Source organism: Aotus nancymaae, unplaced genomic scaffold (assembly GCF_030222135.1).
Source record: "Aotus nancymaae isolate 86718 unplaced genomic scaffold, 86718_ANA_hifiasm-v0.15.2.pri h1tg000108l, whole genome shotgun sequence".
In the NCBI taxonomy this organism is placed as follows: domain Eukaryota; kingdom Metazoa; phylum Chordata; class Mammalia; order Primates; family Aotidae; genus Aotus; species Aotus nancymaae.
In genome coordinates this window covers 7,606,246-8,759,678 of record NW_026988523.1, presented here as the reverse complement: position 1 = coordinate 8,759,678, position 1,153,433 = coordinate 7,606,246, and the positions used below count along the sequence as shown (strand labels likewise).

Sequence of the window (1,153,433 nt, the reverse complement as noted above, 5' to 3'; positions counted from 1 at the left end):
CTAATAAGTGAATTTAACAAGGTTGTGTATTACTCTGTTTTCACGCTGCTGATAAAGACATACCCGCAACTGGGCAATTCACAAAAGAAAGAGGTTTACTGGACTTACAGTTCCACATGGCTGTGGAGGCCTCACAGTCATGGTGGAAAGCAAGGAGGATCAAGTCATGTCTTGTGTGGATGACAGTAGGCAAAAAGAGAGCTTGCGCAGGGGAACTTCTCTTTTTAAAACCATCAGATCTCATGAGACTTACTCACTATTATGAGAATAGCACAGAAAGACCTGCCCACATGATTCAATTACCTTCCACGGGGCCTCTCCCACAACATATGGGAATTGAAGATGAGATCTGGGTGGAAACACAGCCAAGCCATACCAAAGTGAATATATAAAAGTCAATCATATTTCTACATATTAGCAATGAATATTTAAATCTTCAAATTGATAAAAATATAAATTACCATATCACAAAAAAGTGGAATACTTTGGAATTAATCTAATAAAATATGAACATGTACTATATGCCAAAAGCTACAAATCAACAATAAAAGAAATTTAAAAATTTAAATAAATAGAAAAACATACCACATTATGAACTCAAAGACTGAATTGTTAACATATCAATTATCCTCAATTTAATGTAGAGATATGGTACAATCCAAGTAGATTTCCAAGTGGGCTTTTCTGACAGATATTGATAAGATTATTTCAAAATTTGCATGGAAAGCAAAGGAACTAGAATTGCCAAAACAACTATGAAAAGAAAGTTGGAGGACTCAAAATTATAGCTAATCAAGACAGTGTGGTTTTGGCAAAAGAAACATAGTTTCCATGTGAAGAAGTTCATGATAGCCTGCTAGATGCTAGAGACATGAAGCCCAGTTTCCCCGTGACCCTCAACATGTTAGTGAAGCCATCAGGAACTCTACAATCCCCCAGGCATCCCACTATCCAGCTGCAGCCACATAAATAAGGCCAAGAGAGACCAGCAATAGAACCATCCACCAGAGGCCAGCCAAAATTGCCCACCCACAGAATTGTGAACTAATAAATGATTGTTGTTTTATATCTGGGGAATTTTTTTACATAGCAATAAATAACTGTTATACCATAGTAACTCCAAGGCCAATTGGCAGCAGTGGAAATATGATGGTGGGGAAGCCAGCATGGAAAGAAATAGTGGTTATCTTAGCCATTTATGTTTAAATATCTTACTTTTGCAAATTTTACAAAAATATATTATCATATGAACACATTACTCAGGGCTTTGGAAGGGATATGCATAAGTATAAGACTGAATCTGGAGCTTCATTCAAGGTAAATCTACCTCTGGTAATCATCATGTTTAATGTTAAATCACTAACAATATCGACTTTAAAGTTACAGAGATTAAAGGATTGCCTGCTATAACATCATCATATAATATTGCTCTATACTTCTTGCCCAAGAAATTAACAATAATGACTATATTTAATGCTTATTATGTATCATCACTACACTAAGAATTTTACATGGATTATTTCACTTAATTATAACAACAACCTCATGAGGTAGAGACTATTACAACACTTTTTAGACGCATAAACTGAGCCTTACAGGGTTTAATTGCCAAAAGTTACATGGTTAGTAAATGTCAGGTTTCCATTTTCAAATGCTCTCCATGCCTGCAATTGCAAAACTTTGGAAGATCAAGGCAGGTGGATTGCTTGAGCCAAGGAGTTCAAGATCAACCTGGACAACAAAACAGGACCTCATCTCTTAAAACGAACAAACAACAACGACAAAAACAAAAAACTATTCTCTTAGTAACTATACTTAGTAGTGCAAGAAAGAAAAATGAGATAAAATTAATGGAATAGATTATTTCAATTGTAATTATTATATTTTTCCCAGTAACTTAGGGGATTTTTTTAAATATAGTTTTTATCTTTAAAAGAAAACAGCCTATGTTTAATTTAGAGCTAATTACCTTAAAATAACCATCTTACTGACTCTCCAAGTATTTTAACATGATGCACTAAGTTTATACTAGCAGACAAACATCATCTGGAAATAGAGATGGCTATATTTTCTTCCAAATAGACAATTCTATAGAAACCATTAGAAAAAATTATGACTATTATATCTAATGAAACCACTCATTTAAGTAATACATACAATACAAATTTATTTAAACCTAGTTTTCCTGAAAGCCAGCAATAAACTGAAAAATCATAATAGGGACATGTAGTTTTTACAGAAGCAATGTACCTAAGAATTGTGAATGAAATATGCAAAGCTTAATTTTCTCATAAAAAGAAAATTTCAAATATTTAATCAGTTACATAAAAGAACCTACAAATAAGTGAACCTACATAATAATTTACTATATGTGAAGTTGGAATATGTGAAGTTGTCAGTCCTTTACAAACGACTTTGCAAGTTAAACTTCAACCCAACAAAGCCTCAAAGTTGCTTGCCAAATTTCTTGTCTGAATTTTTTTAAAGTGATGCTTTCATAGAGTTCAACACATCAAAGATAGAATATGATGAATCAAAGATCCACAAATAATAGCCAAAACTATAAATCTCTTGGAGGAAATCAAAGGAGAAAAGCTTCATGACATTGGATTTGGCAATGATTTCTTGGGTATCACACCAAAAGAAAAGGCAACAAAAACAAAAATTAATAAATTTGCTACATAAAAATTAAAAACTTCTGTACATCAAAGGACACAACCGACAGAATGAAAAGGCCACTGGTAAAATGGGAGAAAATACTTGCAAATCATATCTCTGATAAGGAGTTAATAGTCATAATAAATCAAGAATTACTACAACTCCAACAGCAAAAAAAAAGGAAAAAAAAAAAAAAAGAAAGAGAACCTTGATTTTAAAATGGGCAAAGGACTTGAATAAACATCTCTTCAAAGAAGATATATAAATTTCTAAAAAGCACATGAAAATATGCTCAACATTACTAATCACTGGGCAAATACAAATCAAAACCACAGTGATACACCGTCTCATATCCATTAGGCTACTATTTTTTTAAAAAACAGAAAATAAAAACTGTTGGTGCATATATGCATAGAGTTTTAGTTTTGCAAGATAAAAAGAGTTATGGGGATTGGTTGCACAACAGTATGAATATATTTGATGCTACTGAACTGTATGCTTATAAAGGCTAATTTGCTAACTTTTAGGTTACGTGTATTTTACCACAATTAATTATTTTTTCTTGAGATAAGATCTTCCTCTATTGCCAGAGTGGAGTACAGTGGCACAATCATGGCTCACTGCTGCTTCAACCTCCTGAGCTCAAGCAATCCTCCCACTTCAGCCTCCCAAGTAGCTGGGGCTACAGGTGTGCACCATCACACCTGGCTGACTTTTAAATTTTTATTGAGTGACAGGGTCTCACGATGTTGCCCAGGCTGGTCTCAAACTTCTGGGTTTAAGCAGTTCTCCTGCCTCAGCCTCCAACATTTTTGTTGGTATTACAGGCATGAGCCTCCACATTCAGCCAAAATTTTTTTTAGAGACACAAACACACCAGCATCCAAAGATGCCATATGAAGAATGAAAGACCTAAGAATGAGAGCTAAAACTAAAAAAAAAAAAAAAATCTTCAGAAGAAATTACAAGGATCAACTTTTATGACCGTGGACTTGGCAATGGTTTTGTAGATATGTGCTAAATGTATGAACAACAAAAGCAAAAATCAATATATTGGATTTCATCAAAATTTAAAAGTATGTGTCTCAAAGGATGCTATTGAGAGAGTGAAAAGGCAACCCAAGAATGGGAGGAAATATTTGCAAATCATATGTCTGATAAGGGTCTAGTATCCAGAATATATTTTTTAAAACTCTTAAAATTCAACAACAAAATGACAATCCAATTTTTTACATGGGGACATAGATTTGGAGCTGAACACTTGAATAGATATTTCTATGAAGAAAATATACAAGTGTCAAATAACCACATAAAAAAATGTCCAACATCTCTAGCCATTTATACAATGAATATCAAAGGTACAAAAGCATAATCTACATATTTAATCATAAAAATTAACATATTAAATAGTGACAACACCAAATGTTGGTCAGGATATAAAAAAACTGGTTCACTCATACATAGTGAGAATGTAAAAAGTTTATTAGTTTCTTTTTTTTTTAGTTTATTTCTTTAATTAAACCTAAAACCACTCTACATGTTAATGACAATTAAGATAGAAAAGGGACAAAGAACAAATAGAAATAAATTATATTCCTTCTATATAGCAGTACTTGGTTGGATATAGATGGAAAACATCAGTCAGGAGCATTAATTTGAATTCATTGTCAAAAATGTACTTTTGGCACATGTTTTGCTTTAGTGTGTGTGTGTGTGTGTGTGTATATATATATCTCAAGGCTGTAATGAAGTTGAACTATCCAATCTTTCTTCTCATTTCTAATACATTCATACAAACGAAGAGATGAATGCTACTGGAAGGAGGTCTTTATCAAAAATATGACCCAATGCAATTAAGTGACATGAAGAAAATCCTTTTCCTCCCTAGGACTGAGATCTCTATTCCAAAAACTTAGAGGATGGAATGAGATGATCTTTAAGTTTTGACAATCTACGTACACACATCAATAATACATCATGATATAGGTAGACAACAAGGCTATACTTTCTCTTTTTTTATTGTACTTTAGGTTCTGGGGTACATGTGCAAATCATGCAGGATTGTTGCATAGGTATATATATGGCAAGGTGGTTTGCTGCCTTCATCCCCCCATCACCAATATATGGTATTTCTCCCCTCTTTATCCCTCCCCACCCTACCCACCCCCCACTGTCCCTTCCCTAGCCCCCACCCAACTGACCAAAGTATGTAATGCTCCCTTCCCTGTGTCCACGTGTTCTAATTGTTCAACACCCACCTATGAGTGTATATGTGCCACATATTCTTTATCTAGTCTATCATTGATGGACATTTGGGTTGGTTACAGGTCTTTGCTATTGTAAACAGGGCTGCAATGAACATATGTGTGCATGTGTCTTTATAATAGAACAATTTATAATTCTTTGGTTATATACCCAGTAATGGGATTGCTGGGTCGAATGGTATTTCTATTTCTAGGTCCTTGAGGAATCACCATACTGTCTTCCACAATGGTTGAACTAATTTGCACTCCCACCAACAGTGTAAAAGTGTTCCTATTTCTCCACATCCTCTCCAGCATCTGTCTCCAGATTTTTAAATTATCACCATTCTAACTGGCATGAGATGGTATCTCAGTGTGGTTTTGATTTGCATTTCTCTAATGACCAGTGATGATGAGCATTTTTTCATATGTTTGTTGGCCTCATATATGTCTTCTTTTGAAAAGTGTTTGTTCATGTTCTTTGCCCACTTTTGAATGGGTTTGTTTGTTTTTTTCTTGTAAATCTGTTTTAGTTTTTGTAGATTCTGGATATTAGCCCTTTGTCAGATGGGTAGATTGCAAATACTTTTTCCCATTTTGTTGGTTACCTGTTCACTAAGACGATTGTTTCCTTCGCTGTGCAGAAGTTTTGGAGTTTAATTAGATCCTGTTTGTCTATTTTGGCTTTTGTTGCCAATGCTTTTGGTGTTTCAGTCATGAAGTCCTTGCCTACGCCTAAGTTCTGAATGGTTTTACCTAGGTTTTCTTCTAGGGCTTTTATGGTGTTAGGTCTTATGTTGAGATCTTTAATCCATCTGGAGTTAATTTTAGTGTAAGGTGTCAGGGAAGGGTCCAGTTTCTGGTTTCTGCACATGGCTAGCCAGATTTCCCAATACCATTTATTAAATAGGGAATCCTTTCCCCATTGCTTGTTTTTGTCAGGTTTGTCAAAGATCAAGTGATTATACATGTGTGGTGTTGCTTCTGAGGCCTCTATTCTGTTCCATTAGTCTACATCTCTGTTTTGGTACCAGTACCATGCTGTTTTGATTACTGTAGCCTTGCAGTATAGTTTGAAGTCAGGTAGCATGATGCCTCCAGCTTTGTTCTTTTTGCTTAGGATTGTTTTGGCTTTACAGGCTCCCTTTTGGTTCCATATGAGGTTTGAAGTGGTTTTTCCAGTTCTGTGAGGAAGGTCATTGGTAGCATGATGGGGATGGCGTTGAATCTATAAATTACTTTGGGCAGTATGGCCATTTTCACAATATTGCTTCTTCCCAACCATGAGCATGGAATGTTTTTCCATCTGTTTGTCTCCTCTCCTTGAGCAGTAGTTTGTAGTTCTCCTTGAAGAGGTCCCTTACATCCTTTGTTAGTTGTATTCCTAGGTATTTTATTCTCTTTGTAGCAACTGTGAATGGCAGTTCACTTTTGATTTGGCTTTCTGTTTGTCTGTTATTGGTGTATAGAAATGCCTGTGATTTCTGCACATTGATTTTGTATCCCGAGATTTTGCTGAAGTTGCTTATCACTTTCAGGAGATTTGGGGCTGAGACAATGGGGTCTTCTAAATATACAATCATGTCATCTACAAATAGAGACAATTTGGCTTCCTCTTTTCCTAATTGAATACCTTTTATTTCTTTTCTTGCCTGATTGTTCTGGCTAGAACTTCCAATACTATATTGAAGAGGAGTGGTGAGAGAGGGCATCCTTGTCTTGTGCCAGATTTCAAAGGGAATGCTTCCAGTTTTTGCCTGTTCAGTATGATACTTTTATTATTTTGTGATATGTTCCATTGATACCTAGTTTATTGAGAGTTTTTAGCATAAAGAGCTGTTGAATTTGTCGAAGGCCTTCTCTGCATGTATTGGGATAATCGTGGTTTTTGTCTTTCATTCTGTTTATGTGATGGATTACGTTTATTGACTTGTGTATGTTGAACGAGATTTGCATCCCCAGGGAAGCCTACTTGATCATTATCAATAAGCTTTTTGATTTGCTGTTGCATTCTTTTTGCCAATATTTTATTGAAGATTTTTACGTCAATGTTCATCATGGATATTGGCCTGAAGTTTTCTTTTTTTGTTGTGTCTCTGCCCAGTTTGGGTATTAGGATGATGTTGGCCTCATGAAATAAGTCGGGGAGGATTCCCTCTCTTTGTATTGTTTGGAATTGTATCAGAAGGAATGGTACCAGTTCCTCTTAGTACGTCTGGTAGAATTCGGCTGTAAACCTGTCTGGACCTGGGCTTTTATTAGTTGGTAGGCTATTAATTGCTGTCTCAACTTCAGGCCTTGTTATTGGTCTATTCAGGGTTTTAACTTCTTCCTGGGTTAGTCTTGGGAGAGTGCAAGCGTCCAGGAATTTATCCATTTCTTCCAGATTTACTGGTTTTTGTGCATAGTGTTGTTTGTACTGATCTCTGATAGTAGTTTGTATTTCTGTGGATTAGGAGGTGATGTCTCCTTTATCATTTTTTATTGCATCTGTTTGATTCTTCTCTCTTTTCTTCCTAATTAGGCTGGCTAGTGCTCAATCTATTTTGTTGATCTTTTCAAAAAACCAGCTCCTGGATTTGTTGATTTTTTTAAAGAATTTTTGTGTCTCTATCTCCTTCAGATCTGCTCTGATCTTAGTTATTTCTTGTCTTCTGCTAGCTTTTGAGTTTCTTTGATCTTGCTCCTCTAACTGTTTCAATTTTGATGATAGGGTGTCGATTTTAGACCTTTCCTTGCTCCTCATTTGGGCATTTATTGCTATGAATTTCCCTCTAGACACTGCTTTAAATGTGTCCCAGAGATTCTGGTATGTTGTGTCTTCATTGGTTTTGAAGAACATCTTTATTTCTGCCTTCATTTCACTGTTTATCCAGTCGACATTCAGAAGCCAGTTATTCATTTTCCATGAAGTTGTGTGGTTTTGAGTTAGTTTCTTAATCCTGAGTTCTAATTTGATTGCACTGTGGTCTGAGAGATTGTTTGTTATAATTTCCATTCTTTTGCATTTGCTGAGGAGTGATTTACTGGCAATTTTGTGGTCGATTTTAGAGTAAGTGTGATGTGTTGCTGAAAAGAATGTATATTCTGCGGACTTGGGATGAAGAGTTCTGTAAATGTCTATTAAGTTCACTTGGTCCAGATCTGCATTCAAGTCCTGGATTTCTTGTTGATTTTCTGTCTCATTGGTGTCTAATATTGACAGTGGACTGTTAAAGTCTCCCAGTATTATTGTGTGGGAGTCTAAGTCTCTTTGTAGGTCATTAGGGACTTGCTTTATGTATCTGGGTGCTCCTGTATTGGGTGCCTATATATTTAGAATACTTAATTCTTCTTGTTGCATTGATCCTTTTACCATTATGTAATGCCCTTCTTTGTCTCTTTTGATTTTTGTTGGTTTAAAGTCCATTTTATCAGAGACTAGGATTGCCACCGCTGCTTTTTTTTTCCTCTATATTTGTTTGGTAAATCTTCTTCCATCCCTTTATTTTGAGTCTATGTGTGCCTTTGCATGTGAGATTGGTCTCCTGAATACAACACACCAATGGTTCTCGACTTTTTATCCAATTTGCCAGTCTGTGTCTTTTTATTGGGGCATTTAGTCCATTTACATTTAATGTTAATATTGTTATGTATGAATTTAATCCTGCCATTTTGTTACTGGTTGGTTGTTTTGCAACTTTGGTTGGTGTAATTTCTTCATTGCATTGTTGGTCTTTACCATTTGGTTCTTTTTTTGCAGTGGCTGGTATTGGTTTTTCCTTTCTGTGTTTAGTGCTTCCTTCAGGAGTTCTTGTAGGGCAGGTCTGGTAGTGACAAAATCTCTCAGCAATTGCTTGTCTGTAAAGGATTTTTATTTCTCCTCCACTTATGATGCTTAGTTTGGCTGGATATCAAATTCTGTGTTGAAAGTTCTTTTCTTTAAAGATGTTGAATATTGGCCCCCACTCTCTTCTGGCTTGTAGGGTTTCTGCCAAGAGATCTGCTGTGAGTCTGACGTGCTTCCCTCTGTGGGTGACCTGACCTTTCTCTCTGCCTGCCCTTAGTATTTTTTCCTTCATTTCAACCCTGGTGAATCTGACAATTATGTGCCTTGGGGTTGTTCTTCTAGAGGAGTATCATTGTGATGCTCTCTGTATTTCCTGTATTTGAATGTTGGCCTGCCTTGCTAGGTTAGGGAAGTTCTCCTGGATAACATCCTGAAGAGTGTTTTCCAGCTTGGATTCATTCTCCCCATCATCTTTCGGTACACCAATCAAGTGTAGATTAGGTCTTTTCACATAATCCCATATTTCTTGGAGGCTTTGTTCATTTCTTTTCACTCTTTGTTCTCTTTTCTTGCCTTCTCATTTTATTTCATTGAGTTGATCTTCAATCTCTGATATCCTTTCTTCTACTTGATGTATTCAGCTATTGAAACTTGTGTATGCTTCATGAAGTTCTTGTGCTGTGTTTTTCAGCTCCATCAAGTCGCTTATGTTCTTCTCTAATCTGGATCTTCTCGTTAGCATTTCTTCTAACATTTTTTCAAGGTTTTTAGTTTCTTTGCATTGGGATAGAACATGTTCCTTTAACTCAGAGTAGTTTGTTATTACCCATCTTCTGAAGCCTGCTTCTGTCAATTTGTCAAATTCTTTCTCCATCTCACTTTGTTTCCTTGCTGGTGAGGAGTTGTGATCTCATGGTGGGGGAGAGGTGTTCTGGTTTTTGATGGTTTCATTCTTCTTGCGCTGGTTTCTTCCCATCTTGTTGGATTTATATAGTTTTGATCTCAGGTAGCTTCTTGGGGAGGTGGCCCTTCCTCTGTCTGCCTGCAGAGGCTCTGCTGGGTTGCCATGGATTCAGTGGAGCTGCTGTGTCTTTTATTTACTCAGCAAAATTGGGCTGGCTTCTGCAATGGCGGCTTCCCTTCCCCTAGCCGAGCTCGATTGTTCCTGGTTGCTCTCTAACTGATGTTCTTGGTGCGAAACACTAGAGTGAGAATTTTTTAGCCTGCTGGGCTTTGTGCAGGGGGGACCTGTTCTGCCATATGGGCTGTTTCCCTGCTTTTAGTTCCTCTTCATTCTGGGGGGTGGGTAGTTCTGTCCAGCTGGCTTTCTCAACAAGGCTATGCTTTTTTGAGCCACGATGCTAGGCTTGACCATGCGACTTGCTTAAAACAACAATGATGCATGTATCTTCTAAGAGCCAATTGAAATGCCTGTCATCTCCTTATTCCTCTGTAAATAAGAATGATGATGTCCTAAAAAGGGGTTGTTCCTTCAGCTTCAATCCTGGAGTGAAGATGACATGGAACTATCAATAGCTGACATTAACCAACTGGGAAATATAACACCTTTGTTGTTGTTACTATGGCATAACCTAATAAAAAATAATTACATACAAAAATTTGCTAATAATTATCAGTTCATAAACTTTAAAACTTAATAGAAAACATCATATAAAATATGACACAATAGAAATAAGTTTAAAGCAGCTTTTAAAAATGAAAAATAGTATTTGTAATAAAAAATTGACAATCATATACATAGAATGTTTTTATTTTTATTCTATTTTTTAAGTTGGTGTACATAGAAGTTTCCTTGTGATTTCTGAGTCCTAAAATCACTATCCCAAGTAAGAATCATTATTTCTAAAAAATATTTTTCTTCATCATTAAGATATTCCAACATAATATTTCCAACATTATATAAAGGACAATCCTCTTAAGCAATCCAGGTTTCCAAATATGATCCACGGGCAAGCTTTCTCCTGAAGTAATATGACATAACCATAACCTTAATTTCTTAGCTGTTAATTTGTTATCATTTCTAAGACTAACTAGAGCACCTTGAAAGTGTATGATCTTTCCAATGCTCCACGGGTGGCAAAAGAACCATTGGTTTTCTCTCCTCTTTGCTCCCTTTAGGTTAAAAACCTGAAAGTAAAATTCTTTCTATTTATAAAAGAGATACTCTCAAACTAGATTTAAAAAAAACAAAGTCCGGCTTTACGTTGCTTACATGAGACATACTATGTCAATGACTCATCCCCATCAGCATGCAACTTTAATTTTATCAATGCAACCTTGCAGCTGTTTCACAATTTTTTGTATTTTTCTGTTGTTCACTTACTGTTTCTCCTGCCTTGGAATCAATAATATCTTTAACAAGTTTCTGAGAGGCAGTCATAGGAGACTTTTGGATTTCCAGTTTTTCATACTCGTGATCTGACTGATGACAGTGTCTCAGGCAAAAATTCTTCTTACAGTAAGTACACCTAATATCCACAAGTTCTCATTCAGCACAGTCCTTGAATTAATGGGTAAGATATCTTTTTATCTGTTTTTAGTCCTCATTGATTACCGTCACCTCAGAACAACTATGGATTTGTATTTAAGGCAAAACATTCCTAAACAACCATAACACACAAATGGAGGAAAACCCACTGCTGCTATCCATGGAGGCAAAGCAGGGCTCAGGTCTCATGCAACCAAGGATGGGGATTCTCCAATCACCTTGCTACCAGCAGTGCTATGCCTGGCAGTGCTACTGGATGTCCAACTCCATCATCTACCAGGTGCCACAAGGGGCAAGACAGAGCCTGAGGGGGTGGGATACTCTGTTAATGTCTTATAAATAAATATGCAATTACCATGCACTCAGCAATTGCACTCTCAGCCATGTAACCTAAAGAAATGTAAAGTTATATTTACCAATAAAACTGCATATGGATATTTATTACAACTTTATTTGTGATAGCTAAAAACTGGAAACCCAAAGTGTCCTGCAAAATATTAAATGTTAAAATCATAACAATAATATATAGGCCTGTAATCCCAGCACTTTGGGAGGCTGAGGTGGGTCTATCACTTGAGGTCAGGAGTTCAAGCCAACATGGTGAAACTCCATCTCTACTAAAAATACAAAAATTAGCTAGGTGTGGTGATGCAACCCTGTAATTCCAGCTACTTGGGAGGCTGAGGCAGAAGAGTCACTTAAACCCAGGAGGCAGAGGTTGCAGTGAACCAAGATGATTCCACTGCACTCCAGCCTGGGCAACAGAGCAAGACTCCGTCTCAAAAATAATAGTAATAATAATATATAGATTATTATTGAGCAACAAAAGAAACAAACTATTGATACACACAACAACGTAGATGGATCTCAAGGGGATTTTGTTGAGTGAAAAATAAAACAATCTTCAAAGGTTAGATACTATAGGTTTCATTTATGTAGCATGCCTGAAATGACAAAATTACGAGATAGAGAACAGAGTAGTAGTTGCTAGGTGTTGGAGATGAGATGGAGGGAGGTGACGGTGTTTATAAAAGGATATCAGAAAGGATTCTTATGATGGAACTACTTTGTATCTTGACTGTGGGTGGTAGTTACACAAATCTACACATGTAATAAAATTACATAGAACTAAGTACAGACATATGCAGTAAGTGCATGTAAAACTGGAAAAGTCTGAATAAGGCAAATGGATTCTATTAATGTCAATTCTCTGATTATGATATTGTACTATGGCTATGTACTATGTTTATAACATGTGTAATCTCTAAGCCAGTAGCATCACCCGGCAATTGCTAGAAATACAAAACTCGTGGGCCTCACTTCAGACCTACTGAATCAGAAATACTGGATGGGGCTCAGCAATTTGTTTTTAACAAGCTCTGAGCTGATTCGGATCAATGCAAATGATTCTCAACCACTGCTTTAGCTTATAACCTGCTGATCCCTAGGCAACCATATCTGGACTGGATGGAGACAACTGTTTATCACCCAAAGATCCAGGTTTTCAAGCTGGAAGCAGTAATAGCATGAGATTTGCGGGTTGACGAACTTGGGGAAGAGATGACTGTATTCCAAGAAAGAGGAAAAAGGGTGTCTAAAAATGTTCTATAGCCATAGGGATAGACTTTATTTGTTAACTGACCCAACTTCTCTCTTCCTGCCTTCTAGTCAGGAGTGGCCATGTGACATTTGACACTGTTCTGATTAATGAGATATAAGTGGAAATATGCTATGAGGCTCCTGGGAAAACTTCTGTTTTCTTGATCTACATTTTGCCCATTTTCTCTTTTGATCTACTGAGTGCACATGTAAGAGATCTATCCTAAGAAAATAATCAGAAATGTGTATAAAACTTTATACACATTTTTTGTTATCTTTATCATAGTGTATTTATTAGAAACAATCAATGTTCAACAATAGGACTATAAATAATGTTTTACATTTTTACAAGATGAAATTTTTATGGCCATTATAGATGATGATCACTGAGACTTTGCATGACATGGAAAAACTTATAATATTAAGTAAAAATCAAGATATAAAGCTATATACATATTTGATAAATAATTGCATAAATATATTCACATGCATATACACTTTCACTCTTAGCTTAAAAATAAATTTGTACTATTAATCTTTTAAGGTAAGAACTATTCTTTAAGTATTGTCTAAGTGATTGGAGTTTCAATAATTTTTCTTATATAAGGCACACTGATAATGATTTTTAATGTACATTCAAGTTTAAGAACCACTGGTATACTCTATATAGGGGTGTGTGTGTGTGTGTGTGTGTGTGTGTGTAATGTGTATATACGTAAATTTTTTATATGTAAGAACACTCCAAAATGATAACAAAGCTATAACTCGGTGTAATTTCTCCATTATAATGAACCTTGTATTACTGTGTAGTTTTGTCTTTGTTTTTGTTTGCTTGTTTTTTGACCCAGGGTCTTGCTCTGTCACCCAGGCTGCATCATAGCTCACTGCAGTATCTAACTCCTGGGCTCAAATGATCCTTTCACCTAAGCCTCCTGAGTAGCTGGGACTACAGTCATGTGTCACCGTGCCTGACTAATTTTTCGATTTTTTTTTTTAGCAGTTGGGGTCTCCCTTTGTTGTCCAGGCTGGTCTCAAACTCCTGGCTTCAAGCAATCCTCCCGCCTCAGCTTCCCAAAGTGCTGAGATTATAGATGTGAGCCACTGCACCCAGGCCTTATTGTTTATGTTGATAATTTTCTACCCCATAAGCATTATTACTTTTAATACAAGAAAAAAATGAAATTTTTAATATTAAAAAGAGAAGAGGAAATAATTCAAGCTCAAGGTAGAGCAATATAGAGCCAAAGAAGCATCTCAGACAGGAACGAGATGCCTGAGGGGCCTTGAATATCTGCCTTCAAATGGTATTTAAGCATCTCCTCCTCATCAGGCTTTAGCTTATTGATCAGGTTGAGCATTACAAACTCAAAATCTAAAATTTGAAATGCTTCTAAGCCTGTAACTTTTTGAGCACCAACATGACGCTCAAAAGAAATGCTCATTGGAGCATTTAGGATTTCAGACTGTTGGATTTGGGATGATCAATCAGTATAATGAAAATATCCCAAAATCAGAAAAAAAATTGAAATCCGAGACACTTCTGGTCCCAAGCATTTCTGATGAAGGATGTTCAATCGTAATGGTTACATGCCAGTGTACTTGTTCCTCCCTAGTTCAAACAATGGAATCAGATCAATTTACAGAGTCTCTCCAAGAATTACAGCACACGCGCGCACGCGCGCGCGCACACACACACACACGCAAAGAACAAGTATAAGTTTATTGTAGTCATACATAACTTTTTCCTTAATATGAGATAAACCCTTTTCCTAACTTATGTTTTTGACTTTGGGGAGCCTCTATTTTCAGATGCACAGAAAGCAGAAAACACATTGGGAAAAAAAAAAAATCACTCCTCAAGGAGTGGTATGATCAATGCTCTTTCCATGCACTGCCTCTCACTCCATTTCCACCTGAAAGATGTAATGCAGCAGGAGAAACCAGACACTAAATATTTACCAGATGTTTTTCTAATGGTTTATGATTCTAGAATTCAAATTAGATTTTTCATTTTAGAAATAGGATTTTTAAAACATTAAAATTCTTCAGAAGCTTCCACTGCAGAGCTAGTGATAATAACAGACCATTGAAGCAAGAGCCATCCTTCCCAAGGCAACATTTCAGCCATAACCAATTCACTTAATGGCCACAGGAGTCAGGCCTTTGTCTCTCTTACTGTCTCACCGTTTATTTCAATAGAGAATTGAACCCAAAAGGATGAAATTCACAGTGCACTTTTGGCCATTGATAAACTGTAGAATTAAACAGAACATATAATTTCTAAAATAAGCTATACTGGTGAATTTATTTGAACAGTTAGTTATGAGATGACTTCTGGGAAATCAAGGTAAACTCATAATTACTGAACACGAAGCACCAACTGGAATTTCAAAAGGGTAGAAGAGACGGTAAGAACACAACTATGCATATCTAATAGAAGACTCCAAAAAAAAAAGAAGGAAAAAAAGGAAGGAAGGAAGGAAGGAAGGAAGGAAAAAATACTTTACTACATTGGCCGGATGCAGTGGCTTACACCTGTAATCCCAGCACTCTGGGAGGCCAAGGTGGGTGGATCACTTTAGGTCAGGAGTTCAAGACCAGTCTAAACAACATGGTGAAACCCCGCCTCTACTAAAAACACAAAAATTTGTCAGGTGTGGTGGCACACCCTTGTAGTCCCAGCTACCTGGGAGGCTGAGGTGGGAGAATCACTTGAACCCGGGAGGTGGAGGTTGCAGTGAGTTGAGATTGAGTGACTGCACTCCAGTCTGGAGTGAGACTCTGTCTCAAAAAAAAAAAAAAGAATACTTTACTACATTTACCCTCTTTTTAATTTACATATTTGTTCATGTGATGTATTTTATTTTTCTAGATAGATGGAGAAAGAGAGAGAGAGAGAGAGATACAGTCCATATCCAACACAAAACACTTCTGTGACCGGATTTATGGGTTTCCCCCACACCAAGTAATTTTGTAATACCAGCTAATGTCTTGTCAATACTTTAGTTCAATTCTGATACTATCTACCTAAAGATAGTGTCAGATCCCACGGGTTAAGGGCTCAGCTCCACAGAACTGCCCTAGTTCTGATCCCAATCACAAATCCTGGCTTCTGGATCTACTGATTGATAAGCTATAAATTAGGGTTTTTCAAGACCCTCTCCTTGGGTTCAGTCACTTGCTAAAGCATCTCACAGAACTCAAAAAAGTGCTTTACTTCCATTTACTAATTTATTATAAAAGATACAGTGGAGTCCTAATAAGATAAGTAAGTAACAGCAAGAAAGGAGCTCGAGGTGGGGAAGAACAATTGTTCTGAGAGACAGCTAATCACAGACAACCTGCTGGCACAACATCCTGTTTCCAAATACCTCATTCCACATGTAGCCCCACTAGCATAACCTTATCTGTACACCTTGTCTGCACAAATCCCCTCTAGTATGACCTTATAAAACTTCCCTCCAGCTCCTGCCTCTTTCCAGACATCCCCTTCTCTGCTGTACTGCTTCCTTGCAACACACTTTCCCTCTAATAAATCTTTCTGTCTTTCTCCACATCTATCTTGATAAATTCTTTTACCACTTGTGATACTGGCCCCGACCAGTGGCACCCACAACAGATACTAAAAAGAATACGGATGGATGAGATGCATGAGACAAGGTATGGGGGAAGGGGTACAGAGCTTTCATGTTCTTTCCAGGTACATCACCTTTCTAGCAGCCCAATGTGTCCAAAAGCTCTCTGAACCTCTGCCCTTGGGGTATTTTATTTTTTCAAAGCTTCACTTTGTAGGCACGATCAATTAAATCACTGGCTATAGGTGATCAACTCTACCTTTATTCCCTCTCCCCTCCTGGAGTGAGCTGGTTGGATTCCCTAGCAATCATCCCTCATCTAGAGGCTATCCAGGAGCCCCTACCCATCACTCATCTCATTAGCATACAAGAGGACACATCACGTTAGAGATCCCAAGGATTTTAGGAGCTGTGCCAGAAAATTGGGTTGAAGACCAAATGGATATTTGCTATTATAAATCACAATATCTTAGACAGATAAAGATAGAAGATAGATAGATAGATAGATAGATAGATAGATAGATAGATAGATAGATAGAATTCTAAATGCCATACACAGTCTTATCATTATTTTAAACCATAATGATTTAAACTTACCTCTTTCTTTGCTCTCCATTTCTTTCTATACCTCTGATCTTCCATCCAGGGTAATTTTCCTTCAACCTAAAAAATATCCATTGAAATTTCTTTCATTGTGATTGTTTCAGTTTCTGTTGATCTGAAAATTTCTGTATCTATACTGTTTTCTTATATCCAAAGGATATTTTTATTTGGAGAGCTTATATTTCAGTTGTCATACTTTTCAGCACCTTGAAGATGTCATTCCACTGTTTTCTGGCCTGCAGAGTTCTTGAGAGTCCATTTGTTAATCCAATTGTTTCTTTTTTGATGGCAGTCTGTCTTGTTTGTATAGCTACTGTAAAGATTTTCTATTTGGTTTTTTTATGCAATTTCTCTATAAAGTGTCTAGATTTACTTTTCTTTTCATTCAACTACCATGAGATTCATTGGATTTCTGTGTATTGATGTCTTTCATCAGTTCTAAAAATCTCAGCCATTATCTCTTCAAATATTTGTAAAATATATTACAAAATGTCACTTTTTATAGCTGCTAGTTTTCTGGCAAATTTTTCAGGTTTGGCCTCTCTGTTCATAAACATAGTAAACATCATTGTTTTATAGATTTTATCTGATCATTCCAATCTCCAGGTCTCTAAGGGTTTCTTTATGTTTCTTGATTTTTCTTCTGGTTTTCCCAACTTATTTTGTCCCTTTGTTTTCTTTGATTGTGTGTTATATGTCTTATTTGAAAACATATTTATAGAAACTATTATAGACCACAAATAATATTATTTTTCTCCTGAAAGTACCTTTATTTTCTTCTGCTGGGTTCCTAAAGTCTAGGAACATCTTAATCCAAGTTCAAGAATGGAGATGTTTTTATGCTAATAAAATAAGTGATCATTTGGAAACCCCACACATGTGATCCCAGACTCTGACTATTGCACTCTTGACTACCCAAAATACCCCTCAGCTTATCAACTGCTAACATCAAATAAGCAAATATCCTTAAGGTGAAACTTCAGTGTTCTCAGACTGCCCTGCATGATGTCAGTCCAGTAATTGTTCATTTATATATATATATTTGGAGAATGTGTATATATATATATATTTATTTATTTATTTATTTATTTATTTGGAGAATGTGTATATACACACACACACACACGTATATATATATGCCTTTAGTTAGATGCCTTCAGTTACAGATATATGTATATGTATGTATATAACATAACTAATATATATCTCTATACATATATATCATACATACATATACATACATATGTATTAGTAGTGTCCAGTGGGAATATTTGTCCGAATTATCTAGTCTGATGTTACTCGCCTTTCCTTTCTTTCCTGTAACTAAACTCATCTTAATTTTGAGCCTCCATCCTTCTAGGTAGTAAGAAGAAATAATTAACACTTTCTAACTAAAGGTATCTCAGGGTATTTACTTTTATAATAGTAAATTTAGTCCATTTTGAAAAACTTTTGTCTTCTGAGATCCAATATCAAGTGCTGTATAATTTCTCCCTGCCCCCTCTACTTCAGATGCAATCAATTATACTTGAAAACTTGAAAGAACTTCACCCTTCATAAAATTCAGGAAATTTTACCCCCAAAATACAATATCCTTATGTGTTGATTATTTTAAATTAAAGGCCCTTGAAGGTCAGCAGATGCTGGAAGAGGCTCTATACTGATATTCCTTTATCTACTTTAAAACTGAACCAGGGGGAGGACAGCATTGAGAGGGAAATGAAGGATTCAACCAGGATTGGCTCAGAGCCAGGAGGGACTCTCCACTGCTAAGAAAAGGAAAGTGGAAGATCCCCATTGCCAGCGTGGATTACTGCATTCCTAGCTACAGGAGGGTCCCAGTTCTCATAGGCCCTGAGATTAGTATAGGAAGTTGCCTAGAGTCCATATGGCTTCATTGCTCTAGAAAAGGAATTCATGTTTGGTCTCCCCTACTTGCCAAGACCCAAAATGCTACAGCATGGTGTCATTCTGAGAACAGAGCTAGAGTGTATCCTATACTGGAGGCCACCAGACCCCTCATCTCCACATCCTTGAGGCCCACCATCAATTTAACATGCCCACGCAAAATACTGCAACACTATATCCCCAGCTACACCAGGAAGTACAACCATGACAATAGCACATGAGCCTATGAAGCACCCTGTACCCTAAAAAGACAAGAGACTCAACACAGCAAGTAGACCATCCCCAAGACTGAGGGAACCAATGAATGTGTCCCCCAAGGCCCAAAGACCAGCACATGTAGTGTCTATCACCAAGGAGACCCCACCCACCACAACCAGTGAAGACACCATGCATTATGTACACCTGCCAGAACAAAAGTATCAGTTTGCTCAGCACCCACCATTGTTAATGACGACAACAACAAACACCTGCAGTCCTTAGGACAGTGAGGCACTCACAGACATAACTGATATTTATTACAGCCAGACAAATAAATCACATGGAGACTATACTATAGCATCCACCTAGAACCAAAGCCAAAACATTCTACCCAACTGATACTGTAGGACACATCTGCATGAAAAAGTTTCCTCTACAAAAATACTCCATAAAATTGTAATACGCAGCTGTTCCACCAGATGCATAGATATCAATGAAGGGACACATACACACAAAAAAACAACATAAAAAAGCAAGGAAAGATGACACCTTAAAAGGAACACAATGACTCTCCAGGAACCAACCCTAAAGAAAAGGGAATGTACTTTCATACATTCATACGTATCTGAGAAGGAATTTAAAATAATGATTTTAAGGGCACTTCATGAGACACAAAAAAAATACAGGTAGACAACAAAATCAGAAAAACAATACATAATCTGACTGAGAAATTTAACAGAAATAGATATCATTTAAAAAGAAGCAAATAGAAATCTCAGAAATGAAGAATTCAATGAATGAAATAAAACATATAATTAAGAGCTTCAACCTTGGACTAGATCAAGCATAACAAAGAATTTCTGAACTTGAAGACAGGTTCAGAAAGTTTCAAAATACAGGCCTTTTATAATAACCCAATCAGACAAAAAATATATATAAAAAGTTTGTAGGACTTATGAGACACCATTAAAAGAACAAATATTCACACTAAGGTAATTTCAAAAGGAAAATATATAGCAAAGGACATAGAAAACCAATTTTATAAAATAATACCTGAAAACTTACTAAATCTTGACAGAAATATGGACATCCAGATTGAGGAAGCTCAAATAGAGTCAACCCAAAAAATATCTCTCTGAAGCACACTATAGTCAAACTGTCAAAAGTGAAAGACAAAAAGAGAATTCTAAAAAAGAGCAAGAGAAAATTGTCAAGTTATGTATAAAAGGATTTTCATTAAACTAACAGCAGAAATCTTACAGGCCAGGAGAAAATAGGTTGATATATTCAGAGTGCTTTAAAAAACAAAAAACTAAGCCAGGAATGCTTTAACCAGCAAGCTATCTTTCAGAAATGAAAAAGAAACAAAGTCTCTCTCAGACAACAAATACTGAGAGAATTCATCACTAGACTTGCCTCACAAGCAATGCTTAAGGGAGTCCTACATCTGAAAGTGAAAGAACAGTAAATACCATCATAAAAAGACACAAATATATAAAATTCACTGCTATAGCAGACATATATGAGCAAGAGAAATAAATCAGACCTTATCACTACAGAAAGCCACCAAACCACAACAGAGAAGAAGAAAGGAACACAGTCACATAGACCAATGGTACAGAAGAGAGAACTGAGAAATAAATTTACGTATTTACAGCCACCTGATTTTCAAGAAAGGTGCCAAGAACACACTTTGGGTAACTGATATCTTCTTCAATAAACGGTGTTGAGAAAACTGGACATCCATATGCAGAAGATTAAAACTAGATTTTTATTTCTCATCATATACAAAAATCAACTCAAAATGTATTAAAGAATTAAATTTAAGACCTGAAACTCCATCTTCCCCTTCCTCTATAAAGAAGCATATTTAAGCATCTGTACCTCACTGGGTTATTGTGTAAACTTCTAATTTAATTAAAGAATTAAATTTAAGACCTGAATCTCCATCTTTCCCTTTCCATATGAAGAAGGGTATATGAGCATATGTGCCTCACTGGGTTATGTAATCATTCTCCTGTGATTTCCCGATGCTTATGCATATTAAATAAATTTGTATGCCTTTTACTAGAAGAAACATAGAGAAAATGATATAGGTTATTTGTTCTGGGCAAAATTTTTGTAGATAAGACCTAAAAAGCACAGGCAGCAAAAGCAAAAATAGACAAGTGGGATTATATAAAATAAGCTGCTATGCAGTGAATGACAAAATCAACAGAGTGAATAGACAACCTGTAAAATGGCATAAAATATTTGCAAACCATTTATTCAACAAGAGACTAACAGAATATACAAGGAACTCAGATAGCATTAAAAAAAATAATCATCATCTCATTAAAAGGTGGGCAAAGAATATGAATAGACATTTCTCAAAAGAAGACATATAAATGACCAACAGGTTATGTGAAAAACATGTTCAACAACATTGATCATCATAAAAATGCAAATCAAAACCACAGTGAGATATCATCTCACCTTAGTTAGAATGTCAATTAGCAAAATGACCAAAAACAACAAAACAATAACAAATGCTAGTGAGGATGAGGAGAAGGGACAGTCTCAAACTCCTGGGCTCAAGCAATCCTCCCACTTCAGCCTCCCAAAGTGCTGGGATTACAGGCATAAGCCATCATGCCTGGCCATGAACTCTTATACGTTGTTGGTAGGAATGCAAATTAATAAATTCATTATAGAAACAGTATAAAGGCTGCTGAAAAAACTAAAAATGGAATGACCATACAACCCAGGAATTCCATTAATGGGTATTTATCCCAAAAAAGGATATTAGTATGTCAAAAATATATCTGCATTCCCATGCTTACTGCAGCACTACTGACAATGGCCAAGATATGGAACCAACCTAAGGGTCCATCAATTGGTGAACTGATTTTTAAAATGTGGCATATGTACACACTGAAATACTACTCAACCATTAAAAAATGAAATTCTGTCATTCACAGCAACAGGGATAAGACTAGAGGGCATCATATTAAGTGAAATAGGTCAAGCACAGAAAGATAAATACTCTATATTCTAACTCATAGGTGGAAGCTTAAAAAGTCAACCTCATAGAAGCAAAGGACAGAATAGTGGTTATTAGAGGCTAGGAAGGGTAGGAGAGAGAGAATGATAAGAAGTTGGTTAATAGATACAAAATTACAGCTAGAGAGGAGGAATAAGTTCTAGTTTTCTACAGCTCTTTAAGGTGACTATAGTTAATAATACCTTACTGCATATTTTCAAGTATGTAGAAGACAGGATGTTGAATGTTTCCAAAACAAAAAAATAATAAATGCTTAAGGAGATGGAAATGCTAATCACCCTGATTTGGTCATTATACATTGTATACATGTATCATAATATTACACAGACCAGGCATGATGGCTCACACCTGTCTGGCAATTTGGGAGACTGAGGTGGGAAGATCGCTGGAGGCCAGGAGTTCAAGACCAGCCTGAGCAACACAGTGAGATCCCTTCTCTACAAAAAAATGTAAAAATTATTCCAGGCATGTTGGCATGTGTCTAAAGTCCCAGCTACTCAAGAAGCTGAGGCAGAAGGACACCTTGAGCCCAGGAGTTCACGATTACAAATGAGCTATGTACAATGAATATGTACAATGGTGCCACTGCACTCCAGCATGGGCAACAAAGCAAGATCACAAAAAAACAAAAATCACACTGTATCCTCTAAATATGTACAATTATTATGTGTCAATTAAAATTAGTTTCATAAATGATTTAACTAGCCAAAGAGAATACAACTGCTTTTCATTATCGCATTACCTATGCCAGAAAAAAAGACTAGGGAATGGACTTTTTCTCAAGATAATGCCTCCCCCTCAGGACCATTTGAATTCCAAACAGAATTATTTACAAGTTAGTTTCTGTCTTCCTGGTCCATTCATTTTCCCTAATAATCACTTACTACTCCTCAAAGGAATTGTCTATAGTTCTGTCTTCCCCTTCCCCTATGAAGCAGAGTACATAAGTGTCTGTGCCTCATTGGGTTATCATGCAATCATTCTCCTGTGATTCCCCCATGCTTATGCACATGAAATAAATTTGTATGCCTTTTATTCCTGCTAACCTGTCTACCATCAATAAATTTTAACAGACTTAGACACTAACCTTCAGAGGGAAAGTTTGAACTTCCCTCCCTTAACATATTCTTAAATAAATGAGGGAGGCACCTTGAGTCTACGTGTGTGATCTTGGGTTAGCCTCTGAAACTTACTGGCCTCCAATTTTGAAATGCACAGGTGATCAATTTCTTGGTCTGTTTTCTAGGTACCATCAGCCACACCTTAGCTCTTTCTAAGGTTGCAGATGCTCTAAGTCTCATTCACATCCTCCATCTTGCTCTTGGATTACACCATCAATCCAGGACCCTCTACTTTAGAGTCAACTTGTGCTTTGCCAAAGCAGCCCCATAGCAGGTCTACCTGTTCTGTACTCTGCTGTCTTCTGTGTCCCCACATGGAGTACACTGGACATTCTCGATTTTCTCGAGAGACTCATGAAGACCATATTTCTTCCAATGTTGTTTTCTTATTCCTACATCATGTTAGGGGTGGCCCTTTCTGAATGTGAGTCAAATTGGAGAGGCCTCTCATCCACAGGGAATGCCTAAAGAAGCAGGTCACTAACTCTAATGGCCTCTGGTTTTTCTATACCTGTCTATTGTACCACCACCTTTTCTGATCCTCAATATTTGGTCCTAAGTGGAGTATATATAGGAATACTACCATGTGACCTTTTGACCCAACCTGTTTTCCCCTCCTGATCTCCTATGCAGAAGCCTTTCTTCTCTTCTTAACTCGTAGAGGCTTCCAAGCCTTATATTCTTTGTTTTCTCCGCTTTTAATGGAACTCCTATTTAGTGCTCTAAGCCTGGCTTTTAATACATAAACAGAATTGTTTGCTTTATTTGTTCGTGTTTTGTTTGTTTAGAAATATCTTTTCACTGGCCGGGTGCAATGGCTCACACCAATAATTCCAGCACTTAGGAAAAACAAGGTGGGTGGATCGATTGAGCCCAGGAGTCTGAGAACAGCCTGGGCAACATGGCAAAACCTCATCTCTACAAAAAAAATACAAAAACTGGCTGGGCGTGGTGATGTGTGCCTGTAGTCTCAGCTACTTGGGAGGCTGAGGTGGAAGAATCAACTGAGCCCAGGGAGTCAAGGTTGCAGTAAACCATGATGGCACCTCTACACTGCAACCTGTTTGACAGCCCAAGACCCTGTCTCAAAAAACAGAAACATCTTTTCACATGTAATGAATTCTTGCCATCATATTAGTGTTTTTCCAGATGCTCCAAAAAAGTCAGTTATGAACCTGCAAGCTGATTGACTCCTTTGTTCTAGATAATGGAATCTGCCCTCCCCTCTCCCTAAAGGGAGACAGCTTCTGGGCAACAAGATTCACAATTGATGCAAGTAATCTGAAAATATTTCAAGTGTAATGAGGTCAAAAATTTAATAACTACCATTGAGATGTGCAAAATATGCAAGGTTTTTTTTGTTTTCTATCACAAATCCAATATTGTTCCTGGGTACCCATTCCTGTGAGCAATGAAGGAAGACAGGGATAAAGCATAGTAGCCAATTTAAAGTAGCTCATTCTCTTCTGATTTCAGATTTTCTCTTTCAGTTTAAAATATCTCCTTTATCTTTTCCCTATTCCTCCTCCCAAAATGCAACCTCTGGATTTAGTGGAGTGCTTACATGTTTTCACGCTCAGGTGGGAAATCATTCCAGATGTTTCTACATCAAAATGAGACAATCAGCCAGACATAGTAGCTCACACCTGTAATCCCAACACTTTGGGAGGCCAAGGAGGGAGGATCACTTGAACCAGGAGTGTGAGACCAGCCCTGGTAACACAGGGACACCTCATCTCTACAAAAACTAAAATAAAATTAGCCAGATGTGGTGACGCATGCCTAAAGGCCTAGCTACTTAGGAGGCTGATGTGGGAAGATAACGAGACTGGGAGGTCAAGGCTGCAGTGACCCGCAGTCACGCCACTTCATTCTGGGTGACAGAGTGAGACCCCATCTGAAAAAAAAAAATGAGACAACCTCTTCAGAGTGGAAACAACAGAAGGAATTTGCCAAGTAGATAGATAGCCAGAGATGGTGCTCAGCTTGTATAGGATATAGAAGTTCCTATGTGTCCTGGGTAAAAATGCAGAAGATAGTTGATTAGCAAGATTGTCGATGCATCACTACAGAAGAAACAGAGCAAAAAACGTGGTTGAGAACTTGTGGACACATGGCCCAAGAGAGGAGTCACTTGGAAGGCCCAGCCCCATCTTAAAGGGCCAGAAGCACCGGCAAAGGCTGAGGAAAAGGCTACTCACATGGAAGCTGGCTAACCTCCTTACCAGTAATCCCCAGACTGAGAACATGGACCAGAAGTTTCACCAGAAGCAGAGCTTGCTAGTACAGGACACTGAAGAGCTAGGGTAAGGTACAAGGAACCTGTCACATATGAGCCTTTTGGTTCCCCTCACGAAACAATGCAGAATTTCTTTGGTCAACTATATCCAGGCACTATCTTGGGAAGGAAAAGATGTCAGAAAATTATACAGACTGAGCATTTACCCAAAACAGATAGTTTTAAAGAAAAGAGACTCTTTACCTTGAAGAGAGTGAGATACTCCTAATTAACAAGTTTATGTCCATTCTTCCCTGGAATCTGGGTTCATGAAAATATTGAAATAATTTATAGAAAATAAAGATACTACATATTTTATAAAACCTAAAGCTTAGTATATAAATTTCAAAGCCATTTCACATTTTTCAAATGTATTAGGAGTTGCAAAGTATTTGCTTATTTCTTTTATTTTTTCCACATCTATTGTTTATCCTTCTTCATCCTGAGTTTTGTATATTTACATTTCCTCCCTTCTTTCTTGACAGGTTAAATAAGCAGCTATTCTACTTAATAAAGTTTATTTTCAAGGAACTAGTTCTTAGGTTATATATTTATTCTTATTTTTCTACTTTGTTAATTGGTACTTTTGTCTTTGTTCTTTTTGTTTAGATGTTAATTCAACATCTGAATTTGATATTAACTTAATTTATTTTAATTATTTTTTGTTTGATAATGAATGTCAAAGTATGCATTTTTCATCTGAGTCCAGCTTTTTCAATTGGAGGATATTAAGAAAATTGATTTATTCCCATTCAGTTGAATCTTATTAGCACCCACTCTTGTAAATAATGTCCCTTTTTTGCATTATAATCAAAGAATGTGTTCTGTATTGTTTTTGATATTTTGGATTTATTTAAGATTTTATGACCTAGTATAAGGACAAAATTTGTAAATATTTTACGAGTGAGAAGCAACTGCATTCAATACCTGTTTGCTAGGAAAGAAACTAAAGAAATGCATATCAATGAAAAGCCAGGCATGGTGGCTCACGCCTGTAATTCCAGCAGTTTGGGAGGCTGAGGCAGATGAATCATGAGGTCAAGAGATCGAGACCATCCTGGCTGACATGATGAAACCCCGTCTCTGCTAAAAATACAAAAATTAGCTGGGTGTGGTAGCACGTGCCTGTAGTCCTAGCTACTTAGGAGGTTGAAGCAGGAGAATCACTTGAAACCAGGAGGTAGAGGTTGCAGTGAGCTGAGATGAGGCCACTGCACTATAGCCTGGTGACAGGGCAAGACTACATTGAAAGAAAGAAGAAAGAGAGAGAGAAAGAAACAGAAAGACAGACATATAAATTAGAGCAGTTTTATTCCATTTTTACTTCTTTGCGGCTTTACAATTTTTTATGAACAGGAGCACCCAAATACATAAAGCAAGTCCTTAATGACCTACAAAGAGACTTAGACTCCCGCACAATAATACTGGGAGACTTTAACACTCCAATGTCAATATTAGACAAATCAACGAGACAGAAAATGAACAAGGAAATCCAGTACTTGAACGCAGATATGGACCAAGCGAACTTAATAGACATTTACAGAACTCTCAACCCCAAATCCACAGAATATACATTCTTCTCGGCACCACATCACACTTACTCTAAAATCAACCACATAATTGGAAGTAAATCACTCCTCAGCAAATGCAAAAGAACGGAAATTATAACAAACAGTCTCTCAGACCACAGTGAAATCAAATCAGAACTCAGGATTAAGAAACTAACTCAAAACCACACAACTTCATGGAAAATGAACAACTGGCTCCTGAATGTCGACTGGATAAACAGTGAAATGAAGGCAAAAATAAAGATGTTCTTCGAAACCAATGAGAACGAAGACACAACACATCAGATTCTCTGGGACACATTTAAAGCAGTGTCTAGAGGGAAATTCATAGCAGTAAATGCCCAAATGAGGAGTAAGGAAAGATCTAAAATTGACACCCTATCATCAAAATTGAAAGAATTAGAGGAGCAAGATCAAAGAAACTCAAAAGCTAGCAGAAGACAAGAAATAACTAAGATCAGAGCAGAACTGAAGGAGATAAAGACACAAAAATCCTTCAAAAAATCAACAAATCCAGGAGCTGGTTCTTTGAAAAGATCAACAAAATAGACCACTAGCCAGACTAATAAAAAAAAGAGAGAGAAAGAATCAAATAGATGAAATAAAAAATGATAAAGGGGGAGATCACCACAGATCCCACAGAAATACAAACTACCATCAGAGATTACTACAAACAACTCTATGCACACAAACAAGCAAATCTGGAAGAAATGGATAAATTCCTGGACACTTGCACTCTCCCAAGACTAAACCAGGAAGAAGTTAAAACCCCGAATAGACCAATAACAAGGGCTGAAGTTGAGGCAGCAACTAATAGCCTACCAATCAAAAAAGTCCAGGTCCAGATGGGTTTTCAGCTGAATTCTACCAGATGTACAAAGAGGAGCTGGTACCATACCTTATGAAACTATTCCAAATAATACAAAAAGAGGGAATCCTCCCCAACTCATTTTATGAGACCAACATCATCCTGATACCAAAACCAGGCAGATACTCAACTAAAAAAAACTTCAGGCCAATATCCATGATGAACATGGATGCAAAAATCTTCAATAAAATATTGGCAAACAGAATCCAACGGCAAATCAAAAAGCTTATTCATTGTGATCAAGTAGGCTTCATCCCAGGGAAGCAAGGCTGGTTCAACATATGCAAGTCTATAAACGTAATCCATCACATAAACAAAACCAAAGACAAAAACCACATAATTATCTCAATAGATGCAGAGAAAGCCTTTGACAAAATTCAGCAGCCCTTTATGCTAAAAACTCTCAATAAACTAGGTAGCAATGGAATGTATCACCAAATAATAAAAGCTATTCATGACGAACCCACAGCCAATATCATACTGAATGGGCAAAAACTGGAAGCATCCCCTTTGAAATCTGGCACAAGACAAGGAAGCCGTCTCTCACCACTCCTGTTCAATATGGTATTGGAAGTTCTAGCCAGAGCAATCAGGCAAGAAAAAGAAATAAAAGGTATTCAATTAGGAAAAGAGGAAGTCAAACTGTCTCTATTTGCAGACATCATGACTGTATACCTAGACGACCCCATCATCTCAGCCCAAAATCTCCTGAAACTGATAAGCAACTTCAGCAAAGTCTCAGGATACAAAATCAATGTGCAGAAATCACAAGCATTTCTATACACCAATAACAGACAAACAAAGAGCCAAATCAAAATCGAACTCCCATTCACAATTGCTACAAAGAGAATAATGTATCTAGCATTACAACTTACAAAGGATGTAAAGGACATCTTCAAGGAGAACTACAAACCACTGTTCCAGGAAATAAGAGAGGACACAAACAGATAGAAAAACATTCCATGCTCATGGTTGGGAAGAATCAATATCGTGAAAATGGCCATACTGCCCAAAGTAATTTATAGATTCAACGCTATCCCCATCAAGCTACCAATGACCTTCTTCACAAAACTGAAAAAAAAACACTTCAAACTTCATATGGAACCAAAAGAGAGCCCTCATAGCCAAAACAATCCTAAGCAAAAAGAACAAAGCTGGAGGCATCATGCAGCCTGACTTCAAACTATACTACAAGGCTACAGTAATAAAAACAGCATGGTACTGGTACCAAAACAGAGACAGAGACCACTGGAACAGAACAGAGGCCTCAGAAGCAAAACCACACATCTGCAATCACCTGATCTTTGACAAACCTGACAAAAACAAGCAATGGGGAAAGGATTCCCTGTTTAACAAATGGTGTTGGGAAAACTGGCTAGCCATGTGCAGAAAGCAGAAACTGGACCCATTTCTGACACCCTACATTTAAATTAACTCCAAATGGATGAAAGATCTAAACATAAGACCTAACATCATAAAAACCCTAGAAGAAAACCTAGGCAAAACCATTCAGGACATAGGCATAGGCAAGGACTTCATGGCTAAAACACCAAAAGCAATGGCAAGAAAAGCCAAAATAGATAAATGGGATCTAATTAAACTCCAGAGCTTCTGTATAGCAAGAGAAACAATCACTAGAGAAAACTGGCAACTAAATGAATGGGAAAAAATTTTTGCAATCTACCCATCTGACAAAGGGCTAATGCCCAGAATCTATGAAGAACTAAAACAGATTTACAAGAAAAAAGCAAACAAACCCATTCAAAAGTGGGTGAAGGATATGAACAGACACGTTTCAAAAGAAGACATATATGAGGCCAACAAACATGAAAAAATGCTCATTGTCACTGGTCATTAGAGAAATGCAAATCAAAACCACACTGAGATACCATATCTCACGCCAGTTAGAATGGTGATCATTAAAAAATCTGAAGACAACAGATGCTGGAGAGGATGTGGAGAAATAGGAACACTTTTACACTGTTGGTGAGACTGCAAATTAGTGCAACCATTGTGGAAGACAGTGTGGCAATTCCTCAAGGACCTAGAAATAGAAATTCCATTTGACCCAGCAATTCCATTACTGGGTATATACCCAAAGAATTATAAATTGTTTTATTATAAAGACACATGTATGTTCATAGTGGCACTGTTTACAATAGCAAATACTTGGAACCAACCCAAACGTCCAACAATGATAGAATGGATAAAGAAAATGTGGCACATATACACCATGGAATACCATGCAGCCATAAAAAACGATGAGTTCATGTCCTTTGTAGGGACATGGATGAACCTGGAAACCATCATTCTCAGCAAACTGACACAAGAACAGAAAACCAAACACTGCGTGTTCTCACTCATAGGTGGATGTTGAACAATGAGAACACATGGACACAGGGAGGGGAGCATCACACACTGCGGTCAGCTGGGGGACTAAGGGAGGGACAGCGGGGAGTGAGGAGGGTGGGGAGGGATAATGTGGGGAGAAATACCAGATATAGGTGATGGGGGGATGAAAGTGATAAACCACCTTGCCATGTATGTACCTATACAACAATCCTGCATGATCTGCACATGTACCCCAGAACATAAAGTACAAAAAAAATAAAAAGAGTCAGGATGATCAGGGGATCATCCAATTATCTACAATCTCTTCTGGAAAATACAAGTGGAGGAAACCTTCTAGCTCATTCTTTAAGGCTGGTATTACCCTAATATCAAAACCACACAAAGACATTACAAGATAGGAAAATTACACACACATATCTCTCATTAACACAAACACAAAAATCTCAACAAAATATTAGGAAATTGAATTCAATAGTGTATATAAAGAATTATATACCACAACCAATGAGATTTATTACAAGTAGGCAAGGCTGGCTCATTATTGAAAAATAAAAAAAAATGTAATCTATGACCTCAATAGCTAAAGAAGAAAATTAATATAACTTCAGCATTTGATCCAGAGAAAACACTTGATCACATCCAATACCCATTTACAATTTTTAAAACTCTCAACAAATTCAGAATAAACGAGAACTTCCTTAATTTTATAAGTAATATCTACAAAAGATACTTAAAATTATAGGTGTCTATGAAGTTCAATGAGGTTCTCAAAAAAAAAAAAAAAAGAAAAGAAAAGAAAAAATTATCAGTTGGGCATGGTGACTCACTCCTGTAATCCCAGCACTTTGGGAGGCTGAGGCAGGAGGATTGTTTGAGGCCAGGAGTTCAAGACCAGCCTGGGCAACAAAGTGAGACCACTTCTCTACAAAAAATTTCAAAACTAGCCAGGCACGATGACATGTGCCTGTGGTCCCAGTTACATGGGAGGCCGAGACAGGAGATGCATTTAAGCCCAGGAGGTGGAGGCTGCATAAGTAATGTTCATGCCACTGCATTAGAAGTAGAGCCTGGCCAATAGAGTAAGACCCTGTCTCAAAAATAAAAAATATACTGAAAGATGAAAAATGGAATGTTTTTACCCTAACATCACAGGCAAGGCATGAATGTCCTATCTTACCATTACATTGGAGGATGTACCTATTTGACACTGTATGGGAGGACCTACCTACTACAATATGACAAGAAAAGGAGACAAAACACATACAAATTGTAAAAGAATAAATAAACTGTCTTTTTTTTTTTTTTGCAAAAGACATAATGGTAGATATATAGAATCCCAAAGAATGCATGCACACACACACACACACACACACACTCTTCTGGAACTAATAAGTGATTATAGCAACGTTTCAAGATACAAGGTTAATATATAAAACTGAAATATAAAAAATTGCTGTCCTGTATACCAGAAATGAACAATAGGAATTTAAATTTTTTTAAACCATTTAAAATAATTCCCCCAAAATTGAAATACTTGGGTGTAAATATAACAATTTATGTAGTTTATGTGCAGAGTCTTTATGTGGAAATTACAAAACACTGTGAAAAAAAATTAAAGGTGACCCAAAAGAGTTTGTAAGAAAAAAAAAACTTTAACAAAAAATACAAAAAAATGAAGAAATATTCTATGTTCATATATTAAAAGACTCAAAATTGTTATGTCAATTTCTCCCAACATGATCTATAGATTCAGTGTAATCTCAATCCAAATTCCTGCAATGTATGTTGTAGATTCAGAAAAAATGATTCTAACATTTATATGAAATGACAAACAAACCTATAATAACAAAAACAGTACTGAAGAACAAAGTTGGAGGATGCACACTCCCTGATTTCAAGTCATTCTACAAAGTGACTAGTAATCAAAACAGTGTGATATTGGTAAAAGAATAGACATGTAGATCAATGGATCAGAAACAATAGTGCCCAGAAATATGCCCATACAAATATCATTAACTGATATTTGACAAAAGAGTAACAGCAATTGAATGGAGAAGTCTTTTTAACAAATGGTGCTGCAACAATTTAATGTCTAGATGTAAAAATAGTAAACCTGAACACAGACCTTACACCTTACACAAAAATTAACTCAAAATGGATCATAAAATGTAAAACCGAAAACTATATAACTCCTAGAAGTTAACACAGGAGAAAATATAGGTGACCTTTGGTTTGGCAATGAAATTTTTTATAAAACATCAAAAGTATGATCCCTTTAAAAAGTTGATGCATTGGACTTTATTAAAATTTAAAACTACTGCTCCATTAAAGACACTGTTAAGGGATTAAAAAGGTATGTTAAAGACTGAGGAAAGCCAGGCATGGTGGTTCACTCCTGTAATCCAAGCACTTTGGAGGCCAAGGCAGGCGGATCACCTGAGGTCAGGAGTTCAAGAGCAGCCTGACCAACATGGTGAAACCCTGTCTTAAAAAAATAAAAATAAAATAAAATAAAAAATAAAAAAAAAGACTGAGGAAAAATATTTGCAAAAACACATTTCTAAGAAAAGATTTGCATTCATATTATATCAAGAACTCTTAAAATGCAACAATAAGAAAACAACAAAATATTTTTATTATCTATATATTTTTTATTGTACTTTAAATTCTGGGGTACATGTGCAGATCTTGCAGGACTGTTACATAGGTATACACATGCCATGGGGGTTTGCTGCCTCCATCACCCCGTCACCTACATTAGGTATTTCTCCCAATGTTATCCCTTCCCAATCTCCCCACCCCGCACTATCTGTCCCCTAGCTCCCTATGCCCTAACAGACCCCAGTGGGTGATGTTCCCCTCCTTGTGTCCATGTGTTCTCATTGTTCAATATCTACCTATGAGTGAGAACATGCAGTGTTTGGTTTTCTGTTCTTATGTCAGTTTGCTGAGAATGATGGTTTCCAGGTTCATCCATGCCCCTACAAAGGACACGAACTCATCTTTTTTATGGCTGCATAGTATTCCATGGTGTATATGTAACACATTTTGTTTGTCCAGTCTATCATTGATGGACATTTGGGTTGGTTCCAGGTCTTTGCTATTGTAAATAGTGCCACTATTAACATATGTGTGCATGTGTCTTTATAATGGAATGATTTATAATCCTTTGGTTATATACCCAGAAATGGGATTGCTGGGTCAAATGGTATTTCTATTTCTAGATCCTTGAGGAATTGCCACACTGTCTTCCACAATGGTTGCACTAATTTACAGTCCCACCAACAGTGTAAAAGTGTTTCTATTTCTCCACATCCTCTCCAGCACATGTTGTCTCCAGATTTTTTAACGGTTGCCATTCTAACTGGTGTGAGATGGTATCTCAAAGTGGTTTTGATTTGCATTTCTCTAATGACCAGTGATGATGAGCATTTTTTCATGTTTGTTGTCCACATAAATGTCTTCTTTTGAAAAATGTCTGTTCATATCCTCTGCCCACTTTTTGATGGGGTTGTCTTTTTTTTTTTGTAAATCTGCTTTAGTTCTTTGTAGATTCTGGATATTAGCCCTTTGCGGGTAGCTTGTAAAAGGTTTTTCCCATTCTGTTGGTTGCCGATTCACTCTGAATTTTTTAATTGGCAAAAGATCTGAACAGACTGCTCACCAAAGAAGATACACAGGCAGGCGTGGTAGCTCATGCCCAAAATCCCAGCACTTTGGGAGGCTGAGGTGGGTGGATCACCTGAGGTCAGGAGTTCTAGACCAGCCTGGTCAACATGGCAAAATCTGATCTCTACTAAAAATACAAAAACTAGCCAGGTGTGGTGGCAGATGCCTGTAATCCCAGCTACTCAGGAGGCTGAGGCAGGGAGAATTGCTTGAACCTGGGAGATAGAGGTTGCAACGAGCCCAGATCATGCCACTGCACTCCAGCCTGGATGACAGAGAAAGACTCTGTCTCAAAAATAAATAAATAAATAAAATTAAAAATTAAAAAAAGAAACAAAGAAGATACACAAATAATAAATAAGCACAAGAAAAGATGCTCACCATCATTTGTCATTATGGAATTGCAGATTAAAACAACAAGGAGATTCCACTACACACCTACTAAAACATTAATGGCTAAAATCTAAACCTCTGACAATACAGATGCTGGAAAGGATGTAGAGCAACAGTAACTCTTATTGTTCGCTGGCAATATTTTAGAAGACAATTTGGCAGCGTCTTAAAAAGCTAAAGATACTCGTATCAAACAATTCAGCAATTGTCCTTCTAGTTATTTACCCAAATCAGCTGAAATTTATGTAAACATGGAAACCCATAGATAAATATTTTAGCAGCTTTATTCAAAACTGTCAAAACTTAGAGACAAATAAAATGTCCTTCAACAGATGAATAGACAAACTGTGCCATATCCATATAATGGAATATTATTCCAAGATAAAAAGAAATCAAGCTATGGAAAGACATGAAGCTTAAATGTAAAATTAATTGCTAAGGGGGAAAAAGCCAATCTGAAAAGGCTACATACTACATAATCCTGACTATATGACATTCTGAAAAAGTCAAAACTATATCGTTAAAAAAAAAAAAAAAAAAAATCAGTGGTGGCCAGGAATTATAAATGAGGAAAAGGAGCTGGGAATGATGGTTAACGCCTGAAATCCCAGCACTTGGACCAAGGTGGGTGGATTGCATGAGCTCAGGAATATGAAACCAGCCTGGGCAACATGACAAAATTCTGTCTATACAAAACAAACAAACAAACAAACAAACAAACAACAACAACAAAAAAAGACAATGTGGCGGCACGCACTTGTAGTCCCAGCTACTTGGGAGCCTGAGGTGGGAGGATCGCTTGGACCCAGTCCATTAAGCCTGTAGTGAGAACTTATCTAAAAAAAAAACGTAGAGATCAGAGATAAATGGGTCAAGAATAGGGATTATTTTTAGGGCAGTGAAATTATTCTATATGATATGGTAATGATGGGTATATGGTACCAGGTATTTGTTAAAATTCAGAACTTTACAGCAACAAGAGCAAATCTTAACATATAGAAATTTAAAAGAAAATCACTTAGAAGGTAGTAGGCTCCCAGAATGGGTTGCAGAATGTAACAAAACAATAACCTTACTTAAGGACATAGAGGAAATGATATTTACCCAAGTTACTTTAGAAATTAGTGGAGTCTGTAATATTAAAATGAAAAGAAATGGTTCATAATTGGATGTGGTGGCTCACACCTGTAATCTCAACACTTTGGGAGGCCAAGGTGTAAATATCATTGAACCCAGAAGTTTGAGACCAGCCTGAGCAACATAGTGAGACCTCATCTCTATAAAAAAGAAATTAAGAAAGAAATTGTTCATAGGCACTGTACTCTACTTGATAATGTTATTTCCCATTATTGAAAACAATACACTGAAATTAAAGTAAATAGAAGGCTTATGGTATGGTGAGAGCCCAGTTACTAAATCTTGAAATTGGAGTTTACAGATAAGCAATGAATGAAGGCTAGAAAGATCCAAGTGGTAAAGGATTAGAGTTGGAGACATCGGCGTGAATTTGTGTTTACTTAATATAAAGATGGTTCCATATAGAAATATTTATAGATATGTGTATATACAGTGATTAGTTTACACACATATATTTTCATAATCTGTTCAGTTAGGAAGGCCTAGAAGCACTGATGCTCCAGTAGCAACAAGCATGCCTAGCACCCAGATCATGGATCTTAATACTGTTGTCCAGTCAACAGAACCAGGGTTCCTTAGAGAAATGACTGATTCTAAAACCAGGACAAGAAATGTTCAAGATGAGTCTGAAGAATCTTTCAGTGCTAAAAAGTAAGAAGTGGGGTTTGGGCGCAGTGGCTCATGCCTGTAATCCCAGCACTTTGGGAGGCCAAGGAGGACAGATCACAAGGTCAAGACTTCAAGACCATCCTGGCCAATATGGTGAAACCCCGTTTCTACTAAAAATATAAAAAATTAGCCAGGTGTGGTGGCATGCACTTGTAGTCTCAGCTACTCAGGAGGCTGAGGCAGGAGAATCGCTTAACCCAGGAGGCAGAGGTTGCAGAAGCAGTGAGCCAAGATGGCGCCATTGCACTTCAGTCTAGGCAACAGAGTGAGACTCCATCTTAAAAAAAAATAGTAAGAAGTAGTAAAAAAACCACTAACGACAACAAATCCATAATGATGGGAGTATGTCAAAGAGATATAGAAGCTATGAAATGAGCTCTTACTGGACAAAGCTGGCACCACTTGAGCAACAAAATGACGTAGTAATAGATTATAACTCAAAGTATGAAATAAATACCCATGAGTCCATATTAATATAAATAAATAATTGAATAAATAAATAAACAGGGAAGAAGAGACTAATCTCCCATGTAGAAGAATTACAAGAAAGTTTATATAGATACTTTGCCTCATGGAGGTGAAACATAATTCCTCACTCCTTAAGTGTGGATTGTGGGTAGTGATTTATTTCCAAAGAATACGGTAAGGGAAAAGGGTTGATGGGGGAAAGAAACTTAACAATGTAGAAACCTTACAAATACTACCTCATCCAGGTGATCAAAGTCTTAACAGCCAAGTCACGTTGCTAGCAAGTGCCTTTGATATGATGTGATGAAAATGACACTTAACCTCTATGATCTTGCTCCCAAAAACCCATAAGCCCAGTCTAATCATAAGAAAAACATCAAACAAATTCCAACTGAGGAACATTCTATACAATAACTGACCAGTACTCCTCAAAGCTGTAAAGATTACCAAAACTAGGAAAGTCTGAGAAACTGTCACATCGAAAATATCCTATAACAACATGATGATTAAACATAATGTATTACAGAAAGGATCCTAGAACAGAAGTATTTTTTAAAAAACTAAGGAAATCTGAATAAGTATGGACTGAATTAATAATATTGTATCAATATAGGTTCATTAATCATAACAAATGTACCATACTGCCATAGTTTGGATATAATTAGTTTGTTTCCACCAAATTTCATGTTGAAATTTGATCCCCAATGTTAGAGGTAGGGCCTAATGGGAGGTGTTTGGGTCATGGGAGTAGATTCTTCCTAAATAGATTAATGTCCTACTGGGGGAATAGGGTATGAGTGAGTTCTCACTCTATTAGTACCTGTGAGAGCTGGTTGTTTAAATAAAAAATAAATAAATAAATAAAATTTTTTAAAAAGCTGGCACCTTCTCCCTCTCTCTCTTGCTTTCTCTCTCACTATGTGATCTCTGCATACACTGGCTCCCCTTTGCCATCCACCATGAATGAAAACAGTCTGAGGCTCTCACCAGAAACAGACCATGCTTCTTATAAAGCCTGCAGAACCGTTAGCCAAATTAACCTCTTTTCTTAAATAAATTACTCAGTCCCAGGTGTTCATTTACGGCAACACAAAGTGGACCAAGACAGATAGTAATTAAGATGTTAATAACAGGGGAAGCTAGATGTGGAATACTGTCATCACAGTCATGAATTACATAACAACATTACAGTCCATGATGGACTATATATACAACAGTGGTTCTATAAAATTACAATGGAGCTGAAAAATTCCAATTGCCTAGTGACGTCATAGCTATTGTAATGTAGTACAAGGCATTCCTCATGTGTTTGTAGGGATGTTGGTGTAAACAAATCTACTTTATTACCAGTCTTATAAAAGTATTGCACTTACAATTATGTACAATATGTAACATTTGATAATGATAATGATAATAAATGACTGTAACTGATTTATGTATTCACCATACTATATTTTTTATCATTATTTTATTTTATTTTTTATTTTTTTGAGAAAGGGTCTCATTCTGTCACCCAGGCTTGGGTACAGTGGTGCAACCACAGCTCACTGCACGTCAACCTTCCAGATTCAAGCAAGTAGCTGAGACCACAGGCAGGAGTCACCACATCGTGTTATTTAAAAAAAAAAAAAAAAAAAAAATTGTAGAGATAGGGTCTCACTATGTTGCCAGGCCTGGTCTCAAACTCCTGAGCTCAAGTGATCCTCCAGCCTTGATCTCCCAGAGTGCTGGAATTACAGGCATGAGCCACTGCACCTGGCCTTTATCATTATTTTAGAGTGTACACCTTCTACTTTTATTAAAAAAACAAGTAAACTGTAAAACAGCCTCAGGCAGTTTGTTCAGGAGGTATTTCAGAAGAAGACACTGTCATCACAGCAGATGATAACTCTGTGCATGTTACTGCCCCTGAACACTTTCCAGTGGACAAGATGTGAGGTGAAAGACAGTGATATTGATGATCCTAACCCTGTGCAGGCATAGGCTAATGTGCGAGTTTGTGCCTTAATTTTTAACAAAGAATTTTAAAGAGTAAAAAATATTTAATATTAAAATTCTTATAGAATAAGGAGATAAAGAAAATATTTCTGTACAATTGTGCAAGGTATTTGTGTTTTTAGCTAAATTTTATTACAAAAAGTCAAAAAGTTAAAAAGTTGCAATAAGCTAAGTTTAATTTATTGTTGAAGAAATAAAATTTTTTAAATAAATTTAATGTAGCCTAAGCGTTTAGTGTTGAGTCTATGGTGGTATATAGTAATCTTCTAGTTCTTCACATTCAAGGATCACTCACTCACTGACTCACCCAGAGCAACTTCCAATCCTGCAAGCTCCCTTTGTGATGCGTGCTCTGTACAAGTATACCATCTTTTATCTTTTATTATAATTATTATCATTTTTGTTTTTGTTTTAGAGATGGTGTCTCCTTATGGTATACAGGCTGGTCTTGAACTCCTGGGCTCAAGCAAGACTCTCACCTTTGCTTCCCAAATTGCATATTTTCACTGTATCTTCTCTATATTTAGATATGTTTAATACCTAAAAACCATAAATACTATTGTGTTACAATTGCCTGCAGTATTTGGTACAATGACATGCTATATAGATTTGTAGCCTAAGAGAAATAGACTATACCATACAGCCTAGGTGTGCAGTAGGCTACAGCATCTAGGTTTCTGTAAGTATACCCTATGCCTATGATGTTCATACAATAATGAAATTGCCTAACAATACATTTGTCAGAACATATCTTCATCTTTAAGCAACACATGACTGTATATGGTATCTGCCTGTATTATCTTCACAATTTTTCTGTGAATCTAAAACTATTTTAAAACATAAGCTTATTACACACACACCATACACAATTTCTTCCTCATTGTAAGCAGACTTATACAGTGCCACATCCCCGCTCCTTCTTCCACTAGGACCCTACTGGAGAGGGGAGATTTCTTTTAAGAAATTGCAAATGACCAGGCATGGTTGCTCACACCTGTAATCCTAGCACTTTGGGAGGCCAAGGCAGGCAGATCACTTGAGGTAAGGAGTTCTAAACCAGCCTGGCCAACATGGTGAAACCCTGGCTCTACTAAAAATATTTTAAAAATTAGCTGGGCGTGGTAATGGGTGCCTGTAATCCCAGCTACTCCTGCTAAGGCAGGAGAATCGCTTGAACAGGGGAGGTGGAGGTTACAGTGAGCAGAGTTCGTGCCACTGCATTCCAGCCTGGGTGACAGAGTGAGACTCTGTCTCAAAAAGGAAGAAAAAGAAATTGATACAAAGATGGTAAAAAACTTCACATGAAAATCTTAAAAATAAATGATTGGAACAAAGAGAGCAGAAGAGAAATAGATGATACTGGGAAGCTAATAAGAAGGCCCTTTATGCTGTAGAATGAGTTGGGACTTTACCTAAGGGAGTGGGAAGCCACTAAATAGTTTTCAGTGAGAATGTGACATAACATGATTTGCATTTGCAGCCAGTTTGAAATTTATACATGATGACTCATGTACAAAAATATAACTCTATTTTGTATAAAACAGCTCAACTAGCTTAAAAGTGCTCACTTTATCTTAGTAGCAGAAATAACGTGAACACATATTTTTGAGGGCATCCATCACTCTGAAAAAAGAAACAATAATTTCTCAGTTAACTCAGCTTACTTGAGAATAAATATTTAGCATTTATTTCCCCTCTTCCTTTTCTACTCTTATCCCTTAGTGTTATGGTTTGAATGTGTCCCACAAAGGTCATGTGTTGGAAACTGAATTCCCAGTGCAACAGTGTTGAGAGGTAGGGCCTTTAAGAGGTGATTAGGTCATAAGGGCTTTGTCCTCATAAGTAAGTTAATTCTGTGGTATGAGAGTGGATTCATTATGGTGGTTGTGGCATCCTTATACAGGATGAGTTCAGCCTCTTCCCTCTTGCACAGGCTCTCTTTCCATGTGATGCCTTGGCCACGTTATGACATAGCAAGAAGACCCTCACAAGATACTGCCCCTCAATCTTAGACTTCCCAGCCTCCAGAACCTACTTATGTTTAAAAAGTTAACTGTAAAACAGTCTCAGGCAGGTCCTGAAGGAGGTATTTCAGAAGAAGGCATTGTTATCATAGGAGATGGTAGCTCCATGTGTGTACTGCCCACTGAAGACCTTCCACTGGGACAATAAACTTATGTTATGTGTAAGTTATCCAGTCTCAGGTATTCTTTTACAGCAGCAAAAAATGAAGTAAGACATTTGGTAATGGGGACTAAATGTATTGATGACTTAGGTAATGCCTGGTATTGGAAAGAAATGTATGACACAGATGCCTCCCTTTGGTATTTTTGGCCTCCTGTTTCTATGTAACTCTTGTAACATTGAGTCCTTTAAACGCGCATCAGCATTTATTGAGCTGTAATTGTTCCTACCTGTATTTACGTATTACAGAGCAGCACTTTGAGCTGATAAAATGAAGAAGTATTGCATGGTAGTTTAAAAGCCTGGATCATGGAGCCAGATTGCCTAAATTCAGATTCCAGATTCCAGTTCTACCACTTACTACCTTAACCTCTCTGTGCTGCAGTTTTCTCATCTGTAAAATGGAGATGTTTGTAGCACCTACCATGTAGGGTTGTTTTTCTGGTGAGGAGGAGTGAGTTAACATATGAAAGAATTTAAAACAATACTTGGCATTGTAAATGCTAGGTAAGTGTCAGTTATTATTATAAACATCTATAGTACACAATATTACATTTTAAATAAGTGATTTATTTAAAAATAATTTTAGATTTGCAAAAACAGTAAATAGTTCATTGTACACCCTTCACTCAGTTTCCCCTATTGTTAATATCCTACATAACCATGGTACCTTTTTCAAAACCAAAAGATTAACATTGGTACATTTCGATTAAGTAAACTTGCAAAGTTTATTTGGATTTTACCAGTTTTCCAATTAATGCCTTTTTAATGTTTTAGGATCCAATCCAGGATACCACATTACAATTAGTCTATTACAGTTCTATAATAGCACCAAGGAATTTCTGCTTCTAGCCATGGCATAGCAATGGCTATTAGACTTTTGTCAACACCAGAGTATCAAATACAACATAAAAATTAACAAACTATGTGAGGCAACTTTGTTCAGGCACTGAACAGCAGTCAGCACATGACTGAACATTGAGAAAATAGAAACACTCAAAGTGAGCCTCTCCATCATCTCAGATTTTGTCAGGGACTTTTTTTTTTTTTTTCATAGAGGGTAGAAGCAAATGCCAGGTGGAACAGCAACCTTGTTGAGCTGAAGCAGCAGAGGTAAGAGTGAGAGAGACTTCTGGAGTAGGTGGAATTTGTGAAGCAGGGGACCTGAGAAGAAGGGGCTGCATATGAACAGAAACACAAATATATATCTGGGATTTAACAGGGTGATAGGGACATGGGCTAGTCAGCCCAAGCACAGGACAAGACTGACTGATCTAGCAGGAATTGCCTGCCACAGAGTTGGGAGCTAAATTATGATCATACATTGAAGTCCTGGCTCAGCCAGAGTTGAAAGACATCACTTACCGTCTTGGGAACACTGCTGAAACTTCAGAAAGGCCAAGTTCTTCAGTAAGAGCCATGCTCCAGAGTATATGTCACACTCTAGGACTAAGCTGAAGACTGAAACCTAAGAAGAACAAAGGATCTTTCATTAGTTCAACTTACTGCCAGAACAAAATTCAACCTTATTTACAGAAAAAGAACCTAATTCAGGCTCTCTACAATGTATCAACCAGAGTGTCCATATATTATAATAGACATATGTATGTTTATAAATGTGAAATAGTGATTGGTATACATATGGTAATCCTGATAGCAACCCTAAAAACTAATGCAAAGAAGTATAGCTAAAAACCAATAGAGTAATTATACTAGAATACTACAGTAATATTCATTTTTTATCTTCTTTTTAAAATTTTTACCATTTTTTAAAAAAAATATATTTTAAGTTGAAGGGTACATATGCAGGTTTGTTATATAGGCAAACTTGTGCCATGGGGGTTTTTTATACAGATTATTTCATCCTCCAAGTACTAAGCCTGGTACCCATTAATTATTTTTCCTTATATTCTCCCTCTTCCCCCCCTCTACCTTCTGACAGGCCCGACTGGCTATTATTCTCCTCTATGTTCCATGTGTTCTCATCATTTAGCTCCCACTTACAAGTGAAAATATGTGATATTTGGTTTTCTGTTCCTGCATTAGTTTGCTAAGGATAATGGCCTCCACTTCCATCTATATTCCTGCAAAAGACATAATGTCATTCTTTGTTATGGCTGTATAGTTTTCTATGGTGTATATGTACCACATTTTCTTTATCCAGTCTATCATCATGGGTATTGAGGTTGATTCCAGGTCTCTGCTGTTACAAATAGCACTGCAATGAACATATACATGCATGTATCTTTATGATAGCATGATTTATATTCCTTTGGGTATATACCCAGTAATGGGACTGCTGGGTCAAACGGCAGTTCTGTTTGAGGAATCACCACACTGTCTTCCACAATGGTTGAACTAATTTATACTCCCACCAACAGTGTATAAGTGTTCCTTTTTCTCTGCAACCTTGCCGCCATCTGTTATTTTTTGACTTCTTAATAGTAGCCATTCTGACTGGTGTGAGACGGTATCTCATTGTGATTTTAATTTGCATTTCTCTGATGATCAGTGGTGTTGAGCTTTTTTTCATATGCTTCTTGGCCACATGTACATCTCCTTCTGAAAAGTGACTATTGGCCTGGCACTGTGGCTCATGCCTGTAATCCCAGCACCTTGGGAGGCCGAGGTGGGTGGATCACAAGGTCAAGAGATCGAGACCATCCTGGCCAATATGATGAAACCCCGTCTCTACTAAAAATACAAAAAATTAGCTGGGTGTGGTGACGCACGCCTGTAATTCCAGCTTCTCAGGAGGCTGAGGCAGGAGAATTGCCTGAACCCAGGAGGCGGAGGCTGCAGTGAGCCAAAACTGTGCCACTGTACTCTAGCCTGGCAACAGAGCAAGACTCTGTCTCAAAAAAAAAAAAAAAAAAGAGAGACTGTTCACGTCCTTCACCCACTTTTTTAAGGAGCTGTTTCTTGTTGTTTGAAAATTTGTTTATAGTTTCCTTTTCTGTGCAGAAACTTTTTAATTAGACTCCCATTTGTCAATTTTTGCTTTAGTTGCAATTGCTATTGACGTCATTGTCATAAAATCTTTGCCTGTTCCAATGTCCAAAATAGTATTGTGTAGGTGGTCTTCGGGTTTCACATTTAAATCTTTAATTTATCTTAAGTTAATTTTTGTATGTGGTGTAAGGAAGTCATCCAGTTTCAATTTTCTGCATATGGCTAGCCAGTTATCCCAGCATCATTTATTGAATAGGGATTCCTTTCCCCCATTGCTTGTTTTTATCAGCTTTGTTGAAGATCAGATGGTTGCATGTGTGTGGCCTTATTTCTAGGATCTCTATTCTGTTTTATTGGTCTATATGTCTGTTTTTGTACCAGTTACACACTGTTTTGGTTATGTAGTCCTGTGGTATAGTTTGAAGTTACATAGAGTGATACTTCCAGCGGCTTTTTGCTTAGGACTGCCATGGCTATTTGGACTCCTTTTTGGTTTCATATAAATTTTAAAATAGTTTTTTCTAGTTCTCTGAAGAATGTCATTGGTAGTTTGATAGGAATAGTATTGAGTCTATAAATCGCTTTGGGTAGTATGACTATTTTAATGATATTGACTCTTCCTATCCATAAGCATGAAATAGTTTTCCATTTGTTTGTATTATCTCTGATTTCTTTGAGTGTTTTGTAGTTTTCATTGCAGAGATCTTTCACCTCCCTGGTTCTCTGTATTCCTAGGTATTTTGTTCTTTTTATGGTAATTGTGAATGGGATTGCGTTCCCGATTTGGATTTTGGCTTGGCTATGATTGGTGTGTAGGAATGATAATAATTTTTATATGTTGATTTTGTATCCTGAGAGTTCACTCAAGTTGTTTATCAGCTTATGAAGCTTTGGTGCCAATATTATAGGGTTTTTTTAGATTTAGAATCTGTTATCTATACACAGAGATAGTTTGACTTCCTCTTTTCCTATTTGGATGCATTTTATTTATTTCTCTTGCCTGATTGCTCTGACCAGGAATTCCAATACTATGTTGATTAGGAGTGGTTAGAGAGGGCATCCTTGTCTTATTCTGGTTTTCATGGGGAATGCTTTCAGCTTTTCCTCATTCAGTATGATATTGGCTATGGGTCTGTGATAGATGGCTCTTATTATTTTAAGATATGTTCCTTCAATACGTAGTTTATTGAGAGGTTTTTTTTTTTAACATGAAAAGGTGCTGAATTTTATTAAAAGCCTTTTCTGCATCTATTGAGACAATCATAAGGGGTTTGTCTTTAGTTTTATTTATTTGATTAATCACATTTGTTGATTTGCCTATGTTGAACCAACCTTGCATCCTAGGAATAAAGCCCACTTGATCATGGTGTATTAGCTTTTTGATGTTCTGCTGAATTTGGTATGCCAGTATTTTGTTGAGAATTTTAAGGATAGTGGCCTGAAGTTTTCTTTTTCTTGTGTCTCTCGCAGGTTTAGGATGATGCTGGCCTCATAGAATGAGTTAGAGAGGAGTCTTTCCTCCTCAATTTTCTCGAATAGTTTCAGAAGGAATGGTATCAGCACTTCTTTGTACATCTGGTGGAATACAGCTGTGAAATCATCTGGTCCTAGGCTTTTTTTGGCTGGTAGGTGGGTTCAATTTTGAAGTTCATTATTGGTGTATTCAGGGATTAAATTTCTTCCTGGTTCAGTCTTGGGAGGGTGTGTATGTTTAGGAATTTATCTATTTCTTCTACATTTTCTAGTTCGTGTGTATAGAAGAATCATAATATTCCCTGATGATTATTTGTATTTTATGGGGTCAGTGGTAATATCCCCTTTGTCCTTTCTAACTGTGTTTATCTGGATCTTCTCTCTTTTCTTCTTTATTAGTCTAGCTAGTGGTCTATTTTATTAAATTTTTTCAAAGAAAACCAACTGGATTCACTGAATCATTTGAATGGCTTTTTATGTCTCAATCTCCTTCAGTTCAGCTTTGAGTTTGGTTGTTTTGTGTTCTGCTAGTTTTGGGGTTAGTTTACTTTTGGTTCTCTAGTTCTTTTAGTTCTGAGGTTAGGTTGTTAAATTGAAAATTTTCTAACTTTTTGGTAGGGGAATTTAGTGCTATAAATTTCCCTCTTACTATTGTGTTAGCTGTGTCTCAGAGATTCTGGTATATTTTTGTTCTCACCCCTTTCAAAGAACATAATTTCTGCCTTAATCTTATTATTTACCCAAAAGTCATTCAGAAGCAGGTTAATTTCCACGTAGTTGTATGGCTTTGAGTGATTTTCTTATTCTTGATTTCTAATTTTATTGTGTTGTGGTTTAAGAGAGTGGCTGTTATTATTTCAGTTCTTTTGCATTTGCTGAGGATTGTTTTATGTCTGATTGTCTGGTCAATTTTAGAGTATCGCCATGTGGTAATGAGAAGAAAATATATTCTATTGTTTTGGTGTGGAAAGCTCTGTATATGTCTGTCAGGTCCATTTGATCCAGTTCTGAGTTCAGGTCCTAAATATCGTTGTTAATTTTCTGTTTTGATGATCCGTCTAATACTGTCAGTGGGGTTTTGAAGTCTCCCACTATTATTGCATGGGAATATAAGTGTCTTTGAGGTTCTCTAAGTATTTGCTTTATGAATCTTGGTGCTCCTGTGTTGGGTGCATATATATTTAAGACGGTCAAGTCTTCTTTTTGAACTCTTTACCATTATATAATGCCCTTCTTTGTCTTTTTTGATCTTAGTTGGTTTAAGTCTGTTTTGTCTGAAATTAAGATTGCAACTCCTTTTTTCTGTTTTCCCTCTGCTTGGTAGATTTTTCTCCATTCCTTTATTTTGAGCCTATATGTGTCACTGTATGTGAGATGGGTCTCTTGAAGACATCATATCATTGGTTCTCGGTTCTTTTTTCTTTTTCTTTTCTTTTTTTTTTTTTTTTGAGACGGAGTTTCACTCTTGTTACCCAGGCTGGAGTGCAATGGTGCGATCTCGGCTCACTGTAACCTCTGCCTCCTGGATTCAGGCAATTCTCCTATCTCAGCCTCCTGAGTAGCTGGGATTACAGGCACACGCCACCATGTCCAACTAATTTTTTGTATTTTTAGTAGAGACGGGGTTTCACCATGTTGACCAGGATGGTCTCAATCTCTTGACCTCATGATTCACCCGCCTCGGCCTCCCAAAGTGCTGGGATTACAGGCGTGAGCCACCGTGCCCGGCCCGGTTCTTGGTTCTTTATCTAGCTTGCCACTCTGTGCCTTTTAATTGGGTTATTTATCCCATTTACATTCAAGGCTAGTATTGGTAATCATCATCCTGTCATCATCATATTAGTTGGTTATTATGCAAACCTGTTTGTGTGGCTGCTTTATACTATCAATGCTCTGTGTACTTAAGTGTGTTTTTGTTCTGTAGTCCCTAGTAATGGTCTTTCCATTCCATATTTAGTGCTTTCTTCAGGAGCTCTTATAAGGCAGGTCTGGCAGTGACAAATTTCCTCAGCATTTGCTTTTCTGAAAATGATTTTATTTCTCCTTTGCTTATGAAGCTTAGTTTGACCAGATATGAAATTATTGATTGGAATGTCTTCTCCTTAAGAATATTGAGAATATAGGGCCCACAGTAGTAAAGTACCTAGTCTTGGGCACAGTCCTGGTATGCCTTCTCCAGCTGCTGAGATGGGGCACCAAGTATCAGGGGTGGGTTGTTTGGGTTCAGATGCCCCATAGCCACTGAGGATACCCCTCTTTAGCCATTGCCATTGACTCCAATCTGTCTCTTAGGGAACCCAGGATAGCAGTCAACCAAGAGATGCAGGGTTCCATATGCCCATGCATGAGACTTAAGTTCAGAATTATGGGGTCCAATAAGGAGCAGGAAGTCTCATTTTTACGTAAACACCTTAAAAAGTATTCTGGTATCAGTTTTTCCTTTTGATATTTAGTGCTCCTTTCAAGATTTCTTGAAAGGCAGGTCTGGTGGTAACAAATTCTCTCAGCATTTGTTTGTCTGAAAAGGATCTTATTTCTTCTTTGCTTATGAAGCTTAGTTTGACCAGATATGAAATTATTGGTGGGAATGTCTTTTTTAAATAATATTGAATATTTGTCCCCTATCTCTTCTGGCTGGCAGGGACCTTTCTGCAGAGAGGCCTGTGGTTAGTCTGATGGGCTTCCCTTTGTAGGTGATCTGACATTTTTCTCTAGTCTTTAACATTTTTTTCTTTCATTTTGACGTTGGAGAATCTGATGCTTATGTGTCTTGGGGATGATCTTTTGTGAAATATCTTCAAGAGGTTCTCTGCATTTCCTGAATTTGAATGTTGACCTCTCTAGCTAGGCTGAGGAAGTTCTCATAAATGATATCCTAAAATATGTTTTCCAAGCTGGTTCCATTCTCCCCATCTTTTTCAGGGACACCAATGAGTCATAGATTTGGTCTCTTTACATAATCCCATATTTCTCAGAGGTTTTTTTTTTTTTTTGGTTCCTTTTCATTCTTTTTTCTGTATTCTGTCTGACTTTCTTACTTCAGAAGGCCAGTCTTCAAGTTCTGAAATTCTTGTCTCCACTTTGTCTATTCCGCTATTAATATATATGATTGCATTATAAAATTCTTATATTGTGTTATCAGCTCTATCAGGTTGGTTACATTATTTTCTATACTGGCTATCTTGTCTGTCAGCTCCTGCATTGTTTATAAAGATTTTTCACTTCCTTTGTGTATTCGTCCGTTCTTAAACTGCTATAAAGAAATACTAGCCAGGAGCGGTGGCTCACGCCTATAATCCCAGCACTTTGGGAGGCCGAGGTAGGTGGATCACGAGGTCAAGAGATCGAGACCATCCTGGTCAACATGGTGAAACCCCGTCTCTACTAAAAATACAAAAATTAGCTGGGCATGGTGGCGCACGCCTGTAGTCCCAGCTACTCGGGAGGCTGAGGCAGAAGAATTGCTTGAACCCAGAAGGAGGAGGTTGCAGTGAGCCGAGATCGAGCCATTGCACTCCAGCCTGGGTAACGAGTGAAACTCTGTCTCAAAAACAAAAAAAAAAAAAAAAAAAAAAAAAAACTGCTGCTCTCCTTTGTTCTGTGCATTCTCCCTTGCCTCTGCCTTGCATGCAAGAGGCACCCTTCTATAGAAGTACTGCCTTGCTGAAAAAACTTTTGCCTGAGTCATGGTTCCACTTTAGGGCACCAAGCATTTTACTTCTAACATCTGGGGCTCATCTGGGATTCCCATTCTCTGCGATAGAGGTCTCTGGTCTTCTCCCAGGGGAAACACATCCCACTGCCTCATTGGCCTGGGGCTAAAGATTGAGACCTCACCTGCTGTGATGAATAAACCCAGGCTCTCAGCAACACCAGAAAGAAAGGCTTGTCTACAAAAACACAGTGGCAACCAGGTAACTCGGTGCAGGGACCAAGGTAAGAAAACCCGTGGGGGTGGTGAAGTACTTCCTTGGTGGTCAGGATATCCTAGAGGCTGAAAGCCTGTGAATGGTAACAAACACTACTGCTATGTGAGTGAGTGAATCCAATCTGTGGTTCCATGGTTACCTCATACAGCTAATGGTGGCCCTTTTGTAGGAATCCTGACCTTGGGATTTACACAGTCCCACCAATGCTAAGAGGAAACTAATTTCCCTCTGAGGAAAGGGCCAGAGTGGATAAAGCAAGAAAAGGGTGCAAGGAACTTCCAGCAGGAGGGGCTAAAGGATAGGCAAGAAATCTTTAGTATGAAAGATTGAGCCTTAGCAAGCCTTTGGAGGAAGGAGAAGGCAAGAGACCTCTATCTAGTAAAAGGAAGTTGAGCCACACACGCTCTCAAGGAACCATCCAAAACCTCCAGGATGGGAAACACCCCTAGTAAAACAGGGAAAGTTAAGGAAGGGGATAGATCTCCTCCGACAGTCCTGTAGGTCTCATGTTAAAATCCTGGAAAGATAATGAGTGGACTAAACATAAGAAAAAGCAACAAATAATAAAATACTGCTGTTCCATTTGAACTCAAGAATCAATGCTCGAACTTTTAGTTTTCTGGCCAAAATTTGGGTTGAATGGGGAATGGATTTGTTAACTTTTAATAGAAAATGTTGCTAGGAGGAGACTTTCTCCCAAGAGGAAATAGATTATGCCCCATGTTGGTGGCAAGAACATGTCCTTTACCCTCCAAAGATTGAAAGGAGCAAGGCAAAAATTACTCTTTGGAGGAAATTCTGTTGTAAGCATGCCCCATCAAGTTAGAACCTCTGTTAAAAAGCGATAATTTAACACTAACCACCGAACCAAACCTAGCAGGTTTCTTAATAGGGAGTCTAAACCTAAAAAGAAAATACACATGTTTAGATTTATTTGACTATCACACAAAGGTTAAGCCCAATTCAAGAGAGACTCTTCAAAACAGGGTGGCACTCATTTATAGACGGTTCCTACCAAGTGACTGGGTGAAAAAGACACAACAGGTACTCAGTAATTGATGGAAAAATCTCTTAAAGAGAGTCAAAAAATTGTGTAATGATTAGCCTACCCAAACTTGTGAGCTGTTTGCACTGAGTCAAGCCTTAAAATACCTGCAAAACCATGAGGGAAACATCCATACTGAATCTAAGAACATCTTTGTGGTAGCTCATACATTTAGAAAAATTTTAAACTGAATGAGATCTTTTTAATAGTAAAGGTCAAAACCTTGTTTACAAAGAGTTAATCACCCAAGTATTAAACAACCTTCAGTTGCCAAAATAAATAGCTATTGTCCATGTCCCTGGACACCAGAATAACCTGTCTTTTAAGAATCAGGAAAATAACTGAGCAGATCAGATAAGCCAAGAAGGCTGCTGTTTCTTCTGAACACCTGTTTCCCACTTTACTCCTTACCTCCCTCCTCCTACCATGATCCCCATTTTCTCTTCTACTAAGAAAGAAAAGATAATAGAAATGGAGGCTAAAGAGAATGCAGAAGGAAAACAGATATTGCCAGACCATAAAGAAATATTGTCCAAACCTCTTTATAAAAGTAATCCTGTCCCATCTGCATCAGAGGACCCACTGGGGACCCCAGGCCACGTGTGACGCAGTTCTCAGAGTTTATAAATGTATAAGAATTTACAGCCTAGCCCAACAAGTTACAGATAGTTGCTTACTGATAAAAAATAAATAAATAAAAAATAAAAAAAATAAACTACAATGGAACTTACCCCTTAAGGGAAGGAATACAGGCTTAAGACCATTCCAAAGTACCCAAACTGATTACACAGAGACACCTCCAACAGGTCATCTAAAATACTTATTAATGATAGTAGATAACCTCGCTCACCAAGTCAAAGCTATTCCCTTTTCAAATGCAACAGCCTATAATATAAAGCATTAATTAAAAATATAGTGCTCAAGTTTGGGCTAATAGAATATTAACTCAGATAATAGAACCGATTTCACAGTGCATATCATTAAAAAGCTATCCCAAGGCCTAGACATTAAATAAGACTATCATACTCCTTGGCACCCACCTTCATCAGGGAAGGTAAAAATAAATCAAACCTTAAAGAACCACTTAGGATGGGCGCGGTGGACACCTATAATTCCAGCACTTTGGGAGGCCAAGGCAGGTGGATCACGAGGTCAAGAGATCGAGACCATCCTGGTCAACAAGGTGAAACCCCGTCTCTACTAAAAATACAAAAATTAGCTGGGCATGGTGGTGCATGCCTGTAGTCCCAGCTACTTGGGACTGAGGCAGGAGAATTGCTTGAACCCAGGAGGCGGAGGTTGCGGTGAGCCGAGATCGTGCCATTGCACTCCAGTCTGGGTAACAACAGCGGAACTCCATCTCAAAAAAAAAAAAAAAGAACCACTTAAATAAATTAGTTCTAGAGACTTAGTTACCAAATGCCTTCCTATTGCCCTGTTAAAAATAGCCTTTTCCTGCTAATTATATACTTTGTCTCTCCTCTACTTTCCCTTTCCCTAAAACCAAAGGTCTCTGAACACAAGCACTAACCGTGGAGTTCCTAGGCCATCAACATCAGCCTGAGAATCACATCCTCATCAAAAGCTGGAAGGAGGAGGAACTTAAGCCAGCCTGGGAAGGAACTTACCTGATGCTTCAAATCACTGAACCCACAGTCCAGACAGCAGAAAAAGAATGGACCCATCACACCCAAGTCAAGAAAACACCACCACCTCTGGAGTCATGGGCCATTATCCAAGGGGAAAACCTCCTCAAACTAAAGCTAAAAAAAGCTTAACTCTCTTTCATTTATTCTATTCACAATGTTAAGTGAGGATGTACTGTATCCTCAAGTTCACTAATTCTTTATTCTTCCAATCTACTGTTGAGTCCCTGCAGTGAATTTTGTTTTTCTTCTTGAGCAGCCAGAAAAGACTTCCAGTGAATTTTTTATTGCAATTACTTTACTTTTCAATTCCAATATTTCCATTTGGTTTTTTATAATTTCTATCTCTTTATTGTTATTCTCTATTTAATGCTACATTTTTATATCTTCCTTTGCTTTTTTTTTTTTTTCAATTTAAGACAGAGTCTCACCCTGCAGCTCAGGCTGGAGTGCAGTGGCTCAATCTCAGCTCACTGCAACCTCTGTCTCCCAGATTCAAGGGCTTCTAGTGCCTCAGCCTCCTGAATAGCTGGGATTACAGATGCCTGTCACCGCACCTGACTAATTTTTGTATTTTTAGTAGAGATGGGGTCTCACCATGTTGGCCAGGCTGTTCTCGAACTCCTGACCTCAAGTGATCCACCCACCTTTACCTACCAAAGCGCCTGGATTACAGGGATGAGCTACCACACCTGGCCTATCTTCCTTTACACCATTAATAATATTTTCCTTTAGTTCTATGAACATATTTATAATGACTAGTTTAAAGTATTTTTCTGTTAAATCTGATATCTAGTTGCTCTTATGGGCGGTATTTGTTGCATGTATGTACTAGAATTTCCTGTTTCTTTGCATGCATCATAATTTTGTTAGCAGTGGCAAATCCATATGAGTCTTCAGCAACTCAGTTTTGGCCTCCTTGGAGGAAAGAATTGACTGAAGGGCACAAGGCAGAGTAAGAAATTGAGGCAAGTTTTAGAGCAGGACTAAAGGGTTATTAAAAAGTTTTCAGAGCCAGGCATGTTTGCTCACACCTGTAATCCCAACACTTTGGGAGGTTGAGACAGTCAGATCACTTGAGATCAGGAGTTCAACACCAGCCTGGCCAACATGGAGAAACCCTGTCTCTACCAAAGACACAAAATTAGCTGGGCATGGTGGTGCGTGCCTGTAATCCCAACTACTTGGGAGGCTGAGGCAGGATAATTGCTTGAACTTGGGGGGTGGAGGTTTCAGTCAGCCAAGATTGAGCCACTTGCACTCCAGCTTGGGGGACAGAGAGAGAGACTCTGTCTCAAAAAAAAAAAAAAAAAAAGTTTTCAGAGCAGGAATAAAAGGAAGTAAAGTACACTTGGGAGATGGCCAAGCAGGCAACTTGACAGATCCAAGTGCACTGTTCAGCCCTTGACTTGGAGTTTTATACTTCGGAATCGTTTCAGAGTTTGCATTTCTTCTCACTTGATTTTTCCCTTGAGGTTGGCTGTCCACATGTGCAGTGGCCTCCCAGCATTCGAGAGGGGCTGCATGCACAGTGTGTTTACTGAAGTTGTGCACAAACTCATTTGATATGTTTTTCCCTTACCAGTTGAGTGTTCCTAGAGTATGGTCATATATCACTTAAACGCCAATATTTTGCCTTTTAGTGCACATGCATTAGCCCACTTCCCCAACTCCTGAGAGCTTATCAGAAAGCTGCTGATGACCACCTTCAGGTTTTTCTATCTATTGGTAGACTGCCTTTCCCTGGCACTGGGTGTAACCAATTGTTATTGTCATTAAATCTGTACTAAATAAAGTGAGCATCTCATCAGCTGTGCTAAGCCATGTGGTCCCCTAGCTGCACGCACAGGCAAAATACCTGTGTCTGTGAACTCCTTTCATCCGTCACTCGGCCAGAGTCCGTGCGACAGACTCTGCAGCTGGTGCACCTGTGTGAGAAACACTGCAATGGATTCCAACAGAACCCTCAAAAACAAAGGTGAAGAGACTGTGCAGTCAGTAAGTCAGTAAGTCATTAGTACCCACTCAGGATTTCCAAGTTCAAGGGAATTATTCAAGCTAGGGTTTCATCATGAGACAACAGTTATCAGCACAACACAAAAAGTATATAAAAGTATTGAAACAGCTGCTTAAAGCTAGCAGAGCCTCCGTTTCACAGGCTCAATTAAGGGACCTAATGCAAACTGTTGTTTCCCATAACCCATGGTTCCCAGAAGAAGCTACACTAGACGTAGAGCTCTGGGATCAAGTGGGGAGAAATATTAAACAACTTTATGAACAAAGGCCATAGGTCCCAATAACATCTTTAACATTATGTGCCTGAGTTAGGGCTGCTTTGGCTCTGCTCTACACAGAAGAGCCTAAAAAGGGAAGGGAAGAGGAACCATCACCTACCTTACTACCTCCTCCTTCCCCATCAGCCCTGCCATTACAAGGTAAAAATACCAAAGAAGAAACAGAGGTTTCCCCTGAGCCCCCTTCCCCAATAAATTGGAAAAAAGACAAGGGAAATGCTACAGCTATGGGACCCTATCTTAGGCAAGCAGCATTAGAAGGGGAGCTCTTGGCTTCCCCAGTAATGCAAGATTGACAAGGCAATCAGGTATACAAACCATTTCTTTTGATGCTTATAAAGAGATAAGAAAAAGCATTACAGAAAATGGAGCCACTAGCCCATTTACAAAACAATTAATTGAGACCATAGCAGACAACTTCCATATGACTACATGGGACTGGTCAGTGCTAACCAAAACAACTTTAGATGCCAGTCAATACCTCCTCTGGAGGGCAGAGTTTGATGAATTATGTGAACAGAAAACCCTATTCTAGTAATACCCACTGCTGTTACTCCTACCCTACCCCTAACACAGCTCACTCAAGATCCAATTTGGGTAGAGCAGTGGCCTTTAAATGGAGAGAAATTACAACAAGCCCATGAATTAGTTGAGGAGCAATTAAAAGCCAGCCACATAGCACCATCTAACAGCCCAAAACAAAAAGTCATAAAATGGAATTCAGCACAACACAAAAAGCATATAAAAGTATTGAAACAGCTCCTTAAAGCTAGCAGGGCCTCAGTTTCACAGGCAAAGTCACAAAATGAATTCGCCCATTTTCATCATTCCCAAAAAGTCTGGCAAAAGGAGATTTTTGCATGACTTATGGGCTATTATTGCAAATCTGCAATGTATTTGTCCTCTTCAACAGGGGCTCCCTTCCCTCACAGTGATTCCTCGAGATTGGCCTATAGCTGTTATTGACTTAAAAGACTGCTTCTATACTATTTCCCTTGCAGAACAGGACAGAGAAAAACTTACATTTATGATACCAGCAATCAATAATGAAAGGCCTGTTTGCTGATTTCATTGGAAAGTGCTTCCTCAAGGAAAGCTGAATAGTTCTACCATGTGTCAGTATCATGTAAAGCAGGCTTTGTTCCCAAGTAGAAAAGAATTTCCTAATTGGAAGATTATTCATTTTATGGATGATATATTGCTAGCAGCCCCAATGGAGCCAGTAAAGGAAATTGAGGAAATAGAGTGAGCTATTTCTGAGGCAACTAGATCGCATAGACCCAATATTCAGTCCAATTGTTTGTTTTCTGTACTAAACATTTCCCAATAGGATTAATAGGACAGGTGGACCCAGGACTGTGCTTCCTATAATGGGTTTTTTGCTCACATACTGGGACTAAAACACTATCTCCCTATATCCAGCTAGTTAGTCAAGTCATCTATACGTCCCACAGACAATGCAGTCTGTTGCTAGGTTATGACCCTGATGTCATAAGAATTCCTTTGAGTAAAAGGCAATTCGAAGCAGTCTCACCCCTATTTCTAGATCTTCAGATAGCAATCTCTGATTATGCAGGCCATATCGAGTGTACCCTTCCTGCTGACAAACTACTTCAGTTCTTATCTCATACTCCTGTAGTTTTGCCTACAAAAGTAGTTCACTCCGCCATACCTAATGCTTTAACACTTTCTACTGAGGGCTCTGGTAAAAATGGAAAAGTGGCTATTTGATGGGAACCATATAATTTCCTCACTCGATCTGGATTTACTAGCACTCAGAGAGCTGAGGTTGGAGCCTTAATATTGACCCTGGAAACTTTTTTCACTCAGCCCATCAATATTGTTAATGACGCTGCATATTCTGTTTATTTATTGCAGAACCTTGAGAGCCCTCATTAAGTCTACTCTTGAGCCCACCCTGTATGCTCTTTTTCTTCAACTTCAACAATCACTAGATCTATGAACACATCCTATTTTTATCACACATATTTGAGCCACAGCTCACTGCCTGGCCTACTGGCTTATGGCAATGATCAAGCCAACCCACAAGTTATGACATCACTGCTTGACCAAGCCATTGAATTGCATCAATTTTTCCACCAAAATTGGAGAAAGTTAACTAAATAATTTCAACTTACCCAAAAACTAGCCAAACAAATTATACTGCAATGCCCAGACTGCATAATCTTTGGATTCCAGTGTGACAAATCAAACCTTACCATGGTATGGCTAGGACCCAACCTAGTAGCAGAAGTGAAGGAAATAACCCTGCAGGACCCACAGCCCCAGACAATGTGGCTTCCTTGGAGAACACAGGCCCCAAACAGGATGCTGAAGAATACAACTCAGGAGGCTGAGCAAATCCTACTTCAAACACAAACACCATTCATTCAAGATAATCTGTTCCTTGCTATGTTCTCTGTTGCACATTGCAACTCTCGTAGGGTATTAACCTTTCTTATTCTCTCACTCTGCCTGCAACCTGTATCTGCTACACTTTTTTCCGTCTTTTTTCCATCTGGTTACCTGGGTAGACACCTCCTTCTCAGCCAGTAATAATGTAACTGCTCGGCTAGGCAGGATGGACATACCCCAAGTGGGGTCCCTCATTAATGGCACACATCGGACTAAGGTGCCAGGTAACACTACATGTCACTCCTTGATTCGAAAAGAATGATTATACTCATGTTTGTCTCATGTTATTTACTAATTCTAGGATGCAAAGCTGTAACATGACGAACATGACTCGTAACCGCTGCACCTGACAAACCTGTTGCTGCACACATCTGTACTATTCAATCAGCAAAACCTGATGCAAAAAAAAAGAAAGAAAGAAAAGAAAAGAGAGAGATGTAGGATATCAGTCAGGGTAGTGGGAAAAATTATAGGAAACACACAAACCTTCTTGGAAAGCTGGGAGGTTTTACAAAAGCAGAAAAGGGTTATGGCTGAAGGCAGCCTGATCCTCTTACCTTGAGCTAAAGGCAGAGGGCAGATAACAAGGGAGTGCAAAGGAATTTATCTAGATACATTTGTTTACCTATTTCTCCAGAAACCAACCTTTGATCAATCTTAGAGCAGGACTCCTCCTCTACTGAGGGGGCTGACAATGTTAATTACCCACAAATGGTGTTTGCTCTAGGCCTTTGTCATTAAATATGTAATAAATAAAGCAAGTGTCTACCACGGCTTATGGGGCACACTTTCACATTGGCCTTGCGGCCCCCTAACTGTGCTCACAGCAAAATACCTGTGTCTGTGAACTCTTTTTATCCATCACTCGGCCAGAGTCTGCGGGACAGACTTGGCACACACACACAGTGCACAAGTGTTAACTCTAATCTTGCCCTTTAGGGAGGTGCAGCTTTAGGTATGTCCAACCATGACCCTGGGATAACAGTTGCTTGCTTTCTTTCTTTGACCATATTCCACTAACTACTGATTGATTGCTCTATTGTTTTCAACAATGTCCTGGGGCATAAATTGCTCTACAAACTACTCCAATCAAATGTGGCTCCTTCAAAGTAATGGTTTTTGAGGACAGTGCAATTTTTCTAACCCCAAAAAGACTCCTCCTGGCTGTTTTATTTCCTTGTTCTCTCTTTCCAACTAGCCAGCCTATCATCTGGTATCTACTTCCATTAAATCTACTATTCCCCTCCTAATTGTTTTTCACTACACCTCCACTGTTTATTCCCTTAGCCTCAAACTTCTCTAGCTGCTTTACAAATGAAGTCAATTTCCTTGGGAAGGGATTAGAAGCTGTTTTATGGCTTTCCTCTCTTCCCAGGCAAAATTTTCAATTGGTGCTGGGGACAATGGCAAGCTTCTCTCTGAGTGCTACCCTTGCCCTTGGAGCTGAGTGCTTGGTGAGGTGGAGCAAGGTAGCAGCCTGAGGTCCTCTCAAGAACTATGGGGCCCCAGTATTCACAGTGCACTGGGACCAATGCCTGGATTGTTCCTGTCAAAGACAAAATTACAACAAATTTAGTTTAGAGATCTTAATTAGTTCTATTTGTAATTCTAGAATCAGGCAACATTTCATTTCCACTGGAAAGTCTTCCAATGAATTGAGCAGAAGAGGTTTGCTTTACAGACAGAGAAGGCCTGAAGAAAGCAGAAGCAAAGAACAACATGCATTATTTACCTTTTTTTCTCTAGAGACAGGATCTCATTATGTTGCCCAGGCTGGGGTACAGTGGTTACTCACAGATGCAATCACAGCGTACTACTCCTAGGCCCAAACTCCTAGTTCAAGCAATCCTGCCTCAGCCTCCCCAGTAGCTAGAGCTACAGTCACATGCCACAGTGTCCAGCTCAGTTACATTTTAAAGTTACTTTTTCTTGTAAGGCAAGGACAGGATGACAGAACAATTTTTTTTTAAAGCACAGAGAATGTCATTATCATATTGATTAAAGATATAAACTGGCCTACTTAGGAAATTAGCTGTTACCTCACTCTCCTGATTTCTTGGAAAGTCAGATAGCAACTTCACTGAGGTTTAGTGATGTGGAACTTTAGTATGGGTGACTCTGTTTTGACTTTTAGTCTGGTCTGTTGGGGCCTAGTATAGAAGCTTAGTCCAAAACAATGGTCTTCTATAATTTTTATTTGACATTCTTTTTGTTTTTCAGTTTTGGGGCATTTGAGACATGTCTCACTCTGTCACCCAGACTGGAGTGCAGTGGTGTGATCTCAGCTCACTGCAACCTCTGCCTCCTGAATTCAAGCAATTCTCTTGCCTCAGCCTCCCAAGTAGCTGGCAGGCTTGTGCCAATATGCCTGGGTAATTTTTGTATTTTTTGGTAGAGGCAAGGTTTTGCCATGTTGGCCAGGCTGTTCTCAAACTCCTGACCTGAGGTGATCGGCCCGCCTTGGCCTCCCAAAGTGCTGGGATTATAGGTGTGAAGCACTGCACCTGGCCTTCATTTGACATTCTTAACTCACACAATAGCCTGTACTTTCCAAGTTGGGAGTCATTTGTGCATCATTGGCATAGCAGTACCACAGACACCCACACATGTTCCTTTGATATTAATAGAACATTTCAGTTCATTCTTTCTTCTGCCTACTGAAATTAGGATGTCCACATTTGTAAATTATTCCCTCCTAACAATAACAATATTCAATATCCTCAAAGAAAAGAATTTTCAACCCAGAATCTCATATCCCGCTAAACTAAGCTTTATAAGTGAAGGAAAAAGAAAATTTTTTGCCAACAAGCAAGCACTCAGCGATTTCATCACCACCAGGCCTGCTTTACAAGAGCTTCTGAAAGAAGCACTACAAACAGAAAGGAACAGCCAGTATCAGTCATCCCAAAAACTTACCAAAACGTAAAGAGTATTTCTATAATAAAGAATCTACATCAACTAATGAGCAAAATAGCCAGCTAGCATTAAATGACAATATTGAACTCACAAATATTAATATTAATTCTAAATTTAAATGGATTAAATGCCCCAATCAAAGACACAGACAGGTAAATTGAATAAAAAAGTCAAAACTCATTGGTACGCTGTATTCAGATCTATTTCACAAGCAATGACAAATAAAGACCCAAAACAAAGGGATGGAGGAAGATTCACCAATTAAATGGAGAGCAAAAAAAAAAAAAAAAAAAGAAAAAAAAACAAAACAGGAGTTGTAACTTTCGTCTCTCACAAAAAATTGACTTTAATAGTAACAAAGACTAAAAGAAACAAAGGACATTACATAATGGTAAAAACATCAATGCAACAACAGGAGTTAATGACTATAAATATATATGCACCCGATACAGGAGCACCCAGATACATAAGACAAATTCTTAATGACTTATAAAGAGACCTGGACTCCTGCACAATAATAGCGGGAGATTTTGACACCACATTGTTAATATTCGACGGATCAACGACATAGAAAATTAATAGGGACATCTATAATTTGAACTTAGACCTGGAATAAGTAAACTTAGTGAATATTTATAGAATTCTCCACCCCAGGTCCACAGAACATACATTTTTCTCAATATCACATTACACCTATTTTGAAAGTGACCACATAATTGGAAAATTGGAAGTAAATAACTTTTCAGCATTTGCATAGCATTTCACAGACTTAAATGAAATATTGGTTGACTGTTTGTTATTTTCTTCCCTTATTCCTTCCTGTCTCCGTTGTTAAGCACAATTATTGGCATAAAAGAGGTTTTTAATACATATTGTTAGATTGCATTCCAGCCTGGGCAATAGAGCAAGAATCCTCTTCTCTCTCCCCCTTTTTCTTTTTCTTTCTTTCTTTCTCTAAAAAAAAAAAAAAAAAAAACTCACTAAACACTAAATATGGGTAGTTTATTGTATGTCAATTTTTACTCAAAAAACCTTTTAAAAAAGTACTTACAAGGCCGGGCGCAGTGGCTCACGCCTGTAATCCCAACACTTTAAGAGGCCAAGGTGGGCAAATCACCTGAGGTCAGGAGTTTGAGACCAGTCTGGCCAACATTGTGAAACCCTGTCTTTACTAAAAATACAAAAAGTAGCTGAACCTGGTGGCATGTGCCTGTAATCCCAGATACTTGGGAGGCTGAGGCCCAAGAATTGCTTGAACCTGGGAGGTGGAGGTTGCAATGAGCAGAGATCGCACTACTGTACTCCAGCCTGGGCAACAGAGCAAGACTCCATGTCAAAAAACTCTATCTAGAAATGAATAACAGAATAATTTCCTGAAAATAAATATGATATGAGAATGCTTAAAATCTTCAAGGAGTAAAGAAATAATATACATAAAGCAAGAACAAGAAAATAATGAAATAACAACAAGAAAAAGGTGGATATGAACCCAAGAGCAGGATGATTTAAAAAAAAACAAATTATTTAAAAATCTGGAAATGTAAAATATAGCCATTGTGATTAAAACACAATAGAAATAATAAGTGCTATATAAATAAATTCTAAGAGAGAATTAGTAAACTGCAAAAGTATTAAGAAAATTATCCGAAACACAGCTTAGAAAAATAAAGAAATGAAACACCTGAAAAAGGAACTCATGAGAAATAGAGAATACACAAAGGAATTCTAGAAGGAAAGAACTGGGGCAATGATGGAGGAGTGTAATTTGAAAAATAGCTGAATTAAAGAAAAATGTACATCTACAAATTGCGATAGGATACTGAACAGGATTAAATAAATAAATTCACAGATAAACAAACACAGAAAATTAATAATGAAGAAAAATTCACAGATAAGAAATTGGAGGTGAGTAGACCACCTGAGCTCAGGAGTTCGAGACCAGCCTGGACAATGTGGCAAAATCCTGTCTCTACAAAAAATATAACAAAAACTAGCCAGGTGTAATGGTGTGTGCCTGTAGTTCTATTACCAGATAGGCATCCTGATATAAACCCCCAGAGATGGTTCTTGGATCTCACAAAAGAGAGAATTCAGGGTGAGTTCACAGAGTAAAGTGAAAGCAAGTTTATTAAGAAAGTAAAGGAATGGGCTCTTGAGTTGCTTGCTCCAGCCTGCTCCAACTCTGTAGAGTGTACTTTCATTTCAGTATATCTGTGCTTTCCTTACAGTAAAAAAAAAAAAACAAAAAAAAAAAACAAGCTTTAGGAGGCCGAGGCAGGGAGATCACCTGAGGTCAGGAGTTCAACACCAGCCTGACCAACATGGTGAAATCCTGTCTCTACTAAAAATACAAAAATTAGCCTGGTGTGGTGGCGCATGCCTGGAATCCAAGCTACTTGGGAAACTGAGGCAGGAGAATTGCTTAAACCTGGGAGACAGAGGTTGCAGTGAGCCAAGATTGTACCATTGCACTCCAGCCTGAGCAATAGAATGAGACTCCGTCTCAAACAAACAAAGGAATAAAAGAAAGGCTACTCTATAGGCAGAGCAGTGGCATGAGCTGCTGGTTGCCCATTTTTGTGCTTATTTCTTGATTATATTCTAAACAAGGGGCAAATTATTCACGAGTTTTCTGGGAAAGGGGTGGGCAATGCCCAGAACTTAGGGTTCCTCCTCTTTTCAGACCATCTAGGATAACTTCCTGACATTGCCAGGGCATTGTGTAAACTGTCATGGTGCCGGTGGGAGTGTCTCTTAGCATACTGATGCATTATAGCTAGCATATAATTAACCATGAGGATGATCAGAGGTCACCCTTGTTGCCATCTTGGGTTTGGTGGGTTTTGGCAGGCTTCTTTACTGCAACCTGTTTTATCAGCAAAGTCCTTATGGCCTGTATCTTGTTCTAACCTCCTCTCTCATCCTGTAACTAAGAATTCATTAAGCTTTTGGGAATGCAGCCCAATAGGACTTAGCCTTATTTTACTAAGCCCCCATTCAAGATGGCGTTGCTCTGGTTCAAATGCCTCTGACAGTTCTAGCTACTCTGCAGACTGAGGCGAGAGGACTGTTTGGGCCCAGGAGGTTAAGGCTGCAGGGAGCTGTGATTCTGCCACTGCACTCATACCTGAGTGACACAGTGAGATCCTGCTCTAAAAAGAAAATAAAAATAAAAAACAAACAAACAAAAGAATGAAAATAAACAAGCTAAGTGACAGTTTCAGAATAATAACAGAATGAACCCAACAATGTAAATGTTAATTCTTTATTTAAAAATTTAAGAAAAAAACCCCACTACCACACTTAAGGCTAATGGGAAATAGCATCCAATTAAACATAGAAATATACAGCAAGACCAACCAAGGAAAAAAGAAGGAAGAATGCACAAATAAAATTACATATGCGAAGTAGAAGAGAAAACAACATAAAATATAGAATCAATCACTAGAGGTTTTAAAAACCAAAAACAGGCTGGGCATGGTGGCTCACGCCTGAAATCTCAGCCCTTTGGGAGGCTGAGGCAGGTGGATAACTTGAGGCCAGCCTGGCCAACATGGTGAAACTCCTTCTCCACTAAAAATACAAAACTTATCTGCGTGTGGTGGCGCACACCTGTAGTCCCAGCTACTCAAGAGATTAAGGCACTAGAATTGCTTGAACCAAGAAGGCAGAGGTTGCAGTGAGCAGTGATTATGCCATTGCACTCCAACCTGGGTGACAGAGCAAGACTGTGTTTCAAAAAAAAAAAAGAAAAGGCAAGTTAATGTTAATACATTTTAAAATTTAGGTACAATAAACTGTTTTCTAGAAAGAATACATTAAATTACCAAAATAAACTGGAGAAAGAAATAAACTGAATAGCTCTTCCAAAGTATCAAAAAAAGCTAATATCTTTCTAATACAAACTTTCAGAGAATAGCAGTAGAAAAGGAAAGTTACTCATTTTACAAGGCTAATATAAGCTTGATATCCAAACCAGACAGAAACATCGTAAGAATGGAAAGGTGTAACCAACCTTACTTGTAAACAGAGACATAAATAACTTAAAGTATACGAAAAGTGAATGAGTGGTATACTTAAAAAATTATGACCAGGTGGAGTTTGTTTTAGGAGGAAAAAAAAATGTAATTGACTAAATTAACAGATTTTAAAATATGATAAATTACAAAAAGAAAAGACCTTGGGATATACATTGCTTATTCTTTTTTTTTTGAGACGGAGTTTCGCTCTTGTTACCCAGGCTGGAGTGCAATGGTGCGATCTCGGCTCACCGCAACCTCCGCCTCCTGGGTTCAGGCAATTCTCCCGCTTCAGCCTCCCGAGTAGCTGGGATTACAGGCACGCGCCACCATGCCCAGCTAATTTTTTGTATTTTTAGTAGAGACAGGGTTTCACCATGTTGACCAGGATGGTCTCCATCTCTTCACCTTGTGATCCACCCGCCTCGGCCTCCCAAAGTGCTGGGATTACAGGCGTGAGCCACAGCGCCCGGCCTGACATCTCTTATTCTTGATAGAAAATCCTACAGCTGGCTGGGCACGGTGGCTCACGCCTGTAATCCCAGCACTTCGGGAAGCCGAGACAGGCGGATCACTTGAGGTTGGGAGTTCGGGATCAGCCTAACTAACATGGAGAAACCCTGTCTCTACTAAAAACATAAAATTAGTCGGGCATGGTGGTCCATGCCTGTAATCCCAGCTACTTGAGAGGCTGAGAGGAAGGAGAATTGTTTGAACATAGGAGGCAGAGGTTGTGGTGAGCCAGGATCGTGCCCCTGCACTCCAGCCTGGGCAACAAGAACAAAATTCTGTCTCAAAAAAAAAAGAAAAGAAAAGAAAAGAAAACCCTACAGCTTGGAAACAAAGAAACAGCTTTAATTTGAAACCTACAACAAAAAGCATATACACAGTATAAAGAAAAAACTGTAGAAGCATTTTCACTAAAATCAGTAACAAGACAAGAATGCTCTCTACGGAGCAAGAAAAACTATTTGCAATTCACAAAGAGCCAATTTCCCTAATATTTAAAGATCTCCTGTAAATATATACAGTGTTTGTTTCTCCAACTAGAATGAACTCTTCCTGAGGATGGAAACAATCCTCTTTACTATTCATCCCCAGGACATGAGATAGTGCATGGCACACTGAATTGTTACATAATTGTTACATAAATACGTAATTGTTAAATAGCGTTGTTCCTTGGTATTCTCAGGATGCGTTAGTCCCTTTTCACATAGCTATAAAGATACTACCTGAGACTGTGTAATTTATAAACAAAAGAGGTTTAATTGACTCACAGTTCAGCATGGCTGGGGAGACCTCAGGAAACTTATATCATGGTGGAAGGGGAAGTAGGCACCTTCTTCACAAGGCGGCAGGAGAGAGAAAGAAGCCCAGGGGAAACTGCAACTTATACAACCATCAGATCTCATGAGAACTCCCTCATTATCACAAGAACGGCATGAGGGAAACCACCCACAAGATCCAGTCACCTCTCACCAAGACTCTCCCATACTGGAAATTACAATTCAAGATGAGATTTGGGTAGGGACACAAAGTATAACCATGTCACAGGGGACTGGTTCCAGAAGCCACACGTATACCAAAGTCTACAAACACTCAAGTCCTGCAGTCCACCCTACATAACCCACATATAGGAAAATTCAGCCCTCTTGTACCTGGGTTTCATATCTGGTGAATACTATATTTTCCAGCTCTCGTGTACCCATGTTTCATATTTGGTGAATAATGTATTTTCCAAACACATTTGTTGAAAAATATCCATGTATAAGTGGACCCTTCAAACCTGTGTTGTTCAAGGGTCAACTCTATTTGTTGAATGTAGTAGAATCCCAAAATAGCTTTTTTTCTTGTAAGGACAAGAGTGATGCCTTTCAAGCTCTTCACACTTCAGAGCTGAAACCAGAAGGTGAACAAATTTTAGGGTACTTTGCTTACAAGAAAAGTGTTTTAAAGGTAGAAAGAGTCAGGCCCAGTGGTGCATGCCTATAGTTTCAGCTAGTTGGGAAGCTAAGGCAGGACTGCTTGAAAGCAGGAGTTCAAAGCTGTATGTGTTGCACTATGATTGTCTCTTTCAATAGGCACTGTACTTCAGCCCGAGCAACACAGCAAGATTTGTCTTAAAAAGACAAAAAAGATCGCCATTCTAACTGGTGTGAGATGGCATCTCAATGTAGTTTTGATTTGCATTTCTCTAATGACCAGTGATGATGAGCATTTTTTCATATGTTTGTTGGCCTCATGTATGCCTTCTTTTGTAAAGTATCTGTTCATATCCTTCACCCACTTTTGAATGGGCTTGTTTTTTTCTTGTAAATCTGTTTTAGTTCTTTGTAAATTCTGGATATCAGCCCTTTGTCAGATGGATAAGCTGCAAAATTTTTTTCCCATTCTCTTGGTTGCCGATTCACTCTAATGACTGTTTCTTTTGCTGTGCAGAAGCTGTGAAGTCTGATTAGGTCCCATTTGTCTATTTTGGCTTTTGTTGCCAACGCTTTTGGTGTTTTGGTCATGAAATCCTTGCCTACACCTATGTCCTGAATGGTTTTGCCTAGATTTTCTTCTAGGGTTTTTATGGTGTTAGGTCTTATGTTTAAGTCTTTAAAAAATATGGAGACAACAGATGCTGGAGAGGATGTGGAGAAACAGGAACACTTTTACACTGTTGGTGGGAGTGTAAATTAGTTCAACCATTGTGGAAGACAGTGTGGCAATTCCTCAAGGACCTAGAAATAGAAATTCCATTTGACCCAGCAATCCCATTACTGGGTATATATCCAAAGGATTATAAATCTTTCTACTATAAGGACACATGCACACGAATGTTCACAGCAGCACAGTTTACAATAGCAAAGACTTGGAACCAACCCAAATGCCCATCGATGATAGACTGGACAGGGAAAATGTGGCACATATACACCATGGAATATTACGCAGCCATCAAAAACGATGAGTTCGCGTCCTTTGTAGGGACATGGATGAACCTGGAAACCATCATTCTCAGCAAACTGACACAAGAACACAAAATGAAACACTGCATATTCTCACTCATAGGTGGGTGTTGAACAATGAGAACACGTGGACACAGGGAGGAGGGCACTACACACTGGAGTCTGTTGCGGGGAAATAGGGGAGGGGACAGCGGTGGGTGGGGAGTTGGGGAGAGATAGCATGGGGAGAAATGCCAGATATAGGCGAAGGGGAGGAAGGCAGCAAATCACACTGCCACGTATGCACCTATGCAACAATCTTGCACGTTCTTCACATGTACCCCAAAACCTAAAATGCAAAATAAAATAAAATAAAAATACAAAAAAGAAGGGTCGGGCATGGTGGCTCACGCCTGTGATCCCAGTACTTTGGAAGGCCGAGGCAGGTGGATCACGAGGTCAAGAGATCGAGGCCATCCTGGTCAACATGGTGAAACCCCGTCTCTACTAAAAATACAAAAAATTAGCTGGGCATGGTGGCGCATGCCTGTAATCCCAGCTACTCAGGAGGCTGAGGGAGGAGAATTGCCTGAACCCAGGAGGCGGAGGTTGCGGTGAGCCGAGATCGTGCCATTGCACTCCAGCCTGGGTAACAAGAGCGAAACTCTGTCTCAAAAAAAAAAAAAAAAAAAGAGTAACTTTTTTGATTGGGGTGAGGCCTTTAAAAGATTTAAGTTTCCCCTTGCAATCAGCAGAGAGGAGATAGGGATGCCACTCAAGAAAGCTGGAGTCTAGGCCAGGCGCGGTGGCTCATGCCTGTAATCCCAGCACTTTGGGAGGCCGAGGCGGGTGGATCACGAGGTCAAGAGATCGAGGCCACCCTAGTCAACATGGTGAAATCCCGTCTCTATTAAAAATACAAAAATTAGCTGGGCATGGTGGCGCATGCCTGTACTCCCAGCTACTTGGGAGGCTAAGGCAGGAGAATTGCCTGAACCCAGGAGGCGGAGGTTGCGGTGAGCCGAGATCGCGCTATTGCACTCCAGTCTGGGTAACAGGTGCGAAACTCTGTCTCAAAAAAAAAAAAAGACAAAAAAGAAACCCTCAAAAACTGAAAATTACAAAAAAAAAAGTGGAAAGCATGGCTTCAGGCAAAAAGTAAGTAATGTTAACAAATTCCTTGTATTTGAAAGGAAGCCTGGGAAGCACTGATATGGATCTATTCAGACTCCAGCTGTCATAATTTCCAGGCCTGTAGTAAAAGTTTCAGCATAAAAGCCAAGCCAGCCATACCTTCTTATTTCTGAGCATTGTCAAAGTGCCAGTCTCCTTGAATCGTTTTCTAAACTTGCTAGACAAATTCTACAAGGGCTGTAACACTCTGAATCATGTTTTCTGAAGACCAGGACACATAGACCATGAGGCAAGTCTAGCCTTTGTACAGAAGGAAGAAAATTTTGATCATTGGGAACAAAATGCCCCTTAACAAAATTTTGGCTAACTTCTCTCCTTGGAACATTTGGGAAAATTTTGATCATTTGGAACAAAATCCCCCTTAACAAAATTTTGGCTAAGCGCTCTCCTTCCTCCAGACCCCTAAATTTTGCCCCACCATTTTCCTAAAACAGCATACAGTCCCTCCTGAGAATAAACTGGCCTCCAGATAAAATAGTCTCTGATATATCTGATATATCACATCATCCATTTGCCTCACTTCGCCACACCTGGTTCTTTCTAGCTTTGTTTACTCCCTATAAAAGGAAAACTCTTTTTGCCTAAATCTCAAGTCCCTTGTAGACCTGTGGTCAAAGCATTTTTCCTACTGCTTTTTTCTCCCTGCAATAATTATTCTGAATAAAGTTTCTCCTTATTAAGTCTGGATTTGACTTTTATTCCACAGTCTCCTTAGTAATTTATCTTGCTATTGCATATCCTGTGACATCCCAATCCTAAGGGTTTCAGGTTTTATGATTAACCTTAAGTTAATACTCAGGATAAAATGATGAGACACCACATGGAGCAGATTGCTGCTGTTGCAGCTTAAGTCCTTGTAGACCCATTAGCCTCCAGCCAATCCAGCAGCAGATTACAAACACAGAAGGGAGTCCCAGTGAGACCTGGAGATTTTCCCATCTGAGCTCAGAAGAAATTACTAAACTGTAGAGTCATGAATTAAATAAGTGGATGTTATTTAAGCCTCTAAGCTTATGAAAGTTTGTTATGCAGCAATAGATTAAGGATATATTGACTGCATACATGAATGAATGAAAGAATGAACAAACGTCAATCTGGAGGCTGTGCTGACTCCTAAGTAAGAAGAAGGCACACAAGGATCTCCATAGCAGATTGTTACTGGGGCGTCTGATCCAAGATATATAGTATGTGATCTGACACAGATGAAAATACGTCTTTTGAGTGTATTTTTGAAACATCAGTTGCTATGGGGGTGTTTGGAAGTGTATCAAATGGTGTCACCCACCAAAAATATGGAGTCATGATATTAAGAGGATACTAGTGAGTTCTCAGTGAGTCATGCATCCACCCTAGACTAAAAAATATCCTCATGATGTTGTAAAGAAAAATCAAAATTACATAGAAAGTTGGATTAGTTTTTAAGGCACTTTTAAAACATGAGAGTATATTAATTCACCATCTATTCAGTAAAAATACATTAACCCTGCCCTTTATATACCAGATACTTTACCAGATGCTAGGAATAAGCCAGTAAAGACAAAGTCATCAAAATCAAGACTTTGAGTTGAACTGAAAGATACTGACAATTATAATAATAAATGCAAAGACAGCAGTTAAGGGATTTATTGCTTATGTAACTTTATATTTTGGGATAGCGCTAAGATCAGAAATGGCTGGATTCAAGGCTGAAATGATGTGGTCAGAATTTCATTTCTCTCCATTTCTTTCTTTTTTTTTTTTTTTTTTCCTGCTCTGTTACCCAGGCTGGAGTACAGTGGCACCATCTTGGCTCACTGCAACCTCTGCCTCCTGGGTTCAAGCAATTCTTCTGCTTCAGCCTCCCAAGTAGCTGGGACTAATTTTTGTATTTTTACTGGCTAATTTTTGTATTTTTAGTAGAGATGGGGTTTCACCATGTTGCCCAGGCTGGTCTCAAACTCTTGACCTCAGGTGATCCACCCTCCTAGGCTTCCCAAAGTCCTGGGATTACAGGCGTGAGCCACTGTATCCAGCCATCTCCATTTCTTAACTCTTCCTTTGTGTGGGTCTCATTCATGGGTTCCACATGGTAGCAAGATGGTAGGAAGATGGCGGAAACAGTTTCAATCCCAATATGAATATCTCTTATGCTTCAGATCCAATGAGAAAAACGAAACAAAACAAAACAACCCACAAGTTTCTCTTTCTTGAATCATTTGCCCATCCTTGAACCAATCTCTGAGGAAGGCATTGTGAATGTTATTCACTGGTTTAAAACTGGATTATATGCTGCACTTTAGCCTAGAGTTTTCAGCTCTTCAGAACCACATGGACAGAAAAATTAGAAAGAGCACAGCTACTCAAATACTAAGCTACTCAAATACTAACAGAAGTAAGGCAAATGGATGATGGGGGCCAAAACACAATTGATTTGCACTATATAGAGCCTAGGGTTTGTCTTTCTCATTTACTGCAAAATCTTACACAAAGTTTATCATTTTTTTTTTTTCCTGAGACGGCGTCCCACTATGCTGCCCAGGTTGGACAAACTCCTGGATTCAAGGGATCCTCCTGCCTCAGTGTCCTCGGTACCCGTGACTAAAGATGTGTACCACCGCACCTGGCTTGGTTTACCTCTTTATGCTGGACTTTGTCTTTGACATGTGGGGGTTTAATTTTTGTTGTTATTAATGTTGTTAAATATGTCCATCATTTTCTTAGAGATTATTTTAGGACATTTAGCCAAATTCTCCATAATTCTCACCACCTGAGTACCTCGGACTAAAGATGTGTACCACTGCACCTGGCTTGGTTTGTCTTTTTTTTTTTTGAGACGGAGTTTCGCTCTTGTTACCCAGGCTGGAGTGCAATGGCGCGATCTCGGCTCACCGCAACCTCCGCCTCCTGGGTTCAGGCAATTCTCCTGCCTCAGCCTCCCGAGTAGCTGGGATTACAGGCACGCGCCACCATGCCCAGCTAATTTTTTGTATTAGTAGAGACGGGGTTTCACCACGTTGACCAGGATAGTCTCGATCTCTTGACCTCGTGATCCACCTGCCTCGGCCTCCCAAAGTGCTGGGATTACAGGCTTGAGCCACCGCGCCCGGCTTGGTTTGTCTTTTTTATGCTGGCCTTTGTCTGTGACAGGTGGGGGTTTAATTTTTATCGTTCTTAATGTTGTTAATATGTCTTTTTTTTTTAAACAGATTATTTTAGGACATTTAACCAAATTCCCCATAATTCTCACCACAACATTCATCGATTATGCATTCTCTTCTCATGAGGAAAAAATGGAAATAAACTGTGACTCAATATTGTTCTCAAGAAAGTGCAAGACACCACATTCTATGTGTGTCTTTCTGAGAAAGATATATTTCACATTAGTAAAACAAATGGAACATGCAATTTTACAGTTTTTTTGAATAAAACTTCTATTAAAATTGTAACAGCTACTGTCAAAAATGGCTCTTGGCTACCTGTATTAGTTTGCTAGGCTTCCATAACAAAATACCACAGACTAGGTGGTTTAAACACCAGAAATTTATTTTCTCACAGTTCTCAAGACTGGTAGTCCAAGATCAGGTTATCAGCAGATTTAGTTACTCTTGAGGTTTCTCTTAAATGTGCAGTAATTTGTTATGGCAACAACAGAAAAGTAATACACTGTGGTTGGCACCGCAGAGGATGCCAACGCTGAATTTAGCTTATAGTTTCTTCAGAGGTATTATCAAGATCTAGTTACATCTTGGTACAAACCAAGTACTTGAGAGTGGTATACAGCAAATAAAGAATGAGGAATGGTGCATGACAATCAATTTTTACTTTTGACATTGGTTCAACTGATTGAAAACCAAAATGTGCTCTTGTATCATTTAAAGTAACATCAAACAGAGATGATCCAGATTTGGCAAGGCAACCCTCAGTTGTTGAACATGGGGTGGAATGCCAATATTCTGGCCATCAGCTTTATTGCTTTGACCTATTTTTTCCAAACTGAAGGTGAGATACCAGTTTCTACTATCTCACAACAAAGTGAAAAATGCAAATATAGTTGATAAACTGGTTTAATGGTTGATGCTCAAGCTTCTGCGTAAGGGACGACTTACGGTGTGATAAAAGACATATCTACTGTACCTGAATAAGGCAAATGATAAAGATAAGAATTACCACACTGATTCAGAGAATAAGAGGAATCATTGCCAGAGGAAAGCTTGCTTTATTACACATCACACTCAAGGGTTAAAAATATGCCCCTCAAACTAACTTTTCTTCCAAGCTGCTATATACATCTAATCAAAATTATTGTATCCAAATACTACCTATTCTTCGTTCAGTGTTGTTTATTCACAAGTTCACAATTTAGTGGTACTTTAGCATTCCGTTTCTTATATAATTCAGTGGTATAATTCTTTTATTGCAGGCTTCTCTTCTGAGAACTTGGGCATGAGTCCAGGAGAATTGGGTTGGAAGGCCATCTGAGTATTATTCATCACATTCAAACTCATTCCTTCTGATAACCATGATTCATCCCTAAACCAAACTTTTATACATCATTTCTCTTTGCCATCAGTTGAATTTCTTATCATGAAACTTCCAAGTTGCCTATATAAAGAACACTCAATCTTTTTGGCATGATTATACACAGCCACACCCATAAAGTAATATAGGTTGGACATAAGAAATCAGAACATCCAAAATTTTTGAGCACTAACATGACCCTCAAAGGAAATACTTATTGGAGCATTTTGGATTTCAGATTTTTGGATTTGGGATGCTCAGCTGGTACGTGTAATGTAAATATTCTGGTCCCAATCATTTCAGATAACAGATCCTCAACCTGTAATAGCACAGGATTCATGCTGTGAACTCAAGTTAGTTCAGAATCTCTTTGTCTCTCAGGAACACTGGACCCTTTCTTCCTTTTCCACATAGTACAAATATTATATTTCATCATTTCATGATTTTGTTCTATCTTCTTGACTATGAACTTATGTAATTTCATATTACATAGTATAAAAATAACTTCAAGAGTGAAAGGAGTGGGTATTAGAGGTGCTATTATTTACTCACTATTCAGGGCACTAGGCAGAAAAATATCACTCAGCACACAGGAAGGAGATTTGATGCAAATTACAACAGACAATGTACTGTTTAAAACATTTCTTGATTCCAATTAGATCCAGTTTTCCAGATCACTTTATACTCCATTGCATGCACAGGTGGTCAAATCCATAGAGCAGAAGACTTGTAACATTTTCTGCTATAGTTCAATGTGAGGTGATTTTTTTTCCCTCTGCCCTTTAATACCACCTCATGATGACACCCGAAATGATCTGCTCTTATAGAATTCATTAGACCTCATTTTGTTTTGGTTTGTAATCTTTATGTGGATCTAAACCTTCCTGTATCTTTGTAAACATGTACTCATTAATCATTTATAAAACTATTATTTTTCCAGTCAATGTTCCTAATCTTGGGCTTTTTAAAAATATATATATTCTGTCACCCATGCCTGAGTGTAGTGGAGTGATCATAGCTCACTATAGCCTTCAATTCCTAAACTCATGCAATCTTCTCATTTCAACTCCTGAGAAGCCAGGACTAAAGTCATGTGTCACCACACTCAGCTAATTTTTTTTTTTTGGAGACGGAGTTTTGCTCTTGTTACCCAGGCTGGAGTGCAATGGCGCGATCTTGGCTCACCGCAACCTCCGCCTCCTGGGTTCAGGCAATTCTCCTATCTCAGCCTCCTGAGTAGCTGGGATTACAGGCACGCGCCACCATGCCCAGCTAATTTTTTGTGTTTTTAGTAGAGACGGGGTTTCACCATGTTGACCAGGATGATCTCGATCTCTTGACCTCGTGATCCACCTGCCTCGGCCTCCCAAAGTGCTGGGATTACAGGCGTGAGCCATCGCGCCCGGCCACTCAGTTAATTTTTAACTTTTTTTGTAGAGATGGGATCTCACTATGTTGCCCAGGCTGATCTTGAACTCCTGGCCTCAATCAATCCTCCCACCTCAGCCTCCCAAAGTGCTGCTGGGATTACAGACATGAGCCACTGTGCCCGGCCCTCAGTTTAGTGGGTTTTTTTTGAGACAAGTCTTGCTCTGGTGCTCAGGCTGGAGTAGAGTGGCACGAGCTCGGCTCACCACAACCTCCCCCTCCCAGGTTCAAGCAACTCTCCTGCCTCAGCCTCCTGAATAGCTGGGACTACAGGTGCGTGCCACCATACCCGAATAATTTTTGTATTTTTAGTAGAGACAAGGTTTCACTATGTTGGCCAGGGTGGTCTTGAACTTCTGACTTTGTGATCCGCCTGCCTCGGCCTCTCAAAGTGCTGGGATTACAGGTGTGAGCCACTGCACTCGGCCTAGTTTAGCTTTTTCATGCCATCTTCAGTTTATTTCACATTACTAATTTAACAGGGCAACCACATTAACTTAATAACAAAACTTAATAGGAAACTATTGTTCACTCAGGTATTTGGTTAGACAGTAATCTGGGCAAACAGGTAGTAAACCCTGCAGGTGAGTCAGGAACCTGTTACAAAGGGCAGGGCTATCTGCAGACAGAAACCAGCAGCCTTATCTTCCTAAAATAAGTTTGGATAAGACACCTTGGAAATAATGCCTGGGAAGTTCAATTTGCTTGGTAATTTCATTCCGTCTTCACTCCATTAGACAGTATCAGTGTTTTTGCTAGAAGACTGGATTTTCTCTTGTCATTTTTGTGCTTTATATTTAACAACTAGATGGTATGCTTTTAACTATGTGGGTTTGTTTTCAGTTTACATTTACTTTCATTTTTCCTTGTTTTCTTCTCCTATTTGTTACTTCTCCTGAGTTGTCTTCCTTTTTGTGTGTTGTGTGTGTTTCGCTATGCTTCCTCTTTTTCTTCTGCTTTCCCAGAAGATCTTGCCAGTAGAAATGAGTAAGGACTGGGTACTTTCAGTCATTACATTTATGTATTCAGCAGTACATTTATCTGGTACAAAAAGGAAATTCTATTGCATCACATACTCTCAACTTCCTTTTGTGAATTTAGATTTTATAAAACAATACGTTCCAAAGAGGTAATACCAAGCACTGATGATTTTTTTCTTCCCTAAGAGACTTCTCAGTTGGGGTCATACTACTTTCTGTCTCATCTTAGCCCAATTTCTGCTGCTATAACAAAATACCACAGATGGGGCAATTTGAGAGACAGAGAGGCAAGATGGGAGCCAAACGTATCCAGTTATTAGGAACCCACTCCTGCAATAACTAACAGTAGTCCTCATGACCTAATCACCTCTTGAAGGTCTCAACTCTCAACGCTGTTACAATGGCAATTACATTTCAATGAGTTTTGTGTCTGTGTGTGGGGGGGGGGAGGGGTGTACATTCAAATCACAGCAGTCCTCAGAATAAGCAACTTGAAACTTTTTTTTTTTGAGAGGAAGTCTCACTCTGTTGCCCAGGCTGGAGTGCCATGACACAATCTCAGCTTCTGGGTTCAAGTGATTCTCCTGTCTCAGCCTCTCAAGTAGCTGGGATTCCAGGCATGTGCCACCATGCCTGGTTAATTTTATTTTTAGTAGAGATGGGGTTTTACCATTTTGGCTAGGCTAGTCTCAAACTCCTGCCCTCAAGTGATCCACCGACCTCCGCCTCTCAAAGTGCTGGGATTACAGGTGTGAGCCGCCATGCCCAGCCTGGAAGGAAAATCTTTCACATTCCTACATTATCAATCACAGCACAGTGTTGTGCTTTCTTTCTTCTTCCTTCCCTTCCTCCCTTCCTCTTTTTTTCCTTTCTTTTCTTTCTCTCTCTCTCTCTCACTCTTTCTCTCTCAGAGTTTTGCTCTGTCATCCAGGCTGGAGTGCAGGTGCAGTGGCACAATGTCACTCACTGCAGCCTCTGCTTCCTGGGTTTCCTGGGTTTAAGCAATTCTCCTGCCTCAGCCTCCCAAGTAGCTGGGACTACAGGTGCATGCCACCTTGCCCGGCTAATTTTTGTTTTTTTTAGTAGTTGGGGTTTCACCATGCCAACCAAGCTGGTCTCAAAACTCCTAATCTCAAGTGATCCACCTACCTCAGCCTCTCAAAGTGCTGGGATTACAGGCATGAGCCACCACACCCAGTCAATCACAGTGTTTTCAAAGTGTTAGTCACTTGCCTCAGATTCACCTGGGTGCTGGTACAAATGCATATTTATAGGATGGCGCTCAGAAATCTGGTTTTTAACAAGCTCTCTAGATGATTCTTCTAGGCACCAATGTTTGAGAATCATGGGGGTAGCAATATGTTTAGCAAATAATAGGTCCTTAATAACTATTTGATGGTGACTATGCTCTTACTAAATTCCAAATATCTCTCATGTGCTAAACTTTCTCCTGTGCCTTAACCTTGTATTTTCAACCACTGCCTACTCCTTGAATTTTTTTCATTGCACACTAATTCAGAACTAAATCATGTACTGGACACCTCCAATCCTGTCATCATGTTATTGTTATCCCAGAAGTCATGTTTGGAGTCACTTCTGTTTGTGTTTCATCATTTTTACATACTGAAATAGACGGAGATGAATACCACAGATATGGGTCATACTTCCAAGGATGGTAAAGACAGTTTTACAGAGAGTAATAACACTTTATCCTATCAGCTCCTTAGTATTTTTCTCAGAATACTCCCTTACTTTCTATGTCACCATCCTAATCTAGAATCTTATCATTTATGCTTGAACTGTTTTCCCAGTCTCTTTGTTCCTAATTTCCCACCTCTTCTGAAAGATTAATCTCCTGAAAAACTAATCTTTAAAACATAAATGTTTTTACCCCACTTAATGCCTTCTGTTCAAGCTGTCATAATCAAAATGGAATTACATGGGCTCGGTGGTACACATCTGCAGTCCCAGCTACTTGGGAGGCTGAAGCAGGATGACTGCTTGAGCTCAGGAACTTGGGGGCTGTACTGGGCTACAATCTTGCTGTGAACAGCCACTGCATTCCAGCCCCAACTCTTAAACAAAAGCGGGGGAGTCACTAATATATATATTTTTAAAGCCCTGAAAAATAGATTCAGAGGTCACGAAGAGAGTGGTCTCATGCTTGTACACCTGACAACAAAAACTATCACAAAAAACTGCAAGGCCGGGTGCAGTGGCTCACGCTTGTAATCTCAGCACTTTGGGAGGCCGAGGCCGGTGGATCACGAGGTCACGAGATCGAGACCATTCTGGTCAACATGGTGAAACCCTGTCTCTACTAAAAATACAAAAAAATAGCTGGGCATGGTGGCACGTGCCTGTAATCCCAGCTACTCGGGAGGCTGAGGCAGGAGAATTGCCTGAACCCAGGAGGCAGAGGTTGAGGTGAGCCGAGATTGCGCCATTGCACTCCAGCCTGGGTAACAAGAGTGAAACTGCGTCTCAAAAAAAAAAAAACTGCAAAAGCCACGATCTTTTTTTTTTTTTTTGAGACAGAGTCTTGCTCTGTCACCCAGGCTGGAGTGCAGTGGTGTCATCTTGGCTCACTGCAACCTCCACTTACTGGGTTCAAGCGATTCTCTTGCCTGAGCCTTAAGATTACACGTGCGTGCCACCACATCTGGCTGATTTTTGTATTTTTAGTAGAGACGCGGTTTCACCACATTGGCTAGGTTGGTCTCAAACTCCTGACCTGAGGTGATCCACTCATCTTGGCCTCTCAAAGTTCTGAGATTATGGTTGTGAGCTACAGCACCCAGCCAAAAGTCACAATCTTACATAAAAAATACTTCCATAAAAACATCTGCCCAGCAACTTCCTGTCCAGTCTCTGACTGGTGTTACCTTGTTACTGATTTTTGCAGTCAAGGATAATGGTTTAAAAACAATAATGTAATTCTAATTTTTTTAAATTTTAAAAACCTTTGTCTTTCTTTACCTCCTTGAATATGCACAGTTTACTAAGTCATGAGAATTTTCACAATACTTTATTCCCAAATAAATATCTAAGAATCATAGAATGATTAAATTGAAAAGGATAAAATCACACAGTGTTTCTAACTTCCACCCCTTACAAAGTGGCAAATAAATATTTTTTTTTTTTTTTGTGAGACAGGGTCTCTGTCCCACAGGCTGGAGTGCAGTGGTATGATCCCGGCTCCCTACAGTCTCAACCTCCCCAGCTCAAGCAATCCTCCCACATCAGCCTCCCGAGTAGCTGGGACTACAGGCCTGCTGCCACCAGGCCCAGCTAATTTTTTGTACTTTTTGCAGAGACGAGTTTTCACTGTGTTGCCCAGTCTGGTCTCCAACTCCTAGGCTCAGGTGAATCTGCCCCCCTCAGCCTCTTAAAGTGCTGGGATTACAGACGTGAGCCGCCGCGCCCACCTATAATCAAATTTCAATATTCTAAAAAAGCCTACCAGAAATGGTATATTTTCGGGTGGTATTAAATGCTAGGTTTCCTTGTTTCATGCTAGAATTATATCAGATTGAGTAAAATCTGTTTTCCCATTATTGTTATGTTCAATGTGGCAAACAGCTTTTCAAAATACAGGAGTGAAGTCGTGGTCGAACTAATAAAATTGATAACACCTGCTACAATGTTTGCACTTTGCAGAAAACTTCATTGACTTCATCTTAACTTATTCCTCACAAAGTTGTGGAATCACCTTCGGTAGAACAGGAGGCGTTGGCGCAATGCAGTGCTGTTTGCAACCGCTCGAAGCTTCTGGGTTCTTTCCGAGTGTCTCCAGCTTACAGCGTCTTCATTCTGCGATTCAGAAGCACCTGCCTACCCCTCAGGAGACAGACACAGCTCCTTCCCGTTCCCGAACGCAGCGCGTTCGCACGCATGCGTGATACGGCGACTCCGCGCCTGCGCCGATATTCTACGCTTGGGGCGGATACCCCGGCTAACCCGTGAGCGTCGACGCCCGGCGCGCGCGTGCGCAGCCGGTTTTTGAGGCTTTCTACTCCTACATCAACGTCTTCGAAACCACTCCATCACCTCTATTATTCATTCTACTTTCCTCAACCCTTTCACTGCATTAAGACGGCCTGCCCCCTGGCACGTCACGAAAGAAAACAGTTTGGGACGGAGAAACTCCCTTTGCCAGGGAGCCCCGTCCCCGAGGGCGCGCCGGGGGTGTCTTAGCGCAGGCCGGCTGCATCCACAGTTGTATCCCCCGCCGTGCCCGCCCCTTCCGCCGCTCGCGCGCGCGCACGGTCGGCCACGGCGCGCCGGGGTTGGCTGCGGCGAGGACCGTGGCGGCGGCGGCCTGGACAGCCGTGGTACCTTCTACTCCCCTGTTTAGTTTCCTCCGCCCCCTCCCGTCGGACGCCGTGGTGTGGCTGCCTTAAAAAAACGCAACTTTATTGTTCCTCAGCCCCACCTCCCGGCGCGGCGGGCGTCCTCAAGATGCACTGGGGCTGAGGGGAGGGGAGGCGGCTGAGGGTCGAGGTCGCGGTCCCTCTCCTCCGAGCGCCTGGCCGGAGGGGAGGGAGTCACGATGTCTGGTAGCCGCCAGGCCGGGTCGGGCTCCGCTGGGACAAGCCCCGGCTCCTCGGCGGCCTCCTCGGTGACTTCCGCCTCCTCGTCCTTATCCTCTTCCCCGTCGCCGCCTTCCGTGGCGGCTTCGGCGGCGGCGCCGGTGTCGGGTGGGGCGGCCCAGGCCGCCGGCTCGGGCGGCCTCGGGGGCCCGGTGCGGCCTGTGTTGGTGGCGCCCGCCGTGTCGGGCAGCGGCGGCGGGGCGGTGTCCACGGGCCTGTCCCGGCACAGCTGCGCGGCCAGGCCCAGTGCCGGCGTAGGAGGCAGCAGCTCCAGCTTAGGCAGCGGCAGCAGGAAGCGACCTCTGCTCGCCCCACTCTGCAACGGGCTCATCAACTCCTACGAGGACAAAAGCAACGACTTCGTATGGTGGGTTTGAAGAGCATTATCTCCTTGTACTTAAATTATTAGTTTCTGCCGCCTAGGCTCGGGGGCGGGGGGTCCGGTGTGGGGATGGCTTGTTGGAGGGCTTGGGATGCCGGTGCTGTGGTGGTGTCTGTAGAGGGATTCGAGCGTTTGCAGGCATTCAAGCTCCTGGTTGGTGTGGTGGAGGAATGTTGGAGTGTCCAGGCAGGGTGGGGATAATAAAGAGGCAGGTAAGTGTTGCTGAGGAGGAAGTGAAGAGAGTTTAGGGAATAGAAGAGGGTGGAAGGTCAAATAATAAATGGTTTTGGATGACAAAGTTGGGCAAAGACGTAGGGTCTTAAAAATTTTTTGACTGATGAACTGAGCACCCAGTCAATCAGTAGTACTTACTGAGATGAATTAAATTTGTTAGTGGGGAGGACTAAGCTTCCTGGAATGCAGAGGGATGGAGTTGGTCAAAATTTGTTTATTTGAAGTATGATAGATGATGCTGTAAACATAAGCATGGATGTCTTCCACCTTTTTTTTTATAGTAAGTACCCATCGTATGTATGTGTAAATATCTCTCTTCTTCCATTTCTGAGGATGGACCACTTAGGAATCTGCTGTTGAGACCGCTGTAGTCAAAGTCTGTTAACAGATTTTTCACTTCTCCGCTAAGTGTCTTGAAAACAGAGAACCACATTTGTTAAATAACATCCCCGTGTCAGATGTAATTGTACTTACTGGGTAACAGAGTATACTGGAACTTCTCGCTTGAGAAATGCTAGGTATAGACATTTTGTCATCATAGTTGGCATCTTGAATGTTAGAGTAGTATTTAGTCATGACATTTGGGATAGAGGGTTAGTCATTACGTGAAAGGTCGGGTCGATTGTCTCGCTTGAATTTTTGGAATTTTTATTGAGTTTTAGATGTTGGTCGGATTATGAGAAGTAATTGCTGTTAGCTGGTTAAGAACTGGTAGTGTTTTGTGCTTTTTCTCTTGAGGAAATTGTTGATCAAATATTAGTCATGTAGGAAGTTGGCTGCTTGCACAGTCAAAATGAGGAAAGTTGATTTAGATCAGGGTTGAAGATGGTCTGAGTTGGTGTTATTAAATATGATAGGGCTAGAAGTTGGAACTGTTAGGAAAGTTATTGATTAGACTTAACAGTTTCTAGTTCCTCCACAAAAATAATGTCTTTATTCACCTTTCTGCTTTTTTGTACGTTATTCTGGATTTAGAATTAATGTTTTTCATTGAACATTTGGGCTATAATGTGATTGTTATTTATAAATAAGCAGTTTATGGTTGGGTCTGTGAGTCGATAGTGCGAGTGGCTAATAAGCCTAATAAAACAAAGCAGGGTGTGCAGAATTTAGTTGTCTTTTTAGCTGCTGTTTGCATTTTAATTTTTAGTATTCTTAACGAACACAAACATGTTAGCCTCCATAAAAGTATACAAAGGTAGCGTGAAAGTTGTGAGAAATAAGAGAATCAATCATTGCCATTCAAGAGAGACTTCTATGACATTCGTTGTGGGCCAGGCACCATATGAACTTGAATGCACTGTAGGCTATGCAATAGGGTATTGGAAATTCTGACTTTTTTTAAAAAGGGGAAGATTATTACAATTTGTATTTGAGACAGAGTCTTGCTCTTGCTCTGTCACCCAGGCTGCAGTGCAGTGGCACAATCTTGGCTCACTGCAACCCCCGCCTCTCGGGTTCAAGTGATTCTCCAGCCTCAGTCTCCCTAGTAGTAGCTGGGATTACAGGCGTCTGCCACCACATCAGGCTAATTTTTTGAATTTTTAGTGGAGACGGGGATTGACCATGTTGGCCAGGTTGGTCTTGAACTCCTGAATTAAGGTGATCCGCCTGCCTTGGCCTCCCAAAGTGCTGGGGTTACAGGTGTGAGCTGCCGCAGCCCTGAGTATTTCACTTTCTGAGAATCTCATTAATTACTTATTTTTCTGGTGAGATTTAATATTCAGAAGAATTAATAAGAGTCTGTTTTAAAACTCAAGCCAGCTTTGATTTTGGCCAGGCTTTTGGGATAGGATGATATGGATTAGGCAAAGTCCAAGGAATCCTTTCTTTTCCCCCCATATGGCTCTGGGTCTTGTCTTGTATGCCCCAACGTCAAACTGTGAACCAATTCAAATTATTCTATGCTTTTATATTTAAATGAAGCCCAAGTTTGAATAATGATAATTTCTTATTCATTTGTGGGACATTTTAAAGATATGTTTGTACTTCACATTTTATTTTATCTTTAGAACAATTCTGTGATGTTATATATGACTTATTTTTAATACAATACTAATTATTTTCTCATTGAGGCACAGAGAAGTAATTTTATTTCTCATTGGACAGGTAAGGACAAAATGAGAACTCAGATTTCCCAACTCTCAACTTTGTTTTCTCTGTGTGCAATTAGAGAGTTTCAGATCTGTAAGTTTGAGTACATGTATTTAGCCTAGTGGTTCTTAAAGGGCATAGATTGGAGGAGAAGCAGCTGTTTCTTAATCATATGAGATAAATGTTTTATCCCTCTCCACTCCCGGTTCTTACCTGCCCATGAATCCCAAGAGGACATATCTGAATTGGAGGATGGGGTAAGGAGTGTAGTTTGCATATTATGCTCTCCTGGTGATAGGGACATGCCCTTCTCCCCTCCTTGAGAACTGTTGATTAGATAGGGACATGTCCTTCTCCCCTCCTTGAGAACTGTTGATTAAATAGTCACATACCTAATTTCAGCAATAAACATTGGCCTCTCCTGACTTATATTTGAAAGTAAGTTTATATTTAATTGCAGAATTGATAAACATTTTAGGGGTTTAGGTTGCATTTTTATATTTTATTTGACACAAAAGATTGAAGGTGTTATCAAGTTGAATAGTTTTAGCAGTTTTATCAACGGAGAATCTGTGATACAGGACAGTAGTATTTGGCTTGACATTGGATACATTTTCAGTATTCAAAGGAAGTCTGTTATTTTTTTCAAAATTTTCTTATATGGTCTATTTAACGAGAATGTGAGTCTGGTCTGTATTTGAGAGATGACTTCTGGTTTTTATACTGACTCCTTTTTTAAACGATTCTATAACTACTACCTTTATATTAGCTTTTCCAACTATCTCAAATGAAGTTTTCTACCTCTGCAAGTCCCAGTCATTCTTGGAACAGAAATATGCGTTTGCTCTTTACGGGAAGGTTAACTTTTAATCATCTGCTTGATAGAAAATAGGATCTACATTAAATAGAGCTACCATTCAGTATATATATGACTGCCTAGTTTGTATTAAACTAAGATTCTCTCTTCTTAAGGAGCTCATGATTTGATTCGAAGAATGGTTTTTAACTGCATAATTATAATATCATAACCTGGCATCATTTCCTCTCAGTATCATGGCAGATGTTAGTACCATTGCTTTTTCTTAGTGCCATGGCAAATGTTAAATATTCTAATGGACTGTGCATAGCACAATACATAGCCATTACCTATTAATTATATTTAGCACTAAAGATGAAGCCCGTTGACCATTCTTGTTACTATAACTGGTATTCAAACTTTTTTTTTTTTAGATAGGGCTCTCCCTATGTTGCCCAGGCAGGTTTTGAAAACCTGGGCTCAAGCAATCTTCGTGCCTTAGCCTCTCAAGTAGCTGGGATTAGAGATGGGTGCTACCACCTGTAATCCCAGGCTATTTTTAATAGTCTGAAAAATACCTACCTCTGTTTTTCAGACTATTAAAAAGTTAGACTGGGCATCGTGGCTCACTCCTGTAATCCCAGCCCCTTGGGAGGCCAAGGTAGGAGGATTGCTTGAACCCAGGAGTTCAAGACCATCCTGGGCAACATGACAAAACCCCATCTCTACAAAAAATACAAAAGTTAGCCTGTGTGGTGGCATGTGCCTGTAAGTCCCAGCTACTCAGGAGGCTGAAGTGGGAGGATTGCTTAAGCCTGTGATGTCGAGGCTGCAGTGAGTTAGGATCACACCACTGCACTCCAGCCTGGGTGACAGAGTGAGACCTTGTCTCCAAAAAAAAAAAAAAGTGAAATAGAATATAACATATCATAGAATCTGGTATAATAAAGATAGTAACAGTTTGTGCAGGAATGTATATGCAGTTTATTTCTCACTGGACATATCAGTAAAAAAATTTTAAAGTCACTGAATTATAGGACTGAATTTACTCTGATAGATAGAAAAGTGGAAAATTTAAGTGGCTTTTCTTTTTAGACCACTGTGAGCTTATAAATACAGGACTAAATGTAATGTTAAAGCATATTCAGTTACTGAAATAAGCCAGCATTTATCACATAATTATTACAGTAACATCAATCAAGAACTTCTTTGAATTTGTAAAACTCAAACTTGTTGCTACATTTGCTTTATAATACATGTGCCAATTGGATGACAGTGATGAAATATACTCTATAGGAGCTGATGTTATATTTTTCATCAGATCTGTCGGTACTGTCAGACCTGTGGACTATCAGATGGTGGGCATCAGCATCAATGGCAGCAGAAGACTCCTATGGGTGAATTAAGTGGTAGAGAAAATAAAGATCATTATGAAACAAGATAGAAAAACTATTAACTTTAAATTGTAGTCTATAAATTGAGACAGAGGTACTTGTGCAATAGTAGTTCATTACTAAAGAATGTGTTGATAAGTAGTTATCTTTTCCTTTTATAAATTTTTATACCTTTTCTAATAATGGACCAACATTACATAGGTGGATATGATCCATCTAAGAACTGTTACCGATTGAAGTAATTGCAGCCTTAAACCTTGTTGCTTACTTTTCCTTCTTGAATATATATGTATGTTCTTAATGGTGATTTCTTTGTTTTATATAATTATTTTAACCTCATACCCTTTTCCTCAGAAAACTTCCACAGCTTAAGAGGAAAGGCCTTTTTGACGGTGGAATTAGCCCGTCGTCTTTTTTCCTGTTAAAATTTGAATTACAGGATGAGTATCCTTTATCTGAAGTGCTTGAGACCAGAAGTGTTTTGGATTTTAGGGTGTTTTGTTTTGTTTTTGTTTTTGTTTTTGAATTTTAGAATATTTACATTATATTTACCAGGTAGCATTCATTCATAATCTGAAAAATCTGAAATCCAAAACGCTCCAGTGAGCATTTCTTTTGAGAGTCATGTTGGCACTGAAAACATTTTGGATTTTGGATAATTTTGGATTTCAGGTTTTCAGATTAGGGATATTCAACGTGTATACCAAGTAAAATATTTTTTAAGCTGGGCCTGGTGGTGCATCCCTGTAGTCTCAGCTACAGGAGTTTGAGTACAACCTGGGCAACGTAGTGAAACTCTGTCTTTTAAAAGTTAAAGTGCTTTTAAAATTCTTGGTCTGTGTTTAATATGTGGTGTTGTTCTGCTCCTGTCTTTAACCTCCACCTTGTTTTTTGTCTTCTTTTTTTCATATATGTGTGAGCCAAGTTCTATTCAGATAGCTCAGTACTTTCTCAAACAATATATTCACTGAGAGTAACATTTTTTTTTAATATCCTGAAATATGTTGTTTGTCCTTTCATTTTTTGCAACTAAGTTGTATGAACTGATTATCCCTCTGTTTCTGTATAAAGGGAAATGTAGATTGCAGTAGGTGGTCTGATTTCTGTTTGTTTTATTTCCTGTGTAACCATTGGGAATCCATCCTTCCTTCATAATCTGTAAGGTTTGAGGTGGTGTGTTTCTTCCCAAAATTCAGAATTGGAACACATGATAAGTGCTCGAGTGCCTAGTGCAGAAATCCTCTGTCTTTAGTATTAATTCATGGATAGACAGTTGGCTCTTTTTAGAGATGAGACAACGTAGGCTTTGTAAAAATTACTGATGACTGTTTTGGGGGTTCTTTTAGATACTTGAAACTCAAAGTTGCCGGGCGCGGTGGCTCACGCCTGTAATCCCAGCACTTTGGGAGGCTGACGCGGGAGGATCACCTGAGGTCAGGAGTTCAAGACTAGCCTGACCAATACGGTGAAACCTCGTCTAAAAGGAAAAAAAAAAAAAAGAAACTCAAAGTTTATAAATGCCAAGTCCACTCAAGTGAAGATGGAATGTGTTATACTAACAATTAGTTGGGACAAACATTTGTAATAATAAGTGCCAAATATAAATTGCTATTTGCCAGGCACTGTTTTAAAGGCTTTACGTTACTTGTTTAATCATCACAAAAACTGTTTGATATAGATGCTCTTATAGTTCTCATTTTGTAGATGAGGAAATGAGGCCCAGAGAGGTTATATAACTTGTCTCAGTTACACAATTAATAATGGCGATGCCAGGATTCAGATAATTTGGCTTAGAGATCAGGTTCTTAACCAGTATTACAAATCGTTACTCAAGCTAACCACCCATTTCCTTGCTTTTATTTAGAGGCTGATTTTATTTAAAATCAGCTTAACTATGTTATAATTTGCATAAAATAAGTCACTGGTCATAAGTGTATAGTTCAGTGAGTTTTGACATGTGAATACACCTGTGCAGTCACCATCCTAATGAAGATATATTTCCAGAAAGTTCACTTTTGCCAACACTACATACTTTGTGTCTAATGTCCCACACCTGACACCTAACAACCAGTGATCTGCTTTGTATTGCTGTCACTTTTCCTTTTCTGGAATTTCATATTAACGGAGTACTTTGGTAGGTAGTAGTCTTTTGTGTCTGGTTTCTTTTGTTTGGTATAATGTTTTTGAAATATACAGATGTAGTTGAATGTACTATTTTTTCTTTTAATTGCTTAGTAGTATCCCATTATTATGGATATAACATGAACTGTTTATATATTTTCTAGTTAAAAGATTTTTGACTCATTTGTTTCTAGTTTTTGGCTATTATTTAGAAAGCTCTGTAAGCATTCAGGTTTTTGTGCAGACGTGTCTTTACATTTCTAGGGTAAAAATATCTAGTAGTGAATTGCTGGGTTCTATGCCAAGTGTATGTTTAATTTTAAAAGAAACTGCAAAACTTTTAGAAAACTGCCTGTATTATTTTGCATTTCTACCAGCAACAAATAAAAGTTCCTGTTGTTTCATATCCTTGCCAGTGCTCAATGTTTTCAGTCTTTTAAATGTTAGTCATTTTTGAGGATATGTAGTGGCATCTCATTGTTATATGACAATGAAAATATTTTTATGTGCTTTTCATTTGAATATCTTTTGTGAAGTGTCTGTTGTAATCCATGGCCCATTTTTTTCCCCTTAAAATTGCTTGTCATCTTGTGTTGTAAGGGTTCTTTATATATTTTGCATACGTCTTTAGTCAGACCTATGTAATTGTGATGTTTTCTCTTAGTCTATTGCTTATCTTTTCATTTTCTTAAGAATTTTTTAAAGTGCAAAAGTGTTATCTTTTTTCCAGTGTATTGTTAGTTTTCAATGTTAAGTTCAATTTATTGATTTTTATTATTTGTATTTTTTGTGTTCTAAATAAGAAGTTATCTAACATGAAATTAGAACATATTCTCGTGTATTTTCTTCTAGAAGATTTATAGTTTTCTTATGGTCATGATCCATTTCAAGTTAGTTTTTATATACTGTGTTTGGTAAGGTTTGGAGGCTTCATTAATATTATCACATCATTTGTTGAAAAGATCATCTTTGTTCATTGAATTTTCTTGGCACCTTTTTCAAAAATTAACTGTATGTATGATTTTATTTCTGTAATTTTTATTCTGTCCCATTGATATATATATGTTTATTCCTACACAAGTGCCACACTGTTTTGATTACCATATCATTGTAGTACATCTTGAAATCAGGTATTGTAATTTTCATCCTTTATTTTAAAGTTGTTTTGGTTATTTAGGTTCTTTGCATTTTCACATAAATCTTAGGATTAGCTTGCCAATTTTTACAAAAAAGGATGCAATATTTTAATTTTGGTTATTTTGAATCTGTGATTTAATTTGGGAAGATGACATCTTAATATGATCAAGTCTTTTGAATCACGAACATAGTATATTTCTCCAATTATTTAGGTCCTCTTTAATTTCTCTTAGCAGTGTTTTATACTTTTCAGTTTCGGGTTTGCACCATATTTTGTTAAATTTACTCAAGTATTTTATGTTTTTGATGCTGTTCTAAATGTTATTTTAATTTCAATTTCTCATTGTTGCTAGTATGTAAATACACAACTTATTATTTTTTTATTTTTTATTTTTTTAAAGATGGGGTTTCACCATGATTTCCAGGCTGGTCTTGAACTCCTGACCTCAGGTGATCCACCCACCTCAGCCTCCCAAAGTGCTAGGATTACAGGCCTGAGCCACCGCGCCCGGCCAACACAACTTACTTTTTATGGTGATCTTGCATTTTATGAAATTTTAAGTTTACTTATTAGTTCTGATAGTTTTTCGTTAGAACCTATAGGATTTATAAGAAAACAATCATGTTGTCTGTATATAAATACAGTTTTACATCTTTTAAATTTGTATGCCCTATTTTAAAAACATACATTAATGAATTTATTTGATTGGATAATTGTTTAAAAGAATTTTTTGTACCTTTGTTAGCGAGTGATATTGGTCTGTGATTTTCTTGTAACTCTTTTCTGGTTTTCATATCAAAATGTATTGGTTTGCTTGGACTGCCATAACAAAATACCACAGAGTAGATGGATTAAACATCAGAAATATATTTTCTCATAGTTCTAGAGGCTAGAAGTACAAAACAAAGTAAAGACAAATTTGGTTTCTTCTGAGGCCTGCTTCCTTCCTTTCTTCTTTTTTTTTTAAGAGAAGTAGTCTTGCTGTCTTGCCCAAGCTGGGGTACAGTGGCACCATCACTGCTCATTGCATCCTTGAACTCCTGGGCCCAAGGGATCCTTCTGCCTCAACCTCCTAGTAGCTGGCACTACAGGCATATGTCACCACACCTGGATAATTTTTTTTTTTTTTTTTTTTTTTTTTTTTTTTTTGAGACGGAGTTTCGCTCTTGATACCCAGGCTGGAGCGCAATGGCGCGATCTCGGCTCACCGCAATCTCCGCCTCCTGGGTTCAGGCAATTCTCCTGCCTCAGCCTCCTGAGTAGCTGGGATTACAGGCACACGCCACCGTGCCCAGCTAATTTTTTGTATTAGTAGAGACGGGGTTTCACCATGTTGACCAGGATGGTCTCGATCTCTTGACCTCGTGATCCACCCGCCTCGGCCTCCCAAAGTGCTGGGATTACAGGCTTGAGCCACCGCGCCCGGCCTCCTGGATAATTTTTAAAAATTTTTAATAGAGATGAGGGTTTTGCCAGCTTGCCTAAGTTGTGTCACTTTTTGTTGTGTCATAACTTTGTCACTCCTCAGTCTGTGTGTTGCCTGTATCTTAGAAGAATACTGGTTGTATTGGATTAGGGCCCACCAATATGAAGTTATTTTACCTCGATTATCTCTTTGAAGGCCTTATTTTCAATTGTAAATTCTGAGATACTGGGAATTAGAACATAGGGATTTTCTTTCGTGAGGGATGGAAATACAATTTAACCCAAAACATAGGTATTATTGATGGCTTCCCTCCAGTCCTTTCCCGTCCCCTCTCCCCTTCCCTTCCCTTTCCTCCCTCCCCAACCCCCCCAGTGATGAGAGTCCCACTATGTTGCGCAGGCTGGTCTTGAGCTCCTGGGATCAAGTGGTCCTCTCGCACCTTGACTTCTCAAAGTGCTGAGATTATCCACCGTGCCTGGCTAGTGCTGGGTTCTAAAAGGAGATGAGAAATGTTCCCCTTCTATTTTCTGAAAGAGTTTGTATGAAATTGGTATTTTCCCTTATGTGGTTGGTGAAACTTACTAGTGAAGCCATAGTTTTGGGGCTTCGTATCTTTTGTATGATTTCTGTCCTTCCCTTTGTGGGAAGATTTTTAATTAACTAATTCAATTTTTTTAATAGACACAGACTACTCAGGCTCTTTATTTCTTGAACTTTAGTAGCTTAAGTGTTTCTCCATTTCACCCATATTGTTGAATTTATTGGCATAATAATAATATATCCCTTATTCTTTTAATGTCTTAGATTTGGAATGATGTCCCATCTTTGATTACTGATAATTTATGTTTTTCTGTTTTTTTCTTGAATGGTTTAGCTAGAGGATTATTAATGTTTTTTTACTCTTTTCAAATGATCAACTTTCATATTATTGATTTTCTATATAGTTTGTTTTCTTAACTTTTTTTTTTTTTTTTTCAGATGGAGTTTCCCTCTTGTTTCCCAGGCTGGAGTGCAATGGTGCAATCTTGGCTCATTACAACCTCTGCCTCCCTGGTTCACACGATTCGCCTGCCTCAGCCTCCCAAGTAGCTAGGAATACAGGCATGCACCACTACACCCAGCTAATTTTTGTATTTTTAGTAGAGACGGGGTTTCACCATTTTGGCCAGACTGGTCTCAAACTCCTGACCTCATGATCTACCCTCCTCGGCCTCCCGAGGTACTGGGAGCCACTGTGCCTGGCCAGTTTTGTTTGTTTTCTATTCCACCAATTTTCCATTTCACTTTTTTTGTTTTGTTTTGAGATGGAATTTCCCTCTTGTTACCCAGGCTGGAGTGCAATGGTGTGATCTTGGCTCACCATAACCTCCGCCTCCCAGGTTCATGCAATTCTCTTGCCTCAGCCTCCCCAGTAGCTGGGACTACAATTGTGTGCCACCATGCCCAGCTAATTTTTGTATTTTTAGTAGAGATGGGATTTCACCGTGTTGACCAGGATGGCCTCGATTTCTTGACCTCGTGATCCGCCTGCCTCAGCCTCCCAAAGTGCTGGGATTACAGGCATGAGCCACCTCGCCCGGCCTCAGTTTTACTTTTTAAATTTCTTCTGCTTACTTGGAGTTACATGTTTTCTTTTCTGGTTTCTTAGTACGAAAGCTTAAATCATTGATTTTGACCCTCTTTTCAATGAAAACAATCTGAACGGTTTCCCTTTCTAATTCCTACTTTAGCTGTAGCTTTAAATTTTCAGATCATTGATTTTGACCCTCTTTTCAATGAAAACAATCTGAACGGTTTCCCTTTCTAATTCCTACTTTAGCTGTAGCTTTAAATTTTCAATCAGTTCATAATACTTTCTCAATTACCTTGTGATTTCTTATTTGAACCATGGATTATTCAGAAGTATGTTGTTTATTTTACTTGTACATATGCAGGTTTGTTACATGGGTATATTGTGTGATGCTGAGGTTTGGGCTTCTAGTAATCCTGTTGCCCAAGTAGTGGACATAGTACCCAATAGGTAGTTTTTCAGCTTCTAACCCCCGCCCTCCCCAATTTTGGAATCCTCAGTATTTGTTGTTCCCATCTTTGTGTGTACCCAATATGTAGCTTTCACTTAAAAATGAGAACATGAGGTATTTGGTTTTCTGTTTTGGGGTTAATTCATTTAGGATAATGGACTCCACCTGCATCCATGTTGCTACAAAGGATATTATTTCATTCCTTTTTATGGCTGCATTTGTTTAATTTCTGAATGAGAATTTTTTTGGTATCATTCTGTGTGTCTAATTTGTGATATAATTCAACTTTGTTGAGATAATATACTTTATGTGATTTTAGTTCTTTTGAATTTATTGAGACTTGTTTCATGGTCCACCATAAGCATTATCTTCACTAATGGTCCATATGCACTTGAAAAAAAATAAATATTCTGCCATGTGTAGGCTGGGGTGTTTTATACATGTCAGATAGTCAAGTTGGTTGATGTGTTATTTAAGTTCTGTGTACTCCTATTTATTTTCTGTATATTTGTACTGTCAAATTACATGTTCTTCAACTGTCTCCAATGCTAACTTGATTTGGCTATGTCGCCTTTTAGTTCTCTCAGCTTTTGCTTCATGTATTTTGAAATTTACACACAGAGTTGGTGAATTGACCTCCTTATCATTTTGAAATGTTTCTCTTTATTCGTGGTAATGATCCTTGTTCTGAAATCTATTTACTCTGATGTAGATATAGCCTCTTCAGCTTCCTTCCTTTTTTCCTCCCTTCCCTTTCTTTTTAATGCTTTTTGTCACAGGAATTGGAACTAGGAAAGAGTGAGATGATGAGACAGAGACTGAAATTTGCCTGCTGCATATGAAGATTGGTTTGGAAGATCTAATGTTATCAGTATAGGTGTAAAGAAGAATTTGAGGTTTATTTATTTATTTTTTTCCTTTTTACTCATTTTTGTTTCTTTCAGTCCTTAATAGACTTGGGGCCAGTTGAATTTGGATGCTGCTTTTGAAGGGAGTAAAGGAAAACGTAAGGAATTAAGGGAAAAGAGGAAGCTAGAGAAATTTCAAGGTTTGAAAATTTTGTGAGGAAGTGAGAAACATTCCCATGGCCCTTTTGCTGGGTGTCTTTCATTCTTAAAGTTGTATATAAATTTGAGTATATTTAAAATAGTTTTTCCAAGGTCTTCTATATACTGATTGCTGTGATTTTGATTTTCATAGTCACAGTGATGCATATTATTATTATTATTACTCTTCTGAGATTATAGCAAGATAGAAAGGACACTGGGCTTGGAATTTAAGACCTTGAGATTACAAATAATTTATTGTTTTGGTATCTTTTTTCACGTATAACTTGGAATGAAGTAATATTCTATAAGATTATGAGTTTTAGATTATATAATACATGTAAAAAGGCATTATAAGTTATAAAATCATCACAAAGAATCAGGTGGTTATTTGCTAGAGTTTGACATTTGGTATCAAAATACAAAAATGTTGCTGTGGTCCTGTTTATGTAAGATATAGCTACTGCTTGTTTTCCTAAATGACTCCAGATTGTGCCTGGCTCTGATTATCTTGGTATTATTGTTACTATTATTAATGTTTTTAGTATTTAACCTTTGAAAGATTCATTTTTTTTTTCATTTGGAACCAGTACTACTATGAGACAGTTGACACATTTTATGAAAGCATAACGGAGTTAGCATTTGTATCAAAATATACATGTATTGAACTATGTACATATTAGTTTTTTGGATAGTTCTAAGATGGTACTTTGTAAGTACTGATTAAATTCAGTTAATAAATTTGGATGCTGCGTTTGAAGGAAATACTGCATATAAAAGGGAATCACAAATAGAGCAGTGATTAATGATGTTACTTGGTAGTCAGATTGATTGCAGTATGACCCTTGATTAACTGAGATGATATGTCTTATAAATGCATATTAGATGCGTGAAATAATTTTCTGTATCTGACTCTGTTCTGCAGTGTTTTGTTTTTTTTTGTTTTTAAATGTCCCAAGTGACATACATTGTCTTTTGGCAAAGTTAGGGTTGTGCAGTACGGTATCAGTCCTTCTGGCAATTGGTATAAAAATGTCTTCTTCACAGTATTTAATTGCTTGAAGAACATGATTTTAATAAATAGTGTTAAGAGGTAAAAGTTCAAAATAACCTCTATCTCATCCAAAAATCTGAAATTTGAAATGCTCCAAAATCTGAACCTTTTTGAGTGCCAACATGACATGCAAAGAAAATGCTTATTGGGGCATTTTAGATTTTAAATTTTCAGATGAGGGAGGCTGAATCAGTAAGAATATAAATGCAAGTATTTCAAAATGTGAACAAATCCGAATCTGAAACACTTCTGGTCTCAACCATTTTGGACGATGGTTATTCACCCTGCAGTAGTTTGAATGATACTCAGTTTTTTGTTATATTTAAAGTTCTCTGGTGGGAGTTGTAAAGTCAGATGCTTACAATGGCCATCTCTTTTTTTTTCGTGTTAAATCGTTATCCATTATGCTTATTTACTCTTGTGTTCCTTTCTTTTTCATTCTAATTCTTTCCTGATTTTTTTTTAACCTCCCTTTTAAAGTAATTCTTTCTTCGGAACAAAAGTTTCCTAAGGTTTTCTAATTGAGAATTTTTTCATTTAGTTCTTTTATTATTGTTATTGTGTTTATATCTTTCAGTCTATTTTGAAATATTAGATTGTAATTGTCATTTGTTTTGGTCATATTTTTCTGGCTTGCTTTCATTGTTTCCAGGGACAGTATTAAGATTCTTTTTCACTTGGGGACTCTTTGTTTCTCATTTTTTAGTGATGAAAGATTAAAAAATGTATTTTGTATTTATGTTCATCATTACTGTTTTTAGAGCACTTAATTTATTTGTGTACATGCTAGTTTCTGTCTGTCTTCATATTTATTCTGCCTGCAGGATTTACATTAATATATCTTGTAGTACAGGTCTGTGGGCAGTGAATTCTCTTAAATTTGTGTTTGTTTGAAAGTGAGTTTATTTGCCTTCATTTTGAAAGATATTTTTGTTGAATATAAAATCTGAGTAGAAAGTTTTTTCTCTTAGTATTTTAAAGAAGTATTTTTGTTTCTCACTAAAAAACGAGAAACAAAGAGTTTCTGATGGAAAAAGAAACATAATATTGTCCCTAGAAACAGTGAAAGCAAGCCAGAAAAATATGGCCAAAACAAATGACACTTATAATCTAATATTTCAAAATTGACTGAAAGTAATAAATACAATAATAAAAGAACTGAAAGAAAAAAATTCTCAAATAGACAGTGCCTGCTTCATTGTCTTTTGCCTAATATAGTTTCTGATAAGAAGTCTGTTTCAGTTTTTATCTTTATTCCTCTGTGTGTAATGTGTCTTTCTAGCGCTGCCTTCAAGGTTTTCTTTTTATTTTTGGTTTTAGCAGTTTAAGTGCATTGTACGTGTTACAGATATTTTCTTGTTTTTGAAAACCCTGTTTAGGGGCTTCTGAGTTTTTAAATCTGTGGTTTGATGTCTTTTGTTATTTTAAAAATGATTTCAGTTACTGTCTCTATGTATTTGTTTCTAACACTTGCTCTGTCTTCTATGGCTTCAATTACGTGTATGTTAGAACATTTCATATATGTCACAGCTCTGGGATGCTCTGTTCTCTGTGTGTGTGTGTGTGTGTGTGTCACTTAGGCTAGAATGCAATGGTCGGAGGAGAGGAAGAGAAAAGGGGAACCGCAAGTTGGTGTAGGAGTCAACACAATGAGGTTTGCCATCTAATATGGGTACAATTTGTGGCACCCCAAAACAGTTACAGTGGTAGCATCAGAGATCACTGATCACAGTTTACTACACAGGTATAATAATAATGAAAAAGTTTGAAAGACTGTGAGAATTACTAAAATGTGACACAGAGATATGAAGTGAGCACATGGTGTTGAAAAAGTGGGGTGCCAATAGACTAGCTCAGTGCAGGGTTACCCATCCTCCTTGAATGCTTTTGATTGATGGTGTGACAGGGATCCTGAATGGATTGGTTTTCTAAATGGATGATTCTAAATGAATAGGTTTTTCCCTTAACCTACAGCTGGCATATTCTTGTTCTTCAAAATTGGGAATAATTAATGGTATTTTATTAGGTTCTCCTCTTTATTTCTGTAGTTTCTGAGATTTTTCATCCCTTTCTTGGGAAGGGGAGTATTTGGTCAGCCCTTCTTAATCTATTCTACCTATTTCTCATAGGAATTCTTTAAAGTTTTTGACTTGGGTGGATAGTACCCTTCCTAAGTATTATAGTCTGTGTAGACTGCTATAACAAAATGCCATAAAATAGGTAGCTTAAAAACAACAGAACTTTATTTCTCATGTTTGTTGGGGTTGGGAAGTTCAGATCAAGGTATGGGGAGATTTTTATGTCTGGCTAAATTCCTGATCCACAGACAGTGCCTGCTCTCTGTGTTCTCACATGGATGAAGTTGGGATAAAATTCCTTTAGACCTCTTTTGTAAGGGCACTAATCCCATTTATCAGAGTTCTGCCCTCATGACCTAAAAAATCTCCCAAAGGCCCATATTTTAACATCACCTTGGGGTTGAGATTTCAACATATGAAGTTTAGGCAGACAGAAATATCAGACCGTAGCACCAGTCCTATTACTGATGTATATTTTCTCACATTTTCTCTTTTTGGTGTAGTCCACCACTTAGTGAATATTGTGTGCCAGGCATTGTATTGAACACCTCATAGATATCTTGTTAATCTGTGTAATGGTTCTGTGATATAAATATCATCCCTGTTATACAAATAATTAGAAACGGAGAGACTTGCTCAAAGTCACAAAGCTGTAGATAGCATAGCTAGGATTAATTTCACTTTTCTTGAAAGCTGTGGCCTTTAACTATGGTTAAAAAACTAGTATTTCAGCCAGGAATAATGGCTCTTGGCCTATAATCCCAACACTTCGGGAGGCCAAAGCGGTAGGAGTTTGAGAACAGCCTGAGCAACATAAGGAGATCCTGTCTCTGCATTATATGTGTTACATATATATGAGCTATATGTGGTGGCATGCACCTGTAGTCCCAGCTACTTGAGAGGCTGAGGCAAGAGAGATGTCCTGAGCCCAAGAGGTCAAAGTTGCAATGAGTCATGATCATGCCAATGCACTCCAGCCTGGGTAACAGAGTGAGACACCGTCTTTAAAAAAAGAATGTAGACTTTTAATTCACTTGTTGTTCAGAATACATTTCTTTAAAGCTACTGGCTTGAACTGATTTGATAGTAATTTTTAGGTACTGTAACATTTAGTATTAGTGCAGCACATTTTGTGACATGACACGTACTATACTCCTGCTTTTTCTTTTTTGCTTTTAAATAAACTAATGGATGACGGAGCTCTGTGAAGGAAACCTGTAGTAATTTCTTACAGTTTTCAGGCCAGAAACCTTCATTGATTTTTGTTTGATACCCAACATCTATCAGCAAACCATAGTTCTACCTTTAAAATATATCTAGAATCTGACCACTTCTTATCAACCCCACTGCTACCACCCTAGTCCATTTCAGCACCGTTTCTCACTTGGATTATGATAGCTTCCATAACCATTTCTACACTTGGCTTCCCTTTAGTCTTCTTTTCAGCATAGCAGGTAGAATGATCTGGTTCATCACTGTCAAATCACATCACTCCTCTTTTCCAAATCCACCAGTGAATTACACTTTTACTCAATTAAAAAGCTAAAGTCCTTAACACATTCCTTAGTTCTCTGAGGTGCTCTTTTTTTTCACTTTTCCTTTTGAGACAGGGTCTTGCTCTGTAACCTGGGATGGAGTGCAGTGGCACAGTCTGTTCACTACAGCTTCTGCCTGCTGTGCTATGCTCAAGCGATCCTCCCACCTCAGCCTCTAGAGGAGCTGGAACTAGCTAGAGTAGCTGGGGCTACAGGCGTGTGGCCCTATGCTTGCTAGGCTTTTTATTTTTATTTTTATTTTTATTTTTTTGTAGAAATGAGTTCTCAGTATATTGCCCAGGCTGTGAGAATGCCTTTTAAAAATTTGCATAGAGGTGTTGTATATCTTAGCAGTGACACACTCAAAGGATCCTCAAACCTTGAAATATCCCTTTCTCAAAATGCTACCAATTAGGTGTGTATTGTTTTCTATTAAATAGCTCCTGGCATACTCAGTGAATTGATTGGTATATTCTTTTTTGCCCTTCCCCCTGCTCTGACCCCCAAATCTCAGTTTTCTTTTCTGTGGGTCTCTTTGTAGCCAGTATGGCCTCTTATTATTATGTATTTATCATTATTGTATATATTGCATATATTTTCACATTGCATTATAATCATCTATAACATATTTGACTCTGCCATTAGACTTTACATTCTTATATTCTAAGGCATAGTGTTTGTGCCCAAGAAGTTTTTCTTGAAGGAGTGAGTGCATTTTCAGTTACAGTTTTAAGTGTCATTGTACCATCAGTAAGGATTTGGATTTGTATGCCAGTAAGAGAAAACTTGATAAACATTGACGTAAGCAAGTGAAGATTTACTTTCTCATGTAATGTGAAGTCCAGCCGAGGCAATCCAAGGCTGATGCAGCTGCTTAAGGATTTCATCCAGAAACCAGTATCCTGTCTTCCTAGCTTAAGGTTTTTGTCTTCATGGTCAGAAGATGGCTGTTATATCTCTGGACACTACATCAGAATTTTAGTAAGGAAGAAAAGGGAAGGATAAAAGGAAATGTCTTTTTACAACTTTGCAATTTTGTCCTTGTAGATGGTAGCCCATTAGAAATTGATGCCTGTGTTTCATTGGCCAGAATGATGTCATCTGGCAAATCCGAAGTACAAAATAGGCTGGGATTTTGAGTATTCGTTTTTTATTCTTTATATGAAAAGAGAAGAAAATTGTAGTTGGTATTTACCTCAAGTATCAAAAAGTAGTATAGAACAAGTGGTTAACAACATAGACCTAAATTTGAATTTTGACTTTGTTACTTCTTAGCTGTGTGACTTTAACAGCTCTCTGCCTCTGTTCCCTCATCTATAAACTGTGTCTAGTAATAGGTAACTATTTCACTTTGTTATTGACACTGTTAGTTGATATATGTTGTGGGTTTGATGTATATAGTTCGTTTTGTTTAAATAGCTAATAAATTGTTATAATTATTGCCATCATTACCTACAAGCATTGTCGAAACTGGAATTGTATAAATTTATCACTCAAGGAATTGGCTTTCTTTGGGATAGGAAGAAAAGAGTATTTACCAGGTCTAGGTAGGTGCTTTTGAGTACAGGTAATGGTAGAAAACAATGGTAGAACTTTCTTAAGGGCTCTGGTGAGTGCATTGTACTATTACAAATTATGGATGGTGTTAAAAACATTGGAACCATTTTCATTTACTCATTGAGTTCATTTTGAAGCTCAGTGACCCTTAGGGTCATCTTCAACAAGTTGTCATTGTTGAACAGATGACAATTTGTTGAAGATGACCCTAAAGTTTAGTTCAACAAACTAAATCCCCTGAAGTTTAGTTCAACAGAAATTTCATCTCTTATTGATAGAAAATTTGAAGACTTCGCTCAAATATATATATAAATATGATTTCATTATTATATTGAAATATGATTTCATTATTATTCTTACTAGCCTTTTTCAGTTTATCACCCTACTTTGAAAAATATTTATCAATTAATTTTGTATTTTCTTTATAGCCCCATCTGCTTTGATATGATTGAAGAAGCATACATGACAAAATGTGGCCACAGCTTTTGGTAAGACAATTTTATGGAGTAAAATAGTCTTTTGGCATTTTAAAACTTATCTGTAAATGTAGCCAATGAGAAGTTATGTGTTTTAAATGAATTTTGATTATCTTCCTATCATATTTTTTTCTTGACATATGTCTTTGTAGATCTGGCAGTTTAAGGCAGTTAACATACGGCTGGTGCATAATTTTTTTCAAATATTTAGACTTACTTTAGGTCTTACCAGTGGATTTGAAAACTTATGCATTAATTAATGTTACTAAGAACTTTTGACTGCTATTTTTAGTGATGCTGAGCAGCCAGGACCAACCACGAAGCATTAGTTACTTGTGGGAATAGGTTGGAGAACGCAGTGAAGCAGGCTAAGAAGGTCATGGAAAAGGATAGAGGATTTAAAAGTTCTGTGTTCTTTTCTTTAACACTTTGCTCATCATTATCTTTACATTATATCATGGCACATTAACCCATATGTTAAAAATTTTTTTTAAATTGTAGAATTCACATAATACTGAATTTATATTTTTTATGTATTTTTTTCTGGTTCCTTAGTCTTGGAGGAATATATAATTTTAACCACAGTTATGTGAACAGTGCAGCAGTGTTAAGTATGTTCATATTATTGTACAATTGATCTCTAGAACTTTTTGTGCAAAACTGAAACTCTGCACTCATTAAACAGTAATTTCCCATTTCCCCTTCCCGGGAGCTCCTGGCAGCCACCATTCTACTTTCCATTTCTATGGATTTAACTACTCTAGATACCTTGAATAGGTGGAAGTATTTGTCTTTTTGTGACTAGCTTAATTTACTTAGCATAATGTCTTCAATGTTTATCAATGTTGTAGCGTGTGTCAGAATTTTTTTTCTTTGTTAGGCTGAATAATACTCCATTGTATGTATATGCTACATTTTGGTTATTCATCTATCAGTAGACAGTAGGGTTGCTTCTTCTACCTTTTGGGTCTCCTGTGAATATGGATATACAAACATCTCTTTGGGACTCTGCTTTCAGTTCTTTTGGGTGTATACTCAGAAGTGAAATTGCTGGATCATGTGGTAATTATGTTTCTAATTTTTTGAGGAACCTCCATACTGTTTTCTATAGGGGTTGCACTATTTTATGTTCTCTCCAGCAGTTCATAAGAGTTCCAGTTTCTCCACATCCTTGCCAACTCTTATTTTCTGTTGTTTTTTAGTAATAGGCATCCTAATGGATGTATAATCTGTGTATTTTTAATTATTTTTGCTTATTTTTTACCTATTCTGTTGGCATATTATTTTAGCCTTAGTATTCCTAGTGTTCTGATGCTCCGTATATTCTAATTCATGTTGAAATCAGGCCCATAATTTTATGCTAAAGTTGGATATGATATCTGGCAGATTGATATCCAATCATCATGAAGAGTATTGGGTATTAACACTAGTCTATAAGATCTTTCATTTCATCTGGAGTATGATGCTTTGGTGATAGGTGTATTCCCTTTGCTAGTCACTTAAAAAGCTTTAAATAAACATCACTTTCTTAGCTTGTATTATCTATATTCTTTCTTATAAAGTGTTAAAATGATAACAGCAATGTATATTCTTGCTTTAAAAAACAACTCTTATTGTACAGGAAGATGTAACATAAAATACAAATGTCTACCTTTATCTAGTCTCTCTTGCCTGTCTCTTCAGAGGTTATCACAGGTAAAAGGAGTGATTAGATATTCTTTCAGAATCTTTTTACCAGTTTGTTTTAGGCCATCTTGCTTTCTTGAATCCTTCTCGTTTTCTAGTATATCATTGTATTGACATAATTATGATTCACGAATCACTTTCTGCTCTGTATTGCCAATGAAATTCTGGTCGTGTGGGTCTTGCGTTGGGACTGATACAGGTATGGTCTTATACCTGGTTATTAGATGTGATGATTGGTTCTGATTTGTCCTAGCTGTTCTTGTTATAATTCATTGTTTTTCTAGAATTTTCTGATTACTCACAGTTTTCTGTATGTACTCATCCTTGTTTACACAGATAGAAAATGATATTTATATTGGTTAGCAAGTATATACATAGTAGAAGAAACAGGCAATGATATACATCTGTAGAGAAATACACTTTTTTTATTAGCAGATACGTACTTAATAGAGAAAACAGGCACCCATTTATATCAGCAGAATTAAAATTATTATTTTTAAGAATGGCAGTGTGAGTAAATTGAAAATTTCTCAGGTGGACCTGAGATATATATTCCAAGATATGTATTTACCACTTTGTTATGCCCACCTATTGTTAAGTAACTGATCTAGATACTTAGATGTATGCTGCTTTCCTGGCTATATCTATTCTTTCATGCATTCAACATGTAGTGAGTTTAAATTCTTTTAACAGGATATTGTGCTAAACATTAAGGGTACAGAGGGTAAAACAAATCCTTGCATTTAATGACCAAATAGAAGAAGGGCTGATAGGCACATACAGAGATAAGCACAAGATAAAATAGTAACTCTTTCTCAAACTAAGGCATGTCTGCTCTGGGTTGGTAGTTAAGTAGTAGATGCTCTAAGATACATTTGATGCATCTTGTTGTCACTTAAGTTGTATACAGTGGTATGTAATTTGATGTATTTTAATTTTACAATATAAATGGATATTATCAAGTGCAATGCAGAAAAACCACTTGAGCTATTGTACTGAGGATAGTTACTTCCAGCTATGTCCCAATTTTTGAGTCTGTGAGAGATAGCGTGGTAGTAAGCCTATGTAGGTGGAATATGATTAGGATGCTAAAGAAAAGAAGATTTTCTACTAGATTTTGGAATAATTTCTTGTATATTGAAAAAAAAAAAAAATTTTTTTTTCTGTTTTCTGAGACTGGATGTCGCTTCGCACCAGGCTGGAGTTCAGTGGTGTGAACACGGCTCACTGCAGCCTCGACCTCCTGGGCTCAAGCAATCTTCCTGGCTCAGCCTCCTGAGTAGCTGGGATCACAGGCACACACTGCCACCATGCTTGGCTAATTTTAAAAATTTTTGTAGAGATGGGTTTCACCATATTTCCTGGGCTGGTTGCAAACTCTTGGGCTCAGGCAGTCCTCCCACCTCAGCCTCCCAAAGTGCTGAGATTAAAAGCATGAGCCATTGCACCCAGCCTAACAAACTCCTCTCTGACTTAACAACTTAGCTTGTTCTTGTCATCTGCACATTTTCTATCATTTATTTTTAAGCAAAAGTTACTTGCTAAAACCCATAATTTTCTCCTTCTACTTATCTGTCAACCCATCTCATAACTTTATTTATTTATTTAATCTTTTTTTTTTTTGAGATGGAGTCTCACTCTGTCACCGAGGCTGGAGTGCAATGGCATGATCTTGGCTCACTGCAACTTACACCCTTGGATTCAAGCAATTCTCCTGCCTCGGCCTACTGAGTAGTTGGGACTAAAGGCACGCCAACATGCCCGCCTAATTTTTGTGTTGTCCAGGCTGATCTCAAACTCCTGACCTCAAGTGATCTGCCCACCTTGGCCTCCCAAAGTGCTGGGATTACAAATGTGAGCCACCGTACCTGGCCTTAGTTTTTTTTAAATTAAAAAAAAAAATTTTTTTTTTTTTTTTTTTTGAGACAGAGTCTTACCCTCTAGCCTAGACTGGAGTGTAGGGGCACAATCTCAGCTTGCTGTAACCTCTGCCCCCAGGTTCAAGTAATTCCCCTGCCTCAGCCTCCCGAGTAGCTGGGATTACAGGTGCCTGCCACTATGCCCAGCTAATTTTTGTGTTTTTTGTAGAGATAGGGTTTCACCATGTTGGTCAGGCTGGTCTTGAACTCTTAACCTCAAGTGATCCGCCCACCTTGGCCTCTCAAAGTGCTGGGATTACTGGTGTGAGCAGATGCACCCAGCCCAGCATGTCTCTTATTTTTAATAACCTTTGAGAGTCTTTCCTTCATGACTTGTTTTGTTAAACTTGCTGGTGTTTTTTTTGTTTGTTTGTTTTTGAGACAGTCTCACACTGTCTCTCAGGCTGGAGTGTAGTGGTGCAATCTCTGCCCACTACACCACACTCAGCCTCCCAAGTAGCTGGAACCACAGGCCACACAGCACCAGACACAACTAATTTTTGTGTTTTATTTTATTTATTGTATTTTTTTTGTTTGTTTGTTTTTTTGTAGAGACAGGGTTTTGCCATGTTGTCCAGGCTGCTGATTAAAAAAAGCGTTAAATTTTGCATGTATATTTCCTAGTAATGTTAACTCATTTCCTTTTTTTCTAATAAGACTATAAATTTCTTCATGTTGTGATTCTTAGTCTATTGTATTTGCATGCCTACATTATGCTTCTTCCTTGTAATAAAAATGAAAATAAAACATTTCCTTCAGTGAAATTTCCATGTGGGAATTTTCAGTCATATATGAGGCATATTTTGTGATTATGGTAATCCTAGCCTCGTCATAGTTGCAAGAGGTGATTATATCGTTTTTGAAACATTGTGCAAGTCATTTGTTCAGTAGATATTTGCGTATCCATCATGTGCCTGGCATTTGCTTCAGTCATTAGGCCTCTGTGATTTGCTGAAGACCACTGTTATGATTTTTCACACCTTCCTCCTTTTTACTTATCTTGAAAGTAACAAATGTGAGATGTGAAAGTTGTTGATAACCAGAAGGGCGAAACCTGGTGGATGTGTTTTTATATTTTTGTTTGTTTTATTTAGTGTTTTGTTAAGGTGGAGAGGGAAGGTAAGTGGTTATAAAAATCAGCTTCCGTTTACAAAGCTTAAGTAAATTTGTAGTAATTTGGATACAGAATGAAAGAGATGCTTTCTCTGTAGGAATGATCTTTATAAATCACCTTCGTAATTTCTTAGAAATGATTTTTTTCCTGAGTTTTAGCAATAATACTTATTTACTATAGAAACTTGAATTAAAGACATCTACAAAGAAAACATTTCCCATAATTATATGACCCAGAGACAAATACTGTTAGCATTGTGAGGATTCTCTTTATTGTTTATTTTAAATGTACACATACATACTTTTTTAAAGAGAAATGGGATTATATTGTATACACTATGTTATAGATTGTCATTTTTACTCAGCAGTATGTATAGTGACATTTTTTTTCTCATATCAGTTTGATACTTTTCCATAATTTGGTTGAAAAATAATTTAAGGAGTTTTTTTCATTGTAAGGAGGTACACAAATGTAAAAGGTTTAACATTATAGAAATATATAATGAAAGGGAAAATTTTCTGTAATCACAATTCTCCAGCATCAACTATGAGTAGATTATTTTTATGGCATACAAATTACAATATAATTTTTATTGGATTGCTGTATAGCATTGCATTGGATTGATACAAATTTATTTAGTCAATTTCTTAGTGTTTAGGTTGCTTCTATTTTGTTTTGCTATTTACAGATAACCTTGTATTGAACACCCTTCTAAATATATATATCCTTAGGATAAATTCCTAGAAGTAAAATCAAGTCAAAAGGGAATGTAAAACCTTAAGATTTTTCCTGTAATTTGCCTTCTAGGAAAGTTGTGCTGGTTAACATTTTCTGTGACAGTACCTGTGGTTGTTCGTATCCACATGTACTCTTTAACTATGACAGTATTTTCTTTTGTCTTTTTTTCTTTTTTCAGACAGGGTGTCACTATGTCACTCAGGCTAGAGTGCACTGGCATAATCATGGCTCACTGCAGCCCTGAACTCCTGGGCTAGGTGTTCCTCCTGTCTCAGCCTCCCAAGTAGCTGCACATGCCATCATACTTGGCTAATTTTTTCATTTTCTGTAGTAATGAGGTCTTGCTATGTTTCCCAGGCCGGTCTTGAACTCTTGGTCTCAAGTGATCTTCCTGCCTCTGTCTCCTAAAGTGTTGGAATTATAGGCGTGAGCTGTTTTACCTTACTGGCAGTATTTTATTTTTCCATTCTGATTGATAAAATCTAGTATATGATTTTAAATGAGCTTTTTGTGACTAGTGAAGATAATGGTTTTCTCATGCTTATTGAGTAATTTTTGTCTTTGGTTGAGTTTTCTGTTTCTCTTTTTTATTTGAATAAACTCTGAGTATTAAGGGTATTAACATGTCAATAATATGAATAGTCTGTTTGCTTAACTGAGCTGTAGGTATTTGCTTTTCTGGTGTTGTTATGAACTATTTAAATTGCATAAACTTAAAGTTTAGTGAGTACAGCTTTTTAAATTTGTATCCAGTAGCCTTGTTATTTGAGTTTAGTTTGAAATAACTTTTGTGTACTGTTAACCCAGTAAGTGCCCTGTATATCCTGTTGATAATGTAAAAATAGAAACAGATATAAATTTGTTAGAGTACTTATGTTGAAAATTAAGAATAGAAGACTAATAGTCATTATTTTGTGACTAGTTTATTAATTTTTCATTCATTTAATTAAGCCTTTTTTTCCCCCCCTACTAATAGCTACAAGTGTATTCATCAGAGTTTGGAGGACAATAATAGATGTCCCAAGTGTAACTATGTTGTGGACAATATTGACCATCTGTATCCTAATTTCTTGGGTGAGTCTTTGGAATGATTTTTATTTTTAAAAATGTTTTAATCCCCAAAATTGTGTGCTAGCACTAATTTATTCAAAAAACCTACCTTAGTGGTAAGCAAGTCTCTCTCTACTACATACTACAGTGCTTTCCTCTTCTTGGGTTGTGACATAGATTCTATATATTGTTAGTATTTTACTATTTTTAAGTTTTGTTGAAGAAATTGATGCAACTTTTAGATTATTATGTAGCTCAGGGACCCCTGGGCCATGGACTGGTATCAGTCTGTGGCCTTTTAGGAACTAGACTACACAGCAGGAGGTGAGTGACTGGCAGGTGTGTGGGCATTACCACCTGAGCTCTGTCTCCCATCAGATTAGTGGGGGTATTAGATTCACATAGGCTTATGAAGCTGATTGTGAACTGTGTATGTAAGGGATCTAGGTTGCATGCTCCTTAAGAGAATCTGATGCCTGATAATCTGAGCGGGTACAGTTTCATCCTGAAACCATCCCTCCCACCTGCCTTCGGTCTGGAAGAATTGTTTTCCATGAAACCAGTCCCTGGTGCCAAAAAGGTTGGGGACTGCTGATGTAGATGACAGGACTGGATGTGAGGCTTAACAAAAATGGCAGTGGTTCTGAACACCATGAGGTCTCCCTGTGAAGTGTTGTACATCCCTACTGTTTCTGCTTTTGGGGCAAAAGTGAAAAAGCCCATAGGGAGAGGGAACCCAGGTTTGTTGAAGATTGAGGGGAGGGGACAAAAAAACGTGGGTGTGATGATTCCTAAGTTGGGAGTGAGTGGGTGAAAAGAATCTGAACTAGGGAGGCAATTAAAAATTAAGAACTCGGGAAGGAATACATGGAGTAGAACTTTTGAAAGAGGAGTGCTAAGAACTAGAGAAGAGAGACATGAATAGGGAATCCTTAAGTGTAAATAATAAATAATCATAAATAATAACTAGTCAGCCAATAGTGAATATCATAAAAATTCTGCATGTTAACTATCTTAAGATATTGTAGAAAACTTTTAGTCTGAGTGTTTTATGAATGAAGAATAAGCTAAAGATTAATTTTCAGGTATGGGTAGGCATTAAGTAGGGCACTATTGGGTTTGTATATCAAAAAGGTCAATTCTTAATTTTAAAGACTCAAAGTTAGAGTATAGTGAGTACTTTTGTATTAGATTCTGACCTGCTAGTACTTTGGTGGCAGTTTGATTTTTAGCTCAAATGGTGTTTTATAATAAATTATGAATTTGAATGTATTCAGCTATGGTTTTCTTTTTTATTTCTGCTCTAAAAGTGCCTTAGCTACAATTGGTTTTTCTCTGTTACTCTTCACTATAATTTTTTTTTTATTAAGGAAAATCACTGGATGATGACATAGCAGAAAGGAGTGCTAAAGGAATTATATTGAGGATTTTCTGCTGGAATGACAAATTCTTCTAAGTGGCTAAAGTTTTATGGCAAACGTGGCGAAGGAACTTAGGAAAAGAACAAAGAGAACTATTGAGTGGCATGGCACCTTGCAGGACTAAATGGGAACCTATGTCCTGTAGTACAAAATCCTTTGTCCCTGAGCTTGTCAATTTGGATTGATGCTGCCCTCTGGAATCTAGGATCACTCAAGATCACTATGATTTTTCTGTTGTCCTAACTTTGGAAAGCTACTTATTCTTTTGGAGTGGTTAAACATAGAAAGGAATCTGATGTTCTGAAAATTTTGGTATTTACTAAATTTTTCAGGCAATATTCCTTTGTTCACAAGTTTGAAATTCTGTTTTATGAGTTTCTAAATAGAGTTATATATTAGTGTGGAAAGAATATAAAAATATACTACTGTTTAAGCTGAAAAGTGATCCCCTACGTTATATATATTCTCTTTCTTTCTGAGACAGAAAGTCTCGCTCTGTTGCCCAGGCTAGAGTGCAGTGGTATGATCTCAGCTCACTGCAGCCTCCTCCTCCCAGGTTCAAGCGATTCTCCTGCCTCAGCTTCCCAGGTTGCTGGAATCACAGGTGTGTGCCACTACACCTGGCTAATTTTTGTATTTTTAATAGAGTGGGGATTTCACCATGTTGGCCAAGCTGGTCTTGAACTCCTGGCCTCAAGTGATCCTCCTCCTGCCTCAGCCTCCTGGGATTACAGGTGTGAGTCATCGTGCCCAGACTTACATATTCTCAAATATATGTACCTAATGAACAGTGAAGTTACATTTACTGATTTTTTTTTTAAAGACAGCATCTCTGTCACCTGCTGAAGCTCAGTGGTGCAATCACGGCTCACTGCAGCCTTGATCTCCCTGTATTCAATTGATCCTCCTACCTCAGCCTTCCAGGTAGCTGGGACTGTAGGCATGCACCACCATACCCAGCTATTTTTGTTTGTTTTTATAGAAACAAGGTCTCACTCTTTTTTCCAGGTTGGTCTCAAACTCCTAGGCTCCAGTGATCCTCCTGCCTCAGCTTGCCAAAGTGTTATGATCACAGGTGTGAGCCATTGTACCTGGCCCAATTACTAATTTTTTTTTTTTTTTTTTTGGAGATGGAGTCTCACCCTGCCACCAAGGCCGGAGTGCTATGGTGTGATCTCGGCTCACTGCAACCTCTGCCTCCTGGGTTCAAATGATTCTCCTGCCTCAGCCTCCCAAGTAGCTAGGATTACAGGTGCACACCACCACACCTGGCCAATTTTTTGTATTTTTGGTAGAGATGGGGTGAAACCATCTCTACCAAACAGACAGGTCAGACAGGTCTGGAACTCCTGACCTCATGATCCATCTACTTTGGCCTCTCAAAATCCTGGGATTACAGACGTGAGCCACGCAACCAGCCCAATTACTGATTTTTTAAGCTGGAAATTATCTTGACAGTGACCTCTAATGCATCTTTCAATGTGATTATATTGTCAACCATGGAAATAACATTTCATCCTGATACATCTGTTTGTGTTTTTCTGCTGATTACCTCTTCTAGCCTTGGCCTTTGTTCAGTGATAGCCAAATCCTAAGGTTCTTACACTAGGTATGTAGATACTATCTTCTGTTGGCTCAGAGGAATGTCATTGAGATCTGTTGATCCATGTGTTCCTGAAAGAAGAATACCACTTGTCTTTTTCTATACTTAAAAAAAAAGTCTTCTAAGTTATTTTCATTGCTTTAGCTTAAGTTGGCATGATTTGCATAATGGTTACAGTTTCTAATTAGGTTAAGAAGAAATTGAGCCTTTTAAAATGATTACAGATTTCCTCTTAGTCTGGTAAAGTAATTGATCATATGTCATATGATTTGGAGATGTTCTTGGCATCCTTGCACCTACTTAATTGATACGTTTAGACCTTTCACGTCTAATGGGTAGTCATAGATAGAGGGCTGGTGCACACAATTTATATAGCAGTGCTCTTTAAACCGTTTTGCTTGTGTAACTCATACGGGAAATTTGAAAAGTGATGATCCTTGCATATTTTTAAGTTTGTATTAAAATTTTTTCTTCATAATTTTAAGTGGTTGTAAAGAATATAATCTAGGCCAGGTGCAGTGGCTCCAACCTGTAATCCTAATACTTTGAAAGGCTGAGGGAGGAGGATCACTTGAGGCCATGAGTTTGAGACTGGCCTGGGCAATATAGTGAGACCTTGTCTCTACAAAAAGTTAGCCAGGTGTGTTGGTGTGCAGCTATTCTCCTACCTTCTTGGGAGGCTAAGGTGAGAAGATTGTATGAACCTGAGGATTTTGAGGCTGTAATGAGCTGCAGTTGCACCACTCCACCCCAGCTTGAGCAACAATGCAGAGACCTGGTCTCAAAAATAAGTAAATAAAATTTAGAAAAGAATGTAATTTCTAAAGTATTATAAATATGGTTACTTCAAAACTGTTTTGTCTCTTTTTAAAATATAACCAGTGGAATCTAAATGTCATAGTGTTTTGTTACTTAATATCATTGATTTAAAAAATGTAAATAAGCTTTTTATTCAATACCAGAAATTTCATTCATTCCCTTTTTTTGTGAACTTCTATTTAAATTTCATATCACATATATAGTTTTATCCTTATAACCTATTTCCATGGTTGAAATTCCAATTGATCTTCTTGTGATATTTTTCTGTAACAAAATGGTATATACAGGCATACTTTTATTGCCCTTTGTTTTATTGTACTTCACAGAAATTGCATGTGTTTTTTTTTTTTTTTTTAACAAACTGAAGGTTTGTGGCAACCCTGCATTAAGTCTCTTGATGCCATTTTTCCAACACCATATGCTCACTTCATATCTCTGTGTGCTCAGAAGAATGGCACTGAGATATTTTAGCCAAGTGGTGAATGCAAAGGAAAAGTTCTTGAAGGAAAGTAAAAGTGCTACTCTAGTGAACACATGAATGATAAGAAGGCGAAATCACTTATTGCTTATATGGAAACAGTTTTAGTAGTCTGGATAGATACTAGCCACATTTCCTTAAGCCAAAGTCTTATCCAGAACAAGACCCTAACTCTCTTAAATTCTGTGAAGGCTGAGAGAGGTGAGAAAGCTGCAGAAGAGAAGTTTGAAGGTAATGGAAGTTGATTCAAGAGATTTAAGGAAAAAAGCCATCTCCATAACATAGAAGTACAAGGTGAAGCAGCAAGTGCTGATGTAGAAGCTGTAGCAAGTTATCCAGAAGATCTAGCTAGGTAAAATCATTTTTGAAGGTGGTTATAGTATATGACAGATTTTCATTGTAGATACAATAGCCTTCTTTTGGAAGTCTCTAGGACTTCCATAGCTAGAGAGGGAAGTCAGTGCCTGCCTTCAAAACTTCCAAGGACAGGCTGACTCTCTTGATAGGGGATGATGCAACTGGTGACTTTAAGTGCCAATACTCATTTACCATTCTGAAAATCTTAGGGCCCTTAAGAACTATGCTAAATCTACCCTGTCTGTGCTCTACAAATAGAACAATGAAACTTGAAGACAGCATATCTGTTTTCAGCATGATATACCGAATATTGTAAGACCACTGTTGAGACCTACTGCTTGGAAAAAAAGATTCCTTTCAAAATGTTACTGCTCATTGACAATGCTCCTAGTCACCCAAGAGCTCCGATAGAGATATAGAAAGGAGATTAAGGTGGTTTTCACACTGCTGACACAATATCTATTCTGCAGCCCATAGATCAAGGAGTAATTTTGACTTTCAGGTCTTATTATTAAAGAAACACATTTCATAATAGCTGCCATAGATAGTGATAGTGAGTCCTCTGATAGATCTGGGCAAAGTAACTGGAAAACCTTCTGAAAGGAGTCACCATTCTAGATGCCATTAAGAACACTCAACATTTCATGGGAGGAGGTCACAATATCAACATTAAAAGGAGTTTGGTAGAAGTTGATTCCAACACTCATGGATGACTTTGAAGGGTTTAGGACTTCAGTAGAAGGAGTAACCACATATGTGGAGGAAGCAGCAAGAAAGCTAGAAATAGAAGTGGAGCCTAAAGATGTAACTGAATTTTGCTGTACTATCATGATAAAACTTAAACAGATGAGGAACTGTTTTTTATGGATGAACAAAGAAAGTGGTTTCTTGAGATGGAATCTACTCCTAGTGAAGATGCTGTGAACATTGTTGAAATAACATCAAAGAATTTAGAATATTACATAAACTTAGTTGATAAAGCAGCAAGAGGACTTTAGAAGTTGACTAACTTTGAAAGAAATTCTACTGTAGGTAAGATGCTATCAAATAGAATTGCAGGCTATAGAGAAATTTTTCATGAAAGGAAGAATCACTTGATTGATATAGCAATCTTTGTCATTGTGTTACTTTAAGAAATTCCCATAGCCAGCCTGGTCTTCAGTGACTACCACCCTGATGTGTCAGCAGCCGTCAACATAGAGGCAAGACTGTACCAGCAAAAAGATTTTGACTTGTCTAAGGTTCAGATGCTCATTAGCATTTTTTAGCAATAAAGTATTTTTTAATGCAGGTATATATTAATATATATATTTAAAGACATGATACTTAAAATACAGTATAGTATAAACAGAGTTTTTATATACACTAGGAAACCAAAATTCATGTGGCTTGCTTTATTGTGGGGCCTGGAACCGAACCTGTATTTTCTCCATGGTACACTTTGTATGTAGGAATTACACCCTTAAAAGTTTCTTTTGAACTTAATTTTCTCTTAAGCATTAAGAAGTGTTAAATATGTTTCCTAGGTTGTTATTTAATTAGTAGTAGTATGCAGTTGATCAATTAAATGTTACACATAATTTTATAAACTCTTAGATGTAAAATTCTGTAGTGAATGTGCCATTTACCAAGGTGCGTAGTGTCCTTCTCCTCAGGTAGTTTAAGTGGCATTTATGAATGTTACTAGGATGAGGATTCTATTTCCTTTGTGTAATTTTTATTTTTCAATGTGTGAGTCTTGAGAAACCTTGTTTATATTAATTGAGTTGATAGGATTTGAAGGAGTTTTTATAGCAACAGGACTCATTTCTTTGCCTTCCTTTGGAATTATGTGCTCAAGAAGCACTTACTGATTTATTGTTAGAAATTTTTTTTAAAATGACCTATTAACACATCAGGCATTTTCTTCAATTTTGATGAAAGAGTTGGAAACCAAATAACTCAAGATGGATTTGGTTTTCTGGTCATTAGAGTCATATATACTTTCATTGAGATAGATAATATGATTTCCTTTCTTTCCTACTGTAAGCGCTACACTATCGCCCTCTTCCTCCTGACTTCCCTTCCCTGCATCTTCCTCTGCCTTCCATAGCATTTTCTCTCATTCTCTTCTGTTTCTCGCTTACTTCCCTCCAGTGTGCACACACTCTCTGCTCCTCTCTGCCTCCCTTGGTCTTGAATGCTCTCTTTCCCTCTCCTGATCCTGAAAGGCTTATTCAGGTAAGGGCTGGAAGTCAGAGCCCCCATTACCATCTCCTCCCATTACCACCTCCTACATACTCTGCAGGTGTACTCCTCCACTCCTGCCAAAGATTGCTTTCTAAGCTCCCTTGCTTGTTTGCTTTCCCCCACTCCCTCCTTGCTTTTTCCCCCTCCCTCCTTCCCTGCCTGTCTCCCTCCCTCCCTCTCTTTCACCTTCCCTCCCTGTCTTTCTCCCTCCTTCCTCCCTCCTCTCCTCCTCCCTCCTCCTTTCCTCCTTTCCTTCCCCCTGCCCGCCGCCCCACTCCCCTTACCCACCCAGCTGGCTTATTCTCCACCTTTCTCTATGTATAAAGTTTGTAGGCAGGCACAGTGGCTCACACTTGTAATCCCAACACTTTGGGAGGCCGAGGTGGGCGGATCATGAGGTCAGAAGACCAGCCTGGCCAACATGGTGAAACCCCGTCTCCACTAAAGATACAAAAAATTAGCTGGGCGTGGTGGCATGCACCTGTAATGCTAGCTACTCAGGAGGCTGAGGCAGGAGAATCATTTGAACCCAGGAGGCAGGGGTTGCAGTGAGCCAAGATCGCGCCATTGCGCTCCAGCCTGGGTGACAGAGTGAGACTCCTTTTAAAAAAAAACTTGTAAATTGAATTTTCTTACCTCTCTAATGAATAATCCTCTTACCCACTAAAAAAAAACACAACATTCGTGCAAAGTATAAAATCCCTGTTTAAAAAATCGCTGATGCATATAAAAGTCCTTACTACTGTCAGTCACTGTTTTAAATGCTGTATGTACATGAACTCAATCCTTATGGCAGACTTGTGAGATAGGTACTGCTTTTATCATCCTCATTCCTTAGGTGAGGAAACTAAGACATAGACAGGTTGAGTAACTTGTGTCAAGTTATAGTATATAGCCAAAGTGGTGGAATTAGAGTTTGGTTGTAGGGAATTTGGCTCAAGCATCTGTGCTTTTACTGTACTGTTCTGCCTCTAAAAAGACAGTTGCTGGAAAGGAGTCTTTTGCATTAAAATGCACTTTTCTTAGTACTAAGAGATGTTTGTTATTAGTACTGTGGATGTTGTAAGGCTCTGTAGAATGATAATTAACAAATATATAAACCATCCTTAGGTTTAGGTATCAGTTCTAAGAATTGATGATGGTATCAAATAAATTCTTATATTAATTGGAAATAGGAAAGTATTAGCTAAACATAGCATGTCACACTTAAAATCCAGGAGCATGCCATCAAGGTTTAATTAATTCATTCATTTATTCGGCAAATACCAGGTGCCTACTATGTGTCAGGGAGCACAATGGTGGACAGGACAGTCATTGATCATTAAATACTTCAATCTATAGTATAAATAAGATGCTACCTGGTGTCTTTTGCTAACAGGTAAACATTGGTTTTAAAATAAATTTTCAAAGTTACAGAATGGAATTCACCGTTTTGCTATTCTTGTTTGTAAGTTATGGCATAGTTTTGAAAGGATTTTCCCACTAAATGTGTGACTCTAATGACTTTCATATATTGACATTTGAATGTTGAGTCCATCGTATATACCTTCCATTTTAAGGTATGTTTTCTGTTAAATCTTTCAAGTACCAAAAAAATAATAAAATACTCCTCGATGAAATACTTAAGCCAAGTGTACTAAATAAAATCACTTCTTTTATTTTCCATGGGTAACCATTGTTTGTTGTAGGATATAGTTGTTTAAAAATTTTTATTTTTTGAGACAGGGTCTCTCTGTGTCACCCAGGCTGGAGTACAGTGGCGTGATCACAGCTCACTGCAGCCTCAACCTCCTGGGCTCAAGCAGTACTACCACCTTGGCTTCCTAAGTAGCTGGAACTACAGGCACATACCACCACACCTGACTAATTTTTGTATTTTTTGTAGTCACAGTATTTTTTGGGGTGGTGAGCACCTGTAGTCCTAGCTACTGGGGAGGCTGAGGTGGGAGGATGGCTTAAGCCTGGGAGACGGAGGTTGCAGTGAGCCAAGATTGTGCCACTGCACTCCAGCCTGGGTGACAGAGCCAGACCCTGTCTCAAAAAATAAATAAATGATTACAGCTTGATCTTTAGTTAACAGAGTTGCTCTTGAAAAAAAAAAGTTTGATCTTACAGTATTGTTATTGAGAATCAAATATAATGGTACGTAAGATGTCTTGGTAAAATTCAATGTGGCATATTTATGTAAAGTATCTAACAGTCACTATTTTTCTTCAAATGGTTAAATTCATAACTGGGACATTACCTTCTTATTAACTTACTCCTTTTTATTCCCACTGCATTATTTCATGTTCCCTCCTTTATCTGGATTTTAATAACTTTTCTTCTGTAAGATACCTGGAGTTCAGGCCCTTCACAGTCTGGCTCTGATCTGCCTACATTTCCAGGCTTAGTTCTTAATCCCTGTGAATCATTCACAAAATGACTATGACCCTTGTTTTAGCTGTATCGACTGAATTAATTAATTTATTCATTTGTTTAGAGATGGAGTCTGGCTCTGTCGCCCAGGCTGGGGTGCAGTGACATGATCTCGGCTCACTGCAACCTCTGCCTCCCAGGTTCAAGTGATTCTCCTGCCTCAGCCTCCCAGGTCGGCTGGGACCACAGGCGTGTGCCATCATGTTGGGCTAATTTTTCTATTTTTAGTGGAGACAGGGTTTCGCCATGTTGTCCAGGCTAGTCTCAAACTCCTGACCTCAGGTGATCACCCGCCTCAGCCTCCCAAAGTGCTGGGATTACTATATTGATCTCTCTTTCTCTCTCTCTCTCTCTCTCTCTCTCTCTCTCTCTCTCTCACACACACACACACACACACAGACACACTTTCTCTCTTGAATTTTTATTCACTCCTAATTTTGCTTGGTCTTTGTGTGCTTATTATGTTCCAATTCTAATGTTGCCTTCTATATGAAGTGTGCTTGTTAACATTTTGATTGATCTCTGTATGTACACTTTGTAAATCTGTTTTAATGATAGTACTATTATCGTATTATATTGTGAGGACTATATCATATACATCTGTCTTGCTAGTCTGAGTTGCTTGAGGCCTTGGGCTCTGTCTTTGAAGCTTGCATACTTACGAGCTTGGTATCTGTTCTTTTCAAAAATATTTACACTTGCATTGTGGTATAGTGGGACGTATCAGACAGTTGGGTCTGTATTCTCAGCACTTTCTCGTTCTATATGTCACCATGCATTAGTTCCTTATGTTCTCTGTGCTAATATTTCTTCATCTCTAACTGGGGAGAATAATCTGTAAGATACTGCCTATGAAGTGCCTACCTAGCCTAGTGCTAGTTTCCCCTTTTTTAAAAAAAAAAAAATCAGTTTTTTGTATCAGTTTATGTTTGTTGGCTGTAGAAAAATACAATTTAAAGGGTTTTAAACATCATGGAAAATGTATCAATTCACAGGAAAAGAATTTCTAGAGCTAGTTACCAGTGGTTCAGTGGTCTGGTGAGGTTCTTTCTCTTGTTCTATTCTTCCATCGCCGGTATATACCTTGGTCTTTTGTCAGGCTATTCTTGAGATTGCAGGATGGCTCGAAGCAGTTCCAGATCTCATCCCCTTATGAAGGCAGAGGTGTTTCTCCTTTTCTTTTCTTTCTGAAAGAAAGCACATGTTCTGTTGGTCAAAATTGGGTTACATACTTAACCCCACATCAACCACCGGCAAGGGCATGAATGACTAGATTGCCTTAGGTTAGTCAAGAGTAATATGTGGGATTGGGGCGGGATCTAACCTCTCTGAAAGTTATATGGCAGTCTCATACTTGGAAAAAAGTCATGTTATTGTCAAGAAAAAGGATAGGATAGCTTTTGGATAAGTAACTAAAAGTGTCTTCCGTGTTATTTATAGACAAATAAAGAAAAAGAACAAACGCAAGTCTTAAGTGCGTAACTCATAGTACATACTCAGTTACTCATGCCTTGTTACCATATGGGGCATATTTATGATGGTCTCACATGGTAAATGAGGAATTCTTTATTTGTAAGTGCCAATAGCATCATCATTGAGAAACATGTAAGGGAAAATACATATTCTGAAGAATCCTCCTATAGTAATAGTAGTTGTAGTAGTAGCAGCTGCAGCAAAACTGTTTTCTAATTTGAAATAAAAAGCTGACACTTTCCGTTTAGCATATTTTTAATTTGGGGGCTTTGTATGGGTAAAATAGAATCTATCTAAACCTAATTACACGATACATTTAACAAAAATACAAATTATGTATGCTTTTTATTTTGTTTCTGTTTTCAGTGAATGAGCTCATTCTCAAACAGAAGCAAAGATGTGAGGAAAAGAGGTTCAAATTGGACCACTCAGTGAGTAGCACCGTATGTTTCAACTCTTATTACTATTTTTAATACATTTCATTTTGTTGTTTTTATTAGTTTAATATTACTTAGTTGTTAAAGTTTAGTATATTATTGATTTTCCTTAAAGGAGATTTCTTTAGGATTGTTAAGTTCAAATAAATAACTTTCTTGTCTGTAGTACTTTACTAGAGTGATTGATTCTATTTTCAAAAGTCTTGTAAGATTATATTGAAACATTTGACTTCTAATACTTGACATTTGAAGGATTATATTGCATGGTGAAACAATGGTTAGATATTTTCAAAAAACTGTTGAGGCTGGGTTCATGCCTGTAATTTGAACACTTTGAAAGGCCAAGGCAGGAAGATAACTTGAGCCCAAGAATTTGAGACTAGCTTGGGCAACATAGCAAGACTATCTATATTCAAACGAAAACAAGTACAAACCTCTTGAAAGAGTTTCAACTCAATTTTAAAGGATTCGTCCCAAATTATTGAGGCAAATAAACTTAATACCTTACTACATGCAAAACTGAAAATATGGCTAGACAAATAATTAAATTCAGTCATTTATTTTGAAGGTAAATTACAGCTTTAGAGTAGTCTTGAACGCATCTTTGTTATCTGTTATCTAAATTCATTTAAGGGAGAAGAAATAGTGTTTAGGTTATAACCAGAAGACATTAAGGAAGCCACTAGATGGGAAGGGGTAGTTTAGAACATTACTGTGTATTTTCACTCTCTATGTAATGAGCATATTTGGAAGTAGCAAATAAACATTTGTTTTAGTCTCTAAAACAGTCTTCTTAGGAAGTTGTTGTGTTTCTTCTTTCTTTGTTTTTTAGAATGGCCACAGGTGGCAGATATTTCAAGATCTGTTGGGAACTGACCAAGATAACCTTGATTTGGCCAATGTCAATCTTATGTTGGAGTTACTAGTGCAGAAGAAGAAACAACTGGAAGCAGTAAGTGGTAGCTAAACTTAAAAATACATATATTTTAAATGATGAACTTTAATGCAATGAAACAAATCTGAAATGTTTAAAAATAATAGGATAGCTTCACAAATTCATTCATTTTTACTCAGCTAGAAACAGCTACAAAGTGTCACTTCTGCTAGATTCCTTCTTTTTTTTAACTTAACAACTTCCATACATTATAACTTATTTGCAGTGACCAGTTTTTATTAACAAAAGTCGAGTGTTAAAAATCTCAAAAAAGTAAAGTTTCATTTTCGTAAGAAATAGTTTCATTAGTCATTTGTCTTCCAATGAGTATCTTCCTTGCCATATCATCCCCTCTTCATATGCAAGATTTGGAGGAGAAATAGAGATTATTTTTATCTACATAAAATTCTTTCAGCAGGTGTCCATTGGTAGCAATAGTAGTCTGTGATATAACTAAGAGCATTTAAAGAGATCTCTACCAAATACATCTTATTTCATGTAATGAGATGTAAAATTCCATTCATTTTACATAAATGTTAAAAATGTAAAATGTGAAATTCCAAGTATTGGAAATTGAATGGGATACATTGTAAGCAACATACACCTTAGCATAAACAAATACTACCCTGAGGCTAAACATAAAGGAGATATTTACTGAGAGAGTAAGGGAGTGAGTAACACATACACACAAAAAGGAATATTTGAATAACCAAACTTTGAGAAGATTACAACCATGGCTTCTCTGGAAGTCTACAAGAACATGAGATTAGGGATTTGAATGTTGTTGAGAGTCTTTCTTTCATGCCCCTTTGTGCTTGTTCGATTGGGACAGCTCTGATTTTCTTTTCTCATAGGTTTTTTTAATCACATGGTGATTAACAGTGTCATTTGTACTGTTGGTTTATATATATGTTTTTTGATAGGGAGCTTTTCTTTCCAACTGCAGTTTAAAAATTTCTGTGGCTAGATTATGATTAACTTAGCTTGGATCTGGATCCCACTGACTATGGTGGGGATCTTCTAGTAGGAGAAAGGTATGTCAGGTTGCCCCAGCCAAAATGAGTTGTCTCCTATGTTCTGTCTGTTTGGGAGGTGGGGTTCATGGGAATTCCTCTTATGGTTTTAACCATAGTTTTCTATTAGCATCTACTGTGTGCCAGGGGTTGTGTTAAGGGCTGTGGACAAGATAGAGTTCTGCTGTGTGTGTGTGTGTGTGTGTGAACTAAATCAGTAAAGCAGGTATTTTCACATAGTGATAAATGATATAAAAGATTTTTTTTTCCTTAAGGGTCAAGGTCTCTGTGTGTCACTCAGTCTGGAGTCCAGTGATAACAGTCATAGCTCACTGCATCCTCCACCTCCTGGGCTCAAGTGATCCTCCTGGCTCAGCCTCCCATCCAAACCACTAATTTATTTTTAAACCACCCGTCTAGTTTATTTCTATTTTTTATTTTTTCTAGATGCAGGTCTCACTATATTGCTTACAGTAGTCTCAAACTCCTAGCTTCAAGCAATCCTCCCACCTCAGCCTCCCAAAGTGCTGGGATTATAGGCGTGAGCCACTGCACCCAGCCCTAAAATGACTTTTTATGAGAGACTGAACATATGCAGTTACCTTGCTCCCTTTGGAAGCGATGAAAATGACAGTAAATTAGGGATTTTAAAGACACAAAAAAATAAAAATGAGAGAAGATACATTTTCAGGAATATTTTGTAAGCTATGAAACAGATGGACAAAAGGTAATAGATTAGCAGATCTGAGGAAACTGAATGCTAAACCAGCAATAGGGAGAAAGCTAAGAACTGACCCTATTTATGTTATGAAGCAGAGGCCCTGGGATTGGGACCATCAGATATCTGTTAGAGTAAAGGCTGAAAACAGAATGATTGGTTGCGAGTCTGAATCCCTGATTCCTTCCTATGTAACTCAGCTAATGATTCTTTCTTTTCTACTTTAGGAGAAAACTGTAATTTTTAACCCCTCCACCCCCAAAGAAGGTGGTAAGAGAGAGGCTCTCTGGACTACTTCATAATAGGCACACTTAAAGATGTGTGTGAGCGTTCCTATTTTTCTGCAGCCTCACCAGCATCTTGTTTCTTGGTTTTTTAATAATTGCCATTCTGATTAATGTGAGATGTTATCTCATTGTGGTTTTAATATGTATTTATATAATGATCAGTGATGCTGAGCTTTTTTTCCATGTGTTTTTTGGCCACATAAATGTCTTTTTTTGAGAAGTATCTGTTCACATTCTTTGCCCACTTTTTGATGGGGTTGTTTATTTTATTTTACTGTAAATTTGTTTTAAGTTCCTTGTAGTTCTGGTTATTAGACCTTTGTCAGATGGGTAGATTGCACAGTTTTTCTCCCATTCTCTAGGTTGCCTGTGCACTCTGATGATAGTTTCTTTTGCTGTGCAGAAGCTCTTTAGTTAGATCTGTTTGTCAATTTTGGCTTTTGTTGCAATTGCTTTTGGTGTTTTTGTCATGATATCTTTGCCCATTCCTATGTCCTGAGTGGTATTGCCTAGGTAACAAACCTACACATTCTACACTTGTGTCCTGGAACTTAAAGTTAAAAAAAAAAAAAAAAAGTATGTGTGCTACCATATTGAAAGCAAATAATTACATAGTGAAAGTGAGAACTGGTAACCTTCTTTCTACCTTCTGATATGCCAGCATTAGTCTTTGCTTCCTTTTTGGCTTGGAATTGAAGAAACACAGTTGTCTTTTTAGATTACAGGTGCTTTCCTATTATTTCTGAAGAGCGAGCAAGGTCAGAAGCAAAATTCTTGTCATAGATTTTTTTTTTAAAACATTATTGCTTTCTTTTCATTATTATTTAATCTGAATCTTTCCAGCATACAGAAAAGTACAGAAGATAATATGGGGCTCTTACATACTCCTTCTTAGTTTTAATAAATGTGAAGATTTTGCCATATGTCTTAGATCTGACTTGGCGAATTAAATATTTTCATACTTAAAGCCCTCTCATCTTATTCCTTTCTCCCAGAGTAACCACCATATGAAATTGGCAAGAATCCTTCTCAAGCATGTGTATGTGTTTCTTATGTATGTTAGTTATCTACAACCATATAAAGTATTGTATAAATTAGAGATTTACAGCTGGGCATAGTGGCTCACGCCTGTAATCCCAGCACTTTGGGAGGCCAAGGCGGGTAGACGACCTGAGGTCGGGAGTTTGAGACCAGCCTGACCAACATCGAGAAACTCCGTCTCTACTAAAAATACAAAAAAATTAGCTTACATGATGGCTCATGCCTGTAATCTCAGCTACTCGGGAGGCTGAGGCACGAGATTTGCTTGAACCCAGGAGGCAGAGGTTGCGGTGAGCTGAGATCACGCCATTGCACTCTAGCCTGGACAACAGAGCAAAACTCCATCTCAAAAAATAAAAATAAATAAATAATAGAGGTTTATGTAAAAGGTTTCTATACTGTAGTTATCCTTTTGAAATATGCCTGTTTGTTTACTTTTGAGGTTCATGTTGATAAATGCAGATTTGGTTTATTTATTTTAACTTCTCTATAATAATCTGTTTCAGAAATATATTTATTATTCTATTGATAGGCATTTAGGGTCTTCTCAGTTCTTAGTTGTGTCAGTAGTGCATTTAGTATACATTTCTCCTTGTACTTACATCAGGGTATATATGCACATTTTAACCTTATTAAATATTCAGTATTGACAGATTGCTCTTCTGTGGGTTTGTGCCATATAAACACTTGGTATTTTCTGTTTTTTAGTTACTGCCAATCTGATAAATATCAAATGCTGTTTGTGTGTGTGTATGTATGTTTTTAAAATACATTTCTATAATAACTAGTACAATTGAGAATTTTTTTAGTTGGTCATCTTTGTTTTCTATTTGATGAATTACCTATTCATATTCTGTATCCATCTCCTGATGGCTCAGTTGTCTTTTTTCTTACTGATTTGTATGCGTGTGTGTGCTTGTATTTTGGATATTGCTACTTTGCCAAGTGCATATTTTAGTAATTGAATTCTAGTTGAATTACATTATAGTTGGAGAACATAATTTACATGATTTTAGGTGATTCCATTTTAGCTGGTTTGTTGGTTCATCACTTATAATTTTTTGTCTTTTTAGTGGTAGCTTTAGAGTTTTTAATATAATTGTTACCACATTCTACATTAAAGTAGTATTAGACCACTTTATCTTATAAGAACTTTAAAAACAGTATACTTTCATTTTCTCTCTCCTGGCCATTGTAATATTTTCTATCACAAATTTTACTTCTAAATATGTTATATACTTCACAATGCATTGTTATTAATTGTGGTTAAATTATGGGGATTTCTAAAAGGTCTTACCTTACCCATTTATTTACCATTTCTGGTGTACTTTATTCTTTTGTGTAGATCAATTTCTGTTACCATTTTCCTTCAGCATCAAAGACATCATTTACCATTTCTTTAGTGCAGGCCTGCTGGTGGCAAATTATTTCTTTTATGTGTCTCACAAAGTCTTATATTACCTTTGTGTTTGAAAGGTACTCCCTATGTATGTATAAAATTCCAGATTGACTTTTAAAGAAATGTTGCTCCACTGTCTTCTAGCATTGTTTCAGATGAAAAGTCTGCTGTCATTCTTATCTTTTATCTTCTTAACGAAATATGTTTCTCCCAATTTAAGGTATTCTTTTTATGGGTATAAGCATTTTGATTATATGTGCCTTGCACTAGGGTTTTTTTTCCCCCTTTGTGTTCTTTGTTACTGGTGTTCTTTGAATTTTTTAGATCTGTAGATTTATAATGTGCCTCAGATTTAGAAAATTTTTGGCCATTATTTCTTCAAATATTTTTATGTCCCCTCTTTCACTTTGGGAATTCCAATTACATGTCTCTTAGGCTAGTTGAAGTTGTTCTTGAGGTCACTGATGAATAGTTTTGTTCATTTGATCTTTTTCATCTATCTAGTTCATTTTGGATAGTTGCTATTGCTGTCTTCCGTTTTTCTCCATATAGATTGACTTTTCCTCTTATGGTGATACGTAGTTTCTATTGCTGTCTTCCGTTTTTCTCCATATAGATTGACTTTTCCTCTTATGGTGATACGTAGTTTCTATTGCTGTCTTCCGTTTTTCTCCATATAGATTGACTTTTCCTCTTATGGTGATATGTATTTTTCTGCTTCTTTGCATGCTTGTTTTTTAATTAGATGCCAGAAATTATAAATTTTACCTTGTTCAGTGCTGAATATTTTTGTAATCCTTTATATATTCCTGAACTTTGTTCTGACATGTAGTTAAGTTACTTGGAAACAGTTTTAATCTCTTGAAGCTTGTTTTTAAGGTATGATAGATAGGACCAGACCAGTTTTAAGGTATGATAGATAGAACCAGATCAGTTTTTTTTGTCTCTGTTAGTTTTGCCTCACTACTGAGACAACCTTTTTGAGTACCTGATGCATGTTTATTTCTAGGTTTTTCTACTCTGGCCGCTGGGAACGTGTAATATTACTGGCCCTTTGTCTGGAAAGCATTGTTTTATATAGATGGACTGGTGTTTTGTTGTTGAAGGTAGGAATGTAAATCTAGTCCCTTTTAGTTCGCTTTGGGCCAGAAGGGGAAGCTCAATTTGCATGTGTTTAGTCATTTGAAATTGATTGTGATTTTCATTGTAGCTCAGCATAATCTGTTTTCTTAAATATTTCACTTGTATTTAAAAACAGTGCTTTTATTCATTGTTATACTTTATAAATATGATTATGTAGAGTTGGTTAATATTATTATTGTTATTATTATTATTATTTTTTGAGATGGAGTCTCTCTTTGTTGCCCAGGCTGGAGTTCAGTGGTACAATCTCCACTAGTTGCAACCTCCACGTCCCAGGTTCAAGTGATTCTCCTGCCTCAGCCTCCCAAGTAGCTGGCATTACAGGCATGTGCCACCGTGTGTGGCTAATTTTTATATTTTTGGTAGAGATGGGGTTTCACCATGTTGACCAGTCTGGTTTCAAACTCCTGGCCTCAGGTGATCCACCTGCCTTGGCCTCCAAAAGTACTGAAATATGCAGGCATGAGCCACCCCGCCCGTCCAGTTAATGTTATTAATTTTTTTTTCTCCTTGCTCTGTCAGTTGCTGATGAATGTGTTATAATTTTGATTGTCTGTTTTTCTTTTCTTTTTTGGTAATTTTTGCTTCATGTATTTTGAAGCCGTTATTAGGTGAAGTTCATACATGTTTAGAATTTTTATATCTTCTGGATGAATCATCTCCTTTATTATTATGAAATGGATATGTTTATTGTTGGAAATATTTCTTGTTCTGAAGTCTACTTTGTCTGATAATGATATAGCCACAGCACCTTACTTATAGTTACTGTTTCCATAGTATAGTCTTCTTCATGCTTGTACTTTAATTCTGTCATTGGTCATTATCCTTATAAAGTGTGTCTTTAAAGTAGGTAAGTATTTTTTTCTTTTGTTTTTAAAAACACAGTCTAATAAGTGCATTAAATTGAAGTACTCATGTCCATTTTAATTTCATTTAATATAGTTATTGATATGGCTAGGTTTGAGTCTACACCACGGTATTTGTTTTCCATTTCTCCCTCCTGTTCTTTATCACCTCTTACTCCTTTCTTGCCTTCTTTAGACATCATTGAGTTTTCAGTTTTCCATTTTATCTTCTCTATTTTTCACGTGCTTCTTTTTATTGTAATTTTAGTGTTTTCTGTAAATACAACAAAAGGCCCTTTCTTCCATACAGTCTATGATACGCTACTTCAAGGACAATATGTTTACAGTCATTCTTGAATATATGGAATATACCACTGTAAGGAAAATGTAAAACATTACAGTAACTCAGTTTACTAAACTACTTTCTTTTGGTTCAGAGCATGTTGTAAATCCCGCCAAACATTTTTTTTTCTTTTTTTAAACATTGTTATTTTGGCTTTTGAAGCTATGATTTAAAAAAACACAACAAAACAAAAACCCACCAGACCCTTACTTTTATTTACCCAAATATTTGCCTTTTCAGATGCTCTTCATTTTTTCTTGCATCCATCTAGCTGATTTTCTGGGCATCCATCTGGCTGATTCATCTTTCACTTGTATACCTTTTTTTACTATTTCCTGTAAAGCAGATTCTTTTGGTCTGTATAGAAGCTTTGGATTTTCTTTAAAACACTTTAAAGATATTTGTACTATTCTTTTGTTTCTGATTAAATCAGTAGTCATTTTTACTGTTCTTCTCGTAAAGCTTGTATGTCCTTATATCTTTTTTCTGTCTAGCTGCTTTTTTTTTGAAACGGAGTCTTGCACTGTTGCCCGGTTTGGAGTGCAATGGTGTGATCTTGGCTCACTGCAACCTCCGCCTCTGGGGCTCACGTGATTCTCCTGCCTCAGCCTCCTGAGTAACTGGGATTACAGGCGCACACCAACACACCCACTAATTTTTTGTATTTTTATTAGAGACAGGGTTTCACTATGTTGGCCAGACTGGTCTCGAACTCCTGACCTCATGATCCACCTGCCTCAGCCTCCCAAAGTGCTGGGATTACAGACGTGAGCCACCGCACCTGGCCTCTAGCTGCTTTTAAGATTTTCTTTTTGATATTGTTTTTCAGCAATATGACTTTGTGATTCCTACATTTTATTGTTTTTATATTTATCCTTCATGCGTTTCATGGAACAAGAGATCTGTTTTTTGTTTTGTTTTGTTTTTTGGGAGTGAACAAATTCAGTGCCTAAGATTTAATTTGTGAACATGGTGAGCCATTATTTTTTCAGCCCTTTGCTCTCATTCCTTTCCCTGTAGGTTTCTAGCCAGATGTTGTTATAATGTTTCGTCCTATCTTGTAGACTTCTGATGTGCTGTTCTTATTTGTCCTTTTTTTCTGTGAATTTAAATAATTTGTATTGAACTGTGTTTGAGTTTATTATTCTTTTCCTCTGCTATGTCTACTTTGCTCTTAATTTCATCCAATTTTTTATTTTGAAAATTTTAGTCATTTTTTTATTTGTAGTATTCTCATTTGTTCTTTAGTTTCTTTTTTGTAATTCTTCATCTTTTTATTTATTTTGTCTACTGTCCACAATTCTTTAATAATTACAGTAATATTTTAAAGTTCTGTGTTGCTTATTTTAGCATCTGGATTTTCTGTGTATTTCCTCTTATTGCTCGTTTTTTTTTTATTTTTATTTTTCTGCTTTTTGCATGTCTTGTAATTTTTTTTTATTGTATCCTAGATAGTCTTTATTCAGGTCATACAGAGTGTAAACACTTTGGGATGATGAGGCAGGAGGATCACTTGGGCTCAGGAATTTGAGGCTACAGTGAGCTATGATCATACCACTGCACTGCAGCTCTGGCACAGAGCTAGACCCTGTCTCTTAAAATAAGAGTGATATAGAGACTAAAATAGTTAATATATTCTTTCTGTATGGTCTTTCTTTTTTTTAGGAGCATGGATGAGAGACTGACCTTTTTGGTTTTAGTCAGGAATTTTGCTTAGTTGGGGCTTAATCTCTGCTTGAGTTAATTTCAGTTCATTGGCTTTAAAGAATAGTAGGCATTTTTGGTTTATCCCTTTGTTTGTTACTGTGGAAGTAACCTTTTACATTTTGATCTGAAGAGGATTAAACACTAATTTTTTTTAACTGAAGGGTTTTGTATTGTGATAGTGTTGTCTCAGTGATGCCAGTTCTTCCAAATCTCAGTCACTCATTTTATGAACTTTTTGTAAATATTCATCCTTTGCTTTGAAGCATGTGTGTTCTGAAATTGTTTCAAGGATTTATGTTCTTTATTTCTAATATTTTGGCTCTTTATGTTTTTTATGTGTAATACCTTTCTGTTTAAAGTTTTCTCTTAAAATTAATTAAAAATAAAAACCTATTTAATGCAGAGGAAAGTATATTAATTTAGTAATATGATTATGGATTTTTCAGTTTTCCTTCCAATACTGTCATCTTCTAGTTTTATATCCTTTCAGTGTTTTTGTATTTTTTAACTTGTAAGTTTAGGAGTACATGTGCAGATTTGTTATATAAAGGTAAACATATGTAATGGGGGTTTGTTGTACAGATTATTCTGTCAGCCAGGTATGAAGCCTAGTATCCATTAATTATTTTAACTTATCCTTTGCATCTTTCCACCTTCCACTCTCAGATAGGCCCCAGTGTGTGTTGTTCTCCTTTATGTGTTCATGTGTCCTCATCGTTTAGTTCTCACTTGTAAAGGAGAACATGCGATATTTGGTTTTCTGGTCCTGTGTTAGTTTGCTAAGGATAATGGTTTCCAGCTCCATTTATGTTCCTGCAGAGGACATGATCTCCTTCTTTTTTATGGCTGCATAGCATTCCATGGTGTATATGTACCATGTTTTCTATCTCGTCTACCATTGATGGGCATTTAGGTTGATTCCACGACTTTGCTACTGTAAATAGTGCTGCAGTGAACATACATTTGCATGTGCCTTTATAATAGAAGGATTTATGTTTCTTTGGGTATTCTGGTCACATACACCCTCCCAAGACCGAGCCAGGAAGAAATTAAATCCCTGAACAGACCAATAAAGAGCTCCAAAATTAAATCAATAATAAATAGCCCTACCAGATGTACAAAGAAAAGCTGGTACCATTCTTACTGAAACTATTCCAGAAAATTGAGGAAGAGGGACTCCTCCCTAAATATTCTCTGAGGCTAGCATCATTTTGATACCCAAATCTGGCAGAGACAACAAAAGAAGAAAACTTAAGACCAATATTATAGATGAACATCCATGCAAAAATCCTCAGCAAAATACTGGCAAATTGAATCCAGCAGCACACCAAAAAGCTTATCCAGCATGATAAAATAGGCTTTATCTCTGGGATGCAAGGCTGGTTCAACATATGCAAATCAGTAAATGTGATTTATCACATAAACAGAACTGAAGACAAAACTACATAATTATCCCAATAGACGCAGAAAAGGCTTTCAATAAAATTCAACCCGCTTTCATGTTAAAAACTCTCAATAAACTAGGTATCGAAGGAACATACCTCAAAACAATAAGGGCCATCTGTGAGAAACCCACAGCTGACATCATTAAATGGGCAAAAGCTGGAAGCATTCCCCTTGAAAACCAACACAAGACAAGGATACCCTCTTTCACCACTTCTGTTCATTCAACATAGTGTTGGAAGTCCTGGCCGGAGCAGTCAAGCATAGAAAGAAAGAAAGGGCATCCGAATAGGGAGAGAGGAAGTCAAATTACCTCTGTTTGCAGATGACATTGTTCTATATCTAGAAAATCCCATAGTCTCAGCCAAAAAGCTTCTTAAGCTGATAAACAAGTTCAGCAAAGTCTCAGGCTACAAAATCAATGTACAAAAATCACTAGTATTAATTCATTTCAATACAAAGACTTGGAAACTACCTGACTTATAAAAGGGTTTATTATCTAGTCTTTAGAGTCATTCACTTTTCCAAACTGCAGTATTTTTTATTGCCTTATTTTCTTATTCCAGAGACTTTTATACCCCAGGGGCATATATCAAAGTAAACTTTTGGGTGGGTAAAAGATAAGTGATAAGCCTGCCCGCCTTGCCACCATCCCTTCCTTACAACCCTCTGTACAAAGTGAGAATAGAAAATTTGATGAAAGAGGCTAGAATGGAGAACTGGAGTGATGTTTCGTGAGCAGACATGTTTTAGAAGAAGAAAAGGTAGCTGGTGGATAATTTGGGAATTAATTTTGTAAAACCCTCTGTGTCCACACATACACTTTGGGAGATCTTCATGCATTCTCAGATATATCTGTACCCCTATTTGAAGTCTGTTTTCTCTTTATAGAAGCAGAAGTGAATAGCCTTTCGAAGTTTTATGTTGACAGTAGATTGAAGGAAAATACCATATTGATCTAGAGAAAAATTATTACCTAAATAATAGTAATAGGCTATTTAAAGTATGGCATGATGACTCCTGTTTGTGTATTGTTACCTGCACATTTTATAGATAGGAAATCTGAACCCAAGTAGGTGAATAGTCATTAAGTTATATAGGGTTTTTTTTTTGGTTAGAATTTTAAGCGTGGCAGTCTGGCTGATGCCTGTGATTACAGCACTTTGGGAGGTCAGGGAAGGCAGTTCACTGGAGGTCAGGAGTTCGAGACCAGCCTGGCCAACATGGTAAAACCCAGTTTCTACTAAAAATACAAAAGTTAGCTGGGCGTGGTAGTGCACCCCTGTAATCTCTGCTACTTGGGAGGCCGAGGCAGGAGAATCTCTTGAACCTGGGAGGTGGAGGCTTCAGTGAGCTGACATAGTGCCACTGCACTCCAGCCTGGGTGACAGAGTGAGACTCTGTCTCAAAACAAACAAAAAAAACCTAAGTGATAAATACTTCTAATTTACAATGTCATAACATTGTTAACTAGGTTTATAGCAAATATCAGCAGTCCTTAGTGTATCACTCCCAGTCCCTTATATCAACTTTCTGGAAGGAATCTTTTCAATTTTTAATTGTTTTTATTTATTGCCACTTGCTCGCTTGCGCTCTCTCTCTCTCTCTCTCTGTATATATATATATATAGTTTTTTTTTTAGAGATAATTTTTTTTTAAGAGAGAGGGTCTCACTCTTCCACCCAGATTGGAGTGCAGTGGTGTGATCACTGCTCACTGCAGCCTTGACCTTCCTGGGTTCAGGTGATCTTTCTATCTCAGCTTCCCAAGTAGCTGGGACCACAGGCAAATGCCACTATGCCTGGCTAGTTTTTGTATTTTTTGTAGAGACAGTGTTTCACATGTTGCCTAGGCTGTCTTGAACTCCTGGGCTCATGAAATCTGTCTGCCTTGGCTTCCCACAGTGCTAGGATTGCACCAGCAATTCTGTTTCTAAATAACTTGCCTATGCCATTCTGCTTGGAAAGTCTTATGCAAAAACACATGTTCACCCTCGAAATGCCAGTTGTTCTCCTCTTGAGAAACTATTGTAGAGTGAACTGAACTGGGAAGATGAACTCATGCTGACTAAACCTGTAAGGACCAAATTACTCATTTTATAGTGAAACATGTAAAAATCAGTTACATTAGTTATTTACATAGTTCTGACCGGTGCATTTTCTCTCAGTTGGAAAGACATCTAACGTGCCATATAACAGAAGGATACTAAAGCATGGAATTGGAACAAGAAGAGTTTAATACACAATTCACATATTTAATTATGTTAGGCTGGAATCAGGCAGTTATTCCATTTCCAAAAAAGGGATAATTTTTTCTTTTAGAATACAACAAAATTTAATTGCAGAGAAGGATAGGAAAATAAAGAAGACCAATGTTCTATAAAAATTTGAAGCGTATTTCATGTCACATAGCAGATACGCTCCCTCTTGAGACACTTGACTGAACCAGATGGGACAAGTGTAACAAAAACTTGCTGTATTGTGAAGAGTACTGAGAGTAGAGAGTAAGATTCTAAATATATATATTCCTTTTTTTTTCTAAATATGTTTCCCTTTGTTCTTTTTCTTACACACTTCCTTATCCAAAAATGGGAGAATTGGGATAAATGATCCTTATATGTTTTTTGGAAGTTTTGACAATTGTAAGAAATGTTTAGAGAATTGGCTTCTTGGACTTCTATTTTTAGTAGTGGAATTACTTTCATGTTAAATTCTGCACTTGTTCTAACAGAACAATATATGGCTCGACATTTTGTTATAATTGCTTATACTCTTTTCCGTTTTTTAAAGCATTCTTTTTTTATTCCACTATCTTTTTTATAATTTTCTTTCATATTTATATATGAAATTATAGTTTCACATTTGCCATTCATCTCCTTTCTTGTAATTCTTCCTTTAAAAAGGTTAAACTTCAGAAGAAGTATCATGGGGTGAGTTCCTGGTGTATGTAGTTGGCCCCACTTTCCTTTTACATTGACATTTTGGGAACTTCCCCTTCTCCTTTCTACAAATCAATTGCATTCTTGTCGTATTTACATATTCTAGTTAATAGATTGAAATGAAGTATTTAAATTTATAATTTTAAAGATAGTTTGTACACTTTCTTTGTAAATGAACTGTCACTTTATTAGCTTGGAGTTACTTTTTGTATAAAGTTGTTACTTTTTATATAAATGTGTGGTCTTTGCCCTCTAGACAAATAATCTGTAGATAGTGATAACCAGTGTAGAGAAGTCCCAAGAATGATGTGGAAGACTTGGATGCTTTGTCACCACTGTTGAGACAGAGCCCTTATGAGTTTGTTCTGTGTAACAGATTAACTCACTTGGGAAGAATGGGTCTAAGGTCCAGTCAGTCAGTTTGTTATGCAAGAAAAAAATTTAAGTCTTCATGATACTATGTTTGGAAATTTATTCAGTTGTGTATTAATTCAGTTATATTTTTTAAATTGGAGTATCCTATTGTGATTGTCACTTCATATTTCATCTCCTTATTTGCCTTGACTTGTAAATTTCATTGATCTGTTTTGCCGCTCTTTTTTTAAAATCAAAAGATCTGCAAGAGAGATAGACTCTAGAAGTGGGTGTGAGGTGGTCATGCTTATTTGTAGTAAGTGTTATATCTTAGTGATTCTTCAGATTTTAATTGGCTGCTTGTTATCATCTGGACACTTGTGTAACATAGATTACTGGAACCTTTTCTAGAGCAACAGGATCAGAATTTTAAAAATCTGACCCAGCGTCTGTTTTAACAAATGCCCCAGCTAGTTCTCTTGCATAGCCAGGCAAATTAAAGTTTTATTAATCTTTTTTATTCATATATTTTTGCTTGTTTTGAAATTGCTCCACTGGGCTTTTTTATTCTCCCTTTCAAGTATATAAGAAAAAATTAGAGTGATGTTTGTTCATAAACTATCTCTAATTGATATTTTTAGCTTTTGATATCCTTTTTGTATATTTTTATCAGAGTCACCTGGAATTCCTGGTTCTTCTTGTGAATTTTAACAGTAAAAGATATATACTTGTATTTTTATGTTTTGCTGCCCAGAAGATGTCAAGGTTTATTATGCTTTCATTTATCTGTTCTATCTTTGTTTCAATGACCAATTTAAGTTACACCCTTCTCCCAACCCCCAAGCTGCCCACTTGATTATATTAAATTTTTTTGCTTTCAGATGTTTGATTTTGCCTGACTTCTTCCATAGAAATATGTTCTCACATCTGTGAGTAAATAGGTAATAACTAGAAATAGTAAATTTGACTTGTGAAAGTATAGGTTTATCTCTATTTATTACGCTTACCTCTGCAAATGAAGTTCTCATGAATAAAGTGATTTTAGTGTCTATAAGCTATGTTACTTCCGTCATAAATTCTTTTTTGATGTTTTATTACTTTAGTTGGGGAAGAGGAGGCTAGGAGTCAGGTAATAGAATTGCTATTATCCATGAAAAGATTTTTCAGCATGTTAGATGAGGGATGTAGTTTAGAACACCTGTTTCTCAAAGTTAATTTTAGTTAGTTTTGTAGAAAATTGATTCTTTAATGCCAGTTAGCAAATGGAAAAACTGATTAAGTAGCAGTAATAGACTAACTTAGATGGGTGCATAAAGTTGCTTCATACTGGTTATACTATGGTGTTAAAGAAAACTTTCAACTCAGTTATATTTTTTAAAAGATCAATTATAATTTTCTATTGTAGGAATCTCATGCAGCCCAACTACAGATTCTTATGGAATTCCTCAAGGTTGCAAGAAGAAATAAGAGAGAGGTATATTATTTTGTGTGTTTTACATAATGTTTTATTTACAGTTGATAACTATTCCCGTTTTGTAAAAAGCATTTCAGGCTAAAAAAGTTTCTCTAAATATTTTTAAAAGCATTTGAATTTTTAGGAGATTTCCTTAAGCTTTCTTACTTTAACTTCTTTTTTTTTTTACAACTTGATATTTAAAAAATCATTTTGTGGAGACATGCTGAAAAGTTATCAGTAAGATTGGCTTCAATAACTTACCTAAAAGCTATAAAGAGCTGAAAATAGAATTATTAAATAACAGTACCCTTCACCATGAAAAGAAAAGAAAACTTAGGAAAATTTAGATTATAAAGCCTTAAGTGGGACATAGTTTATTTCTTATGGTAAAAATGCATGTGGGCAAAAACAAGTAAAAAGATAGCTACCTATTTAGAACTTAGGAAGTCTAACTCATGGAGGACAATTAAAAGGCAATTTTGTATCAACAGTTTTATAGCGAGCATGTTCTAATTTAACATTTGTAAAATTTCTCAGTCATTTCACATGTATACAGAATGTGGGAAAATTAAATAGTCAAAATCCTGTGTTGTGGATAGCATGGTAAAATTACTTTGAAAACTTTTCAAAAAAAATTTCTAACTGGCTGGAACCTGGTATGTTTATGTTAAGAATTGTCTAATTATGATACTTTTTACTCATTTAAAAATGTGTAAATTGTCTATTATGTGCTGTGTTCTGGGCTGTCTTTATTCTTTTCAAAAATAAATAGAGATGTTTTACTGGATGATGAAATATTCTTTATATTGTTTGTGACTATATTTTTCTTATTCTCAACTGTTGCTAATTTACTTGTGATTTAAATATGCCTGCTAACAAACATTATCTATTATAAATTTAAGATTTACTTCTATCTCTTAGGGTTTTTTTATTGTTTTTTTTCGGGGGGGGTGGGAAAGATGATGTCCAGTCATTCATTTGTTCAAATGTCTGGTGGCGCAGTATAAATGGCAATGTGCATGAAAGTTGCCTGATGCTCTTGCTAAAATGCATGCTCTGATTAAGGGAGCCTCAGTTGGAGCCTGACAGTCTGCATTTCTAGCAAGCTTCAGTGATGTTGAAGTTCTTGGTCCTTGGACCACACTTTGAGGATCAAGGCTGAATATTTTATGTGGAATTACATGTTTCTGTCTTAGACTTTGAAGTCATTGAGAATGATATTCAGTACGTAAGAAAGTACCTGATAATGAATAAGTAAATGAATCAATGAAATTAACAGTTAAAATCTCAAATACTTGGAGTGTAAATGAAATCACTAGTTATCATCTGTGTCCTAAACTATTTTTATGAAACCTAATGGTTTTCATTAGCCTCTGAGGTTTTCAGTATTATTCATTGCTTCTGTAGGGGTCTCATGATGCCTGCCACAGATTGTTAGTTAGACTTGACATTTTTACAGCATATAACTGTAAAACATTGTGAAGGGTCTGAAATTTTTTACCCTTTTAGCAGGTTAACAAGTTAACTTGCCACGGTTTCATCGATGCTGGCAGAAGACCTGAGACAACTGGAAATAAAAGATTTTATTACTCATGGGACATTTGATAGCATCAGCTTCATCTTTGCATCAGTTCCTTCTGACCCCTGTGTCCCACATGTGACAATTTGGAGATGGGTCTAGGTGGATGCTGCACACACAGTGGATTTGTTTGTGTTACAGCAAAGGAACCCTCATACTAGGAAACCCCAGTCTTCTAAAAGGGGTTGCTGGCAAACCTCTTCAATGTTGGTACTGCCAGAGACATGATTTTTATTATATTGGTCTCAGAAAACAAATCTGCCCTCTGCCCCCAGAATAAGTCATTATTTCTGTCTTGCCAGCCTTTTGCTGTATAAACATTCTTGGAAAGATAATTTAAACAAAATCTATCACAAGATATGCAAAAATTGGAGAGAGATTGGAGAATTCCTTCCCAACATTAATTTTTCCATGTGATCTTCATTTGGCCTTTCTCTGATGTGGTGGCCCGTGGCCTCCCACAACATATTCTGTAATATTGACTTTGATCTTATAACTTTGGCATAGTGTTTTTATATTTTTGATATTAAACTTCCGGGTGAATCGTGCTGTAGAACTTTTTTGCTTGATTTTGATTTGAATCTAATGTAATCCTTGTGATTTTTTTCTGTCTCTTGGACCACATTTTCTTGTAGTAGGTGGATTATCCAGGAAGCATACTAGTTCCAAATACTTCTGGATATTTGTGCCTCCAGTGTACAGTGATTTTACTGTCATTAATACATTTTGGTTTTCTTGATTTTAATATATCTATGATTGAGTGACTTTGAGTATTTTAATTTAAATTGCGTAAGAAATTCTGAGAAGCTATGTTAACAAATTTTAAACATTTATTACTTTGATTAAATTTCATGGATTTCACAATAATTGGAATTAGGTACTGTATGATTTTAACAAGTTTTAGCCTGGAAAATATAGTTGATTAATACCTCATGTTTTAGTGCAGACAGAATAAAGTGAGTGATTATATCTTATTCTTGCATGTAAGTCTATTTGCCTGTTTAATCCTCAAAATGAATATAATTGTTAAAGATCTTAGGACCTGTAATACAGTTTATATACTTATACTTATTCAAGTAAAATACAGATTTACCAGGAGGCAAATTGCTACTTTTGAGTTTGTTTTTCTAAGATTAACATTCAGACTTTGAAAATTTGTGATTTCATTTTTAACTTTTAATTGGAGTTCTGATGAGTGTAGGTTTAGACATTCATATATACCAATCAAAGAAGTTAAATACCCCTTTTGGATTTAATGTTAAGATTCATTTAATTCATTTGGATAATCAGTATTCCACTGTTAAAACTGGCTAGTAATTTAGGACCATTTAATTTTCAGTTTATTTTTTCCTACTGACTCTCTTTAGAATGTTAAGAGAATGCACAGTGCAAGGTACATAATAGGCTTTTGCATTAGTTATCTATTGCTGTGTGACAAATTACTCTCAAATTTGATGCCCTGAAACATTAAAAATTTAATATATGGGGTCTAGAATTTTGATTCAGAGTAGCAGGATGCCTTGGCTCTGTGTTTCTTACCAAGCTGCAATTATGGTATTGGCCAAGGTAGCGGTTATCTCAAGGTTTGACTAGGATAGGAACTTTCCAAGCTCATTCATCAGCTTTTGGAAAGAGATACCAATTTTTTGGCAAATGGGCTTCTCCATAGGATAGCTCACTATGTGGCAGCTGGCTACCCCTCAAAAGGAACAAGTAAGAAAGCAGGAGAGAGTATTGAAGACAGAAGTCACTGCTCTTTGTAACTTCATCCTGGAAATTACATTCTAAAGCTTTTCGCTGTTTTCTGTTTGTTAGAAGCAAATCATTGGTTCATTCCACACTCAGAATTGCACAAGGGTATGATTACTAAGAAGTGGGGATCTTTGGAGGCCATCTTAGAACCTGCCTATTACAGCTTCTAATAGTTATAAATGAACATGTTAGTCTTCCTTCATGGTCAGATTAAACAAAAGGGCCTTGGGTTCTATGTAAAAGCCAGTCTTTTCTGTGCTAGTTTGTACCAGCATTTGAATGGTTCCCCTCTATTTCATTTGATTTAATTTTAAAATATACTTTTTGACATTTTTGATACCCATTTAATTTACTGTAATAGAATCTTTTTGATGAGTCTTGGTTTCCTTTTGGTTTTATTGTGAATATTAGTAAATCAAATTTTAAACCATTTTTATATGAAAAACAGAAAAGTATATAAAACAAATTTATAGTTTAAAGAATTATAGTAGAGTGACCATATGTATGAACACCATTGTAAACACAATAGCATACTGCTAGAATTCCTGAAGCCCCCTTACTACCCTTTTTGGATTGCAGCCATCTTTGTTGCACAGTAGGTAACCAGTATCCCAAAAGTTATGGTGCTTTCTTGCCTTTCTTTAATGTTTTGCTACCTGAGTGTCCATAGGTCTGTCTGTTTTTGAGCGTTATATAAATGTGCTTGTGCAGTTGTAATCTTTTGTTCCTGTCGTCTTCAGCTAAATGTTAAGATTCATCCATATGGTTATATATGACTGTAGTTGATTGATTTTTGTTATTGTATAGTATTCCATTAAGTGAATATGTCCCATTTTTGTTGGTGATGGGCATTTGAGTTGTTTTCAGTTTTGGGCTGTTTACAAAAAATAGTACTGTCTTATAGTGTAGCCAGGTTTATTTTACTATGCATATTTATATGGAATGTATTTAGAAGTGGAATTGATGAGTCATAGGTTATGTGTGTCTTCAGATTTAATAGATAATGCCAAAATATTTTCTGAAACAAATTGTATTACTTATTCTTCCTATAGGCAGTATATGAGCATTTTCTGTTGCACTGGGTTTTTACCAGTATGTGGTACCGGTAGATTTTTTCCAGTTTAGCTAATCTTGGGGTATTTACAGTTTTCTATGATTGTAATTTTCATTTTCCTGATGATGCGATTGAGGACCTAGTACTACGTTTATTGGCCATTTGAATTTTTTAATGTTTGTGTCTGAAGTACTTGTTTAAAAATTTTTACTTTTTTTGTTTGATTTTTCTTAATGGCTTGATATTTATATATTCTACATAAACATTTTGTCTGATCTATCTTTCACAAATATCTTTCCCTCTGATTGGGCTGCATTCTTTTCACTGTCTTAATGATGTCATTTGATGAGCAAAAGTTTCTGATATTAATAGAGTGAAATTTATCTTTCCTGTTATAATTAGTGTCTTTTGTGTCACTTAAAGTCTTTTCTACCTGTGGTCATGAAGACATTTTTCTATATAGTTCTTTGAAGCTTTATTCTTTTATCTTTCATATTTAGATTTATACTGTACTTGGAGATTTATTTTTGTGTATAATGTGAAGTATAGAGATATTTTCATATGGATATCTAGCTGTCCAAGCATCCTTTATTAAAAAGTCCATTCTTTCTCCATCACTCTGAAGTTTCACCTTTGTCATATATCATGTGTTCATGTATGTGTGGGTCTGTTTCTAGGTTCTCTTTTCTGCTCCACTGGTCTTTTTGGCAATACCGAATTTTATTAAATACTAGAGCTTTGAATTAAGTTGCTGTTCTTCTTTAAAGTCTGGAATATTCCTGGCTCTCTGCATTTCAATATAAATTTGAGAATCAGCTAGTACATTTCCATGGTAAACTTGCTATGCTTTTTATTGGGATTAATTTGACTAGATAAATTTGGAAGACTGTGTATTTACAATATTGAGTCTTCTAATCCATGAACATGGTACTTCCCTCTATATTTAGACTTTTTAAATATCCTTAAATTTTTTTTATTTTTCAGGTATTCATACACATCTTTGTTTTAGATTTAGTCATTTTTGATGCTATTGTAAGTGATGTCTGTGTCTTTAACTTTAGTTTCTTATGCTAGTATATAGAAATACAGTTGCGTTTTACATACAGATTTCTTAAAATATCCAGGAGCCTGGTTAAACTCACATTAATCCTAATTTATTTGTAGATTCTTTTATATTTTCTATGTACACATCATAATCTGCAAATAATAACAGTTTAGTTTCATTCTTTATGATCCTTATATCTTTCATTTATTTTTCTTGTCTTACTCTGCTGGCTAGGACATCCGGTACAATGATGAATAGAAGTGGTGATAGCGGGGCATCCTAGTCTTGATGCTGATCTCAAAGTGAAAGCATTCGACGTGTCACCATTAGGTATGATGTTTTCTGTAGGTTTTTTTTAGGTACTTTTTATCACTCAAGGCAGTAAATTTCTATTCCCAGTTTGCTAAGAGAAGTTTTAAAAAATTTCTAAATGGGGTTGAGTAGTCTTCAGAATTTTTGTGCATCTGATACCACCATACAGTTTTTTCTTTTCATTCTGTTAATGTGAATAATTACATTGGTTTAACATTGGAAAGTCAGTCAACTTTGCACCTAGAGTGACCAACCATCCTGACTGGCTCAGGGATGTCTTATATCTTAGTTATATTACTGAAGGTTCTGCATTTTAGGAAACCCCACCAGGACAGTTGGTCCCCCTACTTGCATCCTTTATATAAACCAAACTTGGCCATTTTGTTTATCCTCTTCTATATGATTTGGTTTGCCTTCATTTTGTTTAGGATTTTTGCATCTATGTTCATCAGTGAGATTATTTTTTTCTTACACATATCTTGTCCAGTTTTGCAATAAAGATTATGCTAGCTTTATCAAATGAGTTGGGAAATATATCTTCTTTTTAAATTTTCTGAAATAATTTGTGTAATCTATGGACATCTTTGTTGAATGTTTAAAGATCTTACTAGAGAAGCATTCTGGACCTGTGACTTGTTTGCAGGAAGGTTTAAGTTATTGAATCCATTATTTGAAAGTTACATTCTTATTAAGGTTTTTGTTTTAGATGTCACTTTTTATATGTTAAATTTTTTCTAGTCATTGTTTATGTCATCTCAGTTTTCAGATTTGTTGGCATAAGATTGGTCTTAATAGAGTCTTTAAGTTTTTAGTGTTGCTAGGGTTGGCATTGTTTATTTTACTTGTTCCTTTCTCTTTCTCTCTTTTTTTTTGATCAGTTCTTGCAAGGAATATATCAATTATATGAATTTTGTCTAAGAACCAACTTTTGACTTTGTTTTTCCTCTCTATTTTGTTTGTTTTCTATTTTATTTATATTCTTTTTATTTCCATCCTGCTTTCTTTGGTTTTACCTTTTTGTTCCTTCCTAATCTGTTAGCTTGGGTGGATATGCATATTATTATACAGATTGTTTCTTCTAATGTAGGCATTTAGGGCCATAGTTTCTTATTTTTTAATCTGTACCTAATTCTTTTGGCATCATATTTTGTTTATTATTATTTAGTTTAAAAGAATTTCTTTTTTCATTATATTTTATTCTTAGGCCTGTGGGTTATTTAGAAACAAGTGTCTTATTACTTGAACATTGAGATTTTGTCTTTTCTGTTTTGGATTTCTGTTATAATTGCATTGTAATCAGAAAGTTGTGTTATCTTTCTTTGAATATAATATTTGCTGTACTAACTGGTAATTGGTTAAATTTTGAAATACTTGTGCTTGAAAAGAATGTGTTTTCTGCAGTTGCATGATTCGTTGTAATGTTGTTAAATGTGTGGTGAGAATTTTCTGCATTCATACCAGGTCTTTGTTTTCTTGTTATACCTATTACTGGCTCATTATCTTTGAGGTGAATTTCTCATAGATAGCATATGGTTGGACTATGCTTTGTAAATCTACTCTGCCAGGCTCAGTCTTTTAATTATGTATTTAGGCTATTTATTTAATATAAATGCTATGATATAACCTGCCATTTTATTTTTTATTTTGTTTTTCTCTTTTCCCTTTTTTTTTCATTTCTTTGAATTTCTTCTCAGAAATATTTTTTGTTTTGTGTTTCTTTTTTTTATTATTGTTGTTTTTCTGTTTTTCTCTCCATGGGTTTTTGAAGAGTTTTTTTTGGAATTCCGTTTTGATTTATCTATAATGTTTTTAAGTAAATTTTTTGTATTGCGTTTTAGTTGTTGCGCTTTATATTACAGCATATATTTTTAACTTATCAGTCTACTGGTATTCACATTTGTTTACATTTGCTCTTAAATAAGCCATCTTATTTTGCCCCTTCACTACTCTGTTATTTATTTATTTGGTTTTGTTCTTGCTTTTTTCTGTTTTCTTCTCAGCTTAAAACAAAATATTGGTTGGACATGGTGGCTCATGCCTATAATCCTAACACTTTGGGAGGCTGAGGTGGAAGGATCACTTGAGGCCAGGAGTTCCAAGGCCATCCTGAGCAGTATAGTGAGACTTTGTCTCTACAAACTAGTTTTTAAATAAATTTGCAGAGCATGGTGGCCTGTGCCTGTAGTCCCAGCTCCTTGGGAGGCTGAGGTGGGAGGATCACTTGAGCCTAGGAGGCAGAGGCTTTAGTGAGCTGAGATTGTGCCACTGTATTCCAGCTTGGGTGACAGAATGAGTCCCTGTCTTTAAAAAAACAAGCAAAAAAGAGAAAGTTCTATGAAAGGATTAAATAAAGTCTTTTAATTAGGTCTTCCATTTCAGGAACTAGATATTAAGTATGTGTGTGTTTGTGGAGTGATAGTATGGGATGATAAGGGTTTTGGCTTGCTGTAGTGTGTACTTTGTATGGCTAAATGCTTTGTTTTTGGTAGTAACTCTCTTAGAATTAGTATATATTAGGTTTTGCTTCTTGATTTAATTATTTTATTTATTTATTTATTTATTGAGACAGAGTCCTGCTCTGTCGCCCAGGCCGGAGTGCAGTGGTGCAATCTTGGCTGACTGCACCCTGCAACTCCTGGGTTCAAGTGATTCTCCTGCCTCAGCCTCCTGAGTAGCTGAGAGTGCAGGTGCCCATCAATACCGTGGCTAATTTTTGTATTTTTAGTAGAGACAGGGATTAACCATGTTGGCCAGGCTGGTCTTGAACTCCTGACCTCAGGTGATCCGCCTACTTCAGCTTCCCAAAGTGTTGGGATTATGGGTGTGAGCCACTGCACCTAGCCTTGATTTTTAAAATCAGCTTTTCCCCACTGAAAGTGAAATGGTGTATTCTTTTCAGTTTGGAACAATTATATATAATTTATTCTAAATTATATTTAAAAATTCAAATAATGAGTTTAATATTTAAGCATATCTTTATCAAGCCACTAATGAAAGTCAAATGAGTACCACAAAACCTACCTACACCAAAGCCATTGTCAATAATGGGAGACTCTCTCTCTTATCCTCATAAGGGATTCTAAGACTGACTTACTCTTTACATTTACATGAAATATTTCTATAAGTTTTTGGGGGGCATTTTGGCCCAGTGTTAAGAGAGTGCTTCCTATTGGTTCCTTACTCCCATGCTATCAAATAGCATTGTCTTAGTTCTCTGTCTTACATATTTATTTTTTATTTTAAGTAACACCAAACTCTGTAATGGTGTTAAAAGTAAATGTGATCTAGGAGTTTATTATCATTCCTAATTTGTGATTGATTTTCCTTTAGATAAAGCAGTTCAGTTTCTTGATTTTCTTCATATATCTTTCAAACATTCTTAGACTTATATTCAGGCTTTTCTTCTAGGTTCTCCTTGGGGTTATGAGGTTTGCAGAGTGAACTTAGCCCATTTCTTCTTTCCACATCCTTGAAATGGTTTTCCTTCGTCTTTTATCTATTTACTTGTATTAAAATGTCTTGCACTATGTAACTTACAGCTCCAAATCCCTTCAGAATTCTCGTCTTGAAATGGAAACACCTCAGATCTAATACATGCTCTCAACAGATTTATTCCAAATTTTTTTCTTTTTAATATTTCTTGCCTGATACCTTGTCAGACTTTCTTATAGATCGGTTGTGTCATTTTGTTTTGCATTCTATCTGTATATTTATCAGGACAACACCGTGCCTTTGTTATTTCATTTTTAAATTGAACCATACACAAATGCTGTTTCTGAAGGAAAAATTGTTTTATTATTGGCAGTTATATGAGGTTCACCTTATATATAGTAGCCTCCATATATAACAATAGGTATATTATCCAGTAAAAGCTTTGAGGTACTAGCAGTTGGAACATTACTTTTAGAGAAGACATTAGAGTTTAATATTTTGAGATTTCAGGTGACATTGGAAATTTTTCTGGAATTTTAGGTTCAAAAGCAGAATAAAAATTAATTTCAGTTATTTATATGTCATACAAGTTGATATTGGCTGTCTTTGGCTATTGATATTATGGATGTTTACTTTCTTTTTTAATATAATTTCAACCTTTATTTTAGATTCAGGGAGTACATATACAGGTTTCTTATGTAGATACATTGTGTGATGCTAAGGTTTAGGGTATGATTGGCCCCATCACTCCGAAATGTGAGCATAGTACTCAACAGTTAGTTCTTCAATCCTTTGTCTGCTCCCCAACCCCAGTAGTTCCCAGCGTCTGTTGTAACTGTCTTTATGTCTATGAGTATCCGATGACTCCCACTTATAAATGAGAACATGTGGTATTTGGTTTTCTCTTCTTGTGTTAATTCACTTAGGATGATGGCCTGCAGCCCCATCCATGTTGCTGCAAAGGACATGATTTTGTTCTTTTTAATGGCTGCATAGTATTCCATGGCGTCTGTGTATCACATCTTTATTGAGACCACCATTGATGGTCTCAATACTGAATTACATATTCAGTAATGTGATTACTGAGTCAAATAGTAGTTCTCTTTTAAGTTCTTTCAGAAATCTCCAAACTCCGTTCACCACAGTGGCCGGACTAATTTACATTCCCACCAGCAGTGTATAAATAAACATTCCTTTTTCTCTTCAGCCTCACCAGCATCTCTTGTTCTATTTTTATTTTTGTTTTTTCACTTTTTAATAATAGCCATTCTGACTGGTGTGAGATGGTATCTCATTTTGGTATTTATTAACGTTTATCTGATGATTAGTGATATTGAGCGTTTTTTTCATGTGTGATGGCCGCTTGTATGTTGCCTTTTGGGAATTGTTTATGTCTATCCCAATTTTTTTTTTTAATTCCTTCAGTCTTTCTAAGGTTCAATTCAGATATATCCCCACTTTTTAATGGGGTTATTTGTTTTTTGTTTTTCATTTATTTGAGTTTTTTTTTTAGATTCTGGATATTAGACCTTTGTCAGATACTCATTCTTCTTGTTAAACGTATTTTTTAAAACAATTATATTAAAGACTTCTCATAGTAAAGCATTTGCTTAAATAAAAATTTCAAGAGTGGAGCATTTTAAGGTAGTTAACTGAAAATGTTTAAGGGATGACTATGGGAGTGTTTTGCTGAAGTAGAGATCAACGTCACTGGAGCTGAAAATGTGCATGAACCAAAAGGCTTCAATGATAGTGGGGAATAACTGGAATGTTTATAGATGTCTAAAGTGGGTAGACAAGGATTTGGCTGCTTAGTATGAGCTAGACAGAGTGGTTTTTATGGTATGGTGGAAAACTAATTTTAGGTTGGAAGACTAATTGTTGGAAATGTCCGTGGAATGGAGTAGGAATGGTGAGTTCCTATCTATTAATAAGTCCTGTAAACTCTGGGGCTTTAGAGACTTTTATCAGTTGAGCAGCCGTTATTTGAAAGAGTTTCAGAACAGACAGTGTCTTTAAGAGTGAGCAGTGTTTCAGTTAAGGTGGCATTGTGTGACATGTTTTAAGGTGATAGGAAGTTTATTAAAGTAGATAGATGAGTTGAAAGCATTTGAAAATGCAAATCACTCTTTTAACCTTTGATTTCTCTAGTAGTGTTGTCATTTCCCCTGGTTTTCTGGCTGCCACTTTGCCCTTCTTGATAGTTAATGCTCCTTCTTCCTTTGCCCATCTCTTTAACATTGGTGTTCCCTACCATTCTAGTTTTGTTTTTATCTTTTCTGACTGTACTAATTGATGTTAAACAAGTTCATTTATTGCCTTAGCTTCAGCCTTTGATTTGATTTCATTTTCAATCAAATTTTAGTCGTCTAGTTCTCCTCCTACCCCACCAGCTCTTCATTAGATGTGGTCTATATTCCCTTAGTACGTTGCATAACATCATCAAAATGTTTAATATGGTATTTCAACTATCGGCTTTCTTGTTTGCCATCTCCCCTAGACTGAACTTAATGAGGTAAAGGGATACAGTTGTTTTTAGATCCTGTTCTTCTCAGTGCTTAGGAGGGTGCCTAGAATTGGTAAATAGTTGAATGAATATATTATTAATTAGATTACCAACTTTGCTTGTATTGCCACAGAAGAGAAGATACTAATGCTAATAGGTCTGTAAAAAAAAAACAAACCCTGTTCAACCTTATCAGTCATTAAAGAAATGAATTAATAATAAGGTACTGCTTTCAATAGGTAGGAAAGAATAGTAGTCAACAGCATAAATTCTGGAACAAGAATCTTACCTTAATTTGAATTCCAGTTCTTGCACTTAACTCACTCAGTGATTTGGACAAATCATTTAACCTTTCTGTGCCTCATTTTTCATATCTTGCAATCAGTAATATTTGAGTATTGTTAATATTTTACATTTTGTAAATTCATTCGCTGTATCTGGATTAGAGTAAGACAACCGCATACTGGCGATAGAAATTTAAATTCGTATAGTGTTTCTGGAAAGCAGTTTTCTTTTGATTGAATAATTTTATTTTTAATACTGGCGATAGAAATTTAAATTCGTATAGTGTTTCTGGAAAGCAGTTTTCTTTTGATTGAATAATTTTATTTTTAATACTCTCTTAATAAAATCTGAAGTAACCTTTTAATAAAATCTGAAAATGAAATGAAATGAAATCTGAAAGACCAGTATATTCCAGAATTATATGTGATAGTTTACAGGCAACTTAAATCACTAAGGAGAAAGGGAGTGGTTCAATATATTGTTGAATGTAATTCAGCAGTTATAATATTTGCATTTTAGTGGCATGTTTTTTAATGATTATTATGATTGAATAGGCAAGATATAAAAATTAAAATATTATCTCAACTGTGTTCTTAAAACCCTTAAGAAGGAGGTATTCAGATACTAACTTGTGGTTGCTTTTGGGTGAGGGGATTTAACCTCTCTCAGACTAATCTTTATTTATAAAGTGTGATTAAAGGCCTGGCACGGTGGCTGACGTCTGTAATCCCAGCAGTTTGGGAGGCTGAGGCCAGCAGATTGCTTAAGCTCAAAAGTTGGAGACCAGCCTTGGCAACATAGTGAAACTCATTTCTATTAAAAATTAAAAAATTAAATAAAGTGTCATTAACAACTGACATGCTGAATTTTTCTGTTTGATTGTTAACAATTAAATGAGGTAATGTGGAAGTTCTTTGGCTATCTTGTATTTTTTTAAGTCACTGTCATTGTTCATCTCTCATACTTTTATTGTAAAATCAAACTGTTGTATTAAAGAAGTACAACATTGTGTTTTCTTAAACATAATTCTCTACCTTTGCATTTAAAAATGGGAACTTCTAGCTGTATTTTGTCGATGGTTATCCCTCTTGTTAATTTGCCTTTAGTGCCTAGTTTGATATGTAAATTTATTTTATGATCGTGGTGATGCCATTTTGGTTTGGCTTAGGCTTTTTTTTTTTTTGTCTCTCTCTCTCTCTATTTAATCTGCAGCAACTGGAACAGATCCAGAAGGAGCTAAGTGTTTTGGAAGAGGATATTAAGAGAGTGGAAGTAAGGAATCAAGAATTTCTCCCATCTTTAGCAGTTTTTCAATTTCATGAAATTGTCACCTTTCTGTTAAGTTTATGGAATTGGTCTTGGTTACAAAGAAAGTAACAGCTGTTACTTTCGTTTTAATTGAGAATGGATTTTTGTAGAAAAAACATTCTGAACACTTGATGATAAAATATAGTCTAAATTTGTTTTACAATATTTTATTGCCATAATTTTTATTGATTAGATTGACCCAAAAAAATCACTCTGTTTTCTTGGAGTGCTGTCATAATAACTTAAAACTGTCAATTATTACCACTAAAATGCTTTTTTAAAATTAATTTTACATATCTACTGTGCACATTTCTAGGTGTTAAGGTTAATTCAAAAAGAAATATAAGAATGCATTACCAATATTCTGGGAATTTACGGTTTAATATAATTTACCCAAGGAAATTTATTGGAGGATCCTTGGGAGTCTCATAGGGTATTATGATGTGAGGTTTTTGCCTTTGGCTGTATTTATTAATAAGTTTAGTTCGTGTTTTTAATTTTTTATGTGTGTTATAATTTTCTTTTGCTGATACATAGAGCATGTTAAAGATTAATGGATTTAATAGTTAGTGAATGTTCACTATCCTCTGTTGGCATTCTTAAGTTGTTACACATTTATGTCACTTACTTGACTGTATGATTAAGCTGAACTTGGATTAGCCAGAAATAATTCTACCTGATTATTCATCTTTAGTGGCATTTTAAAATTTGCTATTTTCTCAATAACCAAAATACAGTGCATAAAAAAGGAAGCTAGGTTGTCAGTGTAATTGAAAGACAAAATTTATATAATGGTTGATTAGGCCTATTATTCTGGATTATTGAAAAAAAATTAGAATTTAACTCATTATTAAACAAAGCTAATATTTCAGTCTTAATGTTTGTGGAGAATATATTTAAAGCAGAGATTGACATATCCTGGGTGCTTTTTGTGTGAAGAGTTGAACCTAATGATCCAGTTACCTTACTGTCATATTTATCTTAATATTTTTCAATAGATTATCACCCAAATTAATGATTCGGTAGTTCACTATTCACATAGTATAGTATACATGTCATTTAAAATCTTTACATTTATCTTTTTCTGCATTTGGTGGCTTAATGATGAACAATATTTAGTAAACAATTGATAGTTCTTTAAAATTGTGTACCATAGAAAAGGTTTGTCTCTTTTCATATGTCCTTGCTTTTGTACTCTCGAGAGGAAGCCTTCAGAAATTTGATATTGAGACAAACAGGGACTGATGAAAACCTGGGAATAGAAAGGAATATATCATACCCCTTTTTGATTTATATATCTTGTATTTGAAATGTCTACTATAATTCAAATAATTTTACTTTCAGGAAATGAGTGGCTTATATTCTCCTGTCAGTGAGGATAGCACAGTGCCTCAATTTGAAGCTCCTTCTCCATCACACAGGTACAAAGCTTCACACTTGCAATTGATTAGAATTCATATTACAAAGTATGCATATGGTCGTCTAGTCCTTAGGAGCCTTTTCCATGTAGTGTATGAAACCCCTGAGAAATTACTTTGATCATGATCTAGAAATGAGATTTATATGGCCCATCTGTTTCCTTAATGAGCTGAATTTCATACCAAGAAGAGTTAGCGAGTACAATACTATAATGTTATGAATTCACAGTTGAATTAAAAGTTTGATGAATTTCTTAAAGTAATGATAGCTTTAAATATCTTATGAATTAAAGTCAGATGACATTAAAAATCTAAATTTGAGAACATGAAGTGGTAATACTAGGGAAAAATGTGATAAAATTAAGCCTTGGACTTTCCCAAACCCTGACTTGTTAAATTTTATGGGGAAGATCACTTTTGAAATGAAGGCAATAGATCTATTAGTTTAGATTTCCCTGGTATTTTCTTATGACTCCTTGTTATTAATTTAATTAATTCTCCTATATGCTATATTAGAGTGGGGTTATATTTGTTTTCCTCATGACCATTTCCCAATATTTTAGAATAAATGCCTGGCTTCATTTAGTAGTAGGTATTTGTAAAATATAGTGAATGTGTGTGATTCCCTTTTAGCTCTAAAATTCTATTTCATGAAATATGTACTTTCTCAATCTTGAATTTTGAATTTTTATGCTTGAAATGTTCAAACTAAGTACAGTTTTACATGAAATCATTTGTTTTTGATTTGTTAAATTCACTCTCTGTTTAGGATCATGATTTAATGGAGTTTTATCAGACAGATAGTTTTAGGGTAATGTGTACTCTCAGGAAGTCCAGTGCTACTATGGTAGACTCTACTAACCTTCAGAAACTTTTATCAGTTTAGGAAAGCTATTATGGATCTAATGTGGTACATTATGTACAGAAAGGGTGCAGGGATGTTCTAGTTAACAGCGTTCTTGAGAGGTTTGACATTTTTTCCTATTAATTATAGTACAGAGAATCCTTGTGAGTTCTAGTTGATACTGGCGTCATTTTAGCTGTGTAAATCAGCTGATTTTCTTCTATATTTTACTTTCTTTAAAACGTTTGAGAATGACTAGGTCTGTGTATATTGTTATCTTTAAGCCTAGAATTCAGTTCTGATATACACAGGATCTTTTTCAATGGAATATTTATTATGTAAGTACATACAGGGAAGAAAAAGTTGTCACATCACACAAAGTTCACTAATAAACTGGTGATTCATTACCATTGTCTTACTGGTCTCTGTTTAACAGTAGCAAAAATTTTTTTGTATCTATTGTTTCCAGATCTTTGTTACTCAGTCTCTCATTGATTGTCGGAGTTTATGAACTTGTGACAGTATAGTGCATTTACTTAATTGCTCTATTTATTGAATGCCTCTGATGTGCTAGGGACTATTCTAGGTGTTGGATCTAGCTGACAAAGTCCCTCTCCTTTTAGAGCTTACCTTTTAGGATGTGTGTATGGAGGTTGGGAGAGATACTAAAAGAGCCAATGTATAGCACAGTAGTAGTATGTAACATATAATACAGTTATGCACTGCATAATGACGTTTCAGTCAGTGATGGACTGTATATGTAACAGTGATCTACTGTATATGTAACAGTGATCTCATAAGAAAATAATAGGGCACATAAAGAAACCTAATATATGACACTTGATATTGGCATTGCAGATCAAGTAGGGGAAATGATTGATATTCAGTAATGGTGGTGGGACATTGGTACACATACCATCCTGGTTTGTATAAGTATACTCTAAGATGACATATTGAAAAAATTGCCTAGTGACACATTTCTCAGAATGTATCCCTGTCATTGAGTGATGTATGACTGTAGTACCTTAGGAAGAACAATTAGGCATGCGAGGGCTTTGCAAGAGGATTCTGTTTTAGTTTTCATAGTCAAGCTTCTCCAAGGAGGTGACATTTAAATTGACACATGAATGAAGTAAAGAGTAATTATGATAGAATGTTATGGGATAGTGTTGAGCAGGATTTGGCTTAGATATTTAAATGTTTATTTGGATCCCTGTGTGGAGGACAGAGAAGATACTATCAGTGTCTCTCTCAACCCCCTGACATTGGAAGCTGGGAGAAAAGTTAGGAAGCATTGTAGCAGTCCAGAAGAGAGGAGATGTTGGTTTGCATTAGGATTTTATTTATGGAAGAGGTAAGAGTGGTTGTATTGTAAAATAAAGTAGCAGATCTTGTAAAACATACTAGATTTTGTGAAATTTATGGATATTTATGGAGAATCGCTAAAATGCTTGCAAAGCTATCATTAAATTGGATTCTAGCAGAGTTATACTGGTTAACAGTTCAAGAAGGGAAAATAGGCAAACAGTATTTTCTTTAAGAGTGTTTTGATATATCGCTTCTCGGCCTTTTGGCTAAGATCGAGTGTGAAGAGTGTTTTGATATTTTCTGTAAACAAGTCATTTGAATATCACTCAAGGATTAAGAGAGACACTTGGGAAAAATGATGTAGCCCTTAAATACTCTTGAGTGAAAATGATCCTAAAGATTTGAAATCAGACATGCTGGGAAGAATATTATATTATATAATACTACTCATATTTGATTTTCCTTTATTCTTAATAGCATGTAGTTGCAATTATATTAATCTTTTTACTTTCATAATTTTTTTTTTGTTCTTCACTAAAAAGTTTTGATCTCTCTTGTAAGCAGGCTTACTTTACAAAGCTCTTTTCTAGATTTGTTAGTTTTCTACAGTGAAGATCTTTATTATATGTCAGGTCACTGAATCCTTTACATAGATTCTGGGTTTACGCTTAGATTATGTATTTAAATGAAAAAGAAAAGCAGAAGCCAAATAATGGTATTCTCTCCCTTTCACAGCCCCACAGAATTTTATATTCTACCTATTTTGATTAGCTGTAATTGTCATATCCTGTTTTACTACTTCTGCCTTGTTTAGATCCTTAGCATCACTGAATCTAGCAATAATCTTTTAATCTATCCTCTTATGTGTTATTGACAGAAATATGATGTTTCTTTCCTGTTTAAAATTTTTCAGTAGCTGCCTGTTATATAAATTGGCTTAGATCCATCTCTTTGCATGACCCTCTATAATCACCTAGCTCCAGCCTACTGCTTTCATGCTTTAAAATTGTATATAACTCCCAGAGCAGAATGTTAGGGTATCTTTGCTTATCCTATTCCTTTTGCCTAGAAACTTCTGGATTCAGCTGTTAAGTAACTATCCCCAAAGACCTGCAACCTAGGATGAGGTCTTTCTATTCTTTTTTCAGATGCCCTTTCCCTAAAATATTAGGGGAAGGGAAAAGGAAGCAGGAGATAGAATTAACCACTTGTTTGTTTTGTAAAGATTCTACTCATTTGTTTCTTTAATATGTATTACTTTGGAGAAAAAAATACATGTTTTCAATCCTGTAGTGTAATCCTGTGAATATTGGGTTTTATATATACTTCCACATTTTTATGTATTTATATATAATAGGGACTTAAGGTTTTGAATAAAGATATACCTAACCTAGAATGTCATTTAATTTTCACAGTTTGTGAATTTATTGACCTTTAGTATACTTAATAAGTAAGTTAATTATTTTAATCTTGCCATAAAAGCTATCAGCCATGCTTCATTGAGGTAAGGTATGATTTTTTTTTTTAAATCAGTTGAAGTTTTTTAACCTTTCATCCATTTCAAACTTTTCATATAATCATCAAACCAATGACTGCTATACTTAGAACCTTTTTAATCTGCTTTAAATTCTGAGGAGAAAGTCTCCATAATTCTCAGCATAAACCATAGTTTACATTTTATTGTTATATAGTTGTGTGCAAATGAGTAAATTAGAGATTGATAGGCAAACATAGTCTCTTTTACTTATTGCCAAGTGGCATTGGTTCTTTTATGTGGGAGGGTAATTATAAGGATATATATCCTATTCTCCCTTCTAGCATATTATTAATATCTTAGACATTTTTAACTTTTTAACTCAAACTTTAAATAATAAAGCAAAACATTTTTGTTAGGTTTTCTTCCTGGCATATGTGACAGTACTATTTTTTTTTTAGATTAAAATGTCCTTAGACCAGGTTTGATTATCTCTGAATTTTTGAGAATGGTAAACTGGGTGGACTCTACATGGATTAGCAAACATGTATTTTAGGCTCTTTAAATATTATGTAGTTTATATGTGTAATTGAATACAAAGCAGAGCTAAATAACTTATTAAGCCTATGAACCCATTAGCATAGTATAGACCTAGTCATCCTTCTGAGGTTAGCTGAAAATCTGGTGTGATGAGGAACGTTGGCATACTATTCTTTAGGTTTTAAATCCTCTTCAAAGCCATTGTAGTAGCTTTGCTTTTAAATTTCTAAGCGTATCTTATTGATGTGATTTCTGTCTTAGAAATAATTATCTCATAATTGCTTTATTCTTTGTCTTTAAGCAATTGTAGAATGATGAGTTATTAGTCTCTTCTTTGTGTTCAGAACATCAGATAATTTAGTTTGAAAATGTGATGTACTAGTTGGCTGGGTATGCTTTATATGATCCAGATAGTTACTGGAGTTAAATTTGCCTAAGAAGTCTTGTTTTTCTGAGATATAAAGTAGTAAATAAATATAGTACAAAGTACAAATACTAAATAAAATTTTTTGATCTATAATCGCTCATCTTTAAAATGCCTTTACTGATAAGGGAAAGTTTAATTCATTTTTTAAACAATTGTCATGCAGACATATATTAGTATAAATTCTGAATTTCTGTGCCAGAGGAAGGAGGAGATTTATGAATAAAATATATAGGTAAGAATTTTATATAAAACACTTTTAATTTTAGTTACTCTATCAGACATTTTTGAGACAAACCTTTTATTTGTGCTTCTATCATTTTGTGAAAGTTCCAGATGAATCAAAGTGTAGGCATAAGAGGAAAAAGCAGGAAATCATTTTATAGAGGCTAGAAATATTTAACATTAAAAAAAGTCTATGTAGCAACTACATGAACATAAAAAAATATACATATATGTATGTAGGGTAGTGGTCTAGTACCTTATGAATTTGTATTTTTATAATTTGAATAAATTAATGATATTTATTTTAGCAACAATATTGAATAATGGTTTCTGGACTAGATTAAGAAATTCCTCTAGTTTACCCATGTCACTTTATGCAATTATACTAATCTCTGGTCATTAAAAGAAAATATGTTTGGGAGGTATATGGAGGACACGCATGGTTCTTCAGTATAACAGATGAAAAGCAAGCCATTTTCCCTAATTTTGTATAGTGAGTCTTTGGCTGGATTATCACCCATGACCAATGCATTGTCAATGGCTGCTGCTTCACATATTAATGCTTAAGTTCTTAGTACTTTTTGGTAATTGTTATTTGTTCAGCAGCTGTATTTTAGTTGGAAAGATTTTTTTTAATTCAGTAAATGAAATGATTTATGATCAAGTAGAACTAATCCTTATTTAAGGGGAAAATTATGACAGTACAGGAAATTTTCTATACACAGGCTAACACTTTTTCCCAGATCTACAAGGTTAGGTGATTACAGAAGGATTTTAAGAAATTTCAACTATACTTGCATTGGAGAGTTTTGAACATAAATGGTGTTTTGCGAGGAGAGATCCAAGATGGCCGGTTAGGAGGAACTCGGGATTGCAGCTCTGAGAGAAAGCGCAGAGGGTGAGTGGACGCCGCATTTCCAGACGAATTTTTACTGCCCACAGACAAGGAGATATACAGGCGGAGGAGCCCCACGGGTCGCCAGCACCGCTGGATTGACCGGCGCGGCCGCTCGGCCTGTGCTCTGGTGCAGCGGCTCCCTGTGCAGAGTGAGCGAGACTGAGTCCCTTCTAAGCCAGCAAGGGGAGCTGAAACGGGGAGCCAGGCCAGGAGATTCCCGGACAAAAAAGCGCCACGAATCTCAGAGCCGTGGCTTCAGCCCAACGCAGCGGCTCCCAGAGCAGAGCAGACGAGACGGTGTCCCCTCTTAGCAAGGGGAGCTGAAACAGGGAGCCAAGCCAGGAGATTCCCTGGCAAGAAAAATGCCACGGCAAACACAACTGAACCTGGGACGGTCCAGCTCTGTGGAGGAGGGATGTCCTCCATTATGGAGGCACCCTGTAGTTCCCAGGGCAATCTGCCATAGACAAAGGCAACCCGCCACTACAGAGACTCCGTCACTACAGGGGCAGGCCAACATAGCTGAAGCAGTTCTAACTACACCCATGTAAACAGGACTGCAGGGAAGTTCACACGGAAGCTGGGCGGAGCCCACAGCAGCTCAGCCAAGCCTCTGCAGGCTGAGTGTTACTAGGCTGCCACCTTGTGGGCAGGGAAAACAGCAGCAGTACAGTGGAGAATCATAAAGCCCTAACTTCCTGGGACAGAATACCTGGGGGGAAGAAAAGGGGGTTTATGAGTTCTGCTGCTGCAGACTTAAAATTACCAAAATCAGAAAGACAGCAACTACAAAGTCGACAGGTGGATAAATCCACAAAGATGGGAAGAAACCAGCGCAAAAAGGATGAAAACACCCGAAACCAGAACACCTCTCCTCCTACAAGGGATCACAACTCCTCACCAGCAAGGGAACAAGACTGGTTGGAGAATGAGCGTGATGAAATGACAGAATCAGCTTTCAGAAAGTGCATAATAAGAAACTTCCGTGAACTAAAAGATCATGTTCTAACCCAATGCAAAGAAACTAAGAACCTTGAAAAAAGACTTGACGAAATGCTAACAAGAATGGACAACTTAGAGAGGAATATGAGTGAATTGATGGAGCTGAAAAACACAACACAAGAACTTCGCGAAGCATGCACAAGTTTCAACAGCTGAATTAACCAAGCAGAAGAAAGGATATCAGAGGTCGAAGATCAACTCAATGAAATAAAACGAGAAGGCAAGATTAGAGAAAACAGGGTAAAAAGGAATGAACAAAGTCAACAAGAAATATGGGACTGTGTGAAAAGACCTAATCTACGTTTGATAGGTGTACCCGAATGTGACGAAGAGAATGCATCCAAGCTGGAAAATACTCTTCAGGATATTATCCAGGAAAACTTCCCCAACCTAGCAAGGCAGGCCAATATTCAAGTCCAGGAAATACAGAGAACACCAAAAAGACATTCCTCTAGAAGAGCAACCCCAAGGCACATAATCATCAGATTCACCAGGATTGAAATGAAGGAGAAAATACTAAGGGCAGCCAGAGAGAAAGGTCAGGTTACCCACAAAGGGAAGCCCATCAGACTCACAGCAGATCTCTCAACAGAAACCCTACAAGCCAGGAGAGAGTGGGGGCCGATATTCCACATCCTTAAAGAAAAGAACTTTCAACCCAGAATTTCATATCCAGCCAAACTAAGCTTCATAAGTGAAGGAAAAATAAAATCCTTTGTGAACAAGCAAGTACACAGAGATTTCATCACCACCAGACCGGCTTTACAAGAGCTCCTGAAGGAGGCACTACACATAGAAAGGAACAACCAGTACCAGCCACTCCAAAAACACACGAAATGGTAAAGAACATCAACACAATGAAGAATCTGCATCAACCAATGGTCAAAACAGCCAGCTATCTTCAAAATGACAGGATCAAATTCACACATAACAATACTAACCCTAAGTATAAACGGACTAAATGCCCCAATCAAAAGACACAGGCTGGCAAATTGGATAAAAAGCCAAAACCCATCAGTGTGCTGTATCCAGGAAACCCAATTCACACGCAAGGATACACAAAGGCTCAAAATAAAGGGATGGAGGAAGATTTACCAAGCAAACGGAGAGCAAAAAAAAGCAGGAGTTGCAATTCTCATCTCTGATAAAATAGACTTTAAAGCAACAAAGATCAAAAGAGACAAAGAAGGACATTACATAATGGTAAAAGGATCAATGCAACAAGAAGAGCTAACGATCCTAAATATATATGCACCTAATACAGGAGCACCCAGATACATAAGGCAAGTTCTTAAAGACTTACCAAGAGACTTAAACTCCCACACAATAATAGTGGGAGACTTCAACACATCATTGTCAATATTAGACAGATCAATGAGACAGAAAATTAACAAGGATATCCAGGACTTGAACTCAGACCTGGAACAAGCAAACCTAATAGACATTTACAGAACTCTCCACCCCAAATCCACAGAATATACATTCTTCTCAGCACCACATCACACCTACTCTAAAATTGACCATATAATTGGAAGTAAATCACTCCTCAGCAAGTGCAAAAGAATGGAAACCATAACAAACAGTCTCTCAGACCACAGTGCAATCAAGTTAGAACTCAGAATTCAGAAACCAACCTAGAACCGCACAGCCTCATGGAAAATGAACAACTTTCTCCTGAATGTTGACTGGATAAACAATGAAATGAAGGCAGAAATAAAGATGTTCTTCGAAACCAACGAGAACGAAGACACCACATACCAGAATCTCAGGGACACATTTAAAGCAGTCTCTAGAGGAAAATATATAGCAATAAGCGCCCACATGAGAAGAAAGGAGAGATCTAAAATTGACACCCTATCGTCCAAATTGAAAGAGCTAGAGGAGCAAGATCAAAAAAACTCAAAACCTAGTAAGATCAAAGCAGAATTGAAGGAGATAGAGACACGAAAAACCCTACAAAAAATCAATAAATCCATGAGCTGGTTTTTTGAAAAGATCAACAAAATAGACCACTAGCCAGATTAATAAAAAAGAAAAGAGAGAATAACCAAATAGATGCAATAAAAAATGATAAAGGAGATATCACCACAGATTCCACAGAAATTCAAACCATCATCAGAGATTATTACAAACAACTCTATGCACATAAACTAGAAAACTTGGAAGAAATGGATAAATTCCTGGACAGTTGCCTCTTCCCAAGCCTAAACCAGGAAGAAGTCGAAACCCTGAATAGACCAATAACAAGGTCTGAAGTCGAGGCAGCAATTAAGAGCCTACCATCCAAAAAAAGCCCAGGTCCAGATGGGTTCACAGCCGAATTCTACCAGACATACAAAGAGGAACTGGTACCATTCCTTCTGAAACTATTCCAAATAATCCAAAAAGAGGGAATCCTTCCCAAATCATTTTATGAGACCAACATCATCCTGATACCAAAACCAGGCAGAGACTCAACGAGAAAAGAAAACTACAGGCCAATATCCATGATGAACATAGATGCAAAAATCTTCAATAAAATACTGGCAAGCCGATTACAACAGCACATCAAAAAGCTTATCCACCATGATCAAGTAGGATTCATCCCAGGGATGCAAGGCTGGTTGAATATACACAAGTCTATAAATGTAATCCACCACATAAACAGAACCAAAGACAAAAACCACATGATTATCTCAATTGATGCAGAGAAGACCTTCGACAAAATTCCACAGCCCTTTATGCTAAAAACTCTGAATAAACTAGGTATCGACGGAATGTATCTCAAAATAATAAAAGCTATTTACTACAGACCAACAGCCAATATCATACTGAATGGGCAAAAACTGGAAGCATTCCCTTTGAAATCTGGCACTAGACAAGGATGCCCTCTCTCACCACTCCTATTCAATATAGTACTGGAAGTTCTAGCCAGAGCAATCAGGCAAGAAAAAGAAAGTGTATTCAAATAGGAAAGGAGGAAGTCAAATTGTCTCTATTTGCAGACGACATGATTGTATATTTAGAAGACCCCATCATCTCAGCCCAAAATCTCCTGAAACTGATGAGCAACTTCAGCAAAGTCTTAGGATACAAAATCAACGTGCAAAAATCACAAGCATTCCTATACACCAATAACAGACTTAAAGAGAGCCAAATCAAGAACGAACTGCCATTCACAATTGCTACAAAGAGAATAAAATACCTAGGAATACAACTAACAAGGAACGTAAAGGACCTCTTCAAGGAGAACTACAAATCACTGCTCAACGAAATAAGAGAGGACACAAACAGATGGAGAAACATTCCATGTTCTTGGTTAGGAAGAATCAATATCGTGAAAATGGCCATACTGCCCAAAGTAGTTTACAGATTCAACGCTATCCTCATCAAGCTACCAATGACCTTCTTCACAGAACTGGAGAAAACCACCTTAAACTTCATATGGAACCAAAAGAGAGCCCGCATAGCCAAGTCAATTCTAAGCAAAAAGAACAAAGCGGGAGGCATCACACTACCGGACATCAAACTATACTACAAGGCTACAGTAATCAAAACAGCATGGTACTGGTACCAAAACAGAGATATAGACCAATGGAACAGAACAGAGGCCTCAGAGGCAACACAACTTATCTGCAACCATCCGATCTTTGACAAACCTGACCAAAACAAGCAATGGGGAATGGATTCCTTGTTTAATAAGTGGTGTTGGGAAAAATGGCTAGCCACATGCAGAAAGCAGAAACTGGACCCCTTCCTGACACCTTACACTAAAATTAACTCCAGTTGGATTAAAGACTGAAACATAAGACCTACCACCGTAAAAACCCTAGAAGAAAATCTAGGCAAAACCATTCAGGACATAGGCGTAGGCAAGGACTTCATGACCAAAACACCAAAAGCATTGGCAACAAAAGCCAAAATAGACAAATGGGACCTAATCAAACTCCACAGCTTCTGCACAGCAAAAGAGACAGTCATTAGAGTGAATCGGCAACCAACAGAATGGGAAAAAATTTTTGCAGCCTACCCGTCTGACAAAGGGCTGATATCCAGAATTTACAATGAGCTAAAAAAGATTTACAAGAAAAGAACAAACAAGCCCATTCAAAAATGGGCGAAGGATATGAACAGATACTTTACAAAAGAAGACATACATGAGGCCAACAAACATATGAAAAAATGCTCATCATCACTGGTCATTAGAGAAATGCAAATCAAATCTACATTGAGATACCATCTCACGCCAGTTAGAATGGCGATCATTAAAAAATCTGGAGACCACAGATGCTGGAGAGGATGTGGAGAAATAGGAACACTTTTACACTGTTGGTGGGAGTGTAAATTAGTTCAACCATTGTGGAAGACAGTGTGGCGATTCCTCAAGGACCTAGAAATAGAAATTCCATTTGACCCAGCAATCCCATTACTGGATATATATCCAAAGGATTATAAATCCTTTGTTAGGAGCTATCAATTCTATAGAGAAAAAAATCTAATCCATTTTAAAATACGGAAAACATTTGTATAGACATTTCTCAAAAGAAGACAAAAATGGCAAACCAGTATATGTAGAAGTGCTCAACATCATTGATCATCGGAAATACAAATCACAGCTACAATGAGATATCATTTCACCCCAGTTAAAATGACTTTTATCCAAAAGTTAGGCAGTAACAAATGCTGATGAAGATGTAGAAAAAGGGAATCCTTGTACTGTGCTGGTGGGAATGTAAATTAATACAACCACTATGGAGAATGATTTGGAGGTTCCTCACAAACTAAAAATAGTAGTACCATATTACCCAGCAATCCCACTCCTGGGTATATATCCAAAAGAAAGGAAATCCGTATATGAAAGAGTTATCTGCACTCCCATGTTTGTTTCAGCATTGTTCACAATAGCTAAGATTTGGAAGTAACCTATGTGTCCATCAACAGATGAATGAATTGAGAAAATGTGGTACACGTGCTCAATGGGGTACTATTTAGCCATAAAAGAAGAATGAGATTCTGTTATTTGCAGCAACATGGATAGAACTGGAGGTTATTATGTAAAGTAAAATAAGCTGGGCACAGAAAGATAAACATCACATGTTCTCACTTATTTCTGGGATCTAAAAATCAAAACAATTGAACTCATTAAGATAGAGAATAGAAAGATCATTACCAGAAGCTTGGAAAGGATAGTGTGGGACTAGGGGAAGGGGAAGGTGGGAACGTTTAATGGATTAAAAAAATAATAATTAGGATGAATAACATTTAGTATTCCATAGCTCTACAGGGCAATTGTAGTCAATAGTAATTTAATTGTACATTTGAAAATAACTAAAAAAGTATAATTGGATTGTTTGTAACAAAAAGGATAAATGCTTGAGGGGATGGATACCCTCATTCGCCATGATGTGATATTATATGTTGCATGCCTATATCAAAATATCTCATGTACTCCATAAGTATATACACTTGCTGTGTTTCCAGAAACATTAAAATTTTTTTTTTTAATTTAAGAAAAGATCTGAAATCACTGCTTGATCAAGATGTTAACAGTTCATTTAAATTCTGAAATCTGAGGTGTGAAGAATCCAAATTGCAGTGTTTATGAGTGTCAACCAAGACCCCTATTTGAAATGTAGATTTTTAAAATCTGATTGGTTAGGTTTGAGGTGGATTTCAGATATTCAAGTGTAGGCCTGGGGTTTGGGAATGGTAGAGATGATACTTTAGAAATTATGGGAAGATTCATTTGGTAATCGGTGATAAGTCTGTGTTACTGACATATTTTAAATAAATCCCTAATTCTAACATGCTTATTTTCCTTTTTATAAGAGAAAATTCATATTTTCAACACAAATGTTTTGTAACTGTATATTTTGTTTTGTGCAGGATGGGGTAAAGATTTTTAATTCTTTTACTTTGTATTGTGTAAAGTTACACATTCTTCTGTAATGGCTTTGCAATACCTCAGATAAAGTTTCTGGGCTTCAGAGAGCCAGCAAAGTTAAAATCAAGTCTCTGTAAAGGAAACAGATTATTGATATATATCAGCATGATCTATTAATTCCATTTATATGCTGTGATCAGACCCTCTTGTTTATGGCTTTTTGTTTTTTCAGGTTAGAGTCACATAGGAAATTCTTCATCCTTTTTCTTATTATAGATGTACTTTGATTCTAGGAGGTCAGAAATGGGGGTACCTAGGGAAACTGAAGCTACACCTGATAAAACTGGCTTAGGTATAAGGACGTCTATATACAAATGTAATAATTTCTGTATGCCTCAGTTTTCTTATTTGTAAAATTAGGATAATAGTACCTATCTTGATAGAGAAAATGTGATACTATGTTTAAAGTAAGGAGCTGGGAGTGGTGGTGTGCGCTTATAGTTCTAGCTACTTGGGAGGCTGAGGGAAGAGGATTGCTTGAGCCCAGGAGTTTGAGGTTATAATTGTGTCACTGTATTCTAGCCTGGGTGATAGCGAGATCCTACCAAAAAAAAAAGATATTTAAAGAAATGAAAATAATGTCTGGTACATAGTAAGAACTCAATAAATGTTAGCTGCTGCTGTTATTGTTGTTAGTTGACAGATTTTGGGTGATATATATGACTAATTGTGAGAGATGTTAAAAGATATATGGAAAAAAAGAAAAAAGATGAAGATTGATTTCTAATATCTGTGGAGGTCTCTGCAAAATTGGGGCCACAGCAATTTTGGTTGCTCAATAAATGGGATTTACTATTAATTTAAAATTCAATTAAAATATTAAATTATTAAAAATTTAGTATTTTCAGGTTACTTGTTGCTTAATGTGTTTTCTTTTGGAGAAACTGGTTCAGTAACTATATGTAAAATACTGGAAAGGAACAAGTTTTATCTGTAGCTCCATTTGGTTTACTTATTAAATGTAGAAGTTTATTTTTCTCTCTTTTATGGTTTATAGCAAAAAAAAATCGGTGATAATAGTCTAATTTTATGTATGTACATGGCATTTTGGATTTTGATTCCCTTATTCATAATTCCATATTTATTGTCTATGTTTAGCCTAAAATGGTCTCACTGTGCTTTATTTTTGCTCATTTATTTTAAAACTCTATAATTTAATTATCTAATATATCTACTAATAATTTAAATTTAAACCATCCTTTTTCAGTATAAAAGGCTAGTCTAAAATCTGTATGCCTATTTATTTTTATAAGAGTGAACCATTGTTTTCTCTTGGCTACCTCTTCATGATAGTATACCTCATGTGAAATTGACTTAATCTTCCTTCTAGTTAGGAAATAGGTCTTTGCTTTTGAAAGAAAATAATTTAGGTGAGAGTAGTTGTATGAAATCTACTAGCGTAACTATGAATTTCTTTTATACCTCAAATTAACAGCAGCGTTGTTTTTATTTATTTTAGCAAAGCTTCTCATTGTTACCAGCAAGAACATTAGAAACTGTTTTTATCTTTTCATTAAACTGTATTACTTCTAAATCAGTTTTAGTTACCACCATGAAAATTTTTTCCCTTGACAGCTTTTGATGTCTTTATTAAGCATTTTTGTTGCTGCTGCTGCTGTTGTTGTTGTTATTGTTGTTGTTGTTGTGATGGAGGCGTGCTCTATCACCCAGGCCAGGGTGCGATGGTGTGATCTCAGCTCACTGCCACCTCTGCTTCCTGGGTTCAAGTGATTCTCCCGCCTCAGCCTCCCAAGTAGCTGGGATTACAGGCATCTACCATCATGTCTGGCTTATTTTTGTATTTTTGTAGAGTTGGAGTTTTACCATGTTGGCCAGACTGGTTTTGAACTCCTGACCTCAGGTGATCTCCCGCTTCGGTTTCTTAAGCTAGTACTACTTTTGTAACTTTATTGACATTTATTTGAAAAAGTAATGATTATGTCTTATAGGTTACTGTTTTTCATTTTTATCTTTAAAATATGTCTACAAAGTGGGGACTACTCCGGGAATTTCCTGTTCTTCAGTTAGAGAATATAAAGTGCCTAGGTAGTTTATATAGCATGGTGGTTCTTGTGGACTCTGGAACTTGACTGCTTGGGTTTGAGTAATAACTCTGCTATTTTCCAGTGTTGTTATCTTGGACCAAATATATAATCTCTCAGTGCCTGAGTTTTCTCACTTGAGAAATGAGAATGTTAATAGTATTATCTATGTTAGAGCTCTGAAGTTTCAATTATTTAGGTTAGTGGATAGTAAACCCTCAGTAAATGGTCTGCTGATATTGTTATTGCAATCTGGTGACTGTGGATGAATCAAAAGTTTAGTACTATAGCACCAGAATCAAGAGGGACCCAGCCCTGACAGTGATTTCTAACATTCTTAACATTCTCTTCTCTGTGTGTGTGTGTGTGTGTGTGTGTGTGTGTGTGTGTGTGTGTGTGTGTTTGAATGATATATGTATTAAGCAGAATTAACAGGTTTTATTCAAATTTTTCTGTTACAGTCTGCATTATACCTTTTAGTGAATAAAATTAGGACCTGGTAGATAATAAATTTCATATTCTGTAATCATTAATAAGATACTATTTTTAATTCTTTTATTATCTTGAAAAAACTGAGTTTTTTTTAACATATTTAAAATGTAGAATTTTATCACTATATACACTGATATATCAGTATCATTCATTTTTCAGGCTTACAGTCACAGAATTCTGAATCATAAATCCATGAAAATGTATAGCTGGAAATGTTCTGTTCTATGGGCCTCTAAATACAAAACTACACAATTTTATTAATGTTATAAAATGCTAGGGGATTGCGTTTCATCAGTAGAAAGACCAGAGAGATTTTTAATGCATTGCATTACCTCACTTTTAGTCCTGTTAGTCTCTGGATGGAGCAAACTGAAAATGGCATGTGATCTTGCTATACCAGTGTGTAACTCTCTAGGGAAGGTGAGCAATGGTTATATTTTATCAAAATAAACTCATTGCAAGAGCATTTGAGTTCTTTATATGGTTCAGTTCTTTAAAGGCTCTTTTATAATTGAATTATGCTATAGGAATTGTTGAGAACACAATTAAGATTTTTTTATATGTGCTGCATTTTTTGGCAGCCGTTTAACTTCATTTCGTTATTTTTTCATTGATGCATAATAGTTCATACATGTTTATGAGGGTACTTGTGATTTTTTTTTTAACTTGCATAGAATGTGTAATTATCAAGTCAGAGTATTTGGGGTGTATCCCATCACCTGTCACCTTGAGGGTTTATCATCTCTCTCTCTCTTTTTTTTTTTTTTTGAGATGAAGTCTTGCTCTGTTGCTCAGGCTGGAGTGCAGTGGCATGGTCTCGGCTCACTGCAGCCTCTGCCTCCCGGGTTCAAACGATTCTCTTGCCTTAGCTTCCTGAGTAGCTGGGATTGCAGACAGGCACACACTACAATGCCTGGCTAATATTTTTGTATTTTTAGTAGAGACTCAGTTTCATATTGTTGGCCAGGCTGGCCTTGAACTCCTGATCCAAGTGATCCGACCACCTCAGCCTACCAAAGTGCTGGGATTATAGGCGTGAGCCACCCAGCTAGCATTTATCATTTCTTCTGGCTACTTTGGTTTTGTTTTTTTTTCTTGAGACAGGGTCTCACTCTTTCCCCCAGGCTAGATAGAATGCAGTTATGCGATCACAGCTCATAGCATCCTTAACCATTTGAGGTTAAGTGATCTTGATGCCTCACCCTCCTGAGTAGCTGGAACCACAGGCGTGTGCCACCACACCCAACTAATTATATGTAGAAAACTGGGTCTCACTAAGTTGTCCAGGGTGGTCTTGAACTCCTGGGCTCAAGTGATCCACCTTAGTCTCCCAAAGTGCAAGGATTTTAGGCATGGGCCACTGTGCCTGGCCTTCTCCAGCTATTTTGAAATAGCTGGAATATTTTAACTGCAGTCACCTTAGTCTGCTGTCAGACATTAGAACTTATTTTTTTCATCTTAGTATATGTTTTTGTACCCATTAATTATGCCTTTTACAAAAAAAAAGACTACTGTGTAGACAGATTCATATGATTTTTGAAAATGTGAAGTTTTATATTGCTAATTTTGTTATTAAAAGAAAGAAATTTACTGAATGTTTAAAGTGTTTTGGCATCATACTTTATATGCATTATCTTATTTAAATTTCAAACTTCTCTGATGTGTCTTCATCATTTAATAGATGGAGAAGCTAGAGCGCAGATAAGATTAATCACTTGCCCAGAGTCAGGTTATTCACTTCTATGGGTAAAATTCAAACTGTGTACTACTAAGAGTACCTGTCATGCTATAACCTTTGAGGTTCTTTCAGTACTAAATAATTAATCATTTTGTGTATTTGCATATAGAACCATTCTAATTAGTAATCTCGCTTGCTTAAATTTTATAGGCTAGAAAGAATACAAACATTTTTGTTTGCTTGCTTGCTTGTTTTTTGAGACCCAGTCCCTCTCTGTTGCCCAGGATGGAGTGCAGTGGTGCCCTCTCGGCTCACTGCAACCTTTGTCTCCAGGTTCAATCAGTTCTCCTGCCTCAGCCTCCTGAGTAGCTGGGATTACAGGAGCGTGCCACCACACCCAGCTAAGTTTTTTGTTTCTAGTAGAGACCCGGTTTCACGATGTTGGTCAGACTTGAACACCTGACCTCAGGTGGTCTGCCTGCCTGGGGCTCCAAAGTGCTGGGATTACAGGTGTGAGCCACTGCGCCCAGCCTTAACATGTTTATAGTAGAAATAGAGAAGAAGAATCTACAAAAAGGAAATAATAGTTTATATGGTTGGTATATATGTCATGTGATTTTCAGTTGTTGATAGTCTTTTATATAAGGCTTATTTAAAGATGGGAGGGAGATAGGAAAGATGAAATGGTAAGAGAAAAATGCTAAGATACAGGAAGTAAAAGATAATCTAGACTTCTAGAGGTTTTTTTAGGGTTAGATAGGAGAATATACAGAGGATATAGCCAAATAAAAAGAACCTGTGGAAAAAGCAGATTCTGTTTGACCAGAGTAGAGGAAGCTAGTATATTGGTTTTGGGTTACAAAAACAACATTATTGTTATTTTACCATTTATTTTATTCTTTTGATAGTTCAGAAATAGCTAGCCTTCATTACCGCATTTTTACAGATAAGGAAACTTGAGTGATTGATTATAAGGTAATTGTTCAAGAACATATAGCTTTTTAGTGGCATAGCAGGGTCTGTTAACCATAGCTTTGGATTGCATGCTTGTGCTGTTTTCCCAATAGTGCAAATTTTCTTTCCTTAAAGTTTCCCAAACAGTATTAACCTATCTGAAAATGAAATATAAACAAGTAAATCTATATAGACACATGCCTTGTGGTTATCCCCTATTGATATTATTTCTTGGTTTATATCTTTGAGGTGGTGAATATCTTGGAGGGGTTGAAGTGCTAAATTGTTTAAATATTTACTGATATTTTATGGATTGTGTATCTGATGCCTAATTAAATGATTGGCAATAAATGTTTTCTTTGCCTAGAAATTAGAAGTACTGGGCTTATATATGATATACTTTAGATTTACTTTTTCTGTTAAAATAATGTAAATACTGAAATCACATTTTTCTCTCTTCATTTTGCAGTAGTATTATTGATTCCACAGAATACAGCCAACCTCCAGGTTTCAGTGGCAGTTCTCAGGTAAATGATATCTTTAACAGTTTGTTTTAATGATACCATGAGTATAATTACCTGAGTTATAAAATCATAGATTAGTTTACTAAAATGTCCTGTCACAAAGAGAGTCATTTTGAATGCAGTGGTGTTGATTAGCGCTTGGATAGCTCTTAATGCATAATGGCAGAATCAAATATTAATATTTGCTTTTTCAGTGGTAAGAATTTAAATTTTATTTTCTTCACCAAGTTGTGATGGAACAAATCTAAAGGGTTTTGTTTTTTTTGTGTGTGTTTTTTGAGACAGCCAAGCTGTCTTGCAGGCTGGAAAGCTGTAGTCTTGACCTCCTAGACTCGAGCAATTCTCTCACTTCAGCCTCTCGAGTAGCTGGGACTATGGGAGTGCACCACCATGCCCAGCTAATTTTTGTATTTATTGTAGAGATGGGGTTTCACCAGGTTGCTCAGACTGATCTCAAACTCCTGGACTGAAGCAATCTGTCTGCCTCACCCTCCCAGAGTGATAGTATTACAGGTGTGAGCCACTGTGCCTGGCAGTTTTTTTTAAAACTTACTGGTAATTTCATAACCTGAGAGGAAGGAAATACTTTAGGAAAAAAAAATTATGAGTAATCAGGATATAGTTTATCTTAGAGATAGGAAAATTATAAATCAGTCATTGAATTACGCTTTATTATGTTGAAACTTACAGCTTTCCCAAGGAATATAGACTGTAGTCTTGAGTGAAATAGATAGAGGTTTACCACTTTGAATTAGTTGTATGATTATTTTGACCTTTACTCACTTCATCTTTGACTTGGCGATATTGACATCTGTCAAGTTTAGTTTTGAGGCCTAATATGCTTTTTCAACTTTTTATAATTTTTTTTTTATATATATATTTTTTGAGATGGAGTCTTGCTCTGTTGCCCAGGCTGTAGTACAGTGGGTGCAATCTTTACTGCAACTTCTGCCTTCTGGGTTCAAGCAATTCTCCAGCCTCAGCCTCCCGAGTTGCTGGGACTACAGGTGCGCACTACTGTGTCTGGCTAACATTTGCATTTTTAGTAGAAATGGGGTTTTGCCACGTTAGCCAGGCTGGTCTCAAACTCCTGACCTCAGGTGATTCACCCACCTCGGCCTCCCAAAGTGCTGGGATTACAGACCTGAACCACTGTAGCCAGCTACTTCTTTTAACTTTTTATATTGAAATAAGTTTTGACTCAGAAAAAAATTACAAAAATACTAAAAAGAATACAGATTGTCTAAACACTTAACATTTTATCACATTTGTTTTATCATTGTCATTCAGCCTTTCTTTTACATATGTAAGTATATAATTTCTTTTATTGGATTGTTTGAGTGAGGTACAGACATAAGTTTCTTTCTCCTTAAGTACTTCAGCATGTATTTCCTTAGGGATAAGGATATTGTCTTGTGTAATCACAATATAACTTTAAAATTAAAGCAGTTAATATTGATACAATACTATTATCTAAATTCTAGATTTTCACATTTTAAGAATTACCCTAATATAGCCTGGGCAACATGGTGAGACCCCTGCCTCTGCAGAAACTACAAACATTAGTTGAGCATGGTGGCATATGCCTGTGGTTTCAGCTATTCAGGAGGCTGAGGTGGAAGGATACCTTGTACCCAGGAGGCCGTGGTTGCAGTGAGCTGAGATCACACCAGCCTGGGTGACAGAGTGAGACCCTGTCTCAAAAAAAGAAAAAGAATTACCCTAATATCCTTTATAGTAAAACAAAAAACAATGAGGTGTTTTTAATGAACATTTATTTGTATATTCAATTGATTTGAAAAAATAGTACAGTTATTTTTATCTAAGAGAAAAAGAAATCCTTTTGGATTATATCGCTTCTGTTTTTCTTTTTCTTGTTCCCAAACCTGGGTAACCACCTTCTTACTTTTATGGTTAGTTAATGAGACAACTCTTACTATATTTATTCTGTATTATGTTCATGTACAATGCATGCATTTAGTCTATTCTTTTTTATAGGAAGTTTATAGATTTGTTTATATCTGTTTCTGAACAGCCATGAAAATACCAGATTCAAGTATTTTTGTAAGACATAATGGAATACATCAGGAGAAAATTTAAGGCCTTAAATTGAAATATAGCATAGTAAATTGAGAGAGAGAGCAGTCACTGTATCTGGAAACTGGCTTGGCATTTATAGCTAGGCATTTATGTTCTCCTTTTGAACGTAATTTCACAGAACATCAACATCAGACCCTGTGACTATGATGAAGCAAAACAAAAAGCAAGATCACTCCATAAAGTTGTCTAGCCACATTTAACAAACAACGTCACTGTGCAAACTACAAAAGATACCAGACACACCCCTACCCTGACCAATCTGAGTGATTACTGCTTCTTTACTAGTTAAAACTTTAGCCTCCCTGTGGTCTTCTGTGGTTCTAGATAAGATTTATTATTAAATAAGTTACTGAATTATAGAATCATTTCCACTTGAAGTATCCAATTCACAGTGAAGCTCAACTTTCTTGAACCCTCTGGTTATCTAACAAGTGCCTTAATCCTGTAAGTTATTTCTAACACTCTCTTACTGAGACATCTCTCATTTACTCATATTTATTGCAGCTAGCAGTAAATAAAACTTGTTTAACTACAAGTGTGTTTCTAATTGGTCGTTGGCTGGAGAACTTTGACTAAACTCTATATAGGGGAACAAGAAAAGATTTCCACAGTTAACCATTTATATAACATTGCTTAGGAATTTCTAGCAAGTCCTATGAGCTGGAAAACAGTAGAAATTGAATCTGAATACAGACTTCAGAATGTGAGAAAATATTGATAACCAGGATACATAATGGACTCAAACGATTTGATAGCAAATTATAATAATAATTAATTTAAAAATTGTCAAAAGCCCTAAATAGATGTTTTCAAAAGAATATATACAAATGGTCAATAGGTATATGAAAAATACTTACCATCACTGTCATCAGGGAAATGGAAGTCAAAACCACAATGAAATATTGTTTCGCCAGTTAGAATGGTATTATCAAAAATATTAACAAATGCTAGAAAGGATGTGGAGAAAGAGTGAATTCCCAGCCGGGCGCAGTGACTCATGCCTGTAATCCCAGCACTTTGGGAGGCCAAGGCAGGCAGATCACCAAGGTCAGGAGTTTTGAGACCAGCCTGACCAACATGGAGAAACCTCGTCTTCACTAAAAATGCAAAATTAGCTGGGCATGGTGGTGCGTGCCTGTAATCCTAGCTACTCAAGAGGCTGAGGCAGGAGAATTGCTTGAACACGGGAGGCAGAGGTTGCAGTGAGCTGAGATTGCGTCATTGCACTCCAGCCTGGGCAACAAGAGTGAAACTCCGTCTCAAAAAAAAAAAAAAAAGAGTGAATGCCCCTATACTGTTGAGAATCTAAAGTAGTACACCCGTTATGAAAAACAGTATGGAAGTTCCTCAGAAAACTAAAAATAGAACCATCATATGATCCAGCAATCCCACTGCTGGGTGTATATCCAAAAGAAAGGAAATCAGTATATTGAAGAGATATCTGCATTCCCATGTTTATTGCAGTACTATTCACAATAGCCAGTATTTGGAATCGACTTAAGTGTCTATCAGCAGATGAAAGGAAAAAGAAAATGTGGTATATATACACATTAGAATATTATTCAGCCATAAAAAAGAATGAAATCCTGTCATTTGTGGCAACCTGGATGGAACCTGGGGGTCATTAAATAAAGTGAAATGAGCCAGGAACCAAAAGACAAACAATCATCACGTATTGTCACTCTTAAATGGGAGCAAAAAAAGCAGATCTCATGGAGGTAGAGAGTGGAATGGAGGTAGTAGGTGGAGAAGGGACAGGTATTGGGATGTGAAGAGAAGTTGTTTAATGGGTACAAAAATACAGTTAGATTGGGTAAACAAATTCTAGTATTTGATAATACAGTAGGGAAATAATAGTTAATACTTTGTTGTATGTTTCAGAATAGCTAGAAGAGAACAACTGCAGTGTTCCCAACACAAGAAATGATAAATGTTTAGGTGATAGAAATCTCAGTTACCCTAATTGATTATTACACATTGTATACATCTGTCAAAATATCACATGTACCCCCTACAGATACATACAACTATGATATAGCAACTTTTCTAAAAAGAAATTGAATCTGGGGGAAAAAGAAGAGCAATCAGAATTGTATTTTTAAAATATTTTAGCATAGCACTTACTTTTATGTGGTGAAAGACTTTTGGTTTGAGATAGTACAATGAGAAAATGTATTAATATCTTCTCATCCTCTCCCACAAGAAATCCTATGGATATATTGCTCTCCTCACACCCAAAACTTAGAAGAATTTTGTTTGTTTGTTTGTTGGTTTTGAGACGGAGTTTTGCTCTTGTCACCCAGGCTAGAGTGCAATGGCGTGATCTCAGCTCACTGCAACCTCTACCTCCTAGGTTCCAGCAGCTCTCCTGCCTCAGCCTCCCGAGTAGCTAAGATTACAGGCGCCTGCCACCATGACTGACTAACTTTTTATTTTTAGTAAAGACGAGGTTTCACCATCTTGGCCAGGCTGGTCTCGAATTTCTGACCTCCAGTGATCCACCTACCTTGGCCTCCCAAAGTGATGGGATTACAGACATGAGTCACCGTGCCCAGCCAACTTAGAAGAATTTATAAGAATTGATGAACTTATATAAATTCTTTTATGTAAATAAAAAGAATTCTTTTATATAAATAAGAATTTATATAAAAGAGAAAATACTTAAGGAAGGAGAGCTACTTAATCTACAAGTCACTATATGCGTGGTAAATGCATGCTTAAGGATTAAATAGCATGTCTCCCAGGAGAATTCTTAGCAACTGTTAGAGGACTGGGTAGTTGTTGAGGAGGAAACACTACTAGTGTTTTTATGAGATGGAGCTGACATGATATTGCATTGAAAGCCTTACCCTTCATTTCTAGCTATGGTCCAAATAATAGCTAAACCTAAATAAACTGACACAAAAACGATTGAAATAGTGGATAGTTGAGTATAAGCCTGGCAAATGCAAACTAAAGAATACTGCAAAACTAAAACAAAAACTCCAAAAGTAAGAAAAAAATAGGACAGTTTTTTTACATAAATAAAAGGTATACTTTCCAAAAGTGGTAAAACTTTATGTCGTGAAGGATTGGAATTTATGTAAAGCAAAATCTGTTAGAAATTAAACAGGTAACATATTTCGTAGTTACTTTTCATAGACACTGTTTGAACTATTCACATGTATTAACTAACTTTTAGAACTACTCCGTGAGATAAATACTATTAATATTTTTTATTGAGAAGGAAACTGGTACACAGAGAAGTTATGGAGGTTGACCCAAATAATATAGCTAGTAGAGGAGGGAGCTGAGATTTTAACCCAGATATTATGGCTTCAGAGTCTTTGATTTTAAATACTCATTTATTCAACCAACAGTTTTTTTTGTTGTTGTTGTTGTTTTTGTTTTTTTTATTTTTTAAAGTACCTGATATTTACTAGGCTCTGGAGATACCTCATTGAACAAAACCCAAACAGATAGAAATCCCTGCTGTAATGAAGCTTCCAGTTTAGTTGGAAAGATACTTAATAGCAAAAGTATGAGTGACTTTTGAATGACCAGGATGTGAGGAGTCAGAGATATTTCTATGAATATCCCTGGGAAAACTTTCTAGGCAGAGAACAAGAAGTAAATAATCCTTGAGGTGAAGCATGCCTTACATAGTTCAGAAGTCCAGTGTGATTAGAGAGATGTGAACAAGGAAGATAAAAATAGATGAGGTAAAAGAACATAACAGAGGCTACATTTTACTTATGGCTTTCTTAGGCTATTAGAAGGACTTTGGATTTTTTATTTGAATGAAATGAGTTAAGCTTGGTTTAGCAGGTACTTGTCTCCATACATACTTTGCATCAATGTATATATGTCATTTATAGTAATCCTTGGAGCATTTTGAAAATTTGATTGATTCTAAAACAAGATAAATAGTACCATCTGCATTGTGTGAATTAGAGCCCCAAATAAACAAATAGAGACAGACAAACAGTCTGGAAAAGAGTAAACGAAGACTCTTCTGAGTACCTGTGTGTTAAAAAATCAGTGCATTCAAAAAGTGCTGCTAGTGGAAACATTATTTATGAAAAATTTCTGGAATGTGGTCAGAATTGTAGTAAACATTCATAGCCTTGAATGCTTTCATTTTTTTAGATAAGAGTGAAAACATATGAACTTATTATTTACCAACAGGCTACATTATCACTAGATGGTAAATATAGAAAGACAAAAAAAAAAGTCCATATGCAACATGAATTGAAATTAGCTATTATCATGCCGAGTACATTAAAATAATTAAGACAATGTTGATGCATACTAGTAAAAATCACATTCTTAATGAAATGTAATCTTGAAGAATATAAAATATTAAAATAGTTTAGAGCAATTTTAGGACAATTTGGATAGATCAGTAACCATGATTACTAATTTAATTAGATTCCAATTAAAAAAATGGTAGTTTTTTTTCAAGGGTATATAGAATGTGGCCAATTAAAGTTCAATAGTAGAATGAATTATTCAGAGGTTAATGATGAATTTACATCATAATTTATTAAAATGTACTCTAAGACTGCTGTAACAAAAGAAGCAGAATAATAATTAAAAATCTACCAAAAAGTAATTGATAGTTTAGTCTGTGGTGAAAGGTGGTCACGTAGATCAGTGGTGAAAGGAGAGATGAAATGCATGGTGTTGGGACAATGGAAATTTAGCTTGTTTTCACTTATTGAAAGAGTTCAGATCAGCTAAACAATAATTTAAACAAGTAGAAATATAGAAATTAAGAAAAAAACCTATCCTACATATAAAAAAACACCAGAAACAAAATTTATACCCAAATTGGGAAAGGTGTCATAATCATGGCAAGTAAATGGCTGAATTGGTTCAAAATGTTAAAAACTTTGATAATGTAATCTTTTTTTTTTTTTTTTGCAATGGAGTCTCGCTCCATTGCCCAGGCTGGAGTGCAGGGGTGCAATCTTGGCTCACTGCAACCTCTGCCTCCCGCATTCAAGTGATTCTCCGGCCTCAGCCTCCTGAGTAGCTGGGACTACAGGCACAGGCCACCATACCCAGCTAATTTTTGTATTTCTAGTAGAGATGGCTTTCACCATGTTGACCAAGATGGTCTAGATCTCTTGACCTCGTGATCCACCCACCTTGGCCTCCCGAAGTGCTGGGATTACAGGCATGAGCCACTGCACGTAGCCAATTTTATTTTTTTAATGAAAGCTCCAAACAGGGTAAGAAAATGGTGAAGGACATTAATATTTTTAAAAGACCAAAATTCACACATTCAGCTCACATATTAAATAATACTCAATTTTGCAAATAAACAAAAGCAAAATACAGAATAATACAAATTACCAAAGAAATCATCTGTTAGTTTGGTGGAAATCAAAGCGATGTTCCAAAATGGGAAATACTTTTACTTGCAATGAGTGTATGTGCTTGAGCATGTGCATATTTAGGGAAGGGCAGGTGGAGGAAGGGAGAGCGGTAGTTGAATTGGTCAACTTCCAGGAAGACAATTTGATAGTATATACATATGATCAATGCTACTTAAGGGATGAGTCTAGGTACTATGTAAAGATAATCAAGCAGTATTAATCATATGAGCAAAAATTCTGGAAAAATAAACATACTCAGCCATAATAGAATAGTTATAGAAATGATGCTACAACTATGGGATGGATTACTTTACTGCTCTTAAAAATAATAATTATAGTTGAAATTGAATTGAAAAAAATGCTAACAATATAATGTAAGTAAAGCCAGAAATGTGTGAACCTATATTCTGAACTTTTGTAATTGCCTATTGATTTTGCTTCCTAATTTTTATATAACCATAGTACAGTTAGCAAAATTAGAAAATTAATATTGATATATCTGAGAAAAATTTAAATTTAAATGTTTTAAAATTTAAATTTTAGTAATTTATTCACTAATATCCTTTATAGAAAAAAAAAATTATGGTCCAGGACCAGTTCTGAATGACTTACTGCATTTATTTGTCATGTCTCTTTAATCTCCTCTAAGTTGGTACAGTTCTTCAGTTTGTGACATCAACAATTTTGAAGAGTATAAGTTATTTATTTTATAGGATGTCCCTCAGTTTGAATTGGTCTTGTGTTTCCTTGTGCCTGAGATTCAGATTATCCATTTTTGTCAGGAATACTATAGTGTACTCCTATTTTGTCCTCCTTAGTTTGTCATATCTGGAGGCATATTGTATCTATTTGTCTCAGTGCTAGTGATGTTAACTTTGATCACTTGGTTAAGATGGTGTTTGCCAGATTTCAGTGCTGTAAAGTTAACATTTCTCCCCTTTGAGCATCTGTTATTATATCTTACTTATAATAATAATTGTTAATATGTTGTCCAAATGATGATTTTCTGATTTTATATCTTCCAAATTTATTTGTTAGCCCTTCTGTTTGTTTATGTCATTGTGAAATCATGGATCATTTATATATATATATATTCTGTTATTAATTTTGAAACTCAAATTCTATATTTGGCAAGTTGGAGCTCCTTCAAACTGACTTCTGTATCCTTTTGACATATTCCTATCATTGTTTATAAGTACTTTCTTAACATTCTTAGACCGTCATGTTCTATCTTCATTCTGTACTGAACTAGCCTCAGTCCTGGAATCAGTCTTGTATCCAAGAAACTCTTTTCTGTTAGTTGAGAAATATATTTTAAAACCAAAATCTTAAGTATGCTTATTGTTCCTGGAGTATCATTGCTTGCAAGCTTTCTCACTGGACAGAGCTAGGAAACATATGGATTTGTATGTATTAATGTATATTGTTATTTATTTGCACCCATAATATATATGCATTAATTGCATATTAATCACTATGATTACTGAAGGACTCCCAGGAATCAAACCATTTATATTTCTGGAATGGCGTGATTACAGGCAATGGATATACAGAACATCCCAGCAGAGGTAGTATATTTATTGAAAGGGATCCAGATAATTCAGTCATAATATTCTTTGTCCATCCACTGCTAGGTTGCATAGGAATTGCTTTGTCACCAGATTTAGAACCACTACTGGCTTGGGTTTGAAGTACCTGAGTATCAGAAGATTCAAAGTCTGCTTTTGGTTGTAGTCTCTTATTGTGAGCTAGTCATGTAACCACTCAGTGGATTCACCTTGCCCGCTGCTTAGACAGAACCAGTTTATCAAGACGGAGGAATTGAGATAAAGTAATTCACACCGAGGCTGTTACTCAAATCAGCCTCCCCAAGCATTTGGGGATAAGAGTTTTTCAGGAAAACTTGGTGGATGTGGGGAAGCCAATGAACCAGGAGTGCCTGATTGCTCAGGTAGGAGATGAAATCATAGGGAATTGAAGCTGTCCTCTTGTACTGGGTCAGTTCCTGAGTGGTGGCTACAAGATGAGATGAGCCAGTTAATCAGTCTGGGTCTTGGCAGCTGATCCATCAAGTGTAAGGTCTGCAAAACATCTCAAGCACTGAACTTAGGAGCAGTTTAGGGAAGGTCAGAATCTTGTAGCCTCCAACTGCATAACTCCTAAACCATAATTTCTAATCCTGTGGCTGATGTTAGTCTAGTTCCCAGGCAAGAAGGAGGTTTGTTTTTTGGGAAAGGGCTGTTATGGTCTTTGTTTTAAACCGTAACCTGTAAATTGACTGGGTGCAGTGGATCACACTGTAATCCCAGCACCTTGGGAGGTCAAGGCAGATGGATCACCTGAGGTCAGGAGTTGGAGACCAGCCTGGGCAACATGGTGAAACCTTGTCTCTACTAAAAATAGAAAAATTAGTGTTGTGTTGGTATGCCTGTAATCCCAGCTACTCAGGATGCTGAGGCAGGAGAATCGCTTGAACCCAGGAGGCAGAGGCTGCAGTGAGCTGAGCTCACGCCACTGGACTCCAGCCTGGGTGGCAGAGCAAGACTCTGTCTCAAAAAAAAATAGCAACCTATAAACTAAGTTCCTTCCAAAGTTAGTTAAGCTCGTGCCCAGGAATGAGCAAGGACAGCTTGGAGGTTAGATGCAAGATGGAGTCAGTCAGGTTAGATCTCTTTCACCGTCTTAGTCATAATTTTGCAAAGGCAGTTTTAGTCACCTAGATGCATACTGGTTATGTGACCAGCTTTAACAGACCCTACTGAAATCAGGTGCAAATCATGAAAATCATGAATTCAGTTATTATTAGTAAACAATACTGACAGACTGATTCTGCTCCAAAACAACTTACTGACTTGTTACAAAAAATTATTTATCTTTAGTTAATATATTCTATAGTGTAGGCAAGGGTCAGTAGCTCTGGAGATAACCAGGTTGTCAGTACATATGAGCTGATGTCAATCCATGCTTTGCAGTGTATAATAAATAATATATAGTCATACATGTGTAAACATATATCTATATATATTTCTGATCCTTTCTTAAAAGGTAGAAGTTCATGCTGATGATCTCAGTCCAATTAGGTTCACTACCACAGGGTTCATTCTAGCATTTCACCTTTCTATATTTATAATTTTCTCTTCTGTTGGAAACCTAGCTTTCATGATCAAAATATACTTATTTGCATAGTCTTAGAATGTATATGTACACACACACACACACAAAAAAAATTGCTGAGAAAACAAATCTGCTAACTAGAGATATTTCTTTGAAATTCCCTTTGTCTTTATCCCAAGAATATATACTGAAAATATAGTATATTCAAAGGTTATTTGGATTTGTTTAATTTTAGTTGTGATATTTCTTTGAAATACAGTTAGGTTCATTTACTTCTGTTTGTATTTCACTCCACTTTCCATCCTTACTATATATATATTTTTGAATATATGAAATATTAAACTGATTCTAAAAATCAGAGCTGTATAAAAAGTTATAATCAATAACTGCTACCCTTTCAGCCTTTCTACCAATTTCCCTACGTTTGTCTTTTCCTCTCCATTTCTACTTACCCTCTGTAGGTTACCAGTTTTATTAGTCAGATTTACAGATACACATCCACATTTTCTTTTTACTCTCTTTCACAAAGGGTGGCTTTCTAGTAATTTTTTTCTGTACTTTGCTTTTTTTATTTAACAGTTTATCAGGAAAGTAGTTCTACAGAAGTTCATACAAGTCCTCATTTTTTTTTTTACAACTGCCTGAGACTTCTTCATGTGGTTGTATGGTAATTTAATCACTTTGTTATGTAATGACAAGTAGTTAGTTTCCATTATTTTGAAGTTGCAGCCAGTACAGCAGTAACTAAGTTATGCCTGTGTATTTTCATATTAGTAGAGGTGTACCTTCAGTGTAAATTCCTAGAAGTGGGATTGCTAGGTCAAAGATATGGATGGATAGTACCAAATAAACCACCCCCAAAAGCAGTTTGTGTCTTCACCAACAACATGTAAATACGTCTGTTTTCCCCACAGCATCTCTAACAGAATGACTTTTCATAGTTTTTAATTTTTGCCAATATATTAGGTGAGAAATATATCTCAGAATAGTTTTATTTATTAATAAGGTTGACTATGTTTTCATATGTTTATTGGTATACTAATACACGTATTAGTTAATAGTATATTTATAGCTTCAGCTGGCAGACCCTTTCCATATATTAGGTGTTTGGCCTCTTTGGTTCAATTTGTAAGACTTTGTTATATATATTAGGAGTACTAGTTTGTTACCTATGACTTGTGTTGCCTATGTTTTCTTCCTGTTTTATCTTTGTTTTTTTTTTACCATTCAAAAGTTTTTAGTTAAACTTATCAATTTTTAAAAATTACATCTAGATTTTTGAATCATAGTTAAAAGCTTCTCTCTTCAACCAGGATATAGAGAAACTTTTCCATACTTTCTTAAAATACTTGTCTCATCGTTATTTTTTTACATTTAGATTCTGAATCTATTTGGAGTTTATTCTAGTATATGTTTTGAAATGTGGGTTTAATTTCATCCATCCAAATGGCTAGCCATGTGTCCCAGCCCTATTTTTAAAAATTTATCTATCTTCTGGTGTATTTCTCTTTCTGTATTGTTACCACCTTTTTTTGGTAGAGGCTTTATGGTATATTTCAATGCCTGGTATTTCTCTTCTTCCCCTCTCTTAGCTTTTTCATTATTTTATAGAATATTTCTTCCTGTTTGTTTTTTCATAGGAACTTTAGTATCGGTTCATTTCGCTCCATAGAAAAGCTTCTTGGTATTTTTTACTGTAACTGCCTTTATCTTATAAATTATCTCAGGGAGAATTTACATCTTTATGATACTGATTTTAACTCTAGGTTTTGCTTAATTTTTCACAAGTGTATTTCTAAGCATTTTTTTCAAAGTTGAAAATTTGTTTTTAAAAATGAACTTTAAAATTAAACTTTTAATTTTGAGATATTGTTAATTATAGATTTATATGCAGTTACAAGAAATATGTATTTAGCATCTGAAATCTAAAAATAAAGAATTTGAAAGTTCCAAGATTTGTAACTTTTTGAGCCATGATATGATGCTCAAAAGAAATGCTAATTGGAGCATTTTGGGCTTTGGATTTTCAGATTAGGAGTGCTTAGTTGGTAAGTACAATGCACATATTCCAAGGTAGGGAGGAGGATGGTCTGCAGAGCTTTCATGCACTATTTGGGCATGCATGCTCTCCTGATCCTCCCAGACCTCAGTGTGTCACCAACCTGGAAACTCATTCAATCTTATTGTTCCAGACGTTTTGTAGAGCTTACTCTCTAGGCCTCACCTACTTCCTGGAGGTTGGTGTGTGTGCAAGTTTCAACTCTGTGGTGGTCTTTTGACCAGCCTGATCCTGAGGCTTTGTAGGTGTCCCACCCTAAGTCACTTTATTATATTCAGGTATGAGCAAAAGGAACTTGCTATGAGTAACAAAAGATGCTGCTATCACTAAAGAAACTCCAAGGATTTTAGGAACTGTATGTGAGGAACTAACTATTCTTTGCCCGTTGCCTAGACAGAGCCGATTTATCAAGACGGGGAATTGCAGTAGAGAAAGAGTAATGCATGTAGAGCCAGCTGTGCTTGAGACCAGAGTTTTATTATTACTCAAATCAGTCTCCCCAAGCATTTAGGGATCAGAGATTTGGTGGGTGGGGGAAGGCCAGTGAGTCAAGAGTGCTGATTAGGTGGGTCGTAGATGGAATCATAGGGAATTGAAGCTGTCCTCTTTCCTTGAGTCAGTTCCTGGACCAGGACCACAAGATCAGATGAGCCACTTAATCAATCTGGGTGGAGCCAGCTGATACATCAAAGTGCAGAGTCTGTAAAATATCTCAAGCACTGGTCTTAGGAACAGTTTAGGGAGGATCAGAATTTTGTAGCCTCCAGCTGGATGACTCCTAAACCATAATTTCTAATCTTGTGGTTAATTAGTTAGTCCTACAAAGGCAGTCTAGTCTACAGGCAAGAAGGAGGTTTGTTTTGGGAAAGGGCTGTTTTCATCTGTGTTTTAAGCTGTAAACTAAGTTTTTCCCAAAGTTAGTTTAGTCTGTTCCCATTAATGAACAAGGACAGCTTGGAGGTTAGAAGCAAGATGATTTGGTTTGGTAAGATCTTTCCCTGTCTTAGCTATAATTTTGCAATGGCAGTTTCAGAACTTCGGACAGCGACCAAGTATATTTCTCAGACCACACTTCCTTTTCGTGTGTAGTGTTATTGTTGCAGAACTTTTTCCTTAGTTCAGCTAAAAGCAAGCTCTTGTCACACAACCAGGAAAGATTAGGCTTGTGGGCACATAGATGGGTAAGGAAAACATAATTTATTAGGTGAAAAGGAAAAATAGCAATGCGAGAAAGAATCCTGCTAGCAGGTTTCCTGCCTCATAGATTGAATCCCAGGTCACCACCCAGAGACCAGAGAGGCCAGACTCCTCCCCGCTGCAAATGGCACAAAATTCCTGAGGTCTCACCACGTTCTCCCAGTGTGCAGGTGGGCATTATTTAGAAAGAGTCAGTCAGGAAAGAGCAGGCTTCATCCGGGATTGGCAGTCTGTTTTTTCAGCCTACAGGTTGTTTTAGGCTTGAAAACAGGGTTTTGCGGGGGGATCCTTGGCTTCCTCCTATCTCTGTAATTTTCCCCTCTAAAGAAATACATCTAACTGCCATAAGGATAAGGAGGAAGATTAATCTTAACTGCTTCCTGCTGATAGGGTGTGCTGTTTTGCTAAAACATCAGTCAGATTTCCCTGAGAGGCCTACCTACGGGTCTCAGCAAAAGAGGCCATTATCCCAGCCTCTGGTTGCATGACCATTTGGAGTTTGATGGCTGAAGGCAAGAAGAGACAACTGGGTTATTAGAAAACATGTATCAAAATAAGGGGAGAGGAGTAAGGACAGCTTAAAAACCTCAAAACCTTTTACCAGTCTGCTTAGGTGGATGGGGGAAAAAGCTTCTAAGGCCTAATAAACAGGCATAAATGAGGCAAAAACAAATTTTGAGAGGAATCTATTTGCTTTTAATTATTGGTGTTCCATGAGGAAAACAGAGGTCTCTTCCCTCTCACGTGCATTGAGAGTGGCAAGGAAAAATGGAGAAAAATAATTCAGTCAGCTGAGAAAAAGACCTTTTTTTTTTCAGCAAAATAAGGTCCAAGAAAATAAAAATTTAAATACCTTTTAAATATACCTATAACTTAGATATTGACTTTTAATTAAGCTGAGCGTTCTTTAAGAAAACCCTTTTAAATCCCATTACCCGACTTTAGCCATGCCAAGTGGCCAATATTTCTGGCTTTCAAACTTTACAAAGGTTCAAAAAAAGGAAAATTCAAGGTGGTTCATGGAGGAGAAGAGAATCAACAAATAACAAAGGTTACACAGATATCAAACCAGAAAGAACTCATTCCCTAAGCCAGGATTGAATCCCAGGCCACAAATGTGAAATGGCAGAGGCTGGAACAAAACATTGCCATGTTACGCCTGCGGTTACAGGTCTGGCTCCCAAAGATGTAAAACAGGATGGAGACCTGCAGCAAAATTTGCTGCTTACCATATAGAAAGTCATATAAATCAGACCAGATTGGCTACAACTTAAGACCAACATCACAAATCCTTTTTCGTAGTTAAAACTTAACAGAGAATATAAACAGTAATAGTTGGGGTCTTGGCCTAGTAAAATATTTTTTAAAAAGAAAAAAAAATCCTCTCACATAAAAGTTAACTGCTAATAGGGTAGAGAAAAAAAAGTTCAAAGTGTTAAAACGTGTACGTTGAATGAAGAGACCCCCCCCCCACCGCCAAGCAGGCTTTGTGTGAACAACATGGCTCTTTATTCACCTGGGTGCAGGCAGGCTGAGGCCGAAAAGGGCATCAGCGAAGGCCAGTGGGATAGGAGTTGGTTTTATAGGTTTGGGGTGGACAGTGGAAAGTTACAGTTTAGTGCTGTTTTTTGCAAGCTGAGTGGGGGTTGTAGGGTGTAGGTGTAGTCATGAGGTTGACCAAGGTCGGTGACAAAGTCCAATGGCTTTATCAATTAGGGCGGGAATAAGGAACAGTAGAGAATGTCTCAAAGTTAAGTAGGTGCCTCAGAGGTTGATCATTTCTACAGTCTTCTAGTTACTTTAGATTTTCCAGGAACTCATCTGGAGTGTCCGTGCAGGTCACAGAGGTAACATGGCATCCATGGCACCAGCCTAGAAGACCTTACACAAAGTGCCAGGGTAACCCTGAAGGAAGAACCTCTTTTTTTTTATACAAATGGATTTCTTTCCCCCTGGCCCAGACCAAATGGTAGTCTGGTTAGTCAGCCACAGGGCACAGGCCCTGAGGCCGCCTTGGGGCCTGGGCAGTGGCTGTGACTCATTCCCACCCTGAGTGGCCATTGGACACTGCACACACATGTGGCAGACAAGACCATACACCCAAGCCTGGAGGGAAGGGGAGCAGGGAGGGAGCCATCACTGTCCAACCCGTCCTGAGCCTGTGCCTGCAGCCATTGAAGTGGGTGTGGACCACCTCCAGTATTATAAAAGAAAAGATAGGTGTGGTAACTGTTCTGGGGAGGAGGAACAAGAGAAATGCCATAGGACCAAAAGGCCCAGAAGCCCAGAAGTGAAAGGGTTCACATTTCACTCACCCTTCCTTTGGGCCCACATTGTATAGTGAAGATGTTGCAGAACTTTCTCCTTAGTTCAGTTAAGAAAGATTAGGCTCATGGACACCTACAAGGGTGAGGAAAGTGGAAAAATAACACTCAGCAAAGTGAGAGAGAGTCCTGCTAGCAGAAAGTGCAGTTTCATACTTCGTATTTTGTCACAGAATAGTAGAAAGGTATGCATGCAAAAGTCTGGATTTAATGCAGTTATTTTGTATAGCCTTAAGGGCATCATTGTATTATTCAACTATACAATTTCAGAAATTCTCTTAGAGATGGCCCATTGGTAATAAACTTCGTTTTTGTTTATGATGTTGTGAGATAGCTTTTTGGGGTTCTGAATTTTAGGTTTTCTTTTCTCAATTTTTTTAAGATTATTGACATCCTTTTTATTCTAGCTTCTTTCTACTGCTCTTGAAAAGCATTTTGCCTCTTTAGTTGTTGTTCCTAAATGAATTATCTTTTCATCTGATTTTAAGATCTATTTGCTTTATAGACAAAAACATGGCTTCATCTTAGTATGTCTAATTGTAGATTTCTTTTTAATTATCTCACTTGATCAGAATAATTTCTGCGTCTATATTCAGTTCTGGAAAATTCTCAGCCATCAATTCTTCAAATATTTCTTCTTTTGTTTCTTGCTCTTTTCTTCAGGGTCTCTGGCCATGTTTCAAACTGTTATTCTTTTATACCTCTTAAATTGTTTTTCAATTTTTTTGTCCATTTGGCTTTTATCCTACATTCTTGGCAGTTCTTTCAGATTTCTCTTCTAGTTTGTAAATTCTGTTTTCAGTTTCCCTCCTTGTGGTCCCCAGGCTTAATTCTTCAAATCCCAGTTCAATTACTTGTTTTATGTAGGTATTGTCCTCCTCTTTCCCCCTGCCCTGTGCTGTTAAATTTTGTTTATCATTACATCTCTGAGTTCACCTTCCTGTTTGTCTGTTAAGTCTTTGAAAATTATCTTACTTTCTTGTGAGTTGTTGACAAACAGAGTCAAACTCTATAAAATATTTAAAGAAATTTATTTGGAGGCAAATAAACTTTTTTTTAAATAGGTTTATTTGGAGCCAAAAAAAAAAAAGTGAGTGACCATGGCCCGAGGCACAGTCTCAAGAGGTCCTGAGAACATGTGCCCAAGGTAGTTGGGTTACAGCTTGGTTTTACACATTTTAAGGAGACGTAAAACATCCATCAGTACTTAGGAAGTTTACATTGATTCAGTCTGGAAAGGCAGGACCACAGGGTGGGGACAGAGTGGAAACAGGGATTGGTTTACAGGTCACACATGGATTCAGAGATATTTTGGTTGGCTCTTGGTTCAAAGAGTTAAGTTACTATGTAAAGACCTGGAATTAATAGAAAGTAGTGTCTAGGTTAAAATAAGGGGTTTTGGAGACCAAAGTTTTTATGTAGATGGAGTCTCATAGGTGGCTACCTTTAGAGGCAGTAGATGGCAAATGTTTCCTTATTAGGCTGGACTCTCCGTTAATCTATTCAGGATTGGGAGGGCCTGGAAGGGGAAGGATATAGTTATGCTAATACAGATGCAAAATTTTCCCCAGAAGAGACTGCTTTGCAGGGTCATATCAAAATATGGCAGAAAACATATTTGGGGGTAAAATATATTGACGTCCTTCTTTATCTGTCATGTGACATTATTCCAGAGTCAGGTTGAAAATTAAGAGAGATTATATAGTGTTAAATAAAACCCGTATAGCGTTAAATAAAACCCATCTGATGAGATTGTTATTGTTTGTAGGGCATGACTCTCCATCTCCTTAAATAGGAATTTGGGCAAGAAAGAATTAGAACTAAGAGTTTAGTTCTCAGAGTGAAGCAGTGCTTTCAAATCTGACTCTTACCTCCCATCTAGTTTTATCAAAGCAGGGATATACTGTAGTATGCACTACAGTACCTTAGTACATTTTAGTTTATGCATTTGGCATTTTGGTATAGTTATTGGTGAATTTGTGCCAGCAACTAAGTAATATATATTTAGGACCACAAACTTTTGTTTTTTATAGGATTTATATTCTAACATTTTTCAAGTTTATTGCCTTTGTATCTGATTTTGTTATTTTGTTCGTCTAATGAATATATCAAACACTTTGGCATGTGTATATTACTGCCTCTTAATCTGATAATTAGTATTAAATAGATAGTTAAGAACTATTCCAGTATTCAAGGGTATAAGGCTACAATGTAGGGATAATGAAAAAGTAACTTATTTTTTATTTGATAATTATTTTCTAACAATTTCTGGATATTAAGATTCCTAAAATTCTAAATTTTAGAATGGCATAAATGAATTCTGTCTTCATTTTATTTGTAGCGTTGAGGATGTTTGTCGTTTTAGTCTTGTAAAACTGGTTTTTAGAGCTTATTTTAAAAATCATTATTAGTTTTAATTATTCTGTGAATGAATTTGGTTTCTATTTTCATGTTAAAAGAAAAATTGGAAAACATCTCAAAATTATAGTTTTTTACCATTTGTAATTATTTTACTGTGATTAACTTCTGAAGGGCAAAAGAAAAGTATTGTTTATTCTAAGTTATGTGTATTTTCTTATTGTCATTTTAGACAAAGAAACAGCCTTGGTATAACAGCACATTAGCATCAAGACGAAAACGACTTACTGCTCATTTTGAAGACTTGGAGCAGTGTTACTTTTCTACAAGGATGTCTCGTATCTCAGGTACATATCCAGACCTTCTCAAATTATCTCATATCTATATTTCAGATCTGTTTCTAGATTTTTGTGCTGAATTTATGGAAAATTCTAATTGCAAAGTGAAAGGGTGTATTTTTGACATAGTCTACCAGATCATCATGGAGGTTTGTAGTGATCTTGGAGAATACTAGTTTCCTATGACTACATAATCTACCAGATCATCATGGAGGTTTGTAGTGATCTTGGAGAATACTACTTTCCTATGACTATTTTTTGTTCTATATTTGCAAATTCTGAATCTTTATCTAGCAAGCTAGATAAAGGTAAAAAGAAAGTCAGCCTTGAACATGTAGCTAGCAAAAATAAGTTTCATTCAGTTGCCTCCTAATATTTAACATTAAATAAACATTAAGTTCTAAGCATGGTCCTCTGTGCTAAGAATAAAAAATGAAAGAACTGATTTATGTCTTTAAAGAGTGTTGTAAATTGAGTCAGGGAAAGCAACAAGCAGTTCTGTGTGATATTATATGTTACATAAATTTATAGGAGTATCATGAGAATGGATAATATCTACTAATACAACTGGTGGTCAAAAAAATCCAGGCCAAGCTGAAAGTGGGGAGGTATAAGGGAATGATCAGTGTAGGGATTTCAGAGGAGTTGTATATATGCCATTCTAGCATGAATTAACTGAAAAAGATAATTAGAAACATGTTCAAAGTAGAGGAAATAACATATGTAAAGACGTGGATGTGATAGCATAGGATATTTCTATTACTGTAAGGAAGTAATTTAGTTTTTTTCTCTTTTTCTTAACTGTGTTCTTCAGTCTTTCTCAGTGTCTTTTCTCATCAATGAAGTAGACATTAACACTAGCCCTAATAAGTTTTTTAATGGTCATAAGTGGTGTGTGTAAAACACAATGCTTGGTACATGTTGGGTGCTCAATTAATTCGTGTCCTTAATGGGGCATCTGCTCAAAATAAACCCCACCAAGGGGGAAAAAAAGTCTGATATTTTATTGGTTGTTAAAAACTGGGTGTTGATTTTCTCTTGAATAAATATGTTTATATTATTTAAAATCTACATATTGCTTAGATCCTGCAGACAAATTTGCCTCAGTATTGGTGGTATAGGAAAAGATGTATTAGATTTACAAAGCATTTTTCCTCTGAAAACCAAGGGAGAAGCCAAGATTTGTGTGTTTGAAGTGAACAAACAGTTTTTATACATGGAAAACTTTCATTTATTGCCTGGGAATTAAGCCCCTTATTGTGCTTGTGTAATAATCTATAAATATAAACTACAATAGGAAGTTGTTAAGTTGAACGTTGCCTGATACCTGCATTCTGACTAGTAGGATGTTAACCCTTCATTCGTTTTTTGTTGGTATAATGTTGTAATACAACTATAGGCAAGTGGCAGACCTTAATAAAAAGAGATGGTAAAGACATTGGAGGAGGCTATTATTATTAATAATTTTTAGGTCAGTAACAGCATAGGCATGGTATGGAATAGTAAAGGTAATCACAAGCCAGTTCATTTTGGGGGGTGTAGCTTTACAGGAGAGTAGAATAATAAATTAAAACCAGGAGGAAAATTAGATAGGTTTTTATTTATGTGGGTATGGCTGTATTGTACCTAAAACATGTCTCTAGTTGTCAGGAATCTTAAGTTAGCTAGCTACTATAATTGTATTGGTGGATTGTAAGTTCTTCGTAGTACCTTTGACTGTAAAGGGGAAATTATAACTTCTCTGAAATGGATTACCTAAGAGGTTAATTTTCCTTTGTATATGTTCACATGAGAATCTGTAAATCCATCTGTATTCACTAACTTTTATTTCCAACTATGAAAATGAGAGATGAATATTAAAGAACTATTACTTTGGAGTTTTAATTGTAATTGAAAGAGGTGGTTAATTATAAAGAAAGAAAAGAGACATTGAATACACTTTTACAAACCAATTTGTAATTAGGATAGGAGAGGTGATATGTATGGATATAGATCATAAAACCCCACGCAAACAAAATTCCTACCTTTTTGTAACTTCATAAATTAAAACCAGTTACTATACTTTCAGATGTGAAATAACTACTTTTATTGTTTTCTTTATGGTTTCTGTTGAAAGTAACTATTATTGAGCTTATATGATAGGTAGAAATCTAGTTAGCCTAGAACAGGATTATGGTCTCCAACAGAATACATAATACTGAATACTTGTGAGTTTTATGTACTTAGGAATTGATGTCAAAATGGGAAAGGATAGGATAACATTGAAACAGTTTTTAAATTATTAAAACCAACCATCTTTCCAGTATGTGGAATGTTAAATAACTCACAGTAATAGGATTCCATATAAAAAGAATCATTAACTATTATATGCAGTACAGTTGTGGTTTTTATTTTTGCAAATAACCCGTGTTTTATTTATAATGTGCAGAATTGCCTGAGAATAATTTTTGTGGAGCAAGAGTTTTATCTCAATACTGTTATGATATTCCCTGTTAGGTAATTCCTTTTGCTGTCTCTAGAATGGAAGCACTACTAATTGGACCCTTTAAATCTAGGTGTTTTGATGGATTTGATTAGTGTTTAAATCTTTAAAATTTGTAAAATATCAAAGACAAAAGCTTACTCAGTTTCCTCAAGTAATGTTATTTATTATTTTTTATATTGTTAGATAAATTCCATAATGCAAACAGTTATCTTCAAGATAACCTAATATCTCCAGATAACAAATTCTTTACTGTACATTATATTATCTGTATAACTCTTTTAATGATTCTTGCATCTTACTTTTGTTATGCTTACTGTTACTTCAGATGGCATTTAAGAAGGGAAATCATGAAAGTTTACCTTGAAAAAGTTATGTGTGTGTATATGTACAAGCTTAGAATAAAGAAGCTATGAAAATACAGTGGTATAACAAACTTAGTTTCAGTCTAGGAAGCTAAAGTGCTCATTGTTTTTTTTTTCATTCTTCAGAAAGGAAAATATAAATTCAAATGACATAGTGCTGAAAAGCAATGATTTTTTAAATTTATGCTTTCACTGTAGGTCTACTTCTATTAATAGACCAGAGAATAGATTAGTTGTATTCTTAGTTACTTCATAAACTGATTTTATGTTTTAAATCCCACATGATTTAGCTTTGAATAGTTTACTGAAGTGGACTTTACCGAAGGTATCTGTATAGTGTTCCACTGGTTGGAATTGTTTTTTCATGTTTCACCAAGAGATTTGAATGAAAATTTATTTTTTTCTTGGTGAAGGCACTCTTTGGGATAAATGGGAGCCATTTTAAACTTTTTTTGTTTTTTTTGTTTTTGTTTTTTTTTTTTAGCATTAATAGTTCATAACATTGCAGTTTTCTATTCTCTTCCTGTAATATGATTTGAAAGATTTCAGTGTATTATTTGAGCAAATATTTCTTCTTACTTATAAAGCATTTTATCTAAAATGTTATTGTAAACTGATTTTAACAATAAACATGGGCATAAATATGTATGCCAGTAAACATAGTCCTTCAAACTAACAAATACCCATCCACTGTATGTACTCTTCTTTACATCCTAACCCTCTCCATTGATGGATTTTTTGTTTTAATGACTTTTCTCTCAAATAGTAGCTCTTCTGTTACTATTTTTATTTTTCCATGACTTTATTACAAAAAAAATTGAGAATTTACAGTGGAAAGAGACAATATCTTCAAAGAACCGAGACATTTTTTTATTAAAGCTGAAAAATTAAGTTGTGCAAACCAGTCTTTAATAAAATCTTTAAAACTTGTTTTTTGTATTTAGAATATAACTTTTATTTTGTGGATATGGCTCTTTGACTTACTTTGTAGTTCATCTTTTTTTTTTTTTTTTCATATAGATGACAGTCGAACTGCAAGCCAGTTGGATGAATTTCAGGAATGCTTGTCCAAGTTTACTCGATACAATTCAGTACGACCTTTAGCCACATTGTCATATGCTAGTGATCTCTATAATGGTTCCAGTATAGTCTCTAGGTAAGTATTGGACATACTTCTCACTATTTTCTTTTGTAGGAACGTCTGGAATTGAATTGAATTTGAGAAGCACTTACAGTATTATTGCTAAAAGTCTGCGTTCTGAAGTAGCCTGCCAATTATTCTGTGATTTTAGGCAAGCTCCTGAGCTTCTATATGCGAAATTTCTTCATCTCTAAAATGGAATAATTGGTAGTATCCATCTCATAGGGTTGTAGCTTTTTTGTAATACCTATGTCTGATTTTGATGACATGAGTCAAAACACATGAGTATCCTCTCCTCATAAGTGCCCCCACCTCTGCAGTTTTCTGGAAGCTTGTATAGAATTGATATTGTTTCTTTCTTAAATATTTTGTAGAATTTGCCAGTGAAGCTTCCAGAAAATAATTTTTACTACCAATTCAATTTTCTTAAGAGATTTAGGGTTAATCAAATTATCCATTTCTTCTTGATTCAGCATTATTATTAGTTTGTGTCTTTTAAGACATTTGCCCATCTCATCAGGGCAGTTGAACTTACTGGTGGACAATTATTCATAATATTGCCTTATTATTCCTTTTTTTTTTTTTTTTTTTTTTTTTTTGAGTCGGAGTTTCACTCTTGTTACCCAGGCTGGAGTGCAATGGCGCGATCTCAGCTCACCGCAACCTCTGCCTCCTGGGTTCAGGCAATTGTCCTGCCTCAGCCTCCTGAGTAGCTGGGATTACAGGCACGCGCCACCATACCCAGCTAATTTTTTGTATTTTTAGTAGAGATGGGGTTTCACCATGTTGACCAGGATGGTCTCGATCTCTTGACCTCATGATCCACCCGCCTCGGCCTCCCAAAGTGCTGGGATTACAGGCGTGAGCCACCGCACCCGGCCTTATTATTCCTTTAATATCTTTGGATTCGATGATGATTTTCCCTCTTTCGTACCTAATAATGGATTTTGTTTCTTCTTACCTTTTTCCTGAAAAGTCTAGCTTAGAAGTTTATCAGTTTTATTGATCTTCCCAGAGAGCCAGCTCTTGGTTTTATTGATAGTCTGTATTTTTGTATTATCATTAATCTTTGCTCTTAATAATTTTCATTCTGCATTTCGAAGGCTTAATTTGCTCTTATCTGCTAATTTCTTAAGGTAAAAATTGAGGTCGTTTGGTTGATACCTTTCTTCTTTTCTAATACATTTTGTGCTATACATTTCCCTCTAAGTACTTTATTAACCACATCACATAAATACTGATGTGGTACTTTTCCATTTAATTTAGTTGAAAGTACTTTTTTAGCTACTCTTTTTATTTTTAAAAAAATTTTTTTTAAAATTGACAGATAAAATTGTATGTATTTATTGCATACAGCATATTTTGAATAATATATTAAAATATCTTCTAATTTCCATCTTGATTTTTGACCCATGATTACTGAGGCTGTTACTAGTTTTCAAATATTGGGATTTTCCAGCTATCTTTATGTTACTGATTTATTTTTAAGAGATGGGGTCTCATTATGCTGCCTAGGCTATCCTCAGACTCCTGGGCTCATGCATTCCTCCTGCCTCAGCCTCCCAAGTAGCTGGGACTACTACTGTACTCAGCTTGATTTATATTATTTTCATCATAATTATTTGAAATGTTTAATGAAATTTTATAATACACAGGAAAATAGAGTAGAATAATTTTTCACATAACCACCCACATTCAGCAGTAGTTAAGATTTTGCTATACACGATTCATATATCCTCTTCATTTTGATTATTTTTTACTTTAAGTTATTTTATTTTTTCTGTGCTCCCTGACCACATTTTTTTAAATTATTTTTTTAATATTTTCAACTTCTTTTATATTAAAGAGTACACATGCGGGTCTGTTACATGGGTATATTGCATGACACTGAGGCTTGAGGTCCTAACGTTTTCATCACCCAGGCAGCGAGCATAGGTATACAACAAGGGTTTCATAAGCCCATGTCCCCTGCCCTCTCCCATCTTCTCCCTATCTAGTAGTCCCCAGTGTCTATTGTTCCCATCTTTACATTCATGTGTTTTCAGTGTTTAGCTCCCACTTAGAAGTGAGAACATGCATTATTTAGTTTTCTGTTCTTGCATTAATTCACTTAGGATAATGGCCTCCAGCCTCATGTTGCTGCAAAGGATATGGTTTTATTCTTTTTTATGATTGTGTTGTATTCTATGGTGTATATGTACCACATTTTCTTTAACCAATCCACTATTGATGGGCACCTAGATTGATTACTTGTCTTTGCTACTGTGAATAGCACTGCAGTGAATGTACTAGTGCATGTGTCTTTATGGTAGAACAATTTTCTTTTGTGCATATACCTAGTAATGGGATTGCTGGGTCAAATGGTGGTTCTGTTTTAAATTGTATGACAAATCTCCAAACTACTTAAGGTAGTGATTGATCTAGTTTGCATTCCTACCAACAGCATATAAGCATTTCCTTTCCTCCACAACCTTGCCAGCATGTTATTTTTTGACTTTTTAATAATTACCGTTCTGTTATGAGATGGTTTCTCATTCTGGTTTTGATTTTTATTTATCTGATCATTAGTGATGTTGAGCATTTTTTCATATGCTTGTTGGTGGCTTGCATGTCTTCTTTTGAGAAGTGTCTATTCATGTCTTATTTTTTGTTGGATTTTTGTTTTTCACAGGTTGGTTTTTTTTTAAAGTTTCTTGTAGATTTTAGACATTAGGCCTTTGTCAGATGCATAGTTTGCAAATACATTCACCCATTCTGTAGGCTGTCTCTTTACTCTGTTGGCCATTTCTTTGGCTGTGCAGAAGCTTTTTAATTTAATTAGGTCCCACTTGTCAATTTTTGGTTTTGTTGCAATTGCTTTTGAAGACTTAGCCATAAATTATTTGCCAAAGCCTTTGTGAGGAAGAGTATGTTCTAGCTTTTCCTCTAGGATTTTTATAGTTTGAGGTCTTAGACTTAAGTTTTAATTGGTCTCGAGTTACTGTATATGGTGAGAAGTAGTGGTCCAGTTTTATTCTTCTACACATGGCTAGCCAGTTATCCAAGCACCATTGATTGAATAGGGAGTCCTTTCCTCTATTGCTTATTTTTGTTTATTTTGACCAAGATCAGATGGTGTAGGTTTGCAGCTTTATGCCTGAGTTCTCTATTCTATTCCATTGGTCTGTATATCTGTTTTTGTATCTACCAGTGCGATGCTGTTTGGGTTACTGTAGCCTGATAGTATAAATAGAAGTTGGGTAGTGTGATGCCTCCAGTTACGTTCATTTTGCCTAGGACTGCTTTGGCTATTCAAGCTCTTTCTTAGTTTCTTGTGAATTTTGGAATAGTTTTTCTAATTCTGTGAAAAATGACATCAATATTTTAAGGATAGTATTGGATCTGTAATGCTTTGAACAGTATTGCCATTTTAACAATATTGATTGTTCCCCAATCCATGCTTATGGAAGAATTTTCTATTTATTTGTGTCATATTCCATTTCTTTCATTAGGGTTTTGTGTTCTCATTGTAGAGATCTTTCACCTCCTTGCTCAGATGAGTTCCTAGGTATTTTATTTTCTTTGTGGCTATTGCCGGTAGGATGCTGTTCTTGATTTCTTTCTCAGCCAGAACGTTATTAGTATATGGAAATGCTACCAAGTTTTGTACATCCATTTTGTATTCTGAAACTTTACTGAATTTATCAGTTCCAGGAGCCTTTTGGCAGAGTCTTTAGGGTTTTTTGTGTATAGAATCATATTGTCAGTGAAAAGAGATAATTTGACTTATTCTTTTCTGACGTGGATTCCATTTCTTTCTTTCTATTGACAGATTGCTCTGGTCAGGACTTCCAGTAATATGTTGAATAGGAGTGGTGAAAGTGGGCATCCTTGTCTTGTTCTAGTTGTCAGAGGGGCATGGTTTCAGCTTTTACCCATTCACTATTATGTTGAATATGAGTTTGTCATACATGGCTCTTACTATTTTGGGTTATATTCTTTTGATGCCTAGTCTGTTGAGGGTTGTTATCATGAAGAGATGTTGGATTTTATCAAAGACTTTTTCTGCATCTGTTGAGATGATACTATATTTTTTGGTTTTTTATTCTTTTTATGTGGTGAATCACATTTATTGATTTGCATATTTTGAATCAAGCCTTGTATTGCAAGAATAAAACATACTTGATTATGGCAAATTAACTTTTGACGTGCTCCTGGGTTCAGCTTACAAGTATTTTGCTGAGAATTTTTGTGCCTGTGTTTATGAGCAATATTGGCCTGCAGTTTTCTTTTATCATTGTGTCTTTACCAGATTTTGGTATCAGGCTGATTCTGGATTCATAGAATGAATTAGGGAGAAGCCCAAGGAATCCTTGGTTTTTTTGGAAGTTTCAGTAGGATTGGTATCAATGCTTTGTACATGTTAGAATTTGCCTGTGAATCCTCTGGTCCAGGGCTCTTTTTGGTTGGTAGTTTTTTTTGTTTTGTTTTGTTTTGTTTTTTTTAAATTACTGATTGAATTTCTGAACTTGTTACTGGTCTGTTCAGGTTTTCAGTTTCTTATTGATTGACCCTTGGGGGAGGGTGTGTGTGTTTCCAGGAATTTATCCATTTCCTCTAGATTTTCTAGTCTGTGTGCATAGATCTGGATGTTCATAATAATCTCTGAGGATCTTTTGTATTTCTGTGGGATTGGTTGTATTGTCATGTTTGTCATTTCTGATTGCCCTTATTTTGATGTTCTCTTTTTTTTTCTTTGTTAATCTTGCTAGTGGTTTATCAATCTTGTTTATTCTTTTGGAGGACCAGCTCTTGGTTTTATTGATCTTTTGTATGGACTTTTGGGTCTCAATTTCATTCACTTCTTCTCTGATTTTAGTTTTTTCTTCTAGCTTTGGGATTAGATTGTTCTTTTTCTTGTAGTTCTTCTACATAGGATGTTAGGTCATTAATTTGAGATATTTCTAACCTCTTGATGAAGGTATTTAGTGCTATAAATTTTCCTCTCTATATTGCTTTAGCTGCATCCAAATATTTTGATAAGTTGTATCTCTATTTTCATTAATATCAAAGATTTTTTTTCATTCCTGCCTTAATTTCTTTGTTTATCCAAGGGTTATTCAGAAGCAAGTTGTTTAATTTTTATGTCTTTGTGTAGTTTTGAGAGATCTTCCTGATATGGATTTCTGTTTTTATTCACAGTGGTCCAAGAGTATGCTTGGTGTGATTTCAATTTTTTTTTTAAATTTATTGAGACTTGCTTTAGAGCCAAGCATATGGTCTGTCTTAAAACATGTTCCCTGTACAGATGAGAAATTTGTATTTTCAGTGGTTGTTGGGTGTAGTACTCTATGTTTGTGTATCCAGTTGATCAAGTGTAGAGTTTAAGTCCAGAATTTCATTGTTAGTTTTCTGCCTCCATGATCTGTCTAATGGTGTGAGTAGGGTGTTGAAATCCCCCACTATTACTGTGTGGCCAAGTCTTGTCGTAAGTCAAGAATAATTTGTTTTATGAATCTGGGTGCTCCAGTGTTGGGTGTGTATATGCTTAAGTAATTTAAAACAAATCTCAGAAACTAATTTGCATCTCTTAAAATGGACATTGTAGAGCCACAGGGCTGTATCACATCTAAGAAAATTAACAGTAATTCCTTGGTGTAATCAAATTGCTCGTTCATGTTCAAATTTCTTAGAATGACTAATCCATAAAAGATGTTTTTTGAGGCACATCAGGAATTTGGTAAGTTTTAACTTAACAAATATTGCTAAAACTTAGCATGCTTTTCATTTACAGGAGTAAGATTTTTTTTTTAAATTTTTTTTTTCAAAGACGAGGTTTCACCATGTTGGTCAGGCTGGTCTTGAACTCCCAACCTCAGGTGATCTGCCCGCCCTGGCCTCCAAAGTGCTTGGATTACAGGCGTGAGCCACTACGCCTGGCCAGGAGTAAGATTTTAATTTGTTATGTATATGAAGATCTTAAAATTTAAGCCATTAGCTAAATAAACTATTGCAGGAGATTTTTGTATTGTATTCTAGCAGCTGTTTAATTTAGTAATGAATAAGACAGGAATCATACATTCATTAATTTTTTTGTATGTTGGCACTTGACTGAGTAAAATTTGAAAATACAGTAGATTATGGGGTTTATTTATTACATACTTTAATTAACAAAAATTCATTGACAGGCTATACTTGTCATATAATCGTGAACAGGCCAGACATGATGCTTGGATTCAGGAGAGCTTGCAATCTTATTTTAGTATGCTTATAGATAAGAAATAAAAGAATTGTTTATAAAACAGTTTAGTTTGGAGCAACAGTTTAGCATTATTACTTAAATTCTTAACTATGTTAAGAATGTATACTATGCTTTTAAGGACTTCAGAAATGTAGATTGAATGTGAAATGGCAAAAATAACTATCAAAGTTTCTTTATAATATGGACCTGATATGTAGGCACTTACCCATAGTTATGTGACAATACTCAAGTTAAAATGTAATTCATATTAGAGCTCTATTGTAGTGTTGATTTATAGCCTTGACCATTGTGAATTTATCCTGTATTATATTTTCTTCATAAAAAAAATAAAAAATTTAATCTTAACATTATGTTAACAGAAGCGGCATCTCTACATGGAAGATGTGTGATTGGTTTTTAGTGTCTTTCATAAAATACTAATAATCTTTTTTATTTTTTTCATTCCTGAAAGCCATTTTAGCTTGATTTTGGGGAAGAAGGGGTTTCATTATTGCTTTTTTAAAGCTCGATTTAATGTAGTCTTGGATTTTTTTAAAATGACTGATAAACCCTAATCATACTGACATTTATATGAAAACGTTGTGCATTCTGAGGCAGAAATAAATTCTTAGGAAGACCTAAACAAGATCTTAGTTCGGAGATACTAGTTATTTAAATTGTGGTTAGTTACATTTAAACATTTTGACTAATATAAAAAATTTTAAAGATACCTCTAGTTGGGCCATCTTGCATGCTACATTCATTTTTTTCCTATTAATTACACTGAATTAATGATTTTTAAAGAAAAAATTCCAATTTTAAAGTTTCTTAGGCATGAGAGATGAAAACTAGCAAGGAAGGATGACATAGCCAAAGAAATGAAGGTATGAAAAACTCTCACAGTCCTGGTGATTTTTTTGCTTTTCTTAGTTTCTTATATTCATAAACATTATTGATAATAAATTTACTTTGAAGCCTTTTACTTCCTCTCAAAAAAGAAAATTTCATTAACTTCTTTCAGAAAGAGGAATAAAGAGGTCTAGTTTGGTTGCTCACACCTGTAATCTTAGCACTTTGGGGACCAAGACAGGCAGATCACTTGAGGCCAGGAGTTCGAAACCCGCCTGGCTAGCACGGTGAATCCCCGTCTCTACTAAAAATACAAAAATTAGCCAGGTGTGGTGGTACATGCCTGTAATCCCAACTACTTGGGAGGCTGAGGCAGGAGAATCACTTGAACCTGGGAGGCGGAGGTTGCAGTGAGCTGAGATCACTACACTAGGCAACAGAGTGAGACTGTCTCAAACAAAAAGGCCGGTTAAGCAAGTGTTTGAGAAGGCAGATAATGTTGAATTTGGTGCATTATTTTGTTACTTTGTAACAGAGATAATTACTGTAAAATTGCATGACATAGTGTTGGTCACTTACTGCAGTAATCATCGCACTGAGAGAAAAGGCCAAACCAGAAATGTGTTTTTCTTCCTTTGCTTATTTGGAGTTAAGACCATACCCATCAGTCCACAAGGTGGCAGCATTTGTTTACTTTGACACTATCTCAACTATTAAACAATAGACTAGATATGGAATTGGTGACATATAGTGAAGTTCACTCTCATAGGTAGAAGATGATCCTAGATTAGCAGTGGCAAGTAATAGGAAAGAAGACAGTTATTGGATTCTTTTTACACTTAGCAATAATAGCATATTTTGCATTTTTTCTGTTAGGTGTTCAGTGTCCACCAGAGAGGAATAGTTTGAAACTGTATAATTTAAACTTTCTCAATATACTTAGTAGTGATGGTTGTCTTTTGAATTCCTAGTTTGAATTTTGTACAACTAGATTGTTATGGTCAAAATTGTTATACAGTCTACCTCTAGAGATTATTTCAGTATTTTTACTTATGTTTGCTCAAACTGTTGGAATGGAGTTGTATAAAGCATTAGTAAATTCCTAAGAAGAAAATAGTTATATATAGTGGCATTCATTGATGCTAGAACAGTCTCTACACTGGTAATGTGGAATGTGTTACTTACTCTTTTTGTAGACAACATCATAAATATTGTACATGAATTCCCTAATTCATTTAATCCTTGTTTCAACCCTATGTAGCAAGGTATTGCTATAATCTCATTTTACTGCTGAAAAACTGAGATAGAAATTTTGTAACTTGTCCAAGATAAACATAATGCTAGTAACAGTCAAAACTGAGATTTGGACCCAGGCATACCTGAATTCTAGTGCTCTTTTGTTTACTTAAGGATCTGTGGAAACCTTGTAAAGTTTCAGAAAACACTTTTCCTTTGAGGCACCCAAAAGAAAAGAGGACTTCATTCTTTTGAGGTTCTGACACTGTATCTCTATTTCTGTAAGGAGGTCAAAATAATGAACATTTTTTGATACTAATTTTTTTACATATACTGCACCTTAGCTGTCACTTTTTACCATAGTTTGAAACTATTCAAATTAAACTTTATGGTTCTACAATAGTTATAAGGATCCTTTTTGTTAAGTCTTAATTTATAATGACAGCAAATGCAGATCCAGATTTAGGGTAACTTTTAATATGTTCCTTATTGAAGAATGCTTATGAGCTTTAAATTTATATTTAAAAAGAGATCTCTGGGTAATTATTGACTTGTTTTCTAAGGAATAGGTATGATTTTTAAGACTACCAATGTACTTTCTCTTTTTGTCAGAAGATACTTCCATTGTTGTCTTAAACGTTATTGACCATATGGGGGTTGGTTGAGAAATGAGATGAATGGTTGTGCAAAGAAAGGAATTTTCTTCCCAACTTTTGCCTAGGGCCTGCCTTTTAAAGCAGTTATTTTTTAAACTGTGTTTTAGGCTGGGAGCTTCATCCACGCAGGGGCCTTACCTGTCTTATTTCTTGCATATTCCCATGTCTGTAAATATTTGTTAAATGAATGCATGAGTGAACAAAAAAGTGTTTTATCTGCTGGAAGAGGATCCAGAGCAAGTAGGACTCTAGCATTTGTCCATATATGTTCACTTATTTGCTTATGAATAAGTAATCCTTGGAAGAAATAATCCTTAGCCTATGAAAGAAGTTTGTGAATTACCAATGGCATGTGACAGAAATATAAATTCATGCTAACAACTTAAAAAGGAGTACAAGATTGTCAGCAAGTCTTGGTGAGTTTTGTACTTCTATGGTATTTCATAATATAGGTGACTTAAAATATAGGTTAAAAAGGAAATGCAAGCAATCTAAGCTTAAACTTTGAAAGTCACTACATGTACTCCCTCCCTCATAACTTCTACTCTAAAATTTTTCTGTTCTAATCTCCACTTGTTTTTCCTGTCTATTTTCCTTTGCTTTTGTCAGAGACTTTGCACTGGCACAGAGTGAAACCATATGAAATAATTTTACACATATCCATAAAACAAGTGTTAATTAGGTTAGCATTTAAGATTTTAGTAGACTTGTGAAGGTTTGTCATAAATCAGTGTTTGGAATCCAAGAGATAAAAGTAGAACTAATGTCTAGAAGCCACATTTTAAGGTTAATATAAGGAAGATCTTGTAGTCAGCAGTGTGCTGAGGTAGAATAAGCTTCCTCAGGAGGCAATTGTCATACATCCTTACGACTATTTAAAATCAAATTCTAGCTTTTTTATTTAGAAAATCTTTCTGTGATCCTAAGATCAGTTAGATATTCACATATATTTGTCTATAATATTGTTATGCTTTTTCCCCCCAAAATTATACCCTATTCATATTAAATAGTTTAAGTGCTGAGAATATAAGAGTGATGTACATGGTAGTGATAACACAGACATTTAAGTGAGTGTTCTTGCCTTGCTATAAAGAAATACCTGAGACTGGGTAATTTATAAAGATAGGAGGTTTAATTGGCTTACAGTTCTGCAGTCTTTATAGGAAACACTGTGCTGGCATCTGCTCAGCTTCTAGGGAGGCCTTATCATTACAGTGGAAGGTGAAGGGGGAGCAGGCAAGTCAAATGGCTAAAAGAGGAGCAAGTGAGAGATAGTGAGGAGGGAGGTACTACACATTTTTTAAATGACCAGATCTCGCAAGAAATGTCATGAAGATAGCACCAAGCCATGAGGGATTCATCCTCATGATCCAGACACGTCCCGTCAGGCCCCCCTTCCAGCATTAGGGATTACGGTTCAATAGGAGATTTGGGCAGGTACAATACCCAAATTATATCAGTTAGGATATAGAATAAAGTGTTTAAGTGCTATGAAGGTATTTACAGTGTACAATCTGGAGAAAAATTGGACAGAAGCAAGGGTAGTCAGGCATGGTAGCTCATGTCTGTAATACCACTGCTTTGAGAGGCAGAGGTGGGAGGATTGCTTGAGGCCAGGAGTTCAAAACCAGCCTGGGAAACATAGCAAGATCCCATCTCTACAGAAATGAAAATGTAAAAAATTAGCCAATGAAAAAAAAAATTAGCCAGGCACATGGTGTGCACCTCTAGTCCTAATCAGGAGAGTGAGGTGGAAGGATTTCTTGAGCTCAGGATTTCAAGGTAAGCTATGATGGCTCTGCTGCACTCCAACACAGATGACAAAGTTTTGTGGGTTTTTTTTTTTTTTTTTGACAGAGTCCTGCTCTGTTGCTCAGGCTAGAGTGCAGTGGCATAGTCTCTGCTCACTGCAACCTCCGCCTCCTGTGTTCAAGCGATTCTTCTGCCTCAGCCTCCTGAGTAGCTGAGATTACAGGCACGCACCACTACACGTGACTGATTTTTGTATTTTTAGTAGAGAATGGGTTTCACCATTTTGGCCAGGCTGATCTCGAACTCCTGACCTCAGGTAATCCACCTGCTTCCACCTCCCAAAGTGCTGAAGTTACAGGCATGAGCCACTGTGCCCAGCTGTCAGAGTTTTTAATTTTAAAAAAGTTAAAAAATAAAAAAAGAAAGAAACACAAGCAGAAGTAGGGAGATACAATATATAGGTTTTGGGAGGTCTGTGGGACAAGGCAGAAGTATTTAAGAAATACATAAGAATATATAAAGACTAGGGTAGCCAGAACTTTGTGATTGATTGAATGTTGACCTTGAAGCAGAGGGAAGTAACTTCTATTTTGGCTGGAGCAGCTGGGCAGGAAAAATACGGGGGTCATACACAGAGATAGGGATACTGGAGGAGGAGCTTGTTCAAGTAGCAACAGGGTTCATGGAGGTTATCTAACTAGAGATTTGACATAAATTCTGCGGTTATATGGAGATGAGGTGAGGTTTGTGAATTTGGAAACTTTTGCAGTTAGTAATTGACACCATAGTTGTAGATATATAGAACACTGAGTAACATAACTAGTAAAGCAGACTGAGAAATTGTTAGAGAAAGGAGGATGAAAACTAAGAGAGTGTATTGCCATGTTATCCAGTGGGGAAAGGAGATAATCTTTTGGATTAGATCATGAGATCTTACAGATGGGATTGGATCTGAAGCAAAGTAAGACTTTTTGCCTTAGTGAGAAGGGAGGACGCTTCCTTCTGGGTAATGTAAGGAAACACAAAGAGAGTGGATGCAGAGGTAGGTACTTTTTAGATTTGGTGGCAGGGTGTTTAAGGGTCCATAAAGAGCTTATGCAGTTTCCATATGTTATATCAGAGTGATGGGAAGGAGAGGTAGTTGTATAGTTTTTGTGTGACTTTAAAGGAAAGTGATTATGTGACTAGAATGATTAAATTTATGGGCTGTGGGATTTAAACAGAATACTGAGGGAAATGAAGATAGGAGTTGGCTGAGAGACAGGCAAAAATTAGAATCAGTTGTGTGGCAGTCAAGAATGAAGAGTTGTAGTGAGAATAGTAAGCAGGTGAGGGAGAACCCTCTGGAGATGGTCAGAGAGAAGTGTTCGCATCTTTCGCAAGAATACGCTTTCATCTTTGTACTTCTAGCACTTGATAGTCTACTTGATATCTAGTGAGTATTCCTGTTTACCTGATATTTAGTTGATGTTCCTGTTGGTTGACTCAGTTGGAGAATAAAAAACTTAAATTCAAGGTAGAAAATAAATAGTAAATAGTTGTGGCAAATTGATAAAATACTGTGGGAGTTGACTAAAAAGAGAGTTCTCTTGACATTATGACTTTTAGTTTCCTGGAGACATTTGAAATGCTTCTTTAAAGTTTTTCTTAATGAATTCCTATAGATTATTCTTTCTGTACTTGACTTTTAAGATAGGATGCACTAGCATATTTACTTTTATTGCTTCATTATGTCCAAAACCATGTATTACATGTATTATAATTTCTTCTTCTTTTTTTTTTTTTTTTTCTTCTTGAGATGAGGTCTCACCCTGTTGCTCAGGCTGGAGTGCAATGGCACAATCCTGACTTACTGCAGCCTCAACCTCCTGGGCTCAAGTGATCCTCCCAACCTCAGCCCCCTAAGTAGTTGGGACTACAGGCATTGCCCCCACACCTGGCTAATTTTTGTTTTTTTTTGTAGAGACAGGATCTCGTCATGTAGCCCAGGCCAGTCTCAAACTTCTGGCCCCGATTGATCCACCTGCCTTGGCCTCTCAAAGTAGATTACAGTTATGTAATTTCTTACAGAAGTTTGCGTGGAGGTAGTAATTCTAAAGGCTGGGCTGTTGTTGTACTTAGCAGGTTCAAGAGGAAGGTATTACGTGTTTCCTCTGAACAAAACATGAAGAAAAATAAGGGAATATAATTATTCACATATATTCAATTATTTAGACAACCTCTAGAGAAGAAGGCCTTTATAAACCTTTAGAGTGCAGCTCATAATTTAAAACAAATATCAGTTTGAATGAATAAGTTTCATTCATTCAAAGTTTCATGCAGTTTGGAAAAAAAATGTGCTTTTATCTCTTAGTTATCTGACTTAATTAGAAATAGGCTCAGTTAATCTTATTTAAATAAGATGAAATGAGAACTTCTTTGAAATCATTCTGCGTTTTATGTGGCATGTTGTAAATACTAAGTAAATGTTAGCCATCCTTACCCTTTCAGACTTACCAACCTGTTTTTAGGACAGTGCTTCATAATCATCTGGAGCTCTTGTTAAAACACAGATTGCTGTGCTCCACTCTCAGAGTTTCTGTAGTCTGTGCTATGTCTAAGAATGTGCATTTCTAGCATTTCCCAGGATTACACTGATGCTGCTAGTCTGCAACCACACTTTCAGAACCATTGCCTTAGGTTCAGAGCTTTAAAAAGAAAGAAAGAATGGAGGAAGGGAAGGAGGCAAGAAAGAAAGAAGGGAGTAAGGCAAAGAAGGAGAAGGAAGGAAAACATAAGAAATATTTACATTTTTAATTCTTTAGGAAAATATTATAATTACTTTTTGATAGATTTTATTTATGGAGCAGTTTTAGGTTCACAGTACAGAGATTTCCCACGTATCTCCCACTCATGCATAGCATCACCCATTACCAACATTCCCCACCAGAGTGGTACATTTTGAAACGGGAAAAGTTTCCTTATCCCCCTTGCAGGGCATGCAATGAGGGTGTGGCTTGTTTCTTTGGTGCCCCACTGCTCAGAGGGTTTTCAACCCTGGGGTAGCAGGAAGACAGGCAGGTCGTGGGAGCATGGGCTCTGACCCCACAGCAATATATAGGGGTAAATAATTACAGCTCCTGAAGCCCCATGTGGCCTGTGTTATAGTGTACTGTTTTAGTTTTGCCATCTGTAGGCGGCAAAGATTTCCATAGATATGTCCTGGAAATGGTATTATCTCCAGTAGTCTTTAAAAATAATTTAAATATATATATATCCATATTTAAGTAAATGAAATATAACTTTTTTGGGTAATTTTTCAATTTTCTGGAATTGTAAGTTTTGGGGTTTTTTTTTTTTTTTCCGAGATGGAGTTTTGCTGTGTCGCTCAGGCTAGAGTTCAGTGCCTCGGCTCCCTGCAACCTCCACCTCCCGGGTTCAAGCAATTCTTCTGTCTCAGCTTCCCAAGTAGCTGGCACTACAGGTGCCTGCCACCACGCCTGGCTAATTTTTGTATTTTTAGTAGAGGTGGGATTTTACCATGTTGGTCAGGCTGGTCTCAAACTCTTGACCTTGTGATCTGCCCACCTCAACCTCCCAAAGTGCTGGGATTACAGGCAGGAGCCACTGTGCCCAGCCTAAAGAATTGTAAGTTTTCAAACTTTGCATTGGATTTGTTTTTATGCAAGGAAGCTCATTTTGATTGAGAAATGTAAGGGCTCTTTTAAAATCAGCAAACTGGCCCGTGGGCCAGATTTGGCCCATTACCTATTTTTGAAAGATCCATCAGCTATTGATGTTTTTTACACTTTTAGTTGGTCGAAAAAGATTTGTTTAGGCTCTGAAGATGTACTACTATACTTGATTAAATCTCTATCATATTTTCAGATTAAGTGTGTCTGTGCAAGAAAGTGGCTTTTGTCAGATTTTCTGATCTATTTGTGATGAATAGCTATTTAATGTTTTATCATTACTTACTTAACAGTAATAAGGTATCACTTGGCCCGTCATATAGGAGGCACTCCATCATTGATGTAATGATAGCTACAGATTTTATTTACATAATAACAAATTCTGGTATGTACAGCAGAAAGTTTCCTATTTGTGTATTTTTACAATTATTTATCAAACGAAGCCAAAAAAAAAAGAAATACCCTGAAATAAGACAGAAGCTAACCTATGGTTAGGCGACTTAGCTATAACATACTAACATTGAAACAGGGCTGTTTTCTACCACTAATGTTTATGTTCACATTCTCTCTCCTCTGCTTCCCTTTTCCCTACTCACATCAATAGGTGAGTTTGTTGATAACTTCAGAAGTTATAAAACTTGATGCTTTGATCTGTGCTTGAGAGAGATTAATTTGCAGTATTATTTACATAATTTAAGACATATAAAATCACAAGTTGGATCGTTTTTAAAATCACCTTTACTGAAGTATAATTTACATGCAATAAAGCATAAAGTTTGAAATTTGATAATTGTGTTAATGGCAGTCAAAATATAAAACATTTTCAAAAATATTCTCTTCCACCACTTGCAGTTAATTCCACCCCTCCTTCAAACTCCTGCCATAGGCAACTCTTTGTCTCCTTTCTGTTACAATAAAATAATTCAGCCATTTAAAAATTTCTTATAAATGGAACCATACAGTATATATTCTTTTGTGTCTAGCTCATTTTGCTCAGCTTGTTTTTGAGATTCATTCATGTTGATGTCCATATTAGTAATTTGTTTATTTACTTATTATTGAGTAGTATTTTATTGTCTAAATATTCCACAGTTTGTTTATTCATTTGAATAAATGTGATTTGTTTATTCATTTGAATAAACTTATTTGAGTTTTTTGTTTGTTACTATTATGAATAAAGTTGTGAATATTCATGTACAAGTCATTTTGGATATTAACGTTTATATTTATTTATTTGGGTAAATACCTGGAATTGTAATTGTTGTGCTGTAGGATGTGTTTAACATTTTAAGAAACTGCCAAAATTATTTTTAAAGTGGTTGGATTTTTAAAGTCCAACTGGTTACCACTCCAGTCAGCAGTTAAAAAAATTCCAGTTGTTCCAAATCCTCTGTAACTCTTGGCATTGTTTTTCTTTTTAATATCAGACATTTTATTAGTGGGTATGTAATGGCATTTTCTTGTTATTTTTCTATGCTTTTTTCTTATTATTAGTGGTGTTTAACGCACTTATTAACCATTTGTATATCTTTTGTGAATTGTCTATTCAAATCTTTTGCTCGGTATTTTAAAAGCAGGTCTTTCTCTTATTTAGTGATGAGAATTCCTTTTATATTAGGGATATGAGTTCTTTGTCAGATATATGTGTTACCAGAATTTTCTTCCTTGCCTGTGGCTCATCTTTTTATTTTCTTAATAGTGTCTTTCAAAGAACATGAGTGGTATTTAATTTTGATGAATTCCAGTTCATCCATGTTTTAAATTTTTCTGTCCTGTAGAAATGTTTCTGCTCCTAAGATTTTTCTTCTATATTTTCTTCTATCATTGTAATAATGTTACCTTTTACTTACAGACTTATAATCTATTTCAGGTTATTTTTTGTTTAGATTGTGAGGTAATGGTTGAAGTTTATTTTTTTCCTCCCAATATAGATATCCATCATTTGATCAAAAGATAACCTTTTCCTGTTGTCCTTTTTGTTTAAAATTAATTGACTATATATATATATGTTAGTCTACTTCTTAGCTGTCTGTTCTATTTATCTATATGTCTGCTCTTAGGCCAGTATTGTACTGTCATGATTACTATAGTTTTATAATGAGGCTTGAAATTAGGTAATACAAGTTCTCTATCTTTGTTACTGTTTTCAAAAGTTATACTGGCTAGTATAAATCTTTTACTTTTCCATATGCAGTTTAGAACAAGAGCTCTTCTTTTTTTGTTGCTGCGATGATTTGAAGAGATTTATCTGGTAAAACTCACATTTTCTCTTATATTTTTCTTCAGTGTTTTTTTTACTAATGTGGAGCAAAAATGTACAGTTTAGAAGAAAATTTGATCATCACTCTGTCACCCAGGCTGGAGTGCAGTGCCTCGATCTCAGCTCACTGCAACCTCTGCCTCCCAGGTTCAAGCAGTTCTCCTACCTCAGCCTCCCGAGTAGCTTAGATTACAGCTGCCCACCACCATGCCCAGCTAATCTTTGCATTTTTAGTAGAGATGGGGTTTCACCATGTTGGCCAGGCTGGTCTTGACCTCAGGCGATCCTCCTGCCTCAGCCTCCCAAAGACTAAAAACATTTTAAAGAGGATAAAATGTCATAGTGGCTTTGGGGACAACAATATATTTTATTTTTCAGCCCTCATTATTTTCTCTAATAGATTTTGTTCCAAATGTGCAAAAGTTGATATTCAGTGTATTGATCTTAAAGGGCCTCGAGATGCATCTTAGAAAGACATTTTATCACAAGATAAACACTTAATAGTCACAAAAGTGTTTCAGAATATACTCTATCAGGTAGTGTATGTACTTGTTTTAGCTATTCAATGATAGAGGGAATAGGAAAGTAAATTTTTCTCAAGTAGTTGTTTAAAAGCAAGATCTTGAGGTTTTATGGAATTCAAACAAAACGAGCCACCTAATAAAAATAATAGAATAATTATATGCATAGACTTTAAAATGGGACTTCAATTTAGTGCCTGTGATATGAAATCAAGTCTGTCCATTAATTCAGAATAAGGTTAACCGTTATCTAGCAGGTTGCTATTTAAAAAAAAAAAAACAGTTTAAGATCAGCAAACTAATATCTGTGAGCCAAATTTCAACTCATTGCCTGATTTCCTAGGAACTAAGAATATTTTTTACATTTGCAAAAGTTGAAAAAAAATACAAAGGATATTTTGTGACATGTGAGCATTCAGATTCTGGTGTTTATAAAGTTTTGTTGGAACCACTGACACTGAACATTTTATGTTCTGACATAAAATTAATAGATATTGCAAATTCCCTAACTACAAATCTTTAAAAATTGTAGTGTCTTAATTGTAATATAAAGGAGAAATAAAAGGAAAATAAAATGAGTTGATTTTAATTGGTAAATACTTGGCTATTCTGTGTTGTTAAAATAATGAGATGATCAAAGAATAATTTTAATGATTCACTTGTTTTATTGCCATACAGAGATAATTTTTTTCTTAGGTTCACAATGCTTAAGAGGGAGAGAATAATGTGGACAAGTTTCACACGAAATACACTTGATAGATGAGTTACATTAACCACATAGTGAGTGAGCTCCAAGATCATCAAAGTCTGGTTACTCAATTAGGATGGAAGCAGGCCTCTGTGGAAAGTAAAGTTTAATTACACATTAAAGTATGCTTTTGTGTGAGCACAGCTGAGATCTGCAACTACCTGTAAGGTCCCTTGAAGTTAGAAGGCAGTGCTGGTGTTAGAAAGCAAGTCTTCAAAGCTCCGAAGCTTTGTTAAAGCCTGAGCATTCAGTTTTCTGAGAAGTGGCTTACAGTGAAACTTGACACAGCCTAAGCTCTCAAAGTATTCGTCAAACTCTTAGGTGTATATATGTTTGAAGTCCAGTAGTTGAGGTCAGTAACTCACATATGGGATCTGAGGAGGTGTGTTATCACATTCCAGAGGTGGGGAGACGTTCCAAGTTCACATCTGGGATCCGATAAGAGGTCACATTTTTGAAGTGGTGAGGGAATACACTCCTAGTTCTTATTATGGCAAAGCATATCATTCATGTAGCAAACTATGTAAGTGTTTAGAATCATTTCAGAGTTATATAGCAGGGACAATATAATGGAGTAATAACACCTACTTATAATTAGTAAGTTTGGAATGTTCAGCAAATACTGGAAATGCAGGGGTAGCTTGTCTACGTAAAATGGATTTCATTTGTTTTTTCTTTTCTTTTTTTTTTTTTTTTATGAGTTGGAGTCTCGTTCTGTTGCCAGGGCTGAAGTGCAGTGGCACAATCTCGGCTCACCTCAACCTCCACCTCCCAGGTTCAAGAGATTCTCCTGCCTCAGCCTCCCTAGTAGATGGAATTACAGTCACCCACCACCACTCCTTGCTAACTTTTTTGTATTTTTAGTAGAGACAGGGTTTCACCATGTTGGCCACCCTAGTCTCGAACTCCTGACCTCAGGTGGTCCACCTGCCTCGGCCTCCCATGGTGAGGAGATTACAGGCGTCAGCCAGTGCACCCAGCCAGTGGATTTCCTTTCTACTCTCACTTAATTATAGGATTTTCATTTGCACAAGGATGAGAAGTATAAATATTTTTGAAGGTATAATGTAGATTATGAGACAATCAATATAATCAGTAGCATTAGAAGAGTAAGGGAAAAAATAACTTTGTCCTTTAACCAAAGTAGGGACTTAGTGGATATATTGAATCCTTTACTTCTTTCTGTAGTAATTAGTAAAGTAACTATGTAGTCACTAGACAGAAATACTACAATTCCCATTTAGGAGAATAACCCATAAAATGAAAGAAATCAGGTGGTCAAAGACTGTTTTAATTAAAAATGAAGTTAAAACAATATATGTCATAAAATAAGATGACAGATATAAAAGTAAATATGTTAATAAATTTAAATAGGCTAAACTTCCTATCAATAAGAAAATGTTTTTATAGTAGCTTATAATATAAACCACAAATCTGTGCTTGTATAGAAGAGTTCTTAAAACTTTGAACTGTGAAAGTTGAAAGTACGGTTTAATTCAGGCTAGAAGGCATTAAGTCAGTGTCTCTCTCTCTCTCTCTCTCTCACACACACACACACACACACACACACCCCTTCATAATGTTCAAGGTTCAGTCTATACTGAAGTTTAAGTGTAATTATAAATATCTTTGTGTATTAAAAAATCCCTGTTAACTGTAAAACAAAAGAAACACATCTAGTGGTATGAGACTTTAAATCACATGAGATCTTAGTCCATGACAGATTAAGTGTTCAAAAATTAAATATTAATAAAACTGTAGAAGCCCTAAATAACATAATTAACGAGCTAGAAGACATATACAAACATTTATAAAGATATACCTTCTTTTAAATTGTCCATGGAACATCAGAAAATGTAAAGAATCTAGATCCTATACCAAATCTCAAATTACAGAAAATAGAAATTAATATTTTCTGATCACAATACAGGAAGATCAAACATTTATTACAAATGTAGAAAACAGGGAAAATATACCATATGGAAATTTAATAGCTATTTTGGCAACTCTAGGATCAAAATGGAAATCAAACCACTGTGATGAAATTTCTGTGTATTAGATAGAACCTATTAGACATAGCTAAAAGTACCCAGAATAAAATTCCTTACTCTAAAGAAATTAACTGAACAAATACTGGTAAAGGAGATGTAAAACAAGTTAATTAAACATCCAAACAAAGAAATTAGAGAAAGAACAAGCTAAACCTAAATAAAATGGAAGGAAATTAAATAAATATAAAAATAAGAATATATTATGAAAAAACAATTACTAAATTCATGAGCTTTTAAAAATAAAAGATGAAAATTGTTAACCTAATCAAGTAAAACTGGAAGAAATTACTAGATGTTTGGCAGGGCATTCAGAAACTCAATTTTGGACAGGTTAACAATGCCTATTAGATTAAAAATTGGAGCTGTCGAGTAGGCGTGAGGCAGTAGTATAGAAAGAGGTCTGGTTTGGGAGACAAACACTTAATAGTTATCAGTGTACTGTATAGATTGAAAGCCATGAGACTATATGAGATCACCAAAGAAATCCAGGAAGATAAAAAGGAGTTGAAGTACAAGAACTTACCTTAGCTTTGGGATGTTTTATTTTATTTTATTTTATTTTAGTATTTTTGAGATGGAGTTTCACTCTTGTTGCCCAGGCTAGAGTACAGTGGCGTGATCTCGGCTCACTGCAACCTCCGCCTCCCTGGTTCAGCTGATTCTCCTGCCTCAGCCTCCCGAGTAGCTGGAATAACCGGCACCCGCCACCACACCCGGCTAATTTTTTGTTTTTTGTCTTTTTTTTTGAGATGGGAGTCTTGTTCTGTTGCCAGGCTGGAGTACAGTGGTGCAATCTCGGCTCACTGCAAACTCCGTCTCCCAAGGTCAGGCAATTCCCCTGCCTCAGCCTCCTGAGTAGGTGGGACTACAGGCGCGTGCACCACCATGCCTGGCTAATTTTTTGTATTTTTTAGTAGATACGGGGTTTCGCCATGGTCAGGATGGTCTTGATTTCCTGACCTAATGATGTGCCTACCTCAGCCTCCCAAAGTGCTGGTATTACAGGTGTGAGCCACGGTGCCTGGCCAGTTTTTTGTATTTTCAGTAGAGATGGGGTTTAATCATGTTGACCAGGCTGATCTCAAACTCCTGACCTCAGGTGATCTACCCACTTTGGCCTCCAAAGTGCTGGGATTACAGGCGTGAGCCACCATGCCCAGCCTGGGATGCTTTATTACTGAAATGAAGATGAGGAGGAATGACCAAAGTAGACTGTGATGGAGTTAAGGTACGAGAAAAATGAGCTCTGTTGTGGAAGAGGGAGTTACCATATTATGTCAGCTATTGTTGATATTCAAGGAAGGTCAGAATTCGGAGTTTACTGTTCTGTTTAGTAACCTAGAGGTCATTATTGACCTTCATACAGCATTTTAAGTGATGGAGGCAAAAGCTCGATTCCAGTGAGTTAAAGAGAATGAAAGGAGAGATTCTAGAAATTTTTTTTTGTAAAGTTAGGGTATTAGAAAGGAAAGCAATAGGATAGTAGCTAAAACAGAAATAGGATTATAAGAGGTATTTTGTTTTGTTTCGTTTTGTTGTACTTGAAAAGGAAGAAAACCATTGAAAGGCTTATGGAAAAGATCCAGTATAGATGAAAAAAATTGATTGATACAGGAGAGAGGAGGAAAATTTAGGAAACAATCCTTGAGTAGATAAGCAAGGATGAGACTTACTGCACAAGTATATATGTTGTTAGATCTAGGAGCACATGTGTTCAGAATGACAAGAAAGACTGCAGAATATATCAAAATATATTGGTATAAATGCTGATAAGTGGAGGATGTGGTTAGTGGGAGCCTTTGGAAAGTATCTTCTTGTTCTTTTTATATGTTTCAGTAAACTTAAAAGCAGAATAATTTGGCTAGGCACAGTGACTCATGCCTGTAAACCCAGCACTTTGGGAGGCTGAGACAGACAGATCACCTGAGGTCAGGAGTTCAAGACCCACTCTGGCCAACATGGTGAAACCTCATCTCTACTAAAAATACAAATATTAGCCAGACATAAAGGTACACGCCTGTAATACCAGCTACTTAGGAGGCTGAGGCAGGAGAATTGCTGGAACCCGAGAAGTGGGGGTTGTGGTGAGCCAAGATCACCCCCACTGTATCTTAGCCTGGGCGACAGAGCAAGGCACCATTTCAAGGAAAAAAACAAAAAGCATAAAAAACAGAATAATTTGCTGAGAGTGATTATGAAGATATGGGAAATTTGTGAAGAGTAAGAAAAATTATGTAACTTCTTTATATGTGAATAGGAGAGTGAGTGGCTGAGGGAAGTTTCCTATGAAGTTAGTTAAGTGCCTCCTTAAGGATAGTGATCATGAGTTTAAAATGTGACCAGAGAACATGGTTGCATGTTTTTTTCTCTAACCATATTCAGCTCTTCCAGTTCAAATGTAGAGTGGGTAGAGAAATTTAACTGGGGCTAGTTTTGCCAGAGAGGTAACGTACAAAAAAAATAAGAAAATGAAAATAGTAATAGAGTGCAGAGTTGTGTGAGGAAGTTATATTTACTGGCCATGTAATTTATGTTGGGAAAGAAGAAAGTAAATACATAACAGAATGAGGAGCAGTGGGTATAGGAGCCATACATTTTTAGATCACAGTGGCTTTGAAGGATTGTTGGAGAGACAAGGAATCAACTGGAAAGAATGGAAGTGGTTGTCAGAAAGTGTTATGTCATAAGGTAAAGGAGGGAGTGAAGTTATTGGTAATGAAAAAGTTTCTACAGTGTGATCATGGTTGTGTGAAGTGGAAGTCGGCAGAATAAAAGATCTTTGGAGAAGGGGAAGTTAAGAAAACTGATCAGGATATTAATCATCTATACAGTTATAAAATAATTAACATTTATGAAAGGAATAATTTTTAAGAAAATGACAGCTGAAATTTAGAATTTCCAAGAACTCATGGGTTGGTAGAAGGAGTATCAAGGACACATATTGGGTGGTATATGTTACAGGAGATTTTGAACTGGGAGGTTTCAAGGAGAAGAGAGAAAATGACTGGAAGAAGCTATGTATAGTAAGGACACCGACTTTACTTCCAGGCCTGTTTGAACATGGAATGTGGAAAGACTTTGAGGAAGCAGTGTTTTCAGGGGAGAGCTGGGTTTCAGTTAGAATGAGAAAGCAAAGGGAAAATTTGGGAAAGAAATTGCAATTATTAGTGGCATTATCTGGGTGGAGAGAGGTTTAGCTTCTACTTAATAGAAAAATGCATGTATTTTTTGACCTAGCACATCATATTCTAGGTGTATTTAAGAATATTCTTGCAGGTTGGGCTCGGTGGATCATGCTTGTAATCCCAGCTACTCAGGAGTTTGAGGCAGGCGAATAGCTTGAACCCAGAAGGTGGAGGCTGCAGTGAGCTGAGTGTGTGCCATTGCACTCCAGCCTGGGAGACAAGAGTGAAACTTTGTCTCAAAAAAAAAAAAAAAAAGAATATTCTTGCTTATGTGGCAATTGACACATATAGAAGAGTTTGGGTTTTTTTTTTTTTTTTTGCAGCATTGTTTAACAGTAAAAGACTAGAAATGAAATGTTCCTAGTTAAATAATTTGATATATCCAGACAGTATAAATCTGTACAATTATTGAGGACAAAATGAGGTAGCCCTCTTATGTACTAATACGAAAAGATGGTCAAAATACTGTTACATGAGGGGGAAAAAAGCAAGTGCAAATTAGTGTGTATGATGTCACCTCATGTGTTTAATTAAAAAAATACATGTATGCACATTTATGCATAAAAAAACTAGTAAGGTACACACCTTGAAATTATTGGTTGCCTGTAGGGAGGGCAGTTGGGTACTTATTGGCAAGACTGGGAGGGAGACTTGCTTGTTTTCTGTATACTTTTGGAACCATTGTCTACATTCATTTTTTTGTTTTGTTTTTTTGAGACGGAGTTTCGCTCTTGTTACCCAGGCTGGAGTGCAATGGTGCGATCTCGGCTCACCACAACCTCCGCCTCCTGGGCTCAGGCAATTCTCCTGCCTCAGCCTCCTGAGTAGCTGGGATTATAGGCACGTGCCACCATGCCCAGCTTATTTTTTTTTGTATTTTTAGTAGAGACGGGGTTTCACCATGTTGACCAGGATGGTCTCGATCTCTTGACCTCGTGATCCACCCGCCTCGGCCTCCCAAAGTGCTGGGATTACAGGCGTGAACCACCGCGCCCGGCCCTCATTTTTTTTTTGATGAAATATGTTCTAAGAAAACATTCAAGCCAAGTTTAAGGATCTTTAGTAATAGATGGAGTTTGAATTTTTAATAGTAGTAAATGAGCAGAATTACATTAATAGAGGTGTGTGTATGGAAATTTATTCTAATTCAGTCCTTAAAATCGATTAGAAAAAGGGAAAGTCAGTAGTAGTCTTGATAAGGAGGCTGTTTCAGTAGCCCAGGTCAGCATTAAAGCAGGCTCAATACATGCTTCTGTTAATTTCTCAAATACAGTCATGCATTGCTTAATGATGGAAATACGTTCTGAAAAACGTGTCATTAGAAATTTTGGTTGTTGTGCAAACATCAGAGAGTGTACTTAGGCACCTAGGTGATATAGTATGGCCTCTTGCTCCTGGACTACAAACCTACACAGCATGTCACTGTACTGAATGCTGTAGGCAGTTGCAAAATAATGGTATTTGTATATCCACACATAGGGTATACCATCTGGTATACCTTTATAGCTCACTTAACTGTGAATGGAGCTTATAGGACTGGAAGTTACTCAGGGTGAGTCAGTGAGTGAGTGGAGAGTGAATGTGAAGACCTAGAATATTTTTTTTGACTTTTTGTTTGTTTGTAATAACACTTAGCTAAAAACACACATTAAACAACTATCCAAAATATTTTCTTTCTTCATACATTTTTCTGTTTAAAAATTTATTTTAATTTATTTTATTTTTACTTTTTAAACTTTTTTGTTAAAAACTAAGACACAAACATATGTATTAGCCTACGCTTAGGCCTACATAGGGTCAGGGTCATCAAAATCACCATCGTCCCTTCCACATTTGTCCCACTAGAAGGTCTTCAGGGCCAGGAATACACGCGAAGCTGTCATCTCCTATGATAACATCTTCTGAAATACCTCCTGAAGGACCTGCCTGTGGCTGCTTTACAGTTTGTTTGTTTTTTTTTAATAAGTAGAAGAAATACACTAATGATAAATGTGTAGTATAGTAAATACAGAAACCATTAACAGTTGTTTATTATCAGTTATTACATACTGTACATTAATTGTATGTGCTATATTTTATGCAACTGGTATCACAGTAGGTTTGTTTACACCCTCTTCTCCACAAACCTGGGAATAATGTTGTACTGCAAGTCACTAGATGATAGGAATTCAGCTTCCTTATAATTTATGGGAACATTAAAATGTCCTTTTATGGCACATGACTGTAATGTCTTTTGTTTTTTTTTTAATCTTGATTTTTCATCAGCTAGGTTAGAATCTGGTAGATAACTGGCACTCTGGACATTTGATGGCTGAGAATATTCATGGTTCATTCTTTTCTTCAAATAGGCCCCAATAATTATTGCCTCCTAAATTCCTGTATTAATACTTTGTCTTACCATTTGACATTTGCCTATATTGTCTGTAATCTCTTCTACTAATTAGAAACCTGATGAGCCTACCTTATTTTTTTTTTATCCCTTTATGTTTAACCTGTTGCACAGGCTGAATTATGTGTTATTATCACTATATATAATATAATGTATATTATTATTCTGTGTTATTTTTCTTACTTTGTCTGTGTATATGTTCTTTGAAGACCAGCTCATTTGTTCTCATTGAAATTGCAAGTTTGCATGGTGATTGAGAGCATAGACTCTGGAACCAATTACTTAAATTTGAATTATCTGATATATCCTTGGACAAATTACTTAACATCAATATACCTCAGTTTCTTTATACAGTGGAGATTTGAAACTTGAACAATTTAGGTAAAGTGGTTAAAACAATGCTTGACACATCTCAAGTGTTACGTATGTTATGGAAGTTTTAAGTAGTATTATTGATCTGGAAGAAAGCTGAATAACATCCGTTCTTACTTTACCTGTGTTTGTATTTTTTAGAGATCTGCTCATCAATTTTCATTAAAATGGCTGATTTCTAAACTTACATTTTGTTTCTTTGAAGTTATAGTTACCTGCTCTCCAGGCACATTATCATGATAATGAATGAGAATGAGACCTTTGACAACCGCTCTTACTTTATATTTTAGTTTGATAAATTGGGCTCTGGCATCGAGGAACACTAATCCACCATGGTTGTTAATACTTATAATTGCAAAAAGATATGACAGACAGTGGAAACACTGACAAAATTCTGTGCTTGGGCTTGTTGACAGCTTTCATTGCTTCCTGCCACATTGTACTGGAGGTATGCGTTAATCAGCTGTCCTGTGCGGTTTCTTGCCTTGCTACTTAATCACTTGACTAATGACCTTTTTGACAAAGAATACAGCTAGTTTCCTACAGCTGAATTACATATTTCAGCTGTTAAAATAAATCACTTTCTTTTAACAGTTGAAATATTTCAAAGTGTGAAAGAAAAATGCAATTTATGTCCCCAGAAACACTATTTTTCAAAAGTATACTTGTATATTTTGAAATTAAAAACAAATTCTGTGAAATTGAATTTGTCATTGCAGTAAATTTTCATAAACCTCTTGTTTTCATAATTACTGCTGACAATGGATGGCAGAAATGAACATTGTGTAACAGTAGTAAGACTTAAAATTTGTTTTTGAATTCAACTAATTTGTTTACCTTTTATTTAGTCTCAGACTAACTAGTTACTGTTTAACTTTTGAAGTACTTTTGCTTGGGTTATCAGATTTCATAATAAAAGTAGTTGAATATCATAGTGTTGTATAAAAGGTCATCTGTTTTGTATTAACTCTAGAAAGCTCTCTGCACCTGAAAATTACAGGTATTGATTTGAGTCAGTTCATAATCTGTTTTTAGAATCTCATAATGTTCATGTTTGAGAATATGTATGATTAAATATGTCAGAGAGAGGGAGCAAATGTTTCGGTATCTGGAAGTACTTAAATCCTGAGTTTTAGTAATGTGGAAGTACTTCCATTTAAAAAGGTGGTTTGTGGGGGGAACCTGTTTGTCTTTCTTTCCCCTGTAATCAAAATTTTTTCGAAATAATACTATTTTTATACTTTTAATTAATATTTCTATTAAAATGTATTTTTACACTATAAAAGGACCTTGTTAACCCCAAAATATGTTTAAAAACATACTCTACAGGTTCCTGATACCTTAGTATATTAAAAACAAAACATAGCCAAAATGTAAGAAAGTAATAGCAGTGAAATCAAAACAAAAAGTTAACTTTTTAGTATGAGAATTAAGAGTGAGCTAATGTCACCAAATAATAATGTGTTGAACAAAGAGAGAGAGCTGTCTTGAATAACAGGGTACCAGTGGAAGAAATAATAGACTTATTTAGGTCATCATATTAATTCTTTTGACAGCATTTTTACTTAGGTGTCAGTTTTCTCCCTGAAATGAATTTAAGCTATTAGTTTGATAGGTTAGTGTTTAAACGTATTATATATGTTAAAACTAATAGTTTAGTAATGGCATACTTTTACTGGCACAACATTGGAATTGTGTTCATTTATTAGCTATGTATATGTGTTGGTGGAAAAAAAGTATTTAGTTATAACATAACTGGTTCACTTGAAGTCTCATCTATAGCAAAACCAACAGAATTTCAGTTTTGATAATAACTCTGTCCTTTACCAGATAAAGTAATATTTCTCCTTCAGTGACATGAGACAAAGGGTATAAATTGAGTTGGGATGGATGAGTAGTTGCCATCGTTGTAGTTATGGTGCATTAAAATCCACATGGCAGCAAGTAGTAGCTGAGGCAGCAGTTCAATTGAGCTTGTACAAATAAATCTATTGCATTGCTGTAGTATCATACTTTACTGCAGAGAACATTTGCTGAATTGTGCTCTAGTCAGTGACACTTAACTGAATAAAATTCTTTAAAAAATTGGCTGCACACTGTGGCTTATGCCTGAAATCTGCACTCCCAGCACTTTGGGAGGCTGAGGTGAGAGGATCGCTTGAGCCTAGGAGTTCAAGACCAGCCTGGGCAATATAGTGAGACTCCATCTCTGTAAAAAAAAAAAAAATTTTTTTTTTTTTTTTTTTTTTTTTTTTGAGACGGAGTCCCACTCTGTCACCAAGCTGGAGTGCTGGAGTGCTGGAGTGCAGTGGCACGATCTCTGCTCACTGCAACCTCCGCCTCCCAGGTTCAAGCGATTCTCCTGCCTCAACCTCTAGAGTAGCTGGGACTACAGGTGTGTGCCACCACACCCAGCTAATTTTTGTATTTTTAGTAGAGACGGGGTTTCACCATGTTGGCCAGGATGGTCTCGATCCTTAACCTCATGGTCTGCCCACCTCAGCCTCCCAAAGTGCAGGGATTACAGATGTGAACCACTGTGTCCAGTCAATTTTTTACAAAAATTATATAAAATTAAGGAAGGGTTTAAAGCAAATGAAAAGTGGGCATCTTGGTGTGTGTCTTTAAGGGTAATATTGTTTGTTGTTGTTGTTGTTGTAGTTTTTGAGACAGAGTCTCACTCTATTACCCAGGCTGGAGTGTAGTGGCACAGTCATGGCTTACTACAGCCTCAAATTTCTGGGCTCAAGCAGTCCTCCTGCTTCAGCCTCTCAAGTCTCTGGGGACTGCAGGAACACATCACCATGCCTGGCTATTTTTTTCTTTTTTTTTTGTAGCAATGGGGTCTCACTATGTTGCTCAGGCTAGTCTCAAACTTCTGGGCTCAAGGGATCCTCCCACCTCAGCCTCCCAAAGTACTGGGATTGCAGGCATGAGCTACCTAGCCCAGCCTGAAATGTTCTTAACGTGTCTTTTTCTTACTCATCATCATTGGTTCAGCAAGCTTCTGAATAATAAATCATTAATCATTAACTGTTCTGTGAATTGAAATCACATGTAATCCATTAAGAAAATAGATGTTTGTGTTTTTTGTATGTAGGTGTTTGTATTTTTATGCATTAATTGAATGCTTAACACATGCAGAGCATTAGCGAGGCATTTTGAGAGAAGAAACACATACACAGTACTGAAGATACATTCATACATATTAGATTTTAAACCTTTAGCCTTTACATTTTGAGGGTTTTTTTTTGTTTTTTGTGTTTTTTTTCTGAGATGGAGTCTTGCTCTGTAGCCCAGGCTGGGGTGCCCTGGTGTGATCTCGGCTCACTGCAACCTCTTCCTCCTAGGTCCCAGTTCAAGCAATTCTCCTGCCTCAGCCTCCTGAGTAGCTGGGATTACTGGCACATGCCACCATGCCCAGCTAATTTTTGTATTTTTAATAGAGACAGGGTTTCACCGTGTTGGCCAGGCTGGTCTTGAACTCCTGACCTGTTGATCCACCTACCTTGGCCTCCCAAAGTGCTGGGGTTACAGGCATGAGCCACCGTGCCCGGCCTACACTTTGAGTTTTACATAAGAGCTTTGATCTGTGATAAAGCATGGTAATTATTAGCACCAATACTGAAACCGGACTACTTTGTATTTCAGTACCATCTCAGCCACTTACAAACTGACTAACTTTGGGCAGTTTACCTCACCTCTAATCCTCATTTTCCCGTCTGTGTAATGTAGGTAATAATAATACATATATCACAGGATTGTTATGAGAACTAAATGAGTTAATACATGCAAACTGTTTTAGTAGTTATTGAATGATTAATGAATATTAGGTATTATGTAATTAATTTTAGATCAATGAGAATTCTTATGGATAAACCTCTAGAAAAGAGGCTTAAATAATAATGATTAATAATGTATGTGATGATTCATTTCAACTTTTGCTACCTTTGGGCTAATTGGATTCCCAGCTGGCTGTATAACAACAACTTTGTTTAGGCTCCAAGTTCGGTTCTATAAGAGCAATAGTCTTGTACTTGCTTTCATTTAGCTTATTTTGGAGCTTATATAAAAATGATCAGCAAGAGGGGGTGAATTTTATAAGAAATGCTAAAGGAAGGGAGACATTTTATTATTTTTTAACCTCTTGTGGCATACGGAGTGTGCATTGGGGTTTTATAATTCAGAGAGATATTTGGGGAGGGAATTAGGTATGGATTTGGGAAAAAGTAATGATAATTTAGTGATTTAGTTATATGTATTCTCTCCACTTGTCATCACCCAGTTGCTTCAGTAATTCAACTTATATACTAATATATTTTTTAAAAAATTGAATATTGTGAAATTCTGCCATCTCCACAAAATGGCAGGGAAATAACTAGAATGTATGAAAAATGAGTTGATAATTATCTTTTGGCATACTTCTGGTATATCAAATAATTCATGCCATTAAATCTTTCTCACTAAGCTGTGATAGGTTATTAGAGCTGAATGAAAAGCATGTCAGGTGTCTAGGAACAAAAGTACACCTGTGCACAATTGTGTAGATATTCACAAGTCTCTAACACTTTTAATTTGATATGTGTTGATGACTTAATCTGGATATGAGGCCTAGTACAACTTGAAGGCATTTAAAGTAGATCTCTTATCCTTGTAGAGAGAATTACTTTAGAACTAGAAAATAGCAAATTCTGAAATGTTCTCTTTATAAATGTCACACAGACAAGTAAATAGTCTTACTGAGCAAGGCGTATGCTTTTTCCCCTTAGTATTGAATTTGACCGGGATTGTGACTATTTTGCGATTGCTGGGGTTACAAAGAAGATTAAAGTTTATGAATATGGCACCGTCATCCAGGATGCAGTGGATATTCATTACCCTGAAAATGAAATGACCTGCAATTCCAAAATCAGGTATTTACATTATTTTCTTCTCATGATACAGTATATATGTAACAATTTGCATATGTAATTATCACAAGATTATTTTACCTTGCCATGACACTTTTCTTTTATTTCCAAGACGGAGTCTCACTCTGTCGCCCAGGCTGGAGTGTAGTGGCGTGATCTCAGCTCACTGCAACCTCCGCCTCCTGGGTTCAAGTGATTCTCTGCCTCCACCTCCAGAGTAGCTGGGATTACCACCATGCCCGGCTAATTTTTTTGTATTTTTAGTAGAAACAGGGTTTCACCATATTGGCCAGGCTGGTCTTGAGCTCCTGTCCTCATGATCTACTGGCCTAGGCCTCCCAAAGTGCTGGGATACAGGCGTGAGCTACTGTACCCTCAGCTCCGTGACACTTCTTACTCATTCATGGTGAACACTATAATTGTACTGTGTATACAGAGTATGTATTATTATTTGGATTATCTTTCTTGCAGCTATTGCTTGCTTTTTTCTTGTGGGGTTAGCCTTTTTTTTTTTTTCTAGTTGCCAAATGAAAGCTCTTCTTTCACTTAATCAAATGAAGGTCTTTGTTGCAGATGATTGTCGGAGACGCTGTGGAGTATTGAATAAGGATTAATGTAGCTTAATACAAAAACATCAGGAATTTTTCCCCTAGCATGGACATATCTCAACATATTAGCATGATTTCTAGTTTTAAGAATTTTTTATAAGAACATTCTGCTTTTCACTGAAGGAATGGTGTTTATGTTTTATGTTTTAGAGATTATACTTCATAAGCAGTGCTTTTCAGACTTAAAATACTGTTAATGTTTACAGGCTGTACTTGATCTGCTCCCAAAAAAATCTAAGAAGAATCCTAGAATCTGCTTTTTTGTTTCTTTTCTAAACAAGCTTCCCAAACTGTACTCATGAGCATTGGCTTTATGAGGAAATCATCTAATAATAACTTTGTATGTAACTTTGAACATTTTCAAAATAGCCATCCTTGAACCCTTCTTATCTTTTAAAATGACATACATAGTATGTTTGTTACAATCTTTGTGTAATTAGTTATAGTTTTCTATTTTCTAGTTCATTTATAAAAATACTATCCTGATAATTGGTGAGCTTGCCCATTCATTAGTGGCACTCGTCGTTGAGAATCTATTATAGTTTATGTCCTAAGTGAAGAAGATATAACATGAATTAGATACAACTTTATTGAATTCTTAAATATCAGGGATAATCCTAAGTGCTTTGTCTTTAGCAGACCTATGAAAAACTTACCATTATTGCTCCATTTTATACAAAGAAGCTGGGCACAGAAAGGTATTTACTAACCTACATAAGATTATACAGCAGGTATATAGAGGAGCCAGGATTCAGACTGAAGTAGTTTGTTTCTAGAGTCTGCTCTTAAACATTTCATGCTGCTTATTTATAAAATGGAGGCCATGATAGTAATACCTATTTAATAGGATTGTACCTTTAAAAAATCCCCGTAATGCACTCAGAATGATACTTGGCCCATAGCAAGTATTTATGTTACATAATGAAAATGTGAATTAGAACACTTAAATGTGCAACCTACCTGTTCTATAATTATACATGTAAAAATCTGCAATACTTCCTGGTACATTGGAATAAATGGTGAAAGCACTCAAGGCTGAAAGCTGTGGGCCTGTGGCTGAAAGGATCAATACCTAAGCATGTCTAAAATAGCTTTGGAGCACATCTACTGTGAAAGTGAACTAAATTAGCCAGAGCCACAGCTAGTAAGTAACAGATCTGGAATTTGAACTCAAGTCTACCTAAATTCAAAATGTGGCTCTTAACTGTTCTATATAGTTTCTACCAGAAATTCTAATTAAATATATTTAAAAATGCAAATAGACTCTTCCAGTCTCTGAAATTTAGCATGAATACAACTAGTAGAAAGCAAAAGACCTTGTGTTCATGTCTAAGAAGTCATTTACATTAACTGCTTTATAAGTAGCTTCTTGCATAATATTCCCTCCCTTTACTATCTTCATGATGCTGATATGTATCTCAGCAGAAGTATACATTTTTATATGTTGTAGACTTTTGGAGCACTTGAGAATAGCCAAAACCATAAACGATAAACGTTTGATTCTTTTAGATGCTTTTAATTGGATTAGTCATAAGTTATAATTAGTCAAGTCAAGACTGTTTGGATGTAAATACAGAAAACCAATTCACTGTAGTTTATTTGGCTTATATGGTTTGGCAAAACTGGATACAGGGTCTTTTTTTTTTTTTAATTTAAAATTTATTTACTTTTTCAATGGACAGATGGATATAGGGTCTTAAAGAGTCTCATCAGGTCTGTCATTCTGCCATGGTATGCCTTGAGCCCTCTGGACAGTATCACCTTCACTGATTGGCATGCTTTCCTCATGTGTCGAAGATGGCCAGTGGTTGCTCCAGGCTCACCCATCTTACAGCTAGTGATCACAGTAAAAAGTGGTTAGTCAAGAGATCGAGACCATCCTGGTCAACATGGTGAAACCCTGTCTCTACTAAAAATACAAAAAATTAGCTGGGCATGGTGGCGCGTGCCTGTAATCCCAGCTACTCAGGAGGCTGAGGCAGGAGAATTGCCTGAACCCAGGAGGCGGAGGTTGCGGTGAGCTGAGATCACGCCATTGCACTCCAGCCTGGGTAACAAGAGCAAAACTCCGTCTCAAAAAAAAAAAAAAAACAAAAAAAAAGTGGTTAGGGTCATTACTTGTTCATTTCAATTTTTAAAATTTCAAAATTATTGCTGTCTTTTCCCAGATATGTTTTGGGCAGAATAATGATTGTTAACTGATATAGACCATTTTTAACTAGTGCAAATCTTTCTGAACACATTGAAATTATTTTTATCCCATTGTTATTTATTTTTATGTAAAGTAACTTTTAACTGTATTTCTTTCAGCTGTATCAGTTGGAGTAGTTACCATAAGAACCTGTTAGCTAGCAGTGATTATGAAGGCACTGTTATTTTATGGGATGGATTCACCGGACAGAGATCAAAGGTCTATCAGGTAAATGAAGAGTAGTAGTTACATGTTATATGGATCATATATTTATTTTGTTAAAACTTTTAGTATTTCATGTGCTTTAGAATTACAGATATGAAGTCACTATTTAGTGTTTTTTTTTTTTACTAGTGTAAAACCTATGCAATACCAAAAACTTTTTTTTTTTCCATCTACCTTTTTTGGTACCAAATACTTTTCCAAAGCATTTCCTAAGACTTTAGTCTTTATACAATGCATCAAATATATTTCTAAAAGCAACAATTTTAGTAAATGTATATATATAAAAAGTTTTGAAAGTACTTTGCATCAACATCTTACTTGCTTTTCATTTGTTTTCTAACCTATTTTCCTCTCCCCATAACAATAAATTGGTATCAGTTTTTCTTTTTTTTTTCTTGCTTTATTCATTTTGGTATCTCTGTTCTGTCTGAGGCTACTGTGTCTTCCTTCTGCTTCCAGGAGCATGAGAAGAGGTGTTGGAGTGTTGACTTCAATTTGATGGATCCTAAACTCTTGGCTTCAGGTTCTGATGATGCAAAAGGTACTATTTGAATCTCTTTCTCACCATCCCCTTCTCCCTGGCCCTCCTAACCTTAATTCCTTTCATTGGCAGAAATACGAATATTTACTGAAACTCATGGCAGTCCTTTATGATAACTGATTATTATTATTGTTGCGTTTTATTTTTTGAGATGGAGTCTCACTGTGTCATCCAGGCTAGAGTATAGTGTCACGATCACGTCTCACTGCAACTTCCGCCTCCCGGGTTCAAGCAGTTCTCTGCCTCCTGAGTAGCTGGGATTACAGGTGCACACCACCACGCCTGGCTAATTTTTTATATTTTTGTTAGAGACAGGGTTTCACCATGTTAGCCAGGCTGGTCTCAAACTCCTGACCTCAAGTGATCTGCCCACCTCCGTCTCTCAAAGTGCTGGTATTACAGGTGTGAGACACTTCCCCGCCTCCTCCCCAGATGGAGTTTTGCTCTGTCACCCAGGCTGGAATGCAGTGGCACCAATCTCAACTCACTGCAACCTCCACCTCCCAGGTTCAGACGATTCTCCTGCTTCAGCCTTTCAAGTAGCTGAGATTACAGGTGTGCGGCACCACACCTGGCTCATTTTTTTTAAAATTTTTAGTAGAGGCAGGGTTTCACCATGTTGGCCAGGCTGGTATCGAACTCCTGATCTCCAGTGATCCACCCACCTCAGCCTCCCAAAGTGCTGGAATTATAGGTGTGAGCCACCATGCCCGGCCTACTGATTATTTTTTTAAAAAATCCAATCAGGGGCTGGGTGCAGTGGCTCACACTTGTAATCCCAGCACTTTGGGAGGTTGAGGTTGGTGGATCACTTGAGGCTAGAAGTTTGAGAACAGCCTGGCCAACATGGTGAAACCCCATTTCTATTAAAAATACAAAAATTAGCCAGGTGTGGTGGTGCATGCCTGTGATCCTAGCTACTGGGGTGGCTGAAACATGACACTTGTTTGAAACCAGGAGGTGGAGGCTGTAGTGAGTACAGATTGCAACACTGCACTCCAGCCTGGACTACAGAGTGAGACTCTGTCTCAAAAAGAAAAAAAAAAAAATCCAAGCAGAGAAATTGATTTCTCTTTTTGAGTGAAAGAAAAATGAATGTACTATGTCCTCAATCTAATGGATATTTTTAGATTCATTCCACATGGAGACATTTCAAATTTCTATTGTCTTATAACCAAGTCCTTTAGATATACCACCAAATGAGCTATTTTTTTCCTTAAAATATTTAGAAATCTCTATGTGCTGCATTGTATTTTATTAAATTTCTATTGTATACTAGAATCTGTTAATGAAGTTCATCGTATATCAAAGCATAATTCTACATCACTTTCCAATTTAATTGACCTTTCTTTTCTCTTTCTTGTATATCCATCTTTACTATTCACTTTTCTGTTTTTCCTTAGTGTGCTGTTTGGTCTGGTTTTTCTCATCATTACATGTACAAAACTATGTTAACAGATTTATTTTATTTTAGAGTTACTACTCTTAATTTATTTGCATTTTTTTTCTTTTCTGCATGTAACCTTCAGACTATTGATAGGCAAGGATAGCTCTAGTATTGGAAGCTTTATTTTGCTTCATGTTATACCTTTCCCTTTGGCCTTTTTAATACATAAAATAAATGAAATAATAGACCATGCTCTATTCTGTAAAAAAGGAAACAAACATGATTGGACTGCCCCTAAAAAGTTTTGGGTCATAGAGTAGCAAGTTGTTTACCCATACTAGATTTAGAATGGAATACCTTTTTTTGTTGTTTTAAGAAATTGTCAGCTGGGCATGGTGACTCACACCTGTAATCCCAGCAATTTTGGAGGCTGAGGCAGAAGGGTGATTTGAGGTCAGAAGTTTGAGATCAGCCTGCACGAGACCCTGTCTCTACAAATAATTTAAAAAATTACCTGGACGTGGTGTTGTACATATAGTCCCAGCTGCTGGAGAGACTGGGGCAGGATCTCTTGAGCCCAGGAATTCAAGGTTACAGTGATGATTGTGCCACACTGTACTCCACCATGGATGACAGCAAGACCCCATCTCAAAAAAGAAAGAGAGAGGGAGGGAGGAGGTGGAGCAGAGAGGGAGAGAGAGGGAGGAAGGGAGGTGAGAAAAAGAGGAGAGAGGAAAAGAGAGAAGAAAGAGCAACAAATAAAAATTGTTCTTAAATTTCTAAATTAGAGCAACATGTTACAATAGATTTATTTATTTTAATTTTTTATAGTGTTCTTTGATGTACAATTTTTTTTTCATTTTGAAGAAGTCCAGTTTGTCAGTTTATTTTTTCTTGTGTTGTCTGTGCCTTTGGTGTCATATCCAAGAAATCATTGCCAAATCCAGTGTCATGAAGGTTTTCCCCTAAGGTTTCTTCTAAGAGTTTTTAATTTTTTAATGTTTTTTTTTTAAGAGTTTTTATAGTTTTAGGTCCTATATTTATGTCTTTGATCCATTTTGAGTTAGTTTTTGTAATATGTTAAGGATCCACCTTTATTCTTTTACCTATGGATATTTAGTTTTTCTAATATCACTTGTTGAAAAGACTGTTTTTTCCCTATTGAATGGTCTGGCATCCTTGTCAAAAATCATTTGACCATATATGCAAGAGTTTATCTTTAGTCTTTCTGTGCTCTTCTTTTGGTTTATATGTCAGTACCACACTGTAAGGCTGTTTTGAAATCAGGAATTTTAAGTCCTCCATCTTTGTTCTTTTTCAAGATTGTTTCAGGTATTTGGGATCTCTTGAGATTCTATATGAATTTTAAGATAGATTGTTTTTTCTGCTCCTGTAAAACATTCTTTGAGGTTTTGATAAGGATTGAATTGAGGCTTACTGATGTTACTGATCTTTTCGAACAACTTTTGTTTCATTGTTTCTCATACGGTTTCCTGTTTTCATTCATCGTTTTATGCTCTAGTTTTTTTTTCTGCTTACTTGAATTTAACTTGCTCTTATTCTTCTAGTTTTCTAAAGTGGAAGCTTATATTATTGATTTTAGATATTCTAATATATACATTCAGTACTATGAATTTCCCTTTATGTAGTGCTTTGATTCATCCCCCACATTTTGATAAATTGCACTTTTATTTTCACTTAGCTCACAATATTTTAAATTTCCCCTGAGATTCCTTTTTTGATCTATGCGTTACTTAGAATTTTGGGATTTTTTTCAACTGTTTTTCTATTACTGATTTTTAGTTTAAGTCCACTGTGATCTAACAGATACAATGTATGATCTCCAGTCTTTTAAATTTGTTAAGATATGTTTTATGACCCAGAATGTGGTTTGTAATGGTTCCATGTGAGCCTGAGAATAATGAGTATTCTACTGTTACTGAATAAAAATAATCTGTAGATGTCAATTATATCCAGTTGTTTGATGGTACCATTGAGTTTAGCTGTTCCCATAACTGATTTTCTGATTGTTGGATCTGTCCATTTCTGATAAAGGGATGTATATGTCCTGTTTTTAGACCCTACATTGATCTGTGTAGCTCTGCTCTGCTCTGCTCTTTGTTTTTTTTGAGACAGAGTCTAGCTCTTGATTCCCAGGCTGGAGTGCAATGGCCTCATCTCGGCTCACTACAACCTCCACTTCCTGGGTTCAAGTGATTCTCCTGCCTCAGCCTCCTGAGTACTTGGGATTACAGGCGCATGCCACCACACCCGGCTAATTTTTGTATTTTTAGAAGAGACGGGGTTTCACCATGTTGGTCAGGCTGTTCTCAAACTCCTGACCTCGTGATCCACCCTCCTCAACCTCCCAAAGTGCTAGGATTACAGGCATGAGCCACCACGCCCAGTCATATCTCTTCTCTAACTTGTACCGTGTTGTCTTGATTTGTAGCTTTGTAGTCTTGAAATAAGTAGTGTAAGTCCTTCATCCTTGTTTTTGAAAATGATGTTTAACTCTTCTGTTTCCTTTGCCTTTTCATATACATTTTAGAATCAAGTTGCTAGTACCTACATAAAACTCTGCTGGGATTTTGATTGCCATTGTATTGAATCTGTAGATCAATTTGGGAAAAATTAATGTCTTAATATACTGAGTCTTCTATTCCATTATTCCATGAATATGGTTTATCTCTCAATATGTAGGCCTTTTATGATTTCTTTTTTTATAGTTTTGTCATTTTCAGCATGCAAGTGTTGCCAGCTTTTGTTGTTGTTTTTGTTTTTTGGTGCTGTTGAAAATGGTATTTTTTTAAAAAAAAAGAACTCATTCCTACTAGTTTATAGAAATGGAATTGATTTTTAAAATATAAACATTGTACCAGTGTACTTGCTAAAGTCACTGTAGATGTAGATTACTTTTGCAGATTCCTTGTAGTTTATAGTTTATAGTTTCCTACTAGTTTATAGAAATGCAATTGATTTTTAAAATATAAACATTGTACCAGTGTACTTGCTAAAGTCACTGTAGATGTAGATTACTTTTGCAGATTCCTTGGGATTTTCTCCATAGCCAATTATGTCATCTGCAAATAGAGACATTAATACTTTTTCATTTTCAACTGTATGCCTTTCTTCCCGCTTCCCATCTTGCTTATTTGTGCTGGCAAGGACTTCAGTATAATGGTAAATAGGAATGACAACAGTGAACCTTTCTTGCTTTGTTCCTGATCTTAGGGGGATATCTTGCAGTTTTTCACCATTGATATAATGACTAAATGAGGCTTTTAGTAGGCACCTGTATCAAGTTAAAGAAGTTCTCTTTCATTCCCTCCTTTGCTGATAATTTTTATCACGTTGGATGTTGAATTTTGTTAAATGCTTTTTATGCACCTATCATCATGTAGTTTTTCTTTTTTTCTTTATTAATATCATGAGTTATAGTCATTGACTTTTAAAACTTGAATTAGCAATACATTCCCAGGATAAACGTGTTGTATTATTCTTTTTCTGTATTTCTGGGTTTGATTTGAGTTGTTCTTTTTTTCTCAGAGGGTGAAGTTTTTTGCATCTGTGTTCTTAAGGGTTATTGGTCTTTATTTTTCTGTTTTTGTAATTTTTTGTGACTTTGATACCAGGATAATGCTGGCTTCATAAAATGATTTTCCTCTTCTATGTGCTTGTGTGTTCTTTTTCTTAGACGTGATTGTTTAGAATTATTATTCTTTTGTTCTTGAATGTTTTGTAGAATTTGTCAGTGAAGCTTTCTGGATCTGTAGTTTTCTTTGTTCGAAGGTTTCAACTAAGAATTTAATTTCTTTAGTAGACTTAGGACTAATAAACTTATCTGTCTCTTCATGAGTGAAATTTGACAGTTCATTTCTTTCACGGTATTGATCCATTTCATTTGTTATAAAATTTATGGGCATCAAAGTACATAAAATTCTCTTCCACTTACAATGGGATTATGGTCCCAATAAATCCATTATAAATTGAAAATGCGTTTAATACTCCTAACCTTCTGAACATCATAGCTTAGCCTAACCTACCTTAAATGTGCTCAGAATATTTACATTGGCCTACAATTAAGCAAAATAATCTAAGGCAAACACTATTTTACAATAAAGTGTTGAATAATATATATAAGAGTATCATACCACACATCAGTAGCGTGGTGAAGTATCAAAACTCAAAATTTGAAGTATGGTTTCTACTGAATGCACATTGCATTTTTACCATTGTAAAGTCAAAAAAAATCATAAGTTGAACTATTTAAATTGGGAACTGTCTATATTTGTAATATACTCATATCTCTAGGATTTGTAGCCGTGCTTTTTTTTTTTCATTACCTCTGAGAAGCTGTGATACAGTCAGGTTCTGTTTTTTATTCCTGATAATTGGTATTTGTTGTCCTCTTGTTTATTTACTGTTTGTTAATTTAGATCAGCCTGGCATTAGGTTCTGAATCTTTTCAAATGCTCAGCTTTTGGTTTTGTTGATTTTTCTGTATTTTTCTATTTTTGATTTCATTGATTTTTGCCTTTTAATCGTTTATTTTTCTTGCTTTGGGTTTAATTTCTTCCCCTTTCTAGTTTTTTGAAGATTGAAGTTTATGTCATTGAATTGATACTTCCATCTTTTTTAATCTAACATTTTTTATTATACATTTCCCGTTAAGCACTGCTTTAGCAAATTTTGAAACAAATTTGAAAACAAATTTTCTTTACTCTTTGCCATTATATTTGCTATTATATTATTTTTATGATTATTATATTTGCTTTTCCATTCAGTTTAAAATTCTATTTGGTTTCCCTTGTTATTCTCTTGTCCATCTATGGATTATTTAAAGTATTTTAAAATTTTTTTAAAAGTTTCAGAAAGCATTCTGTTGCTGATTTATAACTTAATCCTTTTATAATGAAAGGACATATTTTACATGGTTTTAATTTTTTTTTGTTATTTGTTTTATGGTCCAGAATATGAACTACCTTGATAAATGTTTCAAATGCATTGAAAAGAAACTGTACTATAAATGCTGTTTGGTGAGTTCTTTAAGTGTCAGATCAAAGTTGTTGCTAGTATATTTCTGATTTTTTGTATCCTTGGCTAGTTTTTTTTTTGTGGTCTCCTTGTTTTATTATGAGACAGAAATGTTACAGTCTGATTTTACTTCTCTGTTTAGTTACCTGTTTTTGTGTGTGTGTGTGTGTGTATACCTGATATATTTATTAAGAGCATGAATATATTTGAGATTGTTATGTCTTCTTGGTAGAATGAATCATTTGTTAATATATAATATCACTATCCCTGTCAGTATTTCTCTGAAAACTACTTTGTCACATACTCATCAAATGATTAATAGTAATCTCTTTGTCCTCTCCTTTGGGATTTTAATTACATTAATGTGTTAGACATTTTTGTTTTGTCTCACAGGCCTCAGACTCTTTTTCTTGTAAGTATTTTTTTCTCTTCAGATTGGGTAATTTCTATTTTTCTATCTTCTAGCTCATGATTCCTTTATCTGTCATCTCCATTTTGCAAAAATGTTCATTTGATTTTTTTAAAAATAGCTTCTATATATTCTGAGTAATTCTATCTTTCCATTAATTTTAAGTGTGTTATTATTACCCCATCAGGTATAATTAGAATAGTTTCTTTAAAATCTGTTTCATTTAAACCTTAGGACTGACCTTTGTTAATTGTATTTTCCTTTGAAAATTCTTCACATTTTTCTGGGTTTTTGTATGTTGAATAATTTTGGGGTTGTCTCTTAGCCATTTTGAATATTGTAAGATGTTGGGTCCTGTTTAAATTGTGTGGAAACTGTTGGGTTTTTTGTTTGTTTGTTTCTTATAGGTAATCAGTTGACTTAGATTTAGACTGTAAGTTCTGTCTTGCCTTCCCTGGGTGATTGTTGCCTTGTCAAAAAAAACAATCAGTTCAGTTCTCAGAGTCTTTGCTGTGGTACTTTGAGTCTGCTTAATGCACATGCCAGTTAGAGCTTAGTTTAAGACTTGGGTGGTCTTTTCAACTGTAGTTTAGTGCACAAAACATTTGCTACTCTGCTTTATGCCCATCTTGCACATATACAGCTCAGAAGTGACTATGCCAGGGAATGCTTAGAACTGTAGAATCTCCTTCTCCAGTACTTTCTTTCCAGGTTTCTCCTTGACTCTTTATCTCCCAGGGCTCCCTTTTACTGACTCCTTTGTCAATAAAGTTGAGTTGTTTTATTTTAGGAGACTGGTGCCCAGTCTACTGCTGAATTCTGTGAGTGGGGCCTGCCACAAGGGCAAAGAAGCAAGAGAATAGATAAGAAAGATATAATGGAGATTCTCCTTTTTCATACTCTATATCACAGATGCTCCTTTTTATATACACATAGTTTTACTTTGAGTATTAGCTTCTCATACTGCTGTAGCTCTGTGATTGAAGCCCACCACCCATGGGGAAAAGTTGGAGGAGAAAAAGGATAAGTCAGAAATTAAAAAATTACTCCCAATCCCCTGGTTTGCAGAAGCCATTTAAACACAGAGATTTTCTTTAGTGTTTGCTGCTTGAGGTGCTGACTTTAGCTTGCCAGGGGAGAAGAGATGGGGGGAAAAATGGTACTCTTCATCCCCTGAATTTCATTTAAGTTTAGAATGCTCTCCTGGAAATGACTGTTTTTGCTTACTTTTTCAGTTTCTTCAGATAGTTGCTTTTGTTTTTTTGATATTGTCCAGAGTAAACTCACAGTGACAGAGATTGGCATATTCTCTTAGCTTGGCAGTAAGAGTCTCAAATGCTTTTAAGCCATCTCAAGAGTCTTATTTAGTGTTATTTAAATGTATTTATTTTTCTTGTCTGGTGATCTTATAAAATATTGTCAGTCTGCTAGCTTTACATTTAGAGAATATTTTAAGTCACTTTTATACACATATTTTGCCTATTTTATATATTTTGTGTTTAGTAAATTTTTAACAGCAATTTTTTAAGCAGCTATTTTTTCATTGCTTACGTGAAAAACAGTTCATATAAATGATATTTTTCCTACATATGTAGTATATTTTAAAAATAATTTAGTTCCAAGTATATATGCACATAATTACATGTTAAAGAACCATCAGTATGTAGCAGCTAATCAGAAGGGAATTTTATGAGTCATTTTAAATATTCTTCTATAGAAATATTTCCTTTTAAAATATGTAACCTGAGAATTATTTGCAATAAATGATCTTGCTTTTGAATTAAAGACATTCTTTAAAGGTATTTTTCTTCAAATGTGAGTTTGAAGAATTTAGACTGAATGATAGCAGAAGTTACAGGTTCTTCTTCATCCCAGATTTTCTTTTTTTATTTTATTTATTTATTTGGAGACAGAGTTTTGCTCTTATTGCCTAGACTGGAGTACAGTTGTACGGTCTTGGCTCACTGCAGCCTCCACCACCTGGGTTCAAGGAATTCTCCTGCCTCAGCCTCCCAAGTAGCTGGGGTTACAGGCATGCCCCACCACAGCCGGCTAATTTTGTATTTTTTTAATAGAAATGGGGTTTCACCATGTTGGTCAGGCTAGTCTCAAACTCCTGACCTCAAGTGATCCACCCATCTTGGCCTCCCAAAGTACTGGGATTATAGGCGTGAGCCACCGCACCTGGCCCTGCATTCCAATTTTTCTTAGTTGTATAAGTTAATGCACAAGTGACAACTTTGAAGTCTTAGTAGATTTTAGAAATAAATTTGATTCTAATGCTTCTACTTTTTCATCAGCAGATTAAGTAACTGTAAATTAATAAATAGCATTATGATAGCAGTTATAATTTGTAAATTAAGAGGTAGTTACCTTTCCTATAAGTTAAAACTTTACTTAAGTATATTATCTCCTGAATTTAAATGAAATGTTCAAGACTTATGTTGATCAGCATCCATGATGGCCTCCAGGGATCTCTGTCTCCTGGTATTCCTATGATTGTGTAGTTCCCCTTCACCTACCTTATTCCAGGCTTCATCTATCTAACCAGTGGATGTCTCTTCTAAAATTAGGTTATAAAAGACACTGTAGCCTCTATCTTCATCATTTTCTCACTTTGCAGTCACTTGGTTTGGGAGAAACCATCTGCATTGTCACAAGCCTACATGGTGGGGAACTGAAGCCTTATGCCAAAAGTTGTGTTGAGTGAGCTTGGAAATGGTAATTTAATAGTTCAGAGTCCTAGCAGACAGCTCAACTGCAGTCTGTTGAGACTGAGCCAAAACTACCCAGCTTACCTGCTCTGAGATTCTTGGCCTCCAAAACTGTGTGAGATAGCAAGTTTTGCTGTTTTAAATAGCTAAGTTTAAGGGCAGTTTGCTCTATGACAATGTCTAGCTATTAATATAAGGCCTGTTGTTTCCCTTTGACAGAGTTTAAGAGTCAAGCTTATTTATGTTTGGTAAACAGTATTAAAGTGACATCTTTGTATTTAATCTTTCATACTTTTTACAGAGGTATAAAACAATACACATTGCCCTCAGTTTTATGGTGGATCTAGAAGAATTACATATGAAACTTACTCATATTTGCTCATCCTCATTAAAGCTTTGGGCTGTTTTACTGTGTCATTCTTCTGTTCCTGTTTTCTTTTCCTTTGGTAATGAATTCTTTCATAGGATACTTTGGTGCAAATAGACACACAGTAGGCCCATCAGAGAAACTCAGAAACATAAATATTGCACATTGGAACTGATTCTGATGTTATTGTAGATAAGCAATGTGTTCTCTATTTTTGGAAACAATTTTAGCAAAATACTTTGGAGAATAATTCACTCAAAATTTGCAGATTATTAGATGATAAACTTTATTCTGTAGTGTAGTTGAATTTTTTATGATTCGCTACTTCAAAATTGAACCGAAGAATTAGGTGACACTTAAAAGACAAGACGCTTTTCTTTACCCATTAACATTAAGGAAATAAAACTTGTATAAAACACTTAGTGTTATGTAACAAATTTATGGCTAACTAGGTAGAGTATGTTTCTTTATTTTAACCTCCTAGTTAGGATATGATTTTCCTAATGGTCACTCTTTTGATTATTTACTGAGAGCCAAAGGAGGCCATATGTAAATAAATACAGTGTGTTTTATTTGATTTAATTGTCTTAGCTCTTCACCTAGAGGATGATATTTTCTTTTAAATTTACTTTTTCTTTCAAAGGAATTTTCATCAATAAATTCTGATATTTAAATTTTTGAAGTTAAATGAAATTCTTACTACCATCCTTGTAAGGAAAAAGTAACAACAAAGGTGTTCATATTAATTTATATACTTTGGTTATGAAATTTTGAGGTCACCTCATTTATATTTGGCTTAGATAGTTTCTTCTCACACTTGTTGATTTCTTCCTATAAAAGATTATACTATTTTATCTTTTGATCTGTGATGCCATCTTAGGATATTAAATAGATTTTAATTGATTTTAATATTATTTCACCATATTTGTTGTATTAGTTTTCTAGGGCTATTATAAGAAAGCATACCACAGGCAGGCTGCCTTAAGACAAAATTTGTTTTCTTATAGTACTAGAGACCAGAAGCCCAAAATCAGATTGTTGGCAGGGCTCTGGAGAAGAATTATTTCTTGTCTCCTTCCTAATTTCTGGTCATTGACAGTCATTCTTATCATTTTTTTGGCTTGTAGCTATATCCTTCCAGTCTTGGCTCTCTCCACACCTGGCCTTCTTCTCACTGTGTCTTTGTGTCTAAATCTTCACTCTTCTTATAAAGACACCAGTCATCAGATTTAGGACCCACGATAATCTAGTCTGACCTAATTTTAATTTGATTACATAGATGTAATCAAATTAAATAAATTTAATTGCAAATTAAATTCCAAATAAAGTGATATTCACAAGTACCTGGGGTTAGGACTTAAACATGTCTTTTTGAGGAACATCTTTAACACCTGTTTTGTTTAATAACTGCTCTGAAATTATTGTAATCTCTACACAACTTTTCTATGCTGCATCAGTTTAGTGTAGATATCTTTACAGTATTTTTTAATCTTAGTTACCCTTATAGCTCAGACAGTTATATTGAATTCTAATATTATTCTGGGCTCCCGGTCGGCCGGCACGTCTGCCGGGGACTCTTGGCCAGCAAGAGGGTTCCAACCTGAATAGGGGAGTGCGCTGGAAGAAAAGAGAGAAAGCATAGAGAGGTCCGGAGGGTCAAGTAAGCTTTTGCTTAAGTGACAAATTTATTTTTGCACACAGTTAGTATATATATCTTTGTCCTACTTGATTTGCAGGAACAGACACCAATATCTCATACATCAAAGGGAACAGAAAGTCCTGGGATACAAGCTTAGGCAGCAGATAACACAATAGTAAAATCAGGTACATAATCCGATACAATCAAGTCATCCAGACAGGTCTCATTATCAGGTTGGGGAAAGCTAAAGTTAAAAAGTTAACTATCTATGCAGGGCACCAGAGAGGCAGTAAGCCTGTTAACTGTGCAAACAGCAGTCACAAGAACAAGCACAGGACCCAGCAAATGGGTAGACAAAGTGATAAAAAGCAGAAACAGAAAATAAACACAATGTCTTCTCAGACCACATAGGTATCACCTTATCGTCTAGCAAAGTTGCTTTTAGATATCCTTTGATCTCAGTTTAACTTTCCCCGATCTCGACTGCCTCCAATGAGAAACTGTGTCCGGGCTCAAGCTCACCATATGGCGAGGCCCAATTCCGAGGGGCCTCACATGGGAGCGAACCCCACATATTATATTGAAAATTATGATCATCGTAGTTGATGTTATGACTTATCTAAATAATGATTACTGCATTGAGAAAACTGCCATAAAATTAGAACAGACCTGCCACACTTCTAACTTAACTATCATTCTGTCAGTACTGGTCCTTTTTGTTGTTGTTGTTGCTCACTTATATTTAACTAACATGAAACACTGCTGATACACAATGCTTGTTTGTAAAGGTTTTTAGTGATTTTAAGTGGGATTATAGGCACAGTAAGTGCGTCATATTTATCTGTTGTGAATTACCTTTGGGCCTGGGCTGTTAGAGTATAATTCAGTCAAAGTCCACTTAATAATCTAATCTTTAAGTGCTATGTTTAGAATGTTGACTTTTAATTTCAGGTAGCCATCTCATCTTAGAATTGTATGTCATGATTGACCAAATGATTGTATTTTGGTCGAAATAGTACATCATTCTTATTGGAAAATAATATGGAACAAATCAAATAATGCTATTTAAAAATTTTACTCCATCTCTACATTAAAAAAATAATAATAAATTAGCCAGGCATGGTGGTGTGCACCTGTAGTCCAGTTATTTGAGAGGCTGAAGTGGGAGGATCACTTGAATCTAGGAGTCCAAGGCTGCAGTGAGCTGTGATCATGCCAGTGCTCTTCAGGCTGAGTGACAAAGTAAGACTTTGTCTCCAAAAAAAAAAAAAACCTACTAATAAAAATGATTCTTATTTTAATAGTGAGCATCTTAGTTTACTGTGGGAAGACTAATTTATCAGATTGTAAATTAGCAACATTTTTTGATAAATTTCTGCTTGGAGATTTCACATATTGAAATAAATTCTTATGAAATCCCATTTTATAGATGTGATATTTGTTGGAACCAGTTTTACTTACTTTATTCACTCCTGCATACAGGTTACTATATCAATATTTCTAAAAAGATTCTAAGATTTTTACTATGCTTCTATTCCCAGTACTGGTTTTCAACCCCAAATGCACATTAAAATCACCTGGAGAGCTTCTTAAAAAAATACCGGTACCTGGACCCTATCTGGATATTGTCCTGGATGGGACATTGGGACAAATAGAAAGACAGATAGGAAGATTTTGTTGTTGTTGTTAATGTTCATTAATTTATTGTAAGGTGCATCCAGGATGGCAACTTATATACTGAAAATCTATTTTATGGGTGTATTCTGTTGTCTGATAAGACATATTTATTGTTTAAAATGGTATGATAGTTGCTCTGATACCTTTGTAAAATGGCAACTCATTTTCTGCTTCTGCTTTCAAAGCAGACCTATTTTGCTTAGTCAACTTTGCTCTCTCTAATCATTACAAATTTTAATATGTATCGCCGGATTAGATACCTATGAAATACAAAACCAAAATTTTGAAATTTAGCTAAATAATTCTAGAATATATTACTTTAGATATATTTAAGTTGTATAATTGAATTACTACATAAAAATTTAAAATTACAAAATTCTTAATTGAAAGATTTTAAGAACAGCTTCCAAGTGCTTTAAAGATGTTCATGTACATTTTCATATATATGATGCGTATCAGTATACACTCATACACACACTATTTAAGGAATAATTGGCTGGGCCCAGTGGCACACGTGTAATCCCAACATTTTGGGACTCTGAGGTGGGTGAATTGCTTAAGCCTAGGAGTTTGAGGCTAATCTCGGCAATGCAACAAAACCCTATCTTTATAAAAAAATAGAAAAAAAAAATAGCGAGGCATGGTGACGCACACATACTACCCAGGAGGCTGAGTGGGGAGAGTCACCTGAGCCTGGGAGGTAGAGGCTGCCTGAAGTGAGCCATAATTGTGCCACTGCACTCCAGCCTGGGTGACAGAGTGAGACCCTGTCTCAAAAATACACACACACACACACACACACACACACACACACACACCCACCTAGATCCAGATTACTTTTTTTGTTCCTGTCTTTTATGTCTTAGTAGTGGGTCTGTGTTACCTCTCAGTTTAAGTTTATTGTTATGGATTTTTCTTTTTCTTTCCTTTTTTTTTTTTTTTTGATGGCATGATCTCAGCTCACTGCAACCTCTGCCTCCTGGGCTCAAGTAATTATTCCACCTCAACCTCCCGAGTAGCTGGCACTACAGTCCTGGGCCACCATGCCCAGATAACTTTTTTATTTTTAATGGAGACAGGGTTTCACTATGTTGCCCAGGCTGGTCTCTTAACTCCTGAGCTCAAGTGATTACTGCCTCAGCCTTCCAAAGTGCTGTGATTACAGGCATGAGCCAACATGTCCAACCTTTTTATCTATATTCATTTTTGACATTGAAACTAAGCTCTCTTGGTTTTAATGTTATTCTGTTACTCAGTCGTTCGGTGATACGGTTTGGCTGTGTCCCCACCCAGATCTCACCTTGAATTGTAATAATCCCCATGTGTCAAGGACAGGGCCAGGTGGAGTTAATTGAATCATGGTGGAGCAGTTTCCCCCGTACTTTTTTTGTGGTAGTGAATAAGTCTTGTGAGATCTCATGGTTTTATAAATGGGAGTTCCCCTGCACAAGCCCTCTTGCCTGCCACCATGTAAGAGGTGACTTTGCTCCTCATTTGCCATCTGCCATTGTTGAGTCCTCCCCAGCCATGTGGAACTGTGAGTCAGTTAAACCTGTTTTCTTTATAAATTACTTAGTTTCAGGCATGTTTTTATTAGTAGTGTGAGAATTGACAAATACATACAGCTTTAACATTTTTAGTCCTACTAAAACAAAATGTTTTGGCATACAAAGATTTCTGGAGCAATAAGCAAACTTTCCAAGTTACAGAGGCATTTACTAATGTATTACTTGTTTCTCCTTTTGTTTTTATTGTCCTTTGTCCTTAGTGAAGCTATGGTCCACCAATCTAGACAACTCAGTGGCAAGCATTGAGGCAAAGGCTAATGTGTGCTGTGTTAAATTCAGCCCCTCTTCCAGATACCATTTGGCTTTCGGCTGTGCAGGTAAGAAATGAAAGCAGATTTGTCTTCCTTTGATGTTGGTTGAATATCATGGTAAGGATAGGAGAGCATTTTAAAACAACTCTTTTGTAGGTTTAAATGTTGTTTTTTTAATTAGGCTCTAAATTAGAAATATACAGTATGCCATTATTACTCATTTAGTGCTATACTTTAATTGCACTATTCTGACACCTATCTTTAATACATAGATATGAATTTGTTAATTTTTGTTGTTTTTCTTCATATTTATGTGCATGAATTAATGCTTATTACTTATTCACAAACTTAAGGTTGTAATAACAAACAAGCTATTATTAAGCTATATTGTATAGACACAGGAACACTTTTTTTAAGGCAAATTATTCTTTCGACAATTGTTTATTGATTGCCTGCTATGCACAAAGCACTCATCTAGGGACAGTGAATAAGACAGCCTTGTATCATGGAGTTCATGCTAACATAGTAAGTATTCAAAGAAATGTTTGCTATTATTATCATACCAAATAATCATTTGGTAAATTATTTTTCTTGACTAGGGTGACCATATGTCTGTATTTGTCTGGGACAGTTTTAGTTTACACCATTTGTACCATTGTAATTACTATTAGTGCCCTCTTTCATTCACAAAAGTGTCATGAGCTGGAATATAAATCATATGGTCACCCTACCTTAATTTTTTAATCTTCTGTATTTTTCTTCCTTGAATATTTACTAAAATAGTATAAAATAGTAAATACTTGTAATTTGGCTTCTGAATGGTGACATCTTATTTTTTTTTAATAATATTAGGTTTTTACAAAAAAAGTACAAGCTAGCACCATATGATGGGGACAATAGCAACTTTTAAAAAGGAAATGAGGCCAGGTGCAGTGGCTCACACTTGTAATTACAGCACTTGGGGGACCAAGGCAGGTGGATCATGAGGTTAGGAGTTTGAGACCAGGCTGACCAACGTGGTAAAACCCTGTCTCTACTAAAAATACAAAAATTAGCTGGGCGTGGTGGTTCATGCCTGTAATCCCAGCTACTCAGGAGTCTGAGACAGCAGAATTGGTCGAACCAGGGAGGCCAAGATCTCACCTCTGCACTCCAGCCTGGGAGACATAGCAAGACTCCATCCCAGGAAAAACAAAAAAAAGAAATGCATAATTTTTAGTTTTTTGAGACGAAGTCTTACTGTCGCCCAGGCTGGAGTGTGCAGTGGCACGATCTTGGCTCAGTGCAACCTCTACTTCCCAGGTTCAAGTGATTCTTCTGTCTCAGCCTCCTGAGTAGCTAGTACAGGCGTGCGCCACCACACATGGCTAATTTTTATGTTTTTTAGTAGAAACAGGGTTTCACCATATTGGACAGGCTGGTGTCAAACTCCTGACCTCATAATCTACCTGCCTTGGCCTTCCAAAATACTGGGATTACAAGCGTGAGCCACTGCACCTGGCCAGGAAATGCATAATTTAAACCTTGTCACTATACTTTTTCCTTTTATTCAACTCAGTGTGTCACTGGGCTACTGACATAATTTCATAGTTCAATTTAAGGAGGACATGTGGGTAAAAATTCTCTTAATTAGCATATAAAATTCATTTTTAACTATTACATGCTGTTTTCATTTGAACCTACTTCTGTCTTATTTGAATACTTACTACTTTGTCACGAATTAGAAATGTGACCTTGAGCAAGTTCTTTAACTCTCTCCCAAGTTCTTTAACTTTAAAATAAAGATAGAGTTTTTTTGGGGCTGTTGTGAGGATTATGGAAGAAAAGATTCTTTGTGTAAAGTTTTTATAATTGCTATTTTTATTAATATTTTATCATATATTCAATTAAAATATATACCCTTAGTTTATTATGTTCTGCTTTATAAACACTGGCCCTCATTTTCGTATATAATATTTTATCAATATTTAATTAATTCGTACCAATGTCAGATATGAATATTATCAAATTTTCTCCTTCCTGGGAAATGAGAACCTACTTTAAAAATGATTCCACAGTCTGCTAGGCAGTTTTCCCCATTATTATACATTTTCATACATTTCTTACTTAGTTTTCTCATTTAATTTTCAGTGTAAGCTTTAAGATTTATATTTTTCCAATCCTAGAAAAATTCTTTTGGTATTTTTGTCAGACTTGCTTGTATTTATTTGCTGATTTTAGAAGCATTGGCATTATTGTGATCGTATGTTTGTCTACAGTTACATGGGGTGTTTTTTTATTTGTTTGGGTTTTCTTCCTTTTTTTTGAGACAGGGTCACGCAGGTTGAGTACAGTGGAATGAACACAGCTCACTGCAGCCTGGACCTCCCTGGCTCAAGTGATCCTCCAGCCTCAGCTTCCTGAGTAGCTGGGACTACAGGCACACACCACCACACCTGGCTAATTTTTGTATTTTTTATAGAGGTAGGGTTTTGCTGTGTTGCTCAGGCTGGTCTCAAACTCCTGGGCTCAAGCAATCTGCCTACCTCAGTTTCCCAAAGTTCTGGGATTATAAGTGTAAGCCACTGCACCCTTGTCATTGTTTGGGTTGTTTTCTGTCTTTCAGTGAGATTTTATAATTTACTTACTTTAGGTTCTGGACTTTTCTGATCAGTTTTTTCCTAGGTATGTTACCATTTTTGTTTTGTTTTTTGTTTTTAATAAAATTTTACTTTCCATTCCCTTTTTGCAGGTATTTTTTGCTAAGTGTAGACAAAACTCACTCATATATGAATATTTGTCTTATATCTAGGTACTTTACAAATTTTTCTCATTAAGTCTAGTACCTTTTTAGTAGTGTTTGGGATATCTATTTATACTTGATATCTGCCTAAAGTGATAGTTGCATTTCTTCTTTTCCAATGATTTATGTCACATTCTCTACCTCCAAGGCAGAGTTTACTAGTGATAATGTCCTCCCCCATCTATTTTCATTGAGTTGAATGAGCTCTGGTGTTTTTCTGTTTAGAATATTGGCTTTTTAAAAATATTTTATTATATTCAAATTGTTTTACTTTACTGTTTCTTAATTAGAAGTGAAACAGTATTTTATCAAATGCCTTTTAGCACCAATTGATGCTTATGCCTTTTCTGACACTGAATTGTATTTTTCTTGAATTAACCTTGCTTTGGCATAATGTAGAATTATTTTGATAAACTACTGTATTTAATTGGTAATTTTAAATCCATATATTAAGTTAGCCTATTACTTGTTTTATCTTTTTGTAACTATCTTTGCCGTTTTTAACATCAATAGTTTTGTAATTTTCAGTGTACAAGTCTTGAACTTCTTTTGTTAAATTTGTCCTTATTTTGTTACTTTTACTTGTATTGTAAATGGAATTGCTTTTAAATTTTATTTTTTTATTTTGTTAACAGTGTACAGAAATACAATTTATTTTTATATCGATCTTATATCTCTGATACTGCTTCTCTTTATTTCTTATTGTGGATTTCTTGGGGTTTTCTGCATGTAGAATCATCTGCAGTTGAACAATTTATGAATGCCATTTTGCTATATTGTATTAGCTAGAAGATCTAGTACAATGTTAAATAGAAGTGGTAAAAATAACTTCTTATCATAGGTGAAGAACATTTATTCTTTCATAAGTAAGTATGGTGTTGGCTGTGAGGTTTTTTGTAGCTACCTTTTATCAGTTTGAGTAATTTTTTATCTGTTTCTAGTTTGCTAAGAGTTTTTGTTGTGAATAAGCTTTAGATTTTGTAAAATGCGTTTTACTGCCTCAAGAGGTTTATGTTTTATACCGTAGTAATGTGGGATAGTAATATTATAATAATATTAAACCAGCCTTTTGTTCATAGGAAAAATTCATTTTGGCCTTCATATAAACCCTTTTTTATATGTTACTGGATTCAGTTTGCTAAAATATTAAGTACTTTTGTGTCTGTGTTAGTGATGGATAGTTATCTGTAGTTTTGTATATTTATTTAGAGACAGAGTCTCACTCTTTCGCCCAGGCTGGAGAGCAAGGCATGATCTTGGCTCACTGCAGCCTCTGCCTCCCAGACTCAAGTGATTCTTGTGCCTCAGCCTCCTGAGAAGCTGTGACTACAGGCACCAGCCACCACATCTGGGTAATTTTTTGTACTTTTAGTAGAGACAGGGTTTCACCATGTTGGCCAGGCTGGTCTTGAACTCCTGACCTCAAGTGATCTGCCTGCCTCAGCCTCCCAAAGTGCTTGGATTACAGGCATGAGCCACCATGCCCGGCCTGTAGTTTGGTTATGATGATATTTTCTGTCTTCAACAGTGAAGAGCTACTGGGTTTATAGAATGATTTGGGAAGTGTTCCTTCCATTGCATTCTGAATGAGTTTGTGAAGAATTGACATAATTTTCAAATATTTGATAGGATTCATCAGAGAAACTATCTGGGCTTGGATCATTCTTTTTGGGAAGATTTTAAAGTCCTGATTCAATTTAATTTGTTAACTTTTTCTTTTTTGGGTGGGGGAGGCAGGGGAGGAGTTTCACTCTTGTTGCCCAGGCTGGAATGCAGTGGCACAATCTCGGCTCACTGCAACCTCCACCTCCTGGGTTCAAACGATTCTCCTGCCTCACTCAGCCTCCCAAGTAGCTAGGATTACAGGCATGCACCACCACACTCAGCTAATTTTGTATTTTTAATAGAGACAGGGTTTCACCATGGTGGTCAGGCTGGCTTTGAACTCCTGACCTTAGGTGATCCACCCACCTCAGCCTCCCAAAGTGCTGGGATTACAGATGTGAGTCACCACACCCAGCCTGTTTATTTTTTCTAGATGAATTCAGATTTTCTGAGTTTTCTAATGTATTGGCATAAAGTTGTTCATAACATTCCTTTATAATTCCTATATTGTCAATAGTAATGTGCCTAGTTTCATTCCACTATAATTATTTTCTTTTTGGTAGGTATAGCTGAAGATTTGTCAGTTTCTTCATAGTGTGTTAATGTAGGTGAAAAGGCTGTTGCTTTTGTTATTGTTGGAAGATCTGGGGGATGATCCTGTAGGGTTGGCTTCCTATAATGACTCTTAGCTCATCACTGAATAAATAGGCCAAGGGAACTATTATTTATTTCTTAGCTAGTGGCACTATTGAAATCAAGAACATGATGCCATTACTGTAATCATGGAATCAGGAATCCTTCATTACAACTCCCACAAAACTAGCAACTGGACACTGGAACAGTACAACAGAAAACCCCTACATCTCTGCAATAGTGCTTGTAACAGAAACATCCAAAGCAGAAGGAGAATGACCATAAAATGTTCACCTTTCAAATCTTAAATAAGTGCATCTGAGTGATAGAATCTAATTCATATGTAGAAGCATAACTGCAAGGGCCTCTGAGCAACATAATGTTAACTTTTTATCTTGCATAGGCTGTAAACACTTGAAGATGGTAGAAATGGGTGCTGAGGGCACATTGAGGTTAGGTATGAGCTATTTTTCCTCAGTCTGAAGCAGGAGGTAGTATCAGAGCAAGGCATCATGGAGGCTGATAGTGCTTAATTCATTGCCTTTCATTGTACCTTTCACTGACTGAAACATTCCTTTAATACAGGAAAAACCTTTACTACTAGAAAACTGACCGAAGTTCAGTCATCTTCATTTAGAATTGAAGCATTTTTTAGAATGTAGCCTGTCATCTAAATGTTTGTCTTTAAACTGTAAAATAACACTATTTCTTTAGCTATACTGTTTATTTTACCACTGAGAGCAATACAGAATCATACTCATGAAGTTGCTTATTTCTTAAATATCATTTGCGATGATGAATTTGATGTTAGGAATGAGCTGTGCTTTCCTTAAATGTTGCTTTTGGAGTTGCAAGAAGTAGAAGATTAGTATATGAGCTTCCCCCAATTACAGTTTGACTTCCTGTTGCAAGGGCACTGTGGGTCCTACCAGGGAAGCGATGCATCATACCAGTTGTAAGCTTCCCAGTCTATCTTGCTTAGATCTTTTATTTGTGCTTGTTACAGTGAATTTTTTTCTCTCTCTACTTTTATTTTGTTATTTTGTTCTTTCACCTTTTATCTTACATACAAAGACTTTAAAAGTCCCAATATAAGAGCAATAAATTAGAATGAAAACATGTCTTCTGAGCTTTGTGTATGTAATAACATTGCCTCAAAATACATTAAATAAAAGTGAAAATGCTAAGAGAACTCGAATTTCAGTATCTTAGGAGATTTTATAGATCTTTCTGTAATAGAAAAGCAAAAATTATAAGGTAATAAAGATGTGAACATGAAAGTTAACAAGTATATATATAGAAGATGGAATCTGTCAGCTAGAGAAATCCATGTTCTTTTCAATCAGACATAGATTATTTACTTAAAATGATTTTTCCTGCTTATCTTTTTCAATAAAATCAAGCATTGATTCTAATCCCAGTATATCAGATTTGGTTCTAAATGATTTTGACAGTTTCCCATAATGAATTTGTGTTTGAGGATATTCAAAGAAAGCAGCACTAGTGGTGTTAAAGGGTCCCAGTTAGGTTTTCTTAGTTCTTTCCTATCATTGTTAATGTAGGCAACCATTTTGCAGACTTTTGAGATAAATCAGTTGATTTATTTATGATAGTTACCTGCCTACAGGGTTTTAAGTTATTTTAATGTCTTTTTAATGATTAAAAAATTATGCCTCATATTTATTAGTCATTCATTACTTACCGTTATTTGCATTTAATCTTTAAAGCAGAAGTGTACAAAAAGAGATTGATGTAAAGCAAATCAATGAAGATTGAAGCAAATTAATTCTCACAAAATAAATGTGTAGTATGTTTAGGTGATTTTGCAGCTGCTGAGTTTGTATAAATTTAGCAAACTAGGCCATTTAGAGGAAGTAATTCTGTACTACTTTTCAGGTGTGCTTTTTAATGCTTTTCCTTCTAGTGTAGGCATGCTGGATTTTATATTTCTAGAAACCAATGAGATTTGGAAGACATTCCTTCTAATTGTTACCTAGTAAATAGAAAACACAGCTATAAATATGCCTAATAATTAGCACATATTTTATAGAAACTGATTCCTGGTTGGACATGGTGGCTCACACCTGGTAATCTCAACACTGGGAGGCCGAGACGGGGACCACTTGAGCCTTTGGGTCCAGGCGTTCAAGGTTAGAGTGAGCTATGATTATGCCACTGCAGTTCATTCTGGGAAACAGAGCAAGACCATGTCCATTAAAAAAAGCAGCTGATTTCTAAGCAGGCAGAATGTGATATTAGTAATTTTTGCCCACAGTTTATGCTTATTTAATATTTTATAATGCATTGTGAGTACTTTAGATTGTGTGATTTATGTTTATTCCTTATCTCATTACAGTAATATAGTGATAATACTGTGTGTTCTGTAAGTAATTACTTGTATATGAGACTTTTAGATGAATTCAAATAGTAAATCACCAAATTTTAAATTATTCTTTATTTGATACGTATTTTCCTACATTTCCCAGTGATAAAGCCCACAATGTAATTTTTTTTTTTTTTTTTGAGATGTAGTCTTGCTCTGGCTCCCAGGCTGGAGTGCAGTGGCACAATCTTGGCTCACTGCATTCTCTGCCTCCCAGGGAGAGTGATTCTCCTGCCTCAGCCACCTGAGTAGCTGGCATTACAGGCATGTGCTACCATGCCCAGCTAATCTTTGTATTTTTGTAGAGATGGGGTTTTACCATGTTGGCTAGGCTAGTCTTGAACTTCTGACCTCAGGTGATCCACCCACCTCTACCTCCCAAAGTGCTGGGATTTCAGGCATGAGCCACCCTGCCCAGCCTCACAGTGTAATTTTTTTAGCCACTAATATCTTTGTATAGACCATGTACTGGGCCTTGTTCATGAGTATGAAGTTTTTGGTTTGGTTTGGTTTGGTTTGGTTTTAAGATGGAGTCTTGCTCTGTTGCCTGGGCTGGAGTGCAATGGCACGATCTCAGCTCTGCCTCCTGAGTTCAAGCGATTCTCCTGCCTCAGTTTCCTGAGTAGCTAAGGTTACAGGTGTGTACTACCATGCTTGGCTCATTTTTGTATTTTTAGTAGCAATGGGGTTTCACCATGTTGACCAGGCCAGTCTCAAACTCCTGACCTTATGGTCTGCCCGCCTCGGCCTCCTAGAGTGCTGGAATTACAGGCATGAGCCACCGTGCCTGGCCGAGTATGTAGTTTTAAACAATATCTTTACCTTTGTCAGTCTAGTTTGGAAAACATCACAAAAGAATTAGGGTAACATCAGAAAAATTAAAATCAACAAGTCATGAACATATATAAATAGATGTTATTGGAAATAAATGTTTCCTGTAATGCCATTAGTGATTTTGTGTGTGTGTGTGTGTGTGTGTGTCAGGAGTCTCACTCTGTTTGTTCAGGCTGGAGTGCAGTGGTGGGATCTTGACTCACTGCAATCTCTGCCTCCCAGACTCAAGTCATTCTCCCCCTCAGCCTTCCAAGTAGCTGGGACTACAGGAGTGTGCCACAATGCCTGGCTAATATTTATATTTTTTTGTAAAGATGTATTTTCAGCATGCTACACAGGCTGGTCCTGAATTCCCTGGCTCAGGCAATCTGCCTGCCTATGCCTCCCACAGTGCTGGGATTACAGCTGTGAGCCACTGTGTTGGGCCCCTGTTAGTGATGTGTTGTGTTTTTTTTGTTGTTGTTGTTGTTTTGTAATTTGTGGTGGTAGTCTTTTTTTTTTTTTTTTTTTGAGACAGGAGTCTTGCTCTGTCACCCAGGCTGTAGTGCAGTGGCATCATCTCAGCTCACTGCAACTTCTGCCTCCCAGGTTCAAGCAATTCTCCTGCCTCAGCCTCCTGAGTAGCTGGGACTACAAGCATGTGCCACCATGCCCACCTAACTTTTGTATTTTTAGTAGAGATGGGGTTTCACTGTATTGGCCAGTCTTGTCATGAACTCCTGACCTCAAGTGATCTGCCCACCTCTGCCTCCCAAAGTGCTGGGATTACAGGTGTGACCCACCTTGCCCAGCCTGGCATTAAGCATTAAAAATTCATTAGTATACCTTTTTCCTGCAAAAAGAGATAAACTAAGTATGGATAAAATAAATGAAATCAGTTTCCTATTGATCAACAGAAACAATTCTTTTCAAATTATGTATATTTTTCAGGTTTCTCAAGGATTGAGTGTTGGAAAGGAAAGCCCAAGCAGACAGAGAAAAAAAAGAGTAAGGGTTTCAAATAAATTAGGTGAAGGAGGACTGGGTTTTTAAATGTTTCTCCTACTGTTTCTTAACTGAAACTTCTTTTTAATTGTGGGAAAATGTACATAATTTAACTGAGACTTGTTTAAAAAATTACATTTTTAAAAATTGTTTTAATTATGTTAGATTAAATATTTTAATTATTTTAGATTATTTTAGATTAACTGACAGTTGTGGTTTAATCTGATATACAGAGGTACTTGCTACTTCTTTGACTCTAGGAGAATATCACAATTGCTCATATATCTATTGTGCATTGGGAAGGATTAGAGAGATTATTCACAAAGTAGAGGGTAAATAATAGTGGCTAACATTAGTGCATTTTTAAGGTTTTATTCAGGCTGGAAACCAGAGCTAACTGTATGTGATAGAAAATAGGAAGTGTTATCTTCTAATTCCTTCTCAAATGATGAACAAAGATCTGACAACTAAATACAGAGCTGGTGTTAAGGGGAAATGCTTCCAAAGTATTCCATATGTGTTTGCATTATTCCATATGTGTTTGTGTAACAGATACTTGGCTTGCTCTCTCTTTTGTCAAAGAGTAGCTTTCTTTCAGTTCTTGGAAACAGTATATTAAGATACCATCAAAGGCTCAAAGGAAATTAAAAATGGTTTAAGTGTTGTTATTAAAATTAATGATGAGGTCCGATACAGTGGCTCACACCTATAATCCCAGCCCTTTGGGAAGCCAAGGTGAATAGATCACTTGAGGTTAGAAGTTCGAGACCAGCCTGGCCAAAATGGTGAAACTCCATCTCTACTAAAACTGCAAAAATCAGCTAGACAGTGGTGGCACATACCTGTGGTCCCAGCTACGTGGGAGGCTGAGCAATGAGACTCTCTTGAACCTGGGAAGCAGAGGTTGCAGTGAGCCAAGATCGCACCACTGCACTTTAGCCTGAATGACAGAGCAAGACTGTCTCAAAAAAATAAATAAAAATAAAAGTAATAATGATATCTGTATGAGATAAATATTAGTAACCAGTTGGCCTATGTATGTGTAAATGGTCAAAATTTATTTCCTGCCTAAGAAAAACCTAACAAGGATCTCCCCAACTTTTCTTTCTATCTCAATCCTGTCACAGTATCCAAAAGCTAGGGCATTGAGGACTTTTATAAACTCTCAAGCCTCTGAGAAGCCAAAAGATAGAATTCAGGGTTTCTGAAATTCGGTTTGATGTCTGATTGGCCATATTACATATGAGTCTTCTTCATTTATGTCTTCTTATTTTTGGAACAGTCTAACCAATTGTGTCCCAATCTGTATTTTAAAACATTGCCTCATTAATAATAGTGATTTTATTCTTACTTTACTAAAGGTAATGAAATACTCATTAAACATTAATAAGATATTTTTATATCTATTTCACCTAATCATTTTAACATATCAATGATGATTGCCTTGTCAATGGTGGAAATGTCTGTGTGTGTGTGTATTTTTTTTTTTTCAGTAATCCTACAGGAAAATTATTCGTTGTACTAGAAATTATTCTGTAATAGTTACAGAAATAAACAGTTGGTACATAATTTTGATCAGCTTCCACACTTAAGGTGTTAGGAATTGATACACCCCTTAAACATTTACCTGAGTGTGTTCCTGGACTGGCAGTTTCTTTCTCTGTTTCAGATAGAGATTTAAGTAGATAAATTTTTTTGTTTGTTTACCTTTGTTTTATCACCTGGATTGATAGTTGCACATAAACTTTTTAAAAAAGAGTTCATACATAAAAATGGATATGTAAACACAATAAAAGTGTATTACAGATTATATACAAAATAGTTTTTGAATGGAAATAGAATTGTATGTATCTGACATCTCTGTTCTTCTGTCTGCATTTGCAGTTTCCCCTAACTCAGAGAGGGTGGGAGAGAGAGAGAAGAAAGAGCTCCTCCTTAACTCCAGCTTCTCATTCCTCTGAAGTTTGGTTTCTGCTCCTACCTTTACATAGAAATTCCTCTAAGATCGAAATTTTTGTCGCTAAGATCAGTAGCAGCGTCATGTCACTAAATTCAAGCCCTTATTTTATTTGATCTCTTAGTAGTAGTCAACATTGTTGACCACTCACTTCTGGAAAAGCTATCCTCGTTTGGATTCTAAAACAACACCCTCTGGTTTTTTTCACGTCTCTCATCTATAGTTCTTAGTTGTCTTTTCTTTGAAATGTTGGTATTCATTGATATTCTGTTCTTTTGTCACTCTCTAAATTCCCTATGGGTTATTTTATCCACTCAGTTATTCTGCTTAAATAGCAGACTCCTAATTATTTATCTCAATCCCACACTAAGCTAAAAAACTCCAGACGTTTCTATGCTACTCACTGGACATTTCTACCTCAGTATTCATGGCCACCTCAAACTTAACATGCAGAACTCAATCCACTTTTCCTTCACAAACCCATTACTTTATCTTCATTTTTGTTAATTTTCCTGTTGATGCAGTGGTCCAAGCCACGTATCTCATTCTTCACGTTAAATTGAATCTTGTATTCTACTTACTAAATGCTATCCTCTTTAAAATCATATTAAAGAAGAACTTTCCTTTTTCTGGCTCCTTTTCTATTATTCACGTTGTAACCCTCTTCACCAAGGCTTCTGCCACCCTAATTCCACTGAAGGTGTTCATGTGATCATCACCATATTACCTCCATATTGCTAAATTAATTGATCTGTTCTGTTATTTTCTCATTACTATTTAATATAATTGACTGCTCCCCTAATTTCTTCCATTCTTATTTTCTCTTTGTTGCTCTCTCTGCAGTCATATCCAGCTTAGGCAGGAATCAAGTTATCTCTAGTTCAAGCCATTAATGTAACCAGGCAGCTTAACTTCAAAATGCCTTTTTAAACTTCTTTTTCCCTTGGGTATCAAGATATAACCTTGAGGCACATATTGTACTCAGTTCTTCTTGCATCCCTTCCTTATCAAGCTTTTTCTTTTTAAACCTCTGCCTTCCCCCCCAAAATTGAAGCGGTTATTTTAGCTAGGAAGCTGACCCCTTTCCTTTAGTTTTGGTTAATAAAGTGTCTGTCTTTCTACCACACCTCACCCTTGTTAATTGGACTCTGCAAGCTGCGAGCATTCGGACCTGTATTTGGTTACATTACCTGTACCACTGGAGTAACCTCTTGCCTAAACACTCAGCTCTTCTCCAATTCTTTCCCATCAGTCTGTTCTATAGACAGCAGCAGGGATAATATTCTTTCAGATAAATTTATCCCACATTCCTGCTTTGATCTCTTTCAAACTTCTCTAAATTCATACTACATTATTTCATGCTGCTCTCACTGTGCTGCCTCTCTGCCTTAGACACTCTTCTGGCTCTTCACAGCTAGAGGCACACTCTTCAGTCTCTTCTTAAACTTCATCTTCTCAAAGAAGCCTATTGAAAACCTTCTGTCTAGGAGATTCACCCAAACGTTACCTTTCCTCTTTGTCTCATTGTTATCACTTAATCTGCATTTTTTTTTATTATATGCTTGTTTTTCTCTGACTCTAATACTTGAAGGTAAGCACACACAAAAGCAGGGACTTTTCTTGTTCATCATTGTATCCCCCATGATACCCCTTACAACTGCACATAATAAATTTTTAATGAATACTTGTATTTAAAATATTAGCACGAATGGACACATATTAGTACTAATATAGTGTGCATATACATACACACACATTGTTTTTTTGCCTAATTTTTTTGCAAAAGTTTTTGGAATACAAAGCCAACATAGAGTTTGGATTTCAGGTTCTAAGCTTCTTAAATTCAGGGAGTAGAGAGTACAGTAAGGTTTCATTTAGGCCTCTTAGATTTTAATTTTTTAAAAAACATTTATTTTATTATGAAACTCTCTTTAGCAGATAGTTTTGTTTTTTAAATGTCCATATGGCCTTAAAGAAATGGTAATTACAGAATGTAACCACCTGTTTTGAGGGTAATGACTTCTAACAGATATTAGAATAGTTTTTGAATAAATGAATGATTTTCATTTAAGAGAGACAAAGGTTGCAGCTAGGCAGCATAACTTGTGTTGTGGAAATAATAAATAATTAAGTAGCTGATTTAGCACCCAGAATCACTTTCTTTGGACTTGCACTGATGAGAGTAGAAGGTGCTTTACACACTGGTTGTGTGGGGTTGGGGAGCAGAAGTCTGTAAAGCAGCCTTTCAAATGTAAGCACAGCTTCCCACTTGATCTCAGTAGTCAGATGTATTCTCTTACTTTCTTTTCTCTTCTCGTCTATTTTTACCTCAAATCAAATTCTGCTTGCTTTCTGCAAATGAAAGTTCATTCTGTACCCTTCATTCTCCACCGAAAACTTGAGGATAAAATACAAATACTTCGTATATTTTGAGGGAATGGAGAAATAGCTTCATATAGTTAATTAGTGTTCCCACCCCAAAATTGAAAGAGCACGTATTGGAATGAACTCCTAATCAAGGATTATGAAACCTGGTTGAGTAATCTTTCATAACAGCTATAAAACATACATACCTTTGGCAGTGTCTTAACTAAAAAAGCAGCAGGTACTTCCCTAGAATAACCTTCATAGTTTTACATGTGCATGTATCTAAATAAATCTGGAATTTAAATTTTTTCTACAATCACTGCTTTCAAAGTAAAACACTATGTTAATAATAGTAAGGTTATAAGTATGCCAGCTATAAAAGATCCTTCTGTATAAATAATATATGGAACATTTTCTCATACTTCAGCTAAAATTCTGTGTCTAATTTTGACTTTTGACTTATTATATGGTGAGTTGAAATACATTCGTAGTCTTTGTAAATCATTTCAGTCCAAAGAGAATTATAATAAAATTATTTATTTATGATAGTTTAATGTAACAGAAATGAGAAATTATACAAGAGGAAAACTACAGCAGGAAGGAGAACCAAGTAAGTTTGCTCATTGAATGAAACTTAAATCCTTTATATTCTTTATAATGATTCATTAAGACCAAATAAGATAGCACAAACAGCAAATAGAAAATTTTAAATTACAAGATTATATTCCAGTTTTCTCTATTATTTCAGAACTCGTCATCATCTTGTCTTTTTCCCCCTAGCTAAGTAAATTTCTGAACCCTCTTTTCTTTTCTTTCTGTAATCATATATTTTTGGGGTGAGTTACATACTCAGCCTTCTGTACCCTTGAGCAGCTGCAGATTCAGCCAACCATGGATCAAAACCATTTGGAAAAGAAATTATCACTATGACAATAAAAAATAATACAAATTTTAGAAATACGTTATAACAGTTATTTACATACAACATTTATGTTGTATTAGGTGTTATAAGTAATCTAGAGATGATTTAAAGTATATAGGAGGAGGTGTGGAAGTTATAAGCATATACTAGGTCATTTTGTAAAGAATCATGGACATCCATGGATTTTGGTGTGGGGGGCATGGGGATTTGAAGCCAGTCCCTCTGAGGATACCTAGGGACTACTGTATAATGCAATCACATGTTGCTCAAGGATGGGGATGCATTTTGAGAAATATGTCATCGTTCAAACATAGAGAATACTTACACAAACCTATTGTACACCTAGGCTATATAGTATAACCTATTACTCCTAGGCTACAAACCTGTATAGCTTGCTACTGTACTAAAAGCTGTAGCCAATTATAGCACAATGGTAAGTATTTGTGTGTCTAAATATAGAAAAGCTACAGTAAAAATACAATATAAGGTTAAAAAAAAAAGGTACACCTATATAGAGCTCTTACCATGAATGGTGCTTGCAGAACTGGAAGTTGTTTGGGTTGAGTTAATGAGTGGTGAGTGAATATGAAGGCCTAGGGCATTACCATATACTTAGGCTGAAATTTATTTTTTAATAGTTCTTTGTTTAATAATAAATTAACCTTAGTTTAATGTAATGTTTTTACTTTATTAACTTTAAAATGTAAGATTTTTGACTCTTTTGTAATAACACTTAACTTGGCTGGGCGCGTTGGCTTACGTCTGTAATCCCAGCACTTGGGGAGGCCGAGGTGAATGGATCACTTGAGCTCAGGAGGTCAAAACCAGCCAAGTCACATAGCAGAACCCCAGCTTCACAAAAACTTAGTGGAGCATGGTGGTACACACCTGTAGTCCCAGCTACCTGGAAGGCTGAGGTGGGAAATTCACCTGAGCCCAGGAAGTCGAGGCTGCAGTGAGCCATGATTGTGCCACTATTCTCTAACTTATGGCCCAGACTGAATTACAGTGGCTATTCATAGGCACAGTCTTAACACACTGCAGCCTCAAACTCTTGGGCTCAAGCAATCCTCCTGCCTCAAACTCCCAAGTTGCTGGGATACAAGCACACACCACTGTGCCCAGCTTCCTGAGGCTGTATTACCATTTTTTTTTAATTAATAAGAGTATACTCTAAAATAATGATTAAAAAGTCTAGTAAATACATAAGCCAGTAACAGTTGTTTATTATCGTATATTGTGTACTATACGTAATTGTATGTGGTATTCCTTTATTTTATTGTCATTGTAGTAGGTTTGTGTACACCAGAATCACCAAAAACTTAGGAATAATTTCCACAAAGTTACTATTAATAGCTACAAAGTCACTGTGTGATAGGAACTTTTCAGCGCCGTTATAATTTTATGGCACCACCATCATATATCATCGTGAAATGTCATTATCTAGCATGTGACTGTATATAAATGCCTTAAATATAAATGTCTCTGTGTATTATATTCCTACATTCCCTCTAGCCATAAAACAGTTACTGTTTTGAAGCTCAACATTTTGAATAGTTGGAAAATTTGAATCTCACATTGTCTAGAAAGATTGATCTGATTGTTAAGATGGTTTGACAAGCATACTCTCTGCTTTGTGTAGTACATTAATGAGAAAAAAGTAAGAAAGGGAGGATTAACTCACACAATTAGCGAATGTGAAAATCACCATCTTAAGTATTTGGAGTTTATTATTCTATTTTGGTTATTTTCTTCACTTTAATGGAAGTGGAATTTCTACTTAATACATTATAGATATTTGTAATTAGTTATTTTCTATCAAAACTGTCACATAGAACTGCAGTAATACTTCTGACTACATTTGGTTGTTGAGCACTTGAACTGTAGCTAGTGTTACTGAGAAACTTAAGTTTTCGTTTAATTTTAAATAACCACATGTGGCTACTAACTACTGTACTGGACAGCATGATTCTAATTTTATTAAGTGTAGGTTTTGAATCATTGCCACCACGTTATTTTGTTTTTCACATCAATGAAAACTTTAAGATATCAACTAAAACTGAGATGAATTAAAATCTGTTTTAATTAGAAAGCATGTTTAAAGGGGAGTATTAAGAGAGATTTAAGTTTTCTTTTCACTATTCCCTATAATTAAAAATCGGCCTTTAAAATGTACTTAATCTGTCCCCAGGTTTCTATCACCACAGAGGAATGTTGACATTGACAATTTTATTTCTATAAATGGTGTTATTATTGACATCACCTTGTCATTTAGCATTGATTTTCTATGAGGAGTAGCGTATTAATTAATCTTGTTGTCTTAAAGAAAGTATTTGTATAGTTTTGTTACTTGACTGTTTGCTGACATTTGACATTTAGCTGTGTAAAAAATAAAATGTATTTGTTTTCTTCTTAATGGCTGTGGAAATAGCATCATTTGGTTTAACAGTTGAAATAAAAGAGACAGAAACCCTTTACACTGAAGAGACCAGAAGGTCATCTAAGTAATCAAATTTAGCATCACCAGTGGAACAAACATGTGCCACTTCTTGTGATATGGTAGGAAGGACCATCACCTTTATAGTATTTTTGCCAAAACATTTAATTTGAAAATAATAAGAAAACATTTAGATAAATTCAGGTGTGTTGAACATTGTGCAAAACAACAGTCCTCAAGATGCTTCAAATATAACAATATTATGAAATGTTTTATATAGTATACCAGAGACATGGCAACTAAATACAATGAGTGACCCATTAGTAAAAACTAAATAAATGTTCAGGCCTTTTTTAAACAGTTGGGAGATACCTGAATATAGAATGCATAGTATATTATATCACCGTGAATTTTCTTGAGTGTAATATAATGGTATTGTGTACATAGGAAAGTTTTTGTTTGTAGAAGGTAGAGGCTGAAGTTTTTAAAAGTCAAATATCCTGATGTTTGAAACTTAAAGTGGTTCCAAGGTGCAGGGGAAAGAGAGAGAGAGAGAGAGAGAGAGAGAGAGAGAGAGAATGGAGAGGAGATACAGTGTGGGTTTGGGGGTGGATAAAGCAAATATGGTGAAACTTTATAGTTGGTGAGTCTAGAGTAAATAGTATAAGGTTATTCATTATCCTGTTCTTTCAACTTCTTTGCAGATTGGATTTCTTTTCAAAGCTAAAAGTTAGGGGAAGAAGATAAACAGAAATGGACTATACTCTAACTCCTCATTGTTAAGCATACTTTTTCAATTGGGGCAATGCTTTAGAAATATAAAGATATACCCTCCTTTATAAAGAAAAGAAAATTATTGTGGACTCCCCCAAGTAACCTAAACTTCATAATGTTATTAATAACATCATAATGTTATGACTATATGTATATACTGTAAACCTGTAGACCATCTTCATATGCTCCTGTCTCTTAAGTAACTATAAACTCAGAACAAATTCTAATTATTAATAAACGCAATAAAAATATAAAATCAAGAAAATTCAAAATATGGCATAATAACAATAATTGGATTAACTGGTATATATTTTGCTGAAAATAAGTTATCACTTGAAATAGTAAATGGGTTCTGAGTACGCCAGTACAGTTTCTTTTGAAGTTGTCTGTCTAGAAACATCTGCCATGTGATACGTCACTGTAAAACCTTTGTGCAGTACACAGTTTTTAGCTACTATAAAACTTTTGAGCAGTACACAATTACCTGATTTAACCTTTACTTATATGCCTTTATCTTTTACATATTACGCCCCTTTTGTATTAACTTGAGAATGTTAGTATATTATTATGCAGTATGTTATTTTTATAATACCAAGTTATTCTTACCTTATGAAATAACTTGAAAAATTATTAAAATGCTTTTGCATTGTGAAATATTAGAGTATTATTACTGTTTGACCCAACTCAAAATCTTCATGGGAAAATACCTGCCCATACCCACAGTATTGTTGCAAATAATTAGATGCAGTATCACAGCTATGTCAGACTGTACTACCAGTTGGGCAATCAAGGACACAGCCAGAAATTTAAAACAAAGATCTGGACAACAAAAGGTGGGGGTCAAGAAGCTCTGACATGTACCTAGTTGTAGAATGCTATGCACATGTGCAAGGTGTAGTGTGCATATCCAGGAAAAACTGAAGAGACTCCCAGTCTTCATCTCTGCTGACCTTGAGGCTCTGTGTAAGCAGGAAGTGAAGGCTAAGGCAGATTTAAGCTTTGAAAGCATTCGCCAACATACACACAAATCCTTTGGCGGAGGGTGGAAGACATAATGATGTAAAGCATTTAAAGAAATCTTGTTACTACTGAGTGTTGCTGACCTAGGAATAACTCTTACTCAGCTGGACTTAAAAATTAAAACAAAAATAAATTAAAAACTCATTAAAGATGTCGGTGACTCCATGCAGTAGGAATTACAGGCTGAAAGATATAGTCCCAGAGAAGTCACTAAACCACAAACAGCAATACCACCAATAGCAAAAAGCTGAGCTGGAAGAAAACCAGGAATTTTTCTTCTGATTTAACCCTTTACTCATCTGTCCTGAGAATGAGGACTCATCTGTCCTGAGAATGAGCCACTTGCTGGTAGCACTTGTGGCTGCAGTTGTTTACCCTGAGTTAACTTTGCCACAAAATATCTCACTTTTATCCTTATTTTCACATCACTCTAATATATCAACTTCGGAAACAAAAGACATCATTCTATCTATAGCATTCTGTTTTTAGTATGGTATTTACATTTACACAAATGAAAATCGAGAAAATTTGACAGAGATATTATCGATCACTTAAAATGTCAAATCCTAGAAAACATAGCATTCTTATGCATGATGTTAACATTGTACTCAAACGGTTCTAGCTAGAGATTCATTTGATGAATCCAGTTTTTTCAAAATAGACAATTTTGATGATTCAGACAATTCTGATGTTAGTTCTGTTTAGAAATAACTCCAAGGACAGTTTTATATTTTATTTTCTCACTCAAAATCAGTCAGATTTGCAATAGCCTTGAAGATTGTGTTTATGTAAAATTAAATGAGCTCTGGCAGCAAGCGGCACTTTTTTTTTTCTAAACCGGAAAAGGGTTGAAAGACAATTGACTAAAATAGTAATTCCAAGACTGTTGATGAACATATAACATAGAAAGATGTAATATGTATAGCCATAATGGTTCAAAGAATGGGGAGGAAAGGAGACAGAGCTATATTGCAGCAGAATTTTGACGTAGTATTGAAATTAAGTTAGTGATCATCTGAACTAGATTATTTTAACATGCCAATTATAAGCCCCAGAAAAACCACTCTGATAATAACTTTTAAAACATACTAAAAAATAAAATGATACACTAGAAAATATCTGTATAACACAAAGTAAGGTAATAATGGTGGAATAAAAAAACAAATGACATAACAGGAAAAAAAAGCAACATTGCAGGTAAAAATCCTACCATATACAGGTTGAATACCCTTTTTCCAAAACACTTGGACCAGAAGTGTTTTGGATTTCTTTTTCTTTTTTTCTTTATTTTGGAATATTTGCATTATAGAGTCATGCAATGTATGATAACATTTCAATCATTGAGAGACCACATATATGACAGTGGTCCCATAAGATTATAACTGAGGTGAAAAATTTCAAACTCCTAATGTTGTCATAGCCATTATAACTTCATAGTGCAGACAATACTCACATGTTTGCAGTGATACTAGTGTAAACAATTCTTTGCTGGCAGTTAAATAAAAGCATGGCAAACCTACAGTGAACTTATTTTTGACAAAGTTGCCAAGAACATACAGCAGAGAAAAGATAGTCTTTTCAGTAAATGCCAATGAGAAAGAAAGCTGAATATCCATTTGCAGAAGAATGGAACTAGACCTCTATCTGTGACCATATATTAAAATCAAGTCAAAATGGATTAAAGACTTAAATCTAAGAATCTAAGACTTCACTACAAAACTACTCAAGAAAACACTGGGGGAAATCTCCAGTACTTGGTCTGAGCAAAAATTTCTTGAATAATATCCCACAAGCAGTCAGACCAAAAATGGATAAATGGGATTATATCAAGTTAAAAAGCTTCTAATCCCAGCTACTCAGGAAGCTGAGGCAGGGGGATTGCCTGAACCCAGGAGGCGGAGGTTGCAGTGAGCCGAGATCACACCATTGCACTCCAGCCTGGGTAACAAGCGAAACTCCGTCTCAAAAAAAAAAAAAAAAAAGCTTCTACACAGCCAAGGAAGCAGTCAAAAAAGTACAGAGACAACCCACAGATTGGGAGAAAGTATTTGTAAACTACTCATCTGACAAGTGATTAATAATCAGAATCTATAAGGAGCTCATACAATTCTACAGGAAAAAAATCTAATTGATTTAAAAATGGGTAAAAGATTCTAATAGGTATTTCTCAAAAGAAGACATATAAATGGTAAACTGGTATATGTAAAAGTGCTCAACATCATTGATCATCAGAAATGCACATCACAGCTACAATGAGATACTATCTCACGCCAGTTAAAATGACTTTTATCCAAAAATTAGGCAATAACAAATGCTGGTGAGGATATGGAGAAAAGAGTACCCTTGTACAGTGTTGTTGGGAATGTAAATTGGTACAACCACTATAAAGAATGGTTTGGATATCCTAAAAAACTAAAACTGGAGCTACCATATTACCCAGCAATCTCACTGCTGAGTATACACCCCCAAAAAAAGTAAGCTTGTGAAAGAGCTATCTGCACTCCCATGTTTGTTGCGGCACTGTTCACAGTAGTCAGGACTTGAGTTTCTTCACAGAATTGAAAAAAACTACTGTAAATTTCATATGGAACCAAAGAGCCTGCATAGGCAAAACAGTCCTGAGCAAAAAGAACAAAGCTGGAGGCATCACGCTACCTGACTTCAAACCCCAACTATACCACAAGGTTATGGTAACAAAAACAACATGATACTGGTACCAGAACAGATATATAGACCAATGGAACAGAACAGAGGCCTCAGAAATCACACATCTACAACCATCTGATCTTTGACAAACATGACAAAAACAAGCAATGGGGAAAGGAGTCCCTGATTAATAAACGGTGCTGGGAAAACTGGCTAGCCACATGCAGAAAGCTGAAACTGGATCCCTTCCTTACACCTTATACAAAAATTAACTCAAGATGGATCCTAAACGTAAGACCTAAAACCATAAAATTCCTGGAGGAAAACCTAGGCAATGCCATTGAGGACATAGGCATGGGCAAAGACTTTATGACTAAAACATCAAAAGTAATGGCAACAAAAGCCAAAATAGACAAATAGGATCTAATTAAACTAAAGAGCTTCTGCACAGCAAAAGAAACTATCATCAGAGTGAACAGGCAACCTACAGAATGGGAGAAAATTTTTGCCATCTATCCATCTGACAAAGGGCTAATATCCACAATCTACAAAGAACTTAAACAAATTTACAAGAGAGAAAAACCCCATCAAAAAGTGGGCAAAGTATATGAACAGTCACTTCTCAAAAGAAGACATTTATGCAGCCAAGAAACATGGAAAAAGCTCATTATCACTGGTCATTAGGGAAATGGAAATCAAAACCACATTGAGATACCATCACACGCCAGTTAGAATGGCAATCATTAAAAAGTCAGGAAACAACAGATGCTGGGAGAGGATGTGGAGAAATAGGAACGCTTTTATACTGTTGGTGGGAGTGTAAATTAGTTCAACTATTGTGGAAGTCAGTGTGGTGATTCAAGGATCTAGAACTAGAAACACCATTTGACCCAGCAATTCCATTACTGGGTATATACCCAAAAGATTAGAAATTATTCTACTGTAAAGACATATGCACATGTATGTTCATTGTAGCACTGTTCACAATAGCCAAGACCTGGAACCAACCCAAATGCCCATCAGTGATAGACTGGATAAAGAAAATGTGGCACATATACACCATGGAATACTATGTAGCCATAAAAATGGATGAGTTCATGTCCTTTACAGGGACATGGATGAAGCTGAAAATCCTTGTTCTCAGCAAACTGACACAAGAACAGAAAACCAAACACCACATTTTCTCATTCATAGGTGGGAGTTGAACATTGAGAATACATGGACGCAGGGAGGGGAACATCACATACCAGGCTTGTCGGGGTGAGAGGCTAGGGGTGAGATAGCATTAGGAGAAATTACCTAATGTAGATGACAGGTTGATGGGTGCAGCAAATCAGCATGGCACATGTATACCTGTGTAACAAATCTGCATGTTCTGCACATGTACCCCAGAAATTAAAGTATAATTAAAAAAAAAAAAAGATTTGGAAGCAAACTATGTGTCCATCAACAGATAAATGAGAGAAATGTGGTACATATAAACAGTGAAGTATTATTCAGCCAAAAAAAAAAAGAAAGATTCTGTGATTTGCAACAACATAGATAGAACTGGAGATCATTATGTAAAGTGAAATAAACCTGTCATAGAAGGACAAGCGTTGCATGCTCTCACTTATTTGTGGGATCTAAAAATGAAAACAATTGAACTCATGGACGTAGAGAGTAGAAGAATGGTTATCAGAGTCTGGAAAAGGTACTTGGGCTGTTGGGGGAGGTGGAGGTGGTTAATGACAAAAAATACACAAAATGAGTAATACCTAGTATTTAATAGCATAACAAGGTAGCTGTAGTTAATAATAATTTAACTGTACATTTTGAAATAACTGAAAATATAATTAGATTGTAACGTAAAGGGTAAATGCCTATGGTAGATACCCCATTCTCTATGATGTGATTATTATGCATTGCATGCCTTTGTCAAAACATCTCATGTTCTACATGTGTGTATACAAACTGTATACTCACAAAAATCAAAAACAAAATTTTTGAAAAAGTCTAGCACATACAGTTATGTATACTACACAATATTTTATAATCTACTTGTTTATGCATTTACTTTTTATAATTTTTATAGATTATATTTCTTATACTTTTTTCTTGAGTTATAACAGCCATATAACAGTTATAATTGTATAACAGCCTCAGGCTGGCCCTTCAGGAGACATTCTAGAAGAAGGCACTGTTATCAGAGAAGATGACAATTCTGTGCATTTTATTACCCCAGAAGTGCTGTAATCCCAGCACTGGATAAATAAAAGTGCTGGGAAGACAGTGTGGCAATTCCTCAAGGATGTAGAACTAGAAATACCATTTGACCCAGCAATCCTATTACTGGGTATATACCCAAAGGATTAGATATTATTCTACTGTAAAGACACACATACATGTACATTTATTGTGGCACTGTTCACAATAGAAAAGACAAAACATGGAGGTGAAAACAGTGATATTGATTATTCTGACCATGTGTAGACCAAGCCTAATTTTCTATTTCTTAGTTTTGTGGAGAGTTTTGGGTTTTTTTTTGGTGGGTGAGGATGGAGTCTTGCTCTGTCCCCCTGGCTGGAGTGCGGTGGCTTGATCTTGGCTCACTGCAGCCTCCACCACTTCCCGAGTTCAAGCAGTTCTCTGCCTTAGCCTTCCGAGTAGCTGTGATTACAGGTGCCCACCACCGCACCCAGCTATTAATTTTGTATTTTTAGTGGAGATGGGATTTCACCATCTTGGCCAGGTTGGTCTTGAACTCCTGACCTCATGATCCACCTGCCTCAGCCTCCTAGAGTGTTGAGATTACAGGCATGAGCCACTGTGCCTGGCCCTATTTCTTAGTTTTTAACAAAAAAGTCTAAAAAGCTTTTTTTATCTTAATTTTTTTAACTTAAAAGGATATATGAAAAGGAAATACTTTGTACAGCTGTACAATATCTGTGTGTTTTAATCTAAGTGTTATAACAAGAGTCAAAAGCTTTAAAAAATTTAAAGTTTATAAAGTTAAAAAATTACAGTAAAGTAAGGTTAATTTATTACTAAATGAAGAACACTTTTTTACAGTAAATTTAGTGTAGCCTACATACACTGTAATGTCCTAGGCCTTCATATCCATTTACCACTCACTAACGCACCCAAAACAATTTTCAGTCCTGCAGACTTCATTCATGGTAAGGGCCCTGTATAGGTATACCATTTTTTATCTTTCATATTGTGTTTTAACTGTACCTTTTCTATATTTAGATACATAAGTATTTCCCATTGTTACAGTTGCCTACAGCATTCAGTATAGTAACATGATCTGTATGTTTATAGCCTAGGATCAATAGGCTATTCCATGTAGCCTAAATGTGTAGTAGTCTATACCATCTAGGTTTGTGTAAGTACACTGTATTATGCTCACACAATGACAGAATTGCCAAATGATACATTTCTTAGGATGTATCTCCATTGTTGAGCAATTATTGTACTTACTGTTCAGCATCTCAAATCCAAAATCTTAAATGCTCCAGTGAAGCATTTGGAGATTTGGAGCTTTGATTGTCATGTTGGCACTCCAGAAGCAAGGATTTGGGATTTTGGGGTTTCAGATGTGCAACCTATTAATAATTATATTAAATGTACATATGTTGAACATTGTAACATTCAGGGATTGGCAAAATGGGTTTACAAATAAAAAGTTAGAATCAAACTATATGCTGTCTACAAGAGATAGACATTAGACTTACGGACACAAATAGGTTAAAGTAACAGGATGGAAAAAGATATACCATGTAAGTAGTAATCAACAAAAATGGTAGAATGACTGTATTTCTGTCAAACAGAATATACTTAGAGTAGAAATCAGTCTTAGAAACAAAGACATTTTATAATGGTAAAAGGATCAATAGTGAAAAGATATATCAATTATCAATACACCTAAAAAACTTTTTATGGCTATATGAAAAGAAAATTCACAGTATTTTAGGGAAAATAGACAATTTGACTGAAGTTATTGAAAACTAAAATACTTCACTTTTGATATTTCATGGCAAAACTGGACAGGAAATCAGCAGACTTGAATAACTTTGTCAGCCTGATGTAACAGACATCCGTAGACTACTTCATCAGTAGAAGAACACACGTTTCTCCAGCAAGTGTAACAGTCTACAGGAGAGACCATATTTAGACCGAAAAAAGTCAATCAATTCAAAATCATTGAAGACATACAAAATAGTTCTCTGACCAAAATGGAATTAAATTAAAAATCAACAATAATAGTTAATTTGGGACATCTGCAATTATTTGGAAATTACATGACACATTGCTTGACTCATTAGTCAAGAAATAACAAAGGAAATGTAAAAGGATTTTAAACTGAATGAAGTTGGAAACACATCATATCATAATTTGTGGTATCAGCCGAAGCAGTTTTTATAGAGAATTGTGTATCCTCAAGTGTCTGTCTTTAAAAAGAATAACAAAGCTAACTGAAGACAAGCAGAAGTAAGGAAATAATAAAGATTAAAGTAGAAATTAATGATATAGCCAAAAGAGAAATGTTAGAAAAAATTGATAAAACTCTTAAGTTGATTCTTTGAAAAGATTAGCAAAATTGACAAACCTTTAGCTAGACTGAGGAAAAAGAGAAAACACAGCTAAAATTAAGAATGAAAGATGACACATGACCACCGACTCACCTTTCATAAATTAAGAGTTATAGAAGTATACTCTAAACAACTTTATTCCAACTTAGTAACATGTTCAGTAATTTACTCAGTTATAAAACTTATTCAAAACATAGATGGAGTAAAAAATTCCTAGAAAGGCACAAATTAGCAAAACTAACTTAAGAAATAGAAAATCTGAATAGACGTTTGATGAGTAAAGAAATTGAACTAATAATTAACCGTCTACCCAAAAAGAAAAGCTGAGGTTCACATGGCTTTATTGGCAAATTCTATCTAATATTTAATGAAGAAATAATACCAATACTTCACAAACTCTTCCCTGAAACCAAAGCCAATGATATCACCAAAATAGAAAAACACAGACCAATATTCTTCAAGAGTATAGGTGAAAATGTCCCCAACAAAATATCTGCAAACCACATCCAACAGCACAAAATATATGTATGTATGTATGTGTGTGTGTGTGTACATGTATGTGTATACACACATATATATACACATACATGTACACACACACACACATATATATATGAAAACATGGAATTTATACCAGAACTGCCAGATTGAACAATCAAAAATCAGTTATGTAATTCATCCTGTTAGTAGAATGAAAAACTAAAACCATACAAACACAGTATCAGAGACATAGAAAAGGCTTTTGACAAAACCCACACCGATTGATGGTAAAAATTAACAAACTTGGCATAGAGGGAAACTGGAAAACTTCCTCTACCTGATACAGAGCTTTTACGAAAATCCAATAGTAAGGTCATACTTAAATGGTGAAAGACTGAATGCTGTTCTCCCAAGATCAGCAATACAAAGGATATTTGCTCTTACCTTTTCAACATAGTAATAAAGGTTCTAGCCAATACCCTAAAGGCAAGAAAAGGAAATAAAAGACATTTAGATATGAAAGGAAGAATTTAAAAATCTTATTCTATAGATAACATTATTTTATGTGTTGAAAATTTTAAGTAATGAATTTTAAGGAACTTTTAGGATTAATAAAAGTGTTCAACAGAGTCATTGAGTAAAAGATCAATATACAAAATCAACTGTATTTCCATACATGAGCAATGAACAATCCAAAAATAAAGAATATAATTCTGTTCAGAATAACATAAAAAAGAATATAGAAGAAATTTAACAAAAGAAGTGCAAGATTTGTACACCGAATATTACAAAAGAAACTTTTTGAGGAAAATTAAGAAGATAAAAACAAATGGAGAGATATTCTATAATCATGGATTGGCAGACTCAGCATTGTTTGCCAATTCTCAAGTTGATCTATGGATCCAACTGAGTCACTCTAAAAATTTCAGTGGGTGGCAGGGCACTGTGGCTCACGCCTGTAATCCCAGCACTTTGGGAGGCCGAGTTGTGGGAATCACAAGGTTAGGAGTTTGAGACTAGCCTGATCAACATGGTAAAACCCTGTCTCTACTAAAAATACAAAAACTAGCTGTGAGTGGTGACATGCACCTGTAATATCAGCTACTCAGGAGGCTGAGGCAGGAGAATCACTTTAACCCAGGAGGGTAGAGGTTGCAGTGAGCAGATTGCGCCATGGCACTCCAGTCTGGGCAACAGAGTGAGACTCTGTCTAAACAAACAAACAAAAATTTGTCAGGCTTTTTTGCCAAAAAAATCCTAAAATTTATGTGAAAATGCCAAAGACCAGGGGAGCCTAAACAATTTTGAAAAAGAACAACAGAGCTGGAAAATATTTCTTCCCAATTTAAAAACTTAAAGCTAGAGTTATCAAGACAGTCTGTACTAGTAGAATGGTAGATGTATATAGATCAATTGGTTAGAATTAATAAACCAGAAGTAAATCCTTATTTATCATGAATTAATTATCAGCAAAGGCGCCAAGGAAATTCATTTGGTAAAGGAGAGTCTGTTCAACAAATAGTGTTACTAAAACTTAATGTAACGTCACAGCCTTAGATGCAAGAACTAAAATAATTTTAGAAATAGGAGAAAATCTTTAATACCTTGGATTAGTCAAAGATTTCTTGTTTGCAACATGAAAAGTGTGGTCTAGTAAAGAGAAAAAAGGAAATTTCACATCCAAGATTCAAAACTTTTATTCTTTAAAATATACCATTAAGCAATTATAAACAAAAGCAACAGAATGTTTGAAAAAAATTATAAAACATACATCTGAGAAATGTCTTGAATTCAGATATTTTTAAAAATTCACGTAAACTGGAACCTTCATGTGTTGCTGATGGCAATAAAGAATGATGCAGTAAATGGTCCATTTCTTAAAAAGTTTAATATTGCCATATGGCCCAATAACTACTCTTCCAGGTATCTACCCAAGAGATATGAAAACATGTCCACACAAACACTTAATTGTGATTGTTCATATCAGCATTATTCATAATAATCAAAAAATGGAAACAAATGTCCATCACCTGGTGAGTTGATTGACAAAATGTGGTACATCCATATGGTGGATACTATTCAGCAATAAAAAAGAGCTGCTAACACATGTTGAAAAATAGTTAAACCTCAAATCAGAACATTATGTAAGAAGCCATACACAGAAGCTACATAATATATTATTTGTATAAAGAATTTATAGAGACAGACAGGAATAGAGGTTGCCTGTGATGGTAGATGGCAAATGAGTGATCTTATTGGAGTGCAGAAATCTTCTAAAACTGATTTATGGTGATGGTTGAACTGCTGGTAAAATTTAGTAGATTGTTGAACTGCATACAATATTTTCAGCATGTGTATTTTATTATATATAAAATGTATCTAAATAATGGTTTTTTAAGGCAAATGTGGGAAATAAGATTATATAGCATTATGTTTATCCAGATGTCCCAATGTTTTTATTAACATTTTTTAATGAAGCCATTAAAACATAAAGATTGATTTTTAAGTTGTCTATTATTTTGAACCCTTGTTACTCTCTTTTTAGAGCCAGTCTTATTTTTGAAAAGGATTTGTTTTCCTCAGTTTTCTGGCTGTTAGAGATTAGACATAATATGTGAAACTTTTAATGAAAAAAACAACCAGTTAAAATTAACTTTACTTTCCATTTCTGCATTTACTACATTTATCTAATTTTGTTTTGTTTTGTTTTAGATCACTGTGTCCACTACTATGATCTTCGTAACACTAAACAGCCAATCATGGTATTCAAAGGACACCGAAAAGCAGTCTCTTATGCAAAGTTTGTGAGTGGTGAGGAAATTGTCTCTGCGTGAGTATTACACTACTCAGAGGTTGAGCTTAATACAGAGCTCAGTACTTAACTTACTAGTTTGTAATGTCACTGAGGGTGTATGTAAACTATAATATTGGAGTGTATGTACTTTTTCTTAAATAGTAGATTTTTTATGTCTTGTCCAATTAAAAGTGTTTGGGTTCCAGTCTGTATTACACACTTTTATGTGTAATTTGTGGATAAAATCTGAAGATACTAGTTATGTATGTATCCACCCCCCTTATCTAATCTTCATATGTTTAATTGCATTTGAACTTTGGATTAGATTTTAGCTATTGCTTCTCAAGAAGAGATAAACAACATAGTTGATGCAATGGAATGAGAAATATTTTATTTATTAAAGTCAACTAATATGTTATTACATATTTTATCTACTTGAGTATAGTTGTATAATTATTTTTGGTTTTAAATATCCCTTGGTTGGCTTTTACACTGACATGTTCATTTCTCTGTGATTTCATGGTGAGTTTTAAATATGTTGAAAAGAAAACTTTTTTTTTTTTCTGGGACAAAGTCTTACTTTGTCACCCAGGCTGGGGTGCAGTGGTGCTGTCCCGGCTCACTGCAACCTCTGCCTCCTGGATTCAAGTGATTCTTCTGCCTCAGCCTCTCCAGTAGCTGGAAGTACAGGTGCATTCCACTACGCCCAGCTAATTTTTGCATTTTTAGTAGAGACAGGATTTCACCATATTGGCCAGGCTGGGCTTGAACTCCTGACCTCAGGTGATCCACCTGCCTCGGCCTCCCAAAGTGCTGGGATTACAAGTGTGAGCCACCATGCCCAGTCAACAGATGAACATTCTAACTCAGTCTCGCTCCAGAGCAAACTGCATTGCTTCTAATTAGCAGTGATGAGTTTCGTGACAAGAAATTTTAACTATGTTCTTACTCTGTACTTTTCCTCAGCTCAACAGACAGTCAGCTAAAACTGTGGAATGTAGGGAAACCATACTGCCTACGTTCCTTCAAGGGTCATATCAATGAAAAAAACTTTGTAGGCCTGGCTTCCAATGGAGATTATATAGCTTGTGGTAAGTGAAACCATCGTTTCCAGGAACTTTTTAACAGGTATTTGAAATTCAACTCAATGGAAATAGACTAAATACTAAGGAAAAGGTCTGTGCACTCAGAAGGTAGTATAATAGGCTTGATGCCCAAGCACTATTGATTTTCCTCATGTAGTACTAGAAGAGCATTAGTCCTTCTCTTTTTTATTGTGTGCAAACCGTAACACCTGAAATAACACAAAATTTTTGACTGTTTTATGGTCATTCTCCATTATAATATAAATCTTTAGATATTGTTTAGCAGACAGAAAAGATTAAGTTCTGTTAATAATATTTCCAATCTTGGAGACGTTATGTGTCTTCTAAACTTGATACTCATTTTTCCCTATCTGCTGTTCTCTTCATGAAGTAATCTATTTGCTTAGCATTGGTCTGTTATTCTAGGACTTTTATTGTTGATAATTTATACAAATTTAAATAAGAAATAGAAAAATGAAATTTGATATTTGAATGCTCTGATATGTCTAACGCATGAATATATGAGCTTTGATCATTACTTTTAAATGACTTGGCCTTTATTCAGCACAGTTTACTTTCTTCAAGTATGTATGAGAATGCCAAAGCAAATATCTGCAACAATTATCCTATCTTAATAGATGGCTCAAAATTGCAGTTCATAGACCATTAATAGAATAATTCCTATACTGAGAAATGGAAATAAATTGTGTCTGCTGTTAAAATTTGCCTATGTAAGTGCTGCCACTTTCTTTTACCTCTCTAAATGGAAATCTTTCTAAATGTAATTTAAGATCCTTGCTGTAATAATATATTTCTGATTCTACTATAGGCTTATTATTAGGTTGGTGCAAAAGTAATTAAAAGTAATGACAAAAACCACAATTACTTTTGCACCAACCTTATAAATGATTTTATAGGGTAATTTCAGCCTTAGAATTATCAATATTGTTACATCATTTAACACTGATTGTTTCTTTAGATTAGTAAAGTATAGCTTTTGTCCAAGAATCCTTTTCTTACATAATTTCTAGTTAGTCCTGTGATCTAGCCTTTCAAATTTGACCATAAAAGATCTTTGACCTAAAACTTTGGATGATAATTACTATTGGAATGTGATGTTCTAATTCCAAGTTTTCCTATTCTAAAATATTATTATTGTTTATTTTCAGGAAGTGAGAATAACTCTCTCTACCTGTACTATAAAGGACTTTCTAAGACTTTGCTAACTTTTAAGTTTGATACAGTCAAAAGTGTTCTGGACAAAGACCGAAAAGAAGATGATACAAATGAATTTGTTAGTGCTGTGTGCTGGAGGGCACTACCAGATGGGGTAAGTTTTCATATCAGCTTTTTTCACCTTGGAGAATTATGCATTATGAATACACAGGGTTTAATTAAATTTTAAAATATAAATTGGTATGTGGTATGTACTTTTTTTTTTTTTAGTTTATAATATGTCACCAAAGACAACAGTCATTTTTAGGTAGTGATTGAAATGCACAGTAATAGAGCAATGTCATGGTGTCATTGTGTCCCTCTGTGACCCGTAGCATGTAGTGCATATCTCAGTTATAACTATTATCATATTGTCTCTATATATCCCTTCTATAGGACTGGAAATTCCTCCAAAATACACATTCTGTCTCATCTTCTTTATTGAATATGTGCAGTATATGCTTGATAAACATTAAGCTGAGCTGGTATGTTAGTAGGAAGAAAAAGAATTGATCTAGGTAAAGGAGAGTGGCCTATATGTTCCTCTAATTAAATATTATTTCAAAGTAGAATTGCTCTCTATAAAATACATTTATATACAAATATTTAAGCATGTTTAGTTTCTTGATGAGAAAGTTATACTACTGGGTTTTATAGAGAAGTTGCCTTAAACTTTACTATTTTATGTTTTAAAGTGTTGAGTTTTCCATCAGTTATATGAAAAACTAGTTTTTGTTACTATCTTGATTTATATAAACATGAGTTGTTAGTATTGTATTTTTAAAATAGCTTTTTAGATGCTTAGTTGGTTTTCTTTTTGACAAAGAAATTCTGACTTGATATGTAATTTTAAAATTCAAATTTCAGATATAGTTTCACTTTAATTAGAAATATTCTATTACTGTCTTATTTAAAGTTCCATGGGTCCATTTCCAGTTTTGCTAATTGACATACTAGAAAATTTGGACCAACCCTTCCTCCAAGTAGAATTAGAAAAGTTGGATCAAATATATGTATTTTAAAAACAAAAACCTTTATGAAAGCATTGGAAAGCACACAAATACAGGAAAGAATGACCAGATTAGGATTGTGGCTTTTGAATCTGCTTTTCCCCTGTGAGCGTTTGTCAGTTTTGGTGGGGTGGGTGAAAGCACTTATACTAGCTTCACAGGGTTGCAGGGACTGGAGCTCAGCGCCTGTCATTGTATGGGTGACTACTTTGTTTTAAGTCCCCAAACGGATATAGTATAGGGGAAACCAGTAGAAGATAAGCCTTCATAGCGATTGCATCTAAACTTCATATCAATCTCTGGAATTGAATTGAGGTGACCTTTGATTGGTAATATCTACAGGATGCAAACTTAAATCCTCTCTGAACAAAGATAAGATCATCTAAAGGCTTAATTTATTTTTTTTCAGTTTTGTAACTACAATAACTAGGGTACAATCAAAAATAAATAGACATAGTAAAAGATAAGACAGCCTGAATTAAACCAGCATAAGCAACAGGCTATAGAAAATAATATTGTCTGATAACTCCAATATTTAGAGTCACAGCAGCTCTAAATACTGGAGTTACCAGACAGCTTGAAAGTAACTGTGCTTACAACATGAAAGACAAGACTGAAAATTTTAACTGAGAACTGGAAACAATTTTTAGAATGAAAATCCTAGAGTTGAAAAAAAATTACAAAAATTAAGAATTAGTGGATGCGTTGAATGGAAGACAAAGTAAAAATAAGAATTAATGAACTGATAGGTAAATTAGGAGAAAATACACATACAGAAGCATGGGAAGACAAAATGATGCAAAAGTACAGATATCAGATAAAGGATCAAGTAAGAACCTGTAACATATTCGATAGGTGACCTACAAGGAGACAAGAGAAATAATGCAGCTAGAGCAAATATTAGAAGGGATTATTATTGAGAACTTCAGTTGATCTGTGATACCAAGGCAGCGAGTCAGTAAGCCTTTCAACTGCAGAGAAGGAATGACTAGAAATCTACAACGTGATTGAAGGTAGAACGTCATACTTAGACTTTTAACAGACGTAGGCCTACCTGAAAATCTGACCTTGGGTCTGACTTCTTATAGCACTATTTCCTTGTAAACATCCTGAGTTAAGAGAAACATAGAATGTTATATACCAGTAACTAGATATCTCTTAAATTTACTATGAAAACCTATCTGTGGCATCAAACCTGGACTGAGTGAGAGAACTCTGAATTGGCATAAGGGCCCTATATCTATGAAAATTGAATAGTGTAAGATTGGCAGGAAACCAGGGCACATCTGTGGATTGAGGTAAACCACATGCACCTGAACTGTCTCTGGCAATAGTGAGTACTCTTCTTGTATGTGGGGGAATGATTGTTTGGCCTCCTTAAGAGTTTTAAGATACTGTGTGCTAAATTCTATCCTATATCCTTCTATAAATCTAACTGAGGGCTAGATTAAAGCCTCTTGTATCTGATCCTATGACCCCTGCCAGTGGTAGGATGGTCACACCTTGCAACATAGTAAAATTGGTGAAAATAGCTAAAATACAAAGAGAGTGTATAAGTCTGTTTTCATGCTGCTAATAAAGACATACCCAAGACTGCGCAGTTTACAAACAAAAGAGGTTTATTGGATTCACAGTTGTGGCTGAGGAGGCCTCACAATCATGGCGGAAGGTAAAAGGCATGTCTTATATGGCAGTAGACAAGAGAGCTTGTGTTCCCTTTTTAAAGCCATCAGATCTCATGAGACTTATTCACTATCATGAGACCAGCATGGGAAGGACCTGCCCCCATGATTCAAGTACTTCCCACAGGGTCCCTCCCAAAACACATGGGAATTAAACATGAGATTTGGGTGGGGACACACCCAAACCATATCATTTCACTCCTGGCCCCTCCCAAATCTCATGTCCTCACATTTTAAAACGAATCATGCCTTCTCAACCGTCGCCCAGAGTCTTCAGCTTTAACTCAAAAGTCCAAAGTCCAGCATCTCATCTGAGACAAAGCAAGTCCTTTCTCCCTATGAGCCTGTAATATCAAAAGCAAGTCAGTCAATTGCTAGATACAATGGGAATGCAGGCATTGGGTAAATACACCCATTCCAAATGGGAGAAATTGGCCTAAACAAAGGAGCTACAGGGCCCATGAAAGTCCAGAATCCAGTGGGGCAGTCAAATTTTAAAGTTCCAAAATGATCTCCTTTGACTCCATATCTCACATCCAGGTCATGCTAATGTAACAAGTGGGTTCCCATGGTCTTGGGCAGCTCCACCCCTGTGGCTCCCAGGGTACAGCCTCCCTCCTGGTGCTTTCACGGGCTGGCATTGAGTGTCTGTGACTTTTCCAGGTGAATGGTGCAAGCTGTCAGTGGATCTGTCATTTTGGGATCTGGTGGATGGTGGCCCTCTTCTCACAGCTCCACTAGGTGGTGCCCCAGTAGGGACTCTGTGTGAGGGCTTCAACCCCATATTTCCTTTCTGCACTGCCCTAGCCGAAGTTATTCCATGAGGGCCCCATCCCTGCAGCAAACTTCTGCCTGGATATTTCCATACATCCTCTGAGATCTAGGCAGATGTTTCCAAACCTCAGTTCTTGACTTCAGTACACACGCAGGCTCAACACCACATGGAAGCTGCCAAGGCTTGAGTCTTGCACCCTCTGAAGCCATTGCCTAAGTTCTATTTTTGCCCCTTTTAGTCATTACTCGAGTGGCTGGGACACGGGACACCAAGTCCCTAGGCTACACACAGCATTGGAACCCTGGACCCGGCCCAAGAAACCACATTTTTCTCCTAGGCCTTTGAGCCTGTGATGAGAGGGGATGCTGTGAAGACCTCTGACACAACGCTGGAGATATTTTGCCCATGGTCTTGGGGATTAACATTGGGCTCCTTGTTACTTATGCAAATTTCTGCAGCCAGCTTGACTTTCTCTCCAGAAAATGGGATTTTCTTTTCTGTCACATTGTGAGGCTGCACATTTTTCAAACTTTTATGCTGTGTTTCCGTTATGAAACTGAATGCCTTTAACAGCACCCAGGTCACTCTTGTATGTTTTTTTGCTTATAAATTTCTTCTACCAGATAGCCTAAATCATCTCTCTCAAGGTCAGAGTTTCACAAATCTCTAAGGCAGGGGTAAAATTCCACCAGTCTCTTTGCTAAAACATAACAAGAGTCATCTTTGCTCCAGTTCCCAACAAATTCCTTATCTCCATCTGAGACCATCTCAGCTTGGATTTCATTGTCCATAGCATTATCAGCATTTTGGTCAAAGCCATTGAACAAGCCTTTAGGGAGTTCCAAACTTTCCCACATTTTCCTGTCTTCTTCTGAGCCCTCTAAACTGTTTCAGTCTCTCCAACCTCTGCCTGTTAACCAGTTCCAATGTCACTTCCACATTTTGGGGTATCTTTTCAGCAGCACCCCACTTCTGGTACCAATTTACTATATTAGTCCATTTTCACACTGCTGTTAAAGGCATACTTGAGACTGGATAATTTACAAAAGAAAGCAATTTATTGGACTCACAGTCCCTGTGGCTGGGGAGGCTTCATAATCATGACAGAAGGTGAAAGGCACGTCTCACATGACAGCAGAAAAGAGAAGAAAGCTTGTTCAGAGAATCTCCCCTTTTTAAAACCATCAGATCTCATGAGACGTATTCACTATCACAAGAACAGTTTGGGAAAGACCTGCCCTCATGATTCAGTTACCTCCCACCAGGTCCTTGCCACAACATGTGGGAATTTAAGATGAGATTTGGGTAAGGACACACCCAAACCATATCAGAGGAGTCTTTTTCATTCCTTTAAACCATCAGTTTCTTTTCCTTTTGGCAAATAATAACTCTAAGTATTTATGAGGTACAATATGATATTTTCATGTACATGTACATTATGAAATTTCTGCAGCCAGTTTGAATTTCTTCCCAGAAAATGGGATTTTATTTTCTATCGCATTGTGAGGCTGCAAATTTTTTGAACTTTTGTGTCCTTTTTCCCTTATGAAACTGAATGCCTTTAACAACACCCAGGTCACCTCTTGTATACTTTGCTGCTTAGAAATTTCTTCTACCAAATACCCTAAATTCTCTCTCTCAAGGTCATATGAATGAGCATATCTGTCATCTCACATACAGATTCTTTTTGTAGTGGGAACATTTAAAATCGTATTCTCTTAACAATATTGAAATATCCATTACATTATTATTAACTACAGTCACTCTGCTATGCAATACATCTCAAAAACTTTTTTTTTGTCTAATTAGCTGAAACTTTGGAGCTTTGGACCAACATTTTGGCATCCTCCCACTCCCATCCCCCACCTCTGGCAACTACCATTCTATTCTCCATTTCTCTGAGTTCAACTTTTTAAGATTCCTCATGTAAGTGAGATCATGCAGTATTTCTTTCTTTGTGTGGTTTATTTTACTTAGCATAATGTCCTCCAGGTTCATGTAAAGCTGAATAGTATTCCATTATTTATATACAGTTTAACCTCGAACGACATGGAGGAAAGGGGCACTGACCCTCCACTCAGTTGAAAATTGAGGTATAATTTGATTCCCTGACCCAAAAGCTTAACTACTAATAGTCTACTGTTGATTGGAAATCTTACCAATAACATAAATTGATTAACACACACTATATACTGTATTTTTACAATGAAATAAGCTAGAGAAAAGAAAATATTAAGAAAATCACTAAAAATATGTTTACTATTCATTCAATGAAATGAATCATAAAGATCTGCATCCTCATTATCTTCACATTGAGTAGGCTGAGAAGGAGAAGAAATAGGTGGGTTTGGTCTTTCTCTGGAGTGGCAGAAGAGGAAGAAAATTTGCATATAAGTGGATCCTCATGGTTCAAACCTGTGTTTTTCAAGAGTCAGCTGTATACCACATTTTCTTATCCATTCGTTTGTTGATAGGCACTTAGGTTGATTTCTTATCTTTGCTATTGTGAATAATGCAATGAATAAAAGAGTACACATGTTTTTTCAGTGTCCTAATTTCAACTCTTTTGAAATTGAAGTGGGATTCAATGCCCAGAAGTGTGATTGCTAGGTCATATTGCCATTTTATATTTAGTTTTTTGAGGACCTCTGTATTATTTTCCATAAGGGCTGTACTGATTTACATTCCTACCAACAATGTTACAAGGGTTCCCTTCTCTCCACATTCTTGCCAACGCTTGTTATCTTTCATCTTTTTTTAACACGTCCTATTTCACAGATGTCATTTGTCTTTTTGATGATAGAAATTCTAGCAGGTATGAGGTGATATCTCATTGTGGTTTCAGTTCAAACTTCCCTGATGATTAATGATGTTGAGCAATTTTTTATATACCTGTTTGTTATTCATATGTCTTTCTTTGAGAAGTGTTTATGCAGGTCCTTTGCTCATTTTTTAAGTGGGTTATTTGTTTTCTTGTTGTTTTGGTGTTGGAATTGTTTGTATATTTTGGTTAACACCCTAACTGATGTATAATTTGTGAATATTTTCTCCCAATCCATATGTTGTCTCTTCTCTCTGTTGTTTTCTTTGTTGTGCAGAAGCTTTATATTGATGGTTCAATGCATTCATGCTTGTCTATTTTTGCTTTTTGGGGGTTGTAGCCAAAACATTTTCCAGACCAATATCATGGAGCTTTTATGTTTTCTGGTAGTTTTATAGTTTTGAGTCTTATGTTTAAGTTTCTAATAATTTTGAGTTGATTGTTGTTTATAGTGTGAGATAAAGACGCAACTTCATTCTTCTGCATGTGGATATCCAGTTTTCCCAATACCATTTATTGAAGAGACTGTCTCTTCCCTCAGAGAGATTCTGTTTTTTCCCTCCCTGCCCCAGGACATAGGCATAGGCAAGGACTTCATGACTAAAACACCAAAAGCAATGGCTGCAAAAGCCAAAATAGTCAAATATATCTAATTAAACTCCAGAGCTTCTGCACAGCAAAAGAAACAATCATTAGAGTGAACCGACAACCAGTGTAATGGAAAAATATTTTCTCAAGCTACCCATCTGACAAAGGGCTAATATACAGAATCTACAAATAACTAAAGCAGATTTACAAGAAAAAAACAACCCCATCAAAAAGTGGGTGAAGGATATGAACACTTTTCAAAAGAAGACATTTATGTGGCAAAAAAAACCATGAAAAAATGCTTATCGCTGGTCATTAGAGAAACGCAAATCAAAACTACATTGACATATACCATCTCATGCCAGTTAGAATGGCGATCATTTAAAAATCTGGAGACAACAGATGCTGGGGAGCACGTGTAGAAATAGGAACACTTTTACACTGTTGATGGGAGTGTGAATTAGTTCAACCATTGTGGAAGACAGTGTGGCAATTCCTCAAATAGAAATACCATTTGACCCAGCAATCCCATTACTGGGTATATACCCAAAGGATTATAAATTGTTCTGTTATAAAGACACATGCACACGTATATTCACTGCGGCACTGTTTACAATAGCAAAGACCTAGAATCAACCCAAATGCCCAGTGATAGACTGGATAAAGAAAACATGGCACATATACACCATGGAATACTATGCAGCCATAAAACAGGATGAATCTATGTCCTTGGCAGGACATGGATGAATCTGGAAACCATCATTCTTAGCAAACTGACACAAGAACAGAAAACCAAACACCAGATGTTCTCACTCATAAGTGGGTGTTGAACAATGAGAACACATGGACACAGGGAGGGGAACATCACACACTGTGGTCTGTTGGAGGTTGGGGGGCTATGGGAGGGATAGCTGGGGTATGGAGGTTGGGGAACTATAACATTGGGAGAAATGCCTGATGTAGGTGACGGGAGGATGGAGACAGCAAACCACCATGGCATGTGTGTACCTAGTCAACAGTCCTACAAGTTCTGCACATGTACCCCAGAGAGACAGTATTGTCAGTTAGACTGACAGCCAACTTCTCAATGAAAGAGTGGAAGCCAACAGTGAACTCAGATATTTAGTGTGAGAAGGAAAACATTTGGCAACTAAAATTATACATCCAGTGAAAATCTCTAGACAATGGTAAAATAAAGACATTTTAAAACAAACCTGAAGAATTTTCAGTCAGCGAATCGACACTAAAGAAAACCTTAAAGGATATACTAAAGGCAGAAAGAAAAAGATTTCAGATGAAAGTCATATCTTTTTTATTAACAGTGTTTTATCTAGAGACTGGAGTTAGGTAGATGAACTTATATATGTTCTGTATCTGTGGATCTATGGCATGACTCTTACCTGAAACTATTAGAATGAAATATGAAATGTTTTAAGTATACAAATGAATATATTTGTTCCTAAGTGATTATGCCTGTGTAAAGGAAATAATAATACTGTCTTTTTGTTGGGGGTAGACCCTGAGTCCATAGTAACTTCTGCTGAGACTGCAGGCACCCTATTGTTTTGTCAGCTCTGAACTATATCATATGTACTTGTCTATTCACCAATCCTAGGTGGATAGCTAATAGTAAAAGGCAGTACTTATAAAGGACACTTTTGTTACTCCTTTAGCTCTTCAGAAGTGACCAAAAAAGTATACTTTATCCTCAGGAAAAAAAAAAAAAAAAAAAGCAGTGGTCATTAGGGTGGACATTTTCTGTTGTGGCTTGAGACATCCAGACTCATACTAAATGTTTCTGTAGCTTTAGGGTTGGGGGAGCTAGGGGTCAGGATAACAGCTTTCCTGTTTTCCCTCCCTGAAACCAAGTGCAGCAAAACTTGACTTAGGAACCTATCAACTATGCTATAATACTTGGCTATGCAGAGTTATAACTATCTTAGACAAGAAAACACCTTTGTTTTCAGTTGTATCATTAAATTTTCTTCTATTTTTATTTCTAACAAAAATATTTGTTATTTAATGAAATACTATTCTGAAGCATTTAACTAAAACTTTGTGTTCTTAAGCAGATCTTTTGCTTACCTTAATTTCTCCTGATTCTTGGCCTTTAAAAGTACTTGCTGAATGAATTAATATACTATCTTGTACTGTAATTGTGTTCTTGTAACCTGCAAATTCCTTGAAAAAAGACATCATAGTATTTTCAGTTAGAGCAGAGGCAGGCTACCTAGGTTAAAATTATCAGATTCCCCACTTACCAGCTGTGTGACCTTGCTGAAGAAGTTCCTTAACCACACTGTGCTTCAGTGTCCTCATCTCTGTAAAGTGCTGATAATAGTAGCCACTTATCTTCTAGGGTTGTAATAATGCTAAAATGTGGTAATGCATGTAAAGCATTTGGAACAGTTCCTGATACACAGTAAGAGAGATGCATGTTTCCTATTAGTATATTTTTAATTACCCCTAGAATTACACAACATGTTTGTGCATAATGAAGAAATAATATATAACTTTAGTAATGAATGATAGAACCCTTCAAGCTTGGCCTTTATCCTGTTTGTTGCATAATTAATTAAATGGTAATTAATTGGAACCAAAGAGATGCTGAAGTAGAGGTGGGAGATACTTCTAATATCTAATATGCTCACTTGAAACTAAATGGTAATACTTACTATTTAAGAAGCAGTTTTGCTGACATGAACCATTCATATGTACATATATAATTATTTCAAAATTACCATTTTGCCCCTTGAGATATAATCTCCAGCCTATTTTGCCTATTTTCAAAAGCAACAAAAAACTTTAAATGTATGCAGCTACAAAGAAATAGGCATTTATTATTGGCTTAATATTTTTATTAGATTTATATTATGTTCTTCTTTCCCTTCTCCATCACATTATGACTATTTCACAACTCAGTTTTTTTTTTTAAAGGCATATCTATTTTTCAAATTCATATAAGTTTTACTATTTAAGATAGGAATCATTCCCTTCTTAGTAACATTCTTTTGGGGGTATGTAAAGCATCAGATTTCAGTAAACCAGAAAAGTAAAGCACATTTGAGAAGCCATGCAATACTGTATTTTAGTCTGCTTTCATTAAAGTGCAAAAGATGTCTATAATAAAATTTATTTATATGAATGGTTCTCCAAACTGATAATCAGGAAACCCTGGGGCTCTTTCAAAAATAATTAACAATTCTATTCTTAGACCCATAAATCTATGTTTTGAGGGAGGAAGAAGGAGGATACAGATCTGTATTTTGAAAAGTTCCCCAGGTCTCCTTGGGAAATTATATGAACAATCATTTGGGAACAGATGAATCATGTTACCACTGGAAGAAGTTTGTTATACATCCTAACCAAGAAACCTAAATGGTTCTTAAGCATCTGCTAGCAGAAATAATTATAATTATGATTACCTAATGTCTGTTAGATTCTGCTAATCCATCACCTACCTCAGGAGGAAACAAATCCGAAAAAGTAAGATACTATCTTTTTAATTTGTGTTAATTTAAAAATGCTATTCCTAAAAATATACTAACTTCCCACACTTATAAAGTTATTTCTTATCCTAAATTCCTCAGTGAATGCCGGGAATACAACATAGGACCTCCCTCCCTCCCTCCCTCCCTCTTTCCCTCCCTTCCTCCCTTCCTCCCTTTCTTCCTTTCACTCTCTTTCTCTTCTTTGCTTTATCTTTCCTTTCTTCTTTCCTCTGACTGTATGGTTTATAACACTTTAGAAAATTTCTCTGACTGGAAGAGAGCCAGTCTGAATGAACTTTTGTCTGTCTTGGAGTAGAAGGAAAGACGATTCTGAGCATGGACCCTAACTTCCAGACTCCTATCTCCTCCTCAGTGCCCCACTCTTCCCTCAGTGTCCAGACTAGAGTGGGGTGAGGAAGTAGAAAAGGAAGGAAATAAAGTGGTGGAAAACTGAGGCAACACTGTTAATTTTTTTTCTCTAAGTAAATTATATGAAGTATAAATTTTCTTTAACCTTAAATGCCCACTACTGTGTGGACAGCCTCTGGGAAAACATTTGTTGCATTAGATACTTTATGGTGAATATTATAATAAAATCAACAAAATATGATTTATGGGGGTCTGCTAGTTGACGTTTTAAATTTTTCATTATTGTCATTTTTATATTTCTGTAATAGAGTTTTACCTATATTAGAATGATTAACTTTTCTTCCTCATTAAATCCTTTTTTTAAAAAAGAGTGTTTGTTCTGTATATGCCAATCTTGAAGCATAGAATTGATGCTAATTTTTAAACCACTTACTGTTTTCGTTTTTAGTTCTGCCTTTTTTAAGGGAAGAAAAGAAATAATATTAATTTGAGAGTGTATTCTGAATTATGCCATTAACCTAACAATAATTTTTATTATAATCTCACCATGCTAAAAAGTGTCCAGAATATTTTGAGATGGGAAGGGATTTGAATTTGGTTTCTAATGTTTATCTTTTGGTAATCCCTACCAAATTTTCATAATAGTAGTGGAAAGAAGGAAAATATTGGATATCATTTCCTTTACTTAAAAGCTTTTTCTTTTTTTTTTTTGAGACGGAGTTTCGCTCTTGTTATCCAGGCTGGAGTGCAATGGCGCAATCTCGGCTCACTGCAACCTCCGCCTCCTGGGTTCAGGCAATTCTCCTGCCTCAAACTCCCGAGTAGCTGGGATTACAGGCACGCGCCACCGTGCCCAGCTAATTTTTTGTATTTTTAGTAGAGACGGGGTTTCACCATGTTGACCAGGATGGTCTCGATCTCTTGACCTCGTGATCCACCCACCTCGGCCTCCCAAAGTGCTGGGATTACAGGCTTGAGCCACCGCGCCTGGCCTACTTAAAAGCTTTTGATGAATACTATTTGAATTGGTTTAGTATGCTGAAGTGTATGTAATGGAAAAACATAATTATTTTCTAATTGAATAAAATGTATTTAACAAATACTGAAAGCAGAATTAACTCAGCAAAAATATGCATTTTTTGCTTAGAAAATGGATGGCATTTGCTTAAGAAAATTTTTTTTTACTAATTTAAAAATATCCTATCTGGAGAAAAGAAACATAATCTTCACATTTTACTTCTGCAGTCTCACATGTAACCACTATTGTTCTCGTGACACTCTCCTATATTGATGTGATCTCTATAGGGTTTGTGCCTTTTTAATCTTTTATTCTGTCATTTCTTAAATTCTATTTTATTCAGCACTTTCCCAGATAAAGCTATCAGGATTGACATCAGCTATTCCCAGGAAAATAAAAAGGTTATTACTGCCGAACATTGGAATAATTTGATTATGTAGATTGAAGAAAAGCCAATCTATTACAATTGCTGTAAAGAAGCCATTTAATTTTGTGCGTGTTTGCATTAGTCTTTTTTTAACTGCAGATAAGCAGATTAGTGGGATGAAAATATAGATTCTTTTTTTGAATTGTGATAGGCAACTAAAAGATGAATATGAGAGCAGAAAATGAATCTAAATCTTTTGGTTTAAATGATAAAATGTTTACACATTGTAGAAAATTAAATGAGCAATTGTTCTTTCCTTTATTTATCTTTAGGATCTTTGGCTCTCTAATAAAAATAGAAAGCTTTAGGGAATATATTGTATAGCAAGTAAATCCGACTTCAAGATTCAGTTCCTTTTTGATGATTTATTATTTTAAATCCTAAATATCTGAAGCAGTGACTCCATGACTCACCAAGCATATCTTTGTGAGCTGATTACCAGAGATTTGGAGAAAAAGATATTAGTAGTTGGTTTTGCTTTTAGTGTTTTTTATTTCTCACAACATTCCAAAATGTTTTGTTTTAGAAGATACAATAATTCTTATGTTATTTTTTTAATTGCTAAGAAGACTTTTAATTGCTAAGAAGACTCAAAAAAGTCCTCATGGAACTTACTGGTAGTGTTACCACCTGATAAATAGGAAGTAAAATGTATTATTTTATTACAGACTGTCTAAATATCTTTGTCAGATTCGAAATATGTAACTGAATGTATATAATTTTTTTGTAGCAGCCAAGAATAATTTAAGTTACACAACTACTACTGATATGCCCTTATCATTTTTTGCTAACCAACCAAATCTGTATTCACATGATCATCCTTAATGTTTGTACTAATAGAGGACTACAGTGGTGCAAATTGAACCAAAATGTCAACTAATAAGAATGAATAAATGAGACCCAGCACAGCGGATCATGCCACAGCGGAAATTGAGATGGGAGGATCACTTGAGCCCAGTAGCTTGAGACCAGCATGGCCAACGTGCTGAAAGCCTGTTTGTATTAAAAATACAAAAATTCGGCAGGCATGGTGGCACACACCTGTAATTCCAGCTACTTAAGAGGCTGATGCAGGAGAATCACTTGAACCCACGATTGCACCACCACACTCCAGCCTGGGCAACAAAGCAAGACTTCGTCTCAAAAAAAAAAATGTGTAATTGATAAAGAGACTTATAAGAGTATTTGCATTTTAAAATAGTTTTATATTCTGCACAGAATAAAATAGTTATACTTTTCCCGGTTAATAAATTAGCCTTGCAACTTCAGAGTTCAGTAAGAATCCCTGTTTATTACTAGTATTCTTATTTCCTCAAAGTTTTTTGTTTTGTAAATAATTTAGATCTTCTAATTCTACATCTTTTATATTTTACTGGATTTTTAAGATCTGACAACTGATTTTCCCTTTACTAATAGAAAGCATGAAATGTCATTGATAGCAAAACAAATTATAAGATCCCTTATGGAGATCTCACTGGTCTTACTGGTAGGGAAAGCCCAATTATCGTATAGACTTTACATTCTCCACCAGAGTATCTACTATGTTAAAACAGGTTCCCAGTCATCCTAGAATAGAGAAAAACATTTATTTTATCCAGTGCATGATTGTCCTTTATACATTAAATTCATACTTTTACATACTTCTGTTTTCTTTTTATTTTGTCCTTCCAAATCATTATTTTAGAAATACAGAGAAAAGGGTTGGCCAGGTACAGTGGCTCACACCTGTAATCCCAGCACTTTGGGAGGTTGAGGTGGATGGATCACTTGAGGCTAGGATTTTAAGACCAGCCTAATCAACATGGCAATGCCCTGTCCCTACCAAAAATACAAAAAGTAGACTGGCATATTGGTTCATGCTTGTAATCGTAGCTACCTAGGAGGCTGAGACATGAGAATCACTTGAACCCGGGAGGCAGATGTTGCAATGAGCAAAGATCATGCTACTGCAATCCAGCCTGGGTGACAGAATTGAAACTGTCTCAAAAAGAAGAAAAGGGTCATTTTTCAAGGGTAATAATTTAGGGGTGGTTTTGGGTTCTGGCTTTTGGTTTTTTGTTAGTCTTTGTTTAAATGTCATATTAACTCCAAACTCACTCGTCTAATATAACTAACGGTGGTGGTAGTGGTGAAGGTTTTTTTGGGGGGTAGGTGATATTAGTAAATTGTTTAAAGGTATATTTTTCCTATCAGATGAAAGCTATCAAAAGCCTAGGTAACTTACAAGTTTTTATATATCCTATGTGTTTCAGATTTAGAGATTTGCATCAACCAAAGTTACTAAGAATGAAACTGTTGGCTCTGAATACATGTGAATAAATCCTTAGGAAAAGATTTCCTACTTGCCCTTTAGGTGTCATGTTTCTTACTAAGTGACAACTGTCAATTACTTTTTAAAAATAAGCACAAGATTTTGGTTCTTTGCATGAATTGCATTTGAATTATGCAATTTTAGAGGGTTTTCTTTGTCGTTTTTTTTTTAGAGAGGGTCCTGCTCTGTCACCCAGGCCATAGTGTAGTGCAGTCATGGTTCACTGCAGCCTTGACCACCCAGGCTCAGATGATCCTCCCATCACAACCTCTTAAGTAGCTTGAACCATAGGCATGTGCCACCACACCCAGTTGATTTTTGTGTGTGTGTGTGAAGATGAGTTGTGCTATGCTGCCTAAGCTGTTCTCAAACTTACGGACTCTCAAACTCCCACCTTGGCCTCCCACAGTGCTGAGATTACAAGTGTGAGTTACCATACCTGGCTCAGTTTCTTCTTGTTACAGTTAACTAAATTATACAAGTTGGACATCAGAGGAGTCAAATCAGAATAACCACAAACTTTCTTCTCAAATACATAAAGTAATGCCTGATGAAGCAGAAACATCTTTAGCATTTAGACCCTCTAACTGTAGTTACACCTTATTCAGGAGACCCAATGTCTTTTTTTTTTAATCCCTGCATCATCTGTGCTTCAGAGTATTACATTTTCCCCCATTAATAGAGAACTTTTAGAAAATAAATAATAGAGAAATATGACCTGTAATTCTACTTCCTGAACAGAATTTTGGTGAATGTTGATGTGACAGAACAAGACTCCATCTCTTAAAACATTAAAACTAAATAGATAAATAAATAATAAGTTTTAAAGAATGTGAAATAAAATTTGTATGTGATATAGGTAAAAAGTAACAATATGTTGAACTATTTAATTATACATTTGCTATTTTTATTTTTTGTATTTGCTGTTTTTATTAATGAAAAATTCCTGTAGTATACACCATCATATTACTTATTACTCTGCATTACCACATGAGTTTTTTGGTGTAGTAATCTTGATAACAAGAGTCTTACATGGAAAACTTAGCAAGTCAGTTGTTAGGAAAATAGAGTGACTACATTTTGAGTAGGCAGTTACACACATGGGTATTTTTCAGTCAGATTATTTTTTTCTGTTTTGTTTTAGTACATGAGGTTCAGTTTTCATCCTTCTCAAAATAAATGAGAAAACAGTTTTATGCACCGTTTGTTAATTAGATGTTTTTACCTCATTATGAAGGCTGCGTATAAAAACAAATTTCTTCATCATAAGTCTTTTAAAATTTAGAAAGCATATTTGTTATATAGACTATAAGTTAATAACTGGCACTTTTTAATTGTTTTCTCCTTCATATTCTGAAGTGATTCAAATGTAGTATTTCAAATATCATTTATTTCTGTAAAATATACCTGAATTCCAACCTGAGACTTCCCAAATTTTTCCCATCAAAGATATCTCCTGAATAAAATATTCCAACTGACATGGAATTCTAGGGAACAAGTTTTGTGTGTGTTTTTTTTTTTGAGACAGAGTTTCGCTCTTGTTACCCAGACTGGAGTGCAATGGCGCGATCTCAGCTCACTGCAATCTCCGCCTCCTGGGTTCAGGCAATTCTCCTTTAAGGCTGGCGCCTTAAAGCGGCAGTTCTTGGTGCAGAGTCCGGAGATTCCTGGGCAGAAAGGCACCATCAATCTTAACACCGCTGTCTTGGCCGGCGCAGTGGATTGCTCAGTTTTCGGCGCTGGGAATCAAAAAGTTGGACGTCCGCTCAGAGACCTAGTTAGAAAGTCGGTAATTACAAAGACGACAGATGGATAAATATATAATCAAGGGAAGAAAGCAGCCTAAAAAGGCAGAGAATACTCAAAATCAGAATGCCTCTCCCTCTACAGGGGATCGCAATTCCTCATCAGTAACGGAACAAGGCTTAATGGAGAACGAGTGTGTTCCAGTAACAGAAGCAGGTTTCAAAACGTGGGTGATGAGAAACTTCTGTGAATTAAAAGAACTTGTTCTAACGCAATGCAAAGAAACTAAGAACCTTAAAAAAAGGTTTGACGAAATGCTAACGAGAATGGACAATTTAGAGAGGAATATAAGTGAATTGATGGAGCTGAAAAGCACCACACGAGAACTTCGCGAAGCATGCACAAGCTTAAACAGTCGAATTGATCAAGCAGAAGAAAGGATATCAGAAGTCGAGGACCAGCTCAGTGAAATGAAACGAGAAGACAAGATTGGAGAAAAAAGGATAAAAAGGAATGAGCAAAGTCTCCAGGAAATATGGGACTATGTGAAAAGACCTAATCTACGTTTGATAGGTGTACCTGAATGTGATGAAGAGAATGAATCCAAGTTGGAAAATACTCTTCAGGATATCATTCAGGAAAACTTTCCCAACCTAGCAAGGCAAGGTAATATTCAACTCCAGGTAATACAGAGAACACCACAAAGATATTCTTCAAGAAGACCAACCCCAAGGCACATAATTGCCAGATTTATTAGGGTTGAAATGAAGGAGAAAATACTAAGGGCAGCCAGAGAGAAAGGTCAGGTTACCCATAAAGGGAAATCTATCAGACTTACAGCAGATCTCTCAGTAGAAACCCTACAAGCCAGAAAAGAGTGGGGACCAATATTTAACATCCTTAAAGAAAAGAACTTTCAACCCAGAATTTCCTATCCAGCCAAACTAAGCTTTATGAGCGAAGGAAAAATTAAATCCTTTGCGAACAAACAAGCACTTAGAGAGTTCACCACCACCAGGCCTGCTTTACAAGAGCTTCTGAAAGAAGCAATATACATATAAAGGAACAACCAATATCAGCCTTTCCAAAAATATATCAAAAAGCAAAGAACATTAATACAGTGAAAAATTTACATCAACTAATGGGCAAAACAGCCAGCTAGCATCAAACGTCAGTATTAAAGTTATATATATTTTAATTGAATAAAAAGCCAAAACCCATCGGTATGCTGCATCCAGACCCATCTTACATGCAGCGATACACAAAGACTCAAAGAGAAGGAGGAAGATTTACCAACCAGAGAGTAAAAATAAACAAATAAACAAAAAGCAGGAGATGCAATTCTTGCCTCTGATAAAGTAGACTTTAAAGCAACAAAGATCAAAAGAGGCAAAGAAGGACATTGCATAATGGTAAAAGGATCAATGTAACAAGAATAGCTAAAGATTCTATAGATCAACGAGATAGAAAATTAACAAGGATATTCAGGATTTGAACTCAGACCCGAAACAAGTAAACTTAATAAACATTTATAGAACTCTCCACTTCAAATACACAAAACATACATTACCACCTCACACCTATTCCAAAAGTGACTATATAATTGGAAGTAAATCACTCCTCAGTAATCGCATAGCATTTCATAGGTTTAAATGAAATATTGGTTGGCTGTTTGTTTGTTATCTTCTTCCCTTATTCCTTCCTGACTACATCATTAAGTATAATTATCAGTATAAAAGAGATTTTCAATACCCATTACTAAATTGCATTCCAGCCTGGGCAAGAAAGCAATACTCCCATTCTCTCTCCCTCTTTCTTTTCGTTTTTCCTCCTCCCCATTCTCTCTCTTTCTTTCTCTTCCTTTTTCCTCCTCCCCATTCTCTCTCTCTCTCAAAAAAAAAAAAAAAAAAAAAAAAAAAAAAATAAGAAATTTAATATTAAAGTACTATTCTTACCCACTGAACAAGAACTGCTTTCACTTATTAAAAAAAAAAAAAAAAAAAAAAAAAAGAAAACAGTTTTATGCACCGTTTGTTAATTAGATGTTTTTACCTCATTATGAAGGCTGCGTATAAAAACAAATTTCTTCATCATAAGTCTTTTAAAATTTAGAAAGCATATTTGTTATATAGACTATAAGTTAATAACTGGCACTTTTTAATTGTTTTCTCCTTCATATTCTGAAGTGATTCAAATGTAGTATTTCAAATATCATTTATTTCTGTAAAATATACCTGAATTCCAACCTGAGACTTCCCAAATTTTTCCCATCAAAGATATCTCCTGAATAAAATATTCCAACTGACATGGAATTCTAGGGAACAAGTTTTGTGTGTGTTTTTTTTTTTGAGACAGAGTTTCGCTCTTGTTACCCAGACTGGAGTGCAATGGCGCGATCTCAGCTCACTGCAATCTCCGCCTCCTGGGTTCAGGCAATTCTCCTGCCTCAGCCCCCTGAGTAGCTGGGATTACAGGCATGCGCCACCATGCCCAGCTAATTTTTTGTATTTTTAGTAGAGACACGGTTTCACCATGTTGACCAGGATGGTCTCGATCTCTTGACCTCGTGATCCACAGACCTCGGCCTCCCAAAGTGCTGGGATTACAGGCGTGAGCCACCGCGCCCGGCCCGTGTGTTTTTAATAGAGTACATGACATATTTAATTGAGTGAATGGATTCCAGTCTGAATATGAGGTCCCATAGGGGTAAGAGATTACTTTATTAAATTGACTTGCTAGTTCTCTCTCCCCATTCAATTAGAGTTTAAAAAGTGTGTGTATTTTGGTTTGATGTGTTATTTAGAGTAACCATCTTACCTTATAAAATAACATGACTCACTAGGGTAAGTCTGTACTGACATTTTTAAGGAAAATAGAAGTATTTATTTCTGTTCTTCCTCCTAAATTTGCAAGTGTTTATGTATACCTATATGTACACATAACTTAAATTTTTGAAAACTATATGAATTCATTCATTGAAAGTAGTAGTCAGTGTCGCCAGAATACTTAATTTCTTAACACAATTTTATTTCCTTGTCCTCCTGCATTTCTTTCCTCTTTGAAAATGTTTTAGATATTTTGGAGGTTCACAATTAGGCAGAAAGAGTGACAGATAACTTCTTCACTCTAGTTTCATTTGTTAAGACTCCTTTTGAGAGAAAAATTAACATCAGCCGTGAAAGAGGAACTTTTAATGTTCATTAGTTCAGCATTTAAGATGAAATGTTAATGAAGAAAGAGCATGTAACAATCTTTTTGTTGTTTATACATTCCCTTGATTATTACCACCAATTTTCACTACTCCCAATAAAGCACATCCAGAAGATATATATTTAAGATATACTAGCCCTGTAATTTTTAATTTCATCCAGTTTGTAATTTTTTTAACTTTCCTTGATATTTTGTTTGACCTTTGGGTTATTTATTTGGCACATAATAATCGTATATATTTGTGGAGTACACAGGGGTATTGCAGTGCAAGTAATGTATGGTGATCAGATCAGAACAATTAACATATCCATATTTCTCATCTCAGAAAGAATAAATATTTATCTCTTTCTGTTGGAAACATTCAATATTCTCCTTCTAGCTATTTGAAACAGTATATTATTGTTAACTATAGTCATCCTACAGTACTATACAGCACTAGAACTTACTTCTCCTATCTAGCTGTAATTTTCTATCTTTAAACAAATCTCCCCATCCCCTACCCTTTGCATTATTTAGAAGTGTGTTGTTTAATTTCCAAATTTGAGGGTTCTTCAAGTGTCTACATTTTAAGTTTAAGGCTGGTTTCATAGTCTCAAATATAGTCTGGCTTGGTAAACATTTCATGGACACTTGACAATAATGTGATTTTATTAGATTGTTCTGTAAATGTCAGATCAAGTTGATTCAAGGGATTTGCAATTTTTCTATTTCTACCTAATTTTCTGTCTGGTTGATATATCAACCAAAGTGGCGGTTTTGAAATTTTCAACCATTAATTGTTCAGTTAATTATTTCTCCTTACAAATGTCAGTTTTTGTTTTTTTGGTGTATGCTGTTGTTTGGTGTGCATACATTTATAATTGTTATAGCTTCTTGATATGTATTGACTCTTTTATCATTATGAAATGTCCCTTTTTGTCTCTGATAATGTTTTTGATCATAAAGTCTGTTTTGTCTAACATTAACATAGCCATTCCAGCTTTTTTATAGTTACTGTTTATGTGTTATATTGTCTTCCTACCTTTTTAAAATTTCAACGTATTTATTATTTGAATGTAAAGTATGAGTCTTACAAGTGGAGTAGAGTTGAATTTTTTTGTTTCTTCAGTCTGATAATTCCTGCCTTTTGATTGGGGTGTTTAGACCATTCCCATTTGATTTAAATAATGTCTTGTTTTGATTTACGGTGCCATTTTGCTATTTCTTTTCTGAGTGCCCTTTTTATTTCTGCAGTGGTCTTTCACTACCTTGTGACTTTGTAATGTCCCATATAAATTTAATTTAATTTTGTTTTATTTCCTTAGTAGTTGCTCTAGGTATTCCAATTTGCATCTTACTAATCACAATTTACATTAGATTAATACTAATGTGTAATATTTGGTAAAATATGGAAACTTTGGTTTAATACCACTACCTTCAAAATTGCTGCCTATTTGGTGCTATTTTTGTCATATATATGACATCTACTAAAAATCCTTAGTGTTTTTCTCCCTACTTATTCTGTCATAAGGAGGAGAGAGAGAGAAATATGGAGGTTCTCAACTGTAATTGTGAGTTTTCTCTTTTTCCTTTGGACTGTATCCATTTTGCTTCATGTATTCAGTGCACTATTGTGCATATATTTCAGATTGTTATTCTTGAGGAAAAAAAAAAAAACTTTATTCTGAGGTAGTATCCCCCTTTATTCTTGATATTTCTTGTCCCGAAGTCTTATTTTCTCTGAAATTAGTATAGCTTCCAGCTTTCTTTTGCTTAGCATTTGCTTGATATGTTTTTCTCTGTGTTTTTACTTTTAATCTGTCTCTTTATTTGTAAAGTAGGTTACTTAGAGATAACATATTGCCTTGCTCTGCCACTTAATGTATGTGCGAATGTATTTGTATTAAAATATATCTTAATGCCTGTTTCATATTTTTTCATTTATTTCTTTTTTTCCCTGTCTGCCTTTTTGCAGATTTCATAGGCTGTTCTTTATGGTTTGTGTCACCTCTTTTGACTTATTATTTATACCTTTCTTCACAATTTCTGAGTGATTGCCCTAGAGCTTACAATATGCCTTTTAAAGTAATCTGGATGTTTTTTAAGTAATACTGTACTGCTTCAAGGGTAATATGAGAACCTTACAACAGTGTATCCTGAATTTCTTCATACTACCCTTTGTGCTATTGTTGTTATATATTTTACTTTTAAATATGTTACAAAACACAATAAAATGTTGCTACTTTTGCACTAGTTATCTTTTAGAGAAGTTAGGAGAAAATGAATATTATTTTATCTTTAGTCCTCTTCATTTATTTGTATAAATCCAAGATCCTGACATGCATCACATTTCTGATAACTTCCCATAATATTTTCTGTAGGGTAATTTGCAGATGGTGAATACCCTTCAGTTTTTGTTTGTCTGAGAAAGATATTTATTACTCCTTTTTGAAAGATATTTTTGCTAGGTATTGAACTCTGGATTGACAGATACTTTCTTTTAGCACTTTAAAGATGTTATACCATTGTCTTCTTGCTGACATAGTTTCATAAGAGAAGTCTGACGTAATTCTTATCTTTGTTCCTCTGTAGAAAATATGTCTCCTTTTTTCCTCTCTTTGTTAAAGATTTTTTCTTTGATTTTTCAGCAGTTTCCATATGATATGCTGAGATGTTGGCTCACCTTGCTTAGTGTTCTTTGAACTTCTCGAATATGGGTTTAGTCTCTACAATTAACTTTTGAGAAATTCTCAGTTGTTATTTTTTCAAATACTACTTCTGCCACCTTTTCTCTTCACTTGGAATTCTAATTATTATGGGTATGTTAGCTCGTTTGATACTCTTTCACAGCTCTCAGATGCCCATTTTGTTTTGTTTTTTTCACTCCTAGTTCTTTGTATTTTATTTTGAGTAATTTCACTTGTTCTACATTCAGGTTCATGTTTTTGTTTTTTGAGATGGACTATCACTCTGTCACCCAAGCTGGAGTGCAGTGTCATGATTTCACCTCACTGCAACCTCCACCTCCCAAGTTCGGGCAATTTTGTCTTAGCCTCCCAAGTAGCTGGAACTATAGGCACATGCCACCACACCCAGCTAATTTTTGAATTTTTAATAGAGATAGGGTTTTACCATATTAGTCAGGTTAGTCTTGAACTCTTGACCTCAGGTGATCCACCTACCTCGGCCTTCCAAAGTGCTGGGATTACAGGCCTGAGCCACCATACCTGGCCCATGTATTTCCTCAACTGTTTCAAGACTGCTGATCATACCATCAAAAGCATTTTTTATTTCTATTACTATGTTTGTTTATTTCTAGGATTTCTGTTTGGTTCTTTCTCATAGTTTAATCCCTTCACTGAAATTACCTATTTGATCTTTAACGTTTTCTGCATTTTCCATCAGCCCTTTTAACCATATTAATCATCATTATTTTATTTCATACAGTTTAACATTTGAACTCTTTGATTATTTCATACAGTTTTAACTTTTGAACTGAGTGTCATACTTGAGTCTGGTTTAATGATTGCTTTGTCTCCTCAGATTCTGTGTTTCCCTGAATGCCTGTAATTTTTGGTTCAAAGCCAGGCATGTTATATAGGACAGTAAATACTGAGGTAAATATTTTTTACACTTGGAAATTTTTTTTTTTTTTTTGGAGACGGAGTTTCACTCTTGTTACCCAGGCTGGAGTGCAATGGCGCGATCTCGGCTCACAGCAACCTCCGCCTCCTGGGTTCAGGCAATTCTCCTGCCTCAGCCTCCTGAGTAGCTGGGATTACAGGCACGCGCCACCATGCCCAGCTAATTTTTTGTATTTTTAGTGGAGACGGGGTTTCACCATGTTGACCAGGATGGTCTCGATCTCTTGACCTCGTGATCCACCCACCTCGGCCTCCCAAAGTGCTGGGATTACAGGCTTGAGCCACCGTGCCCGGCCTACACTTGGAAATTTTTTACACAGGTGCATTTTTTTTTCTTCCCAACCTTCAGTGTGGGAGTTGTATTAATTTAGTCAGGATAAACGTGTGTTCAAAGTATGGTCTATTGATCATCTGCTTTAGAATTATTAGTTACTTAGGAAATGAATTCAAAATTTAAATTTCTAAACCCTCAACTTGTTATATTTAGAGGGTAAGGACCAAGAGCCACCTTTTGTTATTGTTGTTCTTATGGGTTACATAATTCTCTCCTTTTGTTAAGTAGCCTAGAATTGCATGGGTGAAGCAAAGATCCCATCTCTGTCACATCCAATCTTGAAGCCACCTGTGGAAATTTAGAAGTGCCATAGTGTTCCCAGCTGGAAAGAAAATGCCAAAGTGTTTCCAATAGTCACTGTCACAGACCTATTCTTCCTTTACAGGAATGATTAGGAACTGTCTCAAACCCTCCTGAGTGCCACATCGGGAGGCTCTCCATGGTTTGTTGGTCACTTTGGAAGATGTAGAGACCAAATCCAAGGGAGAGTTTAGATCACAGGCCAGGGTTCTCATCGGTCTCCTCAGTGTCAAAAACAAAGGCTAGAACATTCTGGTAGCGCTTATGGTTAATCAGAACATTAAAGTTGGAGTCGAAGATCTGCCTCCTGAAAGGTACTATGTTCTGATGTTTACAGCCAAATTCCATGAAACATTGACTGATATATTACAATGGATACAACTCTGAAATAGCTCATTGGAAGAGATGCATAGGGCAAGGTATTGGAAAGTGGCAGGTGGAGTACATGGAAGAATAGGTCTGTGCCAGTGACTGTTAAAAACACTTTGGCATTTTCTTCCCGGATGGGTACCCTCCTAGTACCTTAATGTTTTCACCAACCTGGAGGCTCTGGAACCTCCATTTTTAACAAACTTTCCATGGGATTCATATATAATAAAGTGCTATAAAATAGCAGTTTTTGAGCTCTTTTCTGCTTGTATATTTGCTTAAGAATTTTCTAAATTAATAAATTTTGCATGATTGATTAAATTTTCAAGGATCTAAATGACCAAAATAAGAACTTACTTTAAGACTCAAAATATAACAAATGAGGTTAATTTAAATCAAGCATTGAGTTTTTGGAAAATATGTTCTGTACAATAAAAAAATAGTTATTACAAAATACCTTTCCAGCGTTGACATATTAACGTCCTAATTCCCTTCTGGCTTTAAAAGTGTTTCTAAGTTACTTAAGTCTAAAACCTCAGAATCATTATTATTGCATCTCTTTATATTCTGTCTAATTATTCATCAAATAGCAGTTCTTTCTTGGAAGTATCTTCTATATTTATCTTTGTTTTCGTTCCTGCTTTTCATCTCCTCATTCCTGTTCCTTATCTTCCCCTTCTCTTGATTTACTTCTAACAGCTTTATATACCCTTCAGCCTTTATGCGCTACCAATTGTTCATCTTTATACAGAGATACTGAGTCAAACATTGCTTGTTACCTTTAGTTGACCCAGGTCTTTCAGAAAAGTTTCAAATTCAGCATTTGCATGTACCTCTATCTGGTATATTTTGGCCAACACTAAAAATAAGAGGAAATTTTGATAATTATATTACCTGAACTTGTTAGTTATTTAATCTATTTCACTTCCTATATCTTTATCTAATTTTAAAATTAAAAGTATTGAATAATCACAGATGTGATTTTAAATGTTGTTCCTATATCTACTTCTTAACCACTCTCTTCCCTCATCTCATGTGTTTGTACTTAGACTATTATATCTGAACTATTACATTCAAGATGTTCAGTAATCTAGTATAATGCTATTCATCTAACTTTATTTCTTTTTTTCTAACACAGTTCACTTACTTCATTAAGAAAGTTTCTTCATTGTCCCATACTATTCCCATTCTGGCTTCTAAACTTGTGTTCATGTTGTTATTCATATATCTGTATTGCCTTGTCCTCTTATTTCTGCTTAACTAAATTCTCATTTTTTAGCTCAATTCTACTTTTCTTTTCCTCTTTTAACCATTTTATCTCTTTGGTTTCTGGTTTCTCACAACTATTGATGAACCTATAGAATGCAGTCTTCCAACTACCATTCAAATATTCATCTTGAATTGTTTGTTGTGCTTCATTTGTGTTACCCTGGTTACATTTCTTGCTTCAACTTAGAGAGCAAAAAAATACAAACACCAGCAGCTACCAGAGTAAGAGCTACTTAACTCTCTGGGAAAGAGGAATTAAAGAGAGTTAGAATAAAATTTAAGTCTGCTTAACCTGGAGATCCTACCTTAATCAATTTCATAAGATCATAAATATTCTGACTAGAATATACTACTATTATTACTACTAGTACACTTGATATGATAGTACTGATATAATACTAATAGTATTGACATAACTGCCCTTTAACCGTAAAGAAATTAAGATTATATAGTATTTTAGTAAAAGTAGCTACTATTTATTTGGTGCCTATAATATGCCAGTGACTTTTTGGTTACATGCTGTAAGGGAGAAAAGATTCTCACCTATTGCTTGATTCATGACTGAGACCTCTGTAAGTTTTACATGACATAGAAGTTTTACATGACACAGAAGGCTTCAGAAATGAAGACCCAAAGAATGGGTAAACTTGTGTACTTGTGTATTTTTATGGTTAGGTTTGATGAAGAGATGAATAGTCATGGAGAAGTATGATTGGAGGACAAAGGAGTATGATCTAATGGTAATAAACTGGGGGCAACTTAGCAAGGTCTGTTTGTTCAGCTTCTTCTTTGTGTCTCTGTCTCCAGAGGAAAGGGCATTCCTTTCCTCCAGGTAAGGATAGGTAAGGATGAGGGTCTTAATGACCTGCTTCAGAGGAAAGTCAGAGAATTCTTTTATGACCCACTTCAGAGGAAAAGTATGGGAGAAGTTCTTCCTGCTTCTGGTGTTCTTTCAAATACCAAGGTGCATATTTGGAGATAGTGTGTTCTAATCTCTAACAATGCTCTACTGTGTTTTCCTTGAATCTTCATAAAGATTCTACCTAAGGTTATCTGCTTTATATTTGAAGAAAGTGAGTCTCTAAAAGGATTAAGCAGAACCAAAATTCAGATCCAGGTTTCCATGTCTTAAATGTATTGTTTTTTCCGTTATCCCCAAAATAGTACTGAATTCTAGAATCAGCTCTATTAGAGTAGTCTGGAGAAAATTTGCAAATAGCTCTCTTAAATGCGCACAGTTCTACTATGCTCAGAGGAGCTCTTCTCAGTATTAATCAACAATTTATTCATTTTTTCCCAGTCATACTTGTCATTGTAAGCACATTGTTCTCAAACTTTATTCAAAAGATCATCCAGAGTCCAGAGATATTAACTATTAGCATGTGCTGCAAGTTGAAAGTGTTTGGAGATAATATTTGAGTGCAGTGTGGCAAGGATAATCAATCAGGTTGTTCAGGCCAGTTGGCAGAAGACTTTGAAAAGCATTGAGAATGAAAGGAATGATGAGTGTATGTATTCTTGTGTATCTAAATCCTTCTTCCCTTGTGTATGTTCTTTACAGCCTTTTCTTCCTAAGGATCACTTTGTGTAGGCTAAGTATACCTTCTTAATGGTACTTTTTCTATTATCTGAATCCCAATTTTTTATTTACCTTATTTGAATGCACTAAAGTATATTTAAATGATTTTTAATTGATGCAGTTAGGTCATTGGAATATAAAAGACTGGTTAACAAAAGTCTTCCTAACAATGAAGCACACCAAAATGGAAGCTGCAGGAACCAACCATGTGGACAAACGAAAAAATGCCTTTTGTCTACAGATTGCAGCAATCCTACATAAACATATGGAGGTCTCTGTCTGGCTTAGGACAGCTGGCTAAGTCTGATCATTCCCCTCCATACAACCTTTAAAACTGCCACTCTAAATATTGCTTTCCTTGCCATTTTATTCAATATCTCTGCTGGTTATGGGTACTAGATTATTTTTTAAATGGGTAACCAAGTAATGTTACCCCTTTATCCATCTGAACTGGTTTTTAGGGTATCTTACGAGTTTTGCAAATTGGCATTATTTGCTTATTTAAGGAACCTACAACTAGGAAGTAGAATGCATGTAGAAATATTATACTTCTCTTGCTGGGTGCGGTGGCTCACACCTGGTAATCCCAGCACTTTGGAAGGCCAGCTGAGGCAGGTGGATCATTGAATATCGAGTTCAAGACCAGTCTGGCCAATATGGTAAAACCCCATCTCTACTAAAAACACAAAAGTTAGCCGAGCATGGTGCAGAGTACCCATAATCCCAGCTACTTGAGAGGCTGAGACAGGAGAATGACATGAACCTGGGAGGTGGAGATTTCAGTGAGCTGAGATCATGCCACGGCATTCTAGGCTGGGTGATGGAGTGAGACTCCATCTCAAAAAAAAAGAACAAAGAAATATTATTCTTCTAAGGGGCCACATTGGCTTAGCTAATTCAGGGTTACCAGTAAAGGTCAATAGATATGAAGGAGCTAATCAGAGATAGCTTCCATGAAGTTTTTCTCATTAAGACAGTGATTTTTGCAAAATCCAGTTTTTGTAATCTTTTAAGGCTGTAATCAAAGTTTAGAAATAACCATTTGCAGAGGAAAGCTGGCTGCTAAGTTTACCTTCTTAGTACTGAATTTAAAATCTTGGTTTTTCATAGTTTGTGTTTTGCTGTTAGTTGTGGGGAGAGGTTACGCCCACCTACCTCCACCTGCCTGCTGCAACTTAGCAGCCACAGCTGGGTTTATTTATTATTTTTAATTGTTTGAGATGGACTCTCACTCTGTCTCCCAGATTGGAGTACAGTGGCGTGATCTCAGCTCACTGCAACCTCCGTCTCCTGGGTTCAAGCAATTCTCCTGCCTCAGCCTCCTGCCAGAATTACAGGTGCCCACTACCATGCCTGGCAAACTTTTGTATTTTCAGTAGAGACAGGGTTTCAATGGCACAGGGGTTCATGCCTGTAATCTCAATAGTTTGGGTGGCCGAGGCAGGTGGATCACCTGAGGTCAGGAGTTCAAGACCAGCCTGGGTTTATTTATAACTAGTTGTATGAGGATCCTTGTTTGTGGTGGTGAAATCCCATATTTCTTACCCTGAACAGTTTTTATGTTAGACAGTTGTCAAATGAGCAGCCATACTTTTCTAGGCCCTTTAGAAATTTACTGTTTTTTTCATTTTAATGAGCAATTTTAAGATTTTCTAAGCAAGGATACTAGTGGAGAAGAAAGAGGAGAATTTGGGATTAACTGATTTTGAAAGTGTTTCCTTGTGATGAAGAAATTCCAGTTCCCCATATCTTAAATTGGAATTTTGTGTATAGAGGGGTGGATTGGGAGGAGAGTGGGAATTTGGCTTGTCAATGTCATGTATATTAACTGTGGAACACTGTTTACACCACTTTGGTTCTGTGTCCAAGCCTTTTTTTCTGATGATATCACTTGAAATCATACTGAGAGAGATATATAAAAGACCAAATTTTGCATATAACAAGGCTTTTAGGAACCTAAGTTTGTGAGATTTGAAATGTAATGTATATTTATAACGTATGAGAGCTGAGGCCCTCTTGTACATAGTAAATGACCACCCAAGACACCTTTCTCCTTCTTTCCATTCTGCTATAGTAAATTCAAGATGGGGCCTAGGCATGTGATAAGCTTACAGGGTCAATATGATACAGATCAGCACTGGTATATTTCTCAGTCTTCACAAGTTGATTCCTGGCTTTGCCATTTCTTAGTTATGTGTGTAAATTTGGACAAGTTATTAAGTCTAAGACTGTTTTTCTTTGTAAATTGTGAATAAAAATAGTATCTTCCTCATTAGTTTTCTATGCAGATTAAGTGAAGTAATCCATATAAAATTCTTAACTAAGTCACTGACCTATAGTGCTCAATAAATAATTATGTGATAATGATACAGGTTTTTAAGAGTGTGTGTGTGTGTGTGTGTGTGTAATAGTAAAAGGAGACACAGAACTGAAAATCTCAAATTCACGAAGTTCATTTAATGTCTGTCTTGCAAACACAGTTCAGGCAGCTAATTCACTCAACCCCCTTTGATTTTTTATAGATTGCAGGGAAGGCTAACTTAACATTTTAGTTTAAAGAGCAAGACCTTTTATTGATAGATTGTAGTTTTGTGTTCATTCTTTCTTAGACATATTTACATATACTTTTACCAAGTCAACTTTGAAAGACCACATACTGAAAGAAAGGTCAGGGACAAAAGGAAACTATTAGGCTTACAAATGGCATTTTAAAACCTTTGAAGATGATATTGGAACCTATGTTTGAGTGTCTTTGTATGGACTCTAACTTGGTGCCCAAATGCAGCATAGATTTATGTCTAGAATAAATAGGTCACTGTATTCAATAGGAGGATTCTCCTGATGAATCAGATAAGTGAAATGTATTTAACTCTGAAATCCCAAAACAGAAGAAATTTGATATTTTTAAAGATGCATTAGAAAGTGCTTTTAGTAAAAGAGTGATTCTTTATGTCAGGAAATCAACAATGGCCCAATAGGATAAAGTAACAAAATGTCAGTACTGGTGATGAAATTAGACTATTGAATAGTATCAGTATCACTTAGCAAGGCATTGAACAAAGAAAAATTTTAAGACACTCTGTATCTTATATCTGTATTTCTTCTCAAGGGTAAGGGAGAGGGTGTTCATAAGGCAACTGTAGATCACTCATGAAAAGAAGGGCAAATTTATTTGAAATTGTTCTGTGGCTGCAGTATCTTGAGTGAAAATCAGATTTGACTATATACACAGTCCATGACCTCCTACATGAGAAGCTATTTTAGTTTTCAGGATGCAATTGCACTACAACCAGTAACAGCCCACCCCAAAGAGAAAAAAATGAAGCAATAGCCCATTCTTTTGTGTTTATCATCTTGGTATGAAAAAGAGCTTAAGGCAGGTATGGTCTTTTATTTTCAGTGACATGAAATCATCACTGCAAATTAACCCTCTCTCTTCTGACAATGAGAAAAGATATTTGTGTTCATAAAGAGAATGCCTTTGTCCAAATAAGACAAGAGGCTCTATGGAGAGAATATTAAGGAATTGACAGATGCATTACAGATTGTGAGTTGCTTTGTGTGAGGCCTAGTTACCTCAACTTTTTATTTTCTTCTTTATATTTATTTGAGGAAGGATATTAAATTCAGCCATGTTTCTCACTGTTCTGTGCCCTTTAGGGAGCTGTATTTGCAGATACTATAATTTACCATTTCCATTTAACCAAATGCTTGTTAAGGACTTAAATCAACATAAAATTTAAACTTAGTGGGCACACTTTAAGAAGAAAATTCACTGCTTATAGGACAAATTGTTTAACGCAGAACTGCTTATAATTTCACTAGCCATCTCAGCTGCAGTTTTTGCTTTTAGAGGACAAATGTGAATAGTATTTCAGTGTACTTTGCATTTTCTGTGTCACTAATAGTATTCTACCACTTGAAAGGGGAACTAAGCTTAAAAATCATACTCTAGGCTTTTTTCCCACAGTAATCTACTCTGCCACTCTGTCTAGCTATCTATTATAGCATTTATGTTTTGTCCACATGTTAATTTGATTTTAGGGATACAGATTGTCTTATATAATTCTGGCCCATTTCCTCCTGAAAACCAGTTATGGCATGTCTATGAAAATAGAAAACCCTGTAAAATTGTTTTTTTCTTTAAGAGAAGCCTACAGACCTCAGGTGATGAAGAAGCTTAGAATTGAATATGAAATAAAACAGAATGGAGTTTCAAGTTGGATATAGGGTTATTTGTTAAATCTGAAACAGAAAAAAAAAAAAGATAAAGGGAGGATATAATCACCAAATAGAAAACTTTTGACTCAGTACATTCTGAGAAAGCCTCAAAGATGTATTTGACCTATCACACAATTCAGGTTTACGTTAATAATGATAATTTACCTAGAAAGACTTCACACCTGAAAATAGTTGACTTCCTAACAGGGAGATGAGAGACACTCAGTTTTCCCCTACTCTTTTATACTGTTTGAATTTTTACCACCTGTGTATATTAACTATTCAAGTTACCTAATAAATATATTTTTCTAAATAAGAAAAAGGTATCTACTTAGTCCTTGAGGAATCCATTACTTATTATCCTCGTTTTTAATCCATCAGTCTTGCCAAACTCTCTTATTTTAATTATTCATTTCTACATTCCTTGTATTCGTATGTACACACTTAAATCATCCACAAATAATTAAAGTTTAATGTCTGCTTTTTCAGTACTTACACCTTTATATCTTTTATTCATTTGCCTTATTTTGATGGCCAGTACATCTGCTGTACTATTAAATAAAAGTAGTGGTATCTGGCTACCTTGACTTGTTCCTCACCAAAGGGAAAGCTTTTAAATATGTTATCATTAAGTATGTCTGCTGTAAGAATTTTGTAGATACCAACCCTTATAAGGAAGTTTCTTTCAGTTCTCAATGTGCTGAGAATTCTTACCATAAATGAATGCTAAAGTATATTATTGCTTTTTTTAATACCTATTTAACATGATGTAATATTTTTCTTTCAAATACTGGTCTAGTAGTTAAATTGTTTTTACCTAATATTAAACCAATCTTACATTCACTGGAATAAGCCCAACCTGGTCAAGATTTATTTTCCTTATATATGGTTAAAATCAACTTGCTACTGTTTTGTTTAGGATTTTTTCATCTGTCTTTATGAATAACATTGGCCTGTAATCTTTTCCTTTTTTGCATTGTCCATGTCAAGTTTTTATATCATGGATATATTAGCTTTGTAAATCAAGTTAAGGAGTTCTTTCCTCCTTTGATGTTGAAAAATTTGTATAATATGGAATTACTTCTTGAATATTTGGCTGAACTTGTAGATGAAGTCATATAAGCCTGAGGTAGAAATATTTTTGACTGTTGATTTATGAATTTAATGCCTATAGGATGATTCTTGCTTTCTATTTCTTCTTTATTAATTGGGTAACGTTTTATAGGGATTTTTCCACTTGGCTTAAATATTGAAATTTATTAACACAAAGTCTTTTCAGTTTCTTTTTTCTGTGAAATTATTCATTCTCATTCTGAGAGAAGTCATCAGTTTTGAAGAAAGAAATTTTAAATAAAGAAAGGTTATATTCTGATTTTGTTTAATAGTTATCTCTTCTTGTTAATAAAAGGGGGAGAAATGTAAGATGGAAATGTTTATCATAGTAAATAGCAAGGCTTATGTATAAAATAGTCTTTATATTTAACTGGGAGAGAGGAATGACAAAAATATTTACCTTTTTGATAATGCGGTGCTATATTCTGGGGGAAAAATAGCTTCATAGCTGAAATGGCTTTCCTATTATACTGAATGGTTATGGAGATCTTCTAAATATAGTAGTGGAAAGAGGTTTATGTATTATGTTGGGAAATCAGAAAGTATTCAAATCATGAAAATGACTTTTAATTGTTAAAGACCAATATTGGATTTAAAGTTAACTTATAAAATACGTATTTGTTCTTGTGTGTTTGTTCTCAGCTTTTTAAATTGATATTATTGCGGTATAATTTACATAAACATAAACTACATACATTTTAAGAGTTTTCAGTGAATTTTGACAAATATCTACATCAGTATAATTACTACCTCAATTAATATATAAAAACATTTTCATCACCCAAAAAGTTTCCTTATGTCACTTTGTAATCAGTCCCCTCCCCTTCTCCACTACAGGCTACTACTAATCTGCCTTTTGTCACCATAAGTTAAGTTTAGCTTATTCAAGAATTTCATATAACAGGAATTATACAGTATGTAGTTTTTTGTGCCTGACTCCTTTTATTTAGCATGATATTTTGAAATGCTTGTGTTATTGCCTGTATCTATAGTTTTTTTCTTATTAGTAATCCATTTTATAACTATGCAACAGATTTTGTATCTGTTTGCCAATTTTTCATATTGCACTTGTTTCCAGTTTTGAATTATTTTTAATAAAGGTGCTGTAAACATTCATAAACAAATGTTTATGTGGATATATACCATCGTTTCTTTTGGATAAATACCTAGGAGTGGAATTACAAGATCGTAGAGTAGGTGTCAGTTTAGCCTTATAAAACTGTCAAACCTTTTTCCAGAGTTGTTATATTACATTTATTTCTCACTTAACAATGGAGATATGTTTTGAGAAATGCCATTAGGTGATTTCGTCATTGTGCAAACATCTTAGAGTGTATTTACCCAAACCTGGATGGTATAGCCTACTACACACCTTAGCTACGTGGTATAGCCTGTTGTTCCTAGGCTACAAACTTGTACAGCATGTTACTACACTGAAAAGTGTAGGTAATTGTAACACAATGGGATTTGTGTATTGAAACACAGAAAAGCTACAGTAAAAATACAATCTAAAAGGTAAAACATGGTACACTTGCCTAGGGCATTACCATTAATGGAGCTTGGAGGACTAGAAACTGCTCTGGGTGAGTCAGGGAGTGAGTGGTGAGTGAATGTGAAGGCCTGGACATTATTTTACATTACTGGAGATTTTAGCAACATGTACACTTAAGCTATACTAATTTATTTTAAATTTTTTTCTTTCTTAAATAAGTTAACAGCTGCTTACTATAACTTTTTACTTTGTAATTTTGATTTTTTTCACTTTTTGACTCATAATAACTTTTAGCTTAAAACACAAACACATTGTACAGCTGTACAGATTTTTCTTTATTCTATAAGCTTTCTTACAGTTTTAATTTTTTTTACTTTTTAAACATTTTTTGTTAAGATCATCATCACTGTCTTCTACATCTAGATTTTTCTTTATTCTATAAGCTTTCTTATGGCTTTAATTTTTTTTACTTTTTAAACATTTTTTGTTAAGATCATCGTCACTGTCTTCTACATCTTGTCCCATTGATATGTCTTCAGGGGCAATAACATACACAGAGCTATCATCTCCTGTGGTAACGATGCCTTCTTCTGGAATACCTCCTGAAGGACCTACCTGAGCCTGTTTTACAGTAACTTTTTTGTTAATAAATAGAAGAAGTACAGTCTAAAATAATGATTAAGAGGTACAGTACAATAAATTATTGGCCCACCATCATATATGTGACCCATTGTTGACCAAAATGTCATTATGAAGTGCATGAGTATATTTCGCACTCCTGCCAGCATCCTAAAATCATTCCATTTTTTCCATATCTTTGCCAACACTTGGTATTGCCACTTTAAGAAAAAGATTTAGTTGTTGTAGTAAGTGTGGATGGTATTTTAAATTTTTTGAACTCCAATTCATCAGGTTTTTTTTCCTTTATAGTAAATGTTTTTTGCATCCTAAGAAATATTTGCCAACCCAAAGATTTTCTCTGGTGTTTTTTTTTTTCTTTTCTTGAAGTTTGTTTCAACTTTTTTTTTTTTGTTTTGTTTCAACTTTTACATTTGTGTCTTTGATCTATTCAGAATTAATTTTTGGAATGGTGTGATAGAAGGATTCAAGTTCACTTTTTTCCATATATACGGTTGTTTTAGTATACATACAGTTGTTTCACATACCTGCAGTTGTTTCAGCACCATTTGTAAAAATTTACTTTTTTTACTTGCCAAGTTGTTTTGAAATTCAGTTGATTATGGATGGATCTGTTTCTGGAATTTATATTCTGTTCCTTTGATTTATATGTCTATCCTAATACCACACTGTATTGATTCCTAATGCTTTTATTAATAGTAGAGGTTCAAATCATGTCTTGTAAGTCTCCAGTTTTATTCTTTCTTTTTCAAAATTATTTTAGCTATTATAATAATGTCTTTGCTTTTTCATTTAAGTATTTCAATCACTTTGCCAGTTTCTACTATAAAAGTCTGTATGATTTTGATTGCTATTGCATTGAGCCTGTAAATAACAAAAAGAATCAGCATTGTAACAATATTGAATCTCTGATTTGTGAACATGGTATAACTATCAATTTATTTAGGTATTCTTTAATATCTCTCAGATTTGTTTGGGAACTATTAGTGTGTAGGCCATATTTATATATATGGTTTGTCTCTAAATGATTCATGCCTTTTATGGTACTGTAAATGGTATTTTTTAAAATTCCATTTGCTTGTCATTTATGGAAGTAAACTGATTTTGATATAATTGACTTTGTGTCTGACAGTCCTGCTGAAGACAGTTTATTTGTTCTGGTACCTTATTTTTAAGATACATTAGGATTTTTCCACATAGGCCATCATCTCTTTTGCAAATGAAGACAATTTTTATTTTTCAGATCTATATGCTTTTGCTTTTTCTTCACCATCACACTGGGTTGTATCTCTAATACAGTGTTGAATGGAAATGGTGAGAGCAAGCATATTTACCTTGTTCCCAATCTGAGAGAGAAAGGGTTCAACATTTTACCACTAAGTACGATGTTAGTTGGAAGTTTTTCATAGGTATTCCTTATCACCGTGAGAAAGTTCCTTTCTGATCTTAGTTTGCTGAAGGGATGATGAATGCTATCAAGTACATTTTCTGTGTTAATTGTGATTACATTATTTTTATTTTTATTTTTATTTATTTATTTTTTTTGAGACAGGGTTTCACTCCTGTCACTCAGGCAAGAGTACAGTGACGCAATGATGACTTATTACAGGTTCAGGTGATTCTCCCACCTCAGCCTCCTGGGTAGCTGGGACTACAGGTGCTCGCCACCACACCTGGCTAGTTTTTCATGTTTTTGATAGAGACAGGGTTTCACCATATTGCCCAGGCTGGTCTCACACTCCTGGACTCAAGCAATCCACCTGCCTCAGCTTCCTGGAGTGCTATCACAGGCATGAGCCACCCCACCTGGCCTCTTCTGTTCTCTTTACATGGTAAATTATATATATTTTTAATGTTGAAAACCAATCTGGATGAATTCCATTTAGACATGAGTTATCTTTACTTGTATTTTGTTAAGGTTTTTTACATCTGTTTATAAAAGTAGTTGGTAGGTAATTTTATTTGTTTTTATAATACCGTTTTCTGGTTTTGATTTACAAGCTGAGTTTGGAAATGTTCCTTAGTCTTCAGTTTTAACAACTTTTCCTTTCTTCTATTGTAATTGGGGATTTGTATCTTTCATAGAATTTGTTCATTTTATTACCTCTCCGTTTTATTGACATACAGTTTTTCATGTTTAGTTTCTGATTATTGTTTTAATATCTGTAGGATATCTAGTAATATCCCCTAATATATTACTGATACTGTTAACTTATGTTTTCTCTTTTTGTTGAGGCTTATCAATTTTATTGATTGTTTTCAATGATTCAGCTTTTCATTTTAATAATTTTTTATCTTTGTCTGGTTTTATTTTGATTTCTTCTCTTCATGACTGCCATTCTTGTATTTATGTTATGTGTAACTTGCTCTTTTCCTAACTTCTTAAGGTGCAAGTTGTTATATCATTAATGTTAAACCTTTCTGCTTTACACATGATAAGTATTGGAAGCTATAATTTTCTGGGCATTGTTTTAGATACATTACACAAAGTTTGATGTGTTACAATTTTATTATCTTTTAGTTTAAAATGGTTTCTCATTTCCATCCCTGGGTTATTTAAGAGTATACTTTTAAATTTGCAAATACTTGTGGATTTTTCAAGATTCCTTTTTGTTATTGTTTTCTACTTTAATTCTGTTTCATGTTTGTTTGTTTGAGACAGAGTCTCACTCTGTTGCCCAGGCTGGAGTGCAATGACACAATCTCAGCTCACTGCAACCTCCACCTCCTGGGTTCAAGTGATTCTTTTGCCTCAGCCTACTGAGTAGCTGGGATTACAGGCACCTGTCACCACACCTGGCTAATTTTTTGTATTTTTAGTGAAGACAGGGTTTCACCATGTTGGCCAGGCTGGTCTCAAACTCCTGACCTCAGGTAATCTACCCACTTCGGCCTCCCAAAGTGCTGGGATTACAGGCATGAGGCATCACGTCTGGGTTTAGTTCTGTTTCTTCAGAAAACATACTTGCATGATTTTAGCCTTTTAAATTTACTGTGTTTTGTTTTATGGTCTGACACATGATCTTTCTTGGGAACTAGTATACATGCATTTGAAAAGAATGTGTATTCTACCATTTAAGTAAAATTTTCTGCAAATGTCAGTTAAGCTTGGTTTTGATGCTATTGTTTAAGTCTTTTATATAATTATTGATTTTCTGTCTACTTAGTCTTTGGATTATTGAAAGAAGACTGTTAAAAGTTCCAAACATGAGTAATTTTATTATTCTATGTAGTTCTGTCAGTTTTGGTTTTGTTTTAGATATATATATATTTAGGATCTTTTTATTTTTACAAATTGACCCTTATTTAATTATGAAGTACCTGTCTTTATCTCTGGTCAAATTTCTTGTCCTGAGGTCTGCTTTTTCTGACTTCTACATTTTAGCTTGCTTATGATTAATGTTTGCATGGTGTGTCTTATCTGTATTTTTATGTTTAAAGTGTTTCCTGTTGTTGTTTTTTTAAGACAGGGGTCTCACTTTGTTGCCAAAGCAAACCCATGGTCTCAAGCAATCCTCCCACCTCAGCTTCCCAAAGTGCTGGAAATATAGGCATGAGCCACTGCGCCCAGGCTAAAGTGTATTTCTTGTGGACAACATAGAGTTGAATCTTGCCGTTTTATCCAGTCTTATAATCTCTGCCTTTTAATTATAATATTTAGACCACTTATACTTAATTATCGATACAGTTGGTTTTATATCTGTCATGTTTTTCATCTTAAGTTCCTGTTCTTCATTTCCTTTCTTTTTTTGAATATTTTTGTAGTATTTTATCTCCTTTACTAGCTTATGAGGTATACTGTTTCTTATATTTTTTAATGGTTTCTCTAAAGTTTATAGTATGTTTAACATTTTACAGTCTATCTTTAGATCGTATAATAACACTTTATAACAGAAGAATCTCATAACATTATACTTACATTTTCCTCTCTTATTATTTGTGCTTTTGCTGTCATGTATATTTACTTCTGTTTGTGTTATAATCACCTTAAAGCATTGTTACTATTTTTCCTTAAAATAGGAAATTATCTTTTAAAGAAACTAGAAACAAGAAAGCAAATTATTTTTCATATTTATGTACCCATTCACCATTTCTCACAATATTCATCCCTTTTTCATTTGTTTCTTTGTCTGTCTGTCTGTTTATTTATTTATTGAGACAGAGTCTTGCTTTGTTTCCCAAGCTGGAGTGCAGCGGTGCAGTCATAGCTCACTGTAGCTTCAGATTCCTGGGCTCAAGAGATCCTCTCCCATCAGCCTCCCGAGTAGCTGGGACTGGAGGCATGCATCACCATGCCTGGTTAATGTTTTTGTTTTCTAAAAATTTTATTTTTAGTAGCAACCAGGTTTCACTTTGTTGCCCAGACTGGCCTCAAACTCCTAAAGTCAAATGATCCTTCTACCACAGCCTCCCAAAGTGCTGGCATTGCAGGTGTGAGCTACCATGCCCACCTTTATTCTTTTGTAGATCAGAGTTTTCATGTAGTATAATATTCCTTCAGCCTGAAGAACTTCCTTTTACAATTTCTTACAGTACAGGTCTTGTTTGTAAAAAATTATCTCCACTTTATTCTATCTGAAAATGCCTTTATTTTGACTTTAATTTTGTATATTTCTCAATTGATAGCTTTCTTGTTTATTGTCTTAAAGATACTATCCTGTTGTCTTCTGGCTTGCATTCTTGCTTATGAGAAATTGGTGATCTTTCTCTTTATGTAATATGTCTTTGTTTCTCTGTCTGTTCTCAAGATTTTCTCTGTTTCTTGTTTTCAGCAATGTTAACTGTGGTGTGCCTTGATGTGGTGGTGTACTTTTTTCTGCTTAGAAATTGTTAAGCTTCTTATATTTGTGGGTTTATAGTTTACAAATTTGAAACATTTTTAGTCTTATGTCTTTATATATTTTTTCTCCTCTTCCTTTGGGACTCCAGTTATACATTTATTAGGTTGCATATTGTCTAGTAGGTCACTAAGATGCTAATCTCTCTTTCTTCCTCATGCTTTTTTCCTCTCTGCTTCAGTTGTATTTTGGGGGGTGCTACCAAATACTTTGGTATTTTGTTCTTCTCTTGGCTCATCTATTGTTATGTCCCTCCCCTTCCTTGCTTTGTGGTCCTTCTAAACTGCCTCTGAGTGGAAAGCCAGGGTGATTATAGGACTCACCTCATTTGTTTTTTTTCTCTCAAAGATCACAGTCCTGTACTGCCTGTGGACCAGTTGTGTCTTAACATATTTTGTTTTCAGTTTTCTAGTTTTATATGGTAGGAAAACAAATTTAGTCTGTTTACTCTTATGTCCAAAAATAGAAATTTTTTCTTTTTATATATTCACATATACTTAAATACATTGTATATACCTATACCTATACTAAAATTAATTTACATTTAAAATCATTTATATCTATCTCTATGAATAAATCTGCCAATTGCAAACTAAATAAAAAACTGTTAATTTCTCAATTTGTCAGGATTTTAATGTATTATCTATAATGACCCTTTTTAAGCAAGTCAGTAAAGAGAAAACTATTTCAGTAGATTTAGGCTTTCTTTAACAGTCTACGTGTGCTACTAAAAATGCAGTTTTGTTTTGGTATAAGGTAGTGTAGCATCACTGACTTCATAAGCAAGTTAGTGCGTGTTTATGTGTCTTCTGTTTTATAAAAGACTTGCTAATTTTTCTGTTGTCTTTTCTTAGTCTCTTCATAGTCGGAAACAATATCGGATATTTTATTAGCTTAGCCTTGAGGAGAGTTCTGCAGTAAAACTGCCAGTTTTCAAAAATGGGGGAGAAAATAGTAAGAATTACTGGCTGGCACTTTAATTTAGCAAGTAAAAAATAACCTCACCAGCCAGAACTTATTTAGAGTAGGCTCTAGCGGACTACATCTACAGCTCAGAATCACCAGTCATCCAATATGCAATCAAGAATCATTGAAGACTTACATTAATAACCTTGTACATACCATTTCCAGATCTCTATGCTTGAAGTAAAATATCTGTTTTTTTCTGTTCCATACAAAAAAAAATTCATCTTAAGCCAATATCTAGCTATATGATAGTTTAATTCTAAATAACTTTTTTATAATCATATTGTCTTTGGGGAGAGGGGATGTACTGAGATATGAAGCTATTATTTTTCTTTCATTGAGTTCTATTTTTATTTTTTTTCCTTCAACTTTCAATAGGTTTTAGTGTTTATAAGAATTTTTAGGACACCACGTCACTTACATTTCAGTCCTAAAAGACCATTCAAACTGGCATTCATTTCATATGTTGACTTTTATTTTTTAAAATGAGATATTTACCTGTTTCTACAGGAAATAGTGTTAAGAGTTAACACTCGGATAGCATCTAGTATGACATCATATATTAATGCCATAATAGTCCTGAGCTTACAATAAAACAGCGTTTGTTCATGGTGGATAGTTATCAGATGTCTTCCTTCTTGGGTTTAGAGTGGTAATTGTTCATATTTTAAACCCCTCTTGTGTGGTAATCCAACTAGATTATCTTATTTATGTTGGGCCTAATTTTTCATACTGTAAGATAATATACCATACTTTTCCTGACTTTCCTCCCATCAGAAATCAGAAGTTTGAATTATGTAATTTATAATCTATGTAACTGCCAGAAGTGGATTTCTTGCTTATCCACAGGTGAATCCTCCTCTTCACCAGGTCTCTCTTCATTCTTCTTTTATGTTAAAAGGTGACTAGACCCAAAATTGCAGAAGGAGATGGAGCTTTCGGCTGTAAATTTTTCATTGTCCAGTCATTACTTGTTCTTATTGCAGAGGGAGCAATTATTGATAGCTGCAGCATTTAGTGGTGGTGGCTGTTGGCAGTAGCTTTCTTGCAGACCAGAGTCTTTCCCCTCCTTAAATGGCAACTAGGTTGATCAGTGAGATTTTTCAGCTGCTTTTCCAGATGATGTTTACAGGATAATTATTTCTGGGTCACTAGTGGCAGTTCTGATACCATACAACTTGTTTAAAGTTCCTGCTTGAAAGAAATCCATATTGCACCACACAGTGCCTCTTACTGTTTTCCGAGGCCAGCATAGAAATTCTGTTTTTTGACCAACTCAGGGTGAGTTATGATATTCCTAAAGGATATCCAAAACCTATTCCAACCACTTTCTTCATTCATCACTAAAGAATAAATAAATACCAAATTTATCCTCCTTTCCCCTCACCCCAACCTCCCCACCCCCAATACAGAACTATTGAGTTGGTATACATTAAGTCCTAGAAATAGCCCATAATATTCCAAAGGTGATATTTAAATTATTTTAATAGTGAGTACTGTATTACCCATGTTACCTTTTTTTTTTTTTTTTTTTTTGAGACGGAGACTCTCTCTGTCACCAGGCTGGAGTACAGTGGTGCAATCTCAGCTCACTACAGCCTCCGCTGTTCTAGTGATTCTCCTGCCTCAGCCTCCTGAGTAACTGGGACTACAGGCATGTGCCACCATACCCAGCTAACTTTTTTTATTTAATTTAAGTAGAGACAGGGTTTCACCATGTTGGCCATGATGGTCTTGAACTCCTGATCTCAGGTGATCCATCCATCTCAGCCTCCCAAAGTGCTGGGATTACAGACATGAGCCACCACACCCAGCCGATATTATTTTCTTGTATGCCGTTAGTAACAAGATGCACATTTTTGAAGAGCAGCTTTATTATAAGTGAAACGGAAAATTTAAAAATGGAAATGTATGAGTTTGTAAAGCACAACTTGCATATATCAAAGAAACTAAAGTTTAACTCAGCTTAGCTGAAGTAACTTTTCCAACGTACAAGCCAAGAGTTTTCTTTCTTCTTCTCATTGCTTTGTCATGAAGCCTGAAGGATATTTAGGCAGATCCTATCCTTCATTCAAGTTAGACCACTTTATCTGTTTCTCATAGCTGTTACTTGGACTTCATTTTTCTCTCTGCCACCTTACCTTACCTCTATGGCAGTTTAAGTCTGTTTACCTCCTCTTAGCTGCCTACCATGGAAAGCAAAAGATTCCAACACTTCCAAGTTCCAGAGCCCTGTTAGATGCCTGGTTTCCTACAGGAGGCATGTCCCCACTCTTCCTACTTTTCTGAGATTCTTTCTAGTAAACTCATTCCCACCCTTTATACTTTCCAGAGAAATGTTTTTTCCTTGGCTTAGGATAGAAAAATACTTCACCACATATATTCTCATCCAAGTAATCACCAAGGTTATTAAAAATTCATGTGCTGAATGATAGAATAATTAAAAAGAAAGATAACCCTTTTTCCCAGAGGAATATTTACATTTTCTTATTTTCCTAATACCAAATGTTCATCCATAGAGACTTGTGCCAAGGATGTTGGCAGGATTTATATCAGTTACTGGTATTTTATGGGAGAAAATGAATGAAGAAGGAGTGTTCTGGGGAAGCAATTATTCACTTTGTTTTCTTCAACTTACTCTCTTTTTCATTTTATTTCAGTCTTTGTTTTCTTTTGGCTTTCCTTTCATTGGCAGTCTTTTTCCCTTTTATTTTTTTTTTTACATTTAAAAGTGTCCTACTCTGCTTCTAACTTTATTCTTTTAAACTAAAACTTACTCCTCAAAATATGGGGTCTTATGTTTAAAATATAGTTAAAAACATGTTAAAATTGTCTCTTCATGTTAGATTTGATTGGTGTCTTAGGGTGAAGTGAAAAAAGAGGATGAAGAGGAAATTATCTCTTGGATTGCTCTCCAGGAAATCCTTCTGTATACTCTAAAAGTTCTTGTTCTTTTCTAGGAATCCAATGTGCTGATTGCTGCTAACAGTCAGGGTACAATTAAGGTAAGCTATTTAATATATCCCCATTTTAAACTCAGACCCATTTCTAGATGGAAACAGGATTATGGAAATATACCACTGTACTGAACCTTAGAGATGATCCCAAATCATGGGTCTGTGTCTCCTCCTTGCTAATGACTTGATTTAAGGAAAAAGAATAGATAGCTTACATCTATGGAGAAGATAATAGTACTTGTTGAGGTTGTATGGATGCTGGGTGGATTAATAGATGGTCACACTGAAAAACAGATGAAGACTACCGAGCATTCACTGTGAGCTAAGCACGATTTAGCTTCTATTATGCCAGTACAGCTATCCCACAGGGCTTTCAGTAGACAGAGCCCAAGATACAGGAAGAGATGCAAATACAGGAGAAGATGCTTAGCCATCGCCAGATTTAAACATATCTTGGTCTTATTTTAATTCTTTTCCTCATGGTTCTCTTTCTTCTCTTCCCTGACAAGTGGGTTTTTCCTCAGTTGTCAGAGGGGAAGAAAAGTTATTTTACTGTTCAGTTGAAAATTGATAGATGTGATTCAAGGAAGCCTGTTCATACAAAAAAGAAAGAAAGAAAATTGACTGATGCATATATAGCACTTGTGTATGATACACTGGACAAATAAATCCTGAGATAAGCAGTGAACTTTCTAAACAAAACACTATTTTGGTGGAAGTTTTTAGTATATGGGTTTGACTAGCACTTATTCTGAGAGTACCTGTTTTTTCCACATATTCTCTGCTGATGTGGTAGAAATATTAAGTTTTTAAACATAATGTGTGTGTTTCTCCTGCCATGTAGCATTAATTTTGCCATAGCTTCCTTAGACTCATCATAAGTGGAGAAGGATCCAAGGCAGTAAATCCTAGCCTAAACATTGTTCTACAGAGATGAAATGAGCAAACTTAATGCAAAAGAACTACACTAATTTACGTCGTAGTCTCCTTTTTTAGGCAGCTAGTTTCTCTATTTGAAAAGCCTTTTTACAGAACCACTGAGAGCTTAAATGAAAACAAGGTTTTTGGGTATTTATTTATTTATTATTTTTTGAGATGGAGTTTCCCTCTTGTTGCCCAGGCTGGAGTGCAATGGTGGGATCTCAGCTCACCAGAACCTCCGCCTCCCTGGTTCAAGTGATTCTCCTGCCTCAGCCTCCTGAAAACAAGGTTTTTAAACTGATCAATGTTTGTTATGTTCTGGAAGCCTCAAGCAAGATGGTAGAAGGTCTTGGAATATTTACGTGGCTTTCTGTAGTCTCTCAGTATCTCTCTTATTCTCATGTCAAGGCATGCATTGAAAAGGTACACCTTACTCTTCAACAAGTTTAGCCTTTTAGCAATGGGGATTGCTAACATACCTGCAAGAGCTCAAAACTACATAGGTTCTCATAGAATCCCACCGACAAATCTAAGATTTTGTTCAGCATCATTGACCTCTTATGTTAAGTAGCCTGCTTACCTAATATAAAGACAAAAGCATTAGGGAAGCACATGTTTTAGTCAAGCCTTAGCTGAGCAGCAGGGGAAAGTTGCACATTTAAATATTTGCTACTTAGTGTTGTAGTGTCCATCTAATGTAATTCTTTTTGACAATGTCTCATAACTATCTTCTTGTTCTATGATCTTTCTTAGCTGCTTGCTTCCTTAGTTTTAGGAGTATCACAGCTTACTTTTTATGACAATATGCTGCTTTAATTCTAAAAATACAAAGTATCTGTACACCATATGATTGACTAGAAATGGATGAAACAGCAAGAAAAGGCAAGACTTCAGGTCCTGTATAACTTGATCATTATAAACAGTGTTAATTGATGGAAGAAGTAAACAGATTAAAATCCTAAACAAGGATACTTAAAACTTTTGTAAGAATGTGTAAAGATTCCAACATATGTGCCAAAAAAGTTATATTTGTGCTATGCATCAGCCAATTTATTTTTCCATATGTTTTATGTAGTTTACCTTGAAGGCTCCCAAGTTAACTCTGGAGATAGCTAATCTGAAAGAGTGCATGCAGCTGTTGAACTGAAAGTCAGAAAGGATTAATGTCCAATTCATTCAAATTATTTGGCATTTTCCCAGTTGGGAAACTTTTAAAATTTTTATTCTCTGTTGGTAAATAAAGATTCATTAAATTCCTTTTATATCTTATTTTGCTAAATGGATTCTTTTTTCCTTCCAATTAGGTGCTAGAATTGGTATGAAGGGTTTACTCAAGTCAAATTGTACTTTCTCCTGCTGAAATACATCTGCAGCTGACAATGAGAGAAGAAACAGAAAATGTCATGTGATGTTTCTCCCCAAAGTCATGGATTTTTGATTTGTTTTGAATATTTTTTCTTTTTCTCTTTTCCCTCCTTTATGACCTTTGGGACATTGGGAATACCCAGCCAACTCTCCACCATCAGTGTAACTCCGTGGACATTGCTGCTCTTGGTGGTGTGGTTATCTAATTTTTGTGATAGGGAAACAAATTCTTTTGAATAAAAATAAATTTAAAAAACAATAAAAGTTTACTGAGCCACAGCTGAGCTTGGAAAGTTTTTGTCAAATGCAGCAAGAGATAAGTCTTCTTAAGAAGTAGCATATGTGAACTAATAATTTATAAAGTTTCTATTTCCCTACCTCTTTGGAATTATGCATATTAATGTAAAAAATATATAAAGTATATAGATTCCTGCCAGTGAATTTAATGTTTGCACTAGATGGAAAGATTACTTTATAAAATCTTTTCTTCCTTCTCTGACCAGATTTATATCATCAGCAAGTACCATGCTTTCCAGTCTCTCTAAATCTGGCCAAGGATCTAAAATTTTGACCTGTTGAGACCACATTTAAACAGAAAAAGAATGTTAGTCTCTGACGGCTAGTTCTGTCTTTGCCTTTGAAATGTTACATAAACATACCATAAGCCCTAAACGTATACTACGTCAACTAGTCATTGCTTTTAGTACCATCCTAGGCTGAGTAATGACTTGGACCAGGAGTCAGTAAACTTTTTCTGTAAAGGGCCAGATTTATTTTAGGTTTTACAGGTCTTATGGTCAGTGTCACAACTGTTCAGTTCTGCCAGTATAGCAGGAAGGCAGCCACAGACATATGTGAACAAATGTGCATGGCTGGGAAGTAGGCAGAGGGTCAGATTTGGCCCACAGACTATAGTTCAACAGCCTCTAACTTAGAAGAAAGTGATTTAAAGCCCTATTATCCAATTTCCAAGCCACATAGTCACTTAGATTGTCTATTTAATTTTTATAAATTGTTTTCAAATTGTTAAAGGAAAGAAGATCAGCAAGTCAAGCAAAAGTAATGTAAAGAGCTGCTTTAAAAGTTAACAGACTTATGCATCACACATTTTATAAAAATAAACACTTGGAGAAGCTTGGTTGAATAAAGATAACACATGATGAGGGTAATCAGAATATCCCATTGTATTCTTCCACTCAAGATTACTGAAACCTGTTACAGGTTCATATCTTCTTATCTGGCACACTTGGGGCCAAATGTATTTTTGAACTTAGAAATTTTCAAGAATGGCCAGGTGCAGTTCCTCATGCCTGTAATCCCAGTACTTTGGGAGGCCAAGGCAGGCAGATCACTTGAGATTAGGAGTTTGAGACCAGCCTGGCCAACATGATGAAACCCTGTCTCTACTAAACATACAAAAATTAGCCAGGCATGGTGGTGGGCACCTGTAATCCCAGCTACTTCGGAGGCTGAGATGGAAGAATCACTTGAGCCCAGGAGGCAGAGGTTTCACTGAGCCAAGATCACATCACTGCACTCCAGCCTGGACAACAAAGAGTCTGTCTTAGGAAAAAAAAAAAATTCAAGTATTAGAAAACTAATAGAGTGCATATACTAAATATTATGTAACATCGGAGTCTAGAGCAATAGTCCATAATCAAATACAATACTTGTGTAGCAGAATGCATGAATGTTCACATTACATGAGATTAATTAACGGCCAAAAAGTTTTGTGTCAGTGCAAGGTTACACCTTGCATAGTTTTACCACCAAAGCAGTTCCTCAAACTCATGTGAATTTATTTTTGTTTTTTTTTTTTAACTTTCAGATCAAGAACAGCACATCTTGGTTTTGTGAGTAAAGACCTGATAAACTTTTGGACTCAATTTTGAGATGAAAAGCTAGGACCATTCAAAAATTACAGGTCACCAACCAGAACAAGATTCGTTGAACATTGTTTCCAATTGAACATTGTTTCCAAGATTAATGAAGGACCTTGTGCAAAGATGTAGAAAGAATGTTCAAATGTAGAAAATCCTCCAAATATGAAGCAGAGAGTTAATGCCTCCTGAATGCATTTAAGTAGAAGCATATTATTATGATTATTTTATTTGATCTCACTTTTTAAATGTTTATTTCAAACTGTCTCAATTGGGGGACCATTTAACTTCTACATGTTTGTAAAAATACAATAAGGTACATTTAGTTATCAAAGGGATTCAGTTTTTAATTATTTTAAGAAGGCAGTGCTTCATTTTAGTTTTTTTCTAATTTTATAAATAGAAAGCATTTTTTAATTTGAGATCATCTCTGCAGGATGTCAAGATCAAACTAATATTACTACTTGCAAAAAATAACATACTGTTAAATAACTTAAAGGTAATGTACATTTTAACACCAAAAAACTCACTCAAGCACAGTATAGGTTGTCAAAATTTTCAGATTTAATCTTTACTTAAGTGGACTTATAGGGGTTTCTCAGAGATTAAAGATGGAACTTTTTTTTCTTTTTTTAATAGACATGGGGTCTATGTTGCCCAAGCTGATCTTGAACTCCTGTCCTCAAGCAATCCTCCTGCCTCAGCCACCCAAAAGTGCCAGCCCAAGCTTGAAGAATTTTTTTTGAGACAGGGTCTTGCACTGTTGCCTGGGCTAGAGTGCAGTGGTACAATTATAGCTCACTACTTGCTCATAAACTCCTTGGGACTCAAGTAGTCCTCTTGCCTTGTAGAGACGGGGTCTCGCTATGTTGCCTATACTGGTCTACAACTCCTTGGCCTCCCAAAGTACTGAGATTATAGATGTGAGCCACTGCACCCAGCCACAATTGGAGAATTCTATGAAGTTCTTATAAGATTGAACTATTAAATACTAAAAAACTTACAGGACTGTGCTATGACTTCAGAAAGATTAGCCTGAACAATGAAGAAAGAAGTGGAGGAGCCCAGTACAATTGAGCCTTCTAGAACATAACTGAGACCAAATTTGAATTTGGTCATAAAAGCAGTTAAAGGGAGGGGCTAAAGGGGGTGGCATGATCGAATTTCTGGTGAGTGGATAGATGGGGGCAAGAGTTATGGGGACTTGGAGTAAGGTTGCAGCATAATCCAACCTAAAAGATTGTTTCAGCTAGTAGAGTTCACCACAATCTTAATTCTTAATTGTGGAAGATTCTTAATTTTTAAAGTAATTGTCTTATAAGTTGTGACAACAAATAATGTAACTCAGCAAATTTATTTCTTTGGTGGTTATACAGTCTTCAGCCAGCAGTAAGTCACTTGGGAAACTCACAGCCAAAATGTTTGTGAGTTATTTTGGGGGACAGTTCTCTAAGTCAGCAGATCTACAAACTCTTCAGCCCTGGTCCTAAATATAAAAATAATTACTCATTGCTTTTAATACAATTATGCAGATGAAACTGGGATCAATAGAAGTCTATGTACTTAGAAATGAAACATTAGAAGGTGCTACGTTAGATCTTGAACCTGTTATGTTACATGGCTAACATTAACACTTTACCAACAGTAGAAATTTGTTGGCTAGGAAGGGAGCATCTGCCTAAATAACAGGCGGAAAAGGGGCTCAACAGAGTATAGAAGATACAAGTTGCAGGCAAAGCAAGAGAATAAAAAAGGAACAAATTACCTGGAGTGAACGGTGTTTGTGTTTGAAGCAGGATTCACTCAGCCTTCTGAGTTGTCTTCTTCAGCATTCCCCAGGTAATATCTGGAGCTTGTGTCAAGGATGCCACATCGTCTAGGGCTGCAGGTCCTGCAGGGTCATTTCTTTCCTTACTGGTACCAGGTTGGGTTCTAGCCATGCCATGGTAAGGTTTGATGCATCATGCTGGAATCCAAAGAGGGCCTGGGGGGCTGTGAATACAAGCATATCCTCTTCCCCATGTTAGCAAATCATTGGGACCACACCATACATTACTACTCACATCTTTCCAAAAAACTGTGGGTTTTATATCTTGAGAGGTTTTAGCAAAGTGCTTTCTATAGTTGATTGGAATTTGTCATCTAAATTTAAGAAATTAAGAGTAAATAAGTCTTGTGCTAGTAGTGTTGCAGGGTCCTTACTCACATTCCCCCTTTTTTACTTTCTGAGAAAAGCATTAAAACGTCAGATATGGGGAAATTTTAATAATCATTTAAGGTTGTGATTAAATGATAAAGTGATTTTGATAATCATTTAAGGTATGTAAGTTGCTAGTATTTATTTGAGATCTTACTGTTAGTATGTATCCAAGATATTTCCAAAGAGAGGACATTTGCACCACTTTTGTAGGCAAAACTACAGGAGTGTGAGCTAAGAACTGAAGTAATTTGTTAGCAGGAAGGGCATGCTTTATATGGCCTGCATAATCAGAGAGTGCTATCTGAAGATCTAGAGATAGAGGCAAGAACTGCTTAGAGTTGCTTTTTACTCAAAGGAATTCTTATGACATCAGGGTCATAACCTAGCAACTGATTGCATCATCTGTGGCCCATATGGATGACTTCACTAACTAGCTGGATATATAGAGAGAGTGTTTTAGTCCCAGTATGTGAGCCAAAAGCCCATTCTAGGAAGCATGGTCCTGGGGCCATCTGTCCTATTAATCCTGTTGGGGAATGGTTAGTCGGAAAAGTAAGCGATTGAATATCCTGGGTCTATGTGTTCTAGTTGCCTCTGAGAAATAGCTTGCTCTATTTCCTCAATTTTCTTTTTTGCTACAGGGATTAAATACCTGGGAGAATCCAGGACAGCATCGCCTTTTAAGATAGAAAACAGATTTTGCAACTTGTCAGTAGTTATGCCCAAGGTGGGGCGAAGCCAGTTAATATTGCCCAGTAATTTTTGATAATCATTTAAGGTATGTAAGTTGCTGGTATTTAACCTTTTGAAATCTTACTAACTGGGAAGTTAGTATGTATCCAAGATATTTCCAAGGAGAGGACATTTGCACTTTTTCAGGTGCTATGATTGAACCTCTTAGCTGTGTATTCCTGTAGCTTACAGACCCTGAAGAGGGTGTTCAGCCATGTAGCCCTGATATGCCAGAGACACTCCTATCTATTTTAGAACAGATTTAATGGCAAAGATCTCCAGCAAACACCATTTGTGGGTAATTAACGTTGCCAACCTCCCAAGTAGAGAGCAGTCATGTGTGTGGATGATCAAAAGTTGGTTTTAGGACAACATGAGTAAACAAGCTATTTAGATAAACTCCTCTACATTCCCTTGTTATCTGCTCTTTGCTATTAGCTCAAAGTAAGAGGATTAGGCTGTCTTCAGCCATAATTATTTCCCGAAGCTTTTGTAAAATCTTCCTGTCTTCCAAGAAGGTTTATGTCTTTCCTATAATTTTTTCCCACCACCCTGACTGATCTCCTACAGGGATCACCAACCCCCAGGCTGCAGACTGGTACCAGTCTGTTAAGAACCAGGCTACACAGCAGGAGGTGAGCAGTGGGTAAGAGAGCATCACTGAGCTCTGCCTCCTGTCAGATCAGTGGCAGCATTAGATTCTCATAGGAGCACAGTCCCTATTGTGAACTGCACATGCTAGGGATCTAGGTTGCACACTTTTTATGAGAATCTAATGCCTGATGTACTGACATGGAAGGAACAATTTCATCCCCAAACCACCACCCACTCTAATTGTTTCAGCTAATAGAGTTCTCCACAGTCTTAATTCTTAATCTTGAAAGATTAATTTTTAAAGTTATTGTTTTATAAGAGTTTCCATAGACCAGAGGTCTATGGAAAAATTATTTTCCATGAAACTGGTTTTTGGTGCCAAAAAGGTTGGGGACCACTATACTACAGTACCTGATGCTAAGTACCACAAATTAGTACTTTAATACCTGATCAGTGCTCAAAACTGTCAAAGTCATCAGAAACAAAGTCTGGGAAACTGTCATAGCCATGAAGAGCCTAAGAAGACTTGACTATACTGTGCTATAACTGGATGGGATTTTAAAGCAGAAAAAGACATTACATAAAACAAAAGAAATCTGAATAAAGTATGGACTTTAGTTGATATTATTGTATCCACACTGGTTCATTAATTGTAACAAACATACCATACCAACATAAGATGTTAACAGAAGAAGTGGAGTGTGAGGTATATGGGAACTCTCCTACATTTGCAATGTTTCTGTACATCTAAAAATATTGTTCCAAAATTAAAATTTGATCAAATATTAGATTTTAAAGTATAAGGGTTATTATAGTCAACATGCAAGACAAAGTAATGGGAGTGAAAGCTGGAAAAGTATACATTGTAAATCAGTGATCTGTTCCAGCTGTCAACTTAAAATAGAGACAAAGCATATGGAGTTTAGAGATTTACATTCCAAAAGTTCCAAATTTGTCACTAAGAAATTGTGTAGTTTTGAAGAAGATGGTAAACCTCTTCACTCCACATTTATCTCTAAATTCTACTTAAATGTTACTCTCATTTCTGTTCATAAGGTTGTGTTGTACAAAATTCAGTCATTCTTGGTGATTTAGTCTCATATGTGAGTGCTTGTAGTTACTTATTTCTTCTTTTTCCCAGAGATCATTACAGCTTCTCAATATGAGAATCAAGAACTCTTTCCATTTATGTATGATTTTGTTACTTCAAAGAACAAATCACAGATTTATTCAGTTTTAGAGTCAAAATTCCCAGTGCCCAAATTCTGAAAGAAGTCTTTGGCTGGAAGTGGGTAGAGTTTCTCATGAAATTTATGTTCAAGTTCCCAAACATGGTAGCAGTTCATGTTAATTATTGTGTGAAATAATCACTTTTGGTTTTATACAGCTGAAAGAGTTTTTTTTTTGAGACAGGGTCTTACTCTGTTGCCCAGGCTGGAGTGCAGAGGTGTAGTCACAGCTCACTGCAGCGTCAACCTCCTTTGCCCGAGCAATCTTCCCTCCTTAGCCTCCTGAGTAACTGGGACAACTGACACACACCATCATGCCCAGCTAATTCTCTAATTTTTTGTGGAGATAAGGTCTCCCTATATTGTCCAGGTTGGTCTCAAACTTCTCCCACATCAGCCTCCCAAAGTGTTGGGATTATAGGCATGAGCCACCACACCTGGCTCTGAAACAATGATTTATCCTAGAAACTTGCTTGTGTGATCTTCAGTGGAAAAGCAGCCTAATAATTCACTTCACTCCCTTTTTTGATACCTTGGCTAGTAGTTTGTAATGGATATGAGCAGTTATTCCAAAGGAATGGGTAAAGTTGTTTAGCCACTTGTATGTGGTGGTTTGATTCCTTCAACAAAAATTTTAGGGGCCTGGGCATGGTGGCTCACACCTGTAATACCAGTACTTTGGTAGGCCAAGGTGGGCAGGTTACTTGAGCTCAGGGATTTGAGACCAGCCTGGGCAACATGGCAGAACCCCATCTCCACAAAAAAATACAAAAAATGAGCTGGATATGGTGCTACACACCTGTAATCCTAGCTACTTTGGAGAGGCTGAGGTTGGAGGATGGCTTGAGCCTGGGAAGTGGAGATTTCAGTGAGCTGAGATCATGCCACTGCACTCCAGCCTGGGTAATAGAGAATCTGTCTCAAAAAAAAAAAAAAAGTTAAAAAAATTATTTAATTAAAAAAAATGTATTGCTCACTATGTGGTAGTAGTCTCTGTTCCAGGATAGGAATTAGCAGATTTTTTTTCTGTAAATAGCTAGATAGTAAATATTTTAGGCTTTGTGTGCCGGAAAGTCTCCATCACAACTACTTAACTCTGCTATTATAGTATGTGAAAGCAGCCCTGGAAAAGTAAACAAAGGAGTATGGCTGAGGACAGAGAAGAGAAAGTGCTTTTTTAATTCTCCCAACAACCAGTCAGTTCTGCAGTGGACACTGGCTGGGTATCCTCTAATTCAATTCAGTTCAGACACTGTCTACCTGGAGATGTTACTGATGGAAGGTATCTGAGTTACTGGTGGTGAATTTGCACCAGTCTGCAACTCGGTTCTCACCACCTCAGAAGAAACGATTTGTCTAACAGGCATAAGGCAGGAAAAGAGACCGAGGCAAGTTTCAGAGCAGCAGTCAAAGTTTATTTAAAAAGTCTTTAGAACAGGAAAAACAAGAAAGTACTCTTAGAAGAGACCCAAGCAGGCAGTAACGTCAAGTGCCATGTTTAACCTTGATTTTAGGCTTTCAGGCTGGCCCCTTTCCCATGATTCTTCCCTTAGGGTGGGCTGGCCACATGCACAGTGTCCTCCTTACCCTTGGGAGGTTAGCATGTGCAGTGTGTTTAGGAAGTTGTACACATGCCTGAGGCTCCCTTCCTCTTTCCAGTGGTGTGACCTCTGAGGGTCATACACTGCCATTTTGTCTCTTAATGCACGTGCCTGGGAAGTTGCATCTCCCTGGTGTCTGCATTCAGTTAACACTTTAGTGCAACAGGTGTGGACCTTCAGGAAATGAACCTTTCCCTGGCTCTGGCTGCCAATTTATCACTTTTAGAGAGGCAATGTGATAAGTGTCCAACCATCACTCAACTTTCCTAGTGGGCGGGGGGGAAGAGCCCTCTTCTGCTCCACTTATGCCTGTCTAACTACCTGTAGCAAAGATAGCATCAGATCCCATAAGTGAGGGCTCAGTCCCACAAGACTCCCACCTGCTCCCACCTCCAATGTCATTTGCGAGCTCTGGGTAGTTTTACCTGTTCTTTTGACCAACTAAATCAGGGTTCCCATGAACCCTCTTCTGGGTTTAATTTTCTAGAGCAGCTCACAGAACTTAGGGAAACACTTGTTTACCGGTTTATTAAAAAGGATATTTTGAAGGATACAAAGGAGCAGCCAAATGAAAGTCTACATAGGGTGAGGTCTGGAAAGGTCCTGAGCACCTGAGGGTCTAGCCCAGTAAAGCTGGAGTGTACCACCCTCCTGTCACATAGATGCATTCTGCTATCCAGAAGCTCCACAAACCCAATCTTTCAGGTATTTTTATGGAAACTTCATTACCTAGGCATGACTGATGAAATCAACTGAACCTTCAGTCCCTCTCCAGATGCCAGAATGGGTGGGGCTGAAGGTCCCAACTTTCTAATCATGCCTTGGTTTTTCCAGTGACCAGGCCCCCATCCTGAAATGACTATCCAGTCATTAGTCAACTCATTAGCATACAGAAAGACACTTGACACTCTGGACATTCCAAGAGTATACCAGGAAAGAGGACAAAGATCAAGTATATATTTCACAGTATCACACTGTGCCAGTAAAACCACTGAAATGTGAATTGTCATGTGTCACAGAAATTGTTTATTTTTTTCAAGTATTTAAAAATGTAAAAAACATTTATCACTTGTGAACCATATAAAATAAAATAAAAGCCACAAGCTGGATTTGGATTGCAGGCCATAGTTTGCTGACCCCTAGGTGCTGACTAGAGAGTAGTAGCAGGAAAAAAAAAAAGATGAAAATCCAAACTTTGCTGAGCTTGCATTCATTCTAGTGGACTAAAGTACGTCCATAAAATGCCATTCTCTTCCCACAGTGGTGTGGAACATAGAAGGCCATTTTAGAGGGCATACCACCCAACTAAGAGGTTTTTTGTTGTTGTTGGCATGCATGCAGTTTCTACAGCAGTGTATACAGCACTGCTATACCTTGGTATGTGGGCTTTCGGAGAACCAATGAACACTTTTCCTGTTAAACCTCAGTAATGCTGGGCAGGGTGGTTTGTGCCTATAATCCCAACACTTTGGGAAGCTGAGGTGGGAAGATGTCTTGAGCCCAAGAGTTTGAGACCAGCCTGAGCAACATAGTGAGACCCTGTCTCTACATAAGATTTAAAAAAGAAAAACAGGAAAAAAGCCTGGTGTGATGGCATTTTCCTTTGGTCCCAGCCACTTGGGAGGTTGAGGCGGGAGAATCACTTGAGCCTGGGAAGCGAAGCTGCAGTGAGCCATGATCATGCCACTGCACTCCAGCCTGGACAACAGAGTGAAACCCTGTCTCAAACAAATAAACAAATAAATCAAGTTCAGAGGACAGAACTTTTAGCTTTTTTTTTTAGACAGAGTCTCATTCTGTTACCCTTGCTGGAGTACACTTACATAATCTCAGCTCACTGCAGTCTCTCCCTCTCAGGTTCAAGCAATTCTCATGCCTCCCAAGTAGCTGAGATTACAGGCATGAGTCACCATGCCTAGCTAACTTTTGTATTTTTAGCAGAGACAGGGTTTCACCATGTTGGCCAGGCTGGTCCCTAAGTCCTGACCTCAGGTGATCTGCCCACCTTGGCTTCTCTTTTTTCTTTTTTCTTTCTTTCTCTCTTTTCTTTTCTTTCTTTTCTTTCTTTCTTTCTTTCTTTCTTTCTTTCTTTCTTTCTTTCTTTCTTTCTTTCTTTTTTCTTTCTTTCTTTCTTTTTTTTCTTTGAGACAGAGTCTCCCTTTGTCACCCAGGCTGCAGTGTATTGGCATGATCTTGACTCACTGCAACGTCCACCTCCTGGGTTCAAGAAATTCTCATGCCCCAGCCTCCAAAGTGATTGGGATCATAGGCGTGCACCACCATGCCCGGGTAATTTTTTTTTTACTAGACATGGGGTTTTGCCATGGTAGCCAAACAGGTCTCAAACTCCTGGCCTCATGCAATTTGCTTGCCTTGGCCTCCCAAAGTGATGAGATTACAGGCCTGAGCCAATGCGCCTGGCCCAGTTCTACTAATATACTTCTAACAGAGAATTTAGAGGGCTGAGGTTGGGATTATTTACATTGAATACTCAGAAAGATTTGTGCTTAAGGAAGTCTGTTGAATGCGGGGAAGCAGAGGATTCTTCAAGTCTGGCTTTTAATTTTTTCCTCTTTCTTTTCTTTCCTTTTTCCAACCCCTCACCTTTCTGGTTCTTTCACCCTGAGCTATTGAAATTTATTTTCTGAATATAAAGCAGTTTCTCAGGCTTATAGCACTTATGTGGAGACTTGGAACCTGATTTCTTTTTTGGAATGACCAACTCTCTTATAAGTTTTCATATCTTTTTTTATTTTTCTTATTTTTTTATTTTTTGAGTCGGAGTTTCGCTCTTGTTACCCAGCCTGGAGTGCAATGGCGCGATCTCGGCTCACCGCAACCTCTGCCTCCTGGGTTCAAGCAATTCTTCTGCCTCAGCTCCCCGAGCAGCTGGGACTACAGGCGCACACCACCATGCCCAGCTAATTTTTTTTTTGTATTTTTAGTAGAGATGGGGTTTCACAATGTTGACCAGGATGGTCTCGATCTCTTGACCTCGTGATCCACCCGCCTCGGCCTCCCAAAGTGCTGGGATTATAGGTGTGAGCCACCACGCCAGGCCGATAAGTATTCATATCTTATAGCTAATGTTTGTACACTGGCTAATTTTGAGGGATTAAATTTTGAAAGAATTAATAAAATTACTTTTCTGCTAAATTAGCTACTATTAACAACTAGCCATTTTTTAAAAAATATTTTTAATGTTTAGAGACTAAACTCTAGTCCAAAGGTGTTCCAATCTTTTGGCTTACCTGGGCTACATTGGAAGATAAATAATTGTCTTGGGCCACACATAAAATATACTAACAATAGCTGATGAGCTTTAAAAAAAATTTGCAGAAAAATCCTAATGCTTTAAGAAAGTTTACAAATTTGTGTTGGGCCTCATTCAAAGCCATCCTGGGCTGCATGTGGCTTGCAGTTTATCGGTTGGACAAGCTTGCTCTAGTCAGTGTTTACGCCTTAGAAGTCCTCCCTTCCATTTCCCAAATTTTGTTTGGTGAGTCCCAGGAGAGTCTCTCATGAGCTCCACTCCATGGTTTCCATAGGAAAGGCAGCCTTCTATTCTTAGAAATGGAATGTGGTGCTCTGTGCTGTTGAATTGCAAAGTTTTGTGGAACAGTTTTAGTAATATATCTAGAAACGCTTCTGGCACTCTTAGAAATTAAAAAGCACTCCATGAATATAGGGCAGTATTAGCATATGCATATTAAAATTTAGTTCTCAGGGTTTTTAAAAATTATTATAGGGAACAAAGAAGTATAAAATATAAAAATTACCAACAAAAAAAAGGGAAGGTCAAATGGTTATTCTGGAATTTTCAACAGGTACCACAGGTATGGGGCCAAAACGTATGGAGGTTATGGTGGCAAGACAGGGTTTGGGACAGGGAGAAGAGGAGGCCTGGCTAGCAAAAGTGGTCTTGCTCTGTAGATGAAACCTCACAGGTAGCAGCCCTCAGAGAGAACAGAAGGCAAATATTTCTTTCAGACCTTTAAAGATATGAGACTTTCAGTCAAGTGCATTGGCTCACACCTGTAATCCCAGCACTTTGGGAGGCCAAGGCAGGCAGATCACGAGGTCAGGAATTCAAGACCAGCCTGGCCAACATGGTGAAACCCCGTCTCTACTAAAAATACAAAAATTAGCTGGATATGGTGGTGGGCGCCTGTAATCCCAGCAACTCAGGAGGCTGAGGCAGGAGAATAGTTTGAACCCAGGAGGCAGAGGTTGCAGTGAGCCAAAATTGCGCCATTGCACTCCAGCCTGGGCAACAGGGCAAGACTTTGTCTCAAAAAAAAAAAAAAAAAGTGTGGGGGAGGTGGTGTCAGACTTGCAGTTAATCTTTTCTAAATCCAGACAAGGGAGGGCCTCAGAGAAAGCCTGCTGCATCAGTGCAGATTCTATACAGATGCAAATCCCCACACAGGACAGCTTTGTAGGACTACTTCTATTTCAAGTCCTCTGAACAACCATCTCAAAATATGTCAAAGCAATATATTGTAGAAAAAAATTCTTTATTTCCTTCAGCACCACCCCCACCCCACCTTTTGAAACTTTTCTTTCAGAAAGTTTCACATGTTAAGAACCAGGTTATTAGCTTTGGAGAGATTTATTTTAGAGGTTGGTAGATAAGAGATTAGCAAAGGAGGGGAGAAACAAATTGGGATGCAAATTTAAATAGACAATCTCATATCTTCTTGAATTGGTCTCTTAGTCCTGAGCATAGGTCAGTTCAGTTAAATTACTGTGTCTCATTCCGGGAGGCGGCATTGTAGATGGACTAAATTTCTATATGTGATGCAGGCAAACAGGTCTTTAATAAAATACATTTCACTGGAAACAGAAGAAAAACAAAAGTTAATTCATAGAGTTGTCTATAAACTAGTTCTAGAGTTTCAAGTTCTGAATTTTCTGGCATTGTAAATTTTCCTGTACTGTAGAATCAGGTGTTCTAGTGAACTTTGTAAGTAGTCCATGCATCAACAGACACAAAGCCTGTTTATATTGCAAGTTGCTGTGGTGATTTCTCTGGAAGTTTATATTGAGTTTTCTAGCTTCCGTTTGTAGGGCGTTAAGAAAAGTAGTTTTATTTTCCAGTGACTTTAAGTCAGAAAAATAGGAGATAAATTAGAAAATGTTGGTTTGGAGATGTGTAGCCAGGAAAGAATTTAGGATTTAGATCAAACTGTAGACAAATAATAACTCAAAAACAAGGGTCAGGGCTAGAATCTAATATCACATGTACTATAGTTTTCTTTAAAACATAATTTTTCTCTCTCTAATCTCCCATTTGTACCAAAGGTAAGTCATAGTGAGACCAATACATTTGCAAAATAAGTTTTAGTCATATTACATTTAGCCTGATTATTTATACAAAGTACAGCAAGAATAATGATTGGCCATATAGGCTCTTTTTAAATTGGTTTTGCTGGAACTTTTCATAGGGAATCTCAGATTAGACTTAATGCTCTTGATCTTTAGGAGCCAAGCCAAAGATTGTAATACTTGTACAGATTTGGCGAATTTCTTTTTTTTCTTTTCTTTCTTTTTTTTTTTTTTTTTGAGGTTCCTAAAATATCTTGAAGTTCCTGGGCCTGTCAAAAAGTGACATGTTTTTCTTACCACAAGATTAGAAACCTTGAAAGGGAACAGTGTAGACAAGATAGTAGGACAGTCCTTCGATAAAGAAAATGTGGTACATATTTACCATGGAATACTGTGCAGCCATAAAAAGGAACGAGATCATGTCCTTTGCAGGAACATGGATGAAGCTGGAAGCCATTATCCTCAGCAAACTAATGCAGGAACAGAAAACCAAACATGTTCTCATGTATTAGTGAGAACACATGGACACAGGGAGGGGCCCGTTGGTGGAGGGTGAGGGTGGGAGATGCATGCTAGGCTTAATACCTCGGTGATGGGTAGATAGGTGCAGCAAATCACCATGGCACATTTTTACCTGTGTATCAATCCTGCACATGTAACCCGGAACTTAAAAAAAAAAAAAGATGGCCGGGTGCAGTGGCTTACGTCTGTAATCCCAGCACTTTGAAAGTCTGAAGCGGATGGATCACAAGGTCAGGAGTTCAAGATCATCCTGACCAACATGGTGAAACCCCGTCTCTACTAAAAATACAAAAATTAGCTGGGCATGGTAATGGGCGCCTGTAGTCCCAGCTACTGAGGCGGCTGAGGCAGGAGAATCTCCTGAACCTGGCAGGCGGAGGTTGCAGTGAGCCAAGATTGCACTCTGTCTCAAAAAAAAAAACAAAAAAGATAATGGGCCACTCTTTTTTCCAGTCTATTGGTTTTAAAGTTATCCTCAATTCCTCAAAGCAGTCTGGGTCACATTGAAAATGTGACATTCCAGTCAAAGCCTTGGTAAAATAACCAGTGTCTCTAATTGCATCCTATCACTGAAGAAAATAGATTCTTATTAAACTTATGCAAATAACTCTGTTGCCATAAAATAAGAATACTCAGAAATAGTTTCTGGACTCTGGAGGAATTAGGTAGAGAGAAAGGTAAATGTTTCAATTTTGTTTACAAAAGTAAACTTTACTCAATTGCTATAAGCAATATAAGAAGGAAAAAAATTCCTGACTGGAAAATAACATAAAAAGAACCAGTAAGGTTTTAAAGAGAAAACTTTAAAATCATTTGTCTTGCATTAGTTCAGCCTCACGTAATTAATTCTTCTTCTGCTTGCTGTTAGGTTAGCAATTTTATGAGTCCAGTTTTTCTCTTTGAAGGTTTTAGAATTCTTACTAGATCCAATTATATGATCTCAGAGTCATAAGCAGAGGTCAGTATTTCAGAGTACCTGTCAGAGTCTGATCCATGAATTTACTGGAAAAAGAAGCAATGTTTGGATAGTAACTGATTATAAACTGCTTTTTTTGTGAAGAAACAAAGTGAAACAATAATTCTGAATATAAAAGATTTAGAATAACCATTATTAAAGATACAATTGACAAGGAAATTTGTTATTTCTGCAGCAAACAACAATTTAACAAGATAATCATAATTATGACTCATAATATATACTAAGACATATCAGAATTTTTGGAATCTGACACAATTTTGGAACACATATTAACATGTTTATACAACTATAATTCAAAGATTGTTAAACACTATTTCTTATTGACAATACTTCCTGTATGACTTTTACATACCAAATAAGCCTAACAGTCTCTGTTTGACTTCCAGGAGCTCTTTTTTTGGAATGTCCAAAAGTTAACTTGAGTTCAAAAAGACATTATAGAATTGATTTTGGGAAGTTTGCCAAATATCAAAGGTTTGAAACATTTGATATTAAAATAAGTAAGGTTTGCCAGGTGTAGTGGCTCATGTCTGTAATCCCAACACATTGGGAGACAAACCAGGCAGATTTGGTGTTTGAAACCAGCCTGTGCAACATGGGAAAACCCTTTCTCTACAAAAAATAAAAAAGTTAGCCATACTGGTGTACTCTTGTAGTCCCAGCTACTCAGGAGGCTGAGGTGGGAGAATCGCTTCAGCCCAAGAAGACTGAGGCTGCAGTGAGCTGTGGTCATGCCACACACAGCACTCTAGCCTGGGTGACAGAGAAAGACTCAGACTCAAAAAAAAAAAAAAAAAGAAATATTTTATTTATTTCTTTGGCTAAATGACTACTGTTTTACAGTTACCTGTGAGCCTATTTTGATCAGTTGTTTTAAACATTTCTTTTTATGAGACAGGGTCTCACTCTGCTGCCCAGGCTGAGTGCAGTGTCATGATCATGGCTCACTGCACCTCAGCCTCCCAAGTAGCTGGGACTGAGTACATGTCACCATACCTGGCTAATTTGTGTATTATTGATAGAGACAGGGTCTCTCCATGTTGCCCAGGCTGGTCTCTTAACTCCTGGGCTCAAGCAATCCACCTGCCTTGGCCTCCCAAAGTGCTGGCATTACATGTAGTATGAGCCACCACACCAACCTTAAAGATTTTGCAAAGCAAAACCTTTACTCTTTGATGGAGTAGTTTTCCAAACAATTGAAATATTTCATAAAGACAGCATAGGCAAATGTGCTTCTAGTTTTGGGGAGGGGGAAGAATTGTAGTTTACTTAAAAGGTGAACAATAATATTTTATTATCTATTATTAATATGACATGAAAATTTTGTTGTAAAGAGAAAAATTTTATCTTTTTATGTATTCTTAATATTAATTTTAATAAAACTTTATAAACATCTAATTTTAATTAGTTTTGACAACAAAATAAGATTCTGTAAATAAAATTTTATAAAATATTTTATTCGTTTCAGTTAAACTGTATTTTGGATTTAAAACAACCTTTTAAAAACCTTTACACTAGAAAAAATTACTTTCTCTTTAACGAAATCCATATATTTACATCTTCTTGTAATGTTTTATTAAAAAGACATTCCAGAGGCCGGATGCGGTGGCTCACACCTGTAATCCTAGCACTTTGGGAGGCCAAGGTGGCTGGATCACCTGAGGTCGGGAGTTCAAGGCCAACCTGGCCATCACGGAGAAACCCCATCTTTAAAAAAAAAAAAAAAAAGACATTCCACTTATATATATATATACTTTGTGTATAGAATTTTAAAATATTTAGTAGTTTTAATAACATATTAATTTCAATTTTAGCTCTTAACCCTCATTTTTAATGGAAAACCTAGGAAGTAAGTAATTGTGATTGTTATGTGTCAGGTGCAGAGCCAAATACAGAGAATAGGACTGTGAAGACGGTATCTGTAGGATCTGACCCCTGTCAGCATAGCCTGGAAACAGCTGGGCCAGAGAGGATGGGACCCAGGCAATGTGAACACACATATATTCCCCAGTCCTCATCATGGCCACATATTTAGACTCCAGAATCCAAATACTCAATACCAAAGACATAAGCTCAGAGGCAAATTAAGCAAGTATTAATATTACAGAAATAACAGTTTTATAACCTTAAAACATCAACTAGAGATAATAAAAACCTGTCTGACCAACAGACCCAGGCAAACATATCTGAATTAAATTTTGAAGATGTTTTTATTTTACTTTATTTTACCAACAATTTTTAAACTAGCTTTATTTCTCACCAGACACCCACTCTTCCAGCCAGCAGAGTTGAGAGCCAGATACACTTTTTTTCTGTATAACTTACTCAGTCTCATGTATTCCTTTATAGTGACACAAACAGATGATGACAATGGTAAATCTGACTATGGTAGTAAGTCAGGGTACGGGACGGGGAGAAGAGGAGGCCTGGCTAGCAAAGGCAGTCTTGCTCTTTAGATGAACCTCACAGGTAGCAGCCCTAAGACAGAATAGATGGTAAATGTTTCTTTCAGATCTTTAAAGGTGTCAGACTCTCAGTTAATCTTTCCTACATCCAGACTAGGGAGGGCCTCAGAGAAAGCTTGGCTGCATCAATGCAGATTCTATACAGATGCAAATCTCTCCCCACAGAACAGTTTTGCAGGACTACTTCTGTTTGCAAGTGCTCTGAACAACCATCTCAAAATATTTCAAAGAAGTATGGTTTGGGGCAAAACATTTTTATTCCCTTCAAATAGGCCTATAAAGTGGCTTTATTACTTATGCTTTTTGAACATAGCATCTGCCTATTTCCATGTGAACTGATAGGCCATTGTGTTAGTCTCTTTTTATGCTGTTGAAAAAGACACATCCGAGACTGAGAAGAGAAAGAGGTTCAATTGAACTTACAGTTTCACATGGATGGGGAGGTCTCAGAATCATGGCAGGAGAGGAAAGGCACTTCTTACATGGCGGCAGCAAGAGAAAAATGAGGAAGAAGCAAAAGCAGAAACCCCTGATAAACCCATCAGATCTCATGAGACTAATTTACTACCACGAGAATGGCCCAGAAAAGATCTGCCCCCATGATTCAGTTACCTCTCCCTGGGTCCCTCCCACAACATGTGGGAATCCCAGGAGATACAATTTGGGTGGGGACACAGCCAAAACATAGCCGTCATCGCAGGTGCAATGAAAAGCTACTTTGGAAAATGCTCAAATTGAGATTTCTAAAATACAAATACCCCTTCCCCACCACATATCCAGTGCATTCTCTCACTGGAGAGTGGGACTTAGGTGGCATGGGCTGAACCAGCATCACCTCTGCTAGTCTTCCTGTATGCAGGCAACAAAACTGAAGAAGGGAAAGGGAATTAAGATTGCAGGCAAGAGATAAGCTTGTTTGTAAAGAAAAACCGTGATAGCAATTATATCTATGCAGCCACAAGTGGAAGCCAAAAATGGTCTTCCCTGTGTGTTAAGCTCTGGGAGGTGTTCCTATCTTCCAGCATCTACTCCCCTCTAGTTATTTGATTGCATTGTAACAGATCTTTATGGCAAGTAGAATGCTTCTTTCTCTCTCCCTTTCCCCACCTTCCCTTGGTATGGCATGATAGGCAGTATAGTGACTTAAACTGTTTGTTTAACTGTGCATGCTTTTTCTCCATTGCCTAACATCTCCTGGGGACCTTGATATTAGTTTCACCTCTCCTCTGGGCTGAGAGATGGGAAAATAGAGTCAAGAACTTAAACAGAAATCCAGCCCTCATGACCTCAGACACAGTACATTTCAGTAAGTAATCACTTTCTTTTTTCCTTTCAGAGTAAAAAAACCTGTCCCAAACTCTATTCAGGGCAACCTATGAATTAAATATCCTACTCACTGCAGACAGTCTTCATATTTCACCATGATGGGCAGTCTTAAAGTCTCTACTTAACTATTGATAGCCGTCAAGATCCCACTAATCCCTGAGACACTCATGGCAGAATGGTTCTAATTGTTAGACAGTTTTTCCTAGATTGAGCTGAAATCTGTCACCATGGAACATCCCTTTCCTTTCCCCATTAGGCCTAGTTTTTGCTCTATTCGTCATTGTGGTAGGCATTATGGAAGATATCAAATAGTGAAGGGCATGATCCCTTCATGGAGCTTTAGGCAGATAAGATATACCTCATGGAAAATAATTTATACATAATATAATAATCCTATGAAGTAAGCATTATGCTTTCTTAAAACAAATGAGGAAAACAGATTCGAAAATGTATATTGTTGCATATGTTACAGTGAAAAGATTGTTTAAAAGGCAGAGTTACTGGTGTGCTAAATGAGTTGTATGAAAGAAGTAGAATTTAAGTGGCATTCTAAAAATATTGAATCATATGGCTGGTTTACTTCCACTGACCAAGTAGATGTTAAGGGGCACGGCTGAGAGTTATCTTCAAAGAGGACAATGCGTGCACATGTTGACACTGTTAAGACACTAAGGCATCTTCTAGGTCTGATGATAAATTAATTAGTTTATGGTATTATTTATCTGAGGATTAATATATAGCAGGAAGGACTTCAGATGAGCAAAAGAAACAACTATGAACCTAGCTGGTTGCTAAAAACTGAAAGGTACTAGTGGAAATGGGCGACATCTCCATCCTTGGAGATCATCAGAGGTGACCAGACAACTACAGGTTCTAAATGATTTCAACATTCAGCTGCCTGAGGGCAGGGACCTGGATGGAATTCTTTCAGGTACCTTTCAGATCTGAGAATCTGATCCTAATTCAGAGGTAGAGGAAAACAGATGGAATATTTCTCTGCCTAATGTGATGGTGAAGCAGGATTGGCCACAAGAAACAGACCTCTGGGACATCGAACTAGGAAGGAAGAGGTGTTTTATTATGGCCTAGGAGCGAGGCGACATGTTTTGTCTAACTGTGAAACTCGCCTAACAAAGAGACGCTCTGCCTTTGTATGGGCTTATGCTCTAGATATTACACGTGAAAGGATCCTAGGTTTACAGCCTTAAAAATTACAAGTGAAAGAGTCTTAGGTTTACAGTTTTAGAAATTACATCGTCAGTGGAGGAGTGGGGTGGAGGTTTGATCTTGTTTAAGTAAAAAACAATATCTTCCGAGAGATTCCCCCACACCATGCCTGCTATTTACGGGAACGTGATTTAGGAGGCGCCAGTTGGCCAGCCTTTTCTTTTATTGAAATGCAGTGTGGAAGTTGGCCAGCCTTTTCTTCTATTGAAATGCAGTGTGGAAGTCAAGGGGGAGGTGATCCTAGATGACTGGGTCTCCTTCTTCAATGGCAAGTAAAAATTAAAAATGAAAAGCCTAAAGCTGGGTGTGGTGGCGTGCACCTGTAGTCCCACCTACCTGGGGAGCTGAGACAAGAGGAGTGCTTGAGCCCAGAAGTTTGTCTCTTTAAAAACAAAACAAAACAAAATAAAAATTTTAAAAATAATAAGAGATCTAATTCTCCTTCTTGAAAATAAAAATAAGAGAAAAGACACACCCCCATCAACCCTGCCCTGCAACCCTCAACTATTTTTTCAGACTTTTTCTGTCCTTCCTTTTCAAATGTATGTAAATCTTCTCAATGGCTAAATAAGTTTCTCAACTCAGGAATGTTTCTGTAAGGACCTGGGAGTCACCTTTTTGAAATGCAAACATCAAGGAAGATGTGTCCCTATCTCCCAGTTCTTGTGGGAAGATAAGAGCTTAACTTCAGTGGGCGCCTTGCCCCAATGTGCAAAACTACCTTCTATCATAAGGATATGCAAAGTTTGTTTTACCTCCAAATAAAGCCAACACAGGTGGTCTCCCCAATTACCAAGATAAAGTTAGGACAAACTCTATGTGACAAAAGGTATTCTCAAGTCCTCTTAAGGACTAGTGATTGTTTATCTTGAGAACATGAATGTACTGGGTTGTATCTGCTTGGCTGTATAAGGGGCTGAGTTTCCCTTCTGCCTTTGCAACCTCTTAGCAATTAATTGCATGTGATGCACATCACATTCTGGTTTAATGATTATTCAATAATAAAAATAAATGGTTATTCAAAAATATAATTCAATTTTATTATTAATGATTATTCAGTAATAAGAATAAAAGTGTTTTGTGGCCAAGTGCAGTGGCTCATGCCTGTAATACCAGCACTTTGGGAGGCTGAGGCAGGAGAAGTACTTGAGTCCAGGAGTTTGAGACCAGGCAAGACCCTGTCTCTATTTTTTGTATAAAAATTATTTTAAAAATTAAATAAAAAGAAGTGTTTTGTTTCTCTACTACCTCTATGGAGGGGATTTCTGGGTTGGGACAACATCTTGGTTTTTTAAAAATTTTCTCAGTAATTTTTGTGAATGAAGGTGAGATGGCTGGCAGTTTCTGAATAAAGTGGACAACTGAAGGTCTGTGTCCACACACAGGTAAGAGACCCTGATTTTTTGAAAGTCTCCCTTCTACCTGTCTACTTGTTTGAAATACTAACTGGATGAACTAGTCTCCAAATTCAAGCTTTTGCTGTTGAATAACATGGGAAGTACAGGCTCTAAAATCTCATCAAGATCACCATCAGGTTCATGGTAGGAAAATATGGGATGCCAGGTATGTTGCCTGCAGGTCTCTCTGATGGCTAACATCTCTCTCTCACATTTGGGATGGATATACACATCAGATCCTAGTCCTGCAGTGGCCTAGGGATGGCTCTTTTAATTTGGATAAATTACTGCATTTGTGGAAGTTCTTGGAAGGGCCTCATTTCAAGCAAATGAGTTACTGGTATTTGTGGGATGAATATTATTCTAAGAGGAAACTTAAAAGTGATTTAGATAACCAGAGGTAAAAATTGAAAAAAAAAAAAAAAAAAAAAAAAGTAGAACAGGAAATACAAGAATTAAGAGCACTTTCTCCTTCACAGAAACCTCCTCCTCCTTTGCCTATTCTTGTTCCCTCTGTTCCAGTCTGCCTCCCTGTCTCAGACTGACTCCTGGAACGGGATGCATGATGAACTTTTAGACAAGTGGATTCCCTCCTTACGGGGTTCCATGAGAAGAGTTAAAAGGATGCCACTCTTCCAGCTGCAAATGAGTTACCTGCCCTGTTTGAGGATGTAGAATTGACTGTTCTCTGGTCTATCCCCAAGTTCACTTCTTGCCTTAAACCAGATTTCACCTCCAGGGATCCCTTCTCATCCACACACCATTTAGCTAGAAGGGCAAAAAAGATAAAGATAAATGATCAAGATCCTGGAATAATTGAGAACTCAGATAAAGGACTATGTCCATGTATGAAGGCAGCAGGATGGAGAGTTACTTACAAAAAGACAGAAAGATATTAGGTTCGTAAATACCAACATGGGAAAACAAACCCAGATGCCATATAATCCTACCTTTTTCCTATTTTAATGCAAAGAAAACCAGCCCTTTTGACTCAGATAACCAGCAAACCTGCTGCCTCTGAGAAGCTCCCCAGGCCCCTTGGGCACAAAGGAAACATTAAGCGTCTGTGTGCTCTTCTCCCCTACTGATGTCATCCATCAAAGGACTTTTCCCATACCCTGGGAAGATACACAAAAGTTTGCAGAAATGCTCCACAGCTTGTTTTTAGTTTACAGCCCTGCACATAGGGATGTGCACTGACTCTTGTGGGGAATCCTGCAACCAGCCCATTTTGCTTGTTTGATGGACCAAACTTGTTGAGGACCTGGAGATGATCCACCACCTAAGGAGGCACTGTGACCATAGGAAATTGATTACCACTCGCTACAGCTATAGAACTGGGCACATTAGAGATCCATCCAGAGTGGTTGCTAGCAGCAGTACTTGAAGCCTTTCCACTAAACATAAGCTGGGAGAAGTTGCAGTGGTGTACCTAGAATAAGAATGAGTCCCCCACTGATTTCCAGCAGCAGTTCGTGGAGGCTTTCTCAGAATTTACTAGTGTGGACCCAGGAGCAGATAAAATCACTCCCTAGTCTTGGCAATCTTTGTTTCTGCTCTCTTGCTGACTAGTGAAGCCCAAATTAAGAAAAAAGTGTTAGGCTAGCAAGGACAGACTGTTGTTCAAATCCTAGCAACAGCCACTCCTCAGTTTGGGGACAAGACAAAGAAGAAAAACAGATTAAACACTGCTGTGTTGGCTGCTCAGTGAGCGTTATTTCCCGAGTTAGGGGATCATTCTGATACTGCAAAATATGAAGATAGCAAAGGAAAAGGAGAAAACTGAATGCTGTTATTGCAAAACACCAGGGCATTGGAAGGACTATAGAGAGAGACCCTGGAGGATACCAAAATTGCAGAGACTGGAGAATCAGGAAAGCCTAGAAAGATGAAATCCTCATTTAGAAAAATAGTTGGCAAATGACTCAAAATTGACAGATTGGGGGATTCTCAGAGCTGGGAACTGGTAAAGCATCTGTGTCAAGGACTTTTACTGAATCCCATCCATCCTTGGCTTTACTGGTAGATAGTGGTGCTACTTATTCTGCAGTTTCCTCAGAAAACTCCTGCTTTCCATCTGGCAACTGATCAGTACAAGTTGTTGGTATTTTGGATCAGCCTCCATTGATTCCTTATTCTCTTGGATTCCCAAACAGATCGGTGTTCTTACCGAGGTACCTGCATTCAGACTTTCTCCTGTATCTCCTATAAACCTACTGGGGAAAGACCTACTGTACAAATTAAAGGCTACTATATTTTGTACTCCAGATGGCGTACTGGTGAAGCTCCTTGAACAAAAAATCACCTGAAATGGTTACTATGTGCCTTATAGAAGAAAAGGGACCAGACTCGGTGGCTCACGCCTGTAATCCCAGCATTTTGGGAGGCTGAGGCAGGAGGATTACTTGAGCCCAGAAGTTTGAGACCTGGCTGGGCAACATAGGGAGACCCTGTCTCTATCTTTAAAAAAAGGAAAACAAGGTAATTATTTATTTTATTATTATTATTTTTTGAGACAGAATGTTGCTCTGTTGCCCAGACTGGAGTGCAGTGGTGTAATCTCGGCTCACTGCAATCTCTGTCTCCCGGGTTCAACCAATACCTGTGCCTTAGCCTTCTGAGTAGCTGGGACTACAGGTTCGTGTCACCATGCCTGGCTAATTTTTGTATTTTTAGTAGAGACAGGGTTTCACCATGTTGGCCATACTGGTCTCACACTCCTGACCTCAGGTGATCTGCTTGCCTCAGCTAAAGTGCTGGGATTACAGACATGAGCCACTGAGCCTGGCCAGCAAAGGAATAACCTGAAAAAGACATTCACCCTGTTATATTACCATACTTCTAGTAAAGAAGGGAGGTAAGTTTCATAGAGATATACAGGTTTGCATGAGATCTTGGAGACATAAATAAATTTATTGTTCCATTAACTCCTGTGGTCCCTAACCCTGTAACTATTCCAACTTTGTTACTGTCATCTACAAATCATTTTTTCCGTGATCAGTTTATATTTCACTTTTTCTTCTGTTCCTCTAGTGGGCAAATCTAAATTTTCGTTTGCTTTTACTTATGAAAGAGCCCAATATCTGTGGCAAATAATTCCTCAAGAGTGTCTAGATGCCCCCCCTACTATTTTCTCTAGTTATTTTTAGAAAAACTTAGAGAAATTTGTTCCACCAGAAGAATCTATGATTAATCAATATGTAGGCGATTGGCTGGTAGACTCAGAAACTAAAAAGCAACACAAAATAGATTAAAGGATCTATTGTCAGCTGAAGACTGTAAAGTGTTACAGTCTAGGAGTTAACCAATTTTGAATATCTAACAGCTTTCTATAAAAAACAGCTGAGACAATTTTGGGGATTAGGAGGGCACTGAAAACAATGACTCCCAACTTTTGCTGAGTGTGCAAAGCCTTTGATGAGCAATTGCATAATATCTCTCCCTGGTCTTTAGAATCTGAGGAGGCTTTTGAACAACTGAAATTAGCTATAACTTCTCCCCTGTCTTGAGGATGCTCAATTTTGAAAACCTTTCTACTTGTTTTGTTATGAAAATAAAGTGCTGCTAGTGAAATATTAGCTTAAAAGTTGGGATTGAACTATAGGCCAATCGTTTTTTTATCAGTTCTAGAAGCCATTGCACTGAGAATGCCTGGGTGTCCGCAAGAGGAAGAGGTAGCCAGCATTCTTACTAAAAAAGCCCAAAGTCTTACCTTGGGTCGCATGATTTATTTGCATGTCCCACGTGCTGTGACAGCACTTACAAGTCTGTAAAGCCTAGCATTTGTCAGTGTGGCCATTGAAGTAACTGTGAGCAAGCATTATTATGTAGTCCTAACATTGTACTTGGGAGGTGCAGTCTCCTAAACCCTACTACCCTCTTATGAGATCCTGATTAAATAGATGATCATGATTGAATGATGGTAATGGAAGTTATTAAGCCCTGGCCTGATTTATTAGACTTCCAGTTCAAAATGCAGATTTGAGTCATGGACCTGGGCTAAGAAAGAACAACTGAAGACTTTCTATGCTGTGGTGACTTCTCATGAAATTGTGGAGGCTTATTTTGTGTCTGGAATTAAATCAGCACAAACAGCTGACTTAACGGCAGTTACTAGAGTTCCAATTCTTAGTTATGGACTAGTAAATTAAGTTTAACCTAAAGCTACCTTTTTACAGATTTTACTTTCAGCCTAAAGGCTTCTCTGTACATAGTGAACTGTAACCTAACTGGATGTGTAAATAGACTATAACCTACTCCTGGGACAAGAAGCTGAGTCTCAGCCCATCACAGCAGCCATACTTCAACTGCTCACAGGTGACCAACTATTTAAACTATGTTCAAATAAAGCAAATGCCAAACTGTAACCAATTTGCCTGCTTCTGCACCTCACTTCCATTTTGTGTACCTCACTTTCCTCTTTCTGTCCATAAATCCTCTCTAGCCACGTGGCAGCACCAGCGTTGCTGTGAATATATTCTGGTTCGGGGGACTGCCTGATTCACAAATTGTCCTTTGCTCAGTTAAGCTCTGTTCATTTTTTTTTCTTTTAATAGATGGTATCAGAAGTAGAATCTGAAATAGAGCTTCTAGTGACCCCCAGGAGCATCAAGCAACCAAGCAAGGTACCTGCTGGTCCCATTGTGTTCATTGTTTTCTCACAGCAACTGGAAATCATGGGTAAGCTCTCTTCAATTCTGTAGCTACATGGATTTGCGTTTTGAGCTACCTGAGTTTATTAGAGCAAATTTTTATACGAACTCTGTTCTGGAATTTACAACAAGAACTGGACTGTGTCTAGGATCAGATTGGATCTGATAATTAAGTGCTTGGATCCAGTTGGATGACTTGGTTGTCTGACTGTCAGACAGGGACTGGCAGTAAATGGCAGTACTTCAGGGAGTCTAATTTTCAGCTTCCAGAAATTTTTCAGATTTCTTGTGTTCCATCTCCTTGGAGGTGGTGGTTGTCACTTTTCTTGCACGGTTGGGTAGTAGAAAATAATTGGCTAAGTTGATCAAGGGGATCTAAAGATCAAGGCCAAGATTCTCAACATAAAAATCGGATCCTTAATTTCTGAAGAACTGAATACTCCCCCTTCTGGCTATGCCTACATTTACATATATATTAGGCCCTAGAAACAGCAAATGCTTACAAGAATGGTGAAACCTTACTAGAGATATTTTTAAATTACAGTGGAATGTTCCAAATGAAAACATTGCACTTTAAAAAGTGCATTTAAAAATGAAAGCTCCCAAATTAGGCTAACCCAGGGATGCTATTTATGTGCAGAAGCTTCTAAAACGATTTCAATATTTTTATTACTTCTTTTTAAAGACTCTTTATAAAAGGCAAATAAAAAGCTTAAGCAACTAATTGATAAGAAAAATTAAATCTGCTAACATTTTGGCTTAATAACCATTCCACCCCCAAAGGTAAAAAGAAAGTTATCCTGGACAAAGAGTTTGTGAAAGGTAGGGCCTCAGGTAAAGGAGGCTTGCTTTTATTTCAGAGCTATTCGTACTGAGTCCAGACATACAGAATGCTTTCTTTGCCCTATTTCTCAATGGACTCCACCCTGAACTCAGTAATTTTAGTGAAGAAATAGTAGCTAAGTTAAAAAAAAACAACAACTGCCTATTGAATATTGAACTAAATTATTCTCCAAAATACACCTTTCTGACATTTAACTGGCTGCTTTGAAATGCTTTTGTAAATAAAATTTACATATATGAAGGAAATCTTCATTTGTAAGGGTGTCTTCCTCTGTGCACTTGGAAAAGAGGGAGGACTGAGTCACTAGAAACTCTTATCATTGGTTTAAATTTATATAACAAATCTTACCTTTATTTAAGGTGCTTTTTCTCCCCCATCTTGTCTTAACTAGGCCTTTACCTACATCCTGATTCCTTAATTTGGGCAAATTATGGTACAATATTTAGGTCTGAAGTCTCAGTTCTCTGATTTTTGAGATATCAATTTTCTACCTTATTTTACTTAAGAATCATCCCATTAGAAATGCAAATTTAGGATTGCCTAGCTAACAGTTGCTTAGAACAATGGAACAGATAATTGGAAGACTGATTGTCTCAATGCGGAAAATTTTAAAACAAAACTACCTGAAAGCTGGCAAATGAAAATCTTTATGAAAACTATAAAATTTGCTTCTGTCATGTGTGTCTGTATGTCTATATGTCTATATGTGTTATGTGTATGTAGTAATATTTGATTTATAAAACTAGTTTTTAAAATTATTGGTAAAATAAAATAGAAATGGCTTCAGAATTGTCAGTTAAATATAATTCAGACATTTTTGCCTGGATCTACTGGTCAGACAGGGTATAAAAGTTGGGGGAAATAAAAGAAAAAGTTCGTGAGAGGTTATTAAAAGTTTATGGGACTGTTATATTCTGTGTTCAAAAGCCGCCTGAGATTGGATGAATTTGTAAAGTTTTATTCAAATTAATTTTAGTGTTAATAATATACTAATGCAAAAGTAAAATTTGGTTTCTCTTAAAGAAGAATTTTATGTAGTATGAATAAGAGACAGTAAAATATTTTTGTTCACCTTTTGAGGAAACTGCAAAAAAGAAAAGGGTCTGAAGAGAAGAGAGATTCTGTTTTATGCTGTCTTTATTAGGCCTTTGTATTATACGGAAAACTGAGCCTCCTCTCTATCAAAGAGTACAGATTTTTGCCTTTAAAATCTTTCAATTATCACTTTGACTAAATGAATGACTGTTATTTTACAGGGACATGTGATACTACTTTGATTAAGTGTTTTAAACTTTTCATATAGTTGACAGGCTTCCCAAATTCAAATTTCAGATGCAAAATTAAGTCATTTTGACCTCAGACAAACTTTGGGATGTTACATTGGGTCCCTGCAGCATCCAAAACAGGGATAATAAACGTTAAATTATGAAAGAAACATTGTCAAATAAGAATGATGTTTAACCTTCTTCAAATTATATTTTTATGGATATGTTAATATACGTTTCAAAATTATAAGAGATTTCTAAAATTCTGATCTTATTATGTTTTCAGTTATGGTTATTAATCTACATTGTTTTATGCAACAGAAATAAGCAAATTTATTTTTCAATCGTGTCTTTAACCGTGACTATTTTGTTTCTACAGTTAATTGCTTAATTCTGATATATTTTCTTTTTTCTTTCTTCCTTTTTTTTTAGAGATGAGGTCACACTGTGTTGCCCAGGCTGATCTTGAACTCCTGAGTTCAAGAGATCCACCCACCTCAGCCTCCCAAAGTGCTGAGATTACAGTAAGCCACCGTGCCCAGCCCTGATGCATTTTCTGAAAGCTCTTCAGAAACAAGTAAATTGCTAAAGTATTGTGTCTCCTAAGAGGTTCATGGAAAGGATAGAAAGGACCCTGACATCATTTGTACTAGGTAAGAATTCCCAGAATTCTAATGAAGGGACCTATTGGTGTATAAAACTGCCAATCCAGGCCAGACAAGAATTAATCGAATACCAAGGAAATACTTTGCCAGATTTTCATGGTAGATAAGCCAGTACTTAGATTGTTAAGATCTGCAGTTTCAATAAACTTCATGATCTAACTGAAATTACCTCTGATCACTCATCTAATAAACAGTGCTATGCACCTGTATTAGAGAAACAAAATTGGTGTTTAAGTGGATATAGATTAGGTGTTAAACGTGGACTCACAGAGTACCTGGATTACCACATGGTCCTTCCTGAGTCCTTAAAGCCTCCACTATTAAAAGCTCTGCAATTTATATATATGGAAGACAATAGAAACTTCAGGTTTTTGCTACCTGATGGGGCATTTGGACATTTATAGAAGAATTTTATTTCTCTGCCATTTTCAGTGCATGTTTTCTAAATGTTTGGAAGTTTTTGCCTGCAAGAAGGCTGATGGTATAACAGTGGCTAAGAGGTTATCAGGAAATGTGTTTCCCTCATGGGGCATTCTGGAGAAATCTCCAGTGATAGAGATATTTGTTTCACTGGACAAGCTGTAAAACAGTTAAATAAAGTTTATAGATGCAACAGCATTAGACAAAGCTAGCTGAATCTACTGGATTGCCTTGGTCAATGGTATTGCAGATTGATTACAATTAGATATACTTTCAATGGAAAATTTAAGTTGACCCCTTATGAAATAGTCACTGGAAGTTTTGTGTCCCTAATCATAGGACCTCATGTATCCTCTGCTCCTAAACGCTGAAATGACTAAATGCTGCAAATCTTTAATGGATTATGCCAAAGTGCATTTTATTCCGGATAAAGGAAGCTTTTCATGATGCAGTGACTGAAGGCAATCAAACCCTTTATAATCTAGAACCTGGAGACTGAGCCTTCTAAAAACATCAGAAAAAGACTGTCCTTGCCACCTACACTGCAGCAATAGAATCTTCGGTCCATGGAGTCACTCAGGCTAAATGTGACATAATCAAACTGAAACTTTATGGAAGCAGATAGATCCCCAAACCAAACAGACTATGTTTGTTTGTTTGTTTGTTTGTTTTCCCTCTCCCGAAAACAGGAGACTCCAGCATAAGAAAGCCCCTTCTGGCTGGGCACGGCGGCTCACACCTGTAATCCCAGCAGTTTTCATTTGAGCCCAGGAGTCTGAGACCAGCGTGGGCAACAGGGTGAAACTCAGTTTCTACTAAAAGTTCAAAAATGAGCTGGGTGTGGTAGTGGCACCTGTAATCCCAGCTTCTCAAGAGGCTGAGGCGGGAGAATCACTTGAACCCGGGAGGTGGAGGTTGCAGTGAGTGGAGATGCACCACTGCAGTCTAGCCTGGGCAACAGAGTGAAACTATGTATCAAAAAGAAAGAAAGAGAGAAAGAGAGAGAAACAGAGAGAGAGAGTCCTTTCTGTTGTAACCCTTACAAAAAAGTAACCTAAGTCCTTGTTCTCACCTTACAAATCCTCTGCCCTGCCATTTCCCAGCGGGAGTTGAGTCCAAATAAGAACACTGTTACATCAATGGCCTAAAGAGAGGCGTTGTTAAATTAAGTGTGACCTAAAGCTGCCTCCTTATATATTTAAATTTTGGTCTAAAAGTTTCTTCATACATAGTGAACTGTAACCTAACTGGATGTGTAAACAGACTATAACCTACTCTTGTTAACAAATAGCTGAATCTTAACCAATTATAGCAGCCGGGTTTCAGTCAATCACAGGCAGTCAACTGTTCATAGCATGTTCAAATAAGGCAAACCCCAAGCTGTAACTAATCTGGCTAGTTCTGTACCTCACTTCTGATTTCTGTTCACTTTCCTTTTTCTGTTCAGAAATCCTCTCTGACCACCTGATAGTGCCAGAGTTGCTCTGTACCTATCGTGGTTCTGGGGGCTGTCTGACTCCTAAATCATCCTTTGCTCAATTAAATTTTGTTAATTAATTAATCAATTTAATTTGTCTAAAGTTTTTATTTTAATCTGGACTTAAAGTATACCTATATGTGTGTGTATGTATAGTCACACTGATGGTAAATAACTATGTGTTTGGTGTCTGTCATGCAACAAAGCAAAAAAAAAAATTTTTAATAGAGGGAATAGAACTAAAAAAACCTCCTCTCCAACTGGTAGCTGATTTGTTAGGGGTTTTACAACTGCCTGCTCAGATGTCGGGAGTTCATTTTGCTAGCGGAGCTTCAAAAGCTGCTGTTAAAACACAGCAGTCTCCACACTTAAAAAGCTTCACTTTTAATGCAACAAGAAACATTTGTTCATTTTTAAAACGATGCTTTGTAAAGGAAAATAGACAAAAGGATTATAAAAGTGGCCGAATGAAATTTGACCAACTATGGAAACTACCTAACGAACTAATTTTTATGCCACAGTACCCATTCACTTGGTTAGTATTGTTGTATCATCAACAAAATCACCTGAACAAACGAGGGATTTTTTTTTTTTTGAGACGGAGTCTTGCTCTGTCGCCCAGTGTCGCCCAGTTGTTGGCTCACTGCAACCTCCGCCTCCTGGGTTCAAGCGATTCTCCTGCCTCAGCCTCCCAAGTAGCTGGGATTACAGGCACCTGCCACCACGCCCAGCTAATTTTTGTATTATGAAAGAGGGATTTTAAAGACACTAAACTCTTTCTACACCAACCAAACAGGGAAAATTATTTAAAACATGAAAAAGAGATGTGCTATTTGTCAGCAAAATTATTTACAGACCACTCCCAAGGTAAGCCCAAGAAGTTCTCCCTGACCAGCTTTACCAGGAACCTGGTGGCGTTTGATTTCCTAGAGTTAATGCCTACAGACAGTGCTTTTGTCTACTTCTGGTGTGTGTGATGTCTTGATGGCCCGAAGTCTTTTTCTCTTCCAAAGCTAATGCTCAGGCTGTGACAAAGGCTGTCCTGTTATACATAATTACCACTTTTGAGATACCAAAGCATAATGAATCAGAGAAAGTCATTTTACTTTTACTCTTGTCCGGAAATTATGCAAATGTTGGCAGGTCTCTCAAAGTTCCAGTCTTCTGCACAAGCAGAGCAAATAAACTCAGAAAACAAACCAAAAATCAAAACCAAACATTCCTTGGATAAGATTCAGCAATCTACCAGGTTAAATTGACCTACAGCTTTACCAATTAGCCTTGTTACCAATTAGAATTTTAAAAATTAGAATAACCCCTGCAACAAACATGGAATCTCTTCTTTGGACATAAATTTGGGGAGCCTATGAATTTGGGTCTGAGGCCATATGATATGCCTGACTTAACTGAATCTGTTCATAATTGTATTTAGTACTTATAAAAGCTTCTCTTTTCTCCTCAGAAACCCTGAGACAAAGTCAGAAAGATCTGGAAAGACCTGCCAGAGGAAATCTGCCACCCCTCTGGACTAGGAGACTTCATCTACATCAAAGTGGGCTGTCACCAAGCAGGTAGGGACCCTTTAAAGTACTGCTGATGACCGGTAAGTCTATCAGTGCAAAAGACAAACTGCTGAATTCAGGCTTCCTATGTGAAGCTAGCTCCACAGGACAGCTGGACTGTGGTTTCTACAAAGGACCTAAAACTCAAGTTTTCTACTCAACTGAAAGGAAGTGTTCTAGAAAATGTATTACTATTCCTATAGGCTGCCTGGCTGGCCTGTTCATGGTGGTGGCTATTCCAATTACTTTGAGAATTAATTATATTTACTAGAAAAGAAACAGTGTTTTTTGTTACACTTCTTTTTTCTTCTGCACTCTCAGTAAATGTCCCCACAACTATGTATCACCAATCACCTTTAAATTATGCTTCTGGGATTAACATGATCTGGACTTACAAGTCCAACGATCTGATTTTTAGCAGAGTGTAAGTGGGATCATTTTTAGCTGAGTGTAAGTGGAATCATGTTCGATAATACGAAAGTAATAAATATGCATCTAGACGCTCAAGCTCTAAATTTGACACCAAGAAAAGTTAACTGGTTTGACTGGAAGGATGATGTAGAAAAGCATCTAATGAATAGACAAACAGAAACTGCAAAAGACAGCTTTAATGTCACTAGATTAACATTGGGATGCAAGTTTTCTCCAATTCCAGCACAGATGGATAAACAAAAGTGAATGCCTGTTATATTGAAAGGTTATTCCTCCAAGGCAAATATTATACTGAATTTTAAAATTCATCATACTGTGATTCTGGTAATTGCATTGTTTGCATTTTGCTATGCACTTGCTGAATTTTTAGGCAACTGCAAGTTGCTCAGAGAAAGGTACAAATAATTAGAAGATTGTAATGTGATTTTTTGTCGTAACGCAGGGAGGTGATTGTAAGGGCAGATACAAATTAAAAATAAGAGGCTTAACTCTCCCTGTTGAAAATAAGAGAAAATACCTTCCCTCTTTTCTTTCAGAATTTATTTTTTTCTATTCTTTTCAAATATATGTAAATCTCCACAATGGATAAATAAGTTTCTTAATTCAGGCAGGTTTCCTCAAAGACCTGGGAGTCATCTTTTTGAAATGCAAACTTTAAGGAAGATAGGTCCCTATCTCCCAGTTCCTGTGGGAGGTTAAGAGTCTAACTTGGTGGGCTCCTTGATCCACTTTGCTAAACTACCTTCTGTCATAAAGATACAGGAAGTTTGGTTTTCTCCAAATAAAGCCAACACCGGTGGTCTCCCCAGTTACCAAGATAAAGTTGGGACAAACTCTGTGTGACAAAAGGTGCTGTCAAGTCCTCTAACTTGAGGACTAGTGATTATTTTGAGAACATGTATGTACTGGGATGTATCTGCTTGGTTGTATAAGGGTGATGAGATTCCTTTCTGTCTTTGGAATCTCTTGGCAATTGCCTGTGAGACCCATCACATTCTGGTTTATGGTTATTCAATAATAAAAGTGTCTTGCATAAGGGCTGTGAAGGATGAGACTGATAGCAACAAAGGTGGTTTGCTTCTCTACTACCTTTGTGGAGATTTCTGGTTAATTATATTTCCCCCACACTCCCTCAAAGCATCAGCACGTATGTCTTCTGCTGTGTTCTATGGTATCACTGTTTTAGTCATCTTAAAAAAAAAAAAAAAAAAGATGGGAAATCTGCCCAAACAGCCCTATGGCGGTGTAGCCAGCAGTGATTAATCAAAACTATCTGTGATTTAATAGACCACCCCCAACCCCCAGCCTCCAGCCCCACCCCCTAAGTACATCAGTCAACAGTGGCTTGAGGAGGGCACTGGGTCCTTGTTTTCTTCTCTCTCTCTGTGTATTCAGATACTGCTTAGTTCACCAGAAGAGACTTGCCCAGCTCCTTCTGCCAACCTTAGGTGTGAGGCACTTTATCTTTCTGTAGCAGGACAAAGTCCCCCATAGTTCCTATAGTTCAAAGGAGGGATGAAAGACTTTCTGTGCCTCCTCCAAAAGCTACTGCAGCCCCAGTTTCATCTGTGTCATTAACCTTCTGCAAAGTTAGCTTGCCACAGAAATATAATGGCTCCTCCTGAAATGACACTGTGTCTGTGTATCTTCTTCCTTCCCTTATTTAGGAAAGTTTTTTCAAAGGATCAGGCTGAGGTCCCTAGGAAGAAAGGGTCTTGTCCATGTAGTTATCCTTTGCTGGTGCATCTTTGCCCAACCCCTCCCACTTTGTTTAAAGACACTTGTTTTCTCTGCTTGATTTTTTAAGTCCTCATAAAATGGGCAAGCCTTACCTTTCTAGCCTAATTCTACTGCCCCTTCCTCTGACATTTAAGCATCTTATATTCAGCACTGAAGATAGTGGGCACCCAGATATTTGTTGAATAAAAAACAGATTTCAGACTCTAGAACATCCTGGAATATCCTTTGGTAAGCCTGCCTACAACCTAAACACTCTTCCAGGAATGTCCTTTCACCATGGAAACCTCCCAAGATTTCATAGTGAAACGGAGAGTTCCCTGACCCACTTTGCAGGATGTGTGACAGGGGTGTGGCTCATCTGTTTGGCTGCCATGTGTGCTCAAACCCCTTAGGGGATGGGGAGCATGCAGATGAGCAGGTGCAGGAGCAAGGGGAAGGCACTTTTGGGTCCCAGCCCCACGGTAGCATCTAGGGATGGGTGCCTGCGACTCCCGAAGCCCAAGTGGGCACATGTTACAGTGTGCTGTTTTAGCTCTGCCATCTGCAGATGGCTTAAGTGTTAACCAGCTCAGTGCCCTCCTGGTACCCGGGTTCTTGTTTGGCATCCAAGAAGAATCAGGTCACACACGGATTTGAAGGATGGTGAATGGAGGGGTTTTATTGAGTGGTAGAAGTGGCTCTCAGGGGGATGGATGGGGAGCTGGGAAGGGCATGTAGTGAAATGATCTTCCTCTGGAATTTGGCCATCCAGTGGCCAATCTCCCCTCCGACCACAGCAGCCAAACTCCTCTCAATGTTCAGATGCTCATTGTCTTCTCTCTCTCTCTGCCATGATGTTCTGCCACTCTTCTGCTCTTCTGTTCATCTGCTCATGAAGCCTGGGGTCTGGGGTCTATATGGGTACAGGATAGGTGGGTGTGGCAAGCCAAAAGGCAACTTTTGGGTGTGAAAACAGGAATACCTATTCCCACTTAGGGCCATGGGTTTTCAGGCTAGAGGGTGGGGCCTTTGCTAGGAAACTGCCCTCTTCTACCCAGTATTTCCCCATCTCCTGTCCATATCAATAGCACACTCTCCCTATTCCCACCCCTGCACCACCACCATCACTATGGAAATCACTCTCTGCCACATACATCTACAGCACTCTGATGCATACCATGCTAAAGGTATCACTGGTCTTCCTGGATCAGTGCTTTATGTATGTGCATGTGTCCTCACCACACTGGAGCCCTTGTGGGGCTCCACCTGCAGCTGATTCGCCTTTAAATATCTGTATGCCTGTGCTTAGCAGATGAGAGGTAAATGTTTGAATCCAAGTCTTCTTCTCTTCTCTTTAGGCAAGAGAAAAAATATATCTAGCTCTCCCCACCTCCCCTGACACCTCTCTCTCTCTTCTGACCATGCAGCAGCCAGACTGTGCAGGAGCTGCCCTTCAGAGGGGGGAAAATGAGAGATTATGACAGTGTCACAGCACTGAGGCACATAAATATTTACAGGCTGGGTTTATTTATAGACTAGAGGAGTGTGACAGTTCTGCTTCAGTCCCTTCATTCACTTTAGCCACTTGGTGTGAGGCAACTAAAGCAGGCTTACCCACTTTCAGCTCCCAAGAGGACCAGAGAGGCTCTCCACAAGCCCCCATGTGCGGTGCTGACCATTCTGGGCCCCCAAGTCTTGGGCACCTGGGATGCTCACGAGGCTGCTTGGTATCTGCATTGCCTGATTCACATGGAGGGAGGAGGCTGGGAATGTGTTACCTCACCTAGCCAACCACCAAGTCCTATTCATGACCACATTTTAAATCTATTCCATCGGTAAGAATGGCTGTTCTGCCCACAAGTCCTTGGATGTAACTCATTACAGGCAGGGCTTTGTAGCTTCAAGAACAGATAGCTACTTTGCAGAGGTCTTTAAAAAGCATTTGGTCTCATTCAGGCAAGCATTTGAGTCCCTTGTTTTCCTCCTTTTCATTCATTCTGAAACCCAGATGGTTTAGAGAAAGTGGGTAGTAAAGGACAGATAGGCCCCGGGAGAACCTCTAAAGGTTCATACCCTAAACTTCACACAGATAACAAGGCCTTGTGTTTGCATAGTAATTGTTTATTGAGTTTTCCTATATGCCAAACACTGTGCTGAATACTTTACCTGCATTATTTCATTTAGCTCTCAAAAACAACAAAGTCTCCACCAATAAAGTGCATGTGTTCAATGTGTGAGGCCTAACTGAGTTGCACGATGTGCAATTGGATTACATGCAATTTTCTGTATGTAAGGTACAATTTAAAAAGCCCCATGAAGTACATGCTGTTATCTTTTTTTAAAAAGAAACGAAGTGAGTTTGATCCCTGAATCCAAATTCTTTACCACAGTGCACTACAAAGTATCTCTAAGAAGAATTTTCCCTAAACACAAGGGCTCAGAAGGAATGGCAGTGGCCTCAAGCTACCATCCCCACACCAATATCTGGTTATATGAGCTCAAGCCCACTGGACCTGGAAGGCCTCTCGCCTACCTGCCTAAGTACTGGGAGGACAGAGACCTTTATGAATTTCTCACCCCACCAAACACAGCTGGACCCTCCATGTTCTAAGCTCCCAGCCCTCACTGGGGATGAATCAGGGGTGATGATTCACTTTATGAATAGGTACTTTCTTTTTTTTTTAAACAAAAGAGTTCATTCTCTGGCTTCTTTCAAAAGTGGGCTTCCCTAAGGATACCCTGACACTTCATACATAAGTAGCCTCCTATCAGAGATCCTGAGGACACAGAGGAGGTGGGAGAAGTGATCTTGCCCTTTACTTAGAAGTCACTGACACTTGAAAACTAAACAAAGAGAAGGCTAAGCATCTCTGAAATTTCAGTGTAATTCAATTATTTGTTTCACAGTAATTTTACATGCACAATAACCCTTAAGGGCAGGTTCTATTGTTCAAGATGAGGGAGCAGGCAGAAGGCAGAAGTGCTGGACTGACCATGTTGGTGGATTAGTGGATTGGTGGCTCCTTTGCAGTGGCCGCTCCTTCTGCCTAGAAACTCTTCCATCAGATAGCACCGTGGGTGATCCCTTGCATCCTTCAAGTTTCTGCTCACACTTTGCTTTCTCAGAGAGGCCTCCTGGGGCCATCCTATGTGAGATCCCCCCACCCTCCCTCTCTCCTCTTTACCTTGCTTCATCTTCCTGCATAGTTAGTGTCCCCATCTATTGTGTGCACACACACATGATTTCTTGGCAATCTGTTGTCTCCTGACACTGGAATATAAGCTTCACAGGTGTGAGTCCCGTGTCCCTTTTGCTCTCTACTCTACCCTCAGTGCCTAGAACAGGATCAGGTCTACAGTAACTGTTCCATAAAATGTCTTAAATAAATAGTTGCTTCCAAAGTAGATTTCTCCTGTTGGGAATTTGTGTGTCCTGTTCTTACAGCCACCTGAATGCTTAAACTACATTTCAGTCTGGCCTTGCCTGTATTGCTAGCAGTCTCCTCTATATGTTCTATCCTCTTTGGGAAATGAGAGTTGCTGGTAGTTTCATGAGAGATGAAAAGGCATCGGTTTTAGTCTGGGAGGGACCAGAATGGATAAATCCCAGCCCCACAGCTGTATTCCCCACCAAACTTCACAGTTTCAGTGAAGTGCTCCCCAAGGACAGACACTGTATTTATTCTTTTCTTTTGTTTCACTTTCTTCCCCAGCACCTACTGTTGTACTTGGCACATTGCAGGTATTCAAAACAATTTTGTGAATGAGGACGTATGTCTTCTTGAAATGGGATAGTTTCCTTGATCCCTTTGCAGGACTTTCAACCAGTTTTGCTGGGATGGGGAGCACACAGATGAGTGGGTGCAGGGGCCAAGATGAGTGCTTTTGGGTGCTGGCAGGAGTAGAGCTCTATGTGACCCTGCAGCAGCATCTGAAGCGGTACCTGTGACCCCAGAGTCCCAGAGGGCATGTATTACAGTGTGATCTTTTAGCTTTGCCATCCATGGACAGCTAAAGTGCTTAACAGCTCAGTGGAAGGTCAGGGTAACAGCCTTTTGCACCTACCCTCTTGGTACCTGAGTTCTTGTCCAGCATCCAGGAAGAATCAGTCAGGTCATGTGAGCAAACTGAAGGGTAGTAGATGTGGAGGATTTTACTGAGTAATGAAAGTGGCTCTTAGCAGTACGGGGAGCTGGAAAGGGGATGGAGTGGGAAGGTGATCTTCCCCTGGAGTTTGGCCATCCTCAGCCGAACTCTTCTCTGAAGTCCTGCCATCAAGTCATCCCGCTGAAGTCAAGCTGCTTCTCTCCAACATCCAGCTTCTGCTTCTCTTCTCTCCTTCTTCATTGCTCTGCTGCTGGGGCTGGGGGTTTTTATGGGTACAGGATGTGGGAGAGGAGAGCCAGGGTGGTTTTTTAAAAGCCAACCTTTGGGTGAGAAAACAGGAATGCATGTTCTCACTTTGGGCTGCAGGTTTAGGCTTAAGGGTTTGTCCCTTGCTGGGACTACCCTCTTATGCCCAGTATTTCCCTGCCTCCTATCTCTCATTTCACACACCAAAAAGCATGTTCTGTGATGCTGGACTGCTGGACACTGGATCCACACCACTCTCTGTCTTCTAAGGATGCTGCTGGCTCCTCCCTTTCAGTAGCTCCAATGTGACATCCTCAAGAGGTTCTCTTACCATCCTACCAAAAGGAACTGCTTGCCCCCAACACACATATATATATATGCATACTCTTTTCCTGGTTACTTTTCTCAAATCATCTTTCACTAACTGAAAGTATCAGTTAAGATCATCAAGTTCAGTTAATCCATTTCACAGATGAAATCTGGGGAGGTTAATGTGCATTTATCCACAGATGACAGCTAGTTACTGAAACAGCAGAAGCATGATGAAAATCTGCCTGCTAGGAGGGTCTCCTTTCTCAGCACCCTGAAACCTGTCATTGGCCCTGTGTGGCTTCCGGGAAGGTGACCTGTGAAGCAGCCCATCCCTGGCCAGCCATTCCTGGTGGAGCCAAGGCAGGATGAGGCCCACAGCTTGCTCCCTCCCAGCCCTCCATCCAGTCTGGGGAGAGGGCAGGGGCCCAGCCCCCTCACACTCCCTCAGGGATCCTTTTGGCTGCAGCTTCTCCTGCACACTAGCTTTTTTAAATTTTTGGCTGGTGGAGGTCGGATTTCTGAGTTCCTATTTGAAGAGGGAGAATCTAATTGACCTGGCTAAGAACTAACCTCTCTGTCCATGTTAGGGGCACCAATCAATCAAACTGTGATTTGATACCCTTGAGTGAACTGCCTACTCCTGCCTCACTCATCTGCCACTGGGTGTGAGGGTGAGGGTGGAGACAGGCAGAGTCAGGGGTGTGTGACTGCCCAGCCACTCTTCAGCAGGGACTGGCTTTGTTTTCCCTTCTTCTGGTCCTTTAGAAACTGCAGAGGAAGAATTCCAGCTCAGATCTGTCCACTCCCACAGGGTCCCAGACCCATACACTTTCTACCACACCTTTCCACTCTCATCCCTCCACCCCTGCCTCCTGGAGATCAGGGAAAGGGCCTCTGGGCACTGGCCCAAGATGTCTCAGGCAAGGCCTGTTTTAGAGAAAAGAGGTCATTTAAAAACATAGCCAAACACAAATAACTCCTGGCGCAGATGATTAGTATTTATTTAGCTCTGCATAGACTTGTAACTCCCAGGGTATGAGGGAGCAGCACAGTTTACAAGCTTTGGATTCAAACCCATCATTAAGGCCAGTAAGTCAAGAAAGGTATGGCCAGTTAGTAGATATTCCCATTACCCTGATTTGATTATATAAATGTATAAAATCATCACATGTGCCCTCAAAATATGTACATCTAATATATATCAATAAAAAAAGAAGGCATGACCACCTTAGAGACCCATATATGTCTTCTGAGTCTGGATTAGGAGCAGAGACATCTGTTTCCACATACCTGGAGATGCTCTCCTCTCTCTGACCCACTAAGGAAGTGATGCAGAGCAGTAGTGATAAAAGTGACCTTGTTATGCACATTAGGCTGAGTGGGCTCTAAGTTCTTTTAAAGCAAATGTGTGTACGTTTGAAATATTTCTTTGTTTTGTTTTTTTGAGAGAGGGTCTTGCTCTGTTGCCCAGTCTGGAGTACAATGGTGCAATCATGGCTCACTGCAGCCTCAACGCCCTGGGCTCAAGGGATCCTGCTGCCTCAGCTACCTGAGTAGTTGGGACTTCAGTCACATGTCACTGTGCCCAGATAATTTTTTAAGTTTTTTGTAGAGACTAGATCTTGCCAAGTTGCCCAGGTTGATCTCAGACTCCTGGGCTCAAGCAATCCTCCCACCTTGACCTCCCAAAATGCTGTTATTACAGGCACGAGTCACCCCATGCTGCTTGCAATATTTCATAATTTAAAAAAAATTGTTGCTAATATGGCTACTTAAACTATTTTTAGTAACTACTCATTTGTGACACAGCTCATAAACTTGACACCTTGCAACTTGGTTGAGAAAGATGCTATAATTTATGTGTCCCAAGGACACACATGATATAGCAGGTTTGCATGAAGGCATTTGAGTCCTAACACTCGAACACTAGGTGCTGGTGAAAAAAAGAGAATAAACACAGTGCTTGTTCTTGGGGAGCACTCTACTGAAGGTGTGAGGTTTAGTAGGGGGTGTCTCCCCCGCCACCGCCAGCCATATGCAATTCAAGTTAAGCAATGCTAAAACCATAATATGACAAATAACAAAAATTTACTTGTATGTTAAAAACCAAGTCGCTTCTTGGATGGGCCCTCCCTGGCTTTCCTAGATTGATGCTTTGTCTTCCTGGTGGGTAAAGTCTAGACCAGTGCTGGTCTAGACTGTAGGCTCCCTGAGGGCAGGACTGGGGGTTACAACACCATGTGCCTTACAGCTTGTCTCATACACAGCCTGCGTCTAGTATGTGCTCTCTCCATCTCTGTGGAATATAGTGGAACTAACTATTCCTAGATGACTGGAATGGATGTTTGAGGGAAAATTGGCTGAGAAGCATCAGAAGTCATTTCTTCCTCATCTCTGGAAGTGCTGAAGAAACCCTAAGGAGGTGGGTTGTTACAGACCTGCTTCCATGTGTAACTCCTGCTCATGGACACATTTGCTGGGCACCTCATCTGGGGATGAGGACAAGGCTGGTTCACTGCTAAGCACTGACACAGTTCAGTTTGAGGCAGGACTGGATTCAACATTTTTATCCACCCACCTGCTTTCCTACTATTTGTGGCTTCATAACTTTTTGTCTTGAAGGCTGTGTTATTGTGATATAATAAGAAATATATATTTGGTCTTCATCCCAGTCCAAGGCACAAGAGCTCCTAAAACCCTTGGAACTTTCTGAGGGATAGGAGTGAGAGGAGTGTCTTTTGTTATTCATAATAAGCCCCTTTCAACCATACCTTGCTTTATGCAAGTGAGGTGACTCTTTGAGGGTGGGGGTTTGTTGCAGAGAAACCAACCCTGTGATTAGAGGACTGAAACTTTCAGCCCTGGCCACCATTCCTGCCTCCACCCCACATCTCTGGAGGGGGGTGAGGGGCTGAAGATGGACTTAACCACCAATGACTAATGATTTAATCAACTATGCCTATGTAATGGAACCTTGGTTTAAAAAAACACTCTAAAGGAAGGGGTTCAAAGAGCTTCAGAGTTGGTGAATGTCGGGAGGGTGGTGCAAACCGACTCCAGGAGTACAGAAGTTCTATGCTTGGAAGCTTCTTGGACCTCGCCCTATATGCCTCTTCATCTGACTATTCATCTGTATCTTTTACAATAAACCAGTAACAGTAAGGAAAAGTGTTTCCCTGAGTCTGTGAACCCTGATAGCACATTATCAGACCTGAGCAGAAGTCATGGGAACCCATGATTTGGAGCTGAGTTGGTCAGAAGTACTGGAGGCCTGGGACTTGTGATTACTGTGTGAAGTGCGGACAGTGTTGTGGGACGGAGGGGTCTGTGGGGTCTGTGCTAACTTTGGGTAGTGAGTGTCAGAAGTGACTTAAATTGTAGGTCATCCAGTTGGTGTTCACAGAGAATTAGTGAACGTCTTGGTGTGGAAAGCTCGTGTGTCTTGTGAGTGTTGAGTATAGAAAACAGTTTTTCTTTAAGGATCTTTAGATTCCCTGAGCCTCCTCCTTAGGAGGCAGCCCCCTTAAGCTCTTGTTAACCTACCCTTCAGGTACCAGGAGCATCAGCTAGGGATTAGTAGGAATAAAAGTTGGCATAGGATAATATGACAAATAATATGGCTTGGCTTACCCAAACCCCACTTCCAACCCAGTTCCTACTTGCCGCCTTTCCCACAGGGGTGGCCAGGAAACACAGTTCTAACTAATGAGACATCGATGGAGGTCTGCTGTGAGGTTCCCGGGAAATCCTTTGCTTTTCTCATTCAAGCATCACCCTGATTCTTTCATAACTGAGTCCAAAGCTTGTACTACTTGCCACACAACAGCCAATAAGTATAGAGACAAGGTGTTGAGGCAAGGAAAGCAACTTTTATTGGGAAAGCCAACAAACTGAGAAGATGATGGACAAGTGTCCTAAAGAACTGTCTTAAGTTAATATAAATTTTAGGCTCTTTTTATGTTAGAGGAAGGGAGAAGAGGAAGGGAATTGAGGCCAAGAGATCACTGATGATCACAGACATCTGGGCGGCAGTGAGGGTCCAAGGAGGTTGTGAAACTTCTTTGTTCTTGATCAAGTCACAGTGCTCCTCTAAATCTTTAATATGGACAGGCATGGTGGCTCATGCCTGTAATCCCAGCACTTTGGGAAGTTGAGGCAGGACGATCTTTTAAGCCCAGGAGTTCAAGACTAGCCAGGGTAACAAAGTGAGACCCAGTATCTATGAAAATAAAAATAAGAACAAAAATATTAGGCATGGTGTTGCATGCCTGTAGTTCCAGCTACTTGGGAGGCTGAGGTAGGAGGATAACTTGAGCCCAGGAAATCAAGGCTGCAGTGAGCTATGGAAGTGCCACGGCACTCCAGCCTGGGAGACAGAGTGAGAAACACCCTGTTTCAGTCTTTAACATAACATTGTTACTTGTGCATACACCCTCCTTATCTCCTTGAGGGTTAGTTTGGGGAAGGGACTATCATCCTTGCTTTAAAGGTAAGCCATAAGCTAAATTATTCCCCTAGTTAGCTTGGCCTATGTGCAGAGATAAGCAAAGCAGTTAGCTCAAAACGTATCACTCCACCTGGGAGTGGGGAAATAGGAGCAAACTGGAGTTAGTCATGCTAGGCTTTCTTTTCATGGCTATACTTTCCCTGTTTTTCCTGCTGCGATAAAAAATTTGATGTTTAGTGCTTCAGCAGCCATCTTAAAATCATGAGGAAATGATCAAAAGAACCCCAGAGATTTCAGTCCTGACTGCACAGAGCCACTGGATCAGCAGCAGCAGCAATCGCCCGCCTCAACTTCTTGTTAAGCTAGAAAAATAAATCTTGATTTGTTTAGGTCTTTATAGTATGTGTTGCATTATTTGCAGCCAAAAGCACTATTATGAATACATACAGGCCCCTGGGATGCAGGAGGGGAGCACTGCCACAGCCATACTTACCTACAGGGACCTGGGTTCAGATCTGCTGGATAAGGTGCAGGGTCCTGAGTGACTCAGATCCCAACTGGCAAACATGGTTTCTAACTGGAGACCAGGACTCTAAGTCAGGAAACAGGGAAGGATGGTGGGACTCATGAGCATGCTGAATCTCCTGGGTGGCCATCGCTGTGGGGTTAGTGAATAGTGGGCAGAGTGCGCAGATGGAAGGAGGAGGCAAGTGAGAGTTCTGAAATGCTCTGATGCTTGGGCACCTCTGAGTGTCAGCTGAGTAATCTGGGACTCTGCCTGCTATTGTGTGGGGCTGAAGAGAAAGAGAACATTCTGTAGGTTCTGTCCCAGAGACACTCTGCTTATGATCCTATCGCCAGACTACACTGCAATCCAGCTGTGCTGGTGTATTAGTCCGTTCTCATACTGCTATGAAAATTTATAAAGAAAAGAGGTTTAATTGACTCACAGTTCCTCTGGCTTAACATGAAGCATGACTGGGAAGCCTTAGGAAACTTACAGTCATGGCAAAAGGGAAAGAGGAACCAAGTACGTCTTGGCATGGCAGAGCAGAAAAGAGAGAGAAATGGGAACTTTTAAACCATCAGATCTCGTGAGAACACACTCACTATCATGAGAGCAGCAAGGGAGAAATCCGCCCCCATGATGCAGTCACCTTCCACCAGGCTCCTCCCCTGACATGTGGGGATTATGATTCAACATGAGATTTGGTGGGGCACAGAGCCAAAGCATGTCAGCCTCATAAGGACTGAAACCAAAGCACCTAGGGATCCCTGGAAGCTGGGGGGTCACGATCACTCAGGAAACTAGGGACTCAGAGAGCTCTTTTTCTTCTCTGAGTTGGGTCTTCTCTCTCTGTGCAGCAGTGGCAATCGGCCTTGAAAAGTCCCCCGTGAGGAATGATGGCCGCTTGAGGTGAAAGAACACTAGAGTGTTGTATAGGTGGAGGAGACAGAGCTGCTGCTACCTGTGGGTCCTTGTCATCCCCTCCTCTGCCTCTGCTCCTTGTATCATCCCCTCTCCAGCTACACCCTGTGACCACCCACCCCCTCAGGCAATTCCTTCAGCCTCTGTGTGAGGCAAGGAGTTGAAGGTGGAAGCTGGATGAGCTGAGGGTGTGGAAGGTGGAGGGAAAGGTGGGCAGGGACTGTGTCTCATCCAGCTTGGTGTCATCAGTACCTGAAACAGAGTGGGGGGCAAAAGATGTGTGGCTTATGAAGCAACACTGGGACCCTCATGGGCTGCGTTCTGAGCAGTGCCCTGTTTAACAACCAACGTGCCATTTCAAAAAGACTCAAGTTATTTACTGTTTTTTCTTGAACTCTTTGAAGGGAGATATGTAGAACACAGCAACATTCCTAAAACATCTTGAAACTGCTGCCTGCCCCTGTGTCTCTGCTTCCTGCCCGCGGCTCATAGGACCCAGTGCAGATCACGTGTGTCCATCCAGCAGGTCCATCCCCTCCCACCTTCTGGAAAGACCATGGCCCTCTGCCTGCTCCCGCTACCCAGCATGCAGCAGAACATATCATCTCCGTACCCAGTGCCCCTGTTAGAACCCACTGTGTGTGTTCTGCTGCGTTCTTTGATTGTCTCTCCCCACCCACCCCAACCATCACTGTCAGTTCTATGTGGATAGGGACATGTGTCTTATACCCTAGCATTGCGCCTTGGTACATAGTAAATGCTCAAAAAAATGTTTGTCAAATAGAAGGTATGTTCCTTGCTTTAGGGACTTGCTTTTTATTGAAAGAGACAAGCTGTAAAGACATCCTTACAAATAAAATGTGTAACGTGTCAGAAGGGGAGTGAACCTTACAGAGGGGCCCTGGGGAGTGTGAGGAGAAATCCCAGCACAGGAGCTGGTCTTGTTCTAGAAGTGACATCCCCATTTCTCTGTGGAGCCGCCGGATGCACATTCCCTGTGACAGACAGGCCAGCAGCTGCCCGATGCTCCATCACAACTTTAACGTCAATGTAGCTGTGTTTCTATGAATGAATACACAAGTGGTATCACATGATGCTGAGAAGGAAAATGGCGTGACGGAACAACCCGTCTGCAGCTCTACACCAACACATGTCCTTGTCCCATCTTCTCAGTGGAGGTCCAAGGCCTGTTCTTACTAAAACGTTAAGGCTGTATGCAAGCCAGGAAGTGGCCTTCATGTCCCAGAGCTGCCTGGCTTTGCCCTTTCTAGCTGTGTGATCTTAATTCTCTAAGCCTTGTGTCCCTTATCTCTGAAGTGGGGATGGTAATAGCATTGACCTCATGGGGTTATTGCGAGCATTAAATGAAACCATGTGGGTAAAACGGGTCAGTGCCTGGCCCATCGAAGACCTGGAAAGTACCAGGTGTTAGCTGTGATTGTGCTCTGTGCCCAATCCCTCTGTGGTTTGGAGCATTTGTTATCCTCTCTGAGCCACAGCCACTGCTGTATATGTGTAAACACTCTACAGAATTTGGGAAATGCAGCCTGGGTGGCTTCCTGGGAAACATAGATTAGGAATGGATGCCCCAGGGAGGTAAGGGTGACAGGTGTAGCAAAGAAAACTACAGGGAGCCCAGTTACATTTTAATTTCAGATAAATAGCAAATGCTTTCTTTGCTGTAGCCATTTCCCATTCAAAACAGTATTTGGAACATAAACTTAAAAAATTAATAACTGAAATTCAAATTTAACCAGGTGTGCTATATTTATTCTAGCAACCCTACTGGGAGGGTTTCATCAAGGCATTGCCCTCTGACCTGGTAGCCTACAACCTGCTGAAGTGGCGGGGCAGGACAGGAGCCAGGGTTTGAAACCAACGGACCATTCCAGAACCCCTAAGTCATGCCTTTTGTGACTTCAGACCTTGTCATGGCTCTTCACGGTGTCTGTGCAGCATTTCATGGTGCTCACGCCCCGGCAGGCACTCAGAAAAAACTGTGTTGACTTGATTGATTGAATGAATGAAGGAAGGAAGGAAGGAAGGAGGTTATTGTGTGTCTGAAGGCTGTGGAGTATGATTGGTGGGGGTATCAAGAGGCTCCATTCCTCAATATTTGTTACCATGCTTCCCCGAGGTCTGAAGACTTTCCCATGAGACAGCCATCCCTTAGAGCTAAGGAATTTGTCCACTGGAGCCTCCATTAAAGCTGAGTAGGCCTGGGAAGGGCCGTTCTCAGTGCCAGCAGCCCTTCACATATTGGCAGGCTCTGTGAGTTACACCAGGTGTGTGTGGGTGGGGACACTCAGGGCTCTGGGGTCAGGATGCCTGGATTTGCATCCCAGCTCCATTCACCAAAATAGACATTGATTCTCCCTATATTTTCCCCATCTCCCATTTCAGTCTGGCAGCCTCGCAAGTTGCTCAAAGGCAACTATTCTCCATGCCTTGGTGCAGGACTAAACACATTGAAGAGCTTATGCCGAATGCCATTGAGGGTAGTGAGAAAGAGAGAGATTGAGAGAGAGAGTGATGTTTCCCCAGAATGGGTTGGGACACAGTGAGGATCTGGGAACTATCTGGTGAAAGCAAACTGGGGAGATAGCAAGAGCTTAGAGGAGACATCTGGCTACTTTCTGAAGGTTCCAGGCCCTAGGAGTTGTGTGGGGCTGAAAGGACATCGAGGGCAGGACGATGGTGTCTCAATAGTAGACAGTACAGACAGATGAACAAGGGTTATTGAGTGCTTTGTGCCTGGGACCGTGGTAAACGCTCTCTTAGAGGTATTCATTCATCCTTACAGTAGCCGCTTCTGTTTCCCCTTGAGAAGCTGAGGGGTGGAGAGTTTAACTTCAGAACCACCAGGAGGTCTTCTTTGAGGCCTCAGCTTACATTAGATCTCAGGGGAGAGATTTTATGGTGACGGAGGGTAAATTTCTCTCAAGCTGGAGCAGATGAAGACTTATATTTGTATTTGAGTCAATTCAAAGGAAAAGAAAAAAAGAAATGTGATATTTGGGTTTTCACCTGAAATCTGGTCTCCCTGTACACCTTCATTATGGGGATCGATTCGTTGGACTCTGCTTCAGCCTGACCAGCTCAGGCCCATTGAGGCAGGGGGATGCGCAGGCATCGGACTGTTCCTTAGGGAGCGGCTGGGAGGGGTTCTGCTCGATTTACCTCTTGGCAGTCATCAGAGCCTCCCTGGGGGAGGAGGGGACTGGGAGAGAGTGTCAGGGGCTTCCCGTGGGAGCACTAAGTCTCAGCCCTGTGCCCCAAGCTGCCCCGCGCCCGCCTCGGTCTCCCGGAAAGGCTCTGAGTCTGAGCACAGTATCTCCGAAGGCCGCTAGGGGCAGTGTCAGCCTGCGCTTCCCAGGGCCAGCCTAGCCGTCGGCCTCCTGAGAATCCCCAGGAGCTTTCCCAAACAGGCAGATGCTGGTACCAGTGCTGGAGGTTCCCGTTCGGTGTGTCTGGGGCAGAGCCCTAGGAATCCGTATTTTCACAGGCACCTCCAGGCGACTGTGATGGGCAGTCAGGTTTGGGAACCACTGATCCAGACTTACCTTCTGCCCACTTCCAGCATCCTCTGTGGCCCCCTCAGGCGCGGCCCCGGACCACAGCTCATCACCCTCGCTGGAACACTCCTTGCTGTCAGTTGTTCAGAATGCCTGACAGCTTTTTTTTTTTTTTTTTTTTGAGACGGAGTTTCGCTCTTGTTACCCAGGCTGGAGTGCAATGGCGCGATCTCGGCTCACCGCAACCTCCGCCTCCTGGGTTCAGGCAATTCTCCTGCCTCAGCCTCCTGAGTTACTGGGATTACAGGCACGCGCCACCATGTCCAGCTAACTTTTTGTATTTTTTGTAGAGACGAGATTTCACCATGTTGACCAGGATGGTCTCGATCTCTTGACCTCGTGATCCACCCGCCTCGGCCTCCCGAAGTGCTGGGATTACAGGCGTGAGCCACAGCACCCGGCCACCTGACAGTTTTTTTTCTTCCACTGAGCCAAAGGCTCGCCTCCCGCTGCCATCCTCTGACCCACATCCTCCCACAGTGCTGCGCTGGGCCTGCGTTCCCCAGCATCTCGTGGGTCACCTCTCCCTGCCTGCTGCCCTCGGGGCGGCTTTCCTCCTGGAGGCACAAGGCTCCTGGATCGCCAGCCCTGCGCCTGTTCACTGGGCGTGTCTGCTGACGCCTCTGTAAATACACAGCCACACTGGAGCCTTACCCTCCGAGACGTCTGATGGGGAGAAGAGGCACAGAACCCCCTTTCTCCCTGGGAAGCCGCTGCCTTTCCAGTGGGACCTGTGTAGGTCTAAGAGCTGATCATACTAAAGGGAAAGTTAAGTGCAGAATAGTCCTCTCCTCATTTTCACACTAGCCCAATTCCACAACTCTTCTTAATTAAAAAAAAAAAAATTCGACCTGGCATGGTGGCTCACGCCTGTAATCTCAGCACTTTGGGAGACCGACGTGAGCAGATCACCTGAGGCCAGGAGTTCGAGACCAACCTGGCTAACACAGGGAACCCTCATCTCTATTCTACTAAAAATACAAAAATTAGCCGTGTGTGGTGGCGTGCGCCTGTAATCCCAGCTACTAAGGAGCTGAGCCATGAGACTGGCTCTTGAACCTGGGAGACAGAGGTTGTAGTGAGCCAAGATGGTGCCACTGCACTCCGTCCTGGGAGATAGAGTGAGACTCTGTCTCAAAAAAAAAAGAAAATTACCTTAACATATTTATTCAGTTGCTACTAGAGTATGTATGCTGTTTCATATTCTGCCGTTTTCATAAAATACTGTTTTCCCGCATCTCTGCATGGTCTTCCTAATTCCATCATAATGGCTGCACAGTACCACATCCTGTGGCCTGGGTTCAAGTCTCTGTCTTCCACCAGCATGCTGCTGGTACCCTGGCGTGCCATTGTTCCTCTCCATGAGCTGATCCCATCCCCATGGGCCTGGCATGCTTGTCCGTCATTTTGTTTTATCCTCTAGCCCTTGTACTAGATATAACCATACTATATCCCAGCCACTTGGGGCATAGATAGGCTAACACTCCCTTTATGGCAGTGTCCATGGTGGGGGGCTGCAAAACAAAATAGCTGTTTTAGCTGTTATCTGTTACATCACTCTTTGTTAATAACCACCACCATTTATAAAGCTGGGTTACCATGGGCCAGTCTGAGGTTGGGCATTTGATGTAACTTATCCCAGGCAATTCTGAAGGCAACTCTATGAGATATCTATACACCAGTCCATATTACAGATGAGGAAACCGAGGCTCAGAAAAGTTAAGCAAGTTATCCAAGACTACACAGCATTTATAGGACAGAGAAGGATTTAGGTGCAGGTCTGGGTCACTGCTAACTCTGCTTATGACACTCTTACATTTCAGGAAATGTGATCTGGTTCACTGTGTATTTGAGCCCCTGCAGAATAAGCCTCAGTGTAATGGAGTGTAGCAAGCCTTACAGATTTTGTATTTCTGCATCCCAGCCCTCGTGACAGACTTTTTCTCTCTTATGTTGGATGAAAAACATGCCCTCTCAACCCACTGTGCAGACTGAGCAATTGATGCACAGGAGGCCACTAGGCCAGAGAAAAGTGGGGGATTAGAACTCAGGCCACATAGTATCAGAGAGCAGGTAGAAGGCCAAGAGGGGAGAATGGGGTCATTGGGGAGACGCCTGCGGTAGGCAGGTGTGTCTGCAGTTCAGCTCCTGTGAGGTCCTGGCACCAGGGTCAAACCATCTCCCATCAGTACCTTCTCATTCCACCTTTCAGGAATACCTTTTGCCCAGGCTCTGCAGCCAAACATTGCCCTTAGCGTGGACCCAGCTCACATAGCCCTCTTCCCTGGCCTCTCCTGACCATTTCTGCCCCACAGCAATCACGCACTCCTCTGAACTCCTCTGCAATTCCAATTTCAATAATTCATTTGGCAATTAATCATATCTTGCCTTGTGACATGTCTTCTATTCCATGTTGAGCTGTTATTTAGAAGTGCAATTGTTTAACTTCCCATGAGCAGCATATGCTGCCTGCTAATCTAGTCGGGTTTTTTGTTGTTTCTTTCCTGGCAGTCAATCAAACCAGGGGGAGCAATTTGAGGCCCACATTGGTGAGGGGTAGGGAGTGGGCAGAGATCCCCCTTCAGGAGGCCATGGAGCGGGCAACCAAGAGCCCTCTGACAATAGCCCCCTAGAGAGCAAGACAGCCCGTCACACTCCTCAGCCTCCTTTTTTCCTGATTCAGTTATGAAACAGCTCTGGATACAAACAATCTCAGGAATTTTCCATGCATTTGTACAGTCTCCTTGACTGGATTAGATTTCCTGTGGGCAAGGACCATTCATTCTATTTTCAGTGAGGCTGCCTAACATGATGAGGCAAATTCTGAAATGAGGGAGAGAAGCCTGAGATTTGAGCCCCAGCTCTGCCACTTACTACCCGTAAGCCCAGGTAAGTCGTTTTACTTTTCTCAGCCTCAGTTTTCTCACTTCTAAAAAGGGGGAAAATACCCATCTCACGAAAGTGTTATGAGAATCATGGGAAAAGTGCCTATATTCACCCTCTGTATGTATTCTAAGCACCTTGCACACATCAACTCCTTTAATACTCATGTTCACTTGGGGTAGATTCTATTATTATTTCCATTTTACACAAAGAGATTAACAAGTGAAGAGCAAAATAGGCGGGGGTGTGTTCTCTAGGGGACACAAGAAGGCCTGCCAAGAACAATGGCGAGGGGTGAGTTTCACGCCCGTGGGGTGTCCGGGTGTGGATGAAGGGAGATGGGTGGAAGGAGAGGTAGATAGAAGCAGGCACTGGGCAGGGTGTGGCCCCTGAATGTTCCCAGGACTTTCCAGGCTTTAGGCCTGAGATACAGAGGGGAGGGTGGGAGTGAGAGTGAGGACGGGTCCAGGCTTCAGTGAATTCCAAGATCATTGTATTTGCTTGCAGTGAACTTGACCTGGGAGGAGAGGAGCAACCCCAAGGCAGTTGCAGATGTCTCCAAAGAGTGAAAATGAGGAAACGTGTCCAGAGGGTTTTATTCATCCCCATCCCTCCTAAAGGTGAGGACTAGAAGTTATTTTACTATAACTCCAGCCTGGGGAGGAATCATAACTCTTTTAGCATAATGAGTGTGGGAGCTGCCCTAACAAGAAGTCTTCTTTTCCCTGAAACAGATCCCATTGTTTGTAGATACGCTCAGGACACGTAGCCCAGCTGGAGGTCCACTTCCCAGTCCCTGGCACTAATCCTCCTCTCGGGATCGGTACTGCCCCTTCTCCCCTCCCAAATGCAGCAACCTGGCCAGAAAAACAGACAGGGACTGATACGACACACCAGGTGCTGGTCAGGAGCAGATGGGATCTCAGGAGAGGAAGACAAGGGGTTAAAAGGAAGAGGGGAGGGAGAGGGTCTGGGGACATGGCCAAGTGTAGGCTCAAGAATTCTGGACCTCTAGCTGGGTGCAATGGCAACTACCCGTAATCCCAGCTATTTGGGATCGTTTGAGGCCAATAGTCTGAGACCAACCTGGGTGAGACCCTGTCTCAATAACAACAACAAAATAATAATAATAATAATTCTGGACCAAAAAGGGCTTGGAAACAACTGGTTAGCCTAGGAACGCTGTTTCTGACCCCTGCACCTTTGGGGTTCAGTACTATAGCCACTAGCCGCAGGCGGCTTTGAGCACCTGAAATGGAATTTTTCCTGAGATGTGCTGTAAGTATAAAATGCACACCAGATTTCAAAAACTTGGTATGAGCCAATGGAATGTAAAATATCTCATTATTAATATTTCGTATTGATTATATATTAAAGTTATATTTAGGATAATACTGGGTTAAATAAACATTATTATTAAAATCACTTTTACCTGTTTTTTGAAACATTTTTCCTGCTTAAACTAGAAACTAAAATTACAAACATGGCTCTCATTATATTTTTATTGTGCAGCACGGCTCAGCCCTTTCGGTGCCCAGATGGTTACAGGCTGAGGGGAAAGCATTTTATTGTAGACTCTGCCCCCTCCCCCACCCTTCTGAGTGGGGTCACAGGAATCCCAGGACCCCTGGAGCATGGCCTTGACCCGCAGGGAGAGGACAGTGGGAGAGAAACAGGGAATGAGTGAGGGAATGAGGCCAAAAAGGATGACTCTGGTTCTTGGGTCTATCTGGTTGGTTAATTGCAGAATCCAAAAGCACTATTCTAGAAGGAGATGAGGGAAGTGCAGTAGCTCACAGTCAGGTGAAAGTGGGTGAAGCTGAGGCATCTTAACTGAGCATCTGTAGGAAGTGATCAAAAAGCACTGCCATACAGTCTGGGGGTCCTCAGTGAGGAAGAAGCCTCTCTACTGGAAGGCAGGGTCTGGAGAGAGCCAGGATGCTGGGATCAGAGGGAAGGAAGAGAAGAGGGACTCGTATTTGTTCAAGAGCCCCTTTTATTCATTTAAGCCTCAGAAGACAATCATGTTTGGTGCTACTGCCCCCAATTGTGGATGAGGAACCCAAGTAACTTGTCCAAGGTCAAGAGCCGCTACCTCCCAGAAGATGAGCTGTTTGCTGCGCTCTGCTGCTTGCTAACTATGTGGCTTCAGAAAACGTGCGGAACTGTTCTGAGCCTGTCTCCACCTCTCAACAGGCTATTGTGAAGACCAGATGAGATGAATCATGGAAAATTCTTCATAAATGGGAACTGTAATGCCTTGGTGTCAGCTCACGAAAGATGCTCGCCATGCTGACGGACTGTTCCCAAATGTAGCTCTAGAAATCTAGCCTGGCCATCTCTACTTGGATCTTTAACAGGCGTCTTCTTAAACTCAATGCACCCAGAATTAAACTCTTGATATTCCCCTCCAAACCTGCTCCACATTCTAAGTTGCCAAATCCATAGAAATATGTTTGACTCTTTTTTTTTTTTTTGAGATGGAGTTTTGCTCTTGTTACCCAGGCTGGAGTGCAATGGCGTGATCTCGGCTCACCACAACCTCTTCCTCCTGGGTTCAAGCAATTCTCCTGCCTCAGCCTCCTGAGTAGCTGGGACTACAGGTGGGTGCCACCATGCCCAGCTAATTTTTTGTATTTTTAGTAGAGTTGGGGTTTCACCACGTTGACCAGGAAAGTCTCAATCTCTTGACCTCGTGATCCACCTGCCTCGGCCTCCAAAAGTGCTGGGATTACAGGCGTGAGCCACCACGCCTGGCTATTTGACTCTTTTTTTAAGTGCACCTCTATATCTAAGCCACCAGCAAATCTTATTGGCTCCTACTTTCAAAATATATCCAGAATCCAAGTGCCACTACCACCGTGATCTGAGCCACCACCCACTCTCCCCTGGCCCTCTGGCCAAGCCTCCCAATTCGTCTTCCTGCTCCCACCCTTGCCCCCATACAGTCAATACTCCACTTGGCAGCCAGAGTAACCTTTTTGAAACTACGTCTGATCACAAGCCTCCTTAAACAATCCAGTGGCCCCCACTGCACTGAGAGTAACTGCCAAAGTCATTGTGTCAGCCCACAGGCCTGCAGAATCTGACCTCTCACCTCCTCCCCTCCCTCCCCTCCTGCCCTCACTCAGATTCAGGCCCCACCCTTGCTGCTTCTCACTATGGCAGCACCTGCCTGCCTCAGGACATTTGCACTTGCTGCTCTTGCTTCCTGGGCTGCTCTGCCTCCAGATGCCTGTATGGCTTGGCTTGAGCTTTCACCTCCTTCACCACCAACTCCCGTCCCAGGACTCCCTAGCCTCTGTCTGCTTTTTTTTCTTTCAGAAAACTTGCAACTGCCAATATATTGTGTAACTTACTTGTTTAACCCCTCTGCAATTCCTCTACTCCCTCATAATATTTAAGAATTTTGTCTTTGTCTCTGATTTTTAGAAGAATGTCTAGAATACAGTAGGCTTTTAGAAAATGCTTGGTGAATGAATGAATGAACGTGGAATGATTCACTGGGTCACCTCACCTCCACCCCTACTCCAGACCTGCCAGGGGGTAAAAGAAGACACTGCAGTCCCAGGAAGGGGGTGGGCTACAGCAGAGACTCAGCACTTTGCTGCTTAAACCCAGAGGCCTTTTCCTCTCATTCTTTATCATGCAAACACATCTCTCCCTCTCCAGCACAGTCTGTTCAAAATCAGTAAAATAGAGCCTGTCTCTGGCTCTCTGTAAAAGCCCCGTTGCTTTGCCATGTCTCCCTCGAGGCAGGACAGGTCTGTACCCTTGGTTGAGGCTGGAGATTCAGCAGACCAGGGACGTTTTCCTGTTTCAGGTGGAGCAGGGAGCAGAGGTGTCTGCCCTCTGGCAGGGGCCGTCGGAGCTGCTGTGTCTACATGGGAGGGCTCTGGAGAGGATGGCTTGGGAAAGGCAGCAGAGGCGGCTGCTCACAGTCCTCACAGGACCGCTCAGGGAGAGAGGTACAGGCAGGTGGGACAGGGGGACGATGAGGTATCTCCCTCAGACAGGTAAGGAGGCAATAAATTGGGACCATCTGTGCCATTATTAGACATTCTAAGTAGAGCTAAGCTCCCAGAACAAAGAAAACAGCCCTTCAGAGGGAGTGAGGGAGAAAGAGAGAAAGAGAGAGAGAGAGAGAGAGAGAAAAGCAAAGCACAAACACATCAGCCAGTGATCTCCTCACGCACACACACCCCTCATCTAATCATAAAGACATATTCCAAACAGGTTCCAGAGCTGTCCTTGGGAGGGGTGTTTGAAATATATACATATCCCTGATACATCCCTGAAATGTTAACTGTCAGATCTCCCAGGAAATGGCTCTGCCTAAACAGACTTTCCTGGACTCTCATTTCACGAATGCTGAAAACAGAATTTTTATGAGGCAAAGCCAAACAGAACCCGTGACAATTGTTCTTGAAATCACTTTCCGTTCTCTTCCCCAGTATTCTCCCTCCTCCCCAGGATCGTCCCCACACCAGCCAGACCTCCCTCGCTCCCCAGCTCCCCAGAGACCACCCATGGCTCTTCCGGAGGCTCAGCTGTTGTTGTTTTTGTTACGTGGTGGTGCCAGGCAAGTAAATGTGGGGACAGACCCAACCTTGGGGATAATGGCGAAAAATAGACATTAGAGCCCAGAGAGCTGTGATTGGGAAGGCCCAGTGCCTCCAGGGCTGGTGAGCTTGTCACTCAACCCTTCTGTCCTCAGTCTTCTTATCTGCATGATGGAATAATGGCAATCCCTGCCCATGGCTCTGGTGAGGATTTGAGGAGGTAATGGATGTAAAATGGGTAGCATGTCATTAGGTCCTTGAGAAGGGCTTCGAGGCCCCTTTTCTTGCTGAATTTGGAGGCAACCTCAGAAGGCTTCCCCGCCAGTCTCTTGTACCTGGGCTGCATTGCCCTAAGATCACCGCTATGCTCGTCTTTAAAATGTTTTATTTCTCCCAACTTCTTGACAAGAAAAAAAAAAGGTGGGCTTGAATTAGGTAAGAAAGGAGAGATAAGGGAATAAAATGAAGGAGTTTGGTGCAGATGACGGGAAAGAAAGGGACAGAAAACAGACATGTATTAAGAGGTTTCTCTGTGTGAGACACTGAGTGAGATACTTTATGAAATTTCACCCAACTCACCCAACCTCCCTGCAGGAGGCGGGTACTCTTAGCCTGTATTATAGAAGGGAAGCCAAGGCTCAGAGTTGAAATAGCTTGCCTAGAATTATGGTGCTGGGACTGAATCCACATGTATCTCCTCTTGGCCCTTCTCTCATATCTGCACAGGAGGGTTGACTCATTTGGGTTCTAGTCCCTCCTCTTCCACTGATGTGCTGTGTAACCTCAGGCGAATTGTCTCATGTCTCTGGGCTTTTGTCCTCTCACCTGTACAATGAGCAGTATGGACCCCAGGACCCCAGTAATAGGGCTTAACATGAGGCAGATTGTGTTATTGTCAAGATATTTGAAGAAAAATTATACGTCCTGTCCTACTGACAGCAGGCTTGCCTGTGTGACTTGCTTTAGCTAATACGATGTGAATGGAAGTGACATGGACTTGGTTCAAGCAGAAGCTTGAGGATCCATCCCATTGGCTCTTCCTCCATCAGATGGGGACTTCTCAGTTCTGGGATTAAGAGGATGTGGGACAGGCTTTGCCCACCTGCCATGCACATGAATATGAGCAAGAAATAGCTCTTGGCTATTGTAAGCCCCTAAGATTTGGGGTCATTTGTTACCATTGCTGAACTTAGCTTAGGTTGACTGGGACAATGATTTTGTGAGAAAAAGGGAAGGAGGAAAGGGAGGATAATGCCCCAAGGAATGAACCACCTGGGAAGAAACTGGCTCACTGAGCTACCTGAATATCTGAAGTCCTATCAGTCTTCCAAACAGGGTGTCCAAAGAATGCAGGCAGTTTGAGAGCACAGGGGCAGCGGGGGGAACCCAGAGGGTAGTGGTGGTGAGGAGCACTAACATCTGAGGACAAGGGAGCACTGTGGCAAGAAGTTTGGGAGTCAGCAGATCACGCATGAGAAGAGTACAGAGAGCAATACGGGACATAAGTACTTAGGAAGATTTTACGAGATGTTTCTTTTGTTTCTAACAGAAAACGATGTTTGTAGGGTAGGAGAGACTCTTAAAGCTCATTTAGGACAGTCCTCTTCATTGACGGGTGAGAGAATTGAGGATCTGAGAAGGTAGACACCTGATTGAATTGAAGGTCACACTGCAAGTTAGCTTCAGGGTTGGGACTTGGGCCCAGGCTTAAGGAAGGCTAATGTTGCACCTTTCTGTTTCTCTTTAGTGAGAAGAGTAAAACCTTTTTGGAAGAATGAGCAGGTTGTTTGGTTTGAAGGACAGCAAGCAAGGTGGGCACCGGGGCCTTCTGGGAATAAAAGCAGGCGAAGTTCTCAAGTCATGGGAAAACAGGCGAGGGAGACAGGCACCCGGTAACGGTGGGCAAGTGAGCCTGAGGGTTTAGCCAGAGGCGTGGGCTTCCTGGAAAGGGAACAGAGGCTACCAATGCACAGCAATTCAGCTTCTTCTGTTGAGGCCTCACGTGCACAGGCTTTGTGTTTCCCACTTGCTGTACTTTATCTCATACCAGTCCCATGATGCAGCTTTCTAAGTCCCATTTAACATATGAGTCAACAGAGGATCAGGAAAGTTAAACAATTTGCCAAGATCTCACAGTTTATCAGCGACAGAGGTGGGATTTGAACCACGTCAGTGCGACTCCAAAGTTCCTGCTAAGGGAAGGAGGCGGAGAGCAGGTGGAAGCAGAGGAAATAGTTGCTTAGGGCCAGGCCTCCTAGGCCCCTGTCGCCCTGGCTCAGTGTGGTTGCCAGAGCTTTCTGCCAGCAGTTTTCCGAGCGAGGGCCCCTGGAGCTCACAAGCCCATGGCCAGGCCTGCTTGGGGACCCTGTGTCACATTAGCTTGCATTGCCGACTCTCCCCAGTGGTGTCCTCCCCGCTTGTACCAGCCAAGGAATGAGTCAAGGTCGCCAGTATGTTCTTGGCTGCCTGGATTTCTGCATCTCCTGGGCCACCTTTTCGTGACAAACCCCAGCCTGCAGATCACTGGTCCAGGAGTTCTAGAGGGAGGGCCTGGGCAGAGGGAGGGCTCCACAGGACCTGGCTGTGGCCCAAATACACGTTTGTGGCTGGGCATTTCCTCCCAACTAATAAACAAACAATCATTATTTTTCTCTGGCCAAATGGAAGCTGGCCTCAGAGCACTCAGCACAAGAGCAATAATAGGGGCTTATCGACAGACAGGGAGGGCTTAATAGGCCACAGACCGATGACGATCGAGATGGATGAAGGCTGCGCTATCGATCGCCAGAACCCCTCCAGCCCTCCCAGAGGGGCCCCCGCCCCCTGTTCTGTCTCATGGGCACACAATTAGCTGGACTGTGGGGAGGGTTGTGCCCATCCACCCAAATTCCAAGGGGAGGGAGCATATTTGTAATTGGAAGAAACATAATAGACTATCAAAATATGTGACTTTAGCGACAAAACTTGGTACATAAGTCGTGGTTCTATTTTCCTTCTACACCAGTAAAAAAATAGCAGATTTTTCATCAAGACAGAAAGCAAGACTACCACAAAAGTAGTTCCCTCATTCTTATCCCTTTATAGGCAGAGTCAAATAGTGGGAAGGAAACTCCCTCTGGTCAGTCGAGCTCAGGTCCCTGAAGCCCTTATTACTGGAAGCTGGGGCAAAAGAAGGCAGGTAACCACTGACGGGCTGTGTCCACAGCGCGTGGCCAGAGAACGGAATGACAGTGCACCAGGAACCGAGGAGGCCAGCCCAGCCCTGTGGATCTAAGACCACCGGATCCCTGAGGGTCAGCAACACCCTTGAAGTTGTGGGCAACATATTATATGAGTGGTCCATAGCATTGATAAGATTGGCAGAGGGGTGAGCACACACAAAGTACCTGGATCTTGTGCACCATCCTCCCCTTTTCTGGTGTAGAGTGGGGGCTCCTGTTGGTGCTTGTCAGCACAGCTGTGAGAAGAGGCCCCTGCATCTCACTTGCCCTCACCTTCTTTTGGCCTCCAGTGCCAGTGAGCAGCCCCGTGCCCTGTTTCTTGAATGCAAGAGCATGTTGTGCTGAACTGATGAACCTGTGGAGTCTGCCAGGCCCTGACCTCCAGCCCCTCCTGGGGAGATGACCCCAGCCCCACCCATTCGCAATTCGCAGCACACATAAAGGGACTGGCCTTGCAAAAGCAGCTCCTCCCTGCCAGTGTGACGTTATTTAGGGTGCATTGGGACACTACATGAGTGGCCCAGGCCTCATTCTCACTGTGGACAGTATGGGCAGGGTGGCCTGCAGGCAGTGTTCCTGCCTAAGGAACTGCCTAGTGGCTTTGATGATGCTGAGGATTAATTGGTCTCCACTCAGGCCTCCTTGAGGGAATCACATGCCGGGTTTAAGTAGGACTTTCTGGAGTCTTCAGAGGAGAGTCACTGGATGATTAGTGGATGGGGACACCTGGAAATGGTCCCAGGGTGAAGTAAAGAAGCTGGAATTAGCCTGAAGAGGGGGAGGTGGCAGGGTGCTGAATAGATGAGGGTTTTCTACAGTATGAGTGGCTGCCACTGGCCAGATGTGTCTTCTGCCATGAAAGCTTTGAGTTTGACAATAAAGTTTGGAAGCCAGGAATTCTGAGGGAGATGTTTGCTTCTAGGTGGGGTCAATGAGGTGACTTGCAGTCACCATTTGGGGGCCACCTTTACCCAGGTGAGAGCAGCATCGTACTAGAACTGTGTGTGTGCAGGCGTGGTGGCCTGGGGCAGGAACAGGGTGACCTCTTAAGGCTTCTGTTGGTCTACGAGTGAGCTTTCCTGCTGGGCTCAGGGGTCAGGTGGCAGCTGCAGGTGTGGTCCCTGGTAACAGATAAGAGGGTTGCCACATAGTATGAGGTCAGTGTGTGGCAGCTGCAGGAGCTGAGAAAGCCAGAAGGACAAGCCCAGGCCTTTTCATGGGGAGAATAGGAGGAGTGAGTTCAAAGCATGAAGCTAGGCACATGCTACACATCTTCAGCTGAACCGAGCATCCAGGGACAGAGAAGTAGGGAGCCAGGACCCGCCAGGATTGGAGCTGACTATGGAAGAGGCTAGTTTTGCTGAGGGCCTCCTGGGGATAACAGACAAAGTCGAGGAACAAGCCAGCCTTAGGAGCTGGGAGGCCTGAGCTCTCACCTAGCCCGGCCACTTCATGGTTCTGTGGCTTTGGGCATGCTGCTTCTCCTTCCAGAGCCTCAGTTTCTTAGCTACAAAGTGAGTGGAACTGCTATGTCATTGAGGGGAATGTAAAGCCTATAGCACCGTGTCTGTTATTCAGGAAGGACTCAATAAAGGACAAGACACTGAGGTCAAGATGCCCCTTTTCCATCATGGTCTTCTCAGACCTCAAACATACCACTTCCCAGTGTACCAGGTCGGCGCCTGCATCCAGTTATCCTCAGTGCAAAAGCAGATTGGCTGGGCCATCACACACCCATGGGGAGCAGTGAGGCCAGGAAGGTAGAGGGGAAAGGTGGTCTGGTGCTAACTCAAGTTGGGTAGATGTGGGAAAGGAGATTTGACTCACAGCATCTGAGTCGGTGGAATAAGGTGATGCTGTATCAGGGACCTGAGTCTGGCCTTATGCTGGGATTTTTTTTTCCTGATGATGGAAATGTTTATTAGATTTAGATCTATCCAGCGGTACTCTGTTGGCTAATCCTGATTTTGTTGTCAGCACCCACAATGCCACCATCTAACATGTGTCTCTTCTCCCTCAGGCCCGGGTGGGGTGGGACCCCCTCCGGAGAGGTGTGTGAGCCTCCCTAGAGCTTACCCAGCCGGGCGCCTGTTCCTTGATGAGAACCCACATGGCATTGACCTCAGGCTTCTTCATGGTTCGCTCTGTGACTGGTGGCACTGGATTTGCATCAAGGTGGTTTCGAGGATGGTCTTCTGAAGGTACTTAGGTGTCTTGGGTCCTGGAAGATGGGCGACACACGGATCTATTTTTTTCCTATGGTTATAGACCCTTTCAGCACAACCTTTGTGGCCTTCAAAGCTTTTGCCTTGGTTTCAGTTTTGGGAAGGGCTGGGGCTCCCTTTTTGCTTTCAGCACTGTATTCACAGAAGGGAGTGTCTGAGTCTATCTGACGGCCTGGTGTAGCAGTGCCATCAGGAGCTGGTCTTCAGTGGAGAAAATGTACTGCAAAGGCTGAAGAGACTTCCATGGAAACAGGAGCGGAAGGGAGAAGGCTTCACGATACTGTTTCAGACCCTGTTCCCCTGGCCCAGCCCACACCTAAAGCGACAGAAAGGAGTCTGCAGCGGAAACAGAAGTTGCTGTTTTCCTGGAAGCTCCGAGAGGCCTCAAAGGCATCACTTCACAGCAGTGGTCAGCAAGGCCCTGTGCTCCACTGGCTTCACAATGGAGGGAGGTGTGGGACAGCATGAGAAGGCACTGCACAAGCTCCTGTGAGACTTCGCAGGGGCCTCCAAAATACACCGACGAAAGACTTTGTGAAAGAAAGGGTCTGGGGGGCTGCAAGTGCAGGCGGAGCCCCAGCCAGTGAATCCCAGATGACTGCAGGAAATGTGGCTCCACTGGTGCCACCAGCTTGTGAGTGCTGGGGTTCTCCAACAGGCATGTCACATTAGGGTCCTCTCTCTGTTTCTCATCTAAAGACCAAATGAGGCCCAATGGCCACTCCAGGGGAGAAGCCGATTCATGACTTTCTTTATAGTCTATACTAGAGAAGTTCATTAACTGGTCACTTCTTCTATTTTTAGGCTGTGCTTCGATCCCTGCCATTAATTGTCATGAATGAGTTATAAAGGTGGTTGAACTTGACAATTCTGATGGTTTATCCCAGAGAACCAAGCCACGGACAACACTTGGATTTGTAGACTCTTCTGAGTTAGACCAACAGGTCTCCTTGCCCTGACCCAGAGTCCTTCTTAAGGCTCTTTGTCCGGAGGTGTCAGCAGTAGAATCCTTGCCCCATCTCCTTGCCTGCTCCAAATTGCACCAGTGGTACGCTCCATCCAGAGTTATTTTCTGGCTAGACATCCCCCTGCCAACCTCTTACCAAAACCTGAGATCTAATATATGATTCAAGAAACAGACAAAGAGGCCTGGAGGCTGGTCAAGGCTCAGTCATCCTTCCTGATGCCCAGTCCCTGCCTAGACTCTTGCCCTCATTCCTGGAATCCACCTGGAGTCCTTGGCAGGTGATCTGCTCCAATGTGCGTCAGGTTTCTCTAATAGGGAATGACAGACTGCTGGTGGCTTCAGGAACAACCACTCACATCAGGCATCAACGAAAGCACACACTGAACATTTAAGCTTTGGGGACCAAATTACAAATAAAAGAATAATTAGCACATTTCTAATTGCTCTTTCCTGCTGTGAACAACAGGCAGAGGCATAAAGGCCTGTACTGTACACATAAGCCTCACTCTGAAACAGGAGAGGGGAGGCTTCTCCCTCCAGGAGCCAGCAGAGCAGCCCATGTTTATAAATCAAGTCAGGAAAAAAGGAAAGAGCTGTGACCAAATCTAACCGACTTAACATTTCCAGCATGTCTCTCTTTGTGGTTATTGTCTTATCAAAGATTTATGTCTATCTCATAAGTATCTTTAAATCCCTGGTCTCTTGTGAGGCCTAAAGCCAGGAATTGACATTCTTTAATGTAAATAGAAAATATTACAGAATGAGTTGAGGTCGGTTTTTAAAAAAAATTGCTTTCTTGCCTTTTAACCCTGCAGTCTTGCTGACTATTTAATTCTACTTGCAGTTGCTCAGGAATAAGCCTGTGATTTCTTCACTATGACACTGAGATTTCAACACAAACCATTCACCACTCCAAATAGCGGCTCAGGTCAGGTCTGCCGATGACAGGTCGCAAAGCAGACCCCAGAGTTACTAGGAGGGTGAAAGATGGGTCAGTGACAGTCACATGGATGTGAGGAGTCCCCGGGGAATCTGCAAATGAAAGCTATTCACAACTCTAGTTTCTGGATCTTTCCCAGGGAAAGAGTTAGTAATGGGTATTGGGTCCCCGGGCCAGTCCCTTGGAACATATTAAACCCACAGTGTCTTCAGGATAGTTCTGCTGTGGCTCTATATATGGATCAGTGACACTGTGCCTGCCATTTTAGAAGCAGGCTGAGGGTCTGGCTGAGGTCACAGAGCTCTACCCGTGAGGACAGCTCTAGGGGTTTTACCTGGAGAACAAGGCCCATCCCACACCCTGGCTTTTACACCTGTGGTGTGGTGCTGGACTCCAGCAGGTGGAGACTGAGTGTTGGGTTGGTGTGTGACAGAGGTGTGGGGCTGGAGGGAGGAGGAGGATGAGGGGACAGGGGACTGTGGAGATGGGATGGAGACCGGGGAAGTGAGTACCATTTACCTTCCTGTTCTCTTTAGTTTTTCCCTCCTTATCCCACACTCCCTTGTCCCTTCTCCCTCCCTTTCTCTCTGGCCTCCTCCCCGTCCTACAGTTGCTGACCCTGCCTTCTGGGAGACTGGGAGACGGAAAGGCATTAGGGAGGGAGGGGTCTGGAGGGAGTGAGGAGGACCCCCAGAATGGCGGCGGCCCTCCACCGCCAGCTCACAGGGAATCATCCAGAATGTGCGGACTGTGAGGCCCAGGCCTGGAGTGGCGGCTGCTAGAAACTCATAGCAAATCTTTCAGGCTGATGAAACAGATAAAGAGAGTGTGTGTGTGTGTGTGTGTGTGTACAGGCATAATCAGTTCCATTATAGACAAACTCACCCAAGGTTACCTTAAATATGGAGCTCTCCTGGCACATTAAAAACGTCACTCGCACGGTAGACGTTCAATTTGCACACCTATTTGCAGAGAGACTGCACAAAGTGAGAAACACCAACAGACAAGAGAACTGAAGAAATAACATCTGTTTCTTCGCTTTTCTGGGAATTCCCTCCCCATCACCCCTTTTCTCTTCAGGCTCCATTTTTCTAAATAGTAAGGGATTCAGATTTCTATGCCTCACTGGAGTATTGCCTGTAGACTCTGAGCTCCCCAAGGGCAGGGCTGTGTCTGCCTTTACACTGTCCATCCAGTGTCTGGAACATTGCCCAGCCTCGAGTGGGAGCTCAGAAAGTAGTTAATGAAGACTGAAATCATTTCCCTTTCATCTCACCTTGTCTTCTTCCCTCCCTGCCCCTGACCCCAGTCCTTCAGTCCCCCAGTCCTACAGTTCCCCAGTCCCCCAGACCCCCAATTCCCCAGTCTTTCAGTCCCTGAGTCCCCCAGTCCCCCAGTCCCCCAGTCCCCCAGTCCCCCAATTCCCCAGTCTTTCAGTCCCCCAGTCCCCCAGTCCCCCAGACCCCCAATTCCCCAGTCCTGCAGTCCCCCAGTCCCCCAGTCCCCGAGGCCCCTGTCCCCCTTTCATCCTGCAAGCTTCCGGATCATGATTTTATCTTCTTGCTTCATGCTTTCAGGCTCCATAATACAACTGTGAAGTGAAGTGGCCTTTGGGGTTACAGAGAGGAAGGAGGACAGAGAGAGGTGGGGCTCTTCTGTTTCTTCTCAGTGTCCAGGGTGCTTTGGGCTCCAGGTGCGCCTCAGGAGCTGGTATCTGGAAGCTTAGAGGGCTACTGGGAGGAGGGACTAATTCTGGATCAGAGGAGAGAGAGCTGCTGAGGCTGGTTGGGAGGGTATTTATAGAGCCAACCTTGGAGAGCAGGGATGCTCATATCCCTGGAACCTGCCCCCGCATAGAAGTTTCTAAAGATAGATCAGCGTGGCATCTGGTATGAGACAAGGTATACTAATTCCTTTTAAATCCACCAAGAACTTTCTTCTAATAAATGCCAGCCTATTTTCTCAGTGCTACTTCTTCCCTCCCCCCCAGTATCCGCCCTTGTTTAGGGTGACTCAGAGTCTCTGTGATGGCCCCCAGTCAAGGGCTAGAATCAGCAGCAGGTGGAAGAAAGGGGAAGGCAACTCATGTTTTTGAAAGCCTGTCATATGCCAGCACTGTGCTAGGTGACTTATGCACCGTGTCATTTAATCCGTGCACCGCCTCTGTGAAGTTGGTGTTACAATGCCCGTTTTACAGATGAAGAAAGGAACACTCAGTGGCTTGTCTACGACTGCTCTAAAATGATGGAGATAAGACGCTACTCACCCACTCAGCCTAAGCGACTGGGAGGAAGGTAGGATGGTGGTATTTATTCCCAAATTTCAGATGTGCATTTAGAATCATTAGCCAAAAAGCTAATGGGTGTTAAGATATTTGGTGCCTGCTGTTACTGCTTTTCTCGCTCCCCTTTTGCCATGAAATGAGAATAATTTCTACAAATCAGGCACAGCTTCTGGGCTGTGGGGACAGATGAATTTCTTACCCCAAATGCAGCCCCTTCTTAGCCATCCTATGAAATGCTCCTCCCACTACCTATCCATCACCTTGGCTGAATGTTGAGCACCTATCACGTGTTGGCCACCATCTCCATCTCATGGGATAGATGCATTGTTCTATCTCATCTTACCACCAAGCAACTCCATGAGATCAGTGTTTTCTCTTCTGTTCGCAGATGAAACTTGGGCTTGGAGAACTAAGTAAGTTGCTCAGTGCCCCACCGATAGTAAGAGCAAGCTGAGATCACACCCTCTGGAACGTGTGTGCCGATAGCACCTATCGACGTCCTGGCTCTGACTGCGTCTGGACGCAGTGATCAAATCCAGTGGCAGCCTGTTTGGTCTGGTGTTTTCACTGCTTCTCCATTGACTGTTCCACATCCAGCACATCGCCTGTGCAGTAGGTAATGGGATTTGATGGTTAAGGTGACCTCAGCTCCGTCAAGCCACAGGCCATTCGTCCCATCCCAGAGCACACGCTGCTTCTGGCTCAGGCTCGTAGGGACATCATAGTCCTCGGTGTTGGAACATGAATGGGGTGGCCAGGGCTGCTGGAGGCCTGCTCCTCTCCAAGCCTGCAGAGCTTCTCTTGAGGCCTTGGCAACTCTACCTCCAGGCCCTGGTGGGCAGATCTTGGCACTTTTCCTGGGAAGGTAGGAGCAAGAGATCAGGGTGGCAAAACCAGCTCATGGAAAGGGAACTCATAGTCTGCAGCGTCCCAGCTGAGAACCTTCCAACCTGTCCTTTCTGATAAATTTAGCTCTATTCGTCAGTAAGGACCTGAGTCCTCGTTCTTCTGGAAAACTAATTTCTTTCTTTCTCAACCTACCAGTGCACTTGTTGTGAGCTCTACACACTCTGGAACTACAGTGACCTTTAGAGTACACAGTCCACGCTCCTAGCCAATTCTGGAATTCCTTCCCCATCCTCCCCGCTGTATTCATCCTCTGCTTGGTTCCCTAACCTTCAGAGAAGCCCATTCCTTGATGAGATAGCTCTAAGCATCTGAAAATTTTTCCTCTTTTTGAGCAAAAATATGCCTCTGGACTTTGTTCATGAGAAGTCTTCAGATCTTTAAAGAGAACCATCAGGGCTCCTTGGGGTCTCCCCCTCTCCAAACAAAACCTGAGGAACCTCAAGTAACACGGTCTCTAGACCTTTCACCATCCCGAGGATGCTTCTTCATGTCCCTGTAAGTGGTTCCCAGACCTTAATATAAATCACAGTTGACTGGGGTGCTTGGTAAAAATACTGATTTTAGGGGCCTCATCCTGGAGGGAGGTGGGAACCATGTGTGCTTTTTCAGCAAGTGGAGAAAGCAAACCCCAAACAGTGTGTTTCTTCAATGCCGTTCCTTCAGAAGACAGTACCAAGTGGGGCTGTTTGCAGTTGTATTAGGGAATGTACGTTCAAAAGGTTTAAACGACATCATTTTAGCAGTAAGTCGCAGAACACTAGGAGGGTCTCCATTACCCTTGAAAAAATGACCAAGGCTCATTAAAATCAAATTCAAGCTAGAAAACATACAAATTAACCAACCATAGTTTTAAAACACTTTTCTTGCTAACATGTTACATCTGCTAGGCTGGAGGCTTGGAATTACCAGATGAGGCATGTGCAGAATTACAGCGATCTGCCCCACAGCCCAGGCTGAGATCTAAATGAAGACCCCTGCAAAGCTACCCAAAGGTCAGGTAGCATGGCAGGAGACATCCTGGCCTTCTGGGGAGAAGCAGGTGGCAGGGGGATTTGGGAGCCCCACCTGGGGCTGCCTGCATTTATGTACAGTGTCACAATTAACCCTCAGAGCAGCACTGAGAGGGAGTTATTATTCCCATTCTATAAGGGACGAAACTGGGGCTCGGTAAGATTAAGGCACTCGATTACAGCAGGTCTTGCAGTAAATGTTCCAAACACATGCTCCTCTCCTTCCACCACAATGCATTGTTATTCATTCTCTTTTTGTTTTATGTATGAAAATCCTAGGTCTCCAGGAAATCATGTGATCGCGAGGCTTAGCCCATGCCTCTGACCCCTCCCACCCTCACCATACCCCACAGGCAGGCTGGGCAATCCAGTGGCACTCAGGAAAGTGTGCTGAAGTGAATTGCACTGGTTCCTAGCACTGTGCGAGTCACTAGGCTGTGTGGAAAGAGAAAGTGAGGATGATGCTTTATGACTCCTCTTGCTGTTTCTGGCTACAAATACCTGCCCCCTGCCCAACTGCCCCTGCCTATTCCTCAAGGATGTTCAGGGAAGGGTCTCTAAAGAAAGGTACTAGATATTGTACCAGCATTATTATAATTGTTATTAAAAGCCACTGGTTTTACTGGGGCCCCACTGTTACTCAGAAAGAGTCTCTCAACCTATCGACCTTCAACTCCTTCATATCCCAGTGCCCTTTGCTTGTGGAAATGAGTCAGATGGTTGAGCTTTTGCACAGGATTAATGTCAAACTTTATGTTAGGAAGCAGATTTAGCAGTCAGCTCTATTTTCCTTTGTGTGGAGTTTCTTGTCTGTGTTCTCAAGTGTCACCACTGTGACCACTCTAGTCGTGCGTTTGCTATGATGTGGAGAAGAAAACGGATGATAGGAGAGAGTCCAGTGGTTTTGCATCTGCCCCAGCAGAGCTAGAGGTAGAACCTGCCATACAACTGTCGCCACGGTCCCAGTGGAGCAACACAGGGCTCAGTAGGGGTGAGCCCAACTTCAGGAAGTTACGTCTTGCAATTGAAGGAGGATGGGCAGGGGTCAGGGGCTCTGACAACCTAACAGTCTAGAGCAGTGACTCCCAGACCTTAGCATAAATCACAGTTGACCGGGGTGCTTGGTAAAAGTACTGATTTTAGGGGCCTCATCTTAGAAATCCTGCCAATGACAAGAACACATGCTGTGTGCTGCTTGCTACACCAAGGATGACGCTAAGAGCATCACAGGTACCAACTCACTTGGTCGTCACAACCACCCCCACTGAGCAAGCACTCCTCTTTCCATCGTCCATGTGAAGATACCTGAGGATGTGGAGAGATATGGCATGTTAGGAGGCAGAGCCAGGACTCGGAAAGTCCCTGTTCTTCCCTCTCTTCCTGGGCTGGAGGTTTGCGAAGGGCCTTGGAAGCTGCATCTTCTAAGCTAGTGCAGGCAGCCTAGAGAGTCTGGAGAGTCTGCGCTCTGAGGCTGGGGATGCTCATCACAGCCCACTTGCCCTGACATACCAGAGAGGTGTCCGTTTAGTGATTTAACCTCCTCTGTACAATGCCCCAAGGACCCCAATCTCCTTGGGATCCTAATCTTCTCAGTGACACAGTAGAGGCTGCAGAGAAGAGCAAATTCACAAGGGTCACGCTGGGTTAGTCTGACAGGCGTCGCCCACACTCGGCACTGTGGGAAGACCACCATCGTCTTTGCATCAGCAAACTTCGGATGAGCCACGGAGTGCTGAATTCCACTGGACACTGGGGACACAGAAAGGATGAGACTGGGTCCTTGAGTTTATGTGGGGGCGTCAAGGGATGCTCAGTAATGAAACCCACTCAAGTCTTTTGTCTCAGGCAGCAGAAACTCTCAGGCCTGGCCTGTGAAGTCTATTCTTTGTCCTTTAACCTCTGTGGTCTCATAGCCTCGGACTCCTTGATTCATGCCTTGTATGTTAGTCCGGGTTTTCTCAAATGTTAGTCTTTTGGATATCATCTTAAAGAGACTTTCTATGATATGAGTACCACCTGCACAATTATTAACTGAATAAATTTAAAACTGACTTATGCTTTTTTACTTACAATTAATTCTTTTAAAGGGAAATTTTTGTGTTATATATTTTTTTCTAGTGTACAGAACAATGATTCTCAAGCAAAGAATCCAGCCAGGGGTGAAATCTTATGACTCAAATGTCCCTATAACCCCACTGGAACAAAGGGAACAAAGGGAGGGGTCGCCAGAGTGGGATCCCAATGGAGGGAAATTGGAATTGAGGGAGAGAAGGAGGAGCATCCTGGTACCAGCCAGATTCATCCCAAGTCCATGTTCCATGCTTTTGGAAACACTGCTCGGGCCATGCACCCCAGCCTGTGCTTTCTGAAACAAGCTATGCCATTCTGCTCCTCCGAGTGTTCACTCACCTGTTTGCTCCTCCTGGAGGTCCTTACCCGTGCAAGAGACTGGGAGAAAAGAGCATCATCGTCCACGGTACCACCCCTTCCCAACAGCACTTCCCTCCACGTGCCTTTCTCCTGCTCACGTGCGTCTTATTCTGCCTACAGAATGTCCACTCTTTGAGGTTTTGCTCCATTGCGGACTCCTGGTGATGCCACTCTGGTCACCCCCAGGCAGAGTTGCTCTGCCTGCCCCACTCCCACAGCACTTTGTGCATCTCTCCATGCTCTGTTAGAAAGCAGGAACTGGACAGAGATGCTTGTGGGCATCTCTGTATTTCCGGTATCTAGCAGAGCTGATTTTTCTTAATGATGATTTTGGAACGGTCATCATGTGCCAGAGTTTGTGCTAAGAGCTTTATGTATATTACCTCATGCAATCCTGCAGCAACATTTATCCCCATTTTATAGGTAAGGAAATCGAGGCTCAGAGAGTTTAAAGTTGCCTGACATCATACAGAAAGTACAGAGCGGAGATTCACACCCAGGTCTGTTGGATTTCAGGGCCTCTGTATGTCTTAACACTACACCATTCAGCCATGGTCATTGGAGGACAACATCTGTTTGGAGTATAAATAAATGGCACAAATGAATGAATGAGTGAGTGAAAGAACACAGAATGGTGTTTGCTGGGGCTGTACACATCCAGCCTGAGCTGGCCCGGATTCATTCGGCGGGAGGTGATTGTAAAATGTGTGGAGAATGAAGAATAACATGCTCTGGTTTTGGAATACCAAGAAAAAAGCCCAGAATTTGTGGGCCAGTGGAAGTGAGAAAGGAACCAACATTGAAGGTGGCGCTTTGCTTCTTGTACCTCGGCTGCCTCCAAAGGATTAACTTCTTGAGAGCAGGGCCTGCTTTGTGTCCTCAGTTTATAATCCTGCTCCTGGCAAAAAGTGGGTGTTCAGTGGATGCCCACGCAATTCAGCCATTAAATCGGAGCCTATTCCTTTCATTCCTTGGTTCATGGTAGGCCTGGTTCAGCGCTTAGCTTCACTGTCCGCTTCTGCACAGGGCCTCATGCTGCCAGCACTCAATGGAGAAACATGGGCCCCGGCACAGTGGACCCTATGATTCGCAAGTATAGGATCCAGCCAGGGGCGACATCCTGCCCCTCGTATGTCCCTGTAACCCCAGTGGAATGAAGGGAACAAAGGGAGGGGTCGCCAGAGTGGGATCCCAATGGAAGGAAATTGGAATTAAAGGAGAGAAGGAGGGGCATCCTGGCACCAGCCAGATTCATCTCAAGTCCACGTTCCATGCTTTCCCCATTCTGGGCCTTGGTTCTCTCTACTATATAAACTCTAACTCGATAGACTGGATTCTTGGAAGTCCTTCCTGATGTGACATTTGCCAGCCTAGGATCCAGCCAGAAGTGAGGCTTGCAGACCCGGCTCCCTGAGACACAATTGCAGGCCTTCCTGAATGGGGCTGGGGCAATTAAAAACACTGTCCTCATGCCCCCCTGCATCCAGCAGGTTACTCCTGGCACAGCTGGGAGAGTGAGCTGCTGCTTCTGCTCAGACAGCAGGCCTTGGAAATTATTCAGGAATAACAAACAGGCCAGAAGCATTTGCATACGGAATCACGCAGAACAATACATGTTATTTAAACCATCTCTGGTTGGCAAGAGAAGCAAAAAGCAGCTGAGATAAATCTGCAATGCAAATCAGCTTTATTTGGAGCGGAGCCTCTGCTTGTTTTGGGGGTGGGGGCGCTGCAAGAGGCCGGGAGAAGAGAAGGCATCATTGTTTCCATGTACCGCCCTTCCCGACAACACTTTTCTCTGCCTGCCTTTCTCCTGCTCACGTACATTTTCTCATTTCTCTCCTTCCCTCCCTTCTTCAGAGATTAATGGAAACAATTTGTCTTCTAATGTGACTGCAGCTTATGAATTCTTTGTCTCACTCTAATCCTTTAAATTATCCACATAATAAAATATGTATCCAGTGATTTCAGGTCATAATTTGATCTTCGAGGGAGAGTGGGGAGGGGGAGGTGAGCTGAATCGAGCCCTTCTCACGGTTTGTTTCTCTCCATTTGTCTTTATTTGTCATCGTTTCTGCTTAATGATCTTCCCCTTTCCTCCTCTGGCTCTTGTGCTCACCACACTTCCTTAGTGTGCCTGGGCCCTTGGGGTACAGGAAGGGTGACTTGCAGAACCTGGGAGGTGAGAGGCAGCTCCCCGCCCCGGGGATGGGGCCCCTCTCCTGCTCCCCTTTCTGATCTGCTCCACGAGGGATGGTAGCTTCCTTCCTGATTGATTCCACCTCCACATGGGCAACCAATTCTGGAGCACTAGGCTGAAGGCCGCTCCAACTGCCTAAGCTCCAAAGGGGCCTTTAAACCCCCTGGGCTCCTTCTGTAGGTATTAAGGGGGTGATAATTCAATATTCACTAATCTGGGTGTCACCAATCATCTGCCAGACACCCCACCAATACTCCAAGATCCCCAGTGCTGGCTGCCCTCAAAGTCAGTTAGGGGTTGACTTTCCTACTGCCTTTCTGGAGAGAGGTGCTCCAGGAACTGCCAACCCTGGTGGGCCGTGCATGCAGCCTGCCCTCCCTAAAGCCCTCCCTGAAGTCCATATGGAGGATGGACAAGGCACCCCTCAGGGCCACAGTGTACAATTTGCATTTGTGACTCACACAAGGTGCTGAGCCAAGGCAGGGGAGAGAAGGGCTGAAGCCCTTACCGAACCATGGGCCTCCTGGCCTCACCTGCCTGGGGGGAAGCCTTGTTACAGTTTGCACAAAAGCTTGCCTTTGCCCTCATCGCTATTCTGATTGCAGGTTGTGTCCTGGGCCCTGAAGTCGCCTTGCCTATGTTCCTGTGACTCAGGACATCTGGTGAAAACTGCTCCTTCAGTATCCACTCTCGGGCCTCGTGCGGAGGGTATAGGACACACACCTGCCCACCAAACAGGCAGTGATCAGGATGAACACCTGAGACAGAGCAGCTCTGCCCCACCCTTCCCACTGTGCAAAGCGCTTTCCTCGGTCTCTAGCAACTTCTCTATCTGAACCAACAGCCTGCGCTTCACCTCACCGTAAACAGAAACGCTCATGTCACAGAGGTAGGATAACGTCCAGCTTTGTACCCAGAGAAACCCGTAAAATGAAAGGCCCCATTGATGGGTCTGGGAGACCCAGGTGCACCTGGTGCATGGGAGAAGCAGCTGAGGGCAGTGCAAGGAGCTTGGTGTTCTTCAGGGTGGCCTAAAAGGTCTTGGAGCAGAGGGTGACAGGAATGGAAGAGTGGGCTGCAGGGGCCCAGTGGGTGACCGCAGGCATGTCTGTGGACTGGAGGTGACAACTAGGAAGTGAATGGGTAACAGCCCAGGTATAAGAGGAGGCCAGGACTGAGTCCAGCCCTGACTGTTTTATCCGCAGGTTTGAAATACAAAACCAGAAAGCGGAGTCTTTGTATAACTCATTGGAAGGCAAAGCCTGCCCTGAACCGAGGCTATTTATAGTCTGTTATTTATCCCGCTTGGTGTGAATATTCATGCTTCTCTCTGCAGAGGTATTAAGGTGCCTGATTGCAGGGAGTTGCCCAGCAAGGGCTGGGATGGGACATACTACAGGGGGTAAGCATCACATTATTCTTCTAAAATTGAACCCTTCCAAATTCCAAGACACATTGGGCCCCCCGGCTCTGGATGAGGAGCTGTGGGCCTGTGACATGTGGATGCACAGTGTGAGGGGTGGCCTTGGGGACAGAAAGGCAGGAAGGAGGGGCCTGACCCTGACTGGACCTGGGAATGAGGAAGAGGACAAGGGACAGAGGGGTGGAGGTGGGGGCGTGCTCTGTCTTTGTGACTGGAGGGTGGGGCAGGAGCCCTTTTTCACCTTTCTAGGAATGGTGATGAGTCCAGTTAGACATTTTCTATCAGAGACTATATTAGAAAGGGACCTTGGACTGCACTCTCTCCGCCAAGGAAACAGGGGTACATTGCAGACGAGGCCTGGGCCAGGCCCTTGGAAGAGCTGCTGGGGTCACGACTGTTGGGTGACCTGCGGCTCAGGGGGCTGGGTTTGTGACTGCTGTCCCGCCGTCCTGGCTGCAAGCCTGTCCTTGGCCTCTCTGGTGTGGTGGGGCCATCCCAAAAGCGGGGCTTCAAGGAAAACCGATCAGTAGGTCAGGACAGCAAAATACTCCAGATGGTTTGATCCCATGCCCTGAGAAACAGCCGGCAGAGGCAACCCAGGTGGGGTATCCAGCAGCATGGAAAGGAGGAAGGTACAGATTCTCTGGGGCTCACCAGGGCCTCCCAAAAGAACTCAAAGAGCTAAAAAGGGTGCACTGTGGAGGACAGGGAGCGGGGAGGGCATCGGAGAGAAGGAGCCTCAAAAGAGGAGGCGGGTGTGCAGTGGTTGGACCTGGACTGGACTCTGGTCTTGGCTGCACTCCTGGCTCCCTGCTGACTGGCTGTGTGGTTTTGGACAAGACACAGCTGTGTCTCGTCCTCTGGAATGGAGACACTAAGAGTCCTAACCTTATAGGGCTGTCCATGAAGAGGACAGGAATTAGTATTTGTTAATGCGTATAATGGTGCTTGGAACATATTATATTCTATAAAAATGAAGAGCCCAGCCATAAAAAGGAAGGAGTTCTGCTACGCGTTACAACATGGATGAACACTGAAAACATTATCCTAAGTGAAATAAGCCAGAGACAAAACGACAAATATGACTCCATTTATGAAATACCTAGGACAGCAAATTTACAGAGACAAAGTAAACTCTATGAATAGGTTACAAGAACTCGGGGAAGGAGGAATGGGGAGTTATGGCTTAATGGATACAGAGTTTCTGTTTAGGGTGGTGAAAAGTTTTGGCATAGATAGTGGTGATGATTATACAACATTGTGAATGTGATTAATGCCACTGAATTGTGTACTTCAAAAGGTTAAAATGACAAATTTTATGTTGTATATATTTTAACACAATTTAAAAAAATGAGAATGAAATATGCCAAAACCTGTTGAATTATATGCTTTCAGTGGATGAATTATATTGCAATACACTTACAAAAAAGAAAAGGAAGAGAGGAGAGAAAGGATCTGGTGAGGAGGGTTAGAGAACCCTCCCCTGAGCACCTGTCTTCCTTCACACCTGAGACCACTGCTGTTTCAGCTTTTATGTGTTTATAGCCTTGAAAGTTGCCTTACACTTTGTCCTCAGGCAACCCACGTGAGGTGGGCATTGAGAAATCGTTATTTGCGCGTTCAGATGAGAAACTAAGGCCCTGAAGGCTGAGTGACTTTCTCGGATGTTGATTTTGGATTTTTCACTCTCTGGGGTCTTTTCAGTGACCACAGTTCTCAAACGTGAGCACCTGTGAGATTCACTCTGTGCTTGTTTGGAAAATCAGTGTCTGATCCTCTTCTCGGGACTTCTCTGAGCAGATGGGGCCCAGGACCTGTGGTTGAGTGGGTCACCCGTTGGAAAATAAGACTTCAGGCAATGCTCTTTTAAGAACTAGGGTGAAATTCTTCCCAAGGGTCCTGTGCCTCCCTATCCTACACAGCCTTGCCACCCCCGAATCTTTCCCAGCTAGAGTGCACTGTGAGGCAGGGGCGGGGATGCTGCAGAGAGGCTGGAAAGTGTCCAGACATCAAGGCACATGGCTGGGATACTTCAGTCCCTGGTCCCCTCACAGTGCAGTGAGTTCCCCAGGAGGCTGTTCCTTTCTCTGCCTCCCCCTGAGGGACAGGCAGTACCCTGCTGTCAGGATGCAAAAACTTTTAAAAAACTTTTCCCCAAAGAATACTCCAGAGTTGCGTTGGAGCTTAGGATCTTACAGAACATCCAAACATCCAGTCCAATCCCTTCACTTTATGGGAAGAGAAACTGATGCAAAGCAGGGGAAAGTGGCCCAGACCTGACTTCCAGGCTCCTTCTCGCCTCTAAATTCGGTACCACCGCTCCTCGCCAGCCTCCACCATCGCCTCCCGCTCCTCATTCCAGGCTAAAAAAATTCTCTTTCCTGAGGACTCACACGTTTTAAATATTTGGAGACTGTTGTCATGTCACCCTGTGGCTGTTGCTTAGCCCAGCAATCCAGCAATGGATATTTAAAGCTGTGAGTTTTTTTTGTTATTGTTTTGTTTTCTTGTCTAAGGCAGCCTTCCCTGCCTGCCTCCTCCCTTCCTCCCATCCTGGGGTTGCTGTGCGTCAGCTTCTCATTCTGCTGGTTCCTGTCCTCCCCCTTCGGGAGGCTGGTGTGGCTGGAAGAGTTTCTGAGATGAAGGGTGGGGGCTTCTCAGGAGTGCCGGCCACAGGGAGGGGCCTCTTGCCACCTAGAAGTGGACCTGGAGCCACCCCTCCATACCCTGAGCCTGGATGCTGAGCATGGGGCCATCCAGGGGTCCCCGAAGCCCCTTCATACCACTGAAGAAGTTAGAGGAATGTGGTCGATGGATCCAGGCTACAGGCAATGGAGTCCAGCTCTTGTGTGATCCTGGGCCTCAGTTTCCCCATCTGTACACCAGGATAACAATCTCCATCTTAAAGGGAGGTCAGAGCTAGGACCTCCACCGTTACCCTGACCTTGTGTTCAGGTGGTATTTTCTGATCTCCAAAGTGGAATGAGTGCGACAAAGCAGTTTGGGGGGACAATGGGGGAGATTATTTGAAACTGAATTTTTCTTGAAAAGTCCACAATGTATAGTTTGGTTTTTGTTTCCCTTGGTGAAAAAGGATATTTAATTATAATTATTAACCAACAAAAGCGATTTTCACTTATTCAGCATATAATAGTTTAGTTCATATACTGTATTTTCATTTAATTCCTACGTGTATTAAGGCAAGTATTATTATTAATACTCTTATTATTCCTGAGATTCCCATTTTACAGATGAGAAAATTAAGTTTAGAAAGGTTAATTGACTTTACCAAGGTAATCTAGTGGGCAGAACTAGGGCTAAATCTCCAAGTCTTATCTTTAAAACAAGTTAAGGCTTTCCCCATATTATTCTATCTTAAAACAAGGAAGAGGTTACTTTCTTACCTACCAAACCCATTGCCTTGTGAAGATTTTATGCTTTCCAATCAGAATTAGCATGATAAATAAATTATAGTATACTCATATGATGGAGTAATATATAATAGTATAAATCAATACACTAAAGCTACGTATATCAACATGGATAAGATGGAGGGAACATATGTTGAGTGAGAAGTGAGTTGCAGAAGAATATACACACAGTATGATATTTTATGTTTAAAAGAGGTAAATCAGCACCATATTTAAAAAATAATAGTATGTGAGCCAGGTGTAGTGGCTCATGCCTGTAATCCTAGCACTTTGGGAGGCTGGGGCTGTCAGATTGCTTGAGCCCAGGAGTTCGAGGCCAGCCTGGGCAACATAGTGAGTTCCCATCTCTACAAAAAATAGGAAAAATAGTCAGGCATAGTGGTATGTGTCTGTGGTCCCTGCTACTTGGGAGGCTGAGGCGAGAGGATTGCATAAGCTGGGGAGGTGGAGGTTGCAATGAGCTGTGATGGGGCCACTGCACTCCAGCCGAGGCGACAGACTGAGACCCTGTTTCTACAATTAAATGACTAATAATAGTCCATGCTTACCGTAGAACCCAGCAATTGCAATCTTGACCATTCACTCCAGAGGAATGAAACCTTATATTTACACAAAACCTCCACCCAGAGGTTCATAGTAGCTTTATTTGTAATAGTCTCAAACTGGAAACAACTCAAATGTCCTTCCACAGGTGAATGCTTAAATAAACGGTAGTCATCTATATAGTGGAATAGCGGAATGCAGCAATATAAAAAGAACAAACTGTTGATACATGCAACAAGTTAGGTGAACCTCAAGACTATTATGCAAAGTGAAAAAAGCCAGTCTCAAAAGATGATATACTGTATGATTCCATTTGTATGAGTTGGAGTGGCAAAATTACAGAAACGGAGAATAGGTCAGTGGTTTTCCAGGACTGGGGAGGGAGAGAGAAAAGAAGGTGACACTGTCTGTAAAAGGGATCCTTGCCACAGAACTGTTCTATACCTTGGCTGTGGCGGTGGTCACACGAATCTACATGAGATAAAATTGCATAGAACAAAATATGGACATGCAAGAACTGGCGAAATCTGAATAAGCTCAGTGGGTTGTATCAAGCCAATTTTCTAGTTGCGATATTGCGCTGTAGTTTTGCAAGATCTTTGCCTTGTGTGAAACTGGGTGAAGGGTATATGGGCTCTCTATATTTTTTTTCTTACATCTGCATGTGAATGTATAATTATCTCAAGATAGAAAGTTTTAAAAAAATAATGTGATATATAAAGACACACGAGGCCTGGCCCAGTGCTTCACATTTGTAATCCCAGCACTTTGGGAGGCCGAGGCGGGAAGATCACTTGAGCCCAGGAGTTTGAGATCATTCTGGGCAACATCGGCCCTGTCTCTACAAAAATAAGAAAGCAGCTGGACATGGTGGTGCACGCCTGTGGTCCCAGCTACTCAGGAGGCTGAGGTGGGAGGATAGCTTGAGCCCAGGAGTTGGAGGCTACAGTGAGCCATGATGGTGCCACTGCACTCCAGCCTGGGTAACAGAGTGAGACCCTGTCTCTACACACACACACACACACACACACACACACACACACACACACATAGAAGTAGGGTAGAGGAAAAGAAAATGGAATTGGCTTACACTGGTAGTTTTCAACACATTTGGTAATATTCCTTTTTTAAGTTGGGTGGTAGATGCACAATTGTTCATTATATTATGTGTTATTTCTTTTGGTATGTCTGAATTATTCCAAAATTGAAATAATGATAATTATATAAAAAGAAAACTAAAACTCTATTTTAGGAAAGAGAACTAAAGCAGAGTGAAGAGATTTCAAATCTGTTTGTGAGTTTATCTTGTGTCTGGTGTAAAACCTTTTTGAGTGAAAAGTTGCCAGTTTTTTTGCTATTTGGCTGACAATATTTGAAGCAGCCCAGCAACTTGGTAAAATTAAAATGGTGGATCTGTATGTGGCAGCCTTTTCACCAATCGACATAATTGGAGCCACTGGGTGGAACAGGTGATGTGATTTTAAGCAGCATAAATCAGGGCCTGCACACCGTCTGGTCAGTTTCTCAGAGGGCTCTGGGAGCGTCCCTCATCTCCCCAGCTGAAGCAGGGACGAGAAAGCAGGCAGGGAGGGGAGGAGGGGCTGGAGGGCAGGGCTTCATTCAGCTGGGGATTGTCGGCAATCAGTGAGGACCAGCTGAGCAAAGCCTGGGAAGAGACGGAGTGTTTCCCAGGAGTCCGAGGATTGGAACAGCAAGGTTTGTTTGGAAATTGCAAGGATTTGGTGTCTGTCAAGTGTCATTAGTGCATTGGGAGCTGGAGCGGCCTTGAGAACTAGGCTTTGCCCCTGCCTTGCAGGCTCATCCAATAGAATGACTTGGGGATTGAGGTTCAACAACACTTGAATCAAAATAGCAGCAGCAGCAGCCTCCCAACGTTTTTTGCTTAGACTTTCCTGAGAGTAAAGAATCTGTGATCCCCTAACATCGTTTTTCTACCGGAGGAACACTATTTAGCCCACCCAGGCCCCCAAGGACCCATGCTGGAGAGCCCAGGGCCAGGGCCAGGGGCAGAAATCAAACCACTGGTCCTAAAAAATGTTGACACCAAAGATTTAAGTAAACCTTGTGAGGGAGGAAAGGCAGTGGCCAGTCCTCGGTTTTGCCCACCCTGCCTTCCTGGCTGGCTGCGCCACTTAGGCTCTCTATCAATGGGGTAACTTAAAGGGGGAAAGAAGAAGTGAAAGGATAGGAAAGTGAGCTGAGAGTCAGAGTCATAAGGGATACCTGGAGAAGTTTGTGTCTGTCCCAGACAAGGGGCAGACGCTCAGCAGGCCTCATGTATGGTGGTGCAGGATGTGGACTGCCCAAACCCAGGAGGTAACAATGTGTTCTGGAGTTGGGCAGTGCATGGTTGTATACAGGCAGGTTTGAGAGGGGTCCTGATGAAGTAATATATAGTTAACATCTGTTAAGCAGCCATTTTGCCTCAGGCATTATGAGAAGGAGTTTCTGTATGCAATTTGATCCTCACAGCAATTTGCAAGTAGGATTTTTTTTCCCCCACAGTAAAATACACCGGGGAAGATATCAAGTCGTTACTTCTCATATAAAGGGTCCTTGCTTTCCATCAACTTCAAGTGCAAGTTTCTGACAGTTATAAAAGTGTGCGTTCTGCTTGTTTTAGGTCATGTCTGTCGTGTGTACACATGTATGATAGAGAAAGGTGGAACCAGCCACAGTCTGAGTCTGGATTTGTATTGGGTGTTGTCTCGGAGAACCCCGGGTCCTCACTCTTTCCAAGCCTATGATTCCTTATCTGTCCCTCTTTCTCTAGACCTGAGCTTCCTGCTTCTTTCCCTGTTCAAATAGAGCTGTGAAGCCAGCGAGCTCGCGTGTAACAGTGATGACTGTTTCTTGGAGTCAGGGTGAGAAGCCCGTAGAACGTGGTGTCATGTTGGCAGTTTTCCGGCGTCCTCATCCACACCCAGGGAAGAGAAACTTCTCTGCTGCTCTAGCTTGGTCCTCTCTCTGGCTCAGCCTCTGAGAGCTGACCTCATGGGGCTGTGGGGGCTGCATATGCTGGCTCAGGCTCTCTGATTGCCTGCACCATGGCTGGGTTTCCTGGGACAGCTAGCTTTCTGGAGGGAGGCATCAGGAATCCCATTTTAGAGCTAAGGTGGCAAAGGCTCGGTAAAGTTAAGCAGCTTGCCTGAGAATATATAACTAGTATGTGCCAGAAATTGGACCAAATCTGGATTTGACTCAGTTCAAACCCTTCATCGCCTCCCTGCTGGCGGCCCTAACCCTGAGCTGGAAAGATGGAGGAGCCGGCCCTTCACTGTGACCGAGAGGCCCCCAGTCCCCAGAGCCACCATCCTAGGACCTGAGAACCCTCCTCCTCAGAGCCACTACCTGCCTCCCCCTGCCCCCAAAGCCAGGCCCTCGTTTACAGCACTCGTGGGAGGTGCTGAGTATGGTATACACATCTAACGTTTGCTAAGCAGCTGTGTGTGTCAGGCAGTGTGTAAAGAGTTTTAAGAACGTTCTTTAATCCTCACAGCAATTCTCCAGGTACGGATTTTGCTCACTGAATAGATGTAGTCAGGAAGATGCCAAGGCTTTGCTTCCCACATGAAGAGCCCACCAAGACTCCTGCTGCCTTGGCATGTCTGACAACTCTTAATAACACCCTAACCGTGAACATGGAATGTTTCTCCATCTGTTTGTGTTCTCTCTTATTTCGTTCCTGGTTCCACTACCCCTTCCAATGCCTTATCTTGGATTTCGGACATGGCAGGATGTCTGTTTCCATCATTTGGTTTTCAGTTAATTTATGGGTTAGTTTCTGCCTCATGATGTATTAGTGTTTCCCAAATCCTCAGGACAGCAGCGTCTTCATGGTCACTGGCAATTCTTTCTTTTAAAGAAGTCAGGCTGGGTACAGTGGCTCACGCCTGTAATCCCAACACTTTGGGAGGCCAAAGACAGGAGGATCCCTTGAGGCCAGGGTTCGAGATCAGCCAGGGCAACATAGTGAGACCCTATCTCTATACAAAACTTAAAAATTAGCCAGGCGTGGTGGCATGTGCCTGTGGAGGCTGATGTGGGAGGATCACTTGAGCCCAGGAGTTGGAGGCTGCAGTGAGCCATGATGATGCCACTGCACTCCAGCCTGTGTGAAAGAGTGAGATCCTAAAACAAATAGTTGAAACACATTCAGGTGTAGAACCTCTAACTTCCTTCTGTGAGCCGGGGAGGGACAGGGAGGAAGGATATAGGGAAGATTTCTGTTTCACAGCTTTGCTTGCCAAAGCATTAGTCAGTTATTTGGCTCCAGACAACATGGTAATTAATAATGTAATAAGGTGCAATTTATAGGCACTTATGCCTGAAGGCCTTGGGTCCCAAGGCCCTTGGTAAAAAGCAAAATTAAAAGCATTCATAATCTCAAAGAAGACAGCACCACCAGAGCTCCTGAGACTGAGGATAACTGAGGCCGCTGTGCTCCACACTCCGTGGATAGCAGTTCAGACTGTCAGCCCCCAAGAGAATCGCCACACCCCCTATTTAGACTCGGCAGGGTAGGAAGTTGGCCGCATGCATCTGACTGTAACATCTCCCCAACAGACTCACAACAGACCTTCTAAGAAAAGCCTTTATTTATAGCTACTCTTGATCTCTGCTATTGGAAGACGGCAAAGACATAGACAGGCATGAGGTGGAATCCCAGATCTGCTATTTGACGGCCACTGACCTTAAGCGTCTTTCTACACCTCGATTTCCACTTGACAGGACTGTCATGTATGAGAATGAGAGCAGCCACAAAGCCCTTTCGAGTTTACAAAGTGCATTTTGGCACGCATTATCTCCTATAATTCTTTAGCAACTCTCCAGGGGTTCGGAGCATAGACTACCTATCCAATATCTATCCTCGTTGGCTTTGTTTCTAAGACTTCCCATTTTATTCCGGGTGGCAATGTGCAAAACTAAAAGACATTTCCTAACCTTCCTTACAGCGAGAAAGGTCATTGTAATGTAAGCAAGAGTTGTTGAGGGTAAAAGGAAGCCCCAGGAAAATTCTTCAGGGAGACTAACTCACCTAAGAGTATGGCCTTTTCCCTCATCCCTTCTTCCTTCTCATTCCTATCTAGAACTCAGACATGATGGTTGGTGCTATGGCAGCCGTCTTGGATTGTGAGTTGTACTTGAAATTGAAAGCTGTGTGTCAAGGATGGTAAAACAGAACACTAGAAAGAGCCTAGAGTCTCCAAATGACTGTGGAGCTGTTGTAGCAGCTTGGAACGGTCTATCTCTCAATTCTCTTTACATTTACATGTTTACAAGATAATAAACCTCTATCTTGTTTAAGCCAATGCAATCAATATATCTTATACTGGTATGTATGATTATTCTGTGTTTCGAATGGAGAAATTGTGGCTCAGCACAGTTAAGCAACTTGCCCAAACCCACTTCTTTAGTAAAAGAAGAGGTTGCAGTCACATTCCTGAGAGAGAGCACTGCCTTTCCACATTCCCAGTTCTTTGGTTCACATTAAGTATCAGGTGACGTTCTTCTTTTGGCTGAAGGTCAGAGCAGCTTGCTGTCTTATGGCACCAGGAGCTCATTTCTCCCAAGGACTCTTTTCATCTCTCTGGCTTACCTTTTTCTTTCTCCCTTCTCTCCACCCTTGGCTCTTCTGCCATTCAGTGCTGCCCACAACCATTTTACCTACTGGTGGGACAGACTGTTTGGCAACCCTGAGTCCCAGGTCAGGCATGGGAAGTAGAGGACAGGTTACTGCCCCTGTTTTCACGTCCCTGGTAGAACCAAGACAGAACAATTCTAGCCCACTTGGGTGGAGCTAGGAACTTGGGTTCCCCAGCTCTGGCTTCCGAGTGTTGCCAGGCTGTGGGAGTTCCAGTGCTGTCTGTCCAGCCCTCAATCCGCCTGCTTCCACCCACTCGAATGACGACGACGTGGGCAGGTACGTTGTGCTGTGAACTTCTTGGAAGTCTGTGAGAGGTTGGCAGTGGGATGATGGATTCAGCCTGTCCCAGGTGGGTTAGCTGCAGTAAATCAGCCACCCCTAATCCTGGACCTTTGTGCCAGACAGAGGAGCAGGATTTCCATGTCCTGGGAACATGACCAATTTAAGAAGGAAACACAAATCTCCACAGTGAAAATGAAGCTTTAGAATGGACCTGTGCCTTTTGCCATCCTCTGATCCATCCAGTGCCTAAAAATCTGAGTGCTGATTTCTGGTTTGGCAGGATGGATTCAAGAATGCTGAGTTAGACAGAGGTGACCTAAGAGAGCCCCTGAGAGCAGAGCTGGCAGTCCGCTACATGTGAGGGAGCAATGGCAGTCCTGGGCCTGGTCGGAGTTCTGATTGCCATGTGGACCGGGAGGGAGTGGTGCAGATGTCCTCAAGAACTAGAGACTCAAAATATAATACAGACTTTTTTTGATCTTATATGCAAATTATTATAAAGGGTGAAAAGAGGTGCATATTGAGTTTTCCAATCCTCACTCAATCCAAATGCAGAAGAGCCAGGGAAAATGCTTCTCTTTCCCACTGATCCACCAGCTGATTGAAACAAATAATGATGATAGCCAATACTTACATACTGTTTACTATGCCAGGCACTGGGTTAAGTTGTCACATATATTAACTCACTTAATCCACACCATAACTATCTGCTTTAAGTACTATTACTGTGCTCATTTCATGAAGGAGAACGCTGCGAAACAGAGCAGGTTGGCAACTTGCTCAAGGTCACAGAGCTGGAGAGTGTTGGAGCCCCCAGCTTAGGCGGTCTGGCTGTGGAGTCTGTGCTCTTAGCGATTACAGGCACTGCTTCTCAAAGGATGCTGGACTTAGGGGTCACTGGAAAAGCATGGAGACAGGATTATTTTGGTTTTATCGTTAGCTTTGCCATTTACTAGGATTGTTTATCATCAAGATAATTAGGACATAAATATCTACTTCCTGTGAGGGATGTATGTAAAATGCGTGGACCCTCCCACTGCGTGATAATCCTGTACTTTTGCATAGGTCTCTATTCTCCAAACATATCACATTTCCCATTCAATATGTTCCTCTGAGCGTCACAACCCTCAGTGAGAGAGCAAGTCTGGGTACAATTGTCCTCATTTTATATAGGAGAAAAATGATGCCTAGCAATGTTTCCTGGACTTCTTCCAGAACATCTTACTAGCTCTCTTTCTTGTCTTTTAGATATCTTTAAAATTTTTTTATCTATTTTCGATGGACAAATAAAATTACACATATTTATTATGTACAGCATAATGTTTTGAAATATATGTGCACTATGGAATGGTTAAATTGAGGGTTTTCTTTTTTGAGATGGAGTGTTGCTCTTTGCCAGGCTGGAGTGCAGTGGTGCGATCTTGGTTCACTGCAACCTCTGCCTCTTGGGTTCAAGCAATTCTTCTGCCTCAGCCTCCCAAGTAGCTGGGACTACTGGCAAGCGCCACCACGCCCAGCTAATTTTTGATTTTTAGTAGAGACGGGGTTTCACCATGTTGGCCAGGATGGTCTCAATCTCTTGACCTCATGATCTGCCCTCCTCTGCCTCCCAATGTGCTGGGATTACAGGCGTGAGCCACCACACCCTGGCAAATAGAGCTAATTAATATATGCATTACCTCACATACTTAATACATTTTGTGGTGAGAACACTTAAAATCTATTCTCTTAGCTATTTTAAAGAATACAATTGACTGAGTGCAGTGGCTCACGCCTGTAATCCCAGCACTCTGGGAGGCCAAGAAGGGCAAATTGCTAGAGCCCAGGAGTTCGAGACCAGTCTGCGCAACATGATAAAACCCCATCTCTACAAAAAATATAAAAATTAGCCAGGTGTGGTGGCACACGCCTGCAGTCCCAGCTACTTGGGAGGCTGAGGTGGGAGGATCCCTTGAACCCAGGAGGTAGAGGCTCAAATGAGCCAAGATCCTACCACTGCCCTCCAGCCTGGGTGACAAAGTGAGACACTGCTTCAAAAAAAAAAATACAATACATTAACTAGAGTTGCTATGTTTTACGATGGCCATCTTGAACTTACTCCTCCTATCTAAACAAAATGTTTTGTCTTTTCACCAACATCTCCTCCTCCAGCCCCCACAACTCCCCCTCATCCCTTTCAGCTCCTGGTAATCACTGTTCTACTCTCTATTCTCAGGAGTTCACCTGTTTTATATTCCACATATAAGTGAGATCATGTGGCGTAAATGTCGTCTTTTTTTTTTTTTTAGGCTAGTCAAGTAAAGCAGTGGGAACGTCGTCTTTTAAATGATTCAAACAGTACAGAGGGATATAGAGTGGCTTTCCCACACTTTTCCTTGGTGTCCAGCACTGCTGGCATTTTTGTATTGTTCTTCCAGTGTTTTCGGTAAGTGTAGTGCATACACACTTGCAGTGTTTAGGGAGCATGTATGGGATCGTGTTGTATTCATTGTCTGCCTCGTGTGCCTCACAATACGTTACTCGCTAGAGGTTTACTCCATTTTTTTTAATGGTGTCATGATATTCTGTAGTGTGTTGGTATTTATTCATTCCTTCTGCTATTATTGGTCATTTAGGTTGGTTCCATTTTTTGTGATTATAGTAAATGCTGTAATGATTACCCTTATTCATACGTTTCAGTGCACACATGCAACAATTTTCATAGAATGGATTTCTAGAAATATAATTATGGGCCTGATAGTATGGTTATTTAAAAATTTTAAGTACTACCAGCTGGGTGCATTGGCTCACACCTGTAATCTCAGCACTGAGATGGGCCGATTGCTTGAGCTTAGGAGTTTGAGACCAGCCTGGGCCACATGGTGAAACCCCATCTCTACAAAAAATACAAGAAGTTGCTGGGTGTGGTGGTGTGCACCTGTAGTCCCAGCTACTCAGGAGGCTGAGGTAGGAGGATCACTTGAGCCTGGGAGGTCAAGGCTGCACTGAGGCGCATTCACACCACGACACTCCAGTCTGGGTGGCAAAGTGAGACTCTGCCTCAAACCAAACAAACGAACAAAAAGTACTACCAAATTGTAATCTGATATAGTTTGGGTATTTGTTCCTGCTTGAATCTCATGGTGAATTATAATCCCCAGTGCTGGAGGTGGGGCCTGGTGTGAGGTGTGTGGGTCAGATGGGGACCCAAATGTGGGGACAGATCCCTCTTGGCTTGGTGCTTTGAATAGTGAGTTCTTGTGAGATCTGGTCGTTTAAAAGTGTGTGGCACGTCCTCCCCCACTCACCTGCTCCTGTTCTCTCCATGTGATGGGCCTGCTTCCCCTTCGCTTTCTGCCAGAGTAAAGGTTCCCTGAGGCCAGAAGCAGAGCAGAGGTCGGTGCTATGCTTCCTGTACAGCCTGCAGAAGCGTGAAGCAGTCAAACCTCTTTTCTTTACGAATTATGCAGTCCCGGGCATTTCTTTATAGGAATGCAAGATGGCCTAACACATAATCCGAACCAGTTTTGCCTCCCTTATAGGAGGAATAAGTTCAAATGACATGTCTACCAACAGCATCGAAGAGGGGCCACTCCCCCGCAAGCTTGTCAGTGCTGTGTGTTTCCGATTTCCTGAATTTTTACTTCTCTAGTGAATAAAAAATGACACCCTATTTTTGGTTTAAATTAAATTTCCCTGATTATGTGGTTGGACATTTAAAATGTGTATTAGGCATTTGTAGTTCTTCTTCTATAAAATTTCCTTCATAGTCTTTGCTGCTTCTGCGCTGGGGTTTGGCTTTTCTCTATTGATGTACAGTAACTCTCTGTATTCTAGATAGTGACTTTGTTTCTGTTACATGTTTAGCAAGAGTTTTCCCTCTGTTTTTTCTCTCCTGTCTTTTAAGTTGGTTTGTGGTATCTTTTAATGTATAGAAGTTTTTAATTTCTCTGTAAGTATAGCCTCTCTTTATTTTTCGAGTTATGGAAGGTTCCAAACGAATAGACACATGTAAAGACTAACATAAAATCTGTATGCTCATGACCAGCTTGGCAGAATTTTAACATCTTGCTTTATTTAAACACCCCCCATCTTACAATTTTTCATTTGACTTTTAATTTTTCCTTTTAGAAAAGAAACACAAATATTTATCTTTTTACAGTAAATTGCATTTACTGCCATGTTTTGTAAATTTCTGTGTTTGCTTCTTGTGATCTCTCTGGCTTTATTTTATTTCTAAATAGAATGCATTCTCGCTAGTGCTTTTAGTGAGGGTCTTTTAGTGGATGTTAAACGCTTTTAGTATTTTTATATTTAAAAATGATTTTATTTTGTCCTCATTCTTAAATAATAGCTGTGGCAGTGACTGCTAGTTACCTACTCCATGTCTTTATCCTCCTGCTTCCTTAGAAGCAAGATTGGAATGCTGGTTTTATTTGAGGACAGTCATGTGCTCAGCAGAAAGACGACGTTTTCCAGACTCTCTCGTAGCTATGAGTGGCCAATGAGATGTAAGAAGAAAACACTGAGTGCAGGGACCCTCCTTAAAAGGGGCTGACATTTGCCCTCATCCATCTTTCCTTGAACACAGAAGCCTACATGATTCAGTGAAGAGAGAAGCTACCTAGCTAAGGGAGGCAGAGTGCAGCAAAGGCGAGGGGACCCTTCGGGCTCCATGATGCTCCACACCACACCTGGGCAGCCACTTCCACACCCTCTGGGTGGGAGATAATGAATCCTTTATTTAATTTGTTTTAGTTTTTGTTATTAAGGCTTTGCTGCTAATAGCAAAACTCAATCTAGGTTAATATTTATTTTCTTTCCACACTTTGAAGTGATATTTTGTCCTTTGGCATCTGGTATTGTAAGAGGTCTGCTCTGCTGGTACTGTAAGTGTTCTATCTTGGTGTTTGGGCAATTTTAAACATTTCCCCATGATCCTTATTATTCCTTAATGTGTCTGTGAGTGGATTTATTTTTCCTTAACTTGCTAGATAGTTAGCATACACTTTCCATTGAGAGACTTGTCTTTATCCAATTTTGGAAAAGTTTCAGCAATTTTCTCTTCAAATATTGATTTTCTGCCACTGCTTTCATTCTCTCTTTTCCTGGAATTAGATGAATGTTAAAATCTCTCTCTCAATTGCCCCTTCTTATCTCTTAACTGCATTCTAAACGTATATGTGTGTGTCATATATATTGTTATATCTAAACACAAACATGCAGCTATACATGAACATGTGTGTATATACATATCTGCATGCACACACACATTCACACACACACACACAGAAGATTCTAGGTGAATTTCTTTGTTTCATCTTCTAGATATGAAATCTTTAACAGTGTTCAAGTTTGTGTAGTTTTTATCAAGTATCGAATTTTTAAAATTGAATAATTTTTGTTAATCCCTAGGATTTCTAGTGGGTTTACTTTCTTATCTCACTGTTTGTATTTTATTGCTGCATGATTTAATAATTTCTTATTCTTTTCAGTTTGGAAGTTATGGCTTCACTTTTCTCTAAGAACATACTAAAGATACTCTACTTTGAAGTCTGTCCAGGCCAGATGCACTCTTTCATACCTATAATCCCAGTGCTTTGAGAGGCTGAGGTGGGAGAATTACTTGAGGCCAGGAGTTCAAGACTATCCTGGGCAACATAGTGAGACTCTGTCTCTGCAAAAAACAAAAAATAAAAAAAATTAGTCAGATGCGGTGGCATGCACCTGTAGTCCTAGCTACTTCAGAGGCTGAGGTAGGGGGATTCCTTGAGCCCAGCAGTTTGATATTACAGTGAGCTGGCATGGGTAACAGAGCAAGACCTTGTTTCTAAAAATCAAAAATAAAAATTAAAAAGTCTGTCCAAGAGTTGTACAAACTTGTCTTCACCTAGAATGAATCTGTATTCAACTGCTTTGCTGACTGTCTGAATTAGCTCTTAATTTCTGCATGTATACTGGAATTTTGGTGTAAAGGCTTATTTCGAGGGAAGTTTTTGTTTCTTTGTTTTTTTCTGTCTCCTCTCTATCTAGCTGTCTTGTGACTGTCTCTGCCTGACTAGAGTTTCCAAAGAAAATACAAGATGTCTACTAAATTTAAACTTCAATCAAACAACAAACATATATATATGCACATATATATACACACACATATATACGTGTGTGTGTATATATATACACATATATATGTATATGTGTGTGTGTGTGTGTGTGTGTATATATATATACATATATTTTGAGATGGAGTCTTGCTCTGTTGCCAGGCTGGAGTGCAGTGATGTGATCTCAGTTCACTGCAGCCGCCACCTCCCTGGTTCAAGCAATTCTCCTGCCTTAGCCTCCCAAGTAGCTGGGACTGTAGGCATGTGTCACCACACTCAGCTAATTTTTGTATTTTTAATAGAGACGGGGTTTCACCGTATTGGCCAGGATCATCCTGATCTGTTGACCTTCTGATCTGCCTGCCTCGGCCTCCCAAAGAACAAATAATTTTTAATGTAAGTATGTCTCAAATACCGAATGAGATGCACTTATACTATGCAATTATTTGAATTTAAATGGATATTCTGCAATTTTATTTGCAAAATGTGGCCACCCTATATCTGACCCTCCATAATCCTATATAAAACCAGACTTATGGGGATTTGGGTTATTACTCCGTAATGATATTTAGGTTATCAACAAAAATAAAATAAAACAAAGCAACGTAAAAAGCAAAGTAAAAGCTGCCTTTTCAGGGCAGTAGGGAAGGTTCTTGCTATCTGAAATTCTCTCTTCTGGGACAGGAACTTCCCTACTTCTTGGAAAACGTAAAAGACCAATACTGGAGGCTTAGCCCTTCAGCTCTCCCTGCTGCCTCAGAGCAGCTCCCCTCTGACTATCACCACGCACCTCATTTGTAAGTCGACTCAGTCAGCAGAGCACTAAATTTGTCTTGCACACAGGTCAAGACTGTTAGATGTTATGAAACTATGATTTACAAAAGAAAGGGAAGAGGCAGTTTCTGTCCCCAAAGAGCTTATGATCTAGTTTGAAGTCAGAACAAATGCAAGAAGAAAGATGGAAGGAAATTTACAAGACAAAGCGAGAGTCAGTCAATTAGACTAAGGCTGCTATGGAGGTAAGTAGTTAATTGAGGTGGTGTCCCAGAAAAGGAAGCTACTATTTATTGCGTATCTATTATGAGCGGTGTAGGTGATGTCACTTAATCCTCATTACAGTTTTATGAGGCAAGATTTAGCATCCTGATTTTATAGAGAAGGAAATTGAGGCTCAGAACGATTAAATGTCTTGCCCTATGTCATGTGATTAATAAACAGGTCTTCTAATCCCACATTGTTCTGACAAATTTGTGGATCAATGATGTCTGGTTATCACTGAAAAATGGTGGGAAAGGAAGTCGAGGAATAGTGGTCTCATTTTAAGACCTTAAAATGCAAAGTTAGAAAACACCACAGCAATCATTCTAAAAGGACTGTCCTGCAACATTTTCCATAATCTTTTCCTGTACTTTTCTAGAAACAGAACTTGGATAGATCAAAATGTGTTGGCCAAGATATTGACAAAAAGGAAGGACTTTAGAACTATGGCTATTGATATTTGTGATAGTTTGTTTAGATGTCTATCTCCTTTGCATTCCAGACTAATCCTGGGTTGGGGTGGGTGTAGGTATAGCAATTTGAATCACAGCACTAAATGCTGTTATGAAATAAACCGTGGCTGAGCTTTGATGAATTCCTCTGGGAAGTGAGTTATTGTGCCCTGAGAGAGAGTTGTGTGCTATCAAGTTTTATATCCCTGAGTTGGGAATGGCTGTGTTTCCTCAGAGTAGCAGAGATGCCAGTAACTTATTTCTGTCTTTTCAAATATGTGGCAATGACGTTTATGGCATCATACACCATCAACCTGTACTCAGGCAGAGCTCTGCCCTGACACCTTCTCAACCTTATCCACAAAATTTGGGGAGCATAAGACAGGGGCAGTATTTGCCATGAATTGAGCTTGCAGACTGACTGCAAGTAAGATGGAAATGTCACTGTGCTGCCAGTGTAGAAAACGGCAATATTTATGGGAGGTTACCCTGAGCACTGAATTGAGGGAAATGATTAATTGCACTGGAAACAAGCTGGGAATCCTAACAACTGAGTTAGTGGGCTTGAACTAAAAGTATAGGAGAAGTTGGAGAGAAGGGAAATGTGACCCCCTCCAAACATCCTTGAAAAAAGCAATAGAGAATTGCGCCAGGAGAGGGCAGACTTTAAATTATCCATACTGCTGTTCCCAGGGTAGTAAATGTGATTGGGCAATAGGACTGAATCTAATCATCATCTTCATAACATAACCTCATGTTTGTGTTTGCGTTATAATTTTGCATTTCCATACATTCATTCTCTTATACATGCATTTATTCAGTGTTTATTGAGTGCCTACTAGGTACCACACAGGTAATTGAGCCCTGGGAAGCAATGACTAAATGCCATTATGGTCCTTACCCTGATGGAGCTTACAGTTCAGTGTGAGAGGCAGACAGGAGTCAGACAGTCAAAAACTACCATGAGCCAGGGGTAGCGGCTCACGCCTGTAATCCTATCACTTTGGGAGGCTGAAGTGGGAGGATCACTTGAGCCCAGGAGTTCAAGACCAGCCTGGGCAACATAGCAAGACATAGCAAGTCCAAGTATCTCTACAAAAAATACAAACGTTAGTTGTGCCAGATCATTCATGCCTGGTCCCAGCTACTGGGGAGGCAAAGGTGGGAGGGTCGCTTGAGCCCAGGTCAAAGCTGTAGTCAGCCGTGGTTATGCACTGTACTCCAGCCCGGTAGCAAGACCCTGTCTCAAAAAAATGAGAGAAAAAAAACCACTATGATATTATTACCAAAAAGAATTTATGGCTGAGTATGTCTGTGGTCCCAGTTACTTGGGAGTCTGAGGAGGGAGGATTACTTGAGCCCAGGAGCCTGTGAATAGCCACTGCACTCCAGCCTTGGCAACACAGACAGAACCCATCTCTAAAAAAATAATTCATGGTATTCTGAATATATGCTTTATGTGGCAGCTACTGTTCTAGGAGCTGAGGATATAGCAGTAAACAGGGCAAAATCCTACTCTCCTGAAACATATGTCCTAGCACAGGAGACAAAACCCAAGTAAACATATAATTTCAAAATAGACATATGCTGTAATTTCAGGTAGTAACAAGTGTTATGATAAAAATAAAACCGAGTGAGTGGTTAGAGTGTGCCTGGGTGGCCACTTTGGCTAGGACCGCCCCTCTGAAGGGATGACTCTTGAGAACTGGAAAAACTGAGAGGATCCTGCAGATTTCCGCGGGAGACAGTTCCAGACCTAGAGAAAAGCACGTGCAGATGCTCTGAGGCTGGCCTATCCTTGGCTGCTGTGTGCAATCAGACTGTGGGTGGGCAAGCGTGGAGACAGTGAGGCCAGCAGGAGGCTGTGGCAGGGCCCAGAGGGGCGATGATGCAGGCTTGGACATAAGCCGGGTTGGTGGCAGTGGAGGAGGTACGACATGGTGGGCTTTGGGTTTCCACCAGGAGAGGATTTGATCTGGTCAGGAAGGTCTGGACAGACTTTCCTGAGCGAGTAACATTTGCACTGAGATCTGAAGGCTTCGTAGAAGCAGCCAGGTGAAGATAGAAGGGAAGCCTATTCCAGCACGTAAACGAGCAGGCTCTCTGGGGGAGCAAGTCCAGTCTGAAGCATTGAAGCAGATCTGTGTGCCAAGGCAAAAATGAAGAGTGAGGTGAAGCTGGAAAGACGGGCAGCATCCAGACCGTGTGGGGCTTTGGGAGCCACGGTGAGGAGCTTGGGCTTTTTTCTAAGTGCCGTGGGGAGTACAGAAAGGGTTTTCAGTAGAAGTGACATAGCTGGATATGAGTCTTGGAAGGGCCTCTGGATGCAGAGTGGGAAAGCTCCGTTTTTCTATTTCACATTCACCTTCTGAGAGAAGTTCTTCTATCCGCGTTTTACAGACCAGGAAGCTGAGTCTCAGCGGGTTGATGCCGCTTGGCCAGGATACACAGCATGGCTGACTCCTCCCTGTGGAGTCTAGATCCATAGCCCTTGGGACCCTCTCACCCCTACTGCCCTCAGGGTTTCCCCCCTCTCCTCATCAACCCCGACTGCCTCCCCACTTAACTAGAGCACCCAAAAGTGACCAATACAATCACGAGTGTTTGATCTGCTCCTTCTCAGACTGCGGGCCACAGGCTCTTCCCCTTTTCCATCTTTCCAGGGTTTTGACTTCTCCTCTGGGTTGGGAAGTTCCGAGGATGCAGGTGTGGTCTTCATTTTCCTATCCCTTTTAGCATTTTTGAATTAAGCATGGTCTCTTCATGGGGCCCTGGAGAGGTAACGTACTGTTACTAACATTCATTCATTCATTCCTGCCAACATCCCCCTCTCTCCCTCCTTCAACAAATAAGCCAACCTTCCTTCCTTCTTTCCTTCCTTCCTCCCTGCCCCTCACTCCCTCTCCCTCACTTCTTCCCTCTCTACCTCCCTTCTCTCCTTCCTTCCTCTCTCCCTCCCTCTTATCCTTTCCCTCCCCTCCCCTCCCCTCTGCTCCCCTCCGCTCCCCTTCCCTCCCCTTCCCTTCCTTCTTCCCTCCCTCCCTCCCTTCCTTCCTCCTCTCTTCCTCCCTTTCCCTCCATCCCTCCTTAGAGTGTGCCTTGGTGGCTGCTTTGGCTGTGATAGCCCCTCTGAAGGCATGACTCCTCAGACTTATTGGACCCTACCTAGGCTCCAGGTTCCAGGGTTACAGAAAAGATCCTTGACCAGCCTGAAGAAAAAGATATGAAAACCAGCTAGCACAGTTTAATTGGGTAACGGCATTTGAGGAAGTTGGCCAGATGTGTTCCCCTTGCTGAAGGTCCAGGGGAAGTAAGGGGTAGTGCAGAGGAAGGAAAAGACTGGGTTTTGAGGAGGAAAAGGATGCAGAAAGAGCTTCCCAAAGGAACTCGCAAATTCACTGCAATCCAGTCCAGCGGGAGACACTGAGTAGAAAAGCCTCTGTTGAAAAGTGTTTGTGGACCTTCTAGTCCTCACAGATGGTGATCGCGAGGGAGATGTGTGCTGACAGAGTATGAAATTTTCAGCAGCTATGGAATAAGAGGCTCAGAAATGGAGGCTAGTGCTCTTCAAAACACCGAGGGAGAGAGACCCTGCGAATAATGGGAATTCTGGAGACTCTGAGTCCTGGCCTGTCTCTCCTCCTTGCCCCTACCCCTCCCAGCACAAATTTCAACTGATCCTATGGGGCAAGGAAGGCTGTTTGGGTGTTATTTATTGTTTCGGTGGCTGCGGGTTGTGTTTATTTATTTACTTATTAATTTCGCCAGTCAAACTCAGGTTTATTGACAGGACTGAGCCTGCCCCTGGGCGCTTCCACCCAGCCTACCGCAGTGCACAGAGAAATAATTAGTTGCTGAGGTATCAGGAACAGATGTTGAACTGACATCTTCAGTTTACCAGTGTCAAATTCAGCAGTTTTCCTGCCTCCCAGTAAATTACCAGCCACTCGCTGCCTTCCTGCCTCCCTCCTGCCTACCTGGTGGGGCTTTCCTCTCTCATTAAGAGCAGAGCAAACGCCTCCATGCTGACCTCAGCCTCTAACATAATCCCCTTCTTCCCCACTTTTGCCTTTTAAATCTTATTTATGACTTCTTGATGGACATAGCAGGAGGAGAGTGGCTTGGTCCCCACTTTCCTAAGAGAAGCTCTAATGTGCTGTGGTGCTCAGAGAACGGGGAGCCCCCAGGAGCCTCAGGCAGGCATAAGACATTAATTGCTTCATACTGGGGCAGTGACCTTTGTCTCCGTGGGGCATCCTGAGGCTTTTTTGCAGATGCCATCAAAGTCGGCTGCACTTTCAAAAGCCATGCTCAGTTTCTGAACAGTATATGATTTATCTGCTCTGAATCCTCTAGGAAAGACAGAGTGGGGTCTTGGGGATATTTAGGGAAATGACACAAGGGAAGGTCTAGGGAGGTTAAGGAGAACATTTCAGAAAACAGGTGTAACAGGCATTGTGCTTTGGAGAAGCTGTCAATTTGGGCTGACATGTGGGATAATATCAGCGCTGGCAGGAAATTCATTTATTCGTCACTCAGCTCATATTCATGGTGCTTTTTCACGTGCCAGGCATCGTGCTAGGTCCTGAGCATGCTGGGATGAGCTATTCATGATTTGCATTCTTAAGGAATCTACGGCTGGCTGACTGGCTGGGGAGTCTTGTGGGCCATACTAAGGAGTGTAACCTTTACCATGAAGGCGCTGGGGAGCCTCTGAACAATTTTAATCAAGGAAGTGATGTGATCTGATTTGCATTTTAAAAAGATCACTCTGGAGCCTGAGTGGGGGATGGACAGGGTGCGGGACAGTGAACACCACCAGAGATCTCATTAGGGAGCTTGAGGAGTAGCCTGGCTGATAAATGGCTAGGGTCTGCTGAGGCAGTAGGTATGGAGAGAAAAGATTTCAGAGGTTTAGGAGGCTGAGGTGGGCGGATCACCTGAGGTCAGAAGTTCGAGACCAGCCTGACCAATATGGTGAAACCCCATCTTTTAAAAAAAAAAAAAAAAAAAAAAAAAAAGATTTCAGAGGTAGAGTCAGAAGGACTTAGAGATTGGGGTTAAAATAGATGTAAACCCATTATCTTATAGTCCAGAGAAAGTGGAAGGATCAATTTCAGGTCATGGAACCTATAAGACTTGGCAGAACCAAGACGTGACTTCACCTCCCTGACTTCCCTTGAGAGTTCTGTTCACTCAGAAACAGCTTCCTCTCTCTCCAGATGATGACCTGGAAGCTGCCCCATGCCACCTAATCTGACAGAACTTCCAGAGTGGAAGTTCTAAACATGGTCTTGTCCAACAATTTACATTGTTACCAGCTCCACCTATGTTCTTCCCACCAAAGACATCCAGCACCTGGACACAGGGAACTTACACCTCCTGACCCCACCCACCCAATTCTTGGAGGGCTTCTTCTCGAAAATACCTAAGTCAGCCTGTGACAGATTCTGCCCATTGTTGTTAGTTCTACTCTAAGAGGTCAGAAAGGCAAAGCAAATCAAAATGCACAGCAGATTGCAAAGCTCCTGATACTGAATTTTCTTCCCAGAAACAAAACCTAGTTAGGAGACAGAGTTGAGTCTCCTAAACGGCCAGTACTAAACTGGTGGGAATGACTGAGTCACACTTCTCATGCCTGCCAAGCTGGGTGAGGGAACTCTTCATATGGGCAGGGCAGGAAACTTGTTCATAAAATTTTACCCTCTGATGCCTGGATTTCCAGATTGCGTGCCCATTATCTCCCATCTCCTGCCTCCTGTGATGTACACAGCGACCTAACAGGACCTTGTCTGTTCTTAGTAATAACGGGGAGTTAGCCCCAGTGAGGTCTGCACCCTTGCGCTCTTCACTAAACCTGGGCAACTAACCTAATTACCTGATGCATCAGCTTAGATACAAGCAATAGCGAGGCTCCATTTCTAACTTTTAATTGGCTGTAATGTGTGATCATGACCTCTTACTAAACTCTTTCCATTAAGTTCTCATGTTTACATAACACCGTGAGTTTAGCTCATCAGTCCTCCAGAAATTTCCCTGATTTCTGCCCTTTCTGTGAAGCCAATTATCCTCCTGTGTTTGTCTTGCAGATTTTTTTTTGAAGGCTGAGACATTCCTGAACCACACAGTGTGCGTGTCTGCCCTTCTCCTTTTCTCTACCCAACCTGGAGATCCTCTGTGTCTCCCCTTCCCAAAAATTCCTGTTGGAATGACCCTCTGGTTTCCTCTTTTCCAGGCATCTCTAGGTCAGTTAACCCTTCTCCTCCTTAGTCGCCTTTGACTTAACTTCTTGGACCTTTTCTCAGCCAGGCAATGGCACATTTCAATGTTGTTTGAAGGTTGCTGTGCTCCCTTCCCTCCTAAAAGAACCCGAACTGATTAATACAAGTTTCGCAGCAGCAGCAAAAAAAGAAAAAAAACATTGTAAAAGCCTCGGGCAAACATAAAGAGTGACAGAAATGAAACAAAGATGCAAACAAGTCAGGTTTCAAGAAAGAGAAAAAACTCAACCAGAAAAAAAGTGGAAGATCTAAGGATTAATAATAATAATAATAATAATAAACAAGTAGGTAAAGACTATAGTTGCATAATAGATGTTATATAAAAAATTGAGTGGGGAGTTGGGGAGGGATGGCATGGGGAGAAATGCCAGATATAGGTGAAGGGGAGGGAGGCAGCAAATCATACTGCCACGTGTGCACCTGTGCAACAACCTTGCATGTTATTCACATGTACCCCAAAACCTAAAATGCAATAAAAAAAAAAAAAATTTGAATACTGTTAGAAATGAAAAAAGACTGGAATTGACACTGAAACAACAAATTAGTGAGACTGAAGAGGAGTTAGCAAACTAAACAAAAGCAAAGAATAATTAAATAGATAAAAAATTGTAGTGCATGAGAAAACCCAAACTAACAAAATAGATTTATTCTATGAAAAATAGAAAGCAGGAAAGCTTAACAAATACGGAAACAGTAAATACAGACATAATAGTAGAAAGTTTCCTGGAGCTTTTTATAATAAATAATATGTATAGAGTCCCTTTCAGAATTACCAGAGAAAGATGATCAGAAAATACTTTGGTAAATAATATTAAAGTAAAGCTTTAAAGACAAAGGCGTATCTCAAGTAAATATAAAGAAGAGAAATATAATTTCTCAGATAATTTCAAGTAGCTGAGATATGGCAACTAAATAATAAAATGGGGATTAGTACAAAGATAAGATCTTTAATTATTATATTACTTAGGTATACTCCTACCAGGGAAAAGGAAAGCCTACTGCTCAATGACAAGGCTAAGTATTGTAGATGACAGTGTTTTCCAAGTTATCTTACAGAATTGATCCTATTAACAGCAAAACTACTCCATAAGGTAAATAGATGTTATTGTAAATTATAATAAGTAGAAATCAAGATCATTTGGGGCTGGGCGTGGTGGCTTTTGCCTGTAATCCCAGCACTTTGAGAGGCCGAGGCAGGAAGATCACCTGAGATCAGGAGTTCAAGACCAGCCTGGCTAACATAGTGAAACCCCATCTCTACTAAAAATACAAAATTAACTGGGCCTGGTAGGCACCTGCAATCCCAGCTACACGAGAGGCTGAGGCAGGAGAATCGCTTGACCCGGGAGGCAGAGGTTGCAGTGAGCTGAGATTGTGCCACTGCACTCCAGCCTGGGTAAAAAGAACAAAATTCTGTCTCAAAAAAAAAAAAAAAAAAGGAAAGAAAAAAAAAGATAATTTGGAGATCATTGTACATCCCTTCTGTAAACATTAAATAAGCCTCTTCTGTATGCCAGGTACTGGTTGGCTTGCCAGAAACTTGCTCTAGCAAGTATTTTTTTGTTTCATAGTGACAATTATTAAGATGCTGTAGAACCGGCTTAAAAACAGAATATAGGTCATTGGGAGATAATGGAGATTCCAGAAATAGACTCTAAAGAAAGAAATATTTAAAAAATATGTGACAAGTGAAGTATAAGGAACCACAGGGAAACAGCTAATTGTATGTTTGCTGGGATCACTGGAAGGGATGTGGAGAAAAATCCAGATCTATAACTTACACTTATAGCATTGTACATCTAGGTGGATCAGGGACTACAATGTTAAAAAGAAAGGAACAGAAAACAGAATCTTATCCTCATGCAACTGTGGAGGAAAGTTAATTTCTTCCTTGCTTGAATCATAACATTTTTAGTAATAACGATGACAGGTTAAGATCCATACAGATTTAAAACTTCATAAAAAACAATAAAACCCAGATATAAAGAAAATAAATGGAAAATCCATATCACAGATAAGCTAGAGAAAAGAATGAATTCAAAATATATCAATAGGCTACACACATCTACAAGGGACAAAACCGTGTGTCTACTGAACCTATTGCTGGATAATGTGAACAACAGCAAATATAATAGCAAACCAGAATATAATAGAAAAGTTGGTGAGGAAGATGATCAGCTCATGGGTAATTAATTTAATTTAAAGATAAAGCAACCGTGAGCTCCCACTTTTTATCTATTAGCAAAAACAAGCCGGAATAGTACATTTCTCTGCAGACAGGAATTCTCACACATCACTAATGTCAGTGTTAATCTCCATAAGACAGACCATGAATCTCATGCCTGAGTGCATACTTCAAGCCAATGTTTTCTTTTCTGGGACAGTCAAAAAAATATTGCATATAAGTTGTAATATACTTTTATACAAATGTTTATGGTAGCATTGTTCATAATATTGAAGACCAATATACTCCCACGCTGGGGAGAGGTTAAGTAATCTGAATCTTAATCATTCAAGGTGAATGAATTGTCACTTTGAATCTTATTCATTCACTCAGAAACCAATACCCCAAAATATGGCATTTTGACATACTGAAATGAAGAAACTTCAGGGTCTCTCTGACCTCGCTCCTACCCCAACATTTCTCCCAAAGATATTGAAGTTCCTTTATTTCCCTAAGATCCAGACCCACCAAGGAGCACAATTGCTCTTTTTTCTCCTCCCTGTTATCTCATCATTTATTGCAGAAAAGAAGACCAAGATGTGGCCATATCTGACTGTCTTTTTAGGAGTATAATGACTGTCTTTAGGGATCATTTAAATTCCAAAGAAAACTATATTGTGGGTGCAACTGGCTGGGCCAGCGTTGTGGGCAGTAAAAGAATCTACCAAAACAGCTGTGGGTAAAGAAAGGTAGATTTATTAGAGAAAGCATAAAGATATGTTGCAAGACTTTAGCGGGCAGCATGGTAGAAAAGGGGCTGTCTGCAAAGAGGCAGGAGTGAGGGAAGTTTTATAGAGTTGTGATGGAGGGGCTGTGTGCCAAATGAGGTATTTGGGAACAGGAGGCTGTGCAGGTGGGTTGTTTGTAGTAGGCCATTTTTCAGAACAATTGTTCTCCCCGACCTGCGGCCCCTTCCTCAATGTTGCTGACTTATCAGGACTTTACAAACTATTTTCAAGTTGATTTCTGTTCCTCGTCCAATCATTTTCCCTAGTAATCATTTATTGCCCCTCAATAGCATTCCTCTTCCCCCCACTCCTATGACCCACTTTACCAGAATCCAAGGCCCCATTCTTTCCGTAACTTCATGGTATACAAGCTTGTATAACTGATTGAGAAGTTGGATGTTCATTCTGAAGGCTCCTGTGTGTACACATTACATAAACATGTGTATGCCTTTTCTCCTATTAACCAATCTGCCTCAGGCCATCGATTTTCTTCAGCAAACCTTTAGGGGGCCAATGACCATAGCCCTTACAAAAGGCGTATTACAAAACCATTTACCCATCAATTGAAGTTCTTCAGATTCATGGGAAAAGTATACGAAGTGTGTTTAAGAGAAAAGCACAAAATGTAAGATCCATTGACCGTGACTAATTAGAAATAATATGTATTATTGAAAATTACAGGAAAGTCTCTAAGAAATGGTGATAGTTGTGTTAATGGAAAAACAAACCTCTGTAAAATATTTTCAAAAGATTTGTTTTAGCTAGTATGAGTGACCATGACCTGGGGAACAGTCTCAAGAGGTCCTTAGAAAGTATGCCTGAGGTGGTTGGGTTACAGTTTGGTTTCATATGTTTTAGGAACACAGGAATTGTAGGTAAAATTATAAATCGATACAGGGAGGGTATACAATGGTTACATCTGAAGAGGCAGGATTCCTTGAAGTGAGGGTGACCTACAGGTCATGGGTGGATTCAGTGATTTTCTGACTGCCTATTGGTTGAAAAAGTTAAACTTTGTTTAAAGGCTTGAAGTCAGTGGAAAGAAATGCTTGAGTTAAGATAAGGGAGTACAAGGAGGCCAAGGTTCTTGTTATGTAGATGAAGCTTCAAGGGTAGCAGCCTTCAGAAAGAATTGATAGTAAACACCTCTTTTCAGACCTTAAGGGTGTTAGAATCTCAGTTAATCTCTTCTAGATCCAGGAAAAGACCCTATTGGGAAGGTCTTGCTGCATTAAGAGATTCTTTACATATGCAAATTTTTCCCACAAAAGAGGTCTTTGCAGGGCCATTTCAATTTGTTGGCCCTGTGGTAGCCATTTCAAAACATGCCTCCAAAAATGTATTTGGGGGTAAAATATTTTGATTTCCTTCTGGGTGTGATATCTGACATTTGATGCCATATCAGAGTCAGGTTAAAAAGTCAGCCATATTATGCAGAATTAATAAGAACTCATCTAATGAGATATTATGGTTTGTAGGTGTAACTTAACCCTGCCTTGCAAGGCCTTAGGTCTTGTTAATAATCTGACATCTTATTGCCACAAAGAGTCTGTTTCGCCAGTCTTATGATCTCTATTTTAACGTAAAGTCCAAAAGATGGTGGTGTTGGTGTGACTGGTACAAGATTGTGGGTGGTAGAAGAATTTGAGACAGTTGTGCATAGAGAAGGCAGATTTATTAGAAAAAGTACAAAGATATATTGCAAGGAAGCAATGGGCCACACAGCAGAGAAGTGAATGTCTGCCAAGTGGCAGGGGCTGGAGGGAATACGTGAAGATAAGGTGTGCAGATAAGGTTGTGCTGCTGGGGCTACCTGCAGAACAAGGTCTTTGGGAACAGGTTGTTGTACCAGTGGGTTGTCTGTAATTAGCTGTCTCTCAGAACAGTTGTTGGCCCTTACCTGGGACCCCTTGTTGCTGCTTACTTATCAAGACTCCACAGGTAGGGATATAACTAGGTGTGTCAGACCTCCCTTCTCAACATGGCCAGGAATTCCATTTTCAGGTTTCTCTGGGGTTACCTTAGCCAAGAGGGGGCCTGTTCAGTTGGTAGGGGGCTTAGGAGTTTATTTTTGTTTACAGTTGTGATGATAATCAAGGCCAATTTTCATTAAGCCATCATTTTTGCCATACCTTGTGCTATGTCTTTTATGAAAATTATCTTATTTAATCTCAACAACATAGCAATGGGTATGAATTCTAGAGGAAAAATGGATGCACACAAAGTTAAATGACTTGTCCAAGGCCACACACCTGGTACGTTTTAAAGCTGGGATTCAAACTCCAGGGTCCATTACTACTTCATACAACCTGTTACTTCTTGAGGCCTACATTTTACCTGTTCTCTGAATGTTTTCCTAGAGCAGGCCCAGCTGACTTATTTTGGTGAGCTGGGAGACTTCTCCAGAATGCACAGAGAGGTCATTCCCTCTCCTTCTCGGGGTAAAATGTCTCAGCTAAAGACTTTCCTCATCAGAGGAAACCCACTTTGTAATTTCTGCTGCAGCCCTTATGGTCCAAGTCTAAAAGGAATAATGTCCCCAGCTCTCCCTTCTGTGACATGAACATGCAAGAACTCCACCCTGACAACCATGGAGTTATATCTGTGATGTTTATTTTCTCATGTCCACCTTTCCAGTGAGGCCACTTCTGAAAGGTTGGGCTCTGTATCATTCCCTTCTAACCTACTTTTCTCTCACACCCATCTCTTTCCCTATGAATATTTGGCACCAACGTACTTAAAGATGATTCTAAAAGCATTATTTTATAATCAGGATTTCTATCTGAACCAAATGTCCCTTTGGAGGGCTTTTACTTCCCTACCTTGCTTCCTGCATACTTACATCACATTCCAACAGGAAGAATAGAAGCACTTTGAACATTTACATGTGGTTTTCTCGATGGAATCTTGTGTTTGGGGTCTGGTGGCAAGAAAAGCCTGAGTGTCGAGGGAAATCTCCTAGGAGTGGTTTGTTGGCCACCCTCAGTGTGCAGGAAGATCCTCCTGTGCATATAATGCAGTCCTATTCCCAGGACACAGCACATAGAAAGACTGGATGATGGAGCTGTAAGGATCCCCTGCAGGGGTGGGAAACTCTACAGTCTGCTGCCTGTTCTTATATGACCTGCTAGCTAAGGATGGATTTTACATTTTTAAGTGGCTGAAGAAAAGAATCAAAAGAATCCTTTTTGTGTGTGTGTGACATGTGACAATAATATGAAATCAAATTTCAGTGTACATAAATAAAATTTACTAGGAACACAGTTCACTCATTTTGTGTTCCCAGGGGCAGTAAAGTTGAGTGGTTGCAGCAGAGAACCCATGGCCCTCCCTCAAAGCTTAAAATATTTACCATCTGGCCCTTTGGAGAAAGGCTGCCCACTTCTAGTCTAAAGGGATGTCTCTTCTCCTTGAAGGCTGCTCCACCCTAAATGGAAACTACCCCAGCTTTCCTCCTATTTGAACCTTACACAAAAGACCTTCTGTAAACCAGAAATAAAACCATCAGCCTCCCACGTGACTAATGGACCCTCCCTGTGGCCATGGACATTCCAAAGTTAACCTGAAAAACTAGTTCAGACTGTGATAAGAAGAAGGGGTCTGACATGCCTCATACCCTCCTCCCTTTTGGAATTCAGGCACAACTGATTATCATTAACATCAATACAGACATCTTAAGACTGATAGACTCTTAAAGCCTGATAAGAAACGTTTGCAATCTATTCTCTCTGAAGCCTGCTACCTGGTCTCCATAACTGCTTATCTTAACCCAGGCATTCCTTTCTGCTGATCCCTCTGTATAAAACCATGGTCTCCATAACTGCTTATCTTAACCCAGGCATTCCTTTCTGCTGATCCCTCTGTATAAAACCATGGTCTCCATAACTGCTTATCTTAACCCAGGCATTCCTTTCTACTGATTGATAAAACCATGGTCTCCATAACTGCTTATCTTAACCCAGGCATTCCTTTCTACTGATTGATAAAACCATGGTCTCCATAACTGCTTATCTTAACCCAGGCATTCCTTTCTACTGATTGATAAAACCATGGTCTCCATAACTGCTTATCTTAACCCAGGCATTCCTTTCTACTGATTGATAAAACCATGGTCTCCATAACTGCTTATCTTAACCCAGGCATTCCTTTCTACTGATTGATAAAACCATGGTCTCCATAACTGCTTATCTTAACCCAGGCATTCCTTTCTACTGATTCCTCTTTCTTTGATTCAAGCTTTCAAAGAAAAGTCTTTGAATCTGCATGTGATCTGGAAGCAGATCTTCCAATCGTCCTGCCTTTCTGAATGGAACCAATGTATATCTTACGTGTATTGATTGATGTTTTATGTCTCCCTAAAATGTATAGTACCAAGCTGTAGCCTGACCACCTTGGACACATGATCTCAGGATGCCCTGGGGCTGTGTCATGGGCCATTGGTCACTCATATTTGGCTCAGAATAAATCTCTTCAAATGTTTTACAGAGTTTGACTCTTTTTGTTGACATCTCTCTCCCCATAATTATATATGGCATTTATTTTCCTGTAATTACCTTCTCCATTTCAAGCCCACAGACTGGATCTCTGCAGAAGAAAAATAATCCGTGACTAATACAGTCACTTACCTGTGACCCAGAGAGGGAGCTATGGGCTGGATGGAGAGGTGAGGGCTGTCTTCAAAGGGCTTAAATATCCCCACTGGTAGAAGCAAAATTGTTCTAGCATGTTCCCAGCACCAGAGATATGTGCTTGGTCCAATGGGAGTTGGGTTTTAATCAGCAGAGTACAGTAAGCCCAATTTCTTTCTCAGGAATGTTTCTGGTTCTATCTATTGGTGTCACCATACTGGGGGTATGATTTTTTTTTTTCTTTTTAAAAAATGTCTATCTCCCAACCCTTTCCTTAGTACTCTCTGGAAGGAATTTTAACTTAAAAAAAAAAAGTTAGGCCCTGCTCTCAGCCCAGAGTTTGTCTTACAAAGATGTCTCAGCAAGAGAATAGAGAAAGAGTATGACTAATTGTAATAAAGTAGATATTGTGACAAGAAAGATGTTAACATCTTAATGAAAACCCTAAGGGGTAATTTGCATAAAACAATCTTTTTGTTGCTTAAAAAGAGGGCTTAAAAAGAGCCACTGATGCCTCATTTTGAAAAAATCAAACCCCAATTTTGTTAAATATTCAGTCTGGGGATGATTTGAAGTATTTTCCTTGTCTCCTCTGAGTTTTTTCCTTATCAGAATCACAGATGCTGAGAGTTGAAGAGGCCCATCTTTCCTCAGCGCCCCCTCCTGGTGGGCACTGTGGTAGGAACACTGTCTTGCTCCTTCTGGGTCCCTGAAGCTTTTTGAAGTTGGAGTAAAACTAGAAGATGGGCCAGCTCCTAGGACTGGGAACTTTGACAGAGCAAGAAACCCCTTGCTCAAGTCTCTCTGTACTTCTACATTCATCCACTTCTTCAACTCCATTTAAAAAAGTCTCAACAGGTGTTTAAGCTTCTTGAAATTTATTTTTCATTTGATGTTTGTCCAACATTTTTGACAGACTGTTACTTAGATGCTACAAGTGACAGGGAGATCACTACTTCTTGAAGCAGGATGTGCTGCAGTGGGCTGGGCTCTGCCTCCCATTAACCTCTCTCACTGGTCCTAGTTCTTCCTCTGGGATTACTAAGTGATCCATTCACTTTTCTTTGTGGCAGCCCTTCACATGGTTGTAGACAACAACTGCAGGTCTTTATGGATTCTTTTGTTGCAATCAAACAGCAACATAGAAAAGTTTTGCTTAGCTCGCCTTACTGGTTGGTTTCCAGTGAAAACACAGGGAAGATCTTCAATGTGGGGCTATCTCCATCCTTAGAAGCCAGATCAATCTCTCTTGCCCCTCCAGAAGGAAAAGCTGGAAAAAGCAGAGGCCAGACCAATTTTCTTCCCAGGGTTTGAGGTGAATCACCTTGGAGAAGAAAGCTTCAGCTGCAGTGGTGCTGGCTCTTTCTTTTGTGAATTGACAGCCTGCATCCCACTGGGACATATGTCAGGTTCTTGGGTAGCCAGACTCTGCAGCTTCAGCCAGTGGCAGGTACAACAGGAAGTTTGAGGGAAATGTTGAACCAGAAGGGCTAACCTGACTTGGCCTGTCAAACTTGCTTGCTTTCAGTCATACGCTTCTAGTTGGTTTTAAAACCTATATAGCTAAAAGTCATGTAGCTAGGCAAAATCTAATTAAACTTCCACTCACTAGCTTTCTTATAGATAACAGCTCTGATGTATCGGTCACTATGGTAACAGTTGCCTAAGTTGTTTTTCAGGAACTTAGGGTCAATTTTTGTCCAGTTCAAACCAGCTGAGACCACCAACCCTCCAACTGAGCATGCATGAGCATCCTATGGATGACCTTTTGATACAAGAGGACCAAAAACTCCACTCTCAGATCATGAAAATGAGACATGAAGGCTGGTTGATTCCCTATTTTAAGATGGTCTGAATGAAAAGGATAAAAGCCCCTTACTCCAGCTTTAGCTTATTAAAAAAATTTTTTTTTAATTTTTTGAGATGGAGTTTAGCTCTTGTTGCCCAGGGTAGAGTGCGATGGTGCCATCTCGGCCCACTGCAACCTTTGCCTCTCGGGTTCAAGCGATTCTCCTGCCTCAGCCTTCTGAGTAGCTGGGATTACAGGCATGCACCACCACGCCCAGCTAATTTTGTATTTTTAGTAGAGACAGGGTTTCTCCATTTGGTCAGGCTGGTCTCGAACTCCTGACCTCAGGTGATCCACCTGCCTTGGCCTCTCAAAGTGCTGGAATTATAGGTGTGAGCCACCGCACCCAGCCGCTTTATCTTATCTAACTCTCAGCCAGTCAGCAACAAAAGACCCAAGACTATTAACCACAAGCTTTTATTTTGAGGACCAGGAGCTTCCTGGGAGCCCCACATGTGCATCAGATTTAAACTCAAAATTGAAGTTACACTTCCCTCTTTTTAATGCTAAAATTCGTGCCTGAGTGGAGATTTAAAACGCTAGTGCTACATATGATATATGAAGAAACGTGTTGAGTCACTACACAAGTGCTAGAAAAACCCCTACTATACATGCCCTGATGTAAATCTTACCTATAGAAAGACCCAGTCAAACTAACCCACACACTACCCACAGGTAGCAGCTGGCTCCCTTATGCACCACCTAATAAACTCCCTTTATTTCTACGCCTGGTGACTGCTCTTGATTCCTTTCCTGGGAAACTGTTGAGAATCTGGGGCACTGATAACACCAACACCATCATATGAAAAGCCATGAAGTGTGACTATCCTTGTGCAGATCACTGGTTCTCACTTTTCCTCACCTCCAGTCGCCTTTCCCCATGCTTCAGACAACCCAGTTTTGTTATCCCATAGATATCCCTAAACTGTCTTTGGGGAGGCAAATCTGAGAACTCTTCTCTCATCTCCTCACTTGATAGCTTCTGTGCTATAAAACTCGTCTTCTCATTGATTGACACACTGTGCAACAGGCAAAACAAGACTGGCTCACTAGCAATATGTGTATCCTCCTGTGTATATGATACCCAGGAAGGAGGCTTTGCTGAATGCCAGGGGTAAGGAGAGCGGAGTAGCCTTGCCAGGGAACAAGGACATTGGAATCATTGGGTGCTCACTAAAAAGGAAGTGGAGGGGAGGGTCTGAAACGAAACAAGTCAGGTTATTGGTCACGCCCAAAGTCAGGAGGCAGCTCAGAACCTTCCTCCTTCATTCACCTGGCCACACCCCCACCCCAGTCCTAGGAAGTCTTAAATAAAATGTATAGGAGGCCATTTGTTTGGACTGAGCTGTTGTACTAGGTCCAAGAGACCAAACCAAGATGTAGTCATTCATGCTAAAGTTCCATGCTACTAAGCTAAAACTAAGTTGTTTATCCTTCCAAGACATCAGGAGGGGGAGAGAGAGACAGAGAGGGAGGGCAGGGCAGGGCAGGGAAGGGAGAAGAGAGAGAGAGATGATAGCCAAATCTCTAAATAGCCAAATAGGCCAGTTTTAGCCAACATAAGGAAGTCCCCTCTGCTTTAAGCTTTACAAAGAAAATAACTGAAATTACCAGTCTACATTTTGTTTTCTGTTTCTGCTTTATTCAGCCCTTTTTGTCCATAAAGCCAATCTCCTCTGCTCAGCTCATCAGAGCACTAATTGTTTTTTATAGAATGAGGTATTGCCAGAATCTAGAGTCGCAAATAAAAGGCAATTAAGATTTTTAGACTAAATTTGTTGTAATTTTGCCTTTTGACAGAAGTTTATTTGCCAGTTCCACAGACCCAGAATGTTGTTTTCAGCAGAACACTGGCAGCACAAACAGCAGTCTTCCCGGCGGCATCATGGTCACCCAGAATCACTGCTTCATTTGCTGCCTGCCTTTGCTGCAGCAGCCCAGCATCCTCACCATGCTACTTTTGTGATTCTTTGCAGTGATTCTAGTAGAAACAAGAAATAGACAAAAACAGGCTGGGCACAGTGGCTCACGCCCGGAATCCTAGCACTTTGGGAAGCTAAGGTGGGAGGATTGCTTGAGTCCAGGTGTTCAAGACCAACCTGGCCAACATAGCAAGACCCCTGATATGGTTTGGCTGTGTCCCCACCTAAATCTCATCTTGAATTCCCACCTGTTGTGGGAGATACCCAGTGAGAAGTAATTGAATCATGAAGGCAGGTTTTTCCTGTGCTGTTCTCATGATAGCAAGTTAAGTCTCACGAGATCTGATGGTATTATAAGAAGGAATTTCCCTGTATGAGTTCCTCTCTTTGCCTGCTACCATTCACGTAAGGTGTGACTTGCTCCTCTTTGCCTTCTTCCATGTTTGTGAAGTTGCCCAGGCATGTGGAACTGCAAATCCAATAAACCTTTTTCTTTTGTAAATTGCCCAGTCTCAGATATGTCTTTATCAGCAGCATGAAAACGAACTAATATAGTAAAGTGGTACCAGTAGAGTTGGATGCTGCTGAAAAGTGACCTGAAAATTTGGAAGTGACTTTGGAACTGGTTAACAGGCAGAGGTTGGAACAGTTTGGAGGGCTCAGAAGAAAACAGGAAAATGTGGGAAAGTTTGGAACTTCCTAGAGTCTTGTTAAATAGCTTTAACCAAAATGCTGATAATGATATGGACAATGAAATCTGGACTGAGGTGGTCTCAGATGGAGATGAGGAACTTGTTGGGAACTGAAGCAAAGGTAGCTCTTGTTATGTTTTAGCAAAGGGACTGGCAGCATTTTGCCCCTGCCATAGAGATTCATGGATCTTTGAGCTTGAGAGAGATAATTTAGGGTATCTAAATAATTGCAGAAGAAATTTCTAAGCAGCAAAGCATTTAGGAAGTGACTTGGTTGCAGATAAGGGCATTCAGTTTTAAAAGGGAAACAGCATAAAAGTTTGGAAAATTTGTAGCCTGACAATACAATAGAAAATAAAATCCCATTTTCTGAGAAGAAATTCAAGTTGGCTACAGAAATTTGCATAAGTAATGATGAGCCTAATGCTAATCCTCAAGACAGTGGGGAAACTGTCTCCAGGGCATGTCAGAAAGCTTTGCAGCAGCCTGTCCCATCACAGGCCTGGAGGCTTAGGAGGAAAAAAATCATTTCAAGGTCTGGGCCCAGGGTCCCTCTGCTGTGTGCAGTATAGGGACTTGGTGCCTTGTGTCCCAGCTGCTCCAGCAGTGACTAAAAGGGGTGAAAATACAGCTTGTACTGTTGCTTCAGAGGGTGGAAATCTCAAGCTTGGCAACTTCCACATGGTGTTAAGCCTGTGGGTACACAGAAGTCATGAACTGAGGTTTGGGAACCTCTGCCTAGATTTCAGAAGATGTATGGAAATGCCTGGATGTCCAGGCAAAAGTTTGCTGCAGGGGCAGGGCCTTCATGGAGGACCTTTGCGAGGGCAGTGCAGAAGGAAAATGTGGGGCTGGAGCCCCCACATAGAGTCCCTAGTGGGGCATCACCTAGTAAAGCTATGAGAAGAGGGCCACCGTCCTCCAGACCCCAGAATGGTAGATCCACTGGCAGCTTGCACCATGCACCTGGAAAAGCCCCAGACACTCAACACTAGCCCATGAAAGCAGCCAGGAGGGGGGCTATACCCTGCAAAGCCACAGAGGTGGAACTGCCCAAGACTATAAGAACCTACCTCTTGCAACAGTGTGACCTGGATGTGAGACGTGGAGTCAAAGGAAATCATTTTGGAGCTTTTAGATTTTACAGATTTGACTCTCCTGCAGGATTTTGGACTTGCATGGGGCTGGTATCCCCTCTCTTTTGGCCAGTTTCTCCCATTTGTAATGCCTGTATTTACCCAATGCCTGTACCCCCCTTGTATCTAGGAATTAACTAATCTGCTTTTCATTGCACAGGCCCATAGGCAGAAGGGACTTGCTTGTCTCAGATGAGACTTTGGACTATGGACTTTTGAGTTAATGCTGAAATGAGTTAAGACTTTGGGGGACTGTTGAGAAGGCATGATTGGTTTTGAAATGGGAAGACATGATATCCAGGGAGGGCAACGGTGGAATGATATGTTTTGGCTGTGTCTTCACCCAAATCTCATCTTGAATTCCCATGTCTTGTGGAAGGGACCCCATAGGAGGTAATTGAATAATGGATGCAGGTCTTTCCTGTGCTATTCTCATGACAGTGAATAAGTCTCATGAGATCTGGTGGTATTATAAAGGGGAAGTTTCCTACACAAGCTTCTCTCTTTGCCTGCTGCCATCCATATAAGATGTGACTTTGCTCCTCTTTGCCTTCCGCCATGATTGTGAGGCCTCCATGGCCATGTGGAACTATAAATCTAATAGATCTCTTTCTGTTGTAAATTGCCCAGTCTCGGATATGTCTTTATCAGCAGTGTGAAAATGAACTAATACAACCCCTGTCTCTTATGAAAAAAGCCAGCCCTTATGTGGCCAGCTTTCTTTATTTTTATTTTTATTTTTTTATTGCATTTTAGGTTTTGGGGTACATGTGAAGAACATGCAAGATTGTTGCATAGGTACACACATGGCAGTGTGATTTGCTGCCTTCCTCCCCATCACCTATATCTGTCATTTCTTCCCATGCTATCTCTCTCCAACTCCCCACCCCCTGCTGTCCCTCCCCTATTTTCCCCCGACAGACCCCAGTGTGTGATGCTCCCCTCCCTATGTCCATGTGTTCTTATTGTTCATAACTCACCTATGAGTGAGAACATGCGGTGTCTGATTTTGTGTTCTTGTGTCTGTTTGCTGAGAACGATGGTTTCCAGGTTCATCCATGTCCCTATAAAGGACACAAACTCATCGTTTTTGATGGCTGCATATTATTCCATGCTGTATATGTGCCACATTTTCCCTGTCCAGTCTATCATTGATGGGCATTTGGGTTGGTTATAGGTCTTTGCTATTGTAAACTGTGCCACAGTGAACATTCATGTGCGTGTGTCCTTATAGTAGAAAGATTTATAATCCTTTGGATATATACCCAGTAATGGGATTGCTGGGTCAAATGGAATTTCTGTTTCTAGGTCCTTGAGGAATCATCACACTGTCTTCCACAATGGATGAACTAATTCACACTCCCACCAACAGTGTAAAAGTGTTCCTATTTCTCCACATCCTCTCCAGCATCTGTTGTCTCCAGATTTTTAAATGACCGCCATTCTAACTGGCATGAGATGGTATCTCAATGTAGTTTTGATTTGTATTTCTCTAATGATCAGTTATGATGAGCATTTTTTCATATGTTTGTTGGCCTCATGTATGTCTTCTTTTGTAAAGTATCTGTTCATATCCTTCGCCCACATTTGAATGCGCTTGTTTTTTTTCTCTTGTAAATCTGTGTCAGTTCTTTGTAAATTCTGGATATCAGCCCTTTGTCAGATGGGTAGACTGCAAAAATTTTTTCCCATTCTGTTGGTTACTGATTCACTCTAATAACTGTTTCTTTTGCTGTGCAGAAGCTGTGGAGTTTGATTAGGTACCATTTGTCTATTTTGGCTTTTGTTGCCAATGCTTTTGGTGTTTTGGTCATGAAGTCCTTGCCTACACATACGTCCTGAATGGTTTTCCCTGGGTTTTCTTCTAGGGTTTTTATGGTGTTAGGTCTTATGTTTAAGTCTTTAATCCATCTGTAGTTAATTTTAGTGTAAGGTGTCAGGAAGAAGTCCAGTTTCTGCTTTCTGCACATGGCTAGCCAGTTTTCCCAACACCATTTATTGAACAGGGAATCCTTTCCCCATTGCTTGTTTTTGTCAGGTTTGTCAAAGATCGGATGGTTGTAGATGTGTTGTATTGCCTCTGAGGACTCTGTTCTGTTCCATTGGTCTATGTCTCTGTTATGGTACCAGTACCATGCTGTTTTGATTACTGTAGCCTTGTAGTATAGTTTGAAGTCCAGTAGTATGATGCCTCTCACTTAGTTTTTTTTGCTTAGAATTGACTTGGCTATGTGGGCTCTCTTTTGGTTCCATATGAACTTTAAGGTGTTTTTTTCCAGTTCTGTGATCATTGGTAGCTTTTTTTTTTTTTTTTTTTTTTGAGACGGAGTTTCACTATCGTTACCCAGGCTGGAGTGCAATGGTACGATCTCGGCTCACCGCAACCTCCGCCTCCTGGGTTCAGGCGATTCTCCTGCCTCAGCTTCCTGAGTAGCTGGGATTACAGGCACGCGCCACCATGCCCAGCTAATTTTTTTGTATTAGTAGAGACGGGGTTTCACAATGTTGACCAGGATGGTCTCGATCTCTTGACCTCGTGATCCACCCGCCTCGGCCTCCCAAAGTGCTGGGATTACAGGCTTGAGCCACCGCGCCCGGCCGATCATTGATAGCTTGATGGGGATAGCATTGAATCTGTAAATTACTTTGGGCAGTATGGCCATTTTCATGATACTGGTTCTTCCTAACCATGAACATGGAATGTTTCTCCATCTGTTTGTGTCCTCTCTTATTTCGTTGAGCAGTGGTTTGTAGTTCTCCTTGAAGAGGTCCTTGACATTCCTTGTTAGTTGTATTCCTAGGTATTTTATTCTCTTTGTAGCAATTGTGAATGGCAGTTTGTTCTTGATTTGGCTCTCTTTAAGTCCGTTATTGGTATATAGGAATGTTTGTGATTTTTGCATATTGATTATTGATTTTGTATCCTGAGGCTTTGCTGAAGTTGCTTATCAGTTTCAGGAGATTTTGGGCTGAGATGATGGAGTCTTCTAGATATACAATCATGTCGTCTGCAAATAGAGACAATTTGACTTCCTCCTTTCCTATTGGAATACCCTTTATTTCTTTTTCTTGCCTGATTGCTCTGGCTAGAACTTCCAATACTATATTGAATAGGAGTGGTGAGAGAGGGCATCCTTGTCTAGTACCAGATTCCAAAGGGAATGCTTCCAGTTCTTGCCCATTCAGTATGATATTGGCTGTTGGTTTGTCGTAAATAGCTTTTATTATTTTGAGATGCGTTCTGTCAATACCTAGTTTATTGAGGGTTTTTAGCATAAAGAGCTGTTGAATTTTGTCAAAGGCCTTCTCTGCATCAATTGAGATAATCATGTAGTTTTTGTCTTTGGTTCTGTTTATGTGGTGAATTATGTTTATAGACTTGTGTATGTTGAACCAGCCTTGCATCCCGGGATGAATCCTACTTGATCATGGTGGATAAGCTTTTTGATGTGCTGTTGCAATCAGTTTGCCAGTATTTTATTGAAGATTTTTGCATCTATGTTCATCATTGATATTGGCCTGAAGTTTTCTTTTCTTGCTGAGTCTCTGCCAGGTTTTGGTATCAGGATATTGGTCTCATAAAATGATTTGGGAAGGATTCCCTCTTTTTGTATTGCTTGGAATATTACCAGAAGGAATGGTACCAGCTCCCCTTTGTATGTCTGGTAGAATTCGGCTGTGAACCCATCTGGACCTGGGCTTTTTTTGGGTGGTAGGCTCTTAATTGCTGCCTCAACTTCAGACCTTGCTATTGGTCTATTCAGGATTTCGACTTCTTCCTGGTTTAGGCTTGGGAGGAAGCAACTGTCCAGGAATTTATCCATTTCATCCAAGTTTTCTAGTTTATGTGCATAGAGTTGTTTGTAATAATCTCTGATGATGGTTTGAATTTCTGTGGAATCTGTGGTCATATCCCCTTTATCGTTTTTTATTGTATCTATTTGGTTATTCTCTCTTTTCTTTTCTATTAATCTGGCTAGTGGTCTATTTTGTTGAACTTTTCGAAAAACCAGCTCCTAGACTTACTGATTTTTTGAAGGGTTTTTTGTGTCTCTATCTCCTTCAGTTCTGCTCTGATCTCAGTTATTTCTTGTCTTCCGCTAGGTTTTGAGTTTTTTTGATCTTGCTCCTCTAGCTCTTTCAATTTTGATGATAGGGTGTTGATTTTAGATCTCTCCTTGCTTCTCATGTGGGCATTTATTGCTATATATTTTCCTCTAGAGACTGCTTTAAATGTGTCCCAGAGATTCTGGTATATTGTGTCTTCGTTCTTGTTGGTTTCGAAGAACATCTTTATTTCTGCCTTCATTTCATTGTTTATCCAGTCAACGTTCAAGAGCCAATTGTTCAGTTTCCATGAAGCTGTGCGCTTCTGAGTTAGCTTCTGAATTCTGAGTTCTAACTTTATTGCACTGTGGTCTGAGAGACTGTTTGTTATGATTTCTGTTCTCTTGCATTTGCTGAGGAGTGATTTACTTCCAATTATGTGGTCAATTTTAGAGTAGGTGTGATGTGGTGCTGAGAAGAATGTATATTCTGTGGATTTGGGGTGGAGAGTTCTGTAAATGTCTATTAGGTTTGCTTGGTCCAGGTCTGAGTTCAGGTCTATCCTTGTTAATTTTCTCTCTCGTTGATCTGTCTAATATTGACAATAGGGTGTTAAAGTCTTTCACCAATATTGTGTGGGAGTCTAGGTCTCTATGTAAGTCATTAAGAACTTGCTTTATGTATCTGGGTGCTCCTGTATTGGGTGTGTATATATTTAGGATCGTTAGCTCTTCTTGTTGCATTGATCCTTTTACCATTATGTAATGTCCTTCTTTATCTCTTTTGATCTTTGTTGGTTTATAGTCTATTTTATCAGAGACGAAAATAGCAACTCCTGCTTTTTTTTTTGCTCTCCATTTGCTTGGTAAATCTTCCTCCATCCCTTTATTTTGAGCCTTTGTGTATCCTTGCATGTGAGGTGGGTTTCCTGGATGCAGCACACTGATGGGTTTTGGCTTTTTATCCAATTTGCCAGTCTGTGTCTTTTGATTGGGGCATTTAGCCCATTTACATTTAGGGTTAATATTGTTATGTGTGAATTTGATCCTGTCATTTTGATGCTAGCTGGCTGTTTTGCCTATTAGTTGATGCAGTTTCTTCATTGTGTTTGTTGATGCTCTTTACCATTTGATATGTTTTTGGAGTGCTGGTACTGATTGTTCCTTTCTATGTTTAGTGCCTCTTTCAGGATCTCTTGTAAAGCAGGCCTGTGGTGATGAAATCTCTGAGTACTTGCTTGTTTGCAAAGGATTTTATTTTTCCTTCACTTATGAAGCTTAGTTTGGCTGGATATGAAATTCTGGGTTGAAAGTTCTTTTCTTTTTTTTTTTTTTTTTTTTTGAGGTGGAGTTTCGCTCTTGTTACCCAGGCAGGAGTGCAATGGCGCGATCTCAGCTCACTGCAACCTCCACCTCCTGGGTTCAGGCAATTCTCCTGCCTCAGCCTCCTGAGTAGCTGGGATTACAGGCACGTGCCACCATGCCCAGCTAATTTTTTGTATTAGTAGAGACGGGGTTTCACCATGTTGACCAGGATGGTCTCGATCTCTTGACCTTGTGATCCACCCGCCTCGGCCTCCCAAAGTGCTGGGATTACAGGCTTGAGCCACCGTGCCCGGCCAAAAGTTCTTTTCTTTAAGGATGTTGAACATTGGCCCCCACTCTCTTCTGGCTTGTAGGGTTTCTGCTGAGAGATCTGCAGTGAGTCTGATGGGCTTCCCTTTGTGGGTAACCTGACCTTGCTCTCTGGCTGCCCTTAGCATTTTCTCCTTCATTTCAACCCTGGGATATCTGACGATTATGTGCCTTGGGGTTGGTCTTCTTGAGGAATATCTTTGTGGTGTTCTCTGTATTTCCTGAACTTGAATATTGGCCTGCCTTGCTAGGTTGGGGAAGTTTTCCTGGATAATATCCTGAAGAGTATTTTCCAGCTTGGATTCATTCTGTTTGTCACATTCAGGTACACCTATCAAACGTAGATTAGGTCTTTTCACATAGTCCCATATTTCTTGGAGACTCTGTTCATTCCTTTTTACCCTTTTTTTCTATAATCTTGCCTTCTCTTTTTATTTTATTGAGTTGATCTTTGACCTCTGATATCCTTTCTTCTGCTTGGTCAGTTTGGCTGTTGAAACTTGTGTATGCTTTGCGAAGTTCTCGTCTTGTGTTTTTCAGCTCCATCAATTCACTTATATTCCTCTCTAAGTTGTTTATTCTCATTAGTATTTCATCAAATCTTTTTTCAAGGTTCTTAGTTTCTTTGCATTGGGTTAGAACATGTTCTTTTAGCTCAGGGAAGTTTCTTATTACCCACCTTCTGAAGCCTGATTCTGTCAATTCATCACAGTAATTCTCCATCCAGCCTTGTTCCCTTGCTGGTGAGGAGTTGTGATCCCTCGTAGGAGGAGAGACATTCTGGTTTCAGGTGTTTTCATCCTTTTTGCACTGGTTTCTGCCCATCTTTGTGGATTTATCCACCTGTCATCTTTGTAGTTGTTGACTTTCAGATTGGGTCTCTGAGTGGACATCCAGTTTGTTGATGATGATGTCATTTCTTTCTGTTTCTTAGTTTTCCTTCTACCAGTCTAGCCCCTCTGCTATAGGACTGCTGAGGTCCACTCCTGGCCCTGCTTGCCTGGGGATCAGCTGCAGTGGCTGCAGAACAGTAAGGGTTGCTGCTGCTTTCTTCTTCTGCTATCTTTGTCCCAGAAGGATACCCGCCAGATGTCAGTCTGAGCTCTCCTGTATGAGGTGACTCTCTGGATATATGGGGCTCAGGGAGCTGCTTGAGGAGACAGTCTGTCCTTTATAGGAGCTCAAGTGCTGAGCTGTGAGCTCCGTTGTTCATTCAGAGCTGCTGGGCAGGTACATGTAAGTCTGCTGCAGCAGAACTCATAAACCCCTTTTTTTATTTTTTATTTTCCCATGTGCTCTATCTCAGGGAGTTAGGGCTTTATTTATGAGTTTCTGTTGTGCTGCTTTTTTCAGGGCTGCCCCGCCCAGCGAGGAGGCCGTCTAGTCACTGTCTGCCTGCAGAAGCTTTGCTGAGCTGCTGTGAGCTCTGCCCAGCTGCCGTGTGAACTTCCCTGCAGTCCTGTTTACACGGGTATAGTTAGAACTGCCTCGGCAATGGTGGCCACCCTCTATAGCGGCAGACTCTCCCTGTAATGGTGGGCTGCCTCGGCAATGGCAAACTACCTCCATAGTGGTGGAGTGCCTCAGTAATGGCGGACTCCCCTCCCCCACAGAGCTGGACCATCCTGAGTTTAGCTGTGCTTGCTGTGAAACTCTCAATCCAGAGTGTTTCCAATTGCTGTTTTTTTTGTGGGGGTGGGACCAGCTGAGCCTGATCACCTGGCTCCCTGCCTCAGAGCCTTTTTTTTTTTTTTGTTCAGTTGAATGGTCTACTCTCTCCCAGGTGTTCCAGTAGCCTGTTGAAAAGGCACCGGGATCTGTGTGATTTCTCGTGTGGTGACCCACTGCACCTGCACCTGCGCTGGCTGAAACAGCTGTGCTGAGATTCGTGGTGCTTTTTTACCTGGGAATCTCCTGGCCTGGCTCCCTGTTTCAGTTCCCTTTTTAATCAGTTGAATGGGTGCCTCTGTCTGCCAGGAGCTCCAATCACCAGATAAAATGGTGCCTGGACCTGAGTATTTTGTATGGAGAACTGCTGTGCCGGGGCACCAGCAAAACAGCTGCACTGGCCAAAACAATCACGCCAGTGAAAATGGCTGTGCCGGCCAAACCAGCCATGCTGGCGACCCGTGGGGCTCCTCCACTTGGGAATATCCTGGTCTGTGGGCAATAAAAATCCATCTGGAAATGCGGCGTCCACTCAGCCTCCGCGCTTTCACTGGGAGCTGCAATCCTGGCTCCTGCAATCGGCCATCTTGGATCCCTCCCTGTGGCCAGGTTTCTAGGGTAAGCCATCTAAATATAGTTCTTCCAGAGCAGATCTGTTGTGGGGTGAGGGCCTGGCTCCTGGGACAGTTGGAGGCCCAGGCTGAGTGAAGACCATAAAGGAAGGATGACCTCCTGCCAGAATATTTGGAGCTTCTTTTTATTTCAAACCAGAAACCAGTCTCAATGTGACTTTGTGGATAAAGAAAAAAAAATGCTGCAAAAATGCTTCTATGTTTTTCTCCCATTTCAGTTTCTTACTTGGTTCACTATACTGCATGGTGTGGTGGTCAGAATTTGCCCTTTACACTTACTTCCCTTTCCTTCTTATTTTTTACTAAAGGAGCACTCAGGGCACACAGAGCATTGAAAAGTAAGCACTGACTACTATGGCTCTAGCGCCTGAAGGGATGTAAGACCTGGACCAACCATAAAGGTCACTTATCCAACCCTCTGGTTTTTTCAAAGGAAAAATGTAAGACTCCAAAGAGTTGAGGGGTTGAGGGGTCATGAGATGAGCCTCTCAGATGTTAACAGACCAGGGTCACTTCAGTTTTTTGAGGTCCCTTGTATATTAAAATGAAAGAAACAATTTAAAAAATGAGAATCATAAGAATTGTGAAATTTTTCAATGTTTACATTTTATAAGTTAAAACTTTTTATGGAAAAAATGCAATGTAGTGCATTTTAATAGTCACAAAATCTGGAAAAATATTAATTCACAGTCAGCCTGTACTACAGGCAGTGTTGTATAGTCACAGAGCTCAGGGTTTAAGGTTGAATAATGAATATTGCCTTCCTTTGCTCCTTAATCTTTAGGACTGTTTGAGAGATTTTATTTGGGGATTAAGTTAAAAGTCTAATCTGAGACCATGGTGAAGGTAGAGGCCAGCTGGCTTTCCTGCCCTTCTTGTCTCTTCTGGGCTTTTCTAGAAACCAGCCATGTGATTTTGACCACTCATACCTTCATAAGGGTAGAAAATCTCACTTAATGTCTCTGGCTATCTTTGATTTACTCTCTTGCTAAAGGTTTCCTTGTTTAAAACACATAAAAAATCTAAACTGTGATTTCATGGTGGAACCATCAGTGAATCAAATTTTGGGGCAGAGCAAAGATCCTGTTCAGAGCAACCTGTTGGTGTTATGGTGGCCACCTTTAAGATGGCCCCCAGAAATATTCACTTCCCCATATATTGAATGCATCCTACAGTAAATGCAGCTGATCTTGTAACCAAAATAATATTGTGAAAATGAGGAGGTGTGACTTTCAAGGCTGCATCAGAAAAGACTTTGCAGATTCTTTGTGTAGAGGAGAAAAAGTAATTTCTCTTTCTTCTCCCATCACGAAGCTCATGACTGAGGCACTGGTAATAAAAAGACAGATCAATGATAGAAAAGCATACAAAATTATTGATTTACTTTTCATTTTTTAGTTTTTTGAGACAGAGTCTCACTTTGTCACTCAGGTTGAAGTGCAGTGAAACAATCTTGGCTCACTGCAACCTCCTGGGGGCCTCCTGGGTTCAACGATTCTTATGTCTCAGTCTCCCAAGTCAGTGGACTACAGGTGCATGCCACCACTCCTGGATCATTTTTTTATTTTTTGTAGAGACAGAGTTTTGCCATGTTGGCCAGGCTAGTCTCTAATTCCTGGCCTCAAGTGATCCACCCACCTTAGCCTCCCAAAGTGCAGGGATTTCAGGCATGAGCCACTGTGCCCAGTCTATTTATTCTTATTGATGCATATTGGATGTACATATTTTTGGGTGCACGTGATAATTTGATACAGTCATGTAATTAAATCAGGATAATTGGAATATCCATCAATCTAAATATTCATCTTTTCTGTATGCTAAGAACATTCAAATTATTCTCTTCCAGCTATTTTGAAAAATACAATAGATTAATGTTAACTATACTTACCCCACTGATCTACTGAGCACTAGGTCTTATTTCTTCTAAGTGTATATTTGTACCCCTTAATCTTTCTTCATTGCCCTCTACCCCCACCTTTCAATTTATTTAACATAAGGTTTTTTTAAAAAAATTAATGTGACATAGGAGCCTTCGAAAATGAAGTCCCAAAGAAAGGTTGTGCATTTTTTAACCAAATTTGATGAAGTAGAGAATTGTGGATAATTATGATTGGAGAACAAAGGGGTGAGCTACTAGCAATCAACTGGGAGGAACTTAGCAAGACCTGTTTGTTCAGTCTTCTTGGCATTTCTGTGTCTTTGAAGATAAGTATGTTCCTTTCCTCTGGTTATAGGGAGGGTATCTCTGGAATGAGGGTATCTCTGGAATAAGGGTCTTATGACCTACTCCAGAGAGGAAGGTCAGATATTCTTTTATGGCCACCTTGAGGGAGAAGGTCAAAGGGGAAAGTCAGAGAGAGCTTTCTGCTTCTGCTATTTTCTCAAATGGTAAGGTGCCATATTTGAAAGTAGCATGTCCTGAACCCCATCACTTACTATCTCTTGGGTCACTCCAAGTGAAGCCAGTCCCCATGGCCTGAGGACACTCAAGTAGTCCATGGAGAGGTCCAAATAGGAAGGATCTATATCTCCTATCAACAACTGGCAGCCATATGAGTAAGCCATCTTGGAATGGATCCTCCATCTCCTTCAAGCCTTCCAATGATTGCAGCTCTGGCTGGCAGCTTGAAAGGAACTTCAAGAGATACCCTGAACTAGAACCATTCAGCTAAGCCACTTTCAAGTCCTGACACGTAGAAACTGTGTGCAATAATAAATGTTTACTGTTCTTGGGAGCTGCTAAGTTTGGGAGTGTCTGATGTGCAGCAATAAATGACTAATATTGTCATTTTATGTAACATACATAACAAATGGCTAACCTGGTCTCCCAGGTTACTGCCTATAGTTATTCATCAACTTCTCCTCACCTGGCCATGTGTCAAAAATTCTGCACTTGATGCTCATTCTTTTCTGGACATCAATTTTCAGTATCATCATCTTGAAAGTCAAACACCACTGTATGTGCTTTATCTCAGCTGCAATGATTTAACCCTAAATGGACATTAGTTCATAGCCAGTTGATAGGAGAGTACCCCTGGGAGACAGGACTTGTGGTTAACAGATGGGAACAAACTTTGGCTGTTGATTAGAAAATAACTGAGTATAGATTTAGAGTCAGGAAACCGAGCTAGGCTTCTTGTTTCACCTCTGAGCCTGTGATCATGTGCACGCCATGTAACTTCATGAACTTTAGTTTCCTCATCTGTACAATGCAAATAGTAAAAGTATCTAACTCACAGTCCCCTCTGCCACCCCTGCCCCTCCATATACACTCCTTCATCCCCAGTCCCTGTGAGGATAATCAATGGTAAGATACATGAAAACACTTTATACACCAAGAAGGTTCACACAAAAGTTAGCTTACTTAACTAAAAAGCCAGTCTGCTGGGGTGGAGATAGGTGGGCTCTGCCCCCCTAAATTAAGTGCCTTTTCTGTATCATTCATTATTAAGAGCAGAAACAAAAATGATTAAGTTTCCTATCCTCAAGGGGTTCACCATACTGGCAGTGATAAATAAGAAAACAGGCAATTATTTTAAGTGTAAAAAGTGCTAAGCACAGGATAATCGATGCATTTCTTCATCAAACATTTATGGAGTGCATTGCCCCACAAGTAAAAGTGCTGGGTGCTACTGATACACAAACAGTTGATTAGAAAGCCCATTGAGACAGCTGCCAGCAGGAGCTATCACTGAGCTGAGTCATAATGTCTGGGTAGGAGAGAGTATGTGAAGTTTAAGGCTCAGGGTACCACAGGCAGGATGCATAAGGCATGGAGGCTAACACCAGCATGGTGACATAGGGCCACTTCCCTCAATTCAGCGATGATCAACACCCTTGAGTAAAACTCTCCCTGAGGATGACTGGAGAGTATGGGGGCCTGGGTGATCCAGAGCGCTGTTTAGCTGGTTTACACCAGGTTAGTGGTGTGCCTGATGTTCTCGGTGGGAGTGCCTGCCAACTCCCAGTTACCCATCAGTGTGATCTCAGCCCCAGACCTCTTGACTCTGCATGCTTATGGGCCCTTTTGCACTATGAATAACTTAGAGAATACCAACTAACTTAAATATTAGTCTAACTGATAATTAAGTTAATTAAGCTAATAATTAGGAGGATGGATTTATTGTGCAAGAAGTCATCCAGGTTATACCAAGGCCAATTAAAGTTAAAATTAAAATTAATTGCCGTTTGGGGTTCCCTGTATCTCTGACCCTGCTATTGGCTCAGACCATCCATCCTTGACTGTGCCCATTAAGGAAGGCCTTTTTCCTTCATGCTCATGTCTGCTGCTCAGAGCTTACAGCTGCTGAGATGGTGAAGAGAGAGCAGGTATCCTTTGGAGTCACAAGCCTATTATCTGATGCAAAGAAATGTCTCATTGCCTTCAATGAGCAAAGTAAAAGATCAACTCATTTTATTTCCTCATTAAGATGGATGATTTCCAGGTGAAACTGAACTTGATGATTAAAACTCACTTCCTTGCAAAACTCAGCCCTGTCAGTGTCGTCTTCCTTGGCTGCTGTACCCAGCCCTTGGTGACATGTGACATGAGCTCAATGTGAATGGGCATTAAATTTGATATCCAGGATGATGTATCCCCCAAAAGTGCAGAATCTCCTAAAGAAATAAAGTGGGCTTATGATTCACTGGGTAGAGTTATCCAGACACCCTTGGATACAAGATGGGGCAGAAACCAGACAAATAAACAGATATTAGGAGTCTGACACTTTTGCCCAAATGAGACTCACTTTTTTGAAGGATCAATCTTCTGGGCAAGGAGGCTGAGGATTTTGTGTCACTCCTGCTGATCTTTTACCCACAGATTTTTTCCAGTTATGGTTCTGGCTGACCTGCTGGGCTCCAAGTAAGTTCTGCTTAGGAGAATAAAAGGAATACGAATCTTCATGCTGATGGTGGGAGTAGATGTTAGCTTGTCTCTTTGGGTTGGTGCATTTCAGAACAGCTAAGGTCCTTGTTGTAAACTGCATGTGGGACTTGCCCTAGCCCAGCTCTGGGTCTCTGTCTCAGGCCCAGATCAGCTTGTCCTACTGTCCTCTTTCTTCATTAGAGGTCCAGGAATTCAGCTGCCCAAAACCAGCCCTAGAGGTCTTGATCCCAGGGAAACCACTCTTGCCCTGGTGGTCTTCATGTCCCTGGAACTCATTGGGAAAAGCAGTGTTGCCATCTCAGTTTCCTCCTTCCCTTTTGCTCCCAGTATGACAATTTCCCAGGACCCCTTTGGTTTCAGTCATTTGCTGCCAATCCTGAGCTTCGGCCCTCAGGTTCCATTCCAAAGGTGTGACTCACCCACCCCAAGATGTTTGGCTTTCTCACTGCTAAATGATTCACGCAGAATAAGCAGTCCCATACCATATGTGGTTGAGATTTGTACCTCTGCAAAATTACACATCTTCACATCATGAAAGTCTTTGGGGCTGTTGTTGAATGGTGCAGTTGATAACGTTAGTTTCTTAGATATTAAGGGTTTATTGAATCAGAGTCGGGCCACAAGGTATAGATAGGAAAAAAGGATTTAGTGGGGAATGGCTGCCAGTATTGTTTCACTATGTAGAGGATAACAAGCACAACCAGGTGTCAGTCCTAGAAACTTTCCCGTGTGTCCTCTGCCCTTGCAGTGATGCCCTCACCTCTTGAAGAGTCAGCAGTGCTTCAAGCCCCCTTGCTTTTGCATCCGAATCTTCCACTACACTTAATGGCATGAGGCACACACTTGTCAGATGACTGTTTTGATTTATGGGGACTTTGCATGTGGATTTAGTGTAACTTAACTGGTAGAACCAATTGTTGGTCTGTAGGAAAAAGCAGGAAATGTTACTTACCTGTTGGAAGATCTTTGTGTGGAAACTGAACATGTGAGACCAAATGCAGGGGGATAAGGTGAAAGGCTGTGGTAAAGCCATGTGAGGGACAGCCAAGGCTTGAAATAGGGCGGCAGTAGTGGAGGCTGAGAGGAGCAAATGGTTAGGAGAGAAGCTTAGTTAGTTAAGTCATCAGAACCTGGACAAGGTATTTGGAGGAGATTTCACGGCCTCTGGCTGAGACAATTGAGTACAGTGGTATATTTTTAGCTAATGGAGATCTAAGAAGGATGAGGTGTGGTTGGGGGAGTGTTAAGAAGTCTCTAGGTTTGGTGGAGCTGGAAGTTACAGGGGTTCTGATTAATAGTCTTTTAAATTTTTACATATATGTTTTATCTGGCCATTTTACTGGATTTCTTTCTGACGTGATTAATACATTCAGTCTGAGTGTTTGAGTATCTTTGTCGGCACTTGAGAATTAGAAATCTGGGCTGGGAATAATGTTTGGGAATTATCCATGAGTAGAAATAGTTAAAGGCCTGCATCTGAGCAAGATCGCTTAGGAGGAGCATGAGTCCCGAAAAGAGAAGTGACAAGACTGAAGAAGGGATTCTGGGAGGGGAGAATGAGCAATTGAAAAAAAGCAGTACAGGAAAAAAAAAAGAAAGAAAAGAAAAACCATGCTGTCCCGGAAGATAAGGGAAGGGAAGTTTTAAGGAGCCAAAGGCTGAGTGTTAAATGGTGGGGGGAAAATTAAGGTCAAAGTGAAAAAATTTCCTTTGTATTTGATGTTTGGGAAATTGGAGAGATCATCAAAAGCAGTTTCAGGAGATAGCATGAAGAGAAGTAGAAATGCATTGCGTTGGCTGAGAATAGCCAAGACAATCTTGAATGAGAAAAATAAATATTTTCAATAAACAACACTGGGTCAATTGAATAATCATGTAAAGATTAATTCTGGATTCTCTGTACCCCAATTAAAAAAATCAGTTACAGATATATAGTAGAGAAAACAACAAGGCTTTTTGAAGACAATGTATCATATTTTCATGATCTTGGTGTAGGCAGGTATTTTTTAAAGAGAGCACAAAAATGACTAAATTTAAAAAATACATTGAATTGCATTAAAATCAAAACCTCTGTGTATCAAAGGATATTCTTAACAGAGTGGAAAACAGCCACAGAGTAAGAGAAAATATTAATCATACTCATGTCCAATAAATAACTCAGCTCTAATGCATATACATCAATAAGAAAAAGACAAAGAGCGTAATAAAAAATAAGCAAATACCTTGAGAAGACAGTCTACAAAAGGGGATAGCCAAATAGCTCAGCAAATATGAATAGGTGCTTAACATTAAGTAGTCATCGGGGGATTGGAAATTAAAGCCATAGTGAGTGTTTATCACTATAAACACTCACTAAAATGGCTAAAATTAAACACACTAAAAATATCAAGTATTGGCAAGGATGTGGAGGAAATGAAATTCCCTTACCCTGCAGGTAGAATTTTGTTTGTTTGTTTTCTTGTGACAGAGTTTTACTCTGTCGCCCATGCTGGAATGCAGTGGCGCAATCTTGGCTAACTGCAACCTCCACCTCCTGGGTTCAAGTGATTCTTGTGCCATAGCCAGGTTAATTTTTGTATTTTTAGTAGAGACAAGATTTCTCCATGCTGGCCAGGCTGGTCTTGTACTCCTGGTCTCAAGTGATCCACCTGCCTCAGCCTCCCAAAATGCTGGGACTATAGGTGTGAGCCACTGCGCCCCACCAGAAGTGTATTTAATACAACCACTTTGGAAAACTGCTTGTAGTATATTCTAAAGTTCAATGGTGAAAGAAGTAAGGTTGAATGTGGATACAAATATGTTTGCAGCTGTGGTGGGACAGGAAGATAAAATGGTTATGATTAATGGTCTTTTCATTTTTGCATATGAGTTTTATTGGATCAATTCACGGGACTTCTTTTTTACTAACTTGAAAAGTTTTTCAGTTAGCTCTTGGATTTTCTGGATAAAGACTCATATTAGCTACAGATAAGTGAAACTGAGTATTCTACCAGCCAATATTTATACTCTTAATTCTTTTTCTTGTCTTACTGCATTGGCAAGGATGTGAAAATAATCTTGCACTGAAGCATTATTAATGAGCATTTTATGGCTGAGTGTGATGCCTCATACCTGTAATCCTAGTACTTTGGAAGGCCAAGGCAGGAGGATTGCTTGAGCCTCAGAGTTCAAGACCAGCCTGGGAAACAGTAGGACCCTGTCTTTACAAAAAATTATTTTAAAAAATTAAAAAACCATTTTAAAAACGAGCATTTTATTTTTTTCTTGACTTGAATGGGAAAGCTTAATTAATTTCCCTTATTTTATCCCCTGACGCCCACAATTTTAATATTTCTCGGATACCAATGAAAAAAATCTACATTTTTAAAAAAAGAGCTTTCTTTTTCTTCCTGCTGAGTTTGTGGCTTCCTTAATTTTGTGGGCTTTGTTACCAGTCTTTCCCTTTTTAACTTTCAGAAAATTCTTCTGGTTGTGGAATGCTGGTTGGATCCTCTCTTGATTTTCCAGCAGCACTATGGATTTGTTTTTAAGTTTGGTGTGTGTGTGTGTGTGTGTGTGTGTGATTTTAGTGCTTACAGAAGAGAAGAGAGGCAATATTGTATGTTTAGTATGTTAATGTTTATTGAGCACTTAGTACATGCCAGCTCCTTTTCTTTGAGCTCTATACCCATCAAATCATTAACCCAACTTATGAGAAAGGTGTCATTATTACATTATTTTGTAGATGAGGGAACCAAGGCCCAAGACAGGTTAATTAACTCACCCAAGGTAATGAAGCTGCTGCATGATAGAGACAGGATTCAAACCTAGGAAGACTGGCTCAAAAAGAGTACATGATTTTACCCACTACACATACCTCCTCTCTGATCACAATGCCTAGTCTGGTGCACTTTGAGGAAGGCTGGGACAGAGAACCTGAAGAATGTTAAATGTTTGGAATGATTGTTATAATAAAGAGAAAAAGAAAGCTCTTCGGGGTTAAGGGACGAGATTCCCACCACACTGAGAATGTAGGTGAGGCTGGAGAGCAGGGGTTAGTTGCATAACTTAGTCTCCCAATTCAGAGACCTCAAAGCTGACCGTTATTTCTAGAAGGTGGGTGAACACAGTCTCCCTAGCTGCTCTCTCCTTTGCAGTCCCTTAAAATAGACCTACAGACCTTGCTTTGAGAGTTCTATTTTTGTTTTGTTTTAATTCCCAATATTTAAGAAAGGGCAAGGAAAAAAGAGTTGGAGGTTTTTGTTTCGTTTTAAAAACAAACTTGTGGGGAGTAAAGAGATTCTGGAACCCAACAGCATTCTTATAGAAAATTCTTCTGTTTCTGACTCTTTTTTCTCTTTTAGTAGCTAGAAGCCCTGATTGCTCTCTGTTTTTAGTTCTTTTTTAATTCCGAAGGGTAGAACTTATGAAAACTTCTCTCTCCCTCAGTCTGCTGGCTTCCTTAAGCTAACAATTTAAAAATGTCAGGAGCATACGTTTTTCTTCCAGGCAAAATTACAATTTTTCTTTTTTTTAGAGACGGCATCTCACTCTGTCACCCAGGCTGGAGTGAAGTGGCACACTCTTAGCTCACTGCAGCTTCTAGCTCCTGGGCTCAAGCAGTCCTCTCATTTCAGCCTCCTGAGAAGCTGGGACTACCACACTTGGCTAATTAAAAAAATGTTTTTTAAAGATGAGGTCTCACTGTGTCACTCAGGCTGGAGTGCTGTGGTGCCATCATAGCTCACTGTAACCTCAAACGCCTGGGCTAAAGTGATTCTCCTACCTCAGCCTCCTGAGTAGGTAGGACTGCAGGCATGCACCAGGATTTCCAGCTAAATGTTTTTCATACTTACACGTTTTCCTAATTATTACAAAGTCAGTCAAAGAGACTACTGAGGCTATTTTGATAAACACAAAAACTGGAAATCATGATTGTGGCTGACAATGGCAGTCTTATACAAATCTCAACGTCCAATTTATTTCTATAATCTTTTTTGGACACACAATGTCAAGAAAATCCTGATTTAAACAGATAAGTAGCTTACCTTACAATCTCAAGATTCTCTTCAATCAAACTGATCTCAAATCATTGAAGAGGATTTGCGGAATTTTTTTGTTTCAAAGTCATATTGCCACGATATATAACAAGTAGCTCACTCCCTTATTATAAATGCAAAAGCCAGTCAATAAACATCTCATGCTTACTATAAGGCAAGGCTTATCAATTTTATGTCACTAACACTAAGAAATGTGTTCTGATTTTCCCTGTCATTGCATGTGAATTATAGCTCAATACAGGCTGAATAAATGTACTTAAACTTCATTTGTGGCTATATACGAGTGCCTAGAGAAGAGCCTACCATGTTATAGGCATAAAATAAATGTCAAATGAATGAATGAATGGACAAACCAACCTTGCCTGGTATCTCATTAAGTATTAAATTATACCTACAGTTTTATTTTTACTTTTTGAATTTTACTTGTGCACTTTTTGAATTTTAAAAAGATCAGTGCAGAGCTCTACACATCATAATCAATGACTCATTTATAAGACTTTCAAATATATCCACAGATCTGGCAGTAGAAGCTTTTCTCCAAGGTCTGCCTGAAAACTGTTAACAAGGCAGTATTGGTTGTCTTCAATATATCAAATTTAGCATAGAGCACATTTCAGATTGTGTTGATTCTTATTATAGCTTCAAAAATTACATGAGAAATTTGAATCAAAACATTTGTGGAACCCAAAGCATGCCATGGAACTCAGGGTACTCTTGAGTTCCAAGGAGGACAGCTGGAAACCCCACCCAAAGTTTATGCAGGGCACTTCATTCACAGAGGCCTTGTCTCCAGCATGCATCTCTGAAAAACATAATGGGCAGTCACTAGTGACTATTCACATACCCTCCCTGGTTTGACGAAGTTGCCCATAGCTCCCTAAAACCACAACAATTTTCATGATGAATTTTTTTCTTTACTTCTCTCTAATGTACTGTGTACTGTCTAAGAAATTTACATGTATTTGTTCACTTAGTTCTTTAAAAAAAAAACCCTACTCAGCAGATAGCATTGTTTTCATTCCCATTCTACAGTTGAAGGAGTTGAGATAGAGAAGTCACAAAGATGGGGCATGGCAGAGCGATTTGCCCTATGCTAATTAACTCCAAAGCCTGCCCACATCGGGAGATGATGGGGCTTCCTGAAGCCAGCTGGGTGGGCTTAACAGTAAAAAGGTGCAGCCTGAGATTCACTTTTATATTTATTTCTTTATTTTGACTTCGACAGTCATAAGGACAAAAATGTATTTAAGCATATTGTTCAAATGATACTAGTAAATTCAGGATTGTGTTTTCCAGTTCCAGACAATCAGATTTCCACCTTGATAACAACTGCCAGCATGCCAATCTCAAATGCCAGCTTTTTTTCTTTTCTTTCCCAATAGGACAGACAAATGCCAGTTTTAATAAGACATGATTTAAACATTCTTTAAAGGCATCTTATGTACTTTAAGAAAGGATTAGTATTGCAGATTTTATTTAATGCAGATATATTAAATGCACTATTGTGGGAGGATAGATGTGATGACTGTAATTTTATTCAATGTACGTGACTTGGAAACTTTTGTTCACAGAGTGGCTTGACATAATTTAGACTTCAACTGACACAGGACAGACAGGAGCATGAAATCCCAATCTTATCATATTACTTAATGATAAGATGACTTCAGTATATGATTTCATTATTTTTTAAGGTTATATTTAAAACAAAAACTCCAAATTAAAAGAAAATTATGCAGTGAAATTGGGGACCACTGAGAATATATCCAAGAATAGCCGCACACCACAGGTCCTGGCTTCTGCTTTGAGAGATTCATACAACAGTATTTTCTCACGTCTCAGCTTTCTGGCGTGGACTGATTCCAGCTCCGTAGAAAGAGAAGACAAAATAGTCCTGTAATAAAACACTGCGTCTTAGCCTCTTTTATAGAGAGGGCAGTCCCATCAGTCAGCCATACTGAGGTTCATCCTCAGATAAGGAAGGAGGAGAGTCAGACATGAGCCGGGAGGTGAGGGCTCGTGTTGTGGAGGGGCTCCGTGAAGCCATCTGCTACCTGTAGTGGCAAAAAAGGCTGTTTCCTCTGCAGCTGCACAGGTGAAGTGGGTGTCTTCACTCACCACACCCAATTTAAAACGTGGTGAATCCCTCATCACTCAGCTTGCTGACATTTGCCAAGCTAGTTTCATGTCTGCCTCTACCCGCCGGCCATATTTTGACATAATTAAAACATCAAAGCCATTACCCCAACTAACAAAAGAATGATATTTTATAATATAATCTAGTGCTCAGACCATGTTTGAAGAGGCAGTGGAGAAACACCTGAACTTTATTATATTTGTTTTTTTTAATTGCCATTTTTCTGAACTGAACTGGAAGTGGTACTTCCATTTGATCACCCTGGGAGGCTCTAATGAATGTGCACTCAGCACCACACACTCCTCTGTGGCGTCTCTGATTAAAGTTTGCTGTTTATGCTGCCCTTGGCCCAGTGGCATACACCTGAACACTACCTGGGCTTCCTTGCCTTTAACTGAGAAGTGTTACCCTGGAGGCCCTTTAAGTGGAGCTGAGCCAGAATGCAGGGAAAAGCACAGCAGTTCCCTGCCCACCTCCTCCAAACCCCCATAGCCTTCCAGTTGCTGCTGACCCCTGGCTTCAGGACTCCACTCCCCATGCCTGACCCAGGCTCTTTTCTGGCTTTTGTCCTCTCTCACCTTGCTCAGTCTCAGCTCTGAAAGGTCCCCTCAATTTCAGGTCTTCCTGCCTCTGGCAAATAAATACCACCACTGCTGCGTGGTGATTTCCTAAGGCAACTCTTCTATATCTTTGGTCTTCCTCTCCCTCTGATGGAGTGTTCTTTTTCCCTCTTTCCATTGAACCAACACAGCTCCAAGAAGCCTACCTAGTATTTCCACTTCCCATCCTGAGGCTGGGTTGGGTCTCTTTACTCCATGTTCTGTAACACCAACTTGTATAACTATCATTTTCTTAGACATCTGCCCCTCCCACTCAGCTTTGAGCTTCATTTCATCCTTAGCAGCCAGCACAGTGCCTGGTGTGAAGTAGCAGGTGCTCAGTAAGTGTCAGAATGAATGAATGAATGAATGAATGAATGAATGAATTCAGTCCTGGCCCAGGAGGTCCCACCTTCCTGGCCATATCTCTTAAACCAGGGGAGGAGAATCCAACCCTACTCTGATCTGTTTGATCATCTCCTCTTCATAAAACACCAGGGCCCATCACCACGCTTACTTTTAATAGGACATTTCCAGGATCTATTTATCTTCACTCTCCCATAACTAAATACATTGGAATGAGCATGATGTTGATGATAATGATGATGAAAATGACTAATAAAATAACGATCCCTTCCATTCATATAGGATTTCATATTTTGTAATGTGAATTGCCTTATTTATTGCTACAGGCTTATTTAATGTCTATTTAGTTTAAATAGGTTGTAGTTATCAATTGTCTTGTCTTCACAGAGGAGGAATTGTCTAAGGTCCTGGGAGGGTAAAGTAAGTGATGTGGTTCATACTGAAAACTATGTTTTGTAACTTGTTGTATTTTTTTTCCTATGACATCACACCAACTTGACATACTGGAGATATGCTCTTAACTTTCTGTCACCTATTGTGAATTACTTATTTGGATCATTTTTATAAGAGTGATTCCCAACTATCTTTTAAAATCACTTTTTCCTGCTTTAAAAAATTTATAATAGCAAGTTTGACACAAAACAAAGAAGTAGAGAGAAGAACATGATGAATCCCTCATCACTCAGCTTGCTAACAGATGCCAAGCTAGTTTCATGTCTGCCTCTACCCGCCCCGGCCATATTTTGACATAATTAAAACATCAAAACCATTATCCCAACTCTAACAAAATAGTAATAATTTTATAATATCATCTAGTGCTCAGACCATGTTTAAATTTTCCCAGTTGCCTCAACAACTGGGAAACAAGGATCCTCATCCTTGTTTGAGGATCCAGTCAAGGTCCACACAGTGCAATTGGCTGATGTTTTTCTTTAAACCTGTAACATTCTCTTTTGAAATGTTACTTGCCTGTTGAGGAAATAGGCTCATTTCTCTGGTGGAATTTCCCACATTCTGAATTTGGCTGACTGCATCCTCCTGGTATCATTTGATATGTTTTTCAAACCCCCAGTTTTCAGAAACACCTTCCCAACATCAGGACTTTTGCAATTTTCTTCTTCTCTATGCCTGGCACAGAAATTACACACATTAGTGGCTGCTTGTGTGTCTCTCTGTGTGTCTATGAAAAAATTTAAAATTACAAAAAACCACTGTCAATTTAATAATGCTATAATCTAAAATAGAATGTTATTAATCACAATAGTATTATGTCTAGTTTAAAAACAGTAGTACAAAAACATATTTCTTTTTAAGTTTAGGGGTACATGTGCAGGTTTATCATATAGGAAAACTTGCATCGTGGAGGTTTGTGGTACAGATTATTTTGTCATCCAGGTATTTTGTCTAGTGTCCATTAGTTATTTTTCTTGATCCTCTCCCTCCACCCTCCGATAAACTCCAGTGTGTGGTGTTCCCTTCTATGTGTCCGTGTGTTCTCATAATTTAACTCCCAATTATAAGTGAGAATATGTGGTATTTGGTTTTCTGTTTCTGCATTAGTTTGCTAAGGATAATGGCCTCCAGTTCCATTTATGTTCCTGCAAAGAACATTTTTATGGCTGCATGGTATTCCATGGTACATATGTACCACATTTTCTTTATCCAGTCTATCATTGATGGGCATTGAGGTTGATTCCATGTCTTTGCTATTGTAAATAGTGCAACAATGAACATATGTGTGGATGTATCTTTATAATAGAATGAGTTATATTCCTTTGGGTATATAACCAGTAATGGGATTGCTGAGTTGAATCATATTTCTGTTTTTAGGCCTTTGAGGAATCACCACACTGTCTTCCACAATGGTTGAACTAATTTACACTCCCACCAACAGTGTGTAAGCATTTTTTTCCCTCCACAATCTTGCCAGCATTTGCTATCTTTTGACTTTTTAATAATAGCTATTCTGATTGGTGTGAGGTGGTGTCTCATTGTGGTTTTGATTTGCATTTCTCCAACGATCAGTAATGTTGAACTTTTTTTCCATATGATTGTTGGCTGCACGTATGTCTTTTTTGAAAAGTGTCTGTTCATGTCCTTTGCCCACTTTTCAGTGGTTTTTTTTCTTTTAAATTTGTTTAAGTTCCTTAGAGATGCTGGATATTAGACCTTTGTCAGATGCCTAGCAAAAATGTTCCCCAGTTCTGCAGGTTGTCTGTTCTCTTTATTGGTAGTTTCCTTTGCTGTGCAGAAGCTCTGTAGTTTAATTAGATCCCATTTGTCAATTTTTGCTTTTTGTTGCAATTGCTTTGGCATTTTGGGGATGAAATAGATTTCATACCTATTCCTATGTCCAGAATGGTATCGCCTATGTGGTCTTCCAGGATGTTTATGGTTTGGGTTTTACTTTTAAGTCTTTAATCCATCTTGAGTTAATTTTTATATATGATGTAAGAAAGGGATACAGTCTTCTGCATATGGCTATCCAGTTATCCCAGCACCATTTATTGAATAGGGAATCCTTTCCCCATTGCTTGTTTTTGTCAGGTTTGTCAAACCTCAGATGGTTGTAGGTATGTGGCCTTATTTCTGGGATCTCTATTTTGTTCCATTGGTCTATGCATCTGCTTTTGTGCCAGTACCATTCTGTTTTCGTTACTGTAGACTTGTAGAGTATAATTTGAAATTGGGTAGCGTGATGCCTCTAGCTTTGTTCTTTTTGCTTAGAATTGCCTTGGCTATTTGGGCTTTTTCTTTCTTTCTTTCTTTTTTTTTTTTTGTTCCCCATGAATTTTAAAATAGCTTTTTTCTAGTTTTGTGAATAATGTAAATGATAGTTTAATATGAATAGCATTTAATCTACAAATTGTTTTGGGTAATATGGCCATTTTAATGATATCAATTCTTCCTATCCATGAGCATGGAATGTTTTTCCATTTGTTTGTGTCATCTCTGATTTCTTTAAGCAGTAAAAACATATATATTTCTTATTTAGCTTTTAGACAATATCCATGCTACAGGCAAAGCCAGGGGTCCCTGGGGTCAGTTAATGCCTCTTTCCCCAACCCTCTTGTGTGGTCAGTAGCCTTAGGACAGGTTGGTAACCACTATCATAAAATGACAATTGCTGATAATGTGCTGCTCCTCTTATAAAATGTGTTTATATTTAACAAGAGGAAAATGCTTTAATCCATAAGAGGGTCTTTGGTTTGGGTCCGATTCTTGGGAATTTCTAACTGTTCTTCCTCTATGATGAATTTAAGCAATGGTGTACTGGAACCTGTTGGCATGGGCTCATGGGACCCTATTGTTAAATTTTCACAATACTGTATGTCGGTAGCTTGAATAGAGCATTATAGTAGTATTTATAGCAGGAAAATTAGTAACTGCAATAAGTAAGCCCTCACACTCATACTCCAGAGTGTCAGTTTTAAAGTATTAACATACTACTGGATTTAGACATTAAATATGGAAATTATATGAAGACAGTCTGAAGTATGTTCTTCCCTCTCTGCCCTTACGGAATTCTTCTCAGTGTCAAAATAAAATAAGACAAAATGTGCTATTGTTGGCCTGAGAGAGACCAAGAAAATGGAACTTCCCTTTACAAACCTTTCTTCATCCCTTACTCTGTCAAGTCTATCAGAAAAGCCCTAACCTAGAAACTATTTCTCTTTTCACCATTTCACAAAAAGTTTCTGGTTTTCCTAGCCAGGAAACCATAGGTAAGTGTGTCTGGTCTGCCAGATGGGGTCAGTTCATTAGTAGCTCTGTGGGATAGTATGAAGTGAAGGACTTTCAGCTTGTGGCCTAGCAGATGTTGTGTCAAGGTGGAGAAGACCAGGCTCTAGCTCTGGGGTGAGAGAGGGACCTGGCTTGGCCTTGATCCTTTGCCATGGCTTTCAGCTGGAGTTGTCTTGTTTGTGAGATGGGGATAATGATAACTGTCTCATGGTGTTGCATATACCTAATTACATAATGCATACAGCGTGCCTTCCATCAGTGCTCAATAATTAAGAGGAGTTGGTTTTAGTGATTCTTTCTAAGGACAAGTGTTTCAGATATTTCACCCCATGACTTAGGGTTCATCTTCAGGTTGCCACTTGCTAGTTCCTCACCTGGAAATATTCCTAAATAAACACCTAGACTAAGGTAAAAGTCAGGAGGAGGCCACTTGAGTGGAGCTTCCAAACAGGATGGCTGAAGTATTGATTTCTTTGGGCTATGAGACAGCCAGAGCCCTAGGCCTGTTGTTTCTGGCTCCAAATGCCTCCCAGTAAGCCCAGTGTGCTGTGTCAATATTGGTCATTTAATTTATGGACCTTTTCTGAAAAAGTTGGGGGATGGGGCACTGAGGAAAACCCATGCTTGAGAAGGGGTTGCTGGTGTCCTGAGAAGTTGTTGCTCTGGATTTTCCTGGAGGACAGGATAGTGTCTGGCATAGGGGACGCTGATAAGATTCATGCCTTCCTGATTCAGCCAAGCTGTTGTTCTTTTGTATGAAGAGGGGAGGTTTACTGATCTCTTGCCATTTTTCTCATAGAAAGTTGAGGATACAGGTTGAAAGGTTTTATTGGAAGAATGTTGCAGGAACATAGAGGGCTATCTGTTAGTATCCACATTGGCCCAAGGCAATAATACAAAGAGTTATTTTCTGAACTTTTCAATTGAGGGATGGGTAAGACTCACTGCTTAGTTGGTGAGAGCGGCACTGATCTGTTGGAAGACAATGAGAATCGGCCTGCTGCTGTTCTCCTTGTACCTTATTTATCCATGGTACCTAGAAACTCTCCTCCAGACTCACCATGAGGAATTTTGAAAGAGTCACTGGAGCAGTTCCATGGTGCTGAGATACACAATTTGAAGTGGGAATAAGAGAGTAGGTAGTTAGAAAGAGGTGCAGTGGGCTTTGTGAGCACAAGAGGTGAACTGATCCATAGAGGTTGGTCTAAAGATTGCAACTGTTAGAGGGAACTCTATGGAGAGAAATTTCGTATCTTCCCTGAATTTAACACCACTAATCGGAAGAAAGCCTGAGGATGTTTTACCATGGCTTTAGGAACTGTTTATTTATTTGGTGTGTGTGTGCACATATTGTGCTGCCTTTTGAAATGCCAACCAAAAAAATGTACATTCTAGAAATGGGCTATTGAAAAGACTTGTTTTTGCAAAACAGCTTGGGACGAAGGTCATTCCATAAAGGAGTGCTGGCTTTTCTTTTTTAATGGAAATTAGCAATTTATCTTAAGAAAGTTATTGAAAAGCCAGTTCATTTATTTGCATAATGATAAAATGTGCCAGAATTTCTCTTCACTGCTATTATCAATAAACGGAGACACACAAAACCTCAGTAAAAAGACATAAAAGGCACCCAAGTGTTCTTTGGATCTCTTTGTGAAACAGTCAGCTCTATCGAGTGAGACTGGCACTTCTGTAAAAACATATTTCTGTAAAAATCTCATGTAATCAATCAATGCCTGTTTAAAGGCATACTAGGCAATGTGCTACTTCCTTCTTCCTGTGTGGCATCTGCTTATTATGTTATCTTACACAGAAACACACTCCTCCCTTCCCCCAATACTCACATTAAACTACTCCATAAACAGAACAACATTGTCACCTGAAATGGAAGCAGTTCCTAAAATCTTACTGAATATGGGAGTTGAGGAAAGGGAGAAGTCCAGGATGAGTCCTCGTTTCTGGTCTTAGAGACAGAAAGGACATTAATTGAGATGGGAGAAACACCCTAAGCTCAATTGCCTTTTGAAGTTAAATCCCTTCAACACAGGGCAAAATCTCTATGATTGCCTTTAAGATCTTCTATCAGACTGGGCTAAAATAATTTGTTAATATTTTCTAAAGCCCAGACACAACAGAAAGAACTGACCTTCAATTATAATGCTAAGTCAGTCTCAGGTGAGCTTCCCCGGTTGGCAACACTTCACACTGTGTTGTCACTCATTGTTGCCGGGAGAATTAAACTGGCCCTCCTGCGGCTCCTCGGGGAGAGGACAGCTGGAAGCTTGTGCCTGATTTGTCTTGGAGTTCATCCCATGAACATTTTTCTTTTACTGATTTTAATCTGTATCCTTTTGCTGTCATAAACTGGAAGCATGACTGTAACTGGTTTTCTCAGTCCTGTGAGTTTTTCTAGTTACTTTTTGAGCCTCAAGGTTGTCTTGGGGACCCATGACACAAAACCTCAGATGCAAAACTTTGGATGGAAAAGGCAGATTGTAATAAACTTGAGAGTTTCCAGAGAACTCTGAATTATATAGGAACACAAAGAAGGTTACAATAGCTCTATATATTGAACAAGTTCTTTTGGAGTATATCCCCAAAGTTTATCATGAGAGAACAGATTGGACTCTAATTTGGTCCTGTAGCAAAGAAAGAATGAATCCATTGGAGGCTGCAGAGATAGAGCCTTTAAAACCTTTAGACTGCGTTCAGGAGTAGATCCGGATACAGATGTAACTTTGCGAATGATCATCTTTGTGACTGATTTTGGGCCAGAAATAGGACATCTGAAATGTAAGCAAAGACTGAAAAGGGGAGTAGCTCATGGCCATATCTCCAACACCTTGCTGAACATTTTCAAAGAGCCTTAGGACAAAAGCTGAATTAAGATAATGCCTTAAAGGTAAAACAACTCAATACTTCCACCCTAGTCAATAAAATTAGGTAAAGGAGCCTCTTATTTTAGATGTCCATAGATATTATAAGCAGCAAGGAAATGGGACAAACAAGTGTCCTCTGCTAGCTAAGAAACTGAAGGAAAAAATAATAAATACGTAAGTCCTAAGCTTCAGGTTCCCTTTGAACATCTCCAAAAGAATTTCATAGTACCCTTCACAATGGCTTTGAATATGACCATTGTCTGCATCTTCTCAGAAGGAACCAATTCTCTTCCTTGCCAAAGAATTATGGCTCTGAAGGCAGAGAAAAAAATTGCCTGATTTTGCATTCCCACCCTGGGGAATTCTAATTTATTTCTCTAGTAAAAGGGATCCTCATTTACTGGGACTGTCATTAAACAGCTTTGTGAAGCCTTTTTACCTACCCAGAGACTTTACTATCCATATTAGTCCCAAATCTTTGGAAAAACTAAAAAAAAAAAAAAAAAAAAAGGGAATTCTGAACTAAGATTAGCAAAACCCAGAGACCTCTTGAACGTCCTTGGACTAAGGTATTGCTACTGGTTTTAATGACAATAAGATCAGCCCCTAGGGTTCTTCAATGCTCCTTTGTAAGTTAGTTAAAACCTGACTCCTGTGTCTAGAAATATCATTTCTGATCTCAGACTCTGCTCTGTTTCAAGAAAACATGGCCAGATACTGCAAGAGTCTCATGTATTGCACCCATTTGTAGCATCAACAGGTATGAGCAGCTTTCCTCAGCATCCTCCTAAATAATCCTTTCATGATCTGAACCCTGGGAACATGGTTTTCTGAAAGAGACATCAGAGAAAGACAGACTTCAAACACCATTGAAAATAACCTTAGATACTGTTAAGAAATAAAGAACACAGCAGTAAAATGCCAAGGGGTTGATCCTTGGATTTTTGCCTCTGACATAAAGAGACGCAAGCCACCCTCAGATCATGGTCCCTGCTGGAGACCTCAGCTGAGGATTCTGAGTCTTCAGAAAGGAGGAGACAGCTTCTACCAACACCTGGATCAAGTAGACAACTGGGTAATTTGGTCCCACAAACTTCCACCTAAGACCCTCAAAATCCAGATTTCCAGAGTGATAGATGGTCATGCTTTATTTTATATATCTTGTCCTGTATTTTATTAGCTAGTTATTTTTTCTCTCTGCTAGCTAAAAAATTTGCTAGCAGACACTTGTTAACCCTTAACTACAGTATCCGTAAGGACCCTATTTTTATTATTGGTCTTTGCATCCCTAGTCACAGCTTGGCAAGAGTCCAATATCTTGCTATGATATGCTCACAATTTGGCTAAAACACACAATAACAATGGATTGGCTTTATACTTATTTTTCCTTTGTCAGCATCCAGCTCTTTTCAATAACAGTCATGAATCAGTTGGTTTCCTCAGCCACCTGGTGACTTTTTAGATGGCAAACACCAAAAAAGTCCTGAAAGCTAAAAATATAAAGCTTGCTATTGTGTCATACCTAGAATGGAAATTTTCTATTTCCACCAAAAAGCACCTAGGGACCTTTTATAGGAACTATTCTTTCTAACTAAGTGTTCCCATTGATAGAACTTGGAAAGCAACTCTGAAACATCTGGGCCATGGGACTATGAACATCTGGGAGGTGCCTCACTTTGATAGACCTCATCACTACTTAGCTCAGCTTCATGCACTTTTGCTCTAAATCTGCCTAATGATCTCTGTTCTACAAATCTCACTGGCTGGTACCAAACCACTTTGTCAAGTAGTACCAAAACCAGATAGTACTACTTGACAACTTAGTAGGGATATTTTGTCTGGCTTCTGATCATTGGGGCATTCCCAATCACTGGAATTGGATTTGTGTTCAAGAAGCCTACAAGTCACAAACAAGCCAGGGATTTGCTATCTTAAAAAATGGATTTCCTGCTATCAAATAGTCTTTGATATCACCTAGAATTTGCTTTGGCCCATTCATTTATCCTCTCAGAAGAAGAGATTTTAGGTAACTAAGAAAACTGGGTCTTCATTTGATATCCCACATCTTAATTTTTAAGGAGAATTCAGAACTACTTTCTTCTCTTGAAGCCTCTTTATTTCATGGCTCAAATAAAAACCCTGAAAGTCTGAAAATCTGGTTTTTTAATGTCTTAGTCATTGACAGAGAGTTATACAATGCTACTAAGATTACAGAACTGACTGGGGAAGTTTATAAGATTGGGCAGATGGTGATTCAAAATAGTGCAGACCTATAGATATAATGTAGGCCTTTCAAGGTGGAACATGTATTTTCTTAGGCAGAGAATGCTGTACTTGAATTTTAATTTTTGTTTTTTTTTTTTTTTGAGATGGAATTTTGCTCTTGTTGCCCAGGCTGGAGTGTAAGGGCATGATCATGGCTCACTGCAACCTCCACCTCCTGGGTTCAAATGATTCTCCTGCCTCAGCCTCCTGAGTAGCTGGGATTACAAGCATGCATCACAATGCCTGGCTAATTTAGTATTTTTTTAGTAGAGACAGGGTTTCTCCATGTGGGTCAGGCTGGTCGTGAACTCCCGACCTCAGGTGATCTGCCCACCTCAGCCTCCCAAAGTACTGGGATTATGGGCATGAGCCACCACGCCTGGCTGAATTTTAATTTTTTAGATAATTTTTTAAAATTGAGACAGGGTCTTGCTTTGTGGTTCAGGCTGGTCTCAAACTCCTGGGCTCAAATGGTCCCCTGCCTCTGCCTTCTAAAGTGCTATAAGTGTGAGCCACTGCACCTGGCCTGTACTTAGGTTTCTGCAGATCTGGGAAACCAATGAAGAAATCAGGAAATTAGCTAATTTAACTACTATGCCCATATTTGGTTCTGCAGACTGTTCTCACTGGGATGAGCTTTTTTTTTCCTCTTGGACGTACTTGGCTCATAGGTTAGAAGAGGTCTACAGACTCTAACCTTATCCCCTCTCTCGTATTTGCCATGCTGCAGTGCTCATATATTGGTGTGCAGTTGTCATTTGATCAACAGCCAACAAATCATGAGCCAGCAGTAAGAGCAGTGTATCCATTTTCTATTATGGCCGTAATAAATTACCACCAGTTAGTGGGTTAGAACAACACAATTTTATTATGGCACAGTTGTGTCGGTCAGAAGTCTGGCTTGGTTTGACTGCTTCTCCTGTCTGATTTTATTTTCTTTCTTTCTTTTCTTCCCCCAAATGTTATTTATTTATTTAATTTATGACATGGTCTGGCTCTGTCACCCAGGCTGGAGTGCAGGGGCTCAATCTTGGCTCACTGCAACCACTGCCTCCTGGGCTCAAGCAATCCTCCCAGGCTCAAGCAATCCTCCCATTTCATACTTCTGAGTAGCAGGGACTACAGGCACATACCACCATACCTTGCTAAATTTTTATATGTTTTGTAGAGACGGGATTTTGCCATGTTGCCCAGGCTGGTCTTGAACTCCTGAGCTCAAGCAATCTACCACCTTGGCCTCCCAAAGTGCTGGGATTACAGGTGTGTGCCACCATGCCCAGCCTCCTGTCTGATTTTCAAAAGGCTGCAGTGAAGGTGGTGTCAACTGGGTTCTTATTGAGAAGCTGTGAGAAGACTGATTGCAAGCACATTCAGGTTGTTGGCAAAATAAAACAGTTCCTGGCAGCTATAGAATGAAGGTTCCTGTTTCCTTGCTGTCAGCTGGGGACCACCCTTAGCTCCCAAGGGCCTCTCTTTGGTTCCTGGACATGAGCCCTTACATCTCAGAGCCAGCAGAGGCCCGTCAAGTCCTTCTCAGGTTTGGAGTCTTTCTGACTTGTCATTTTGCTTCATCTCTTCTGCTTCTAGCTGAAGAAGGCCCTCATTTTCTAGGTCTCTTGTGATTAGATTAGGCTACCAGATAATCCAGCATACTTTTCCTGTTTTAAGGTCTGTCACCTTCATTACACTTGCAAAGTTGTCTTTGTCATTGAATGTAACATATTTACAGGTTCCAGGAATTAGGATATGGACATTTTTGAAGGGCTATTATTTTGTCTCCCACAAACAGGAAAACCTGACATTTATAGAGGTAGAAACAACTACGGTCAGAACTTGATACGTGATTATGACACCTCAAACATCAGTGCAGATGTGGATTAATTGCAATCCTAGAAGGTAATAGTTCAGGCTGAAGACTGGCCACAAGTGGGGACTGGGAATTGAGACAGCCATGGACAATGTAATCTTATTGTTTGCCAACCAATTTATTCAGACAAACAGCTGTCTTATATGGACAAATAGCTTCCTTATCAGAATGATAATTTGCTTGCCTAAAGAAATAACTTGCTTATTAAACAAGAGTTTACATATCAAGACCCTTTCTTTGCTGTGTCCACTAAACTTTACTATGTCAGAACTTTCTCCAGTTCCAACTAGGTCTTTACCTTAAAAAAATCCACCTAAAACTTTGAGCTCAGAGTCAAAACACTAAAAATAGCCTTCCTTGTTATCCTTCTTTTGAAGCACCGCTAAGATGCCGGCAAGATGGTGTTTCCTTTTGCTACAGTAAGTTTAATGAACTCAGTTTTGCTCCTTGGACACGTTTATCTGATGGGCTCTGTGGGATGGTTGACACCTCCCTGTAGGCAGCCCACCTCTCCTTGATTCCTGAGAAGCAGGGGTGAGGTGGGGAAAGAGGACACAGCGGAGACTCCTGCACGTTCCAACAATATCAATAGGTTTCACATGTGTCACTGATGAGACAGAGCGCCCGGGGTGCTGTGTCTGCATCATCGTTAAAGCTCTGTCGTCATATGACAAATCTGCACAACACTCTCAGAATCCATCTTATCAGAATCATACCACACACTCTAGCCCAGGGCCTCCTTGTGTTGCCCCAGAATGGTGTTGCATAGATGTACCTTTCAGGCATGTGGGCGCTGCTCAAGCTGCCTTTCCTGCAAAGCTGGCTGAGTCTAAGAGAAAAGAGTGAGGAAAAAAGTCCTATCTTTGACCCTTTTATCCAGGACTGCACCCAATTGCGAGGGATTGGAAGCGAGTTGTTCACTGAGTTACAAAAAATTTGCAAGTTAGAGAGCCCTAGTGATTGCCAACCTCACTTCTGCAGGGAAATATATGAGGAGGTCAGGGAGTGAGTCGGAGTCTTAGAATAGGGCTTGAGAACTTCCTAGAAGTCTGCATTAAGGGGAAGATGACGACTGTTGGAACGTAGAACTTGTCCTCGCCTCTCAGGACAGGGCTCCCGGGTCCTTTGGGCAGGGTGCTGTCTCTCTCTCGCTCTAATGTTCAGGTGTTGTGGAAAAGAAAGAAATGGAGAAAGGAAATGACAAAGTTGTAATGGAGGAAAAGAAGATCAGAATGTTCAGGTCTTGGGAGCTGGGAAGATGGATGTGTGGGAAGAAGGCTGGGGATGGTTAGGACTTGCCTTCTGTTGGTGGACTAGGGACTAATCCTTGGAAAAGAGGAAACTTCATTTCTCTAGTGGCCCATCACAGGAAACCCATTCCTATCAGCCTTCATTAGATGGAGATTCTGGTCCCTTGTTCTAGGGGTCACAGGCAGCTTCCCTGCTGGACAGCCTGAGGCAGGTGCCATGTGATGCCTATTCTTAGGGCCTGTCCTGTGCGGGGAGGACTGCTGACATGGCACCTAAGTCACAGCTGTTGTGGAGATAGCTTCTGCCATATCGCTGGCTCTGCCCACCCTCTTTGTTACTCCTTGATTCCAAAATAATTAGACCAGCGAGGAGGAAGGAAAAGGACAGTGAGGACTGAGGTATTCAGTGATCTGAGGCTTCAGGGCTGCTATGGGCTGAATTCCCTCCAAAAAATACAGGTTTAAGTTCTAACCCTCTGTACCTCAGAAGGTCAATGTATTTGCAGACAGAATCTTTAAAGAAATAAGGAAGTTAAAATGAGGTCATTAGCCTGGGCCCTAATTCAATATGACTGATGTTCTCTTAAGAAGATGAAAATTTGAACACTAGTACACACAGAGGGATGACTGTATGAACACACAGGGAGGACCCGGCCATCTACAAACCCAGGAGAGGCCTTAGGAGAAACCAGCCCCGATGATACTCTCATGTCAGGCTTCCAGCCTCCGGAATTGTGAGAAACATGTATCTGCTGGCTAGGTCCTCCAGTCTGCAGACCTTTGTCATGGAGGTCCTCACAAACTAACACAAGAGCGATGTGCGTCTGAGGCTCTGGGTTTGGGAGAACTGAGGCGGTTATCAAACTATCAATTACTACTCTGTTTGGGGACTTTTGTTCTACAATTGAGATTTGTCCTTCCCGCTGACTCCTGCTATTTCCTTTTTCTTATTTCTCTCCTACCCTCCTTTTATCATTAATGTTTCTACTTTCAGATTTGAGTATACAACAAGTTCTGACTGACATGCAGAGAACTGATGTGTTCTTTATGAGTCTGAGTAAATGCAAAAGCCAAAAAAAAAAAGAAGACGGAAAGGAAGAAGAAAGGGAAAGGCCAGGTATCATAAAAATTAAACTGAAAACAACATGAAACTTCCTTTTGCTTGTTATCATGAGCCTGCCACCTTGAATGGGGGTTAAGAGGCTAGGCATAATAAATATTCAGAATGGAGAAAGGGCAGCATTTCCTAAGTATTAAAGGATAATTTTGCTGGAGAAAATCTCAAACCAATCAGATTGGACTTTCTTGCATGTGAACTGAACTGTTAAAAGGATTCCCATCTGGTGGTTGACTGAATTTTCCTTTCTCATGCCCAGTTTGCTTACAGCGGCATTGTTTGGACTTTGGAGTTTGGTGTTTGGAGGTGCCAAGCCAGGCTGGTTGTAGAGATGCTCCAACCAATCACAGCAGGGCTGACGCTCCATCCCTACCCCACCTCCCTTTTTTCTGTTTCCTTCCTTCATTGTTGATGCGCTCATGGTGTATCAGAGAAAGGTACAGAAAGAGATCAGAGGATTTGGTTCACCTAAGGGTGAGGGTCCCGTTTTGCTATTTCTGCATCAGATGGGAACAGGACAGATAAGACGCAGAGTTTAGGGGAGGCTGAGGGTTCCTTCAGTTGACTCATTGATGGGAACCAGCCACACCACCTTTGAGGACACCACTCTCCTTTAGTCAAATCTGACCCCAAATGACCAAATCAGAACCGTTTCTAACCAAGACAGGGTAGGCAGCTGAAGAATGCTGATTTGAGATCACACTCCACTTGAGTCTCTACTCAGTGTCACTTCTCTAGGCCCACATTAACTACACCATGTAAAAGATGAACAATCTTTATACCTAGGAACTCTCTGTGCTCCCTATTGGCCTTAATTATTTTTCTTAACAGTTAATATCACCTGAAATTTTATGTGTTAGGTTATTTGTGTGAGGACCAGGTGGCTCCAACCCGGGAAGCTAAGTTCCATGAGGGCAGAATCTTTGCTTTATGTACTGTGACATCCCTGCTATGTGCTTGGGACATAGTAGTTCTAAATATGTCCTGAACGAAGTAACAAAACTGGAACTTTTTTAGGTTATTATTTTGTTCAGCCAACCCTATGGTCAGGTAACCTGAAGATGTATGAAGCCTTGAAAACCCACATTTTGGAACCCATTTCCTCACTACCCAATCTTTACATTTTCATGCATGTGAAATCAGGTGAATTTAATTATAACAATAATATGTGCATATCTGTTTTAAACATTCAAAAGTTTCCTTTCAGTACAGAATGTTATTAACTCTAGTTCTCATGCTGAAAATCTCTAGATTTTTACATGCTACATAGCTGTAACTTTGTATCCTTTGATCTCTGCCTCTCCATTCCTCCCTTACCACTTCTGCCCACCACTTTTCTACTCCTCATTTCTATGTCTGTTATTGAGTTCTGTTTTGCTTTATTATATTTAAGATTTCATAAACAAGTGAAATTTTGCACAGTATTTCAGTGTTTTTCTTTCTGTATATGACTTATTTCATTTAGCATAAGGTCCTCTAGTTTCAACCATGGCATTGCAAATGACAGGGTCTCCTTTTTAAAGGCTAAATAATATTCTATTATAGATATAGCACAATCTCTTTATTCATTCATTAGTCAATGGACATTTAAACTGTTTCCATATTGTGGCCACCGTGAAATGCTGCAAAGAACATGGGAGTGCAGACATTTTTATGAAGTGGTGATTTCATTTCCTTTGGGTAGATATCCAGAAGAGGGATTGCTGGATCATATGGCAGTTTTACTTTTAATTTCTTTAGGAACCTCCTCACTGTTTTCCACAATGGCTGCACCCATCTACATTTCTACCAACAGTGTAGAAGGACTCCCTTTTCTCCACATCCTCACAAACACTTGTTACCTCTTGTTTCATTCTTATTTTTTTTTCTTTTGATAGTAGCCACTCTAGTAGTTGTGAAGTGATACCTCACTGTGGTTTTGATTTGCATTTCTCTGATGATTCGTGACTTTGAACACCTTTTCATATATCTATTGGACATTTTTATGTTTTCTTTAGATAAATGCCTATTCTCTAATTTCTTTGCTAATTTCTTAATCAAGTTTTTGTTTGTTCTTTGCTCATTTCTTAATCAAGTTTTTGTTTGTTTTGCTGTTGAATTGTTTGTATTTCTTATATATTTTGATATTACCCTCTCATCTAATATATGATTTGCAAATATTTTCTTCCACTCCATTGGCTGATTTTGAATTTGTTGACCATTTCCTTTGCTGTAAAAAAGCCTTTTAGTTTATAGTCTCATTTGTTTATTTTTGCTTTTGCCTGTGCTTTTGGTGCGATATCCAAGGAGCTTTTCCCCTATGATTTTTATTAAAAGTTTTACAGTTTTAGGTGTTTCAGTTTCATATCTTTAACCCATTTTGAGTTGATTTTTGTATATGGTGTAAGACAGGGTCTAGTTTTATTTTTTGCATGTGGATATCCAGTTTCCTTAATACCAATTATTTAAGAGACTACTCTTTGCTCATTGTGTCTTGTTGGTAGCTTTGTTGAAAATTGGCTTACCATGTATGCTTCAGTTTATTTCTGGGCTCTCTATTCTGTTTCATTGGTCCATGTGTCTGTTTTTGTGCCAGTGCCATGCTGTTTTAATTAATATATGTTTGTAATATAATTTGAAATCAGAAAGTGTAATGTCTTAAACTCTGTTTTTCTTTCTCAATAGTGTTTTGGCTACTTTTTCAAGATTCTTTTGGGTCTTTTGTGGTTCCATACAAATTTTAGGATTTTTTTCCCTATTTCTGTGAAAATATGCAATTGAAATTTTGATAGGGATTGCAGTGAAAAATGTATATTAACTTGGGGAGTATGAACATTTTAACCACATTAATTCTTCCAATCTATGAACATGGGAGATCTTTCCATTTATTTGTGTCTTCTCCAATTTCTTTCAACAATGTTTTAAACTTTCAGTGTGAGGATTTCTCACTTCCTTGGTTAAATTTATTCCCAAGTAATTTATTCTTTTTGATGATATCACAAATGGGATGGTTTTCTTGATTTCTTTTTCAGATAGATGGTTATTGGTGTTAAAAAAAGATTTTTTAAAAATATTAGTTAAAAAAATAGATTTAAAAAAAATTCTTTTTCACTGGCTGCTCCTTGCATCTTAGCTTCAGCCTTCCCACCCCACAGAGGGAATTTGCCAAGTCATAGAACTGACAAAAGGCAGCATCAAGATTGGACCCCCTCCTTCTGCCTCCTGCTTCAGTCAGTGCTCTTGCCACCATGTGTTATGACCCCTGCAGTGTGGACGCCAGAAGATGCTGTAACTCCTTTCCTGCCCCAGTCTTTACATTCTGGTGAGCCTTGGGATCTGGGAAAAGCATCACTTATTTCTACAAAATATTTTTGAGCTTATGCTCCAGACATAGCTATTTTAAAACTGTTTCTTTATCTTTAAAATGTGGGAAATAATTCCTGCCACACAGAGTTTTAAGAATAAAACAAGATAATATATGTGGAAGTATCCTGCAAGTTCCAAATAACCAATCTCTGACATTTTAATCATTACAAGATATTCAGAAACCCAATAGGATGGAGAGTATGAATAAGAGCCTTAGAAGTGGGTGAACAATAAATTCAGAGGGAGTTCTGTGAAAGGAAGTATAAGTAGAACCCAAACAGGAGAAAAGGCAAATGTTAGTTTTCCTTCCCTCATTGTAGGGCACAGGTAGAGAAGAGGTCGTGGAGCTGGGGACTTGAGCCAAGTTTGGAAGGCTGGGTAGAACTTAGAGAGGCAGAGAGGAGGAAAGGAGACATTCCTGGTTATGGAATAGCCTGAGCACCACATCGAGACTGCCAGGAGCAGAGTGTGTCTGGGGAAAGCTGGGGGCATAGACTGGCTGGGGCAGATAGGTGCACTTGGAGAACAAGAGATCAGTAAGGAGAAATGCGTTGGGGCCAGACTGTGGAAGGCTCTGTGTATCAGGTAAGGCATTTAGTCCATAAGTGATTGGTAACAGAGAGCCCTTAAAGTTTGGGGGTACAAGAGTGACACTAACAAAGTGATATTTGAGCAATCTGGAAGCGGAGCTTAAGATAGAATTGAAAGAGACAGAGGTTAAATTTTAGGATCTCAGTTGTACAGTCTAGGAGTGAAGCAATGAAGGTTCAGATGAACTTAGTTGATCAAACTGGAATGAAAAGGGAAGTAAGAAGAGACAGGACAAAGAAGGAATAGGAGGACTTAGCAAATGGCTCAATTTGGTAGCCAAGGAGAGCCAGGAAGAATGAGAGGGAGCTAAAGCCAAAATGATTAAGATTTGAAATCTGAGTAAGTGAATAATGATGTCATTTATAGAAACAGAGAAACCACTAGGTGGCACTGATTTTGGAGGTCAAGTAATAAAAACCCGAACTAAGCATTTTGAGTTTTAATTTACTGTTGGAACATCCAAGTTGAAGGGTCCCCTAGGCAATTGGAGGAGTGCTAGGAGGAAGATCAATCCTGAAACTAGAGAGCTGGGCAGCTTTCCCATGAAAGGCAATGATGTGAGAGTCTGAATACCCTCCCCCAACCCCTCCAGAATCTAGCCTGGAAGTTGCATCCCTATGAGGGGTCCCATAGGGAAGAGCCAGCCTTCCACGTGGTCATTCAGGCTTCCAGCCAAAGGGATTTGTGTGAACAAGCATTTGCCCCAAATATCAAGGTTGCTGGGTGGTGGAGGAGAGGTGAGGAGTGATCTTAACTTGGGACAGAAGAAGGAGGAAACATCAAAATCGATTGAAGTGGGGGCTTTTAAAACCATACATATGCCCTCAAGCTTTGAATATGCCCTTCTGTCTATGGAGAACCCTTCCATGGTGAGCTACTGTTTCTGAACCAAGAGGGTGTGTCTGTCCAGTGTTTGGGGGCAGGATAAGATTGGCAACTGCTGGAGGCCTAAAGTCTGAACAGTGAGTGTTGGGAAGGGAAAAAGAAGAGAATCAAAGGACTTGGAGAAGGAACTATTTAGAGGAGGGCTCGGGGACATAGAAGAAAACCCAGAATGGTATGGAGCGAAGGGGAAATTTCACAGTAGACGATATGGCTAAAAGTGATGTTGCAAAGAAGGTAAGAATGAGGCTCCGTCTTGATGTAAAAAAAAGAAAACCTTTGGATTGTCTGCCCCACAGTGGTTATGCAATCACTTAAAAAATTTACTTTTTGGAGAATGAGAAGCATTATAAATAATTTTAAGAATTGGTTGTGCAGGAGTCAGTCTTCAAGAGGGTTAGTGCATTTGACTGTAAAGTGGTGAATTTAATGACAATGTGTAGCTGTGTCCTCAATGAACAGAAGAAAGAATCAATGGGACAAAAATGAACTATTTTCCATTCATTGATTCTGTTGCCCTTCAAAGCTGCATCTGCTCACTCAGTCCCTTTTTACATGTTTTGGGTTTCTCATGGGAGTCCTGCCAACTCTGAGGGAACTTCTGAGACACCAACAGCCAGGGCATCTCCCCAGAGAAGGCTCTAACCAGTCCCCTGGGTAAATGGATGCATTGCCTACAGGCTGCCTGTCTACGTTTCTGAGGAGAAAGAGGCACCCCCAATGGACCCCTGGCTCCAGCGCCATCCCTGACCTTGCTGCTTGTCTGCCCTGTCTCATCGTCTCTCCCTAAAGCCCCATCTCCCATCACCCCTAGCTGGGCATGTTTCCTCTTCCAGGCTCAGTGTAGCCTTGGGCAACTACAGGTCTCTGCTCCTTGTTTTCAACTGGGTCCTCTCTAAAATATTTGACACTCCTTTCCTCTCTTGTAAGCTGATTCCCTCACACATGACTCTCAGTGGCTGTTTTAATATTTTTTCCTTTTTCTTAAGCGCCAGTTCTATTATATTTCTGGGGTCTTGGCCTCCCATTTTCCTAAGAAAATTAAGACTGTGTTGTGACCGTATTTACATTCCTTCCTCTTTATCTACACATCTCCTCTCCACGTTTCAGAGGACAAGAAAACTCTGGCATAGTAATTGCAAAAATGCCCTCCAGTCTTTTTTTCCTCTCACAATGTGACTTTGTGGCTTCTCCAATCACGAGGTAGACTTTCGCCTACTCCCCTTGAATCTGGAGTGGCCTTCTGACTCTCTTAGAACAGGAACATGAACAGAGGTGATGGTGTACCTGTTCCGAGCCCAAGCCTCGAGAGCTCTTATGGGCATTTGCTCTTTCTCAGAGCCCCTTCATAGCATGAGAACAAGCCCAGGTTAGTCTGCTGGAAGATGGGAGATAGCAGAGAGGAGAGCTGAGGTCCCAGCAGGGCCATCTCAGGCCAGCCAAGCCCCCAGCCAACTCAGCAGCTGACCACAGATACATGAAGAAATCTGGATGACCTTAGCCAAGCCTGGTCCAAAACACAGAACTGCTCAATTTACACGTATACTTATGGTAAAAAATTAAAGGTACTTGTGGGCAATTTTATGTGCCAGCTTGGCTAGGCCACAGTTCCCAAGTATTTGATATTCCCATCTGGATGTTGCTGTGAAAGTATTTTTAATTAACATTTAAATTATTAGATGGAGTAAAGTAGATTCCACTCCATCATGTGAGTGAGCCTCATCCAATCAATTTGAAGCCCTTAAGGAAAAGACTGACTTCAGGCTGGGTGCAGAGGCTTATACCTGTAATTCCAGCACTTTGGGAGGCTGAGGCAGGAGGATCACTTGAGCCCAGGAGTTCAACACTAGCCTGGGCAACATAGTGAGACCTTGTCTCTACAAAAAATAAAATAATTAGCTGAGCATGGTGATATATGCCTGTAGTTACATCTGCTCGGGAGGCTGAAGTGGAAGGATTGCTTGAGCCCAGGAGTTCAAGACCAGCCTGGTCAATATAGTGAGACCTCAACTCTACAAAAAAATTTAAAAATTAGTTGAGCGTGGTGGTATGTACCAGGAGTCCTACTACTTAAGGGGCCGAGGCCGAAGGATTACTTGAGTCCAGAAAGTTCAGGCTGCAGTGAGCTGAGATCACAACCACTGCACTCTAGCCTGGGCAACAGGGAGACCCTGTCTCAAATAATAATAATAATAATAATTTAAAAAATAAAAGAAAGAAAAAGACTGAATTTCCTAAGGGAGAGGGATTCTGCCTGCAGCTTGCCTTCAGACTCAAGCATCACCAACTCCTCACTGGGTCTCCAGCCTGCTGTCTTACCCAGCAGATTTTGGACTTGCCAGCTTCCACAATTGCATGAGCCAATTTCTTAAAATAAATATCTCTCTCTTTCTCCACACACATACACACTCTGCTGATTCCGTTTCTCTGGATAACCTTGACTAACATAGCAATGTTTTAAACCATTGGGTTTTGGGGTGATTTGTCATGCAGTAATAGATAACTGGTACAGAGACTTTTCCTTTCTGGGGTTAATTTGTCTATAGACAACTTCTCTGTCTCTAAAAGCCTTTTCCCCACTGGCTGCCTCCTCTGCACATGCCTCTAGGGTAGATGATCCCACCCTTTTACAATTTTGCTTCCTTCATTTCTTCTTGTTATTACCAAATGTGGTGAAGTAGTGGGGGTTTCTTCTGCCAGATTCTCTCCCTGACGTCTATCAGATTGATAGACTACTTTCTCCTCATAGGATCTACCAAGATCTCTTTTGGAGTCAGGGTTTGAGGGCCTGTCTGTAGCTGTTGACACTGTCTGCGACACTCATGTGGCCCCACAGCACTGCCTTCTCCTCTCTCATCCTTCTTCCCTAGCTGTGCCTTGTTCTGTGATCTCGCCATTCCCTCCACTTCTGTAATTACTGACATCTCTAATTTTCTATCACATACTTCCTCTTGCAATTTAATTTACTTTAGGCCAATGACTCGAAAACAGAGTCTTAAGCCCTGGCCTTAAATCTCATCCTCTAATTTTGATGACCTAATTAGACACTTCCACTTGGCCATCTGTCTGTCAGCTCAGACTCAGCACTTCTGAAGATGATCTCATCTTCTCCTTTAAAACTACGCCACCTTTGTGATTTCTACCACTTTCATATTCTATCTAGCAGCTAACTTAACATCTTTGCTTTGTTTCCTCCTCTAGGTCTTGTATCTCAACCTTGTTGAGGGAGCCTCACACAGTCCTATTTTTTCCACCATCAGCACAGCCACCTGTCTCATGCAGATGTTCATGACGTCTTGTCTTACAATCACAGGTGCCAACCAGCACCCCCTACATTCAGTCATTTTACCAGCAACTCACCCTGACTCCTGTCCACGTTATCCTCCTCGAACATCTCTTTCATCATTTCTGCACTCCAATAGCATCTATTTGTTCTTCTCACCTGATTTCCCAAGGACAGCACCTTGGAGAGCTATTTAGAGGTAGGCTATTGGAATCCACCTCCCTGGGGGTACAGGAAGATATCAGCTGCTCCAGCCCCTCCTTTATTCAGGGTCAAGTACTAAAGCTTTCTTCCTATTGAGCTATCCCTGGAAGCAGTATCCACTATGAGTGCCTCCTTGGTGGTCTCTGAGCTACAGACCCTGCCCCTTCCTGATGTCCTCCTCTGATAATGAGACTTCAACCCAGGGGCCCCATATAGCCCACTTTATCTGGACCGTTGCGTAATGCCTGCCTCTCTGTCTCTAATCTGCCTGGCCAGTATCCCAACCCTTGGGATCTAGATCAGATTTCCTCCAGCTGCTACTGCATGCCCTGTGGAACTGCAGTGCCTACATCACAGTTTCCCTCCTTTCCCAGCATATGTGGGTTCTCTGACTGCCTGCCTCTGAAGACTGGGCTCATTTCATGGATGGTCACACTGTCCCATGGCATCAGCTGCGTCTCTTCTGTCTCATGTTGACCCAGATCGGAAACTCACCTATTTTCTTTGATTTGTGATCTTTGAGTGTAAAGCTGACGTGAATGTTGATTTGGAATGGGGATGGGGAGGGGACTGTTTACACTGCAGCAATCCTACAACTTCAAACTCAACAGTAGATATTTCTGTTCTGAAAAGCTCGTGACTACCTGCCCCTGAGGCTACTTCAGAGGTTCCTTTGCCCCTGTGTTGTGCTCATGTCTCCCCTCACTCTAGGATGGGCCCCGGGACCTTGACCTCTTCCTGCTCTATTTAGATAGAGCCAGATAGAAGGCGCTAGGGAAGGAGGCCCCTCCCACCTTAGTTTATCCATACCCATCAGATGCTCAGCAGAACCGAGAGATTTATTTAATTAGACACATCCTCCTTAGAAAACTGCGGCATGTGAATATCCCTCCATTGCCCACCTCACTATACGGAAGCTCTGTCCTAGGTTGGGGCATCTTCTGCTTCTTCCAGACTCTTCTATTCTACCCTCACGCTTGATTACTCCAGCCCGGCTGCCACTATGGCTGAGAGTTCTCTCTTGCTGGGATGCCCTGCTGCTGCCAACTGTGAGAACACTGTATACGTTCAAAACTGTGTACACCTGGGAACTTGGCCTCCTTAACCTGTCCCTGCTCTTGGGCCCTGTACCTTTCTGAAGCAAGCTTGCTGGGACAGGGACATGCATCCCTAGGCGCAGTTCCCCTAGAATCATGTATTGCGGGCCGGTAACAGCTTGGCTCTCTGCCTCTGGCACCTAACAGTGGCAGTGGGCTCAGAACGTTTCTCACCTCTGTGTCCTTGGAAGCGATTTTCCCTAAAAGACACAGTGGCCAGGGCCCTTTGTGGGTCCTGGGAACCTGGTGGACTGACTTCTGTCAGAGGGTTCTCATGACATAAGCCTACGTGTTTGTCTTGGATTCAAAACAGTCATTTACTTGGATGAGTTCATTCAGAAGAAGAACATCACCTTTTTGAAGGCAAGCAGTAATTTAACCATTCATTGAGGATATTATAATGGTGGCAGAGTATGAGCCAATGGGGTCTGTAGTATTTTCCCTGTCTAAAGTGACTGCAGAAACTTGGCCATAAAATGAACATTTCCAGGCAGCTTAAACTTAAGAAACTAGTGGTGGCTTTGCAAAGTGGAGGTTCAGCAAACTGCAAAAACCAGAGAACAAGCTGCAAGTCTAACCTACGAGCTGCAGGTAGATAGTGGCCTTAGCATGTAGCCAGGAGCCAGTGAGGGGGAATCTGAACCCCTCCTTCCTCTTCCTTAGCTCACCAGTGCTGGTGGGGACCCCAAACAGATCAAATGTCATTACACACAGCCACGCTGTTCACACCATGAAATGGATGCAGGTCTTCCCTCTTCCAGACCCTCATGTATAGCTTTATATTTTGTGCCTTGTCTTACCTTTTGGAGTCCTTGATGCTTTTCATGGAACTGAGGAAAGATTGCCAGAGGGCTGGGAGGAGGTACCTACTGGGATTCTTTTTGTCTCTTCAAAGACAGCCCCTTGGACAATGAAGTAATGAGAAGTGGTGCCTGAAATCAGGGACCTTACTACCTAGTTGAGATGATGAGACTAACACAGCTGACACATCCTTCTCTTTGAGTTGTTCATTCAATAAAATAACAGCACCAGGCACTTGGGCACACCAAGTTAAATGGGAAATGGACTCTGCCCTCAGGAGTTCAGATATAAATTGGGGGGGGGGGGGCACAGGTGTGTAAGGAGATCTTTACCATATAATGTGGTAAGTGTGATGAATGTATCAACTGTGCCTGGGTTGAAGTTTGTCGGCGGATGTCATAGAATCAGTGAACTTTAGTTTAATTTTTAAGGATAAAATGAGTTTTGCTAGCAGAGAAGATGGTTCTGCCAGGAAAAATAACGTGCAAAATTGTGGAAGCACGTTGACTAGTGGTAGTTTCTGATGAGAGGTGGAGAAAACGAGACTGGAAAATACCATGCACAACGCTCGCACTTGGCATGGGCAGAGAGAAAGGTCTTTGTGAAAAGGAAGCAAGTCAGCTTTGTATTTTAGAAAACTGAGAAGAAGGCAGAGAGCATTTGTTGGCGGGGTGGGGTGAGATTGAAGTTAGAGATCCTGACAGGCTACTACAGTCATCTGAGCAAGAGGTGATGGAGGAGACAAGGGGAAAAATGAGAACGACGTCCATGAAATTGCGCCCACGAGACTCGTCAAATCCCTGGATGTTTTGGTGAGAGAGAGGCAGAGGTCTGGCATTCCAGTGTGGATGACTGGCTGACCTGAGCAGAGGCTTAGAGGACAGGAAGAATATGCACTGGTGCATTGGGAGCACGTCAGGAATAGACGAGGGCCTTGCATGTGGCTAGAGCACATGGTGGGAGGGGGAAGTGGCTGGAAGTGAGGCTGGAGAGAGAAGTGGGAGGCCCGTCTTGGAGGGTTTCACGTGCTCAACTAAGAAACGTGGCATTCATTCTGCAGGCTCTCAAGTGCCACTGAAGGGATTTTAAGGAGCAGAAAAATGTGAATGGATTTGTGTTTCCGAATTATCACTGAATTTATAGGGGACAGTGGATAGGACTGCCCAGGCAGGAGTATAGTTTGAAGAAGAAAGCAGAGACTGGATCCTGTGAAATAGCCTCACCTAAGGTGTAAGATGGGAGGCTTAGGAGAGAGAAATAATGAAAAATGATTGAAATACTAAAGATGAAGGTTCTGAAAAGGAGAGAGGAATATGGGCCCTGTGAGTAGACAAGAATTGCAGCATAGGAGGATGGATGTGAAATAGGCATACTAGAAGTGGGGAGAGGGCTGGGATACGGTAATTTAGTCTCAGTAATTTGTAAACTTAGTAATTTGGTCTATTTTTCTGTGAAAGAGAACACATAACACCTTAAAATCAGCCGTGCGGGTTGGTTGCCTTGCCCGTGAGATGTTGGGAGTGGCTTTGAGTCTCCCCCACAGGCTTGTGTGGCTCGTTTGCAGTCGTCCTTCCCAGCCGTCAGCTCCAGCACAGACAGAAGAGCTGGCTGACTCCTCTTCCTGGGATGACTTTGGACTATTGCAAAAGAGACCAACGGTGAGACCCAGGAAATCCAAGCTTCCATTAAACAGAGAGATGAGACCTGGGGCACTGGGGACTATGGGAAGGGCTGGGCCCCTTTCCTCCAGGCTCACGCTGCTCCTGGGCTCTGTGTGCCCTGGCCTCATTTGCCCCTGTTGTCTTTGTGGCCTAACTCCCAGTTGGCCAGTGGTTCACTGCAGTTTCCCCAGCTTCACTGAGCCGCAGACAATGATGTCATGGGCACTGCTTATTTTCAATGGTTCCTTAAAATTCTAGTCCCATCCCAGCACTTACACAGCTATTTCTGCTGAGTGCTTAATCAGTAGGTCCAAAATGTGAGCTGGGGCCATGCACAAAAACCCGCTGGCTTTTATGTGGGATGTGGCTGTCTGTGTGTCCCATGCCAGCCCAGCCTGGTACCTGCCTTCCTTTACCTCGGTAGCAATTCAACATGGCAAACGTGCACTGAGAACCCACTATGTGCTGTAGGCTGGTGCTAAAAATGTGTACCCTTTGTCTGTCTTTTAAGAAATTAGAGCCAGGGCTGGAATGAAGCACAGCTGTTAGAAACACTGACTGTCAGGCTCTGTCCCTCAGATTGCCACTGCCTGCAATACTCACAGAGCGTGGTTTTATGCCTGGGCATGGCTTTTGGCTGAAAAAAAAAAATGTGTGCTCATGTACTCACACACAATGCACACAACACATATTACACACTTTTTTTTTTTTTTTAACTTAAGGTAGTGAATAGAACTGGAAAGAAAATCCTATTACTCCGTGAATAAGGAAGGGAGCCTCTACTGATATGATGTGAAACTGGTTTATCCTATGAGCTGGCTGTCCCCTAGGAAAGCAGATGCTTTGGTTTTTGGAGACAGAAAGATCAAGGTTCATATCCCAGCTTGACCAATTACCAGCTGTGGGACATGGGGAGAGTTATGTAATCCTGTCAAGCCAATGTTCACCGAGGGATGGCCTCTGTGATAAGCCCTCTACATGAGTTACTGCATTTAATCTCCACAACAACCAGTCAGGTAGATGCTACGTTACTGGCTTAACTGGGTAGTGATGGGGTTCAAGGTGGTATTGCTGAGAGCACCCACACAACACCTGGAAACCTACTCTAAACACTAGCTAGGATGGGACACAGGACGGGTGAGCTTTGGTAGGAGATAGAGGACGAGCTGCAGGAGTGCTGAAGCCGGAGCCTGGGGTAGGGGGATCAGCTCCAACCTGGGGAATGAGGCAGGAGGAGGAGATTGTGCTCAAAGGTCCTGTGAGGAGGCACTGGAGGTGTATTCTGCCTACTTCAGCATCTAAGGTAATTCCCCTAGTGACATATTCAAGGGCTTTCCAGCTCTATAAGCCCATTCCTGCTGGCATCTCCCAGAGAAGAAAGTTCAACAGGGTTCACTTACAGTTCCAAGTGAAGCAATCTTGGGGTTAGCCTCCAACCAAAATCACCTGACCCAAATCTTCTCTTCAAGTTTCTGAATGGAGATTTTCTTCTTCCCTATTGTTTTGATATCAGCTTTTGCCAATGGCTGTATAAAGACATTTCTGTTCTAAAACACTTCCAGAAAAAATACTCTCCATTCCCCTCTCAACTTGCTTTCTTATGAGGACCACAGAGTGGACTATCCTGTGCTTGTAGTCTGTTAAAATCCTTCTAGTGCACCTGGTTCTTTACTTCACTTTCTCTTTTCCCAGGAATTAAAAGAAACAAGTGTTTGACAGCCTTGGGCATGTGCACTTCTTTCTTTCTTACCTCTTATTCCTCACTGCCCGGGGAGCTTACTTCTCATCAGGTTTATTTCTCATCAATTATTTAAGCACTTGTTGAGCATCTATAATGTACCGGGTATTGTGCTAAATATAGGAACACGGAGAGGGTGTGACAGTTCTTACGCTCTCATGGGGAGGCAGACAAGACAACAGATACAGAAGAGGATGGCAGGTCCTATAGTGGGGTGCTGTGGGAAACCACGTGCAGGGAGGGACTCCTCAATGAGACCAAGGGTTTAACGAAGGCTTCCTGGAAGAACTCATGCTTGTGTTCTATTTTAAAGCATAAGTAGCAGTTCAATAGCTGAGGAAAGAACTACTAGCAGCAGTGATTGCAAACAGGAAAGCTTGACAAAAGTATATCATGCGTGAAGCCAAGAGTGTGTCAATAGAGGAAGAGAGGCTGAGGCTGGAGAGATGGACCAAGACCAGATCACAAAGTGGGAGACTGTCTGTACCAAGAGAAGGTGTAAATTTTTTATCTGCAAAGTCATGGGGAGACATTCTAAGACGTAAAGCCTGACAGGAATGTGTTCTATCATGACTCATTTTCAGAGTGTTGCTGTGTTTATCCAAATGCTTGGGAGTCTTAGTTTTGGTGACCACTACCGACATTGTCCCTCCAAGAGGACCCTCAGATTCTCACACTGATAGACCCTGGCCCAGCTGTCATGGCAGCCCTATAGATGACTGAACACATCCAAGTTTGCAGTAGGTACATCTTGATCCTCACTCTGGGAACCTCAGCCTGCAATGAAGACAAGCCAGCTCTCTGCCTGGGACACACAAGATATCATCGCCAGCATCATTGTCATCATCATTATTAAAGTCATGAAAAATTGCTGACATTAACAGAGCACTCATACACACTATGCACTGTTCTGAGGGCATCACATATGTCTCTTATTTAGTCTTCACCAAATCAGGAGGTAGTCTTACTGCTCCCAGTTGCCCGTGAGGAAATAAAAAAATCCATGCAGTTGCACACACATGATTGCTTCCTCACCCACGTACCTGGTCTTTCACATTTGCGCAGGTCCTAGTCTACAACAATAGTGGTTCCGGAACAGCAGCATGGCTTTCATTCCAGTTCTCATCACTGGAGACGGAGAAGGAGACAGCAGAAGTCAATCCAAACTTAAAGATATCTCAGGTTCTTCAGTGTCTTTCTTAGTTACTAGAGGAACACCCACTGGAGAAGGAAGGGATGCCAGCTGTAACTACTGTTTGTTACAGGCCTACTCATAATAACTCTGCTTATCCCCATTTGCAGAGAAAGACACCAACACTCCACAGGATTACAGTGGTGGATCCAGGTACATGGGTGAGGAAGGTACTCAGGACCCAGGTACATGGGTGAGGAAGCAGGATTCAGATGTGCTCAGTCTAAAACCAGCCGGACCCTTGATCAGTGCATGGTACATCCACCCGAAGGGGTCTGCCTGGGACAGGCAGCACTGAAGAGAGCAGGGAGCTGCTCATAGGAGCATCATCTGTAGTGGTTTCTCTGGGGGTAACTGCCCTCTCCTTGCTCATGGCGTACTCCTTCCAGGAGTACCTTTGAAGGTTCAACCGCAGTTTTACAGATGAGCCATTCCTTTGTGCACTGCTGTCAGTAGCACGTGGGGAAGAAAGGAACTTCTGTTCAGGGAGTGGCTTATGCAAATGAGTGGACCCAGCAGCCTCCTGGGGTTGGGGCTCTGTGGGGTGGTGGATGTCAGCTGCCTGCTGCCTGCTGCCCTGACTGCCTTCTCTGGAGCACTGAGGTTGTTATCCTTTCTTCCTCTGCTGTGCATAGTCAGGCACTTTTTTTTCTTATCTCACAAAATAATCTTAGGACCCTTCCCTCCTCCTCTTCCATTCTTTTTCCTGAACACGTATTCCTAGGCACTCTCACAGTTATTAGCTGATATTGTTATTTATAGGTGGGACAACAGAGAGGTTACATCTGTCTGCAGTTAGGTAGTGGCAGAGCTGGATGCAGGCTCAGTGGCTTGATGCTTTTGATTGAAGAGAGTACAGACCAGGAATTAGAGTGGGAGACCAAGGAAATTCTCACTGCTTCCACATTTCTATATTTTCTGGGTCCCCTTTCTTCCTGCCTTCCTTGCCTTAGGAAAATCACCCTTTTGTTTGTTTCTGAGAACTTACTACATTTTCTCAGCAAACTCTGCTCCTGGGAATGTACAAACCAGCCCTTTCTCCTCTATCTTATCTTAGGTGCAACAGTCAGAAGGCACGAAATATTTTCAGTGGGTTTAGCCGTGTTATTGTGCTGTAGCTCAGCACCCATCCTCTGGATAAGACGTAAAATTAATCCTAGCTGTAGTTCTGTGTTAAGATTTTCTCCAGATGCTATTCTCAAGGGCAAACAGGCATTCTGAACATTAGAGCAATATTATTAGGTGCCCCCTATGTTGCAGGAGCTGGGCTGGGAGTTGGGGATACAGAAATAAAGATGTGCTTTCCTCCCTCAAGGAATTTGTAGGCAGACACACAAACAGCTCATTTCCATTAACTGTGGCCAAGGCCTCTTCTTAGAGGACGGTCGTGGGCAGGGGTGGACTGTGGAGGGTAGCTGTGTACTCTGAATTTTTAACAGTCACTCTGGGTGATCTTTATGCTCACAGAAGTTTGAGAAGCACTGCTCAAATAACTAAGAAGGAATTGTCACTCAATTCTAATTATTATTTTTAGTTTTTTAAAAAAATACTTTAAGTTCTGGTTTACATGTGCAGAACGTGTGGGTTTGTTACAGAGGTATACATGTGCCATGGTAGTTTGCTGCACCCATTAACCCATCATCTACATTTATTTCTTCTAATGCTATCCCTTCTCTAGCCTCCCCACCCCCCAACAGGCTCTGGTGTGTGATGTTCCCCTCCCTATGTCCGTGTGTTCTTTCTCATTGTTCAACTACCACTTATGAGTGAGAACATGCAGTGTTTGGTTTTCTGTTCCTGTGTTAGTTTGCTGAGAATGATAGTTTCCAGTTTCATCCATGTCCCTGCAAAGGACATGAACTCATCCTTTTATACATCCTTTTATATGGCTGCATAGTATTCCATGGTGTATATGTGCCACATTTTCTTTATCCAGTCTATCATTAATGGGCATTTGGGTTAGTTCCAAGTCTTTGCTATTGTGAACAGTGCTTCAATAAACATGTGTGTGCATGTGTCTTTATAGTAGAAAGATGTATAATTTGGGGGGTATATACCCAGTAATGGGATTGCTGGGTCAAACGGTATTTCTGGTTCTAGATCCTTGAGAAATCACCACACTGTCTTCCACAATGGTTGAACTGATTTACACTCCCACCAACAGTGTAAAAGCGTTCCAGTTTCTCCACATCCTCTCCTGCATCTGTTGTTTCCTGACTCTTTAATGATGAGCATTCTAACTGGCATGAGATGGTGTTCATTGTGGTTTTGATTTATATTTCTCTAATCATAGCGATGATGAGCTTTTTTTTCATGTTTATTGGCCACATAAATGTCTTCTTTTGACAAGTGTCTGTTCATATCCTTTGCCCACTTTTTGATGGGGTTATTTGTTTGTTTTTCTTGTAAATTTGTTCAAGTTCTTTGTAGATTCTGAATATTAGCCCTTTGTCAGATGGATAGATCGCAACATTTTTTTTCCATTCTATAGGTCTCCTGTTCACTCTGATGATAGTTTCTTTTACTGTGCAGAAGCTCTTTAGCTTAATTAGATCCCATTTGTCAATTTTGGCTTTTGTTGCCATTGCTTTTGGTGTTTTAGTCATGATGTCTTTGGCTATGCCTATGTCCTGAATGGTATTGCATAGGTTTTCTACTAAGGTTTTTATGGTTTTAGGTCTTATGTTTAAGTCTTTAATCCATCTTGAGTTAATTTTTGTATAATTTGTAAGGAAGGGGTCCAGCTTCACTTTTCTACATATGGCTAGCCAGTTTTCCCAAGACCATTCATTAAATAGAGAATCATTTCCCTGTTGCTTGTTTTTGTCAGGTTCGACAAAGATCAGTTGGTTGTAGATGTGTGGTGTTATTTCCGAGGCCTCTGTTCTGTTCCATTGGTCTATATCTCTGTTTTGGTACCAGTACCATGCAGTTTTGGTTACTGTAGCCTTGTATTATAGTTTGAAGTCAGGTACCATGATGCCTTCAGCTTTTTTTTTTTTCGCTTAGGATTGTCTTGGCTCTACAGGCTCTTTTTTGGTTCCATATGCAATTTAAAGTAGCTTTTCCTAATTCTGTGAAGAAAGTTAATGGTAGCTTGGAGGGAATAGCATTGAATGTATAAATTGCTTTGGGCAGTATGGCCATTTTCACAATATTGATTCTTCCTATCCATGAGCACAGAATGTTTTTCCATTTGTTTGTGTCCTCTCTTATTTCCTTGAGCAGTGGTTTGTAGTCCTCCTTGAAGAGGTCCTTCCCATCCCTTGTAAGTTGTATTCCTAGGAATTTTATTCTCTTTGTAGCAATTGTAAATGGGAGTTCACTCATGATTTGGCTCTCTATTTGTCTATTATTGGTATATAGGGATGCTTGTAATTTGTACACATTGATCTTTTATCCTGAGACTTTGCTGAAGTTTCTTATCAGCTTAAGGAGATTTTAGACTGACATGATGAGGTTTTCTAAATATACAATCGTGTCATCTGCAAACAGAGACAGTTTGACTTCCTCTCTTCCTATTTGAATACCCTTTCTTTCTCTTGCCTGATTGCCCTGGCCAGAACTTCCAATACTATGTTGAATAGGAGTGGTGACAGAGGGCATCCTTGTCTTGTGCTGGTTTTCAAAGGGTATACTTTCAGCTTTTGCCCATTCAGTACGATATTGGCTGTGGGTTTGCCATAAATACCTCTTATTATTTTGAGATACATTTCATCAATACCTAATTTATTGAGAGTTTTTAGCAAAAGGGGCTGTTGAATTTTATAGAAGGCCTTCTCTGCATCTATTGAGATAATCATGTGGTTTTTGTCATTGGTTCCATTTATGTGATGGATTATGTTTATTGATTTGTGTATGTTGAACCAGCCTCGCATCCCAGGGATGAAGCTGACAATTTCATGACATATAGATTACTACCCCACTTTGTCAATGACATTTGATGAGGTTAAGCAGCTTGCTAGTAAGTGTTCCTGACTCAAGCCCCTCTATAACCTGGACTAAGGCATGTGTCTTCCTAGAGTCCCCATGCTGTAACTCCAGAATAAGCCCATCTCTGTCCTAGGACACTATGGAAGGATGAGTCCACTAGCCTAACTGTTGCGTGTGTGGCAGAGAAACAGCAGCTATGAGCAAGTCTGCCAAGGGCTTGGCGTGTGGCAGCAGCAGACTGCACAGTAAATGCTCTGGGAAACCGTGGGGAGGAGGTCCAGTGCCCCTCAGCTTCTCACATTCCAACCCTGTTTGTTGTCTTTCTGTTTCTCTTTTTACTTTCCACCTTGTAATTAAGCAATCAGCACTTTCTCAGTCTCTCAGAAATGAGCATTCACAGTCTCAACTGGCAAAAGTCACTTGATCTTTGGCTTTATGCCTTCTAGTCAGATTGTCACCCAGTGCACGTGCTGATCACCAGGAGCCTGCTGTCCTGCCTGGCATGCTCCTGGTGAAGCCAGGCCAAGCGACGTGCCCTCTGTCACAGCTGCCCCTCTTGGCCCGGGCCATGATGACTGGCCCCTGACGTTTCTCCCCAAGAGATCAGGCTTTGTAGATTTTGTCCAAATCTGCTCATGCCCATTGGGTTGGGGGGTGGGTGGCTGCCTCAGGGTTACACAGGACAAGAAAGCACTGTTAACCCCTGACCAGTAAAATGAAGGCTGCTTGGGAGGAGTTCTGCAGATTGGGTTCTCAACTTGCACATCCTTGCAGAACTTGGACTATTGCCTGAGACATTTTAAATGGCACCAGGCAAAGCACTGGAGAATACAAGGTGCAAGCGAGGGCACCGCAGCCCCTGGGAGCAGACTTCATCAGAGGTGTCCACCCTTGACATTTCCATGGCGGCTGAACAAACAGTCTGCAAGCTCACAGCCTGCAGTTTCTCATCTGCTTACTAAAGAACTGCAAGGTAGAGGGATATACTAAAGGTTTATCGTGCAAAAATTTCATGGCACAAAAGCCATTTTTTTCTTCTTGGTTCTTTCTCTCCTTTCTCTCTCCTTTCCCTTATCTCTACATTTCATCCTCCTCTTTGCCATGTGGTCAGCTTCTATCTCTGAGTTTTCATTCCCTTCCTCTTCCTTTTAAATCATACTTTGACAGTCCTTCGGTCCTTGTGTAATATGGGCAGGAGCTCAATTTGATATCCTTGTCATTCACATGAGAGAGTGCACTAGGATAAAAGAAAATTGTCAGAAACAACTGAGGTAACTTAGGAATCAACGCCTCACGATTCACTGCCTGGGCTTTCATAAGCTCCTTGAGGGCACAATTTATTCTTATTACTCTTTCTATCTTCTTCCTTTCTTACCCTGTCACTGGCATTTCATACATGCGCATTTAATTAACAAAAAAGTGAATACAGAAGCAAACTAGAGCTCTGGTTTTAAGCTATTTGGAACCAAAATTTGTCATCTCTAAAAGAGATGATTGTATTGAGCCTGCAAGTAATTCACAGCGTCTTATTATGTCTGAGGCTTGCTGGCTGATGAGTGAATAAGACAGCAATGGGAACATGATACCTTTCCTGTTCTGTGCAGGGCTCTGCTCCGCAGCTTGCATGTGCAAATCCTATAGCCTGGTGACATCTTCTATTGGGGTCTCAGATCCATCTTTAGCAAGCGCCTCTTCCACACACCAGTCTGACCCTATCCCTGGTGGCAGAGAAGGAGGAGAAAAAGGAAGTTGGGGAGCACAAGGAGAAGGATGGTGTGGGGTGATATGAAAGAGACGAAGTGTCTCACAAAGTCAGGAGGAAAAACCCAGAGAGCTCCACCCATTCAGTTAATATTTATTGAGCATCTACTATTTGCTAGGCCTGGTAGCGGGTGCTAAGGAAACAGTGGGGTCAAAAGCAATCATGATTTGGCTGCACTAGAATGCATCTTCTAGTTTAGAGCAGAGGTGCTTAGTCTTTAATGAACGTAGAAATCACCTGGGAATCTGATTCATAGGTCTGGGTGGGGCCTAAGATTCTGCATCTCCAGCCAGCTCCTGAGTGGTGGTGCTGTTGTTGATCTATGGAGCAAACAAGGATCAGGGAGAGAAGGTGAGTCTTCTTGGAGCTGCAAATCCAGGAGAGAAGAGGCAAACCCAAAGCAGGTCAGCTACTGCACTGAACAGGGGAGTGGTGTGGGAGAAAAGGAGGGGTAGTCATCTTAGGAATCAAGGAAGTGTTAGATGGAAATGGAAGGAAAAGGCAGAGACCAATAGAGAAAGGAAAACAGAGAAAGGGACTGGGGGTAGGAGCAGGCCAAGAGGTAGAGTGTAGGAATTCTGGAGATGCAGGCTCAAGGCCTGAAACAGCTCTTGCTCCGGAAACAAGCTCACTGTAGCAGCCAGGCCAGGCCTGACAAGGCCGTTGGCTGCAGTCAGAGGAACCAGGAGGACAGGAAACGGAGCCTACTGAATTTAGAAGGAGGAGAGAGACGCATGAGTCATCCAGCAATGCCTAGCTCACTGTGCCCTGCTAAGAGCAGAAGAGGGCCAAACAGATGAGTGAGAAATACCAATTATAGAGAAGACTGATGCATTCTTTCATCTTCAAGGAGATCCTGTAACTCAAAGTAGATGACTCAAGGTCCCATTTAAGGGACTTCCTTAAATGAAGAGGTGAAAATGGTTTGTAGTCAGCCTGATCATGTGCAGGTACTATGTAAATTGACCTTTCAAGATCATTCAGGGTACCTGACAACAACTATTCTTTACATAATTGAAAGTTTCTCCCTGCAGTGGACAATCATGTATTAGTGACATCTGAACTAGTGGGGGCTCTTCTGAGTTCTGTCTCCATCGAGACTATCCCTGGCAGAGTGGGCATGGTTGAGCCAATAGCAGTTGCAGGAAATAAGTGGACCTGAGATTGGCCCTGTATGAATCTTCTTCCAGAACCATCCCTTCCCCTTCTCTCTTGTCTTTCTGCCTCAGCATTCAGTGGGGCCTGCTAGACAATAATAATACAGTGATGAGATGCGGGATCCTGTGCCTGGCTCCCAATAATTATAAAAGTCTATGCAACCAAATGCAGGGGCTGTGACTTGGAGCCTCTGTCACCTAACTCTGCTGCTGTGAAGGCACATTGCTGAGATGGGGGAGAGATTCCATGTGTTTATGCTGTGCCCGACCAGTCCTGCCTTCCTAAAGCCCTTTCCTCCTTCTCTTCCTGGCCACACAGGTAGTTTTCTTCTGACCCTCTCAATCTCATCTGCAAATAACATAGTTACTAGGGAAATAACAGCAGGCAGGAGGAAAAAAGGCCAGGGCCTTTCTGTGCAGGCAGTGTGGTATGCCACCACTTCAGTGGCTCCTAGCAGGCCTCACCACGGAGAAGACAAGAGGTTCACTTTCTCTTCATTTCCTAAAAGAGAGAGCTGGGAAGGGCCCCTGCCAGAGCACTGACTGCTGGGCACCCCAAAAGACCAGGAGACAACCAGGGCTCTTTAAAAAAAATTTTTTTCCATTTTTAATTCTTGTGGGTACATAGTAAGTGTATATATTATGGGTTACAGGGGAAATTTTGATACAGGCATACAATGATAATAATAACACGAGGGTAAATGGAGTATCCATCACCTCAAACATTTATCCTTTGTGTTACAAATAATCCAGTTATGCTCTTTTATTTTTTAACTTTTATTTTAAGTTCAGGGGTACATGTGCAGGATTTTTATATAGGTAAACTCAGGTCACAGGGGATTGTCGAACAGATTATTTTGTCACCCAGGTATTAAGCCTAGTACCCAGTTAGTTATTTTTCCTGCTCCTCTCCCTCCTTCTACCCTCCAGTCTCTCGTAGGCCACAGTGTGTGCTGTCCCCCTCTATATGTTCCCGTGTTCTCATCGTTTAGCTCCCGCTTATAAGTGAGAACATGCAGTATTTGGTTTTCTGTTTCTGCATTAGTTTGCTATGGATAATGGTCCCCAGCTCCATCCATGTTCCTACAAAGTACATGATCTCATTCCTTTTTGTGGCTGTATATTACAACATTCTGTGGTGTATACGTACCACATTTTCTTTATCCAATCTACCATTGATGGGCATTTAGGTTGATTCCATGTCTTTGCTTTTGTGAACAGTGCTGCAGTGAACAAACACGTCCTTATGTCGTTATGATAGCATGATTTATATTTCTTTGAGTATATACCCAGTAATGGGATTGCTGGGTCAAATGATAGTTCTGTTTTCAGCTCTTTGAGAAATCACCACACTACTTTCCACAGTGGTTGAACTAATTTACACTCCCACCAACGGCGTATAAGCATTCCTTTTTCTCTGCAATCTCTCCAGCATCTTTCTTTTTTGACTTTTTAATCATAGCCATTCTGACTGGTGTGAGATGATATTGTGGTTTTGATTTGTATTTCTCTAATAATCAGTGATATTGAGCTTTTTCTCAATGCTTGTTGGTTACATGTAAATTGTTCATGTCCTTTGCCCACTTTTTAATGGGGTTGTTTGTTTCTTGCGAATTTGTTTAAGTTCCTTATAGATGCTGGATATTAGACCTTTGTCAGGTCTAATCTAGACCTAGTTCTAAATCTAGTTTGCACACATGTTCTCCCATTCTGCAGGTTGTCTGTTTCCCTATTGATAGTTTCTTTTGCTGTGCAGAAACCAATTAGATCCCATTTGCCAATTTTTGCTTTAGTTGCAATTGTTTTTGACATCTTTGTCATGAAATCGTTGCCCATTCCTATGTCCAGAATGGTATTGCCTGGGTGATCTTTCAGGATTTTTATAGTTTTGCATTTTACAGTTAAGTCTTTAATTGATCTTGAGCTGATTTTTGCATATAGTATAACGGAGGGTCCAGTTTCAGTTTTCGGCATATGGCTAGCCAGTCATCCCAGTATCATTTATTGAATACGGAGTCCTTTCCCTATTGCTTGCTTTTGTCAGCTCTGTCAAAGATCAGAGATGGTTGTAGGTGTGTGGCCTTATTTCTGGGCTCTCTATTCTGTTCCACTGGTCTGCGTGTCTGTTTTTGTACCATGCTATTCGGTGTATATGCACCACATTACATATACACCAAACAGTATAGTTCCAAAACACCATGGTACCAAAACAATACCATGTTGTTCTGGTTACTATAGCCCTGTTGTATAGTTTGAAGTCAGATAGCGTGATGCCTCCAGCTTTTTGTTCTTTTTCCTTAGGATTGCCTTGGCCTATCTCAAAAAACAAAAACAACCAACAAAACAAACAAACAAAGAAGGATTGCCTTGGCTATTGGGGCTCTTTTTTGGTTCCATATAAATTTTAAAATAGTTTTTTTTTTCTAATTCTGTGAAGAATGTCCCTGGTAATTTGATAGAAATAGCATTGAATCTGGCTCAAGCCTGTAATCCCAGCACTTTGGGAGGCTGGGGCGGGTGGATCACGAGGTCAAGAGATCGAGACCATCCTGGTCAACATGGTGAAACCCCGTCTCTACTAATACAAAAAAATCAGCTGAGCATGGTGGTGCGTGCCTGTAATCCCAGCTACTCAGGAGGCTGAGGCAGGAGAATTGCGTGAACCCAGGAGGCGGAGGTTGCGGTGAGCCGAGATTGCGCCATTGCACTCCAGCCTGGGTAACAAGAGCAAAACTCCGTCTCAAAAAAAAAAAAAAAAAAAAAAAGAAAAGCAATAGCATTGAATCTATAAATTGCTTTGGGCAATTTGACTATTTTAACAATATTGACTCTTCCGATCCATGAACATGAAATGTTTTTCCATTTGTTTGTGTCATCTCTGATTACTTTGGGCAGTGTTCTGTAGTTTTTATTGCAGAGAACTTTCTCCTTCCTGGCTTACTGTACTCCTAGGTATTTTGTTCTTTTTATGATAATTGTGAATGGGATTGTGTTCCTGATTTGGTTCTTGGCTTGACTGTTGTTGGTGTGTAGGAATGATAGTGATTTTGTATCCCGAGAGTTCACTGAAGTTGTTTATCAGTTTAAGGAGCTTTGGGGCCATGACTGTGGGATTTTCTAGATTTAGAATCACGTCATCTGTAAACAGGGATAGTTCGACTTCCTCTCTTCCTATTTTGATGCCCTTTATTTCTTTCTCTTGCCTGGTTGCTCTGGCCGGGACTCTCAATATTATGTTGAATAGGAGTGGTTAGAGACGGCACCCTTGTCTTATGCTGGTTTTCAAAAGGAATGCTTCTAGCTCTTCCGCATTCAGTACCATGTTGGCTGTGGGTTTGTCATAGATAGCTCTTATTATTTTGAGGTATGCTCCTTCAATATCTACTTTATTTAGAGTTGTTTAATGTAAAGGGTGTTTAATTTTATTGAAAGCCTTTTCAGCATCTATTGAGATAATCATGTGGTTTTCGTCTTTAGTTTTGTTTTTGGGATGAATCCCATTTATTGATTTGTATATGTTGAACCAACCTTGCATCTTAGAGATAAAGCCCACTTGATCATGGTGGTTTAGCTTTTTGATGTGCTGCTGGATTTGGTTTGCTAGCACTTTATTGAGGATTTTAAGGATGTTGGCCTAAAGTTAACTTTTTTTTGTTGTTGTGTCTCTGCCAGATTTTGGTATCAGGATGATGCTGGCCTCATAGAATGAGTTTGAGAAAAGTCCCTCCTCACTTTTTTAGAATACTTTCAGTAGGAATGGTATCAGCTCTTCTTTGTACATCTGGTAAAATATACCTATGAATCCATTTGGTCCTGGGCTATTTATTTATTTTGGCTGATAGGCTATTTATTACTGATTCAATTTCAAAACTTGTTATTGGTGTATTCAAGGATTCAATTTCTTCTTGGTTCAGTCTTGAGAGAGTGTATATGTCCAGAAATTTGTCCATTTATTCCAGATTTTCTAGTTCGTATGCATAGAAGTGTTCATAATATTCTCTGATGGTTATTTGTATTTCTGTGGGCTCAGCAGCAATTTCCCTTTATCATTTCTAATTGTATTTATTTGGATCTTCTCTCTTTTCTTCTTTATCAGTCTAGCTAGTGGTCTATTTTATTATTATTATTATTATTATTATTTTTTTCTTCAGAAAACCAGCTCCTAGATTCATTGATCTTTTGAATGGTTTCTTATGTCTCAATCTCCTTCTGTTCAGCTCTGATTTTGGTTATTTTTTGTCTTTTGCTAGCTTTGGGTTTGGTTTTCTTGTGATTTTCTAGTTCTTTTAGTTGTGATGTTGTTAAGTTGAAATCTTTCTAACTTTTAGATGTGGGCATTTAGTGCTATAAATTTCCCTCTTGGCTGGGTATGGTGGCTCATGCTTGTAATCCCAGCACTTTGAGAGGCCGAGGCAGGTGAATCATGAGGTCAGGAGATCGAGACCATCCTGGCCAACATGGTGAAACCCCATCTCTACTAAAAATACAAAAATTAGCTGGGCATGGTGGCACATGCCTATAGTCCCAGCTACTCAGGAGGCTGAGGCAGGAGAATCACTTGAACCCAGGAGGCAGAGGCTGCAGTGAGCCGAGATCCTGCCACTGCACTCCAGCCTCGGTGACAGTGAGGCTCCATTTCAAAAAAAAAAAGTTCCCTCTTAACACTGCTTTAACTGTGTCCCAGAGATTCTGACATACTATCTGGTATATTGTATCTTTGTTCTCATAAGTTTTAAAGACCTTGTTGATTTCTGTCTTAATTTCATTATTTACCCGAAAGTCATTCAGGAGCAAGTTATTTAATTTCTATGTGGTTGTATGGTTTTGAGCAATTGTCTTATTCTTGATTTCTAATTTTATTGTGCTGTGGTCCAAGAGAGCGGTTGTTATGATTTCAGTTCTTTTGCATTTGCTGAGAATTGTTTTATGTCCAGTTGTCTGGTTGATTTTAGAGTATGTGTCATGTGGTGATGAGAATAATGTATATACTGTTGTTTTTGGGTGTAGAGTTCTATAGATGTCTGTTGGGTTCATTTGATCCAGTTCTTAGTTCAGGTCCTGAATATCTTTGTCATTTTTCTGCCTCAGTGATCTGTCTAATATTGTTTGCTGAGAGGTCTGCTGTTAGTCTGATGAGCTTCCCTTTGTAGGTGACCTGACCTTTCTCTCTAGATGCCTTCAACATTTTTTTCATTCATTTTGACCTTAGAGAATCTGATAATTATGTGTCTTGGGGATGATCTTTCTGTGAAGTATCTTACTGGGGTTCTCTGCATTTCCCAGATTTCAATGTCGGCCTCTCTAGCTCGTTTAGGGGAAGTTCTCATGAACAATATCCTGAGATATGTTTTCCAAGTTGCTTCCATTCTCCCCGTATTTTCCAGGGGCACCAATGAGTCACAGATTTGGTCTCTTTACATAATCCCATCTTTCTTGGTGGTTTTGTTTATTCTTTTTCTTTCATTTTTCTGTATTCTTGTCTGATTGTCTTATTTCAGAAAGCCAGACTTCAAGCTCTAATATTCTTTCCTTGGTTTGATCTATTCTGCTATTAATATTTGTGATTGCATTATGAAATTCTTGCAGTGTGTTTTTCACCTCTTTCACGTCAGTTATGTTCTTTTTTATACTGGTTATTTTATCTGTCAGCTCCTGTATTGTTTTATTATGATTCCTAGCATTTTTGGATTGGGTTTCAATGTACTTCTGCATCTTGATAATTTTCATTCCTGTCCACATTCTATTTCTGTCATTTCAGCCATGTCAGCCTGGTTTAGAACCCTTGCTGGGGAGAAGTGTGATCATTTGGAGGAAAGAATGCACCCCGGCTTTTTCAGTTGTCAGAGATCCTATACTGGTTCTTTCTCATCTTCATGGGCTGATGTTCCTTCGGTCTTTGAAGTTCTTTCTTTTGAATGAGTTTAAAAATTTTTTTTATCCTATTTGATGACCTTGAGGTTTTGGTTATGATTAAAATGTGGGTTCAGTAGACTGACTTCATTTCTAGAAGATTTTGTGGGGCCAAGGCTCAGCTCCCAATTCCTGGAGTGTGTGGGACTTTGTGCTCTAATTCTGGGAAACTGGCATCGGGCTCTTTGTTTTCTGGCTCCTCAAGGCGAAGAACCCACTGCATTGTGGGGGCCGAAGTGCTCCTGGACCACTGGTCACAGCAATCTGATGGGTGGTGCCAGCCAAAGTATTTCATAGGGCATTGACAGCGGGATCCATCCTTATTTGCATGTACCAGCAGCAGCGATGATGGCACAGCAGGACACATGCTCATTGGCTACGGCAGGGTGCTAGCAGGTGCTGGAACGTCAGCCTCTGTGTGGACATTTGCAGCAGTGGCAGAGGCAGCGTGGCTCAGGATGGGGCGCCCCCACTGGTGACTGTGTGCAAGGTCATGCTGGCAGTGGTGTTACCACCAGGGTGGGGCTCTGTTACACTCTTTTAGTTATTTTTAAATGTACAATTATTTTTTTTACTGTAATCCTCCCAGGTCACTTGAAAGTCAGGGAACTTTCATTTCTCTTGAGATGTTGAAGTATAATCCCATAGATACCACTTGAGGTAACTTCCTTCTGATGCTGGATTTCTTCAACTGTGCCATTTGGGGATGGACAGGGATCCTTTCAGTTGCAGGTCTGACAGGGTCCCAGGTCCCCATGTCAAAGGTTTGATCAAGTGCCTTGGATGACCTCCCAGGAGTGGGCAAGCATTTCCTATAGGCCCCACAGTAGTAGGATATCTAGTCCTGGGCACAGTCCTGGTGTGTCTTCTCCAGTTGCTGATGTGGGGCCACAAGTCTCAAGAGATGGGTTCTCTGGGTTCAGGTGTCCCATAGCCACTGAGGACACCCCTGTTTAGCCATTGCTATTGACTCTAATCCTTCTCTTAAGGGACTAAGGATAGAGGTCAACCAAGAGGTGCAGGATTCCATATGCCCATGCACCAGGTTTCAATTGGAAATTATGGGGTCCATCAAGAAGCGGGAAGTCTCACTGTTATGTAAACACCTCAAGGAATATTCATCCTACCTAAGAAATCACATACACCCCCTAAGAGACAAAATGCAACCTGTCAAAGATCATGTGTTTCATACAAGGGCAGATGCTATCAGCAGACAAGTGCCCAGGTGAGAACTGGTTCTAGCGTGAAGGATGTAGATCACCCTTGGAATGGTCACGTGTCACTAGTGAAGTCCAGCTGTTGGTCTGGGGCTTCCATATCTTTTGAAATCTGGATGAAATTACTTTGAATACACTCCCAGTTTCGCAGACTATGAAAGTTCGAAGGCTTTCCCAGGAATTTTACTAATCTATGAAACAGCTGATGGCCAGACTTTTGTTAAGATGGAGTTTACATTGTCCTGGCTTCCTTTGCCTCGTGGACTCCAGCTTTCTTTTTTTTTTTTTTTTTGAGACAGAGTTTCGCTCTTGTTACCCAGGCTGGAGTGCAATGGCGCGATCTCTGCTCTCTGCAACCTCCGCCTCCTGGGTTCAGGCAATTCTCCTGCCTCAGCCTCCTGAGTAGCTGGGATTACAGGCACGCACCACCATGCCCAGCTAATTTTTTGTATTTTTAGTAGAGATGGGGTTTCACCATGTTGACCAGGATGGTCTCAATCTCTTGACCTCGTGATCCACCCGCCTCGGCCTCCGAAAGTGCTGGGATTACAGGCTTGAGCCACCGCGCCCGGCCCAGACTCCAGCTTTCTTGAGTGGCATCCCTATCTCCTCTCTGCTGATTGCAAGGGGAAACTTAAATCTTTTAAAGGCCTCACCCCAATCAAAAAAGTTACTTTTTTTTTTTTTTTTTTTTTGAGATGGAGTTTCGCTCTTGTTACCCAGGCTGGAGTGCAATGGCGCGATCTCGGCTCACCGCAACCTCCGCCTCCTGGGTTCAGGCAATTCTCCTGCCTCAGCCTCCTGAGTAGTTGGGATTACAGGCACGCGCCACCATGCCCAGCTCATTTTTTGTATTTTTAGTAGAGATGGAGTTTCACCATGTTGACCAGGATGGCCTCGATCTCTTGACCTCGTGATCCACCCGCCTCGGCCTCCCAAAGTGCTGGGATTACAAAAAAAGTTACTCTTACTAAGTGCTATGTTTTTAGTGGATTGTACTGAGGATCCTGGGAAGGCTACCATCAGGGATGCAGACTTGTGCCATCCTGTGGCTTCCTCCTTCTCCCTCTCCTTCCACACTCTAATGCTCATTCCTGGCCTTTGAGGGCTCCAATTACCTGCTTCTGTTTAGCAGAGTAGCCTCCCCTTCCTCAGCAGCCTGGTGTCATTTGATTCTCAGCTTTCAGGACATAAGGAGAAAGACCTCTTTCTTATTATAAGCAATTATCAAAGTTTATTTTCCTCCTCCTCCCCCTCCTCTTCACCCTCCCCCTCCTCCTCCTCCTCTCCCTCCTTCTTCCCCTTCTCCTCCTTCTCCTCCTTCTCTTCTTCTTCCTCCTCCTCCTCCTCCTTCTCCTTCTCCTTCTCCTTTTCCTTCTCCTTCTTCTTCTAGACAAGGTCTCACTTTCTCTTCCAGGCTGGAGTGTGTTGGTGGTGCTATCATGGCTCACTGCAGCCTTGACCTCCTAGGCTCAGATAATCCTCTCACTCATCCTCCTGAGCAAGTAGCTGGGACTACAGACATGTGCCACCATGCCAAGTTAATGTTTTGTATTTTTTATAGAGATGGGGTTTCACCATGTTGCTATGGCTGGTCTCAAACTCCTGGGCTCAAGTGATCTGACCATCTCAGACTCCCTCAGTGCTACTTTGAGGCCAGGAGCAGTAGCTCCCTAAGCTTGCTCTCTTCTGAAGAGAAGTGTGGTTCCCAGCTCTCATGATAATATAAACTTCACCACTCTGCTGTCTCATAGTTGGGTGAACTTGAGATCTCATAGCTGAATGAACTTGAAGGGTCATCCTCTTTTCACAAATAAGGAAACTAACACTCAGTTAAGTGAAATAAGAGGTCACCAGTTAAGTGAAATAACAGGTCACCAGGCTGTGCAGTGTAGTGAAAAAATCACAAATTTGGGGGTTAGGTGGAATTAGTTTGAATCCTAACTCTGCAACCTCAGAAAAGTTATTTAATATTTCTGAGCTTCAGTTTTCTACTTGGCAATCTCTAAACAGCCTATAATTGGGAAGAATAACTAAGCTAATACATGTGATAATGTTGAGTACAGTGCTTGCCATAGAAAAGTGCTTAGTCCAAGGTGTATGTGGTCCAGGATCACAAACTAGAAGTGGCAGGTTATGTATTCTGATGGCCTGATCACTGTTGTCAGACTTAAGCAGGGAAACAGAAGCAGTAGGAGATATGCATTAAGCAACTTATTGCAAGGAGTTGGCTTAACTATGTGGGGACCGGCTGGCTCCTCTGAAACCTGTAGGGCAGGTGATCAGGAAGGGCAAGTTGGAACTCTTCAACAGGGGTAGGAGCTACAGGTCAGGAAGCTTCACCTCTGCTTTGGAGGGCCTTCCACCAATTCAGGCCCACCCAGATTATCTAGGATAATCTCCCTCACTTAAAGTGAACTAATTATGGACTTCAATCTACAATGTACCTTCGCAGTCACACCTAGATTAGTGTTTGATTAAATAACTCAGCTATAGCTAAGCCCAGTTGACACACAAAAATGACCACCATCCCCACCACACTATGCACTCCCTGAAGGAAGACTGTGATTCCACCTCCGCATCACAGGGTCTGGCATCAGGCTGCCACAAGGCGGGTATTCAGTCACTATTTATTAAATGACTGTTCGTCAATGGAAGTCAGATTCCAGAGGCCTGTGCAGGTCCTTCTAGGTAGGTTGAGTTTTAAAGGCAACAGGAACTCACTGCCAGATCTTGAGCAGGGGAGTGGAAAGGATGCAGTTGCTGTTTTCCCTGTTGAAGTCCCGTGCCAGCAGACAGCTTCTGTCGTAGAAAGGGAGGAACGAAGTCTGGTTCCCACACCCCTGTGGGTGGATTGCTCTTGCTTAGGGAGGCATTTCTCTTGCATTCTCTCCAAAGGGTAGAGACACCCTGGGGAATGTGTTTCAGACAGGCTGCTAATTTTAGTCCTCTGCCTTTTTACAAAGGCAAAACAAACCAAGATATTTTACCCTAAAGTTACGTCCAGGCTCTTGAGGAGAGTGAGCCCCCAGTGTGGCTGGGGCAGAGAGGACCCTCTCAAACGTGACCCTGGGGGCTCCTTTCTTGTGGCTACTGCTCTGGAGGAGGGGAAGGGATTGGTCCATTTGCACTGGTGGCCAGATCATGACATGGACAAGGCAGCCAGTGGGCCCACAGCGCAGAAGCAAGAGCAGATGCCGACCGACTGGAGTCCCTGCCGTCTGGGCAGCTGAGGACCACAGGTGTGAAATCAGCCAACCTACATGCGGTGATCAGCCATCCTACACACAGGTGCAAAACAAGGGCTTTTCACATCATGATCAGAAAACAAAGAACAGATATCTAATTTATGACTTTAAATCCAACCTCTCCCCACCCCACCCCTTTACATGCAGGCTCCACAGCCTCAGAGTCTCAGTAAAAAAGCAACAAAACAACAACAACAACAACCACCACCACCACCACCACCACCACCACTAGAAAATCCATCCCCGGCCGCGCTGCAGACCCAGGGGTGCTACTGGGAGCACTCAGCCCTGGTGTGAGTTTGGTGATCTTTCACACACAGCAAGCTCACCTGCGCAAGGAAAGAGCCAGATGAAAGGGTTAATAGTTGTTTCAAATATAGAGAAATGGATTTACTTCTTCTCTCAATGTTCTGGTGAGTGAACCATCTCATATCTCCTCCTCCCAGCAAAAGACATAGTTTTTACCCTCAGAAAGACTTACTTCTTTTAATCACATCATTATTACAATTCTTAATGTTTGTTTTTTTTTTCTCCCGTTGCTTCAGAAATTCAATCATCCTTGAGGATGTTTGAAGGCTCCCTGTTGGGCCTAAAGACCTATAGGACAAAGTCTCAAACATACTCCAGCCCATGATCATATAGAACCCTGGGACTGGAGCCCCAAGAGGCCGGTCAGTTCCTCCTGTGGTCCTGGGCTGCCCTATGCTAAGGGAGTTCCACTAACATTTACTAAACCCCTCTCAGGCCATCCCCTGTGTATCAAAGATGAGTTGAATGTGGCTCACTTCCCTCAAAGAACACTGCCACATCGGGGAGACGGATCCAGACAGTGAGGACGTGGATGACCTGGGCAATGGTGAAGGTGTGTCCAGGTGCCAAGTGAACCTGAAGGGGAGGCACCAAACCCACTGTGGCCAGGATGGGCTTTCTAGAGGTGGAAACACCTGCACTGAGTCTTGAAGGACAAGTAAGCATTTCCAGGTAAAGAAGAGGATGAAGTGAGGTAGGAGAGAAGGGCTTCGAAGCAGAGGGAATAGAATATGCAAAGCCACAGAGTTGAAAACAGCATGGGATAGGGCAGGAGACTCTACTGGTGTTGCTGGAAGACAGAAGTGGAGGACCCCATGGCAAACATCTTAGCCATGATCTGGGGAGGGGAGTGGTGTGGTCAGGCATGGTTTTACAGCTGCCTCTATCTCCCCTGTGGAGGACAGCTTAGAAGGAAGCCGGACGAGAGGCAGTTAGGAGACTCACTCTGCTGTCTAAGTGAAAGAGGAATTCCCTAGGAGGCCGAGGCGGGAAGATCACTTGAGCTCAGGAGTTTGTGAACGGCCTGGGCACCATAGTGAGACCTCATCTCTACTAATTTTTTTTTAATTAGCCAGGTGTGGTGGCATGCACTCATAGTCCCAGCAACTCGAGAGGTTGAGGTGGAAGGATCACTTGAGCTTGGCAGATGGAGGCTGCAGTGAGCTATAATTGTACCACTGCACTCCACTTGGGCAATAGACAGGGAACCTGTCTAAAAAAGAAAGGAAGAAAGAAAAAAGAAGGAAAGAAGGAAAGAAAGAAGAAAGAAAGGAAGGAAGGAAGGAAAGAAAAAAAAGAAAGGAAAAGAAAGAAAGAAAAAACTGAGAGAAATCATCAGGCCTTCGAGATTTAGATATCATTTCTTCAAACAGTTTGAAACAGCATACCTGATGTTGTGGAATTCCTCCTGCAGGATACTAAATCCCTTTTGCTGCAGTGTGAACACACTCCCCTTGCATGGCTTCTTCCATTTGGGTACTACCTCTTCACAGTTTCAGGAAAGTCTAGAGTTAAGGCACTCAGATACCACCTCAGTCTTGCTCTGTTGGATCTGACACTTGTCTCTGATTCACCGTGACTCAAGTAAAACGTGCCGAGTATGGTTGGTGTGGGAAAACTGGCTTAGGGCTTCAGAGAGTCTGGGACTCCCCTCCAGGTCTCTTGCCCCACGTTTGGCTTCTCGCCTTTTACCGTCTCAGATGAACACATCCAGAGTCGGGAGGGAGCAGTATTCAGTCAGATGATTAACAGTCCTAAATTGGGGTGTAGGGGCCCCAGCTAGCATATGTCTGCTGAAGCCCCATGCATGATGCAGGCCAAAGCCCTATCCTTGGTGGGCATCTGTTTGCTCATCTGTCAGTGAAGCTAATAATATTCTCGCTGCGTGATTCCTACCAGAATCTGCGGGATCTGAGAACATGCCTGGGGAAGATTCTGTGCTTAAGTACAGCGAGTCACATGGTACAGGCTTCTGGGGCAATGAGAAAGGTTTGACTATGTCCAGTCCTGTCCCCTGCAGATGTGTTCCCTGTCCCTCTCAGGCTTAAGAAGCTCTGGAGGGTATACAAGTAAAGTGCCTGGACCCTCCTAGATGCCCCCTTATCTCCAGATGAGGGAAAGAAGGGGGAATCTGCTTTTCCTTCTCTGCCCATTCCCAGCCCTGAGAATTAAGCTGCAGCATTCTGAGCTCATCTTTCCTCCCTCGCAAGAAGCCCCCTGCAAGGTGCCCTACCCTCACCCTTGGGAAAAGGTGCAGGGCCGCTGTTCCTACCCTGTGTTAATTGAAGCCCTAGGCAACAAACTGCTCATCTTCCCCAGGAGGCAAACAATGGGATATAAAGATAAAGCTTCATGATGGAGCTGGGCTCTAAGCAGGCAGCCCTGAGGTACTTAGTGTAGCTCCTCACAGCAAAAACGCTAAGAAAATGGGGCTTCTGAGACTTTCCTGAGAAACCTAAAGCTCCTTTTAAATAGCAAGGAGACATTCTGACAGAGGGGAGGGCACTTCTCAGATGCTATGCTTCCTTTGTGGTGCACTGCTGCAGCATTCACCTGCCCTCTGCGTGGGGGGGTTGCAGACCCTGTTTATGCGGAGCCTCGCATTGATCTCTAAGCCCTGATCCTTGGCTTCCTTCTGCTCACCTGGACATGAAGAAGGAATAGTTTGCACAGGAACAAGGAATGTTGAAGGAACATCATTGGGTACAATTTCTTACTCTAGAGAAGCAGTAACAGATTTAGGCTTTTTACTGTGTTTTTCTTTTTGTTTTTGAGACAAGGTCTCACTCTGCTCAGGCTAGAGTTCAGTAGCACAATTATAACTCATTGCATCTTTGACCTCCTGGGCTCAAGTGATTATCCTACCTCAGCTCCCTCAGTAGCTGGGACCACAGGTGTGCATCACCAATCACAGCTAATTTTTAATTTTCTTGTAGAGACGGGATCTCACTATATTGCCCAGGCTGGCCTCACACTCCTTGGCTCAAGTGATCCTCCCACTCAGCTTCCCAAAGTGCTGGGATTATAGGCACCTGGCTGGGCTCTTCATTGCGCTTTCACACCCCTTGACTCTCAGGGAGCCCCCTGGTAGGTGAAGCAGATATGATGGGTCTATCCCATTTTAAAGATGAAGAAACTGAGTCAGAAAATGGCAAACTTGGTAGAAAGAGAATTGAAATGAAGATTAGGAGACATTGGTTCCAGTCACTGATGTGGCTAAAATGCCTAGTATCACAGCCCTCATCCATAAAATAAGCAACCAATTAGATGACATCTACGGTTTTCTTCTTCTTTTCTTTTGAAACGGACTCTCACTCTGTCCCCCAGGCTAGAGTGCAGTGGCATGATCATGGATCGTTGCAACCTCCACCTCTCGATTCAAGCAATTGTCCTATCTCAGCCTCCAGAGTAGCTGGGACTACAGGTGTGTGCCACCTCACCCAACTAATTTTTGTACTTTTAGTAGAGACAAGGTTTCGTCATGTTACCCAGGCTGATCTTGAACTCCTGGGCTCAAGCAATCCACCTGCTTTGGCCTCCCAAAGTGCTGGGATTATAGGCATGAGCCATGCGCCCAGGCAAGATCAGTGGTTTTCAAACTGGCATTTCTGGAACTCTGAGTGCCTCTGGGCCCATCAAGAGGGTAGAGTGAGAGCTCTAGAATTTCTATTCCTACTTCAAATAGATCACTCTACTTTTATCTGTTACATATTGGGATTCCACATGAAACTTCATTTGAAAACAAGGTTTCTCATTTTAAAAGTTTGAAAACTTCTGAACTAAATAGTATCTATCTATTAGTCCGTTCTCACACTGCTATAAAGAACTCCCTGAGACTCGGTAGTTTACAAAGGAAGAGGTTTAATTGACTCACAGTTTTGCATGGCTTGGGAGGCCTCAGGAAACTTACAATCATAGCAGAAGGTGAAGAGGAAGCAAGCACCTTCTTCACATGGTGGCAGGAGAGAGAGGGAAGGGGCAAGTGCCACACACTTTTAAACCACCAGATCTCATGAGAACTCACATACTAACATAAGAACAGCAAGGGGGAAATCTGCCCCCATGATTTAATCATCTCCCACCAGGCCTCTCCTCCAATTCAACATGAGATTTGGGCAGGGCCACAAATCCAAACCACATCATTCTGTGATCGCTTCCACTTTACCCCCTGTGACGCTTGTGTCTCAGGTTTCCTCAGCCAGAAGGGCAGCTTCACCTCTCTGGGGAGGGACGATCTGCCTCAGACCCGTTGCCTTCACTTTGATCTAAGTATATACTTCAGAGATGGAGTGTGGACTGGAATTTTTTTATTTTGGCATCTCTAGTGCCTATCACACTGTAGGCTGTCAATACGGGTGGACAGCTCCATTCCAAGTAGAAAGACTCTTAGAAGGCCTTGCTCCCCAAAACATTCCCTTGACTTAAACACTGCAGCCCATCAACCCCAGGTCTCTGGAGAGGAGAGGACAGTGGAGTAGCCTATGGAGACTGAGGGGAAGAGTGCCACTAGGATGCTGTCTTTAAATGCCCAGATTAGCAAGTTCACACTAAGTTGCTACTAGTCACTGGGTAGGCTGCCAATTGTGACAGTCTTCTGTAAGCAAAGAGAGGTGGAAATAGGGGAGTGGTTGACTGCAGTGGGTAGTCAAGATATTTGTTCCACTCATCACTTACTGGGTTTGGAGTCTTTAAATTTTTGTCCCTTACTTTGCTCTCATTTGAAAAGAAAGGGATTATAGTAAAGGTGAGATCTTCTGAATTTCTTCAGTCATTGGTGCTGACAGGTGGTGCAAGTATTATGTGATTTCCAAGGGACAGCTCTTTCTGTCCAGCACAGTCATTCTCAGACTTTACTATCAAATGAGGTGGTGATATTTAGATGCTGGAAGTAACCACATGGCACCATAACAAGAAGGATAAGTGGAGTGGGTGTAGAAAACAGAAGCAAAGGCACAAACCCGGGCTCTGCTTATGCACTGGACATCTCAGTGCTCACTACAGGTCACCACCATCACCGCTACCACCACCATCATCACTGCTCTCACACCACCATCACCATCACCATCACCACCACCACCATTATTACATCTTCGTCACCATCACCACCACCATCACCATCATCGCCACCACCATCATCACCATCATCGCCACCACCATCATCACCACCATCACCACCACCATCACCACCACCACCATTATTACCACATCTTCGTCACCATCACCACCACCATCACCACCATCACCATCACCATCACCATCACCATCACCACCACCACCATCACCATCATCACCACCACCATCATCATCACCACCACCATCACCATCACCACCATTATCACCACCATCTTTGTCACCATCACCACCACCATCACCATCATCACCACCACCATCATCACTACCACTATCACCATCGCCACCACCATCACCACCACCACCATTATTACCACATCTTCGTCACCATCACTACCACCATCACGATCATCGCCACCACCATCATCACCACCATCATCACCATCATCACCACCACCATCACCATCACCATCACCACCACCATCAACATCACTGCCATCATCACCTCCACCACCACCACCATCACCATCACCACCACCATCACCATCACCACCACCACCATCAACATCACTGCCATCATCACCTCCACCACTATCACCATCATCATCATCACTACCACCATCACCATCACCACCATCATCACCACCACCATTGTGTAATCACAGTGATCTCCAAGTGCTCTGTCTTTTGTTGGATCTTTTGTGCCTTTTGTTCAAGAGTCAATGTCCTGATAGAAAATTGTCTGAGCTTAAGTCACATGTTTGGTCCTGGGCTGTGCATGTTGTAAAGAAAGTTTCTGGATCCCTCAGCTTCCATAGTGGGATGTGACCAATGAGAGGGAGACCTAAAAATGATCCTTCTGTCACTTCCACAAAATAAGGAAAAGATTAAGTACACAGAAGTATTTTGGCACATGTAGCAGAAACTACCAGTTACTTGACAAAGCTGCTGCTGCTTCTTGCTTCTTGATTCTTACTTATTGCTTCTTGTTCTTCTTCTTCTTGTTCTTCTTCTTGTTCTTCTTCTCCCCCTTCCCTCACCCCTCCTGCTCCTCTTCCTCCTCTTCTTCTTCTTCCTATTCCTCTTCCTCCTTCTTCATCTTCTTCTTCTTCCTTGGCACAGAACTAGACTGTGTGTCCCAGCCTCCCTTGTATTTGTGTGTGGACATGTGACTGAGTTTTAAGCAATGAATATGAGTGGAAGTGAAGCCATATCCCATGCATCACTCCCATGCAAATTCTCACATATGCTCTTCCATGCTCCTTTCCCCTCTGGCCAGCTGCAATGCAGATGATTACATAATCTTGAGAGCCACATGTTGAAGGTGCCGCTCTGCAAGATAGAGGAGCTTAGGTTTCTGAATTACATCCCGGAGGAGATGTTAGTTGTTAGGTGAAAAAATAAACAAGCTTATTATATTAATAATTTTGAGGTTTACCTGTTACTAGCTAGCATTACTTTAAATAAATGTAAGAAGAGGGATGAAAGTTGGACAATAAATCAATGTACACATCTACACCTCCCAGAGAGGCAAGATTGAATAGGGAGATTGTAATCAGACTGTAGAGGGCCCTGAATGCCTAGATATCCGACAATAAGCACAAAAAGTTAGAGCTTTCCTTTTTGGTCGTCATAACACCACAGAGCAGATCAGCAGTGCTCTTTGGATTTAAGGTGGCTTAAACAACTATATTAATCCCCTAAGAGTCATTTTCTGAGACAAGCAACAATATAGGCAATGCCCCCATTTGGCTTGGTGACTAGATGACCTAGTAAGGATGAAAGGGGGCTCATGGCCAGGGCTATCAAGTTGGTGATTTGAGTGCCAGTTTCTCAATGTCCTCCTGGGCCTGAGTATCCCTATTTCTTCTTGTCCTTGCTTCATCACAGTACACATTATTTTCCATTCTCTCTTTCAGTTCCAGAAAGAGCACTAGACTAGGAGTCAAGGAAAGTAGGTTCTAGTCCCAGTCTTGCCATAGGTGGTTATATGGCTTTAGCACACTATGTCACTTCTCTGGGCTGTAAAATGAAGGTGTTGGACTAACTGATTTCTCAGTGATTTTTTTTCCTTTCACTATTATTCTGCCAATATGGGTTTCTAAATATGATGCAGATCTCTTGGCTCCAGGGAGGTAAATAAACACCCTGGCTCTGTGCAATACCTCCTTGGATGCATTGACTCTGTGCTTACCCATAATTCAGTTCACCAAACCTGCCAATTGGCAGCATTGCTGAACTCCCCTGGTGCGAGGCACAGCGAGTACTGAAGGGTGGGGGAAGGCAGCTCTGTCTTAAGAGAGCTTGAATTGGATGTGGAGTCCCTTGACTTCTTATTGTCGCTTAGTGAGTTAGGGAATAGGCTGGTATTTATGAGTATGCCAATTAGTTTGGAGGGGAATAGCAATGCAAATAAATTCCACACAGGCAATGAAACCAAGCCTCTGGGCCCTATCAATTGTGCAGGTGGCTGGGTTTTCGCTGGCTGATTTTTTTTGTGCTCTGAGAATCCCTTTAATTTCAACTGAGCCTGTGCTTTTATGAAGGGGTGCGGCTATACTCACAAGGGGGTGCTGAGAGGCCTCAGCTGCCAATATGGGATGGGAGTGGGAGCTGAGGAGGCACCTGAGAGTTCTCCCTGTAAGTGACATCCACCTTCCAAGGGTGTCTGCCCTGGCATGGAGAAGGGTGCTACCACCCCTCGCCAGGGGCTGTCCTAGCCTCAGAGGAAGCAAAATGGTCCTGGGAGGCCCAGCTCAGGGCTGTCCCAGCTTGCACCAACAAAAATGCTGTTCTCTCAAGTCTCTTTCCTCTGTGTCAGGCTGGCAGCAGTGTGTTCTCTGATGCGCTTCTTTGCTCACTGTCCTCTCAGTTGTTTGCTCCTTGGGCACTCTGGAGGTGTCTCTTCTGGCTGCTTTGACCATCTTCATGTTGCTCTGATACAAGAGACTGCTCCAGGATCAAGGGCCCTGTGTGAGGAGTGAAGAAACCTTGGCCAGTCAGGAAGCAGCTCCATGTCTCTGCTTTAAAACAGCAGAAGCATCACCAGTGCTGGGGGTGTGTGTGGAGTTGAGGGGGCAGGGACAGGGAAGTACAGGTTGGGAAGCATGTGAGTGTCCGCGGTTGCCGTGACAAGGATGGCTTAAAATGATGGGAACTTGTTGTCTCACATTTATGGAGACCAGAGGCCCAAAGTCAAGGTGTTGACAGTGCCACTCTCCCTCTGAAGGCACTGGGAGCCTAGCTCCTGGTAATCACCAGCAATCTTTGGTGTTCCTTGGCTGGCAGGCTTATCACTCCAGGTTCTGCCTCCATCAACACATGGCACTCTCCCTGTGTGTCTCTGTGTCCAAATTTCTCTCTTCTTATAAGGTCACTAGTCATTGGATTAGCAGCCATCCTCATCCAGAATGACCTCCTCTTAGCTTGATCACAGCTGCAGAGACCCTACTTCCAAATAAGATTGCATTCACAGATAGCCAGGGGTAGGACTTGTCTTTCCAGGGGACATGATTCAACCCACAACAGGAAGGCACCTACTTAAGTAGGATTCTCACCAGTTAAAACCTTTGAATGAGGTGGGACCCAAATCTCCGATCTTTTTACTTCACGTCGGCATTAACAGCATCCAGTTTCCTGGGGCTAACTCTCCATAGCCCATTCCCCAAGGAGTCGTTCCGAATGAATCAAGAACAAGAAAAACTACTTCCCAGTTGCTGTTGTTTTTGTTGAAGCAAACTCTTACAAGTAAAAGCAGAAAGGTAGGATGAATAGGTGGGGCACAGAGAATTTTTAGCTCCGTGAAACGATTCTGTATGATTCTGTAATGGTAGATGCACGTCAATGCACACTTGCCCAAACCAGTAGAATGTACACCACCAACGGTGACCACCAATGTCAACTATGGATGCTGGGCAGTAGTGATGAGTCAATGTAGGTTCATCAGCTGGAACAAATGCACCACTCTGGTGATGTATATTGATAGCAGGGGAAGCTGTGCACATGTGGGGAGAGGAGATATACAGGAAGTCTCTGTACCTATGCTGTTTTGCTGGGATCCTAGCACTGATCTGAAACATAAAGTCCATTAAAACACATAAACAACTGAAAGGTGAATTCTGGGCACCTCTACGTGTCCATTTTAAAAGTATTTTTTCTGGTGTTCCATGGATCAGTGTTGGTCATTAACTGCCCTCAAGAAGAAAGCACTTCTTGAAGATAGGAGGCTCTGTCTCGCACATTCTGCATCTCTTAGGCACAGAACTTAGCACTGGGTGGACACAGAGTGAGATCTCCGTTTGTTAGAGATATTTATTTTGAAGTCTTTCCATTCCTATCTCTGTTGTGCACATGACATCATTATCTCCACTAAGTGCCTCTTCTGAGTATAGAATGAGGACCTGAGCATCCTCCAGCCAGCTCCCATTGTCTTCCTGTGCATTGGGTCCAGAGTCAAGTGGGGCTGTGGGGAGGGACGGTTGGGTTGGACCCATTGTTAAGATTATGTTGCACCCTTGGAGCTCTTCACAGCTCTGTAGAGACCTTCAGTCATGTCGTGGTTTGTCCCTCAAATCAGGAGGCATCAGTCCCAGAGAACTCCAGTCAAGGACAGCCCAAACCTAAGGGCCTGCTGTAGCCTTGAACACGCTGATATCAAAAAAGGAGGTAGGGCAGGGACTAGTAGGATACTGGAGCCTCTTTATTTATTTATTTATTTATTTATTACAAAAATTGAATATATAGAGCTTGATGAAATAGATTGCACTCAGCCTTGGGGATGGTTGTGGCAAAGCCAGCAGGCTGCCTGCATTGGAATCTTCACCCGTCCCACACAATTTGGGCCATTTCTGATTGTATCAAGGCCTGGCCCTTGCTCTTAATCAGTTTCCCAAAGTGAGGATGATACTATAGGAAACACATTCAGAGCTCTCAGAAAGGGCAAATGGGGGAAAGAAAATGGAGCTGCAGAGTTTCTCTGTTGCCCGAAGCTTGATCCTTGTTAGAGCTGCTGGCTAACCTTGTCCTGCTTGCTCTTGGGCCCGGCCATTAGGCTTAGCTTTTTTACCTGGAATGTATTTAAGGCAAAAATAAAGCATTAATGAAGTGATGTGTTAGGACTTCTGGCTTCAGTTTTATCGAAGTCTGCTGCAGGATTCAGGCTAGCTGGGAAGTCCAGGAAAGAGAAGGTCTGCAGAGCCTGAGACCCAGGTCAGGACTAAATCTGGGTGGAGGGAGGATGTAGGAGTTGCTCTTGGGTCCAGGGCAGTGGGCCATCGCAGCATGGAAGGGCAGTTGGAGACTAGTGTGGTCTTCTGCTCAGGATGCCTTCATCCATTCCCCCATAGTCCCATACTGGGCCTTAGGGTGAGGGGGCTGCCAGACAGGCATTATAGCTACCTGAAGCAATATTTCTGTGTCCTCCAAGAAGCATTGAGAGTCCAGCATGGCAGTGGCCTCTGGGCTGGGGGCAGCTGCTTTGGCAGCGGGCTTGCTGACAGGTGCTGTAGGTTTGGGGCGGTGGTGCTGGCTTCTCAGAAAGCTGGTGACAGTGGCAGTGGTGGTGGCCTTGGTGCTTGGTGGGAGTCAGGGGTGCTGCAGAGGTGTAAGCCGGGCGTTGGTGGTAACACTGTTACTTTTCTGGTACCGAGGGTGACAGGAGCATCATTTGTGGGGGGTGCCTGAGGGACACCAGTAGTCATGTGGTGACAGAAGGGTCTTCAGTGGAGATGACACTTTTGTAATTTCGAACAACATAGGGAGCTGGACAGATGTCCTTGTCCTTATGAGAGAGGTGGAACCTTTGAGAAGTTAGTAACATGCTAGAGGAAGAGCTATCGACGTGGCTGGCCTCATCAGTACTTCGGGGGAATCATTTTCTCTCCTTTCCCAGCCCTGGCCCTTCTCATAACAAATTCCCTTCTTTTTACTTTCCAAGGCCAGAGGAGTGATGGCATGCTTTGTTCCCCACGACTCAATTTAGGTTCATTCCGTTCAATTCAACAAATATTTATTGAGTACAGCAGCTGCACCTGGAATATAGAGAATACACGTGGGAGCCAGGCACTGTTCTGTTCCCGAGAGGTTTATGATTTCCTGGGGATGGAGGTGGAATAGGACAAGTGCAGATGGGACACACACACACACACACCCCTTCCGAGGGTCATTGCCCTCTAAATTATATTGGGGAAGAGAAGGAGTACATGAGGCAGTTGCTATTGCTTTTCTCAGAATCTCCCCAGCTGGTTTCAGTGGAACCCCTCTCTCCCCCCACAGTGGAGAGGGGTGGGACGCAGGCTATACTTCCTCTGTTGTTCTGTCTCTTTCTCTTCACAGTACAACTCAAGGCTGTGTGAGGTTTACCAAAAGGCTAAGGTAACCAGGCGATGTGATGGGTTGAATTGTGTCCCCAGCAAAGACATGTTTATTACCTGTGACTGTCATCTTTTTTGGAAATAAAATCTTCGGAGATGTAATCAAGTCAAGATGAGGTCACACTGGGTTAGGTTTGGACCTTAATCCAGTGAAAAATGTCCTTAGGAAGAGAGGGAAATTTGGACACAGGCAGACACAAGAGGAAGAGAGGCAGTGGAGTGGTAGAGGCAAGGATTGAGGTGCTGCACCTGCGAGCCAGGAAATGCCCAGGATTGTTAGCAACCACCAGGGGCTGGGTGAGGCAAGGGAACATCCCCTCCACAGGCTGCAGAGGAAGCATGGCCCTGCTGACAACTTGAGTTTGGACTTCCAGCCTCTGCAACTGTGAGACAATACATTTCTGTCATTTTAAGCCACCCGGATTCTGGTACTTTGCTGCCACAGCCCTAGGAAATAAACACAGATGGAGTTATCTCATAGAACGGAAAACTTAGAGAAGCAGCTCTGTGCCATTTTTCACCTAGCTGATGGAAGAAAATTACCCAAGGAGCTTAATCCTTCATCAAGAACCCCTCAGCCCCCACTGTCCTTGTTCTCAGGGCTGTGTCTTTGTGAATGTCCCTCCTTGTTTATTATTCTTTTGGTGGCTTTGCACATCTAAATGTGGCCCACAGGGACCCGTCTTTCCCCGAGATTTGTTACCTGCCCCCAGCAGTTCATTACCTTAAGCTTGATTTATTCCCTGTACGTAGAGTGAAGCCCAGGGTGGGAGCCTTCAGTAAGACAGTCACAGGACCCTGCTTCTCCAGATCGGATCGGGGATGGTGGTGAACATATGCATGCCACATGTGGCACCTTTGGGACAGCCGACCAGTGTCTGCTGTAGACCACTTCATATTTCCTGTTGCCCATGGGTTACATTCACAGATGTACAAACACACATGCACACGCACACACACACACACACACACACACACAGAGTCAGTAACACTGAGAGACCCTTGGATCTCTCAGCTCAGCATCACAAACTCTTGGCTTGGGATTCTGACTGAATTACATATGCAGTGTTATCTCCTCATTTGTCTGAAGCCCTGAGCTTCTTACTGTGTGAGATATTCCATAAAACAACAAAAAAAAAAACAGTTACTGACAGATTTGGAATGTGAGCTCTTCAGAGTAGAAGGAAGAACCTGCCATGGTTTTAGTAGATATTCATGTTGCATATTGCTTCCATTCTGCAAACATATGAACTGAGCAGATGCCTGAGGTTGAGCATGATTGAGAAGTGAGTGATCCTATTATTGGAATTAGTGACCTGGAAATAGATAGAAATGAAAAGAATTTTTTTTCCAATTTTTAGAGCTATAATTTTGATTTCTAGCCTCTCCTTAGGGATGGCACCACACTCTTGACACCGATCACAGGACACATGTCCCTGTGGCATTGCCTTTCCTTAAGCTCTTCCCTGGTACAGAATTGCAGACCTGGAGAAGCAGAACACGGAGCCTGCTGTCCCTGAGGCTGGCGCCCTCTAATCATGCCGTGCTGAGGAAGCAAACGCCGATCCCACCCCCATCCTGCAGCTCGGCTCTGCTCAAATACCTCATTTTCTCTCCTGGGACCTCTCTCAAATCCTCTGTTTATCCTGCTCTTTCTCTCTCCTACCTGTTGACTGGCATGTTCTTTCCACCCTGGATTTTTCACTCCAACGCCCACCTCTTCCTTGCCTGTGCTTACTGTCTGCTCAGTTGCTCTTGATACCAGATAATTTGGTTTTTGATTGTAGGGCATTATATGGATTTAAAGATGCCAGTTTATTGCTTTCTAGATTAGCGTCAAACTCTCTTAATATCACTGTTGTTTAAGCGCATTCCCCATCTCTCCCACGCTGCAGGAGCCTTGGGCCCTGCCACTTCCCCGCTCGGCCTCTGGGGGCGCTCTTGGAGCAGCCTGCCCAGCTCCCGGTTCTCAGGACACGCCGGGTGCTTGGCTGCTCCATGCTCACCCAGTCTGCGCCGCCCAGCAAGCGCAGGCGCCGCACCCCGAGGTTTTCACCTGCAGCCAGCTTTCCCAAGTGAACTTCTTTCCTCTTGCTTTTATTAAGCTTAAAATGAGAGATCCTGGGCAACCCAGGAACAAAAAGTTCATGAAACTTCTGGCTTTAGTTTCACTCCTTTTTGGAATGGAGAGACAATGTGTGTGTTTGGTAGGGTGGAAGGCCGTGAGGGATGGAAAGTTCTGCCTACAACTGATGGTTCACGGGCAGTGAGTCTTGGCCGGATTCCAGGAGCTGAAATCCCTAAACAAAGAAAGTACTGCTGTTTGAATATGGTTTTGGTTTGAACTTTATTTTAATCTCTGTCCCTTGATATTCTTGTCTATGAAATGGGCACCTAACTTAAAAACGCTGTTACGAAGAATGAATGAGAAGTTACATGTACATTATATATATATACGTGTATACATGTTTGTGTAGCTTAGAATGACAGTGCGAGGCACCTGGTAAATGCTAAACAAATGTCATTTATTATCACAGCTATTATTGTGTAGAAAACACAGCCCTAGAGATATGGGACCTTAGTCTCCATAACTTACTTGCTGTGTGAACATAATCAATTATTTGAGACTACATTATTATCATTTATTATTTATATTAAACTTACATTTAAATCGTATTGTTATTTGATATCAATTATTTATCTTTGAGCCTGTACAACCTCATTGGGAAATGGAGCTGAGAATTATTGTTCTGTGTCTTTCCTAAAGGTCAAAAGAGATGTAAATGAGTTGTACAGTATAAAGTGTTTCTCTGGGCAAATGCAAGGCAGCAGAGCTCCTGCAGCCTCCCTGGCCAGGTGCGCAGTGCACGAGCATCTGGCTGTGTGGATGCCGCTCTTTCCAGCCACTCCTCTCTCCTCATCCTGTGGTCCCAGCAGTGGCACTCTCCCAGCATCCATCAGTACTCATGATCTACTAGTACACGACCATAATCAATACTAGTTCTTTCCTATAGGAAGCGAGCAGAGGCACTGGCATCACAGCTTTTAACTAGTTGTGCCACTTTTGGGTAAGTCATCTTGCTGTTCTATAATTGGTGGTGTTGTCAGATACCATGTGGGCTCTCTATCGGCTTGAATGTCCTGTGAATCTAAGGTCCCAAGAAGCACAAACGGGTTCAAATGGCAGATGCCAAGCCTGGCTTTCTTGTGTTTAGGGGCCAGACCTCAATGAAGACATTGGGATCATAATCCAGGATGAAGCTGGCTGGCTGGCTCCATGAGTAGATGCACTAGGAAGCCAGGGAGGGCACCTCACTTCTAGTGCTGGATTAGTAAGCCTGGGCATCAGCAAAAAGAGCCTGTTTTATGTGATGTGTGGCAATGGCAACAGATGGCGATTACTCATTCACAGGTTGACAGGTGAACAGCAGAGACATGCATGGCACTCCAGGAGAGATGACTTTTCTGGTTGATGAAATATGGTGACTTAAAAATCTGCCTGATGGACACAGGGTTGTGTGCCTGTAGTCCTGTCTACTCAGAAGGCTGAGGTAAGAGGACTGCCTGAGCCAAGGAGTTTGAGACCAGCTTGGGCAACATACGAACAGTCATCTCAAAATAAAAGAAAATCTAGCTGGTGAGAGATTCAGGGAGATTTTCCTGAAAGATCTCTGGCCGAGGAGTGAGCACTGGGTCCAACCAACGGTGTCACAGTGGGTGTGCCACTTTCCTTCTTCAGACCTCGGCAGCCTCATCTGTAAGATGGAACAGACGATAGTTAGGCAAGATGCATTACGGGGCCCTTTCCAGCTCTGACATTCTACAAGTTCATTATTTCCTTTCTTCTAGATACCTCTGGCTAGCAGCCCAGACTAAAAATGGTCTCTGTGTAGGATCCTTTTACCGACTTTTTTTTACCAGGGCTTTTCATTCATCTTCATTCTCTGGTACAGGATAAATGTATGCTCTCAGCGACTTAGACAACTCTTTTCCTTCATTTTTCTTCCTAAGCATTTAAATAAATGAAATCTAGCATGTAAAGTGCTTAGCACAATGCCTGGCTCATAATAATGTATTCATTTGTATATGTGCATATATATATATATCTTCCTCTAACTTTCTCCTTTAGCCTAAATACCTGTGTCATTTAAAACACTTTTCATTTTTTTAAAATCCAGGGCCACTTAGCTTATTCTTTGTAAGAAAAAGCTTTTTCTGGATTACCCTTAAGTGGTTGATAATTTAGGTTCACAGTACTGTGGACCCCAGTCACTTCAAGGCACCCAGCACCATATCACATTCTAACAAAGGCAAGGTCCCTGACTTCAGACTGAGCAAAGGCCCCAGGAGCATGTGTCTTCTGATATCCAGCCCTGGCTCAGCTCAGATGGGATGTGTGAAGCTGGGATGCTGATACAGGAAGGAATAGCTTGCCTGTGAGGCCAAGTGTATTCAAAATCTGACTTGAGCTGTTGAGTTGACACCTTCCAACTGTGCTATTCCAAGTGAGAAAATACTCCGTCTCAGATGGGACTTGCTTCTCTGAATCTGGGCTTTCCTCAAATTTGCAACAAAAAAAAAAAAAAAAAAAAAAAAAAAGTGATCTGGATTTCCACTTACCCGTGTTAACAGGGAAAAAGCAGGATGCATTTACAGACTTTTCCTGAAGCCCCTCCCCACCCTTCTCCCAAATGCCTGGAGCCTGCAGCCTCACATTTGTTCCCCAGAGCACACTCTAATGGGTGCAGAGCCGAGAGTAGAGATTACTGTTGTCATCTGACGAAAGAGAAAATGTAAACTCAAGAGGCTCTACATGAATGATGAAGGGTAGGGTGACTGGCCCCAGGGAGAGTGACAGGTCCCCAGTTGAACACCAAGATTAGAGCCTGTGCTCTGTGAGCTGCCTGTGTGCAGTTTACAGAACACACAGACTGACTCTTGGACAGGGCTGAGAAGACTGTGAAATCAAACTATCCCAGACCCAATAACCCTGATGCCTTCTTTCAGAAGCCCCACAGAGTACATTGTCTTTGTATTTGTTCTAACTGTGTGGTTCTTTCTACTTATTAACAGGATAATGGCGAAAATCATGTGGCAGGGATAACCCAGCGCTCTCACTCTGACAGCTTGAAAGGAGAGGGACGGAGACCAGTCGGATCAATTTTCTCCCGTGATGTGAGCCTGACAATGCTGGGCCTTCTACCTCCTCCTATGTCCAGGTACTGAATTCTTACCACATTCTGTCCACCTGCAGAGAAAGGAAGAGATGGGATTGGGAGTAAGGGACCAGTGAGGGAAGATTGGAATACATGGCACTGAGACTAGCACGAGATGGCTTGCTTCTTAAGGAAAGAAGAAATGGACAAAAGCTGAAAAAAGGGAGAGATATAAAATTAGAAGTGAGAAGAAGAATGACTGTGTATAGATTGAAAAAAAAAAAAGGTAAAAAGAGATACAGGAAGTGAATATTAACGGCCCTAAAGAAAAGCCAAACATAAAGCCGAAGTGCCAGTGGGTATTGGTGACGCCTTTGTGAAAACCGGAAAAATCTTCCTTCAGCCACTCTGGTGCCTCTGGCAAAATTTGTTTCCTATTTGTGGCACTTGAGCTAAAATAGTGGCTGACCCTTGCTTTAAAGGGTAATAACTTCTAATGCTGATCCAGATGGCTGCTGCCAACAGGAACTCAGAGAGACGGATGCCCTGTGGCTGCAGGATCAGCAGGGTCCCCAGTGTGCCAGCCTTGGGGAGGAGAAGGGAGGAAGAGCAGAGCACAGGAAGAAAGGCAGAGCAGGTGGGGGCACAGATAAGGGGGAGTTGCTTCCGTCTTTCCTTCCCGCACTTATCAATTGAGCAAGGGTTTCTCTGTGTGACAGTCACCGTTCTAGACGCCATCATCTCAGTTAATCGTCACAATAACCCTGTGGTACAAATATTATTCTTTGTTTTACTAAAAGACGAACTGGAGCTCAGAGTCCATTTCTTAAGGTAGAATAGGGAAGTTTTAAATCCTGTTCTGCTGGATTCAAAACCTTGCCGCTTGCCATAAAACCCGCCATGAGGGAACCAAAAATGACTAGGATATAAAACACGCTCTCAAGAGGCAATGTTTACTGAGTACGTCCGCATGAGCCAGGTACCGCTTTAGGCTTTGGGGAAGCGACTCAGGCAGAGGCCCTGCCCTCTGAGAGGGTCAGTGCAGTAGAGAATTTGACAATAAACAAATGGAAAGATGAAATATAAAAGGCCAGCTGGTGTTAAGGCGTATGAAGAAAATAGTGCTGGGAAGGGCCTTGGGAAGGCCACTTTTAGAGGGGGTGTCAGGAAAGACCTCTCTGAGGGGTGGCATTTGAGTGGCGAGGGGGCAGGATCAGGCATGTGCCACAGATGTTCACCCTTGACACCTCGCTGAGTTTCCACCATGTTTGGGCACCGCTGTTGAAACACCCATCCGTGATTTCTCTGATCGATAAACCATCAAGAGGGTTTCCCCATGATAACCCCCTCTTTCAGAAGGAGGAATTGCGATATGGTGGTATAAGGGATTAGCCAGAGGCCGCACATCTCATAAGTGGCTTAACAGAAGTTTAAACCCAGGTCTGCCGCAGCCCGGGTCAGGCTCCTACCTCCTTCATCTCAGAGGTGTTTCTTGGCAGAAGCTGACGAAGCCCCAGAGAGCCAAAGCCATGGAATCCTATCAGCGTTTAGCCAAGCAAGAGGCAAGGGGGCAGGTGCTAACCCAAAAGGAGGTTTACACATAAAGTTAGGGCCAACTCAGAGTAAAGCAAGGGTAGGGTTTATTTGTATATGTATAAGCATTCAACAACTAGCATGAATGAGGCACTCTGCAGTGGAATGGCGCCATCCCACGGCTTTCCACGAATTCATTCATGTAATTTGCACAGCTGCGCTAGGAAATAGGGAGGATTATAATCTCAAATTCATTTACTTATTTATTTTAGAGATGGGGTCTTGCTATATTGCCCAGGCTAGAGTGCTGTGGATATTCACAGACAGGATCATAGTGCACAGCAGCCATGAACTCCTGGGCTCAAGCAATCTTCTTGCCTCACCCACACCGCCTTCCCACGGTCCCCCTCCCTGCCATCAGTAGCTGGGGCTACAGGTGTGTGCCCACCCCAGCTGCTGATGATCTCCACTTTACACATGAGAAAACAGAAAGTAACTTTCTAAACTTACGGAGAATAAGTGCCAGAGTGAATTCAAACACAGGCGGGCTGTGCAGGAAGCCATGCTTTCTCCATTATTCTCTACCACCTGCAGTGAGTGTAAGTGCTGAAGAGAGGGAGGTGTGAGCCAGGCCGTCTAAGGTGGGAAGGTTTCACCTGCCAGAACTCAGGCTGAGAAGCTGAGGATGGTGGGAGATCACGGAATGACAAGCCAGCAAGGACCCTGGCCCCTCCACCCTGTCTTGGTCTGTTAGTGCTGCTATAGCAAAATATCTGAATCTGGGTAACTTATCAACTGTAGGAATTTATTTCTCACAGGCCTGTTGGCTGAAAGGCCCAAAATCAAAGCACGGGGAGGTTCAGTCTCTGCCTTGAAGTTAGAGCCTTGCACTCGCTCAGTGTCCTCACATGGTGGAAGGGATGCAAGGACAAAAAGGGTTGAAACTCAGTCTCCATCCCCTTTATAAGGGTACTAATCCTGTCCATGAGGGAAGCGGAGCCTCTCTGGCCTAATCACCTAAAAGCCCCACCTCTTAATACTGTTAAATTGGGGATTAAGTTTCAACGTGCATTTTGGGGAGGACACAAACAATCAAACCACATTAACTCCCTTATGCTACTCATGAGGAACTTAGTACGTACTGAAGCAGGGGAGGACACCTAGAGAAGGGAGGAGGGCTTGGGTCTCTGACCAGAGCTCTCCCACAGGGCAATGGGCTCGGGGGTTAGGCGGCAGGCAGGGCAAGAATGTGAAGTTTCCGAAATGGCCAACACAAAAGAAGCTGAAACATAAAATGTGGCCTCCATTCCCCCTTCAGAGACCATAAGAAATGCATACTAGAGCTCCAAGAACAAAATGAGAGTCAGAAGTTTATGGGGAGGGAAATCCTGCCTGGGTAGCCAGGGAGGAGTAGAATCAGGCTGGGGGTGAGTGCAGCTTTGACCTTAGTCCGCCCACCCACGCTGTGGTCCTGGACCAGGAAAGGCAGCTACTCTGATCCCCACACTTGCCCTTATCTGTAACATAAGGGGAAATAAGCTGACTGTATCCCATATAATCCTTTGCTGCACTGAAGGGAGACATCTGCTTTGCTCTTGCTAATTTAGTGTGGGAAGCCTGGCTCACTCTTGGATGTAGATAACGATTCCTGCTGGCTGGCAGGCAGGCTGGGGAGCTAGGGCTCAGCCGCATCCCTCCCTGGCTAGCATCCCATCACTCGGCACCCCACCCTCCTCAGGCAGGCTGCAGCGGGCCAGGCACACTACACGCAGAAGCTTGAGGCACAGGGGAGGAGAAGGGGCAGGACTCTGGTCTCAGAGAGAGGTGGTGCAAACATGCTCACATGGGCTGTGGCTGTAGTTTCCCAGAATAGAAAGATGCTGCTCAGATCCATCTGAGGCAGCTGTGCCCAGAGAGCAGCCAAAAGAATTGAGAAGTATTCGGAGATGTTCCATGCCTGGGGTGGAGGAGAACAGGTCTGTCATGGATGGACATGGTGCCTGGGACTGCCCTCCTCACCAAGGCAGGCACTCCACAAAGCAGGCAGCAGAGGCCTGTGATGCCAGCTGTAACTGGCCCTGGGTACGGCACCTTTCCCTCTGGAAAGAACAGTAAGCACCCAGGTTTCATAACAGGTGTGCACCCTGGGGTGGGTCTACCCCATGACTCCCTGTCATCTATTCAGATGTAGCAATGGCTGCCTTGCCATTCCACTAGACCTTCTCTCCGTACTCCCCAGGAAAAGTGCATGGCCTCAGTACCTGTCCCCAGCAGAATGATGGAAAAGAAGTGTTTGTTTTTCCTCTCTGAATGACCAACTCATTCTGCACTCCTGCTCCTGCTCCCAGGCCCCAGGTGATTACTGGTTCTTGGGTTCCCAGTTAGGTGTTTCTCACCTGGCTAAAGGCATACACTTAACAGGAATTTGAATTTTTCCAGGAACTTTATAAGACTTAAAAGGTAAGCCAGCTTGACAAAAACCCAACACAAATTAGCTTAAGTCAAAGGAGCATTCATTGGCTCTCCTACCTAGGAATTCAGGGATGGATGGATCTAGGAGCTCAAACAACATTGTCTGGGCTCCTTTTCTTTCTGTATTTGGCTCTATTTCCTGCTGGATATTGATCTTATTATTTGTTACTGTGGATAGAATTCCTCCATAAAGCTAGGGAAGATTACCTTGGTCAACTCTGGGCTTACATGGTCCCTACTTGGCAAGCCCATTAGAAAGAGAGCTTCTCTTTCCTAATTTCCAAGAAAGATTTTCATTGGCCCTGCTTGGGTCATGTGCCTATCCCTGAATCCATCACTGTGTCTAGAGAAATGGGGGAACTTCTGTTGGCCAGGCCTAGGTCAAATGGCCTGGTTAGTGCCTGGGGTGGGGGATGGGCAGGTTCCGGTTCTAGAAAAACGGGTTGGGGAGAGATACTCAGCAGGCAGAGTGATAGCTGTCTCAGTTTATCAGAATGGTGTTTGCCATCTCGTGGGACCAGAGTAGGAGAGAGATTTGGGGCAGGGGTAGGGTCCCTTCCCACCTATTCCACTAACATAGCAGGAAGATCCTGGCTCTTCCTGGGCTGGCAGAGCTTGGAGCTGTACAACCATCCACCTTCTTTTCCAGTTCAGGCAAGTCCCCTCCCACCCAGGCTCTTTTTGCCCATCCTTGCTTGTTGTGGCCACTTCTTCATGCTCCCTCCCCCAGCCAGTGCCTGCCTGTAACTCCAACCTTCCTGTCTCTGTGGCAGGCAGCTGGCTCTCCGGAACTTTTCCCAGACATCATCCCTATTGTGCAATGAGGTCACCAAGTCCTGCTGAGTCAGGCTGGGACAGAACCCAGCTTAGCCCTGGCTTTAGGGAGACAAGGCCTTCTCTAGCTCCTTCTGAGGGTAAGCATTTGAGCTACATTATCCTCATGGTTACCTTTTTATTTTAGTCTTTTAAAAAAATTAACCCAGTACTTAGCAGCTTATTCACTGCCATTTCTAAGAAGTCCCTCCTCCAATTCCCAGAAAAGAAGCCCCAAGTCTTGCAATAGTCCTTTCTAAGTAAACGCCTTAGCCATTAGGCCACCACAACCCCACATTATCTCAGTTGGAAGGGAGTAAACAAGTCATTCACTGAAACCACCCAGCTAATGCTTGAATGACCCCACAATGTCCTAACAAGTGGCTGTCCTTCCTGAGTTGGGCCACTTTAAGGAAGTGCCCATTTGGCAAATCTGACTGCTGTTGGCAACGTCTGCTCTCTGCTCTTCACTCTCTCCATGGGCCTGGTGAGTATCACAAGGTGCCAAGACCCCTATTTTAAATGTCTAGGAGTTCCCCAGGCAGCTTCCTTAGGATGGTGTGAATATTTGACTCCTGATTATCTGTATGGTAGGTGCTGGGAAAGCGTGAGCTCCCAGCCATTGCAGAGGCTCCCCTAGTCCACACATGGTCAGGTGCTGTGCATGGGAGTGGGTGCAGGGCTCCATGGGAAACTCTGGGACACTGTACACTCTTGTGCTCCCTCACCCCATGCTGGAGTTCCCTGGCAGGGCTGTGTTGCTTCATTGCTTTAGGGAAGCCATTTATTTCCTGGGTCTCTGTGCCTAACATTCCTGAGCCCACTGCCTACAAAATGTGGTGGTGAATGCTCTTGTAAGGAGATATTGGAGGCACACAGTTGGCAGCTCATACCAGGGCTCTGCTTTCCAGTGGTGGGGAGAGACACGTGTAAGACTGCACGGGGTACCCAGCCTTCTCTCCCTTGCTATGGGAAAAATATTTGGAGTAAGAAAAGAGAAAAGAGAAAACTGGCCCCAAATAGTATCTCCACCTTGAAGAACCTTTAGTCTATTCATTCCACTTTCTCTCTTAACCTAGCAGACTTAATTGGAAGCCCATCTCACTCTCTCTTTCTTTCTCTCTCTCTTCCCCCCTCCTCCAGCTCCATCTCTCCCTCCCTCTCTCTCTCTCTCTTTTCCAACACCTTCCCTCTCCCAGGTTCAGTCTGGCAGTGGGAATGGACTGAGCCCCACAGTGCTAGATGGTTCCTAAAGGCAAACTCTGTTCTGGCCCCCAAGAAGTTTGTATCCTCACAGGACGAAAGGGCAATAATTTATAATCCTACATATCTGTGGCCAGGTGAACACAGGCTTGCAAGGTCAGAAATTGTGTAGGAAGGATGAGTGGGAAATAGGAAGACTTGCTCCCAAAGCATTACCTGTATAGGACAGGCTTTGGGTGGTGATTAATGATCCAGATAATGTCCACTGCTCCTCTTCCTCCTTCTTGGAAAGAGTCCCGAGGTCATCACATGTCTTATCTGGTGTTTACTCCAAACTTCCTCTTTCTATGCTCACGGAAACAGTGGCAAGATGGGGGCCTAGGTTAGCCTAGGAATTGAGGGCTCCCTTGGCTATTCTGTACTTGCATGTCTCAAAGCTGGATCCTAAGTTCCCTTCCCTTTTCTATAAGAAAGCCACAGTTGCACTTCCTGAGTACCTATGTCCAGACCTCAAGTCCTGGAAGAGTTGATCCAAGAGCTTTCTAGAATGCTGGTCATGGTATGGATTTTCCTTGTGAAATTCCACCATTGTAGTTCACCACACAGTGGCTTCTGATTCTCTGGAGACAGCTGGGTAACTAAGGAGATGCTCAGTTTGGTAGAGGAGGGCTTGGAGGCTGGAGCGCTAGGTAGAAAACAAAAATTCAGGGGCCAGCCAGGCACGTGGCTCATGCCTGTAATCCCAGCACTTTGGGAGGCTGAGGCAGGTGGATCACTTGAAGTCAGGAGTTCAAGACCAGCCTGGTCAAAATGGTGAAGCACCATCTTTACTAAAAATACAAAAATTAGCTGGAGGTAATAGTGCATGCTTGTAATCCCAGCTACTCAGGAGGCTGAGGCAGGAGAATAGCTTGAACCCGGGAGGCAGAGGTTACAGTGAGCTGAGATTGTGCCACTGCACTCCAGCCTAGGCAACAGAGTGAGTGAGACTCCATCTCAAAAAAAAAAAAAAAAAAAAATCCAGGGACCAATGATTACCAGCTTCCAAAGAGGAATGGTGATGGAGGGGTCTTCATGTTAGAAGTAGATCAGAAGTCAAGGAACCACTAACTGATCCAAAGAACAAGTAAATGATCTCGGTCCCAATATCATCTTCAGCTATAGATTTGGTTATTGTTATGAGACACTCAGTAGGCATTTTGAGGCTATTTTCTGGGTATCAAGCACGTTAGCCACAAGGACTAAAGAGATCAAGGAAATAGGGTTGAGATTCTGCCCTCAGTCTTCTTATTTTTCCCTCCGACTGGTGGTCTCCATCCAGCAACTACCATGTCCATGTAAATGGGCTCCAGATCTAAATCACCAATCCAAATCTCTAATCTGAGCTCCAGAAATATACTCCAGCCACTGCCAGAACAGCTCTATTACAATATATAATCTCACTCTCCCAAAGCCTGACATGTCCAAAATCAAATTTATCCATCAATCTCACTTCCCCTCCACTCTTCCTGGACCTGTCCATGTTCCAAAGCTTCACATCTTTCTGCCTACAATGATCTTAGACTCTCCCTCTAATCAGTGTCTCACTATTCTTTAAGACAACTCAGATCTCATGTTTTCTATTTATAAAATGTCTAGGTGCAATGGAGCACGTTCCTGAATCTACATTCTTTAAGGTCCAGATGAATGGCCACTTCCCAGGTGAAGTCTCCCATAATCCCTCAGGCAGAAGGACCTCTTCCTCCTCTGGGCTCCCAGAGCAGTTAATCTGAAAGTTTCTTTTAGCCCTTTCTACATTCATCTCCATTTCAAATGCAAATCTCTAATGTCTCTGTACTTTTGAAATATTCCTACTTCCCAATGCATTTAATAACTGTATATCTACCAGAAAAAAATCCTGCCATCCTAAACTCCCCCTTTTTTTGAACTGACTAGTGCCTTCTTCTGGGCTTCTCATCTAATAGTAACAGATCACACTTCTAGCTTCCTGGTAGATGCTACTTCCTCACTCAGTTATGTTAACTTCTATGTTATTGAAACAGTCTATTAAATGATGTGGGCACTTCTAAGTGATGAGAGAAGACATTATCATGCTTCTCAAAGAGGATGACTTTAGAGTCAAATAGATGTGCATTTGATTTGGGTTCTATACTTATTAAATGTGTGACCTTGAGCAAGCCACTTAATTTTTATGAGCCTCAGTTTCCCTGTTTGTCAGTGGAAGGGTAATACTTTGAAAGTTTCATGTTGTGCTCTTTCCCTCCTCCTTGAGTTTGCACATGCCATGGCTTCAGCTTAACTCTCTCACCCACTTTTTGCTGGGAGGACTTAGGATTCTTCAGGCCTCAGCTTAGATGCTACACACCTTAGGAATTCCCCCAGCCATCCCTCAAAGATCAGGTTAGTTGCATTTTCCATGTGCTTACCGTCCAATGTCTTGGCACTTAGCCCTTGAATTGTAATAATTTGTTCCTTGCCCTTTCTTTCCCCCTTTGAGGAACTGCAAACTGTTGAGGACAGGGATCATGATTTGTTAATTGTCACATACCATCTTTGCCCTGCTTCATCCGCTTTTGATCCAAAAATAAAGCCAGCAAAAGTAAGCCAGCTCAGCTAAGGAATTCATAATTCTGAAATTCTGAAAAAACTGTTGATTTCTCACTGAGCACTTATTAGCTGAGTGCATTGCAACATTTCAGCTCTTCAAATTGCCAGCTCCATTCTTGCCCTGTGTTAGGCACTGGGCAGTAATTTGCTTTTGGTACAGAAATTGAGTGATGTGTCTCTGAACCAATGTTAAAACCCAATAGTTTCCAATTTCGTAAGATTTAAAGCCAGTTTTGTATATGTGAAACTACCCAAATCACCAAGAAAATTAATTTTCTTAGGATATTCTCATTCAGTAATAGCGATTTCCACAGTTTGTTTGGCACCCACAGTGGTAAATATTTTATTTTTAAAACTCAGCCACATATAAATGTGTTATAACAATCTAGGTACTTTGTCATAAATAAAAGCAATGATAACTATGGTGCTATCTTCTATTTACTTCAAATGTCACTTCTGAAGTGTGTATTTATAGTACATGATAATTCAAAGAGGAAGATCCAGGGTCAGTTGGCTCAGGTTCCATCCCCATCCATGACATTCACTAGCTGTGTGATCTTGGGAAAGTTATTTCATTCCTCTGTGACTCAGTTTCCTAGTCTGTAAAATAGTAATAATAGCCTCTGCATTGTAGAGTTATTGTATGGCTTAAATGAGCTAATACGTGTAAGCGCTTGTAATAATGCCTAGCACCTGGTATAAGCACTCTATAAATGTTAGCTATTGTTATTTGCCAGGGGTGAATCAAATATAAGAAGAGTGTTTGGATAAGATTACCTTTAAATTCCCTGCCAGTCCTGAGGTTCTATGTCTCTGTATCATTCCAATCCCTCAGCATTCCTATTCAGTAGGGAGGGGGCAGCATTATCCACATTTTACAAACAGTAGAATTGAGCCATAGAGAAGCAAAATGTCCAGTAAGCAAGTGGCAGTCTGAAACTAGGACTATGGTTTTTAGATGTAAGTATGAGGACTCTTTCCGGGAGGCTGTGCAGCTGTACATTTAAAAGCAAGCGTTAGATATCCTTTATAAGCCTGTGAGCCGTGAACCCTTGGTCCCCCTTCTCTGTGAAAGTTCTCCATAAATGTGCATCAAGGTCACTTCTGTCTCTATCTCTGAGATGATCTCAGGCCATATCTTTTCAGATATTTTTCTTGCCAGCTTTAAAAAAGGCTATATTGTGGAGTTGGATGAAGGGCCAGCTCGATCTCCTTGGTTCCCTGTATTCTTTGCTTCTTTAGGCATTCCTGTGCCTGGGTCATGAAGTAGGTATACACATACTTCACATGGCTCTTAACTCTGACTTTTTGGAGGGTTCCTTCTGCTGAGCCAGGACCTTAAACCGCTTGAGAACCCCACAACTGACCTTAGTCCAAAACATTTTATCTCAACCACTCGCCCATCCCATTCCACCCTGGATTTCTCCTGCAATCGTGGGCAAAGCATCTGCAAAAGCTCCCATCCTCTCCCTTTCTCTCCCTATCTGGGTGGGTCAGACAGAAGCCTCTATCTTCTTCAGGACCCTGGCTATGCAGAGGCAGCCCCAAGAGTTGGTGGGTGCGGGGAGTTTCCTATGCCTAAATCTGGACTATTCAAGAGGATTTAGGATGCTTTTCTTTTCTGTCCACTAGGGGGCTGCTTGTAGGGGGATGGAAAAAACTGAGGCTGAAAAAAAAATCATGCTGCTGAAATTTCAGCAAGAGGGGAAAAGAGAGAGCGCGTGAGAGAGAGAGAGACAGCAAAGCAGTCCCAGGCTTCCTCCTCTCTTTCACGTCAGAGGCAGGAACCGACTGTGCTAAGGTTGTTTGCTCAACACGCAGAGGAGACGGGCAGACCCAGGGAGAGTAAGAGAAGGGGGTCCTCCCTGACCCAAGGAATTACCACTAGTGGAGTGAAGCCACCTGACTTTTTGATCTTATTTTGGTCGCCTCCTCATTCTCCTTCCACCCGTAGCCCTGACAGCTTGGGTTTCATTTCTTTTGTAGATCCTTGTCTCTTCCTCCCAGAAAAGGAGGAAGGGAAGAGAAGGGAGAGAGGTGGGCTCTCTAGGTGAGCGCTTCAGCTGGCTCCAGCCTGAGCAGACAACAATTTTCTTCCCAGGAAGCTCCTCTCGCTCCTCGGCCGCCCACCCCCAGCCTGGGTAAGTCCGGAGCACTCGCTCCTTTGATTTTCTCGCTAACGTGATTTCAGCACCAAGGAGAGCTATGAGATGCATTTTGGTTCCTGTGTGTCTGTGTGTTCCTGCAAGGCGTTTGGCACTAAGGTTACGTCTATTTCTCTGCTGCCAGTAGACTCGGGTTCTGCGTAGGGAAAAGAAAGGCGCAAAACTATGTTTACCGAATTAAAGGGGGATGTGGACTTTGGCCTTGTGGATGTGTGTGTGTGTATGTGTATGTGCGTGTGGACTGTTGCATAAGACAGGTGAGGTCTGAGCTAAATTGCCGGTGGTTTCTGCGTGTCTCCATGTAGGGCTGTTCTTTTTGTCTGTAGATAATCGAGAGGGTTTGGGGAATAAGTCGGGCACCTTCTTTAACTCTCTCCCGACAAGCCATCCATGGTGGGAAAGTGTTGCAAAGGAAGCCTGGGGTGTTGGGAGTGGAAGTAGAGTTAAAAGTTGGGCATCTCTGAGAGAGCTTTAAGGAGGTGGTTTCTTAAATGTCAGTTTCCTAGGATTCTCTGTGCTCTTGCTGTGGAGAGAGCCCAGGCTGACCTTTTACTTTCTCTTCTGATGTGAACCGATGGCAAGTGGGCAGGTGCAACAGGTGAGGCTCAGGCTGGGGCGGCTCTGGGGGACTGAGGTCCATTCTGACTTCATGGTGGTAGAAAAGTGCCAGTGTCTTGAGCTTTGCAGAGATTGGCTAATGTGAATTATATTACATTTGCAGAAGGCAGGAGGTACCCTCCACTTTTCTGTCATCATTGGCTATGGGTGGTTGGAAAGAGGACAAAGTCTGTTCTGCCCTGTTTTCTGGGGCATCTGGCAGTGAAAAACAGCTCAGAAGAAAGGTGTGTCTCTATATGTCTAGGGGAAGCAGAAACAAATCTAGACTTGTCCCGGACTCAGGAAGGCGTGGAGTGGTACTCTGTTCTCCTTCAGCACTGAGAGGCTCTGTAGTCAGTAGCTCATTATTACTTCCTTCTTCATTGCTACTACTTTTTGCAGGGTATTTCTCTATTCTCTCCTGCTTTCTGCCTCTCTGGAGTATGTTCAGGCAATTTCCTGCATCTGCTTTGGTATGGTCTTGGAGACACTATATGCCGGCCCCTCCCCCATTCAGTCCTGGCCACACCTACCTGGGTGAGTTATTCAACAAGTGGTGTTGAGGGTTTCCTTCGATCATTCAAGTCTCGGTGGAGCCAGCATCCAACAGGGAACTTGAAAGAGATTTGGCTTCTTGTAGGAGCAAGTTTTCCCTTGATTTAACCCCTAACTATTTATGGTTCTGGTCACTTTCTTCAAGTGTGTTGAGACAGGGGAGATACACAGGCAGGGGAGTGGTTCACTCTTTCCAACCCCAAATGAACCCTAGAATGGCAATTTTTTGTCTTACTTTTAATTCAGCACAATGGGTCCCTTCTCCAAGATGAAGAAAATACTCTCCGCCTCTGGCTGGGGAGCCTTCTGGGTGAGAGATGTAGTTCTGAGTGAAATGGCACCACTTTTCTTTTTTATTGTACTTGGCATTGGATCCAGAAATCTTAGCATCTCCCTAGAATGGCAGGAAGTAGAATGCAGTCAGGAAGAGAGTGAAGTCAGAGGTTGTAAGGGTAGAGAAGAAAGACTGAAATAGACAAATGCAGGGCATCAGAAACCAACATTGACTCATTCAATGTTTTAATGCTCCAAAACCTCCTGTCCTTGAAATCTTCCAGTTTGAACAAGTGAGTGGATGGATTTCTGCATGACACATCCCTGAGGGTTTAAAAAAAATTATGCCCTTGCAGTGGACCCTGTCCAAAGCCACTGTTTATTGCTGAAGTCACCATACTTAGTGGTCATTATCTCATTAATGCCCTTAAATTCTCTCTGAAAAAAAGTGCTCGGTGACATTATTGGACCCATTTTATAAATGGAGAGACATAGACACTTAAAGTGGGAGGCCAGAGGATAGCAAAAGCAGAAACAGAACTTCTAGCCTGCTAATATACCCTCACCTAGGAAATGCAGTAATGCTCCTGTGCAGAAGAGAAGGGATGGATTGGTCCCCAAAGGACAGGCTTTCAGCCAAAGCCTTTGAGGGAACTCAGTGTGGAGCAATGGCCTCACCCTGGTGAAGAATGAGAATCAGCCAGAAGTCTCAAGGTGCTGATGGCCTCTACTTCGCAGCTAAGAAGATGGCCAAGAGCCAGTTGAAGAGCTCTCTGGGCTTACTGCAAAGAGAGACCCCTGGGCTGGTGGCATCTAGGCTGAACTGATGTCATGTACCTGATTGCCACATTACCATGCCCCAGAAATCCCAGCTGAAGGCTCCCTATCTGGGGCATGTTGCCATAGATGTCGTGGCTTTGGGTGTTTGGTGACTGCTCTCTCCTATGAACGTTTTCTGGAACCACCTTCGTTGAGTCCTCTGTGGCTCTGAATGTGGCAAGGATAACTAAGGAGCTGGAGAGGGCTGGGCTCTGACCACCTATAGAACCATGTGGGAAACTGGGTGCAAACCCACTTCACATATAAAGCCACTCCTGCAACATTCCTGGCCGTCACATCTGGCCAGCGTCCTGGAGAGAAAGCCATTAAGTTCTCATGCCCAGCTCTCCTTCACTGCTCAGGGGTGACTGCTGGGCTGCCTCTTGGGACTGGGGAGATGAGAAGTGGTGGGGAAAGATGGAAGGAGGAGGTCAGCTGTTCTGCCCTATTCTCCATGGCGAAGGTTGCCATCTTTTACCTGGAAAGGGCCACTATTACTTTTTTGTTGTTGTTGAAAAAAATGAGGTATAATTTGTATATAATAAAATGCACGGATCTTAAGCATTCAGATTAAGTTTTGACAATTGTGTACACTTGTGTACTCCAAGAAAGGTATACAAAAGCTCCCTGTGCTTCTTTCCAATTTTTCCCCTCCCCCAATCCCATCATTTTCTGACTTGTATCACCATAGCTTACGCTGCTACATTTGCAGTGGAAATATATTGCTGAATGTATTACTTAATAGATGTGGTATCTAAGCCCTAGACTTTCAGAGAACACCTCAGAGTTCTGAGGCTATTTTTAATGCATTAGTAGCAAAGATGTGCAAGGGGTACATTCTATACCCCAGCTTAAGGTCATGTGTTAGAAAGCCAATTGGTCATTTCAATTGTGTTCATGGAAATCAACAATCAAATCTGAACAGAAATTGTGGAAGCCCTTGCAGGCAACTGCCTCGGAACTTACCTGAGTTATCTGATGGAGTTCATAGAGATGATTTTGAAATTTCCATTAAAAACTTGAAATTGAGTATTCGGGTGGCTGGTCATGAGTCTCCCCACCTGGGCTTCAGGAGAGTAAGCTGAGGAAAGAGTACCCATGTGAGCTTAGTAAAGAAAGAAAGAGAAGAGTTCATTGTGATAGAACTTATGCCATGAAATTCAGCCCTATCCACAAAGGTCATGGCTGAGGAGGGTGCTGTTTCTCTTTATTAAGAGTAAATTTAGAACCAGAAGCCATATACAGAGACCTACGTACCAACACAGCTCTATCCAAGGATGTCTCCGTTCACCCTGCTCCCATCCTTGGGTTGTGGGCTAGGTGAGGTAATACTCTTTTGCATTTTACCATTAAGAAGTAATGGAGTTATCAGAAAGTTTGGTAACTTTGGGGAGTGTGTGTGTGTGTGTGTGTGTGTGCACACGTGCATGTGTGTGGTATCAGCACACACATACAAACACGTATAACCAGTTTGGACACCTTGCCTATCTAATTCTCTTTTACCCTGTCTCTCATTTAAGGGCCACTGGATAAAGATGAGGAATTTTGTGCACCATTTGCACATAGGGTCTTCAACAAGGAAATCAGAGTTTCTGGCAGATTATTCAGTAAATTAGAATCTTTAGTGGAGGTTAAAATGTGTCTAGGTAGGTCATAGACCTATTTACATGTTCAGAAGGTGCCGACGTCCTCTGCCTCTCTCCATTTGGAGACCTTACTCTAGCACCTTCTTCCAGGGCTTTGCCCCATTCTGAGGTCACCTGCCTTAGAGAATGCACTCAATGCACTGAGCCAGCTCTTTGAGGGGAAGTCTCCTGAGTTATCCGTCCCAGCTGCGATCTCACAGAGTAAAGGATAGGTTGCTAAAACACCATGTCATGGAAAGTTAGAAGATAGCCAAAGTGAGAACTCCCTCGTACAGAAATACAAAGTTGAATGATATCCACAAAACCAGTTCCAGTAGATGACTCGGCAGAAGTGCAGAGACACACTTTTGCCTCATTTTGATTATGGGTTATGCTAATAATGATGAGATTTCCTACCTAACTAGAGTTTCATCTTCTTAAGAGCAAGTCCAGTGCGGAAGGGGGAATTGGAATGGGGTTGTTCAAAAGCTATTTCCAATCATGTATGTATAAGAATCACTATATCATTACCTTGGAAATGTGACTTTGAATTAGAACTGTATTGGTAAATTTTGAGCACAGTAAGCTAATAATATGCCAATTGGCAAAGGGAATTCAAGCAACCTTGGCTTTTTCTCTTTCCCTACTTTTAAAAATATAGTTCAGTGGCAGTAAGTACATTTACATTGTATGCAACCATCACCAGCATCCATTTTCAGAACATTTTCATTTTTCCACACTGAAACTCTACCATTAAATGCTAATTCTCCATTTCCTCCTCTCCCAGCCCCTGGCAACTTCTACTTCCTGTCTCTATGAACCGGACTATTCTAGGTACTGTATGTAAGTGAAATCATACAATATTTGTCCTTTTATAGCCAGTTCATCTCATTTAGCATAATGTCCCCGAGGTTCATCCATGTTATAGCATGTATCAGAACTTCATTCCTTTTTTATGGCTGACTAATAGTCCACTTCATATATGTACCACATTTTGTTTCTTCATCCATCCATCAGTGGATGCTTGTATTGTTTCCTGTTCCCCTCCTTTAATTCTGGCCAGTTGACTCTGCTTTACTCTCCAATCAAGTAAGAAACAGACACTTTCCCATGATTACACTCCCTTGAATTTTAAATTGTTCCCTTTCCCTACGAAGTTCAAGCAGGTGGCTTCCTGAAGGCAAATGGAGGAGGATACATGGGGCTGGTGCACATGGACGAATTGGATTTATCTTCTGTATTCAGACTCTCATTGCTAATCTGTACAACAGCCAAAGTTTGAGTGAGCATGGATCCTAAACTCTCATCTATTCTCTCTGCTGAAGTGCTCCAATCTTATCCCAGAGAAGTACTAGCGATAGGAAGAGGTGCAGCCCTCACCTTGGGGAGCATGTCTCTGGGTTATGTATTACAAGGTAAGACTTCTTAATGGGGGAAGGAGTTCTGGGGTCACAGACAAATGAGCCAACAGATGCATTAGAGTTTATTGAAGGGTTCCAGCCTGGTCTCCTAGGGATCCCTATCCTAGAGCTGCCAAGGGCACCCCAGCTTAGCTTCTATAATAACGTCTCATGCTCTGGCTATAAACAACTTAATAAAGGTTTATTACCAGGACCCAGGAGGAAGTTGTGGTTATTTTAATGCGGATGTGTCCTCCTCAAACTACATGAGGAAAGACAAAGAGGGAAAATTCTAGCACACTGGTACTAGGACATTGTCAAGCCAGGATGGCTAACATCTGACAAAAGCTTAGCAACCTCTCTGGGCTGGAATTTGGTCTTTGGGCCTAGTACCCCTAAAAATTCACATTTCTGGGCCCTGGCAGCTTGGAGCTTTCTATGGATTGATGATAAGGCTAGCCAATACTTACTGAGTGCTTACTGTGAATTTTGGCCAAGCGTTTGGCACAGAGAATGCCCTTAATAAATATATTCTGTCATTACTATTAATGATCATTTTAGATACTTTACATCATTTAGTGAGTAAAACATAATGATATAAACCATTGTCCCCATTTTACAGGTGAGAAATCTGAGGCATAGTGATGCTAAATGACTTTCTTCTGGGTTAGACAGAACCAACAGAAAGTTTTAATAAAGCCCTCACTTTTTATAAAACCAAGCTCTTGAGGAGTTCAGAGAGGCTAACTTGCTTGCCCAAGGCCACACAGCAAGTAGGTGGTAGGGCTGGTTTTCAACCCAATCTGTTTGGAACAGAGCCTACATTTTTGTTGTTGTTGTTGTTATTTTTGTTTTGTTTTGTTTTGCTTTTGAGACAGGATCTCACTCTGTCACCCAGGCTGGAGTGCAGTGGTGTGATCACGGCTCACTGTAGCCTCCACCTCCTGGACTCAAGCCATCCTCCCACCTCAGCCCCCTGAGGACCTGGGACTACAGGCATACACCTACATACCTGGCTAAATTTTTTGATTTTTTTTTGTAGAGATGGGGGTCTCAATATATTGCCCAGGCTGGTCTCGAATTCCTGGTTTAAAGTGATCCTCCCACCTTGGCCTCCCAAAGTGTTGGGATTATAAGCTGAAGCCACCGTGCCTGGACAGAGCCTACATTCTTCCGCTTTCTCTGCTGCTTGTGTCTTAGTCATCCCTCCCCTGCTCTGGGCCACACATGCAGAACCCACGGAGCAAAGGCATCAAGAAGCAAGACCTGCGGAGTTAGTTAATTGGACTTCAAATTCCTGCTCCAACAAATACTGCCCCTGTGACCTTGGGCAATTACTTAACCTGTGTTAATCTGAGGTTCCCCACCAGAAGTGTCCCCTCCTTCCCTTACCTGCAAAGGCCTAGAGAGATCATCACATCTTCTTTAAGTTGTTTTTAAGAGAATTAAATAGGGCATGAGTACAAAGTCCCTGGGACAGTGCCTGGCATTGAATGTGTCCTCTATCCCAGATTGTGACACTTGCTACTTAATATGGCCTGGGGACTGGGTGCAGCTCAGGGCACTTGGTGTTTTAACAAGCTAGCAATTCTCTGGGCTGACCCGGATTTTATATGCTTCTCGAGTGCTGATGGGTTGGGCCAGCCCTTGTTTTACATCACCTTGATTTTAGGAGCGTGTGTTGGCTATTTTTTCTCCTACTCTTTTAGCACCAAGAGCCAAGCTGATGTATTTTTAAATATCTGAAAAATGCCTCTTCCCAATTAATTACCTTGAAATTGTACTAGACTGAAATTAATTTGAGCCTTAAGGAGGGCTTCCGAGCCCTATTCTGCAGTCAGCAAGAGACCATGAACATGTGGGTTTCCTTTCTTCCACCTTCCCCTCCCTCCAGGTTCTTCTGCCATTCTGAATTTTATTTATGAAACATTTTCCCTTCCTTTATAATTATGTTTTCCAAAAGAAGAACATCTAACAGCCACTTCCTGGCTGGACTAGAGTAATTGTTTGAATTTTTTGACGGTGTGCAAGTTCAAAGGCTTGAGTTTATATAGATTACTTTGAATTTATCTCCACGACTGCATCGGGAGAGAAGCTGCTGCCTGCTTCATGAAGTATTGTAAAGCCTGTAGCCACTGAGTGCCAGTGTTTGTGTGGATAGCCTGTTTATCTAAATGGATTTCTGTAAAACATATACCTTAATAAGCCAGATTTTGCCAGCTTGCCCTGTGTAAGTACCTCCTGATGTCCCCTGTGAATTGGTCAATACCAAGGTCAGCTGTGGCGCCTGGGCCCAGGGACAGGTGTGGAGAGATCAGCTGACAGTCCTGTGCCCTGTCTCCCTTCTCCCGACTGGCCAGCTGTGAGCCAGGGTGACAGGGCACAGCAGACAGAGGAGAGGGCAGCGCCAGGGCTGGAGAGCCCGTGTCTGTCCAGGTGCTAGGAGGAGAGATGGCCAGCTGGGGAGACGCACAAGGCCCTGAACACCAGATGAGAGCCCTGCAAAGGGCTATGTTGAAAAGGGCAGAGGCCAGAGCTGCCTATAAAGGGACTGTTTCCTCACGGTGACCCAGTCTGTGCCACAGAGAGATGGAACTTATAAAGCAATCCATAAAGCCTCCCATTCGAAGCCGTATATATTTATAGAGATATAAATGAAGTTTAATGCCGGTGAAACTCACTATAAAAGCAAAAGACTTCATCTGTATCTATACTTCAGGTGCAGATCAATGCAGGGCTTCCTGCCTTTCTGCAAAGAAGAGCCGTCTGCAAGCACATGTGCCCACTCGCTCACACGCAGCCCAGCTGCCTTGCTCTGGAGCCAGCCATGGGGTGGGAGGGACAGAGGTCTTTTGAGCATCTGCAAGTGAGGCGCCCAGCAACGATGCGCTCCCCTTTTCTGCGAGGGCTGTTTAAAAACAGCACGAAAAAAGAGAAAAAGGGAAGAGCACTGCCAAAACCAAGCAGCTTCAAACAGTCAGGAGCCTGGCTTTAAATAAAACAATTTGAGGCAGGTCGGCTTTTCATCTACCTTGGAAGCTGCCAGGTTTCTGCTCCTCAGATGGGATGTGACTGCAAAGCCCACCTGACCAGCCCCACCCTCTAAGTCTCCGCTGACCCTGCATCCCCTGCTGCCCATGCTGGCCAGGCAGAAACACTCGATGAAACTCTGCCCAAAAAGAGTTTGAATCTTGGCTCTGCCACTTACTAGCTGCGCAGCTGTGGGGAAATCCATGGACTTCTCTGCCTCAGTTTCCTCACCCGTGAAATGGAGTAGATAGCTCCTACCTTTCAGAATTGCTGTGTCTGTTAAATGAGATGTCATTTTCTACAAGAAGACTTTTAACAGCCCTCAGCACGTAGAGATTCTTTAATTAATAGAGTACTCACTTTATGGTAATTCCAGGCAGGAAGGGTGTATTTTGAGGCTGGAGATCAGGGGCACCAGTGCCCTCATATATGTCAATGTAGTTGGTATATATTCTCCTCATGGAGTAGGGGAGGCCCTGTTTGGCCTGAGGCTGGCTGCAGGAATGAGGCATCACATTCTCGAGACAGGCCGTGGCCTTGAGCCCTGTTTCCTTCTCACACTGTCACCAGCTCTCCCTGGTGCTGCAAGGCCTCTGGCCTGGAGCATTGGAGGCAGCAGCTCAAGGGAAGGTTGGCTGACCAAATAAAATAGCTCTGATCTCCATGGAGTTGCCCTTGGTGGAGCCTGGCTTTGTTCTCATAACTGGCTCCCTCGCAAAGCAAGACGTAGCAGTGCAGCCCACAGGGGCATCGTTTCCCTGGGAGTATGCTTTGGGTAACTAGGGTTGCCCTCCCAGGCTGGATCCTCCAGAGGCCAGCAAGTCATGCCAAAGGCATGAGTTTCATTGTGGGCCACCCTCCATCCAGGGGCAGGGCCAGGTGGGATGTTCTGGAGGGGAGGACAGCATGCTGTTGGTCTGGACCCTGATCTGTTCCGAGTGGGGCGTGGGGAAGAGACCACTATCAGTCTCTTATGAAAAATGGTGTGAGGCACCATTCCTGAGTTATTAAAATGCAAAGTAAGAGTATGCCATGCCCTCCTTTTTACCCCCAACCTTTTTTCATTTGTATTTTATTAGCTTAATTTAGTAAGAATGAGAAACTCAGCAGCCATCCTTGCAGTCTGGGAAGGGAAGGGAGGAAAACCCCTGAGAAGCACTGGGGTGACTTCTCTGGCTGTGTCTTCAAGCTGACCCAACAGAGCCCTCCCAGGCAGCATCCTTCTCTGTGGCTGAAGGCCCAGGAGACAGTGAGAATTGCGGAGACCTCCCTCTCTCTCTCTCTACTCTCTGTTCCACTACTTTCACTGTTTCTTGGGGGAGGGGGGTCCTGTGGGCCTCTGGCAACCACACCTGACATTCACCAACTCTGTGACAGTGGAAGAGCTGGGAAGGGACCCAGCTCCCACTCCTTGAAATGTTTTGACCTTTTCATTTTAAGTTCTTAAGGTCAAATATTGCTAAAGAGATCTTTTTTGCCAGTGGCAAAAGCCTGCAAGAGAGAGAAAATAGCATTTTTACTTCTAACGTTTTGCATCTCACTCCAGAGTCAGGCTCAGCAACTGGCTGGACCAGGGCCTGCCAGTGATGAAGGAAGAACAATGGTAAATGGTTACCTGAGACCTGATTTGGGGATGTTTAGGCTCTCCTGGGTTCAGAAATCCCCAGCTGGGTCCCAAAATAGCTCCATCTCTATTTTCAGTAGCAAAGTAATTGCTAAAATCTACATGACAAAAACTATTTTCTGGGAATGATCTAAGTACTTCATGTGTAGAAACGGACCGATCTCAACAATCCCTTTTGGAACGAGGTGCTGTTATTCTCCCCATTTTACAGGTGGGGAAACCAAGACACAGAGTTCACAAAACCTGCCTCAAGACACGTGACAAATGGCAGGGCCAGAATTTGAAGCCAGGGATTCTGTACACTTAATGACTATGCTGTCTCTGAGAGTCACTCAGAAACCTTCCGGGTTCCCCATTGCCAGAGAGTGACACAAGGAGCTGGAGAATGACAGTCCTTACAAGCTTAGTTTGAAGCACAAAGGTCAGCTTGAAAGTAAGACCAGAGCATTATTATTTTTCTCAGGGGCTTGGTACTGCCTGTTCTACCCTCGCTTCCTTGGGGAGCCATTCTGTTCTTTAAACAAAGCTCCGTCTAACTCCCTTAAGATGAGAAAAGAATCCAGGCCCAAAGGAAGTGAGTTTTCTTAAATGCATTTTCCTTCATCCAATCTCACAAGGTAGTGTCAATTCTCATCTATCCACGAAAGCCTCATTCACTTTGTGGCTTATTCACTTTGGGGATTATCTGGGCCAAAGTTGTAACTACCCATCTACTCGTGGGCCACTTCTTTTAACTCTGATCTGCCATCATGAAAAGTGAAATTCCTAAAATGGATTCTGAAATGATTGGTCCAGCTGGGCAGTAATATGGAAGGCAGATACAGCCAAGCACAATTTGTTTCTGTCAAGGTTTCTTCTTCAGCTGTGAGGCCATAAATTGAGCACTAATGGCAGCCAGAGCCTCCAGAAGGTTCAAGGGGAGGCAGGGAGTGCTGGTGAGGGCATGCGGCAATGCAGGGGCAGCCCAGATACATCCCTGTTCTGGAATCAGAGATGGAGATGATAGCAGGGTGTCAGCAGAAGAAAAGCAGATGTGGTGTTCCGCGCTTTATAGCCGCCCACAACATGCCAGACACAGCAGCAAACCACACCAAGAGGCAGACTTATACCAGAGGAGATGCACTGGGGTCTGGGCAGGCCTGAGAACCCCAGTGCAGGCTTGGTTAGAAGCTAGGGTTTGGCTGGCATCAGGTGCTGAGCGGAGACAGTGGGCAGGGAGGCACATCACAGCTCTGGGTAAGGAGATTCAGGGCTGAGAACCCATGCCGGGCTTGGAACAACTACCCGCAGGCGGGAGGATGCAGAGTAAGCGCGAGTTCTGGAGACAGTGAACTTGAACCGGAATCTTGGCTGTGCCAGCTGTGCCCCCTTAATGAAGTCACTGAGCCTCTCTGAGCCTTTGTTTTCCAGTCTCTAACATGGGAAAAATAATTTCTGTACAGAATTTTATGAAAATTGAATAAGGCAACATATATAGGACTCTGGGCACTTAATAGGTACTCTGACAATGTTTATTCCCCCAGTAGAAATATTAATTTCCTGCATTTTGTTTGTGCTTTATACTTTCCATAGTTCTATATTATATTTGATCTGTACAACCATTGGTGAAGGTAAGCAACATGACTATTATTCATTACTCCCAATTTATAGATAGGAAAATTACTATAGAGTTTCAGTGACTTGCTCAAGGTAGCACAGGGCAGTAAGTAAGAGAATTGAGATCACAACCCCACTAACTTGCACCTTTCAGCTTAATCATTTTGGTTCCCTTTGCTGTCCTGTAATTGGTCTGGTCATTGAAATCACAAAGGCCGAGAAAACCTACTGTTCCAATGGCCAGAAAACAGAACCCGCTCCATGCGCTCTGCAGTATCTCTGTGGATACTGGGCAGGACCCGGGGGTCCTTTAGAGACGTTGGCAACAGGCCTCTCAAGTCCTTTCATTTCTACAGTGTGTTCTGAGGTAGCTTCGTTAGTAGCTTAGCGCTGAATGCTATAGAGGCCAAGCTTCCTTTAGGTCAAATAGCCTTGGCTTTCCCCACTGCCCCCAGACAGACATCTTGGGAACCTGAGTCACTCAGTATGGCCGCCGCGCAGGAAGTAGCTACCACGTCATTCCTCCACTAACCACAGCAGACAAAGCCTGTGTGCAGCAGGTCAGCGGCCTCAAATGTTAGCTCCACAGAGAAGCCCACCCTAATGCTCTTATCTAAATTAGCTCTCGTCACCACCCTCCCGCTTTATTTTTGTTTATCACATTTATCACCAGCCAACATAGTATATATGTATGTGATTTCTTCCTCATCGTCTGTTCCCTCCCAACAGAATATAAACTGGTAGGAATAAAGGCATGCTCTGTCTTATTCACAGTTGCACTCCCAGCCTGGAACTCTGTTGGCTTTCAGTAAATATTGGTTGAGTGAATGAACAAATGGGTTTTCATCCAGTATTCTCTGTTTCAACAAGCTGTTACTAAAGATCTACTCCGTGCCAGTCATTTCATTAAAGGCTGGATGTGAAGTTGAGTGAGAGATGGCCCCTGTCTTTGAGGAGTTCCCTATCTGGTTGGAGTAGAGGGGGAGTCACAAAGATAACTTCCTAGCATCAGCATGAAGTGCTAATGTCTAGGAACCAGCTGTGTGGGGTAGGAGTGGGGTCAGGGGACGGGTGACTCATTCTGCTTAGGGTATCTTATTAAGTTCCATGAAGGAGATGACAGGTGGGTGGCATGTTAAGAGTGCTTAGGACTTTGCCAACCCAGAAGGGGCACTCCAGGTAGAAAGAACAACAAATGCAAAGGCTCAGAGTCCTAGAAAACACATATTAGAAGGTAACCGAGAAACGAGATGTAGCTGGAACAGAGAAGCATTGGGTCTTGGTGCGGGTGGTAGTGAGAATGGTGAGAGACGTTACTGAAAAAAGAGATCAGATTTTGGCCTTCCTTTCAGGATACTCATGGAAAGAATTACCGACTCCCCAGAGTACCTTAGGCATGAGATCTTAAGCAATGTTGTAGGATGCAAGTTTGTTGCCCCTTTCATCAAAGAATTACAGGAGCAGCTTAACTAAACTTTATTCGCTATTGAGATGCTCATTTGTATTGCCACATCTTTACTACAAGATCTCCAAGTCCGAGAGTGACGGAGGGACTTGGAGTGAGTAGTGGGACCTGCAGAGCTGTGAGATTCCTCAGCTTTGGTAGAAAGCTGGGGATGCTGTGCTGTTCTCGTTTTAACAACCTAAGGCCAGTTCCCAGCCACCCATGCTGATTCATCCATGCTAGATAGTTTCGTAAAAATGACACTACTGATTGGTAATATAGAGATTAAAGGCAAAATTGTTTAGTGAGAATGGGGGATACAGAAAAAAAATGAATGAAAGAACAGGAAGGGAAGAAGGGAGGAAGGAAGAGACCAGGTGTTTTATGCCTGTAATCCCAGTGCTTTAGGAGGTTGAGGCAGGGGATTGCTTGAGGCCAGGAGTTCAACGCTGCAGTGAGCTATGATCACCACTGCACTCTGGCCTGGCAACAGAGCAAGACCCTGTCTTGAAAAGGGGACACAGAGAGAGAGAGAGGCCTTAGACCAGAAACTTGAATGCTCATTCTGTTTGCTCTAACTGTGGCTTATTTAAGAAAATTGTCCATTCTGCTTATTAAACCCCTTCTCTTCTGGAAAGAGGATGTGGCTGGGAGGCTTCCATGCCAGGGGCTCCATTCCAGAAAATGCTTCCCTATTGATTTGTGTGTCAGCAATTCAAATGGGGGTATTTATACTGCGGCTGAGCACCTAATAAAAATTTAAATTATTGTTTAAAAAAACGGAAGGAAGGAAAAAACTCATCAAGGGGCAACCTGCTAAGGAGAATAAAAAATAGCCACACATAGGATATGAGGGCCTCAGGAAAGGAACTGGAACACCAGGGTTGTGAGGTTCACCACGATGTGTCTTAGCCTCTTGCATTTCTCCCTTTGAATGCCTCTCCTTCTGATCCAAACACCTCTCCCAGGCACTGCAGTTCTGACTTCAGACCCTGGCTTCATCACTCATTAGCTCGGGAGCTTGGGTAAATTACAGGCATTTCTCCCTTACCTCTTCTGTTCCAAAGTAGGAGGAAACAATGGAATCACAAATATCACTTATGCAAAGCTCTTGGACGGAGCATAACACATAGGAGGTGATCAGCAAATATTTGTTTTCCTACCTCCTTTCTCCTGAATAGGATCTTATATTCAGTTCCTTCCTCAAAAGCCATGCCCTGTAGCCTATTAAAATCTGATTGCAGCCAGCTGCTGCCCCACTTGAAAGGCCACAAGCCACTAAATCACACCTATGTATAAATGATTGATAATGAATTAATAGGTTAGGTGGTAGCACTTGTGGAAAGCAGAAGGCAAGAACTGAAGGAAGCTTTAAAGGCAGAATGTTAGAAATCAGTTACAGGCCTCTGTAGGGAGAATTTGGGTGATGAGGCTTCAGCATAGTTCCTTAAATCACGCCCGTTAGGAAACCACCTCTCTGGTCACCTCTGAGGACAAATGGTACACAAGGTCAGAAGAGCAGGGGTTAGGACCCTCAAACTTTAATGTTGGCATCAGAGGGCTCACCCTCTACCTGACCTTATCCTTGACCTTGACAGTGTCATTAACTGTACCTTTTCCTAAGTCTTGATTTAGGACCTCCTGACAGCTTGTCTTTTCCTTCTGACTCTAGTATCCCAATTCCAGCAATTACACAGTTGCAGCCTCTGACCTTGCCTCTTTTTAGCCATCCATAGCCTCACCCTGGCCTCACCTTACGAGGCTTAGAGTCCACCATCCACTGTTACCAGTGATCTGCTGCAGAAACCTCTCTGGACTTCTTTTCTTATACTCATCTGGCAAAACTCCAATGGTTAAACCCAATTGCTGGTCTATCCATACTTACGTCTGAGCAACTATACATTGACAGAGAAAAATAGATAGTCGTGCTGACTGTTGTCACTTTACAATAATGACCATGATTCCCAAATGAATGTTAGAAATAGTCTGACGAGCTCACTACACTTTCATAGTAAGTTACCTTTCCTGCCTCCACAATTTGATGTCTCCTTTCTTGAAAGGTGGCTGCCCTCGCTTTTTAATCTCCTCTCAGATGATGACCTTACCTTGTATTTTATAGACAGGCTCTCCTTCATCTTCCTGCCACTACTCTCCACCTCTTGTTGTCCCTGTGCCCATCCTCTTGACCTTCCCTTTTTATTCATGGGTGCCATGGCCCTGCTTCTTGCCGAGGCCAACCCTCCACAAGTGCCCTGGGCCACACCCTCTCATGCTTCCTAAGCACTTTGTTCCTGCAATTATCACCACTTTAATCCTCAGTCTCTCCCTCACTACTTCGTTTTCCTGTAAGCATAGAAATGTGCTCTGATATCTCCTACCTTGAGAAAGTGAAAGCCTCTCTTGACTCTGCTCTCCTTCCAGTTTCCACCCTATTTCCCAGCTCCCATCTACAGCAAAACTTACTGAAAAATCACTGTTCCCAATTCTCACTTCCAGTTTCTCTTCTCCCAAGCAGGCTCCCATCCTCACTGCTCCAAAGAGACTGCTCTTGTCAAGGTCTCCAGTGAATTTCATCTCACCAAATCTCATGGTTATTTCTCTGTGCTAACTTGGTACTTGACCTCTCAGCATTACTGGACAATTATTCCTACTTACTGTTGGGAAAACTGGGGTCCATGATAATTACTATGGAGAAATTTTGGATTTAAACAAAGATCTCATGGATCCAAAGTTTTAGGCAATATGGAACTCCAAAAATGATTCACAATGTTTTGACTCCATTTGGACTGTTAAGTAGATGACAAGGTCAGATTGTCAGGAGAGTCCCTTGTCGTTGCTTAGGCAGCCCCCTTGTGATAGCCTGGCCTCTTTCTTTGGCACCATCAAGGAGGAGGCAGGGAGAGGGAATCTTCATTTCAGTCCAGTGTTGATCCATGGCTCCTTCACACCCTTGTTTCTGCTTGACTGTCACTCTTTACATGCCACATTGGGGCTCATTCAAGCTGATTTCCCCAGCCCTGCCCTCTTCCACCTCCCTGTTGATTTACCTATAATCAAGGGCTATTTGTATATCATATTTACTTTGCTGAAAAACAGCCATTGCTTTGAAGGATTTCATAACATGCTATCAAATAAATTATTTTGAAAAAATAATATTTTGAAAGTACTTAGCCTTCGTAATAATTTGTGATCACATTTTGTCTTTGAATTTTTCCTTTGTATTTTGTATCATTGGCCTGGATTTGGTCTTTAAAAGTCTAAATCTCAAATTCATATCTTGCCTAGGCATTTGCTGACCTACCATCAATGAAAAAGATGTTTGCTTAATCACAGAGCATATTCTGCTTTGCAGAGGTACTTTCTCTGACCACAGACATGGAGGGTAGTGTTATTCCTTGTGAAAACTCTCTGAGCTACACCCTCAGACTCTTATTTGACTACATGCACCTTAGGAGATTGGGGAGGGATATTTGAGATGCAACTTTACTTTCATGTTAAGGTTCAGGCCTAAACTGCAGAAAACCTCTACAATCACACTTTTTTTTAAACTTAAAACGTATTAATCAGCAACAACCTGGACTTCCTCCTATATCTCCAAAGAGTCCACCAAATATATTGCTACTTGTCATTTCCTGGCGAATGTAACATAGGGTAGGGTAGACACCTGTATCATCTGAGTAACAGGTGATTATTGGCTGGTGTTCATATGGCCTTTTGTTACTTATCTATGTGAATCTTTGAGATATTCTTGAGGACAGGTACTTGAGCATACCAAATAGCACTAATAACTTTATATGTTCTTCTGTCATCGTATTTACTATCATTTAAATAATCAATTTTCTGCTCCATTTATTTGCCCATTCTATGAAAGAAGTGCTGGAATCCTCAGGGTGGCTCATAGACACTCTAGATTCTTTTTTTTCTCACTGCATTTTTTATGGACTTGGCACCTCTAATGCTTCCTTCCATCACTCCACTTTCATTTCCATGACACATGCTGAAATACAGAAACAAGAACACATTGTAGAGTCCTCAGGTAAGAGGCACCCAGGTTTCAGGAACTGTCCTAGGTGCTGAAAATCCAGCAGTGACTCAGGCCTCTGAGCTCCTGAAACATTCATACAGGGGAGACGTGTAACACATCCATCGTCAAGTTCTGTTGACTTTACCTCCTTAATATCTCTTACATCAGGACATTCCTCTACATTTCTAACCTGCTAGTACTTTAAACTGTCTTCGTCTTTCTCTTCTACGATTAAAACAAGTTCCTGTCTTCCCCACATCCTCTCTTCCCTGTTATTTTTTCCCCAAATTTTGATCCTTTATTTTCTTTAGAATAAATAGTTGATATGACTGTTATTGATGAAGAAACAGATGTCACCGAACTATTGTGAGCTATGGTCATTGTGGATGTTGACATCTGGGATGTGTTTTGTGAACACTGTCATTTGGGTTATAGAATTTAATGTGATGGAAGTCGTATCTGTTGAGATCCCTGGTGTTGCCATTTTTGATAATGCTGTGGTTTTCATGGTGATGACTGTCACCTTGCTTAAGACTGAGGAGACTGAAGTTTGTGACAGTCCCAGAGTGCTATGGAAAGGTTCACTCATGTGACTGGAAGGCACATGTTAGATATTCTAGTTCTAGAGATTGGAAAGTTCGAGATCAAAGCACCAGCAGATTCATGTTTGGGTGAGAGCTTGCCTTCTGCATAGATGGAACCTTCTCACTGCATCCTCACATAGTGGAAAAGGGCCCATTGCCTTTTTCCAATATATTCTCTACACTTTCATGGATGGTCTCAGCAATATGTATATCTGATCATGTCACTTCCCTGCTTAAAACCTTCAAGCACTTCCCATTGATCTTACAACATAAGCAAAAGTTCTTAACAAGGCTCTACATGATCCAGTCCCTGTCTCTCTAGCTTTGCTCTCTCTCACACCCTGGGCTCCAGCCACACTTGGCTGCTTTCTGAGTTCCCCAAACTCCCCAGGGTCTATTCAGTCTTCCCCTTTTTCCTTCTTCCCCTCCCCTCCAGGCCATCCCGCCACACCTTCCATCTCTGCTGAACTCATTTTTATCTGAAGATCTCAGCTCAAATGCTCCTTCCTTCAGGAAGCCATCCCTGGCTCCTCAGACAAGGCCAGGTGCCATGGTTACATGTTCTCATAGAAGCTTCTAAGTTTCTTTTTATCATTTGAAAAATTTAAATTGTGAAATGTAACACATACATAGAAGTGTACATAAAACATAAACATTAAATGTAATCAATAACAATAAATCAAATTCCCTGTAACCACCCTTCAGTTCAAGGAGTAGAACATCACTAAGACACCAAGAACATCTCTGATATGGGTTTGGATCTGTGTCCCCACCAAATCTCATGTTGAATTGTAAACCTCAGTGTTGTAGGTGGGGCCTGGTTGGCGGTGATTGGGTCATGGGGGGCAGATTTCTCATGAATGGTTTAGCACCATCCCCCTTAGTACTGTCGTCATGATAGTGAGTGAGTTCTCACTAGATCCTATTGTTTAAAAGTATGTAGCACCTCCCCCTTCTTACTCTCTTGCCCCTGCGCTGGCCATGTGAAGTGCTGGCTCCCCCTTCGCATTCCACAGAAATTGTAAGTTTCCTGAGACCTCCCCAGAAGCCAAGCAGATGCCAGCATCATGCTTCCTGCACAGCCTGCAGAACTGTGAGCCAGTTAAACCTCCTTTCTTTATAAACTACCCAGTCTCAGGTATTTCTGTACAGCAATGTGAGAACAAACAAATACAACCCTGATCACAAACCCTCACCTCCACTGGCACTAACTGCTTTCCTGACTTTGTGGTAGTAATTTCCTCACTTTTGGAGAGTTTAGAATTTATCAGCATAGAAATATATGCAGTTTATATATCCAATATCAATTTTTCTCAAATTTGATCAAAATAGTAAAAATAAAACATTTTATATAAACATACAATTTATATATAAATTTATCAGTTATTTCCTGTTAGGAGCCAAGAAAAAAACTTTATTTATTTATTTATTTATTGAGATAGGATCTCACTCTCTCATCCAGGCTGGAGTGCAGTGGTGTGATCTTGGTTTACTGCAACCTCAGACTCCTGGGTTCAAGTGATTCTCAGCCTCCCGAGCAGCTAGGATTGCAGGCCTGAGCCACCATGCTCAGTTAATATTAAAAAAAAATTATTTTTAGTAGAGACAGAGCTTCACCATGTTGGCCAGGCTGGTCTTGAACTCCTGGCCTCAAGTGATCCACCCTCCTCAGCCTCCCAAAATATTCTGATTACAGGTATAAGCCACTATGTCTAGCAAAATACATTTATCAGTTTAGAAATATATATATATTCTAACCATATATGTATATAAGATTACTTAATTAATATCCATGTTTCCCAGTAGACTGTAAGCTTCAGAAGAGCAGGAATAGAGTATCTTTTGCTCACCTTTGTCTTTCCAGGGTCCTGCCCAGTCCCTGGCATGTAGTGAATCCTTAATAGGTTATTTGGAGAATGAATGGAGATGACACCCAGGTAGACTCCAGATAAGGGCTGAGCTCTTATGAGAGTCCTTCTGAGGACCCTTTTTGGAAGGGGGCTGCAAATTGGGCATTAGGGCATCCACTGCATATGAGGAATATGTTCAGTTGCCTCTGCCATGTTCTTCCCAAAAACTTTAAATAAGAAAGGTGCTTAAGAAAGCTATGTGGGAAAATAATTAAGTCTGTCTATTATGCATCTTTCTATGTATCTGTTTATTTGTTTATCTGTCTATCCATGTAATTTTATACAAATGCACACCTATTAAAATATACTAGAGGCCGAGCGTGGTGGCGCATGTCTGTAATCCCAGCACTTTGGGAGGCCGAGGTGAGTGGATCCTAAGGTCAAGAGTTTGAGACCAGCCTGGCCAACATGGTAAAACCCCAACTCTACTAAAAATGCAAAAATTAGCATGTCGTGGTGGTGTGCACCTGTAATTCCAGCTATTTGGGAGGCTGAGATGGGAGGATCACTTGAGCCTAGGAGGCAGAAGTTGCACTGAGCTGAGATGGTACACCTGCACTCTAGTCTGTGCAACAGAGTGAGACCCTGTCTCAAAAAATTAAAAAGACTGGAAAAATAGAGCATGGTAGAAGAATAGGGTGGGAAAAATGGTTACTGTCTCATAAGCAGGCATAAGTATTGGTGTCCACTCATGACCTACAGAAATAAACCCTGTCCCTGTCAGCAACTCAGACTAGAAGATGGTGAAGAAATAAAATTTCTCAGGGATTTGATTCATGAGGCAGAAAACCCGTGGCAGGATCCTGGAAACACATGAATTATTCACAATTCAAACTGGTTAGAGGAAGGAGGAGGAGGGGAATGACCAGGAAAGGAAGATTAAGAAAATGAAGCTCTCCACGGCCAGAGGATCCAGGAGGGTGGCAATGGGAGCAGCCTCACAAGGGGACCAAGCCAGAGTGGTGGAGGGAGGAAAGCCTACTGGTCACTTGGACAGGGGAACTGAGAACACCTGGAGGGAGTAAGGGTAGTCTTGCAATCCTGGGATGGGTAAACTGAGGGAGTGTCCCTACATCTGAAAGCCAGTCACAGCTGGGGTAGCTGCCAAGCAGCTCATGATTGGGTTTAAAAATAAATCCTGATGCCAGGCTCACTGCTGTCCTGTGATTGCAAAAGAGGGGAAGCACATCTGACCAGAGAGGCAGGCTGGTCCGCAGGGTGGGGGAGGGCTCAGATGGATCTGAGAGTTGGGAGAGAGTGGATGTTCAGGACGCAAGCGGGTGTTGCCTTCTGGGAAGGGCTGCTCTTCGCTCATTGATTTGAGTGTGTGAACACGGTGGAGGAGCTAAGGAGAAAAGACAAGGCTTGCTGCTTCACACAACAGAGAGACTTAGGGGTGTGCAGAAGTGAGAGGCAGCCCGTGGTGAGTAAGAGAAAAAGGTGAAGGCAGGTGTCAGGAGCTGAGTAAGGCAGTGCGGAATGAAGAGAAGCCCATGGTATTGCCAGGAGCAGGATGACAGATAATGGGTTTCAAAACAGTCGGTTGGGAGACACCTGGGTGGAATGGGGGTGGCTCAGTGTTGTACAAAATCCTGGGTGGGGTGAACACAGCCAGTACACTAAGAGCGTAGCACAATTCGGTGTGCCTACACAATATTTGTTGAGCATTTACTGTGTGCCAGGCTGAGCATACAGAAAAAGGTCAGCTATCAAAGAGCTTACACTCTAACTCAAGGAAATAGATAATAAACATTAAACAAATAATCAAATAAGATTATTTTAAATACCCAAAAGAGCTATGGAAACAATGAAATCGGGTGCTTTGTTAGAGACTCACAGGGCATGTGGGAAGTAGGGATGGGACTGCTTTAGCGAGGGGAGTTAGGAAGCGCCTGCCTGAGGAGGTGGCATGTAAGCTGAGCCCTGAATGATGAGCAGGAGCCAGTCTTGTGCCCATCTGAAGAAAACAGAAAACAGAGAGCTCAGAACGCAGCTAAGCAATGAAGACAAATATGCATAAGACAAGGGTCCTGTGCCCTCACCGTGGCTCTGCTTCCTCCATCTGAAAAATGAGAGGGTTGGCCAAGATGATTGCTGAGCCCTGCTCAGTGTGGCATAAAATCTCAGAAAGTGCATGGAAAAGGTTGGACTTGAGCTGGATCTTGAAGAAAGATCCTTAGAGCGCTAGTGTGGCTATTTAAACCAGCACCAAAGCTATATATAGCTTTCTAAAACCTTGAATGAGAGCAAAGTGGGAATATCTACGTCCCCCCGACTGAGATGCCTCCTCATGCATCCTCCTTCCTCCACTGGGTGGGAAACTTCTGTCCTAAAAGGCAGCCATGCTCAAACTCTGTTGCCTCTGGAAGCCTTTTGCACATTAATATCTATTATTTCCTGCTCCCATGGCAGAATACCTCTGTTTGACCACTTATCTCATTATGCCTTTTAAAATAGTTGGTAAAGCTACCCACCTATTTATACATCTGCTTCCTTTACTTATTTGTCAACTATTTGTTAAGCTCTGAGCCCAAGTACAGTTCCAGTCATGGGGCAGGTGTCCCCATGGAGGCTAAAGGACCAAATGAATTGTGGATGTGTTAGTCAGCCAAGGGCTGCCACAACGAAACACCATAGCCTCGGAGGTTTAAACAACAGCAATTTGTTTTCCGCAGTTCTAGAGACTAGATATTCAAGATGAAAGTTCTGCTCAATGAGGTTCCTAGGTGAGGGCTCATTTTCTGGCTTGCAGATGACCAGCTTCTCAGTGTATCCTCACTTGACAGGAAGAGAGAGAGAGAGAGAGCACAAAAGAGCAAGTGAGCTCTGGTCTCTTCCACCTCTTATAAGGATACCAATCCTATCTGATCAGAGCCCTACCCTTATGACCTCATTTAACCTGAATTACTTCCATAAGGACCTTATCTCCAAATTGTCGCATTGGAGGTTAGGGCTCTAACATGTGAGTTTGGGGACACATCCGGTCTATAACAGTAAGTGAGGATATAAGTGAGTGAGACAGTGCTAGAAACAGTCCAGGTCTCCCTCTTTGGGAAGAAACGTGTTGCTCGGTGGGGCTGTCCTGGAAAGGCAGCAGGCAGTGCCCCACTGGCAGGCATCTGCCCCTACAGGAACTGTTGTGGAAATGAGAAGACTTAGGAGGAAACATGCTTGGCTCCAATGGGGTCCCGCACAAGGCAAGTAAGTGGAATCTCATCCTGGTCTGAGCGCTGCTTTGAAGAATGGGGAGGGTATTGGGAGTGGGTTAGCGAAGGGACAGCAGGTGGGGAAATAAAGGAGAACTTTCTGTCTCCCACCAGGGTTTCCGCTACCATTATGTCACAGTCACAGCGTCTCTAATCAGGGACAGTTGGCTTTGGCCATCTTTCCTGCAGGACTACAGTCATTCTCCTTGAGCTGCCAGGGGCCAGGCAAGAATGACAGCAAAATGAACGCATGTGTCTTTCAATGCTTACTTCATCCCAGGACAATTCTAAGTGCTTTATGTGTGCTAACTTACTGCATCCTCACACTGGTTGCCTCATTTTCATGGGAGAACTAAGGAGATGAAGTACCTCCCTACATCCTCACAGCTGGTGATGGCAGCTGGGAACCTGGGATCTGAACTCTGCAGTCAAGACCCTGATGGCGGCACAGGCTGCCTCAGGGGTGTGGCCTCTGTTACTGTGCATATTTTCCAATAGGGGTGCTGCAGTGTGTGACTGGTGGTGGGTGAGGACCTCCCTGCTAAGCCACAGCAGCCTGAGCTTCTTAGATCATGCCCCAACACTCCCGACACACCCCTGCGTGCAGCCCAGGAGGTGGGCCACAGCCCGGGGACAGCTGCCACCTCTTCTGAGGCTTGGAGCACTCCATATCCTCCCCTTTTAGGACTTTTCTCACTTATGCTTCTGTAGGGAGTGAGCCAGAGACAAGGAGGAACTTCCAGGAATAGAAAGAAATACCAGGGAGAGAGAAGATGGTCAAATGAAGGCCACAGAAAGGCCTGGATGGCCACTGGGGACAAACCAACTGCAGCCTCAAAGGACCTTTTCTCGTCTGAAATTGGGCAGGCTGCAGGATCGCAGGGAGGGGAAAGTGGAAGTCCTCGTTGGCAGAACTCAGACAAGTTGTTGGTCCGGGATAGTTCTCTTGCCGAGTACCTAACGGAGTCTAAGTGTGATGTCTGCATGCTGAAGTGCTGGATAGCGTCGGAAAACTTGCATTCTAGGCTTGCCTTGGCCCTGAACAACCTGTGTTACCTTAGACAAGTCATATAATCCCCCTGGGCTTCAGTTTATGTGAAATGGCCACATGGCAGATCCCCCAAGCCCTTCTAACACCTAACAACATTCTAGGCTTGTCTGACTCCTCATGGTTATGCATTCTCAGTTTACCTGCCTATTTAGGATGGGAAGAGAGTATTAACAGGCCCATCAAGGGGTGAGAAAAGTCTCTGTGGTTCTGCCACAAGCCCAGGTGGACCCAGCCTTCTAAACTGCCCAGCCCTGACAAGCACCGTGGGTTCTGGCCCTTGCTTTCCTGCTCCTTGTGTCTGCCTACCTGTGACCCTGGCCACCTCCTTCCCCTACCCAGGTCTCCAGCTCCTCTCTGGGGCTTCGGGGGATGAATAGGATAATGCTTTCTAATTACTTAGTGCTCCTCAGAGTGCAAGTGCTGTGAATCAGGATAAAGGGCACTTCTAATCTAGTTGTTTCAGAGATTATTCATCCAGAAATGTAAGTAAACATTTAAATGAGAGTGAAGGCCCAGAAATGCAGGCCAGAGGGGGGCGGGGCAGGGGGTGCTGGGGAAGGGCTGGGGCAGAGCCCTGGGGAGGAGTTGCTTGGCAGATACCCTCAGCTCTATATGATACTTTGTTTGACCCATGATTTCAAGCTCCTCGAAATTCAGTTTTCACTGCTCCAGAATTCCTCCACACTCATGCCCCCTCTTGAAAAATACATTTTATTAACTCATTTGATGGCTGAGCCAAAAGGGACCAGCTGCTACCAGCTGACAGTAGGCATCTTTGGTACTTATGTGAATACAACCCTCTGCCATGTGTTACTAAGGGGTGTAATCACAATTTCCAGGCTCAAGCCTTGTCCCTGGAGTGCTGGTTCTGAGAGCACTTGCTGGGGGAAGCTGGCTTTCTCGATTATGCAGGTATCCATGAAGGGCAGAACGATGTATTACCTGTGTGTGTGTGTGTGCGCGCGTGTGTGCACTCACCCATGAGGACACCCTGCATGGAGACAGAGAAACTGTGACATCTGTGCTTTTGGTTTTGATACCTGACAAAAGGGATAAAGGGACATGGTTTAAATGTCACAGCAAGGGCCTTTGACAAGGGTAGTTAGGAAGGCAGATGTCTCTGTGCCTGACTCCACTGTAGGAAGTGCTGGGCCCATGACCTTAGGTCCCACACGTTAGTGCACTGACTTTCTAATTTGAAATTATTTTCCGGAGGAGAAAACAATTCTATGATAAAAATACAGATATATTCACCCCTTTATTTAACACCCACTTATTAAGCACTTAATTTGTCCATGCCACTGTTATACAACGTGAAAGGCAAAAATCATTGTTAAACTACTAATGTTTAACACTTTACAAATGATTTCAACTTGTATTTTAGATTTGTGGGGCACACGTGCAGGTTTGTCACCTGGGTATATTGTGTGATGCTGAGATTTGGGATATGATAAATCTCATCACCCAGGTACTGAGCATAGTACCCAATAGTTAGTTTTTCAACCCTTGCACCTCTACCTTCCTCCCCACTCTGCTAGAACTTTTATAAAACAGATAAGAATCATACTTCCCATTTTGCAGAACAGGAAACTGAGATTTTAAAAAGCTATCTAAAGTCTCACAGCCAAAGTTTTATTTATGAGGTGTCAGAAGACAAACTTAACTCTTCTGGATCCAAGATAAATGCTCTAAGAAATGTTTTAATCTTTGAAGGAGGTGGCATTTAGATAAAGAGGATATGGCAAGACCACAGAGCATCGTATAAGGAAGGGCGGGGCATGTACTGTGGCCGATGTATAAGCAAGTGCTAAAGGAGTTCTGAGGAGGGCTCTGTGACAGAGGCGTCATAGAGGGGGTGGCATTGGGCTCAGCTTGGAAGGATAGGAAGCATTTTCATCAATGAAGGGAGAAGTGGAAGTCATCCTAGGCAGAAGAAAGGGTGAGGGCAAAATGACAAGGGATGGCGTGGACAGAAGGTGGTTGTACGTAGCAAATGGTCTCAATTGGCTAGAGCAATGGTCTTCACTTAGGTATGTATAAGAGTCACCTGAGCAGGCTTTAAAATGGCCAACTACTGGGCCCCATGTCCAGCTTTTCTGGTTAATTCATCCTATTTTATTGGTCTCACTGGCGTTTTATAAAAGCTCCCTGAATGATTCTGTTTGCAGTGTGGATTGAGATTCACTGGCATTGCAGAAGGACTTGGAGAGGGGTTCCAGAATGGGGCTGTCACAAGCACACAGATTCAACATTAACAGGATCTGAATGAAGGTGGTGACAATGGGAACAGAAAGAGAGGGATGGGCAAGAGATCTTTGAAAGGCAGTACCTCCAGGACTGAGCATCCACAGAAATGTACAAGTCATGACAACTAGAATGCAAGCCTGGGCGCCCTTCACAAGGATGAGAAAACAGCAACCAGCGGGAGCGGGAGGCAGATGTGGGAGGAGGGTTTGGGTTTAAGACGTCTTGAGTTTAAAGGCAATAGTTATTAGGCCATCAGACAGGAATGCCCAGAAAGTCAAGTGGGTTTAAATTTGGGTTAAGAAGGAGAAATGGAGAATCTTGAGGACTCATCTTCCTGAAAGTGGTAGTTGAGGCTGAGGGAGTGCATGAGCTCTGAGAGACAAAGAGAAAGACGAGCAGAGGGCTCAGGTGGGAATGCCTACGTTTAGGATGCAATAGGACAAAGAGAGCTTAGAAGCAATTCCTAAATGGAGAATTGTTCCATTTGCATTAGCCAAGGCCAATGTCTGTGGGGGACGGGCGATAGGCAACAGAGTCATTTTTCACGGGCCTGGCTGCCTGCGACTCAGAAATTGATCAGCTGAGTCAATAGCTCCGTGCTCAGACATGAAGCTTCACTGATGTGTGTGGAGGAAGTAGGGCAGTTGCATCTCAGCTCTCTCTCTCTTCTCTCTCACAGCCTGCTCAGTGTTCTCACAGAGAATCTGAGCTCATTTTGCCACCATTCTTGGCCTCCAGTAGCATGAAGGAGGAATAAGCCCCAGACACACATAGGTTATGAACTCACCCATCACAAAGAAGTCATTTATTCTGAGCCATCCCAAAGATGAATTCCTGTCCTCTTGTGGGAAACAATGTGATCAGCCCCCACTGTTTTAAGGGGACCCCATGAGAGCATCTCTTATGATATGCCAGCATCATCCCAGGGTACCTCCTTTGCTCCTGAGAGGAGCCCTGTGGGTTTCCCTGAGACTCAGCCTTTGAGAGTCCCAAGAGCTGAGGAGGGCAGGAATAAGAAGCACATCAGCTTTAGGGGTCCTAGGGTTTGGGAACAGGATTCTGCATCTGGGCACATGGCTGATCAGGCTTCATGGGCAACAGAGGAGGAAAGAATCCAGTGTGGGCAATCAACCCTCAGATCCTCAGTTTACCTACCTGCCTTTGGGGAGAGCTCAGAAGTGGAGGGAAAAAAGTGAAGATGCCACGGAGAGGGGAAGAACATTTTAGCATTTATGGTCCCCTCGTACCCTAAATGAAAAGACTCTCAAGAAACCCTTCTGGGTGACGAAAGTATTGACAGGCCATGGAACAGGTACTGAGAGCAAAGTTCCTACTCCCTTCTAGCCCTAGCAAAGCAAACAAACACCAGGATGTATTTTAAAACTGTGCTTCTCATACTTGAATATGGGGATGTTGTTAAATGCAGAACCTGATTTAGTGCATCTGTGTTGGGGCTTGAGCTTTTATGTATCTGTTTTCTATGGGATGCTGAAGCTGCTGGTCCTTGGACCACCCTTTGAGTAGCAAGGTTTTAGAGGCAGTTGACTGAGTCAAGAGCCTGGGAGAGAGAGCAGAAGGGTTGGCTCTGTGTCCATCCCATGCCCCCTACCAGTTCTGCCCTGGGATCTCTTTGGAGACTGCCTCTACCCTGCTGCTGACCAGGGAAAGGGAACAGGATGGCCATAGCAGGAAGGTGAACAGGCAGCCTTGTATCACAAGCCTTCCCCCAGGCCGAGCCACAGACTCCGGGCTCTGATTGTCTTGCACATTGTCCAGTATCTGGCAGTCTCTGCTTATTGGCTCTTAGCTCAGACAGAGTAATTACAGTTGAGGCCCTGATGAATTGGGGGCCAGTAATTAAAGCGCTTATTGATTTTCCACTTAGGAGTTCCCCGTAGCTGGAAACAAAAGTGAAGAGGGGAGAGAGATAAACAATCCCAGGAAGGTCTTTCAAAACAGGGGATGGTTCAGTGTGCATTAGCTGGGCCTGGCAGGGCTGAGAAAGGGGCTGCGGGGTCATCATTTATCATCAGCCCATCTATCTGGAGTTTGAGAATTGATCGGCCAGTCAATAGGCTTCTGGGGCGCAGTGCCAGCTGGGGTGGGGGAAGGAGGGCTATCTTCTGCAAAGGGTTCATCCTTAGGACTCCAAACCATGAATCTGTCTTGTTTTGCTGCTTCATTTAGCTTATTTTAATTACGTATTGAAGCAATTGCCTCGTTTATATCATCTGCCTTCATCAGGAAACAATGGGCTTCTCGTCACTAGAAATTTGGCTTCTGGTGCCATCTGAGGCCAGATACTGGAAGGTGGAAAGTGGGGGTGTGGAAGAGGGGTGTGATGGGAAGAAGGAGGTCTGAGGACAGCAGAGGGAGCAGGAAGAGAAAGATGACAAGGAGGGTGCCCAGGCGGGCGGGAGCTGAAGGGTGCAGGAGTTGTTTTTTTTTTTTTCTTTTTTTGTTTGTTTGTTTTTGTTTTGTTTTGTTTTTGAGACAGTCTCCCTCTGTCACCGGGCTGGAGTGCAGTGTCACGATCTCGACTTCCTGGTTCAAATGATTCTCCTGCCTCATCCTCCTGAGTAGCTGGGAATACAGGCATGTGCCACCATGCCTGTCTAATTTTTATATCTTTAGTAGAGACGGGATTTCACCATGTTGGCCAGGAGGGTCTCAATCTCCTGACCTCGTGATCCACCAGCCCCAGCCTCCCAAAGTGCTGGGATTACAGGCATGAGCCACTACGACCGTCCGGGTGCAGGAGTTTTAAAGAGAGAGCAGCCATTGGAGTGAAGAAATGATACAAGCAGAGGACGGAGCAGCACGTGGAAAGAGAACAGAAGCAACAAGTGAGAAAAGAGGCAAAGAGGAGGCACAAAGGAAGGAGCAGGGCCAGTGAGAGGGAGAGAGGAGGCAGGCGGGAAGAGGGTGTTGGTAGAAACATAAAGCACATTTAAGCCTTATTTAAAGATTGCTTAAGTTATTTTGGTGCATTTAACTCTTAATTCATCTTCCTTTCACTGAGCTAATGTGAAGAGTGAAAGAAAAACTAACGAGAAGAGGGCCTAACTGGCAGTTTCAGTTTAGTCAGCCCCGGGAGCTCTCTCCTCCTCCTCTCATGCGGGTCACTTGATCAGAGATGGTTCTTTTGTTTCTCAGAGAAATGTCACACTTCTCCTAAGCCTCATCCCTTCGCCTGGCTGTGTGTTCACTGCAGCAGCTGGTTTGGTGGCTTAATGACAGTGACGTTAGATTAGGATCTGGGTTTTGGTGATGATTGAGGCTGGGCCATGGGAAGTGTTTTAGCATAACGCATGTTGAAACGCAATTACCCATTATCCCAGTCAGGGGTGGTGGGGAGTAGCGAGTTGTGGAGGAGTCAGGAGGCTGTTACTTCTTATAAGTTAGATTTTTAAAATAGCCTATAGAAATAGTGAATGCATTTATTCAGCTTATTCAACCCACAGCGTTCTTGCATCTGGAAAAAAAACTTCTGCAAGTATGCCTGATAAATGGGGAAAAAAAGGCTAGGGGCAAGAGTGTTGTTTATGGTATTAAGTAGCTGCTGTGCATAGATGGTTGTACAGTACATGTCACACAGGAATCCCAGGTGCTGTCCTCAGAGGACTTAAAGAATTATAGGGCCTGATTCTTACATGTAACCACATTTGTCTGGCTTGAATCTTAATGGCGTCTTTTGTCTGCCGAGCAGCGTTAACCTCCCAAGCCTCACAGGAAAGACTTTCCTTGGTTGATCCTGGCCTATTGTCCAGCATTATCACTCCTGCTTGCTTGCGTGCCCCTTTTGCACTGGCCTATAAGGACTCAGGTTCTGACCCTTCTCCTGTGTTTCCCATCTCAGCCAAAGGATACCACCCTTTAATCCGTTTCCCCAGCTGAAGCCTATAGACATCATGGGCTTTTTCCTTATGCCCCCAGTTCAATAGGTCCCTGTATTAGCCATTCTTGCATTCTTGCATTGCTGAGATTGGGTGATTTATAAAGAAAAGAGGTTTAATTGGCTCACAGGTCTGCAGGCTGTACAGGAAGTATGGTGCTGGCATCTGTTTAGCTTCTCGGGAGGCCTCAGGAAGCTCACAATCATGGCGGAAGGCAAAGTGGGAGTAGGCACTTTACATGACAGAGCAGGAGCAAGAAAGAGAGGATGGGTGATTTCATGTAAACTCAGACTGAGAACTCACCTATCGCCAAGGGGATGGCCTAAACCATTCATGAGGGATCTGCTCTCATGATTCAAACACCTCCCACCAGGCCCTACCGCCAGCACTGGGGATTACAATTCAACACAAGATTTGGGCAGGATCAACTACTCAAACCCTATCAGTCCGCAAGCCTCCTTGTCCTGCTACCTAGTAACTCCTGGATCCTATTCCCTCTTTCCCATTCCTGCAGCCACAGCCTAAGTTCATCTTATGTCACCTCCTGCTTGGACTCTTGAGTTATTGCAATGGTCTCCTCACTGGAGATCTACCATCCTGTTCTAGCTGCAATGCTATCCTCAGAACAATTTATCCAAAATGAACATTTGATGGTGTTATTCTCAATGTTTTAGTGGCTCTTCACTGCCTACAGGATGAAGTTGTTTCAGCTGTGTGAGCTTGGGCAAGATATGCAAGTTCTCAAAGCCTGAGATGCCTCATCTGTAAAAATGGGGATTCTGATAGCTGCTTCATGGGGTTGTTATGAGAATTAAATGAGTAAAATAATTAGCACAGTGTCTGGCACATAGCAGTTATCAGTAGTGGGGTGGAGGTAATGGTAGTGATGAGAAGAGGGGAGAGTAGTTTTTATTATTGTTATTATAGAGGAAAGTCTTTACAATCTGTATCCAAATTTGTATCTGCAGTGCTGACCTTTCTCCTGAAATGCAGTCTTACGTACATAACTGGCCACACAGCATTTTCACCTGAATGTCTAACGTACATCACACATTTAGCAAGTTCAAAACTGAACTTATATTCCATCCCACAAACATGCCCTGCCCACAACTCAAATGACAATTTCCCAACTCAGATGACAATCCCTTCCTCCCAGAAGCTCATACCAAAAGCCTTGACTGCTCTCACTCTCATGGATTCCACATTCATTCCATCTGTAAGTCCTGTTTCCGCGTCTGGGAGAGCTATTCAGAATTCAGCCCCTCCTACCACCTCTCCTGGTGCTGCTGCTATCCTGGGCCCCCCACGGTCCTCTGCCTGGGTTACTGCACTAGCCTTCTTCCCAGACCCTCTCCTTCCCTCACCCGTTATGGCTTACTCCCCTGCAGCAACCAGAGGACTGCTTTTACCGCAGAAGTTAAATTACTCCCTTGCCCCAAGCTTCCACTGGGTCATCTGGGTGCTGCTCCATCTGACTCCTTCCTGCTATTACTCCTCTTATCACCTCCCACTGCCTGCACCCTCTCTCACTCTATTCCCACCACACTGGCCTCCTTCCTGGTCCTCAAGCCTGGCAGGCATGCACCTGCCTTGGGCTTTGCACTTGGTGTCCCCCTGCTAGAAATACTGTTTCCCCAGGGGTGAGATGCCTCAGCCCTCATCTCCCCAAATCTTGCTCAAATGGCACCTTCTCGGTGAAGCCTGCCCACTTATATCAAATCACATCCCCAGCACTCCCAGTCTCCTTACTTAGCTCTGTCTCTCTACACAGCACATATAGCCCTCTGACATAGTATATTGTCTACTTATTTCTTGTGTATTACCTGTCTTAAAGACTAGGGAGAAACCAATGTCAGGAAGTAGATGTCTGTCTCCACATACAGAGGCACATCCTCTTATTCCACACATAGTGAGTCCTATCAGCATTCCTCTGTAGCAGGTAACAGGTAGAGAAGTGGAGAAGGTCCCGTATATCACCTTTATGGGGGACACAGAACAGGTAGAGGACAGCAGCGAAGGTACGCCTGTGTCAGCTAGCCCATCTTGTGGAAGGCTCTGCATCCGGGTGAGCTAATTATGCTTTATTGTGCAGAAATGGGAAGACCATGAAGCTTTTGGAGGAGAAAAACATGACAGGAGCCAAGCATTAGGAAAACGAGTTTGGCAATGATGAGAAAGGTAAATAGAAGGAGTGAGTGAGACTCCTGGGAACAGACTGTTGCAGTCATTTTTAAAAAGTGGTTGGGGCCTAAGCTTGGAGAGTGGAAGCAGGAAGGAAAGGGGGACAGGTTGAGGAAACTGCCAGGAGAATAATTACAGATCGGGCTAGGTAACTGTAGGACTTAGGGGGCTGCCTAGAGGGCTCTGTACTGAGGGCCTCTTCACTTGGCACCCTGCACACTCTGCCAAGACGATCTCCGCCATTCCCATGGCTTCAGCTATTAACCATAGGGCCAGGACTCCTGAATGTGTCACTCCCTGACCTACAGACACTTTTTAGAAGCTCCCCTGGGAGACCTCACAGGGACCTTTTGCCCAGCATAAGCAGGATAGAAATCAACATCCCCACCCTTTACAGCCTGCTCCATGCTCACAGCTCAGGGAAGGCTTCACTGTCCAGCCAGGAGCTAGGAAAACAGCTGAGGTCCCTTCCTCCCCATGTCTGTGCACTCCCCATGTCCTCCAGTCAGGCCTCATGACTTTCTCTCTCCTCTGCCATCGCCCTAGGCCTGGCAGTCATCCTCTCTTTCCTAGAGAATGGCAGTAGCTCCCTGAATGATCTTCCAGGGGCTCCTCTTGCCACCCTCTGATCTATTCACTCTAAGGTGTTTTATTTACTTATTTTAACATAACCTAAGTGACCCTTGAATAATGCAAACCCAATCATACTTTTTCCTATGAAAACCCATCAATAGCGTCTCATGGTTCTTAGAATAATCCACCAAATCCTTCACATGGCTTTGAAGCTCTGCCACTGCAATCTCGACTCACATCTGTCTCATCCTCACTTTGCATTAGAGTGAGTTGTAGCGATGTTGGCATCGCCTGACAGTCCTTGAGCTCTCTGAGGGTGGGGAACATATCTGAACACCAAGCAGAGTGCCTGGCATATGGGAGGTGCTAGGGATATTGTTGAATGGAGCGGTAGGGTGCTCAGTAGGATCAAATGCTGCAATGAGGCCAAGAAGGGCTGAGCAAAAGCCATTGGAGTTGGCATGGGAACGGAAAGCGAGTCTGTATATCACAACACAACGTCTAGGAGCAAAGGAGATGCCACTGAGCAGGTGAGATCTTAATTGTTTGGCATGTTAGGGGAATGAGCATTCTGGCTAACTAATGTGTCTACATAGGGTGAAGATCCAAACTTTTCTGTTTTAACCCTTGTTGGCAGAATGATTTCTTTTGCCAACACACATGTTTTACTTTTTAGCAATTGTACCAACCTGAGCAACTAACGACGGAAACCTAATTAATAAATGCGGGATTTAGAGAGCTCATTTGAACTTTGGTCTTTATGTTTGAAGCAAAGATAGAGAACGTGCCCTAGACAGAATTTTGAATAAATTCCTGATTTCTCCTTGTGGGAAGTGTGTGTGTGTGGAGGCGAGGGAGGAAGCCCAATCTTGGCTGTGTTACAAAGAAGCTACACACAAGGCACATCCGCACATTCCAGAGATCGTGAGTCCTTTTGGCATCCCTCCACAGGAAGCAAGAGATGGAGAAGTGGAGGAGGCCCTGTAGATCACCCTCAGTGATCACCGAACAAATAGAGGGCGGCAGCAAAGGTCCATCTGTGTAGGCTGAGGGCATCGCATGGAAAGACCTTCATCTTCCCCCAGTGAGACAACACTCACCACACCGATATCTTGGAGCTGTCGTGAGGATTACAGGAGATAACATGTTTGAAGGACCAGTGCTTGGCACACGGGGGTCTTTATGTGAATACTGAGACATTTGTTTATATCTCATGTCTCTATAACACTGTTAGCTCCTTTTCCCCTCCAGAGCTGACTCATAGTGCTTGGCAATATCACAGATTAATTGGCCGTAAATAAGTTAACAGTTGAAAATCCAAACAGAATTTCCTCTTGTAAAGTTCTTCCAAAATGGACTCAGACTCTGTTTGTCTGAAACAGTTTGTTGGTGGCTGGAAGGTTTCTTTCTTAAGGCCGGAACTGTGTCCCCTGTATCATCTTACCACTAAGTCCATGGTTGGTTTGTCTGTCAGCATTGCAGTGATCGGTCTTGAAGACTGGTCAGGAGGTAGATGTCTCTCCACGCACAGAGGTGCATCCTTTTATTCCACACATCCTGGTAGGAAGCCCAGTGCTTGGCACATGGCAGATGCTTCCTTCCTGTTACACAACTATAAACCCAAAAGTGTGTAGAAAAACAAAAAGTGCTAGGATATACTCTTGCATGGTACAGTTGTTTGATGAGATGAATTCAGGCTTCTTTTTTTGCTTTTAAAAATCCAATGATTTGCATTATACTGCTAACAATTAACACAACAACAACAGCAACAACCAGCTAATTACAGGTTTTCATTAACCCAGACCTTGCTTTTCATCTTTTCTCTCTCTTCATAATTATAAGAAGGAAGTATCTTGGTTTGGAGAAAGGGAGGATGCTCTACGCATCAGATCATTCTTCTCCAAACCCCAGGAGGGTGTGGGGAAGGCTTCTCCAGGAGAGCCTGTCCCTTTGGTGGGAGCTCAAGAGAGAAAGGAAAGAGGTGGCCCTGCCTCAAGGCCAAAGCAGTTCTGTCATGAGCCCAGGGCAGAGGCCTGTGGCTATGGCTCTGCCTAAAATGGGCTTTCTATATTGCTGACTCTCTGTAAATGTAAAGTAATAAGTTATGCTGTGTTAACATTGTCCCAGCCTCGCTGCATTAAGATGGAAAATTACACCTAGGTTTAAATACACACACACACACGCGCGCGCGCGCGCGCGCGCGCGCGCGCGCGTGCGCACACGGCTCTTTGTACCTGTTCTTAGTCATTAAAATGTGTTTCTGAAGTGCTAAATTTATAGTTAATTGCACAGTTAATTTGTTATGTAGCCCTATTTTTTCTTTATAAAACACCAAACTAAAGCAAACCCAATTACTCGGAGTCTCAGAGATATCACAAAAGGAACGACTTAATTTAGTAAATAATTTTAACTTAAATAATTATTTACTGAGAGAGTTTGCTGAGTGCCTCAGGAGATTGCCTACTATTGGCCTCATAATAAACCTTCCGTGTAATTTCTGATTAATTACTTACACAAGCAACATTTTATTTACTTTGAACAAGTTGGGTTTTAAAAAGAGCCTATAAAATATCAATGAGGACACCCAGCAGCACTTCCTGGTCTTTTTTAGGCCTGTGAAAAAAATTGCCTCTAAAGGCAGATCAGCCAAATTACCTTTGGGCAGTTTGTATTTCAATGTTTCTTTATAAATTTGGGGTTTTATTCCATACCATGGCCTAAACAAATTCACTATGGTTTTTTGATTTTGGTTGGTTGTCATGTAGTTCAAGGTATCATACACAAAACAGGCACCCAAATAAATATCAGCTAAATGGAAATATGTAGTACTGCCAGTAGCAGCATTTAAAAAAAATATAAATGACTGTCAGATATTGAATAGGAATCCACATAGCATTCAGAGTATATTAAGAAAATGTAAGATTATAAGCTGGGCGCGGTGGCTCACGCCTATAATCCAGCACTTTGGGAGGCCGAGGTGGGTGCATCATGAGGTCAGGAGTTTGAGACCAGCCTGGACAAGATGGTGAAACCCCATCTCTACTAAAAATACAAAAATTAGCTGGGTGCAGTGGCACACGCCTGTAATCCCAGCTACTCTGGAGGCTGAGGCAGGAGAATCACTTGAACCCAGGAGGCGGAGGTTGCAGTGAGCTGAAATCGCGCCATTGCACTCCAGCCTGGGTGACAGAGTGAGACTCCATCTCAAAAAAAAAAAAAGAAAATAAGAAAATGTAAGATTATTAAGGTTAGATTATTAAGGTGGGTTTGGAAATAGAAAAATGGCAAAATGAGCTGATGATTTTCACTTGTTTAGAATTGAGACCTGGAATTTCGATGGTGTTTTAAAAGTGCTTTAGGGCATATGTTTATTTCTGAAATTAATGTGAGATAAGAGTGTTTTGAGAATTTTGTGTAAACTGGATATACCCTAATGTATCAGAAAAGTCATATTTAGGAGTCATCACTCCAATTTCTGATACTGTAGGCCCTGGGTGACAGGCCAGATGCAATACCAATGAGGTCACATCGTTTTGAGCTTCTCATCACTCATGGTTGCTTCTGACCTGTGCCAGGTGGGAGGAATCCCAGTCAGGCCTTCATCTCCGGTCCACAGGGAGGGCAGAATGCTACAAAAGAGCCTTGAGGATTCACCTTTTAAAACAGATCAGTCTTACTTGGAAAGTTTTTTTGTGTAGGGGGGTAAGGAGGTGGTGACTGTCTCTTCTCTTGTCTTATTTGAAGGGCTGTTTATGTAGAATTTTACCTGCGTGGCCCCAAAGTGATAGAATCTGGGCCAGTGAACGGAAGAGTCATAGGGAATGAGATTTCCATTCAGGGTAAGGTAGAAATTTGCAATAGTCCGTCAGAAGGTGGTTCCCTTGGGAGATGGTGTGTTTCTATCCTGTCTTTTCAAGCAAGAACTGGCATCCACAGTGCAGAGATGCTGGGAAAGAGCTCAGCTGGGTGGAGTAGGTGACAGCAAGGAGGCCAGTGGGTGGAGGTGGCCAGAGGAGACCCTGGTCCTTACTACACACATTTAGGATGTCTTCCTGTCATCTTTTCCTCTTCCCTGGATACCCTCTGGCTTGTTAATGTCATTCTCAATGGGTGGGGCCCAATACTCCAAATTCAGGGCAGAGTATGGAGTAGGAGTAATGATGCCATTTGATTTGGACCCCATATTTTATTAATACAGCCTAGCCTATGCCATGTCCTCCTTTGCACCTGGGCTTGACACATAACCATTTTGATATTTGGTGCTGAATTTAAAGTTAATTAAATCCCTGTGACTTCCTTATCTGAACCACTACCAAGATAGATCTCTGATATACTGACTTTATGGAATGACTTTTTTAAATCAAAACTTTATTCTGTTACATTTTATCTCATTGGTGTCAAACTAGGGTGTTATTGATTTTGATGGGGGCTGGGGGGTAGAGTGGGTTACTTTGAATGCTGACTCTCTCCGCTAGGCCTCAAGTGTACTTCCCCTTACTATCTTCTCTGGCTTGGTAAGCACATCTACATTTTTATATGAGTCAGGACCCGGCCTTGAAAAATCTTGGGAAATGCCTTTTGAGAACTTCCTTGAAGTAATACAATCACAGGCTGAAGAAGTAGAAAAGAACTTAGTGGATATCTAATTCAACCTTTTTATTATATAGATGAAGAAACTTAGATTTATCAAAGTAATAATCTTGGGTTAATGTTGTTGTTAGCCTATATTTGTTGATATCCTGGCCATGGTTTTCTGTTTTGTTCAGGAGACATTATTTTAAAAGTCTTGCTGAAATCAAGACACACTGGATCCATGGCATTTGCTATGGACGTATTATAATATGGCATTTACCTAAGACCAGTTTAACTACTTCAGCCAAATACACACACACACACACACACACACACACACACACACACGTACAGTTTAACTACTTCAGCCAAATACACACACACACACACACACACACACGGTTTAACTACTTCAGCCAAATACACACACACACACACACGGTTTAACTACTTCAGCCAAATACACACACACACACACACACACACAAAGTACAGTTTAACTACTTCAGCCAAATACACACGCACACACACACACACAAAGTACAGTTTAACTACTTCTGCCAAATACATACACACACACACACATACAGTTTAACTACTTCAGCCAAATACACACGCACACACACACACACAAAGTACCGTTTAACTACTTCAGCCAAATACACATGTACACACACACACACACACAAAGTACAGTTTACTTCAGCCAAATACACACACACACACATGTACAGTTTACTTCAGCCAAATACACACACACACACAAGTACAGTTTACTTCAGCCAAATACACACACACACACAAAGTACAGTTTAACTACTTCAGTCAAATACACACACACACACACACACACAAAGTACAGTTTAACTACTTCAGCCAAATACACACGTACACACACAGACACGTACAGTTTAACTACTTCAGCCAAATACACACACACACACACACACAAACACACGGTTTAACTACTTCAGCCAAATACACACACACACACACACACGTACAGTTTAACTACTTCAGCCAAATACACACACACACACACACGTACAGTTTACTTCAGCCAAATACACACACACACACACACACACACAAACACACGGTTTAACTACTTCAGCCAAATACACACACACACACACACGTACAGTTTACTTCAGCCAAATACACACACACACACACACACACACAAACACACGGTTTAACTACTTCAGCCAAATACATACACACACACACACGTACAGTTTAACTACTTCAGCCAAATACACACACGCACACACACACACACAAGTACAGTTTAACTACTTCAGCCAAATACACACGCACACACACACACACGTACAGTTTAACTACTTCAGCCAAATACACACACACACACACACGTACAGTTTACTTCAGCCAAATACACACACACACACACACACGTACAGTTTACTTCAGCCAAATACACACACACACACACACACGTACAGTTTACTTCAGCCAAATACACACACACACAAGTACAGTTTACTTCAGCCAAATACACACGCACACACACACAAGTACAGTTTACTTCAGCCAAATACACACACACACAGTACAGTTTAACTACTTCAGCCAAATACACACACACACACACACAAGTACAGTTTACTTCAGCCAAATACACACGCACACACACAAGTACAGTTTAACTACTTCAGCCAAATACACACACACACACACACACACACACAAGTACACACATATGCACGCACACCATTGGTTTGGCATCTGTTTTTATCTTATGGTGCTTTGAATGGACCAATTTTTCTTTCCAAAGGCTCTTAAACCATATCTTTATCTTTCTAGAATTTAGATCAATTTTCAATATAGAGAACACTTACATTTAATTTCATAAGCCTTAGAAAACAATGTAACTTCTAGATCATGGTGGTTTATTAATGTCTTTCTTCCTTTCTAATTTTTGGCAAAAATCCCTAAAATTCAATTTTAGCTACATTTTAAAATTTCTTTTAGAATTTGGGGTTTACAGTGGCTAAGTTCAAGGCTTTATACCTCCTTCAATTTCCTGAAGTCAGCCTGCTCTTCTCTAGAAGGTCTTTCTATCTGAGAGCATGGCCTCAGTACTGAAGAATGGGTGGCAGGAAAACCAGGTACCATGGAAGTTGCCATATCTGCAGGCAAGGGTGAGCCTTGCTTTTCTCAAGGAGAGCTCACACCAGACACTCACGTTTGAGACCGCCCTGCCCTTAGCCCAGCTGGAGGAGACTCTGGACTCTTGCTCTGGCCCCCATCCATTGTCTTCTTTGTATATCTGTTTTCACCTTGTTGAGGAAACAAAATATCCCCTGTCCCCTCACTTCCCTCCCCTGCCCAGACACACTGCATAGGAACCTAAAGGAAATTATCCCAAAAGACGAAGGGAGCCGTTGATAAGCCTCTGTGGGCGTCTGTGAAAGCACACATCATCTGAATGACAGGTTTGCATGTAAACAGCCGCAACTCATGAAAATAGTTTTTAATCTACTTGAAAGGCATATTCTCAGAAGGAAATCAAGCTCCCTCCAGGTGCGTGGTAGCTCTTTGAAGGAGGAGCTGCTGCAGCAAAAATATAAGCCATTAGGAGATTCTACCTTTTTGACCCTTTCTTCTCCTGCATCACCTCCCCTGCTCCTCCCCATTGGCAAAACCATCTCTACAGGGCTTTTGACTGGAGAAAGGGGGAAGGAGGAGCTGGGGGAATTACCTTCTCTCTTGGCAGATCAGGGCCAAGTTTCAGCAATGGGACGCTGAATATCTACCTAATTTTGTTTCCCATCTTTTTTCCAGACTATCCTTCTCTACGCAGACGTACCACTCCCCAATGCCTCTCCTCCAAGCCTCAGCTCTGTCCACCAAGCTTTCCAGACCCAAATCCCACATGTCTTTAACGACTCAACTTAAATCGCATCAAGTTTTGTACTTTGTGGCACAGACTAAACCTTTGACCAAAGTCTTCCTCTTGTCACAAGTTACAGTACAAAGGATGTTCAATTAAGTTACAACTCTATTATGGTAAAATGCACATAACATAAAATTGAACAGTAGTGTACTTATTAGGACATCCACACGGTTGTGAAACTATCACCACCATCCATTTCCAAAACTTTTCCATCATCTGAAACTGAAACTCTACATCCATTAAACATTAACTCTTTATTCCCCCTTCACTACATTTTAATTATATAAATAGTAGAGGAATGCATTGCAAACAATAAAATAACACAGATAGATAAAGTCCTCTTCGACTACCATACACAATAGAATAACATTGTATTGTATTGCTTCTCCATTGAGTATATATATACACACACACACACACTCAAATATATATTGTATATATACTCGATATATAGTCAAAACCATATATATATGGTTTTGTATGTAATCTTTACATGAACAACATCACAGCTCTATATATTATGCAACTACTTGCTATTTTCACTCAGTAAAACCTCTTGGAGGTCATCCCACATCAGTACCTAGAAATCTACCTTATTATTTTAAAGTATCACATAATATTCACAGTTATAGTTAGCCATTCCCCTATTTAGTAATTTTTCAGGTATTTTTATTACATATAATGCTGCAGCAATCATGTGAATGAAACAAATACACTCTTGAGTTTCTCAAGAGTAGATACTCAAAACGATTGCAGGGTCCTAGGATATGCATACTTCTAATTTTGAGAGAAGCCATTGGGTTACCTTCCAAAGCGGCTGTATTAGTTTCTAATCCAACCAACAGTACACAAAAGTATCTGCTCCTCCATGTTCTTCAACATTTGATGCTGAATTTATCAAGCAGTTACTTTCTGTCTGGCATGTTCTGAACATTAAGTGTATGAAATCGTTTAATGTTTGTAACAACTCCAGAAGGTGGGTGTTGATATTATTAACCCTCTGCAGTTTTAGTGAGGTTAAGAACCTTGTCTTCGGGCCTACATTGGCAATTGGTAGCCAGGATTTAGACTCAGCTTGACTTCAGATCCTATACCCCTATATGCTGTGCTGTTTTATCTGACTGCTGCCCGTCTGAGGGGTTAAACATGGTGTGTCTTCTGGGTGTTTTAATTTGCACTTTGTGATGGCTTGTTTGGGGAACATCTTTTCATATGTTTATTGGTCATCTATATTTTCTATTTTGTGATTTACCTTGTCATATCTTTTGCTCATTTTTCTATTGGGCGGTTTATTGATTGGTAGTTTAAGAAATGCTGTTCTGACTTCTTTGGGGAACGATCATATTTATATCTTAATTAAAATCATCAGTACAGCCAAGTGTTAACTGAGCCTAGACCCTACCCTAGCTGTAAAATGCAGGACATATGAAATTCAAATATCCTTGTATACATTTAAGAAGTTTTCATAGAAACATAAACATTGATTTACTCATTCACTGGATACTTTTTCTAATTGAATGATGCCTCTGAACCAAGAACTGTGCGAGGTATAGGAAAAACTATTAAAGTTTGCAAAGGGTGCAAAGGAACATCACAGTTCACAGAAGGCTTAGTAGAGATCTTATTAGAAACAAAGAGCTATTAACCTTTACAGTAAATTGATCTATAATGAATGCATTACTAATTGTGTTCACCTGCTTTTGCCAACTGCCTTCTACTGAAAATATGTAGACTATCAATTAACCAACATAAGAATCTGCCAATGTAAATATTTTTAATGTTTAGATATCATTAGCCTATCAGAGAAGAAACTACTCTCAGAGAATACTTATTTTGGTCTTCCCTCCCTTCCATTTTTTTTTACTTCTTTCCTTCCTTCTTTCATTTAAAAAAATTTCGTGGAATGTTGAAATATGGTGTTCTGTATAGAGCAGATGCTAAGAATTGTGGATGGATATTTTGCATTACTATATTTGAGCAGGAAACTGAAAACTTTAGGAATAACTGTGCTTTTTAAATGGAGGCAGATCCAAAGGATTTTACGTGTTTCAAACACAGTTTTACCCTGAGCAGAAAGATATCTACATCCTCATTTGGTATTGATCCAGAACATTCCCAAAATGAGGAACATTTAATGGCTCCAGATGTTTTTCTATGTGTATTGGGCAGGTGCAGCCACATCTAACCCCAAATCTTGTGGCACTGTAGTGCAGACACTGCCATTCGGATGGAAACGTTTTCTTCCTTGAAGCTCTTTGTGGTAACTGCTCTGTGTACACACACACACCTGCTGTGCCTAGAGGTAGGATTGCTTCTAGTGTGCTCTGACTCTTTACCCAATTTCAGCATGGGATAACCAGACACTGCCTCCTCCCCATAGTCATTTTCCTGCCCCTCATCTACCAAGAGTCTGAGTCCAGGCTGTTTGGCACCTGCCAAGGATGCCTTTCTTCCTGTCTGTGGGTCTGGAGGCTGGAAGGTGCTCATGGATCCAAAAATCAATGTTTCTGGGACTCTCTTTCTTTGGAGCACAAAGAATGCTGACTGGGTGACAACTCAGAGGCAGCATGTCAGTCTAAGAATAGCTAGGGGCACTGAACAGGCATCTCAGTGGGCGGGGCGGAGCTGAGGAGCTGCCTCTGATTTGCCTGTATTTGCTTGCTGCTCCTCACCAAGCGCAGGCTCCTAAACCACAGAGCAGGGTCCCAGTGTGTGGTCATTTAGCACACATGGAAGGTACAATAACCACAGAATGTGTCTCAGAGTCACCCATAGAGTATCTTCGTTTGGAAAAAAACATCCCTGGAAAATAAGTAATTTGACTTGCCCTTTATAGAAGACAAAAATAATTAAGGGACAAGACTGTTTAATCAGTGTGTCAGCAAATAAAATTGATTCAGCATCCATTGTGTTACAGAGAGCTCTTTGCACTCCACTATAAATTGACTGCCAAATATCTGTGTTCTGGAGCCTCTAACCTGGAGAAAGGAGATGTGGCTTAAGTTCTCTGATTGGTTCTTCTTATATTTTAATGTGCATGCAAATCACCTGGGGATCCTGTTAAAATGCACATTGTGACTCAGTAGGTCTGGCTGGGTCCCAGAGGCTGCATTGCTTGCTAACCAGCTCCCTGGTGCTGCTCCTCCTCCAACTCTCCAGAGTGGCTGAAAACCCTGCTCTCACCCAATGCTGGAATTTCTTCTTAATCAGAAGCATTATTAATACAATTGAAAGAATGGTGAATTGAGTGTCACTATATCTGGGTTCTGGCTCAGCCGCTCATTAGTGGGTAGACTCTCCCTCCTCCGTAGAAGCCACATTCCACTTTATTATTTGCCCAACTCTAACCTCATCCCTAGCCTCCAAAAGCCCCCTTGTTGTGGGTGCATCCAGTGTGAACTATGCCAGCCAGCTGGGGTTGAGGAACCAGGACTTACTGGCCTAAGACTTTGCTGTCAATGGCCTTGCCTTTGGAAGGTGTGTTTTGTTTGTCTTGTTTTTTTTTAGAAGACTATTTTGATGGTAATGCACTGGGGACTTATTCGAGGCCACCAGGAGAAGAAATGGTGGGTGGGGCAAGTGGGTCTGTGAGCTCCATTTTGATGGTGAAGAGAGGAGAGCAGGAACAGGAATCATGAGAGGCAAGAGCACAGCAAGAGGGAGAAAGTATAGGGAAGGAAAGAAAAGGAAAAGGAAAAAAAGAAACTGCAAAGGCAAAAAGCAATAGATTGTGTTGTGGAGGGGAGTAACTGGAGCATGAGCCAGTGTTTTGGCAGCAGGCATAAAAGGACAGGGATTTTGAGAGGTGGCACAAAAATGACATGCTAGGCCTTGTGGAGGATGTGGAGTGAAAGGAATTGCAGAGGCAAAGAGCAGTCAAGGGTGCATTTTGTGGTGAAAGTGCAAACTGCCAGGGGCTGAAGATGGGTATTTATTTGGATGGCAGGCCTGAGAAATCAGGCTCGAGGAGGAGGACAAAGCCTTTGAGTGAGGTAAGGTTTTATGAAGGCTGAATTTTCAGGTGTCAATGAGTAGAAAATGTGAGACAGAGAATCTGGTGGGTCATGAAGAATACTAAACAGATGGAAGAAAATAGCCCTTCAGTGGAGACCTGGAGTCTGCTAGTGTGGGCGGAGGAGTGACAAATGGGACCCAAGAGGACCCCTGGTCCTACCTCCATGGTCAGCTGATGTATGGAACACTGTGCCCTCATCCTCTCCAAGCTTAGCTCCTGCTTGTTTGAACAGTGGAGGCTGGGCATGAGCTTGGCAGGTAGCATGTACCATGCACCCTCTCCAAAGACACAGAAACTTCTTAGAAGTTAAGTCAGTCTGGAGACTGCAGCTATGCCTAAAGCAAACCAGGGGGCTGCATGTTGCCTACCTGCTTCTCTCGAGATGATCTCAGCACCCAGGTCTTAGCAAAGGACAAAAAAGCTCAGGATAGTGAGTTTAAGAGCAGTGATCCCACTCCTGAGCTGGGTCCCGCAGCTACGATAATGTGGCATCCGTCAGAAGGTGCTTCATATAACTCTTAAGTGTGGGCAGCATAATTGACCATGGGGAAAGCTTCTGGACTGTGAAACCCATTGCTGTGTTAGCTCAGCCATGACTGGATGTGTCAGGGAGGCTAAGACAGGGCTGTTCCTGGGACAGGAACTCCTCTGACAGTTACCTTTAGCTAGAGGACTCACTGACAGCCTTGCCGAACCTTCGAGCCTTTCTAGAACTGCATGGCTTTCTAGGATGCTTCCACCCAACCTGCCCCCCCACCGCCTTTCACTTGGAATAGTGGTAGTCCGGCAGCTGTCCCAGCCTTACCTACTCCTTCCCCATTCCCTCTCACATAGATACTTCCCTTGATGAAGGTCTCGTGTATTCAATCCTTCTGGGTCTTGGAGGACACAGACTAACACAAGTGGAGGCCAGTGGGGAGGAGGATAGAAGCCAAATTTGTATCAGTTAATGATATAAATACCAGGAGGGGAGAGGATTCTTGGAAATGCACACAAGCTGAAGAGAAGGAGCTGAGGCCAAGGTGTGGAGATATCAGGGAAGAGGATTCTGGGCACTGCCCATTCCCATACTCATACCCTGGAACCTTTTGCTGCTGGTTTCTCTGGCCCTTCCACAATCCCTGTTGTAAGACTTTCAGCCTCTGACCACCACCACCTTCTGTCCATCCAGCTTACTCCTCTGTATCCCCACTCCAATGGCTTCCACCTTACTCAAATAGACAGCCCATGGGCCCTGCCTGCCAACTTTAACTGTCCCTCTCCCATCTTGCCGTGCCCCTCCGTGGCCTGCTTGGCCCTCACTGGTTATTATCATCTCTCCATGCATCAGCACACTCACTCTCTCAACCCTCTTCCACTGCACTGGCTGGCAAATCTCCAACCTCCGTTAAAGCCAGCTCTCCACCTACTCCACACTCGCACGAATGCAACTGACAATGGCTAGCGGAGAAAAAAATATCCACGACGTTACGTTAAACTTTACGGTCACAAACCTCACGTCAGCCCTCAGCTCCGGCGGGCAATGCCACTCTAACTTTCCTGTCCATTCCCTCTCCCACATACGATTTCTCACTTTCTCTTTTCTCAGACAGCTTCTCTCCCTTTCACGGTTTTCTCTTTCTCCATAATGCTGACTCCATTCTTCCAGCTACTCAGGCTAAAATCTTGAAGTCAGCCTGGATTCTTCTTTTTTTCACATCCTGCATCCAAGACATTAGCAAACCCTGCTGGCTCCACCTTTTAAGCAGCTCCAAAATCAAACCACTTCTTATCGCTTCCGCTGTCTCCATCACCTTGCGCCTGGGCTGCTGTGGTGCCTCCTAATTGGTCTTCCTGCTTCCTTCTGATCTTGCCTCCCCACCCCAGTCTATTGTTAACACAGCAGCCGGAGTGATCAAATTAGATCATACCGTTTTTCTGCTGACAACCTTCCCATAACTTTCTAGCTCACTTAGAGTAAAAACCAAAGTCGTTATGATAGAAGGCCCGCAGGCTCTGCCTCTCGTTGCTCCCGACACCACCTCTTATTTCCCACTGGCTTTGCTCTTTCCACTGTAGCCTCACCCATCAACCTTCCTTGACCACCCTGCCCCTGCCCACTGGCCTTCTCACCATCTCTCAGACATGCCAAGGACATCAGCACCTTTGCACTCACTGTCCCCTCTGCATAGAACCCTCTTTCCCCACTGCTGAATTCTTTGGTTCCTTCGTGTGTGCTCTTCAGTGTCACCTTTTCGATTTGGCCTCCCCGGCCCCGCCATATGGAAGGGCAAAGGCTTTCCCCCACCCCCGGCACTCTATCCTCTTACTCTGCTTAGTGCATTCTCCTTTCTTGGCACAGAGCGCCACCTGACATGTGGCGTGTTTGACTGTTCGTTGTTTGTCTTCCTAAGCTAGATTGTAAGTGCCACCGGGGTAGTGTCCCTGCTCACACACTGGTGCACAATACATAGTTACGAGATTATGGAATGAATGGAAGTTAAAGGAGGGAATGGGGTCCAGCTAATGAGAGACATACAGAGAGTAGGTTCAGACCACAAAAGGATGTTCTCAGGGGGAATATTTTGGTGGGGAAGGCAAGAAACCCAGGGTAGAGTTGAAGAGGTTCTCATGATGGAAACGCAGGGCTGACTCTGAAGTCAGGAGTCCTTCCACGAAAACCAAGCTGCCTTTCTAAGCCTTAGTCCCCTTACCTGCAGAATGAGGATGGGAGTGGCCTGCTTCCCCGGGTTATTGTGAGGCTCACATGGGATGGTGCTGGGGTGAGGCCTGGCATTTGGTGGGGGCTCAGGAGGGTCAGCTGGGCCTGAATCAGGCCCATAGGAGGGTCGGGTCCCCCTGTGCCCTCCCAAGTGGAACTGAGGCTGAATATCAGCCACGATTTGCTCCTTACAGAACTAATTAGATCGTGGAAACCCATCTCAGTTGAGGGGAAGGGTCCATAAGGGCACACAGTTGCAGGACTTGAAATCACAGTGCAGTAAAGAAGGAAAGGATGGGGCTGGGAGTGAGGTGGAAGGCACAGTCAACCTGTTGGGGGGCTGGGCGGGGACTTTGCAGTCTCTGTCTGTAGCCATAGGAAGGAGCAACCTTAAGGGAAACAAGTGTATTTCTGTATTCAGAACACTGACATTGCTCCAGAAAAAAACGAGAGGCGATTATGCAGGAAGGGAATTGAGTCTGTCAGGAGCTTCAAGAAAGAAAGGGAAAAAAAAGACGTAGAAAGGAGCTGTTTGTTGCTCTTTGTTCAGGTTTTTATCTCAAGAGTCTGTTTATAGAAATGTTCTCTCTTGGCTGGCCTCTTTCACTGCAGCTTGGACGCTCTGCCCCCTCTCCCTCCCCACCTTGCTCCTGTTTGAATTAAAGCTCTTTCCTTGATTAAATAATGAATAAAAGCTCTTCTCAAGCCTGATTTTGCTGGTCCTAGGGAGAAATTACAGATATATGTACATACATATACATGCAAAATAGCCTGAGATAAAGAGGCTTGGGATAAACAGTTTTCTGGTTTTCTTTTTCTTTTAAAGAAATGTCATTCATAAACTACACTCACAAACAACACAAATTTAAACCAGGGCAAACCAGCCTAAGTGCAGCTAAATAGTTTGACTTAACAAAGTTATTGGATTTAAAAGCATTTATTTTCGTTTAAAATTATGATATTCACTTTTAAAATGGGTTAGGGCCTTCTCCCGTAGGGTTTCCGTCTCAGGCAGGTACTGAGCTCTGTGTATTACTGTCTGTGCTAGGCAGGATTATCCAATTTGTAACCAATGTTTTTATTTGGCTTTCTTTCTTAAGGCTCATCAATTAAGGCAAAACCATCTGCACAGCCACGATATCTTCAGTCCAGAGGACTGGCCTTGCCCATTTTCTCCCTGCCCACCCTGCTCTCCACTTGCTAAACCTCTCTAATCATATCCTACAGCTGTGGAAGGGAGGAATGGCACTCCGAGCTGGCCCACTCGTTTACCTGTGGGTGCTTTACCCTTTTATCTGTTCTAGATTGAGCCCTTAAGTGTTGACACACAAAAAAACAAATACTAGAGGAAGTCTTATTTAATGGCATAAAATGAGCAAATCATGTACAGATTTCTGAGCCTTGTTCACTCATGTTTAGCTACAGATTGGTTAACAGTATTCGTAAATTCACAGAAGATCCGGCAGCCGGAAGACTAAATAGAAGCACAATTCTGAAATGAAGGACTTGCTCCCATGCACATATTGGCTAATAGTCATCTGTTCATTCATCCATATATCCATCCATCCAACAATTATGTATTCAATGACTGTATTATACAGGCACTGGAAACACAAAGATTAGTAAAAACAGCACCGTGTCTGGCCTTGAGGAGCCTGAAATCTGGTGAGGAATATAGATATCAATCCAATAATCACCCTAATGAACAAATAATAATGAACTGAGGAAAGCATTCTGAACGAAAAGAACATAGTTTAATAAAAACATATTACTGGAGTGGAGTCAGAAAAGATTTCTCTGAAAAATTAATGCTTGAAAGCGATCAAGAGAATGAGTAGGACTCAAATAAGGAAGAATGTAGGGTGCATTCTAGAAGGAGGGGTTTAAGGAGCATAGGGAATTTGAGGACCAGCAAGAAAGGAGATGAGTCCGGAGCACAGAGAGCAAGGCAAGAGTGATGAATGACAAGCCTAGAAGAATAGACTCAAGCTGTACTAATTATCTATTGCTGCATAACAAATTGCCCTAGAATTTAGCACCTTAAAACAACAAATATTTATTATCTCATAGTTTCTGTGGGTCAGGGATTGTGGAGCAGCTTAGCTGTGCAGTTCCGATTCAGGGTCTCTCTTGAAGTTGCAGTGAAGACACTGGCAAGAGCTGCCATAACCCGCAGGCTTGTCTGGGACCCCAGGGTCTACGTACAGGAGCTCTCACTTACATGGCTGTGGGCAGGAGGCTTCAGTCCTCACCTTGTGGACTCTCCATTGGGCTCCTTTAGAATCCTCATGACATGGCAGCTGGCTTCCCCAAGAGCAAGGGATCCAAAAAGGAGAGCAAGCGGGAAGCCCTAATTCCTCTTATGTCCTAATCTGGAAGTTACACCATATCCCTTGTACCATGTTCTACTTGTTAGAGGGGAGCCAGTAAGTGCAGCCCACACCCAAGGGGAGGAGAAAGAGCTCCACCTTTTGAAGGAGGAGTATAAAAATATTCATAGACATATTTTAAAACCACCACAAAAGCCAAGAGGATGTTATGCAAGAGATGTGTTTGTTTGCTAGGGCTGCCATAATAAAGTTCCACAGACCGAGTGGCTTAAACCATGGATATTTACTTTCTCATGGTACTGGAGGCTATAAATCTGAGACCAAGGTGTCAGCAGGGTTGGTTTCTTTGATTCTCCTCCCCTTGGATTGTAGATGTCTTCTTCTCACTGTATCTACACATGGCCTTCTTTCCCTGACTGTACCCTAATCTCTTTTTATAAGAACATCAGCGATAGGAGATTAGGGCCACTCCAATGACCTCACTTTAACTTAATTGTCTCACTAAAGCCCCTATCTACAACTAAGAGCACATTCCAAATACTGGGCAGGGTAGGATTTCAACAAGTAAATTTTGAGAACACAATTGAGCCCACAGGGATTTTGGTATTTATTCTTAGAGCAACAGAAAAGTACTAGAGTAATTTAAGCATAGGGGTAGCACTATTTGCATTTAAAATTTCCTCTGGTTGCAATGTGGGATCTGATTGGACAGGAAACAGAGTGAAATTCAAAAATGTATTTACTTGGATGCAAAATTGTTAAGACTTTGGATAGACTGAATACAAAGGGCAAGAACAAGGGAGGTCAGTGATGAAGGCTGGATTTCTGGCTTGAGCCACTGAATGGGGATAAAGCTAAGGGTGATGATGCTTTATCTCTAGTGAGATAAAGAATGATGGAACAGATTCAGGTTCAGAAGTGATGGTAGGGAGACTGTGAGTTTGTTCTGGTTGTAAGGTGTTGAAGGGCCTGGAGGTCAACCAAGTAGGGATATCCCTTGGGATACCGTATGGTTCTTTGTTGTAAGACTGAGAGGAAAATTCTGGACTGTAAATATTAGTCTCTGAGCCATTGGCAGAGAGGTGGTGTCTGAAGAGAGGATATGGGTAAAACTGGACAAAAATACAACATGACTAAGAAGAGAAAGTATCCTGGAGCTGAGCCTCAAAGAACTCTGGCACATGCAAACATCAGATTTTGAAGGCTTATTCTTCCATTTTTTTACATACACTCAATTTAAAGGCATTCCTCAGCTAAGTCTTTATAGAATTTGATGTTATATATATGAATAAGTTAGGGGCAAGAGAGCAGTGGAAATTTACTTCAGCATGGTCCATGATTTTATTGTACAGAAAGTTATTGCCCATTATCCCTAGTACTGGACACATGAAAGGAGGCTGACTTCTCTATGTCATGCATGTATACACATTGCTGGAAATGAGATCAAATCAGATGAGACTGGGCACATTCAGGGTGGTATGGCTATAGACATGAGATCATATCAAAGCATTCTCAGTCCTATGTGGCAAATTTTAGAACAGTCAACTGTAGAACACAGTGTTCGCCTCACTCCTGTCCCTCTTCTGAGTCAGGAATGGCCAGGAGAGGAGCCATTGTGAATGGCTCCCACTGTAGTTGGGAGGAGCCCACTGTAGTTGGGCTTCTGGGAGACCTAGGAGGAGGGAGGGAAATTAATCATCCAGGTCTCCTTGGATAACCACATTTCCCACCTGTGACACAGGGGATGCTCTATGGAGATGGGGCTCCAGGGCCCTGGTAAACAGGTAACCAGATTGTCTTAGAAGAGGATTTCTCTTGGGAGACAGTTTGTGTTTGTAAACTGTTATAGTTAATTTGATGTCACACATGTGATTGGGCACCTTCTCTGTGTCCAACACACATGTAGTACAGGCTACAAGAGAGACAGGTGGATGAAGGAGGGTGTTTGAGAAATAAAAGAGAAGTGAGAAGTGTGGCCACTGCAGCCTCAGACTCCTGAAGAGGTAACAGAGAGCAAGCTGGGATTGTGTCTGATGAAGCAGTAGGAAGCTTCGCACTTTGGGAAATAAGTCTCTTTTGTTCAAAGACTGTGCCCTCATTACCTCTAACATTCTGTATAGTTTACAACTGTTTATCATGTTTGTAGTTTATTGTCTGTGTCCTGTCACTTGAATAACTTCACAAGTGCAGAGGTCTGTCTGTTTTCCTCAATGGTGTATTTCAAGCTCCTGGAACAGTGGCTGTACAGAGTAGATGTTCGATAAGTATTTGTTGGATGAATGAATGAATTCCCAATTCTGTGAAGCAGGACTGATGTGGTTCTCCCTGCCTGTGGTGTTGGCTTCCTGCACAGGTCCTCACCACTGCACAGAGCAATGTGTAATAAATAGTCCCTCTTTACCCTATTTGTCTCTGTTTGTCTGCACACATTGAAGGAAGGTAGGGCCTATTCTATGGCCTGTGGAGTTCATGACTATTCTTCCGAAGTCTCCCACTGCTCTTCTCATGAGACCTTCCTCTCCCTCCCCGATGAGTGGATCCATTCAGGGCAGTAACTCCTCTGGCCACCTCTCCACTGCTTACTCCCGCTTAGGCCTCAGTGAGACTGCTCTTTGCCCATGGTGTTCTCTCAACTGTGCTTGGGAAAGTGAGCTCACTTGTTTGTAGCTGCAAAGCTAAAGGCTTTATTCTTCAACTGTGCAAACTTCAGACCCAAGGCAGATGGAAAGATAGGTGAAGGGAACTTGAGTCACTCTCCAATTATATTAACCATTGCTAGGGCAGGTAGCATGCACAAATATATTTGGTCAATCTTGGAAGGATGTGACAAGAACAAGTTAATTCCCAGATGGCCCCTGTGCCTCCTCTCTGGAGGTCCAGCCAGAGCCATATCTAGCTGCACAAGACCATGTCCCAAGCATTGCCGGGGCAGAGAACCAGGTCTTTTCCCAACCCTGGAGTGCCCCGACCCAGGCTGTGTTTTCCCCTGCTCTCCTCAGTGGCCCCTGCTCTTGCATGTCTCTGCCCCAAGGTTAATTGGCATCTAATTTCACTTTTTCCCTCTTATCCCCTTTCCTGACACCCAAGGATATATTTTGCTCCATTCATTGTTACTTCCACCTCTGGTAATAGCATTTTGACCATGGAGTATGTCATGGGAACCCAACGACTTTGCCAAAGCAAAGTGCAGAATTGAACCTAATTAAGAATGAAAATTAATTATATATGAAATAATTTCTGTGGGATTGTAGAGATGAATGTGGGTATCCTTACTGAAGAAGCCACTCAGAGGAGGTGAGACTTGGATGAGTCTTGAGACAGGAGTTGGAGCCGTTTCAGGATGGCATGGGACAGCCCTCCTGAAATGGAATGCATGTGGGAATATCACACGATGGGTTTAGCAGCTAGGGAGAGAATGAGCCTGAAGAAAAAGGTTTGTGTTGGAGAAAAGAGCAAAAATAAGAAATCTGATCACTCTCCACAGCTGTAGGCTGCCTGTCTGTCAGCTGAGCTAGCAGGCTTCCCCCGATCTGAGCATCGAAACTGACAAAGACATTAATAAACCAGGTTCGGGGCTGAAAAAGGACGGGACCTACCGAGAACTCAGTCAGTACCTGTTTGAGGCTCTGAAGCTGATTTTTAGGGCGTGGAAAGAAGGAGCTGGGTCTGGCTTGTTAAGGAACACAGGGGGCAGAGAGACCAGAGATTTCACTTTTGAGTAGCCTCTGTGCCTCAGTTGTCTCTTCTACGAAGTGTAGAGAATAACAATATCTCCTCCTTTTTAGGCGTGTTGTGGGAAGTAAAGTTAGTTAAAACAGAGGAAACTCTTACAGCTGTGCCTGTCACGTAAGTTCTTTGTTGTTACTACCACTACCTTCCTCTTCCTCCTCCTCTTATAATTATCAGCATCATCCATATTATTATTGTGAAACCCTTGATGGGTCAGCTTCCTTGACATCACTTTCTCTAGTTTTTTTTTTTTTTCCTACCTGTGGCCTGCATTTCCCAGCCTGCTCTGCAGGGCTGCCTTGCTCCACTCTGCTGCTGGGTGTTAAAAGTGTGGCTAGGATAGGACAAGACGCCCTTCTCAGCTGCACGCTGTCCATGGTGCTATCCAACTGCGTACTATAAAGATGTTTAATTAACGTCTCAAGTTTAAAATGGCGCCAAAGAGCTCTTAACTTCCCCCAACAAATTCTTTGTCCAACACTCTCCACTCTCCATTTTAACTAATGATACCATGACTCACCAAGCTGATTCATTCCCAAACCTAGCAGGTTTTCTCGATTCGTCTTTCTGCTTCATACCTCATGTCCAATCCATCAGCCAGCCTCATGTATCCTACTTCTCCAATTTATCTAGAATGTGTTCAAACTTCTCTCCTCCTTCAATGATCCCATCCTTCCCTCAGCTGCCATCACCATAGTCTCCTAACTCACTCCACCTGTATCTCATTTGTTGTACTTTAATATTTCTCCACTCAAAGTCAGAGGGAACATTAAATAATTACATCAGATCAGATCCAGTGACTTGTTATTACAATCAAACTTAAAATGAATAGCTCCCCTGGAACCTAAGCCAAGAGGGTCCAGTGTTGCCTAGCTCTGTACCTGCTTCACCACCTCTCATCCTCCCAACTGCTCTGCTGCAGCCACACGGGTCTTCCCTCCCATCCTCAAGCCCACCCGGCTTATTCCCACCTGGAGACTGAGCTGTGTCTTCTGAGAGTCATGTGGAATGCTCCTTCTTGCTATCTATGACTCAGTGTGAATGTCACCTTCTCAAGAGAACCTTCCTGGTCACCCCATTGAAAAGTAGCCGCCCCATCACTTACTCTCACAACAGTCTATTTTAGTGCTCTATACACTCATCACCGGATCATATTTTCTTGTTTAAACATTTGTTGATTGTCTTATGATGTCCAGACACTGAAGCAGAGACCTCATCTGTCTTTGTCACTTCAGTACTTCAGACCCTATAACAGTAACCCACACATAGTAGGTACTCAATCAAAATTTATTATTTTTATTGAGTTGTAAAGATCCAAGGCAATGTAACCAAAGAAAACTACATAGCATGGGCCCAGATCTAAGCCAAAACCCTGGTTCTTCCTATGTGAACTTGTAATTTTGCCTGTGAAACTGCTTACGCCTGTGTGACCTTGAGCTTGCTTACCAGCTCTGAGCCTTGACTTATCCATCTGTTAAACAGCAATACTATTATCCTACTGAATATTGTGACAATTACATGAAACAATGAATCACAGAAAATAGTGTGTTTTGCCTACTATAGATTCTCAACAAATTTTGCCTATTAGCGTTGAGCCTCTTGGAAGTAATGGAAACCGAGGCCTCAGGTATAGGAGAAAAGGACTTAGTGAGAAAGAAACCCTCTGCCTGTAGATTGAATAAGTACAATGAGAGAGAGAAAATGCAGCCTGCAGGCTTCCCTCACCCCCCCTCCCCGCCTGGCCACCCTGTTATAATGCTGCTGTTGGCAGTGCCGTTAAAATGTACATAAATATTGGTGCATTCTAATGGGATGGCATCGAGGCCAATGAAGGCAGTGAGAGGCAAGGTTATTGATGTCTGTCTGAGGGCCTCCATGGGACCCAAGCCAGGGCTGTAACAAGGATCCAGAAGTTGCATCAAGCCAATTGATTCTCTATCACCCCAGGAAGACACGCATTCAGGGGAACTGGCAGCCTGGCCAGCCACAGTCTGCGTTAATGAAAACATGCAAATGGCCCTGCTCCCAGGATGATTTCCCTCCCTGGAAGCTTGCAGACCTCCAATCTAAGAGGCATTTGGTACCTTGGATTTATATAGATGAAAACAATAGGGGAAATGAACAGGGTAGATTAAGGAATCCGCCATGCTACCTGGTGTCCCTGTGGAAAGAGGGGCTCTTTGTGACATGTTTTAGTGAGAAGGGAGGTGGTAAGAGGCAGTGTGTTACTCCCTGGGGTCCCCCTGGGTGGCCAAGATGTTGTGTAGAAGCCTGGTGAAGAACAAAGAGCCTAGGCAGAAGCCAGGAGAAGACTCCAGGCTCAAGCCTCTGGTCCTCTCTGGCTTCATATGCGCCATCAGTGGAAGGGTCTCTGACATGGTCCTACAGAGACAACCAGGGCATTGAGGACTGCAGGGTGCCAAGCACTCTAGTTACCTTTGTTCTTGCCATCTCCCCACTAGACTGGGAGCCCCCTGAGGTCAGTGGCTGTGTTTTTTTCATTGATGGATTCCCAGAGCACCACATGGTGCCAAGCATGCAGAGGTCACTCTATAATGTTTGCTGAGTGAACGACTTTGACAATGCCATCTCTGGCCGCTATCATGAAAAACATGGCCTTGGCCTTGCAGCATGGAAGAAAGTCTCGGAGAGGGCAGAAAGGTGAGAATATAAGTGACTTACAGAGAACTGGCTCATGGGTAGGGAGTTACGGGAAAAAACAAACAGAAACTTAGGGCCTAGTTCTCACTGCACTCTGACTTTACCAAACAACAACCAGCACCGACTCTCACATGCTGCTTCTGAATTCTGTTAAATCCAGCCAGCTTTAGGGATTGTTAGAGGCAAAGGCAAGGCCTCTCAATCACCCCCCCGCCCCGCTGCCACTACACCATTTTTTTGACAAAATGACAAAACTTGGGTCTGCAGAAAGCAAAGGCATTTGGGGTCTGCAGCAGACTCAGTGATTCTCTTCCGCATTTTTTCATTCATTCATTTGCTCAACTAATGTTCATTTAGCATCTGCTTTGCTCCAGGCACACAGATTTCCTGGGCAGTCACAACAAAAGGGAATAGCAGGCTTCATCACGGTTATTTAGCAAGCTCACTGCTTCCGTTCTTCCCAGCCTCTTCTTAAGGCAGGGCTGATTCTGAAGTGCTCATTCTCAAGTCTGCAACCCTAATGAAAGGCACAGGAGCTGCAGGTAGGCTTGTCTGCCACAGCCCCTGGGGACTGGGGCCCCTCCCTATACCCAGCCTAGAACGCTCCGGAACCTGAGCACTCAACAGAGCTGAGGGTTCATTTGACACAAGGCATCCAGGGGTCTAGTTATTGAAATATCAAAGGTGCTCATTAGAAGCCGGTTTCCTCCGTGTGAGACGCTTGTTCTCCCAACATGTTCCCAAGGAGGCTGAGGGGGAGGGAAGTGCAGCACTCTGGCCTATCAAATTTAATTTATAACTTATGTCACAGCAGCAATTAGTATGTATCGTTTACATTCCTTCTTAACACTTTCCCCGAATCCCTGGGCGTTTGAGATGGCTGGTGTATTCATGCCCGGCTTGCTGGAGGATTGGAGCTTGTTCTGGGGAGGGGAGGGTGTGGTGGGGTGCACTAACAGCAGAAGATGGGGAGGGCTGGGCCGTCTTCAGCCCGAGCCATATGGGATGCATCTTGCTTGAAGCATGTGATCCTGACAGGAGCATCTGCCTCGCATTGTGGCTCATGTTTTCTTGGTATGGGGAGCAGGGGACTTCATCATGAATTCAATCCCCACTATTGTCTTTTGAAAAGAAGGCACATGGGCGATGGGCATGAGCTATCTCAGCGCACCACCTCTCTTGTTCATTTCGGGATTAACTATGTCTAGAAAGGTTTAGAAACGGGGAAGAGGCAAGCAGAAAGCTTCTGGGAGAAAGAAAAGGAAAGGAAAGGACAGAACATGTTGCTTTATTTTGAATGCTATGTTCTTTCTATTATAGCATGCTTCCTTTCTGTGGGTGTAAAGAATTGGTAGGACTAATGTAGACTGCACATTAGGAAAAATAAGCCTTCGTAAGAAGACCGTAATGCAGGGGTAAAGGCAGGAGCTGGAGAAAGAGTAGGCAGAGGTGCCCTTGAGGAACTTAGAGGGCACGAGTGGGGCTCTAAGAGACAAGAAAAGTGAGAGAGAAGAGAAGTGAGATGGTGCTTGTCAGTGGAAATGATGATGTTCTTTTTTCTCCTCTGGTCAGAGCTCAGTGGAGGGAGGTAGGACGGGCACCAGTGGAGAGGAGAGGGAGGCACCAGAGCAGGCAGAGCTGACCCCAGGGGGACTCTGACTAAGCTTTAGCTCATGCCATGGCGCCTTGGGAATGTCTGGGACTGAGCATAGATGCAACTGTGCTCCCAAGTCTTTCCTGCCCTCTCGGGAAAAGAATTTAGAAACCCCAGCAATCCCACTACGGGTATCTACCCAAAGGAAAATAAATCATTTTGTCAAAAAGACACTTGCACTCATATATTTATCATGCACTAATTTTCAGTAGCGAAGACATGGAACCAACTTAAGTGTCCCTCAGTAGTGGATTGGATAAAGAAAATGTGTAGGACAGGACATATATACCATGGAATACTATGCAGCCATAGAAAGAATGAAGTCATGTTCTTTGCAGCAACATGGATGCAGCTGGAGGTCATTATCTTAAGTGAAATAATGCAGAAACAGAAAATCAAATACGACATTCTCACTTATAAGTGGGAACTAAACAATGGGTACAAAAGGACATAAAGATGGAAACAGTAGACACTGGGGACTCCAAAAGTGGGGGGTGGAGGGGACAAGCGTTGAAAAACTACCTGTTGGCTACTATGTTTGGGTGATGAGTTAACTCGAAGCACTATGAAATGTACCCAGCATTACAAAGTATACCCGTGTAACAAACCTGCACACATACTCCCAAATCTACAATAAAATAAAAATCCCTGGTGGTAGTCAAAGGAAATGAGTTTTGTGAAGTAAGACTGGCCAGGAAATCTTTTTGTCTATCTGTGGTCTTCAAATTAATGTTTGGTGTGAGTGTTAGTAGTGTTCTCTATGACACATCTAATGACTGGGTTGAGTGTGGTTTGTCTTCTACTTTAGATATTCCAAGGTGATTGAAGAAGCAGGAGTGATAAGTGGTATACCATGAAAATAATTCTCAGTTTTTATCAGGAAATGAAATTGGTAGAATTAACTAGACAGAGATTACTAGAAAGTGGCCTTTAGTGTGGCCTATACATGAGTGTTCAATAAGTTTTATTTGAATACATGAATAACTGTTAGCTGGAGAAGCAAATCATGGCAAATAAAAAACTTATGAGTTTTTCCTTCCTATTGAAAAATACTCTGTGCGTGTGTGCACGTGTGTGTGTGCAATCAAAATTCAGATCCAGTCTCATGCCTAGTGGTAGAAAGCTTCTTGTTAAAGGAGCCGTAATGCTTATAATTCTACCGTTGAATAGTAAACATTTTTTTAAGGGCACTTCTCTCATTTCTTCAGGTCCAAATGAAACCTCTGAGCAACACATGAGAACCATGGTGTCAGGAGAATAAAAAGAAAACAAGACAGTTAATAGAAAAAAAAGTTCATTTGAGTAAAAAAGGAATAAAAGGCAAATGTTAGCTATTTCCCAATAAAATAATTATGGGACTTTGCAAAGGGAGATGTTTAGGGGGATGATTTGGGACCTGAGGAAACTAGGTAGAAGGCTGATGTGGGGAAGAGCTGATGGTCACTTGGACATGCTTAACATAACGATGCCTCTAATCCCAGGGTATAGACTTTGACTATTTTTTTCCTTTAAAGGCGATGAGTTGAACCAAGCCAGACATACCTTCTTATCCTGATCTTTCTTGCCGAGGATGCCCATTTGAGAGAATATTGCCCAGGATTCATGGTCGTGGGCAGAATGAAACTCATGGGCCCGATAGAGGTCAAACCCATGAACTTAACCTTACCCCACAGTTCTCTAACTGGTGGAATTGACTAGTCAGGGATTACTGGGAGAGTGGCCTTTAGTGTGGCCTGTACATCAGTGTGCAATGAGTATTGTTTGAATATATGAACGAACTGTTAGCTGGAGAAGCAAATCATGGTGGAGAAAGGTCACAGGTCAGTTATTGGATTTGTGATTTATTCATAAGGAGATGATTGGTGAAGTTTCAAGTCTTTTTCCTTGACTACTTACAACAAAGCTAGCCTGAAGAAGATTGAAGATCAATTACTGAGGGACAGAAAGGTGAAAAGATCTCAGAAGCAATTCAGAGAAAGCAAAGTGAGGAAAATTCAGAGAATAAGGTACTCCGGAATTCCAGGGAGAAGGGCTATCCAAAAATGTGGAAAGTATTGAGTGAAAGGAGAATCAAGACTCAGATCTAATATAACTTAGAGAGGAAGAACCAAGCCCCCTTGATGAAAAAAGGAGACAGGAAAAGCCAGAACGGTAGGGGTGGATGTCCAAAATGAACAGAACCTTAACTGATTTGGGGTTTGCCAAAGATCTGAGGAGGAGAAGTGTGTGGGGTTAAAATGAGTTATATCAACAAAGGGGCTTCCGTGATGAAAGCACTTTGGGAAATCCTAGGTTAAACAGTGATAAACAGAGTTCTTTCCCATAGACTTCGGAGCCTTTCGTATGGTCATGTGTACTGTCAACCTCCGTAAGGAAGACGCAGCACTGGCATTTTCTGAACCTAGCTTACTATCGAGCACTGTTTTTCATGGAGCATTTGACAGAGAAGGTATTCAAAGGACATACTTCAGAAATGTTCAATATACATCATTCATACTGGATCTCTTTGGATTGTGGCAGGTGGTGTGGCAGGAAAATTATTTTAAGAAGGAATGGAAATTTTGCAGTCCTAGCCTTTGTCACCCACCACCTGTGTAACTTTGATGAGTTATACAACTTCTCTGGGCTTTCGTTTGCTCATATGTCAATTACAGTGAGCTAGAGGATGTTGATGTCTACTCGATTTTAGGTTTTATAGTCCTAATTGATGCCCTTTGAATATTGAAACCATGTGAAGATTATAGAATAGATGGATGAAATCCATTCCTCAGTCAGTTAATTTTCTGTCCGCCTCTCTAAACTGTAAGTTCTGGGAGAGTAGGTTCTGCATCTATTTTGTGCACCTAACACAGGGCCTGAGACATAGTAGAAGCCCACTATATTTTGTCGAATGAACAGATGCGTGGCTTCATATCCGATGAGCCATCATGTTATGCCTGTCAGAAAGGAAGATGGAGTACTAACATCCCAGCCCTCAGCCTTCCTCCAGTGACTAGTCAGTCTGGTGCACACACTCAGCACAGACAGTCTCTGACAGTGCAGCCAGGCATCAGAGTCCACAGGAAGTCTGCACCTCTGATTCCCGAGTCCCACTCAGGCTGGATTCTCCCAGCTCCCGGACCAGGCTGGCTCCCTTCCCACCTTGGGACTGGCTCCCACAATCACTCTCCTGTTGGTGTATGGGCACAAAGCTCACAAATTGCCTTCTCACAGGACCAGAGCTGCCTGAAAGCAGAACTGACTGCTTCATTGTCAGCTACTGCAGACTTGGTGGCTGGCAGTGAGAATCTATTTTCTCTCAATAAATTAATCACTATTGGAAGCTGATCTCCTGGGGTTTCCTCAAACACACCCTCATGTGCTCTCACAGCTCTTCCCTCTTTCCTCATCTGTCCTTTCCCTGCCCTCCCCATCCCCTCCCACTGCAGTTGTTTGGGCTGAGGTGGGAGACAGCCTGACAGGTGCTGGCATGGAAACCACACAGGTCCCTATGGATGTCCAGCCTGGGCTGGGGAAAGAATACAGAGCACGTCTGCCTGCCTGGTGCTGAAGGGGCACGGACAGATGAAGCAGCTTAGAAGCTCCACCTGCCAGACTCACCCTTGGCCAATTTAGATGTTTTCGAGGCTTTTCTGGAGAAGGATGATGGTGGAATCACTCCTTGAGAAAAATTGTTCCAGTAAAAGCAGCTCTGACTTGGAGATTGTGGGGTTGGTCACACCCATACTAAATTTGATAAGTATCGGTAACACGTTACCACCTTTACATCTGCCTGTAAAGACATTAACCTGATTTTCTAGGACAAACCTTTGCTATCTTTCTTGATTCACTCTCCATGAAGTCTTTAATCTTGTAAGGAAGTAAGGGGTGTGTGTGTGTGTGTGTGTGTGTGTGTGTGGTGCACGCACAATTAGTAAGGAGAAAAGGGCATGGAAGCTGGCTTTAAGCAGATCCTCCTTGGTATGCTTTGACCAGTGCATGAAGTCACTCAAGTGGACAGTGAGAGAAAAGGGGAAGCAGGAAGAACTGTCACAGGCCCACAGACTGTGGTCAAGTTGGTGCCAATCCTTGTCCCCAGGCTCATCCATTGTTTCTGGGAACATGTGGCCAGGGGTAGTTTGAGTGCTCTTGCAAACAGAAATGGCAGCCTCACTATTTTGTAGACTTCCCCTGTGGCTCTATACACATAGAATACTTTCTTCCTGCAGGAATAAGACCTTAGACTTTGGACGTTTGAAAAGGGAACTCACACCCTTCCAGCACCCATGTAGTGTGTATGGGGTCCCAGCGTGAGGGGTGTCATGCTCTTGCACCCCTCTTATTGCCATAAGAGTTTGAGAGGAGGTTCTTTGGTACATCCCAGTTCTGCTTCCATCTGAAGTCCAAACAGTCCATGACCAAGGCAGGAAGCAGATGGAACTGACATTTCATCTCAGGGCAGCCACCTTTCAGAAGGCTAGTCTTCTCTGTGAGAGTCTTGGGATTATGCCCTAATCATAAGGTTGGTCTCTGCTGAGCCTGGCATTCCATCCCACAGAAGCAGAAGATGGTGGGAGTGAGGCCTTCCAGTGGACTGAATATAAGGTAGAATCTGAAATGAAAAAAAAAAAAAAATCCATGCTCCTTAAGAGAGTCTGGGGTAGATGTGGATGTGGAAAGAGCGGAGGTTCTGGAGGCTGTACCCTGACTGACTGCAAGAGGTACTCGCCTCTCTGAACCATTGTCTCTGCCTAGAACACAGGAATCATCACCCCTGCTCTACAGGGTCATTGTGAGGATTTAGGAGTTTATCAATGTAAGTACCTGGGCCTGGGGAAGCTCACAGCAAGTGATAGCTAGGATTATAATATCCATAACCACAAGCGAGCATAGGCAATTCATAATTAATACATTGTAACTTTTTCAGAGGGTCCTTATGTTTGTTGCTTCAGGCTCAATTCTAACACCATGAGCCTGGTTTAGTAAATGTGGGGATTGAAGATACTGGATGCCTGTATTCTTCTCAGGATTAAAGCCATCCTTAGGCTGTTGAGCTCTTAACTGATTCAGGAACCATCTCTGATGACAAAGTGCCATTCACTGAGCATCACCTACTCTGCGAGGCACTGCGCTCAGACTGGCCATGTCTCTTGCATTAGCAGCAGCTCCTTTCATTGGGGTGGGAGACAGATGGAGATGTCCTTCCTCCCTTCAGACTCCCACCCCACCCTGAGAACATGGAGCCAGCTTCAGGTGGCAGATGGAGACCCCAACAGAACAAGCTTCTGGCCCCTTCCCACCTTTCTCCTTCTATCCCACCCCACTCTCCTTTCCTGCTCCCAGCCCTTCCCTCTGCAGTTGCTCAATCTGTGATTCTGCTCACTGACATCTCTGCACCTTGCTTATGAAGTGTGTCACTTCTCCCACTGGTGTACAGGTGGACGTGGTTACAGAGGAAGTCATTTCCTGGAGTCTATATCATTTAGGAAGAATAAAACACAAGCCATCCCCTGGAGGGCACGAGGGAGGAAGGAGCATGTTGAGTGAGAGATGGTGGATTTAATCTAACTTTCCCTTCCTGGACTTTATGGAAAGATCAATGGGGCAAGCTGCAGCACCTCCCTACACATGGAGCCTTCCTTAGCACTCCTCGCTCCAGCTCTTCCCATGGCTCTCTTTGGCTTCCTGCTCCTCTGGGTCCCACTGGCATCCCCAGCAGGCCAGTCTTGCCTTCCACCTCGCTGCTTTAGAGTCTATTTGACTTTGACCTGTGTCTCCCTTCTCCTCCTCTTTCTGGGCTCAGGCTTCCTCACTTGGCCTGCTGCACAGATGCATTGTTGGGAGCTGTTCTTTCCTTCTCATCCTCATCACTCACAATGAAAAGCATGCCTGCTAAAATTAATAGGCTAAAAGGTGGTCACCCTTGGCCTTTGCTTCTCCCCACCCCCCTTCTTCCTGTCCCTTTTTATTTTTTTTGTACCCACCAACCTGTCTGCACCTGGAGCCCTCAGAAGGTCCTCATATGTGCCAGGCACTGCTCGAGGTGCTTTCATGATATCTATAAAACGATTTAATCCTCAAGGCTGGGCATGGTGGTTCACGCCTGTGATCCCAGCACTCTGGGAGGCCGAGGTGGGTGGAACACTTGAGATTGGGAGTTAGAGACCAGCCTGGCCAACATGGTGAAACCCCGTCTCTATTAAAAATACAAAAAATTAGCCGGGCGTGGTAGGGGACACCTGTAATTCCAGCTACTTGGGAGTCTGAGGCAGGAGAATCTCTTGAACCTGGGAGGTGGAGGTTGCAGTGAGTAAACATTGTGCTGTTCCATTCCAGCCTGAGCAACAAGAGCAAAACTCGTCTCAAAAAAAAAAAAAAAAAAAAAAAAAAAAAACTATTTAATCTTCATGACAATCCTAGAGGCAGTACTAATATCATCCCCATTTGCACAGGGGGAAGCAGCTGAGGTTAGGGATGGTTCCAATTTCCCCAATGTCACACCACTAGAAACTGGTAGCACCAAGATTCCTACCCAGACAGTCTTGGTCCGGAGTTAATATTCTGAATACCACATATACCATGACAAATGCAAGGCAGGCCATGTTGCTCTTCTGTTTTTCGACACATTGGTGCTCAGTCCTTACACTCAGAGCCCACATGCTCGCAGCGCCCCTTTATCCCTCACTGTGGTCTTTGTTAGTCCCCCTGCTGTCCCCACCCCTTGCTGTACCTCTTTGTACCTTAGCATGCTCTCTGACCCCTTGCGGCTCTCTCTCCGCCCCTCTTGCATTTCCCCTGGCTTCGTGCTTCACTTCGAGCTGTCTGCCTCTGTATTTTTCTCCTTCTAATTTCTCCCATCTCTCTCCTCCCATGGCACGCAGTGTTCAGCTATCATCCTGCCAGCATCTCTTCTCTATGTCTCTGTCAATATCTCTTTCTCTCACTTCCCCTTTCCCATCTTAACACACTCCCGCCTTTCTTGCTCCCTCTCTGCCATGCTTCTCTTTTGTCTCCCTTTCTTGTTCCTTTACTGGCCCCATTTATTACTTCAGGGCACAATCAAGAACATCTCTGTCTGTCTCTGCCTCCCCGCCCTGCCCCCTCTGCCCGTTCTGAGACTCTCAGCTGCAGATGGGAACCATGTTCAATCCAAGCCCTGTTCCTCGCCAAGGAATAACAATGAACTCAGGAACCACAGAGACACAAGAAAGAACAGCTCTGTATTTCAAGAGACATCGCGATCTCTTGGGACAAAAATGACTTCTTTGCTTTATTTATAAACTCTGGGGCTGGGGAGTGCCCTGCATACAGATGGAGCAGCTGGTGGGTTGTTGGCTTCAGTTGGGGGCCTCCATGGTTCTCAGCTAGTGCCTCCTCTGAAAGTCAAGGCCAGGTTGTAGTTAGGTGGAGGATACATGATTATGGGGAAGCTCTGTCTTCCCTCGAGGCCCTCAGCAGACAGTTCGAGGACCTCTGGCTTTGACGATCTCACTGGTACCCCTATCTCTCAGGCAGATGAAACAGAAGCCAGGGCAATGGAATGACTTGAGCCAAACAGAATCCAGGCCTTCCGCTCCCTCTCTGCAGGCTTGTCTCCTCCTCCACGCTGCTTTCTGGAACACTGCTATGATAGCAGGGAGCCACTCAGCCTCTCGGTCTCCCCTGTGGCCTTTCATGGGCAGTCTTGAGTGGGCAGTCCCTCACACTTGATCAAACCCAGAAATAATGGGTAATCAAGAAAACTGTGATTATTCCAGCCTCACTCCAATCCCTCCTTTCTTCGGTAGCTTGTCTTCAGTAGCTTGCTGGTAATGGTCTGTGACATAATCTCTGTGGCTAGGGAGACAGCACCTCATGATAGAATGGACATTGGACATGTACTAGACATTGTGCATACCCAATTGAACTGTAAGTGTTTTGAGGACAGGAGTCATGTCTTCTATTAATGTCGTCTCTCGCCCTCCTCTAGCTGCTACTTTAGCATCAAGCACCCAGCAGGTGTTCAGTAAACGTGGTCTATGGCCCAGAAGGCTTGCATCTGGCTGGAAACTTGGACATCTCTCCCTGGCACCCCAGCTGTCTGGCCCAGGAGCCTGCCCCATGGCACAGAGAGCATGAATAAAGTCTAGCAAGCTTCAGCGAGGGAAAGCCAAGCCTGAGTGATGATGCAGCTTTGCTCCCAAGCACCGGCTAGGGCCATCCAAGAAAAGATCGCAAAAAGCCCTCCCTTGCTTTATGCTGACCTCTAAGGGTAAACTTTATCAATAGCAAAATATACAGAATTCACTGGAAAATCTTTTCTTAAGCCTCCCTGCAAGTCAGAAGCTGCTTTTGGGGAACCGTTTGTCCCACTTCTGGTGGTAGAACTGTGCCCACCTGACTCAGATTCCCTGGCAGTGTGGACAGACACAAGTTTAGGAGCAGGGCAGAACCCAATTGCTCTCTAGAAATGGCAGGGAGCATAGCCAGCCACCCCGACTGACTACAGCTTTCCTCCTGTACTGTGCTATCTTTCCACCTGAAGGATATCTCCTAGCCTCTCTGCCTTACCAGAAGGGCAGGACCACCACCCCCACAGATTCTCTATTTCTCCTCCCTGACCACTATGGCTTCCCACTTGGTCTGCCAAGCCCTTTGGTTTTAGGCCTGTTTGTTTTCCTTATTTAGCTGTCAGTCTGACCTCTACCTCTGGACCTGTCTTTGAGATCTCTCTTTGACCAATGCCCTGCAGCTGCAAGCTGGCCCACTCCCAGGTACAGCTCCTCAGACTCTGGGTCGGAGGAAGGATATCTGGCCAGAGGGAGCGAACAGGGGAGGTGGGCAGGGCAGGGAGGCAGGACTACCTCAGGACTGTGTCCTCCAGAGGAGACCCTTTTCTGTGAAATGAGGGGTGACGAGAAGGCAGCTAAGCCTGCAGATGGGTCCATGTGACTGGGAAGGCATGAGATAAAGTGGTGGTTTTCAAACGTGGCTGTGCGTTTAAAAAAATACAGATGCCAGGGCCCTCCTCTGGAGATGCAAATTCAGTAGGTATAGGGTAGGGCAAGGGAAGCTGTGTGTTTAAAATGCGCCCCTCTACCCACCCACTAGGCAGACCTATGTCAGGGAGCACAAAATTACATCATTCCACCCCAGCCCACCTCCCGTGGGGGACTGTCACTCAATGAGTCCTCCCTTATCCTTAGGAAGGGATGCCGTTTCGAGGATGGCTGAGGGTAAGGAACAGAAAATTTTGTGTACAAGGAAATAATGAAAAGAATTACTGTGATATAGCCCAATCACAGGTGCCACAAACTAACTCTCAAGTCTTATAATTGATGCCCATTAGGAACAGCTTTTTCTTTATGATTGTCTAGAACAGAATGAACATTTGACGGTGCCTAATGCACTTCTCGGTGGGAAATCAGTCATTCCTGCTGGCACTTACTCCTAGCCCCCTGGCTTCTCTCTCCCTTCTCTGTCACTCTTGATCTTCCTTCTTCGACTTAATAAAAAACACCTTTCCGTTAGCCTTCATTTTGGTAGCCCTTTGCTGTTTTCAAACCTCTTTCCTATCTATTATTTCTTTCCGACAAGAATCCAGTGAGGTGTGCAGAGATTTTTAAATCCCAGTTAATAGATGAAGTTCAAAATGTGTGCTGCCTTGGCTAAGGTCACTGCAACAGGAAGTGGTAACCACGGCTTTGTTCTAGCCCGGGCCTGCCACTGCCACATCTCTGCCTCTCCTTGCTCCTTCTCTTGATCTTCTTCTCCTCCCTCGCTGCCTTGGCTTTTCCTCCTGGGAAAGAGTTGGTAGGAAAGCAATTTCCAAGAGGTTTTCTGCTGCAGGGAAAGGCCTGCAATGTTGTTGGTGTTGTGGTGACAGGGTCTCTGCTTTGGTGCCCAGCACCGGCAGGGAGTGACGTGCTCTGACGGTAGGTCCCCTCGTGGGGATGAGTTTCCCCTCCTGTGGCTACTTCCAGAAAGCAAAGCCACAATAACAGAGGGTCGCTTTGCCTCATCCAACCAAAGAGAGACAGCAGTGCCCAGGAGCAGAAACACTTGAGAGGCAATGGAGGGAAATCTAAGAAAGCTGGCTAGACACCAAAGGGGAGGTAGAGGTAGAAGACACCCGGGAAAGCCTCCCTGAATGCACTCTGGCCACAGTTTTTGGCACACTCCCCTCAGGTTTGCATGCTAGGACAGCATGCCGTCTGGCAGCTGAGGAACAGCAGTGCGGTTATGCTCCAGCTACACTCCGGCTCTTCTTTCTTCAGCCTCTCTTAATACTTCTTGCCAATGAAGAGTAGCCCAGCAAGGGGAAAGTAGAAAAAGCATTCCCCTGGGATTGCACACACTTAACCCCAAATCCTATCCTGGCTACTTACTTTCTGAGTGGCCTCAGGTGTAACTGGTCACTTACCCTCTGAGCCTCCGTCCTGTCACCTGGAAATGGGAACAACGCTTGCCCCCTCCCAGGGTTGCAGGAGGGTTAAGTGAGGTCCTGTGTAGAGGAGCTAGCTCTTATTTGAGATCCAGGAGTCCTGGGTTCTTCTTGTGGCTCCACTTCTAACTAGCTCCGTGTGCAGGAGAGTCCCGTGGTTCTTTGTGACATTTGTATTCAAGAGTTTCATATGTGTGAAAGCTTCTGAGAATGGTAACTGTCCACACCAAGGTAAGGAATAATTATCAACTAGGAGTGGACAGGTGGAGAAGGGAGGGAGGAATAGGATCCTTTCCTCTTTTCTAGCCTCTTTGGTTGGTACTGGTGAGTCTTCTGGCCTTTCCAGCTTGATCCTCATCCCCAGTTTCTTTTCAGTCCTATCGGGAGACCTGTTCTTTGTTTCAGTTCCAATGAGAGTTCTGCCAGCTGTCCCAACTCTGCACACACAGCCATGTCCGCATGGCCTGCTCCATTTCCTGGTGTTGACACTCGCCAGCTTAGCTGGGAGGTGCTCCGGCTTCTCTCTGGAGAGACAGTTAAAGTGAGGCCTTCAGCTGGCTCACAGTTGAGCACGGAGGTGGTGAGGTGCGCGCTGTGGAAAGAGCCCTCTTGCCTTCCAGAAGATGATGCTCAAGGCGTTTGTCTTTTCCCTCCCCTGAGACAAAAGGTAGCTCAATCCCACCCACCTGCCTCTCAGGTTTTCCTTGGGGATTAATGCAGACAATTAGTAGCTGAGTCTTGGTGAGATATCAAGTGCCCGGAAACAGCTAAATCACAGCTTTCTTGCCCTAATCTTATCGCCTGCCATTAAAGATCAGAATATGAAAGCTGTACATTTGTAAAGCTCAGTGCGGTGCCTGCACTGTGCTGCAACAGAGAGAAACTCAAAATAGTTCTTCCCCAGCAGTTACTATGGCACCATGCATATTAGGGATTAACGTTTCCCCCTCCCCACTCCCTTTGAAAGTTAACCCTGACACAGAGCCCTTCCTTTCTCCTCCTCCCCACAATCAGGTGTGATGACGAAAACATTCAGTGTTTCCAGGATCTTTCATTGCCCAGAGTCAGAGAACACCAGCCTAGCGTCCTTCCACAGACCCCCCTCCCCACCCCTGTCCCTGGAACCACCTGCCAGAATGAAAGTGACAGCTGTCTAATAGCTATGCCCTATCCTGCCCGGAAAGCAGATACTTAGACCTCAGGAGGACAGTGAGGTTCCTGCTTAGGTAGCAGCAAGGCTAAGGAAAAGATAGCTTTTCTTGTAAGCAGGAGGGGTCTCACGTTCAGGCCGCGTACCTGTGAGGGATGTGCAGATATGCTCTATGTGCATTTCTCTTTGGTAACTGCATCTGTGTGTACACCTCGTGTGCATGTGCGTGCATTTCTGCTGTGGGGAACCACAGTGATATCTGCATGCTTGACGTGTGCAGCATGCACGTATGAGCATGTACACACTGCACATACACAATGCAATTATGTGCACATGCCCTTGTGTGGTTAAGGGGAGTTATGAATTCGATCTTTGTGTTCACACTGCTGTCTGCCATGACAGTGGGGGCCCACAAAGAGTTACGGGGCCTGGTGGCTCTGGGTTGGCAGTGCCAAGCCGTGCTACCCTGTGAGGCAGTTTCAGTAACGAGGCTTGTAACACTCAGCAGTTATCCATAGAGCTTTAGAGGATCCACAAAGCCCGTTCATTCAGGCATTGCTAACAAGCCAGCGGCGACAAGCTGATGTGCACGATGGGACAGAGTGAGAAGCTAAGAGAGGTCCTTGTCTGCCTGGCTGCTCTGCAACTTGCCAACATTTTGCTTCTCTCTTGCAAACTTAATGCAATCTTTCTACATTATCTGTCAGAGTCCCCACCTCACCCTGAACAAAAAATAAGCTCAATAGTCATTTTGCAACTCCAACCACCCCCATCTCCCCAAATCCTGCTCCCCCTTCTCCTGGCTTTCCCTTCTTTTATTCTTCGCTCCCACTGAATTAGATTAGTCACATTCTTAATTAGCTATGCTGGTAAGAGCTCTATTAGGTATTAAATGTTTGTCACAATCCAATTAAAAAATACATCACAGCAGGACAGGTTTTCTGAAGTCCAGCAGATTGATGTTGGGAAGCCTGGTCCTCTCCTCTCTGCCAAGGGATGTGTAAGAGGAGCAGGACCCAGAAGGCAGAGGGAACTGGGGGAGGAACTGCCCAGGGAGGCCACTTGGCTTGGCCCTAGGACATTGCTGTCTGAGCCTGGAGGACTCAGGCTACTGTAGGGTAAACAAGCGTCCAGATTGCCCAGGACTGTCACAGTTTAGCAAAGGGGGTGGTTGGCCACCCTGGTCTCCACCATACTGCTACCCCTAGCCCCACAGGGTAATGCGGTAAGTCCAGAGTGGGGCATATGTGCTGTGTGTACACACTCACGTGCACACGGGCATGTAGTAAGTGAGGTGGGCTGGGATGGAGAAGGGCAAGATTGACAGCTTAAGCCTGGTGGGAGGCTTTTCGGCTCAGATATAAAGAATGGACTTTGATGGAGTTAGGTTGTGGTTTCCAGGGGTCCAGCTCCAGGCCAGAGCTGCCATTCAGAGCTATGTCTTTCTGTTCCATTTTAAAGAGAATTGCTCAGGAGGGGAGCTATCTCACGGTAAAAAGAAAACGAGCGTTCATCCCTGCATCCCAGTCGTGCTTTCTACACCTCCTTGGCCCTTTTCCCTTTTCCTTTAACCTTGCCCTGGGTGGAACCCCTCCCTTTGCATCGCCTCCCTGGTCAAGCTGGGCACACAAAGGCCCTGTTTAATGGACATCTGGTTTTAGACCCTCACTCACCAGTTCCTTGCACCACCATATCCATCTCCCCTGCTTCTTTGCGACCAGGATGAGGAAGAGAGTGGAGCATGCAGCACTATTACTCTGCAGTGCTGGGCCCCACGGTGAGGTGGAGTTTAGGCGTCAGTGCCCCCAGCACCTCCTAGGTGGATGGCACTGCATACTTTGCCACTTCAGGTCTCCTGATGTGTTTTTCGAGTTTCTTGTTCTGTGGGTGCATCTTTTGGGGCTCTGTCAACCAGTAATAATGATACACTGATTGCGTTTTATTATGATTGGCGTGCCGAAATGTCCTGCACTCTCACTTCTTTCTAATTCTGCCCTCCCATACCAGCAGATCTTAAAATCTGACCTTCCAAAGAAGGCTGTCTGGTTCTGTTTGGATGAGGGGAAGTGTTTACTCACGTCGTTTGTGAGGCCCTGAGGGGCAGGAAGCAAGAGTCATTCATCCGTACATCCTCAGCTAGCAGCACGGAGCTGAGTTCAGAGGAGGCACTTAGAAGCCTTTGTTGAATGGCTAAGCGAATGAGCTCACATCTGAAACTCCCTTTCATTCTTCCAGCACCCCACATATGCTTGCCCCTTTACATTCGCACAAAGCAAACACTTAACTGTTTATCCAGCACCTGCTCATTCCTCTGAATGCTTCTACATTCTCTATCAGAGTCACCTTGTCTGTCTCAGCTTATAAATCCCAGAAAGGCAGGACCCCCGTCTGTTTAATTGCCTCTCCACAAAGTTTGCAGCCATGCTAATTCTCTGGACATATGAACACCGTTGGTGCTGGCTCTCCACTCTTTCATCCATCCTCTAACCATCTGTTGAGTGCTTCCTCCAGGGTCAGTGCAGGCTTGGACTTGAGGAGGACAGGAAAAAAAATGTCACATTCTATCTTTCCTTCCAAGAGTTTGCTATCAGGTGGAGGGGACAAGGCATTCAGAGGAACTAGTTAAGTAGTAAGTTCAATCAGATTCTAGTAAGGACCCCAGTGAAAGATGCGGATGCACCTGCTTTGGGAACTCAGAGACAGGTAAGGGCCCTGTGTGGCTCCAGAGGTCAGAGGATGCTGCACAGCTTTAGCTGGAACTCAGAAGAGGCCCTGGAGCAGCGCTGTGGCAGGGCATTTCCAAGCAGAGGAAAGAGCAGAGACATGCAGGGTTGGAATAAGAAGTGAGTCTGTGGACTGGGGGAGAGGAGTGGTGACTAGTCTAGCAGAAAGCAGCATTGCAGAAGGCACTGCAGAATTAAAGATGGAATATGAATGCAAGCTGACGATAATGATAAATCACATCCAAGTCTGTACGATGCACCTGCTTCCTCCTCAGCACACCTGAAACGCTGGGACCTCAGGTCTCAGTTGGCTTGGGGAGTAGTTTGAGAGTTTCTCAAGTGCTGCCAGCAAAAAGAGCCGTGGGATATCCTCTGGTCTGATGAGAATTCACCTCTGGGAATGCGCAGGTTGTGGCCTGGATGTGGCTGTAGTCACTGAAAAGGCCTGCAGAAACTGCCTTTGCATGGAGAGTCAAGGCTTGTCAGTCACTGGATATTAATTTACAAAGATCAGTTTATCTTCACCTAGGGAGAAAAACGCTTGTGATTGCTGCACCTTCTACTCACTGCATTTTAAAAAGAAAACCAAATGACTGACGCCAGCACACCTCTATTCCTACTTCAGGCCCAGTCCCTGGGTTGTCCCAGCTCATGCCACCAAAGTCAGGGTGGCAGCTACGGAAGGATGCCATATCCGTGAGAATCTCCTTCCTATCCATGTTGGCCACAGGTGGATAAGGCAGGGGAATGCAGGCTGGCTGACAGGGGAGGCTGGGCAGGGATGGGACATTTGTTGAGTGCCTGTGCTTGACACTTCACAAGTGATTTCAAATTTGTTCTTCATAGTTCTTCTGCAAGAAGGTTTTACTGTCCCCATTTTACTAATGCGGAAATTGAGACTGAGAGATAAGTAACTTGCTCAAAGTCATTCTGCTTGTGGAGCAGCAATTTGAATCTATCCATCTATGTCCTTATACAAATATTTATTGGGGTTCTGCTAGTGCTGATGCCAAAGCCTGTGCCCTTTAGTTTGGTATTCCATTCTCCCTCTGCAACACACACACACACACACACACACACACAGCGCTCACAAGACTCCCTTGAATAAGGAGAGCATGTGGCAGGCCCACAGGTCCAGCTGGGGCGGCCCGAGTAATTATGTTGCACTTTCACCAGTGCAATTTTATGTGCCTTAGTAGGATCAGTTTCTGGAGGTAAGCCTTGCTTCACTCCCTTGTAGAGTCATTAGATTTAGCAAATAAACATATGGGAGACCCAGTTAATTCGAAGTTGGTAAATAATGAATACTTTTTTAGTGTACGTATATCCCAGACAACTTTGGAAACATACTTATACGAAAATGTATTTGTTTGTTGTTTATCTGAATTCACGTTTCACTTGCTGTCTTATGATATCCGGCAAACTCATGCCTTTGCCACCTGTCACTGCCGTGATGCTGAGTGAAGACTGACTTTGCTATACCCATTCAGGTGCCCTGGCAGGGTGGTAGAAGTGCCAGGGGTACTAAACGGCCTCTGCCAACCCGGAAGGAATCAGGGCAGTCCCTGTTCCCTCACTCGTGGATAATCAGCGCTCCTCAGCATGGCCAACTTGCCCACAAGGTAGCAAGTCCGCCTGGCTGCACAGTGCCAGCTGCGGGGTGGGGCTCTGTCTCTGCATCTCCTGAGAACTGGGAATGAAGAAGGAGTTCAGTAAGCACCATGACCTGGATGGTCACGGACTCCTCAAAACTCAAACACAACATGTCCAAAGTTGGCCCACCGTCTTTCCCCCAGGCCTCCACCTCTCACCCTGAATGGGCTCACCCAAGCTGCCAACTTTGGCCAGTCTCTCTTCCTAGATTTAGCTACCCCCACGGGTGTTCAGTACCCACTCACCGTGTTCTTCCTCCCTCACAACGCTCTGTCCGTCCTGTACTCTCCCCATCTCCATGTCATGTCCTGAGTTCCAGCCGTCATCATCCTTCACCCGAATTATTTTAATAGCTTGTGACTCATTCTCCCTCCAACCCAGGCCCGACGGAGCACTCTCAGGGTGATCTTTCCCAGATATAAACCTAATTCTGCACTTGCCCGTATTCCGACTGTCACTGGCTCCCCATGGATTTCAGAACAGCATTAATATCCTTAGCCTAGCATACAAGCTCTTGATAATTTGACCTCTTCCACCTTTTTAGTTTCATCCCACCCTCCCCATCCACACCCCCGTCTCTCTAAAACCATTTGCATTTACTTTCCTGAACATTTCATGCTCTTTCCTAACTTTATTTGTCCTCCAAAATTCAGCACAATGGTCATCCCTTACTGGCACCCCTCCCCTCCGAGGTTATGCAGCTGCTCCTCTTGTCCCCGGCCATCAGGGCCTGCCAGTGTCAATCACTTGTTGCTATCACTTTGTGTTCCTGTGTGGAGCTGCATCTACCATCTGGAAAGTGCTCACTAAATGGTAGCTGAATAGTAAATATACAAGCAATCACCAGATTGAAAACTTACTTACCAACTCTCTGAGCTCACAAATTGCCAACCTGGGATTAAAATGCTTTCTTCCTGGTTGTTCAGATGCTACCCACTTCCCCGTTTTTTACCTCCTTCTGTGGGATGCAATAGTCCCAGGAGCTCAACACGTTCTTCCCACCAGGCTTCCTGCCCTTGGGTTTGAGGGTCTCACACCCTGGGTGACCAGATCCTAATGTTATTGAAATCCCCAAATGGGCTTTGACAACTCTCAGAGGTTAATGAAATAACCAGCCTCATGCCCCTGGAGATAGGAAATATTGCTGTGACTGAGGTCGCAGTATAAGTGAAATGAATTTCATGACCTCAATCTGGTGCCCACGAAGGTATTTTCCAATACTCTGGAAACTCGAAGTGGCCTGTTCCTGCTGGCTGACTACTGCAGGAGAGATGAGGGGATAAAGGGAGAGGCTGTGCTAGGGGTGGGTCAGGCTAGCTAGACATGGAGGCCTGGTGTGGTGTGAACCACGCAGTGAAACACAGTGTAGAGTTCCCTAGGGAGGGCCAAGGGCCAAAGCCTGACCCTGAGGTTTTTCTTATGCCACGTGCTGGAAGCAAGATGCTGAGAGAGTCCCTGTTCCTGCACTGGAGATGCTCAGAAGCAGTAAAGGTGGCGGCAAAGGGGTCATTCTTTCCCGAGATCATCAAACCAATGACTCAGATTGCTATTTAAAAGGGAACCACCCGTTCCTCCTCTGTTCTTGCCCACTGTGCAAAACCCTCTCCCTGCAGCCAGCTCTGACCCCACATGAAAGATCTTAGAGGTTTCCTCTCTGCCCACACAGGGTACGCCCTCTGGAAACCCTGGCTCAGCTGGTGATGGTTGACATTAACGCTCTTGTTGGGCCTTTTTGCAAAACCTTAACTTGGACTTCTACTAGGAAATGATCCAACTGGGTAATTACATGCCCTGTGAGTGGAACATCTGCAGTTTTACTAAAATATGATTAACTGTTTTATCACTGAACCGTGGTGCAGTGGTGCTCGGTGTAAGGCAAAGTCGCCCTACTGTGTTGATCACTGCATGGCTGCCCTATTAGATGTGGGTGATGGAGTATGGATGCAAAGGAGAACCGGGAGTGGGATTAGACAAGCTTGGAGGTTTTCATTCAGTTGCATTCATTGACCATGTTGAGGCCTGGCTCTGTGCCTGGCAACTGCCTTCCCAGGGAATGTTTTCTACTCTAGATTGCAGAGAAGAAGGGAGTTCCAGCTGGAGCCGGACGGTGATGATAGTGGTTACTGCACTTTATCGTCCACCATCATCACCTCCTTAGCACTCAGAGCCCCGTATGAGATAGTTATCTCTCACTGCTGCCTACTGGGAGAATGTGGGGAAACTGAGGCAGGAGCTGATGTGATTGGATTCTGACAAAGGAGGCGGGCCACTGGGAAATCAGCTGGCCAAGCTCCTGGGGGAAGCTGCCTCCCGGTGCAGCTCTCACTCAGTCCTGGAAATCATCCTCCTTGTAGAGGCCCAACACACGGAGCTGAGCAAATGGGGCTGCCACACCCCAGGGGGCTTATGCACACCAGGCCAGGGAGGCAGGAGGTTGTGGGAACCTGCAGGCTTTGGGGTAAACAGATCTGAGTGCATATCACAACCCTATCTCTTGCCATCTGTGCAAACTCATGTAAGTCACTGGCTTCCTTCAGCCTCAGTTGTTCAATTGTAAGAGGGAGGTAATGCTGCTTTCTTTGTAGAGCTCTTGAGATCATTAGACAGAATATGTGTAATATTAGCGTAGTGCTGGTCACGGTAGGTGTTCAATAAATGGCAATTCTTATGCTCATTATAGCTGTGTCCGGTGTAAGTCCCTGACTCTTTTTGAGATGCCAGGTGGCAGTATTCATTCGTGACAGCTAGCAAGTTCTGCTTCTCCCCTTTGCCCAGTCCCAGGGCGCCCCAGTCGTCCTACCTCCCGCAAAGCGTGGACTGCATCCCAGTAGCCGGCGAGTGAGTCTCAGGACAGCCATGCTTAGGAAAAGCACCCTCCCTGTTGTGGGGATGCCAGATTGCAGGCATGGGTGGTGGTGCAGGGACACAGCAGTCGGCAGGAAGCAGAGCTTGGGGCTGACGGTGACACTTAGACATCTCTCTTCAAACAGCTGCCTTGAAAGCCACCTGACCACTCAAACTGAGGTCCCGCAAAACATGTGGGGCTACTCTTCCTCTCCGTGTGCCTCTCAAACTGACTTCTTTTCTTTGGTAAGATACTTCATCTGTTAATTTCCCTCATGCAAATTCTTGGGTAGATGGTTCACAAGAAATGCCCCCAGACCCCATTCCTACAAGGGAGGATTCTGAGTCTGCTCCCACTAAAGCTCATCAGAAGGTATGATTAGACCAGGACTTTTACAATGTGAATAATAAGCATATGAACCACCTGGGGATCTTGTTAAAAATGTGGCCTCTGATTCAGTAGATCTGGGGAGAGGCATGAGATTATGCATTTCTAACACGCTCCCTGGTGATGTTAACAGTGCCAATCCATGGCTACGCTTTGAGGAGCAAGGCATGAGTAGATTGTGTGTCTTTGGCTGACCTGCTGACTGGTGCTTTCTCCCTGAGTTCCTCCAATTGTCCTTTCATCCCCACAATCTGGGGCAACCAGACCCTTTTGGAACATACAAGAAAAGTGTATCTGACCAAGAGGGTACAGGCAGGAGGAGAGAAGGAAGTGGATGCATGAACAATCAGGTAGGGACATCAGGGAAGGAGGATGCCAAGAAGCAGGACCCTCAGCTCCCTGCGCTGTTCCACCCCATACATCAGCTGCTCCCAGCAGTGTTCCCTGACAACGCCCATCCTCTCTTGCTGCCGTATCTCCCAGTTTGAGTTAGGTTTGCCTTCTTGGTACTTCTGATTTGAAATTACCTGTTTACTTGTATGCCTCACCAATCAGACTGCAAACTCATCAAACAAGGGCCTTATTCACCCTTGTGTCCTCAGCATGTGGCGTAATTCTCAGAGCATAGCAGGTGCTTAAGAAATGTTTAAGAATGAATAAGGGATGGTGTATTTGCGTACAAGCTGGGTGGGTTCCACTTCCTGGCTCTTTATTTTCTTATGCTATATGAATGTTTATAAACATTAGATGTGGGCTGGGGTTGAAATGGAAAGCTAAAGTGTGGTCCTCACTGTCACAGCTTCCAGGCTCATGAGGGAGACTTGCTGTCCACAGTGAACTACCACACAGAGCAGACCACGTGTGCAGTGTTGTTTTGTGGGGGACAGCACAGAGGATGGAGAGACAAGGCCAAGCTTAGGGAGTGAAGGAAGATACCATGGAAGTGGTGGTGTATGATCCAGGCCTTGAAGGAAGAGCAGGTTTTCAAGTGATAAAGAAGGATGAAGAAGGTCATTCAGGAAGAAGGAAAGGTGTGATTAAAAAAGGGGAGCTGCAGGGCACAGTGGCTCACTCCTGTAATCCCAGCATTTTGGGAGTTCGAGGCAGGAAGATCGCTTGAGGCCAGGAGTTCCCAGGTTAACAGAGTAAGACCCTGTCTCTATAAAAAATGTTTTATACAATTATCCATGCATGGTGGTGTGTGCCTGTAGTCCTAGCTACTGGAGAGGCTGAGGTGGGAGGATTGCTTGAGCCTGGAGTTCAAGGCTGCAGTGAGCTCTTGTCATGCCACTGCATTCCAGCCTGGGTGACAGAAGGAGAACCTGTCTCAATAAGCAACAACAACAATAATGAATCTAGGGAGCTGAGAAAGTTTTGATTCAAAAGCAAGGCCCTGAAGCATCCAGGATGGGTTTTCAGAGATACGGGAACTGAATATTTTGTTGGGGCAACCCTGGGTCCAGCCAGCCCAACCTTCTTCCTGCCTGTGGGAGTAAGCTGACTTCACTGATGATGGGCTTGGCAGCATGGAGCTTACAGCATTATATTGAGAGCACTGGGCAGCTCTCTGGAGGCATCAGCACCTGAGATAAGAACAGCGACACTGGGGAGAGGAGAGGAGGTGACTGGTCTCACTCTAGGCAGCAACCTCCCTCAGGGCCTGAGGCTGGCCTGGAGCTCTGGGGGTTTGGGGGCTGGGGTTCTAAGAGCGGTCAAGGGAATGCAGAGAGCCCTGGTTCCATGACAGCACATTTAGAAAGCTGCTCCTTAGGATATAAGAAGCAGGAAGGCAAAGCACCAACACCCTTAGACTGTTGGCCAGAGAGGAAAGCCTGGCAATGTCCCATCTTAAAGGGCACTGCAGACAAGAACTGCCCTAGTTTATTTTGGGCAAGTCACACAACCTCTCTGAGTCTTAATGTTCTCATTTATATAATGGGTACAATAAGCAATACCTACCTCTCAGAGTTATATGACGTTTGAGTTTAGTCATGTATGTAAACACCCGTAAGGCAGGACAGGTACTCAGTAGAAATTTAATATATGACTAAATTTTTTTCACTTATGGTAAAGTGGGAATGTTTTCCAAGAGACTGTTCCCTTTCAGGATGGAACGATCTTTGTCATTATTGAAGTTTTGGCACATAGTAGGTATTCGGTAAGCAGGAGCTTGTAGGGTCAGCTGTCCTGGACTCTTTTAAGGAGACTTAGACATCCCTGTCCCTGTCTCTTGATTATTACCATGAGGGTAATAATCACAGGGCATTTCCTGTTTATGGTCTGTCTGCCTTCTGACTTCCGCACTAAACTATAAAACACTTAGGACCAGAAAAGGTAAAGGGAATTCTCTACCATTTTATCTCCAGTGTCTAACAATGCCTAGCACATGTGAAACACACGTATGTTTGATAAAGAAATAGATGAGTAAAAGACTAAGTGACAACTATTCATTTCCTTTTCATCAGTAGAATCATCTGTATTGCTCCCAAACAAATGTGCTGTGAGGTGATGCCAGAGCTCTGTGTGGCTGCTCTTATGAATCACCCTGATATAAAGGAACATTCTCTGGGTCCCTTGCTCTCCCTCGACTGTCCTCTGGTGGACCCTCTGGGGTGTGAGAAAAGTGCCAGCTTCCTCTTCCCCCACTTCACACATCCACCTGCCTCCCGGTCCCCACGGAGTGCCACAGTAGTCCTGAGGTCACCCGCCTGGAAGCCAGCCGAGGAACTGTGCCTGGCAGTAATCTCTTACACACAGAGGAAAACCAGCTCAAGGAGGGCATGGGTTTGGGCCAGAGAATTAGAACACCAGGACTCAAAGATACTTTAGAAATCAAGTCACCTCATCCAACACCCTGATTTTAAATAAAATCCCCAAAGAGGTAACTCAACTTTTCCAGGATTGTGGCGGGGGAAAAAAAAACTGTGCCACAATTATTTCTTCATTTCAAAGCAATGTCCAGCATTAGAAGACCAACTCGTTAATGTTGAGACCAAGCTGTCAGCATTTCTGCTCATGTGAACATTAGTTGTATCATTCACTGTTTCAGGTGGGTAGGAAGTTAGATCCACCCTCTTCAAATTCTTTCATCCTTTTGACTGGTTTATGTTTCTGCCTGAAAATTTCATCTACCTTCACTAAGCAAACTCACTCAGGTCTGCCGTCTTTGGGTCATCCCGGGAAGTTTTCCCTTCTGTTAAATTTCCTTCTCTTTGTCATTTTAGAGCATGTTTCCTTTCGGCCCCACATTCCAGCCTCTTCTGTCTTTGATTTTTGTCAGTCTGTGCCGATCACATTTACAAAGTTGGATTTTGAGTACAATAAACAGAAAAGTAGGCGTATTCTAACCTGAATCTTTCTTTGGTTGTTTATGTAAACGCTGACATCTTTTACCTGTCCTGTGGTCATTGGAATGGACAGTATGTTTGAGAAAAGTTCACAGGGTTCTAGGGAAGCTCTGCAATTGTAGAAAATAGAATATTCACAAAGGTTCTAGATAGTCTAGGAAATTCTGAAATCCCTGATCATTTCAGAGTAGCCTACCACATGTCAGAGTTCTGCCCTAACCACCTCACCTTTCCCTCTCCCTAGTTCCCTGCCTGAGAAAGGTTTCAACCAGCTATCGGAGAAGTTCACTTTTATACCTCACTTCTTTCTTTATTTACCTGCAGACGTTCATACCCATGTCACACCTGATGCAGTGGGTGTTTGGTAAGAGGCCCCTCTACCCTCCTCCTGGACACCGTGCCTCCACCTCTCTGCCCTTTCTGAAGGGAATCTATCCCAGCTGGGGAAGATAACCAGGTCAGCTTCTTCTCCCAGGTCCCGCATGGCCCAATTCCATAGGGAGGAAGCCTAGGCCCAGGTTTTTGCCCAGAGGCTGGCTGGCTGCAGCTGGTCAAGGAGAAAAACAATGCAAAGAATCAGCAATTCATCAAATAGTTGCTGAGGGTTAGACGGATCTCCTTGGCCATGCAGCCTGGTCTCTCTCCTAACACAGGAGTGACTAGGTCTCTGGCCTCCCCTAGTGAGGTCCAGACTCTGTTCACATGTCGCCCACACGAGCCCAGAGGAGTCCATCTTCATATTACCCATCTCCCCAGTCAGTATCACCTCTGAGTTCCCATAGAAGAGTGAAATCCCTCTTTCAGGCTTCCTGTCAATTGAGTGATATGATACCCTTGGACTCTCCAGTTCCCTAGACTAAAAGTATTTGGGTCTTTCAGCTGGTCCCTGTAAGCCACAGTTCCCCATCCTCAGCCGTCCTGGCTGTTCTCTTCTAATCACACTGTCTCTCTGGCATTTAAAGGGTGAAAGCCAGGCTTGAGAACCATAATCTAACAGAGTAGTGTAGGACTTCCCTTCCCACTTTTAGTCCCTATGTCATAGTCCTCCATTAGGCTTCTCCCTGTCTGTAGGTGACTGTTGCCTTTTTTCTTACCCCATCATGTCCCTGGTTCATGGCGAACTTAGAGTCAACAAAAACCCTGTGTGTTTTCTGTGCATGCTGCTAACAAGCCATTTGTCCCCATCCTCTGCTTGCAAGCTTGCTTCATCTTTCTCACCTTGCTGGCAAATTAGCAGTCCAGGGCAGCCTCTGCCTGCCTGCGCACTACAAAGGCTTCGTTAGGGGGCTGTTTTCCCCTGCTCTTAAAGTGCAGTTTCTCTTCTTCCTCATACTCCTCCTGGGAATGAACCCTTGCAATGACCTGGCCTGACTGGTGCCAGGGTCTCACTTGTGATTCTGAGGGGAAATAGAGAGGGCAGTGCCCCTGAGTGAGGGGCCAGAGCCCAGGGTGGGCAGATCCCCTGCCAGTGTGGCTGCCTGGGAAGCTGAAGGAGGCTTCTGTGGCTCCTGGATTCTGATGGTTCCTTGACACTAAGGCCCAGGCAGCACACAGCCTGTGACTTCAAAAGATAATAGTGGCTGTCATTTTTTGTGCACTTACCAAGGGTTATGCTGAGGACATTACATGAATTATCTCATGTAATCCTTTTATCAAATCAGTGAGGTAGACATTAAACCCATTTCACAAAGAGGAAAATTTAGAGGTTTTTCTAGCCCAAATGGGATTTGAATACAGTTCTATCAGAAACCAAATCTGAAATCTTGGTCACTACACTTGAGGCACTGTAAGTGTTCATGACCTCCATCCCAAACAGCTGAGCAGGTGAGAGCCTGATGGTGAGACCACCACCCTGGGGGAAGCCAATCGTAGGCCTTCTCAGCCTCTTCTTCCTACCCCACCCCCCACACCCAGACTGTGGAACGTCTTGCAGAGTTAGAGAAATAACTGTGTTCCTTGGGTCCCGAGGACACGTAATGGATGCCCTCCAGCTCCCTTCTGTTTGACCTCATAGTGATAGAAAGAAGATACTCATCCCAGCTTGCCTCACAGGTTTGGATGAGACTAGTCATGAACTGATCGATCATACGTTATCAACCACCTGCCCGATGCCCAGCATCCACCCAGACTCTGCCCAGTTACAGAGGGAGCGTTAGGCCTGGCCGGGGCCCTAGAGGAGGCCCAGTAGGGAGAGAAAAGATTCATACACAGGCAACACCAAGAGGATACGGGGCCGGGGAATGATCAGGAGCCAGACTGTGAGAAGGAGCTGCTCAGGGCTATAGGAATTCGTCCACACGTTAGTCTTGTGGAAGAGGTGGGACTCACAGTGGGACTGGGTGGGTGAGTGATGACATGACTGCTGGAGTAACTAGGGGAGACTCCACAGGAGGAAGGAAACAAGACATATAGAAGAGTGCCTTGAGACCCTGGCAGAGTGATGTAGTGAACACCAGCTTTTGTGAACTGCCATGCCATATCATCACGGTTATGCTTGCCCAAATCTGGATTTCTGACAACTACTCTAACATTCGCAAGCCTGAATCTACCTCCCCTCCTTGCTCGCCCGTGGTTTCTGGTCCTAACCCCCATGCTCCAATCCTGTTCTCTTCCTGAAACTTGAAGACAGGCAAGTGTCAGGAGGCCAAGCTCTTTGCCTTTGAGGTTGGGTAGTGTCAGGGGCTGGGGCTGGAAGCAGGAATGCCACCTTCTAGGTCCATCAAAAGAGTAGCTTTATCTGGTCTTAAATTTATGAGCAGTGAATGCAGCCTTTCAAGGCCAGAGAGCTACTGTGGAGGCAGGAGAAAGAGGGGTGCCGCAAAGAATCCCAGATTGGGAAGAGGTGCTGGAAGGAAGAAGAGAAAGGGGTGGAGGGAGGGAGGAGGGAAAGAGGATGAGCAGATATCGAGAGGGAGGAAAAAAAGAGAGAGAAAATAAAGTCAGGGAGAGAAATGTCCAGCAGGGAGCAGGGAGACGAGGCCTGTGCAGTGCAGCAGCCACCTTAATCTCCTGGAATTTTTCTTCATTGATTAGGGATTTGCAGAACAATCCCTGGCTATGGGAAGACATTTGCTTTACTCCCGCCCTGCTGTCAAGCAGCAGGAGGCCTCTTCTTGGGTGGAGAGGTACCACGTGAGGCGGGATGAAGAGGTCTAGAAACCCTTTTCTCTCAAGGCCCAACCCAAACCTACTGCCCCAGTCAGCTCTTCCTGTAAGAAGTGCCCCTCCACGGCCCCACCCCTGCTCTGAGTTCCTGTTTCATTGTCGATGACACTAACATTTAGTGGGGCTTAAAACAGTGACTATCTTGATCATTTCTCATAAGCTCCTGGGTTAAGGATTCAGGCAGGTACAGTGGGGATGGCTCATTCCTGCTCCTCGTGAAGCCAGCTGGGATTGGGATGCCTGAGAAGCTTCTCCCCTGGTGTGTCTGGGGCCTCAGTGAGGGTGGCTCCACTTGGCCATGGGATTGGGACCTCCGTTCTCACTGTTGACTGGGCTGCCTGGTTCTTCTACAGATGTCTGGTGGAGGGCAGGCGCTCAGGAAGTAAGTGTGAGTGGGATGCATGTGTGCCTGAAGAATGGAATGGGACATCACTTAAAGGCACCAGCCAAACCCGAGAACTCCGAGCATCGTGATAATGTTGACACACATCCCGACTCTAGCTGGGCACAGTGTCTTTGGGGCAGCTGTTGGCGTGCCCTTCACTCCCAGGGCCCCACACAGCTGGAGCCTCCTCTCCTATCTTTAAGGCGCCAACTCTTGCTCTGTTTCTCCTGGAGCCTCTGCTGAGTCAGTAGAGAGGGATGAACTTCCCTCCCCTTCTGAGACTTGTAGACTCAGTGCTCCGTGGTTTGTCCAGCTACTTTCTTGAGTTGTCCCTCCTATAATCTAACAGGAGCTCTGTGCATCCAAGGAGCTGTGGTCTCTGGGTCCTTTCTCACCAATTTCTCACGCCCTCTCCAATGTCTGTGATAACTCTGGGTATTTTTTGAATGACAGAAACTTATTTGTGGACAGTCTATGCCTTTAAAGGGTTTGTATAACTATCTTTTTACTTGATCCTCATGGCAAGCCTTGGGGGTGTACAGGGCATTTTACTGATAGAGAGACTAAGGCACACAGAAAGATGAGAGGTTTTGCCCAGTGTCACATGGCCAGTCAATAAAGAGATCTGTAATCCCTAGGAAAATTCTCTTTCTACTGGTTGGGTCAGTGACCTTCCCACAGGGCCCAGGGTGACTAAGGTCCCCAGGGCCTGCCTCTGAAACTGTTCCCAGCCCATTTTCTGGCTGGGGCGTTGTAGAAACTGAATGAGCTAAATAGCTCATGACCAAATGGTAGAGTTATTGATTTGTTTCTGCTGTGTACCTTTCTCCCAACCCTCAATTACTACCCTAGTTGGTCAGAAGCCCTGACTCATATCACACACACCTTGCTAGTTCAATGCTTTCATTTTAAATTTGTGGAAACTGAGTCCAGAGAGGGTATGACACAGCTTTGAAGTCACTCTATTCTCCCACAGAGGGTCTCAAATTCACCCACACTGTGTCTTCTGCGCACACTATGCATCTAAATCGGGTCGATTTTCTAGCATTCAACCCAGATCTACCTCCAAAATGAATATCCAGAAAAAAATTGGTGAAAGAAAAATTAAGAGCAGCGATGAAGGCAAAAAAAAAAAAAAAAAAAAAAGGAAAGGAAAAAAAAGATACCAAAGGACTTCATGTTTAAGTCTAGGTAATTTTTTTCTAGCAGGCCCTCCTCCCCCCGACACCTGCCACCTCCTGGAGTTAGCCCAGTGGTCTGATCCTGCAGCAGTGAGGCTTTGCAGCTGCAGTCTCTGTGAGTAGTCCTCTAGAGTGTATAGACATCAGCTCCTTTGGCCCACAGAATGACACTGTGAGGAAGGCAGGACAGGGACCATTCTTTCCATCTATGGCTGGGGAGATTGAATAAGCAGTGCAATGAGGCTTTGAGCCTTTTGATAAAGTCCTGAACTCCTGAGGCCTTGCTGCCAAGGTCCTCGACTGGCCTTCCTGGTTTCTTACAAAGGGATCATTCTGAAGGTGAAGAAGGGCGGTGTTTGGTGCATCAGCATGCACAAGCAAGAATGAAGTGGAGCCCATGGGCCAGCATGCCTGGTCACCTGGCTGCTTCCTCTTGAAGAGGATCTCCTCCCATTTCTCCCCATCCTGGCTGGCACACAGAGTATTTAACAGCAGCCTGCTTCAGGGATATGTTCATCCTTGGCAGAGACCTTAGCCTTTGCTTTTATACATAATGGGTTGGAAAAAATCTATTTCAGTTGGGTTCTGATCCACTAGTCTTCCCCTGTCCCCAGCCACGTCAGATCATCTGGGTGTGCTACGGCTCTGGCCTTCTTGGGGAGGCCATGGTTTTTTTTGCCAGCCTCACTTACCCAGTAAGGATTTTGACATGAGACTAACCAGCTCTGCCAGCAGAGGCCTGAGCTGCTATCTGGGGCTTCTGATGAGCTGGGACTTCTGGGGCAATGCTTGGCATCTTTGGAAGTGGAGTTGGGGGAGAGTAGTGGCAGAGATGACTTCCCCCCGCATCCTCTTTCCTCCTCTTCTCCCACCCTGGAAAGTGCTGCTGAGTTTGAGAATCCCTCACTGAACATTTGCCAGCTTCCTCGGGTCTAGCTCAGCTCAGGAGCTCCTTGAACATCGATGTGAAAGCACAGCACCCCGTGCACAGTTAATGCTTTAGACTTGGTGTTCTTCCCTCTCTTCCTCTCATTTGGTTCTGTTTCGAGAAAATGGGCTCCAGGGATTGGCAAAAGAGGAAAAGAGAAACTCTGTCTTCTAGTATGAATTTTGGAGAGAATTCCCTTTTTGTGAGCCTCTGTTTTCAAGGAATCAATGGACATGTTTTTATCATAAAGTCCGTTTGATCCCATCCAGTGTTTGAGTAGTGTAAATGACTAGAAGAAGAGAGAAGGGAATAGATATTGCCAGATCACGGGCATTAGCTCCGAAAAAGTTCTAGCCACCGGGACCACTTGAGAATAGAAGGTTTCTGCACACTGCTTAGCACCTCCCTGTGTGTTCCTGGCCAGGCCTTTGCAGCCCATGATTAGCAGCTCTGCCAAAGGTGAGGCGAACAGTGATGGGGTTTTACTTTGCCCTCAGCATATGTCGCTCATGGCCTTAGCAGCATACCACACGGAACACACAAGAACAACTTCCTCAACCACAGGGTTAGCCTGCCTCCTGAGAGTGTGAGCTCCTAACCTCCCACCTTTCTGCAGCAGGTTGATGTGTAGAGTAAATGGACTCTGGCAAACCTGCTTAACTGCCCTATGCCTCATTTCTCCTCCCCATAAAGCCAAAGGAAAGTACCACCTCTTTCCTGCACTGTCCTTGCCCTGACTCAAGGACAACTGAGAGCCTGGGTTCCACCCACCTGAGAGCTGTTGACCTGAGAGTCTGGAGGTGAGAGTACAGCAGCCTTGGCTCCACATCTTGAGGTTCAGGGGCCTTACTTCACCAAGCTGAGAGTAAGAGTTCTGGAGCTGGGGGCCCCTGGGGCTTGTCTCTTGACACGTGACGTGCTGCCGAGTGGCAGTCTGCAGCATGCTGGGCACCCAAGTGGAGGCAGAGGGGTTGCTCTTGCTTCTCCTCTCTCCATTCCCCCTTTCACCTGGCATCTTGATGGGGACCTCCGAACATCCGTCTGGTAGAGAATGTTCCAGCCCTCTGCTTCAGAGAACCACCACTCCTAAAAGACAGGCTTTTCCCCTTTGTCTTAATCATTGCATCTCTTCCTTTAGCATCTTCTCTTCTTCCTTCCTGGATCTACCACTCTACCTCCTATATCTTCTCTTTCTAACCTTCTTCCTCAAACTTTCTATCTCTTGCACTCAATATGCACAGCATCCTACAGAAAACATACAATAAACACACAACTGCACACCTATATACTTCCAATCATAAAAGTGCATGACCACGCTTATGTTCTTTTACATACGACATGCACACACTGCAGACCCAAAACTTCAAGCTCACACAACCACATGGAAAACCTCAGACAAACACAGCCACTTACAACCTCACTCTGAAAATGCTCCCACACCCACAGAGTTCTCATCTCCTTGCCTCTATCAGTTCCTGGCATAGGGCTGACGTGACCAACAGTTCTGCTCTGAGGAGCTGTCATACTCATCAGACCAGTCACGTCTCCTCTAGTGAGAGTCTCACCCACATCCTGGGGTAATTGGGATAGAAGAGAGCACAGGCAGTAGAGCGAGCCAGCTCCAAGTCCATCCAGGTATATTCCTGCAAAGGCACCTCAGCAAGCGTTGGGTCCCCATCCAAAGGCTCTGATTTCAGGACTAAACCATAACCAGGAGCTGAGCTGAGCTGGCTGAGCTAATGAAGTTGGGAGATTTTTACTGAGAGGTCACTGGTTCAGACCCAGGTCTGGTCAGCAGGAACTGAAAAATATTTTTGTCTGATAGCTTATGGCTGCCCTGCATTAGCTGGCAGAGGTTTTCCTGCATGCCCCACCACACAGGTGAGGTCATTGCTGGCTTGTGTGGCACCTCAGGGTTGGCACAGGACTGGCATAGAGCTTGGCAAACTGATGGAAGCTTGGGGCAAATTAGAAAAAGGTAGACCACACACACACACACACACACACACACACACACACACACACACACTTCAACCCTCCTCCCCTTCTTCCTCTGTAAGGATAGATTTTTTTTAAAGATGCCCTGTCTGGGGAGATAGGCTTGTGGATGGGTGCTTCAGTGTGCCATAGGGCACACAGCTCGGTGAACAGAGCCCTGGCTGGATTCCACCCCCACCCCTATACTTGAGCCTGCGGGCAGCACACCTGTGTAGCCCTAACCCTTCAAGACCACCCAGAACAGGCATCCTTCTACCATCTCCCCCATCTGTCCCCAGCAAGGCTCCTCATTGTCCTTATAGTGACAGCTCAGAACCAAAGGGTGACAAACCTCTTTCCGACTTCCCTGTTCCTTTCCCCCTCACAGAGCAGGGCATTGGTGAGGTGTGATGCCCGAGTTGTCCCTACTCTGGAGATGACCAGAACAATCCACCTATATAAGGTCATGGCTGCTTCTTTGATAATAGTGGTGGGAGAAGTAGCAGTAATAATACCTATTATAATAGTTAGATTGCAGATAATGCTTCACAGTTTTCAGGGTGCTTTTGCATGAGAGGGACTGTGACCACAAGGACTCCCATAGCACTCATCAGCATCATTCTATTCTAAGGAGCAGCCCAGTGTGGTGGAAAGAGCATGGAGTGAGGAATCACACAGATCTCGGTCTGAATGCCAGCTCTTGCCAGTTCCTACCTAAGTGACAGTACACAGCCTCTCTGAGCCGCAGCTTATTTGCAGAGTAAGGATAATGCTGCCTGCCTATGGGCTTATTGCAAAGATTAAATAATTTTTTTTCTTTCTTGGAGTTGGACATGGGGTGAATTAATAAGAAGAATTATAGAGTCCAAATAACAAATTAACTTTCTGGAAGGAGCAGAGATATCAACAAGGATAGTTTAGAAGAGACTGAATTGTATTTTTTATTTACCTCACGGAACATTTGTGGGTACGTATTGCCCCTCAGGTGCTATGCTGTGCGTGGGCTGTAACAGTGAACAAGCCACCGTCCTCACCCTGCAAGACCTCAGTAGCAACACAGTCAAAGTGCACCGCAAAGCTAAATTGGTCCTCAGCGTCAAAACAGAAGCAAGGGAGTCAAAGCGGGAAGAGATCACACCCACTTAGTAGAAGAGATATTTCATTGGAGATAGTGGAAGACATTCACTGAGATAAATTTTTAGAGAGTTTGACAGATGGTGGCTGTGTAGGAGGAGGGAGGATGCATTTCAAGAAGAGAGAAGAACTTAGACAAAGGCAGCAAATGTTGAGAGCGAGATAGTCCACCTTTGCTGAGTCTTGGGATACCTGTAACGTGTTATGATCCTCATTGCCATGAGCTGGAAATAGTGTTATCCCCATAAAGTCAAGAGACTCAATGGGAGAGAGCAATGTTACTTCTCAAGTCAGTAACTAAGGGCAACATCTTGACCTAGTTTATATAGACCACAAAATCCCCTTTTTTCCAAGATGAAGGGGGGTTAACTTTTTCTGCATTTATGCATTCTTTATGTTATCTCTGACAAGTACTACTTTAAATGCTTTCCAAACACCTAGGACTTTCTGCAGCTATAACCAGCATCTTGCTCTTGAAGAGTCCCATTAAACAATCTTTTGCATGTATATGCCAAAGGGGAATTGGGTGTCTCAGGGCCATGAAAGGCAATAAGCAAGAAGGATTGAGGGGATATTTGCAGAAATACTCTAAAGCCATTGAGGAAGGCACAAAAGGAATATCTAGATATGTTGGGGCATCAAACCAGTGTGCTTTAAGATAATACACAAATCTCCTGGGGTGGAGAAAAGTCACACCTCTCAAGCAGTATTTTGCATGCTGGAGTAAAGAAAAATCCCTTGTCGAAAAAGTATTCTTAAGGCCTCCTAATGTTAAATTACTTTTATTATAAATGGTTATTAACACAAAAACGAGATATATATTCCCAGTGCTTGGAAGTTGTATATAATTATAAAACAAAGGAAAACTTAGAAATTAAATCAAAACTTTTAAAAACCCGCATTTAAGTTAATAGCATCAATGTAATGTGATATTTTGTTAATTTTCTCACAATAAATCTCTGCTTACAAAGTGAATAAAAAATCTGACTGTATTGAGTAATACAGTGCTAATTCTCTTGAATTTGAGATACCTGTATATGTTCTGTAAGAACCCAGTGTTTCCAACAGTTGGCTTTTCTTTCCTATAAACTCAAGGTATAGAAAGTTAAATTAATTACACCCTTTAGAATCATGGCAAATGATCATAATTTGTTACTACCAGACCCCTCTCCCGTTTTGCTTTATTTCCTTTCTTTCCTTCATTTCCCCTGCCTTCCCAGTGCCCTCTCATCCCTATCAACACCCACCTGAGTGTGTCCTTGGACATCTGCTGTTTTCGTTTTGTTTTAAAATACGATATATAGTGTTGTTTTGAGCTTTGATACTGTGCAATGTACTTCACTCTGCCCCTCACTTTCATCGTTTACTGCCCATGTTGCTCCTAAACACTGCTTCTCACTGTGCATGCGGTGTCGTGCTATGTGTCAGCTACGTTTTCATCATCTCGTTTCCTGGGGATGAACACCTGGATGGACTCCAGCTACCAGCTGCTACAAACAGAGCTGTGGCAAGTGTCCTCATAGATTTGTATGAAAGTTTCTCCAGAGTATGTCTCCAGGAATGGGCCCAGTAGTTACAGGAAACCTTCATGTGCATCGTTTCAATGCGGTCCTTCTCCAGAGTCGCTGTGCCCTTTACACTTCCCATAGGAGTCCATTAGGTTTATATTCCTCTCCCTGATGGTGCAGGACTTTAAAATGTTTGCCAACTTTATAGGTGTAAAGTATTGTATCATTGTTTTAAGTGTCACTTTTTCCCAAATTAATAGTGACATTGACAGCCCCTTCAAACTGGTTATGTATTGTTAGCCAGTTTGCTTTCCCTTGCTGTGAATTTTCTACCCAAAGCTTTTGCTCACTTTTCTGTTGGGGTTCCTGTAGTAGTCTGTTTTCACATTGCTATAAAGAACTACCTGAGACTGGGTAATTTATGAAGAAAAGAGGCTTAATTAACTCACAGTTCTGCAGGCTTAACAGGAAACATGACTGGAAGGCCTCAGGAAACTTACAATCATGGCGGAAGACAAAGGGGAAGCAGGCACGTCTTACCATGGCAGAGCAGGAGAGAGAGAGCGCTGAGGGGGAAGTGCCATGCACTTTTAAACCATCAGATCTCGTGAGAATTCGCTCACCATCACAAGAACAGCAAGGGGGAAGTCCATCCCCAAGATTCAATCACCTCCCACCAGCCCTTCCCCCAATTCAATATGAAATTTGGGCAGGGACAAATATGCAAACCATATCACTTTCCTTTCTGGTTTATTTTCAGACTATTTTAAAAATATAAGAGAGTAACCTCTTATTGGTTTTATACATTGAAAAATCTTTGCCAAGTTTGTACCCTACTAGGGAGTTTTGTCTAGGATGGCCCCTGGTGAGCAGAAATCTTTAATTTTGATATAGTTGAACCTGTTAAGTTTTCACCTTGCATTTTTGTCTCTTAAGTCTTGCTTCAAAAGTATTTTCTCAACTCGAGGTGACAAATACGTCCATATATATGTATATATATGAAAGAATAATATAATATTATAATATATTACATATTATATATTTTTATATACATAATATATGGATTCTATCTTATATAAAATATAAGATATAATATAATGTGTTATGCATGACCTATTAGCATGAAGGTATGAGATTTGCTACAGGTTTTTAGTAAATAGCTTTTAAATGATTTAAAAAGTTCTGTTAGTTTTCTGAGTTATTTTAAAATCAGAGTTCTATTTCATCAAACGCCTTTTTTGAATATATTAAAACAACAATATATTTATTCTTATTTCATCCATGAACATAGTGATTTAGAATATATTTCTGATGTTAAACTATCCTTCCTTTTCTGAAATAACTCTGATTTGGTTATAATTTCATAACTGTTGTTATGAAAATTCCTAGGATTCTCTGGAAAGAGTTCTTTAGTTACCTTTATATGTCTGTGATAATGCTATATTTTATATGTTTTTCAAAGTTTATATATTTTCTCGAGGTAAACATATTCACAATTTTTCAAAATTATTTTTTTAAAAAACGTCTGCTGTATCTGAACTTCTCCCCATTGGGCAAAAAGCCTTCATGCTCCTCTCTGGGTCTGACCCTTCCCATCTACCACCCATCCCTTCTGTCTCCTCAATGTAACCCTTCCCCACAGAGAACATGCTGAACACTCTACCTGGGCCAGGCTCCCTTCTCATAGCTGTGTCTCTTGATCCCAGAAGCCTAGACCTTCTCTCTGTGAGTGTAATGCTGGAGGCTTGGTAATGAGGTGGTGGAGGAGGAGTAATGAGGTGAGGAGGGGCAGTAATGAGGTGAGGAGGGGTAGTAATGAGATGAGGAGAGGTAATGAGGTGAGGAGGGGTAGTATTGAGGTGAGGGGTGATAGTAATGAGATGAGGAGGGGTAGTAATGAGAGGAGGAGGGATAGTAATGAGATAAGGAGAGGTAATGAGGTGAGGAGGGGTAGCATTCAGGCGGTGGGGGAGAACTAATGAGGTGAGGGGGGATAGTAATGAGGGTAGGAGGGGTAGTAATGAGGGTAGGAGGGGTAGTAATGAGGAGGGGTAGTAATGAGGTGAGGGGGGATAGTAATGAGGGTAGGAGGGGTAGTAATGAGGGTAGGAGGGGTAATGAGGTGAGGAGGGGTAGTAATGAGGGGAGGAGGGGTAGTAATGAGGGGAGGAGGGGTAGTAATGAGGGGAAGAGGGGTAATGAGGTGGGGAGGGGTAGTAATGAGGGGAGGAGGGGTAGTAATGAGGGGAGGAGGGGTAATAAGGTGGGGAGGGGTAGTAATGAGGGGAGGAGGGGTAGTAATGAGGTGAGCAGGGGTAGTAATGAGGGGAGAAGGGGTAGTAATGAGAGGAGGAGGGGTAGTAATGAGGGGAGGAGGGGTAGTAATGAGGGGAGGAGGGGTAATGAGGTGGGGAGGGGTAGTAATGAGGGGAGGAGGGGTAGTAATGAGGTGAGCAGGGGTAGTAATCAGAGGAGGAGGGGTAATGAGGTGGGGAGGGGTAGTAATGAGGGGAGGAGGGGTAGTAATGAGGGGAAGAGGGGTAATAATGAGGGGAGGAGGGGTAGTAATGAGGGGAGGAGGGGTAATAAGTGGAGGAGGGGTAGTAATGAGGTGAGCACGGGTAGTAATGAGGTGAGGAGGGGTAATGAGGGGAGGAGGGGTAGTAATGAGGGGAGGAGGGGTAATGAGGTGGGGAGGGGTAGTAATGAGGGGAGGAGGGGTAGTAATGAGGGGAGGAGGGGTAGTAATGAGGTGAGCAGGGGTAGTAATGAGAGGAGGAGGGGTAGTAATGAGGGGAGGAGGGGTAGTAATGAGGGGAGGAGGGGTAATGAGGTGTGGTGGGGTAGTAATGAGGGGAGGAGGGGTAGTAATGAGGTGAGGGGGGTAGTAATGAGGGGAGGAGGGGTAGTAATGAGGTGTGGAGGGGTAGTAATGAGGGGAGGAGGGGTAGTAATGAGGGGAGGAGGAGTAATGAGGTGAGGAGGGGTAGTAATGAGGGGAGGAGGGGTAGTAATGAGGGGAGGAGGGGTAGTAATGAGGTGTGGTGGGGTAATGAGGGGAGGAGGGGTAGTAATGAGAGGAGGAGGGGTAGTAATGAGGTGAGCAGGGGTAGTAATGAGAGGAGGAGGGGTAATGAGGTGGGGAGGGGTAGTAATGAGGGGAGGAGGGGTAGTAATGAGGGGAGGAGGGGTAGTAATGAGGGGAGGAGGAGTAATGAGGGGAGGAGGGGTAGTAATGAGGTGAGGAGGGGTAATAATGAGGGGAGGAGGGGTAGTAATTAGGGGAGGAGGGGTAGTAATGAGGGGAGGAGGGGTAATGAGGTGTGGTGGGGTAGTAATGAGGGGAGGAGGGGTAGTAATGAGAGGAGGAGGGGTAATGAGGTGGGGAGGGGTAGTAATGAGGGGAGGAGGGGTAGTAATGAGGGGAGGAGGGGTAGTAATGAGGGGAGGAGGGGTAGTAATGAGGTGAGCAGGGGTAGTAATGAGGGGAGGAGGGGTAGTAATGAGGGGAGGAGGGGTAGTAATGAGGGGAGGAGGGCTAGTAATGAGGGGAGGAGGAGTAATGAGGGGAGGAGGGGTAGTAATGAGGTGAGGAGGGGTAGTAATGAGGTGTGGTGGGGTAGTAATTAGGGGAGGAGGGGTAGTAATGAGGGGAGGAGGGGTAATGAGGTGTGGTGGGGTAGTAATGAGGGGAGGAGGGGTAGTAATGAGAGGAGGAGGGGTAATGAGGTGGGGAGGGGTAGTAATGAGGGGAGGACGGGTAGTAATGAGGGGAGGAGGGGTAGTAATGAGGGGAGGAGGGGTAATGAGGTGAGGAGGGGTAGTAATGAGGGGAGGAGGGGTAGTAATGAGGGGAGGAGGGGTAGTAATGAGGGGAGGAGGGGTAGTAATGAGGTGAGCAGGGGTAGTAATGAGGGGAGGAGGGGTAGTAATGAGGGGAGGAGGGCTAGTAATGAGGGGAGGAGGAGTAATGAGGGGAGGAGGGGTAGTAATGAGGGGAGGAGGGGTAGTAATGAGGTGTGGTGGGGTAGTAATGAGGTGAGGGGGGTAGTAATGAGGGGAGGAGGTGTAGTAATGAGGGGAGGAGGGGTAGTAATGAGGGGAGGAGGGGTAATGAGGTGTGGAGGGTTAGTAATGAGGGGAGGAGGGGTAGTAATGAGGGGAGGAGGGGTAGTAATGAGGGGAGAAGGGATAGTAATGAGGGGAGGAGGGGTAGTAATGAGGGGAGGAGGGGTAGTAATGAGGTGTGGAGGGGTAGTAATGAGGTGTGGAGGGGTAGTAATGAGGGGAGGAGGGGTAGTAATGAGGTGAGGAGGGGTAATGAGGGGAGGAGGGGTAGTAATGAGGGGAGGATGGGTAGTAATGAGGGGAGGAGGGGTAGTAATGAGGTGAGGAGGGGTAATGAGGGGAGGAGGGGTAGTAATGAGGGGAGGATGGGTAGTAATGAAGGGAGGAGGGGTAGTAATGAGGGGAGGAGGAGTAATGAGGGGAGGAGGGGTAATAATGAGGGGAGGAGTGGTAGTAATGAGGTGAGGAGGGGTAGTAATGAGGGGAGGAGGGGTAGTAATGAGGGGAGGAGGGGTAGTAATGAGAGGAGGAGGGGTAGTAATTAGGTGAGGAGGAGTAATGAGGGGAGGAGGGGTAATAATGAGGGGAGGAGGGGTAGTAATGAGGGGAGGAGGGGTAGTAATGAGGTGAGGAGGGGTAGTAATGAGGTGTGGAGGGGTAGTAATGAGGGGAGGAGGGGTAGTAATGAGGTGAGGAGGCGTAGTAATGAGGTGGGGAGGGGTAATGAGGGGAGGAGGGGTAGTAATGAGGGGAGGAGGGGTAGTAATGAGGTGAGGAGGGGTAGTAATGAGGTGAGGAGGGGTAATGAGGGGAGGAGGGATAGCAATGAGGGGAGTAGGGGTAGCAATGAGGAGAGGAGGGGTAATGAGGGGAGGAGGGGTAGTAATGAGGGGAGGAGGGGTAATGAGGGGAGGAGGGGTAGTTATGAGGGGAGGAGGGGTAATGAGGGGAGGAGGGGTAGTAATGAGGGGAGGAGGGGAAATGAGGGGAGGAGGGGTAGTTATGAGGGGAGGAGGGGTAATGAGGGGAGGAGGGGTAGTAATGAGGGGAGGAGGGGTAGTAATGAGGGGGAGGAGGGGCAATGAGGGGAGGAGGGGTAATGAGGGGAGGAGGGGTAGTAATGAGGGGAGGAGGGTTAGTAATGAGGGGAGGAGGGGTAGCAATGAGGGGAGGAGGGGTAATGAGGTGGGAACGGAAGTAATGAAGTTGGGAGGGATATTAATGAGGTAAGTTGAGGAGACTAGTAATGATGTGGGGAAGGAGGAATAGTGAGATGGGGAGAATTAGTAATGAGGTGGTAGAGGAGGAATAATTAGGTGGGGAGGGGCAGTAATGAGGTGGGATGGGGTAGTAGTGAGGTCAGGAGTGTGAGTAATGAGGTGGGGAGGAGGAGCAATGAAGTATGTGGGGGTAGTAATCAGGTAGGGGAGGGGTATTACTAAGTCGGGGTGGGGTAGTAGTAATCTGGGGAGGGCTAATAATGAGGTGGGGGAGGAGGGAGTAGTATTGAGGTGGGGAAGGGGTAGTAATGGGGTGGAGAAAGGTAGTTATCAGGTGGGGACAGCCTCAATGCAGTGGGTGTATTGATGGGTAATATTGAGGCGGGGAGGAGGAGTAGGGAAGTAGGGAGGTTTAGTAATCTGGCGGGGGCAACAGCAGTGGATGTATTGTTCCCATTTTTAGTGTTCGTTAGCCTGTACCAATTAGGACTCCTCTAGTTGTTGCTAATGTTATTATAACGCAAATACAGGCATTGAAGTCTCATCAGAGTACTTGGTTATAAGGTGGTCAACTCAATAGTCCAGATTATTCTTCTCTTAACTAGTTTTTGTTTGTTTTGAAATGGTCTTGCTCTGTCATCCATGCTGGAGTGCAGTGGCGTGATCTCAGGTCACTGCATCTTCTGCCTCCTGGGTTCAAGAGATTCTCTTGCCTCGGCCTCCCAAGTAGCTGGAATAACAGGCGTGTGTCACTACCCCCAGCTAATTTTTGTATTTTCAGCAGAGACGAGAGTTTCATCACATTGGCCAGGTTGGTCTTGAACTCCTGGCCTCCGAGGAATTCGAGTGATCTGCCTGCCTCAGCCTCCCAATAACGATTGATATCAAAATGAAAAGCACAAATTTTGGAAAATCCCTAGAATTCTGCTAATCCCAGTTTGAACAGCACAGTTTTTTAAAGAATTTCTTCTTGCCTGCATGCTTCACTTTATTTTTTTGGAGATGAATCCTTTGTCGTTTTAACACGTTAACATGAGGAAGTTGTAATATTTTATAAGTTCAAAAAAAATGAAGGCAACATCTTCCAGGCAGAGGAAATATCACTTGCAAAGATATGGATCAGGAGAATGCAGAGGGTGAATGTGAGGAGCCCCAGGTAGAGAACTTTATAGAACATACGTGCATGAAGAGTGGGCAGTAAGGGTAGAAGAACAGCTATGAATGAATGAGGTTCTACAGAGACTCAGAGGAAGATGAGGGCTGTGAGGAGGCCATGGGATGGCAGTGAGGAGCAGCTTCAGAAGAACGTGAGGATGGCAGTGTTCTCTGGTGGAACTGGGGACTGGAGAAGTGATGCCTGGGTGAAGGTAGCAGTGGAAAGCTCACCTCCTGGTGGTCACTCTTGTATTGAGCCCACTCTGTATACCAGGCTCTGTGCCAAGTGCTGTATTGCATCAGTAAACAAGGAAGATGCATTCTGTCCCCATGGAGATGATGGCATTTTGATGAGGACTGGACATTGCATAAGCAAACAGCACAGTGACATCGTAAGTTCTGATAACCAGAAATCAGAATGGAGAACTGAGAGGGAAATAAATACAGTGACATAATCAAAAGTAACGGCAGGCAGGGGTCCTTTAAATAGCGGGTGGAGGAAAGCGCTCCGAGGAGGTAAAATCAAGCTGCGACTTGAAGGTGGAGAAAGACAGCTTGGGAAAGAGCTTTTGAGGCAGAAAGAACAGCAAATCAATAGCCCTGAGACAGACTTGCTGGGTGTGCCAAAGGCAAAGCTAGGAGGCAGAGCTGCTGAACAGAAGTGAGTGAGGAGCGGGCAGTGTTGGCCTGACCATGGCTAGATAGGTACTCGTGCAGTGGGGAGCCATGGATGGCTCTGAGCAGAGGGCATGGCATCTCCAGGCTTTGCAATCCCTCCAGCTGTGGGGAGGAATCAAGGTCACAGGGGTCAGTGTAGAGGCAGGGATGCAGCTTGGATGCTGCTGAGGTGGCCCAGGCCTGAGATGATGGGCACCACAGTGCGGAGAGAGACATGGGCGGATCAGGCGATATTCCCAAGTCATCGTGAATGGGGAGGGTGGTGGATGGAAGAGGGCTAGCAAGGATGGCTCCTGAGGCTTTAGGCTAAGCGTCTGTGTAGACGGCACGCACAGCATTTACTGAGATGGGAAGACAAACAGTGGAGCAGACTGAGGACGTGGGTGGGCAGAGAGCTGCTAGCGGTAAAGAGAGGATGATGACTTGAAGGAAGGGGGAGACACATTGTTACCAAGGGAGAAGACCGAGTTTGCTGCCATAGAAGGAGAAAGGGCATCTGGACAGGGACGGAAAGCCGAACAGCCAAGTGAGAGAAGACAGGCGGGAGGAACTGAGAAGGTGTGAATTGTGAGTGTATGGGGTGGGGCACTCCCTTCTCAGAGAAAGACAATCTGAAATAGTGAGAACTAAAATTGGCCCATCTCAGTCTTTTAGATGGGACGCAAACCACTTGCTGCCATTTGTTGGTGAGGGGGTGGGATGGTGTGGGTCCCCCGTTGGTTGCCCCTTTAGGGTGTTTTAAACTGACTGGGTAGCCTGAGACTGTGTTCCCATAATTAACTTACATTCTATCTAGTTAGTATCACATACGGCATTCCCATTCCAGCAAAGCAGCTAGTTTTTAAAAAGTAGAGTCCTATATCCACTGAACAAGTACTAAATCCTTACTATCGATAACAAGCAAACTGACACAAGAACAGAAAATCAAACACCGCATGTTCTCACTCATATGTGGGTGTTGAACAATGAGAACACATGGACACAGGGAGGAGAGCATCACACACTGGATCTGTTCGGGGGGACTAGGGGAGGGACAGTGAGGGATAGGGAGGTTGGGGAGGGATAACATGGGGAGAAATGTCAGACATAGGTGACAGGGGATAGAGGCAGCAAACGATATTGCCATGTGTGTACCTATGCAACAATCCTGCATGTTCTGCACATGTACCTCAGAACACTTTTTGAGAGAGAAGAAAAAAAAGTAGGTTGCATGCTATGCATATGGAAATATTTAGGAAGAGGTATACTCATGTCTCCAAAAAAAAAAAATAGCTTGGCAGATTTGAAGGTAGAAACATAGCTGCGGCATTGTCCTCAGTCTCAAAGAACTCACAATCTCATTAGGGACAGTGACAGCTAAACCAGAGCCGTAAATCCAGGCAGAATAAAACGAGTGCTAGGAATGGATCCCGAGCCACAGCTAGCACGGAGGAGAGGAAGTAAGATCTAATTCCGATGGGTGGAGGGTGTGGGAGATCAGAGAAGGTTTCAGAACAACGGGAAGGGCTGGAATTTTGCCTCAGGCTGAAGATGGGGAGGGCATGCTAATCGGGAAACAAGGTGAGCCAAAGCTCCTGCCACCTGAACTCTAACACAGCTGAGAAGCGGGTCTGCAAGGACTGAAGTGGGAAAGATTGGGAAAACAGGCCTTCTGCTTTGGAGAAGAAACCATGCTAACTAATTGAAGCAAGAAACTGAGGGGGTCATCTTCCTTTCGGGGCTATTTTGGGGCTTCTTATTGCTGACCCACGCCCCTAAATTCACATGGCTTCCTGGTGAGGAAGGCCCCAGTGTCAAGAATGTCTGAGCATTAAAGAAGCTCGAGTGTACCAGGGACCCCAGGCTTTCCAGAGTGCAGTGGGATTGCTGTTAAGACTGTTTTCGTTACCGTTCCCATCATCATTGGCATTTCGCACACTGCCTGTTATCTCCTTCCCGTGCTTGGTAGCTTGGAGATGTTCTGCCCGTGATTTCTTCATCTAGGCAGAATCGTTTCCTCCAGCTTCCCCTCTTCCCTTTATTTCGCTTCTTTCTCTTAAAAGACAGCCTGAGACCATGAGCTTTTTTTTTTTTAAGAGCACCAAATAGTAACAAGCATATTTTCAAATACTATAACAAGGAAAGGCATTATGTGGGGGAAAGAAAGGCTCTTAAAGAATTAAATACAACTCAACTTCCTAAATTTTAAATCTGTTCCTCCCCCAAGAGAATACACTTGAGTCATTTTTTGTGTATGTGGTGAACAATCCTGCTTGTTCATAGGTTAGGAGAGCTTTCAAGAAAACACACTGCTCCCTTCTTTGCATATGCCAAACATTTTCACCCAGGGCGAAATCAGTTGCTGTTTAAAGCAAATTGGTTTTTCTGGAGGATGCTGTAAAATATTATTGCAGGCAGAGCCTGCCTGGGGCAAAATTGTGCGAACAGTGTGAAGCTTGTCTGTGGTGCTCTCCGGACTCCTCTTTCCTATTTCGGGGGCTGGCCTCTGCTGGCACCTGGCCCATCCTGTCCGCTGAGGGCTTAGGTCTGAGATGAAGACAGCTGGGAGCCTGGGAAGATGGGGTCAGCTCCTGGCTCAGCCACTAACCAGATGTGGCACCTTGAGCAAGTCTCTTCCCCTCTTTGGGACGTATTGGATCCCAAAGTGTGAGTGTTGGATCAAGAGGAATTAAAACTCAAATGGCCACAGAATGAAGCAGGTCATGTAAAATTCCAGTGGGCCTGGCAGAAGTCAGTAGGGAGCGGTGGGAACTTGGACAGACTGAAGAAGCCCTGCCTGCCATGATTAAGGGGCAGACACTAGTCCACTGACTGTTTGCTGCCGTAAGGTAGACCAGCCTAGTGTTGCCAGAACTTCTAAATGACTCTCCAAACCTGGCAGACACATCTGCAGGCCCAATTTGGCCTGCAGGTGGTCAGTCTCTAATCTCTGGATCAGATAATGTCTACTGCCCTTCTGGTTCTGTAAGTAGTTAGTAGAGGATTAAAGTTCTCCTTTCTCTACTAAGTATTTTAACAGCAACATCTTAAGGGTAGGAAGCCCTCAAGAGGGAGTCTCTAATGGTAAAGCTGGAAGCTTTTATGAAGCTTTTCCATTGGGAAAGTAATTTTCAGCAAGCATTCTACCTGGCTCTGCTCCTGCTCTGCTGGCAGACTACATTATCCTGGCAGCTTGGTGCTCTGCCCACACATAAGGCCAGCACTATTTATGTGGTTGGCTTCCAATAAAAAGTGACCCAGTCAATGCAGTCAAATACAGATGCGAAGTTGGTGTTAGATCCTGAGTAACATTTTCACAGAGTAACTACCTGAGTCAGATGGGAATCCTTTTAGTGGCCATGGCATGGGAAGTTTGTAGAGAACCGAGTAGAAGGGTAGAAGGAGAAGGAAGGAGGTGTGGGGAGAGAGTTTGATATAAACATATGCAACTAGAATATATTCACTTTACCTCCCTGTCCCCAAACACATTGACCTTTTAATATACTGCCCCAAACCAATCTCCTTACCTTGGCACCTGAGCATTAGGAAAAATTTATCTTTGTCCAAAGCCTTTCTTGTGACCCTTAGTCCAGGCAAGAAAAAATATCAGATTTTTTGACTTTTATAACAAAATACTAGCTTTGTCTTATCTGCAGGCTTTTATCTAAAGCATATGACTCTCTCTTCACTCAACCTTCTAGTGTTTGGCAGTATTCAGTATTAAAGCAACTGCTTTTCAGTTTCAGACAAAAGCTTAGTTGAGATAATGGATAAATTTTAAGTTAAAGTATGTGACAATCATTTATTGCTTAATGTTAATTACATTCTCTCCCTGCGTCTTGTTGGCTCTTCAAAAAACTATATTCCTGGACCATATTAACTTCATTTCCTGCAGAAATATCTTCCTGAGTAGTGTTGATTATCATGCCCATGACTTTTATGGAAGGCCATTTTAGGAATCAGCCAAATGAAGAACATTTTCACATTTTCTCTAAAAATTGTTGTGGAAGATATTGTCCATTATGTTGTTCAAATGTTCCTGAGACACTGATCCACATTATAAATTCCTGTTAGAATTTGATATTGGAAAAGTGTTTGCTTCTCTTGGCAAAATAGAATGCTTCCTCTTAAGTGATCACAAAGATTCTAGACCTCAGAATACTCCCTTTTCTGTTTTACCATGGCTGCTGGGAATCTTAAAGCCTGTCTTCATGCTGGTGGCATCAACCACATATCCCTAAATTTGGAGCATGACTCTCTTTCTGCTTCATTTTTTTGGGAGGGTCTCATCCTGTTGTTTTTATTTTAATTGTTTTCTGTTTATATATGTGTTTTACTGTTTGTTGATTAAAATAGCTTTGGAAGTAAGCAGTACATAAATTATACAGATATTTTGAGATCATTTAAAAATGTGTCATTTTATTATTGTTTTCAAATAACTTCATTTGTATCTCTTTAATCTTCTCAGCTGAAATTGTAATAAAAAGTTCAGTTATACTTAACTCAGAGCTCTACACCCAGTTAGCACTCAATAAATACTTGCTAATTTGTTCATCATTGACTAATGGCTCATTCCCAAGACACTGAAAGAAGGAAAAAGCTTCAATCATGTAAAAAATTAAAGTTTATTCACAAATATGAACTGAGAGAAGGAAGAGTTTTCACACACTCTTTCCCTCCTCTGTAAATAGACAGGGCATCTGACACGGGAAGATGTGTGACTTACTCAATGAAGGCTTGAATTCCAGTAGGAACTCCCAATGTGCCATAGCACTTCAAGATCAGAAAATGGATTCTACCTGTTTTAAGATTTCCTGTATTTAGCAAACATGCACTGAATATTTACTGTGTGCCTGGCCCCATGCCAGGAGAGGGAAGACAAGACAAAATTGATGGAGAGTTGCATAGTCTGGTTGCATAGAAAAGAAGACAGATCCTCAGTGCCACAATTCACAAAATGGCCCCAGGACACATTGCCATTAGGGTCACCTTTCCTTTGGAGTTGTCCAGCTTTGGATGGAATTGGATGAGGGGTGCTGAGGAATGGTGCTGAGGAATGGTGCTGAGGAATCAACCACTGGTCTACTTTATAATATATGTCCTTTATAATATATACACAGTTCAGTCTTCATCTTCCAGCTGTTGGACCCAACTTCCAACACCACCATTTTTGTGGCCCTTCTGCCCACAGCCATAATCTGGTTAGACTGAGACATAATACAGCTTACACCAAGGATAGAGAAATGTATTCCTGATTGCTGCTGGGGGTTATGAGAAGGTGGCACTGATTAGATCTACAATAAACTGAGACCAGCTACCTCAGAGCTAAACAGCCTGCATTACCAAGGGAGGAATGGCGTGTTGTTGGACATTGTGTCTGTTGATGCATATTTACATAAATTGTTTACTGACCCTGTGGGGTAGCATGAATACTTAGCAGCTAACGCACTCCCTAATTTGTAGTTACAATCTCTCATCACATGCATACCGTTAACATACTAGGCAATACATATTTCTGTACTTTGACTTTTTAAAGTAATACTATTCTTGAGGAAATAGAAGATCACGATCACAATTTATTTCAGAGGGGGTTTAGTAATTTACCATGCATCTGTGAAACGTTACTTAATCCTGGGTGGTCTGTGTGCATAATTATGTTTTAATTTGCACATGATTGCTGACTCTCATATCACTTAGACAATCAGGATGCATCAAATGACTGGTTGTTGTCTTATAACATTTTGTTTTCCCCTTTGGAACTATTGGAAAGAGACCATCACATCCCACAACCATCTGTAATATTGCCTGTGTATTGCTGAATATTGAATAGATATTATGAGTATTGAATTTGGCATCATTTCTGTGGTCATATTTCTATGTGATTTTCATTGCCTGCTGAAAAGAAAATGAAAAGAGGAAGGAAAATAATTAAAAGTTCTCTAGGCTCTGCAGAACCGCCCTTGCATTTCTAGATTTTTCTTTTTTCTAGATCCTTCAAACAAACCATCCTTTGTTTTGTTTTCCCTTCCTATAAAAATAACAGTGTCTCATCTTTGCATAGTATACATATTTTAAAAGCATTGTCCAGTGAAGCACTGTGTCTGGTTCTCACATTGACGCTGAGGTGGGTGAACAGGCTGTGGGAATCCCCACTGTGTAAATGAGGAAACTGAGGCACAGGGAGTTGGTGACTCATGGAGACAAATGTCACTGTGCCCCAGTGAGGGTTTGGAAGCCAGGAATCCCTGCTTCCTTTCCAAACACTTCCCACTCAGTAGCACTGCCTTCTCATTAGAGGCTGATAAGGTGGCAGATGAGTCCTCTCACGACTTAAAGGAGTAGGGAGAGTAACTCCAGGATGTCAGGAGTGATTATGGAATCGGGTTTGAGGGACCAACATTACCTGAAAAAAGGCCCATCTACAGGTGCAGGCCAGGAATATAGATATGCTTCTCTTCTGGGTTCCCTAAGTGCATCATCGCTCATGGGAAATGAGAGAAACACCACCTTTTCCTTTCACCTCTCATCCAACAGATTATAAAATTCTATTAATGTTTCTCTAGTGATTCTCAAAACTATCCTTTGCCCCTTTTCCAATTGTCATTATCCTATGTTAAGCCCCATCCTTTCTTTTATGTATTATATATGTGTATTTCTTATACATATGGTTTTATAGATAGCATATTGCTCTGTCACCCAGGCTGGAGTGCTGTGGTGCAATCATAGCTCACTGCAGCCTCAAACTCCTGGGACCAAGCGATCCTCTCCCTTCAGCCTCCCGAGTAGCTGAGATTACAGATGCATGCCACTGCGCCTGGCTAACTTTTAATTTTTTGTAAAGATGGGATCTCACTATGTTGCTCAGACTGGTCTCAAACTCCTGGCCTCAAGTGATTCTCCTATCTTGGCCTCCCAAAGTGCTGGGATTACTGGTGTGAGACGCCACAGCAGGCTGAGGCCCCATCCTTTCTGACAGACATTGCAACAACCTAGGCAGTCTCCAAGTCTTCACTCTCCCCTCACCCCATCCTGGCTGCCAACCTCAGTCCTTCCTCCACTACACTGCAAGGCTAACATAAACTGTAACTATGACCATGTCACTCCCCAGCTGAAACCACTTTAGTAGTTCCTCATTTCTTACACAAAGCCCAAGCTCCTATCATAAGCTGGCTTCTGGGTTCTTCTCCAGATGAATCTCCTGTGACTCCCTGCGTCTAATATTAAGTTCCAATAATATGCCAAGTTGCCTACAGTTTCCTGCTTCCTTCCTTTTACATATGCTGTTTCTTAAGTTTGTGACACTTTTTCTCCCCCACCACAAACACATATGCACTTGTGTGTGTGTGTGTGTGCATACAATGCCTATACACTTTTCATATACTCCGCTTATCCCTTGTGGATTGGGGGTGGGTGGTGGGGGAAGTGTTCTTCAAGATTCAGTTCAAAAATCTTCCCTTCTGGTTGTCATTTCTTATCCATTTGGATTGAGTTGCAGGCCTCTTTACTTTGCTGGCAGAGTGTCCTTAAAGGATGATATGGCTGTGGGTTGGATTACTGGGTCTGCCTCTCTGACTCCTCTGATTATGACCTACTTGATAGCAGGGACAGGGTTTTATTAATCTTCATAGTATTAGCTTAACAGTATCTAACACCTATTAGTTTCCAAATAAATGTCTTTTACACTGAACTGAAGTACATTGGCATGAAAATTCCATTTTCTTTCTGCAGTGATAGACTCCAGCACCTCGGAGAGCTCATTTCTTTACCCTGCGCTATGAAGCTTTCCTAGTCAATAATTGACTAACACATCTCCCCCTTTGGTTTAATACAAAGGATCTTCAGCACAATCCTAGGGCCTACGCCAAGCCCATTTGTAACTTGACTTTATGAACAAAGGACCACATTAGTGAAAAGTACTTTTTTATTCCAGTGTTAGACTTGGGGAAGTTTTTTGTTTGTTTTTGTTTTTTATCCTAACTGAAAGACAAAAATATGTAAGGAGGCCACTGCACTATGGAGCAGCCTCCTTCTCCTACCCATCGGGTAAAAACTCCTTGCCCCATGAGCCATTCTACCCCATGTGCCTTCTCCACAGTGGTAGAAGATGCTGTTGGCTATATTAATCTTTACATTACTATGTCCTCCCTATGAGGACACTTAGGATAATTCATTTGGTATTCTCACCTAGACACTTCTAGACAACTCATTTATTTTAATCTTATGAACAATGCAAACCACAAAATTGATGTTCTCTCTCTCTCTCTCTCTCCCCCTCCCTCCCTCCCTCCCTCCCTCCCTCCCCACCCTTGTCTCCCCTACCCCCTCTTTCCACCCCTTTATTGGCTGCTAAAAATCTTGAAATTAAATGTGTTCTTGGCCACTTGCTAGTATGTAAGACCCCAAAGCATAAATTTTATGTATTAACCTCATTTTATGATACATTGTTTTCCCACTTTATTTTTATTTAACCAATTTCTCCAAATTTTATGGATTTTGTTTTGCTCTATTGTTTATCTTTTTATCAGCCACTTTGAGTTCTTTTATTATCAAGGTAAGATATCAGTACATAAATATGAATCACAATAATTAAAGTGAGAGCATACATAATGGAGAAGATAGCCTGGTGAGTAAGTTCTACATCATCAGTCTAGGTTGTTACCTTCTTCCAACACCACCTGGGCAGTTACATGATCTCACACAAGGCATTTCTTTTTGGTAGGACAGAGGTTACACATTTAATTCTTAGAAGGGAAATTTGCTTATCTTTTGTTTCTCCTAATTTATAGTTATTTTAACCCTTATCCCACTTACATATATATATATATATATATAATCCCACTTACATATATATATATGTAATTACATATAAATATATATATGTGCATATATATATGTGGGATAATCTATACATATACACTTACATATTTATCCCACTTACATATATATGTGTGTGTGTGTATATATATATACACACATATATATGTTTATATGTATATGTAAGTGAGATAATAAAGAGTTAAATATATATATACACACATATACATATACATAATTGGTTATAACAAGTTATTGATCAGATGAAGTGGGTGGAACAAGCAATACTTAGCCCTGGGCCTTTAAAGGGTGGCCAAGGGCATCGCGTTGCATAGGAGAGAACATGTGCACAATTTAAGAACTGCTGTGAGCCCAGGGAGATACAAGAGGATGGCAGAAACCTGACCCTGGGTCCTTCCACATAGTAAAGGGCCACTAAACATGGGTCCTTCAGTCTTTGGAAGTAGGTAGGGCAAAGTAAGCTTTTAGAATAAAGATTCTCAATTAGTTGGACAGAGTTTTAAATCAAATGTCTGCCAAAAATCTCTGGCTGGCATTGGTCCTTCAGGTAATAGTGCCAGTACCTGGCTTAACAACCAAGACCCCGTTAAATTCTCCCTCCCACACAGATGTCCAAATACTTTAGGAACTCATTGCCCTTACAGTTCATGGTGAATATTCTGAAGGGGTGTGCTCAGTGTTTGCCTGGCACATAGGCCATGTAGAGGAAAGGGAAGAAGAAAATTTGAAGACATGGGTACTCTTATTCTATGGTCCCAGACCTTTATCTGAGTTTCAGCTGGTAGAAGGCACACAGGGATAAAATCTTCAGGCTCTTCCTTAAAAAAAGATCTATCTCTGGAATTACCTAGTTATTCATATCACCTTCCAAATATGCAAGAAGCTTTATTTAACTGATTTTATTCATTCAGGCAGCAAATATTTCTTGGGCTAATACTACCTATCGAGCATTGCTGTAGCCAGTGAGGATATAGCAGTAAACAGAAGTTATTGCACTTTCTGAGCTTACATTCTCATGGAGATTGTCAGGTTCTGCAGAGAAAATAAACAAGACAAGGAGGACGTGGAGTTCAATGGTTATGGAAGGTTCTGACAGGGGACCTTTGAACAGGGACCAAAATGAAGTGAAAAAGGGAACTATGTGAATATGTAGGAGAAGAGCATTTGAAGCCGAAGGAAGAGGAAATTTAAAACTCCCAGACTGGAATGAAGCTGCAAGTCAGGTGGCTGTTGAGGACTAAGCTAGAAATCCTTGATGAGGCTGGAAAGTTAGCCAGGATGTGGCCATGAAAAGTCTTGTAAGTTATGATGAGGTCCTTGTCTTTTACCTCACATGAGGTAGAAAGACACTAGAGATTTTTGAGTAGAGGAGTGGCTGCCAGGTGAGGCATCAGAGTCCTGGCACTCAGAAGTGGTTGGTAAAAGAATTTACTGACAACAGTGTAGGTTTGAAAAAGGAAAGTTTTATAATCCTTTGGGTATATGCCCAGTAATGGGATTGCTGAGTCAAACGGTACTTCTAGTTTTAGATCCTTGAGGAATCGCCACACTGTCTTCTATAATAGTTGAACTAATTTACCCTCCCATCAACAGTATAAAAGCATTCCTATTTCTCCACATGGCACATACACACCATGGAATACTATGCAGTCATAAAAAATCATGAGTTCATGTCCTTTGCAGGAACATGGGTGAAGCTAGAAATCATCATTCTCAGCAAACTGACACAAGAACAGAAAACCAAACATCACGTGTTCTTACTCACAAGTGGGTGTTGAACAATGAGAACACATGGACACAGGGAGGGGAACATCACACACTGGGGCCTGCCAGAGGATGGGAAGAGATATCAGGGGAGTGGGTGGCTAGGGGAGGGATAGCATTAGGAGAAATGCCTAATGTAGATGATGGGGTGATGGATGCAGCAAACCACCAGGGCATGTGTATACCTACGAAACAAACCTGCATGTTCTGCACATGTACCCCAGAACTTAAAGTATAATAATAATAAAATGATAAAAATTTTTAAAAAGAAAATAAAGTTTATTAGGAAGAATACTGCAAGAGGGTATATCAGGGCACCTCAGTGAGAGGACTCAGCGTGCCGTGGTGGATTTTCCTTAGGGGTATTTATGGACCTTAAGGCAGGAGCTTAGGTTTGTAAAATGAGTTTTGGCATGGCATTCTAGAGATGTATAGAAATTTTAGTTACTTCTAAAAGTTGACAGAGTCCTGGAACCAGATGTGACCAGGTGGTCTTTTGTTCCCTTCTAAATTTCTCAGATAAGAAGATTCGCCTCCAGATGGTCTGTTTGATGGTCACCAGGAGATCTTTGCTCTCCTCAGTGGTGTGATCTGACTTGAGACTTAACTAATCATTTGGGCCACTATTGTCATGAGGCAGGGAAACAGGAACATCAGTTTCCATGAGAGATGCTGGTTACTTGGACCAGGGTGTATGCCATAGAGTGGGGGAGTGGTCAAATCTTGAATATATTCTGAAGATGAAGTCGGTAGACTTTGCCCATAGATTGGATGTGGATGCTGACAGAAAGAGAGAAGTCAAGAAAGATTCTAAGATTTTGGTTTGAGCAACACAAACAGAATATTTCATTTAATAAAACTCTGTGTTTTCATAACAAAGAATGAGAGTTTAAAAATAAAATAAGAAAAATTAATACTTCTGTTTGGAAAAAAAACTTGCCAGATGCAAACAAGAAAGGATTGTTTAATTAAAATATGCCACAGGGCATAATTTAGCATTATGGGTGGATGATTCGTTGGAATTTGGACTTGGTGTTTTTTAGAGTCATCTGATCACCATGGGAGGGTTCCTGTGGAAGATGATCTGGTAACATTCTAACCTCAGCTGGAGGGGTTTGGTGCCCTAACTTTCCATTCCCCCGGCATTCTGGTGTGCAGGCCCTTGTTATGCAACCAACTAACTTCAGTACTAGTTTCTCCTTTTTCCCTAGCCCTGGTGCTGAGGTCCAGAGCAGCATTTTTCTGGGTGGTACTTTTGTGCTGAGACCTGACCTGAAGCCATATGCGCAAGTGCCCACTCACCATGAAGCCATCTGAAGGAAAGTCAGTCCCAGTGGGTTCTGGGGCCCTAATACATGAATGAGAGACAGCTTGACCTTTCCCCCAGGGGGGAGGTTGAACATCCTCTAGAAGCCATTGAGGAGGAGGACCTTGTACCCTGCCCAAGAGTGCCACAGTTGCTTATTGTCAGTGACTAATAGGCCTTTTGTACTTTGTTCTCCTGACCAGTTGAACAAGAGCAGACTTGTGAGGCATCTCTTCCAGCAGGATTCTGTATAAAAGGAAGCTTGTTCTTGTCATCTCTACTCCTTCCTGAGACTGTCTCAGCATCAGGTATTAGGGATATTCCTAGAAGGTCTGCACTCCCTATTCCACGAGAGCCTGACTCACAGGGACCCGGCTGTATGAGGTATGCTTCTGCAGAGAGGAGCAACCAGAGGCATATATGCAACTTGACAAGTAATGGAGGAACTTGGGAAATCCATGAGTCTCTTCTAAAGAGACTCACTGGAGATGGGGGTGGGGAGAAGGAGCTTGTCTTCTCGAGGGATTGATGTTCATTTCCCCCTCATTATATTCAGCATCTCCCTCACTGCAGAGCATTGACTGATGGTGATCATGAGGCCACATGTACAGATCAGAAGTCTGAGCAAAGAGATCTAATCCAAACTCACAGCTGAGACAAGCTTTAGACAATGAAAAGGGACCTGGAGGACATTAGAGTAGACATTTCCCCCTCAGTGGTAGATTTCTTCCTGGAGCCGCACAGAAGTTCATCCAACACTTAATTATCCAGCCACTGATTAGCTGATACCTGGATTATTTTGGCCGCTAACGATGAACCTATCATGAAAATATAAATGTGTTACGTCTCATGCATTGTCACCCAGTCGTGATTAATCAGACTGTGGATTACTCAGGGCTTCTCTATTTTTTTTTCTTTTGCTATTCTCTGTATTTTGATGATTTTATAAATAAGCCCTATCTCCCCTCAACCATAGGGTGAGTATGAGTAGAAAGAAGAGGTGCAGCTCAATGTAGTCTATGCATTTGTGAGTTAGGAGATAAGATTTGGTGTGGGAGAAACTAAATGGCTTGAAAATCATATTGAATTCTTTTTAAGTTTTAATCATCCATGTTATCTCTACTTTCATTATGAGAGATCCCTGAACATCGGCAGTAATGGCTGTGCAGTTGACAACTGCACCATGTAATAACCAAGTCTGCTCTGTAATCATATTCCAGCAGGCTATTTTTCAGAGACCGTTAGAACTCAGGATACTGGACAGCAACAAAAGTAAACAAAAGGCAGGCCCAGAGCGCTGTCTCGAATTCTCAACCATCTTTCATTATCTCTTACTTTCTTAAACATCAGATTCATAAGGATTGAGTCTATAGGGACTAGCTGGCTGATATTGCAGGCAAATGTCAAAACCAGGACAAATCCCAATTAGAGAATTTCCAAGCTGCTATAAAATTTCAAAATCAAATCTGTAAGATCCATGCTGGATCTGCCCATTCACTTTCTTCATTATTGTATAAATTGAGTTAGCTTAAAGTCAGATATAATGTACATTAGTTATGGAGGTAGCAAAGGGAGCTCATTATTGAAAAGTCTTGTCGACATATTGTGATTCTTTTTTCAAGACTCTGGCCTGAGGCATCAGGTAAAGACCTAGCATGAACCTACAACCACCAAACACGAGTTTGTTGAGGTTTGTGAGGCTTGGTGTCCAAACAGAGAGGCCACCTCAGTCAAGACTCACATAGCAGAGAGCATTGGAACTCCAAGGACAGGCAGCTGGGCTCCAGCAAAGACTTCACAGAGGAGTTTTAGAAATCAGGCAGATGGTCATTATCTGGAAGTCCTGTCCATGGGTGACTGGTCATAGCCCTTAAATTGGGATTTGGGGAAGATCTTTAGTCTGCAAGAGAAGCTAGGAAAAGCAAGAGAATTGGCAATTGGTAAAGAACTAAAGGAGCCTGGGACCTGGGGCATGGAGAAGAGGGCAGGGTGTTCTCAGGGAGAGACTAAGACTGAGACTTAAGTTAGTGGGAAACTTAAATGTGCTTATATGTGTAAAGGACTTAGAACAAAGTAAACCATCTATAGGTGTTAGATATTAGTATTGTCACCACTATCATCCTGATTCTGATGACAGAGGAGGTAGTACTTAATATTGGGACACCTGGATGTTACTTCAGCAAGGTGACCAATGCTAATCTCAACTGCTGGGAGTGAGGTTATTTAGATACTGCCTTGGACATCTCTGGATTGTCACATCTGGGAAATGGCATAAGGATGGTCCATCAGGTAGAGGGAACAGAAGGTCCAGTTTGGAGACCTGGACAGAGAGAGTTAGGGATGGATCTGACACCCATGGTATGGCCTGAGAGTAGCCTAATTAGGTGACTCTGGAGCAGTTACATGTAATAGATGGCTCTCCAAAACTGAGTATGTATGATATCTGCATGGGGAATCATAAATCCTCTTGAAATTGATTTTTTATAGTTCTGAAATATGGATTTTTTGTATTTCTAAAACACTCAGGAATCCAAATGTGGGTAATGCTAACTCTCTTTATAATCTATGGGCCTCGATGGACTGTAGTAGTCCAAGGTGAATGTGTGCTGTTGTTTAATTGAGGGTCTTCTGCAACAGGGGTAAAACACAGCATCACACAGGAGTGTAGATAATGGGATGATGGCTGAGGACTATTGCAATTAATTCAGTCTCTATAGAGTCCATTCCATCTGAAGCACACACTACCAATTCCATCTGTATTGGTGCAACCAGCTTTGGGGGAGTTTTTGTTAAAATTCTCAAGTCAGTGCAATACAAGAGAATTACCTCCTTGCTACTCCATATCTTCTGCCAAGCACTTGATAAAATGTGTTCTACAAATGTAGATGTGGAGTCATGATAAGAAAACTCACTCTTGCTGAATATTGGAATTATCTGGCTGATGTTGCAGGCAAATGTTAAAACCAGGACAAATCCCAACTGGAGAATTTCCAAACTTCTAGAGGTCATTCACTACTCTGGGGCAAAGTTTAAAGAGAAAAATTAGAGACCCTTTTGTTTGCACACATGTCGGTGAACATACTCGAGATGTCGCTGCCCCAGCTGCTCAAATTTGAAAGGCTACCAGATATGTCCAGATGCAATGAAAGTTTCTGAGTCAGAGCTGGCCTCTAAGTCAGACCTATTGGGTCAGCTCTTTGCAGGGTGACCCTCACACATGCCTTTAACTTCTGGGTATTTGTAAGGATGCAGCAGCCCTATTGTTTTCTGGGATATACTTTATCAATTGTCTAACAAGCCAGAGATCCTGTTCCTGGTGCCCCTGGCCAGCCTCTGCAGCACCCCACAAAGCAGCAGAGGAGGGGCTGGGTAGGGAGCAGTGGCTTTAGGATATTGGTTAGGGGCTATTTGCCATTAAGAGAACGAGGAGGGCTGGGGCAACCTTGAGTAGCCATGACAACCTCTTTCTAGTTAGTTTGTTTGTTTTGAGGGGGCAGTTGGTAATAAGTAGCATCGTAAAAATTATAATGTGCTATGAAAGATAGTGTGGTTTATCAAAAAAAAAGCACGTTGATTAGGAGTGGTAAGTTGGAACTGGCTTTTGGAGCTACAGAATTTCCGTGAGCACTAGCAAGTCATTTTCCATTTCCACGCCTCAGTTTCCATACTTGTGACTGAGGATAGTGGAGACAGGGAAAACTGGGGTATGCGTTAAAGCCCCTTCCAACTCTAATATTTCAAGCCCATGAGTCCTGTCCTGTGCTCCCACATACTAAGTCCCAACCAACACCCACATTTTCACTCCGCTGACTTACATTTTCTCTCTGATAAATTCCATTCTTCACACGCACTTGAGTTATTGAGATAAACCACTCACCTGAGATAGTCAGACAATCATTTAGCCAAGAAAACAAAATGTGAAAGACGACAAAGGCCCATCAGCAGAACAGATGGCTCTGCACACAAGGCAGGGAGACCCACAGGTGAGACAGAGGGCAAGGCTGATGGGGATGTGGGATAAGAGATGTCAGCGGCTGGCTGGATGAAATGGAGGGAAGGCGGCAGAGCTGGTGACAAGAGGAGTGAGCGTTTCATGAGCATCAGCATGGTCTTACACAGAGAGACAATCACTCAGGGGAACTGGAACGCGGGGCACACAGCTCTGCCCTTCTCACCATCTTCCTCCCTGCCTCTGATACAAACAGCAAACGTTTTTCAAAATCGAAGCAAGGAATTGACAATCATTGAGTGTCCCAGGGGCCATTCATTGTGTCAAGTGGTTACATAGCTTATTTTATCTGACAATGACTTCATGGGATTGGGCTTATCATCATCATCATCATCATCATTCCAGCTCTGTGAAAGAGAAAAGCAAAGTCAGGGGAGTCTACTCAGCTAGTAGCTGCCAGTGCTGGGCTGAACTTGGGTTTGTCTGACTCTTGAGCCCATAGCCTTTTTGCTGTCTCCTGCTGCAGACAGAACCACATCTGGTCTATGGAAGATTTGAGCACAGTTCCCTAATATTCTTCCTTTCCTCTCCCCACCTCTCCCATTCTGAGGCAAAGATGCCAGCGGATTGGAGCATAAGCAGGGACTGTCTCACTTTCTCTTCTTCTCTCTGCCTTCCTCCTCCCTTTTGTGGCTGAAAGTTCTATTTATAATATGGAATGTACTAAGAGGCCATCCATTCACCACTTCCCTAATTTTTATGGCATTTGAAATTAAATCAACTCAGGCTGTGAGAAGCTTTGGTAATTAAATAATTTAGGTAGCAGAATATTTAATTAATTGTAATTACATATGCTATCTTGAAAGCCATTTCCTTTTTTTTTTTTTTTTTGAGATGGAATTTCGGTCTTGTTACCCAGGCTGGAGTGCAATGGCGCGATCTTGTCCGCCTCCTGGGTTCAAGCAATTCTCCTACCTCAGCCTCCCGAGTAGCTGGGACTACAGGCTGCGCCACCATGCCCAGCTAATTTTTTTTGTATTTTTAGTAGAGACGGGGTTTCACCATGTTGACCAGGATGGTCTCGATCTCCAGACCTAGTGATCCACCCACCTCGGCCTCCCATAGTGCTGGGATTGTAGGTGTGAGCCACTGCACCCGGCCCCAAAAGCCATTTCTTTTTTAATTTTAGCACAAGCTGGATTGTCCGAAACATGTGTTTTCTTTGTCACCAAAACCTCTTGTCCCATAGCTATAATTTCTTTCCTTCTTCCCCACCATCCCTCTAACCCTCTGATCTTTATTTTCTTCTTTCCTGGTAATTTGACACGCAGGCTATCAAAGGGGGCCAGCCATACCTCAGTTCTGTGCGCTAAGGGCAGTGGAAACAAAAAAAGAACATAAGACAAAATCCCGGCCTACAAGATGCATACAGTCTTACTAAGGAGAAAATCCACAAAGACATTAAAGTATGAATAATAGAAAGACCCCACAGATGATAATACGCAGTGGATTGAAGAGGATGGATGTGGGTTTGAACCAGGCCTGGATGTCTGGGTAGCACTTGCACTGACAAAGCAAGAATAGGAGCAAGTTCTTAGGAAGAGCAGGTTTGGGATCTATAAAAAGTGATACGTGTTTCTTTTGTTTTTGTTCACTGCTTCATTCATTCATTCATTCATTCACTCAATAAAGATTTCTGAGCACCTATTGAATGCCAGGCCGTGGTCACTAAAATGTCTGTCCTGGACTTAAAAGAATTCCCCATGCTCTGTGCCCTTCTGCCCGAGCTTAGGGAGGACAGCAGAGGTGTGTCCTGCTGTCCAGGTGCTTCCAGAGGGCCCAGCTACCGTCCTGAGAGTTGAGTGTATCATTGCCAGCTGTGACAGTTCTGGTGATGTCCTCAACTGACCAGAGGCAAGACTCTGCCTGAAGGAATAGGGCTTAGATTACAACGGCAAGGGGGTCAGAAGAGGGGAAAACCCACACAGTGGATCCCCAGCCCTTCTACCATTCCTCCAACCTCAGCATCCCACTGAGACTATGATGTCCCGGGGTCCTGGGAAACTCCCTGAGGCGCCTTTGTCTGCAGTGCTAGGACCCGACATCACCTCTTGACTGGCAGGAGAGCCATCTCAAAGCTGGACTGAATCTACTCTGGGGATCTTTATTGTCTGACTTCCAGAGTCTTCGCCCTCTGAAGTCCTCTCATCAGGAGGAATTCTGTTTCACTCTAAAAGGCGAACTAAACGGTGGCCATTCACTCATTTGCTTGTGTTTCTTTTATTTATTTGTTCATTCATAAGCTATGTCAAACAACTTTTGTGTGGTAGGTACTGTGCCAGGCTTTGTGGAAAATAAACGAATACACAATTCTGTTCACAAAATCCTTACAGACAAATGGAGTTTATCAGACACACACAAAAAAATCACAACGCAGGGTAAGCTAAGTTGTACAATGCAGAAAGATGGGAGCTATGTCTAACTCAGTTTGGGGAGCTGAGCCAAGTCTTGAGTAGTAAATAGTTGTAAAGCAGAAAAGAGGGGGTGAGTATTCCAGATATAGGGAACAGTGTGTACAAGACATGGAGATAGGAGTTTGGGTAATGGTGCAAGTTTCTTCCCTACAGAGAGCTGTACATGGCCAAGAACTACACCAAAGACTATTTGTTCCTTTTAGGGGAAGAGACATCATAACCTTATATGGGAAGGCAGCGTGGTACAGTGAGAGAGTCTCAGTTTAATATTGAGGTTTTGGATTTGAGTCATGGACACCAGATGCTCTGGGTTTCAGTTCTAGCCTTTCCATGTGCCAACTGTATGGTTCTAAGCAGGTCACCAATTTCCCATCTCATTTTTTTCATCTGGAAAATAAGCACAATAAGACCTCACAGGGCCATTCTTAGGACTGAAGGACTTAAGATGCACAGTGCTAAATAGGCATTTGATAAAGGTTGATATCAATGTTATTTTGTTTTTAACCCCAAAACATCTTGTAAATTATTAGATGCTTTACAAATCTACAGAATTACTTGGTCTCTGCAGGATCTAGCCAAAAGCCAACCCTTAATTCATGGTTACTGGCATTTTCAGATCTCAGATAGTTTTGTTGTTTAGCCTTGTCTAGCCATATAGACTCTATTTTCTAAGTGAAATAAAATAATCTGATGTTGAAATAGTGGTTTTTGTCAGAGCAGTGGTGACCTCGATGGTCATGCGGTGAGATGAGAGCCTGGGTGTTCCACATTTCATCCCACACTGAGGCCCTACAGAGTCCCTCCTCCGTGCTTGACCGCAGTGAACAGGCGAGCCTTGGGAACAGGGAAACTGGCTCTCTTCACACTGATCTATAAGAATCAGATTTGCCAAGCACTTTTCCCAAAGTGCTTTCCTTCCTTTTGCAAAATTTCTACCAAGTGGAGCAACCCTGTGGATCATGAAACTGTATCCTCATTAAACAGCCCCCTCTGCAAGGGCTTGGGTAACATGGCCCCTGAAGGCCCAGGCTGAAATTTTCCACAGAGCTAAGGTCCCTTCTCCCAGTGACCCTTGGGGTACTTTGATGGTATTTACTTCCTCCTACCCATCTCCTCTAATGCAAAATTGTGCTAGTTAGTCAAACATTGATACTGTTAGCAATGATGGACAGTAATAACTATATATGCCTTCTGGTTTTTCTAAACATACTCAAACATGATTTTAAAATTCATTTTTAGTCAAAAAGCATTACCTGCTGTTTATGACATAGAAAGCAGTGTAGAGGTGCATAAGGAGCTAATATTCTTCTGACTCCCCCAGTTCCACTCGATTGAGAAAACCAGTGTTCACAGTTTGGTGTGTATACCCTTTCCATGGCTTTCTCTGTGCTTACATATACACAACACACACATCACACACAAAAAAACACACACCCTCGTACACTCACACTCACACACACTCATACACATGCATATATTTTTCTGTTTGATTTGGCAAATGGAATCATTCACCACACATTACCCTACAAATTGACCCCCGATCTATAGACCACGGGTGTTCAATCTTGTGGCTTCCCTGGGCCACACATAAAATACACTAACACTAATAATAGCTGGTGAACTAAAAAAAAAATATCTCATAATGTTTCAAGAGAGTTTACAAATTTGGGTTGGACTGCATTCAAAGCTATCCTGGGCCACATAGGCCATGGACTGAACAAGCTTGCTGTAGACCTGTAGATGTAATTTATTTTTAAATAGCTACATAAGATTCCATTGTAAGGATATATCAAAATGTGTTCGACAATTCTCTGCATAATATGAATTCAATTGTTTCTAGTTTTCTTTTATCTTAACAAATAAGGCCAGAAGAACTATTCCTATATATGTATGTGCATATGTGTTTATGGATCTGCATACACACATATGTATTTCTGTAATAAAGTCTCCCAGTGAGGGGTGGCTGATCAGACTTGTGCATTTTTTATTTCCATAAGACATTCCAGGTCATATTTCACAAAGATTGCACCATTGATATTTGAGAACACCCACTGACCCATATCCTTCCCAGTCCTGGGTAGTAGTGGTCTTTTTATTTTTTGTGAATCAGATAAAGCAGAAATTAATTAAATGAATCTCCTTGCCTTCCACCTTTCTCTCCAGAGCAGCTGGATGACTGTCTGGGTACTGCTAGACAATGCAGAGGCCAGGGCCCTGCTCTGCTCCCTTTGTTTGGTGAGAATTCAGCCTGTTATTCATAAGCTGTCTGGCTTCCCTTGTTTTGCAAGCTGAGCTCAGCTGGGTTCTCAGGTAGTTTTAGGAGTACAAGTAAATTTAGTGTGAAATATCTCTGACAGTTATAAAAGGTTGTGTTTTATTCATTAAAAGGATGCCTAACAGTGAAGCTAAATACCGTGGTAGGAAAGGGATTCCCCTAAACACCTGAAGAAGTGTATTTGAAACAGAGGCCAAAACCCTCATATCTGCCAAACTCTTCTCTTTGCTAAAGATGAAAGAGAAAGAATGGAAGGAAGGGAGGAAAAGAGAGAGAGAGAGAGCGAGTGGAGTCACATCCCGACCCCTTGCAGATTGCTGTAGACCAGTAGTGAAGTATGTATAATGCCTAACCCCATGCCTGCTACATGGTGGCTGCTTAATCAATTGTGAGTGCTGTTATCATTATCAAATGACAATGTAATTGTTTTCAACTTGTGATTTGCTACTGGTAGGCACTTCTTTAATGAACCACAATTTCAGGAAAGTTTCTTAAAAGGCTTTAATTATCTGTAGCTTTTAGGGATAAGATAAGAGTTCCTCTTTTCTGCAGGCCTGAAGTGAAGGTTCTTCTCTCTAAAGCAGAATGGGACCTTGCTACTCTTCAGATCTCTTCTTGGAGTCCAGAGCATCAAAGTAACCAATTGCTCTGGATATTTTTTGAGCATGGAGCCCTTAGAATCTTCCATCTGCAAAGTCCTTGTTCTTAGACTTGGGCCTGCACTTCAGGAGCAGCGGCAAGCATGTCTCCAGATCCCAGAAAGCTCTGTGTGCTCTAGGAAATGTCCTGGGAAATGACCCTGGGCAAAGGACACACCAGAAAGTCCCTCCCCAGGACTCAGTATGTGTTTGAGGTTCAGCCTAAAGAGCTGATAATAACTTATTTGTACAATGAGGAGCCGTGCCTCAATTATCGCCTCTTTTATTTTCTATAGGTATTATGCCCATCTCTCCATTCATTTGCCTACTAATGATTGTGTCTGTCCCATTCTAGCTCTTTAAGGACCATTCAAGAATAAATGTGAGCTTCAGATACCTCAAGGCTATTTTGTAGCAATTATCTGGCAATTGCCTCTAACCCCATTTCCACTGGTAAAATTCTTGGCTTCCAAATCTCAGCTTTGACCATGGTGTTGTCTTTGATCTCTCAGTACTCACTCTGAGGCCACACCAGGCCCTCAGGTTCCTGCAGTTCCTTGCAGCCCTCTAGCTCCTAGCTCCATCCCTCTGATGCTCAGGGTCTGATGCCAGCCTGGTGACTGCAGATGCTGCTTAGTGAGGCCAGTCCCACTTGTCCCCACCTGTCCCCCCACCCCCAGTCTCTATACGGAAAAGAAAATTGTTCTCAGCAAGGCCATGTATCAGCTGTTTAACTGCATTCCAGTCTCTGCAGGCCTGCCCTCCACATTTCTGCATTTTTTATGTTCATGAGCTGCTTGTCCTGGCCTGACATTCCTGCCTACTCTTGGAAGCCTGGGATGAGGCTATGATCCTGGTATCATTTTCTCCCAGTGGTTAGAAGAATTTAAAATGACCGGTTTCCCCTGGGATCCTGTGATAGAAACATCTTAGCCTGGATTTGTAGGACATTTTCCGTGCCTCAGTCCCTCTGGCCATATGCTAAAGCAGAGAGACAACAAGATCAGTTACTGGAGATGGAGAGGAGGCAAATCATCTCCTATGCTCTCAGAAGCCCATTGTACTTCGGACAGCTGAGGCCAGATATGCCTGCCACATGGGAGCTCTCGGGTGCTATAGAAAATCCAATCTTATCCACTCCAATAGGGCTATTACACTCTAGCCCTGATAGGATCACACTGTCAGAGAACAAAGTAAAATTAAATTTGAGAGAAAATGAGATTTCTTCTGTTTTCTACAGAGTCCCATAGATAAGTGTTCTTCATGACTTAACCTTGATGGCCACAAGAGGCCCCACTGCAGTCCCAGCGGGATCTGATAGACGAATGAATTGGCACCACCACTGGAGACAATGGATGGGCTTCTCTTTCCATTTCCTTCCAGGCTGGCACTGGGCCAACTTGCAAAGTGCTGTAGAGGAAGTTTGTCCCCAGCACCTCTTCCTTGTCTGCTGTTCCTCTTCCCTTTGTCTATGTCTGCTCCTCAACTGCCCAGTGGTTGCCACGAGCTTCAAACCTAGTGCCCCTGGGTTTCTCCAGCTCTCAGGTGGAACCCACCCAGTGAGCTCATCTGAGCTAAAATATTGGCCAGGCGCGGTGGCTCAAGCCTATAATCCCAGCACTTTGGGAGGCCGAGGCGGGTGGATCACGAGGTCGAGAGATCGAGACCATCCTGGTCAACATGGTGAAACCCCGTCTCTACTAATACAAAAAATTAGCTGGGCATGGTGGCACGTGCCTGTAATCCCAGCTACTCAGGAGGCTGAGGCAGGAGAATTGCCTGAACCCAGGAGGCGGAGGTTGCGGTGAGCCGAGATCGCACCATTGCACTCCAGCCTGGGTAACAAGAGTGAAACTCCGTCTCAAAAAAAAAAAAAAAAAAAAAAAATGTTAACAGTGGCGCAAAAAAGATGCCACTCTTTACCTCTTCCCCTTAGGTCCCTTTAAGTGACCTTCAAGAAAAGGACGATCTAAGCCACATATTTCAGAGATCCTAACAAGGCTCTAGGAACCTGTGGGAAAGGTTCCCTCCACCCCAAATCACAGCTCTTGGACTTGATCCCCTGGGGAGAAAGCTAAACCCTGAAGACATATTGTCCTTGCTGCCTTATGGCAGCATTTCTCAGAGTGTGGTCTGCAGACAACGACATCAGAATCACCAGGAATGATGGTAAAATGCGTATTTTTAGTTCCCTCCCCAGAATTACTAAATCAGAATCTCTGCGATGGCTTCCAAGGAAATAAGCTTTTTAACCTGCCTTCTGAGAGATTCTGAGGCACAGTTTGAGAGCCACTGGCTATAATTTGGAGGCGTTTCTCCCAGTGGTCTTGGCCCCTCTGACTATCATGTGTCTGATAGGTTGGGGCAGTTGAGACTGCTGGATTCTTTGGCTTTTACAGACCTCTCATTATTCTCAGTGGCTGCTATAGTAAAGGCCAAAGGCTTCTTAGAAATTTGCAGCTTCCTCCAAGACAGCTCTCTTGAGCACTTTCCAACAGGAAAAGTTGTCTTTCTGAAGAGCACATCTGAATGTGTAAAAATGTTAGGAGAGCCTCAGGTTAACTCGAAAATAGAACTGCTCTTACTCATTTGGGGGTTGAGGTGGGTATGGATGGGGGAATGGCAATTATGATGATAATTAAAATTAGAGCTATAATTTATTGAAGGCCTATCAAGTTCTAAGCCTGGTGCAGAAAACTCAGAATTTCATTTAATCTTTACAATGTTCTGATATGGTGAGTATTATTATGCCCTTTTTACGAGATGAGAAAGTTGTGGCTCAAAATCACATAACTAGTAACTGATACAATAATGGAATGTAACTCAGTCTTTCTGAAGCTAGTAACTCCTTTTCAAGTATATGCAAATTTATAAAACCAAAGCCTATTCCCGTCCACTGTTCTGTTTTGATTTTTATACCAACACTGTGAAGCAGACAGAGCAAGTTTTATAAATGAGAAGCCTGAGGATTAGAGGAGTTTTTCATCCCAGCTTGTGCACCAATAAGAAACACAGTTGAAGTTGGAAAGGTGGAAGGCAAGGAGATTCATTTAATTAATTTCTGCTTTATCTGATTCACAAAAAATAAAAAGACCACTACTACCCAGGACTGGGAAGGATATGGGTCAGTGGGTGTTCTCAAATATCAATGGGCATTTACTCTGAATCCAAGGCTTTTTCTTTCATGAGATTCTGCTTTATCCTCCTGCCATGTTATACCCAAGTTACGCCCAAGAGGTTATGCCAAGTTACACCCAAGAAGCAGCAATACTGTTACTTTAGATAACAAGTGTATGAGTTTGGTGGGGCTGCCATAGCAAATTGTTCTGTGGCTTAAAACAACACAATTTTATGTTCTCAGAGTTCTGGAGGCCAGAAGTTCAAAATCAAGGTGAAAACAGGGTCTAGGTTCCTCTGAAGGATCTAGGGGAAAATCTTTTCTTGCTCTTCCAGCTTCTGAGGGCCCCAGGCATTCCTTGGCTTGCGGTGACATCACTCCAAACTTTACTTCCATCATGGCCTTCACCTCTGTGTCTGTCTTCTCTTCTGCCTTTTATCACTTGTCATTGGATTTAGGCTTCACCTGGATAATCCTGCATGATTTCATCTCAAGACCCTTAATTATATCTGCAAAGACCCTTTTCTAAACACGGTCACATTCACAAGTCCTGAGGGTTAGAACATAGACATATCTTCTGGGGCCCAACGTTGAGTCTACCACAACAGGTAACCAGTATTTTAAAACAAAAATATAAATAAGAACATATGTGTGTAAATACACAAAGCCCATTAGAAAACATGTACAGTTCATTTCAATTTCTCTCCCAGTTGCTTTCTTCTTGAATTCTAACTGAAGGCTGCCACGAGAAATGGTTTTTGATGAAAATTAGGGACAGGGAGGGATTCTTTTAGAGCAAAAGAATATTAAGCTTAAGGCAACCCGAGAAGATAGCTCTGAAATGCAAGAGCCCACCCAGAAGGCAGAAGAGAGATGATAGCAGGTCAGCACTGAGGGAGCAGCAGAAAGAGAGCTGGAGGTGGGTGGAATGGTTCTGGAAGCAGCTACTTCACAGTCATGACCTGCTTGGGTGAGATTTTGATGACCTTCCGACGATCATAGTTACTGAAACCTACTTCTGGATTAGAGAATAGTAGAAACGAAGGAAGACGAGCAGGAGCATATTGGTCCATTTTCACACTGCTGATAAAGACATACCTGAGACTGGGCAATTTGCAAAAGAAAGAAGTTTAATTGGACTTACAGTTCCACATGGCTGGGGAAGGTCTCACAATCATGGCAGAGGGTGAAAGGCATTTCTTACATGACAGTGGCAAGAGAGAATGAGGAAAAAGCAAAAGAGGAAACCGCTGATAAACCCAACAGACCTCGTGAGACTTGTTCACTATCATGAGAATAGCACAGGAAACAGCAGCCCCTATGATTCAATTACCTCTCCCTGGGTCCCTCCCACAACACTTAGGAATTCTGGGAGATGCAATTCAAGTTGAGATTTGGGTGGGGACACAGCCAAAGCATATCCAGGAGCATCTTGCCCTTCTTTGGTTTGACATCATTTCAGCCTGTGGGGAGATGTGCAGAAGGTTGGGGGGAGTGGGGGATGGGCTAAAAGGCCTGGAGACCCTTGCCGCCTATGAAATCAGGCCCTTTGCAGAAAGTGGAGCAGCCTCAGTCCCGGCTGCTCTGATGCTGCCATTGCAATCAAGCTCTGCAGTGCCTGTTCTCACGGGCGAAGGCCGGAAGTAATGGGGAGCCCTTTAACAGCAGCAGAAACATTTTGTATTGAGAACAGGATTGTGAATCCCATGGGGAGGCTCTGCTCAGAGTCACTCTCACTTCCTGCAGCAACTATAGAGCACACAGGCCTGGCCGAGCCAGTCTGGCACTCAGGCCTCTGGGAATTCCGCTACACTAGGGCTTTTGCAAGGAGCAGTGGCAGCCTACAGGCCAAGAAAGCACATTTCCCCAGATGCTGCTAGCAGACGCAGTGCAAGCCAGTGCCAGTGAGCCAATGCACCCCTGTGTCCCCCTTCACAAACCGTTAAATATTTGCTTTGACAGGGCCCAACATCTAGTTCTGATACAGTCTTTGCATTCATGATATTCTGTTCTCTGGCACTTAGGAAGGGATATTTTACAGAGAGAATGGGCAGAAAAATAACACTGTTGTTTTTCCCAGTTGAGGGTTATTTGATAAGATGGGAAAAAACATCAGGAAGGATGATCAGAGCTGATTTGGGAATTGTAGAAGCTAAATTTGTGTCTATTTAAGGCTCTTGGGAGCTTTTTCCAGGTAAGTAGAGGTCCATTCTTCCCTAGAGTTCTTAAGCTGCAATGGATGATAGCTCCTTGGTGTTGAAGCACCGGTACGTCTGGCCAAGCTTGAAATGAGGTCCTAGAGGTGCCTCCGAGCTTCCTCATCTAACAGCCCCCAGAAAACTGGGCAAGCAGGAAATCTGGAGGCAGGAGGTGCTCAGCTGAAGACTAGTCTTCCCTTCGCACTGAAGAAAGGGGCTGCATCCTGTGGTGAGCCCATAGTGAAATAGAACACGATTGTCTTTGGAACTCTGTCTTCTCTGCACCTTGCTCCACCTGCCTCTTGGTGGCTGCCCATTCCCTATCCCAGGACCCTACCATTCCCTTAGGCTCTCCGTATGAGTTTCCCAGGGCTGCAGTAATGCAGTGCCATAAACTGAGCAGGTTAAAACAACAGAAATATATTGCCTGGCAGTTCTGGAGCCTAGACGTTCAAAATCAAGGTGTCAGCAAGGCCAAGATCCCTCTGAAACCTGTAGGGGGACTCTCTTGTCACCTGGTCCCAGCTTCTGGTGGTTTGCAGACACTCCTTAGCATTTCTTGGCTTGCTGTTAAAACCTCTGCTTCCTTCCATCTCTGTCTTAGTCTTACATGGAGTTCTTCTCTTGTATGTTTCTGTATCTGTGTCTCTTCTTTTCTTATAAAGATACCAGTCATATTGAATTATGGGCCCACTCTACTTCAGTATAACCTAACTAGCTAATATATCTGCGAAGACTCTTTTTCCAAATAAGGTCACATTCTGAACCTCTAAGAATAACATGAACTGGGGAATAGGAGTCAGGGATATGATCAACACAGTACACACACTCTCTTGTCTATTTCCAGGAAACGATTGTATAATCTTATTCTCAATATAGTGAGGATGACTGATGAGCCTGGGTGTGCCACAAGATACATTAAGAGGTACTACCACGTAAACTAGGGGAGGAGGAGCAATTGGTGGAGAAGGAAGGTTTTCTATGAATGAATCTTGGATGGTGGAATTGTATACACTGGGAGGCCCTGGGGACCAGAGTACTCCAGGTGGGTACATGCCCACTCTTCCTAATCTTGTTGAATGGCTCTCATTACCATGCTAGCATTTTTATATAGATGGAAATAAAACGTCATGGCATTCTTATAAAAAATAAGAGTCAGAAAACCAGGGCAGCATAGAGGAAAGAGCCCCTTGACTTGTGTCAAGAGACCTGGGTCCAAACCTTGGCTGCACCTCTTACCAGTGGGGGCCCTGGAGCACTTCACTGGCTTCAGACTCCTCTGTAATATGGAGGGATAGGAACAGAAGACCCCTATGTCGATTCTTCCTCTAACATTTTATCATCACACATGTGGAAAAATTAGCTCACTTTAATTCTCTGCTGGTTTCCTCCCTGCCGCCTCTTCTCTGCAGGCAATAGTCCTGTGAGCAAACATCACCTCCTGTACCTCCACCAAACTGGGATGCCCAGAGCCTGAGGGCTGATTCACAGCATTAGGAACACCTAGGAGGCTACATTTTGAGCAAGAAACTGTTTTCAGAGAATCTTTTATTTGTTCATCCAAAGACTGTATCAGGTACTAGGTATATATTATAATGCGTAACTATAGAGAGAAATGTATGATAGTAATACCTAACATTTGCCCAACCTATATATGCACACACACAATAGTGGTGAATTTGGCAGCTGACGTCCTTGTACACACAGAGTTTATGATAGACCAGGTGAATTTAGGTCAATTCATTCTTTAGACAGGTAAGCCTATAGTACTTTGGGATCCCATGAGAGACGAAATGAGGAGCTCTGTTATATGTTGAATTTGTCTTCCAAAAAAAGATATGTTGAAACTTAACCCTCACGACCTCAGAATGTAACATTATTTGGAAATATGATCTTTGCAGATGTAATTAGGATGGTGTCATACTGAAGTAGGGTGGGTTCTTAATCCGATATGGCTGATGTCCTTATAAAACAGCCATGGGAAAACAGAGGCACTAAAGACAACCCCGTGTAAATATGAAGACAAAGAAAGGCATGCCAGAGAGTGCTCGCAAACCACCAGAAGCTAGGGAGAGGCAAGAAAAAATTCTCCCTACAGGTTTCACAGCCATGATAGCCTTGCTAATACCTTGATTTTGGACTTTTAGCTTCCATAACTATCAGATGACAAATTTCTGTTGTTTTAAGACATTCAGTTGTTGGACTTTGTTACAACTTTAAGAAACTAATACAGGAAACTAAAGCCACCTAGAGGGTTCTGGGAAAGCTTCCCAGAGGAAGAGATGCCCATACTGGAGCTTTAAATATGTGTAGGAGATGGCAAAGACAGGGTGTGAGTGGCACGTGGATATCAGGCTAGAGGGTGTTCCGGGGGAAGGAAACAGTATATACAAAGGCCTGGGAAGGAAAGCCTGGTTGGTTGGAGGTTAGTGTGGGTGTCCCATGGGGCTTAATAAGGAATGAAGGGCAATGTGGCCAGAAAGAGAAGGAGGGACCAGGTCACCTGCTTCTGTTGAAGTAGTTCTCCAAGACTGGCATGAGTGCTGTGGGTACCTGGTGCCCCAGCCCTGCCGTGCACCTGCAAACACCTGATTCTCTGCTGCAGAGGAGTATCAGTGGTGGATTCAATAGGAAATGAGGACATATAAGGCGTTTCTGCCTACAGTGCTCCTTCCAGATTCAGCGTCTCCAAGACTCATTTATTCCCCAAATATTTATTTAGTGTTCAAAGTTCTACGTTCAGTATGTAAGATACAGAAATGTATAACAATAATACCTAACATTTACCCCACATATATTATGTACAAAGCACTCTGCTTAGTGCTTTACATGGATTATCTCACTCAATGCTCTTAACATCCTCACAGAGTGAATAACATTATTATCCCTCTTTCACGGAGAAGGACACCAAACCTGCAGAGATTAAATAACTTGCAAAAGTGTTTCAGCCAGGAAGCTGTGAAGCTGAGATGTGAACCAGGGTAGGCTCAATCCAGGGCCGTACACTTCACCTCTGTGCAGTACAAACCCTTGCCTCTATGGTGTTTATAATCCGGTAGGAAAGATCGGACAGCCATAACTCAAAGCATGTTGAATGCTGAGAGTTTCTAAGTACTTAGAGAAGGTATAAAGTGGATGGGATGTAAGGGCAGAGAGCAAGGAGGTTGGAGCAGGAAAGTTCCAAGTGAGGAAGTCAAATTTGAGCTGAACATTGAAGGGTAGGTAGCTAATAATATTGACAAGAGCTTATCAAGCACATGCCAGCTGCTAAACGGTGTCAGTGCTTTATACAACAACCCTATGAGGTACGTACTATTAGTAACCCATTTAATACATTAGGAAGTTGAAGGCACAGGAAAGTGGAGTATAATTTAGATAGATACATCTGGCAGTGAGGACAATGGCCAGAGAAAGCAAGTGTCCCAAAATGCACCTCAGGGGTGAGCTTGGGGCAGTGAGTAGCTGAATGTGGTGGGGGCGTCAGATCCATGAAGGGAAGCAAGGAGGGTCAGCTGGGGCCAGGTCATGACAAGTGAGGAATTAAAGGTAAGGATTTGGACTTGATTCAGCAGCAGTGAGGAGGCATTAGACGGTTTTGATCAGGAAGATTAGTCGGGCAGCAGAATTCAGGCTAGAGTGCAGACGGATGTAGACAGAGAGATGAGCGAGGGTCCTATTACAGTACATCATCTCCATCAGTTGCAATACATGTTGAGTGCCTGCCATGTGCCAGAACAGAGCGGTCAGCTGGAAAGAAGAGATCTCTACCCTCCTGCAGTTAGTCAAAGACGATGGCAATGATGTCCTGAATCAAGGCAAGAGCAATGGCAAAGGGAAGAGGAGTGGGTGGTAATAGCATTTCACATTTAGAATGAACAGGACACGGCAATGGAGACATCCAGAGTGCTCTCAGCAGGTGGAAACTATGCCTGTGGGTCAGGGGCCAGCCCACCTGACATGTCAGCAAGAGATTAAACAGAACAACTGAGCTTATAAAGCAAGTTGGAGTTTAGAACTCTGTCTTTTTTTTTCTACTCATAGAAACTCATTTGAGATTGAGCTCACTCGAAAGAGCATCCCACACACCTGCCCACCCTTGTGAGGTGGCTCTGCGGCTGTGACTGTTGCGGCTCTGGACACCAGAGGCCAGCCCAGTGCACAGCATGACTGGTGTGACTAAATTCAGGAGCACATCCTGGGTCCTCAGTCTTTGAACCACCCACTCGCCACTGCTCTGCCCAATTGTACGGGCTTGGCTAGCTCAACCCCTCTGCTTCTCTTCTCTCTGCCTCCTGCTGTCAGCCTTTGGGCTGTGTTCTGCTTGTTAGCAGCTCTGCTGGAGGTGGGCGAAGGGATGGAAGGCCTCCAGAACTTGGGCTAGTTTCTTTGGCTCTTTGTTAGCATCTCTGATAAAAGCCAGGTTAAGGGAAAGGCGATTGAGGTTACTGGGTCAAAATTTTCCTACCAATACTCCAGCCTGGATATTATGTATCCTCTACCCAGTTCTCTCTGCCTATTCTAATTCTGTCAGACTCCCGAGCTCAGCTCTCACCCAGCAGAAGCTCAATAACTGTTGGGTTGGTGATAAAACGGAGAGCAATCCATCTAGCTGGAAGTACACACTCATTGCTCTGGGCTCACTAAGCACATTGTCTGTCCTGCCTATGACTCTCTTACAAACCAGAGAGAAAGAGTTCTGTGTCAGAATTTACCTCTGGGTCCCTAAAATCACTTCTTGGACTTCCTTGCCCAAGGAAGAGCCAGATGGAGACTCATTAGCAGAGATGACTCCATCTATATGAAATTACGCATTATAACAATTACATAGCACTTTACCTTCCATTTAATTCTCCCCTTCCATTTAATTGGTGAGGTGGGTTTTATTAATCCCATTTTATAGATGGGTAAATTTCAGTGATTTACGAAAGAGGCCATGCCACTAGGGTGAAAACAAGTTGGAGCAAATGCTTTCTTATTCTGAGGTCCTCCTTGTTTTCATTCCAACACACGATGTTCATGTTTGTACCGCTTTAGTTGTGATTGGCTTTGTGTATTACACTTTTTCCTCTAGGGAAGAGCAGGGAAATGTTTGATTATTACCAATTTCCTAAGCATCATGACCTGGGTACTCCTTCTGGCTCAGTCCTAGCTAGTATTGGGTCTTGGGAACAAGTGTCACAACATCTCTGAGACTCTATTACCTCATCTGTAAGACAGTGGGTTTGGATTGAATAATTTCCCAAGACTTGTGTTCTAAATTCTATACTTCCATGGGTGGTATTGGTTTACTCTTTTTTCAGGTCTGAAGCGAGCTGTAGAGGATATTTGTTTTCTCCCCAACCAGGTTGGCACTTGATAGACTAACGAGCCTACTTAGTTTTGTTCTACTCAGTACGTCAGGTGGGTTCTCTGCATGATTTTTATGGTGTCCTAAAACTGGAATCATCCTGCATTGAAATGGTTCCATAATGTACCTCCTGCTCTGGGCCATTGTCCTGGGAAGCCATCCTAGACTGAGATTCTGCACCAAGTTTTATGTGTTGCAAGCTGGTAAAAAGCTCTATAAATACTAGATGTTCTTTTTGGTCCTTTGGATAGTGATGGACAATGCTCTCATGGTCCATCGCTCTCTTGGTTGTCCAGCTTTCTAATGGAAGTGTCTTCTTTCATTAGGAACTGGGCAACTTGAGATGGCTTAGGAGGAGTAGACCGTGGCAGAGGAGGAGACTGGAGAGAACAGGCACTCAGTCACTGATGGAGACCCTCTTAGCACCCAGGGCACTAAGGTCTCTTTTCGTGGAGTCCATTCGCTCTCTAGTTGCGGAAGTTGCCCTGCCAGCCCTTTACCCAGCTGGGCAATGAGGCCAGGGAGGCACAGCTGCGCTCTAATGAACAGCCAGATGGAAAACCAAATAGCCATGTTAGATTAGTGGCCAACCAAATCTTCAGCCTTCTCTAATGAATCACAACCTGCGTGCCGGGTGATCCTGGGCAGAAGGTGAGCAGCGTTTGATCAATGACATTGTCTAAAGTTGAGCCTCTAACAGTCCTAGCACCCAGGTTAACCCTCTTTTCAGGCAGGGTGTTCCTGGAGATGACAAGCAGGATATGGGTTCCTCAGTAGATTTTAAAGCTGGCATATTCAGGCCAACCAGGTTGTGAGGTTCCACTCCCTGCTGTAAGCAATGGCCCTGTGGCTTTCTGTGTGGTTCTCCTGAGCAGAGCAATGCCCTACTCCCAGAGCTAAAGAGAGTGTCTACCAGCAGGGTGGGCAGAGGGAACAAATGGTTTCCTCTGAGCCAGTTGGGACAGAGACTCCCCATGTGAAACAGAACTGCAATTTAATGGGATGGAACAAAAGCAGCTAAGCGGCTGCCAATATGCATTCAGTTGAGTCCAGGAACTGTAGTAAAATTAAAGGGGAGAAGGGGAAAATAACCAGCCCTGACAGGTTGATTTGCAGTGTCTGCATTGATGCTGCATTTGTATTGGAGGTCTCTCTGAATAGGAGGTGGGCTCTAATGGTATCACTTTAAACCTCAGGGCCAAAGATATAATCACATGCCATTACTCCTTAATTACATGGTAACTACTATGTCATTACTTTCTAACTCTAGTCTAATTGCAACTTACTTCTGATTAGTGGGCAATAAACATTTACAAACAGGGTCCAGATCTATTTCCATACAATTTACTCAGCTTAAGAGAAGGAATGAAAATATATAAATTGGGTGAGTGCAGGGAGCCTGCCCCAATACCGTAGTTATCATAAGGAATGTCGGTTGAGCTTGAATGACTCTCCCCATTAAGTAACAAAAGATTTTAGGAGAAAAGTAGGTACTTCTACCTAGGAGTGATGCGGGAAGTCAAGTTTGAAGTCTAGAGTCTTGAGTTCATGTTCTTGCTCTTTTATTTACTGGCTGTGTGATCTTGGTCAAGAACTAAACCTTTCTGTGTCTCAGTTTCCTGATCTAAAATGGGTGAAATAAATAAAAACTACTTTGAAAAGATAAAGATTTTTAAAAGATCATATTTGTGTGAAACAACTGTGAAATAAAAAGGCATTGGGTAGTTATTAATTAGTACTATTATTCCCAGGGTGAGGGATAGTGAAATAATGTGAAACTATCATTATTAATATTTCAAAGGCTTCAGCCAGTGCTTCCCAGACTTTAATGCACAAACAAATCACTGAGGATCTTAGATTTTGATTCAGCAGGTCTGGAATGGGACCGTATGTTCTGCATTTCTTAGAAGCTCCCAGGTAATGCTGATGTAGCTGGTCCTCACACCACACTATAAGTAGAAGGCTTTGGGCCATCCTGATGCAAGAATCCCGCTGTGGAACGTAAAGGGATATAGGGCAAAGTGATCACATAGTCACCAAACCGTCTCTATCCCACTGACTAGAGCCAGTTAGCTCTTCCTCCTGGTACAGACAGCAGTGATTGAAACACAAGCTGTGTCTGGAAAGGCTAGCACATAGAGGCACCCAGACACTCACACCTGACTGAGGGTCAGATCTTCAGTGCAAGGGACCAACACCTAAAACGGCAAATCTTCATGGGGAGAGGACATAGGAAGATTCTAAGGAAGAGATGTTTTTGTGTAATGATCGGTAAAGGTGTTCCCGTATTAGAAGACTCTCAGCAAATACAGCAGAGAGCACGATGGATCCTCACAGTTGGCTCGTGGAAGGCGCACAGTTCCTCCTTAATAGAAGGAAGGACAGAAAGAAGGGCTGATGGAAGGAGGAAGCAGGGAGGGAGGAATGAATTTATTTTGGGAGTGGTAGAAAGAGTAGGTAGGCATTGCCAACTTGACACATTTGTTAATGGCTGGCACTGAAAAGAATACCAGAATGTATAGATGGCCAAAGCTGGAAGGCATCTTCAAAGTTGTCTTTTCAACTTTTCATTTCACACTCCAAGCAACTGCGACTCGGTGCCTCTCCTACAGCCTCACAGGGTGTGGGCGGCAGAGCTGCATGCAGTCAGCCACGCAGGGAGCTGGTAGCAAAAGTCACACAGGGAGTGGCTGGGAACAGTAGATCCCAGTTTTTCCAGTTCTCAACCCTGTCTTCTTTTTTATGATCCTCACACCAGATAAATGAAACTTGCTTCCTGAAATATCCTTGTATGCCCATGCCCCGATGGTGGAAGCACAGCAGCGGGGACCACCAAGGAGCACAGCCCTCCTTGCCGCTTTGCTGAGCCCAGTGATCCCCCCAGCTCTGAACACCACCTATTTGATTTCCAGGGAAGAGGTTTCGTTTCTTCTGCCCCCATCCTGCAGCAGGGAGAAACCAGGCTACACTAGACCCCCAAGCCTCCAAAGTTCTGCTTCAGAGAGGTGTCCACTTTCACATGCCTGGATCCCAAAGCACACCTAGCATCGCCTGCCAGCAGCCAGGAGGTGTGGGTGCCTGCAGAGGGCTAAGGGACAGTGTCACTTTCTCAAGGAGGCGTGTGACATCTCCTGAGGGCTATACATGCCAAGGCAGGTGAGGGACTTCCCAGGCAGGGCCAGGCACGGAGGGCTGTAGAGGGGAGGCTTTGGTCATGAACACAGGGGCATGGGCAGGATGAAGGGTAAAGAGATTTGATAAAAATACATCCCCCAGAGAATACTTCCAGATAGAACCCTTGGAATCCAGAAATGCCCTTTGGGGTCGCATGGGAAACATAGCTCACCTGGAAGCCTACTTGGCCCCTGGCACATCTCCTGGCAGATGCTTTGTCCCATGTGGGAAAAGCAGAGCCTATCCACATGCCATTCTCCCAGTTATTTTTAAAAATTACTTTAATCTAGCCATTTTAGATATATACTCAACACATGTGTTTAGGTAAACACATTTAATATATACCTATATTACAGAATTGCTTTTGAAACTCCTAGCATTGAGCATGGAACATCATTAAATATCCTTTGAGCACAGGGTTCAGTGACAGTCTTAACTACTATGCAAAGTGAAACCTAAATATATGTGGATGTGAGATGCTTTAGAAGCCTAACTGAAAGCTGCGTGCTATGTTTGCGATGCAGACTGTAAATAAGGATGTTTAGGGCTCCAGTCTGGTCTCTTGTCTCCATTCAGTACCACTAAACATGCCACAGTTGGAAGGCTTCTCTTAATCTCCATGCTCCTCTCTATACTCTAACTCCCGAAGCAGGAGGACGTTGAAGTCCTGAGAGGTCAGGAGACTGGCCAAGCGGGTCAGGAACAGGATTAGAGCTCACACACGTCTGAGTTTACACCGTAAGGAGACACATAGACTCTGTGACCTCGGAGCCTCAGGGCAGGGCCTTGGTGTAGACCTCAGAAGCCCACTCCTCCAGGCATGGGGTCCCTGCCTGTGTAAGGGGCAGGACTTGGGGTCCTAAACATCACCAAAGCATCTCCAGGCCTGACCCTTCCTCTCCCAACCCAGGTTTAAAATTCAGTTCCTAAAAAAACAGCAGTTGTTTAATCACCTGCCCAGGACTGAAGTCCAGGCTTGGTGCTCAACATCCCTTTATGGAAAAGCTCATGGGGCAAACTTTAAGGAGAAAAGAAGGTCCAAGAATCTTCCCTCCCCTTCAGCTGGGAGACACGTACCAGTTAAAAATAGAATTTGTTTGTAGTCTCTTTAGGCTCTGACCACACCAGCCACATCCAAAGATGAAAGGTTTGTAATTATTTTAGTAACCCTCTTAGCCTTTATTGCTCGCCCCCGATTTATCTCCAGTAATGTAACTGAGTCATTTTCCTTCCTTCCTTCCTTCCTTCCTTCCTTCCTTCCTTCCTTCCTTCCTTCCTTCCTTCCTTCCTTCCTTCCTCCCTCAGGAAGGAAGCTATTTCACCAGCCCCACTCAAGTCGGGGGTTCCGCATGAGTCCAGATGGCTGCATAACAGGTCTCCTGTGGGCTAGAGGAAGGGAGTTCCGTGGCCCTTACTTCCTCAGTGTTCTTGCTCATTGCTTCATTGTCACCTTTATGACACCCAAATGCCCTGCAGTTGAACAGCAGGCCATCTACTGTGCGGAAGAACCTGAGTGCTGAGAAGTCTCTGTGTGTGCTCATGCAGGTCAGGATGAGACCAGAGTCACCCTGAGGAGCTCCTGGTGAGAAGATCCCCTTCCACAAAGCTGTAAATACCAAGGAGGAGTGTTTGGAGAGGGACATGGCAGGGGAGACCTGGGGGACAGTATGGTCACCAAGGGAAACGCCCAGACTCCTGCCTGAAGTGCATATCCATAATGTGTGCTAGAAACAGTCAGGCTTCCAGGGTCTAGGGGAAGGGGAACACTGGGAGAATGTCTTTAAGAGTTCCAACTTTCTTTTTTTTTAACAATTTGAGATGATAATGATAAGTTCCCACAAAGGATGGATGAAATGATCAAGGAAAACAGTCATAAAAAGATGCCTAGAAAGTGGAAAAAATCAAACGTTCTGCTAAGAAGGTGTTAAGAGATGAGACGGAGCAGGGACCTCTCTTAAGGGTCTGCTGGGCATACTAGCCAAGCCAGGTGGGCAGACTCCAGTTTGGTTCAGTAACAGAGAAGACATAGCTGGGAGAGGAAAGGAAAGAAAACCCTCTCCCTCCTGACCCAGGATGCCTGGCTCGCTGAAAGCCCATATCAGCTCAGCCTTGCTCCCTTCCCCACCCTGCTCCCCACCACACATAGGCATCATAATCTATTCCCCAAGCCTCTCTCTCTTCCCAGTGTATTCCAATTTGACAACAGGATTTTGACAGCATGTACTCAATTCTTTAATGAGAAAAATTAAAAATGAACACATAAGCAAGGTGTAATAGCTAAAACTTACGGAGCACCTGCTATGTACATCATCTCTAATAATAACAGTAGCTATGCAGGGTAAATACTATTGCCCTTAATTTATAGATAAAGAAATGGAGGCTTAGAAAGGTTAAGTAACTTGCCTAGGACCACACAGTTAGTAAATGACTGGGCTAGGATTTGACTGGGTTCATATTTCTCCAGAGCATATTCTTTCTCAGAATACCATAAAATCTCTCTTATTGAGGTGACGGGATTTAAATTGTGACAGTCCTTGAACACAGACAGTATCATGTTCATCTTTGTAGGAGGCATTTAATAAAAATTTGATGTAGACTGGATATGCAGGAGGCCAAGTTCTGATGCAGGCTCCTTTGGCTTTGCTGATAGTGTTTTCCTGAAGAAGGGAGAGGGGGTTAACTTAATAGGACAAGAGAATTCCGGCCTTCACTGGCCAAAGTGGAGGTCAGAAGACCATCTGTCCAGTAGGTGGTAATAATAATACACCCCCAGCAACAAAGCAAAGAACACCGCAGAGAAACAGATCCTCTGGAATAAGAGGGCAGGAGGAGCAGCCAGGCTATAGAGGGAAGGCTCCAATCATGCCAGTGAGATTAGCTGCAGGCCAGATGAACCAGGCAGGGAGTGCTGATAAACTGGCTCTGGGGTGGGATGGGGTTGGGTGGATGGAGGGGGATATGGGTGCTGACTTGTAGGATTTGCCAGTTCCCATGGTGTAAATGCTCCCAACATGGCCAATTTAAAGCTACCAATGGGATGTTGACTGGCTCACAAAATTCCCCAGATTTGGACAAGTGGCCTTTACCATTAGAACTAGGAATGCACTGTGGCAAGGATTTGGGCCCTGGCTAGCAAAACAGGACCTAGCTATGGAGACTTGGAGGCCTAGAGAGAATCACAGGAATTTAGAGAGAGATGTCCTTGCAATGCAGCACCTTTCTAGAAAGATAGTTCTGCTTACAGATACCCAGAGGAGACCCTGCAAAGTCTCTCCTGGCATCCTTTCACTGCATTCTAACTCTCCTAAATATACAGCTTTAGGAATCTGGACCAAAAACCTCTTGTCACAAGTAATGATTCATCCATTCATTTATCAAACATTTTTTAAGGACTTTCAAGGTACAAGTGCTGTGTTGAACCCATAGAGCTTCATTCTCTCTTAACTATAGATACTTTGAGGAAAAGAGGGGCTGTGTTTATATCCCAGCACCTAGCACAATGCCAGACACACAAAAAACACTTGCATATTTGTTTGAGTAAATTATTGGAATCAAGTTCACTAATGAAAAAGAAAATTAAAGAAAAACAACATATCGTCAGAAAACTTGGAGGAGTTTATATTCGCACAGTATGATTTTCTTCTCTTTCCCAGCCTTCCTTTCATCTCATAAGTGGTTTGGGATTTTAAAGGCATCACAGAAAGATTAAGGGTACATTTGTCAAGGTTAGAAGGTCCTTATTTCATTTGTAAAACTGCTCCGTTATTTTATGTGTTAAGAAAAGTGTGAGGGGGGGTGGGTAATAGAAATAAAAATCTATCAAGTGCTCAGAGGGATGAAAAGTCCCAGTGTTTAGCACTGCCTGTGGGCCCAGCCTTTGAATATCAGAGCGGGGGCTTGACCCATTGACTGATGCCTGTCCCTACAGGGCATTTCTGAAAGAGAAGGTCATTGCCCACAACCCGAATTTCCTCTGCAACAAGAGGAATTCCTATAAAATTCACCAGATATGCAAAGACAAGAAGCTGTCTTAGAAAGAATGAAACTCAGACCTCCCCAGCAAACCCCATGGGTCATTTAGAGCTTTGAGGGTCACCTTTGCTGAAATACCTTTTAGCCCCCATGGTAGGAGAAATCTAGGGATGGGATAGGGCCCACTCACATCTCTGTAACCTCTGAGATTAACACAGGAGGTGCTCTGAGTGACATGGAAGGGCAAGGGTGAATGGTAAAAGAATCCAGGCCAGTGCTCCCCCAAAAACCCAACCTGTTGGCTACTTCTCCAAAGTCAAGATAGGGCTTATCTAGCTGCTTCCTACGAAGGACTCTGTGGCAGGTACCTAAAAGATTAAAATCCTTATTTTCCAGTCTGTGACCTCTAAGCCATGTATCATCTAACCAGCCTGGAAGATGATTGAGTATTTGATTAAAAAAAAAAAAAAGATACACTTTCAATTGTTACTTACTTGTTCTTTGTTTTTCCACCCACTGATATACATTCAGTCTACAGCACTTTATTTTTCTTTCATATCTCCATTACAGGATTAATTGTGTCATGCTATATTACCTTATAGGTCTGTTTCCTCTGCTCTCTGTGAGTTTCTTGGTAGAGACTGTGCATCTGTGAGTTTCCAGTGCCTAGAATAACCCTGGATATATAGTCAGTGTTCCGTAGGCGCTTGTTTAGTTAGTGAACACATTAATTAATTTCTCAGTGGGTCAAGATGAGGGGAAAGAAAGAGATGGAGATCAAGAAAGAGCAGAAATGGCCAGGCATGGTGGCTCACGCCTGTAATCCCAGCATTTTGGGAGGCCAAGGAGGGTGGATTGCTTGAGGCCAGGAGTTGTGGAACAGCCTGGATAACATAGCAAGATCCCATCTCTCTAAAAGAATTTTAAAAATTAGCCAGGCATGGTGGTGAGTGCCTGTAGTCCCAGCTACTTGGGAGGCTGAGGCAGGAGGATTGCCTGAGTTCAGTAGTTTGAGACTCCAGTGAGCCATGATTATGCCACTGCACTCCAGCCTGGGCAACAGAGCAAGACCCCATCTCATTAAAAAAAGAGTAGAAATGAAGGAAATGGAGACCAGGATAGGTACCTGGAAAAATAAAAAACGTATGTAGAGAAGGGACGTGGGTGGATGTCGTTTCACTGATGTGATAAAATAAAGAGCCATTCCTGGATGACCACAAGTCTCCTGTGATCAAAAGTTTTGCAGCTTTCTTCCCAAATGAAGGAATGTGTTATATTAGCCTGCAAGTTTTTAAGGTTTTTAGAATATATATATCAGTGAAGAACAGGCAAGGGCTATGGGGAGGAAAGAATTTTTCACAGAAACATCAAGAGGTAACCTTTAAAGTAGAAGGTAGGTGAGAGCATCCGGACAGGTTGGGTTTCCTGGCCGCCAGGGCACACCAAGCTGACTCAGTGATCAAGCCATGTATACTCTCTACGTAAAGAAAAAACTCTACTGTGGCATGAGTGCATAGTGGACCCTATAGAATGTATTCTTTCTCTCCCCCTCTCTCTTTCTGCAGTGGTGACATCTCCTCCAGGTGTGTCAGAGAAGTTTGAGGTCATGGTATACAACCTATGTCAAATCAAAGAACACATCTGGACTTAGTAAGGAGACGTTTTGTTAGAAAGGATGACTGCAAGGGGTAAAAGGAGCTACTGCAATAGTGAGACTGCAGTGACCATAATATCTGCAAGCATCTCAAGGAACAGGCAAAAACAGCTTTCTGTTATAGGGAGGAGTAAACAAGGCTAGAAAGAAGCAGGTGTGGGGAGATGGGGTGCAAGTCTGCCATGATGGGTTAATAGATCAGAGTGTTTGACCCTGAGGCCAGCTGCTTCTCAGGAGGGGCTGTTAATGGGGAGTTGTATGCTTACCAAAGTTCAGATATCTGGGAGCAGAAGAGAAGCTTGACTGAAGTTTGGTTAACAAGGATTTTTGTTTCAATTGACCAGGAATGAAGAGCTGTTTGGCTAATTCTTAATGAGGCAATGCACGGTAATTTGGAGAGTCTGTGTCTGGCTTTGCCATAGATAAATAAAGGGGCATTGGTGAGTCTAGCTAAGTCACAGGGGAACGGTGTTCTTCGTAGTAAGCCATTTCCTGGAACACAAAAGGAGGGAGTTATTTCTTAACCTTTTCTGTTTTCCAGAACCATGGGTCTTAGGTGAAACTCAACATTCCCACATGTGAGAAGACTTTCTTGCATCTATCCATTTATTCCTTAAGTCTGCAGAGACCAGGGAAGATTCATTCTGAGATATATTTTTCCTGAGGTGGTTGGTTATATTATCTGTCTTGAATCAGGTTTCTGCTTATGTTCAAATTGTTTAGGTCCCAATCTTCATCCTATCTTTCTTTCTAATTAGCTGTATTTAATTAGATGTTTTTTATGTGCCCAAATTCCAACATGTATATAATCCCACTATCATATTTCCATTATTAGCAAGACTATTCTTGTCTTGGGACAATCTCTCTAACTCTCTTAGTTGAGTGACTTTTTATAAGATCATCTAAATTTCTTTTGCTTCATCTCTGTTGTTGTCCTTCTGATTATGATTTCGCTTCCTATGTGGTTTGACTACAAGAAGAGAATGCACTAATCAGGCAGCTTTTAGTGCTCTGGTTGTATAACAGTTACTTCCTTTTGTAACTTATCAGTTGGCCTTCTGACATCTACCTCTGTCTAACATGTGTCTCAGCACAGGTAGGTCCCCAGGGTCTCATGGCCAATGACAGCTTGTCTCTAGTCCTGCAAAGCCAAAACCAAGTCCAAGAGTGCAGGGGCATCTGCAAGGTGCCCCCTAAGGATGACACCTGGGATAGCACCTCAGACGATACCACCACTATGTCCAGCTACCATTTTATAAAAACCCTTGAGTCTCTGCAACCAAAGACTGTCAGAAATATCTATCTCCCAAATCACTTTGACCTCAGCAGTCACTGAAGAATGAGAGAAAACATGGCGCCCATCCCTAATACATTTTTTTGTTTTTTATTGAGTTATTATTGTTTATCTTCAGTCCCTGCTCCCATGCTCTTACCTCGATAGGCAAGCATTCTAATGTGTTTGATGCATATATTTATACGTTCTTGCAAATTATTGATTATTGATTTGTGTTTAATATTTATATAAGTCAAACTGGGTTACAGATGTCATTCAAATTCTTTCTCTACTTCATACTATGTTTGAAAGCTCCAACTGTGTCAGTATTTGTACATCCAGTATTTAGCTCCTTTCTGCTGCAAAGTGCTCCATGATGGTGCACATGCCATGCGTGGCTTATCCATTCCCCAGGGACAGACACTCAGAGAACCACTACCACACTTCTCAACAAAAAGAGCTGTGAGGAGTAGCCCCTTATGTGCTTCTTATGGACCTGTGGAAGGAGAGTTTATTGGGATATTTGCCCAGGAGCAGAATTTCTGTATTCCTGCTTGTGGGCACTCAAGCTGACTGAGGGCTGCACTCCCACCTGCAGGCTAGGGGGTTCTATAGTCCACATCCCTGCCTGGCAGCATCCAGCTTGCTCATTTTTGACACTCACACTGGTTAAAATTGGTGTTATACTGTTTTACTTTGCACACTTCTGATTACCAATAAATTTGAACAGCTCTTCTTACACTTACAAGGCTTCGGAGTTTGATTTTCTCTTAATCTCTCATTGTCCTGTGTTTATGTTTTTTCTGTAGGTCTTGCTGCCTTTTTGTTGTTGATTTGCAGAAACTCCTTGAACATCCTATATCTCAATCCCTTGTCAGTTTTAGACATTACAGCTATTTTTTTCCCAATATCATCTTTCCATTTTATCCACAGTCCATAAATCCTTAATTTTCAATTAGTAAAATCCAACCTTTTGCCTTATGTCTTATGCTTTTGAAGTTTTGTTTAATAAATCCTTGCCTATCCCAAGATCACAAAATTATTCTCTTACATTTTCTTCTTTTAACCTTCTGCTAACCATTGCATTTACTTCCTTAATCTGCCCATAATTCTACTTTTTTTTTTTTTTTTTTTGAGGCGGAGTTTCGCTCGTTACCCAGGCTGGAGTGCAATGGCGCGATCACAGCTCACCGCAACCTCCGCCTCCTGGGTTCAGGCAATTCTCCTGCCTCAGCCTCCTGAGTAGCTGGGATTACAGGCACGCGCCACCATGCCCAGCTAATTTTTTGTATTAGTAGAGATGGGGTTTCACCATGTTGACCAGGACGGTCTCGATCTCTTGACCTCGTGATCCACCCGCCTCGGCCTCCCAAAGTGCTGGGATTACAGGCTTGAGCCACCGCGCCCGGCCCCATAATTCTACTTTTGTGTGTTGTTCATTTAAAGGACTCCAGTTCGTTTTTTTTTTCCAGAAAGATATCTTCAGCAATTGTAAAAGTCAGATAAGTTTGAGAAGTCTTCTGATTTTCTGAACACCATCTTCTAAGCTATCTATCCCTTTCCCATTGAGTTGCAGTGCCACCTTAGTATATATTAAATTTCCATAGCAATGTATATTATCAGAAAGTTTACTGATTGGATTCACTTGTTAGGTAGTAATAAGACTTCAGAATGACAATGCTTCTAAAAGACTGTAGTGCTTCCTGGGTGGGCTGCAATCTAGGGGAAAACTTGTACAGGCAGCAAAGCTCCTTGACTCTTCCTAGTAAGGCACAGTGGCTTTAGGTCAGAAAGCCTCTGCTGTCCCTTCTCTGACCACAGAACTGACCAAGCTCAGAGGCAACCGGTATATCAGTTAAGCGGCTGCAGCATGATGAAAACTTCATAATTCCTTGAAGTATACTACCTCGGTAATGCTTAGGAAAGCCTCATGAAGTAGTTAGTGCATCTCCATTTTACAGATGAGAAAGCCGACATGCCGAGAGATTGAATAAGTGTACACCAACCAGCCTGCCTGGCAGAGAAGGGACAGAGCTAGGTTTGAACCTAGGTGCCCTTCATCACTGCTGGCCCTTCCCTCTGGGATACTGCTCTTCACATCCACTTTAATCCTTTCAGACATAGTGTTTACCAAGTCCTGACCACTGTAAGGCATTGTGCTTGATGCAGAAAGGACTTATTAGATGGGGAATCTGTCCTTGAGGAGCATATGGTCTTGACTGGAAGATAAGATATAGCTACAAGCCAGTATAATACAGGTCAGGAAAGCAGAGCTGCTTTAGAGGAGGACTGAGTTCTCTGGTTACACAGAATTTGGGGAGATGTTTCCAATCTTTACCTTTCTCCAAGAGGTACCCACCCCATTAGACCTCCATGGATGCTGTAGTCACAACAAATTTGGATGTTGACTATTGGGTTGCACAAATGCTTAGCAGGACTGCAGTGCCAGGGATTCCGTCTGGGCTTCTAGGAATTATAGGAGAGAAGCTCCATCTGGCATGAAATATTCTTCTTACTTGAGCCACTTACAGTCTCAAGACCACTCCGTCCAACAATTCTCCACCATTGGCAAAGGAAATATATGGACCACAAATTTATAAACACTGGAGATACAGAAAAGAAGGGACAGAAAGGAATGGGATAGGCGGATGTTTCATTAACAGAACAAACTCTACCAACTTTCTGCATTTGAAAGGTGTCACAGTTTGGGGTCCCCAGAGGCAGACCACAGGACAAAGATCCATGTGAAAGTGGCTCAGGAGAGCCTAGTAAGGGAAGAAGTGAAGCAGGACAAGGGAGGGAAGGAGCCAAGTAAAGGCAAGATTTCAGGCAAAGCCCTAGTCTCAGCCTGACCCTGCAGGGGAGCCCTGGAGTGCACTGGGCAGCTTAGAGCTTCTTCAGACTTGACACCATGTTGCTGGGGCTTTCATGCTCCCCCATCTTTCAGGCACTGGTTCAAAGCCAGAAGGAGATGGGATGGTGGAATGCAAACCCCAAGCTGCTCCAGTGGTTGAGGGTCATCCTCAGAGGAGAACAGGGCACAGAGAAGCAAAGGCTCACGGAAGCTATGGGAGGGTGGGGCCCGGGCAGAGCATCAACAGAGCTGCTGTGGACAAGGGTCTGTAGCCCACCCATAAGTCATGTTCAGGAATTCTGCCAGCCTGTAGCCATTCCTAGGTATCCTAGGAGACCCCTTCACCTTACAAATGAGAAAGCAGAGGCACAGAGAGGTTAAAATACTTTTCCAAAATGACATAAACCAATTTGTGACAAATTTAGAGTGTCAGGCTCCTTAATTTAAGTCTACTTCTATTTCAACTACTTCTTGTCACCTCACTTCCCTGCAACGACCACAGCCCTTAAAGCTTAAAGGAATACTGTGCCGACTCAGTAGATTGTATTTTGCATTTTATTTACATTATTCTCTGTCCAGAGTCTGGCTTCTTGGAGACGCAGCATCTGTCCTTGCAAGTCCCAGCCAGCCCACTGAGCCCTGCTTGGAGGCCCAGTAGAAAACAGAATTATTCCGTTGACAGAGGGCCCCACAGTCATCTGGAAGACTTATCTGGGTAGTTAAGAAAACCTTGGTGCCTGAAGAAGGCACTCAGAAGATGACAGGTCTGAATAGTCTGACAAATTTTTATTGCCCCCAAATCTCCAGTCCTGTAAGTCATGAAATACATCTCAGCCCATGTCAAATAAATTATTGTCTGTTTAAGAATGAAAGAGTGGATGAAGCAAAGAGTGCGCAAATGGCTTCTGCCTCTTCTTTCCCTCAGCTCAGTATCGGGGTTTTTCAATCCAGAGCTTTGCCTAACCCTTCCCAACACTAAATCTCTCTCGCCAACTCTTCTGATAGATAGATGGGCCAAACAGCAGAGAGCCATCAAGGGGTTAAGCCTGCTTTTAAAGAACTGTGAGGACAACCAGGCAGGGAGGAAAGAAACTCTGAAAGATGAGAAAGCTGTCATGCTTGCTGGTTGGGCAGATGAGATGACCAGCAATTCCTTAGAGCAGTAAAGATTTATCAGCATAAGGGAAAAAAAATCAATTGGCCAGATAATCTTTAAAAAGGAGGAAGGGGGAAAAATAACACAAGTGACTAAGAGGATGGGAAAAGAAATGTTAAGAATGAAATAGGAACATCTTTTCTGGTCTCCTGTGGCCTGAATTGTGCTTCCTTCCTCCTGGCATTTAACAGACTGAATTATAATTGTCAATTTGCTTATCTGTTTCAGTGGCCACAATGCTATGTCCGTGAGGACAAGGTCCCTGTCTTTTTTGTTCACCCTTGATGTATGCCGGATTTACTACAATGTCTAGTACATGATAGGTGCTCATTATATGTTTGTTAAATGACTAAGTAAGTGCATACATGCACTGGCAGTTTTAAAGTGCCAATATTGACCCAGGCACAGTGCCAGAGACGTGACCTCCTTGAGTCATACAAATCTCTCAACAGTGAGATAGATATAACCATTTTGCAGATAAGAAAATGGAAATTCAGAAAGGTTAAATAACTTTCCTGAGGCCAGATAGTAGGATAAATGAAAGAGCTGGAATTCAAACCAAGGTCCTTCTGACTCCAAAGCCTATGGTTTTTATTGGATTGACGGTTTATCTATTGATAATTCTTTATGATGTGCAGCCTGGCTGCCTGATGTGAGGACGAGTCATCATCCTTCCCTGTGCCGCCCGCCATTTTGTCATTCCATCCTTTGCCTACACTTTCTCTTTTTGGTACCCTGGAGAAAGAAAAAAGATGAGCTTCAAGCCAATTCATTAATTATACCTTGTCAGGTGCTTCTCTGAGTGTTCCATTTGTGTTTGCTTTCTCCTCTCCTCTAGGATATAAACTCCATGGGGGCAAGAGGCACGTTTTGTGTTTCTCTGGCCGTTCTTCCCCTAGGCACTTACAGGTTTGATTTCTATCGTAGGCAGTCATGTGGCCCTGGTTGGCTCTGCGGCAGAGGGTGACAGAATGAGGGCGCCAGGGACCCAGGGGGCTGTGGCACATAAATGGGAGGTGCACAGGAGCCGCCTTTGAAAGCCCTACCAATAACAGAATCAATCCATCAGTGGTACACAAAGATGACTGGTTTGTGAAGGGCAAATGGGATTTACACAAAAGGCGAGGAGGAGAGAGGATGGCATAAAGATAGGTTCTCAAAAAACGGGCGCCACGGAGTCAGCCTGTCTGTCTCTGATTCTCTTTCCTTCTCTCTGGGCAGCAAGATAGCATCGGGCAAGGAAGTGAGTTTTTATTCATACCGCCCAGCCTTCCCACTGTGACCTTGGGTGACCTTCCTTGGCCCGAGTCTTCCCAACTGTAAAAGCAAGGCTGAGGCCAGGCCTTCATTTCCAACCCGGAGTTCCTTGGAACTTCATGTCTATTGAGGCCTTTGATGTAACTTACTTTATGGGGCTGGTCAGTTGTCAGGGAGAGAAGGGAGCTACTGTGAGAGTCAGGAAGTGCTGAATGAAGCCTATTATTAGAACCGCACCTGCACACTGGCCTGCTGAGGGGCTGTCCATCTCCGCTGGGCTGAAGGGATGGAGTGTGATTAATGTAGCTGGCTGGCAGGGTGGGCCCGCCTTGGCCCAGCTCCTCCTCTGGATGCTGTTTGAGGAATTCATACGGAGAGGGGAGCAGGGAAGGGAAAAGTTGCCACTGTCCTCATGTCCCCACCCCTCACTCCTCCAGTTTGGCTTTTTCAACTAAGAAGGTCAAAGTTGATCAGGGTCTGATGGGTCTTCATTGGTGGGAGCACTGGTGTGCCACTCCCAAAATCACACAGAAAGGGTTAGAAGCTTTTCAATCTGTTCACCTGAAAATAAAAGAGACTCCCTTCTCTGTGCTGATCAAGCTGAAATCATTTCTCAGGCTGTCTCCTGAAGGAGCCTGCAGTCCAGCCACATGGACAGGGGATAGATAACTTCAGGGTGATGTGGTGAGTGCAGCACACGAGAGGCAGTGAGAGGCCAGAGGAAGGGCTTACCCACCTCCTCCAGGCCTCTTGGAAGGGGTGAAGGAGCGCTGAATTGGTCAGAGGGTTCCCCACACCTCACTACTCACAGATGCTAAGCCTAGAGTGATCCACCCCAGACTGCCAAGCAGCCAGTACCCCTGATTTAACCCCAAAGATGTGAGGTACCTGAGCAATGGCTATTACTTAACCACTAGCATCACTCCTTATCACCCCTGTGATTTTTAGTGTGAATTTATCAAGGCCTCATTTTTAGCATCCTATAAAAGTCTAACGCTTCTTGCTCCTGCTGGTGTCCATTCAATAATTGCTACAGTGACTGCTGAGAAGTGGGGGAAATGATCAGTCCCCTCCCAACTCAAAAAAAGTTCTCTATTAATGATTCAGGCCTCTTTTCAAGTTTTTGTCAATTCTTGCTGACCCCTTACTATTTCCTTTGGGAGGAGGAGTGCCTGGGCCTGAAGCAAACTCACTTTATTGATTTCTCAGGTTGGATAACTTGACACCAAACACCGAGGCAGGAGCCCAGTTATCTCAATGCTTTATGTACGGGAAGCAGGAAAGACTAGAAAAAAGGTCTCTGTCGCTGGAGCAAGAAGATTTACACTTTAGTGCCTGATCTACAGCACATAGCTGGTGGATCTTGGGTAAATCACTTTTGTTACCTACCGCACTAAAACAGACAACACACGTTTACTGACACCACCTTCTATTACTCAGTTATTTCCTGTCCCCTCAGAACTAGCACACATAATTTTCACCATTTCCTTTCTTCATTTTGTATATGTTAATTTTTTCCTCCTTTATTCTAGGAGAGGTTTGGGAAAACTTACAAAGGAGAAAAAGACAAAGAAAAAATAAGTTGAATAAAAATATATGACAGGGAAAATTGGTACCCTCAAATATGTGCCATAAGCTTCTCCCTGTTTGTTGGAAATGAGCTGTTTGTTGGTCTCAGAGCTCTCTAGGAAGCTAATGAAGCAAATGAAGTCATGTAACCTGAAAGAAGAAAGCATCCCAATTGTTCTGGGGATAAAATGAGCAATTCTTCCTGCTTCTAATAACTGATAGAGAGTTCTTTCTTGAATAGTAATGAAAGGATATTGGGAGATGTGGAAATCTGCATCCTCAACAACTTCACAAGAGTGAAGATGCCAGTCATTTCTTAAGGCCGTTATTTGTATTATTCCCCAATGCAAGAGAAGGACGCTGTGTCAGTAAACTCAGTAAAAGACTCCCTACGTTTTACTGAGGGATCAGAACAATGTGCTACGAGCATGCATCTGTTTGTTTTAGGCTTGACCTGTTGATAAACTTGATGTTGGTTAGACCAGTTTTTCTCAAAGAGTGTAGTAGTCCTGAATTTCCAACATCACTATCACCTGGGAACTTATTAGATATACACGTGTTTTAGCTCAACTCAGGCCTATAGAGTCAGAAACTCTGGGGGTGGAGCCAGGGAACCTATATTTTAACAAATCTGATGCAGTCTGAGGACCAGTGTGATATAAAGAGGAATGAGTAGATCGCATATCCTTTTGACAGTTACAGGAACGCTATTTTTTTTTTTTTTTTTTTTTTTTTGCCTCTGATCCTTTGATTAGAATTGAGCAGCAGGTAGTTGGAAAATAGATTCTCTTGGCAAGAGTCTGGAGAACAAATATTTATATTATCAATTTAAAGCAGATCCATACACTTTCAAAACCCACTCAAATGAGAGTCTGGTTGACATCTTTCCTCTTCTGCATGCTAAGTCTCCCCAGATGGTTTTTGATCTCCCTGTTCTACACAGGGCGGGGTGCCAGGACAGGCCAACAGTGGGGCCAAGCGTGTCCTCTGATGATACCTTCCTTACTGTGTGCATTTCTTCATGGCTTTTCTTTAAACTGTTCATGTGTGTTTTGCAAGTATGTCCATTCCTCCTTCCAAGATTGAGTCCGTCCAAGCTCTGATATTAGATGATTATCCCATTAGACAGAAATAGAGTTTTAAAAGCCCTAAAGCTGAAAGAGAGATAGTGTAATACAACCTCCTCATTTTATAGATCGTAAGTGAGTGGAGAGTGGAGTGATTTCTCTCTAGGTATTGCTTAGCTCAGGCCCTGGCAGATAGCAGGTTCTCAATGACTATTAGTTGAATCTGTTTCTTGACTGTATGTAGTGTTTTCATTAACTCTCACATGGCTTTTAGCACTTTATCTCCATAAATTTTCTATGAGTATAATTATCCCTATTTTCAAATCAAGGAACTCAAGCTTGAGTGGCTGTTTATCAAAATTGTACAGATTTTAATATTACAAATCCAGAACTAGAACCCAGGCCTCAACTTTAGGCCCATTCATCTTTCTCTTCTGTCATGATGACTAGAAGTCTGTGGATCACACACTAGGTCCCCCAAAGACATGCAAACATGTATCAAATGCAATGACTAAGTTTTGAGTAATAGTGGCCTTGGTCAACCTCAACAGCAAGAGTTTCAGCTTTTCCAGCACCTCAGGGCCACATCTCTGAGTAGAACTTGCCAAGTGACCTTACCCAAACTCTACGCTCTGCATAACAAGTGCAGGATGTGGCAGTTTTTCCCAGACTCCTCTGAGAGGTATAGCTGCTGGACTGTCAAAGTCCGCTAAGCACAAACCGAAGATAAAGGCATTTCTTCTATACCTTCATGTTTCCACACATGTAGACATATTTCTGCACACAAATAAATCTGTATATGTTGAAACCACAATGTCATTTATGTTCTAAGCAAAGCAATTTGATCTCCTTGGCAAAGTTTATCTAAACAAATGCTGTGTAAGGTAGGGGAAAGAGAATGCTGAATTGTCAGAGGAAATGCAAAAATTTTTTCACTCAAGACCATAAACACAAACTCAGGAGTTCCTCTGTAGCATACGTCTGAAATTCAGGATCTGCATCTGACTAAATGTCTTGTTTTGTTTTCTGTTTTTTCTTTTTGGGTTTTTTGTTTTTGTTTTGCTAAGACCTTCCCAAAGATCACAAGGCTACTGAAAGCCCATAAGGTAAATTGCTGAAAAGTTTTTAAAGGCCCTCCTTCCTCTAAGCAGACGTAGCACTATGCCAGGGAGCATAGCTTCAGGAGTAAAGCAGGGGCTGGATTTCTACTCACCCCTCAGCTGTGCACCTTTGTGCAGAATATACAACCAACTCAACTGTACATGGTGGCCCTATCTTTACGTGCAAACCCCGTGGGTGTTATAGCTGTGGGGCCATTCCATTCAATACAGTGTCTGGTGGTGCATCTCATGTATAAACATAAACAGAGCCTTGCTTTCTGCTAAGCCAAATAACCTTTAAATCAAATAGATATTGGTAGCCAAGAGTAACATACAAAACTGTGTTTGCAGAACTGTTCCACATACTGCAATCAAAGATCACTTCTTCCAAACCTCTTATTTTATAGGACATCTCACTACATAAATCCAGACTGATTCTAATAATACTAATGATGATACTAGTAATAGCTAAATAGTAAAAATAGTTAGTGCTTACTGTATGCCAGGCATCATTCTAAATACACACCTCAAACATCTCTTTAGAGTACTACTATTATCTCCTTGTACAAATGCAGAACTTCCCTCAAACGCAAGGGAGTTAAGTAACCTGCTCAAGGTCACAGCTAATACAAGTGGTAAAGCTGGAATCCCAACCCCAGAGCCCAGTGCCAGAGTCTGTGCTAATTAACCGTATGACACTTTCCTAAAATTCTGGAAACATGCAGAATGCCTGGATAGGTAGGTGTGCAGTCGAATGGAAGTCCTGCAAGGGATATTACTCTATCATCTGGCTGGCCCTTCCTCCCTCCTGTAGAACCAGCCCCAGTCTCCTAGCCTGCCTCCACATCCCCATGCTGAGGGATTGCTTCCATCCCGAGTTGCAGCAGAAGTTGAATCCAAATCCCCGCTCCTTGAAAATGCACTTGCTATCTGGGAAGTGCATTTTCTGGTTTCAAGCGGGACAGAAAACAGTTGTGAGACTGCCTATTGGTGGCAGGGAACCCGCCGATGGGGCTCACGAAAAGCCTGGGCTGACTGCGGACCCCGCCCCACGTGGCCACTCCGTCCTCCTCTACCCCACAGGGAGCCGCCGGCCTCTGGAGTTGGCCAGCTCCCCCTAAGCCTGCCGGGGCGACACGGCTCCGGGCTGCCCCCGGGTGGGCCGGCCCCGTTACTGCTGATGCGGGACACCCCTACGGAGGAGACCCCATTAACCGCGCCGCCCCGCCGCTTGGTGGCATCTGCGAATTACTCCGTCACTCGGAGGCTGTCGCAAGACCCCAAGTCTTCTCATTTCCTCGTAACGCTCTAACGGCCTGCTCCCGTCGCCATGACAACATGAACACAGCTCCGCCGGGCCCCTCTGACTGCTTGAGGTGCGGGCAGAAGGCACGTGTGTGCCTCGCGGGGCCCCTGTGCAAAGTCTCTGCTGCTGCTCTTCGAGGTGGGCAGACCTGGGCGCCCGAGAGGGAGGAGCAGTGACCCAAGGTGGCCAAGGCCAAGCTGACGCTTCCTATCTGGCAGCGGGGGGACAGCTTCCCAACCCCCGCACCCCCCTCTTCCTCCCTCCTCTCTTCTCCCTCAGCTCTGCAAATTGGTGAGCCCAACCCGGGGCCCTCAAAGGCTGGAGTGGAGTCTGGACATCGCTGCTCCACCCTGCCTCTCTGTCACTGAACTTGGGGAAGCCCTTTAGCTCCCGGAGAGCCAGAGCCACCTAAGAGTGCATTCGGTTTAAGGACGCATCTCCTCTCTGCTCAACGATGAGGGAGGAGTGCCTGCACGCGTTGGATGTCTGCCTTCTTGGAGCAAGCATTCCAGAAAATGTGAAGACTTGGGGGTCTTGAGATACCAGAGTGGCAGAATGATTTACATGCCACTGAGCGGCTGGGTGGCTGACCTAATGGAGTCGTACCTAGTCCTTGGCTCCTTGAATGCTTTCCCACAACACTTGACTACAGTCTCTGGATCAGTGTCGGTCAGATGTGATCTATATTCTGTCCTTCTAACTGCAGGGTGTATACTTCTCCTAAATGTGCCTGTTTTAATTTGGTTCTCTAGTTTTAAACACTCATAAGCTTTTAGAATTTGGATTCTCACAGTCACCATGCCATTTCACTCACGTCTCCTGTTTATACAGCATCGGTACATTCCATAAGCATGTATTCCATGCCCACGACCAAGGCTTTAGAAACAGAAGACGTGCTTGCTGAAAACCGTAACTGTATTGCCCGAATTCCTGCAGCGTTTAATATCCTTTTTGTTTGTGTCCCGTGGAAAATAGCACCTCTAATCTTGTTGAGTTGATTCGTTTTGATTTTTTCAATGATATAACTAACAAAGTGATCTTGATCAAGTCATTTAACCTGTGTGGCCTTTAGCTTTGATAAATGCTCTATAAATAATCCTTAAACTGAATGGAAATAGAGAATTGGACTAAATGAGCTCTATGGTTGAATCACCGGTAGGCAAACCCCTTGCATTTGCATGGTGATCTTTACTTCCTGAGGGATGTTCGTACTTTCGTCTCTGGAGACTGTTACTGTTGTTCTCGAGTATATATAATATTTGCCTAATGCAAGGACAGTCCCTTGCCTTACTGCCTCATATTGTTCTTGGCATTCTCAGGAATGTGCCCTGTGTGTAGTAGCCTGAAAGAATTATTCGTTGATGATAAAGGGAAGATCCAGAAAAGATAATCTAAGATTATCTGATTTCTTGTGAACTTCTTGAGAAGCTGGATTTAAAGACCCTAGCTGGCCCAGAGGTCTGTTCAATTTTCACTAACCCTTCTCTATTCTCTAGTGATGACAGAGAACAATGGAAATGAGCCTAGAGGAATAATGTTACTGCAGAAAAGTCAGTCGTTTCCATTTTTATTAAAATTCATTCTTCCCTAACTGCCATCTGTTTTCCTTCTGGGCCTGGTCAAATGCTTTGGAGGTGAAAGGATCAGTGCTAATTTACATAACTGGTCCAGCTAACTACCTCCTCCATGCTCCCACATTCCCAGTCCACACCTCAGCGAGATTTTTACCTCAATATTTCAAACCAATAGGCTTCTTCCTCCATCTTAAACCATCACCAGGTATAGACTTGCCCCAGTGTCTGCAAAGTAAAGGAAAGCCTCTGAAAATTCAGCTCTTGGGTACAATCTGAACTTTTAGCACAAGCAAGTGCAGCTGGAAATCTTGAGACTAAAGTAGCATTCATGCATTCAGCAACAGTCACTGAATGCTCCCTCTATCCACAGTATCCAAAAGCAGTTTCCAGATGGGAGGACCTAGGCATGGTTTCCTATTGCGTGAGCCCCTGGAAGCTGTGCCAGGACACGTGGGGAACAAAGTCACTTCTCACATTTGCTAGGATATGCTGTACCCCACATGAGGTTCTGTCAAGCATCCTGCAGACCAGTGTTCTATTTCCAGCCCTATGGGGACTTGGTCTGGGATTATAGGCAGCTCATCTTACCACTGTGCTGGCCCCTGAGACGGCCTTGTACCTCAGGAACAATCTCTCCTGTCATTACCTGCCTCGCAGGGATGTCAAGAGGATTTAATGAGATAATGTTTGTAAAGCATTTTGAGCTCCTCAGAAGAATGAATAGTGCTATATAAATGCAAAACACCATTATTACAATGATTACAGAAGCATTCGCTGTAGTTAAAAGCAAGGGGGGAGGAGCCCTGATTCCATTATAATCTTCTCTTTCTGAGAGCTGATAACACTGAAACATGCACCCCCTCTCCAACTGAAATTCTCCACCTTTATAATCGGCTCAGAGGTGAAATGTTTTGGGAAATTTTTAGGAATTTCTCTTTAGTCTCTTTTGAGAAGGAAGAACGTTAAATAAGCACACTTTGTCTGCTTACAAAAGAGCTGTTTTGGCCAAAACCATTCAGAAAGGCTGAGCTTTATGACTTCAAATTTCTGGTCTTTAGCCCCCACTGAGATAAATGGAGCAGTGTTAAATCTGAAAGGAGAAAATTGGTTTGGCAAGGTTCTAATGTTTGAAGCCGCCATTCAAGGGTTGCTGAACAGAGGCTGATTTTTCCATATAACCAAATTGTTTCTTTCTAGAGAAATTATTCCAATGATTTTTTTCCCACTCTGGAAAATGAGGTTTGTTACGGTGACAATAATCCATCCTTCCAATTCAGAAAGATCATTGATTTCCAGAAGGACTCTCCAAGTTCTTTTTCTTTTATAGAATCAGTCTTTGAGTAGCAGAAGAGCCCACAGTGCAGCAGGTGTCTTGGACTGAAATGATTCTGGGAGCCAGGTAGGACACACACAAGAGGGAAGTAGGCCAGGCGTCATGACAGCTGAGCATGGTCGCCATGTTGGAAACTGGTAGAAAGCGGTGAGGGATGGGTGGGGGGAACTGGAGGACCTTCTAAAAGGACTCTCCACCCCTCAGCTCCAACTCCCTCCTAACATACAGAAACACAGGTTTCTATTACCTCCCAATGTTAAATATTTTTCACAAATTCTTTTTATTTTTCTTTAAAAAAAAAAAAACACAAAAAAAACACTGTGTAGCCAAACCAAATATCTAAGCCATGGGATGTTGTTTTCAACCTTGGTTCTAAACTAATGTGGATTTTCCAATGAAACTAGAATGGATTTTTAAAAGTGGATTTTCTAAGGCCAGTAGAGTCTTAGAATAACAGAAGAACCATAGGATTCTGATATACGCTCCTTCTCCATTATCCTATTCCCCTGCCTCTACCACAAGCTGTTTAATTTCTCTGTGTGTCGGCCTCCTCATTTGTACCATTAACATAGTAAGAGCCTCTACCTCAGAAGGGTGTTACGAGTAATAAATGAGGGAATAAATGCAAAATGCTAGAAGACTAGCACATCATGAGCATTCGGTAAACTCTGTTTGTTATTATTGCTGGTTCTCATCTTTTTTTTTTATTGCATTTTAGTTTTTGGGGTACATGTGAAAAACATGCAAGGTTGTTGCATAGGTGCATACGTGGCAGTGTGATTTGCTTCCTTCCTCCCCTTCACCTATATCTTGCATTTCTCCCCATGCTATCTCTCCCCGACTCCCCACCCCCTGCTGTCCCGCCCACTCCCCCCCCAACAGACCCCAGTGTATAGTGCTCCCCTCCCTGTGTCCATGTGTTCCCATTGTTCAATACCTGTCTATGAGTGAGAACATGCGATGTTTGATTTTGTGTTCTTGTGTCAGTTTGCTGAGAATGAAGGTTTTCATTTTTTAACTAGCTAACCATGAACTAGGAATCAAGTCTAATGCCCTTTCTCTTTCATGACACAGTCTCCAGTGCCTAATTCTCTTTGGTTCAATTCAATCTGGTAATTTTGTGGGTCTCTTATAGACTTAAAACAGAAAAGGTGGGACAGACTGTTGAAAGCCGGCACTTCTGAGGGTTGCAAGATGGGAAATAGTTGCAAAGCCAACTGATTCAATGCAAAAGTATACTGATTTCACCCTCCCAGTTTCTAAGAATCAAAGAAGTTCAACTTCATCCATTTCCAAAAGGCAATCTTTGATGACAAACTCTAGCAGAGAGGGAAGCACAGGAGTAAACTCTGAAATAGGGTGTAATCTGAGTTTCAGTTTAGGTATATACTTGGCCTGTGAAAGGCTCCTTTTGTAGTTGCTTTTGCATCTTATTTGGAAAAGAAAGGAGTTGGCCTGGACGACCTCTTAGTCCCTTTCAGCTTTAATTTTCTGAGTCTGTGTCTTTGTATCTTCTTCCACATAATGCATTCCCTAATAATAGCTGGCAATCACCAAATGTCAATTATCAATGATTCAATTTTTCCTATTCTAAAATAATTTTTTTAGAGATGGTCTCTGTCACCCAGGCTGGAGTGCAGTGGTACAATCTTGGCTCACTGCAACCTCCTGCCTCCTGGGCTCAAGTGATCCTCCCACCTCAGCCTCTTGAGTAGCTGGGACTACAGGTGTGCACCAGCACACCTGACTAATTTTTGTATCTTTTGTAGAGATGGGGTTTCGCTATGTTGCCCAGGCTGACCTCAAACTCCTGGGCTCAAGCGATTGGCCCACTTCAGTCTCCCAAAGTGCTGGGATTACAGGTATGAACCACTGTGCCTGGGCCCCTAAAATAATTTTTTATCTCACTTGGAAAATTAATATAATATACCTGAAAGAGATAATAATTCAGGATGATATATGATTAAATGCATAAATTATGTTTGGCTTGGGTTGGTTCAGAGTGATCCACACTCTCTTTGACTTTTCTATTTCTCCGTTAACTGGCTCATTGTGAGGCTTGGTTTACAAGGGCACTGTGATGCAAAGATGCAAAGAAATGCTTTAGGAGATAGAAAGTGAAGAATAAGTTAGACCCATAGTAATAAGGGAAAGATTGAGTAATAGGTGTATTTCTGATGGATAGGGGAAAAAAAAGGTGTGCATTCTGGAGGACTAACAGCAAGGCCAAAAGCAAAGCGGTGGGAAGTGTGGATAGAAGCCTTTTGCCTTTCTCTATAGTGACTGATATACAGATTCAGAAGAGTGAAAACAAATGGTCAGGGGCATAATTTTTACGGGCCCCAGAATAACATTCCCAATCCCTATTGGGAAGACTCTGGAAAATTATGGTACCTAATTGGCACACCCACCTTCTCTGTTTCTTTAGAAAGTGTGCTATGGGGCTTAAGGAACTCTGGGAAGAAAATAAAACTCCCACCAGGAAACAGCAGTCTCCTAAGAGATGCTAAAGTAATAGGAAGGGGAGATGTGTGAAAAGAGAGAGATCCCTCTTGTGCTGAGCCTCCTAAGATCTACCATGTGGCTTTTTATGGGTGAATAATGACCACAGAAATAAAGTCTAATAAAAGAAATTCAGCACCGCTGCCAGCCAGAGTTCTGAAGTCATCAATGTGAAATATTCTGCCTGTGCCCCATCTGTTTGGGAGGACACTTGCTGCTGTGGAGGGAAACTCGAGAACATTTCTCTATCGTGGAGAAAACAAGTATCTCCAGCCCTACTTGCCAGGCAGAAGACACCCACAGTATCTTCTCTGTTCAGACAATAGAACAGAGGACAGAGTCTTGTGAGGACTCTGAGCCTCTAGGGACAGGGTTTGTGAGGGACAGGCTCTTTTAGAATATAATTTTATTGATTTGGGTTCAACCAGTGAAGGAAGCTTGTAGTGATGAGGGAATTGAGAGACTATCAAACAATGCTAGTTTCCAAAACTTGCGACCCCTAAAACTTGAACTGACAATCTTTTATTAGATTCTATTTTTGCAGGAATTGCTTGCCCATAAAGCCACTTGGTAGATATTAAGAGGGCCCTGCATAAGAGGGGTCTCTATTTTCTCACTGATTTTTCTATGTGCAAATTGTTGGCTTGGGTTGGTTCAAAGTGATCTACGTTCTCTTTGACTTTTCTATTTCTCCATTAACTGGCTCAATGTGAGGCTTGGTTTACAAGGGGACTGTGAACAGTGTAAAGGGCTGGGTCGGAGGGTCTAGAACTGGCTTGAGCTCTTTCATGGCCTCTGTCAGTGCCCTCCACACAACCATGGCAAATAAACAGACTAAGTAAAAGTAGATGCTTCCTCTGCAAGTACACTTCGAGATGAGTTCCCTACACCTGCTGCCTCCCAACCAGATTGCTACTCTTAATGCCATTCCATAGAGAAATTCTGTCACTATTGATTCTCTTTAGAAGAGATTCAACAGGTGGTTGGCATCAAAGGAAAACCCCCAGTCAAAGATGCAATGGTTAAATGCTTTCTTTCTCCCATGACCAACAACAACAGGGATGTATCTTCCAGCACTGTAGGTAGATACCCACTAAACAACAGCTCTACACTTCAATCAGAAGTCCCAGAAAAACAAGTTTGCCCTTGAAGAATTGCTTGTTTGGCCATTCATGAGGAGCAGGAAGGATGAAAGGTGAGGCTTTTAAAATCACCGCCCACCCTGAAACTAACAAGAATTAAAATGTCCGATTTAGGAGACTAAGCACCAAAGGAAATGGAGGCTGGGCCCTCCTCATGCTCCAGCCCTAAGCTGTGTCCCTGGGGGAACTCGCTTAACCTCAGTGAACTTCAGTTGCCTCCTCTGTAACTCACCTGATGCCGTCTGTTGAATGATGGTTAACAGCAGAGTGAAACTATGATGTAAAGGGCTGTAGTGATTGACCCTCAGAAAAGTACTGCCTAGATGAGTAATGGCAAGAGAGAGTGAGAGCAAAGCTCACCTCGCTCAGAACCAGCAGGAAAAGTGAGAGCGCCTCCAGCTCCTCGAGCCAGGGGTCCCTCAGTCAGGCTCTTGCAGGGGCTGGGTCACCTACATGGAGCACCATTCACAGGGGCACCATTAATAATTCTGCTGACAACCAACATAAAGTGGACCTGCCGCAGGCAGCCCGAGATATGTGAGCTCCTCAGCTATCCACCATTTAAGCTGGTGAAGGGAACACTGGCTGCCTTGGGGTAGAGGGGTGCGCTGACGCCTGGAGGAGCCTAAGAGCGGTGTAATCATGAAAGCAATAATAACATGACAATAATGGTAATAACTATAGAGCTAACAATTGTTGAGCACTTCTTATGGACTATTTGCTAGTGATTTCACATAAATTATCTCTTATAAGTCTTACGATAACGCTATAATATAGATATTATTATCCCATCTTACAAGTGAAGAAACTGAGTCTTCAAGAGATTGAGTAACTTAACTTGCCCCGAACTAGTCAGGATCACTACATGATGTCGTAGTAACAAAAAACTCCCAAGTCTTAGTGACTTAAAGCAATGAAGTTTATTTTTTATTCATATTGAAAGCAGGTGAACAGGAGTCTCTGCTTATCCTGGTCACTTAAATTCCCAGGCTAAATCCAAATTGACACATACTTCAATTGCTACAGGAGGGGGAAGGGAATGTGGTGAATTTTGCACTAGCTTTTAAAACTCCCATTTCCACATTCATTCCCTCATATTACTTGTCCAAAGCAAGTCACGTGGCCAGAGGGAGCAGATAAGTATAATTCTACCATGAGCCCAGTTAGAGAATGGGAATATTTGTCAACAGCCCTGTTACTGGCCACCCAGCTTCACAGATCTAATAGGTGGGGATACCAAGTTTCGAAACCAGGTTGGCTGACTTCAGAGCCTGTGCACTATTCCCACACTTCTGGAAGAGATCAGCCAGCTGACAATCTCTTGCCCCCTTCCTGTCCCACCTCATGTTGTACTTGCAGCCTCTTCCCTTCGCTTCTCAGGCTGTGGGTTAAGAGATAGGCACCGAGTGATTGATAGCTCCCAGCAACAGTCGGGAGAGATTATCTAGCAGCATGTACTGAAGGAGCCATGGCTGGGAGTCTGCTCATAATAGCAATTGAAGCACTAGTTTCTGCAGGGTTTGAAGTGCCAGAGTCTCGAGGGCTTATTAATCCCACAGCAGTCCTGGGAGGGGTTCATTGCTGCTGTTATTTATACCTTTTGCAGTGCTCATCCAGCAAGGAGAGTCAGCTGGGATTATGTTCCAGGGACACAGAGCCCTGGCTGCCATCCAAGCTAGGGCTGTGGAGGGCTCTTCCTCCTCAGCTAGCTCCCAGGCTGCATCCATACAGAGGAGCGAATGGAGGCTATTTGGCCACGAAGGTGCAGATACACACATCAGAGTGGAGGTAGCCACGAGGATTAGCATCTTGAGACCTTGCTGATTCCCTTAGAGCTGAGCCTAAAAGCTATCTCTTCTGTGATCTCCCCTCCCCGGTTCAGAGTCCTCTCAGTCTGTCCCTGCACTCCTTTTTGTTACTTGATTTGATTGTCTTTCCTGTATGACATGCCCTGTCTGCTGTAACTAACATGAGATCCTCAGAGCACGGATTATGACTGACACTTTGTGGAGATGCTCAGAGCACTGCACACATACGAGATGTTCAATTAGTGTTTGCACTCCCTGGCACCTGACTACCTCTCAGCTTACCTCCTTTGCATTCACTTTGCACTCTGCTGGTAGGAATGAACCACTCTTGCTGCCATTGCAGTCCTCCTCGCCTTAGCCCATGCTGTCCTTTGGCATGGAATGCCCTTCCCCTCTTCACTGCCGCCACCCACCTCAACTGAGTGGACCCCTCCCGCCTTTGTGGCAACACTGTCCTTGCACATAGTTCTACTATAGAAATGTTTGTATTTCAATTCATTGTTTACCTGTCTGTCTTCCCCGCCAGGCTGAGAACTCCTTGAGAACAGACACGTTGTATTTATTTTTTGTACCCTTCTGCCTTAACCGATGCCCCAACACGACCAGGTCTAAAGTCAGGTGAATGAGGCACTTGCTGGGGACACAAAATGTAAAGAAACACCAAAAAACCTCAGCAGTTAAAATAAATAATAATTAATGTAATATTTAAAAATCAAAATGAATGCAAAAATTCATGATAAATGAAATATCAAATTTTTATTTTATCATTTTTAGAAATTTAAGATATACAACATAATGTTTTGATATAGACAAGCAATAATAAAGTTATTACTACAGGTAAGCAAACATATCTGTCACCTTCCATACTTACCTCTTTCTTTTTTGATAAGAGCCTCTGAAATCTACTTAGCAAACTTTCATTGTATAATGCAATATTATTAACTATAGTTCTCAACATTTGAAAGAAAGATAGATCAGTTACAGTACCATATCAAATCATACTGGAGACTGAGGCAAAAGAAAAAATCAGAAATCTGATTTTGTCTCTACTTAAATTTTTAAAATTTTGTTCATCCTACCTGTTTTTGCATTAATTAAATGCATGCTTTTTGCATTAAGTTTTGTTTTAAAAAATATTGCCCAGAATGTGATAGGTGCTCTGTGAAGATCAAATGAGAGTCAGGGAGAGGGTGACTGAGTAAGTACATGAGTAAATGGTTAGGAAAACTTTCCAGAATAAACCTAATTACCCAAGTGTCCATATTTACTTCCAGAATTACCCACGTGTCCTTACCAACTCCTTTTTTATTCTATTATTGCCTTTCCGTGCAATTCATCTAAACCCTTTCTCATGTTTATAGAAAAAGAAGAAAAGAAAAATAATGCCATAAATTGAGTCAGCTAAATGTGCTTTGCTCAATTAGTTAGAACACCACGTGATGGGGCCAAGATTTGAGGGCTGGTTGCTTGGTTAGGATCTCAAGAGAGAGTGCCCCCCTTCCCCTCCTCAATCCTGACTGGTCACTGTGCAAAAAGATGATATTGATGGCTGTGGACACTGGCTAAGAAACAAAATATCAGAGCAAATCCATTACCTCCACCAGGAACAAAGCCTGGGTATCTCCCAGGCAGAACGTTGGCATTTTTGGTTGAAATGAGTACGTCTCATGAATCATTGTTACCATAGATGAATGCGACAAGAGCTGGCCATACTGGAGCTACTCTTGTTCCTGGTTAAGGCGTTACTGTGGGCTCGTGGGAGAGGCACTGACCCGGAATTGAGGAGATTAGGTTTGGGCCTATCTCTACTCTCATGAGCTGTGTTACCCTAACCAAGTTACTTAGCCATTCTGAGGCCAGTTTATTCATGTATGAAAAGAGAGGGTTATCTATAAAATTATGATTTTCAAAACCTGTACTATGGAATTCTAGGGTTGTGAGCAGGTCTCTCAGGGGCCGCTGATGGGATTGTGACACAGATGAAGATAGCCACATGCTTCAACCAGAGCAGCCCCACTTTGATTAATTATTAGATTCCTGTGCAAGATTTATTTTATTTGGATTAAAAAAGAGAGAGAGAGAAGTTTCTATGGCTTAAAAAATAAGACATGAAACATTTGTCTAGATGATTGTGATAATCCCAACAGCTACTATGCTGTTTGAGTCTATCTTTTGACGGCAGCTTTCAGGAGTGCCAAGTTTGCTTCAGCTGTGTCTGAAAGACATGTTCACTTAACCCCATGGGCTAGGAAGGCCCACACATGGAATGAGGGCCTGAATTTTTTTACTCTTTCATGTCATCCAACATCTTTGTCCCAAGAAATTTCTTAAAGTTAGTCACACCGCTACCTCCACAAAGTTTTGAGACAGGCCATTAAGAATTAGTCCAACCAGTTGGGGGTGGTGGCTCACGCCTGGTGAATGGATCACCTGAGGTTGGGAGTTCAAGACCAGCCTGACCAACATGGAGAAACCTCGTCTCCACTAGAAGTACAAAATTAGCCAGGCATGGTTGTGCATGCCTATAGTCCCAGCTACCTGCGAGGCTGAAGCAGGAGAAACGCTTGAAGCTGGAAGGCAGAGGTGGCAGTAAGCTGAGATCGCGCCATTGGACTGCAAACTGGGCAACAAGAGCCAAAAAAAAAAAAAAAAAAAAAAAATTAGTCCAACTGCTTATTCAATGCTTGAATTCCTCCTCTCTGTTGACATTAAGCAGTCATGAAATATCTTACTGAATTCCCGCAGTGACGACTGTGAACTCACTATCTCTAGAGGTAGTCCATCCCACCTTTGGTCATCTCTGACTTGAAGCCTTAATTCTTAGAGCTTGACTTCTTCATACCATGCAAGACACATTTAGTCCGTCTTCACTTAGTAACCTTGTCATAATTGGAAAGTGATCATCCACTCCTGGCCATCTTCATTCAGTCAAGCTAATCGTCCCCATCCTTGAGCTCTTCTCTTTATGACTTAGGCTTAATTCTATCCACCATGTGAGAGGTCCTCACTGTTTGCTTCCCGTCTTAATAGGTTACATGGGAATGGAATGCAATAGCCTGCACAGGCTGACCAGAGCAGAGCAGGGCAAAAGGGTTTTCTTTTTTTTGTCTGGTGCTTTTCAACCCTTCTGCACATTAAAATCACCTGGGCAGCTTTTGAAAAAAAATATTGTTTTTCTGGCTCCATCTCTGATCTATTAAATCAGAAATTATTGGGGTGGGGGTCTAGGTTCTGACACTTTCTTTTTTTTTTTTTTGAGACAGAGTCTCACTCTCACCAGGCGCCAGGCTGGAGTGCAGTGGCATGATCTCGGCTCACTGCAACCTCCGCCTCCCGGGTTCAAGCAATTCTCCTGCCTCAGTCTCCCGGGTAGCTGTGATTACAGGCTCGCACCACCATGCCCAGCTAATTTTTTTTTTGTATTTTTAGTAGAGACAGAGTTTCACCATGTTGGCCAGGATGGTCTCGATCTCTTGACCTTGTGATCCACCCTCCTCAGCCTCCCAAAGTGCTGGGATTACAGGCTTAAGCCACCATGCCCGGCCAGCTCTGACATTTTTTTTTAAGTCCATGTGATTCTTTTGTGTGGCCAGAATTAACAATCAATGCTTTTGACACCAGGTCCTTGGTTCTTGCTTTGATTGGCCAGTGATTTATCAGAGCATGCTCCACAACTTGTTTGATGGGCCAATTTGAAAAAAGGAGTTAACTATTTTTTCTATGTATCCACCATACCCAAGTACTGAGCTACACTCTTAACTACATGATTTCATTTAATCCTCAAATGTGAGTCAGGTGGGTTTGCCTCAGTTTTATAAGAGAGAAAACTGTAGCTCAAAAGGATTAAACAGTTTACTCTGGGTTACTCAACTATGCAGGTGGCTAGGTTCAGATTCAAACCTGAATCAGAGACCAAAGCCTGCCTTTCTTTTATGCCACTCTGCATCCCTTAATTCAATTAATGTAACAATTATTTGTTAAGGATCAGGACCTACCCTATGCTAGATATGTTCTAAGTCCGCAACTGTTAGGAACTGAAGTTTTTATGGTGATCTGCCAAGCTGCACTGGGGAATGTAGCATTTTCCCTTTTCTCAGTGATTTGTTTATGGGTCTGTTTTCTTGAAGGAAAAGTCATGTTGACGTAATGCAGGCTTTGGAGAGAAATAAGTCTTTGGTATTTGGTTGTAAAATAAATGTCAGAATAAAATGTTTGAGAAAATAAAGAGCTATATATAAAATTATTTCCCACGGAACTGTAGAATACTGATGGGCTGTTGCTAGTGTTTCATTATGTAGAGCAAATCTGGTAATCAAGGAAGGGAGCTGCCGAACTCGGCCACTGTTCATCCCTACAACTGTGTTCTCTCCATCACAAGTCACCAGAGTGATTTCGTGTTGTTTCAGCCACAAGGTTTATCCCGTTCTTTAAAGACCATCCCAGTCAGGTGAGTCTCTGTACCATGACCAATATCCAGTGGCTATGTGACTCTTCTCACCAAAACTTCTGGAACATACTGAAATCAAGGTGGCCACTTTTTCCCTTAGTTTTTTTTTGCCATAGATTGGAGGGCTATTTATGGGGGCCACCTATATACTGACAGTACCAGCTAGGAAGGAATGAAAAGAATAAGGAAGTGCTGGGCGTGGTGGCTCATGCCTTTAGTCCTAGCACTTTGAGAGGCAGAGGCGGGCAGATCATGAGGTCAGGAGTTAGAGACCAGCTTGACCAACATGGTGAAACCCTGCCTCTACTAAAAGTAAAATTAGCTGGGCATGGTGGCGCACAGCTGTAATCCCAGCTACTCAGGAGGCTGAGGCAGGAGAATGGCTTGAACCCAGGAGTCAGAGGTTTCAGTGAGCCGAGATTGCACCAGTGCACGCCAACCTGGGCAATAGAGCAAGACTCTGTCTCAAAAAAAAAAAAAAAAAAAAAAAAGCATAAGGAAAGGGGCTGGGCATGGTGGCTCAGGCCTATAATCCCAGCACTTTGGGAGGCTGAGGTGGGCAGATAACCTGAGGTCAAAAGTTTGAGACCACCCTGACCAACATGGTGAAACACCAACTCTACTAAAAATGCAAAACTTAGCTGGGCATGGTGGCAGGCACCTGCAATCCCAGCTACTCAGGAGGCGGAGGCAGGAGAATTGCTTAAACTTGGAAGGTGGAGGTTGAAGGTAAAAAAAAAAAAAGAATAAGGAAAGTGGTCCAGAAAACAGAAGGAGGTGGAAGAAACAAAAGTGAAAAAGAGAAAAGAGAAATAAAAAGACAACTAAAGCTATGCTTGGAGCACCCAGCATCTCCAGATAGGATTTCCCCTGGCTACAAATCCCCCTACCCAGCATCCATCTCTTTCCCAGGCTGAACTCAACCTGTCTTTTGGATGACATCCTGGAAAGCCCTTCTTCCTTGAGGGCTTCCCTGTTCACCAAAGATTGGATCATTATTTTGCTCACATTCTTCCAGTTCTGTACTCATCTCATCATAGGGCACAACATGCTGTATTAACATTGCTTCGTTACTTATCAGTCACTTCTTTTAGACCAAATTTTCTTAACTATGTTCTCCAGGTGAGTTATGGTGTGCCCAAGTTTTGGCACACCTCAGTGCTTAGGGCATCCTAGCTACTGAAGCCCTGAGCAGCCTAAGTCTGAAAACTATTCTTTATGTGTGCCAAGACATCTAAAAAGTTAGGAAACTTCTCTAGGCCCTTCATTAATGACAGAAGGGAAGGAAATGAGAGATGGAGAGAAAGAGAGAAGGAAGGAAGGGAGGCAAGTGGGAGGCTGACCACATGAGAATAGATTTTCAGCAACAGAAGATACTCAAGAACCACTATTTACTAGGGTGTTCTGCAAGCAGTTCCTGTCTGGATAGGATATTATACTATTATACCATTAAGGTCCTCCTGTCTTTTGACCCAGAATGATCTGGTACAAAGAACATGAGTTTTGGAATCAGAAAATCACAGGTTTGAATCCCAGCTCTGAGATTTAAAATCTGTGGTATTCATTCAAGTTATTTAATCTCTGTGCCTCATCTTTCTCATCCATAAAATGGGAATAATCATAGTTTTGTTTTTAGGCTATCATGAGAATTAACCAGATAATATTTTTGCAATACTCTTGGCACGTAATACATGCTCAAGGTTTTCTCTAACATTTTGTGATTTTGTTTCAGAACTACTTCAGGAATGACTTTTGGAGCAAATGATAGTTAATATGGTTTTGTGCTCAAGTTTAAGCAGTTGCATTCAAGTCGTGGTTTTATATTTATCAGTTGTATGACCTTAGGGAAATTATTTAACCCTCCTCTACCTTCCATGCCTCTGTTTTGTGTTTTATTCCATCAGATAGAGATAACTGCACCTACTTTATCGGTTTTTGTTAAGAAGGTTAAATGGGTTGACATGAGTAAAGTCCCCTGAACGTGCCTGCGCATCATCAACACTCATGTTTATGTTTGCTGTTAGCAACGTTATTTATATATATACAGTAGGAGGCAGCTAAAGGAAGCCAGTAAACCGATAACATTCAGACGCAGCCCTGCCCATTCGGTTTCTGTGCAATTGTGGAGGAGACACCAAAGCATCTGAAATTAGAGCCCTTCATTGACTGTTGGGTGGGAGATGTAGAAAAGTTCATTTACACTTAATGTATATTTAGCCATACTAATTAGTACAAGCTCTTAAGCCTAAAATCAATTAAACCAAACTTAAAAATGAGAGTGTAGGCTAGTAAGAATATTAAGAACTTCTTGTTACTATTAGCATTCCAGTTATTACAAGTGAAAATGTTGACAGAAACCGAGGTTATCTGTGAACCAGAAGATCCTAAGCCCTCGTGCTCAGAGTCATAAAGAGGTTTAAGTGTCAAAAAGTGATTATGTATTATTACAACTTTCAGTGTTTTGGAATCTGCTATGTGGTTGACGCTTTTCATACATCACACATTCAAACCTTGCAGGCCCCTATATTGGTTTCCTTGGGTTGCCATAACAAAGTACCAAGAACCGGATGCCTAAAAACAACAGTAATTTATTGTCTCACAGTTCTGCAGGCCGAAAGTCCAGAATCAGGTGTCAGTAGGCCATGCTCTTTCTGACGTCTCTAAGGGAGAATCCTCCCTTGCTTCTTCCGGTTTCTGGTGTTTCCCTGCAGTTCTTGTCATTCCTTGGCTTGTAGGGGTATCACTCCAGTCACATGGCTGCCTTCTCCCTGCGTGTCATCATATCGTCTTCCCTCTGTTGTGTCTGCATCTGTGTCCAAATTTCCCCTTTTGATAAGGACACCAGTCACATTGGATTAGAGCCTACCCCAATTACCTCATTTTAATTGGGTTAAAATCCTTTTCTCCAAATAAGGTCACATTCTGAGGCCTTGGAGATTAGGACCTCAACACATCTTTTTAAAGGGATGCAACTTAACCAGTAACACCACCCATTAAGGTTTGTATTACAGATGAGGTAATTGAGCCTGAGGGGGTCAGGAGAGGTGTCCAGGTCACACAGCTCCACATCTGCTGGACTAGATCCTCACACTTCATGGCTTCTGTATGCTGGCTCTTTGGGTGTGTCATGCTGCTGCAGAGTGAGCTGAACTTTGTTATGACATGGTTCATCCTGCACTTCTCTACAGCACATATTTGTCTGAATTTAATCAGTTCTGTAATCTTTTCATGAATGATCTCAACTGGAGATGTCCTTTCCATTTTCTGTGTCTCAAGTAATGGCTGACCCTCACCATGCTTGCCCATGTACAGTCAGAGGACACCCTGAATGCTGCAGGAATGAGGGAAAGGGGTAGATGAGGAAGTGGTGTTTGGTATCTGAGCCATCCTTTGGCCTTGCTTGTTTCCAGTAAGGTTTGATGATTCCTCCTGATCAGTGGGCATCAGACTTGATTTCTGCTGCAACTTCCTAGTTGACCATTGTTCTACTATGGCCTCCGCTGACCAGTCCATGCAGTCTCCCTATACCCTCTTCTCCTGTCCCATGAGTTTTCTTAGACCTGCTAACCCCTTATTAGTTATCGTCTCAGTCCTGTCAGGGGTCTCTTAGGTTCTGGGTATGGGCAGGAGTGGAAACTGTGCATGGTCTTGGCAGAAGGTCTCTTCTCTGTTGGTGCCTGCTGTTGGGTGTCTTGCAATTCTTGTAGCATGCTTGTCATTGTCCTGGGTCAGCTCAACAGGCTCTCCTAGCCAGCTTGGCTCCTACTTCAGCTTTCACAGGCACTGTGACTTTCTGAGGCTTCAATGCCAGCTTAGCCCCTAACTGGGCTCTCCTTCCCCTGGCTACCCTGGCAGCTCTCTTGGATTTCAAATTATAGCCACCTGTGTTATACTGAGGCACATGAGATCTCCTCCACACCCTTAGGGAGGCAGTCTAGCCTCAGTAGGGGGTTGAGGTAGGAGGAGTTATTTCCTCTGGTCCTCTCTTTGCCGACACCTATCATGTTGTCTTAGTCTATTTTATGCTGCTATGACAGAACAGCTGAGACTAAGTAATCTGTAATAAACAAAAATATATTTCTCATGGTTCTGGAGGCTGGGAAGTCCAAGATCAAGGTGCTGGCATCTTTTGGGGCAGGGGTGAGGGGGTAATTTTTTTGCTGTATTGTCGCATTGTAGAAGGCATAGAAATGGCAGAATGGCAAGGAGAGGTTAAGAGGAGAAAAGGGGGCTGAAGTAACCCTTTTATAATGAACTCAATCCCACAATAGTGGCATTAATCCATTCGTAAGGGTGGAGCCCTCTTTGCTTAATCACCTTGTAAAGGTTCCACCTCTTAATACTGTTACAATGACAATTAAATTTCAACATGAGTTTTGGAAGATACAAGCATTCAAATCATGGCACCTTCATCTACACAACTGCCCCACAGTGGTGTGGTCCTTAGGTCTACCAGTCCGGACAAGAAGCATGGTAAAGGCCTCCTGGCTCACTATGTGGAGTTCCCTACCACCCTTTCTCCCAGGGTTTCAACTTCAAAGTAGAGCATGGGGCATGGCCCATACTCACCACTGAAACTTGTTTGTAGTCCTCTTTCCATCTTCTACAGAATTTTTCCTCAAGCCTAGAAAACGTCCTACCTCCTCTCTGTATGATGGTGCAACTGTCTGCAGCCTTAGGCATGTCCTCTTCTCTTATTTGTAGCATTATTTCCAGGCTTGAGTCCTCCAGCCTTTTCTTGCCACTGTCAAAGATTTGATATTAAAACAAAAACAATGCATTAAATAACTACAACGAGCCCCAGCTCTTGGAATAGCAAATCTTGGCTTTCAAGAACTCAAAAACAAGACTCTCAGTCTTGATTCTCAAGAGGTTCTATGGTGTCCTGGGGCAATTAGTTTCAGCCAGATGGTTTAGTTTCAAAGGTGAAAGAGTTGTAAGGTAAAAACAAATTACCTGTAAAGGAAAAGTCGTGAGATAATATTTGAGAATATTGCTTTACTTTTGTTTACTATTTAAGATTTTGCAGCCAAAAAGAGAATCTTTTCCTGGTACCACCCGTAATTTGTGAGTTTAGCTGGTCAAAGCATCCTTTTGTTAAATCCTAGATTCTGGCCTGCAGGAGTTGATTGGTTTTGCTCTGGTCTAGGACCAAAGATAATATCTCTAATTCTGGCTTCTCACATCCCAAACACATGCTGTCAGTCCTCATCATGCAGATAGGGATGAATAAGCACAAGCTTGCTGGCTACTAGAGATACTAGTCATGGGAAATACTGACTTGTCACTGAGTTTCCAGCCTTATCTTTCTTTATTAGCAGGGGCCATGTCACTTTATGCCTGCCACCAACACTGTAAACCTCATCATCTTGTCTAATCTGTCATTTTGCAAATACAGAAATAGAAGTCTCAAAAGGTAAGAAAAAATGCCCCAAAGATTCCAAAGCTTCGTTGTAGTGAAGCCATAGACAAGGAGCACTGGGCACATACAAGCTCAAGGAGATTAGAACTCCTACCACATTTTCTCTCCACCACCCCATGCTGCCACGAGGGTTCCTTGCTGTTCCCAACCAACAGATTGTTTTTCTACTATAAATATCCAGCTTGAAGGTGGAGATGAACTAGTACAAATGCTTGACCCCAAGAAACCCCAATCCATCTGCTCATGGATGCCGAAGATAGAATTTCTGATGAGCTGGGACCTCAGTTTCTTTGCCAAGAGACTTTAGCCCATGTGCCAAGAAAGGATTTAGTCCTCCGCTCAGATGAACCCCCGTCTGAGAGTGTGGAGATTACAGTGAAGGCTGCTCTTGATACATCCATGACATTTTATCTGGCAACCCCTGCTCTGGAGGAAGAGACGCTGGGTAGACACAGACAGTAGGCAAGGATGAGGGATCTCCTTCTTCGGTTCCAGTTGATGCCAATGTGGGCAGCAGCAGCAGTCTCTGCAAAGCCTGGGCCAGCCACAACACCATGAAGAAGGTTCTGTGGATTTTTAAAAGGCAACTGTCAGCTCAAGCTTGTTCCACTGAGCTTTCAGTCCTGATGGCTAGACTGGCAGTGTTGCCCCTTGGAAACCTGGAAGGAAAACTGACTTGCAGTCAATCATAACTGTACCTTTTCACTCGGTGTTTGTTTTCAAAGCAGAGACTCCCCCCTCCCGCAACTCTCGACAACTTGAAATCCTCTGTTCTTTCTAGAAGAATATACAGGAGCTCCCCACTCTCACAATGAAAAGACAATATTGAGAATTTTTAAAGCAATTGGAGCAAACAGATCTACATGCTGTAAAATGGTGAGGGGTCAGCGCAGGGCAAGCTGCCTTTATTTGACCCCATCCCACACAAACACACAAATACCATTCCCTTCTCTCATGCAAATAAGATTACGTAAAACTATCATGGACAATCTTGAAAGTTAAAAAAAAAAAAAAAAAATCAAAAACACAAGTTAAATGAACCACAAAAGGGCTTCTTTGAAAGGAGATAAAAATCATCCCACAAGCTTTCTTTTGCTGCAAGTTGCGGAAGAAGGGAGGGTTTATTCCATGTGAGCAGGGTGATTGTAATATAATAAGACTACTATTCTTGTGTGGCTCGTTAACTAGCCTTAAAGATAATTCTAAGAGAAGTTCAAAGGATATTTTGAGCAGTAGGAGAATCAGCAAAGGCATTACTTTGAATGACAGCCCTCCCTTGGATCTCTGTAAAAAGTTAATCACATTTCATATGCAAATAGAGACCCCCCAGGTACAGTGTCAGGCTTCATTCATTTATTCAAATGGTATTTCTGAGCTCTTACCCAGTATGCAGCACTGTGCCAGGTGCTATGGGGCATACAAAAAAGGTAGGCTTCATTCTCCTGCCCCTGCTGTCTTTGGGGAGAAGTTAGGTTGTATAGCACAAAACATTTAACTGACACACGAGACAGAATTGTCAAAATAATTGGCCACACCTCATATGAGAACGTCAAGCTGTCTTGCATCAGCTGCCAGAGCCACCTCCCCAGTTTTCTCCCCAGCAGCTGCCTCCCCGAATCAATGTCTAGATGTCACGTAGTGGACTTCTTGGGGTCGACTCTGCAGGTGAAAGCCTTGATGGTGGGGCCTGTCTCTAGCTTTCCTTTCCATATGCCATTTGGACCTCAGCATCTTTTCAGGGATCTCTGATATGTCTAAGTTGCCATGGGGACCTATAGCCTTCTTAAAAACTGAAGCCATCCCGCTGAAAGGGAAAGGGAAGGGAGAGGGAAAGGAATGGAAGGATAAAAGGCAGGACCTGCCTGGAGATCAGAATAGAAGTCAGGCATCCCAAGGAGGGAGGACTATGGGAAAGAAGGGGGGTGTGGTGCTGCTGACCCTCTCCTCTCTATTTCCAGGGATGGGACCCTGACCTGGCTTCTCTCCTACCCCATGTCTTCCCTGTCATTTTACCCATCACCACCCCAAGCTGACTTTGTCTGTACTCCTTCAAAACCTCGATTGGGTTATCACTGATACTAGACAACATCCGAATTCCTGATCTTTACATCTCATTCATCCAAACTACTTTCCCATACCTTGTGTCCCCTGCTCTTCTGCCGGAACCCTCAGCTCCTACCACATTGGTCTAATTGCCATTGCCCAAATGTGCCCTTCATTTTCTTTCTCAGACCTTCCTGTCTGCCTGGACTGCCAGTCCCACCCATTTTCCTTGTTGAACCAGCTCATGCTTCAAGCCCATCCACGCTCACCAGCCCACAGCAAGCTTGTCTTCCTGCCTTTGACTCTTCATCATTCCTACAGTCTGTAGCACTCCCATAGCCCATGCAAAATACCTTGTGTTATATAATGATGGCTAAATGCTTAGCAAATCTTAAATGCAGACAGACAGGCAAAAAGGAAGGAAGAAAGGAAGGAAAGGAAGAAGGGAGGGAGGGAGGGAAGAAGAAAGGGAGGGAGGGAGGGATGACTCACCTCGGCCTTTAGCTCTGAATAAATGGGACTTATGATAGGAAGTGGTGAAAGATTCTGAGTCAGTTATTTTTACTTAGTTGAGAGAGGTATACGGATAACATTTAGTGGTAGCACTGTGGCCAAGGCAAAGAGTTCCTGGCCTTAGTGAGCTGAGGCAGGGCCTCCCATGACAGCCAGGGTTCCTGGCCGTAGAGGAGGGGGCTTCTGCCCAGACAGACTTCACCTCCCCAGGGGTAGCCACCGCCCTGCCACTTGGATTCAGCATCAGAACCTACAGAAGTCCTCCTTCCTCACAGCCAGCCACAGGATGACACACTAATTGCTAGGCTGGCTCTCATTTAAATTCTTCTCAATGGCGAGTGCAGAAGAGGTGACAAAATCCCGACAGGATTTTCATTTGTTTTAATTCTAGTTCAGCTCCAGGGATTTCCTCATTAAGCCACATCACTGAAGCCATTAGGGGCCAGAGACCAGCCAGAGGCAGCGAACCTGAGGTGGGGCTGCAGCTTCCGGGGTCTCCCTCTTCCTTTCTCTCATTCATCTCTTTCCCTGCTGTGCCAGCGTCTATCTACGTAATGCTCCCCGTCTGTCTGCTCATGTCGTTTTCATATTCTATCCATTGGGCTGTTTGCACTGTTTGTATTTTCTGCCTGTTCTGCTTTACAGCCCCTTTTCATCCACAGCGTCTATCCTGTTGATATTCTGTTCTATTTATATTCCCCTGCAGTGCTTTGCCTCTCCCTCCTTTCTAATCTCTTTTATCAATCTTATTTACCTTCTCCATGGCCCCTCATCTTGCTATTGTCTGGTTATGTATCTAGTTAAAGTGCCCTCACTCCTCCCCTCTCTGTCCCCAGATCTCCCTGAATGCACCCAGGTTCCCCTGACAGGCCCACCTGCTCCACCTCACACACCACTTCCGCATTTGACAAGTGGACCCTACTAAACTCCACTGTGAGGTGAGCCCTGCTCAGCCAGGCACCCACAACTACAGACCCGAGAGGTCTGGATCTATTCACTACCAATAACAAGTGCTAATGTCTATTGAGCATCCAGCACACAGCAGGCCCTGAGCTGGGTCTTCATTTTCTGCTTTCAACAACTTTTCAAAGCAATTTCCTCCTTATTTTACAGAGGAGGAAGCCGAGGCTCAGGGAGGGGAAATAACTCGCTCAGCGAGGTGAAATAACTTGCTCAAGGTCACACAGTTAATATGTAGGATATTGACAACCCACTCTTAGTTATCTGCATGAGCAATGGCATGGATAATCTTCCCCTGCAGAAAAATGTGAAACTCATTTCTAATAGGCTCTGAAATGTAGCATTTAGGGCAGTGGATTTCCCTCCTGGGGCTACTCTACTGCAGCTGACCATCAAATACAGTGCAGGAAAGCCCAGTGGATAGACCACAGATTCTGAACGCTGCGAGGGTTGGCATGGCCCCTCACAGAAATGATACGATAGACAGCATTATTCACCTGGGCAAGAAGGGCCAGTGTGATAGCTGACAGCTCCTTTCCGTACCTCACTCCCAAACCCAAACCTCCAGCCTTCCAAGCCATTTCTACTCCCTGAGCACCCACACTAACCAAGGCTTGTGTGGGGCAGTGTCCGACATCTAGTGAAGGTGAAAGGAAAGGCTCCCCAGGATTCCAGTGTGGCCTCAGATAAACTATGGAGACGGTAATTGTCTGCTGTGGGTTAGGCAGCAGGGAGATCCTGGAAATAGAACTGTCATGGCCCAAAAGGATGACCAGGGAATCCTTAGGTCACTTGGTCAAGAAAAAGAAATGACTTCACTCCCAGACCTGATGAACTCCTAAAATGTGGATCCTAAGGACGAAGGAAAAAAACAAGACAGACCCTGCCCAACAAACTGTAGGGGAAGTTATTAAACTACTTGAAGACAGCTACCCCAAATTCCCCCTGGGTCCCTATTGCCTCTAGAGTTGAACCCAAACTCCCTAGCCCGATATTCAGGACTCTCTGTAGCCTACCTCGTGTACCCTATATGTGCTTACCGTGCGACATGAACTCCCTTTGGATTAGAATAATGCAAGGTCTCTAATCATCCTGCATATGGAGTAGGGGAATGAATTGAAACCGCCAGGGGGCATGCTTGATAAAGAATGGATGGCCCTTCTTTGACTCATTACCAGGGTCTTTATATTTTTCCTTGGGGATTTTATAGAGTCCCGTGATGGGAAAACACATGCATCTCAATTATCATACACAGAGTAGAGAAGCAATGAGCACTAAAATAAATTGCGATTAGTATGCATTGGGAGCACAGAGAAAGGGTAAACTTATTTTGGTTTGGGGGTTGAAGAAGGCTTCATGGAATAGGTGGCATCTCAAAAAATAAGGTCTCAAAAATGAAGTAGGATTATGCAGAGTCTCAACAAATAGGACTTGTGAACATTTAGTGAAAGGGTGAACATATAGCAAAGGACAGTAAAGTTTATGAAGTATTTACAAGCTTGGGATGATGAGGTGAAATGATGACGGAGGTGGAGAAAGATCATGCTTTTTTTTTAACGGAGTCTTGCACTGTCACCCAGGCTGGAGTGCAGTGGTACAATCTCTGCTCATTGCAACCTCTGCCTCCTGGGTTCAAGTGATTCTCCTGCCTCAGACTTCTGAGTAGCTGGGATTACAGGTGCCTGCCACCATGCCCGGCTAATTTTTTGTATTTTTAGTAGGGATGGGGTTTCACTATGTTGGCCAGGCTGGTCTTGAACTCCTAACCTCATGATCCACCCACCTTGGCTTCCCAAAGTGCTGGGATTACACGCGTGAGCCACTGCATCTGGCCAAGTTCATGCTTTTACGTGAGTAGCTGTTGTCACTAAGAATAAATTCCCGGGGGCAGTGGCGATGTCTTTGTAGCTTCTGTGCCTAGAACAGTCAAGGCTGGTCCTGAAAGAGTATTTCTAATTATTGGTGATAGATGACAATGATGATGCCGTGTGCAAGGGTGGTACCAATGCTGCTTTATGAGACTCAAGCCACTGTCACAGTAAGGCTGAGGATCACCCACCAGAGCCCAGAAATACTGAGTGGATTTCTGACTGTACTTCCTCCTCTCCTCCCACCTTGCTCAAATTCTCTCCAACTGACTTTGCATTTCTTTCAGGAAAAACAGGTGGGAAATTGCCAAGCTGACTGAGACACCCCTGCCCAGGGTGATAGACCCTGTCACAGAAAAGTAATTTCTTTTTAAACTTCTATCCAGTGAAATCCCACAGCTGCACACAGCAGGCCTGGCTGTGCCAGCACTGCCATCCTGCCACCGCAGTGCTGGGGAATAAAGGAAAATGCTTAGCATTAAATTTCATGTAAATCAGACTTTATTTGCTTTGGTGACAGGTTATTACCTTCTGCAGAGAATGAGGGGAAGAAACAGCTGCTGGATGGAGGCACTGCTCGCTGCATGAGGGTGTCTCGAATCGCAGCCCCTGGCAGAGCAGACCTGGGTCATCTGCTTTGCCCCACCTTTTCCTTTGCCCCCACAGTTCCCAGGAGGATGACTTTTCCACCGGCATCTGCAGGCTCCAGATTGGTTCCACTTAGCAGTGTGGTCCCCACCACTTACCCTTCTCACTGCTTGTGTGGGGACAGCGACTTTTACCAGCTGCCACCTAAGTATGTCCTAAACAGTCCCGTGGAGCACTGTGGAGCTGTCTCTCTCTCGCCCAGGTCACTATGCACTGCTGTCTACCTCATTATGCTCAATCTATCCTTCAAGGCCCAACTCAGGTCCAAACCTCCACGAAGTCTTTCCTCACTACCCAACCTGTGGCTCGCTCTCTCTCTCCTTTGAGTTCTATTCATCTTTAACCTCTGTCTCACTGATAGACTCCTATTAGCAACCAATACATTTATTGGGTGTCTATGGGCTAATAATGATGGTTGGCATGTTCTTCATGTGTTTCTCAGCCAGGTTGTGACAGGCTGAGGGCAGATATTAGTACCCAGGAATGTTTCCTTCCAACGACAGTCCCCAGCACAAGGCCTTGCACATAGTAGATCTCAATAAAGGTGTTAGCCCCTGATAGGAGCGTATCAGTCAGGACAGGCTAGGCTATGCTATAGTAACAAATGCTCCCAAATGCTCAGTGGCTTTAAACAGTGCAAGTTTATTTCTTGTTCACGCCACCTGTCCATTGCAAGTTAGCTGGCAGACTCTGCTTATCTTAGTTTCTCAGGGACCCAGGCTGATACAACAGCCACCAACCTGAATATTGCATGGAAAGGTCTCACATTGGCAATGAAATAAAGCTTTGTCCTGGAGGTGACACAGCACCTCCACTCACAAGCCACATGGCCCCAGCAAACCTAAAGGGGCCAGAAAGTGCAATCCTACCAGGTCTCTAGAAGGCAGACAGCAAGAGATACTTGGTCAATAGCACCAATGGCTTCTCCAAATTGCTTAGTTACTAAATTCCACGAGGAATGTGCTACATCTATTTTGTCCACTACTGAATCCCTAATGGCAGACACGGTACATAATAGGTACTCAGTAAATGCTTAGGCTGATGGTCAACCTTGTTCTGACCCTTTATCTTCATACAGAGCTGAGCTCATGCGCTATCTTGGCCTTTGATCTGCCTGCCATGTCCCTGTGACCATCAGCCCTTGGAAGGAAGCAGCAGCCTTCACTGCCTTGCAGTCCTTACACACAAGGGTCAGTGTTGCTTAGGTGCATTCCTTCTACAAGGGTCAGTGTTGTGTAGGTGCATTGCCTTCTGCACCACAGGAGAGGAAAAAGAGGAGGGGAACAATTATCTGTTGAGGCTGGTCTTTATTATTTGGTAAGCAGACACTTTTCGAAAAGTATGTGCATGAAAAGTTTGTGTGTGGGTGTGTGTGTATTCACTTGTGTGTGTACAAGTGTGTACTGGATGGGAAGAAGGTAGAAGAATAATTCCATATCTTATCGCTGCATATCTCCCACTAGCCGTTACTCAGTGTCATGTTTGATGCAATACTTGGTAGTGGAGACGGGGAGGAAGGACCTGAGGAAATGGTGCGATTCTTTGACTCTACTCCCATCTTTTCTTTCACTTGATCCTTTTTTTGTCTCTCGTCTTCTTTCTTCCGTCCTTCCATTATCTTATTCCTTTTCTTAAAACCACAGGGGCAGACAGAAAAAGACAATGAGGAGAGGATATCTTTTCATTTCAGCCGGTGGGGGAGAAAGGAGAGGGTTTTGGGAATGTGAGAACTGGGCTTCGGTCTGGCTGGAGACTGGTCAGCATTTAAGGCCATCATAATGGCCTGAAGGTCTTTGTCACGGTCACAGTTTAGATCCACATTACTTAACCAGATGTAGGATCCCTAACAGAGGAAGCTGGGAGCATAAATCATCCCAGGTCTTCTCTCCACGCACACTCCCACCACCTCTCATCTTCCTCTTCAAGACCCAAGATAAAAAACACTGGGATCTGATCTTACAACTCACATCCAAGGAAGGTCCCCCCTTGACCATCCATCTATACCTAGGAAACAGAAAGAAGACTAAGGCTTTTTTTGTTTTTATTTTAATTGCTCATGCCAAGCCTTACTGTGGGTTTTTCTCGCATCTCTGACCATGGGCTGACGTTCAGAGAAGGCAGAGCTCATCCAGCAGCATTGCTGCCTCCACAGCCTCCAATGCTGGACATCTGCCAGGCTCACCATCTGTACCCTATGGCCAGGAGGATGCATTGCCAGCTTCTGCATCAACCCCCACGCCCACCCCGACACCCCCAGCCTGCTCTGGAAATCTGCCAGTGCCCCAGATTGCATCATACAATCGGATGAGCTTTGCCAGGTTTATGGCTGGTAATTTATGGCCTTCTTTAGCAACATCTATCATTCTGTACAGTCGTTAATCCCAGAGTCTTTGCCCACTTTGCAGAAAATAGCTTGCAATTCCTTACAATGTAGCATTTGCTAACTCACCTGTCGGGCTGTCAGGCTGGGTGGGGGTGACAAGCCACTCTCCAGTTACTTCTTTCCATCTTACTTTGCTTAGCAAGCCAGACCTTCTCCCTCTAGAAAACAGCAGCCAGGATCTTTATTACTCAGTCACTGTCCTGCTCTCCCACACAGCTGCTGCCATGCTGGCCTCATACCTCACCTCCCTGCTTCCTGGAAAAGCAGCAGGGCTCTGAGGGAGAGTGGGCTGACAACCCTCGAAAGGACAGAACCTCTTACTGTACAAAACAGAGGGCAGGTCGCAGGTGACCAGACTTATTTCTCCCTTAATCAAAGTCAGGGAGGAGCTGGTGAAGTGTGGCTGGAGGGTGTACACACACACTTGTACACAAGTACAAGGAGTATGAAATTCCTCTATGGTCAACCCCTGCTTAGGCACGCTAATCAGAGAATCAGTTCGGACCATTAAAAACTGCCAACAAATGCAAACAAAGTGATATATAATGCATTTGGCTTCAGGACGAATCACAAGGTATTTTACAGTCAATCTTCTTAACTTCAGCTATTAAAATTAAGCCTCCTTCTCCCTGGATGAAAAAGAAGGTCACTTGGGAAATTCTCAATCATGGTTAGGGAGGCTAGGTAGGGTGAAAGGATATGAGCTCTAATCATATGGCATCGAGAGTGCATATGGATGAATTATTTTATTTTATTTTATTTTATTTTAGAGAAAGATGTGAATGAGACAAACATACTGGAAGGGAATACATTGAAATAATAAAACAGTGAAATTCAGATGTTAGAATATATACATATTCTCTATATATGGAATTTATGTGTTATTCTGTTACATGTAATTATATTATGTTTACATGGTATATGTATCTTTCAATTTATTATTTTTCCATGTTTTCTAAGTTTCTTATAATAAGCCTGCATTTTAGTCCTTGAAGTAAATGCAAACACCACAGATGGGTGATAATGCCTATTGTGATTGACTGATTGATTGATGTGACCTACATCAAAGGTGCTTGTCCCTCTCCTGTACACTCTAGACAATATCGAGAGAAATATTAACACGAACATTATCTGTCAGTTTTTCTTCTTTGGGCCCGTTCTCTACTAAAGTACCTGAGCCTCTTCTGGTTTCATAAGTGATTTTCTGACAGTAAATATAAGAATGAAGTCTTGATTACTAAAGACCTTAAGTATTTCTGGATGTAAATATCATATTCTTTACAGTATCCTCACTGCTTAGCTCAGGACATTCAAGAAATTGTTGAATGAATGAATGAGTGAATGAATGAAATGGCAGGGGCTGCTCTTTAAGCCAACTGAGGCAGTAGGTTCAGGCTGAGGTCGTCCTGCTGGCCTCGGTGTGAGCTCATTAGCAACAGCGCAGGTCAGTGCCGTCAGCAGTGGCAGCTCACGATCTTTGCTCCTGTGCAGTCCAGGTGTAGAAGGTGCTCACACGGCACAGACTGCTGAGGGGGAGGGTGCTTCTCATGAAGGTGCAGGCATCATGAAGTTTCCGCTGAATTCACATTTCACCTTAGGGTGTTTGTTTCCTTATTGGTTTTACTGGTGGCTTCTTCCTTAAGGGAAAATAGGCCTGGTTCCATGGAAGGTACGCATATTCCTACATAAAGCTTCACTTGGATTCTGGTGGTTGTGCCAGGATTGCCTCTGATGGTCCCTACTCTGCCTGATGCTCTCGTTGGAGCTTGGCCTCTGAAGACACAAGTAAAGTGGCATTGACGTTAGATTTCAACCAAAGTATGAATCTGGGGGTTCATTAGCCCAGGGCTGGAGTCAAACATGCAGGTGGTTGGATGGGTTCAAGCCTGGAGGTTAGTGGAGTGACAGCAGCAGAAGGACATGGAGTGAAAGATTCAAAGGTGTGGCTAAATGGAGGGTGAAGTCATGCATCCAGGTTTTCAGGACAGACAGGAGAGGAAGTGGAGTCATGCATGAGTTAATGGAGTGGGCAAAATGGAAGGGTTTAGCATGTAGGTCAGCCATATAAGCTCTGGGGCACTTGCCAGCTTTTTAACACATTTGTTAATCGTGTGACTTTGAGGAAATTGCTCTAAGCTGAGGCTTCCTCATCTGTAACATGGAGATAGTAATAACACCTACATCTATAGAGTTGTTGTGAGGATAAATTAGATAATATACACCCCAGGTTGGCACATAAAAAGCTTCCAGCAAATATTAACCACAGCATTATATTCTTACTGAGATTCAAAAGAAGAGGGGATTTGAAAGGGACACTAAAAGAGAGAGAAGGAGAAGGAGAGTTGGTCAGAGAGTGGTATGACAAAGTGAACGTTCTAAAGGTGGAGGAGTTCCATGTGATGATAGCTTCTCAACTGAGCCAAAGTCATGGGTCTCCGGGATGGGTTGCGAACAAAGGTTTTTAGTTCAGGAGGTAAAGAAACTTTAAGGTTGAGGTGTTAGATGGGTTAGCGTCAACTCTGATGATGAGTGGAGCTGAGTGAAGAGCAGACAGTGCCGCAAGTCTAAAAGGAGGTGAGTCTGGAAGACAGTGAATGACATCAATCTACAGGCACCTCCAGGAAGGTCAACACCATCTCTGGGTCCTACTGGGTGAGAGCAGGAGAAGGAGGAGCCTCCAACGAAAAAACCTGGAGATTCTGGTATCATGTGAAGAGAGAGATGTTTCTATTTAGGAAAGGTGTGGGAGAAAAAAAATTATTAAAGTATTTCGAGATATTGGGGGTGAGTTTTGTTTTTTGCAAAGGAGTCTGGAATGTAGCTTAATTTTGATGACTCATTTGTGCTGTAAGCAATAGGTTTGTGACAGGAGGAACGTTATAAAGAAAAGAAAGAAGAAGGGACAAAAGAAGAAAGGGGAAAAATGAAAGGAATAAAGGAAGGAAGGAGGGAAGAGAGAAAAAGATAAATTCAATCTTGGTACTTGAAAAGGTACCCACAATGATTTGTGGGGAATCTTTACATATCAGTCCTGGTACACTAGTCAGCTATGGGATAGACGAAAGTAATAAAATCCATTCATATCATATCATTCATGTCCACCCTACACACAAACATCCCCCACACACCCTCTCCAAGTGGGAATGAAAGCAGCAGCCTTTTCTAGCGACATACAAAGCTCAGCTCCCTTCCTTTGTCTCCTCCCCACCCCAACTGCCCTCAATTACCATTTTAATCAGAGTGTAGGGGGGTGAGAAAGATGGAGAGAGTTGTGCAAATGACCCTGACCCTCAGCCTGAAATTGAGGTGAGTTTGTAAAGTTCATCCTGGGCCTCTGGAGACATTCACAAAGATCACAAATCAGCAGTTTGGTCTTCTCCACACAAAAGGAGTGGAGAGGAAAGAAGCAGAGTGTTAAGGGCCAGTTAAGTGGTGTGTGCAGATCTATATAAAACCGACAGATGGAATTCCTAAGACTCTTATTTCTAGAACTTGAAGGAAAGCCCTTTTATCCATAGTTGTATGTGAAGGAGGGGTGGGTAGGCTGCATAAGGTCAGAATTGGCACTCATGGTCGTCAGCTAACCATATTGACTCAAACGTACAGCCATTGTTTATAGTTAAGTCTGAGGGGTGGACTGGAAGAGGGTACATGGATGATCAGAAAAAGTGAGTCTTGGATCTGAGGCTTATTAACTTGGTAACCTGGTGAACTCCCTAACCTTCCTGAGTCTCATTGTCCATCTCCTATAAATCTGCCTGTCTAACAAGAATCAAATGAGTCACACTGTGAAAGTGTTTAGCAAACTGTAAAGTTCTTGGTAAATGCAAAAATATCATTAGAGTAAGTGCTTAATAAGTACTTGTTGAATGAGTGAATAAATGGAGCTCAGCCATGGTGTGCTATTAATTTTGATGACATGTTGATATCACCAGCAAGCATTTTATCGATCGCTGACAGTTCTATGAGTACCGGTCAAAACAAAACTGCAAAAACCACAAGTTTCATCACGGAGTGATATATGGTTTTATACTGGTTTTCTTTGTTTCATTTGTCTCTGTCTTGTCCCAACAATTATATCGTCAGCTGCTTGAAAGCAGAGATCCAGTTGTATACAGCTTGCCCAGCATCAGCTAGGAACAATAGTTGAATTTAGTAAATATTTGGGGATTGAATCTTTGGATCTTTTGTAGACAGAATTTGGGATGCTGGGAGGATGCTCATGCATGGGATAGACGAAAGCTAGCTCAATTGCACCTGCTGCACCCAGCATCAGCTAGGAACAATAGTTGAATTTAGTAAATATTTGGGGATTGAATCTTTGGATCTTTTGTAGACAGAATTTGGGATGCTGGGAGGATGCTCATGCATGGGATAGACGAAAGCTAGTCAGACCGGAGGGGTGGGGGAAGAGGGAGGGCTAGTGGAGAGTGCTCTTGCAGACCTGTCTGCGGAAGTCTTTATGTCTTGTGTTCAACACATGTGCCTCTAATTAAATACTAGAAGAGGGATAGCCCTCTGCTAGTCAGACCGGAGGGGTGGGGAAGAAGGAGGGCTAGTGGAGAGTGCTCTTGCAGACCTGTCTGCGGAAGTCTTTATGTCTTGTGTTCAACACATGTGCCTCTAATTAAATAGGAGAAAAATGGGATGTCTGCAGCAGGTGCAATTGAGCTGCAAATTTGTTCCTAGCTCTTTGGGTAGTGTCTTGTCATCTCCTAGAGGGTTAACTCATTGGCTTGCTGTGCCTTCTCATCCTCACTTTCAGTCCTGTGTTTCCTCTCCTTCCTGGCCAACCAAGGGCTCTTTCTTGGCAGTCCCTGCACAGAAAGTAGAATAAAAATAGTGAGACTAGAAGGGGGAAAAGAAGCCTCTTACTTAAATAAAAAAAAGTGGACAGGGCAAGAGAGAGAAAACCTTTATAAGAAACTTATTCTTAGTTTTGGCATCAAAATGAAGGCAAACTCTTTCTTCTCAATGCAGTCTGCACTGAGGAGAGTGAAATTGCCTTGCCTTCATTACATTCCATTTCATCTATCTGGAAGCCGTTATGGCTTCCCCCAAGAGTCTCAAGTCCCTAAGAATGGGGTTCCTACGAACTCTAGCCTCAGCGCACTGCTCTTCTCTGCAATTGTGCCTTGCCGTGGAAACTGAACAGAGATGAAGTGACTTGCAGGACTCCAGCAATTGATCCAGGACTGGATAAGAGGCAGAGGATTGGACACACCAGATAACAGACTCTAGATCCTCAGAGACTGAAATAAGCAGAAGGACCCATGCAAAGGGAGAGTGTGTAGTGCAGAGGCAGGCAAGAGAAGCAAAGGACTGAGGGATGGAGGGAGAGAGCATTTCAAACCTGAGCATCTCTTATAAAGCGAAGGATCTTTTCTATGGGAAGGAACGGAGGTATTAAGAGGACAAATTGATTGCTGAGCAATGCCCACCAAGCTTGTTTCGCGGACCCAAAGCTCTTTAAACAATTGCATGAAACAGGTAGAGACTAGCTATTAACAAGGAAAAAGGAAAAAGAAGACAGTGGTTAGACTTGTTTGTTTCAAAGGAGAATAGCAGTGATTCATCATCATAGACAGCTAAATAAATATTTACTAAATGAGGGTAATAGAAACCTAAAAAGCAGTCCTCGAGCGGGCACCTGCCTGTCCACAGCTGGACCTGAGTGGGACTTTGCTCCAGGACCACAAAGGCTTGGGCTTGAGAGGGCCTGTCAGCTGTAGGAGCTTGTGTTGCCTTCAGCAAGGTCAAACAAGAAACTTGAAAATGTTTTGGCAGACTTATGCTATTGTAAAGAAATATACCCGCTAACTTGTTATTATTCCTGGTTTAGGGACATGAGGATAACAGGAAAATTGAAATAAAGAAATGCCCAGACTGCATTTTAATCAATAATTTCTCCAGTTTTTTTTCCTTGATTTTTTTAAAAAAGTTAAACTATAGGAATTATAAGACTGGCAGAACTCATTAAAAATATCCATCCCACTTCATTCACATGAAAGTATCAGAGATTCCTGGAACGATCAAGGGGTAGGGGTGCTTAGAAAGCCCCTACTTCCCTTGCAATTTCATAGCAGAGGCAAATGAGTTCCAGAGCAGGGAGGGGCTTGTGCAGGGCACACAGGGGCAGAGTTCCCAGGTTCCTGCTTCTCACTCTCCACTCTCTTCCACTAGACCACACATTCCACCTTAGACAGAAGAGTTCTCAATATGACATGAACATCACAACAGAGATTCTCCTCCCATGGCCATGTTAGACCTGCAGATGCTTCAACCATCATTTCCTCTTTGCCATGGCTCTGAGGTGTTTTCTAAATAGCACATTACCTGACTGCGTGGAGGATGGCACGAAGTTCTGCTGCAAGTCAATCATCACAGCCCTCTGTGGCCTCCTGGGGGGGAGCCCCAGAAGACTGTTTCTGTCTAGGTTGAACCTTCCTTGTGCACGTGCTAACCCATCAGCCTGCAGCACTGTCAGCTCTCAGGGACTCTCTTGGCCGATGGTCCAGTGGAAATCCCTCCACCTAGGCCACCTTTCCTTTTCCAATGCACACGTCCCATGCTTTTCTTTTCTCATAGGGAATTTACACTTAAATGTTGTTCCAAACAAAATTAAATGTAATTACACACAATTTTTGGAAGATCCATGGTCTTAAATTGTTCATGCCAAGGCTTGAACAGGACGACTAATAAGAGGGTAACTACTGTAGGTGTCTCAAAGATCTTGCGACACCATTTTTTTAAAAAAATGAAACTCAGGCTGAGGGAAACGAGACAGAAAAAAAAAAAGTAAGTAATGGTTTTGTGGAAAAGAATATAAGGCCGTGGACGCTGATGGCACACAAGATGGGCCACGTTTCAGTAGGGACAGTAGCTGCAGACATGATTTGATGTATTCTATTTCTGTTCCCTAAAGAGCACTTTGAAAAGTAACAGTCTAGGGACTAGAGTTATAAGAATTATTTTCTCTTTGTGGACCAAAAAAGATGTAGATTTATGATATTCAAGTGAGTAAGAGATTGCAGAGGGATGGAATAGGTGGCGAGAGTGAGGTAGATTAGTCTGGAGAATCAGAACGTGAGCGAGTCTCATTCAGCAGCTGCCTGGCCGTCCATGACGCAGGGACTTCATGTCACTCAAAGACCCCATGGTGACTGGAGGAGTCATGTTCCTGAAAAGAAAGAATTCAAGGGTTGGGGGTCAGAAGAGGAAGATCCCCTTCCGGCTGAACTCCCTTTGTCACTGGCAACCCCAGAAAGTCTGCAGCAGGCAGCATGTGGCTTGGGGGTCTATGGCTCTGAGGACTACACAGAGACTCCCTCACTTACCGTCTACGTGGGGCCCATGTGTGCCGCACACGCTGTTCTCCTGCAAGGAGGGGCCTCTGCCAGAGCCTCACAAACACCGTGTTGTCAGCACTCCTCCCTGCCCCCACCACCCGCTCCTTGCGTCCATCGTACTTAACAAGTAGCAAATCGACTTATTTGGATTTTATCTCCCTTTTACTTCCCCTACTCGTCCCATTTTGGGGTTGCTGGTAAACCACATCATAGGGTAAAAGGCTGGCAGCCCGGGGGAAAGAATAAAAATGCAAGTACAGAGCTAATGAATTAATTGGATTTTGATGTACTAAGAGTCCATAATGAACTCTTGTTTATTCAGGGATATGTTTGCAAGCTAATGTAGTCTTCTTTATTTTCTTCCTTCTCTGCTTGAGGCTGAGTAATTTAGACCTTGTATAAAGCAACAAGGAGTTTTGTAGAAAGAACACAAAATAATCAACCAGGATCTGATTGTCTTGTCTTGTCTTTTCCAAGCCTTTTCAAGATTCTTCATATTGTCCATCCCCTACTGGATTGCCTGCTTTTTGAGGGCCAGATCTAAGTCTGATTTCAATTCACATCCTTCCTGCCTTTCATTCCCACCCAAAATATCTTATGAACATGTCAACAAATGTAATCCAGTTTTTAGTAGTTTCACGGTATTTCATCGCATGATATCCCATAATTTATTCAACTAGAATCATTATTGGACACATAGATCATTTTTCATTTTTTTGTATTTCTAACAGTGCTTTGATGAGCGTCCTTTTAAATAAGTTGTATGCACTTTCTTAACTGTTCTCTGAGGGTAAAGTCCTAGAAAGTAATGGTGAAGAAAAAAGTCTATGTGTGTCTATAAGGGTTTTAATACATATCACTGATTTACACTCCAAGAGTATTATGCCAACAGTGTATGAGCATTCTGATTTTCCTGCACCTTCACTCAGGGGATCCTGGGAGGACGTTTTCCAGGGTCGGATCTCCATGAGAAATAACTTCCTTACATGGAATTGCTCCCAGTGGGTGGCATTATTATTCAGTGCCTTTACCCTCAGCTTCCAGTCTCCGAGTTCTAGCCCTTTCAGATCCAATACTGTGTATTTGTAAAGGTCAACCCGTTGTTTTCATCCTCCGCTGGTTTGTCTGACCTTGTTTGTAGATTCACCCTTTCCACTCTGCTATGTCACCTCTGGTGGGGATGGAAGTGGAATGGGGAGGGAAAAGCTAAAAAGACAAGAGCCCCAGAAAGAAGCAACACATCCTCACCCACCCTTAGAAAGGCAGCACCCTCGAAAACACAGTATCTGACTTGGCAGAGTCATCCTGTTTGTTCTTATTTGTAAAAAGAAAAGACAGCCAAACGTTTGTGATTTTCTTAAGATCCAGGATTCTTTATAGGCCGAACCATCTAAAACATTTGCTCTCAAACTAGAATAGTGATCTCAGCTTTTAGCCTTGGATGCTATGTCATAATTCTGGTTTATGGCAGTCCCTTGGGCATTCCTGCCTTTTAGCCATTTATTACTAGACTGAGATAAAGAGGAGATAGATTTTGAAACAAAGTTAGTGGTGAAGGAAAGGGCAAGGGTGCAGGTGGAAAGCGGAGGAGGGAAGCCAGACACAGGGGAGGCAAAGAGCCAAGGGCAGAGCAAGAAGTTGGTAGAGGGGAGAGGAAATTGGAGGTGAGTGCTTTATCAAAGCCATCTGGGTTCCCAGGGCCTGCCTCCTTCGTTACAGCAAGAATGCAGAAGGGCTCAGAAATCAGTGTGTAGGTGTGTGCAGGAGTGGCCCCAGTCTCCATCTGGCCTCCCCTCCCAAAAAACCACCCCAAATAAACATTTGATTTCAGCGTGTTCCCTAAGCTCCCCTCTTCAAACCAAATTGCACCCCAGAACTCCTCCTATATGGAAATTCTGGAGCTGTCCCCAGGAATGTCTAGAATCAGCATCAAAATGTGCAACCAATACAAAATTCTTTTTAAATATTCTGAGCCTCTAGGTACCATTTGATATATTAATTATGTAATTTACTGATTAAGTGGATTAATAAAGAACCACCACTCATGAGATTTTCTAAGGCTCTTGACGAGAGAGGTTTCTTTCCCATCCTGTAAACCACAAAAGACCCAGGAAAGCATAACAACTGAATGCTAATGAGGGGACCTCTGGTGCAATGGGTTTGAATCCAGGTGCCCACTTCACAGCCATCACCCCGCTGTCAGAGACAGAGTAGGCAGCAGGAGGGAGGCCCCAGGGCCTCTGCCAGGGAAGACACAGCTACATTTCATTTTCCGTAAGCTGCCAAGTGTCTTGAAGATGTCAGGGGCTTGGAGAGCAGAGTGGGATTTCTGCAATTTGGCTTGTTGATGTTTACGGATCGCCTTGAGAGCACTTTTAAAGCTAATAATTGTGCTTTTGCTAATCGTTGTCTGAATCAACAACTGGTTCTCTGGAAAGGCTGACTGTGACTCTGGTCTGAAGAATGAAGATCAGCACATACCAGTCTCTGAAGTGACAGAGGAAAGCAAACAAGCCTGACTTTTTCAGGGGGTTTTTTGAACTTTGGAAAAGGGTGGCATGAGCCTTCGAGAAAGCACTTTGCTAAAACACAGGGGTGTAAGACAGAACCTTCATCACCCAGCCAACATGTCAGAAAGGACCCAATTGCTCATAGTTGATTGGAAAGTAGAAGGCAGGACAGTGTGTGTGAGGACATTACCAGCACTCACAGCTCTTCTTTCTCATGCATTCAGATAGTGATGCGTTTTCTCAGCAGAAGTCTCCAGGTTGCTCCCTGCCAAAAGCAAGGAATGAATTTGGAACTTGGGCCAAAAGAGCTTAGTATATATGTCAACACTCTATAGAGATTCGTAAGGCTGCCCTCATTTAATTAATGGATGCTCTCTTCATTAGGGACTGGGGGCTCTCAAAGTGGACATTGAGAAGGCTAAGCAAAGAGAGAAACTGGGCTTGTGTCACCTCTTTTGTTCTCAAGGCTAGTAACGGGTGTGTCTTTTAATACCCTTTGATAGGCTATTGAGGAGCGTGAAATAGGCAAACCATTTTTTAAGGAATGAAGTGTTTTCATGGGGGCTACTAGTTTGCTAAGTGTTGGATTTTTTCCAGAAAACAGTGTAAGTAATTTTTGTGTCCAAAGAAATGTGTTGACTACTTGGAAAACTTGTTGAATCATAGCCTATGTTCATCCACTTGCCTTTTTACTGGCTTTCCCCGTTCTCTCTTTCTTTTCCTGGTGTGGTCAATCTAAGAAAGGACAAATTCCTGCCGTTCCATTAATTGTATGAAAACATACTTTAAAAGAAGGAAAAGGGAGAATCCTGTCAGATGTATATTTCATGCCTATGCCAATGTCATGGACTCTGCAAGGCAAATTTGTGGGCACCCAAGAGACCCTTTCCTGCTTGTTTGGCTGACTCTGTATGGGGTGATGGGATCAATCATGCTCTCTGATTCGGCCTCTCCATTTGGTCAAACCACTGTTTCTATCGATCTCTTCATGGAACTTGGCCAATCACTTGATTGAATTAACCAACCTGAGTGGCTGTTTTTGTTTTCGTTTTTATAGTAGACACAGCCAGTGCCTCAGGTTATCATTAGATGTTTTACTTCTGGTGTTTGGAGCCTGACAGAGAAAAAGCAAAATTGACTGCTCATGACAGCAGCTAAAAACTGTCAGCTTTACGTAGCCAGCCAGATCCCTCTGTCTCTTGTCAAACAGTCTGCACCAGGAGGGAGACTGCCCAGCAGTGGCCTCTACTGAGCCCAAAGGGCTCTCCTTTGCCCATGCTGTTCTGCCGCATCCTGTCTCTTGTTCTCTGCAGGGTCCACCTGAGACTTGTATTTCTGCAAGAATTCCTTGGGTGTGGTGTGTGTTCTCCCCTGCTTAGTCATTCAGCCATAACCTTTCCATTTAGAATTCTACCCTGTCGATGGTTCGGCTCCCTAGTTCAATATTTTACATTTATCTCTATTGAATTCCAGTTGCCTTCTGTTACAAGAGGCACTTAAATTATCTCAGCCTCACTCCTTAGGCTCAGACTCCAAGTACAGAACAAATCTGTTTAGCACTTAGGAATCACTGGCCGTGTGAAGCATTTGGGCATATAAATGTGTCTGAGTTGGGCATTTCTTGAATGATGGTGAGGGTGGCAGGCTTGTTTAGAAAATGTGGGAGCCACTGAATTTATAAAATCTCCATCAGGCTTCTTCAGTGCTGGAGAAAAAATGGACCAGAAAAATTAGAGAGTGAGAAAGTAAATATAACAATATAGCCTATAGGAAAAAAGGAGCTGATATTGTGAACATATACTAGATTTGAGCACCATCATGTACATCAAAATATAATGTAGCCTTTTTATGCCAAGGAGATTTACAATATATTATGTCATTAGGCCTCTTATTCTTCTTCCACTGGTGATGGAAGGAAGTTGTATAATTTTCTCATATTTCAGCCCTGGAAGTTTGCTTCAGAAAGAGGAAAGAGCTTGTGATATGTGAGGAGTGGTCCCCAGCTGAACTGGTCCATTCTAATATTCTTGCCAATGGATCACGACCACTGGAAACAGTCTCAGGGTCCCAGGTCTCATGGGCCTCACGGGTCTTCAGAATAAAGGACTACATACTGCAACATTATATGTACCAAGTCGTTATAGAAAAGTCCCAGCTCTAATGTGGGAAGAAATAAATACGATTCATTCCAACCAGTTTATTTCCTTAGATGCACTTCTATCATTTTGCAATCTAGATTTGATTGATTCTTTAAAGTTTGAATACAGCAGAGTTTAATAGCTTCTGTGTTTTCCTGAAAATCAGGTCCTAATTCAGGCTTAAGCAGATAACTATGAGATCCCGTGAGCATCTCCAGTACCACAAAACCCTACCAATTATGGGGACTCAAAGAGCTCACGGAGGCTGAAAAGTGTCTTGCATCCATGAATCCATGGTTTCCTCCCGGTTCTCTGCTATTTTTTGCCTCCATGTGGGTGAAGGGAAGAGAAGAAAGGAGGAAGAAACCAATCATAGGAGTTGGGGCTGGCATGGAAGGTAATCTATGTATGATGATTATGCTGCTTTCCCATTGTTTGAATGTTGGGCCCCCTTATGTCCTTCAGAAGTAGACAAGCAATAGCATTGTTTCTGAGGAGAGGAGAAAAATGAGGTGACATCCTGAAATAACAGTGAGGCTACCCAGAATGCTCTTCAGTGAATTCAATATATTAATACCATGTAGAAAAGATGGAAAGAGAAACACATAACCAAGGACAAATACAGAAGAGTATTGTAAGCCTGTAAGAATAGTGCCAGACAGGCTAACAGTTGGAATGAGCAGAGACTTTAGAAAAATGCCAGAGACAACAACAAAAGCTTGCAGTAGCTCTGTTCTGAATTAGAAGAACAAGGAAGGGACAAGTTCACTGTCTGGGGAACTTGGGACAAGTTCACTGTCTGGGGAACTTGGGACAAGATTAAAGGTGAGAAGAGAAAGGAGAATCACTCAAGTGGTTTGTTTCTTTACCAAAAGGCAAGATACTTCAACAGAGAGGAACCAAATCGATTTTGTTAAAATAATCTTGAAACTGAAACTGGATAAACAAATTTAAGTGGTCACCCAGAGGCTTTAAAAGTTTTCAAACCTGACAAGTTTTATGCCAGAATTAAAACAAACAAACAAACAAACAAAAAAAAACAAACCTTGCATAAATGCTCATAAAACTACAATTTAGAAATAATTAAGGGAAAGATACCAAAAGACTAGAGATGAGAAAAACTGGATTTTTTTAGAAAGAAAGTGGATTTCATGTTGTACAGTGTGGTAGATTTGATACTGATCATCATAGAAATCCTAAGATGAATTACTCTTCAAATGGTTTATGCCTCTTGGATGAGAAGCAGCAATCACTAGAAACTAGCATGGGTTCACTGAGAACAATGCATATTAAATAGAATCCCGTTTCTGTATCCCACCAGTTTGCTAGTTATGTAAATCAGCGAAATACTGCCAATATGGCAAGGCCCCTGACACAATCTGCCTTGATATTCTTGTAGATTGAATGGAAATTGAGGGCTACACCATGGTTAATTGACCAGCTATGCCCAGGCAGCTGATTACATCAACATCTGAGAACATCTTGTTGTAAACCATAGGGCTTCATCTTTGGCTGTATCCTCTATTTTATCAAGGATTTAGATGAGGATGCAGAAAGCATGCTTATTGAGTTCATGGATGGGATAGCAGAGTCAGGACTCAAAATATCACTACAGACTGTGGGACTGGCTAAAACTAACAAGGTGAGATTCAACAGGGATAGAAGTAAAGTCTGCATTCAGGCTTAAAATAAAACCTGCGCAGGTACAGACTGGGGACACCTGGTTTAAGAATAACTCATGTGAAAAATACTTAAGGTTTCCTGTCTAGCAGATTACAAGGTATAAGGCTGCTAAAACATTTTTTGTAATCTCAGACCACTGCTAGAGGTATTCTGCCCAGGACAAAAGAGGCAATCGTCTCATTTTCCTGGAGCAGTGTGCCTGACAAGTCAGAACTTCTCCAGAGAGGACAAATACAATGGTGAGTCATCTCAGAAGCTTGCCATAAGAGTAACTAGGCAATGGCTGGTGGAGCTAAAGATATTTCTAGATATATAACCTAAAGATAGGTATTGCACTTGTGTATAAGAAGACACATATAAGTATGCTTCTAGCAGCATTCATTGTTATGGCTACAAACAGAAATAACCTGATTGTCCATCAACAGGAGAATGGCCAAAGAAAACGTGGTATATTCATGAATCTCACAAATATAATTAGAATGGAAAAAGGAAGTAGAATAAGAATACCTACAACATGATAGCATTTATTTACATCTAGAAACATGCACAATAATGATATTTATTGTTCAGTGATACATATGTATGAAGTAAAGTAATAAAGAAATTCATGGGAGTGAGAACTAACAACTTCAGAGTAGTGGTTATGTCTCAGTGGAAAGGGAGGGCAAGGTAGTATGTGGTGGAAAAACACAGTTCTTATTCTATTTGCAATGTTTTATTTCTTAAGCTGGTGGGTGGATATATAGGTCCATACTATTTCACTCTGTATATAATTTTCTATGTTTGAAATATCCATAATGCATTTTGGGGGAGGAATTTTAAAAATATATTATAATGAAATTCTCATGGCATAAAATTAACAATTTTAAAGTGAACAATTCAGTGGCATTTTGTACATTCACAATGTGTGCAACCACCACCAACTCTATCCAATTTCAAAACATTTCTATCATTACCAATGAAACCACATATCCATTAGGTAGTTACTCTTCATTCTCCATAGAAGGGTTTTTGTTCTTTTGTCTGTTTGTACAGTGAAATTTTTTAAAAAATAGATTTTTATATTTCAGAGCAGTTTTAAGTTCACAGCAGAAGTGAGTGAAAGGTACAGATACTTCCCAAGTGCCCCTACCTCAACACATGCACAACCTCCCCAGCTATCAACATCCCCCACCAGAGTGGCACACCTGTTATAATTGATGAACCTAAATTGACACATCATTATTCTACAGTTCGCATTAGGATTTGCTCTTGGTGTGCATATTTTGGGTTTGGAAAAATGTATAATGACATGTATCCACCATTACAGTGTCACACAAAGTAGTTTCACTGCCCTAAAATTTCCCTCTGCTCTGCCTATTCATCCCTCTCCATAATGCGTTTTTAAGGAGGGTGCTTAGGTGAAACCCTGTCTACTAAAAATACAAAAATTAGCTGAGCATGGTGATGCACACCTGTAATTCCAGCTACTCAGGAGGCTGAGGCAGGAGAATCACATGAACCCGGGAGGCAGAGGTTGCAGTGAGCTGAGATCGCACCACTGCACTCCAGCCTTACGACAGACAAAGACTCCATCTAAAAAAAAAGTTATACTTAAGAAGAAAAGGGGAAGCATAATAACTATCTTTCTTTAAACATCTTAAAACTTTTCCTATGGAAGAGAAATACAATTTTTATGCTGTAAAGCTCCCATGGGATCAATAAATGGGTATCAGAAGAAGGAGGAGTTTGGTTTAACATAAGGAAGAACATTCTAATTAGAATGGAGAAGTATGTCATAGTATTTGAGTAACTCTAGAATTGGGTTAAAGTCTGTCCAACACACTTATTTTGGAAAAGTTGCTTAACTTCTCTGAGCTTTCGTTTCCTCATATTTATAACGTAGATAATAATGGTACTGACCCAATAGAATTACTGTGAGGAATAATTTCAATGAGGCATATACATTATAGAGCAGTGAATAGCACAGAATAAATGCTACATGGATATAAAATAATTATGAAAAATAAAGGAAGAGTTGTCCATAGGTAGAATTGCTGTCTTGTACAACACTGAGCTTCTCAAAGCTGTCAAATTTCGAGCTGAGGTGGGACATGAACTGTCCAAGGTGCTGGAGAGAGGGACTTCTGCGAAAAGGGATGTTAGGGTAGATGTTTCCTATTATCCTCCTCACTCACTGTTGAATCTAAACAGTCTTTGAAACTGAATTGTCATATTGTTCTGTGCTTCAAGCATGATGTATATTGGTTATTTATTGCTATGAGTAATATTACCACAAACTTAGTGGCTTAAAACTACACACATTATCATACCACTTCTGTGGAACAGGAGTCTGGCTATGGCTTTGTTGGGTCCTGTGGCTTAGGGTCTCATCTGAAAGCTGCAACCTAAATGTTGACCAGGACTGTGGTCTCTTCTCAATTGGATGAAGATCTGCTTCCAATGTCATGTGGTTGTTAGAATTCAGTTCCTTCTGGCTTGTTGAACTGAAGGTCTCAGATTCTTGCTGACTGTGAGAGGCTGCCCTCAATTCCTGGTGATTGTTGGGCAGTGGGGGGACATCCTCAGCTCCCTGCTTTACACTGGAAACATAAGACTTTCCAACGTGGCTTCTTGCTTCATCAAAACCATCAAGGGAGGGAAGCTGCCAACAAGATGTCATCATCTTCCACAACATAATCATGGAAGTGACATCTCAACACTTTTACTATAGGGTGTTGGTTAGAAGTGCATCACAGGTCCTACCCACACTCCTGGTGAGGAGACTACATAAGATCATGAGCACCAGGAGGCAAAGGATCATGGGGGTCATTTCTGAGTTTGTCTGCCCAAGGCAGGGGACTGTGCTGAGGATACAGGAGTACTAGTGCCTCCCTGGGTACCACGAGGGGGAGCGACAGAGGAGTCGGACACACATGCACAAATACAGAAGAGTATAACTGAGACTGAGAAGTAGCAAGAGGAGGAGAGTCAGGGAGGCTGAGAGGCCAAACAACCAAAAAAACCAGAGTTCAGAGAAGGTGAGTGTAACAGGGACTCCCAAGTTCACCAAGCAGCCATTATGGATGATGGGATCTTTCTTGGAGTGAAGACAGGCTGCACCTGGAATCTTGCCAGAAAAGGCTCTGTTTTCACAGAGCTTAGGAGGTGGTTTTTGGCATAATGTATTTTCGTACAAATTGGATTTAGAAAAAGATAAAAGATATATGCTAAAATCAGGCTTGGTTCTGTACCAGGCAGTATACAGTCCTTTACGCACTTGAATATGATTCATCCTTCATGGACATTACTTGTGTTGTGCTATGCATGATTAAAGCTGACTGCTAACTGATCTGGGTATCTTGAGCTTGGTGTTTAGACTGTTAGTCTTCTGATGAGGAGGTAGAAAGGAATGAAAAAGCAAGGAGCTGAGGCCAAAACCAAAAGATGGCCTTCCCCAGTGGCCAGAGGCCCATCTTCAGAATGGCTCTGTATTTCATTACATGCCAACAAGGCTGTCAGTCTTCTTATTTGGAGACGTATTTGCAGAGGGGCCTGGGAACTCAAGTTGCAGCCCTGGCTGCTCTCAATTAGATACTTTCTACATAATTATTCTATATAAGTATCCGGAGGTGAAACCGACTGTCTGAGCCTGTGTACCTTGCTTTGAATAAGGTCTAGAGAAGCTTCAAATCAGTGAATAATAGATTCATGTAAAGCTGGCAGTAAGATGGTTGGTGATAATCTTATAGCCACACAACTCATAGTTGGAAGGAGCCTTCTAGCCAAATCCTCCTATTCAAGGCTGAAATCAGGGACAGCTTGGGTTAGGTACTTTAGATTCTTCATGGTTTTATGCTTCTGGTTTTTGGTTAACAGTAAAGTAAGGAGACTTTTAAGTCTCTGGGAAATGAAGGTCCTAATATGAGTTCAGAAAATGGGTATAAGAGCTCGGGTTTGAGACCAAACAGCCTTGACAATATTCTCCCCAGATGACTAGCTCATGGTGTGTTTCAATTATCATTCCGTCAATAGAGCTGAATCTTACACCCTGTAAGTGTCTTCATTTCTAGTCAAAACCTGAGGAGATATTTTTTTTCTGCTGTCTGTTGTTGGTGAGTCAGCACTAATGTGCTTATGAATCAGACAGTGTGGATGAGCCACACATTCATCAACACTCTGGAATAGCGGGGCAGCCCGGGAGCTCATGTCTTTATGGAATACCAGGGAGGTTCTTCCAGGTGTCGACCTAGCCTGAGAGGTCTTATTAGGAACTAGAAAATGTACTTCTAAAGGAGTAACCAAAGTTGTCTATCAGCTCCTCTCCTGACACTTGCAAGAACTTGACTACCTCAAATATCTGAGATTTTCTCCTTCTGTATGTATCTGTAGGGGGTGGAGGAGAGCAAAGGGGAAAAAAAGCAGGGGCCCATGGAATATTTCCTCTGGGCCAGGCACTGTGTAGGGTTCTCTTCTTAGGTTGTCTCATTTGACATCTACCATTCCCTCTTTTTTGGCTTTCTTAAGCTTGAAGCACCTAGCACTATGCTTAATCCATACTAGAAGTTCTATACAAGTTGCTTAACTAAAAAGAATTAAATCAATACATGGAGGAAGAAGAGCATTGGCTAGAGAGTAAACAGACCTGTGTTCTAGCCTAGCCTTTCCCCACTGCTGGATGACCTTGGCATAACCATCCACTGTGCACCACAGATTCTCCACTCATAAAATGAGAGGATGATTATGATGATCTCTAAGACTCAAGGAGCTCTAACTCCCAGTGGTTTTTATGATTGAATAGACATAGGAATGGGAGAATCCTGGATTTCACAATGGGAGAAATAACTAAAACAAAGAGAACCATTCTATTCAGCAGCTCAGCCTCCTCAGATATGGACATGCTCAGGGGTGGGGGCTGGAGAAATCATGGAGCTGGGAGCCTATCCTTAGCAGGAATAGTGCACTGCCCCAGCTAGCTCTTGGCAAACACAATTTTGCTTGAGAAGGCACAAAGTTAACTAGCTATGGGAGAAATAATTACCGAATTGTCTGAAATAATTAAAATTTTGAAACAAATAAAACCCCATGCTGTCAATTCCCTGAGAAATACATACGCTTACAAAATTACAAGCAAAAGTTCATTGCCTGAACTCTGATGAGCACCAGCCTCAAAATATGCCTGATTTTAAGAAGTCAGAAATGCAGAAAAGGTATCTTTTTTTGACATGTAGGACATCTTTTTGTTAATCCCTTAGGAAGATGTATAAGCATGCGTTTGTGCACCCATGCACACACCCGAGTTTAGAGATAGGAGTGCCATCTGTAAAGTAGAAATGATAGCACCTTTGACTCTTGGCTCAGCCTATAGTATTCGATTTTGTCTGGCAATGCAGGGCTCTGACTCCATACCATACTTAGCAAGAACAAAAGCTAACACACAGTGAACATATGCAGTGGGCCTTTGAAAAGTATTGGAAGTGCCAAGTCTCTGGGTGTTTGACCAGGGAGGAAATGTGCCCATTTCTAGTCATCCCATGAGAGAAGAAGGGCAGCCTGTTTCTGGCCATCTTTCATGAGCACTCAGCTCACTGCAATTGTTCATTTTGTGGGATGCCTAGAATTTAAGATAATGCATTTGTTCTGCCCACAAAAGGACCGCATTTCCAATCTTGTTTTTCCAGAATTGGGTAGTGTGTGTGTGTGTGTATGTGTGTGTGTGTTTGCACCTGTATATGCATATGTCTGTATACGTACACGAATGTGTGTGTTTCAAGATGGGCTGAAATTATTTATCATACACTCAAGTTCCCTAACAAATTCATTCTTAGAGTCCCTTTATATTATTATTGCATTTTTCTTTCTTTCGGAATTGAAAATGCTGCAGAACCGAGGAGCTACTCTCATCTTAATTACCTCAGAAATATTGCTAATTAGAAACAAGGGAAGAAGTGTTAGGGATTTGTCTCAGAATCAAAGACAGCATTATTTTCCAATGGATATTAAAAGACTTGCAAAAGAGGCTAAGATGATGTGGTGGATAGAGTTCTGAAGTGGTTTTAGGGCCCCAGTGGTAAACGGCTGGAAGATGAAATTAAATATCTAGGAGGAAAATGTTCTCAGATGTTGGAATTATGCCTGCAGCCATAACACTGGATGCTGTGATCCTGTCTACCTCAATCACAAAGTGGATCAAGAGATCTCCAAGGAATCTGAGGGTGGAAAAAGTGTTGGTGGCTCACACATGAGCCTTTCTAATCCCCTTAGTCCTCAGCCACCATTGAGGGTGGACACAAACCCTAATGTTTTGAATACAGTGGCTTTCATCCCCGCCACTTTTCCCATCTTTTTTTCACCATTTCTTTAGCCTCAAACTTCGTGTGTGCTTGAGGAATAAATCAAAAGCTTAAAAGATAATGTGAAGTCTATCTTTGGTGATGTATTTCATGTGGCAAAGCCCCTGAGTTTGTGGAAGACTGAACTGGATGAATGGAGCTCCAAGCAGACCATATGGGATGGCCTGGGTGACTCATGATCCCAACCAAGAGGGCTCTCAGGTCTAGTTCAAATTCCCAGGCCAGGGACCAGCCGTGGTGGCCAGCTCTAACGACGAAGACAGCTTTATACTCATGATTTATCTCATTAGGCTCAGAGTTCAAGTGTTTCCATTTCTGAAGCCAAGAATTAAATCTGGAGGCATGAGAGAAGAGGCAGGAATAGGATCCGAAAAGTCGAAATGGGAGTAATTCAGGAACAGGAAAGAAAAAGTTAGGAATTGATGTGGTGGACAGACAGGGAAGAAAAAGAATAGAAAGACTCAATATCACAGATTTAGAAACCTCAAATATACAATGTACCAGAGATAATGACTTCTTCCAAAATTGTGTCGTATTTCCCCTTGCCTTACATAGATGACTTCAGTCAGCTCATGAAGTAGCAGGTGGTTTGGAGTCCAGGCTGTGTGACCATGGATAAGTCAATCAGCCTCTAAGAGTTCCAGTTTCTTCTCTGTATATGATTCCTTGCCCTGAGTACTGCATATGGTTGTTAGGAAGATCAAACAAGATAACATATGTGCAAGGACTTTGTAAACTGGATAGCACCATATGCATAGAAGACATGATTACAGTTGTGTCTCAGTTCTCTACAGATGGGCCCTGTCATTCAGAATATTGTGGGGGTTAACAGAAAGAACTGGAGGTACGTGCTCGCCTGCAAGGACATCACTGTCAAGTCAGGTTAAGGTTATCAGAAACAAGGCTTTTCTGCCTCCTACCCCTACCATGGGATGAGAGGAGAGTGTTCTTATTATCAAGGTACTATGCAAATTAGATAGTTTTCTATGGCCTCCTAGCTACTGACATGGAATTTGAAAAGTCAAATGATACTATAAGATTTTTTCACAAAAAAATATTTCCTGGCTCATTCCTCCTCAACCCTGAGGGCTGTTCCTCAGGGGCAACCACTTTTAGCCATTTATTTTAGTATTTACCTAAATAAGTTTAGATAATATATTTATATATACCACTATTTCTTGAGTAAGTTTTTGCTTTTCAGATTTAGAAATCATATGTTGATTTACGCCTGTGGAAGGTAAGGACTTAGACCCTTACAGCGCCCGCCCCACTCCACTCACCCACACATAACCCACACAGGTGCACACACATTGCCATTCTTCTCCATTCTTCCAATATATATAGTTAATTACAATCAGTCTTTAAGTTGATATTTTACCTTTGTAAGTACTATTCACAACAAAGCAGTGTAGAGAACAATAATCACATTGCTCCTCTGCTGTAACTTGTTGGTTGTCCTCGAGTTTAATTTTTATTCTTCTCATTTTTCTTTGCACTTAATTACAATTATTAGCAAGCCCTTTGACAAGCCATATTGAAAACAGATAGGTACCCGAAGCCATGTGTCATTTCTATATTTTCCTGGGAGATGTTCCCGACCTGTTGACTGATTGCTTTCTAAGTCTGTAACACTCAGCCCTTCTGAAACTCCCTTCACCGGCACCCCAGTGACTCCTTTCTCCTTTCTCCTCTTTAAGATCCTCTGTTTTCCAGACCTAATGCTTTCCCCCTGTTTGGCTTATTCCCTTGTTTTGTGGCCTGCATCCTCCAGCTTCCTTAGAAATGGTGCATCAGAGATCAATTTTTTGAGACGGAGGACTTAATATCTGAAAATGCAATTATCTCTCCCTCACACTTGATGGGTGATTTGATTGGATATATAACATTATGCTGAGAATTGTTTTCACTTAGAATTTTGAAGGAGCTACTCCATTGTCTTTTAGAACCCAGTGTTGTTGCTCTTTGAAGTCAGATGCCATTCAGATTCCTAATATTTTGTCACCTGCCTTTTTTCTCTGGAAATGTCTAATAAGATCTTCCACAGAAGACAATTTTCTTATACGTTTCTTTAATAATTTTCACTCAGCCATTTTCTTTGCTTTTGTCTTTCTCTGACTCCTGTTGGTTGGAAGTTGGACCTCCAGGGATGGATCGCCTAATTTTCTTATCTTTTCTTTCCTATTTTCTATCTTTGTGTGCTATTTTCTGGGAGATTGCCTCACTTTTATCTCCTACACACGGTGTCGATTTAAACATTTTTTTCTTGTTATCTTAATCTTTAATATCCAAGAGCTTTTTCTTGTTTTCTGAATGTGTCCCTTTGTAAGTAGGATTCTATTTTGTTGTTTCATGGATGAAATACTGTTTTTGCTTAGGTTTTTTTTTTTTTCCTGTTCCCTGCATTTTCTGACTCATTTTCTTCTTTGTTTTAATTTTTTCTATAATAGAGACTTCAAATGTCTGCTAATTTTTTTAGTCATATCTTAAGTATAAATGAGGCACAAAAAGCTGATTTGATGCTGTGTGCGTATCCGTGTATATACATGTGCACACATGGAGTGGAAGTAGGGTGGGGAGAGGCATTAGCAACTTCATTTCTTCAGAGACATTGTTCCAGTCTCCTTCCCAAGGGGGTGAGGGTAGTATAAGCCTGAAAGGGGAAAGGACTGGGGGTGAGGAGGGAGAGTCCCGTGGTTCAGTATAGGAACCTCACTTAATACCCCTGTTTTTAGTACCGCCCCTCACATCTACTATTCTTTGTGACAGGTGTGCTCAAGTCCAGAGTCTATGTGATTCAGCATCTCAGAGGGTAACCTCTTGCCTCCTGTGGGGGTGAGGGTTGGAAAGTTGTTTGGCTTGGTAGGGGAAGAGAGGGACTCTGTGGGGTCTAGCAGCTCCTCATGCAGCCTTCTGCCTGGTCTTCTGGTTTGCAGTGTCATGTGCATCCCGTTCTTCAAAGGCACTTGTCTCTCCACTTCCTGAGTCCCAAACAAGATTGTTACTTGTTGGCTTCCCCTTCTGCAGGCACTTTTCCTGTTCTTCTAAATTAGTGACCTGCATCCACCTGTTTCCCCTCCTGCAAAATTTGTTGCCACCTCTCCTCTGCTGTAATGGCCTCCTTTATGGGCTTAAATCTTTATTCCTTTTAGAGACTGTATTAGGTTTCTATTGCTGCACAACAACTTATCACAAACATAGCAGCTTAAAACAACACAAACTGACTATCTCACAGTTTTCATAGGTCAGGAGTCCAGGGTGTTTTTCGCTGTGTACTTAGCTCAGGTTCCCGTCAGACTGAGATCATGGTGTTGACCAGCTGCACCCTCATGTGGAAGCTTGACTTAGAGAAACACTCTGCCAAGCTACTTGAGGTTGATTGCAGAATTCATTTCCTTGAAGTTATAGGGCTGAAGTCCCCATTGTCTTGCTGGCTGTTGACGAGTCTCAGGGTTCTTGCCATTGGCCGCCTCCACTTAGCAAGACAGAACCTCTCTTGCATTGAATTTCTTTCATGCTTCAAATCTCTGACTTCCCTCTGTGCAACAAGCTGAAGAAAAGTAAGGCTTTTAAAGGTCTCATGTGATTAGGATGGGCCCACCTATATAATCTTTCTGTCTTAACACCAAACTGTGTCATGTAATGTAACCTCATCACAGGAGTAAAATCTGATATTCATAGCTCCAAAGATTACACAGAGCATGTGTACCAGGAGGGGAAAAGTCTTGAGGGCTACCTTAGGATCCTGTCACCACAGTGGTGAGGTTTTTAGGATGGAGCAGAAATAACTATGCATGGTTAATCCACTGTGTTTAACTAGAAGCCTTTCACACCCTCATCAAGGCATTGCTAAATCAGTTATTGCCTTTCAGTTTTTAATAACAGTGTTTGAGACATTGCAACAAACTTGACTCTCGACGTTTCATTGTAAGTGGTGCTCCCTTTAGTTATGTCCCAGAAAGAACAAGATCTCCTCTCCTCTCACCGAAATGAGCAAACTTCATGTACCTAAGGACCCAAAGCAGACCCTCAGTGGGCTACCCTGTTCCCTTCCTATCAAGGATCTGGGGACCGGATTGAAGCAATGTGACTCTGTTTCGTTCTTAATGGTCCTGGCACACACAATCAGGTGGGCCTGCCCCTCCTGGCACGTGCACGGATTTTGTGTGCTGGCCCTTGCAGCTGCATGAAGATATTACCAATGAGAGACAGCACCTTGGCAGAGGGACATGGTGATTTTTCCTGTCTTGGCAGATCCCAATGGTAGTTGTTGTATTCAAGTGATGAATCACTAATTTCTAGAAACCTTGACTGGAACCTGAAGGCGGGAGATAAATGTGATTGGGGGTGTTGCTCTGAGCATTCCAGCAGATAAATGGCCAGTCATGACTAAAGGATGGTTTTACATTTTCTAAGTGTGATCAAGTGAGATGTAACCAGTATTCTGCTGTTCATTAGCCTCATGTCTTCTAACCTTCACTGCCGGCTGCTCCCCCACAGAGAGGCTCCCTACCCATCCCACATTAAAAAAAAAAAAAATTGCTTACAGTAAAACCAGTAGGAGAGCCAGTAGCAGGTAACCAGCAGAAAGAGGGACCCTGAGGGGAGAGAAAGGTCATACACAATTTGGTCTTAGATTAAAGGGAGAGAAGAGAGAAAGAGCAGAGGTAGGAAGAGGGAGGAGACTGACACGGAGGAAGGTGGTCTGATTTTGGAATCTTTCTGATGCTGGCACATTTCTCATTACAGCCAACTGGGCATCAGTAAACCAATAATATGTGTGCAATATTTGGAAGAAATTCATAGAGAAGCCTCCTCATGCTGCTACTAGAGAGAGTGGCAGCAAGGCATGTCTTACTCTGTATACCACTCTGCCTTCATTCCTAGCAAGGGGCTCTGGGCTTCCTATTCAGAAAATATACTTTATCCACTGTCTTGGAAAAAGAAGAGTGGAGAGACAGGGTTCTAAAACTGTAGCCTAGGGAGGATCTGAGATTCCTCCATGCAGAAGTGCTCAGAGCCCCTGTGTCAGAGCCTGCCTCAGTTGTGTCAGGCATATGGTCCGCCTGGCCCACCATGGAGTCAATGAGGACCCAGCTGCTGTCTTGCCTGGATGTGATTTCAACAGCTTCCCACCAGGTCGCTTTGCCTTGGGTCTTTGCCCACACGAATCCACCTTTCATGCAGCCACCTTTAGCTTTCTACAACCCAAATTTAATCATGTCAGATCCCTACTTAAAAATTTTTGATGGACTTTAATTGTTGACAGAGCCAAGTCCAAGGCCAAATTTCTGAGCATATCATTTAATACTCTCTACAGAGTGGTTTTAACAGTGTCAATTCCAGCCGCTGTGCCCCTGTGCTTTAGCCTCACTGACTCACACCCCTCGTGGAATCGCTCTGCACTGTCACACTTTGGTGTTTTTGCACATGCTGCTCCTTCTGTCTAGAGCACTCTCCTTCTTTCTCTGTCTAAATGAGAGAAATCATGCCACCCATCCTTCAAGTGTCAGCTCAGTCTCACTTCCCCTGCAGATTTTTCCTTACCACTGATTCCTACTTCATCTTTCCGTCCTCAAGGCACACAGGGGTCTGCAGAGTGGTAAAAATCACAGAGGCTCAAAGTTGTGGGGAAGGGGTTGATGGAGGTGTAGACTCTGCCAAGGAGGGTGGCGACAGTCTCACATAAAGGATTTCAGGGACATGTGACTTCGTGAGATGGGAATCATCAGTAGGAATATGGAGGACACTGGGCAGATGTGCTGATATCCAAGCTGCTGGAATGAGTTGTCTCTGGTGCTCCTGGGTCCACGGTCTGCTACACAGGCTTGCAAGAGGCAAAGGGGCCTACTGGAAGACAGAGGAGCTCTGCCGTACATAAGACAGCTAATGTTTGTGTCGTGCCTGTCCGGATAGTGGTAGCTCCTAACTGGAGCGTTGGGATGAGCTAGGAAGACAAAGTACTGTACAAAGTGCAAAGGAAAGAAGGAAGGGGGAAAGTGACGGGCACTTTGCAGGGCAGTGCCCATTGTTCACTGGCCTCCAGCTACTCCTTATCTGAGAACAAAATCGACTTTGGCCAACTCGAGGTGAGTCTCTGCCCACTCACCCACTTCCATGACCCTCGCTTTACTCAGCTCACTGCCAATCTTGGGAAATTCGCCTGCTCCCCTTGCCTGTGTATCTTTACCTGCAATGGAGGGAAGTCTTCAGACTTCTGAAGAGGCCAGAGGAATCCTCTCCAGTTCACACTATCCTCTGAGTACTGAGCTGACATGGGGTGATCTGACAACTCACACCATGTCCCATTGACTTGATAGTGATGAAAGGCCACTCACGCTTTGAAATGCCTCCTGAAAGGCATGCCACTCTTGGGTACTTGGTTGTGTGATATCATTTTAGATTTCTCCAGCTTTGAACTCTGAAAAGCAACTCTGCCCTCGTGGCCTCCCTGCTTTTAATCCAGGTTGGAGGGAAGTTCCACATCCCATTAGCTGTGTCTTGATCCACACAAAGAGACAGTGGACAGAGGACATCTTTAAGATGGGAGATGGCCAGCAATTCTGCTTCATGCTTGATGGGTGCTACACTAGCAGATTCTGTCACGCTGTAGCCTGTTTCTCCTTAGCCGTTGACATACACCCCACTTAACCTCACCCCTGTGTCAAAGCAGCCTCTTTATGACCATGTTGCCCGTTATCCTGGGTAACTTATTTGAGAAACAGCTGGGTTTTCTGTGCGCTCTTGGCTCTGGCTCAGCGCTGGGCACATCATCACCACAGGTGCCACAAAAGTGAGCTTGGCTTCCTCCTCTCCTCCGGTCCTTTGATTCCTCTGCAGCCCCTTGTAATCTTATTTTCCCCTCTTCATTTATTTTTTTTCCTCTTCATTTATTTTTTCTCACATTCCAGTTCCAATCCGGCTGACAGGGTCTGAGGGGAGGCTGTGAGCAAACCAGCCTGGTACCCCAAATGGAAGTCTCAGTGCTCATCACATCCCAGTTCCACTCTCCAGGAAGCCAGAGCTTTCTCCTTTGAAAGCACTCTTTTTTTTTTTTTTTTTTTTTTTTTGAGACAGAGTTTTACTCTGTCACCAGGTGCCAGGCTGGAGTGCAGTGGCGTGATCGCAGCTCACTGCAACCTTCGCCTCCCGGGTTCGGGCAATTATCCTGCCTCAGCCTCCCGAGTAGCTGGGACTACAGGCGTGCACCACCACGCCCAGCTAATTTTTATATTTTTTAATAGAGACAGGGTTTCACCATGCTGGCCAGGATGGTCTCGATCTCTTGACCTCATGATCTGCCTACCTCGGCCTTCCAAAGTGCTGGGATTACAGGCGTGAGCCACCATGGCCAGCCTGGAGGCACTGTCTTTATACTTCCCTGCCACATCTCTCATCTATAATGCATATAGCCCATCTTTGGCATATCCTCTTCCCAGGCCATCCTTATAGCTCAAAATCTTTCCGTACCTCTGTGAGAGGCAACCTGGCATGGTAGTGAAGGACCTGCTCTCTGAAACTGAATGGCCTCTATTTGCTACTTATTAGCTGTGTGAAATCTGGATAAGTTAATCAAACTCCCTATGCCTTCTTTTATTCATCTATATGATGGGAATCATGACTACAGTACCTACTCCATAAAGTTGCTTTGAAGAGCAAATAATACATGCAAGGCAATCAGAGCAGTGCCAGACACTTAGCGAGCACTATGTGTTTGCGCTCGTTATTTTTAACATTATGAGGGAATCAGAGGTGCAAATGTTTTCAGGCATACAGCCTCAATGCAATTTCAGTCTCTCCATTTCCACCAAATTTCTCTCTGCAATCTGCAGTTTCAAATCTTTTCTATCCTGAATAAAGTTTTCTTCCTGCTCTATCTCCATCTTAAGCTGTTTCTATTTCTTTCTTTTCAGAGTCAACATCATTAACCGAGTAATCTACACTGATAATCTCCACCCACTCACCTCCCGTTTATGCCTCAATCCATAGCAATCTGGCTTCAGCTTCTGCCACACCACTACAACTGTTCCCGCTAAGATCACCATTAACCTACCGATTGAGACACCTAATTACCTCTCTGCCACTTTTGACCCTATTGACCACTCACTTGTTCTCAAAATGTATTCTTTTCTGAGACATTATTCTTTTCCGGTTGTAGCAGTCAGCTTCTGTTAGGTTACATTCAAGTAATAATCCCCAAATCTCAATGGCTTACAACAATAAAGATTTTCCTTTATGCTCAAATTTTACAGCAGCTGAGGGTTAGATATAGCTCTGCTCCGTATACCGCCTGCATTTAGGAATCCAGGATGAAGGAACAGATGATCTGTGGCAGGAAAAAAAGGGCTAACACCGATGCATACAGAGAGACTCTTAACACATTTGCTTGAGTATGGTGCAGATCGCCTTTGCTCACATTCTATTGGCCAAAGCCAGCCACGTGGCCCAAGCCTGACATCAAGAGACTTGCAGCAAGCAGGGACATACAGTCATCTTCCAAGAAAGACAGCAAATGGGAGGGAAAAGCCATACCACACTGGTTCTCCTTCTCCCTTTCCAATAGCTCCTTGTTCGCCTCCTTCGCTAGGTTGCCATGTTCCACCCACTTCCTAAATAACAGTGTTCCCAAGAGCTTCTTGCTTTGCATCCGTTCTTTGGGTAATCCTATCCATGCCCTTAATTTCAATAAGCACCAATATATCTAGATTCTTATGACTTCCAAATCTCTAGCACAGGCCCTTGCTGACCATGTTTAGCAATGCCCTTGAATTTAACATGTCCAGAATTCAACTCATTTCCTTATCTTCCTATTCCTTTATTCTACTTCATGGTTATTGATAATGTTTTTAACCCAAATATTTAAATCAGAAACCTGAGAAGGCTTAATTATTCTTCCCTGCCCCCATCCCCTCCAGTGAGTCAACTATATGATTCATTCTACCTTTAAAAGAAGTTTCTGCCCTCTTACCCTCTCTTTACTTACTCTGCTGTTGCCTGAGTTTGGGCTCTCACTATCCTTTGCTTGAATTTTAGCCATCAGTAATTATCTAACTGTCCAGCATACTTCAGTCACTCTTTCCTAGAGACCATTTCTGCACTGCAGCAAACAATATCTCCCCATATCCCCCCCAGATCTGATCTTGCCTCTTCTTTGCTTAAGACCTTCAAATGCTCTCCCATATACCTGAAGTAAAATTCAGGCTCCATGGTGTGGCATTCAAGGTTTGCCATAACCAAACCTTGCTTGTCTTTGCACACCCCTTTCTGCTGTTCTCTGTCTGGCACCCTCTGCCTCGGCTGTTTTGACTTCTCACCAAATGCCCCATGATGGTTCTCATTTCTGTGTATTTACTCACACTATATTCCCTCTGCCCAAATGTTCTTTTCATTTTTTTTTTAACTCAGTGACTGCCTGTTGAGCCTTCAAGTCCTAGTCTGGGCACCTTTCAGTAAAAGGTGAAAGATTTATACAATCTGAAGAGAAACTGGAGTATAGTCTGAGCACCTTTCATAAAACCTTCCCAAACCTTGTCCATTCCCCTTGCCCCTACTCCACAATAGGTAACATCAACCTTTGCAGTAACATTAATCACATGATGTTATTATTCACATGTCTTCCTCTTCTTACATAAATTATGAGTTCCCAGAATGGGGACGGAATCATTATCATCTTTGAAATTGCCCAGGAACTAACACAGTGCATACACGTTAGATACTCAATATATGTATACTGAAGGAAGGGATAAATAAGTGAATGATGTACTCCAGTCTGTGTTCCATTAGCTCAGTGGTCAGGTTTTTCTACTTGTCAGTTTCACTCTCTGGCTGCTCTCTGGCTCTAGGAAGCCTGGTCCCCTTCCTATGTTGGAGGACTAACTTCTTGCCTTCATATTAAAAGTACTCTCTCTGAAGCCCTGACAGCCTGAATCTGACAGTGCCAGCCTCATAGGACTCCTTAGCAAATCTCCCTTTTCTAGAACCTGTCTCTCCCATTAAAACGGCTCCTCTGCAGCTACATGCTCTGCTCTCCAGCTTTGCGGATGACCCTCCACAGGCCAGCTCAGTCACTCCTGGAGTTCCCTCAACTGGACTACCCTATTACTCTTTCTGTCACATGATAGTTTTTCTCACCGTTTCCTTTCTTCTCCATCTGTGTCAGAACCAGCTACTAACTTTGCAGCGCCTGGCGCAAAATGATAATTCGAGGCCCTTTGTTCAAACATTATTTAGAATTTCAAAATGGCAACAGCAAAGCAGTAAACCAAGCAGAGGGCCCTTCTGAGCACTGTGACTGCACGGTTGAGTCTTCTGCCCATGAAGCTGGCCCTGAGCTCTGCCTGGCAGTTCCAAGCTGTGCTACATGCAGAAGGTCAGACTAGAAGTACATCCTGCAGGAAAATGAGTTAGCACGAGTGAAGAGAGGGTGCTCTGCATGCGGGCAAAAGCATTGGAAAGAATTTTGTGGAATAAGTTTTAGTTGAAAAAAGAGAGTTTAAAAAATTATATGTATGTATATATGTATGATTAATATATATGATTATTTAATAAGTGAAGGGTTTGGAACAATGCCATGTAGAAGCTGTTTTAGTGAGAATAAGTTGTCTCATTAGAAGCATTTTTAATTATGAAAAAATTGCTTGTCAATGTTTGCATCTAATCAGGAGATGTAGAGTGATTATGTTAATTCCACTGCTTGGAGGTGTAGGTGGGAAGTGCCTTTGTCCTCTGTTAGGGCTCTGTCAGATGGCAAAAGAACAAGCAACAGGATAAGAAGGGTTTGAGAACTCATTCATTTGGTCATTCATTTATTTAACTAAACACTTATACCGGACTCATTTTATGCCAGTCACTCAGATTAGAAGGTTTCCTCATACCAGGGGCAGGTGCGTGATGAGATGTAGGGGCTGGCCCCAGGAGCTGGAGGTGGGCTGAGTGCATCCAAGCATGCAGCGCCCCCTTCCAAACTCCCTGTGTGTTTACACTAAATAAAGCTTACACTTACAAATAAAACACCAGAGAGGAGGGGCATAATGTTTTTGAGGAAAGACAGGGCTGAGGGAGGGAGGGCCTGTACTGGGGTTGGAGGAATTCTTTTATTTCTTTTGGTCTTTCTCCCCAAACACAGTGGCATGCCAAGCTGAGCACCACACTGCTGCCGGTTGTCACCGTCTTAACCTGGTGGCAGGAGGTACTTCCGGTGGCTTGCATTCATAGAGCATCTTCTGGTTTACATGATCTCATTTTGATCCCCATAACAGCTGTTTGGCAAGTTTAAGCTTACGCCATATGAACTTGCCACCTCTATCAGCCAAATGTGGTCAAATGTTGGCAATTTCATATGGATCAACCTAACATTGGTGGTGATATTAACCCCATTTTTTCAGTAGCAAAAACGGAAGCTTAGAGAGACTTTACCAGTTTCATAGAGTCATGGATGGGGTTGAACCCCAAGCAGAACTCCAACTCAAATGCATGCTTTTCTCCACATCTGGCATCCCCTTGGTATAAATGGTACATCAACTTCATGCAGCAACGTATAGACAGGTTGGGAGTTTCATGTTAATATGCTTTAACTGTCTTTTTTCAGCCCCAGATTCAGTAATGGTTCTCTGTACAAACTCATTCATTTTTAATCAGTTGACTGTAATGATTTGTTACAAATGATCTTTAATTCTCAGCTGTGGTTAATCAGTACTGAAAGGCACTTTTCCTGTTATTTTATTTGGATAGGACTCTTAGTGAAATACTTGCCTGCCATTACTTAATCACTTGTTTGTTTTCCCTCTGCACACAGTTTCTAGTAGCATACAGCAGTATTTAATGTGAACACATTCCCTTTACAGAGTGAATTGAGTTTTCCAAGCCATAGGGGCGGGGAGCTGCCGTGGGGAGCCCTGAGCCTTCCTGCTTTGGTTTGATACTTATTGACCCTCTCCTGTGGGCCAAGCTAAAGCCAGCTGCTAAGGATATGCCGATTTATCCATGGCAACTGCAACACAACTCGGAAAAGGTTATTACGAGAGTTTATGGTATAAGAAGGGGAGGTGGAGGGGATGGCATCTAGCCCATCCCTGGAATGTCAGGAAGTCTTCCCAGAGGAGGTGAATTCTGGAAAATAAATAGTGATCAGGCTGGCGTTTCTATGCAGATGAAACAACAGATGCAAATATACAGGGTGAGCGAGCCTGGGGTTTGGGAATATGTATGCAGCCAAGCATGGTTAGAGTACAGAGAGGAGGCAGGGGAGGGTGGGCATTGAGAGAGGAGACTGGGGAAGTAAGTGGGGTCAGGCCGTAATGGGCACTGGGCACGGCTTAAACCAGAGAGGTTTAAGAAGAAATAACTTGCATGGATTTGATTTAGAAAAATCCTCTGGGAGTAGCATGGAGAACGGATTGGAAGTGAGCTGAGTGGAGGCAGGAAAGCCAGTGAGCAGAAAGGAGGGAGTGGTGAACCAGGCTGGAGATAATAAGGGCTGAGAGAAGCGGCTAGCTCTGAGGAAGAGAAGCGTGGAGGGATTTGAAGTGAATGCTGGGTGGGGCCGAAACTACGGTAATGAAAGAAAAGTGCAGAAGACAAGTGTCTGGCTGTCCTCTTTCAAAGCTGAGCTGGGGTACTTGTCTGCGCCCAAAGAGACCAAACCATCCAGCTCTAGGCCAGGGCTATCTGTAGGTGCGACTGGGCTGTCACAGCAACAGGGCTGAGAGCTAGGCCCTTTCCTGAACCATCAGCTCTCTTGAGTCACCCGGGGTCTGCTTTGTGTCATTCTTACAGCCATCCTGACCAATGAAAGGAAACTGAAAATCTTTCCCTTCCCCTCACCACCCCCAGGTTCTGATAAATCTGGCCCTCCTGGGAGTCTGGCATCACCATGCAAAGATTTGAGTCAAACCCTGGAGCTGAAGGATTCTCTGGGAGTATGATCAGCGGTGCTCAGCTGCAGGGGAAGGTGAATCCTTGCCCAAGATTTCTTCCATAGCTTCTGAATGCAGGGAGGTCACGTGCAGCCTCGGTTATTAGGATGGCACTTGTTAGCGGGATCAGAGGAAGGACTAGTTGATGAGGAAATTGCCGTGGCAGTAATGTGGTCTGACTGCAAAAGCAAAAACCCAAAAAACATAGTGCCTGCTTTCTCCCCACTCTACACCTGAGACTGATTTGTTAGTCGGTGACTCTTTTGCCATCCTTTCTGGAAAAGCACAGAAAGTGTGAGAGACATTCAATTTGTCTTCTTCATCTCTATTCTTGGTGGTCTTACCATTCTTCCTCTCTCCGTTTGATGTCTTCCATGGCAGCCCTATGTCCCCCTTCTCTCTTGGTGTCCCAGACCAATAACTGATGAAACTAGTTTATGCTACAGTGTGAGCGACTTATGGTTTAAAATGCAAATATCTCCGGGAAGGGGAAATCATAACATAAAGGTATAAATGTAATGGTAGATGTGTGAGTTTTAGAAACAGAGATTTGGAGGGTTTTGCGAAGACCTTCCAGTCACAGGGCATGCGCAACAGCCTGGCCTCAGGCTATGCCTTCTTGGTTCTGGCACATTCCCAGAAGGAACTGTGAGGTTGCTAAAGTCAATAAGGCAAATCAGAGAGAGTGTGTGTTTCCTTCAACTTCATCCAAGGATACGGATTTCAGGTAGCACTTCCAGAGCCAGCAGGTCTCAGCACAACTGTTTTTCTCTGCCTGAGATACTCTTTCCCATTTCTGAACTTTGGCAATTCCATCTTCATCTGATTCCTCTCCCCTGAAATCAGGGGAGCCTTCCCAAACTCCACACATGGTTGTGCAGGAAGTTTGTTTACACCTCCATTAAACCCTGGATACAAAACCATGTGGACGTTCCTCCATGTGTACATGACTGCGTCTTCTTCATGGTCTGTGAGCTGCTTTCCCAAGAACAGTAGCCATTTCTTATTATTCGCTTCATCTCCAGCAGTTTTTAGCTCTTGCTGGTAATAAGTGATCAGCACTGTATTGTTTGTTTCTCTTTTCTTTTCCTGGGGAACTATGTAAACAGTTGACTGCACTGTGAAAGGCTAAGTGGAATTTTATTTGGGAGCGTGTCTCTGGTCTTTTTCAAGGCCGTATTTTCATTTTCATCAGGCCCTCACCGACTGAGGAGACTAGGGTGAAAAAGTTACTATGTGTGCCTTCAAGGATCTCACAATGTCAGTTCAAACACGAATGTAAGAGGGTGGAACTGTTGAAAGCATGGTTTTCTCTTCCCCCATGAGGATGGCCCTGTCCTGAAAATCTACTACCTAGGAATTGGCCGACTCTGACTAAGTTGACATCTCAGGGTCTGAGGAGACTGACAAGCCTCTGCCTCGAGTTCTTCAGCATAATCCCAACATCTGGGGCATCAGCAACCCTCCTGTAGGCCAAGAGAGAAGTTGGATTAGCCAGAGTCTGTCCTGCCTGCCTCCTCCCTCCCACCCTGGGAATATTTGGAAATGTGTGTGTGTGGAGGGGTATTGTTGGTAATCAAAATGCCTGTTGGAAAGCATGCCAACACAGCATGGATGGAGGCCGTGGACGGAAGTCAACCTGCAGCACCCTGGACAGTCTCATCCAAAAAGAAATCAACTCACCCGCCATGGTAATAGTGCACTCTAAAACATAAGGTTACACAACTTTGGATCATACCAGGACCACAAGAAGTCAAGGTTTTAGACAGAATTTTAATTTTTGAAGATCCAGTTGCTGCCTAAAGAAAATATATTTTCATTTTCCAGGGCCTACTTTGTATTAACCCACAATCAACACTCCTCCACATTGGATTAATCTCTTATACCTCCATAGTTGGAAATGAATGCTAAAGAAAATATCTTCAACCTTTTTTTTTCTTGGGGAACTTTCTGACCTGAACACAGGTTCTGCTAAGTTGAGACCACTCAAACCAACATAGCCCAAAGGACAGTGGTCTTGCAGTCACACTGTAGCTGGCCAATCTCTGCTTTGATCCTGTACCTCCCCTTCCCATTTTCCACAGGTTGGCATCTGGACAGAGCAACTGTGAATGCCCCAGCCATGGTCATGGCCCAGTGGACCCCTCGTGCCTTGTTCTGGCCTTGTGTCCAACATCCTGGCCTGCTCCTATATGCACTAAGCTCTTAAGCTTCAGCTTTGCCTCCATATTTTGCCCTTGCTCAGGTTTCTTAAATACTCTACTTCTCCACATTGTGACCTTGGGGAGGTCACAGTGTGGCCTGTGACACAGTCACATTGTGACTGTGACCATGCTTTCAACAGTTTCACCCTCTTACATTTATGTTTGAACTGACATTGTGAGATCCTTGAAGGCACATTGTAACCTTGGAGAGTTTATCCCATTCAAAATGGCAACCATGTCCCCACTGGATTTGCACTTGACTCTTAGTTGGATCCACTTCCTGTTTGACTGGAACCGCTCCCCTCTGCCCAGTTCTGCACCATTTCCCCACCAGTTTCTAGTCCCAGAAGCAGGCCCTTGTCCACACAGATGCCTGGCTAGGCCCCTGACGAGGGAAATGGACTTAGGTGCTATCTGTGCCATCTGCTCAGAGAGTTGACTCCACTCTCATGTTGACTGATGGGGACACAGAAGGGTTTTTAGGTTGGACACAGCCCAACCTAGTCCAGAGGAGAGTCCTTCATCAAAGGCCTGGGAAGTCAAACTTTTATCACTCTAGCAACTCATCCCCTCTTAATTGCAGATCCAGGGGAGATGACGGTATCAAGCAAATTAACATTGAACTTGTTCCGAGATGACAGAGATTCCTGGGCCAGTCATAAAATTGTCCCTCAAGTCATATCCTTAGAGAGGGAACTGGCTACCTTGGAGGAGGGCCTGAGAGCCACCATCAGGAAAAAAATGTACTCAGGCTGTGCTCCTGAAGGTCACAACTTTGCCAGTCAAGCACTGGGTAAGCAATTACCTGCCCTACAAGAGCCATTTAAAGGGGAGAAGAAATATTCCCCTAGATCCACACCCGGGCAAAGAAGGGCTTTACATCAGGTGAGAAGAGGACCAGAACTCTCTTTCATTCTGAAGCTTTATCTTTCCCTTTTTGGCCTCATTTTTGGCTTCTTTCACTGAGGAAAGCACATGTCTCAAGACAGGAGATTACCCTGGTGATTGATGGCTAGCAAATGCAATTAGGGGTCCTTAAGTGCTCTCCAAGGGGTGCCCTTCCAGTGTGGCATTCCAGGTTTGGTGATCACTTAACGATAGTGCACAGAGGCCTCCTGGTAATGAAGCATTTGTCTCTGTCAAACTTTGGCCACCTGAACTTCCTGCTGCCTTTACGTGCAGAGAGACTGTGGGCAAAAAAGTGGGAATGGAAGGTGGAGTGGGGAAGAGGCAGAGTGAAGGCTAGGGAGCACTCCTGGCTTGAAGGAAGCCTTACCACGAAGAATGGGCCCACTTGGCCAAGAAGGATACTCCCAATATGAGGCCTGAACATGAATTGGGGGTCCAAGGGTACCTTCAATGACTGAATTTCTATAATATTTGCTAATTATCTCAGTGCTCAGAGAAATAGAATTCCTTAATTCCGCTTCCTTTGGTGCACGGAAGGGATGAACAAAAAAACCCAGCCCAGACTCTGCCCTTGGGTTACTTGTATGCTAGCTGGGAAGGTCAAACACACCTTCCTCAAACTTCCAGGCATCAGTGGATGACCTGGCCCCACACAAACAGATGAAGGAGTACACTAAATATTGACTCATCTGTGGTGCTAAAAGAAGGAAGGACAAAAGAGGCTGTCTGGCTCCTGCCTGCCTGAGCTCTCGTTTCAGCTCCGCCACTTGGAAGTTCACTGACCTTGAACAAGTTACATAATTGCTTTGTGTCTCAGTTTCCTGACTGTAAAATGGGGATAATGACAAAAGTTTCCTCCTTGACTCTTGGTGAGGATTCAGCAGGGCAGTGTCCAGGACACCCAGGCCCTAGCGAAGGCAGTGTCCACAGACACCCAGGCCCTAGCCAAGGCGGTGTCCACAGACACCCAGGCCCTAGCCAAGGCGGTGTCCACAGACACCCAGGCCCTAACCAAGGCGGTGTCCACAGACACCCAGGCCCTAGCCAAGGCGGTGTCCACAGACACCCAGGCCCTAGCCAAGGCGGTGTCCACAGACACCCAGGCCCTAGCCAAGGCGGTGTCCACAGACACCCAGGCCCTAGCCAAGGCGGTGTCCACAGACACCCAGGCCCTAGCCAAGGCGGTGTCCACAGACACCCAGGCCCTAGCCAAGGCGGTGTCCACAGACACCCAGGCCCTAGCCAAGGCGGTGTCCAGGACACCCAGGCCCTAGCCAAGGCGGTGTCCACAGACACCCAGGCCCTAGCCAAGGCGGTGTCCAGGACACCCAGGCCCTAGCCAAGGCAGTGTCCACAGACACCAGTGGTTTCCTCCCCACCAAGCCAGGGTTCTGACCCTTTTTAATGGCATGTTTCATTAAAAAATTGACCATGCCAGAAAAAACGCATTATTGAAAAAATTCAACCAGCCTGGTGAAGCGTAAGGATCCTTCTCAGAATAATGGTAGAAATGTATAAAATAAAATATATAAGATTACAAAGGAAACTGCATTTTTATTGAAATATCACTATCAAAATATTAAAAAACCAAATTTGTAGTAGAGTAATATATGTGTTTCTTTATTAACACAGTAAATAGCAAGATCTGCTGGCAGGTCTAATAACTACTGTAATTCTGAAGTTCATAAGAAGCTTAAACAATATTTCAACATATCTGCAACAACTGTAATGAGATGTAAAAATATCTGTGATTTCTATTGGTGACAAAATTATAGCTTCTGCTGATACTACTGTGACTCGTTGCCTACATTTAAAATCAGAGGAACTGCTAAATTTTAGCTAAAGTTGGTGAAATTAAAGATGCAGTTTTTTCCATCTAAGCTCATGGACCCTCTGTGAACCCCAGGCTAAGAACCATTGCTATAAAGCTTGATAAAATAATGCTTTCCAAATTCCATGCTTTCAAAAATTTCAAAATATTATTTATTTTCTCATTACTAAAGCCAAATATAAACATGATAGCAGAGTTAATAAATACAGATTAAACAGAAAAAGACAAAGATTTAAAAAACACCATCCAGAGAGAGCCACTGTTGACACTTGGCATAGTAATTAAGTTGTTGAGATGTGGAGCTCATTGCTAATCTATTTTTCATGCACTGAATCTGCTGCGGATAGGATTATTAGATTGTAATTTCTTCACTTGGAGGGACATTGAGGCACAGGGAATGCTGATCAGGGACCTCAGCAAAGAGCCAACTCTAAGCACCACAAATATAGGCTGGAAACTATATGCAGCTCCTTTCTGGAAAAGGGATTCTGCCCTTCTCAGTGCGGCCCCTGTAGTAGTCTGTTCTCACACTGCTATGAAGAAATGCGCAAGACTGGGTAATTTGAAAGGAAAGAGGTTTAATTGCCTCACAGTTCCACAGGCTTGGGGAGGCCTCAGGAAACTTACAATCACGGTGGAAGGGGAAGCAAACACGTCCCTTTTCACATGGTGGCAAGAGAGAAAAGGACCAAGCAAAGGGGGAAAAGTCCCTTATAAAAGCATCAGATCTCCTGAGAACTCACTATCATGAGAAGAGCAGCATGGAGGAAACTGCCCTGTGATCCAATTATCCTCACCTAGTCACGTCCTTGACACGTGGGGATTGTTACAATTCAGGGTGAGATTTGGGTGAGGACTCAGAGCCGAACCCTGTCGGCCACTGTAGTCAGGGCAAGCCAGTCTTTATCTTAGCAGCCCAGAAGCCAAGCCAGAGTCCTGCAGCCCTTCTAGTACCAGCTGTCCCACAGATCTCAAATCTCTTGTTAGACCTGATGAATGATCTTGTCTGAATCATGAATTATGAATGATGGAAATTGCTCACTAAATAAAGGATACCAACTGACACCACTTAGAACCTGCCAGACACTCGGGTCAGAGCCCTGATGCACTTGGGCAGAGTGTGAGGACTCATCCAAATAATCCATTTAGAAATCATGAGGGCCGGGTGCAGTGGCTCATTCCTGTAATCCCAGCACTGTGGAAGGCCAAGGAGGGCGCATCATAAGGTCAGGAGATAGAGACCATTCTGGCTAACACAGTGAACCCTGGTCTCTACAAAAATACAATGTGTGAGCCTATAATCCCACCTACTTGGGATGCTGAGGCAGGAGACTCACTTGAACCCAGTAGGTGGAGGTTGCAGCAAGCCGAGATCACGCCACTGCACTCCAGCCTGGGTGACAGAGCAAGACTCTGTCTGAAAGAGAGAGAGAGAGAAAGAAAGAGGAAGAAAGGAAGAAAGAAAAAGAAAAAGAAGGAAGGAAAGGAAGGAAGGAAGAAAGAGAGAAAGAAAGAAAGAAAGGGAAAGAGGAAAAAAGGAAGGAAGGAAAGAAAAAAATCACGAGAATGAGATAGCATTAAATCTAGGAGGTATGATACAATCTGCACAAACACACGTGTGGATAGTGACACTTGTGTAGCTCTCTCTGAGGTGAGAAGGTAGTTTGACATATATTCAGCTGTCCCAAGGAAGTTCTAGAAGACTCTGAAGGCTTAGAATGGCTTGTCTAGTCACTGTTAAACAACTTCTGTGGAGAGTCCACCCCATGTGAATTCGGGATACAAGGGAGGCAGACCCCAGCTTGCTTTCCTCAATATCTCTCAGGACACCCAACCCTGTGAGTCCTCCAGGCATGGCCAGCCTCAGCCAGGATGGTCCATCGCTCCAGTGTAAGCACGAGGCTGTTGAGCCACCAACATCAAGTCAGGGATTTGCTGCACCTCCTGGATGGAACGTCTAAAAGACTGAGGCTAATACCACTATGGCAACAGTTAAAAAGTGCCTCCCTTCTCTTCTCCAGTTCAGGCCATAAAGCAATGTCTTCTGACCTCCAAACCAAGACCTTCCCTGGAAGGAGGAGCAGGGTGTTAATAAAATGCTGCTGGTACAGTCATCAAAATGTGACTGTGCACTTTCCTAGAGGGACCCTGCAACCCCAAGGTGGCACCCCAGACTTCCTCTAGGCCTAGTTAAAGATCACCAACAAAGCTCCTGAATGCAGGGCACAACTCAATTTCAAAATATTTTTAATAAAACAATGTAGAAAGGGCAGCCTGTTCGTTTTGATCCTTCACTGGGTCATTCAATTAAACCTGAGATTCTGGGAAAACTTGAACTCCCCGATCACATTTTCCATTAGTAATAATAATAAAAGATAATTATGGAATCTGTCTGTCAGATATTCCAGACACCAGCACCTCCACTTAATTAACTGCTAATTAAGATATGAAAGAACTGCAGTGTCTCTCACACATCCTGATTTTATTAAGCCTCGGCAAATCTTCCTCAGGGAAAGAGAAACCTAAACAGCCAAGGCTGAGCCCTTCCTTGGATTTAGGAAACAGGGTGGCGTGGGGTGAGTGGGGAGGAAGTCTGACTTTGAGGACCAGCCTTTTAACTACAGCATTCCATTGTTACATAATGACCTCGAGAGGAAAGAATGTGGGAGAAGGGAAAGGAACTAACATGTTTCGAGTTCCTTCCTTGTGCTGCACACGAAGCTAAGCCTTTTACATATATTATCTAAGTAAATTCTCACAGCAATCCTGTAAGGAAATATTATTATTCCCATTTTACAGATTAGAAAACACGGGCTTAGAGGGATTTAATAAATACCTTTCCAAGCCTGTGGCTGATAAGAGCTAGGATTTGAGCCAAATGTCATGCTTTTCATTTGTTGCTCCAGGTAGATACAAGAAAGAGAAATGTGTTCTTTCTTGTCTTTACCGTCATTGACAAAGCAGAAGCGCAAAGCATTTGTGGCAGCTAGCCTTCAAGACGACCCCCAGTTGTTCCTTGCTTTGTAGCATTCATACCCTTCTGTGGCTTTCCCCCTCATTAAATGGGGCTAACCTATGTACCAATAGAATATTGCTGAAATGACGGTGAGCTTAGTCTTACAAGATACTGTGGCTTCCACCTTGCACTTTCTCAGATTGTTTGCTTTGGGGGAAGCTAGCTGCCATGTTGTCGGGACACTCAAGCACCCTTTTAGAAGCCCACATGGGGAGAAGCTGAGGCCTCCTGCAATGACCAAATCAAACAAAGGAGCCGTCTTGGAAGCAGATCCTCTATTCCTACCAGGCCGAAGACTGCAGCCTTCAACATCTTGACTGAAACCTCATGAGAGACCCTGAACCAGAACCACTCAGATAAACTGCTTCTGAATTCCTGACCCATGGGAATTATGAGATAATAAATGTTTATTATTTTAAACCACTGATTTTTAGGGTAATTTGTTATGCATCAGTAGATAAATGGAGAATTCATGAACTTCTTACACTCTGCTGAATTGCAAAGCCTTGCCAATACCAGTGGATCAGAGAAATCCTAAGAAACATTCAAATTTGTATGCCTGAAAGTAGGAGTCTGAAATAGCCATTCAAGAGCCCTCCTGGTAGGAAGTCTTGTGAGTTTAGAAGCAGAATATGGGTCAGATCACCAACAGTTGCCTAAATTTCCCATTTTCACATTAAGATGACTAAGTACAATTTGAAAGCTGTTCAAAATCTGATCCATTGTTCAGCAACCAACTGCTGTGAGAATTGAGAAAAAAATGAGTTGACCATACTTTGGGGCATTGGGCAATTTTGTCTATAGCTGATCAGCATCCTTGGGATCAAATAGCCATTACTGGAACATCTCCAGCAATTTGCAGTACATCAACCAAAACCTTTCAAGCACCAAGGTTTATACTGCATGTCAAAATGAACTGTTACTGTGAAGTCTGAAACCTCTGCAATTTTTGATTGTTGGATCTTACCTGGCCCAGCAGGTGTCTTTCTTCTAAAGCCCATGACTCACCGAAGCCAAACAGGATAAAAACACAAAGCTCTGGAGAAAAACCTGTGATTGAGATCAACAGGGGCTCTTGGGCTGCACTTTCTGGATCTCCAGGTCTCCAGCTCTTGCCTGGGGAGTGGGGACAGGGAGCCCATGCTACAAGGTCCAAGCCAAGCCCCTCAGATGGCTGAATTCTCCTGTGTTACAGAGGGGTCAGCGCTTGATGAGGAATGAAAATATAATGCACATTTTCTAGATATATTTCACAGGACATTTTTTTCCAAAGATGAGCTGTTGCAAGTTGACCCCAGATAATGCTGGGCACTGAAAAGGGGGTAAATGAGTAGGTTGCAGTGTGGACAGAAAGAACATCCATTTGCTGAAGCTGCTGGAGTGTCAGGTCTGCATGCCCTTTATTCTAGTGTATGTCTCTCAGGATGCCACCTCCCCTCTCCCTCGGGTCCCTCTGAAAATGTGGAAGCTAAAAGGATTTGGGAGCCTGAGCCCCGTACCCCGTATTCATCTTAGCTGATGGTTTCGCCTCTAGTAGTGGCTGCTGCGGGAATGCATGCCTACATGGTGACACAACAGCTTCAATGGCTGTCATAACAATCCTTTGCCATGTCACCAGTTATGCGAATCTATCTTAAGATAAGGCCTTTGTGTGATATCATTGGGGCTGTATGACTTGTTAATAAAATTAAGTTGATCTATTAGTGAGGTAATGCATGTTCTATCACAAGGGCCAGTATACTGGGTTCAGGATGAGCTTCATTCTATCAAAGCAAGTGTGGTAATGACTTCGGGAAGATTGGCACACACACTCAGTTCAGTTTGGCAGTTGCTCAGCCAACAGTTTGAAACCTGTTTAAATAAATAAAACTGGTTAAATGAAAAAGAGGACAGGACTAGAAAACAGAAGCCCCGCATTCTAGTTCTAATCCTCTAAATAACTCTGGAGGTGCATGCCTCCAAAGCGAACTGCCCTGACAAGTTCCCATGCACCCGTCCCTCAAAGACAGGAGCTCCTCGTGGGTGGCGGGGTGGCGGCTGCATCCTCTTCATATTCCCGGTGCCTGGCGTGGGCCTGGGTACTCACAAGGCTCTCAGTAAATAGTTGCGGCCAACGACTAAAAAAGTAAGAAAGTGCACATATCCACATTCACATATGTGTATGTGTGGTTACATGAGAGTGAGAGGAAGTCTAAAAGGATATACTCATGCTCCCAACACAGGGGCTGAGGTAATGTGGATGGTGCAGGGAAGGAAAGGGCGCAGAGAGAGGCGAGCACGGAGAAATAGACCAGAGTGCACTGCAAGTTCTACGTGTATAATATAATCTTGTAAAAGCACGTGTATGTATGCATAAATAAATTAGAGGAAAAATGACGATGTTTGTAGGTTAAGTCAATGCAAGCTGCAGAGTATTTCAGTTAAAAACTATAAACAAAAACATCCCATATATCTGTTATATATGCATAATTAGCTTTAAATGAGCAAAAGGGAGGGTGTGTATTTGGGTGCTTTGAGACACCACCCAACTGAGGCACTCAATTCTGCAGCTGCTGGGAGCGTTGGCTGCTGACAGCTCACAGCTGAGTCCCTTTTCAGGACTCACCATCAGCCGAAAAGAGCTTCTTTGCCCACCCTCTCCCTGGGGGCAGCCCAGAGCCAAAGACGGTGCATGTGGGGGTCCAAAGACCTGGATCCTTTTTCAACGCGGGACAACTCCAGCGTTTCCTCTGGCCAGTTCCACTTCCTGTACTTTACCCAGGCGCCGTAGCTCTCAGGAGGAAGTCTCAGTAAGCCCTCTGTCTGCATATCCAGCCTCAAGCTGTTTCCTGGGAAATTATGACAGTGTGGAAAGATACGTACCAGTGCATTAAAATGTTACTTAAGAAACTGAGATTGGGGAAAATGATTAGCTTTTTCTGCATACATTTTCATAACAATAAGCATGTGTTCCTCAGAACTTTAGGAATATCAGATGAAGAACTTTAAAATACATGAACTTTAATAACTTTCCATGGCCCTCAAACTTGATATATTGAATTGGGAACCTTTCAAACAGGTGCGGCCCTTTTTTATTGTACAAAATGACGATAATATAGCCACCAGTCTTCTCTTTGTATTTATAATACAATTGCTAAAGTCTGTTCAATAAACTTTCAATCAACATGTTACTTGAATGAGTGAATAACTGTGTCTATATCCAGTTGGAGAAATAGATAACAGTAAAACAGCTTGTCAAAGGTACTCAGCGTTTTTAATAAACTCAAGTGAAGGGGATTTTGCTGACATTTTTCATGACTTTTGACTTGGTTCAAAAGAGATGGGACCAGCTTTCTGAGAGTGAGGTTAACACTTCACAGATGAGCATGAGGAAAAGAAAGGTCAGTGAGTGGATGGAAGCAAACAGGAGGCACAGTTTTAATTGAATGGAAGAAGAGATTTTCTAGTATCAGAGCTGTCGGCCCACCAAATGGGCTGTAATTTGTGGGCAGCTACCATCTAAATTACACTGTCCAAAGAACCTGTGATTCTTCCATTTGGTGAGTAGCCAGATTAGAATTGGAAGAGAAAAATACCTGCGTTTATATCGCCTGCAACACCTCCCAGTCCTGGGCCCTGGCAAACCCACTGATGACCAGTTCTTTCTCAGTGACGCCACCTCAGAATCCTTCTCGTCCCCACTCTCCAGGCAGCCACAGTGGATACACTGGAGTATTCACTCAATATGGAACCTGTTTGCTCTTCCAGAACTAAATAATCTTTACACTTCTTCCAACTCTGAGGTTTCACGAGGTCCTCCAGGGAAGGTTAATTTATTCACAAATGTCTTAGATGAGCAAGCCAAATGCCTGCTTCTTCCTCTCAGACGTCACCTGATTTTTGCAAATCCATCCTCTTGAGGCACCTATAAATGATATTCCTGAGGCTCAGCATCCCATTTGGAGAAGGCTTAGCAGGCTTTGTGAGAAGCAAGCCCTTGAAGGCATAATTATCGGTGCCACCAACTGTGTTGACACATTCTTGGAAACTGTGTAGCGGAGGCCTGGTCCGAGATCTGCATAGGACCCCTGATTAGAGAGGCTGACAAATTTGCTTACTTAGAAGGCTCTCGTTTACAATCAATGCCACTGCTTTTATTGGAGGTTGTTCTAACCTGAGAGAATGAGTCTCTGTTTTGCATGCATGTGTTCCTTCTTTGTTGAACTTGTATGCGCTGGCATTGTGCTTGGGACAGGAACTGAAGCAGTGAGCAAGACAGAGTCTGACCCTGAAGAGTTGGGAGTCCAGAGAGAGAATGACACAAATAAAGAGGTTTATAGTACAAGGAGACTTTCATGACATAGGAATGCTTAGCGTGCCAAGGACGTTAAGGACATAAGAGGGTCTCAAGCTGGGGAGGAGAGGTTTGTATGGGAGGCTTGTTGGAGAGAGTGTCAAGCGTTTGTCATAATCAGATCAGCTAAGCATGTTATTACAGCCACATTCAAAGACCCAAATTACATTTCTGGATTTATAATCATTCTGTAGATTTGTTTACCTCAAATATTTACCATTTTATTGAAAACTATGATGATAAATGAAATTAATGAAATAAATAAAAGTCTCTGGAGAGGAAAAGCAACTAATCAACGATTTTCTTTGCTTTAGAAATTCACATGGTGCACCTACACGTTTATTTTAAAGGAGATGCAGCACTTAGAATCAAAAGAGTAACCAAGCTTTCTTCTTTTGAAACCATTAATATATTTCTTCCCTCCCTTATTTCTGTTTCAGGTGGCTGTATCATTTTAACTGCATAGAGGCAGGTCTCTTTTGGAGTTAGGATTAAAAGAACGTGCAGCGAAGAGAAAACATCGAAGCCACCATCACGAAAGGTACGATTTGCTGTGAACATTTGACATTCATCATACCCATGGCCAGTTTGAGGCTTTCACTAGTAACTGCATATTCCCAGGGATCTGAGACCGTTTGTCACTGAAACAACACCTGGGGGCTAGTCTCCTTGAAATGAGGTGGTCAACAGCATTAGCTCCTCTGGGCTTCATGCAGTCTCTGAAAAAGCTGAAGAAACTAGGTACCAAGGCTTTGCTTCTCATGAAATATTTCTGAGTGCATTTCATGATGCAGTTGGTAATAAAAGTGTGTTACTGTGCTCGGTCCCTCCAAGAAGCTAGACTTGACTCCCAGCCTGCCCGAGCCTGCACTGGGCCTGCATGAATCAGTGCTAAATTATTCACCAGTCTCACTCTAAAATTCCTGGAGTTCCAAAACCCCTAATATAGTATTATGAAAAAATATCCATCTCTTTATCTCTATCCATAACTATATGGCTGGAGGAAAAACCTGTCGTTTTATTTCCTTTAATTTAAAAGCTTTCCTAATTCCTTTTTCATACCACATATATATGTCTAAAGAATTTTCAGGTTGAAATAATAACCTCTAAAAAATGGTCCACAGGAGAAGGCTGTTAGGATTCACAGAGTTGGCAGGCACAGTGAATATTTCTCTCCTTTAATAACTTTCCATGGCACTCAAACTTGATATACTGAATTGGGAACTTTTCAAACAGGTGTGGCCCTTTTTTTCTGTACAAAACAATGGTAATGTAGCCACTAGTGTTCTCTCTCTATTTGTCATACAATTGCTAAAGTTTGTTCAGAAAAAAGAAAGCTCATTTTCTTCCTCAGACTCACCACGGTCTCAGTATCTGTCATGCTACTCTACAGACTTAAGGCAAGTCTTTTCTGAAGCCCAATGTTTGAATCAGCCCAGAACGCTCTCAGTGGCAGCCTGCCTCCCTTGATGGCACTTGACTGCAAAGTATCTCATGCCTTTTAACACACGTTTGAACGTTCAGAGTCACAAGAGACATCATCACATCATGCTGGCTATCGGCCATTCACACCTAAGGGAGACTTGGTTCATTTGCTGCTTCTAGGATACCTGTTGTTTCAGTTCAAGTTCTCTGTGACCAAGCATAGCTGGCAGGTGGAACGGGGGGACCAGTGACTCAGGGTGCCTGTCACAAAAGCGTCACTGGCAATGTATTACAATGAAGACATTTGTACTGACCTGCACTCTGCTCAGAGAAAGCACTTGTATGGACAAAAGAATATTTGACAAACCACTTGCAATGGGAGATTAAACCCTTCACCCAAAAACAACAGATAAAAATACTCAGTCTTGAAACTGACTTCTGAGGAAGGGTTCAGTGAGGATGTGAGAGCTGGGGTGCTGTCACCCTCTTCTAAATAGATGTTAGGTAAATACTTGAAGAATATTGGTTTAAACATGAGACCAATTATTAGCATGACAAGAGCACCCACCCATTTTTCATCCCGTTCTGCTATGTGAGGGTTTTGATGGAGGGGTTAGAAGGATGCAAAGGAGAGCCCAGGACACTGCCAACCTGGATGAGATTCTGGAGTGGTGTGCAGGAGGCAGGCAGGGGGAGAGAAGAGACTGCTGAGGGTATTTGTCTTCATCACATCTGGAGCCAGCCTTGCTCCAGCAACTAGGACCCACCCCAGTCCTACCTTTGGAAAGCAATCCGCAGGTATGGCTGAATCGGACAATACTCGTGAACAACAAGATGAGCCTGATATTTAAAGTAGGGCCTGGGGGTGATCCCAAATCACACCAGAGCCACATACGCACCAAGACAAGCTCCACTGTAGTCTTGGGCTGACAGAAGTTCCTGGGACCAAGGAGAGTCAAATCAGAGGTGGATGTGAGGTTGGCTGAAGACAGCTAACGACTGTCAGTGGGTCCAGTGGGGATGGTGAGTCCTGCTGGCTCTCCTCAGGAAGGAGCCTATGGGATGCAATATTCAGAGGTAGTTGTTACAAGCACCAGTTGCCCTGCTGATTAAATCTCAAAGCCTCCTCCTGGCACAGAAGGCAGTCCATCTTTCCCTGCCAAGCCTGTCATATGCCTCTGAACCACCTCACAGGAGAACATAGCTTGTCCAGATCAGTCCCCTCCCCCACGCACTTACTAATCACTTTTCACTAGCATGGCTTGGTGTTGGAATTACAGGAGTTACCAAATAGGTAGGCAGCCAGGTCTACTCATGGCTCCTTGGCAATTCCAACCCAGATGCTCGCAGGCTGGCCTGAACTGCCTTGCTCACCTGCTTCTATCTCACCTTCATTTCCCATGCATTCGAAGCAGCTTACTTTAAAAGCTGATTAGACGAGCCCTTAATAACATTAGAATTTAAATGGTCCCAGATAGGTTTTCAGCTTCTTGCCAAATTGAGATAAATGTGATATTTGGGGAGCTGAGCTCCCAGCTTCAAGCCTGCTCTGTACTGCAGACAGGTTTTAAAGTACTGTACTACCTTCTAAACGGGTTTGTGTGTGTCCACGAGGTGCCCTTTATCTCTAAAGGTCCACGTTTCTGTGTGTGGATATTTCTCCATGATCATGCACTTTCAAAAAAAGTAAGTTGAGAGAAGGGGCCTAGGTCGGAGTTCTATCTTTCAATTGTGACCATCTGTGGAAAATTTCACTCTGTACCCCCACACCTTATGATAACTTTCAGTTACAGACAATAACTTTTATTGAGCAACTATTATTTAGCCATTTACTTTGATATTGATATTAACACCCGACTTTCACTGAGAATAATGTTAAATAGTCAGAAATATGAATGTTTCGCTTTATTAATATGTTCAGCACCCTCTGAAACTCTTATGGGCAGGTTCACTCCCAAAAAAGAGAAACACACTTATCAAACCAAATAGGTATAACCTTTCAATTTAATAACCATCTGTCAGTTTTTTATAAAACTAAAAGCAAAGTGAGAAAGGGGAATTTTAAAAAACAAGGAAAAGTGAACATAAACAGACTGTGCAAGGTGAGGTAAATGTATTCTTAAAAACAAACTGAGTTATCTGCTTGCTGTATTGCCCCAATCAAACAGACACCTGGCTATCCCCAGAATTAAGTCTTGAAACTCCTAAAAAACACGATTTGCCCTCCTGGGTATGGGTGGTCATGAAAGAAGTGTCCCTGAATTTAAGATTCTTTGTGAAATTCTCAACAAATGTAGCTGCTCCTACAGACTTTCAAGAGAAGCTAAACCTTGAGCTTAACCCTCGAGCATTAGCACTCAGGTGGGGAAATACTGCCTGCGGTGTTTCCCTGGGGGGATGCTAAGGACTCCAAGGAGCCAGGTAGGTGAAGGAGGGGACCTGGGCCTGGGCATAGCTATGGGCATACCCACTTTCCTGCTCTGGCCATACCAGTCCAAAACTCACCCCAGACTTCAGGGACTCTTGAGGGGTTTCAGGAGGAAATGACTTGTAATCCATTTAAACTATGGCTTTGATCAGAAACTACAGTTAGAGTGTCAGTGTCTGCTTTGCTGCCTGATAAAACCAGACTGAGGAGGCGCAGCAAAGTACAACTCCAGAATTGCAGTGTTTGACTCTATACCAAACCTCTGATCAGTCAAAGCTCAAATGGCTGTTCCCTCTGTGTATTAGTCTGTTCTCATGCTTCTATAAAGAACTGCCTGGAACTGGGTAATTTATAAAGGAAAGAGGTTTAATTGACTCACAGCTCAGCATGACTGGGGAGGCCTCAGGAAACTTACAATCATGGCAGAAGGGGAAGCAAACACGTGCTTCTTCGCATGATGGCAGGAAGGAGAAATGCCAAACAAAGAGGGAAAAGCCCCTTATAAACCCGTCAGATATTGAGAGAACTCACTCAGCATCATGAGAATAGCAGCATGGAGGTAACTGCCCACATGATTCCAGTAGCTCCAAACAGGTCCCTGCCATGACGTGGGAATTATGGGAACTGCAATTCAAGATGAGATTTGGGTGGGGACACAGCCAAACCATATCACTATGGAAGGGGAAAGAGAGGAGGTCTTGGCTGAGCCTCCACCCCTGGCCCACCTGCACCTCAGGAAATTAAGCATTCTGTGCCATTGTGATAAGACTTTCATTAAGACCATATTATCTGACAGGCCACTGCTTGTCCAAGTACCTTCCTAGTATCTGTGTTTTTTCTCAACATCTTGTGGTTTACACATGCAAAATGTAATGGTATTGGATCCATCAACTGGCATTTTGCATGAGCTCACCTCCTCCTTCACTTAACATGGAGCTATACAGAAAGAGCTTACTCAATTTCACTCTCCTTCTCAGAATGCCTCTGCAAAGTCACCCTGCCTAACTTGATTTTGTCCTGTCTCTGGAGAGAAAGGGTTCCTCCTGGACACAGTTAACTCTTCTGTTGAGTCCTTGGTCTCTTCCTTACCCTTCTCCTCAGTAGCCTGATCCATCCATTGCTCCTTACCTCACCTGCATTTTCTCTCACTCTAAGTTCTTTTCCGTCTGCTTGTAAACAAGACTTGGTCTCCATTAAAACAAACAAACAAAAACAGCTTTCCCTTGATTTCCTGACTCTATATCTTTCTCTTGTCCTGGATTCCAGGGAAGAACATTCTACATTCACTTCTCACCATTTTCCTATAGAAAACAGTGCTTCCTACCTAACCATGCAACAAAATCAACATAATTCAGCAGACATGCATTTGACACATCCTAGGTGCTACACCCAGTCTGGACTCTGAACACAAGGAGGACTCACTCTTACAAGGAAGGCAAGACATGCCTCCCCCATGCCTAATTACAAAGCAGTGTGATAGTGAGATGATGAGGCTATGCACTATAGAGAGACAGAGTGAGAGTCATCAGCCCTGTCATGGGGGCAGGGAGCAGCAAGGAAAGTGTCAAAGGAGTTCTCCAGCAAATGGGGGAACCATGAAGGGACACGAGAAAAAGAGAGAAGAAGGAGGCCTGTCCAGTAGGAGGAGCAGCATGGGCAAGGTCACTGAGGTCATGGGGGCCCAAGAAGCCTGATGTGTAGAAGGCCTATGTATGTAAGAGAAAAGGAGTATCGAGGCTGAACAGGATGACAGACATTTACACTTTGGGTGGAGATCCTGAGAAACTTTAACCCTTTCTTGCAGACAACGGGAGCAATAGAGGGTTTAAAGGCAGGAGTGACATAATCAGATTGCCTTTAGAAAGATCACTCAGGAAACAGCAATTAGAGGTGGGAGATCAGATAGGAACTTGCTTTAATAGTCCAGATGAGAGGTGATAAGGCCCTCAACCAAAATAGCCTGTGCTAGGGATGGAGGAGGGGATTCTAACATAATCTCCTCCATTCTCCGGGAATCCACCCAAACAGACGTTACCTCTTCTGCACTAAACCCTCAGAACATGTACTGTATTTCTTCTTACTGTGCTTATTCATCTTGTATAGCAGTCATTTCTGTATTTCTCTAATGTTCCTTATCAAATGGTATCTTTGTCTCCCCTTCCTCAAATTGCAGTACCTTGCTCATAATAAGAGCTGAAGAAAAGGTTATTTAGTTGAATTGAATTTTCAAGGGCTTCAAACCATGAATAATTGAGGAATCAGCCATGTATAAGTGTTCATCATTTACATAATTGTGTAAACAAGCTAATAATTTTTTTTTTTATTTTTTACGTTATTTTTGTTATCCCACGATGCCCCACTATCTTTGCAGTTCTCCAGGCTTCGGGGAAATGGTAAACAGGTATTCTCTAATACGCACAAGTGGCAGAGGCGCTGCTGGATTCTCACCTCCCCAGTCGAGGGACGTGGTTGAAAGGAGAGAACAGATGATTGCATTGATTGAATATGAAAGCCATGTACAAATATTGAGAAATATGCTGTCTAAAGAGACAGAGAATTGCAGAGCACATGGCATGATGGGACCCACGCGCAGAGTCCCGAAGGTCAGTGTGCAGATACAAATTGATTAAGCTAAGTACTTACTGAAATTGCTTTCCAACATACAGATGAGAATTGATCATAAACAGGACCTGTATTTGTGGTGAAAAAGCTTATGTAAAATTACCCATTGGTATGTCATGAAGGCAAATTTAAATTGTTCGGATTTTTCCCCAAAGGAATGTATCTATAATATTGTTAACAAATAAGTCATGAGCAGTGAACCAGTACTTATGATTTTGTGATTGCACTGCTTTATGGGTGGACCTAAATGGCCCCATAACAACTTTTTTTCCTGTGGCATCTTTTTGCAACCCTGAGGTTAGCCTCTCTCTCTCATACCAAACCAAAGGATCCTTCTTTTTCCCTCTAGTCCTCAATATTGTATCAACTTTATTGTTTTGCCTACAGATTATAGTTTTGCTTAAATTCTGTTTAAGAAACAAAAGTATTATTTTTTCCATTTTTTATTTCCACGGGACATTGGAGAACAGGTGGTGTTTGGTTATGTGAGTAAGTTCTTTAGTGGTGATTTGTGAGGTTTTGGTGCACCCATCACCCAAGCAGTATACACTGCACCCGATTTGTAGTCTTTTATCCCTCACCCCCTTCCCACCCTTTCCCCTGAGTCCCGAAAGTCTATTGTGTCATTCTTATGCCATTGCATCCTCATAGCTTAGCTCCCACTTATGAGTAAGAACATACGATGTTTCAAACCAAAGGATTCTGATTGGCTGTGAGTTAGCACTATCTAGTGTGGTACCCGAGTTGTCACTCTTCAACACAATCCCTAGCTCCTAGGAAACTAGGAGTCGGAAATCTCCTAAGCCCGCATGGCATCCAGCACACTTAAGCGGTGGCTTTGAGTGCTACCAGCCTGTGGCATTTAGGCAGGAGAAAAGAAAGGAGAAGTGGAGTCAGGTAGATAAAAGAAAATGCAAAGCAGCTAAAGGAAAACTAAGAGAAAGGAGTAGAAGGCATAGTTAGCAAGTCTTGTTGAGTAATTTTTGTGTCAAATATAAAGGTATGCATCACAGGCCACACAAAAGAAGTGCGTATCATACTTGCTTCAGTCAGAGGGCTAAGAATTGATTCAAGAGGGCAATTCTAAACCCAGGAAACAAACAGAATTGCAATGATGACAATATAATCAAGCCCTAAACACTGCTTTCCGGCATTGGCTGTGTTCTAGCAGTGAAAGCAGAAATAGGGCAAGTGTCATAGGGTCAGGGAGTGGAGGGGACCAGAGGAAACCCCATGGGAGGGGCCACAGGCATTGAGCTGGGCCTTGAAAATAGAGGTGACACAAACCCAGAAAGGCCAAATGAGCATGACATCTCGGACTAGGAAATAAAACTAAAAGCAAATTCGTAAGACCGAAAGGAGGAGATGAAAGAGAAGAGAAAACGAAAAGTTTCCGAGGATGGTGACGGTAGAACAGCTGCCACTCACGACGTCTCCCTGCGCACCTGCGCCAACCCTTGGATTGCCTTGGCCAAAAACCAACAACTTAGGGGCAGAAAATATTTCTATCGTCCCAGTTGTCTCTGCAGAACTGGACCAGAGCCTCCCAGTTTTTGTTGCCTCTGTAATCACAGAGCGAGGCTTCCTCTTCCTCATGTTTACTTGAGAGGAACGCTGTTTACACTGAAAACCTCACGCTCTTCAGAGTGACCACTGACCACTGAATTCTCGTATTACTAACAATTGGGTGTAAAGAACCCACAGAAGCTCCACGACAAATGAGATGGCTTCATTAGCTGGAGGTTCTAGGAGGCTCTGTGAGAAATGGAGATTGGTAAAGTAAGGACGATATATTGAATACCTTTCAAAGGGTTCTAGAGAGGGCAGGATGTCGCCAACAAAACACATTTTGATTGACACAGTGGAACCTCCCTTCCCTCAAATTACTCCCCATTCCATCATCATCCCCACCCAAATTTTAAAGAAAGGACACAAACTAACAAATGAGTAACACCAGTTCTGCCATGTTGTCTGAAATCCTACTATTTAAGGTATATTCTTTTTTTTTTTTTTTTTTTTTTTTTTGAGATGGAGTCTCACTCTGTTGCCCAGGCTGGAGTGCAGTAGCATGATTTTGGCTCACTGCAACCTCCCAGGTTCAAACGATTCTCCTGCCTCAGCCTCCTGAGTAGCTGAGATTACAGGCATGTGCCACCACACCCAGCTAATTTTTGTATTTTTAGTAGAGACGGGGTTTCTACTAAATTACACCCAATTGTTAGTAATACGAGAATTCAGTGGTCAGTGGTCACTCTGAAGAGCGTGAGGTTTTCAGTGTAAACAGCGTCTCTTGGTCAGGCTGGTCTACGAACTCCTGACCTTATGATCCACCTGCCTCGGCCTCCCAAAGTGCTGGGATTACAGGTGTGAGCCGCCACGCCCAGCCCAAGTATATTCTTGTCAAGGTGTTGCCTCTTCAAGATTTCCCTTCAGAAAGATAGGTGTCCCCTGAGAGACTTGTTTATCTACACTGGAATGCTACTTATGTTAGTAGATTTTCTGTCTAAGGGCCACAGAAGGAAGAAAAAGTAGAGAAGAGGGGAAATAAGGATGGGAGAAGAGGGAAAAATAATTTTAGAACATGGCACCCTGCTATTAAAGGCAGGATTGAGCGTGATGGATGTAAGTGGTGGACATGGATGGCTAATGAGCAGAAGAAGAGGAGAAAATACAGCCAGAAGGGGAGGGGGAGAGAGAGAGAGAAGAAGAGCAAAAAAACCACAGTGCAACAAAGCCAGAATCCAACTATGCATCTTTAACCATGTGGCCTGGAGCAGCCCTGGCTGATTGGATAGCCCCAGCGTTAAAGCTGAACATGTTCAAGTTCCACTTGAGAAGGCTCAGCATTGTTTAAGATGGAAAAACAGAGCAGGGCTATTTGTGAGGTTGGCCAGGTGGCAGGGTGAATATATGAGTATGCGGCTAAGTCCAGCAGTGGCAAAACCACAGCAAGTTGTTTGTTAGGCTTGAGGAAGAAAATGCCTGGAGATCAGGCCCAGTACAGAACTGTGGCCATGGGCCAAGGGACTGCCATGCTTCTCTGCTGAGTCAGCAGAGGGCAGTAAAGCCAGGAGATGACTTAAGAATTGTAATGTAAGGACGCTGTGAGAACTCTGTTCATCTGATACCAGAATCACAGACTCATCAAATGTTCAATCTAGGATTTTAGAGATCATTCTAACTCAACCCCTACTCTCAAGCTGGAAAAAAATATAGTCCTGAGAGGAGTTAAGATTTATCAAGTGCATTCTATAGGATGCACACTGTTTTGATTACTTTATGTGTATTCACTCATTGACTCCTCCCAACAACCAGCAATAGTAGGTACTATTACTATCTCCATTTTATAGATAAGAAAATTCAGGTGCAGAAAAGCTAAATAATTTGCATGAAGTCAAACAACTTAGTAAGTGGCAGAACTGGGATTTGAACCCAGGTAGGCTGAGTCCAGGGCTCCTTTACACAAGCACTACCCTGAATGATTTGTCCAAGACCATACATCCAGACACCAGGAGGGAAATCAGGCTGCCTTTTGTAAGTTGAATCTTGTCACTTCCAAGTTAGGGTGTAAATATCACTTGTGCAATGATGAAAGCATGTTAGGGAAGAAGTCACGATAGATTTAGTGGCAAAGAGACCACGAATCCTTGTAGGAGCTGAGGGCTGTTCTGAAAGGAAAGCAGGGTACCATGGAGGAGTAACCTATCTCTCCTTTCTCAGAAGAGGTAATGGAGCCACTGCAATTGAAGCTGCGATAATTATTAGGATAATGGCCAAGAAATGGAAGAGCAGATGTATCTCTCCTTGAAGAGGAGGAGCTTGAGGTAATGAAATGGTAAAGAGTGTATTGATGAGGGTTGATAGTGATCAATGCAACAGCAATCCACTGCAAGTGTAAAGATAAAGGAAGAGTGATGATGCATTTGGTCCTTCAGCCAACCACGCCGGCTGAATGCTAACTTTGTCCAGATGCTAAGTGCTCTCGGAAGGAAGTGAGGTCTAGTCCACCACGAGCTCAATATTTAATGGATAAAATGGGACAGTTGTAAACAATTTGCTTCCCCCGAACACACACACTGGAAGATCAGAAATGCCAGCATGCACTGCAGTTATATTAGTATGGCCTTGAACTGCTTTAAAGAAGACATGGGTAGTTAGAATTCTTAGAGTCATGGAGGCAACTGTAACAGAGGACTGTGTTGATGTATTTAAGATGAGGATTATTACTCTCTGGCTGTTACAGAAAGAGTAATGAGGATGAAGGAGTGAGTCGTAAATAAGAGTGACAATGGTAATAGTGAAATTGCTATAGAAAGTGGCAGAAATTTGTAGTTAACATTATCATGGGTGATTTGATGAAAGAAAAGAAGGGAATTCTAACATTAATGGAGATGTTGGAGTACATGTTCAGTGTGTAATAGAGACGCCTGTGGCTTTATCAAAGATGGCCAGGGTCTTGCATGGCAGAGGGGTGGATAAAGACGTTGAAATTGTTATGGTAGCAATTATGATTGTAACTGAGGTAATAATAAAGATAATGGACCTGTAATTGGAAAGCTGGTGGCTGTAAAGGAGAAGGTGAGGGCAACTGAAATGTAGAGGTGGTGATAAGGGAGGTAATGGTGGCTATGGGAAAGATAATGGAGTTATAATGTAGATGATGCTCAAAGGTAATGGAGTTATAATGAGGTGATGACTACAGAATGGGGGGAAAGAGATGATCATCTTAATGGCAGCAAGAAAGACTGTGTGATACAGGTGAGAATTGTATGCAGGGCATTCATCATGACAGCTAGAGCTGTGGGTGACCAGGAAATAATAAACAGCTATACCCCAAGTTCTCATTACAGCAGGAGTTCTAATGGACCTTGGAATATGATAATGACATTAATGGAAAAGACGATGACCTCCATGAAAATCAGGAGCTGTGTGATGGTATTTAGGACTGTAGTGGGGAGAGATGAGAGGAGGAATGGGGATGGGATCGAGGGCAGACCTGTGTGGACATATTTGTGTGTCCCAGGACTGTGCGGTCTGAAAGACGTTCACTAGACCTGGCTTTGTGGGTGACTTGGCTTAATTCAGCTGCTCTCGTTGTGTGTGAAGCCAGTCCAGGATGAACAGACCTGGCTGAAGCAACAATTCAAGCTTGCACTCTAAATTTTGCTCTTAAATTCGTCATGAAAATATATGTGCTTACAGATGTGTAAACACATCTGCTTACAGTTATTATATTTCTATAAGGAATGTAATATCTGGGAAATCTGTGAGTTTTCAGAAGAAGTGAATGAATGAAGGGGGTATTTATTTATTTACTTACTTACTTAAACCATCAGCACTCCTCCTAAGTAGAGAAGTAGGAGCTTATTTCTCCAAGGCTTTGGAGTTCCTTAATTGGTCAGAGTCTCCATTGCAGCTTGTGCTGGCCTAGCACCCTGGGTTCTGGCAAGGAACCTAGGGAATGGGTATGTACTGGGATCTCCAATGCTGCTGATGTTTCTGTGCTGAGCAGCCTGGAAACATGCACAGTGGGTAAACTAGCTACAAACAGAGAAATGATCCCAGACCCACGTCACACATGCTGGAGATGTGAGCAAGACACACAGCAAATAAGGGGATCAGAGACAGCTAAACAGATTTATCATCTGTGCGAGGAGGAGTGGATGAAACACAGGTTCTCTGCCTCTGGTACCTAAATGCTATGTTTTTGACCAACTGTACCAAAACCAGTAGGATAGCTTTTACAAAAATACAGATTCCTAGGTCTCACCTCATGGAGAGTCCAGTTCTATCAGCTGGGGACTGGATTTAGGAATATGTATTTTAAAAACTTCCCATGAGTCTGGGCACGGTAGCTTATACCTCTAATCACAGCACTTTGGGAGGCCGAGGTGGGTGGATCACGAGGTCAAGAGATGGACACCGTCCTGGCCAACATGGTGAAACCCCATCTCTACTACAATGCAAAAAATTAGCCGGGCATGGTGGTGGGTACCTGTAGTCCCAGCTACTCAGGAGGCTGAGGCAGAGGAATTGCTTGAACCAGGGAGGTGGAAGTTGCAGTGAGCTGAGATCTCACAGAAATCAGCCTGGTGACAGAGTGAGACTCCATCTCAAAAAAGAAAGAAGAAAGAAAGAAAGAAAGAGAGAAAGGAAGGAAGGAAGGAAGAAAGGAGGGAGGGAAGGAAGGAAGGAAAGAAAAGAAAAGAAAAGAAAAAAAACTTCCCATGAAATTATTCCATTTTTCAACGGCCTAAATGTCAACCTGTGTCCCTTATAAGGAGAAGATTAGGGAAGAGGTAGGGAGGGCATATTTCATGGGAGTAGGACAAACCAAATTTTGGAGTAGGGATTTGGGTAGAAAAAGTCATCCTCCAGCTGCCTTCTCCTCCACCTGCACATGGCATGTACTTTTCCCCTGTGAAGTCACACAATTGACTTACACAGTCTCCCAGAAAAGAACTCCTAGAATACCGCTATGGTGATAGGCAGCACTGAGCCATAGGCCCCTATTTTTTCTAGAATATAAAGATAAAGCAGTATAGGAGCTGAAGCATATGTGAGAAGAGCAGAGGAGGAAATGGTGGGGGGAGGTGGGGGAAAGTGTCCAGAAAGGATATTTCAGCACCTCTAGTTGTGGGGATGGATATGGATTTAGAGGTGAGGGGTTGGCACCACTGTGCTATATTTGAAGGTCTCTCTCTCTCTCTCTCTCTCTCTCTCTCTCTCTCTCTCTCAGCTTTCAGATGTGCTAGTTTGTGCTTCAGAAATCTCAGGGGTTAAAAAGTGCCAAAATCATGAAAATATTTAATTTATGTCTTGGCAAGTACAAATTATCTCTGTCTTTACGTGACATATAAGTTGTGCACATGTCCACATGTTTATACTTCTATCAACAAAGTTAGAAAATGGGTATGACTACTAAACAATACACTACAAATATATTTTTTCAATTGCTGAACAAAATAAAAGAATATTTCTTAATAGACAGTGCCCTAATTCTTCCTGTTCCCTCTGACTCAAACTCTTAAATCAGCAGCTAATTGAAAGATCCTAGTATACTGCCATAGTCACTTCAGAAATACTTGGGTCCCCTGGTACCAGTCTTCCTGGATCTGCCTCAGAGAAACAGAAACCCAGAAGGGAGTGGTGAAGTTCAACCCCTGCCTGGTCCATATGGGAATAGTTCAAGCAATTAGATCGAGGGTGTGTCAGGCAGTGATTTCATGAGCACGGTCATTTCTCCCTCTCTCCTTGGTCACCAACCTTATCAGGAAGTGGACCACACAGTCTCTTAGAAACCATTCCTCATTTTCCAGGATGCTGACCCACCACTTGAGAAATGCCACTTTCCTCCTGGGCCATGCCGTCATTTGTTAGCTGCTAATCATTCATTAACCTCCCAGGTACCTCACAGAAACCAGGACCTTGCCTTCATTTGCAAAGGTGGTTCACTGGGTCCCCCCCCCTAATAAAATTACAACTTCAGGAAACAAATCATTTATATCAAATATAACCCATGGCTTCCTCTTATGTTAATCAATTCAGGCAGGTGCTATTAAGTAATTCAATCACTAGGTTACAGAAAGCCACCACTGAATTAATGAGGAATGAACTCGACTTCTGAATAAGAAATTTTCTGAATAAATGGTTCTGAATGAAAAACCAAGAGGCAAACCTATAATCACAACAGATGACAACAATATAAAATTGGATATTAAACACAGTCCTCACATCCATCCATTCTCAGTCCACAAACTCTTTAGGAGCCTAAAGAACATATTGCAGCCACCACCAAGAGCCTTCCACGTTTGCCACTTTCCTACTATTTCCTTCATGCTTTTTCAAGTGAGCTGAATACATTTTGAAGCCCTCATCCCAATTTAGAATAAAGTTTAGTTTAGTCCTAAGGTGAGTCTGTCCTTAAAAAGAGCATCCATGCCCGTAGCCCCATTCAGACTCTGAAATTCCCTTTGCTCCCATCTGGCCCACCTGCATCCAGCCTGCCTCTGGTCAGGACACTTTCCCCACAGCCGCCAGGGTGATTTTCCCCAAACCCAAACCTGGCCACATCACACTGCCTAACACTCACTAACCATTTTCACTGTTCTCATTTTCTTAGCAAGGAACGCACAGCACTTCGGGACCAGGCTTGTCTTTCCAGCCTTATCTCTTCTTAGTCCCCTATAGGAATGCACCCTGTATTCTGGCCACACCCAAGTCTAGAATGTTCTATGCTCTTTTATAGTGCCATGTTCCTCCCACTAGAGTGCCCGCTCCAACCTATTTCTCTCCTTTTAAATTTCATCCTGAACATTGCCTCTTCCTGAAACTGTCTCTGATTCCCTCTTTACCCCCAAACCTAGACTGAATTGGGCACCCATGTTTCCTTAGCATCTGAAGGCAGAGCTCATTTATTGAACAGACCATTCAGTACTGTAAGTGGGAGCACAGATCTTTCTCTTCAACTAGATTGACATCTCCTCAAGAGTAAGACTACACAGCGGTTCACCTTGTATTGTCCATGCTGGGCATAGGGTAGATGCATAGCAAATATTTGGTGAATGAATAGGCCAATGACAGGATTCAACAAATAATGACTGAACAAATAAATACGTCCAATCACATGATTTATGCTAATTCCGGCAGCCACACTTCCATTCTCCAGCTCTGGGCAGAAGCATTTAAAAAGTTTATTTTCATAACCTGACATTCAGTTGATGAAGACTTGGCCCAGAACGAGTGGGTCTCCCCACAGTAAGTGATACCATCGCAACTTCTTTATCCTCCCACTCTTTATCTGGAAAAAATAGACTGGGCAGCATGGACGAGACGTTTCCCTGCGGCAGGAAACCACTGTTAGCACAAACCACGTGGTGACCATGTTGCCTTCCTCGGCGCAGGCATCCAGCCCCACAGGAAATCTCCCCCGCTCTGCACACTGCATTTGGTTTTCACAGAGCTGTGGTCGCCTGGCATTTATCACGCTGTGCCTCATCAGAGATTTAATCAGGTCTGAGTTTTTAACAATGTGCTCGTCATGCTCACTTAACTTAAAATCAAGCCTGTTCAGGCATTAGTTGGTCCTATTCACTCCGTCTGGTAGTTTTGGCATTTAAAACTTTAGACTTTTTCATCAAGGAACACTATGTTTTTACCAAGTATCTCCCTACACATAAAACTCTCAGGCTGCTTCCCTGGTTGAGATAGTCCAGGTTTAGAGATTACGCTGTTGGAAGGGAAGTATCTGTGTATTGATTTCCTATTGATGCCATAACAGATGACCACAGACTTCATGGCTGAAAACAATAAAAATGTGTTGTTTTAGTGCTCTGTAGGTCAGAAGCCTACACAGGTCACACTGAGCTAAAACCAAACGGTTGGCAGGGCTGCGTTCTTTCCAGAGGCTCTGAGGGAGAACGTGTTTTCTTGCATTTTCCACGCAGGGTACAGGCTACCCATGCTCTTTGGTGGTGCCCTCTTCTTCCATATCCAATCCAGCAATGGCAGATGGAGTCCTCACATAACATCGCTCGTATTTCCTCTTCTGTGCCACCCCCTTCCATTTTTAGGGACTCTTGTGATTATACTAGGAATACCTAGTTCATTAAGTTAATCTCCCTATTTTAAGGTCACCTGATTAGCAACATTAAGTCCCCTTTGCCATATAAGGTATCATATTCACAGAGTCCAGAGACTAAGGCATGGGTGTCTTTGAGGGGTCATTATTCTGCCCATCACAATCTACATGGCTCTGGACATCTAGAAGTGATCCTTTACATAACCTGATGGGTCCAGTGTGGACCTTCCAATGGTGACATCAGAGTCACCTGGAAACTCTTTAGAAATGCAGACCCTCCAGACCCATCCCAGACCTTCAGAATCAGAATCTACATTTCCACAAATTTCTGGGGGATTAGATGTGTATATGCAGTGAGTTTGAGAAGCCCTCTCCAGAGGTTCCCTGAGGGGGCAGAGGAAAGAGCTTAAACTCTGGTGTTGAAAAATGATTTTATCTGGAAACATTTAATAAGAAAGGGGTCCTGAGGAGCCCAATCAATGGCACCCCTCATCCCTGTCAGAGCTCTGAACAAATAGAAATGTAAGACAAAGAAGAGGGCAAGGTAAAGACCAAGATTTCACCTTGGTAAACTGTTATTTCGTGATGTTAGTTTTACCCGCACCTATAATGTTGAACCTTGAGATGAGGAGGGCTTCTTGCTACCCAGTCACAGCTGCACAGCACTGGAAGGGTCCCTCCACTGCAGCCCCCTGCAGGCAGGCAGGGACAGAGCGTGTGGGGAGGGATTTCTGGGAAGGAGGAGTGTGTTTGAGAGCACCTACTCTGCAGGCAGGCTAACTCCATAAAGGAAGAAGAGGAAGAGCCTAGACTACATGTGTTCAATTTCTTCTTGCACACTTAGCAAGCAGATAGATCACTGGTGAGTAAGGGAATGGAGATGAGACAGGAGAGTTACAGCTCATAGACTTGCCTCCATATGGGAGGAAACATCAGGAGATGAATCAACGTTTCCGCCAATAAATAATGCCTACACCACAGTATAGTGGGGAAGACAGAGAGACAGCTCACGTGAAAGCACCTGATACACAGCAGGAATCCCATTGCAAGGATTACCATGGAATGCAGCAATTCAAAACCTGGCAACTCATCAGAACATCCTAAGAATTTGTTACAAAATGTGGTTATCTGGACCCGTACCTTAGGCAATTCAGAATCAGTAGCTGTAAGTTGGGACCAGGGAACTGTACTGACCTGAAATTCTGTAGCATCCGAGTGAGGAAATGGCTGATGCCTTGGTCCATTCAGTCATTTAGAGTAGACCATACCTAAACCAGAGAGCTTTTGGTTGGAAGTTACAGAAACCAACTGGAGCCAGCTTACCTGAAAGAGGAAATGTGTGGCAGGACCCCTGGGTGTCTTGCAGAACAAAAGGGCAAAGGGCAAGTGTTGGGAAGGGACTGACCCCAAGAACCAGTGTGCTTCCAGGATCCTACAGTGTGCTCTCTCCATCTCTCATTTCTGCTTCTCCTGTGACCAACGCTCTCTTCTCTCTGTGTTTTCATGCATGTGATGGACTCTACGCAACTCCCGAAGGTGCTTATCCTCTGGACACTGAACACAGATTAGCACTCTTTAAGTACCCATTCTAAATTCCCAGGCAGAGAGTATGACTGACCCAAGTCAGGTCAGCTGTTCTCACCAGGTTCAGGGGCCTAGGGTTATAGTACTCATCTCCCATCTCCATAGGGATATGTCGGAGGGAGGATAATTCGTTTGGTGAATACCAAAAGAATCTACTAAGAGTTGCTATCCTATATCGACATATTTTTAAAATTGCTTTTCCCCAATAGCCAGAAAATAAAAAAGAAAACCTTGTAACTTTGAGTGTCTGATAAAGATTTTAAAAAATATTTCTAATTTACACTGAGAGTCGATCTCATTGAAACATCAGTTTTAGTGAAATCCTCAAGATGATGCCTCTCCTGACTACTTGAAATGGTAACGGATCTCAACTCCTTTGGAGAGCGTGCTTCTCCTTCTAAATGGCTCACTTTCCCCAGATAGTTCTGGCCCTTTAACACGCTTCTTTCTAGGGTGCAGAGAGTTCTATTCCAACAAGGCATGTTCTAGGGGTAAGTGCAACATCCATTTATGTTGGAATTTTTTAAATGAATATTTCTACCTATTAGACGATAAGTTTTTCCGAAGTCAAGAGATTCTATCTCAATCATTGTATAGCTGTAGCACCTATTAAAGTGCTGGCTCAGAGTGGTTACCCAACATGGGTTGTTGACTTTAGGAATGGATGAGAAGTCTTGCTCTTCAAAAAGAATGTGATAATATCATGCTTAGTGAGAAGTCATTGTGTACCAGAAAACAATGCCAGGAAAGAGTTCTAAAATTCAGGATTGTTGTGCCTTTCTGGGAGGAGAGTCCGTGATCACCTCACTAGCGGTCAGAGGAAGGGAAGAGGAACTCAGAGATTTGTCAGTGTGAGAAGCAGACCCAGGAGTCAGAAGTGGTAGCCCCATGACTCACAAATTAAATTCCCCTTCAGGCAGGGCTTCCTATTTTCCTTAGCATCTCTGTCTTGACCTCGGCCTGCTCACTACAAGATGTGCTTGAGTCATGAGAACCAGGGGCGTTACCTCTCAGAGGTGCCAAATGGCGGTTGTCACAGGGTCATCATAGAGGGGGTGTAAAGACCTTTCATGAATGTTTATTCTAATTGCAGTACAATAAAACCTTAGACTTCACAATCCATCATTCCTCTATAAAATCGATATTACAGGGCTCAAATATCATTATCATGACAGTATTTTATTCTAAAAGTGTATTTTTCTACATTTTCTAACTTCTAAAATAATAAAAAATAGCTTTGGCATGACAGTTGCCTGACATAAATGAAAACACAATTTAATGAAATGGCATTTTATGAATTTAAACTGAAGCAAATATTTGACATGCTTTATTTAAATCAATTGGCTGCACGTGCTCTGCTGTTTCAGTAGCAGCAGGGCTTTGTTTTATCGTATGTTTACTCCGCTGGGCTCTGAGGCTTGCTTGTGACGGAACGGATGCTAAGGGATCCAGGGGGTCCTGACGCGAAGAGTCCCACGGGCCCACGCTGGTTCTGTTGGCAGGAAAAATTGGCTGAATTGGGGCAGGAAGTTTTGTAACAAAACTATTACATCCACTTTTGCAAGGCAAGAGTGGACTATTCATCTCCACGTTGGTGGTATTTTTGCCATATAAGCAGCTAATTCCTTTCAGTAATTCTCCTCTAAACCAGTCTTAATGTGCATGCTATGTAAATTCTGAACTGAATAATTTTGGGGAACGTTGTAAAAAATATCCTTGCTAAACTTTCTAGAAAAACAATCTGCCAGTTCTATGATACTATCACTTCAGGGGAAATTGTGGCAAAGCTATCTCATTGATTTACTACCTGATACTTTAAGGATAAATGTGCCCAACTCCTGGATTTATAGAATAAACTTGCTTTGAAATAAGCAAATAATACTATTTTGATTTGAAATTCCAGACACTTCTTTACTTTCTTACTATTATTGCTTCCTAAATCAGTAGTTGGTAGATCCAGTTAAGAGTTTTCCAGCAGCTTATGGTTACAGCGACAGTATTTGACTATGGTTGTTATTTGCTTTACTTAACCACTAACCCGGTACAATGACCCCCATCCTGGAAGAGGGATAGAAAACAGAAATGACGGTGCTGACTCTTACCAGGCAAAGGCCACGGTGGACGCAGGATAGAGGTTGTAAGCGGAGTCAGGTTCAAAAGTAATAGATAACTTTTGCGCACATGAATGGTAACTCGTGGTGCCTTTTTAAATGTTTTCACTTTTGCGCGAAGGTCTTCACAGTTCTTAGGATCAAGTGCACTTTGAAGATGAGGATGTAATTTATAGACAAAGTAAAGTATCTGAACTTAGAAGAGAAAAACTCCTAAATACATTTTATTTTATTTTATATTTTCTTTATTTTTTAGCCTGCTCTGTCATCCAGGCTGGAGTGCAGTGGTGCAAACATGACTCACTGCAGCCTCCACCTCCTGGGCTCAAGCGATCCTCCCACCTCAGCCTCTTGAGTACCTGGGACTACAGGCATGCACCAACACATCTAGTTAATTTTCATATTTTTTTTATAGAGATGAGGTTTTGCCATGTTCCCCAGACTGTTCCCAAACTCCTGGGCTCAAGCAATCTGCCCACCTCATCCTCCCAAAGTGCTGGGATTACAGATGGGTGTAAGCCGCCGCACCTAGACCATAAATACATTTTAGAAAATAATTTAACACAGACACATACACACACCCCATGAAGCCTGTCTCCATCATTTGGAAAATGTTAGTTCCATTCTCAGGAAAAAGAAGGAAATTAAAAAATACAGTACAAGATCGTCCCTGGTCCAGAGAGCTCTACATTTAACAAAGCATCCATTCTTTATTAGTTAGAAAGAGTTTAGATACAGCCCTTTCAAGCCAACATCAGACTATGAATTCTTAACTCTTTAGGTTTGCTATTGGGCCAAGTTATTATTGAGTCAACTGGAAAAGATCACTTTCTAGAAGCTTGTCCCCTCTGCCAGCTTTTAGTCAACTCCAGTGTCAAGCATCAGAGGTGAGGTGGCTTGGAAGTGCCATGAACAAACTCCCAAAAATGAGGGTCAGGGAGTTAGGGAGGGAGAAATTCTTCAGGTGGCCAACTGTGAAAAGGAGATAAGAGCCAAGAAAATCAGGAGGCAGGAGAAAAACTAGGAGCAGAAGAATACAGTGGATTACATTTTTCTCAAAGATAACCTGGAGACAGGCTTTATCATCCAAAGACCATTTTCTCTCCCATCTAGCAATTCAAAAAGGAGAAAGAAAGGGACCAGTGCTGCGAAAGAGTTCAGCTTAAATAACTTTACCACGTAATTGAAAAAAGCTTATAGGTATTTGGTCAAAAACCTTTCTCTTATTTTTTTTTCACTGTTAACAAATAAAAACAACACAGTTGGAAGAAGGCTCATGCTTCCTAGGCTGGTCCAGAGAAAACCAGAAACAATTGCCCCAGCAAAGTAATGGCTCCTACTGGTTTTCTACTAAGAAACGGGAAAATTCTTCCAAGTTAATTCCATAAATACTCTGTGAAGAATGTCTATTTGCTTTTAGGATACAGTCCCTGCCTTCAAGGAGTCTGCCATCTACTTCTGAGGAGGGGGCTGACTCCCACCTTAGGAAACATGAGATGGTTTCTGCCCATGTGCTCACTCACATGGTGCAGCAGGAGTTAGAAGGGAGCAGCACAGGAAAGTCATCTGGAGCACGTGATTATATTAGTTGTCTATTGCTGAGTCACAAATGACCCCACACTAACTGGCTTAAGACAACAGTCACCCAGTGCTTCACGGGTCCTGAGGGCCAGGAATCTGGAAGCAGCTTAGTTGGTTGGCTCAGGCTCAGGGTGTCTTGTGAGGCTGCAGTCAGGCTGTTAGCTGGGGATACAGTCATCTCAAGGCAGAAATGGTGGAAGATTTGATTCCACACACACCCATGGGTCCGTGTGGGCCTCTCCACAGGGCTACTTTACAACATGGGCGCTGGCTCCCACCAGAGTGAACAGTCTGAGGGAGAGAAAGCCCCAAGGCAGAAGCCAAGTCTTTTTATAACCCAGTCTTAAAGGTGACCTAGTCTTTTTATAACTCATTACTTCTGCTGCCTTCTAATCGTTAGAAGTGAGTCCATGAATCCAGCCCCTACTCCAGGGGAGGGAATTAGATGAGGGTGTGAATACCAGGAGGTGGCATGACTCGGGACCATCCCAAAGGCTGCCCACCACAGGAACCAACAGTGCTGTGTCTAGTGCTCTTCTTAAAGATACACTGTCTTTTTATTTATTTATTTTAATTTTACTTTAAGTTCTGGGATACACAGGCAGAACATGCAGGTTTGTTACATAAGTATACATGCGCCATAGTGGTCATCTAGGTTTTAAGCCCCGCTTGCATTAGGTATTTGTCCTAATGCTCTCCACCCTTGCTCCCCACCCCACTGTGTGATGTTCCCCTCCCTGCGTCCGTGTGTTCTCATTGTTCAACCACCACCACTTAACCAGTGAGAACATGCGGTGTTTGGATTTCTGTTCCTGGATACACCGTCTTTTTTTAAAAAGGGATAGAATAGTCAGTTGTTTATACAATGAAAAGGCCAGAATTCAAAAGGAGAAGAAAAAGACAGAAATAGATGAATAAATTCCACACAGATTTCTTTAATGCCCACTGTGCATCACTGATGTGCTAGATGCTGGAGATACAAAATGAACAGACAGCCCTCCTTATCACTCAGGCTGGTGCTGGACAGAGACGTGAAAACACGTTGGAGGTGATACATTGGGATAAGTATTTTAATAGGCGTATTTTCTGGGTACTGCATGACAACAAATAGAAGAAATTGGGTCTTGGAGGATGCATAGGAGTTTGTTATGCTGGGTGGGTGGAGAAAGCATTTGAGGCTGAGGACTATTACAGAGAGAGGAGAGAGCCAGGATGAGGTTGAGGTTATATAAGCCTGAAGCATGGGCTATGTGTCAGGTAGGGGGACAGGGAAGCGGGGATCAGACGTGAGGCTGACAGACAAGAAAGCAAGGGCTATCAACAGCCTCGGGTACTAAGGGAGACTCTGAGACTTCATCAGGTGATGAAATCAAAGGACTCATGTAACATTCCTGGAACATAGGCGTGTTCAGTTATCATTAGCTGTGGTTCTATTTTAGAGAAAGAACTCTGATGGCAACGTGGATGCCAGTCAGATTCGCTTAGGGCCCACCCTAACATCCTCATTAATCGTCTCTTCAATGGTCCTATTTCCAAAAACACATTCTCAAGTACTAGGGGTTAGGACTTCAACGTATGAATCTTGGGGGACACGATTTAGTTTCTAACTGAGCTAACATAAGTGTTTAGAAAGTGGTTAGAACATAGCCCACAAAAGTGCTCTCAATAACTGCTAACAATTTGGAAGGAAAACAGAAAACACATTGTTTCTGAACCAATATAACAGAAAGGCGCTCTCGAATCAGCACCTTTTTAAAAATGTTTTGAGGCTCATTTGGAAAGTTGAAGGAGGCTTCTGTTACTCGGTGTTCCTTCATGGGATCATCCTTCCAGAGCAGCCTAGCGCCACTAAGGATGGCTTCCCAGTTCTTCTCTCTATCCCGCCTAACCTGGTAGGTGATTATTGTGCCCGTCATTTACAGAACCCATTTCATCTGTTTGTTTTTTCCTTTGTTTCTTTGTTTGTTTGAGACAGAATCTTACTCTGTCGCTGAGGCTGTAGTGCAGTGGTGTGATCTCAGGTCACTGTAACCTCCGCCTCCTGGATTCAAGTGATCTCCCACCTCAGCCTCCCGAGTAGCTGGGATTACAGGCATGTGCCACCATACTGGGCTAATTTTTGTATTTTTAGTAGAGATGGGGTTTTGCCATGTTGGCCAGGCTGGTCTTGAACTCCTGGCCTCAGGTAAGCCACCACACCTGGCCTCATCTGTGGTTTCTTATATGCTCTTCATAACAATCGTATTAAATGAGAATTGCAATTTTACAAATGGGGAAAACTGGATTCAGAGAGGTTGAGTAATTTGCCTAAATTCACACGGCCAATCAACAGCAGAGCTGGGATTCACACCCAGGCATTTTCCTGGCAGCACACTGCCCTCTGGGGTGGTGCTGGTTTGGCCATGGGCAGCATCTTCATGGGATCTCAGCTCCTGTCTCAACCCAGGCGCTGCTCTGACATCTCTGGCCTCCACCACTGGTGTAGTGAGGCAGAGGTGCTGACCTCCTGGAAATGGCCCCTGTGTCCCTGCAGAAGGGAAGAGGGCTGAGGGCACATGGTTAGTGCGCGGCTCCCTGCTCGCTCAGTCAGCCCTGGGTAGGGATCGCTCAGCTGCCTTTCAGCCAGCCGGTCGGTCAGTCCTGCTCCTGCCTTGCCCGGGGAAGCCCAGTGGGAAAGAGTTCTGCAAGGGAGTCACGCTTCCTGTCGTACTGTGGCTCAGAGCGGCTCCTGTCAGCGGGACAGGAGGATTAAATAAATGCCAAGCAGCCAAAACAGGCGGGAGAGGGTGGAGCAGAGGTGGGCACAGCCGAGACAGCCTGTGTGGGTGTGGGGAATGCAGATTGGAGACGACCTTGTATTCAGTTCCTGGCGCTGCCTGAACACGGTGCCACAGGCCGGGGCTTCCACAGCAGGCAGGCAGCGCCTCACAGTCCTGGAGGCTGGGAGTCCGAGGTCCAGGCATCCGCGGGCGGTGAGAAAGGGATCTGCTCCAGGCCTCTCTCCTTGGCTTCTATATGGCCACTTCCCCTCCCGTCATCTTCCCTCTGTATGTGTGTCCAAGTTTCTTCTTCTTATAAGGACACCAGTCATATTGGAGTAGGACCCACCCATAGGACCTATTTTAATTTGATCACCTCTTTAAAGACCCTAGTTCCAAATACAATGACATTCTGAGGTACTCGGGTGTAGGGCTCCGACACATGAACTCTGCTGGGGACCCAATTCTGATAACAGCCCCGACCTGGCTTTCCTGAAGGCTTGGGAGCTTTTCTGACTAAACCTTTTCCTTATAGAAGGGCAGGGGCTCCATGCTGAGGAAACAGCAGGACCCACTTGCCCTGGGGAGGGGACTGACCAGCAGGGATGTCAGCTGACAGGGCAGGAGGTGCTCTCCACACTGAGCAGACCTGGAGACAGTAGCCACAGCCAGAGTGAGAAGGAGAAATCAGCACCCAACTCACAGCAGAGGCAAAGCCGGGGTGAGGGCGAAGGATGGAATTTAGGGGCTGCTGAAGCTGCGAGATGTTGGCAGCTGCACAGAGTGTCGATTCTAGTGAGCTGTGTTCACCGCTGCCTGCCTCCTCTGCTTGGGCGGAGTAGTTATCCATCCTCTTGAAGCCTCCGTGTCCCATCTATAAAGCAGATACTCATGGTACCTGCCTTGCAGTATTGTAAGGGATGCAGAGACGGTGCATGCAGAGCGCCTAGCCCCGGGCCTGGAAAGGACAGCCACTCATTGAGCACTGGCTGAATGAGAAGTGACAGCTGGAATCACAGTAATATGAAATATTAAAGATGCTAGCTGAGCCACTGAACCCAAGGGAGGTTTTTCACCCTCGGAACTCCCTTCAAAGACCGGTTCCTTCTAGGACCAGCCTCCTCATAGGCAAAAAAGTGTGAATCCTCGAAGAGCTCCTGGGCGTCAGCCTCCTTCGTACACCGCGCCGTGTAGCCTATCACAGCATCCTCCATGAGGCTGCACCTTGGAGAAGGTTTTTGGAGACTAGAAGCCTTTTGTGAATGTGTAAACTCAACATCCCACCTAGAAGAGCATTCTGCAGTGGTGCAGTCTGGCCTGGCTCTGATTCCCTGCAGGCTGCACGTAACAGATTACCTCAAAAGGAAGGCATCGCTAAAAAACTTCTGCCTGCCTCCTACTTCTTCCTCTTTGTCTCCTCCCTCCTCCCAGGGTCTGTTACAGGAGTTTTATTCCCCTTAATTTACTCTCTGCAAATTGCTCAGCTTGAATACTGTTATTCCACGACTCTGTGAATGGAGTGTCGTGAGATTTCAGCCCACTCGCTCTGCACACAGCACTCATTCTGCTGGGAGAGAGCTGCCCTTGTGGAATGGAAGCCAGGACCCGTCTGCCCGGGGTCCAGGGTACCTTGTGAAATACCTAATTATGCGGCTTCTCATTTGTACAGGGATTTACAGTTTCCAGATGAGAGTCATCCCTGTCGGCTCATTTACATAAATACCGTAGAAGAAGACATAATGCCTTTCATCTGTACAGCTCTGTTTCCATTTACCAAGTACTCTCATATATATTACCTAATTTATAGATAATATATGATAATACAATACTCTAAAAATATATTGATTCCTTCCACACGAATAGTGCTATTACAATCCATTACAGAAAAAGAACGCGGGTCTGCTGGTCCCTTCAACTGAGCACCAAGGCATAAGCCCTGTCCTTTGTGGGGATCCATCCCCAGGGCCCACTGCTGTTGGAATGCAGCCTTCCAGAGGCCCCTTCAGCTGTGCCTTCTTATCTTAGGGAGGCTTCCCTTCCCTCGACCATGGGTCCTCTGGCCTCCCAGTCATCCTCAGCAGTGTGCACTGGCTGTTCATAAGGACCTGTGTCCACTCATGCACCACTGCAGCAGGATATCCTACGTTCTCTCATTTGCACATGTGGCCACCTGGGGAGCTGGATTGGGATGAGCATATGCTGACCACATTTCAAGACCCTTTGTCTGGCACTCAAGCCCTGCTCTGATATTTATGGGATAATCATATAAGTTCTTTAAAAAGCTTAAAGGATATCCTTGGTTAACCTAGGGAGTCCATCCATCCGGCAGCCTCGGGCATATTTGATCCTGTCTTCCATATCTTCTGATCTTTCCCACCCTCCAACTCTATACTCCAGCCATGTTAATTTATATGCCATCCCCTAAAATTCGGCAGTCTCACTTTCATCTGGGCTTCTGCAGGTGCAATTCTCCCTATCTGTAACCCTCGCACCTCATCTTTGTTGTGCTAACTCTTACTCATTGCTTTAGACTGGTTTTCCTGGAAACATATTCTGAGCCAGGGATTTGCATGTAGGAGGTTTATTGCAGGGAACTTCTGGGAGATGGGCCTCTAAGAAGGTGAGGAAGGCAAGACTGGGCAGTGGGAAGAGCTGACTCATATGTGGCTTGCACTGAGGCCTCAGTCGACCCTAGAGGAAGCTCTGAAACTAGGATGAACCATCAGAATTATCTCAAATTGAGGCAAGGGGCCAGGAGTTTGTATCTCTGCAAAGATCTGGAAAGGGAAACGTTGCATGGGGAAGTTCCCTCTACTTAGGGCAATTCTCAGTGAGGCCCACAGCTATGAGCTTTCAGCAGCCAGCATTCTCTGCATGAGAGTTCAGTGCATCCACGCCAAAGAGGAGGTCTGAACAGAGCACTCCAGCATTCTCCACATCAGAGTTCCCAAACTTTGGTGCACACTAGGGTTACATGGGAAGCTTTTTGAAATGCCAGTGTCCGGGTCATATCCTATACCATTTGAGTTAGACTCCCACCCCAGACATCCCGATTAAACGAGTCTGAGGTGGGACCCAAGCATGGGGTGGGGGATGGTTAATCTTCCCCAATGATTCCAGTGTGCAGAATTGTTTGGAACCTCTTGTTCTGTACTGCAGGAATCTAGGGAGAAACCTCTTCCACTGAGAAGTCCCCCGCCCGACTGCTCAAAGTTGCACTGTACTCCCCATCCCTGTTACCCGGTATTCTTGCCTGTGATAGCTCCTACCACACTGAACTGTGATTGCCACTGTCCGTACCCACACCAGACTGGCTCTGAAGACAGGGACTGTGCTCAGGTCGCCACTGTGACCCACACCTTAGCACAGTGCTTCACAGCACTGAATACACGATTGAAAATAAGAATACATGGACGAATGGGCCAATATATCAATGAATGAATGAATTCAGGCATAAATATGTGGCAAAAGAGAGAGAAGGAAGGAAGCAAAAAAGGAAAAAGAAAGGAGGAAGTTAAGAAGAAGGAAGGGAGGCGAGGGATGTCCACTGATTTGCTGTGCTTAGCTGGCTGTATTTGTCTTCTGCTGTGTAACAAATTATCACAAATTTAGTGGCTTAAAACAGCATTTATTCTCTCCCAGTTTTTCTAGGTCAAAAGTCTGGGCATGACATAGCTGGGTCCTCTGCTCAGGCCTCTTAAGGCTACAATCAGTGTTTCAGCTGGGTCAGGTTCTCACCTGGAGCTCAGGGTCCTCTTCCAAGCTGATTCAGGTTGTTAGGGAAATTCACTTCCTGTGGTTTAAAAGACTGAAGTCCCTAGTTCCCCACTGGCTATTGGCAGGGGGCTGATCTCAGCTTCTGGAGCCCAGCCCTAGGTCCTAGCTACATGGCCACATTCATAGTCCATTTACAACATAGCTGTTTACTTCCTTTATTATTATTTTGCATATTTTGGCTGTCTACTTTCTTCCAGGCCAACAGTAGTGTGTGTCTGATATTTCACCTTCTTTTAAAGGCTCACGTGATTAGATCAGGCCATCTAGGATAAAGCCCCTTTTGTTTAACTCAAGTCAGCAAATTAGAGAGCTTAAAGACATCTGCCATAATCCCTTTGCCCTACAACACAACATAATCATGGGCGTGATATCCCATCATATTCACAGGTTCCTTGCCACACTCACAGGGAAGCATTACGCAGGGTGTGTTCACCAGGGGATGGAAATGTTGGGGCCATCTTGGGCTCCTCTCTAACCCACTGGGCACAAGCCCATTGCCATTCCACCTGATTGTTTTTCTTCGTCGCCCGTTAGGACTGGATGGCTATTTCTTTGCCAAGATCACATTTAGCTGACAGCACCACTGCTGAAAGGGGAAAGCCAGGCAAAGGGCTAAACCTCCTCCTGCTCCATACCCCTTCTATCCAGTCCCTTTGAACAGGAAGACTCCCCTTCCGTGACATGGTCTTAATCAGGCTTTTCTAGGGCATGCTGCGTTCCTTGCCCTGCTGCCTCCCTGCGTGGAGCCCTCTTTTCCTAATTTATTTTCAGCCCTAAAGCTGAGCTCAGAGGCAGCATCTGGTTCTGCTTTTAAAACAAAGCTCTAGCTGAGTCGTGTAGAGAAGTACAGAAGTCAAACACACGCTTGTCCCCAAGGTCACCCAGCACCAGCCCAGCCTCGGTTTTTTCCCTGCCCGCACAGCCCCTTCCCAGCATTCTTTGTTGTCAACACACAGCTTCTATTCACCTGGGCCTGTTACAGGGTTCTGGGGTTACTGGGTCTGCGGCTAGGTCAGAGTCACTGGGCTTTGGAGGCCCTCCCAGGCCCCAAATCCACTTAGAAATTCTATATCCACGCAAGAAAAATGGAAACTGAGAAGAACGTGACTTGTAAGGCCCGAGCTCCACTTTTTAGCTTTCTCATCTAGCAAGCAACTCCCTGGGCTCAATATTCATTCCCAGAAACTCAAGTGACTGATGTGTCATAGTAGAAGCTAAACTATCCTTAAAAAAACACCTCCTGGAAGCAGTGACTCATTCATGTCCCCCAGGTGGTGAAGAGTCAGCCTTTGAGCTCCACCAGGGCTGCCGTTCTCACTTGATTATTGCTCCCATTTGGTTCAAGTCTCAAGTAGATTGAGGCTTCCATGGAACAAGAATTATCATTGTCTGCAGGGGCAGGAGAGTCATGAGGCATGTTACATGTGAAGTCCAGACTCTGATGGCCACATCCATAGGCACTGTATTTTCTGGGGTACTTTCATTTTCAGATATTCTTCTGTATTGCACCATGACTTGTGCTTGTCAAATCAGTCAATCTTAGTCTAAAAATATGGTAGGGGCAACAGTAGTTATGTAGTAGATGATTGACTGGGAGGAGAGGCCAAGGGGATGAAAGAGAGAGATAGGCTCGTGTACTTCCCCTTAAGAGAAACCATGATAAAGAGGCCAGGCGTGGTGGCTCACGCCTGTAATCCAAGCACTTTGGAGGCCAAGGCAGGCGGATCACCTGAGGTTGGGAGTTCAAGAGAAACCATGATAAAGGTAGGTTCTTCTTTCACTCTAACCCACTCCAAAAGGACTTGGAGGGCACATGGCCCGGACACTGAAGACATCTGATGGCTATAAGGAGAGCACTTTGATGAACTAATTACAAGGCGTAATTTGCTTGATTAGCCATTGTTCCCCAGAAAAACCTAGCCAGAGGAAGAACTTTGCGTAGGACACAGGGATGTGGTGAAGAAAGCCACACCTGCTAAAGCTGGGGTGCAGAGTCTAGAGTTCCAGAAGAGAGAGTGTGGAGGAAGGTGAACAGGGGCTTCACATGCAAAACATACCCATGTCTTCAGTTCAGCCGGATGTACATGGGAAACAAAGGTAATGGGATGGGCTGAGGAGCAGGGAGAAGCCAGGTCAGCTCCCATCAGCCTTGCAGGGAGAGCCCAACTTTATGATCCTGCATTTGACAAGTGGAGCCCTTAGAGTTCTGCCCGCCCTTATTAAATACTCAAAACTGTCAATTATGTTAATTGTGATTATTATTATTACTCATGAGGCATGCTTTCCTTTGTAATTTTCAATTGGAGAAGAAGATGATGTCACGGCCAATTTCTACTCTGAAGCAATATTTTTCTGCCTCTTCTGTATATATTTGGAAAGGAGAAGCTGACAACAAAAACAAAAACAAGCCAGAAATTAAACTCAGGATTGGTGAGATCCCATACATTATCAGCCTGAAGGAGCCAAAGCCCGAGGCATGTGCTTTGTGGCATGTCGACTTTCATAGGTTTTCCTTCCAGTTAATGTTGCCTCTGTTATTTTTCTTTTTAAGTATGACCAAACGACCTTGTTACATAAAGTGTGGTTCCCTGAATATGAGCAACAGAAGGCAGAGCAAACAGAGTTTAATGCTATCATCAAATGCAACTACAACCGTGCTAATATGGCACATATTATTAATAGATGATGATACTAATGGTTACATGTGCTGCATGGTAATTGACCATACCAGATAAGCAGCTTAGTTAAGTTACTACCCAGGGGATGACTTTTCTAGTCAGGCTTTGAAACGTGCCCCCACCCCCAGCACGCCACTTGCACTCTGACAGCTCTCCAGCCTGTATGCCCTCCCTCGAAGGTTTTCTCCAATACCATATTCCTTTTCAGCTTAGCTTCAAATTAGGGCATAGACCTCCTCTGCCTATGCTAGGAAGAAAAACCAAAGAATATAAGAGGAATGGGAGATGGCACATAAGTTAAGCTAACAAGAGCTGTGGGAACACATAGATGCTGCACGATAGAAGGCTATTTTGCTCTCATACCAGCCCAGTATAAGTGTTCTCATCAGCAGACAGTCTTCCTCTTTGTGGTGACCAAGGGGCTAAGGCTCCTTTCTCTGTCTTATGGCTCCACCATTCCCTGGTCCTCAGAATTCTTGTATCCAGTGAGCAGATGGAGAAGAAAGAGGGAAAGACTTGCCTGCAGTCCCTTCTCAACCTGGGAGTGACACAGACCACTCAGGCGCATATCCCATCAGCAAAAACTGGCCCTGAATGCCAGGGGGCCGGACAATGTAGCCTGTAGTGGGGTAGCTGCTCCTGGCAACAATTTCATAGTATGCAAGAGGTTGTACCAGTTTTTGGTGAGTCATTAGTCATTGCTGCTACCAGGAATTTTACAAGACCCAAGAAGGATTTCTTTTTTGGTTTTCTTTGGGGTATGTGTGTGTGTGTTTGAGATGGAGGCTGTCTCTGTCACCCAGGCTGGAGTGCAGTAGCATGAGCTCAGCTCACTGCATCCTCCACCTCCTGCGTTCAAGTGATTCTCCTGCCTCAGCCTCCCAAGTAGCTTAGACTACAGGTGCACACGACCACGCCCAGCTAATTTTTGTATTTTTAGTAGAGGTGGGGCTTCACCATGTTGGCCAGGCTGGTCTTGAACTCCTGACCTCAGGTGATCCACCCGCCTCAGTCTCCCAAAGTGCTGGGATTACAGGCGTGAGCCACCATGCCTGGCCAGGATGTGTTTATTATAAGCACTGGCGATTATTACCTAACACTAAAGAATCCAAGGGACAGACTTATGGTACCGATGAGAGCCTAGAGCAGAGAATATGTCTGAGCTTCAGGGAGTCCCAGAAGCATGCTTTCTTGCATGAAGTAGAAGCTTATTTCTCCCACAAGGCAGTACAACACAACAGCACAACAGCAGCTGCCCCGGGCATTAGGATCCAGGCTCAGAAGCCCCATGAAACATAAATGCCTATTTGATTGCCCTTTACAGCAAAACCTTGTTAAGCAGATATCGGTTTATCCAAGAGAATGCACAATTGGAAGCAATTGTTGCTCCCCAGCTAACTGGATACCCTGTCATGCTCCAGTAAAAATATTAGATTATTTGAACTAGTTAATTCAAAATCCATCCTTCCTGGTCCCTTGCCTTTCAAATTAATGACATTTGCTGTAATTGACGGTGAGAGAGAGGGAGCTGGGGCAGGCGGAGGAGCACCTGATCTCTCGGAGTTAGCGGATTCTGCTCCCACGCCAAACCAAAACTGAGGGGAAACGAAGGGAAGAGGAAAGGGAGGGCTGGCCGCAAAGTATGCGTTCTGGGAAATTCGATTTTAAGTACTATTTTTTTCCCTTGAAGGACTCTTAAAAGAAAGCAAGGAGGAAAAGAAGAATGCCTAGACAGCTGTGCAATTAGTATCACAATTAAGAAAATCAGAAAAGAGTGAGCTTTTAGCCTCAGGATGAGCTTTGTTCTGTTGGGGTCTCCTCTCTAACACCCTTGGCCTGGGCAGGCATGACTTGAAGTCTAAGACCTTCGGGGGAGAGGCAGCAGAGTGCTGCAGCTCCCCGTGATTCCACCCCCCATGCCTCAGTTTCCTTATCTGTTAGCATCAGATAGTACCTCCTTCACAGGGTTGTTATAAGGATTAAAAGTGTTGATGTTTGTAAAATGTTTACAGTGGCATCTAGAACACAGTAAGCCCCATACAGATGTCTATAAAACACAGAAGGCTGGATGAGAAGGCCTGAGTCCCTTTTTAACAGCTAGGAGACTTGGAGCCAGTTCCTTTCAGCTCAGAGCCTCAGTTTCTTGTTTATGAAATGAGGCCCATTTTATAGCCTTACAGAATGGTCTCATGGCGGGGGTAAGATGAATGTGGATATGCCCTACCCGGTGCCTGGCACAGAATCGGCAGTTAATAAATGTTAAGTACTACCTCGAGCTGAATGTTTAAAGTATTCCCAGATCCCAGCAAGACAGAAAATGAGAGACTTCAGTAAACCGTGCCAGAGACGCTTCTGCATATGGCAGCCCCGAGTCACCAAGAAGAGTGTGTGCCAGCCAGCACTTTAATTTTCACTTATTTCATAGAATAAGGAGCCATGTGTGCACTGAGCTCCTACCCAGGTTATTAGAGAGACATATGTAGCACATCAGCACAGATTGGCAGGGTGGGAAAACAAGGAGAAGTTGGGGAATACCTGGTGAAGGGTATTTAAATTAGTGAGATGAATTTGGCTCCCACAGACCTCAGTAGCATATATACTGGAGTATTAAAATAGCAGGGACACAGATACCATTTTCTAGTATCTGTGGGAATCAGGCACTCAAAAAATAAAAGTGATGAGCCTTTCTATTTTAATAACAGGAAAACTCACGAGAACATGAATTTCTCTATATAGAAAAACAATGTGAAGACTTCTTCACATCAATTCCGAAATGCCTCAAAGGGAGTGGGATGTTAAACTCAGCCAGGAGGATGCTGAAAGGCTCTCCCCGCAGTCTCATCCAGTGTCTCTCTGAGCCATGGTGACAGGACGTGGGGAAGTGACACAATGTAATATTCAGGGATTCCAGCAAGACTTCCGAATTCTGCTCTGCCTCCTGAATGAGTTCAAAAAGATACAGTGTGAGTGTGTGAGGATTATTGTGACTGCCCATGGGAAATGCCTGATGCAGGTCCCAGCTTGGCATCGCACAAACGTCACCTGATGTCATGAGTACCACTCTGCCTCAACACACGAGTTCAGTTAGACAGCATGTAATTGTCTGGGAGGCATCCTGAGGGAATGGCCGCAGGGTGGACTCTTCCCAGGGCTTGGTCCTGCGTAGTCCAGCTAGGGAGCCAGACAACAAACAATATATAATAAAGTTTTGTGGGTGCTTAGATATCCCCATGTGGGGTACAGTGGGGGTATTACAGAAAGGAAATTTAGAAGATCTCAGTGAGGAGGTGACTGATGGGCACCATGCTTACCCATGCCTTCAATAATTTCTTGTTTCCCCAACAAACTAAGCTCCTGAATAGCAGGGATCATTGTTCACATCTTTGTGTCCTAAGAACAGCCTTCATTCATTCAGTCAACAGACATTCCATGAGCACTTCCTATGAACCAGGCACTTTGCAGCCACTATAACAAAAAATATAATTACAGTAGGATCTTTGCCCTTGAGGAGCTCAAACATCTCTTGAAACAACATCTGTTTTGTGAAGTGTTGTCACTCCCTCCGCTGGGCTCCCATAGTTCTTCGCACTGACTGATTAGCCCTGTGCATGATATATCTGTCTCTCTTCTGCACTGGACTGTGAATTCTCAAGGGTAGTTTGAGAGGACAACTTGTCTCTTCACCCTTGCCTGGCCCAGTATGAGTCACTGGGCAGGCAATCTATAAATGGTCATTGAATAAATTAGTGGGAAAGCAATGAATGAATGAATGAATGGATGGATGGATGGGTGAATGCAGCCATGCCTCCAGGAGTGAATGCTGAAGACAGTGTGAGAGCTAACAGAGGTCTCAGATACATGAAGAGTCTCACTTAGAGCACCATAACTGACCCATTTTCATCTCCTCTGGAGTACAAGGGATTTAGATTCATTATAGAAAAGAAGTTCCTGAGGAGGAAATGTTTTAGACACTGAGAACCATGTGCCATCCTTGCTCCAACAATCTATCCCTTATAGAAAGAGTCTAGATTTTGCTTTGATATCACTGAGGCATTGTCCAGAATCCAGCAGGATTCCTAGGCTTTAACTGCAAAATGGAATGGATGCATGGTGTGTCACCATTACCAACAGAGGGCAAATGGATCACCAGTGGGCGTTTAAGGAACCACTGGGCTTGTTAGCACTCTGCACATAGCCAGACATATAAATACAAAAGTGATAAACAGGCCACCAGGAGCCCAGTGTCAGATACCTGCTTGTTCTACAGGTTTGCTCAGGCCCACCTGTGCTCAGCTGCAGCGACTGCCCTACAAAAGCACGTCCTCCCCAGGCAGACAAGCAGTTTCTGTGGCCAGAAAGCGCCACCGTGTATCACTCTTGAAGCAAATGCAAAATCAATGCTTTTCCTCCCAGGCCGACCTCTCCTGACCACTCTACCGCCACAGAGTTGCATCGTCACTGTCGGGCTCTGCCCAGGAGCTGGTGCCGGGGACTATGAATCAGCTCCCGCCCCAGATTAACATTCAGACAGAGGGCCTGGCGATGAATATTTTAATATAATGTTTACTGTTTACCCACATGAATGGAAAGGACTTGCATCTGCCAGTGCCACCTGTGCCCATAGTACTGCAGCCCAAACAGCCACATCCCCAGAGAGCCCAGCTGTGTGGAGCAGAGAGAGAAGGGCAGGAGGGGGCGGGGTGGGGAGGGGAGAGGAGGGCAGCATAGTGACAGGCTGGTGGGAGGAATCAGGGGAAGGGAGGCACAAACCAGAGAGATGGGAAGCAGGTGCAGGACAGAGTTAGAGGCTGGAGGAAGACACAGGGGGAGCAGCAGTTACAAAGAAAAACAGGTTGGGAGAGGGGGCGTTCAAGAAGAGAGGTTGTAGGGACCCCCTCGGCCGAGAGTGGATTCACGGAGGCTCCTGTCAGGATGAAGGGAGAGAACAGAATGTGTCTGACTCAAGTACACAGAGCGTGTTTCGGAGGAGTGGGCGTCTTTTTCGAGTTGGTGCAGCTATTTGTGGCCACGCAGCCATATGGACTCTCTGGAAGCCGCTGGTGCTCTCACCTTGCTGCCCAGGCACTGGCTCCTGTGGCTTGGTGCCAGGGCCGCTACCCCAGACCGTAGTGTCTCCAGGAGGAAAGGAGAGAAGCTAGCTTAGACACCAACCAGGAGTCGGGAATGGCAAGGTCATTTACGAGCTTAGCGCGGAGTACTTTTCATTTGGGTCTGGAAGGGGGCCTGGCAGAGGCTGTCCTGTGGAAAGCTAGCCATTGCTTCCTCCATGAAGGCTGTTAGAAATCCAAGGGATAACCTTCTCCTGGTGGGCATGGGGTGCAGCCAGCTGCTCCCAGCACATCAACGGCCAGAGAGGAGCCTGGTCTCTTCTGATGGCCTGAGACACTCACCCCTCACTTCTTCTGGGCATCTCCATGTTCTATTAGCAAGGAGATGGCCTGGGGAAGTCTCTCACCCAAAAGATGAGCATTTCTTTTAAAACTGCCTTGGTCTCCTGGCTTACTTTGTCACTTTTCTCTTCCCCTTCACCTTTCTCCTTTCCTCGGGCTATACCTCAGATTCGGTTTGGATCTCTGACAGAATGTGGCGTTACTACCCATTTTGTTTTTACCAGCCCTTTTTCTGGTCATGTTTCTGGGCTCCATGCAACCCTGAGCTCCCTGGAGAGATTGTCAAGGAGAAGAGGAGAGGAGAGGGGACAGCTATGGTTAATGAGGAAAAGACACCTGCCTTCTAACAGGTACAGCAGAGAATAATGTGTCACAGGTGGAACGCACCAAGTCCACTCTCCCTCCCTTGGTTGTGCGAGTGACCACCCACCCACCTCCTCCTCCTCCTCGTCCTGCCGGGGTCCATGCCTGCATCCCACCAGCCATCCACTACCTGGAGTTAACAAGAGGCCTACCGGGATTAATTGTGCTTCTGGAGGCCCATATGTAGGAACAGATTTTGTTTTTAACTTTTTATTCAAGAAAATTTCAAAAATACATAAAAATAGAGGGAGTTGTCAATGAACCCCATGTACTAATCACTCTGCTATAAAAATCATCAACCCAACATCTCTCTTGTTTCATCCATACACCCCATTCCCCACACACACCCACATAGGATTTTTTGGAAGCAATTCTAACTTATGTCATTTCATCCATAAATATCCATAGGTACAGTTTTGACTAGAGCACTAACCTTTCAGACTTTCTCAGGCCCCCCAAAACCAACTTAGGCCTTGGCACACACCCGCCTTTGAGGTTGGGAACTCCGTGACCCCTCGTTTTCTAGGTGAATGCATCTCATCATCTTTCCCAACCTACCACCCCTGTTAGAAAGAAATCAGTGCCCAAGCTGTGGACAGCTTCATCTCAGGCCTTGGGCAATCTCTCCTCTTCGTTCCCAGAAGAAATCATTTTGTAAGCAAGCTAGCCTGTCAGAAAACCCACCTGCATGCCAGATGTGCACAGCTGTATGTGAGCAACTGCCAATCTATCTGCAGAACTACCTAAACAAGGGAGACATGCAATCTGATCACCAAATGACTCTCGTAAATGTTGGTAGCACATGCAATATTCAAAACCAATAGACAAAACAAACTTGGGCTTTCTCCAGAGGGGGGAAAAGATTGAAAAATAATGCTCTTTTTTTCCCCTCCAAAATTTTGATGAAATCTGTTTGTTCATTGAGCAGGAAAACAAAGTTGTTTATGGGAATGGTTACTAGGAGGCCTGAATTTGGATCCCTCGTCTGAATGCCATCAATGTCCTTTGGCCCGCAATGAGAGGTCTTTTTTCATGAAACTTTTAAATAATTCATGGAACCAACTATAAAAAAGTTTATCGTTTAAAAGTCTGGACTTAGAAATTCAGACACAATTACATAGATGCTTGTGCTATAGTAGAAAGCACATTATCTAACTCAGAAGGTCTAGATGCTTTCACTAACTTGTGTAATTCTGACCCTTTACTGCTCATTTGTAAAAATGAGTAAATCATCATAGTTCAGCCTTTCTGTCTCTAAGTAGGTAAAGAAGTCAGGAGGTTACATGCTAAAAGGATACTGTGCAGAGAAGAGGAAAATTAATATTTGAATTTATTTTTTTAAGTTCAGGGGTACATATGTTAGATGTGCAAGTTTGTTACATAGGTAAATATGTGCCATGGTGCTTTGGTATACAGATCATCCCTTCATCTAGGCCTTAAGCCCAACATCCATTAGCAATTCTCTGACAGGCCCCAGTGTTTGTTGTTCCCCCGCATGTGTCCATGTGTTCTCCTCATTCAGCTCCCAATTATAAGTGAGAACATACAGTGTTTGATTTTCTGTTCCTGCATTAGTTTGCTGAGGTTAATGACTTCCAATTCCATCTCTGTCCCTGCAAAGAACATGATTTCATTCCTTTTTATGGCTGCATAGTATTCCCTGGTATATATGTACTACATTTTCTTTATCCAGTCTATCATTGATGAGCATTTAGGTTAATTCTGTCTTTGCTACTGTGAATAGTGCTGCAATAAACATACACATGCATGTATCTATGTAATAGAATGATTTACATTCCTGTGGGTACATACCTAGTAATAGGATTGCTGGGTCAAATGGTATTTCTGCCTCTAGGTCTTTGATGAATTGCCACAATGTCTTTCACAATGGTTGAACTGATTGTCACTTCCACCAACAGTGTAAAAGTGTTCCTTTTTCTCCACAATCTCACTAGCATCTATTATTTTTTGACTTTTTTAGTAATAGCCATCTGACTGGTGTGAGATGGTAACTCATTGTGGTTTTGATTTGCATTTCTCTAATGATCAGTGATGTTGAGCTTTTTTTTTCTCATATGTTTGTTGACCACATAAATGTCTTCTTTTGAGAAGTGTTTGTTCATGTCTTTTGCCCACTTTTTAATGGGGCTACTTTTTTTCTTGTAAATTTGTGTAAGTTCCTTACAGACTCTGGATATTAGACCTTTGCCAGATGGATAGATTACAAAAATGTTCTCCCATTCTGTAGTTTGTCTGTTAACTCTGTTGATAGTTTCTTTTGTTGTGCAGAAGCTCTTTAGTTTACTTAGATCCATCCCATTTGTCAATTTTTGCTTTTGTCACAATTGCTTTTGGCATTCTCATCATGGAATCTTTGCCTGTGTCTATGTCCTGAATGGTATTGCCTAGATTTTCATCTAGGGTTGTTACAGTTTTGGATTTTACATTTAAGTCTTTAACACATCTTGAGTTAATTTTTGTATATGGTGTAAGGAAGGGGTCCAGTTACAATTTTCTGCATAAGGCTAGGCAGTTCTCCCAGAACCATTTATTAAACAGAGAATTTTTTCCCCATTGCTCGTTTTTGTCAGGCTTGTCAAAGATCAGATGGTTGTAGATGTGTAGTCTCATTTCTGAGATCTCTATTTTGTTCCATTGGTCTAGGGGACTGTTCTTGTACTAGTACCATGCTGTTTTGGTTACTGTAGCCTAATAGTATATTTTGAAGTTGAGTGACATCATGCCTCCAGCTTTGTTCTTTTTGCTTAAAATTGTCTTGGCTATTCAGGTATTTGAATTTATTATGTTCATAAAAAACCTATATATCGTGGATTGAAAATGTATAGTTCTTTTGGTTGAAGTTGAAAAAGTATGTGTGTACATATATGTATATGTATGTATGTAGCATTTCAACTTTCTGAAAATCACAAGTGATGACAGATGTAAAACTCAGAAAAATATCAGATTCTGAATGGCAAATGTTATTAAAAACCAAGCATGTCAAACACAAGGGCATTCAGCTTGGTATCACCATTCTCTTGTTGATGTTCACAACATCAAATAGCTAACAGTTTCCCCCAGTGAGCCTAAGTGCAGTCAGGTCTCCCAGAGCAAAGAGATCATAGAGCAGAGAATAAGGTTACATGGTCTCCCCAGGGAAGTGCCTTCTTCACTCTAGTCTTAGCCCTTCTGAAGGAAATCACTACACGTTGTCCAGCTTGGCTCAGCAACCATGGTTCACAGGGTGTTTGGGATGACCACATTCTTTGTACAGATCCTAGAGGTGACTGTAGAAGCCCCTAACTTTTCTCCAGTGAGGATGGCAGCTATGACCCCATCTAACTTCCATCTGTGGAATGAAACAGTCACTCTTGCATGAGATGACATAGTACTTAGGAACCACATGAGTTATGTACTCAGAAGTGGACCTGCCCTTTGTGAGAAAAGTGTAGGGGAAGGAGCTAGAATTCAAGAGGTTCTAGGTTCTATTCCTGGCTTGTCCTGGGTGATCTTGAACTGTTAAGTTTTTGGAGGGAGGCTTCATTTGCCCACATATTCCATGGGGATAATCATATCACCTTTTTCCACCCTTACAGCATTGAAAGGGCATCTAAACTAATGTGTAGTTGCCAAGGAGTACATTAAAAAGGAGTGACCTGAAGTACTGGGGCTGTGGCACATTCACCACGACCTACCCACAGTAGACTTTCAATTCACTTGCAGGTTCAAAACCCATAAATTCTGAACATCACTTTGTCCTCAGGATTACTGTTTCTTTACTCCAAAGTTTCCATCCTTTCTGGCCTTTTCTCAAAATGTAGGCACCCTTCCTTCCTCACCTATCCCACAACCCTTACCCCATCCACCTTTCTGGGACCTGGCAAAAATACTTCCTTCTCATTCCCTGTTCCTCACTTGGTATGTGAGCTTTTCACAGTGGCAGGGGGATTCTGGGAGTTTCCTCTTCTTGCTTTTCCTTGAGTGACATGTGCACTAGCCCATAGTAGAATATTGGTGGCAGCTGGGAATCAGTAATCAGTGTCCTGACCCAAGTGACTTTCCTGGAGAGAGATGCCTGGAAGCATTTAAAGCTGGGCCCATAGCAACTCTGCCCAACTTGCCACCAAAGACTGTGCAGGGCCTTTGAGGATCTCCTGCTTAGCTCCCCCTAAATCAATTTCCCAGCCCAGCAGAGAAACTGGGCAGGGTTGTATTGGATCTATTCCCCTCCATTGCCCCTCACTGCCTTTCCAAATCACATCTGGCTCCTAGCCTGTCTTCCAACCAGTATTTAATCCTCAGTGGTGATCCTTTAAAGAAATTTAATTTCATCCTCCATTCTTCCCTTCCCACCTAACTTTGCCCATAAAAAACAGTCCTGGGAGTTTCTAAATTCTGACATCATATAAAAACTTCTTTGTTCTGCAAAGTACTCATTTTCAATGCCTAATCCATCTCTCAGCACCATTCCCAGTGATGCACTGCATGTTCCCGGGGTTTATAGATCTCTCATTTGCTGGCTGCTTCGTACAACAGCTTGGAAGTTCAGCCTTTTAAAAATCAATCTGCCTCTCTGCTTCCTTGCACCCCACCTCACAGTTTGCACAGAATGGCAGTCTGTGCACTGAAGTCTCCTGAAGATATTAATAGCTCTTACTTTTGGAATCGCCCTTATGCCTGCCAGAAAACAGCTCAATGCCCTCACCCAAGGCCCACCTGAGCCCACTCACGGCCATCCACACACTCTCCTGCACACACCTTCTGTCCTTGAGTGGCAAGTTCAAAATCCAAGGTACCATCAGAGAGACATAACTAGATTCCTGATAAGTGATCAGGAGGAATAATATTAAGAATAATAACTAAAGCAACAATTCCATTTGGTATTAAATCTGAGAGGCACTACCTTTTATTGGAAACTTACCATGTACCAGGCACAGTGCAAAATGCTTTACCTGAACAATGATTCCCACAAAGTCTTTGGTGGTGGGTACTGTGATTATCCCCATTTTCAGATGAAGTTGAGGCATGAGGGAGCAGGCAACTTACTTGAGATCACAGAAGCAGTAAATAATGGAGTTTTGGTTAAGCTTAGGCTGTCTGATTCCAAAGCATGGGCTTAGCTTTGAGGGGAGGATGATTGGCCAGGAGAAGAGTCATAGAAAACCATGGTAGCCACATGAGTAGGGTGGAAGAAAAGGAAGACAGCAGTTTCCAGAAAGAAGAAGGCAAGCAGTGTCTGGAAGCAAAGGATTCTGGGAAGATCATCAAATGAGTATGCCTTAGAGCTGGGGTCCCCAGCCCCCAGGTCGTGGATGGGTACCAGTTCATGGCCTGTTTGTTAGAAACAGGGCTGCACCGCAGGAGGTGAGTGGTGGGCCAGTGAGCATTACCACCTGAGCTCCACCTCCTGTCAGATCACCAGCAGCATTAGATTCTCATAGAAACGTGAATCTTATTGTGAACTGCACATTCGAGGGACGTAGGTTGCATACTCATAAGAACCTAATGCCTGATGATCTAAGGTGGAGCAGTGTCATCCCAAAACCATCTTCCACCTCCTAGTTCATGGAAAAATTGTCCCCTTGTGAAACCAGTCCCTGGTGCCAAAAAGGTTGGGGATCACTGCCTTACAATGACTTTGAGTAGGTTAAATCACTTTGCTAGACCTGGATTCTTCATCAGCAGGATGGTGATGACAATACATTCCTCATGAACTGGTGGGAGAACAAAACAAAAAATTATATGTAAGATGCTTGGCATGGTGCCTGACACATGGTAAATACCCAATAAATGTTAGCTATTACTATTATTAAGTCTGAGTCGTTGCAAGCTCACAGTGCCTGGCTCAATTTTATTCTGCATAAATAAACATTGTACTAAATCCCTTAGCACACAAGATTCCCATGGCCAGTTCCTTTTCTGTCTTGGAAAAGTCAGGGGAGAGTTGTGATGCCCCGGAAGAATCTTTTCTAGGATGATAAAGGATCCAGCATGTGTGGCAGGAAGTGCTGGGAGCGTCTTCAAATTCATCTGCCTTTACATTTATCTTCTCTGAGTCCACACCTTCTATGTATTTAGTGGCAGACCAGAAATTTGAAGATCCTGAAATTGGATGTGAATTCTCCCACTTCTCCTTGCCATTGTCCTGTGTGCTCCTTGGCCTATTGCTTGATCCCTGAAAGGGACAAGCTCAGGGAGATCTGGGAGCCCATGGCTGTCAGAGAAAGAGAATGCATTCTTTGCTGCTTCTGTCTTTGGCCTCAAAGCTGTTCAGACTTGGGAGGAAACTTTTAGGACCATCAAGCTCCCTCGTGCCTGCTCCCTGTAACTCTGCAGACTCAGTGAATCCACCATTAGAGATTTTCTGGGTCTGAAGGAGGGAATCAGACACTTGGAGCCTGAAATGCCAAATGCATCAGTCTAATTTATTCAGACACATTTTCATCTGGGTATTTTCTATACTATCAAACTCTGTATCCTTCAGTGAAGACATTTGTCTTACTTGAATAAAATCTCTTAATGGTTTAATAAAAAGCACTTAACTCAGTTTTCTTAGTTTTATGAGTGCCTTGAGGTCCTGTAGGAGAGCAAACATCTTTGCCAGGATCATTGAGGGAAACATAATTATTTTTCTGCCTTCTGATATATTATTTTCTGGAAGGAACAGTTCCAGATGCTCATCATATGCTCACAAATTCTCTGCAGCTCCATCGAAGGACAGGTTATTCTCAATGAGGAACTAAGTAGTGTTCCTTCTTCCTTCCATAGCTGACCTGCCAGTCCCTTCAAAGACATCTCTGCATCTTTATTCCATTCTTTGCTGAAATAGCATCAATACTATTATCATCACCAATTTGTTCTGTTCAGAATAAATAAAGAAAAGAGTCTGGAGGTCAGTTAGAACCAAATGCCAGGAGCAAAAAGCCAAATAGGAAATTAGGTTAGTAGAAATTTCATGAGAACAAAAACAATTGAGGAAGGGAAGGAGGAATAAATGGAAAGAAACAGGGAAGACTCAGAGATAAGGGGGGGGAGGGAGGGAGGGAGGGAGGGAGGGAGGGAGGGAGAGAGAGAGAGAGAGAGAGAGACCAGGAGAGCCAAGAAACAAGACACAGGCCAGGGGAGGGTGGACTGCAAAAGAAAAGAGTGTAAAGGAAAGGGAAGAAAATGTAGTAAATAAGAAAGCCAAGGTAAACTGGAACATAACACATGAACAGCAGAGACACAGCAAGAATCACAGAAAGGGAAAGAGAAAGAGTGGGAGTGTAGCGAGAAAAGGAGGAAGAGGATAAAAAGAATATGTGGGTGGGAGAGAGAAAAAGTAACACATTTAGGAATTGTGGATGGTTGGAATGGAGAGTTTCATTAATGGAAATGAGCATAAGGATGGTTTTTGTTTTACCAATAAGTAATAAAGGCATGAGGGGTTAAGTGACCTTTTATCCATCTGATCTTCATTCATACAATTGAAAAATTATTTCTTGCACACCCACTGTGTGCACTGCACAATGCCAGACACCAGGGACACAGTGTTGAATAAGGCAAACGAGGTCCTTGTCTGCAAGGAGCTCACAATGCAGTGCAGGCATATGGACACGTGAACTGGCCCGCACCATGGGGTGAGGGTTAGGGTAGTGTTGGAATCATGGGAACCTGCAGAAGAGTCCCCAGACAGTCGTGTATGTGTGGCACAGGCAGCAAAAGGGGAAGGTGACAGTGTACCCAGCAGAGTCAAACACAGACCCAAAGGCCAGCCTCAGAGATGCTCAGCCAGAGAGCCTGGACTGCAGCTCAAACTTGTAGTTCCCAGCCCCCACCATCATCTGGCTCCTTTGGGGTTTGATTTTGAGTCCTTCAAAGCCCCACCTCCTGACAACTCATCTCTAACATGCATATGAAGGATCAAATCCAATAGCAGCCCCCTTTCCCATCTGTCATGGAATCACTCAGTGTCTCTCTCTTCCCTTCAGGATCAACTGCAAACTCCTAACATCCAGGCCCTTTTCTTTCTGGCCTGTATTTACACTGTGCTCATTTTCCTTTTTTTCGAGACAGAGTCTTGTCTGTCACTCAGGCTGAAGTGCAGTGGTGCAATCTCGGCTCACTGCAACCTCCGCCTCCTGGATTCAAACAATTCTCCTGCCTAAGCCTCCCAAGTAGCTGGGATTACAGGCTCATGCCACCATGCCCGGCTAATTTTTCCATTTTTAGTAGAGATAGGGTTTCACCATGTTGGCCAGGCTGGTCTCAAAATCCTGACCTCAGGTGATCCACCTGCCTCAGCCTCCCAAAGTGATGGGATTCCAGGTGTGAGCCACCACACCCAGCCTATTGTGCCCATTTTCTTACCCACTCCCCTGTCTGCCCATCATGTCCCAACCATACTGAAGTGCTTGCAGGTCTGTGAAGGGGCCTCCATTCTTTTACAGGTAAGAATCTCCTGCTGGGACATGTTTCCCATCCCTGCCCTGCCTCTCGCCCTTACAGTGCCCTTGATATACACTTTGAACTCACCCTAAGATTCAGCCGAGGTTCCACATCCTCTCCTTCTGCTCCTGAAAAGCTTTCCTCCACTAACCTCTCTCGCTGAGCCTGGGCAGGTCAGGAGTCCCTTTCCCTAGGCCCTCACTGCACCTCTGTCATAGCAGTTACCACACCCGATGTCTTAACCATCTCTTGACTAGTCTGTCTTTCCTGATAGACTACAGGGCCTTTGAAGGCACGGACTGGAGCCTGGAACATTCATCTGTTCACCACTGGTGCCTTGCATAGCTCCTTGCTTACACAACATGTTTTATAAATGCTTTAGGGAGCTGACTTGAAAAGAGTCCCCAGTGAGCTGAGTTGCAGGCAATCCCTAACTCAGTTTGGAGAGATTGCTCAACTCCTCTTCCCATTTGATACAAGACACATTTTGATCTGCAAAATGGAACAGCAGACTTCCCCAGGAGCGCCCACCAGGCGAGGTTTCCATTGGGTGAGGTCTTGGAACTTTCCTGATTGTGCTGGTGCATAGACGAAGCCCAGGGAGGGTGGCAGGCTTGAATTTCTGCTCTCTTAGTACAAGCCTCATATTTTATAGAACCTTAGAGAAATTTCAGTGAGTTTGGCTCCTATCATCAATCATGAAGGGAGTAAAGGGGTCTCAATGCCTTCATTTATTGCATTCTTTCTAGCCAGTTAATTCATTCATATTAATATACTCAAGTAATAATTATAAAGCGCCAGCCTAGATATTCACCTTCTTAATGCGTCTTCTTGGTGTACATTTATTTTCATATGCCTGCGGTACAGAATGTTACTGTTCTTTGCTGAGTTAACTTTAATCAGCATGTTTCTCATTGGCCTGTGGTAGCATATGAGCTTATGGTTCCTGCGATTCATTTTATCTTTTTAAATTTAATAAGATACAACTTGGATGGCCATTAAGGGTCTCCTGTTGTGTGTGTAAGAGCCCAAAACAAACATGGATAAAATTAACCCTGGTTTATTATGTTCGGCAAGAAAAGTTTTATCCTAGCCAGGCCACAAAGGCAGTCTGGGAAGAGCTGTGTCCACTTTTTCTCACTTTCCTGTCTCCATGTGACATACATAATGTGACAGTTAAATAGGTCTGATTAATGTGGTCATCTTGGAAGCTGATTTGGATTGCCCCAGTGCAGCCTAGTGGACTTCATTCACTCGTTCTTTCATTCAACAAACATTTAAGGACTCTGTGCTTGCTCGCGTGCCAGATACTAGCACCTGGAGATGAAAGAAAACTGTGTCTGCCATTGAAGAACTCACAGCTCACAAACCCAGAACATGACAAACTCACCATTGGTGTGTAGTGTGTGTAGTGTGACAGTGCCAGGCAGGGTGTAGCTGGGGAGGCTGAGTGCATCAGGTGGGCTTCACAGAAGAGGTAACCCAACCCTAGACGCTATTCAGTTGGCTCTGGTACAGAGGAATGACAACCAGAACAGATATTGTTCCCAATCCCAGCAGAAGGCACCAGGACAGCACTCTCTGGGCAGAAGAGTACGCTTGTTCTTAGAGAAAAGTTCTATGTCAATCCAGACTCCCAGGTTCCTATCCAGGATACCAGAGTGAGGCTGGACCTTGAGGATGACCTGGAATACTGTCTTCTAGTAGTGCTACAATCAGAAAGACACACACAAAAAAAGCAAAACCCAACATTTAGCCAGTGGGTGATCCCTCCGCAGGCCCACTCACCACCCTCTTTTTCAAGTCAGCCACAAGCATGTAGTCTGATCAGGTTTCTGCTCTGATTATTCTGCCGGGACTGTGTCTCATTCTATTGTGTTGTGGACGCCTCAGAAGCATTAGCCATTCTCAGGGCTGGGAAAATGCCTGTCCTGTCCAAGCAGCAGAGGGGATAATCCCCTGTCTGTACCTGAAAACTCCTCCGATGAGGGTCTTAGTGAGGGAAGGGAGCACACTGGAACTCATCTCAGAATCTTATGCTCAGAATCAACCTTTAGGATGACTGAGAATTTTCTATACCCCAGGCTCTCCTTTCTGGCACAGATGTTGGAAAGTGTTAACAGTGGCCTCTACCGACCAGACATAGTATTACCACATACTTAAATCTCATCTACGTAATTTCATATTCATTCATTCGTTTGTTCACTCATTCACTGAATCAGTAATTTTTCAGCAAACATTTATTGAATATTTATTATATGTAAGGCTCATAAGATAATGTTATTCACAGGGTGCAAGGATGAATGCCCCAATCTCCTTTCCCTAACCCCACATTTTCTCTCTCACTGGTCCAGATAATGCATGAAGTTTATAAATTTATCTCTCCTTGGTCTTAAAGCATGCTAATCCACTGTGACAATGCAGAAGGTTTTCAGTTTAAAGTTAAAGATTACTCCTTGGTAGTCATTAACACTTTAGTAGAAATTAGTTTATTCTGTCAGAAAAAGGGAACCTTTGGACGAATAAATACAGAACCATGTAAATCTGGATTAATAAAAGGGATAAGAAGTGATGTAGGATATGCTTCTAGCATGAGGTAGTGCAATGAGACTCAAAGAGCTAAAAAAGGCTGAAGGGGAATTTAAACCATTAGGCACTTAGAGAAAAGAGGGTGGTCAGAAAAAAGGCAGTATGAATAGTGGCTTTGGAGGATATGTTCTGAATTCAAATCTGGCCTCTCATTTACTAGCATCTGATTTCAGGTGAGCTTCTTAACCTCTCTGATTCGTCCTCTAAAATCCTCATATAACCTGTGGGAACTAAGCTATGAATGTCATGTAAAGTACTCAGCACGGCGCCGGGCATAATGTTAGCATTCAGTAAACATGAGTCAAGTCATTATGACCAGAGAGGAGGAACAGGCCGTAAAGGAGGCTGTAGAAACAGCAGGGCAAACTCCACCCCTACCTCTTTTTCTTGCTTTCTTTCCTTCTTGCTTGCTTGCTTGCTTTGTTTCTATGTTCATTCCTCCCTTTGCTCATCGCATTCTCTGGGTGACTTGCTGCCTTCTCAACTTTATGGAGCTCTCCCGCAGCGAGTACAGGCTTCAGGGCACATCCAAGCTCCTGACTGTGCAGCTGGAGAATGGAGTCAAGGATCAGTCCAGAGACGTGTAGGAGGAGTCCTCGGGTCACAGTCAGTTCTGAGGCTGGGAGAAAGGTCTTAGTGCACATGCACAGACGAGGCCCTGTGGCCATTCCTGCCTCTCCTGCTTCAGCTCCTTCTACTCGGCTGGTATCACCACCCGACCTTGCACCTTCTGAGGAACACGAAGACAGGAGCTACTTCTTAGTATTTATCTAGAATCTCTCCAGAATTCTATTCCTGTAGATTTGAGGTAGATGTGTGGATGGTTGTGCGTTTTCCAAGATTAGCATGCCTCATTAGCTTAGCTCAGAAGTAACTGGGAAATGCAGCTACCCACAGCAGCTGGGAGGTTTTCCAAAGCAACCTACCAGCCACAAAGTGTATCAGAGGGACATGATAAAATCTGCAGAAACCCACATATCAGATTCAGGGTTCAGTTGCCTCTGTGAGTTTGTAATCAGTGAGTAGCCGAGGACTGCTGTTATTTTAGCTTGGCGTCAAGACAGTATGTGGGGCTGATCTGACTGTAAACTTCAGAATTCTGGCTGCCATGTTCAGCTAGGAGACCTATGTGCAAAAAGAGCTGATGGGGCTCACGGGAAACTTGAGAATTTAGGGAGCTGAGTTTGAGGTGATAGGTCACCAGGATTAAAATCCCTAGGGAGGAAAGCCAGATGAAGTCTACCCCACCCACTTGGAGAGTCCCCACATGAGCAGCCTAATCATCCTAAGGTGGAAGAGACTGAAGCAGGTCAGGTTCTACCTGGGGATACTGCATTGCTGGTGGGGGGAAAGTTGTCAGAGGTGTCCCAGGGAGGGCCCTCTGAATGTATTTTAACACAATGCTAGGAAAATAGTTGCCCCAAATTCCTCAAAAAAAGAAAAAAAAAAAAAACAGAGTTAGATCATCAGTGGAGAGTGTCTTTCCCATCTCAAAGAGGGGGCAATTGGGCAACCATGTAGGAAGCCAGAGAGTCAACATGGGGTGAAATCTTGCCAGAGACTGAGAACAAATTTGTCATGGTTTGAATCCCAGCACTACCTTGTATGTAATCTTGAAGTTTTCAAATTCTTCTGAACCTTTTCTGCCTGTCAAATGGAGGTAATAGTGTCAAGCACCTATTGTAAAGATGAAATGAGGTAATATATTTAAAGGGCTTTGCAAAAGTAAATGCTAAAAGTACACAGACTAATGTAACCCATATGCCTCAGGATTTACTAGCCTGTAACCACAGTCTAAAGTCCTATTTCTTTTTAATGTCTGCATCTGTATAGTATGAGCCCCACTGGCCTAATTGCCAGTAATCATAAGTAGAATTTAATAAGAGTATGCTGACAGCTTAAGCACAATTTCTAGAAAAAACAAGAGCGGGTCTTACCACAGGGAGGCAGCCACATTATCTTCTTATATAAACAAGGTCCCCTGATGTCCTTTCCACAGCGACAGGAAACTGAGCCAGGCATGGATCCTCCCTCCTTTCATACACAGTCACCCTGGAGGCTGTCTGAAGGAAATGCAGATAGTGGATTTTTTTTTTTAATATAGGGAGGCTAGGTGTTCCCAAGGGATGCTGGACTGGATAGAATTCATTCACAGACAGCGAAATGATTCCCAGGGTTGCCTCTGCCCTGCCTCTTCAACCACACCTCCAAGGTAACTGAATGTTTACAAAGCACATAATCAGACGGAGAAATGGAAGCACAGAGAGCTGAGGTGATTTTGTCCAAGGTCAGACCACGAACCAGTGTCTGGCCTGCACTCCGCTTCTGCCCTCGATTGCACTCTGCTTTCTTTCTAAATTCATCCGAGTCCTGCCTGCCCATTCCTCCTTCTTCTCTTCCTCCCATACTAATGTTGTTCCATGTGGACAATATATGCACACATATTGAAAGTTGATGCAAGTTTTCTCACTTGAAAACTGTGTAAGACTATATGTATAAATTAAACTGGGAGTTTCTAATTATCCATTCTAAAGAGAAATGCCAATGAAGTGAAAAATCCAAGAGAGCAATTACACATAACCCCAAATGGTTTATTTTTAGAGAATAAAATATAAAATATGTGCCCCTCTACTTGCAGCATATTTAATTTCTCTATTATGCTTTGCCCAAGTGAATTTGCATTCTTCGAGCGCCCAGCAAGTGACAGCGTAGGCAGTGAGCCACTCAGAAGCATGCTGGGTGGCAAAGGAAGCCAGCTGGAGATTAAGCACTTGCTCTGCAAAGATCCACACTTAACTGGCCTATCCCCACCCCCAAGAATGATCAATCAGAGGCTGAAGGACTGAGGAAGGGAGTGAAACACTCCGCTCAGGGAGATAGAATGGACAGGGAACCTGTACCGCCTTCTTCCAGCCCCGTGTTTGTATAAAAACGGACTGAGTATATGTAGTACATGTGTGCCTCCATTAGAACATCCTCCATCTAATTTTCTCCCAAATGCTTTCCTGTCTTTCTTCAGATCCTCCACTTAATCCCTGGCTGGCCTGCCCTCAATCCCAAGCCAGCAGCATCTTTCTGGGTCTCATATCTGTGTGACTTCTATTGTGCTGGGCTTGTCCATTTTCATTAGATGGTGCACTCCATGGGGCAGGGAGCCAGGTCTCCATGCATTGGCAAAACACTATGTATACCCAACACTTTATAAACAATACAAACAGAAAAAAAAATTGGTTAATGGCTAAGATAAGCAGTTGACACAAAAACCCACATGTAGATAGCATCACAATGAGAGGTAAAAGCACAGATCTCCACGTGAGGTTACAGGAAGCAAGCTCTTCAAAAAGATAAATGTTACAACCTGGAAAATTTCATCAGCAAAAATATTCTAAGCAGGTTCCTCTGAGTATGTGTGGAACATATGAAAATGGCATATCTCCTCTTACGCGGGAGCTAGAAAAGAAATGTTATTAGTGGGAATGACATATGTGAGCTTCACTCTGAATAAATATACAATGTCTATATATATATATTGTATGCATAATAATAACACCTCAAATCTATATGGTGCTTTTCTTCCCAGGAACTAAAAATGATCCATGGTTGTTATTATCTCATTTATCCTTGCAGCTATTTTCCCTTATATTTTGCTAGCGTATCATCAAAATACAGAAACATTTAAGAGCCATTCTTTTGGCTCTTCTTTCCCAGGAAGTCCTATCTCTCCACTATGCTCTCCTTAAAATATAGTTAGAGGAAGGAACTAGTAATTCTATTATACAATCCTACACTTTATTCATAGGCCTAGATAATAGTCACTCCCTGGTGCTGTGATGGGTCTCTAAAGACCAATAGTTATTAGTTTGCTGCCCTCACCCACATTCTGAGCTTCCAGAGTTCAAATTCCCAAAGGGTCACCATTTAGAGCTCTAGTAATATGTCTCTATTGCTTACAGAAGAGGGGTTGCACACAATGCTGCTATTACCTGATAATGCTTTTGCAAAAATCAGTTAACAGATAAATTACTCCACTTCCCAGCACCCCTGAAGAGACTGTTAGGTTTCTGATTGTGAGGTGTAGCTTTGGGAGGATGGGGAGAAAGTGTGGAACGTGGATTATTTCAGACAGGTCCAAAGATGGGAGGCCCAAAGCACCAACCTTGGGCCAGCCTTCGGAGATCCCTAAGCAGCAAAAGGACACTGGGGACTCTGGATCAGGTGCTCAAAGTAGTATCTCAATGAGATGTCAAGATGGGAAAGTGGAGTGGGGAGCACCAAAGCTACCTACAGGGCAGTTCCCCCCAAAAGCAACATGGAAATCTGGACAGCATTCTGAGTTAGGAAAATACTTTTGTCATACATCATCTACTTGTGCTCTGGGAAATCTTGTCAATTAGACTCTAGAAAGCCCATTTTATAGATGTGTAAACCGATGCCCAGAGAGACTGTGGTTTTCCTGAGACCACCCTGTCCTGCGATCATGGCATGCACTAAGCTGCTTCTAGGCTCTGGGAGACAGTTAGGTGGTCAATGAGGACTCTCACCTCTTGTCCTCAATTCCCAAGGATGGAATGGAGCCAGAACAAGATAGGTTACCAGACATAGGTGTGTTGATAAATTTGTGGCCACTGGGCAAAATGACATTCCCTTGATTCTCACACTTGGGCTGCATTTGGTCTTCCTGCTCAGCTCTCTTTTTTGTCCACACCATTGGCTTTAATGTTCCCCTTATCCTGCAGAGGTAACTTGCACCTTAAAATATCATTTTATTATAGGACTAGGAGGTTAGAGGGGAAGTTAGATACTCTGTAAAAAATGCCAGTTTTAGTCCTTATATTGCTCAAATTGCTCATTATTTCTTGGATTCTCCTTTTCATATTTAGGTATTGACAATAAGTAAGTTCGATAAGAACAAGGTTTGTTTTCTTTTTCTCATCCAGGATAGGAAAAGGAATACATGGGAGCTCTCAATTCTATTTGAACAAAGAGTAATTGCTTTCTTAAAGGGAGAAATCTGGATTTTGAAAGATGAACATAAACTTACCAGTTTAATAAAAGAAGGAAAAGTGTATTTCAGGATACAGGGTCCAGCAGGTGCAAAGGCACAGTGGCGCCCTCCCAGAACTGCATGTTCCTAGGACTGTAAGAATTTTGCATTTGTGTGGCAGAAACTTCCAGTAATGGGAAACAATAGGAAATAAAGCCAGAAGAGTATACAAAAGATCAGGATTTTGAGGACCATTTTGTGTCAAAGAGTTTGATTGTATTCCTGCCACCCTTGAAAAGCCAGCATGTCCACAACACTTACACGTCATCTCATGATATGGCATAACCAAGCCACCAACACTGCCATGCTTCCTCCCCAAGCCCTTAGATGATGGAGATCATAAGCAGAAAGGTACCATGATCCTTAAATTAACTTTGGCAGAAGGGTGTAAGAGAATGGGGAGATGATGCTAGGGGCAAGGAGACCAGAAGAAAGATATGGAGAAGAGTCTAGATGAGTCGATGAGAACCCATAGGGAAGCAGTGCCAGGGAACAGAGGAAAGGGAGGAGTCGGGGGACACGGTGGTGGTGGGAAGGGCTTGGTGACCTGGGTGATAAAGAGCTCGCTGGGCATCCGGGGCCTCTGGGATTATATGAGCAGCTGGTGCCGCAGACCTCCTCTTCTTGAGTCCAAGCCACTTCTGCCCTTAACAAACATTTAGAGAACATTCTCTGTGTGCCTAGCATTGTTCTAAGCACTAAAAGAATTAAGTAATTTAATCCTCACAATAGTCCATGAAGTCAGAGAGGTCACCTAGCTGGTACGTGGTAGAGCCTGGGTCCCAGTGTCTGTACTTCTGACAGCTATGCTATGCTGTCATTCGGTTCATTTGGTAACATTCAACAAACACAACCCGAGCGCCTTCCTACCTATGCAAACATTGTACCTGTAAGGTATATTGCCAAGTTAAAATGAGGAAACTGAGGCCAGTGTGAGAAAATGAGAATCCAATTTATTCAGCTCCCGGGCAAGGTTCTGTGGTCCGGGAAGGGGCCAGAGAAGTCACACTGGGCTTCTCAGGGTGTGGGGTTTTATAGGGAGTGGAGGTAATTGATTGGTCTTTAGGGAAACAAAGAGCAGACAGCTTCATTGGTGAGGAGGATTGATTGATTATTAGGGAAACAAAGAGCAGAGAGTTTCATTGGTGAGGGAAAGTCAAGGTGCTGATGGGGCGAGCTGCCATTGGTTGCCAGGCGGGACTACTGGTGGGCTGACTGGCTGGGGAGGTCAATGTTAAGCTGCCGTTGGACAAATCTTTGGTGGGCTTTTTAAATTTTGAAGGGGTTGAGTGAGGAATGCAGGAGTGGGTGTGTGGAGCCTGCATAGAGAGAACAGATAGGAGTGGGTGTGGGGAGCCAGCATAGAGAGGCCAGCATGGGGAGAGATAAGTGTGTCCATTTAACTCCCGGTGAGGCAGCCGGCCTTACAGTACCCACAGTTCTAAGCACAGCCTCCTCACGTAGCATGTTCCCTCTTACCAGTGGCAACAGTTAAAGCACTCTGTTTTCCAGAAGTTTCCAGACATCCCCACTGACCTCACTCCAGGGCACACATGGTTACAGATGCCCTCAGATCATTTTATTCTCCTTACGAAGGAGCTCAGCACTCACTGCTCCAATCTCAAGCTTGAGATCTTTTGCTAGTTTGCTCAGGCTGCCATAACAAATCACCACAGCTTAGGTGGCTTACACAACAGACATTTCTTTTCTCACTGTTCTGGAGGTTGGAAGTCCAACATCAGCAGGGTAGGCAGGGTTAGCCCTCTCTGAGGTCTCTCTGCTTGGCTTGTGGTCTCTTCACATGGCTGGCCCACTGTGTGCATGTACCCCTGGTGCCTCTGGATGCCCTGATCTCCTATTAGAAGACACAAATCACTGGATTAGGGTCCACCCTAATGGCCTCATTTCAACTTAATCATCTCTTTAAAGACCTTATCTGTAAATATGGTCAAATTCTGAGGTTCTGGGAGTTAGGACTTCAACATAGGAATTTGGTGGGACACAAGTTAGCCCACACCAGGTGTCTTCTCCCCATCATGTCCACCTACCTGGTTCCTAAACGCAAGTTCCTCCCAAAGACACATCTCTGGGAAGATCTCATATTATAGAAATAATGTGCATTAAATTGAAATATATCCACCAGTATCATGGATCTTTGTGAAAATGGAGAATTTGTGTGTGTGTGTGTGATTCCTAAAATGATACCCCTCTGCCTCGCTTCCACAGAACGCCTTGTGCGCTGACAGCTCAAGGGGAGGCAATGGTGATAAAAGCATACAGGCTGGCCATGAATCTCCTCATTTTAATGCACTTCATTAAAACCGGCATTTTTTATTACAAAGACCTGACAAAGTGAGTATTAGACAGAAATGCATGTTCAGCTGCCATTGATCTTTCCAGGTAGATTGCACATTAAAGAGTGCACTTTCACACTCTGTTAGCCGCTCCCACATAAAAGGGAAGCAAGACTCAAAGGCAAAGTGCTTCAGCCTTATCCCTCCAGCATCACTATGGCTACCCAGTAGGGTCGAGTGGGCAGAATCAGACCAGGGGCAGGAGCCACCCAAATCCCATGTCCAAGGGCTCTGTAGACATCTGGGCCTTGGCCGTCTTCTCTGCCCACTTGACTGGCTTTCCTCCATGGCTGAGAGGTCACCACCAGTGCACTGGGTCATTTTTCCCATCCTAGATCTTCCATTCCCTAGGAGAGAATAAGTTGCTCCATTTCTTAGGAACAGCAGTTCGGCCTGAAGCGTGTCCTAAACAACATCTCTCCCCTGGTGTTTCTTCATCAAGGGGGCAGTACTAGTTTTTAAAATTCAAGATGACGGCCCAGAGCACCTCTGGGGGGCTGCTGGTGATGAGCATGTGTGTGCGTGCACATTGATGTGATGATATTGACAGGAGCAGAAACCAGAAGTTTAATGAAAACAAGAGGAAAATGCATTTGGCAGCTGAGGGAGAAGCTGGATGAAGAAATCCTGTGCCTGGGGTTTGCTACTGCCTGAGATGGAGTCACGGCTTGTCTTCATACAGTCAGACAGACAATCCTCACTAGGAGCCTTGTCTGCTGAAATATAACAGTTCGAGAGAAGCAAGTGGGGCTTAAATGCTAAGGGCTAATCCTGCCAGAGCCATTTCTTCCTGGACCATCTCTTATTTTAAAGCAGCCACCTCTTTCATCACTACTACATTTACTACCTCTGCTCCAAAGCATTCTGTCCTTAGACCCTATCTCAACTTCCACCTCAGTGTAATCTTCCAAAGCCAGGCAGCCCTGCTCGTCAGGCACAAAGATAGGCTATGAGACAGACAGTGGCTCTCCAGTGCTGGTCGGTAAGGGCAGATGAGAGACCTGACTCATCACAAGCCCAGCCAGGGATGATTAGAGAATCAAGCACCCAAATGGAACCCAGATGACTACATACCCTCCTTCCTCCAGGAGTGGCTACATCACTCCTTCCAGACTTAACAGCTCCTCCAATCATTGTAAATCTACATACAGCACACATTACAGTCATGCACTGTGTAAACACAATTTGGTCAACAATGGGCTGCATATATGACAGTGGTCCCACATGATTATAAGGGAGCTGAAAAATTCCTATCCTCTAGTGACACTGTAGCTGTCGTGATGTTGTAGCCCAATGCATTACTCAAGTGTTTGTAGTGTTGCTGGTGTAAACAAACCTACTGCACTGCAAGTCATATAAAAGTCTAGCACATGAAATTATGTACAATATATAATACTTGATAATGATAATAAGCTATGTTGCTATTTTATATATTTACTATGCTACACTTTCTATCATCATTTTAGTGTGTACTCCTTCTGCTTATTTTTTTTAAGTTAATGTAGAACAGCCTCAGGTAGGTCCTTCAGGAGGATTCCTGAAGGCATTGTTATCAGAGGGGCTGACAGCTCTACGCATGTTACTGCTCTTGAAGACCTTCCATTGAGACAAGATGTCCAGATGGAAGACAGTGATATTGATGGTCCTGACCCTGTATAGACATAGGCTAATCTGTGTTTTCGTGTCTTTGTCTGATTTTTTGATTTTAGAGACAGGGTCTTGCTCCGTCATCCAGGCTGCAGTGCAGTGGCATGATCACAGCTCACTACAGCCTGGTACTCTTGTGCTCAAGTGATCCTCCTGCCTCAGCCTCCTGATTAGCTAGGACTGTAGGCATGTGCCACCATGCCCAATAGTGTGCCTTGGTTTTTAACAAAAAAAAAAGTTGAAAAAGTGAAAAAATATATAGAAATAGAAAAAAAAAATTCATGAAATGATCTAAAAAAGAAAATATTTTTGTACAGGTGTATCATGTGTCTGTGTTTTAAGTTATGTTATAGTTCTCCTTGAAGAAGTCCTTGACGTTCCTTGTTAGTTGTATTTCTAGGTATTTTATTCTCTTTGTAGCAATTGTGAATGGCAGTTCATTCTTGATTTGGCTCTCTTTAAGTCTGTTATTGGTGTATAGGAATGCTTGTGATTTTTGCACATTGATCTTGTATCCTGAGACTTTGCTGAAGTTGCTTATCAGTTTCAGGAGATTTTGGGCTGAGATGATGGGGTCTTCTAGATATACAATCATGTCGTCTGCAAATAGAGAGACAATTTGACTTCCTCCTTTCCTATTTGAATACGCTTTATTTCTTTTTCTTGCCTTATTGCTCTGGCTAGAACTTCCAGTACTATATTGAATAGGAGTGGTGAGAGAGGGCATCCTTGTCTAGTGCCAGCTTTCAAAGGGAATGTTTCCAGTTTTTGCCTAGTCAGTATGATATTGCCTGTTGGTTTGTCATAAATAGCTTTTATTATTTTGAGATACGTTCCGTCAATACCTAGTTTATTGAGGGTTTTTAGCATAAAGGGCTGTTGAATTTTGTCAAAGGCCTTCTCTGAGATAATCGTGGTTTTTGTCTTTGTTTCTGTTTATGTGGTGAATTACGTTTATAGACTTGCGTACACTGAACCAGCCTTGCATCCCCGGGATGAATCCTACTTGATCATGGTGGATAAGCTTTTTGATGTGCTGTTGCAATTGGCTTGCCAGTATTTTATTGAAGATTTTTGCATCTACATTTATCATGGATATTGGCCTGACGTTTTCTTTTCTTGTTGAGTCTCTGCCGGGTTTTGGTATCAGGATGATGTTGGTCTCATAAAATGATTTGGGAAGGATTATGTTATTACAAAAGAGTCAAAAAGTCTTAAAAATTTAAGTGTATGACATAAAAATGTTACAGTAAGCTAAAAGTTAATTTATAATTGAAGAAAAATCTTTTTAACAAACTTAGTATGTCCTAAGTATTCAGTGTTGATAAAGTCTACAGTAGTGTATGGTAACGTCTTGGACCTTCACATTCACTCACCACTCACTCAGTGACTCACCCAGAGCAGCTTCCAGTCCTGCAGACTCAATTCATAGTAAGTGCCCTGTACAGATAGATCTACCATTTTTAAAAATCTTTTATGCTGTATTTTTACTGTACCTCTTCTATGTTTAGAGACACAAATACTTACCACTGTGTTACAATTACCTACAGCGCTCAGTACAGTAACATGCTGGCCAGGTTTGCAGCCTGGGAGCAATAGGCTACCTACACCATATACCTAGGTGTGTAGTAGGCTCTGCCTCCTAGGTTTGTGTAAGTGCATTCTATGATGTTCACACAATTTCCTAACGACGCTTTTCTTAGCACTAATCCTCGAGGTTAAACAACGCGTGACTGTACTTATCTTGTAACGAGTACAGACTGACGTGATCACTGGCTCTGTCAAGAATCCCAAATAAAGATTTTTACAAGCTGTGATGCAACAAGCACAGAGATGGGCAGGGAAGGACATAAATGAGTTCATTACTCAGCCCAATGTGTTAACTTCAGCCTTGTCATGACTCATAAGACAGTTCCTCTGTTTTACTAATTGCGGTGTATTTATTGCCCTTCTCTCTTCGCTGACTAACTCAGATGTGTCAAACAAGAGCAGTGAGCCTCCTGTTCCTGGCAACACAAACTGACTTCTTCATTCCACCCTGCAGAAACAGCTGAAATTCCTAGTGCATCCAACTGCCTTTGTCTCCTCATTTTACCTGACTCTGCAACATCTGGTGGCATTAACCTCTTCACTGGCCAATGGCCATTGAGTTTCCACCTTGTGCCCAACCCTGTGCCAAATTTCAGCCAACAGTGGTGGAGGACATGGCCACTGAATGTCAGGGGTCCACAAGCAAATAGAGAAACAAGTGAATAAACGATCACAAGGCACAGAGATGCATCCTGTTCAAGGGAGGGCTGGAATGAATAAGCCCTACTATTTGATAGCACAATACGGTGACTATAGTCAACAACTTAATTGTATAGTTTAAAATAAAGAACATACTTGGGTTTTTTGCAACTCAAAGAATCAATGCTTGAAGGGATAGATACCCCGTTCTCCTTGATGGACTTATTTCACATTGCATGCCTCTATCAAAATATCTCATGTACCCCATAAATATGTATACCTACTATGTAGCCACAAAAATTGTTAAAAATTAAACTATTAAAAATAAAGGGAGGGCTGGGAATAGCATGGGAGTCTGGAGGAGGCACACTTCTGCTCCTGACGTCTGTGGTATGCATGCCTTTGAGTGGCATGCCTTCTCTTTCGACCCCTCCCTCATCATCCTCACTCTGCTCTGTTTGCGTTTTGTCTTCCTGTGCAGTCCTTTGCATGCTGATAATCCCCCTATGTCATATCCTGCCTTCTTTTCTTTTCACCTTATATATTTTCTTTGAATGATCTAATCCATTCCAAGGATCCAATTGTCACCTTTACACTGGCGGCTTGTACATCTGAACCTCTCTCCTGAACTCAGATCCACATACCAGCTGCTTATTCGAGTTATCTGTAGACTCCTCAAATGCAACACATTCAATACTGAACTCCTTCTCTGTACACTCATGTCTCCATGCTTTACCCCTCACAGTGTCTTTTCACAGTGGATTATACCAACCGTGCGAGTTAGAAATCTCCCTGTCATCCTGCCTCTTCCCTGGCACCCATCTAGCGATTATCACTGCACGTTTTTCCTCTAAAGGATCATTTGCATTCACCTTTCCATCCTGCTCACTTACCCCACAGCAGCTGATGCCCTCACTCTCTCCAGTTTAGACCACTGCAGTCATCCCTAGGCCAGTCTCTGTCCTTTCAGCCTCAGTAGCACTTCACTCCAGTCTACAAGCCATACTGATGTCAAAGAAATTGGCCCAAAACCCAAGTCTAAAACCCAGGCCTCCTATATTTAAGACCAGTAGACAAATCTCACTTCCCATAAAACCATATCAGAGTTCTTTGCCTACCTTTCAAGCTCTCTCAGTCTCATGCTAGACCTCCTTTACTCTCTCATCTCCTTTTCTCCCCCTCCTCCAGTTACCAGGCACCCCCAACAAGAGGCCACAAGATCCTCCCCACAGCTCCTCCACGTCTTTGTGTGTCTCTTCCCACCAGCTGGAAAGTGCAACCCACATGCCAACCTCAGTCCCCTGCTTGGTAAATTTCTGTTTGTTCTTTAGGATCCAATCCAAAACTCTCTTGTTCTCTGAACCGTCTCTGACCCAACCACACACCATTAATTACCCACTTGCTACTAGTGGTAGCTGTACTGAGCACACTGCTATCTGAGGAAGCAGTGGGTGGGAGGGTAGTGGCTGCATTCTCATGGCAATCAGGTCTCTCTTAGCCTGTGGTATAATTTCCCATTTGAATGTCTGCCTCCTGGGAGGGCACTGAACTCCTTAAAGGCAGAGGCTGTGTCTTCTTATTATTGGGACTCAGAGAACCAGGTGCATCTCTTCCATCCAGTCCTATATGGCTCCAGACTCTCTGATTATCTCCAACCAGCAGCCTCATAGGTCCATCACACTCAACAAGCCCCAAACTGAGCTCAATGTCTTCCTCACCAAATGCTCCTTTTCCTGAATTCTCTATCTTGGTTGGGTGGCAATCTCCAAACTGAAGGTCATTTTAACTCCTCCCTCAGGCCTGTTTTCTACCCATTTTACTTCCTAAATATCTCTCAAGTCTGCCCTCCGTTCCCCTGCCACTAACATATTACTTCTGCCTTCAGTGACTGCCACCTGGACTACCACCCCAGCCTCCTCAAGGCCGCCAGCATCATGCTCACCTTATGAGAACCCTTCAGAAGTTCTCTTTTACTATCAAAAAAAAAAAAGAAGTCCCCATCCTGACTACCAGGCTGGCCTCACCTCCTCCTGCTATTACTACCAAAAAAAAAAAGTCCCCATCCTGACTACCAGGCTGGCCTCACCTCCTCCTGCTACTACTACCAAAAAAAAAAAAAGTCCCCATCCTGACTACCAGGCTGGCCTCACCTCCTCCTGCTACTGGCCTCTGCCCCAGGCTCTGGCTACCATGAAGCACTTGCAGGTCTCTAAACACCATGCTGACGCTCACCACCATGTCCTTGCTGGTGCAGACCCTCCTACCTAGAATGCCCCTTCCCTGGGCTGCTCCTGCTCATGCTGAATACTAAACATAGATATCCCCTTCAACTTTCTCAGATTCCTTCCCATTTCCTCAGATTGGATTAACTCCATCTACCCTGTGTTCATAGTCTCTCCGGCATGTCACTGTTGAGCTTACCACAACATCCTACACTCCTTGGGATTAGGAGCCATATTGCATGTAATAAGTGCTCAATACATGTTGACTAAGTGAACATATTTTGTTAAAGGAGTTTCTAAAGGGAAAGGAAATGAACTAGTGTGATTATATGCCAGATACCTTCAATGCATCATCTCAGATAAGTTGCACGAGCACTCCACATGGCAAGTATCACTGTTTCCATCCATATACAATTGAGGAAATTAAATCTCAAAGAGGGTAATTACCCTCAGGGGAACAGGGATTCACATCCACATCTACACTCCATCCCCATCCCCTTTCCCCATTCTGTGCCACCTCTTTCACTAGAGCATCGGTGGCAAGTTCCCACCCTCGGAAATCTCCAGGAACCAAGGTGTCCCAGCTTCCTGGAGATCGAGACACGCTGTCCCATTCCAGTTGCTTCTGATACTCTGCAAATCTCCTCCTTCATCTCCGCATGTCTGTAGGCATGGAGCTGAGCACAAGCTTTCTCTGCTGCTATATCATATCACAAACTTCTATCTAATTTGCCATTCCCTCTCTCCCCAAGGACATATTTACGTTAATTCTTTAAAGGCAAGCGTCTCTCCATGAAGCAGGCATGAATCTATTTTTCACTAGCATTCACATTATGGGAAATGCCTATATATTAACGAGTAATTTCTTTGCCCAATGCAGTTCAAAATTCAATAAAGGCTGTTTAAGTTCAAGTCCCCTACTTGTAGGTCAGAGAGCAGCCTCATGGGGGTGGGAAGAAAATTCCCACATATTTCCTTTTCCTCTTCCCTGCCCTCGTGCCCTCTGTCCCCTATGATATCAATGTGTTTAGTGCAGCTGTCACTAGTAATCAGCATGTCAGCTACACTTTCTAGCCCCTGGGTCTAGGTGGCCTCAAGACTCACACCTCCAAAAACTCATAGCCATCTCTCAATGTCTTCCTGTGCCAAAGCCCATTGAACATCTCCCCAGTGGGCTGACATCCCTCGCTAGAAAGGTAATTCCTCTGAGTTAAGCATTGCCTAATTTTTCTGTCCTCTTTTAAAATGGAAATTCTCCATGGGGTCGCCCATACCTTAACTTTACCAAGTTCATCGTTTGACTGCAAACTAGGTCAACTTGTGGTTTGTTTGAGGGTTTTTAAAAACATAAGGGGGCAGAAAGCACAATGCTCTGTTTTTGTCACTAGTTTAAGGTTGGCACTTGCTGGTGGTGTGGGAGAGGTGGAGGGTGGGCAGAGCAAGAAGCTGCCTCTGGTCCACACTGGGAGACAGTGGATGTCACGCTCGAGCAGACCACATTCACCCAGCTCTGAGGGCAGGACTCTAGGACACTTAGGAATATTAGTCCAGGTCTGTTCTCTGCATTGAATAATAATTCAGTAAAATCTCAATTAAAAGCAAGTCATAAATCACATTTAATGTTGCCCTGATGGGTCGAATCTAATATGCCAGGCCTATTAATCATTTGCCCGACCCTGGAATCCCAGCCTCTGTCTTCTGAGGATTCAGGGGTTAAGGCCCATTTCTCCCACCTCTGTCACAATTTAATGAGACCCCAGAGAGCAAGGGCCAGGGAGGTTTGGGACTGTGTCATGTCCCAGATGTGGAGCTTGGTGGGTTGGTTGGGTACTAATGGGGAACCCAGTAGGAAAGGGGAGCCTGGATTCCTACACAGGCTAGTTTGTCTGCTGGGTGTGGAACATGCCAGATGGAGGTTGGCAACGTGTAGGTGCAGTTTCGGGAACTAGGCAACCTGGCAGGTTGAACAAGCTCTCCGCAGCACCAGACAATGCCAGGTGGTCCTTCTGACAAGCATTGGGCATCTGAAAGAAGCCACAGCATTTCCTAACATGAAAAGATCAGTAATGTGGAGTTCCCAGATAGGAAACTGGTAGACACCCTGGCTGGCCCAGAAAAAAAATGTGGCTTTGGATGGCAGGGTCCAGTAACTAGGCAGAGATCCAGGGCCAGGACTTCAGTCTCTTGGAAGGGATGCTGGTTCCAAGCCTAGAAAGACTAGGTCAGCAGTACACAAATCTCCTGGGAAGACGGGAGCACTGCAGGTTTGTCTAGTTTAGAAAGAAGCCAAGTGACCAAATGGGGAAACTGAGAGCTACATATCTAGAACTGGAGGACAAGGGGTCTTCCCTGACATATCAGGGGAGACTCTGAGCACCAGGTTGGTGTCCATCAGAAAAGGAGAGGCTGAAGAATGACTCAACCATGAGATCTGAAGCTAGAGACTGGCATTTGATTCCTAGCTATGTGGTCTTAAGCCAGGCATTTCACCTCCATGAGCCTTAGTTTCCCTATTGATAAGATGAGGCTCATAATATTTAATTCACAGGATTGTTTTGAGGATCAATGGACAGGTACATAATAGCATCCAGTGTGATGGCTACCTAGGGTGATGATGGGCCTCAATTCCTGAAAGTCTGTTGTTAGTGCAACAGAGGAAAGACCACTTCCGCACAGCAAGTTCAAGAGACCAGAGGCAGAATGGAGGTCAAGGTTGCAGAGCCAGGGTCCAAGTGGGTAAAACAGATTTAGGGTATGAAAATGTGAGGACCAAACAGACCTGTCTCAAGCTACTTCACACCACCGTGGGATCCCAAGCGTGTTATATCAACCAGCGGTTATATTAACCAGCAGGTCTGCTTATAAGAGAGGGGCGGGGCTTGAGGGACCTGAGCTAGGGTGAGTGTGGGCACATTGCCACACTGGGCTTGCCCTTTGTGGGGCCAGTGATGGTCCTAGAGGTTTTCCTGGGGCTATAAGCAAGGCTGCATCAGAGCGAGGAGAAGGTAGAGCTCCTGGATATTTCTTCACTCCCTCTCTTCCTTCCTCCTCTCTTCCCATTTTTCTTCCACATATATTTCTGGATCCCCTACTATGTGCAAGACATGAGAGGCTTGAACCTAAGAACCTGGAAAGAGCCTGACTGCAGGGATGAAGAGACTGGGTAACAAGGCCCCACCGACTCCAAAGGAAAAGCGAACATCTTACTTCTGAAAGACCTCATAAAAAAATCCCATTAGGACACTTAGCTGCTTTATGATCAATATGCTTGAGAATTAAGCATTTGTCATCAAGTCTCATTTTGTGCCACTGACTGGCACAAAATAATAGCTGGCATTTATCGAGCACTTATAAGCAGACACTGAACTTAGAAGTTTACATGGGTTGTTTGTTTTAACCCTTTCAACCTGGGAGTTTCAGTAGCATCATTATCCCCATTTGATAGATGAGGAAACTAAGACCAAAAGAAGGAAACTTGCCCAAGATCTTGCAAGTAAGTAGTAGAGCTGGGATTATAGGCCACTGAGCTTTTAAACAGCTGTGTGTTATCAGACTCCTGGCCACGGCCAGCAGACTCCTGCTCAGTTCTCCATGATGCCTGGCTACCACCTGGCTTATGGGCTGGAGGATACGGGTATTTTGAATTGAAACCCAAACAACCGAATCTGCATACTGGCTCTGCAGGCCTGCTCAGGCTCAGCACCCTCTTAGGAACGGGCAGGACAGGATGAGCGCCTGTAAAAGCTAACAATCCTCTCTCCTCTCCCCTCCAGGACAGGGAACACTTACTCTCTAGCAGCGAACTGGTGGTGAGACTCCTCAACCCTGCATTTGAATAACTGTCTTCATTTTCAGTGCCCCGCTCCAGGGTACTAGAACAGGAAATAAATAAATAAATATTGTCAATGGCTAGGACAGGAGGCAGCAGAATAAAAACAAATGTTATCTATTAGAATGAGCATTTTCTGGCTACTGTTAAAGCAATATGACAGTGGAAGCTGCTTTTCTGTTCTAGAAAATCGCCTCAGCTCATATTAACTGTTGTTCACTTATAACCTTGCTGTTCATAACCTTTGCTCAGCCCATTGCTAAGAAATAGTCCAAGGCACAATCTAGCAAGTGCCCGGGTGTTTGAATGCCTGTGTTCTGGCTGCTTTACACCTGAGGTGTTTGTTTTTTCCAGCAACTCCTGACCTTCTGATTGCTAATCCCTGCTTCTTTCTTTCTTCTAGCCTCTTTGGCCAATTTCTCATCTTCCTTGGAGCTAGCGATGTCATCTAACTTTGTATCATCTTTGTCTTTATTAATGGGCTTCTTGCTTTTCTTCAAGATTGTTCACATTTCACTAACTACTTTAATACTGGATATTGAATTTCTGAAGCCCTGGGGTTCCTAGGACAAAGGTTAACCCATGTCTATTTAACCTGGTGGGCAAAATGGATTTGCCCCTCATTCAGAAGTGCTGAGTTCAATGCAATTGGGCTTTGTCTTATTATCAAATAATTCTTTTCCTTGATTATTCCCCTTTCAGTTCAAGGCTTTCTATTAAGTATTGAGGAAAAGAGATTTGTGGCTTAGATCCTGTGAGGAAAGTGATTAGTCATGTGAGGATCAAGGGATCAGCTATTCAGTATTAATAAGCTTATGTGATAACCACACATTCTTTTTGACAGCACATCTGTGGTTTAGATTCAAGAACACTGAGGTTACAACAGAGAAGAAAAGAACATCACTCCATGGCAGATAATACATAAATACATGGCTTTATATACATAAAGCAGATAATGGAGTTATGTTATTGACTCCACTGGAAATCATATATTCTGTGGTTGTCTCCCCAGTGACCTTCCCTCATTTCTTCCTTGCAGCAGAATCCGTTTGGTTGAACCATCTGACAGCAGTTTAGTTTGTTCCTACTCTAGCCTCTAGTGGGGAAAGGGTAACCTTGATCAATCTAAGCCAGAGATGGTAACTCTGTTCTCCCTTGCAAATAAATATCATGGAAATGGGCATATGGCACAATTCTGGACAATTAGCTGTGAAGCAGCTTTAGGGAACATTTTCACATCTTAAAAGGGCTACAAGAAAGGGATACTCCCTCTTACTCCACTTCCAAACTGGACATTGCTGGGTAAGGATATGATAAGTGGAGCTGTGTAAATTACTCTGGGATCAAGAGGCACCTAGGCTGAGAAAGAAAGCCAACGTAATGAAGATTGTCAGTGCGAGAAGACAGAAATAATCTTATTCCTGGATGTTGCATTTAACTGCTAAATAAACTGGCGTTGCCTATGCTGTGGCTTTTGACAAGTTCATACACTGAAAAGGTGGTAAAAGAAGAAAGAGTGATGGTGCTGGAAAAGCATACGTATGAAGCACACTCAACACAGTGTATGCAGTACAATCAACAAGGGGCTGAAATCTCTGGAAGATGGAATCAGGAGCTCCTATTGAAACCTTCAAGTCAGTAGTGTAAGGAACTAATGAGGACCTATCTAAAGGTCACCTGCTGTCTCCAGGACACCTGCTTGGGACTCTAGGCTCTCTGCAGGTAAAAACAGGTATAGAATCTTTTAAGGTAGAGCTTCTCCAGTGTGATTCAGAGAAAACTGACCTTCTGCTCTGGCCCCTCACTTCCAGAAAGTTACTGTTGGTCTGTTCCTTCTCTAATAAAAGTACAACACAATTTGACATTCTCCAGAAACAATTTCTAAAACATGCTCTCTCACTATGTCCAAAGGGTAAAAAGTATCTTATTGGCAAAGCAGATTATTAACCAAAAAAAAAAAAAAAAACCCAGCACAGCAGGGTGCAAACTTTTGCCCCTCCCCTACAGCCCTTTATGTTCTCTGACCAGCTGCCCTTGTCTTGTTGCTATACGTCTGTGGGTACTGGTGGTAGAATGTTGTTATCATTGACAGGGCTGGTGTTATTTGCAAATCATCACTCACCTTGTCAGTATGGATTAACTAAGTTTTAAGGCAACAAGGACATTCCCACACTTAATCATCATTATGATTCCAGAACTGGTTCCCAGTGAACCCAAATATTGAGACTGCTTGTTTTACTGCAGAATCCAAATATACAAAATTAGCAAGATCAGCTCTCAGAGTGTCGGCTGCTGCCAAATAAGAACTCCAGAGAATGCCTGCATATATTATTAAATTGTGCATAATGAGGGTGTGTGTCTAGAAGCCGGCTTCTGTGGATGGGTGCATCTTTATCTCACAGGCTATGACAGCTTGTTTGAACCAAAGAGCACACTTTGATTTTTCTCCTTCCCCATTTATCAAAATGTTTTCAGTACACACAAGAAGCTGGAGATGACTGATCTTTGACTCATATCAGCCTCGTCATTTCCTTCATTGTTCAAGTTGCTTCTGTGTTTTCATTATGGTCGGCATCAAATCAAACCCATCCTTGTTTGTCATCTTCCACATACACCAAATTGGATACACTTTTACCTTTATGTGGCCTGATGAATCCATGCAACCTAAATCAGGTAAATTACTGAACCCCAAAAGGACTAGAAGTGGACATACTTTACAAACAAAGGAGAAAGCGAGGAGAGCAACTGGACATTCTGTGGACAGCTATTGCATTTTAGGTCCTGGGATAGGTGCTTTCAAACAGGATCTCATTTGAGACTCAAAACAACTCTATAGGCACATTACATCCATATTTCAGATCTGGAAACCACAGATGCAGAGAATTGAAAGTAGTTTGCCAAAGTCATGCTGGTATTAAAGTGATTGATAGAGCGTAGACTCACACCAGTGTTCTTCTCCATCCCAAGTCCTCGCTCTGCCTAGAACTCCTCCCTGCAAAGGATGGAAGAGGAAAAGCAAAGGCAAGGACAAACCAAAGGCCCAGGATGTATGGGAAGAAAAGCACAATAATCAGCAGAAATAAGGAACTATCAGAAGGAAACTATTAAGAATTCATAGAGGTAGAAGGAAAAAGGTCTCATTGAAAAGTAGAAATTGACGGAAAAAAATAGTGAGCAGAAGAAGTAAACACCTGAAAATATGAAGAAGTAAGCTTTCCCAAGAGATGTCACAGAAGGAAATCGAAGCAAAAGATGGAGAGTGAAAGGAACATATAAGATAGATGTAGAGATTTCGTTTTCTGTTCTTTCATGGAAAGTTCCTTGTAGGTTATTTGAGTAGAGAACTAACAAAGGGCCTCTGATAAAACCACGATTCAGCTCTGACATTAATGTTATCTAATTTTAGGGGAAGTGAATCTAATATTTAAGATTTTAGACACTCTCTCACTCCTCAGAGCGATTTCTTAAATCTAAAGGTGAACCAGGGGAGGTAAAACATTTTCTTGGGAGCAAAAGCCATCCCTCCTGTGAAGTAAATTGCATCTTCCTGGACACTGAGTGCTATAAATCTTAGTCCCAGTAAATTGCAGCCACCAGCTGCTATGAACCCAAACTGCAGGTGAGTGGCTTAAAAAGGCCACTGGATCATGACTCTCCAGAAATGCAAGCCCCTGCGGGGTGAAAATCATTTCCAAGGGCTCCCAGGCTGTTCCACCCAGCCATCTGGGACCAGGAAGGGAATGACTCTTGAGGTTTTGAGTAATTTTTCACTAAAGCAAAGTCAAACAAGCTGAATAGCAGAAGCCCTCTCCTACTGGGAATGCCCTTCTGGCTTCTGCCAGGCAAGCATGTATCAGTGTGTGCACATGCATGTGTGTATGTGTGCACACCCGTAAGAGCATGTGCGCATGGATGCATGTGTGCACCCATCTATATGAGCATGTACGTGTGTGGGGGTACCTGTGTTTCTGTGTGTATACCCCTCAACCCCCCTTACTCATACCAAAAGGTCTCTGTAGAAGTGCCTAGGGAGGCAACTTTGAGTAGTAAAGTGCTGGCCTTAGAGTCAGAAAACCTAACTGCAGCCTATTTCGAGTCAATTCTTGCCCTTATCCCTTTGCCACCTTGGACAAGCTACTAAACCTTTCAGAACCTCAGTTTTCTCATCTATGAGATGGAGTAACAATTCTTTCCTGGTTATTGTGAAGATTAAGTGAGGTCACATTTATAAGGATACTTGATAAGCCAAAATACATTGCAAAAACGCAGGAGTTCTTCTCACTGTTTTAGTGGCAGAACAGAAAGTAATATGTGATGATCAGATTACTAACATTTCAACATGAGTCCAGTGTTTGTCTCCTTGAAATCTAAGGGCTGACTGGAGAGACAACTGCAGAGAAGCAGGTTTTCCAATATTCTGGTGCCTCTTCCTTCTTGATAGGAGTGAGGGACCTCCCAGGGCCTTGTGTGCATGTCTCTGCACTCTTTCTAAAGCCCAATGGGTCTCTGGGACTTGCTTTAATGTTCAAGAAGCGAGCAGAAGGTAGCAGAGAGCTAGATCTTCAAGATACAGTTTCTCTGGTCATCCTACCTTGGGCACATGTCACCTTGCCTCTCATTTCTAACAGCCCAGAGCAAGATAAATCCTCCATCTATCTCCTGCCTCCCCTCCCACACCTTCACTGAAAGGCAAAGGACCCCTGCCTCCAGCTCAGGGGAAAAACCAGATTAACCTTTCTGACATGATAGCAAATGTTAGCAGTCTGTCTTGGTTCTCATAATGCCAGTCTGGGCACCAGTCAGTCACCGTCTGTTAGAAATACAGAGGATATATGTCAAAACTCACCCGCACATGCTGAATCGGAAAAGAGCCGTTATTACTGCAAACTCTATATACATTATTTATCAAATGAACTCTCTGCAGTAGGAATACAATTCATTTCTACTCTCTCGCTCTTGTTCTTCCATTTCAATAGGAGATGAAAGAAACCATTTATAGAATCTTTCTGGGCATTACTCATGTGGCAGTATCCCTGGCTAGGGTTTGAAGTCAGAGCTGTCTATTGCCTAAAGGGAGTGGGCTGCTTCGAGTGGGAGAGAAACAGCCCCTGTCTGCCAGGCTTTCTCAGGCTCCTCTCTCCATGGCCACCACTGCTGCCACCCCACCTCCTGGAACTGTGAAGAACTGGGTCTTGCTTCAGATTGCAAGACACACTCGAGGAGGTGGGAACCTTGGTTCAGAGGAAGGCCAGTAACTTAACGCATTTTCTTTGCAGCATTAGCTTTAACAAATTATCACAATTTGGGGAAGGTGTTCTCAGTAGGTTTGTTTGGAGTCAAGACCAACTCCCACTTGGCCTCACATTAGAGAGCAGAAGAAATAAATCTCTTAGTTTACACTGGTGTGAGCCTTAAAATGCAGATTTTCATAATCATGTTGGCTCAAAGTTAGGAGTTTTGCCTGGTGGAGATGGCAGTGGTAATGGTGGTAGTAATAATGTTAGAGGTAATGATAATAGTGGCAATGGTGATGGCGTCAGTGGTGATGGTAGAGGGGATGATGGTGTTGGTCGTGGTGATGATGGCAGAGGGGGTGGTGGTGATGGTGGTGGTGGTGATAATGGCAATGGGGGAGGTGGTGATAATGGTGTTGGTGATAATGGTGGAGGTGGTGGTGATGGCAGAAGGGATGGTGATGACAGTGATAGTAATAATGGTGGTGGCATTGGCGGTGATAATAGAGGCGATGGTGGTGGTGGTCATGGCGGTGATAGCAGAAGGAATGGTGAAAATGTTAATATGCTGCTAATATGGTGGTAGTGGTGGAGGTGATGGTGGTGGTGGCAGTAGAGGAGACGATGGCAGTTGGAGGATAGTGGGCGTGGTGGTGATCATAATGCTAACAGTGATGGTGATAAGGGTCATAGTCTGTGCTTTAATAATCTTTGCATTCAAAATAATTTTTCTTAAGGAATAGGATACCTCTTGAAAACAAAGCACTTTGCTCCTATTTCAGATCAGACCTCCATAAAACTCTTTATCTGAATTCCTGTCCAAATTTGCATATCACAGACTAGAGGTTGCAAAGTGAAAATTCCATTTGTGAGGCACTGACTGCCTGCTGGTGCCCAGAGCACTTTCTTGACTTCGGGATGAGGTGTCCTGACCATTCTCTCTCCTAAAAGACAAATGTTGCTTACTGTGGACCCCAGATCCAGCTCACCTCCATACCTCTAGATGATGGTGACTCCCCTCCTCAAACCTTACCCATTCATCTTGGCTCATATATTGCTTTAATTATTATTTATTTAACCTTTGTGTATGTTTGACCTCCCCAACCAGATTGTAAGCTCCTTGAAGGTAGGGTGCATTCCTTGTCCTTCTTAAATCCCATACCCTTTAAACAAATATATATGTATTAAACAAACGAACGAATGGATTGGTGAGTGATCTATGGTGCTATTATTGTCTCCAAAAGTACACAGTATAATGGTTTACACAATAATCATAACATTAATTCTAGCATAAAGATGTTATTACTTGCAAGAAAGAGGGAAGTTAGTTACTGCTACTGCTACTACAATAGATAGCACTTACCGAGCTCTGCACCAGGCTCTGTGCTCAGCCCTTCACACACATTATCTTCATTGATTTTGACGACAAGCCTGTGAAGTGGGTGCTATTTCCCCATTTTGCAGATGGAAAACCTAGGATCAGAGATTTTGAATAATTTGCATTTGGTTAAAAACACTTGCCTTCTATTCAGACAGACATGAGTTCAAACAACTCTGACATTTGCCAGTTGCATGGCTTCTATGGTAACAATTTTTGTCCCGGGACCTGAGATTCCTCATCTAAAAAGTGAGAAAATAATACTTTTTAATTGTACGAAGGAGGAGTCAGTGAGGAAAACCTTTCTCTTTGACAAATATATACATAATAAAATTACAAATTATAACTGAGTATTAGACATATTGCATACACATATACATACACTTTTGCTCAGTGCCCAAGATAAAGTAAGTGCTATGTCAATAGTAGCTCTTTTTTCTTTCTATTTTTTTGCTCAAGGTCTCCAAGCTTTTAAGCAATGAAAACACATTCATTTATAGATGTGGTGTAGAGCCCACGTTCTCACACACTTTAGATTCAGCCCCAGAAACAAGCTATTTCCCTGGGCACAGTGGGTGAGTCACAGAGCATCTTCTCTAGGAGTGAGGATGCCACATGACCAAACCAGGCAGGCTGGGCTGGCTGTCCGACTCAGTGGTCTACCCCCAGGCCAGGGCTCAATGTCTTGCTTAGCAATCTGCCTGCCCATGGTCTGATGGCTGTAGCCTGGGATGCCACCAATATCATTTATAATGCCAGAGGCACCATCTATGGGAACAGAGCACCGCCCCCCCCAACACATCCTAGTGGTTAGGGCAGCATCTGCCAGCAGTGTGATGGTTCAAGTCTCCCTAACTGACCAGCAGCCCTTGCATGGTGGCTCTGGGGGCACATTTCTCTTCTGCTCTTCTACCCAAGTGTTAAAAATTAATTTAACTCTGATCGCACTGACAGGGGAAAAGTTAGTAGAAGTTTTATTTTTAATATATGGGGAACCTTAACAGGATTTAAGCTTAATGCCTCAGAAATGGGAAGGACCGCTGACGATTTATCTACTTGAATCTGCAGACTTTAGAGGGGAGCTAAAGAAATGGAAGAAGTATTATTCCAGCAGCTAGAGGCGGAATTGAAATGCCCCCCACAGCAATTGGGAGAGATGCCAACAGTCTGCCAACCTCAGAAATTGACTCATAAATTGTCCAAATCCTCAGTTTCCCCTTATTGTCCTGACCTCCAGTTTTCTTGACTATCCAGAAAATATATCATTTCAATTTTTTTAAGACATAATAGAGCTTGTCACTTAGAAACATAGAATTTTAGAGCTGATTTCTTCCAGCTATAATAATTTATGATACTAAGAGATGTGGAGGGAAAGTTTATAACAGAAAATTGTGCTGCACATGGGCCATACATTTTGTTTTAGACATGGCTCTAGGCTGTTTTCAAAAGCTACTAACTTAAAAAAAATCTCTCATGCAAAACATTCTTCAGTACACTTAGGCTGAACTGCCTGAACTGTTCATTTTGAGACGATATTTCACTAAGGAGGCCAGTCAACTACTTTTACTTAGGAGATTTACTAGGCACTGACTAAGTGTCAGGCATTGTTGCAGACATTCAGGGATGCAGCAGCAAATAAAACAGTCAAACGTCTTTGCCTTTATGGAACTTGCATTGTAGTGAGGGGACACAAAAATATTGACAAAATAAATAATAAGTTACATATCATGTTAGAAGGTGATGCGTCCCATAAGAAAAACAAAGCAAGGAAGAAGTGGAGGCTATGGAAAGAGTCCACTTTAAATAGTCTGGCCAGGAAGGCCCTTCGCTCAAATAACATTGAGTAAAGACTTGAGGGAGGTGAGGGAGCAAGTCTGTGACCCTCCGAAGCAAGAGCACCCTAGGCAGAGGGACCTGGAGGTGCATAAACTTGCCTGGCATATTCAGGAATCATCAGGAAAGCTAGTGTGGCTGGACTAGGGTGAGCACAGGTGAGCTGGTGGGCCCAGGGAAGACGCAATCAGGCAGGTACAACAAGCCTTAGAGCTGCCACGTAGGTCAGATGACCACACATCTTGATTGCCCAGGACAATCCTGAATTAGTTCTGTTCTGTTGTCCTGGAAGAATTATTAATAGTGCCCCTGTTCACTCTCAAAGCGCCCCAGTTCGGTTGATAAATTATATGGTCCCTCCACATGCAGGTCACCAGCAGGGCTTTGGCGTTTACTCTGAGCAAGATGAAAACCACGGGAGTTGGAACAGTGACAGCACCTAACTCTCATCCTCAAGGATCTACTCTGGTTGCCCTGTTCAGGAAGGCCTGACAAGGAGCCCAGGTAGGAGTAGGGGAACTATCTCCAAGACCTTTGCCAGACTCATGTCGTTGCCTCTCTCCCTCAAATGTCTCCCATTTTGTCTGCTGGTAAACTCCAAACAATCCTGCTGGCTTTTCAGGGTCTCATTCAAATGTCTTCTCCTTCTGAAATCTTCCTTGACCCAGTCCCACAGTCCCAAATCCTCACAAAATTAGAGTGCCTTGACTGATGTGTTTTGCATTAGGTTGTCAAATCTGTTATGATGTTTACACATCGTATCTAGTTATTACCAGCATGCCTGTCCCTACTGCTAGACAGTGAGGATCTTTCTTTTGAAAGGGAAAATTCCTATTTTATTGAGGCCCTATAATAAGCTAGATGCTTTGTAAGGTTTTCATTTTTCATTTAAAATGCACATTAATTATAAGGAATATTGTTTTGGCCTTGTTCTGATTATCAGTATAACACACCACCCCAAAATTTAGTGGCATGAAATAACAGTCATTCTATTATGCCCACGGATTCCATGGGTGAGGAGTTGGAACAACGCAGAGCAGATGTAACTACCTGGTCTTTGGGTGGTAGAATGACTGGAGGCTCGGGTCTCTGGGGGACTGGAGGATCTGTGTCCAGGATGGCTTCTTCATGCACATGTCTTGCCCACTGCTGGCATAACTCACAGGCTGGGATTATTAGCATGAGTGTGACCTCTCCAGCGTGGTGGCTTATGTGGTGGCTCAGTATTCCTGAGAACAAGGAAAAAGCTTCATGGTCTTCATGATGTAGCTTCAGAAGACAGATAACATCACTTCCTCCATCCTCTATTGGTTGAAGCAATCACAAGCTGCTCAGATTCAAGAGGAGGGGATGTAGACCCCACCCATCAATGTGAGGAGCAGAAAAGAACATGTGGCCATACTTAAATCTGTCCCTGTTCCCACCTTGCAGATGAAGAAACCAAGGCTCAGAGAGTGTAGGATACTTGTTGAAAATCATGCAGCTAAAATACAGTGGAACCAGGCCGGGCACGGTGGCTCATGCCTGTAATCCCAGCAATGTGGGAGGCCAAGGTATGTGGATCACCTGATGTCAGGAGTTTGAGACCAGCCTGGCCAGCATGGTGAAACCCCATCTCTACTAAAAATACAAAAATTAGCCAGGCATGGTGTTGCATGCCTGTAATCCCAGCTACTTGGGAGGCTGAGGCAGGAGAATTGCTTGAACCCAGGAGACGGAGGTTGTAGTGACCTAAGATTGCGTCATTGCACTCCAGCCTGAGCGACAGAGTGAGACTTTGTCTCAATAAATAAATAAATAAATAAATAAGATGCAATGAAACCAATACTGAGAGGGCTCTGCTGGACTGCAGACCACATGCTCTTTTTATCTTATCTGAATACCTGTTGTGGGGAAGAGAGAATGTCTTAGTTCTTTCTACCACTCTGTTTAGCACAGAGTTTGGCATACTGTGAATGAATGGATGAACAAATGTAGCATGGCCAGCAGCTCTTGAGCATGCTCTGACCTCTGCCTGTAATCTGAATGAATGATTCTAACAATGAGAATTTCACACACTGGCAAGAAGCACGGAAGACATTTAGGAGGATGGGGAGATGTTTTGGATACAGCTCTACTAAAACCCTTTTAACAACCCCAAGAGACAGACAACTAGACCCATTTAGAAGATGGAGAAACTGAGCAACTATCGAGCAGCTGCAACAACACCAGGCCTAAGCACATCTTCCTTTCCCTGTGAGGATAGCAGGGCCCATCTCTGGAAAAAAACTCACCCTGTCCACCCCTTTCTCAGCACCTGGTCGACCTTTCTGGAAGGTGAAATATGGCTAAAATGAAAATGTTTCATCCTTGATTTAAAAAAAAAAACAGCTGGGCATGGGCACAGAGGCTCATGCCGGTAATGCCTGTACTTTAAGAGGCCAAGGCAGGAGGCTCACTTGAAGCCAGAAACTCAAGACCAGCCTCGGCAACAAAGCGAGACATAGTGTCTAAAAAGTATTTAAAAATCAGCTGGGTGTGGTGATCCATGCCTGTAGTCCCAGCTACTTGGGAGGCTGAGGTAGGAGGATCACTTGAGTCTGGGAGCCCAGAAGTTCGAGGTTGTGGTAAGCTATAATCATGCCACAGCACTTCAGCCTGGATGACAGAGAGACTCTGTCTCTGAAAAATAATAATAATACAATAATAAATAAATAAGTAATGTTTAAAAACCAAAAACTGCAAGTTAGGAACCTAAGCTCACATCGTGGCCCTCTGCAGAAACCTGTGTGTCCCCAGACAGCTCCCCTCCCCTCTCCGGGCCTCATCTTTGTGATCTAGTTCCTGGTGGTCTGTGACTCAGTGGCCACCCTTCCACAGCTAACTTTCTGTGGCTCCAGGGGACAGACCATAAACTTCTCTTTCCCTTAGCCCTCACACCTGGCTCAACATCAAGTCTGGATCAACTTTATTTCCAAAATATGTCACCAATCATCTGGGTAAGGCATTAGTGAGAGTTTTTGCCCTATTTTTGCAACTTTTCCATAAGTGTAGTTTTCATCCTTTTCTTAGTCTTTCTAGATTCTCCATACAGAAGGCAGGGTGGTCTTTGGTGTTTGCTTTTGTTCTGGTAGATATGTAACAAAATATACCATTTTAACAATTTTAAGTATCTAATTCGCTGGCATTAAGTACATTCACATTGTTGTCCCACCGTAACCACTGTCCATCACCAGAACTTTTCCATCATGCTGGCTGCATCTCTGCACCCGTTACACAGTAACTCCCGCTGCCCCGTATGACTGGCTTATCTCACTCCACATATTGACTTCACGGTGCATCTGTGGTGTAGCATGTGTCAGAATCTCCTTCCTTTCTAAGACTGAATAGTATGCTACAGTATATATATGCTACATTTTGTTTATCCATTTATCTCTCAATGGACATTTGAGCTTTTTCCACCTTTCGGCTATTGTGAATCATGCTACTACAAACAGTGATGTTCAGGGTCATCTTTTACAAATACAAATCAGATCCTGTCACTCTTCACTCCCTTACAGCTCTCCCAGGCTTCACAATCTAAACTCCTTTCACTCATCCACTAGGACTTACAGTTCCCCGCTTCTCTCACCTTTGTCCCCCCACCCCCAGCTTCCCAGGCTCCAGCCATGGCAGCCTCTGCCCAGCCCTCACACAGCCCAATCATGGCCCGGGAGGGCCTTTGCACCGACTCTTCCCCAGGCCTGAGCGTGGCCAGCTCCTTCTCTCCATCCAAGTCTCTGCTGAAATACCTCCTCCTCCGACAGCCTTCCCCGCCCACCTGCACTGCAGCAGCCCCCAGTGCCCATGCAGTCCCAGGTGCTGTTCCCAGGGTTTATTTTCTTTGTAAAAGTTACAGCCCTGATATCCTGTCACATCACTATTGTGTGTTGTCATTCGCCCCTCTAGACTTTCAAGCAGGGCACTTTGTTCACTGCTGAGCCTCAGAGCCCAGAACAGTGCCTGCACACAGGAGGCACTCCCAACACTTGTAGGATGCATTAAGTCTGAATATCTGATTTGGCCATCCAGAGTGAAAATGTGGCAGACTACAGGAGTCCCAGGACCTCAAAGGGAGCTGACAGAAGGGAGACACTGGTCCACGACACTGAGCCCCATTACATTCTCACCTCAGTTGCTGACTTCTGCTTCCTCTTTTTCGGCTGCTGCATTAGCTGCCTCTGAGTGGGAACCTGGGACAGAGAAACATGTGGCATGGCATGGCATGGCACACCTGACATAATACCAAAAGCACATGTCCACTCTCAGCATGTCAGGCTCTGTGTTCCCAGAGAGCTCAGAGATGACAGGTGAGACCTGGCTGGGTACAACCAGAGCAATTCTTTATAGAAGTACACCCAAGTCACTGAACCATGTAACATATAAGGAGAGAACCCATTAGTCTGTGTCTGTCCAACGTTCAAAATGCTGTCATTTTTCAGGCTTGGCTTGATTTCCCTTTCATCAATAAGAGCTACAATCCTGCCAAGCTGGGAGCAGATAGCTCTACCTGCTGCTGAGATAGGCAGCAGAGGGAATCCATAAAGGGCTGAAGGAATACCAGCCACTGGACTATGTTCAGTAGGTTCCACATGTCTGCTCCTCTGGGATGGTGTGTCCAAAAGCATCTCCCCCATCCTAGTGCCACAGTGACAAAATCCCCCATTGGAGCAATGTAACTGAGGCTTCTCCTGTGAGAAGCCACATGGCATGGCAGAGCAGCAGACTGGAGGCCGGGCAGCCTGGCTTCTAGATCACCCCTCTTACCAACTAGGTGCCTTGAGCAGGCTTTAAATCTCTTTGGGCCTCAGTTTCCTCAAGTGCAAAGGCAGGCAATCGGGCCAGATAATCTATAAGGCCCTTTTAGCTTGGAAATTCTGAGCTCTTGAGCTCTTTGGTCAGATGAAACAAAAGGTTGCAATGAGAGGAGAGGAGAATCACAAACTACCTTCATCTCCTTCACTGTCTGCCTTCCACCAGCTTGCAGTGGGGTCGTATCCAGACTTCAAGCTAAGGGTGAATGTATCTGTATGGGAAAAAAAGAACAAGGGAGGAAATTACTCCCCTTCCCCTAAAATGAGCAGTTAACCACCTGTGGGATGCCACAGACACATGGAAGCAACTTAACTGTGCTTTCAGACCCCCATGCTGCAGATGGTTTCTCAGGACCCCCTCGATTTTTATGGGCCCTTTTAGGAAGAGCCACTACCCCTAACTGCTGCGTCCCACACAACCCACCTGGTCAAGGTCCATGTTTCTATGAAGGAAGACTTCATTCATTCATTCATCAAACAGAATGTGCTGAGCACTTACTTTGTGCCAGGCACTCTAGCTACAGAGATAGAAGGTACAGTCCTTGTTCTCCCGGAGCTCATTGTCCAGAAGACAAGTAGACAGCGTGAAAGGCCTGTTTACATAACAGTGATACATGTTATGAGTTATGAGCTGTCTCACAAGCCATTTTGGGAGCCCAGAGCAGAGAACTTAACCCAGCATTGTGATAGGTCCTCAGCTATCAGGGAGATCTCCCTAGAGAAGGTGGTCTCTGAGCTAGGTCTTAGAGGAGTCTACCTAAATATCTCCATTTTTGTCATTGCTAAAGTTAAACTCAGTTCTCAGTTGCAAGGGACTAGGGCTTGAGGAGAGGAGTGAGGATCTGATGGGAAAGGAACAGAGGGAGTGACTGTGAAGCCCCACTTGGGCCCAGCTGAATCCAGAGGCCATGAAATTTTATGGCCCCAAATGACAAGATTGGAAATAGTTTTCTCTCCACTGTCCCAGGTAAGGAAGAGGGTCCATCGATAGAGTGTTGGGACTTTTCCAAAAGATGCAGTAAATGCACGAGAGTGAGGGAGCTGACCCTCCTCCAGGAGGGTAGTTTGAGTGACAGTCCCAGGATCTAAAGCCAGATGGGAGAAGGAAGGGAAGCCAGGCACGGGTAGACTAAGGGTGAAAATAGGCATGGTGGGACAGTGAGCCCACACTGCAGGATGAGCAGGTGTCAAAAGCAAAGCATGATTGAACTGAAGGTGGCTGAGAGGATGCAGGTGGAGTCCATCTGTGGTCGGGCAGAAAAACTGAGACTTCTGAATTACAAAGAAGGAAGTCTTGGGGAGGGAGGCTCAAATCTCAAATGAAAAGTGGCAGGATTTTCCCAGCCATCTTAACTCAGAGGCCTCTCCTCTCTCTTGTGAGAGCAGGAGAAAGAGAATCTCTTCAAAAATCCAGCCCAGTTCAGTTGAGGCCCAAGAGGCTAACCATCCCATGAGATCCCCATGCTTCTTCTCACCTGTTGGTAACGTCTCAGCATTTCCTTGTAGCTTCATCTTTCTTGTTTTCCCCTCCACCTTAATCTTTACTAATGCCTTTTCAGAGACAGATGGCAGCCAGGAGTATCTAGTCTTCAGGGCTATTCATTTAGCAACTGACCCAGTACCTACACAAACTGACTCCTAACAGGTCTGCAGAACCACTGAATATATTCAAGAATCTAGCATGTGCAGAGGAAAAAGAAAAAGAGGAAGAAAAGGGAGAGGAATGAAGGCCCTTAAGACATCCTGTGGGACTAGCCCACCCTTGAGATACTCAGGGACTGTGGTACCCTGGGAATTTCTGTGGGCATGTGTGTGTTTATGTGTATGTTTGTGCACATACATGCGTCTGGTGTGTGCGCATGCATGCATGTGTGTTTGTGTATGTGAGAGCAAAGAAGAAGCAGAGCACCCTGGGAAAAATGGTTTTTACCAGCTGGTTCTATGGAGGTCTGCAGATGTCATCTAATCAGGCTGCTCGGGCAGATGGCAATTTCCATATAGCGTTTCCTTCCACTCCAAGTGGTTTGTACCGTTGTGGATAACACAGTTCAGGATCTTTGCCGAACCTCTTATAATCTGTTACCACGTAAATGTGTCAGCAGGTGGCAATACTGGCAGGCTGCTACTTGGGTCAGATGCCAGGACCTACAGAAAAATAATCCTCTTAGATTGGAACCAGGTCTTCCCTGACTCAAGGAAGGACCAAAGTATGCCCAGGCAGCTTGAGCATTGACTAGCCCACTCTCCGGTGTTGGTGCAGTATCACACCAGGCTGTTTTCTTGGCATGGAGGGAAGCAGAACAGCTCAGAGCCACACCCACACCCTCCCTGTGCTCCCCTGGCTGTCTCTGGAATAGAAACAGCCGCAGGCTAAGTCCTACACCACAGGTTTGCTGGTGGACCTCCAGGGGTCACCAAAGTGAATATCAGAAGCCTTGAACCTGGAAACATTGTGTCTCACCTGGGAGGGTGTGTGGTTGATCGGCTTCCTCCAGTGGCTTCTAGTTGCCTCCACTGCTCCAAAGCTGAGCCAGCATGCCTAGGTCTCCACATGCTACATATGAGCATTCACCTTGGCCTGGTCTGAGGTGAACAGAGGAGCACAGAGAGCTACTGACCACCAGACTTAGAAGTTACAAAATCCCTGAAGGTGCAGGGTGCCGTGCCTCACGCCTGTAATCCCAGCACTTTGGGAGGCCAAGGCGGGTGGATCACGAGGTCAGGAGACCCAGACCATCCTGGCTAACATGGTGAAACCCTGTCTCTACTAAAAATACAACACATTAGCCAGGCATGGTAGCGCGCACCTATAGTCCTGGCTACTTGGGAGACTGAGGCAGGAGAATCGCTTGAACTCGGGAGGTGGAGGTTGCGGTGAGCCAAGATCGCACCACAGCACTCCAGCCTGGGTGACAGAGTAAGACTCTGTCTCAAAAATAAATAAATAAATAAAAATTAAAAATAAATTTTAAAAATCCCTGAAGGCTCTTTAAAGCAGGATGTGGGAGGTAAGATAAGGCTACCTACAAGGGCTCAGGGGCTCACATAATTCAGAGAAGCTGAGTTTGAAAAGAAGGTCACTGGGTGCTGCTATGCCTTCCAAAACCACCTCTGTTCACAGGCAGGGACTGAATCCAGGAGTCCATTTTCTTTTCCCAGTGGAAAGCAATGAGCAGCGTGATAGTGACAGTAATAATAATAACAGGCAACATTTATTGAGCCCTTTCTACATGCCAAGCAGTGTGTTAAAGGTTTCCCATGGATTACCTCATTAAATCCTCTTAACAATCTGAAGACATGGGTACATAATTGGTCCCATATTACATATGCCGGAATGAAATTTGGTGATATTAACTGAGGAATTTTCCATTGTTGAGCTCCACACATCTCCCTGACCACACAGAGCCAAGGCCCTCATTGCCTCAGAAGCAACTCTTTGCCTACAAATAGAAAGAATACAAAATCAAGAATAGAAAGCAACTAACAACAACAACAACAAAAAACAGACAACACAGAAATCATGTTTCCAAGCAGGGATTGTAAAAGGCACAGCAGAGGCAACAGTCTTGAGGTCCCCGTGCTTCTGATTCACAAAAGAACCAAGACTTTTTAATTTGCTGTTTCATAGAGAAAATGTAAGTTCCAAAAGTTTGACTTTATTAAGTCAAAAGCAGAAGAGACTGAATGCTAAACATGCCAGCCATAAACAAGGGCTGGGAAGAAGGCAGAAAAATGAATGATGTAAGAACCACGCTTTTCCCTACTTCCCCCGCCCACCCTCCAAAAAAGAGTAGGAATAAAACCAGAGGAGGAGGAGTGGAGAGAAGGAGAAGTGAAAACCTTCAGAGAAGCAGGAGAAAGACCAAGAAAGAAGAAGAACAAATTCACTGCTGGTGTGGGGCACTGGGAAGGGACCAGGCCTCTCTCCTCCCCACCCCCTCAGCACCCACTCCTCCCCCGGCTCCATACCACCATTACTTACAGAAGATAGAAACCCAAGTGAAGAGTGAGAGATCCCAGATGAAGAATGCTGGGCTTATGTCCCAGGGGGCAGTATGGGATGGTTTTGAGCGTCTGGAACACAAACACACATGAATATGCATACACACAAGCACATGCATATAACATACCACACATATACATAACACACATGCCCACACTCATGAATACTCATACACACATACACGCATGCCCATACATATAACACACACATGCACACAACACACATACATACATGCCCATATAAATACACATATGCACACACATGCACATACACATGAACACACATACACACAACAAAGTTTTGGTTTTTAAATCAGATAGAAAAGGATGAGGGCCATAAATTAGACTATGTCACCCATAACTACAAGGCAGCCCTTATTTCAGAAATTTCTATCTGGTCCCAGAAAACTAAAATAAAGAAAAAATCATAGCCATTTTGTGGATGGAACAATGAATCCCTCAAAGGAAGACGTGACAGAGCCCAGCTTCTGACCCAGGATTTGGTAGAGAGCCAGGTCAGAGCCCAAACTCTGGTTCTGATACAGCAGCTCCCTGAGTACAAGCATCAGGCCCTGAGTGGCTGAGCTGTCATTCTCTTGGCTGCATGCAAACCAAGAACTTTGTTTGTGTCAAAGTATGTGCAATGCCTTCTTGCAAAATGACCTAAATTAGAAACTCTCCTCTCAGGATCAGAAAATTCTGCATTGAGGAGCAGGAGGGGTAAATCCATCCATAAAAAAATGACAGCCACGATTCTTTAGACCTACATAGTTTGGGATCAATATCCAAACCATAGTCTTAGACAAGAGTGTGAAAAGATTTAAAAAGCCAGACACAGGAACCATGTGTTTCCCATAATGGCTCAAATGAAATTATATAGTCCAGAACATTTTAAAAGCAAGCAGCTTATTTTGAACAGGGGCACATAGAGGTTGCTGATGTGCACTGCGAAAACTCAATAAAGGGGAACATCTAATGAAAACACATATAACGTACAACTGCAATCACAGGTCATGCATGAATTATTAACCTCAGGGAGTTTTCTATCAGTTCTGGGGCTATGGATTGCGTCTCTGGTATACAATTTGGGAGATATTGGTTCTCCATTTCGTAAGGGAGAACTTGAAGCAGGAAATGTACTTATTTCTTCTTTAAATGCATACTGTAATTACCAGTCGGTAGTGACTAAATGTTATTATCCATCTGTTGGCTGCTCCGGGACCCGTAATGAGTAAACCTTAGCAGGTTATGCCGTTTTCTGTAGCATAGATGACTGCGGCTTGCACATGCCTGTAAAGTCAACACTTTTTGTGTTGAATGTATTGTTGAAATTTTTCACAGAGAAACCAAGAAATGAAAAAAAAAAAAATCTTTGAACAGGTTTAAAACTTCTGCTCAAAATCTTCTGATGAATTCTCATTGCAGTCAGCATAGAATCTAAATTCTTGTGTGTGGCTTACAAGGCTTTAAATTATCTGGTCCAACTCTCTCCCCAGCTCTGTCTCAGGCTTCTTACTGCCTTACTAACTCTGCCATGTTGATCTTCAAATATCTTCCAAAGCATCAAATTCACTCCCCACTCAGGGCCTTCACACACACTTTCCCCTCTCCCTGAGTCATTCCTTTCTCTGTCCCCATACTCTCTTCATGACTTTTTCTTGATCATTTCTTCAGGTCCCAGATTAAACATCATCTCCCCAGCAAGGCCCTGCAGTGGCCTCCAACAGCATCCTGTTGGTTCTCTCCAAGTTATCAATTACAATTTAGAGTTGTCTGGTTGTCTGGGTTTACAGGCTAGGCCTCTGTCTCTCCCATGGGACAGGACAGCAGAAACTCTGCCTGTATTATTTACCACTGTAATTCTAGCAATAAGAATGCTACCTGCCTTTTTGAATGAATGGGTGAATGAACTATGGTTATTTGTTATTTCTGGGACGTGTTGTGTGAAGGACAGGTTTGAGTCTGGACCTAATATATTTATAGGAATCAGGGCCCAGAAAGTTCTGACCATAGACTAAGGAGTAAGGAACCCAGTGGTGGGCCAGCCACACTTCCTCTACCTGCCACACACCTGTTTGTGTGTGCACCTCTTTCTTTGCATGCCCCCAAATTCTGTTCAGCTGAGCCAAATCCTTAGACCATCTAAGGCCCCCATTGAGTCTTGCATAATCCTTTAAAGGGGTCTTAGATTGCTTGGTCAGGAAATCAAGAGGCTCTTTAAAACCCATCCTCATCTTGCAGGGGTCCTTCCTCTCCTGACCAGCACAGCCATAACTCACAATGTACCACTTTGTCACATTGTCTCTATCAGATGGCTTGGCTTTGTATGTTGGTTTTAATTTTCTGATCTGGTTATAAGTATTTTGATTGGAGTCTCTGATCATGTTTTAACTAACTCAAAAGTTGGCTCGGGTGTCCCTGTTCCAAGATATCTAGATTTAATGGACACAGACTACCCCCCAAGTCCACGGCCAGATGAAGCCTAAAGCTCTCCCATAAACATGGTTTTATGAGCCCCTGTGGCTTAAGCATACATCAGTTAGAAATCCAGTCCTCTATCAGATTCCTCTGCAGATCCTAAACCCCAAAAAATCAATCCCTAACCAGAGCATCTGTAGGGACAGTAAAATTTCCTAAAGGTTTCCAAAGAAGGAAATCACTTCTCAAACTAAGGAGCAATCTCAGAATCTGTCTTTTTGCATTCCCTTTTCTTCTTCCTTCCTTTCTAACTCACCATCTTCTTTTCTCATAGACCCTCCCTCCTCTTTCTCAGAGCTAAGACAATTCTCCTTGGTTCTGGCAGAGAAATGTAGTGATCATCTACGGAAGCTGAAACACGTACTGGGGCTGTCTCACCCTCTACCCCAGACCCTTAGCAAAGCTATTAAAAAACTTCTTACCCCAGACTACAATCTTGCTTCAGTATCGCCCACAGTCACTACTACAGAGCTAAGCATATAGAAGATGATGAATAAACACTTGCTAAGCATTGACTGGAAAACCTGATTGAACTGGGAGCCTGGGGTATAATCTAAGTATCATGAACAGTTAGTAGAGATAGGGAGTTCTAGGCCAGGATTCATGTCTCTGATCTTCCTGCTGTGCAAGATAAGAGTGCCCTTCTCCAAAACTATAAGGGTAGCGCCATTCAGAGCAGGAAATCCATAGCTCAAATTAAAATAAGATGGCAATAAAGTGACACACAAATATCTAGTTGTAAATGCTGAAGGGACTTAATCAAGCAGAAGGGCACAGCTTTCCATTGCAGCATAATGTAAAGGCATTTTTATTACTCTGGCAATTGGCAAAAAAAGTCAAATGACTTTATGGGGCTTTTTCTAAATTACCTTTATTAATGTATGTAATATTATTGAAAAATTATACTACAGAGTAAATGTTTCACTGAGCTACAAGTTGCCTGCAGGAATGTGCTGTAAATATACAAGGGTGAATATGTTATTATCTTTACAACCCATTTCACACTTATTACAGCCTTCTAAAACCAAAATAGCACTGAACATTTGGAAAAGTATAGAAATGTTACAACATGGTATACAATAGAGGTAAATTTGTAGAGCCTGGAAATGTATCAGCTGTCTTTGAGTGTGATAACCTGTTTCAGAGGTGTCTCAAGACTATGTTCTCCTAGATCACTTGCACCTCTCTGATATGTTCACATTTGCTTTGAGAAACCCATTCTGGCTGATTTGAATAAATACAGTCTCGGGCAGTTGAAGAGACTTTTCCTATTATGCTTGAATGCTTGGAAAGAGAAGAGCTAATGGCTGAAGCATTCTCCTCCTCCCTCTGCTTGCTCTGTGTGCATCTATCTGGACAGAAAACACATCCAGTCATGGTTCCGGGCTTCCAAATGCAATCTCTGTTTGCATGAGTTGGCATTGAGACCACCTTCTCACTCTCAACGTTCCAATAATCCAGTCAATATAATTTCAGAGCCCTTAAATTCAATAGCAATGCTTTAAGCCATCTCTCTCCTGGTCTTCCACCCACTTTTCAGGCATGACCCTGGGACCACTTCACTTCCACTCACTTTCATCTTGTTCCTACTTAAGCCCCCTACCACTCTTGTGGTTCCGAGCCAAACTGATGGGGGGGGGGTCATCTTGTCATAATTTATCAGACTAGTTTCCGTGTCCTGCTGCCTGCTTTTCACAATGAATTCTATGAATTGGTTGAAAGAGAAGGGGGAAGAGAGAAGGGAAAAAGCCAAAATAAGAAATAATAAGATATAAAATAAGAGAGAAAAATAAGATATAAAAAAAGGAGATAAATGAGGCAAACTAAAACTGACTGCACTGCCTACCAGCTGTATTCTTCAAGAGCCCCTGCTTGGGAGGAGATAAACAGGCAGCCCCTCTGCAGATTGAAACCACGGCAGTCCCAGAGACTCCACCGTCATCCAACAGATGCCAGCTTTTCCCCCTCTGTTACCACTGCAGCTAGCTTCGGGTTGGGAAGACTTCCAAATGCAAAATATGTCACGCTTCTACATAACTTTTCAGCTCTGTTTTTTAGTAATTCACACCCCTCTTCCTTGCTTATCTAACCCCCACCACCTTGGCTTTTAGATTTTTTAAAGAAGCCTTTCCTCATGTTCTTCTCTCGACAATATGATATAATATTAGGAGCTTTTTAAGCTAAGTCACTGAGAAATGGCTGGTCAGAAATCATCAGCTGGGAAGGCAGAACAGGACATGGTCCTACCCAGGCCAGAGTTAGGACTAGGTAGATGAGGTATAGTGATTTCTATAATGTAGCTCAAGGGGCTACCTAGAACCTGCTCACACACACAAACAGACACACAGAGCTGTGTTGGTCATGCATGGACATGACTTCTCCCAATCTTTTGAAAGTGTCTGTATTTTTATAGCTGGTAGAATGTTGTCAACGTCTATAATGGATTTGCTTCTCATTTAATATATATTGTATCTGGTATTATTAATAAATATTTAAGTTGGTGTAAAATTAGGTAAATTTGTAACATGCATACATGTACATATAAACATACTATATGCATATAACATGAAATCACTCATCTAGTATATTTTTAGTTAAAAATACGTTGTTTTCTATCAATCATGATAGCCCTTCTTCTTTTTGCATAATTCCAACAAATGTTCTGAACACATAAAACAGATCAAAACTAGAGTGAAATTACATCTCCAAGACAGAAAAGAAAACCAAAACCCTAATGTGAAGTCATTTGGCAGATCTCCAATTCATTTATTTACCAACCTGTGTTAATGCCAACCACGTGCCAGGCATCATGTTAATTGCTGGGGACAAGAGGATGATACAGAGATGAATAAGACATATGCTCTCACCTTCGTACTCAGCTGACGACCTGGCTTCTTATTTCTTTGAGAAAAGGAAGCAATCAAAAGAGAAATTCTATTCACTCCCACCTTCCCATCTACCAACCAGCTTGCTTTCATGGCCATATACTCTGCCTTTCCTCTAGTGATTAGGTTTTATCTAAAACCAGTCCCCTTCATTTGCATATTGGATCTTATCCCTCTCTCCTACTTAAGAACATTAGTCCAGCAGATATCCTCTCTATTAGTATCATCTATTTTCGTCTGTTCTTAAATCATTTATGACTTTCACATTTTCATATCCAATGGTCAGTTCTCAATCCTCAGACTGAGGATCTAATAGGACTAACAGATCTTATTGAATCTATTCTCAACTCTTAACAGAATTGTATTCTCCCCCTGAAATATGGTCTTCAGTTGGTATCAATGAATCCACTCTTTTCGTTCCCCTCTCACCTCCATAGTCACTCCTTCTCATTCTCCTTTGCTGGGCTCTCCTCATCAATGAAATCTCTAAATGCTGGTGTGCCACAGGGATCAGTCCTTGGATTCTTTCTTTTCTCCTCCTACACTCACCCCACCCATTTCCATGAATATTCACCAAATTTACATCTCCAGCCCAACTTCTCCCTGAATTCCAGATTCATATATTCAACGTTCCCCTCAATACGACTTTCTGGAGTTCTAATAGCTATCTCAAATTTTATATGTCCCCAGTTGAACCTTTAATTACTCCCTATGCTAAACCTGATCCTCTGTGATCTTTCCCGTCATAGTTAATGCAATGCCAATCTTCTATTTCCACAGGGCAAAATATCTGGCACCATCTTTAACTTCTTTCTTTCTCTCACCTACTAGCAATCCATCAGTAAATCCCATTAATTCTTCTTCAAAAAGTGTCTAGAATCTGACCGTGACATACTTGTCCTTGCACTGCCATCCTGGTCCAAGCCACCATCATGTCTCCCCTGCCTTCTAATTGGTCTTTCTACTTCCAACTTGCACCCCTCCCCAACTCGTGAGACCATTCTCCATAAGCAGCCACGTGATCTTTCAAAACGTAGGTCAGATCATGTCATTCCTCTGCTATAACCCTCCAACAGTTTCCCAACACAGTTCAGTCCTTGTCCTTAAGGAGCTCACAGTCTAACAGAGAAGACAGAAATATAAAAATAGATTACCGAGGCAACATAAAAGTGCAATGATAGAGTGCTGGCTGTGGGAGTGAAAAGGAGAAGCAATTACGCCAGAATCATGGTGAGAATTATGGAAAGCTTCCTGGAAGAGGTGATATCAGAGCCTCAAAATTAAGGAGTTTGTGAGGTAAGGTGTGTGTGGTATGGTGAAAGTAAGGAACTGCAGGGCAAATGGCGGGAAGGTCACAGTGTTACAGCTCAGCAGGGGGTGCCAGTGAGCAGCCGCGGTGCTGGCCAGCTCCTCTCTCCAGCCGTCTGGAGAATGGCTGGGAGGGCGACAGGCAGGAGGCCGAGCAAGATCAGTTGGAGGACTCATCTCCAATTCAGGCAAGAGGTGATCAATTATCAGGCCCAGGGAAGGAATTGTGTTCCCAGGGACAGTCAACAGCCCATATGTTAACAAAAAAAGGTGGCGCTTCTCTGGAGCTTTCATTCCTTCCAGTGCTCTGCCTCACGCCTGCTCTCTGGAAATGGATGTGCATTACCTCACATGCTGTCAGAACCTTCCTAGGAAACCAGCATGTGGATGAATCTTGAAAATGCAATCTGGCCGCATCCAGAGCTTTGCATGCTAGTTCCTTGGGGCCACACACTGAGACACTTTGCAAGAAAATTTAACAGAAGACAGATGGCAAATGTCATGGGGCCTCACACAACTGAGAAGGCAAAGGAGTAAACCAGAAAATAATGCACTCAGGACTAGAGTTCCTGGAGCAGGCAGAAAAGTAGTTACTTCCCCTCTGTCCCCTGACTATGAGAAGCAGGCGGGGTACTAACCTCCTGAAGGAGCAACTGTGGTCTCGGTGACGCGATGGATGGGTTTGATATTTATAAATTGATGGGTGAATTGTCCCATGTTTCTTCATTCTGAATATTCTTTGAGCTTATTACATCAGCTCAGAGTGAACACTCTAAATTTAGACCCAAACTTTCTCATGTTTCCAAGGGAACTGTAAATTACTTTGTGAATGTACATACAACACAGCCAGCAAAGTCTGTTTGATGAAGCCCTCTCCTGCACTCAGAGTTAAAGGCATCTCATAAATTGTTGCCTTGCCCAAGGTCCTGGACGGTAGCTGACAGCCTCAGACAGATTGCCTTCGCTTCTCCGTATGACACTTCTGTAGGAGGCTCTACTGCAAGTACAAAGGACACAGGCCTTCAGCTGTGACATCCCCTAACTCCCCAAAGTCCCATGTTGTTTCTGTAAAGGGTTTCTTGGATGGAGAACAGAGTGAGAGATGCTATGTTGCTTAAGATGAGCCATCTAACTTGATGGTGCCCAGGCTACCCTCAAAGCATCAAATCCTACTTGATAGTGAAGACAGAAGAGGAAATGATCTAGGAGGGGATAGTGGAGCATGTGAAGTATTTTTTGATGAGGTTAGTGAATCATTTAGGGCTGAGTTCAGCTATAATCACAGAGACTGGAGGTATTGAAGGCTTAAACAATGTATAGGAAGTCCAAAGACATCCAGTCCAGGATTAGTATTGTGGACACAGTGTCAACATGACCCCAGGCTCCTTCTGTCTGCTCTTTACTCCTCTGATTGTGTAGTTTCCTCCTCACATTCACTGCATGGTCCAAGATGGCTTCTGGAGCTCTAACCATCATGCTCATGCTCCAATTAATAGGAAGAAGGAAGATGAAAGGGCAAAAAGGGTGCAATTATCAGCTGGTCAGTGCCTATATTTCACAGCTGGTCAACTTTCTCAGAGTCCCACATTATAATCAACTTACATCTCATTGGCTCTACCTTGATTACCTGGCCACTCCTAACAGGAAAGACTGGGAAATTCAGTCTTCAAGCTGGATGCAATATGGCCCCAAATCACATCATGTGTTTGCCACCAAGAGAGAAGAGGAGAGCCAGTATTGGGTGAAGTTTAGCAGTCTCGGCTCCAGTTAGGTTATAAGCATATAAGGAGCAGAGCAAATGCCCCTAGGCTCCTAATACAATACCGTGGAAACTAAAGCAATATAAAAAAATACTCAGCAAGAGGAACAGCCTTGAAATAATGGGAAGACTGAAAGAAGAAAAGAAAGGAAAGATGGAGGATAGAGGGAAGAGAAAATGAAAACAGGAAGGTAAGAAAGGAGAGTAAGAAAGATAATGGGGAATAAGATAAGGGGGAAATAAAGAGAAGGCTATAGAAAGAAAGGAAAGTGTAATGCAGGTGTTTCAGGGTGCCCGTTTTCTATCCTTAGGGGTAACTTTTGCTGCCTGGGCAAGTTTTGGATTGCTCTTTCTGGAGCTGAGGGTTTTCTTCTGTGTCTTCCTTGGTGCAGGGCTCCCTGCTATTACTTCTAACACAGACGTTCCAGTCTTTTCTCATGCAATGCCCAGAAAATGGGACCAGCCAATCCCTGTATCCTTTGGCTACTTTTGCCCATCAGCTTTCACCAGACAATTCTCAGTTCTTTACTATAGGGTCAGCCTCTCAAGGGGTGATGTTGCCATTCACTTAGAGGACTCCTTGCAGACCTGCCTCTGGGACAGATTGTCCTCTCTGGATGCCTCCTCCACCTGTGATGTGCAGGCCCTGCCTTCAACACTCCCACTCAGCAACCCCATATCCCTGGCCCCCTCTTCATAGGCAGAGGCTCACCCATGATGCCTTCTTATATCTTGCCAGTTGGGGAAACAAGATCTCAAGCCTTGGAAGAAGATACATTGGTGTTGTTAACCTCCATCAGTAGCCTGCAGATAGAGAGAGAGAGAGATTATGGTCCGTAAACAAGAAAATGAATGTGGACAACCCCTTTACCCTGCCCCCACCCCTGTTAGAGCTGAAGACTGACTGATCCTCTTACTAGGTTACGCAGAAGTAATCACTGTTCACAAACATCTGTTTTCATCAGCTTTCTGACCTTGCCCTTGAGGGACGAGAAGACCACTACCATGACCACTACTCTTCCTCTATGATTGTGCTGGAAAGCATGGGTTCTTCCTTCTCTGCCTGGGGGCTGGCCTCATTACAAGAAAAATGTCCTTGTCAGTGGAAGCTTTCCTGGCCACCTAGGAGGAATGGTGCCCAGTCAAGGAAGCTGGTTTTACTCTGGAGCTTCCTAGGATCTAAAGAACTGAGTGAATGCTAGTTCAATCCCCCATGGAAGGGAAAGAAGAGGAAAAAGGTGGGGATGTCGCCTATGGTATCATCTTAGTGAGAATTTAAGCTAAGCTTGTGTAGAACAGATTGTGTTCTTAAGTCTGTTTTATATTATCATCAACACCAAGGACAGTGCTGTCTCCACACGGCTGGCACTTGATATGCTTGTTAGATTAACAGATGAGAACATCTCTATTGTTTCTCAGCACCACATAGTTGAGATGAAAACTTAAATATTTTTAATAACGAGTTTATATTTTAAAATCTTCCAAGGAAAGGATTCAGTTTCAGATTTTTTCTCCCAATTGATTTATTCCTCCTTAAAGGTCCATTTAGTACAGTCCCCAAATGAAAAGGCAGTTGTGAGAAAGTCCGTTGCTGAATGTCATGCAGATGATTATGCAAAACGCAGGCTGCTCCCCAGGCCCTGTGGGGAGTTGTGAAAGATTCTATTCCTGGAATAGGTACTCTTATGAGATTAAGCAGATGATGAGGTCAAATATCTCCCCAGTCCATGTATATACATGCAACATAAGATGCCCAAATTGGACTCCAGAGAGACTCCAAAATACTTGTCATAGTTAAAACAAAATTTTCCTTCCCATAGAAAATTATATTTTTTACTACAAAATATGTAACAACCCATTATTGCAGTAATAATTTTCCCTTAAGTAATGACGTTTCCCTGGTCCCTGTTCTTTATATGGTAGATCCAAACAAATTTTATCTAAAGACAGTGAGAGGAAAGCAGATAAAAAACTTAAAAGATTTCAATGAAAAACACGGTTCTCTTTGGATGTGAAGGAGCAGTATCAACCAGCATTGAAGGAGGAAGATTCTACAGTGGAAGGGGCATGGAACCAGGAATCGGGAGCCCTACATTCTAATCTCAGCTCCATCACTAAGAATTGTTTTTCCTCACCTGTCAAATCAAAAGGCATCAGGTGATCTCTAAATTCTGCTCTCTGGTTCCATGACTTGGAGTCTGTACTCATTGAAAGTACATGGAGATGGGAGTGGGGAGTAGTGGGAAATATTCCTGGACATAACATGATCTCAGCTACTAGAATGATCTTCCTAGCCTGCAATATGAGAAAACAAATGTTCTCTTTTAGACTTTTATCTAATTCTGACTTCAGGACTGCTGACTTAATTCCTTCTGAGGGAGTTAATTCCTAAGAGTCATCCAGGTTACCATTCAGCAACCTCCCCACCAATTTCTTTCTCACTTTTACTATTACTATGGCCACTATGGCTTTGGCCATTATTTAACTTCCTCAGGCTCTAAGCAGAGCCAACTCTAAACAAAGCTGGCTGAAAATTGGTTGGTGCAGTAGAATTTGTGGTTCAAGCAATATACTGGGGTTTCAGCAACCAGTTGTGGTGAAGTACTGCCACTTTTTTCACCACCAAAGGTAGTGAACCCAAGGATATAAAGTGGGTTCTATCTCACATTCCATAATTTTTGTAGAGTTGCACAACGGGCTATGAGAAAGTTGCCAGGAGAGTGTGCTGTGATCAATTAGCAATGTCTGTCATGAGGAAAAAGTCAAAAGTAAATACACACAGTAAAGACACACATATCACTTATTTGCTATTCCTGGGCTGCTGGGCTCTTGAGCTACCAAACTCTGCCTTCTTGGCGATGAGACTACAATAACAAGAATCAAATTCTTCCAGAGAAAACATCTTTCCTCCATCATTATACAAAACTCTTCTTCCATATTCCAGACCCTGCCCAGTTTCTCCACCTGTTTCAACCTGTGCTCTACCTCCTTGGGAAGCACATCACAAATAGTGTTTCACATAATGTTAATTTCATAAGATGCTATTTAAAAGAAGGCCCTTTGGTCTTACAGTCAGGATTCTGTGCCTGCCAAATTCAGCTAGACAGCTAATATTTTCATTTAGTAGTTACTGAGCACTGATCGTGTCATAGGTTCTGTTCTAAATGCTTTGCAGGTATTAAATTAATCCTCACAGCTCTACTTTGTCTGTTTCACAGATGAGGAAACTGAAACAAGAGAGCAACTGCTGGAGTCAGGATTCACTCTGGCAGTCCAGATTTAGAATCTGTTCTTTCCACTACCACTTGATGCTGCTTCCCGTTTCTACATTGATCTATATTTATCATCTGTATCTTTATCTACATATCAATTCTAAATCTATATTTACATATACATCTATATCTTAATGATTCACAAATCATGTTTGCATGTTAAAGGTTCTGAACAATTTTTCTGTAAAGAAATCTCGTGCTGTTTAATTCTATGATTCTTTAATTTATTTGATACAAGGAACTCCCTACAGATACTTTTTTCTCCCTTTGCTTAGCTTCTGGTCACAACTCCTATCACAGGATGATCTAGAGCACCATGAAAATATCCTTCTGAGGACTGAGCTATAAAATTGAAGGATGAGACTCTTAAATCCTGGCCTCAGATTTCTGCTTTATTTGGCCCAAATGTATAATTAGAAGACTCAAAAACCAAGGGAAGACTGCTTAGTTTTTCAAGTCCCAAATGAGTTTAAAGGGAGAACCTAAATGAAAAAAACAGGATGGACTCTATTCCTGGATATCCAATTAATTGTTTAAGTAAGTGATGATAGATGACAGACAGATGAGTCAAGTCAAACCAAGAATAAACTAAGAGTAGTTGGTGAGCGTTTCCACTTACATAAAATGAGAATCGTGCAGCATGGGGGAAAAAGCTTGAAATTCAAACTAAAGAGATTTGCATTTGAGTCTGAATTCAACCAATAGCAGAAACTTTATTCCATGTTATATGGCCAACATACAATATTATGCCAGGTAGGTGCTCAAAAAACATATGTTGGTTTGAACAAATGTGTAATCTTGAACAATTTACTTGGCATCCCTAAGCCTTAATGTCCTCATATATAATATGAAGATGACAATAACCTCGACTTCCAGGGTTGCTTGGAAAATTAAATTAGATATGTTTTTAAGCAAGTTTTAATTTTAAAGCCTTATGTAAATGTCAGCTGCAAGTCCTGTCATCATTAATAATAATAAACTTAGTGGGATTTGAAACACAGCCATAGTAGTTTACATCAGTTCCCTCAGCCACATCTCACCAGACTCATATCATGAGTAGGAGATGCTGGTCAGCAGTAGGCATACAGGGATACACAGCCTCTAATGGAGCAAGAATTAAAAAGAAAGACCATTAAGGACAAAGAGGGACAAGCCCTAACCAAATTTGCTTCTAGTTCTGATGAAAAAGTTCCCCCCAAAATCCCTTAGATGTCAAGGCACTGGTTTACTGTTGATGCACAACAGCTACTCAATAATTGTTTGCTGAATTTACTAACTTACACATCTTGAGGTTACTTAAAGAAGTAGAAGGCCTGTCTTCTTAACTTTCCCCTCAACTGTTTCCCAAAGTTACAAAAGAGATAGAATTTTTATGTAAAAATCTGGACACCAATCCCAAATCCATTCTGCTGTATTGCATTTTTTGGTGCTGGGGCAGAAGTGCCTGGGAAATGGAGAAGGGAGGGAGGGAGGGAGGGAGGGAGGAGGGAAGGAAGGAAGGAAAGAAGGGGAGGGAGGGAGGGAAGGAAACATGCTGCCAGTACCTCATATACCTGTAAGGACCATAAGAAGCACTTGGTGGTTCTTCCTGAACTAGCATCTAAAGCTGCCCTGCCCAACACTGTAGCCACTAGCCACATGGAACCACTGGGCACTGAAATGTACTTAATTCTGTGCTATGAGTGTAAGAATACATACCATATTTCAAAGACTTAGTATAAAAAAAGCAAAACACATCACTCATAATTTTTATAAGGATTCCATGTCAACATAATATTTTAGCTATATAAAAATTTTTGGCAATATAAAATATATTGTCAAAATCCATTTTATCTGCTTACTTTTACCTCCTTAGTGCAGCTACTAGAGAATTCAAAATTACATACATGGCTCACACTCAGTGGCTAGTATTGTATAGTGATTGGACAGTGCTGCTGTGGAGCAATGATTGTTGAGTTGTGGGTTGTGATATCTTGCTGGATAACGAAACCTATTTAGTGGGTGACAACTTGTGTGTTTTTTAAGGAGAATAGAATAAATAAATTAGATTAGAATGCATGGCATTGTGCAGGCCAGTGGTGCAATGGAGAATGTCTCTGTATTAGGGATCAGAAGATTCTAGAATGTATGGCATTTAGTAAACGTAAATACTCTTCTGTAAAACTTCGGTTTCATATATAGATATGCACACATACATATGTGTATATATATATATACACACACACATTAGACAATAATTACAGCTGTATTAGGTATTAGGTTACAAAGTAAAATGCATTTTTATGGTCAATAGAGTAGAAGTGCTTAAATATCCCTTTTCTAAATTGGCCATGATGAGACAGGACTTCCTCGAGCCACAGTGTCCTGGCATAAACAACAAAGGCTATGATTTGTATCTGACTAGGGAGATCCAGAGATGCATCAGGTCAGTGCTGTCACTTTCAGGTTCTGCCCGTGGAAACTCTGCACGCTCTCCTGAGGTTGCAGTAAAGGAAGAAGAAGGGCAGCTACACTGCCTCCTCATCCAGCCCTGTGAGTCATAAGAGTGCAGAGGCTGTCATGGGAAGCAGTGGCAGCACCATTCGTGAAGCCCAGTGGCTACTGCGGCCCTGGTAGATGCAGGCAGGGGAGCAAACACAGTATCCTAGTATCCCAGGAGCAAGAAGCAACACCCCTCAAAGGCCAATTAGACCTCACCCCATGTTGCTAATATTATCCATAGAGATGTGCTTCCTCCTTCAGCACATCCTTGTGTGGCCAGAAAAGTGTCTTCTCCAGACTACTCAGGGAATCTACCACTCCAAACACTTCATCCCTTGAGGTAACTAAATTAGAACAATACAAATGCTGCACTCTACTGGAGGATGAGTCTCCCTGACCTCAGCAGGCTCCCGTTACAGCTTCCTCTGGCAGCCAAAGGCCCAGCTCTAGGTTGATTTAGGACCCAACAACAGCATAGAGGCAAGCCATGATTTAAAGAACCCTGGCCTTACAGGTGGCAGAGACTGAGGCCCACCCAGGGCAGTAGTCCTGACCTTATCCCAATGATGCAAGGCTCTAGGCACTATGGAAGCTATGGCTTCCTGCATCGTGATAGCTGTTTAACCCCAATAATGCCCTGGAACTCTCAGCATTGTTTTTCACCTTACTCACTGCTGAGAGAAGAAGGGCCTGATGGACCCTACGTCCCCAGGCCCAGTCTATGAAAATGTTGAAAAAAACATGCTACTCTGCAAATTCAGGTGCAGTGACAGTGGGCAGTGTGTGTGGGGAAAGGGTACAAACAGATCCCACTGCTCCCAGATGCAGTTTTACCCTGCTCGGTAGTGATCAGTGAAGGCCATTTTCTCAGCTTCGGAGGACACTGCTCCAGGAACTGATGTCACAGATTTTTATAAAAACCAATTCCATCCCATGCTCATGAATTACCCAGGAGAGTCGCATCAAAACACCCATGATGGTAAGAGCTCATTCAGCTTGTGTTCCATGTGGCACCTCAGAAAACACTATCAGTCAGGCTAATGCTTTTTTTAGAGCACTTATTTTGTGCTAGGCTGTATATTAAATACTTAATACATGTTATATACTTAATATATATTACGTATTAAATGCTTAAAACCACCCTATGAGATCAATGTCGTTATTAAGTATTTCCATGTTACAGATGAGAAAACAGAGGCTCAGAGAAAAGACATTGCTTGCACACAGTGGCAGAGCCAGTACACTCAGACTAGATTCCAAAGCTGTATGATTCCCAAGCTCCACACCTATGGCACCATCTTGTCTTCTACTTCAAGTATTCTTAATATAAGGTCTCTTCGATCATGGTTTCATAAGCCGAAAATAACATCCACAAGTCTCAGGCCTGAGGTCTGCTTGTAGTGCTTAGGGTGAGAATTACTCCCAGAATCTCTCTGGAGGGCAATAACCCACCCTCCCCTGGCCCCCCAGGTCTGCTGACAGATGCAACATTCCTAGAGCCCTCTGGCTTGAGTCACCCTCCAGGGTCTTCAGCTTAATATTTCTTGCTTAGTTTCCAAGTACCTGAAGCTCCTTCTGAGCACGTGCTCCAGACAGAAGCCAGTGGTAACTGTACTCCACACTTGGCCACTGTCGCTTCCAGCCCCCTTTGAAGCTTCAGCTACCCTGGCGGCGACTAGCCGGTGCTGGGTGGAGAATGGGAAGCAGGTGTTCTGCATCCCCATGTAGCCTGTCTGCTCGGCCTCCAGTCCAGTCACTCCCATCCTTGCTGACTTTTCTCTTCCCCAGAGCTTCAGGTCCTCAGGCCCAAGGGCCCTGCTATTCAGATTGGTCAGAAACCACAGAGTTAGGGTTCATTATTCTGATTAGGACCAAACAAAATGCCCCCTACAACAGCTGTGGGGTTCAGACACAATTCCGAACACCCGTTAATGGAGAGGAAGCTGGTCACCCCATCAACGCTTACCAAGGCTTCACCACTGACAGAGATATGTGCTTGGTGCCAGGGTGGAGGGGAAAATACAGAAGCTGTTCCCTTGCTGGGAACTGCCCAGTTCCCACCACTGCCTGGACGTGTCTGATCTGCTTGACAAGGCAGCCCAGCTTCTCACCCAGATCCAAGTCAACCTTAGACCTGCCTTCCGGGCCTGCTCGAATCCAGGCAGAGTCACTGGGCAGTGCTTCCCCAGAGACAACAAGGCCGAGGAACTTGTTGGTTTAAAGTATTCATTCTGAATAGGGTGTAATCTCAATTATGGTAATTAATACAGATTTTAAAAATGGAAAAACAAATCCCACCAAAATCAGTAATTAAAAATACAATCTATCTGTATGTTCTAGTTATTCTATAATAAATATGTATTGATTTTCTAATCAGGAAAAAAAAGCTTTTGTTTCAATATAGAGTTACTTACTAATTTAGCTTTAGGCCATTGGTGCAGGGAGTCTAACCGTCAAGGCCCATAGCTTTTGGCTGGTATACTCACATCCAGACCCCTGGAACTCGTGGGATTCACATCTGGTTCTGTTAAGTGCCTCCTCTCCTTCTGCCTCTGACCCTAGTGGTGCTAATCCAGCTATGTAAGTTTCAGCTGACGCTGGCTGCACCCTCTTATGTGGCTTTATCCACCCTAGTCCCCCAGCCCCATGCTCCAGTCCAGCTCAGGCCAGCCTGCCTTGACCTTGGACCATGATGCTTGCCTCTGAAGCCTCAGGTCCAGCTGCTATATCCAGGTGAACTGTTCCAACCCCTGGTTCCCCTCTGGTTTCTTAGGGCCCAGTTTCAGGGACCACACAGCACAGGAACAACCAAGGAATAATTTAGGAATCCTCACAGTTCCTAGGGGATTGAGGTCTCAATTCACGTTCTAGTCAGCCCCACTCTGGAAAGTAGGGTTGACCATTCCCTGAGAGTTACTGATTATCTGCATGAAGCAATGGTCCTCATCTATACCCTGGGTTGAGAAGATGCACAACAAATGCCACCATGGGATTTGCCACTGAGTCACCCAAGCGTCCTCAATTCTGCTCAATTCAGCAATTAATTTACCACCCAGTGATGACGTACCCTCCCCTTTGCACCCCTGCTAAGGCTGAAGCTGAGGAAAATGGAGGAGGAAAGATGACCCCACAGCTGGATGGCCCATTATGAACCTCTGGCCCATGAAGAAATGGACACTGTGTGCTTCTTTATATCTGATGTGTTAACAATGCTGATACCTTCCCATCAATTATGTGCCACTTTGTAGCTTATGAAATGTTTTTGCATATACTTCATTCTCACTATAAATAGTCCTCACTTCACAGATCTGAAAACTGAGACTGGGAGCAGTCACAAGACTTGCTCAAGCTCATAAAGCCCATGAATGGAAGTGGCATGAGAGACAGAAAGGCATTGTGTCTCCAAAGTAGATGGCCTGCTCACCAGGCAATGACCCCTCTCTAGAATCTCCCTGACGAAGACCCCTGGAAGGGAACACTTATGATCCAGCTCACAGCCAACCACTTCATCAAGTCCAAGGGCAAAGAAGGCCAAAGATCACTCCATTTCTGAGAAGCAAGCACGTCTGAGAGACTGAAAGGGCCTGTGTCATCTGGGAAGCCAGCTTCTCAGTGAAGAAGGACGTGTGGCAGGGAAAGACAATTAGGGGTAGGGATGGTCTGACAGGTACCAAGGTCGGTAATAAGAAACAATGTAATAGGCAGCTGTAATCAAGAGAAACTGGGGTGGCGGAAGACCTATAATCCTGGAGCTATCAGTGAGAGAGGTTGCAAAGTGGGTAGGCAGGACAGCTGTTACCCGAACACTAAACTGTGCCAACGGCTAGCATGACTGTGGGTCCCAGCCCTCTGGGGCCACCCCACACACTACCAGCAGCAGTTCTCCCAGACAGCACTGTAGAGAGAAAAATACCAGAAACTTTGGAAGCAGGAAAGACCAATTCATGGAAATATGCAGGACACCTGGGTAGGTAAGGATGGCTGGAACCACATCACATGTGTGGGTATATGTATTGAAAGACAGAGAGAGGACCTGTTAGACTTCAGGCTTTATGCTGAATGCTGCAATAAAAGGTAACTAGATTGTAGACTCTGCCCTCTAGGGACCCTTGAGCGGGGAACGAAACAGCTCTGCAGATAACTATTGTGATAAGTGTATAAACAAGTTCTGCTGGAGCTCAGAAAGGGAGATGATTGTCACAAATTCTTTCTCATAAGAAGGCTTCCCAATCAACTGCATACAGCTCTTGACATTCTAAGACTAAGGAATCAGGCTGCCTAACTTTGAATCTTGGTGCCCTCACCTAAAGGCTTCGTGACTTTTAGATAAGTCACTTAACCACTCTGTGCCTCAATTTCTTCCATTTCTGTGTCTGTAAAATGGGACAGTAATGATAGTCTGTATGACTGCAGTGAGAACGAAATGAGGTAATGTATAAAGCCCTTAGAGGACTGGTTGGCATATGCCTGGACTATGTACACGTCAGTCTAAGAAAGCCCTTCCTTTCCTCTCCTTCACAGTGCAATCCTGCATGCTTATTGGGATGGGGCAGAATGCGCAAGCTCCAGGACACATAGTCATATCTGATCAGCTTAGCCTGAAGGTGGTGGGATTTTCCCTTCCCAATCAAATGCAGCTGGTTTGGGTAAACCCAGCCACCAGTCCCATGTTTTTGGTCATCTAGGAAGAACCCAGAGATCTTGTCATTTTGGAGAAAGGCAATAAATATTCCTGGTTAACTTGATACTGTGGACTCCTTTTACAAATCAAAAGTTTGTATCATTCTAGACACCTTTGTGGGTCTAGACTAAAGAAGGTATAATATTCCAGAATGGTAGAAAGACACATCACTGCCTATCTCATAATTATCTTCTAACAACCTCTGATGAATATGACATGGAAAATGATCAGAACCATTCTTTTGGGAAATAGCTCACCTGCTTTGGGGTTTCTATTTAGTGAACGGAGCTAGTGTCCTGCTCAACAGGGAGGAACGCTTTTATAATGATTTCCCTGCAGCAATCCTGTTTGATAATGCAAACTAGGATCAAAGAAATAGGTTTTCCTATTAAGAACTTCAAGGAAAGAATCAAGTTTTAAGTTGTTGCTAGGGAAATATGAGCGCCTCTTGGGGCCTGGTGATCTAGTCCTGGAGAAGGAGGATGGTTGAATAAATCCATAGAGAGAAACAGCAAGGTCTCCCTCTGCAATGACTGGCTTTGGCTTCACTCACTCTAGTCTCGCTCTCAGCTGCAGACTCAACCCATGTCCAGCTCTGCTGCTTGGAGTCAATGTTGGTGCACTCCCACACCCTCACCTCAGTGAGCTGCTCACTAAAGCAACTATAACTATCCAGAGAGTAGAGAAAGTAGAAGGCTGAAACTTAAAAAAAAAAAAAAAATCAGAGGACATATGCTTCCTGAGAAATAAAGCTAAATAATTAAATAAACCTGCACTTCTATTATATTTTTAAATGTCACTGTATTTTTCCAACTTTCCTATGAGAAAAACAAACTAAAGAAGAAGTGAGCTGGATTCCTTTTTACATTGTGAATTTTTCAGAGATAGCATACATTACCCTCAGAGCACTTCTTCACTACCAACTTTATGGCTTGTTATCAATAGGATTGAGCCTTAGTTTACTCATCTGTAAAGTGGAGCAATACACCCACTTTACATGCTTTACAGAATTGGAATCAATCGAGATTATGTTTACAAAACCACCTTGAAAACTCAAATGAGCTCTGCAAATACCAGATGTTCTGTTTTTCTGACTCATTTTAGTGCTTTTCAAAAGGGTAAAGGTAGGAAGATCAATGTGAGAAAAAATGTTGAAACCTTTTACAGGCGATAAATCTTCTCTGCTACAGCATGAGGCCACGCCGAACCATGTCCACTGTTAGGTTAGTTGAAGGCTGTTGTTAAAATGAAAATGTCACTGTTATTTATGGCATAAGTCTTACCTGTTTCCAAAGAGGTTTTCAGAAGGCATTAATTTATTGCCAGTACTGTATCTTGTATCACTTTGGCATTTGACTACTGAGGGAATGAGTCACAGAGGAAGGTAAGTTTTAAACAGACTTGGGGACAGGAAAAAACATCTAGAGTCAACAGCCCCTCCAGGAAGTCAGGTTCCTGTGGACACCTGCAGGGACAGGCACTGGACAGCCACGGGTTGGTCAGTAAGGGAACTGTGGTCAGGTCTAGTTGAAGTTGACCCGTTACCATCCTTCAGCCCCCAAAGAGGTGAGAGGAGTAGGTGAGAGGTTACCGAAACCTGGAACTACAGTCTGCTCAGTGGTGCAGAGAAGGTCACCTTGAGAGAAGCAAGCAGTGCCCTTCAGCCGAGGGGCACAGCCAGTCCCAGGCAGCCTCCAGGGAGGCAGTGAGGACCTGACTCTCCTCCATGCCACAGCTCTCTGGGTGGGGCTCCCCTTTGGCAGAATGGGAAGTTCCAGGGCAAGGGAGCCTCCCGGGAAAGAGATCAGGGCTGAGAAAGATGGAGAGAAGCTCTAGAGGGGCAAATGAAGAGTTCCAAGGAGTGTGTGTGCCAAGAGAAGGAGTCCCGCACAGCAGTGCACCGCGAAGGCTGGGGAGAAAGGGACATTGTGCTGAGTAAAGAAGAACTCCAGTAAAAGGGAATTGGACACCACACGCAAGTTATTTCAGATATAAACCCCAAACCCCCTGAAACGTCCTGCATCCTCTTAGTGGGCTTTTTTATAACCTATGTGGATCCCACAGAAACTTTGGGAACCCCTCAAAATGTGCTCTGTTTATCAGCATCTCTCAGAGCCCACTCAGTGCCATCTGTATTCTTATGCTGTCAGAAAGGCAGCTGCATGTAGCTAAATGGTCAATTCTTGTCTTTATTCAGATTGAACACATTTAAAAGTCCAATATTTTATAATACATATCCTAAATTTAGCAGTTAATAAAAGAACATTTGAATTCCATTGGCGCCCCCTTTTAACAATAATGAACAAAGATGATGCAGTATAACTTAATGGAGAGCAAAATGCATTTTGTCAAGAAAGTGAGACAAAAGGAATTTAAGAAATTATGTACCCTGAAAAACCACTCTCTAAAGTAATAGGGAAGGCTAATCTGAGCCTTACTGACTAAATAACTGCAAAATAAGATAAGCAATGAGAAAAAAATCTTTTATGTTTTTCAGGTTGAAATTCATCTTTGGGGCCAATTGCAACTGCAGATGTCAAAGGGTTTCTTAATCATGTTATGCCCCGCTTTGAAAACAGTGCTGGCTCAACAAGCCCATAGATACAAAGCAAATTTCTAAAAATGTCAATCACGGCTCTCTACATCTTCTTAGTATGTTTCATCCATGAACACAAACACCCCTACGTTGTACTATCCCAGGAACCAAGCCCTTCTGCAAACATGACTCCCCTCATTCTCTATTCCACTTCAACTGCCTTTTCCATTGCCTCCTCCTTTCAGAATCTTTCTCATTCTCCAAGACCCAGCTTAAAAGCTACCTTTTCCATTAGTCTTTCTCTAGAGAAGTCTTGCAGTTAAAATGCCTCCTTCTGCTGGGCTCCCAGAAGAATTTCCCATACCTCTGATACGGTACTCCTCATGGCCTCCTATTTATTCTTGTTATATGAATTCCTTTTTCCTAGTTACACAGGGAGTTGCCCGAGACTTCTCTAGCCTGACCTGAACATCTGGAATGCAACCTAGCCCCCTTCCTGGCATGCAGTCAGTGTGTAACTGAATTTAATCAAGCAGGTTGTGCTCCGTATACCAGTACTCTCAGAGCTTCCTCAAATTTCAGGTAGAAAATAATCATGTTATTTCATGCACTAGAAGGTATAATTCACCTGCTTGTAGTCTTTGGGTCAGGGCGGTGCTATTTCATGCTCTAAAAGACATAATGTACACAATGAAGTAAATAACTCCTTTAGACTACTAGAGCTGAACTTTAATAAGTTGCTACTTCCAGCACACAAGTAATTTGAAGAAATGGATATCCAATATATGAAAGCAATTATTTGCTTCCTGCTGGAAGGATCAACTCCAATATAGTTATGCCATATAATTGGAAACAATATGAATTTGATATTTGAATCTGTCATTTAATATTTTTGGAGCAGATGGATTTATCTGGTATTCTGGATGGGGAAGAGTATAATTTTCAAAGGTGACATTCCTAAGATTTGTTTCTGGGGTGAAGATCCAAGATGGCTGATTAGGAGCAGCTCAGGTCTGCAGCTCCCAGTGAAAGCACAGAGGGTGAGTGGATGCTGCATTTCCAGACGGATGTTTATTGCCCACAGACCAGGAGATTCTCAGGCAGAGAAGCCCCACGGGTCGCCAGCGTGGCTGTTTTGGCCAGTGTGGCTGTTTTGCTGGCACCCCAGCGTGGCGGTTCTCCATACAAAATACTCTGGTCTGGGTGCCATTTTAGCTGCCCAGAGGAGCTCCGGGAAGGCACAGTTGCCCATTCAGCTGATTAAAAAAGGGGACTGAAACAGGGAGCCAGGCCAGGAGATTCCCAGGCAAAAAAGCACCACGAATCTCAGCGTCGCTGTTTCAGCCAGCACAGTGGGTCGCCACATGGGAAATCACACAGATCCCAGCGCCTTTTCAATAGGCGACTGGAACACCTGGGAGAGAGTCAACCATTCAACTGAAAAAAAAAAAAAAAAAAAAAAAGGGCTCTGAGGCAGGGAGCCAGGTGATCAGGCTCGGCTGGTCCCACCCCACCCCCCCAAAAAAACCCAGCAATTGGAAGCGCTCTGGGTTGAGAGTTTCACAGCAAGCACAGCTGAACTCGGGATGGTCCAGCTCTGTGGGGGAGGGGCGTCCACCATTACCGAGGCACTCCACCACTACAGAGGTAGCCCGCCATTGCTGAGGCAGCCTGCCATTGGCAAGGCAACCAGTCATTACAGAGAGAGTCCACCATTACAGAGGTGGGCCACCATTGCCAAGGCAGTTCTAACTACACCCATATAAACAGGACTGCAGGGAAGTTCACATGGCAGCTGGGCAGAGCCCACAGCACCTCAGCAGAGCCTCTGCAGGCAGACAGTGACTAGGCTGCCTCCTTGCGGGGCAGGACAGCCCTGAAAAAAAAGGCAGCAGCACAATGGAAACTCACAAATAAAGCCCTAACTCCCTGGGACAGAACACCTGGGAAAAGAAGGGGTTTATGAGTTCTGCTGTAGCCAAATTAAACGTACCTGCCTAGCAGCTCTGAATGAACAACAGAGCTCACAGCTCAGCACTCGAGCTCTTATAAAGGACAGACTGTCTCCTCAAGCAGCTCCCTGACCCCCGTATATCCAAAGAGTCACCTCATAAAGGAGAGATCAGACTGACATCTGGCAGGTATCCTTCTGGGACAAAGATAGCAGAAGAAGAAACTGGTAGCAACCCTTACTGTTCTGCAGCTGCTGCAGGTGATCCCCAGGCAAACAGGGCCTGGAGTGGACCTCAGCAGTCCTACAGCAGAGGGGCCAGACTGTTAGAAGAAAAACTAAGAAACAGAAATAACTTCATCATCAACAAACTGGCCGTCCATTCAGAGACCCAATCTGAAAGTCAGCAACTACAAAGATGACAGGTGGATAAATCCACAAAGATGGGCAGAAACCAGAGCAAAAATGATGAAAACACCCGAAACCAGAATGCCTCTCCTCCTACAAGGGATCACAACTCCTCACCAGCAAGGGAACAAGGCTGGATGGAGAATGAATGTGATGAAATGACAGAATCAGGCTTCAGAAGGTGGGTAATAAAAAACTTCCGTGAGCTAAAAGAACATGTTCTAACCCAATACAAAGAAACTAAGAACCTTGAAAAAAGATTTGATGAAATGCTAACGAGAATGGACAACTTAGGAATATAAGTGAATTGATAGAGCTGAAAAACGCAACACGAGAACTTTGTGAAGCATGCAAAAGTTTCAACAGCTGAATTGACCAAGCAGAAGTAAGGATATCAGAGGTCGAACATCAACTCAATGAAATAAAATGAGAAGGCAAGATTAGAGAAAACAGGGTAAAAAGGAATGAACAAAGTCAACAAGAAATATGGGACTATGTGAAAAGACCTAATCTACGTTTGATAGGTGTATCTGAATGTGACGAAGAGAAGCAATCCAAGCTGGAAAATACTCTTCAGGCTATTATCCAGGAAAACTTCCCCAACCTAGCAAGGCAGGCCAATATTCAAGTCCAGGAAATACAGAGAACACCACAAAGATATTCCTCAAGAAGAGCAACCCCAAGGCACATAATTGTCAGATTCACCAGGGTTGAAATGAAGGAGAAAATGCTAAGGGCAGCCAGAGAGAAAGGTCGGGTTACCCACAAAGGGAAGCCCATCAGACTCACAGCAGATCTCTCAGCAGAAACCCTACAAGCCAGAAGAGAGTGGGGGCCAATATTCAACATCCTTAAAGAAAAGAATTTTCAACCCAGAATTTCATATCCAGCCAAACTAAGCTTCATAAGCGAAGGAAAAATAAAATCCTTTGCAAACAAGCAAGTACTCAGAGATTTCATCGCCACTAGGCCTGCTTTACAAGAGCTCCTGAAAGAGGCACTAAACATAGAAAGGAACAACCAGTACCAGCCACTCCAAAAACATACCAAATGGTAAAGAGCATCAACACAATGAAGAATCTGCATCAACTAATGGGCAAAACAGACAGCTAGCATCAAAATGGCAGGATCAAATTCACACATAACAATATTAACCCCAAACGTAAATGGACTAAATGCCCCAATCAAAAGATACAGACTGGCAAATTGGATAAAAAGCCAAAACCCATTGCTGTGCTGTATCCAGGAAACCCATCTCACATGCAAGGATACACAAAGGCTCAAGATAGAGGGATGGAGGAAGATATACCAGGCAAATGGAGAGCAAAAAAAAAGCAGGAGTTGCAATTCTCATCTCTGATAATATAGACTTTAAAGCAACAAAGATCAAAAGAGACAAAGAAGGACATTACATAATGGTAAAAGGATCAATGCAACAAAAAGAGCTAATGATCCTAAATATATATGCACCCAATACAGGAGCACTCAGATACATAAGGCAAGTTCTTAATGACTTACAAAGAGACTTAGACCCCCAAACAATAATAGTGGGAGACTTTAACACCCCATTGTCAATATTAGACAGATCAACCAGACAGAAAATTAACAAGGATATCCAGGACTTGAACTCAGACCTGGAACAAGCAAACCTAATAGACATTCACAGAACTCTCCACCCTAAATCCACAGAATACACATTTTTCTCAGCACCACATCACACCTACTCTAAAATTGACCACATAATTGGAAGTAAATCACTCCTCAGCAAATGCAAAAGAACGGAAATCATAACAAACAGTCTCTCAGACCACAGTGCAATCAAGTTAGAACTTAAAATTCAGAAACTAACTCAGAACCGCACAGCCTCATGGAAACTGAACAACTGGCTCTTGAATGTTGACTGGATAAACAATGAAATGAAGGCAGAAATAAAGATGTTCTTCGAAACCAACAAGAACAAAGACACAACATACCAGAATCTCTGGGACACATTTAAAGCAGTTTCTAGAGGAAAATATATAGCAATAAGTGCCCACATGAGAAGAAAGGAGAGACCTAAAATTGACACCCTATCATCAAAATTGAAAGAGCTAGAGGAGCAAGATAAAAAAAAAAAAAAACTCAAGACCTAGCAGAAGACAAGAAATAACTAAGATCAGAGCAGAACTGAAGGAAATAGAGACACAAAAAACCCTTCAAAAAATCAATAAATCCAGGAGCTGGTTTTTCGAAAAGATCAACAAAATAGACCACTAGCCAGATTAATAAAAAAGAAAAGAGAGAATAACCAAATAGATGCAATAAAAAACGATAAAGGGGATATGACCACAGATTCCACAGAAATTCAAACCATCATCAGAGATTATTACAAACAACTCTATTCACATAAACTAGGAAAGCTGGAAGAAATGGATAAATTCCTAGACAGTTGCCTCCTCCCACGCCTAAACCAGGAAGAAGTCGAAAACCTGAATAGACCAATAACAAGGTCTGAAGTTGAGGCAGCAATTAAGAGCCTACCACCTAAAAGAAGCCCAGGTCCAGATGGGTTCACAGCCGAATTCTACCAGACATACAAAGAGGAGCTGGTACCATTCCTTCTGAAACCATTCCAAATAATCCAAAAAGAGGGAATCCTTCCCAAATCATTTTATGAGACCAACATCATCCTGATACCAAAACCCAGCAAAGACTCAACAAGAAAAGAAACTACAGGCCAATATCCTTGAACATAGATTCAAAAATCTTCAATAAAATACTGGCAAGCCAATTGCAACAGCACATCAAAAAGCTTATCCACCATGATCAAGTAGGATTCATCCCAGGGATGCAAGACTGGTTCAACATACGCAAGTCTATAAATGTAATTCACCACATAAACAGAACCAAAGACAAAAACCACATGATTATCTCAATTGATGCAGAGAAGGCCTCTGACAAAATTCAACAGCCCTTTATGCTAAAAACCCTCAATAAACTAGGTATTGAAGGAACGTATCTCAAAATAATAAAAGCTATTTACAACAAACCAACAGCCAATATACTGAATGGGCAAAAACTGGAAGCATTCTCTTTGAAATCTGGCACTAGACAAGGATGCCCTCTCACCACTCCTATTCAATATAGTACTGGAAGTTCTAGCCAGAGCAATCAGGCAAGAAAAAGAAATAAAGGGTATTCCAATAGGAAAGGAGGAAGTCAAATTGTCTCTATTTGCAGACGACATGATTGTATATCTAGAAGACTCCATCATCTCAGCCCAAAATCTCCTGAAACTGATAAACAACTTCAGCAAAGTCTCAGGATACAAAATCAATGTGCAAAAATCACAAGCATTCCTATACACCAATAACAGACTTAAAGAGAGCTAATCAAGAACGAACTGCCATTCACAATTGCTACAAAGAGAATAAAATACCTAGGAACACAACTAACAAGGAATGTCAAGGACCTCTTCAAGGAGAACTACAAACCACTGCTCAACGAAATAAGAGAGGACAAAAACATATGGAGAAACATTCCATGTTCATGGTTAGGAAGAACCAATATCGTGAAAATGGCCATACTGCCCAAAGTAATTTATAGATTCAATGCTATCCCCATCAAGCTACCAATGACCCTCTTCACAGAACTGGAAAAAGCCACCTTAAACTTCATATGGAACCAAAAGAGAGCCTGCATAGCCAAGTCAATTCTAAGCAAAAAGAACAAAGCAAGAGGCATCACACTACCGGACTTCAAACTATATTACAAGGCTACAGTAATCAAAACAGCATGGTACTGGTACCAAAACAGAGATATAGACCAATGGAACAGAACAGAGGCCTCGGAGGCAACACAACGTATCTACAACCATCCGATCTTTGACAAACCTGATAAAAACAAACAATGGGGAAAGGATTCCCTGTTTAATAAATGGTGTTGGGAAAACTGGCTAGCCATGTGCAGAAAGCAGAAACTGGACCCCTTCCTGACACCTTACACTAAAATTAACTCCAGATGGATTAAAGACTTAAACATAAGACCTAACACCATAAAAACCCTAGAAGAAAATCTAGGCAAAACCATTCAGGATATAGGCGTAGACAAGGACTTCATGACCAAAACACCAAAGGCATTGGCAACAAAAGCCAAAATAGACAAATGGGACCTAATCAAACTCCACAGCTTCTGCATGGCAAAAGAAACAGTCATTAGAGTGAATTGGCAACCAACAGAATGGGAAAAAAATTTTGCAATCTACCCATCTGACAAAGGGCTGATATCCAGAATTTACAAAGAACTAAAACAGATTTACAAGAAAAAAACAAACAAGCCCATTCAAAAGTGGGTGAAGGATATGAACAGACACTTTACAAAAGATGACATACATGAGGCCAACAAACATGAAAAAATGCTCATCATCTCTGGTCATTAGAGAAATGCAAATCAAAACTACATTGAGATACCATCTCACGCCAGTTAAAATGGTGATCATTAAAAAATCTGGAGACAACAGATGCTGGAGAGGATGTAGAGAAATAGGAACACTTTTACACTGTTGGTGGGAGTGTAAATTAGTTCAACCATTGTGGAAGACAGTGTGGCGATTCCTCAAGGACCTAGAAATAGAAATTCCATTTGACCCAGCAATCCCATTACTAGGTATATATCCAAAGGATTATAAATCATTCTACTATAAGGACACATGCACACAAATGTTCATTGCAGCACAGTTTACAATAGCAAAGACCTGGAACCAACCCAAATGCCCATCGACGATAGACCGGACAGGGAAAATGTGGCACATATACACCATGGAATATTATGCAGCCATCAAGAACGATGAGTTCGTGTCCTTTGTAGGGACATGGATGAACCTGGAAACCATCATTCACAGCAAACTGACACAAGAACAGAAAATCAAACACCACATGTTCTCACTCATAGGCGGGTGTTGAACAATGAGAACACATGGACACAGGGAGGGGAGCACTACACACTGGGGTCTGTTGGGGGAAAATAGGGGAGGGACAGCAAGGGGTGGGGAGGTGGGGAGAGATAGCATGGGGAGAAATGCCAGATATAGGTGGAGAGGAAGGCAGCAAATCACACTGCCATGTGTGTACCTATGCAACAATTTTGCATGTTCTCCACATGTACCCCAAAACCTAAAATACAATAAAAAAAAGTTTAAAAAAAAAATTAAAAATAAATAAATAAAAAAGAACCAAAACAAAAAGATTTGTTTCTAAAGGGTTTCGATTTTCAGTTAAAAAAAGCAGTTTCTACATTTACAGTTATAATTAATTTGAAGTTCTAAGCACATATTAGCAGTGTTTCCAGAGCTTAATGTCCAGTGGTCCATCTGCTAAAATGCTAATTGTGACCAGCCCCTTATCTAACAGGTACACACCAATATGTATGTATTATTTTCAGTTTTAATCAACTTTAAGCCTGCGTAAAGACTGAAGACGGTCACTTCAGCATCCAGACGTCCTATTATTTAGCCTTGGGGCTCCAATAAACTCTTGATTCTATACCCTTTGCCGCCCACCTCCCACCCACTGCCTACAACTCCTCTCCACCCTCCAATATCCCCTCCGTCTGGACCCAGATACCATCTTCCCAGTCATGTCTCCCATGCTCATCTCTGCTCACCTTTAAAACACTAATTTAAAATGAGTGATGTTCATTCAGTACAGAAACATGCACTGGCTTGCCTTGCTCTTCAGTTTTGTGTCTATTAACCTAGTCTTTTCAACGAGATAATAAGCCCCATGAGGGAAGAGACCACTTCTTATGTTTCAAACCAATTTCTCAATCTGTTCTAAAGGGGCATGGGCAGAAAACAGAAACCATCAACTTGGGCTACAGTCTGGCTGGCAATCTTTCTTGCAAAGAAACTTTCCTTGCAGTTGTATTAAATGTAGAGAAGAAAAAGATGAAAGGTAATATGACTCTTCAAGAAGAAGAATTGAACAGTGAATGGTGACATGCCGTTCTCCAAGCACAAGAAACATAGATGAAAAATAGACATTAAAGATAGCAAAAGGTCAGGTGCTTGGAAGAATTTCTGACCAAAATGTTATAGATTAATTAGAAATTCATTATTTATATCCTACCTACTTTCCAAGGATAGAGGCAGCTGCTGAAGGGAAGCTATGGTGTCTACTACTGAACTGAGAGTCTGGAAATATGATTCAAGATTTAGTTTGGTTCTAGATTACTGTGTCACTGGGCAAATCATCCCATATTCTCATCTATAAAATGGGAATAATCTCATCAATTCTTGTGAGGATTAAATGGAATCATATACAACATGTTTATGTGTGTATGTGTGTGTGTATGTGTATGTGTGTATAACAATCAAATATATAAATATATTTATTTATATATATAATTGTCAGAGGCTTTACAAATGTTAAGAATTCTCTGTAGCCTATAAAAATCAAACAAATTCTGACTTAAATTACGTTCTATTTATCATATTGAAACCTAGTTCATACATCATAAAATTTTAGCATTAAAGTTACAAGACAGACTTTCCTATCAACAGCTACCCAAAAAGAAATAGGTGCCCCCCCGATCCCCAGCAGTAAGATTTGCCCAGCCTTGCCAATTATATTGTAAAGTGGAATTCCAACTTGGCTGACCTCACCTTCACTTCCAATCTTCACTTCTGATCATGGTATTTTCATTACTCCCTTGGTATGTATCATTCCCTTGATTGATACTCAAGATCCCATTTTCCAGATGAAGCTCTGTGAAAGGTAATGTCATTCAGAGTTCTCCCAGGTAGTACAAGGCAGAATCAGAGGAAAAGACTAGAAGCCGGGTCCCATATACCAGCGACTGAGGTTTCTCCTAATCCACACTGACATGAAGCCACAAACACACTGGGCTGACAGCCTGTGCTGAAAAATGAGTGTGGATCCGTTAGGTTCTGAACCAAAGACCCTTCCTGCAGATTCCCACATGGGGATACATCAGAGAGCACATGGTCAGGGGGCACGGAGCAGCCAGGCCTGGTGGAAGGCAGCATCCAGGCTGGCCCAGCACATCCTCCCACACCATTCCATGTCCTTGTTGACAGCTTTGGGCCAGCCATGGAGTCCTGTCTGCCGGGAGTTTTCTGCCCTCAGGTTCTTTTCAGAAATCTGACAGGCCCAATAAAGGCCCAGCACTGATGGAGAGGAGCTCGCTCCGAGTTCTCCCCGCAGCCCTGTGCTGCCTCCACTGACACAATGGGGCTGGCTGTAATCACATTACACCCTCCTCTTTCATAATTACCCTCTTTCTCCAAGTGACAGAGCATCCCAATGGCAGGGAGGAAACTATTTTTAAACGAATTCTAACTAAAAAAAAAAAAAAGCACACAAAAAGAGTGTCATTTTCCACAGACATAGTTCTGGTTTATAGATCACCCCTAAGGACAGAGTGGGGACCACGAATGGCAGAAGGTGGAAAATCCAAATACAGCACCGGCCACCCAGCCCCTGGGAGGTCACTTCTCCTTCCCTACCCAACAACCTACACACTCATTTCATTCTCCCTCCTACACCGCTTTTTTTTTCCTGAGGCCCCTCTGCCTCATGGTGGTGTTTTCCATTCCGTTTTGACTCTGGAAAAAGAAAAGAAAAGAAAAGAAAAAAGCTCAAAGGCATGTGGGTACCTTCTGGGTATTCTTTTCCTCCTCACCTTCCCAGTCCTTCCACCCAGTTCTGCGAAAGTAAGAGGAGGTCATGTGGGGGAGGAAGAGGAAAAGAAAGACAACTTTAGATGGGACACAAGCTTCAGCCAACCTGGGTGACCCAAGTCTCTTCCTGCAGGCCTCCCTAGAGGGGAGTGAGCACCTCATTAACAAGGCACTAAATCAGCCTTGAGGACGATCCTGTTATCCACCTCTTACAAATTACCCGGAGACACCTCTGGTGCTGGCCATGATAATTATATTGATAAGGAAGCTGGCGTGAAGGAAATGAATCAATGGAACCGCATGGATCTCTTAAGTATCAATCTATCGAATTACTGCAACTCTCTTGCACTCCCATTTGCAGGGCCATTAACCATCTGTCTTGCTCACAACTGTCAGTGTATCATTGAGCCCTGGTGTGTTATCTATCCCTCAGGTTTATATTTTCACACTCTACCTGTGGAACTCTTATCTGTTTCTCCACCAGCCTGGCACTCTTCCATTTTTTTTTCTTCTCCACCTTCTCTTTTTATTCTTCCTTCTCTGTTTTTCCCTCCTTTTCCCCTTAGTTCACTTGGGCTGCTAAAAGAAAATACCATAGACTGGGTGGCTTATGAACAAAAGAAATTCATTTCTCACCATTCTAGAAGCTGGGAAGTCCCAGGTCAAGGTGCTGGCAAATTCAGAGTCTGGTGAAGCCTCACTCTTTGGTTCTTAGATGGCACCTTCTAGCTGTGTCCTCACATGTAAAAGAGGCAAGGAGTATCCTTATCTCTCTTTTATTTTGAGACAGGATCTTACTCTGTCACCCAGGCCAGAGTGCAGTGGCACAATATCAGCTCACTGTAGCCTCAAGCAACCCTCCCACCTCAGCCTCCCAAGTAGCTGAGACTACAGACGCACACTACCACGCATGGCTAAGTTTTGTATTTTTTGTAGATATATGATTTCGAACATGTTGCCCAGGCTGGTCTGAAACTCCTGGGCTAAAGCAATCTAACTGTGTTGGCCTCTCAAAGTGTCCAGATTACAGGTGTGAGACACTGTGCCCAACCCTCTCTAGAGTTTTAAAAGGGCACTAATCCCATCCATGAGGGTTTTGCCATCATGACCTAATCACCTCCCAAAGTCCCTACCTCCTAATGCCATCCCTTTGGGAATTTCAGTACATGAATTCTGGGGGAACACAAACATTCAGACCATGGCATCCTACTTCTCCCACCACCAGTTTCTCCACTGGCCCATTATGGTTCCAGTCCTGGACTTTTACTCGTTCTAGTCTGTTTGACTCATCTGAGACACCAGAAGAGTAAGGGGCAGAGAAGAGGCTCTTCTAGCCCCCTCAAGCCTTCTAAGTTATTGCCTGTGGAGACAGGTTTTGCATCTGGTTTAAACATCACCCACTGCCTCATACCAAAGACACAGAATGGGTCCCAGAGCAAGTGAGACCTCTCTACAGGGGATGAACATATCCAATGCAGCACTTCCAGACATGTCACAGCATTAGGCCAGGCCTTCCTCATAGGAAGTTGCAAAATCTGTCCAACAGCATCACTAAACAGTGCCAAAGAAAGAGGCCACCTGCAGAACAGTTAGCATTCTTTGCAGTACAGAAGAATAGGAGGTGGCAGTAGAGAACGAAGCCAGAAAGGAAACTTTCAGGGACACAAGAAAGAAACCCCTTTTGAAATAATTGTCACGAGCTTAGCAACACTAAGGGCACATTGATTAAGGAGGCATTTAATAAACATTAGTTTCATTTCCTTTCTCCCTTCAGCAGGCCTCAGAGGAAGTGAGAAAAATGGAGCACCTCGTGCCATTCATTCTATCTTTGTTCTCTGCCTTCCCCTAGAAAAGCAGCACAGGAGAGAAACAGAGAGGTTGATAGTGGTATGTCAAGGGCTTGGGATGGAGCTGGAGTGCAGGACACATTGGGGGACCTCAGAGAAGTGAATGAAGCCTGAGGGAGCGCATGCAACGCCATGGGTTTCTGTAACTACTGGCTTGTTAGAAAATTTCCTCCTCTGGAAAAGGACAAGTTCAGAAAATGCCCCCCAGCTCCTACAGGACCAAGGTTTACTGGGTTACAATTGCTCCTGATTTTTGGGACACTATAGAGGCTGGAGACTTTTAAATAAAGAGCCACCAAACAAGCCTCCTCTCAAGGAGAAGAGACTGAAGCAATTTGTGGAGAGATAGCTTGGATTGGTGGAGAAAACATTAATCTCCAAGTCATCCCTACTGGGAATTCCTAAATCTGAACCCAGGGGGAGAAGAGTGTTGACTTGTAAGAGCTCTAAGTCTTTTCATGAGAATGGTATGTAGACCCTAATTAAAGCTGGCTGGAAAACAGCCGCTAAGAGCACAGACCATGGTCGGCAAAATCTGGCTTCAGTCTTGCCTCCTCTGTTCATTAACTGCAATCTTGGTAAAATCCTTTGGCCTTTCCTGAGATTCATGTTCTTTATCTTAAATAATGGAGATAGAAAGAGGACCCACCATCACAGGACAATCACCACAGGGCCCTGCTGGTTGTCTGCAGCAAGTCTGATTGACTGATGTCCCATTCTGATTGGTTGCAGCCCAAACCATACCAGTTGCTAAATATCTTGACTCCTAAATATCACTCTTTCCTAGCTTATAGGTTGTTGTGAGACATAAATAAAATAATACAAGGAAAATGCTTAGGTTGGCCCAATTGCTGCTAGTATTTGTTATGGGATGAATTGTGCCCTAGCTTTCCAAAGAAGATGTGTTGAAGTCCTGTTCCCCAGAACCTCAGAATGTAAACTTATTTGGAAATAGGATCATTGTAGATATAAGTAGCTAAGTTACGATGAGATCGTACTGGAGTAGAGTGGTTCCTCTAACCCAGTATGACTGCTATACATTTTTTTTTTTTTTTTGAGACAGAGTCTTGCTCTGTCACTCAGGCTGGAGTGCAGTGGCATGATCTTGACTCACTGCAGGCTCTGTCCGCCTCCTGGGTTCAAGCGATTCTCCTGCCTCAGCCTCCTGAGTAGCTGAGACTACAGGCACATGCCACCCTAACTTTTTGTATTTTTAGTAAAGACAGGGTTTCGCCATGTTAGCCAGGATGGTCTCGATCTCCTGACCTCGTGATCTGTCCACTTCGGCCTCTCAAAGTGCTAGAAGGTGTGAGCCACCATACCCGGCCCAACTGCTGTACTTTTAAGAAGACAACAGTATGAAGAAACAAGGAGCACACAGTGCACAGACAGGCACAGACTGGAGTGATGCATCTATAAGCCGAGGAATGGCAGAGGATGCTAGCAGCCACCAGCAACTGGGAGAGGGGCATGGGACAGATTCTCTCTTGGAGCCCTCAGGAAGGATCAACCCTGCTGATGCCTGACTTTGGACTTCTGCCACCAGACTATGAGAGAATAAAGTTCTGCTGTTTTTAGGCCACTCAGTTTGTAATTATTGGTTTCAGCAGTGCTAAGAAACTAACAGTGTTATAGTGGGTAGGCTCCTCAAAGCCCAATGAGACCAAGAATTCATAAAGTATCAGGAAACAGAAGATCTCAGTGTTCATTCTAGCCCAATCGCTCCTCTGATGCTTAACATCCCCTCTTCAGCACTCTCATTAAATAGTGTTTCAGCTTGTATCTGAACACTTCCAGTGACCAAGAAGTCACTACTTACCATGACAACCAGGTAGCTTTCATTCTTAGCAATGCTAGTCTGTATACTGAGCTAAAATCTGTTTCCTTGTAGATTCCCCATTTGGTGGATACCACCTCCCTGAAACCTTTTGCCATACACTTAGCATTTTACAACCCTTCAAATACTTGCATTCATTGAACAAGCCATGCTTTTGCACATATAGTGTTAGCAAACATAAGTTCTTCTAAATGAAATGAACTTTAGCCTTCTCCACCTAAAGAATAACCCATTAAAGTCAAGTTTGGTATTATCACCTGATAGGGTAGGTTACGTGACAGGAAAAAGTCATCCCCAAATCTGGGCTTCAAACACCGAAAGATTATTTCTCACAAGACATGTTCACTATGAGTCAGCAGGAAACTCTATGGTTACTGAGGGACCCAGGCTGACAGAGCAGAGCAGCCACTATCTTGAACTCTGCCAGTCACCTCTGGAGAGAGAAAGTTCTAGGGTGTCTCCCATCAGCAATGCTAATGCACCAGCCCAGAAAAGACACACACCACTTCCTCTCACAATTCATCAGCCAGAAATAGTGCCCTGGCCTCACCTAACCAAGAGGGGGCTGGAAGATACAGTCCTCCTGGAAAGCCAGGTCAGAAATATTTGGCCATCGGCTCTGATGGCCACCCCACCCACTCTGCGTGCCCCTCCCTGCAACCCCCTGGCAGAGTTGCTGGCATCTTCTCCAGCCTTCTCAGAGCAGTTGATGTATTTGTTAGTCATGGTGATTATCACATTGCATTGTCGTTATATTTACTCGTGTTTTCATCTTCTCCATGACAATGAGAGTTTCTCAAGGACAGGTTAGGGCATAATAAACGTTTGATATGTGGATGCATTTGAGAACAGTGACCGTCTATACAGTGTAAAGGCCAAAGAACTTACAGGGGTTTACAAGGCTGGGCATGACCTGGCCCCCACTACTTCTCTGACCTCATCTCCCCACAGGGCTCATTCATTTGGCCCCAGCCACATTGCATCTGAAACTCACCAGGCCGGCCCCTGCCTCACAGCCTCAAACTCACTGTTCCCTTACCATCTACTCAGCTCACCATCCCACTTCTGCCATGTCTCCTCTCAGCTGTCAGCTTATCAGAGAAGCCTGTCCCCACCATCCCTATACAATGTTGTTCTGCCCTGTTAACACCCCTCCCTCCACAGCAGTTACCACTTCTTGACACAAACACAAACTCATGTGTGTTGCATTCTCACATGTTAAATATTACATAATTTGTATTATATAATACATTGTATATGATATATATAATTATTTCTGGTATTTATTTAACTGCTTCAACCCTCCCAGGCACATACACTTGAATGTAACTTCTATAAAGAAAAAGACCAGAATATAGTAGGTACTCAATAAATATCTGTCAAATGAATGGATGATAAATAAATAAATGTACCCCCTGTGTCTTCACATCTTTAGACCAAAATGCTAAACTTATCCCTCTCATATTACAGGATTTTGAGTCCCTTCAGCATCCCAGGCATCTAGAAGTGACCGATGATCAGTGCAGTAAAGAGTAGAACAACATAGTCCCTTGTCTATCTTTTACCCTATATTTTAATTAACAAAGCCTATGTTTGAATAATACTTCGGGGGTTACAAAAATCACACTGTTGACCTACTCATAGCAAGTTTACTTACTGACTAAAATATTTGGTGTTTTTCACACATAAGGCTGCACCTTTCCCTCTCTATGTAATTTTGTAGCTGTCAATTTGGACCTAAAAGTGTAGGACCTAACATTTTTCTCTCTTAATTTCCCTGTCACTCGTCTTCCTTTTCATTGATAATATCATTTATTCATTCACTTATTTAGAGTGTCAACTATGTACAAAAAAGCTGTTAAATGCTATGGGGGTGTTATGTGATCATTTTGCGATTTCCAGAAGAATTATTCCGCAATATCCACATCAGTCAGATAAAGAAACTTTGGTTCGATGAGGAAGACAGGTAAGACCCCTTCTGTGTGTAAATGGCTGATAGCAGAGTCATACCTGGGAGACTTTCAATGATAGGACTGCAGAAATGATACTCAAGAAGGTAATGCCTAGAGAATCTGAAAGTGGTAAGGCACATAGAGTCTTGGATGAGAGGGGCTTGGGTGGAGCTTACAGTTAGGAGGGCAATTTGATTCTGACATGTCACTCTACTTATCCCCAAGGCTGATTTACCTCCTCTGGAAGTCACCAACAGATCACCATCTCCCACATTACTCCGAGGATCTCACCCATCTTTGGACAAGGCTATGTTAAGGATTGGGCTTTTCTGCTGTGCACTAATGGATAAGACATTTCATATGTTCCAGTGATTTAAGGGAAGTCCTTGACTAGGGGAGGAACCAGAACAATAAATTCCACTTGTCGACTATATTTATTTATGTTAGTTAACGCCAGGTACTGGGTAAATATTATACAGATAATAATTTCATTAGCACTCCAAACTTGTAAGATAAGTACCATTATTATCTCCACTTTATAAATAGGGAAACTGAGGCACAAAGAGGTTAAGGGAAACTGAGGCACAGAGAGCTTAAGTAATCTTCCCACAGCTAGAAAATGAAAGTGCTGAGGCTTGAACCTCAACAGAGAATCTACAGTCTCCAGAGTCTATAGTCTCAACAGCTCTGCTCTGCTCCCTGTCCATTTTGAAAGCAGGGACAGAATATAGCCCAGTATATAATGTAAGGGCTATATAATAAGGCATGATTTTATACTAGGCACTAATACAGGTTACTCCTAATAAAATCAACCCTCAGGCATTGTTCAGAACTGAAATTGAACAGACTAGTATCTAACTTGAGGATAATGGAGAGGGATTAAATTAGTTGGAGAATGATTTAACCTTTTGCTCACTGGGCATTTTTTCATGAATTCATCTTTCCATCCTTCCAGGCATCCACTTATCCACTTATTCAACAACTATGCACTGAGCACTCTAGCCATTCTGGAGCGAAGGTCACACCCTGCAGCTAAGACAGGGTCTGACTGACAAGGACCTAGCAGTCCAGGTGGGGAGAAGCAGGCAAAGGAAACCCACAGTCTAGCACGGCAAGCGCTGCAGAGGGGGGCCCTGGAAGAGAGGGGCATGAATTCAGCCTGCATTTGGGAGAAGAGCTGAGGAGGCAGGAGGGAAATGATGAGAGAAGAATGCTTATGGAGGAAAGAACACTGAATCTGATCCTAGCAAAATTTTCTAATCGCAATATTCCTGGGGAGATCTTAGAAATTATACAATTTCCGGCCGGGCGCGGTGGCTCAAGCCTGTAATCCCAGCACTTTGGGAGGCCGAGGCGGGTGGATCACGAGGTCAAGAGATCGAGACCATCCTGGTCAACATGGTGAAACCCCGTCTCTACTAATACAAAAAAAAAATTAGCTGGGCACGGAGGCGCGTGCCTGTAATCCCAGCTACTCAGGAGGCTGAGGCAGGAGAATTGCCTGAACCCAGGAGGCGGAGATTGCGGTGAGCCGAGATCGCGCCATTGCGCTCCAGCCTGGGTATCAAGAGCGAAACTCCGTCTCAAAAAAAAAAAAAAAAAAGAAATTATACAATTTCCATAAAAGACAAGAGAAAATGGAACACTCTTTTCAAGAAAGGCCCTGGGACATAGTAACTAAGAACACAGGTTTTGGAGTCAGTCAGACTTATATTCCAATCTTAACCTCTCTTGGCAGAACTTCCTCCATTGTAAGATGGGGCTAATTATAGTGTCCCATCATGAGGTTGTCCTGAGGGTCATGTGAGCTCATGTGTGAGGGGCACAGCACAGTCTGTACTGAGTACAAATGCAGTAAACTCTAGTTGTCACCTTCTCAGACTCATAGTCACACTCAGTGGTCCTTTAGTCCTTAATCTTCTTAGTAGCTCTAACGTTTAGAACCAAGGTTTGTAAATCTCTTTTCTGTTTTGCATAGAGAATACAAAGGGAATATGATTTCTGTAAAATTGATTTGCATCCCAGTGAATTTATTGTACTCTATGGTTCTTGGTGACTAGGTAACCAGCAGAGGAGCTAATTCATTATTTTAGCAATTTAAACAGGAACTTGGAAGAAAAGCACCTTGTGGTCACAGAGCACAGGGATGATACAAACAAGAAGATTAAAAGAAAGTTCAGCTCACACAGCCCTAGATCATCACAAATGTACCCAAGGATTATTAACAATCACAATTACCTGGAACTATATTATTTGCCTGATTGGTTATTGTGAGGACAACTTGTATGAATAGATGAGCTGAAAGGAACTCATGAAGTTATTTTAAAGTGGCTGGCAGAGTCCATTTGTACTAAATAGCTGAGGAAATAGGAGAGAAGACCCAAGGCTCCCTGGTCCCCTTCATCCAATTTCTCACCTGGAAGTGAAAAGAAACTCTGAGTTCTCCTTCGAGGAACAGCCCATCCACAGGGCCCCAGCCCCCAGCCTCATATTTCCTCCAGGAACCACTTGCCCACCATGGGACCAGACCCAGGTGTTCTAGACAAGCCTTTTGAGAAAACAAAACAGCCATATGCAGAAGCAGTGATCATTTTCAGAGATCCAGTCCTCTAGGGAACAAAGTCTTGGGACTTTATGACCTTGGCAGCCACTATCCCTTCCTGACACCCCCTCCTTGAAAATCTCTGGCTGCCTATTCCTGAGCTTTATAGGCTTGTGCAGAGCCATGGTGCCAAGGCGTAGGTCTCAGAGGTTGTCTCTTTCCTTGGTTTCTCTTGCAGATTCACACAACTCCATGCTGTGTGCTGCAGGCTGGTTCTGAACCCAGAGCTCTGGCTGAGAGGATGGGGGCAGATGGGGAAACAGTGGTTCTGAAGAACATGCTCATTGGCGTCAACCTGATCCTTCTGGGCTCTATGCTCAAGCCTTCGGAGTGTCAGCTGGAGGTCACCACAGAAAGGGTGCAGAGACAGTCACTGGAGGAGGAGGGAGGCAATGCCAACTACAACACATCCAGCAAAGAGCAGCCTGTGGTCTTCAACCACGTATACAACATTAACGTGCCCCTGGACAGCCTCTGCTCCTCGGGGCTGGAGGCCTCTGCTGAGCAGGAGGTGAGTGCAGAAGACGAGACTCTGGCAGAGTACACGGGCCAGACCTCAGACCACGAGAACCAGGTCACCTTTACACACAGGATCAACCTCCCCAAAAAGGTCTGCCCATGTGCCAGTTCAGCCCAGGTGCTGCAGGAGCTGCTGAGCCGGATCGAGATGCTGGAGAGGGAGGTGTCGGTGCTGCGAGACCAGTGCAATGCCAACTGCTGCCAAGAGAGTGCTGCCACAGGTAGAGTCTGGGAGCTTGCAGCGTGGTCTCAGGAGGGGAAGGAGAGAGCTGTGCAGAGAGGGAGAGTGCACCAGAAGGAGCAACGCACTCCCAGCAAAACCCCGGCATCTCTTCACACGGTCAAAGGGAAAAAAGTGCCCTAGTCTGTAGCCGCCGGTTAATGTCTCTAAGATCTAAATGCAGTTCTTCCCGAGGGATTCAGTTCAGGGATTCTCTACACTGCGTAGCCAGTTTAAAATACATTAACCTGATTTTGGGGGGATGAGTCAGGTAATGGTACATCGGTTCAGCACAGCAACTTCGATTCATCTTTGGTTTTCACAGGCTGTTGAATTGATATCTATCCATGTTAACCTGAGGGACTAGAGAATGCAGGCGCTCTGTTCACTCAATCACAGCCTTTCTCCCATCTGAGTAGATGATAGTCATTAAGGTCTCAGAGGACCTGTCCCCATCTTCTCCCTGCCTCCTCAACGAGCACACAGAAGCATATGCACACACACACACACACATGCATGCACACACGCATGCACATGCTCACGCAACACACGCAGCTTAGTGCAACCTGCAAAAGGCTGAAATTTCAGGGGTTTTACTTCTAACACTGCCCACCCCCTAATTAGCAATCCTTATGAGTTATTATCTTTACCTCTCTGCAAAACATAATTAAGTCTTCAGAGTCAGAATTCCCAAGTTCAGATCCTGGCTCTCCTGCTTCCTAGCCGATGACCTAAGCAGTTACATATCTGCGCCTTCCTTTCCTTGTCTACAAATGGCGCTAGGCTAGAGCAACAAGAAGTTATTAACAATAAAAGCACCTATTCGGACGTCAGCCTGGCTTCTGTAAGTACCATATAAGCAACAGCTGTTATCAGCTGACCCCAGTGAGTGGGAATTGTGTCTGTACCCCTCTGTGCACAGGTACCTTAGACTCCATGCAATTCAGTTCTTTGATGACAAGAGGCATTTGTCTTGAGTTCAAGCATGGACCTTGAGGGTCCATGATCTCAAGGCTTTCACAGGATGAAAGCAGGAGGTGGCAGAGTGAAATTTTCAGAGCCTGGATGGCCCACAGCTGCAGATTCACATTCACACATTCACCCTGAGACACAGCAAGATAAGAGGCAGTCACTGAGGACTAGAATATTTCATGGGTTCTCTCACCTCCTTCTCCTCCCCATAACCAACACTATAAATAAACAATGTGAAGAACAGAAGAGCAAGTCCAGTCCTCCTGTGCTTCAGTGACAACTGTCAGGTCATTCGGTCTTTTTAATGGAGCAGGGGAATAGAAGAAAGTCCTAGGTTTCCATGGGCATGAACTCTGCAGCTCAGGAAGCTAGGGCTTCTATAAATGGACTTTTTACCAGCCTTTCACCAGGATTCCTAGCAAACATGGAAAAAAATCTGCAAGGAAGAGCTAAGTTAAGTAATGTCAGTAAAGTATATTTTCATGGGGGCAGCATGAAGTGGCAGAATTAGAAAAGGATGTAACTTACTAGACTTCATATCCTCAGGGCCAAGTGCAAAGAAGGATGCCAGCAGGTACTCCATTTGTATTTGTTTAATACGTTTACTTGAGTCATGCTAGGAAATAAATTAGCCACTGTAGTTATCCCACAGTAAGGGCTAGGACAGAGACATGCATAGAATCCTAAAGGGGTCATAGCAAACAGTAACTAAATGAGAGCAAGGTCCTGGAGAGCCTTTGAAGTAACCCTGGCACTGGTTTTTGATGAATGAGCAGAGGGAGTCAGCTGGCAGGCAGGGAGGGAACGGGACAGGTTTGTAACACATAAGACTTTCTCTGAACAGTGGACTCAGTGCTCAACCTACAGCCCCTCAGGTCCCTCACAGTCCCCATAGCCAACACCTGGAAGTCCTTGTCAGAGGGCTGTCCTCAGTTTGTTGGAAAGTTCTTGGACTGCCCAAAGAGAGAATGAGGGGCTGGGGAATTCACATGCCCTCAGGGACAGACCTTAACCCACAATGAGATGTGACCTGCACCGCCCAGAGCACCCTGCAGGACTGAACCCAAGTGACTCTCCTGGGACTTGACTTGATAATGCACCCGGGCTTGAGCACGTTCCCTTCCCAATTTTCCATTCTTCCCTACCAGATTTTTCTGGGAACACCTTCCAATAAATCACATGTACATGAATCTTTATCGAAGATCTGCTTCTAGGGAACCCACCCTAGGGCACCTTGGAGGTGAGCTCCTGGAGGACAAGGGACCAGATCTCATTCACCTTTGCCCCCAGCCCTGTGCTAGGCACAGAAAGCCCATATTAGGTGAAAATGTTAAATTGAATATGTACCAAACTATGTTGAGCTTCACTCTCAGCAACAGAAATCTGATCAGAGAATGAATAGAGGTCTTTGCCCATCCTTCCCCAGCACCATTGACAGGAGAAGCCACTGCTGCTCTTTGACCTTCTCCTTGACCATTCCAGGACAACTGGACTATATCCCTCACTGCAGTGGCCACGGCAACTTTAGCTTTGAGTCCTGTGGCTGCATCTGCAACGAAGGCTGGTTTGGCAAGAACTGCTCGGAGCCCTACTGCCCGCTGGGTTGCTCCAGCCGGGGGGTGTGTGTGGATGGCCAGTGCATCTGTGACAGCGAGTACAGCGGGGATGACTGCTCCGAACTGCGGTGTCCGACAGACTGCAGCTCCCGGGGGCTCTGCGTGGACGGGGAATGTGTCTGTGAAGAGCCCTACACTGGCGAGGACTGCAGGGAACTGAGGTGCCCCGGGGACTGTTCGGGGAAGGGGAGATGTGCCAACGGTACCTGTTTATGCGAGGAGGGCTACGTTGGTGAGGACTGCAGCGAGCGGCAGTGTCTGAATGCCTGCAGTGGGCGAGGACACTGTGAGGAGGGGCTCTGCATCTGTGAAGAGGGCTACCAGGGCCCTGACTGCTCAGCAGGTAGGCAGGGGAACTCTCTGGGGTGTTGGCAAGGGTGGTCCAGCAAACTAGCTGGATACCTCCAGTTAGCTGGGGAAGAAAGATGAGTGAGCAGGTGAATTTTAGGCAAAATATTTCCCAACTGGGTTGGACTCATTTACTTTCCAAGAGAGCTGATTTCTTGAGTCAATAACAGTTGATGAGGCAGATTAAAGGGGATAAAGAGTGGAAATAGCAAAAGGTCAAGTTCAGGCTGAGAGCTGGATTGTTACCCGTGAGGCTAGGCAATGGTAACAATGATGACAACACCTCACTGAACTGGAGGTGGGGGAGGGTAGACAGTGAGGTCATGGGACCACCTCAGCCAAGGCCATTCTCTAACTCTGAGGTATCCCAAGGGTTCCACCCACTCAAAATTATCTCCCTTACCAGTTGCCATATTCCAGGAATGCCTTCCACAATGCTACTGCAAGAGATGATGGTCAGTCTGTAAGGCTCTCTGATTATCTTGGAGCTTACAGATTGCAAGGTGTTATTAATTTATGAAATGATTCTAGTGGGGAGAGTATTTGTAGACAAGGACTTAAACATAAACAGGAATCAAGTACTAAGGACATTGGACAACAACTAACATTCTAACAATTAGTACAGAATATTAAACGAATATGACTCACTTTGTTCCAGATGACTATCCAGCAAATTAGAACCAACCCTATATATGTATAGTCTTCACTGTCAAAGCTAATAGAAAGGTGATGTCCTAAAATGGGGATCTAAGCCCAACAGTGAGAAAAAATCAGTATCTCATTGGGGCTGATTGTCTTTTTGATGCAAATCAGATTATTTTTATTATTTCACAATAGCTCATCCTCTTCTGACTAAATCAGTTTTAAACAGTACAGATTAAGTGGTTGATCCTTTCCATTTGGAGCCCAGAGGCCCCACTGGGATTATTTAAAATAAAAAAATAACAACAAACAAACATTTTAAACCCTCTACTGGAGCAAGTTTAGGAATCTTCTGATCAGTCATGTGACATCAGTGGAAGGGGAAGCCTGGTAAGCCAGGTTCACCAGCTCCTGTGGGCCAGGGTTACCCACCTCCTACATGGCAGACAACTTTCCTGCACATGTAACTTCAACTTAAATTATTTTCAAAATCGATGGTACTAATGAAAAGAAAAACAATAACAATGTACTGCTTAGGAAAAAATTTAATGTTCCTTAACTTTTTCCATATCCAATTATTTCATTTAGCCTCCCAATTTTGTTAACTGAATTGAAATATCTTTCTAAAAATATAGTCACCACACCAATTATCCCAAAGTGAAATTCAAGCAGAAGTTAGGCCTTATTTTTTCCGAATCCAAAGTCACCGGGCACCTTCTGGGAAGCCAGGCTGAAACATGGCCCCAGTTCCCATCCAGAGGATCAGACTCCATGACGCCCCATCTGGAGGACACCCAGGGTCAGTTTGGGCCATCTCTGTGTTAATGCTATTCTGTAGCCCACATGCTTCTTAGTAGACTTAATCTTTGGTAGTCTGAACATACCTGTCATATTCTTGACCCTACCTTTCTACAAGGATGGGTTCATTTGCAAACAAAATCTTCATCTAATCCAGGACTTATTCTGAACTGGAGATAAACCCTCCTGGCTACCTCAGGGAAGATGCAGCAGCTGCTAGCATAGCTACAACTGGGTCAAGTCCAAACTATGAGCACATTACCTCCGACATGTTACCTCTGTGCTGCTTGAGGAACACTTCAATAGGCCCAGATAAATTACTTTACAGGTTCCAAAAGCATGTAAGAAGGACAGTTGCATAATCTCCATCTGTTCCTATAGCAACCCTAGAGCCACCACTCATTTGCAGGAGGTCTGCTCTTAAGGCCTGTTTTTTAAACCAAGTGCTACAGGTCTCTTCCAGAGAAGTATCTAGGTCATTATCTAAAGTGCTACTTTGCCTGCTCTTTGTGAAAAGGCTGTAGGAGAAGGGGCTATTTATCCACTGCTTGACGTTCCTGGTCAGGTGCACACACCACAGCACGATATTCCCATTGCCCACAGGAATGAGGAGAGGAGAGAGAAGGGTTAGGAAGGTGAAAACACTGAGAGTCACAAAATATATTTCCTTACAAGGCATTCTTTTCTCTTTGGCAAGAGCACAGAAAATAGCTGCCCACTGTGTGGATTTCATTCTGAGGCCCCCTAGGTCTGCGGCGCTTGAGCACAATTGAATAGTGTTGGCAAAGTCACTACATTTGACTCCTAGCCTTGATCTGTGCTCATAGTGTGCCATGGGACAAAATCTCAAGACTTCTGCCTCCATTCTCTGCCCATGTAGAGATAATAGAACAAAACATTCATGAATATGAGAACTTAAAACAGCCTTAGAAAGAAGCTTCTCACTTTACAGATTTAAAAAGCAACAGTCAGTGAGACAGATTTTCCCAGAGCCAGACAGCTAATTAATGGCGGAATAAGAAAAAGAATCCTGATCTCCTACCAGCTTCTAGCACTCTTTTATCTTCTCTGGAATGCAAAGTAGAATAGAACTGAAAAATAAAAATTTTAAAGCCACATACACAAAGAAGTAGCCTTTTGATATGAAATCTGAGCCTCCATCACACGATTTTTAAAAATGAGGTGTCAGAGGTAGGGTGGAAAAGCACATTCAACCATTTGTCCACATCTGCCCCCACTGGTGGTGGTTAGTGTGGGGGCTGGCCAGGGAGCTGGCCAAAACTCCCCCGGAGCCAGCAGGATAAAAGAACCATCAGAGCAGGGTCTTGAGACAATCCAGAAAGCGGTTCCCTGGACTTCAGTCAGACCTGCGGAGATTCATCAGTGTCAGCCTTTGCTCTGTCACACTGCAGCCAGCCCAAACTCTGGCACCTGAAACTACTTGTTCTTTGGAGTAAGACACATCATGGAACTAATTCCAACTGCTCTCACCACATAAGTGCAACATTTATGCAAGATCTAAAAAGGAAACAGCATGGCATCTTTGCAGATAAGCAACCCTGATTCCTCAAGCCACAGTTTATTTCTCTTTAACAGCCTGCCCTTCCAAAAATTTCAAAGTTGACACCTCAAAGAAAGTAAGGCTAAGAATACTTTGCACCCACCATAAATTCATTGAATTAAGGCATGAAGCTCTTTGATAGTTTGCAGTATCATTCTATAGAATTTTCTTTTATAAGGATTACTGACGCCTAGTATACATACCTGCTGCTAAGTTATGGTGCAAGTGGTGGTGGTCTCCTCCATCGAGCCACCACTGTCAAGGCCACTTCCACCACGAATGACACCAGTTGCTGCTTTCTCAGTCAGAAGGGAAGGCAATGTTTACCACCAGGCTCAGGCCTCAAGCTAAGTTGCCAAGATTAAAAAAAAAATCCTTCTGCACCTCTGTTTTTGCTTTAAAATCCCAAAATGCTCTTCTTAGATCACTCTTTATTGTCAATATTAGCTTTGAAGAAGGAAGTAAAAAGGAATACACTGACTTGTTCCAAAAGAATTGTTGGTGACTTGAAATTTGGAAAGGCCATTTCTGCCACTATAACGAAAGTCCTTCATAGGAAACCTGGAGTTAATGTGTTGAATCACAGAGACAGGCACTAGAGAACCTGTTTAAAAAGAATTTTCTTACCTCTACGATGAGCATGGGTCTAGAGATCACATCTATTAAGATCATCTGAATTACTCCTAAGATAGTTTACTTTGGGAGGCCATGTATAAATAAAAGAAGGCATCTGGTGCAATCTGTAACCTGCTATCTAAATTGTAGGGGAAAGAATGATAAATGTAGAAGATCTGGGTTTCAGAGTCAGTTCTACTATGACCCAACTCTCCGACTTTTGGCACATCCCTGAACCTGGGATTCGGTTTCCTCATTTGTAAATCTGGGACAATTATATCTACATGAACCACTTTATAGGGCTGCTATTAAATATTTTTAAAGATTCTAGTTAGATGCTATATCTGAAAATAGTTTATAGGCTATGAAATGCTATGTAAACATAAAGTGGTATTGTATATTGGCTAAGAAGTTTTATGGTCATTCTGCCTGCATTCAAATTCTAGCTTCTACGTTTGCTGACTGTGTGGCCCAATTTTGTTATCTGTGAAACAGAAGTAATAATGATACCTTAATCCCATAGTGTTGGTAAGAGGATGAAATGAAATAATCTATGTACAAGTGGTTAGCATTGTACCTGGTGCATAAAAAATGCTCAGTATAATCATGCAAAATCCTGACAGGTTCTAAATATAAACTCTTCTTCTCATGGCCCAGGAGTCATTCTGTATGTGTTGTATAGGCTGTCCCAAAGGTCTTAGTGAAATTCAAAGCTTTAATAAGGTCAGAACTATAGGTGATCCAGTTTATAAAACATCATTTGAAAGTTTAAATTTCATTTACACTTCTTTAGCTTTATAAACTTTAAACAAACATTTTTTAAATTTTTGGTTTGGTCAACATTTGCCATCCTCAAGGAAGCTCTGCTTTCTAGACTGTTTTATTCAATTAATGGTTTTGGGCAAAAGCAATTGAAGCAAATGTCCAACAGTGCAAATATATGCTGCTGATTCTATCCTGTGAATCTGGATCTGTTAAAGGGCTCCTGGTATCTGCCTTTGCTGAGGTTTTGAGGGGGCATGTGTGAGTACAATGAGGAGACAGCACTCTCCACTCACATGGTCCTGCAAAACACAGCTGGTCTCAGATTACCTGCTTGTAAAGGGGAAGGGTGAGATTAAGAGGAGAAATTCAAAACCTAACAACTCTTCAACTAATTGAATCCTCCACTATATATACATTTATAAGTTAATAACAACTATTTAAATATTGACCTGATCTTTGATTTAATCTATGGACAGGTCTAATTACAGACACACTGGAGGTAGCCTCCTAGTTAGTCTTAAAGGCTTAATTATTTAATGGCCACAACACTGGTGAATCTTCATTTTCCAAGACAATGATACACAAAAGGCTATTCCAATGTGTTTTAACCTTTGGTGACTCCAAGTAGCATTTGAGAAATCAGACAAGAAAGAAAAGCAAAGTCCTCAAGAATGTTTCTTTATCATCATCTCCAAGATCAAGGCTAATAAAAATTAGTTTAACACAAGATAGGTTTCTTTCAGAAATAGGTGGTCTTCTTTTAAAAGGGAAAATTCTACAATAATGGGCTGTTGAGTGTCTTCCTCAGGCCATGGTATCCAGGACTTACTGTTTTGGCTTCTCATAATTTGCAAGATAATCAGGAATGAGTTTTTATTTCCACTTGCCAAGTCAGATATTGGCTCCCAGGGTAATCTGATGACAATAACTTATTAAACCATCAAAAATTTTGGCCAGTGGTGTGCTGTTAAATATCTAACAACCTCGCTCTCTAAAGGAAAAAATTTTTAAAGCCCTGTTGTGTAACATTTGCCAGTTTCCATGATGTAAATACTATCTCCATGACCAATTTCAATTACCAATATGACATCACTAAATATAGAACTGGAAACAGATGTGTAGTAAAGTACAATCAGAATATTTCCACCAGACAGAGCACACATAAACTATCTTAAAGGTATAGATAATATTAAAATGTAGTCAAATAATTTGAAAGTGATAAATTTTGAGTATCTATTACCTCTGTTTTTAATATAATTTACTTAATTGTTAGGTTCTAAAATTGAATCTTTAATAATGGCTCTATTCAACAACAGTCTTGAAATGTTCCTGAAAATTTAAAAATCAGCTTTTACAAGCCAGTAGCAGCTGGCTCCAGTGCATGACTAGTTCATGACCTTATGGAGATTGGGGTACTAAGCACCAAAAAGACAAGAGCCTGCTCAAAAAGGAAGTTACAAATCACTTAAAGCCATTGAGCCCAGCAGAACATATAGACATGGCATGGGGGTGAGATGTGAGGAAGAAAGTTGAGTCCAGGATGGGGAAGGCAATCCTCTGAGCTCATGCTATCTGTGTATTGCCTCCCGGTAGTTGCCCCTCCAGAGGACTTGCGAGTGGCTGGTATCAGCGACAGGTCCATTGAGCTGGAATGGGACGGGCCGATGGCAGTGACGGAATATGTGATCTCTTACCAGCCGACGGCCCTGGGGGGCCTCCAGCTCCAGCAGCGGGTGCCTGGAGATTGGAGTGGTGTCACCATCACGGAGCTGGAGCCAGGTCTCACCTACAACATCAGCGTCTACGCTGTCATTAGCAACATCCTCAGCCTTCCCATCACTGCCAAGGTGGCCACCCGTACGTACCATTTCCCCGTCCTGCTTCATTTTTCTTTTCTCCTACATGAGATCATGGGCATTCATGATAGTAGCGTCTTTTCTTAATTCTTCAGGGACGCCTGGAATAGTCATTGCCCTTGAGGGGAGGGGCTACAGATGTGACCCATTTAGAAAGGGTACATCATTAGAAAGGCACTTCCAAATAAGAGAGTTTCCAAATACAGGCAGCTTTCATGAATTATAGAACCAAAAGGACAAAAAGTACTTTAATTATTGAGTCCTGACTTGTTATAAGCTAGACTCTGATTAGAAGTCAAGGAAAGTATGAGACATCTACAGACATTGAATCTAGTCAGGGATGCAAAACAAGGAGATATGAAATAGAAGCAAGTGCTAAAACGGTATGTTCTCGACCGTAAGTGTATAGCAAAGCGAGAAAAAATCTGATTTAAAACCACAGCTGATAACATCCCCTTCTCCTGACAGAGAAGTGGCATAATTTCCTCCAGATCTTTTATTTAGCGAAATATCTTAATAGGTCATTTTAGATATAAAAGTTGAAGCCCTAAGCATAGTTTAGAAGGATTCACAGGGAAGAGAGAGAGAGATGGAGACAGAAAACAAGCTAAACTTCTCTCCATAAGAAATGGACAGTTTTTAAATACATAACAGGAAACTTCTGTGGGTACGTATCTATATTTGTATATTTTAAAGCATAGAAAAATATAAAAGATTACATACCAATTATTAACAGACTGTATCAAAGAGTGGAATAAGAGAGAAAATTATTATATTTTTCTTTATACCCCTCTGAATTCTTAAATTGATAAAATAAGCCTGTTTTAGGATTTCAAGAGCCAGGCAGAAGAATTTAGGCAAGAGAAGTTCTCATCACCCCAAGTCTACTGCAAAACCTGCATGCACACAAATGCCTGTGTGCCTTATGTGAAAAGTCTTTGGAGCGATCAAGAAAAAGGGCTGTATCTGATTAAATTCTGGGAAGAGAGGAGAGAACATTCAAAGGAGATGAGGTATGAGTGATACAGAGATTTCTGGCAATAACAAGAACTAGAACAAGAAGTGACCATGAAAACAGAAGCCTTCTAGAATTCAGAAAGCCCCTGGGCCAGGAATTGGGACTTACGACCAGATAAGGGGTAAGAGATTTGAGCCCATTTTGTGTAGGTAAGATGGTATTTGTGTAACAAATGCCATGAAAGTTCAGAAACGGAAAAGGTCAAGGTAGAAAGAGTTAGCCTTGAAATCTTTGTGGAAGCTCCAGGACTGAATTGCGCTTTGAAAAATACAAGGACAGAGACAGGCAGAGCGGAAGGAATTTAAGAAGTCATCTTGTCCCCTTGTTTTTCAGGTGACAGAAATTCTGTTATAATTTTGGACTCTGCTATGAGATGAGTAGTGCTGATTCCGTTAATATGCCTATAATTATCTCTGCTTACATTTAACTTTTTTTTGTATTTATTTTTATTTTTTTGAGACAGAGCCTCTGTCACCCAGGCTGGAGTGCAGTAGTGTGATCTTGGCTCACTGCAACCTCTGCCTTCTGGGTTCACGTGATTCTCCTGCCTCAGCCTCCCAAGTAGCTGGGACTACAGGCGCCTGCCACCATGCCCAGCTAATTTTTTGTATATTTAGTAGAGATGGGGTTTCACCGTATTAGCCAAGATGATCTTGATCTCCCAACCTCATGATCCGCCTGCCTCAGCCTCCCAAAGTGCTGGGATTACAGGCGTGAGCTATACTGGACCTTTTTAAAAAAGAATTCCTCTGGTGCCTGAGAACTGGTTTTAAATGTCTGCAGTGATTGTGCAGAGAGGCAGGTCACCATCTGCTGCTTTCCCCACCTTGCTCTGGGATGAGTCACCTCCCTAAGTGCCTGGCCTGACTCCCAAGCGTCTCCTCTCTGATCCACATGCACACACAGTGATGAGGTTTCCATCTCCTGTGGCATTTATTATGCCAATTCAGGGCATCCCCTCAGCTACGCTCCCAGGTGACAAGGACAAAATCATGTAAACCACCTGACACACCTTCAAGTGGGTTCACAGTCAGTCCTGCTTTTCAACCAAAAAGCATGAGAACGCTTCCAAACGGGAAGGATGAGAAAATCTGTCCTTTTTCCAATGGGAATAGCCCATGAGAGGCAAAGCTAAAATGGGAGCAGGCTTCCTGGAGAACTGAGAAAAGTCATGCTGTCATATTTCAGGGCTGATAACTGGAACTCCATTAGGACAAGCACACTTCCATCTCACAAAACCTACGCATGTGTATGTGTCTGTGTGGTTGGGGGAGAGGGGGGATGGAAGGAAAAGAGGGAAATACATGAAAGGAAAAATTTAGACCATTCTAGACTTAGTGATTTGAGGTAAAGAAAATACTCTCAATGTACATCACACAATCAGGGAAATCACTTTAGCATTAATCCTGAAATTGGTTTGCCCCAATTGGTGCCTCCCTTTTCCTGTGTGCACAATGAGCACACTGATAGAAGCCATCATAGTGCCTCCCAGGAATCCTGTAAAGCTTCTAAAGATACTGCCCAAGTCCTCTGAAAAAGGCACTATATTACATATGAAATGCCAAGATCTACCACATTAGTAAGATAAGGAAAGTGATTTCTGCATTTTAATAGTAAGCTATTAATGTAAAAAAAAGCATTAACATTGTTTATATAGATTGTGTTTAAGTGAACCCATATATTCTATCAACACCGAGCACTAGGGCCATAATGGAGTAGGCTGATCCTGCACCTGGGACTCACTGGGTCTGGAGTAAGATTGGGATTGTCCACCAGACACCAGCACACCCATGGCATGGAGGGAGTCCATCAAGACAAAGCACCAGGCAATGCTCTCTGTCCCAAGGGTTAGCCATGACATTGTCACCTATATTGCTGTGTTTCAGATCTCTCCACTCCTCAAGGGCTACAATTTAAGATGATCACAGAGACCACCGTGGAGGTGCAGTGGGAGCCCTTCTCATTTTCCTTCGATGGGTGGGAAATCAGCTTCATTCCAAAGGTAACACTCACCTGTTAGACTGCCAAACAGACTTATTTGGAGTTTTTGTACCTTTAGCTTGGAATCAGGGGCAGCAAGGAAAGCACTACCCAGTATCTCTCTCCATGCCATTAAAGACACAAAATGGTATGTTGTGGGTGTCTGGAATATAGAACATTTCTGTGACAAATATGTGGGAAGGACCCACTGACAAGAGTAACCCTGAGCATGGCACATTGGCCTTGCAGAATAGAGGATGCAGGAAGCAGCCACCAGCTCCAGCTCTCTGCTGAAATAACTCTGGGGTCTGATGAGCCATGGTTTTAGTAAGTATGAAAATCAGACCCTCAAAAAATTGGGGCTTCTCTTTAGGACATAAGAAGAGCCAAACTGAATCAGTCACACAATCAGCCAAAAGCTTCATTCTGTGCAGAGAGATGCACCGAAGAAAAGTCAGCTTGCATGGCATCAATCTCTAAAGGTTACAGGCATAACACAAAAACACCTTGGCTCTCCTGGATTATTCATAATAAATTTGTAACCTCTTAATTTAGCAATATTTTTTATAAATTATATTATTAGCCTATGACTTTTAAAGTATCCTAAGATTCCTTTCTACTCTTTAAAGCAGTATTTTATTTATTTTCTTAATTGTGAAACTAACGTTTCCAAATTGCCAGAGGTGCATGCCTGGCTCTAGATTTCCAGAATTTGTTGACCCTACAAATGTCCTAAGTATACCACTCATGAGGATATAAAGTTCTATCATACTCCTTCCCTCTGTCTTTATTCTTCAACGTCAAAGAGCATTTTTTCAGCCATTCATCAGACTTAATGACAGATGACACATTTTTGGCTAACAAGACTATGATTTCACCAGCCTCTTACTTCAAAATTCTTAGAGCCATGAACAGTTGGAGTTACAAAAGGCCTTCAAGTTCACAGGGTACGACCCCTCGTTTTACCTCTAGTTTACTTTAGTTTATAGAGACTACAATTCAGAAAACTTGAAGGACATCATACAGCTAGTTGGGTGACAGGCTTAAAATGAGTACCTGGGTCTCCACCTCCTATCCTGGGGCTCTATTCACTAAACCTGTATGCCCCATTCTCTTATGTGGATACAATCATACCATAGTCACATCACAGCAAGGTAAATATGTCTAAACAGACATCTATACAAATATGTCTTATCTGAGTTACAGTGATAAATAAAGTATGGCAGGCAACTAAGTTATGTAACAATTGAAACAATCATGTCACTCGGAAGAAAAAATTATGCCAGGCTCTCCTGTTACATATATCCAATATGCAAAACTAACTCTAATTAAAGGAGAGCCTGACCAGGGAATGCCAGGGCCAAATGCAAGGCCACATGGTTTAATAACTGTTGTGACCTGTAGGTTGAGACCACTGGTGGGCATTTGTCACACTGATTTTAAGAGTATGGCTATAAATTATATGTAAGGCACCCTGAGTACCATAGAGGCCACAGAATAGGGGAGAATGGCAGGCCCCCCCAAAAAAAGCTCTCTAGTCTCCTCCATTTCTAAGGACACTCATAGAAAGTATATGGAGAGAAAAAGAGAGGGGGAAAGATAAAATAGAAAGATAGATAATAAATTCTGGATCCAATCTTATCAACTTACTCTTTCTCATTTCTTCTTCTACCAAATTGTCTCCTTCTTCTCTTTGGGTTATCTTTTTCTAAGCTTCCTTTTTCCTTTCTTTGTACTTCATATTTGATTGTGTCATAGAGTCCTAATTTATCTGAGCGAAGAGGAAACAAGACATTGACAGATTCACACTGAATGTAACATCATGAGAAACTCCAGATATAGCAAAATATTAGCTCTGGTTTATAAACAATTATCTGGGAATGTCTTAGTTTGAAATGTGTTGTGTGTGTATATAAAGATGTTTACACACAAACACACATGACTATCCTCTTCTAAATAGCCGAGGGCATGTTCATTACAGTAAATGCCAAAAAGCTCTGGCAAATGTTAACCACAACCATCAAACATTTGATCTTTGGCAAGAGCCATTCTACACCACCTCATGACTAATTTTTATTGGCAAATTCAGCAAACTCAGGAGAGGCCAAAGAAATGTTCTTAAGAATTGATTCTCCATTCGCCAAATCCTCATAGAGTAGTGTCATTCTTATGGAGTCTATGGGGAGTTATTTCTGGCCCCAGACACTCAGCTGTCAGCATGGAGGAAATAGAAATAGCCCCCATTTTAAATTCACAAACCACAGTTACTGTTCCATACCTTTATCTTTCTCTCATCAGATTTCTCTCCCAGTGACTTTTCTCCTTTGCTTTCTCTGCTTCTCCCCACTGTCCAGAACAATGAAGGAGGAGTGATTGCTCAGGTTCCCAGCGATGTTACATCCTTTAACCAGACGGGGCTAAAGCCTGGGGAGGAATACATTGTCAACGTGGTGGCTCTGAAAGAACAGGCCCGGAGCCCCCCTACCTCGGCCAGCGTCTCCACAGGTGAGTGCCTCCAACGCTTCTCCCTATAGCTACCTACTAGGTCACTCAGGGAAAAGAACCACAGCATTGTCCAAGGAGTGGAGAGACAAAAGAGGTGCTAGAATTTCTCCCAGAGCTGGGACAATTCTGGTACCTGGCGATGGAGTTACTCTACCAGATCCTTAGCTCATCATCTTCCTTATTACTCATCCTTACGAGCACTGACATCTGGGAGAGTGCTCCATGGAGACAATTCTTTTGTAATATTTCCATCGTATTCCTTCTGATCTTATTAAGAAGCCCCATTTGTACCAGCCCCTGGTGTCATAAGCTTTGGAAGCAGCAAGAGCTGACCCATGCTTACCTATGATGATATTTGGAGAAAGTCATCTGAACCTTCCCAAACCTCCATTTATTTTACCAGATAAGCAAGAATAATTTATGATAAACAAGAATACCTCCTTCATTAAGTTAATATGAGGATAGAATTAGATAAAGCACACACAGCGATCAGCTCTGTGCCAATGAGAGTGAGTGCTCAATACTTGGTTACACACATATACGCAGAGAACATACTCAGAAGCAAAAGTGGTAGGAAACGAGTTATTCAAAAATCAGTAGGTATGGGTTGGGTCACTGTTCAAGGTGATGGCTTAAGTCTATTATAATTTCATCCCCACAGTTCACCTCATTCAAGATCATTATACTTCCAGGATTGATTCATTAATTATCATATTTTGCCTTATTGTTTCCTTAGCTAACAAAGGATGTTCAACTTCAATGCTGTAAATGAGCTATTGTGATGTATAAATGTGTGCCCTCACCGAGAATGTCTCCAAAGTTATAAGTAGCATCTGGCATAATTTTTGTTTCTCATTTTATTGTTGATGGAGCTGAAACTCAGAGGCTAAGCAACATGCCCTGTCAATAACAGAAATTGAGATAGGTGACTATTGGTACAGCTTTATGTGTTTGTCATAAACAGAAACTGACATATTGGAAAGCCAGTTTTAAGTCCAGGACAAAAGGCCGAGGTGGCCAGAAATGGGAATCACAACACAATGTAATGAGATCACATTTATAGATTAGTGATTCACACTCTGCTACTGAATCCAAACCAAACAGCGTCAAGTGCCGAGGCTTAAGCTCAGTTTAGCAAACATTGGTTCAGAATGATTGTGGCAGTAGCTTGTGTTCCATTCATGCACCAGGGTTCTATGGCAGTACCTGGAGAATAGGATCCAGTGGGGAGCCAGACCACTAATTACTCCCTCTTTCAACCCTCCAACCAGGGTGGCTCTACTTTGATCTGTTTTATATTTTGCACATCCATTTAAGATTTTGTCCTTTAAAAAAAAAAAAAGTTTACCACCCAGAAAGCTTTCAAACCATTGTTCTGATCCAAATAGTATGCTTAAGAAGAAACCCCATGACCATAAAACCTAAAGTGCTCTGTAGGAATCCCTCCAGAAGGCCAGTGGCTGGGGTTTTTCCACAGCTCTGTGCCCCAAGGTTATGCTGGAACATGAAGAGTTGACATTTGATGATGTGGGGCCGAAAGGTGTGATGTCCTTGCTCACCCATCATATAAGGGTCACAACAACACTTCTATCACAAAACACAGGTTAACAAGAGAAAGCATTACTTACTTACTTACTTATATATATGTATATTTATTTATTTAGAGATGCAGTCTTGCTCTGGTGCCCAGGCTGGAGTACAGTGGCATGATCTCAGCTCACTGCAACCTCTGCCTCCTGGGTTCAAGCTATTCTCCTGCCTCAGCCTCCTGAGTAGCTGAGCTACTATGCCCAGCTAAGGTTTTGTAATTTATTTAATCAAAGTTTCATGTGACTCAGGAGCCTTCAGAAATGAAGATCCAAAGACCTGGGGGAAACTGTCTGTTTTTATGCTTAGGTTGTAGGAAGAATGGACAGCCATGTAGAAATGTAATCGGACAAACAGCTATGGGCTAATGGTAATAGTCTAAGGGAGAGACCCAGCAAGGCCTGTCTGCTCAGATTCTTCTTGGCCTCTCTGTGAAGCATTCCTTCTCCGCCTCCTCTATGGGGCAGGACCCTACTGGAATGAGGATCCTCAAGGAAGAAGGGAGGAGGGAGAAAGTGACCTTTCTAGGTTTTATGACTTGCTTTGGGGAAGAGGAGTTCTAGTTCCTATTACCCGCCTTGGGGAAGAGAAATTTCGGTTTCTGTGAATCACCTCAAAGGGAGAAGGAGGGTTGGGGGATGGGAGGACTGAACTTGCTTCTGGGGCTGTTTCTGAGGCTCTTTCAATCCCCTTTAATTCAAAGTACTTAGCACACAAAGGTGCCAAACTTTGGGGTGTCCTGTGATGAGCCCCCGAATAGCATGTGCAGCTTCTCCTCTTCTGATATGAAATGTTTCAGGGTACCCAAGCTACTCCTGTGATTTGATATTAAGAAAGTATTAGTAAAAGACAAAAGGCTAAAAGGAGAAGATGGTTCATAAGAGGACAGAAAATACTGCAGTTGAGGAATGTTTTTCTCCTAGAATATTGAGAGAACATAGAGAAGGTAGTCCGACCTTGCCTTAGTCTTATAGTCAAACCACATTCTTACATTTGCAGTATTTTTTGGTTTGGCAGTTCCTTAAGATTAAAATTAAAATTCCAGATCTAGAAATTTGTGGTAAAGCTAGGCAGAATTGTTTTCGTTTAAGAAAATATGTCCTTAATATTTTGGCTTCATCTACAGGGTCATGAAGAAATGGAAAAACATTTATTCCAGTTTACTTTTTTGAGCAGGGCTTGTGCTTGTTTAGAAATTAGGACCAAAGCTGAGAGCAAGCTGATCCCTCCTTGACTGGAATGGAACATTGCTACTAAGTGGCCAGGCAGAATCAGAGAGTGGCTGCAACAAAGATGGTTGGCTCCCAATTCTGTGTGCTGTTTTTAGGAAACGATTGTTTAATTATTTCCTTCTGCTAAGGTCGGACCTACACCAACCCCCTACTGTGAAGCTCTGTGTCCTCATCAGGCACCCAGGCTGCCTTCTTCTAGGCAGGCCATTTTGTGAATGCAAATTACAAGACCTCCTGCAGCTAAAGACCGCTGCGCTACATAATCACATTCTAATATGTTCAATCCATTATGATTAGGGTTTTCTGGCTTTAAAGAGTTGAAGGACAAAAGCCTTTTGTGGTCAGGTGTGTTTCCCTGACACCTTTTTTTTGTTTTTTTCTAAAAAGCTCCAGTTTATTGAAATGTTTCCCCTTCTTTCTCATGGATAAAGAGGATCATTCATTCATTTCATTTACTCGGCATTCATTTATTGAGTGTCTACTATGTTTCAGATATCATGCTTACAGGGCAGCTAGGAGGCCACTTCCCCTATTTCATAATTAAGTTAAAATAAATGTAAAAGGCCTAAGTTATCTAAAACCACCAAGTGTAGCATGCTGAAAAGAAACTGGATATGTTCTGTTAAATCACATTACTACCTCAAATACAAAAACCAGGACTTCATTTTAACTCCAAACCAGGTGGCACCCAAGTGGTCTGGTTATTTTCATATTAGCTGGCGCTGGACCAAGAGTCCTAAGCAGCTTAAGAGAAGACAGGACTAGGCTAAGACCCAGAAAGAGGGAGGGGTGCCCAGAAAGGCTCAACCTTGAAAAACTGAGAGACTCAAGGTCCGTTTAAGACAGTCCTGAGGGAGAAACTTCATTCTGGAAACAGAGTAGGAGGTGGGCCAGTGTGGACCATTTAGAAACAGGTCTTAGTCCAGACTCTCTGGTAACAAGGAAGAGATACTTAAACTAGCTGAAGCAAAATAGAGAATTTACTGGAAGGACATAGAGTGTCTCATGGGAACCCCAGGGCCAGAAATGCATCTGGGCCTCATAAAAGACTTGTACCAGAAAATAGAGTATCAGCAATCAAGTTATTCCATATATCTTTCTAGAAGCTCTGCATGGTCACTTGCTTCTCTCTCTTTATCTCTCTCTCTCTCTCTCTCTCTCTCTCTCTCCCTCTCCCTCTCCCCCTTTTTCCCAGTTTCCCCTTTTCTCCAGATCAAATGTTTTCTATATCAGTATTAGAATGGTAGAGAATGGCAAAACCAGCTCTGGCTCTGCATGGTTCAGCACAGGCTAATTAGAGAACCAGAGTTCTGGTTTTAGTTCCAAGTCCTTAAAGAATATGAATGTTAATAATCAGCTCCAGCCAGAATGGTATAGTCCCAATAATAAATGAAAACATGGAGGCAAGAGTGTGTTGGCCATGCAGACATCCCATGAGAAGTTGAGAAGACCATTTCCTATTCTCCTCACTTGGCTGTTTCTTTTTCTTTCTCCTTCTACATTCCCTCACCTCCCCATTATCTGATTCGGTATGAATAGAACCTCAAGTGGGTGCTGGAACCACAGGTGGTGGGCCCTCCAGGAAACCAACCAGCTTTCCAGGTGTTGCCGTGACCTGCACAATGCCAGAGGCCAGGGCTTATGAGGGACAATCCTGGAGAACCTGGGAGAGGTGACTGCAACCCCCTTCTGGTAGAAATATGCAAGAACAGGTGGAGAAAAATACCCGTTAAGAGGCTGTTCCAAAGCTGGGGTCCTTTTTATCCTTTTAACCAGAGAAGCAAGTTTACCCAGAAGGTTTGTTTCATGTCCACAAACGCAGATGTCTGTTGGGTTTTTAAACAGTCTGAGCAGCTGTGTTGACTGGGCTATTGGAGTGGCTGAACAGGGAAATCTTTTGAATACTCGTGATGACCTCTTTGGCAACTAAGCTGGGAGTCTCGGATGTTTAGATGGGCTGGTCATTTCCTAGATCTCTCCTCAGGGCTCAACGAAGGTGACAGCTGAGTGGCAGACACATGCCAGAAACCCAAGTCTCAGTTCCCTGTCCCATGACCTCCAGAAAGAAACAGGGCCAACTCTTTAAAGCTAGCAAGCGCCCCTCCCCTACCCACACTGGGCAGTGCCATCACCTGAAAACTACAGCCTGGTAAAAGAAGAATTCGACCAAGATTCGGTCCTCAGGAAAGAGCCTTCATTTTCCTCATCTGAAAAATGCAATAATAATGCCCATCCTTTCTCTGATTAACCAGATTTCCATAAGGAGGGGAGAGCTGACGCCCAAGGCTTATTTCTCACTCAAACTTTTTGTTCTGTTTGATCTTTCTTAGTCATTGACGGCCCCACGCAGATCCTGGTTCGAGATGTCTCCGACACCGTGGCTTTTGTGGAGTGGATCCCCCCTCGAGCCAAAGTCGATTTCATTCTCTTGAAATACGGCCTGGTGGGCGGGGAAGGCGGGAGGACCACCTTCCGGCTGCAGCCTCCCCTGAGCCAATACTCGGTGCAGGCCCTGCGGCCCGGCTCCCGCTACGAGGTATCAGTCAGCGCCGTCCGTGGGACCAACGAGAGCGATTCTGCCACCACTCAGTTCACCACAGGTACAGCTGCGGTGGCGGGGAGAGGCACAAGGAGGGAAAGGGGTGGAGCCAGCCGGTGGTGTCGTCACAGCAAGAGGGGTATTAGGAATGAGGGAGGTGTGCCAGAGCGTCGGCCTTGTCACAGACTCTGCGAGAAGGAAGCGAGAGGTTTCCAGCACAGAGGGAAAGCAGCGCGCCCTCACTAGGAGCAGATGACTAGCTTCTCAGGCTACCTCTACTGCCGGCCCATCTGTGCTTGATAAAAATCCTTCCCCACTATGCGCCTCAGGTTTCCGGTTTGTCAAATGACAAGTTTGCCTTGAACACATGTAAGCATCCATATTGCTACTCCAAATGGCAATTTTGTGAGAATTCAGGAAAGGTGTCTCTTTCTCAAGGCACATTCTTACCATTTGCTGGAAATTATCATCACAATTCTATACATCTACAATGACTACACCACCATGATGGTGTGCGCTGGCATTGCACTAAGCCCAACCTGTACAACTCTAAGCAGACCTTCTGACAAATTCTGTGACTCACCCTGACATTTGTAAGCACTAGCAGTAAAGCTAATATGAGGCTGACTCCCACCGACAGGAAGTTAATAAAGCCCATGGAAAACCTGCGTTGCTGTGATGACCAGCCACCCCTGCATTACCAAGGCCACTGGGATTCTTAAAGAGCTTTGCCAACACCTGGAGAAGCCCAGACCTCAGGTGACTTGCTCCCTGACTTTCTCAGTGCCCATCAGTCTGGCCAGCTAGTGGGCAAGCAGGACAGGCACCATCCAAAGGACGGGCTTCCTGGCACCCTTTATCAGGTCAATAAGGCCCTGTGATCAGATCAGTGATTGTGTCTCTCATCCAGATTCTCAGTCTCACCCTCTTTGCCTTGGGGTGGTCAATATCTCTGCCAACTTCCAGTTGACCCAGGGATCAAAGAAAACTGATAACATCTGTAAGGTCTAAGAACCAGCATCTTCACATGGGGTTAAGTCAAAGAACCACTAACTCAAGAATTCTACCTTGGATTGTGGCATAAGAGCCTGCTACAGAATGGAATGAATCCAGGGACTTCAAAAAGATTCAATAAATAAATAATAGCTCTGTGTTCCACTGGCTTTAAACTCCATTGATAAATAAGGCAAAGAGTGAAACAGATGGACACCAAACTGTCCCCTAGATTGCAGCATGTAATTTAGTGTCATGACCAGATGGGTTTGCAAACTGAATGGCCACTGTGGACCTGGGCAAGTCTCTCCATATGGCAGAAGCTGGGGGACTACCCAGGTTAAGACTTACAGCATGAAGGAACAAGTAGAGGCCTGAACCCTTGGAACAACCTGTCCCACGAGAGAGGGAACAGAAGGGTAATGCCCAGGCCCTACTGCAAAACTCAACATTTAGATAAGCTTATTTTCCCCAGCTAAAGAGAGACAAGAGTCTTATAACAGGAAGGAAACATCAAGAGCAGGGAAGAGCTTCCCCCTTGAAAAGGAGCAAGTGCAGACACTGACAAAATGGAGAAGGCGGGTTTGATTCTGAAAAAGATCCTTTTAGGTTTTCTCTCCAGCCCCTGGGCCAGATCCCATCCTCTCACCTAGGGGGTGCCCAGTGGGATCTGTACCGAACATATCTTGGAATCCCAAGTGATCGAACGTGTACTTTGAAACAACGAACTAAATTCTCTCCACTTCTCTTCCCTTCTGCTTCCTCACTGAACCAAAGATGTTCATGTCCCTTATTGGTTAATTCTAGGTCAGCTCTCACTTCCCACCCCCACACTACCACTTGCTCAGGGGGGTGGAATCTCCTGTGGGCCATGAGCCCTGCATCCTTTTCTTAATTTCAAGATAGTTTTGTTTGAAAAGTGGTTTCTTTGTGCTCTGCTCTGATAAGGAGTTTGAAGAGGCAAAAAAGGAGAAGAGAGCTCTTGAGCAGCATGATGAAAAACAAATTCTTCATGTTCAGGTCGACAAGATGGAAGCAGGATTGGCTGGTGGCCCAGGAAATTTCCAATCAAGACAATTACATTCTGCCTCCTAGGAGCTCCCCCTGAGTTGCAGTTCATTGTTACATGGTTTTCTGTTTCCGTTTGCCTGGTGGATTGGCAGCTGTCAGCCAGCTGACTTCTCAGTACAGCCTCAGCCTGCACGTCAAATATGCTCCCCTCTGCCGGAGGAGGGTGAGGGGAAAGAAGGGATGAGGAGATGCAAACAGCACTGCAGACAGATTCTCCAGGCCTGGGTTGGCAGGTGCCAGTTGAATGATGAGAAGGTACCCAGCCCCTCACGATGAGGCTCTCAGTCATATCAGAGCTCCGCTTAAATTCAAATTAACCAAAGTGCTTTTCCAGGTGATGACTCTGACACTAGGAGTGCACTAATTGCACAGGCAATTAAAACAGAGATTTGCTTCCTGCATGGTGAGTAGGATATTTGCTTGAGTCTTAGAGCTGCTCTGAAAAAGGAAAGAATCCTGAACAAAGCGCACCATGGCCTGTGATTTGAGAGAAGCCAGCCCAGAAAACCCAGAGGCCAATCTCCAAAACCCCTCCCTGCCCTCAGCAGCTCTGGTTTCAGTTGCCCTCAGGAGGGAACTCCTGGGACCATTTCTCTCCTCTGGAGGTCTTCTCTTTAAGCAGATCCCTCAAGGTTCCAAGCACAGCCACCAGGGCTTCTGGTCAACCAGAGGCCACTGTTTTGACTTGAATGCCCCAGATCCCTCTTTATTGCTATTATAGGTTGAATCATGTTCCCTAAAAAGACGTTGAAGTCCTGATCCCGTATCTGTGAATGTGACCTTATTTGGATATAGGGTTTTTGCAAATAATCAAGTTAAAATGAGGTCATTAGAGTGGGCCCTAATCCAATATGACTATGTCCTTATAGAAAGGGGAAATTTGGGCGCAGAGACAGACATACCCACAAGAAGAACACCATGGTGAAGATGAAGGCTGCAATCGGGATGAGTCTTCCACAAGCCAAGACACGCCAAAGATCAGCAGCAAATCACTAGCAGTTAGGAGAGGCATGCAACAGATTCTCACTTAGAAGGAAGCAACCCCACTGACACCTTGATCTTGAGTCTGTGAGACAGTAATTTCCATTACTTAAGACACCCAGTGTGTAGTACTTTGTTATAGCAGCCCTGGGAAACTAATAGGAATATCCAAGTCCCAACAGCTCAAGCCCCTACCTGCTTGGTAGTGATGCTTCTCTCGGACTCTTCAGGAAATTCTTTCACAATTTCAACCTGGATGGCACTTGCCACCTCAGCTAAGAATCTGGCTGCAAATAGCAGAGTGGGGCTTCCTGCTCATATAAGACCAGCACCCTCAGTCAAAGCTATCCTTTTTTTCTGCACCTTCTCACCCCAAGCATTCTCAATGCCCCACAGCTGAAATATTTAACAAGACTTTTCTAAAACCTGATTTGTGTTTATCAAACACATACCAGGTGCCAAGCACTATTCTAGGCACTGAGGCTACAGAATACACAGATAGACAAGATCCTGGTTCACATGAATTACATTTCAGTGGAAGAATTGGACAAGGAAGAAGAAAAGAAACACCCAAAATTATTCTGATCATGAGTGCTACGATGAAAAGTGAAATAAACGATACAGAGGGATGGCCACGTAGGACTGAGTAGTTTGAAAAGGCCTCTCTGAGAAGGTAACGTTTTAACTAAGACCTAGATGACCTAAGCCACGTAAGGATCTTGAGAACATTTGAGGCAAAGGCAGAAGCCAGTGCAAAGGTCTTGAGGTAGGAATAAGCCTGATGAGTTTTAAGAGCAGAAAAAAAAGCAACATAGCTGGAGCACAGCGAGTAAGTGTAGACGTTATACATGGTGATGTCCGAGAAGCAGGCAGGGCTGGATCACACAGAGCGCTGCCAGCCACAATTAGGAGTTTGTAACAGGAAGCAACAGAAAAGTTTTAAGCAGGGGAATTACTTAATGTAATTTATGTTTTAGAGACTAGATATATCTATTCCATAGTCTCAAGTCTCTCCACAGGGCCCCCCACTAGACATCTGTTTTTGCCTTGCCCTTGACCTGCTGACATTGCAGGCAACAGCTCAGCTCCCATCTACAGAGGTGCCCTCAGTGGCCCTCCCTCCTACAGTTCAGACTTCAGGCCAGAGGGAGCAAACAATTTCATCTCATCCTAGCTCTAACAACCGCCTTCCCAGACCTCATTCTCAGGATTGACTTCTGTCAGGACCATTGGCATTGGAGGTGTCTGGTCCCTTCAGAGACAAAACTGCCCCTTAATCCACAGGCCACAATCCCTGTGATCAAAAATACAAAAAAGGAAAGAAAGAAAAAGAAAACCCAAAAACATAGTCTTTCTAACGTTTCTAAGGCCTGGGTTTTTAGCTGTGGAGAGCACTAGGTAGAAGTCTCAACCTTAACCCTAAACCTAAATTAATTTTGCTCCAGTTCAGGTCGAGCTGCACACCCCAAGCCCAGTCCAGTCCCTCTGCCCAGCCTCTCCTCATGCATGAAATTTAGGGGCATACAATGCAGGGGCAGGTGTTCCTCCACATGCCTCTCCATCCAAGCTCCTCTCTCCATCCAACTGCTAGAGAAATAACACACATAACACATCAAGAATGCATAGTATCTGGCAAGCTAAAGTGTAGTAAGTGAGGAAACATTTCGCAGGAAAACAAGCTGCAGAGACATAAATCTGCTGAAAGATTCACCCAATTTACATCACTAAACAGAACACTTTTCACTCCGAAGCCTCTGCGCTCAGATTGATTCACAGCATTTCAGTTTCCACAAGAACAATTGGTGGAAACTTGCCTTGTATCTGCAAACTAAAACAGTCCATTGGAGGTTTTCTCAAAATGAATAGCTAGTTCACTCCAAAGTTAAATTCAAGTGTCAAAGGCAAGAACTATTGTAAACGTTTTCAGTGACAGTTGTTCTGGGCAGCATCTTGTTGCACTGCAAGTTGTTTATGCTGTTTCCACCCAGATAAGCCCGAGGAGACAGCCAGTCCTGGGAGAAAAAAAAGCAGTGTTCCCCTGGTCTTTCTGTGGCAACCCAAGAGAGCAAGCATTGGGGTTGTGGAACTCAGCAAAAGCTTCAGAGGCAACAGGAAGCCAACCCAGGCCTTGGGCACCTATTTTTGTACAGGGCATCATGCCGTGTACTGCACATGGATTGCCTAATTCATGCAACAACCTGAAATGTTGGTATTATTTGCCCTTTTTACAGAGGTGGCCATCAAAGTCAAACAAGGTTAAAAGGCTTGCCAATGCTTCCATTACCAAAGATGTCAGAGCTGGGGATCAAACTGAAGCCTGACTCCAAAGACTATATTATTTCTGCTACATCACATACTCTATATATGGCTTACCTTTACAGCTTTGTTTATGCAAGGAAACACAGAAGAAGGCACCTTATACTTCAAAATCTTGAAATCAACAGTTTTCTTTTTGTTTAGTGGTCAAATTTCATATTGTTCTATTCCATTTCCATCGCTCGGGAGCTGGCTCTGATTTTCTTTTACTGGGGTCTCTCTTGTTTTGTTTTTAAGCTTATGATGTTGACTGGCTCATTTTAAAGTTTCTAGAATGCCACTGGAACTCTTGAATGGAAATAGGGGAAGCACAAAGTGTGTCGATCTCCACCTCCCAAGTAACACTCTAACCTGTCCAAGGAATTTGTTACGGCAGACCAAAACAGCTAAGGGTGGCTACAGTGTTCATTCAAATGTGAGCTAGAGAGTCGGGGGTGTGGGCTGTCACCTCCGATCATTTCAGAGTTCAAGATGCACTGCAAATGTATATGACATTATCACATATGATGTTGCTGATGTCTGTTTTTAGAGATCGATGCCCCTAAGAACTTGCGGGTTGGTTCTCGCACAGCAACCAGCCTTGACCTCGAGTGGGATAACAGCGAGGCCGAAGTTCGGGAGTACAAGGTTGTGTACAGCACTCTGGCGGGTGAGCAGTATCACGAGGTACTGGTCCCCAAGGGCATTGGTCCAACCACCAGGGCCACCCTGACAGGTGAGTAAGATCTATCCATCTCTTGGGGTATGCTGGTTGCTGAGTCTACACCCTCACAGTTCTTTCCCCAGCCCACCCACCTTATGAACCCATGGCCAATTCCTTTTGATCTCATTTCTTAAGCATCTAGCAAATATGCCTGGTACTGTCCATTGTACTGCCATCATCTGTCTAAGCTACTATCATCTCTCTCTTTTTTTTTTTTTTTTGAGACGGAATCTCTCTCTGTTGCCCATGCTGGAGTGCAATGGCGTGATCTCGGCTCATTGCAACCTCCGCCTCCTGGGTTCTCATCTCTTATCTTAACCACTGCAATTGTTAACCTTACATTGTGTCCTGGCCCACTCTTCACACCTTCAGTGACTTTTTCAAAGTGCATTTTTTATTATGCTATTGCACTGTGCAGATATTCCAGGGACTTCCCACTGCTCTTAGGATAAGCCCCAAACCTTAGTGTGGACACCAGGCCCTACCTGGTTTCCCCTGCCCTCTCCAGGCTCACCTCCCACCCACATTCCCTGGTGCTTTCTGGGCTCCAGGCCCACAAGTCTGGTTTTTTCCATTTCTCAAACACGTTTTCCTTCCTGCCACAGGGCTGGCACATGCTGTTCCCTCTGCCTGATGGGAACCTCTTCACCTAACCAATGCAGGCTTTCCTTTCTACTCCCAGGTCACTCCCCACTTCAGGGAGCCTATTTGGTTCCTGGGAGAGGTCAGTTCCTTTTGTCAGCAGCCACATCTTGTCAGTTTCCACTCACCTCTTGGCACTCCTCAGGTTATCATTTTACATGTGTGGCATGATTTGACTGTCAGTCTCCACCCTAGACCTAAATGTCTGTGAACATTAGACCATATTTGGTTTTGCTCTTCATTGAATCTCAGGGTTCAGCATTTCCTAAACAAATGAATGAAATGCAGAAGTTCACTATGACTTGGGTATGGACTGCAAGAGTTCACTGATAAAGTGAGAGCTGAGTCATGCTTTGTTCACCCTATGAAAAGCTTGGGTTTATTCTTCAGGGCAATGAAGAGTCATTGAGGGATTTTAAATAAGATGATGTAACGACTGGATTGTACAGAGAAAGGCAAGGTCAGAGGTAGGAAGACTGGTTAGGAGGCTGTTGGTGGAGTCAAAGGGAGATGATGATGGCATGGACTAAGGCAGTGTCCTTGGTCACCATGATACCTGTCTGGGAAGTGTTCCCTGTCCCCTGGGAGTGTGAGACCCAGTCAGCACCTCTCCTGAGGCCTTTGGCTCACCCATCCAAGAAAACCTGCCTGCCCAAACTCACCAAAGGGTAGAAGACTGGAAATGGGGCATGGTGTTCAGATGAAGGAGTTACTGTGCACAACAGTCATGGACCAGGAGCTGCCAATGTTCTTGAAGACAGAGAGTTTGTTTAACTTGTGTCTTGGATTCCTGCAAAAGTATTTGCTGTCTTGGTAGACAAGGGATACACAGCAAAGAGTGTGTACAGTAAACACGGGCAGTCTAATCAAAGTGGTTTTCTTCCCAAGTTAAAATCCCAGGCCGCCTTGCCAAATACAGCCGGTTAAAGTAAATATAATAAATGCCTTTTCCAGACAGACGCAATCCTGAAGGCATAGCAAGGAGATGGGAAGATATGCTGACCAAGCAGATTAACAGGATGAATTAGGCAGAGAAAGGATAGACCAGCTGGCGTAGGGCCTCACAGAGAACTAGAAACAGTCACAAAAATTAAGCTAAACCAAAAAAAAAAAAAAAAAAAAAAGAAAGAAAAAGAAAAAACTGAAATGATACAGGAGGGAACTGATTCTAAGCACAGCCCATCCCTGCCTAGAGCCGCAGGCTAATTTGGTAATTAGCAGTTATATAAAATCGACGGCTATCTGTTCAGATGGAGGATGCACCATGAAATCCTGAGAGAGACAGACAACCCAGACACAGCCTAGTTATTATTTCCCACTACTGGGAAAAAAGAAGATTCGACACTCACGGATCATCTACCTTATCCAGGCACCCTCATAGTTATAGCTTCTTTCATCTTCACAACCACTCTCATGAGGTGGGTATGGTTAGCATCCCCTTTATGCAGATGAGGGAACTGAGGCTCGTGGAGTTTGAAAACTTGCCCATGGTCACAAAGCTGGCAAGGGACACAGCTGTGATTCAAAGCCAGTCCCCCCGAGTCCCAGTCAAAAGGTTTCCCTTCCATGGCTGCTTCTGCTAAAGAAGTAAAGTGTAAGGGACAGTCCACATTTAAATGCCACCGACCTAAAAGGGATGGGGAAATTATTATTGAGTAGGGGGCTTAAATAGGTTGATTTTTTGTTACAGTCAGATTTAAAATATTTCAAATATATATATTACATTACATTACATTTATATATTACACATAATTATTTGAGGGAGCTCGCTGCTGGGGAGATTTATAAAGGCAAATAGCTTAGCATAATTTAAGAAGGGATTATTGGCACATGAGGAAATCAAGTATATTTGTACTCACTGAGACACAAGTTGCAAGGATTGCTGGTTCTCTTGCTGAGGCTTCCAGGGAAGGGAAGGGAGAGCCATGAAAAAGAGAAAGGAACAAAAGGGAGAAGCTTGACTCTGGCTCTAAAACATTGTGCTTTCTCCCTCACTCTCCAACTTGAAGCCTAAAGAGTTCAGTTTTTCAGCCTTCAACGCCTGGGTTCAGACTCAGTTTGATTTGAATGCTCTGCTCCATGCAACATGCTAAGAGCCTAGACTTTCAGCTCTGTATCCAGGCTTGCCACTTGCTGTGTGATCTGCAACAGTTGATTTAACCTCTCTAAGCCTGTTTCTTCATCTGATCAAGCGGACAGATACCACTGACCCCACAGCGCCATCATGAGGTGTTCATGAGGCAATACATGTAACTAGTTGAAGGTAGTGCTTCTGACAACAAACTACTCAGTAAGTGGATGACAGTGGTGGAGAAGAAAGAGATGAGGAGGTCTGTGAGCTACTGGATGGTTTAGGATGGCCTCCTTTAGTCCACGTGGCGTAGTGCTGTAGAACCTTGCCTCTCACAGCGTGGTACAGCACCAGTGGCCCAGCCATCACCCCCAGAAATGTTGGAGGCCTCTTTCCCCAAGAACTACTGACCCAGAGCCTGCATTTTAGGACCCCTACTTCAAGGAAATCCATGAGCGAGAAGCAATCACTTAGAGCACAGCTTTAGAAATCTCCCCACTCAGGTGTGAAGCCAGCTTCATAAAGTGTGCTTCTTGAGCAAATTTCTTCAACTGCCTGCACTTCAGTTCTCATCTGAAAGACACCCTGTCTACCTCATTGGGTTGTTGTGAGGATTAAATGAAATCATACGTAGATCTCTATTCAAGCACTTAGGATGGAGCCAGGTCCACACAGCAAGCACTCAATACCCATTCAATTTTTTATTGGTATTAATTCCCACAAAGTCAGACCTGAAGCCACGGCAGCCTGGCCTTTGCCAGGCACAAGGTCAGGCCCCCTTTACTCTCACTGCTGACTCTCAACCCTTAAAGCTCTGTGGCACCTGTATTTGCCGTCCCCTGCAGGAGCCCTTATCTCTGAGGCCACCATTTTACTCTTTGCTGTGGAATCCAGGCGCTTCCTGACTCTCCTGGTCTCTGAGTCATTCCCGGGGCCCACTGGCAGCAAGTACCCTCTCTCAACCTCCCTCTTTACAAATGTCATCCTCTGCCACATAGAGTCCAGGCTGAGGCCCAAAATTGCAAACATTCCCTCCACCCCCATTATTCTCTGTAGGCAATGTCCAGAGAATTCCTTCTGGGATGTGAATTTGGTTCTGAAGAACAGACTCAATGTCTGTAATGATTTTTTTTCTCTGCTCTGGTGGCTTCTGTGTCCTTAGTCCTTAGTGACTGTTTTAGGCTCAGTCACTTAGCCTGGATGATGTCTTTTTGGCCTGTGCACCATACCTATAGTCCCAAAGGGGTCCTTGAGTGTTACACGCCTTACCAGCCAGATTAGAACCTGGCATCATGTAACAGGGTACAACACTACTCTGCTTTCTGGGCAGCAACAAAAAACAATAAATCATTTAGAAAACTCCAAGTGGAGGGAAGGAGGGAGGGAAAGAGAGAGAAGGGGGAGGGAGAAGATTTTTAGTTCCTGATTGCAGTTTGGCCAAAAATATCAACTTCCCTGCCTGGGACTAATGCAAATTACAAACACTACTCTGGCCTTTGTGTCTGAGGTGACTGTTCTACTCTGTCAACAAAAAGGCATGTGGCTGCTGTGTTTTAGCAGGAGGGAGGGGGCTTGCCCTCAGCCATCTACACTCTCTCACCTGGTATTCCCTCATGAACAGAAGCCCAGGATCCTTGAGGATTTCATGACCAGGAAACAAGGCAAAAGGAGCCGGGCCCACATGGCCACAGAGCCCCGTGCTCTCACAACCATCCCTTCATTGCGCCCCTCACCCGCTCCACAGGGCACCTGCCTGTGGGCCTCATGGTGGCACTTGCCACCCTGCTGCCTCTCCCTGTACCAGGACTATCTCTATCTCAGATGACAAGCTGAAAACTTGCCAGCAGAACCTAGGAAATCCAGAAGCTTGACAGTTCCTACAGATGTGATACAACATAGGACTGCAAGAAAACAGAGACTCACAGCCAGCCACACATGATGAGCTCGTACCACATGTGCACACACACACATACACACAAACATACCTACACACTCTTGCACTTACACTTAAGCACATACACTCACACGCACATACACACACACATATTCATATGCAAACATACATGTACACACTCAAACTCATATATACCACACATGCTCATGCATTCATTCACACACTACACTTTCATATACCCTCACACGCACACTCACACACACTAAGCTGATGTCTGCAAGCATGTCCTGATCACGCTTTGGGAGTTGCCACCTTCAAGGTTTCTGGCCCAAATGGGAGTTTAGTGGTGAGAAGGTGGGCTCCTCAGAGTACATTGGCAGGCCATGTGCTTGTCCACAGGAGAAGAAATCTGAGACTCCAGAGGGAGTCCAGCTGGCGAGTCAGTGCTGACCACGGCACTTGATGCCCACGTCGCCCTGTCTGCACTCCCTGATGGGCCAGTGCACAAACACCAAAACCAGCGCCAGACCTTCAATGCCCCGCAGCTCTTCTGAGGAGGAGAGGACCAGGCACAGGGCCTGGGAGCCCGGGCCAGACGGTGCTCAACCTCCTTTGGGTGAAGTCACAGTGACCCCAAGTGGTCACTTTGGTAAGGCACCCTCTAAACCTGGTGTCGCCTTCCAGGGGCAGGAAGGTGGGGAGTGGGCTGCAGAGACCCAAGTAGAAGAGGAAGAAAGAAAGGGCAAAGGCTTCCACATACCTCTTCCTCACAGAGTTGGGACATACAGGGCCTATCCCTTATTTGTCTTAAAGGCTGGGGATAAGGGGACCAAAGGCAAATCCAGATGGGGATAGTTCAGCTGCAGCTTCCACTTCCTCAGCAGGGAGAACTTGTCCACAGCAACAACCCAGAACAGGGATGCTGCTGTAGGACAGAGCTGATGAGCCGTGTTTCTCGTTAATTCCACCAGCAACAAGAACGTTCCGTCTGGGAACAGTCCTTAGAAGTATTATTTTTCTTAGCAAAATGGGCTTGTTAGTCCAGTCCCTTCCTTTAAATCAGGATGGAATCGGCTGCTTCTCTTGCAACTTGAACATAATGCACACCCAAAAAAGCAGGGAGATGGCCTCAAAAGCCTGGCTTGTTCAGAAAACCCTGAAGATGCACCTGTCGTTATCCAAAGAGATAAGTGTGGGAGGCTGGGAGCTCAGATCTCCATTTAACTAAAAAGCAGATTGGTGCCTATCTGGTGTGATTTCAAGGGCTCTCCAAAGATCCCCTCCACATATATCCCCTATGAAACTTCCGGTCTCCACATTCCACTGATGGGAAATTTCTCTATGAGGCACCCTATATTAGTCCATGGGTTTCCATGAATTATTTTGCCAGAGCTGCCTTTGCATGTCCTGTTTTCTGTGTCTGGGATGCCCTCCCTGCCACCAGGTGTCCCCGGATCCTTCAAAACCCAGTCCAGATATTCTCTCTTTGAAATCTCCCAACATTCCCCCCCACCACCACCACTGTCACCACCGCCGTGCTGCTTCTATGCCTGTTTTCTCACTATACTACATACTGAAAGAAATCAAATCTTCGACCCAAAAGACCTAAGAGTCTAGTGAGGAAACCAATATGAAAACTAACAACAATAACATAATTCCTATAAAAACCACAGATTGACTGCAAGTTCCTTGGGGACAGGGTCCTCAGTTTGTCCCTTTCTGTGAAGGTAGGCACCCAGTGCACTAGGGCCAATCACACCCCTAAGCTCAGTTTCATAGACTTGAGCTTCACAGACACTTGGGAGATGATCCCAGGGATTTAGAGATGGAAAGGTTCACATTTCCTCATGTCCACCTGAGCCCAACCAAGCCTGCAGACCCCAAGTGTCTTATTCCTGTTTTTGCTAACAAGAGACAGCAATCTCAGTTCCTTGGGCCTCCTTCTCCCTACCACTTTCCCTGCTGGCAACAGGAAGCATGAAGAATAGGTTTCCAAAACAGGGCTAAGTGAGTCACTCTGCTTTTATCACCACAGTCCTTGCAGTGTAGGTGAGAACGTGCTAGCTCCTGTTCCTTTCTAGCCCTAATTAATCTATGAATGCTCATTATGCCCCATTCTGACCACTACAGAAATCCATATTTCCTTCCCTCTATCTTTCCTTATCTTAGCTAGCTTCAAGTTCCAACCCAAATACCTCCTCTGGAAAGACTTATCTGACTATTACAACCTATGCTGATCTTGTCCTGTTAGCAGCCCCTGCTTCGGTCCTGTGTTAGTCCATTGACATTACTATAAAGGAATACCTGAGGCTGGGTAATTTATAAAGAAAGGAGGTTTGGCTGGCTTACAGTTCTGCAGGGTGTACAGGAAACATGGCACCAGCATCTGCTTCTGGTGAGGGCCTCAGAAAGTTTATAACCATGGAGGAAGCCGGAGGGGGAGCCAGCACATCATACAATGAGAGGGAGCAAGGTTAGGGGGAGGTGTCACACACTTTTAAACAACCAGATCTCACAAGAAGTCACTCACTATCTTGAGGACAGCTCCAAGACATTCATGAGAGATCTGCCCCCATGACCCAAGCACCTCCCACTGGTCCCCATGCCAATGCTGGGGATGATAATTCAACATGAGATTTGGAGGGGACAAGCATCCAAATTATAACAGGTGCCAAATCACTCTCGAATTCCAATTTGCTTACTTCACTCTCTCCTCCTGGCCTCTAAGACTCAGGGATGGAAACCATGCTATGATGTGTCAGAAAGAACAGGGGACTTGGATCCCAAACTTAGTTTTATCAAGTATTAGTTTTGTGACCTTGACCAAGGAATAGACTTCTCAGAGCCTCTGTTTGCTCAGCAGCAACCCTATCAGTAGCGCTGCAGAGAAATTAAATCACATGCGTGAATCTTTAAGAAGCTCAGTTATATATAACTGAATAACTCTTTGCCATCAGACACTCAGAAATTCTTCATTTTTTACCCCTCTTTTCCTTCCCTCCCCTTCGTCATTATTCTTTTCCATGTAGCTTAGTGCTTGGCATATTATGGGTGCTCACTAAATAATTAATTTACTTTTTTAGAACAGATTCCTTTTCATCCCCAAAAAGGCAAGGCTTATGTCTTGTTCAGCTCACACAGCCTTGTGCCTGACACAAAGGAGGCCCTTAATAATATTTGCTGAGTGGATGACTGTGCTTTAGGGGTTCCAAGAAGAATGGGTGTAAGGTGAAAGAATTGAGAAAAGCATCAACCTCCAAGCTGAACAAAGTTCTATAAGGAATGGAGAGTAGTGATTTCCTATGGGATGAATTTTCTGTGCTATTGTTAAGAAAGGGAACAGAGCCATTTATATGTTACCACTTGCAGGAGTTGGATGGAGAGATAAAGGGGGCGTTGATAGAGAGCAATGGGGTCTTGAAAAAGTGGGAAATCCCTAGGAGTACTCAGAGCGCTGATATATAAGTGCACTAGCTATGCTTCAGATACATGTTTGTTTTTTTTTCCGGCAGAACTGTATTTTACCTGCTGGCAAAGAGCAACAATTCACTTGTACCATGGAAGAAAGCTGCTGAAAATCAAAGTAAAGCAGCAGGCGCAAACCTATAAGCGAGTCCCACTTTTCCATCCTCTAGACAGAAAACCTGGGAAGAGAATGTTTTAAATTCTGCTCTGCAGTTTTCTGGGAGAAGATGATTCCATTGTAAATTATTGAACATTTCATTTAAGCTTCATAAATAAGAAACTGGGATGAAAGTGTTACATGTTAGATCTGTTTGGCAATGTATAATTTCTTACTCCCTCGATCTGTCACCCTTCATCTATGCTGGAGAATTTCTACTTCATTATAGGCAATTGAAGGTCTCAATCAGTTCCCTGAGAAAAGTAGTTTATGTCCCAAAGGTAATCTCATTTCTGCCACCAAGGATGTACCTGGGACTCACTGAGCATATTGACAGAGATAAATGTGTGCTTCAAAGGGATCTGGGGGTGTTGCAATTGCCCACTCAATCTAGAGACAGGTACTTGGCCCAGCCAGGGGCAAGGTCCTCACTGCCACCTGGACTCCCTGAGTCACTGGTTTCCAACAGAGCCAACGGGGTATGCTCCAGCAAACCAACAACAGGTGTACCCATGACCAGCCTTTACTTGCCTGAGGCAGTTTTTATAGTAGATGAGATCACTCATACACACACACACACACACACACACACACACACACACACACACACAGAGTACTCAAAATCCAGGAGGAGTTCTCTGTGCAAAGTGATAAAATATTAGCTACTACCACTAAGATCCAGGCTTTGGATTTTAGTGACTTTAAACACTTTGATTCATGTAATCTTCATGACGACCCTCGGATATAGATGCTGTTATTATTCTCATTCTTCAGAAATTGAGGCTCAAAGATGTTAAGTAACCAAAATTACATAGGTAGAAGGTAGGAGAGACTGAATATAAACATAAATATGTCAGACTTCAAAGTTTGTCTAACTTCAAAGTTTACCTCCACTGGGTTGCCACTTTAGAGAAAGAAAGAATTAAGGGTTGGGAAACAAAGAAGCTGGTTTAAGGAAAGAAAAAGAGGGCTGATTCTAATGCCTGTCCAGACAGGGCTTCAGGACTGCATTCCTTGGGGGAAACTGGCCTGGTAAGCTCTGCCATGCTTCAGCAATATTTCTTGCATGGGCTGCCCTAAAGCCCACTGAGGAAAGGGATGAAGAACCCCTGGCTGCCAGGCAGCATTCCTCTTGGCCAAGCCAAGCCAATTGTTAAAGAAATGTTGCTCAAAGTATTTCCCATCAAAATCAGGGATTCTAGAGAAATCACAGCTGCCCTGAGAAGCCGGTGAGATGGAAGGAAGTAATAGGACATCCCATTCCTCCTAAAAGCCCTGAACTCAGACCAAAATCCAGGGGGCATCTCTAGCTGGTCACAGACTTACTGTGTGCCACAGTTTCTTTTTATAAAAAGATGATGTATTGTGTTGAATAACAGTCCCCTCAAAATGCATGTCCATCCCAAACCTGTGAGTGTGACCTTATTTGGAAATAAGGTCTTTACAGATTCAGTAGAGTTAAGATGAGGTCATACTGGATTAGGTTGGTCTGTAAATTCAATGTGACTGGCGTGTTTATAAGAAGAGGGGAAGACACAGACACATAGGGGAGGGCCATGTGTCTACAGAGGCAGAGATGGGAGTGATGCAGCTACAAGCCAAGGAATGCCAGGGACTGCTGGCAACCACCAGAGCCTAGGCCTCCCAGAGCCTTCAGAGGAAGCATGGTCCTGGCAACACCTTGATTTCAGACTTCTAGACTTCAGAACTGTGGGAGGAGACAATTCTGTTGTTTTAAGCCACACCCTGTGTGGTAATTTGTAACAGCAGCCACAGGAAGCTAATGCAGATGGAGAAAAGACTGCTTATCCCACCTTCCTCTCAAGGTTGTGATGAGACTCCAAAGCACATTCCATTTTGAAAAGCGCAGATGTTATATAAACACAGACTAGCACAACAATCAGTCATGAGTCCCCGCAAAGCCCCACAAAGAGCCTACTAAAAGGACTCAGACTGACCATTAGAGGCCTCCGGGGTGATCACTTGATTTTTTTTTTTTTTTTTTAAGACGGAATCTCTCTCTATCACCCAGGCTGGAGTACAGTGGCATGATCTCAGCTCACTGCAACCTCTGCCTCCCAAGTTCAAGTGATTCTCCTGCCTCAGCCTCCCAAGTAGCTGGGACTAAAGGCGTGTGCCACCACACCTGGCTAATTTTTGTATTTTTAGTAGAGATGGGGTTTTACCATATTGATCAGGCTGGTCTCAAACTCCTACCTCAGGTGATCCACCAACTTCGGCCTCCCAAAGTGCTGGCATTTCAGGCGTGAGCCACCATCCCTGGCCTTTTTTGGGTTTTTATACAATCCCAGTCCTAATAGATAAAGATGAGTTTGATGCCAGTTGTAGTAGATGAAATAGTCCTCAAAGAATCCCCAGCACCTATGAATATAACCACCTTATGAGGCAAAAAGGACTTTGTAGGTGTGATTAAATTAAATATCTTGAGAAGGAGAGTCTAGCCTGTACTATCCAGGTGGGTCCAATGTGATCATAAGGATTTTCATAAGATGAATGTAGGGAGGTCAGAGTAGATGCGATGACAGGGGAAGAGGTCAGAGAGAGAAAACAGATTTGATCATTCAAAGCTGCTGGCTTTGAAGATAAAGAGACCATGAACCAAAGAATGGAGGCAGCGTCTAGAAGCTAGAAAAGGCATGGAAGTAGATTTTCCCCTAGAGCCTCCAGAAAGAACACAGCCCTGCTGAACTACTTTAGATTGTAGGCCTCCTGAACTAACTGTAAGAGAATCCATTTTTGTTGTTGTAAATCACTAAATTGTGGTGATGTGTTACAGCAGCAATAGGAAACTACTATACCAGTCAAACCAGTTAGTCTGAAAATGAATGTGAAAGAGGGCAGGGAGAGAACCCAGAGATTCAGATATTCTAGAAGCCTTTCAGGGATCCTTTGTAGTAAACCCCCCAAAGGATTTCCTCAGAGAAGCTTATACCCTTTAGTGGGATGGTTTTTGCATTTCCTCTGTCTTCCTGGACTCCCCTGGAAGTTATTCTAAAATTAGATACACAGCTTTAGATATTCTGAGGCCTGAATTACTGAACTGGGCAGGGAGCCCACAGCAACGGAGCTTCTGCATGCCCCTATTTGACAGCCCTATGCTTAGAAAAAAGTCCATCCACTCTTGCTCCCTAGAAGGGACCTAGGAGTCCCATATGGCCTCAACTCCTATAAAAGGTGTAGCTTGGTCTTTGTATATAACATTCAAGAAATGCTTTACAGGCCCGTGTCCACACTGTCTTTCTTGATTACATATTTCCGAAATTCACAATTCATGCAAGAGATTTCCCTCACTGGTTCAAGCCAACCTGAGACACTAAGCATACAATGAGTCCTTGTATACTTCAGTGAGCACACCTCTGAAGGTCACTGACAAGGCAGCCTCAGTGCCTCCCCAGAGAGCCTGGCTGCAAGAAGGAAGCTATGCATGGGCTGATTCATCCTGTTTGGGATTCCTAAGTAGCGAAATTGGGATTTCCTAATAGTTGAAATTAGGAGAGTATTCAAGGAGGACTAAACGCAAGGTATGAACAGGCGTCTAAGGTCATTTTGTTCCCTGCTTTCAGCCTTCCTTGCCCTGCCCCATACACAGAATAATGTTTGTTTCTCTTCCCACTGATAGATCTGGTACCTGGCACTGAGTATGGAGTTGGAATATCTGCCATCATGAACTCACAGCAAAGTGTGCCAGCCACCATGAATGCCAGGACTGGTGAGTAGGAGGACTGCTGAGGAAGAAGACCAGGTTAGCCTATAAACCTAAGAAGTCATGGAGGCTCGTCCCGGCAAAAATAAGTCAGAAAGCAATGTCTCCCAGCGAACAGGTCTCTGGTGACAACTGTCAGCCTAAATACAACATCCGCCCTATGCCTAACCTCTGACCTGCAGGATGGAGTCACCCTCTTCCCCATGGACCTATGTTCGCCATCCCCCAACCCCCGCCATAGTCTGAAGAGCTGCTCAGAGCTGTACAGAGCAGACATGAAAAAGCCTAAATAGGTTGATGCCATTGCAGGCCATATTTTTATCTAGACCACCCCGACAGCAGGCAGAATTGGCCATCCTTCACCCTTTATGCACCACAGAGGCCCTCACAACGGCCACTTGGGTGAAGACCTAGACTTGCAACAACCCATTAAATCTGAGGGCAGAAGAAAAGTACAGTTGAGATCCTTGCTGCTCTGGATTCAGCAGTTTTGCTTCCAAATCCTGGATAAATTTCAAAGTCATTTCAGTAGCTATGGTACTAGTAGCCTGGGCTGGGCTAGGGATTTTAGACCAACCTCTCTAGAGAACCACGTGGACAAAGGTCTCCAGGTCCTCAGATCTAGCTGCCTGCTAGATATGGTTAGAACAAGTCAAAATAGCCTCAGGGTTGGAGGCTACTATTGCCAAGAATGGCGTATCCCTACTGGGTGGTGGCTACCATTTTGTCCTTATTGGTTTGAGAAAGGATGGAAGAAAATGAATATGGAGAGCTTAAAAATCAGCAGTCAGCTCTGTCCCAGAGGTGGATGCAGTCCAGTGGTATCAGAGCTCATAATGCCTTTCTGCAGATTGTTTGTCTTTGCCAAGCCTCTGGCCGTCATTCAGAGGGAAGGTGCTTAGTAAAACGTGAGGTAAGTGTCATCAATGACAAGCCAGTGCTCATAGTCAGCAGGCCTGCTGATAGCTTGGAAACACACAGGGCAGGCCAATAGATACTGCCCTCCTCTGGAACCTGTGTAAAATAGGCCGTTTATGTCAACCCACAGAACTTGACAGTCCCCGAGACCTCATGGTGACAGCCTCCTCGGAGACCTCCATCTCCCTCATCTGGACCAAGGCCAGTGGCCCCATTGACCACTACCGAATTACCTTTACCCCATCCTCTGGGATCGCCTCAGAAGTCACTGTACCCAAGGACAGGACCTCATACACACTGACAGATCTAGAGCCTGGGGCAGAGTACATCATTTCCATCACCGCTGAGAGGGGTCGGCAGCAGAGCTTGGAGTCCACTGTGGATGCTTTCACAGGTACCAGAGCAGCAGAAATCCCAGCTAGGTTCAGGGATCAGTGGGTCTTAGTGTGAGAAATTCATCCAGGCAACTCACTCTCCCGATGTTCCATTTCTTTTGGAGAAAAAAGAGATGGGTAGAAAAGTATAGAGGCAAAACCAAGAAGCGCATCAAGAGGGAAGGCTTGGAAGTAAAGCGGAGAGGTGAGCAACAGTGCTACCTGCCTGAAAACTGTCTGGTTGTTCTACGGCCTTGACATAGTAGTTCATTCTGTCCATCTTTCCCTGCTGCAGTAAATCAGTGGGAATTCAGAGGATCTGTGGGCTCACGTTAAATTCCTTCCAGGATATAGGCTTTCAATCCTGGGTCAGTATTATGATTAACTCACAGAGGTATTTCTGATTTTAACAGAATCCATTTTCTCATATTTGGATTGGAAAAAGTGGAGTGAACAGGACTGGAGAGTGAGGAGGTGGAATCTCTGGGTCAGTGGGTGAAGGGGTAGCCCTTATTAGCAAGGAGAGCAGATCCCTTTATCCCCGAGGTTCTTCTAGCCCAATGGCCCATCTCCTCACATGTTTCAGGATCATCCATCTCCTCTCTTTGCAGGCTTCCGTCCCATATCTCATCTGCACTTTTCTCACGTGACCTCCTCCAGTGTGAACATCACTTGGAGTGACCCATCTCCCCCAGCAGACAGACTCATTCTGAACTACAGCCCCAGGGATGAGGAGGAAGAGATGACAGAGGTCTCCCTGGATGCCACCAAGAGGCATGCTGTCCTGATGGGCCTGCAACCGGCCACAGAGTATATTGTGAACCTTGTGGCTGTCCACGGCACAGTGACCTCTGAGCCCATTGTGGGCTCCATCACCACAGGTGAGGCTGGAGGACTTGGCAGGAGGTGATGAAAGAGGTTCTCACAGGAGCCTTTAACACATGAATGAAATTTTAAAAGAGAAAGACCCAAGGAGTAGGGGACTGCCTCTATGGCTAAACAAAGTCCATGAGGTGTTCTGAAACAGCTACTCCCTCTAGTGCTACAGAAGATGCATTAGATGAGAAGCTCCCATTTAGAAGGTGGGACAAAGTCAATGTCTTGACGAGGTCAAAGCTTGACTGCATTTGTCTAAAAGACCTCCCATTACCAGCCTAGAGAAAAAAACACTGAAGAAAGCTAGTCTCCACGAGGACTCCCTCTACAGTGAAGAGATACCCGTTTCTATTCTGGAAAGCCATCTCTTGACTGCCCAGAAAGGTCACTGGTACAACTGATGCTTCCTTAGTCTCACATGGGACTAGCATGCAATCAGGTAGTGACCCGGCATTCAGAGAATGGGATTGATTCGTATTTTGCTTAGAAAACACAGGCACTCTGAGATGAATTGGATCAGTCCTAGCTCATTATTCCCAAATACAGTTAGTTTCAAATATGAGGTGCATGTGGGTGAAGGCATGTATGTTTGGGTCGTTTCCTACTTACTAAAAAGAACTCACAAATTGGACAAGTAGATTAAACACTCAACTGATCAACTCTGTGATCCCCTAGCAGTCAAAAAAAATCCGTAGCATAAATGAAAAACAATTTAGGAAAATGGATTTGTTCTGGACTTGGGTTCTGAAATCCCTATACAGTCAATAGGCAGTTTTTCAAAACTAAAACCAAAGGTGGCTGCTAAAAATAAAAGATACGGGCAAAATTGGGTTTGTCTTTAAAAAGCTATCCCAGAGAAAATGTCTATTTCTCCAGTTCAAAACAAAACATATGAACTTTAAAAAAAAAAAGTTGCTCATTGGCCCGGAGATAGGTAACAGGTACAGAGCTTGCCAGCTTGGCTTCTTATTGTTAAAATGTTCTCCATTGACATAGCTTCGGCCATACCTACAAGGTTGCAAGTGAAACATCAGCCTGATCATGGTTTTAAGGATGTGCTATTACACAGAAAGATCTTGTCTGCCTTTGGGACAACATTGGCTTTTGGTCAACATAAAACCAGGGATGAGAATTTCTTTTTCACACTGTGCTTTCTGTCTTTTTCCCACAACCACTGGGTCCTTGTAGGAATTGATCCCCCCAAAGATATCACAATTAGCAATGTGACCAAGGACTCAGTGATGGTCTCCTGGAGCCCTCCTGTTGCATCTTTTGATTACTACCGAGTATCATATCGACCCACCCAAGGTAACAAAGTCATTTGATTTCTCAAAGACACTAGGATTTGGGTGAAGATTATGGGAGAACTAGCATATCCCACAGAACATCCACTCCTGCCTGCATTTTTCCTCCTCTCTGTAGCATGCTCCATCAGAGTGAGAGTGGGCTGGTGAGCAGCCAAGAAACCTTGCACTCACCAACGCCTCTTGAGAAAGGCTTGATTATATTCACCCAGAAAGCAGGCCTTTCACTAGCAGAGTTAACTGGTCACCATTATCTAGGCAGTATCATAAGAAACAAACAGCCCTAGAAGAATCTGCCAAGAGCAAGGGTCACGTGAACTTTCCTATGAGAATGAAGTTTAAGATGAGGATCCAGAGGGATGGCTAAAGACCCAGCAAAGCCAGATGGAGCCTTGGAGGGAACCACAGTGATGTGGTCCCATTTCAGCCACTCCAGCCAAGTTATGAGTCAGAGGAAATTGGCCCAGACCTCACCTGCATCCTGCCAGTTCTTGCTGGTACATGTGGCATTGTTAAGGAAGTAGAAGGCACACTCACTTCCAGTGAGGACACAGACAGCTCTCCAGGCTAGACTGTCTCTGGACTGTGTGGACTGCTCCTTGCATCAGTGCCCTCTACACTGCCTTAATATCATTGTCTTGGAGAAAACCAGCTTGTTAGGAAACCACTTAATAGGTAGCTCATTTTTCTTTGCTCCAACGAGCCCAGAAAATAAAGGAGTAAGACCAGTGTGCAAAGCCTCTTCACACTCCGGCATTTCCAGTCCATGAACCATTTTTCGTCCCTCCCCACTGAGTGCTGAGCCCCACACCCATCTGTGCTTCATTGACATAGACTGTTCCAGGGGCTGCTTGAATGAGAGGGCTGCTGAACTTTAACTATAGATTCTGCTCTTCTCCAGTGGGACGACTAGACAGCTCAGTGGTGCCCAACACTGTGACAGAGTTCACCATCACCAGACTGTACCCAGCAACCGAATACGAAATCAGCCTCAACAGCGTGCGGGGCAGGGAGGAAAGTGAGCGCATCTGCACTCTCGTGCACACAGGTAGGCGTGTCTCCCTGCTGTGTCAAGTCAGGACCCTGTCTGAGGACCTAGGTGAAGTTGTTAGGGCTCATACAAAGGTTTTGAAGGGTGAGGCTCCATTTCAGGGTGTTCCTCACACTTACTGTGTTGTGCAGGGCAATTTGCAATTTCTCTTCCCTTGATATTCCTCTCTAATACTAAAAATTTAGAAAGTCACCCTCTAGAAGTCTTGCTGGCTTAGGTTAGGCATGTTCATGGAACTTCCAACATAAATAGTGCCCTTTCAAAGATGTGTGGTGGAAGTGAAATCTAAAACAGACACCTGAATCATTCATCTGATTTTGTAAAAGACTCGGATAAGGAAATTTCACCTCAAAGAAGAAAAGGGTTGTTATTCCAGTAATGAAATTGGGGTCATGAAATTCATCATCAGATTTGGCCAGAAACCACCAAGAAGCTTTGCTCTTGCTTTGTGCTCCAGGGAGAAAGAAGGCACCAAAGTGGCCATAACTCCCTCACCCGGGACGAAAGCAGTGGAGGTGATGTGGCTCCATGGGCATCCTGGGCTGCCTGCAGGAGCACCGTGTAGCTCATGTCTCTGACAGGCCCCCCAGTCAGATCCAGACATCTTCAGCATGCTCCATCAGCTCTTGCATAATGACTAGAAGAAGGGAGGTACAAGGGAGAGGCTGGCTTGCAATATAGGAAAGTGGGGAAGGGTAGTCCAAATCCCATGGCCTCCCTCTTGAAAACAAGCCCACGTGATGGGCCTGAGGAGAAGGCTCCTTCGGTAGCGCCACTGATCCTCCGCCTCTGGCCCCTCAGCAAGTATACCAGGCAGAACTTCCAAAGATTTTCTGTAGAACTCACTAGCAGGCACAGCCAAAGTTTTCCATTCCCAAGCTCTAGACCAAACCTCCTAGTTAAGCCATCATTCTCACAGCACATGGGAAAACATCCAGCTTGCCTTATCAGGAGAACACCTGGATTTTCTACGTTTGCTTAATTTCCCTGGAGAATGGTATTTCCCAAATGAGGGAAGTATACTTTGGAATTCCTCAATGCTTTTGTAGATGTCCTTAGAAGTTCAGAAATAGCATCTCTAAAGCAATGGGTCAAGAAATGTTCCTTCAAAAACACAAAAATTATTCTTCTAAAGACAGTGCTGGATATTCTTGTATTCCCTAGTCTCCTTCCAGGCTTATAAGTACAAATAACTCAGCCATTCAGTCCTGCTCTATTAAATTACCTGTGACCACTAAAATATCAACAAGTGTTGACCAGAAGTGGGGTCCAAACAAAAAGAAGCCTCCATCCCACATTTCTGAACCTAGAAATTGATATTAAAGAAATTAGCCTTTTTCCCATTGAGGACAATAAAGTGTATTTCAAGAGCCCCTAACCCCAAGATAAGAGAGAGCAGCAACTTTAGTCAAAAACTCATTTCTTTAGCAGGGCATGGAGTCTCAGCTACTAGGGAGACTGAGGCAGGAGGATCGCTTGAACCCAGGAGTCCAAGGCTGGAGTGAGCCATGATCATGACACTGCACACCAACCTAAGTGACAGAGCAAGACCTTGTCTCTCAGAAGAAAAAAAATTCCTTGGATTCTTGGTCATGAGCAGCTAGTATCTCTAAAGCAGATATTTGGTTCACCAACTCAAATGGTGTGCCTATGTAAACCGCCCTCCTTCGAGTCTAGGCAGAACTATTTTGCCAGCTTCCAATAACTAGATTGCCCCAGAATGTCTTATTTTGCTGTTGGTTGTTTGTTGTTGTTTTACCTTGAGGTCTATAATCCTACAACTTCTGGAAGTGAGTACTCCTGCAGGGTGTCATGTTTGTCTCATGCATCATGCATGTCTCAGAGAGATCAAGCCAAGTGTAGTGTCATAAGGGCTACATTTCAAAAACTCTTTGAGCACACAGATTATGGATACAATCCACATTTTAACAGTATGAAAATATTTGCCTGGTTGTTTCTTTGTGATAAAGGACATAGGCAAGTGAAAAAACACTTTCAATTAGAGAATAGGGCCAGATCGACAGCAGGTCTTGGTTCTCAAAAGCAAATTGCATGATGCTTAGGTTGAGCTGATACCCAAACTGTTTTAATAACATCCACTTGTGGCTGGGCGCAGTGGCTCACGCCTGTAATCCCAGCACTTTGGGAGGCCAAGGCCGGCAGATCATGAGGTCAAGAGATCGAGACCATCCTGGCCAACATGGTGAAACCCTATCTCTACTAAAAAAATAGAAAAATTAGCTGGGCATGGTGGTGCATGCTTGTAGTCCCAGCTACTTGGGAGGCTGAGGCAGGAGAATTGCTTGAACCCAGGAGGTGGAGGTTGCAGTGAGCCAATATCGTGCCACTGCAGTCCAGCCTGGTGAAAGAGCGAGACTCTGTCTCAAAAAAAAAAAAAAAAAAAAGAGAAATACAAAACCAAAAATCCACTTGTAATAAATTCTAACCTGATGGAACAGAAGCACAGTAATAAAGCAAAGACTTATGGCATGGGCAAGTAAGACTACAAAGATGATCCTATGACAAGCACACACTCTGTTCCCCCAACAGGCCCTCTTGACCACCCTAAGCCTGGAAGAATCCTCTTGACTCTTAATGCAGCAAAAAGAATACCCAGGACTCAGTCCTGAATGAGACTTGTAAGCAGCGAAACAATCATCCAATAATCAGATTTGACTTTTGAGGAAACCTGACTGACCCCATGTAGACATTCCATGGATGGACCTTCTATATTCTCTGTCCCAGGGATACTCCTGACCCTATGGAGTTCCCACCACACTTCCTGAAGCTCATCAACAGAGATCTTTCCACGAGGCACACCCTAGCATTTATAAAAGTGCAAATAGCCTGGGAAGTATGGTTATCTCATTAACTTCAAAATTTTAACAACCGCCATGTCTTCTTGGTTGCTACATCTAGATTCAAACATTGAAAACCCATTCCAGCCATACCTTGAAGTCCTTTGTAGTACCTGGCACAGTACTGTGCACGTAAGAAGTTAATGAATTAATTAAAAGGAAGAGCTGGGGGCAGTTGGGGGAGAACTGGATACTTGAGAGGCGGGAGGAAGGGAGAAATGGAAGAGGCTGATGGAACCAGAAGAGGAGAAAGGGAAGAGGTTTTTGCTCACTTCATTGTTTTGTACAGTGCAGCAGCAGTCGTGCACCATGAGTGGAACTTCTGAGATCATTCCCTACACTTCCACCCAGCAGCTCCTCTTACCTTTAACTGATAATTGATTCTGTTTCAGCCATGGACAACCCTGTGGATCTGATTGCTACCAACATCACTCCAACAGAAGCCCTGCTGCAGTGGAAGGCGCCAGTGGGTGAGGTGGAGAACTACGTCATTGTCCTCACACACTTCACAGGTGGGTGTCTGCAGGCCTACAGATCAGGCAAGTGGGAATGGTGGGAACTGGGGCTGCGGACCGGCATGATGTAAATACACAAAACATTATGTCAATCTGAAGGACAGATTAGAAATGTTCCTGCTTCAGGTACACTATGAAGCCCTCGAGGTAGCCCCAAACTTTAGGCCGGGCACAGTGGCTCATGCCTATAATCCCAGCACTTTGGGAGGCTGAGGTGAGTGGATCACTTGAGGTAAGGAATTCAAGACCAGCCTGGCCAATATGGTGAAACCCCATCTGTACTAAAAATACAAAAATTAGCCAGGCGTGGTGGTGCACACCTGTAGTCCCAGCTACCCAGGAGGCTGAGGCAGGAGAAATGCTTGAACCCAGGAAGTAGAGGTTGCAGTGATCTGAGACTGCACCATTGCACTCCAGCCCAGGAGTTGCAGCAAGACTTCATCTTGGGGGGAAAAAAAAAAAAAAAGATATCCCTAAACTCTGCAAACTGTATCAAATCTAGGAACTGAGAAAGCTGAATCTGAAAGGTGCAAGAAAGGCAATTAACCAAAGGCAAGTACAAAAACAGAGCAATAGCACTAGGAGGATGAAACTCAGAATGGAGCTAAGATTTGCCCCCAAAATGCGACAAACAAGAAAGCAGCCTTTTCCAAATATTTGCAGAGCAAGAAAAACACTGAAATATGGGACTACCAAGCTTGGAACAGATAATACATGATCACAGGTGACAAAAGATTCAGGACTACTAAACTCTTCTGTTGTTTCTGTCTTTTCTACTCATATCTAGCACAACAGGTTTCACCAACACAAAATCTTGGATTTCACTGTCTTCTGCATCATGCTTGTTCACCTTACACCATTTGAAGTTCAACAGAACAGAGAAGTCTCAAGCAAAATAATGTTGAGTCCTCCAAGTCTCCAGGCTTAGGGAAATTATTTCACTTCCTACATCAAACACGTGATCACATTAATTGTTTTGGGTTACATTCAGGAATCCAGAGAACAAAGATACCAGAAGACAGAAGGCAGACAGCTGTCTTCATTTTCAAAAATGGCAGAGAAAGCCAATTCTGTAAGCTGCAAAGAAGTAAATTCATTGTCAAAGCTTGGAAAGGTAAAAACTAAAACAGACTATTAAACAACTTGGAAAAGGAATTAGTGATATACCAGCACAGGTTCACTGAGCGAGAATAAGTTTTATCAAAACTATTTTATGTCTTTGCCTTCATTGGCAAATCTGCTAGTACATTTGTATTTCAGCAAGGCATTAAAAAACCCCATTTACCCGTTAGTCCTTGGTTAACATGTAAAAATACATGAAAGGTCCTATTTGGAAATAGCTAGAACTGTAGCTGACTAAATGACCCTCCATGAAGAATGGATATCATTACTATGGGTATGTCCTAACCCCTCTGTGTGCATGCACAATCCATCTCAATTCCTGCCATCCCTCCTTGCATACTATGATCCTCCATTTTTAACTATCACCATGCTGTCTCAAGCCTCCATGCATTTACATATGCTGTTTCTTTCACCAGGCAATTCCCCCACTTGTCTGCCTAGAAAAGCCATCCTTCAAAGTCTTGGTTTCAGCCCTTTCTCTGTCAAAGCTTCCCTAAAGGCAGTCAGACATATATGCTCACAGACACAAAACACACAGCTCCACCATAGCAATGAACTTCCATTCATTCAACAAATACTTCTGATGCCCTCCCATGTGCCATACACTCTATAAGGCTATAAGGATTCAGAAACAATAATTGAGTTCTCATCTTTATGGAACTCACTTCTAATGATGTTGCAGAGAAGTAAATAGTTACAACTTGATGTGAGCGGTGTATGCTATAGGCAGGCACAGAACACCATGGGCCACGTCCAGTGGGCTACTATGATTGGGGTCAAGGTGTGGAGGGAAAGAAAGAAGAAAAGTCTTACATAAAGTGACAGAAGAAGAGGAGAAGAAAGGGAAATTCAAGAAAAAGAGCAGACTGCGCATTTGCAGAGATGTGGGAGTGTGAGAAGTCTAAAGAACTGCCATAGTTTCATATGGCTGGAGCATTGATCAATGGCATGATGTGCAAAGGGGGACATTAAAAAGATAACGTCCTTACATATGTTCTTCCAAAGCATTAAGTTTTAGTTTGAATTTTAACTTGTTTCTATGCCTTTAGATCACAATAAACTTGAAACCTCAAGGCCCTACCTAATATGAAAATGTGCCTAGTAAACTTTGTTAAATACTAAATAATTTCAAAGTATTCTAATTTTCCAACAGAGGAGTTGGCCTGAACTAATGAACAGTTTTATCAACAGCTTGAATGAATTCAGAGAAGACATGCTTACCAAATTTGTGTATAAAACAATATTGTGACCAATAGAATCCAAGTTCAAAAATATTTGAATAAACTAAAACAGTGGCCCAAAATGCAATCAATAAGGCGAAACGCAATAGAAATAAATGCAAAGTTCTGCCCATGGGCACAAAAAATCAACTAACGAAATTGGATTGGGAGGTAGAGAGAGTGGTACAAAGAAGGTCTTTGATTAGCAATAATTTTGGCACATGACAACAATATCACATGGCATTTCTAAAACCTAATGAATTAGTATAAATGGCATGAGCACAGACTGACCCTATTTATTTCATTGGTCAGTACCTCTCAATTACTGTTCTCAGTTCTCTGAGTTTTACACTTTACCAGGGACATTAATAAACTGTTATTTGTTCAAAGAAAAGCAGACAGGATTGTGAAGGTTTTAGAATTGTCACATAAATGTGATGGGAAGTGGGGGCTGAATTTTCTCAGTCTAGCGGAGAGAGAACTTGATTAGGAAAGGTGGTGGAGAGGAAGGGGTCACGTAGACCAAAGATTAGAGTTATCCTCTATAACTCCAGAGACTCGAATAGAAGTTATAGAGAATTTGACCTGTACATAGAACACTTTTTTTCAATTAAGATGCAAAAAGAGATGAGTGGGGAATCCTTGCATGGAATAACATACCAAGCTAGATAACCGCTAAAAAACTTTTTCCAAAATTCTCTATGAGTAAATCCTTGTGAAATGCCTTTGGATTTGGTAGATCTTTCCTAAACTGAGTAGCCTTATTCAACCCTTATTCATATTCATCTGATTTCAGTTGCTGGAGAGACCATCCTGGTTGATGGAGTCAGTGAGGAATTCCAGCTTGTTGGCCTGCTTCCTAGTACCCACTATACCGCCACCATGTATGCCACCAATGGGCCTCTCACCAGTGGCACCATCAGCACCAACTTTTCTACTCGTGAGTACATGGTCATCTACATACCCCATATCCCTGGGGACTTTTGCGGATTCTAAAAATGATCAGTTTTCTTGTGGTGGACTAGATTATCACCTATAGGCTTTGGACAGGGCAGCTATGAGATGTTCTTATTTGAACTGACTACAGCCCAAATTCAATGAAACTGAGCTGCAACTTTTGGCCAGCAGACACTGTCTGTCTCCTGCTCTCACCCTGGGTGACAGCAGAAGAACCAGGCCAAGTGAGGTCTGTACTCGGAATGCATCTGCCCCAGCCAAGTCTGATGGATATTAAAAGGCTAGATATCTAGGAGAGAGCTACTGAGTAGGAAGTAGACAAAGGTCACATGTGGAAACATTATTAAGTTCACAAGTGAACTTGCAGACATCAGGGTCTCAGGATAGAGGGTCTAGAGGCCCTGTGAGGGAAGGGGAAGTAGCTGCAAGAATGATTGTGGCACTGGATGATTATCTTCTGACCCAAGAGCACCCTTTATGGTCCTGTCCAAGCCAGAATGAGGGTGAGCATGTGAGCAACCCTGAGACAAAAGAGGTGGGCAAATAGATACCCATACCTGAAATCAAGCAGGGGGAGGAGCTGGAGAGGCAGGCACGCCCTGGCACTTTCTCCTCTTTGCAGTCCTGGACCCTCCGGCAAACCTGACAGCCAGTGAAGTCACCAGACAAAGTGCCCTGATCTCCTGGCAGCCTCCCAGGGCAGAGATTGAAAATTATATCTTGACCTACAAATCTACTGATGGAAGCCGCAAGGTGAGATTTTGCTGGAAAGGGAAAAGACCATTTCTCCCAAGTGAGGCCCTGTGGAAACTGACTAGTGGAGTGACCAGGGGGCAATGGAGGGAGGGGGAAGGAAGCAATCCACAGGGAACTAATCAGCTTCCCATCAAGGATACACAGCCTGCTGTTGAGGAAAGAGCCCTAGTCTGCAAGCCAGAAGATTTTGATGATAGTCCTAGCTCTGCTATTACTCTCTACGTAAGTTGAGGCAAAGGGCTAAACCTCTTCAAGGCTTGCTTTCTTCTCCAGCTAATGAGGGTCTCTACCCCTGCAACTTCACTGGGTTGTGCTGGTGCTTCCAATACAATGACACAAAGCACATTGGAAACTCCCAAGTACAAAATATTGGAATAATTTTTCACCAACAGGGCTGAGCAAACATGAGCTGGATACCAAATTTGATAGAATTCTATGCCTCTTGATAAGCATTATAAAGGCGATATCTGTATAGCCTGCAGTAAAGAAACAACAAATTTTTGTTGTATTTCATCAGTTGAAACAGTTCATCCAGAACACCGATTTTCAAGTTTTTGTTAGCAAAGGAACCTCTTTTTAAAGGGAACTCATATGCAGAAACCAAAAACATAGAATACATTTCAACAGAGTTAGTCTGCTTTATAGAAATAAGGAGGCCTTGGATCCCATTTCCTTGGCTCTTTCTTTGCTCCTAAGCAAGCCCAGTGCAATCTGAAAACTTCTAGATTCAATAATCCAGGTGTCTAAATTTATCCCAATGTGCATTCCTGAGATAGGAGCTGGCCCAATTTCACATGAGAGCTCTCCTCTCCACTTATTGGTGCAGTTATCTCCTTACTGTGGGATTCAGAGGATGACAATGGCCATTGCAATAGCGACTTAGCTGGCCATAGGATTTGGCCACTGCAATAGCAACCTAGCTGGCCATAGAATTTCCCTTCCCTACTTTCCCAAATTGCAAGCCAGTTGCTCCCTTCCACCACCCTTCCTTTGGCTCATTATACAGGAGCTGATTGTGGATGCAGAAGACACCTGGATTCGACTGGAGGGCCTGTTGGAGAACACAGACTACCTGGTGCTCCTGCAGGCAGCACAGGACACCGCGTGGAGCAGCATCACCTCTACCACCTTCACCACAGGTGAGGGAGCATGGCTACTCTGATGCCTTCTCTACTTCCTGAGGTTTGGCTCCTCAGCAGCCTCTACTGAGACTTGCCCTGGGAGCAGCTTATTTAAAAAGCTCAGTTGCCTCCTCCTTCCTTCCCCCTTCCAAGTCCCTGCCAGGAAACCTCTCCCTAACAAGGCAACCACAGGAACTAGCAGCACAAATTCCTGGTTCATCCAGACCAACTAAATGCACCAAGTAAAAACATCAAGTTCTGGCTGGGCGCGGTGGCTCATGCCTGTAATCCCAGCACTTCAGGAGGCCAAGGCGGGCAGATCATCTGAGGTCAGTAGTTTGAGACCAGCCTGGCCAACATGGTAAAATCCTGTCTCTACTAAAAATACAAAAATTAGTTGGGTGTGGTAGTACATGCCTATAATCCCAGCTACTCAGGAGGCTGAGGCAGGAGAATCAGTTGAACCCCAGAGACAGAGGTTGCAGTGAGCCAAGATCGTGCCACTGCACTCCAGCCTGGGTGAAAAAGCGAGACTCCATCTCCAACAAATAAATAAATAAAAATAAAAAGACATCAGGTTCCTTCCAGTTCAGATTTTCTGCAAGTGTTTTTCCAGTGAAGTTCATCCTTCTCTTCCTCCTTCCTTTGCTACCTGTCATCAGAGACTCATTTAGTAAAAGCAGACATAGTAAATCCTCAACATTGAAGCTGCAGCTCTTCTCCATACACAAAGCTCTTCTGCATTCCTATGGTCTCACTCAGTTCTTGTAACAACCAGTCAGGGAGGCCTTATAATCCCCGTTTCACAGATGATGAAACCAAGGTGGATGAAAACCAAAGATTTACATGGCTAGTAAATATCTGGGTCAGAACTTGAACCCAGGTCTTCTACTGCTAATGCAGCTGTTCCTGCTGCCTTCCCTCCTTAAGTCAGCAAAAGTTACCTGAAAAATGCTGTTAAAGGATTAAACAAAAAGTCCTAATATCTATAACAGGAAATAACCTAATATCTGACTTTCAAGAGTTATTTGCCAAGCACTGTTTAGCTGCATTACATGTATTATCTACTGTAATCTTCACAACAGCCTACATGGCATGTACATCATCTCTGTTTTACAAATGAGGAAACTGGGCCACAGAGAGGTGAGGTAACTCACCCAAGATCCCATAGTTCTTAAGTGGGGGAGCGGAATTTTACCCCAGATTGTTCAGCTCTGGGGTCTGTGCTATTAACATTTCTACCCCTCCCACTGTGCCACTCTACAGTCTGTAATGTGAGGCTCCTCAGCCCAGACTTTGAATTCTCTCCCTGCCCCACATTGTGGGAGTGTGGGTTTGCATACATTCGAGGCAAACTGAGCATGTCCCATATACTCAACCACATTCTGACTGCCATCTCAGAGCACCAGAATGACTGGATTTCTGTCTGTGCCCCAGAGCTTTGTCCTCCATCCCCAGAGAGGTTAGAGAAAGTCCCCTAGCCCCAGCAGGTGTCTCCCCCACTGCACTCGTTCTAAATGACAAAGAAAGACACTGATCAGATATGACAAAATGTCCCAGTGGTTCTATAGAGTGTTGAGATTGTGAACGAGTCCTCTTCTCCCTTCTTCTTTTTACACTTTTCAATACCTCGCTCAGTGTCTTTAAGGAGCACATTAATCAGAAAAACAAATGTTTTAATTAAAAACATAAAAATAAACCTTGGGCACACAAGACATGAATCCAAGACGTATCTTTACCAAGTGGAACTTAGAAGACGCTTGATCTCTTTTATGGGGCTGGAGTCAATTATGCTCCCCTCCGTGCTCTTTCAAAGGTGTCTGATCTCAGAACTAAGGTGTTACTTTCCTCTTGTTAAGCCCTTCCCTGCACATTCACAGGTTAATTAAAGAGGCCTCCATGGTCCTCTTTTGCACGCCACCACTTAAAGACCCACGGGTTGGAGCTTTCCATTGAATTAAGAATTTCTTTTCTATTAAAAGGACACAGATGACAGACACTTAAACCAAGCTCCCAATTTGCATATTTATTAGTCTAAATTAGTCATTTTATCCCCAAAATGCATAGGTTTCAGTGTTTGCTCTGTGTAGTATAGGCTTTTAATTCCCACCCTGGTGATGTCACAGCTAGCAGTTGTGAGCAATATGACAATGTGCCTGAAGTCTCTGTGGCATCTTACAGCTGCGCCTCGCTCCAGACCCACCTGGGCTGTAAAAGTAAACCAGCTCTGTGCCCCTCACTGCCCTCTCTTAGGTGCAGCTGTGCCAAAGGGTGTGGAACTTTTTGGATCTGGGATCCCAGATTCAGCTGGGGCCTCACTAGGATCAAATAAGCAGAAGATTAACAGCACATGGAAATCTGGAGAGGAGGCAGAATAGTATCTTTTTTTGGTGGACAGTACAGGGAGCTATCAGGATGTATTTAGGTTGTTTATTGGTTTTTACAAGACTCCAGTTGACACCAGGCTCTTGGGACATGATGAATACCAACTCAGGAAGGAGAAAGCCGAAGAGCCCAATTTCCTATGCAATGAGTGTAGCTACCGACTGAGCTGCTCCATGTAGAGTCCATATTATCACTTCTGTGGTACATGGCAAAGATAGGTCTGTGTTTGGAAGCTTTTGCAGTTTTACTGGAAAGCTCAAATTTAAGTGTAAGTCACTGATGCACGCCAAACTCTGCTAGCTTTGTCTTGGAGATTTATCGTAACCTACTGAAATGACTGGTTGCAGAATGAAAGATTCTTGGACAGAAATAATGCATGTGAAAGTACCTTGAACAAAGCCTGGCACATAGCAGACATAATAGATAGTTGTTAAATTGAATAGTCAAATCTCAGCTGCAGAGCACAGAAGAGGGGTCTCTGGAAAAACAAAGCCTAAGGAAATTTTTAATACCCCTCGCAGGGATGGCACAGGCAAAGAGGTATAACCTTCAAGAGTACGATGGCCCAAATTCTCTCTAATTTCAGGCTCTGTCTGCCACCTCAATGCAAATTTCCCTGAATAAATTCCACTAGGCTACATAGTCATTTGCATGTTAATGTTAATGAAGTCTCATTGCCTGTGCCACCTCTCTACCCCAAAGTTTTCTACCCCTGCCCAAGAGCAAATTTTATTAAGAAGGAAGAGAATACAAGGGTATCAGCTTCCAAACTTGGCGGGGAGGCAGGGAATGGGTACGTTACCAAGAAGGAAAAGCAAAATTAAAGAGCAGTGTATCTTCACTTACATGCGAGACCGGAGTGCTGCCCGTCAGGACGCCACAGGCACGAATTACTCTTGCTAAGCAAGAAGTCCGAGAAACACGGGAAGCCTCCCAGGTGATAGCAAGCCAGGGCTAATTTCTTTTTAGCAATTACCATCTTTTCCAATTTCATTGATAGTGCCTGAGTTTTCCACTTAGCAGTATCCTACTCTTAGGATGGGCTGATCTCAGCTCCTGATTCTGAGTGTTTACTATGCCTTCTCTGATGGAACAATAGAGATTAAAGTTTGGCCCCAAAGTTGCCTCTATCCACTGACAAACCCTCACCTTGTCCTGAGTGGACCAAGATAAGAAGTTCATTTTAAGCAAGATGCCACCTGATGGCCTAGAAAAGAATTAAGATGTCAAAAGATAATAATAAAACTTAAAAAAAAAACAGAGAAAAGAAAAGAACTGGTACTCACAAACTCTCAAAACCTCCTTTGATCAAGATGTCTTCCCTTGTTGTGTTTCTGCCACATAACATAAGTCCATTTCATTCTTTCCATCATGTTAATAGCTTCCTGTCCTCTTGTCTCTGGTGTTTGCACAAAAATCTAGAGGGAATTAAATACAAGTAGTATGGAAGAGAAAAAATGTGGATATATTATTTATAATTTACTGTTACCTGAAATTTCATCCAAGGTCTACTTGTCTTTTAGAGATATGAATATAAATGAGAAAACAAATATTCCCCACAGAGCAGCCAGGACTTGGTGAAATGACTGTCTGAGAGGCAGTTTCATTGTCTCTTTTAATACTATAAAAAGCAAGCAAGGTTCTCGCTAAAGCTTGTCCTAAGAGACAGTGAGCACTATAAAATAGGTCGTCTTGACCTTGAGGTTAAGCGAAGACAATCATTTGCAGAGGTACCCAGAGATGGGTAATAAGACGTTTCCTTTTATTACCTTTGCTCCAGTCCCTGCCCTCCCACATCCAGACTGAGCTGCTCTGTGGGGCTTTTAAAGAAAACTTTGGAGTCTAACACAAGCTTCAGCTTTTGAGGTTGTGAAGATTAATGAAGATTGGCACACACTATACTCCGGGACAATAGGTGGTGGATCACAGAAATTCACATACTTATCAGACAGGTATTCTAGTTAGAAAGGAAAGCCTTATGATCACTATCCACAGCTATCTACCCTCAGATATGCCACACATCCTTTCACCAAAGTGGAGAGGTGATGGGGCTTCTCTCTGCTCTGCTATTTAGAAACAGCTTGAGTTCTTGCTTTATTAAGATAAGCAAACCCCTAAAAGGAGAAGTCTACCTTCTTTTTTAGCTGGGAGGAGGGGTGGGGTGGGCATCAACCTGGCTGTGAAGAAGGAAGTAGGGCACTAATTATCCCATTTGAACAAACCATTTCCATGTATGTCCAAAATTAATAGAAGGATAGGTGTCAGATCAGAGGTCTCAATTAATCACACTCACTGTGTATCACATATCACCCATGTTAATCTCCAACAAGTCTCAGTCTGTATTTACTCATTTATTTCCTTCTACACTCTTCTTCTCTTCCACCATCCATTAGGCAAGCATTCTGATGTATTAGATTTGTGTCCTTCTGTTTGTATGTATTTTTGAAACATGTATTCTTGTAAAATTATTTTGAGTATAAATATTTTAAATATATGTAAATGGTATCGGATTACATAGTTCATTCCCTATTCTCATAGTTTTTGCTCAGCACTGTTTTACAGACCCATCCGTGTTGTCATGCATATATATAGTCTTTTGCTTCCACTTGTGAAATACTGCATGATGTGCACCCATCACATTTTACCTCTCCGTTCTCGCAAAAATGGACATCAGATTGTCTCCAACCTCCCACCACCACAAATGGTGCTGCAGTAAATACTTTGTACATGTCCACTCATGGATCACTGAGGTAATGCCTTCTGGAATACATACCCAGAAGAGGAATTGCTGGGTCACAGGGGCAGTGTTTCCATAGTCTAACTATGTACTGCTCTTCCACGTGGCTGTACTAGTCCTCACTCCCTCAAACAGTGCATGGAAACTTCCATTTCCTAACGACGTGCATCATTCCAAATGCCTTGACATGGCCCAGCTTTGTAATTTTTAATAATCTCATAGAGAGCACTGATATCTCATTTTTCTAGTTGAATGTCTTTAATCATGAGTTTGAGTTTCAACATCTCTTCATATGTTTGTTAGTCTTTTCAGTGCTCTTTTCCTCTAAATTACCTGCTCATATAGTTTGTCCATTTTCTGTCAGGTTCCTGTACTCAATAATAGCCATTATTATTTGAGTTTTTGAAACCTCTCTTAAGAAGTCTTTCTCTGCCTGTCGGCCAAAAGGTATTCTTCAATACGTTCTGCTATTAACTTTCTAGATTTATTTCTTTCTATTTAGTCTATTTTATAGTGGTATTAGTTGAGGATACAGTTCCATTTTTCTTTCTATAGTGAACCAGTTCTCCTAACATCATTTATTAAATAATCCATCTGTTCTGCATTGGCTTGTGGTGCCTCATTGTATATTTGTATTTTTAATAGAGACAGGGTTTCACCGTGTTAGCCAGGCTGGTCTTGTTTGTTTTTTATCAGAACAATGCTGGCCGCAATAAATGAGTTGTGCAGTGTTCCCTCTTGTTCTATTTCCTGGAAGACAGTGTATAAAATTGGTGATATTTATTCTTTGAATTCACCAGTGAAGCTACCTAGGACTGGAGATTCTTTTTCTAGAGATTTTAAGCACAAATTTAATTTATAAAAATAGTTTCATACATTCAGATTATCTTTTCATTTTATCTTGTACAACTTTTGGGATGTAGTAATTTTCCCAAAAAATGGTCGATGTCATCTAAGTTACTGAATTGATCTACATAGAATTGTTTGTACTATTCAGTAGGATGGGGACATGTGATCCCCCACAGGGAGGCAGTGAATCTTGCCAAGCAATAGTAAAACCTACTCTTGAGGCGCGAGAATAGGGTCTGGAGGCAGGGAATCTAGGACCCGTTCCGGCTGACTTCCCAACGCTGGATCGAAAGGAAAACACCTAGGTATGGAGGCAGGGACCCTAAGGCCAATAATGTCAACTTCCTAAAGCTAAACCCAAAGGAAAAACCCCATCTCCCCAGGCCCAGTAAAAAAGGTTTAAAGCCTACTCTCCCTACAACCCTCCCCTTCCACCACATCTCAGCTGGAAAGGGAAGTATCTTGGATTGGCCACCCTAAGCATGGCCCATCCCTTCATCTACATCCAGTTCACCCCAGCATTTAATTAGCCACAGACCAAATCCTTCATCCAGATAAGGGGTAGCTGATAGAGACCTCAAATGGAGTACTTAAAACCCAGAAAACTTTGTCATCGGGTCCTTGAGCTGCTTGCCCCGGCCCACTCCCACCCTGTGGAGTGCTTCCTGGCTTTAATAAATCCCAGCTTTCTCTGCTTCATTCCTGTGTTTTGTTCCTTCGTTACTTTGCTTGTGCGTTTTGGCCAATTCTTTGTTCAAAAACGCCAAGAACCTGAACATCTCATACTTGAGGCCTGCCTTCCAGTAACACCATAGGTTGAAGGTGACATTGTGAATGTTACAGCAGGACCTTACATATTACTACCTACGGAACTTCATCTGGCCTATTTTAAATTGTGTTGTCCCAAATGTTTTCAGAAAATCTAATTTTAACTTTCCTTTTCATAACCATAGGGGAGGGATAGGATATAGTGCTCACATGGCATCCTACATTCAACAAATACTGATTGAGCACCTTCTTTGGGTCAGACACTGTTCTAAGTGCTGAGTGATGAATAAAGTAAGCCAGATGATTATACTCTCATGGAACTTACATTCAAGGGGATGAGCCATGAGAACTGACCAACAATAAGTAAATAAACAGAGTAATGGAACAGAGACAGTATGAAGAGCTGACTTCCAAGACAGCACCTATAGTAGGAACTCTTTCCTGATTATCACTTGCCACTTCCTCCCACATCCCAGACCCTGGTTTCAACTAGGGTGGTCAGGACAAGCTTCTCTTTAGCTGAGACATGGGAGCCAAGATTTGAATAATGAGAGTTAATCCACAAAGAAGAGAATTCCAGGCCTAGGGAAGAGTAATTACTACACCCCAAGGGAGGAGTAAGTTTGGCCTTTTCTATCCATTAAAAGAAAGCCAGTGAGGCTGAAGAATAGTGACAGTGGGGAGAAGTGCATGACAGAGACAGAGTGTACAGGGCTTTGCAGGCTGTGGTAGGGATTCTGGATTTTATTCTAATTGCAATAACGAAGCCATTGAAGGGTTTTTGGCAAGTAAGACATAGGATGAGATCAGATCACCATTCACATGATAAAAAAGGTCACTCTGGATAAAGCGTGGAGAATGAATACAGGTGGAACCAGAATGGCAAAGGGAGACCAGCAGGAGGTGTCATCAGGACCCAGCCTGATAAGTATGGCCATGTTGAATCAAGAGCCACAGAGAGGGGCCAGGCTGGCAACTGCCAGTCTGTGATCAACCTAATCTGCCATGAAATTGAGTCTTCTGATAAGTGGATCCAAGGAATAATAAGACAAATGATGTCAGAATATTCCTCTAGTACTAGGATGCCTTTAGCTGACCTGTGAAGGGCAGATTTGAATGTCTGTTGCACTTGCCCTTGGGTAGAAGGCAGGTGGTCTGCAGAGCCTGAGGACCTTCGGGAACTCTGTTTAGGGTGAACACATCAAAGCTGTCTTGTTAGTCAATTCTCCACTCACTCTACTACTTCTTTAAAGGCTATTGTCACTCTCCTCCTGGGTTCCCACTGCTATATCCTGAATGGGGTTCTGCCTCCAGGCTCACCCCATCTTATTCATTCTCCACACTGCAGTGAGAATGTTCTTTCTTACAAGTTGAGCTTAAAGTCCACCAATAGACTCTTTCTCCAATTGCCTCCATAAATGACATGATCCCCCTACTTACCTCCCCAGGGCTCTCGCTCCTCCATCCCACCAGATTCCTGCTCTGTCTCCTGCTAAACCTTCAGTTTCCCAAAAGGGCCATGCTTATGCTCAGGCCTGGAACACCCTTCTCCACAATTTGTGGCCAGCATCTATGTCAGTTCCTAAAATAACTTTCTGATTAGCAGTTGTCACCTCTGTCCTATCCCTGGCCCCTACTTCTCACCCCATCCTTGCCAGCTAGGCATCATTGCACACCCACGTCCAGGTTTTGCCAGCCCCCAATGTTTATCTCTTTCCCAGAGCACTTAGAACTTAAAGTTATATTTGTTTCTCCCACCACAGCGTGAGCAACCTGAAAGGGTGTGACTGTGTCTTTTCCTTCTTTATATTCCCATCTTTTAGCCCAGTATCTAGAACCCAGCAGACATTCTTTTATATGTTTGTTGAATTAGTAAGAGCGTAAACAGGTAAACATACTGGAAGACGCTGTGAGAAGGCCAAGTGGCAGATCTGACAGCCCATGTGGGCTAAGCAGGTAGCTTTGCCCTGTCCTCAGACTCAGAATGCCCATGACAGTCTAGCCAGCTACTCTGCAGACGTGGGCCATTGATTCTAACAAGCGAGAGTCAACCACAAACCAGCTTCTGGGAAAAACAAATCTAAGTGCGGATAGCCAGAGGTGGCCGCCTGCGCTTCTATGGAGCAACACTGGGTTCTGCACTCACCGAGAAACCTGCCCTGTTTATAGAGACAAATGCTGACATTGTGGCTTCAGTCCTGATGCTGAGGCCAGAAAAGTGGACAGACACTTGCCAGTTCTATTAAAGCTGATCATTTTAAAGGCACCCCCAAGAATCGAAAACAAGTAAGGGCAGGGCCACGACAGAGAAAGTCTGTCCCAGCAGCGTGGCCCCTCACTGCACTGCATGTCACATAGCTTGCTCCACTCCACTCGGCATTCAGCCTCTAGTGGCCCCTGACTGCACTGCATGTCACGTAGCTTGCTCCACTCCACTCAGCATTCAGCCTCCAGTGGCCCCTGACTGCACTGCATGTCACATAGCTTGCTCCACTCCACTCGGCATTCAGCCTCCAGTGGCCCCTGACTGCACTGCATGTCACGCAGCTTGCTCCACTCCACTCAGCATTCAGCCTCCACTGCCCAGCACAAACCAATTTCCGATCAATTCTTCCGGTGAATGCCCCAGTCCTGTTGATCTCACAATGACATCTAGAAACACTTCACCATGAGACGTTTCAGTGTACTGAACACTTGTTGTGGCTTTTCTCTTAACTTGGTAATCACCACAGCCTGTGCTAAAAATATAAATAAAAATTAAACGAAAGATTCTTCATTGGTCCAGGCTCCAGTTATTGCACTGAAAGGAAGAAAAACCTTTCAGTTTTGCTCTTGGTCTTAAGATTTTTGCTTTGGGAAAAGTTACTGGGCTGATAGATGCTGGGGTTAAAGACGAGTTTCTGATAATATCAAATGATGTGACATCCTGAGAGCTAGGAATGCCTGAAATTTGCCCCGACAGTCTCCAAAATGTATGAAACCCCAGTACACTCACACTGAATACAGCATAACAGGAACCAGTGTGTTCTTTATTATTACCTAAGCCAAGTCCAATAACCCCCAAAGCAGAGCAAAACCATAAAAACTGGAACACAAAGCTTAGACTCAAGGCTAAACACAGTCTCTTATTTCCTCTCCTTCCTATCACACTCAATCTAATTCTTGGAACCAGCCCATTCAAAACATACCTACTGGAAAGGGAAAGAGGAGGAAAGGGGGAGAGTGGGAAACAGAGAGAGACAGAGATTCAATCTACAGTATTTATCCACCCACCCACAGGGATCTGAGCAGAGGACACAGACCATAGGGCTCCTCTGAGCACTGCTCAGTTTACCAATTCCACCTCTTGGCCTCTAGAGAAGAGGAAAATGTGCCAGACAAATAGTGGATTCAAATCCAGCTGGTCTTCAGACTTGTCTGAGAAGCTTCAGTAAAACACTGATTCCCTGCACCACCCTCTGATATTCTGATTCATTGGATCGTCTATGGAACACAGGAATCTGAATTTTAATAAGGTCCCAGTCTGAGAACTATTAGTGAGCCTCTGCTTTCTCTTGTCTGCAAAAAAGGAATAATAATTTGATCAAGGACTAGGGTTGCAGGCTGGAACGGGTTGAAAAGGAATGATTTTGCTGTAAATGCAGTGTCTTCTCCAAGTTCCAAAGATGTGAAAATCCCAGGTTGCTGCTCTTGATAGTCTGTGTGAGCAAATGCTTGCTGATTGTCTTTACATTAATGCCACAGACTACATCACAGCGAATGGAATCTATAAACAACCAAATGGCCTTGCAATTTGTCAAGGGGAAGGCAAGCACGCCCAGCAACCATGCATCATTGCCTCACACACATCTGGAGAGCCCCCCCACCAACCGGCTCATTGCCGGCCTGGAAGGAAGAAAGCATGGTCCTTCGTCTCCCAGGGCGTAATCTGGGACATTTATCCCATCCAATCTTTTGGCACCGCTTTGAAAACACTTTTTTCTTAAGCTAATTTTATTCTTATTTTCTAACTTTAAAAAAATGAATCCCTCTTTTATATGATAGCCATTCAGGTATTCAAAACTCCCCTTCTCCAAGTCATCTCAGTTTACTGATTCATGTGTAGGTCTAGCTTTAAAGCAACTAATATGTTTGAGCCTGTAAAAAGCACCTATAATATAAATATTAAATCAACCTACATTGTCAACATGAAGAAGCCTCTGTGAGATCATTTCTTTCCCCATTCGGACGTTTGGATTTATACGTGTATTTGTATGAGACTGTCATTTTGAGATTTGTGGGGAGATGTTTTGTTGGGGGCACATTGGATATGGGAAAGAAATGTGGGGTTCTGGCTCCTTTAAGAAGCTGAGTTTATTTAATGAAGAAACGCTTCTTCAGGAAAAAGTGCTATTAGTGCATACCTTAGGAGTAAGCTGAAGACCAAGGACATTAAGTGCTGATCTTCCAAAATGAGAAACTCAAACAGGGAGGAGAAAGGGGAGAAAGAAAGGCAGACAGACTAGTTGTTCCAGAGGCCAGGTCAAGAATGACCAGGAAGCCAGGAGATAATAGCAGTGCTCCCAAAGCAGCAGGGAGAGGGAACAGGGACAACTCACACCTGTCTCCTGAGATATAACTATAGCCTCTAGGGGTAGATGGGATCAGGAACTGTGAAGAGTTCTAGGACATGCTGCAGATGACAGTTAACTTTTCTGCAGCTATTAAGGAAATCAGTTTCAGAGGGTATGGATAATTGATTTGAACATAGAACTTGTTGAGATCTTTAACCTTTGAGGTTTTTTTTTGCTTATAAGGTAAATACAGGTATTAATTAGTCCTTTGCTGTATGCATAATGTCGTTCTTCAGTAAATTCTATCATACATTACATTTCCTGCTTTAGGAGAGTGCAAAGAGCACTTAACCCATCTGAAAATGCGAGTTCCAGCAATCTGAGTCATGTAATCTTTCTGAATGCAGTTTCCTTCGCTGTAAAATAAATATATCTATACCAATCTGCCATCCCCTCAAGTTTCTTGCAAGAATTAAATGGAAATAAAAACACTTGGCAAAGGACAAGTTCTAAAGAAATATATTGTCATTCCCTGGTATAACCATTGCCTTTAGAACAAAGGCATTGCCTTTGCTTGTAAGATACGCCTTTGCATTGCCTTTATTCTAAACTACATTAGGTGGGCATGCCCTCAACCGGGGTGTGACAGCAAGCTGAAGGGCAGTCCTGGTGCGGGGGCACTTAACACATCTCCAAGAGGGCCTTGCATGAACCGACTCCAACCACCTCTTCCTGACACAGGAAGCTTCCCTGGTGATCTATGATGGGGTCTGAGATGACCAGGGCTTTCAGTGAGGTTGCTATGTAGCCTTTCTTGGGTGCCTTTATGCTGTCACTTACTCTGACCCACCATCAGGCCCTATGTCACACCCGTAGTGCACCAGATCTGCCACTAGGGGACACTGCAATGACTGGCACGTGTGGTCCCTCCCCAGCCTCTCTTCCTGACTGCAGCAGTTCAAGGATGCAGAACCCTATCAATCGCGGCATGCTCTTCGTTAACCCAGGAGATCATTCTATTTACAGAGCACCCACACCACCCTTCCCCACGCAGCAAGCTCTGCCTTTAGCTTACTCTAGCAGCTCCTGCAGTCCAGAAAAGCTCCTCTGGTGGGCTTTCTACTCAGCTTGCCTGCTCAGCATTAAAATTTGCCCTGAAGCTAAGCTCTTCAAGACACACAATTTTAGCTCCTCTTTCAGCTAATTAGATATTGTTCTACAAATTGGGCTGTTCTCTTTGAAAGATGAGCTGCAATTTACTTCCCCTGCCCTCTCCTTAAACTTAAACTGAACTGTAAAACATGGCTACTTGATTGTTTAGTCCAATCAGGAGATTATTTTGTACAAGGAATAGATAATTCATCTTCTTGCTAATGCCGAGCTTGTTCGGGCATTCCTTAATGGCTACTGTAAAGATGACAGAAAGTTTTGCTTAGATGCCTCTCATCCTTTCAAAAGGTGTCCACCTACGCTGATGTATTTTGGCCCATGCATCTGTAATCATTGCCTGAGTAACCAATCGCTAGCTGCATTAACACATCTTTGCTCTTCAAGGGGGAGATTTTTATTATCCCCATTTTACTGATAAGAAAACTGATGCCAAACTGATTTACTTAAAGTCAGATGAATAGGTAACTGGAGGAGCTACACCATGAACCCCACCGTTTGGTCCTCAGATCCCATGAAACTGTATGTTGTCTGCTAAGTCTAACATCAGTTGAGGAGGGGAAATACAAGATGATGCCGAGTCCCCACACCCACACCCTAAGCTCGGTCAAGAATTTCTTAGAGCTGTTGATGATGTACCAGGAGACTCGTTAAGACCTTCTATGATCTAAGGAGATTGTATCCGCAGTGGGAGAAAGGATCCTTTCTGGACATTGTCTTTTTTCCTTGCAGGGGGCCGGGTGTTCCCTCATCCTCAAGACTGTGCCCAGCATTTGATGAATGGAGACACTCTGAGTGGGGTTTACACCATCTTCCTCAACGGGGAGCTGAGCCAAAAGTTACAAGTGTACTGCGATATGACCACCGACGGGGGCGGCTGGATTGTAAGTATAGGCAGCTGCTCTCCTTTCATGGAAGCATCCTCAGTGTTCTAGTGTACCTAGCTCAGCACCTGCCAAGCCAACTTCACCATCTTCTGGCCATCCTTTTATAAGCCCCCACATGTCCATCTTGGAGCTTCTCATTACCCTCAAGGCCCTTGTTCAGCAGTCTGAATCACAGGTCTGGCCAGGCAGGGAAAGGAATAACTATATCAAGGCTGCAGTGGCCTGGCCCCATGAAGGGCCCTCAGGATTACTGCCTTTCCTCTTCCTCCTTCTGTGAGGACAGTTAAGCAGGAGGGTGCTAGAGAAAGGGAGCCATGGCTCTGTTAGGCCCAGGGATCTTCCCTGCTCAGAACTGCATCTATAATAAAGCAGTGGAGGCACTGGGCAGAGTGGCTCATGCCTATAATCCCAGCACTTTGGGAGGCCAAGGTGAGTGGATCACTTGAGGCCAGGAGTTCGAGACCAGCCTGGCCAACATCATGAAACTCTGTCTCTACTAGAAGTACAAAAATTAGTTGGGCATGGTGGCGCATGCCTGTAGTCCCAGCTATTCAGGAGGCTGAGGCAAAGGAATCACTTGAACCCAGGAGGCGGAGGTTGTAGTGAGATGAGATCATGCCACTGCACTGCAGCCTGGGCGAAAGAGTGAGACTCCATCTCAAAAAACAAAACAAACAAACAAAAAATCAGTTGAGGAAAAGTGTTTTCTGTAGGAGAAGGTGATCATTGCCACAGACAGATGACCAGAAACCTCCAATTGAGGATTGCGTATGGGAAGGCAGATGAGGGGCCGAACATGGATAGCAGATTCCCCTTCCCTAGTCTTCCTGGGGTCTCCCTGGTTCTTCCCCAGAGCTGTCACAGCCTTCAGGGAGCACCATGGTCAGGAAAAGAGAGACACTGTTTCCTGTCACCACCCTCCTCCCATGCCTGATAGGGCAATGCAGAGAGAGGGAAAATAAGGGCAGCCTCCCAAAGGGCCCCACCTCTTAATGCAGCCCTGTGGAGGTGGCCAGGAGTTCCCGCCGCCTGGCCCTAAAGCAGCCCAGCATTAGCTGAATGGCTGTAGGATGGAAAACCAGCCCCTCCACCCTTCTTCAGATTCTCTCTCTAGCTCTGCTAACAGTGCTGGATGTTTCCTGGTGCAAAACCGGTAGTTTTTGAATGGTGATGTGCTCATAACAGCTACTCTTGGGAGACATTTTCTTTTATGTTTCTGACATATTTGTGCCTCCTTCTTAGAGCATAATTGGAAATTGAAGCCAAGGCTGATATATTGGAGGTTAAATGAAATAAGCACTTAAACAGCTCAGAAAGTGAATGATATGCAATATTACTTTGCCTGCAATAGGACGATGACAGTTACTAGCTGATTTGAAGTTGGTCCTGTTCTTTTGGTGAGAAATGCTTTCTACTGCACTCTGTAGTGCAAAAGATTCATTTGAGAGCCAAGCCTATTTCCCCTGACTATTTGGGGGCTTGATATGTATTCTGAATCCTTTCTACATTGCAGGAGTGCAAATTAGTGTCAACATCACACTGGAGCCTATTCATCAGAGGCCTCTACACTTCAAGAGAAGGGCTCTGAGCGTCTCCTACAAAAACTGCTGTGTAAATACTGAGCTCTGCTCTGAAATGTTCTTTCTTTGGACAGCTTTGTCATTGCAGATATAAAACCCAGTTATATCAATTTTACTTATCACAGTTTATTTTCCTGAGCATCTCCTTGGGTTTTTTTCTTTCCTTCATAGGTATTTCAGAGGCGGCAGAATGGCCAAACTGATTTTTTCCGGAAATGGGCTGATTACCGTGTTGGCTTCGGGAACCTGGAGGATGAGTTCTGGCTGGGTAAATCCTCCTTACTGCTTTCCCTTGATGTGCTTCTCCGGCTTTTTGTCCACCTCTCTCCTTTTTGTGTCCATCTGAGATTATCAGAAACCCTATGTTTGTTGAGAAGCTGACAGCTTGTGAATTGCTTTCAGAACCTCTTGCTCTGTTTAGCTCCACTATTGATCTGTTTTTATCTTACTGTGGTGTTTTCCTCTTTTCTCTGTCTCTTCCCGTCCTCATTAATAGTCTCTAGATGGGTCTTGACAGGAGGCTACTACAAAGGGAGTGAGCTGCCCAGTGGGGGAGGGGCACAGGGAGCAACAGGCTGGCTGGCCATTTCCCAGAAGCAAGGCAACCAGCCAGCGAGCCTGCAGGTCAGGGGAGAAATGAGGCCAGCCACTCTGCTTAGTTCCTTGGAGAATGTTATTACCTGACCTGGGAAGGAAAAGGGGAAAAAAAATGAAAGTGGCATTGGAGGCGACTGGCAATTTCCTAGAGGTCTGACACTAGCAGGAAATACAGATTGAGAACCAAACTGGTATGAGACGGTAAACACACACCCGAGCCAGGCAGACGCTGGTGGTGCCAAATCCTGGAAAGTGGCCCATTTATTATGACCTGTGTCTCCCTCTTGGTTAGATTTTCATAGTGATGGATAAAGGGAGGTAGAGGAAAAAATTAATTATCAAGTTCCATATTTGTGGTGTCCTCTCTGCCTCCCCTGCCACTGTCTCATTTCATCATCTTCTCCTGGATGCCTAGATAACAAGCCCCTTACTGGCCTCTCTGCCTCTAGGACTACTCCATTGTCCACATAGCTATAATCTCCCAACAGGTTCTTCTTGCCTTTTGCACAGATAAACCCAATTCACTGAGAAAGCACTATTGCAATAAAGAAAGAGTTTAATGAACACAAGGCCACCAAGTGGAAGGACAGGAGTTATTACTCAAATCAATCTCCCCAAAAACTCAGAAGCTAGGGTTTTTATGGATAATTTGGTGGGCAGGGGGCTAGGGAATGGGTGGTGCCAATTGGTTTGGGGTGAAATCATAGGAGTATGGAAAATGGTCCTTGTGCACTGAGTCTCCATCTGGGTGAGGGTTGCAGGTCCAGCTGAGTCATGTGTCACCAGTCCAGGCGGGGTCACTTGGTGGCCTGAATGCAAAAGTCTAAAAAACATCTTAAAAGACCAATCTGCAACTGTTATCTGTTACTGTAAGAGCAACTGGGAAAGTCACAAATCTCTGGCCACATGACCCTGAGCAGTAAGAGATTACAGAAAAACTATGCCCACACTTTAGCAGAACTCAAACCGCCCCTCCCATAATCCCAATCTCTTGGCCTTTCATTAGTCTTAAAAAGGTAGTTTCAGGCCGGGCGCGGTGGCTCAAGCCTGTAATCCCAGCACTTTGGGAGGCCGAGGCGGGTGGATCACGAGGTCAAGAGATCGAGACCATCCTGGTCAACATGGTGAAACCCCGTCTCTACTAATACAAAAAATTAGCTGGGCATGGTGGCGCGTGCCTGTAGTCCCAGCTACTCAGGAGGCTGAGGCAGGAGAATTGCCTGAACCCAGGAAGCGGAGATTGCGGTGAGCCGAGATCGCGCCATTGCGCTCCAGCCTGGGTATCAAGAGCGAAACTCCGTCTCGAAAAAAAAAAAAAAAAAAAAAAAAAAAGGTAGTTTCAGTTCCTGAAAAAGGAGGGGAGCAGTTTTCGGGAGGGACTATTATTCTTGCTTTAAAATTAAACTATAAACTAAATTCCTCCCATGGTTAGCTTGGCCTAGGCCCAGGAATGAGTGAGGGCAGCCAGCCAGTAAGGCCAGAGCAAGATGGAATTGGCCATGCTAGACTTTTCTCCCTGTCATGATCTTTGCAAAGGTGGGTTCTTGGCCACTAAAATGGTCTCACGCCCCAAATCTGAGCAATGGCTAATGCCCTTTGTAAAACCTTTCAATGGCTCCACATTACCACCAGGGGAAGGCCCAATGCCTTAGCCAAAGTATAGGCCCTCTCACACCTGCCTCTGGAGCCTCCTCTATACCCTAAGTACCTCACCTGCTCTTCCCCCGACTCTTCCCCAACACCAAACTCCACACATGCACAACCATCAATGCTTCCTCTGCCAGGAGCACTCCAAGCTAAATGTCTCCCTTTCCTACATGCCTTGTGTGGTGAGTGCCATCTGTGTATATTCAAAGACCCAGCTAAGCACCTCCACAGATCCAGTCATCATCACTTTTCTCCCCCATTGCCTGTGGGAGAAGTGGCCACTCCTTCTTTTGTGGCACAGATCATAGTATCCATTTTACTTCCTGTCTGTCTTTACTATGTGAGCTTTGTTGAGGGCTGGGATCACCTCATATTTATCTTCTAAGCCCCATTAGCTATATACCTATTACAGTGCCTGGGGAATAGGAGGTACCTAAAATGTAGATAATCAATACATCAATCAATGATAAGAATTAATTGAGTGCATATTAAATCCACAGATTTGTGTTTGCTGATATAGACAATAAAAATATAAGGTAAAGGCCATACAAAAACATTGACATAAAAGTCAAACAAATTGAAAAAGTATTCTTACCCTCAAAGCATCAACAAGCAACTTGGGAGACAAGTGTAATACCCACAAATTAATACATCCATAAGCAGACAGGACTCACGTTTCCCAAAGCTGAGCTGCTGTATACCACTTTCACAATTTGCGCCATATTTCCAGAAATATATACACTATCATGCACTTGAAATTTCTATAGATTACTCTTTAATTAAATCTATTTTTAAAAGAAATGTTATTGCATTGCCAAAAATAGAAAGCTAGTTATCATGTGCCACAAATAAAAAAGAAAGCCTCAAAAATAAATGAAATTAAAAGAAAACTATATTAATAGTATTCAATGACAGTTAAATACAGGGACTCCAAGACTGTTGTTGCTGGCAGTGGTGCTGGTGTTAAAAATGAGATTAGAAGGTGTTTCATGCTTTGCCTGCTAAACAAACCAAGAAAATACTAGAACCAAACTGAGATTGTGAGTTAAGGTTAGGATCAGGGTTAAGATATCCCCTTCATCTATTAAAAAAGACTGAGATTAAATTTGGAAATACCTTTCTTCTTATTATTCAAGGTTATTTAGTGCCTTATATGTCTCATGTCATCAGAGATGCCATCCACACTGGGAAACACTGTTCTAACCTATGAGCTGCTGAAAAGAAGGCCACAGATATTCAGAGAAGGAAGAGACCAGCTTCATGGAGAAGGCATTGAGGGATGAGTCAGTCAGAAGAATGGAGGAAGAAAAGGGATGAAAAGGAGGGAAGGCAGGAATTCTTTTGACAACTACAAACTGAGGCCAGGGAGGAAACCCATCCACTGAGAGGAAAGGTGCAAGTGAGGGAAAGAAAACAATGAGGTGAGTGGGTTGAATAAAGGCACAGCAGAGAACTTAAAAATCTCAAAGAGAAGTCTTGACTTGATGATGTAGGTAAGAGGGAGACAGGGAGGGTTCTTGCAGAGGCGAGGCCTGGTGCGGTGTAGTTTGGCAGCAATACTCAGGTTGGGGATAACACTGTGACCCATAGTTTATGTCTTATATGGGGTTCTCTAGAAGCAGAGACTGAAACAGGAATTCTTGTTCAAGCGATTTACTGGGGGAGTTCATTGGGGAGAAGGGGAATGGGGGAAGCAAAATAGGCCAGAGAAAACTGCAAAAATGTGGTTTTGGCTGGAGACTCACTTCAGTGTGATCCCTAGGGAAGCTCGGGAGCATGAATTGCTCCTAAGAACTGGCTACCACTTAGGCAAGGAAGCCAAGCTTTTGTACCCCCCCACATTAGTCATTGATGGAGGTCTGCTACAAGGCATGAGGGGAGAGAGCTTCGCTTCCAGGATGAAGTGACTCCCATTTGGTCAAGGGCAATTTTCCAAGAAGAAGGTGGCTGCAAGTTGCTCACAGACAATGCTTGTAGCAGCTCCCCAGCTGTCAGATGGATCTATCTGACAATTAAAGACATCCTGGCAGGGCACCATCAGCATCTACTACATCTGCACAGGCACAAGTTCAGGGTGGGTTGTGGGTCAGCAACTCAGCCAACAGCAAACAGCAGTCAAACGGCCTTCGACTTATAATCAAGGCAAAGCTCTAAACCTCAAATGGGACAGGAAAGCCAAATCACCTGGATGGCCTTCAGCCAATCGTTTCATCTCTGTTGGACTTCAGTTTCCTCTTCTGCAAAACAAAGAGACTGGCCTGAGTCTCCACTAAATTCCCTACAGTCTCTGCAATTGTTTGATTCTAAATCACAGCATACTCAAATAGATATCAGACGTCACAGCAAAGCAAGGTGACCCTAGTTCAGTAAGCAGATAGAAATCAGGAGGACTCAGAGAGATTACCAGCAACACAGGGTGAATGGTTCGAAGTTTGGGCAGGTAGATCAAAATTGGAGAGTCCCAGGGCATGGCTAACCAGGACAAGCAGGCAAGAAAATGTATATAAAAAAATGTCACCAAGCAGGGATCTAGACTCTGTCTAACCTGTGGACTTACAAAGGTTTGCCCCTTACAAGAATCTATTAGACCAAGGCCTGGGAAGCTTACAGACAAAGGAGGAAGCAGATGAATGAGGGTAACTGGCTGAAAAGGCCAGTGGAAAGGTAGCAGTACAAATGTAGCAGGCAGATTAGAGAGAAAGGGACTGGAGTCATATTCTATGACCTGGCTATGGAGCCCCAGGAGGCCTGGAGGCCGAAGGCAGGTGAGGCAGTGTAGGGAAAGGTGGACAGAGCCCTTCCTGCAGGCTAATAGGAGATGTTCTAGATGCTCTGAACTCCTCTAATTAGTGTTTCTATCTCCTGCTTTCGATCACTCACACCCAAGGACTCACACCCATGTAATACCTCTTGTAATTTTCTTCCAGTACCATGGTTTGGCAGAGGAGGTGACAGGGGACAGGGCCAGGAATCTTGAGGCTCAGGGCTTGTCAGTTACTGAGTCAAGAGGAGGTATTAGGACCCCCGAGTTTCCTATGTTGGGAACTCATCAGCAGAGCTGAGCTGGCCTCTTTGCAAGAAGAAATTCAGAGTCTGCCAGGGTCCATTTGATAATAAACTATGAAGCACCAAGGCCAAAAGCAATCTGGAGTCCCCTCCTCTTCCCTGTAATATGTTTTGAGGCCACAGACGCATTTCCCTCCCATTTTCCAAAGCTGCCAATGTCAGCGCATTTTCTGCTCTTCTCCACAGGGCTGGACAACATACACAGGATCACATCCCAGGGCCGCTATGAGCTGCGCGTGGACATGCGGGACGGCCAGGAGGCCGCCTTCGCCTCCTATGACAGGTTCTCTGTCGAGGACAGCAGAAACCTGTACAAACTCCGCATAGGAAGCTACAATGGCACCGCAGGTACCTACGGTTCCTGAGCAGACACCAAGGGCAGCGGGCATGCCGTGGGACAAGGGCCCCCACATTCTAGGCCTGGGCTGCCTCAGGAAGCAGCAGCACCTGCAGAGTTCCCGCATTCACTGCCGGCCAGGGAGAAGGGCCATACCACTGGGAACCACTAGCTCTGGTCCCAGCTCTCTCTGACCACTCACCTGAAAGCAACTTCTCAGGACTTCAGTTTTTTTCATCTGAGAAATTGTAATAATGATGCCTGCCCTACTTCACTGAGTAGTCAGAAAAAAATGAGATCAGTGGAGTGAATGTGCTTTTAAGGTTTAAAAAAGATGCAATGTGAAGATGAAAAAGGATTGTTTTCCTTGTCTAAATTAGTCAATCTGGACTCTCATGCAGTGAGAGCAGAATCATCTACTGTCTGGGTAGACATCTCCCATGCAATGACACTTAGGAAAACCATCTTTGAACTAGTGCAAATCATATGATGTTGCTCCTCTCTGAGACGCCCCCATCACCCCACCCTGGCCATCAGCATTCATGCCAACACCTGGTCAAGGAGCAAATGATGCCACTTAGCTGTTCCTCATTGGTCACATTTCTTTTCATTCCTCCACAAGAACCACATAGGTGTTGGGTTTTCTGTGTAGGTTTTTATGGCATTTCTAACAAGCAGAACAACCATCTCAGCAAGCTTGGTTGCATTAGTAGTTTTTTCAGAACGTAACATCCAGTCTGCTTCTTGGGTTTTGCCAACCTGTTTCCTGTGCTCTATTATAACACATTTCATAAAACCTGTTTTTCCAAATATTCTAATGTTTGATACATGGAATTATTGGCCCTTTCGTTAACACCAATTTTAGGGTTAAATGCTAGTGTATAATTTTAGCAGCAATTTCATGCCTCTTGAAATTAAGAGGAGCATCAAAGTGTTGTGCTTCCAGTTACTGCATCTGTTCAATTATTTCTTTTCAGCCAGATACTCCAAAGAGAAGACACGCTTTCCTTTCTTATGCTCACATCTGAGATCATTTCCAAAAGCAATGAGATCAGCCTGAAGTGCCCCAACAAAAGGCCCAATTTGACACACTTTGGGCATAAAATAGCCATTGAAATGGAGCATATTAAACAAGACGCCAGACTAAATCATTTCAAAAATCACCTGATGCTATTCACTCTCTAAGATTAGAATTGTGCCTGTAGAAAAGCCATTCTGATTTCTCCTACAGGAAAAGAAGCAAGCCCTCCGAGTTCCCTGCAGGCCCCCCTCCCTCCCTCCTCTTCATCCGCCGGTGCTAACATCTGCCTTGCTGGGACCTGGCCCTTGCTCCCTCTGTTCCAGCTCTGTCTTGCTTCAGGGCCTATGGAGGCTGGAACAGTTGGACTGCATGCTACTCTCATGTCTCAGAGGCAGATCCTGCCAACAGTTTGGCTTATCATCATCAACTAATTAGGGTCTGATCTCTCACCTGGAATATTCAGTTCATCTTCAGAAGATGAAAAGCTGGGCTTCTTTAGGCTGCCACCCTCTCTAGGCAACAACACACAATGATTGTTCTTTCTAGATCTGAAGGTTTCTGGGGAGGAAGAGCCCATCCCCTCTCTTTCTGGCATTTAATATCGCCCAATTCTCCTGGACCTTATCTTTAGTAGTTTCTCATTTTTACTGGCCCTACTGAATCACCCCATCCCCAGGGCCTCCGATCCAAGTTCAGCCTTTTCTCCTGCTCCCCATTTCCTGAGGCTGCAAACATTCAAGTCTCTAGGACACTACTTGGATCAGAACTAAAAATTCCAAATTAAGTTATCAATCAGAAGTTGTTAACTCTTAAAAGTTTATTGTGCAAGTTGTGGGGACTCAAAAGAAGCATAAAACATGGCCTCTACAAAAACTGAATGTCTAGTTTTAAAAAGAAACAGAAAGTAACTCATCACACAATCAATAGTACTCACTTATAGTATTTTTTGTTTTTTTTTTTGTTTTTTTTTTTTTAGACAAATTCTCACACTTTCACCCAGGCTGGAGTGCAGTGGCGCTATCTTGGCTCACTGCAACCTCTGCTTCTCAAGCAATTCTCCTGCCTCAGCCCCCCGAGTAGCTGGGATTACAAGCATATGCCACCACACCTGGCTAATTTTTGTATTTTAGTAGAGACAGGATTTCACAATGTTGGCCAGGCTGGTTTCGAACTCCTGCCCTCAGGTGATCCGCCCACCTTGGCTTCCAAAAGTGCTAGGATTACAGGCATGAGCCACCATGCCCAGCCTCTCACTTCTAGTTTAAGGAGTGTTCACAGAAGGGGAGTCTCTGTGGTGGAGGACGGGATCATGAAGGCAGCCACATAGCCACATTTGACTGAGATCCCCATAGTAAGAAAATCAAGCCCTGGAAGTCACAGAAGGAGCAGATGCTGTGGAGGACAAGAGGCTGTGAAGGGCCTGGTAGAGCAGGGCAAAGTATAAATTCAGGAGGAATAGAGAAGATTGGTGAGGCAGGTACAGCCAGATCCAGAAGCCAGAAAACCAAGGGGCAGAGGAATTCAGTCTTAACACGGTAGCAATGGAGGGCCATTGTAGGTCCTAAGGAGAAAAAACAGAAGTGGGGTTAAGGAAGATCCCTGTGACAGCCATGAATAGGATAAAGTAAGCCCAAGTGAAGAACAGAGAACAGCTGGTGGCTGCTTCATCAGTCCTAACAGGAGATAATAGGAGCCTTGACGAATGTTGGGAATTAAGAAAAAGGTATACATATGAACAGTGGTTTGAGAGAGAGAAACCAGGACTTAATGTGTTAAACACATGAGGTGGCTATATGAAGCAGAAATGGGAAGGGAAGCCAGGCTTTGGGAGGATGTAAAGACAAACATTGGGAGCGTGTCTGTGACAGTGGAAGGCAGCCTCAGAGTGGAAGCTGCTCCAGGGTAATAATGAGGACAAATTCTAGATTACAGAGGGAGATGCAGGGAGTGAGAAAGTAGGATGTCGGTGGAGGCCGCATAGTCAAGGAACTGATGGTGAAAGAAATAATCATTAAGGAGTAGGATTAATCTAAGAATTTTTAAGACAAAGGATATGAATATGACTTAGGGTGAGAAGGTGTGAAAAGTTTTTAAAATAGAAGAAAAAGGAAAAAGTAAGAAACACATTTTACCTTTTCCAGGATCTGGAAGAGATGGGAAAGAGTGAGTTGCAGATGGTGAGGTTAACTCCAGAGGGGCACAAAAGCTGAGTCCCTGGAGACCGGAAGGGGAAGACGAAGAAGACAGGAAGGGGAAGATGAAGATAATGACATTTTGAGTTAACCCCCACCCCCCACCGAGGGCGTCAGCCTTCCCTATAAAGTAAAGATCAACCTCTTAGAGTTAAGTTGTGGTGGGAAGCATTGGAGGCATTGAGTGGCCACAGTGAGCCTGGACGCAGAAGTCACAGAATCAGAATAGGTCTCTCCTCACTTAAAGCAAGGAGAAGCACCCAAGACCTCTTTCATTCAATAAATAGCATGAGCCCCCTTGGCAACATCCCTAGCCACAAGTCCTGATCCTGCTAAGTTTTGCCAATTGTTATAATTTAATTACAGTCTAATCTCTCACCTTAAATGCACAATTTACCTGAGCCCCCTGCACAATATCCCCAGAAAAGAACACGTAGCCTCTGCTTGCCCCTGAGAATAGAAATCTCACACCTATTTCAGCAGTCTATTCCACTTGTGAACACCTCTAATATTTAGGTAATTTCTGTCCTCGTATATTTAGCTTAAACATCTATCTTTATGTCTCCACCTACTAATCCTAATAATTCCCCACAGCATTTACTGCATTTTTTTCTCAGTAGCCCATCAAATATTTGGTGACGGTGACCACAGGCCATGACTCCCTCCTGAAGTCCACTATTCCCCAGATGTCCCAAGCACTTCTCCTTTGACATAGTTATGGGTTTTCATCATCCTGTTTCCTACGGATGGGAACTCTAGTTTGCTGATGCATCTTTTCCTGTGTGGCCTCAAGTTCTGAATGTGGGTTCTTGGGTGTCATCTGAGCAGGCCTGGTGAGCCAGGAAGAAGTCAGGTTGAGTCTGCATGGTGGGACCCAGAATAGCCCAATTCTGCCTGGCTCATCTCTAGCTCCTCCAAAGACAGGAGGAACCGGGAGTGGCCTGTGTCCCAGTGCGGGCCTGGAGGAAACAGCTGGGGTACGGGAGGCACAATGAGATGGAGCTGAGTGGAGAAAGTTCTCGGCAAAAGCAGTAGAAGCGATTAGGAAGCGGGTTGGAGAGAGTAGCATGGAAATGGTTGGCTTGGGAGATAAAGTGGAGTAAGAGTTCAGTACAGCCACGCTGAGAAACTGGGTGGAAATGAAAAGGTAAGTGGAAGGCTCCATAAGTGGAAGCCAGGTTTGCTGGAAGTGGGTCAAATGTCCAAGAAATCCTGATGAAACAGTGACAAGGGACAGCCTCATGAATGTATCTTTTTTTTTTCAGGGGACTCCCTCAGCTATCATCAAGGACGCCCTTTCTCCACAGAGGATAGAGACAATGATGTTGCAGTGACCAACTGCGCCATGTCGTACAAGGGAGCGTGGTGGTATAAGAACTGCCACCGGACCAACCTCAATGGGAAGTATGGGGAGTCCAGGCACAGTCAGGTGAGCGATGCTCTGCCTCTGCTGTGAATGAGCCGGAGCTGTGGAGCCCATGCTCCCTTAGCTTTATGTTTTAAAGGCACATGTGGGTCCTTCATTTCCCTTTAAAAAGAAATATTTGGAGTCTTGAGAAAAGTAATGCAGACAATGGGATAAGATCGGAACAGAGTAGAAGCTACAGAAAGGAAAGGAAAGGACCCAGGAGCTAGAACTTACCCAGAGAAGCCCTTGACGCCCAGTCAAGTTCCTTTTCATTCCCTCATCAGAAGATCCCATGAAGAGCTTATCAGTTCTGGGGACAGCTTCACAGGCTCAACTTTACCCTAAAAAGGGTCCCAGAAAGCTAGAGATCGAAAATACTAGTGTGAACTGGACAATCTTTCCCTATCAGAGACCACAAGTCAATAGGGCTGGGCTGGGTGACAGGGAAACCAGCAGGACCAACTAGACTTTCTAAGTGTTAACACTGAAACAGCCCACAGCAGGGAAATTCCTTAGTTCTGAGCAAACCAAAAGGGTTTGTTACTCTCGTTAGAAACTGCCTAAGTCTCCCATTAGGAGTGAGCAGTCAAACACTGTCATTCTCTTCCAAATGCTTCCACCCTGTTGGGATTTCACAACCATCGACTGGTGGATGCCACTCCTAGAAGCCAAAAACAAAGCTGGCAATAAGGAATGACCTGCAACATGTTCCCTGTAAAGACCCAGGCCACCAGCACTTTTAAGGAGAAAGCTGGAAAGAGACTCTGCCCCTTTCACTTTATTGGGAACATGGCCTCAAATCTTCATGTTGGCTGAAAATAGCTAACCCCACCTTGTAGATTCCCTGTTCCCATAATTTCCCTTCTTTTGAAGTGGAGCGTTCCACAGTAGGGGATGACCTGACATGCTTATCTTTCTCACATCCAGGGCATCAACTGGTACCATTGGAAAGGCCACGAGTTCTCCATCCCCTTTGTGGAAATGAAGATGCGCCCCTACAACCACCGTCTCATGGCAGGGAGGAAACGGCAGTCCTTACAGTTCTGAGCAGCGGGCGGCTGCGAGCCAACCAATCTTTTCTGTCATTCGTTTGTATTTTATAATATGAAACAAGGGGGGAGGGTAATAGCAATGTGTTTTGCAACATGTTAAGAATATGTGAAGGAAGCAGGGATGTAGCAGGAATCCGTTGACTACCATCTGCTCTTGGTTTCTGCTGCCCTGGAGCCTGACCCTCAGTCTCCATTCTCCCTCCTACCTAGCCCTCCTCAACCTTCACCTCCTTTCCCACCAAGGAGGAAAAGTGGGATGTTTTCTTAAAAGTCAAGTTGTGGAGTACAGATCGCTATGGCGTCAGGCACACACCTTCTTTTTCTACCCTACTTCCAAGATGTACCCCCCTTCCAGGTATTTGTGATTTTGTGACAGCCTGCCATGGCCAGGTTCTCACATTGGTCCAGAAAAGAAGCCTCAGCAAGAGAGGTTTGCCAACAATTCCCCTTAAGAGGAAACAGATCAACTGTTCCACATCCCAGCAACCGAGGTTCTTTTCCTTCCTTCCTTCCTTCCCTCCCTCCCTCCCTCCCTCCTTCCTTCCCACCCTCCTTCCTTCCCTCCCTCCCTCTTTCCCTCCCTCCTTCCTTCCCTCCTTCCTTCCTTCTCTCCCTCCCTTCCTTTCTTCCTTCCCTCCTTCCCTCCCTTCCTCCTTCCCTCCCTCCCTCCTTCCTTCCCGCCCTCCTTCCCTCCCTCCCTCCTTCCTTCCTTCCCTCCCTCCTTTCTTCCTTCCCTCCTTCCCTCCTTCCTTCCCTCCCTCCCTCCTTTCTTCCTTCCCTCCTTCCCTCCCTCCTTCCCTCCCTCCCTTCCTTCCTTCCCTCCCTTCCTTCCTTCCCTCCCTCTCTCCTTCCCTCCCTACTTCCTTCCCTCTCTCCTTCCTTCCTTCCCTCCCTCCCTCCTTCCTTCCTTCCCTCCTTTCCTCCCTCCCTCCCTCTTCTTTCTTTCTTGACAGGATCTCACTCTGTTGCTCAGGCTGGAGTGCAGTGGTGCAATCCTTGCTTACTGCAGCCTCAACTCCCTGAGCTTAAGTGATCCTCTCACCTCAGCCTCTTGAGTAGCTGGTACTACAGGCATGAGCCACCACCCTAGCTGATTTTTCTTTTATTTTTTTGGAGAGATGGGGTCTCACTATGTTGCCCAGACTGGTCACAAACTCCTGACCTCAAGCAATCCTCCCACCTCAGCCTCCCAAAGTGCTGGGATTACAGGCTAGAGCCACTGCACCCAGCCCCAAGTCCTTTATACTGGGCCAAAAATTCTCACCTTCTGACACTTACTACACCAGCCATATGTCCTATTACTTTTCAAGAACAGCAGCTCTTTTCTGGCCTGATGGAGCCTTTTGCCTAATTCCATCCTGTGTTAGACCCCAGAGCCTCACAAGCCCAACCAGCATTTTGGAATCTAGTTCCCAAGGCATCACCTGCTCCTGGCCCTGGGTGGCACAGAGGCTATGTCCCTGTGAGTCATTAGCCACTGCCCCCACCCTCAGGTCAGACAGTTACTTTATTCGAAGGTAGAAGTGGGAGATGTTTGTAGCTTTTAGCACTTTTGGGTCAGGCATTGAGGAAAGGACTGAAGAAGTCACAATCAGGGCACTGCCCTAGAGATTATAGCTTCCATGGGAAACACAGCTCTCCCCTAGCTTTGTTTTCTCCATTTCTGGTCCTATTTGTCACAGATTCTTTTTTCTGCCTCATTTCTGTCTTCACCCAAGCCCTCCTTAGTGTAGGTGGCTTAATAAGAGTCAGAAAAAGAAGGCATTTGCCCAGAGAGCTATATCCCTGACTGATAACCCTGGAAAGAGGTTGAATTTTTTTTTTCTTTTTTGGTCCTGTGGGAAACAGGAATGACCTTCTTAATAAGGTGAGATCATGAGAAGCCTTTTCATCTTCTTTTACTATTCTGCCTTTGAAAGGAAAAATGATAACAGCCAAAGGAAATTACATCCAGAAATCCAAAGGTGAATAGGCAATAACTGCGGGCCTACTTCCCACTTAATGAGCAGCACCGTCTTCACTAGCATGATTTGATTCTTAAGCCCAAGAGAGCTAGGGCTTTAAAAGGCATAACCTTTCAACTTCTCCTCCAAATCAAGTATCAGCAACCATCCCTGCGACATCTGCCCAAATCCATGCCCAGTTCCTTAAGCTGCCTTCTTTCTTTCCTCTCCCATTCCTCAAGGCTCCAGCACCATTTTCCGTAGTGCCTATGTTTGTCTAACTTGGGCAGCGTGTACCTTTGCCAACCAGTTACTAGATGAGCCTGAGTGTTGGCAATTTTCTAACTGAAACATCCTCACTCTTACCAAGCTTTGAGAACCAGGATGGACAGTCCCTTGGGCTGACCATCATACCTTGGACCTCATGGGGATGCAGCCAGCCACCACTGTCTGGAGGCGTGCTCCTTGCCAGTCTCCTAGGCTTTGCCCACTGCTGTGGTGTGGATGTGATACCCTGAAAAATCTAGGCATCACTTCCATTTCTCACTTCACCATGGGCTTCAACAAACTGGGAGGAGGAATAAACAGAAACAAATCCTTTCAACAAGCATGTAAATTACACAAGACTTAGCTAGAGATGGGACAACAATGAATAGCAGGAAGCACATTGAATGGGAAACTCATCTTAGCTACATGACCTTGACTGGGTTGTTTTGCCTCTCTAGACCTCAGCTTCTTCAGCTGTCAGATGAGAGGTTAGACTAAAATGAGTTCTAATTTCCCTTTCAGTTTTGACAGTCAATGATGCTAATCTGTAATCTGAAAACCTGAGTAGAAACTGGCATGGTGAGAGAACACAATTAGGTAATGAAAATTCACTCAAATCCCTGTTTCATGAGGAAAGAAATAAAAGGAAGGAAGGAAGGGAGGGAGGGAAAAAAAAGAGATTGATTCAGAAGTCATAAGTAAAACACACACACACACACGAAAACTGCAGAAAAGACCACGCTGAGTAAGAGGCTGAACTCATTTTGTCCATAGAAACAGAGCCCAGGTAGCTGGGTGGTGCCAGCACAGCCCACTTCATCAAGGAAGTTGAAATGGAAAAAGATTATGTGTTGTCAGTTCAGATGAAAGACAAGAAACATCAATGGAAACCAAAATCTTCCTTTTATTGAAATCATTCTACACTATGGAACATTTTTATAAATAATACCAGCGGCATTGCCTAGCTTTATTTTGAAGCAAAAAAGGGACTTCAAAGATCAGCTCATTCAACCCTCTATAAAAGGATTTATAGATTCCTTTTATTAAGTAGAGTAATTTTCTCATGAGTTTTCACCAAATTTAAAAGACACTGTGCCCACCCTCTTCCCAAGGTCTATGGTCAACTTGACTCAACGCTCTTAACTTTCCTCACTGATTCCTGCTTATCCTGCTCCTCCAAGCACAATTTCCCAAAGGCAGATCCAGTAAGCAATACTCGTAAGCACCAGCCCTATGCACATCAGTTTCCTCAAGGGACTCAAAAGGAACCAAAGTAGACCCTTCTCAGAGGCTGTTTAACTGCAGACCCATCAGGATATGTACTTACACCCAAAAACAAAACCACCACCAATGACTGCAATAGACCCACTGACTAGACCCAAGATACAAGCAGTTTCCCTTCTTTGCATTTCCCCATCATATAAATATAGTTTCCAGCATATCAAACTCACATCCAGCAGGGTTATTTCTGGAAGGTGAAGGGGTCAAGTGTGGAAGGGATGGCAAGAATGACAAGTCTATGGAAAACTGCTGGCCTTGAGACCCAGAGTGAACTGGTGGAGGGGGACTTGCTAAGTGTGGCCACAAGGTGGCAGTCACCTCCTGAAACCCTGTATGAAACGTCAGCGGGGTGAGAAAAGCCAGGTCTCCAGGTTTCCAGAAGAGCCAAACCAGGACCCAGGAAAACTGGCCAGCTGATTTGTATGGGAGATTGATTTGTAAAATCAACAACAACATATGGCAGCAAGGAAATGCAAGCAAACATCTACAAATATTTGAATCCACCTGTCCCTCACCTACCAACTTCCCCCTCCACTACTCATAAAGTGGTAAGACCCCTAACACCCTGCTTCCTGGGAACCAACCAGTATCCTGTTATTTCAAAGCCAGACCTAAAGAACCACGGTTGTCAATGAGCTCAATGCCAAACCAAACAATATTGATCACATTTTTACGTTTCAAATCCAGTCCCAGAGCACAGATGTAGATTAAGGGACAAAAGGTCATTGTGGAATCTTTTCAAAGAGCTCTTTTAAAACAGCATCAATTGGGAAAGAGTTGATGAGTTCCTCTTTGTCCTCTCTTCTGGAGAAAAGATGGAGCGTGCAAGAACACCGCACGCACCAAGCTGAGGGTGTTGAAACAGACTAGCTGGTGACCTGGATTTGCAAATACTATTGAGGCATGACAACATTTTATTATCTTTTTTTTTGCCCTCCACCCAGAATTTCAGGAGAGGTGGGGCCACTTGCCCAGGATATGTGGTTTTCTCCTGCTTGCTTTCTTATCACTAGAATACTCTTATTAGAAATTAGAAATTCATCTAATTTCTTAGTTCCATATCTTTTCTTCCAACGGGTTAGGGCGTTGGGTTGGGGGACACTTTCCACCTTACTTGCATCTCACTGTCCTCTCTTAAAATTTTGTTAAGAAACCTCTGAAAGATTCAAACTTCAGTTCAGTTTCAATAATTCCATAGATGTTGGGATAATTTGTTTCCACTTGCTTCAAACTTGCCACAGCTGCAAGAGGAGTCTCGGGATCTCAGAGGAACAGGACAGATCTGTGGAGCCTGGGGGTCTGCCTCCCACCCAGGTGCTGGGCGCTGCATACTCAGCGCTGCCTCACTTCCCTGATGGTGTGCTTTCATCCAGGTTACCATAACAGAGAGGTTCTATCCTCTAAAGAAAGCTGAGTTACAGGCTGGATTCTGGGGCTGTGCCTGTAGCTTCTCTCTGGTTGTATCGCAGAGTCCTTTGACCACATTCCTGAAGATGTTTAGCTAAATTCCTCCTCAAACCTTTGCTTCTTCCGTAACCCAATCCTACACATATGTGATAAAGCTTTCTTCAACAATACTGGAGCATTTGGATGCTACCAGTCCAGAAGCAAGCAGGGAAAGCAACTACTATATGCTTTAAGATGATGTATTGGTGTAGATTCAGGTCCAATTTGAAAAAAAAAAAAAAAAAAGTCTCTGCTTCCTTCTAATCGTATCCACCCTGGATTTGTTTATGCCAGTTCTACATTCGTCAAGCTTTGAGAAACCGGTGGGAAGAAGAAAAACATAAAATTAAGAAGAAGAGATTTAAAGCAAGCCTTCTACAGATGGCGCCACACTAAAATGCAGAGACCAGGCAGGAGCAGCCATGGGAGAGGAAGCAGCACTAGCTTCTCAAGTTCTGGCCTCCCATCTCCCACCAGAGCTCCTGCCATTCACCCACTTTACTTGAGGAGAAACTAAGGCACCAAGGCCTGTCGCTGCACAGAAAACCAGAAGCAGAGGGCTTTCTTTGCTTGCTCAGCCAATTCTGCGTGGATCTCACTTTTTCATCACCAGTGATCACAAGCCTGATTTGTCATCTCCAGCATTCTGGTTAATTTTTTAAGGTCAACCCTTGCCTGAAACATGACTTCATTGCACCTGCAGCTCTTCATTGTCCAAATGTCCTTGGCAAACCTCGCAGTCTTTGGATAGTGTTGCATTTTCTCCAAACGGGAAATCCTCCCTCCTTCTTCAAGCTTAATAAGGCTCTCACAGAGCATCCAAATAACACAGCTCTTGTTCCTCAGACACACTCAGACCCCTCTGATAACTTCATAAAACAGCTCCTTATTGTCTGGGCTGTGAAGCTGGGTTAATGCTGAAGTTCCAGTTCAGAAACATTTAACTCTATTATTCTCATGACATCAGCTCCTCTGGTAACTGGCACTCACTCATTGGCACCATGGATTCAGGTCAGGTGGTGCAGACATCTTCCCTGAGAAGCAAGCCGCACACCCAAGAGGTCTAGAACACCTAGGTCACGAGAAAGGGTTTCAGTCCAGATGCATTGTCAGGTGAGTGCATGGACAAGAATGTATGGACTATTATTTTCTTCCCATCACTGGTTTAGCAGCCCCCAGGGAGACCCTGAGTTGCTCTTTAATATCCTAATATTGAGCACTAATATGCTCAACACTGCCTCTAACAGGCAAATGTTGGAAATACACCTTCAGAGCCAGATAGGACTCAAGATCACCTAATCTGATTCTCTCATTTTATTTCCTCTCAAAGAAACCAAGGCCAAGAAAGGCTAGGGAACTTGCACACAGGCAATCAGTAACAGAGCCGAGTTCAGGTCTGGTGTAGGCTTTTTAATTTGATTATCCCCAAATGACGACTAAGATAAATAGCATTTATTGCATACCTATTATTTACCAGATACTGTGCAAAGGGCTTTACATATATTACTTTATTAAATCCTCGCCATAAACTTTAAGTCAGGTTTAACCATTTTACAGACGAGAGAATGAACAGAGGGCTAGGAATTAAGTAACATGTTCAAAGTCACACAGCTACTAAAAAGAGCCATAATCTGAACCTCGGTCTAATTTTGAAGCCCTGGATTTTTCCACTTCATGAGGCTACTCCCTTTATATTTATTTAAATAAGTGACTGCCATCTTGGATTTTACTAATATTCTCACAAAGGGGCTTTGATACCACTTCCTCTGACTTTTAAGAAAAGGAAATTCTTGCATTTGTTTTGCCATATACTCCAGGGGACCCTCAATCTCAACGTCATGGAGAATAAGAAACATCCAATGGCTCTTTCATTTTCTTTCTTTTTAAATTTGGCAGATGAGGGAGAGGGTCCCCAACAGAATGGGAGAGTAAGATAAGAACCAGAACATAAACCCAATACCCCACATCCCCCTCTTTTGGGAACATCCCAACATTAGAAGAGTGGGATATTCCAAAGTCATTTTTTTGAAGCTGGAGCAGGCAGTGTAGCCAGGATTAAGGAAGGAGAAGCCACAGAATAAACATGGCACATGTTCCCAGAACGTCAATTTCACTCCAGAATTTGGGAAGAAAGGGTTATATTATTAATGTATTCAAAGCAATACAGATAATGCAAATGCAGAAATTCTATAAATTTTTAGGCTAAAACCAGCGGGTTACACACTGATTTCGGCTACCTTCTTCCAGACTTCGGGGAGTACAAACACCTTAACAGACTCCTGCAGGAGTACATCAGTGGAAATATTTGGGGAATGAGGCTAGAAGGCAGGAGATACATTCATTTTCCTTTCCCCCTGGTTTCTTTTCCCCACACCCTACCTGCCCCACATCCCCAGTGGGTGGGAAGGCACCAGAGGACAGTTGGCTACAATCTCAGCTTTCTTTGCTACTCTGGGGAATTTAGAAGGAAATCAGTACTTGGCAACCTGGTATTTTTAGCTGCCAGGCCAAAACTCCAGACATAAGCCCCTTCCCTTTAATTGAATGATGTTTACATGTAAAAGAATAGATTTCCCCAAGAAAGAACCCCAGAACACTGGTTCCCTTTCAGTGTGGGGGCTGCTTGGGCAGCAGTGACACCTGTGCATTAGATGCAACAGACACCACGATTCCTGCAAAAATGTCAGCCATCTAAGTGCTCCTTTACCAGCTGCGGAGGCCCAGACTCACACCATGGTCCCACAGACTCAAGGTTTAGAACCCACATAAGTCTATTCTGGTTAGCACATAGGCTCCTCCTTCTAATCATTCATCCATACACACACACACACACGCATGCACATGTACACAGGTGCACATGCACACAAACACACACATCTAATGATTCCAACCTTGAATACTCCCCAGGCCCATGGGGATGCCCAGGTACCCTAAGCAAGTCACTGTGACACTGAGGAGGGTCATTACCTGGGGCTCCAAGCAGCTGAAACCCACCCTGGTGGTCTCTAGATTGTGGTTCTGAGAAATCATAAACACCAAATCCTCCAATCCCTCTGAATTTGAGTTTGTCATTTTAACCTTTAACAGCCTTTTCAGGTAAAAATAACAAAGACCAATTTACTGACTTTGTAGCTACAGTGAGCTTGAAAAAGCACTTACTTAAAGACTGGAAGGAAGCAAAAAAGAAGAAAATGGAGTACATACTCCTCAGACCATGCACACTTTAATGAGCTAAAATGAAAACAAACACATACAAAGGAAGGGAGAGGAAAAACCAACTTCCCTGATCCTTTCATGTCACTGTAGCTCAAAGACTGGAATCTCTGCTTGTTAACCATTGTTAACTAGTATTTTTAGTCCTGGTTGCTTTTAGCCTCTGTATAGTTCCTTTTTTAAATACATTTTCTATACGTTAATAAAAGATCCTGAAAGAATGACACGTGTCTTCTGAGTCCTTGGGAGACTGGGGGGCATGCCTGTCTTAAGGACAGGCCTGCCTTATTTTCTCTGGGCCTCCTGTCCTCAGCGTTTCTGGCCCACTTCTGCCAACATGTCTTCTCTGCAACACCCTTTGGGTGGACTGTTCTCCCCCATGGCCCTGCTCCCCTATCTACGCCGCTTGTCCATGTTGTTTCTGTTCTCTCATTATAGCCTGAATATCTCTGCCCTCCTCCTCATTCTTCCCACCTGCTCCCCGCTTCTCTCCTCTCTGCGTCTTTCTCTCTCTCTCTTCCTTTCTTTTTCCTCCCTATCTTTCACCCACTTTGAGAAATCATAAACACCAAATCCTCCAAACCCTCTGCATTTTAGTTTGTCATTTTAACCTTTAACAGCCTTTTCAGGTAAAAATAACATCTCACCCTTTGCTTTTACCATCAGAAACGGTCACCAATGGGTGGTTGCCTCTGCTGCCCCAAAACCACTGGACGAGCCTGGTGTACAGTTTTGAGTCCTTGACCAGCCACAGAGACGGTGACTCACTGCCCACCTTTTTTCGGCCTCCTCTCCTGGCTCCCTCAACCCTCAAGTGACCAGGGGTGGTCTGATCTCCAAGGCTCTAGTGCCATCTATGGGTACTGCTGGAGAACATTTGACAGGCCCAGCGTGCTGAGCCAGCCTGCCCTCCACTCAATCAGCTCCTCCACTGCCAGGGAGCAGCTCGGGCTAATAATGCACCATTAGCCACTGCCTGTCAGCCTTGGTCACTTGGAAAAACCTTGTCCCTTCCTGTCTCTTAAAAATGGACCCAGCGCATAATGTAAGACCAACTCTAACCTCTGGGTTACATTAAGTAAGACCCCAGCCAAGGAATAGCCTCAAAAAGAGGGTCACGAGGGGAACTTCTTCCAGTCCAGATCCAGGAGCACAGGCAGTCAGAAAGTGCAGAGACAACTGAATAACAGCGTGGGGTAAGCACCACAAACCCAGACACACTCTCCCATGCTGGAGTGGGCTTGGGTTTTTTGTTTGTTTTTTGGTTGGTTGGTTTGTTGAGACAGAGTCTCACTGTCACCAGGCACCAGGCTGGAGTGCAGTGGCACAATCTCGGCTCACTGCCAACTTCTGCCTCCCAGGTTCAAGCAATTCTCCTGCCTCAGCCTCCTGAGTAGCTGGGACTACAGGCACGTGCCACCACACCCAGCTAATTTGTATTTTAGTAGAGATGGGCTTTCACTATGCTCCATCTCTTGACCTTGTGATCCGCCCGCCTAGGCCTCCCAAAGTGCTGGGATTACTGTGAGTGAGCCACGGTGCCGGGCCGGGCTCAGGGTTTTTAGGAGCCTATCCGGCGGAAGTTGTATGACAGCAGAAATTACCCAAGGGAAAAGGAGAGGTGGGAGCCACATGAACCAGTGTGGGGGGCACGAAACAGCACAACCTGCTGGAAAGGGGCAAGGAGTGGTTTAGTACTCACATTTGCCTGGAGTTCAGTAACACAGCCCAGAACAGACTGGGCATTGTGCAGACAAAGACCGCAAAGGAAAGACCTTTCTCCACCTTCCATGTTAAAGGGGAGAAATAATGAATGCCGTAAAGAAGAAACAGAATCCCAACCCTGGAAATAACTTTTTTTAAAAGGCTCCTTCCTTCTAGTCTCTTTTAGGTACCAGCAGGCTTCTTCACATCCCTGGGTCATGTGTAACACAGGGACAAAACTCCAGTCACGTGGCCATCTGCCGTAGAAGGCGCCCTCACGAACAGCGCAGGCAAGGCACCTTTCTTAGCCCTCACCCTATGCCACATTTCCTCTTCTCATTTCCTAAAAAAATGACAATTTCTGGAATGTCAGACCATGGTGGCCCTTTAAAAACAGCCACATTTCTGGTCCTGTTTTAAATAAGCCGCTCTGGAAACCCATAGCTCAGGATTATGGGACCCCAGGAGTGACTACTGTAATATTGAGATAAAAACCTGTCACCTGAATCTTGTCCTGTATGTTGTTGTCTGGAAAACGAAAATGGAAACTAATGTGATACAGTGGAACGTAAAGGAATTTTAGTAATTAGTATTTATTCCTGAGGTTGCCGAATGCTAGCATTATGTTTTAACTTAAATGAGCATAATTCACCCGTTGTCTAAGACCTCTGGGTGCATTTACAACCATCTGAACACAGATTTAATTATTGCTGTGTTGTGGGAACGAAGAACTGCCAAGGGTAATATTAAAATTGGATTATTTAGCAACAGAAATGTTAGCAGCATTAGTAATCAGTGCAATTACCCAGTAGCATCTTCTCACCCTTAATGCCCCCAGTGGCCCTGGGGACATGTGCTTTAGCAGTGACCCCTTTGCCAGTCAGCAATAAGACATTACCACAAATTAGGGCCCTCTGGGCCTGTATCTTTCCACTCATGTAACGTACACAATATTCCCCATTGCCCGGGCTTTCAAAGAATTATAAAGAGTACGCATTGGACTTGTAAAGCTACACATAAATGAGTCTCTTGCTCCTCTTCACTCATCTCATCGTCCACATTCAATAAGTACCTTCTGTATACCAGATGCAATACTGATTCTGGATATACAAAAAGATGAAAGGCCTACACACGCTGCCCTGCTTCTCCCAGAAGAGATTTGGTCTCTCTCTGTCTCTTTTTTTTTTCCCTCCAGTTAAAAAAGATTCTTTTATTGCAATTTTAATATCAATTTGTATTAGTCAGGATTCTCCAGAGAAACAGAACCAATAGGAGATATATATTATATTGTGTGTGTGTGTGTGTGTGTGTGTGTGAGACAGAGAGAGAGAGAGAGACTTATTATGAGGAAATGGCTTATGTGATTATGGAGACCAAGAAGCCCCACAATCTGCTGTCTGCAAACTGCAGACTCAAGAAACCTGGTAGTATAATTCAGTCCAAATCCAAAGGACTGAGAATTAGAAGAGCCACTGTTTTAAATTCCACTCAAATTTTTAAGGAAGAACATTTCAGCTCAATAGATGGGCAGAAAGAAAACAAAAGGCAAATTCCTCCTTCCTCAGTCTTTTTGTTCTATTCAGGTCCTCAAGGGATTGGATGATGCCCACCCACAATGGGGAGAGCAATCTACTTTGCTCAGTGCCCCAATTCAAATGCCAATCTCATCCAGAAACACTTTGCAGACACACCCAGAAATAATGTTAAATAAGGGCACCCTGTGGTGCAGTCAAGTTGACACATAAAATAAACCATCACACAGTTGCAAGGCAGTACACAAACCAGACATGGCTCCTTTCCCAGAGATGTTCCTGCTGGTGGAGAAGTCACTCTCTAGAAAGAGATTCAGCAATCCACGGTCTGTGGACCAGACATATATTCTCTTTTTGCCTCTTTCCTTTTCCACCAGTTTTTACCAAACTCCCTACTCTCTAATTCAGATATGTCATACATATGTAAGGCTCCTTGCTTCAAAGTTTTTAAAATAGAGTAAAATTTCCAAACTTATATTTATGTGTTCACGAGAAAACGGAAAGAGATATACACTGAAAACACTCAGTTAATTAGGATGAGCATTGTCATTTCAACATTGACAATTATTTTTTTAACTCAGACACATTTAAAATACGTCTAACTCTAAGAAAAGTGGCAATTAAGGAGTCTCTTGAATCCAAAAAGTTGACAGAACCTTCTCAAAAAGCTGATTACTGTACCCTAGGGGCAGGGCCCACGGGCCAGTGGAAGGTATGGATCAACTTTTCAATGTTGATGCCCTTTAATGCTTTAAATAAAAATTGCTCTCATTAGAGATCACTGCTAGGAATCTCTAAAATCCTAAAACTGTGAATCTCATTAGAGATTCACAGCTGTGTTCTTCATGACAAACAATAAGCTCCTCAGAGGTTTCTCGGAAATACGTGTATAAGAAATGCAGTAGCAATTATGAAAATTCAATATATAGCTGTAGAGGAAATTTAAAGATCCAAGAAAAACAATGAAAACTATGAAGAACGCATATATTATGCCTGTATGCAGGTAATACCTGGCTTGATTTGTGAGCCACACTCAGTTTATGACTTTTTTTTCCCCTAAATAAAAACCACAAAGTAATAACCACAACTCCTTGTATTTACAACCAAAGCTACACTGAAACAATTGGCAACAATAACAACCTGGGTTGCAATTAAAGGTAACTCAGTTGACTCATTGACTTGGAAAGGTAAGAGATGGTTGAAGACGTCAACGCGGAACTCCCTGCCCTCCTATCTTACCCCTAACCCCCATCCAGTGCCATTTAAAGGTTTTGAGAAATAGTCACATAAATCTAGTTTTTTCTTTCAACGAAATGACCTGAATGTTAACTCAGTTTGAAATGTCCACGAACACTGCAAAGCAGTGTTTCAATACAGCAGTACTATTGACATTTTGGTCAGATAATTCTTTGTTGTAGGGACCTGCCCTGTGCTTTTTACCCACTAAATGTCATTATGACCCCCACCCCCAACCATGTTGTAACAACCAAAAATGTCTCCAGACATTGCCAGATGTCCTCTGGGAGGAAAAAAAAAATCACCCTCAGTTGAGAGCCACTGTTATAGGGAGATTTATCACAGAAAGAAGAAATAACTTCAATCCAGATTTCATGGAAGCAACATTTCAAAAAGCTTCAGGCCGGTTCATTTCAGCCCAAAAGACAAAAGGATCGCCCAAATGGAACATTGTTACAGCTTTTCTATTGAATTTGTCTTTATATAGTTTATAAATGTTTGAAAAGCTTGTATCTGTGTTTTATTTTAGTTTCATTTTGTCGGAATTACTCTGGGTATTTTTGTGGTATGAGATTAGATTACAAGGTAGAAAGTGGAATTGATAAAATGACACTTACAGAAAATGAGAGTTTGTCTTACACCGGTTCAATCTGTCATGGCTCCCCAGGAATCAATTAGATTTCAAACCAAGAGTCACTTGTCAATTAGACCTTTAGCTCTGTTGCTTCACCTGATGGACAATGATAAATGGTATCGATTATTTAAGATCCCCAAATACCTCACAATCTCATATGTCCTGAAGGTTTCTTAAGTAGAAAGAAATACAGAATAATTAAGCACTAAAGATAGGAGGAGCAGAAGATTTTGTCCCAAAATTCTAACTAAGAATGATGCTCAGGTCCAAGATTGCAGTCAACAAAGCAAGGAAGGCCAGTATCACCACCCAAGCTTCCCAGGAGAATGTGAGTATCTAAGTCTCATGCCTAAGGAAATGTTCCATGGTGTTAGGAAAAGCAAAGGACTAACTGGCTGTAGTCTCAGCTTGTGATAGAGGAAAACACCCTCAGCTAAATCCCTTTATCCAATTCATCTTCCCAAACAAGAAGGAAGAGATCAGGGGCAGTGGAGGGTGTGGGCAGATGTTCACTTCTAGCTTTTTCAGAGATGTTGCAATGCTGATTTTTCTTTCCTGTTGTCCTGGCCATGCCTGATGGGCAACTTGGTCCAGTTTTGTTTTAAACAAGTGTAGTCACCACTGTAGATCCCTGCAATGGTATGTTAGTTATGAAGGTCACCAAGATCAGGTCAACATGTGAATGTGACTGGCATCAATGGCCCTCACCTCTGCTTCTCTTGGCCAGACAGACAAATTGGTTCAGTTTCTCAAGAAACTCTGATAAGGTCCCTTCCTGCAAGGTTGGACCTTGCCACAGAGCTCACAGCAAAGAAGTACAATTCGAGGTTCACATCTTGGTGCTAAAGGAGGTATGCCACTCTCCATCATGATCTTCTTAAATCACAGGGTCTTCTTCCAGATCGAGAGCCACTGAAATATCCCAAAACAGGTCTCTCCTATTAGAGCCTGGCTGCAATCCACTACCAGGTTTGCAGAACCATTTATTTCTCTTCCAAGACAAAAACGCTCTGAGGAGAAAAGACCTCCAGCTTGGCAGAGTAAAGGGCTTATTTTCTTTCCAAACGGCTGGAGAGGATTGGGAAGAGATTGGAAAGGCACCAGTGAGAAGCAAATTCCCCTCATCTGAGACCTCTTTGAGGGAAGAGCCTTGGCTTTCCATTTCTGTTTCCAGTATTTAGCCCAGAACTCTGTTTGGACTCAATATAGAATTGATGTAAACTGAATTGAATCAACCGCATCTTCCATCTATGAAAGAAACTCAACAGCTTTTAGTACTGTAAAATTTAGGACAGATCCATAAAATACTCAAGAAGAGCAAATGTTAAGACTATCTGAGGAACAGAGGAAAGAACATTGTATTTGACTTCAAAAGGCCTATATAGTTGTATTAGTTTTTTTCTCACACTGCTATGAGGAAATGACTGGGTAATTTATAAAGGAAAGAGGCTTAATTGACTTGGTTCTGCATTGCTAGGGAAACCTCAGAAAACTTACAATCATGGTGGAAGGCAAAGGAAGAGCAGTCACCTTCTTTACAGGGCGGCAGGACAGAGTGAGTGCAAGCCGAGGAAATGCTAGACATAAACCCATCAGATCTTGTGATAACTCACTCACTATCAAAAAAACAGCCTGAAGGAAACTGCCCCCATGATCCAATTACTTCCACCTGGTTCTGATCCTGATACCTTGGAAGATGGGGATTACAGTTCAAGGTAAGATTTGGGTGAGGACACAGAGTGGAACAATATCAGTAGTCAACCCCTTTCTGCCTCTTACTGGTAGTGTGCCCTAGAGTAAGTCCTTCTGTCATGCTGAAGCTTAGTGTCCTTATCTGTAAAATGGGATCAAGAATAATGTCCCTCCTACTTCACAGACTATTGCAAAGGGAAGTCTATAAAATGGCAGAAAAATGCCTTACAGCAGACGTTCTTACAACTGAGAATGTGTTAACTTGGTAGAAGTTAAAAGATGTTGAAAACCAGCCTTAAATCTCAACTATCTTCACAACAGTGTTATGGCCTGAAATTTTACTCACCTGGTTCTCCGTAACAACTTATTGCCTTAAAGAAATGTTCTGGGCAAAATAAGAGCATCGACTTGCTATCAAGGGTCAACTGATAGACACCTGAGAGCAGGAAGGGGTCGAGGGTGGGGTTGGAGCTGATGGGAACGAAGGACACAGGAGTGGGACAAAATCTCCACATCTGAGGCCAGCCCCACCATGACTCTGCTGGGGAAGAAGGGTGAAGAAGACCAGGCTGAGTGCAAAGCCAGCCCAGTATGTTTCAGAGCCACAGGCTCTCTAAGGACAGTCAGGTTCCAGTCCATTCCTCCACCACCTGTGCTACTCCAGGACTAGAATTAGGATGAGAGGGACCCACAGACCCTCAGCAGCCACCACAGAAGTAGTTAAATGGCAATCCTTCAGATGCGTCAGTTGAGGGCACCTTACTGAGAGATCCCGTATTTTTCAAAACTCTTCCCAGGAGACCACACCACTGGTTGAGAGGCCTGCTGGGTTCTTCAGTTAGCCCCCTAAAGGGCATGCTTTAACAGTACAGATGATAACTTCTAGGAGGGGGCTTCTGAGTAGCTCCTAAGTATTGAGGAATTCTGTTGTGGTAAGTGGGCTGCCTGAGACCCAAGGGACTGAGAGGCAGAGCACTGCCATCAGCACCTTCCTCACATCTCCCTTGTAACTACAGTCTTAGCCCCAGTTCTAAATACATGTGAAACAAATGTTTAAAAGTTTTCATTTGAAAAGGCAGCCATGGCCAGGCGTGGTGGCTCACACCTGTAATCTCAGCACTTTAAGAGGCGGAGGTGGGTGGATTACGAGGTCAGGAGTTCGAGAACAGCCTGACCAACATGGTGAATCTCTACTAAAAAGTACAAAAATTAGCTGGATATGGTGGTGGCACCTATAATCCCAGCTACTCAGGAGGCTGAAGCAGAGGTTGCAGTGAGCCAAGATGATACCACAGCACTCCAGCCTGGGCAACAGAGCGACACTCCACCTCAAAAAAAAAAAAAAAGAAGAAAAGAAAAGAAGAAAAGGCAGCCATTATTGTAACTACCCAGCTTTGCCCCTAAACTTTGCACAGAAGCCCCACATAGGAAGGAATGTCTGCTTCTGTCCCTCAGAACAAATCCAAAACTTCCCACTGATAGAAGTGTGGGCTCTCAGAGAAGGTCCCCCACTCCACCCCACTGACTGTGAGCTAGGAGCTGGGCACTCTCTGTCTCCCAGCCGCACTCCAGTGGCCTGAGATTGGGGGAACAGATTCACATCCCAGTCCTGACTCTGCCTGGCACTATAAAAGAGCAAAAAGCTCATAGCCACCCTGAGAATCATTCACCTCTCACAGCTCCTGATCTATAAAAAGAAAAGGAACAGAAACTACTTCATTCACACTCACTCCTGTTCATACCCAGGTGCTACAGGCAAGTTTTCAGTTCGTTGAGCTTGTTGCTTTCACTCTGGCGGTGTTGCGCGGGCTGTGACAGATGCACTGGGGCATCTCTGCTGCAGTTTCCCCACCAAGGTATGATATTTACACAATGAAAGCAAGACAGCACCCCCTCACACATAGTTAGGGACACACTGCCAGGGCTTAACGAGTGACCATGTCCTTCAGTGCATCTCCACTGAGCCACCTATGCACTCCTGACCTAGGGCCTTTGTTTACTGCTTCATTCATTTGTTCATTCATGCATGCATTCATGCATTCATTCAACAAAGATTCCAAAACACACTCTGCCTGTTACTGGTAGTGTGCCCTGGGGTAAGTCCTTTTGTCACTTTGGAGCTCAGTATCCTTATCTGTCAAATGGAATAAAGAATAACTGCCTTTCCAACTGAAGGTGGGGAGCAGACCATGAAGGAAAACCAGAGTGGCTGGAGCACAGATGGGTGGGGATGGGTAACACAGGTGCAGCTGGGAAGGAGAGCAGGACCTATCCAGACAGGGCCTCACAAGCCATGTGTGAATCTTCATCAGTTGTAAAAGTGGTAGAAAGCCATGCGAGGTGCCCAAGCAGGAGAGTGAGATGATCATGCTGGCATTTAAAAGAGTTGGCTGTGGCTATTGTGTAAAGGGTGAAGGGGTGCACAAGATTTTGGGGAGAAATCAAGAGTGGTTCAGATGAGAAATTAGGATAACTTAGACTCAGGTGGTTTTAGTAGAGCTGGGAAAATAGATATGATCAAGAGATATTTCAATGGACAGAAAGAAACGTGGATGAAGAAGTTATAATGCTGGTGTATAGAACTCTGGATGGCATGACTGGGTGGGTGGTGGCTGTCCAACTAAGGAAGAGACACTAGGTGAGAGCCAAAAACAGCAACTCCATTTGGAACATCAGCTAGAGATGCTTTCAGATAGCCAAACAAAAGAGACTGGCACCTGCATGTATAGGACTAAAGTTCAAAGGAGTGGCCCAAGCCAGAGATATCTGAGGATCACATACACGGCTAGCTTCATGGGCTTGTGACCTGTACAGTCACAAAGGGTCTTATCCTAGAAGGGTGCCATGTTTGATTTAACACTTTGTTGTTACCACTTGAAGTTTCTGAACAAAGGACTCCCACATTTTTATTTTGCACCAGGTCCCCACAAATTATGTAGGTGGTCCTTAATATGTCATAATATCAATAAGATACTAACCACAATTGAAGCTACAGACATGAATCCATTTGTTCATTCAACAAATATACTCCAGGCATTCTTCTGTGCACTGATGAAATAGCAGACAAAAGAAACAGAAATATCTGTCCTCACAGACTCCATACAATAGTGGATGAAGAAAACAAACAAATGAGATAAATTACTACAATACATACTATGTGAGATGGTGGGAAGCCTCAGAAGGTAAATAAATAAACACAGGGAGCAGATTAGTCTGCTAGAGCTGCCATTTAAAAAATCCATAAACAACAGTGGCTTAAACAACAGAAATTTAGTCTCTCACTGTTCTGGAGGCTGGAAGCCCAAGATCAAGGTACCAGAAAATTCCATTTCTGGTGAGTCCTCTCCTCCTGGCTTGCAGATGACTGCCTTCATGCTGTGTGCTCACGTGGCCTTTCTCTGTGCAGGTGGACAGAGCGAGTGCTCTGATGTCTGTTCTTATAAGGACATGAATCCTACTGGATCAGGGCTCCAACCTTATGACTTCATTTGACCTTAATGACCTCCTTAAAGATCTTGTCTCCAAGTACAGTCACATTGGTTGGTAGGATTTCAATGTGTGAATGTAGGGGGACATAGTTCAGTTGGTCTCAGTGGGTGGGGAGTGTTGGGGGCAAAGGTGTATAGCAGACTGTTAGCTCTCCCCCAGGTCACCTGCAGCTTTCGTGGGTAGTTCTTGTTCATGCCCATGACATTTCACCTCAAGCTTCAATGTTTTCTATGAGAATGTTAAGGAATGAATGTCCCCAGGATGATCCTCAAATAATTAAGAAAGTAGATGATGAATATACCCCAGCTTTCTTGCTCCTGAGCAGGACAATTCTGAGATGTGCTCTACCTAGTTTCTCAGAGGGTCTCCCACAGTTGTGATACCTCTGACTGGCTTTCATTCCTTCCCTTTTCCACTTCGCTATGACTTCACTATGTTTCAGTAAATATTTACATATGTGTACGTGTATATATGTGTGTGTGTGTATATATGTGTGTATATATTAAATATATTATATATAGTATATATTTATATATTAAATATATATTATATAACATATATTAAATATGATATATGTAAATATATAATAAATGAGAAATATAAATATATAATTAAATATATATTTAAATATAATCATATTAAATATATAATATAAATATATATTATAAATATAATATAAATATATATTATAAATATATATTATAAATATAATATAAATATATATTATAAATATAATATAAATATAAATAAATATATAAATATATAATATAAATACACTATATATAAATATATAAATATAAAATATAAATATATAATATATAATATAAATATAATATAAATAAATATAAAATTATATATATTAAATATATATGATATACAATATGTAATATATAATATATAATAAACATATGTAATTATATATAATAAATTACATATTAAATCATATTAAATATATTTATATAAATTATATATTATATATTAAATATGCATATTATATAATTAATAAGAATATATTATAAATATATATTTACTATATATTTATATTATATATAACATATATATATATACATACACACACACACACACATATATGTATATACCACTGGAGAAGACTTCAATGAGGTGATGTTTGAATAATGTCCCAAGAAGGCAGAGAGCAAGTCATGGGGACATCTGGAGCTCAAGTGTTCCAGACAGAAAGAACAGCAAGTACAAAGACCTCAGAGTTCTAGGTGCACCAGTGAAGCTGGTAGAGAGAGACAGGAATAGAGCAGCAGGAAATGGGATCAGCTGGGGACAATGTGAGGCTACACTGTAGGGCAATGCTGGCCGATAGAAATAGAATGTGAGCCACAGATATAATTCTAAACTTTCTGGTAGCCACACTTAAAAAACGAACAGTTAAAACAGATTTAATAATATATTTTGTTAATATATCCAAAATACTATTTTTTTCAATATGTAATCAATATAAAAGAATTTATCAAAAAGATTTTTTATATGCACCTGTAGTCCCAGCTACCTGGGAGGCTAAGGCAGGAGGATCACTTGAGCCCAGGAGTTTGAGGCCAGCCTGGGCAACATGGCAAGATCTATACCATCTCAAAAGGGTTGGGGGGTGGGGGGTGCAGTATTTTAGATTTTTTTTTCATCACTATATCTTCAAATACTGGTGTATAATTTATGATTGCAGCACATGTCAATTTGGATGCTAAATTTTCATTAAACATATTTAACCCATATTATGGGCTAAATTGCAGTTCCTCAAAATTTATATGTTGAAATCCTAACCCCAAGGACCTCAGAATGTGATTATATTTGGAGAGAAGGCCCTCAGAGAGGTGATTACGGTAAAATTAGGTCATATAGGTGAGCCCTAATCCAATATGACTGGTGTTCTTACAAGAAGAGAGATCAGGGCACAGACACACTCAGAGGGAAGACAGTGTAAGACAGCGGAAGATAGCCATCTGCAAGCCAAAGAAAGAGACCTCAGAAGAAATCAACCCAGTGACACCTTAAAATCAGACTTTTCACCCTTCAAAATCATGAGAAAATAGATTTCTGTTTAAGCCAGCCAGTCTGTGGTACTTTGTATGGCAGCCCTAGTAAACAACCGCAACCTGTATTTAGCTTTCTAAATCTGAAACTACATAAAATTCGCACTTGGAAAAGTGGATTCACACACACATGAGTTGTTCCAAATACACTTCTGAGTTCCTCATTTGCTCAGGTTCCATTGCAAAGGCTCAATAACCACATGTGACTAATGGCTACTCTGTTGGACTGTATAGCTCTAGAGCCTATGGACCATAATAGCAACTTTGGTTTTTACTGTTAGTGAAGTGGAATGACAGTAGAGATTTTTGCATAAAAGAATGACATAATCACCATAGCTGCTATGTTAAGAATAGAGTAGGAGGCAAGTATGGAAGCAGAATGTCCAGTGAGGAGGCTAGTATGATCATTGAGGAAGAAATTATGGTTGCTTAGGCTGGGATGTAGCAATAGAGTTGGTGAAAGTGATCTGTTTCTGGGTATATTTCTAAGTATAGCTGGCAGGATTTCCTGATGGATTGGATGTCAAATGGTAAAAGTCAAGAATGACTACAATTTATCCCAAGCCCTGACTTTTGAAATAAGAATCTTTTAAAGTTGAGATATAATTTACATACCAAAAAATACATCTTTTAAAGGCATACAATTCAGTGGTTTTAGTATTACTCACGAAGTTATACAACCATCACTAAGATCTAATTCCAAAACATTTTACCACTCCAAAAAGAAATCTCATACCCTTTAGCAGTCATTCCCAGTATTTCCTTCCTCCAACTCCTGAAAATCACAAATCTACTTTATGCCTCTACGGATTTTCCCATTCTGGACATTTCATATAAATGGAATCATACATTATGTGGTCGTTTGTGTCTGGTGTTTTTCACTTCATGTAGTGTTTCTAATGTTCATCAGGAGGGTGTGGTATCCTAAAATCCAAGCACAGAAAATATTCAAAGAAGAGGGATGATCAGTTGTGCTGAATACTGCAGAGAGAAGACATAAAGGAAGAAGTTTATTGGTGAACTTGACAGAGGATTGGCAGTAGTGATGTAAAAACCTGACTAGAGCAAGTGAAACCCCTAGAGAAATTGGGGGGCAAGGGAGAAGGAGTCTATGTTCAAGAGAAACCTAAAAGAAGTCAAATTGAAAAAGGAAAAGGCATTTCAGATTCTCTGCCTCTTCTTTCTCTAAGAAATCAAATAAAAATGAAAAAAACAATGTGTGTGTATAAAGGATGAAATGGATTCTGAGGATATTCTCAACAGTCTGAGTTCTCTCTTCCTTGAGAAGCAGCCATATGGACCTCTGCAAATATTTAGGCATTTTATTTTAAGATGAATAATAGTTTACGGAAACTATTTGGAAGGCCTTATAAGTATACAGTTGGCTTGGTCACAACATCCAGCTAAGGAACTGAAAGCCAGAAAATCACAGACTACCTAATAATTCAGGGAAACCAGAATACTTTGATATTGTCAATCTACATAACAAACAGAGACTCTCTTGAAAGAAAAAATGGTATTTGGGGGAGAATAAAGCTTTGCAATTAGAATGCGCAGGCCATAATAAACTGTGTGTGTAGTTGGGAAGGTAAAGAAAGACAAAGATCTTTAAAGGAAAAGTGAGGATGATTACATAATTGTTTTGAGATAATTATCCTTGGCTACAAGGATCAATAACAAGTATGGTGCCAGTTCAAGATTAAACAGATAGTTGCTGGGCAATGTTCCTACAGAAGTATTTTTCTGTGTTTGTGTTTAAGATCACAATGACCTTTGTGCCATATTGTGATTTTTACAGTCTTTTGTGACAGTTTTTGTTATCAGTGTTTTATGCATGAGAACGTACCCATCATGGCCTTCCTTGACTTTGTCAAGATTTTGTTTGTTTTCTAAACACAAGTTACCAAGAGGATTTTTTTATTTAAAGAAACAAAAACAAAAACAAACTTCTTGCAGTATGGTTGCTTCTTTTTATGGGAAACTCATTTAGATAACCTAAAGTCAAACCTGATGAAAAGGCACCTGAATTTAATCAGACACAGGAAGAACATGTTCAAAGCTATGAGTGAACACCACATTATAGAGGACCATAAAGAGGAAAACCAACACCTTGAGCAGGGTAATACATGGCTCTTAGTAATAGAATGGGAAGTTTTCTGGCTATATGAAACAATTAAGACACATCAAGAAAAGCCAAGAATAGAGAACCAAGTTATACCAGAGAAAAACATTGCTTTGCTAGGACTTCAAGGGAAACATTTCACTGTCAGGCCATAACAGTAGAGATAGAAATAGAGAAATGTTATAGGAGCTTAAAAATGTTTAAGGAGAGAGTTCTCATCCCAGACTTTCTCAAGGAGAGAAAGGAGGATATCAGAAGGCAATGAATGTGACCTACAAATCACATGAAAAGAGGCCCAGCAATAGCTGAACTTCTTATATATGAATATGAGAATCTTCAAGAGGAAAACTTTACCTCAAATGGTAATTAGAAACTGCCATTCTAAACGAGGAAAACAACATTTCTAACCAGAAACTAGGGAAACTAAATGTAGCTTAGGAAGAAATGTGGCAGAAACAAACTGTACAACAGGAAGAAGCTGCAGTTCAGAAGGTAATTGAAAATTTAAAGAAATAGATTTCAGAATTAAAAATCAAAACCTCTTGCAATTTTTACTAAGAGAAGATCAATACTTCAAAAGAAACTTGGTTGTGCTAACATGGGAAACCAAAATTTTTTAGTTATATATCAAAGCTCAATCTCTTTAATTTTTCATATCAAAAGCTCAGTTTTTATATCAAAGCTCAATCTTTAGAAAGACATAATTTCCTTCTAATTATAGCCAACTTGATCACAGACAAAATTTCTTTTATAAATTCATCTTTCACATACCTTATCACACCTTACGCAGACTGTCAATGACATGCTTTAGCCTTTTGCTTTGTCCTGTTTCCTCTTTCTTGTCACTTTTTAAGAAATAATTCACTACACAAAATTATTTCCCATACAAAATTTTTCTTTTTTTAATCTTCTTTACCAAAAATACATCTTTACACCTATACCTTTCTTCATATGTCTCATTCTCTCACTTGCTGGTTCCTTTCTATCTTGTTCTATGTCTTTTCTAAATTTGCTTCTGGAAACAAGCCTCTGGATTGAGACAAAATTATTTTTTTTCTCAATAAGGACACCATTTCTATCAGAAAGGCTGCATAGAAGAAACTGATGTTTATTTGGGGATATAGCATTGCAATGGGAACACACACTGTAGTAAACTATCCTTGACTACAAGGATCCAGAACAAGAGTAGTGTTAGCTCAAGGTTGGAAAGGCAGTTGCTGGGCAGCTGTCCCTATAGGAGTATTTTTTTGCATAAGATTGTAATGGCCTTTGTGTAAAGTTGTGTTTTTTTCAGTCTTTTGTGATACTCTTATTATCAGACATTTATGCATGAGAACCTTCTCTTCATGGCCTTCCCTGGATCTATTTGTCAAGATTTTTTTTTTTTTAACACAAACAACTCCATTTTGATTCTGACAACTTTCATAGTGTCCACCTTAGAAATTTCTTTTCCTTTCACTTTGAATACTATCATACTTATTCAATCTTTAAAGTATTCAAAGGCAAGCAGCAGCATTTGAATGCTTTTCTATTCCTAATGAAAATAAAAATGTCTTCTCAATTTCCTGAGTGGGAATTGAGGCCAAATAGAAGATAGTTTTCCACAGGGAAGGTCTTCCAATAGACCAGAAGTGGGAAAAAGTACATGTAATAGACATAATACTTGCCTGCCTCCCCAACATCTATTCCCTTTATTCTGCTAAATTCCCCCAAATTCATTCAGGTACACACACCTTCCCCTAGGGCAGAGTTTTTCAATCTTGGCACTACTGACATTCTGAGCCAGCTAATTCTTTGTCTGGGCGTGCAGGGATGGGCTGTCCTGTGCACTACAGCATTGCCAGATGTTTAGCCTCTTCCCTGGCCTCCACCCTCTAGACTCCAGTACCACACCTCCCTCCCTCCAGTTGCTCCATGGGGGCAAAATCATTTCCCCTTGAAAACCACTGCTGCGGGGGCAGAGCTGTTCAGGCCCAAGTCAATTATTACAATCCCATTCTGGCCCACAGTTATCTTTTCAAGGGGAAAACCATGTCCCACCCAGTTCAGTTCAAGAGTATTACAGCAAATGTTTCTTTGTTAGCTTCAAGGAATGAAATTCTCACTCCTTCTAAGTTCTCCCTCCCTTCCTCTTAGAGTTTCCTGAAACTCTAAGAACTAGTGCTTTGATTTTCCCTGCACTAGGGGAAAAAGTCAGGCTCAGAATGAAAAAAGCCAGGCTTAGAATGAAGCTGACATCACATGAGGCTAAACACAGACACTGAGAGAAACTGAGTTCTGATTACATTTTCACATTGCTAACTCAGTTCTGACCCTGAATCATGAATGTATCTCCTTGTTTTGTTTGTTTGTTTAAAACAGTTTCAGTTGGGTTTTCTGTTACTTGGTACTGTTAAAACTTCAGATAAATTAGATTTAGGAGTTTAACTGAGCCAAACAAATATATTTGTGAATCTCTCAGAAGCAGCAGAGGTTCAGAGAGCTCTGCTCCACAACATAGGCAGGAAGCATTTATGGACAGAAAACCGAAGTGAGGTACAGAAACAGCCTTATTGGTTACAACACTGTGTTTACCGTATTTGAACATCATTAACTGAAGCTTCACTGTTGTGATTGCTGAGCCTCAGCCATTTGTGACAGAAGTTAGGCTTCCAATTAGTTTATGTACTAATTTAGGTTGCAGTTCATTATGTAAGGATTCAAAGTATGGAGGCATCCTCAGGCCAAATTTAGTTTAACTGAACACTATTAAAAGCATCTGACCCTGTAAAATATAGTAAGTAGATTTATGACATTTAGACATCAGGAAAGTTTTGACCAAGTCCAGAAAGAAAAACTCTATTATTAACTTCCAGTTTTGAAAAAAATAGTTAAGGAGAGTTGAACATAACTTCTGCCCATCTTTGAGCTCACTGCATCCATCCCAAAGTCATGTCAGTTGTGCAGTCAAATGAGTTATGTCAAAATCTCCATCATATAGAACCCATCAAAATGTCCTGATTACCATTTCAGGCAGAATGGTCCCAAGAGACCTTATGGCAGAAAAGAAAGATAATGACCCCCTAGATTTCAGGTGTTTTTATTATTGCCTGGTTGACATTGGCAAAATCACCCCTCTGGGTCAACATTTGTCAAACTGTAGTCCATGGATCCTTTGGAGCCCATGAGGCCTTTTCAGAGGACCCACAAAATCCACACTATTTTTATAATAATATTAAGGAAAACTTTCATAACATCGACAATTGTACCGATGGTTGGCAAAACTACAGGACCCTTAGCACAAATCAAGGCAATGGCAACAAACCGTACTCACAGTAATTATATTTTTCACTCACAGTAAAACAAACAAAAAAGTCACTTCACGTAAGAATGTCCTTGACACAAGAGTAGAAATTATTAGCTTTAGTGTATCTTGACCCTGATTGCATGTCTTTTTAATTCTGTGTGACTAAATGGAAAGAATGCTTAAAGCACTTCTGCAGTATACCCAAGTACAATGATCGTCTTGAGGAAAAGAACTTGTGTTATTGTTCAAATCACCAACTGAACTCGTTGCTTTTTTCATGAAATGCCATTTTTACTTGAAAGAATAACTGATAAACTATAGTTTTCTCAGACTTGGGTATCTGGCAGACATTTCCTCGAAAATGAGCAAGTGAACCTGTCACTTCAAAGAAAACAATCTTGATAAAATTTGAGCTCTCAAGAGAAAATTAGAATTTTGAAAAACTTGGATCCACCACAGTAAGCTTGACAGCTTCCCAGCATTTAAGATCTTTTCTGATGAGATCAGTAGTTATGTTAAAATGTAATTTTTTGATATTGTATAATAAGACATGTCAGATTTGAAAGATCTGCGTAACTCATTGAACCATTTTTCTATTAGGTTGCTTGTCATTTTCTTAATTTTAGGAGTTTTTTATATATTCCAGATAGGAAGCATTTTTCATTTACATGCATTTATATCCCGTACTGCTTGCTTGTGTTTCCACCCTCTTTGTGATATCTTCAATAGAGAATGTCTTGATTTTTATGTAGCTAAATTTATCAATCTTTTCCTTGATGGCTAGTGTCTGTTGGCCTTGTTTTCTGATCCTGAGACATGAATATATTCTCCCATGTTATCTTCAGAAGCATGTGGTTTTACCTTTCACATTTAGGTTTTTCATCTACCCAGAATTTATTAGGTTGCATTACATAAAATTGCCTATATTTGACAGCTTTTGACTTACAAGATTGCAATTCTATATAGTTCAACACAATACATGATGTAAAGTAGGAATATATTTTGATTTCTTCCCATACGAATAGCAAATTTTCCCATACGAATAGCAAATTTCCCCATTACTATTTATTTGCAAGTCTATCTTGCCCACTGATCCCCAGTGCCATCTTTCCAATGTGGTTCTTTTTGTCAGTCTCTGTTCCAATACTACACCATCTTGATTACTATGGTTTTAAAATAATCCTTGATATCCTTGCCCAAGGTGGGCAAGACCTCCCACCTTGTTCTTTCTTGTCATTGAACTTGGCAATTTTTGACTCTACATTTCCAAGTAAGTTCTTTAATCAGCTTATAAGTTTTCACCAAAAATAAAAAATAAAAAGGTGAGACTTTTCATTGGAATTGCACTAACTCTATACATCAACTTGGAAGAATAGGCCTGTTCACAATGTTTGGTCCTCCAGTCAAAGAACACTGAATGCTTCTCAACTTATGTCATATTTAATATCCTTCAATAAAAAGTTATAATTTTTATCTAAGAGGTTTTGCATGTCTCTTATTAGATTCACTGCCAGGCACTATTTTGGGTCTGAGACTTGATTTTATACTACTTACAAGCTAATGAGTTGACCTATTATTGTTTCATGAATGCTGGCAGAAGACACAAGACTCCTGAAGAGATGAAAACTCTATTACTTACGGCCTCGCAAGCAGCATGTGCATTGGTTTTCCTCAACCCAAGTCCCATGAAGGAGCACAGGTAGATGCTATGCACAGAGGGGGTTTGCCTGACAGCTGAGGAATGCTGAGCTTGGGCAAGCCATCATTCCATTGCCAGCAAGAAGCAGGCTTGCTCTTTTCTCCAGAGGAAGACAGTATCTTGTCCTTCAAGGTTTTTCACTGCAAAAGCAACCCTAAGATATGAAATATACAGAGAGTTGTTGGGGTCTTGCACTCTCGGCATACCCAACAAGAACTCTAAGAGTATAAAAGACTCATGGAAAAGTATCCCCGAACTTCACATAATCACATAATCTTGTAAATGATTACCTTTGTAAAAATTTCATTTTCTAACTCTGTTGCTGATAGACAGAAATACAATTTAATTTTGTATACTAACCTTTTAACATGCATACTAAATCATTTATTCTTCCATTCTTTTTTTTTTTTCTTGATACAGAGTCTTATTCACCCTGTTGCCCCGACTGGATTATAGTGGCATGATCTTGGCTCATTGCAACCTTCACCTCCTAGATTCAAGCAATTCTCCTGCCTTAGCCTTTTGAGTAGCTGGGGATTACAAGCATGCGCCACCACACCTAGCTAAGTTTTGTATTTTTAGTGGAGATGGGGTTTTACCATGTTGGCCAGGATGGTCTCAAACTCCTGACCTCAAGTGATCTGCCTGCCTTGGCCTCCCAAAGTGCCTGGATTACAGGTGTGAGTCATTGCACCTAGCCTTATCTTTTCATTCTATAGGATAATATCTTGTGTGTTTTCTTAAAAAAAAAAAAAAAAAAAAAAGTAAACTGCATCAGTTAAAATAGTATGTAAATCATATTTTTAATAATAAAGTGTTGTTTCTTTTGTTCTAAACATTACATCTTTTTTCCTGCTTTATTTCATTGCATAAAATCTCCAGAGCAATGTAAGTGGTGAGAGAGAGCACTCTTGTCTCACTTTTTTTTATCTCAAAGTTTTCAAAAGTTGTATTATTATAAATGATGCTTTCTTTTCTTGTCTCCCCTTTTACTTTTTATAGCTACATGCTATTAAATAATTCCTTTCCACTTTCACTTTGCTAAATGTTTATAATGTCTACTTTCACTTTGCTAAATGCTTTGCTAAATGTTATAGTGAATATTTTCTGCATCTATTGTTATTGTGACACGATTTTCCTCCATTTATCTAGTAATGTCAAAATAAACATCATTTTCTATATTAAAGTCTTACATTCTTGAGATAAACTCAATTTTGTCATGATGTATTATCAATTTTATACATCGTTAAATTTGATTAATCTTTCTTCTTATGTTGGCATATAAAATTTTCTACAAGTCCTGCTTTAGCTTCATCTCACACATTTTGACTTGTAGTATTTTTTAATTATCATTCAATTTAAATTTTTTCTAATTTCCATAAGCATTTCTTCTTTGAACCAAGAGTTATTTAAAAGTGTTTTTTATCTTCAAAATAACTCTACTAGTTATCATTCGATCATCAATTTTTAGCTTAATTTGATTGTGCTTGGAAGACTCTATCTACATTTTTCAGTATTGTAAAACTTGTGTAGTTTGCTTTACAGTCAGCATATAGCCAATTCTTGTAAAATATTCTGTGTATTTTGAAAAACTGCATATGCTGCACTGGTCAAGGCAATGAAATGCATTCATTAAGTCAAGTTTTTGCATCAGATTGTTCAAAGTACTCTATATTTTGATTGATACTTTTATTGGCTTGTACATTCAATTATTGAAAAGGGAGTATTAAAATGACCCACCATGAGGCCAGGCACAGTGGTTCCTGCCTGTAATCCCAGCACTTTGGGAGGCCGAGGAGGGCAGATCACTTGAGGTCAGGAGTTCAAGACCAGCCTGCCCAACATGGTGAAACCCTGCCTCTACTAAAAAATACAAAAATTAGCTGGGTGTGGTGGCGCATGCCTGTAGTTCCAGTTACTTGAGAGGCTAAGGAACAAGAATCGCCTGAACCTGGGAATTGCAGTGAACTGAGATCACACCACGGCACTCCAGCCTGGACCACAGAACAAGACCCCGTCTCAAAATAAAATAAAATAAGCCACTATGATTATGGATTTGTTTATTTCTTCCTGGAATTCTGACTGTTTTTACTTGAATATTTGGATGTCTTATTATTAAGGTATATATAATTTAAAATTATAACTTTTTGGTAAACTGAAGTTTTTTTGTTTTTATAAAGTGATTATCTCTGGTAAAAAAAAAAAATTTGACTTTCCTGATCTTAAAATAATTGTACTAGCTTCTTTTTGGTTAGATTTTGCCTGACGTATTTTTTTTCACTCTTTTTCCTTTTACCCTTTCTATGTCCTTATCCTTATATTTTAGATGTTTCTTTTATAGATAGCATATAGTTGGATTTTGTATTTTATCCAACCAGACCATCTTTTTGCTCTTAACTGTGTAGCACTTATTTCTTTTTTAATAAACGGTATTTTTTAGAACAATTTTAGATTTACAGAAAAATTACAAAAGTAGCACAGAACGCTTCCATATATCCCACACCCAACTGCCCCATTATTAACATCCTACATTATTATATTTGTTATACTTAATTATTTGATACTGACACATTATTACTAATTAAAGTCAGATTTCTTTTGGGGGGGAGGAGAAACGGGGTCTCTCCATGTTGCCCAAGTTGGTCTCAGACTCCTGAACTCAAGCGATCCTCCTGCCTCAGCCTCCCAAAGTGCAAGGATTATTACAGTTGTGAGCCACTGAGTCCAGCCCAGATTTCTTTTTACCTGATATCCTTCTTCTGTTCCAGGATTCCACCCAGGATAATACATTACATTTAGTCACAATGTCCCCTTAGGCTCCTCTTGGCTGTGATGATTTCTCAGGCTTTCCTTGACTTTGACAGCTTTGTAGATTACTGGTCAGGTATTTTGTAAAATGTCTCCCAATTGGGATTTGTCTGATTTTTTTTTTCTCATAATTAGACTTGATATAGTTTGTTTTGAGGAGGAATACCACAGAAGTGCCATTTTCATCACCTCATAACAAGGGTACATGCTATCAACATGACTTATCGCTGCTGAGGTTGACCCCACTCACTTGGTTGAGATAGTGTTTATCAAGTTTCTCCATTATTAGGTTATTCTTCTTTTCCCCCATCCATACTGTACTTTTTGAAAGTTACTATGTACAGACTACACTTGAGTTATGCATCATCTCCTTGAGGGCAAAGTATCTACAGAAATTACTTGCAATTTTTCTGCATGTGAGAATTGTTTTTCTCTTTTGTTTATTTATTCATTCAACCATTTATTTTTATCTCTATAGACTCATAAATATTTGCTTTAACTTTGGGTTATAACTCAATACTGCTTCATTTTGTGGCTCAAATTCCTCCACCTTTGACTTTTGAGGCACTTCCAGTTGGTTCCCTGCACCTCCACATCATGGTGAAGGTTTTTGTGGTGGCTGTTGTTGTTGTTTGAGCCCTTTCTTACTTTATGGCACTGTAAGACATTCTAGGCTTATTTTGCATGTTTCCTGCCCCAGTCTTTGAATCAACCATTTCTCCAAGAAGCCTGACTTTATTATTATTGGATAATGGTATCATAAACCAAGATCTGGGTGCTAGATGTGTTCATTGTTACTGGGGTGTAATTTCTCTCAGGCCCTCTCAGTTGACAGGGCAAAGAAATATCTCTGTGTATATTAACCTACACATAACCATTTTTATCTATAGCAGATGACATAAGTTCTTACTTATGTCCCCAACTCTAGTCCATATGGCTCATTCTAGCCTCATCTCTATGCTTACCTGTAAATTCCCACTCCAACAGTGAGAGACCTCACTCCCACCATCTGTCATCCATTTACTTAATTGTACAATTCCAGTATACAGGCATAGTAGTATCAGAATTGTTAGCCTGTACGTCAATGGGAAGCAATTTTGTCAGCTGCAGTACAGTGCTTATGTTCCTTTTGCCTTTAGTCTTAACAGACACCATTTACTTCCAGAGCTACCACTCATCTCTCTCACCTATTCTCCCACCCTGTTCCGTGAGATCTTTAAAACATATTTGTGATCTAGTTAGATTCTGTTGTCACAGTTTGCATTATCTCTGGGGATCACTCAGACACCTAAATGATTTTTTTCTTAATTTGCATGCATTGAGGTCTACCATTTGTGTTATACAGTCCTATGAGTTTTGACAAAAGCCTAACATCATGCATCCTTTGTCATAGTGGCATAAAGAAAAGTTTCACTGCCACCCAAAAAAAAAAATCCCTTGGGCTTTCTTCATTCATTCTTCACTTTCTAATCCCCTAGCAACCACCCATCTTTTTACTGCCTGTATAGTTTTGACATTTGTAGAATTTCATATAACTGTAATCAAGTAACATATAGCCTTTTCAGACTGGTTTATTTTATTTACCAATATGGATTTAAGGTTCCTCCATGTCTTATCATGGCTTCATAGCTTATTTCTTTTACCACTGAATAATATTTCATGGATATAGCAATTTGTTTATCCATTCACCTATTAAAGAACATCTTGGTTGCATCCAGTGTGGGGCAATTATGAGTAACACTCTTACAAACATTTGTGTGAAAGGTTTTGAGTGGACATAAATTTTCAACTTAACTGGATGAACATGTAGAAATGTGACTGCCAGAAGATAAGGTAAGAGTATGTTTAGCTTTATAGGAAACTACCAAATTCTTTCAAAGTGGCTGTACCATTTTGCATTCCCACCAGCAATAAATGAGAGTTTCTGTTCCTCTGAATCTTAGCTAGGATCTTATACTGCCAGCTTTTCATTTTTGACCATTCTAATAGGTGTGTAGTGGTATCTCATTGTTGTTTTATTTGCAATTCCCTAATAACAAATGATGTTGAGTATCCCCTTTTCATATGCTCACTTGTCATCTATCTTCTTTGGTAAGGTCCATTCAGATCTTTTGCTCATTTTTTTCTTTTTTTTGAGAGAGGGTCTTGCTTTGTTGCCTAGGCTGGAGTGCAGTGATGTGAACACAGCTCACTGCATCCCTGATCTCCCAGATCCAAGCAATCCTCCCACCTCAACCTCCCAAGTAGCTGGGACCACAGCCACCATGCCCAGCTATTTTTTTTTTAATTTTTTGTAGATATGGTGTCTTACTATATTGCCCAGGCTGATCTCAAACTCCTGGGCTCAAGCAATCCTCCCTCCTTGGCCTCCCAAGGTGTCAGGATTACAGGCATGAGCCACTGTGCCTGACCTCTTTTGGTCATTTTTAACTTGACTTGTTTATTTTCATTATTGTTGAGTTTTATGCATTCTTTGTATATTTTCACTTACTCTTTACATTTAGTAAACTCATTAGTAAATTTCTATATAAATTGTTTTATTTTGTGCTTTCTACTTGTTCCACTGATTCTGTTGCTTTTTCTCTAACTTTTTTTTTTTTTTTTTTGCCTTTTTTGGAATTGATCGAGGATTTTTCATCCTTTCATGTTTCTCTTCTTCCAGTTTGCCCAAGTTGGTCTCAAACTTTATTATTATATTATGTACTATTATATTATACACTATTATGCACTATTTTCTGTTCTTATAGTGACTACATAGAAGTTACAGCATGCATACTAATTTCTCAAAACCTAAATTTAAAAAATACCTTACTCTTTGTCCAGCCAGTAGAGAGACTTTACAAGATATTAACACATGTATCCTCCTCCAGATTTACATACAATTTCAACTGAAGTAATTTACTTTTATCTTACTAAGAAAACACACAAGATATTATTTATATTGCTTTATGTAGTCAATGACTATTTAGGTGTACCCGTGTATTTACCACTTCTCTCACTCTTCATTCCTTCACCAATCATAATCTGCAATTGCATTCCTCCTGTTTGAAGATTATCCCTTAAAATGTCTGGTACAGAGGATCCCTGTCAGCAAATTCTCTTGGTTTTTGGTTTTCTGAAAATGTTTTTATTTTGTTCATATTCTTGAAATATACATTCCATAGGTGCAAAATTCTAGGTTTGCAGTTACTTTTATTTTCAGAATATTAAGCTTTGATTCCAGGTTTCTATTATTTCTGCTGAAACAAAATCAGCTTTCTGGCTGACTGCTGTTTCTGTAAAAGTAATGTCTTTTTCTGCCCCTCATAGGTTTTAAGATTTTTTTCTTTGTTGTTACTATCCTGAACTGTTTCATTACAATGTATTTAGATGTATATTCAATTTAATTTTTTTCCTTGGAATTTGTGGAGATTTTTGAATCTGTAGCTTTTACACTTTAGCAGTTATCAAAAATTTTCATCTATTATCTCTTCAAATATTTTTCACATCTTATTCTCATCATTCCTTCTGAATTCCAGTGAGATGCTTGTTAGATCTTCACAGTCTGTTCTCCATGTCTCTGAATTTCTCTGTATTATTTTTTATATTTTGTGTTTCTATGCTATATTCTGGATAATTTATTTGACTATCTTCTAGTTCACTCATTCTCTCTTCATCTCTATTTAATCTGATGTTAAATTCATCCACTGGGTTTTTTAATTTTATTATAATTTTTATTCCTACAAATTATATTTGGTTCTTCAAATGTGCCTAGGCCCTCATTATAATTTTGTATTTCCTGCAGATATTTTAAGGTTGTCTTTCCTTTCTTCAGACATAGTAATCATATTCATTTTAGATGATGAACTTGATAATTACAATATATAATTCTAAAGTACAAATCTGGTTTGAGACCAGTCTGGCCAACATGGTGAAACCCTGTCTCTACCAAAAAATAAAAAACTTAGTTGGGCGTGGTGGCACATGCCTGGCATCCCAGCTACTCGGGAAGCTGATGCATGGGAATTGCTTCAACCCAGGAGGCGGAGGTTGCAGTGAGCCCAGACTGCGCCCCTGCACTCCAGCCTGGGTGATAGAGCGATACTCCATCTTAAATAAATAAATAAATAAAGTCTAAATCTAAAGTCCAAATATCTAATATCTAGAGTATATCTATAAAGAATAGACTAATATCCAAGGTTTATGAAGATCTATTTCTTCTTTCTATATATTTAGTAAATTTTCATTGTTAGCTTCACTTTTTCCTTCTCCTTGTGAGAATTCTTTGAGGCCTTGAATGAAAGTGGATTTCTTCAGTGAGGATTTGTGCTTACTTTTACCAGATGCTTGGGCACTGCTATTCTGGGAAAACTTTAAAATATGACTTGAAGATTTTTGGACTATCCAGGTCACATGAATTTTATTAACATGTTCAGATAAAGGTCGGCTTAAGATTTTAATTATCAGTTAGAGCTTTTCTTTTTGTTTTTTTCCCCTCTGTTTTGTCTAGTGCTTAGGCTACTAGCCTTGAAATTTCCCGTGTGTGGAAAGGTTGAAGCTGGGTTTAGGTCTCACTCACATTTACACTTAGCTTGTGACACATTGGGGTTACAGAATTTGGCAATAGGCTCTGAACTTTGCTTTCTCTCTCTCTCTTTTACATACCCACATGCACACACATTGCATACACATACAGGCACTTGTCCTAAAATAATATGAAAATTGAAGCTCAGGTTCATCATATTCAGCAATAGCCCTGAGGGTAAAACCAGTTTCAAAGTTTTGCTTATTTCTCTTGGTTGCTGCCTTCCCTTAGATGTTGGACTGATAAATCTTTGCTGCTGTATTTTACCAGTTCTTGGATGCTTTTAGGAAGAGGTTTTAAAATATGCATTAACTCGCTTTTTTAATATTACAAAGAAGATTGTTGCAGGTACCTAACCATTATATTACCAGAAACAGAGCAATGCATTTTTGAACAAACATGTTTACAGGAAGGAGATAATTCACAGTGAATTCTGACTAAACAGGACAAAACAGAGATCTGTGGCTTGACAGTTTTTCAAGAAAAAACTAAGAGAAATAAGGAAACTTAGAGAAATATGATAGTAATTGCCTTTATACACACACATATACCAAACAAGGAGTTTCAGGCTGGTGGGGATTTGAGGTTCAACCTCTGTCTGTGAGGCCCAGCCAAAATAGTTCTTCTCTAAAAAGACAGATTTCATTAATTCAACGAATATTTACAGTGCAACTATTTTACATCCTGGGGATATAGCAGTGAAGGAAAACCAAGTCCCCATCCTCACTGAATATAAATTCAAGTAGAGATTCATGTCTGTGACTTTTTCAATACTATGTTCTAACCACCAGAGTTATGCAGCACAGTTGGGATACAGCTATTAGTATCATATTACCTAAGGCCAACTCGGCAGGTGAAAAAAAATAATAGAGTGAAAAGGAGAGTTTTTTCTCTCCTTTAACAGCCCATGCTCCACAGATGACTCATTATTTTTCATTCCTCTGAGTTAAGTCTTCTTAAATCTCTGCCCCTTCCACACTGGGCATAACTGAGAGCAAGGAGGATATTCCTCGTCCATTTGCATGACAAACCCTGCTGCAGTCAGTCATGCTTGGGTCTCTTCCTTTGAGGAAAATCAGGTTTTTTTTCTTCCTTTATAGTCTGTGTAAAATCACCATAGAGGTCTCACCCTTAAGCTTGGGAAGTGAATGGGAAGTTGGATATGCTTTTTAGTGAGTTGGAAATACCCACGTAAATTAAGTTTATTTCAGGATTAGGAGGTCTTGGCCCTAATTTCAAGGCCTGACAATCTGCTTCTACAAGAGTACACGTGAACAGAGCCGATGTACCAAGATACCACCTGCTAGCTCAGGGCAGGGGTTGCTACCTTCTCGCTTGCTGCTGGATCATCTCAGGTTAACACTTAGAGACCTCAGAGACTAACGGAGAGAATCTGCTTCCATGCAAAGCCTTGTCTTCAAAGTCCCAGGATAGCATAGAAGAAAGCAGGGAACAAAATTGCACATGCCCTATACTTATCATTATGTAAATCACTTGGATGTGCAAAAAGAGCAGAAGGCAGCATTTTGCAGCATGTGTTCCTCAATATCTCTTAAAATGTTCCCAGGGGAAAAAATGTAGTGTTTATCCCTTTCTTGAATCTTCTTAAAGGGCATTACCATACTAAAGATTTTGAGAAGTTATGCAACAAAGTAAAGAATGCTGTGTAATATTATCAGAACATTTCCCAAATATCTGAAATCATTTTACGATGGAGCCTTTTTTTGTCCACATGACATCCAGTGTTTTATGAAATCCTTTTGGGAGGGTGCCCTGAGGAAAACATAGCAGTCAGTATTTTTGTATAAAAGCGATAAGCTTGTGGGGGCATTTTTCTTCCTTTCCAAGCATGTTGCAATCTAAATTGTTTTGATGATTTTGTTGGTTTATTTATTTTGGTGTCAGGGTTCCTAGTTGCAAGCTTGTTACCGGAAAGGGGATCCAATCCAGATCCCAAGAGAGAATTCTTGGATCTTGTGCAAGAAAAAGTTTGAGTTCACAGAGTAAAGTGAAAGCAAGTTTATTAAGAAAGTAAAGAAATGAAAGAGTAGACAGAGCAGGGTGTTCCCAAAAGTAAGAGGAGGAATGCGCCCACCTTAGGTACAATGCTTGTTTATTTATCCGATAACCAAAATCAGGGGGAGATGTACTCTACTACAAGGATTTGGGATAAACGATTGCTGATCTTTGTGTAACTACTACCGTTCGCAAGAGTCTATATTATTACCTTTAAAGCAAACGTTATTCCTAAACTAGGAATGCTTTAGTTCTTAATGTGTTAGGGCATCAGGACATTTCCTGTGTCTGTTAGGTCTTGGGTCTGTTTCTGTTTCCTTATGCAAAAATATCTTGTGGCTAAGAATTCCTAACCTTCTGGGAGTGCCGCTCAGCAGGCCGTGGCCTCATTTTACCCAGTCCCTATTCAAGATGGAATTGCTCTAGCTCGAATGCCTCTGACATATTTCCCCACTTCCTTTTATAAGGAGATCCTTAATCCTAAGAGTTGTAGAGGGATGAAGATCCATCTTCTGTATCTTCTTCGTGCTGAACAAAGGCAGTGATATTCCCACCTAATTATTAGGGTCTCTTGTATTGAGGGTATGAATGAGCTCAGTCAGAAAGTGTTGGTATGGTAAGGATAATTCACAACTCTGAATCCTGACAAAAGGTGAAATCTGGGAGATTAGTAAGTATCCAGTTTAAGAAAGCGTCGAGTAAGCTTATCTTGCATTCCTACACAAAGAGTACCACTCCACTATATTCCATAACAGCAAGGCAATGTAAGTAAAAACCAAGTAAACTAAACAAGAAGGCTTTCCAAGAACTGAGCAATTGCTGGAATCAAGCCAATATGGGGTCAACCAACAGCACATCAGTGACAGAAATACGAATGTCTAAAGCTTTATAGCCTGCATAATAGTATGTAAATAGTTTGGAACATATACACAGCATTCAGTTTTGATTAAAGCACAAGTTCCCCCTTGAGCCACTGTTCAAATATCCAAACCCAGGCAGTTTTGTGAGGCCACCTGCCTAATGTGAGAACTTTCCTCAGTTAGGAGGGTAAGGGCACGATATGTATTATTGAAAGCTGCAAGTGTGAGTTGGGTGAGTTCAGTACCAATAGTGGCTACCATGGGGAAACTATAGCCATCAGGTAAAACCACCAAGATGCTTGCTTTTGTCACCCATGGCGAGCCTTTACAATTTCCCAGTTAGATGGCAGAGCGTCCGATTTAGTCAATTTAGTGAGCATATGTCCTGGGAGATACAACCCCATGTACACCTTCCAATCCAAATTTATAAGGTAAGTATGCTTAGCCATGAGTTCCACAAGCCCATCACCATCGCCAAAGAGCAGGGAAGGCACCCATTTTTGGCAAATTATGTTGCTATCCCATCTGTATTTGGTCTGTTAAAAGAAGGGTCTGATTACATTGTTGAGATGGCAACCATCCCATGTCATGGGTCCCTGTCTGGTGGTGACTGTTATTGTGCCTTTCAAGACATAGAGACCCTCTGCTCGATACCTGTACTTGAACAGCTGTCATCCACCCAAGTCCATGCTGTACAGTATAACCTAAAGTTGGGATTAAATTCAGCTGTTTCTTAATTAGACCAAAAAAAAAAAGGTGCCTTTTTATCTCTCTGTATGAGAGGAAGGGGCTCAGGCCTGTATGCTACAGTGCATGGAGGAAAAGGGTGTATGCTTAATATTTTCAGTTTCCCAATCATAATAAAGTCCCTGTAAACTTAGGTTGACTGGTTGAATATGCCAGGGCAATCTGGAAGTAGAGGAAAGTGGCAATCTCCACATACCCAACGCTTGGTCTGATCACGCAGGGAGGCTAAAGCCTGTGCCCACTCAGCAAATAAGTTACTCTCCGTGTGATTCTAACTGATACCCAAAAGTAGAATGCCAATCCATATTTTTATGTTATTCACCCCTTTCATTTCTTCTGAACAGGAGCCAGAGGTCACTGGTTGGCTCACAGGAATAAGTGGGATCAGTCTTGTGTTCTGGTGGCCTGTGGGGCTTCATAGGGACAGGTTTAATTCAAGATACTGGACCCAGCTGTTTATTCCTAGAAGTTTAACTGCAATTGAGGTGCTAAGGAGGACTTTACAGGGTCCCTTTCATTTTGGAGAAAGTTGATCTGCTGTGGATACTTCTTTCCTAGTTTGTAGTAGGACTCAATTTCCCCACTAGGTTATAACAAGATTCTGTTCCTCAGCAGGGAAAGGAAGTCTTTGATTTCCATATTCAAGGAGTGCTTTTTGCACTTGTCCTAAGTTAATTACATAATTTTGTACCTTGACAATATCTATGTCTATTAGGAAGTCTGTAGCTAAGAAAAGCCTTCTGAACATTATTTTAAAAGGGCTAAAGTGTAGCTTTCCTTTAAGGGCAACTCAAACCCACAACAAGGCCATAGGCATTAAAGTCAGCCAGGTTTCTGATGTTTCCTGGCAAAGTTTAGCAACAGTTCTTTTTAGAGTTCGATTGGCTCTTTCTACTTTCTCTGAAGACTGTGTCCTCCACACTGAATGAAAGCAGTACTGAATTCCTAGGGCTAAAGATATATTCTGGGTTAAATGTTTCCATTAAAGATGGGCCATTATCACTCTGCAAGATTTTAGGCAGCCCAAACCTAGGAATAATTTCACTTAATAGGAGTTTAGAACCCTTGATTGCCTTTTCAGACCAGGTCGGAAAAGTCTCAATCCAACCAGAAAAGGTGTCAACAAATACATTATAGACATTTAAACCCATTTCATGGGGGCATCTGAGTGTAGTCTATTTGCCAGTCTTCACCAGGATATGTTCTCCTATGCTAAACAGGCCTTACTGAAGGAGAAGTTAAAGCTGGGTTATTTGGGTTATTTCAGGCACCACAGGCTCAAGTTACCTGCTTTACTATTTTAAGTAAGCCTTTTCCTATAAAAATATGAGACATTTATTGAAACAGGGAATCTTTTCCCAAGTGAGTAGAGTCATGCAAATGTTTAACTATTTTCCATTAATAAGCACCCAGTATCAATAGTCTGCTGTCACTAACCAGCCAGTCAGAAGGATCTTGAATTAAGCTATGGCCTTTAACCCATTCTTGTTCTTCTTTAGTATATCTCAGTTTTGTTATTAGTGGGTAAGTGGGCACTAACATACCTCCAAGTTTAACTGGCTTCTTTAATGCAGAGACTTTAGCTGCAGCATCAGCAAAGGAGTTTCCTTTTGTCATACTGGAGTCTCCTTTCAGACGCCCTCTGCAATGGATTACAGCTACTCCCTTGGGCAGCCAAGTAGCATCTAATAAATTTCCAAGTGACATTTTATAGTGGAACCCTTAGGAATTAGGAGTCCTCATTTGTTCCAGATAGCAGCATGAGCATGAAGGCCCAGAAAGGTATACTTAGAATCAGTGTAAATGCTAACTCTTAAATCCTTTCCCAATTGTAGGGTTCTAATAAGAGCCACTAATTCAGCCTTTAGAGCTGAGGTAGAAGCCAGTAAGGCCTGAGCTTCAACTATCTCATGTTGACCGACAATAGCATATCCGGATTTTCTGTTTCCCTGGTGCACAAAGCAACTTCCACATGCAAACCATTCTACCTCAGGATTATCTACAGGCTCATGCTTTAAGTACAACCAGTTGGAATAAACTTGCTCCATAACTTGTATGTAAGAATGATCTAGGGTGCCTGTGAATTCAGGCAGATAGATAACAGGGTTTAAAGTTTGGCATACTTTAAGAGTTACATCAGGAGTGTCTAGCAACAACGCTTGATACTTTAATACTTGCCCCCAGTCATCCTCTGGTGTCCTTTAGCATCTAGTACTCTTTGTACTTGGTGTGGGGTCAAAACCTCCAGATGTCGTCCCAAAGCAAGTTTATTGGCTTCATGTACCAAAAGAACAGTTGCTGCAACTGCTCTGAGACATCTGGGCCATGGTCTAATTACTTAGAAAAATATGCTACTGGCTGGGGATACCTTCCAGTTTCTGGATAAGTTTCATCCAGAGCGTTCCTTGTTTTTCAGCCACATAAAGGAAAATGGTGTATCAAGATTGGGGATCCCTAGGGCTAGAGCTGTTTCCAATTTCTCCTTGCAGGTATTAAAAGCATGTTTTACAATTGGTACTGCATTCAAAAGAATCTAAGTGTGCTCCTTTTAGAGGCTTACATAAAGGCTTGGCCATATGCCCAAATCCAGGCACTCATTAACAGCAGAATCTTGCCATCCTTAGGAAAGCCCACAGTTGCTTTCTAGTTTGGAATTCCAGGATCCCAAGATGGCTTCCTTTTTTTCTGGGGGCTATTGCCCAGATGCCAGGGGTTAAGACATATCTTAAATATTTAACTTCTTGAATTGAAATATGGGCCTTATGTGGTGACACCCTATACCCATTAGTGCCCAGAAAATTTAGCAACTTAATGGCATTTTCATTTGAGCCTCTTTCGGTTGAGCTAGCTACCAACAATTTATTCACATGCCAAATAATAGTTCCCCTATTAAATTTTAGCATCTTTAATTCTCTAACCAATGTATTTCCAAATAAATGTGGGCTGTTCCTAAACTCCTGGAGAAAAACTGTCCAAGTTAATTGAAAAACCAACTGACTATCAAGGGTTAGTCCATCCAAAAGCAAAGATAAATTTTGAATCGGGTATACTCAAATGCAGAAGAAAAAAAAAAAAATCCCTGAGATCTAAGACTGTAAACCAACTGGCATGCCCAAGGACCTGGGCTAACAGCACATAGGAATTGGGTACTACAGGATGTTTGGGAATGACAGCATTGTTGACAACTTGAAGATCTTGAACAAATCTATAGTCTCTGTTTGGCTCTTTAATTGGCAAGATTAGAATATTACAAGGAGATTCAAAGTGTCTTAAAAAACCAAATTGCAGAAACTTAGTTCTTAATGGATGAATCCCTCTTTATGCCTCTAGCTTTAGGGGATCCTGTTTCTTCCAGGAGTACAGGGCAACAGGCTTAAGCTAAATGCAAACGAGAGGAACATTTAATGCTTTGCCTGGAAACTCTGTGTCCTATACTATAGGATTTACTTGGGAAGTTACTTCAATAGGCAAGCTAGATAAGTCCCCTATTGACTTTCCTCCCTTATCACAGGAAAAGAGAAGAAGCAATCCCTTATCTGCCTTGTGATCTCCAAAAGATGCCATTGTTTGCAGTTGAGTCAACCAAATCCCTTCCTAACAAAGCAGTGGGGCATTCAGGCATGGTAAGAAAAGGCATGTGAAAAAGCTGAAGTCCCTAAAGGGCAGCTTTACAGATAGGTAAAATGACATCTGTGCGTTCCTCCATCTATCCCCATGACCACACAGTTTTAAGGTGACAGTGGCCCATTATAATGGTTCAAAACCAAGTAAGCAGCCCCATATTCAAAAGGAAGTTAGTATTCTTATCTGCCACTTCAAGGGTTACCCAAGGGTCCTCCAAAGAAATGGCTAGTTGTCCAATGGGACCTGTGGCTGAAAGTCTCCGGCCCCATCACTCATGGGCTTGCTTGGCTATTTTGGTCATTCTTATTGGTTCAGGTGCCAATGGCTCCCTTCAGAACACTGGGTATTCCCTCTTATAAGGCCAGTTTTCTGACAGTGTGCACACTGATTTGTGCCCAAGGCACAGTGACTTGGGAGACCAACTCAGTGTTTTCCACCTTCTAGCTTCCCTTGTCCAGGCCAACAGGCATAAAAGCAACCCATGCAGGAGGTGAACGTAAGACTGCAGCCAAAAGCTGCATTTTGTGGGAGGTTATTTTAACTCTTTCTGCTTCCTTTGTTTTGTCCTTGTTATTAAAAACCATAAATGCCATATCCAAACACTGATTCATAGGAATCCAGGGACCCAAGGCTGCTTTTTGTAGTTTCCTATTAATCAGGGGCAGATGGGGTTATAAAATGTACTCCCAATAAAATCTGTTCTTCCCTTGAGGCAGAATCAGTGTTAGGATATTTTCTGATCGCCTTAACTTGACACAAAGCTGAATTCTCATCTTTATCCTGAATAATTTCCTTAACCTTTTCATAATCAACAGGCTTTTTCATATACTTCAGTCCTTCCAACAAACAAGTGACCATGTGATCTCTCTTCCCCAAGTCCTCACTGTCCCTTTGACAGTTCCATCCTGGATCTGATTAGGGACTGCTGCACCCACTGCCTGGTAGAGATTATGGTTAGGGTTATGGGCCAATACCTCACTTGCATAGGTCAGATCCATTCCCAAAATGCATTGCTTCTCTTCCACTGTACAACAAATAGACAACAAAACATGCAGATCCTGCGAGGTCAAGTTATAGGTCAGAGTTAATTTCTCAAGTTCATCTAAGAATTTTCCTGGATCTTCAGAGAAATGACCAACTTTCTCTACACAAAGCCAATCAGACGTAGAACAGAGGACATGTGCCCCTACAGTGCCTTCTTCCCCATTTACCACTGCTCTAAACAGACAAAAATTTCCCTTTGGAAGTTGATAAGAGACTCCACTACAAGTAGTACTAGAAGGGCTAGGTTCATCAGGGAGTGGCAGGTATAGAGTGGAATTAGATGGGTAGAAAGGAGGGGACAAAGGAGTCTCAACAGGACTTCCAGATGGCCTAGAAGAAGAGGCCAACAGATCTGAAGCATCAGAGCTGACATGTTCCACTCAGAAGTAGCTGTTGAACTGGTGGGGGCGGGGGCTTGCATCAAGTGATCATCTAGTATGTCTAATTCCTTTTTTTTTTTTTTTTAATTTTCCTTTCATTAAACATGCACATACCTATTGCAGGGTTTTATTTTGGCTGGGTAACACAAATGCTTGAACACATTGTTTTCATCCCATTTCCCCTCATGCTTACAAAACAAATCAAGTTGAAGTATTGTATTAAAGGCTATAGTTCTGAAAGGTGGTCATTTTTCTTATTTGAGGCCAGACAGTATTATATAAAACCACCAATTTTCTTTTCTTAAGCCCATTTGGTTTAAATTGGTCCTGATGTTCAAGAATACATTCTAGTGGTGAGTCCTCTGGGATTGATGCTGTGTTCTCCATAAAGGAGGCAGATGACATTGAAAGAAAAGTTCCAAACCTGAGAGATTGTACTGCCATTGGCCAAGTTCCATTAAAAAGGATAAGAGAGTTTTTGGGGAAAGGATTCCCTGTTTAATAAATGGTGTTGGGAAAACTGGCTAGCAGCAGTGTGCAGAAAGCAGAAACTGGACCCCTTCCTGACACCTTACACTAAAATTAACTCCAGATGGATTAAAGATCTAAACATAAGACCTAACACCATAAAAACCCTACAAGAAAACCTAGGCAAAACCATTCAGGACATAGGCATAGGCAAGGACTTCATGACTCAAACACCAAAAGCAATGGCAACAAAAGTCAAAATAGACAAATAAGACCTAATTAAACTCCAGAGCTTCTGTACAGCAAAAGAAACAATCATTAGAGTGAACCAGCAACCAACAGAATGGGAAAAAATTTTTGCAATCTACCCATCTGACAAAGGGCTAATATCCAGAATCTACACAGAGCTAAAACAGATTTACAAGAAAAAAACAAACCCATCAAAAGTGGGTGAAGGATATGAACAGACACTTTTCAAAACAAGACATATATGAGGCCAACAAACATATTAAAAAATGCTCATCATCACTGATTATTACAGAAATGCAAATCAAAACCACATTGAGATACCACCTCACGCCAGTTAGAATGGCAATCATTAAAAAATCTGGAGACAACAGATGCTGGAGAGGATGTGGAGAAATAGGAACACTTCTACACTGTTGGTGGGAGTGTAAATTGGTTCAACCATTGTGGAAGACAGTGTGGCGCTTCCTCAAGGACCTAGAAATAGAAATTCCATTTGACCCAGCAATCCCATTACTAGGTATATACCCAAAGGATCATAAATCGTTCTATTATAAAGACACGTGCACACGTATGTTCATAGCAGCACTGTTTACAATAGTAAAGACCTGGAACCAACCCAAATGCCCATCAACAATAGACTGGACAAGGAAAATGTGGCACATACACACCATGAAATACTATGCAGCCACAAAGAAATGATGAGTTCGTGTCCTTTGTAGGGACATGGATGAATCTGGAAACCATCATTCTGAGCAAACTGACACAAGAACAGAAAATCAAACACCACATGTTCTCAGTCATAGGCAGTGTTGAACAATGAGAACACAGGTACACAGGGAGGGTCACACACTAGGGTCTGTTGGGGGAGCCAAGGGAGGGACAGCAGGGGGTGGGGAGGTCGGGGATGGTTAACATGGGAAGAAATGCCAGATGTAGATGATGGAGGGATGGAGGCAGCAAACTACACTGCCATGTGTGTACCTATGCAACAATCCTGCATGATCTGCCCGTGTACCCCAGAACCTAAAGTACAATAAGGAAAAAAACAAAAGGATAAGAGAGTTTTTAAGGCCAGCTGCATTATGATGGAAAACTTGCTGAAAATTGAATTGTCTTATTCCTATTGGCCAGATAATATAAACAAGCTGAGCCATGGGCCTTAGATAAACCATGATATGGAAGCTGACAAAAGAAATGTCAAATTGGGCCAGGGAAATGAGAAGGATTTATGTGGGGATGACTAGAGAGAGCAGGTTCTGGGCAATAGTGGCAGCATGGGTTGGACAAACAAAGCCAATTTGCCTGAATCCAGGAAAGGAGAGAAGATTTGTTAGTGTCCAAACGAAACAGAACAGCAAGGAAAATCCCCTTATTTCCATCCTGGTACTTAAAATCCCAAGACCAGTTAAATGAGGTCTCCTGAAAGTGGCAGTGAAACAAAGACAGCAACCAGGAAATTGATTCAGGAAGCAAAGAAGACAGGGTGGATTAATCCAAAGTGAATAGTGATAAACATCCTGTAGAGTCAGATCTATTTGTAACCAAGAAGGGGCTTACCAAGGGGGATCTCTAATGCTCTATGTCTTAGGAGGGACTCTAACCCCCCTAAATTGGGCCTTTAACCCAAGTTTGGACAACCATCCTTGCTCTTTACCAAGAGGGATCTTTAAGCCCCTATGTTTTAGGGGGAGCTCCAACCCTTCCAGGTTGGGTCTGTAACCCAGCTTCATTCTTTACCTGGGATAAAATGTACCCCCACCACTTACCCAAAGTTGGCCAATTGGTGCTGCAGTTTATTTCCTTTGGGTCAGGGGTCTCTTCAGTAGTCCCTTTGTGGTTCACCAGGAGGATGTTACCAGAAAGGGTTCCCATCGAGACCCCAAGAGAGGGTTCTTGGAGCTCATGCAGGAAAGAATTCAGATCAAGTCCAAAGAGGAAAGTGAATACAAGTTTGTTTTTAAAAAAAAAAAAAAGTAAAGGAATGAAAGAATAGTCACTCCATAGACAGAGCAGGGTGATGCTAAGGTACAATGCTTTTTTGTATATAACAAAAATCATAGGAGATATGTGCTCTACCACAAGGATTTGGGATAAAAGATTGCGATCTTTGTATAACTACTATCTTTCACAAGAGTCTACATTATTATCTTTAAAGCAAAACTTGATCTTTAACTAGGAATGCTTTTGTTCTCAAGATATCAGGACACTGCCTGGATCTGTTTCTGATCTTTTAACTGTAAATACCTTGTGACTAAGATACCTGGCCTCCTGGGAATGTGGCCCAGCAAGTCTTAAACTCTTTTTTCCCACCCCCATTCAAGATGGAGTTGCTTTGGTTCGAATGCCTCTGACAAGTTGAGTGATTAAGGCAGAAAGGGCATTACTGAAGGATATTGTGTTACTCATGGAGGTTCCAGGAGGGTCAAAATCAACTTAAATGCCACCCATCCAAGATAAACATTCAAAATTCCCTCATATAACTGGTTCTGAGAAGGCACAACTGTTGCTTTTACCAGACACAGACTCAACTGCTTGTCACACTGACAACACTGATGTTGGACACTGGCCCCTGCTGGCTGCTGGAACCATTACCATGAACCCTGGACATTGGATTTAGCCACACAGACACCATTAAATTCACCCTGGCTCTTTGGATTCCTACCTTCTAGGTTACAATCTACCCTGAATGGACTGATAAATCATGTATCTTGAGTCACATGCCTGTAGTCTAGCTATGAGGAAGGCTATAATGGTATGTAACTTCTACAGAGTGAAGAGGACTCTGTTCTCTGCCAAAAACGAGAATGTTTCAAAGCTAAAAGGGGAAGAGTTGGGTAGTCAGCCAAAAATAATGACAAATGTTCACTTCCCCAAAATATTTTTTATCCTCCCCAACTTCCTTACTTCATATTCAATTAGACTTTGTTCTCTCATCCTCCTACAACACATACATCCCACCTCCTCTGTCTAGTACAAATTTTAAGGCAAAATGAAAAGTTTCAGAAACTAATCCACAAACAGCTGAGGCTCTCCAGCAAACATTAAAATAGCAAGTTATTTAATGAGCCAAGCTCACACAAACCTGTGGAGCTACCACTGCTGGCAATGGCTCGGGTTGGAAAGTTCCAATCAAAACCTCCTGTGATTTTTTTGTTTTGTTTTGTTTTTGTATGCCCACCTCACCACCCCTGGCCCAAGCAGCCCTTCTAGGCATTACTATACATGTTTACATTTTATTTTTATTCATTTTCTCACACTTAAATAAAAAGTGTGCCTCCCCTCAACACACACACGCAGCTGGCTAGATCAGTGTTGTGAAATTAGACAACACTTTCTTCAAGAAATTCTTGGGATTCCTTGGGCATGTTTGTGGAGCTTCTTAACTGCCTGGAAATATTAAAGGACTCTAATGTAGCTACCCAATAACAGCCCTGGCTGGTATGCCTAATGGCCAAGAACAAAACAAACATATAAGTGAGCTTGGTGATAGAACAGGCCTGGGATTTGGAGGAGCAAAGGTTCCAGGGAAGTGTGATGTGGACCCTGACATCACCCAACCAAACTCCTCTTAGCTGAGTTGTCCACTCTGGGAAGGCATGAGCTGTAGGGCAAAGGAGAGACTGTGTTGCTGAAGTTCAACAGCTGTGCTCTGCAAAATACTCCAGAAAGAGCTGATTAGAAGAAAAAGGCATTCCCCATGGACCCAGAGGGAGAAGCATCCTAAAGCCATCAGTCCAGCTGGAAGAATACATGGCATCCCTGGCTGACTAATGGCCATGGAAGTCAGAGCTGCTGGCAGAGGCTCTGCTGACAACTGTGAGAAACTGCTGGCCCCCCTACAAATCCCAACCTAACATAACCCCAGGAAACCAAGGGAACATTTGAGATGCACAAACATCTGTGAGAGAGGCCCCAGAAATATTTCGGAAGAGAAATTCCTGGAAGCAAGGGGATCTCTGCTGTCAAGGATGGCTGGGCTCTGAGCATTGATATTTGGGGTATTACTGTAAATCCGATTTGACATCACAGTCAAAGATGTGTAAGATCTGGGTCTTTCAGTTGTAAGTGTTGAGGTTTTTTTGTTTACATTTTGATACACTCTTTGAGCACCAAGCAGATCAGGAGTGTCACCTTACTTATGCACCCCAGTTTATAATTCCTTTGTAGGAGGTATGCTATTGTGAAATACATATTTGGTCTTCATCCTATTTCCTGACATTCATCTCCTAAAACCCTTGGAAATCTCTGGTGTGATGAGTATCTTTTGTATGCTAATGAGATGCCTGGTGGCTGGGGGCACCTAGAGAGCTTCAGGAGCTGGTTACCCGAAAGACCATGGCCTAATTAAAAAGTTGGGTCCCCTTAATATCTGGAGCACTGAAAGTTGAATTGGTGACCAATGGCCAATGATCTAATCAATCATGCCTACTTAATGAAGACTACATAAAAATCGACTGGTTTCAGAGATCTTCAGGATAGCTGAACACATGAAGATTTTTGGAGAGTGGCACACCCTGAGAGGGCCTGGGAGCAACGTTCAGTGCCTCTTCTTCCAAACCTTGCCCTGTGCATCTCTTCCACTAGTTGTCTGAATCCCTTGTAACACCCTTTATAGTAAATGGGTAACGTAAGTACAATATTTCTCTGATTTCTGTGTGCCACTCTAGCAACTCAAGGAAGGGATTGTGGGAATCCCCATTGACAGCCAGTTGATTAGAAGCACAGGTCATGCTGGTATCTCAAGGGTGGGGGCAGTCTTGTGGGACTGAGCCCTCAACCTGTGAGATCTGATGCTATCTCCAGGTAGATAATCAGAATTTAGTTACTGTAGGACACCCACCTGGTGTCCACTGGAGAATCCACTACAGAATTACTTTGTTGTGTGCAGAGAGAAATCCCCACACATTTTGATAAACAGAGGTGTCGTGTTGTATTGAATGTGAGACTGGAGAGCAGGAAAAACTGTTTCTTTTCCTATCCTTTGGGGAGGGAACTTCATAACAAACTCCAAAAACAAGCTTCAGATGGAGCCTCCAGTTCACCGTCTCTTTGCATATGTGGCACAGCTACGCTATTTGAAAGCAGTCCTGTAGGTTGAGAGTTCACAACCCATACCGCTTTGGAGAAACTGAGTTCACTCAAGTCAGATACGGGACAACGTCAAGGCAAAACAATTAATACACTTCCTGGGAGACCCTACCCCCTTCAGTCCTCCTATGTATGGCTGATTTGGATAGAAGACCCTCCAGAAGAAGAAGTTTCCCTAGCCCTTTTATCTTGTAACAGTGCTATTTGGGCGTATGAACCATCCCTTTGCTATAAACTTCTTGAGAGCATGTTTCATATTTGCTCCATGTTTTATCTCTATAACTCCTAGGATACTGTAAATATAATAGTCCTCCCTTCTCTGCAGTTTTGCTTTCCATGGCTTTCATATTACCTATGATCTGAAAATATTAAGTGGAAAATTCCAAAAATAGACAATTCGTAAGTTTTAAATCACGTACTGTTCTGAGTAGAGGGATGGGATCTAGCCCTGTCTTCCTCCATCTCACCCAGGACATGAGTCCTCCCTTTGTCTGGTGTAGCTACACTGTATACACTACCTGACCATTAGTCCACTTAGTAGCTGTCTGAGTGATAAGATTAACTATCTCAGTATCACAGTGCTCGAGTTTAGGTTATTTTTATTTTATTTATAATAGCCCCAAAGTGCAAGAGTAGTGATGCTGTCATATTGTTATAATTGCCCTATTTTATTATTGTTGTTGTTAATCTCTTACTGGGCCTAATTTATAAATTTAACTTTATCATAGGCATGTATGTACAGGAAAATAAACATTGTATATATAAAAGTCAGTTCTATCCACAGTTTCAGGAATCCAGCTTTGGGACTTATCTCTGTTGAATAAGGGGGAGACTACTGTATTTGAATAAATGAATGAATGATAAATAATGACAGATATTTGGAGCAGTAAGGTCATACCACCAGAAGTTTCAGTGACAGATGAATAGCACCTATTCTATTTCAGGGAAACTCTTACTTTTCTAGCTAAAGTTCTTGGCTCATGCTGACAGATTACTTAAATGACAAAGTAATGCAACACACTCTTCCCCTGGTCAGTTTAGCACTCATCCATGTCAGCTTTCACGTTTAAAACACACACACACACACACACAAATAATAATAATAACTAATCTAAAGAATGCAATAATAAGGTTGGCCAGGGTCCATGAATCCCTAGAAATGTTCTCATAAAGTTGTTGTGGAAACCCAATGTTGTTTGTCTAAGTGGTCTCCTGCGTAAACACACAGTTCCCTCCTAGATGTGATTTGGAGCACGAATGGAGTGTTAGCTTCAGTTCAGAGACAGGCATTAAGAAACAGCTAGTTTCAGCTGACTGATTGCTGGCTTCCAAGTGCACTGAAATCTGGCTTCTGAATACCACCTACTCCAACAAACTGCTTCAACTAAGGTCACTCACAACTTCTTTATAGGTAAAATCAGTGGCCCCCTTATAGTCCATACTTCATACAACTTCTCTGCAGCTGTTGGCGCCTCCCATGTACCTTCTCTCTCAAAATCCCTTCTGTATCTTCCAGATGCTATGTTCTCTTGTGTTATTACTCCTTAGTCTCCTTGTAGTTGCCTCTTGCCCTGCCCATCTATAAACTGTTGATGACCCCTAGCAGTTATCCTTGGCTGTCTTCCAGTTTCATCTACTCCCTAGACAATACAATGACTTCAAATCTCTATTTCCTACCCTACTGATCAGCCCTTCTCAGTTGCTTCTACAAGGACATTAAGCTCTAGTGTCCTTAGGTATGTCTTGTATATCATGAAAGGACTTCTCTCCTATGTATCTAGAATGTGAGTAGTTATCAATCATTCTGGGAAATAATTGAGAAAAATAGTCATGCAAATAATTTTCTGTAAGGCTTAATTATTTCAAGAACCCTTCTTCAGGCTGGTTGGCACTGGACCCATAAAGCCAATTACCTAGTAGACATCTCCACTTGGTTGTTTCACAGATATCTCAAAACCCACACTTCAGTAATACATCTTATTACAGCCCTCATAATTCTTCTCCCCTGTGTTTCCTATCTTGATAAAGACCATCCTTATATTACTACTTCCTGATTTTTTCATTATTAGATGTAATCTATTTATTTTCTATGGTAGATGACAGGATAGGATGTTCTCTCTCACATACATCCCTATTCCCAGAATACACTTTCCATCCCCTCACCCTACTTGTAATTTAGAATTTTGGTTGCATACATATTACATGTTTACATTATGATGACTGTGTAAACATATTTTGTAACTGAGCCATGTAATGTACTATAATGACTTTCCCTTTCTTGCACAACTTTTCCTTGGAGTTAGTTGTCTTATTTGCATAGATTTTTATGAACATATCTTTAGTTTTTTCTGTGTACTTACCAGTAATTCAGTTGATTGGAAGTTCTATATCTAGGGTAGACTCATGGTCTTCATTGATATTTCCACCAATTACATAACTCCTCTTGGTATATTAGGCATCCTATCAATTTTCTATCAATTTCTGTTTCTTGAAGAAACCATCCTGAAGCCTTCGAACCAGCTTCCAGCTCTCCAACTGTATTACAAGACTGTTCATCTTGTTAACACTGCTCCCCATCATCATAGGAATGCCATTCACCTCTCTCTATTGCTGGATCCTTTGTTTCCTGGATTGCACAGTTTTCTCTTACATGGTATTATTCCCTCATTTTGGTGGATCACATCCTCCATTAGCTTCCTAATAAAAGATACATGTTAACAGATTTTTTTAATGCTTCATATCTGAAAATGTCTTTGTTTTACCCTAAGTAGGAATTTGACTGGTATAGTTTTAAGTTGTATAACTTTCCCTCCATATTTTGGAGGCATCATTCCATTGCTTCCAGTGTTCAGTGTTGAAAAGAATTCTGATGTCATTCTGAATCTTGATCCTTTGTATAACACCTTTTCCCCATCTCAAAAATTGTAGATTTTTATTTTTTGTCTGTATTCTTCTGAAATTGCACAGTGATGATCCTCTGTGTGGTTTTATTTTCATTCATTTTATGGAACTCTGGTATTCATGTTTTTTGGTTCTAAGAAATTTTCTGATTTAATTATTGATGCTTTCCTCCTCTTCAATTTATCTTTTCACTCTGTCTAGAACTTTTTATTTGGATGGTGGACAGTTTTTAAAATATTTTCTCTCCTATTTCCTTTTGTTTTCACATTCTTTCTGGGAGAGTTCATTAACATTATGCTCCAAAGCTTCTACTGAAATTTTTTATTTCTACTTTTACATCTTTAATTTCCAAGAGCTCTCTTTTTATTCTCTGGGTGTTATTTTTACAGCATCATATTACTGTTTTTGTGATGCAGTATGCTTTTTTGCATCTCCATGGATATTAATAATAGTATATTATTTAGGTTTTTTTCTTATTTTGTTCTCTATTTTGTTCTCTATCTTTCCAAAGCTGCTTATTTCTGTTTGTTTTTATCTCTATCTTTTATATTTGTAGCTTTTCTCAGACAATCCTTGGTGTTCGAAGAAGCTGATTGGGAGCTCTCAGTCTATGGATGAACTTGTAATCTTCATTGTTGGTATCTCACTGGGCTCCCTGGGGAAGCCCTGATGTTAGTAACTTTAGATTATTTTTCTTGGATTGGTCATATTTCCAAAGAAGCCTCTTTTAATCTCCTTCCCAAGTATAAAGATATGACTAGTGAAATTCTAAGAGCCTGATAGGAGATGAAGACTTAGGGTGTCTCAATTTCAATGTGTAAACTTTTGCTAACTCACCATCTTTTTCATATGATATTCCCATACCCAACTCTACATGGCATCGAATTTATACCCTTAAGAGAATAATCCTCCAGTCTTCTGTAAGAGTGGAAGTGGGAAGTCACCTTCTTATACAAAGGAAAAATTATTTGGGAGTCCAAATCTGTCTTTATAAGAATTTGAGGCCAGGTGTAGTGGCTCATGTCTGTATTCCCTCCCTTTGGGAGGATGAGGCAAAAGAATAACTTGAGCCCAGAAGTTCAAGACCTGCCAGGGAAACACAGTGAATCCCCATATGTACAAAAAAATTTAAAATTAGAAGACTGTGGTAGCACATGCCTGTGGCCCCAGCTACTCGGGAGGCTAGATGGGAGGATCACTTGAGGTGAAAAGGTCAAGACTGCAGTGAGTCATGATTGTGCCACTGTACTCCAGTCTGGGCAACAGAGTGACAGAGTGAGACTCAGTCTCTCAAAAACAAACAAACAAAAAAAGGAATTTGAAATAATTCTCCTGGTTTTACATATTCCTTTATGTCTAGTTCCAGGATGTCTATTATCTCTGATTCTTGAGATTTTTGTAGGGCAATTCCTGGTTCAAATCAGCTTCCTACTTAGTTTTTTCACTTAAGATTCAAATTCCACTTTTTCCAGGATGCTTAATCAGTTGACAGTCTTCCACGTATGGCCTAGGTTCTAAAAATTTTGTTGTTATTATTGTCTTTTCTCCTGTTCTGTTTGTTCCTATATTTATATATTTTTTACAAATCGTATTAACAGCATGGTGCGGTGGCTCACACCTGTAATCCCAACACTTTGGGAGGCCGAGGCATGCAGATCATAAGGTCAGGAGTTTGAAACCAACCTGGCCAACATGGTGAAATCCGGTCCCTACTAAAAATACAAAAATTAGCCAGGCGTGGTGGCACATGCCTATAATCCCAGCTACTCGGAAGGCTGAGGCAGAATTGCTTGAACCCAGGAGGCAGAGGTTGCAGTGAGCTGAGATCTCCCCACTGCACTCCACCCTGGGTGACAGAGCAAGACTCTATCTTGAGAAAAAAAAATCCTATTATCATCTCTTTAATAGAGTTTTGTCAGGGATGAGAGAAAATTCATGTGTTCAAATTTTATTCAATCTCTTGATGCCCTTCCAAACACATTCTACTTGCAGTTTTCAAAATGTGTTAGATTCTCCTTTGCACTTGTACTCTCCCTCTCTCCCTCTGTCAATCACACACACACACACACACACACACACACACTTTCCCTTCTTACTCCCTACCCTAACCCCACATCTATTCCTGAGGAACTCCTGCTCATCTCTCACCAAAAGCTCTTACCTACACTGGGACACTTCCAAGCCCCCCTGCTATGATCCACAGCTCCTTGGATATCTCCCTATCACAGCACATATTTTCCTGGATAATAACTGCTTGTTTACTTTTTTTTGTCCTACCCACTGGACTGTAAAGGCACACTAACTGCTCTCTCACAAGGTCTTCCTCCTCCTGGGATGCCTCTGGCAAAAGTCTTTTCACTAAGGAAACTAGAGACTGTATAAGATGCTCCTGTAAGGCAATGTTCCAGACCAAGAGAAGGCTTCAGTCCAAACCATTAAATAACTATTATTATTATTTATATTATTACTGTAAAAATATCTTTCCTAAATTGGTCCTCAAAGTTAGACCAGACATTAACTGCCCTGAAATTATGCTTAGTGCTTTGTTTAGTCAGAGCACTTTAACATTCATTAATTAATGATGGTAATTTACCATCATTAATTAGCTAATTAAATTTGAAACTAAACCTGCAGAGGAGAAATGCCAATTTGGAACTACCACTCCAGGCAGATGTCCATAGGCCCAGCTCCTTATTTCTTGACCTTCCATGTAAAAAACAGTGGGCTCTGGGATGAAACTGGGCCAAGAAATGATCCCATGGGATCTTCTTCCTCATTATACAGTCCAAACCCAGTACCAATCATGTCCAGAGCTTTCACAACAAACAGCCATGAGAGTGTCTTCACATGTGTCATACACATCCAACATTATTATTTTCAGTCCAAAACAAGAGGCTATTTCTAATACAAACAATACAAAATGTAGAGCTCCTCTGGCCCCTACTATTGCAACAAAGAGAGTAATAAAATGGATATAGCTGTAAACAAAGCAAGTCCTGCAGTGCTTAGAGGCTGCTTAAGAAGTAATTGCATGGACTGAATGCTTGTGTCTTCCCAAAATTCATGTGTTGAAATCCTAACTCGCGATGTGATGGTATGGAGAGACGGTGCCTTTGGAAGGGAAATAGGTAAAACTTTCACAAATGGAATTAGCGTCCTTATAAAAAAAAAAAAAACAAGCCCATTCAAAAATGGGCGAAGGATATGAACAGATACTTTACAAAAGAAGACATACAAAAGGCCAACAAACATATGAAAAAATGCTCATCATCACTGGTCATTAGAGAAATGCAAATCAAAACTACATTGAGATACCATCTCACGCCAGTTAGAATGGCGATCATTAAAAAATCTGGAGAAAATAGATGCTGGAGAGGAAGTGGAGAAATAGGAACACTTTTACACTGTTGGTGGGAGTGTAAATTAGTTCAACCACTGTGGAAAACAGTGTGGCGATTCCTCAAGGACCTAGAAATAGAAATTCCATTTGACCCAGCAATCCCATTACTGGGCATATATCCAAAGGATTATAAATCGTTCTACTATAAGGACACATGCACACGAATGTTCACTGCAGCACAGTTTACAATAGCAAAGACCTGGAACCAACCCAAATGCCCATCGATGATAGACTGGACAGGAAAAATGTGGCACATATACACCATGGAATATTATGCAGCCATTAAAAATGAGGAGTTCACGTCCTTTGTAGGGACATGGATGAACCTGGAAACCATCATTCTCAGCAAACTGACACAAGAACACAAAACCAAACACCACATGTTCTCACTCATAGGAGGGTGTTGAACAAGGAGAACACATGGACACAGGGAGGGGAGCACTGTACACGGGGGTCTGTTGCGGGGGAGTGGGGGGGACAGCGGGAGGGGGAGTTGGGGAGGGATAGCATGGGGAGAAATGCCAGATATGGGTGAGGGGGAGGGAGGCAGCAAATCACACTGCCATGAATGCACCTATGCAAAAACTTTGCATGTTTTTCACATGTACCCCAAAACCTAAAATGCAATAAAATAAAATAAAAAAAAAAAAAACTATATTACAAAGCTATAGCAATTAAAACAGCATGTTACTGGCATAAAAATAGGCACATCAACCAATGAAGTAGAAAAAAAAAAAAAAAAAAAAAAAGACCCTGCACCCCAAAGAGCTCTCTCGCTCTCTTCCCATCCTATGAGGATACAAGAAGAAGAAGACAGTCTACAACCTAGAAAAGGGCCCTCGCCAGAACCCAATCATGCAAACACTCAGATCTTAAGCTTCCCAGCTTCCAAAACTGTGAAAAACAAATTTCTGTTGTGTATATGCCACACAGTCTGTGTTACTTTATTATAGCAGCCCAAAGAGACTGACAGTGGTCTTATCCAGGGGAGCAAGGAGGACAGAAACAATGAAATGGAAGAAAGCCCTTTAAAAATCTCTACCTGGGGAACTGCTGCTTTCAGTAATACAGTACAGCTGGGCTCCTAGATATGTATCTTTTCCATGTATCAAAGACATGACCTTTCACCTGAACTTTGTGAGCTCTCCACTTCTCAAAGCAAAGGAAAATGGAGAGAAAAGTTACCTGATGTGTGTTGCAGCCCTACATATGTAGTGAAATTCTGGAAATCCTCTGGACATGAGCCCCAAAAGCAATCTGATGAGCCCCCTTTCGCTTGTCAGGAGATGCTGCTTTCATATTTCATTGAACTCCCCTCATCCAAAACCATAGCCAGCCTGACTTTTTGTCATGTGCCCTTAGGAGAAAGGGAAGGTACAAATGTTCCAGGATGCAGTGATTTTCCTGGAAACTCAGAAAGACTTGAAAGCATTCTCACTGCAGATTGCTAAAGATAAAGTCTGGTTATCGTGCTGTTATTCTTATATATCACGTAATAGTAATAAATAGAATAATAATAATAATTTTCATGTATTTTTATATTTTATGTTAGAAATTCTACCTTATAAAGTATTTTTATAAGGAGTTAGGGTCTTGGAAAGAAAATAACTTACAAAGCTAGTTGGTGATACAGTTGAGATTTCCACTCTGGTTCTTTGATGCCCGTATGGCAGAGTGAACCTCAGTTGCTCTACCTGTTGGGATGCTCTTGGTTGCTAATAAAAGAAACCCCAGATAAAATCTAAGGGAATAGCTGTCCTGGATTTGACTGATTTGGTGCCTCAGTGACATCATCAATAACCCAGGTCCTTTCTCTTTTTCTTTTCTACTACTCACATTGTATTAAATATCTTCTCTGGTTCCAAACTCCAGGCATCACCTGCAGTAGGCAAAGTCCAGAGGAAGAAAAGGGAATATATCTGTAATGTGTACCTCTTTGAAATCAGAAGCAACTTCCTTTTGTGTCTCATTGGCTACAATTTCATCATATGCTCTCAGTTCAACAGTCATTTTTCAAGTGATATTATTTTAACTACCTTAGAGCAATTAAAATTCAGTGCCCTCAAAACAAGGATGCCTTCTCTCACCACTCCTATTCAATATATTATTGGAAGTTCTGGATAGGGCAATCAGGCAAGAAAAAGAAATAAAGCATATTCAATTAGAAAAAAAGGAAGTCAAATTATCTCTATTTGCAGATGACATGATTGTATATTTAGAAGATCCCATCATCTCAGCCCAAAATCTCCTTAAGCTGATAAGCAGCTTCAGCAAAGTCTCAGGATTACAAAATCAATATGCAAAAATCACAAGCATTCCTATACACCAATAGCAGACAGACAGACAAATCATGAATGAACTCCCATTCACAAATGCTACAAAGAGAATAAGATACCTAGGAATACAACTAACAAGGGATGTGAGGGACCTCTTGAAGGAGAACTATAAACCACTGCTCAAGGAAATAAGAGAGGACACAAACAGATGGAAAAACATTCCATGCTCATGGATAGGAAGAATCAATATTGTAAAAATGTCCATACTGCCCAAAGTAATTTATAGATTCAATATATCCCCATCAAGCTACCATTGACTTTCTTCACAGAATTGGAAAAAACCACCTTAAGTTTCATATAGAACTAAAAAAGGAACCGCATAGCAAAGACAATCCTAAGCAAAAAACAAACAAAAATCAAAGCTGGAAGCATCATGCTACCTGACTTCAAACTATACTACAAGGCTGCAGTAATCAAAACAGCAGGGTACTGGTACCAAAACAGAGATATAGACCAATGGAACAGAACAGAGGCCCCAGAAGTAACGCCACGCATCTACAACCATCTGATCTTTGACAAACCTGACAAAAACAAGCAATGGGGAAAGGATTCCCTATTTAATAAATGGTATTGGGAAAATGAGCTAGCCATATGCAGAAAGCTGAAACTGAATCCCTTCCTTATACCTTATACAAAAATTAACTCCAGATGGATTAAAGATTTAAACGTAAGACCTAACACCATAAAAACCCTAGAAGAAAACCTAGGCAATTCCATTCAGGACATAGGCATAGGCAAGGACTTCATGACTAAAACACAAAAGCAAGCACCAAAAGCCAAAATTGACAAATGGGACCTAATTAAACTAAAGAGCGTCTGCACAGAAAAAGAAAACTATTAGAATGAACCAGCAACCTACAGAATAAAAAAAAAATTTTGCAATCTACCCATCTGATAAAGGGCTAATATCCAGAATCTACAAAGAGCTTAAACAAATTTACAAGAAAAAACAAACAACCTCACCAACAAGTGGGTGAAGGATAGCACAGACACATCTCAAAAGAAGACATTTATGCAGCCAACATATGAAAAAAAGCTCATCATCACTGGTCACTAGAGAAATGCAAATCAAAACCACATTGAGATACCATCTCATGCCAGTTAGAATGGTGATCATTAAAAAAATCAGAAGACAACAGATGCTGGAGAGGATGTGGGGAAACAGGAATGCTTTTACACTGTTGATGGGAGTGTAAATTAGTTCAACCATTGTGGAAGACAGTGTGGTGATTCCTCAAGGATCTAGAACTAGAAATACCATTTGACTCAGGAATCTCATTACTGGGTATATACCCAGAGGATTATAAATCATTCTGTTATAAAGACACATGCACACATATGTTTATTGTGGCACTGTTCACAATAGCAAAGACTTGGAACCAACCCAAATGCCCATCAATGATAGACTAGATAAAGAAAAGGTGGCACATATACACCATGGACTACTATGCAGCCATCAAAAACGATGAGTTCATGTCCTTCACAGGGGCATAGATGAAACTAGAAACCATAATTTTCAGCAAACTGACACAAGAACAGAAAACCAAACACTGCATGTTCTCATTCATAAGGGGGTGGTGAACAATGAGAATACATAGACACAGGAATGGGAACATCACACACCAGGGCCTGTTGGGGGGTGGGAGGCTAGAGGAGGGATAGCAGGGTTGGGGGCTAGGGTGGGGATAGCATTAGGAGGCTAGGGGAGGGATAGCAATACCTAATGTAGATGACAGGGTGATAGATGCAGCAAACCACCACGACACATGTATACCTATGTAACAAAACTGCATGATCTGCACATGTACCCCAGAACTTAAAGTATAATAATAAATAAAAGATTCAGTTCCCCGAGGCTAAGAAGATCTCAGCCCCTGCTGAAGAAAGCAGATTATCAGAGGAAGACAAATAAAATATGTCAGCAAAGAAGAAAGAGTAATGCTCTAGGATTAGCAACTAATAATGACTGTCACTCCCACCAATATGGGAGACCATTTACTTCCTACAACATAAACAGTTCCATGCACTGTTGAATAGAATGTGTATCCTATGGTTGTTGGATGAAATGTTTCATATATATCTGTTAAGTCCATTTGTTCCAAGGTATAGTTTAAGTTCATTGTTTCTTTGTTGACTTTCTGTCTTTACGAACTGTCTAGTGCCATCAGTGGAGTAATGAAGTCCCCCACTATTACTGTGTTGCTGTCTATCTCATTTCTTGGGTCTATTAGTAATTGCTTTATAAATTTGGAAGCTCCAGTATTAGGTGCATATATGTTTAGAACTGTGATATTTTGCTGTTGGGCAAGGCCTTTTACCATTACATAATGTCCCTCTTTGTCTCTTTTAACCACTGTTGCTTTAAAGTTTGTTTTGTCTGATACAAGAATAGCTACCCCTGCTCACTTTTGATGTCTATTTGCATGAAATGCCCTTTTCCACCCCTGTAAGTTTATGTGAGTCCTTATGTGCTAGATGAGTCTCCTGAAAGGAGCAGATAGTTGGTTGGTGAGTTCTTATCCATTCTGCAGTTCTGTATCTTTCAAGTGGAGGATTTAGGCCATTTACATTCAACGTTAGTGTTGAAATATGAGGTACTGCTGCATTCATCATGCTCTTTGTTGCCTGCATACTTTAGCAACAGTTTTTTGTTTTTGCTTTTCAACCTGTATTTTTGTTTTATAAGTCCTGTGTGCTTTATGCTTTAAAGAGATTTTGTTTTGATGTGTTTCCAGGATTTGTTTCAAGATTTTAGAGCTCCTTTTAGTGATTCTTGTAGTGGTGGGTTGGTATTGGTAAATTCTCTCATTTGTTTGCCTGAAAACAACTGTATCTTCCTTCCTTGCTTAGTTTTACTGGATACAAAATTCTTGGGTGATTATTGTTTTACTTGAGGAGGTTGGAGATAGAGCCCCAATCCCTTCTAGCTTGTAGGGTTTCTTCTGAGAAGTCTGCTGTTAATCTGATAGGTCTTCCTTTATAGGTTACCTGGTGCTTCTGTCTCACAGCTCTTAGGATTCTTTCCTTCATCTTAACTTTGGATAACCTGACAACAATGTGCCTAGGCAAAGATCTTTTTGTGATGAATCTCCCAGGTGTTCTTTGTGCTTCTTGTACTTCCATGTCTAGGACTCTAGCAAGGCTGGGAAATTTTCATCGATTATTTCCCCAAATATATTTTCCAAGCTTTTAGAACTGTCTTCTTCCTCAGGAACACTGATTATTCTTAGGTTTGGCCATTTAACATAGTCCCAAACTTCTTGGAGGCTTTGTTCATATTGTCTAATCTTTTTTCTTTGTCTTTGTTGGATTGGGTTAGTTCAAAGACCTTGTGTTGGAGCTCTGAATTTCTTTCTTCTACTTGTTCAATTCTATTGCCGAGACTTTCCAGAGCATTTCACATTTCTAAAAGTGTGTCCAAAGCTTCCTGAATTTTTTATTGTTTTTTCATTAATCTATTTCCTTGAATATTTCTCCCTTCACTTCTTGTATCATTTTTTGGATTTCCTTGCTTTGGACTTTGCCTTTCTCTGGTCCCTCCCTGATTAGCTTAATAACTAAGCTCCTGAATTCTTTTTTATGTAAATCAGGGATTTCTTCTTGGTTTGGGTCCATTGCTGGTGAGCTAGAGAGATTTTTCGGCAGTGTTAAAGTGACTTGTTTTGTCATATTACCACGGTTGGTTTTCTGCTTCCTTCTCATTTGGGTAGGCTCTGTCAGAGGGAAGGTCTAGAGCTGAAGGCTGTTGTTCAGATTTTTTGGTCCCACGAGGTGTGTTCTCTTGATGTAGTATTCTCCTCCTCTTCCTGTGGTTGTGGCTTCCTGTGAGCTGAACTGCAGTGATTATTGTCTCTTTTCTGGGTCTAGCACCCAGCAAGTCTACCCAGCTCCAGGCTGGTACTAGGGATTTCTGCACAGAGCCCTGTGATGTAAACCTTCTATGGGTCTCTCAGCTGTGGATACCAGTGACTGTTCAGGTGGAGGTGGCAGAGGTGGCAATGGACTCCATGAGGGTTCTTAGCTTTGGTGGTTTTATGCTCTATTTTTGTGCCAGTTGGCCTTCTGTCAGGAGGCAGCACTTTCCAGAGACCATCAGTTGTAGTAGTGTGGAGAGGGACTGGCAGTGGGCAGGGCTCTAGAACTCCCAAGATTGTATGTACTTTGTCTTCCGCTACCAGGGTAGATAGGGAAGGACCATCAGGTGGGGGCAAGGCTAGGTGTGTTTGAGCTCAGACTCTCCTTGGGCAGGTCTTGCTGTGAGGGACGGGATTAGATTCCCAGGTCACTAGACTTGTGTATCTAGGAGGATTATTCCTGCCTCTCCTGAATCATGCAGGTTTTCATGGAAGTGGGGGAAAGCCAGCACTTACAGGCCTCACCCAGCTCCCACGCAAACTGAAGGGCTGGTCTCACTCCTACCATGCCCCTGGCAACAGCCTCAAGTCTGTTTCCAGGTGGAGGGTGGGCTTGAAAACTTGCTCCAGGCTTTTTGCTTCCCAATTATGAAAGAAAAAAGCTTTAGTTCTTCCCCAGCCTGTGAAATCTGCAAGTAGGATTTGCACCCTCGCCAAGTTCTGGTCAGGAGCTTCTTGCCCACTCAAATTGGTACAGAGTTCAGCTACAGAAGTCCTTCTCCCTCCTGATGGATCCCTGTGGTGTCAGCCAGGAATGGGCTGCTTGGGGATTCGGCAAGTTCCCAGGGCCTCCCTGCTGCCTCCTCTACCCCTGTATTTTGCTTGATGCAGCTCTCTAACTTGACTCAGTTCCAGGTAAAGTGGAGGATATCTCCCGCAAACAGACCTTCAACTTCTCCAGCAGGGAGTGTGTGTTTGGAAGAGGAAGGTCTCCCTTTCCGACTTCAGTAGTTGGGGCACTCACAGTATTTGGGGTCTCTCCTGAGTCCTGCAGGAGCAGTCTGCTTCCTTCAGAGGGTCTGTGGGTCCTCTCAGGATTGCTGGTTTGTTCTTGCAGTTGATCTGAAGCTAAAATTTACAGTGCAAGCCTCCGCAGGCTGCTCTATCCAGAGCTGCAATATAGTACTGCCTCCCGTCTGCCATGATCCTCCTAAGTCCTCATTAATAACTTTAACTTGACCATATTGATGGAATGATGGAACCAGAAGCCAAATTCAGTAACTTGAAAAGAAATGGGACATCAAGAAGTAGAGATGAGAATTACAACAGACTCCAAAAAGTTTGTATGACAAGGGGAGAAGAGAGGTTTGTTGAAAACTAGAAGATGTTTTCAAGGGAAGCTTTTAACATTGGAGAACCTAAGTAAGTTGACAGACTTAGAGAAGGAGAAGTAGAAGATACAGGATGGAAGGGGGATGAATGATGTAAAAAGTCTTTTAAAAAGCAATAAGCAACAGGATTAAGAAAACAGGTGAAGGGGCCGGGCGCGGTGGCTCAAGCCTGTAATCCCAGCACTTTGGGAGGCCGAGGCGGGTGGATCACGAGGTCATGAGATCGAGACCATCCTGGTCAACATGGTGAAACCCCGTCTCTACTAATACAAAAAATTAGCTGGGCACGGTGGCGCGTGCCTGTAATCCCAGCTACTCAGGAGGCTGAGGCAGGAGAATTGCCTGAACCCAGGAGGCGGAGATTGCGGTGAGCCGAGATCGCGCCATTGCGCTCCAGCCTGGGTATCAAGAGCGAAACTCCGTCTCAAAAAAAAAAAAAAAAAAGAAAACAGGTGAAGAGACTGATCTTTAAAAGAGGAGAGTGACTTTAGGGACTGGAAAAAGGGGGTAGTGTAGCATTTAGAATGATTTTGCTTGCCAGCAACAGAAAATCCAACCAACCACATAAAGTTTAAAGAATAAGAAAACTTCATTATTTTATATATCAAAAAGTCAAGGAGTGGGATGGTCACAGGTAGGGTTGGCTAATTTGGTGGCTTAACAATATCATCAAGGACTCAGTTTCTTTCCATGTTTTTTTACTAACACCCTCAACAAATCAGCTACTCCCATCACGGTAAACAGGCCACTGCAGTAGCTCCCGTCTACATTCAGAACAAAACAGGGAAAAAGAGCTCTTCTATGGGCTCCGTTTTTTGAGAGAGAAAAACATTCCCAGCGTCCCTCAATAGAGTTCCATTCAATGGCCAGAATTTTTTCACATGTCTAAACCAAGTGCTGACAAAGGAAATGAAGTAATCATAGTTTTGGGCTAGACTAATTATGATCAATCCACTGGGGCTAGGCAAGAACCCAGTCTCCCTGAAGAACATGGCTACCAGATATCTAAGCCAAATCAGGGTTCTGTTATCAAGGAAAAATGGGTGGGCACAACTATTGGGTAAGTATCTGTCACATTTGAGGTAAATGTGGAAAAGTTTATATTCAAGGGTAGAAATTACACTTAATTTCCTTGATTTTCTGCTGAGAGTGAAGAAATAAGGGTTGAGTATGAGGATTGAAAAAAATATATGAAAGTCGTTGAAGGAAATGAGAGAATGTGTTTACTAAAGACGAAAGATTGAGAGGCAGTGCTAAGAGACAAGCTGAGATGGGAGACCATGAAATTTTTAGCACATCAACACCAACTTGTATGACTATGTGATTATTTTTCCGGTATATTTCCCTCTCTTCACAAGTGCAGGAACAAAAGAGATAGGGAGTAATAGTACCACTGATTCTAGGTTGGTATTTTACTAGGTGGTATAACAGAAGCATAAAAAATGAAAAGGAATCAAAGATGCTTGCAGAAGAATGGTTCAGATCTCTGTACAACCCATGGGATCTAGGTTGCATACAGAAAAAAAGTAGTCAGAAAGGTGTTAATAAAATGTGAGGGGTCAAGAGATCGAGACCAACCTGGTCAACATGGTGAAACCCCGTCTCTACTAAAAATACAAAAAATTAGCTGGGCATGGTGGCACGTGCCTGTAATCCCAGCTACTCGGGAGGCTGAGGCAGGAGAATTGCCTGAACCCAGGAGGCGGAGGTTGCGGTGAGCCGAGATCGTGCCATTGCACTCCAGCCTGGATAACAAGAGCGAAACTCCATCTCAAAAAACAGAAAGAAAAGAAAAAAAAAAAAGTGAGGAAAATGGAGTGCTCAAGGACAGGAAGTGCATATATGAGTTCAAAGAGCAATGGAAGAATATTTCAAGGACCGGACATTGGGATCAGAGGGCAGAATCATGGAGTACTGCTCAAGCAAAGGTTGGTTTATGAAGAAAGGAACAGAATACACTGGAGCCAACAATATCTAGCAGTTTGGAGACTGGGTTGCCGGACTGACTGCCTGACAAATGTTAAAATATCCTAGGACTGTGTGGGAAATAAATGGGGACAATGACTGATAGATATCCCCAAATCATCAAGGAAGGAGAGGAACTGTAATGGTTAATACTGAGTGTCAACTTGATTGGATTGGAGGATGCAAAGTATTGATCCTGGGTTTGTCTGTGAGGGTGTGGCCAAAAGAGATTAACGTTTGAGTCAGTGGTCTGGGGAAGGCAGATCCACCCTCAATCTGGTGGGCACAATCTAATCAGCTGCTAACAAATATAAAGCAGGCAGAAAAATGTGAAAAGGAGAGACAGGCCTAGCCTTCCAGTCTACATCTTTCTCTGTGCTGGATGCTTCCTGCCCTCGAACATCAGACTCCAGGTTATTCAATTTTGGGATTCAAACTGGCTCTCCTTGCTCCTCAGATTGCAGACAGTCTATTGTGGGACCTTGTGTTCATGTAAGTTAATACTTAATAAACTCCCATATATATAAGTTTATTACATATATATCCATATATCCTATTAGTTCTGTCCCTCTAAGAGAACCCTAATACAGGAACTAACTAGGACATAGGCTGATGTCACTGACCAGGAGGAAAGAACATGATATAAATGAGGTGATAAGACCTAAAAGAAAAAAAATAGCTCCCATGGGAAGGTTAATGAGTGCTGGTCTGGAGGTGGAGGTGGGAGTCCGGAAAACAGCAACTTTTTCCAGGGAGGAGGCTGCATGGAATGTAGAATGAGTCGCCTCTATTAGTGGAGACTGCGGAGGAAGTTGGGTCTTCAAGAAGATCTAGGTCTCAGTCAAGAGAAAGGAGTTGTGAAACACCATCTGTACTAAAAACACAAAACTTAGCCAGGCATGGTGGCGGGCGCCTGTAATCTCAGCTGCTCCAGAGGCAGAGGCAGGAGAATCGCTTGAACCCCGGGTGCAGAGGTTCCAGTGAGCCAAGATTGAGCCACTTCCCTACAGCCTGGGCATAAGAGTGAAACTCCATCTCAAAAAAGAAAAAAAGAAAAAGGGATTGAAGAGTCTCACTCTCTGGGAACATAGAGGAGTGTATGTTAACAATGGTAGGAGCGCTAAAGGTCACCAACACCCCTGAAGAATTCTCAGGTCTTTCGTAAGGGTAAATGACAGTCTGACTCAAACTCAGTATATGTTTCAATAAATATAAGAATACTCCATTCACTGAAGGAGGATTTCAATGTGACTATGACCTCTACATCCTATAAAACATTAACAGTATCAATACTAATGCAAGGAAAGCTTTTGATGCCAGAATAAATAAAAATAAAGGTGTGAGTTTACGTATGAGACAATGTGGCTCTCAGCAGGAATTTGTAAGTTTCCTCTAAACTTGCTCCAGCTCACTCACGTTCTTCGTCTCCTTTCATTTGCATTTCTAGTTTCTTTTCTCATTATCAAAACTATTTACTTGACAAATGACAGAACCCCAGCTGAAGGTGGAGTACAATTAGCATATAAACAAGATTTTAGAAGTGCTGGAACAGAGATGGACTTTAGAGTCTTATACTCTCTGGAGACTTGACCCCAAAATAAGAGAGATTGTGCTTGGGCAATCCCCAGCCAGCCCCCAAAATGCCCCTGCCTTGCCTTGGGTGATCTAGGGTACATCATCATTTAACTTGGCTGCAAGTTGCCACCAGGTGTTTCATTTGGCTTTAGTATTCTGAATAAAGACTTAGTAGCAAGTACATAGTCCTTGAAAGAATTGTGGTAGAGTGGAAAAAAATGAAGATATTAAGAGTCAGATAAGCCTCGTTCTGAATGCTGGTTGCCACACCAAACTTTATTTCCCTTAGCAAGTTATTTCAACCCTGAATAATAATAGCAGAAGTCACCATGTAAGATAAGTCAGTAATGGGCCAAGTATTTTATGCATAATCAGAATATCCTCAACACTACTAGCTAGCATCCTGGGGTCAGTCTTCCCCAGTAAAATAGCCTGAGCCCCTACATAACATACTACACCAGAGAAGTCTAATATTTTCTCCAGTATTTCTAAGATGGGCTCAAACGTTCTTCAAATTCCTGCTGTCAGCTCATCGCTTACCTCCCCGCTCCCTCTTCCTCCTGAGATGTTGTCCTCTCTCCTCTCCTCTTTCATTCAAGGTTAAACATGGCCCCTTCTCCTTAGGCCTCCACATAATACCAATACAAAGCTTTTCCTGAAGGTTTGGTGATAATGGAAGCAGTTACAGAAAAGGAAACAGGCTGAAGTTTAATATCACAGTCTCGCCAACCCCCTTCTTCTAGAGCCTAGGCCTAAGGCTGCCATGTACCTGGGATCTCAACCTCCCACTGCAAGCTTTCTCTCATTCTCTCTTTCTCTCAGCTCCAGGGCTAGAGAACAGAAATTTTCTGTCACTTTGTTATGCAGAGCACTTTTAGATCCCCTAAGTCTTACTTCATGCCCCTGGGCTTTGCCTTCAATAACCACAAACTGGTCCTTAAATGTGAATTTTCCAGGCTAAATGATATAAAGCTTTAAATGGCAATATTTCTTGCACTTCTGGTCAGAAACCCCTAACTTATCAATAGTTCTGATAAGTGGAAAGGAAGTGAATAGAAAAGTTATTCTCACCCTGTCCCTAGGAAAGGGGTCATAAAGTTCTGGGATTCCATTCTCCTCTTATAAAGATATCACTTTAAACCTTTGAGGAAGTTTAAAGAATGGAAATAATTTTCCCAATGTCATAAAGTTAGTAGGTAATATTAGAAATCAGTGCGTGGACTGCTGCTCCCTCTTAGAAGTCAGCTGCTGTGTAAAAAGTACAATCACCTTGAGACCACCATGATGTAGGGAAGCCCAGTTAGCCATGCAGAGAAAAAAAGGCCTTGTAGAGAGCATCTAGGAACCAGACATATGAATGAAGCCTTCTTGGATCTCCCAGACCATGTTAAGCACCAGCTAAATGCAGATTAATGAAAGACCTCAGCCAATGTCATACGAAACAGAACTATCTGGCCAAACCCTATCCAAATTGCTAACTATTTCTGTTTATAAACCCAAAAAATTAGAGAAACAATAGATTAAGGAGTATTTGATTTGAGAAACAGTCTCATTTATTCATGTACAACACATTCATTAAGCATCTACTATGTGCCAGGCACTGCCCTAGGACCAGTGGACTCTACCACAGAAAGGGTAAACGTGGGCTTTTCTCAAGGAACTTCAATTCTAATGCTAGAAAGATAGACAACACATAAAGAAACAAATCAAAAAAGTATAAAACATGGGGGGTAATGGTAAAAATTATGAAGAAAAATTGTGTGATTCAGGGACACAGGTGGGGGTAAGGAAGGACATTAGTCAGGAGGTAGTGTCTATTTTTAAAGTCCTCTCTATACAAGTGACTTTTGAGCATCTTTTAATGAATTGAGAGCATGAACTATATGAAGAAATGGAGGAAGAACATTCTAGGGAGAAGGAAAAACACAAGTAAAAGCCCTGAGGAAGAAACAGGTGTGGTTACTCAAGGAAGAGCAAGAAAAGCAGTGTAGCTGGAGCAACAAGAGAAAGGGGTAAGATTGGAGAGACTCACAGGGGTCACACGCTGGAGGGTCCACATGCCTCAGTGGGGAGTGTGGATTTCATTCTAGCGTGTTGTCAGAAGGCACTGGAGGTCTTTGAGCCATCTATCCTAACTGCTGTGTAAAGCACAGACAACAGAGGGGAAAGCATGCAAGCAGAGAACTTGGAGGTTATTGTAATTGTCCAGATGAGCGATGACAGTGGCCTGAACCTGGGTGGTAAGAAGCGACAAGACACAGGATATAGTCTGAACATAAAATACATCAATTTCACATAAAATTATTATTCAGAGTGAATCCTCAGCCCTGAGGTTTGGAAGCATTTCCATTTTTTTTAACTGATGATTGAAAGAGCTGAGCTGAGCACACCATCAATGCCCTAGGAGGCAATGTTTGGCTTTCCAAGCCTGCCTACTGAGTCAGAGAGGCCCAAATCACCAGGACAACACTCGGATGGGGAGAGCAATAGATTTTATTGGCTCCAAAGGGAAAGTCCCATGTAAGCATCTGTCAAAATGGCCCAATTCTCCTCCTAGCTGACAGATCAGCTAACTTTTTAGTCAGTCATACAACCATCTACTGTGGTTGTCCTCTCTGACACCTTAGAGAAGATCTTAGTTGTTTGGCACATTCCTTGGCGAACAATGGAATTAAACCTTTTGTAGCCTGACAAATATTCCTCCATATGCAGAGCTGACTTCTGGGGAAAAGAAGAACCCATTTGCATATGGCATTTGGAATCTTCTGAAAAGGAAGTAACCTAGACTCCTACACCTTTCTACCCAAGAATTAAAATTACAGAAGCAGGAGTAGCCTGACCATGTTTTGTTGGCAGGAGAAGGTTCTAAAGGCCCCAAAGACAAGAAGCGTGAAGGGATGCCATGCTGGGGACTCAGACTCATTTCTGGAGCCTGAGGCTTACGGGTTTGAATCAACTCTGGGAGAGTGTGTGGCTGAGGTGGGAAGAGGCTCACAGTGCAGCCATCTGAATGCATGGTAGTCCTTTGGGAACAATGTTTGAGAGCGAGAGTGTGAGCTTACAGAGCTATACTCTTGCCTCCTAAGTGTGGGTCCAACAGTACTGACAATAGCCTAGAACTTTGAAGATGCCATGGAACTGGCAAATAGTTTTCAACAGGGACACCATGTGGCAGCAAGAAAGATAAGCTTGATTGGATCAGACCCTGCTTTGTCACCTACTGTGTTTGAGCCAAAAGTCTGGCTCCCTTTGGACTGAGTGACCCCCTGGTGTTCAGAACAATGGAAGAAAAAAGAGCATCTGATGAGATCCTGGACGTCCTACATATGAGGATAGAAGTGCACCCTGGTGATTAACTGAAGAAATAAAAAGCACCATTACTTGGTAATAGCCGTATATATAGTATGAATATGATACACCATATAGATGATAAATAATATATACACCTGATACGTATGGAAAGGACATGCTGCCTTACACTCATGAAAATTTGGCAAAAGCTATCTTTGGTGGTGGGACAATGGGTGTTTTTATTTATCTTTTTAATTATATGGACTTTCAAATATTCTAAACATTTTCTACATGCATTACTTTTTCCAAAAAAAGCAAATCTAATATAAAAGGAGAGAATGTTTAGCCCTCATCCTGCCAGACAAATGCCCCTGCAGGTGACCCTGAGAACTTATCATCAATGATAACTTCCACATCCTTTTATGGCTCATGTGATGGGCAGAGGTGCTGAGTCCTAGGCTGGTAAGTGGCCAGAAACTGGGCTCCCCTCAGCAGGAATCCTGACCAGTCTGTCTTCTCCAGCCCAGAACAGGATGAGTAGCAGGACCCTCCTGGCCTCCTGTTACTGATCAGGCTCCCTCCCTCTACTGTTCTGGGGATGCTAATGAGGTGACCACTCATGGGTGTCAGGAAGGGATTTCCCACACAGGCTCCTCCGTTCCACATGTGTGCTTTGCAGAGAGTTTCACTTCAGGTGCCAGGTGGCACGCCCACACAGTGACAAACAGACCCTCACCCATGTGATTTGCATGCCTCACCCTATCCTCCTGGGGTCACTTCATTGTCACTAACATTTATAGATGGCACTCACCTGGCCAGAGCTCTGTGCTGAAGGCTGAGGGGCACACAAAGATGAAAGCCCTGACTGCCGTCAACAAACCTTCAATCTTGATGGGACCTGGGGGACATAGAAGAGTCACTGACACAAAGTAGAGCATGCTGAGTGCTAAAATAGGGATAACCTCCTGACTGACTTCCTCCCATGCCAACCAAAATTACTCCTATCCATTTTCAGGTTCTGCCTTCCAAACTGCTCCAATGAGTGCCCTCAGATCCATTTCCACCGCCTCTGCGATGGTTCAGTCCTCACCCAGCTTTGACCAAGGCTCTTACACTGGCTCTGACCACCATTCTTCCTTCATGCATTTGATTACCAGAAGGCAATCCTTCATTGCTGTATTAGTCAGCATTCTTTAGGGAAACAGAGCCAATAGGCTGTATGGGGTGTGTGTGTGTGTGTGTGTGTGTGTGTGTGTCTCCTGTACTTAAAAACAGTGAATAGCCACCCCATTACCTTCAGAAGGAAGTCTTAACTCAGCACAACACTCATGCCTTTCCCAGTGTAACCATAAACTATCTTTCCCAACTGAACTCTGTCTTTAAATTTTTTCTTCCCACATTTCAGCCCCAAGAAGGCCCCTATAGCCGTCCCCCTCCCCACTTCGCTCCCCCCAAACACATACACACACAAAATACTCTAGCAAGACCAGATTTATCAACATTCCTCAAATTCAACCTAGCCTGGAATATCATTTTCTTTCTTTCTTTTTTTTTTTTTTTTTTTTTGAGATGGAGTCTCACTCTGTTGCCCAGGCTGGAGTGCAGTGGTGTAATCTCAGCTCACTATAACCTCCGCCTCCTGGGTTCAAGCAATTCTTCTCCTCAGCCTTCCAAGTAACTAGAATTACAGGCATATGCCACCACATTCAGCTAATTTTTGAATTTTTAGTAGAGAAAGAATTTCACCATGTTGACAGGGTGGTCTCACACTCCTGATAAGGCGATCCACCCTCCTCAGCCTCCCAAAGTTCTGGGATTACAGGCTGAGCCACCACGCCCAGCCTAAATTATGCTTTTCAAAATTCTATTCACTCTTCAGGGTACAATTTAAATGTTTTCTTTTCCACGGAGCCTTCTTCAGACTCTAGCTGGGAATTAGCCCCACCTCAGACCACAACAACATTTGGCTTACACCGTCTTAAATGCATCATTATGTTATGCTTTGCCATCATCAACTTAACCTTGAGCTTCCAGAAAACAAATACCACATGTCATTTCCCTTCATGTCCTCCACAACAAAGGGCATTGCACATAGCAGACACTTCTGCTACTCGTTGAATCAGGAAGCAAGTTGCTCTTATTTTGTTTTCAATACAAAAAGTATTTAAGAAGCCCCATGACTCAGGGCATGGTCCACAGATGCCAGATGATTGAGAGGTACTAATCGATCCAAGGATTAATATAAATCTTCATAATTTAATTTTGTTCAGTATATTTACTTGCATTGGTGTCTCCCTCCGCAACACTCCCTCTCTCTGTACACACACACACACACACACACACACACACACACACACACGCACACATCTCCTATATATCCCATTGGTTCTGTTTCCCTGGAGAATCCTAATATGGCAATGAACTCTCAATAGGCCAGAAAACTAAGCCACTCCTGCCAGTGTAGAGGGCCTGGCCCCAAGAGAAGTTGAGTGTCAATATAGTACAGTTGTTCATATAGGAACATATTTTCCCTAACTCTGACGTTTCTCCCACGTGGAGGGACATCCATTCATGTGACATTCCTGGCCCTTCCCACCTTCACCTGGTTGGTGAGTTAGAGGGAGGCACCAGACAGAGTCACCCAGCCCCTTCCTCTGTTTCTTCTTGTTCCCTTCTGCCTTCCTATGCTCAAAGTTTTACCTGGAAAAGTGTCCCCTCCTGGGACAGGGTAGACAGGTCCACCCAATCCTGTGCTCAGAGAGCAGGGCCATTTGTTTGTCACTGTAAGCTGCTGCTTCCCACTTAGCCTCTAGCAGTAATAAAAATAATATTTTTATCCACCTCTTTACTGTTTTGTCTCCTGTTCAGAACCTCAGGCAGGGAGGAGGCCCCCAGGCAATGCATGTGTCTTGACTTCATAGCTGCTGAAGTGTGCCTACCTAACAAATAGCCCAAGGTGGGCCCTTGGACAACCCCCAAGAATGCTGGAGTGATGGAGCTGAAGTGTCCTCAAAGGTGTCAAGTCCATCCCCACTTGGTACTGAGGAGGATTATTACACTTGCTTCTACCACATGGGAGGTCATGAGGCTCAAATAAAAACATATATGTGAAAATTTCTGTAAAGTCCATCCTGGTTGAAATGCAAGACGGAATTACTATTGTGGCTGCTGTAATCCTGTTGATGTGGTATCCCAGATGCCCACCCTGCCAAACTCCACCCAAATTGTTCCGGGAGTCCTCAGAGCTGACCTGCATGTGCCCTCCACCATTTCGATCAGCGATGATGTGGCTCCCAAAAAGCACTTCCCATAATACCCTCATTGCCCACAGGCACCGGTTATCTATGGCACCATATGGAGGAGAATGCCCCCCTCCACATGTGCAGGTAGAAAGTGTTTCAGGACTACCAAAGCAGAGATGTTCCCGCTCGACATCTTGGGAGTTTACACTCGCAGCTAGTCCTCTCTCGCTAGGGCACGGAGCCAGCACTGGGACAGACGTGTCTGACAGACACTGGGCTCACACCATCATTCCTCCCCTCAGAAGTCTAAGGCCCTGTTACATGGCTGAGATCGTGGTGCTTGGTTTCTGCCCCCATAGGATGAAGATTCTTCCAGTAGATTCCTGAGTCCCTGCCTATCTCATGGGACCAATTTGACAGAGATGCCCAGACATGTCTGAATTCCAGTGGTGGATACAGCACACCCTACATTATAAATAGTGATTGGCATGAGCAGGCCTCAAATCCCCCTAAGGCAGTTACATTCATGCCCTCAATAAAGACAGTTTTCCCAATCTTACACCCGGTTTCTGGCCAAAACACTTCCAAACCTGACTTCGGGGCTCCCCTCCCTCTCCTTCTCTCTCCTCTCCTCCATGCCCTCCCTCTCCTTCCTTCCCTCTTTTACTTATCCAAGATGAAGAGGTGGGATTAGAGGGGTGAGATATGGAGAAAGGCACAGGCATGACTCAATCTGAGGATACTTTTCCTCCATTGCTCAAGCAGATAATGTATTTTGCAGTTTGCCCGTCCTCAGAAAAAGTTGGGAGCTTTTGGCTTTATTTCATACTTGTGTGCACTCACCTCTTTTGGGGAGAAGGAAAACATTCCAGCAGCACAGAGCAGTCCCACCCCTACGGAAAATCATTCAGCCTTAACTCACAAGCCCTTGGAATTTCTGTAGGTGGGGCCAGGAGACAGGTGAGTCTACCTGCTGCTGGCCCACTTAAGCTCTCTGCCAGAAAGCAACTCTGCTTCCGAGATGGAAGCAGCAATTCTACCTCTACCTTCTGGCTCCCATTTGATGGAAAATTATCTGCACAAAAATCTCACCCTGTCTGCCAGTTTGAGCCAGCTGTTTCCTTCTCTCCGGGCCATTCTCTAGAGAGGGGGGTAAAGGAAGAGGACCGAGGAGGAGAGGGGTATTTAGAACAAGAAAAGTGTCAAGAAGGGTTTTGTTTTCTTCACAGGACTGAGCTCACAGAGCCTAGGAATTCCTGTTTACAAGCTAGGATGACTGAGGCCACAGCCAACCAATGGATGCTATGCATTTGGCACTGATCATCACTCATCTGGACCATAAGAAACCTGTGATGCCTCAACCTCACCCCTGCTGCCGGAACATATGTAGCAAATGCTGTGACTGCAAATTCCTAAGGAACAGGGCTTTGGAACAAATGAGGCCCTTACTCTGGATGTCTAGATGGGAGTTCAAACCAGGAGACTCATCTGGGAGGACACGGTCCAAGGCTGATCTGGAAGGTGCCCAAGAAAACTCAAGGGGAACATGGGACTAAAAGCCTGTGTTGGGGCAAAGTCTGTTATACTTTCTCCCTTCCCAGCTGTCTTCCTCACTTTGACAGAAACAAAATACCACGTACTATGAATGAATATTAGTCCACAAACTTGGTTGTACAAGAAACATCCTACAGCTTTATTTACTTTCATTTTAATGTGCCTCTGAGTCCCGTTCCCTCCAGTCTGGTGGGAAATCCAGTCCAGTCATTACTGCAGCCCCACCCATCCACTAGGGTTATACAAAGAGACTGGGGATGCTTAGGACGCCCAAAATTTTGGGCAGGCCCCCTTCTGCCTTATAACTGCATTGTGCCTTCCTGATGATCTCTTGGAATTTGACCTCTCCACGACTCATGTAAACTTAAAGAGGAACTGTGACCCCCAGTCCCCCTGGGCCTACGGCCCTGCCCGCTTCTGAAATCTCACCACCTCGGCAAAGACATTGTCAGGGAGAAAAGTAGGGGTCCCTACTCCTTGTGGGACTCTCTGATCATTGAGAAAAGGAGTCTTCCCCTGTCTCCTCTCTTACCTCTTTCCCCTTAAAATTTCCAACCTCTCCCTCCTCCCTCCAAAATACTTAGCATAGAATCTGCAATGAATTTAGGGCAGTGACTCCAGAAGCTGGCAGGACAAATAATCCTGCAGATGTGATTTGACTAACACATCTGTATTTTAATAATTTTAAATAAATTGCCACATAGGGAGAGAATACCTAACATATAAATTTCTGGCTTTTCTTGAAAAATAAGAAAATATGAAAAACTAGGTCCTTCTGATGAGGTCTGAGTTTTCCAATCATTCAGCAAATATTTATTGAGCACCTATTATTTTCCAGGTGACAATCTTCTAGGCCCTGAAGTTATCATGGTGAACAAGACAGATGAGATTCCAGTTTTCATGGAGCTTACATTCCATTTTATGTCGAAGGGATAGAAGCAAGGGTGTGTGTGTGTGTGTGTGTGTGTGTGTGTGTGTGTGTGTGGCCTCTTGAAGGAGAATCAGAACTAGATGGATGAGCAAAATTTAGATCATATTTGGGAGACTGGAATTGGATCTCTAAATGAAAGGCAAAATCCTTCTTTCAAAAACTTCCTTTGCTGAGTTATCTCAAAGCCATGATAATTAAGTTCCTAAAAACATTTCCCAGAGTGACAGTGTGTCCCCTCTTCTATTTAGTTGCATTGCTTTTCCTGCAGGCTCCACAGGAAGGAAGTTTCTCATGCAGCCAGTCTTGCTTAGAGAACCTGAAAGATCTTCTCTGATACAATTGCTGAGGGTGAGATTCAAGAGATGGAGGCAGAGCTGAGCTCAAGGAAAGCCCTGAAAAGGCCTGACCCAGAAAGGGGAGGGGCAGGATGACTTCCCAAAACCCCCACTATAGTCTGTTAATTCATTCAACGATGCTCTTCTAGGTGCTGGGGATGCATCAGCAATGCTTGCTTTCATGGAGCTCATGTTCTCGAAGGTGATGACAGATAATAAATAATTAAGCATAATAAATCAACTAGATAGTAAGGTAGAAGAAGATAAATGCTTTAGAAAGAAAATGTACAACAAAATAAGAAAATGCCAATCAGCAGTATTGGCAGGAGAACCAGTCATGCTTTTAATAGGGAGATCAGACAGTTGAGTAAACACTGAAAGAGGTCAGGGAGATGAACAATCTAGACAGAGGTAACAGCCAGTGCAAAGACCCTGCGGTGTTCTAAGAACAGCAAAGAGGTTAGTGTGTCTGGGGCTGTGAGAGGGAACACAGGATAAAGTAGGGGGAGTTGGAGTGGAGAAGTAACAGGGTCCAAGTCAGATAGGGTCTTGTAAGCCTTTGCTCCAATTTGTAATCCACCACCTAGAACAGAAATTGCCATAGGCTCCATTTTCATTTCTGCATCCCTAACACCTGGCATATTACCTGCCCCCAATAAATACTTATCAAGTGGATCATTCCAGGTGAAATGCACTCATGACGTCCTAGTGCATGCATCAGTGCTGAGTCATCACTGCCAATCAACAGGGAATGCCATTTCCCCTCCCCCACACTTCCATGTCCCCCCACCAACCCTGTGAGCGTCCCTGATGCAATACAACAGTTAGTACTGTCACAGCTGGTGTCCTCACCCACTCTGAAGGGGGTCACCCCAGGTCTCCAGAAAACTTGTAGAAAAGGGCTGAGAATGCAGGTCATGTGACCAAAGAACAACAGATCAGACAGTTAACTTATCTCAGGCCCTGCACTTCCACCTTTTATGGCTCTGCATCAGCCTCCCCCTTCCTCCCTTCCTCTCCCAGAGACCATTCAAAGAGCACTAAAGATTTCCCCAGGAAGGAATTCCTGTGCAAAGTCAAAGCATGGACAAGGCACACTAACAAGCAAGGGAGATGAGTTGTACTTAACCTATTTTTACTTGAGATGGCGCAAGTCAGCATACCAAATTTGTCCTAGGGCCTAGCCCTGTCAAACAACAACTGAAATAAGAAAGGAATTATCACGGCCCACCCCACTTCCACTTTACCCCGCGACCTGACAAGACCTTGCTTCTTGCCCCACAAAACTCAGGGCTCTACATTCCTGGGAGAGACCAGGGGTCAGATCAGGTCATCATATTCTTACAGGACATTTCCTCCCAGAAAAAATTAAACTGGCACGTTTGGGACCCAAGGATGTCGCACCTGGAAATTACATATGACAAAACTAGGCACCTTTTAATAAAGCTTTAAAATGCTTTTCAAACTTTCAGGCCCCACCCACATTTTTATTTGACTCTCAGAGCTGCATTAATCTCTTCTCTCCCCACATGTTCTAAAAGCACTCTTGCATTCTCTCTCAGTCTCTGCTTCCTGGGGCAGGTACCACCTCAGAAGACTAAGAAGGCAGGCCCCTGCCAGCCCTGAAAAGACTTGGCTGCTTGTGCAGACAAGGGAGAATGATGGGAATGAATATAAAGGTGCTCTAGAAAGGTAAAAACTTTAGACAAATGTTTCTCAGAGGTCAGTGCAGGTCACTATGCTCTTTAAAATATATATCTGTTTGGCTCAAACCCCTATATTATGTTTGAGGGAAAAAATCTAATGCCTCCCTTGAGATTTCTGCAAATTTCAAGGGAGCTTATATTCTATTCTCACCTCTGGCCCCAATTTCCTGCCCTTGCTGAATTCTTACTCTCTTCTCTTCATAATTCTGCACCTTCTTCACCCAACCCTATCCTTTCACCTAAAACTAATCATTTTTACAAGCGTTGCACGTTAGCAGAATTTTTATTGATGGTTTGTAGGCCATGAGGGATGGGTTACATTTTCTCACCTCACAGCAAACAACCTAACATCTGATACTAGATGTCCCATTTCTTGAACATTCTCCAGGGATTTCTCACTGGCCATCCTTAATGTGCAACACCACAGCTCCTCTCTCCCTCTCTCCCCTGAGAATTCCTCCCACTTCTGGCTGACAGCACGGTAGTTCTCTCTCCTGCTTTGCATATCTGAAGCCCATCTAGGTGTGCAATGGAACCAAAATCCTTTAGCTCCTTTAGAAGCATCAGCTTGCAAAGATAGCTGCTTTCACTGTTGATCCTTTTTCTCATTTAACCAATATAATTATGACTTTAATTCTAATTCATTAGAAAGCAAAGCAAGACTCTCATTTCATTTATAAGCCCACTCTCTGATTTGTAGCATTCCCTCCCCTACTATCCTTTAGGCACTGAGCCTCCAATTGCATTCATGGCTAATAAAATGAACTTTCTACCTCAATCTACCTACCCAAACAGCATCAGCACACTGCATCTTGTAGGTAATCTAAGACATCACTATGTTATAACTGCTGCAAATGCCTCTGCCACCGAATGGTCTTAATCTGGGGTCATGGAAATCATAAGAAAGCTGGGTACTACTGCAGGATGTCTATGACTCCCCTAAAACTGTAGGCATTTAAGTGCATTTTTCTGAGGACAAGGTTTATAACTTTAATAAGATATTTACAAGCATCTCCAACCTAATAAAAAATTTATAGGCATCTCCAACCCCCTCTCTGCCCTAAAAAGGTTTTATCCACTCTCCATAGCCAGTGAGCAGGACCATGTAAAGCTCTGCATCAACATTACAGTTTAAAGTGGTAACATAGCCTTAAACCAGGTCACTATTTAATTGGCAATCTGGGAGAAAGAAGAAATCATTATGAAAAGATCTAAATATTCAGAAATATCTGCTATGGAAGTTGTGAAAAATCAACAGGAGTTAAAAGCAGAGAAAATAAAAATATTAAAAAAAATTTAAGACAGAGCTTTTTGAAAATGTAATTCAATAAGCTAATGCCCAAGAGCTAATGCCTTTTCTCAGACATCGACAGAGTAATTCTGAAATGCAAACACTTACACCTATATTTCACATTCTGAAGAGTCTGGTTTTATAACTTAAAAATATTAACCATAAAAACAAAGATGAACCAGATACAAAGATTTATTGTATCCATTGCAGATGGGCTTAGCTCAGATAAGACAATCAACACAAAGGTAAGGATAGATGGAAGCCTAGAGCCAATTAAAACTAAATGGAAAGGAGATTTAAGTCTGATAACTTAAGATAAGGGCTGGCAATTATCCTGTCGTCTAACCAAACACACAACTGGTACTATTCTGGGTGATTTGATGTATTTTTAATTATCAAGCGTTTGACTCTAGTTTTAAAAAACTGACTATTAAAAAATATTAAGCTCTTTTTCCAACGCATCGGGGGGAGAACTATCTTTCTCTGTCCACATGGTTTCTACACACAGAGACACAGTGGTGCCATGCCATTAAAACTGTATCATAAATTACAGAGAAAGAACCTCATCATCTCCTGATCTGTGTTTACCTAATATTAATTCTCAGTTGAATGTGGAAATGGTTAGTTTTGCCTCATTTATACTGTTAATAGCCTTACACCAGATTACAAGAAAATAGATGAGAAAGAAGGCCCTTAAAATATGGTAAGTAGCTTAAAAGTCTTAACCAAACTTGCCCAATGGGAGATAGCACTACCTTTATGTTCTGGGTGAGAGGGTCCCTGCCCCAGACCTACATGTTAGAGGCTCTCTCATTTCTCATATTATACACACAAACACTTATTGAAGAGGATATGAACACCTCCATCACTTGGGGTCTGGTGCTCGGCTCTAATGCAGAGCAACCCACAACCCCAAACATTCACTCTTACTTCTGGCACTCTTTGGGCCTCAGGGAAACATTTCTCATCTCTTGCCCATATCCTTGAAACAGAAGGCAGCTGAATCTGAATTCCATGAAGGTTTGTGGAGTCTGTCCTGCGGTGAACCATGGGGACAGTTTGAGCAGCAGAAGCACTTAGGTGTAAGAGAAAAGACAGATTAACTTGTCAAATTCTTCCTTTCAGCTTAAATGCAATAATTCTTGTATGCCAAATCATTGTTTCCTAATAGCACCAGATGTCTATTTTCTTCCTTCATTTTATATTCTAATTTGAGATTCCAGAATATTCACAAATTAACACCATATTTTCAACAGATGCAGGTAGCAGCTGAGGCATATTTTGCAATATTAAACAAATCATATTGCCCTTTAATTTGTATGTAGAAGTGATATATATGAAACCAATATTTTTATTGTCAACTAAACAGATTTTGAATACCAAAACTATATATGGTTTTATTTATTTATTTTTTGAGATGGAGTTTCACTCCTGTTGCCTAGGCTAGAGTGCAATGGCATGATCTTGGCTCACCGCAACCTCTGCCTCCCAGGTTCAAGTTATTCTCCTGCCTCAGCCTCCCAAGTAGCTGGGATTACAGGCATGCGTCACCATACCTGGTTAATTTTTTGTATTTTTAGTAGAGACAAGGTTTCTCCACGTTGGTCAGGCTAGTCTTAAACTCCCGACCTCAGGTGATCTACCAGTCTCAGCCTCCCAAAGTGCTGGAATTACAGGCGTGAGCCACCATGCCTGGTTAAATTGTTTTATTTTTATAAAAATACTTAAAATATATAATTAAATTGTTTAAAATTAAGTTAAAATTCAGCTTTATACAAAATTTTTATTTAAAGTATTTTCATTCAATACTTCTGCTTCCAGGAAGATGGAATAGACATACTTAGACGTGTATTTCTCCCATTAAGTACAACTAAAAACCTTGGAAATTATATATGAAATGAAGATAAGAAGATACTGAAAAGTACAGTGAGGTAAGCAGACTGGCTAAAGACTCCAAAGCCCAAGGACTAATAGAGTGGTGAGTTCTCTGGAATTTTTTTTTTTTTTTTTTTTTTTTTTTTGCCTCATATATCTCAGATTTGGAACTAAACAAAACAGTAACCCAGAAACATCAAAGTCACAGACCAAAAAAACCTCCACAGAAGGAGCAGCCTAGCAAGACAGGAAAATTTTACACAATAACCACTCCTCTATCAACAAACTTCACAGAAAATAAATAAACAAACAAAAACCTGTGGTCCACTCCTACGCATGACAGCGAGCCATTTCTCTACCCTTGAGAGATTGTAATGAGGTGTCTAACACACCTTCTGGAGTGATGTCAGCGAAGGTCATATAGGGAGCTGAGACTTTCAATCCCACTGGCCAGTAACAAGCTGACAACCCACTTCACACCATGGTGTCCATGGAGACAACACTGGAAGCCTGAACAGTATCATCTGACAGGTATCAAGAGGATCTTTTCCTCTCCTCTGGGGTGGTGCTAGTGGAGTCCAAATAAAAAGTCCAAGTTTTCATGACTATCCTGTAGTCATGAAAAGCACCTTCACTGTAGAGTCAATGGAGATGACATGAGGAGCCAGACCTCCAATCCTCACTTCACAGTAACGAGAAGCAGCCCCCTCAGGTGTCACTCATCAACAGAGAACAAAGTAAAGAACATGGTCTTTACCTTTATTTTGCAATAATAAAGTGATAACCCCCACCCTTGTCTCCTGCCACGGTGGTGCCAAAAAGGCCAACAAAACCAGAAAGTTTAAATGAAATGAAGAGTCTCAGACCATGATATGAAAATGTTCAGGATTCATGTTCGCTTCGGCAACACATATACTAAAATTGGAACGATACAGAGAAGATTAGCATGGCCCCTGCACAAGGAAAATGTTCAGGTTTCTATTGAAAAATCATTCCTCATACCAATAGCCAAGAATATCTCAAACTGACTGAAGAAAGACAATCAATAAATGTCAATGCTGAGGTGAAAGAGATATCAGAATGGTCCTACAAAGATTTTAGAGCAGCTACCCAAACTGAAAAGGAAGAAGTTAAATTATCCTTGTTTGCAGATGATAAGATCTTATATTTGGAAAAACCTAGACTCCACAAGAAAACTATTAGAACTGATAAACAAATTCAGTTTACAAAACCAAACTATGAAATCAACATATAAAAATCAGTAGCATTTCTTTATGCCAACAGTGAACAACGTGAAAAATAAATTTTAAAAGTAATACCATTTATAATATCCACACATAAAATTAAATACCTAGGAATTAAACAAGTGAAAGATCTCTATAATGAAAACTATAGAACACTGATGAAAGAAATTGAACAGGACATCAAAAAGGGAAAGATATTCCATATTCATGGATTGGAAAATCAATATTGTTAAAATGTTCATACTACCTAAAGCAATCTACAGATTCAATGCAATCCCTATCAAAATACCAATGACATTCTTCACAGTAATAGAAAAAACAATCTGAAAATTTATACGGAACCAGAAAAGACCCAGAATAGCCAAAAGTATATGAAGCAAAAAAAAAAAAAATCAAACTGTAGAAATCACATTACCTGACTTAAAATTATGGTACAGAGCTATAGTAACCAAAACAGTATGGTACTGGCATAAAAATCAACACATAGACCAATGGAACAGAATAGAGAACCCAGAAACAAATCCATACATCTACAGTAAACTTATTTTTAACAAAGGAGCCAAAAATATACACTGGGGAAAAGACAATCTCTTTAATAAACGGTGCTGAGAAAACTGGATATCTGTATGCAGAAGTTGAAACTAGACCCCTATCTCTCATCATATATAAAAATCAAATCAAAATGGATTAAAGACTTAAGTTGATCTCAAACTATGAAACTACTACAAGAAAACATTGGGGAAAAATCTCCAAGAAACTGATCTGGGCAAAAATTTCTTGAGCAGTTCTCCATAAGCACAGGAAACCAAAGCAAAAATAAACAAATGGGATTGCACCAAATTAAAAAGCTTCTGCTCAGAAAAAAAACACAATCAACAAAGTAAAGAGTCAACCCAGAGAACTGGAGAAAATGTTCGCAAATTACCCATCTGACAAGGGACTAATAACCAGAATACACAAAGAGTTCAAATAACCCTATAGGAAAAATGTCTAATAATTTGATGTTAAAAATGGGCAAAAGATTTGAATAGACACTTCTCAAGAGAAGACATACAGATTGCAAGCAGGCATATAAAAAGGTGCTCAACATCATTGATTATCAGAGAACAGCAAATCAAAACTATAGTGAGATATCATCTCACCCCAGTTATAATGACTTATATTCAAAAGACAGGCAGTAACAAATGCCAGTGAGGATGTGGAGAAAAGGGAACTCTTGCATGCTGTTGATGGGATTGTAAATTAGTCCAACCACTATGGAGAAAGGTTTGAAGGTTCCTCAATAAACTAAAAATTGAGCTAACATATGATTCAGCAATCTCACTACTGGGTAGAAAGATTTCCTAAAGAAAGGAAATCAGTATATAGAAGAGATATCTGCATTCAAGTTTGTTGTAGCACTGTTCACAATAGCTAAGATTTGGAAGCAACCTAAATGATGATCAATAGATGAATGAATAAAGAAAGTGTGGTACATATATATAATAGAATAGTATTAAACCATAAAAAAGAATGTGATCTAGTCATCTGCAACAATACAGATGGAAGTGAAGATTATTATGTTAAGCAAAATAAGCCAGGCATAGAAAGACAAATATCATATGTTATCACTTATTTGGGGGATCAAAAAATTAAAACAATTGAACTCATGGAGATAGAGAGTAGAAGAATGGTTACCAAAGGCTGGGAAGGGTAATGAGGGGGCTGAGAGGAAGTAGAAATAGTAAATGGGTAAAAATATAGCTACAAAGAATGAATAAGACATACTATTTCTTACAACATGGTGACTATAATCAATAATAACTTAATTGCACATTTTTAAATAACTTAAAGAATGTAATTGGTTTGTTTGTAACTGAAAGGATAAATGCTTGAAGGGATGAATGTTCCATTCTCCATGATGTGTTTATTTCACACTGCATGCCTGTATCAAAATATCTCATGTACTTCATAAATATATATACCCACTATGTACCCACAAAATATAAAAATTTAAAAAAGACTTTAGAACAGCCATAAAATAGTGCTTCAGTGAGCAATTATGAACATGAATAAAACAAAAATATAGAAAGTCTCATCAAAAAAAAAAGAGATGAAGAACCAAATTGAAATTAGAGAACTAAAAATATAATAACCAAAATAACAATCTCAGTAAGTGAGCTAAACAGTAAACTGGAAGATAGAACAATAGGAATTACCCAATCTGAACAACAGAGAGAAAATAGACTAGAAAAAAAATGAGCAATGTCTCAGGAACTATAACAGAAAATCCAACATTCATGTCAATGGAGTTGGAGTGGAGAAAGATGGTGGGCCTGAAGAAGTACTCAAACAAATAATGACTAAAAAACTTCTTAAATTTAGCAAGAGACATAAATCTATAAATTGAAGAAGCTAAGAAACCCCCAAACAGGATACACCCAGAGAAATCTATGTAAAGTCATATTATAATTAAACTTCAGGACAAAGAGAAAATCTTGAAAGGAGCTCCCCAAAAATATGATACTTTCTTATAAGGGAAAAAGAATTCGAATGATAGTGGATTTCTTATCAGAAACCATGGAGGCCAGAAAAAAGTTACAATATTTTTAAAGTTCTGAAAGAAAAGAGTTATCAATCCGAAATCATATCCAGCAAAAAATATTCTCTAGAAATAAAAGGGAAATCAACATACTCTCAGATGAAGGAAAACTAGAAGACCTACCCTAAAAGGGTAGCTAAAGGAAGTTCTGTAAACATAAAAGAAACTCTTTAAGAATCTTGGAACATTGGGAAGAAAAAACTTAATAAACAAATATATAGGTAAAGACAGTAGTCCTTTCTTCTCCTGTTGAATTTCTAAATTGTATTCTGTGGTTAAAGCAAAATGATAACACTGTCTTATATTATTCTAGATGGGTGTAGAGAAAATATTTAAGACAATTGTATTATAAATGGGGGGTACAGGGATATAAGGGAGGTAAGACTTCCACATATTCACTTGAACTTGTAAACTGACAACACCATTAGACTACGTTAAGATATATATATATAATGTGATTCCTAGAACAACCATTTTAAAAGCTACACAGAGAGATACAATAAAAACACTAGAGATAAATCAAAATGGAATTCTAAAAAATGTTCAAGTAATCCACAGGAAGTCAGGAGAAAGAAAAACAGAAAAATGAAAAGGCAATGAGAATAGAAAGAAAAAAAATGGAATACTTCAGTTCTATCAATAATTACATTAAATGTAAATGGTCAAAATAGACCAATTAAAAGACAGACATGAGGAGAGCAAATCTTAAAACATAACCCAACTATCTGCTGTCTAAATGAAACTCACTTCAGACACAACAATATAGGTAGGTTGGATGTAAAAAACAAAATGAAAAGAGATGTCTGATGCAAATATTAATCAAAGGGAAGCAGGATATGCTATATTGTATCAGATAAAGTAGATTCCAAAGCAAAGAAAATTACCAGACCCAGAGAAAGGCATTATGTAATAATTAAAGGGTCAGTTCCTCCAAGAAGACAGTTCTAATTCTAAATGGGTATGCAATAAAAAACACAGTTGCAAAATATGTGAAGCAAACACTAATAGAACTAAAAAAAGAAACAGACAAATCCACAATTATAGAGATTTCAATACCCCCTCTCAAAATTGTTAGAATAACCAGACAGAAAATGATCAAGGACATAGAAGAATTCATCAACGCCATTAACCAATAGAATCCAACTTACATTGATAGAACGTTCCACTCAACAATAGCAGAATACATATTCTTTTCAGGTACCTACAGAACATCTAGCCAAAAAAGATCATGCCCTGGGCCCTAAAACTAACCTCCATAAATTTAAAAGAACTTAAGTTATACAGAGTATGTTTTCTGCCCACAATGGAGTCAAACTAGATAACATTATCAGAAAGGTAACAGGGGACTCTCCAAACACTTGGAAACTAAATAAAACACTTCTAAATAATCCCTAAGTCAAAAAAGAAGTTTAAAGGAAAATTTTAAACATATATTGAAATAAAAGAAAATTAAGGTACAAGATTCCAAAATTTGTGGGACATAGGTAAAGCAGTGCTGAGAGGTAAATTTACAACACTAAATGGATATATTCAAAAATTTAAAAATCTTAAATCAATAATATTTTTTCATTTCAAGACCTACAAAATGAAGAGCAATCTAAAATAAGCAAAAGAAAGAAAATAATAATGATTAAAAGCAGAAATCAATGAAACTGAAACATAGAAAAATCAACGAAATGTAGAGCTGATTCTTTTAAAAAGGCCAATAAAATTGGCGAAACTCTAAAAAGACTGACAACAAAAAAAGAAAGAAGATACAAATTACCAATATCAGAAATGAAACGGGATATCATTAAAGATTCTGTAAACATCAAGCAGATAATAAATAAATACTACAAACAACTCTAGATACTTACATTTTACAAATTCCTCAAGAATACAAACTACCACAACTTACCCAATATGAAGTTCATTTGAATAGCCTTGTAGCTATCAAGAAAATTGAATTTGTAGGCCAAGCACAGTAATTCACACCTATAATTCCAGCACTTTGGGAGACCAAGGCAGGCGGATCACCTGAGGTGGGGAGTTCAAGACCAGCCTGACTAACATGGAGAAACCCCATCTCTACTAAAAATACAAAATTAGCTGAACATGGTGGTACATGCCTGTACTCCTAGCTACTTGGGAGGCTAAGGCAGGAGAATCGCTTGAACCCAGGAGGCAGAGCTTGTGGTGAGCCGAGATTGTGCCATTTCACTCCAGTCTAGGCAAAAAGAGTCAGACATCATCTCAAAAAAAAAAAAAGAAAAGAAAAAAAGAAAGAAATTTGAATTTGTAACTTAAAAGCTCCCCAGAAAGAAATATCCAGAATTATATCCCTCACTGGAGAATTCTACCAACTGTTTAATGAAGAATTAACAGAAGTCTGTATGATCTCTTTCAGAAAATAGAAGAAACATTTCCCAATTAATGAAACTAATATTACCCTGATACCAAAACAATACAAAAGAAAAACTACAGACAAATAACCCTTGTGAATACTGACACAAACATTCTAAACAAAATATAAGCAAATAGAATACAATAATATATAAAAAGAATTATAAATCAAGTGGGTTTATCCCAGGAATACAAGGCTTGTTCAGTAACTGCAAAGCAATCAATGTAATTTATCAACATGGTGAAAATCTGTCTCCATTAAAAATACAAACATTAGCCACGCATGGTGGCACACACCTGTAATCCCAGCTACTTGGGAGGCTGAGGCAGGAGAATTGCTTGAATCCAGGAAGCAGAGGTTGCAGTGAGCTGAGATCGCGCCACTGCACTACAGCCTCGGCAACAGAGCAAGATTCCATCTCAAAAAAAAAAAAGTAGGAGGAATCAATCTTCCAAATCTAAGACTTCTTATGTAGCTATAGTTATCAAGTCTGTGTGGTGTTGGTGGAGGGATAGATACATAGATCAATGGAACAGAATAGAGAGCCCAGAAATAGGTTCACACAAATATGCTCACTGTCTTTGACAACAGTACAAAAGCAATTCAGCAGAGGAAATACAGATTTTTCAATAAATGGCGCTGAAGCAAAAAAAAATTTATTTACTATTTAAAATACATAGGCAAAAATAAATAAATAAATAAATATAAATAAATTGAGCAGGCACAGTAGCTCATGCCTGTAATCCCAGCACTTTGGGAGGCCAAGGCAGACAGATCACGAGGTCAGGAGATCAAGATCATCCTGGCCAACATGGTGAAACCCCATCTCCACTAAAAATACAAAAAAAAAAAAAAAAAATTAGCTGGGCATGGTGGCTCAGGCCTGTAGTCCCAGCTACTGGGGAGGCTGAGGCAGGAGAATTGCTTGAACCCAGGAGGCGGAGATTGCAATAAGCTGAGATCACGCCACTGCACTACAGCCTGGGCGACAGTGTGAGGCTTCATCTCAAAAAAATAAATTAAATAAATAAATAAATAAATCTTAACCTAAATTTCACACCTTACACAAAAATTAACTCAAAATGGATCACAGACTTAAATGTAAAATACAAAACTATAAACTTTTAGAAAAAATGGGAGAAAATCTTTGTGATCCAGGACTAAGCAAAGCATTACACTGACACCAAAAGCACCATCCATAAAAGGAAAAAGTGATAAATATTCAGAGATTAAGATGAGGGAAGTATATGTGGCTATAAAAGGCCAACATCAAGGATCCTTGTGGTGATAGAAAAATTTATCTTAACTGTATCAATGTCAATTTCCTGGTTGTAAAATTGTACTATAATTTTATAAGATATTACCATTGGAAGAAATTGGGTAAACGGCACATGAGATTTCTTTGTATTATTTTATACAACTGCATGATTATCTCAAAATAAAAAGTTTAATTTTAAAAATTAATTCACTATTTATAATTTGTATGTATTTTCAAACTTTAACATAAAATTGTAAATGCTTTAGAAAAAAACTTTTCAATAACATACCTGAAATGTAATGGCAAACAAACTTTCACTTTTTAACATTTACTTCCCTTTGAATCTTTGATGAAAATACACTCAAGTGCCATTTTGATTATATCATTCCCTTGTTTAAAAACCGTTGTGTGGCTCTCCAGGGCCTACAGGATTAAACTCCATGGCTTGGCACACAAGCCATTCCTGTTTCAGATCCTTGCCCATCAACCCAACTCATACTTCACTGCGGCCCACCTGCACACACCCCTCCAACTCTTGACCACTTGAATTTCTTTAATGTACCTTGCTATTTCATGCCTCTCTTCCTGCTCCCTTCATCTGACAAACAATCCAAAGACATCTCATATCTTTTAACACACTCAGCTAAACTCACCTACCCTAGGAGTTCTTGCCTGTTCCTCCCCAGGGGTCCAGCCAATCAAAAATCCACCATCCCTCTACATCTGTCCTGTAACCTGTATATTGATCTTGGTACCTAACAGTTGCTTCTGTGTCCTTCTCTCTCTTCAAATCTGCAAATGCCTTGGGAGTTATTATCCATCTGTATATTATCCATCTTTGAATTTCCAGTACTTTAAATATTGCCTGGTACATATTAGGCAGTTAATATATTTGTGGAATGGCTGAATATCTAGCTTAAATGATTCCTCCAGTCTGCTGATTTCCTTGATCTCCCCTTTTCTCATCCTTCCTCCAATATACTTAATTTCTTACTCTCCTGAAGTACCTTAGTCTTTGTTCATAGAACTAATGTGGAATTAATGTATCATCTTGCCATCAGCTGTGTGCATACTTGCCTAAGAATTCCTCAAAGGTGAGCCGTGTCCATTTTTTAGACACTTTCTAGACACATCAAAAGGCTCAAAATTGATCAATAAAAAATTAACAAATGAATGAATTACCATGCAATACCTTATATATTATACAATATTGATTTTTTTTTTTTTTGCTTTTATACATACACACACACATACAAAGAGAGAGACAGTAGGACAAATAAAAACCACATAACCCACAAGGAAGAGCCCTGTGTAAGCAAAAACACAAACAACAAAGAATGAATACACGGTCGGAATCATTGCACAGCTTTTGAATTTGGGGTTAGTTCCTGCAGATTATTTTCTGGGACTGATGGAAGGAGTGAAGGTGTGAAATTTTCACATCATTTCTAGCTGCTTAGAGAGAAATCCCAGTATGAGTCCTATCTTTCACATACAGAGAAAAAAAAGAGACACAAAGATATGTTAAAATCACCAAATGACACATTTTAGTTGTATTCACAGTCCCAGCCTTGATGAATTTACAATCTACTTTCAGCTATAATCATTCCAAACATTTGCCTTCAATAAAATTTGGGTAGTTTGATGTAATAAAAAAAATACATGGGAAAGAGTGTGAGCTTTGCTTCAGATGGGCCTGACTTCAAGCCCTGGGTTGATCCTTTCTAGTTACAGGAATCTGCAAGCTCTGAATCTGTTTCCTTAGCTGTAAAATGTGATATTAGGGCATCAACCTGTGGGATGGGTGTGAGAATTAAATAGGATAATGTATGTAAATTGTGGAGCATAATGCCTGGTAAATAGTAGGTCAATAAATTATAACTGTCCCTTTCCCTGTCGAAGGCACCAGTCTCTGGGTTATGAATTCCAAAACACCTTCACATGAAATATTTTTCTCATTTAAACCATATTAGAAACCAAAGTTATAGCACCAGGAGAATACTTAAGAAAAGTATGATATGCATAAAAAATCTTATGTTAGACACCCCGCAGGGCTCTCAGTAAATACTTGCTGACTGACAAATGCGTAGTTGTAGCATAAAATCACATAGATGGAAAGAGATAACATCATAAAAAAGTAATTTGGAATCTGCACAGGATAATGATTATACTTCAATAAGTATTTTATTTTTTAAAGCAAAAGTAAAGGAAACGGAAAATCATTTTTTAAATTAAGTTTTCTTTTATAGCCACAAGTTTATATAAACACCTGTAGGCACAGTACCAAAAATGCTGGTATCTTAAAGGAAAAAAATTGCTGCATTGGAAGCAAAAGTGTTCCAAATATAAAGGGACACATGTATTTGCAATATGTGACCATGTCTTTCCAAACGACCCTGGAAGCAGGAGACCTCGCCACCCTAGGCACCCATGACAAAAGAGCCTGCTAGAACACTTCCTAGATCGTTGCCCTGAAGACAGGTTTACCTAACAAATGTTTATTAAGATTCCAGGTCCCATGCTAGGCTCTGGAACACCATGATGGACAGATAATGATCCCCGACCTCAAGTAGAGAGATAGACCTATAAACAAATAATTGACAACAGGGAGTGACTAGCTGTTCTGAAGGTGTATATGAGGACACATGGTGGCACAAAGAAAAGAGTGGTCTGTTTTACCTGAAGGATTAAGAGATATTTCTCAAACATAGGAACAACTAAGCTGGACCTTCTTAAAAGATAAGAAGCTTGCCATGCCAACAGAAGGAAATGACAGTCCATGCAGGGAGAACGTCTTGGACAAGGCTGAAATTATGGGGTAAATCGGGGAAGTGTGGATAGCTCCATAAAAACTGGGACATTTATAAGGCATACATCATGTATGTGTACATAGTATCTAACATGTATAGTATAAACATCTTAATAAACTTGTGCAATCGACAGCAAATAATTATTCCCATTTTGTTGATGCATGCACCATACCCTTTACCTCCTTATTCTGTGATTCACCTAATCACTCATCAGATTCACCTTACAATGTTAAACTTAACACCTGAAATGTAACTAGTTAAAGGTCATTAAATGGCCCTCAATTATTGATGCCTTGCTTTTCGCAGGTTCTTACATTCTTATGGGACAGGTCACCCACAATTATAATGACTAGGGGAAGGGATGGGAAGGAAGGGGGCTGAGAGATAGAGGGATACAACTTCCCAGTGCGGGCATCTCAATGGTCCAACAAAGCAACCCAATGCCCTAGAGGAATACGTATTTTGGAATTGTTAATAATATGATGGAACTATGAATAGTGCATATCAGCTACGTACACAGTGAAACCTAAGACACGGGTTGTTTATTCCACAAAACAAAAATGGTAAATTTTCCTCCAAGATTAAAAATAAAGATAGTATATGACGGTTTGTGGGGAGACCCAAAACACCCTGGGTTTTGTGCTACTACAGATTATCTGACTCATGCTGCAGGAATAGCCAGTGTGCTGCACACAGGTCTCTCCTGTGGAAGACATCACTAGATAATCTCAGTCATTTCCCCATTGAACCTGAGAGAAGGGGATAAATGAGATCAAAGAAAAGAGTGAAACTATTTGTTGTGCTCTTAAAAATAATGATTTTTAGGTGTCAACCTAGGCCCTGTGGTTGAGTTTAAATTACCACTTCAAAATAGCATCTACTCAATTTTATGTCCCATACCTGCCACAAAGTGGCTATGTGACCTTTCCCAAGGTGATATAATTTATCTGGGCTTCTAATTCCGCTTCTGTAAAATGAAGAAATAAACCAGATAACCTCGAAAGTCAGCTCCCTTTCTGACAGTTTGCCATTCTTTCCTTTTTTCCTCTGTATCTAGTTATCTCAAGGCTCCATCTGTATTAAGAATCAATTATACTGGGCAACAGAAACCCAACTCCACATGAGTGGATTTTTGGCCCAAACAGTGTAGTTCCACTGAAGTGCCCCATGGGCCTGGATGGTCAGTGCCTTTACCCCCGACCTTGGGCAAATGTGTGCTAGATGTACAGCTGCCAAAATACTGACTGCTGCCCCAAAGTGGTAACTTGAAAATCAACATCTCACTTGTACTCTGTGGTTTCATTTCCTGCCCGGAAATGGAGCTCAGTGTTGCAGATGGGGCCTTAGGTAATAAGCACTTCTAAGAGAGGTTCTGCATTCAGCACGGTTTCCTTTGCTGGGAGATATCGGTAAACATTCACAGAGCCTCTTCTTTTCATGGTGTCAGGCAGAAAGTACAATTTCAATAGACCCTCATCTTGGATTCCCTACTTCCGGATGAATGAAATGAGTATGAAGCACATCCTGGAATGTGAAGAGCATGCTGGTGTTGTGGTGGTGGGTGTGGATCCCCCAACAGTGGTTTCAGGCCCTGGATGCGGGAGAAGAGCCCTTTAAGTGTTCCAGCCAGCAAGCAAAGGAGCACAGCTGCACTGAGTGTCCCTCCAGGAGGACCACAGGGTTGCCCTGGGCAGAGATGTCCCCCAGCTCAGCAGTACTGGGGCATGGCCTTCCAGGGCAGTGAACTCTGTACATTTGTAAGAACATATAGAACAGTGTTTAAAAAGCATGATATATAAAGCCAGAGACCTGAATTCAAGTCCTGCCACTTACAGCTTCTAAGATTTGAGCTTTCCAAGCTTCAGTTTCCTCATTCACTAATAGCAGAATCTAATCACAAAAATCACTGTGAGGATTAAATGAGACAATGAATATTAACCAGTAAAGTGTAATCTCCAGCACACAGTACTGTGCTGACCCTTACTGGATCCTGAGACAAAAGGAAAAATCCATAATAATGATCCAATCTTTCTTTAAAATTTTGATATTTTGTTCAGCATGAAATTTTTGTGTTTTTATTTTTTAAAATACTGCATTAAAAACTTACCTTGATTAGCAAGGGGTTTTCTTTTTACACTCCTTACATTTTACACACTTGCCTAAGCACTCAGTAAATGTCAGTTGCTACCATTTTACAATCACCACACAATAACTACATGACACAATTTAGCATTTAATTATCTAATGTTATGTATTAGGTATTGTTCCAAGTTCTTAGGTCTTGTTTTCCCAACTAATTTGTACACTGATTAATGGCAGAAATTATGACACGTCTTTTATCCCTAAAACTGCTGAGTACATAAGACGCTCAAGTGAGTACTTATTCAGTGATTGCTTATAGCAAATGGTAGACAATTTATGACTCTACTGTTCTCTAATTGCTTCATGTGTTTGAAGGTTTTGGTTTATGATCCTTGAGGGCAGGAATGACATCTGGCATTTTTCCTGTGCCATGTCTGGACACAAAGCTGGGGGCACAGAATGAAAGAACTGGCAGGGACCTTTGGGTTCATCTAATCCCACCTGCTCATTTTACAGATAAATCATCTGATGCTCAAAGAGGTCGTATCATGTGACCAAACCCATCAGTGAATGAGCTGGGATGAGAAATTAGGTCTCCCAGGATCTTTCTTCTCTAGTATTTTGTTAATTTTCTTTGATTTCTCTATGCCCTTGAGTATCAACCACAGGGTTCTGCATGTAGGAAAAAATTTTTTTGAATGACGTAGATTATTGATTTCTGGAACTTAAGTAATCTTTGCTTAAAAGTAGTACAGGGAGCCATTGCTTGGAAAGGTGTATGTATATTTACCAACTATATATATCCTGGTTCAGTCTGACAAGATGGTTAAGAGAATACTGGGTTTGGAGTTGTTAGAGGGCTCTGTGTTCAAGTCCTGGCTTCACTATTTCCTATCTATGTGACCTTGGATGAAATTAAGTTTTTAATTTTTCTCATCCAAATCAGGAACACAATAATGGTACCTACCACACAGAGTTATGAAAAATTATACAAAATAAAAACATGTAAAGAATATAGTAGACTACCTAACAAATAGTAAAAGTTCAACAAACATTAGCAATTATCACTATTCTAAAAGTAAGTCCTAAGAGTTAGGTGGACCACAAGGCAGATGAATAGATTTATATGTATGATTCTATAATATGTCCACATTTTGTTATTATTATGTACGTTTCTATAATATGCTCACACCTTTTGATAATAGTTGGGAATGGAGAGCTAAATTATCAGTCAAGCACATATGATAATGCTATATCTATTTCTTAAAGCTTCATAAGTAACTCTTATTCTGTGGGATCTTAGTTCCTTATAACCAGGGACCCTCAGCCACCTAGCTCTGGAAATTTTGCAGATTTCCAAAAGCACCAATAGTCCAGGTCGGCAGAATATAAAGAGGGACCTGCCACAGACTCAAAGAGTATCTAACCATAATTCCATTTTTAATTTCCTCTCAAGAGAAAATAAACTATGTTACCAAGGAAGCCCACTTACTAAGCGGAAGCCCAGACAAATCTATTAAGACATTCCATGACTTGGAATATTGCCAGTGCAAAGCCAGGGCTATGAACAATGGATTGGGTAACTCAGAAAAACCAATTGCACAAATGAGATCACACAACACCTCACCTGCTTTAATTGTCTTTTTGCCTCAGCACAAAGCAAGAGGCCAAGCCCAAACATATATGACTTCACAGGAAGATGTGAGGAGGAAGTCTGTGTGAAAAGTATCCTGTTGTTTAAGACTGGGAACTTGGGCCGGGCGCGTGGCTCACGCCTGTAATCCCAGCATTTTGGGAGGCCGAGGTGGGTGGATCACGAGGTCAAGAGATCGAGACCATCCTGGTCAACATGGTGAAACTCCGTCTCTACTAAAAATACAAAAAATTAACTGGGCATGGTGGCGTGTGCCTGTAATCCCAGCTACTTAGGAGGCTGAGGCAGGAGAATTGCCTGAACCCAGGAGGCGGAGGTTGCGATGAGCCAAGATCGCGCCATTGCACTCCAGCCTGGGTAACAAGAGGGAAACACCATCTCAAAAAAAAAAAAAAAAAAAAAAAAGACTGGGAACTTGGGGGGAAGAAATAGATCTGGATATACCAAATTTCCAAAGACCACAATATTTCGCATTTTTGCAGCATCTTGATTCTAAAATGTTCAAATCACTTCAACCTTGTCTGGCATTAACATGTCAATGAAGCAGCTAGGAGCTCACTGGGGGTTACAAAACTTTAAAAAGCACCTAATATTCAAAGCTCTTTGGTAAGGAAAACAAGAGAAAATTATAAATAAAATTTTTTTCATTCTGAGTCAAACAATCCGGTGGCAATCTGAATGTTCTCTTAAAATGCAAGTGTCCCAAAAGCAATGTGGTATCCTAAATTGGATCCTAAAACATTGAAAAAGGATGTAAATGGATAAACTGGTAAAATCCACAAAATGTCGATAGTTTAGAGCATAATTTAGTTAACAGTGTTATACCATGCCAATTTGTTAGTTTTGACAAATGCACCATTGGTTACATTAGACAGTAATAATAGGAGAAGTTGAATGAAAGGTAGACAGGATCTGTATACTAATCTTTGCAACTTTTCTATAAATCTATAATTATTCCAAAGTTTAATTAATTGTTTATTTTTTAAATCACACACAAAAAACAGTAAGTTAAGGTTTCTTGGCTGAAGAAATTTTATTTGGTGAGTGGGAGGGATGGGAATTATAATTCTTTCTCCCTAAAGAAAAGTATATTAAAAGGACAACTAGCTCCAAAATTTTACTAAATGTCAAATAAAAGATGGTGGCCAACTTCTTTTCCCATCAAGATACTATGTTGGGAACATAAAGAGAATTGGGAATTGGGCTCCCCAGTCTGTAAAATGGAGATAGTAATACCTCTCACCAGCATTAATGTGGGGAATCAAGGAGACAGCAGACATAGAGCACTCTATATGTCTGGAGCTGGCTAAGAGCCCTTTCTCTTTGCTCCTTTTAGGCCATCCCCACAGGCCCTCCTGCAAGCCTCTCAAGAAAGCTCTATCAATCAAAAATAAAATTCTACACCCCCCAATCATCTGAATGGACCCTCCTCTCAGCCAAGGGAATTCCAAAATTAACCTGTAAAACTAGTTCAGGCCTTGATGGGAAGAGGGACCCAGACATACCTCATTATACCCTCCTCCCTTTCGGAATTACCGATAGAACAAACTCTTTCTGATATGCATTTATAATTTATTCTCTCTGAAGCCTGCTACCTGGAGGCTTCATCTGCATGATAAAACTTTGGTCTCCACAACCCCTCATCATAACACAGATATTTCTTTCTATTGATAATAACTCTTTCTTTATTTTGTTCTTTCTTTCTTTTTTTGAGATGGAATTTTGCTCTTGTTGCCCAGGCTGGAGTGCGATGGTGCAATCTCAGCTCACTGCAACCTCTGCCTCCCAGGTTCAAGCGATTCTCCTGCCTCAGCCTCCTGTGTAGCTGGGCATGCACCACCACATTCAGCTAATTTTTTTTGCATTTAGTAGAGACGGAGTTTCACTATGTTGATCAATCTGGTCTCAAATTCCTGACCTCAGGTGATCCACCCACATTAGCCTCCCAAAGTACTGGGATTACAGGTGTGAACCACCAAGTCCAACCAATAATAACTCTTTCAACCAACTGCCAATCAGAAAATCTCTGAATCTGCCTATGACCTGGAAGTCTACTTTCCCCACTCTCATTTACGATTGTCCTATCTTTCCAGATCAAACCAAATGTACGTCTTACATGTATTGATTAACGTCTTATGTCTCCATAAAATGTATAAAACCAAGTTGTCGTCCAACCACTTTGGGTACATGTTCTCAGGATCTCCTGAGGGTTGTGTCACAGGCCACTGGTAAATCATATTTGACTTGGGATAAATCTCTTCAAATATTTTACAGAGTTTGACTCTTTTCATTGACAGCTCTCATAGGTAGGCCCTCTGGGCAGCAGCAGCTGCACCTCTGTCTCATCAGGCAGGGTACCCTGTGTTCCTGACCTCCCGAGGAGCTGCTGAATGCTGAATGGCTTAGCCCCTGGACAGCGAGTAGTGGCCTCTCAATTCCACTTCTAGGGAGCAGCTTGCACTCTGCTGGCTCCGGCCAAGTTTACTGGCAGCAGCTCTATCCTTGCACCACTTTTTAAAGAATGGCCCACCCATCACTCTACTGAGATAGGGAGACAGGAAAACCTACCACATACTTGTTGATTTACTTTCTAGTTGAAAGTGAGAAGGAAAACAATGAGCCATGAGCTGAGGCTAGGGCCCAGCCCCTGCTCAGTGAGTGTTGCTTTCTCCACAGTGGCTCATTTCCAGAACAACACTTGCTCCCCTTGGCTTGGCACAATGTTAAGTGCATCCACATGGACTCACTGACCTTTACTTCAAGGAAACTCTTAAATTAATTAGGCCTCGTCACTTTGTGACCGTGTAGAGCCCATCTGCTCTTCTTGGCTTTGTCTGGTCTTATGGATAGAGAATATTTACTGCAAGTGCCAAGTTTCTTTGTCCTACCTCCATAGGGTATGACTTTTCTTGAATAATCTCTATTCCAAATATTCTGCCTTGTTACCAGAAACAATCCAAATGTCCCAAAAATTAAAAATATTTCAGCATGTAAAGTATGCTCTCCCAGACAGTCTCGTCTACCTAATGGTGACCACATAGTCTATGCTAGCCCACAGGCAGTCTTCGAAAATAGCCAAGATACCCATTGGGTCCGTGGGTTCTGTCAAGAACGTTTGTCATGCTTTTTGGCCACTTGGTATCTGAACCCCCTTCCTATGTTTGGGGAGTCCTTCTCCCTGTGAGGCAGATCTGATCTCCCTCTATGGAGGCTAGCAATCACAGATATTTGTTTCACCACCTTCCCTTGCAGCTGCAGGGCTGGCCATGAGCTAGGTTCCACCAATCAAATGCACCTAACCAAGACTTTACGTTGGAAACTAGTGACACATCAAAGCAGGAGTTACTCTGGCAATGGGACGACTCCATCCAGCTTGCTAATGCACCAGTGGCAGCAGATTCAAGGGTGGTTTCCAGCATCTACTGTCAGTGTGGCATGAGGACAAGCTACAGTATCTGCATCCAGCAGGAATAGCACTGGGTTTTCACCAGACCAGTTCTCCAGCACAATTTGCATATCGTTCCTGGCTTTGTAGCTCCTGAGCCTGGCCCTTGGACCTTTCTAGAAATTTTGTGAGCCAGGGCCAGCTTCATAGCTATGCAACCTGTGCCATCACACAGGGCCCCAGGTTCAGCAGGGCCCTGTGCTTGGTTTAATGCTCTGCTATTGTTGTCTTGCAATTTTTACAGTTCTTTTAACAAGAAGCCTCACCTTTCCATTTTGCTTGGATCCTGAAAATTATGTAGCCAATCCTGCTATGAGCGAGCTAACATGCTTTAGGTCAAGGAGTTCTTAACTTCTTATGCCCATGAGCCCTTGGTAGTCTGGTGAAACCTAGAAAGCTTAGGAGGAATGTTTTTAAATGCACAAAATGAAATATGCAAAAGGATATCAATTATATTAAAATACAGTTTAAAATAAAAAAATATGTTATAGCACTGTGTGTGCTTTTTCGTATTAATGCATTTAAAAAATCTAATGGCAGATTTTAAAAACATCTGTTACTGAAAAGTAGTAATGAGCATAAATATTATTGGGAATGTTTACAAGTGAAATATGACTTGAAAATATATGTGATTTCCAAAGATGACAGAGTCATAGGTACCCGGTTTGTTGTGTTCATTCGTAACTTAAAAAAATGTTAAATACAGTGAAAGACTATTGAGACAAAAAAGGAATTCATTTGAGTCACAGAGACCCTACATTTTAAGCAAGAAAAGCAAGTTAAAAGCCCTGATTCAAATACATCTCTTTTCCATTTATATCACCCAAAGCTGTCATTTTGTGACTTACAATCAAGAACCCTGTAGGATACAGGGCACCAGGCACCAGGACCAGCCTAGATATGGCCTAATTCTCTATGTAAACACAGTAGTGATAGTGGGCTCCAGGTGACTCAAAGACATAGCCAACACAGCCCTGCCCTCAGCTGTTAGGATCTTTGAGGGGAGAGTGTCAATAATGACACTCCAAGACAATGTCTGGAAAACATGTCATAGGCACTACATGTATAGTATGAACCAAGTGATCTAGAAGGCTGAGCAAGTGGAGGAGGTCCCTTCTAGCTGGGACAATCAACTATTAATAATGACAGTATACAATGAGATGGGAAATAAGACACATAGCAAAATAACTGTTACTCCAAAGTCCACAGAAAGCTAACAGAATGTTGAATATTTCCCTTGCTCTAATCCAGGATCATTTATTAAAGATTCAATCACCTCTCAGGTATTTCTTTGGGGGGGCTGTTTGTTTGGTTTTGTTTTTGAGACCGAGCCTCATTCTGTCACTCAGGCTGGCGTGCAGTGGCCCGATCTCAGCTCACTATAACCTCTGCCTTCTGGTCTCAAGCAATTCTCCTGCCTCGGCCTCCTGAATAGCTGGGATTACAGGTGTGCACCACCACATCCAGCCAATTTTTGCATTTTCAGTAGAGATGGGGTTTCACCATGTTGCCTGGGCTAGTCTCGAATTCCTGACCTCAAATGATCCTCCCAGCTCAGCCTCCCAAAGTGCTGGTATTACAGGCATGAGCCACTGCACCTGGCCACCTCACAGTTTGTTTCTTGCATATCTCATAGAAAATAACAAAATACACTCCCCCATGTACTATTTTCTTCTCCCCTCTTCTACTCCTCCTTTTGGGAGAGGGAAGAGCCCTCTGGGGCAAAGGAAATATCTATCTTTTGGACACACTTGAGAAACTCGGGTTTAGCAAAAGTAGACAATAATCCATTTACTGATATCTTGAACTTCTCAAAGTTGTTTTATATCCATTGTCACACTTGTGTTCTAGGCATACATTGTTATCCCTATTTTATAGATGAGGAAACTCAGGTTCAGAGAAGTTGTAACTTGCTCAAGGTCACAAAGCCAGGTCACAAAACTGGAGGAAAAACTGAGGTTTCTTGCCTGTTAGCTCAGTGCCCTTTCTCTGGCCATGCCTCCCTGCGAATACATCATAAGTAAAGGGAAAGCTGCATCTGAAAGGGAAGTACATTCAAGCAGATCCTCTAAAAACCAAGAAATGCACACCCGACTTCTGGACAGCAGGTGTCAGCTAGGAAAGGAGACACTCAAAAAAGAAAACAGGTCACCAAATCCTCTGGCCCCTAATGGTTCAATTAGATCCTTCAACATAGTATAGAACTCACTTGGCTGGTGACCAGTGCAATCAATCCCCTTCCTGCCTGGGAGTTACACTCATAACAACAGCAACAGCAGGAAAAGGGCTTCATGAACATAAAAATAAATAAACTTTCTATTTTTAGCAGGGCTGCAGCTGGGAGAGCTTCATTCTCTGCTCTTTAGCTGCAGCATTCTAAGGGAGGCAAGGGGCGAGGGGTTGGGGGATGAGGAAAAGTAGGGGCAGTCACACTGGAAGCCACATTTTCCGCTGCCAAACTAATTACATGCAGACCACAGAAACCAATGTCCAGCCTGGAAGTCTCTGGAGTCTGCAGGTCTGGAAAAACTGGAGAGCGTCAACCAGGAAGTCAGCCCCGTGATTGGGCTATTTTGTGGCCATATATAGAAATAAATAATCTTTTGCCCACATGGTTTTTAGAACCACTAAAAACTGTTGCAGGGGTAGAAGATAAGCTTGCAGATTTTTTTCCCCTCTTCACTTAGGCTCTAGTTGGAGCCTGTGTGATTCTCACAGGAACTCAGATCCAGCATCTTTCAGACTTACACTCTGTGTCCAGAATTCCTGTTAAGACTGCAGCAGTTTTTCCCTGCCCAGCCCTTGCCAACAGCTGGCAACATCAGGAACCTGAGAAAGAGCACTGTAATGCTGGAAGTGGGGAATAATAGCAGCTGCAGAGTCTTCTTTCTGTTTGTCTGGAATAGGATTGGACGTTGCTAGAAGGGAGTTCCAAGGCAAAGGAGCAGCAGAGAGGTTCTTTCCTAGAATCGGCACAGCAGCTTTAGGAGAAGTGTGCACCTGATCTAGCTTCAGAAGTGCCTCTTAGCCTTGCTCCTGCCATACTCTGAGCCCCTGTCACCTTTAATTATGTACTTTCCCCTCTCATGATTTTTTTCATGCATAATTCCAATTATACTTTCAGCCTTTCATGAGGACACAGAACAGCAGACCCCAGAGACACACAGGAAGGAAAGAACCCAATGCTTTGGGCACTCACAAAGAGGTAAGTGCACAAAGTCAGGCACCATGCTCATCTCTGCTCAGAGAAAGCTTCTAAAGCTCCCAGATCTGGCCTTGTGGCCGAGGGTTTTCATTCACTAACAAATGTTGACTGAAAACTTACTGTCTGCCAGACACTCTCTGCTCACAAGAGCTCCCAGTGCAGTGTGGGGAACAGAGAAACAGGCAATTTTACTACTGCGGAGCAGGCTTCATGCTGGGTTAGCACAGAGTCCTGTGGGAATACAAAGGACTGGCTTCCACCTCCATCTTGGGGAGTCAAGGAGGTGGTGGCTGAGCTGGGACCCAGGCAGATAGAGATTGGGTAGAGGTCAGAGTTTCTCCTCAAATGTTTCCCATGTAAGGGCAGCTCCCAAATAATAACATAGCAGTGTTTATGTTATTACGTATAATACATATGAGCTTAATACAAGCCCCTCAAAGTTAGTTGATTTCTAGGGCCCAATAACATTTACTATTTACCCAATAACATGTACTAAGCAAAGCAATTGCTGGCAAATCATGTGAAAGAGAAGAGAACTCATAATTTATTTGAATGTCAAATTTCCGGGGCTAACAATATAAGCCCTGGAATATTGGGGTTGAAAGAGGTCATAGGAACTATGAATCCTCTCTCCTGTTATGGCAGTCCCCTCCACAGCACCCCTCCAGGTTGTCATCGAGCCTGTGTGTGAATTGTTTCAGTGATGGAGAACTCATCGCTGATCAAGGCAACTAGTGAGTTAGTTAGTTTTAAAAGCAGGAGCTAGAGTATATGGTAGCCTTTTACCAGGTCGGAGTTTCTGTATTCTGTCTCCTAGTCTCTCTCCATTCTAATAAAGCCTCCAAAAGGTCACCAGATTAACTGTCTTTGAGATTGGTCAGTCCATTATTCAAAATCTGCAATGGCCCCAATTACCTACCTACAAATTCTAATCTACTTCTAAAAGGCAAAAATAGCCCATATCAAAATGTTACATTTTGGTTACCAGAATTATGGATATTTTGTTTTTCTCCTTCACTGTTTTGAGTCTTTCCCTAGTTTTCTACGTCGGCAAGAAAGAGGTGGGTGGAGGGGAGAGGGGGAGAGAGAGAGAGAGAGAAAGAGAGAGCGAATCATCAAATAATTAACAATACTTACCAAAAAAGTCCTATCGTGTTTATTCTCCACAACTGTGTTCATGCTGCGGCCAAATAGAAACCGTTCTGTCTTTCCCTATCTTCAAATCTTCTGCACTTCCCATATTCTGGTCAACACGCCTCCATCAGGAAGGTTTCCATGAGTGCTGCAGCCCTCACTGCCCTTAAATCCAAATTACAAAATTTAGCACTTCATTATAAGCAGTTTCTACTACCTGCTAATCATTTCAAAGGTCAGTTCCACATTAGATTGTAAATTCCTCAGGAGCTTCTATATCCTATCATATCGTATCATAGTGCCTACCTAGCACAGCGCAGAGGTTACAGCAGGTTCTTCATAAATATTTGTGGATGGATGGGTGGATGGATGGATGGATGAAATTCTATGGCTGTATTTATGAGTTCAGTTGGTGGGGGCACACTTCTAATGCAGTTTCATAGGTCATCTGTTACTATGCTTTCAAACTGTGGTGCACACATTTCAAAAGGTGTATGAAAATGTGTGTCAAGTGTATGTGAAGCCACAAGATATTAAATAATGTCTTCCTAAAGCAACAATTTCCTACCTTTTAGGGATACTTCAGTGGAGAAATTTGAAAGACTTTTATAGCCATGCTTTCCCAAGTGCAAGAATTCCCCAAAAAGAAAATCAAAAAAACAACAACAAAAAAAACAAAAAGAATTCCCTCCAAGGCTGATATCCATATTCTGCATGAGTTCATCAGTCTGGGCTTTGATTCCAGTTACTTTCAGTATGCTATCAAGAGATATTCCTGGAATGTGTCTCTCCAGGTACATTCTTGCATCCTGCAAGACTTTCGGGCCAGAAGCCAGACCCTTTGGTTCTAGTCCAGTCATGCAACTACCACGGGCAGCAGCCTCTTCGGGTCCCAGATGCTCATTGACCTTACTCCCTTGACAAAGGTTGGATCAAAGTAAATAATCTATATGAAACATCACTGCAAACTGAAAACTTACAAAGCTCCAGGTATTATTATTGTCACTGTTATCCCAGAATTGGTAATTTAATTCTGCCCCACAGACATCCCACACCCACCCACCCAGTTGATTAAGGTGAGTAGCAATGAGGCTCTGAATTCAGAGAATTCTGGATTGAAACTTTAGTTTCACTGGACCAGAGTCTCATTCATTTTTGCAAACCTAGTATTTTGCATGATGCTGGGAACATATTTGTGCTGAATAAATGTATTTCTCACTATTATTTATTGAAATCTCTGTCTGTCACTTACTGATCTTTGACAGATTTTTAAATTTTCCAAATCTCAGTTTCCACACCTATTCGACTGGTATTGTAATAGTACCTCATAGTGTTGTTAGAAATGTAAAGGCAGTATGCATAAGCAGTTTAGCACAGTGCCTGGCACAGAGAAAGTCAATAGTAATTAGAACACAGAGAGTGAGTGTACTTTTGCAACTTGATAAATGAAGGCTATCCAGGCTATCCCATTGTTTTGTGATTGTTTTTGTCTGCCCTTCCTTTTACCTGTTATAAGTGAGCTGTTTGTGGCAACATTGATGTTCTGAGTCACTGAACTAGTTAAGGAAGCAAATTTCAAAGCCACAGTTACTTTGTGGGCCCTCAGGGCAAAAGGAATGAACAATTTCAGCCTTCACAGAAACTTCTGCCAGAATGAATGCACTGGGCAGGGCAGGCTGGTGTTTCCCAGGAATCTCTCTGACAAAGTGACAAGAAGTGCTCTACCAAGACCACGTAAATGCTACATGAAACCCACAGGATGGGCTCACTCAGCAAATCAATATGTAAACCCATCCCCAAGGGAAGAGCAGATGACAAGAGAAACCACAAAGAGAGGCAAACTAAGAACTCTGTGGGGCTCTCCTCCCGCCTGAGACCCCCGCCACAAATTGGAATCCAGAGGCCTGTTGTTTACATCTGAACAAAGCCACTGCTGAATCCCAACAAAGGGTCCTGAAGAGTAGCCCTGGCCAGTTTATGACTGCCAGAGACAGTGCTATAAAAATAGCTTTAAAGACACAACTCAGGGTGCGGGGCTGTGAGCCAGAAACAGAATATGGAAACTGAGCCTTTTCATGCCCCAGACGTATAAACAAACAAGCCACCACCAGCCTGACCCTCATACTGGAAGAAGTGGGGCATGGTGCACTATCTCTAGAACTTACAGGAGTGCTCAAGAAAGCACAAAATGCATGGAGCAGAGGGGCATGTGTGTGGTGGAAGACAGGTAGATTATTAGAGGGGACATCCAAGAGCTTTTTAAACCTCCTCCAGTGCCAAGATTTGGAGCCACAGCTGTGAAAGGAACATTTTGCCTGGCATCCTGGATGCAGCATTGAAGACATTTTGGATGCAGCATTAAAAAAAGCTCCCAATGAAAGTATACTGTTAACTCCTCTTTTTTAAAAAAGAAAATGAAAACTTTCATATTTAGAGTAGCTTGTGTCAGAATTAGATAATTTAGAGGAAGACCTGAACAGAAATCTAATTGCAAGAGCCAAATATGATAACCAGTGTGAAGGCAGACACTCGAATCTGTTTAGAAGTTGAAAATCAAAATAAAGAAGCAATGCATTTTAAATGGGCTGTAAAGCACAGGAAAACAGAACAAAGTTTGGCTGCCTTCATAAGGCAAAAGGCCACAGAGGCTGAGGAATTAGGGAAGTAGTGTTGGTGCTGCCCATCAGCTCCAATCCAAGCCCTGTGGAGGCCAGGACTCTTTTGGCCACAAAGACCCCCAGGTATACACTTCATAAGGCCCCATTGGTCCACCCTGAGCTCCCCGCCACATGGAGTGTATTCCTGCAGCTCTCTTTATCTCTGCTTCCTACACCTGTCTTTATGGCTCTGCCACTCACCCCCCTGGAATCCATTTATGTTGCCAATTTGTACCACCTCTGGGATATAATTCATTCCATAAATTTATTACTTGCTGCATGAAGTAGTATTTCCACTGACTTGTCCTGAACTTGCCCCACTTGTGGTTCCAAAGCATTGCTATATTTCAGGATCTGATGAACAAGTCTGTGCTCATCACATCCACATTATTTATAGTCTGATCATTTCCTCCTAACAGCCTTCTCCTTGTCAGCAGCCCTGTGACTTCCACTCAGTTCCTCGGAGCATCCAGGTTGCTGTTTGGGGACTTTCCCTAACCCCATTTTAACCTTCTAGACCTTCTCACAGTGTTGCAGGCAAGAATACACCACAGTTATTGGTAAGAGAAAGATAATGTTCTCAATTTAAAAATTTCCCACACCTGAAGAATGTGTCCAATTTTGTGCAGCACTGTCCTGGGTGCAATCACATTATAAAAGACACAGCTTCTAGACTCAGAGTTTGCAAACTCATGGGAAACTGTCTTCAGGCAGCACAGGTTGATCAGTACTGGCCAATACTGCAAGTTAACCTGTCTGAAATAGGGCATTGCCAAGAAAAAAATCCAAGTGTAGTCAGTCTTAGCTTCAAAGCAGACTAAGTTCAATACTTAGCACTCCATTGATTTTCACAGTATCTGAGAGGGAAGTAACACCTGTTTTCTGCGACATACGGATGTGAAACCAGAGATCAACAGGTGCTAAAGCTAGTGAGGGGTGGTCAAAAAGGGGTTCCAATTTCCAGTCTTAGTTCACAAATCTGCTTATTTTGGCTTCTTTAAAAAAAAAAAAAAAACTTAATATTTTGTTCCACTCCATTTAGTGCCCACAGAGAAAGTCAATAGTTTCTTGACCACCTTCAACTATCCTTAGTGAAAACAAGAAAACTAATAAGGATTAAGCAAAATGTAATGGCCCTGTTGCTGCCTGGGGCTGTTCATGAGTTCATAGGAGTTGGGATTTTACTGCCAAGAGAGGAAAATGGTAGGTGAATGCTCCAACCTGCTTTTTCATAAGGGATGCATCATCCACCCAGAGTGAAAACATCCTGGCCAGATGCCCACTTCTTTTCTTCTGCATAATTGCATCTTCTAGTAGTGTCAATACAGCAACAGACTTTGCAGCCTTGGCAGTCTAGTGTGAGGAAATCCACCATCCAGCCCACCTATAAGTCCCAATTTCTCTGCCATGGGAGTTGCAGGTTTTCAGCACTAGACTTTTTTCCTTACTAATTGAGATAGCTAGAGACACCATCTTATGAATGGCCCCTGGTTTCCTTTCTACTCTCAGACAACCATGTCCATGAAGCCCTGAGCTCCACTTGATTGCCCTGTCTTTCTCATTTAGTTTCTTCCTCTTTTCTCTTAAAAGCAACCCTACATACCCATCACCCTGGCCAGAACCAATCTGTAATGTTGCTCCAGACTTCCAGAAAAGCATTTTCTATGGCATCCCCACAATAGGCATCATTCAAGACTCACACATGATCCCTGCTCAAGTGTGGAATTCCTTCACAGAAGGCAAATTCCTCCTCTATAGGTGATATGGTGGTAAAAGGATGCATTGAGGGGTTGGAAACACTTGGATTCAAATCTGGCTCGACCATTTCTTAGCTATGTGACCTTGAGGAACTTGCTTAGCTTCCTCTGAACCACAATTTCCTCACCTGTACAATGAGGATAATACAACATCTCATAAATGTGTGGTGAAACGTTGAATAATATACTGTGTGTAACCCTCCAGGCAGAAGACTTCCATTCCCACATCTTCAGGCCGGTATTCAAGGCCTTACTATCATCTATCCCAGGCCTGTCTTCCTCATGGCCCTGTTAGACTCTATATTCTGGCCTTAAGCTCCAGGAGTTTTAGAGGAACCTACTGTAAATAGGTAGACAATTCCAGGCTTAAAGTGTCATTACTAATTTGAGCTTCCCCCAACTTGGGAATCTAGTCTTCCTTTGAAAGAAAACCTTTATTTTCTCCTTTTTCTAAGTATTTTTGGCATTCAAGCTGGATAGTGGGTTTTCTCTTTGGCCTTTCAACTCAGAGCCACGTAACCACGTGTTCATTCTCCTGAATGAACAGAAAGGAATCTCTTGAAGCTGAGTTGTAACAACTGGTTGCAGCTGTCATTTTAATGCCAAATTGCAGGAGCCGAAGGACACCGATACTCAGGCACAGTCAATGGTGGGCAAGTCCCGGCTCAGCACCTGGTACCTGTGCACCTGGCAAATACAGCCGATGGAACAGCATCTCAGGCTCTTGTCAGGAAGGACCTCCCAGGATGACACGAGGAGGCACCTGAGATGCTCCACAGCCAGGTTCTGGCATCCCTCTGCCCCTTTTCCCAACCACAGTATCCCTAGAGGCAATGAACAAGCCCTGAATCATCAAAGCTTTGTGTCTGGAGTCCCCTATTCAACCGTGGCGCAGGCCTTTTCATTTCTAGCATCCCATGTGCTTGGAACTAGACTCAAGAGATCTGAATAACAAGTAGATGGAGACCAACCGAGGACGAGAGGGAAGAACCCCTGAGAACTTTTTGGAAAAAAGAACAGCTTTCCCCTCCATCTTTGCTTCTGAGAGCTCCTGGGGCGCAGTTCTCCTTAAAGCCTCCTGGGAGCAGAGGCAAAGATTCTAAAGAGGCGAAAGGTAGCAAACAGAATGCCTATCTGTCCTGATGTTACCTGCACCCCTTGAAGCACCCGGCGTTGACTAGAGAGGCCTGTCATGCTCATTTGTCCGGATAAGACATCTGAGCCTTCACCCAACCTGCCGCCTGGTCTCCCTCTCCAACACCTTCCACCCCTTCCAGGAAGGCCGCTCTATTAGGCACCTGTTTTCCCTGAAACCGGGTTTGCCCGGAGTTCTGTGTCCCGTCCCTGGAACACTGGCACGTCTGTGAAATACACTGGGGCTGGTTCCGCAGCGGCTGTGTCCTGAAGGAGGCGTGTTCCGGGACTGAGGGGGCAAGGACGCGTAATGGCGGGGGCGGGAGCCACTGGCGGGAAGACGGGGAAGGGAGGGCGCGTCTGGGGCGTGTGCGCCCAAGGCCGGAGGCACCCGAGGTGGGCTGGTCCCGGATGGAAAGCCTGGGCCGAGCCCCAGGAGCGGGCAGGACCGCGAGCCAGATTCAGGAAGTTGTGCCTCTGACATCAGGGGCAGGACGGAGTTGGAGCGAAACCTCAACTATGCACGGCGTCGGCCCGCGGGAGGGCAGGGAACACGGAGGGCGCTGTCCTCGGCGGCAGCGGCAGGTACGCGCGGCGGCGGGGTGGGGCGGGCGGCTCCCGAGACCTCGGCCGGCCCCGGGGCCCTCCACGCCAGACCTGGCTCAGGGTGGGAGGACAGGGGCAACCAAAAAGAAACCCAGAACTCGCCGCACGGCCCAGGGCGCTGTCAGACGGGGCAGCACCCGGGAGATCCCGGGGCGACCACGCCTGCAGGAAGCCCTTCTGCGGACCGAAAGGTGAGTTTCTGCACTTTTTGTTCTGTATTTTAAAAATGCATTTTTAAGAGCCCTCTCTTTGGAAGGGGACGAACACTCACTTCTTTCTTTAGAAGGATGAGACCCGCCCTAGAGATTCAAGTAGCCTCTTGCGACTTCACAACTAGCTCTGGCGTGTTTCCCTCCTTCGCGAGGACTCTGAGGAGTCTTCCCCTCTGCGCCTGGGCTGAGTCCACATGGGCGCCGCGGAGGACGCCGGGAGTTACCTTACTCCAGCTGCCGGTGGGAGCGCTTTGAAGGGGATGTTTGCTACTGAGAAAGCCGAGGCCTGAGACCCTCCAGAAAGCACCGCGGGCTTAGGTGTTTCTAAATCATTCCAGGTGTAGCCAGATTTTCTCTGGGGCTAAGGAACTGGCCAAAACGAAAATATGGCCTGGAGCCCGGGGCGGAGAGGAAACCTGTTTGCTATTCTGAGAGTTTCCAGGGAGCTTGCTGAGACATAGATTGCTAATTAACTTCTTTGACTCTCTCAACGGTCCCACTCCCAGACCCGCATCCCACCCGTGAAGGTAGAATGGGGGACATAATAGGGCCTGTTTCTAACATTCTGAAGAGCTTTACGGGGATTCATCATATGATCATAGAGTTAAGTAAACTACAGATGATAGCTAGTGGGAAGACCAGTCCCGCCTAACCGAAAGGGAAACTGAAGCGCAGACACTCACTCACCCTAATTTAACCGAGAACACCGGTGGCCAGCAGGCCATGCTACTTAGCGGGATTGCGCCACGGATTGTGTTGCACGAGGAAGGGAAGGAAAAGAGCACTGGAGCATCTTGGAAGTGCCTCCTTTCTAAAGCAGTAGCATTTCATTCACTCAGCTGCAGCTCATAAGGACCTGAAGCTAATTTAAAGAACCCTCGTTCTGAAGTTCTGTTAGATAATGGAGAGGCTTGAGTTACAAAGAGCAGGACTTAAAAATAGCATTGATATAACTTGTTCCTAACTCTTTTGCAAATGGTTTGCAAGTTCTGTCTACAGACTTCTTGCAAGGGTCTTACCAGCCTTTAAGCAAGTTCAGCTGCATCAGCCACTTAGTCTGATGTGCCTGCCCTTCACCCAGTGCTGGGCTGGAGAGGCAGCTGTACCAGAAAATCTGATCAAGTCTTACCTTTTGTCTGAAATTCAGCCTCTCTGTACTCACCCCAGATACAATTTTAGGAAAGAGATGCATTGTAAAACAAATGTTTATCTGGCCTCCATCCATTGTCAATATTTAGCCTGTGAAATGAAGTGTATGACTTCTGTCCTCTTCCCTAAAGATAAACTCAAGAGAATAATAAACACTCAACAAGCTAAATTACTGATTTCACCAAAGAGGGATGTGCACCCATTCCATACATTCAGTCAATATTTAACAAACCTACTGCGTGCTGGCCAGTCTGTCAGGGCCTTGGAGTCCAAAGATAATGAGATCGTTTCCGCTTTTGAGGAGCTTCAGTCTGGTGAGACAGATACAGAAACAAACTACAGTTCAGGATAATATACATCATAATAGCAGTGGCTACAGGGCACTGACTAATCCAGGGGAAAGGGCAGGAGATCCTTCCCCAGAATTATCTGTTAAGTCCACATCACAGAAGTGATGGGTGAGCAGGGTCTTGAAAAGGACTGAGAGTTCCCAGGGAAAGCGTCTGAACAAAGGAAAGAGTGTATGCAAAGTCAATGGCAGGTAGAGGAACAGCGTGTAATAGGAATTACACTGCTAGACAGAGAAGGGCGAACTCCCTCCTATGGGAAGCCATTTTTGGGTTTTTTTAAGCAGAGGAAGGATCTGGTCAGATTCGTGTTTGGAGAAAGAATTATTGGCCAGATGGAGACTGGCTTAGAGAGATGGGAAGCAGAGATAATGAAGACCTCAGCTAAGACAATGGCAGTGGGAAATGGGGAAAGGAATGGATTTTAGGAAGTACAATAAAAAGTACCTGGTAACCAAGTGAATGTGGTAAGGGGGGAATGAGTTGAACAGAGGGCGATTATAAGGTGTTGAGTGGGATAGGCAGGGGAAGGTATATTGTGGAGCCATTAATAAAAATCTTGTAAGCTATAGAAGAAGTGGGCTTGGGAAGCAGATTGTGGAAAAGGCAGTGATGAACACTTTAGACATACTTAAGTTGAGTATGCCCAGGAAATGTCCAGGTGGAGTAAGCAGTTGGGTATAAAGGTCTGGAACTTAGGGAAGGTGGAAGGCAGCTAAAGAGGCCTGTGGTAGCACCACATTGGTGCTGAAGAGTCTTATATTTGTCAGTAGTGGCCTATAGATATTATTTTCATATCATATGGTAACTTCCAGATGACTTTCTCCAGACACTCAAGGCTTTCTCAGGATACCTTGGAGGATAATTTCAAAAATGATGGAGAAAATTCTGGGTTCATGACACACAGATAGTAAAGATGCATTTAATTATCACTCCCTCATGTGAAAAATTAATACTTAGTTCCATTGTAAGATCTGTGAAGACCTCTCCAGAACTCATACTCCAAGTCTTTAGTTACCTACCCGTGTGTGGGGGAGTCCTGCCTTCATGAAAACAAGGAGGATGATCTGCTCCGACTAATTCCAGACCCTTACAGAGTAGGTCTTTAGGTCTGACTGTCAATGCTCAGCTTGGGATCTTGTGTGACCTGCATGGAAAAAAAAAACCTTGAACTTGGGGCTACACATACATATATGGCTTAACCACTTATTAGCTGACCTTGAACAAGTTCTTGAATCTCTCAGCTTCATTTACCTTATATTTAAAATAGGGATAATTATTACCAGAGCAATGGCTAGAATCAGAATCAAATTGAAAAAGAAAGTTCATTTAATGTGCTACATAAATTGTAAGACTCTATAAAAATCTAAGGGGTTTTATTATTATTTCTAATCTTGCCTCTTGAAACTACCAAAATTAGATGGACTGTGTAGGTGTAGGCTCTGGGCAGCATCTTCGGCCCAGACTTGCAGCTTACTTATTGTATGACATATTTTAAGGCAGTAATTAAGTCTCCTTCCATCACATCAGTGACGTGCGTCTACTCTGATCTCTTTTGTACTTCTTAGCTAAAGTGGTCAGAGCCCAAAGAAGTCACTGCTCTGCTAATGTTTATGCAGGTTGTATACTGCACAAGGACTCCTGGGAGTCTATGGGGCTGAAAGCAGCCAGTATTCCACCTGCTATGCCTTAGACCAACCACACTTGCAGCTGAGTCCATATGGAGGAGATACCTTTTTCTAATTCTCACCAAGGTGCTGATTTAACCCATTTAATCCAATGGCCCTGAATCTGACTATCAGTCAATGGCTTGGATATATTTGTGATTTTTCCCTCCCCCAACCAGGGAAGACTGACTTATTCCAACCCCATGACGTTCGAATGTTATGCCAACATCAAAAACTTTCAAGTAAACAGAGTCTAAGCTGTTGATGAAAAAAAGGAAGTAACCACAGATTCAGAGACTTAAAATGGAAAAACATTTCTGAGAGGAGCCAACCCCACCCCTTCACTTCACAGATGAGCTAACCACAGTTCAGGGAGGGGAAGTGTGTGCCCAGTCACACAGCTGGTTAACGGAGGGAGGCCGGAATCCAAGTTCTGTCTGTCTCTGCCCAGGAATACCAAATACTATCCAGGGTCTCAATCACCTTATGTATCTTGCACGCAAGGACACAGCTAGGCATTCAAATGCCTGCAGAAAGGTGAAATGAAAAGATTATACCTGAAGTTTGAATCCTCCCCCAGTGGCCTCTGGGGCAAACTAGGAGAAGACTCTCAAGGGATACGAGTAGTTCTCAACTTTTTTTTTTTTTTTCTGAGACGGAGTCTTGGTCTGTCACCTGGGCTGGAGTACAATGGCACATTCTCGGCTCACTACAACCTCCGCCTCCGGGTTTAAGCAATTCTCCTGCCTCAGCCTCCCAAGTAGCTGGGATTACAGGCGCCCGCCATCTTGCCTGGCTAATTTTTGTACTTTTAGTAGAGACAGGGTTTCACCATGTTGGCCAGGCTGGTCTCAAACTCCTGATCTCATGATCCCCCCACCCTCCACCTCCCAAATGCTAGGATTACAGGCATGAGCCACCGTGCCCGACCAGTTCTGAACTTTTAAGCCAACCTCCATACCACCCTTGTCTCTTCTGTTTCCTCAATTTCAATCCTTAAAGTTTTCTCAGGAGTTCCCAAAGACCCCTCAAGAAGGGAAACAACATTGAGTGCCTTAATTAACTAAAACCCACTTAGCGTTTCATCAGACTTGTCAGGAAGAGTGTTTTCGCCTCAGAGATCAGAATGAGCTAGAGACCAGTGGATGAGTCGGCATTACACATCCAATATCAATATGTAACTTACCATTCAGTGAGAAGGGCTCCAGGTGAATACTGGGCATTCAGGAGACTCGTCACAGGCACAGTAAGGGAGATAAAGACAGTGGCACCACAGACGTTTTCCCTCCCTGCGCAGCAAAAGGAAAATTGAGTGCGAATTCTTTGAAGGGCCGGAGCCCAGCCCAGATTTCTAGCTTTTCTCCCACATTGGTCTAAGCCATCTTAACAGAGCGTCATCTGGGGACATGAGTAGACATTCAGTGGAGATCAGAAAAGGATAGCTACATTCCAAAATGAACCTCACACAAGCATAAGATTTCTTTCTCAGGGGCAACTCCCAAGGGACATGGCAGCATCCAAACCCAATCCCCACCCCTGGGAAGAGACTTGCTCCCACGATTGTAAGCAAGCCGCTCCATGGAGTTTGTCAATAAGAAATAAAACAAAAAAAAAACCTAACCATTGCTGTATTTCTTGGTCAAAGTGGAAGAGATGATTGTATTTAGAAGCCACTGCAGACATGCCCTTGCTCTTGACTATAACTTTCTCCTGGTGGGATATTTTTCAGTTAAGTTTCATTCTCCTCAAATACAACCCTAATTTCAAACTGGATAGTCTTCAGAAAAGCCCATCTGCATTTTTTTTTTTTTTTTTTTTTTTTTTTTTAGTTTTCCAGGCAAGTCATAAAAAGAAAATTGGCAGAAGAGAGGAAAATAATAGACGAATAATAACAGTAAGAATAGTTGCATGTGATAGTATGTTTAGTCTTCAAATTGTCCTGAGAGGGAAAAGAACTGTGGACCACAGGTTCAGAAGTGGTGTAGAGGCTGGGGTTCAGGGGCAGGGAAAGAGGCAGTGGGAACGGGGAAGTCCCATGAGCTTAGTATTACGGGAACAGAATAGTACAGTGGGCATGCTGTGTATTAACCTAAATGACAGGTGACAGTGGCCACCATAAAAGAGAAAAATGCTGCACTCTGAGTCAAGAGCTTCTTGTTCCCGGCCCAACCCAAGTAAGATACTGAGTGTGCATCCATCTGCTCATGGTTTCTAATCTGTGATTCCTCTGCTGCCCCATGGACCAAAGTGCCTGCTTTCAAAAGCCCCTCTGCACATGACCCTCTTGTGCCAAAGCCCTGGCTGTGGCCTACAAGCTCCAGACAGCCACTCATACTCATTGGCCTGAAAACACCCAGGAACTAACACTGGGGTCAAAGCGACTTTCCCTTGATTAGGAACCCAGAGTAAACAAATGTCCATCCAAGCTTTCTTGGCTCCCATGAATTTTCAGTGTGCATGCTAAGCTCTCAGTAACTACTTGTTGAATGGTGGTACTAAGAATTTAAGGCATACATTCCTGCCAGCCCCCTACCAGGTGACTTTAGCAGCACATCACAACATGTGTAGTTTCTTCAATATTATGCTAGGGAGATGTGTCAACGCCAAAAGAGAATAAGTTACTCTTAAGGCCAGTCCTGCAGACTTAGCTTATCTATGAAACCCCTTTCTTATAAATGACTGATGGCTTCCACTCTCCCTTCTCTCTCTCCACCTTCCACTTCTGACCTGAAACTTCCTTCTGCCCAAGGCCCACAATCTGCTGAGTAGCAGTTGCCAGCACAGCACAGCAGTGGCCTAGATAAAAGCCTCCCGGCTCATTACATGGGTGACCCACACCATCCCATAATGAAACCTCCACTGGGAAAGGGGAACACACTTGCACACCACCCCACCAGATGCTACCTGCTCAGAGCTTTCCTAGTTTCCAAATGAGGAACTCAGATCTTGCCCTGCAAGACATTTGGACCAAAGCCTTCAGGAATACAGGAAGAGAGCAATGCTTTGCCGGGTGCCTTGCTGATTTCCAAAGACTGTGCTCTTCTTGGTTTTGCAGAAGGACGTCATTGACCCCTTTGAGGAAAAAGTTGGGTTTTGACTATTTTCAGTGGGTGGACAGCACAGCTTTCCAAAGCTGGCCATGGAAAGAACACCTCATTTCCAGACAAAGGCACCGCAGTCCTCCACACTGTCTGGGACAAGGGAGGAGACACAGTCACAGAGCATGTGCCGCAGGGGAAGAAGGTCGGATGCTCCTGACTGACATTTTCCAGGAATAAGATTTTGGTGGTTTATAAAATATTATTCCTTCAAGGTGGGGCCTGAGGGTAAGGGGAGAAGTACTTAAACCACTGGGCATGTGGTCTTTCAACACTTGGCATCAGCATGAATGAATAAATACACACTAAAAACAGAACAGACAACATTTTGTATTTCTCAAACAATTAATAATGGAAACTGCTGTTTGTTTCCTTATGCCATCTATTAGTTATCAAGAAATTTTGTTATTTCCTCTTCCATTTTTTTAATTGAGTGAAATTTACATTACATAAAATTAACTATTTTAAAGTGAATAGCTCAGTGGCATTTAGTACATTCAGAATGTTGTGCAATCACCCCTCCATCTAGTTTCAAAACATTTTCATCACCCCAAAATAAAACTCCATACCCGTTAAGCAATTTCTTCCTGTTGCTGCCTCTTCCCAGCCCCCAGCAACCACCAATCTGCATCCTACCTCTATGCAGTTGCTTATTCTAGATATCTCATATTAATGGAATTATACAATATGTGACCTTTTGCTATTGGCCTTTTCTACTTAGCGTGTTTTCAGGGTTCAAGTATGTTGTAGCACGTATTCGTACTTCATTCTCTTTATGGCTGAATAATATTTCATAATAGTTTATCTGTTTATTCATTGACCCACATCTGAGTTGTTTCCACCTTGTGGCTATTGTGAATAGTGCTGCTGTGAACAAGGGTTTGTTTGAATACCTGTTTTCAGTTCTTTGGGGCATAAAGCTAGGAATGGAATTGCTGGGTCATATGGTAATTCTACCTTTACCATTTCTGAGGAGTTGCTAAACTGCTTTCTTTTCCCCGACATTTTTATTTTCTTTTACTTATAAATTCATTTTCTTTTCTTGAAGATAATACACATACTAAGTGGCATACCTTTTCCTATCTGGTCTCTTATTTGGTGCATTTGGCCTTATGCTTTAATAAAAGATATCTTTTATTAAAGGCATTTATTAAAATTGCCTCTCATTGCCCTATAGATTCAGGATTATTTGGATTCTTGAGATAGGAAATATTTGGGGGTAAACTAAAGCCCCAAGCCCCTTCTTGGTATAAATGAATAGGAAGTAACAGCTAACAACAGCAACATTTATGGATACTGTATCTGTGCCAGGGATAACATTAAGCACTTTACCTGTTTTCTCTTATTTAACCCTCATGTCAACTCAGCAAAATAGGTAGTACTACAGATTGAGTATTTCTTCTCCAAAATGCTTGGGACTAGACATGTTTTGGATTTCAGATTTTTTTTTCAGATTTTAGAATATTTTTATTATACTGGAATGACCAGTTCAGCATCCCTAATTCAGAATCCAATGTGCATTTCAGAGTTCTATCAGTGCACAAAAACTTTTAGATCTTGGAGCGATTAGGATTTTGGATTTTCGGATTAGGAGTAGTCAACCTGTAACATCCCTATTTTATAGAAGAAATTGAGGTCTCCACCAAGAGCTAAGTGCTCTTCCCCAGCTCCTACAAGGGAACTCTGCGACTGCCACCACTGATGAGTAAGAAGCCGTTCTGTTTCCCAGGAGATTGCAGTCATTTTGGCAGACAGGTCAAGAGGCAGTTATAACACAGTGTTATAAAAGCTATGGTAGGTGTCATGACAGGAACCTAGAGGTAGAGCACTTAGCCTGGCCCTAGGCTGTAGACTTTTCAGAGGAGATGAAATCTAAGTCTCTTCATTTCTTGATAACCCCGTGGGACCCTTGGTAATGTCTGACCCTCCCCAGGCACCTTCTGACTTCACTACTCCGTCATTGCATTTCCAGGGCACAGTGTCTGGCACATAGTTGCCACTTATTAAACGTTGGTTAATAAACACATGTGCTTCTGTAGAGGGAACTCCCAGCCCTATCACACTGTCATGGAAAATCCTATGCCTATATTTCAACTCATAGGTTTTGTCAAAACAGATGTGCCCTGGGATTGGGTAAGGAGATGAGAAAAGGTCTCCGATGGCTTTGGCTGTCCTCTATCTCTGAACAGACACTGTGCATGAGAAGATGACAAGGGAAGAGGGAGAAGAAGGCTAGGGAGTGGGGCAGGAGGCCTTGTGGTGGCACCGTGTAAGGTTGGCCCACGCTGAGGGAGGAGACTGTGTAATGTGACATGGGATCCCAGAGAATAAATGAACTGGGAAAACTCTTTTCTAAACTCTAATCTCTCCATTTCAACTTGCTTCGAAGACTCCTAGCGTATGGCTATACAGTACCTTTGGCAATTTATCTCAGCTGGCAGGTACAAGAAGCAGTAGCTTCACGGGAAGGTCTAGACTCTCTCCAGTTGGTAATTCTCACCCTCTCTCCCAGGCACTGTCACGGTGTATCACTTACCTTTGGTCAGTCACCTGCAATTCCTCTTTGCATAAAGAGAAATGTACAGACCCCTAGGAGGCCTGGTGGCTTTGCTTTACATGGCAGAAGCTGCCGGGACATGACTCTGGCTGCTTCCATCTTTTTCCATACACAGTTCTTAAGCTCTTCTGTACGTACCCAACACTATACTAGAGGCTGTGGGGAATTTTTAAAAAGCAAAACAAAAGTCAGGCACAGATTCCACCCTCAAGGACCTACGACCTACCACCCAGAAGCTTGTAAACACCTAGCTGCAAGCCCTGCCCCTCTCATTGAGAGCTATGAGAAAAGCCCGCTCCTGGGATTATTCTATCCTGGGATCTCTGTTCGCTAGTGCAGTCATCTCTTCACCCACTGCTCAGGCTCTGGCTGTGTCATTCTGGAATCCCTGAGTCCTGCTTCACCCTTGCTCGGCTGGCTCCCCAGATGCCTGACCAACTTACCTGAGCCATAAGCTGCTGCTCTGAGCTGCAACCCCATTTGTGAAAGCTCAGCCCACTGCAAGGTTTTCCTGTTCTGCCCAGGTCCAGGTCCTGTCCCCTCACCCTGCTGGAGGCTTCCCCTGCTATCCCACCCCATCACCTGGTTCTGCAGAGGCCTGAGAAGCTTGCATGAGTATGAGAGCTTGGGGTGCCAGAAGTGAATGTGGGCTTCCTGGCCCACAGAGAGAGCACGGCCCTCACAGATACTCTCCACTCTGGTTCTTTTTCATCCCCCTAGACCTTAACCAGTCAGTCAATTACTTAATCAAAAAGCATTTATTGTGCATTTAGTATGTGCCAACACTGAACCAGACCCTAGGGATACCCAGAGGAGAAAGCTCTGTAATGGCTTAATGTCGAGTGGGAAAGCAGACAGGAGCAGCCTCTGTACTATCAGTGAGCAAGCATTGTCAGGGAGATGAGATGGTAGACAAGGAAGGAGATTTCCAACTATGATATCTCTGTGCAACACATGATTCCAGAAAATGGCCCCCAGACTACCAAATCCCCCCTTTCCCTTTTCTCACCTATTTAGAGGACACTTGCCTCAATTTTACAGACCAGTGCATTCCTCACTTGCTCTGAAATAATGAAACAGTGGCATCTTTCAATGACGCACTCAGGATTCGTCACTGTCGTCCCTTTTTCATACTTGAGCTCCTCAGCATTGGGCCCCAGCAGAGATCACAAGCTCAGATGCCTACAGGGCACCTGACGGGTAAAACCAACATGCACTGAACATGTGCTCCGTGCCAGGCACCGTTTCATCCACATCACACAGGGTATTTCACTCATCTGGTTCCCACAACAATCCTACGATGGAGAGTCTATTCTTATCCCCCTTTTATAGTTGAGGAAACTGAGGCACAGAGAGGGAAAGGGACTTCCATGTTCAGAAGCCAGTGAGTGGTAGGACCAGGCTTTGACCCAGGCTGGACCATCTGGGAGGGTCACACAAGGTAGGTGAGAGCGTAGACAGCTGCAGATCAAACACATTCCGCTTGCTGGTGGCAGCTGCCCCCTGGGCTTCCAGTGTGCAACCTCTGACCCACAGATTGAGCTAGGCTTTGACTCTTAGGGCAAAATGTTATTTGGTTTACACAAACTTTGTGCTAAATGTTGGCAGTCTGGGTATGGGGAGGGGGCAGGGAAAGAGGTATCCTTTTGAGCATGAGCCAAGTGGAACTGGCTTTGGTTACCAAGGGCCTTGTGACACCAAATTTGAAGTCAGAATTATCATCAAATGTAAGGATATGCTGTACACAGAGATAAAATGTGGTTGGGGCAAGGGTGAGGGACGAGGAGGAGGCAGAAAATTCACTATACGCTCAAGTTCCCTTAACACAGGAATCTGCCTTTGTGGTCAGATGTGAAAACAATTTGAAATTGTAGCCCTGAATGTCCTTAAGCCCAGTATGTCATCAGTCACCCCTGTCCATGGCCCTAACCCTGGATACTTGAGTCATAACATGTTATGAGGTGTGGAGAGAGAGAAAATATCCCAGTAACAGCCTCCTCCTAGGCCGGGAAGCTTGAAGAATCCCCATCAGGTGCTGGGCTGCTCCCTGGAATGCCACAGCAATTAAAGCAGAGGCTTCGAGAAGGCGCTGGGAGAGGGCGTCGGGTGGAGCGAGCTGTTTTAGTGTTGTGGCCACAACATCGGGAAGTTGGAGGACTCTAGAGCTGAGCTGGAGCACAGGCCACCTTGACTGGATTCTTTCTCTGAGCCAGCTGGGTTTCTTGAGCAGCCTGGAATCACCTTTCTTTCCCATCCCTGCTGCCTTTAAACATTCTATGCACCTTGCAAGTGCCGAATCAAATCACACATCATCAAAGTCTGCCCTGAATTCCTCTTTGGAATTAATGGCCCTCTCCTTGCTGCTTCCATGGCATTTGTTTGAATTTCCCTTGGGACACTTAACCAGTCATGCCTTATATTACTTCACCTGTGCTCGTCCAGTTCCCTAACCCCCCCCAAAAAAAAAATAAATAAAAACCTAAATTCCTTGACTTTATTCCTAAAGTCTCTATCAAAAGAACAAAAAGTTCAATTTTGAATTCCTTACCCAGATAGCTGGCAAATTTTCTACTTCTCACTAGGCAGCATTATCTGGGAAAACCTTAGAAGAGAGAGGAGTTCTTCATACACATAGTAGGTACTCAACAAATGTGAGTTGAATAATTTGCTGGAATGGAAATGGATGTTCTTGGCTTTCTCCATCACAATGTTGTCAACAACCCAGAATCAGTGAAGGAAGGAAAGCCAGCAAAGGAAGTTCCTCCCGCCAGAAAAAAGCAGGGAGCTCTTTTTGCAGTAACAACAGTGAGGTAGTCAGCCCCCAGACAGACACATACTCTACTCAGTTGACTTCGCAGCTAGAAATTACCAAATGAAACCCTATCAACTGAAGAACACAAAGAGGACAAGCGCAGTGTTTCATGCCAATACTCCCAGCACTTCGGGAGGCAGAGGCAGGAGGATAACTTGAGGCCAGGAGTTCAAGACCAGCCTGGGCAACATAGGGAGACCATGTCTCTACCAAAAAGAAAAAATTAGCCAGGTGTGGTGGTGCATGCCTGTAGTCCCAACTACTGGGGAAGCTGAGGCAGGAGGATTGCCTGAACCCAGGAGTTCAAGGTTACAGTGATCGTGCCACTGCACATTAGCCTGGGTGGCAGAGTGAGACCCTGTCTCTTTTTAAAAAAATAAAAAATGAAGAACATCAAGAAGTCAGAAACACAGCTAATGAGGGCTTTCCAACAACATGGGGGTCATCTTACTTCCAAGTGATGTAGTCTTGATATTCAACATGGCACCCCATGAAAACAAAGCTTGATGTCCATTTGAGACCAGTGATCCTTGGGAGTCAAGCTTTAGCTGCTCTCATCTCTGTTTCTTAGTCCTGACATCCTCACTGGGGTTTAAAAAGTAGCCAGTCTCCGAAAGAGGTTTACTCAGAAGCACCTAAGCATACCTGGTATTTGAGCATGCTGCCCAGGCTGAAAGAGCTCTCTGAACCCAGAACATTAAAATTTCAACTGGCAGACTTAATTTTCCTGGGTATCTCCTTCTAACTGACCACCATGCTCTGTGTGAACCTAGAAACTAGTGTGACAGAGCAGAAGGAAAACTGGCTATTTAGAGATAGAGGAATTGTCACATCATCTTTTATTAAGTATCAGACCTTAGACGAGTCATTTAATTTCAGTGAGCCTCGGAGCTTCTTCATCTACAAACATGTTCATTTGTTAATTCAGCACATATTTCCCAAGGGCAAAATGTGTCCCAGATGCAGAGGATGCCACGATGGGAATAGATTCCATCTAGAAAGAAAGAACGATGATTAAACAATTACCCTACCGCAGAATATGGGTTGTGGTGACAATACAGGTAAAGCAAAGGGTCCAGAGCAGGGGCTCTGACCTGTAATGAGGTCAAGGAAGATTTCCCAAGGGCAACAATGTTGAACAGAGGCCAGGAGACGGGGTGAGGGGCAGTGAATGGGGATGGGGTGAGAGACAGCTATGGTTGTATAAGGACCCAAAGCTGGAGGGAACCCCATATCTCACAGAGTTTGAGAAATGTGCGGCTTTGTAAACTGTGACGGGGATTGGTTGCCACTGCTTGCTGTCCTCACTGTTTCATCTTAGGATTTACTTTAGTGCAGAAAGCATCTTACTGGGAAAGTGGAAAACTAGAGCCCTGTCTGCCATTGGCCACTAACCAGCTTTACAATTTTGAACAAATTTGGAACAAACTTTTGCTGTGAAAAGATTATTCATCTGTGAAATAGGGCAAGACATCTCTCCCCTCTACAAATTACAGTAGATTGAAGGAAGAAATGTTTTCAGGAGCCTTTAAAAAAACTAAACTAAGTTATAAGTGTAGGTTATTGATCGGACTTTCACCAATCATAAATAACCCCAAGCCCATTTGGGTGCCAGTTTGAAGGACGGAGAACTGATTGCATCCTGTTTTTATCCCCTGCCCCCATTCCTAAGGGATCAAGAGATAAATAGCCATTTCTTTCTGATTGGTTTGGTGATATTTCATTTCAGTTTATAATTAGATTTTTGTCTAAGGGAGAGTAGATGCTATTAATAAAAGTTTTTTTTAATTGTGGTATCTGTGATTACTCTGCCTGGCTGGTTAGGACAGATTGCCAATGAGCCCGGGGGTGGGAGCTTAATCCTGCATAATCCTGAGCTCTGGTAGGGTGTACTTTCCATCACAAGCAAGATCAGGTACGAGAATGTGGCCACTGAAACAGCGAGGCTACTAGATCTCTGCTCACAACTCCCAGGGCCTTCTTGAGGCCTGTTGCACCAAGCCCATGTTAGGCTTTCAAAGCCCTCTGTGATCTCACCAATCTTGCCTGTACCACCTCAGTTCCCACTCTTCCTTAGAAGGCTGCTTCCCTGCCATCCCCATCTTGAACTCTGTACCTGTGCTCTGTCTTTTCCAACCTATGTGGCTCACCCCAGCTCGCCCTTCCCCCACTAGAATGCCCAACCCTCCATGTGATCACACGCAGCCCAGGGGCTGGCACAGCCTCCATCTCCTCCATGATGTCCCCTGTCCCCCATTCCCTGCTCCAATAAAACCGAAGCCAGCATTGAACTCTCTCCTTTCTAATAGTACCTGCATTTTGTCACTTTCTGGTATTTAGCATTTAATTACTATTATTTTTGAAAATTCAACTTTGCAGGACATTTTCAGTGTACAAAGAACTCTCATATATATTATTATTTGACTTTCACAACTACACTGAATGGTGAGGGAAGTTGATGTTATTATCATTGTCTTCCCGTCTTACAGACCGGGAGCCTGAGTTTCATGAAGCTCTGCAACTTGCCCTATCACTTGGATAAGCAAAGCAGGACTTCAGTGCTGTAAGGTTCATGAAGAAACTCTTTTAGGATAAGAACCAGTTTGTACACTTCTTTTTCCCCTCCAGCACTATATCAGTTAAATAGTAAATGCTTAACTAATACTTCTTGCCATGAGATCTACATGCAAGTACAGGAAAAATCATTCAAATGGCATATTTTATTGATGCAAACAATTGTTAGTGCTATTAGCCTCTTCATGTATACAGAACAATATGCTTGCAGCATTATTTTTATTATAGGGACTCAGTAAAGAACCTAAGGCAGACACACACATTTTATATAAAGCTCTCCCAGCCCCAGAGGTCAAGCAGAAGGCAGCCACAAATGTAGGTGCCATTCCCTCTGCTCACACTGAAGGTGCTGCCGCAGTGGATGGAATGTGCTTGTCAGAACTTGCTCACCAGACTGGACATGCCTGGCTAGCCCTTGGAAACCTGGGGTCAATTGTGCACATGGAGGATTCAAGTTACCCAGCAGCGGGCCTCAGCTCCACTACACAAGTAGGTGAAAGGGCTGGCCTGGTCGTGGAGCGGCTTTAGGGGTGGTCTCCATCCAGCCATTCTGGGTTGGAGGCAGGAGGACCTCCCAACATTGAAGCAAATTTCCCAAGAATTTCAAGCCACTTTGACTACCTGGCAGAATTGAGGAGTGACTTTTTTTTGCCACATCCCTGCAACTGTGGGGAATAATACCAATTATGATTCTAAATATTTGTACAGTTCTTAACAGTCCAGACACATATTACATGCACTATATGCTTTTACCAAAGGACGCTGTGAGCAGGTACTCACTTCCAGTTGCTGGTTTAATTTAGGAAGTGTGTGCATGTGATCAGACATTCCGAATGGTACCAAAGGAATGAGAGAAAAGCCAGTCTCCCTTCTAGCACTGCCCCCAGTTTCCCTCCAAAGGGGCAGTACATGCTAGCATTTTCTTGTGTATTCTTCTAGATTTTTCCCCATTTTGGAGTTGAAGAAACTGAGACTCAAAGCGGCTGAGTGACCTTCCCAAGGACACACACTGAGTGAGTCATACCTGCTCTCATTCCTCAGTCAGCTTCCTCTGCACTCAAACTACCCTTTAGCCAAGCATTTGGCTCTGAGGGCAAGTTATGAGAATGTAAACAAGTAAAATCAAAAATAAAAGTCAAAGCCAGAACAGGAGGCCTGGGCCCCACAGACTCTCCATTGAGAAGCATAACTGCCTACCCCTGTTAGGCACTACGAGGGCGTCCACTTTCTTCTCTGGCTGCTCTAGGCCAGCTGCCATCTGTAGGGCATCTCCTGCCTTCTAACTGTCATGTGCAGGGTCTAACCTTCAGACTGTTTTGCTCTATCAAAGCATTCCCACCTAACATCTTATTTCTTCAAGACCCTGATACTTTGAGGGTTGGTCTGACAAAAAATGTATCTGAGCTGCTAGGAGGAGATAAAACCTAAAGACTGGTGTGCAGCCTGCAGACAGCTCAGCCCTGAGGCCACGCCACGGAGAGCCCAAAGACAAGGGCTGAGTTCCCTGGCCTCTCCCACCACCCCACCCACCTCCCAGTGGCCTTAACTGCTTTCCAGAGCATCTCCCACAAAGCCTTGAGGTCTCCAGGCATGGATGGAGCAGGTGGTGGATGGGGAGGAATAATGAGGTAAGGCTGAGGGAACCTGTGTCTAGGGGAGTAAATATAAGACACCCCCCTGCAATCCCCAGCTTAAGCAGTTTCTTCCATACATACTCCCAATTCAAGTATTTGCAATACTTACAGTCTCCTTTGGGAAGGGCGTTTCAATGATGGAGAAGAAAATGTCTGGGCATGCTGAGGGCATCAGGAAAGAGGTGACAGCTGTTCTTAGGGACAACTATATCTTCACGGAGGCAACTAAAGCTGCATGTAATGAGACTAAGCATATGTCATCTGTATCAAAGAAAGAAGTTGTCGAAGCAAAAAAGAAAAAAAAAAGCATGCTACTTACCTGACACTGGATGAGTACTCAGTATTTTAACTCATTCATATATATCCTCTGCATTCATCAACCATCATTTACCAAAACCATTAAAAAAAAAAAAAAAAAAAAAAAAAAAAAAAAAACTCCCTGCAACATTAGGAATGCAGATTTAGCCCCATGCAGAGAGGAAGTAAAGCTTCATCCTCAGACACATGAACTCCGCTGCACAGCTCGCCCTCTGGGGCAGAGGCTGCAATCCAAAGCCTGGTAAATCTGAAATTCACCACACTGAACATTCCACAGAGGTGAGTTATTATTGGAATGAGAATATTTATGCTTACTTCCTCTGTGATTTGATCTTTGCATTTTAAGCCTTAATATTGCAGTAAGGTAGCTTTTGGTTTTTAATTGCCCTGAAATTTTGTTGACATTAAATAAAGGGACAAAATGGAAAGGAAATAGAACCATATCTGTATCACTTTTAAGTTGCCTAATTGTGCATTTTTGCCACTCCATTAGTTTTCAGCTATTACCACCACTGAGAAAAATAAATATGTCAGTCATTCTGTTATTGCCACAAAGTTTGCAGAACTCTTAAATTCCTGTCTCTAGTATTAAAGAGAGTTATGCAACTTTTAATTACCACCTGTGTGGGAGACCCTGAATGACACAAGTGTTTGGTTGTTCTCATGCTTTTTCAAAAAACAGTTTTTCCCTCCAAGAGGATATGACGTTTGAACACTTAAGCATCAGTGATTGGAGTCGGCCAGAGCAGAGGTTTCCCTTTATTTGTGGAACAGAAAAGGCAACACCCAGCTCAACCGCTCCTAACTCACAGATGACCTCAGAGCCTTGGCTTCTGGCTCTCCAAAAATAAAACTTCACCTAGACACTTTACCACACCCACAAACACTGGCTCCAAAATCCTCACCAAACAATTTTGAAAAGTGAAAAGGAGAACTGTATAACCAAGATATTTCGCTGTAACCATGGCTACAGGTTTTATTAGCACTAATACCAGGATGTGGTCAGATCATGTGTATGTATGTACAGATGACAAAGAGAATGTGAGTGTTATGAGTTCCCCTATGAATTCTCTACATTGGAAATGTAGCTCCTAATAACTACGATTCATAAAAGACTCGGAGAAAAGCGGGGAATTGGAGGGTGGAGGACTGCATCAGTAAGAGAAGCTCAGTGTTCTACTTGGAGCTTTAATTCGGCCTTTTAATATAATCCCCTAAAACACCACTACCTTGCATTGAGATCGCAATTTTCCTTTCACGTGTCTTGTCTGTTCTTCACAGTAATCTTGAGAGATATCCAGGATGGGTAATCACCTCATTTCTCAGATAAGGAAAGGGCTCAGAAAGCTTACTGATTTTGCCCAAGGTCAGAGGCCTAGAGGACAACCGAATTGGGACTAGGAGAGGATCCTCTGACTCCTCGCTTAATATTCTTCGCATTGCACCCTTGGGTCAGCTGTTTGTATTGTGCCTGGGGGCATTTTGAGATGCATTAATTCCTCTTGCAAACATCTCTCATCCTTATCACTTGTCTGACTAACCACAGATCACGATCAGTCCCTCAAACTGTAGGTTACAGCTGCTATGTGAGGCTTGCCTTTTGTCCTAATTTATATTTTTTAAGCCCCCTGCATGGCTCTCCTCTACAAAGATGACAGCACAGAGAACATGTACCCTACTCCTGAGAGAGTTTATAATCCAGGGAAGGCGAGCTTAAAATGCTCGTAGGGACCAGGTGAGTGAATAGGATGGGGTGAAGCAGGCAGGATGGGGACTGGGGTGTGGGGTGGGGGAATGGAAAGAACACAGGCCCTTTTAAAGCTCCAGCAGATTGTGGCCATGTGAGAGGTTAGTGTGGCCGAATCTTAGGACTAGCTGAAGATTGAGAATTTGATACGAAACCGAAGGAAGCAGAAAAATAATACGAAGTAAAAGTGCCTGTGGGTTGGATATAGCTCCCTGCTAGTAAGTGCCGTACCTACTCAGTGGTGTTTCATGCCTTAGGGCCCAGCGTATTTGGGGTTATGTGTGTTATACATATGAGGTTGTATTACACTTCTCTTCAACATGTTTGGTCCTATTAAAACATGAGCTCCTTGAGGTCACAGAAAGCATATGAATCAAGAGTGCACCCACAGGGTGTGACGCACGTGGCAGGCTTTTACATGTTGATGGATTAATAATTGAGTGAACACCCCATCATCTTTGAAGATCCAGAAATTGAAGTCCTCAGCATTCTGAGAATGGTGGTTACAGCAGGATCTTTGGACTCAGAGAGGACTAGAGTCAAATCTCTTTCTGCACTTGAGTAGCTCCATGTCTTTGGGCAAATCACTTAGTCTCTCATAGCCTCAGTTTCCTTATCTGTAGAATGGGCATAGAAAAAGCCTACCCTTTGAATTGCTGAATGAGACCATGTCTGTAAACCCTTGATTCCACACACAGAGTTGCACATTTAGTAAGAACTCAGCAAATGTAGCTTTTTTATTCAACAGATCATTCCCATTCTGTGAAAGGTGATGAGACTGTTGCCAACCCTCTGTTTTGAGGTTTTGGCCTCTTGAAGTATCTAAGTCAAAAGAGGACTGTCAAAAGAAAACAGGTGAGTATTCTAGCTGAAATGGAGAGAAGAAAATTGATAGTGATGGACAGTACAAGGCTCCCCTAAGAAACTGGAGGTCAGGAGGGCTGAAAGAGGGAGAAGCAGCTGGGAGTGAATGGAAATAAAGTTCGCAGGAAAGCAGGGGAAAGGCAAAGGTGGCTGCCCTGATTGCCTAGGAGTTGCTTATCTCACTCTCTACGCCAATTCAGTGAAAAGCTGACCAAACTCTAAATAGAGCAATATAATTCTCTCACAAATGGATGTTTTCACCTTTCACGTAACGTGAATAGTATAATAAATATAGTGCTTCACAGTTGTCAAGGGAATTTTAAGGCACCCACTGTGTGACATATATTTACACAACATGCTTCACACACATTATCTCATTTATTCTGCCCAGCAATGTATTAATTCATTTATCCACGCAGCAAGTACTTACTGCCAGCCCACTTTCTACCAGGCCCTGGGCCAGATACTGAAAGTAAAATGATATAACAGTGAATAAAGTACCTAACCCTCTGAGAAATATGCTAATATCTTTGTTTAGAGAAGAATAAACTGAAAAAGCACTTAAGTGAATGTTTCCCAGACCCCACACCATGTTAGTGGTAGAGGCAGATTTTTTTGTTTTTAAATTTATTTTGGAGACAAAGTCTCACTCTGTCAACCAGGCTGGAGTGCAGTGATGCAATCACTGTATCCCCCAACTGCTGGGCTCAAGCAATCCTCCTGCCTTAGCCTCCTGGAACTACATGCATGTGCTATCACACTGGTTATTTTTTTAATTTTTATTTTTGTGGAGATAGGATCTTGCTATGTTGCCCATGCCGGCAAAATTCTTGACTACAAGTTGTCTGGCATATAAGAAGAAAAATTAGGAAATTTCCTTGATCTTGAGGAGATAAATATGAGGAGGTTGACTTGCTAACAGATTGGAGATATTGTATTCACTCACATTTAGTACAGTTGGAATTTTCAGAGAATCAGACATAATTTCTCATGATTAATCCTAAGGGTAATATGAAAGAACTAACTATTCTTAGAGTGGATAGCCTGGACCCTTTGGAGACAAGGTAATTAAAGATGAGAAGAGAGAAAAGGAAGGAAAGAGGGAAGGGAAAAGAGTAAAGAAGAATAAAGGAGCTCGAGATTCCAGACCGTCCATAAGAGAAAATCAAAGAAAGTCCACATGAAGCCTTTTTGAAATTCTTTTCATTGCTCTTAAATTATGCTCTAATTATTTCCCTGGTATCATCCTTGAGACAAGCGAGGATGTCTTTTACCTTCCCCGTATTTCCTAGCATGTCTTAATTAATACTTGATTGACTGAAAGATTGACTCATTTGAACCCAAAGTGAAATGGAACTTTTTAATTTTCTTTTCTGCAGAACCTGAAATAGAGTATATAGTAATTAGGAAAGAATCCCTTGTTATCACAAAGTCCCAACTACAATGGGCTCTTTGTAACTGAGCAAAAAGTAGGTAGGTGATTATTTAGGAGCTGATAAAACACTCACCCCTGCCCTAACTTTCTCCTGCCTTCAGTAATAGATTTTCTTCATCATTATTTCTTCCTCCAGTGAGTTTTTATGGCTGGAAGATCTGGCTGAACAATGCAATCTACGGGTGGGTAATTATCATCAAAGTCCAGCCACGGTGACTGATGGTCACTTCTCTATGCCCTTTGGTGCTTCTGCGTTCTCCCCAGTGACCTAGTTTGGCTGATGAATGATTATTTAGGATCTCAGGTTTTTTTTTTTTTGGAACCCTTTAATTAAGTTCATTCATTCATTCAGCGGCATGCCAGAACCTGGGCATCCAAACAGAATTTGACAGGCAGGGCCCTGGTCTCATGGAGCTTATATTCCAGTGGAGGAAGACAGGCAGTAAACGTGGAAACCACGTGACAGCAGCATTCTAAGTGACCGAGAAATTTCAAAGTGAGGAGTATCACCAAGGCAGTAGGGCAGGATAGTGGGGTAGGGGTTGGCTGGGGGTTGGGCTACATTGCATTACCATATTCCATTAGAAAAGGCCTCCTGGATGAGGTAACATGGGAGGAAATTTGTATGAAAGTGTATTTGAGCTGATGCAAATGTTGTGAAGCAGTCACACCATGATCTGAGGAAAACCATACCAGGCAGAGGGACAAATATGGTCCTGAGCGAGTGGACAGTCCAGGAGTGGGTGTGTCCAGGCCACAGTGAATGGGAGAGAAGAGAGCACCAGGGGAGGTCCAGAAGGAGGCAGGGGCCAGACGATGGCAGGGCCTGGGGATATGAGAAGGAGTTTAGATATCATACTTCTAGTGACGGGAAGCCATGAGGCATGAGCAGAGCTAGCAGGTGACATGATCTGGCTCTGCTGGGGAGAACAGGCCGCAGTGAGGGAGAAGCAGAACCAAAGAGATTGGTTAGGAAGCTGCTGTGGTAACCCAGGTGAGAGACAGCGAGGGCCTGGCCATGGAAACGGTAGGAAGTGGATGGAGTCAGGGCATGTTTTAGAGAGAGAGCAGATAGGACCAGCTGATGAGGTAGGGATGGGGAGGTAAAGCCCAGGAGGGAAGCTTAGTCCAAGTGTTAAAAGAATACATTCATTTCTTCCATATTTATTAGCACCTATTATGTGATAAACAGCTAGGGTGGTGAGGGTGGTGGAGGAAGGTGAGGCTGGGGTAATAGGAGGGTGAGATTGCCAGTGAGGAGTCCTCCTTGCTAAGGAGGTGTGATCATCATACAAGTGGTGAGCAGCCAAGCGAGGGTGGGTTACGCTGGGAGGAGTGCAAGGGCTATGCAGGGAGGAGTGCGAGGGCTACGCGGGGAGGGGAGTGCGAGGGCTACGCGGGGAGGGGAGTGCGAGGGCTACGCGGGGAGGGGAGTGCTAGGGCTACGCGGGGAGGAGTGCGAGGGCTAAGCGGGGAGGAGTGCGAGGGCTACGCGGGGAGGGGAGTGCGAGGGCTACGCGGGGAGGGGAGTGCGAGGGCTACGCGGGGAGGGGAGTGCGAGGGCTACGCGGGGAGGGGAGTGCGAGGGCTACGCGGGGAGGAGTGCGAGGGCTACGCGGGGAGGGGTGCGAGGGCTACGCGGGGGGAGGGGTGCGAGGGCTACGCGGGGAGGAGTGCGAGGGCTACGCGGGGAGGGGAGTGCGAGGGCTACGCGGGGAGGGGAGTGCGAGGGCTACGCGGGGAGGGGAGTGCGAGGGCTACGCGGGGAGGGGAGTGCGAGGGCTACGCGGGGAGGGGAGTGCGAGGGCTACGCGGGGAGGGGAGTGCGAGGGCTACGCGGGGAGGGGAGTGCGAGGGCTACGCGGGGAGGAGTGCGAGGGCTACGCGGGGGGAGGAGTGCGAGGGCTACGCGGGGAGGAGTGCGAGGGCTACGCGGGGGGAGGAGTGCGAGGGCTACGCAGGGAGGAGTGCGAGGGCTACGCGGGGGGAGGAGTGCGAGGGCTACGCAGGGAGGAGTGCGAGGGCTACGCGGGGGGAGGAGTGCGAGGGCTACGCGGGGAGGGGAGTGCGAGGGCTACGCGGGGAGAGGAGTGCGAGGGCTACGCAGGGAGGAGTGCGAGGGCTACGCGGGGAGAGGAGTGCGAGGGCTACGCAGGGAGTGCAAGGCACATTCGGATTTTAGAAAGACAAATTGAAAGAAGGAAAAACCAAAAAAAAAAAAAAAAAAAAAAAAGAGAGAAGGAAAAACCAGAGGCCATTTGAAGGCCTGGACAAATGAGGTAACAATGGGGATGAGGGGAAGGCACCTTTCTGTGCCTTTCCATACCCACAGGGCCCAGGCCCCCCTCGCTTAAGCCCTGCTTTGCTTCCGATGCTCACCACAGTCCAGACGCACCGGCTGCCCTCTCTCATGGATGTGCCATGCTCTTTCCCACTTAACAGCCTTCGCCCTTAATGTTCCTGCTACCTGAGGTCCTGCCTTTAGCGCTGTGCATACCTGGTCCTCGTCACCAAACGATCTCAGTTCAGAGTCACCTCTGCAGAGACCACTCCAATTATTTCCTTTATAGCACTAACATGTATATTTTCTACCTGGAGAAGAGAGATAATAACAAGTGCACAAACAGAACGTCTGTCTTATGCACGACTGTACCCACAGTGCCAGGGCCGAAACTGACACATCCTGGGAGCTCATTAAATACGCTGGGGGAAGGAAGAAGGGAAAGTTGGAAAAGACAAAAGGGCAGCTTGGTGTGGGGGGTAAGGAAGGAGACCCCTGTGTCCTACTCCACACAATCTTGGGAGATCCCTGCAGAGAGGGGGAGGAACTGTATCCAAACCCTTAGAATTCAGCTCCTGAGTGATGCTTATCCATATTTTAATTCTGAAATGGTCTCTTTGAAAGAGAATGATGAAGGAACTAATTTAGTCTACCACAGGAAAACTAGAGAAAATGGAAAATGCCTTGTAAAGGAGACCTGCGTAATCAAAGTCACGACTCCAGAACCATCTCACATTTGAAAAAGACAAACAAAACCAGCATTAGCTAAAGAGTCAAGGGATGTTGACTTTGGCCAGCCTATTTGTTTGGGATCAAACAATCAGGACTAACTTTTATTGCCAGGCGAGACTCTGAGGCACTCCACTTCTGCTGACTCATTTCATTCTCACAACATCCTATTATTATCAATGCCATTCTACAAATGAGAAAACCAAGCCCCAGAGAGAGAGGTTGACCTGCCCAATATGATACAGCTAGTGAGTGGCAGAGCCAGAATTCGGACCCAGGATATTTGGTCCCAGAAACACTGCTCAAAAGCACTAAAGTAAACCCCTCTTGGGCCAAAGCCGTCCTATAGGAGAGTTGTCGAACACACTGCACATTTGTTATAAGTAAATCATTCTAGGGATAAGGCAATAGTAATTCATAATCATTATCAACATTAGCTTTTTTGTCACTTGTATTAGGCAGGATAGGCTAACTACTGTAGCAGAAAATCCCCAAATCTCAGTGGCTTCGCCCAGCAAAAGTTTATTCTAACTCATTTCACTGTTCATTGTGGTCAGCGGGGTGCTGTGCTCCATGCAGTCATTCAGGAACACCTTCCATCTCTGCCGTCCCCAGGGCTCTGAGTCCCCCAGATGCTCTGCATCTGGCCAGCCAATGAGCAAGCAGAGAGAGAACAGGGAGAACCCAGGAGATTTCAGGAGCCACGTTCCCTTGGCCGGAACTCAGTCACATGGCCCCACAGAGACGTAAGGGACTGAAGTGTGGTCTCATTTGTGCTCAGAAAGAGAGGGTGGTGGGCATCTTGCAAAGCACTGTGTCAATGCTTAGTTTTAAGGAGTTTTGTAGGAAAGACCTGGCAGGAAGGTAATCTGGCCTCAGAAGACATTGGTCTGTCCCTGTCTCTACTAGTCACTAGCTGGCTGATCTCCCACACGTATAGCCTCTTCAGTCCCAGATTTCCCATCAATAAAGTAAGGTAATCAACCAGATGGCCCATTTCAGTATTCTTCTAATCCCAGAATGTTTACATGATAAAACATCGTTTTATTATCTTTAATAACCTTGGTGCCTTAATCATTTTTCTATTGATGCTCTATTTGAGCTTTTGTTCAAAATTGCAACCATGATTATAACATCAATTCTGAGGGAAACTACTATCTATTTTCCTTGAATACTCAATATCTAGCTACACATCATATATACTCTGGGGGGAAAAGAGCTTCCGACTTTGTATTAGGACTAGTTATTTGAAGCAATTCATTAAATTGGGAAAAATGTAGATACCTATTTCAAAATGCCTAGAGCTGGGTCTAAGTTACAATAAATGTAATGTTCTACAAGCAGATCATTTGCTGTGATCAGACCATTTTTATACAAAACAGTACTTACATCTGTTAGAGGGCACCTGAGCATGCCAGGTTAGCAAGGTGAGAACCGTCAAGAAAATATATATCTGGAACAGCCAAGTTAATAACTACTGACTGAGGTTCCACTCTGTACCCTCACAGCCAGAGAGCCTTGGTTTCTGAAGTGTGTGACATTATCGTAACCACAGGGATTTTGCAAGGCAGTGTGGTTTGAGAGCTCGGGCAAGGTTTGGACAGGCAGGGTGGAGAGGGCGGGGGCTGAATAAGATGTTTTAAACCCTCAGGAGAGATGGTGGGGAGCCAGGTAGAGACTGATGGTTTTCTTGTTTTGGAAAAAAAAAAAGAATATACATATACATTCCAGATTCAGAGACCTCATAGGAGACTAGTGTTAGAAGAAGGAAAGTTGGGCACACCCAGGTACACTTTCTCTCGTGTCCCTCTGCCTGAGAGTTCTCCCACCCACGTCACCTGGAAAACACCTCAGCCACACCCCGATCCCGCCCTTTCCAGCCATCATCACTCTCAGCCCAGCTGCCACTTTCCTTGGACAACTGTGATCACCTCCTCCCTCTACACCCTCTCCCATCTGTCCTCTCACACCTCAGTGAGAGTGTTCTTTCTGAAACACACATTAATTATGTCCCCTCCTTGCTTAAAACCCCATGGCTCTCACAGCACACTCTAGCCCTCCACGTGGCTTACAAGGTCCCGTGGTGTGGGGCTGCCATTCACGGGCCCCACCATCCACCCTCACCCCCACCACTGCTCCTGTCAGCTACACTGTCCTTTCGGGTCCTTTTCAGGGACAGCAATGGGTCTAATTTGTTCACCTAATAAAAAGCACAATACATGTATTATTTGCCTATGTTTCCAGACTTCAGGGGGACACTTTACGGTGTATTAACGATTGAACTCATTTCTTTAAATTGAGAGAACTTCATCTGAAAAGGTACTGGCAGGTTGTAGAAAAGCCTATCAAGCATATTACTTGGAAATGCTTTTAAATAAGTTTGTGTTTCAAGACTTTTCAGACACCCTACACTGTGTGTTTGCTGTTTTTGTCATTCAGATCTTAGCTCAGTCTTCCCTCGTCAGAGCCTTCCTGACCTCCCTGTTACCCACTTCGTAGCGTCATGGGGTCTTGTTCATGGCACTCACCATAATTTCACTTTCACACCTGTCTGTGTCATTCCTCAATGAATGCTTGCTTCAGTTCCCACACTAGACTTGGAGCATGGAAAGGACAGGAATCTGATTTGCTTGTCCTGGATACACAGTTCCCAGCAGAAGTAGGTGCTCAGTAATTAGTCACTGCACGATGCCTGCTCAGACACCCATCCTGACAGTCGTTTCATCACCTTCCCTCAATCCTCTCCAGGCAGGACTAATGGCTGCTTCTGCCGTGCTGCTCCCACATCCCCCTACACAGAAACTGACCACAGAACTCATCACACTGTACTTCTATTTCTGTTTCTCCCCCTTGCTAGACTGGGCGGTTATCAGGATCTGAATGCACAGGGCCGGTGTTCAGCGAACGTTTACTACGTTGAACGTGACCTCCAGGAAAGCAGTTCTGGCCCAGATCCCCTGACTACACAGAGGAAGAATTAACGTGGAAGGAGGCTTTCCAAGCAGGCCATTGTGCTGCTGTGTGTGGAGGTAAACTTCTTCCCTCTTCTTCTCACCCATGAGTCATTCCCTCATTTAGCACATGGCTCCTGTGCTTAGATGAAGGTCGGCTGCTCAACTTCCTTATGCAATGGTTCCCAAGCCTGACAATTGTCCAGAAACACTTGGGTTGCTTGCTACAAACATAAATTCCTGGGCCCATCCTAGACCTGCTGAATTAGAGTCTCCAGGAACAGGATGCAGGAATCTGTATTTTTAACTCCTTAAATAACTCTTCTTAGCCAACAGTTCATCCTGCTGGTACCTGGGATCCTCGGGCAGAGGAGCTAAAGCAAGCACAGTGATCAGCGCAACTCAAGGCAGAAAGCTCAATGAAGCCATTTGAGCAAAGGCCCAAGGAGAGGTCTTTGCTCCCAACTATCAGTTATAAAATGGCCCCCCACACAAATCCAGGAGTCGGCAGCAGCAGCAGAGGGGCCTCTTAAGGTTCTCATAGAGAACCGAACCTTCCACCTTCCCCTACAAGAAGGCTGACGCTTTGTGCCATTTGGAGATCACGCTGGAGTTGGTCTCAGAGATTCTAATTGGGTGCCAATGTGATCCTTATTATTAACCTTTCCAGAAAGTATTTACTGTCTCACAGACGCTATTCTAGAGCTTTACATGTATTATCTTACCTAACAAACAGGAACAATAAGAAGCTGACACAGAATAGAATGTCCTGCTCCCTTCTTAGAGAGCACCGGAAGGAACAGCAGTGCCAAAGCCAGCCCTGGACACAGCCTGCAGTAGCTTTTGGCTCTCAGAGATTGAAGCAGATCTCCCTGTGAAATGACCCACCCCTGAAATACTTCCAAGGGTCCCAAAGCCTGGGAGGAGGGCTGGGGCCTGCAGATGGCTAGCTGCTCTCCTCCGCCTCACCTATGAACTCAGCAATCCTCCAGGCACCTTCAGATGTTCCCCAAGCGACCCCTCTCCATCCTATTTCTGGATGCTAGAGTCTAGAGTGACAGCCGCATACATACAGACCAACCATATCAGGGAGATTACTTCTGAAGACCTTTGCACTTGAATGCGGTGGGGGCCCATCGTTCTTTGGCAATAGGAATTGGCTTGGAGGTGAGGAAGGAGGAAGAAAAGCTCAGGGCTAGAATTAGTCCATTGTTATTTCAAGATAACTCACTATTTTATGGATTGTATTTGTACAAGTATTTTACAGTTTACAGAATGCATTAAATATATTGAGCCCTTTTGATCCCCACATCATTAGGAGGGAAGCTCATTAGCTTCATTTTGCAGCTGAGGTCTGGTAACTGGCCAAGGCCATGCAGGTTGACCCAGGGCTCAAAACCAGGCCTTCTGGCTCTGGGATCACTGTTTCCCATCGACACCTCACACATGGGTGGATAGAAGCTTGTGGCAGAAAAAGTGAATGAATGATTCTCTCTCCCTAGCTAGATACTACAGAGGCTATAGAGGTAAATAATATTTGGTTTCAAAGAAATTGAAAGTAACTCTTCCCCTCTTCTCTCTCCTCTCGCCCACCAACACAATGTAGCAGATGAGGCTGGTTGGCACCTCTTGTCGGTTTTACAAAAACAGATGAATGGCTTTTCAAATAGCATCAGTGATACTCAAAAGCCGACAAAAGGCTAGGTCTCCCAGAGCGTACTTCCAGGGGCCGAAGTGTGTCTTCTTTTGCATTCCATGGAAGTTCTAACTTTTAATTCATGCCGCTAAGGAGACATTTGATTGTTTTCTGGAAATGCTAATAATGCAAGACTCATAAATACTAATGAAACACTATAGATTAGCAGAGCTCAGCAAGTAACCTAGGGGGTGCCTATAAAAGAATTCTTAGATTAAAAAATATAAAGAATACTTTTTAATCGAATTTTCCCCAGACTGGGTCCCAAATGTTAATGAATACTCTTTCGCTGTATGGAGGGCAGCCTCAAGTAAGTCCCTTGAGGAATCCAAAAGTGAATTATTGACTTAGCTTTAGCTTGAAAAGAAATCTATTTATTCAAAGGCCATTTTAGGTGCCAAGGGATGGATGAGTTTAAGACAAAGGTTGGAAGGAGTGGGAGGGCCCAATACATTGAGATAAACATACAATTCAAATGCATGCTTCCGTCTCAGCCAACTAAGCAATCTAGGTTGGAATTTGCTTATTAGACTTGGCTTTTATGACCTGATCTTTCAATAGTAATAACTCCCCTGGAATGGACGAGGCTCAGAAACCGTATCTTTGTCATTCACTCTTGAATCCTCAACACCCAACAGTGTGCGAAACATATTAGGTGCTCAGTGAATGTTTGATAAACGGATAAAGAGATTTAAAGAGCTTTCTTAACACATTTGCCAGAGTTCTTCAGGTCTTGCTATCTTTTCCTGAAAGGCAGCTCTGATCACAACATTCTCCTGTTGTAAAGTCCCCAAATAAGCGCAAACCCTATGAGGGCCTCTCTACTGTAGCCACACCTCCCTCTCTTCTTCCACACTGAGCCCCAGACTCACCAGAAGACCTCCTGTTCTGCTCATGTTCTAGAAGTTTCTCTGCCTGGAATGTTTGAACATCCTTTTCACCTATATTTCTCTGTCAAATACTACGTATCATCTTGAAGGTCCTCCCCAAGTGGCTCCACCTTCATGAAAACTGCCCTGATGTTCTCCATGAGCTCGCCCTCCATCCTCACTGGCTGAACCCTGAGGGGCCCCTGATGCTTGTCTGCTCCCTGCAGGATCAACGTGATCCCTGGCACAGAATAGTTGGTGAACTATTGTGGTGACAGCATTGTCTAATGTGAATCAGGAAAGCTGTGAGTAGGATCAAATTAGAGAAAAGCACCCAAAGCCTTCCCAGAACAGAGCAGAAAGATTCCAGCAGACGGGGCCAAAAAGCCACCCAAGGCCAAGGTAAAAGTAAAGGTCATGGCAAAGGGAGAAGGAAGACCCAGAAGAGAGATGAGTGGCCTGAGGTGGAGTGTCACTGGGGCTTAGAAGCATGCCAAAGGCTGCTTTTCTCTACAGAGAGCCTGGCAGCTTGGTGGTGTGTGGGCAGATCCATGGCATGGGCTGTTCAGAGGGGCTTGGGCCGAGCCTTGGACGAGAGGACATGACTCTCATCCTCTCGTCAAAGTATCCAATGACTCAGGATACTTTTCTCTGTTGCATGTTGAGTTTAAGTTCGGGCAGCCATATGCTTTCTATAAACCTGCACTTGGGCAGGACATGGTTTTTATGTATCTTCATGCATTTGGGAAATATCTAACAATGAGAAATAAATCTCTTTGCAGTCTTTCCTACAATAGACTGGAATAAGCATTTAAGTCAATCTGGGGAATAGCCAAATATTGTTAAGAGTCTGTAAATCCTGGGCTGCTTGCCACAAACGGGTTAATTCCACACAAAGGAACAGGAGGCCACAGAGCAACACCTGTGAACAGCTCACTCCTTGGGGATCTGGAGCCAAACTCCCCAGACTGAGTGAGGCCGGCTCTGCCACCCACTCAGCGTGTGGCCTGTGCCTCCACCTCTTCAGCTGCAGGATGGCGGAATCACAGTACCTACTTCATGAGGGTGTCTCGAAGATTAATGAGTTAACAGAGTGCCTAGAACAGTGCCCGGTGCATCATTAGGGCTTACTAAAAGTTGGCTAAGATTATTATTGTCATCCTATAGCATTTTTCCAGGCTCTATGGACCAAATGGCTCAGTAGTAGGTGCCAATTTGTGCACTTGCAAAAACTTTGTAAATAACGCCACGAGAGGGTGGGATTACATGCCAGCAGACAAGGACTCAGGTCAGCTGGGGCTTAGATGGGCACATGGGCCCTGGGATCATGAGACATTGATAGAGCAAGCTCTCTAAGGAATTAGACCTCTGAGGACCATTGCTGGGGCATCATGTAGAAAGGGCCGCACATGTATGCACTGAAGCCTGAGCTGACCTTGAATTCCAGGCCTAGGTCCCCCAGTGTTCCCATCCCAGACACAGCGCCATCCTGTTGCTCACTCAAAAGATTAAATGCACATGAAAGTGATTAGAAAACTATCAAGTGAAATGCAAGTACAAAGTGACATCATCATTCTTAGTTCCTCTGCTTGCCTGGCAGCCTAGAGAGAGTGCTGAGCCCACTGTCCAGAGGTCTGGGTGGCCCTGTGTGGCCTGGATGGCTCTGTGTGGCCTCAGACACGTTACCTCACTGATCTGGACCTCAGATTCTTCATCCTTAAGTGAGAGAGTTGGTTGGGATGATCTCTATAGAGTGTCTGTCCTGAAAATCAACGGCTCCTTAATATTTGGGTCCTGGGCAATGTCTTGCACCAACAGGCCTCTTAAATTTCCTTGAATCATGCCTGTCCTTGAAGTCTTGTTTGCACACAAGAAACTATAATTCCAGAACTGAAGGCAGCCTCTAAGATCTTATACTTGAGAGCTGAGCTTTAAGTTACATGTAGAGGGGTGACCAGGGAAGGGGGACCGCTCTATATAAGCAACCAGGAGAATGGCCCTGGCTATATGCTGAGTTCAGGAGAGGAGCAAGGAGGCACCCAGGAACCTCACCCCGGTTTCTAAGCACCATCACTAAGCAGCCTGCAAGGACTCCTCTCCCACGGAGAAGAAAGAGAGCAGGAGACTGGAGTAGCTGGTCAAGGGATAGAAAACAGAGACAAGGGTAATGAGGGAGAGAAAGGTAGAAAGTGGAAAGCCAGCAAATGGTCACCCCTGGTTCTCCCAGCCTTGGGAGGAGAGGACTTCTCAGGCACAGGAATGGGATGTAAGGAGGGGTGGAGACATGGAGCAGGGAAGAGAGCATGAGGGGACAGCAAGGAAAGCAGGGTGGGACAGGATGAAGGCTGATGATCTCTTAGCCCGGAGGAGACCCAAGGAGCCCCTACTACAGACAGCAAGACATAGACATCTTATCTTGTGCTTAAGCTTCAATAAGCATTGAAAACGGCAAGTGACGTTAATAAAAGGTCACATGCAGAACTGTCCCGTGGGGAGTGTGTTCAACACCCGTCACATGAGGTGCAGTGGAAAAAAGATTCAGAACTGCTGTTGCAGAGGAGGCCAGGGAAGCAACCCCTCATCAGAACACCAGACACACACTGATTCATTTATCCAACAACTGCTGAGAACTTCCTACGTGCCAGACCTGATATACCATTCATTTTTATATCCTAAGCCCAACATAATGTGTGTACATAGCAAGAAGTAGTTGATGCCTATTGATTACATGCATATATTTATCTTGCTTATTGAGTCTCAATACAAGTTTACTGAACTCTGGAAATCTTCAATTCCTTCCCCTTTCCTAAGCCTAAAATCTATGATACTATTAAAATTGTAGACCAGTCTCTCTGCATTTCTCTTCAGTTGTCTGTTTTAATCTCTTCAGGTGCTGTCGGTGGCATGCCCAAACCCAAGGCTGGAAGAGGAATAAATTACAAGTGGTCAAGGTTGCATCCTTTTGAGCCCAGGACCTGCTAGTGAGCCAAGAGGGCTCTCTGGCCCGAATCTAGCCAAGCACCATGGAGAGAATCAGCGCCTTCTTCAGCTCTATGTGGGACACCATCTTGGCCAAACACCAAGAAGGCATCTACAACACCATCTGCCTGGGAGTCCTCCTGGGCCTGCCAGTCTTGGTGATCATCACACTCATTTTCATCTGTTGCCATTGCTGCTGTAGCCGACCAGGCAAGAGTGGCCAGCAGCCCGAGCAGAACAAGAAGAAGAAGAAGAAGAAGAAGGATGAAGAAGACCTCTGGATCTCTGCTCAACCCAAGCTTCTCCAGATGGAGAAGAGACCATCACTGCCTGTTTAGTTAGGCAGGAAGCAGAGCTGTCTCCTCTCTGGGGCTAAGCCTCCTTCTGACCACACACAGTCATTTCAGGAACCCCTGAAATGATGCATTTAGGTCCACAGACTAACTACTCAACCAAGGAACAAACCTCAGACTAAGTGTCCAGTGGAGGGCAATCCCAGGGGGCACGTGGACAATTCTTGGGTAGTGCTTGGCAGCTATGTGTCCAATAGCAATGCTCCTTACTGCAGACCCAGGGATGACTCCTACCTGTCTCTGACATACCCCATATGCAAAAGCACAAAGAACATTTATCCATACATCTCGATGCGGTTCCCAAGTGTGTGCACACATACATAATGCACACAGAAATTCAGGCAACAGGTACGTGGGCAAGTATATTCTGCTCACCAAATGGTTATTGGCTATGTACTTTGTGCAGGGAAGTACATTATCTACAGTAGCAAAAATGTCTCACGGGAAAGCCTAGCCAGATTCAGACACATATATACAATTACATAACCAGCAAGCCTCCCCACACACCGTCTATTCCATAAACCACTCAGGTTAGAGATGCATGCTTTCCTATTTCTATCTCTACACATAAACTTTTACTAGAAATACCCGTAATTGGACATTCCAGCTACCTGCTACAGTCCCCACCCCTGTGAGTCTTGATACGAACACACCAAATTCCTGTGTCTCTGACCCCTCAACTGTGCCAACATGTTTAAAGAGTGATGGATCAAAATTCATTGAAAGCACTTTTTCTTGTAATTCCTGACGAGGTCCGTCCTCATGGCCACTGAGAGGTGTTTAAGGTGGTCCAAGACCTCTCTCTGACACATGACCCTCCCCAAACCACTCAGCAAAGTGCCTTTCTCCAAGCAAGAACAAAGAGCTCTTGGTAGTGACTGCTAGAAATCTACGGAAGCCCACTCAGTTATGTCAGTGGACTGCAATTGTGTACCTGTGCAATGCATGTTTTACAGATGGAAAGGGTAAGGAGGTGCTACACCTGAGCTAGGTACCTCCTATGTAACCAAAGTTTCCAGCAGGGAAAGGACTGGATCATCAGTACAGTCTCACAGAAGGCCACACTGGAAGTGATGTCATAAGGTTGTAATGGGTGTATGGTGTGGCACAGGTGGGCTGCAGAGGTAACGAAGTTTAAATGAAAGTAGGATGAAACTATAAAGAGGTTTATTTATATTTATCTTGAGTCTCAGGCAAGTGCCTCGCACACAGTAGTTTCTTACAACTGTCTGTGGTTACTGTTGGGTATGTGATGTTGTTAAGGGTAAGCTTGTAATACCTCACCAATTCTCCCCAAGTGATCTTCTCTTCTAAGTGAGCCCACTAATTGCTGCGATGGACGAAATTGGGTGTTTAAGGCTGCAAGAGAGTGCATGGAGGCGACACGTGTGCCCTGAGGTATGTGAGGACGTGTAAATTAGATCCACAGTGAGCTGAGGAGGGCTTTCCCCGCCAGACTGAGGTCGGGAAGCAGAGTTAATCCACGTATAGGATGAACTGGTTGGTATTTTGACTGTATTGTGACTATTGCAAAGATGGACAGTTCACACCTTGGGAGCAAGCTGTGTTCTAAAAGTTTATTTGCAAATATACTGGGAAGCTCTCTTGAAATATTTTCCCAAGGAAGCTATTCTACACAGTGGCAAAATTGCTAATTAATAATACAGGTAAACTATGACATTTATAGTAGCAAAAAACTAAATTCCATAAAATTACATTAAATGAAGTTTGTTGCTGAGCAAATGAAAGCAAATTCTATTTGCTCACTTGGGCTATCTGGTACTCACCTGCCCTCCAGGTGTACTTTAGGCCTGTGGAGGGTGGCATCTAGTGGTGACCCTTGCACCAGGGTTTTCTAACAGATGACCCTGTGAATCATAATTCAGACCTGCATATATTTTAGAGCCAGTCACATTTGCCCTCTCACCCTATATGGCCATAAACTGCCTAAGCACTCAGGCCTCCTACTCATCAACCCCTTTGACCAGAGAAAGAAGCACTCTGGTTCTCTATCCCCTTGTCACATAGAGAGTTTGTCACGGAGCCTCTGCCTGTGCCCTTCACATAACAGAATCACCTGCCATCTGCCTGCACCAAACCCAGGTATGTGGGAGACGTCTCCCCACATCTCCCACTGCCCACCAGGACAAGCTGCCCTTCCTGTCTCCACCTTTCAGTCCCCCTAAAATGGATGGCTGGGGAGACATGGAGGCTGACAGCTGAGACGTGGTGTCAGAGGTGATCTAGGAGGGAGGATCACCAGGATCCCGGACCACACAAGTAACATGGTTTCCATGGCAACTGCTTGCTCCTTTGAATTAAGACAGCAGTCAGTTGTCATTGCCTCTATCTCCAGGCACAGTGTCCCTGATGTCTCCTAATCCAATGGACTGGCACTCACTCCAGGCATGAAACACCCAGAAACTCACTCTCAGTCACTTCCACAGCCAATGACTCAGAAGAAGCAAACCCAGAATGGGACTTCTCTTTTCCCCACCACAGCCGCCCCTGACAACATTTCCTGGCATACCTAGAGGAGTGTCAGCACAGAATAGGCCCTAAAATGTTTGTTAAAATAAACAGGTGCATGAAAGGAGCCAGCAAGGCGATTGTTGGTGTCCACTCTCTTCTTTCCAATTCCTTCTCATCTTTCTCTCCGTGTTTTATGCTTCCCTGATTCCCTCTTCTGCCTGTACCAGGCCAGCCCCAGCCCTTTATTCCTCTCCATTTTCACTCCTTCCAGCCTCTGTCCCTGAACTGCCACTGGCAAGCCACGGGACCTCAGGACCAGAGACTGCTTGACTCACCTGGGGAGATTAAGTTCATAGGGGACAAAAAAGGGATTCCTAAAGAAGAGGCTTCCTAGACCAGCACAGGCTCAAGAAAGGGATCCCCTGGGCCTGGATCCCCTGGCTGAGCGCCTTCAGCCAGGCTCCAGCCAACAGCCAGAGCAGGCCTTTCCCTGTCACTCAATGGGTTCCATGTTTTTATTTCTTGGGAGAAGCAGGGAGGGAGAAAGGTAGAAAAAGGGCAGTCACCTTTCCAAGAAGAATATAACTGGTCCAGGCTGTATAGTATTTGTCAGTATTTTTTTCTGTACAGTTCAAGCACACACAAAAGAAAAACTTATTTAAATAAAATACTTTGGAAATGAAAATCTTGCTGGAGTCAGACAGTTACTTTCTTAACATTAGGTATTACCCCTGCTCAGACATCACTCAGAAATGACAGATACAGGGACTCTTTCTGTGACACATATGTCCCAGCCCTCGTCAGTCACTGCCTTTGCCACGATAGAGTCATATGTCTGAGGACCAAGAATGTGGCTGTCTCACCCCTGTTTGCAAAACAGATGGCCTCGGAGACCAGACTCCCTCAGAGGTGCCAGCTACAGGAAAAATAAACTGATGTTCCTTGGCAACACTTAGAGAACTTTCCGTCAGTGAGTCCATCAATGTCTTCTTAAAGGCAAAGGGGGGAAATAGCAAAAGCCTAAGGAAAAATGGACCTTTATGTTAAATTCAGTGTTGGGAAGGGAGGGATCAAAAACCTCTATAGTAGCCATTAGAGCTAAAAATGTGTGTATATGTGTGTGTATACACTGTTCAATATGGTACCATTAGCCACACGTGACTATTTAAATTCATTGAAATGAAATAAAATTAAATGTGCACTAGCTCAGCTATGTCTGCCGTATTTCTTTTTTCATTTTTCATTTTTTTTTTTTTTTTTGAGACTGAGTCTTGCTCTGTCACCCAGGCTGGAGTATAATGGTATGATCTTGGCTCACTGCAACCTCCACTTCCCAAGTTCAAGCAATTCTTGTGCCTCAGCCACCTGAATAGCTGGGATGAGAGGCATGCATCACCACCCCCAGCTAATTATTTTTGTATTTTAGTAGAGATGGAGTTTCACCATACTGGCCAGGCTGGTCTTGAACTCCTGGCCTCAAGTGATCTGCCTGCCTCAGCCTCCCAAAGTGCTGGGATTATAGGCATGGGCAACTGCACCTGGCCCTGCCAGCCATATTTCAAGTGCTCAGTAGACACATGTAGCTGGCAGCTACCATCCTGGGCAGCATAGGTCCATTAGCTTACTGGGGACAGGGTCAAACACCTGGGCAAAACATGCATGCTGACTGGATTTCAAGGAGGGCTTAGGAAGAAAGGCCTAGCGCACAGGTGGACTCTGCCTTACTCCTCCAAGGCAGGCTATGTCTATAGTTCCAGATGAGTTCATTCCTGGGCTCCCTTCCCCATCACCACACACTCATGACAACCAGAGAACAGAGACTCTTCATTCAGCTCCCTGTTCATCCATCCAGGACATTGCTAAACTTTCCAGTGCAGAAGAGGAACTGCAGCTCAGAAACCATCTGGGAGGGGAGCAGCTGCTGCACACCTGAGGGGATGCCAGTGCTTAATGCCCTCAGCCACACCCACCCCGGCTCCATCCCGGCCTTGGGGTATAGTATAAATTGGGACAATGCCATTTCGCCGTTAGCATTCTCAACTAACCACAGCACTCTGCACTGGCCCCTTGCCCTTTGACCTTAGTACTATTCCCCAATTCAAAGTCACAGGACTACAAGACTGAAAAAAAAAAATCCCTTCAGCTGGCTTTCTGTCTGCCATAGACTCAAAGGGATGTTTTCAAACACCTGTGTGGGCAATGCCACGCTATTTATTCAGGAATGACTGTGATTGTGTACCTCCAGCCCTCTCTTGAGGCTATTTATTCCATGAACATTGACTATATGTCACACACCTTAGGTGCCAGTGATACTACGTTGTTCTGGAGGGGTTCGGAGCCTGGTAGGGAGGGCACAAACAAGCAAACAGACCGTTACAAGACAGTGTGGCCATCGCTTCCTTAGAGGGACGCTCCCAGGCTGACTTCAGGACAGGCCAGGGGAGATCACCCAGGAGCTGTCCAGAGACTTGCACAGGAAGAAACTGAGAAAGGAGGGCCCGTGTGTAGTCTACAAAGTGTAAGTGCGCCCCGGAGTAGTGATGCAGGTGGACAGACTGACAAGGACCATTCGGAAATCATCAGGGCTCTTGGAGGCCATGATGCAGTGGGCTAGGACTCAGGACTAGGGTTGTCCCAACCCTGATGCTAACTCCAGCTCTCACTAGTTAAGTAATTTGGACCCATGGCTTAATCTCCCTGCAAGACTTACCTGCTAAATAAAGCTAATGAGAGTAGCTACCTCATAGGGAGCACTAAATGATCATGTGTATAAAGCATTTAGCCCAGGACCTGGCTTATATTAAGTGCCCAATAAATGTTATTTATTATTAAGGGTTGAAGGAAAATAATGAGAGAGCTGTGTCCTAGGAGTCAAAGGAAAAGAAATTTCCAAGAAGAAAGCAACAGTCCATAGAGTCAAATGATCCAGGCAAGTCGAATGAGATGGAGATTGAAAATAATTGCATTTTCTATTCCCCGAGGTTCCCCATGATGTGTTCCCTAATTTCACCACGTACTGCACTATCTACAGGATTACCAATACTCCATGAATTAAGGTCTCCAGATTCGCAGTATATGACAGGCAAGGTTGCCTAACTCTGTCCCGCCTCTGCCCACAACCAAGTCGCCCTAGCATGACAGTGCCACCTGGTGGCCAGATCAGGAGAGAGCGTGAGTCAACATCGTTTTCACCTTAGAAGTGTTTCCTGTAGAACGCCCATCCAGCTAGTTCACCTGTTCTCAAATTTACAAAAGAGTCTCCGGGTTTTATGTGAAATTCACAAATCTGTCAGGGTCCAGAATGCTGTGCTCATTTGACATATGGGGGATTTCCACAAATCCTAAGCCTCCATTGCTGTCACAAACATATTTTGGTGAAGTGTTCCATATGCAGCCGCTCCCTACAGGAAAGCTTCCCTAACCACAAAAGTCCTCCCCATTGCAGTAAGACCAGATCACATTGTAATTGTGTGTTCCTTCTATTCCCGACACCCCACCCCTATTTTGACCCCCATTAGAATTAGCCTTTATGAAATTAGAATTAGAACTGTCTTATTCACTACTGTATCTTCATCACCTAGCATGGAGCCTGGCACACACTATATGCTAAATAAATGTGTCAATTGGGGGAAAAATAACCACTGAGGTGTTTCTTAAAAATGCTAATTCCCTGTCTCCCCCTGCCCTTCTGGCTGATTATTAAGTCTAGGATGATGCCAGACAACCTGCTTTAATAAGCACTAGGTAAATGCAGGTGGTCTCTGAACCACACCGTGAGAAATACTATCTAGATATTCAGAACAGAAGAATTGTGTACAGTCAAATAAGTTTACGGAGCGGACACTGCACAGTATAACTTTCCCACTTTACCCTCTTGGGATCTGCAATCACATTATCACATTAAAGTTTCTAACAAGTACGATAACAAAGAAATTGGTTTAACTCCACTTAAAATTTTCCCAGATTTATTTAACCATAAACCTCATTTTCTTTTAGCACTTCTGGAGGAACAAAGATTCCAAGGGGGCACCAGTTGGGAAATCCTGCCACGGAGGGCTAGTGCGCACCCCACGCGTCCTCTGCTCCCGACTCCCACGGAGGGCTAGTGCGCACCCCACGCGTCCTCTGCTCCCGACTCCCGCGGAGGGCTAGTGCGCACCCCACACATCCTCTGCTCCCGACTCCCACCGAGGGCTAGTGCGCACCCCACGCGTCCTCTGCTCCCGACTCCCACGGAGGGCTAGTGCGCACCCCACGCGTCCTCTGCTCCCGACTCCCACGGAGGGCTAGTGCGCACCCCACGCGTCCTCTGCTCCCGACTCCCACGGAGGGCTAGTGCGCACCCCACGCGTCCTCTGCTCCCGACTCCCACGGAGGGCTAGTGCGCACCCCACGCGTCCTCTGCTCCCGACTCCCACGGAGGGCTAGTGCGCACCCCACGCGTCCTCTGCTCCCGACTCCCACGGAGGGCTAGTGCGCACCCCACGCGTCCTCTGCTCCCGACTCCCACCGAGGGCTAGTGCGCACCCCACGCGTCCTCTGCTCCCGACTCCCACGGAGAGCTGGTGCGCACCCCACGCGTCCTCTGCTCCCGACTCCCACCGAGGGCTAGTGCGCACCCCACGCGTCCTCTGCTCCCGACTCCCACCGAGGGCTAGTGCGCACCCCACGCGTCCTCTGCTCCCGACTCCCACCGAGGGCTAGTGCGCACCCCACGCGTCCTCTGCTCCCGACTCCCACCGAGGGCTAGTGCACACCCCACGCGTCCTCTGCTCCCGACTCCCACGGAGGGCTAGTGCACACCCCACGCGTCCTCTGCTCCCGACTCCCACGGAGGGCTAGTGCGCACCCCACGCGTCCTCTGCTCCCGACTCCCACCGAGGGCTAGTGCGCACCCCACGCGTCCTCTGCTCCCGACTCCCACGGAGGGCTAGTGCGCACCCCACGCGTCCTCTGCTCCCGACTCCCACCGAGGGCTAGTGCGCACCCCACGCGTCCTCTGCTCCCGACTCCCACGGAGGGCTGGTGCGCACCCCACGCGTCCTCTGCTCCCGACTCCCACGGAGGGCTGGTGCGCACCCCACGCGTCCTCTGCTCCCGACTCCCACGGAGGGCTAGTGCGCACCCCACGCGTCCTCTGCTCCCAACTCCCACCGAGGGCTAGTGCGCACCCCACGCGTCCTCTGCTCCCGACTCCCACCGAGGGCTAGTGCGCACCCCACGCGTCCTCTGCTCCCGACTCCCACGGAGGGCTAGTGCACCTTCCATGTGTCCTCTGCTCCTGATTTCCACTACTGACAGCTCAGTCAATGTCCTCTCCAAAGGAAACTTTCTGCAATGTACACAGATTCTCACTAACCTTTATGAACCTTTCTCTTTTACTCGTCCCTTTCTTTCTTCCATTTGCAACCCATAATAATCCTGTTGGCTATTCATAGCAAATGTGCTTTAGACCTACTAGAGAGACATCTCTATCAAAAGGAAAAAGAGAAAAAATTTTAAGTCAAAAAATGAAGACCAATTCAAGCCCACTATTTTACCATTCCAGAGTGCCTTCTTCATACATAAAAACCACTTTCATTATTTCACTTGATTCTCACTTTATAAATGAAGAAAATGAGGCCCAGAGAAGGTAAGCCAGCTTACCCCAAACTGGAATGGAAACCCAAGGCTTCAGACTCCTACCCCAGTGTTTCTTCTGCCAACCAGGCATCGAGATCCAGGCCAATCTGATCTTGGCTCCTCGAAGACCGTTGAACTTGTAGCAGCACCTCCCTTGAGTTGGAAACTTATTGAACACAATCAAGGGTCTGCCCATAAGCCTTTAAAGTGCCCAAATGTCTCCTTCGGATGTCCTGCAGCAAGCCTCATCTGCCTCCTTCTCCTTCTCTAATTAAACCTAATTTTGTTCACTCATCAAAATAAAGAATCTTTTCCATTCCATCTGGTTTCCTTCTTTTATTTAGATTACAATGCTGCAATACTATTGTTTTCTATTTTTCATTATACATACACTGCAACTCATCTACATTATAAACAGGATTTATGGGCTAGACTGACAACCTAACTTCTTTCTGTAACATTAGAATTGGAACTCAAATCATTTTACCCACAGAAACAGCCAACTGACAGAAAGAATTGGAGAAGTAAATTCATTTGCAAATCAGGAGCTGTCTGAAATCCCTCCCAGGGGTGCCTCTCCTTCACCCTTCATCAGGCTGACAACCTCCATCCGCCTCTCCTCCCCAGCAGCCCAGTACGCCAGGTCTGGGGATGCAGTCCAGCCTCACCAGGCAATCTCAAGGTAATTCCCAGTTATTTTTTGCACATTAGTCCAGCAAGAACGCTGCCTAAGAAACCACCAAGGGCAGGCTCAATGCTAAGCTGGACCTCACCGAATGACTTTCCAATATAGTATCACCCAAGAAAGAAGTGGGGACCTAGCCCACAGAACTCCCCTTTATGGAAAAGTGGCGCTGAAATGAGAGGCTCCCGACAGGACAACACTGCCATCTCCTGGCCATGCTGAATATAGCAAGCCTTTTGCACTAAGCTGCGGTCCCAACCGTATTGATCAGTTCCGTATTGCCATGAACTCCCTTTCTGATCCCCTCCACCACCCTAGCGAAGTGCTTAAGGTAATGACTTGGAAAAAAAAATTTTTTTAAGATGGAGTCTCGCTCTTGTTGCCGAGGCTGGAGTGCAATGGCGCAATCTCAGCTCATTGCAACCTCTGCCTCCTGGATTCAAGCGATTCTCCTGACTCAGCCTCCCGAGTAGCTGGGATTAGTAGAGGGTCTTTTCCATCAACTGGCTAAATTTCGCTAAGAGTTTCTCTCTGTTATACTTGTTTTTCTTCTGCCACGCCGTCCCTTCATCTGCACGTCCCCTGTCCGCAGCTCTTCACACACCACACCTGGCCCTTATCCTTCCTTGATCACAACTTCTGAAGGCATTTTCTACCTTTCTCCCCAGCTCCTTCAGCATTTTCTGGCTTTAATCATCTTTAAATCTCTGAGAATTCAAAGTTTAAATGCAGAGCTTTGATCTCACTTGACAAACATAAAATCTGGGACCCTATTCCCAGAGGAAGCCACAGTCAGGAACAAACAGGTCTACTCTGAGAAAGGACCCATCTCTTGCTCGCACCACCCTTCCTCCTCAAAGCCCACCGTTCCTTCTTCCTGGATACTTCGTTAATCTGGGCCCTCCTCCCCTTCTCCACCATTTCTGCCACAAGCCAAGGAAGTCATGACCTCTTGCTTGAACTATCATAGTAGCCCTCAACTGGGCTGTGAGTCCCTATCCTGCCTCCAAAATCTCCCTCAGCACCCTCAGCCCCATTCTCTATCCTATCACCAGACTGATGTTTCCAAAATACAAGTCTGACCTTGTCACTCTTAGGTTTAAAACCTGTGTGTTCCCCACTATCCACGTGCTTTCCTCTGAGCAGTGGCTCTCAACCGTGGTCCATGTTGGAATCCTTGGGGACACTTTAGGAAGCCCCTGAGACCCACTGGAGCAGAGCCCATGGAGGGGAGGGGAGCTTCTGTACCTATGGAAGCCTCCTGCCAACTCTGACAGGTAGTATGCACTAAGAACCACAGTATTGGCCTGGCAAAGGAAAAATCCCCATCCATCTCACCAGCCTGGCTCCCCACCAAGCTCTCCTCCCCCCAGTAAGAAACCACTTTGCCCCCTCAAACATGCCACACTCTACACTTTCTCTTCCTTGCGGCCAAGTCTCCTATACTCGACGGGCCCCACCTCCCCCCAGGCTTCTGGTTTCACCCACACCCCAAAACTCATCCTTCCAGACCTAAAGCTGGCATCGCATCCCCATGAAGCTCTCTCCCTCAGCACCCCGGCAGGATGAGTCGCCCCCACTCTGCCCACAGAGTTCAGTCCACCTCCCTGTGGACTCACTCTCCCAGGTTTGTTTCCACGGCTGTCTCTGCCACCACTCCAAGAGCTGCTGGAGGGCCGCGTTTGAGTTCTGTGCATCACCGTGTTGCTCGTGTCCTGCATAAAAGGGAACACTTCGGAGACGTAACCACGTGCTGCTAAGACTTCTGTCTTCGCATCTAGCCTAGTGCCTGGCTTGCAGCCTGTCCCCTCTACGAGAGATTTTGTTTGCTTTAGTTTGTCCTAAAGGGTAGAAATCATCCCTGAAAGCTTCAAAACCTTGATGGCTCATGACCTGACTGGAAGAAAATTGTTTGACTCTCTCTAAAAAGCAGGTCTATCCAGAAACCCATTCCACGGGCCCGTATTCAGCTATCAGATCAGAAGTTGTGAGCACCTGGTCAGGTTAATATGAGGTTAGGTATGGAAGTTTCGAGTTGGAATGCTTCCCTCAGTCAGACAAATACCCTTTGAAAATGAGTATCTCCTAACTTCCTTCCTGGTCCCCAACAGAACCTCCAAAGGGTCAGCTGAGGTTTCCTTCACCCGCCCCCCCCCCCACCCCCCACCTTTGTGCGCCATGGGTCCTACGGGGAAAAGAATGATGTAAAAAACATCTCCTGTTTCCCAGAAGTCCCCCTCTTGGCCAGTGGTGGAGAAACCCTGGAGTCAATGAACGCGGAGGGGGTTATGTGTTTTGTAATTTGCTACCATCACAGATTCCTCCAGAGCTAAAAGACCATCGGCACCCCCCACCCCGACCCATGCCAGAACTACTCAGAGTGGACTCCACTCCGACAGCAGCCTTTGGCCCAGACCTACTTAACCAGAATGTCTGGGGAAGGGACCCTGTGATCTCTGTGTCAACAAGCATGTTCAAAGTCAAGAAGCATTTCCTACCAACCACCATCCTTGGCTCGAAGTCGGTCCCTGGGATTTGATCCATTTTGCAAAGGAGACACTTTGCTGAAAAGCCTGGACCACTGTGATGAGCCCAAAGCTTTGGAATCCCAAAGGTGAGTACCCCACATGCAAACAGGGTCACGTAACAGCAGAAGGGAATTCCAGCCAGGTGCAGCGGCGAGCACCTGTAGCGCCAGCTACTTCCTGAGTCGAGGCTGGAGGATTACTTGAGGCCAGGAGTTCAAGACCAGCCTGGGCAACATAGCTAGAGCCTCATATATAGTTGAGTGTGATGGCACTCACCTGCAGTCCCAGCTACTTGGGAGGCTGAGGCGGGAGGATTGCTTGGGTCCAGGAGTTCAAGGTTACAGTGAGCTATGATCCCACCATTGGACTCTCCTTTTTTTATTCCCTTTATTCTTCCTCACAACACTAGAAATTAAAAGGGAGACATTTACACTGTTTTCCTCACACAGCCTGGGTGACAGTGAGACTCTATTTCTATTAAATAAAACAATAAAAACTACAAAAATGTTTCTGAAAGAAGAGAATTTGAGAAGAAGACTTGGAACTGGGATGTTGTGCAGATAGAACTTTAAAACAGATAAGGAGACCAAACTGGGTAAGATAGCAAGACTCCATCTCTACAAAAAAGTTAAAAAAAAATTAGCTGAGCACAGTAGCATGCACCTGTAGTCCCAGCTACTCAGGAGGCTGAGGCGGAAGGATGGCTGGAGTTCAGGAGTTCAAGGCTGCAGTGAGCCTTGGTCATGCCACTACATGCCACCCTGCATGGCAGAGGGAGACCCCACTTAAAAAAAAAAATAAGCCAGAAAAGGAAATTAGCTCAGGCTCAGATCCTGGCAAAGCTGGATCAGGACTAGAATATAAATCTGGTCAATCTGTAAACATCTCCTCCTCAGAGAGGCTCACAGTCCAACACCATGAACATCTTCATCTTCGAATTCTATTTTTTTTTCCTCCATGGCACTTCCCACTTCTTGTAACTACCCATGTATTTGTTGTTTAATGTCAGCCTCCACCATGAGAATACTAGCACAAGGACAGGAATAGGACGTTACGTCCCTGATTAACACCAATGCTTAGAACAGAACTTGGCAGGTAATAGGGCTTACCCTCTACTCGTTGAATGAGTGAATGTAAACGAACGAATGAATGACAGCACACAAGCTCCATCAGTACAAGGACAGTGTCTATCTCACTCACCTCCGTTTCCCCGGTGCCCAGAACACTGCCTGAAACAAAGCAGACAGACGCTTAATAAATTCTTGTTGAATCAATAACATACAAGCAGGTTTTTTTCATCATTAGCATCAACACTAAAACTGTATTTCATTGAGACCACTCCTTATCAGAGCCAGCAGTTACCAAGGCGTTGCTCAAGGTGTGTGTCTGGGGAAGGAAGGCAACAGAGGGGGCTGCTGAAGACTTTAAAGGTTGACAGAAACGGTTTCAGGAGTATAGCTTGACATTCACCCAGAGGCTGAAACCTGGAGACGCCGAGGCAATAGACCACACCCTGGCCTGAAGGGGTGCTGTAGCTTTCAGAGCATTCAACCTCCTTTCCATTCGCTCACTTCTGCATTTGAAATACTGTTATTTCCCATCATGCAAATACGAGGCCACAGCCAACCAAATTCCATTACAATGCGCAAATTGTACCCACTTGCACTTAGGTTAAATTTAGAATTCAAGTGCACTTATGTGGAGGAAAATAACACAAAGCAATTTTTTTTAATCAAGTGGTTTATTTTTTTCTTCTTCTTCAATAGGCATTTAAGTTATTTCATTGGTCACTGACTTCGCTACAGAAAACCCTCCAAAATGGCAGAAAATAAGCAAAAAGGATCTGACCTTGCCAAGTGTCCGATCAACAGTAAGTCTCACAGTGCTGAGCACTCCCAGAAAACCCAGAGCTCCAACATGCAGGGTGGGGAAAACAGGGAGTCGGAGGCCTGGTGGGCATAAAACGGAGTTGCAGAAGAGTCTTTGGGAGGAACCAATTATCCAGAGAGTCAAATTATTCAAAGTTGAAATGAGTGAGAATTTATTCACAACATATGCGGCTCTATGGACACAATTATGCAAAGGATTGAAAAGAGGGCGCTTAAAAATAGCAGTAACGCGGCAGCTTTGGTCTCCGGCATGCTGGATACTAGTTAGAACTTAGCTAAACGTGAGTCTGTCTTAGTCCCTTTTATTCCCCTTATTCTTTCTCATAACCCCAGGAATTAAAAGGGGGAGGTTCACACTGTTTTCCTCAAAACCCAGTGGGAAAGGAGGTGTGGCAAAGGTCCGGTTGTCCCAGCCATAACCCCCGGGTCACCAGAACCCCTCCTCTGCTTCTTTCCAGAGAAAAGATTAGCATTAGCAGAGCTTTAAATAGATAGATGCAAATTTCCAGAGATTTCCAATTGGTGAAGTGCTGGGCGATTCCTTTTCTTGCCCTAATCCAATATATTTGCTGCTGAAGATAAGCTGAGAAACCTCCCAGTTCCAGCACTGTCTTTCCCACTCATACTGCGCAACTACTATTTTGATTTTCAAGGCCCTCATAAAGATAGGCAAAAATGCAGGTGAGAGGGAAGGAACCTCCATGGCTTGAAGCTTGGTGACATGATTTGTTCTGTGGGTTATCAGGCGATCCCAGAACCCAGAGGCTCTGAGCACTCCCAGCCCCAGTCTCCACTGCCCACCCCGCCCCGTGCTCCCACAGCTGGTGGTGTCTCCTGCGAGGAACGCTCACACGGGCCATCAGAACGTTCGCAGCCTTCCTCCCAGCGTCCGCTTCTTTCTGCCCAGGACAGGCTCGCTGCTGTAGCCACGAGGGCGGATTTTCAACTCCACGTAAGGAATGGAGAATTCATGTCCTTTCCACGGCTCCCAGTTCACCCCCTACATTTAAAAAAATTAAAAAAAAAAAAAAAAAAAAAAGCCACATCAAGAAAAGGCTCTTGGGAGGAGGACAGGTTGGGTTATGGTACAAAGGAATTATTTGGTTTTGGTTTTGGCTTATTTGTTTGTTTTTGAGACAGAGTCTTGCTCTGTCGCCAGGCGCCAGGCTGGAGTGCAGTGGCGCGATCTCGGCTCACTGCAAACTCCGCCTCCAGGGTTCAAGCAATTCTCCTGCCTCGGCCTCCCAAGTAGCTGGGACTACAGGCACGCGCCACCACACCCAACTAATTTCTGTATTTTTAGTAGAGATGGGGTTTCACCATGTTGGCCAGGATGGTCTCGATCTCTTGATCTCGTGATCCTCCCCGCTCGGCCTCCCAAAGTGCTGGGATTACAGGCATGAGCCACCGCGCCCGGCCACAAAGGAATTATTTACCAGTGAAACCACTTCCTCTCTGCTTAGGGGACAGAAAGGGACAGGTGGTGATGAGGAGGGAGGGGAGGATCGGACACACGCGCCCTCTGCGGGGCAGCTGGGGTTAGACGGGCTGAGGACATGGAAGACTCGGAAGCCGGCGGTCTCTACAATGGGTGCCTGGGGGTGTGAGCCCAGGAAGTGGGTGAGGCGAGACAACACAGGGGTCAACCGGGCAGGCAATGAGCAAATTATCTTTGCTTCACTCTTTTCCTTTCCAAAAAATTAAAGGCAAAAATAAACATATTAATTGGCCAATTGTGTAAAATCATTTTCAATTTAGACTGTTTAGATATTAGCTCTGGGGTAAAAAATAGTCCGCTGAAAACTAAATTTCGTTTTATGTCTTTTGACTGGTGAGCGCAATAATATTTAATTCACTTAATAACCTTGCAACCTGGCCAATAAAAGCCCAAGTGACCAATTTTATGTATTTTAATTTGTGAGGTAAATAATAAACAAGAAGCTAAATGCCTTGCAGACTGTGAAAAGCGCATTAACCAGATGAATGTCTTTTATTAGCAAACGTGGGATGGTTCAGGGCATGCTGGCTGCTCATTTCCAATATCTGATCTCCTATCCCGGTCCTGAGTCGGCCCACACGCTGCCACCATGATTCATGCGCCCACCCTCCCCAGCTTCCCTGGAGGAAAATTTCTTCTTCCCTTTGAAAAATCACATAAGGATTGGGAGTCCCCGCAGCCTGGTCAGGGCCAAGGTAATCAAAATGTACCTGGACTTTGGGTGTGCTAATATTTACAGTAATATTGGTACAAGGTGAGTTCTGAAGAGGAGGCTTCCTGGAGGCTTAGGATCAGGGCTGCGGATGGGAAATTAGAAACCTAGGATGGGGACTCAGGGTTTGTGGAGGGGAGAGGACTAATGATGAGCAGAGGCAAAGATGCAGTTTTCAAGAAACTGCGAGGGAGCAGGCAGGAAGTGCCCTGCAGCTGTCAAAGAGTCAGGATGATGCGCAGGGGCGATGGAGGCTTGAGAAAGAGTGGGTGGGACGATTTCAGAGCAACGTGGGGAGAGGAGCCCTCCTGGAACCCTGGCCCCGGGCACACACTCCCAACGTGGTCTAGGGCAGTGTTCTGGGCAGGCTTTGGGCAAAGCAGATCCAAGAGTAGATCTGACCTAAGGCACAAAAGACCGTTTTCCTGCTGACCAAAGGACTTGAGACAAATTGCATTTTTTTTTTTTTTTTTTTTTTTGAGACAGGGTCTTGCTCTGCCACCCAGACTGGAATGCAGTGGCATGATCATGGTTCACTGCAGTTTCAACCTCCCAGTCTCAAGCGATCTTCCCACCTCAGCCTCCCTAGAGGCTGGAGCTATAAGTACACATCATGATCCCCGGCTACTTTTTGTATTAATTTTTGCATTAGCCAGGAATCATGGTGAGACAGGGTTTCACAATGTCACCCAGGCTGGTCTCAAATTCCTGGGCTCAAGCAATCAGCCCAACTAAGTCACCCAGAGTGCTGGGATTACAGGCATGAGCCACCATGCTTGGCTTCAAGAAATAGCTCTCATTCAACTAGGAGAACAGCTAGAAAAAATAGGAAGTGTTTGCTACAAACTGAATGTTTGTGTCTCTTCAAAATTCATGTGGTGAAGGCCTAACCACCCCCCACCAACATGATGGTATATAGAGGGGCCTCTGGGAGGGTATTAGGTTTACATGAGGCCATGAGGTGGAGCCCCCATGATGGGACACACGCCCCTATATAAAGAAGAGACCGGAACTCCTTTCTGTCCACCATGTGAGGATGCCCAGCCACAGTCAGCCATTCACAAGCCAGCAAGAGAGTCCCCACCAAGAACCAAATCTGCCGGCACCCTGATCTTGGACTTCCCAGCCCCCAGAACTGTGAGAAATAAGCATCTGTTGTTTAGGCCACCTGGTCTCTGGTATTTTGTTACAGCAGCCCAAGCTGGCAGCGTCCATGTGTGAACTAGTGAAATGAGACAGCGTGTGGTGCACATCATCTGTCATTACGTGGCAGTGGGCAGCCAGGCTTTCCCCGTCCCTGCTCCCAGGCAAGTGTGCAGCACTGGGAATGCAGAACAAGCAGGGCCATGGCCATCAGGAAGGGGAGGCCACGACCTCGAGGTCGTGGAGCCTGGAGGAGAAGCTCTACTGCTTCGACTGGAAGCTTCAGAAGGAGAGTGGCTTCCAGACTAGCCTGCAGGGTGTCCCTTTGGAAGCTGAATGTGGGTACACCCTGGGACAGGAAAGACGTTCACCTGTCACCTACCTCACTGTGCTTGGTCTCCCCATATCTGCCATTGGGGTTGGCCAAGTGGCAGTTCTTATACCACCAGCCGCCGTGATGTGTCAGGGCGCAGTTGCTAAGTGCAATATCATTGTCTCTGTCAAAAGTTGTAAACTTCCATCCATTGTGGTAACTAAGAGCATCCCCTGCAGGAGAGAAGAGATGGAGGCGAGAGCCCAGGGTTAGCCACCAAGATGTTCAAAAGAAGAGCCAGCAGGAAGATCTCTAGGCTTGAAAATACCAAGGATCCAGCCAGTCATACGTCACAGGTAGTCACCGCCCTCTCCAAACAGCCAAAATGGGAACATGACACAGGTGAACAGGTTCTCTTTCCTGGCCTGTACCCCAACTTCAGGCCTCTTTCTCCAACAGTCCTCATAGTGTTTTCACTTGTAAGCTCCAGTCAGACCAAATATCCAAACATAACTACTGTCCCCAAGTCCCTGAGCACCCCACACACAAGAGCACCCCTCTCCATTCTCCCCACCTCTGCCTTGGGACCACCCTTCTCCCTGCCACCCAGACCTGGAACCTGGAGCCATGTTTGACAATCCGTTCATACCCCTTCTCAAGCCATCTCTCCTGCAGATCACTCACTTACACCCCTATGTCTCTACTCCCATGACACCCACCTCGGCCCTCTTTCATCCTGGGTCTACATTAACAAAACAGCCTTCTCTCTGGCTTCTTGCCTGCCAGCCCCTCTGGAGCTTAGATGTCCATTTTCATCATCTCAGGCCTAACAGTCTACTTTGTGCCACATGAAGGTGAACTCCTCTTCCTCGCCTTGCAGGCCTGTGCCCTATGCACAATCTTGCGTCCCACTCTCTCCACTATGCACCCTCCACTCTGGACCAGCCCACCTTCTACGGGATTTCTCTCTGCCCTCATCTGTCCAAATCCTAACCATTCCTTCAAAGCCTAGCTCAAGTCCACTCCTAAGAAAGATTCTCTTTATTGGTCTTCCTATGACCCTCCTAACACACACACACACACACACACACACACACACACACACACACACACACACATACAAACACCCCTGAACATCCAGAGCCCTTCTGGAGACACATGTAAAATTCAGTGCTTCATTACATCCCATCTGGAAAACTGCTTGAATTATTTTACTTGTATACCTCCTGTTCCCTATCATATTTGTCATCCTTTTATAAGCTCTCTTTTTCAGCTCATAAAAGGCAATGAGGGCCCGTATCAATCGCAAGCTTAATCAAGCACCATTCCTACAATAAGGACTGTTACGTTTATATCTCAGCTCTGAGTGTAGCCATCTTCACATGTGCATTCTCATTTCACTCACAGCAACCCTGTGAGGTGAACAGGGCAGCTCTTGGTCCCATGAGGAGACAAATTCAAAAAGGTTAGACTCTAGGAATGTGTTAAGGTCCCGCAGTCCACAAACAGCAGAGCTGGGATTCAAATCTCTGTCCTGAGATTCCAAGTCCAGGGTTCTTTCTGAGACACCAATCCGCCTGTGGCTTCCTTGTTTCAATAGGGGGCTTTTTGTACGCTGGCAAGAGAGAGCCATCTGTGACAATGCTTCTTCAAGTGGGGTTCCCAGACCGGCAGCATCCACATTCCCTGGGAACTTGCTAGAAATGCAAATTATCTGGCCCCAGCCCAGACCTACAGAACCAGAAACTATAGGGTGGGCCCTGGCAATCTATGCCTCGACAAGCCCTTCAGATGATCTGACGCAGGCTAAAGCGTGAGAACCTCTGGTCTACAACTTCACTCATTTGTTTTTTAGGAAACATTTACTCAATGAACACCTGCTATGGAGCAGCACATGCTTGGCTCTGTGAACACAAAAATAAGGAGGTTCTTGCTCTCAAAAACGTTGTTGGAGTGGATGGGGTGAACATGCAGAGTCGGTGACTTGTGTTGAAAGGGAAGGTCTTCTTTTGCCCCTCCCCGTCTGCAATCCCACCAGCAGCTCATTTATGCCTCACCCAGGAACTGCAGGAGGATGCCGGGCCCACAGAGCCCACTTCCATGCAGAGGCAGCAGACGGGTCTATCTCCAGTACTTTTCTCCAATCCAAGAAAGGTATATTGTCATGCTAGTCATACACATTGCCTCCTCCCTCCAGATTTCGTACAGAAAGTTAACCACAGCTTGAAATAACCTGCAGTGTCCCCCTTAGTAACATTCTTTAAACGAGCACAGCTTACCTAATTTATATAGAAGGTTCCCAGGGCTGCTTTCTAAGAAGCTGTGCAGAGGCTCTCTTAAAGACACGTTTGTGGATTATCTAAACCTGGGCACTGGGATAAAGAAAGGTAAAGCAGGTTTTCACCCCAAGGAGGGAGGTCTTTTTCTGCAGAGGGATTTTCTATCTTCTAGAAACTGAAGCCATCCTAATGTTCAGAGTGAGAGAGTGAGAGTGAGGACCGGAGGGGTTTGTGGCAGGCCCATGAAAGGTGTGCACCCACACTCAGAGGGGCTCAAGCTGGTCACTATCCATCTCATCAAAACGTCACTCTGAGACCCACTCTCCCCCTCTAGCACTCGCCAGGACGGGAAAGATGGCCCAGGCAGCTGCACCTTCTCAGATCAGGAGAAGCCATTAACGTCACATCCCCCGTCAGTCACACACAGACACAGGACTGTGTGTGTAAACCTTGAATGTCTTCCATTTCGGGATTAGGAGTGGATGAGTAAAATGATTCGTCCCATTTCTAGCTTTCCCTTTCATCTACCTACCCATTAATTTTTTTCTCTTTTTCGAGTGACAGCATTTAAAAGTCCTTCTCTGGCCCCAGCCCACTGAAGGCTTCCAGAGCTCCCCAGTCACATTTCCAAGTGCCCCCAGGGTGAAACCCACCCCCGGTTGTGCCCCACTGTGGCCCATGCAGGTAGAACTTGAATTCAGCTGTAGGTAATTGGTTAGCCCTAGAATTCACTCTGCACCATTCTGAATGTCTAGCTCTTTATGGTTTCATTATAATTATTATAATCTCTAAACGGATGAATAGCATTTTAAAGATGGAGCTCGTAAGATAGCCTCCCTGCCCCCACTCGAAGGCTCAGAATCAGAAACTAAATTTACACATCATTACCTTGCTGGAATTCACTTCTTGAAGGTAAAATGGGCTTTCTGATAGGACTTCAGTGAAAGTCAAAAGTTGAGGGCCTGCCTGGACGAGCCTGAGTAGGGAACAAGCCTGAAGCCACGCATTCCTGCCAGGCTGCACACATGTCAGTTCTAATCAGAGCTGAAATGAAGATTGAGGCTGGGGAGAGCTGGTGCGTACAGGGAGATATCAAAACGTTCACCTTCCATTTCAATGCTGTGTCCTCTAAACGGTGCCTCAGCACTCAGGACATGAGTAGCCGGGAGGTTTCAAAATTCTGAAACCCTCCTCACAGACCAATCAGCAGACATAAGGAATGCTAAAATCCCACTAACTCCACTAATGTAATTCAGAATTTAAAAGTGTGAATGATAGCACACGTGGGAAGACTAGATCACTGCCTAAATGCTGTGTGAAACTCTCCTATTAAAAAATATATTCTATTAAAAAAAAATACTTCCTCTACTGGCTGTCAGGGTTGACCTGAACCTTAGAACAAGAATTATCCCCTCATCGCAGTTAACATGCAAATAGAGTTAACATGCAAATACCTGGAAGGAGAATTACAGTGATTCCCAACTCCGTTGACTCCCTTTCAGTCACTTTCCCATTGGCATCAGTTCATTTGCTGGATCATTGTAAGACAGGCTTCAGAAAAGGCAAGTTGTAATGGTCGAGAGAAGGAAATGTGCAGCCTGGGAGGACAGGCCTGAGTGAGGTCCGTGACCAGGAGGCCAGGGAGGGCACTGGGTTTCAGGGAGAGATGTGAGGCACAGGGGCCAAAGAAAACACCCAGCTTCATATTGTGTCCAGGGAGGGTCCCACAAATGGAGCTTGTGTAGACTGGCACTCTTTAACCCGGGAAGGAAAGCCTGAGGCTAACTGATGGCCACGATCAAGAGCAGACAACAGGGTATTGAAAACGCAAGAAATGAGCAGATGGGCTCCACGTGGACTGAGAGGCCCAAGTGCTCTGAGAGAGACCGGAATGTGCGCACTGGATTACACCAAAGGGTTGGAAGAACCTGGAATAAGCTTCAGGAACGCAGTCTGATCTCATTTAGAGATGGGGTGGGAGGATGCAGGCCCTGTGCTTAGTCATACAAAACAGCATCTTTAGATCCCCGCTCATTCAGTTTATATCCTCATAATCATAGGAATGCCCATCTGTGTTTCCCTGTCTTTGTCTATTTTCTACAGTCATGCACTGCATAAGAACGTTTAAGTTAACAACGGACTGCATATACCACAGTGGTCCCCTAAGATCGCAATAAACCTAGAAATTACCTAGCGACATCACAGCTGTCGTGAGGTCACAGACCCATGCCTTAGTCATGTGTTTGTGGTGATGTTGGTGTGAACAAGCCTACTGCACTAAACCAGTCATACGAAAGTCTTGCACATTCAATCATGGACAGTAAATCAGGAAATCATACTTGATAATAAACAATTCTGTTACTGGCTTACGTGAAAATACTATACTTTTTATTGTTATTTTAGAGTGTATGACTACTTATCAAAAAAAAAAAAAAAAAAAAGACGTTCCCGTAAAACAGCCTCAGGCAGGTCCTTTGGAGGTGTTCCAGAAGAAGGCGCTGTTATCACAGGAGGTGACAGCTCCATGTGTGTGACTGCCCCCGAAGGCCTTCCAGTGGACAAGATGTGAGATGGAAGACGGTGATATTGATGATCCTGACCCTGTGCAGGCCTAGGTTAATGTGTGTGCTTGTGTCTTAGTTTTTAACATAAAAGTTTAAAAAGTAAAAAATCAAAAATCAAACAAAGTTTAAATCAAAAAACCTTACAGAATAAGGATATAAACAAAAAAATTTTTGTACAGCTGTACAATGTGCTTATGTTTTAAGCTAAGTGTTACTCCAAGAGTCAAAAACTGAAAAAGATGTTAAAGTTTATAAAGTAAAACAGTTACAATAAGCTAAGGTTAATTTTTAATTCATGAAGAAAGAACATTTTAAAATAAATTTAGTGTAGTCTAATGCAGTGTTGATAAAATCTGCAGGAGTGTACGGTAATGTTCAGGCCTTCACATTCACTCCCCACCCACTCACTGACTCACCCAGAGCAACCTCCAGTCCTGTGAGCTCCATCCATGGTAAGTGCCCTGCACAGATGTACTATTTTTTATCTTTTTTTTTTTTTTTTTTTTGAGACGGAGTCTCGCTCTTGTTACCCAGGCTGGAATGCAATGGCGCGATCTCGGCTCACCGCAACCTCCGCCTCCTGGGTTCAGGCAATTCTCCTGCCTCAGCCTCCCGAGTAGCTGGGATTACAGGCACGCGCCACCATGCCCAGCTAATTTTTTGTATTTTTAGTGGAGACGGGGTTTCACCATGTTGACCAGGATGGTCTCGATCTCTTGACCTCGTGATCCACCCACCTCGGCCTCCCAAAGTACTGGGATTACAGGCGTGAGCCACTGCGCCCGGCCGTATTTTTTATCTTTTATACCATATTCTCACTGTGCCTTTTCTATGTTTACATAGATTTAGATTCATAAGTACTTACCATGGTGTTACAATCACCTACAGTATTTAGTAACATGCTGTACAGGTTTGTAGCCTGGTAACAGTAGGCTACACCATCTACCTAGGTCTACAGCAGCCTCTGCCATCTAGGTTTGTGTCAGTGCATTCTGTGATGTTTGCACGACGATGAAATGCCTAACAAGGCATTTCTCAGATGTAACCCTGTCATTAAGCGATGCATGACTATGTTATACTCACTTACATATGGCACAGGCTGTCTCCAGCCCACGGAGACCCAGGACTACCGAGGTAAGAAGGGGCAGTATCCAAAGGCAGTGTGGGGCTTGTCTAGTTGCAATGCCTTTTTTTCAAGGATTGTCTTTTCCCTGAAATAATTCTTTGCATATTTTCTCCCACCCAACCCCTACTCAGAATCCTGGAAAAGTTTTCCCATGTCTGTAGCCAAATGCCTCCTACTCTGGTAGATGCCTACCCCTCCCTCTTTGTCTCCTCCCATGTCACCGTGTCACCAAACTCACCCCTTAATTGACCCCTGTGGAACCTATTTGGATCTCAGGAACTACTACTTAAGATACTAAACATTCATAAGATTATGGATATAGAAAAGTTCTCCTAAAAATGTCGTTTTTTAAACTCTCCTACTCTGTCCCAGGCTCTGAGATAGGCACTGGGAAACAAGAACAAATGTGAAATTCATGTGACTCCTTTTAAATGAAATTATAAGATCTCAAAGAAAGTTTGCATGCATAGTTGGCCACTCCAGACCACGGCCCCAGACACTCAGAAGTTCTGTTCACAGTCTCCTGCCATCAGGGGTCCTTGAGTGGACAATCTTGAGAAGTCCAGTAAGGAAGTGAGATAAACTCCAGTATCCTTGCCTCTGCTCAGTCCCTGCTCAGCCCAAAACCCCCAGGCCTGGAGACCCCTCCCTTTTCTCCCACTTAAGTTTCCCCCTCCTTGCAGATCCGGCTCCCCGCAGGTGCTTCGTCCTCCGTGTGCCCACCTTCTCCACACTCCCGTAGCTCTTTGTGTTCCTTACCCCTTAGCTGACTCTCTGCGAAATTTACCTTCTATTTGTATTCACCTATATACATTTAAGCCTAAGGAGAGAGACCGCCATGCCTTATACAGTCAATCTGGCTGGTAACACATTCCTATGTAAAAACACCAACATCAAAAACGTGCAAAAGTCAAAACACAGACTTGTTAGGGTTTAAAAACCAAAAATACGGGTTTTAAAATATTAGTATTAAAACAATAACCACACCTCTCCCTCTTCAACAAAATATTTACTGGTATCATTCCAGCATTTCAATCATGTTGCTTAATTTTACTCTTTTCCTTCACAACCGAACCTACCAGCAACTGCCTTAGCTCTGATGAGTGGCTACTAGAGGCCAAAGGTTCCCTCGCTTCCCACTGAACTGCTCATTTCTGTTGTCACAGTTGTGTTAAGTTAATGAGACCTTTAATTCTTATTATTTGAATCAGCACTTTCATTGTTCTGTTTTTATAGTAAAGTACCACCAAAAGCTCACGTAATAACACACACACAAACACACACACGCTCTGTGCAGACAAAGATGACAGCCACACTGCTAAAGCCGAAAGACTGACAGGCATCAAGAAATTGCTCAGAATATGGCCTCATCCGCTAAAATGTACGACAGCCTGAACCGGGGGAGTACAAGAGGAGGGTTTTTATTGGGAGGCGGGTTGACGTATAAGGTACAATTTTATGGTGGTCAAGGATTGCTTTAACTACTTGTTCACTCCTGACCCCCCCGCAGAGAGCAGGGCCTCCACTATCAGTGAGAACAATTCACCTTCATAGAGCAATATTCCACCCCCTCAGATCAGTGGCACACGGCAAGCCAATCCTTACGAAACAGACAGCAAGAGACCTCCCAGTAAGAAAACATTTTTTCTCACCCGCTGTGCCTCTGTATTTCCCAACTGTCAGCTTATACCGCTCCTTGCTGGAGGCCACTTGGAAGAAATCATATATAGCATAGGCAGATTCATTGGCAGTCTGTAAATCCACTCTCACCTCATACCGTGTCGGGGTGCCGGTGGTGAGGTTGTGTAGATTGTCAAGTCCTAAAAGTAAAAAATGGAATTCCAATAATCAATCATCTGGTGTGCGAGTGAGCACTTGACATGTGCGTCTCAGGCTTTCAAGACCAGTCTCAGGACTTTCTCTTTTGGGGCTCACAGTCACGCTAAGGAGTGTGGAGACCACGTCCTATGGAAGGGAGCAGTGAGGGGCGCAGGGTAACCCCAGAAGGAATCTGCTTCCATTGGCTCTACCCTCTAAAACAGAAGCAGTTCTATTTATCTTCCATTTATCTCACCAAGTAGAAGAGCCAGTCAACAACTCATCCTCAGATCCCCGAAGAGATTTTGTACTGAGCAAACCACAAACATCATCTACTCTATGAGACACTGGGTGTCCGGATTATGACTTTTTAATTCTTCATTTCCCAATTCACGCTTTTGGCTGTTTCACTCTCTGTGAACATCTGCTCCAGGAGAGAGCAGAGGGAAAAGGGGGGAAAAATAGCCTGCAACGTCTGGCATCACCAACAGAAGTTTAGAGACTGCTAGAGTGACCTCCCAGTAATAGCCCAGCATCCCAATCACCGAACTGTTTTTCTACTACTGTCACTTCCAAGAGCTTGAGGCTGCAGGCAGATCCTGCAGGGCTTAGAGCAGCATAAAACCCCTGTGACCATCCTACCTTTCGACAGGTTCGGAGCGTAGCGGAGCCTTCCCATCAACACGCTCACCAACACCCTGCTTGGTACAGTCCCCCGTGTCCCCGCCACAGGGGCCTCTTCCTGAAGGGGGTGAGCTTCCCTAAGCCTCCTAGCTAGCTTGTCATGGGAGAAACCACCCCCACAGCCCCAGCCTCCTGGATTCTGAGATCATACCAAGCCAGAACTCCTTCCTGGGGTCCCCAAAGCCTTCCACATAGCTCCTCCATCGCTTGAAGAAATCCAGCTGCCCGGTGTTCCGCCTCTGGAAGACCTGAGGAGGGAAATGGACACATCACTCTGACCCTCCAAACAGACACAGGTGCTGGGAGACAAGAGGAGACCAAGAGCTGCTCATACACTGCCTTCCTCCAGCCAGCATGCCTTTCTTTTTAGAAAGGATTTTTATTTATATGTCAGTAGATTCACTATATTAATAAGCATTCTTCATACGTACAGTAGTTCGCCAGGTAGTAAGACATGTAGAGCAAAAGCAGAGCAGGTTCCTGCGCTCAAGAAATTTCAGTTCTTTCCATTATTCGTATGATTCAGTTGCTAGTGTGGGTTGTCTAGGGCAAGACATTCTAGACCCCGCCAGCTCTCACATGTAACTTTCAACTTCCATTCAACTCGACTGGGGCACATCATGTTTATGGCATCTCTTCCCCGTTTTCTCAAATAGTTTGAGAGTAGGAATTATTTTTTAATTCACCTGATTCTTAACATAGCAATTATTCCATACTTATGGAGAAAAAAGTTCACACAAATATTTACTGAGCATCTACTATGTACTAGGCAATATGCAAGATAGTGTGCAAAGTGAATAAATCAGAAATGGTCCCTGCCCTCCTGGAGCTAATAGTTCAGTAAATAAAATTACTAAATTAAATAATTTTAAAAATGCAGTTAAAACTGTGATAAGGGCTATGAGGGAAAGACGAAACAGAACAGGAGGACCTGACCTAGGAGCCGAGAAACCACCCCCAGGACATGGCCGAGCCACAGGACGAGAAGGGGCAGTCAGGCAAGAGCACGGGGGGCCAATGTCGGGGCTGCTGGGGGCTGAGGAAGGAATGGAAAGCGAGGCTGGGAAGATGGCAAGAGTCAATCCTGGTGAGCCTTTAAAAGGGATTGTTGAAGATGCTAGCCCAGGTAAGAGCGATGGAAATTACTGCAGAGGTTTAAGCAGGAAATGAGATCTGATCAGATTCCTCTCCAGCGGTAGTGCTTGGAAAGGACTGGCCCGGGGCAAGAGGAAGTGAGATGACCAATTAGGAGACCACTGTAGAGCACAGATGGAGGAGGACAGTCGCTTGGATGAGGGCTGCCCTGAGGATACACAGAAGCAGACAGAAGGTAAAGTTGACAGACGTGGTGACAGAACGTGGAACTGAAAGAGGAAGTGGTCAAGGGAAGATCAGTTTCTTACAGTTTGGGCTTGCAGATGACTCTTCCCTCAGCTCTTCACTGAGGTGGGGGATTCAGAGAGGACAGGTTTTATGAGTGGGCCATGAGTTCATTTAGGGATGTGGTAAGTGTGAGTTATTTCTGAGTTATGCTGGTGAATGAAGATACCACCGAGCGATTGGATGTAAGGACTGGAGTTCTAAAGAGAGGTCTAGACTAGACTTACTAAGGTAGGCGTGTGTCTCGGGCAATGCTAGGAGTTCACCGAGTCCCAGTTCACCTTCCTCTTCCAGGAACACAGGAGGATGTTCTTTTTCAGCCTCCCTTGCATTTAAGTTGGAGCCATGTGACTATTTGCAGCCAAAAGGCTGTAGGTGGGAGCACAAGAGAGTGGGTGGGTTCTCCACACTCTCTCTTCTACTGCCGTGTGCCACAGGGCCATGGGAAAGGCCGCACACTGAAACAGCAGAACCACGAGATGGAAACTGCCTGAATCCCTGAGTCACACTTATAACTGGCTGCCAAGCCTGCAGAACACATTGTGCACATGAGAAAAACACATTGTGTTTGTTCAATCGCAAGTTGGTTTGTTACTGCAGGATAGTCCATTCTATCCTAATTAGTACAGAGAGGCATGGGACCCAGAGGGCAAAATGAAGTCATGGGGAAAAGATGAGCCCATATAGGAAGAAAATGGGAACTGAAAAGATAAAATGCCCTAGAATCAAGCCTTGAGGACATCCAATACGTGTAATGAAGAAGGATGACTCCATTAAGGAGAGAGAAGGAGCAAGAGAAGCAGATTAAAAGAAACTAGAAAAATAGGGAATCATGGGCCAGGCGCAGTGGCTCACGCCTGTAATCTCAGCACTTGGGGAGGCCGAGGTGGGCAAATCACAAGGTCAGGAGTTCGAGACCAGCCTGGCCAACATGATGAAATCCCGTCTCTACTAAAAATACAAAAATTACCCGGGTGTGGTGGCGGGCACCTGTAATCCCAGCTACTCAGGAGGCTGAGGTAGGAGAATCAGGAGTATAGTAGCTTGGTTGAGGGCTTCCCTGAGGACAGATGGAAGCAGACAGAAGGTAAAGTTGACAGAGGTGGCAGGCATGAGAAAAAAATACTGTGTTTGTTCAATCTCTGGAATTTGGAGTTGGTTACCACAGCGTGGTCCATTCCCACCTAATGAGTACAGAGAGGCGTGGGACCCAGAGGGTTTCAATCAACAGCTTGAAACCAGAGGGTGCAGTGAGCCGAGATTGTACCACTGCACTCCAGCCTGGGCGAAACAGCAAAACTCCTCTCCAAAAAAAAAGGAAACAAAAATATGGAATCACAAAAGCCACAAGGAGAAAAGTGTGGTCAGTAGTGTCAAGTACTGATGAGAGGTTAGGAACAGGAGGCCAAAACCGTCCCTAGAATTTAGTGGCACAGAAATCACTGGTGATTTTAGCGAGGGCTGTGTCAGTGTGAGATGTGGACAGAAGTCAAACTGGAATGGGCCAAAGAGTGAGTGAGAAGCAAGAAAACGGAGGCAGAGCTGGGTGCTATTCACCAAAGTGTGGACCGCTTTCTTTTCAAAAATTCCTCTGTTTGGAGAAGGAAGGCAGTTCCAGTCACAGTAAACTGGATTCTTTCATAGGCAGTAAACCTGAAAAGTACCTACACACACTTGGAATTGATAATACATCTAATTCCACATGACCTTGACAGCCAAGCTGAACGCCATCCTAGCTAACCTCAGGAACGACTCCCACTAACCCAAGGCTGGAATTGCATTTCTCTCTCTGCCTATTTTTCTTTGGATTCATTCAGATGCAGAAGCCCCAACACAAAATCTAATCTCTCTCCTTTCCACTAGACTTCACGGCGTGTGCCTTGAAGTAAAACACATTATCTTGAATTTATAAGGTAAACTGCCTGGTATTTGTGCATTCTTTATATTTTTCTCCAGGAAGAGAAAGGGAGGGAGGAGAGAGTAGGTTACTCGCAGCAATGCTGAAAGCTCCAGGTGGGAGTTCACATTTAATTCCTTCCAAACCACCCGTCCGTGTTTGCTGGCCGAGGAGTCGGGCATCAGGGATGCAGAAGGCTCCAGGACCCAAGTCAGACCACAGCCACTTCCTGGGCAGGGGATGGGTGGGGATTGCTGAGGCAGCAGTCCTCAGCCAGCTCGTGGTGAGACAGGAATGGAGGGGAAGAGTCGAGTCTACATCACAGGACTGCTGGGAGGACGGAGACCTCACACAAAAATGCTCTAAATGGGCAAGAGCTGCTGAACAGAATGCAGGAAAGACCACGGCAAACAGCTAACACCACACTAACACTGTTCTCTTTCCCCTTTGCTCGAGTATCCACCCTTGAAAGATGCCCTATTTCCTTCTTAGCTCCCTTCGCTTTTCTTCACTCATTTATTCGTTTTGTGAGCATCTGCTGAGTGCTGGCCCCGGAGCAAGTATTTATGATGCATTGACAGATGTGAAAGTCCTGAAACGTGAGTCGCCAGAGTCCTGTAGCTAATCACTGATACAAAGACCACACAGAAATCTTATCCTTCAGTCAGGAAGTTTGAAGATACCAGCCCTACTGAATCTGTTTTCCAAATAGCATTTCCAAAGGCTCTGAGAACTTGCTGACTTCCTAGCAAGGTGCCTGGTCCAACCCCTTTCTTGGGACTCTTCTTACACCGTGGACAGTGGAATTTTAGGACAGCTGTAGCCCTGATGTATGGCTCCACATACATCGTGTCAAATCACGTTCCCGCCACAGGGTCAGGCTCAAATCCAGCCCTGCCCTCCTAGGACAGATGCATTACAAAGGTAATTTTGGTCTCTATCTCCAATCAATGAACCCAGTGCCCAAGCTTGATAGGAGCTTTCCAGAGGAGTGTGGTATGTGTGTGTTTGTGTGTGTGTGTGTGTGTGTGTGTGTGTGTGTGTAACAGTATTTCAGCTGAGCCAGGGAAGCTTCCAGAAATGGAAGCTGTTTTGAACCAGAACTAGCTCTATACTTACTAGCTGTGTCCTTGGGCAACCTTGACAAGCCTCACTTTTCTAAACAGTTAGATTAAGATGTTAACAGCCTCTCTGTCACGAGCTTAAATCGAGGCTTCAGCAAGGTCATTAATCATAGTAAATCATAAAGTAGTTAAGCCAGAGGCTGGTACATATAGATGTAATGAGTTATTATGATTTCTCAATAAATGTTAGTTTGCATTTTATTATATCAGATTCCAAATGAACTGACCCACAGGGATCATTCGTACGTCTTGATCAGGCAGCCTTAATTGACTCACTCAAAATCTAATGCATTCCCATTCTGTGAGATGAAAACATCCTATAATGAACTATTTGGGTATCATAAAACCCCCTTACCAAATAAGTTTCAAAGGGGGAAAAAAAAACTCTTTATGTCTGGTTCTATGCTAGAGTTGTCATTGCATTCTAGAACAAAGGGGGAAAAAAACTCTTTATGTCTGGTTCTATGTTAGAGTTGTCATTGCATTCTAGAACTTACTCAATGCCCTGAAAGAATAAATACAGAGAAAAAAGTCAAAATTGCATTTAAGCATCTGTGGAAAGAGCCTCTAATGCAGTCCTTAAAACTTTCAAGATGGAAAACAAAGATGGAAATATTTGAGACATTTCAGTGCTCCTGATTTTCTTTGCAGGCTCTCCCCAGTGGCAGAGTTTACCTCAGGGACTGTCATTCAAATTGAGTTCCTGATGCTTGGGATGAAGAAGAATTACCTTTAAAAGATTTTAAAAGTTCTCAGTAAAACAGAGAAATGGATTATGGGTCATCCTTCAGTGACAAAGCACTGGACTCTTGAACCCACCCCAAAAAACACTATGACAACTGTCAGTAAAATGGGGAACTTTTCAGGACTCCACGTTCTCTGGAGCACGGTGGCTTTAGGTAAAACCCTGCAGAACCTCAGTTCATGCATGACCCCCAGAAGTCTGGCTCAGGAAACAAGACTTGGGGTGGGGGTGGGGCTGGGGAGAATCAGAATGCAGAGTGGTTTTATTATTTTCGGAACCGATCTCTGTGTTTGAGGAGGGGTCATTTGCACGAGCAGGCTGTAAATGGCAAGCTCTTTGCGGGCAGGGATTTTCATCAATTTGGTTCACTGCTGGGTGTTGAGTACATAAAACAGTGCCTGACACATTGTAGGCACCCAATAAATATTTGTGCAGTAAGTCATGGCTATTCCAGGGCAGACAGACTGACAGATCTCTTTCTAAACGTTGCCCCAGATAAACGCTTCCTTCTCTGTGGGAGCTTGGCTCACAAAAAGGTCACATTTACCAGTACAGACTTCCTGCCAATGGTCATTTACAGGCACAAAGGCAGGAAATTGGGCTGTAGGCCTGAAGGGACAGAAGGTTTAGCCTTACAATGGTACTAACGAAAAGTAGCAGGTACAGTCCTATGGGTCTGGTCAGGTAGAAGACTCTCATGTTATATTCTGTTCTGTTGTTTTTATAAATCAGTTGGGAACTTCCCCCAGCCAACCCAATTACTGCCTCTCTAGTCGTCAGACGCCGCTGTGCAGATAATAAGTTTTCTTCATTGCTGCTCATCAGATGGCATCTTTTTATTCATGGCTGCTCAAGTGTCTTTGGTTCCCCAGGCCCCTGAGTGAATGTGTAAATGAATACGGTTTGAGCACCCTGAGATCGTGCTCTCTCTTTCCCACAGGGAGTTGCAGATGCAGGTTAAGGCATGTGCATGCTGGCTTAGGGCAGTGAGAGTCTATGATTCAGGCACAGGGAGAAAAGGGGCAAGGGGAGATGGAAGGATCAGATTGCAACCCTCAAAAGCAGCTTATCATATAATTGGATCAGGCTGATGCGATCAAAGAAGCTGCCATGTGGTTTAGGCAGACAATGGCCCAAGAGAATAAAACATCTACATAGAAGAGGCACAATTAGAGCACTGCCCGAGTTTCCCTCTTCCAGGCTTTACTCTTTCCAATCAAAGCCTCGAAGGCCTTGTTTCTGTACTGTGCAGCCAGAGTACAGAACCAGGACAATGGGCTCCAGTTCAGAGGCCTGCACTCCCCAGACAGGTTGTGCATGTGCATCTTGGGTGACCTGAGATGAACTCATTGAGAAGACCAGTGAGTTAGGAGGCTGGAGTCTTGAAATCTGGTCCCAGCTTTGTCATTCTTAAATGACTTAGCCCAGAAACTTCTTTCTGGGAGAGTGGGCCTCACTATCCCTATCTGTAAAATAGGAAAAACAATCCTCTCTCACTTACTCTAAAGCTGTTGTGTGAGGGTCATGTGTGCAAAAGTGCTTAGAAGATGGTAAAATATAGGTAACACATACATATAGGGCATGACTAGATGATGATCAACCCACAAGCCTTCCTAGTCATCAGCCTTAGTCTAACCAAGCCTGTTACAGAACAGGGGTGAGGTACTAGACTCTCTCCTTACAGTGGGTTGGTGCCAGAGGCATTCGAACCAGAGCGACTCCATCTTGAGTGAGTGCTAAGGAAATGAGGCTGAGACTTGCTGGGCAGCATTCCCAGAAAGTTAGGTATTCCTAGCCTCCAGATGTTTATGGTTAAGGGAACAGATTGACAGTGTTTACTAAACAGACCCAGACTTAGGAATGTCCTGATATCCTGATATCTTGAGAACAGAAGCGTTCCTAATTTTGCTTTAAAGATTGCATAATATTGATTCTTGCAAAATATGGTAATTAAGAAAATTAATCCTTTATCACAAACCCCTGTAACAAATCCCCTCATGATCTTTTTTTATCCTATATATAAACAAGTATTGTACCTACGACGCATGTGTTTCTTACTTTCAGAAACGCCCTACCCTGTCTATGGAGTAGCTGTACTTTCACCACTTTACTTTCTTAATAAAGTTGCTTTTGCTTGCACTGTGGAGTCACCCCGAATTCTTTCTTGCACGAGACCCAAGAACCTTCTCTTGGGATCTGGATGGGGACCCCTTTCCTGTAACATTGGGATCTCTCTAAAAGCAGCTACAAGCCACCAAAACTCCTCTCTTCCAAGGGTGGGGAAGAAACAGGGCTCCAAACACTCTCCGGATCATCCATGACCGGCGTCCTGGCCTGAGAAACAAGGCCCTACACAGAGCTCCCCGGGGTGCTGTGTGACTCACAATCCAGCCACCTCCGTCCGTGTCCATGTCGCAGTACACCTGCAGGGGCCGGCTGGCATCGCCGTGCAGGTAGATGGTGTACAGACCACTGGCAGCATTGTTGTTCTGCTGAACCTGACTGCAGTCCGAAGGATGTGGGAAACGGGCACCAACTGGGAGCCAAGCAGAGAGAGCGCTGTTAGAAGCAGGGCAAGGAAGGACGAGGTGGAGTTGCTCCCTATTTTAAGGCCGTGTATTTTGTTTGGAAATTATTGCATAACTTCCTACTTTTGCTTCTTTCAACTCTTCGCTCATATCTTATTTTTCTCTCTCTGCTCTCATCAATTCCCCAAATGTACCAGAAAAGGGTCAAGTTCACGTCACTTCCTCCCCCAGTTCAGCTCCTCCACAAAGTAACACTCTATTTCACTCCTCTCTTCAGTCGCCCCACTGTGGGGTGGATTTCTTTTCAACATATAACCCCATTCCCACTTCCCCATACCTAGAGAAATCAATAGTTCTGTATCCACTTGCTCCTCCCTGGGATCTTTTGCTAGCCTCAATGCTGGTTCTCACTGCATGGTCGTTCAGAGTACAGGATTCCATCTTACCTGTGGAGAGGGTGGTGGATACATTTCTGCTCCAACGATCACCCTTAAAGGCAACCAGGGAGACAGGGTAGGTAGCGCCCTGCTCAAGGCCTTGCAACTCAAACCTCTGGTCTTCTCGTCCCAGCTGCATCTCCTACCAAACAAGAGAGAAAGTACACAGCCAGTGACTCAGTTTATCACCCACTAGCACCCTAGGTGTCAACAGCATTCCCTGGTGCTAATGACAGAAATTCTCTGACAGCACAGTGTTTCGTGTGTCCGAAGCCTCAGTGGCAGCCCAGAATCACAGTGGGTTCCAGCCACTTCTCCGGAGAGCCACGCCATGGAGAGTCAGCACGACTGGGAGCATCAGCTGAGAGCCGGCACCCAGCACTGCAGCTTCAGGATCACCGGCCAAGTTTCTGGGAGACTTTGGCCTTCAGATACACACGGGGGCTCTAACTATAGCCACGGCTGGCAGCAACAGGCTGGCAATGCCAGGCTAAGGAGACATTAATAGGGGAGGTAAAACTGGCCATTGATATCTGTGAGACAAGAAGACAGTTGGTATTTCAATAAACTTCCTTCTGAACCAGTCTTACTTCCTCTATAAACATAGGGCTAGCCTTCCTAGCGGTGCTGTCATAAGCACTAATTAAGATAGCAAATGAGCCTAAGTGTCCTGCCTGTTTTTCCTGCCTCCCTTCTTTCCTCATTTGCAAGGAGAGAGAATAATAATTTTCCAATGGGACAGGTTTAGAAAATTTGCTGGCCTTCAGATTCTAAGGGGAGGTATAACCCTTGAAATGAGGGTTAATGAATTCATTCAAAAAATATGTATTGAACATCCACCATGGGCTAAGCACTGTCCTATGAACTTTAGATACGGTGATAAATGAAACAGACAAACATAGAGCTTACATTTATTTGAGAAGGCTAACAATGAACAAAATAACCCGGGCAGATGTACAACCAGCAATATGGTCAACAAAGATTAGCAGGTTGCCCTGAGGCCAGCAAATGAGCTGACCGGCCCGAGTTAGTTGCTTTGCACACACAAGAGAAGGCACCGGGAGAAAAGACAAGGAATGTCCCGTACCTTAACCGTGCCATCTGGGAACTGGTAGGTCAGAACGTAGCCATGAATCTGAGCAGAGGGGGGTGTCCAGGTCAATACGCCACCAGACTGCGTCACAGCAGATGGACGAAGGTTTCTGGGAGGGTCGAGTTCTGTGTGTAGAAAGTCATGTAAATGCTATTACTGAGGCAAGGTAACTTTTGAGATATCAGTTTCTATTTTCCCCTTCCATAACATCCTGTTTCTCTTCCTCCTTTCAAGCAGGTTGCAGGCTCTGTTCTTCCCTGTCACGGGGCCTTTCTGACATTTGTTTCTAAAAGTACAGACTCATTAGAGACAAGAACAGGGTGTTAGGTGGGTCCCAGAGGAAGGGAATCTGGGCCCCCATTTCCCAGGCAGGTTCCCACAAAGTGGTGGATATGAACAGTCTAGATGGGCAGATAGATCCTCAGAGATGGAGGGCTTCCAGAAGAATGTGGAAAGATGGGAGGGCTACAGATCTGAAAGGGCCCTGCACAGAGAAACCAGGGTGACTTGCCTGCCTGGAAAGTTACCTGAAATGCCGGATGGGCCCCATGCCTGTCACTGGGAAACTACCCAAGATTTACATACAGCCCTGAGGAAGGAGCTCACCCTAAGTAGAACAGGGGCTTATGATTGAAATTAAGTTGAAACACAAAAAGCTGTGTTTCTTACATATGAAGTATGTGGCCTTAGATGCATACCCAGTAGGGAAAGAAAGGAAGGAGAAGGGGAGGGAACTGGTGCTTGTATAGAGGAGAGAAAGAGAGAAAGACAGAAGGAAGACAGGGAGGGAGGGAAGAGGGAAAGAGAAGGAATATAGGAAAAGCAGGGCTTTTCTTTCATGTACTTCCTCACCCAAACACCAGAGGGAGCGCATGGGTAATGAGTGTGCACTGTAGACCAGAAAAACCAAAGCTCAGCAAAAATACTAGTCAACATCGTAACTGGTCAGAAGGCTCTTTTTTTTAATTTAACCAAAGAAGATATGAATGGAAGTTTCTTTTTTGAAAAAGCATTATCATAGAATGTTATTTTAATTTAGAAGTTCCCAAAAAGACATCTCCGGGCTATTTTCTACCCAGTAGCATTTCGGCTGAGAACTGAATTGCAGTACTTTAATAGAAATCAGACAGCTGTTGTTTTGAATTAGGATGTTTTGACAAATTTTGAGTTTCTGTAATATCAGCTTGGTTTGATTTTCTGAAGCATAACATCTGGCATGGATTTTATTCTATCCATCTCACAGAAAAACTGAATTTCCTGCTTTTGCAATCAAGGCAAAACTGTGGCTATTTAAATCTCTTAAGCAATGTCCTGCCACCTCTTTGACTGCCCACCACCCCCTGGTTACGGACTTGAGATGTCTGTCTTAGCTACTTCACATTCCTGTGAAGCAAGAAGATGAGAGTCTCTTCAGTGCTGTCTTCAAAATGGGAAAGGTGAAACCAAGAGAAGATAAAGAAGGAAGAAGAGAAGAAAGAAATAAGGGAGAAAGGAAGGGGAAAAGGAGGTAGGATGTGAGAAAGAGGGAAAGGAGATTCTGGCTCCTGGTTGCGTCTGGAGAGCAACACTGTATTCTAGGGAGTCCATGACAGCGAGAGGAGTGTGTTTGTTTCGTTTTGTTTTGTTTTGGTTCTTTGTTTTTTTGAGATGGAGTCTTCACTCTTGTCGCCCAGGCTGGAGTACAATGGCACAGTCTTGGCTCACTGCCACCTCTTCCTCCTGGGTTCAAGCGATTCTCCTGTCTCAGCTTCCCGAGTAGCTGGGATTACACGTGCCCGCCACCACTCCCGGCTAGTTTTTGTATTTTTTAGTAGAGACGGGGTTTCACCATGTTGGGCCAGGCTGGTCTCAAACTCCTGAGCTCAGGTGATCTGCCGCCTCAGCCTCCCAAAGTACTGGGATTACAGGCATGAGCCACTGCACCCAGCCACGTTTCTTTCGTTTTTTCACATCTCTGTTTAGTTTGAAAATATTTACTATAAGCTGGCCACTGATATCTGTGAGACAAGATGATAGTTGGTATTTCAATAAACGTCCTTCTGAACCAGTCTTACTTCCTCTATAAACATAGGGCTAACCTTCCTAGTGCTGTCATAAGCACTAATTAAGACAGCAAATGAGTCTAAGTGTCCTTCCTGTTTTTCCTTCCTCCCTTCTTTCTTCATTGGCAAGGAGAGAGAATAATAATTCTCTTTTATATTACTTTTTAGATTAAAAATGCAAGCTAATTTTAACTTAATAATAATTCTATAATAAATAACAATAAAAGAATTAATAATTCTCTTTTATATTACTTTTTAGATTAAAAATGCAAGCTAATTTTAACTTAATAATTCTATAATAAATAATAATAAAAGAATTAATAATTCTCTTTTATATTACTTTTTAGATTCAAAATGCACGCTAATTTTAACTAATAAAAATTATAGAGAAATTCAAGTCACCTCTAGCTCCCATGGCTACACTTGGTGCCGTCAGCCGTGAGCGGAATGGACAGACCTTGCCCGTACTGCCTGAACAGGAACAGGCCCACAGACCTCAGGGCGGGCGGTGCTCTCTTCCAGGTGCCTCTGGGGCCTGACCTCTGTGACGCTCCGCCAAGACCAGAGGCCCCATCACACACACAAAATACGTGTAGTTCAGACACCTTTCATCATCAGCTGAGAATGGAATGGAGAAAGATGCACCCCCATTGCCCCCATTCTGGAAGATGGAAACAGAAAAGGCTCCTGCCTCTCTCTTCTCCCAACTGCAGCTGAGGTCGAATCATTTTCTCCATTGAGAGTGTGGAGAGTCTGAGCGCTGGGCCGGGTGGAGGGGTGAGGGAGGTCACCTGTGACACCACCACTTCCTCTACGCTTCTCATCTTATCTGAGCTGTTATGTCAACTTAATTAGCTCAAAGAGGCGAAAAAGGAACCGCTTTGAAGAATGCCCTCCGGTAAGGCTACAACCCTCCTGCTCCCTTCCCCAGCCCACTGATGGAGGAAGGCTCTCTCCTGGTGTGAGGGGTTCCCCTGTCCTGGTCCTTCTCAGTACCTGTCTGGGCCTTGGCGTCGGCCTTCTTGCTCTCCTGGTCCCCCTTCTGGGCCCACACGTGCACCGTGTACTCCACGCCCGGCCTCAGGCCCGTCAGGACGGTGCTGCTCTGCTCCTTCGCCACCGGAACCTCCCTGGTCTCTCGGTCAGCAGAGGTGTAGCGCACCACGTACTTGTCAATGGAGGCCTGCACCGGGTCCCAGGAGACAGTGGCCGTATTCTCTGTCACCCGGTCAATCACCAGGTTTTTGGGGTTGTCAATTTCTTTTAAAGAAGATTTAGAAAAGGCTGAACTTTACAACAGAGGAAAGCATCCCATCCCACCACCCCATCACCAGGAGGTTTTCATCATGTTATCGTTACTAATGGTAGAATTCCACTTAAAACCTGAGTACAGGCTCCTGGTCCCCATTTCCAAGGAAACAAACCACTGGATCCAAAACTAGAAGGAATCAGATCTTCTCCCAGTTTGTTAATATGGAAATTTTCTGTCCTTGTAATTCTCACCAAAATGACAATAAAACTTCCTGACCAACAAGATAAGCCACCAGAACTGCTGTGGGTATAACCACTTTTATGATCTCCATGGTATCCAGTTATTTTGTTTCACAGAATTTAAGAGCCGAGAAGTCATATCCTCCAACCTTCCTGACTTACCAAAGGGGAGGAGAATGGAGGCCCAGGGAAATGGAGGGTCTAGGTCAGGTTCCTATTGACTTCTTACGTGGAAGCCAATACTCTTCGCTCTGAATTTTGGGCCTTCCCACCCTCTCAAGGCTTCTGCTGTGGATCTGCCTTCTCTCTCCTGTATCATCAATCTCTTCTTCTCTGTCATCAGTCCCAGACTAGCAAGGTCTGGGATCCCCCATCCTTCCCCATATCATTCCATTTCTCTGCATTCCTGAACTGACAGATTGTCTCAGGAGAAATGTCTACGTACCTTAACTTCATCGCTCACTCTCCAATCAATTGTGTGTGCATCTTTCTATGCCACACAACTAAATCTGCTAGTCTAGGTCACCAACAACATCCATGCTGCCACATGTGCTGGATACTTGCTCTTCTCAACTTTACACTACTTATGGGTGGCAGAGCTGATCCACTCCCTCCTTCTTGGAACCCTCTTGTTGCTTGGCTTCTATGACTACATACTCCCTTGATTTTCCTAACTCGCTGGATCTTCTTCAGTCCTTTGTTAGCAACCTTCAAACACTGGAGCACCCAAAGTTCCCTTTCTTTGTTGTTTGTTTTGTTTTGTTTTTCTGAGACAGGGTCTTGCTCTGTCACCCAAGCTGGAGAGCAGTGGTGCTATCATAGCTCACTGCAGCCTTGCCCTCCCAGGCTCAAGCAATCCTCCCACCTCACCCTCCCTAGTAGCTGGGAATACAGGTGTACGCCACCATACCCAGCCAAGTTTTGTATTTTTTTTTTAGTAAAGACAGGATTTCACCAGGCTGGTCTTGAACTCCTGAGCTCAAGTGATTTACCTACCTCAGCCTTCCGATGTTCTGGGATTACAGGTAAGGGCCACTGCAACTGTCCCAAAGCTCTCTCTTTTTCTCTCTCTACTGTTCCTCCCAGGTGATCTCATTCATGCCTATGGCTTTAAATACCAACTAGATGCTAATCACTCCACAGTATCTATTAATTCTGAGCCCCTGACGAGTTTATACAACTGCATCTCCACCACAGCGCCTGGCCTGTATTGGACACTCAGTAAATAGCTATGTAATCAATAAACAAATCACTCAATTAACCAAGGAATCTCACGAATATCTTGAACTTAAATATTTAAAAGTCTTGACGTTCCTCCCCAAACTTTTTATTTCTCAGTCTCCCCTCTCAAGAAATGGTGGTCCAATCTTCCATGTTGCTCAAATAAAAAACACAGGCCACACTTGAGTCCTCATTTTCTTCCGACTCCACATCTGTCAACAGGTATTATCATTCTTACCTCAAAAATATATTCCAGACACTCCCTGTTCTCTACCCTTCTGCCATCACACTTATCTAGACCATTCGCATCTTGCATCCGACTTTCCTAGCAGCTTCTCTACTAATCTCCCCACTTCTTTCCTTGTCATTTCTTTCCATTTAGTCTCCTCACTGTGGCCTGGAAAATGTTTTTTTAAATAAACATTGCATACTATCACTCTTCTAGTATGAATTAACATGGCCCACTTTGTCCTCTAAGCGCCACATGGTTCTGGCTGACCTGCCTCTGCTCCTCCCACCTCATCTCAGGCCACTTCCTCTCCCACCCTCTATGCTCCAGCAAAACCAGCCTCTTTTCTTTCTCGAACCATGCCAGGTACTGTTCCAGCTGAGGGCCATTACACATACTCTTCCCTCTGCCAGAAATGGCTAGCTTTCCCCAACATCCATTCTCCTCCTTCTTCTATAAGCACACTCACTAACCAACGATCTCCCTGCAATGATGAAAATATTCTACAATCTGCACAGTCCAATACTGTAGTTGTTAGTCACATGTGGCTACTGACCATTTGAAATGTGGCTAATCCAAGTGAGAAAATTTTATTTCAATTATTTTAAATTAGTTAAAATTTAGGCTGGGCGTGGTGACCCACGCCTGTAATCCCAGCACTTTGGGAAGCTGAGGCAGGAGGACCACTTGAGCCTAGGAGTTCAACATAGTGAGACCCCCATCTCTAAAAAAATAAAAAATTAGTCAGGAGCGGTGGCATGTACTTGTGGTCCCAGATACTTGGGAAGCTGAGGTGGGAGGATGGCTTGAGCTTGGGAGGTCAAGCCTACAGTGAACCGTGATCATACCACTGTACTCCAGCCTAGCTAACAGAGTGAGACCCTGTCTCTGAAGATAAAATAAAAATAGAAATAATTTAAATAGCCACATGTAGCTAGCAGCTGCTGTGTTGGACAGGACAGCATAACCAAAGTTAAAGCTGGGCACAGGGCCATCCAGCTGAAGATCTCATTTCCTAGCCTTTTCTGCAGTGAACTCTGTCTGGGACCCAGCAATGGAAGATAAGAACTGATGTGTGCAACGTCCCAGTCATGCCCTGACCTCATGCCTCTTCCCACTGGCTACAATGGGGACTGGGTAGTGACCAGGTAAAGGAGGGCAACTTGCTGGGGATGACTAAGCAACAGTCACAGAAGAAGCCTGGATGAGGCTCCTCTCCTGGATGAGGAGCTACTGTATCAGCCCTTGCCATTCTACGAAGAGGAATATGCTCCATTCCCGCTTAAGCAACTGTTATTTGAGTGTTCCTGTATATCCTATTACTACTCACCCTTCCCATCTACAAGACACCCTTACCCCATAATTCTCTGTACCTACACCATGTTCATCTCCTTCATAGAACTCAGCACAACAAGAGTGACCTCTGGTCATCCTCACGACTACACTCCCTCCAGCACCATGACAGTTCACGAATTCCACGGCGACAAGTCAGGAAGTTCCCCTATATGGTCTAAAAAGGGGAGGAATGAATAATCCACGCCTTATTTAGCATGTCATCAAGAAATAACCATAAAAATGGACCGCCAGCAGTCCTCAGGGCTGCTCTGCCTAGGGCTAGTAGCCATTCTTTTATTCCTTCACTTTCCTAATAAACTTGCTTTCACTTTACTCTGATTACTTGCCCTGAACTCTTTCCTGCCCCAGATCCAAGAACCCTCTCTAAGGGTCTGGATCGGGAGCTCTTTCTTGTAACACTTTGTTCTTTCTTCAGGCTAATGAAAGTTTTTTTGCCAGCAAACTCTCCGAAATCAGTCTGCAGCTCTGAGGTTACAGACACCAAAAGCAGCCGCATCATTACTCAGCTGCAACAGATCAACCTGCATTAATTACCCCGGTTTGCCCTCCCCTTCCCTCCTATTACCTGTCTGGGCCTTGGTGTCGGCCTTCTTGCTCTCCTGGTCCCCCTTCTGGGCCCACACGTGCACCGTGTACTCCACGCCCGGCCTCAGGCCCGTCAGGACGGTGCTGCTCTGCTCCTTCCCCACCGGAACCTCCCTGGTGTCTCCATCAGCAGAGGTGTAGCGCACCACATACTTGTCAATGGAGGCCTGCACCGGGTCCCAGGAGACAGTGGCCATATTCTCTGTCACCCGGTCAGTGACCAGGTTTTTGGGGCTGTCAATGTCTGAAAAAAAAATGCTGATGAATATGTGCTATGAACAGGTCTCAGAGTGCAGAAACTGGCAGTCGCTTAGTGTAGGGTGAAACCCTGTCATGTTTTGTGGGGTTTCCACCTCTTACGCTCTTGCTTCATTTTTAGCTGTTTCACAGACATCATCTTCTCCCCTGAGATATACCTTGCTCCTCAATAGAAAGCACAATAGACCAGAACCTGAAAATACGGGCTGTTACCTCTACCAAGTGTTTAGCAAAAACAAATCTTTTATTCATCTAGTAACGGGTATATCAAGCCCCAACTCTGTACGTGGAATGCTCTAGACAGTGTGCAAAATCCAGAGTTGGAAAAGACATGGTCTCTGCTCACAAGGAACTAACAATTTTGTATCTGGCATCTTGTCAGTGAAGACTTCCTATTTCATAGTAGAAGATTCTAAAAGCCAATTCCAAACGTAAGCTCCCAGAGGAGGGCTGCATCCTATTCTCCTGTGTTCCCAGTGCCTAGTAGGGGGTAGGGCACATGGAAAGTGCTCACTGCATGTTATTAAAAGAATCTGCAAAAAGTAAAACCCTGGTTGAATATCCTCTAGTATGTCACAGACTCACTGTCATGCTGGTTTGCTGATTAAATCACTGTACAAAATATGGTTAGATATTGCTTCCTCTAAAATAAAAATATAATGCAGGAGCTATCCTTATCTTCAAAACTCTGCCTCACATACACTCTGCTATTCCACAGAGAGGAATATACTCCTTTCTTGTTTAGGCACCCATTATTTGGGTGTTTCGGTCAGTGTGTATCCTATTACTATTTACCCATCCCATCTGAGAAACATCACCGCCTCATTATTCTCTATACCTACACCATGTCATCTCCTTCATAGAACTTATCATAATTTCTAGTTATAAATTTGTTTTATAGTTATAACAAGATTTATTTGTCATAAAACAAATGATATACATCTTCTTGCTATGGCAGATGTGATGTCTACATTCTTAAAGTCAAAATTTCAATATACTATTAACAATATTTGATTTTGATTTTCTATTCCCACTCACAAACTCACTAAGAGACCCTCGATACTGTCTACAGTAAAAGATCCATGCTATCGGAAGAGGAGTTGATGGACATGACCGTTCAGTCATAGCCTGGAGACGTTCCACAAGGAAACTAGTTAAAGGGAAATGAGGGATGGTGCGTGCAATCTGTTACGAAGGGATGCCCTCTCACCCTTCCATTAATCATTGATTTTTGCCAATGTTAGAGAAGGAAAACAAAACTTGTCATCCATTGACTTAGCATAAAAGCTCTTATATTCCCAAAGAACAATGCTCTTTACCTGTCTGGGCCTTCATGCCGGCCTTCTTGCTCTCCTGGGCCCCCTTCTGGGCCCACACGTGCACCGTGTACTCCATGCCTGGTCTCAGACCCGTCAGGACAGTGCTCCTCTCCTCCTTCTCCACTGGAACATCCCTGGTCTCTCCGTCCTCAGCAGAGGTGTAGTGCACCACATACCTGTCAATGGTGGCCTGCACTGGGTCCCAGGAGACAATGGCCATATTCTCTGTCACCCGGTCGGTCACCAGGTTTTGGGGGCTGTCAATGTCTGGAAAAAAAAAATGCTGATCAATAAACACTATTAACAGGTACCAAAGAGTGAGATCTTCTGGGCATTTTACTTATGGCGAGGTGGGTTTCCCGTCTTTACGGTTTCTCCATATCATATGTTGTTTCCAGTTGTTTCATGGATATAGCTCCCCACAGCTGGATTCTTGGATTTTCAACAAGGCAGCACAAGAGAGTGGTATGAGTACTAAATTCAAAATCAGAAGAGCAGGGTTCTAGTCCCAGCCCAGAGAGGCAGAGCAGAGGCGCAGGATGGAGCCAGGTTACTAGTGATCTAATCCCAGCTCTACCATCTGCTAGCTGTGGCCCTGGACAACTCAGCTGCCCCTGGCTGGGCCTCAGCTTCTTCATCTGTAAAATCTGAGGTTTGGGTTACATGGACTTTTCAGATTCTTTCAAGCATGAATATTCTATGCATGTATCTAATTTCATAAATGACTAACTTGTTTTTGTGACATTGGGCAAGTTGCTTTGCTTTACTTCTGTATTTGTAAAACGGGGTTGTGAATGATTATTGCACTTATCTCTCAGTAGCTCTGTACACCAAGAGAAAACAATGTCATGCAGAAAAGGGGCTTTGAAAATGTTAAACTATTACAGAGTTTACCACTCTGAAGCCACAGAATATTCACTCTATAATTTAAAATGTAATCAAGGGCAAACCTACCTCTCTGCCTAAATTTTCTCCATAAGAAAAAAAAGTCAGGAGAAAATAATATTAGCACATATTCTACAGAGTTATTGTGAGTGTTATATGAGTTAATAACATGTTCCCTAGTGTGACATCAGCAAGATGGCCACTTAGAATCCTCTGACACTCATCTTCTGCACAAAAACAACTAAAACAAAGAATAAACAAACACTTTAAAAAAAAATAAGTAAAGAAGAGTGCAGGATTATGTCAAAGGAGAAGCAGAAACCCTGGTGAGCACAGAAACTCAGGATGGCCACATAGAGAACAGAAGGAAACACTGGGGCCCCACCACCCCATTGCCCAGCTGAGATCAGCTGGAAACCAGGAAGAACTTCTCCTAACAGCAAAAGGTAAGCAGGAAGATCCCAGTAGCCCATATCAGCACCTTGTACATCTACCATCCTCACCATCGGGATCTTGTACAGCTCTCACAGGCACTAAGCACAGCTAAGGTAGCTGCCTACAGGCACACAACTGCGCTCCCTCAGAGATGGAGCCAACACTGTGTCCCACCCACTGTGGCCTGCAGGGCAATTGTGTTACACCATCTTAGAAGTGGACCTACTGTTGGCATGTGTCTTGCTCTGGGGGTGAGTAGCCATTCACCCCTCAGCTACTTGCTGCTACTGTACCTGGCCTCACAGAGACTGGGATACTGCCTTCATCCCTGAGGGTAAACTGCTGCTGAGACACCAGCACCCAGTGTCCTGACATCTCCAAGTGGAGCTGTGAGTAACTGTTACACCTTTCCCCATGGGTCCAAGCAGATATGGAACCACTCCATGTCCCCCTTCCCTACCCACTCAGATCAGAGCTGAGGCTGCACACTCTTTTCTGGAGAATCAGTACTTTGGTAAAAGAGCTCCATTCCCTTCTCTCACGGTAGGCAGCACCCTACCTGTAGGGACCTGAGCTGAAATTGCACTAGTTTCAGCTCCTAAGTGAACAATGATTTTGACAGAGCCCTATATTCCAGGAAAATGGTGTTGAGGCCATTCAGAATAGTCATATCCCTCAGGACTGAGCTGGAATGGCACATTGCCCACTGTGGAATCAGTGGCTCAGCCAAGCTGAGCAGCTGCACATCTTAGGGCTCTGCTGACACAGTACCCTAGGTCCCAGGGAAATACAGCAGTGGCTGGCTGAGACACCCAACCCTACCAGCCCGAGAGCTCTAGTATTCTGCATCCCTAGAGCTGGACTAGGCCCCTTGAGTCTGAGCTCCTGAGACAATCCTCTCCCAGGGAGTAGAGTCACTGCCGTGCTGCTCCTTGCCCTGCTTGATCCCAAAAAACAGTGTGCCTGATTATTTTGGGGTACTTGCTGCTGCTGCACCTGGCCTCACAGAGACTGGGATACTTCCAAGTCCCACCATTGTAGAGTCTAGAATCACCACTACACAATTCCTCACCCTAGGGATCCAAGTTGCCACTGAGCTCTATTGGTGCAGGCTCCCAAATTACAGCAATTACAGCCATACCCTGCACCATGAGCTCAAACTTCCAGAGCACTTCTTCTTCCTCTGAGTTAAACCAGGGCTATGCCCTGCCCACCAGGGGTAGGATTACAGTTACAACCTGACCTCCTGAAGCCAAGCTGCTCAGCACTATGGCAACCTATATTTAGCCCTGACACAGAGATCATTCTGCATTCCAAGACTCAAGTGCCGCTATAGGTTCACAAGACCCTAATCCTAAGTAAGACTTTGCCCCACAGTTGCTTTGAGCACCTGTACTTGAAACCCAGTGCCATGGCAGCCGCTTCCAAGCCATGTCAGACCTGACACCAAGAGAGATCCCTTCAGCTAAGTCTTCCCATTGTGGAGAAAATGAGAATAGAATAGCTCTTGCCGTAATAGCCCTTGCCACCAAGGACATTAACAACCTATGCTGCCACCACTGCTGCCACCACCACTACCACAAACTGCTATAGTCTAGGCCACTGATATGCCCATACTTCTTGCTGATGTCAAACACAGCCAAAGAAGCTGCTCAGAGACTATACCACTGGACCTACGTGAACCACCCTTCCCAACTGGCACATTAAAATGCAACCAAGGTAAAAGTATTTCTCTAAGAAATCCACTTTAGAAAGTTTGGAAGAGGCAATTGTTCCACCAGATGCACAGACCTCAATGCAGGGACACAAGGAACATGAAAAAAGCAAGAAAATATGATATCACCAAAGGAACAAAATAACTCTCCAGAAACAGACCCCAATTAAAAAGAAATCAATACATTGTCAGAAAAGGAATTCAAAATAATGATTTTTAAGGAAACTTAATGAAATTCAAAAAATAGAGATAGACAATTTGATGAAATCAGAAAAATAATACATGATATGAATGAGAAATTCAATGAAGAGATAGATATCATAAAAAAGAAACACAGCTAACAAATCCAAGAATGAAATAAAAAAAGTAATAAAGAGCTTCAACAGCAGACTTGATCTAGCAGAAAAAAAAGAATCTCTGAACTTGAAGATAAGTTGTTTGACATTACCCAGTAAGAGAAAAATAAATAAAAATGAAAAAGAGTGAAGAAAGCCTACAAAACCTATGGGATACTATTAAGTGGATATTCATATTATAGGAGCTCCTGAAAAAAAGAGATGTAAAAATACATATAAAGCCTACTTAATGAAATAATAGCTGAAAATGTCCCAAGTCTGGGGAGAGATATGAATATTGCTCACTGCAACCTCTATTTCCCAGATTCAAGTGATTCTCCTGCTTCAGCCTCCCCAGTTGCTGGGGTTACAGGCATGTACCACTAGGCTGAGCTAAATTTTGGGAGTTTCTTTGTTTTTTTTGAGACAGAGTTTCACTCTTTTTGCCCAGGTTGCAGTGCAATGATGCGATCTTAGCTCACTGCAACCTCCACCTTCCACGTTCAAGCAATTCTCCTGCCTCAGCCTCCCGAGTAGCTGGGATTACAGGCACCCACCAACATGCCCAGCTAATTTTTGTATTTTTAGTAGAGATGGAGTTTCAACATGTTGGCCAGGCTGGTCTTGAACTCCTGACCTCAGGTGATCTGCCTGCCTCAACCTCCCAAAGTGGGATTACAAGCATGAGCCTAGAAAAAACAATTCTAAAATTCATGTGGAACCACAGAAGACCCCAAATAGCCAAAGCAATACTGAGCAAAAATAACAAAGCTGGAGGCTGACTTTAATATGTACTACAAAACTACAGTAACCAAAATAGCATGATACTGACATAAAAACAGACACATAGACCAATGGAACAGAATAGAGAACCCAGAAATAAATCCACGTATTTACAGCCAACTGATTTTTGACAAAGTAGCAAGAACATCCAGTGGGGACAGAACAGTCTCTTCAATAAATGGTTCTAGAAAAACTGAATATCCACATGCAGAAGAATAAAACTAGACCTCTATCTCCCACCTTATTCCAAAATTAAATTTAAATGAATTAAAGAATTAAATGTAAGACCTGAAACAATGAAATTACAGAAGAAAACTTTGGGGAAACACTTTAGAACATTGGTCTAGGCAAAGATTTTTTGGGTAAGACCTCAAAAGCACAGGCAACAAAAGCAAAAATAGACAAATGGAACTATATCAAGCTAAAAAGCTTCTGTGCAGCAAAGGAAATATTAGAGAGAATGAAGAGACAACCTACATAATGGGAAAAACTATTTGCAAACTGTCTATGTGATAAAGTATTAATAAACAGAATACATAGGGAGTTCAAATAACTCTATAGCAAAATAATAATAACAATAATCTTATTTTAAAATGGGCAAATGATCTAAATAGACATTTCTCAAAAGAAGACATACAAATGGCCAACAAACATTTATGAAAAAATGTTCAACATCACTAATCACCAAGGAAATGCAAATCAAAACCACAGTGAGGTATCATCTCATCCCAGTTAAAATTGCTATCATCATAAAGACAAACAATAACAGGTACTGGTGGGGATGTGGAGAAAGAGGAATGCTAGTACACTGCTGGTAGGAATGGCAATTAGAACAGCCACTACGAATAAAAGCATGGAGCTTCCTCAAAGAACTAAAAGTAGATGTATCATATGATCCGGCAATCTCATTGTTGAGTACACATCCAAAAAAAAAAAAAATGGAAATCAGTATATCAAAGAGATATCTGCATGCCCATGTTTACTGCAGTATTATTCACAATAGCCAAAATACTGAATTAACCTAACTGTCCACTAGTGAATGAATAAAGAAAATGTGATATACATATCACATTTTATATATGTAATATGAAAAAATATGATATATATATACACACACACACGTGCACGCGCACACACACACACAAAATTCAATACTATTCAGCCATAAAAAGGAATAAAATCCCTTCATTTGCAGCAACACGGATTAAACTGGAGGTTATTATGTTAAGTGAAATAAGCCAGGCACAGAAAGACAAATATTGCACGTTCTTACTCGCATGTGGGAGCTAAAAAAAATTGATCTCATGGAATTTGAAAGGAAAATGATGGCAGAGGCTGGGAAGAGCAGGGGAATGAAGACAAGTTGGCATAAGGGTCCAAAATACAGTTAGATAGAAGAAATATGTTCTAGTGTTTGATAGCACAGTAGAATGACTACAGTTAACAATCATTTATTGTACATTTCAAAATAGCCAGAGGAGAAGATTTGACATGTTCCTAACACAAAGGAACGCCAAATGTTTGAGGTGATGGATATCCTGATTATCCTGATTTGATCATCACATGTTGCATGCATGTATTAAAATATCACATGTACCTATAAATATGTATATTATTATGTATCAATTTTTTTAAAAAGAAACAAATGTCTATTACGACAGTTCTTAGCACTAGTAGATGCACAATGACCATAAGCTATCATTATTAACAGCAGTTTGTTAATACGTTATAAATACAAGAAATTATGCTCCGCCATACCACACATACAGAAGATACTTAAAAAGACATTCATACACACACACAAAAATACTAGCATTGCTTTGTTCTAAATAATTCATTGTAAAAGCCATTTTCCCAAAGTCTTTCTCATACATCCTATTACACATGTTGGTTTAGGCTGTAACTCCAAGAAAATGGGTATCTACATTCCAACCTGAGGGACCACAGTTAAGGCAAGATCAACAACCGTTTTGTGACCCTTAGCTGACCAATCATCTTCACCCTATAAAAGAGGCTGGAGAGGCCAATGAGGTGGGACTTTAAGAAGGGATTTATTTGGAAAAACATATGCTGTGAGTCCCATGAGTGAGGCCCAACTGTTTGAATAAGCAGTTTTCAATGAAATCCTTTACGTTCTTTGTTTTGTATACCCTAGAGCAGCAATTCTCAACCAGGGACCATCAACAGTGTCTAGAGACACTTCTGGTTGTCACAACTCAGTGTGGGATCGGGGAGACATCAGGGATGCTGCTAAACATCTTACAATGCACAAGACAGACCCCTGCAACAGACAATTATCCAGCCTAAATAGCAACAGAGCCAAGGGTGAGAAACCCTGCCCAAAGCTTGAGGAACACTATGCGCTGATGTCTGACATATGCCTAAAATATCTAAGAGGTAAGGACATAGTTGGTTGCTCTGACACAGAGCAAAGAGAAGCTGTAGCATTGCAAAAGAGCTGCACATCCGGTTGAATGGACAAAGGATGCACGCAGGTTCTCCATGGACCAGACTTGGGCCCAGCACACCAGGGTAGGCCTGGGGTTGCATTAGAAGCTGTCCAAGAGGACCACCTAGAGGGGCAAGGCGACCCCACCAGAGGTGCTGGGGAAACCCCTGATGTATTGGCAGAGGAAGGGGCGTAGGAGACCAGTGGAAGACACTATAGTGAGACCCACAGTGGAAGAGGAGGACAGAAGTGCTTCATGACACAGCTGGCTTTAGCACTCATCAGGCTCCAGGGCAGGCCCAAACACCTGTTAAATAGTCAAGCATGACCTTCCATGATCCTGGCCTCCCTCCTCCTTAACCCATGGCTTGTCTTTTCTCTTGACCCCTCACTTTTCTTCCTCCTTAACCCCTCAAATTCTCCCCTCCTGACCCCTCACCTCTCCCCGTCCTGAACCCTCACCTCTCCACCTCCTGACCCCTCACCTATCCCCCTCCTGACCCCTGACCTCTCCACCTCCTAATCCCTCACTTCTCCCCTCCTGACCCCTCACCTCTCCCCCTCCTGACCCCTCACCTCTCCCCTCCTGACCCCTCACCGCTCCTCTTACTGACCCCTCACCTCTCCCTCTCCTGACCCTTCACCTCTCCCCATCCTGACCCCTCCCTTCTCCCCCTCCTGACCCCTCACCTCTCCCCTCCTGACCCCTCACCTCTCCTCTTCATGACCCCTCACTTCTCCCTTCCTGACCCCTCACCTCTCCCCCTCCTGACCCCTCACCTCTCCCCCTCCTGACCCCTCACCTCTCCTCGTGACCCCTCACTTCTTCCTTCCTGACCCCTCACTTCTCCCCCTCCTGACCCCTCACCTCTCCCCTTCTGACCCCTCACCTCTCCCCTCCTGACCTCTCACCTCTCACCCTCCTGACCCCTCACCTCTCCCCCTCCTGACCCCTCACCTCTCCTTCCCCTTGACCCTTCATCTCTCCTCCTTCCTGACCTTCACCTCTCCCCATCCTTACCCCTCAGCTCTCATCAATTTACCTCTCCCAGCAACGCCAAAGATAAATGGGTGAAAAACTGCATACAGCAAGCTAAAAGAGCAGTGCCTGGGGTACACAGGAAGAAATACGGAAGAAACTGTGTGTATCCCCTGCCTGGAGCAGGCGGCTGGCCCACAGGTGGCCCAAGCCGAGAGAGAGGAGAAGATTTCAGTAAGGAAGTATGGATTATTACATGAAAATAGATGTAAATACTAAAATGATACATTTGGAGGACTAAAAATGACTAGATATTTGCTTATGTTTAACTCATGAAACACTTATTATTTCTGCCTAAAACATTCATTCAGAGAGAGGCCAGGAACAAAAACAAGCTTGCCAAGGGTTTAAACAGGCGAGGAGTATTTTTTTAAGGTGTTTATTGATCACAATCCCTAAGTCTGCCTCCCTCAGCATGATAGTTACTTCCTGATATTTATTCCCGTCAAGGTGAAGCAGTTAGTGTGTTAATGACAAAGGGACACAGGCATAAGAACAAAGGACTATGCACGGTGGCCAGCCATCTTTAAAGACCAGAGTTTGGAGACCACCACACGCAATAGGCATTCTAAGAGAGGCCAATAAAAGGAAGTGAGCGGTACAATGCATTATGGGAGGATACCAACCTGCTCTTCCATAAAGCCCCCCTTTATCCCAAGGTCAGAGAAGAAAACTCCATGTAGACAGATCCTGAGCATAGCAGCAGCACAGCAATAATGCTCACTCCTTACCTGTCTGGGCCTTGGTGTCGGCCTTCTTGCTCTCCTGGTCCCCCTTCTGGGCCCACACGTGCACCGTGTACTCCACGCCCGGCCTCAGGCCCGTCAGGACGGTGCTGCTCTGCTCCTTCCCCACCGGAACCTCCCTGGTGTCTCCATCAGCAGAGGTGTAGCGCACCACGTACTTGTCAATGGTGGCCTGCACCGGGTCCCAGGAGACAGTGGCCATATTCTCTGTCACCCGGTCAGTCACCAGGTTTTTGGGGCTGTCAATGTCTGGAAGGAAATGTTTGGAAAAGTTTAAGCTCTGAAGCCATGGAAGGCATATTCAACCCCCCATCTTCACCATTTTCATCTTCCAGAACTATTTCAGAAGAATGCAATGGCATTCTCATCCTGAGTCTCCGCTGGGAGTCTAGGGAGAAAGTAGCCCTTTGTTCTGAATTTCAAAGGAGGAATCATTATAAATAAGGCATTCTTTCTTGGCTTTCAGTTCCCTAAAATGTGGGAGGAACGATGTCTTCTCAGTGGCATATGGCACATCATGACCTCCAGTTAAACAGCTGCCATGACATTTAGGGCTCCTAACTTAACATTTTATCAAGGGCTACTTCACTGATGAGCACTCTAAAACTATTATCACAAGCACTGCAATGACCAGATCCTGTACACATCCTCACTGAGTCTGCTAAAAGCATTGTTACCATAAGACTTTACTTCTCCCTCCCAGTGGGCCGAGTGGTCTCGTGAACAGCTCATCACTGTCAGGGAAGAGCGGCCCACTGCCATCACCACTGGGGCTCAGTCTTCCATCTTTAAGACTTCTAATTGCAAAGTCTATCTGCTCAGGCCACATCCTTTGATACCATACCCACTCAAATCCACAAGCTCAAAACTCAATTCCAATTGACCATCCCTCTTTTGTTACCTGTCGGGGCCTTGGTGTCAGCCTTCTTGCTCTCTCGGTCCCCCTTCTGGGCCCACACATGCACCATGTACTCCACGCCCGGCCTCAGGCCCGTCAAGATGGTGCCACTCTGCTCCTTGCCCACCAGAACCTCTCTGGTCTCTTGGTCGTCAGCAGAGGTGTAGCGCACCACGTACTTGTCAATGGTGGCCTGCACTGGGTCCCAGGAGATGGTGGCAGTATTCTCTGTCACTCGGTCGGTCACCAGGTTTGCTGGGCTGTCAATTTCTTTAAGAGAGAGATGAAAGAAGAATGTAGCCGTTACTACCCTCTAATTCCATAAAGACCAGCACAGGCACAGTCAAAATGATAACCTTGACAAATGCCAGAGTCTGTAATATGTCAGTGATAGAGTTAACGTAAAGGTCTAATCAAGCAAATGATCTAAAATTCCAGTAATAAGCTGGTAACATTTAATGAGAAGTGGAGTTTTCAGACAAAGCTGGCATCTTGATTAACTCAATAAACTTTTCCTGTAAGTTGCTTTGGGATAAAAAGAATTGGTCTTCACATTCAAATTTCTCCTTTAGCCTGGATTTATATAATACATTCTTCTAGTTCCTGATTCCTTGTACTTGAAAGCAATTATAGCTAATAAACCTCTGCATCTGCTCTAATATGTTCTTTGAGAAGAAAAATATCCTAGAAGTAGGAGCCATCATTTCTTTCCATATAAAACATTATGTCTGTGGCCGGGGAATCAGGAGACTGTTTAATTGATAATAACTGAGGTCTGGACTAATAAAAAGAATCATACTTGTAGAACCTGTCTGGGTTTCTCTGTGATTAAACTGGGCGACAACCTGAGCTTCACCTTTTCCTGGTGGCTAACTTTGGACAAGCTGTGTAATTTAAGTGTCTGTCTCCTCAACGCTATGAAGAGAGAAATACCAGTACCTACCTCATAGGTTATGGTGAATACTAAATGAGATATTGCACAGCAAATACTTAAACATAAGTTGTTATTAATGGCATCTGAGGCAGGAAATACCACTTTCTCCACAAAATGTACATCCTTAGAGAGTCAAAAATCCAAGCAATTGTGTGTATGGTTAGCATGTCTTTATTATCCTCTTTCAGAAACTACATCCTCAAAAAAGGCTGTACTGGCCAGGCGCAGTGGCCCAGGCCTATAACCCCAGCACTTTGGGAGGCCAAGGCAGGCAGATTACCTGAGGTCAAGAGTTCAAGACCAGCCTGGCCAACATGGTGAAACCCCATCTCTACTAAAAATCTAAAAAATTAGCCAGGTGCAGTGGTGCGTGCCTGTAATCCCAGCTACTCAGGAGGCTGAGGCAAGAGAATCACTTAAACCCGGAAGGCGGAGGTTGTGGTGAGCCGAAATCATGCCATTGCACTCCAGCCTGGATGACAGAGCAAGACTCCATCTCAACAACAAAAAAAGCCGTACTTCTTGTGACAGCACCTGCATTTCATATCTGTACAGGACCACTTGCCAAGAGTGACAGGCCAGTATGTGGAATGCACAGTCACGTGCAATGACTCACCCTGGGGAACAGAGTTCGGCACGCACCACAGACATCTGACAGGAGGACAAATGATTTAGTGCCCAGGGTTCTGAGCTGGCATCATCCTTCACTAGTGCACCAAATGCACAGACCATAAAAACCCCTTGAGATTACCTGTCATATTCTCACACTTTAGCTTCTGCAGATGCTGCCTTCACCGTAACTCCCACCCATCCCTCTAGGCTTTGCTCAGATGTCACCTCCTCCCACAGCCCGCACGGCCCCTCTCCTGTCCCAGTCTGTGGTAGGTCCCCTCTCTTCAGGTTCCCATAGCTCCAGGGATATTTGTTTGCTCTGGAACATAACTCACTGTCCTTTATCTTTTCCTTCTCTACACAGAGGATTGCGAATGCCATACGGGGGTAAACCACATCCTTCATGTTTGTCCCCCCAGGACTCAGCTCTGGTCTGACCCCCTCCCAGTGGCAATGCTTCATCACAGAGGCTCCCTGCTGCTCACACCATTCCCGACTAAGAAAAGGGAAGGTTCTTCTCTATTCCAACTTCGTTTTAAAAATGCCGACCCAATTGCTCTTTCTTTTCACAATATTCAAAATCCTAGTAAACAGAGAGTCACATGTAATGTAAACAAGGAGGGGCAATCTACAACCCACAGGCCAAATCTGATCCACTGCCAATCTTTGTCAACAGAGTTTAATTGGAACACAGTCTCACCAGTCCATTTACATATCATCGTCTGCGGCTGTTTTCACACTCCAATGGCAGAGTTAAGTAATTCCATAAAGACGATTGGACTCCCCAAAGCCAAAAATATTTACTCTCTGGCCCTTTACAGAGATTTGCTGACTTCGACTTTAAACAGATTTAGATATCACCATCCTTACTGTCCACATCTCCTCTGCTCCCCTGGAGGAGAGGTCAAGTCTGGAGGCCCACATGGATCCAGGAGGCTGTGAACCACAAAATCTTTCAAGGGCTAAATACTGACTAACATTCTAACAACTCATTGCTCTCACTTATGCCACACTCACTATGTTTTAGGTACTTTATATAAATTAACTCATGGAACCTTCCCAACAACACCGTGATGGAGATACTCATACGCCCTCATTTTACAGATAAGAAACAGGAAGGGAAGTAAAGTAACTTGCCCAAAGCCACTCAGTTAGTCAGTGGCAGAGCTGGGGTTAAAACCTGGACAGTCAAGCTTCTGAAACCATATTCCTAACCACCTCTCTGCTTCTCCGAGAGTCTCTGTACTCAGTGACTGTCCAGAACAGAATGCAAACAATAAGTGAAGTCTTTCCCTCTGATTTCCTGCCAGGTGTTTGAGAACCTCAGGCGAGCTCCAGGATCAGGCTGCTCTAAATTCAGAGAAGCACCAGAGGAGGATTTAAGCAGAAAGAATGGCCGGGCTATGTCCCAGTATAGTCCCAGGATCCCTGCAGCCATAACCTGAGCAGAATGACTGGGTGAAGTATGAGAACCCTCATGGTTCCTGAAAGCTTAAAGGAAGAATTGGTCCATTTAGTAAATGTTGACTCAGGACACAAACCATTTCCATGGTCTAAAAGAGAGCTCCAGATTATATGCAAAGTGCCTGTACAGCCACTACAAACTGAGATAAGCATTCAAATTCACTGTCGGCCCAATGTTTCGAGTTTTCGCATCTAAAAAATGAAAATTAGAAAGTGTTACCCTATTCTGCAGGGGTTGCATACAGAATTCCAACTCAAATAAGTATGACCTTCTGTATCAAATGGAAAAGCTGGTCTCTTTTGTTTGATGTTAAAAAGGAAAAAAATTATAATTATGAAAATCAAAATTGCTTTTGCAACCCTCCTCCCCACTCCTGCAAACAAAAGAGCTGATGCCAGGTGAGCAATGACCTCCTGATTCAAAAATCAACCTTCTCCCTGCCATGAGGAAGCCTTTTTATGCTCCCGTCCTTCTGTTACCTGTGAGGGCACTGGTGTCAGCTTTCTTGCTCCCCTGGTTGCCCCTCTCAGCCCACACGTAGACCTTGTATGCCTCTCCTGGCTTCAGGCCCGTCAGGACAGTGCTGCTCTCGTCCTTGTGCACTGCCATTTCCTCGGTGTCCCCATCAGCAGAAGTGTAGCGCACTACATACTTGTCTATGACAGCCTGCACTGGGTCCCAGGAGACCGCTGCTGTGTCTTCAGTCACTCGATCGGTGATGACATTGGTTGGACTGTCAATTTCTTCATAAAAATACATGAGAAAGAAAAATCAGAGGAACCGGTTGGTTGGTCAAGATCATAGATTGTTAAAGATCTAGTTCACTTGGGTGACCTCGTTCAATAGTCTACACAATGCAAGGGGCTCTCTCCGTCATCAGTGATGGATGGACAACTGGCTCCTGCTTGAACCCTAAACCGAAAAAGGACTCTCTAATAGACAACACAATCCATTCCATTTTCAGACCTCTGAACATACTAGAGAAAACTCCTTCCAGCGTAACTCCTTCCAACCGTTTACCCTAGGTGGACAGAGAGAATACAACTAATTCCCCTTCCAGGAGACCAGCAAGTATTCAAGAAGAGTCATCATCCCCCTTCCTAGTTCTCTTCAGATCAAAACAACATCACCTCCCCTGTTCATTTCTTCCACATTCCAGTTTCCAGACCTGGCACTTACATCTACACATGCTCCTGTCTTTCTCTTTTCAAATACAAATCTCCAAAACTCAGTTCATTCATCAACAGCACATCACTGAGCATCCATTACGTGCCAGGGAATGTAATGACATTCAGGAGTTATCAATGAGCAAAACAGTCAGAAATTCCACCAATGTGGAGTTTATATTCAAAAAGAACTAACCCAGAACAATACGCCAGCTATGTCCTAGACACTGTGCTTCCCAAGAACATAGCCTGAGCCCATGACCTTAGAAAATCCCTCGTTTTTTTTCCACACACATCCCTGCTAACCCAAGGTCCTGCTACATGTATCCAGGGAACAGCAGGGAAGCCAGTGCATCTGGACAGAGTTAAGTCAAGCGGCTAGAGGGGATGCCAGTGAAGTGAGAGGGACAGTGGACTGTGGATGGCCTTGAAGGCCATTGTAGTGACATTGTCTTTTACACTAAGTGAGATGAGAAGTCTCTGGGGGCTTTGAAAAGAAGAATGACTCGATCTGACTTTGGCTATCAAAGGATCCCTCTGGCTTCTGGGAAGAATGCTGATTCTAGCAAACCAAGAATGAAGGTCACCCAGGCGGCTGCTTCAGTGGTGTATATGCAAGATGGCAGGGGTGCGGGCAACTGCAGCAGTGATGAGGGTCACGGGGAAGGCTGGCTTTGAAGAGCTTTCAAAGGTAAGGCTGTCCTAATCTGCTGATGGATTCAATATGGGATACAATGAATGATTTGTTGGCTTGGGGCCTGAGTAATTTGAAAAATGGAGTGGCCATTTATAGAGACAGGGGTATCTGAGGGAGGGAAGGGTTTGCAGTAGGGAGTGGGGAGAGGAAGAGGCCCAAGAGTTTGCTTGTGGATACATGAAGTGGTAGAGCCAAGATTTGAACCCATTCCTATCTAAACAAAGACTGTATGTTTCCACTTTATACCCCTATGTCCTAAGCAGCACTGTCAACAGCATTTTCCTTTGAAACGAATAATAATAATAAATTATAAATAAAAGAAAGTGTGATCTGAAAGGTTACTTTGACCTGAAATCCAGCAGTAGTCATAGACAGTGGGCAAGATCACCCTAGCAGTCCTGCTCTTGAAGTTCATGGCCCTCGCCTTCTCTAAGAGTCCGTATCTGTACAACCCAGGTCCCAGCAGTGCCTCCCACCCCATCTTCCTGCCCCAGATCAGTGCTTGCTACCACTGTTTCTGGGATCCACAGGAGAGGCCTGTGGCTTTGTGGGCTTGGTGCTGCCTGTGTGTTTTGAAAGATATATCCCAGCCGGGCACAACAGCTCCTACCTGTAATTCCAGCACTTTGGGAGGTCAAGGAGGTCAAGCACTTGAGGCCAGGAGATCGAGACCAGCCTCACCAACATGGCAAAACCCTGTCTCTACTAAAAATACAAAAACTTAGCAGGGCTTGGTGGTGCAAACCTGTAATCCCAACTACTCGGGAGGTTGAGGCACGAGAATCGCTTGAACCTGGAAGTCGGAGTTTGCAGTGAGCCGAGATCACGCACTGCAATCCAACCCAGGTGACATAGCAAGACTCTGTATCAAATAAATAAATAAATACAATAAAGATTCATCACATCCACATGGGTGGAAGGAGGAACCAGCAACGAGCCCTGTAGCTCCTTTCTCCCCTAAGAGTCCCAGAGCACTCGAGATGAAGAAGAACCAGGAAACAGCATCTTGAATATTAAAAGTAGGAAGGTAAAACTGAATCATATTATGCCTAGGGTTACAGGTGATCTGAAGGTTTAAGCCCAAAAAGGAGATGTGACTTCTCCAAGCTCACAGTGCCAGTCACAGCTCACAGCCCCCTGCCTTCCCCTTTCTCTCAGTTCTCTAACCACAGCAACTCAACTCAGAAGGGCCTCTTCACGGAGCTCGTTCTCCTTGACCATTCCCAGGATAAGGATCAGATGCAGAGATACGGGAATGGGAGGAAGGCCTCAGAGATGGTACTTCCATGATAGGCCACATTGCTGAAAGAGACCAATGCTGCAGGACTGAAACCTCTCTCTCTACCACAGAGGGATGTGGGGATTATTAAATAGTTTTTCCACGTGAGGAAGCCTTTCAGCAGCTGTAGCAGCTGACTGAATCACAGATGAGCCACAGCTGTAGCCTCTACTACAAGACAGGCTCTCCCCACCCCGGCCCCGACATCCTCCCCAGGCTGGAACTTCCCAACTGCTGGACACTAGTAGCCCTGGTGGGACCTTTCCCAGGGCCATTCGAGGTCAGAGAGATGTAAGGTAAGGTTTGTAAAACTGGGTAAGTGGGACTCACCTGTGAGTACATATGTTAGAATAAAGGTGTGCTTCACTTCAAAGAGATCTAATTTGCAAAACCTGAACACAGTATATGGAAGAGGTTAATTAGAAGCTCTGTTCACATCAGGAAAGCTTATTGCACTTTATAACAAGAATTCACCACAGGGTTGGGTAGGGAATGGCTGTCTTCAGTCTAGGCTGTAACACCCGACAGCCCATGCCCACACTCAAGCACGCAGTCACAGGCATTATGAACAGGTTTCTCCACTAATAATGTCCACCTGTGAATCTCCCAGTTGGTGCAGGAGAAGACGGCACAGACGGGATGTAAAACTGATGAGAAACGAGCTTGGGGGAAGACATGGAGACAGGATCTGCATCATTGATTTGAAGGTGGGTGCATGGAAGGGGTGCCTTGGGACTACGGTACCTACGTGTTCTGTGGTCTTGTTTACACAGACCTCCTCTAAGGTATTTGCATGTGGCAACAAAATTATCTGAAAGCCACCATTTGTAGAAAATGCACTCAGAGAGGTAACCCTTCTTCCTGTTGTCCTCTAGCTTTGCTTTTAGGAAGGTTATCAACTTTGATTTCAGGTGAACCTGAGTTTAAGTGCCAGCTAATTCTTCACTAGTTCACCCTGAGTCTCCTAAGCTTTGTAGACCTCAACGTTCTCATATGTAAAATGGAAATAATAATGCTTGCAATCCTATTAATAAGGACCAGAGATAATATTTACAAAACCTCACAGTACACAGAAGCCCAGTAGAATACAGTGGCCATGCAAATGATACAGGTCATTGTTGTCCAGATGCTGAATGTGTGTTTTGGTGGCTGTGTGTGAGGCAGGAGTTCTGAACGGTAACAGGAGCTCAGCCTAGGACATTAAGATGTTTCCAAAGGAAAGTTTTAGGGGTTAAGCCATTTCAAATGGAGCATTGTGTTTGGAAATCAGTAAAAAGAGAAAAAGATACTAAGAAGAGCAAAACTGCTATTTCACAGCATCGTCTAAGGAGGAAAGCTATCAGAAAGTTGATGACAAGTGAATATGCTAGGTCATAAGCTCTGCTGTGCATAGGAGCTTGTGAATTATAACAAAGCAAGCATGCTTTGTTTTATACACACCAGAAAAAAGCATGAAGTTATTAAAAGAAAACCATCATTGCAAGAAAAACAAGAGAAAGGACTTTAAACTCATTTAGTCCAATTCTCCATTTTACAGATGGAGGACAAAAGAATGATATCACCTCTCAGTAGCCTCCCTTTCTTGTCATTCGATGGGAAGCATAGCTGTCAGGATATGATGCAGAGGTCCAGGGACATTCCCCTACCCCCAATCCCCAGAGACACTGGCCTGGCGTATGCTTGCTGCTCTTGAGGCTGACCTGCTTCTGAAGCCCGGCCTTTCTGGAAGGTGTTCCAGCGCACTTTGAGTGTTACCTAAACAGGGTGAGGAATTTCAGCCAACCATTTCCCTGTCATGATATTAGTTCCACTGGGTGCCTTATTAAATGGAAAACACCTGAATGTGTCCTTTCCTCCCTGCACATGCTTAGGGTGTTAAGTTCCAGCATCCTTTTCCACCTGGTGGGATGCAAAACGTTTGGAGAAAACGAATTTTTCTTTTCCCTTGAATTAATTAAGTCTAGCCACGTTTAAGAGTGTTTTCTGACCCTATAAATTACAGGGGCTTTTTCTTTTTTATGCTGGTAAAACACATGACACAAATTTATTTGCAATCCAATAAAATATTCTATCCTGGCTTTAGGATATAATTGACAACAAAAACACTTTTGAGTAGTAACATTCCACTATACGTGAAAGGCTAACTAGCAATTCAAAGTCATATGTGATTAAATGCTCTCAGACCTCAGAGGCAAAGCTGGCTGACATTTGATGCAGTTATTGAAGGCTGCAGTAGAGAAACTGTCTGAGGGCAGCCTGGAAGGATATGTCATATTATTGCTGTGATCCCCTGAAGGATAAGGACCATGGCTTATCAGCTCTGGAAGTTTCTAAAGGGACCAGGTCTCTTTGGCACAAATACATCCTGCAATAAATGTTTCATGAATTGAATGAATTTGTAGCTAGAAATAATAGTAAGGGTTTTTTTTTTAGACTGACGTTAACAACAGAAACCCACTTGCAGAGATAAGCCTTCTGTTAGGGAACCCCAAGAACAGTCTGGCTAGGAGAAGGCTTTCCCTGGGAAAGTTATGAGAATAACAACAGCCCAGACTGGCCGTGCCACTGAGGCCAAGATAAAAGCGTATGCCGCCTCCTCAGTCAGGGAGGAATCATAGAAAATTTTTCAGTTAGGAAGCAAACAGTATGAAAATTAACTAGAAATAATGGGCAAGAAGGATGGGAGTGTGATATTATGATCTATAACAAGAAACACACGTTTGGTCTGGGTTCCCTGATTCCTGGCACACAGCTCGTAAAACCCTTGGAATCTCCAAAGTGAGGTGTTTTTTTGCATGTTAATGAGATGACTGCTGTAAGGGCGGTGCTCCTGGACAGCCTCAGAAAGTGGGGGGCTTGCCAGGGAACCAACCTTACGATTAGAGGATTGGAACTTCCAGCCCCACCTGCCCACCCCCTAACAAGGGAGAGGAGAGAGGTGCTAATGGTTGCCAAAGGTTGAGTTGATCACCAGTGGCCAATGATGTAATCAACCATTCCTCTATAATGAGGTCTCCATGAAAACCCAAAAGGACTGGGTTGAGAGAGCTTCCTGGCTGCTGAACACGTGGAGGTTCGGGGAGGGTGGCACACCCACAGAGGCCGTGGAAGCACGCACCTTGACCTATGCGTCTCTTCCATCTGGTTCTCCAGCTGGATCTTTGTAATAGTCTTGATTGTAACAAATAGGTAAACGTAAGTCAGGTGTTTTCCCTGCGTTCTGTAAGTTGCTCTAGCAAATTAATGGCACCTGAGGAGCGGAGTCATAGGAACCCCCAATTTAGAGCCAATTGGTCAGGAGTACAGGTCATAACCTGGGGACTGTGACAGGCATCTGAACTGAGGAAAGTCTCGTGGGACTGGGCCCTCGACTTATGGGATCTGATGCTATTTCCAGGGAGAGAGTGTCGGACATGAATTGTTGTACACCCAGTTGGTGTCTGACGGAAAACTGCCAGGTGTATGGGGTAAAATCACTTCCAGAGGTGAAGTGTTCTGTGTTGTGTTGACTGTGTAAGAGAAGAAAAAGTGTTTATCTCTTACAGGAGGGTAAAAGTGAGAAGCCCTTTAGCTTTGTAGTGTGAAAGGAAAATTAAAAACTCAGGACCCCAATTCACTCTGCCAAAAGGAAAAAATAAAGCTGAAAGCTGAGTTACACAAGAAGATAGCTTTCCTTTTGTTCCTACGCAGGCTACAGATAAAAGGTTAAATATCGCCACCGGTAGCGACTCCATGTTCACCTTAACCTACGAAAAGTGCAAATTTGCTGAACGCATAACTGACTATCCCCCTACCTGCCCCTTTCCTCTTGCATCATGGGAATCATCATACCCTCCCTATTTCCTCTCCAGCCCACTTTTCCCGTTTAATGTTGAAGCCTTCAACCTTCAAAATCATCTTTGGAGAAAGGCACAGACCACAGATTGTTTCTGTGATTCCACGTTTCTTTCTCCCAGGCACATCCTTTACCTTGGCAAAATAAACTTCTAAGTTGATTAAGGCTTATCTCTGATACTTTTTAGTTTACAGTAGCTAAGCCCAAGGCTTAGACTCAGGTATCTTGTGTTGAAATCCCACCTCTGTCCTTTCCTGGCTGGGCAACCTTGAGCTTCACTTCTCCAGTTTTCTTATATATAGCATAGAAATAATAATATCTACTTTATAGGATTGCTGTGAGAACTAAATGAGATATTCATAAAAAGTGCTTAGTGATTATAATGCCTGGCACTTAATAAGCTCTCAATTAGGCCGGGCACGGTGGCTCACACCTGTAATCCCAGCACTTTGGGAGGCCGAGGCGGGTGGATCACGAGGTCAAGAGATCGAGACCATCCTGGTCAACATGGTGAAACCCCGTGTCTACTAAAAATACAAAAAATTAGCTGGTCGTGGTGGCGCGTGCCTGTAATCCCGGCTACTCAGGAGGCTGAGGCAGGAGAATTGCCTGAACCCAGGAGGTGGAGGTTGCGGTGAGCCGAGATCATGCCATTGCACTCCAGCCTGGGTAACAAGAGCGAAACTCTGTCTCAAAAAAAAAACAAAACAAAACAAAAATAAAGCTCTCAATTAATTGATAGCTACAGGGAACACCACCAAAAACACGGAAGTACTTACTATTTGCCAACTTGTTAAAATGCTTCACTAGTCCACTCTTCCGACGGACCGCACAAGTCTCCATTGTCTAGTTTGTAAATGAAGTTGTTTCGTCTCCTTTATGATTGCCCAACTATCACTCTCTCATACTCCAAATAAGCAATCTGTTAAGCAGCCGAAACAGTGAATTCAATTCTCACAACATCTCATCCCTTATTCTCACACCATAACCAGCTATGTCCAGGACTGACTTGGAAAGAACTAAAAAACTTTTCAAGGAAGACTCAGAACTCAAAGACTCCTTCACTGGCTCCAAGGATTGGTCTCCCCCAGTGGCACTCTAGATCACGGGTTTCCAGCGTGGGGAAGGCAGGAACACAGAGCTAATGAGGAAATTCGCAATTCGATATGGGCTCAAGCATTGCTTAAAGACTAAAAGTTACGTAGGATGTCTCATGTATGCCTACCATGTTTTCAAATTCTGTTCTGATTAACAAGTTACAAACGTATTGTCAAATGTGACTGACTTGTAACCTTTTATCATTACATATTTTCCTCAATACACAGATGACTACATATCTCTACTCTCATGTGAGAGTTTTTAATATCTTCTGACATTTTAGAGACATCTGCTTGAGTGTGGTCATCAGGAACAAACACAGGTGTGGCACGAAGAAAATTAAAGATCACTTGTCTTGAGGGAATAAGGAGCTATGTGCCTATGTCTTAGATGATAAATGCCTTAAAAACAACGCAGTGATGGAAGCTATTAAAATAAGCAAAAGAGTGTCCGACACGATCTTGTCCCTTAACTCCAAGACCCTGGGGGAGATTTTCAATGGCAAGAAAAATTTGAAATAGGAAATGTTTGCTTCCCTTTTCCTGCCCAAAAATAGATGTAGTACATAAAGGGATAGACTCTCTACACTCAAATCCCAGAATTCTTATCCAGAGGAGTCAGCCAAGAAAATGTCAGAATGCAAACATGATTAAACGTCCACAGTGCGTTCAGGTAGCTCTCACCTGTTCTGCCGTTCAGGAGGATCGGCTTGCCCTCCAGTTCTCCTCGCATGGGCACCACCGTGATCTTGTACTCCGTCCCCGGGTGCAGACCTGGAAACAAGCAGGCAGCGTGGGATGTGAGTGCAGGCTCCAGACCCCTCGTCCCAGCGCTGCTCCTCCCCAGCATTTCTCCCATGAGGGAAAGATGAGGGGTTATCTCCAAAGATGAATCCGTATCTGCAGGCGAATAAAGCCCCGCAGGAGCATTGGAACGTGAGGTGTCACTGAGGGGGCCTATCGGGTGGGGATGGGAGTTGGGTGTTGTCGGAGCAAATGAGATGAAGCCGATTGAAATGCATTTCAGGTGTTCTCCGCTTCTTCATTGGGCCACCTAGCACTTATTTCCCAATTTTATTTATCGCCCCAAATGTGTTCCTGTTCCCAGCGACCCTTTTCCTTCCAAAACTTCTGTCCTTCTCATTGTAATATTTAGCCTACATTTTTCCTATTTGTTTATTTATGTATTAGAGACAGGGTGTCACTGTGTTGCTCAGGCTAGCGTGCAGTGGTGCAATCACGGCTCACTAGAGCCTCAACCTCCTGGGCTCAAGGGATCCTCCTGCCTCAGCCTCTCAAGTAGCTGGGACCATGGGCGTGAGCCACTGTGCCCAGCCCTTTTTTAAAAAAAGTTTTTTCTTTGTAGAAGCAACTAGAATTATTGTTCCTTGTGGCACCAATGTTCAGACTCTGGTGGTAAAATGCAGACAAACGGCAGCTTGTGTGAGACACACACCCTCATTCTTCACTCCACAAACACTAAGAACCCCAAGATGTCCTGTCAAGATGGAACTCAAGGAGTGGATGGCAGAACAAGGCTCCAGGAGAGAATTTGCCATGAAGCTAATTAGCCCCACGCTTTCATGGGTCCATTCCAAGGCCTTGTACCTGATTAGATATTGATGATTGTGTATTACTTTGGGGAAGAGGGCCCTGGAATTGTACAAACTTCAAGCACTGCCAACCTTGATCCATCCCTGCAGCCTTGTTTCCTTAGCAGTCATCTGAGCTCCAGCTCTTTGCAGCATTAGCTCAGAAATCTGAGATAGGGAGTCACGCCTACTCACTGCACCCTGCCCCTCTCTAAGCCCCCCAACACAACCCCTTCTGTGCATCCACCTTCCTCCCTCCCTCTCTCTCTGCCTCCCTCCCTCTCTGCCTCTCTCTCTCTGCCTCCCTCTCTCTCTGCCTCCCTCTCTCTCTGCCTCTCTCTCTTTCTGCCTCTCTCTCTCTGCCTCTCTCTCTTTCTCTGCCTCTCTCTCTCTCTGCCTCTCTCTCTCTCTGCCTCCCTCTCTCTGCCTCCCTCTCTCTCTGCCTCTCTCTCTTTCTGCCTCTCTCTCTCTGCCTCTCTCTCTTTCTCTGCCTCTCTCTCTGCCTCTCTCTCTTTCTGCCTCTTTCTCTCTCTGCCTCTCTTTCTTTCTCTGCCTCTTTCTCTCTGTCTGCCTCTCTCTCTTTGCCTCTCTCTCTCTGCCTCTCTCTCTCTCTGCCTCTCTCTCTTTCTGCCTCTTTCTCTCTCTGCCTCTCTTTCTTTCTCTGCCTCTTTCTCTCTGTCTGCCTCTCTCTCTTTGCCTCTCTCTCTCTTTGCCTCTCTCTCTCTGCCTCTCTCTCTCTCTGCCTCTCTCTCTCTGCCTGTCTCTCTCTCTGCCTCTCTCTCTTTCTCTGCCTCTCTCTCTCTCTGTCTGCTTCTCTCTCTGCCTCTCTCTCTCTCTCTTTGCCTCTCTCTCTCTGCCTCTCTCTCTCTGCCCCCTCCACCTCTCCCTCTCTCTGCCTCTCCCTCTCCCCTCCTGCCCCCAACACCCAAATACACAAATTCTTCAAAAGGAGTATCTATACACCATCAAATCCATTCTGAGACACAGACAGGGTCTTCAAGAGAGTTTGCTGACTTGAAGAACATCTCACAGACATAATCTGTTAAAAGGTTCTCTGAGATCGAGCTCTGGAATGCTGGGGCAGAGTCTACAGGCCTCCCAGGTGGGCTCACATCTGGGAGATTTAAGGATCAGGTTCAAGTGTGATTCCTAATCACACTTGAGCAGTGCAGATGCCAGTGCCCTCTGCACACACTGTCCCCACCGCTGCACCCACAGCAAACATCTCACATCCCAGTGATGGCTCTTACCAGTGATGTCATATCGACTCTTGGGGTCACTGCTCTTGGGCACGGTGACCTCAGCTACCTCCTGCCCCGTCATGGGCCCGTATCGCAGCTTGTAGTAGTCCACCTCGGTCGAGGGGTTTTCCCACTCCACGTCGAGGGAGTTCTCAGTCTCATCTGTCACCCAGGCAGTGCCAGGCACAGCAAGGTCTGGGGCGGAGGTGAGAGAGGTAAGGAAAGCAGTGAAGAGCAGAGTTTCTGAGGTTCTGTGACAGGCTGTTGTTTATCATGTCAGCTCCCTTTCTTGCTGTCTCTAGGTCATAGTTCTCAGCAGGTGTCTTTGAGCTACTGAAGTAGCAACTAAGCTGCTGGTTTTCATATTCCATGGGCAGACTGTCTTTCGGGAAAGCCTCCACCTCCCCATCCCATCAGAGCCCATGCAGCCTCCCTGTCCACACTGACTTTGGTCAAGCCCAAACTGTACCTCTCAGGCCAGAGCTCAGACAGCTACAGCCTGCACTGGGAGGCTTTGGACACAGGGTTATCTGTACCAGAGGCAGGCACAGATTACTGAGACACCCCCATGGTCCCACATAGCGTGCAGTCACCCATGCTAGAACAATCAAGACGCCCAAGTTGTTCAACTACCTGGGTGCTCCTGGGGGTCATTAGCCTGAGGGCACGGACTAAGGCAATCCCAAATGGTGCCCTCATGATGGCCAAGTCTCTCACAGCCCTTTCCAACACTGACCCATCCCTACCTCCACCCTATTCCCACCACCAAAAAGGACAGGCAGCTTGGTGTCTCTGCAAGGACAACCGCATGCCAAAGTCTAATCCATCTGGATCCTCCTAGATCTTTCCCTAGAAGTTCAGGGCAGGATGGAGGCAGTGAATTTTTATCGCACCGAGAACAGTGCTTGACACACGGTAGGTGCTTAATAAAAATGTACTGCATGAAGGAATGATTCGGCCAACTACGCTTTTCCAAATCCTTGAAGACCTAAGTGGCTTTAAGAATTTTCATGAGAAAACAAGAATGTTTAAAGAGTAAGCAGCGATGCTTATCCTTCTAAGTATTTTGGTGCACAGGAGACTGCTTCTCCAGATCAAGCCTCCACCATCCTCCATCTTGTTCTGTATCCCAGGCTGTGATCTCTGTGAATTGAGTCAGCCAGTTTCCCTGACCCTCTGGCTTCTGGGTTCAGCTAGCAGGAATCACCAGCAGATCAGAGGGCAGGAGAGAGAATTCTGTGGAGACACGGTGGACTGCCTGCACCCCTTTACCAAAACACCCCCGCCAGGCAGGTCTTTTCTACAGCTCTCTCTGGGTCCAAGTACCAAGGTCCGTGCCTTGCCCCTTCAGGCGGGAGTGTATCCTCAGTGATGCAGGTCTTAGGGTTTCACCATCCAACCCCTACCCACACCTTTGTGAACAGCCTGTTAAACTTTTTCAATTACCCCATTTGTGTCCTGTTTTTCCCACCGAGATGAGTCTGACACAGGTGGCTTCCGCAGCCTCTTACCCATACTTATTTGAACTTTCTTAATGGCCTTGGGGGTTCAGTGAGGGACTGGGGTTGCAGGTTTACCCTTTGACTGCTTATGAGAGGGTGCAGACCCTACTAATCTCAGGGATGCGGGGGACCCATGAGCCCCCATGTAGCAGGTCTTCACTGGCTTAAAGGACCCAGTAATCAGAGGGCAAAGGAAGAAGAGAGAGAAGTGGAACTCTTCAGAACCTAGGCCTCTGGCAGCCGTGTTTTTCAAACTCCAAATCAAAGCAACTGCCTGACAGGTATTTATGGGAATAGTGAAATAAAACATTTGGAATGGGGCCTCTCCTGGGAACTCTGGGGCATCGGGTGGCTTCCTCACCCGTGGTGGCAAGTAGATGCTGTGGGCCGCTAGACACTTCTTTCTTGACGTTACGCAGGGTGACTATGTACTTGGTTCCAGGCAGCAAACTGAGAATCTCGTAGCTGTGCTGCTCCTTGGGCACTTGGATCTGCTTCCCAGAGATCTCCTTCCCCAGGGGGTAGTAGCTGAGGAGGTAGTGGTCCACCTGGCTGGAGGGCTCCCAGCTCACCAACAGGGAATCCTCCGTGCTCTTGAGCAGCTGCAGGCCCTGTGGGACGACCACTGCAGGCAGAACAGGAACAGGGCAGAGAGGGTGAGCAAGGGAGGCGATCCGGAGCCTATGAGTATTCCCTGAGCACTATAAAGGTGGGCGTGCAGGGTGCAGACCTGTGTAAGGCATCATTCCAGACCCCCAGAAGTTATCCCACTGACCCCCTCACCACACACGTGCACACACAGCCAACCGTCAGATCACCAGACCACTGATTTTCAAAGTCAGGCCCTCAAACCAGCATCTGCATCACCTGGGAACTTGTTAGAAAAGCAAATTTTTAGGCCCCATCGCAGAATCAGAAGCTCTGGGGTTGGGGCTCAGCAATCTGGTGTAGGCTAAAGGAAGAGACCCCCAAAGAGGACAACGTGTAATTGACAGTTAAATGGTGCACTGGAAAGAAGAGTCCGGCGGCCCGAGGGCACATCTCCGCTCTCACCCTGGGCACAGTCCAGGCCTGCGAAGCCCTCCTCGCAGTAGCACTCGCCCGTGTCGCAGAAGCCGTGGCTGCTGCAGTCGCCGGGACAGCGCCGCTCGCTGCAGTCCTCCGACGTGAAGTCCTCGTGGCACCGGCACACGCCGCGCACGCAATCGCCGTGCCCGCTGCAGTTCTCAGGGCAGGCAGGATAGCCGCAGTCGGCGCCCATGTAGGGCTCATGGCACAGGCAGCGCCCGTCCACACAGCGCCCGTGGCCGCTGCATGCCCCGGGACAGGCCTGCTGCTCGCAGGCGGTGCCCTCCCAGCCCTCCTGGCAGTGGCAGCTGCAGGTCTCCAGGGAGAAGGTCCCGTGGCCGCTGCAGTGGCGCCTCAGATCTGGAAGGGAGAGAAAAAACAGTAGGCTGTGCTGAGGGGCTGTGTGTGGAGATCTCCTTCCTTTGAGATCAGCCATGCAAGACGCAGAAATCACCAGCCCCACTCTTAAGGGTCTGCTGATTTCTGGGTCTTGCACAGCTCTTTTTTGGAGGACGGAGGAGCTCTGCAAGGGAGAAAAGGTGTTGGCCCTTTCCAGGCCAGGCTGTCTAATCTGTGACATCTGCAAACATCTCCTCCTCTCTCTGCCTGAAAAGGTCGCAGGACCCACCCTTCTTCCCTTTCCCTTTCCATGTGAATTCCGCTGCTTCCTTCCCCTCTACACAGTGGTCATTATTTAGTGCCTTCCTCTGGAGGGGCCTTAAGTGTGCCACCCTGGCCAGCTGACACCGCAGAGCAGGACTCCTGGGGGAAAAGTGAGGTCCAGGCAGGTTGGAGTTGGCTGGAACTAGCAAGGCTGGGACCCTGTGAAATGAACCCAGACTGAAGCCTGGAAAAATGAAACTGCAGAAGCTACAAAATAGCCTAGTCTCAACTGTGGGTACTATGGAGAATGGATTTAACCGGGCTCCCGTCTCTGACCCTACACAGCAAGAGGCAGCTGGAGGGCGGACCAGTCAGTGCCATCTCCTCTCTGGCCCAGCTTCTGCTTCTCAGAACACCTTCTTCACTTCCTAAAAACGCTTCCAAAGTGGGGCCTCCTCAGAGGCAAGTCCATGCTGCTTATCCATGGCAGTGTCCCTGGTGCCGAGTTCTGGATCTGGATCTGATGGTTAAGGTGCTCTTAACCATAGCCATTCCTTCAGGCATGAAATCCCATGCCAAAGTACCATTTATTATCATTGGGTCAGCCTGGCCAGTGCATGTTTAAAAGTGACAAGGGTTGGGTGGCGAGAGAACCTTATTTGTAAAATTAAATTGTAATTACTTTACAATTTATAATTACAATTGCAATTATTTAAAATAATGATAACTTGCTGATTTGTAAATTCCACTAAGGGCCAGGAATCTTCTACACATTATCTTTAGTTCTCAGAACTATACTAGTTGATAGAATTATCCTTATTGGATAGTTGAGGAAACATAAGGGATTTGCCCAAAGTCATGCAGATAAAAGTGGTAGAACTGGGATTTGTAACCTCTCCTGTCTAGCTCCAAGGCCCTATCTTTGCTGCGTATCCCATTGCTTCCCCTCTGAGTAGAGCTTAGACTCACGGGTATGACAGCCCCTGGAAGCATTCCCAGCTGGAAGCAATTGCCCAGGAGTCTAGACTCTCTGCAAAAGCAGCTGGTTCCTCCCTGCTCAGCTTCCAGATGCCCCCTGAAGCTAGTAGCAATGAATAAATGAATAAATAGCAGGGATGAGCCTGCTAGAGGAAACTCAGAGTGAAAAGCAGGAGCACACCAGAGTCACAAAGTGCTCATGAGGCTAATGGAATCCCTGGCACATAACAGGTGCTCATCAAATGTTTGTTGAATGAATACCAAGTGATGATCTCACCAGTAGATCCCTGGCAGCAGCGCTGGGCACTACACTGTTTCTTCACCTCCATCATCTCTTCCTCCAGCTTCTTCACACGGGCCAGGAGGTCCTGGACACTGGTTGCCAACTCACAGTCCTGTGGCGTCTGAAGGCGGATGTTGTGCCTGAAGATGATGTTCTGTTCCTCCCCGGCCTCCCCCAGGGCCAAGAGCGAAGCCCCGTCGTCACTGAGGGGCTGAGGGTCAGCCTCCACCTGAACCAGGGCAGACTTAGGCACATCGATCTTGTAGGTGTGGCTGACAGTGACCTGTTGCTCCTTTTTGCCGCAACTGGGAAGCTCCAGAGTGGCCGGGGCGGAAGCCACCAGGAGCACAGAGCCAAGCAGGAGCCCCACGGGGAAGCAAAACATCTCCTGGAGACTCATCCTTAGAAAGACAGGGAGCAGCCCCTCCGGGATGCCTGTATGCGGAAACATTGCAGAAGAAAGCCATGGAGATATACTGAGGGAAGTTGGCCTTTTTTCCAGATTCTAAGAGCCCACAGGAATCCGAGAAACCACAGAGAGAACTCATTCTGTTTCTCCCAAGGATCCAAACCAGATTACTTTCTGTTCCTGCCTCACAGATGGCATGTTCCTGCCTCCTGTCTTCGCTTACTGTTCACACTGCCCAAGATGCCCTTCTCTTCACCTCTCATTCTAGGCTCACCTGCACTTATTAATAAGAAGAAGAGCAGCTCTCTTGTGTCGACAGCCTATTGTGTGCCATGCTTTGATCCCCCTAATCCTGGACCTTTACAGCAACGCTAATATCATCCTCCCCTGTTAACAATATCAACAAGAAGAGCTGCACATGGAGCGCTTGCTATGCGACAGACACTATTCTAAATCTGCCACTCATTCCATTCTCACAATTCTTTGTGGAATACACTATGATTACCCCATTTTATAGATAGGGAATCTGAAGCACTACTACTATAAATGACTTGCCAACTGACACCCAGCTCAGAGCGGCAGGGTTTGAACCCAGGCAATCTGACCCCAGAGTCCATGCTCATCCCCGCAATGCCACGCTGCTTTGCACAGATGAGGAAACTGAGTGAGTTGTCCTGAGTCCCACAGCCAAGAAGGGCAGAACCTGCGCTCAGACCCAAATCCACTGACTGCAGGGCCAGCATCCTGCTCACGACACCCACTTGTGAACCAGTAAAATATAAGAATTTCTAATAAAATTACCTGTTCCACCAAGTCCTCTCCTGCTGCCCCCTGCCTCTCCCAGCTGGAGACTAGCCTCGCTTCTGCTAAGCATTCAGAGAAATGGACCCGTCCCTCTCTGCTGGTCTCTTGAGCATTGACCTCGTGTTACAGTTACTCTTGTATACAGCTTGTCTCCCCACTAGGCTGTGAGCCTCTTAAGGATAGGACCCTGGGTTGATTTATCTTGGTGCCCGTCTGTGGCAGGAGCACAGTCACGCATGCTGAGAGGTTTGGTCACTGCTTCTCAGTCAAGCCAGGCAACCCGAGATGGGGCAGGCAGTTAGGTTTTGCCTCCTCCCTCACCAGGAGGTAGTGTCTTTACCACTGTCCATGAGCAGAGTGACTCCTCTCTCCAGCCATTTCCCCCGTGCCCGCAACCCCCATCTGGGATGGCCCATTCTTTGCACACTAACAAGCGGAGGCAGGACAGACCACGAGAGACCCAGCTTTCACCTCACATTCACAAGAACCTCAGTCACAAGACACATCCCAGTTGGGCTTACATCGCAGCAGTTATCCTGAAACTGATCTGCAGAGCTGTCTCTTGACAATGGGTTTCTGTAACCAACCCAAGACCTGCAATGATTTATGTCAAAGTTTGAAGTCAGGAAACAGTCCTTTCCTGTGGTCTGTGTTTTGCTCGAGCCCAGGCTTACCCTGCCTGTGGTGAGAGGCAGTCGCGATTATGATGGAAAGG

At 42.0% G+C, this 1,153,433-nt stretch overlaps 4 protein-coding genes, 2 long non-coding RNA genes, 2 other non-coding genes and 1 pseudogene across 53 annotated transcripts; 5 read left to right on the top strand and 4 right to left on the bottom strand.

Moving 5' to 3' along the window:
- Positions 1-10,450: 10,450 nt before the first annotated feature.
- Positions 10,451-16,969, bottom strand: LOC110567745 (AN1-type zinc finger protein 1-like; annotated as a pseudogene).
- A 61,813-nt stretch (positions 16,970-78,782) lies between these two features.
- COP1 (COP1 E3 ubiquitin ligase) lies at positions 78,783-314,334 on the top strand. 5 transcript variants are annotated; one of them, XM_012444561.3, is made up of 20 exons: positions 78,783-79,487; positions 98,425-98,484; positions 104,906-105,003; positions 116,144-116,220; positions 117,047-117,166; positions 131,785-131,853; positions 145,013-145,072; positions 146,453-146,529; positions 164,800-164,857; positions 183,602-183,716; positions 187,575-187,710; positions 218,375-218,518; positions 221,434-221,542; positions 221,999-222,080; positions 237,079-237,195; positions 266,240-266,357; positions 267,288-267,412; positions 268,576-268,736; positions 311,773-311,817; positions 313,995-314,334. In XM_012444561.3, exons 1-20 carry the CDS (start codon positions 79,081-79,083, stop codon positions 314,010-314,012), a joined length of 2,196 nt encoding a protein of 731 aa, XP_012299984.1. In that variant the 5' UTR covers positions 78,783-79,080; the 3' UTR covers positions 314,013-314,334. The 5 variants fall into 5 exon arrangements, with proteins under 5 accessions (XP_012299984.1, XP_012299988.1, XP_064226626.1 ...); XM_012444565.3 differs by lacking the exon at positions 145,013-145,072 and having other exon boundaries at positions 116,144-116,208; XM_064370556.1 differs by lacking the exons at positions 311,773-311,817; positions 313,995-314,334 and adding an exon at positions 273,898-274,005 and having other exon boundaries at positions 79,081-79,487.
- On the top strand, positions 295,727-295,869 carry LOC135272378 (small Cajal body-specific RNA 3). The gene has a single exon (XR_010340534.1). It is a non-coding gene; the product is annotated as a small Cajal body-specific RNA 3 (non-coding RNA).
- Positions 314,335-370,691: 56,357 nt separating the features above from the next.
- Positions 370,692-373,768, bottom strand: LOC105711817 (uncharacterized). Its single transcript, XR_001106163.2, has 3 exons — positions 373,519-373,768; positions 371,054-372,324; positions 370,692-370,957 (listed from the first exon to the last, which is right to left on the bottom strand). It is a non-coding gene; the product is annotated as an uncharacterized LOC105711817 (long non-coding RNA).
- Positions 373,769-518,067: 144,299 nt separating this feature from the next.
- TNR (tenascin R) lies at positions 518,068-947,881 on the top strand. Of its 5 annotated transcripts, none has more exons than XM_064370757.1 (24): positions 518,068-518,517; positions 740,229-740,329; positions 813,263-813,397; positions 861,581-862,142; positions 864,596-865,072; positions 871,052-871,237; positions 874,219-874,334; positions 876,667-876,817; positions 881,967-882,236; positions 888,066-888,251; positions 900,109-900,198; positions 901,241-901,504; positions 902,096-902,365; positions 903,549-903,668; positions 904,566-904,712; positions 907,966-908,085; positions 911,227-911,370; positions 912,010-912,140; positions 913,150-913,282; positions 926,456-926,607; positions 928,362-928,458; positions 933,687-933,848; positions 938,316-938,479; positions 939,386-947,881. In XM_064370757.1, the coding sequence occupies exons 4-24, from the start codon at positions 861,644-861,646 to the stop codon at positions 939,503-939,505; spliced, it is 3,999 nt and encodes a 1,332-aa protein (XP_064226827.1). In that variant the 5' UTR covers positions 518,068-518,517; positions 740,229-740,329; positions 813,263-813,397; positions 861,581-861,643; the 3' UTR covers positions 939,506-947,881. The 5 variants fall into 5 exon arrangements, with proteins under 5 accessions (XP_064226827.1, XP_021523725.2, XP_012299867.2 ...); XM_021668050.2 differs by having other exon boundaries at positions 871,052-871,315; XM_012444444.2 differs by lacking the exon at positions 813,263-813,397 and having other exon boundaries at positions 871,052-871,315.
- On the bottom strand, positions 737,961-1,051,437 carry LOC105711646 (uncharacterized). Of its 34 annotated transcripts, none has more exons than XR_010340441.1 (19): positions 1,048,831-1,049,073; positions 1,042,409-1,042,570; positions 1,010,487-1,010,573; positions 916,936-917,067; positions 876,591-876,736; positions 875,963-876,083; positions 830,870-830,961; positions 821,708-821,799; positions 820,993-821,165; positions 820,187-820,308; positions 819,656-819,870; positions 817,860-817,937; positions 817,042-817,104; positions 813,944-814,122; positions 811,046-811,155; positions 804,409-804,491; positions 787,502-794,022; positions 759,530-759,687; positions 758,645-758,919 (listed from the first exon to the last, which is right to left on the bottom strand). It is a non-coding gene; the product is annotated as an uncharacterized LOC105711646 (long non-coding RNA). The 34 variants fall into 34 exon arrangements; XR_010340439.1 differs by lacking the exon at positions 758,645-758,919 and adding an exon at positions 776,792-776,850 and having other exon boundaries at positions 758,929-759,687; XR_010340454.1 differs by lacking the exons at positions 758,645-758,919; positions 759,530-759,687 and having other exon boundaries at positions 786,258-787,671; positions 788,724-788,800; positions 789,061-794,022.
- On the top strand, positions 1,021,501-1,021,608 carry LOC135272348 (U6 spliceosomal RNA). The gene has a single exon (XR_010340509.1). It is a non-coding gene; the product is annotated as a U6 spliceosomal RNA (small nuclear RNA).
- On the top strand, positions 1,048,339-1,084,512 carry LOC105711648 (uncharacterized protein KIAA0040). 5 transcript variants are annotated; one of them, XM_064370758.1, is made up of 5 exons: positions 1,048,339-1,048,538; positions 1,063,915-1,063,988; positions 1,067,423-1,067,529; positions 1,074,841-1,075,012; positions 1,080,390-1,084,512. In XM_064370758.1, the coding sequence occupies exon 5, from the start codon at positions 1,080,523-1,080,525 to the stop codon at positions 1,080,814-1,080,816; it is 294 nt and encodes a 97-aa protein (XP_064226828.1). In that variant the 5' UTR covers positions 1,048,339-1,048,538; positions 1,063,915-1,063,988; positions 1,067,423-1,067,529; positions 1,074,841-1,075,012; positions 1,080,390-1,080,522; the 3' UTR covers positions 1,080,817-1,084,512. The 5 variants fall into 5 exon arrangements, with proteins under 5 accessions (XP_064226828.1, XP_064226829.1, XP_064226832.1 ...); XM_064370759.1 differs by lacking the exon at positions 1,063,915-1,063,988; XM_064370762.1 differs by lacking the exon at positions 1,067,423-1,067,529.
- A 10,374-nt stretch (positions 1,084,513-1,094,886) lies between these two features.
- TNN (tenascin N) lies at positions 1,094,887-1,151,905 on the bottom strand. The gene is made up of 18 exons (XM_012444388.3): positions 1,151,500-1,151,905; positions 1,149,627-1,150,001; positions 1,148,935-1,149,198; positions 1,147,081-1,147,266; positions 1,144,923-1,145,012; positions 1,136,644-1,136,907; positions 1,133,157-1,133,423; positions 1,132,241-1,132,504; positions 1,123,870-1,124,136; positions 1,122,273-1,122,536; positions 1,118,407-1,118,670; positions 1,115,363-1,115,493; positions 1,114,285-1,114,417; positions 1,113,695-1,113,846; positions 1,106,316-1,106,412; positions 1,105,315-1,105,482; positions 1,097,763-1,097,926; positions 1,094,887-1,095,027 (listed from the first exon to the last, which is right to left on the bottom strand). Exons 1-18 carry the CDS (start codon positions 1,151,903-1,151,905, stop codon positions 1,094,887-1,094,889), a joined length of 3,897 nt encoding a protein of 1,298 aa, XP_012299811.2.
- Between the last annotated feature and the right edge of the window lie 1,528 nt (positions 1,151,906-1,153,433).

Coding starts and splice junctions, on each gene's coding strand:
- COP1 (XM_064370556.1), top strand. CDS start 79,081: ATGTCTGGTAGCCGCCAGGCCGGGTCGGGCTCCGCTGGGACAAGCCCC. Junction 131,854..145,012: donor CAAGAAGAAATAAGAGAGAG/GTATATTATTTT, acceptor TTTAATCTGCAG/CAACTGGAACAGATCCAGAA. Junction 266,358..267,287: donor GGTGAGGAAATTGTCTCTGC/GTGAGTATTACA, acceptor ACTTTTCCTCAG/CTCAACAGACAGTCAGCTAA.
- TNR (XM_012444444.2), top strand. CDS start 861,644: ATGGGGGCAGATGGGGAAACAGTGGTTCTGAAGAACATGCTCATTGGC. Junction 862,143..864,595: donor CCAAGAGAGTGCTGCCACAG/GTAGAGTCTGGG, acceptor TGACCATTCCAG/GACAACTGGACTATATCCCT. Junction 904,713..907,965: donor CTGCACTCTCGTGCACACAG/GTAGGCGTGTCT, acceptor ATTCTGTTTCAG/CCATGGACAACCCTGTGGAT.
- LOC105711648 (XM_064370761.1), top strand. CDS start 1,080,523: ATGGAGAGAATCAGCGCCTTCTTCAGCTCTATGTGGGACACCATCTTG.
- TNN (XM_012444388.3), bottom strand. CDS start 1,151,905: ATGAGTCTCCAGGAGATGTTTTGCTTCCCCGTGGGGCTCCTGCTTGGC. Junction 1,136,908..1,144,922: donor CCTCCTGAACGGCAGAACAG/GTGAGAGCTACC, acceptor ATTTTTATGAAG/AAATTGACAGTCCAACCAAT. Junction 1,106,413..1,113,694: donor CGGACGGAGGTGGCTGGATT/GTGAGTCACACA, acceptor TTCCCTCCTCAG/GTCTTCCAGAGGCGGAACAC.